This window comes from Muntiacus reevesi, chromosome 4 (genome assembly GCF_963930625.1).
Source record: "Muntiacus reevesi chromosome 4, mMunRee1.1, whole genome shotgun sequence".
NCBI lineage: Eukaryota > Metazoa > Chordata > Mammalia > Artiodactyla > Cervidae > Muntiacus > Muntiacus reevesi.
This window is the reverse complement of record NC_089252.1, coordinates 93768430-94921862: the sequence shown is the minus strand read 5'-3', so window position 1 is coordinate 94921862 and position 1153433 is coordinate 93768430. Positions and strand designations below refer to the sequence as shown.

Sequence of the window (1153433 nt, the reverse complement as noted above, 5' to 3'; positions counted from 1 at the left end):
GAAAAGTCCAGTCTTCTGTCAGCTTCTATATTAGAACCAGAACAATCATTTTTATGGTATAGACCATGCTGTCACCTTCACAAGAGATGCTGGGCTCCAAAAAGGAAAAGGTACTCTAGTGAAATTCAAGTGTGATGTCTGCAAGCAGGGACCCCAGAGAAGGCAACACTTTGAGGACCCTGAACATACACTCTGTGGTGACTCTAAACCCAAGGAAAGGTGCTCTGATAGTGGGAGACAGTTTCTGGTACATGAGTTCCTTGTACGGTGTTATCCTACGTGTTCAGGACAGCTGGGCCCCATGTGAACTATGGGTCCTCACAGGCATGCTGAAGTTAGCAACTGAAATTAACCACTCACAAAATCTGATAGGCATCTTACATCCTCTAGCTTGGTTTTTCTCAGATAAGCAGAAGTAAAGGGCCTGTTCTGTTGTTTGATTTGATTTTGTTTGGTTATTTATTTCTAATCACTCACTGGTCAATACATTTATAAAAACAATAAAAAGAATTAAAAGTAGCATAAAGAGATAGGCAAAATATAGGTCTAATTCTTGCTTATTATTTTCAATAGACATTATTCTGTCAAGTGGCTAGCAAAGTTCATAAATATTTCTTCCTGAGCTGGGCAAAGAGATGCTTTAAGTTTATGAAAATGCATTGAGCTGTACATAATGTCTGTACAATATGGTGAACTGCTGGTAGTCTGTGGATTTTAGAATTGCTGCTCCATGGAGGTTTTCTCACCCTTCTTTGGGAGGAAGTAGTTAACACAATGCCCCAAAATAGAGGAAAGGGCCAGGGAACAGGATATTGTGATAAGGATGGAGACCCAAGAGAATGGGGGAACAGCTAGGAAACTAGATGTGTCTTTTTAAAAAAAAAAATCATGATTGTAGGGATGAAGTAAGTTTTGGTGATGAAGAAAGGAACCTGCTATTTTTAGAGGAGTAGGACCACGTGACTTGAGTAAATAATCAGAGTAATTATGTAGGAGGCGGCACAGAGATCTCTACTTATGGTATTCAGCCAATCCAGATGCTAATCAATACATATGCATCATGTCAGATATTAAAGTTTTCATGCAGGTCAACCAGGGGACATGTGGCGGGAATGTGGCGGGAAGTGTCGCTTCTCTCCACTCATTTCCTACTCACACATGGCAGATGGAAGACCGATTTTTACAAAAACAGTACTGCTGTTTCACCAAACTCTAAATATAAGGACTTGTGTCAATAATATCGCTGTTCATGATTCTTGAAGGCAAATTTAGAATTAGGGACAATTACCAAGAAACATGAAGAGAACAGGCTATAAAACAATTTATATAAAGTCACGGGAATAATGTTTCACTGAAGCCAGCCAACTATTCTTGTACTGTTTTGGTATTTTGGAAAAAAGAGAGATTTAAGTAGGTAAGACAAAAGGCTGAAATTCTACAAGTATTTCAGTTTCCAGTCCTCCAAGACAGCTGTTGGGTGATATCACCCATTGTGAGAACAGCCATGCATGGAGGGAATTAGCAGATGAAAAGCCAGCAAACTCGACAAGGGGTATGTAAACGTGCTCTCTCAGTCTCTTTAGATTCTCCTTACAGAGGCACACACCTAAAAGTGAACTTACATGTGTGGATGTTTATATGAAACAGAAAAGACACAAGAAAGCGTCTGAGACATGAAAAACGGTGGAGGAAGATAAACATTTCAAGATTCATATCACACTGCTGCTGCCTTGATTCAGAGTCTCTAAGGAAATAGCCAGAAGGGCTGCTCAACACTCAGCTTCCTCCCAAGGAATAAAGAGTTTGCTATGAGCCAAGGAAGTGCCAAGAAAATGCCAATTTATGTCACACTAACATCTTTCTTAAAGCTGAACGTGGACTTCAGAAATGTAAACTTTTGGCTCCAGTGAGCACAGCCAGCCTTAAGGGATTGATATTAGGTTCTTCTGAAGGACTGAGGGAAATTTGAGAAGAGATCAAATTAGACACCCAGTAATTAGAAAATGTACTGACACCAGAGTTTTATTCACAAGAGTGGTGGGGTCAACTTTTCCATGGCACCTGATGTGAACTCAGAAAAATGGCAACCTGAAAACAGTGTTTGGAAATGATTTCACTGGAGACAGACAGAGACAGCAAACGCTGGAAGGAGAGGGAACGAGAGACAAACTAAAGTGAGATTCTGTAATTGAGAAGACCTACGGGAACCAGCAGAAAAAGTTTCCTGCCACAGACAAAACAACCTTCAAAGGCTACCTTCTTTCTCTCGTCGCTGGGGTAAAGTTGCTTTTGGAATAACCACCAATGCATTATACATATTTAAAACTCTCCTCTCTGGGTTTATAATTTTCTCAGAGACAGCTTCCTGCCAACGTAAGTCATGAATGTAAGATGATGCTCCTTTGTGGGGTTGTAAAGACAATCTAAGAACAAGTGATTTCAGAGTCACAAACTTCACAGCTGGGGAGCATTTCCATTGCCTAATGCACTTTCCCTTGAAGCTTTCATTGTTTCAGTCTTACCCAGTGGTGTCATTATTTAACTTACCTCATCGGGGAAATCACTGTTTAAAAACTGAATATAAACGGTGAAATAGTTTTGTACTTATCTTTTCCAGGATAATAGGTTCCCTCCCCAGCTCCCAGTTCCCGCCACAGAAGGGTTAGGCCCCTGTGGGTGACGAATTGTCCCAAAGAGTTTGACAGTTCCAGGGAGAGAAATGAGAGTAAAAATAACTAGCTGATTACCAATAGGAAGCAAATTGGCCACTTGAGAATTCAGTGGCTAGAAAGATGACAAATGAGAAAACGAGAATCCTCATCAAGAGATGAGGCTTTCTGATTAGGCCAAGTGCTTTCCACGCCTCTCCCTCCCTGCTGGGTGATGATGTACATCCGATGGGACATTGTTTTGTATTGGGGGCAGTCACTTCCAAATGGGTGTTTGAAAGACTTTGAAGTATTTCATTATAACCAGGAAGCATTCAGGGGCTGAGCAAGTAAAATGGAAGATGCTCTATCTTGGGCTGTGGAATGTACATTTATAGAAGGAACCCACGTCTGGTTGGTTTGGTCTGGCTTTTTATTCCATCACCCCATAAGGCAGGCTTCCAAGATTTTCTGGACTCTGGAAGAAAATAAAAGTGAGAGTGTTCTTGGCCGAGGAAATTCACATTCAAGGCAGATTCAAGGATTTCAATATGTGGATAGACTGGGTTTTCTCTGTTAAGAGTCAACTACTAAAAATAGAAATAATTTGGGAATCCTTTAAAGAGAGGCCATTTTTGCTAGTCCTCATTTGAATAAATCCATAAAGTGACAGAGGGTATATAATGAACTATAGACATGCTAGCTGTCCTCAAAAGCCATAAATGTATCAGTGGTATTAAGTCATTTGTGCATGAAGAGATAAAACAGACCATCAACCATTAGCCTCCAACTGGGCACAGCCATAAGAGTTGTAGGAAGTAAGAAGAGAAACTGGGAATTTTGAGTTAGGTAATCAGAATAGAATTCAGGGAGGAAGGGTGATAAGATGCAGGCCTTGAAGGATGAATAGAACTATAGTAAATTTCTGAGTGAGAACTGTTTGAATGGATAACAGCACTATTTTCTTTTTTTAAAAAAATGATTTGTTAAAAAGTGACTGCAAGTGGTTGTCTTGAGTAAAGGGGTCTGGAAAGATGAATCGGGATGTAGGTTTCCCACGTATGCATGGGCCTTCCACACCAGGCACAGGTGGGTTTGATCTTAGGAGTAGTGGAGGAACATGAGTGGTTCTGAGTAGTGTTAGAACTGTTTTTAGAGGTATGTTATCCCTGTCAGTGAAAAGAAAAGGCAAAAGGATGTTCTCTGGAGCTTTACTAATAGGTCAGATTAAAAGATAAGGCCACCATTTTGCTTCTTCTTCAGTTTTGACACCTGTGCTATGGAAGAGAAGAATGCATAACAGTGCTTGGCACATAGAGGGGCTCAACCAGTACTGCTGAATGAGCCTGAATTTTCTCAGAATCAGAGTATTATCATTTCCTAGAATAGCTGAGGAAGACCTGAGGTTGCCTCAGCCCTCTCAAGAGGTAGCAAAGAATGATTTGAAGAAGATCAGATTAGGAGTTATGTGAACCTGAGAATTTAAATTGACCTTCATGGGTCTGTATTATCTCAGTTAAGAAGACAAAGGTTAGTTTTGTGAATGAACTCTAATAGAAGAAAGCTTTTTGTGTATATTTTTGGAGAGCCATGTGTACCTTGAGTTGAATGCTTGGAGGACTCTGTGACCCAATTCAAGGTTAAGAACCTAGGAATTACATTCCCTTTGGAAAACAAGAGATGGTGATTCTGAGAGTCCGAGAATGATTTTGTTCTCTGGAAGGACAACTGGGACATCTGGAACCATAGCTCTGCCAATCTTGTCACCTCGGAGGTCTGTGACTGATTGTTTTGACTGAAATGAGGAGGAAAGGATTTTGTTTCTAAATGTCAACCCAGCCTCAGATTCCCTAGCAATTTAAGGAGTATTATTGATCTTATCAGGCATGCTGGGGTATAATTGACCACCGAAAAGAGACAAATCATTGAAAGACACTTGCCCTCAACAGAAAGTGACATTGGCAAAGTGTAACCTCTGACATACCGTTTTTTGTAGAATTTTTTTGCATTTCTGTTTCCTTTCATAATAGCCTCTGTCATAGGGTTGCTGGAAAGAATAACTAGTTAATGGTGGGGGAAAAGTACTTGGGAAGATGATGTACTTTGGCACTTAAGTCTATTGTTCAAAAACAATACGAAATAATATTTTTGTTGAATGGACATGTTCAGTAGGTGCTCTGATTTGGGGAGTTGTCAGTAATGATATGATGCTGTTGGCCAGAAATATGAGCAGTTAAAAAAATGTTATCTTTCTCTAGAAGCTATTTTCAGTGTAAAACTCCCACATGGAAAGCTAGTTCTTGCAATTTTTAATGAGGCAGGACTCTTAATAATGATTTTTGGCTTAATGTGTTAATGAGTAGAGATCTGAGGGATAAAGGACTTACAAAGTAAGAAGGAAACTCAAAGAAAGATTAGGCTCTAATAAAAATAAATAGTTTTAAAATTGATTTTAATAAATTCAACTGTTTCCTTTAATTTATACCATAAAGAAATGCACTGTGGTAAGCTGATTATAGCATTGATAAAAGAAAGAATGGATATTATATTTTAATATAATATTAATAAATTACAAATGCCAACTTACAAAAAGAAATTATATAGGCAAGAATATATATTCTTGTGTTCGTGGATTTACCTCTGGGCTTTCTATTCTATTCCATTGATCTATATTTCTGTCTTTGTGCCAGTACCATACTGTCTTGATGACTGTGGCTTTGTAGTAGAGTCTGAAGTCAGGCAGGTTGATTCCTCCAGTTCCATTCTTCTTTCTCAAGATTACTTTGGCTATTCGAGGTTTTTTGTATTTCCATACAAATTGTGAAATTATTTGTTCTAGTTCTGTGAAAAATACCGTTGGTAACTTGATAGGGATTGCATTGAATCTATAGATTGCTTTGGGTAGAATAGCCATTTTGATAATATTGATTCTTCCAATCCATGAGCACGGTATGTTTCTCCATCTGTTTGTGTCCTCTTTGATTTCTTTCATCAGTGTTTTATAGTTTTCTATGTATAGGTCTTTTGTTTCTTTAGGTAGATATACTCCTAAGTATTTTATTCTTTTTGTTGCAATGGTGAATGGTATTGTTTCCTTAATTCCTCTTTCTGTTTTTTCATTGTTAGTGTATAGGAATGCAAGGGATTTCTGTGAGTTAATTTTATATCCTGCAACTTTACTATATTCATTGATTAGCATCTTTGACAAAGGAGGCAAGGACATACAATGGAAAAAAGACAATCTCTTTAACAAGTGGTGCTGGGAAAACTGGTCAACCACTTGTAAAAGAATGAAACTAGAACACTTTCTAACACCATACACAAAAATAAACTCAAAATGGATTAACGATCTAAATGTAAGACCAGAAACTATAAAACTCCTAGAGGAGAACATAGGCAAAACACTCTCCGACATAAATCACAGCAAGATCTTCTATGACCCACCTCCCAGAATATTGGAAATAAAAGCAAAACTAAACAAATGGGACCTAATGAAAATTAAAAGCTTCTGCACAACAAAGGAAACTGTAAGTAAGGTGAAAAGACAGCCCTCAGATTGGGAGAAAATAATAACAAATGAGGAAACAGACAAAGGATTAATCTCAAAAATATACAAGCAACTCCTGAAGCTCAATTCCAGAAAAATAAACGACCCAATCAAAAAATGGGCCAAAGAACTAAACAGACATTTCTCCAAAGAAGACATACAGATGGCTAACAAACACATGAAAAGATGCTCAACATCACTCACCATCAGAGAAATGCAAATCAAAACCACAATGAGGTACCATTACACGCCAGTCAGGATGGCTGCTATCCAAAAGTCTACAAGCAATAAATGCTGGAGAGGGTGTGGAGAAAAGGGAACCCTCTTACACTGTTGGTGGGAATGCAAACTAGTACAGCCACTATGGAAAACAGTGTGGAGATTTCTTAAAAAACTGGAAATAGAACTGCCATATGACCCAGCAATACCACTTCTAGGCATACACACTGAGGAATCCAGATCTGAAAGAGACACGTGCACCCCAATGTTCATTGCAGCATTGTTTATAATAGCCAGGACATGGAAGCAACCCAGATGCCCATCAGCAGATGAATGGATAAGGAAGCTGTGGTACATATACACCATGGAATATTACTCAGCCGTTAAAAAGAATTCATTTGAATCAGTTCTAATGAGATGGATGAAACTGGAGCCCATTATACAGAGTGAAGTAAGCCAGAAAGATAAAGAACATTACAGTATACTAACACATATATACGGAATTTAGATAGATGGTGGCGATAACCCTATATGCAAAACAGAAAAAGAGACACAGAAGTACAGAACAGACTTTTGAACTCTGTGGGAGAACGTGAGGGTGGGATGTTTTGAAAGAACAGCATGTATATTATCTATGGTGAAACGGACCACCAGCCCAGGTGGGATGCATGAGTCAGGTGCTCGGGCCTGGTGCACTGGGAGGACCCTGAGGAGTCGGGTGGAGAGGGAGGTGGGAGGGGGGATCGGGATGGGGAATACGTGTAACTATATGGCTGATTCATGTCAATGTATGACAAAACCCACTGAAATGTTGTAAAGTGATTGGCCTCCAACTAATAAAATAATATTAAAAAAAAAAAGAAAAAAAAAAAGAAAAAAAAAAAAAGAATATATATTCTTGGTGAGAAAAAAAAATGTTACCTATAAATGTAAGTAAATTTCTTTTCACTTTTTGAATAGCAGCTGTCAGGTTTAATTGAAAAGCTGATTAGTTCCATAGAAAATCATCTAAAATGGCAATGCTATGGATAATGGCGATAAAATTTAAAAGTACCTTTTCTTTCGATTGTTTTGCCCTACTGATGTCTTCTGCTTTTCCAAGTAGTAATGATGTTCCTTATTCTTCACTGAAAGTATAAAAGTATTAGTTGCTCAGTTGTATTCAACTCTTTGCAACCCCAAGGACTGTAGCCCACTGGGTTCCTATGTCCATGAAATTCTCCAGGCAAGGATACTAGAGTGGGTTGCCAATCCCCTTTCCAGGGGATCTTCCCAACTCAGGAATCAAACCCAGGTCTCCTGCACTGCAGGCAGATTCTTTACCATCTGAATCACCAGGGAAACCTATAGGCAACTTAAACTGAGAGAAGGCAATTTCCTCTAAAAAACTTCTTTAAGAACTCCAGTTTACTTCACTGAGAATGTTATATGGAAAATACTGTTAAATGAGACAAGATCACTCTATTTCATACCTAACTACTCTAGACTTGTCTAAAAAGAGAACCCTTCATGCACTGTTGGTGGGAATATACATTTGTGTAGCCACTATGGAAAACAGTACAGAGGTTCCTTAAAAATTAAAAACAGAGTTGTCATCTGATCCAGCAATCCCACTCCTGGAACTACATCCAGACAAAACTATAATTCAAAAAGATATGCACACTCCTAGTTCATTGTAGCACTATTCACAAAAGCCAAGACTTAGAAACAATCTAAATGTTCACTAACAGATGAGTGGATAAAGACCATGTGATATACATATACAAAGGAATACTTCTCAGCCATAAAAAATAACAAAATAATGCCATTTGCAGCAACGTATATGCAACTAGAGATTATCATACTAAGTGAAGTAAGTCAGAAGGAGAAAAACAAATATCATGTATCACTTACAGGTAGAATCTAAAATATGCTACAAGTGAAACTATGAAACAGAAACCAACTCACAGACATAGAGAAGAGATTTATGGTTGCCAAGTGGAGAGGGATGGAGGAGCGATGGCGTAGTAGTTTGGGGTTATTAGATGCAAACTATTACATATAGAATATAAGCAAGGTCCTACTGTATAGCAGAGGTACCTATGTTCAATACCCTGGGTTAAACCATAATGGAAAGAATATTTTAAAAATGTATATATGTGTATAACTGGGTCACTTTGCTGTATAGTAGAAATTAATACAACATTGTGAATCAATTATACTTCAATTAAATACATAAATAAATAAATTTGTCCATATCTTTAAAATCTCTTCAACATGAAAACAGAGACTTCTACCCCAGATATAATTTTCTTTCTTCCACTGAAAATAATTTTTTAAAAAATGTACCCAGAATCACCCAAATCTCTGTCTTCCACTGAGCATAGTAAACTCTTTCCAGTTGCCTGGAAATGAAAACTATGGGTTAAACTCTAATTCTGGAGTCCAGGGCAATGCCATAAGCTAGTGTAGGTTCTGAGTAATATAACAGTATAGATCCTGTTTACATATATTATATATAAATATATATTTATATATATTATATATTATTTATTTATTTTATATATTTTGTATTTTAAATTACATAAATATATTAATTGTTATTAACATATATTTTATATAGACACATATAAATATATATTATAAATACATAATATTTATATATGATTTTATATTTTATCTTTTATTTATATAAAAATATAATATATATTTATATTATATAATATATTATTTATTTATTTTTATATATATTTTTAATATTTTATACCTTATATATATTGATATTGCAGTATCAGCAACAGGAAGTGCCCAATAAAAACTTGTTAAATAAAACTGAAAAATGGCCCAAACTGAAGTCACTCTGCATTTGCAAGTTGTGCGGGACTCTATGCTTGGGACCCCAGTGCAGGTCCTGTGGTTTCCCAAACCACCTAATCTCCCATATCATTGCCCATATTCTGAGAAGAGTTGTCTCAACGATACTATGATTTTGATCTCTTATTTCAAAAATCTAGTTCATGTAATAGATTTTTTTTAAAACATACTGACTAGATTCTACCTGGGTAACACTGGGATCAGATTCTTATCATAGTGAACACCAAGGGGGACAACATGGAGACAGTTATGAAAAAAATAAACTAAGCTTATCCACATTGAATTCTCATTGACATCCTGAGGACAAGAGGGTCTGACTAGATGGTTTACCCAAGTAAACAACATATAAGGGTATTTATTAAATACCTTTAGATATTTTAGGTTATGACATGTTTAAATGTCAACAAACACTTTTTTTCTGGGTATGATAGGGTCACTGGCATTTTCATGTCAAGACCATGGTTGTATGTTAGTCCCATGGTAGATGTTAATTCCCTGCTGGCTCAGATGGTAAAGAATCTGCCTGCAATGCAGGAGACCCAGGTGTAATCCCGGGATTGGGAAGATCCCCTGGAGGAGATGGCTACCCACTCCAGTATTCTTGACTGGAGAACTCCACAGAGGAGCCTGGCAGGCTACAGTCCATGGAGTCACAAAGTGCTGGACACAACTGAGCAACTAACACTTTCACCTTTCAGATGCTAAGTAATCCTATATTATAGTTATAACTGCTGCTGGACATGGAATTTTGTGATGGCTCTTCTTTGGCATCTGAAACATAGTGTGGTGCTTTTACTGGACTCTCCAAAATTGTTACTTTTTTACCCATGGAGGTAAGTTCCCACTGCATAAGTTTTATGTCTTGAATGTTTTATGATGCCCTCAAAAGATGGAACAGAGATCATGGATTCCAAACCAATTTGATGGGCTCCTGAAATACAGGTAAGCTCTAAGAGATCTGTGCTCCTCATTTATTCCTAGTAATTATACCTCCAGTCTGAGTGTCTCCCTCAGAGAGTTTCACTTCACAGATGATGAAACCAAATTGCAGAAAGTTAAACAGTCATCTACAAAGACATGAAGAATATCAAATCAACCCAATTTGTATCATTGATTTAAAATCTTGACAACTTGCTATCAGGGTCCCAAGCTGGCTACACCCCTACAATACTACAGTGGAACTCTCAAAACAACAAAAGATTTAGTGAGTATGAGAGAAGGAAAAAGTAAGACAAAGCATCTCTAGTACTGCTATATGGGAAGAGGTGCTTGTGAACACACACATACACACGTGATCTTTTACATTTCAACTCGTTACTATGTTTCTCTGACATAGTAACATAGTAACTTCTTTGGGAAGTCACTGTTTCAGTTCAGTTCAGTGGCTCAGTCATGTCCGACTCTTTGCGACCCCATGAATCGCAGCATGCCAGGCCTCCCTGTCCATCACCAACTCCCGGAGTTTGCTCAAACTCATGCCCATCGAGTCGGTGATGGCATCCAGCCATCTCATCCTCTGTCATCCCCTTCTCCTCCTGCCCCAATCTCTCCCAGCATCAGGGTCTTTTCCAATGAGTCAACCCTTTGTGTGAGGTGGCCAAAGTATTGGAGTTTCAGCTTCAGCATCAGTCCTTCCAATGAACGCCCAGGACCGATCTCCTTTAGGGTATTTAACTTATATGCAGAGTCACTGTTTAGTCTTCCTTATCTGTCAAATGGGGGCAGGAAAAAGAGTGAGTGGATCAGTTCAACTGCATGTGTTCTTAGGGCTGATGCTGAAGGATTCTAGAGTGTGTACTTGCATGATATCATAATCTATAAAAGTCTGGAAAATTATTATAGCTTGGGAGTCTCCTTTTCATGATCCTTCCCCTCCCTCCTACCTCTAAACTTGAAAATTGCCAAAGTTCCACCCAAGCTCTCTCTTCTTCTCTAGCACTACTTTATCCTTGGGTGGTCTCACCCATTTCCAGAACTTGTTTTAAAGTCTATTTTATCTGCTATTAGTATAGCCACTCCAAGTTGCTTATGGTTGCTATTTGCATGGTGTATCTTTTTCCATCCTTTTGCTTTCAAGTTGTTTGTATCTTTGAATCTAAAATGCCTCCTGCCCACAGCAAATAGTCAGATCATGTTACTTTTTCAACCTAATCTGATAATCTGCCTTTCAGTTGGACTGTGTGATGATCCATATTTTAGTATTATCCATAAACCGTATTACTAATATGGTTGAATTTACATCTGCCAGTTTGCTTTTGGTTTTATGTCTCAAATCTCTTTGTTCTTCTGTTTCTCTTTTACTGCTTTCATTTGTATTTAATGGATATTTCCTAGGTGGAGGACTAGAGGCCCTATTCTTTCTGAATAAAGGTCCTGCAACACAGAACTTTTGAAGAAAGATGAAAAATACTGGCAGCCTGCCCCTTGCATGATGATTCCGAATATATAGCTGAGAGGGAGGTGTCATAGCTCAAATGTCAAAGACTCTCACTGTTCCTACTAAGATTTACTAAATTTACTTGAATGAATATTGCTCTAATTGCTGTTTGCCCTTAGGAAAGTTTTCAGAGAATATATACAATTTTCTTAAGTTAAATGGTCACTGGGGAGAATATTTGCTGTGTTTCTCGCTCCATCATTCCAGAGGTTACTCTCTTATCCAACCTCTTAAATATCATCTATGAGCTAATGATGCCTGTGTGTCTATTGCCAGCCCAGGCTTTCATCTGGATACCAGACTTCCATCTCTAGCAGACTGCTTGTCATCAAGTAGATATAGTTAGTTTTTCTCAAAAGAGGTTCTTTATAGGTTTTTTTTATTTTAGTAAATAAACCTACCACTGACCTAGTTAATCAAGTAAAAACTCTGAGCATCAGCTTGGATGCCTTCCTCATCGACCACATGTAATCCATCAGCAAATCCCATGGGTTCTTTCTATCAACTGCATCTAGACACTGACCATCTCTCTCCACATCCATGTCTAATGCCTGAATCTAAATTACTCCCCCTCTCCCAGTCTACTAAAATAGTCTTCTAATAGACTCCACTTTCATTCCTGCTACCCCTCCAACATGTGCCTCACACAACTCCCAGAGTGATCATTTTATATATAATACTAATATATTACCCTTGGCACATAATTTCTACCACTGGCTTCAGTCCTGTATGAACTGGCTGAATTTTATCTCTTCTTCCAAACTTATCTAAACCTCCTCCAATTGTCTGATCTGTTATAGTCACACTGACCTCTTTTATTTAAAATATTTATTTATTTGGCTGTGATAGGTCTTAGTTGCAGCATGTGGAACATTTTTTTTTTTTTTTTTTTTCAGTATGTGGGATCTAGGTCCCTAATCAGGGATCAAACCCAGGCCTCCCTGCAGTGGGAGTGTGGAGTCTTAGCCACTGGACCACTAGGGAAGTCCCTGTCCTCTTTTATAGGATACTTTGCTTTGCTTTAGTATACTTTCATAGTTCTCTCTCCTCCCTTTTCATAGTGGCCATTACTCCTCTTTTTTTTTTAAGCTTAAATGAGAAGTTTTCTATGTAGCTTTTCCATTATTATTCTCTGTTGATTCATCCCATTCATTTATTTTGCAACCCTTGATATAGTTTGTAATTATTAACTTGTATAGTGATTTATTGTCTGCTGCTCCCACTAGCAGGTAAATTCCAGGACAGCAGAAGTCATAGTTGTTTTTGTTGATCATAGTTGTTTTGTCGATCTGTTTTTGTTTATGATAGCAGAAATCATAGTTGTTTTTGTTTTGTAATAAATATCTACCACTACTAAGAGCTCCGTCTTACCAAGCACTGAACATGCATCAGAAACTGATTTAAGACACACATGAAAATAAACGTATATGTACATCTACACATACATACATATATATACATATATACACTCACATATATAGACATACACAGGTACACACATTTATATACATAGTCATACAAGTACACATATACATACATATGTTCACTTTACAGCTGGTTCAATTAAAGCACAGGGAGGTTAAGTGACTTGTCCAAGGTCTCACAGTAAGTGAGCAATTGAACCCACTGTTTCAGAGCCTGGGCTCTTAGCCAGTTCAGGTTTTTCTGAGAGATTGCCAGCAACAAAGTAGGCACTCAGCTAACATCGTAGGATGAGCAAACAAGGAGTGAAACAAAATGAACATACTATCAACTGCTAGAGCAGAGCTGTTCAGAAGAACTTTCTGGGGTGATGGAATTTCCACATCTCTGCTCTCCTACACAGCAGTCACGAGTCTCACATGGCTGTTGAGCGTGTGAAATATAGCTAGTGTGACTCAAAAACTGAATTGTTCTTGTTTAATTTCAAGTAATTTGAGTGTACATAGCTACATCTGGCTACCGATTATCACATTGGATAGTACAGTCCAAGACTTTTAGGAGGTGGTATCACTTTTGATGTCGTGAGGTTTATACAGTCTTGATGAATTTAACTCCAAAAACAGACCACAAAATTCCCTTCTGCATTTCTTTTTTCCCTAGTGCCTTCCACCCACAGTTTTGCAAACATCCTTCATCCTCCCACTATACTTCATTCCAGCCTAGAGAATGACACTCCTACCCTCACCCGTAGCTCCAACAAAGTCATTTTCCTGCCTCCTTAATAGTGCCCTAAACAGTCCTCCAGAAGTACTTAAGCAGCCGACAAACATCTAGAGACTGCTTGGATGGAATACTAGCCTGGGCACTGGGAAGGGGTAGAGGGAGTTGAAGATGTAAAGAAAATTAAACAAGGTCCCTGCCTAATAGTGTGTGATGGGGGAGGGAGGTGGGGAGAGCAGTTAGATTGATAAACTGATACCTTGTATGGATTCAGTCAGAGGGGATGGAGTTGGGAAAAAGGCTTGTAGCCTCAGGAGTTTGCACTTCACAGAAATTGCTCTAAAACAGCACTGATTCCACTCACACCTGGACCATAAGAGTAAATGGATGGAGACGGATTTGCTTTCAAAACCAAGTTCAGGATGGATATAAGAAAAACCGTACTGATGTCTAAAAAGAAATGACTGGCCCAGATAAAGAGAACTGTTGTTACATTTCACCCTGATTGCCTGGGCTGCGCGGGTGGTTGGATTCAGTTCTTAGAACAGCACCACACCTTTTACAGAAAGAGAAATAATCAAAGAAAGAGTAGAGATTAGACTGAGAGCAAATATTAAGAATCAGGAGGAAAAAGAACAAAAGTGGTGCACATTAACCGTCCAACTCGTGGGCAATCACTACTCATATTCTTCCACAATCTCCAATAACTGGGGTAGTGAGCATGCATTTCTTTCCTCCCACTAGGTGCATGCTTGGAATCTCACTTACATTGTATGTAGGTTAGGGCAAAAGATGTTGCTTTGTTTGGATTTTGCTTCTTCTGTGGAATTCATTATAAAGCAATGTGCTTTTGTGTGCCAAAGAGCAGAAAGGCTCCACTTCCTCTTTTCAAAAGGATTTGGGCAGAAGTCAACTACTCTATTTATTCCATGCAGTTCTCCTTTTGATGACTAGATGTGTGCTGGTTATAGATGCCACAGAAAAGCAGTGAATTTTCTCACCACAAAGAGCTTTCTATCTTAGGATGTGTTTCACAGCATCATGCTTCCGAGAGTGCAATTTTTAGTCTGTCCTCTGAATGTCACTCCATCAGGAGAAAGCACTTAAACATATAGGAATACCCAGATGATGCCAAAGTGCTTCATTTCTCATCCACAGATCTGTTATGAGTGTGCGAGTGTGAAATGATCATGTCTTCTATTTTCTCCAAACTTCCTCTATTTTATTCTTTTCAATTACAGTAGTTTGCTAAACACAGAATCAAATGGGATTTCATTGTGATGCTTTCCCCACACTTTTCTGATACATGACATCACAGATCAGAAAATCAAAATGTAAACAAACAGAAAAGGACTACATCAACTGTCCCCATATATTTTAGACTGATGGGAATATCAGCTAAGAAATTAACTCTCTGCTTGTAAATTAACTCCAGACTTTCCCAAAGTGTGTTCCTGAGAACATTAGTTCCGTGAACTGTACCGCAAAGAAAGCATTTCATGGCAAATTGCCTCTCAGCCCATTTGACCACACAGAATTGTTGGATTGTTTGCATAAAGATTTTCAGCTTTCAGGTGTACGCTCCACCTCACATCTCTACTGCTGAGTAAGAAGTCCTTATGCAAGCAAGCCTCAGACCAAGGTCTGCCAAACACACATGAAGGAAAGTGTTAGTCATCCATTCGTATTTGACTCTTTGTGACCTCATGGATTTTAGACTGCCAGGCTCCTCTGTCCATGGAATTCTCTAGGCAAGAATACTGCAGTAGGTAACCATTCCTTTCTTCAGGGGATCTTTCCTAGCTAGGGATCAAACTCAGGTCTCCTGCATTGCAGGCAGATTCTTTACTGTCTGAGCCACCACGGAAGTCATATATGTAATAGCAGATAAACACAAATTACGGAAATGCCTATTTTTCGTGTAAGCCCTGGGAGATCCCAGTCTGCCTTGAGGTTGTTGCCTAAGTCCCTTTCATGAAATGTTCACTCTGCTTAAGACAGGCTGAGGCCACAGTCCTCGGGTGGCTGGACCAGCCACTGTAGGGTTGGCCAAGTGGCAGAGCCCTGCATGAAGTGCAGGCATAGAGAACCCAAGAGATGAGGTGACTGGCTCCCCTGGTTCACACACTTTATTCACAGAAGGATAGGTGGGGCCATACAATCATCTGGCCTTTAACATAGCTGAACATCACTAATTTTAACAATCAATAAAGCATTTCTATTTCTCTTTTGAAAATTAATAAATGGTATGGTGTGGATTACAAGAGGCACATTCAAAAGGTCTGAGTCACTACCTTTGAGGTTGGATTTCTGCTGAGGGCACTTCAAATGCAGCTTTCTCCAACTGGGTAAGCTGACAGTAGTTTACACGTGCCTGTGCTCACATAGAAAATATGACCCTGTTTATGCTAAGTGATTACCGCAGTGAATCCACACACTGATCCAATCATGCATGCTTGGGGAAGTTTGGAAATCCTCTTGGGAATTCACAGAACTAATAAACACACTAAAGGTTCTCCCAAGTCCTACAAAAAGAAAATCTTGGCTACATTTGAAAGATTTCCATGTATTTGGCCTTGGAAATGTCAGGACACATGCATTTGAAGAAAGCACTGATTCTGGGTTCAAAGGAATCTACTAATCTAAGCATCATTTCCAAACTGGATTCTGAATAAGAGCTGGTATTCAATGTCATCCCAAGTCCAGCCAACTCTTTACATGTGAAGAGTAAGACATTCCACTTCAGAAATCATTCTGTGAGTCTAATGTGCAAGGATCTGTCCGCAAGAGTCTAGTATCTTCTAACATGGTAAAACTGAGTTCTGAGGTCAGCAAAATTCACAGGTCATGGCAACCCTTCATTAAGATCATAGCATAGAACACACTAGGGATGTATTATGACAAGGACATAGCATTGATCATTTCATTTTTTTCTTTTCAACAATGTATGCAAAAGATAGCATCATCAGTCTTTTATAGATGAGGGCACTGAATTTTTGAAAGGCTAAAGACATTTTAAAAATCATTGAGTGAGTAAGCAGCAGCATTAGGGTTAGAATATACAGAAGACCTATTCAAAAGTGTGGACTCAACCACCACGCTGCCCCCTTTGAGGAGCAGATCCTACACCTATGGCCAACCTGTTATGTTCTGCCTCCTCTAAGTTTAGGTTTCAGTAGGAAACCAGCTGCCCTCAGCTCAGGCCCGCTTTGCAGATACGTAATCTGTGCAAGTGCCTGGGCGTGTCCCTGGACTTGGCTTGGTGCTTTGCTGTGCCGTCTTAAAATTCTTAATAATTTTTGAACAAGGAGGCCTACATTTTTATTTTGCAGTGAGCTTCACCAATTACATGGCTGGTGCCATCCATACCACATAAGCTATAAATGACATAAGCTTCAAAAAAGAATTTTAAAGGCAAATTAGCTGCATAGAGTTCAACTGATTTTGGAAACCAATTTGAGGATATACTGCCCAATCTTAGGTTATGAAAAAATATTTTGGCTTGTTACAACTCTAGTGGAAACAGATAAGCCCATTATTAGTCTATTAATTACCCTGGGAAGAGTTTTCAAAACTCATGAGCAACAGAGCAGAAACTTCACACCCTCCAACATGTGACCCAATTCTATATGATTAATGCCCGCACTGACCAATTAAATGATTATAAGGTCACAAATCACTGGTCACAGTACTTGTACGGTTAGGAATGCTGCAGATGTGTCACACTCACACTGTGGCAGAAACTATCGGTTTGATAACACAGAGTCGTTTCTATCTCCCTTGTTAGTCTTGCCCTAAAGAGGATGGAAAGAAGCTGAAGACTTGCTTTTTTCCCCAACTTCCTTTACAGTTAAGTATCATCATGTCACGTAATGCTGGCCAATATGATGGAAAGGGAAGTTTTCTGGGAAGCTTCTGGAGAAAGCGTTTTCCTTTGTTAGAAGAAAGAGAGTTCCATTGTAGGAAAAGAGGCTTTTCACTACCACACCTTTGTCCACTTCCTACTTTAGTTTTATATGGTGCTACAGCAGCCATCTTCTGACAACGAGGTAAAATCATGAATATGAAAAGCCAACAGCTAAGATGCGAGAGTAGACAGATGGGATATTGCTGACAGCATGGAACAAGTGACCCAATGCTGATGATCTCTTGATTAACTCACCATTTGTTTACATTTCTGTTATCTTTTATTTTCAACCAAACGTATTCTTAACCAAGAACACAATTTTTCAAAATCTGATCTCTTTAACTAAAGGACAAGACTTCCATTAACCTCATAGGGAAGACTCTGTTCACTGACTGTCATGGTAGCTCAGACCAAGTCTCCAAACCATCTTGGCCTTCCCTCTAGTTCTTCAAAATTCAACACATCCCCCTAAACTTATTTGTATACCTATCACCAAACTCTGCACATTCTTGTCATGCCTCCTGTGTCTTACCATACATTCTAGTGTCTACCACAGAGCCTGACACCTTTACCCATACTGGGAAATGTATTGAATTGATAAGCAGCATTCTGTGAACTGTATTCAGTGACAAAATCTCATTCTTCAAAAATTTTGTGCTTTTACAACTGAATTTAAAGGTGAAATACCTACTGCTCAATGTTTTGATAGGTGATGGCCTTAAAATTTTAAAAAGGAAAATACTATATAATAACTGAGGGATACTAAGTATTAATATAAAGTTGATTGGGTTCTAATAGGCCATCAGTGATCTTGGCAATGATTGACAGGATCAGCTGTGATGTGACGTGGTATTGTGTGGCATGGCATGGCATGGTGTGGTGTGGTGTGGAGAAGCATAGAGGTCATGGGCAAAGGCTGTGGAGTCAAACTACCTGGACTCAACTTCACCTCCATCACCTACTAGATGCCTCCTTCAGCTCCATCACCTAGCAGATGCCTTTAAGCAAGTGTCTTCCTTCTGAATTTTGGTTTCCTTATTCCAAAATGAAGAATACTGCCTACCTGACTCAGGAAGGTAGTATGAGAATTAAATGAATAAGAGAATGAAAACATGAAGTATTTAACACAGGCATGGTTCTTAGTAAGCACTCAATAGGTTTTGGTTACTGTATTTCACCTTAGGTGCTATCTGGGAGTCACTTCTCAAAAATTCTCAGAGCACTGCACATATCTAATACCTAGGACATAGAAGTCATATAATACATATTTAAAGAAAAATTTAAGAACAGTAGGTAGCACACATATTGGAATGGCCAAAATCTGAAACACTGGCAACACCAAATACTGGTGATGTTGTGGAACAACAGGAAGTCTCATTCATCGCTGGGAATGAAAAATGGTAAAGCCACTTTGGAAGACCGTTTGGCTGTTTCTTACAAAACTAAACACACTTTTGCCATGCAACCCAGCAATCATGCTCCTTGGTATTTACCCAAAGGACTTGAAAACTTACGGCCACAGAAAATCCTACACGTGGATGTTTATAGCACTTTTATGCATAACTGTCAAAACATGGAAGCAACCAAGATGTCCTTTAGTAGGTGAACAGGGATAAATAAACTGTGCTATAACCTGATAATGGAAATTACTCAGCATCAAAATGAAATGATCTATCAAGCCATAAAAAGACAACAGGGAACCTTAAATGCATATTACTACGTGAAAGAAGCCAATCTGATAAGGTTACATCCTGCAAGGTCTCTACTTTATGACATTCTAGAAAAAGCAGAGGAAACAAAAAATATAATGATTGCTGGGGTAGTGAGGAGCAGGGAAGGGATTAACAGGCAGAGCAATTAAAGTTTTTTAGGGCAATGAAAATATTCTGTATGATACCATAATGGATACTTGTCGTTATATATTTGTCCAAACCCATTGGAATACACAACAAGAGTGAGCCCTAAGGTAAAACTATGGACTCTAGGTGATTATAATTTATCAATGTAGTTTTCAGTAATACAACAAATGTAGCCTAAGGTGTGGAATATTGACAATGGGGGAGGCTGTGCACATGTAGGGCAAAAAATATATAGGAAATATCTGTATTTTCCTCTCAATTTTGCGACTAACTCAAAACTCTTTTAAAAAGAAAGTCTTTAAAAACAAACCAAAAAAGTAGTCACGGATAACTTTTGAAGAGTCAAAGTACTAATCGCTCAGTCATATCCAACTCTTTGCGACCTCATGGGTTATAGCCCGCCAGGCTCCTCTGTCCATGGAATCCTCCAGGCAAGAATACTGGAGTGGGTTGCCATTTCCTTCTCCAGGGGATCTTTCAATCCAGGGATCGAACCCAGGTCTCCCGCATTACAGGCAGATTTCTTTACCATCTGAGCCAGCAGGAAAGCCCCAAAAGAGTCAAACTGAGCTTCATATCAGACCTACGTAAGATGTCGGAGCTTGGGGCCCAGGTCCAACAACTTAAAGTTCCCTCATTGTCCAGTTCTGTCAACAAAGGCAAGTCAGTTAACATCAAGTTCCTCAGTTTCCTTAGGTGTAAAAATGTGAATTATAAACACCCTATTGGGTATTTGGAGAAGCGATGGGTTCCGCCCAGTGTCTGACACTCAGCAGTTAATAAATACTAATTCTTTTTAATAAACCCTAGAGAAGGCTCTGTGTGCTATGCTGAATAAAAATACACACTTGATTTTAATGGCCTTTTTTTTCCCCTGAGTTTCCTTCTAAACTTTGTGACATTCAGCTCTCTACAGAACACTGATCAGTCTTAGAGTTCTTCCACTCTGCGCAACTTGTGAACCTTACCATACTAAGTACACAACACACACCTCTGTCACCTCTTCTCTAATAAACAAATGGCTCCCTGCCGGAGTGGTAGTCCTCAATTGCAAATTCCTATCTGTTTAACTCTCTAAAAGCAAAGTGTGAATTGGGGTCAAGAATATCACTCCTGGCATCCTTGCTCTGATGAATTAAGGTGAACGATGGGCCCATTCCACCGTTTGCCAGAGATGTTGCATATGTTGGCAAAAGTACATGCCTGAAAAACCAGGGGATTTTAGAAGAAGTTCTTCCTAGCTGCATGCAGCTATGGGCACTGTCCTTCCTCCCACAGGCAGAAATATAAAGGGTGGCCCGATAAACAGCATTTCTGGGAAAGAGGTAGATCTCCTGTTGGTAGATGAGGATGGTAAATATAAGAGTCTTATTATAGAAAAACTGGGCAGAAAGCAGTGATAGCAAATAGAATCCTGATACACAAGCAAAGGATGCAAGGCATTTACTGCATTTCCCTGTCCAGTGTTTATGCCTTCCTTTTTTGATATCAATGCCTCAGTTTCTGTGAAGAGTCTTCTAGTCCTTACAGTTTAAGGTGGGCTTGGGAAAGACCCTGATGCTGGGAAAGACTGAAGGCAGGAGGAGAAGGGGACAACAGAGGATGAGATGGTTGGATGGCATCACCAACTCAATGGACCTGAGTTTGGGCAAACTCCAGGAGTTGGTGATGGACAGGGAAGCCTAGCGTGCCATGGTCCATGGGGTCGCAAAGAGCTGGACACGACTGAGCAACTGATCTGAACTGAACTGGGAGGGGGAAATGACTCAGTTTCAGCAGAAAGAACTTTTCAGAACTTCCGCTGAAACACTTTGGAAAGTCACTTTTTTCCCATATGGATGCCAAGATGACAGGGGGCAGCCTGCTTAAGAATAAAATCCACACAGAGGAGCAAGAGTGAGGAGGTAAGAGGTGTGGCTTTGCTAGGTCACTGATCAAGAATCTGTATCTAGCCAGCCATTAATCCCCTGGACTTTTCTGTTACAAGAGCTGGGGAATTCCCTTTTTGCCTATGCAAGTTTCAATTATTTCCTGTCACCTGAAACTGAAAAAAAGTCTGACTCATTACTGAGGTAAAAGAGGAAGTCACATCTACTTATCATATGTCATACTTTTCCTTCAAATACCAAGTATCTTCCATGTGATCTCTATATATTGCTCTGTGGTGGCTGTATTTTCCCAACCACTTATTCACATATTCAGCATAACTGCTCAGACAAGTTGAATTTTATTCATGGAACAACAGAGCATCTTGTCTGAATCAGAGTTACTCTGAAAACCAGGGACAGTTGGAGAAAACACATTTCCTGATAGTAATAATCACATAGTCTCGTTCCCTGGGTGAACTTTGGAGGCATGCATTTCAAACTCACATTCCATAATTTAGTAATCAGGCTAAAAATATCTTTGCTACACTCTCTGAGTAAAGATGGAAACACATTGCTGAAAGCCACTTATCTGCAGCAAACTCTGAGCTGGTTAGTCAATATTTGGACCTCATGGAAAGAATTTCAGTGGGGAATTCAGTCTACACACCCCTTATGCCATCTTGCCCCTTGGGAGTAACCCACCCTAGTAACTTGGCTCTTCAGCATCTCAGGAACCACGTTGCTATGCAAGGGTAGCACATCTTATATGTTATAGAAAGTTTCTCCTTAGAATCTGTGCAAACTCAAGTTCGTTCACTCCAGACCTAAGGTCTATGCATTATTACACACGATCATTTCAGAGATGATGGGTTACTAATCATTGCAGATTGGCAGCTGTCGAGGGGTTCCTAAGGCTGTGGCTTCTACTGCGACTGTTGGAACTATAATTTGCTTTCACAATCCAGAGGGCTACTGCTGGATTTAACCCTTACTATGTTACAGGCCCCGTATTAAACATTTTACATACACTGACCAATAAACTACTTAAGAAAACTCCATAGCATAAGGTCTATTGATATCTTCAATTTACATATGAAGAAACTGAGGCTCAGAAAAAGTTGAACAAAATTCCCAAGATCACATACTTCGTAAATGATGGAATAGGGAATAAATTCTAGGGCAATTCCCTCATTACCCATAATTCATGTTCTCGAATGCCTTTCTACATTTAGGTTTCTTATGAGAACTTTGGTATTTTACCTGGGAACATCAGTGTTCATTCTGGTAACTTGAAAATACTTAATAAGAGAATGCAAAGATAATACATTAAGCACACACGTAGCAGGAATACACAACAGCAAGAAAAACCCAGCATCTTCCCCGGGGCAAACACAAGCCTCATGAAGCCCCAGAAACAAACAATGACAAAGGAAGGCTCATGCATTTCTAGGAAAAGCTGAGGGTTGAAATCAGAAACTTTTGTTCTGGCGTCTGCACTGCTCTGCGACCTGCTGGTTATCTGCACCTGACAGGATGGTTCACCCATTGGGAGTTCAGTTTTCTAATCAATAACAGAGTAAGGCTAGATGATCTCCAAAGTCTCTTCCAGCCCTGAAATCTGTGGAGCTTCACGCTTTCTTCCTGGATCCCTGAAGAGAACAGTAAGTAGACAGATACATGCAGGAGCATAGTTCTCAAATTGAGTGAACAGTAGAAAAACCTGGGAAACTTGTTAAAACAAGATTTCTAGACCTATAACCACGGAGAATGCAATGGCAACCCACTCCAGTACGCTTGCCTGGAAAATCCCATGAATGGCGGAGACTGGTAGGCTGCAGTCCATAGGGTTGCTGAAAGTCAGACACGACTGGGCGACTTCCCTTTCACTTTTCACTTTCACGCATTGGAGAAGGAAATGGCAACCCACTCCAGTGTTCTTGCCTGGAGAATCCCAGGGACAGGGGAGCCTGGTGGGCTGCCGTCTACGGGATCACACAGAGTCGGACACGACTGAAGCAATTTAGCAGCAGCAGCAGCAGCAGACCTACAACCAGAGGGTTCCTTTCAGAAAGATGGAAGATCTGCATTTTTGATGAGCCTCCCAGAGGATTTTGCTACATGAATTGTGACTGAAATGCTGTTATTCAAAACATCAGCGTTACTCAGGAGCTTATCCCAAGTGGATCTTGGATCCAACCCAAGATGAACTGAATCAGAACCTGCATACCAAGGTCTCTCGGTCATGCTCATGTAAGGGACAAACCTGGTTAATCTTTTTATTTTAAAAAAATGATTGGAATATAGTTGCTTTACAATGTTGTGTTAGTTTCTGCTGCAGGGCAGCAACCTGATAACTCTTGATACTGTGCTCATTTTGACACCAAAGAAACCACAGCAGCCCCTTACCTATTTGTTATTGATTCAATTTCTCCTGTGGTGGATGTTTTCATCCAGGAGAGATATAAAAATTACCACTTCGAAAAGCATCATCTGGAAGAGGGTTGTTAAGGTCAATTTGGCAGAGCCAAAGATTTCAGTCCTCCAGGGCCATCTGGGAGCAGGGATTGTGTCAGACAACCTGGACTGAGCCAACCTCCAGGCCACAAACCTCACTTCAAACCGAGCTGCCTCACTTTAATCAGTTTTAGAAATTGGAATTACAGTTTGATTTTCTTTGAAAAAAGGGTTTCACTGTTATCAGTTTTTAAACTCATGCTCCACAGCACCCCTAAATACCATCAGTACCTTCTTCATGTTAGCCAAAAGATGGGCTTAAAGAATGAACCTGGTTCTGTTTTCCTACATGCTTCCCTTGGGAGCTGAGATGTGACCTTCAAAATGTCAAAACGTGCCCCTGTTCCCAGGAGGGTTGTTAAGTTACTTTCCTATCTTACTTTAATATACGATGACCATGAAAGACACTAATGTGGAAAATTCTGAATTTGGCTCCCATGCCGGTCCTAGTTTGTCTCATGAAAGCTCCATGTATCTTTTCTTACAATGCAAAATGTTCCCACCAGTCAATGGGAACTTGATCTTTAAGGTAAACATAAGCAGTCCAGATCCTTCTTTAGACCAAGTATTTTGGGGACATCTTTAGTGATTAACATTGCTTGGTGGCTCCAGAGTTAGTCTCAGAACTTACTTAATTAAAAAGTCTCAAGAGGCCCAGGAAAAGATAACCTCAGTTTCATTAACACCTAATGAGTGATTGTCAATGGGGATGCATGTGAGAATCACCTAGGAAGCTTTGAAAAATCTTGATGCCTAGGCCACATCTCACTAAATCAATTTCTAGGATAGGGTCTCAAACTTTAATGGGACCCTAGATGATTCTAATGTGCAGCTTCATTTGAGATCCACTGACCAGCGTGCTAGATATGGGAGTCCTGGAGATGGAATCCTATCAGACACATGCTCATTGGCCCTACGCCACCCTCTCTTGTTCCTCCTCTCCGCCATCTAGATCATTCAATCACTTAGCAGTTATTTACTAGAACTCCACTATATACTCATTTGGAACTGGAAATCAGAAATTCACAAATCCTATCCTTGTGAAGCTAAGAGTACTACAAACAAAAGTGAATTAGAGTGAAATTAAGTCAGAAAGAGAAAAACAAATATTGTATATTAATGCTTATATGTGGAATCTTGAAAAATGCTACAGATGAACTTATTTGCAGGGCGGGAAGAGAGACACAGACAGAGGAAAGACCATGGACACAGTGGGGGAAGAGACCGGTAAGATGAAATGGGAGATTAGGATTGACAAATACACATCACCTTATGAAAAATAGATAGTGGTGCATGCCATAAAGCACAGGAGGCCTAGCTTGGTTCTCTGTGATGACCTAGGTGGGTGGAATGGGGCTGGGGAGTGCGGTGGAAGGAGGCTCAAGAGGGAAGTGATATATATGAGTACATAGAGCTGACTCACTTCATCATATAGCAGAAAGTAACACAACATTACAAAGCAACTATACTTCAATTAAATTTTTTTCAGGTATGAATAGGTGCTACAAAGAAGACAAAATAGGGTGCTAGTGCGTAGGAATAGCCTCTCTGAGAAAATGACATTTGGGTTCTGAGCTGACTTATGAATTTGGATAAGAACAGAACTATAAGACAAACTGAAGTAGAAGCTCTTGTGCACAAGGAATAACCAGCGCAAGAGCACCCCCCCACCCCCCCCACCCCCCCCACCCCCCGCCTCCATAGGAGGGAAAGAGCTTGGTAAATGGAAAGGACAGATAAGTCAGGGAGGCTGGGGCAAAGTGAATGGGGAGTGAAGTTAAAGGAAACGAGATCAATGTGGGCTATAAATGAGATGGCGTTTGCCTTTACAAGGCCTAAAAAAAGAGTGAAGAGAGAGTTTGACAGATAAATTTAACCATGGGAAAATATCTATACAAAAGACTATGTGGATCACATGAAAAATGGCCTATACTCTAACATCAGATTGCATCTTATTTTAGCTTAGTTTATGGCAAGGAGGGAGAGTCTGGAGACAGATACTAGAATTGCGTGGGAGAGGGGTTCCCTCAATATTCATTCCTGAATATTCATTGGAAGGACTGATGTTGAAGCTACAATACTGTGACCACCTGATGCGAAGAACTGACTCATTGGAAAAGACCCTGATGCTGGGAAAGACTGAAGGCAGGAGGAGAAGGGGATGACAGAGGATGAGATAGTTGAATGGCATCACTGACTCAATGGACATGAATTTGAGTAAGCTTCAGGAGTTGGTGATGGACAGGGAAGCCTGGCATGCTGCAGTCCATGGGATCGCAAAAAGTTGGACATGACTGAGCAACTGATCTGAACTGACAGAGGTTCCCTCAAGATGGATGGCACACTTTGTCCCTCTTCACTGTAAGAGTAACTCTTCCACTCCCTTAGGGATGTGATTCCTACCCTTCTGAGCAACTACTACTAGCAAGATGGGTTATAGCCCTTGGTTCAAAACACAACAATAGGCACACTCAGCATTTTCAGGTGTACACCTGTCTTTCATTCACCCTGAACTTCAAACACCTGTACCCTCTGAAAAAGTCTATCAGGATGTCCCACCGCACCTCAAAAGCACCATGACCAACACTGAACTCATCTTTCTTCATAAATAGACTGGTATCTCCTCCTATAATCTCTCTGTGAGTTGATATCAACAGATGGTCATTGAGGCTGGATCATCTTATGGTTTCCTCACTCACAGGTCTGCTACTTGGGCTGGGTTGGCCAGAAGAGCTGAGTGGGAGCTAAGTCAGTTCTGTCCATTTTCCTCTGTCTAACTTGGGCTTCTGCACATCATGGTGGTCTCAGGATTGTTAGATTTATGTGGTCACTGCCTTCTCCCTAAATGAATGTTACAAGAGGCAGGAAGTAGAAGCTGCCAGTCTGTTAAGGTTTGAACCTGAAAACAGTCACAGCATTATTTCCTCCATATCTATATCTGCCTGCTCAAATCAGTGTCTGAGCTCATGGGGTAGGAATCAAAGATTCACCTCTCGGTGGGAGGATTGTTGATGCATTTGTAGCCATGTTTTATCCATTGCATGTATAAAGTACACACACACACACATACATATGCTCACATAATATACATATAGATATATACAGTATCTGATAATGTTAAGTTACAATCTTTCAAGTTGAATCTACTCTAATGGTAACTAAATGTTATCCTTGTTACCTTACAGTGATTTCCTTCAGTCTTTTTATAAACTTACTGGGCCAGCAAACGTTGGGGGAAGACAGGGGAAAGCAACCAATATCAGCCTTGGAAAGTATCGCTAACTTCCCTGTCAGAGGCGTAAGTCACCCTCCATCTATTGGGCACGGGAGGGTTGCAGGAAGTTCCTATCATAATCGTTCCAATGTAGGCATTGTGCAGTCCCAAAGAAGACGGGGCAGGCAGGGAGACTCATCTCATTGCAAATGCAGGAGTTTCTGTGTTCTGTGTAAAAGGTGGCCCATCAACAGAGAACAGGATATGCCAGTGTGACCATGAGTCATTAAGTGAAACCATGGCTGCTTAGGTTGAAATGTCTGCCAAAGCTGGGAGCAGTAAAACTGTCCCAGTCTCCCATCACCTCCAAGGAAGGATCAAAGAAGTTTCATCTCAAGACATACATGAGGAGAGGAAAGAACACGGTACCTGAACTTCTCAAATACAGATATTGTTGGATCCTTTATAAGGGCAAGGATAGAACCACAACTTTTCCTGAAATACATTATGAGGAAAAGGTGAAAATGAGCCAACCTAAGAATAAATTAGATACATAATATGTAATATAATTGTCTTCAAATCTAATACATCAGACATATTAGATCTGAAGATAATTCACTGTGACCAAGCTGGGTTTATCCCAAGTATATAAAGCTACTAGACACTGGAAAATCTAACAGATATAATTCACCCATGAATATAATCCTATAGTTGGTCTCTAAAGATGACCTCTTGCCATCTTGTCCTCATGCTGTCCCTCTGGACCTGAATCTAGGCTAGCCTGTGATTTACTTTAAACCACTGAACACGGTTATGCTGATTTCAGGAAAACGCCTTAAGGCCTGGAAACTCCTGCTTCACACTTTGGGCTACCATGGACTACATCAGCTACCAAGCTGGAGAGACCTCGGAAAGGCCAAATATAGAGACCACAGACAGAAAACGGGCCCTGAGAGCATGTCGGGAAAGACAGGAACAGCGTTCCCAGCGTGCCAGCTGCACTGGGACTTCCAGAAACCTCCAAGGAAGTACAAGGCATTTAATGAGCCATCTGGGACCTTTCAACATCCAAGCTGAGAATCCAGATGAATCCAGAGCCAGAGCGACTGCCACTGCATGAGACCACCCAAAGAAGAATGGGAGGAAAAAAAAAGAATGGGAGAGAAACACCTTGCTGACCCCTCTTAACCCACAGAATGTAAGGGATAACAAATGGCAGAAATTTGGGTAGAGACTGTTATAAAACAATAGATAAAAGAGAAAATTCATAAAACAATAGATAAAAGAAAAAAGATCATTTCAAAGAATGCAGAAATGCAGAAAAAACATTTGGGATCAATTCTACATTCATTAATGATAAAAAAAAAAAAAAAAAAACAGAATGGACCTAACTTCCTTAATCTGATAATGGAAATCTATGGAAAAAAAGAATAGAAAAGAAAACCCTAACAGTCATCATATTTGAAGGTGTAGTCTTACTTTGAGTTAAAAAACAGACAAACTTTCCCACTCTTACCACTTGTAATGAGAATTACACGGAAGGTTTCAGTCAGTGCAGTGAGGCAAGGAAAATAAAAATTAGAAAAATAAAATTAATAAAAAGCATAAGAATTAGAAAGAAAGCAACAAATTTGTCATTTAAAGATTACGTTTAAGAATATAAAAGAAACCAAAAGAAAAAAACCCAAAAAGTCACCAAAAGAAACTACAGATATATTATTTACAGATATACAATGAGAAAATATATTCTCTAGATATAATATTAATATGAAAAAGTCAACAATACTAAAGAGTTGCAAACACAAATAAAAATTTTTAAGTAGCACTCAGAATAGCATCAAAAAATATGTAAAAATAAGTCTAACAAATGAGTTAAGACTTCCACTGAATAAATTATAAAATATTATCAATGGGCAGTAAAAAAGAGACCTAAATAAATATTCATAGATTGAAAGCCTCAGTACTATAAATATAGAAATTCTCCTCAAATATAATCCCAATTAGATGTCCTAATTTTTTAACATGATAATTTGTTGATGTTGTTAGTCACTAAGTCATGTCCGACTCTTTGCAAACCCATGGACTATAGCCCACCAGGCTTCTTTGTCCAGGCATAAACTGAATATCAAATGTGTTGGAATAGAATAGGATGAATAAGATGAATAAGCAATGAATAAGCAGCAGTGCATATCTGGGATGTCCATACTGAGTATAGTAGAAAAATCTTGCTATATTAATACAATGGTAGGGCTTCCCAGGTAGCACAGTGGTGAAGAATCTGCCTGTCAATGAAGGAAGAGGCAAGAGACGCAGGTTCAATCCCTGGGTTGGAAAGATCCCCTGGAGAAGGAAATGGCAACCCATTCCAGTATATCTTGCCTGGAAAATTCCATGGACAGAGGAGCCTTGGCGAGCTACAGTCCATGGGGTTGCAAAGAGTCGGACATGACTGAGCACTCACACATGCACATAAAATGGTATGTCCTGCTGCACTGTAAATGAATAAGCTACATGGATAAATTTTACAAACATACAAGGAGCCAAAGAAGTCAGATACAAAAGTATGCTTCCATTTTAATAAAAGTTCAAAACAGATATTTTAGGGTATTCATTCATATTTAGTAAAACTAAGTATAAAAGATGAACATCACAAGGGTGGGTGCCTCCAGGGAAGCCTGGGGAGTTGTGATAGGTAGGGGCCCATGGGCTGCTGGCAGTCATCTTTTCCTGGTCCAGTGTGGTAATTATACTAGTGTTCTCTCTTCTCTCTCTTTTCTTGTTTTGTTTTTTGTGGCAAAAGTATATATAACCCAAAATTTATCATTCTAACCATTGTTAAGTATACAGTTCTCCTGGAGAAGGAAATGGCAACCCACTCCAGTATTCTTGCCTGGAGAATCCCATGGACAGAGGAGGCTGACAGGCTACAGTCCATGGGATTGCAAGAGTCGGACATGACTTAGTGACTAAACCACCACCAAGCATTTAAAAAATAAAGTTTAAATTTAAAAAAAAAAAAAAAAAAAAGTATACAGTTCTGTGGCCTTAGGTATATTCATAGTGGCACACAACTACTGCTGTTCCTTTTTGCATTGACTCAACTAACTGTAAAAATATTCTCTGTGCTTTTTCTGTAAGTTGATTATCTCTCACAAGAAATGACACCAAAACAGTACAAAATCAAGGAGGCATGAGTTCGAAGGTTTGGTTACAGAGGTATTAACCTTAACACTGTTTGTGATAGGAAAGAAAAATCTGAACCACTGAACCGCTGTTTTGGATCACAGGAAGTGATGAATCAAATATCTCATCACATAGAGAGCCACAGGAGGGAATTCACGCAGCTTCCAGAGAAGAGCGCATAGAACAATATTTTATGGCATGGCATCTAAAGACAACTGAGGGAGGCAGTAGGTGGGAGAAGATATTTAGAATACATCATGCACAAATATTCCAATGTTTTAAAATAAACTACAAATATTTATGCAAGGAAAAAGACTGGGAAAATTACATTATAATGTTAACTATGATTCTATTTGGGTGATGTTTCATGAGTGATCTCTGTTTTCATTATTTTGCTCATTGGTATAGTTTCAGTTTTAAACAATGAAGATAGATCACTTTTTAAGGGAAATCAAAAGGAGACAATACATTCTATTGGAAAACAACAGTAACAACAACAAAAGACTGGAGCTGAACCATTATGATAAAACAAAGAAGAAAATGAACTCTTCCTAGGGGAGTAAATTCATTTGCTTTTTGATGGATTAACAGTAACAATAAACACTTAACTACATCTGGGGGGTGTGGGGGGAATAAGAAACCTGGTACTGGGTGTGAGGTGTATTTATAATAGAATACCAGCTGTATCCTACCAACCCCTATTCATCCATTTGAATATAACTTTTCCATGACAATTACTTTTTTCCTACTTGGTTACTATGTTCTCCAGTGCCCTAGCTCTGATAGCAAAATCAACATCTAGCTGTGCGCTTTGGAACCAAGTAGGCAGCAGCGGGAGGGAGTGAGGGGAGTGACCCTCCAGAAGAGTCTGCTCCTAATTAAAAGAAAGTGAAAACCTCCAAATGTTGCAGGGAGGGTTGATAGATTGTCCTTCGGTTCTCATCCATCTGGTCTGCCGCCCCTTACAGAAACCAAGAGAGGAAATAAGAAGTGTATCTAACACAGCAAATTAGGGGAGTTGTTCGGGTGACACAGTACCAGCTCCCCTTAGAATGTGTGAGGTGAACTGAGCAGTGAAACAAAGGGCACCAGTGACAGTGTTCACATCTGACTTCACACTGGGTACCTAGGTACCTGAGGATGCAAAACTATGGGTGCATATAGAAGGCTCCACACTCAACACACAAATATTCCTGGTAGAAGGGGTGGGTTCACCCTGTGCATCCCTGTTAGCGCATCAGAATGAAATGTCCCAAACAGTGAGCTGTGGTATAATTTCCCCACTCAACTGATCCCCTGAGCCCTTGGGGCTATGGTCAGCCTCCTGCCTGAGCCAGTACTTCATTAATTTACAGAAGGATTCACAGAATACTTATGATGGGTAAAGACAGTCAAATATCATGAAGTAGACAAAAGATTTTCATGATCATTATGGATATATAAGTCATGCAACTATTATAATTTTTATTATATGTGTCTATGGATGTTACAACATAAAAAGACAGCCAAGTATTGGAGCTACTCTAGGTCATGCTTGCATTAAATAAAATCTGGGGAAAAAAAGAGCTTGTGGGGCTGGGGAGGGGAAGTGCAGATGGGATTCCGTACTATTTTTCAATGGAAGTTGAGTTACTGTTAACAGGTGTGCTGTAAAATAGGGGTCAAATGAATCTGCAGAAACTTAAGCTTAGAAGAGTATACATTGTTTCAGGAATACCTAGGGTCTTTGATGAAAATGCACTGTGATTCTGCTACACATTTGTACTATGCAAATAGAAATAAGATGGAGTTATTATGCAAAACATTTATGACCAGAGAATAGCATCTAAGGAATACACTTTGGAAATTTATTCCATAAAGAAATCCTCCTCTTGCTGTTTTATCCACTCAAGAGACACAGTCTGCTCTTCTTTTGCACAGCCTTCACCCAGTATGTGAAAGAAAAGAGGTATATTGCCACATAGTGCTTCAATACTTCCCTATCTGATGATATGACTTTCCCCACACTGGCTTTTCCTTGTATTGAGGGCTAGTGATAAACCTGATAAAGCTCAAACTACTAACAAGTATCAGAGGTTTTCATCAACCAGACTAGATCCAGAGTCTTTGCAAAATGAGCCCCCAGAACTCAGAGGTAATCCACGGCTGAAACTGTTAATACTTTGCCAGAGAGTACACTGTGTCTTTGTTTTCAGTGTATTTTCTTTCCCGGAAGAAAAACATAAATGAGCTCAAAAGAAATAAATAGAGGAATGTATAGAATACCTTAAAAATGGCAGCTCTATGAATTTACCAAAAAAGAAAGAATGAAAGCATAATTTACCTATGTTCACTGATAAGCTTGCCACACTTAATAGTCACTTTCTGTGGCACTCGTGATCATCTTTGAAAACTACGGAATATAAATATTCAGTCAGAAGGATTATCCTATAGATGGAGTTAAGTTAATAAGGACTAAATAAAGAACATGGCTAAGAATTATGCAGGCTTCTCACTTTACTTTTTCTGAGGTTCCAGGTGACCCCTTCCCTCTTTTGGCAGTAACAGAAACTCAAGGCACAGAAGCAAAATTCAACTGAAGTCTATATGCCAAAAGAAATAGAACTTAGCATTTATACTCTGTTCCTGCTTCCACTTGGAAATTGTCTTTTCCCCCTAAGAAACATATTTAAAAGCATATAAATGTGGCTTTCTATTTTTGGCCAGAAGTAGAAAATGAAAGATAATGGAGGGGAAAAAAAATATTAGCTTTTCCAGACTTGAAATAATGTGTGATTTTTTGCTGTTTTTCCAACTTTTGAAGCCAAGTCTGGTAAAATGCTTAATTCATTCAGCTGGTGAATCACCTTTCCTTTGTGGGGATATTAATGCCAAGCTAAAATTTCTCCATATGAGGAAGGAAAAAAAATTTTTAATGAGGTAAAGCTGGAGTAGATTGGAAAAAACAATCACTCTGTCTTTACCTCATGACTTCTCCCTTCATTGTCTGGCGGTCCTGTAGCAGTGCATCATTGAAATGGTACCTTCAGGTGTTTCACTGAGACATAATTAAAATGCTGTCATCTGGTGTTTCCTTGTGCAATTTGTCTAACTCCTTGCAAATGGCAAAACAGAGATCTTTATTATGACTTTGTTCAAGAAAATGTCCACGATTTCCTTGAGGTGCTCTGGAAAAGTGTTCGCCCAACTGGAAGAGAACTTAAGCATCACCAAGTTTCCTAAAGAGATTTCCTTAGCAATATATACAAGCGGTCCGTTTGAATGGACCTGCTGTGACAGGCCAGCTTGAATCCAAGATATTCCATGTCAGAGTTGAACAGCACTAACAAATTTTTTAAATCTCCCTTATATTTATTTCTTCCCCCCAAAGTTCTGCTATCAGGTGCATAATATGAACGTCCCATTGGAAAGAAAGCTATGATAGGGAGCAAGATTCTATCCTGATAGAGTCGTTCATGGTCTAGAAGGAAGGCAGACATCTAGCTAGTAATTAACAACAACATGAGAGGAAGTAACCACTGTTGTGGATTTAACCTAGGGGTCAGGAAGACCATCCTCCCTGAGGAAGCAAATTCAAGAAACCTCCTAATGGATGCTCAGTGAAGATGGGACAGAGGAAGGTACCAAGGTGAGGGAGAAACATGAGCTGTAGCTCATCAGAAACAAAAGAGCTACACACTCTTGTTTCCTGTCTTTCGTATTTGGTCCAAGATAATCTTTAGTTTTACATAGGCTAAGCCCACTTACTTCTCAAACAAGACTGGTAATAAGATTGTGTTTTCCACTATTTTCATTTATTCTGTTTCTTTAAAATAGGATGAGTCTCAAAATAAGAGCTACTATTTGCTGAGCATTCACTTTGTGCCAAGCCCACTGAATCCTCACAAAATCTTTTACTTTATCCACTTATTTTGAGGGCAACTGGGGTTTAATAGGGTACCGAGCCAGGCTATACCTGAGCTAGGTTTCAAAGCCATATCTGAGACTTTCAAGGTCAAGATTTTCACCACTTTACTGGGGTTTCTTCATGTTTGGCTCTACAAAAAATTTCACTAAAACGATGGGGGTGGTGTGGAGAGGGTGCATATTTGTTAAAAAGACAGATTCCCAGGACTCGACCAGCTGTTTTGAGTCTGAATCTCCGAGGAGGATGTGGTCTGGGAATTTGCATTTTAACAAAGTCCCCAGGTGCTTGCCTTGCATTTTAGAATCACTGAACTTAATCCATTTTTGAGAGAGAAGCAAGAGAGGAGAGAGCAAGAGAGGGAGAGAAAGGAGACAGACAGACAGCCGCTGCAGTGGTTTACTGTATTCTTGCCCATGCTCTTGGAATGCTCTCCTGGTTATTTGATGAAACACTGCAATGCAGAATGGTTATAATTTTCAGACTGCAACACATTTAGCTTCACATTCTGGCAAGATGTCTAGGCAGGGCTCGGAGAGCTGCTTTATTCAGCCTTCAGCCAAGCTGTGAAAAGTGAGGCTTTTTCAGAGGAAGTGAGATAAGACAAAAACTTACAAAAACAAACATCCTGAGGCCCCTGTTCAAAAGGCCACTGGCAGAATCTATAGTCTAATGCGAAGTGAGCTAAACAAAACACATTACAGGGCCATCCAGGAAACGTGAAGCAGATGCCTGGAAGTAGGACTGTGTTTTCAACCTGGGTAGAAATATCCTGGGGAGTGATGATATGGAATCAGACACAAAGTTCAGATAAAAACAACAAGGTTTGGCGGTGTGTGTGGGGTGGGGGGTGGTGGTTCAATAGGCGGTATACCCAGGATGGACAGGAGGTACTCTAGAGCAAGTTCAGGATAGAAGGGAGACCTACCGGTGCTCCAATCTTAAAGGTGTATGTCCTACTTTTCTCCTCATCACGGGATGACCTGATTGATGGCAACTAGTCAATGGAGGAGTGATGATGAAGGCCCAATGGCCAGGGCCAAATCTACAGAGGTTTTGATATTGAAAAAATGATGGTGCTAGCCCCATCATCCTATTATAGACTTTAAAATAAAAAACAATACCAATTTAAAATATGAAAAAGGTAGTTCAGCAACATGCCAAGTTTTCTCCTAACACAAAGTCAATGCTTTTTGAAAATGCAAAATATATCTGTGTCCAGCAAAGAAAGAGAATAAAGTTCTGTGTACTTCACCGTTACCCTGTACAGAAGCTTGGTCTGATGAGAAACAGTCTGTGAAATGCTTACCAGACTCCTTAGCACAGATGAAATACTGACTCAATGCTACTTATTATTATTTTTAATAATAGCAACCCATGTTCCCTAATTACATTTACTGCAGCTTCCTTCCCTTTAAAGGAATGCTGGGGCTCTCCCTTCTGTGGACTCATTTGTGCTAGTATTTTAGGAGTAGTAGTGTTAGTCGCTCAGTCAGGTCTGACTCTTTGCGACCCCATGGACTATATAGCCCGAGAGGCTCCTCTGTCCATGGGATTCTCCAGGCAAGAATACTGGAGTGGGTTGCCATTCCCTTCTCCAGAGGATCTTCCCAACCCAGGGATCGAACCTGGGTCTCCTGCATTGCAGGCAGATTCTTTACCGTTGGAGTTACAGGGAAGACCTTTGCTAGTATTTTACTATGAGGCATTGTTGGAACTTGGCTCTGTAGACATGAGAAAGTTGACTTTCACTTCCCTCTCCTCAAAATCAGTCCAGTTCTCTGACCTGGTTTCCCACTGAGATGTTTCTTTCCTACACTTTCCCTGTCCTATCACGACACTTAATTAGTTATCATTTTTTGCTTGTACTTAATTAAAGAAACACTGTTTACATTAATCTTGGAATCATTCAGTGAATCATTCAGTGAATGCCATTTAACTCTTGACATTTACTTAGGAAACACCATTTTGCAGAGTTTTTATAGCATGAATATTTGATGACTAGAGTAATTTCAGACCCTCTCCAATTACAGGATTATTCCTCTTCTTCTATAAGATAATACCAGTCAGGTCAACCTTAAAATTCGTTATGACTCTTTCACACTGAAATTTCAACTGCATTTTGTATTTACATCATCAGTAATAACTGGGGAAGTTATAGTGTATTTTAGAATAACATACATATTTTTGTTATGCCTTGAAAATTTTCATTTTTTTTTTTCAACAAAAAAATTTTCCCTAGGAAGTGATTTATTTTGCTACCAACAATTTTAAACATTGCAGTTGTCATGGTAGAGCCTAATTATTATTACAAGTAACTTTTTCCAGATCTGGACCTGGGTACAGGCAAGATATACTCCATGAAAAAAAGAGCAACAACAAAACTCCTAGCCAATATTTCCTTTGTTAAAAAGTTGCATTCAGGTCATTTAGTTCTGTTCATGACATCAAGGATGCCTATTTTTATGAAAAGCTGGTTTTACAGAAGGAAAATTGGCCTTTTTGTTATGATGCCTAATGATTCATGGTTGTTAGAGAACTCTTTCATAGAACAAAGCAGATTGGATTTGCTGGGGGAATTTGCATTCCACAGCATCTCTAAGGATCTCTATGGAGGCCAGGGATTTAAGGCCTGGAAATTGTGTTTGGGCTCCAAGTTGTTCGGTTCCATTTACTGCAGTCTCTGAGGGCAATTGTAAAAACTGGTAAAGAGGCAACAGTGTGAGTTGATGCAAGACACCAGTGCCAGCAAAAAAGACCCAGGGGCCACCAAGGGTCTCAGCTCTCAGTAATAAGGCAGAGATGCTCACTAAAAATGGAAAGAAACACGGTCAGCAGAGAAAAGTAGCCATAAAAGAGGAGCCACAATGCATGTAGAATGGTTTAACTTTTAAAAGTTACATCAATAATTGTGGATTAATAGATACAATTAATTTATACTATGTATAAAACATAATCAACAAGCAACTATTGTGTGGCATGGGAAACTATAATCAGAATCTGATAATAACTTGTAATGGAAAAGAATCTGGAAAAAATATTATATATATGTAGAGCCAAATACTATATATAGTGAAATACTATATTAATATAGTAATCCTAATATAGTAATATAGTAAAATACTATATGTTTACTGTACTTATCTTCTATATATAACTGAATCATTTTGCTATAGATCAGAATCAAATACAACATTGTAAATCAACTTTATTTCAATAAAAAGTTGTTTGTTTTGAAATAAATTTCATACTCTCTCTATCTGCCTTGGGATAACCACAGTTTTCAAGCCTCAGAAGCATCTCATTGAGCTGTGAGAGGATTCTTTCCTATACACACTTGCTCAACTCACCTAAGTTCCTGATTCTTCCATTTATGTCTACCTAAGTGCTAGTTACTAGTAATCTTGGGCCAGATCATGTTTTATCACATTTATTCCATGCACATACTATACCGAGAGTAATAAATATCCTATTTCCTGAGTTCTACAAAGTCCACTCATCAAGTTAACCCCGGGGTAAACGGAGAATACTGTATCGATACAGTATTGATACAGTAAGGTGTATCCCTACTTCATAAACTTTATTTAAAATATAAAAGAAGAGAACTTATCCTAGAATAGGGTGCTTGTGGAACATTTAAGAGCACAGTTTATAAGCATATGGCTTTAAATCAGATTGATTCAGGATTAAATCTAGGCTCTGCCATGGGTGAGTGAGCTGAAATAAGTTATTTAAACTCCCTATGTTTCAGATTCTCATCTTTAAATCAGGATGATGGGAATTATTTCACAATTTTTTAAGAGACTTAAAATAATGTTAGCAAAACACCAATACAAATGCCAACATTATCATTTTTCTAGGTTTGAGCTAAAGATTCAAACTGTGATGATTGTCAACATATAGGGACTTGGTGAGGGAGTAAGCCTAATGATTAAGAATTTGAAACGTGGTATGTGGGTTTCAACCTCAGCTTCACAACTTCTTAGCTGTGTGACCTTGGTCATACTCACCCTTCCCAGACCTCAATTTTCTCATTGGTAAATAGGATTAACAAGAGTACTGATCTCCAAGAGTTAATGGATTAAATGACTATATAAAAAGTGACCAGACCAATGCTTGGTACATGGTAAATATTCAATAAATACTAGCAATTGTTCTTGTTATTATTATACTATACTTAAAAGATTTTTTCTACTGCAATAAAAATATATAAAACATAAAACTTATCATTTTAACCATTTTTAAATGTATAGTTCAGTGGCATTAAGTACACTCATAGTGCTGTACAACCATCATCACCCTCCATCTTCAGGTGAAAATCACTCAGTCATGTCCAACTCTTTGTGACCCCATGGACTGTATGTACAGTCCATGGAATTCTCCAGGCCGGAATACTGGAGTGGGTAGCCTTTCCCTTCTCCAGAGGATCTTTCCAACCAGGTATCAAAGCCAGGTCTCCCACATTGCAGGCGGATTCTTTACCAACTGAGCCACAAGGGAAGCCCCTCTATCTCCAAAAATGAGACAAAAAGCCCTAGGGAGACCGAACATTTAAAGAGAGAGCAATGGAAGTCTTACTCCCTTAAGAAAGCTAGATTCTTTGAATGGTGTTAAGTAGAGGCAGGGTTTGGTCTCATTAGTGGGGTGTTGGCAAAACATGTCAAGAATCTTACTTAGGACAGTAGCATTGAACACAGTATGTTCAAGACTAAACATACATGCACAGCAGGGAAGTCTCACAAACAGAGATCATGCTAGCATGAACAGCCTAATCAGAACCTCACAGCCCCTTCGAGAAGGATTTGCAGTACTCTGGGATTCAAATGTACCTTGCTCTACATCACATCTTTAACCCTCTGTGCTGCCCCCAAAGAGTGCCATCCGCAACCAGCATATGACGAGACCAAGCATCGTCACCTAAAGGCTATAATTTCAGAAACCTAGCTGATGGTAGAGCCAGCATTTCAGTCTGGGCCTGCCTTCTGCTAACTCCTAATTCAAAAGCAATATGTTCTGTGCCAGTCCTGAATGAGGCAAGAACTCTTCCCACATTCAGCCAGGAGTCCTCCGAATCCTTGTTCTGGCTTGGTTATCTCTTGGAACCCTGTGTCTTTAAGACTTCTGCAGAATCAGAGTGTCCTTCAAGTGTCTGATGGACTAAACACATTCTTTATCATACATTTTTTAGCTTGCCAAGGAAATTCAAACAGTAGTTCAGGCTCTGATTTTCCAGTCTCTTCACTAAATGTTCAAGTGATGCTGTATGCATTACAGCATAGTAAAGCCATGCACAGAATAGATCACAGGCCAGGAACTCTCCCTGATCATGACCCGCTTCTATTTCAGGTTCTATAAAAGGTAACTTAAATAAGGAAATCACTTCTAATATCTTTTGCTGCCTTCCAAAAATATGATTTTTTTATAAATTAGATTTGTGGCACACTTGTAGCATACCACATGATTTAACACTTCCAAAGCAGTCCCTGAAGCTCTATTTTTCTCTGGGGTGAGTTCACTCCTCCCAAGTGAGAGACATATGAGTAGCCCATATCCTGAGTACTTCCTTCTAGAAATAACTGTCATGATTTGATGGTGACTCCTCAATAATTAAGGTGTTATCACAAGTTGAAAAGACATTTCAGGAGATTCAAAAGGCAAAAATAACTCCCTTTCTATACAATGATTAGACACCAGCTATAACCCTTTAATAGGGTTGAAGCAATGATTAAACATGTGATGCATGTAAATATATTTTGCATACTATAATGGGCCTTACATATGTAAGGGATTACTGTTATTTTTATTACAAATGAACCTGTTATGCTACTGCTGCTAAGTCACTTCAGTCATGTCCGACTCTGTGTGACCCCATCCCTGGGATTCTCCAGGCAAGAACACTGGAGTGGGTTACCATTTCCTTCTCTAATGCATTAAAGTGAAAAGTGAAAGTGAAGTCGCTTAGTCATGTCTGACTCTTCACGACCCCATGGACTGCAGCCTACCAGGCTCCTCCATCCATGGGATTTTCCAGGCAAGAGTACTGGAGTGGGGTGCCATTGCCTTCTCTGATGAACCTGTTATACATCTGATATTAAAACTTGAAAGTACTGTGCATAAGAAAGCTATTGATAAACCATGTTGAAAACTAAATTAAATGTTTAGTTTCTTCTTTTAGCAAGCTTGCCAGCCTGAGAAGTTGGCATATCTTTAACTCTTGATTATAGAGTTAAAGAAATGATCTAGATCTGATTTTTTCAAATTTATCACTATCAACATTGTGGTCCAGATAAATTTTTATTGTGAAGGTTGCCTTGTGTATCATTGGATGTTTAGGAGTATCCCTGGCCTATGTCTACTTCCAACTCTGACTCACGATAATCAAAAAGTATTTAGACACTGCAATGTTCCCTGGGAGGCAAAATTGCCCCAGACTGAGAACCGCTCTTCTAGACAATGAAGTTGGAATGGTTGGTGTATCAGCATGGATGCTCAGTTAAATACTATTTTTAAAGTATTTTTATTTTTATTAATGTTATTTATTTGCTTGTTTATTTTTGGTTGCCTTGTTTATTTTTCGTCACTGCACACCAGCTTTTTCTAGTTGCAACCAGAGGAAGCTATACTTTGTTGTGGTGCATGAGCTGCTCTTTGCAGTGACTTCCCTCTGTGGAGCACAGGTTCTAGGTGCATGGGCTTCAGTAGTTGTGACTCACAGACTCTAGAGCTCAGGCTCAGTAACTGTGGCACACATGCTTAGTTGCTCCGTGGCACATGGGATCTCTGGGGACCAGGGATCAAATCCATGTCCCTTGCATTGGCAGGTAGATTCTTACCCACTGGAGGACCAAGGAAGTCTGAATTCTATATTGTTTTAGAGCTTTTGGTACTGGTTCTGCTTTGTGGGACAAATACATTTTCATCCTTCTCTTTGACAAATCTGAGATATTGAATTGAAGATTCTGTAGAATGCCACTGAATTCATGTGGCTGATGGCTAAGGCTTCTAAGAGATTAACCATAATTGGCTAAATTAGCATTTGGAATTATGTCATCATGAAGACCCAGAAATGAGCAAAAGTGAAAGCCAATAAGGTGGGGCTTTGTTTCCTCTGTTCCAAATGTTTTATATTTTTGGTGTAAAAAAAGATAAATTGCCAGCACTGCTCACACACAATTCAACATAAAACTCTCCCAATCCCCCCTCTCCCCCTTGCTCTTTCTCTCCCAAGCCCCCAAGATCTTGTGCTCTTCTCTTGTAGGCAAAACAATAAAAACACTCAAAAGAAATCAACTTTCTAAGCAGTAATTCTTTTTGCTTTGTGAACAGAAAACTTCATCAAGTTCCCAATCTCTGGGGAGAACTTTATCAAAATTACTTGTTACCTGTTAAATAAGATACCAAATCTTTGGAGCTTATTCATTTCAGAGAAATCTGAAATATAAATTATGTATCATACTTGGCACTTGAGCTACACCTTTCTCTGAAAGCCCACCAAGAACTCTATAGTTTAATTAAGTCTGTGAATTTAGATAGGGCAACAGAGACATAGACGAAGTGGTCTACCCAAAGTGAACACCAAAGGGATTTTCAACACTTAGGGATTTTCCTAAGTTATTTTTTCTCTCTCTCTGCCCTACCTTCTATCTTTCCCCCCTCATTCCGCTTCTCTTAGCTTATTACTGAGGATTCTGTCAATATAATGTTTGGCTCATTAGATGAGATGAGCCAAATGATGTAGATGCTTGAGAAATATTTATAACTCAATGAAAGAAAGACTCATACCATAGATACCAGGGAAATAAATTGGAGCAATTTGCCAGTGAAGATATTATTTGCCTTAGAACAATAAGGCATTGTGACTCTTTGAACATAAAAATTCTGGTTGACCTCACTTTAAATTCATGGCCACAGATCTCAGATGGACGTTCAGCAAGGCCTGGTAATCCTACTGTATTCAATTCTCCACTTTGTCCCAAATCATAAAGCAAGAACCTTAGAAACCCACAGAAATCTTTGGTAGACAATCAAATACTAAAATAAAAACAAATTTACAGGTAGAAGCGAGCCCAGCGTGGCTTTAAGAAGAAAAAAAAAAAAAGTCTGCTTTAGATGAAGGCTATCCATAAGGAGAGGAACATCTAAAGGCCAGTCAAAAGTCTTCAGTGGAGCTTGAAAATCCACAGCTCTGAGCCTCCACGCACCGTCATTTGAAACCAGATGTCAAGCCCTCCTTTCTTTTCAGATATTCTGTGAGTATACCCACAGGAAAATCAGAAACTCATTAATGCTGGTTATTCTCTGCCTTCTCCATTCGATCTCATGCCAGGGAAACAGAAGAGAGACCCAGGGCTAGCGCATCTCCTCCTATCCTTCCCGGAGAAGCTCACTGCCATGGCAACCACACGCACAGACAGACATTTGCAGAACCTCAGAAGTTCAAGTGTTTAGCACATGCCTAGAATCACAGATATAGGCACTCTGTATACTCGTAATCTCTGGCAAATGACAAAGTTTAAAGCAGCAGTTGTAGCCTTCCAGCTTCCTTAATTGTTATTTCCCCTGAGAATGCTTAATGGAATTCATGCAATGTAATCAAACTTCTACAAACATTTCACGTTCATGTCAGCTTTGACCAGGGTCCAAATGACTACAGCCAGTGACAAAGGAACAGATAAATAAATACATCTCACTTGTGTTCCTCTGCCCTGCTGCACTTGAACTATTGTAATCGCTCCATTATCTCAACCCCCTGCTTCCACTCTTCTCCTTTTCCAGCCCGTCTCCTCCCCCAAATTGAGTGAGAACATTGCAGCCGGAATGTAAATCAGATCATACCGCATTCCCATTTAAATCTCCCCAGTGCCACTTCATTGTCTGGGACTATCTGGCCTTTGGTTGAGCTGCCCTTGCACTGTCCAAGAATGCACTCGCCACAGTCAGTCCAGGTTCTTCCCGTGAGCAGCTCCCAGCCCAAGAAACTCCACCCTGGTCTCACTGTGCGCACATGGCCCCATTCAGGCGGTGGTTTTTCCACACACCTCTCCCCTGAGGACTTTATCTACACAGATCTCCCCCTTCATTCTGGACCAGAATACCCCAATTGCTTTCTTCACAGCAACTGTCTCAGTTTGCAAAACTTGTTTATAAATAGTCGTCTTTGCTTATTCCCTTATCTCTTCCCTCAAAGACTGGAAGAGACTGTGTCTGTCTTACTCTCTGCTGTAAAGCAAGTTTCTAACTGTGCCAGACACCAAGTCAGTGCAATAGATTTTGCTTAAATGAACAGACATCTATCATTATGCAAAGAGGATGACAGCTATTGAGGGGACACCTCTGCCCCCAGAAGAGACCAAATTGAAGCCTGGTGCCCAATGATTACATGTACCCATTTAGCCCTCTCTCTCTTTTCTGTTCTGTTTTCTTGCCCTATGTCCAAGTTTGGGATTTACAGGAATTCAGGACTTTTCAATGTGGTAAAACCCTAGGAAGCTCAGAATCAGTCTACTGCTTATTTCATTCTGAGAGATTTTTGACCCCTGTGTATTTTTAAGAGAAATCTAACCTTGATTCATTTATACTTGATGAAAATGATTTCATCTAATTGCCCTCAAAAAAAATTTTTTTTTTTTAATCAAAACCTTTTGCTGATCCAGGAAGTCATAGTTTGTCAAGACTTGATAACTTGAACCCGGAGAGGTTTGAATTCTACTGCAACCTCAAAAACCACAAAAATGGAAGAAATTTGGAAAGTCAGATATGTCCTTGTGCCTCGTCGATAGGGCCTAACATTTTGTTCATCTTGGGAAGATTTGTGTGTTACCAGTTACATCCCCACTGTGGTTTCTTGGTACAGACACGTGATGCAATGTGGTGACTCTGATGTGAGAAGGCCGTTTTCACAGCAACCCTTTTTAGCCTTTGGAGTTTCTAATGTAACTTTGAAAACAGCTGGTCCAAATTCCATCTTGTCCCGGACCCACACATCCCTCCTCTGCATTGTGCTCAGATTGAGGATAAAGGAAGTTCAGGAAGGATCATGGAGCAAGATCTGATTTGGCCAAGCGATTACAGCTGCTTTGCAAGCAGCCACCCAGAATGCAGATTTTATTGTTGTTTTTGTTTTTTTAAAAAAAAAAACTTTTAATGACTTATGGATTTGTACACTTTGATACTTTCTCCCCCAAAGTTGAGACAGAAGGCTTAACCCTACTGGGTGTTTTTCTACCCAGTAAAACCCTACACATTCATGAAGAAATCCTCCTCATGGCCTGGTTAACTCCCAAGATACACAGAGACTGTCACAGCCCTGAATTTCACTCAGTGAGGTCCAGTAAAATTTAATTTAATGATGGATGTGACACTTTCTGACCTTGAATAAGCAGGCAACAGAATGTAAGAGAAAAGAAATCCAGCATTTAGCTTGGAGTCCAAGAGTCTTAGCTTATGTCTCAGCTCTTTCTCTTGTAAATTATGTTACCTTGACCTCACACTTCTCATACGAAAAGCAGAGCTAAGTAATAGAAACTTGTATATCAGAGGATTACGATGAGATTACTTACTTACTTGAGTAAGTTAATGTAGATAAGATGCTTAGCAAGGGGCCTGACATATATCATTTTCTCAATACGTAAAGCCAGGATCATTATGACATTTTTCCCTTCCTTCAGAATGAGGAACAGGTAGCAGTAAAGCTGTCTGAGGTGGAATCTGGGCATTTAATCGGGGTCCCTCAGTAGTGAAACACACATGGGTATGCATCCACCTTAGCACATACAATTCAAATTCCTACTACAGCAAAACGGTGAGTGACTTCAAGGCATGAATCTTAGGGACTGCTTTGGAAGAGACTTTAAACTCCAAGTATCATGTGTCTATGATTTTAAAATTTTTATTTACTGGAATTTGAGATATGAAATGAATTAGAATTCAACTACATATGGAAATATTTTTCACCCCAAAATGAAGTTTTCCTTAAAATCCTATGTTAGAGAGATAAATATATCTTGTGAAAATAGAACTTGGTATAACCATTTTGGAAAAGAGTTACAAAAATACTTATTGAATTCTTTGAAAGTTTATGCAATTTCACATTCCTGCATTTAATATGAGAGAAACACTTACCTGCAGAAGCATGTACAAAATATTAGGAAAAATCTGATTTGCAATAGTGAGAAAGTGGAAACAACCAACAATCAAAACCTAGCCTCTTTTAAGTTCAGTTCAGTTCAGTTCAGTCGCTCAGTCATGTCCAACTCTGCGACCCCATGAATCACAGCACGCCAGGCCTCCCTGTCCATCACCAACTCCTGGAGTTTACCCAAACTCATGTCCATCGAGTCAGTGATGCCATCCAGCCATCTCATCCTCTGTCGTCCCCTTCTCCTCCTGCTCCCAATCCCTCCCAGCATCAGGGTCTTTTCCAATGAGTCAACTCTTCGTGTGAGGTGGCCAAAGTATTGGAGTTTCAGCTTCAGCATCGGTCCTTCCAATGAACACCCAGGACTGAACTCCTTTAGGATGGACTGGTTGGATCTCCTTGCAGTCCAAGGGACTCTCAAGAGTCTTCTCCAACACCACAGTTCAAAAGCATGAATTTTTCGGTGCTCAGCTTTCTTCACAGTCCAACTCTCACATCCATACATGACCACTGGAAAAACCATAGCCTTGACCAGACGGACCTTTGTTGGCAAAGTAATGCCTCTGCTTTTTAATATGTTATCTAGGTTGGTCATAACTTTCCTTCCAAGGAGTAAGCGCCTTTTAATTTCATGGCTGCAGTCACCATCCACAGTGATCTTGGAGCCCCAAAAAATAAAGTCTGACACTGTTTCCACTGTCTCCCTATCTATTTCCCATGAGGTAATGGGACCAGATGCCATGATCTTAGTTTTCTGAATATTAAGCTTTAAGCCAACTTTTTCACTCTCCTCTTTCACTTTCATCAAGAGGCTTTTCAGTTCCTCTTCACTTTCTGCCATAAGGGTGGTGTCATCTGCATATCTGAGGTTTTTGATATTTCTCCTGGCAATCTTGATTCCAGCTTGTGCTTCTTCCAGCCCAGCGTTTCTCATGATGTACTCTGCATATAAGTTAAATAAGCAGGGTGACAAGATATAGCCTTGACGTACTCCTTTTCCTATTTGGAATCAGTCTGTTGTTCCATGTCCAGTTCTAACTGTTGCTTCCTGACCTGCATACAGGTTTCTCAAGAGGCAATCAGGTGATCTGGTATTCCCATCTCTTGAAGAATTTTCCAGTTTATTGTGATCCACACAGTCAAAGGCTTTAGCATAGTCAGTAAAGCAGAAATAGATGTTTTTCTGGAACTCTCTTGCTTTTTCGATGATCCAGTGGATACTGGCAATTTGATCTCTGGTTCCTCTGCCTTTTCTAAAACCAGCTTGAACATCTGGAAGTCCTCAGTTCACGTATTGCTGAAGCCTTGCTTGGAGAATTTTGAGCATTACTTTGCTAGTGTGTGAGATGAGTGCAATTGTGCGGTAGTTTGAGCATTCTTTGGGATTGCCTTTCTTAGGGATTGGAATGAAAACTGACCTTTTCCAGTCCTGTGGCCACTGCTGAGTTTTCCAAATTTGCTGGCATATTGAGTGCAGCACTTTCACAGCATCATCTTTCAGGATTTGAAATAGCTCAACTGGAATTCCATCACATTCACTAGCTTTGTTCGTAGTGATGCTTTCTAAGGCCCACTTGACTTCACATTCCAAGAGGCTAATTCTGCAGGAAATAACTCTAAATATTTCAAGAGATTAAGAGTTTGATATGGGGTGCACAAGCAGTCAATATGATGATTTTAGGACCCAGTCTTATTTCATCTGTGGCTCAGCCATTTCTTAAGACCTTGGCATCTTCTGCAAAATCCTTTGCATCTAATTGGCACATGAGATATGAGAAGGCATGGAGGACTTCATAAAATATTACAGATCAGGACTGTAAGTATTATACATTACTTCTTTCCACAATCCAACTGTTCAAACTTGGCAACCTAGCTATTTCTAATCATCATGTGGTCTAGATACAGGTTCAGGAAGAAAGGAAACAAGGACTTTGGTGAACAACTACTCAGCTTCTGACACAAATACTATGAGAATATTAAAAGATTAGGGCAGATATAAGTTACTAGTAAATGAGCCTTTCATGACACACTATTGAGTGAAAAGTTTGGCAATAGACATGTCATAGGATGGGTTCCCTGAGGAGAAGGCTATGAGTTTACTGCTTACTGTTCAGGATACTTATTAACAAACACTTTTGCCATTAACATCTGAGAAAGCTTTTTTGGGCAAGGGGAGAAGATGAGCTACAATACAGATTCTGCAGCAGCCTCAGTCACCCCATGCAGAGCTGTCAACCTTGAAAGGTCATTTGGAGTTGGCCCAAGTTAGGTCAATGTGGCAGGACATTTTATAGTCTTGCAATGAACTTGCACATTGGAACTGGATCATTTATTGGATGTTGGCTGACTCAGGAGAGGCTGAGGGTGAGATGCCTCTGTGCCATTGTGGTAATCTGTGAAGGGCCTGACAGTTACAACTGTATGCTGACAACATTTTCTACTGAAGCAATGAGTCCTTCATCAAAGAGGGATTTGGGCAATGTATTACAGTGTCTACCACATAGCTGAACAGTATAGTCTATTATTACTATAAAACAAAACAAGGCTTGCTTATGTTCTTTGGCTAAATTTCTACATAAATGCAAAGAAAAAATCTGAGTAGATAAAAAACTGGACACTTTATGTAATAATAAATAGATATCAAGATTGTAATGTTCCTTTTCAGAAGAGGCAGGTCTGAGATTGAGGCTAAAGGTTAAAAAAAATTTAGTCACATCATAATATTTAGTATTTTAAAACAAGGAAAATGAATCGATATTTCACTCAATTTGAGTGAATAAATTGAAATTGAAATAAATTGCAATTGAATAAAACTGTATTTGAGATGTGCTAGTACAAATATATCTGATAAAGGTATCAATCAAAACAATAGTCTACAAGGAGCAGGACCTTCCAGTTGGTAAGCACCACATTAAAAGAGTTCTATTTTACACAAGGACTGATTGACTTTCCTTCTCTCTTCTTCCTCCCACAGCTTTTTGGCCAATTCATTGCTTACTAATATCTCCATGGAAGGGTGACTGGGGCTGGGGGCACTGGGTGTGGACAAGAGAGGAAGGAAACTAGAAGCAGCAATTTCCATTACTTGCTAGCAGTGCTGGTAAAGACGTTTAGTGGGGGAAATGCTGAAAATCAGGTATTTGGATTATCTGAGCCTGTCAACTGTCCATGTTCCACCCTCTTCCCAATAGCACAGACTCATGAGACTTGGTCATAATTGCATTTGCAGAGATGGCGCCTGAAATAAGATTGCTGTCAAGGATCATGTGGTTCCAACATAACCTTTTTCTTCCTCTTTCAAATGGCACACCCTAACAAGGCATTCTAAAGGAGGAAATATTTCCTATTGTATTCTCACCTGTCACACATCTATACATCTTTCAGGATGATCGTTAATCCAGACAGACCAGGACAGTTTCCTTGAGTTTGAATGGGCATTTTATCTTTTGTCTTGGTCTGGTAATAGAAGAGTTTATGTGGGAGGTCCAGTAGTAAAAAAAGGCATCATGTCAACAATAAAAAGAAACAATAAATATTTGAATAAGTATTTGTTGGATTTAACAGAATTAAATATTATTTATAATGCCAAGGTTAGAACTCAGTCTTTAAAATCTCTGCTGTGACTGCTCATACAGTGAGTTTTAACCAAATAACAGAAGGCAATGCAAAAGTGGACAATTTTTTCTTAGAATTACAGAATGCTGTGTTGGAAAACTTTGTAATAAAATAAAAAAGCTAGGGTTCTGATTTAGACCACTCCATCTTAACTTAGTGATTTTGAGGCAAATTCAGCAAACCCTGACTCTGTTTGTTCAGTGATAAAATGAATATACAAGAACAAACTTTACATTTAATGCTTTACAAATATTTTTGTATCATGATTTCTATGCTGACACTAATATTAACAAGCTATAGAAGGGTTTCGTTGGTACTGAATCTCAACTTAATTATATATTGGCTGTTTGATGTTAGGGAAGCTAAGTGGCCTCTCCAAGATCCTATGTGTTCATTTGTAAAATGAGGCTACACATAACTCATTTATCACTGAATTGTTGGGAAGGTCAAAAGGGCAAAAACATGAAAAGCACATAGCACAATGCCTGGGACATAGCAGTCCATAATAAAAAGGAGTTATCTCTAAGTTCCAGTTATCCCTTGAACAAGACCCACTCTGTTTTTCTCCTCTTCTCAGAAAAAGTACACGTTGTAAAACAAGCATTCTTCAAAGACAACTTGAAGACGTCTGGTAATTTCAAAGCCTGAAAATTCCATGAGTTCACAGAAGCTTTCACTAATTCCACTGATCTAAAGACAAAAAGGAGAGATGAAACTGTGTGCCCAAACTCATTTTTGATGATTTCTTCCATCCTACCCTTGTTGCCTCTCTGGGGGTGATTGTGCCTGTGAAAACCATTGACATTGTCAGGAACAGAATCAGCTTTCAAGATTGGAATGTCACAGTAGAGTCTTCTTTACCTCAGACCAGAAGAGGCATGGTTGGTTAAGAATTTTCAGGTCTGAAAGGAGACAGAGCTGGGATACAGGAATTGATACAGATAAACAGAAGCAACACCTTGGGAGGGTGATATGGCAAGAGAAAGTAAAACAGAGCAGGAAGGAGATCTGAAGCAAGATGAGATAAGAGCAAAAGACCCTGTCTACAAGTTCTAATGCGTGTTGCAACCAAAGACTGACCATGTCCTACAAAATCCCAAATTACATAATTATACTGGGTAGTGGACACCTTCTCATAGAGAGGTTTTTTTCCCTTTTATGGCTAAAGAGAAAAGCATGAGAAGTTACCCCATTAGGAACTACAGAGTGCCATCATGTGAGCTGGTATATTTAAAGTGAGTTAGATTGAAAGGATTATGCAATTGGTTTGATTTTACACAGAGTAAAAGCTTATTTCTAACAGTGTTGAGAGAGAAACTGGGGACAGGTGTTAGAATGTTTGGGTGCTCTCTTTTGCTGTGAATAGGCCATTAAAACAGTTGGACAAAGAACCAAAGAAAGGGGTTCTATTCTGCACTCGAATGTAGGCTCCATGAAAGATTGTTTTGTTCACTGTCATATTTCCAACTCCTAGAACATGCTCAGCCCTTTATAAGTATCTGTTGAGTTAATTAACCAGCTGAGAGGCCTTAGGAAGGAATTAGACCATCTGTGTAATGAAAGGAATGGATTAGATCATTCTAGTTTTAAAATTTTATGATTCTATCAGAAACCAAAAGTGAAACATTGTCATTCCATATTTTATCTCCATCACTTCTTCAGTCAATGCTGATGTGACCTACTTTAGTATGACTATATGTAGAAAGTGCTAGGTGGTATATAAGATGCTTTAACTAAAAAAAAAAAAAAAAAATGCTTTAAGTAGTCCCAAGATACAGTGTTTATTTTTAAAGAGCTACCTGCTTTTTAAAATATGTAATAGAAAAATATAATTAGTTTTTAAGCTGAGCGTTGAAGAATTGATGCTTTTGAACTGTGGTTTTGGAGAAGACTCTTGAGTCCCTTGGACTGCAAGGAGATCCAACCAGTCCATCCTAAAGGAGATCGGTCCTGGGTGTTCATTGGAAGGACTGATGCTGAAGCTGAAACTCCAATACTTTGGCCACCTCATGCGAAGAACTGACTCATTGTTAAAGACCCTGATGCTGGGAGGGATTGGGGGCAGAAGAAGGGGATGATAGAGGATGAGATGGCTGGATGGCATCACTGACTCGATGGGCATGAGTTTGGGTAAACTCTGGGAGTTGGTGATGGATAGGGAGGCCTGGCATGCTGCGATTCATGGAGTCGCAAAGAGTCGGACATGACTAAGCGACTGAACTGAACTTGTGATAATGTTTTAGAGCGTACTTTTCAAACAGAAGAATATAGGTCTGGAAATGTCACCCATTGGCAGTATGGATATAAAATGGTATAAATATCTTAGAACACAACTTGTTAAGTAAGAACCTAAGAAATAAAGTCTGTATCTACATAGACTGTTTATTTGTGTATGTGTGTGTGCACGCTAAGTAGCTTAGTTGTGTCTGACTCTTTGCCACCCCATGGACTCTAGTTTACCAGGCTCCTCTGTTCATGGGATTGTCCAAGAAAGAATACTGGAATGGGTTGCCAATTCCTCCTCCAGGGGATCTTCTGGACCCAGAGATCAAACATCTCATCTTTTGGTCTCCTGCATTGGCAGGCGGGTTCTTTACCACTAGGCGCCACCTGGGAAGCCCTTATTTGTATATGAGTAGTTGTTAATACATACAATATGAATGATTCTCAAAACCTTTTTGCTTAGTGAAAGCAGTCAAACACAAAACAGTACATATCACATTATTCCATTTGTATGTAGATTTAAAATAAGTAAATTTAGTCTATATCAATAAACAAAAATATAACGTGCCTGGGGTTGGATTGGGAAGTTGCTTGTGTTGGAGCAGAAAAGAGTATTTTAGTGTATTGGAAATTTTCTGTTTATTGATTTGGATGATGGTTACATATATTTTTGCATACATCAAAATTCATTGAACTGTACATTTTAAATGACTATATTCATTTTTCTGTATGTAAATTATACTTCAGTAAACCTAATAGCATACTTATATGTATACACGTAAAGGGCAAAGTTATTGCAAGTTTCTGCCTATACATCTTCTTATCTTACATCTTCTTGATATTTTTCTTCTGTATCAGATTTATGCTAGTCTGTGTCTCTTCTTTTCTACTCAGTAGGTTTTAGCTCTTCCTGCAATATGTTGAATGATCAACCTAACAAGTGATAGCTGTTGTCATATCTACAGAAAATACCTTCAGCTGTACAAAAAGAAAACCTGACTGTTTCCAATTAGGTTGCATACCCATGAAAGGCTTGTGGCATACCAAATGAGACCCAAAAATCTACAATCTTCTAGTTCATATTAATGACATAATGCTTAAGCTAATTTTTCCTTATGCAGATCCTAAACAATCCTGCTTTGTTTCTAGTTTTATCAACAGAAACTAAGGATGTTACATGCACTGAAGAAGGAAGGCAGAAAGAAGCTAGAAGCAAGAATTAACATGTCTTTGCATGATCTGAAAGCCTCTTTGGACCAAAGATAATACACGCTGTGGGTATGGTTGCCAAAAACATCAAATTTTTGGTTTCAGCTCATGATCCAAAAGCTGAAAGTATGTCAACTTTCATGATATCCAGAGATAATTCAGTTCAATCATCTTTGCCTACTGATAAGCGAAATGAATGTCAACAACACTTAACAACCAGAAAACAAAAGTACAGTGTCAGCAAGGAACAATAAGAGAATCTTAACATCAATAGGTATAAGTTACAGCATTACAGTTGATGAAGTTAGTAACCTTTAGCAAGGAGACACAGAATCAATAACTGCCTAAGAGTTTGCAGCTGTGAATGGGAATTGACCAGGAATTCAGGTGTAAGAGGGGCTGGCAGAATATTTAAACCACATGAAAAATAATAAGATTTATAAATAAGTGACCAAAAATATGGTATTAGAATAACAATTTCTTCCATTTCCTAGAAAAACAGGGCCAATCTTCATCCAAAATATAGCAGATTTAGAGGATTGTGCATGGATGGATTCATGGAAAGGACTTTTGGGTATTTAAACTGTGGCTATGAACGTGCAGAATGGGAAAATATACTTTTAAAATTCAATGCATGCATTTCTATTTATCAGCATATCATGTATTTCTCTGCTTACTTTTATGGTGTTATTGTTGAGATGCTTATCATACAGCCTACTCAATTGGACCGTGCTATATTGATGCACAGAGTTCATCAACAGACTCGATAAGTGACGAGGCCTCAGAGAAGAAGCACAGCTCAGCTCCAACACAATGAGTTGTCAGCCCCTTTGGGAAAGCAGAACTGTTACACAAAACCAGGAGGCCACATTGCTCAGTGAATTCAGTGGGGTCTAATGGGGATTTCAGAGTAAATTTAGTTTTAAGATGTGTAGGAAGCTTAATAATTCAAAGTACTTTTCTATTCCAAAGCAAGTCTTTCCACCAAATCTTTTCATTTAACACTAATGGGTTTGCTTAATGGATTAGGAAGGGAAAGGACACACTCTGAGTGAACTTTCTTTAAATTTTGCATTTAAAACTCTGTTAAGAACCTCCTACAAATGTATTGTTCCTGCTGTCACAACTTAAGGGTATAACCTTGACTTTTTGACAACTCTTTGCTATTTATTCCCTTACCTATCCTTACAAGTATATCAGCTTCATGCCATAGAGTAAATAATATCTCGGAGATTTTAAAAACTAGTGATCATTTCATTTTGGACACCACGTCCAAAGACAGTGGGACATGCCTCTGTGAACAACTGAGTAACATTCCATTGAAGGCTTTCTCACTTTCCACTGTCTTATTCAGAAATTATCAATACAACATTGCATTCAAACTAAATAAAATTAAGAATGACTTTTATGAAAGAAGATATTTTTAACACTGAAGATTTTGATTCGGGAAAATTTGATTAATCTGTTATGCACACTAGCTCCTTCTGTAAGACCAGTTCTATTGTTGGCTACCTACTTTTGTTCCAGTAATAATACCAATCACAACTACAACTTTTTTATTTGCTGCTACTGCTGCTAAGTCGCTTCAGTCGTGTCCGACTCTGTGCAACCCCATAGACGGCAGCCCGCCAGGCTCCTCCATCCATGGGATTCTCCAGGCAAGAACACTGGAGTGGGTTGCCATTTCCTTCTCCAATGCATGAAAGTGAAAAGTTAAAGTGAAGTCACTCAGTCATGTCCGACTCTTCGCGACCCCATGGACTGCAGCCTACCAGGCTCCTCCGTCTCTGAGTCACTATTCTAAATCCTTTATGTTTAACTCACTATATTCTCTGAATAATCTGAAGCATTAGTTATCATCATCTCCAAAGAAACACAGCGAATCATTAACTTGCCCAAGATCACAGGGCTTAGGAAGGGACAAAGCAGGCACTTGCACTTTGCACAAAATGATATCCTTAAAGGCACAAGGAACACAACAGGAATGCATCTATGAAACTCCATCTGTAGAAGTCCTTCACCTAAAAATACTAACCTTACGCATCCAGAGAACACTCTAATTTAAAAAGATACATGCACTTCAGTGTACATTGCAGCACTATTCCCAATAGCCAAGACATGGAAATAACCTAAATGTTCACTGCCAGATGAATGGATAAAGAAGATGTAGTGAGTGTGTGTCTCCACAGAGACACACAATGGAATACTGTGCTGGGCTCAGCCACTACAGTCATGTCCGACCCTTTGTGGCCCCGTGGACAATAGCCCACCAGGCTCCTCTGTCCATGGGATTTACCAGGCAAGAATACTGGAGTGGGTTGCCATGTTCTCCTCTAGGGGAATCTTCCTGACCCAGGAACTGAACTCATGTCTCCCACATCTCCTGCATTGCAAACAGATCTTTACCACTGAGGGAAACCCTAATGGAATACCACTCAGCCATAAAAAATGAAATAATTTGCAGCAACATGAATGGACCTAGAGATGATCATACTAAGTGAAGTAAGTCAGAAAGAGAAAGAAATACCATATGATATCACTGATATGAGGATTCTAATCTAAATATGACACAGATGAACTTATCTATGAAAAGGAAACAGACTCACAGACACAGAGAGCAGACTTTTGGCCGCCAAGGGGAAGGGGGGTGGGAGGAATAGACTGGAAGTTTGGGATTAGTAGACACAAACTATTTTATATATAGGATGGATGAACAACAAGGTCCTACTGTATAACACAGGGAGCTTTATTCACTATCCTGAGATAAACTATAATGAAAAATTATGTATATTTATATATCTATATCTGAATCACTTTGCTGTATAGTGGAAACTTATATAACATTGTAAATCAACTATATTTCAATAAAATTTAAAATAAAATACCAACCCTGTTGAAACAGAAAAATCGAAACAAATTATGGCCAGAGTGTGACAACATCTTTCTATGTCCAGCTAAAAGACAACTAAAAAGATGTCTCAAATTGGCAGTATGCTTGAATTTGGGTTAAAGAAGGAACAAATCCCAAAAGCAAGACAGGGTACCTTTGAAACTTAAGATGGAAATTTCAGAATCACTTTCTGGTTATTACTGAAAAGTGATCACCATCAGAAAGCAACATAAAGAAAAGTCACCAACAGTTTATTTGTGGCTTACTATATGGCAACCAGGTCAAAAATGATGACTTTTCTGGTCTATCATTATGCAGTGGGGCAGAGCAAATATTTGCTAAGCAGGTAATGAGACTGACACTTTACATATGGCACAGCATATAAGGTTAAGAATTATGTCCTTTTTACAAATTTGGAATCTAAGGCTCAAAGTCTTTTCAAGGTCACACAGTTGCTAGGCAGTGCTGGGATTCATCTCCTGGCCTATCTGATTACAAAAGCTCTTACTCTTTCCACCATCCTAGGCTTTGACTCTCATCACGGAAGCCCTAAATACAAAAAAAGAACATGTATCATTGTCCAAGATGAGTTTTGATTGTCAGTTTCTCTCTTCGGATAGACATTTTGGCTTTGGAAAAGAAAATTACTGGTTAGTCCTTCACCCTATTTCAACTTCTTGTCTTTCAGCATTCACATGAGAGGATTACCTTAAAATCTTAATGTTTGCAAACAAACCACATCTGGTGATATCAGATGAGCTATATTTCCCAGAAAAAAAACAAAGTATGGGAAGGTTGGGAAAGTAACTCGACCTTGTTCTTGAGACTGGAGATGCTGATAGGCATGTGTGAAAACCCTCAGAGGAAAATATTCACTATTTTTCACCAGTTCAGCTCAGTTTCTGTTGCCTCATCATTTTATTATCACCAAATATTGCATATTTACACAGGTGCTTCTCTGATTTAATTGTTTGAAAGCAGTCACTGGAAGCAAAGCTATGTGACTCAGCTTTGGTGATGCAGTCCAGCTGGGGTCTGACAGGTAAATAATTACCACTAACCAAAGCCTAAATGAATTCAGGTTCTTCAAAGTCAGATGGGGGAGGGGCAAGGGTTATAAATGAACTGTGAGAACTATCAGGAGAAGTAAGAGCTGGGCAGTCTAGTCTTGGATGAAAGCACCAAACAGAAGAGTGAACAGTAAGATCTCAGTTGCCACATGTATTGTAGCCCAAAGACCTCTGGCTGAGTCTTTTGTCCCTCCTTCAGCCATCATTGGGATGGGATCTTAGAAGCCTCCCTGAAAAATTGAGTCCAATGAGGAGCTAGATTCTTTTCAGCTCTTAAAGGGTATAATCGCTTGATTTCATTACATAGAATTCAAATTTCTTGACATAAAGAGGAAAAAAATTCTTTCTCTGGGCTATCAGTAAATATAGCTTAAGACAAAAATCAAGAATGAATCCATGTTTGTTTAAGAGCAAACTGTCATCTCTAAGCATTTACTAACTGAACAGATTACAGGTGGGAGGCTATCCTTCATCTAGGGTTCAGTGATTTCAGCACAGATTTCCCCAGTTTTCGTGAAAGATACCTTCCTTGAAGCCTAAGCCCTTACATGATGTATTCATGAGCTTTGAGGATATTTGTTTAAAAGTCAGCCTGTACTGGTAGTAGAAATCCTTTCAGTCTTCTTTGTAGCTTCTTGATAATGGAAAAAACAGGTCTGATCATTGTGAGTAAGACATTCAGGAAATGTGTGGTACTGGACTGCAGCTTCCAAGCAGTTGACAGAGAAGTCTAATTCCATCAGTGTTGAGAGCCATGCCTAAAGATGCCATCTGTGTTTTGGGATGGGCTTTCTGGGTAGTTCAGCTGGTAAAGAATTTGCCTGCAATGCAGGAGACCCTGGTTCGATTCCTGGGATGGGAAGTTTCCCTGGAGAAGGGATTGGCTACACACTCCAGTATTCCTGGATTTCCCTGGTGGCTCAGATGGTAAGGAATCCGCCTGCATTGCGGGAGACCTGGGTTTGGCCCCTGGGTTGGAAGATCCCCTGGAGGGGGGCATGACAACTCATTCCAGTTTTCTTGCCTGGAGAATCCCCATGGACAGAGGAACCTGGCGGGCTACAGACTGTGGCGTCACAAAGATTCAGACATGACTAAGCAACTTCGCACATATACACACAGGATGGCGGCATCAGACTCAAGGCTATACTTCGACTGGTTTTCATCAATTTGATTTTGGTGGGTTTTTTCTTTTTCTGCCTCTTATGAAATCATTTGGTTTTGAAGGAGAAAAAAGCCATTTTTCAGCTGTAACTCAAAGTACTTTCTTATAGTCACCCATAGAATGTGGGCTGGAGGATTTACTTTATGGTTTGGCTCTTGGCTAGAAATGAGCAAGAGTCCAACATCAGGGAAAAATTTTAAATAGCCACTTGAGTTTCTGCTCTTAATTCTCTTCTCTAGTCTGAAAAGATGATGCATAACCCTAAATCCTGGGCAGAATTCCCATCACAGCCTTGAATGTGGGGGTCTGGGAAAAACACATATTCTCTTGTATCAGAATGAGCACCTTGAAAATCACAACCCCAAAGAAAATTACCACCATCTTAAGGAAATGGTTCTGACCAACTAAGCTCTTCCAAAATGTAGGACTATGTGCTGACTCAGGGAAACTTATGGCCACACATTGAAAACATTTGCAGGCCTGGAAAATAACTAGTTTAATAATTCAAGATGTTTTTAAGTTACAAAGAAAAAAATCATAAAAACAAATAAGTCTCCCTTTCCAAAAGTAATGGTGTAGGATAAACTACTCTTGAAATGAAAAATAAAAACAGAACTTGCCATCAAATGCAAATTCAACTTTATGAAACTCCTAAACAATTGACCAAAAAACCTCAGCACTCCACACCCCAAGTGGACAAATGGAAATATCTATTTCATGACTTCAAAATATTTAGACAAAATGAAAATATTTAGTCAATACTCCAGATGCATTTTCATCTGAATGTCATAATCCCAGTGCTTCCAGAGGGATTTTCCAAGTGTTCCATATTCCTGGATGACTTTAGGATTTTTTCTTTTTTTTGGTATGGCTACACAGTACTCACTAGGATTTATATCAATGTTTTCTTAACCTCAGCACTGGATAATCCTCTGCTGGGGGTGGCGGGAGGGAGCTATCTCTGCACTATAGGATGTTCTAAATCATCCTGAGTCACTACTCATTAGCTCTCAGTGACATGCCCCCAGTTGTGACAACCAAAATGTCACCAGACATTGCTAAATATCTCCTGGGTAGCAAACTGCAACCAGTCAAGAACACACTTCTCTTACTTCTCCTGGTGGCTCAGAGGGTAAAGAATCTGTCTGTAATACAGGAAACCTGGGTCAGGAAGATTCGCTGAAGAAGGAAATGGCAAACCACTCCAGTATTCTTGCCTGGAGAATCCCATGGATAGGTGAGCCTGGCGGCCTACAGTCCATAGGGTTGCAGAGTCAGACATGACTCAGTGACTAACACACACTTTTCTCTTGCTTTTACTAATTCAGTCCCAAAGACATCTTCTTCAGTAGAAGCTATTACCTCCCTCCTATTTCTTTGTCATTTATAAATAATGAGAATATAGCTGAGAGTGCTTTAAGAGATCTGTTTAATTTCATAGTCCAGTAAGTGGCAAAGGAAAGACTTCAACCAAATATACAAAACTTAGACTCTTCATCCTAACACTGAATACTCAGAATCTGAATTGAACACCACTGTAGATCTTTTCTCTGTAGTCTAAGATTTCTAAAAATACAGAAATAAATAAATGAATACTTTTTTAAAAAGAGTCACAAGACAACTGTATTGAGATTTCCTCCCAATTCAAAGATGTTCGTTGGAAGGCAGGGAAGGAGCAAAGACTTGTCCATACTTGCATGTGGGTAACTGAGTCATAAGTAATGCTTCTATATGCTCCTTAACACTTGCTGGTTATTTCAGTTACTTGAACAAATAGATAAGTCAAAAGAGCCTGCCAGATTCACAGCAAAGTTGATTGCTCTAACACTGGTTGGCAACGGATCCACCATGACAATGGAAAGAGAATGGAATTGGGAGCTGGGCCTACCTAGGGTTTCCAGCTCACTAGCTCTAGGAATTTAAGGAAATTGATTAACGCTCTTTATCTTCAGATTTCTTATCTGAAAAAAGAAGACAATCATAACTTTCTTACAAGGTGGTTATAAGGAGAAGTTAATATATGCAAATCCCATGGGATAGAACTTGGTATCGAATAGGTACTTGATGTATGGTAGCCACTATCATGATTCACTTAATAGTTTTGAGACAAAGATTTGAGACACATAGACATAGTTTTGAGACACAGACATAGATAATAGACTTACGGTTGCCAAGGGTTGGGTGAGGGAGAGATAAATTAGGAGTTTAGGATTAGCAGATGCTAACTACTATATGTAGACTAGATGAACAATAAGGCCCTACTGTAAAGCATAGGATACTGTATTCAATATCCTGTGATAAACTATAATGGAAAAGAATATGAAAAATACATATATTAATGTATACACACATATATAACTGAATCATGTTGTACAGCAGAAATGAACACTTTGTAAATCAACTATACTTCTATAAAATAAATTTTAAAATTGGCTGTGAGACAAGGAAATTTTCAAAATTTTATTAGAGAATAGTGGGGGAGACAGACTTCATAAAATTTATTGGGTTTTTACTATATGTAATACTAAGCACTGTGCTGAGTGCTTCACATGAATTATTTAATTTGATTCATGAAGTCCATTGTCTACTAAACATTTACATTAGGCACTTCTTTGGTTTGTTTACTTATCTGTTATCTATCTCCTTCACTTATAGGACAGCAAGGAGCATATCTCTTGTACTTACTAATAGAGTCCCAGTGCTTCATATCACAGTCAATGTTTGTTGAATTAATAAGTTGACAAATCAGTGAAAGAAGACAGGTCCCACTGGGAAGGATCTTTGACTCTTTTATCAATTACTCTTGATTGATGGGAGCATTTCTGGGATTCATTCATTTCTCATCCTCCCAATAGCCACTAGGCTGCTCCTGACCCTCATTACCTTGAGTCTGGACTATTGTAGCCACATCATAATTCTCATGTGGTTTTAGCCACTTCTCACTGCCACCCATGCTCCCCACTGCTGCAGTGGGACTCTTCCTCACACCCCCATCAATCAATCATTTTCAGTAACCAGGTCCAGGTTAACATCTTCAACTCACAAAAGCCTTCCAAGATCGAGCTTAGCTTGCTCTAACTCACTTCACTGTCTAACATTAACTAACGTCATCCTCTATTCCAGGCAGACCATGGTCTGCTTGAGCATTCTGGTATGTGAACCCCAAGATCATCCTGCCATTTATGTAGCATCCAGTTTACTGTGTGTCTCCTTTGGTCAGGCACTACGTACTATGTGTCCTGCAACACCAAACATGAGTCCTGTCCTTTAGAGCTTAAAAGGGAGATAAGGAGAAAAGCACAATAACAACTGAAATACAGTATCAATCAACTTGGGTTGTATAGAGTACCAGATATCATCTATTACAAATACTTGGGAGGCCAGAGAACAGTTCCTAAGGGAGAGAGGACATAACTTGACATCCAACAACTGAAAGATGAGGAAAACTGTTCTAGGAAAAACAGTGCAGAGAGAATAATATCACATGTCAACCCTCCAGAAGGAGGAGTGTGGCTCGTTGAGTGAGCTGAAATAGGTGAGAATACCTGCAGAGTAGGGCAGAAAGTAAAGGAGGTGGAGGAGAGTGGAAGGGTGGAAGATGTTGGAGATGTGACTATCATCACAGATACGGGCTTGCCCACCATTTGAACCCCACTCTCAAGACGATGGGCAATCATAAAGGAATTTTAAGTAACTTATTTAAAATGTTACTATTTGAGACTCAAAAAGAGGATGGCATTTCCAGGGGCAAATGAGTCACCATTTATTCCTTAAGAAATATAGCCTTGCAGAGCAATTACAATTCCTGGCAGACAAAAGGAATGCCACTTCTAGTGTAGCAAAATGATTTTTGTCATCGGAGTCTGGAAGAGCTCTGAAAAGCCTGTATTTAGGTCTTTCCTGAGCTCCATCAACAACTTTGGTGCATCTCTGTGCCTCAGTTTCCTCCTCTGTCAATTGACAGTGATTAACTGACTTTATGATCTCTCAGGGCTCTCTCAGTTCCTGCCTTCTCTGAATCCTGGCATCTTGCAGGTGGTCATTTTAAAGCTAAAATTTTTCTGAGAAGAACTATCTGAGGGACTTGTTAATATTGTAAAAACACATGCCTCATCCACTGAAATGTAGGTACTATAGGTGTAAGGTGGGGACATTTTAAAAAAACATGCTCCAAGTGAATCTCATGCACTGATCCTTAGACCAAACTTTTGAGAAACCCTGTCACGGAGGAGTGAGTCCCTTCATTTAAATAGAAAAGAGGCCTGTGGATGACCACTCTCTCAGGAACTGTCCCCTCTAAAACTAATCAAAAGGAATCCCAAGTATCCAGTTATGCCTTGAGAATGTAGAAGTCAGATTAGAATAGATAACCTTGTGGAACTGAAATAGAATAAATACCCCCTTCTCATTTCGGGCTATGGGAGATACTTGACACTCATTAGTTGCTCCACTTGCTCCAGCATGATAGGCAGCATCACCAGGTTTCAACATTAAGGGACATAAGTCCGGAGAAATAGGTCTGTGGCATTTGTGGATAAGGAGTAAATATCACCAGCAATGACAGCTTTGGCTATAATTTCTCATTTCCCATTATTTGGTCATCCACATTTCAATTATGTATTCAATACATTTGCCCTCTGGTTTAGTGTTTCTTCCACAACATTTTTTTTTTTTTTTGCTTGTTTGTTTTAACCAAAACAACTATCTCATCTATATATTATCCTAATCTATGATTGAAAATATACCACTCTTAGAGGTAGTGCTCAAGGGAATTAAGTTCCCATCTCCTCCATTCCTTTCAGATACACCATGAAACAGAAAAGATCAAAATAAAATGCATCAAAGAATCAACTATGGAGATCTTTTCAGGAAATAATCCATCAACTTCTAAGATAGTCAGTCTGGCTCTTACAATCAGGGTAACTCCCCTCTATACAAAATGACAAACTAATGTTGAACTTGAACAAGTCTCACACTAGGAACTCTCAAGCAAGGAAAGAAATGGAGCTTGGAGGATTTGTTCTCAAAGGTGAAGCATGGATGCAGAATTAACCAAGGAAATGGGTGTTCTGGTATTGGGAACTATTCCTTGTTACTACTATCAAGACATTCTTGGCATGGAAAGATGACACAGTAGCCAGAATAGGCTGGACATGCAAAGCTTGGAAGCAACACTCGCTTTGATTTTTGATCACTAGACATCTTTACGGTCATTATGCATCTCTCTGCTGTAAGGTTAGCTTCCAGAGAGAACTTGCTCATCAATGTGCAGTACTAGCCACATTGCCAGTGGAGCTCCCACAGAGAAGAAAGCTCCCGTCTCAGATGACAAGGTGGCCTAAAGGGGCAAATGGACTTGGGACACAGACAGACCTGAATTTACATGCTTGCTCCACCACTTTCTGTCTCTGGAAGTTGCAAAACTTCTCAGAACCTGTGATTCCTCATTTGTAATGGAAATAATGCTGAGTACTTGGAAGACCTGCCATAAAAATGAGAGGTAACATGTAATATGCCTAGGACACAGCTTGGTAAAAGAAGGCATTTCACAGACAGTAACCATGATAATTGAATGGCATTCCAGTGAATTGGTTTTCTTGAGCTGAATCATAAGCACCAACCTTCCCTCAGAATAGGGGTCTGTTAAAGAGTGAGTTTCTGAACCTGCAGAGCTGTGCAATGTTCCATAGAAAACCACAACCTTAATACTCAGCAAAAACAGGCTGCCACATTCAACCACCTCCAGAGTGTGGCAGCAAGCCTTGTTTTGTACAGGAGTTTTCAACATCCTTACTGTCCAGGACTCCACAAAACTGTATCTTGAGGAGATGGTACTTTTTAAAAGATAAACTTATTTTCCCACTTTTCTCTAAGGCATAAATCATTTTCTCACAAAGGTTTTGAATTGATAGCCTTCATTCATCAATATGTATCTATGGAATATGGCATGTCACCTGTCACACGCTGGGTATACTGCACTGAACAAGACTTGGCCCGTGCTCACAGTTTGATGTGTAGACAGAGAAATAAAATGACTGAAGGATGAATAAGAGATAACCCAGGAAGGAGACACAGGAAGAATGCTTTGGGCCAAAGGAACAACCACTGCAAGGCTTCCAGATGAGAGAACAAGGGGATTCCAATAAAGGAAAGAAGCTTGGTGTGGGTGAAGGGTGATCTCTCAATGTACTGTCTTCCACTATCTCATGGGGCCAAGTGTTTGATTTCTATTAGACTTACTGCAAATTTCTTTCACATCACTGGTACTTTCACAGACCCCCGTAGATTTACAGAATGCCAACTTGGAATAATAAAGGGCTCTGGGCCAAACAAATAGAAGCTAAATTCTCAATTCTACAGCAGAGTCTCTGCACAACTTTGGACTGGACACATACCGTCTTCAAGCCTCAATGCTGATATTTACGAATGAAAGGATAATAATACCTACCTTGTTAAATAGCTGTGACCATCAGATATAGCAATGATTTGGTTAAAGTACCTAAAATGCACTCTGATACATAGTAGGTACTTAATCACAACCATCAGCCATCACTGAAAGCTGAAATCTATTAATTTCCAACTGGCAAACACTGATAAAGAGCTTATGATTAAAAACTAGATATATCCAATTTAGAGTTTTAAGTTTTGGAGACCAAAACCCTCATTAATAATAATCATACAATTATAATTTTATAACACTTGCTACTATTGATTATTTACTCTGGGACAGGCACCATGGGAAGCATTTATGATAAGTTCTTACAACAATCCTATGAGGTCACTTGTATTTCGTGAAACACTGCTCCCATTTTCTACCAAAGAAAAGAAAAAGAGTTCATGAACTCAAGCATATTTTGACATTGTGGATTAAACAAAGTTAAACAGGTTTATTTCCTTCAGAACTTCTCAGGAACTTTAATCTGACAACAGGCATCATCAAATTCAAAATACAGGAAAAGAGTTTCTAAAGGGTTTTCCAACTGTACTTGACCACTAAATCTCTTTTTAGTTGGATGAACACTAAAATATCTTTTAAACATACTTTGTAAAAGGCTAAAGTAAGAATTATCAGTTACATTTTATACCTGAGAATATTGGGCTCAGAGAAAGTAAAGAAAGACGCCTGATGTCACAAAATTAGTCAGTAGGGTGGGCTGTGATTTGAAACCACATCTTTCTAACTCTGAAAACCACACTCTTGGCTGCAGAACAATGCTTTTCAACATTGTCCCAATTCTTAGAAACTGTTTAGGCTGCAAAACACATAGGCTTCTCTGCAAAGCTCTGACGATTCTGCATAGGATGGCCTCTTGAACAAGGCCAAAGAAAACATTAGGGTATCAAGGCAGGAGTCAGAGTCTGAGAGGCTGGCCATCACCCACACTAGGAAAAGGCAAGAAAGACCCCAGATCCAATTCTCTCCTGCTACTGAGCTCCTAAGCCCTGGTCACAGAGCTCAGCTGGACACCTACCTTATTGCTTCCGATTGTACCCCAGGCTGTTTCCTTCAAGCTTCAGAGATCAGGCCCCACCTATATGGCCCCGTGGTCCCCCATGCCCCTCCACCATTCTAGGGGTACTTGGTGACAGCTCACACCTGGCAATTCCCTCAGCAAAGGCAACTGCAGCCCACCACTGAGCATATTGCTAAAGTAAATAACTCACGGAGCCCAAACCTAATAATCCCTCCACAAAACTCAGAGACTAGGAAAAAGAATTACCCCATCTAGTTCCCTCGGCATGATGGGAACAGACGAGACTTTCATTTATTCCAGGAGTCCATATGTTTGAAGGTCAAACAACACCTGGGTATTTCTTTGAAATAAACTAATTGAGCCTAGATGATTTACAGTCAGCCTTGCTGAAAGGCTCACTGGATCACCAATGGTAAAGTAAGATCTGCTTTAGAAAACGCTGGACCCTCCAGCCCCAGCTTTGTCAAATTGCAATGAATATTTGATGCTGTTCAAAGATTAAGAGCTGGACCAAACTGAGTAAAGAGCAAAAAAGAAAGGATGGCTTTGAAACTGCTCTGAAAAGGAGTCTTGGCCCCAGGTGTTCAGGAGGTAAAGAAATCAGAGCCAGCCAAAGGAAAATCAGGCAGAGGGCCTAAAAAGGAATAGTTCCCAACCACTCAGTCTGCATAGAAGGCACCTGGGAAACCCGTGAACAATGCAGGCTGCCCAGCTGGCCTTTGCCTTTTCTTCCCCTTTTGGCTGGTTTACATGGAAACTTGTTTGTGAGAACAACACAGAATTAACACATACAGAGACCAGAGTGATTCAGAATGGGAGAGAAACATCGACTTCACCTACTGGACTTGCATCACATGCCACTACTTACACCAAACAGTTGGCCTGGTTTGTGCACAGGCAGCTTCTACCTGATGGTCAAAGGTGGACCTGGAGATGAGAACTCCCTTCCCTGTTAAAGCTTAACCTCCTGACATCACGCACAAGTGGGACCTTGTACTCCTCCATAGCATTGATGGCCACTGTAGTGAACTGCTTCCCTACTGGAATGTTTATACCTTTCTCTCCACTAGACCGTCAGCTCTATAAGGAACACACCCATACTGGTCACTAGCACATCTCCAGAACCCTAAATGCACATTGAGGTGCTCTGTAATTATTTTCCAAGAAAATAAATGAATGATATAAGAAACCAATAACAAAGTTAATCAGAATTTTGTGGAGCAAATATTTTGGAAGATGAAGTTTTGGGGGGAAAAAATGACACATTGCACAGGCATTGGTTTCCGTCTTACAGTTCAAAAATGTATATCCTTGTCAAGAACTGTACTATTTAGTTTTAGCTACATTTCATCATTTTGATTCAGGGAGATTCTGGAAACTGAAATGATAGTAACAGTGAAGTCATAATAATAATGACGATAATAATAATGATCAAGGACTTGTGCGCCTGGCCTGGTGCTAGGTTTTGTCCATGAATTACCTCATTTAATTGTCTCAACAAACCCCTGAGGTAGGTATACTCATTTTAGAGAATGAGGAATAGACGCTAACCATGAGAATTCCAGGCTTTCTGTGCTCTCAAACAGTATCCAGATACTGAAAAGAAATGTTCATTCATTTGTGTATTCATTCCTTCAACGAATATCTGAGCACATTCTATTCTAGTACCGAACACTGCAGACAACAGCAAGCAAAAACAGATCCTGTCCTAATTCTTCTGGAGTTTACAATCTAGTGGGCAGACAGATGTTAATCAATAAACCATACAAATAAGAAAAAAAAAAAACAGTTGTGTTAAGCACTACAAAGGAGTAGTATACGGTAAGAGGAATCACTCATTGTCAGCTGTCTTAAGCTAACCTGAAGGAAAAGTAGATAGACATTAACCAGGGAAAGAGGAGAGAGAAAAGCTTTCAAGATAGACAGAAGAACGGCTCAAATGCCCTGTGGTAGAAAGACACATAATGTGAAGGTGGAAAGGGGATGAAAAAAGCCTGTCAAGGTTAGAATTATGAGAACAAGAAGCCAAACAGAGCCAGCAGAGTAAGTAGGCTCTAGAGCAGTGGTTTTCAAACCTGAGAATACACATCAGAATGATCTGGAGAACTTGCTAAATCTGCTGGATTCTATTCCCAGACTTTCTAAATCATGACATTTGGGGAGCAGCCCAAAACCCCGCATTTCAAAACACACACTGGAGTGATGCTGACGCATTCTGAGACTACAATCTGAGGATGGCTACCCTAGACTATCCAGTACCTGGTGGGCCAGGAGATGAATTTTTTTTGATTCTGTCACAAGAGAATGAAAAATTATGCAAGGATTTCAGCACAAAGATGATATGATCAAATTTATCTTTTGAAAAATAAAAAACAAACTAGAGCTGCTGGTGAACTAGTCACAGGATGGAGAAATAACTATGTAGGGAGGCCAGTGTGGAAGCAGGCAGACAGTCAGCAGGTGGACTGCAGTCATTTAAAAAAGAGATCATGGTGACTTGGACCTAGGGTGATGGCAGTGGAGATGGAGAGAAACAGATGGATTTGAGAGAGATTTAGGAGGGTGAAATTTATAGGACTTGATGATAAATAGGATGGTTATGGGAGAGAACAGATCCTTGGCTTCTGCTTGAGCAACCAGACAGACATTGGTGTCATTCATGAGAGACCCTGGACAAGGACCAGAGTTCAGCCTTGGGCTTGCTGAGTGTGAGGTATCTTTGAGACAGCTGACTTACGAGCCCGGATTTAAGTGGTGAGATCAAGACTGGAGATAAAAATTGTGAGTCATCTGAGTGTACGTGTGATATGAAACCATGTGAGTGGATGAAATCACCAAGGAGAGAAACTAGGATAGGAGAAGCAGAGGTCCTTAGGACCTCTAACATTTAATGGCTAGGTAGAAGGGGAGCCAAAAAAGAAGGGAGATAAGAAGTATTCAGACCTGAATCAAACAAAACTGTGCCCTGAAGTCAACAGAAGGGAGGCAATAGGAAGCAATAATGCAAATGCTTCTCAGAAGTCAGTGAAAATGAGGAGTGTCTATTGCATTTAAGAAGGTGGACCTCACTATATTGAGAACTAACATGGTGAAGGGAGAAAGAAGAGGTGAGGACCAGGCTTACTGCAGAAGTTGGGAAGACAGAATGCTTCATCTCCAACCTTCATTTGGTATTATTTTTGATCTCCTCTCACCCCAGTGATAGTCCAAACTGATTACTTCTGCTCCCCATTTTCTGCCAAATGAATCAAGAGTTCACCCTTTCCTTTCTTAAATCTCTCATTTATTCTTCCTACCCCTTCAATTTGCTTTCTACTCTCATTACATTTTTAAGTATCATATTCATTTTTTACTTGTTGTACCAACCCATCAAATAGTTGCAAAAAATTTACCTACTCTTTAACAAGAAAGATCTCATCTCTTATTTTTCATTAAAGGTAATCTCAAGAATGCCAAGCCCCACTTCTTTCATTTTTCTGACTTGGCAGTGGAAGGTAAAAGCATCGGAAAGTTAAAGATAACAGAAGTCTTTTACTTAAAGGAGGAGTCTATCTGAATGTCTATGATAGTAAATTTTTTTTCCTGACCCAAATCATTCCTTGTTCAAAGGCAAACTTCAAGTTTGGAATTCAGAGCCAGCTAGATTCGAACTCAAAATTCAGCTCTACAACTTCCCAGCTGTGTAACCCTGAACAGGAGAATTGGTCTGTCTGAGACTCATCTATTATTCATGGATAAAATTAGGATAAGTATAGTTACCTTAAAATATGGTTGTAAAGGATGAACTATTGGGCATAGTATCTACTTCATGTGAAGCAATTAGCACATTATAAAGTGACCGCAGTGGAAAAACAAGAAGGGTGAAGAGCAACCCTACAAAGTGTAATTGTTTTCCAAACTTATCCTTAGATCCTGAGTATACATTTGGGCTTTCCTACACTAGTCCATTAAAAAAAAAACTTTAAAATCCATTACACTTTTAAATTCTTTCACTTTGGATTGTCCTTTTTTCAATCAATATTCTACTCCTCCAGAAAAAAAGCCTGTTGAAGTTGATTTTCACCCTTCTTGATGTTTTCTCAGTCCACTGCAGTCACTATTACAACGTATTAATTGCTTTACATGAGTTAGGCACTGTGCCTAACTCAGAGCACAGACTTCCCTGGTGGCGCAGTGGATAAGAACCTGCCTGCCAATGCAGGGGACACAGGTTTGATCCCTGGTCTGGGAAGATTCCATATGCCACAGGGCAACTAGAGTCCCTTCCCCATAACTATTGAGACCACACTCTGGAGCTTGACTGTGCAATCACTGAGCCCATGTGCTGCAAATACTGAAGCTCATGTGCCTAGAGCCCGTGCTCCTCAAGTGAAGCCACCGCAAAGAGCAGCCCAAGCACTGCAAGGAAGTGCAGCTCCCGCTCACCCGAGCAAAAGCAATGAAGACCCAGAAGAGCTAAAAAAAAAAAAATTTAAGTAATTAAAGTACTCTCAAAGACAGAAGTGAAGCAGGGGAAGGATAGATTGGGAATTTGGGGTTAGCAGATGTAAACTATTATATACAGAATAAACAACAAAGTCCTATTGTATGGTGCAAGGAACTATATTCAATATTCTGTGATAAACCGTAGTGAAAAAGAATATGAAAAAGAATGTATCATATATGGATACCTAAATCATTTGCTGTACAGCAGATTTTTTTTTTTATTAGTTGGAGGCCAATTACTTCACAACATTTTAGTGGGTTTTGTCATACATTGACATGAATCAGCCATAGAGTTACACGTATTCCCCATCCCGACCCCCCTCCCACCTCCCTCTCCACCCGACTCCTCAGGGTCCTCCCAGTGCACCAGGCCCGAGCACTTGACTCATGCATCCCACCTGGGCTGGTGGTCTGATTCACCATAGATAATATACATGCTGTTCTTTCGAAACATCCCACCCTCACCTTCTCCCACAGAGTTCAAAAGTCTGTTCTGTACTTCTGTGTCTCTTCTTCTGCCCTGCATATAGGGCCATTGTTACCATCTTTCTAAATTCCATATATATGTGTTAGTATACTGTAATGGTCTTTATCTTTCTGGCTTACTTCACTCTGTATAATGGGCTCCAGTTTCATCCATCTCATTAGAACTGATTCAAATGAATTCTTTTTAACGGCTGAGTAATATTCCATGGTGTATATGTACCACAGCTTCCTTATCCATTCGTCTGCTGATGGGCATCTAGGTTGCTTCCATGTCCTGGCTATTATAAACAGTGCTGCGATGAACATTGGGGTGCACGTGTCTCTATCAGATCTGGTTTCCTCAGTGTGTATGCCCAGAAGTGGGATTGCTGGGTCATATGGCAGTTCTATTTCCAGTTATTTAAAAAATCTCCACACTGTTTTCCATAGTGGCTGTGTAAAGCAGATATTAATACAACATTGTAAATCAGCTACACTTTAATAATATAATTTTTTAAAAAATAAGATAAAATACACCCAAGTTTTTGATGTATAGCTTCTAAATAATAAAAACAAGAAATGCATTATAAAAGAAGGAGGAAATATATTAATTGAACAGGATGGTTTTGTTGAGATATGCAGATAAATCAAACATAAGAAAAAAATAAAGCATGGCACACAACTGTTCCTTAAGGAAAAAAAATATCAGAATAGACAACATAAATGTACATCATTTTCATTCACTCACTTATTCATTCATTCAACAAATCAGCTTTGAACACTTGCTTAGTAACAGGCCCTGGGCTAGGACCAAAATCAAAAGAATCAGACTGTACTGTTGTTTTCAAACTCCCACTCTTCCAGATAAGCCTTGACTCTTGTTTCAAGTAGAATTAACAGATCAGATGCCAAAGAGAAGACGTTTGATATATGCACGAATTGTTTGCAATCTGGTACAAGGAAACCGTGAAAATACTGAATCACGATTTCTATATCAAGTTCAGTATCCAGCTATTGGCAAGTTAAAGACAATACTCTCACTCAGCACTGCTGAGCACATCCAGGAGCATTACCGATCAACTCATGAGAAAGACGATAACATCATGATGATGATGGTAGTGATGCAAACCTTTACTTTTAGTATTTTAAAGCAGTGTGCCTGCATTGATCTGTGTTATCTCTTCTACCCTGGTACCTTCTACCTTCTACCTTCTACCCTCATGGAAGGGAAAATATTATCATCCCGATTTTATAGACAAGGAAACTGACGCTAGGATGGATTAAGCAATTTATCCAAGATTTAAAGTTTAAGTGGCAGAATTGAAATCTAACAGCATGTGGTCTATAGTGTAACTCTCCTTTTAAAATTAACTTGCTGTTGAGTCCAAAATTTAAAAACTCGAATTCTAAATTTTAAAATTCCACATCTTTATTTATCCTGTCCAGTAACTCTTTGAAGGTCATAATGGTCCCCACAGAAGAAGTGTGAAACTACCCTACCTTATTTTTATTTTTCAAGTTGCTCTGCAAAGCAAAATGGGTTCCTAGCTCATTCTTCATCTTCCAAAACGAGTCTTCCCAACCATCTCTCCATGCAGGCCTGCCCGATCTAATTGACATAGGAGCTTTCTGCAAATTAATCACTCTGAATATTGAAGGTCAGCAAACAGTTTCTCATTCTAACCAGAGTGCAACAACTGTTTCTGATGCCAAATGAATGCTTTCACTGGCTACTGTCAAGACTTTTGAGACCAGCCAAAAGGAAAATGGCAGGACTATTCTTAGTCCTAGTGCTGGTGGCCTGAGATCTAAGGAAAACAGATATTCTTTCCTTGGAGTAAGATCTTCTAGCCATAAACCTGTTGTTTTATTGTACCCATTGTTTTATCAAGAACAGTGCTATCACACTGAGGAAACTATTTTTGTGTTTCATGAGTCATGTGGAATGTTCACTGAGACTCAAACCTAGTTAGGTAAGCATCAGAATCCTGCACTGTTTGGGGGTTTACTTTTTAAATGTAAGATCTAATCATTTCACACTAAGGGCTTGTATGTTTTGTGAACTTCCTAAAGACCAGTAAAAGCACAAAGATCCTACTTTCCATTCAGCATAGGTGGTTGCATATTTAAACCAAGGATATTCTTGGTTTACATCTGAATAAACTTTTGGAGCATTTATTGCATGCCAGCCTCTGGGCTAAAGGTTATATATACTATTACTTTTATAATCCTTACAAGAATTCTTGGGCATGGGAATTATTATCACTCTCATTTTACTGCTGAGAACATGGTTAAATAACTTACTCAAAATGTTGACAGTTTTGAAGCAGGGTGATGGGTATATGAGAGTTTATTTTACCATGTTCTCTAATTTTATTTATGCCTAACATTTCTTTATAATACACTGTTGCTTTTACATTAACATCCCAAAGGTGCCCAGTTCATAAGTAGAGCCTGTGGTTTCAAATTCAAATTTATTTGCCTGCAAAGCCCAAGCTCTTAAACACAATCATACTGCTGACTATTGTCCACTTGAAAATGTTAGTCAATGTCTATGAGATGCCAAAATAGCTTCCTAGAAAACCAAAACCCAAACTAAAACGAGGCAGCCAACTGGATATACTCAGTACTAGGCAGCCCTCCTAAAATGAATCTTAGATTGAAATTCCTGAGAGGATCACATTACAAAAAGCATTTCCTAGATGAAAACGGCTGTTTCTTCAGACCAATCAAAACTATTCTTTCCATGAGTGTGCTGTATTTATTATTTATTTAACATACCATTTGTGGTGTAAACAGCTCCTTCTCAACAGGTCCTGCAGACCCAAGAACAGCAAACATGGCATCTGGCTGCAATCCCAGCATAAAATGAGCACCACATTTTCTATTTCCTGGTAATTTATCCCTCGAGATAGATAGCCCTCGTCTCAAATAATGACCAGGGATCTTTGTGACAGGGTCTAGATGATCCTTTTATTAAACACCTAACAGAAATACACACAACTCGTGTGTCCATACCCAATCACTTTTGATTTATGGCTTCATTCTTTTTCTCAAGATGACATACATATAAAAAGATACTTGTTTCCTAAGTGGCAGCAGTCTGTGTATTTGCTCCTGGCAGAATCTGTCGTGGAGAAACCAGGCCTAGGATTTACCCTAACACCAGTTTCCTAACATTTATGAGCAACTTCTAGCCCCAACTCCTAGACACGTAGCCCCGTGCCTTGTCGTTGCATTATGTCCTTAAGGAAACACGTGATTTCTCCCTCTTGCCAGAGTTTGGTTTCAGTGGCCCTGAGACCAGCCTGAGGGATAGTTTCTGGAGAAGCAGGGAGTTCTGGGAAGCATCAAACATCTGTCACAGGGTGGGGGAAGATTGACCTAGTTTGGAAAAAGAAGCTCAGTGGAGCTTAAGAACATAAACCAAAAAAAAAAAAAAAAAAAAACAGGAGGGGGCAACTGTTGGCTTGTGTTCCTCCCTTATCACTAAAATGGCTTATTCAGATAAATCTTCTTAGGGGAAACCTGTCTGATGCTGTGGTTTCTAAACATGAGGAAAACATTTTGAGCCACTGAAAATGCTGATAAGGCAGTAACACAACAGCCATTTTCTTGGCCAAGTCTGTTATCTATAAAGGTGCATATCAGATATACATTATTTAAGTATTACAAAAAATATTAGAAGACCTTTCTATCAGTTGCTAAAATAGATTGCTAAAAATTGATATATCTAGGCAAATATTACTGAGGCCCTGGGGAGGTAAGATCAAAGGTTGAACAAAGGTTCACCTCTTCATCAAACCCATCCCAGACCCCGACCCCACCCCTACTACGGAATGTAAGCAAATATGTCTTTGTAATTCTCAGGCTTGATGTCTTGATCTGGGGGGCTTTTATACTTATCAAACCTCACATCCAGTTTCTATTACAAATAGTTGCTAACAAAACCAACCTACACACATAATTTGAAAAATATTAAATAACATGATGACTCCACGACATTACAGAGGACCAAGAAAAAAATTAATTAATTACTATAACACATTTTAAATGTAAGTGCCTAAGCATGATTATACTAAAATATATACTGATGTTTCGGCCTCTTACATCAAATCATTGTGGACTTAAGAAAAGTTACAGTACTCACAGGATATAGCCATTCTTTCCATTTAATGTTTTGAAATGAGAACCAAATACATATATTCACATATACATGCAAAGAATTACCATGAGTGTGACAGCTACAAACTCAAACTGATACTCAAACCCAAATCTTCATATGTTTGTACTGCCATCAGTCATACGATTTTCTGAAATGGTGAACAAAGCCTGGCTAATCTCTGAAGGTAATCAACTATAACCTACCTTCTGTAGTTGCATTTCTGGAAAAAAGTATATTATTAAACCATTATCTTTCTATCTATCTAACATCTTTTTTAGTCTATATTCTACATAAGATAATCATATGCAGGTTTTTCAATCAAATTAAATGTCCAGCAGAATATGTGAAAATCACAGAGGGTTTGGGAAAATTTCTCACTTTCTGTGTCTACATTACACATCTACCGCCCCCACTTAAATTCCAGTAGTATCCCCTCAAATGTGACAACCCAAATAGTCCCCACAAATTTTCAAGAAACCTCCTAGTGGTTATGCTCCCTTTGAGAACCAAAGTCTAATGGAAATACCTATGAATTTGTGCACAGTTCATACTGTGGTTCCTATCTAGGATGCCCTGTTCTCACTTTCTTCGAAGATACATACTTCATTCTTTTTCAGAGCTTAGTAAACTCATTCCCTTGTCTGTTTTAAACTTTATTTTTAATTAGAGGATAATTGCTTTACAATGCTATGCTTGTTTCTATTGTACAACAACATGAATCAGCGGGAAGTATATGTATACCCCCTCCCTCTTGAAACGGTCTCCCACCTCCATCCCCTATTCCACTCCTCTAGGTTGCCACAGTGGAGAAGGAAATGGCAACCCACTCCAGTACTCTTGCCTAGAGAATTCCATGGACAGAGGAGCCTAGTGGGCTGCTATCTGTGGGGTCGCACAGAGTCAGACATGACTGAAGCAACTTAGCATGCATGCATGCACTGGAGAAGGAAATGGCAACCCACTCCAGTGTTCTTGCCTGGAGAATCCCAGGGACGGAGGAGCCTGGTGGGCTGCCGTCTATGGGGTCGCACAGAGTCAGACACGACTGAAGCGACTTAGCAGCAGCAGGTTGCCACAGAGCACCAGGCTAAGCTCCCTGTATTATATAGCAACTTCCCATTAGCTATTTTACACATAATAATATATATTTGACACTAACCCTTATAGCTGGACTAGATTCCTTCTACTTCTGAATTCCCATTACATGGATTATTTCTGGGGCTCACGTTAACAAGCAGTTATCTGCCAGCCCATGCTGATATTTTAAAGTTTCATATGAACAAAGTTCCAAATCAACTGTAAATTTCTTAAGAGCAGTCTTTTCAGTATTTCTGTTAACAAAGTTTTAAAAAGGCATTGTGGATTGAGGTTGAGTTAATAAAGTAAAAATCTGGGCAAGTAGATTTAATACTTTTCTGGACTTGTGAAAATGCAAATTTTGAGCAATCCAGGTTATAATTCAAACTTTGAAGTCATTATGTCACCTGAATATTCCCACAGTACAAATTTACTCTGATCCCAATTCATAGTCACTGGCATTTTTACTCATATCAATTTTGAACTTATAACTTACGACTCAGAAACCAATTACCTACTTTCTCTAAAGCAGTACATCTCAAACTGTGGTCTCTGTATTTATACTACCTATGTTAGAATTAACTGAAGATACTTGTTTTAAAAAAAAATACTGGGTACAGTCCCCCGGAGTGTACACTTTGAGGAACACTGTTCTACATGATATACCTCCTTTCACTTCAGCTAATCCCTTCATTACCAAACCATTCATCTATGTCTCTTGAATGTGACTAGGACCTTTATGCTAAACAGGGAATCCAATCAAAATGGTTAAGACAGCCTCTAACTCTAACTCAAATGTAAAACCCTACAGACTGTAAACCTCATGAAAGCCAAGGTCAAGATGCAGACTGTTTTGGCAGTTGACTTTAAGTATATTGTCTAATTTATTTCCAGGGGTCATCATTTGGTGTTTGCACATTATTTCATCAATATTTTGCCTATGTGATACATCATTTTGATAGTCAAAATATAGATTTTGGCACAGTAATGCCAAAAATCATCAAGAGACAATTTCCTAGGGGGGAAAATCAAGGATAGGTAACTTCCTGTAACTCATTTCTTCTGCTTCATTTAAGATTCCAAGAGGGCAGTGACTATCTATCCTGTTTATTCCTATCCACACTTTCTTGTCTGACACAGATAGGGCAATTCATAAGAATGAATGAATGAAACATTCACCTAAAAATATATGAAGTGGAACACTCAACGTTAATGACAAGCGATCATTTCATTCATTCATTCATTCACTTGATAAACATTTGTGCATTTCCTTCTGGGTGGATTTAGCTCCATGAAGCCACTCACATTGTTTGGAAGAAGTTAAACATGCTGATGATCACAACAGCTACATTTATGGAGTATTTAGTTTGTGTTGAATGTTTCAAAGATACTATGTTGCTTAATCCTTATAGCAACACTAAGGATAAAAGTATTACTTCTCCAATTTTATAGATAAGAGAACTAAAATTTAGAAAAATGAAGAATCTTTCCACTTCTAAGCAGAAGTAGCAGAATTCCAGTCCAGATCTGTTTGTCTCCAGAGTCTTTTGCTCTTAATCATGCCACCATTCTGTTCTGAGTTGAGGTGATAGGAGATGTGGGTATAACACAACAGAGAGCGGGAGGTCACAGAGATAAACAAGACAAAGTATTGAGAAGCTAATAATAACTGTTCAGGGGATGCTTTCAGAGTCAGAAGTGATGAGAGAAAGAGGCATGGAGGTGTTGGGGTTGAAGTCACTCCTGGAAGGACAGCAGGACACATCAACTAAGAGATGGCATTCTGGGGATCAGGGCCAGGGAGGAGGCAGCCCTGTGGCCCCTAAACATAAACAGCTGGGGATGGAAACAGTCAGTGTATATGGCTCAGGAGCTTGCAGATGTACCTGGATGCAGACTACAGGAAACGATAGTACACAGCAGCCTGCACCCATGCCTCATGAATTTCCTGCATGCAACCGGCATGCATCTCATGCAAGCCTGTGCTCTCTGTTTCCCAGTTCAGGCCACCACACCCTGTGAGTCACGGTCCCTTATATTTGTTCCTACCCAGCTGTCTGCAGCTACCCAAAAGGAGGACAGATGAAAGATAAAATTACCTATCTTGGTTTCAGCACAACCTGAGCCAACCGTAATCATTGATAGGAAAACCTCTGGAACTCAAGCTCAGTCTGCAGAGTCACCAAGAAGCGGATTACAGCGAAAGAGGGCTTAGGTGACTCACCCTAGCCCACAGGCAAGAACAGTTGGAGCTGAAGCCATCGCTAACAGGATTCCCCTTGAGGTGAGCTGTGAAACACTCGCCTGCTGGTCTGAGACCCTTCCCTGAGTCCACAGAAGCCATTTCTTCTCTCTCCCTCCTCCCCAAAAAAATGTGACCTACAGTGTCCCTCATCAGGCCCATTTCTTTGAGGAGCAGGAAGACTCTGTGCATGTATCTTGGGGGTTTAGGAGCATGTGCTTCTGTCAAGCTTTGTTGACAACAAAGTCAACCTTCACTCAACAGAAGTGATGCTTGGCTTCTAGTCAAAATCAAATTTAATGCAACATGAAATGTCAAATGCTTAGGGAAAAGGCACCATACCTGTATGTCAGGCCCAGTACTAGGCATTTTATAATGGCAACATCTGGTGTAGTTAAGATCATAATTTCCTGGAGAGACGGTGAAGAGGGAGGGGATATATATAAACTTACAGTTGATTCATGTTGTTGTATAGCAGAAACACATTGCAAAGCAATTATCTTCCATTAAAAGTTTAAAACAAAAGAAAAGAAAATTTCATTTTAACCTACCATTACACAAAAAGATCATAATGTCTCTCAGAGTTTGGCTTTAGGATCATGCCCATTTATATAGATGGGAGAACTGAGGCAGAGCAAGGATATACACATTCAGTTCTGCTACAATGCGCATGTGTTTCAACCTGACTGAAGCTTTAGGGGACAGGTTGAGCCTAATGTGAATTTGTGATGCTTGTGTTTGCAGATGCTCAATTCTCACTGGGAGAAACACTGGGTGAATGCAGAAGCTACACTTGGCTGAAGTGGACTGCATGGAAATATGCAAAACACACGCCTGCACATCTCTCAAGTATCCCCCAAACATCTCAGTTCACCACAGGTGTTACGGGCCATGCTGTCTACATCTGGTGCTACAACTTTTGTCCCATTTCTGATAAACCTGCTTCCACCACTCCATAAGTGTTCAAAAACTGCAGCCCATTCAGCATTTCCCATTTCCACATTTCCATAAGCGAACTCCTGATCTTTTTCAGGGCAAAGTGCAGTATTTATAGGATTAATGTATTTCCTAGCTACTGAACACATGTAAACTGTCTACTGTTGTTAAACTATGTTTTCTTTCTTTTTTTTTTTTATGTCTCACTGACAAGTTTTTGCCTTGTGGCCCTAGCCTCGATTTTCTCCATAAGCTCTGTGATTTGTCTTTTGCTCACTTTTGCAAAGCACGGTGATTTTCAGGAATACATATGCTGTGTTATGGGGCTTCCCAGATGGCGATAGTGGTGAAGGGCCCATCTGCCAAGGCAGGAGATGTAAAAAACACAGGTTTGATCCCCGGGGTCAGGAAGATCCCCTGGAGGAAGGCATGGCAACCCACTCCAGTATTCTTGCCTGAAGAAATCCCACGTAGAGAGGAGCCTAGCGGGCCATAGTCTATTGGGTTGCAAAGAGTCAGACACGACTGAAGCAACATAGCATGCACACAAGCAAGCATGGTGTGTTACAGTGTAACTATTATGAAATTTGCCCAAGGTCACATGGCTAAACTGCGGCCCAGCAGAGATTTAAATGCAATCTGCTCAGAAACCCAGCCTAGCTTCTTAACTCCTATATTTTTCTGCTTGAACATTCATGAGCTCTTCTTATCTTCACAGCAGCCTTAAGAGGATCTCATATATAATTCCCATGTTACAAGGGGAGAAATTGTGATTAAGAAAGTAACTCACCCAAGGAAACCTTGGACCAAGTCATCCATAAGGTGCAACTCTGAAATTCACACTCATATCTGTTTTTCTCTAAGTACTTTATCCAGGTCAGGATTCCAGCAGTCTATATAATTGGTAAGAGTTGGAGGTGAAGGGGCAATGCCACAGGCCTACCCAGGCCTTCACTGACATTTTACTAATTCAATTCTCCTTGAGTACAAAAGAAAAGTAGGTCCTCAAAATTTAGAGCCATTATCTGAGCTATTGATTTACTAGATCACTTTTTGGTTATTGCCCTATCATTCATTCATTCCTTCTCCTATTTATATTATTGATTACGTGGTATGATATTCCTTCTGTCTGGAATGCTGTGATTGCAGTATCTAACCATTAGGTGTTACCCTAAACACCACTCTCAGGGCTGCCCTCCATAATCTATGCCCCGCTACATCAGTCTAGAGGGTCCTTCATCAATAGCATCCTTACTACTAGCAAAGATGGCATGAATATTTGTGAAGAGTTCTTTGTCATCTTTCCCCATACCATGCTAACCTCAACGACAGCAGACAAATTCATATATATATATATACTAAGTCCCAGCATCCAGGGTCATACTTGAAACATAGTAGGTGCTCAAAAAATACTTGACTATTTTTACTAATGACCTTGAAACTGGCACAGATATAAAAAGAAGTCCAGAGCACAGAAAACATTTTCAACCCAGACAGGTGCCTTTTCACAAAGTTTTAAACGTTATTGAAACTTTTAGGCTGGAAGGATATATCCCTGCAGTGTGTGCACAGAAGGGCTGTAAAGAAAAAGTAGCTGATGGACAGAAAACTGATCCACAATAGCATCTATAAATGGACCACGAAATCACCAGGTTCCTTGGTTTTTATTTGTTTCTGGATGGAATCCCAGGCAGGGAAGATAACCTTCGCCTCAGAACAATGTGGCGCATCATATGTAAATGTAATGAGATGATGAATTATTCCAGTGTCATTATGCCCCTGATTTATGGGGAGACATTATCTGCTAAAAGCCCAGGCTGAAAGAATATTGATTTCACTTTTACCAAGACAGCCATTTAAAACTTTTTAGAGACAGCAAATGATTGTTTGAAAGACCAACTTCACAAAGGCCAGTTTCAAACCATTTGGTGGGGAGGGGTCGGAGGAAGCAAAAACAATGATGCAGCTACTTTAAGAGCCAGTTGGACCAAGCGAGGTCCTCTCGTCCTGTATTCTCCTGGAAGACCCTGTTTCTCTCCTTTGCAGCCCTTGACTGCACTCATAGGGTTTGGGACCACATTTAGGTTTGAATCTGAATTTTACTTATTCTGAGCAAATAATTTTCTTTATCCTTCCCATTCAACTTATTTTGAAATCCAGAAGCTGTGGGTTGATGCTATTTGGTAGCAGTAATAGCAGTGGTAGGGAGTTTTCCTTTCCCCTTTAAATGAAATATTAATAACACGATCTTCTCAATCAAATACTATCATGTTGATAGTAAACCATGCTTCCTGGAGAATACAGGAGGAGTGTACTGGTGAATTTTTTTAAAGGAAGGAACACCAGTACAGAACAGTATGATATATTTGGGTCTATGCTAATGAATTTAAAGAAATATTTTCTTGTATTTTGTATCATCTTACACTCTGGCTAGATTTCCTGCCACATAAAAGGAAAAAAAAATTAATTTCTGAGTACCTTTAACAGACCAGGCATTTTATAACCATTTTTAACAGTCCTCCCAAGTTTTTCAGGATAGCTATGTTGTCTTCCTTTATAGACAAGACAACCGAGGCCCAGGAACTCTGAGGTTACAGTGACAGCTGACAGAGCCTGAATTTGCACCCGATCCTATTTGAAGCCCACACTTCTTGCTCATCACAAGACCTTCTTTCCACCTCAGTTCAGAAGATCACGTGTCCTTCCTAAGGAGGCAATTTTAGTTTTCAGACTGTGTTAAGTTTGGAATTAGCAACCAACTCTTTCTTCTTGTCTACCTGAGTCAGTTAGGCATCACCTTTGTTCCTCATTTCCTCACGGTGTTGACCAGCTTAGACAGATAGACAGATGGATATCTAACCAACTCTGGTCACATGTTGGTCCTACATACTGAACATTAATCCCTTTGTTTCTGGGTGAGACTTCTCTGACATAAAATGAAAATCCTAAAGGACAAATTGGTGATATGTGGGCTAAGTATAACCCCAGGCATGTTTTGTTATTCTTGTTATAGCTGTTCATCAACCATCCTCTTAGAGCTAGCATATTCTCTTCTGTATATAAATTTCTTGAGATACAATTCACATACAACACAATTCACCCATCTAAAATGTACAATTCCATGGTTTTCAGTATATTCAAAAGTCTATAACCATCGCCACAATTTTAGCACATCTTCATCACTCACAAAAGAAATCAGTATGAATGAAGAGTTATTCCCCAACCACTACAACCAAATCCTCCACCTCTCAGCAATGACTAATCTAATTTCTGTCTCTATATATTTGCCTATTCTGGGCATTACATATACATGGGATCATACAATGCTTGGTCATTTCACTCACTTCTTTCACTTAGCACAATGTTTTCAAGGTTTATTCATGCTGTAACATATTATTTCTTTTTATGGCTCAGGAATATTCCATATTATGGATGGGTATATCACATTTTACATATCCGTTTACCAGCTGATGGACATCTGAGTTGTTTCTGTTTTTTGGCCATTAGAAACAAGCCGCTATGAACACTGATAGAAACATTTTTGTGTGGATATATATTTTCATTTCTCTTGGGTATGTATCTAGGAGAGGAATTATAAGATCACATAGTATAGTAACTCTGATTAATCTTTTGAGGAACTGCCAGACCATTTTTCAGAGTGTCTTCAAAATTTTAATTTCTCACCAGTAGTGTGTAAGGAGTCTCACTTCTCCATATCCTTGCCAACTTGTTATTGTCTGGTCTTTTTATTATAGTCATCTTAATGTGTGTTGAATGATATCTCATTATAATCTTCATTTGCATTTACTTAATATTTAAAGATCATTGCATATGCTCATTGGCTACTTGCATATTTTCTTCGGAGAAATGTCCATTCAGATCTTGCATCCATTATTTAATTGGGTTGTCATTGTTTTTTAATAGTAAGAATTTTTGTTTCTTTAATTCAGATGCAAGTCTCTTATCAAATATATGATTTTCTCTCAGTTTGTGGGTTATTATCTTTCCTTTTTCTTGATTGTATTCTTTCAGTACAAAGCTTTAATTATGATTAAGCCCATGTTATCTATTTTTCTATTGTTGCTTGTACTTTTGGTGTCATATCTAAGAATCTATTGTCTAACAAAGTCAAAAAGATCTACCCCTATGTTTTTTTCTGGAACTTTTACAGTTTCAACTCTTACATTTAAGTCTGTGATCCATTTTCAGTTAATTTTTGTATATGGGGTGAGAGAGAGGGTCCAACTTCACTTTTTCACATGTGGATACCAAGTTGTCTTAGCATCATTTGTTGAAAAGATTCATTTTACCTCCTTAAAATCTCTATGTCCCATTGTAGAAAATCAATTGACTGTAATTGTGAAGGTTTCTTTCCAGATTTTCAATCCTCTTTATTGAAGTATATATAAATACTTATGTTAGTACCACAGTGTCTTAATTAAAGGCTTTGTATTAAATTTTTAAATTGATGTGAGTTCTTCAAATATGCTCTCATTTTCAAGGTTGTTTTGTCTACTATAAATTCCTTGATTTTTTATATAAATATTAGGTTCATCTTGTCAATTTCTGCAAAAAAAAAAAAAAGACTCAGATTTTGAATAGGATTGCACTGAGTCTGTGGATCAATTTGGGGAGTACTGTCATCTTAAAAACATTAGATCTTCCAGCCTGTGAATATGGAATAACTCTTTATTTATTTACGTCTTTTTAAATTTCTTTCAGTAATGCTTTGTAGTTTTCAGAGTGTAAATTCTGTACTACTTTGATAAATTTATTCCTAAGAGTTTTATTCTTTTTGAAGCTAATGAAAATGGAATTCATTCCTTAATGTCATTTTCATTTTGTCCCTTGCTACTGTATAAAAAATATGAATGATTTTTGTATATTGATCTGTGTCCTTTAAACTTGTTGAACTCATTTATTAATTTAATGTTTCTTTTAATTCTTTAGAATTTTTTACATATAAGATCATGTCATCTGCAAATAGACATAGTTTTACTATATCCTGTTCAATTTAAATGACTTTTTTTCACCTAAATTCCTAACTCAAGTATATATTTTATTTAAAGTGGCATATATGGACATTCTTTCCTGTTCCTGATTTTCAGTGGAAAGCTTTCAGTTTTTCTCCTTTAAGGATAATGTTAACTATGCGCTGTTTTATTTTTTGTAGATGCCCTTAATCAGGTTGAAGAATTCCCTTCTGCTCCTAGTCTATTGAGTGTTTTGTCCCAAAGGGTTTTGAATTTTGTCAAATGCTTTTTCTGCACCTTCTAAGATGATCACATGTTTTTTGTCCTGGGTTAGGTTGACATATTGATAGTACATTACATTAAATTTTTGGATATTAAACCAAACATATTTTGGGGATAGATCACACTTTATCATAATGTATACTCTTCTTTTTTTGTATTGCTGGATTCAGTTTTCTACTATTTTATGGAGAATTTCGTGTCTTATCCATAGGAGATATAAGCTGCAGTTTTCTTTTCTTGTGATGTCTTTGTCAAGTTTTGGTATCAGAGTAATCCTGGAGTCAGACTGAGTTGGGAAATGTTCTCTTTTCTTCTATTTTTTGGGGGAACAGTTGGCCAAGGTCACATACTATACACAGTGAGTCCAGGAGCCAAGTTTCCCAAATCCATGTCATTTTTCCTCCATCACTTCATGTGAATTCAAGAAAGGCTCACTCATTTTAATATTTTCCTAAGCTAAAACCGAACAAGAGTTAAAGCTACTACAAAATGGCTATAGGTCTTTACTCCTCTTTGGCTCAGTACTCTCTTTTCTTATGAGAAGGCAGAATCTATTTTCTTATTGCTTAAATGTGGGCTGGAACTGCAGTTTTCTTTCGTCAATAAAATGTGCTGAAAGGAAAGTCGTTCTCGATCCCAGCTACATCTCAACAGGCCCTATGGCTCTGCTTTCTGTTGGAACCTTGAAACTTGGGAATAAATCTAGCAGAGCTTATTGGATGAGAAAAGATATGTGGTCCAGTCAATGCATTGTGTGTATACTCTGTGCTCAGTCATGTCCATCTCTTTGTGACCCCATGGACTGTAGCCCTCCAGGTTCCTCTGTGCGTGGAATTTTCCAGGCAAGAATTCTGGAATGGGTTGCCATTTCCTACTCCAAGGGATCTTCCTGATCCAGGAATCGAACCCACGTATTTTTTAATTCTTTAACACTGTGCCATCTGGCAAGCCCTCCAGTCAGTGCATTACTGCAAAGCAAAACTCAAACAACCACTAGAGATGTGAATGAAGCCATCTTAGCCCATCCAGCCCCAGCCAACCTGCCGTCTGGCTAGGAACACATAAGCCAGCCAGACAAATCAGGTACATCTGACCTAGACCATCAGAACTGTCCAGATGACTCATGGACACTTCAGTAATAATAAATGAGTGTTTTTCTAAGCCTCTGAGTTTTGGACGAGTTTGTTATACTCCAGTAGTTTGCTGATAAAGCTGCCTAAAAGAATAGCATCAAAATGTGTTTTATATACATATAGAGAGAAGGAAATGGCAACCCACGCCAGTGGTCTTGCCTGGAGAATCCCAGGGACGGGGGAGCCTGGTGGGCTGACGTCTGTGGGGTCACACAGAGTCAGACACGACTGAAGTGACTTAGCAGCAGCAGCAGCAGCAGCATATGTATATATATATATGCAATTTTGAATTATCTTTACTTTTGACCTCATCTAAATGTGATATGCATAAACTAGTGGTATGCAAGATAATTTTACAATAACACAAATCTTTAAAATTTTAATAGATATATACATAGATTTGGAGAAAGAAATGGCAACCCACTTCACTATTCTTGCCTGGAGAATTCTATGGACAGAGGAGCCTGGTGGGCTACAGCCCATGTGGTCACAAGAGTCAGACACGACTTAGGGACTAACCACCACCATACATAGATTAGTGTATGTTAGGAAACACTGGTTTTCTATAAACAAAGATCACATAAAGTATCAGTTTTAAATAAACATTTCAAACAAAAACTGTCTCAGTTTAAAGATATTAAGTAAACTATGGTAAGCAGAAATAGTAAAATTGTGAATGTGGGAAATGAATGCCTGAAATGTGGGAAATATTGCAGCCAGACCTGACCTGACATTGGCTATGGCATTTGACACTTCACCAAGGTGTCTTACCTAAGCATTTGGCAATCCTTGGAGAATACTGGCCTGAAGGAATTTCTGTTCTAAGTGTGGGACAACAAAGCCGGTGTGAGGCATCCTGATGTGATAAAGGAAACAATTTTGCCAGAAAGTTCAGTTTGGTAGAACCAGGTCTGTATCTGTACATGGCGAGAATGTACAGACATACATTACTTAGTGTTTACACAGAGTCTTATCTAAGGATCTCATTACCCTTCACAGGCTTTAATTAAATCCCACAATATGCTTGATAAAGCAGCTATTATTTTAGATGGGTAAATTGAGATATTCTTAATCAAGGCTCCCCAAACTGATGAGGCAATATGCCTAAGGACAAGCAGGAAATGATTATCTAAGCTACAAACAGAAGCTGCTAGTCTTCTCTTAGCTTCCGACTCGAACCAGTTTACCGCAGAGCCTGAGGGAGGAGAAAATTACTTCTTTTTAATGATTTCTTGGAGTAGTATGAAACTCATCTCTCACCCTGGGCCTTACTCTTCTTAACATAGGGAAGAACAGTTTGCTTGTCATTTTTTTTTCCCTGTCACAGGTAAATAAGTTCCTTATTCCATCCTATGAAGAGTATCTCAAATACTTTATAGATGTATTCTGGAACGATCTACCTATTGCATGAAGGCAGACATCAAGACTCTGCTTTTAGGGAGGATTTTAATCCCTTATCTTAAAACACTTTGTCAGAGTAAACAAGCTTCAAGCTCTGCCTGTTCTCTGACAGGGGTAATGATCCATGGCCAAGCATTATCTTTGGCTCATTTAGACTTCCTGGAACCATGAGTTCAAATCCTGCCAGGTCAGCATGGGCCTTCATCCTCCCAAATTAGATAAACAGAGAAGACAGTTTACCACACTGATTTCTTGGCTAAGACTTTAGAAAGCAAAGGTCTAATTTTAAGGTCTTGGGATGTTGGTCTTTTAAGAAAAGTTGTTGACTTTACCTTGGATCACTAGATCAAAGCTAAATGCTGCTAGGGAAGTACCTCTTTAAAAGGACTAATAATACTTTCTGTTGGAAAATTTTGCCAGATTTTTTAAATAGAAGCTATTCATGAAACACACACACACACACACACACACACACTTGAATTGTTCTTCATACACCTTATTAACCTACTTACATATTTTGTTAGATGCTCCTGTGCTGTGCTTAGTCGCTCAGTCATGTCTGACTCTTTGCGACCCTATGGACTGTAACCCGCCAGGCTCCTCTGTCCATGGGATTCTCCAGGCAAGAATACTAGAGTGGGTTGCCATGCCCTCCTCCAGGGAATCTTCCCAACCCAGGGATCAAACGCAGGTCTCTTGTATTGCAGGTGGATTCTTTACCGTCTTAGCCACCAGGGAAGCCCTGCTGGCCTGGAGCTAGTGACGCACAGAGACTCAGGAACCAAGGGGAGTGTTAGGAGGAAGATGGTTCTGATTACAACCTTTCATCTCACTTTTGTTGATTTTTGGAAAAGTCTTTTAATTAATGTGTATCTTAGTTTCCTCACATAAGTCACGGATGATAATCACTTCCCATATGAGATGAGATAATCACTGCTTATACAGCAACTGTGAACAGTGAATGGAATGTATGCAAAAGCACTTTACAACCCATGACATACAAAGCTATAAAGGATTAGTTATTTATGTAATGTTTCTTATGCAGTGCATTCATTACTTCCATGTAAATGTACACTATCAACGTTCCTCTGAAAAAAAATTGTATCCTACTCAAATAATTTAAACTCTTCTGATATTGCACTCAGCATATAACTTTGGTTATAAGTAAAAGAAACTTCAACTTAAAGTTGAAGTCTTTCTATAAATAGAATTGTCTTAAATAGAAAAGAAACTTGATTGGCTTGTGGAAGGGCCAGATTCAGTGGTCAACAAGATATAACTGAGATAAGAGAATTATTTATAAGTTTGCTATGTGTATTAATAGCATTGTAGTTATGTTTTTGAAAATTCCTTATCTACTGGAGATACAACATAGAATTCTTGTGGAAATGTGGTGTTTGTAATATACCTATATGGTCTTAAGCCTGGTGAGAAAAGTAAGTGCACCCTCTTATCCTGAACTGTAAGCAAGCAGTAGCCTGTGACTACCTGGCAAAATCAAACTCTGTTTAGAGGAAGCTCATAGAATAGCTTTGGCCAGAAGGATGAGCTAACCTCATAATAAGTACTTGCAGAGAGAAACTACTCCCCAAATGTATGATGTGTACCATGACCAGGATTGACATAACTAGGGTGAAGGAATCATAATTTTCTGTGTCTACAGATATGTAAGTAAGCCAAATGTGTGTTTCTTTTTTGGTATCAAAAGATAATTCTAGAATAAAACTCATTGTCACATTCTTTTGAAAGAAAATCCCCACTGTCAAAAGTCTAAAAAACTACATTTTCACTCTCTTCTAAAACTGCTGCTGCTGCTAAGTCACTTCAGTCTTGTCCAACTCTGTGCAACCCCATAGACGGCAGCCCACCAGGTTCCTCCGTCCCTGGGATTCTCCAGGCAAGAGCACCAGAGTGGGTTGCCATTTCCTTCTCCACTCCTCTAAACTGGAAGGCACTAATACAACACTGTTTTAACCAGAAGATTTTTGCACTCAATTCTAATTCAAAAATATATCTGCTGACATGCTTTATAAAACAATCTCTGAGTGATAATTATGTACCTTGAGCTGAATTACCAGTGCATTTGTCTTGAATGCTTAATATAGTCTATGGAAACTGTTTTGAGAATTTCCATTTTTGTCCCTCCCAACAGAAAGAGGTATTAACCATTTGGAATGAGACACTCATATTAGGTTTTGTGCACAAAGGAAAACACAAGTAGGGTTTTAAGACTTAGATAGAATTTTATCCAGAGCCTACAATAGTAACTACTATTGAAGGACTGTAGATGCCTTCAGTATAGAGGCTGAAGGAATAGTGTCCTTCAGTATAGTATCCTCTCAGTACCTCTAATATGTCCACCACATATTAGGCACTCAGTAAATTGTTGGTTCATGAATGAATAGCTCACAATTAAGAGAATATGTCACTTTGTATCTAAGGGCTCAAGTCTATTTTTATGTCTCATTACTCCACCCATTGGTTATGTATTAGGTGACCTTACTAATTTCCCTATTTTTCTGAATTTCGATTTCCTAACTGATAAATTGAGACTAATAATGCCATATTAGTTTGAGGTCAAAACAAGAAAAGCTACACAAAGCTTTTAGCATATTGACTGGCACATAAACAGTGCTTTATAAATGTTTGTAATTATTTTTAGAATTTATTTCTTTCACAGATCCAAAAAGGGTTTTCATTTTTTCTTTTAATGATGGTTGCATTTCTTAAAATGATTACTTTTTATCCTTTGGAAGTCTAACTTCTCAACACTTAGCTTGAGAATTACAATGAATTTGAGGATCCGAGAAACAATCTTTCCCAGATACATGTTACTTAGAAACAATCACAGTGGCTATGACAGTATACATTTTTTAAGTAACAATCTATTTGCACCCTTTAAAAAAACAACAAAAGGGACTTCCATGGTGGTCCAGTGACTCAGACGCTGGGCTCCCAGTGCATGGGGCCCAGGTTTGATCCCTGGTCAGAGAACTATTAATAGATCCCACATTCTGCAACTAGGAGTTCTCATACTACAACTAAAAAGATCCACAATGAAGACCCTGCATGCCACAACTAAGAACCAGCACAGTCAAATAACTAAATATATATATATATATATTTTTTTTTTTTTTCTTTAAAGCAACCCATAATAAGTGTATGCTTCATGTTAAGAAGACATGCTGGACTTCCCTGGTGGTCCAATGTTTAAGAATTTGCTTGCCAATTCAGGGGACACAAGGTTCCATCCCTGGTCCAGGAAGATACCACATGATGCAGGAAACCAAGCCTGGGCTCCACAGCTACTGAAGTCACCGCAGTGAGGAGCCCACGCATTCCCACTAGAGAGGAGCCCCTGCTCGTTGCAACTAAAGAAAGCCCACACACAGCAACAGAGACCCAGAGCAGCCAAAAATACACACATACATAAAATCAATTTTAAAAAAGAAGAAGACATGCGGGATGTGGGGTATAAATCATACACACTTATTAAGTACAGGAATCCCTTTTAGGTCCTGAATTTATACACATTGAATTTGTTGGCCAATTTAAGGAAGGATGAGACTGAGTTACCACCTAAGAAGTTGATTTCTCAATTACATATGATTTTCTTTTACCTTTCAATAATTTTTGGATTATTTTCTCCTTAAAGATCTTACATATTTTTGTTAAGTGTGCTTTAAGGACTCTGTAGTTTTTATGTATCTGTGGTAGAATACTGTTATTATTATTTTCTAATTTATTAAAGCAGGAACAGAATATATGCTTTTATGTATTAATCTTCTAGCTTGCAAACTTGCTGACCTCTCTACTGTTGAATAGGTTGCAGATTCTCTTGTATTTGCAATGTTAAAAATTATATGCAAATAAGCAACAATTTCATGTCTTCCACTTAAATCTTTATACATTTTTTCTTATTTATTTGCCAAGAATGTCTACTTAAAATTAAATGCAAATAACATTCAAGGGCAATATTTATTGATATTTCCCTGAATTTAAAAGCAATGCTTCTAATGTTGATTAACTATAATGTTTGCTATAGATTTTTCATTTGCTAGGAATTCTTTTCTCTAGTATAAGTAGGCTCCATCACACCACTGGATACCTCCTTTAGTAAATAAATGTGTAGATTTCTGAGGACTTAGACAAAGAACTTTCAAGCAATGAACAGGGTTCACTTAATAGTACAACCAAAGAGAAAGGAACAGATAAAAGAGAGGAAAAAGTACAAGAGACAGAAATGGCTGGTCATTGTGCAGTCCCAGTAGAGAGGCAAGGAAGAAATAATATTACTAGGGGTAGGCAAAGCAAACTTCAGCCTTACCTGCAATGTTTTATTTTACTTTTTAGAGAAGAGTTAGTTACACAGATATTGCAAAATAATCATTGGTTTTTAAAACTTAAATCTAACAAGAAAGATTTGAAATAAAGCTTTTCAAAGTCAACCTAAGAGATAAAAGGTTATATATATTTGGTTATATGAGATAAATGTAGCATTCTGATGTGTGGCATGGTGCTTTCACAGGACAAGGTTGGAGGGCACCCACATATAGTTCTAATACACCTAAATAGGCTCTGCCTCACCTCTTTATGGGCTTCCATGGTGGCTCAGTGGTAAAGAATCCACCTGCAATGCAAGGGATGCAGGAGACCCGAGTTCAATCCCTGAATCAGGAAGATCCCTTGGAGGAGAACACGGCAACCCACTCCAATATTCGTGCCTAGAGAATACCACGGACTCAGGAGCCTGGCAGGCTACAGTCTATGGGGTCGCAAAGACTCGGACATGACTGAGCACACACATATGCACACCTCTTCTCAGTTTTGAAATCCCGGGGAAGTCTCTGTTCTCCCTAATTCATAGGGTTATTCTGAGGTTTTAATGACCTTGTAACCTTAAAGTATTATATGGTATCTGGCACAAAGTGCTTACTTAATGACTGCCCTTCATGTTGCCAGAAGTTTGTAACACTTGCCCAGGTCTGGATTCCTCTTGTTAGCGTTGTCCAAAGCCCATTTCTCTTTTTCCCCCTCAAAACACAGAAAGATGACTCAGTCTTGCCACCAAATTCTAACAGTGTTATAAGGTTTAAGGATTTAGCTTCTGAAAAAAATAAATTAGTATGTACAATAGTTGCCCCTCATCCATGGGCTTTCTTTACACAGTTTCAGTTACCAATGGTTAACCACAATCCAAAAATATTAAGTGGAAAATTCAGAAGAAAAGAACTCATCAATTTTAAATTGCATACTAGGATGAAATATCATTACTCCACTCTGCACCGTGAGACACCAAGTGATCTTCTTCTAACATATCCTGTGCCTTACATAGGAACCTCTCAGTTAACAGATCAACTATCTTGGTATCAAACTCCTCAGTTTCAGGTAACCCTTATTACTTAAAATGGCCCTGAAGCATAACAGTAGTGATGCTGGCAGTTCAGATGCCAAAAAGAGAAGCTTTAAATTGTTTCCTTTAAGTGAAAAGGTGAAAGTTCTCAACTTAGTAAGCAAAGAGAAAACAAATCGTATGCTGAAGTTACTAAGATCTACAGTAAGAACAAATCTCCTATCCAAGAAGAAGAAGAACAAAGAAATTGGTGCTAGTTTGGGGCTTCCCTCATAGCTCAGTTGGTAAAGAGTCTGCCTGCAATGCAGGAGACCCCAGTTCAATTCCTGGGTCGGAAAGATCCGCTGGAGAAGGGATTCCAGTTTTCTTGGGCTTCCCTTGTGGCTCAGCTGGTAAAGACTCCACCTGCAATGAGGGAGACCTGGGTTCGATTGCTGGGTTGGGAAGAACCCCTGAAGAAGGGAAAGGCTACCCACTCCAGTATTCTAGCCTGGAGAATTCCATGGACTGTATAGTCCATGGGGTCATAAAGAGTTGGACATGACTGAGCGACTTGCACTTTCACTTTAACTTTGCTGTTGTATCTTAAACTAAAAGTTATGGCCATCTTGCATGATCAGTGCTTGCTGCTGCTGCTGCTAAGTCGCTTCAGTAGTGTCTGACTCTGTGCGACCCCATATACGGCAGTCCACTAGGCTCCCTGACCCTGGGATTCTCCAGGCAACAATACTGGAGTGGGTTGCCATTTCCTCCTCCAATGCATGAAAGTGAAAAGTGCAAGTGAAATCACTCAGTCGTGCCTGACTCTTAGCAACCCCATGGACTGCAGTCTACCAGGATCCTCTGTTCATGGGATTTTCCAGGCCAGAATACTGGAGTGGGTTGCCATTGCCTTCTCCAGATAAGTGCTTAGTTAAGATGAAAAAGGCATATATATGTATATATATATATAGAGAGAGAGCAAGGTATTTTAAAAGAGAAACCACATTCACGTATCTTTTATTACAGTATATTGTTACAATTGTTCTATTTCATTACTAGCTATAGTTGTTAATCTCTTACTGAGACTAATCTGTAAATTAAACTTTATCATAGATATGAATGTAGGGAAGAAAATACAGTATAAAAACGGTTTGGTACTACCAGTGATTTTGTCCATACCCCTCAGATAAGGAAAGACTACTGTACCCAGTTTTTTTTGAAGCTTAAGGATCAAATTTCTATAAAATAGGATTACATTTAATGAGAAGTACCTGTGCCACGAACATGTCATTGCTAATATTTGTTTCCATGGTGAATTGCACTGAACAATAAGGTATTCAGAAAAATAACCTGATACTGTGGGGCGAAGGCTCTCTTTACTTCTTATTAATTCTTAACTCCAAGTGCCCTTTGCACCTCTTGGCTCACCATTAGATCAGTGAAGTTATTATTATTACTGAAACATAAGGTTAACATTTCCATCATCACCGGGGTTAAAATTTGCATACTTCTGCATAATTCCTGTGCACAGCTGCTTGTAAACCTTGTCTTTCATCTTGGTTTGCACAATTCATCTGGAATTTCTTAAAACTAGACTATTCATAATAACAGTCTTGTAAGAACTTAGGGGCAATGTTGACTTCAACATTTTAGCAGCATCCTTCACTTAAATAAAAATCTTCAGAGCCTCTTGAAGACATGAACAGTTTTGACTGAAAAGTATAATATAAACCACATGCGCTGAAGGATTACAGAACAAATTTTATATTGCAATATAAATCTGCCAGAAACAACAACAAAAAAGGTCATCAGTCTCTTCCTCACATTCTGTTGGCATTTTGAAATTACTGTCTTTTCCTGCCTCTCTGCTACTTCTGAAACAAAACCAGGGTATTCAATGTTGTCACAAATTCTATTTGTCAGTGATGTTCCTTCGATAGACTATTGAAACTTATTGGCCAGATGAAAAGAAATCACATAAAAACTCAAACCATTTGTAAGATTCAAGACTGACTAAAAGGACTAAATGACTTCCACTTCATAGTGGACTCAAAGGAAATTGGTAAACAGGTATTATATGAAAAGAAGGAAAGGCAGCATAATATAAAAGCTTAAAAGGAAGGGCATCTTAATTTTAGCTTTGACTTTGTCCATAATGTGATGCATTTCCTTCAGCACACATCACTCACTTTGCATTAGCCAAGCCTCTTGGTTTCAAGCAACAGAACTCAAGGCAACTGACAAAACAAGAGATTAAAGCAAGGGTAGAGAAGAGCCACTCACTAACTCATATAAAAAGTCCAGGGGTATATTTGGTGTGGCTGGATCCAGGTGTTTTAAAGACGTCATCAAGAACAGGGTTCTCCCTGGCCCCCAACTCCCTTTTCCTATGAGTTGACTTTACTTTTAGACAGAATTTTCACACCCTATGAAAAGATGATTATTAGCAGTTCTAGTAATTCAGCAATCCTTGGGACAGGAGACCACCACTTTTTCTACTGTTTCCATAAAAGTCCCATGGTCATTGGAGAGAAACTTCAGATCTCAGGCCCTACCTTGAACCAATGAAAACTGTAAATTAGCCAGGCCTAGAGTATAAGGGCTTCCCTGGTGGCTCAGAGGTTAAAGCGTCTGCCCAGAATGCGGGAGACCCAAGTTCGATCCCTGGGTTGGGAAGATCCCCTGGAGAAGGAAATGGCAACCCACTCCAGTATTCTTGCCTGGAGAATCCCACGGATGGAGGAGCCTGGTTGGCTACAGTCCACGGGGTCGCAAAGAGTCGGACACACTAAGCGACTTCACTTTCACTTTCACTTTCAGAGTGTAAGCACCAAATGCTGCGTGGACTGGCAAATCAGGACACCGTTCCCAGAAAAAGTAGGGAATGCATGATAAATAGTGGATAAGTAAAAACAATGCACTTCCATCCCAACCTCTCTTGGATTTCAAAGTACTCAATAAAATACAGAATTTTAGAGCTGATAATGTAAAGCTTGTTACTCTAAGATTCAAACTACAGTATTTCAAAGAATCTTTTGAGGAAGAGATGACTGAAACCCAATATTGACTCTCCTACTCTTGTTGCTATTCAGTCACTCAGTCATGATAGACTCTTTGTGACCCCATGAACTGCAGCACACCAGGCCTCCCTGTCCCTCACCATCTCCTGAAGCTTGATCAAACTCATGTGCATTGAGTTGGTGATACCATCCAACCATCCCATCCACTCTCATCCCCTTCTCCTCCTGCCTTCAATCTTTACCAGCATCAGGGTCTTTCTAATGAGTTGACTCGTCACATCAGGTGGCCAAAGTATTGGAGCTTCAGCTTTAGCATCAATCCTTCCAATGAATATTCAGGGATGATTTCCTTTAGGATTGACTGGTTTGATCTTCTTGAAGTTCAACAGACTCTCAAGAGTCTTCTCCAACACCACAGTTCAAAAGCATCAATTCTTTGGCGCTCAGCCTTCTTTACGGTCCAACTCTCACATCCTACCAGAAAAACCTACTCTACTCTCAGTGATAACCTGTCCTACCCACCTCATCTCGATTTGGATACATGCACAGCAGGCAGCAAAAGAGTATTATTTCCCACACTTACCTGTAGCCAAATACAACCATAGGACTGATGTGGTAATTGCAGTTACGGCCTCCAAAGATATCCAAGTCTTAATCCCTGGATCGTTTGAAAGTTCCCTATGTGGTAACAGACTTCTTGCCAACTTGGTTGAGTTAAGGATCTTGAGATGGAGAGATTATTCTGGATTACAGGGTGATTCCCAAAGGCAATCACAAATGTCCTTATGAAATAGAGATCAAGAGGTATGACATACGAAAGAGAAGAAGGTCATATGACCACATAGGTGGAAATTGGGGTGACGCAGTCCCAGGCCAGGAACACAGCCAGCCACCAGAAGCTGTAAGATGCAAAGAAACTCTCCCAAAAGCCTTCAGGAGGAGTGTAGCCATGTGGGCATCCTGATTTCAGCTCAGAGAGACCAAGAAAGAACTGTGACAGTATACACTTCTCTTGTTTTAAGTCACTGCATTTGGGTAATTTGTTATAACAGCTATAGGTAACCAATCTAACTAAGTAATGACAAAATATGAGCAGAAAAGGAGATGTCCAGCTTCCAGTTCATGCTCTTCAAAGGAAAGGCGCTTCTTTCCCTTTCATCTCTCTTCTATCCATGTGTCTGCAATAAAGAAGTTCTGGTGATCCATCTTGTACCATCACTCATTGTGTAAATAACAGCGACATGGTAGGATGTTGGAGCAACAAGACAGAAGGGGCCTAGGCCCCCAATATTTACCTTAAAATCCCAATTTGAGAGAGATATAAAATTCTATCTTGCTTCAGCCACTATTCTGGATTCTCTTATTGTAGTTAATCTATATTTTAACAAAACTACCATTTTCATCAGCCATGAGGATGCACTTCAAAGGCTTGCAACTCTAAGGAGTATAATTAACCAAGACCCAGAGGCTACAATCTGAAATTCACCATCACATCTGCACCCAGCACTCACTTCGCAAAAGCTGCTCCCATAATCTCAGTGTGGTGGGGATGCACTCTCATTTCTGGGAGACCCAAGAATCCTCTAACAGTCAAATGACTCAAGGATTTCTCAGTGGCATTGCTGAAACTCCTTAGGCAGTCTAGCAGTCTAAAATACTTCCAGTCAATCTTCGTTCACTCTCCCTTCACTTGGGGCAGGTGGTTTCACCATGTGATGGTGCTCCCAACCTTACCAGTTTCTTCCTTCCCCATTTTCTATCCCAGGTGTGTCCCTAGTTAAGTCCCTACTCATTTAATCCCATCTTGGCATCTTCTTTTCAGATTAACACACCACATTTTCTCAAAAGTTCATGAACAATGAGAACCTCTGGCAAAATAAGAGCATAAGAATCTTACTGAGTAATAAAAGTATCTTGTCACAAGCATATTAACCCAAGGTAACTTTCTAGGAAAAGAAACAGACTTTCCCTTTGTCTTTTTGTCTGAAAGTAAGAAAAGAAACCTTACTTTCCCCCACACAACCTCTTGCTGACTTCCAAATTATCTGCTCTTATTAGGAAATAAATTATGCAGGCAATATAATTTTCTCTCAAGATTTGGCAAACTGCATATTATTGACTGCAAATGAACGAGAAGTAAAATTTTATCAATTAGCTAATTGCTTTGCTTAAATATAGAACATCAGGATAGTTGGTGGTAGCACATATAGGATTCAGGCTGACTAAATATTTCATCCATCTTTGGCCTGATTGAACCTAGTGTAGGCAATGTCCATTAGCTCTGAATTTCTGCAGGTTTGCATGTTTTTGCTTTGGTGGGTGCTATTTGTCTGGCCCAGAGGTACAAATATCCATACAGTGTGAAGTCTTCTCTAACTTCCAATTACTGTCACTGTTGATCCCACTTCAGTCTACTGTTTGCACTTTTAATTATAACATACTTCTTTCTGGAAGTATATTTGTCTCTGAGATCATCATACTTTTTATTCATTTTAGTAATCCCCTGACTCTTCCTCACACTTTCCTTATCAGTTTTCATTGCACATTTGCTGAACTGAAGTAAATGTAAAAGAGTCGGAAAATAGGGTACATTAATATTGTTGGAGACCAACATTTAGGCAATAGATTAGGAACATTCCCCCAGGAGTTGGGAACGTCCCTCCAGGAGCGGTTATTAGAGTGAGAAAAAATATGCCATTGAGAATCTCAGGGATGAAAGTGTCTGCTCCTAACAAAGGCTTTGAACACAAAACTGAGCAGAGCAAATCGAAAATGATGAGCTATAACCCTTCAACATGTAGTATATTTACAACCATGCCAACTGTGGGAAGACTCTACAAACCATGGCTTATTCATTGTTGTGTGGAAAGGGTGAGTTGTGTGTATCTGTGTGTGTGTGCACACGCATGTGTATCTGTGTTCCAGGAGAGAGAGTTGTGCATTTCTTTCTCATCTGTTGTCAGACAAAAAACAAGGTTTTCTATTGCACTTCTGAAAACATGTTAGATTTCTACTTTTAAATGATTACAGTGTAAAACTGTTGCTGACATATATCTTAACTGAATGTTTGTTTAGGCCTCAAAGTTTTTTTAATATTAAAGGAAAACACATTATCTGATCACAGTAATAAGAAAATACAATTAGAAAATTAGAGAATTCTTAGAATATCAGTATATCAGATATATGGAACTGGCGGGATGGGGGTGGGTAGAAAGTTCAGACTTTGATTTCCAGATCTGAGTCTGACATAAACTAACAACACAACCTAGGATTAGTCACCTAAACACTCTGTGACCTGGCAACCTTATCTATACAAATGAAAGCACTGAAATGTTTCACAGATTGAAAACTGGTGGTTTATGAGCCAGGTGCTGCCTAAAGATGTGTTTTCTTTGGCTGGTTGAATTAGTTGCTTAACTTTAACTCAAGGCATTTTGCCAGAAAAATAATACAATCTCTGGCTCCTTTTGAAAAATCAAAAGATTAAACAACCTCATCCTGTATTCCCATATGGCAACCATTGGGCAAAGCAAATATTTTTCAGGTATACGTTACCCATTTCATTAATTTATGCCTGTGAATGTGTGACTCCTACACTTCATTACCTCAAAGGGTCTGTCTAGTCCTAAAGGTCTGTGAGGCTAGAATAAAACTGAGAGTCTAGAAACAAACCCATATATATTCATTATCAATTGATTTTTCAGTAAATGTGTCAAGACAACTCAATGAGAAAATAATAGTCTTTTCAACAAATGGTTCTGAGACAACTTGATATCTCCATGCAACTAAATGAAGCTAGACCCCTTCCTCATATACATAACAAATCAAGATGGATCATAGATACAGATATAAGAGATCAGACTATAAAACTATTATAAGAAAACATAGAAAAAATCTTCATGATCCTAGATTAGGCAAAATTGTCTGAGATATGACACCAAAAGATCAAGTGATGAAAGAAAAAAGATAAATTGGACCTCATCAAAATTTTAAAAATATGTGTGCTTCAAAGGATACCTAACAAAATAAAAAGACACCCCACAGAATGAGACAAAATATTTGCAAATCATGTTTCTGATAAGGGATCTGTAAGATGGAGTATATAAAGAATTGTGTTGTTACAATGCAATAATAAAATGATGAATAACCCTCAGTAAACAAGTAAGAGACCTGAATAAACATTTCTTTAAAGACATACAAATGGGCAAAAAGCATATGAAAAGATTCTCACCATTATCAGGGAAATGCAAATAAAAATCACAATGAAATACAACTTCACATCCACTAAAATGACTATAACCAAAAAGATACATATAAACCAGTGCTGACAAAAATATGAAGAAAGTTTTTGGTAGGAATATAAAATTTTGTACTCTTGAAAATAGTCTGAAAGTTCATTAAAAGGTTAAATGTGAAACGGGGAAGGCAATGGCACCCCACTCCAGTACTCTTGCCTAGAAAATCCCATGGACAGAGGAGCCTGGTGGGCTGCAGTCCATGGGGTCGCTATGAGTTGGACACAACTGAGCGCCTTCACTTTCACTTTTCATTTTCATGCATTGGAGGAGGAAATGGCAACACACTCCAGTATTCTTGCCTGGAGAATCCCAGGGACGGTGGGCCTGGTGGGCTGCCGTCTATGGGGTTGCACAGAGTCGGACACGACTGAATCGACTTAGCAGCAGCAACCATATACCCAGTAATTCCACTACTAGACACATACCCAAGGGAAGTGACAATATATGTCCATAGGAAAACTTGTACATGAATGTTTATAGCAGCATTATTCACTATAACCAAAATATAGAAACAACCAAATGCCCATCCATTTGCGATAAATATGAATGCAACAAACTGTGGAAAATTCTGAAAGAGATGGGAAGGCTAGAACACCTTACCTACCGCCTGAGAAACCTGGAGGCAGGTCAAGAAGCAAGAGTTGAACCAAACATGGAATGGACTGGTTCAAGATTGCCAGGGGAAATATCAATAACCTCAGATATGCAGATGATACCACTCTAATGGCAGAAAGTGAAGAGGAACTAAAGAACCTCTTGATGAAGGTGAAACAGGAGAGTGAAAAGGCTGACTTAAAATTCAACATTCAAAAAGCTAACGGCATGCTGTCAGGTCCCATCACTTCATGGCAAATAGATGGGGGAAAAAAATGGAACAGTGACAGACTTTATTATCTTGGGCTCCAAAATCAATGCAGACAGAGACTGCAGCCAAAATTAAAAGACACTTGCTCCTTGGAAGAAAAGCTATGACAAACCCAGACTGCGTATTAAAAAAGCAGAGACATCACTTTGCTCCCAAAGGTCTGTATAGTCAAAGCTTTGTTTTTTCCAGTAGTCATGTACGGATGTGAGAGTTGGACCATAAAGAAGGCTGAGTGCTGAAGAATTCATGCTTTCCACTGTGGTGCTGGAGAAGACTCTCGAGAGTCCTTTGCACAGCAAGGAGATCAAACCAGTTAATCCTTAAGAAAATCAACCCTGAATATTCATTGGAAGGACTGACGCTAAAGCTGAAGCTCCAATATTTTGGCCACCTGATAGGAAGAGGCAGCTCAACGGAAAAAAAAACCCGGTTGCTGGAAAAGACTGAAGGCAGAAGGAGAAGAGGAAGACAGAGGATGAGATGGTTGGATGGCATCACCAATTCAATGGACATGAGTTTGAACAAACTTCAGGAGACCGTGAAGGACAGGGAAGCCTGGCGTGCTGCAGTCCATGGGTCTGCAAAGAGTCAGACATGACTGAGTGACTGAACGAAACAACACAGAAGGAATGGGACACAGAAACACGCTACAACAAGGATGACCCTTCAGAACAATATGGTGAGAGAAACAAGTCAGATACAAAAGGCCGTACGGTATGATTCCATTTATACAAAATGTCCAGAAGAGGTAAACACACAGAACAGAAAGTAGGTTGGCAGCTGCCCCGGGAGGAGGAATACAGGGTGACTCTTAATGAATATGGGGTTTCTTTCTGGGGTGATGAAAATGCGGTGACATTAGATTGTGGTGATGGTTTTATAAATTTGCGAGTATGCTAAAAAAAAAAAAAAAACCCACCAAATTGTATACTTTAAAAGGGTAGATTTAGTAATAAATGAATTATATCTCAGTTTTAAAAGTACATGAGCCTCCAGTAGGATCTAAATCTTCATCTCCATTATCCCTATTAACATTGTCAATATGATATTACTTTCCCCAGTCACAGGTTAACAGGTATGTGCTATCCACTTTAGCATAAAACATAGCAAATTATTACTAATGATGAAATGAATTTTACTTATGAAAGAATAAAACAAGTTGGAGAAATGAATGTTACTTATGAAAGAATAAAACTTGAGTTTCTTATTTCATAGAAAGGGAACTCTGGGGAAATTTTTTAAAGACACATATTTTACTCTCTTCTAAAGTTTCAAATTTTTTGTATTTTTTTCCCTCAAATAAACATCTTAACTCTATAGGATTTATCTATCTCTTTGTTTCAAGTTCTTTCTGGGCAAGGAAGACAAATACTAATCAATGATAAATTGACCCATTTAATTTTTAACATCCTTTTGCATAATTGCCCTGAAACTTACGAGCTCAACGTGTCTTCTGAAATTCAGATAAACCTGAGGCATCTGGAAAATCGACAGAACCTATTACATAAGCTCATTTCAAGCCAGTCCCCACCTCTCCTCTCTATTACTTAGACATTAGAGGAAATGGCCAGCTGTCTTGTAATAGGCCTATAAAAGAAATTAATATCCTAATCAAAGGGGAGGTATGTAGGCAAGTAACTTATATCAGCTCCTCTGTATTTCTCTTCCTGACCAATCACAAAAGGTAGTAAATTATTTAACAGTATCCAGTCAATAGGGGCAATATTCAAGCATTAAAGGTGAAAACATGATTGCCCTTAGAAAGAAATTCATATGCAAGGGGCCGTGAATATAGATATGTTTACATACATAATGAGAAGTGGGAAAAAATATATGCTATTTTCTAAGGCAGCTACTCTTTGAACTGACTGGACTAAAAGAAGTGCAGATTCTCTTCGTTGGCAGAAAGATGTTCTTTGTTTAGAAAAACACCTGTTGAGTTGCCTTATTACCCCCTGGCCTAGATGACAGCCATCCAGAAAGAGAAAAATAAAACTGATTTACATAATGAAACAAAAACGATTCCTTAAAAAGTAATTTTCCCAAAGGCAAGAGATACCTTGTGATCTATCCTTCCATCCTACTTTACTCTGATATGTTTAACCTGTCCTCTGGAAGGCATGAAGCAGACTCCCTAACCCACTTGTTTCCAACTGGACTATACCAGGGGATAACTACCGATGATTGGAGGGTGAGGTCAGCGTGTTTATTCCCAAAGCTCTCTCTGTGCTGGGCCTCTGGCCAGCAGAAGCGAGGCAATTCTTGCCCACAGTGGGGCTTCTCCCTCAAGGTTCCAGAGACTGCTTCTCTACCCTTGTCCTACCATCTAAAAGATAGTAACAGCTCCCCACTGTTGCCAACCACACAAAGCTTCAACATACATTCAGCTCTGCCACAAGTAACATATGTGTTCTTAAAAATCATCATGCAATACAAAACTGCAATAAAAAACACGGTGCTTATGGGAAAATGGGGTTAGAAGCAAGCACACACAAAAACTATTATCTATGACATTTGAAAAAGAGAACACCCTAACGAAAACAGTTGCTAGTGTTATACTTATCACATGATTAAGAAATACAATAAATATTGCATTTTACTTTGAACAAGACCTTGGAGTTTGCTGGTGGAATTAAGCTTCCAAAGAGTTGCAGCGTGTAAGCTATTGCGAAGCGGCATCAGGAAGCTTATCTGAAATGGGGACAGAATACTGTCCCACCAGATGGGGAAGGTGTGGTGCATAACCGTGTAGTCAGCTGAGGTGGGCAGAGGGTATTTGGGGGACGGTATGCATTGGTAGGTTCTTACACTGCTTGGTTCAACTAGATACAAATTTCTGGGTTCTCCTAACTTTCTAATGGGTAAAATCACATGAGAACAAGTGCAAAACTAGGTTCAAGCTGTTTCCAAAGACATCAAGGACATTGGCACAAATTTGAATTTTCAAAACAACTGTTAAAATAGAACTGACTGTACATAGTTCATTTTCCTATACGTGGCCTATGACCTTCTAAATAATAGTCCCTTTTCTATATTCTTCTCAGTTATCACATCTAATTGTGAATTATGTCTTCTGTTTCTTATCATAATACCTAGAGAGGGAGAGGGAAGGGCATTTTGTGGACAAGGTTCTGACAATACAGTAGTAGTTCAGAACCCGATAAGAAATAAGTGGTTGCCAAGGAACCTTGAAAGATAGAGATGTGTCTTAATGGAATTCCAGTTGCTTCATGTACTTTAGTATCTTATAGTCCCCACCAGAGCCTGCCCCAACATATCCTCTCTTACATGCAAGAGCTCTATACTAATGGGGGTCTGGAGAATGAAAGGAGAGATTGATGTATGGGACATGAAGATAGGCAGGGAAGCACAGGGGTCACAATTGCGGAGAAAAAACAAGAGAGACATACACCCCTTTCCCCAGAATCAACCTTTGAAGGGCATCAGGCCGTTCTTGTTCTGTCACTATGCATGTACCTCTCCTGGGGGCTGACTGGTTGGTAGAGAACTGGACTCTACATACAAGAAAAGTGAATGTGGTTTTTACTTCTATATCTCTCCCCCACTCTGCCACAGTTTCTCAACAACATTTTCCATTTTAAAGGCATTTGTCCTGCAAGTAACAAGAACTTAGAAGGGAAAACATTCAATAATTCTCCCTTCAACACATCCTTTTCTTTTTTACCCTGAGTCTGAACATAAGTATAACCTAGTCTGTGCCCAGTGATATTATATTAGCCATAGGTGCACACCCCCAGGAAGGGAGTATTAATCCTCCAAAAAGCCTTGTCAGAATTTAATGAAAGATGAAATGTATTTTCACAGACGGTTGTGCTATGGTGTATTTAATTTGAAAAATTTTCAACAAAGCAATACCCCATTTCTGTTGTATTCCCTGAAAGCAGCTATTACATGAAAAGGTAGACAGGTAAGACACAGTTAACAAACACTAAAGAGTTGTCATCAGCTTAGAAATGTTCTGGAAAATAAATGAGGGCCACTTGCCAATAATATGACTATAAGATACAGAAATGAAAAATCTATATTGCGAATGTACATACACTTCCACCCCACATCACAGTTTGATGAAGCAAGAGATAAATGGCCCAACATTGATTGTTTTTACAGGAAAATGACAACTCCCCAAAGAAGAGAAACAGAACAGTTCTCCATTCACATAAAAAGCAAATTACAGATGCGGCGGGGCGGGGGTGGGGGGGCGGTGGTGGGGGGAAACTACTACTCTCAGAGCAAGATTCAATTAAAAAAATGTGTCTGGCTTTGACAGGGCAAATTCCAGGCATAGGAGATTTTCATAGAAGTCAGTTTTAAAGGAACGACTTGAGTGCTACAAAAGCCTATGGAACTTTTCATGGCTTGTCATAATTTCTCGGTAATACTAAACAAGGATTTCCGGCTCCTTAGCTCATATTTTTCCTCTAACTGATCCTGCAAGGTGACGTTACGCTTTTGACAGTGTATTTCCTCTCTGAAAATCATTTTGAATTATAGCTTCAGGGTAAGTATTAAATAGTAAGTAATTGTGCTACCTTATCGTGTCGAATACCCTAGTATGTAGTGCTTTACCAAGGATGGTGGGGGTGTGTGTGTGTGTGTGTGTGTGTGTGTGTGCGTGCTTATGAATATACATGGTTAAACAGCAGTTGAAACTGGAAGGAAGACCAGAGGCAGCTCATCCTGTCCCATGCAGAGCTTCAAGGACAGCAGAAATGGCATTATTGACAGAGAAGGCAATTCTAACTCTGGGACATCCCTTTCCACCTTCAGAAATGTGAGCTCTTGTCTTTGTGTTGTTCAAAGATTCAAGTCAACACAAAGAACCTTTGAAAGTCACAAGGTTTTTGACCCTAAACTTCTGTACGTGCTCCCCTCTGCCCTGTCACCTTTCATCCACTTTGTACAAAGTATCATTAAGGGTTTCTAGACATTAAGTTCTCGATCTTGTTATAATGCTCAGAATTGCTGTCAGCAGACAGAAAAAGAACTCCAATCATCAGGTTTGAACTGTGCGAATAAATACACTCATTTGGGTGTTATCAAGCTGTTCCATTTGTATTATCATTTCATTCTTCAGTTGACATCGTGACCCTTGGAAAACCAAAGAAGGCGTTTCTTCAGGGCTCTACTCCTGACCTCAGGGCAGCATGGCCTTTATTCTCTCTCTTCTCTGTCCCCTTTTGCCCTTTGGAGATAATTGCCTACATTTGGGTGCCTATATTACATATGTTTCAACCTGCTCCCCAAACATTAACTGTTTGGGATTAAAATAGTTTCTAAGAAGCATTTTCAGCCTTCCCTTGAACTCCTGCCAGTCTAAGGCTCTGAACAGAAAGGAAAATGCTGAGCATTAAAAACAAACTTGGGATTAGTCACAAGGAGATAATAAATAGCACATTATTGCATGTGGCAGAAACAAAAAAAAACAAAAAAAACTTGTTTGTATTTTAGGGGTTTAACCATGACAACCGTTTGAGGTCTTAGTAAAGGTAATAGGAACACAGGCCTGTCAAGAAGTAAGAAAAGATTGGAGAGAAGCTTTATCATGGAAATCATATCAGGTCATTGACATTGTTTATGCAAACAGACTGAGAGTCCATTCAAGTATTCCCACAAGGCATTATTTGCAATGCAAATACTAATTGAAGTAATAAATGATGTAGAAAATCTTGATGAGGAAGATACAAAGCTAAGAGTTGGACTGAGGTCTGCAGGATCCAGTTCTCTTAATATTATGCTAATGAAAGTGTGGGACAAACACAACCCAGATCTTTTCAGAATCTCTGCAGGTGAAGGTGGAGGGTGGCCAGTCTGCCATATAGGAATGGAGAAACATAATGCTAAAATAAGAAAAAATACCACCACCACGACTAATCTTCAAAAAGAAAAAAAAAAAAGCACCCTATGAGGTTGATGTACTATTTTCATTCCCATAATACAGACGAGAAAATTAAGGTACATCAAGAGAGCTGAATCAATTTGCCAAAGGTTGGACAGTTAATAGACGTTGGAATAAAGATTTAAACCAAAGCAGTGCAGCTCATAAAAATCTGTATTCAGTCCTCCACTCTCAGGTTGGCATGAATGGGTTGGGAAAGTTGTGGCCTTTATACCACATGGAAGCAACAGTTAGAACTGGACATGGAAAAATGGACTGGTTCAAAACTGGGAAAGGAGTACACTGAGGCTGTATATTGTCACCCTGCTTATTAACTCATATGCAGAGTACATCATGAGAAATGCCAGGCTGGATGAGTTACTGGATGGAATCAAGATGCAGGAGAAATATCAATGACCTCAGATAAGCAGATAACACCACACTTATGGCAGAAAGCCAAGAGGAACTAAAGAGCCTCTTGATGAAGGTGAAAGAGGAGAGTGAAAAAGCTGGCTGAAAACTCAATATTCAAAAACTGAAGATTATGGCATCTGGTTCCAGATGGGGAAACCATGGAAACAATGACAGACTTTTTCTTGGGCTTCAAAATCACTGTGGACAATGACTGCAGCCATGAAATTAAAAGACACTTGCTCCTTGGAAGAAAAACTATGACAAACCTAGACAGCATACTGAAAAGCAGATATTACTTTGTCTACAAAGATCTGTATAGTCAAAGTTATGGTTTTCCCAGTAGTCATGTATGGATGTGAGAGTTGGACGATAAAAAAGGCTAAGTGCCAAAGTGATGCCTTCAAACTGTGGTGCTATAGAAGACTCTTGAGAGTCCCTTGGACTGCAAGGAGATCAAACCAGTCAATCCTAAAGGAAATCAACCCTGAATATTCATTGGAAGGACTGATGCTGAAGCTTCAATATTTTGGCCACCTGTTGCAAAAAGCTGACTCATCAGAAAAGACCCTGATGCTGGGAAAGGTTGAAGACAGGAGGAGAAGGGGATGACAGAAGATGAGGTGATTGAATGGCATCACTGACTCAATAGGCATGAGTTTGAGCAAGCTCCAGGAGATGGTGAGGGACAGGAAAGCCTAGCATTCTGCAGTCCATGAGGTCACAAACAGTTGGATATGATTGAGTGACTGAACTACAACAACCTTCACAGAAGTAGGCATTAGCCAATTACTCATGCATTTGCTCATACATTCAATAAATACATATGAAGCACCTACTATGTGCCATGTGTTCCCACTGGAGACTGGGGATTTAATGACAAACAAGCAGGTGAGATTGCTGTTTGGGAATTTACAATCTGGTTGGGCAGATTGGTGGAAAAATCCAGGGTGCCTACAAAGCTTTGGAAGGAAGATTCAAATATTCAAGTGGGTCTGGAAGTTTTAACATGTACCAGAATTGCCAAGAGGGCTTATTAAAGAGGCATTGCTAGTCCTGATTCCCATAGTTTCTGATTCAGTAGAGCTGTTTTTAGGCCCAAGAATTTGCATTCCTAACAATGCATGAGGAGGAGGCATGCTTTGAAACCACTGCTGTAAGGGTTATTTAGTTGGGGGAGAAATATTTTTTCATGTTGTCCTGTGCATCAGTGGAGGGTAATTCTGTACTTAGAAATAAGAGCCAAGGAACTATATAGATCTAATTAGTGGCCTGCTGGGAATAGCCCTCACTCTGCCTTAGAAGATCAACATGTTCCCTAACATGGGTAACACATCCAGCCACCAATGTTCACTTGACACAAGATCTGATAGAATAAGACATACATTAGGTAAGTTTGGCTACCACAGAGCCAAAATGAAAAGTAAAACATCAGGCCAGAGTGTAATGTCTTGAGTGCATTATTGAGTAATGGGAAAGTAGCATTTAACATACTGATGGGCTGCTAATGGGAAAAGAGAACCTACTAAAGGGGAATATTTTTACCCATCAATCAAAGAAACATTTCATTCTTACAGATAATGATACACTCTCATTTAATTGACATGATGATTCAAATTTCCTCCAGTCTCCTGGATCTGGTTTCAATATATATTAGAGGGGGGGGGAAAGCCTAAGTATTCCTTGTCTATAAAAGGGAGATTTTCCAGATTCATGGCCTTCTTGTCTATTGGAAAGATCCATGGCAAGAGGGAAAAGAAATATTGGGAAAAGGCCAACTTCTTCGAAAACCATATGTGGATATAAAAGCGGCATTATCTGTGAAATGAACAACTATATATATATATATATATTTATTTATTTATACATATATATATATATTCCCCCCCAAAAAAGAGTGAATAGTTTAATACTACAGGATAGGAGGGAGCAGAAATGAGCAATACAAGTTTTCGCATTTGGCTGACCTTTCTTCCAGACCAAGTAGAATGAACTGCTCACACTGGGGATGCCATTTTGTTGTGCTCTGCAAATAGTCTTCTGCTAAAGCCATGAAGGAAACTAACTAGCTGGGCAAATAAATATCCAACCTTAAAGACAGATGCAAGTAATCTGGAAAGTCATAGCTATCTGGTTGCCCATTCTTTGTCTTGGCACAGGTAATTAAAAGCTAGATAGTTTTGCCAATAACCAAGTCTTTAAGATGACAGCACGCAGGCCATATCTGACAGATAGATACCATTTGTTGACCTGCATATTTTGTTCCTGTTGTGCCTTTAAACTTTGAACATGAATGACTAAAATGAACACTTGCTCTTTTCTGTATAACCTTGTCCTGACATTTTTCCAATATGTAGATATTGGAGATAGTCCTTGCCTAGATTGATGACATCTTTAAGTTACCAACCAATCCCCTGGGCAGACTTGAGGTTTTGATCCCTTGTGTATAATTTACAAAATCACCCTTCAATTCTAGCATTCTTCTCTGATGAATTCTAACTATACCTAATTTTTTTCATTTCACTAGTGAAAGCATAGGTTTTTCCACGAGAATTTTAATTGTTCCTAGGTGAGTGATATAAAACTATATGAAACTTTGGGAGGAAATAAGTTTCTCAGTAAAGGTGTAGAATTACATTGTATATGATTCACATACAGTCCAGATTGTTGATCTGTTTTGCAATGGCTTAGAAATTTGGAATGTTAGGGAACCTGATGCGAAGAACTGACTCATTAGAAAAGGCCCTAATGCTGGAAAAGACTGAAGGAGGGAGGAAAAGGGGACAACAGAGGATGATGAGATGGTTGGATGGCATCACCAACTCAATGGACATGAGTTTGAGTAAGCTCCAGGAGTTGGTGATAGACAGGGAGGCCTAGTGTGCTGCAGTCCACGGGGTCACAAAGAGTTGGACACGACTGAGCAACTGAACTGAACTGAAGAAATTTGGGACTCATTAAATGAAATTTCCCAGTCAAAACTGGGAAATGACTTGATTTTAGCAAAACAAACCTATCACCACCAGATAGGAGAACACACCAGAGAACACACTAAATTTGTGGACATTCAGAGTGGACTTTCTGAAAAATAGAGCTGAGAAGGCTCAAGGAATGTAAAGTGCCCCAAGGCAAGTTCATTTTTATTCTGTAATGCGTAAGAAATGCAGTACAATAAAAGCAGAATTAATGATTCAGAAAACAGCTGAAGATACTGAAACAGAATTAATCCTCTTTACCTGACTTGTGGAAACTGGTAAAAGGGCAAGGTAGGGTTAGAAGTCAGAACCTAAAAGGAAATGGAACAGTGATGTTAAGAATCTGTGACCATTCACATATAATCACAGCAACCTCCTAAGTGGCAAATCTCACTAATTAGGAATAACTGGGGTGATGGCCACCAGTTGGAATCACTATGAAATGTGAAGTGTGGATACTTTTGAAGGAGACATAGCAGTATTGTTTCAAAAGGAAAGACCAATAGTGAATGATTTTCCCAGGGTGCCAAGGTCCCGCTGGAGCTGCTAAGGGGTATAATTATTAGAGGACAGGGATGCTACTCAGGGTATACCAATCACTATAAAGCAGTTTGATGTCGAAAAGCTAAACCATCTCCTTCTATCTTATCTTTGCTGTTAATGCACCCATTTTCTTCAAGAATGCTAGAAAATCTTGAGCCCTAGCTGTTTTCTGAGGAACACATTTCACAATACTGGTAACCAATCCTGATCTGAGAAAGATGGAAGACAAAAGGAGAAGGGGGCAGCAGAGGGTGAGAAGGTTAGATAGCATCACCAACTCAGTGGACACAAATGTGAGCAAATTCTGGGAGACAGTGGCGAACAGAAGGGCCTAGCGAGGTGCTACAGTCCACGGGTCACAAAGAGTTGGACACAACTTAGCTACTAGACAACAAAAACATCAACAAAAAATGATCTTAAAAGCTTTTACTGTTACAAGTGAGGAAAGTCTGAAAAGTAAAACATACATATGTGTGTATGTTTATATAAGCGTGTGTGTGTGGGCACCTACATGTGTAAAACTTAATCTTGCTATCTATATATACTGCTATATTGCTATAGCATATTTGAAGAAATAAAATGAACTCTAGGAGGCAAATCTGATCTGCAAATGTTTGTTTTGTGGTTTTTCTCCTTGAGCGTATTGGGAAACTCTAGACACAATGACCAGGGTCTTTCCTCACTAATGCATTTTCTGATGACTCCTGAACTAATAAAGACTTCATTTGGAAGCTCTGTTTTATCATCATCTGGTCCCTAAATGCATGTTGAACAGGAGAACAGTATTCATGTCCAAACCTACTTCAACAGCAGCTCATAACCAAAAGGAATCTTAACAGAATTTTCAAGTCCAAAGCACTTGTTTAATTCCACGTCCGTCACTTTTAAGAGTGAGGTGCCTATAAAAGGACACACTAGTTCAGGAGCGTTGCAAATGTCTTTGTGTGTTTTGACCGGGGTCACTCTACAGATGGCTTGCTCAGAGATCCTGGAAAAGACGACGACCTGAAGAAGACTGCCTGGAGGAAGAAAGGAAGACAAGACAAGAAAGAAAGACAAGAACTGACTTCAAGTACATTCTCAGTACCAGACCCTGAATGATACACTTAATGTTTGTGATATGTGAAAGGTCACCTTGTCATTGAGACTTTGCTGACTGCCCTATTTAAAATTATACCTCCCCTTCTTTAATATCTCTCCTTAGCATTTATCACTTTGCACTATAAAATTTACATATTTTGTTTACTTTCTGTGTTCTACTAGAATGCTAAGTCAGCTTCATGAGAGTAGGAATTTTGCCAATTTCTCACTCCTTTATCTCTGGTGTCCAGAATTTTGTCTGATAGGTAGTACATACTCAGCAAATCAATGTCAAATGAGTAAATGAGTGAATATAAATATATATGGGTACAATCTCATATTTTGAGTGTCAATGAATTCAGCTCGGCCGGATTCTCTTTGAATCTCAGTTTCTTAATCCTTGAAATGCAGACGATGATATTTCCTTCCCCATAAGGCTATTGAATGACAAAAAAGGGTGCGTGCCAGGACAACCTTTGACATGGTCTCTAGCACACTGCTCCAAAATTGTCTTGGCTATTATTATTGATATTGTCTTTATTCCTAAACCATAAACTAGTGCAGAATAAATATCCAACGAAAATACAAAATTCCACACCTATGTATTTTTCCCCATTTTACTACGAGTACTGACATAGAGCTAGAAAGAAACTTATTGGTGAAGAAGCTACCTTACCCTTGCTCATGTTTTGGAAAACACTATCTTAAGATTGGAGGGTAGGGACGGCCTCTTAGACGTGACCCCATGAAGGGCCGTGTGTAGCAGCTGGCCTGTCTACCTCTGAGTTGTATGCTTTGTAAATCAAAGGATATTTGGGTCTCAGGCTGTCCACTGTGTTAGCTTCCTGAAGTCTTAAACACACTTTAAAAGCAATTATTTTGCTTCTATCTTTGGGAAGGAGGACATGAAGAGCAGCCTGGTGAAGGCAAAGCTCATATTTCAAGGCATGTCAGGGATGGAGATAGATGAAATGCAGATAACAGTGGAAATGGATGTAAAACATAACCTCAGGTAGACTCATGACCAGGCCCACACACAGCCCTCAACCCACTTCAGGACTGAGAGGAAATGGAGCCACAACACTCAAAACAGGGGCACAGTTTCAGAATGAAGGAAAGCTCAATAACACATAATCCCCAGGATTTCTGGAAAAAATGGTCATGTCTTGGCATTGTGCTGCACTGGGGTTTTATGAGCGTAAATGTTTCCAAATAATGTTTATTTTCTTACTTCCTCTTCTTTGTATTTAATGTCTTTATTAGACTTTACAGTAAAAGCTACTTTCTAAAAGTCCTTATTCTATGCCTAAGTGCTTGTTGCAACAAACTCTTGAAACAGGGAGTATTATGCATGTGCCCATTTCACAGCTAGGGGTTTAAAGAGGTTAAATCACATGGTCATACACTTAGTAAGTAGTATAGTCAAAACTGGTTCCAGCTCCTCCACAACTAAACACTGCTCTAGACCATAACACCACAAACTAAATTTGGTTCCTTGCAAGGAATTCTTGCAGTTCCTTGTACTTTTTCTTCATATCATTGAAATTAATTTGTAAATAAACATATAAATATGTGATTAGCTGTCTAATACCTGCCTCAGTACTACACAAGTTCCGTCAAATATGTAATTAAACATAAAGTTGACATAAACTGATAGTTCAGATTCAGATCAAAATTTATTTAGTTTTTTAAAATAAATTAAAAGCACCCCAACCTCTTCTATTTAGCGATTTTCTCCCTCTCAAAATAAAATCAGTTTGTAAGAGTTTCTAATAATTCTTTGCATAGTTATTTCACAATAACATGGGAAATTCAAACAACTGTGCAATTTATCCATTTATTATTTGTTGTTTGACTCTTCCACTAAACAGCTGCCAGTATATATCTATCATGTACCCTTTTACCTCTTTTTATTTCCAGTCCTTAGTAGGCACTAAACTAATATCTGTGGAACAAACCAAACAAAAATACTGTTGATGGACTTGACACAAATCCTATCAAAATACCGATGACTTTTCACAGAACAAGTCATACTAAAATTTTTATGGAACCAAATAGGACACATATAGTCAAAGTCATCTTGAGAGAAAAAAAAAACAAAGCTGGAGGTATCATGCTCCCTGACTTCAGACTATACTACAAAGTATAGTAATCAAAACAGGATGGTACTAGCACAAAAACAGACTTAAAGACCAGTGATACAGAATAGAAAGTCCAGAAATAAACCTAAGCACATAGGTTCAATTAACCTATGACAAAGAAGGAAAGAACGTACAAACAAAAACAGTTTCTTTAATAAATGGTGCTGGGAAAATTGAACAACTATATGTAAAAGGATGAAATTAGAACATTTCCTCACAGCATATACAAAAATAAACTCAAAATGGATTAAAGACCTAAATGTAGGCCTGAAATCATAAAACTCTCAGAAGAGAATATGGGCAGAACACCACGTGACATAAACGGTAGCTATATTCCTGGGGTTCTGTCTCTTGAGGCAAAAGAAACAAAAGCAAAAATAAGCAAATGGAACCTAATAAACAAAGTTTCTAATTAAATGAAACTTAAAAGTTTTTGCACAGCAAAGGAAACCACCAACAAAATGAAAAACAACTTATAGAATGGGAAAAAATATTTGCAGATGGTATGACTGATAAGAGGTTAATATTCAAAATATATAGACAGTTCATACAATTCAGTATGTAAAAAAGAAAAAAATTTAAACCTGAATAGACATTTTTCCAAAGAAAACACAGAGATGGCTAACAAGCACATAAAAATATGTTCAACTTTGCCAATTATCTGAGAAATGTAAATCAAAATCATGATGAGACAATGCCATACACATCTGCCAGAATGGTTATCATCCAAAAAAAGCCAACAAATAACTAACAACTAACAAATGTCAACAAGAATGTGAAGAAAAGGGAATCCTAATATACTGTTGGTGGGAGTATATCCATAAACTAGTGCAGCCATTATGGAAAGCAACATCGAATTTCCTCAAAAAACTAAAATTAGAATTACCAGATAATTCAGCAATTTCACTGCTGGGTACATATTAAAAAAAAAAAACAAAAACAAAAACAGGAACACTAATCTGAAAAGATGAATGTACTCCAATGTTCACAGAAGCATTATGTACAATAACCAGGAGATGGAAGCAACTTAAGTGTCCATCAACACATGAAGAAAATGCAGTATAGATATACAGTAGAATATTACTCAGCCTTAAAAAATGAAATGCTACAATGTGCAGCAATTATGCTTAGTGAAATAAATCAGACAAAGAAAGACAAATACTGTTACCACATGTGGAATCTAGAAACTAAAACAAATGAATATACTGAATATATAATAAAATAGAAATAGATTCACAGATATAGAAAACAAGCTAGTGGTTACTAGTGGGAAGAAGGAAAGGGGGAGGGCCAAGGGCATGGGATTAAGTGGTACAAACTGCTATGTATAAAATAAATAAATAACAAGGATATATTATAAAACACAGAGAACATAGCTATGACTTTATAATAACTTTAAATGGAGTATAATCTATAAAAATATCAAATCATCTTGTCATACACCTGCAACTAATATAATAACTCAACTAACTATATTTCAATAAAAGGAAATACTACTGACAAGTTGTTGATATTTTAATGAAAGTAAAAATGCTGGTATCTTTATAACATATATATCTTTTCTGATTGGTATGAATTTCGAGATTTTTTCAGAACAAGTTACTTTGTAACTTTTTAACATTTAAGACACAACGGAATAATGTCAATTGTTCAAGGAAGAAACTCTGGTCATGAACCCAAGCTAAAGAGAAAAAACCTATCTGTTTTAGTTAGGTTTTCCCAAACAAAGTCGGGAGGTAAACCACAGCTTCTGACCACATATTTAAACATTCAGAAAACTGGCTGAAATTGCTTACACGTAAACAGCAAGAGATTAATACTGTGCTTTTGATTTTAATGAGTTCTGTTAGATTTCACCACACAATAAGCTAAAATGATTGTTTTCAGAAATAAAGAGAAGTAATGTAAGAATTTATCATATCCTTCATTTATCCTTCTCTCAAAAATGAAAAAAAAAAGACAAAACAAAACAAAACCCAAAACAGACAAAACAAACAAGAAGCAAAGAACAAAAGAATCTGGAAAAAAGGACTGATGATGAAGTACAGGAATGGAGAAATGTGCTAAGAAGCACGGAGAAAAGCATTCCAGCGAAATGAAAGGGAAATACTGAATGAAAGATGGGAATGCAGGGTGAGCATGAAGAAATGGTCAGAACTGGATACCAAGACAGAGGAATTGAGCTCCCAGCTGGTAAGTCAAATGTTGCAATAATCCAATTTTAATTATACATGAGTCTCATCTTTGCTATTTGTTTAATTTTCTTCTCCTCTGCAAATACAGAGACAGCTGTTTCCCTTTTGACACAATTATCTTTGTTGAGAAGCTTTCGAAACTTTCCTTTGAAAGGTCTGCAGAACTTACAAGAAGCCTGAACATATTAAGTGACAGATCTTTTAGATTTCAGACAAGGAAAGCATTTCACTCAAGTCCTTGAATCTAAAGTCAGAGGGCCAGGGATGGTGGAATAAAACACTTTGAGATTCAATGTAGAATGAAAAGTGGAACTTATTTGATGCTGGGAGTCAACAACTTGACCATGAGCTTAATTACACTACGAGGGGAAAATTGAACAAAGGTGTCAACCCAGCAACCAATCAGATTGTCATTATGGGGAATTTGAACTAAGTTATTTAGAGTCTATAGTCAACTGGTGATGAACACTGCATCATAAAGTCAAACAGATTTAGGGCTAGTGGTCGGGTAGGTCACGCTAACCGAGAGACAGAAATAGAAAACTGAGGGCCTCAGTCAGGAGAGAGAAAAAATTAAAAGACACAAAACCAGGATTTCCCAGGTGGCACGAGAAAGAACCCATCTGCCAATGTAAGACATAAGAGATGTGGGTTTGATTCCTGGGTTGGGAAGATCGCCTGGAGGAGGGCATGGCAATCCACTCCAGTATTCTTGCCTGGAAATCCTAAGGACAGAGGAGCCTGGTGGGCTACTGTCCACGGGGTTGCAAAGAGCCAGACATGACTGAAGCGACTTAGCACGCAAACAAAAAGAAAGAAGAAGACAGAATGGGTAGCCCCGAGAGAAGTATCTTCCTTTCTTATCAACTTGCCTCCAGTCTCATGAAGACTCAGTATCCACATTCATGACAAAGATACAACGGTCAATTTTATTGAGCACATATCCAAAGCATTATACATATATACATACGATGTTTCATTACATCCTCAAACAACCCTAGGAAGTGAGAACTGTTATTGTTCCCATTTTATGGATGACAGAGTGAAGCTGAGAGACGTAGTGATTTGCCTCATGATGTGTAAATGGTAGTAAAGTTCATTTTTGACTCTAAGGCTCTCACTGTTAAGCCCAACTGTACACTACTTGTTGTATCCTTAAATTACCTTCTTTACTTGAACGAACTTGAGAGTCTCTTTTTATAGAAACCAGTCATCCCTACTTAAGGCAGAAATGAACAAGTTCAAGATGTTGGGCCAGGAGGGAGCCCTCACTAGAGACTGAGGGTGTGACACAGAGACACTTCTGTGGCTTAAAAGTCCATGACCAAGTAGAAACATTAAAAAAGATCAGTGGTGACCAGGGGCTGGGATGGGAAGATGAATAGATGGCATACAGAGGATTTTTAGGTCAGTGAAACTACCCTGTAACTATGACAATGGTGGATAGGTGTCATTTTATATTTGTCATTATACATCTGTTCAAACCAACAAAATGTAACCATCAAAGGTGGTTCCTTTTGCCATGAACTCAAAATTGCTCTAAAAAATAAAGCTCACTAATGCAAAAAAATCCTTTTGGGTATAAAGATTCAGCTTGTAATATTTTTCCTACTTCCCTTTCCTCCTTTCTAAATTTTTACATTCAGCAAGTTGATTGGTAGAAGCCACATTTCTTGCTAAATTTGATGTTCCATTGTTCTCTCCAAATCGTGTTCTGACCCATGAAAGAAGATATCAAGTAATTTAATTTTTACTTTTAAACTGACTGGGAGAAAGACAGGGAGAGGGGATACTTTCAGTAAGAAAGCAAACAATGCTGAGGAAGTCAGATGTTTATGTTTACTACCAAGTAGATGTCAGGGGACATTTACATTTTCCAGAGTCTGTGTGTGTGTATCTTTAAAGCTATCCAGCTGCATGAGATGGACACAGCGTGACTACGGTCACACCCTGCTCTGCCTCTCACTTCTGCACGTCGGATTGCCTGCATATAAACGAGGCCAGGACACTCATTTAAATGCAGTACTGGATGTGCTCTGTGAACAAGCTCTCTAAAGAAATATTCCTTTCCACACACTGCATTTTCCTCCTCTTCTGTTTGGCTATGTAGGATTTCTGTTGTAGAGGAGTGAAGAGAAATCCAAAGGAAGCTCAATATAGGGAAAATGGTATCTATCTGACCTGGGCCTGGAGTGGCCATTGGCTAGTCATGTGACCTTGAGCCAGACGTGAGTCTGATGCAATGTGAGACCTGCCTGATGAAACTGAAAATCACATTATTCACATCACAAGGCAAGGTAATAATGAGACTGTCACTGGGATAGAGTGTCTTGAACATATTGGATGATTGTTAACAATAGTTTCAAGGAAGAGCCTTAAACCCCGCCTTACTTAAGGGAACAAATGTCGGGATGTACTGTGCACACAGCACTTGCTTTCTTAAGTAATAATCATGATCTCACAGTCACTCTTGGGTCTTTGCCTTCACACAATAACAGAAGGTGCTGGACAAGATTTCCAGATGACTGCAGTGCAAAGTACTACCCACTGTCTCCCTCTCTCAGGATCTTCAGCCTCAGACCTCTGTGTGGACATGAAGCAGGTTCACCCAGAAAAGGGGAGGGGATGGGCTGCAGGCATTCCCAGGGGTCCCAGAGGACACAAGAAGGTGCTGAATGGGGCCATTTCTACCCCTCTTAACTGCATTGAAATGATGGGTTCCTTGTTCTAGTCATACATTCTTTTGCTTGTCACATCACAGGCAAGATTTTCATAACCTATTTAGGTACACATATACATTTATATGAAAAACAAGTTTTGTAAAAGAATAAGTCCTCAACAAATGAGCCTTTTAGCAGCGAATGTATAGCATGTAATGTCTTCCTTCCTCCTAGTAGGTTGACAGCCTATTTCTAAGAAGGGACACCCAGCTTGAGAACACTGGCTGAAATTTGTGTTCATCAGCTTCTCATGAAAGGAAACACAGTCACAGAACCAAGCTAAGGTGCCTCAAAGCAGAGAATTTTCTGGAATCAGGGAGTTATGAGTGCTTGGAGCTCAGGAACAAATATCAGAAGTCACATACAAAGGGTTGACTGAGATCACCCATAAACTAAGAGCACTATGTCGGTATATAGGTGTAGTGACAAGCAGTTAAGAAAGAAAAAGGGGAGGGGGGGACCGGGAAGGGGAATACATATAAATCCATGGCTGATTCATGTCAATGCATGACAAAAACCACTACAATATTGTAAAGTAATTAGTCTCCAACTAATAAAAATAAATGGAAGAAAAAAAAAGAAAGAAAAAGAAACTTTCAGACCATGTAGGGAAGAATGGAAAAAAAAAATTGTCATCAAGGTTCAGCAAAGGGTGCAAGGAGATCTAGCATGAGAACCCATCACTAGCAGTGAGGAATGGAATCACCTGAGGCTGTATTGTCACGGAAGACAAGGGGAACTCAAGAAATAGGAGGACAAGTCATGTGGTGTGGCCAAAAGAATAAACAAATAAATAAAATAAGAAATCGGAAGAAAATGACAACGACTCCTGTTTAAATATTCCATGGGCAGATAACACTGCTTTGAAAAGACATTTTCAAGGGCTAAAAGACATAAAGTGGAGACAAGATGAAGTTCATCAGCTGATGAATCTTTCCAAAATATTAGCTCACCTTTCTTTAGGCAAAACAATAAACAACAACTAAAAAGGACACCTACAACCCTCTGTGAAGGTTGTTGAAACTTCTAGTTTTCCAAGTTTTTCTTTTAGGTTGAATTTTTAAAATAAAAGTTATTCAAGGTCATTCCAGGTGTTTGAGCAGAGAAACCCAAAGATGAAAGAAGTAACTTAACTAATGAAGTATCATGGTGAAGATGGATGTCTGCAGCCCTTCCAAGAGCCAACCCAATGCGGCTGACACTTGTAGCAACATGGCTTTAAAAGCTGCCACTGCAGAGAAGTGGAGAAAACCCAGTGCATCACATCTCGGTGCCTAGGGGAGAGATTATCAATGGAAATATGAGACCTGAGGAGAGATGAGGATAAAAAGAGACAAAAGACTAGGGAGACTGTAGAATTTATCATCCAAACAAGGCTGGGACAATTTGGGGAGTAAACATGGGCACTGTTAATAATGACATAACATGTAAACTGGACTGCCTTGGGCAACCTGGGACATATGAATTCTCTACCAAAAGCCAACAATGCTTTGGCTTCATGTAGGCCCTGATCAGGAGAAGGAAATGACAATTCACTCTGGTATTCTTGCTTGGAAAATTCCATGGACACAGGAGCCTGGTGGGCTACAGTCCATGGGGTTGCAAAGAGTTGGACACAACAGAGTGACTAATACACATGCACACAGGCCCTAATCAAGCCATGGAACCTAAGATTAGGGCTCTGGTGATAACTGCCCTGATTCAAACACCCATACTGCTGCTTACTGACTGTGGGCAGGTTGTGGTTGTTTAAACTCTCCTGAGTTTTCCCTACTTGAAATGCAGTATCTGCCTCAAAGAGTTGTTGGAGTAATGAAAGTAGTTCATTTTTAAAATCTGAGTACAGTGCCTAGCATATAGTAGTCAGTCAAGAACAACAATATTATCATCATCATGGTAAATTTAGTAGGTGATCTCATGCATGTATACATATTATGACTGGAATCCTAAGGAGTATTTAATGCAAATGGCTGAGCGGAGTATAGTGGAAGAGATGGGAAAAAGAAAGACATTAATTTTCCTAGAAAAAAAATGTGTCATAACACTTCATGGAATATGACAAGCTAAAATATCAATTCCAATCTTGTTAGTTTTTTTAAAATGATGTGGCTACCTAAATAAATATGAAGTAAAGTTACTGATACAAAAGTTATGGTTATCGTGTTTATAAATGCAATAGTACCATAATCCAGGTTACTGTAGGGAAAGCTAAATTCTAGAAAAAAGAAATTTCTCTTCCTTGTACAATCAGCATTTCAACTTAAGTGCTCTATCATTTTATTTATTTATTTGTGAGGGGCTTCCCTGGTAGCTCAGTTAGTAAAAAATCTGCCTACAATGCAGGAGAACAAGGTTCAGTCCCTGGGTTGGAAAGATCCCCTGGAGGAGGAAATGGCAACCTACTCCAGTATTCTTGCCTGGAGAATCCCATGGAGAGAGGAGCCTGGCGGGCTACAGTCCATGGGGTCATAAGAGTTGGACACGACTTAGCGACTAAACTACCACCACCATTTTATTTAAGCAGGAAACTCTAAATGATGAGGCAATCCTTCAACTGGTTACCCATGAAATACATGAAATTTCTAGGTTTCATTTCGAAACCTGTTTTCTCTCCCACTGTTTTGATTCTTTATCTTCTTCAATTTATGAGCATTCATTCTGATAATGTTAGTTAAAATTCAACCCTGATGAAGCGTAGCATTTATGAAGCAATTTTTGTGTGCCAAATGGAATGCTAAATGCTTTATGGACATTATTTCAATTAATCTTTCAATGAGTCTAGGATATTTTGGGACCATATCACCCCCAATTTACAGGGCAAGCACTGAGGCTCAAAAGAGGTTGCGTAAGTCACTCTAAATCACTGAGCTAGGAATCAGACATAATTCAGTCTTAAACCAAAATCAGGCTCCCAAGCCCTCCTATAGTAACAACTATACTACTAGCTCCAGCTTTGGTGTGGCAACGTACTGACCATGAACAACACCAGATAGACCTACCCAACTTTTACCTATTTTTTTCCCTTGACCAGTATTTCTCAAATCACAATTCTTTCTCTCTCCCTAACTTTGTTAACACCCTCAAGCAACAGCCCTATGTCCTCAAGTCTAACTGTACAAGATTTTACCTAAAATCTGTTGTTCCCTCTACCAATATTTCTCCTGTCTTACAGGATGTTCTCTCCCGGCCTACAGAAAGGAGGTATCTGTTTGATTTTAATCACTCTCCTTACAATCTCAGCTTAAGGGGATACAGGTAAAAACAAGAAAAGGAGTCAGCTGAAAATTTCTTGGCTCCAAATTAAAAACAATTCTGGACATTCCATATCTGAAAAACGTGCAAATGATTCCTGGGAGGGACTTGGAAAAGAGCTTGCTTCTTACAGTAATAGATCAACTGTCAGCCTCTTAACATCGGAGGTTTAAAGATACACGCTGTTCTTGTTAACGGAAGGCATGTTCTTGGGGGTACTTCCTCAGCCGTTTATGACTACTTCAAAATCCACTGCAAATTTCATCTATGTTTGAAATTCAGCATTTATGTGCATTTTAGGAGGCATATAAAATGATCTTAAATGAGATAATATGTGTAAAAACCCACTGAACATGTAAAAGCTGCTTATAAATGCAAGTATTGTTATTACTGGAAGAACATTTGTTATGTAATGCATGTCAATCTCTTATCCAGCATCCTCCTGGAGAAATGGGTTATGCCTTTCAAATTCTTCCCGTAAATCTGACTTCAAATGAAACACAGACAGACATGATTTTCGTATCTCTTGTTTCCATTTTCTGAGTGTTGACACACTTCAAATCAGTGAGTGAATCCATAAGGCGCTCAAATGCGCTAGTGTGGTCTGCTCAGCCCAGACACTGTCCCCAGTTTTATGTGGTACATCTGACTAGGACAAGACATACAGAAAATAACTCTTTACTATTATCTGCACAACCTTTTCAGTCAGCTCCCACTAATTCAAACATTTCAATTATTCAACCTAATCTGTGCAGAAGTTTTTCTCTCAGCTCTCTGATGAAGCTAATCATACGGTAAATGAAAATATCAATAAAATAAGAGTTCAGAGGAGAAAGTTAAAAAGATTTTTTTTTTAAGTTGTGAATACATCCTGATGCAAAAAAAAAAAAAAAAAAACCCACAAGAAAAATAATGATTACATAGCAACAATCACATATCGCCTAAACTTTTAAACCTCTTGAAAAGCATGTCCAGTGTTTGCCCACAGGTTCACAATATACATGTTTAATTCCTCAGTCTGCCTTCAAATAATATACTGCTTCACAAGGCAGGCAAGATACCATTTAAGTTGCTTCCCGTACATAACACGTGGAAATGAAAATACAATTTGATGTGTTATGCGCTACATTTCAATCTCTTGCATGATGAGTGACCACTCACTTTCCCTCCCTTTATTGTTAGATTCTGGGTTCTGTTTCTTCACTTTGGCTGAGGGTTCCCAAGGTGAATATACATATAAGAATCCGTTGTGTACTTTATTATATGTATGTTATAACTCAATGTTTAAAATGAGATGCCCACTCTAAGTCTTCATCATTGCTATTCTAGAAGGCAGCACCACACTAAAGAAAATGTGGATGGAGCATATATTGGAGGCTGTCTGGGCTTCCTGTGTCAACACTCAGAGCTCAAAGGGCTGAAGTCTTTTGTTGAGCAGTTATCACTGCTCTGCTCTAATCCTAAAAGGCTTTTCCATCCCAACCAGCCAGCTTACAGATGCTGTCTGCTACTCAAAAATGCCAGAATCCCATCAAAAAGAGGTATATTAACCAATGAAATAGTATCTTACAACTGACATCGCAGCTGGAGGATGGTGGTAGATGTTTTGTATTCCCGTCAGGTATAAAGAATGCCATCTTGATAATGATAGGAAATCCCAGTAAACTGAGAACAGTCCACATGCACTTATTTAAATGTCCAGCATTTACTGCGTGCTCATTATCTGTCAGACTTTGTGCAGGAGAGCAGCTGGAGCACCTAAGAGCTTGCTGTATTTGGGGATACACAAACAATTACAATCCAGCAACATGCTAAGTGTACGATAAATGGAATTGCAGAATATCATTCCAGGGTAGAATCGGAAGGCTCTCCCCCAGTTGGAGAAGATTAAAAGGCAATGATATGGATGTCTTTTTGGAGGATATCAAACATGATCACTGAAAATAATCTATTAGGATTTCTCTGATGGCCCAGTGGTTAAGACTCCAAGGTTCTACTGCAGGGGACACAGGCTTGATCCCTGGTCAGGGAAGTTCTTCATGGTGTTGCCAAAAAAAAAAAAGTCTATTAATCTAGTGCCAGAAGTATTAATTCTCACCTCTCCTCCATTTCAAACATATTTCTCCCTTATTGAACCTAATATCACCATTATTCTTTTAGTTGCTAAAGTAAAAAGTCTCAGTCCTAGGAAGAGGCAGAAGGAATTCTTCAGGATTGGTAGAAATATTCAATATTCCTATATTGTGGTTGGTTCACAGGTGTATACATCTGTCTACATGCATCCAGTTGAACACTTTAAAATGGTAACATTTAATCAATAAAGTTGATTGAAAATCTAGAAGTTATCCTCGATTAATCTTTTCTCTCAACTCAAACTTCTAAGTGCATCTTATGAGATCAGCCCAATCCATCCACTCCTCTCCATTGCCACCACTTTGGCTAACTCACCAGTCCATGTAGCCTGGATGACTCCTGAGTGGTCTTTATCTCTATTCTTTTCTCTGTGTCTGTTAATGGTGGTTAATGATGTAAATCTGGTTGGTAATCCTATGCTTTTATTTAAAACTTTCAAAGGTATGGAGAGTCCTTTAAAAAAAACAAACTAGGACTAAAACTACCATATGACCTAGCAATCCCACTACTGGGCATATACACCCTGAGAAAACCATAACTGAAAAAAATCACATGCAACCCAATGTTCATCACAGCACTATTTACAATAGCTAGGACATGGAAGCAACCTAGATGTCCAGCAAAAAATGAATGGACAAAGAGACTGTGGTACATATACACAATGGAATATTATTCAACCATAAAAACGAGCACATGTGATTCAGTTCTAATAAGGTAGATGAATCTAGAGCCTATTATACAGAGTGAAATGTCAGAGAAAAACAAATATCGTATATTAATGCATATATATGGAATCTAGAAAGATGGTACTCAAGAACTTATCTGCAGGGCAGCAATGGAAACACAGACATAGAGAAAGTACTTGTAGACATGGGGCAGGGAAGGAAAGGGTGGGACAAATTCAGAGGTTAGCATCGAAACATATACATGACCATACGTAAAATTAGATAGTCAATGGAAATTTTCTGTAGGACAGAGGGAGCTCAAATCTAGTGTTCTGTGACAACCAAGAGGGGTGGCATGGGATGAGAGGTAGAAGAGAGGTTCAAGAGGGAGGGGACGTACATACACCTATGACTGATCCATGTTGATACATGGCCGAAACCAACACAATATTGTAAAGCAGCTTTCTCCAATTAAAAATAAGTTAATTTAAAAAAATTTCAAAGAGCTTCAAATCACACTTAGGAAAAAAAAAAGACATTTCTTCCAAGGCCTTTAAGGTGTTACATCAACTGTAAAACTTTTTGGTTTCTGTATTCTTTTACACTCCTAAAAATTAGCAAAAAATGCAAAAAGCTGGGTTATACCTATTCATACTTACCGTATTAGAAATTAAAGCTGAAATATTTTTATACATCTTTTATTTTTTGTGATTACAATGTATTTTTATTTAATTAACCAATTTATTTTTTATTGAAGAGCTAGGCCTCTTTTAGTATAACTGTTAGTGGCTGCTCTAGAATTTACAACATATATCTTTAACAAATCTACTTTCAAATAATATTATACTCTTTTGCATGATGTATAAGAAACAAAACAGTAGTCTTGCTTTTTCTGTCCTCTACTTTTGTAACTATTTTATGCATTTTACTTACATATGTTGTAAATACACTACTACTTGCTTTAGACAAATATTAATACTTAGAAAAGTAAGTTATCTTTTAGAGCAAACTGAAAAATGAAAAGCATGAATTTTATATCTACTTTCATTAATGCCATTTCCAGTGCTCTTCACTTCTTCATATAGATCCAAGTTTTTGTTGTATTATATTATTCTGCCTGAAGAAGTTCCTTTAACATTTTTAATAGAAAAGATCTGACAGTAATGAATCTCTCAGTTTTTATTGATCTGAAAAAGCCTCTACTTCCCATTCATTTTTGAATGATTTTTTTGGGGGGGTATAGAAATCTGTGTTGCCTTTTTTGCCATGCTTTAAAAATATCACTCTCCTGTCTTCCGGTTTAAAGAGTTTGGAAAAAGTGTCTCCTGTCATTTTCAGCTTTGTTCTTGTTTATGTAATGTCCCTTTTTCTCATACTGCCTTCAAGGTTTTATCTTTGTTTTTCAGAAGTTTGAGTATATGGTGTCCAAGTTTCTGGATTTGGTTTTGTTTTTGCTTTAAATCTGTAGTAGTCTCCAAGCTTCTCAGATCTGTAGCTTGGAATCTTCCATTAATCTTAGAAAATTCTCAGCCAGTTTTTCAAACATTGCTTCTGTCTTATTCTTTATCTCTTTTTTTTCTAGGATTCTTATCACATGGGTGTCGAAACATCTGATATTGTTCCACAGGTCTTGAATACTCAGATCTCTTTTCCAAAAATTATTTTTTCCATTTGTATTTCAGACTGAGCAATTTCTACTGGCCTACTTTTAATTCCACTGATTCTTTTCTCAGCTAGATTAAGTCTACTTATAAGCTTCTCACACTGAGTGACATTTTTTTTAATCTCTGTTTTTCATGTATAGCATTTCTGTTTGATCATTTTCTGTTATTTCCATCTCTCTGCTGAAGTTTATCATCTGATACTGTGTGTCATCCTCTGTTTTACTAGAAGCTATAAGATATTCATTCAATTAATTTTAAATCCTTTGTCCAGTGGTTCCAGCTGAAGGACTTGGCTGGGCTTCACACCTTTCCCACAGAAACTGTTGTTCCCTCCTCCAGGCCTGTACCACCAGTAGAGGTTTACTCTGAATTCTTATTCCAACTTCAGTTTTTCTCCAAAGTACTCATCACCAAACACTATCCCACTTTGCTCACTGCAGTCAGCCAAGTTGTCTTTTAATTCCACCACTCAGATCTCTGATGACATAGATTTTTGACCCTATTTTCCTGACACAAAATGCTCTTCTCCAGGTCATTAAATGACTGACCTCTTGTTGTCTAAATTTCAACTTGAAAGTACCTCCTCAAAGAGGTCTTCCATGACCACCTTGATCTAAAGAACCCAAACACATACACACACCCCAAGGCATTAGAAAATCACACCACACTATTTGTTTTCTTTTATTGAAAAATACTTGGGTTTTCAATATATTTGTTTTTTATTTTCTATCTTTGTCCAACTTTTAGACTTGTTTGCTACGATGTCTACAGTACCTAAGACAGCATCTGTTGGGTAGCAGCCCTTCAAAATGTCTGTGAAAAAAACAATGTCTTAGAATACTTTAATGACTGAACCGTATCAACCATTATCAAGCTAATTGTACATTTTAAAATAATTTAAAAAAAAAAGACTCCCAAGGGGTGATTTCACAGGCCATGGATATGTAGTACACAATGCAAGAGCTCTTTGAACTAAACTGCATTTTAACCTAGGCCCAGTTGAAATCAGTTCAGAGACAGGCTCAGCCATCAGAGACACAGAAGCATAGTAGAATATCTAAAATGTGATTTCAACACATGATAAAGCAAGCCTGTTTCAACAGCGTGGGAGGTGCAATTCCCTGAACAGCCAACACTGGCTTTCCATATCACATTACCTGGCAAAACACTGTTTTCTTTTCAATAATCTTTGGCTTACCATCCTTAGGCCATGTGAAAAACTAAAGGGGAAACTTCTAGCCAGGAGGCTGGTGGAAATCCCCTGTTTCTCAATTCTACTCTACCTGGATCCCCAAAGTATTATCTCAACAAATACAGATATCAGGAGTTAACGGAGAATCCAGAACTAAGCAAAAACCCATGATTAAGTGCCTGAAAATCTCATCATACTTTTTTCCCTAATGGAAGACTATGAAAATTGAGCAGAGGTGGTGGTGGGGGTGGGGTGGGGGCGGGTGGCAGGGAACTCATGTTTTTTGTCGTTGTTAATTTTGGCAAGAAGTTAAATGCTGATAATTTGGGGTTTATTTTTTACAAATTAAATAGGTATTTTAAAGAAAGAAATTTTACTCAATTCTCCTCATATTATTCACCACCTTCTCCTAAGATGTCTGATTTTAAATGTATGTTACCAAGTAGTTGAATCTTTTCTCTAAGGCTTGATAAGGGCACATACAGAAAATAAAAGAAAACAAGGGCAGTGATCCATGCCAGTTTGTAACAGTCTGAAAAGTCCATAGCTCAGTCCTAGATAAAGAGTATAGTATGTTGGAGAATACAAAATGTGAGGCTAAAATCATATTCATAGATATTTATATTTAATTAACTCAACATGCATTATTGAGCCCCTTCCATGTGACAGATGCAATACTAGATAAATAATAGTAAGCACATTGATACAGTTTCTTCCTTAATAGGCTTCAGAGTCTAGGAAGAAAATAAAGATATAATTAAATATGTAAATTACTACATAATGAAAAATGGAACATGTGCTAAGGAAAATGAATAATTGGATATATAAGACTGAAAACTCAGAGGAGAGACTAATAATGGAGATGAAATGTGGGGCATAACCAATATACAGGTCTTTTCTTGATGCTGTGATGGACAACAGACTGCTAACCTAGGGTGAGAGAATAAATACAAGACACAAGGAACCAAAGAACATTATGACTTAGAGTGTGATTCGGAGGTAGAGAAACCAGAAAGTAAGGCTAATTAAAAGACATCAGAGGAAAATCAGATAAGAGCCATACCACAGAAGGCAAGTTGGTGGTTCCAAGGAACAGTATCAGGTGATGTGGAGAGGTAAAATGAAATGAGTACCCAAATGGATGCTGAATGAGGAAACATGGAAGTCACTAGTGACCCAAATATGATCACTTTTATTGGTGCAATAGAAACAGAAACCAGATCAAAGCAAGTTGAAGAATAATGGGGACTGTCTGGGCCAAGTTAATGGACTAAACACACATCTGATTCACATCCTCACAAAAGTTAAGAACCCAACAACAACAGCAACAAAGACACAGGACTACAAGGGTGAGACAAGGAGGAGGAGAACAGGAGAAAAGACAAAAGGAACAGAATTTTGGAAGCTTAAAAGCAGAGGGATGAGTGGCAAATGGCTTAGCAGACTCAGGAAAGCTGAATCCAAGCTAGTCGTGAGGAAATCTGAGCACAAGCCAATTTGCACCACAAAGTCCTCAGCAGACACAGGAATTAGTAGCAGCTGGTAACTCTAGAACTAGGTGCTGGGGCAGTCTACCAAAATGAAAAGGACTTGGTGAAAATTGTTTGAGAAACAGACTCCTCAATTCCCTCCCCCATTTCACTTTGCTGCGTAACTGTCCCTCTTCTACCCCATAGAAGTCTAGGGGAATTTTTTACCTGTAGAAAGTAAAACAGTCTCTGGATTAGTCAAAAAAGTGAATGACATACTGAAAACAAGGCAGATTAAATGATCATGTGAATATTCAGTGCTGAATACAGAGATCCACTATCTCTCTTTTCCTGTGTGTGCTCAGTCTTGTCCGATTCTTTGTGGCTCCATGATCTATAACCCGACAGGCTCTTCTGCCCATGGATTTTCCAGAGCATAAATGATTGCATGAATATTCAGTGATGAATACAGAAATACCTTACCTCTCTTTTCCTACTTGGCTCCAAAATAACAAGGATTCAGAACCTATTCTTTGAGCCAGGAGATGGGAAAACATCAGGTTCCCTGGGGAACCTGATCAAATCCATGGAGAAGGATCTAAAGACACTTACCTTAAGAGTTCGTTCAAAAATAAGTAGAGTTCAAAGTTGATAAGCCCCACCCATGTACTCAGGTCATCCCAAAAGTTCAGTTCCCCCCTACTCTTAATCATGAGTATATGCTCAAGCATCATCAGACATATGGAAGAAAGTCTCTAACATGGAAGACAGAAATTATTACAATACAAAGAGAAAAAAAAAAAACACTTGGAGGAAACAAGCACTACACAGACATGAACTTCAAAATTACCAATGTGAATACCTTCCAAATAGTAAAAGAAAGATAATGCTCTCATAAGCAAAATGAGATTCTCTTCAAAATTAAATACATGATAACAAATTGAAAATTATGTAAAGCAAGAATTATAAGATAAAATTAAGGAAATCACTCAAAAGGAAGCTAAATAAATAAATAAACAGAGAGAAAACAGAAGAGGAAAAGACAGACTAGGAAAAAAAGTTCGAAAAGGTACCTTCCAAGAAATAAGGGTATGATAAACAAAGGAAAGAGAGGAGTAGAAATCATCACTACAAAATAATGCAGTATTTCCTGAAGGACATTAGTCACCAGATTGAAAGGACCCACTGAGTGCCTAAAATAACAGATGAAAATAAAAACATCAGTGAGGATAAAGATCAGTTCAATTTAGTTCAGTCGCTCAGTTGTGTCTGACTCTTTGCAACCCCATGGACTGTAGCATGCCAGGCCTCCCTGTCCATCACCAACTCCTGGAGTTTACTCAAACTCATGTCCATTGAGTCAGTGATGCTATCCAACCATCTCATCGTCTATCATCCCCTTCTCCTCCCTCCTTCAATCTTTCCCAGCATCAGGGTCTTTTTAAATAAGTCAGCTCTTCAACTTCAGGTGGCCAAAGTATTGGAGTTTCAGCTTCAACATCAGTCCTTCCAATGAATATTCAGGACTGATTTCCTTTAGGATGGACTGGTTGGATCTCCTTGCAGTCCAAGACTCTTAAGAGTCTTCTCCAACACCATAGTTCAAAAGCATCAATTCTTCAGCACTCAGCTTTCCTTATAGTCCAACTCTCACATCCATACATGACTGGATATCTCACAACATACATACTGGAAAAACCATAGCCTTGACTAGATGAACCTTTGTTGGCAAAGCAATGTCTCTGCTCTTTAATATGCTGTCTAGGTTGGTCATAACTTTTCTCCCAAAGAGTAAGCGTCTTTTAATTTCATGGCTGCAGTCACAATCTGCAGTGATTTTGGAGCCCCCAAAAATAAAGTCTGACACTGTTTCCACTGTTTCCCCATCTATTTCCCATGAAGTGATGGGACTGGATGCCATGATCTTAGTTTTCTGAATGTTGAGATTTAAGCCAACTTTTTCACTCTCTTCACTTTCATCAAGAGGCTCTTTAGTTCTTCTTCACTTTCTGCCATAAGGGTGGTGTCATCTGCATATCTGAGGTTATTGATGTTTCTCCCAGCAATCTTGATTCCAGCTTGTGCTTCTTCCAGCCCAGCATTTCTCATGATATACTCTGCATATAAGTTAAGTAAGCACAGTGACAATATACAGCCTTGATGTACTCCTTTTCCTATTTGGAACCAGTCTGTTGTCCATGGATAAAGATAAGAGTCCCTAATTTTTCTTGGAGAAATGAAAAAATAACATGTCAGAAACAAAAGATCAGAAATCAGAACAATTTTGAGGTTTTCAATGCAGCCCTGGGAGCAAGTAAAATAATTTTCAACCTAAAATCCAGAACTCAGCTAAGCTATGAGTCAAATATGAGGGTTGGAAGACCACATTTAAATATACACATCCTAAAAAAATAGTACTGCCTCTCTAATCTTCCTTCAAAAGCTATCAAAGGATAAACCCCATAAAAAGTAAGAAACAAATCAAAAGAAAAGAAAGAAATGAATACAACAAACCCAATCACATGACAGAAGATGTCCTAGATTGTCCAGAAGACTGTGAGTCCAGATTGGATCTGTGTGACTAAAGAAACAGGAATCCTGAGCCTGCCATCACCATACCTGTTGTTGATTATTCTGATTCAAGGATAGAACGTCTGAGATTCTTGACTGTACATGTGATGTGCATGTGATTTTTATTCTTTTAGCTATAAAGGCATTTTATACACTCTTCTTATGTGCAAGATACATTTGATAGTTTCAAAAATATTTTTTATCATAAAAAATGCTAAAAAGGGGAATTGAGAACTGGAATTATTATGGTGTGCTTATGAAGGAAAGCAAAGAAGTGAGGTAGTAACCCTAGGAGAGGTGGACTCAAAGGAAGATTTTAGTACTGTGAGAGATCTGAGCATAGGTTTTTATGCTGAAGGTTTATTTACAACAAAGAATTTGGCATGTCAGGAAGAGCCTGAGCCGCAAACAGCCAAACCCATTAGTAATATTACTACTTCTGGGTCCATAACACAAATCTCCAACTGTAGCCATTTATGTGCAATTTGCTTGAAAATATTTTTAATAGGTCATGTAATATATAGGTGCATGTGGATAAATTAAATCTAATATAGAATCTGGGGTCAGGTGATTAAATCTGAAGAATCCCAATCTGTTTTTTTGTTATTTGTTTGTTGGGTTTTTTTCCCCCCAGTTTTATTTATTTATTTATTTTACTTAACAATATTGTGTTGGTTTTGCCATACATTGACATGAATCTGCCATGAGTGTACATGTGTTCCCCATCCTGAACCCCCCTCCCGCCTCCCTCCCCTTCCCATCCCTCTGGGTCATCCCAGTGCACCAGCCGCGAGCACCCTGTCTCATGCATGGAACATGGACTGGCGATCTGTTTCACATATGATAATATACACGTTTCAGTGCCATTCTCCCAAATCATCCCACCCTCACCCTCTCCCACAGAGTCCAAAAGACTGATCTGTACATCTGTGTCTCTTTTGCTGTCTCGCATACAGGGTTATCGTTACCATCTTTCTAAATTCCATATATATGAATCAGTATACTGTATTGGTGTTTGTCTTTCTGGCTTACTTCACTCTCTGTAATAGGCTCCAGTTTCATCCACCTCATTAGAACTGATTCAAATGTATTCTTTTTAATGGCTGAGTAATATTCCATGGTGTATATATACCACAGCTTTCTTATCCATTTGCCTGCTGATGGACATCTAGGTTGCTTCCATGTCCTGGCTATTATAAACAGTGCTGCGATGAACATTGGGATACATGTGCCTCTTTCAGATCTGGTTTCCTCGGTGTGTATGCCCAGCAGTGGGATTGCTGGGTCGTATGGCAGTTCTATTTCCAGTTTTTTAAGGAATCTCCACACTGTTCTCCATAGTGGTTGTACTAGTTTTCATTCCCACCAACAGTGTAAGAAGGTTCCCTTTTCTCCACACCCTCTCCAGCATTTATTGCTTGTAGACTTTTGGATAGCAGCCATTCTGACTGGCGTGAAATGGTACCTCATTGTGGTTTTGATTTGCATTTCTCTGATAATGAGTGATGTTGAGCATCTTTTCATGTGTTTGTTAGCCATCTGTATGTCTTCTTTGGAGAAATGTATGTTTAGTTCTTTGGCCCACTTTTTTATTGGGTCTTTTATTTTTCTGGAATTGAGCTGCCGGAGTTGCTTGTACATTTTTGAGATTAATTCTTTGTTCGTTGCTTCGTTTGCTATTATTTTCTCTCATTCTGAAGGCTGTCTTTTCACCTTGCTTATAGTTTCCTCTGTTGTGCAGAAGATTTTAATTTTAATTAGGTCCTATTTGTTTATTTTTGCTTTTATTTCCAATATTCTGGGACGTGGGTCATAGAAGATCCTGCTGTGGTTTATGTCAGAGAGTGTTTTGCCTATGTTTTTCTCTAAGAGTTTTATAGTTTCTGGTCTTATGTTTAGATCTTTAATCCATTTTGAGTTTATTTTTGTGTATGGTGTTAGAAAGTGTTCTAGTCTCATTCTTTTACAAGTGGTTGACCAGTTTTCCCAGCGCCACTTGTTAAAGAGATTGTCTTTTCTCCACTGTATATTCTTGCCTCCTTTGTCAAAGATAAGGTGTCCATAGGTGCGTGGATTTATCTCTGGGCTTTCTATTTTGTTCCATTGATCTATACTTCTGTCTTTGTGCCAGTACCATACTGTCTTGATGACTGTGGCTTTGTAGTAGAGACTGTTTAGTTAGCATTTAAAAGACAAACAGGAACTCATAATCTAGTAGTTCTACAGAAAGCATTTCAAATAACTCCATCAAAATGTACAACAGCCAGATGTATGACAGAAATCAACAAAATATTGTAAAGCAATTATCCTCCAATTAAAAATATATAATTTTTTTTTAAAGGCACAATAGTGGATCCATGAATGAGCAAAACAGGTATTGGAAGTAGTTTTTCCATTGGTCAGGTGAATGGTACTCAAGACAGGTAGTTGATTTTAAACACTATCCAGGACCTCTCAGCCTTACAAAGATGGAACCTAGGAATCTGGTGGGCCTAACAGCCTAGCACTTCTACTACAGTGCCATTCAACCATAGGTAGCCCTACATCACAGCTGTGTCTGTGGTCCAATACAACTACCTTAGTAAATCTCACCATCAGAGCACGGCCGTGTCTGTCTTAGAGCGACCCTTTCCCTCAAGGTATTGTTTAGAGAACTTAAAACAACAAGAACAGAGTTAGCCACAGGTTCACAGAAGAGAACTGTGAGAACTGTGAACTTTGGGCAGAAATATTTTCAAGTGTTGCCCTCAGTAATGACAAACTACTTGATAGAAAAATGCATATGCGGGGGAAGAGACATCCACTCCCCACCCTGCTTTTCTTGTCAGAGCCTACCAACACTTGCTGAATGATCTCGACAAAGGTGAACCAACAAGGTAACTCCATTTATGACATTTGTCTGGCTTACATACTGGATACAACAGTACTCAGATTCTACATTTTGGATTTAAGCCTTTCTTTTCCTGCCCCTTCCCTAACTCAAAATGCCTCCTGTTCTCTTGTATATCAAGTACAGTCATCTTATTACTTTATCGAAACCATTCCAAAAAAACTGAGTAATTCATAGTGCAAAACACTACTCATTGTAAAACACTTCTTAGCATCTCAACTATAAGCTCCTAACTAGGAAGAATTTTGTTGCCCAATTTTCTTAATAGTAATGACAATCATAATAATAAGAACGAATCTTTCTCTCTCCTGTGCTTACAGTGTGCCACTGTGTTTAATGGAATTAACATCTATAATCTTCATAGTAGCTCTAAGTATCAGATACCATCGATGTGCACATTTTACAGAAGGGAAAACTGAGTCAGTGAACAGTTGTCCAGTAACACATCTGTCATTCAAACAAAGTCATTTAGGGGTCTAGAATCCAAACTATTAACCAGTATTATGAGACTTCTAACTTACAGAACTGTAAGATCATACATTTGTACAGTTTTAAGACACTAACTTTGTCAACTGTTTGTTATATTAGCAATATAAAACAAATACAATACTACTCCCATACGCATTCAAACCATTCAAACCACAAGTGCAATTCTTTGCATGTATATCATACATTTTTAAGAGTAAAGATAAAAATGAATATATATTTGTTGAATTTGCTACAACTATTCAAAAGGACTTAAGTCCTTACAAATGTAAATTCAAAGAAGAGAAAAGGGCACCAATCACAGAGACCAGAGACCATGATTCTGGACCTGGTTTTGTCCAGAAATGCCTGTGTGACTCAAGCAGATTTCTAATTTCTCTGGACCTCAGCTTCTACGTTGAAGAGTAAAGGAGTTGGACCAAGTCATCGTCAACTTTTCTTCTAAAAGACCTTTTAGAAGGTCTTTTAAAATGTATTTTCTTCCTTTCCATTTAATTGGATCAAATAATAATACACCCCAATATTTCCTCTGAGACAGTCAAAACGTGTCATCATGAGCAGAACTAATAATCAGATTCATGATAAAATGCTCAAGAAAACACCTGCATCTGACCTTAATGGACCACGGTCTAATATAAACCTGAGATTTCCTCCTACTTTTACTGATCCTGCTGAGTGACTTGCCATTCATCACAGAAACAGATCACACAAACCACAAGAGCATCGATCATATTTCTGCAGTCTGTGCATTTGTGTAATCTCATTGTCTCTACAGAGTGTACAGATTCATATTTTCTGACACCATCTCTTTCTCTGCTGAAAAATAATACATGTTTGCATAATATGAATGACACTGGTCTTCTGGTGACCAGCTCAGTGGTTTACAGTTTTCAATAGAATATGCTTTTATGTATTGTTTTTCTAACAGTACTGTTACTGTAAAATACAATGGGAGAGTGTGCTGGGGAGAAGGGAGAGGATAGAAAAGGGATGAAGGAGAGGAAGTAGAGGCTACAGTTGAGGGGGCTAGAAGATACTTGAAGCTATTTGGCCTGCTGTCCACAACTGACAAAAACATTTAAATTTTTGTGGGTTGTGAAGCTCCAGCTAGAATACATTTGAAATAATGACAAAAATACAAAAATGTGATGCATAGAACTTAGAAAAACAACCATTACATGCAGAAAGCAGGAGACTTTGGGACCAACCTCTATTGCAAACGTTTGGGAAGAGAACACAGTTTGAGCCCCATATATATCCCTCACAGTCAAACAGAGTAGCCAGTGGTAAGTGAGACAGGCAGATAAGGGAAACCACTGCAAGTAACATGAAATTCTTTTCTCAGCAAACTATAAGATAACATCTGACTTGAGTTGTGGAAAACACAGTCAAGATATTTTTTTCTTCCTTTGAGTATGCTGATAAAATGAAAGGATAAGAATATGAGAGGGGATAAAGAAAAGGAGAAAGCTTAATTAAAAACACCAACACTGTTGGATGACTAGACAGAAAAGAGACATAGGATAACAGAGATTTTCAGAGATGAATGCCTTCTGTACCAAAGGAAGAAAAAGCATAGGCTAGCAAGAAAAAGGAAATAAATGTTAGAGGACAAGGAAGTGGGAGCAAATAAATAGTGATAAGTTTGTGGAGAAAAAGAAGAAAGGAAATGGAAAAGAGAGAAGAAAGGAAAGAGAAACAGAAAAGTAGAGGTTGACTAATGTGTATCCCTATCCTTCCAAGGGTACATCTTAGCAAGTTAAGAACCTTCTAATATCTAATCCATCACTACCTTCACTTTCTCCTCTTTCCTACTTTCTGTCACACCACAATGGAAAAAAAAAAAAAAGCTGACTGAAGATACTCCCAGGTTCTCCCTCACCTCCATGTTAAGAAGGATGCACAGTTTAATTTTCTTTCCCACCAAAACAGCAAAAAATGGGGTTGCACAAAAGGTACTGTTATAAGATTGTTTACAATGGGGTCAGCCTAAGGAAATCAGAGTGCCTGAAGAAAAACTAAGTGATGCTCGGCAATCAAAACAGAATCAATGAACCAATATCCACAACAGAAGTGATTTTCTGAACTAGTTCAATCTTGCATTAAATGTTAACTACTCACAAGTTAATGAAGGAAAGCTGAGAAGGAGACATTAAAAAAAAGTCTGTAAATGATGATTTGAAAAATTCCCCTGACCTAAGCCTGGCATGCTGCAATCCATGGGGTTGTAGACTCGGACATAATCTAGTAACTGAACAACAACAACGAACCATGAGGATGTTAATAATATTTGTCAAAAGTCAAAAGCTAGTATGTAATGGAGCAAAGATTGGATTAATATCCAGGTCCACATCAAAGTCTATGTTTTCCAGTGTGTTCCTTTGATAGGCCTGCTGTAACAAAATACCATAAACTAGGCTTAGACAACAGAAAAACATTTTTTTTCTCTTGACCTAATCTCATAGATCAAGATTGCAAATAAAAACTCAGTGTACCTTTCCTATGAAGTGAGTCTGTTTCTACAATAAAATCCTTAGATTAACTGAACTCTGACTTCTCAAAATTTCCATTAAAAATGAGAAGATATCATCTACTGAAAACTGAAATTAGCTACACCTTCACATATTGTTGTTTTTATATTTATGTTTTTACATTTATGGGCTTTGTTATCCCCTCCCCTTTTATAAAATTAGGTATCCTAAAGTTTATCATGTAGAAACAAATTGATGTTTTCTATATCACTTATTTTTAAAGATAAGGAGTTTTGTTATTCATTTGGTTGTTGCTGCTTCTGGCTTGTTATTCACTGCATTCTTAAATGTTTTATCTTAAAAAAATTGCTTTCAATATTTTTTCTTCATGAGAATGCTACTTAGGTCTCCCAGATTATTTTTACATATAAGATTATACATACTTATTGTAAAACACATTTACAAATGACTAAATGGCAAAACAAATATTTACATATATATTTACAGATAGGTATATAGTCAAAATTACCTTATACATAAATTTTATCAGACTTTATGTTAAAAGGATGGCTATTTAAATGTCAAAATTCAGTTTTATCATTTTATAATCTTAGGATAATACTGACAAGGATTGCGGCCTAGAAATACAAAATGAACAAAATAAGCTGCAGATCAATATCCATAGTTTGACTTTATTGAATTAAAAAAACCTGTAGATATATGAGGTTGTGATTGGTTTCTTGCATTTTTAAAACAAAAAGCAAGTTTCACATTCGCTTATAAATAAATTATTTTTAAAACTGCTAATTATGAGTGATTCTGTTAAAATGAAACTGGTAAATAAGTGGTTAAAAAGCAACATACAAGTACTTTCCATCAGTGGCTGAGTGTCAAGAACGGGCATAGTTTTCAGGAATCAGCCAGGGGCCTCTATGATTTAGTGGCTGTTGTTTGATCAATGGCTGAAATGATAAAGTGGAGAGCTTGCTGATTAAGTTTACGGATAAAGCTGTATTAACTAACTTTGGGAGCCATGATTAAGATCCAAACCAGCCTGTCAGAAGTGAGCTATGGCCAAGGGTGGGATGTGAGTGTAGTTGAAAGTGAAGAATGAATCTCTGAAAACTGCAAGGGTCAGACAAAACTACTTCAGTGCCATGGGATTCAGTATGAACCAGAAGATGGATAAATGTCTGGAATAAACGGGGTTGCTCCAAGAAATGTGGATACTGCTCAGGCTTTTTATCTGTTAAAATAAGACAAGACTGAAAAAAAATAGGAGTCTTCAGGGCATGCTGTATTGAAGATCATCAGGGAAAACATATGCATTTACAGAATATGGCAAACTGTATCAGGCCATGTGCTACAGTGGCAAGTAAAGTAGACATCATTAGTGTCTTTGGGGGATGTACAGTCCAGCTAGCTTATAGTCTAGCTACTTTTTTTACACCTAGGCCTTCTCTTTCTTGGTACCTAGCTTGACAGTTCTTTAAGGCCTTCCTATTCAGAGAGTGATCCAGGAACCAGAAGCAACAGACTCTCCTGGAGCTGACTAGAAGTGCAGAATCTGAGGCCCATCTCAGACCCAGTGAATCAGAATCTGCTTTCTGGACAGGGTTCTGCAGGATTCTTTACTGTTTGAGCCAGATGGTAAAGAATCTGCCTGCAATGGCAGGAGACCCAGGTTCAATCCCTGGGTCAGGAAGATCCCCTGGAGAAGGGAATGGCAACACACTCAGGGTAATTCTGCCTGGAGAATTCCGTGGACAGAGGAGCCTGGTGTGCTACAGTCCACGGGGCTGCAAAGAGTCAGACACAACTCAGTAACTAACACATTCACACTTACACCCCAGGGTTCATGTGAACATTCAAATATGAGAACCACAGGTACAGGTTTTATCTGCCTACATCCCCACCCCCACCCTACAACCCACTCTATTAAGGAGAAAGGCTCCCTACTTATTTTGCAGTCTCCTCACCTTTGATTTTGCCTAAAATGGACAGATGTGTGTGTGTGTGTATGTGTGTGTGTGTGTGTGTGTGCGTGTGTGTGCGCTCAGTCATTCAGCTCTTTGCAACCCCACTGAATGTAGCCCGTCAGGCTCCTCTGTCCATGGGATTTTCCAGGCAGGAATACTAGAGTGTGTTGCCATTTCCTCCTCTGGGGGATCTTCCGGACCCAGGGGTCGAACCCACGTACCCTTCATCAGCAGGTAGATTCTTTACCACTGAGCCACCTAGAAAGGCTAATGGATAGATAGGAAAACTGAGATAGGAGAAGCAGACATTCATCATAAAGAGACAAATAAGCAGAGAAGGGAAAGGCAAAGAGATTCAGACAGGGTGAGTTTGTGGGTGAACGTTAGGAAAATGTAGAGACATGAAAAAAAAAATGCAGGGCAGTCACAGATAAATATATAGAGAGATGGGGAAAGTCTTGCTGTACAGTGTTAAATGGCTTTCCATCTGCCATTTTTTTAGGAACCTTACAAAAGATTTCAATTTTTTCTGCACTATCTTTAGGTGTCATTACTGCTGATTTTTCTTACATGAAATTGGATAAAAGGGGGCTGCTAGAGACCCTGACTTTAGATGAATTACATATTTATGGGCTTTTCTCATCTTTTTTAGGAAGGATGATGGCGAAGGCAAGAAGAATTCAAGACAACTCCTACAATCTATAAATATGCAGTAACCATTCTATACCATTTCCAAAAAGGGAAGATTTTTTTTCCATTATTTCACAATGTTTTTGTTGATGTTCATCCATCTTTGCACTGAATTACTTAATAATGTTAAATTAGAGCTAGATCCCCACGTAGCTATAATTTAGCAGTTTGTAAGAGAGGAAAAGACAAGACAGATGATGAACACTGGATTTAGCTGTGTATTCCTGACAAGTGTGAATGAAAATAAATTAAAATAATCTCCAAGTTGTGGAACTAAATTATAAGTAAGAATTTTTTTGTCTTCATTTTTATTTAAGTGAATTGCTAGAACATCAACAGCCATTATTCCTTCTATGCATTATTCCTTCTATCATTCCTTTTATGCACATAACAGAGAACTTATTTTAGAATATAAATAAGTAAAGGTGATAGTGTAAAACAGAATTTATAAACTGCGTGGTAGAATACAATAACCCCAGCCCTTGGGACTGCTGGGTAAAATTTGTGCAAATCAAAAAAAATTTATCTACAACCAAAAAATCTGTTATGAAGTCTTTGAAGGTTATTGAAGGTGAAGTAATGGCTCTCTTTGGAAAACAAACTCTTGTAACATTTATTTTTTTTAATAATTTTCAGATCAGGAAGAAAAATCAGAGAGAATCCCTTCCTGGCTCTTTTTCTTTTTTTGGTGCCTGTCTGATCTGACCTCATGGTTGGGAGTTCTTAAAACAAAAATAAAGGATTTTGTTTAAATTTGAGCACAGCCTTGGATGTTCCATTACCTACACATGGTGACACATGATCCTCCTTGACTTAGATATAGTACCATGTATGTGATTTCAGAACAAAGACCTTCACAAGACTAAGTGCTCTTTTTTCCAATTAATACTTAACTAACTGAAGTGAAAAGGCCTATAAAACAGATATACACAAAACCACATGGAGAGAAAAGTGCTAAACTTCATGAGAATATTATAGGAGTGCTAAGTTTTTATGATTTATTATCACATTCTGATGTGGATATCACCAAAATTCTCCAGATTTAAAAAAGAAAGAGTGAGAAAAGAGGAGCTTGCTCACCTGAATGTGCCTTCCTTTTTTTTTTTTTTTTTTTTAAATATTATTTTATTAGTTGGAGGCCAATCACTTTACAACATTTCAGTGGGTTTTGTCATACATTGACATGAATCAGCCATATAGTTACACGTATTCCCCATCCCGATCCCCCCTCCCACCTCCCTCCCCACCCGACTCCTCAGGGTCCTCCCAGTGCACCAGGCCCGAGCACCTGACTCATGTATCCCACCTGGGCTGGTGGTCCGTTTCACCATAGATAGTATATATGCTGTTCTTTCAAAACATCCCACCCTCACGTTCTCCCCCAGAGTTCAAAAGTCTGTTCTGTACTTCTGTGTCTCTTTTTCTGTTTTGCATATAGGGTTATCGCCACCATCTATCTAAATTCCGTATATATGTGCTAGTATACTGTAATGTTCTTTATCTTTCTGGCTTACTTCACTCTGTATAATGGGCTCCAGTTTCATCCATCTCATTAGAACTGATTCAAATGAATTCTTTTTAATGGCTGAGTAATATTCCATGGTGTATATGTACCACAGCTTCCTTATCCATTCATCTGTTGATGGGCATCTGGGTTGCTTCCATGTCCTGGCTATTATAAACAGTGCTGCGATGAACATTGGGGTGCACGTGTCTCTTTCAGATCTGGATTCCTCAGTGTGTATGCCTAGAAGTGGTATTGCTGGGTCATATGGCAGTTCTATTTCCAGTTTTTTAAGAAATCTCCACACTGTTTTCCATAGTGGCTGTACTAGTTTGCATTCCCACCAACAGTGTAAGAGGGTTCCCTTTTCTCCACACCCTCTCCAGCATTTATTGCTTGTAGACTTTTGGATAGCAGCCATCCTGACTGGCGTGTAATGGTACCTCATTGTGGTTTTGATTTGCATTTCTCTGATGATGAGTGATGTTGAGCATCTTTTCATGTGTTTGTTAGCCATCTGTATGTCTTCTTTGGAGAAATGTCTGTTTAGTTCTTTGGCCCATTTTTTGATTGGGTCGTTTATTTTTCTGGAATTGAGCTTCAGGAGTTGCTTGTATATTTTTGAGATTAATCCTTTGTCTGTTTCCTCATTTGTTATTATTTTCTCCCAATCTGAGGGCTGTCTTTTCACCTTACTTATAGTTTCCTTTGTGTGCAAAAGCTTTTAATTTTCATTAGGTCCCATTTGTTTATTTTTGCTTTTATTTCCAATATTCTGGGAGGTGGGTCATAGAAGATCTTGCTGTGATTTATGTCAGAGAGTGTTTTGCCTATGTTCTCCTCTAGGAGTTTTATAGTTTCTGGTCTTACATTTAGATCTTTAATCCATTTTGAGTTTATTTTTGTGTATGGTGTTAGAAAGTGTTCTAGTTTCATTCTTTTACAAGTGGTTGACCAGTTTTCCCAGCACCACTTGTTAAAGAGATTGTCTTTTTTCCATTGTATATCCTTGCCTCCTTTGTCAAAGATGAGGTGTCCATAGGTTCGTGGATTTATCTCTGGGCTTTCTATTCTGTTCCATTGATCTATATTTCTGTCTTTGTGCCAGTACCATACTGTCTTGATGACTGTGGCTTTGTAGTAGAGTCTGAAGTCAGGCAGGTTGATTCCTCCAGTTCCATTCTTCTTTCTCAAGATTACTTTGGCTATTCAAGGTTTTTTGTATTTCCATACAAATTGTGAAATTATTTGTTCTAGTTCTGTGAAAAATACCGTTGGTAGCTTGATAGGGATTGCATTGAATCTATAGATTGCTTTGGGTAGAATAGCCATTTTGACAATATTGATTCTTCCAATCCATGAACACGGTATGTTTCTCCATCTGTTTGTGTCCTCTTTGATTTCTTTCATCAGTGTTTTATAGTTTTCTATGTATAGGTCTTTTGTTTCTTTAGGTAGATATACTCCTAAGTATTTTATTCTTTTTGTTGCAATGGTGAATGGTATTGTTTCCTTAATTTCTCTTTCTGTTTTTTCATTGTTAGTGTATAGGAATGCAAGGGATTTCTGTGTGTTAATTTTATATCCTGCAACTTTACTATATTCATTGATTAGCTCTAGTAATTTTCTGGAAGAGTCTTTAGGGTTTTCTATGTAGAGGATCATGTCATCTGCAAACAGCGAGAGTTTCACTTCTTCTTTTCCTATCTGGATTCCTTTTATGTCTTTTTCTGCTCTGATTGCTGTGGCCAAAACTTCCAACACTATGTTGAATAGTAGTGGTGAGAGTGGGCATCCTTGTCTTGTTCCTGATTTCAGAGGAAATGCTTTCAATTTTTCACCATTGAGGGTGATGCTTGCTGTGGGTTTGTCATATATAGCTTTTATTATGTTGAGGTATGTTCCTTCTATTCCTGCTTTCTGGAGAGTTTTAATCATAAATGAGTGTTGAATTTTGTCAAAGGCTTTCTCTGCATCTATTGAGATAATCATATGGTTTTTATCTTTCAATTTGTTAATGTGGTGTATTACGTTGATTGATTTGCGGATATTAAAGAATCCTTAGACCCCTATATATGCTGTCTACAAGAGACCCACCTCAAAACAAGGGACACATACAGACTGAAAGTGAAGGGCTGGAAAAAAATATTTCACGCAAACGGAGACCAAAAGAAAGCAGGAGTCGCTATACTCATATCAGATAAAATAGACTTCCAAATAAAGGATGTGAAAAGAGACAAAGAAGGACACTACATAATGATCAAAGGATCAATCCAAGAAGAAGATATAACAATTATAAATATATATGCACCCAACATAGGAGCACCGCAATATGTACGGCAAACACTAACGAGTATGAAAGAGGAAATTAATAGTAACACAATAATAGTGGGAGACTTTAATACCCCACTCACAACCATGGATAGATCAACTAAACAGAAAATCAACAAGGAAACACAAACCTTAAATGATACAATGGACCAGCTAGACCTAATTGATATCTATAGGACATTTCACCCCAAAACAATCAACTTCACCTTTTTCTCAAGTGCACACGGAACCTTCTCCAGAATAGATCACATCCTGGGCCATAAATCTGGTCTTGGAAAATTCAAAAAAATTGAAATCATTCCAGTCATCTTTTCTGACCACAGTGCAGTAAGATTAGATCTCAATTACAGGAAAAAAATTGTTAAAAATTCTAACATATGGAGGCTAAATAACACGCTTCTGAATAACCAACAAATCATAGAAGAAATCAAAAAAGAAATCAAAGTATGTATAGAAATAAATGAAAATGAAAACACAACAACCCAAAACCTATGGGACACTGTAAAAGCAGTGCTAAGGGGAAGGTTCATAGCATTACAGGCACACATCAAGAAACAAGAAAAAAGCCAAATAAATAACCTAACTCTACACCTAAAGCAATTAGAGAAGGAAGAAATGAAGAACCCCAGGGTTAGCAGAAGGAAAGAAATCTTAAAAATTAGGGCAGAAATAAATGCGAAAGAAACTAAAGAGACCATAGCAAAAATCAACAAAGCTAAAAGCTGGTTTTTTGAAAAAATAAACAAAATTGACAAACCATTAGCAAGACTCATTAAGAAACAAAGAGAGAAGAACCAAATTAACAAAATAAGAAATGAAAAGGGTGAGATCACAACAGACAACACTGAAATCCAAAGGATCATAAGAGACTACTACCAGCAGCTCTATGCCAATAAAATGGACAACTTGGATGAAATGGACACATTCTTAGAAAAGTATAACTTTCCAAAACTGAACCAGGAAGAAATAGAAGATCTTAACAGAGTCATCACAAGCAAGGAAATCGAAACTGTAATCAGAAATCTTCCAGCAAACAAAAGCCCAGGACCAGATGGCTTCACAGCTGAATTCTACCAAAAATTTAGAGAAGAGCTAACACCTATCTTACTCAAACTCTTCCAGAAAATTGCAGAAGAAGGTAAACTTCCAAACTCATTCTATGAGGCCACCATCACCCTAATTCCAAAACCAGACAAAGATGCCACAAAAAAAGAAAACTACAGGCCAATATCACTGATGAACATAGATGCAAAAATCCTTAACAAAATTCTAGCAAACAGAATCCAACAACATATTAAAAAAATCATACACCTGAATGTGCCTTCCAAAGACCTTATCAAGGCTATCATATTTCAAGTTGTTATACGCTATATTATTAACAAACATGGCAAAGGCAAAAAATTGTACTGGATTATTGCTGTTCCCTTTAAACCTCTGTGATAAGGGCAGTGTATCTCCTAACAGACTATTACATCCCCAGACCATGTTGTCACTGTGTTTTCTGGCTTGGGGTTTCAGTATATGAATTCTAATTATCATTAGTACACTAATCAATTTCCACTTCTTCAACTATAAAACCCATTGTCGAAATTGGCCAAAAGTCAAAGCTGGAGAGGCAAGGTAAAATAAAATGTTGAGAAGTACAAGATCTTGTCCCTCTTCTGCTTAAATGTTTTCTAAGGTTCTTGGGATTAAGGTCAAAGTCTTTAGGCTAATCCGGCAGCTCCTTAGTCCTTGCTCTATCACTCTTTCCTGGCTTACTGGTCTTCAACTATATTGGCTTTCTTCCACTATAGGGTCTCCACTGAGACCACTGTCCCATGCCCCTGATTTTCTCTTTCTTTCCACCCTTCAATCATAGTGTGAAAGTCCATTTGTCAAAAGAAGTCCACCATTCATACTCCAACTACTAGTCTATGTTCTGTGACTTCATAGGATCCTAAACTTTTCCGTGATAATATATACCACAATTGCAATTATACTGCTATAAGTGCAGTTTTTAAAAAATGCCAGTTCTCCTGGGCTTTAAGCTCTCCCTACCTCAATAAATATTTGTTAACCAAACGAATGAATAAAATGAAGAACAGATATGAGTCAGGTAATCCCATTAGCCACTTTACTAATTTATCCATACTTTTTCTAAGAACCTGTTTTACCAATATTGCAATTTCTTGTTTGTGAATCTGTCTTACCTATTTAAATGTGTGACCTTCAGGCTAAGGGTCTTTGTCTGCCTTCATGCATAGTTTAGGGACTGACACATATAAAGTAGCTTAAAGATAAACTGCTTGGAGAAGAAAGGGAGGAAGACATGGAGACAGAGATGGATGGCAAGAAGGAAGGAGAAAATTTACAGATGTGGGCGAAAAGGAAAAATGATGTGGAATAGAGTTTCTAAGGATGCAAAATATGGTCGTAATCAAGATAATTTTTAGAAAGTTCTTAAAACAAATTAGATGAAATATCAGTACATAAGAGAAAATTCATGACTAAAACCTTCTTTTGGAAGAAGAAAAGGCTTATGCAACCCTTTTGGACTGCATGCCAAGCAAATGTGGCATGTTGATGACATATCATAAATAGTACAGATGAAAAAATTATTTTTATAAAAACAAACAGAAGGTTAAAATTCCTGCTGATCATATTCTGATCAAAACTATTAATAATTTTGATTTCAGGTTAAAATTTCTGTGGGACATAAGAGTGCACTTTAAATTGTTAGAAACCCTGGTGCTCTGTGACAACTGGGGGGATGAGGTGTGAACAGAGGTGGGACAGAGGTTCAGAATGGGTGGGACGTATGTATACCTAGTGCCGATTCATGTTGATGTATGAGAACAGCTATCACAATATTGTAAAGCAATTATCTGCCAATTAAAATAAATGAATAAAAATTTTAAAATTGTTAGAAACTGATGTATTACCAATGTAGTACCACATTCCAGGATTCTTGGGAAGTTTTGTGATGTCGCTTACTTTGAACAATATGAGGACCAGCTGTAAGTGGTACAGAATTAAGACCAATGACTAACTGTTCATATGCAAAACTCAGACTTGAAGAGGACTTCTTAGGCAGCACCAGACTGTTAGACTAAATTATTGGTTGATTTTAATTGAAAACGTGAAAAGACATTGCACTTTGCAAGATGGCATAAAGCCAGCCTTCTTATTCTCAGCTGAAAGAATTTCACCTAAAGAGTTGCTATGATGTCAGAACTTTCAACTATATGTTGCAGATATTTTGCTGTTAATATTTTGTATTTTTAAAAGATGTGTTCAAAATGTACTGGGCTTTACTCTATAGATGGTCCCATCAGAAAGTCTTCAATTATCTAAGAGTCTGCACTTCTTATTTTTACTAATTCATCCAACACAATATATTTGCTCACTGTCAACTTCTCACAAGGAGTGTGTATTGTTAACATGTCTCAACTCCTTGTTTTTCTTAAATCTCAGGACATATACTTTTGCGCACAATCATATACTTTTTGGAGAAGAAAAAGGAAACTTAATGAAATCTCTTAGTAAGAGCTTCATTCATGTTTAAGAAGAGATGGAATATCTAGTATGAAAAATCCAGTGAGTTTTTTTACATAATTTATCATATTTTTGCCAAAAGCAAGTAAAAGCCAGCTAAACTCTGCATATAGGAGTGGATGATACCAATGTGAAAGTAGTGACACTTGAGTCCTGGGTCTTAGGAAGAGTACCTCACAGAGAAGCTGGGAAACATTAACTGAGCAAGATTCTCCCTTTCCCTCACCCCAGTCTAAGTCCAATCTAACTCCAATCCCATGAATTTTACTTCTAATATACATTTCATATCCACCCATTTCCCATTCCCCAAGCTACTACAATGGTGTCCTAATAAGGCTTCTCTTTATATTCTCTATCTCTTCAATCCAACCTTCACATATCAGCCCAAGGGATCTTTCAAAAGCATGCATCTGATCATATCACCTTTTAGTGATTTTCCCCCCAGTTAGGATAAAATACAACTCTTTACCCCTACCCTAAAATGTCTCACCATACTCTGTAAACTCACCTTGTATTACTCTCCAATCCATTTCCTTTACATTTATTTTTATCTTACAAGTTAATATTTATTAACACGATACACACATTCACTGTGGTGTCCTCACCCATCCTGGGTCACTCATCCACAGTAAATGTGGCACTTAGTGGAGAAGGTCCACCTGCTGCTGGCTTTAAAGGTCAATGGAAGGAGTTGTGATGCTATTTTAAGTGGGGGAGGGGGAGCCAGTTGGGGGGTCTTGCTTAAGGCATGATCTCATGTGATTCACATTTTTGAAGAGTTTACTTTGGCTCTGTGCAGAGAATGGAATGTCAGGGAGCCAAAATGGCAGCAAGTGAGAACCACTCTAATAGACAGTAGGTCTTTAAAACCCAATGTCAAGCTCAAAACTAAAGAGAGAGTAATACTTCGTTGTTGAATGAACAAATAAACAATGAAGAATTAAAACAGCAGAACCAAAGAGTGAGTCAAAACCAGTGGTGACTTATAGCCCATTGAAACTCACCCCGGGTCCATTTGTGACCCTTCCCATCAGAAATCAGGACCACTGACCACTCCTGCTCTGGATGTCAGGCAGCCCAGTGCTCTCATTTCAGATAGAGTGTATTTTATGATTTATCTTCATCCTTCTAAGCTCCATAGAAATAAATCACTGAAACATTTTACTCAGGGGAGGAGGGATGGTAAATGTTCTCTGAAAATATCCCCTTTAAACTTCTTTTGATGAAAGCAAATTTCCAAACTCACGCATTTGACTGGGAACTAATGGTGGTAAACACCCTGCTTCTGCCCGTGAGACCACAGAAGGGACTCTTGTATCTGTCATCACTGAACAAAGCTTGTAATACATAGACAAAATTTCCACCTTCATCCTTACCTCCATTTCCAACTAACTTTAACCCATAAGACAGAAGTTGTTCAAGTTAAAATACGAGATTGCTGTGGTCTCTTAACTCAAGTTTTCAGACACGTTCTTTTTCTTTTCTGAGGCTTACATTTTCACTTGTGACACAGATCCCTCTCCTTGATTTGCAAATCTCCTTCCAAGGGCTGTCTAAATGGCAAGCTTCTTTGATCTATAGCCCAGTCAAAGGTAGGATCTCTGTTTCCAACGTCTAGAGCAGGCTGCCTCCCTGTTGACATTAATCTTCTTGCCTTTGCCAGGTCTAGACAATAGGGGTTGGAGAGTGTTAATCTAAAGATTCACCAGACACAAAGCCATAAATCTGCCTGGGGGTAGGTAGACTTGTGGCATTTTCTATTTGCTCCCCTAAGAAGACTCAAGATAGACTCCGTCTGATTCACCATTGCCTCTGCCCTGAAGATTGAATTACATACAGTGTCAAAACTTAGCTCCTTCAGAGCATCTCACATGCAGCAAAGCTCAGAAGGAGAACTAAAGCACTTCAGGAAATAAGTCAGAAAACCCAAGGGGAGTCATTGTAGAGATAAGATATTTAGATGCTTTGAGATGTTTCGTTTTCTAACAGCGTAACGCCACGGGAATATTTCTCATCTTATAATCACATCTCTAATGAACAATGTTGAGATTTTTCTACATGCAGTGCCCATGAATACTTTATAACAAAATTATGTAAGGGTGAAAGTTCTCAATTAGAATCCAAATTTTAAAGTGTTTACAAGGGAATGCTACCAATAAGCTGGATATCTTCAGTACGTTTTCACAAAATCCAACTGTTAAGCAGCAAACCTGAAAAGTTTCCTGTATCCAAAATGATAGATTAGGCAATTGTACCTGCAAATTCAAAGGCATCGTTATATCCTGTCTGCAAGCACAACTGATAAATGATTTCACCTGCAAAGTGATTCCATATTTTTGTTTTGACTTCTGTTTCCCCTGAGATTAACTGCACTGTCTACGTGTGTGGCTACAGACTTAAAGATCATTTTTCCTCTCTCTGTTTTTTTCCATCAAAGAAATCTCGGACATTCTAAAGTTACATCTCTTAACCCTTTTTATTTGTTCTGGCTTAAGAAAACCTCTGTCTTAGGATGTTGGTTCTAGCGACCAGTTAACTAGAGAACTTCCAGTGCTAAACCTCTGCACATAGTAGGCAATGCTCTGCATCAACTAAAGGAATTCCATCTTGTACTTCTCCAGGTAAAGTCTGGGTTCTTTTATACTTTGGGTTTAACTATATGTTGCCATCATTTAAAAGGAATACCCTAGTATGTACAAAAAGAAATGTTTCATTACATGTGCCAAGAATGGGTTGGTAGTATCTTCTGGGTTTTAAAATGATTCTGAGGCTACATCTTCCCTTAATGGGAATGAATGCCCAGATCATCAGGGCTATGTCCATAAAAATACCAAGTTGCATAGGGACACAAGTTACTTTCCACAATCTGTCCCCTAATGAGTGTTTCTATTGATAGATTTCATCTTGAACTGTCCACTTAATCCCATCACTTCATGGCTTGTGGGATCTTAGCTCCCCAACTAGGGACTAAAACCATGCCCCCCTCAGGGGAAGCATGGAGTCCTAACCACTGGATCGTGGGGAAATTCTCTAGTTTTTTTAAGTCCCTTAACCAAAGATGTTGGTCCATTTTTTTTTCAGGTTACCCTGACTTTAAGAAATAGACCCTGGACACTCACTTTAACATCAAGTCGCCTGCAACATGGTTCATTCGTTGTGTTTCAGTTTCCAGGTTAATTTTATAAGTAATTTGCACTAGAGTAAGGGTAAATGAGAGTCCCTTGGACTGCAAGGAGATTGAACCAGTCCATCTTAAAGGAGATCAGTCCTGGGTGTTCATTGGTGGGACTGATGTTGAAGCTGAAACTCTAATACTTTGGCCACCTGATGTGGAGAGCTGACTCATTTGAAAAGACCCTGATGCTGGGAAAGATTGAGGGCAGGAGGAGAAGGGGATGACAGAGGATGAGATGGTTGGATGGCATCACCAACTCAATGGACATGGGTTTGGATGGATTCCGGGAGTTGGTGATGGACAGGGAGGCCTGGTGTGCTGCAGTTCATGGGGTTGCAAAGAGTCAGACACAACTGAGTGACTGAACTGAACTGAACTGAAGCCATTTACATTTTGACTCAAAGTTGGGGCTTTAAAAAGCCAGAGGAATAGACTTGTCCCCATCTCATCATGTACACAGTGTTTTACGGCTTGTCACATCAGACCAAAAGGACCAATCCCACCTTATTATGTCAGCTCTGGTGTAACTCCAATTTTTATTTTGCTCATTAAAACTGCACAAGAGAGTCTCATAATCCCAGGACTGAAGTCCTATAAGAAGTGAGCTGTAAATCTATGCACAGAATGGACAGTATTTTGTAACCATACAAAAAAGACTTCAGTGGCAATTTTTACTACAGTGCACTTTGCTGATTAAAACTAGCTCAACATTCCACATTAAATACTCATGCAGATTTCAGTTCTTTTAAGAACTTGTAACCAAGAAACACAACTAAAGAAATAAACCTCCTATACAAAAATAACCTGGGAGGAGGGAGAAACAGTCACATGCAGTAAATACACATTTATAGTCAGTACCGTAAATCATGAAACAGATAAGTTAATTACCCAGAAACATACAAAATTGTCCTCTAAATTATTCTTCTAACATCATAGCTCTCCGCTGACTCATTACTAAATTATTTTCCAGTGAATGAATTTTCTTGTCTTCAAACACTTTGGGAGCTGCAAGGTGTTGGAGCTGATGAAATGTATTCTTGGTTTCTGCAAGGAGACAGGTTTTCTCTATACAACCCTGAATCAACCAGTTATAAAGCTGAAAACTTCTGCTGAACCACGGGGAAGTTTTCTTCTGTATAAAACAGTGGTTAACAGCTATTCATTTTGCCACACCTGTCTTTGGAAATAAAAGTCACAGATAACATACCAATGTATCATTTAAATAAAAGATAGATAAATATTCCCTGCTTGTAATCTAGAGGGGGAAAAGCCACTTATCTTTATATGCTATGCATTACAATATTTGCATGTTTGTGCACTGAAAATCATAAATAAAAGAGTCAGAAGATTTCATCTGTGCAGAGGAGCACAAAAGCTACAAATACTCCCGATCCTTGGAACAACCAAAACTGTACCTGTAATTTCCACATAACCCCTGAAGGGAAGTGATTTTATTGAAACTTACATGTTTCTCCAACATTAAATGGTTTGTTTGATCATCTCTTCCTGACATTATGGCTTCCTTAAGCTCACAGTGTCATAGCCATTGAAGAGAATTTAGAACCACACACCTTAAGCTTTTTTCAACTCTGTCCCAAAGTACAGTTCTCTAACATTACAACGTTAATGAACAAAGCTTAGAAACTTGTCTCATTCCATAGCCTTGCAAAAGATAGTACCAACAGAAGGAAACAACACAAACTGAGGGAGAAGATAGTCTATCCAAAGACATTCTGAGGTTTGTCTTTTAGGCAGAAACAAATAGATTTTCTCTATTGCCCTTGACTTGGGTCTCTGAAACTTCAAAAGACATCTACCTGGTTTTATTTGAGTCTGGAAAGCAGCTTGCTAGTGTCCAAAAATGGACAGCATCATTCTTGGTTTTCTATATGGAACTCTCTTTTACTAAAGGTAAAGTATTTTGAACTTCTTTGTATATCTTACTAAGAAATAGGGGACTAGACATGATGAAAATACTCTCACCTATTCTGCAACTTGGTGAGGAAATTCTATTAATACTGTTTTTTGTTGTTGCTGTTCAGTCAGCAAGTCATGTGTGATTCCAACCCCATGGATTGCAGCACACCAGGCCTCCCTGTCACTCACCATCTCCTGGAGTTTGCCCAAGTTCATGTCCATTGAATCGGTGATGCCATCCAGCCACTTCATCCTCTGTTGTCCCCTTCTCCTTCTGCCGTCAATCTATCCCAGCATCAGGTTCTTTTCCAAAGAGTCGACTCTTCACATCAGGGGGCCAAAGTATTGGAAATTCAGCTTCAGCACCAGTTCTTCCAATGAGTATTCAGGGCTGATTTCCTTTAGGATTGACTGGTTGAACTCCTTGCTGTGCAAAGGACTCTTAAGAGTCTCATCCAGAACCACAGTTCAAAACCATAAATTCTTCGGCCCTCTGCTTCTCTACGGCCCAACTCTCACATCCACATATGACTACTGGTAAGACCACAGCCTTGACTACATGAACCTTTGTTGCAAAGTGATGTCTTCACTTTTTAATACACTGTTAGGTTTGTCATAGCTTTCAAGAAGCAACTGTCTTCTAATTTCATGGCTGCAGTCACCATCTGCAGATTTTAGAGCCCAAGTAGAGAAGTATTATGTTTTATTAGTCTTAATATTACCAGGAGAAAGAAGGATGAATTATTATCACTGAGTCTTCCTAAGTTATCTTGGAATAAAAATCAGTTGGAATTTCTCTTATGGTAAATCACAGAGATAGGTTTTTCTGGTGACTCAGCAGTAAAGAATCTGCCTGCCAAAGCAGGGGACGCAAGTTTGATACCTTGGTCCAGGAAGATCTTCTGTAGAAGGAAATGGCAACCCACTCCAGTATTCTTGCTTGAGAAATCCCATGGACACAGGAGTCTGGTGGGTTACAGTCCATGGGATCACAAAAGAGCAGGAAACAACAGTGACTAAACAATGACAAATCACAGGGATAAAACCAAAAAACACAAAGCACTCCAGTATATCAATAGTATGCTTCCTGCTTAGCTATAGATATGTAATGAGATTTTGTACTTGCTAAAGATATCAGTGACGTTTACTTATAATATGTGTGCGTATCCATATATGTGTGTGTGTGTGTGTGTGTGTAGGTATATATACATCTTCTGTAGGTACATATATATCTTCTGTATCACATTATTCTATAAACATTGTCAAGGTATTCAGGCTACAAATACTTTGTTCTTTCTATTCCACCAATAATCTACAAGAAAATACCCTTCTGTCCCTTCAGTAATTTGCCTCCTGTAAAGAATAGATAGTTTCTATGACTTCCATGATTGTCCTCAAGCAGGCAATAGCTAAGAGTAGTAGCATAACTCAAGTGCTATACTTACAATGTCAGAAGAGTGGACAGGTACACGTGTGTGACATTAGGACACAAGTTTCATATGAAGATTTCAAAAGAATCACTCAGGGTGTGCATTAGAAAAATCTCTTTCTCTAGTTTTAGACTCTACCGTCCTCAACACAGAAGCTCTACTCTGGATTAGCTCTCCTCATGGTCACAAAATGGCTGCCACACAGTTCCAGGCTTCACATGTGGATGAAACAATGTCTAGCAGAAAAGAGACCACCTCTTCCTGAACTTGACTGAGACAGAAATTTCTTCTGGGAAAGTTCTTTCTGAAAAGTCCCGAGCCAAGCTCTCATTTTTCATTGGCCAGAGCTGGGTTTCATGATCACACCTAAAACAACTAATTCAGAAGGAAAATTCTTGATTGACTCTGGATTAATCTTTTGGCTAAAGAGAAGGTTCTATTCCTTGGAGGAATATCTGGGGACAGAGGAGGAAGGGAGTTCTACTGAAAAGGAATGAGCTGGTTTGTGTTTATTTGCTTGCTTTCTTTTTGGTGGGTATGGGAGCAAAGGCAATAAATACAGTCTGTTATATAAGGTTTCTAGAAGCTATCCAAGAAATTACCAGCAGTTAACTTTTCTCATATTAAGGATTTCTCAAGCATTTCCATACTTACACATTTCCATATGACAGTGCCATTTATAATTTCTTGCCTTCTCTGCATTGTTGGTATACAGAATGTTCTCTTAAGTCTCCTCTCACTGGGACTTCCAAGAAAGGTCATTTAGGGTGTTTCAAAGTGCAAATTACTATTAGCTATGCATTATTAATGGGCTGGGTGAAGCACAAGCTGGAATCAATATTGCCAGGAGAAATATCAATAACTTCAGATACGCAGATGACACCACCCTTACGGCAGAAAGTGAAGAAGAACTAAAGAGCTTCCTGATGAAAGTGAAAATGGAGAGTGAAAAAGTTGGCTTAAAGCTCAACACTCAGAAAACAAAGATCATGACATCCGGTACCATCACTTCATGGCAAATAGATGGGGAAACAGTGGAAACAGGAACAGACTTTATTATGGGGGGCTCCAAAATCACTGCAGATGGTGGCTGCAGCCATGAATTTAAAAGATGCTTACTCCTTTGGAGAAAAGTTATGACCAACCTAGATAGCATATTAAAAAGCAGAGACATTACTTCACCAACAAAGGTCCATCTAGTCAAGGCTATGGTTTTTTCAGTAGTCAAGTATGGATGTGAGAGCTAGACTATAAAGAAAGCTGAGCACTGAAGAATTGATTCTTTTGAACTGTGGTGTTGGAGAAGACTCTTGAGAGTACCTTGGGCTGCAAGGAGATCCAACTAGTCCATCCTAAAGGAGATCAGTCCTGGGTGTTCATTGGAAGGACTGATGTTGAAGCTGAAACTCCAATACTTTGGCCACCTGATGCGAAGAGCTGACTCATTGGAGAAGACCCTGATGCTGGGAAAGATTGAAGGCAGGAGGAGAAGGGGATGACAGAGGATGAGATGGTTGGACGGCATCACTGACTCAATGGACATGGGTTTGAATAAACTCTGGACATTGGTGATGGAAAGGGAGGCCTGGCATGCGGCAGTCCATGGGGTCGCAAAGAGTTGGACACGATTGAGCGACTGAACTGAACTGAATTGAATAATAATTTAAATAAATTAAAAGCTTCCTTTTACTGACTGTTACTAAATGCCAGGTACGGTGTTAGGCAGACTTATGTAACCACCATTGTATTTCAGAGGCAGGTGTTATTTTATGCTTCTGTGATAAAGAAACTGAGCCCCAGAGAGGTAAGGCACTTTTTCAAAGCCACACAAGTAAAAGTGGCAGAGCTGGTCCTTCATCATGGACTTATCTAACTCTGCAGCCCACGCCTAATCATTTACCCGATGTTTGATATCTTCTCTCAGATTAGAAGCCATAATTAGTAAGTTAATATAATCATTGACTGACTTCCATGTTTATAATTTTTCAGAGTTTCAGCCTCCGCATAGCTCAAGGACAATACACATCATGATACCCTATCCTCAGAGTTCCTGAGAACTAGGAATGGGCTGGGATCATTAGCAGCATGGCTAAAACTCACTAGGTGAGTCAATCAAAGGAAGAGCTTAGAATCCAGTTCATGGCAAATATGCCATGATCTTTGTTGTCTGAATGTTTAGCTTCAAGCCAACTTTTTCACTCTTCTCTTTCACTTTCATCAAGAGGCTCTTTGGTTCTTCTTCACTTTCTGCCATAAGGGTGGTGTCCTCTGCATATCTGAGGTTATTGTTATTTCTCTTGGCAATCTTGATTCCAGCTTGTGCTTCATCCAGCCCAGCGTTTCTCACGATGTACTCTGCATATAAGTTAAAGAGCAGGGTGACAATATACAGCCTTAATGTACTCCTTTTCCTAGTTGGAACGAGTCTGTTGTTACATGTCTAGTTCTAACTGTTGCTTCCTGACTTGCATACAGATTTCTCAAGAGGCAGGTCAGGTGGTCTGGTATTTCCATCTCTTGCAGAATTTCCCACAGTTTGTTGTGATCCACACAGTCAAAGTCTTTGGTATAGTCAATAAAGCAGGAATACATGTTTCTGTGGAACTCTCTTAGAATTGGCAGAAGCTTAGAATTAAAACCAGAGTTTTATGACTCCTAGGCCAAATCTCTTCTCATAGATCAAAAAATTTCTTATCTAGAACACAAACCATTCTCCCATAAAGTTCAGGTGTTCTTCTTATCGCCCAGGTAACCTCCTAAGGCCCCCTAATAAATGTCAGCAAATGATATTAACCTTGATAGAAAGGGGCAAACCCAATAGGGGAGAAGTGTGGTAGTTTTCCCATGGTCGCTAAACAAATCAAATGTTGTGGACAAGGACCACAGTCATAGCAGGTATCTAAACTCTCCTTCCAAATTCTTCTTCTGTAAGAAGAAGTCCTTCTTCCACTCCCTGCTATCTTGGTGAAGACTGTAGTAAAGTATTTGATTTCACTGTGTCCACAGGACAAGACTGCTTCTGCCACATCCATTCCCCAACAGCTTAAAAGAGTATCTTAGTCTGTCATTCCCAGTGAATGAGGCAAAATGACACTCTGATTCTGGGAAAAGGTGAAAACCAAGTCAGGAGAGGGGAAGTGTACATGTCAACGTCTAATCGTGACCTCTGGTCCAAGAACAAAAGTCTTAATTTCGGAGTGTTGAGGAAAGAGTATCCTCACTGGTAGGTGAAATGCAATCTCTCTGTAAAGAGGAGGCCTCACAGATCACTGCTTTCTCTTCTCGTGTACCTATTAGATGCTTTCCAAAAGGTTCATCAGCTTCAACATGGGGTAAATCACTGAATTCATTTAAAATATGGGATTTGCGAATGGAGATTGGTAGTGTGAGCCACAGGTCTATCATTCAACATAATGCAAACACACTCATATTTCATCACTGATTCAAACCCAAGGCAGCCTGTCCCTATGGCTGGGAAATGAGAACAACACTTTGGTAACTGTTATGAGGACAGGTGTCCAGACCTAATGAGCTGATGTTTCTTTGGACTTCTGTTTGAGGTATCCATCATGTGAGAGGACGACATTTGTATGTTAGAGGATGTCGTGCACAGTTTAATCCAAGTATATAGGGACTGATGTTAGACAACTCCCATAAATCATATCCTTTTGCATTGTTCAAAGAAGAGGAGAATGTCTCCTCTTAAAGCTGATTTGCCACACCGCACTTCTGCCAGCAATCTTTCATAACATCTGTCACTGCCACAGCTTAACTCACAGCTCTTCAAAGAGATCTTCAACCATTAATCTAAAGTAGCCATGCAACATTCGTCTTCCCAGTGCTTCTCTCCAAATGACTTTCCCTTCCAGTTTTTTGCTGACTTATTTCCCTACAACAGAGTATAAACTCCATGAGAACTGGAGCCTTAACTACTGTTCCAATTAAGATGGGTTTGCTCTGCTGTTCATGGAAATTCATCAACCAGATAAGAACTCATTTTTCTTTCACGTTGAAGTAGATCAGAAGTAAGAAGTCTAGGGCTGATAAGAAGTCTCCAAGACCCTCAAGGGGCTCAGGTTCTTTCAAACTTTTAAATTTGCCTTCAAAGAACTTTTACCTCAAAGTTCAATCATGGTTTCTGTTTTCCAATGAGTAGCAAGACTAGGTGAAAAGAAGCAAAGCCCTTCTTCCCTTAAATATACTTCTGCTTACATCTCACTGGCCTATACTAAATCACATGGTCATATTTTCTGCAAGGGAGGCTAGTAAATGTAATCTTTGTTTCTGAACTGGTTTAGACAAAAAACAGGGATTTTATTATTAAAGAAGATAGGAAAAACTAATACCAGAATGCAATTAGCAGGCTCAGACACATTTGTCCTATTTGCTGCTCTATACCTAAGACCTGGCCAATGATTGCCAATTAAAAAGGCTCAAAAGTCATCTGTTGGATGAAAATAAGTGAATGAATTGCTTTCCTTGGCTTATACACTCAAAGATTTCCCACTGCTTGCAGGACAAGGACCCAAAACCTCAACAAGGCCTCCAAAGACTGGTAAGACCTGGTATGAGCTGTATCCAGTGTTCCCACTATTTTTCAGCTTCAGTTGTGCTGACTTCCCTCAATTCCTGGAATATTCCAGGCTCTCTTCAGGTCACTACCCATGCTATTTCCTTTGTGTGAGATATTCTTCCCCACTACATTCATCTAAGTATTCCCTAGTGTTATCATGTTCCTTTTGATATCCCCAATTCCTGGGAAGGTACCCAGATTGTAGGAAATACTCAATAACTGTCCTTTGATTGACTGAATTTAAACATGGGCTTCCTTCAGGGAGGACTCTCTTACTCTCTAGACCAAGTTGGATTCCCTAATATATACTCTATATCACTCTGAACTTTCCCTCTGTGATAGTATGGACTCTTAAAATTATTTATTTAATTATTTACAATTATTTATTAAATATTTACCATCCCACCTTAGATAAAAATCCTAGAGGTCAAGAATTACATCAGTCTCATTCTCTTTTATATCCAAAGAGTAGAAAAGTGTGTGGCACATAGAGGGTGCTTCATAAATATTTGTTGACTATGGATGAATGTCTAATTTGTATAAGTTATTATGTGTGTATGCTATATTTACATATAAACTTTTGCTGAATCAATTAAAACAATTAATCCTTGTTCTCATGGAACTAATGTTCTAAGACACATGAGCATAAATGTACATTCAGGAAAAGACTATACAATGATACTTGAATCACATTCAGACTAACTTCATTCACTGCCTGTTGATAAGTGAAGCAACAGGGGTCTCACTTCTTGTGTGTGCTTGAACTCATATAAGCTGATGGGCAGATGATGGTTCTCCATGGAGATGACCTTGAGAACCTAGTGCTTAGTTCTGTGTCTATAAAAGGGGCATGGAAGACTTCAGAAAAGAGCATCTCAGGATTCCACATGAAAGGGGAAAAAAAATCAATCTCTTCATGTTGACAACAAGATGTGAGATTCAAGATATTTAGCTTACTGGATTTGCCAAGGCTCCTGTCTGTTTCTGCCTTGGATGACTATATATCTCATGGGTTCCTCTTCAGAAGCTGTGATACATCTCAGCAATCATGGTCATGGGTATACCTTTGCTGACTGGGTCTACCTATTTATGACAAATGCAACATGCAGTGATACAGGCATTGTTAAAACAGTAGATAGTAAATATTTCACAATGTCTTCAATTAGCTACTTTCAAGAACTTATGAATTCCTGATTTATTAAGGAAGTTGGCCTTATTTCATTTCTGTTCCTCTAACAATAATTCTTTAAAACCCTGCTGAAATTCAAATTATAATTTAGATGACTATTTAGAGTATCATAATTAATGAACTATCTGGAAAAGCTCAGCATGACTCTACTTTTGTAGGAAACAAAAATGTCAGCTGAATGGTAGATGTTTTAATTTTTTACATTAGCAGATTCATTTGGTTTCTAATGAGGATTTAGTGCCAGTGAATTCTTTTCCTGCTCCAAATTTGCACAGGTGTGCATTTCATCTCAAAACAGAATCCAAGAGTCTGCACTTTATGATATTTTTCTCCTGATAACTCAAGAAGTTGTGGTCAGGACAATATGAACCAACTACCTCAACAACCCACTCACCTCTCCATGGTAGATGATCTGCAAAAATGCTCCCTCCCCCCCAATTTCAACTATGCTGTTCCTCCCACCAAGACATAGAGCATATTTCACCTTCTCTTAAAACTAGGGTGACCTCATGACTCTCTTTGGCCATAAAATGCAGCCAATGTATTTTTGGACCAAAACTGTAAGGGACTTGGCAGGTTCTGTATTTGCTCTCTTGAGATCCAGCCACCATGTTAAAAAGTTTGGACTAGACTGTTGAATGATGAGAGACCAGAGGGAGAGAGTCAGTCAACCCTGGGCTGTTCCTGTTCCACCCATCCCTACCCCTGCAGGCCTGGGCATGTGAATGAGACCACTGCGGCCCTTCAAGCTCCAGTCAAACCCCTGCCTCCCTGCAAGCCAGCACCATATGGAGCAGAGGAGAGCCATCCAAGTCGAGTCCTGGCCAACATGTGAGCAACCAAGTGGTTATGATTATTTTAAAACTCTTAAGTTGTGGGGTGGGTTGTTAAACAGCCATAGACAGCCAGAACTGATGGGGAAACAGGAGCACAAAGGGCCATGATAGCTAATCAAGCAGCAAAACTTAAGATCTGAACCCAGGCTACCCAGCATCAGAAGTCACACCTTCAACCACTATTCTTTGTTGACTGTTTGGACATAAACAAAAGCAAAGCAGAATGAAAGGGCAGATCAAAGCTGCAGTCTAAGAGATGGGTACAAATACAGGAAGGGAGAAAGGAAATAAAACCAAAAATATCAGGCCAAGAAAATAAGGTAATAGAGGCAAGAAAGTGTATAAGAAACAGAATGGTTTTCAACACATACTTTTGCCTTTTAACCCCTGTCTGAAGCAGGACACATTTACCTTGGGCTTCATGCACATATGCAATGCCTCGTGAGTCCCATGTACAATCCCTGATGAGGAAAGCAGCTAAGAGCTTCAACTTTGAGTAAACTCTCAAGCTTCCCTTGTGGCTCAGATGGTAAAGAATCTGCCTGCAGTGCAGGAGACATGGGTTCGATCTCTGCATTGAGAAGATCCCCTGGAAAAGGAATTGGCAACCCACTCCAGTATTCTTGCCTGGGAAATCCACAGACAGGGGAGCCTAGTGGGCCACAGTCCATGGGGTTGCAAAAGAGTCAGACACGACTTAGTGACTAAACAACAACTCAACCCCCTACCCTACCTTTGTGTTCTGGTTGTATCACTTAACATCTGTGAGCCCTAATCTATCCATCTGTAAAATGGATACAACAGTTTGGTCTAACTCATAATTTGTTGCAAGGATTAATTCAAATAATAGATTTATTCATGGTTAAATCTCAATAAATGAGAGATACTATTTCGATGGAAATCTACTAAACAAGGTGGCCCAGAGATTTTCCTCCTCATGTCTTTGAGACTACACTTTGTTTCATTTGGCTTCAAATCTTCCAAGTTCTATCTCCAGGTCTATGTGCAGTGACAGCTACCAGATGTTGGTGCCCCTATAACACGGTAGGCTAATCCCTGCTTAGGCACACCCTGTTAAGCTGTCATGCCTGTTTGGCCAACAGATTTGGGAAACTCTATTTTAAGGTTCCGTTGATGGTCATATCTGAAATCCCCCTTTCTAACCCAGAATCTCATGTGTATCTCTCATTATATTAAACAGTAAATAAATTACCACCTGATTGAGGCAAAAACTCTTTCAAAAGTTCTTTCCCTTTTCTTTCTTTTCTTATCATCAATCTTTGTGGCTAGTCAGGTCATTTTTTTAAATGACATCTAAGCTCTCTGCTCTCATGGGCTTCTGATACAGTCTGCTCTCTCTCAGCCTATAATGTCGCAGTCCTCTCCCACTTTTCCCACTATCTCAAATTCCCCAACCACTAGTGTGATACCAACAAGCCAACAATCCACTTGGCTGCCAGACCTCTTCTAAGCACTCATTAATTCGGTTGGTCTGAGAGCAATAAGCTTTACCACCTGATGTAATTCCTTTCCTTCCCTATTCATTTTCCAGGCAAGGTGTCTGCACCTTGGAGGGGCCATGATGGATTGATTTTTAGTTTAATGTATTCCTGCATGCATAAAGAAAGCATGAGAAGCTCAATTCCCATGATGAATGTACCAATCCACTCCCCTAGAGCCTTCATTTGAGCTCCTAATCACACACAGAAAGATCTGCCCATGACATGCAATGCTGGCAGCCACCACGTTCAATCTGGGGTGCTGTTCCCACTTTGAACTTCTTCAGACTCATCATGGAGCTTTACCCTCTGGTGAAGACATCCTGGGAACCATCCCTCACCTTAAGTTTCACCATGAGTTTTGTATCTTTGCCTTCTTCTTATGGTTCCATGAGAAACTTGGCTTTTAGAAGAAACACAGAATATACTCTCAGAGAATTTGCAATCAAATGATAATGGCTCAGATTTCCAGCAGGAAGCAATAATTCAAACATAAAGCATCAGTGGCTTCTGCCAGAAATACTGGCAGCACTTCCAGAGGGTTTCCATAGAGACAAAAAAGGACATTTCACTCACAAAAGGAAAGGGGAACAAAGTCCAATGACATTTGCTCACTCTTTGAAAATTTGAAAAACAACAGATGAAAAGACAAATCAGAAGTCTCCTCACAAACCTATTTTCCTAAAATAGATGAGAAAAATAGAGGCCCAGTTAAAGCTGACCCAACCATGTCAGCTATTAGAGAGTAACAAGAAGATCTGATGAAAGCGTCAAAAAAACACAAAGATATTTTTGTTCCAATGCCTTTTCCCATAATTTTATTACAAAACGTACAAAAATTATAGAGTAGGTCTGGAGGAGTGGAAGGAAAGGCTTCCGTTGTTCACTGCGCATCAGACCAACAGATCACAAAAATGTGACTATTTTCCTGTCTTTGGAATCTGATGTGTTGAAAGTGGGAGGAGCAGAGAGAGAGCATCAGGAAGAAACTAGGAATAGAGTGAAGGAAAATCATAGCATCTAATTGAAGACAACTATATACTTGTGAGACACTCCCCTCACAAGGATCCTCATGTCCATCTCAGCTCTTTCTACTGGCCTCACCACATATAATTCCCCAGTGGTCACAGATGACATTGTAATGTCTTAGGCACACTGCTTATGTTTTTGGAACTCGCCACTTCCTCCATTCCAACTACTTTCTCTACCTCTCAAATCCTACTTGTTCTACATAGCAGGACAAGCCCTGAAAACTCTTCCAGTACATTAACTGCCATTTCTTCCTCCCTCATAGGAACCCCATCATCATCATCACAGCCATCACTCAATGAATGCTGGCTTCTATTTTTTCCTTAGTGTTCTGTTACTTAGCAAACATAATACTTAGGGTATTTGTGGTATTAATTGCTACTTGTTTCTGGGTGGGAAGGTGGGTGTGAGGGATAAAGAGAATCAAACTTGTGCTCTTAATGAAATATCTATCAGAATGTCATCATCATCATCAAGTATTTAACTGCTGGTGCTATCCCATGGCTGATACATTTACTGCCCACTGAAACCACTGTTGGATTATCGAGAAAGCATGAGAGTTCCAGAAAAACATCTACTTCTGGTTTATGGACTACACCAAAGCCTTTGACTGTGCAGATCACAACAAACTGTGGGAAATTCTGCAAGAGATGGGAATACTAGACCACCTGACCTGCCTCCTGAGAAATCTCTATGCAAGTCAAGAACGAACAGTTAGAAATGGACATGGAACAACAGACTGGTTCCAAATTGGGAAGGGAGTATGTCAAGGCTGCATATTGTCACCCTTATGGTAGAAAGCAAAGAAGATGAAAGAGCCTGTTGATGATGTACTATCAAACCCCTCTCCTCTTCCCTTGCCATGTGTGTCTTCTCCTGTTGGTTTTCCTAATCTGACCATATCATTCCCCAGCTTAAAACATTTCCATTACATGCCAGTGCCCTTAGGATAAAGTCAACTAACATGACTTAGAAAACATTTTACAATCCTATCTGTGCTCAGATCTTGAACTTCACTGCAAGCCATGGAGAATCAAAAGAAGAATATACAACACTATGTACTGGAAGGACACTGAGTAAGAGATATTCAGAAGAATTACCACCAGATTTTTTAGACATCAGCAGCATAAAAGATTTAAGGATTCAGCCTTTAAATATGTGAAGTATGAGCAGTATGCACACAACACAACTTCCTTACCTTCTGAGGAGATATCAGTAGCAAGCTGTTGAATGTGGCATAAGGAAAAGTCAAACTTTGCTTCCATGATTCCAAAGAAACATCCAAGTCTGCAAAAAGAGGAAATGATTGCGGATTAAACAAACTTTTTAAAAAGACCTCACTGGTCTTTCGCTGAAGTCTGCATCAGTCAATAAATCTAGGGGAAAAGGAAGGTTCAGTGAACATGGAATCTAATCCTGCACTCACAGTAGGAGAAAGGATTGGAATGCAGAGAGGAAATCTGTCCCCAGTGGTCACACAGCTGGAGACCACAGAGCTAGATCCCAAGCAGGCATCCTGCTGCTCAGCCTTCTCTCCACAGCATCAGGGCATGTGGTGGTGCCCCCGCCCCCCCCATATGCTTCCTTCTCTTCCACCAGGACCACCCGTTGTGCAATACCAACGTGTCCTCAGGGGTCCAGAAAACCAATGTGAGTGCAAAGTCATGCCCTCTTCTGCCACCACCTTCCCCTGTCTTCATCTGAACCTGTAGGAAGGGCGATGTCCTGACACCTGCATGGGGATGAGAGGTATGGGACAAAGAGCCATCACCATTAACTGGCAGGCTCTGCCAGGTGAGAAAGTCTGCATGCTTTCCACTGCTTAGCAAGCTCCGCCAGAGGAAGAAGAGAGAGATGGATCACCAGACCACTATTCATGCCACACATGTTTTACAGACAGAGAACCAAGGAATGGAGGTTAGACTAAACGGTTCCCAGAATTCAAACCCAGGCCTTCTGATTCCCACTGTAGTGCTCTTCCCATTATGATAATTTGCTCCCAGAAAACTTTCAGTCTAAAATTATCAAATAATACAGAAAAGTCCCCATTCTAGTAAAATAAGATAGGTTCTTGCTATGGGTTGAATTCTGTCCCCCAAAAAGATATGTTGAGGTCCTAAACCCTAGGCTCTCAGAAGGTGACCTTCTTTGGAAATAGAATCTTTGCAGATATAATTAGTCAAGGTGAGGTCACACTGGGGTAGGGTGGGCCTGCAAAGCAGTAAGACTAGTGTCCTTCTAAGAAGGAAGCCATGTGAATGGAAACACAAAGGGAGCCCACCATGTCGTAAGGAGGTCACTCATTTACAAGGTAGGATGCCAGAGATTGTCAGCAAACTGTTAGACGCCAGGAAGATACAGGGAGGGGTTCTTCCCTACAGGTTTCCGAGGGAGTACAGCACTGTGCTCTGGCCTCCAGAACTGTGAGACAATAAATATGTGTCATCCTAAACCACCCAATTTGTGGTATTTTTTATGATGGCCCTAGGGAATTAATTCCACTCTCATTTAGACAATCCATAAACATGGGAAAAGCACTAACAGTTTAATGTCTGGAAGAGAGACAGAAGAGTACCCTCATGGGATCAATTGGCCTTGGGCTACAACTCCTGTTTCCAGTGTGACCTTGAACAAGTGGTTTCTCTTTTCTTGGTCTCTCTTTCAAAAACAAAGACAAGACAGTATTGATAGCTCCCTTACAGTTGGAGGTAAAGATTAAATGAGGTAATGCATGTGAAAACACAAAGCTCAAATAACACATAGCACAGAATAAGGAGTCAAAACTATCATTAGCATCAATATTATTGATTTTTCAAGGCAGATTTAAACACAAGGGAAAAAAACAACAACAAAAGAATAATTCACAAGCTTAGTCTCAATAATCAACCTTCAGTTCACATATACTACAAATTGCCCAATAAGGGAGCTATTAGACACATGTGGCTATTCAAATTTAAATTATAAAATGAAATGAAAACTTTAATCTCTGAGTATCTTTCAAATGCTCAACAGCCACATGTAGCTAGCTAGTGACTACCATATTGGATGGCACCGAATAGAGCATTTCTAGCATTGCAGGGAGATCTGTTGGATGCTGATACCACCCTTTAAGGCATAAGGTAAAGATTTTGCAGAGACAGAGGCCAAGATGTCAATGGTGTGGTATTTTCTTTTCAACTTATAAAAGATTTCCAACACTGCATCAGTAAATGGACATTTAAAAAATTCCTTTATCATCAGTAAACACAAAAGTCAGTTCTTATCACAACTTCAAATAGAAGGCACTGCTACCAAGACTTTTTCGTCTACAGTTGGAGATGCTAGAAGCCATGATATGGAGTGTGGATTAATAATGTAAATACTGGGATGTGAATAGCTCCCTCAGCAGTATCCATAAAAATGAAAAGGGCTTTGAATTTTGGAAACAAGAACTGGTACAAACACATGTAAACCAAACCCCAAACTCACGCCAGATTAAGAGAGGCTATTCTGGTATAACGTGCTGACCACACAAATACATTTTTAAAGTTCAGCACCTGGGATGGATTAAAAACCACATGGAGGGTTGTAACTAAAGCAGAGAAAACACAGTACTAAATGATAGAACAGAAATCAAACTGACAATTATAGTTTACAAGTCTCTAGTTAGATGTCACCTAAAATGCTTTGTTCACTGTAATTGGCCTATCAAGAAGGCATTATGCAGTGAATAGCTCTAGAGACAGCCCATGATGTCTCCAATCTTGATACAATTTCCAGACAGGGAAAGAGTATAATAGGCAAATCATTCCTGCTTCAACCAAGATGGGGAAATCACAGTTCAAGAAAAAGCAAATCAAAATAGAGAAATAAAGTTCAGTTTCCTACTAATCATAGATGACATTGAAAAGGACAATTGAACTCTTGGATAAAAGCCCAAAACTCTAAAGAAATCACTTGATCCCAAGCATAAAGGGGTGATAGGATCTTTGGTGCTGTTGAACAGAGAGGTGGATAAATCAGACACTGTGCCCCACTAAGCCCTTTACAGCCAGGGAAAGGCCTGTCCAAGAGGAATAAGATGGTATACATGTTCACTGGAAGTAACCCAGCAGAGTCATCAGGCAAGCCCTTTTCTTGTCTGGCCATGCCTTATCTCACTCATAACTCACCATCCAATGATTCACTAGGACAGAGAGAGAGGACCATCCATGGATGCCTGCCACAATCACCCTGTCGAGCTTTACCCAGACTCAGAAAATGATCATATCCCTTCAGGCATCCACACCAATTTTTATGGACTCTGGGTTATCTTCTTTCTGTCTCATAAATGTCAGCATGGGAGGTAGAAAGTTCTGTAGGGCAGGCCCAAAAAATATATCCCTGACATCACTGTCCATAGAGCCCTCCCCCTGGGAAGAAAAAAAAAAAAAAAGATTAACGAAAGAGTTGATGATCCACACAAAGAAAGGGGTCAGAGAATAACACCTGAAGAAAGAGCCTTTCTTAAGGAGGAGGAGCTCCCTCCATGCACATTTGCTGTGAACTCTGACAGCTCAAAGAGAAACTGCAGTGATCTCCACATCATGGCCACAACCCACCAGAGTCTCCACATTCCTTTCTTATGATACTTGTCTGCCACCTGGAGAGATGCTATCATCTTCTTTTCTTGGAAGGTTTCTGCACATGGCAAGGTGGGCTCAAGTGAAAGGCAAACTATTGGTTGAAAGCGCCAGAGTATGGTTCTGTGATGTTTATGAGGTCAGATCTTGCACTGCTCCTATCATACTCCAGCTGTCTGCACTGTTAAGAAACACAAGAGATCTATCACATGATTTCTTTCTGGACACCCTTTCTCCACATAAAATGAGCTTGTTCCTCTACCTGAGCAAGAGATTCCAGCTTGTTCAACCAGTTAGAAAATAAATGCTCCAACGTAGTCAACACGTACAGATTTCCAGTTTTAATACAAACTGAGGCTACTAAGTATAATGTGATCACTATAGCTAACGCTGCTGTATGGTATATAAAAAAGTTGTTAAAAGAGTAAATCCTAAAAGACCTCATTATAAAGAAGAATTTTCCTTCCTTTTTCTTAACACTATGTCTGTATGAGAAGAACAGATGGTTAGCTAAACCAACTGTTCATGTTGTGGTTATCTCACAATATATGTAAAATCAAACCATCATGCTGTACACCTTAAAGTTACAGAAGTGATGCACATCAATTATTTATTAATAAAAGTGGGAAAATAATGTTAAAAAATAATGACCAAGATAATAAATAAATTCAATGAAGTAGGTTAAGTTTAATAAAAGGCGGTGGTATCAGAAAGTGACTGCAAAGACATTAAAATGCTTTAATAGAAATTCTGAGAACAATGAATAGCCAATAACCTATTAGAGCAAGAGAGGTGGTCATTTTTAAAGATATATTTGTGAGAAAATCAGAAATAGGTAATAGAATATCTTTAAAGAGGTCTCCGTTTTAAAGCAGCTGGGCTCTCTCAGTACAGCCATCTCTGGATGGTCTCGACCCTCAGCTTTATCCCTTCTCTTTTGCCAGTATCTACATAGCCTGATGGCTTCCTGATCCCCCTGAAAGGTTATCCAAATGAGAAGACCTAGGGATTATGTTGGTTCCAAATAGGAAAAGGAGTACGTCAAGGCTGTATATTGTCACCCTGCTTATTTAATGTATAAGCAGAGTACATCATGAGGAATGCTGGGCTGGAAGAAACACAAGCTGGAGTCAAGATTGCCAGGAGAAATATCAATAAGCTCAGCCACGCAGATGACACCACCCTTATGGCAGAAAGTGAAGAGGAACTAAAAAGCCTGTTGACGAAAGTGAAAGAGGAGAGTGAAAAAGTTGGCTTAAAGCTCAACATTCAGAAAACTAAGATCATGGCATCTGGTCCCATCACTTCATGGCAAATAGATGGGGAAACAGTGGAAACAATGTCAGATTTCTTTTGGAGGGTTCCACAATCACTGCAGATGGTGATTGTAGCCATGAAATTAAAAGACACTTACTCCTTGGAAGGAAAGTTATGACCAACCTAGACAGCATATTAAAAAGCAGAGACATTATTGGCCAATAAAGGTCCATCTTGTCAAGGCTATGGTTTTTCCAGTGGTCACGTATGGATGTGAGAGTTGGACTATAAAGAAAGCTGAGTGCCAAAGAATTGATTCTTTGAACTGTGGTGTTGGAGAAGACTGTTGAGAGTCCCTTGGACTGCAAGGAGATCCAACCAGTCCATCCTAAAGGAGCTCAGTCCTGGGTGTTCATTGGAAGGACTGATGCTGAGGCTGAAACTCCAATACTTTGGCCACCTCATGTGAAGAGTTGACTCATTGGAAAAGACCCTGATGCTGGGAGGGATTGGGAGCAGGAGGAGAAGGGGATGACAGAGGATGAGATGGCTGGATGGCATCACCGACTTGATGGAGATGAGTTTGGGTAAACTCTAGGAGTTGGTGATAGACAGGGAGGCCTGGCGTGCTGCGGTTCATGGGGTTGCAAAGAGTCAGACACGACTGAGCGACTGAACTGAACTGAAGGGATTATGTATTGTTACTCTTTAACCTTCATCTGCCTACATGTTATAAAGAGTAGTGCATACACCCACCCTTGGTTCAGCTCTAATCCACATGAGGGACAAAACTGATTTGCAGTAAATCCAAGGATAAGCACAATTCACTAGCAATACTAGCAAAATAATCCTAAAAACACCAAAAATTGCTGTGTGCTTACTGGGTGCCTAGGCACTATTCTAAGCAATTAACATATAACTCAATTAATCCTTGCAGCAACCCTATGAAGTCAGCCAGTCAGTTCGGTCGCTCAGTCGTGTCCAACTCTTTGTGACCCCATGAACCACAGGACACAAGGCCTCCCTGTCCACTACCCAAACTCATGTCCATTGAGTCAGTGATGCCATCTAACCATCTCATCCTCTGTCGTCCCCTCCTCCTCCTGCCTTCAATCTTTCCCAACATCAGGGTATTTTCAAATGAGTCAGCTCTTATGAAACACAAAGAAACTAAGGCATGGGAAGATTAAGTAACTTGCCCAAGGTCACATATCCGAGCAGACAGTGTCCACAGATTCTGCTCATGACTGCTCTCTCTTCTACTTGTTAAGAAACAGAAATGTAACTGCATCACTTTCTCTCCTCTTCATAAAACATCACCAAAGGCAAAGAAAGAGAGAGTTAGCTTTAGAGAATTTTAAATTCACACAAAAATACTTTTAAACAGGAAATTGTTTATTTCAGATATAGGTATAGAGAACCACAGAGCAGTGTCAAATGACTTGAGACAACACTTGCAAATCTCTATCCTAGCTCTGTGGTCATGTGTACTGGAAGGCACAGAGCAGAAGTTGCTTGGGCAAGTTTTGAATACCTGCTCTGCTCAGTCTATATGATATCTTTAAGTTTTAAAAAATGTTTTGTCAAAATGTAAAGGTTGAAATTTTTTACATAAATATTCAGGTTTTACACTTTTTTTAGGATAAGCAGGTTTGTCAATGCTCCCTCATGCAACACCAGCCAGAGTTAAAACGTAGGTGTTGTCCTTGAAATGGAGCATATAATCTAGTTTGCCATACTCACCATCACTCCCTATTGTCTTATACCTCACAACTTCTCTCCCTTATATTCCCTCTTAGGACCTCATTACACATTTGAGCAAGTGGACTCCTATTTAAGGAAAGGAGATGTTATAGAGGAAAGAATTCTGAACCAAGAGGTGAAATTAAGGGTTTCTATTTCTAGTTATGGAACTGGTAATACTACCTTATTCCCTGTATGCACATTTTAAAAATATGAGGCCAGGCTAGATACTGTGATTCTGTAAGTTTTAAAACTCAGGACACTAAAACATTAAACTTTTTATCACAGTAGTGAGAAGTGAGCTTGTCACTGCTTCACAGGCTACCTAGGAAAGTTCTTCCTGTGCCTAGAATAACAAAGAAAAGAACTGGCCTAGGTCTAGATGAGACACTTGCCCATCAGTGGAGCCTGAGAGGGAACTCACAACAGTACTTTAGTACTTCTCATTACTGTATTGAATGTACTGTTCAGATAAGAGACAGTAACTCTTCATTCTGCAATGTTGTAAGCATCTCAATTTCACTTTGGCATCCAGAGGAGAAAGGTTTTTCAGTTCAGTTCAGTTACTCAGTCGTACCTGACTCTTTGTGGCCCCATGGACTGCAGCGCGCCAGGCTTCCCTGTCCATCACCAACTCCTGAAGCCTGCTTGAACTCAAGTCCATTGAGTTAGTGATGCCATCCAACCATCTCATCCTCTGTCGTCCCCTTCTCCTCCTGCCTTCAATCTTTCCCAGCATCAGGGTCTTTCCCAATGAGTCAGTTCTTCACATTAGGTGGCCAAAGTATTGGAGTTTCAGCATGAGCATCAGTCCTTCCAATCATGCATTTTTGTACAAATTCATTAATTCATTCATTAAATGTGGATGAAGCTCTGAGCACTGTGTCAGACACTATAAAACCCCAAAGTAAAATAGTGGGTAAATAGGGAGCAAAAGGTTACTTTCTCAGGTGGCTGCCATTATGGGGAGGGTAATGTGAGCACCTGAAGGTAACAGATAGTCAGACTTGGACGACATGCCCTGGGGTACATCCCAACTTTTTAGGAAAATTACTAATGCTTCACAAAGTATTCAGAAAGACCATTTTTTTAATGGAAAAAGAAGAGTCAGAACTTGTTAAGAGCAAGCATAAGGCAAAATCTGGAAGGCTGAGTAAATTCAGGAAGCAGAACGTGAAAAGCAGAAGCACTAATGCTACAAAATCACAGAGAATGCTTAGAGCTTCCTTGAATTGCAGGAGATTCAACTTAAACATGGTCTCATCAGAACACACAGCAGGAGCTCTCTAATGATTTGGTGATGATGCCATTTGTTACGCAGGATGAAAGGATGTCTGAAGTGTGCAGCTTACATTCTGATTCCAATCTCACAATCCAAAACCGCCCAAGGCAGGGTCTTTCATCCAACTGGGCATAAGAGAGACATCTGCTTCATGCTTGGTCTCATTTCACACCCACGAGGGTGTTTGCTTCCCTACCACTTCAAGGGGTCTCTTTGAATTTATAGTAGCTCTGGGAGAACTGTGGGAAGGTACACACATGGGTCCTCAAATGGAAGCCTTGTGGCTTAGATTAAGTGTTGTTCCTGCTAGATAGTCATTGCTAAGAGTACCTTTGCATCAAGATTGGCCCGTCAATCAGTCAGATCTTTTGGCAGAGGTCAGGTAGAGCTACTGATTTTGTGGAGGTGAGCAGTGTGTTAATATATGCTGTGACCAGTACTTTTTCTCCAGGGCCACTTAACCAAGCACTTCCTAAGCAGATGAGGTACTGCCAAATCCCTTCTGCCCAGAGTCACAGTCATTAGGCTCCTTTCTCTGAGCTTTCCTTCCCATAGATTATCACTTAGCTTCACGCCACCCTCAAAATCCTATTTCCTTTGTTTGGCCCACTTGGAAACTTTCACTGCCCCATTTAAAGCAGAATCTAAATCAGCAAGCAAAAATTTGGTTGCCACTCCCTTGAGGACAAGAAGGGCTTGGTCTTTAAAATAAGATTCTTCAATTTCAATTCACAGAAGTGAGAAGAAATATTTACTTGCCGTCCTTCAGGAAAACACCTCATTCTCAGATGGGCTAAATCACCACTTCCAAAGCAGAAGCAACAATAGACTTTCCATATTAAAACAGGCTGAATTTTACCTAGAATTACATTTATACTGTGTATAACCTCATCCTCTAGATAAGTTAACTGGTAGAAAACTTTCACTTTTTCAAATTCTTTATTTAGTTAGAGTCAACAAAAACTTCTTTACAGAGTGATCTCAGTTCACAGGCCAGGAAACCATCATAGGAGTCATGCAATAAATTGAATTCAGATATACCTGAATGCTGGTTCAGACCTCAACTAAGATACTTAATTTTCTGGTGTCCTTCGGCAAGTTATTTAACTTCTCTAAGCCTCCAATACCAAAGAATGCTCAAACTACAGCACAATGCACTCATCTCACACGCCAGTAGTAATGCTCAAAATTCTCCAAGACAGGTTTCAGCAATACGTGGACCGTGAACTTCCAGATGTTCAAGCTGATTTTAGAAAAGGCAGAGGAACCAGAGATCTAATTGTCAACATCCATTGGATCATCGAAAAAGCAAGGGAGTTCCAGAAAAGCATTTATTTCTGCTTTATTGACTATGCCAAAGTCTTTGACTGTGTGGATCACAATAAACTATAGAAAATTCTGAAAGAGATGGAAATACCAGACCACCTGACCTGCCTCTTGAGAAACCTATATGAAGGTCAGGAAGCAACAGTTAGAACTGGACATGGAACAACAGACTGGTTCCATACAGGAAAAGGAGTACGTCAAGACTGTATATTGTCACCCAGTTTATTTGACTTATATGCGAAGAACATCATGAGAAATGCTGGGCTGGATGAGGCACAAGCTGGAATCAAGATTGCTGGGAGAAACATCAATAACCTCAGATATGCTGATGACACCACCCTTATGGCAGAAAGTGAAGAAGAACTAAAGAGCTTCTTGATGAAAGTGAAAGAGGAGAGTGAAAAAGTTGGCTTAAAGCTCAACATTCAGAAAACTAAGATCATGGCATCCAGTCCCATCACTTCATGTCAGATAGATGGGGAAACAGTAGAAACAGTGGCTGACTTTATTTTTCTGGGCTCTAAAATCACTGCAGATGGTGATTGCAGCCATGAAATTAAAAGACACTTACTCCTTGGAAGGAAAGTTATGACCAACCTAGATAACATTAAAAAGCAGAGACATTACTTGGCCAACAAAGGTCTGTCTTGTCAAGGCTATGGTTTTTCCAGTGGTCTTGTATGGATGTGAGAGTTGGACTATAAAGAAAGCTGAGTGTCAAAGAACTGATTCTTCTGAACTGTGGTGTTGGAGAAGACTGCAAGCAGATCCAACCAGTCCATCCTAAAGGAGATGAGTCCTGGGTGTTAATTGGAAGGACTGATGCTGAAGCTGAAACTCCAGTACTCTGGTCACTTCATGCGAAGAGCTGACTTATTTGAAAAGACCCTGATGCTGGGAGGGATTGGGAGCAGGAGGAGAAGGGGATGATAGAGGATGAGATGGCTGGATGGCATCACTGACTCGATGGACATGAGTTTGAGTAAACTCCGGGAATTGGCGATGGACAGGGAGGCCTGGCGTGCTGCAATTCATGGGGTCGCAAAGAGTCGGACACGACTGAGTGACTGAACTGAACTGAAGCCTCCAATTCCTAATCTAATGAGAGTGATAACGCCTCCCTACTCTGCAAGGCCCTAGGCAATACTTCAGAGCTAATACATGGACAAGCACTCAGCACAGTACCTGGCACACAAGCAGAGGCAGGGCACTAAAACAATAATGATGTCATGGCACAGAAGAGACAACAATTAAAGCAAGGAGAGATGGCTCTCACTTTCTATATCAATGTTTAACAGAACACCCAGAGTAAGGCGGAAACGTCAACCATGACGTGAGTTATATTTAAAAGAAAATTTTGAGGCAGAAGGATTGACCAAGGAAATACATTAAAAAAAAAATTCACAAAGACTAAATAAGCAAAGAAATATACCATGTTCATGAATAGGAAGACTCAATACTATCAAGATGTCATTCTTCCCATTGATCTGTAGAGTCAATGCGTGTGTGCATGCCAAGTCACTTCAGTCATGTCCGACTCTTTGCGACCTCATGAACTGTAGCCAGCCAGGCTCCCCTGTGCATGGGGTTCTCCAGACAAGAATACTAGAGTGGGTTGCCATGCCCTCCTCCAAGGGATCATCCCAAGCCAGGGATCAAACCTGCATCTCTTACATCTCCTGCATTAACAGATGGGTTCTTTACCACTATCACCACCCAGGAAGCCTGCAGAGTCACATTAAAATCCCAGTAAGTTGTTTTATAGATATCAGTCAGCCAGTCCTGTTGCTCTGTCATGTCCAACTCTTTGCAACCCCATGGACTGCGGCACGCCAGGCTTCCCTGTCCATCACCAACTCCCAGAGCTTGCTCAAACTTATGTCCATCAAGTCTGTGATGCCATCCAACTGTCTCATCCTCTGTCGTTCCCTTCTCCTCCTGCCTTCAATCTTTCCCAGCATCAGGACCTTTTCCAATGAATCAGTTCTTAGCATTAGGTGTCCAAAATACTGGAGCTTCCACTTTAGCACCAGTCTTTCCAAAGAATATTCAGGACTGATTTCCTTTAGGATTGGCTGGTTTGATCTCCCTCTGTCCAAGGAACTCTCACGAGTCTTCTCCAACACCATAGTTCAAAAGCATCAGTTCTTCGGTGCTCACATCCATACACAACTACTGGAAAAACCATAGCTTTGACTATAGGGACTTTTGTCAGTACAGTTGATATGATAGAAAAAGTTCTGCAAAAGCTTGTTTATAGATATGAACAAACCAGTTCTAAAGTTTATATGGAGAGACAACAGACACAGACTAGCCAACACCATTTTGAAAGAACAAAGTTAGAGAACTATTAATAACAATACTTGATTTCAAGGCTTAACTATAAAACTGCTATAATCAAAAACATTACGGTACTGGCAAAAGAATAAATAAACAAATCAATGGAACAGAATAGAGAGCCCCAAAATAGACTTCCATAAATATAATTGATTTTTGACAAAGAAAAACAGAAAATACAATGGAGCAAAGACAGTCTTTTCAACCAATGGTGCTAGAACAATTGGAAAGCCAAATAAAAAGAAATAAATCAAGACACTGATCTTATGTCTTTCACAAGTGTGAAGTGAAAGTCACCAAGTCCTGTCCAGCTCTTTGCAACCCTATGGTATGTAAACTGTCAGGGGATTTTCTCGGCAAGAATACTGGAGTGGGTCACCATTCCCTTCTCTAGGGGCTCTTCCTGACACAGGGATGAAACCCATGCCTTCAGTGTCTCCTGCATTGTCAGGCACATTCTTTACCACTCAGCCACTCGGGAAGCCCCACAATATGTCATCATAGGTTCATCAATTTTAACAAATGTACTCTACGATGGGGGATATTGGTAATAGGGGAGGCTAAGCATGTGCTTAAGCATGTAAATGGGATATCCCTGTGCCTTCCATTCAATTTTAGTGTGAACCTAAACTGCTTGAAAAAAACTGTCTTAATAAAAATTCAGTTGCTGAATGGCATTGACTCATTCTGCCAGTCTACACTGGGTAACAACTTTATATCAGATAAGAGCTAAATATGGTAAGGGGGGTGTAATATAATGGTGAAAAAGACGTAATTAATGTCTGTTACCATGGAACTGCTGGGAGATGGAGGTAAATAAACTACTGACAATATCGTACCATGGTAGTGCTCAGGAAATATCAACAGTGCTCCGAAATAACAATAACCTCATATATGCAGATGATATCACACTTATGGCAGAAAGTAAAGATGAACTAAATAGCCTCTTGATGAAGGTGAAAGAGGAGAGTGAAAAAGTTAGCTTAAACCTCAACATTCAGAAAACTAAGATTATGGCTTCTGGTCCCATCACTTCATTGCAAATAGATGGGGGAAAAAATGGAAACAGTGACAGACTTTATTTTGGGGGGCTCCAAAACCACTGCAGATGGTGACTAAAATTAAAAGACTCTTGCTCCTTGAAAGAAAAGTTAAGAACAACCTAGACAGCATATTAAAAAGCAGAGACATTACTTTGCTCACAAAGGTCTGTCTAGTCAAAGCTATGGTTTTTCCAGTAGTCATGTATGGATGTGAGAGTTGGATTATAAAGAAAACTGAGCACTGGAGAATTGATGCTTTTGAACTGTGGTGTTGGAGAAGACTCTTGAGAGTCCCTTGGACTGCAAGGAGATCCAACCAGTCCATCCTAAAGGAAATCAGTCCTGAATATTCATTGGAAAGACTGATGTTGAAGTTGAAACTCCAATACTTTGGCCACCTGATGCAAAGAACTGACTCACTGGCAAAGACCCTAATGCTGGGAAAGATTGAAGGTGGGAGGAGAAGGGGATGACAGAGGATGAGATGGTTGGATGGCATCACCGACTCAATGGACATGAGTTTGAGTAAGCTCCAGGGTTTGGTGATGGACAGGGAAGCCTGACGTACTGCAGTCCATAAGGTCACAAGGAGACAGACATGACTGAGCAACTGAACTGAACTGAGTACTCAGGAAAGTATAAGGTGCTATAGGAGTATATGCCTAGCAAAGTTCCAGTTGTGAAAAGCAGCTTTCCTACAGGTTGGGCCATCTCAGCTGAGATCCACAATGCAAGGAGAAACTTTCAGTATGAAGGAGGTAACAGCAGGTACAAAGGTTTGGAGGTGAAAGGAAATGAGCCCTTCCAAAGAACAAAAAGAAGTAGGAGAAGTCATAAGATGCTAGGAGCCACCAGGTATAGCGGTGGACTCAGCTCAGTCTAGGTCAGGTGGAGGCAATGGGGGCAGGGCAGGCTTGTAAAAGGGGATTTGATATCCAGTATACTGGAAAGCATCAGGGAGATTTTCAACAGAACAATGGCTTCTCTTTGGGCAGTGAGACTAAGAAAGATATTTTCCCCCTTAAGTTTTAGATTTTTAAAAATTCTAAAATGAGCAAGTATAGTTATGCCATTGATAAACAGCTTTTAAAAAACTCACCTTAAAAAAAAAAAAAAAAAAAAAAAACTCACCTTAAAATGAAACAAATACAATAAACTATCTACCAAACAAGCCCTTCTTGGAGAGAAGGTCAGTGAACTAAAGACTGCTAACATCACCAAGAAAGCAAACTCAAAATTTAGAAACAGGGAAGAGGTTAAAATAGGATCTTTGCCTCTGCACATCAATCAAGAGATATAACTCAACTGGAATGCAGACCAGACTCTAGAGCCTTCACCATGAAGTCCTTAGAGATGACCATCTTGAGGATGTCAGAGAAACAAGCTAGATGGAAACTTACTCAGGGACCTCCTAAGTGGTTTTCAAATTTTTTTTTTTTAGAAAAAAGGCTTTTTCTCTTTTTCAAATGAAATTTTCAACATAAAATAAATAAAAGATTACTGCACATTGAACAGGACGAGGAATATGGCTGGGAAATCTAAACTGTGATGACTCAATTTCCTTTATTTCCTAAGGTTAATTTTTCCTCCAAGAGCTCGCATAATAGTTTGAAATTTACCAGCTTAGGTTAACTATGCAAGAAACTGCAGTCCACGGTGAGGAAGTCAAAACTTTTACCATGGGTAAGTATTGGTACAAAGTTATGTGTTAGTGCCGAAGAGGAGTACAAACCCAGACACATGTTCAGCATTCACTCTGGCTTTCTCCACCCCCAAAAAAATGGATTTAAAAAATGATTGCCAGAAATTGTAGTGTTCATGATGAAGAAGTAAAGTGCAGCCAGAGTAGAACATCTCTTTATGAAACCCCATCTCACTTCCAAGGACCCTCTCTCCAGTCTTCAGCAAGCCCCACTCCACCCTACAAAGGAGCTCCCAGGGAGAGCTGTATATTAGTTTGAATTTCAACTCAAAGAACTTCAACAACAACAAAAGTGGGTCACTTTGGCTCACTTATAAGAGAAGACTAAAGTCAGTTGTTCCTGGTATGGCAAGATCTCAGAAGCACTCTTTCTCAGCATTGCTTGTTCCAGTTTTCCTCTGAAATGCTTCTTACCAAAGGTAGATCTCTTCATCAACGTGGCCACTGACAGCTCTGAGTTTAATGTCAAATTTCTTGACATCTATGTCCTTGAAGGCAAGGGCAACTCTTGCACTACAGTTTCAGCAAAAGTCTTCAGAAAGGCTTTGATCTGCCTGAACCAATAACTGTGATCAGGACAACTGTGATCTTCTAAGTAGCCCAGGCTGAATCTTGAGCCAACAAAGTAGAAACATTCCCACATCTGGGGGTAAGTGGGTGGGGGAGACTGGGAATTAGAGATCAGTGGTTCCTCAATGGAAACCTGGCCAGTTGTTCTCTAGGAAAGGGGCAGGAGTGCTCAGCCAGGACATATAAGACATAACCTTGACATTGCATGTCTCTGCCAGGTCATTTCCAACTTGCTGAAAGTGGGACTATTTATGTGAAATGGCACATCAGAGATACACTTAACACTTCTACTCACTCATGTAAATGGTCAAACACTGTTTACTGTCCTAATTGAATCAGGCTCAAACTAGAACTGAAAGGAAATCAGCTGAATTAAAAGACTTCTCTATTTTCCTTAAAGTTAAATGGGTCCCAAACTACTTCTGAAAATGCAAATCCTGAGCCTAATACTACTGGCATGTAATCCTTGTCTCTACTACAGATTCCTACAGGAAAAAAAAAAAGTATTTGAATGAAGATTTATTATATCCAACTTTAGGATAAATAAAAGAATTTCAAAGTTCTAAACATATGAAATTTCAACACCAAATTTAAAGGATTTTTACAAAGACCACAGTGGAAAAAGTAGAATGTGCATATATATAACCATAATAGAATTAATGATTAATTTTTTAAAGAAATACCATCTTTCCAGAGCACAGAAAAATACTGAGCATTTGCCGCTGCCTTCCCTAGTCTATGGGCATTGGGAATAAGGTCAAATGCATATTTCAGAGCTTAGACATTTCAAGCTTTCTACTCCTTGGGTTTCCAAAATAGCTCTCAAATTTCTTCAAAGCTTTAGTCACAAAACAGAGCTAAAACGTAATGAGAAAAGGCTGAAAGAAAAGCTCTAAGACAGATACATCAGGTGGTTTTTGAGAAGCACTTGAATGACAAAGCTGAAATCGACATCTGTTAGCACCTTTCATCAAGCCCCCTGGAAAATGCACTGAATCCATTTAACTCTTGGCATCCAACAAGAAGGGATTCTCCAGGTCCGGCAAGTATTAGATGCTCTAAACAAAGCCATGGAGTGGCTCTGATGGGACAAAAAAAAGAACATAAAATAAGCCAAAATGAAATTCACTTCTCTTCTCTTTGCTTGTCCTGCCCTGAAGGGAAATATGACGAAATGCATATGGGCTGAATCGCTACACAAGTGAACCATGGGTAAGGGCCTCGGGTCAATCCAGGACAGGAGAATGACATCTGTTAGTGTTTGGGGATGGAAACATTCCCCAGGGACCTTTAGAAACAATGCCAGCTTTGAAATAGTGCTGGTCACTTTCCCCTTCCCCCCACCCCATATAAACAGAATTCTTCAAACTTTAATAATCAGAACCAAACTTTATACCACACTTCACACGGCAACATAGCCATTCCATGACTTTGCTATGGAGAGTCCATATTTTTTTTTCTGCATAAAAGTGTTTCTCTATCAAATCAGTAGAAGACAACAGTTTGAAAAAAATACACGTAGTATATATTGATAAATTCAGGTAATGGAGAACCTAAGGCTTAAAATTGTATTTTCCCAAACCCAGCTCTTTGTCAAACTGTTTATTCTCACTTGCTATGTCCCTTTTATACAGAGCAATCTAAGTAATCCAAAAGCATGTGAATATGCTCCTTTTATCCATAGTAAAACACACATCTGTGGGTACCTTGGTGGAGAAAAGAAAGTCTGGGAGAACACTGTGGTGCTGTGAAAACTTGGGAGATTTGTACCTTTACTTCAAATCCTCTAAGTCTTGCTCATTTAGCTTTCATTTTTTAAGGGCCTAATATATGCTAGACATTGGATATATAAAGATGAGCAAACGTTCACCAGGAGGTAAGTCAGGGAGATATGCACATAAAGAAATGATTACAGTCCATTTGTGTGACTATTGAAAGCAGGCGACTGATGAGGAAAGGAAGGTTAATTTAGTCAGGCAAAGGGGTGTTATTAGATAAGGGTCATTGGGTAGGTAACCCTTGACCCTTGAGAATTAAGTAAGAATTTACCAGGTGAAAAGTAGTGTTGAGTGGAGGAGACAGAACAAAGAGTGAGGAGTATATTCTAGACTAGTGAAAACAAGTGACTTCATCTCAAATCCTAATGCTAATTGACTGGGAGTGGTCGCTCCAAGTGTGGCAATGAAAAACACGATGAAGCCATGAGGCTGATGTTATTGAAGATCCACTTTTCCTCGATTCTATCCACCCCTGAGTTCACCTGTGGCCTCAGTGGACAATTCTGTTACATGCTGACAACCTCCCATTTCAACCACCTACAGCATTCTGCTTCTCCGAGGATTTTCTCTGGTTCTAGGAGCCCAAGGTCAGGGCAGCCTGAAAGATTGACAATTTCACGCCCCCCACAGGGAAACTTTGTGTCGATGAGAAATGGAAGTCAGTGGAAAAGTACACAAGCCCTATGTCTTGGTTACATAATTCTTAAGTATGTCACAAATCATCCTCAATGATATGCCAATGGGACTGAAACCAACTGTCCATATTAAGGTATCTTTTATTCTCTCTCCCCTGACTCACTTTCCTCACTCCTTCATTTCTGCTTCCTAGGATCACCGTTCAAATATTATGTATTAGTTATCTATTGCTGCATAACAAATGGCCCCCCAATTCAGCTTGAGACAATAACGAGCATCTACTATCTCTTATAGTTTCTATAGGTCAGGAAATCAGGACAAGCATAGTTGTATGTTTCTGCCCCAGGCCCTCTCCCAAGGTTGCAATCAAATGAAGGCATGATGGACCTGGAGGGTCCACTTCCAAGGTGGCTCACTCAGAAGACTGGCAAGTTTCTACTGGCTATTAGCAGGAGGACTCGCCACAAGGAATTCTCTACAGTGTTGCTTGAGGGTTCCTCACAGCAGGGCAGCTAGCCTCCCTCCCAAGAAAGGATCCAAAAGAGAACAAAGGGATTAGGTCATAACATCTTTTTGACTTAGTCTCAGAAGTCACACACTGTCACTTACACTCTATTCTAAGATTCAAACAGGACAGCTTTATGCAATATAAGATGGAATGACACAAGGGGGTGGATACACAGGGATGCTAGGATCATTGGGAGACATTTTGGAGACTGACTGTCATACTTTATCTCAGGGTTTATCAGCCAGGTTGGTTCTGTTCTGTTAGGGATATCTGCCCTGAATGGACCATCAGGGGGCTGTCAAGCATTCATTAATGCATGCCGGGACCCTAAAATTCCTTTAATCTTTAATCTCCAAAAACATTTAATCTCCAAAACTTTCAGAGAGTCAGCAGATTCTGATGAGGTTCTGAAAACATACTCCCATTTTGGGTGTAACTGCTCCAAAATTAAGCCAACCTTTCATTTCTCAACTAATATATTCTTCCTTTTGGGACTCATGTTGCTGAGCGGATCTGAGACAATAACTTTCCATCTCATTTAGAAATATTTTCAGAGCTCTCCACTGTTTATGGCAATGTTAGACTGCATCAATCACCAATACAAGTTCAAAATTCTAAAGAAGTTGTTCTAATTTGTAATTTACATGCATTCTTTAGCAAAAATCAGTCACTAGGAAAAAGCAACAGAAAATCTAAATTACTCTTCAAGATTACCATATTCATATCCACATGGGAATTACACAGTATATATCAGATCTAAACAAACAAGATCTGCCTCTAGATTCCTTAAAGTGTATAAATGATATCAGATAATTCAGCTTGCAGATGACAGTTCAAAACCCTCCTCTTTGTCCTCTTGTGACAAACTTAAGATAGATGTATCCAAAGTAGACTAATTGTCAAGTGGCTAAAGAGGTTCACCAGGAAGAAGAGTTACACATGACCCATATTTAAACTCTCCCCCCAAAAACCTTGTCAGTCCATAAAATGAACAGTATCTTTAGATTGTCCCCATGGAATATTTAAATTGCAATACAATGTCACAATTTCATTTCCTCAAGAGTATGGCCTTGGTTATACCCAAGATCATAGGACCATATAAGACTTATATAGCAAACACAGAGCAAAATATAAATATCTGTGTATATGAACAATTAAAAACTAAAATCTCAAAACTTAAACTGTTTAAATTTCTCATGTGCTCCTTCTTTTTAGGATACACTTAGTCATTTCTCATGGCAATTAAAAGCATCCCAGCAGCATATTCCAGTAGTCATGTGTGGATGTGAGGGTTGGAATATAAAGAAAGCTGAGTGCTGAAGAATTGATGCTTTTGAGCTGTGGTGTTGGAGAAGACTCTTGAGAGTCCCTTGGACAGCAAGGAGATCCAACCAGTCCATTCTAAAGAAAATCAGTCCTGAATATTCATTGGAAGGACTGATGCTGAAGCTGAAACTCCAATACTTTGGCCACCTGATTCAAAGAACTGACTCATTGGCAAAAACCCTAATGCTGGGAAAGATTGAAGGCGGGAGAACAAGGGTATGACAGAGGATGAGATGGTTGGATGGCATCACTGATGCTATGGACATGGGTTTGAGCAAGCTCCTGGAGTTGGTGATGGACAGGGAAGCCTGGCATGCTGCATTCCATGGGGTTGCAAAGAGTCAGACATAACTGACCAATTGAACTGAACTGAATTCTTATGCATCCAAGGGTCTGGGACTAAAATTTTAACATTAAAATGTGAGAATAAAATCTGACATTAAATAGACAAAGATACTGACTTGGAAAGGAAATGATGAGACCAAGAAGAAACACGAGAGAGTTTCAGGTTTAAAGCATTCTTCATTGCAAAAAGGCTCAACTCTTATTTGATTATCAGCTTTTATTATGACACCAAGTAGAAGAGTCTAGAGAAGGAAATGGCAATCCATTCCAGTATTCTTGCCTGGAGAATCCCATGGACAGAGGCGCCTGGTGGGCTATAGTCCATGGGATTGCAAAGAGTCGGACACGACTGAGCAACTACACACAACACAGGAAGAGTCTGACTTTTTTCTTTTTGAAGGAAACACCAATCTCTCTTTAACCATTCTCCAACTTAAGGGGGGAAAAAAGACTTAAATTGTGAGACCCACAGGCTTTATTTAGTATGCCAAGGAGACAGATTTTAATTAATCTAATCACAGTGAAATCTCACCATCTAAAATAATTAGTAGTGCCTAGCCAACAAACTATTATCTGTTGAACATAATCAGTATAGGGAGCCAGACTGGACAGGTAAGGATCCAACAAAACCTTTTTACTGTTTTTGGTCAAGAGTAGAATCATCAGGCTGAGGTTATTCAGCCTTAATTTCCCTTTTCTTTTTCTCTGCCAGCACAAGCTCAGAGAAAAGTGACCAAAGCTAACTGGATATATTGATGGGTGAATCTCATTTCCATATGTTGTTTGTGAAGAAATCTGCTTTGTTTATCTAGTTTTTAACAGGGAGATGTAATGATTACATTTTGTTTAATACATGTTTGCTGTGTTGCAAAACAGTTTAGCTCTCTTAAAAATGTAAGTTAAAAACTACTGGCTTCTGCTGAGTCACTCATCCACAAAAGACCTGAGAGCATTATTTGAGAACAGCTGGGAAATGCCTTTATCTTTTTAAAAACAGCTTTATTGAGATAAAATTCACATCCCATAAAACTGATCTTTTTAAAACATACAACTCAGTGTTTTTAGTATATTCACAAAATTGTGCAATCATCATCACCATCTAATTCCAAAACATTTTCATCATGTCCAAAAGAATCACCATACCCATTAAAAAGTCACTCCTCACCATTTCCTCCACCCAGGCGCTCCATTAATTTGCTTTATGTCTCCATAAATATAGACAGAATGTGACAATATGTGGCCTGTTGTGATGAACTTCTTTCACTGAGTTTAGTGTTTCAAGGTTCACCCATGTTGTAGCATATAGTGGTATTCACTTTTGTATAGTTGAATAATATTCCATTATATACATATATCAGGTTTTCTTTATCCATTAATTAATTGATGGGTGTTTGGCTTGCTTCAGCTTTTGACTATTATGAGTAATGTTATCATGAACATTTGTATAAATATTTTTGTGTGGACATATTTTCAATTCTTTAGAGTTTATACCTAAAATTGGAATTTTTTGGCCACAATAATCCTATGTTGAATTTTTGAGAAACTGCCAAACTTTCTTCAAAGTGGCTGCACCATTTTATATTCCTATCAGTAAGAAATTTACAGTTTCTTGGAAACAATGGCTATTCATTGTCTGTTTGATTATAGACATTCTATTTGATTATAGATATCTCATTGTGGTTTTGAATTGCATTTCTCTATTGACTAATGATGTTCGGCATCTTTTCATATGATTATGGACTATTTGTATATTTTCTTGAGAAAAGACTATTGAAATCCTTTGCTCATTTTAAAATTAGGTTGGCCTTTTATTGTTGAGCTATAAGAATTCTTTATATATCATGGATACTAGATTCTTATTAGATACACAATTTGAAAATATATTCTCCAATTATCTGGACGGTCTTTTTACTTTATTGATGACTTTATTTTTACTTTAATGATGATCTTTTGATGCACACAAGTTTTTGTTTTGTTTTGTTTTGTTTTTTTCCATTTAAGCACACAAGTTTTAAATTCTGAGGATATCAGATTTATCTATACTTTTTATTTTTGCTTTTATTGTCATTTCCAGGAAACCATGCCTAATCAAATATCACGAAGATTAGTTTAAGTTCTTATATTTAGGGATATGATGCATTTTGAGTTAATTTTTGTGTATGATGGTGAGTAGGGATACAAGTTCATTCTATTGCCTGTGGATATACAGTTGTGCCAGTAGCAGTTGTTGACAAGTCTATGCTTTCCCTATTTAATCAATTAAAATAAATAAAAATAAATAAAAAATCAAATCAAATAAATATATCTCTGGATGTTTCAGATTATTCCATTGATCTCTATGTTTACCCTTATGCCAGTATTTATTATTTTTTATTATTGTAGATTTTTAACAAGATTTGAAATCAGGAAGTGTGACTTTTCCAGCTTTGTCCTTTTTCAAGTTTGATTTTTCTTCTCTCAGTCCCTTATTTTTCTATATGAATTTCAGGAACAGCTTGCCCATTTTTCCAAAGAAAGGCAGCTTGGGTTTTGAAAGAGACGGTGTTAAATCTGTAGATTAATTGAGGAAGCTTTGTTTCTTAACATTATTAATTTTCCAATCCATAGACTTGGGATATTTTCCACTTATCTAGGTATTCTTTAGCTTCAATGAATGATTTCTTTTAGTTTTCCAGGTATAAGTCTTACATTTATTTTGTTAACTTTATTCTTAAGTATTTCATTCTTTTTGAGGCTATTGGAAATAGACTTGCTTTCATTTCATTTTCAATTTACTCACTGATAAAACTGGGAAATACAATTGATGTTGAATGCTGATCTTATGACCTGCAACTTGTTGAACTCATTTATTCAGTCAGTTCAGTTCAGTCACTCAGTCATGTCTGACTCCCTGGGACTCCATGAACCGCAGCACACCAGGCCTCCCTGTCCACCACCAACTCCCAGAGTTTACCCAAACTCATGTCCATTGAGTTGGTGATGCCATTCAACCATCTCATCCTCTGTCATCCCCTTCTCCTCCTGCCCTCAATCTTTCCTAGCATCTGGGTCTTTTCAAATGAGTCAGCTCTTTGCATCAGGTGGCCAAAGTATTGGAGTCTCAGCTTCAACATCAGTCTTTCCAAAGAACACCCAGGACTGATTTCCTTTAGGATGGACTGGTTGGATCTCCTTGTAGTCCAACGGACTCTCAACGGTCTCCTCCAACACCACAGTTCAAAAGCATCCATTCTTTGGTGTTCAGCTTTCTTTATAGTGCAACTCTCACATCCATACATGACCACTGGAAAAACCATAGCCTTGACTAGATGGACCTTTGCTGACAAAGTAATGTCTCTACTTTTAATATGCTGTCTAGGTTGGTCATAACTTTCCTTCCAAGGAGTGTCTTTTAACTTCATGGCTACAATCACCATCTGCAGTGATTTTGGAGCCCAAAAAAATAAAGTCAGCTACTGTTTCCACTTTTTCCCCATCTATTTGCCATGAAGTGATGGGACCGGCTACCATGATCTTAGTTTTCTGAATGTTGAGCTTTAAGCCAACTTTTTCACTCTCCTCTTTTGCTTTTATCAAGAGGCTCTTTAGTTCTTCTTCACTATTTCTCTCAGCAATCTTGATTCCAGCTTGTGCTTCATCCAGCCCAGCATTTCTCATGATGTACTCTGCATATAAGTTAAATAAGTAGGGTGACAATATACAGCCTTGATGTACTCTTTTTCCTATTTGGAACTCATTTATTAGCTCTAATCATTTTTGTGGGGGTGGAGTGAGGTAGAGCGTGTTCCTGAAGATTTTCTGCATAAAATTTCCATGGTCTTTTAGATTCCTAGAAATATGTCAGAGACTTTTAAAACCCGCTATGGGTCTCCCATTCCTTATTTTTTTTTTCTCATTTGTTGGTCAACCTCTTGTTAGCCCTAACTAGTAATGGTACCTCGGTTCAGTTCAGTCACTCAGTCGTGTCCGACTCTTTGCGGCCCCATGGACTGCAGCATGCCAGGCTTCCCTGTCCATCACCAACTCCCGGAGCCTACTCAAACTCATGTCCATTGTGTCAATGATGCCATCCAACCATCTCATCCTGTTGTCTCCTCCTTCAATCTTCCTCAGCATCAGGGTCTTTTCAAATGAGTCAGTTCTTTGCATCAGGTGGCCAAAGTATTGGAGTTTCAGCTTCAGCATCAGTCCTTCCAGTGAATATTCAGGACTGATTGGATCTCCTTGCAGTCCAAGGGACTCTCAAGAGTTCTCCAACACCACAGTTCAAAAGCATAAATTCTTCAGTGATCAGCTTTCTTTATAGTCCAACTCTCACATCCATAAACAAGCTAGTCCATAGCTTTGACTAGATGGACCTTTGTTAGCAAAGTAATGTTTCTGCTTTTTAATATGCTGTCTAGGTTGTTCATAACTTCTCTTCCAGGGAGCAAGCATCTTTTAATTTCATGGCTGCAGTCACCATCTGCAGTAATTTTTGAAGCCCCCCCAAAATAAAATCTGTCACTATTTCCATCATTTCCCCATCTATTTGCCATGAAGTGATGGGACCAGGTGCCATGATCTTAGTTTTCTGAATGTTGAGTTTTAAGCCAACTTTGACCATTATAAATAATTGCCACTTATTGTTTCCAACCAATACCCTGGGGAAAATGCTGCTGATACTGAGTAAGTTCTGAATCAGGCTAGGTAAGAACAAGCTCTGAGAATGAAGTTTTTCGGCAAGCTTCCAGATGAGCTAAATAGTGGAAATTCTCTAAAGACTGGGCTCCAGGGGAGTTCCAAACACATTTTCTGCTTCCCGGGGCTGATAGGCTGCTGGTATTTGTAGCTAGCTATCACAGGGCAATCTGAAATCGCACTTTCAGATTTCAAATCTTATTAAAAGTGTACATTAATAAAGACAGGGTGGTACTGGCATAAGGGTAGACATATAGATCAGTGGAATAAAATGAAGAACAATGTTATGTGCCAGTTGACCAAAAGTTTTAGAAATCTTTTTTTCAATGACAAAGCTCTTTGTACATATAAGCTTCATCCTTACTATGAACTCAGAATCAAGCAGAGTTGTAAGTAATATTTCACTATAACAAACATCCATGTACATTTTATGTTCACTCCTGGTACTCTCCAGGGAGAGTGAGGAGGGAAGATTCCCTATTTTTTTACTTTTGCCACGCCCAAGGTATGTCTCAACTATATTGCTACCAAAATGAGGCATGTTCTAGCAGATACTAGAGATAAGACAAAATATTGAGAAAATTAAATTGCCCTAAAAAAACTGAACCATTTAGTGTGATAGCGACATCTCAGGGAGATTCTCCAAATTTATTGGAAGAGAAACAAACAACTAAATCCCACTGGTAATAACAATACATACATTATTGCAGACTGAGATAATGTAGGGGTAAATCTTAAGGGAAAAAAAACTTTTTTAGAACAGTGTTTAATATACAACTTTCAAGATTATACAAAATCTAAACATTTGTGGAAAGTGCTATAAGAAGCAACATTGCAATACAATTATTTTATTTCATAATATGTTACATAGTCACTGATGACCTCAGGACATGTACCCTTATTACTTCCAAAACCAGTTAGTGATGTTAGCAGAGAGAGAGAGAGAGAGAGTGAGTAACAGAAATGGTTTCCTTCAGATAGCTGAAGAGTGGCACTTGTTCCTTCTCTATTTATAGCGCAGGCACCTGACTTAACAATTGCTTCAATGTAATGGGAGTAAAGTGGAATTTTCAGCTCAGATATGGACAAGCTTAGAGTCAGAATTTAGGTGTACAATGATCCTTTTTTGATTCAGCTAATTACTTAATGACATTTTAATAAGCACCTGAGATAGGACAAACCTATTATTTATATAAAAATCGGTCCCAAGCTGCAGACAAGAATTTTGGCTATAGAATCCAGCAAGAATGCCCAGATACCAAAATGAGGTCAAATGAAAACTCCATAATTGCTACGTGTCTTTGAAGTTTCAATGCCAAAGGATAAGAAAACCTTCTCCCCATCCTATAAGAAGAATCAAAGACCAGAGCAAAGACAGTTTTCCTACATGCTGTTAAAATCCTAATTAGAAATCTCAATTTGAAGAGTCTGATATTTCTTTGCTCTCATTTTTTTTTTAAACCAACCTTTTAGATGGCTGGTTTGTGATCTTGCAGAAAACCTTGCTTCAAAATAAACACTTTCATCTTTCAGTGGCTTTGGGGCATCTCTCTCAGTGCCAGGAACACAGTCATCCATTGCACAGGTGAAGCCAAATGATGACATTACTTGGCCTTCCTTTTACAAACATCCTTCCTATCCACAACCAAGGAGTGAATGTTTGAATGGCATCTGAGACCTACAAATTGCCTGTGTAAATCTCCCCACACAAAGCAATCAATAGGTGTTTTCAGAAAGTCAAAGAGATCCCCTATAAAGTAAGAAGCAGAACACAGTGGAGGGGGAAAGAGTTGGGGGATTCCATTTCTGTGATGAGTGTGTTACTATGTTCCGTTGGCCTATTTTCCTACCCTAAATCCTGAGAGAAGACAATCTTACTCCAAAACAGCTAAGACAGTCTTACCAATGTGATCTTGGCTTGCAAATCATGTGAGCCTTATTGGCTTTACTCTCCTTACATACAAACAAGAATAATAACAGCAACTACCCTCATGAGTTGTATGAAACATAAGGCTATATAATATGCCTATTTCAGTGCCTGGCTCCCTGTCAGTGTTCAACAAATAGTAGCTCTGATGATGACAAGGATTAGACTGATGAAAGTGGTGATTGATAATTGTTAAGGAAGTCAACACTCATGATAAGGTCACATCAAAATTCAGCTCAGAAACTCTTTTTGATTATCGCCTTTCTCTCTTTCTCACAATGTTCTTTCCTCAAAACTCAAAGAATCTATATCCCCCAGACAGAAAGGGAATATCAACACACTGATAAATTTAAATATCTGTAATTCAAAGATAACAGCAAGAAAATAGTGAATAAAGTACTCATAAGGTGAATTCAGGTAGGTGCTTGAGCATCTATCCAGGGCAACTTTTTGTGGGCAGCCAGGGTGGAAGGAATGAATGAGACCAAGGGGAGAGTAGAAGGAGCAGAGCTCAGCTGAGAATCCACCTGGGGACTAAGCTGGTGGTCCAGTGTTAAGACGCCACACTCGCAATGTAGAAGGCCCAGATTTAATCCCTGGTTGGAGAACTAAGATCCCACATGCTGCACAGTATAACCAAATAAATAAATACAAAAGACAACAACATCAAAAAGAGAGAATCCACCTGTATAGATGGTCTTTGTGAAGTCAGTTCATAGATATCATTCCAGTGAGCATCTGTGATGAAGAGCTGAGGCATGGAGACTTTCCCTGGTGTTGGAAGATTAGACTATCACCCAAAGCAGCCCAAACACAGTCTTACCTTCCTCCCCCTGCCCTTCTCCTCTTAATTTCACACATTCATTTGATGACTCAATTTAACTTTTCTGTTAATTAAGATATTTCCTCCCTTAAAGGAAAGAGTTATCCTTTCTATTAGATGATAATAAGGCTCACTTGAAAAAATGAAGAGAAGCATTTAATTTTAACTCATTCAGGAAAAGTACATTTATAGATGAGGAAGAGTAAAATCTAAACTTTTAAAATTTAAATTGCAAGCTTTTGTGGTGGGGGTGGTAAGTTTTTATTCTATTTGATTTTAAAGATACTAGTATTGATGATTAATTTTTTTAAATTAGTTCATATGAGGAAGGCCAATCTGATACAGGAATAATCATACAGAAGTTGAAGTCCAAAGACTTGGATCCAAAGTCCATCTCTGGCTCAAGTGGGCAGTGTTACTGTGAGAAAGTCATTTAATTCCTCCATTCTCATTTCTCTTACTTATAAAATGAGAGTATGTGATAATGTATTTTCTTCCATTTATGTGCATTCTAAAATCTTTATACATTCTTATAAAAAAATGCAGGGGTATGTCAACATAACAGGAACACTCCCCTCCAACTGATAACCATAGTTCTCACTGCTCAGAGATAACCACAGATGATAGTTTCTATGTATTCATAGATACATGAGATAAAAATATTTATTTTAAAAATGAGTTTACTTTATGGACTATCATGCAATTGCTTTTTTATTTCTAATAATACTCCATAAACTTCATTTCAAGTGAGTCCAAGTAAATCTACTTTATCCTTTTTTGATGTTATCTAACATTATGTTGTGACATGGTTTACTTAACATTTCACCTACTTGGAAATTTAGATCATTTCTACTCTTGTTTCTTAGCTGATAAAAATAAGGCAGAAATAAAATTTTTTGGACACAATATATAAACAGTCAAGTTCATAGATCTGTTGACATGGATAGAATCATATCGCAGAGAGCTTTGGCAAATGGTTCTGAAATGACCTCTCTCTGTGTGTCTCTCTCTTTAAGAAATAAAGATACAAATATAATGACATTTTACTAAAAATCTGACAGAAAGCCTGAAAAGGGGTTTTCAGAAGGTGTTATTTAATATCATAAATAACGGGATATAGTTTTACCTGTCAAGCTCCTCAGAATTTTAAAGAAATACTTAGAACTTGATGAATGAGAATAATAGCAAAGTAATGGCATAGTGGAGGAGGGGAAAGAGATGTTAATTATCTACAGAAAACCATGCAGAACGCAAATGAGAAGAAAAATCTCCTTTCTGATTGACAGACTGAGGGAAAAGAATAATTCAACTTCAAAGTCAAAACAAAACAAAAAAAAATTACTACTCACTGTAATTTAAGAGTAAAGACTGACAGTTTGTTACAAAAGTTAAACTTCTGATTCATGTTCAAGGCATTGACTTGATAGAGTACCATCACTTATGGTACTGCCTAAGAACTAACGAAATTTGCTACTGGAGATTTTACAACTTCCTGCATTTAAGAACAGAGGTTCCTTTAAAAGTAAGATGTCATTTTAGTTGTCCATGCCCCCTTTCAACTCAAATACTGCATATTGCATGCAGTCAATGACATATGGTAACTAAACCAGTGAAATCTACTACAAAGGAAATGGAGAATATGATGGATGGCACAGTCACCTGTTTCTGAAGGTGGACTATCAAGTCAAACAGAGGAAACTCAGGCCAGAATGACATGACCACCATCTTATTTTCTTCCAGCAATGCATTTATCCAACATTGCCCATTCATCTTTACCTTGCTTTATTTTTATTGTAAGCATCCATCTTCCTCTCAGAATAAGACACATTTCCCAGGTGTGAGGGAAGGCTTTTTTAAATTAGTGAATTATTTATGTACCAAATATTCTGAGGGAAAGGAATATGAAAAGTGCAATAAGAAAGTCACCAAACCCAACTCTGTGAAAAGACACAATATATAGATTTTGTTTCATAGGAAACTTCTTACAAGAGGGCCAAATAATTCCAAGAAATCATTTTGGTTAGTCACCCCAATCCGTCACCCCAAACAAATGGTTTCTGTCTGTACAGTTGCATCAATGAGAAAGCTCTGAATGTGTTACAATCAAAGAGCCCAAGGCTAATAGTTTCACAAAAATTACAGTTGTATGATTCTGAAATTATTTATATTAATATGCTCTGAAGGAAATCTTGAGTCTATAATAAGATGATTTAACAAGTAACTGAAAGTGAAGTCTTTATGATTTTATAATGTTCAGTTCTTAACTTTCTCACTTTTATGCTATAAACCACAAGTATTCTATAGGTTCCTAGCATTCCCCGTGTTTTAGGACTACTCCTGTAAATGTGAAAATGCCAACATACAGAAACAGCTATGTATAATATAAATCTCACAGAAATACTTACCTTGGACACAAATGTTTCCTTAGAAATATGTCATTAAAGGGGTTTTGATTCGACCCAGTGGCCACTTCAGAGACAACTCTAGTGAGGATGTTCTAGGCTGTTACCTGCCTAATTCTATTCACTTACCTTTCACATCCTGATTTTCCTTGTACTGCCTTTCCATCATCTCAATAGAGTGGCGTCCATCAACTCCATAGTTCCAGGCAGACATCTGAGCCTAACCAATCGCAGCATCTCATCCTTGGGACCACAGTGGTTAGTTCAAGGCTGAACAAAGGAGCTCAATCTAGGCTGGTTAAGGCCAATGAGTTTCAACGTTGGGAGCCTATTTTGGGGGAAAAACTTACTGTTTCCATGGGAGTTGCTTAATTAATACATACCTTTCCAAACAAGCTTTTCCTTTATGGTGCTTTTGGCTAATTTCTCAATTTACTAGGAACATTTGGCAAATAAAATCAACCTCAAACTTGGATATTTCACTCCTTTTTGTTTGTTTCTCTTTGTTTTGATCATTTCTACCCCCCCCCCTTCAGTTCTCTGACTTCTTAAAAAAAATTGTACTCTGACCAACTCCTTTGTTTCTTATTCTCTTAGAACCTCAGTATCCAGAAACCATCCAGAGAATGGGGGAAAAAAATTTTTGCTTCAGAAGGATCAGGATTTAGGCACCATGTGGAATTCAGTTGGAGTGTTTCTTAACATGTTCTTTACAAAACCAATAAAAAGAAAAAAATAAATAAAGCAACTACAATAAGAAAGCTGCCAACCTAGCACTTCTTTTCTTTTTTCTTAAAGCTTCGCTGGGCATCCTGCAAAACAAAGCAATTTACTGGCAATGTGAAGTTCATGTGTCAGTTACAACTGTCTTTTGCATGGAGCTGAAAACTCAACTTGAACAGAATTAAGTTAAAAGAGAGAAGCTATTAGCCTCTTTTTCAGAAACGTCCATAATAGAGGTTGGCTCTGGCTCAACTAGATTTCAGATCCAAATGATACTATCCTGATCTATTTTTATTCCCTGTTACCACTCTGCCTTCCACTGTGTTGACTTTATGGTAAGACCCCTAATAGTCATAATGAAAAATCATAGGTCAAGTACCCCTTAGAGCTAGATGATACAGCACATGCAAACCATTCATTTGTTCGTTCATTCATTCATTTGGTTATCTTTGTTTCTCCACTAAGCTGTTCTCTGCTTTCAAACACATATCTGATCATGGCATCCTTTGTGGTATCAGATCATAAGTCTACATGACTTTCATCTCTCCAAAGGTGACTAATTCAATCACTATGCCCAAATGCAAGCACCCTGGAGAGGGGCTTTCATAGGGGCCATCTGTGTCTACACCTTGTCAAATCAGTGAAACCATGAAAGCTCTTCTGGCTGTAAAAGTCCCTAAGAGAGCTAAAAGGCAAAAAAGGAAATGACAGCTTGTGTTCAAGCAGAACACAGCCTCTCCGTCCCTCTCCCACCCTGGGAATACACACACACATTTCTAAAGTCACTTCTACTCTTCTTATAAGCAAACATACTCTCTTGTGTGGTATAGGACTGGAGATGCAACTGGAAAACTCTCTCCATTCAGGCACAGTGGAATTCCCATTTCCAGTCTCTGTGTGCTCCCAAAGTGCAAACTTCTTCACACACCACTGAAGTTGGATCAGCAAATCTTTCATAATATTCCAAACACAGATTAATCCAGTAAAACCCTTGGCCAGCTCCAACTGAATTTGTAACTGATACCAGATGCACCAGACACAATGAGTTCAAATTTTGGCCCCATCGGTGATTAGCCCTGTTGCCTCATCTTTGCTGCATTTTCTATATAAAACATAAACCGCATGATCTCTGTGGTGCCTTCATTCTATGTGTCAGCATTTTCTACAGTGGTCCTGTGTAGTGTTATCCTTTTAGACTTACATCCCTTTTAATGTTCTAAGTTAATCACCCAAAGGAAGATATGTCAAAAGAGCTTCAGTGTAGAAATACAAATGAGTTCTTGACCAAGCCCTGAACTTAGTCATTGTGTTGCTTTACTGAAATGTTGTAAAGTGATTGGCCTCCAACTAATAAAATAATTTAAAAAAAAAAAAAAAAAGGCACTAAACTTGGGCACCCAAATTGTCACCTACAAAATGAGGGAATTGGAGTAATTGTCTCCATGTTTCCTTCCACCTTTATTCTAATAATACCCCTTAAGTGTAACAGCTATTTTAAGATTGGACTTGAGGTAACTTAAATGCTACGGTCACGGAAAAATTAAGATGCCTTTGTTCAATAAAGGAATTACCAGGACACTGTCAAATATGGAATTCTCTTGTATACATGAGACAGGAGGGGAAAAAAAACTCTAAGAAACAACCTCTTAGTAAGGCTTCTGAGAGACCCTCTGAGGTAATATCCAGCAAGAACACAGCTTCTCATTAAGATGCCTGGGTCTGAATATGGCAGAACAGAAGAGAACACGCAGAACACTTTCCCTTGTAATCTGTTGCTGGTCTTTTTTGGGACTGTTCCCCGCCCCGCCATCTTGATTCCATTTATTACTTAACTACTCATAGTTGTCTTGGTCTGGTAGTAAGCCCCTTTGTGATTTATAAGATGTGTTCCAAAGCAATCTTTGTTTTGTTGCAGGCAGAGAAATTGGCTTGCTGGACCTCTAGGCTTTTGGGTTCTGAAGAAGGCTTAACCTGAGCAGAATATTACATCTGAGGAGCCAAGCAGTCCCTCGGCTGCCACAGTCATATATCCATAGCATGCCAGGAAATATGCTTTTGTTCAAGAATCATTTTCAAGTCACTTCCCAGGCATCTCCACAGAAGCAAATGCCATTCCGTCATTATTTTCTCTCTGACCTGAACACAAATACATTTTGCCACAGCACCAAACACTCTTCTGCCAAGGCTCAATCCTCCAGCCATCCTGGAAGGAGGATGCCTAGCTTCATAGCAGCACTAATTTTGAGTCTGTGCCCTGTTTTGTGAACCTAATCACATATTTCATATGAAAAGCCAAATACCAATTAGAGAGGTAAAATTCATAGATGGGATGTATGGGTATCATGTCTGAAACTTCAGAAATGAGAAGGATAGAAAAATCATTTGTTGAGCACTTGTTCTGCAGGTCGAGCTTTAAATACATTTGTCAAATTAAATCCAAATAATAATGTGGGTGGGTGATTGATGCTCTTCTATTTCCTTTTCACAGGGTTAGGAAGCAACTTGCCCTAGGCTACTTAGCTAGTAAGCAGTTGAGCTAGGACCTGAACCCAGGTCTCTTTGACTTCAAAGCCTGTGTTTTTTCCTTATCTCCAAAATGTCCATATTCCATTTGATATAGTTACAAAGAATATGTGCCTCATTTCCTAATTCAGACTCCACCTTGAACCATATCATGTGAAGTTTCCTATACGATGATGAAGGCTTCTTTCTATGACATTTTTGTAATGTCTCTGAAAGTACAATTTTTCTCTAGAAGAAACTCAGAGAGAATTTGACTATCTTGCTTACTTGAAAAGGCAAGATTACACTCCACATTCAAAACAAAACAGCTCCCCCTACAGCTTTGCTCCCTGCAGGTCCTCAGCTTTAGGGAAGGAGGCTGAGAACACTCGGGTGTCATGCAGGAGGCGGAGCTGGGAGTCTGCCCTGTAAGGATGGGAATAATTTTTAATCAGTCATCTTAGAGAGGATTAGTGGATGCTACTCCTCAATTTCAACTAGATCAATCTATAACCAGGCAGAGTCTTGTTCTGATTTTGACTGGCTCCAGGCTGGAGTGACAGTGTGCTTTTTGTAGGGTCCAATTCCCTTCTGAGTTGCAGTGTGTAGCTGGCAAACGCAGGCTCTGTCAGCCTTCCAAGTGCTAAGATTCCTCTGTGACATCATGAGTCCCAGCTCGGCTGGGTGCCCACTACCACCCAAGAACTGTTTGGAACATTGCAGGGCCATGCGTCAGCATCACCTCGGGGTGTACCACCAACGTCATCCCCCATGGGTCAATGGGAAGGCAGGCCACTGATGATGCAAACGTTGATCGGAACTTCTCTACAGTGTTATAGGTGCCCAGGGGCATGGGAATGTCTTGAGTCTTAATGTCATTTGCTCTCATCATTATCCCTTCTAACAAGCCATCTCTACTCCTCTCCCATTGATTCTCTCTCCTAGAGTTTCCCAGGGAATATGGGGAAAAGAGGGCAGGGAAGATCATTCACATATCCATGCAAAATCTATGTAAGTGGATAAATGGTTTAAGATGCATAATAATCAGGCATCCCCACCACCACCACCTTATCAGTAATGTTAAGGATGATTAAATGAGAAAATGCAGCTGAAAAGAGCCCTGTAAAATTGAAAACACATTGAAATAGTATTAGCTATCATGTCAGACACGACTGAGTGATTTGGGATTAGCAGATTAAATTAGCAGATGCAAATTATTACATATTGGATGGATAAACAACAAGTTCCCACCATATAGCATAGGGACTTACACTCAATATTCTGTGATAAACCACAATGGAAAACAATAAGAAAAAGAATGTATACATATGTATAACTGAATCACTTTGCTGGTACAATGGAAATTAATACAACATTATAAATCAACTACATTTCAATGAAATATTTTTTTTAATGAATAAAAAGTAGCAGTCTCCCGATTCTCAGTTCACAGGTTTTTCTACTTGCCTGAGATGCCTGTCTTTGGAACAAACAGTAACTTCAATCCTTCTAACTCTCACGAAGAGCAAACCCTGTCCTTCAGATCCACATTCCTCCTTCACCCAAACACCTCTACCCAGAAACAAGATTTAGTCACTTATTTATACTTCTCCCCCTTCACTACCCAGATTTGATGAGTAACTTGTTCGCAAAATCCCCCAAGTTTCCTTGTCCAGCTGAAAGTGGTGACCAAATTACAAAACAAGAGGAATGTACGAATGTGACAGACTAAACATCTGGGATGATATTGCCTAAGTTGAATTTATTTTAATCAAGTAGCTTAATTCAAGCCATGATTAGCTCTCCCATGCCAATGGTATCAATGGAATGACCTCCTAAAAGTCCCTGCTGACCCCATCTGGACACTTGGATCCATTTGGTAGTGAAACAAGTGTAATCTTATAAAAATGCAAGTCCCACTCTGGCATTAAGCCTCTCCAATCCTTTGTAAGGCTTTTAGGGTGATCAAACCCTTATAATAACATATGACCCTGGCTCATCTGTCCAAATTCTGAGGTCACTCTCCCACAAGCTGTCTTTCTCCCCTGAGTTTTCATCCTGTCCTCTTTATGCAGTGGATGGAATGTCTCTCTACCATAGCCCTGACCATAAACCTCAGCCTAGGATTGGGCATCTCTAGGAGCAGCTACAACAAGACAGCCATTCCCTTGATACACATCAAATTACCATTCACTAGTTGACTCACAATTAACTCTTTTATAACTTCGCCTCTGGAGTCACAGAGATCTGGGTCCACTACACACTAGCTACATGAGCTCTGTCTCAGTCCTCCTGTTTCCTCATGTGAGAGATGGACAACCTCATAAGCTCACTGTAGCAATTAAATGAAAACATGCACAGAGCGCTTCCAGTAGTGCCTTACACAGAGTAGGTGTTTAATAAACACTAGTCTCCAGCATTATCATCACCCATTTCCCCACATCCCTTCCATCCACTTGGCTACACAACCCAAGTGTCTTTAATCAATGCATAATTGCATTAACTAGCTAAAAAAAGTCAGCTAACATTTATTGAGCCATCATAGGACATAGAGCCCAAGACCTTTTTATTTGAGGAAAAAAGGTCCTACATTATGTTTAGAGGTTCCCTAGCCCTGCTGCCAAGATTATGAGGTGTTTGCTGACCAGGGTCATAGGCCTATTGCCCACCTCCTCCCACTAAGCCAAGCCCACACCTCATACTCATGCACACAGACTAAAGGGTAAATTAATTTCCCAGTTTAGTTGCTTTTGGAAATGGATTTCTGATTCAACTTGAGTTTACACTAGGTATCAGTCCTAGGTACACAGGCAATAGAAGAGAAGGAAAATGACATGCTCAGATCAGGGGCAGCATCATAAGAACTTTATTTTTTAATAGATGGATAGAGGAATAAAATAAAGTAAATGCCGAGGGGGGTGGGGGAAAAAAACCCTGATGTGGTGCTCTCATTTATGTTTCAGGTTCACAGCGAAAAATCAATATGGTCTCTGTGTTTTCTTTCAAGAACTCAAATGCTTCCCACTTCAAAGCATATCATCTGCTTAGTTACTGCCTTTCACAAAGACACAAAGTGAGACGTGAATTTGTGCGGGAAGAACTGAATTTTCTAAAGAAATACACAGGGAATGGATATGAGAAGGATCTGTGGGTGCCGCCCGGCACTGATGATGTGAATAATCCTGCCCAGCCAGATGTGGGTAGATTTTACCACAGTTTCATCCTGCTCACATCCACAGCCTGAATACTGCACCAGACAAATCTGGAGAAGCATCACATTTTCTTTGTACCTACAGCCTCTTCAAACCATAAAGATGCGCTTAAAACAAGCAAATGATAACACGTGTGGGTCTGCATTATATTACAATAATATACCATTTATTTTTTATGGTAATACACCATAAAATACTTTTATGGTAATATACCATGACTATAGTGATAAACAGATCAGAGAAAAGAAAGATCAACCTTTAGACTGTAAACTTCAGTAATTCAAAATCAAATCACCATCCAGGGCTCCCAGTCCATCTTGCCTTATCACTTCAGTTGGACAGCAAACTCAAGGAGGAGATGAAATTAGTTTCTCGGTTTTTGCTCACTTCACGATTGCCACTCCCTCCTCACACCCTCAGTCTCCTATCAGCCTCTGCTCTGAGCAAACAAAGCTCATGAGAAAGTTGACAGCAATCCCTTTACTCTCCATCTTCAAGGCCCTTCTACTTCATCACTGTCATGTATACATTTCTGTCCTCATAACACTCAGAACATGTCTGGATAATACCCCAGGACTCCTTTGGTTACCAGGGACAGAAACTAACATTAATTAAACTAGACTGGAATGACTGGCCCAGATAACAAGAGAGTCCAGAGGTAAGCTGGTTCACAGGGAACCCAGTAACTTAGACAATGCAATTATGTTTTACAATCTTCTTCTGTTTCCCAACTCAGATTCTGCTGGTGCCTTCCTTCATTTCTATAGACTGGCTTTTTCCTGGTGGCCAGCATGAGGGATGGAGTGGTAACAGAAATGTGGATGCAGACAATGCCAGGTTTCCACCACCCCTGCTTAATCCCATCACCATTTCTTTAGTTCACCATCTCTCTATATAAAATTACAGTGAAAGATTCTGATTGGCCTGGATTGAGTCACATGCTCATACCTGCAGCTATAGGAATGGTTGATTGTGATTGGCCAGGACTCTTTCATGTGTCCATTCCTGTGGCCACAAGGCTATGACTTGGGATCAGCAGCTCCTCAGAACCACATGGAGTAGAAGAGGAACAGTTCCTAGAAAATGGGGCATATTTGATGTTCTCAGAACATGGGTGGGAAAATAAAATAAGATATTCATCAATTCATTCCATTAAGCCTTTATTTCTAGGATATCCATATACTGTGACCCTCTTTCACCTTAACCCACAAGCTCTGATTCCAATTAAATACTCCCTGTAATAACATTTTAATGGTTATAAAAGCTTTTTGGATCCATCTTAAAAGCCTCGTTTCAACTCATTTCTCATTTTTATATTTAAAGAAATTTATCCTAGTAACCAATAAATAAAAAGCAATTTAAATGCTTACTACAGTTTGATAAGGAAAAAAGTCAACTTAGGAATTACTTTTGTAGACTTCTCTTGCAGCTCAGTAGTAAAGAATCTGCCTACCAATGCAGGAGACCCAGGTCTTTTCTCTGATCCCAGAAGATCCCACATGCCTCGGAGCAACTAAGCCCATGTCCCACAACTACTGAGCCTGTACTCTAGAACTGGGGAAGGCAACTACTGAGCTCACATGCCTAGAGTCTGTGTGCCTAGAGCCCATGCTTCACAACAAGAGAAGCCAACACAATGAGAAGCCCAAGCACCGCAACTAGAGAGTAGCCCCTACTTGCTGCAACTAGAGAAAAGCCCACACAGAAACAAAGACCCAGCACAGCCAAAAATAAATAGATAGAGAGAATTCTTTAAAAAATTAATCTTGTAACATCCAGAAAGACAGTCTCTTGCCAAATATTCCCTCTTTCTCAAACTCTAAGATGCATGAAAGCTAACAACAACTGCTCTTCAAACTGGTCCCACTTTTCATTTTCCCCTCACTATTATTTTTCTCCTACCATTTGTTCTTTGACCTTTTCAGAGCAATTAACTAGTATACCCAGACCTCACCATGTCTAGTGATGTCCTCACCACGTCCAGTGATGTATTATAAAGATCAAGAAGCTAGTGATCAAGACAGAACCCTATTTGGTAGAGTAGAAGTGATGGAACCATGTTGGCAGAGCCAGATGCTTCTTTAGCAAGTGAAGAAGAGAGGGACATGTGAATATTCACATGCTGATGAATTTTCCCTGCTGTACCCTCAACAGCCTCTCATTTCACAAACTCATTCATAAGCAGGCAGGGCTCTACAAAGCGTGTAGCCTGTTCTCATGAGATGCTACAGGACAAAACAATTTAGTAATCAAATAATTTGGAAATGTTTCATTTTATTTATATCCCTCCATTTGAGATCTATGATGTATCTGAATGGCTCTGACAAGTTGTGCAGTAAACAAATGTGTTTAATTTGCTTTACCTGGCATTTCAAAAACAAATCTGCGGATTAAACTCTTTAAGGTAATACCTATTAACAGTCTTAGCATAGACTTGAAGAATTTTAACACCATGAGATTTGTGGTTAATAACATCTTCTCTGGAGAATTTTTTTTTTTTTTTTTGTGGAAGGCTCATGCAAACAACACACCTCTAATGAAGGAGATGGAGGGCACATGACTGGTCAGTGGAAGGTGTTTGGTACCTCCCAATGGCTACACTTCTACTCCTGTGTTAAACTTGAATTGCTCTCCATATACCAGTCCTGAGTAACTGGATACCATGAGTAATAGAAAAATAAATTTGGTCCCACTGGGAGGTCTCCCTCTCATCAAATCTGTTTAGTACACTTACAGCTCCCTCTGTACATTGGTCATTAACAGATTTGTACAGAGGAGACCAAATGTTGTTAACAGTATTTTAGGAAAAGTTCTCCAGGTTCCTCACATGTTTTGGTCTTAAATATGCTGGTTCAGAAGTAAAGAATCTGCCTGCAATGCAGGACACCTGGGTTCAATTCCTGGGTCAGGAAGATCCCATGGAGAAGGAAATGGCAATCCACTCCAGTATTCTTGCCTGGAGTATTCCATGGACTCTAGGCACACAGACTCTAGGCATGTGAGCTCAGTAGTTGCTTTCCCAAGTTCTAGAGCACAGGCTCAGTAGTTATGGCGCACGGGCTTAGTTGCTCCAAGGCATGTGGGATCTTCTGGGGTCAGGGATCAGACCTGGGTCTCCTGCATTGGCAGGTTGGTGGGCTACAGTCCATGGGGCTGTGAAGAGTCAGACACAACTGAGCAATTAACAAATACACATGTGCTTCTTCCTGACTTCCCAGGTCGGCCCTAGTGGTAAAGAACCCACCTGCCAGTGCAGGAGACAAAGGAGATGCAGGTCCAATCCCTGGGTTGAGAAGATTCCCTGGAGGAGGGCATGGCACCATCAGTATCCTTGCCTGGAGAAACCCATGGACAGAGGAGCCTGGTGGGCTACAGTCCATAGGGTCACAAAGAATTGGACACGACTGAAGTGACTTAGCACGCATGCATGCTTCCTCTATCTTGCCATTTCTGGCTGAGAACCCACATGAAGCTGCAGAGGGGGTTTCCATCTCTCTCTCTCTCTCTCTCTCTGGCCTCTTGGATTTGATGTTTTATTCCTGAGGTCTAGTTCTAACTCCAAATCTACTCTCATACCCCAAACTGTAGGTCAACCTCACCTTATTAAACTCAGGTTACAGAATCCCAGCCCAAGAATGAGCTTCCCATCTACCACTGATCTGCAAAAGAAAAATAAGAGTTCCCCTCTTTTAAACATTTCATAAATTTTATCTCTTTCTTTTGTCAAATTTGATGCTTCCTACTTGCACTATAGCTATACAAATTCATTGCCTAAATCTCTATTCCACCTCCTCTAAGATCTCAAGTTTCTGTAGGAAAAAAAAAAATCTGTTTCTGGTATTTTTTTTCTTTATTCTTTACAATGCCTAGTTAAAGTTGATTGCATGCAATAGGCACTCAATAGATGTGCCTAATGGGTGTTTATTGGTTCAATGAATACAAGAATGAATTGTCATGTATATAGCATATAGAATTTTGCTTTCAAAGATCAAGAGAAAAGACAACCTGTTCATAAGTGTGACAGGTAAAAGTAAAATAACAGTACCTCTTGTTAGTTTAGAATGTTAATTGCAAAGTTGTGTTAATTTCCATAGTGTGATGATTTTGCCTTTCTCCTTCCACCCCCAGGTATACCTGGCAATATCTGGAAATATATTTCATTGTCACAACTTGGGTGGGAGGAGCAAAGCTATTGGCATCCAGTGGGTAAGAAGCCAGGAATGCTGCTCAACATCTTACAATGCACAGGACAGCCCCGCCACCCCCTACAACAAAGAATTACATGACTCAAAATGTCAATAAAGCCACTACTATGAAACCCTGCCATAGAGGTCAAGCAAAAGCCCTCCTTTTCACTGCCCAATAACAAAGACTTGCTAAAGAAATTAATAGCTTAAAAAGACTGCAAATAGAATTCAAGCCTTTTCAAGTGCTTCAAGCCACCTGATTTGCTCTCATCAAAGAGCAGTCATCATCACTGTTATTATTTTGCACTCTGTAATCACCCAGAATGCTTTGCTTATGCTCTGTGTTTGACCAATTGGTGAATTGCTTAAATGCTTTCACTTCTTAGTGATGCTTTTGTCTATATTACAGGGTAGAAACCAAATTTAATTCCCTAGTCATAGGACAAATATTTACCACAAACAATAGCATTCCAGCAGTTTGAATCCCTCACTGTCAGAAGGCCTTCTAGAAAAGAAATGGTAAGCATAAACGCTCAGTATTTAAAGACTCAATTGCTCATAAGACAGACAGCACAGGCACAAATTACTTCTTTCTTCACTTGACAACTGCTGTTTTTACCTTGACACATCCATTTAAAAATTATTTCTGACAAAAATATTAGCAGCTTTAAATCAGTGTAATTAAAGGTAATATACTTTTGCTAGAAAAGTGTTTGATATTTTATAGTATCACACAGTTCACTTTTCAAATCAGGTTACTTAGTGCACTAATAAATGTCCAAAACATCTCCACTGACACATGACCTTCTATCAAAGGAAAATGTTTCTAATGTTCTTCTGGAAGTTCCTAATTACAAAGTTATAGGTAGTCAAAAATGCTTGGAGAGTTTCTTTATAGTGTATCAGCACCATGTCCTCCAATAATACTACTTTATCTAGATGTGGTAGGCAGCTTGGACCCACACTTTTCTGTGGTCCCCGCTTTCCATGAGTACATGCAGAACCTAGGGACTCACTTGTAACAAGCAGAAGATAACAAAGGTGATGGGATGCTATTTCCACGATGAGGTCACAAAGAAGTCTGACTCCCATCTTTCTCCCTTTTTCCAGAGTTTCTACTGCTGGCACTCTCTCTGAGCGTCTCGATCCCTTTTTACCATTGCTGTCTGTTCCCTGTGGAGAGGGCCACCTGGAAACCAACTGATGGAGGTCAAGAGCTCACGAGGAACTGAAACTTAGTCCAACGACCCACATGGAAATGAATCTTGCCAACAGACATGTGAGTGATCTTGGAAGCAAATCCTTCCCAGTTAAGCTTTGAGATGACGGTCGCCCCATGAGAAACCCAGCTAAGTTGGATTCCTGATCCACAGGATCTATGAGATAAGAAAAATCTTGTCTTTTACCAGTTGATAAGTCTTGGGGTAACATGGTATGCAACAATAGATAACTGACACATGGTATGACCTCCAGATCTTTATCCCTCTTTTTTGAATCCCCATGTACATAAAAGGCCCATATCTTTATTCTTTGATGGAATAAAATGGTTCCAACTACATCTCCTAAACCCTGCATCTTCTTATCCACATACATGCTTTTTGTTTTTTGTTCAAAAGCATGCTCCTTTACCCTCTTCCTTCCTCTTTCCCAAAGCCCAAATGAATGGAATCAGAAATGTAATCCCAGCCATTTGGATTCAGACCACTGGTGTCATCATTAACTTCCCCATCCTCTGCACTGACAAGTCTACACACAGTCTCAATGCCTCAAGCTTGATCTCTTTCCTTCACAAAGATCCTTCCATCCATTCCTCCCTGCCTGATTATTGCTTCCTTATGTCAGAACTTTTGTAACTGTCCAGAAAAGATTTCTTTTCATTTTGTATGTCAAAGGCAGATGACACCTCCTACAACATCACTTTTCTCATTTTACATGAAGCTTTTGCCTAAAAATCTAAAGAACTCTCATCTGTGCTTGGGAAATTACTTTTCATCATGACATTCAATCTGACAGGGCACCTGGTATGTCAAGTTATGTCCCTTTTATGACCAGGACCTTATGAAAACCTGACTTCTAAGGTTCAGCATTTTCAAGTCTTAGAGGAAAAAAAAAAAACCCATCACCGACAACATGACATAACATAACACATTCATCAAAGGTATCATTGAGGGTCAGGTTTTCAGAAAGTGAACTGTGAAATGGAATTAACACTGTTAGAGAAGATTATTAAGGAGTTCTTCAAAATTGGCCGTGGGATTGGGAGGAAAGAGAGCTGGACTGGGCAGAGGGAGAAGTTGGGTAATAATGCAATCACTACAAAGTTTTCACCTTTAATCAAAATAGCATCTCTACTCATCGAGCCTAAAAGTGGAAACAATACAAAATGTTCATCAGCAAAATCAACTGCAGTGTATTCAGACAAGGAATACTATGCAACCAATTTTTTCTAAAGAACAAACTACTGTTTATGCAACAACATGGATGACTTTTACAGACATAATATTAAGCAAAAGAAATCAGACACCAAAGGAATGACTGGATGGTTCCATTTATATAAAGTTCAAGAAGTGACAAAACTAATTTAAGACAATAAGGACCAGAACAGTCCTCTTAGGGAAGAGGAGTTATTGACTGGGATGGGCCATGAGGGGATCTTCTTAGGTGAGGGGTGCTGAAGACATTCTGTCTTAATCTTGGGGGGTTATTACATAGGTATATACATATGTAAGACAAATTATGCACTGAATATTTGTGTACTATAATGGATGCATGTTATAACTTTTTCAAAGGGGAAAAATTAGCATTAGCCTAAACAAAACAACAATTATCTCAAACAAATATGTCCACCTTCTTTGACCAGCAGGCAATTTTTAAAAGCAATTTTCATTGCTGGACAGCTATAAGCATACCTCTACCTGTAAAGTATAGGACAGAGGCACCAATACAAAGGGAAGACACTTGCATAATGACAATAGCAATAATCTCTGGACACCTTAATTACACACAATTTTCATTTTCTCTTTTTCACCCTTTTGATTTTGTAAAATGAACACTGATTTTTTTGTTGTTGTTTTAAGGGAAAAAGTGAATATCCTTTTAAAGATGCATTATAATTCACTGAAGAATGGGATAGAAGAGAAAGGCAACACTGAAAGTGAGGTTATAAACATTGTAACACGTAGAATTGTGCTAAACAGCAAGGTGAAAGGGAGTGTCTTTTTCAAGACAGGAGAGTGGGAGTCAGTATAGAATGCCAATGGGAAAAGGTGCCATGTTGAAAACTAGTTGAAAAATGACCCAAAGTGAAGTGATGATGCGTTCAAATGGGAGTGTCCAATCTGAAGGGCCAGAGCATAACTGCTGACAACCAGCTAAGGATTTCTGGCAAGCAGCTGGCAGAGACAGAGGGGCTGTGACTGAAACATGGCTCTGATCTCCCAGCTGGCCAAGAGAGAGCCCAGTCCTCTGACAATGGCAGGCTCTTCCAGAGGCTGTAGAGCAAACAGACTAGACACAGATTTGAAAGCAAGAAAACCACACCCTTCTTTATTTACCTGCCACTGTGCTTTACTCTGGGTGTTCCTGGGCAAAAGGGCTGACGGTCCAGTTACTCAGCCAGGTTCAGATTCAGACACCGGAGTAACAGGGCTGTCAGCCCTTTCGCCCAGGAACACCCAGAGTAAAGCACAGTGGCAGATAAATAAAGAAGGGTATGAACTTGTCTGATTCTGAAGGCTTCCAGCCATCCTGACTCAGTGCCTCCTGAAATCATTTCATGATGATCGGCCTGTTCCCAGAGCCCCGTACAGCGAACCATCACGTTCTCTGCCAGCGCAGCTCAGGAACATGAATCCCCAGGGGCAGCTGAAGGAACACATACATTTCAGCAGAGTTTTAATAATAGGAGGGAAAAGATCTCTCACAAAGAACATTGAAAGCCCACGAAAAGAAAAACTTTCATTTCTTTATCACTTAGTAGAAGTAAAACAATAATGAAAATAGTAATCTAAGGATTTCTATTTGAAGAAGGAAGAGAAAGATAGCGTGTTGGCTGTGAAAGATGCCATTTGCTTTTGCGGAAGCAAAGGTAGCCTTCATGTCAATGTATGACAAAACCCACTGAAATGTTGTGAAGTAATTAGCCTCCAACTAATAAAAAAAATTAAAAAAAAAAAAAGAAAAGCACTAGGGCTGGCTGCATGGCCTCGGAAAATTTACCTCTCTCTGCGCCAGTGGGGAGAAAGATGACACCCATCTCACAGGCTGTTTTGAGCAGGGGGAATTATATGTATTATATGTACTTAGCAAGCACTTATTAATAATATCTATTATATGAAACAGACTCACAGACATTATATATGCACTTAGCAAGCAGTTATTAATAAAATCTATTTTATGAAACAGACTCACAGACAAAGAAAATAAATTTAGTGTTATTAGAGGGGGAAAAGGAGGGGTAATAAATTAGGAGTTAACAGATAAACACCACTATACATAAAATACATAAACAACAAGGACCTACTATATAGCACAGGGAACTATATTCAGTATCTTGTTATAAGCTATAATAGAAAAGAATCTGAAAAAGAATATCTATTAATATCTATCTACACATTAATATATATAACTGAATCACTTTGCTATACACTTGAAACTAATAAAATATTATAAATCAGCATACTTCAATTAATAATAATAATTACATCTGTTACATGATACATGCTCGTGTCATGGTTATGGGCAGTTCTCATCACAGTCTCATTTGACAGCTTATTCCAGTTTCATTCCTAGTGTAAAGTCTACTTTTTCATGTCTCTTATTGTGTGCTCTTTTTGCTAAAATATAGTCTAATCTTATAAAAGGTGTACATGACAAGGGCCAGTCCAAGTCATCTGACACAAGGCCACAATAAGTGGAAGTGGGATGCTGCTGCTGCTAAGTCACTTCAGTCGTGTCCGGCTCTGTGCGACCCCCATCCCTGGAATTCTCCAGGCAAAAACACTGAAGTGGGTTGCCATTTCCTTCTCCAATGCATAAAAGTGAAGTCGCTCAGTCATGTCTGACTCTTCGCGACCCCATGGACTGCAGCCTACATTGCAAATCCAGTGAAATTAGAGTCTAAAGACATTATGCAAAATAAACTTACCTGGTTTTTCTCATTGGAGAGACATCAGAATCTTGACTCATGAAGTCTGATATGAGCCTCTTGTCTAAGTGCCTATGAATGAGACGTGTTTAATCAAAAAATCTGAGAGGCTTATAGAAAATGATAGAACTCGTATTCCGTAAGAAAATCCACATTCTATAAAATTAGTAATAGATGACATGTAATCTTGAGCCCCTCCTCACTGAGGAGCTGGTGACAAACTCTCAACAATGAAGTTGAAGAAACAGTTCTCATTCTGTGTCTGGTAACAGACAAACTTTTTACTTTCTGTTTAGGTATTTGCAAGAAGCATAGTATCCAAATGCCTGGGATTCTAAACCCAGCATCAAAGTTTGTTAGATGTGTGATTTGGGTATATTACTAACATCTCTGTGCTTCAGTTCTGTCAACACTAGATGGGAATACCTGTTTTAAAAAATGATTGTAAGCATTAAATCAACTTACTTATGATAAAATAAAGCATTTACAGCATGGTAAGCAGTAGGTAAATCTTCAGCTATTTTTATTAATTAATTTTTGATTAATACATTTCTATTAATTTTTACTTGTATTTGTATTAGAAATTTCAGAAAATAAATTAAAAAGGGGGAAAAATAAATTAAAAACAAGAAGATTTAAAATCTTCTGTTCTCCAATCTCTCAGAAATAACCACTGTTAACATTTTGGAAAAGTTTCCTTCCTGAGTTTTTAATATACAATCTCGGAACTAGGAATAAACTACAGATGTTATTTTTTTTACCTAATTTGTTTGCATTTTACCATCACTAATTGGAAAATATCATATTTTTCATTTAACCATACTTTATGGAAAAAAATTCTTAGCATTGCATTGCTTAGAGTATTTATTTAACCATTACTCCATTACTGGATATTTAGAAGGTTTACAAATTTTTATTAGTTTTACAAAACTGTTGAACATACTTGCTGGTAAATGTTTATGCAGATTTAAGATCTCTTTCTTAAGATAAATTCCTAGAAGTAAAGTTTCCAATGTCTAAAATGAATAAACATTATGAAACCTTTTGGTATATTCAATGGATTTCTATTTGAATACATTATTCCTTTCAAAATGTTCTTTACAATTCTGGCTAAGAATGTGATGCTATACTTCTTTGTCTCACTAACCAATCACATCTTATTTTCAGTTTCATTACAAGATACACACACTCTTCTATGTGATTGTAAGAAAGGCTTTTAAAGTTTTCTGATAGAAAAGAATTCTTTCCTCTGTCATTTAAGCTGGAATTGGATTATGCAAAAATAAGAAGGCCACAATACATATTGTGCATCCTCTGGTAACAGCATCTCTAAAGGTTGTCCTTTATCACTTGAAGTCCAGTATTTTGTGAGTTCCATTCTTTTCCAGTTTGACCCTTAGCTATTTGAGTTCCACCTTCTCCTGACCATCTCTTCACTTCTCCTTTACACTTTTTGGACTGGAATATTACTTTTTCGTAGACCATAGAGAGTTTTAAACATGAAATCCCAAACTTCAACAAATTTGGAAACTGGTACACATGCACACACATTTCCTTTAGTCGCTTCTCATTGAAATGACAACAAAACTCCTTGCACGGACATGCGAAACAGAAGGTCCAGCCCCTGGCTAGTTCTCCAACTGCACTGCTGCCTCTCTCACTCCTTTACCCACCAAACTCTCATCACAGGAAACATTCTTTAGGTCCAAGCACCTTCTGACCCTAGGGCCTACACATGAACTTTTCCCTCTGCCTGGAGGATATTCTGCTCCTCTCTGTCATTTAGATCACAGTTCAAGTCATATCTCCTCACAGATATTCCCTGGCCATTTAATCTTAAGATGTCTTTATTCCTTCTCCTATTACTCAGTTTAAGTATCTACAGTATAGCTGTCATTTTCTGATCTTAAATAATATCAGAGAAGATCCCTGTTGTTCTCTGCTGTATTCCTAAGAACTAATGCCTGGCACATCAGTTCAGTTCAGTTCAGTTCAGTCGCTCAGTCGTGTCCGACTCTTTGCTACCCCATCAACTACAGCATTCCAGGCCTCCCTGTCCATCACCAACTCCCAGAGTTTACTCAAACTCATGTCCATCAAGTCGGTGATGCCATCAGCCATCTCATCCTCTGTCGTCCCCTTCTCCTCCTGCCCCCAATCCCTCCCAGCATCAGGGTCTTTTCTAGTGAGTCAACTCTTCGCATGAGGTGGCCAAAGTATTGGAGTTTCAGCTTCAGCATCAGTTCTTCCAATGAATACCCAGGACTAATCTCCTTTAGGATGGACTGGTTGGATCTCAGAGAAATGCTGGGCCTGGTACATAGGAGGTGTTTAATAAGCATTTATTGAAACTTTTATTGAATTGATTATTTTCAGAATTGCTTATTATATACTGTTTGAAACTTCCAGCCTATGCATGTAATTTGCAGGCTTCTCTGTCCATGAAATTTTTCAGGCAAGAATACGGGAGTGGGTTGCCAAATCCTTCTCCAGGGAATCTTCCCTACCCAAGGATTGAACCTGTGTCTCCTGCATTGGCAGGCAGATTCCTTACCACTGAGCCATCAGGGAAGCCCAAGCAAATCTACAGATATCAAATGGGAGAAGATAGATTTGGGGACATTAAAGTATCAGAGAAACTTCTTTCTGATTGTCAAAAAGGAATGGAAGGAGAGAGAGAACACAGGCTGGAGCAGACAGAAGGAAGGAGATGAGAGAAGAAGCGAGAGAGGAAAAGAAAAAGTGAATTCAAAACGGGTCTTGAAATGCTATGTGGTTAAGATCTTACAGAGGCACAAGCCACATGAAATGAACAATATATTTCCGGGAAATCAAGGTGCATTTCAAGGAGATTTTTTAATTAAATTTGTAGATTTACTAACATTCTTTTTCCTAACAGAAAGAGAAGGAAAAGAAAAACACAGCAGAGTCTAAACAAAGGTAAGCAGAAACAAAAGTGCAGGGCTGGTTCAGAGAAAAGAAGGTCATTTGCGGGGCTGGTGCATGAATACGGAGGGCAATCAGAAGTCATTCTGACAGCTAGTTTGAATGTATCTGGCACATTCATTCCCCAAGTATGCCAGCTGTGAACCATAGCAAGAAGGCCAGTCACATAGCCCATGTTCTTACCAGACTCCTCTCTTGTTTTTGTTTTTGTTTTTCTTTTCTTTGACATCTTTACGGATATAAAATACACATACTATCCAATTCACCTGTGTAAAGTGTACAAGCTAGTAGATTTAGTATAGTCACTGAGTTTTACAACCATCATCACTATCTAATTCCAGAACATTTTCATCACCCCCAAAAAGAAGCCTCATTCTCACTAAATCAGCCCTCATCCCCACACTCCACCCATAGGCAAACATTAATCTACTTTCAGTCTCTACATATTTGCCAGTTCTGGACATTTCATATAAAAGGAATCTTACAACATCTAGTCTTCTCTGACTTATCTTACTTAGCACAATGTTTTCTAGAGTCATCCTTGGTGTAGCATGTATCAGTACTTCACTCCTTTTCTGGCTCAATAATATTGCACTGTATGGATACAGCACAATTTATATATCCATTCATCAATTCATCAGCTTATAGATCTTTGAATTATTTCTACCTTTTGGCTATTATGAATAATTCTTCTCTCAATATTCATATACAAGTACTTCTATGAGCATATATTTTTATTTGTCCTCGGTATATACCTAGGAATATTCATTGGAAGGACTGATGCTGAAGCTGAAGCTCCAATACTTTGGTCACCTGATGCAAAGAGCCAATTCATTAGAAAAGATCCTGATGCTGGGAAAGATTGAAGACAAGAAGAGAAGGGGACAACAGAAGATGAGATGGTTGGATGGCATCCCCAATTCAATGGACATGAGTTTGAGCAAACTATGGGAGATGGTGAAGGACAGGGAAGCCTGGTGTGCTGCAGTCCATGGGGTCACAAAGAATCAGACATGACTGAATGACTGAACAACAACAACAACAACATACACAGGAGTAGAATCACTGGGTCATATGGTTCACTCTATCTGTAAATCTTTGAGAAATGGTCTATTTTCCAAAGTGGCTATACTATTTTACATTATCACCAACAATATATGAGGCGCCAGTTCCTCTACATCTTTGCCAACTCTTGCTCTATCTGTCATTTTGATTATAGTCTTCATAGTGGATGTGAAGTGATATCTCATTATAGTACCTCATTATAGTTTGATCTGCCTTACCCTAATGACTAATTATGTTGAGCATCTATTATTGTGCATATTGGCTATTCTAGTTCTGCTCAATCTACTCTTCACACAGAAGCAAAATTATAGTCTGTAACCTACACCAGGTCTCAATACTTCTTTGCCTAAAATTTTCCCACAACATACTGGGCATTGCACAGAATTATAACTTGACATTACTAATTTGAAATTATTTTACTGATTTTAATTTATTAAATAATGAACAATACACTATCATTATCCAACATTTATCATATATTTATTTTATATTGTTCATTATAATATGTTCAATATTATTCAATGTTTAATACTTCATTTCAGGGTATGTGTCAGACTTTCCCATTCAGAAGAGCAGGAATAATGTCTGGCCATCCTCTGTGAATCCACATGCCTAAATCAATGCCTAGCATATGGGAAAACACACAGTCACCAAATGCATGAATAATTTAAAGGTTAAAAACATGATCCTCCCCAAATATAGCTAGATAATACCTAGTACTACATGAGTGAAAAATGATGTGAACGCATGTCCTCCATTTATTTAGATAGAATAATAATGGTGTATTCCCATAAACCACAGGTGCTAGCCAAACTAGAAGTGGAGAATGTATTGAACATAGGCATACTGGTACTTACCGTAGTTAATTCAATCACAATCTCTAAAGAGTGTTGTCTGCTACTGTGGTATTTTCAACCAACAAAACTTATATCCACGTGCTGTACATTTGTCACTCAGTGATGCTAAAAAAGGAGAATAAATGAGTCAGGCAACAAGCTGATTACCATTACGCTGATTGGTAATGCATACTTTATTGCACAGACTAGCACAGATGTGTGGATTCTGATTCTGTGAACAGCCAAATGAAAGTGTCGGTGGCTCTATCGTGACTCTGTGTCTTAACACATTCCACAGATACTGTGATTCTCCCACAAGCCAGCCTCTGTGCAATAAAACATAAAAGTCATTCTGAACCATGCTACAAAGTTTGTTTCTTTGGGGTTTTGAGGTTGCTATTGCCACACCCTGAGAAATTAAAGTAACTGGAAGTTAATAAAGACAGAAATCACTCATGCCATATGCACTTAAAACGACATACCATCAATCTGATGACTTGTCATCTTTTACATGGAAAGCAACGTTTTTTTTTTTTCCTTTTCCTTTCTGAATATATGACTTTGAGAATTAAAGGAAAACAGAACAGGAAATATTTCCACCTATTCTTCACTGACCTCTTCCTTTTTGGGACACACTTTTTTACACATTTGTTTCCAAGTACTCATCTTGTTCTTCAGTTACCTAAGCTTAAGTTTCATTTCCTGCAGAAAGATTCTAATCAGTGCACTCTATCATAACGAATCATCCACATCTTTCCACTTCTTCAGCCACTATCAGGTCTGGACCATTCCTTCCTGGATGACTGCAGTCACCCTACTATTCTCCCATCTCTACTCATGCTCCCCTCCAGCCCACCCTCCATCCAGCAAGTCACATCTCATCACACCCCATCATTTTTGAATGAATGAACAAATGAATGAATGATTAAGCATAGGAGAAGCAGCACCAGTTCTAATAATAATGTTCTCATATGTATAAAGCCTTTGTTCATATCCTCAAATCAGTATTTTGGTGAGGAGAGGTGGAAATTATTATTATTATTTCCATTTTCAGATTTCAAAAACTGTGGTCAGGGGAGTGGAATGATGCGCCTGGGGTTGTACAATTTAGTCTGGGGACCCACAGAACCAATATTCTGATTTGGAATTCCAAATTCCTTGTCTTATGTTCTTTCCATTGCGCTGTGTTTTCTCTTCCCACCACCACACAAACACAGACACTCATATCCATGCAGACACATGCACACAGACACCAATTCAAATGAAATCTAGGATGTCTAATCTGTTTCAAAACAAATCTAAAAGCTATTTATATTATTCTGTCTTGAGTCAGAGAGAAACTATTGCTTGAAAAATCTGTGATAACAGAAGTGTACAAGAAATTACTTCATTCCCAAGATAGAACCAATCATGCTGTCCTCAGCACTGCCCAAGAAGAAACTCCCAATCTCAGAACATGCACACAACTCAGATTATCAGGAAAAGCCACAGAGATAAGAAAGCCATGATCTCCTTTCAAAGGAAGTACCTCAAATTAATGTTCAGCTGAGTGTATCTAGAAAATGGGAAAGATTAAAATGTTCCATGACGCTTTTCTTTCTTTCAAGCAAGTTATTAAATGAGACAGATCTCCTTGTGAGGCCTGTATTTCTGGGAGCTCACAGAAGGAACGACAACATGATAAAAAAAACAGGGTAAAGTAGACTACAACTGAGAAAGGAGACTAGAGAAAATTTCAGAAAAATAAGGAGAGAATCATAAAGTATCTTCATACCCAAATGACTTCCCAGGTGGTGCTAGAGGTAAAGAACCCACCTGCCCAGACAGGAGACGTAAGAGAGGCAGGTTCAACCCCTGGGTCAGGAAGATCCCCTGGAGGAGGGCATGACAAGCCACTCTAGTATTCTTACCTGGAGAATCCTATGGACAGAGGAACTTAGCCGGCTACTGTCCATGGGGGCACAAAGAGTCAGACACGACTGAATTGAATTAGCAGGCAAGCACACATGTATACCAAAATACACATTAGAACAGAAAGCAGACAGCGGACATTGTTCCACTAGACTATCTCACTGAGCATCTTATTTCTTTATGGACCATCTAAATCTCCTCTCTCATCCAAGATAAAAACAACACCCACATTCTCTGGAGAAGGCTGTTGGGTAAGTACCAAAGGGAAAACACCTCTGTGAGTGGCTTGAAGAGACTGGTTACCAGATGGTACATATTCCACAACTATGGTCAAGAAGCAAGCTCAGGAACTAATGGGATATAAAAGGTAATAAAATAAAATCATCCCAGACCAAGAAGTCAAGTGCAAAAAAAAAAAAAGGATGAATTCAAGCTTGAGTCTGAAATACATAAAAATTCAAAATTCTTCCTCTAGCCAAGTCTCTTTGCCTATCCTGCTAGTAGTCCCTCCCCTTCTTTCTCCAAGTTCTACTTTGCAAGAACCATACACCTCCCAATTGAAAGTTTTCTTTTTCCTCCTGAGTTCTCAGGATGGCAAGTTATTTTTAAAAAAAGAAAAGAAACAACAACAGCAACTTTCAGATGTCTGGGTCAATGAAAGCACTTGCCAGAATCATGTCTGCACCGCATTCTGTCTACACGATGGTCGCAGCGCACCCTCCACTTTCACCAGCTAGAAGGACAACCCTCTCTCTCGGTTCTTTAAACACACCATACTGTAGATTCCTTGAAAACTTTAAAATGTTTGTTCCCTTATCTAGACTGGTTTCTTTTTCTTCTCAGCCTTCTTTTTTAAAAATTAATTTATTTAATTGGAAGCTCCTGTTTTGTCTCTCCTGTTAGACTAGACATTCCAAGAAGGCAAGAACATGATTTTACTTTCCTTACTCCTAGAATCCCAGCGATTAATTCATTGCTTGGCACATAGTAAGTGCTCAATAAAAATCTGTTGTTCCTTTTGCTATCACTTCTCAAACTCCACTCTACCTCACTGCACCCTCTTTCCCAAGTTGTATCTCAGTGTACAATGACTTGGAAATGAAACTCGGTTGATCAGAGGGAGGCTGTTAGACATCAGTGACCAAGATGCAGTGGCGTTGCCCCTCCTCTGCAATAGCCTGTCTCAGTGGTAAAGAACCTGCCTGCCAATGCAGGGGATGCAGGAGCCTTGGGTTAAATCCCTGGGTGGGGAAGATCCCCTGGAGGGGGAAATGGCAACCCATTCCAGTATTCTTGCTGGATGTGTACAGAGGACTCTGGTGGTCTACAGTCCTTGGCAACACAGAGTTGGACATGACTGAGAACACACACACTGACATAAAATGACATAACTCTCCCTCACTGTCACATTTAACCCATCACTTAAGACCATCAATTTTATCACCTCTGCCAACCCTTCTTCAGTTCTCTCCTAGCAACAGCCTTCTTCTATCTGCTTCTATCTTTTTCCCACTGCTTCCCTTTCCCTCCACTCCCCTCTATTCTCCACTTAGCAGGCAGAATGTCCCTGGTGAAACACTTGCCACACCACACCACTGCTTTCAGTGACTCCCCACTGTTCTTGGGACTGAAAATGAAAGCCTTAATTGGTCTACGAGGTCCTCACAGAGATGACCACTGTTGACCCCTCACCCACCTCAACTACAGCCAGTTCCCCACATGTTCAGCCAATCTGGCCATCTTCAGACCTGTGGCCACACCAGGCCCATGGTGTCGCAGGGCCTTGAGCAAAGGCTCCCTCAGCCCAGAGTGCTCTTTCCCCTGTTAACCCTGCTCACTTGTCAGATTCCTGCTCAACAGTCCTGCCTCAGAGAGCCTTTCGTGGGCACAGTTCCTCCCCTAGTCTAGAGCCAGATTATTTTTTTCTCTTTACAGGATTTAGATATGTCTCTAAATGTTTCTAATTATGCATTCATCCAGTTGGACTACTTGAGCAATATTTGTCTTTTTTACCAGATTCTAAATTCCTGAAGAGCAGAGACTTGGTATTTTAATATTTGCCATTACATCCTCAACATGTAACAGGATCTAGCACATAGAGGCACTAAATAAGCTTCCATGGATGGATGAATGGGTAGATGGTTGGGTGAACTGTCTTAGGTACCGTTTATCTATCAACTAAGCCAAGCATTACAAAAATCCCCGGAGGAACGAAGCCCATAGCATAAATATGTGAATTGTGCTGGGAATTAGTAAACGGAGTAGTAGAGAAAGCACTGAAAGAAACTCCTACTGGAAGACTTGAAGAACCACTTCTCAGACAGAAAGAGAGTTTTGGAGGTCACAGGCAACCATCACACTAAGACTTCTGCTTTCAGAAGGGAAGTTCTGTTCACACAGAGCAAAGGGTATCCACACTAATCCAAGCCCGGTGAAGAAGTCTATCCCATAACTTGAAAGCCAGAGCCCAGAATTCTCACATCTACTTAATTCTGACTCATTTTATAAAGTTTAAAATGACTAAAAGAAATTTGAAACTTAACTATGTGGTATAACCCCAGAAATTCATTTGCTCAATTAAAAAGAAAAAAAAAAAGTTAAACTTTGCAACAATAGTATGAGTAAAAAAACATTTCCTAGGAGCAAAAGGAGACTTGTGGCTTTGAAATTCTGCTTTTTATCTTCATGGGAAAAACAGAAGTTTACAAGCTGAAAAAAATAAGTTTCCTTTTGGTAAATTCACAGGACCCTGGGTATTGCTTCCCTATAACCTCAAATGTTTTTTAAAGATCTATGCCTTGATCATGTAGAAATGTTAAAATGAAAAATCAAGGTCATTTCACTTACCTTTCTTACGTTTTTCTATGAAGGGAACTCAATATATTCTAGGTTTACATGTGATTTTACTAGATTTTTGCCATTACAAATCTGTTTTTCTTTAACTGCAAACCACCTGATTCTGATTTTCCCTTGCCATAAATCTGAATTTTTACTACATTTTATCTGAGATTCACAACAGATGGGCTATGAATCAACAAAAATAAAATGGGAAGAAAGGAAAGATAAAATTACTGGGCAAAAACTACAGAGACGATAAAACAGCTCTCAGAAAGGATAAAACAGGATGCTAGAGGTAGTCTTAACAAAACAAAAGATTTGACAACTACCTTTAAATGAAGAAAAACATTTTCTTAAAACTGAAGAAACAGCTGTATTTATCTTAAGCATTATTGCAGCCCGGGAAAAAAGCAGATACCTTGGCATTATATCCATCATATTTTAACGTCCTGACATAAAGGATTTCTTTCCACTGCTCTCTGCATACTTAGTGGTCATAAAACAGAGCAACCATGTTCAGTGATGTTAAATCCTCCAACTCCCATATTTCTGACTCAAAACTGCATTCTTCCTGAAACAAAACTCACCAGACATATTTAATCAGCCTTGCAAAAAGATGTGTTATGGAAATCAAGGTCCACTGAAATCTAGCCCATCCACACATTCCAGGACAGGTGACAGCAAAGTCAATTGATTGAACAAGTGTCTGAAATCTTAAAAGTTATGTTAAAATTCAAGATTAATGGCAGAAGAGCAATTTATACCATGACACAAAATGTTTAAATAGAAAACAAATCATTGTATATACATATACACAAATATATATGTTTTATATATATTGTCACCCTTAAAACATATATATATATATATATATATATATATATATATATATATATATACACACACACAACTTAAACACATACACTATGCCTGCTGCTGCTGCTGCTAAGTCACTTCAGTTGTGTCCAACTCTGTGCGACACCATAGACAGCAGCCCACCAGGATCCCCCGTCCTGGGATTCTCCAGGCAAGAACACTGGAGTGGGTTGCCATTTCCTTCTCCAATGCATGAAAGTGAAAAGTGAAAGTGAAGTCGCTCAGTTAGGACCGACTCTTAGCGACCCCATGGAGTGCAGCCTACCAGGCTCCTCCATTCATGGAATTTGCCAGGCAAGAGTCCCGTGCCTACCTGGTACCAAAAACAGGTTGTACATTAAAACAACTATCTTCACGTTAGGGACTTGCTATCTAATTTTTATAGGGTCCTAGTCCTGCAAAACTTTTCTGATGTATACTACTGTCTTACTTCTTTTATACTCTCAGTAAAAATTCAAGAACAGTCTTTATCTGATAGAAGAACCACCTTTCTCATGAGGCACTGATAAAACTTGATTTTTAACCTAAAACTTTATTTCCAAAAATTTCTATAATATGACTTTCAGCAAACTCAAAAAAAAAAAAAAAAAAAAAAACCATTCTGAATGTTTGTTGTTGCTATTGTCAATTTTTCGAAGGATGAATTCCTTTTGTGTTAAAGTTCATTTGGTCACAACTAACAGATATTCTTTGAATCTTTCTTTGCGGTAGGAGATGAAGAGGATATACTGTGGAACTCAAGGGCAGGGAATAGTTCTTGGATGCAAACCAAGACCTAGACTGCCAGTCTCTGAATCCTGATCTACTGCATGATATTCTGTCATTTCTGCATCTCTGTAGAGTCAATTTCAGTCTTCTTCGTGTAAAATGGCTTCCTCTGCCACTGCAGGAATGCATGACACAAACTAACCATTCCTGCATCTCACAATTTTACAGATCCCCAATTTGAATAATATTGACTATGCCAAAGGCTTTGACTGTGTGGATCACAACAAACTGTAGAAAATTCTTCAAGAGATGGGAATACCAGGCCACCTGACCTGCCTCCTGAGAAATCTGTATGCAGGCCAAGAAGCAACAGTTACAACTGGACATGGAACAACAGACTGGTTCCAAATCAGGAAAGGAGTATGTCAAGGCTGTAAATTGTCACCCTGCTTATTTAACTTATATGCAGAGTACATCATCAGAAATGCTGGACTGGATGAAGCACAAGCTGGAGTCAAGATTGCTGGGAGAAACATCAATAACCTCAGATATGCAGGTGACACCACCCTTATGGCAGAGAGTGAAGAAGAACTAAAGAGCCTGTTGATGAAAGTGAAAGAGGAGAGTGGAAAAGTTGGCTTAAAGCTCAACATTCAGAAAACTATGATCACGGCATCTGGTCCCATCACTTCATGGCAAATAGATGGGGAAACAGCAGAAACAGTGTCAGACTTCATTTTGTTGGGCTCCAAAATCGTTGCAGATGGTGACTGCAGCCATGAAATTAAAAGAATCCTTGGAAGAAAAGTTATGACTAACCTAGAAAGCATATTAAAAGGCAGATACATTACTTTGCCAACAAAGGTCTGTCTAGTCAAAGTTATGGTTTTCCAGTAGTCATGTACAGATGTGACAGTTGGACTATAAAGAAAGCTGAGTGCTGAAGAATTGATGCTTTTGAATTGTGGTGTGGAGAAAACTCTTGAGAGCCCCTTGGACTGCCAGGAGATCCAACCAGTCCATCCTAAAGGAAATCAGTCCTGAATATTCACTGGAAGGACTGATGCTGAAGCGGAAACTCCAATACTCTGGCCATGTGATGCAAAGAACTGACTCATTGGAAAAGACCCTGATGCTGGGAAAGATTGAAAGTGGGAAGAGAAGGGGACAACAGAGGATGAGATGGATGGATGGCATCTCTGACTCAATGAACATGAGTTTGAGTAAGTTCTGGGATGGACAGGGAGGCCTGGAGTGCTGCAGTTCATGGGGTCGCAAAAAGTTGGGCATGACTGAGCGACTGAACTGAAATGAATTTGAATGATTAGACAGACTACTTTTCCTGACTGAATTTCCACATGAAATCCAACCTCCAATCAGGTTTCAACAGGGGAGAAAGTTCTCATACAAGAACAATCTCCTACTAGAAGAACCACTCAGGCAAATTGCCATGTATACATTTCCTGTGACCTAGAAACCACCCCAAGGAAAATTTCACACAGGTTCATAAAGGGACATAAATAAGGATATTCTTTGCACACTGTATTGGCAAGAAGCTTTGTGTCTGTCACAGCGAGAGGAAGTGAGGTAAAATTTGGTGGATCACGTGGCAGAGTATTATGCAGGAATTAGAAGCAAAGGACGCCACAGTGGCACACAGATGTTTGTTGAGTTTGGGGCTTTGTCGCACATGGTGTAAGCTACTTAGAGACAGATCGGGAATCCCAGGGAGAAGAGCTACAGCACAAAGTAGGACACAGAGTTGTCCTTTACCATGGCATCCCCTGGAGAAAAGTTCTTAGGTCAGTGTGTAGCCAGATGGATTGTGGGTTGTGCACAAGGAAGGAGATCCACTCCTTTTCATAAGGTTTGTGAGAGCTGCTTTGCATGCAGCAAAACAGGGCCAAGCCAGGCTGTAGAAAAAAAAGTACAAGTGTTAGATGCCCAGTTGTAACCGACCCTTTGCAACCACAGGGGCTGTAGCCCACCAGGCTCCTCTCGTCATTGAATTCTCCAGGCAGGAATACTGGAGTGGACAGCCATTCCTTTCTAGGGGATCTTTCCAACCCAGGGAGCAAGCCCGGGTCATCTCTCCATGACTGCAAACTCTTTACAGTCTGAGCCACCAGGGGAACCAAGCTGTACCTAGTGGCAATTCAGGGTAGTTGCAATGCTGGATGCATCTGCAGAACTTCTGGGAGACTGAGACTGGCTACAGTCCATCCCTCCTGGAGAGAGGAAAGGAGCTCCTAATACCAGCCAGCTCATTTATAGTTGATGGGAAGAGATGCTGGATCCTACAATTGACATAATATTGGTCACTGCAAATATGAAATGCACAATGCTTAGTGAAAAAAGGTAGTTAATAGAAAAATGTCTATAAAATAATAAAGAGTACCATTAGCATAAATGGGAGTGGGGAATGTGTGAATGAAATGGGGTAAGTGATAAATAGAACAAAAGTGGATCTTCCACAGAACAATGATGGTAATGTGGCAGCAACTGGTATGTACAACCAACTAGAGGCTTTATCCTGGAGGTCCAAAAACAACCACAGCAAATCATTGTTTTTCTTTTTTTAAAGTATAGTTGATTTATAATGTGTTAGCTTCAAGTTACCTGATAATGATTCAGTACTTTTGCAGTTTATATTCCATTTTAGGCTCAAGATAATGGGTATAATTCCCTGTGCTGCACAGTAAATTCTTACTGATTACCTATTTTATGTATAGTAGTTGTATTGGTTAATCTTATACTCCTAATTTGTCCCTTCCCCCTTCCTTCTCCCCTTTGGTAACCACAAGTTTGTCTTCTATGTCTATGATTCTGTTTCTGTTTTACATATACACTCATTTGTATTATTTTCTAGATTTCACATATAAGTGATATCATATAGCATTTGTCTTTCTTTGACTTATTTCCCTAACCATCATATTCTCTAGTCCATCCATGACGCTACAAATGCTATCATTTCACTCTTTCCATTGGCTGAGTAGTATTCCATTGTGTATACCTAGCACATCTTCTTAAGCCAGCAGTCTGTTGATGGGCACTTGGGTTGCTTTCATGCCTTGGCTGTTATAAATTGTGCTGCTATGAACACTCGAGTGCATGTATCTTTCTGAATTAGTCTTTTTGTTTTGTTTTTTGAATACATACCCATGAGTGGAATTGCTGGGTCATATGGTAGTTTTATTTTTAGTTTCTTGAGAAACATCCAGTTTTCCACAGTAGCTGCACCAATTTACATTCCCATGAAGGGCTGTAGGAGGGTTCCCTTTTCTCCACATCCTTGCCAATACCTGTTATTTGTGTTCTTTTTGGCCACAGCCATTCTGACAGGTATGAAGAGATACTTCATTGTGGTTTTGATTTGCATTTTTCTAATAATTAACTTTCATGAACATCTTTTCATGTGCCTGTTAGTCATCTGATGTCGCCTTTGATTAGGTTGTTTGTTATTTTGATATTGAGTTATATGAGTTGTCTGTATATTTTGCACTCTGGCTCCTTGCTGGGTCACATCATTTGCAAGTATTTTCTTCCCCATTCCATAGGTTGTCTATAAAATTTTAAATAAATAAATAAAACACTTTTATGACTGCAGTTTCAGAAAGACTGGGAGGTCTCAGGCTGAGAAGACAGCCTCTAAGCTGCACATGAAGACCTATAATTAATCATCTGTATGGATTCTGAACCAGAAATAAAGGTTGGTATACAGTACAGCTGAAATGACCTATAAATAACAGTTTATCTTTGCCACCAGGATATTTTTCACTTACCAGGAGATGCTAGGAAATAAGATTAATTCTTCTTTTCTTTGAAGGTGGTAGTGATAGAAAGATCAAATATCCTCTTGACCTCAAAAATCACATAAATAACAGCTCAGCAATGCAATGCTTCATTGTTGTCAAGGAAAATCTTGACCACGAGCAGTTTAGCATTTGTAGAGAATGAAGAAAAAGATAGTGTCTGGCAAATGTTTTAATAAATCACCACAGCTTGGAAATGTGTCTGAAAGGCGCATGGCATAAATTGATTTTTAGATTTCTGATCTTAAAGGTTTGAACATGCTTCATATCTGCAAAAACAGATCTACTTCAATGCACATCATTTTTCAAATCAGTGTGAATTGAGCTAAAGGTGGACTAAAGTCAAAGAGCATCTCTGACGAATGTGGAACAAGGCACATTTCCCAGGTCACAGGATAATTACACACTGGATTTTTAACTATGAACTTTCTTTTTTTTTTAATCACAAAATGTTGTTGTTTAATCACTAAGTCGTGTTCAACTCTTTTGCGATCCCATGGACTGTTGTCTGCCAGGCTCCTTTGTCCATGGGATTTCCCAGATACTGGAATGGGTTGCCATTTCCTTTTCTAAACTATGAACTTTCAATTCTACACCAACTTAAATTTCCAGTTTTTCCCTTTTATCAACAGAACAGGACTGCCAAAGGGACAGTTTCACGGGGGAAATGGTGATGAAAGCCAAGCTGGGGTTGGAGGTACAGCTGAAACCAGGACTGGTCTTTTCCCAGGAATTTCTTGGACTCACAAAGAACACAGATGATTGAGGCTGCAGGAGAGAGGTCCTCAGCCACCAACAGGCAAGTAAGGGTCACTAGTTTAATGATGTACAGGATGTCATGGTGACCCCTCACTTGGGTCTCAGGCCCTACATTTTATAGTTTGATTGTTATGTGACCTGAGGGGGTTTATTGAGAACCATTAATTCTCATTAGAAGACATGTTTTTAAGTTCCAAGTTTTTAATAGCTCCCATCTCCAAAATTCTTACAAGGGACTTCATATTCATAAAACATCTCAACACCCAAGAACATGGCTGAATCAAGGCAACCCTGGGAAGTAGGTAACATCTGTTTCTGCATCTCAACACTATCAGCCTTCTGGACGGTGCTGCTCTATTATTAAATCCTTCTCTCCCTGACTAAATAGGCAGTCAGACACCCTGCATCTGTGGTCCCCCAATATTCAACTTCGTTTCCCCTCCCCTGGTTTGGATTTTTGCTAGAAGATTGCTGATAGGATGAATTCACAATGTGAAAGAGTCGGGAGCTGCCAGTGTCCTAATACCCAGATTCTCAAAGATAGAGGGATGTCAGTGCACAGACCTGGCATTAAGGAGCATCTGTGCTAACAGCTCAGGGCCTGTGGCAGACTGTTAAAGACTTTAACACCACCCTGCACGGGGAGCATGTTCATATATATATATATACACACATATATATATGACATATATATATGTCATGCCTTCTCTTCCCTCCAGTTTCTCTGCTCCTTACCCAAATTCAAAACTTTATCTCATGAGTCAGTGACAAAGGGAGTCACTGCGATCAATGAAGATTATATTCATCTTTAGGTATTTTGATTCAGAAAAAAATAAAAATCCAAGGACCAGAGCTTCAATTTTTACTGCAATGGTTTTCAAGACTGGCTGCAGGTTGAAAATTATGTGAGAGAGCTTTTTTTTTTTTTTTTTTAAATACAGATGACCAGTTCTACCCTATGTCAATTAAGTTATTTTCTTGTAAATATTGAATAGCATCAGTAATTCTTAAAGACTCTCCAATTGATTGCAGCCAAGCTTGATAACTACTGGGTTGCTGTTTCCAGATAGAATACTCTATCTGTAATCTAGGGTCTATAAGGTTTTAACTCCAATGAGGAATTTCAAGCACTTTAGCTGAGGAGAGGAAATATTTTGGTTTTGTTTGGCTATCACTTGATATAATCAGTTTCTTCTTCCATCTAGGCACAGGATACCAGCATTGTGTCCGAAATCCTCGCCTTTTTTAACCAACACATAAATTAGACTGGCTCAAGACTCTATGAGAGGGGTTCTGATACCGACTGGGGTGTGTCTGATGAAAGTCTTCTCTTGATGGTTATATTAATGCATGGAAAGGCAAACTCCATGGCCCTGTGCAGTTGAGCATTGAAGTTAAAAAAAAAAAAAAAGCAAAATCTATATCCTTAAGACACTCTACTTCATGCTTGATTTACTCTACTTAAGTTTAGTCCATGCTGGCATTTCTATATTAAATTGTTTTTCCTGCCGTCTTATACTTTAAAGCCCTTTGAGAAGTCCGACATTAAATTGGCCACACAATAGAAAAATTGGGAGAAGCAGACTCCCTCCCACCCTCCTTTGTTAGCATGATTGTTTTTGATTAAGTCAAGTCCAAAATGAAAACCGCAGGGGCCTTCCATCACAGACATCCATCATAAGCCATGTTGAAGGCATTCTCAGAATCCTATTAGAAGCCCTCCTCATGTGAACACAGAGAAACTCGCTTGGAAATTCTGGTAACTCAGAAACATTTCTGGGGAGTCACGGTTTGGGTGGGAGGTACAGGCAAGAATCATTCAGCTAAATGGCTCAAGAATAGAGAAACGTTTTCCTAAAAATAGCATTTTCCCCCCAATTAGAGTTCTTTCAGAATGATATCACTACAAAATACAACTCATTGCTTAATTCTGTATGGGTTCAATGTTTCTTCTATCCTCGGTTACTTCTGTTTGTAGTTGTATTTTCTATTTCGATTCTGAGGCCTCCATACCAAAGATTATACGCTGTACATAAAAGCAGCATTTTTCTGAAAAGGGGATGGTGGTCAGGAAATCTTTATTTGACACAGAAACTGCCATATATATTTTCCTAACCACAGATAATAAAAATGATAGATGCAGCAATCATTCAGTCAGCTTGGCACGGAGACTTAGGCAGCACTGTTACAAGTTCAGCTCATGGAGTCTTGTGTCTTCTTCATAGAACTGCTATGTCCGAAGTTTCACTGAACTCTCACCACGGATATTTCCTTCAGTTTACAAATGAAGAACCTGAGCTTCCAGTAGTTAAACACAGATTGCATTAGCACACCCAGAAGGGAACCCCAGTTTTTCTCACTCCAAAGTCTATGAGCTCTTAATAGCAACTTTGTATTCCCTTGTGGAATATAGACTATTAAATATAATAGAGATTATTAGATAGTATTTATATTATTAACATTTAGAGTATTAATACAAAATACTATTTAATATAGATTTTTATCCCCATGGACAGAGGAGCCTGGAAGGCTACAGTCCATGGGGTCGCAAAAAGTCAGACACAACTGAGCAACTAAACACAGCAGAGCACACAGACTTTTAAACAAAATCTGGATGCAAAATCCCATGCAGGCCCATCTTCTGTCCTGAATCTTCCTGTGGACCACACTGAAGGACATGAGATGGGGTAGGGGATGGGGAGGCTGGGGTCAGATCATTCATTTAGAGCAGGATTTCTCCCAGACTCCCAGACAGAGAGAATAGACTTGTGGTTGCCAACAGGTTTGGGTAGTGGTGAGGGGGATGAAGTGGGAGTTTAGCAGATGCAGCCTGTGCTGCAGTCCATAGGGTTGCAGAGTCAGACACAACTGGGCCACTGAACAACAAGATGCAAACTACTATATATAAAATGGATGAACAACAGGGTTTCACTGTATAGCACAGGGAACTACATTCAATATCCTGTGATAATTTAAAAGAATGTTTTAAAAGAATGCATACATATATGCATAACTAAATCACTTTGCTGTATGTCAGATATTAACACAACATAGTAAATCAATTAACCCCGATAAAATTTTTTAAAAAGAGTAGAAATAACACCAAAGGGTTTCTCCACCTCTCACTGTAGACATTTTGGGCCACATCATTCCTTGTTGAGGGGTCTGTAAGTGCACTGTAGGATGTTTAGCCTCCCTCCTCTACACACTAGATAGATGTCAGAAGCAGCCCCTTCCCAGTTGTGATGACCACAAATGATTCCAGACACTGGAACACGTCTCTGGGGGCACAGTCATCCCCAACTGAAAACCAGTGGCATGAGAATGGGGAGACCGTGAAAGGCACCAGAGCATCAGCCCTGCTCCATCCATCCATTACTAAAAGGCTTTGAATAAAAACAGGGATCCAACAGAATGAGTCAAATCCAAGAGGAATGGCTGCCACTAGAACAGAGGGGTTTGAGATGCCCCTAAAGCATTTATTTGCCCACCAGGTAGACTACACTGGAGTCCATACCACAGTGAAAGCCAGTGAATCATTCTTCATGGAGAGCCCTGTTCATATTTTTTCTAGAAGCCACCCAACTGATACCACCTTGCAGTGTCTCGTTTAGGTCACACCCTATCAGATCTGTTGTCTACTATATCCTGGACTCTCCATTTCCCGTATTTCAAAAGGAGAGTAGAAAACAGAGGCAGTCTTGGAGATGACAAACATAAACTCTTGAGGTCAATGTTGATGTAAAGTCTTGCTCCTAGTCTGGCTTCCTTCACAGGACAAAGATTATTCCTGTTCTACCAAACGTCTTTCTATCATATAACACAAGGTCTTTCAACCTAATGTAACACAAATCATTGACACCTCTACCCCAAGGAAACTAAGCAAAATAGTTCTTAAACAAAAGTTCTTTCAATCTTGGAATGTGGAGGCTTATGTTAGAATAAAGAGCTTGAGAGGCTCCATGTAAGGAATTTTAACCTAAGCATCAGGTTGTGTTAGCAAACAGAGCAGCCATGACACTGCGTTAATTCATGTGTTAGTCTTGGCATGCTGATCTTTTTATCCTCCCAAGTGTTGGTCCTGGTAGAATTGCGAATGCTTTCAACTTGAGTTCAAGGTGATATGTAGGATGGATGTGAGCCATGTCATTAACAGCTGATAAAAAGCAAAGAGGGAGGGAGACTGGAATGTTCTAAGAACCCCAAGAATGTTCTAAGATTCCAGAACTCCTCCATACAAGTGCACCTGCAAATTTTGTTTCAGACTCAAGACAGTGGGCTCTGCAGAGTTACATACAACATTGAAAAGTTTTATACTTGGTTTTCTCAGGGCCCTGTTGCCTCCTGCCACCCCTGGATGTCATTGGAGGTATGACACTTTCACTGTCATAGAAACAGGATGCTACTAGTTTGGCTGCCAGCTATTGGGACCTGGAAATGATATTTACACCACATGGGCACTTCTGTCTTGACAGCTGGGGGTCTCAAATTGAACCTATAGCCTTGCTTCCCTGATAGAAACAATTTTGGGGATTTCCCTCAAGTGAATTGGAGACTGGACCCAAGTTTGGCCTTGAAAACTCTTCCTGCCTCTAAACTGAGCTGACAGAATGAGTTATTTCATGCAGGAGGGCCTCCTTTAAGCTCAAAACCTCTCTGCCCCTGCCAGATGACTCAAACAATGAATCTGATTTTTTTCCTCCTTCCTGCTAATCTTCCTTCTGAAGGTCAGGCCATGTGCGTATCTCACAAACATTTTTACAAGTCAGAGAGTAAGAAAAGGGAAAATGGAGCAGCTATGTTATATTCTCCTATCATACCCAACTCTTCTGTTAAATAAGTCCTCCAAAAATGGCTGAAAGAGTCACATCTGAAAATTTTTCCCTACTTAAGATCATGCCATCATTTGGTTTCAGCAGTAACTAGAACTGTGGGTTGGCAAGTTCTTACCCTGGTGCTTGGCATTGAGGCTGGTATGTTGGGAAATTTTCATGCACATGTAAAGGAGATAAATCCCACAGACCAATACAGCCAGTTTTTTGAGAGTTTAGATAATGGCAGTCAAAAGAACACAGTCCATAAATCAAAAGGGAATTCTCACACATGAACTCTTTACTCAGTCATCCAAAGAAAAGTCAAATAAGGAGCGCTTACCTGGTCTCTCTATGTTCTCCCTTAAGCTACAACAGTGTATTTTCCATAAAGTAACTGGAATGACCAAAGGAAATTTGGCCATGCTACCCCTCCGCTTAGAATCATGAAGTCCAAAGTTATATTCCAGCCTCCGTGATCTGCTGCCTGTTGGATCTCACTTCCGACCTGTGACTTTCAGGGACAATGATCCAGACTTTTGACTTGCTTTCTTTTCTTCGAACATATAGCAAGCTCCTATCGTTACTAGGCACAAATGTCCACTCTTCAGGAAGGCCTTTGCTGACTGATCAATAAAGTCCCCTCCTCCCACCAGCTCATTCTCTAATGCCCTTTACCCTGGTTTCGTGTCACGTTAAGCATTAATTGGCTTATCTGTCATCCCCCTCTATCAGAGCAGAGACACTGTCGCCAGCATGATCAAGGAAGACTTCTCTGAGGAGATGACACTTGAGCAGAGACCTCAGGGATCCCTGAATGAAATAAGGGATCAAGATGGGAGAAGACAGCACTGGGCAGGACACAGACATAACAAATCTGAGACCAGACTGACCTTCGCCATGCTGAGAAACAAGGAAAATAGGTTTTCAATTATTTTATGGTAATTTCTTAATGTTGGCATCTTTTCTTTTTGGAAAAAACAAACTTCCTTTTCACAGCTATTTGTTATATTTGATAGAAGTAGATGAAGACTTTGTGTTCTTATATATTTACAAATTCTCTTCTCTGAGAATGACCATTTTCTGTAGTAAGATATGAGGGGATGGGAGAGTTGAGCCATAAAGAAGATCGAGCAATGAATAATTGATGCTGTTGAACTATGATGTTGAAGACTCTTGAGAGTCCCTTGGACTGCAAGGAGGTCAAACCAGTCAATCCTAAAGGAAATCAATCCTGAATATTCATTGAAAGGACTGATGTTGAAGCTGAAACTCCAATATTTTGGCCACCTGATGTGAAAAACTGACTCATTAGGGAAGACCCTGATGCTAGGAAGATTGAAGGCAGGAGGAGAAGGGGATGACAGAGGACAAGATGGTTGGATGGCATCACTGACTCTATGCACATGAGTTTGAGCAAACACCAGGAGATGATGAAAGACAGGGAAGCCTGGCGTGCTGCAGTCCATGGGGTTGCAAAGAGTCAGACACAACTGAGCGACTGAACAACAATGAGGGGTCAATTAGTGTTTTGTGCAAGATGGTGAACCTTACAGGGGCAAAGAAGTTGGACTGCTAATCTATCCCACTACTAGCCCGCACAGAGATTCTTATCTGGACTTTTTAAATGCTTTTAACCAGCTTATTTCTGACCTTTTTAGAAAATGGGGATTAAGCAAACAAAGTGTCTTCTTTGTCTTCAGTATCTCCCAGAGTTTGTTCATGTACATTGAGTTAACTACACTCAGGACTCTTGACTGGAGTCTAGACTAGTGATCTCTTCAAGAAAATTAGAGATACCAAGGGAATATTTCATGCAATGATGGGCTCAATAAAGGACAGAAATGGTATGGACCTAACAGAAGTAGAAGATATTAAGGAGAGGTGGCAAAAATACACACAAGAACTATACAGAAAAGATCTTTATCATCCAGATAACCATGATGGTGTGATCACTCACCTAGAGCCAGACATCCTGGAATGTGAAGTCAAGTGACCTTAGTAAGCATCACTACGAACAAAGCTAGTGGAGGAGATGGAATTCCAGTTGACCTATTTCAAATCCTAAAAGATGATGCTGTGAAAGTGCTATACTCAATATGCCAGCAAATTTGGAAAACTCAGCAGTGGCCACAAGACTGGAAAAGGTCAGTTTTCATTCCAATCCCAAAGAAAGACAATGCCAAAAAATGTTCAAACTATTGCACAGTTGTATTCAGCTCATATGCTAGCAAAGTAATGCTCAAAATTCTCCAAGCCAGGCTTCAACAGTATGCTAACCATAAACTTCCAGATGTTTAAGCTGGATTTAGAAAAGGCAGAGGAACCAGAGGTCAAATTACCAACATCCGCTGGATCACTGAAAAATCAAGAGAGTTCCAGAAAAGCATCTACTTCTGCTTTATTGACTATGCCAAAGCTTTTGACTGTGTGGACCACAACAAACTGTGGAAAATTCAAGAGCTGGGAATACCAGGCCACCTGACCTGCCACCTGAGAAATCTGTATGCAGGTCAAGAAGCAACAGTTAGAACTGGACATGGAACAATGGACTAGTTCCAAATTGGGAAAGGAGTACGTCAAGGCTGTATATTGTCACCCTGCTTATTTAACCTACATGCAAAGTACATCAGGCAAAATGCCAGACTGGATGAAGCACAAGCTAGAATCAAGATTGCTGGGAGAAGTATCAATAACTTCAGATATGCAGATAACACCACCCTTAAGGCAAAAAGCAAAAAAGAAGAGGAACTAAAGAGCCTCTTGATAAAAGTGAAAGAGGAGAGTGAAAAAAACTGGCTTAAACTCAGAAAACTAAGATCATGGCATCTGGTCCCATCACTTTATGGCAAACAGATGAGGAAACAATGGAAACAGTGAGAGACTTTATATTCTTGGGCTCCCAAATCCCTGCAGAAGGTGATTGCAGCCATGAAATTAAAAGATGCCTGCTCCTTGGAAGAAAGGCTATGACCAACCTAGAGAGCACATTCAAAAGCAGAGGTATTACTTTGCCAACAAAGTTCCATCTAGTCAAAGCTATAGTTTTTCCAGTAGTCATGTATGGATGTGAGAGGTGGACTATAAAGAAAGCTGAGCACCAAAGAATTGATGCTTTTGAACTGTGGTGTTGGAGAAGACTCTTGAGAGTCCCTTGGACTGCAAGGAGATGTAACCAGTCAAACCTAAAGGAAATCAGTCCTGAATACTCATTGGCAGGACTGATAATGAAAATGAAACTCCAATACTTTGGCCATACTATCTTTTGTGAAGGACGGACTCATTGGAAAAAGACCCTGATGCTGGGAAAGATTGAAGGCAAGAGGAGAAGGGGACAACAGAGGGTGAGACAGTTGGGTGGCATCACTGACTTCATGGACGTGAGTTTGAGCAAGCTCCGAGAGTTAGTGACGGACAGGGAAGCCTGGCGAGCTGCAGTCCATGGGGTCTCAAAGAATAGGACACAACTGAGTGACTGAACTGAACTGAACTAACTGAGCTGCTGATGCTGTCTAACCATTTCATCTTCTGCCATCCCCTTCTCATCCTGCCCTCAATCCTTCCTAATATCAGGGTCTTTTCCAATGAGTCAGCTCCTCAAATCAGATGGCCAAAGTATTGGAGCTTCTTTGGTTTACAGAGCAAACAGGCAAAAGCCTAATTTTCTAAAAGAGTTTTAAAAGGCAGCCCAATGACCTTTCTTCCCAAGGGCTAAGGGCTAATTCATGGTTATAATGGATATATTTTCTTTTTTTAGGAAGAAATAGTATTTCAGATGCTGTTAATCATTAAAATGTATATAAGATACACATACCAAAGTTTAGTTTAGAGCAAAGAATTACCTGCCAGATAATACCTTTGGGGTAGGTGGAAGAATTTAGGGCAAACATTTGTAGTTTCATTATGCCAAAAGATCTGAGTTCTGAGTTGGTCATTTTTTAAGACACTTTAAACTCTTTGAAAGTATAAGTGAAAGTCGCTCAGTTGTGTCTGACTCTTTGTGACCCCATGGACTATACAGCCCATGGAATTCTCTAGGCCAGAATACTGGAGTAGGTAGCCTTTCCCTTCTCCAGGGGATCTTCCGAAACCAGGGGTTCAACCCAGGGATCAAATCCAGGTCTCTCATGTTGCAGGTGGGTTCTTTCCAAGCTGAGCCACCAGGGAAGCTCAAGAACACTGGCATGTGTAGCCTATCCCTTCTCCAGCAGATCTTCCCAACTCAGGAATTGAACCAGGGTCTCCTGCATTGCAAGCGAATTCTTTACCAACTGAGGTATCAGGGAGCCCTTGACCTCTTTATGTGCCTCTGAATTTGAGCCACAGGGAATATTAGGCCCATCTATCCATCACCCAGTAAACAGGAGAAGACCTTATAATCCACCTCATCCCAAGGTAAAGGTGTCATAATTTGGTACCTCCTCCAGATGTTTGCATTACAATTTCATTTTGCTGAAAAACTTATTAACCATCTGCTACAGAAGAGGCTTTCTGTTCCCTGATTACACTTGTCTTATTTCAGTGGCTTTTAATAGAATGAGGCTATAAGAATTAGGTTAGGGAGAGGGGGAGGGAAGAGCATACAAGTGGTTTGAAAAAAAAGTGTGTAATAGCTCTTATTATTTTCATGATATAAACTAATATAAATTTAGTTGAACCAAAGTTTACTTAGCCTGTGGCCTTACAGCAGCTGATCCTAGACCTTAAGCTTCAATAATCCTACCTTTCCTCTTTATCCCTGACCCCTTGGCATGGTACATGCTTACTTTAGTGGCTGACTGGTTGTCAATTCCCACTGGCTACTCAGCCCATCTTTGATGATCCATGTAACTGACTCTCTGCTTTCTATCCTCTTGATCTTCAACACGGGCTTCCCAGGTGGCACTAGTGGTAAAGAACCCGCCTGTCAACGCAGGATTTTAAACAAATAGAGTGTTGTCTTTTTCTGATTGGATCCTAACTGAACCAGAGAGCATACCTTACACATCGAAGGTCACAGTTAAAAGAAGGTGAACTGGGGCTTAAGTTCAAGTGGGAAAACAGCCATAGCTTTCCCACTACTTCATGCTGCTCAGATAAATCCATTCATTCACTTAGTATTCAATGAGTTCCCATTGCCTGCGAGGCACTGTACTAGGAAGAGGATGAATAAGATTCTAAAAGCTGGCAAAGGCCTCAAATGTGACCACACCTTGGACCCTGTGTTTATGGATAAACGTGTTAAGAGGATTTCCTTCCCAAGAGTGAGCCTGCCTCAAGATTCTCCCTATGCTATGGCCACAAACTCCAAAGGTCAACTCAGGAACTGACAGAATGCTTCACAGGTTTCACTATCCAAGAAATGAATCACAAGAATCTCCTAATCTGAGAAAAGTATGTTCTCTTACTAAAATGTCAGGAGAGGCAACTCTGCTCAGAGATTCTCAGAGGGGTCTCTGACCTCCACGACTCCCACCAACACAATTCACAGATACATCCTGCCTGAGCTCACTTGTGCATCTCCTTTTTGGTTGAGTTCCCACCAACCATCCCCACCTCCCCCTGGAGATACACTAACAGGGAGTCTGGACTGAGCACCACAAGCTTGTCACAAAATGCATATTTTATTGTCTACTGCTCCCATAGCAAGTGACTCCCAAATCCCAAATTATCTCATGAAATCCATCTTGCTTTTTCTCCTCTTCCTGAGTCATACTGGTAGAGGAATAGAGAAATCAGAAAATCTACTTTGTACATCCCATCTCTTCTTATATCTTATCATCAAGAGAAGGGTAGAAGCTTGTGGCAGTGACACAGAGGCACTGGAGTATTACTGAGAGGAAGAACTTGTCCATTTTATGGTTTACGGGTTTCAAGCACATCTAGAAGGAATCTGTTAAGACACATGTACAGGAGGGCTTTTGTTTTATGTATGTGAGGCCCAGAACCCCAGGCTTAAAGGTGTATGAATTTTAGAAATGAGCTTCTGAATACATTACACTCCATGCCCAATGTAGCCTAACAAAGAAACCGAGGCACAGAAAGATGAAACAACTTGCCCAGAGACAAAATCCAAGTTTGTGACAAAAAGAGTTTGGAAGGCCAGCCATTCAAGTTTTTCTCAAAAGGGTGGGTACTTCACTTTGGTTTTACTAATAAAACATTTTAAACCATTTATTCACACACACACACAAACACCACTGTAAATTTAGAAATCCTTGGGAAATACACAACAAATAATGGCATGAAAGGAGATTAACCAACTTTTAGAGAGCAAAAAGCAATTCTACCACTCAAAATCTCTTTCTTCAATAAAAAATGATGCTATGTACAAGAAAGCAAACCCTGAGGATATCAAGGACCCTCTGCATGCACAGGAAATACAATGGCTTACAGCTGAGCAGGTACACACCCTCCCTTCACTAGGAGGATTGCTCAAGTTAATAAATAAAAATGCAAACACATATCGCTGTGTGTATAAATTCTCAGTATTAAATCCCACATTTCTTTGGGATTTGGAGTTCTGATTAAGAAAATATACGTAATTTTTTTCTAGTCCAGAAATTAAAAACTTCAGTCCTTGGATTCCGTGATGTTATCCTCGGTCAAAAACACATAGGATTCAGTCAAATCTTGGTCTCATCTGGGAATAATTCACAAGTAAGTGCTGATTCAGAAAGAGGAAAAAAAAAAAAAAACTTTTTTAACCCACCAGTGATATTTAAAATATATCCTTTGATGCTCTTCTCGTCAAGAGTGAACACTTATTCCATTTCCCTAGAATATAGCTCCCTTTGGAGGAAGAGAAAGCAATGGATTTCTGTGTGGCTTCTGGGGTTAGAACCATAAAAGGCACCTGGCTTTCTCGCCTCTTGGGACATAGACCTCTGGAACCCTGAGCCACCCTACTGGCAAAACAACAAAGAGAGAGAGAGAGAGATGAGCCAGGAATTCCAGCTGTTCAAATCTTCCCAGCCCAGGTGCTAAATGTATGAGTGATGATGCCCTTAACATGACTCCAGGTTTGCCACCATCTGACTGCAGCTGCTTTAATGACCCCAAGTAGAAACCATATAGCTTGCTAGCCAAGAGGACTGTGAAAAATAATAATGAATGATTATTATTATTTCATGCTACCAAGTTGGAATGATCACTCATATTTTACCTGCCCAGATTTTTTTTTTCCTTTTAGCAACCGAAGAACAACAAAGGCAAGTACTAGGTCCAGCCCACTCTTACACAAGGACACAAAGACTGCAAGGCAGGATCAATGGGCAATATTTTAGATACTAAGTATTTCTCCAAGGACAGTCTTCCTTCACTGAAGTCTTCTGTATCTTCTAAGGCCAAACTTAAAGTCACAAGTGTTTTATGATGGGGTTCTTGGTACAGAAATTAGTGATGACCGAAAAAAAATCCTTTTAGGAAATTGAAGGGTGGGCTTCCCTAAAACCCAAGCTAATTCAGAATTACTATTACCATATATTAGGGGACTATGGTCAACAGTCTTATTAGAAGGTAGAAACTAGATTTTTCTTATATTCTTTTAGCTTCTCAGTGAGTGGTTGAGGAGTGAGACTAACGGATGAAGAATATAGTACTAGACCTTCTCCAAATCTCAGGTGTGCCATCATCATATATTTAAAAATCACTAACACAAAAGCCAAAGCTTTCTTGGTCTAAAGGAAGACTGGCCTTGGACCAAGGCTTTCCCATCCAAGCCAATGAAGTCACTCTCAGCTGCTTAGGGACACAGGTGTACTTGGGTCTGTAGGAATGTAGCCAGAGTTCAGAGTAAATTACTTTGGTGGAATAGGAAGTACATCGCAAGCTATCTGTTATCAGTAGCACTTGAGCATCCTCCATTAAAAAAAAAAAAATGTTCGTTCCTCGTTTCTAACCACTAATTACTCCATAAAATCCTATTTGCTTTTGTAAACATGTTCCTCTAGCAAAATGAATCCGTAAAACCAAACTGACACCATTAAACAGCTCTCTGTTAAGCTTTAAAAAAGAACTATCGTTATTCAGATTTGGCACACACTAAAAAAAGGATGAAATCATTGGCAATGATTATTGAATATACATTTTAAAAGAAGTTTTAGACTCCAGGGGCTTTATTCTAAAAACTGTTTCACTGCTTTTTAGAGAAGCATATATAGAAGGAATTATTTACAGTTTTTACTTACTTTTTTCTCCACATAGACTGGCACTTCTAGATTTGGCATGTTTGCTACTTATTTTTTAATAAGTGTCTTCGTTTTCCCGTCTATGTAAAAGACAGTGTTACATTGCCCCCAGAGAACCACAGGCACGAGCCAGTGGCCTGAAGACCTTTCTTGTGCTCCCATATGGGAAGACTAAGGCTGAGACTGAGAGTAAAGCCGCAACAGAAAATTTGTTCATCTTGATTCAAGTTTTGTATGGGTCAATTTCATTCAAGGAAACAAAAAATAACCTGCCATCTAGTTTTTAAACCAAGATACGTGATCTACAGAGAAATGTTGCTCATCAGTAGAGAGCTCTACTACAAAGCTGCTTCCCATCACCAAAATATCATTATAATAATTGATACTTCATAGTTGGTTCTGAAGAGAAGGCAATGGCAACCCACTCCAGTACTCTTGCCTGACAAATCCCAATGATGGAGGAGCCTGGTAGGCTGCAGTCCATGGGGTCGCGAAGAGTCGGACACAACTGAACGACTTCACTTTCACTTTTCACTTTCATGCACTGGAGAAGGAAATGGCAACCCACTCCAGTGTTCTTGCCTGGAAAATTCCAGGGACGGGGGAGCCTGGTGGGCTGCCGTCTCTGGGGTCACACAGAGTCGGACACGACTGAAGCGACTTAGCAGCAGCAGTTGGTTCTGACTTTCAAAAATTGTCATCAACCCTTCTTAACATTTCTTCCCAAACCAGTTACAAACAATCAGAGCACAAAGTTTAAGACTCAAAGTTTTCTGTGAGAAGTGGCTTGAATGCTCCTCTCTCTTCCTATGCCCTTCAACCCAAAGATTAGAAATGAGGCTAGAAAGGACAAGCATCTCCACTTTGTGGTCTCACTCAGTGTTATCCATGAAAAGCATCTCACATGGCTGGGTTCGAAGTCTCAGGGCTTGTGGCTAGAGGAGGGACATCATAGGTATACAATTCTAGGACCTCCAAGGTGGAAACGGTCCTTGAAGCTATTTTGAAGTGGTTTCTTGACATATATAACTCCACTGGATACAAATGTAACAGTGGACATGATAGCCTCAAATTTGGTTTATTAGTCTCATTCTCAGATCCTCCATCTTGGATGGGAGAGTCCTGTCCTTTCCATCTGCCCACGGGAAAAACACATTTGTCTTTTCTGTAATCTTAACCCCCTTCTTTGATAGATGATACTTAGTTATGAACTACTGATAACTTCCTATCTGAATGTAAGTTATATTTAGCAAGTTTATCTAAAACCCCAGAATAGACATTGTAGTTACCTCCAAATATTCATTCTATGCATTTCCCACTGGAAAAAAAGACATATAATTTGGGAAGGTGGACCTCACATCCAGGACCCACACGCCTGGTGAATTGTGCTGAGGTTTGCCAGTCTTTCACTTTTCCTCGTGGCTAAGCACACAGGTTCAGGTGTTGGAGAGTTCTAATCCTAGTCCTGCCACTTACTCTCTCTGGGATTTTTTTTCCCCTACATCCTATCTGACTGGGTATAATAACAGTATCCACTTTCCAGGCATGTTGTGAGGATTAAAAGAGATAATCTACAAATAGTGGATTCTCAAACAATGGCAGGGCATCGGAATACAGCAGGGCTCAACTGAAGGCAGCAAGTGCCAACATTGTACTGGTGGTAAAAAGGTTATGAAAAGAGTGAGTCCTTGCATTCTAAAACCAGAAAACCTCAGAAAGTAACAATCCACAGGTTTTCAAGTTGAGTGGGAAAGAGAGAGCGTGAACAAGTCAATAGCTGGGTAATTGGCTTGTATGTGCTGTGGTTGGAATAATAGTGGGACATGAAGAACACAAGCTTATGCACATTTCTAATTACTCTCCCAACCTCTAATCATCTGATGAGGCCATAACGAAGTCTTAAGTCAAAAATCATAGAAATTTGGAAGTATCAAGTGCAACCCTCTAATTTCACATATGGAAAAAATGGAGGTCCAGCAAGGTAAAATGACTTGCCCCAAATCATGCAATTTGTTTGTGGTAGAAGTAGTGATGTATTAAGATCTCATGACAGCCAACACCAGTATTTTTTACCCATCAACCAGAGGAATCTAATAAGCTCTATTTTATTTCTTCTGATGTCTTTTTTCTTAATTGATTTTTATAACTGGCTTTGATTATGATGCTATCATGAATGTACTCAAAGTGTCATGACCTGCAGGTCAACCTTACATACAAACTCCTGTTTAAATTTTTACTAGAGGAGGTCAATATGGCCCCACAAATTCCTTTCCAACAGGGAGAATACCAGAAAGCAAATATCGTTATGCTAAAATTATCAAACCATTGAATCATCAAATAGAATGTACTTACATTAGAGCATCAATCTATACGTAAAATAGAACACAGCACGAAACACAAACTTTTTACAGACAGATCAAGGAAGATTATGATGAACAAAACTGCTTCAAGTTAAACCAGGAGAACTAAAGGTGCTCTCACCATTCTGAATTTATCATTTTTACCCTTACAACTGTCATGAGACCAGACACAATGACATACATTTCAACTCTCTTCCACTTACGAGCTATGTGACTGGAGCCAGTTACTTAAACTCTCATGGCTCCAGATTCTGTTTCTATAAACAGGAGATAGAAATATCTGACTCACAGGGTTTTTTCATGAAGCATTAGAGAGAAATTATTGACAATTCCCAGTAGAGTGTCCAGTCCATGGCATTTGGCACTGCCTCTCCCAATCCAGGTATACCCAAAGATACTCATGTTCTGAAAAGCCAGTAATTATCTGCTATGCAGCAGGTCTTTCCTAACTGGGCTCTTGTTTTGTTTTGTTTTAATGATTTTCCAAATTAAATAGAGAGCAAGAAGCTGGTTTAGATTACAGAGTCACCACAAAATAGCTGAGGCTGTAGATGTGACCTATTTTTAAGCTGCCACAGCATAATTGGGAATATTTTCTTTGCCTTGGGAAGAAGCCAGAGTTGGAAGCTTCCTTCCTGCTTTGTGGGTCAGACCAACCAAGGCAGACTATTTGACAACTCTGAGGCCCTGACCCAAGCCTAGGAGCTTCCTCCACCTTCCTGGGCCCCTCCCCAGAAGCACACTGCCCAGCATCATTGAAATGTCCTCTACTTACAATTAAAGCTCCAACCAAGGTGATCATCAGTGTGTTTATAATGCCATTGCAGCAACCTCTAATGCCATCTGTCGGTGGTGGGTAGAGATGATATGCTCCTGGTCTAGAGTATGGTTTTCTTGAATTCTATGATTTATGGCAGATCATCCCTTAAGATGGCCACTAACTCACCTTACAAGAAATACTAAAGGAAGTTCATTAGGCTGAAAGAAAGCATTCAAATCCACACCAAAAAATAAAGTATACACCAGTTAAGGTAATTATGTAATTATAAAAGATGGTACAAATTCTTGTTTCTTTTACTTTTTCTTCTTAACTAATTTAAAAGGCAACTGTACCAAAAATACATACATAATTGTATTGCTAGGTCTATAATATATAGAAGTATAAAGGGTCTGAAAGTAAAGAAAATCAGTGAATCAAAAGACAAGTCAATAACAACGCCTCCTTCCCTGTACACACACGCCGTTCCTCCCATCAAGAGATGGGAGTCTTATTTCTCTTCTCTTTGAATGTGGAATGCCTTGTAACTTGCACTGACCAAACAAATGCAGCAGAAATGGTCATCAAAGAGGCTATCTTGCTACACAAGTCTGGCCTAGCTTGCTGTGATAGGGGCCTCAAGGAAAGTCCTAGAGGAAGAGAGGACACAAGGTGAAGAACAAGGGCTTCCCAATGTTAGCCAGCACTGAAACCTCCAACATGTGAGACAAGATGGTGAAGTCTTACAGCCCAGCCCAGCCACCAGGTGAATGAAACTTCATGAGGTCTCCCAGCCAACACCATGTGGAGCAAAAGAACCATGCAGCCCACTGACAGAGCTGTAAGAAAAAACACAGGGTTGTGTTAAGCCACTAAGTGATAACTGAACACAGTTTCGGGGTTTAGAGCTCTTAAGTAGAGAAACTGAGTATATAGTACATTTTGACTGAAGCTCAATCTCATTCGTCTATAACACTGAAGACAGAAGACACCTGATCTTCTGGTCCTAGGGTTTTCAACCTCCCATAGATGAAACTAGATGAAAGCTGAGCTTCCCTGCTTGCAGTAGAGCTGGTAGTGGGAAGACACCCAGAAACCCACCTCTTCAGTCTCTCTGCCTCTCAGAGATTTCTCACTGCCAAAACTTTGAGTGAACAAACATCATTAACACCATTTGAAGATCTGTAATTTAACACTGTGATTTTATAGACAACACACAGAAGAAAGGGGGTTACTCATGTCAAGTTACTAGCTGACTTGTAATCAGAGTCAGGTCTCCAGAGGCTTACTTTAGTATGTCATGCTCAACACCAGGGTTTTCCTGAAAACTACTTCATCTTGGGCTTACTATGGGGACATTTCTCACTATGACAGGCTAGATAGAGAGCGGAGTTATGACACAGACTCCGGAGCCACATTCCCTTTCTAGCTTTGTGACCTTGACTTCTCCCAGCAGCAGAGACCAAAACTGAGTTCCCAATATGGCACCATTCCCTGGGCACATGTTGATTACACTGGACCACTTCCATCATGGAAGGGGCAGCATTTTGCTCTTACTGGAACAGAAACTTAATCTAAATATGAATTCGCCTTCCCAGCAGTCAAAAATTCTGCCAAAACCACCATTGGTGGGCTTACAGCATGCCTCATCCACATTCATGCCATTCCACACAGCACTGCTCTGACCAAGGAACTTGCTTCACAGCGAATGAACTGGCTATGGATCCACACTTGTGAAATTTACTTGTACTGCCATGTTCCCCACCATCCTGAAGTGGGTGGCTTGATAGACTGGTGGAATGATCTGATGTCTCAGTCACAGTGTCATTTAAGTGGCAATCCCTGCAGGGCAGGGGCAAGATTCTCTGAGAAGCTATATATGCTCTGATTCAGTGCCCCATAGCCAACATTTCTCCCACAGTCAAGAAATTGATGGATCCAAGAATCAAAAGGGACTTCACTAGGAAATAGCTCTAATGATCCACTAACAAATTTTGCTTCTTACTCCTGGAAGCTTTCTTCTGCAAATCTACAGATCTTAGTTCCAAAGCAATCCTTTACCAGAAGCCATGGCAGTGATTCCATTGAACAGAAAGTTAAGATTGCCACCCAACCTCCTCATGATTCTGAATTAGCAGGCAAAGAAGAGAGTTATCACACTGGCTAGAGTGACTGATTCTGATTATCAGGGAAACTGGATGACTACTCCCACTGGAGGTAAAGAAGAGTACATCTGAAATACAGAAGGCTCTTAGGGTGTCTCTTGGTATGTACTCTTTGCTTTGTGGTTAAAATCAATAGAAAATCACAACAACTTAATTGAAGTGGGGCTACTTAGGGCCAAGAATCTTCAGGAATGAAGGTTTGGGTCAGATCACCAGGTAAAGGTGATGACAGAGAAGTACCTGTTCTTTGTCCAGAGGTGAGGACAAAGAACAGGTAGTAGAGGAAAGTAGTTATAAACACCAGCAAAGATCATGAGATCGGTTTCAGAAACAGTTTGTTGTCATCAGTGTTTTCTCATTTTGTTACAAATGTGAATCTGTGTGTATTAAGCAAATATCTTTCTCTTCCCTCTCTTATTCCCTTAACTAATTGTTTTGGAAACAGAAGTCCATGTGCCAAATGGACAGTGAGGCCAAACTATACCAAAATATCAGAGTCTGGAAGAAACTTTTATTGAGGGCTGTGGAAGGAGATGGGCGTTTCATGCCTTTAAAACCCCAAACTCCTTGTAAGTTTTCAGCAAAGCCCTTTCCTAGGAAAGGTGAGGGAAGGGCATGGTGAGTTGTTGCAAACTTCTTGGTGTCAAAGGTCTTGTTCTTCAGGTCAGGTCATGGTCAGGTAATGATGTTCGAATAAATCTCCGCCAAACAGATTGTTACTCTCTATTCTGACAAGAAAGTGCAAGGTCCTCAGGCACAGCTTTCACCCTCTGAGGTCCAGGTCCTGACTGAGAGGAGGCAGGTCTCAGTTGGCAGCTTCTCAGGGTCACTTCCACCCAGCTGTCATTGCTGAGGGAGCCAGGCGTTCAAGAGGCAGCTGGCCCTCAGGCTCCTCAGGCCGCCCACACAGAGGGGGCAGGTCCCTCAGACCGCATTATATGCAGAGGGCTGCTGTCATTAGGCTGCCAAGGTGGGGATGGGAGAGAGATTCACTGCCACTTCAAGACCTGGAACTGGCCAGTGAGCAGCCATGGCGAGGGCTCTGGAACCCTGCAGGTTCCAGCCTGTTCCCTGGGGCCCCCAGCTCACCTCCTGGCATGGCTGAGGGAGCTGAAGAGCCCTGAGGAGAAAGCCAGGATCCAACTCTTACCTTGCTCTCCGCCTGAGGACCATCATTCCACTGACTGTTGGCTGAATAGCCACTAAGGGTCGCCTTTTGATAGCTGGTCACTTGGGGGAGGGGCCCACTGCAGCACCAACCAATAGCTGTGCAGGTCCACTAAAGGTCCTCCTTTGACAGTTGCTCACTTGGGGGAGGGGCCCACTGCAGCACCAACCAATAGCTGAGCAGGTCCACTAACGGTCCTCCTTTGACAGTTGCTCACGTGGGGGAGGGGCCCACTGCAGCACCAACCAATAGCTGAGCAGGTCCACTAACGGTCCTCCTTTGACAGACATCCTTTTCTCTTCCCACTCCTTCTCCCTCTCCCTCTTTCCAATAGGAAAAAACATTTAGTGATTGTTTGTCTAACTCCTATGGGTTCTGTTTCACTGGAGCACTCTGACTGACAGAAACACTACACAAGCATGTACTATTACCATATATTATTACCATGTACCTCATTTGTTCAGTTCAGTTCAGTTGCTCAGTCATGTCCGACTCTTTGTGAACCCATGGACTGCAGCACACCAGGCTTCCCTGTCCATCACCAGCTCCCGGAGGTTGCTCAAAGTCATGTCCATTGAGTCAGCAATGCCATTCAACTACCTCATCCTCTGTCATCTCCTTCTCCTCCTGCCTTCAATCTTTCCCAGCATCAGGATCTTTTCCAGTGAGTCAGTTCCTCACATCAGGTGGCCAGAGTACTGGAGTTTCAGCTTCAGCATCAGTCCTCCCAATGAATATTCACGACTGATTTCCTTTAGGTTTGACTGGTTGGATCTCCTTGCAGTCCAAGGGACTCTCAAGAGTCTTCTCCAACACCATCGTTCAAAACCATCAATTCTTTGGTGCTCAGCTTTCTCTGTATTCCAACTCTCACATCCACACATAACTACTGGAAAAACTATATCTTTAACTAGATAGACCTTTGTTAGCAAAGTACTGTCTCTGCTTTTGAATATGCTGTCTAGGTTGGTCATAGCTTTTCTTCCAAGGAGCAAGTGTCTTTTAATTTCATGGCTGCAGTCACCATCTGGAGTGATTTGGAGCCCAAGAATATAAAGTCTCACACTGTTTCTGTTATTTCACCATCTATTTGCCATGAAGTAATGGGACCAGATGCCATGATCTTAGTTTTTCGAATGTTGAGTTTTAAGCCAACTTTTCACTCTCCTCTTTCACTTTTATCAAGAGGCACTTTAGTTCCTCTTCACTTTCTGCCATAAGGGTGGTATCAACTGAGTATCTGAGGCTATTGATATTTCTCCCGGCAATCTTGAGTCTAGCTTGTTCTTCATCCAGTCCAGCATTTCTCATGATGTACTGTGCATATAAGTTAAATAAGCAGGGTGAGAACATACAGCCTTGACCTACTCATTTCCCAATTTGGAATCAGTCTGTTGTTCCATGTCTGCTTCTAACTGTTACTTCCTGACCTGCATACAGATTTCTCAGGAGGCAGGTCAGGTGGTCTGGTATTCCCATCTCTTTAAGAATTTTCCACAGTTTGTTGTGATCTACACAATCAAAGGCTTTGGCCTTTGTATCTTTGCATGACATCTCAATTTTCCTTTGAAATATGACATCAATTTCTACTCATAGAACACTGTAAATCACATTATAGGTATGATTCTCCCTTAACTAAAATGTTAAGACTTTAAGGGCAAAAACTGTTTGCATTAACCTTTATATTCCCTTAACAAATTACAGATGATCAATAAATATTTGAATGAATAAATGAATGGATGGATGAAACAATTCTGCCCTAAAGCATCCAAAATATCAACTTGTTCTTAGCTCATGTCACATTAGTCTGATCAGTTCTGTCAATGGAACTGATAGCTAACCTGAGGTTATGCTAAAAGAGAGATTAGAAGCAACTATTTCAGGGATGAGTCACTTATAGACTCATTAACAGTTTTGTCACTCTTTAGCTCACACTGATTAGCTCAAATTTCCCCAAAGTTCTTAATCATAATACAGAAAGAATTTCTTCCAGTTACTACAGTCTCAGCTGTCCTCAGGCTGAAACTGCTTAAGAACTAGGAGGGCAAGAAATATGAACAGCTCTTAAGATTTCATGAGTTCTCAAAACTAAAGGGCCAGAAAGAAGACAGAGCCCAATAAACTTCAGTCCATCATTCTTTTTTAACTTGACACTGTGGAAACAACATGGTGAACACTTAACTGGGTTACCTATTGTTAGTAGCAAGTTCTGTCTTCCAATTTTAGCATATGTATTAAATCAGTACAGACCAGAAGACAAGCAGTATATCCAGAATAATCAACATATAGTTGGGCTATATGAGAACAATTGCTGGAATTTCAACAGAAATAGTCTTTTAATTATCATTATAATTAATAATAATAATATAGGTAATTTTCTAACTAGCTAGGATGAAATCACTCAACACTGAAATTGACACATAATCTCAGTTAGCATTATAGGATCAACTTCTTAGCTGCTTGGGAATCTAACAGTTTTCTTACCACTTTCAGGAAATGAGTTTGAGGATTTAGAAAATTCGGTTCATAATGAGTCATAGAATTCCAGAGTCTCAAAAGGTCAAAACCAAGAAAAGCATCTATATTCAATTTCTTTATAAGACATTGATATGTATAAGCATGAAAATGTTGAAAATATACTGTCAATGAAAACAATAAACTGCAAAACAATATATATAATATCAATTTTTATAAATTTGCTGACATTGATGTTTAGTTGCTAAGTCATGTTTGACTCTTTTGTGACCCCATGGACTATGCCCGAGAGGCTCCTCTGCCCGTAAGATTTCCCAGGCAAGAATACTGGAATGGGTTGCCATTTCCTTTCCCAGGGCATCTTCCCAACCCAGGGATCAAACCCACATCTCCTGTATTGGCAGGCAGATTCTTTACCACTGAACCACCAGAGAAGCCCTTATAAATATAATGAGCACCAAAAAAATATACCTTTTCTGGAAAAAAACTATGTTCTAAAAAATAAAAATAGATAGAAATATTCTGGATAAATCCAAAAGAATTTAAAAATACTAATAGCTATTATTTTTGAGGGAATAAAGTTATACAGTGATTACAATAAGAGCCTTATTTCCCCTTTCTGTATATATGCTGCTTAAAATGTGACTTTGCAACCAAAATATGGAGTCAATTTCTCCTCTCCTTAAATCTTGGCTGGCCATGAGTCTGCTTTGGCCAATGGAAGAAGCAGGAAAAAAGGAATGTCAGTTACAAATCCAGGCCTCAAAAAGCTTCCACTTGCTCTTGTAGGGCCCTGTTCAGCCACCATGAGAACCAGCCTGCTGGTGATAAAAAAAAGACACAGCCCAGACACCTTCGTTGCTCCAACTGATAGCCAGCTCCACCAGATTTACAAATGAGGCTATCCTAAACCAGTTACTCTAGCCAATATACTCGCTAACCACAGAGAGATAAGCAAGTTCAGGTATGATCTACTAAGCTTGGATCAGATCAGCAGAACCACCCAACAAATATTTAAAGTCGTGAGCAATATAAACACTATTTCAAGCCACTGGATTCAGGTGAGATTTGTTATATAGTAATAGTTAACTGATATCCTGGTTGTTCAGATGATAAAGAATCTGCCTGCAATGGAGGAGATCCGGGTTTGATCCCTGGGCGGGGAAGATCCCTTGGAGATGGGAATGGTTACCTACTCCAGTATTCTTGCTTGGAAGAAGGAGCCTGGCAGACTACAGTCCATGCGATCCTGAAGAGTTGGACATAACTGAGTGACTAACACATAATGGTTAAGTGAATACAACCTGAAATAATCCTTTCCTACAATGTTATAATTTTACAATCAGAAAAATGTATTGCTTTCTAAAGCAAAATAAAAAAAAATTAAAGTATCTCACCTTCTAAAGAGAAGAAAACTAAAGCCCTCAAGGAGTATTGCCCAACTGGCAAGAACTCTGGCTGCAAGTGGCAAAAATCTGACTCAAAATTTCAGCAAATCAGCTAACTTGCTGATTCACAGGATTCTGAGGCCTTCAGTTTCAGTAACAGCTGAATTTAGGTGATCAAAATATTTGTCTGAATTTATTTTTCTCCTTTTTATATCTTCATTTCCTCTACTACTAGTAGAAGTAGTAGAAATTATCTTTCACTCTCAGACAGGTAATTCCAACAGTGAGAAGATGGGGGACTGGAGGGTTAGCAACCTCCCAGGTAAAACAGAATTCTTCTTTCCCAGAAATTCTGGCAAATTTCAAGATTCACTTTAACTGGCCCAGTTTGGGTCACATGCCCATCTCTCAAGCAATCACTGCTGTCCTTATCAGCCAGGCCTGTTCACATTACATACCTCATTCACAGGTTTGCACTGAATGGAAAAGGACAGTATTCAAAGGAAAATTGAGGAACCACTGCTCTAAAAAGAGTAAAGTGGGAGTTTGGCAGGGGGAAATTAAAAAAAAAGACAGGCTTAAGAGCATATAACTAATAAATGACCAGAGTGAAAAAGTGAAGTGAAAGTGTTAGTCACTCAGTCATGTCAGACTCTGCAACCCCAAGGATTGTAGCCTGCCAGGCTTCTCTGTCCATGGAATTCTCCAGGGAAGAACACTGGAGTGAGTAGCCATTCTCTTCTCCAGGGGATCTTCCCAACCCAGGGACGGAACCCAGGTTTCTCATATTGCAGGCGGATTCTTTGCCATTTGACCCACCAGGGAAAACCAGTAAGTGGCCAAGTTGGGACTAACCCCCTGGTCTTCTGACTCCCAGCACAGCACTGGAAAACAACATTCCATACCCTGGAATATGGGCTATTCATCTCTGCCTTTACGCTCTTCCTCTATCTGCCAAGAAGTGTTAAAAAAAGAAAGAAAGAAACATTCTGCTGTGTGAAAACTCATGACAAAATGCTGTTTTCACAAGTTAAAATGAAGCAGCCATCATCCATTTTAGGGAAGCAACAAAATTGCATTCCTTCCTTCCATAACTATCTTGTGGCCACCAACCACTATGTGCCTTAATCTGTTCTATGACTCTATCAGTAATTAAATGAAAAGCAATACATACATTCTAAAAGGAGGCTAAGTTTAATTATCACAACCAATCAGTTTTTCAAACTCTCCCAAGTAAAATGTAAAAGATACCTTGTCACAGCAGAAACATAGGGAGGCCATTGCTTGATACATAGGATAAAATGGGTCTGTGAAAATAAAATCCTGAAAGGAACTTTTACTATACTTAAGTAACCTCATGCTTTTCTGCTACAGTTTCAAAATACTGACATATTATCACATTTGCCATAACCTCTGATGGCAAAGCCTCCTAGCTCACTGTATAGAAAAAGAAAATTAAGACCCAGAGGGAGAAATCAGCATGTTACAGTTTCATTGTTTGACTAGATATGTCTCAACTCTGATCACCCAGGAGTGGAAAGGATTCTGACCTGCAAAGTGGAAGGCAGAGACGCTTTTTTCTTCCACAAACTTTGACATCACGAAGACAAAGCCCGAACATACTGGAGAACATTTGATATTCTCATCATCCTCAAATAAAACATCCTCCTTGTCTGATTCATTTGGTACTTAATCATGGACTGCCTTGTGATGCTTCTTTCCCTGGTTATTTTGAACTAGGAATTAAATCTTTGTACTTAGCATGTCTTACGTTTGCTTTGTCTCCCAGTTAGATACCATGACTTGAGGACAGGGACTCTTTGATAAGCCAGTGAAGACCAGCTCCCCTTCTGCCATTTCCAGTCAAGTAGTACTAACTGGTAGGATGTTGGGAAGTTTAATGTCAGGGCTCTATGGGAAAGAGGGCTGAAGTCATTGGTCACGCCTGCCATGGGTCTCATAGGGCAGGAGTGGGTGACCTCAAGTTAACTGCCTTGTCCCCCCATCAACCCAGCCCCCAGCTCCCCTTTCATCTGACACAAGAGCTTCATGTTTTTCATGAAACACCAATCTATTTTCTTTATCCAGGATTCTAATCTTTGTATGGGTATAGATCAATAAAAGTTAGATCGCTACCCAATATATATGCAGGCAATTGTTTTAAAATAAATTTATTTTGTTTTCCTGTCAGAATGTTATCATGTACTTTGTGTAGCAAATATATAAAATGAAGGGGAAATGACAATAATTATAATAAGATAAAAGAAAAAATGACTTTAATTACATCAACCAAAGATAACCACTGATGATATTTTTAGGGTGTCCCTTACTAACCAATTTATTTTTCTATTTGGATATACCAAATTTGGTCTATGCCAGTATATATTTTTTTAATTGTTTGTATCACTTAACACTATATTCTAAACATTTTAAAGTTGTCATTCTGGGAGGGAGGAGCAAGAGGGAGGGAACATATGTATACCTATGGTGGATTCATGTTGATGTGCGGCAAAAACCAATACAATATTGTAAGGCAATTATCTTTCAATTAAAAATAAATAATTTTTAAGTCATTATTCTTTCCCCAAAATGTGTTTACTCTCAATAATATTCCCTTACATGGATTCCCATGTGTTGGTTTTCAATTTAACTGAGCATTTATTTCTATTAAATGATATCGGCTTTGATAATTTAGATAGAATTTTCTTAACAGCAGTGGAGCTTATTACTGCGTCATTACAGTAAATAAAGTATTCTCAGGGGTTCTGCTTCCAAAGTGGAAAAATATTCTGGATTCAAACCCAACCAAGCTATGGGTTCACCTGGTTTATTCAGTGTTAGAAACACTAGTGATCTGATAATGAGAGGAGAATAATAGTTAAGTTACGTGTATCTATTGGAATATAATCTGGAAGCACATTCTATCTTTTCTGTTTTCTTGCTGAATTAAGAATTTACACCAATTCCATCTGGTTATCTTTTTTCCTCTCCTTAATTATTTCTAGAGTCTTCAAATCCTTAAAGCCAGAGGGGAAAGAATCATCTTATCAGCAGAGAATCTCATTAACCTCATGGCAAGTAACACAGTCTGCATTTCATTCAGGGAACATTCTACAGGAGCTGTCCTTAGGGATTACAGCAGACAGAAAGAAGAGTCAGCAAGAGCTAGAACATTCTAGCAATCATCCTAGGTAGGTCATTCGTAGGCATCCTTACTGTTGCATAGACTTGAAACCTTACGCCTATTTAGCTTTTATAAGTTATTTAATGTTAATCTACATAAGACATTCTTAAATGTGCATCATAACCATCTAGAGGTTTGTTAAAAATTCACATTCCCATGATTCAGCCCAAACCTACTAAATTAGAATCCTGGAATTTAGAAGAGAGATATGGGAGAATCTGTAGTGTCACAAGTTCTCTATGTGATGCTGATGCAACCAGTGGGGAATCACAGCCACAAAACAAGCAAAATCTCAGTCAATAACTCATTGTTATGTCTGCTTGATTCAGTGTCAAACAAACTGAATAAACTGAATACTTATCTTGATAAAATAAATGTTCCCTCAATCAAACCAACTGATATATATAAAGCATAAATATTGTGCTCATCTGTGTCCTCAACCAATGGTTTGCCATTCTTTCATAATCAAACCATAGGACTCTGATAACTCGTCCCCCATAAACACCCCCAAAATTTCTATAACATCCTCGAGAGCCAATTTGCACATCGAGCAGACAAAAAAATAACTAGGATTATCGCCCTGTTTATATAATTCCAGCAAAGAGCAAGGACAACTGACATTTCAGTTGGTCTAAATGGCTTTAGGATGGGAAATATACCTTGTCTGGTTGACATTTTGAAATACTAGAAACACCCAAGGCTTCTCATCCATTATTCCCTACTCATTCATCCCTGGCTGGGCTTCCGTTTGCTAGAAAAGTATATATCTTAGGATACTCACAAAGTGATAAGGAGAACAGAATTTATTTTAAATAACAAGGGAAGAATAAAAGACACTGTGTAATCAAGAGCTACATTGTGAAGAAAAGATCCTGAGTACCAGAGGAATTTGGTGAAGAAAAAAACTATACAAGATTTGGTCTCTATAATTACATTAGCCTTGCAGATGGCAACTTGCCTACAACTGAGTAGTTTCTCATGATCTTTATTTTAAATGTCTCATTATATTACCATCCCTGGAGCCTGGATGGGTTAACTGTTTTTGTCAGTTGATACATCTGGGGAGTTTTCTTGAAAGCCAAGTTTGTAGCATAAAGCAATCAGGTAAACCCCTCAACATAAGATAAATTTAAAGAAGCAATTAAACTTCACTCTCTCCTTCTGTCTGTGGTAAAATAATTTTTCACCCCAACGACTGGATTGTAAATTGCCAAAAACCCATCACTTTCAGAAAGTTTGTCATATATAATAAAAAGGAAACTTTGATCACTTGTAGCTAGCTTCATTTTACTACACTACTGTAAAAGAATTGTTGTCTTAATGTAAAGGAAGTATTAGCATTTAGAAAACAAACCCTACTGAACACAGTTTTGGATATAAACATATTTTATTTTTTTTTATTTTTTAAACATATTATAAATTAAATATAACTTCAGAATATCTTTGTTACAAGAAAAATAACTTTTATGCTTATAATTCTACCAACCAGAGAGAAACACTGTTAACATTTTGGTATATAACATTCCAAACCTTTTCCTAAATGTGTATCTGTCTCTGTCTCTCTCTCTCTCTCTCTCTCTCTCTCTCTCTCTCACACACACACACACACACACAGATTTGTATTATACATATGAAAAATATTTTAGAGAAATATTATAAAATTACATATAAGATAATTTTTTTTTTAATTTTTCAGTGGGTTTTGTCATACATTGATGTGAATCAGCCATAGAGTTACACGAATTCCCCATCCCAGTCTCCCATCCGATAATTTTATAAATAAGGCAGTAGGCCTTACATCTGTTTTGTAAGCTGTTTTTCTTACTCGACCTGTGAACATATTTTCCTATATCAAAAATATTCATCTACAATGCCATTTTTAATCAATAACTTGAATTATATTATAGAGATATACAAAAATATATTCAATCAATTACACATTGGCAGACATTTCAATTTTTTCAAATTGTTTGTTATTAAATAATTATAATCATGAACAACAAGAAAATATTTTCACCAGTGATTAAATATTCAGAATGAATTTCTAGACCTGGAATTTGGTGATCACGAATATTCTAGTGATACACATAATACCAAGTTTTCCTGGCCCCAGCCCAGTCCACAACCATTTGCCCAAGGTGTCAGCATGAGAGAAGAATAACTCTAAGGCAGACCAACCTTTCTAAATAACATGGATCTCCTGTCCTAGCCTACACTGCAGTGCTCAACATATCACTGAGTTGAAATGTCTCCTCCCCATCACCTGTCCAGTAGCGGAAGACCAATAAGTCAAAGGGGATAGAACCCCCACAAGGCACATTCCACTCACTCATTCCAGAAGCATGTGTTAAACACTCAGTTTATGCCAGGTACTGTGAATGGAGCTAGTGATTCAAAGTTTACCAACCAGCATTTTGAACAGAGATAATCACAGATTCATAGATAATCCTGGAAGGATGTGATAACGTGCTGTGTGTTATGTGCCAGGGGCCCTGAAAACACAAAGGACAAGGTAACAGGTTCTACCTGAGAAGTCAGAATCACACATCATAGAGAAGGTCAACAACCCCAAGCCTAAAGAAAGCCACACTTTTTTCAGGTAAGCAAGTAGACAGGAGAAGAACATCACAGTCAGAGGGAACAGATGCCAAAGGCTCAGAGGCTGATGTGAAAGGAAAATTCTGGGAAACAGCAAGAAAATTATGGATACAGTGAGAAAACACAAACCCCAAGAAACACTAGGATGTGAGGAGGGGAACATGGCCTCGGTTAGCCCTCAAAGGCCTCCAAATCCCATGTAAAGGGCTCAGGACACCAAAAGATATTTAAGAAGTCTTCTTTAAAAAATGAGTTTGAGAAGGAGATTTTTCATCTTTAAAAACATGAACTCATTTGACCAGACAGTAGTTAAACCTAAGGGTTTGGAGTCACCTGGAGCTGAAGATAATATCTATCTCATATTTACTGGGCGTCAGGTACCATACTCACACATTATACCCGATAACAAAACCCCACATTAAGTACTGTTCTACAGACAAACTGAAGATCAGAGAAGTTAAAAAACTTGCCCACAGCTACAAAATAGTAACTAGTATATTCGAACATGAGCCACATCATTCATCATTCCTAAGCCAGCAGTTTTATCTTCTGTAAACATTTTGTCCAAACAATCCAGACAGCCCGCCTCTCCAACAACAAAATATTCTACATCTTGACAGAAGCTATCATCAGCTTTGACACAGGCTTTTTCCAGAGCTGATGTTTCTGTATTTGGTCCCAGGGATCACTGGCTTCTTAGGCCACAGAGTGGCCCTGGCATGTTGCCATTCTGGGTCTTGCAGAGGGGCAATCTCCTATTTGAAAGGCTGCATTGGGAAAAGGCTCTTCCGTGATGCTCTGACAGGAACCGCTGCAACTGAGTGCCACTGCCTGGCAGTGTGTCTGAGGCTAGTGATGGACAGAAGGGGAGAGTGACGTTTATTAAATCAGGTCGTATCCTTCATGCGAAGGAATGAGGAGCGGGAGTAAGTAAGCGGGAGTGATTCACTGAACCTGCTTCGGCAATCTGCAAAGACTTTATTCCAGGCTCACAGCAGGGAAAAACAGACTTAAATCTTGCCCACAGAGCTCTCCGGGAATGAAATCCATCATATCACTGGAAGAGGAGAGAGAGAAATCAGCTCTGCAGTTGTGGGCTGCGTCCAGCGACCAGTCACGGCTGTCAATATTCAAATTTCCCCTGGAGGCTTAATAAGATGCAACCAGCAGTGTCTGCACATGCGCACAGCACTAACCAGTGGGGACATGAGGCTCCACAGGGCCGAGAGTCAGTTTGATGTAGCAGAAAACAGGCTCAGTGCAGGGAAGATGAGAAGTGGGCTTGGTTCGAAGGCTATAAACTGTCAGGAGGAATAAAAGCAGGATTCTAAGAGGGAGAACACACTGCATCCATCTTCCCCCATGGTCAACCACTATCTCACTAAACTGGATGCGAGCTTGCTGGAAGTCCCAGCCCCCTGTGCAGGAGAGATGAGTCAATGCACAGAGGTATCATAGGAAGAGGGAGGCAGGAAAGGTTTAGCAACTAGTAGCCATTCCACTCTCCTGCACTAAACTATGGGTCCTAATTGTTACTGAGGCTTCACTATGTGCCAGGCACTATGCCAAGTTCTTTGTCTGTATTCACTTTATAAAACAACCCTCTGAAGTGGAAACTATTGCTATCCCTAATATACAGATAATGGTTTTTAGTAACTTCCATGGAGTCGCCCAGGTCATGAGTAGCTCTACCAGGTTTTATGTAGAGCCTTATGCCTTAACTGCTAGGCTAGACCACCTCAAGTATTTACACTTGGGTCTGCTCTCCAAGGCCACTGCTAGATTATTATTTCTCCAGAAGGGATGACACCAAACCATTACTGATGTCCCAGTTCACTTCATCATATCTATCACAATGTGGACATATTTATTTCCTCTTGGCTTATTTATTATCATTCTGTTCTCCCCAATAGACTATAAGCTCCAAGAGAAAAAGGGTCCTGGGTGTCACATTTACTAGTGATTCATCATCTAAAACCATGCTCAACACATGCAAAGCTTTCATTACATATCTGTTGAATGAAGGGTTTACCATTCATACTCTTGGTTTAAGTAGGAATATAGGTCATGAGCTTCTCAGAGGTAGGGCATGTGTTTCATTTGTTTCCATGGCCCACTGTCTAATTCATGGCCCTGACCCAAATTGAGTATGCAATTAATGTTCAGTGCCATGTAGTATAAAACAGGTGTCTGAAAACAGGTAGGGACATCCCCAGTGGGCCAGTGGTTAAGAATCCACCTTGCAGGGTATGTCGTTTTGATCCCTCATCAGGGAACTAAGTTATTTCAAAATAGCCCTCAAGGCAACTAAGCCTGCGCACCACAACTGAATCTGAGCGCTACAATGAAAGGCCCCACATGCCCCAACTAAGACCCAAGGCAGCCAAATTTAAAGAAGGACAGGTATATGCCCTTAGGAGCAGACAGACCTGAGCTTAATCACATGATAATTGTGTAAGCTTGAGACACTTACTTAAACAATTTGTGTCACCACAGTTGCAACATCTATAAAACAATAGAATTGTGCAGAGGATTAAATGATAAAAATCTTGGCTCCTAGTCATTTCCTAACATTACTTGCCATGTTCTTGATCTTCTGTGTCTGAGGTAATGTCAAGCAAAAACCTGAGGCTCAAAAATATTTGTTGAATTACTGAAGGGGAAATCTGTGTTCTGGGAGATGGAGCTCCTGACAGCTTCCAGGCCATGAAGCCAAGAGCATGAAGTATAGGACTGTGGGTAGGCTGAGTCCATTAAAACTGGTCTCAGTTCTCCCAAATTCATATGCACCCAGAACCTCAGCATGTGACCTACCTGGAAATAGGATCTTCTGCTGATATCTGTAGTTAAGAATCTAAAATAAAGATAAAAATCATCTAGAATTTAGGGTGGCCCTTTCTCTTTTAAAGAAGAAGAGAGAACACAGAGCAACCCAGAGAGCAAGGCCCTGTGCAGATGCAGAGGCAAAACCTGGAGTTATGATGCCATAAGCCAAGGAATGCCAGGAGCCACCAGAACCTGGATGAGACCAAGATTCCTCTCCAAAGTCTTGTCAGGCATGTAGCCCTACTGACACTTCGATTCCAGAGTTCTGATCTCCAAAACTGTGAGAGAATACATTTCTGTTGTTTTAAGCTATCCAGTTTGTAGTACTTTTTAATGGCAGCCCTAGGAATCAAATACAGTAGTGAGAAAAGGTGTTAGTCGCTCAATCATATCAGACTCTTCGCAACCCCATGGAACTGTAGCCTGCCAGACTCCTCTGTCCAGGGCATTTCCCAGGCAAGAATACTGAAGTGGGTAACCATTTCCTTCTCCAGGGGATCTTCCCAATCCAGGGATCGAATCTGCATCTCCTGAACTGCAGGCAGATGCTTTACCATCAGGGCCACCAGGGAATGTAGATGCTGTTTGAGAATACAGCTTGTAGCTTAAATAAAACAACTACAAGTGACCCATATTTGAAGCATTATAGGTGTACCTCTCTGGGGACAAGCTTAATGAATAAGTTTCTTAATTCACAGTCAAGATGAATTAGAGAGCAAGGACCTTCTCAAAATGATTTGGCACAAGATCTCCTTAAAGAACAAGATTCAATTTAGCAAAACTTGTTTACCCACAAGTTTTCATCCCACACTTGGTGAGCAGAATAAGATACAATTATATAAACGGTTGTCCTGGAATCAACTACTCTTCTTATCTTCACCCCATAAAAAAGCTGACCTGCATATTTATTAGGCATCTCCCTTCTAATCTTGTTTTAAAGTAAACCAGTTCATTAAAGTATAACCTACATGCAGAAAGTTTTCCTGCATCCTGTGTGGCTCAGTGGATTTTTCCAAACTGTTCATACCCATGAAATCAAGAAAGAAATAGAACTTGATCAGCATTCTAGAAGTCTTTCCCCTGCCTCTCTATCAATCACTACTCCTTCTCCATAAGAGGTAGCCACCATCCTGACCTATTCTTCAATCAGTTTGGCCTGTTTTGAATATTATATAATGGAATCACACAGTATTTATTCCATGTCAGATTGTTTTGCGAACATCTCTGAGATTTATCCATGTTGTTGCATGCACAGTAGTTTGTAGTTTGGGATTTCTGTGTAAATATAATAATTTAATTATCAACTGTATTGTTGATAAAATTTAGGGTTTAATGGCCATAACATTGGAATAATGTTCTATGAACATTTTCCTATCTGCCTCTTGGTGTAGATACGAACATGTTTCCTTCGAGATAGTTAACACATTAGTGTTTAATTATGAAGGCATTAGATATCCACACACACTTTCAGCTTTCTAACATACAATTTTTGCCATCATAGATTTTCAGTGGCAATTTCATGGTGGTTTTAGTTTGTGTTACTGTTGTAATTACAATGTTGGGCACCTTTCAAATATTTTCAAATACTGATTGTTCTCTTTGGTGAAGTGCCTATATAAGTCTTCCCATTTAACAAAAAAAAAAAATTAGTTGCCAACTCGAACACATTTTTAGCTTAAGGTTTTCCATGTAAATATTTTACAAAGATCACGTGATAAACATTTCAGCAAGCCAAGAACTATAATCAAGAGATTGAGAAGAAGAGGCATTTCTGTCTTGCTATGGGTTAGACTACATCCCTTTTTTGCTAGACAGAGGAAAGTCTTGAACAAAGATATGGGAGCTGAGTCTAGAGGCTCGAGGTCCATTTGGGGCTATCAAACTGGATAGTGGAGGCAAACATGCTGTGGAATTCCCCTGGAAGTCAGTTGGAGAACATTTAAAATCCTTCATTTCCATGTCAGCAGTCACATCTTTCCCTCTCTCTCCTATCATAAGTAATGGGAAGGACAGCACAAATGATTCAGGGTTCCTTTTCTCAGCTCATAGGAAACTCATCCATCAGTGATTACTTTATTTTGATATATGGAGGTGAGTTGTTTTTTTTTTTTTCACATGAATCCCTGCAGTGTTCTTCTATATCTTTCCTTGTACTAGTAAAAAGAATTGCTTTTCTTTCTAATTTTTACTTTGCTTTCAGGGAAAATATTTTGTTCCAATAAGTATGACTGGTTGCTTTAGTATGACTGGTTTCTGTTCATATCGATGCTCTGTTCATCACTGGAATGACCAATTTGAACTATTTTGGCTTTGTTGATGGTAAAGTGATGCAATTTTCCAGAATTCAGACTGTGCAAAAAGTACCTAAAATAGTACTTTGAGTTCTCCTGAGGAGTGAAGAAAGTTTTATACTAAACAGAGAGATTACCATTCCTATTGGCATTTCAGACTTTGGGTTTAGAGTCAGCTATAGAGGAAAAACCGGGGGAAAAGATCGGAAGAATTGAAAATGCTGTCCTCAGGGATTTTTATTAGGTGAGTTCCCCACCTAATTATTTTTAAATGTTACCTTTGAGACACACCAGAACAGGCTCAATCTCAGGGGAAGCTACATGTAAATTAGGAAGGGCAAATTTTCTCCACTTAGCAAGTCTCTCTTCTTAGTAACAGACCTAAGTTTCTAGGGGTTTATACCCTGAATCTAGGGCTGGAAATCACAACCAGCGCTTGTGACAAATACCTTTGTTGGTTGCTCTTGCAAAATATATCCTAATGAAATAATAAAAGATATGCACAAAGATTTGCAGACAAGGATGGTCATATCAGCATTATTTATAATGAAAAAAGTGAAAGTGTGAAAATGTTAGTTGTTCAGTTGTGTCCAGCTCTTTGCAACCCCATGGAGGTAGCCTGCCAGGCTTCTCGGTCCATGGAATTCTCCAGGCAAGAATACTGGAGTGGGTTGCCATTTCCTTCTCCAGAGGCTCTTCCTGACCCAGGGATTTGAACCTGGGTCTCAGGTAGATTCTCTACCGTCTGAGCCACCACGGAAGTCTGTTTATAATGGTAAGATATTGCCAATTACCTAAATATTAAAGAACAAAAGATTAGAGTTATATGGTTTTTTTTTATTTTTGCTTAAATGTGCTTTCTGTTTTTTACACAAAAAATCAATTTCTTATTTAAGATTTTTTAAATTAAGTAATATTAAAAATCAAGTTAGACTACTAAAGAAAATAATAGAGGAGAGAAATTGCAAAGAAGTATTTTGTAATCTTTGAAATAGACCTTTAGGATGGAGCTGTGTGGATTTCCAGTTTGCAGTAATCACCTTTAGGAAAGGAGGATAATGAAATAATAGATGAGGCAGCTGGTTCCTGCACAGACTCTTGTTTGACAGAATACAGTAACAATAGATTTGTCCTTGAGCCTAGAGATAGTTACCCTTTAAGTGCTAATAGATGTCAGGCCATGTGCCAGATATAATTCTTATGTGTATCACTTAATTTGGGCAAAGACGGGGTGGGGGGCGGGGAAATTTGGGCAAAGACGTGATGTAGGCACATTTCACGATCAACACCTCAATCTTCCCACAACTCCATCCTTCCGATCAACCCTATGTTGCAGTTCCCCACTACCAACCCTCTAAGTTAGAGGTTGACTGCCACCATACTTCCCTCCTGTTCTGGACCTTCTTTCCTACCCCACAGTCACGTTATACAGCAAAATCATTCATGTATTCTTCCATTCAACAGTGAGTCAAGACCTAAACCCCAGCAGGCCAATTCCAGAATCAAGCACTTCCCCTCTTTGCCCAACTAGCCTTGGCACACACACAAGCTCTGATCTTTACAGACATGAGTTCAAATCCCCATGCTGCCAGCTTCTAGCTGGATGGGATCTAGGGCAAATCACCAAGAACTCAAAGCCATGTTGCCTTCCATTATAAAAATGGGTTAACTAATGGTAACTTGCTTCATAGGGTTAATATGAGGGTTACATTAAACAAGACAGTTCAGCAAAACCCAGCATAAAATTTAGTTCAATTGATTATAATTGAACTGAAATAGTGGCCCATCAAATCAAATTCCTGAAAGAAAAATTTATTGTGTTAATTGCAACATTTGGAAAGTGTCTGAAAATGAACCATATAAATAGAGCCATTTGCTAAGTATATAAATGCTGAGTTTCTATCGAGGTCAATTTGTCCCCAGTCATCCCATATTATCATTTTATAAAGGTCTGATGGAGAGCCTTCTGTTCTGGGAAGTAAGCACCTCCTCTAGCAAACATTTCTCTGAACTGCCTTTCCGTCAGAGGTATTATCTTCTGGTCTCTGTGATTCCTCCCAACAAGATTTAAAATGAGATATTATGTTACATCATATTCAAAACATTTGGCACAGTATTTGAAAGAAGGAAGGACCCTCTGAGACGATTTCTCCTGTTGCTCCTCCATCTTTAATGTGCACACAAATCAACCTGGAGCAGATCTGGGTTTGGACCTGAGCTGCTACATTTCTAAGACGCTCCCACGTGATATGGTGATGCTGGTCTGGGGATCACACTGAGAGAAGCACAGCCTCAGAGTCCTCTTTCTTTAGCTTCCCCATATATCTGAGTCACTTCAAAGCTGTTAAAATACTGCTGCCTGGTTTTCACCCATAGAGATTCTAATTTCACAGATGTAGGATGTACCCTCGGCACTGGGCATTTTTGTTGTTAGTAACTCTACATAAAAACAAATGGTAGCACATTTATACTGAAGTTGTCACAGGTCATAAATAGAGAGAATATACTATGATCTCCAGGAAAAAGAAAATATTTATGTAGACATATGGCCTAGATTGCTTTCTCTCGGGTAGAATACCACTCTAGCATGATTGCTACTTACGGGGCATGTACTAAGAAGCAAGTCCTTTGTTAGAAGGCACATATATTTCACTTGACTCTAAGATAACCTACTAGGGTAGGTATCATTATACCCATTTCACATGACACTCAAAAAATTAACCAATTGTCCAATAGTCAAACAGCTTGCAGCTAAGACAGCTTCACTTAATGGCAAATAGATGGGGAAACAATGGAAACAGTGACAGATTTTATTTTGAGGAGCTCTAAAATCACTGCAGATGGTGACTACAGTCATGAAAGTAAAAGACACTTGCTCCTTGGAAGAAAAGCTATGACCAACCTAGACAGCAAATTACAAGGCAGAGACATTACTTTGCCAGCAAAGGTCCATCTAGTCAAAGCTATGGTTTTCCCAGTAGTGATGTATGGATGTTAGAGTTGGACTATAAAGAAAGCTGAGCACCGAAGAATTGATGCTTTTGAACTGTGGTGTTGGAGAAGACTCCTGAGAGTCCCTTGGACTGCAAGGAGATCAAACCAGTCCATCCTAAAGGAAATCAGTCCTGAACATTCATTGGAAGGACTGATGCTGAAGCTGAAACTCCAATAATTTGGCCACCTGACGTGAAGAACTGACTCATTGGCAAAGACCCTGATGCTGGGAAAGATGGAAGGCGGGAGGAGAAGGGGATGACAGAGGATGAGATGGTAGGATGGCATCTCCAACTCAATGGACATGAGTTTGAGTAAGCTCCAGGTGTTGGTGATAGAGAGGGAGGCCTGGCATGATGCAGTCTACAGGGTCACAAAGAGTCGGACACCCATGTCCAACTCTTTATGACCCCATTGATTGTAGCCCACCAGGCTCCTCTGTGCGTGGGAATTCTCCAGGCAAGAACACTGGAGTGGGTTGCCATGCCATCCTCCAAGGGAATCTTCCCAACCCAGGGACTGAACCCAGGTCTCCCACATTGCTGGTGGATTCTTTACCATCTGAGCCACCAGGGACACCCTAGAGTCAAAGGTGGGATCAAAACCAAGACAATCTGAAGGCAAGGTTTAGCAGTGTGTGTGTTTTATTTCTTTAACAGCTGTATTGAGGTTTAAATGACACACAATAAACTGTGTATAAAGGGGATGATTTGATGAGTTTTGAAATATGTCTACATCTATAAAATCATCATCACAATCTAAAAAAGTGATTCCACCTCCCCTAAAAGCTTTCTCATGCTCTTGTATCATCCCTCTCTCCTGATCACTACCCTAACCCTACACAACCAGTGGTTTTTTTGTCATTATCCTTTGGGTTTCAAGAGTTATATTTAAATGGAAGTATAGACTATGTACCTTCTCAGCTGCCTACTTTTACTCAGCATATAAATTTTGAGATTCATCCACATTATTGGGGGTGTCAATAGTTCCTCTTATTTTTTTCCTAAGTGATATACCATTTTATGAATATTCCACATTTTGTTTATCCATTCACCTGTTAATGAACACTGAATTGTTTCCAGTTTGACATAACTACTGCAAAGAGCAATCATGTAATATCTTTATGGGAATATATGTTTTCATATCTCTTGGATAAATATGCAGGAGTGGAATGACCAGGTCCTATATTAACTGCATTTAACTTTTTGAGGAATGGCCAGATTCCTTTCCAAGGTGATTGCATCACCTTACATTCTTACCAGTAGTGTTAAAGGGTTCCAGTGACTACATGTTCTCATCCACACTTAATACAGTCTTTTTAATTTTAACAATTGTAATGGACACATGGTGATACCCTTGTTGTGGGTTTTTTTCAGGTTTTATAACTTTTTATTTGCATATTAAAAACCTGTACATTCCAATAATTAAAATCATCTGAACAAAAAAATAATGGCACTCTGATTAAACTGCATTTTACAGTCCACAAGTCAGCTTGGACCAGCTTGCTTTTTACTCCAGATTTCACTCTCATTCCATACAGCTTTCTCCTTCACCAACAAGCAAGTTCTTCTCCTTCCCTGCTAGCCACAAAATAGGTGGGAGAGACAGGCGTGGCCTATGTTGTCAGTAGTTCTCCATTCTTTGATGTGAAAAGGGGTAGCACAGTCATTTAAACTTGATCCAATCTCTTTGCATATTACAAAGCTGAACAGCTAAAAGAAATAAAATAAGACAATGCTTGTGGAATATACAGTGCATACTGGCGGCGCACATTTCATCACGACTCGCCTGCTTGCTTCTCCTCTTCAATCATTTATTTTGAAGGCAGTGGATTTTTCTCTTGCATTTCTGCTTTATTCAATGTCAACTTACAGTATTTCTCAATCTCAGCCATATCGGGTTTGTAAGACATGGCTGCAGACAGAGCTGAGCAAGCTGTGAGTGAGTCAAGTCCGCAATGGCAGCCACGGAGTCTTGATGTGGTTTTAACTTGAATTTTCCCAGTGAGTAATGATGCTGAACATCTTTTCATGTGCTTATTTTAAAATGCAAGCTTTTATATTCAACATCACTGTTTCCCAAACAAAACAATGTGATTCTTTTTAAATGAAAAAAATAAAATCACACCAATCCCTAAACTTTACTTAAATAATTTTTATACTGTTATGTATGTACCTATATATGTGGTTTTTGGCCACACCATATGACCTGTGGGATCTCAGTTCCCTGACCTGGGATCAAACCTGTACCCGCTGCACTGGGAGCACAGAGTCCTAACCACTGGACTGCCAGGGAAATTCCTATTTTTATTATGATATTAATAAAGTGCCAATATAAAATCAGGCAAACATTTATTTTACTTATTAACTTTATGTGACTATAAAAATTAAAGACTAAATCTAAGCAAAATATGGCACAAATGAACTTATCTATGAAATAGAATATGAACAATAGTCATAGAGATACTGCTGCTTGCTGACCCAAAATCACTACTTGCAAATTTAATTGAACTCGTCATAGTGTGCCATGATATTATGTGGTCCTCCCTTGGCAGGTATTAAGAATTTTTGTGGAAGGTCTGCCTTTACTCTTAAGCCTGAGACAAAGTAGTTCTTCTTGGCTCCAAAAGAGTCATAAATACCAATGCAAATGTAGGCCTTGGCATTGCGTGGCAATACTTGGTTATAAGAAGAAAAAAGATGATCCAGAAGATGCAAGTACTTTTTTTGTTAGATTTTCATCAAAACAAACAAAAAAACCACAACACTGAAATACCCTTAAAGACAACAACTCATTCTCTACTACTGAACTATAAAAAAGAATGAAATAATGCAGCAACATGGATGGACCTAGAGATTATCACACTAAGTGAAGTAAGTCAGAAAGAGAAAGACAAATACCATAGGATACCACTAACAGGTGGAATCTAAAACATGGCACAAATGAACTTAACTATGAAACAGAGACAGAATCATGGACATAGAGAACAGATTTGTGATTGCCAACGGAGAGGGGTGGGGGTTAACAGATACAAGCTTTTATATATAGAATGGATAAACAACAAGGTCCTCCTGTATAGCATGAGGAATTATATTCAATATCCTATGATAAACCATAATGGAAAATAACTTAGAGAAAAAACAATGTATATATGTATAACTGAATCACTTTGCTGCATAGCAGTAATTAACACAACATTATAAATCGACTGCACTTCAATTTGAAAAACATATTTTTAGTGATTAAAAAAAAGAAGAAAACAAGTCACTCCCTAAAGACAGGGCTATGGGTTCCAGGCTTGGGCAGTCACCCTAGTTATAAAAGTTTCACATTGGGATAGGGAATCCTAAGCTGTGTTGACTTAACCAGACACATCTCTTGAACCCTGAGTCCAACACTTACGCTGCCCTGCAATGCTAATGACTCATAGTTTGTCGTGTTACTTGATTTTCCCCCTCACAACCTTGCAAGGAAGACAGAGCATCACCCTGACTTGCAGATGAGGAAACAGAGGCTGACAATTCAAGGTAAGCCTGGCCAGGTTCCCAAAACAGAACCTGATGGCTGAAGACTAAAACAAATTCTTTTGAGTCTATCCTACAACTTATTTCCTACATTACATGACTCCCCTGGCATTATTACTAGAAGCAGCATTCTGGAGAACATATAAACCTGGGACTTCTTAAATAGCTCTTCTTATGATCAAACAACCAAATGTTTTCCACCCATTTCATTGCCACTAATCCAAAACAGATTCAGTGCCCTTTCCCCTATAATTCATGTCTATTTTTCCTTAGTTGTCTCTTTATCCTCTTCAATAGGAAACACAAAGTCCTGGGCACTCAACTGGGTATGACACAATCCAGCTGCCACCCACCATGAGGCTACCGGCCATCATGTAAAAACAGAGACCCCCCTTCCACCACCATTTCCACAGAACTAACGCTGGTGTCTTTATAGTCATACCATCTTTCTGTATCCTTAGCACATTCACAAATGTCATTAAGGATGTCACATTTCTTTTCCAGGTGGAACTCTTCAAACAAAGCACTAAAAACAATAAAACAATGACATCTGCCATTCATTGAGCTTTTGTTTCATGCTAGGCCTTATACTAAAAATGTGCCTCTTTTCCAGGCCATGTCCTGAGGTGGCACAAACTATCATACTCCCATTTTGGAGACAGTGAGTTTAGACAGTGCCAGTGTTACACAGCTGATAATTAGTGCAGCCAAGAATCAAACTCTAGTCTTTTAAGTGCCAGTAATGTGTGCATTTCATTATCAAGTTAATAGTACATCTGAAAAGTCATTGCCAATTTCCCCAGGCTGTAGGGAATAGTTCCTGCTTCTGAAAAGTGACACCCTTCAACTCTATCTCTCTCGCCCTATTTAGCAATTCTGACCTTGCACTATCCTGAATGAACTGTGCTGAACAATCCCTCAGGCTCTCATACAGGCATTAGGACACTGTTAAAATTTCTTGTTGTTCTGTCATGAAGTCATGTCCAACTCTGCAACCTCATGGACTTCAGGATCCAGGCTCCTGTGTCCTCCACTATTTCCCAGAGTTTGCTCAAATTCATGTCCATTGAGTCAGAGATGCTATCCAACCATCTCCTCCTCTGTTCTTATCTCCTCCTGCCTTCAATCTCTCCCAGCACCAAGGTCTTTTCCAATGAGTCAGCTCTTCACATCAGGTGGCCAAAGTATTGGAGCTTTAGCACCAGTCTGTCCAATGACTATGCAGGACTGATTTCCTTTAGGACTGACTGGTTTGATGTCCTTGCAGTCCAAAGGATTCTCAAGAGTCTTCTCAAGCACCACAATTCAAAAGCATCAATTCTTCAGCACCCAGCTTTCTTTATGGTCCAACTCTCACATCTGTGCATCACTACTGGAAAAACCATAGCTTTGACTATACAGACCTTTGTCAGCAAAGTGATATCTCTGCTTTTTAATACATTGTCTAGGTTTGTCATAGCTTTCCTTCCAAGGAGCAAGCATCTTTTAATTTCACGGCTGCAGTCACCATCCACAGTGATTTTGGAGCCCCCCAAAAATAAAATCTATCACCGCTTCCATTTTTTCCCCATCTATTTGCCATGAAGCGATGGGACTGGATGCATGATCTTAGTTTTTTCATGTTGAGTTTCAAGCCAGCTTTTTTCCTCTCCTCTTTCACCCTCATCAAGAGGCACTTTAGTTCCTCTTCAACTTCTGCCATTAGAGTGGTATCATGGGCATATCTGAGGTTGTTGACATTTCTCCTGGCAATCTTGATTCTAACTTGTGACTCATCCAGCCCGGCATTCATTCATCTACCTTTTTTTTTTTTCCACTATGTAGGTGGATGGAGAGGACCCAGGTCCTTTCCTTTGCCTAGTGTCCTCAATTCTGGAATTGGCATTCACAACCATGATCACCTATTCTGTGAGTGGTCAACCATGGTGTCCACTATCTTCCCTGGTCATATGAAAGAAAGTAGTTCCAAATTTCCCTGCAATATCAGTTGATCCAGAAAGGGAAACTGATCCAAGCCAACTTCCCCATAGACATTTTCATGATAAAAATTTGGTAGAAAAAAGAAGGCATGGAGTGCTATTCATCAAGGATTTTTAGCTTTCTGACTTCAGGGCATTGGGTGAGTTTATACCTCCCGTCCTCTTTGAATTTAGATGTGGACAAATGACTTGCTTTGGCCTAGAGATGTAAGCTAGTGTTGCTTCTGGAAGAACCTGTGGAGGCCTATTTGTGATTCTGCTTGTTCCCACCTGACCACTGCAGTGATCAAGGAAGCATATGTTAAGATGAAACCTCCCCCAACTTGGGTCTCTGAGAGACTGTTTGAGAACAAGCCCCAGTCAAAGCACAGTAGACATGCACGTAAGCATTTAATAGGACTGAGGAGCTGTTTGTTACAGCAGCTAGCTCTTCCTGAGGGGGAAGAGAATGTATGTTGTGCAGGAAAATCAACACTTTATCCTCTAAATAACAGGAAGCTTTAACCATAAAATTTTAACTCCTAGACCCCTCCTAAATAGCAGGTTTCAAAAGCACACACTCAGAGCAGGCTAAAAATACTGATGTTATTGTTTCAAAGGATCGATTCATTGTGCCCAATACCAAACACACTGTGTTCATTCTTTTAAGATATCTGTGCTGTTAAATATAATATTGAAGAAACCATTCCAACTTCTATATTTCCTTCTTTGCTATCTGCCAAAAATATATCACAGAATGGTATTGAAGGACCTGGCAAGAACCTTTGCAAAAAGCTAGAATCTGCCCTATTAGCTGTCTGCTTGTGACTCAGCAGGGGGATGTGAGCAACCAGCACTTTGGAAGGAAGATCACTGCCTATTAAATCTAACAGTGAGACGAAGAACCAGGGCAAATGTACCTGGCCTTGAGGAAGTTTCCACGGAGAGGTTGTCATGGGCAACTGGAATTCACCAGCAGTACCAACTAGATAAGTAAACTGCTTCTCTCCACCACTTAGAGGAAATCTTTCTCAACCACTCAAAACCCATTGCACCAACTCCACAAGCATTACTTGTTGCAGCAAGTGGTACTTGAAAGGTCAGTATTGGATTTTTTTTTTTAAGTAGCTCAAGTGACCTCTCCAAGGAGAAATCATTTAAAAGTGGAGAAGTCACCTGGAATCCATACTCACTGCAACAAAGGTTCTGAGAGCAGAGGAAGATGAGATAAGTGGCGTGATGGATAGGTCTATATTAGAAGGAAAGGATCACAGAGTTTCTGGTTAATGATGGCTCCCTGTCATGCACAACATAACAATGGCTCTCACCCACCTCTGAAAGTCCACGCTTCGTGTTATCCCCCAGTAACTCTTTCAGCAGCTGTGTCTGAAACCTTTGCCTTTGTCTAAGTTGACTTAGAGGTCATATGATCTCTGGCTAGTTACCTAAAATCTCTGAGCCTCAATTTCTCCATTTATAAATTAGGACTAAGAATGTTGTAAAGATTAAATGAAACCAAAATATAAAGAGCTTAGCAAGGCCTGGCACAAAGTCAGAGCCCAATAAATGTTTCTGTATTCTTTGGTAGGAACTTGTGCATCTACCTGTGTTGCATAGCCCTTTCCTTTTTAACGTTTTAAGTGGTTGAAGCCTTTGTTTTATTTCCCTCTTTAATTCAAGGGCATTGCATTATGTGCCAGGCACTGTCCTTACAGATTGTTGACAATGATGAATGAGACAGATTTCCTTGTTCCAAAAGGACAATGCAATCAGAATGTAATGCAGAAAAAGGGCTGTGGCACCAGGAAAGAGGGTTCCAGTGGTCTTACCCTGAACAGGGGTATTTGAAGGTTACCCTCTTCCCAGGCCCAGCTACATCCCAAACAGGACCTGCAAACATCACTCAACAGGTACTAAGAAACTAAAGGAAAACTCCCCACCCAGATTCCAGTGCTATGAAAACTGGCCTGAATGAAAGAGCTCCAGAAGACATGAGTAAATTCTGAAGTATTGGAACTGAGGGCTTGAGATGGGCATGGTTTTCTTGCTTATGTACTGGAGACAGTCATAACAAAAAGCATAAAAACAGAGCTTCTATTCTAATAAAATTGGGAAAATGATTCCAACTGTTGTATTTTACTCTTCACAACTTCTGCAATCATTTCTCACTGCATGCTCAAGTCATAAAGCTTCACTTGACAGTCTCCTTGCATTTCAAATCTGAATATATTGCTTCAACAAAGCATGTACATTTTATTAGCATGACCATACACCCTGATTTGGTTATGATAGTCCGGCTTTATTCCTGTTGTCCTGAGGTAATTATTAATAGCATTAGCTTTCACTTGCAAAGGTATCTGAGCTTGAATGCTAAATGCATTTATACAGTCAATCTAATTTGCTTTTAAATTTTTATTGGCGTATAGTTGAATTCCTGGCATGCTGCAGTCTATGGGGTTGCAAAGAGCTGGACACGACTGAGCGACTGAACTGATTCCTGATAGTTGATTTACAGTGTTGTGTTAGTTTCAGGTGTAGAGTCAACCTAATTTTAGTAAATCTCTCTAAAATTTGAAAAAAAAATAAAAGCCTAAGGGTATTTTGATGCTGAAGATACCTTAACATTCTGAGAAGTTGGACTCATTTTCAATACCATTCGTATCATAGATTGATAGAATCATAGTGACAATCATTTATTTACCATTTATTAAAAAGCAAGTTCACTTGTCATTATGGTAATTTGTTGATTTTATTTCACATATAAGTTTTATGGTTTTATTTTTAACCAGCTTCTATACATGTGGAAATGAGGCACGAGACAGAGCAATGGCCTGTGGAGGAATCAACCAGGGGTGGGAAGAACAACGCTGTGGAAGGAAGACACAGTCAGGATATCCAGGGGAGATGAAGACGTTAGTAAAAGAAAAAGAGGCTGGCAACTGAGCACAAAGCAAAGACAAGGAAGTCTGCTTCGTTGAAGGACAATCATAGCCCTTGGCTACCACCTTATAGAAGTTGAAACACGAATACTTCTTGGCTTTGGAGTCAAATATTTAAGTCAAATATTCAGCAGCCCAGAAGGTTACAAGAAGTCCTGAAGTCCACTGACTCCAGAATACCGGATACAAGCCTTTGCAATAATAGAGTTTCTTATCATGTCAATCGTCCCCACCTCCAGCTTTTTCTTGGCCGTATGCTGTGTCTCTAGAGCTCTCTAAGGCAATATCAAATTAAAAAGATAAGCATGACTTTTAAAAACCCAAGGGTAATTAAAAATACATTCAAGAGTTATCATGGCCTGCAAAGTCCCTGCTATGGCTAAATTGCAGAGGACCAATTTCCCATCTCCTCTCAGATTAACCTACTAGCTGATACCATGGAGCGTGGCCAGTGGATCTGAGCACTGGGAGATGGATTCGGATGTCTCCTCTTGCATTATTCAAGTTCTCACTGCCATTAGCACCAAAGTCTCATTTCCAGCATCATGATTCATCTAATCCCCCCATGTTTCCACAACTAATCACATCTTCATGAAATTTAATTTAATGTAATTTAACGTAACACTGCCCTCTTGTGCCTCACCATGTGAGGGTCCTTTTTGGGCAAAGATCATCCTTAATTAAAAATATATATATTATATATAATAAAATTTATAATTTCAGTACCTTATTGAACTTTATGCTGGAGAGAGGAAGATGTATTTCTTATCTCCCTTCATCATTTATCCCAGTCTTCTGTTATACTGGTTTCCATCAATGATAACTGCTGGCCAAGGAAATCAATTCTAAAGGCAGACTTTAACATAAATCCACATGTGATTATTTTAAAGTAGCATATGGACGGAAATAGCAAACAATGAATCCAGGCTGCCCAGGAATGACGAGTGCAGGAGAAACTGAGTAAGAAATCAGGAAATGAAAAGAAAGTTATTAAATAGACTTGCTACAGCTGGCTTAGTGATTTCAATAGACTTGGTTAATGGGAAAAACAATCAGAGAGAGTCCTTTAATTGCTTTTCTGCTGAGTTCCTTTCCACATCTCCATGTTTGCAGAGATTAATTAAGAGTTTCAATCACAACCTAAAACTAAACTCAGTAAGACAGATTAGAAAATTTTTTTAAATGGTGGCATGCTCTAAAGACTTCTGAGCAGTATGTCTCATAAAATTGATGGTCAGTGGTTCCAGTTTGCAAAAGGTTATTTGTAAGGAATATGTAATGTAAGGGCAGAACCTAACATCAAAAAACACACAAACTGCCACTTTTTGAGTCATATTCCTAGCAAAAAAAATGGGTTTTAGTATTTTCCTCTCGATAAGTCAGCACTCTGAGCAAATAATGATGGGTAGGAAAATGATCCAGAAAGCCATGGATACTCTCTATAAGTCACAGAAACAAAAAGGATGCAACCAAGCTGCCCTCTAGGAAAAGGTGAAACAGAAGGGGACTGCAGAGACACCTCTGGAGGCATGTTCTTCACTCTTCCAGGGACAGAGCTTCTAAGAATTGATCTATTTCCATTTGGTTTTCTAACTCCAGCATCCATCTTTGGATGAAGGAGATGAACACTTTGGCCAGGACAGATGTCTAAGGATTGCATCACAGCAGGATGCCTAAAAAATCCAGTCTTTGTGTTTCTTTTCCAATCTCTTACTTATCCTGTGTTTTCTGATGAACTCTTTTTATCTAGTCCAGAAGTTTCCATTTTTGCCCAAGGGTTGGTACATTCCTGATGTCCTGAATGACCAAGACGTCCCCTTTCCCTTTATCTTGTATTACCACATTTTTAAGTATTACGCCCCCTGTCGGTCTCCTTCACACAGAACCACCATCAGTGTTGCATGACAGAGAAGCAAAAGTATTCTTAAAGGTGATGACAGGGTCATATTACCTAGGTCAGCAGGTGGGAACAATCTTCCCTGAGGACGTTTACTCTCCCTGAGAAAAGATACCCTGATTGGGTAAGGAAAAGGAATAGAAAAGAAGGATCATTTCCAAAGAGAGGTACAGCAAAGGTTAAAATCATAATAAATAGTTTGATCTGTTGAGAGAATTTTAAAAGAGTTAACATCATCAAATAAGCAGGAAACAAACAATGCCACACATTGAGACATGGGAAGGTTCTTTTTGCTCCATTTTTCAGGAAAGAATAAGAACTCATCATCATCATACTATCACACTCCTCTTCCTTGATCTTAAGTACCTCTGTTCTCCAGAGCACACAGACTTCTATACCCTCTACCTATCAAAACTACATCTCAATCACACAGCTGATAAAACTTGGTCGCATGGAGACGTGACTACAAAGTGTAGCAAGTCCGAGTCTCATAGACTACAAAACCCATGGCATCCGTAGATGGCCTGAGTTCAACCCAGTATTTCACTCTGGCTTTCAGTTTCCTCATCTGTAAAGTGCGAGTATTAATAGTGCCTTTCTGGCAAGGCTTTTGTGAGGATTTCTAAGATGCCACACTGCGTAACAGAGTACCTAACGCGTCGCAGCAAAATAATCTTAGCCATTATTTGCATTTCAATTACGCACAGAACTTTAGGCAGAAAGAACAAATGTGCTGGCATTTTAGGTACAAGTGGGCTGGAAAGGGGGTATGCCTTTTGTTCACCTCAGAGTCATGTGCAGAGCTCCAACTTAGCATACTGAAAGACCAGGCTTACTATCTCATGAAGCAAAGCAAGATACACTTCATAAACCTGTATCAGTCAAGGTTGAGTTTCCAGCCACCTTGCCTGGGGACCAACCCCACCCACCAGCATCCCCACAGCAATTGTGGCCAAACCACACTGGAGAGGCAAACACAAGGGACACCCCTGGAGCACCTGGCTTTGGTGACCAGGAGGTATTATGCCAATGGGCCCCACAGGACACATTCTATTTAAGGCTACTCTTTCCAGACTAGGAAATTGTAGGTAATATACCTAATACATAGAAACACAGAGAGTTAGGCAAAGTGAGAAGATAAAGGAAAACCTTGTAAATGAAAGGATAAGACAACGACCTCAGAAAAAGAACTAAATAAAATGGAGATAACCAATTTATGAAACAAAGAATTCAAACAGTCACAAAGATGTTCACTGAGCTCAGTGAGAACATCAACAAAGAGATTAAAAATATTTTTAAATCTGATCTAAAGAATGCAATAAGTGAAACAAAAGATACTCTATAAGGAACCAACAGTATATTACATGATGCAGAAAAACAGATGAGCAATGTGGAAGATGGGGTAGTTAAAATCACCCAATTGTAGTAGCAGAAAAGAAAAAAAAAACGCTAAAAAATGAGGATACTAGAAATCAATTCAGTTCAGTTCAGTTGCTCAGTCATGTCCAACTCTTTGCGACCCCATGGACTGCAGCAGGCCAGGCCTCCCTATCCATCACCAACTCCCAAAGTTTACTCAAACTCATGTCCATTGAGTCAGTGATGTCATCTAACCATCTCACCCTCTGTCGTCCCCTTCTCCTCCTGCCTTCAATCCTTCCCAGAATCAGGGTCTTTTCAAATGTCAGTTCTCTGCATGAGGTGGCCAAAGTATTGGAGTTTCAGCTTCAACATCAGTCCTTCCAATGAACACCCAGGACTGATCTCCTTTAGGATGGACTGGCTGGATCTCCTTGCAGTCCAAGGGACTCTCAAGAGTCTTCTCCAACATCACAGTTCAAAAGCATCAATTCTTTAGTCCAACTCACATCCATACATGACTACTGGATAAACCATGGCTTTGACTAGACAGACTTTGTCAGCAAAGTAATGTCTGCTTTTTATTTATTTTTATTTTTTATTTTTTTCTGCTTTTTATTTTTATTTATTTTTTTTTAATATTATTTTATTAGTTGGAGGCCAATCACTTTACAACATTTCAGTGGGTTTTGTCATACATTGACATGAATCAGCCATATAGTTACACGTATTCCCCATCCCGATCCCCCCTCCCACCTCCCTCCCCACCCGACTCCTCAGGGTCCTCCCAGTGCACCAGGCCCGAGCACCTGACTCATGCATCCCACCTGGGCTGGTGGTCCGTTTCACCATAGATAATATACATGCTGTTCTTTCGAAACATCCCACCCTCACGTTCTCCCCCAGAGTTCAAAAGTCTGTTCTGTACTTCTGTGTCTCTTTTTCTGTTTTGCATATAGGGTTATCGCCACCATCTATCTAAATTCCGTATATATGTGTTAGTATACTGTAATGTTCTTTATCTTTCTGGCTTACTTCACTCTGTATAATGGGCTCCAGTTTCATCCATCTCATTAGAACTGATTCAAATGAATTCTTTTTAATGGCTGAGTAATATTCCATGGTGTATATGTACCACAGCTTCCTTATCCATTCATCTGCTGATGGGCATCTAGGTTGCTTCCATGTCCTGGCTATTATAAACAGTGCTGCGATGAACATTGGGGTGCACGTGTCTCTTTCAGATCTGGATTCCTCAGTGTGTATGCCCAGAAGTGGTATTGCTGGGTCATATGACAGTTATGTTTCCAGTTTTTTAAGAAATCTCCACACTGTTTTCCATAGTGGTTGTACTAGTTTGCATTCCCACCAACAGTGTAAGAGGGTTCCCTTTTCTCCACACCCTCTCCAGCATTTATTGCTTGTAGACTTTTGGATAGCAGCCATCCTGACTGGCGTGTAATGGTACCTCATTGTGGTTTTGATTTGCATTTCTCTGATGATGAGTGATGTTGAGCATCTTTTCATGTGTTTGTTAGCCATCTGTATGTCTTCTTTGGAGAAATGTCTGTTTAGTTCTTTGGCCCATTTTTTGATTGGGTCGTTTATTTTTCTGGAATTGAGCTTCAGGAGTTGCTTGTATATTTTTGAGATTAATCCTTTGTCTGTTTCCTCATTTGTTATTATTTTCTCCCAATCTGAGGGCTGTCTTTTCACCTTACTTATAGTTTCCTTTGTTGTGCAAAAGCTTTTAATTTTCATTAGGTCCCATTTGTTTATTTTTGCTTTTATTTCCAATATTCTGGGAGGTGGGTCATAGAAGATCTTGCTGTGATTTATGTCAGAGAGTGTTTTGCCTATGTTCTCCTCTAGGAGTTTTATAGTTTCTGGTCTCTGCTTTTTAATATGCTGTCTAGGTTGGTCATAGTTTTTCTTCCAAGGAGCAAGCACCTTTTAATTTCATGGCTGCAGTCACCATCTGCAGTGATTTTGGCGCCCAAAAACATAAAGTCTCTCACATTTCCCATTGTTTCCCTATCTATTTGCCATGAAGTGATGGGACCGGATGCCATGATCTTAGTTTTCTGAATGTTGAGTTTTAAGCCACTTTTCTCACTCTCCTCTTTCACTTTCATCAAGAGGCTCTTTAGTTCTTCTTCACCTTCTGCCATACGAGTGTTATCATCTGCATATCTGAGGTTATTGGAATTTCTCCCAGCAATCTTGATTCCAGCTTGTGTTTCATCCAGCCCAGCATTTTGCATGATGTACTCTGTATATAAGTTAAATAAGCAGGGTGACAATATACAGCCTTGATGTACTCCTTCCCCGATTTGGAACCAGTCTGTTGTTCCCTGTCTAGTTCTGACTTTGCTGTATACTTGAAACTAATGTATGTCAACCATACTTCAACTAAAAAATAAATATATTAAATATTAACATATAAATACTGAAAATAAAACAAGGAAAAAATCTGACCATACCACCTCCCTAATGAACATCTTTTCATGGCATGAAAAGATTAGCTTAAGGATCTGACCTATTAGCTTAAGGATCTGACCATTGCTGACAAGACCACTTACAGTGTTGCTCCTGACCAATGTACTGTAGGGCTCCCCAGGTGGCACTAGTGGTTAAAAAATTTTTACCTGCCAATGCAGGGGATGGAAGAGATGTGGTTCAATCCCTGGGTTGAAAGATCCCCCGGAGGAAGAAAATAGTAACTCACTCCAGTATTCTTGCCTGAAAAATTCCATGGCCAAGAGGAGGCTGGCAGGCTACAGTCCATGGGGTCACTAAAAGGTGGATATGACTGAGCATGCATGCACCCTGATGAATAACTCATAGAAATCCTTTATAAACTTGAATGGGCATCACATTGCTTGAGGGGCTTGTCAAAATGCAGATTCTGATTCAGAAGATCAGGAATGGGGTCTAAGATGTTGCATTTCTTACAAGTTCCCAGGTGATGATGAGGCTCTGGCTTCAAGGACCACACCTTGAGGAGCAATGAACTACAGCTTTCTCTCAGGAGCAGGCCAAGCCTCTTTGCCCACTGCAAATCTGTAATGAACACCGTTCTGTGCTGCTTACAAGTACTCCATGAATACTTTAATCCTAATGTTCAGTATACTTGCATTTCTCCCTCATAGTTTGCAAGGAATTTGAGGACAAGAAATTCTTTATCGTTTATAAACCATGAACATTACTCAGTGCCAGGGATAGATAAAAGGATGGATGAATTTATGGATGGACAGAGATAGATAGGTAGACAGATAATGAATGAATGAATGAATGAATGAGTGAGGGGCAGATCAATCTTTTCATTTAGACACATATAGAAGTTTTACTTGAATAAATTCTTAGGAATTGTCTAAAAATACATTTAGCTAAATGCAAAAAAAAAAAAAAAAAAAAAACATTTAGCTAAATGATTGTGACAAAAATCACCATGTGTGCTCATTAAAATCCCACACAAAAAAATGTCAAGTATCTCTAAAAGCAGAGCTCCTCTTCCCAAGAAGAGCACTATATCCTCTATTTTGACTTCCAACCACGCTAGAGAGCTGACAATATAGTCTTCTTAAAAAGTTGTCTGAGGGTATCTTCTTTCACTATGCTGTATGATTTTATTCACCTTTATGTAATCCATAAAATGCATCTCTGTTTCTACCACTGTAGCTACTGTATTATAAACTAAATTATAGTAACAAGATCAGCTGGAATTTATTAAGTACTTTTTATCATCCAGGAACCCTGTTTAGTATTTTTACTTTAAACACCTCTTAAAAATAGTATAATGACCCTAATACAGGATACATGATGAGATTAAAAAGGTTGTGTTAGCCACCCAAGGTCAAAGAGCTGGAAGTAGAACGGAACTTGGAACCCAGGCCTCTCTGACCTCAGAAACCATACTTTTAACCTCTACATCACAGAACCTCCCAAGGAACATGCTTTGGTCACTCACAGGCACATCAAAGCCTTTGGGACATTTGTCTGGAGAGAACTCTGGGTTTGTCACCACTTCACTGGATGACCATTGGAAATGTTCATCACTGAAATTTCCTTGACAGAAGAACATCACTGCATTATTTCCTAGAGGGTAAATTACACTCAATTTAGCCCCAGCTCCCATTCAGATCTTTGGAAATTCACCTTAAATTTCTTCACTTTTGTGTCTTATTTTATTAAAGTAGTGGTGGAGAATCAATATGTATCTGGTAGTTAGTAAATGGCACATTAAAATACCAAACATTTCCAGAAATCATAAGTATCCTCCTTAAAAACACTAAGGTGTTTTCCTTAGTGTTACTTACAATTTCTGGAACTTCCCTGGTGATCCAAGGAAGTGGATCAAGTCAAGGGGCTAAGACTCCATGCTCCCAATGTATGTTTAATCCCTGGTCATGGAACTAGATGAAATTAAGAGTTACCTGATGCAATTAACTTACCTGATGCAATTAAGAGTTTGCATGCCCCAATGAAGACTGAAGATGCCACATGCCACAACTACAGAGCTCATATGCCACAACAAAGATTGAGGATCCCATGTGCCACAACTAAGACTGGTTGCAGCCAAAAAAAAAAATCCCAAATTCCACAGTTGTCCTCTTGTTACCTGCATGGCTGCTGCTGAGACTTGTCTTCATCTGAGATTCAGATGACCTCTGTTTTAACTCACAATTACATTGCCCTCCCAGTGTCTTCTGCCACTTTCCCATCTCTCCTATGGCCCCAGCTTCCATGTGTGTTCTGTTACACTTTGTCAATCCAGATGAGAAATTCAGTCCTTCGCCAGTTTTTGCAAAAGCAATGCTGGAAGCAAGGAAGAATCTATTAGAGGACTGGGGACATCAGAGCTGCCGGATCACTGACCTTACTCCTCATGGCCCTTCTCAGTCATTTCCCAGAGAAACCTACCTAGTCCCCCTCAAATATGCGGAATAAATACACCAGACACCGATGTTCTTGTCATCAGCAACATTTCCCTCTTTTGCATTCTAATAGAATACCCTGACATTTTCAGCAATCCAACTGTACAAGCAACTCCATGCTTCAGAGGACAAGTTCCCTCTCACCAGCTCCAAAAATAGGCTTGATTTGTCAAAGAGGAATCTCATTCCCCTTCCAGTGATATATGCAGGTAGGAGCAATTGGTGGTCAATGAGAAGGGAGGCAAGGTTTGCTGGGGGGTTTCTGGAAGAGGTGAACTCATTCAAAGGAGACAGCCCAAAACAGAGACAGTTTCTTTTCTTTCCTTAGCCATGGTGACAGGATGTGACACCTGGAACTGCTGCAGCCATGTTGCTACCAGAGAAGGTAGTTACCAGAAGACTTTGAGAATGTCAAGGCAGAAAAATGGAAAGAACTCATGAGGTCGAGATAGTAAGCTCACCAAACTTATTTTATTTTCTTCCTAGGCACCAAGGAAACCATAGTTAATAGCCTCCCCTGAAGTTAGGCAGTGCCACAGGATTGAGTCCTGACTAGTGCATTACGGGTGGAAATGATGTTTACAGCTTCTGGACCTGGGCTGGAAAATGTCCTGCTTGATCCTTCACAACCTTCTGCTTCTCCACTGTAGAACAGATTGTGCCAGGGTGACTGTGAAGCCATGTTCAAGATGACAGGACTATAGCATAAAAGGAGGCAAGGTCCTTGGATGTAGTAAAAGCCTCCGTTTTCATAGAATGCTGCATACATGAGCAGTACTGCTGTATCGTGTGAAGTCCTTGAGATCTCACAACTAGTTTGTTATAGCCTATTATAGACTGAATGTTTGTGTCTTTCCCAAATTCATATGCTGAAATCTAACTTCCAGTGTGATGGTATTCAAGGTGAGGTCTTTGCAAGGTAATTAAGTCATGAGGGTGAAGCCCCCATGAACAGGATTAGTGTCCTTATAAGAAGAGGCCAGAGAGCTCGTTCTCTTTCAGCCTCGTGAAATTATAAGAACTTGGCAGTCTGCAACCCAAAAAAAGAGCCCTCAACAGAACCTGGCCATGCTGGAACCCTCATTTTGGACTTTCAATCTCCAGATTTCTGTTGATTTTAATTCACTCAGCTCATGACATTCTGTTACAGTAGCGCAAATGACAAAGACATGGCACACAGCATTTCCTACACTAATTAAAATAACCAAATTCCTTGGGTACTGAATCAACCAAGCCTGAAGTCTTTCTAATATTAGACTTTCAACTCTTATGAGCCAAGTTTTCTTTAATTTTTAAACCTATTTGGGGCAAGACCTTGTTTTTCTTTTGATACAAAGCATTTTAACAGAGAAATTCATATGTTTACAGTTCCTACTTTTATACATGCATAAACAAACCCACCTATATGTTCACAAAACCAAGGCCAGGATTCACCCTGTTAAAGATGATTATCAGTGTGTGTAAAAACTTTTTGAACACTCTTTAGGAGTAGTCTACTTTCTAATTCTCACCATGTGATTTTCTGCCCGTCTATTGGCAAGATAGATCTCTGTGCTTATTTCTGCTTGACAGTCCAGTCAATTCTAACCAGTATCCTCCTCCAGACAGCCAGGGCACCCACAGCAACGTGGGTTGTGCAGCAGGCATTCTGGAACCTCTCTCTATATAAGTCTATTGATCAGAACTCCTCGAGCAGTTTCCTCAGATCACACAACAAACTGGATTTTTGCCTGAGTATCATCTTTTCAGTTCTTGGTTCAGTGGTCTTCCCTTAGGAGAAGGACCTTGACGTGATACTACCCTCCTTTGGCGCACACTTTTATCTGCCCCCAATCAAAAGGTGCCGTGTGACTTTTCTCCCATGCAGGAGTTCCAGTGCGGCCATGGGGGCTCCGTTGCCCCACCTGGTACTGAAGCATGAATGATCCACACTCTAGGGGATACCAGACTAACTCAGTTGGTCTTCCTGCAGCTATGAAGACAGAGGAGACGTTGAGAGGAAACAAAACATTCCCAACAAACAGCATTATAGATATATATGGCAAGTATTTACATATCCCCCATACTTATGGTATTTTCCCTTATAAAATAAAATAATCTGACTCCAAAGTCTTTCCTGAAGCTCCTCCTCCTCATTCCCCACATTAGAATTCATCATTTCCTCCTTTATGAACCTTACTATGGTACATACGGTCCTTTGGCATATTCTTTGATGTAGCAGAGTATACAGGTTAAGAGCTTGAACTCTGGAGCCAGACAATGTAACCTCTCAGGCCTCAGTCTTCTCATGGGTAGAAAAGGGTAATAATACTACTGATTTAATGAAGTAGTGGGGAACATTTATTGAGGAAATTTATTTAGTGTGCCTAGAAGAGTATGTGGAACAGACTAAGTGCTAAATAAATACACATACAAGTGTTTGTACATCTGTCTCAGCTCTTCTGAGATTATAAACTCCTTGAATTGAAGAACAAAATCTTATCCATCTTTACATCTCTAGTAGTATACCCTAAGTAGTGTTCTGTAAGTGTTGATTGAAAGAAGGAATGAATGAGAAATAAGTAATTGGAAGAACATCCAGCTGTGTCTACGGCTAGTAAGCAATTATTTAGAGCCAGTTCCACTGAAAATCACAGCTTTATAGCCAGAGAATTCCAGTTTCATTTGTCATAATCCAAACCAAGTGTGGTTCTGTTTTCTTGGCACCAGTGAGTTTTCTGAAGCATTTTCTGCTTCCACCCCTGTCCTCAATCCCCACTCCTGCTCTGTCCCTTGGCCTGGGTGAAAACATCCTGCTTAGATAACTCATCCTTCTAAGGCAAGATGTTGGTAATAAGCTGTTGAATGATAAAGTCCGGTTATAAAACTGCCCATTTTGGTAAGATATACATTTTATATACATACTAAATGCCCAGATCTAATGTTTTTGCCTGAACATTAGACCCATATAATGAGCCCCACCCAAGTGCACTCTTGACCACTGGAATCAGAATCTTTGGAAGAGAAAGCTCCCCAAGTGATTCTAAAGATATACTGATATGTAATCAGTGACTGTCTGCCTGGTAGAATTTCTGGAGCTCCAGTTTTCTTTTCTTCGCTTATCTTTTTCTTTCCTTCTATAAACATGTATTGGTTTTATGATAAGAAAAAAAAACTGTATGATCAAAGGGACAGTAGGAAGGAGAGTGGAGTGGAGACAGTTCTTAGCTCCTTACTGGAACGGGAAGAGTTTCCATTCTAGAAACACTTATATGCTACACTGTCTAAATTGAGATTCCACAAGAACTCATTTGAAGGGCTAGTGGCACAAAATACCATTGTGTACTGCGGACCAACACCAACCCATAAACAGATAATTAAACGTTAAACTGGGCAACTCTAAATGATAAGGCTCGTTTTTTAACCATATTAACCTTGTTAGTTGGGGCTTCCCAGGTGGCCTGTCAGTGCAGAAGATGCAAGAGATGTGGGTTCAGTCCCTAGGTTGGGAAGATTCCCTGGAGTAGGAAATGGCAACATGCTTAAAGCCAAGCTTTAACTGTCGACTGCCATCAGACCTGAACCAAAAGAAGACACTACACACAGGAGTCCCCTGACAGTCCACAAGGCTGTGTGATTATGAAGCAGATGGCAATGGTTACTAAATGGACAAACACATCCAATCCTCGCCAATGCACAGAATTTGAAAATTATCTCTGAGCTGTCTCTAGAATTCAAGAAAATGATAAATTTAGAGACTTACATAAGGAGTGGTGTAGATAGGGAGATCTGAGAAAATCCCACCAGTAACATATGCAGGGCCTAGGGCAAGAGTTCAAGTCAAAATCTACATACTATAGGGATCTGTTTTTTTTTTTTTTTTTAGGGATCTGTTTTATAAGTCAAGCTAACAAACACATTTAGATAAATAAAAGGAGATAAGACAATCGAATGCAACATGTTACCCAAGATTAGATCCATTCACTATAAATGACATTAATGGAACAATGAGCAAAACTTGAATGTCGTTTATGAATTAAATGATAGTTATTTATAAATGTTAACTTTGTGATGTTGATGGTTATATTCTAATTATACAGGAGTATGTCCTCATTTAGGTACGGTATACTCCAAAGTACTGGGGAATGAATGGGCTCTATGTTTACAGCTTACTCTCCAATGATTAAAGGTGGGGAAAAAGTTCTTTGTGTAGTTTCTTCAATTTTTCTGTAAGAAGAAATTTAAACATTGTTTTTAAGTAACCCTTCATCCTGAAATTCCACTATTATTGACATTACTAGCTGTCTCCACTAGAAGAAAGTATCTTCTTTTGGTTCATCTTTTTAAACTACTAATATTCCTGAAGGAGAATACATGTTCAATCATTCATTCAACAAAATTTTACCCATCTATTCTACGATTATTTTTTAGTACCCATTATGTGTCAGGAACTATGTTAGGCCAGAGGGTTACACTGGCAAACAAAATTCATCTTGATCCTGACCCTTTTAGGCTTCTGATGTAGTAAAGGAGAAACAAATTAATCCAAAAGTCACACAAACAACTATAAAACTCCAATCATGACAAATATTGTAGAGAAATAAGTGATGCCACAACAGAATATGCTACAGGAATGGACCTAGTTTCTTTGGGGCACTGAAAATAAAAAGAGATATGCCTCACAGCATAATAAAGGGAAAAATACAAATCAACTTTTTTATGATCTGAGAAGTCTAGTAAGAGGAATGTGAAAAACAATGCATTCAGGGCTTAAAGGAGGGTGTGATCTTAATGTGAACAGCAGGTCATGGATTAAGTTTCACTTCCTCCATATCCTGAAAAATGAGTACACAAAGAAGTGCATCCAATCCAAGGAATTCAGGTGAGCAGAGGCAAAGGCAGTTGTAGGGAGTAGGGGTACCAGGGCTTGGTAAGAGATCAATAACACAGCATGACTGTCACACAAACTCTCTGAGAAAGTATGGCAGGAACAGTGGCTTCAAAGGCAGGTTAAGATTTGACTGAGAAGGACCAAGGAGCCAATACACTTTGTAAATAGTAGAGATGTATAGCCACTCCTTTGTTTAAAGTTAACTATACTCATCCATGGAGTTGAGATTTCAAAATGCTGAATGGATAAATGAGTCTTACAACTGAAAATGTAACTACTAAAAATAATGTATGAACTAGCATTCATTGTTGATATGACCACATCAGTTTTAAATGACACAACCTCATCCATCCAATGTCCAATCTACTATCACAAAGGGCTGAACTGTCCACACTCCCACCACAAGGAGTTCCAATGTATGCCTGAAATGAGCCTCTGAGAAGCCCTCTCACCATGAAATGTGTTTTTCTTTTACCAATGAAATGTGGATTTCTGTGACAAACAAGATGCTACAATCTTCATGCTCAGTTTTTAAAAAAGAGATGGTTTCTAACTATAAATTCAGGAGGGGAAACTTAAATCACAATTATGGGTCAGAACTCTGTATCACAAGTGACAGAAACCCAACTGAAACTGGTATAAGCAAAAGGGAACCTATAAGATCATATAATGGAGGAATCAAATGGATAACAGACTTAGGCATAGTTTGACCCAGAGGTCCAAGTAAAGTCAAAAGAAATCTGTGTCTCCCTCTATTTCTTGTATCTTCCTGAATCTCTTTGGCTTCTTTGTTAAATAGGTCCTCTCTTCACGGTTGCAAACCATCACAAGCAGCCCTTGTTGTTCAGTTGCCAAGTTGTGTCCAACTCTTTGCAACCCCATGGGCTGCAGCACGCCAGGCTTCCCTGTCCCTCACCATCTTCCAGAGCTTGCCCAAATTCATGTCCATTGAATTGGTGATGCCATCAAACCATCTCATCCTGTCATCCTCTTCTCCTGCCTTTGATCTTCCCCAGCATCAGGGTCTTTTCCAGTGAGTCAGCTCTTTGCATCAGGTAGCCAAAGGATTGGAGCTTCAGCTTCAGCAGCAGTCCTTCCAATGAGTAATAAGGGTTGATTTCTTTTAGGACTGACTGGTTTGATCTCCTTGCTGTCCAAGAGACTCTCAAGAGTCTTCTCTAGCACCACAGTTTGAAAGCATCAGTTCTTTGGCACTCAGCCTTCTTTATGGCCCAACTCTCACATCCATACAAGACTACTGGAAAGACCACAGCCTTGACTATGTGAACCTTTGCCATCAAAGTGATGTCTTCACTTTTTAACACACTGTCTAGGTTTGTCATAGTTATCCAGCAAAGAAGCAATCATCTAATTTCATGGCTGAAGTTACCGTACACTGTGATTTTAGAGCCCAAGAAGGGAAGGTCTAGCACTGCTTCCACCTTTTCCCCTTTTATTTGCCATGAAGTGATGGGACCAGATGCCATACTATTACTTTTTTTCTTTTTTTAATATTGAGTTTTACTTTTTCCCTCTCCTATTTCACACTCATCAAGAGGCTCTTTAATTCCTCTTCACTTTCTACCATTAAAATGCTATCATCTGCATATATGAGGTTGTTGATATTTCCCCCAGCAATCTTGATTCCCGCTTATAACTCAACCAACCCAGCATTTCGCATGATGTGCTCAGTGTATAAGTTAAATAAAAAGAGTGACAATAAACAGCCTCATCATAATCCTTTCTCAATTTTGAACCAGTCCATTGTTCCATATAAGGATCTAACTGTTGCTTCTTGACCTGTATTCAGGTTTCTCAGGACAGGTTAGATGGTCTGGTATTCCCATCTCTTTAAGAGTTTTCCACAGTTTGATCTCTGGTTCCTCTGCCTTTTCTAAATCCACCCTTTTCTGACCATCTGGAAGTTCTCAGTTCATATACTGCTAAAGTCTAGCTTGAATGGTTTTGAGCATAACTTTATCAGCATGGAAGATGAGTGCAGTTGTCTGGTAGTTTGAACATTCTTTAATACTGCCCTTCTTGGGAACTGTGATGAAGATTGACCTTTTCCAGTCCTGTGGCCACTGCTGAGTTTTCCAAAGTTGCTGGCACACCGAATGCAGCACTTTAAGACCGTCTTTTAGGATTTTAAATAGCTCTGCTGGAATTCCATCTCCTCCACTAGCTTTACTGGCAGCAGTGCTTCCTAAGGCCCACTTGACTTCACACTCCACCATGTCTGGCTCTGGGTGAGTGACTACACCATCGTGTTTATCTGGGTCATTATGTTCTTTTTTGTACAGTTCTTCTGTGTATTCTTGCCATCTCTCCTTGATCTTTTCTGCTTCTGTTAGTTCTCTAGCATTTCTGTTCTTTATTGTGCCCATCTTTGGATGAAGTGTTCCTTTTATATTTCTAACTTCCTTGACGAGATCTCTAGTCTTTCCCCTTCAACTGTTTTCCTCTATTTCTCTGCATTGTTCATTGAAAAAGGCCTTTTTGTCTCTCCTTGCTATTCTCTGAAACTTTGCATTCAGTTGGGTGTATCTCTCCTTTTCTCCCTTGCTTTTCGCTTCTCTTCTTTCCTCAGTATTGTAAATCCTCCTCAGACAACCACTTCGCCTTCTTGCATGTCTTTTTCTTTGGGATGATTTTGTTTGCTGCCTCCTATACAATATCATGAACCACAGTTCTTCAGGCACTCTGCTTAGGAGACCTAATCCCTTGAATCTATTCGTCACCTCCACTGTATATTCATAGGGGATTTGATTTAAGTTGTACCTGACTAGCTTAGTGGTTTTCCCCACTTTCTTTAGTTTAAGCCTGAATTTTACTATAAGGAGTGATGATTCTGAGTCACAGTCAGCTCCTGGTCTTGTCTTTGATGACTGTATACAGCTTCTCTTCTCCATCTCTGGCTACAAAGAATGTAAACAATCTGATTTCGGTATTGAACATTTGGTTATGTCCATGTGTTAGGTCATCTCTTATGCTGTTGAACAAAATTGTTCGCATTCTCTTGGCAGAATTTTGTTAGCCTTTGCCCTGCTTCATTTTGTACCTCTAGGCCAAACTTCCTGGTTACTCTAAGTATCTCTTGACTTCTTACATTTGCACTCCAATCCCCTGTGATGAATAGGACATCCTTTTTGGTGTTAGTTCTAGGAGGTCTTATAGGTCTTCAAGAAAATTATCAGCTTCAGCTTTTCTGGCATTAGTGGTTAGGGCATAGACTTGGATTACTGTAATGTTGAATGGTTTGCCTGGAAAACAAACTGAGCTCATTCTATCATTTTTGAGGTTGCACCCAAGTACTGCATTTTGGACTCTTTTGTTGACTATGAGGGCTACTCCATTTCTTCTATGAAATTCTTGCCATAGTAGTAGATATAGTTGTCATCTGAATTAAAATTTGCCATTCCTGTCTACCTTAGTTCATTGATTTTCCTAAGATGTAGACGTTTACTATTGCCATCTCCTGCCTCCATTCATGTCCTACATGTTTAGGAGTCTTGCTAGTAAAACTGAGCCTTTTTTCATAGCTTGGGGAGGGGAAAGAAGAGAAACCTTGGGAGGTGAGAAAGGAAGACTCTTATGGAACAGAACTAAAATGGATCAAGAGCACATCTCTAAACCCATCATGGTGTCTAGGTAAAAAGGTTCATTTAGTTGGTCAGTTCAAGTTAGATTATAGAGAGACTCTACCAAAAATTAAGTGGAAAATATTCCAGCTCTTTTATCCTAAGTGGTAGAAAATCAGACTGCCTACACTTAAAGGGGGCCTCCCAGTGGCTCCGCAGTAAAGAATCCACCTGCAATGCTGGAGACATGGGTTCAAGCCCTGAGTGGGGAAGATCCCCTGCAGGAGAAAATGGCAACCCATGCCAGGATTTGCCTGGAAAATCCCATTGTCAGAGGAGCCTGGTGGGGTTGCAAAAGAGTCAGACAGGACTGAAGGGGTGAAACAACCATTTTGAGAAAATTAACAGCCAAGAACTTCTGTCTTCACTCCAAAAAATCAGACAGTGACTGCAAACTCTTCTGTCAAGGAGCATTCTTTGTATGCTAAGAAAGGCAGGTCTCACACAGGAAGCAACTGCTAGAAAGATTTCATTACCAAGAACTGCTCTGCTTTCTCCTCACTACTAATAAGCTAAGAGGTTCTAGAATAGTTTTCCCATGAAGCTTTTTTTTTTGGTCATATTTCTTTTTCAGTTGGCAGTTCAGAAAAGATGTGTTGTGGGTAAAAACAATTTCCTCTCAGTGAGTAAAAATAAAACTAAGGAGGGGGCTTGACTTGAACATGTTTTACAAAGAATTTAAGTTTGAAAGATATGAGACTTTATCATCTATTGTATGTCTTGCTTTGGCATTTGTAAGAAACACTTCTCTAAAGGAATATATACCTACTCTAATGCTTATCAAAAATCTGAACTGGTCTAAGCCTGGATCTCTTAACAGTCATTTGAGAAATTATTTGCATCTGTCATGATGCAGAGAGATAAATAACCATCATAGAGATTAAAGCCATCAGAGTGGAGAAAAGTCAGGTAACAGCACTGAGGGAAACCCCAGATTTTCTGGTTTTGTTTTATGGGCAAAATTTTTCATCCCATTCTACAAGAAATAGCATCCCTCCAGGCTGCTCCTCTGGTCGACAGATTCATTACTGCTGAGAAATCCAGGAGTGGTTCTCACAAAATACTGAGGGCTGCTGTGTTGACTGTATTTATTAAGCAACCAAGGATGAATATTGGCTGTGATGCTTCAGAAATCACACAAAATGATCCATGGAAGGCAGTCACTTTTAACAAGGACGGGAGACGGCTAGAGAGATTGGTCATCAGAGTTGCCCAGAAAAAAAGAGAGTTATTACCTGTTGCTAATGAGAGGTCTTGTAAATTATTGACTCAGAGGTGATATACAGAGAAGTGAGACATCACTGAAAGACTAAGAAATTAAAAGTCACGTAAAATGAATGTCAGACAACATAAAACCTAGGGCTTTGAAGGTTAGTTTTTTCCATATGTCTACAAAATAGAAAAAAAAAAAATTCCTATAAAAGTGAGCTCAATGACCTGACTTTGTCAGTTACTGGCTATATGAGTTTGGGCACATTTCAGTCTTTCAAGGGGCTTCCCTTGTGGCTCAGATGGTAAAGTGTCTGCCTGCAATGCGGAAGACCCAAGTTCGATCCCTGGGTTGGGAAGGTCCCCTGGAGAAGGAAATGGCAACCCACTCCAGTACTCTTGCTTGAAAAATTCCATGGATGGAGGAGCCTGGTAGGCTACAGTCCATGGGGTTGCAAAGAGTCAGACATGATTGAGCAACTTCACTTTCTTTCACTTTCAGTCTTTCAACACCCTAGCTTACTCATCTCTAAAACAGGGTTAATAATGGTGCCATTCTCACTGGCTAGCTGCATACAAAGAGCTTAAAGGAGTCTTCAGCATGGAGTAAGTAAGTAAGATCAATATTATTATTGAAGCTACAACATTATTATTAAGTTAGTTTGCCATGAAATCAAAAAGTACAAGTGACATAATGAAATGGTCTTCTAATAAACTGATATGAGCCAAGGAGGAAAAGAATACAGTGCTTGAGGGCATTATGATAAAACATCTTTAAATTAAAATTCACTTCTTCAGATCCAGTGCTGTTACGGAAAATGCCTTTACTGGCATTTCCCTTTGAACTGCTGATTTTTAAGAAGTGGTTTTGAAACAAATAAAATGATGGAAAGTAAATTATATGGATTGCATATGACCAAGTTCAACAGAAAAAGGAGGCTGAGTGTGCGGTCAGTATGCAAAGGTGACTTCTGCTCCCAGACTTACTTAAGAAAATAAAATATATTCACCTTGACAGACAGAACTCTTTGTACAAGCAACTGTGTGGGTTCTCCTCCCATTTTCTGACATTTCCATTTTTACATCCTTGGCAAAGTCCTCTAAATCCACTCACCTCTTAATTTGTATTGTTCCCAAGAGTCCCAGTGGGTTACCCTACTGGGTAAGAGGTATCAGTCAGGTCTCTTCACTTACACATGGCAGGACCTTACCATGACTGAGTTAAGCGGAAAGGGATATTATTGCCAACAAAACGAAAAGAGCCAAGGTCTCTACAGGCATCAGCATGGCAGAATCCAAATGCCTAGATGGTATCCATTAGGAAACTGAGTTTCTTTTCATAGCTCAACTCTGCTTTCCAAGATGGTGGCTAGCTGTCCTCACAGTAGCAAGTTGACAACCAGATGCTGATCTGCTTAGCAACACCAGCAGAATGAGAGAAACCTCCTTTATCTAACATGTCCATCACATATCTTGGGACTGAAACTGAGGTCACATACTCATCACTGAACCAATCAAGGGGAAAGGAGACACATTTAGCCAGACCTTGATTACATGCCCATTCCACACAGATAATATACAAAATAGTCAGCAACCTGTAAATTCATGGATCAATTAGAACAGATGCTGGCCCTAAGACTGGGACAGGGGCATGGAGGCACCCTCCCAGGGTCAAATTTTGCCACTTTAGCTGCTCTGTCATAGGGAGATCAGCATTTTTTGGGGTGGCAAGAGAAGCATGTCAAGTCAGCAGCTACTTACCAAGTGCTATGGAAGTACTTCAGTACTTCATCGGCTAATATAGTTTTGTTGTTGTTTAGTCACTAAGTCAAGTCCAACTCTTCTGTGACCCCATAGATTATAACCTGTCAGGCTGCTTCCTCAAGGAGGGCCTGTGCACCAGTGTTTTCTGGCTCTCTGTCAGACTGGGGAGGTGGGCACCCTGCTCCTTTCCCTCAGGGAACCCTGCAGGCCCCCAGGAGCGTTCCTGATCACTGCTCACAATGAACTTACCGTGTATGGAAAACTTCCTGGGTACCAAGCCTTGTGTAGAGAACTTTAGGAGTCTTTGTCTCTCTTGAGCCCCTTCACGGTCCAGTGAGGTTGATGCCATTTAGCTCCGTTTAGGAGAAGGCTATGGCGCCCCACTCCGGTACTCTTGCCTGGAAAGTCCCATGGACGGAGGAGCCTGGTAGGCTGCAGTCCATGGGGTCTCGAAGAGTCGGACACGACTGAGCGACTTCACTTTCACTTTTCACTTTCATGCATTGGAGAAGGAAATGGCAACCCACTCCAGTATTCTTGCCTAGAGAATCCCATGGACGGGGGAGTCTGGTGGGCTGCCGTCTACGGGGTCGCACAGAGTTGGACACGACTTAGCAACTAAACCACCACCATCACCACCAGGCTCCTCTGTCCATGGTATTTCCCAGGCAGCAATACTGAAGTAGATTGCCATTTCCTTCTCCAGAGGATCTTCCCAAACTAGGGATTAAATCCATGTCTCCTGCATAACAGGCAGATTCTTTATCACTGAGCCACCAGGGAAGCCCAATATAAATGTACTGGTGCACTCTTGGTGATTAACCAGCTGTTTGTGTGTATTTATATGTGTAATATAGATTATATACAGGTGTACATATGAAAAATAAGATTTCCAACAGTCTGCATTTTACACATTCTCTTTTCCAACTTCCAATGGTGTGCACACAAGTATCCAGATATCTGAGAAAGATACTTTTCCCCAGAAAGATACATTAACTCTCTTTCCCATTATTCTTTCCATCAAAGAAGCATCTGCTTTGACTTCAGCTCCCAAGAAAACAGCTCCTGAAAGATCCCTTGGAGACGGCTCCAAGGTGACGCTAGTCTCACTGTCACCTGGTCCTCTCATAAGCAACCTAGCCTCACTCACAGGCTTCCCTGAACTCACATTCATTTACCAAGAGGGTTCAGTACTCTCCTCTTAAAAGATGGAACAAACAACACAAATCTTAAGTGATCGAAAGGCAACCAGGGTTGGGAAAACCTTCAGGGAAGCTAATTTTGCATTCACAAAGGAGGTAGCAGTGGTCAGGTCCTGCCAGTGGGTGAATTTATAACATATAATTCTTTCAGAATGAGATATGCAAATTAAATCAATTAAATCCTAGCTATCGCTTGGCCATTCTAATGCGCACACTCATCGCCACATTAATTGAAACAACGCTGAAGGAGCCTTAAATTCAGGGTAATAAGTTGTGTCTGAGATAATCAACAGGCAATGCATTCATATTAGGGCTGAGCAGGAAGAGCTGATTCTAAATCATTCAGGAATCCAGCACTGCATGTGAACAAGGTGAGTCATGTGGTGCTGATAACCGAAAAGGAGCTCCATTTTTCATTTCTATTGGCAAGAGGCATAGCTTGCTTAGGAGAGAAGCTGGGTTTTTTTCTTTTTTTTTTTTTCAGTTTCTGGACACTGGACAGGCACGAGAGGAAAAAAGAACGACGACGACTGAGACCCTGACTTAGCAAGAGCTCAACATAATAAAATGTAGGAATATAAGACTGCCCAACAGACCACATACCATCAGTAAACTCAACACAGAAACCTGGGTATTATACTGTCTTCCTCCCATTCTAATGATCCCTCTCCACCAGCCAAACCATCCCTGGATCCTCATTTTTTGCCACGTAATTATACCCTTAATTCATCAGTCTCTCTCGACTTCTACTGGCATCACTACCCTAGACCAAGCCATTACCATGTCTCCTGTACTGTAATTGCCTGTTTCTGCTCCTTTCCCCCTACTTCATTCTCCTTGTGGAAGTCATAGTGATTTTTATAAATAGAAATCTGATCACATTATACCTTAAAAACCACTGCACTTAGGGTAAAATCCAAAAATTTTTATTGCGGTATAGTTGTTATACAATGTTGAATAATCTTCAGATGTACAAGTGATTCAAATTTTAAAGGTTATATTCCATTTATAATTATTATTAAATATTGACTATAATCCCTGTGTTGTCAATATATCCTTATGGCTTATTTACTTTATACATAGTAGTTAGTACTTCTTCATCCCCCACCATTATCCTGCCCCTCCCCCTTCCCTCTCCTCCACCGGTAACTACTAGTTTGTTCTCTGTACCTATGAGTCTGATTCTTTTTTGTTATAATCAGTAGCTTGTTTTAGTTTTTTAGATGCCACAAAAATCCAAACTATGTATCTTAGTCTACTTGGCCAAGTATACTGTTGCCCTTCCTGCCTCTCTAACAATGACTGGTACCCAATTTCCCCCTCCCCTTCCACCATCCTTCCCTACTTACTAATTTCAGTCACACTGCCCACCTTTCAGTTGGTCAAATATACTGAATTCTTTCTTCTTGGTGCAATTCCCTCTGTCTAAAACATTCTTCCCTACCACAGCCAGCCTCATCCCCAACCTTTTTGCATGGCTGGCTCCTTCTGATCTTACTGGTCTCGCCCTAAATATCACCTCCTCACTGAGGAGGTTTCTGACCAACGTGTCCAAAGAGTATTCTTTATTCCTCCAAACACCATTGCAACACCATTTTCCCAAAAAGGAAGTTTGATACCTTCTGCTAGGGTTTTCACATTATCCCTATTAGCCTGTCTCAAGAGTCTGAGAAACAGAAATCCCAATTTTTAGCCAGGCTCTTTCAAGCTCTTCAACACTGCTGCTGCAGCAGCAGTAAGAGATTAAACACTTCAAGATCTGTCCCTGCTGGGATCCATTTCCTCTATCAGCAGGCACGCTCCAAAAGGGATAACATGCGGATGGTGGGGGACCCACTTGAGCTGATTTGCTTTCAATCCAGTCAACAAGGAAAGGCAATTTAGTCTCCCATTTAGTACCACTTGCTTTGATAAGTACATTCTAACAGAGTTTTAATAACCTAGCCCAGGGAGCATTCTATCTACATATCAGTTGATTGGTTGAGAACTTTGATTTCCCCCACCAGAGAACTCTCTATTAATCCATGATTTAATAAGCCATTAGTCAAAGACTTCAACACCCCAAACATGCTGTCATTAATACTTAAGCTACCCTATCTCTCACCTTTCTTTTCCACTTCTTGGAAAGTCTACTAGGGGCTGTTACCTTGGGTATGTGCCCCAAGAACCAACAGTATCCCCAACTCACCTCATGTTCTATGTACACCCTCCAGCCCTTAATTCTGATTTAGCCAGAGAGGCCTTCACAGAATTGCCACCAAAGTCTTAACCAGCTTCTGTACTTCTTAATATGACTTTGCCTGTCCTGGCCCTGAAGAGGCTAATATGTCAAGAGGCAGTTTCCCAATTTTCTCAACTGATTAGCTTAACCCACTTAATCAGATCCATCTTCTGAAAATGCACTTGTTTTTGCAAATATGCTTGACAATATGATGCAAAGGAGGTGTACGCCACCTTTGTTGCTGAGCACAGGTTCCAGGGAGCATGGGCTTCATCAGTTGCAGCAAGGACCCAGTAGTCACAGTTCACGGGCTTAGTTGCTCTGCGGCATGTGGAATCTTCCCGGATCAAGAATCGAACTTGTGTCACCAAATGTATATGCCACCTCTAACACAGCCCATCAAACTGCTCATTTTGTAAAGTTGCTTTTAAATATATTTTTTGAAACAAAATCGTATCTCTTTTTTATCCTTCTCTGGGGTTAAAGACGTGAAGTCTGAGGGGGTGGGGAAATAATAATCAACTTATTATTTCCATTGTCCTAACTTATTAAAAAGATACTTTCTTCCTTTAATACTAGTATCGATAATCAGCATTATTCTAGAATTTTGTTTTCCTTCTGTCCTCTTTCTCTTTTGGCTTTCATTGCCTTTAGTAATCAGAATTCCTAAGTCCAAACTTCCTTAGTAGTACAGTGGATAAGACTCTCCCTGCCAATGCAGGGGACCCAGGTTCGATCCTTGGTCTGGGAAGATTCCACATGCCACAGAGCCAACTAAGCCCATGAGCTGCAACTACTGAAGCCCGTGCTGCCGAGAGCCTGGACTCCACAAGAGCAGCCACCACCAAGAGAAGCCCCTATGCCGCAACAAAGACCCAGGGAAGCCCTACATAAATAAATAAACTAGCAATGAATTCCTAAGTCCAAGAAATCAAAATGAACTCTCAATGTCTCCAGATAAAAAGAAATTTACTGGAAGGATATTAGAAAGACAGTATCAATCAGAGATTCAAGAGCCAGGACGTGGAAATGTTAAGGAACCATGAGACACTGGAAAGCCAGGTATCAGACATACTGGGAAGAAAAGCATGCCTACAGCTGCTGTCATGGCCCCAAGTGAATACTAATGGATCCTTCTTCTCTGTTTCCTTTGCTCACGATTTAAAGTCTGTGGTGAGAGACTAGGATGAGCTGATCTCACACAAGTGCACACGCCAGAGCAGCCAGGCAGCATAGAGACAGGGAAAGCGGCCCAAGGAGCGGATGCTGTGGTCCATGGCCAGCTCCTCCCATCCCCTGGGAAGTCACCTACTGATGCCTCACAGAGCCCTTCCCAAGGAATCATCCTCCAGTGGGAAGGGTCGCCTCACCCAGGGGTACATGCTCTTCTAGGGACAACCCGTAGTCAATGCCAGTGGATACAGGGACACTAAAGTCTGGCCCCGTGCCTCAATCTGGACATCTCTAAAGGACCATCCCAGACTCAGAGCTCCTTGTGTGTTGACAAACTACAGCACAGTTCAACATCATCCTGTTTTCCTGTCTCCCTTACAAACGTTTCTCTGAAGAGTGCACCCCAATGAACCACATACAGACAAACGTCTGTCTCAGGGTCATCTTCAATCTATCTATGATGGCCCCCTCAGTTTCCCAGAAAAAAAATACCCTTAATAGGAGAGTCTTGCTGTAAATATAACAGGGCTTGGATACTGGGTAACCAAAGAAAATGGAATATGTCCCAATATTCACTGTGTCCCAATACTTTTCCATGTTAGAGTAAATGCTTCCATTAGCAAAGAGTTCTCAATGTATAGTTCTATTCTTCAAATCCTAGGAAATTCCTTTGAGGTCAGGTGGGCTTCCTTACCCCCACTCATCTTCTCCCATCCCCGTTCTCCCTCCTCCATCTCACTCCTTCCTCATTCCTAAACTTATCTCTGTATATTTCTATATCTTTCTACACAGCTGTCTCTATCTCTGGAGATGATAGAAATGGACATGGAGAGAGAGGGGTAGTAACAGACAGAGATACAGAGATGAGAGAGAGCAAGAGATCACATACAATTTTACTTCTATCTGTCCTCATGATCTCATGATCTTCTCCCGTCCTGGAATTCCTTCTCCTTGTCTTACTCTGCTAGTATAAATCCTACCTATGCTTATTCATAAAACCAATCCCTTAGTTAGGGAGTTTGGGATTAACATGTACACATTATATTTAAAATAGATAACCAACAAGTACCTACCTACAGCACAGGGAACCCTGCTCAATACTATGTAACAACCTAAATGGGGAAAGAATTTGAAAAAGAATAGATACATGCATATATAATTAAATCACTTTGCTGGACACCTAAAACCAACACAACGTTGTTAATCAACTATATTATCATGTAAAAAAAAAAAGTTAAAAATACATCAACTGTATAAGAAAATGATTTTATTTATGATAGCATAACTCAAAGTAAATTACAAGTGAATAAATTTTATAAATAAATATAACCAAGTCCTCACATTTGAAAAGCACTTGGAGAATTCAAAATGCTTTAATACACTTTACCTGACTTGATTTCACAAAATCACCATGAATAAAGTAGAGCACTGTTATTTCCATTTTCCCCATGAGGAGACCTGTCTTGGAAGTATGAGATAACTCATCCAGATTCATTCTTCCATCATGTCCTTTGAGAATCTTCCATCCCACTGTGGCCCTTCAATGAGCTACTGAAGTGATGATAGTTTGTACACCAAACTTGATTCACAGCATCAGGTATCACTCTCCTGATAGGTTACTAAATAGTAACAACATATTTAATGTTCACAGCATGCAAATCCAAATATATATTTCAGTCTCATTATCTTTTACAAAACACCAACTAATTCCTCTGCCTTTCCATCAACTGTGCAGCCAAAAACCAGAAGCCACTAGCACTTGTCACAGACCATCACCACATCACGCATACTACCAAAGCACAGTATTTTATAAGCCAGGAGCAATTCTCGTTTTACAAATGTAGTAATTTCAGCCCAAACAGTAAGCAACTGCCTAAGGTCACACAGCAAAAAGTAGCAGGATGGGAGCTAAAATTGAGTCCAGGACTCACATCTCTTCTCTAGTTCACAGATTAGCAGGGTTATTTCTTACCAGGTTAGCTTGCTCTCAGCCACAGGATGAAAACTCTGGCTGGTATATCAGGAGAGATTAATGTTAGTTTCATTTTAACAGAGGTTCAGAATTATTTGGTTACCAAAAATGAAACCCACCCAGACTGCCTTTAGAGGAGAAATTTTTTGAAGGGTCAGGAATATCTCATGGAATTTTAAGGTTGTTGAGAAACTGCAACAGGAAGAACTAGGGCAAAGCAAGTAGGCTGTTTTCTGTCTTGCTCTTTTCAGGTATTCACTGTCGCCTCATCTCCTGGCCTCTCACATGCATGTTCTTCTCAAGCCCAGCTTTCTCTGCTTCTTAACAGCGAATGAGACACAGCCACCTCAACGCCTTATACTGCTTCCCAATTCCAGTGCCACCAACCAGCTCCCTATCATCCCTGGGTCCCAATTCCAAATTCCCAGGTCAGAACCTCTCATAGCTGAGCCCAGCCAATGAAAAGACTCACTTTACTCAGGTGTCTGTCTTCAACCAAACTGCTGAAGTCATTTAGAAGTATAGTCACATAACATAATCATGATTGCAGGGTGACACGTCTTTGAGTGCAGAAAGGGACAATGTCTCAGAGAAGGAGTTGCCCAAAAGAAACTATCAGGATAAACTTGGATATTAAAACAACAGCCTGGTATCAATCATCTGGCCACTCCCAAACATCTGGATGATGGGCATCTCCATTTGTGCACTGTGGCAATCCATCCAAAAAGAGATGTGGACTCTAACAGTGCCAAAGTCATGGGGGTATACCACTCACGTCTACCTTCAAAAGACACTGGCATCTTGAAGAAATATCTTCACAGCTATGTTCATCTTGAGTAGTCACAATAGCCAACAGGTAGAATCAACCTAAGTGTCCATCAACAGATGAATGTATAAAAAATTGTGGTCTATACCTACAAGGGAATACTACTCAGCCTGAGAAAAGAATGAAATTCTGACACATGCTACAACATGGATGAACCTTAAGGACAGTATGCTTAGTGAAATCAGTCAGTCACAGAAAGCAAGTTACTGCATGATGCCACTTATATGTGGTATCTAACAGAATCAAACTCAGCAACAGCAAATAGAACGGTGGTCACTGGAGGACTGTGGGAGGGGAGAAAGGAAAGTTGTTTGAGAGATATCAAACTTCTGTTGTACAAGATGAAAAAGTTCCAGAGACTGTTGTACAACACTGTGCATATACTTAACATGACTGTACACTTGAAAATGGCTAAAATGGTAAATTTTATGTTGTGTGTTTTTGACCGCAATAGGGGGTGGGTGGAGGGAAGGAGAAAGAAAAAAAAGAGAAACAGAGAGTGCAGTTAGCTCTCAGTCCCCACCATGTTTGTTTTAGAATCTGCTTCAATTTTTAGCGGAGTTCCCCCAGTCCCCAGGTACACTCCAGCCAAGAATGAAGTACAGGCCTCACATGTACATGAAATGTCTCTACAGGTAACCTTCACACCAGGGCTCCCTTTGGACTAGCCAAGACTCTCTCACATCTATCCCACAATGTGAAGCTCCTACGCCTTCCTTTTACCTTACCTGTCCTACGTGCCAGCCCTACTTCATGGGCTGAAGGTTTTCCCTGCCTACTCTTCCTCCCTTCCTCTCATCCTTCACAGGTATTAACCCTCTTCCATGCCTACCTCTAACTTGGTATCTGCTTTTCCATGAAAGAGAGGACATGCATGCGCATGCACATCCATGGTTAAGGATGCTGCATGAGGATGCCTCTCTCAGCACCAGCCTGACACCCCCAGACAGTGCTAGCTCTTCTCTATCCCACTGCATCACTCATACCTCCGTGATCACACTTTGCAGCCTGTAACAGTTGTTTACAAGTCCACGACCCCACTGTGAACATGCCCCATGAAGGCTAAGCACATACCCTTACTTATCACTGTATCCCCAGCACCTGGCGGCATCTGGAAGATAGGGAATGTTCAGGAAATGTATGCAGAAAGAAAGGAGCTCAGACTGGAGGGAAAGAATGAAAGAAGAAGGGTTAAAGGACAGGAACCATTTTTCATGAATCTCTGCACATGTCCAAAAATGTTCATCCACAGGCTGCATGCATACAGTCGTCTGTCCCTTCTTGTCACCCACTCAACTTACCAAATATATATTGAGTGCCTACTGTGTACAGTGCATGTGGTCTCCGACCTGAGCATCACAACACAGGGCATTTAATTCCACTGTCATCACCGTTTCCCAGCATTACTTGATCAACAAAGTATCCTCCGTACACCGGGAAATTTTTGAGGGAGGGTAAGGGTCATCACTCGGGAAAATGAACTTGGATGTCACTGACAGTTCCCCCAAAATGGCACAGGGCAACATTCCACTCAATGACTCATTAGTCATTTTCAGGTACAGCCTGAGCTTTCTCTTCACTAATTATACTGACCTTTCTTGAGGCAAAGATTGACACTGTGAATATATTACCTGTTTCAAAACTCATCTGTTTGTAAATGAAACGGTGGCATGGTGCCTGCAAAGGTTTGCAGACGTGGCCACATGAGAGTGCCTCCCATTTGGTAGATTTTACCGCATTTAAGTCATCTGAGGCCTTTTAAAACAATTGCTCCAGCCATGACCAAATCTTAGGACCTTCTTCAAGAACAGAAAGTACTAAATGTAACCTGATTTTAACTCCATCTTTAAAAATTTGTTTTGCTGACTCATTCCAGCTTGGGGTGGATTTCTGAGTTTCAAAGTGGAGGGACCAGCAAGTAATGGAGATTGCTTCAGTTCAGTGCCCCTTAGCAACCACCAATTCACTTTCCTGTTGCCATAACAACTATAGCTCGAACATCAAGGTCATCAGGCCCACTGCTCTCAGGAAGCTGAATTTCTCACACTCTCCAGTCTTCTCTGTTTGCTCTCATAGAAGATGTTTTCTGGAAATTGACATCTGCCTCTCCCTTCCTCCACTCCACAAGAGTTTAGAAAACAATCTATTTAAAATGAACAAGATAATCCCTAAGAAAGGGGATGCAAAGACTCAACCTCATAGATTGATAGAGCCATTTATAACCTGGTATATAAACTGTGCTATATCTTCAAATGGTTCTGTTTTTCAAAAATGGAGACACAGTATAGCTGGTGGAAGGATTTCAAAATTCTTAGTCTTCTATTCCAGTATGACATGTGTCACCATCTTACAACTCCCTTAGGTCCTACAGCTTGAGTTTCTGGGGGAAAAGGTGGCAGGGGCAGGGAGGGGAGGTTGAATGTGATGATTTCCAAGGTCCCTTTAAGGTCCCACATTTTGAGAATCCACATTCCTATGGGTCACCTCTTGCAAAGGCTTGCTTTTAAGTGGTAAAGAGAAGCCAGTCCCAGCAGAGGGAGGCTTGTCCGCCTCTCAGTAAAACAAACAGCTTTGAGGAACAAAAGCAAAAAGGCCCCTCTCAAAATGTGCTTTTGTGTTCACTCTCATGTGCCCCTGGTAGAGCTGGCACTCCAGAAATACTGAATCCCCATGAATAATTAGGTGGCAGCCAAATTTTCTCTTCTTTGTGTTCTTTTAAGAATTATAAATAGTTGACATTAAAAATGTCAGCTTCACCTCAGGTCTCACCCCCTACATCACTGGAATTAGCTAGATAGTAACACTTGCAGCTAGCATCATTTTGTAGCTCTATTACAGTAGACAAATAAATCTCCAAGAAAAACTGATTCTATAATACTTTGCAAGAAAGAAGGGTCTCCTTGGGTTCCTACAAGAATAAGCAAATCCTGAGCCCATTTCAGGTAAACTCCATTTGTCAAGGTTTCCAAGTCATCACTATTACCTGCAACCATGTTCTGAAATTTTGCCCTACTGATCACATATGTAGCTTTCAGTGCCTATCACTTATACATTTCATTTCAAGACTTGTGCACTGCACTCAGTTATTGAACTGAAGATCTCACCTTTTTTCTTTACTTTTTGATACTTTTCTTGTCAGAAAATAATATTTCTTTAGTTGGGAATATGATCATCTGCCTCCTTGCTTGTTCTGTCAGGCCTTACTGACCTCAAAGTCTTAATGCTTGCTAATCAGTCTTCTCCCCTTGCCAGCAGGGACAGCTTGAGAAACTGATGGAGCAGGTGTGTGTAGAGGAGGGGATATAGCACCAAGACTTACACAGTTGAAAACATTTTTTTTTTTGGTTGGGGAAAATAAAAGCACTGCTGGAAAGAAAGTCTGCTTCCTGGCTGCCCTTGTTTCATCAGGGCTTCTCAGGAGGAAAAAGATGCTCAGCAATGGAGGCAGGACACCTGGAAACTAGACAGTGATTTCCTCCTGCGGGCATGGAGATCTGACTCATGTATTCCGTAGAAGTGGGAAAAGATGACAGACATGTAGCAAATGATAAATTCCTTATAAAAATGCTAATTAGAAACTGGTGACCGGCACACAGTGGGCACTTAATAAAAGTCTCTGGAATGAATACATGAATCCCAGTGTCAGTAATTAGCATGTGCTGAGTGGAGGTAGAATAAAGTTGCAACCCTGAAGAATTCAATTAAATTCATCCACTCATAGATGATCCACATAATTCTATCTCACATTGATAGTTTACATGGCCTTTTATCTTTTCAGGACTCTGCTACACATTCTTTCTGGCACTCACAATACCCTTATGCTCAGAAAGTTTTTCTATTCCCATTTCATGAAGAAACTGAGATGGACATTAAGTAACTTACTGAAATCCTACAGCTAAATGGCTACAGCACTGAGGGTTAAATTTAGTGCTCCTGACTCCCAGCCCAGTGGCTTCACTCTAAGGTGCAAGCTTTTCTAGAAGGTGGATGAATTTGGAATTAGAATTACTTAACCTATAAAATAGAGTTTAAGCAATTTAAAAAAAGGCATCAGTTAGGATTCCTGGCTTCAAGGAAGATAAACCAACTGGGATGACCGTTAGCAAGAAGGATCCATCGGAAGGATTTAAATGGCTCAGTTCCAATAAGCAGCTGGGAAGTAGGGTGTGGGGACGGCCAGGGCTCTGGGGGGTGATATCGCTAGAAGCAGGAAGCACAGTAACTCTCTTCAGAAGTAATCTAGTCAGAATACTGCAGGTGATACCACTATCATCACTACCATTGCAACCAACAGCCATGAAAATTCCTACAATTTTTTTCTTTATGCTTGTATAACTATTTCAAGAATTAAGTCACAAGAGAGAGCATCTTACTGGCTGAACTCAAGCCACATATCCAGCCCCTGGCTCTTTCAAAGAACTGGCAGAGGAGAAATCTGCTCTCCTCTCCTCACCTTTCAGTTTCTGTAGCAGGAAAGTGGTACATGCAAGCCCACATTCAATGCAGGAGGGCTAGTTCTCCAGAAAAAAAAACAAAAAACAAAAAACTAATGGCATTAAGAAGATGAATGATTACTGAGCCCAAAATGAAAGTCAAGCACTTGCTACCTCAGGTTAGAGATAAACATATTATCCAAGAGAATTTCACTAGGAAGTTAAAGCCTTAATATAGACAGCTAGACCATTTCCCATCATTTGACCATTCTTGGGGCCCCTGGAGTAACGTAGTGAAAACAGAAGGTCATACAGAATCCTAGAAAGCCTGGCTGCCTTGGTGAGATATGGGTGGAAGGAGGCACTGTAATTTCCACTCAAAGAAGCACATGTGTACAAATGATTGTGTTGGTTAAGCCCTGCTCCATCCTGCACATTCATCCATCCACAGGGTACTCCTCCTGGCTCAGGGTATACCTCTTCACCATAAGAAATCACAGTGGAGGTTCAAAATCACAGTGAAGGTTCTTATTAGCAAAGAAGTGAAGAGTACGCTGGTACAATTTCTGCCTTTACTTTGAAATTTGCCATTGAGGGCCTCATTTAGTAATCTAGAGAGTTCTTTTAGTCAATGAGCTTTCTCTTTCTAGAACCTTTTCTACTTCTTAACTTCAGGGACACTCATCAGACTTAGAAGTAGTTTGAACCACGGTGATTAACTGTGAGTTTTGCCTCTCCAGCACCCTGTCTTCTCCCTTCCAGAGATAACATTTAGGTCCTAGCAAGGGGAAAAATACCTCCCAAACTCTCAGAATACACATTGCTAGAGGGGCTGAGCGCACCCTCCCTAGATCCTGGATGGGCATGATCAAAGTCTGACTATTCACATGACCCTCCCTCCAGGCAACAGTGATTGGTTCAGGACACAAGTATGTTATTCAAGTTGGGTCAACGACATGCAAGTCCAGGACATCTGATGGAAGAATGGAGAAGCTTTTTTTTCAGTGAGATGATGAAATTGTGAGTATACTTGCCTGTAGCTTTTGGCAGTCTATTCGCCATGAGATAATGGACTTCCTAAGCATGAACATAATATAAGTGGAGCTGAGACATGGAGAAAAGCAGATTTTGATGCTCACTGTTTAAGCATCTGCCTCTTTTTGCCTCCATTCCTGAATCAAAACCTGATTTCTTCAATTATTTGAGTCAATTATTTCCTTTTTGTGACTGAGGCCATTTGACTTGTATTACTCTCCATGCTTATTTTTCACAAATATAAGAATAATAAATCCATCCACTCATCCATAAAATATTTTGTGAGGACCAGGCACTCTGATAAGGGAAAATACTGTGTGCAAAATGGGCACTGCATTCTGAGAGTGGAAACGTGGGTCAAGTAAAGGCACAGATAAACAGGCTTTGAGGGACTTCCCTGGTTTTCCAGTGGTTAAGACTCCATACTTCCATTGATGGGGACATGGGTTCGCTCCCTGGTTGGAGAACTAAGATCCCATGCAATATGGCCGAAAAATGAAAACATAAATTTAAGCAAGCATCTTTTTAAAAAGAAAAAAATAGGCTTTGAAAGAAAAATATGCTAGGAAAACATGCTAAGAAGGAAAATATAGAGCCCTTCAAGGTTATAATGAAGGTCTATATGACTATTCCCTGAACACAAAAGAGACCATGAAGTGTCTACAGAGGGAGCAGTGAAGAGGCACTTTCAGGAGAGACCAAGGAAAATGAGAGACAGATCTAATCTGACAGGTAAGGCAGTTTCACTCCCACTTTATGTGAGTAGTCCTGTTTTTTTTTTTTTTCCAATTACGGGAATAATACTTAATATGAGACCTACTCCACTGTTTAAGCACACAGTACAGTGTTGGTGACTACAAGTGCCATGTAACACAGCAGACCTCAGGGACTCAGTCATCTAGCAAACCTGTAATTTTATACCTGGTGAAGAGGAACTCCTCATTCCGCCTTCCCCAACGCCTGGCAACCACCATTCTACTCTCTGTTTCTATGCACTGGACAGGCTCATACCCCTCATGTAAGTGGAATCATGCAGTAGTTGCCCTCCTGTGACTGACTTATTTCACTTGACACGATGTCCACGAGGTCCTGAAGGACCTGAAAATAGCAGGACTGCCTTCTTTTTTAAGGCTGAGTCATAATCCTTTTTATGTATATACCACATTTTCATCATCTGTTCATCTGTGACAGGCATTTACATTATGTCCACTTTGGGCCATTGTGCATAAAGCTCCAACGAAATATGAGAGTACAGCTATCTCTTCAAAAGCTTAATTTCAATTCTTTTGGATATTTTTAAGGCTCCCCAACATAGACTGTGGATATGGAATTGAGAATAAGAAATTTTAAGTGTTCCAGAGCAGGGAATACAGTTTAAACTTCCAATGGAGAGATTTCAGAGAGAAAAATCATATATGAATCCAAACTTGGTCAGTTTGCTTTCACCAAGGGACTCTTTGAGCATCTGCCCATGATATCTTATTTCATCTGCACTGGGCTGGGCCCTGAGGATGGTAAAAGAAGGACAATAAATACACTCCTTGTCCTTAAAATGCTCACAGTGTTCATACAGGAAACAATAAGCTGGCTTAACCAAGATCATAGTTGTGTGAAGCAGATAAACCATGTTCAAGGATAGTCATTCTCAGCAGAAAGGTAGAAGGTGTTAGATATTTGAGAAAGCATTTAACACCCTAAAAACATAAGGCTTTATTAAATAAGTTTGTGGCTGGTACAGGTACACAGAAGACAGGGAGGAGTACTGAGTGAACAAGGTTTTTTTTTAAGTTCTATAATTTTTTCAGCTAAAGGAGAGGTTTATGGTAGGAACAACAGCAGAAAAAGACAGCCCTTATTAGGCATGAGGGCTTTGCGGTCAGATAGACCCAAGTTCAAACCCCAGCACTGCCACTCACTGCTGTAAGGAATGGGACTCTGGTTGTAGGATCTCACTTTTCTTAGTATCAGATACCTCTTTTAAACAATAGAGATACTAACACAGCCTACTTTACAGAGAACTTGTGCTAACGAGATGGTATAATTGTCGGGAAAAACCTTGTGCTTTCTGGCACAAAATAAATACTGCATAACCCTTTGTTATTATCACTGTTCTGGCCTTTGATGCATGGAGAAGCTATGACTAGATCTGGCTCTTAAAGACTAACATGTCCTAATAGCTAATAGCAACAGTTAATTTGTAGAGAGTATTGACTGCATGCCAGACATTATGCTGAGTTCTTCCCACCTTATTCCTCATTCATGCATAGTGAGGAAGTACTATCATTCCTCTTGTCTACAGGTGACAGCACTGAAATACAGAGAAGTTACTAGTCTAGGCTCAGAGCTCAGAAGTAGCAACACAGGGATTAACCCTGTACAGTCTGATTCCAAGTCTCCACACATCACCATGATGCAATGCTGCTCAAGGCAATTCTTAATTCTAAGCAATCAAAACCTCTTGCAGAGATTTTTTTTTTTTTCAAAGACTTCATCTCAGGACTCATACCAAAGGGTCCCATTCAGTAAGTTTCAAGGTGGACCTAAAATCAGAATACTTAAAGCTCTCCGGGGGATTCTGAAGATCAAAGGAATTTGGAAACTCTGGCTTTAGAGGACCAGGACACTGATGACCCTGGCAGGGAGTTAACTTTAGCTGTCCCCTGCCCCCAGCACCACAGTCTCTACAACAGACAATGCTGCCTCTTCCGCCAACATGATAGAAGTGTTTTCCTGCAGAGCTTAACACAATTGGGACCAGTATAGTTCAGCAGGCAGGGACTCATTCCAGGTGTCAAATCCCCACATTAAAATCAAGAGCTTTCTTTGCCCAGACTTAAGAGCCACTCAAATATTAATTTCAGTTCCATTATAAATCACAAGTTGTGGCTCGTGCCCACTGTTCTTTAAAACATTTTGAGCTCCCTAGACTGACGAATTCTGTGTTCCACTCTCCATTTATCCCACTCTCTCCCAGAATGTTATGCTGTCCATTAATGACCATCCTGGTCCCCCAGATCACGGACAGGAACCAGCCCCTCAGTCACTGCCGAGAGATATCGAACACTCTCCATCTAATTCTGAACCACAAGGTCCCACCATGAGCCTGTGTGCAAGCTCAAAGCAGAGAAGTTAAATGCTTAAGTGGTCTTGGTACATGCTCGGCACAGACTCAGCAAACAAGGAAAAGCTTTATCTGATTTTCTGGAAACATTGAGAATGAATGATGCACCCCACAGGCCACTTAACCAGGATGGGAAGTTGTTCCTTTAAGTCTGTTAAAAATACCAGAACCGGGGGCTGTATACATGTGACTGTTGATTCAGCCCAAACAAAGCAATCACTCTGACCATACGCTTCTGGCAAGTCTTTAAGGATGTGTGGTGCCCATACCCATGGGCTTCCCTCATAGATCAGTAGGTAAAGACTGACTGCAATGTTAGAGACCTGGGTGAGATGCCTGGGTTGAGAAGATCTCCTGGAGAAGAAAATGGCAACCCACTCCAGTATTCTTGCCTGGAGAATCCCATGGACAGAGGAACCTGGCAGGCTACAGTACAATAACCCGGGCAAATATATCTAATAACAGCCAGAATTAAAGGGCACCAGGTCCGTGTTTAATCCAGGCCAGGCACTTGCATGCGGTGGAACCTCGCAACAGCTCAACTCCTCTCCCACTCGTCTAGGGTGATATCCCAGCAATCACTGCCGCCGCCTGCAGCAGCAATAGACCTTGTTTAGACAAGTGTTTGAAGCACATTGTTCACACAACAATGGAAAGACAGAGACTGAGCAAAAGCTCCGAGCTTTGACTGATGTGTGATACAGCCTAAGGTGACATAATATAAAATATTTAGGTGAAACAATGCACATAGCTGGAGCTCGTATGCAAATGTAAGCACACGAACCTTCACAGCAATTTCCTCATTATCTGCCGGCGGTTTTCCTGCACTCTTGTGTTTGCTCCATCCTCCTTGCCAGAGTACTGTGGGGACTTCTTCCACCGACTTTCATGCATTTTTAATGCAGATTTTTAACTCTATTAAAAATAAATCGATTTTCTGCTTTATTAAAGATAAATTGATTAACTCTGTTCAACAAGTCTGGGGCAATGTCTTTTGGAATCCAAAAAGACTTTATTCTTTACACAAAAGAAATTATAAGGGTAAACAATACCACTCGCCAGCAATTGACATCTGTGAAATGGGTCTTCAAGGTAAATCTGGACAAACAGAAAAGTGAATTGCCTTCCAGCTCACCCCACCCTTAACTGCCTCCCAGGTATATACATTGAAAACAAATTCTCAGCATGCTAAATTCTGAATCCCCATCCATGAATTTCCAGATGAACAAGCAAACCATGAAATTAAATGCAAGCAGGTGAACTTGGCGAATGTCTACTCTAAGATTTTTCTCTCCCTCTTTCTGATTCCTCTCGATAATTGTGGTACATATCACTGTGCCGTTATTCATATATCCTAAAACTTATTCTTTTGTGCCACTGGGGAAATTTATTCTCCTTTAGAGTTATTTCCATATTTTTACAATCTATTTCTTACCCCTATTTTTCTTGGTTAATGGCACATTCAGGATTCTCTTTGGAGAGCCTGTTTAATTCTCTGTGCTGCAGTGATTAAACACATTCAAGTGACAAACAAGTACTAAGCATATTCTTCACGATAAAGACACAGCCTTTCCTGACAAAAAACGAAAATCAAAGGAAAATGTGTATCTCAATCTTCTGTCATCTTTGCAAAGGGGCACCATGCCCTTCACGGTAGTCACCAGACCATGGTTTGAGTAACACTATTTTCTACGATGTCGTGAAAACCTCCTGGTTTTGTTGCTTATTTATCTGTTTGGGCTGCTTAAAGCCAACAACAATCTCTGAGTTGTAAGCAAACTAGTTATGAAAGCTAAAGCCAAAATAAATAGAGGTAGAGAAAGGAAACTAAGGCTTACTGAATAATTGGTGGTAGTTTCCCTCTTCCTTCTAAACAGTCTTCAATTTGTATTTGGAGATCCACGTGGTTCCAGGAAGCCGACTCCACCCCAAACTCAGCAGGGGTATGTGTGACCTCAGCTGAACCCATCCTTGCATTTCACCCCTTAGGTCAGTGATTGTGTCAGTATTAGGCAGGTGTTTTTAAAAGGATGCAGCTGTGAACAGGACAGAGACTCCGAATTAGCAGTGACTTGGGGTGGTGGTGGTGGTGTAGTCGCTAAGTCGTGTCCGACTCTTGCAGCCCCATGGACTGTAGCCTGCCAGGCTCCTCTGCCCAGGGGAGTCTCCAGGCAAGAATACTGGAGTGGGTTGCCATTTCCTCCTCCAGGGATCTTCCCAACCCAGGAATTGAACCTGGGTCACCTGCATTGCAGGCAGATTCTTTACCTACTGGGCTATGAGGGAAGCCCCAGCAGTGACTTAAACAAGATCAAAGCTGATTTCTCTATCAGACACAACTCAAGCTGGTATAATAACTCTGCTCTGTGGAGCTGCAGGGGTCCAAGGTCTTTCTGTCTTGCTACTCTTCTCTTCCTCAAGTCCTGCTCTTATTTGCATATTTCCAAGAGTGTTTGCAACCAAAAAGCACTCATTTCCTCTTTTTACTCCAGGAAAAAAACACCAAAACTCTACACAATAGTTTCACTTACTTACTTCTCACTGGCTAGAACTCAGTCACACAGTCACACTAATAGCAAAGGAAGATGGAAAATACAGTTTGTTTTTTTTTCCAGGCATATATGTGCCTGGCTACAATTACATTACTAGGAAAGAAGAATAGATATTAGGCGTCAACCAGTAGCCTCTTCCTGGCCTGTGAACTGAACTATTGCAGATCCTCATGTTGTAGCCTGGAACCCAAGAAAACAGGTGCCTATTCTTTTTCTGGATGTATGGTTTGCTGAAGTGGGAGCTTATTGACAGTACCAATTTTTGAAACCATAAGGAAACCAGTAATAGGATGAAACTGCCAAGTGGAAAAGGACAAATCAAGCAAATCTCAAAGAAAAGTATCTAGATATCTAGTGACATCATAGAATTCTAGATCAAACCACATCTGAAGCTCTATCTTTACACTTTTCATTTATGTCACCCCTGTAAATTGTCCATATTTTCCAAAAGAGCTTGAACCGAAATGTTCTTATTTTCGATCAAAACATCCTAAGATATAGAATAAGATAGGGACAGAGAAAGAGATGGGGAGAAAGGCCAAGATAAATACTGAAAGATGCCAAATAATTATTACACAAAACCTTGACCAGGGTTACCTTCAGAAACAGGGAGGATATAAACTAAAACGGAAGTGCTGAATATCAACAAGAAAGGGAGATGACCCAAATACTACCAAAACTTCTCAGAACAAAGGATAGATGACAAAGAAGGGCTGGTACTGAGCAGTCAAGAAGTATGTTCTAAATAATTCTTTCCCAAACTAGCTAGTGGGGATTAAACTCTACTGTGAAATCACTCTTAACTGCACCCTCTTCCATAGAAAAGACTTTGGTAGGTGAGATGATGCCTTAAACCTAAAAGCCTCATTAAGTTAGCAACTATTGTAGATCAAAGACTTGGGTAGATGCCCCTGGCCTTAACTCTTCAACATATCCCGCTGTGGTGGTCAGTGCAAGTCCTTGAACACAGCTTTGTAAATTTCCAAGTATGTTATGTAAGCTTCTTTAACTCTGGGCTCTGATGACAAGACCAAGGAAGTACAAGTCTTCTGGCCTTTATTTTCCCTAAGATCATCATCAGGAAGTTGCTAGGCAAAACTTTTAATATAAATGAAAATGAAATGGGCACAATTATTAGAAGATTATGAAAGTTTGCTTTTTTCTAAGATAATGAAGATAAGATGTGTTTGAATAAAAAGGAAACTGAAAAGATGAGAAAAAAGAAGTTGGAAGAAAAGTTCATTCTTCATGGTCACAAACAAATGAGAGGTAGAGATGGAATTAGAATTGGGGTCTACTTGTTCTAATAGGCATCTTACCTAAAATTCCTTCTATGTATTGATTTACAGACTGAGAAGACTTGTTAGTAGGGATCAGTCCTAACAGAAATATGGCTTAAAATTGATATCTCCTACTGCAAAAGGTCATTCAAATTTGAAAACAAACACCAGACATTCCAGGGGGTATTTTCATGCATTATTTTGCAAATGAGACAGGGAACGTACAACACAGGAGTATAAAGAGTGGAGACTGTGGAGCTGAGCATTTGTTCCTTTCACAAACAGTGCTTGCCCTTACTATGTGCCATGAGCCACTCTACATGCTGAGGATACAGTGTTAAATGAAATGGACAAGAAACCCCCATCTTTAGAGGCTTTAGGTGATAATAAGGGCTAAGGAGAAAAAGTGTAAGGAGGTTGGGGAGTTCTGGGACAGCAAGGGAGGGAGTCAGTTTTAAATAGGAGAATCAGGGAAAGATACCCCGAAAAGGTGACTGTGTTCATTGTCTGTTGCTCCAACAGAAAAATATCCCTTAACTTTGCATCTTAAAACAACAAACATTTATTATCCCACAGTTTCTACGGGTCAGGAATTTGAGAGCAGCTAAGTTGTGTGGTTCTGACTCAAGGTCTCTCATAAAGATGTTGTCAGCTGGGGTTGTAGGCATCTGAGACTGGCCTGGGGCTGAAGAATCCAGTTTGGCAAACCTCAGCTCTTTTCTGTGTGAATGTCTCTGTGTGTTTCTGAGAGTATTTGCAACCCGGCAGTTAGCTACGCCATCCCCCAGAGCAAGTGATGAGAGAGAGAACTTGAAATGCAAGCCACAGGCTTTTATAATCTCATCCCAGAAGTGACAGACCAATCCTTCTGCTGTATGCTCCTGTTCACACACATGAGACCTGGGACATCGTGGGAGACTACCAGAGTGTGACTGTGAGGAGGCCAGGATCCCTGGGAGGCTCCTTGGAGGCTGGCTAACACTGACACTGAATAAATACCTGGAAGAGATTCGTTCAAAGACATAAATCTTCAGATGAGTAACTTAATTTTTATAAATTGAGTTTTCTCAATACACTAGAAGTGTTTAAAATATCTACATTGTCACCACATTGATAAGCCTTTAATAATATCAACAAATTTCTTTGGCTCAGAGCCTGGCATTTCATAAATGAGCATTACATGTTAGTCAGCTATTATCATTACTGTTGATGTGGTTGTCATCATCATCCTCATTTTACAGATGAGAAAACTGAGCCTTCAAGATTTAAATCCTCTAAAGCAACTATACTCCGATAAAAATCAATAAACTGTTGTTTTAAAATCTCTGTCCAAGAAAAAGATGTAAATCCTCCCTGACGGTCATGTCCCTGAAACAGATGATAATCATATTCAAACTTTATGAATTCAATAGCTTCTTTCTTTATTTTACTGTGCTACTTCATAGGTTTGGAGAAGGAAATGGCAACGCACTCCAGTATTCTTGCCTGGAGAATCCCATGGACAAAGGAGCCTGGTGGGCTATAGTCCATGGGGTTGCAAAGAGTCAGACACGACTGAAAGACTAACACACACCTTATAGATACCTTGGAAAGGATAGATAAAGATCTGAAGCTTATTCCAAAGCAAGAATAAGAAAATTAAAATTAGATAGGAAAGAAAGGCAAAAAAGACTCAAAACCTACTCCACTAGCAATAACCAGCAATAAGCTATTAGGAGTGCTTTTTGGCTAAAAGTAATAGAAAACCCAACTCTCTGTGGTTTACACAAGAAGTATGAAGGTCAATAATCACTAGGTTTCATTCTGACAGTTACCTTTTGGCCTTTTGTCTTCATGATTCTTGTTTCATAGTTACAAGATGACTTGTAGCTTCTGGCATCACATTGACAATTCAGGAAGAGAGAGGGGTGGTACGCACAAGCTCCGCTTTCCAAGATGCCTCAGCTGACTTTTATTCACACCTAATCAGCAAGACCTGTATCAGCAGCTCCCTAGGACAGGGGCAGTGGCAAAGGCTAGACTTCAACCAATCACGACTCACCCCGAGACCTAGACACATCACTGCCCAAGAAAAATCTGACTTCTGTTCTTAGAAAAAAAGAAATGTCTGTGTCTACTGCAGACAACTGACAGGCCCCTCCATAGTCAAGTGGATTCCCCAAGAGAAAAACACCCACCAAGCATGGCTGTATGTTCCACACTTTTCAGGTGAAATCCATGCAAATACTTTGGTAATAACTGAGAAGAGTTATCAGAACTTTGTAGCTTCTATGTCAGAGATATAAAAGCTGTGGAAGAGGACTTCCCTGGTGGTCCACTGGTTAAGAATGCACCTGCCAATGCAGGGGACATGGGTTCGATCCCTGGTCTGGGAAGACACCACGTGCCATGGAGCAACTAAGCCCATGCACCACAACTACTGATGCCTTCACGCCTAGAGTCCAGGCTCTGCAACTTGAGAAGGTACTATAATGAGAGGCCCTCACACCACAATGAAGACCAGCTCTCTACTCACATCAACAAGAGGAAGTCCGTGTGCAGCAATGAAGACCCAGCACAGTCAAAACTAAAGAAATAATAATTAAAAAAAAAAAAAAAAAAACAACTGAAGAAAAGCCACTGGGAAAATGGCTCCTTGGAAACACCGAGTTTTGTTTACAGCATCTCTCAGTGGCAGGTGAGACAAAGCTGACTTCAGCTTAGCAAAGGCTCTTAAAGGGCACCAAACAATATAACCCCTCGGCAACCGAGCCAAACGAGCCTGTCACTGCTGCATACAGCCTACCCTTACTGCCCTCTGCTTCCTTCTGAGGTAATTCAGGATACTACTTCCTGCTCCTGGTAGGTAGAAACAAATGTTCTCACAACTCCAAATCCCAGACATTATACACATCACATAGAACAAATGTCTTTTTTCATTATTTTTTGTATTTGATGACTTTTGTCACCATTCTCCATTCTTTGTGGGGCCAGAGAGCCCCCAGAGGCACATCCCACAATGGAAATTTTCCAAAAGCTCACAAAAGTACAAGACAGCCTTGAAAAACAATGATTCTTCTCAAATAATCTAATGAAACCACGATGCAGAGAACTTTTAAAATTAACTCAGGGAAAGCAGATGCTTCTAAAGAATCTCCGTACCACTGAAATCATGAGGCAGTGTGGTGTGTTAGAAAGAACAGAGAGCATCAGAATTCCTAAATTCTAAGCCCTGCTTGTCTAGCTAGAAGCCCTGAGGCATGAAGCAATTCATTTATGCTGACACTGAGATGTTTTCTGCCAAACACACAGGTTGAGGGGGTGGATCTGGGGTTGACCCCCAAAAAATGGTGCTTTGTGTGAAAATGCTTTCTGGATAGTTACATTTTATTATGAGACAAGTTTGTGGCAGAGCCCATGCAAACTTGACTCTCATCTCATTTGAGCCCAATCTACATGGTAGATGCAGTTACTGCTTTAGAGTTGATAAAATTGGGGATAGGAAGAACTATAGTGACTTAGTCTTATGACACAGACAGAAAATCTTAGGGCTTGGATTCAATTGTGGATCTGTATGGCTCCATCCATTACAGGATTATTATTATTTTTTTTAATTTAGAGTTTCTCCCTCTCTCTCTCTCACCCACAAACACACACATACACACATTCAGTGACTGTGATTGTTGTAATTGTATTCTCTAGTCTTGTCTATTTTCCAAAACATCTCACTGTCCTTCAGGTCTGCCCAAGTAATATTTTAGAATCTTCAAATGAAGCTCAACAACTTACTCTAGTATCCCATCTTCACTATACATATCTGTTGTTTTTGAAACAAACACATATGTGAGCATACACACAGATAATACAATCCATTTTAGATCTTGCAGTTTGGGGTGAATTATCAGAAGATTAATAAAACGACTGATACAGATTAAGTTGAAAAAATGAAAGGAATAAAATTGCTGAAGCAACAACACTTATAGAAGCCAATAATCTTCAAACAGAGAGGCTTATTGACATTTTGGCTAGATATGGAAAATCAAAGAGATGGGAATTATGAGGAGAAAATTATTCTGCCTTTTATAAATGAGAAGAAGGACAGGTAGAAAAAAGCAGTACAAGCTAGGGAAGTAATTATAGTAAGATACATTTAGTTTCAGAAAATTTCTTTGATAACCAGAAAATGCCACATTATAAAGTTAGGGACTTAATACTCCTAAGTCCATTACAGATAGAATCTTTACCATGCTGGAAATAATTGAAAAGCAGAGGCATGCAATAGACCACTTTATGGCTTCTTTGATTTCTCCAGGCTGTTTGAAGAGTTGAATTCTGGAAAGGATTTGAAAACTGGGCGCTGGAACTCTGACCAGCTAATTGCCAATGAAGAAGAATGAATTACTCTGCAATTATATTAAAGGTGAAAGAGGTCCCAGAGAAAAATTCTAACCAAAAAAATGGACTGACTTGGGATAAAAGCTTGATTGGTAACAGCCATGACTATTAAGATGTTGGGCTTGAGTTCAAAGAGAGGACAAGATCAACTTTATGTCTGACAGTCTCAAGACAAGGTCACCACCTTCTATCAAGTATATGCTAGCTTATTCAGATTTGTCATTCCATGTCATACATTCTTTCTTCAACCACCAAAGTTTTAAAAACTGCTATCAGATTTGTTTAACATGACTTGTACCTGGATTTGTTCTTAAGGTTTTGCATCCAAGTCATTAGTTTGGCCATTGTAAAGTTACAGACAAATTTATGACAGAGAGGCACAGATAGACTCATTCTTCTGAACTTATAGGTGGTTAGTGAACTTATGGAACTCATTAATCCCCAAAGCTGATAGAGCTTGAAAATAGAGATAGATTACAAGCAGGTTTTCATAATTCTTGGATGTCAGATAATAATGGGTCGTGAAGAAAAGAGAGACCCAACAGTTATCTTCTGGACATCTAATAGGGTTTCCACATAAAATTCATGACACCCAATTCAAGTTTCAGAGATTTTTAGTGTAAGGATATCCCATAAAGTATTTGAAATATACTTGTACTTAAAAAGGTATTGTTTATCTGAAATTCAAACGTAACTAATCACTTTAGTTTGGTTTGATATATTTTTCTTTTGCTTGTTTGCTTGCTTGCTTGTTTTTGCTAAGTCTGTCACCTTAGTCTCTGTTCATGTAGGGTCCCAATTCACATGGTGATTAAGGAAAAATTGCCTGGCTTAAAAAATATCTAGAAAAATTATTTAAATTACTCAAAGTCTTAATCTACTTGATTTTGTATCATTGTACTATATCTCTCAGTGATTCCAAACAGACCATTTTTCTCCCAATGTTAACAAATTCTCAGTTGAACACCAAATGAAGTCTTTGGGTTGTGTTTATGGGCCCTGCTGTATAAATAAATAAATATAGTCTGACTTTTAAAGTTAATGTTTATCAAAAAAAAGTACAGGTGCATGGTTATAAATGTCTGCCGACCAACCAACGAATCACTCAGTCGTGTCTGACTCTGTGGCCTCATGGAATGTAGCCTTCCAGGCTCCTTTGTCCATGGAATTCTCCAGGCAAGAATACTGGAGTGGGTTGCCAACAGTGCACTTATTTTAATGACATATCCACATTCTTCTGCATCCTTCAGACCAACTCCCCACAGGCAACAAACATGCAAACTCTTCTATTGCTTTCCTTAAATTAATATTTATTTCCATATTTATAAATAATAGGGCTGTACTATTCTTTCCTAACTCACCCATTTTAGATATTATCTACACATTTTATGATACTTCTGAGCCAGTCTGTATTTTATGACCATGCCTTCTTTGGACAGTCCATAGTTTTTGGAGTCAATCATTGACTTGGGTTTATTTTCTTGTTTTAGCCTGATTTTCTAAGTACAATTTGTTAAATTTTTCAAAAGCTTCAACATCTCTACTACACACCTGTGAATAATATTTTCCATTTACCCACACACATCAGTTCCATTTTCTTTCTTCACCAAAGGTCTCCACCCACTTTTGCTCTATTCTGGACCTTCATTTCTAGGCCTTTCATTTCTACACAAAGGTCATTCTAGGTCTTTTCCTTTGCAAGTATCCTGTATTGGAGTGCCCATTCCTGAATTCTATGTTTGCTTTTTCGCTGTTTTCTACCCAATTGTTTATAGGAGTACAACCTCCAGAATCTTTGTAGGGAGGATACTATGAATACATTTTAAGTCTTTGCAAGCATGAAAGAATCATTTCCCCGGAAAATAAATATCCTGCCTCTTGTCAGGAGTGCACAGGGAAGGGTAGTCTACTGGTTGAAAAGAGTGGAATGGGGAATCTTGGCATTAAGAGCTCCATATTATTTTCTTTTCTAACCCATCTGTTTCTTCAGCCACATTCATTACCCTGCCCTTAGTTATAGCTTTTTTGAATACAAGTGAGAAAAAAAGTTACTAATATTAGGGACAGTATGTACCAGACCCTTAATCAAATTTTAAAAAGGTCTATTTCTAACATTTGAGGCTGCCATCAACCAAATCAGGGGCTTCCCTAGTGGCTAAATCAGTATAGAGTCTGCCCACAAGGCGAGAGACCTGGGTTCGATCTCTGGGTCAGGAAGATCCCCTGTAGAAGGAAATGGCAACCCATTCCAGTGTTCTTGCCTGGAGAATTCCATGCACAGAGAAGAATGCTGGGCTATAGTCCAAGGGGTCATAAAGAGTCAGACATGACTGTGACTTTCACTTTTTCAACCAAATCATCTCCTCAAATATTGCTTTTTTAATCATGATAAGAATGACTTGAAAAGGTTTTAACTTATATGTATGAAAAGGAAAAGATGGCATTTGCTAACTGTCTACTGAAACTGTATTGGAGAATTCGAGAACAGGTATGGGGTGAGGATAGAGTAATAAATGGAGTTAAGAAATCCTAAAATGAATAAGGATGTAATACTAGTTGGGAAATACAAACGGTTCTGGTCTATAGCTGAGGGCAGTAAAGGCTAATGCGTGGGAAGGATGCAGGCTACCATGCTCAGGACTCCAGTGGTTAAGAACAGGGTGTAGTCCCAGCTTAATAGCGTCTCATGAGCTCTGGACCCAGTTTCTATCTCATACTAATTCTCCATCACCACTCTGAATCTCTCCTTTCTTGTGTGTTTTGGCAGAATATCAGGCCATATCGAATACTATCCCAGTGCCTTCACTCCAGAAAGTGCCCCAGACAAAAGAGATTTGTGAACTCCTCTATAGATGATTTAGAAAAGAGTGATGGGCCAGAGGCAGGGAAGGGGGGAGTCTCAACACTTTTATAGCAATTGACTAAGGATTGGATTTTGGCCATCATTTCTTTCAAATCCATCTCTAACTGCCACTGGCTTTTAGTTTGTCTCTAGCTAATTTGCTAGCTAGCTGTCTTTCCTCCAGAGCCCCTTTGCCCCTTTCCACGGTGGTTCCTGGAGAGCATTCACATTCTTTTTTTATGAGAGGAATTTAATTCCTTTGTTTCAATTTTCTACCTTCAAGACATCTACAGAGACCATCATTTTGTGGATAAATAGCCTATTAATGTATTTTTGCTAAGCAAAAAGTTATCTGATGCAGAAAGAAATGCTGCCACCCCTTAAACAGACAGATGTAGATGTACCTGTGTTATTAGTAAAGAATAGTTTTATTTTCCTCACACCTTCTTATAGTTGTATGGTGTGGTCACATTTTTATAAATACATATGTGTGTATGCACATAAAAACATACACTTCATATACATGCATACATGTATATACTACACACACAAATTTAGACATGTTTAGAGAGAGAGAGAGAAAGAGAAATTTGGAATTACATTTACCAAAACTCTTAGTCAACCATCAGAGAAACTAATTCTGGGAATTCAGTGTTCTGTGACAAGCTAGAGGGTTGGGATGGGGTGGGAGGTGGGAGGGAGGTTCGGGGTGGGGGGGACATACATATACCTATGGCTGATTCATGTTGATGTATGGCAGAAGCCAACACAATACTGCAAAGCAATTATCCTCCCATTTAAAAAAAAAATAAAGATTAACACAATAACCCAAGCAATAATAATAATGGGGAACTCCCAGGCAGGTCAGTGGGTAAAGAATCTGCCTGTAGTACAGGAGACCCAGTTCAACCCCCAGGTCAGGAAGATCCCCTGAAGAAGGAAATGGCATCCCACTGCAGTATTATTGCCTGGAAAAATCCCATGGACAGAGAAGCCTGGTGGGCTACAGTCCATGGGTCGCAAGAGTCAGACATGTCTTAGCAACTAAACCACCACCAATAATACAATAGCAAGGAATGTGCTATCTTAAAAAAATAGAAGAGATTTGGAAGGTGTGCTCAGAGTTTTCCAGTCACAACCTTTGGAACTGGCCTCTCAGCTATCCTCAGCCCCTGGGACCAGCCAACACCATTTTTTGAGCTTTACTCCTTATTAGGGATCAACCACAAGCTCCCAGGTTTGTCAGAATTATTTCACTAACATGGAAGCTGTCATCAACCACCATGCATCTGTGGGCCTCTTAAACCTACCTCTCTCTGGCGTCTATTATCACCTCCACAATGTGGCTCCAGAAGGCATGTGCTGACTTTTTCCAGCAATCGGCCGAGGAGAAGTAAGAGGGCATCCAGCACCTCTTGAAAATGCAAAACCACTGTGGCAGCAGCCTCCCTCTTCCAGAATATGCAGTAGACATCCCAAGACAAGTGGGGTAAAACCACAGCACTGTGGAAGCAGTCATTCTTATGCAGAGGAACCTGAACTACGACCTTGTGGACCTGCACACCCTGGTTTTGCCCAGGCAAACCCACACCTCTGTGACTTACAGAGAGCGGCTTCTCGCGGAGCAGGTGAAACTCACCGAGAAGATGTATGACCACGTGGCTAACCTCCGCAGGATGACTGGTCCGCAGGTGAGGCTGGGCAAGCATCTCATTGAAAGGCTCACCCTCAAGCTTGACTAGCAGCCTCGGAAGCCCAGCGGCCTTTGAGGAGCCTGTTTGGTGTCAGAGCTTCTTCTTGAAGCTCCTCTCTGCCACCACTAGGCAGCTTTTTAACCTCCCGGTATCCCTTTCCCAGGATAAGGAAATAATAAAGCTTTTGCAGCCCCCCCAAAAAAGTTTTGATTTTCTGCATTTTTATAGACATGTATTACTCAAACAATGAGAAAATGAAAGTGAAACTATCTTCATTTAGAAAAGTTAAGTGAGTAATAAACATAAAAAGTCTACACAGAACTACAGAGAATGTTTTTTCAAAAGAAAGAAAAAAAGACATTTATAATAAGGAAAGAAAGAGGAATTCATAATCTGAAAAAGTCATTCAACAGGAGATGATACATCTTATGTCACATTCCCATAAGAACAAAACAGAGGTCTTAAGTGCACTTCATGAAGCATGAAAGAAAAAAGAAAGAAACCAGCTAAAGGTTAATGAAAAGTGCAAGTGAATGAAGTTAGTTGCCAGATCTGTAAAATCCATGTAATCTGAAGTCGTATTCATATTAAGGAAGTGAATGAAATGGTTCATACTTCCCTCCCAATTTGCGTCTTCATGGATAATGCTGGTATTTCTACCAGGCTAATTCAGCTCAGATCACTTTCTTTATGGAAATATGTTAAATACATTAAGGAAATTAGCCAATTTGGTCAATTTTATAAAGAAATGGTGATTCTGTGCCTAATACCACATCCTGTAGAGACATGAGTAAAGAACCAAATTTCACTGCAGTAGTTACCATATGCTCACTCCATTTCCCCTCAGCACTCTGAAGCTGATGGTATCATTGGAAAAAAATTATAAATCCCAGAAAGTTAGAAATAATCTCAAAATTTAAAAGAAGAAAGGAAAAGAATAAAACATAAGTCCAACAAAAGGAGAAAAAGATTGCTGAATTTCTTAGGTTTTTTTTCCTAATTATAAAAGGAAAAAGGTTATTAAGGATGATTCTTTAAAAGGCTGATGAGGTGACAATGACAGACCAAGTTATTTGGACTAGCTCTCCTACTGAAAGCAGCTGAAACTGCTGCATTAAACATTTGTAATCCTTTTAGCAGCATCAAAGAGCTGACAAAATAGAGAGGAAATACCGAATAAGTACAATACTAAAATAAGAAAGGTAAATGAAAAACTTATGAGTTGCTTTAGCTCTGAAGGCATTTGCCAATCTGGAAGAAACAAAATTGTGTTTTGATGGCCTAGTGGGACGAGGGCTACAAAAGCACGGGGCCCATTCATTGTTGTGTGTCTGGTAAACCACCTCACAGTTACGCATTAAGCTGAGATCTCAAAGGGTTACAGCATCGGAGAAAGGATCAACCGACAGATTTTCCACCCCACTCCTTCCACCCCAGTAGTTTTTGGGGAAATGTACCTTGTTGCTGAGCAGAGCAGGAGTAAAGAAAGGAAAGAAAAAGTAACGAGAATTGTCCTTGAGAGGGTGTAAACCATGGATAAGCTCTCTAGGGCTTACTGTCCCAACTTTGCAGCACCTAAGCAATCAAAAAACTATACATGATGGTTTTAACTTTAAATAGTTCTCTGGTTATCAGGAAGTGCCCCTCCACACACACACACACACACACACACACACACACACACACACACACACACACACAAATAGTTGTTTAAGGTCAGTGAGCCACAAAGGTAACAAAAATTACCTAAGGAAATAATATACCATGAGTGAAAACAGCAGATATAACAGACACTTAAATACTTCAGATACTGCAATTATGATACATGGAGTATTTTTTAAAAGCTATGCTTCTTTGCTTAAGGAAATGAGATAAATTTGAAAATGAAGGGTACAGGAAACTCTAAAAGTATTCCAGCAGATTGAAAAAAGAACCAAATTAAACTTTCATAAATTAAAAATACAACAACTGAAAGTTAAAACAATAAATTGAGCAGATCACATAAGAAGAGAATAAGTGGACTAGAAGAGAGAAGGCACTTATCCAGAATGCAGCACATGAAACAAACAACTAGAAAAATAAGAGAGGCATTAGAGGGGACTGGCTTAGAACAGGTGTTCAACAAACGGTTGCTGAATGCTCTGAAAACCAACGGCACTCTAACTTTACTGATGAGATTATTTTCTGGCTTCAGATGTGAGCTGGCTCTTCTAGGTTGGGACTTAGAGAAGATCTTGTAAAAGGAGTATCAATGTCAGTGACTGCAACTGAAAAAAAATTGATATGATCAACAGACATTTACTGAGAGCTTACTAAATGCAAAATACTGTGCTAAGCAGAGTTAAAAATACCTATGTTGCTACATGTAATTTATATGTTCTTTCTTATAAGAACAAGAGTTCTATGAGTTCTAACCTGACTTTTCTACTTCCTTGCTTTGCAGTTTTAGACAGCTTAGGTAAAATCTCTCTGAGGCTCATTTACTTTATTTTTAAGATAGGGACAATAGAAACAAAAAGGTGATACAGAAAGCAATGACTTTTCTCATGGTATATAGTATCTGCTCAGTAAATGTAAGCATCTTCTCTCATTAACTAAAAACATTTAATCACACACTGGATTTGGAGAAACCTATATATAATATTTAATTTCAAATGAATTGTGAATTCACATAATCTCCAAAGCCAAAGAAGTACTGAAATCTCTTTTTGATTGTCACAGTTACCTAACAATATGATTATGACATGGTTACCAAACAATTTGTGGAGAATATTGCTAGTGACTTAGCTAGTGACCTAGCCAAAAAAAAAAAAAATCCATCCCCTTTTCTTTCTAATGGGCTTTCCTGGTGGCTCAGACAGTAAACAATCTGCCTGCAATACAGGAGACCCGGGTTCAATTCCTGGGTTGGGAAGACTGCTTTGAGAGGGGGATGCCAACCAACTCCAGTATTCTTACCTGGAGAATTCCATGGACAGAGGAGACTGGAGGGCCACAGTCCATGGAGTCACAAAGAGTCAGACAAGAATGAGCAACTAACACTTTCACTTTCACTTCTTCATAACAGAACCCAAAATTTATTTGTAGCAGTAACATAATGACCTAAGGCTTTATCTCCCAACTCCCTGGAAGACAAGAGTGTCCATGTGACACCTGTAAGTCTGGCCAATGAGGTATTATTAGTGCTCCACATGAGGATTCCCATGAGCCCTTTAGCTTTTTGTCTCTGGACTTCCTGCCTGCCTGGAAGGCAAGCAGAACTCTTAGATGTGTAGCAACCACCTTATGAGTATGAGAAAAAGTCACACAGAAAGGCAAAGAAAGAGCAGAGAGAGCGCCTGGATCCTTGATCAGCGGGCTACCGTGTTGACCCAGTACTGCCGACTGCCAGACCTTTCCTTCTCCTCTGAGGCAATTAGATCTCTTTTTCATATCAGTTTTACAGGCTTTATCATAACAAGCTGTATTACTTGGGGTTCTCCAGAGAAACAGAACCAACAGGATAAATGAAGATATAAAGAGATTTTTATCTGTAAGGAATTGACTAATGTGATTTGGGGGACTAAGAAGTCATAAGAGCTGCAGTCATCAGGCTGGAGACTCAACAGAACCAATGATCTAAGTCCAGGTTAAATCCAAAGGCCTGAGAAACAGGAGAACTGATGGAATAAACCCCAGTCCAAAAGCCAGCAGGCTTGAGACTTAAGAAGAGCCAATGTTTCAAGTTTAAAGCCAGGAAAAAAGCGATGTCCCAGCTCCGCAGTCTGGCAGGAGGAGTTAATCCCTTCATCACGGGAAAGTCAGCTTTTCTGTTCTATTCAGGCCTTCAGTGGGTTGGCTGAGGGCCATCTACATTAGGTAGAGCAATCTGCTTTTCTCAGTCTACCGTTCAAATATTAACCTTATCCAAAAGCACACTCAAAGACACACCCAAAAGAACGTTTAACCAAATATCTGGGCACCCTGTGACCCAGTCAAGTTGACACCCAAGTTGAACCAGCACACAAGCAGTCAGATACAATCCTGAAACATGAGTCAGGACCAGCTCTTGGGCAACTATAAAAGAAAATCCAAGGCTTCCTTTATGAGTAAGTCTCTAATGAGGTGTCCCTACTCCCTACAATTTGACATTTAGAAAATCCACAGGGAGACTTCTCTGGCAATCCAGTGGCTAAGACTCTGCTCTCCCAAAGTAGGGGGCCTGGATTTGATCCCTGGTCAAGGAATCAAATACCACATAGCATAACTAAGACTCAGGACAGTCAAATACATACATAAATAAATTTTTTAAAATAAACAAATTGTTTAAAAATAGAAAATCCACAGGAAGGGTAGTAGAACACAAACACAAATATTAAGGAAGTTAAGGATAGTGAGGAAAATTGGTAATTGCGGCTTAGTATCAACTAGCTCTGAAAGAATAGCTATAGTAGGAGTATAAAGGAATAGGGAGAGAAAATGCACCAGCCCCTTCCGCATGGAGTTCTTCATAACTGCTCACAAAGGAACTTTGAAATCGCCAGTGCTCTCAACCTAGAAAATGAGACATGAGCCACCGGTCCCACCTCTGGCCCCAGGAGAGAGAACAGAACCATGTACCTCATTAGCATTACAAAAGCTTTCCTGATGTAAAATTCAACATTCTTTTTGATCATTTTCCCTAATACTTTAGAATTTGTGTATAATGAGCATGTAAAGCACAAACTTATTTAGACATTAAAAGTGAGCCCAAAGGAAAGGTCCTAATTCACTTGTGACACTTGCTCACTCATTCGGTGACTTGTTGGATAAACTAGTGAGTGCATTCTAAGTGGCCAACTCTGGGGACACAAAGCCAGGTACTTTGCGAAGAGATTTAAGAAGCCAACTCTGTGCTCTAAGAGTTAATAAATAATCTAATACTCACACTGATAGACACAGACCTGATGGCAACAGAAGAAAAGAATTAATCTGGGACATTCCCAGACAGTGAAGTATTTGTGTCACAGACAAAGAGCTTAGCACTGAAGTTAATGTTTGCAAATAAGAGTAACTGGATGTGAAATGAAAATGTTTTTGCTTAACTTCTATTCCCAATGTAGTTGAGCAAACTTGGACCAATTGCAGAGGCTCTGTGAGCCTCATTCTCCTCATGAGTAAACAAAGATAATGACATCTAACAGTGCAGATTCTTTGATGATTAAATAACAGCATGTAAAAAATATAGCACAATGTCCAGCACAGCTTAAATAGAAAGTACTTTTAATAGCTGCTCCTACAATATGACAATCACCTGAACAATATTAATATCCACTAGAAAGGTAAAGGGTTTACATGCTATGTGTGGCAATTTCACAGACTTACCTTTTTTCTACCAAAGAGCCAGGGTCCCCGATCTGTCCCTAATGACTCAGTTCTCACCAGAGCAAAACGTTTTATTGAAGCAAAGAATATGGGGGCTGAAAGTATGAGAAGAAACTAAGTTGATTCAGATGGTAAAGCATCTGCCTGCCATGCAGGAGGCCAAGGTTCAATCCCTGGGGCAAGAAGATCCCCTGGAGAAGAAAATGGCAACCCCTTACAGTATTCTTGCCTGAAGAATTCCATGGATAGAGGAGCCTGGCAGACTACAGTTTATGCGGTTGCAAAGAGTAGGCCACAACTGAGTGACTAAAAACAACACTTTGAATGCTTTTGCCAGTTGTAGAATCAGCTACATCTGCTTTGCATTATCAACCAATGGTCTTCTGAAATTCCTGTCTCACCATCTTCTCTTTAAAACAAACAGTTTTGGATTACTAAGCATGATTTTCTAAGTCCTCCTTTATAACATATGCATATTTCTAACATAACACTATTTTTATTCATTTGTTCACTGAATTCATTAAAAAATATGATTTGGGCATCTCCTAAAGAGCTAGACACTGTTCTGAATGTAACACAAAATCACCAAGATAGACACAGTTCCTAATCCTAGCTATTTCAGTCAAGGCTGCTGCTCTAAAATGTCTTTCTTTCGCACCACGCACTTTCCTGGCCACTCATTGTAAAATGTCATCCTTTAAAGATGGCCCATGATATAAGTATCCACTAAACCCCCATCTTTATTTATAGGCTACAATTCATCAGGGTGATTTTGATTTCCACTTTTATTCTCTCACCCACACTTTTTCAAGTTAGTGAGTCCCAGGATGGACAGAAATATTGATGCTTAATTTTGGTGGTTGGAGAAGTGCTCGTGTCAAGGTTTGATTGAACAATAAGTCATTCCTCTGACACAAATGAGGTCCTAATGCAATGTGATGATGACATATGAAAAGGAGGTTTTTCCGGTAAATTCTCTAGAGTTTTCATCAACTCAGCAGGTAGGAGAGATTGAATACCTGCTCAAAGCATATGTTTATCAGGGACATATGCACCAAGACATGACCTATCATTTTTCCAAGCAAGATTTTTAAAATCCAAGTCTTTCATGTTACAAGACATTAAAGGCACTGAACAGTCACTGCATGAATTACAGCCATTTACTGTGTGGGGAACCAGTGGGCAATTCTCTGCACATCAAAAGATGCTGCCAGCAAATTTTCCATCTCTCTCTGGACGTTAATGCTTGCCCTGACTGATCTCCCATGAAAGACTAATATATAATGTCTTTGTAAATAACTATTTTTGCCTTATGTAACATTCACAGACCAGGCATTCAGGGGGAAAAAAAAACTTAGCAAATTTCTGGGAAGAGTTGAAAGCCTGTTTTGTTTTAGATGTTCTCGCGTTCACGAAGGGATGAGATAAACACATTTCCAGAAGTTCAGCTAAACTTTTTCAGAAATTCAACAAAAAACTCCTGGAAGGCTAAGAGGTATTGATCAATTCCTTCCAGCCCAGCAGCACAGTCCCAGTCAAGGGCTTAGCAAATGGTAGAGTGAGGTCTATACTGATGTCCTTTCTCAATCGCTTAATTTTACCCAGGAAGTAACTCCCCCAGCAGGGCCTGGCCTCTCTGTTTAAGCATTCACCAGCCCCTTCACAATACAAGCGTGGTGATAAAGCACATCACTGGTACCCAGCTGCCGGTCAGCAGGTAAGAGCACCCCTGGGAGTTCACAGGCCAACAAATTCTCTGCCTGTCTCATTCCGCCTGGGTCATGCTTGTCTGTTAGTCTTCACAGCAATCTGACTGACTGTCCCTGGGTCTGTCTCTACCTCTGATTCTTTCTCCCTCCCTAACTTAATTTCTGCCTCCACATGCCTCTCTCTGTTCATCTCTCTCGTGATGTTCCTCTCTCTGTGTATTTCTCTGTGTCTTTCTATTCGTCTCAGTCTCTCTCTTTTTCTTGCTCCTTCATCTCTCTCCCTCCGGCTCTCTATATAGAGACAGCAGCAGTGTCTCTGTTTCTGTACGTGTGTGCCTTTTCCCGCTCCCTCTCTTTCTCCGTCTCTCACTCTCTCATACCTGTTCATGCATACACAAACAACCAATGGCATTAGTGTTTCCTCTTCACTATTAACCCCAATAAACTGTTACATGTCTCCCACACAAGCACAATGAAAAACAATGTTTCCCTGCAGAGAAATGTCATTCATTACTAGAAAACAAAGTCCCAATACAAACACAGGGCAGGGTCTTCATTATCTTCAGCGTCCAGGATTTTCCATGAGGACCCAAACATTTAGTGAAGGCTCCTTCTTGTCACTTAGATCAGTAGTCCAAGATATGTCCAGAGATATCCTCAAGTCTATATGTACCTCGGCTGAGTGCCAAAGAATTGATGCTTTTGAACTGGGGTGTTGGGGAAGACTCTTGAGAGTCTCTTGATAGTAAGGAGATCAAACCAGTCACTCCTAAAGGAAATCAACCCAGACTATTCATTGGAAGGACTGATGCTGAAACTGAAGCTCCAATACTTTGGCCACCTGATACAAACAGCCAGCCAAATCTTTCCCTGATGCTGGGAAAGATTAAAGGCAGGAGGAGAAGGGGATGACAGAGGACGAGATGGTTGGACGGCGTCACCAACTAAATGGACATGAGTTTGAGCAAACTCTGGGAGATGATGAAAGACAGGGATGCCTGGCATACTGCAGTTCATGGGGTCATGTAGAGTCAGACACAACTGAGCAACTGAACAACAACAAAAATTACCAGGTATAGACCAAATATGTTATAAATTTTATATTTGAATTTACTATTTTTTCCAAATATATGCAACTCAGAATTTCTTAATTTAGAGACCATGGATGTCCACAATAGGTGGTTTGGGGATGGGGGTGTCCATGAATACTCTGATGTCTACAAGAACTCATGGTCTGCCTATAAGCATCTTTCAGGGAAAAAAATCCACAGTTTTCAAAAAGATTTTTTTTTTTAAATCCTCATCATACACAGGCAAAAAATTAATCACCAATGAGGTTGTCATTTTCAATAAGGTATAAGTTCATTATAAAGATTTTACTTTTGGTCAAATATACATCATATGGAAGTTCACAAAACATGTTGATAATTAAAATAGTGCAAATCAGAGGCTTATAAATTCCGCCTACAGGGAACACTTTTATTTGGTGCTACTGTTATATTTCAATCTTTTCTATGATATTTGAGAACTATTTATGACATAGTCCAAACAAGCTCCATCTCCATAAATTTTTACCTTCCTGAACACTTCCAAAGAATCTTTTCTTTTCTCACAAATGTCCTTAAACAGACACTCACAGGAGAGAATAAAGATATCAAGCATTGAGTGGGTAGCACATTCTATATTCCACAATTGATGCCACAGAGGAGTCAAGGTAGAGAAAAGGTAGAAAAGGTTACCTATTGTTTTCCTTCTCAGTGCAGGATGAGTTTGTGTATTTGGCTTCAACAACTGTATAAATAATGAAACCACAGAAAATGGTCAAGGTTAATTTAATGTAGATACTGCACTTTAAATGCAATTGTCATTTCATTTCTACAACACTTCTAAAAAGAAATGATTGCTTGGGAAATGAGTATCAAAGCACAGATTTGAAATTTTAAAAATGGGTTGTTTAGCAAGGATGCTGGCTTCAGGAAGCACCGTGAGGCCAAGGATGGAAAGGCGCTTTAAGAATTCCACAATGCCCAAAGAGCAAATCTCTCAAACTGTCTTTCAAGGATCCTGAAAATGTAGTGTGCAGAGGGAGGTGAGGGGGGTTCAGGAAGGTGGGGAACACATGTATACCTGTGGCTGATTCATGTTGATATATGGCAAAAGCCATCACAATATTGCAATTATTCTCCAATTAAAATAAAGTAATTTAAAAAATGTAGCAGGAAACTTCAGATCCAGTCTTGTGTCCAATAGTTGTCAACAGCCATTTTCTCTCTTCCCTTCCCTCTTGAAACCAATATTCTAATAACCTCCAGTGTTTTGCTACTGTGACAGACCAAATACAAATGGGCAACCACCATCCCCAACATGCCTGGCGCATTCACATCTTTGTGTCATCCAGTCCCATTGGGTGTTTGCTTTCAATCAACAGAATATGACCAAAAGGATGGGATGAAACCCCCTGATTATATTATATAACATTCCCTATTGCTAGCAGATTCATTCTAGAATCTCTCTCTCTCTCTCTCCATTGCTCATTTTAATGAAGCAAGCTGCCCTGAACTCTACAGTGTCAAGGAAATTAATTCTGCCACCAGTTTAATGAAACTTGGAACTGGACCCTACCCCAGTTGAGCCTCTGATGAGAACTAGCCCTAGTTAACACCTTCACTGAAGCCTTGTGAGATTTTGCATATAGAACTCAGCCAAGCTTTGCCCAAATGCCTGACCGACAAAAATGGTGAGATAATAAATGTGTGTACTTTTAAGCTGCTACGTTTGTTATACAGCAGGGAAAACTAATATAGTAAGTACTGTGCTGTCTTTTGAGAATGCAAAAGACATAGAAATTTGTCTTTGAAATCCTGTTCTTTCGTAAAGAATCATATCCAAAATTTTTCCTCTGCCATCTCCTCACCTAAACCTAACAATGTGTCCCAGGGCCTCCCTAGTAGTTTGGCTTTTAGTCTCTTCTCGATATCCCTTTCCCACAGGGGTGACTCTGGGCCCATCTTCTTACAGGGATTTCTCTGCCTGTGTCCACACAGATCACCATAAGTTCAGATACATCCACTCAATCGATTCCCTCTGCCCGGTAAGATCTTCATGGTTTTGTAGTCCTGTTTTCCTGGGTCCGTCACTTATTTTCTCACCACTCGGCTCTCCTCCTCTCTCTACAACAAAGACAACCCCTAGCATCTTCCTGAACTTAAGTCACACACACACACACACACACACACACACACACCTTTAGAGCTGTAAGTTGGTTTCTTCTTGACTCTGAGCCTATGCTGATTTCCCCAGCCAACCAAACTCTCTCACGAGCTTGAGAAGGGCTCAGTGAGGAATCATCCCATTGTAAAACACAGCTCTCTGATCAGTTCAATTAGGCCCTCACCACTGATACACTGAAACTACGAGCTGTGGGACCAGCTTCTTATCAGTCATCTGACCAGCTTTTTAAATACTCAACACTTAAGCATTGACAAATATATACTACCACATGTAAAACGGACAACTAGTAGGAAGCTGCTATATAAAACAGGGAGCTCAGCTCAGGGCTCAGTGATCACCTAGAGGGATGGGATGGCGGGGGAGGCTCTAGAGGGAGGGGACAAATGTACACATATAGCTGATTCACTACGTTGTACAACAGAGACTAACATAACAATTTATTGCAATTATACTCCAACGATAAATTTTTTAAGTTGTTATGTGTAAAAAATAAATAAGCGCTCAACACTCAGATGCAGGGAAAGATGATCCCATGTTTGAGCCCGCTTCCAGGTCACAACAGATCTTCCTCACTTTACTTCACCTGCGCCTACTACACATCAAGTAAGTATAGAGTTAGCCTTCAACATCCATAAGATGTTATCCAGTGACTATTAGGATGGGTGGGAATGTATAATAGGAAGGCGTTTTTGCAAAATAATTTGGAGTATCTACCAAAATATGAGTTTATACCCTTTTACACATGTCAGAGAATGATAATGCTGTACATCTGAAACTTACATAATAACAAAAGGGTTTATACCCTTTGATCAAGAAATGGCACTCTGGTTAATATCACAGAAAAGCATCTTTACAGGAGCACAAATTGACATGCACTAGGCCATTCTGGAGAGCATGGTTTTTTGAATAAAAATGTGGGAAAATGTTAAGTTGGATGACCTGCACTATGATATACCCATGCATTCATAACACGGTGATACTCACCAGTTAAAAAGAACACCAGGACTTCGGCTTCTGGGAGAAAAGAATATAGTTTTCAGTAGTCTTTCTGCTAAGTATAACTAAAAACCCTGGGTGTTATATATGAAACAAGCATAAGGAAACTCTAAAAGGAATGAAGAGGCAGTTCAGTTAGGGATCTGAGATCAAAGGAATGACACGATGCTAAACATCCTGGATTTTCTGTTTGCCTTGTATATCCCCGAATGAAGCCAAAAGAAGCCAAAATCCAACTTGTACACAAAAGTTTACAACATTCTTAATGGTCCCCAAATGGAAACAGCCAAGTTGACCTTCCATGGGTGAAAAAATTACACGTGTGGTACATCCATACTATGGAATATGATTCAGCAAAAAAAGGAACTCTGAATACATGTGAAAACTCGAACAAACCTCCAGAGAATCACACTGACTGAAAAGAATTGATCACAAAAGGTTACACACTGTGACATGCCATTTATGTAACATTCTTGGAATCATAAAATAATAGAAATGGAAGAGAGATGAGCAGTTGCAGGTTTAAAGAGCGGTGGGGCAGTGTTGAAGGATGGCAGGGAATGGACAAACAAACTGAAAAGTTACACCAGATGACATGCTATATGAGATGAGAAATGCTGGAGAGGAGAAAAAGGAACCCTCTGACACTATTAGAGGAATGTAAATTGGTGCTGCCACTCTGGAGAGCAGTGTGGAGGTTCCCTAAAAAATGAAAAAAAGGGTTACCATTTGATCCAGCAATCCCACTCTTGGATATATATCCAGAGAAAACTCTAATATGAAAAGATACAAACACCCCGATGTTCACTGCATCATTATTTACAATAGCCAAGACATGTAAGCAACCTAAATGTCCATGGATACATGAATGGATAAATAAGGTATCATATACATACACAATGGAATATTACTCAGACATAAAAAGTGAAATAATGCCATTTCTAGCAGCACAGATGGACCTAAAGATTATCAAACTAAGTGAAATAAGCCAAAGACAAATATCATATGATATCACTTATATGTGGAGTCTAAGGAAAAAAATGATACAAATGAAATTATTTACAAAACACACATAGACTCACAGTCCTAGAAAACAAACTTATGGTGACCAAATGGGAAAGAGAGGGAGGGATATCTTAGGAGTTGGGACCACTCTACATAAAACATGTAAACAACAAGCACCTATTGTATAGCACAGGGACCTATACTCAATATTTTATAATTACCTACAAGGGAAAAGAATCTGAAAAGAAAGTGTGTGTGTGTGTGTGTATAACTGAATCACTTTGCCATACACCTGCATCTAATACAACATTATAAATCAACTCTACTTCAATTAAAAAATTATATCAGATATGAACATGGTATTCTCTTGAATAAAGAGAGATATTGAGGGAGGTAATGTTCGAAGACAGCCACTCTGAATGGAGACATGAAGGATTGGGGGACATGCAGGGGAAGAAAGTTCCAAAAAGAAGAAACAGGAAATGCAAAGGCCCCGAGGTAGGACTAAGTCTTCTGTGCTTACGGCACAGAAAGGAAGCCAGGGAAGTGAAAAATAAAGAGAGATTGTCAGAGACATTGGCAAGGCCTTCTAGATCAGGGTAAGAATTTTAATGCTTTGCTTGAAAGGTATCAAGAAGCCAGTGGAGGGTTAAATTTTACTTTTCAAGTCCATGTCATGTAGTAAGAGAACAAAGTATTTTTAAGTTACTTTCTGACTTTGACAGTTTTTCCTTCACCTGTTTCAAAGGGGGGAGAGTTTACAAATCATCAGCATATGATATACCACACACCAGGGTTCACCATCATCACCCTCATCGCCATACATCAGAGCTTTTGCCCCTGTTCTCTTCTTGGCTGCATTGGAAAGATCAACAGCAAACTGCCAACAGAACTACAAAAATATTTTTTATTTTTTTTTCTAAGCAAACCTCTTGATTTTTCTCTGAACAAACACGACCCAATTTGACTGAGAACACACAAACACTAGTCAAAATGAAGTCCAGAGCCCCATCAGATGAAGACAAGGCTGAGTATCTGTGTAAGCAAACACTCCCACACTGTCCAGCGCACACAGGGGGCCTTGCAGTTTACAGAGACTCTGTGCCACATATTACATATTTCTAAAACTATACTTCTTGTTTCATTCTCTCCTTCAGATTAGGGTAAGTAGACCCAAAACTCCGATGCTCTATAGCACAGGCATAATGGTTTCTCAGCCTTGGCATTCTTGACCTTCTGACCTGTAAAACTCCTTGCTATGGTGCTGTTCTGGATTCTGTCGGATGAGTAATAGTATCCCCAGCCTCCACTCACGTTAGATGTCAACAGAACCTTCCTGTTTCTTTACAGACAAAAGTGTCTCCAGACGTTGCGAAATGTCTTTTAGAGGACAAAATGCCCCAGTTGAGAACAGTTTCCATAAAGGCTCAGGTGTGTGCCCTTGGCAAGGCTTCTCCTTCTCTGGCCTTTGGTTGTTTACACCAACAGTGTGGATAACGTTATTCTATGTGTCTTAAGGATAGGAAGTTGGATGACATGATTCTCTGACATCTCTGTGCAAGTTCTATGCTTATGTGAAATTGTGATCCTTAATCAAGCCATTAAAATAGATTGAGAGCATCCTTGTGAAACTCAGGGCTACTTGAGGGCCAGATGGAATCAAGCCCAGTGTGTGACATGCAGTAAGTTCTCCATACATATTAGCTTAGTTATAACGACATACAGCCCACACTGTCCTTCTCTTGATTGGTTCCACTAGACCTCATATAATCAGTACAAGACAGGTACTTAATAAATGCTTGATAGTTTTACATAATGTGGTAAGGTCACTTTAAAATCAGGCCCTGCACTAATTCAAAAATGTTCAAGGTAATCAACTTTATTGATCGTTTGTAGTGATCCAAATACTAAACAGATGGAAATGAATGGAACATGGCTCCTGTCCTTCAAAGAGTCATGCTGTAGTGGCATAAATCAGCTCCATGCCATACGATATTCCACTCCACAATGAAAGATGTTAGTCAGGATGGCAGAGGTTCCGAGGATAATTCTGCACACTTCTGCCAATTTTTTCCTTGCATGGACTTCCAGGATAAGGAATTGAACAGTATTAATCAACTATATTTTGAAGCATATTAATCAACTATATTTTATAGAAATTAAGTCATTTCTTGGCTAGAACACTTCATATAGTAGGTCACATATTTTCTCACCCCTATACCTGAGTCATAGGCAACTCAGCAGTGGTTTCATCCTGAATGCCAACTTTGACACATATTGGCTTCCAGGAGAACTATGTTAAGAATGGTTCTGAGATCACATTCAAGCCCATACTTAATGTCTCCCATGGATCCAGCATGAAGAAATGGTGACTGATCATCTCTGATTTAACCTCTTATTGTAAGTCAACAGTATATTGTAAATTTGGTCCAACATGTCAGTAAATGGCAACTCCATCATCCAATTTGCTTGGACCAACATCCTTGAAATCATTCTGGACTCCCAGTTCACTCTTTCAGGCTACATCTAATTTGTCGGTAAATACCAGTGGCTCTACTAGCAGAGGGTATTCACATCCACTGCTTCCATCTGTTTATATCTTCTACTACTTTCCTTTGTACCATACCAATCTCACTCTTATTCCTTGAACTGGACAGGAACCCACCCAGCTCAGGACTTTTGAGTTTCTAGTTCTCTCCAGCTTTGACCTGGGCTCTGTCACCAGATAAGTACAGCTTGACCCGCCTCCTTCACCTTCTCAATGAGACCTTTCACACCTTCCTGTTTATAACTGTAGGCTTTCCAGGTGGCTCAGTGGTAAAGAATCTGCCTGCCAATGCAGGATATGTGAGTTCAATCCCTGGGTGGGGAAGATCCCCTGGTGAAGGAAATGGTAACCCACTCCAGTTTTCTTGCCTGGGAAATCCCATGGAGAGAGAAGCCTGGCAGTCTACAGTTCATGGGGTTGCAAAGAACCAAACACAACTTAGCAACTAAAGAACAACAATGGCCAATAATAAACAATTAATAATTGCAGCTCCCACATTCCCTCTTTCCAACCCTTTTCCCTCACTTGTACATATCACTCATCATCAATTGACATCCTGCATAATTTTCTTACTTAGTTAGTGGATACATCACTCCACTAAAATACACACTGCATAAAGACAAAGATTTCCTCTGTCCATTCATTATTAAATCCCAGCACCTAGAACAGTGCAAGTATATGGTAGCTGCTTAATAAATATTTATGTAGTAAAGAGTATAAACAAACGGATGAGTGGGGCTATAATTCAATGAAGCCCAGGAACTGTTGGTATTTTAGGAGCCTCTTTGTCCCTACACTATAGGCCTTATCTTATAATGCTTTGGTTACTTCACAATAGCCAACGAATCTATTTAGAGGAGAACAGCAAGGTTTATTCTAGTTATTTACAGCTTGAGGATTTTGGTAACCCAGGGAGAAGTGCCCATCACCAGTTTTTGTTTCAATAGACCATGCGATCCACATACTGCATCATCACTGATGCCTCCCATAGACATTTTACCTATGCTCTCTAAATAATCCAGGAAGCCACCTGCAGAGATCAGGATGGGCAACTATCCTTCAGAATGAAGTGTTTTTCTCCTCCTGCTTCAGCTGTCTTCTCTCCTGAGAACAAATGGATCTGTCACTGCTGAAGAAAGTACATACTTCAGCACCTGTACCATTACCTTCAGGAACAACTGCAGTCTTTCTCTGTCTTCCTGTTTAATTACAAACCACTTTCATATCCATCTAAGGAACTGTACCTATCCCTGGTGGACAAGAAGCCTCGAGATCCCTCAAGGCTGAGATCAGAGATTAAGTTCAAATAAGCTACCAGCACAATCTGGTCCAATTTTAACACTGCTAAATAACTAAAGGGAAAAAAAAAGACATTAAGCAAGCTTTTTAAAAAGAGCCTGACATCTTTAAATTTGCAATTAAAATTAATTTATTTTGAAATATGCCATGTCTTATCCCCTTGCTTTTTCTAACTTGAGGAATACTTGCTATTTCACAGCCAAAATGTTCCTATCATTTTCTGAAGGCAATATGTATTTTCAAATATTTAAGGTGGTGACTTTTCACTAATAAATGTTTTTTTCATGATAGTGTCCTAATTTCATTCCATGATTAACTGGTTCTTTCCTTATCTATACCTCAACTCTGTATTTTAGAAAGCTGACCAGTGGATCTTTGAGGATTCTGAATAAGTCTTATTCACCTGTTGTGTTCCTCATGGTGCCTCGTAGAGAATCTGATCATGAATTGGTGTGGGATTCTTGAATGAATGTATGAATGAATGAATGCAGAGCAAGTAGGTAAAGAAGTCATCGCAATATCACCAACACTAATCAGCAAGGAAATGTGAATCAAAATCACAATGAGATAATCACCTCATACCTGTCAGAATGGTTATCAAAAAAGGCCACAAATAACCAATGTCACAGAAAATGTGGAGAAAACAGAGCCCTCTATACACTGTGGGTACGAATGTAAGTCAGTGCGGCCACTGTGGAAAACAATATGGCTGTCTCTTCAAAAACTAAAAATCAAAAGACCATATGACCTAGCAATTTCACTCCTGGGTATGTACCCCCCCCAAAAAAATAAAGCAAAAACACTAATTCTGAAAGAAACATGCACCCCAGTGTTCACAGAAGCATACTTTACAATTACCAAGGTATGGAAGCAACCTAAGTATCCATCAACAGAAGAATGGATAAAGATGTGGCATATATATATGTATATACATATAATGTGCATATATATAATGGAGGGCATTCTGCTAAATGAAATAAGTCAAACAGAGAAAGACAAATACTGTATGATATCACTCCTTTGTGAAATTTTTAAAACTATCCCTGATAGCTCAGTTGGTAAAGAATCTGACTACAATGCAGGAGACCCCGGGTTGACTCCTGGGTCAGGAAGATCTGCTGGAGAAGGGATAGGCTATCCACTCCAGTATTCTTGGGCTTTCCCTGTGGCTCAGCTGGGTAAAGAATCTGCCTGTAATGTGGAAGACCTGGGTTCGATCTCCTGGAGCTGGAAAGATCCCCTGGAGAAAGGAAAGGCTACCCACTTCAGTATTCTGGCCTGGAGAATTCCATGAACTGTACAGTCCATGGGGTCGCAAAGATTTGGACACGACTGAGCAACTTTCACTTTCACAACAAACTCACGAATAGAACAAAAAAGAAGCAGACGCACAGATACAGAGAACAAGCAAGCAGTTACCAGTGGGGACAGGGAAGGCACAGTATGAGGGGGGAGTTTATTAGGGATTATATCCAATCATGTTTAGAAATTAAAGACTTTCATTCAACAACAGAAAAAAACAAAAGTCACCACAGGTACCTGTGGCATGGACAGTCTTGGTCTGTGTGCCTTCACTTGGAGAATGCTCTGGATGCTGCAAACAGAAGCACTTTTACCAATGGAACTTGGTTGTCGTGCAGAATAATCCTGCTTACGCTAGCTCAGATGTAGCTGGGAACAGATGAAGGAGAGATACTATGAGAACACTGGTAGGCAACATAGTTTTCAAACAATAATAAGGACCCAGACAGATGCCATGTTCCTAAATGGGTTTGAGAAGAAAAGTCTCTTTGGACTTAACCCACTTCTTTCAGGGTAACAGCATTTGCAATAAGGAGAATGTACCAGGGAACAAGGACAATACGAAAGCTTCAAGTCACATACTGACACCTGGATCATCATGGCTGAAATGGTTCTCAGTCACTCCTCTGTTGGTTTCCAGGTGGCGCAGGGAAATGCAGTCTGAGCTGTAACTTGGCAGGACACCCTGCAGATGCAAATGCCAAGGTGGTAAGTACAAGAGACTGCAAAGACAAACTAGCGGTAGAGAAATAAGTGTGGGCTCTCAGCCAGACCCCTAGCTCTGCCCTTTATCTGATCATATGTGACCAAGAGACCCAGTCAAGTTACTGAACATCTCTGGGCTTCAGTTTTCCTGTATCTAAAACAGGAATAATACTTGTACCTATTTCACAGGATTGTTGTACAGATTTGTCAAAACATAAAGTGCCAAAAGTACCAGGAAAGTATTCACTCATCAAAAAGTGATTGATCCTATGATGACAATGATGACAATATTGAGAAAAGTGTATTTTAAGTAGAGATTTCATTCTAAACCACGGCTTATATTATGGACAGATCTAGGTTGTGTCCATAATCTATAGGTCCTAAGATACAGAGAAAGGGGGGGTTTCACTGAATGTGCACAGATGGGTCCACATGTGAGAGGATTCTATAGCACGGATGTTCTGGGCCATCACCACAAAAGTGGGAGGCAGTAGAAAATAGCAGCTACAAGTCGGACTGGTATGATCTCAAAGCTCACCTCTACCACTTAATATCTATGCCACAAGGACAAGCATTCCCCAGGTAGTGCTGGTGGTAAAGAATCCACCAGCCAATGCAGGAGACAGAGTTCAATCCCTGGATTGGGAAGATCCCCTGGAGGGGGAAATGGCAACCCACTCCAGTGTTCTTGCCTGAAAAATTCCATGGACAGAGAGGAGCCTGGCAGGCTATATTCCATGGGGCTGCAAAGAGTTGGATACGATTGGAGCAATCAAACAAGCTGGTGGGGAACATCAACATGTTCCTTTGAGTCTATCATGGGACTCTGATTCAAAGGACCAGTGACTTTCTAAGCTGCAAGATGCCTCCAGGATCATTTAGCCCATGGTCCTTTCTTCACAGATAAGAAAATCTGAGACCCAGAGAGGGGAAGTCAGTTGCCCAAGCTTACCCACCTGGGTAGAGTCAGAGAATTCAAAACTGGTTCTCCTCATTTCCTGGTCTAGGGTTCCTTTAGCAACATCAAACTGATCTCCTCCTCATTTTTAGGTGCTGTTTTCTTCACCTCATCCCACTGTCTCGGTTGCTACCAATGCCCCAGCCACCACCTCTCAGCATCTGCTGCTTGACTTATGTCCTAGCTTCTGGTGGAACATCCCTGAGGATGCTGCACACTGTCTCCCAGGGAATTGCTTGTGGGACTGAGCCCCAGCAGCTCCCGGAGGTGTCCAACAACCAAGCTACCTTGGGTGGGTTTCCTTCTTTTCCTGTCTCACTTCCCCATCACCTTCCCACTGCATCCTGGGAACACCTTCCAAAACAACAATTTGCATTCAATGGTTTACCTTGTGGTTTGCTTTTGAAGGAGCACAACCTAAGACACTCACATATCAAACACTTGTTTGAACAGGAGGGGAAAAGGAAGGATGATATAACAGGAAAAAATCAGTATAAAACAAAACACACTGCTTGCTGGGTGTTTAGATACAATCTGGGCATTACGGAGAGTTGAATCAGAAAGTACAAACTGGTCACTGGGAGTTCCACAGGCCAGAGAACCTTAAGTTCCAGTTGCCTGGCATGTCTCCAGGTCAGACTGTCAGGCAATGGCAAAGCTACCAGACACCGTCTATGGATGGTCCCACAGCACAACCAGCGTCTCATACCCGTAACTCTGCCAACAGATACAGCACACTGCTTTCCTTCTCCCTGAAAAACCTCCCTCTCCCCGTATATTCTTCAAACGGAAATTTCCAACTTCAGAAAACTCAGTCTTTCATTTGCCCTCCCCAACACACGAGTACAGAGGGTCATCATTCAGACTGTCTCCCAACAGAAACAAAAAGGCACTGAGCTTTTCACAGAAAATAAAAATTCCATAGCTATTTATTTTTCAGTAAAGATACAAATAGTCCCACTACATGTCAATCACTTTATTAGTCAGTATACATATGCTATTTTTAATCTTCCCACAAACTCTAAAATGATATTAAATATATACAGGAGATCCCATTCTGTGGGGCGATTAAAGCCCAGAGAGGTTCAGTGATTTAGCCTGGGTCACACAACATGTACACACTGGAATGAAATGTGAACCAGTTCATTCCCCAGAGCTTGAGTTCTATGTGCTCTGTGACATTCTGCCTCATGTTTAATATATACTACCTCCTTGAAACATGAATTGTCTTAGTAGCTTTCTCCTGAGCTTGGCTAATTTAAATTTTGCAGCCAACACAACAGCTGTTTGAATGTAATTCAAAGAGCTTTAGGGTCCTCTCAAGTTGAAAACCTCAGAGGGATTATGGAGGGGGAACACATGCAACTTGTCTCCTAAAAAAGCAGTAATTCAGACTAAGCGAAGCTAGTCTGCAGGCTACTTTCCCAGCCAGAGCCAGGCGAGGTCAAGGTTGACAGGAAATCCCAAATGAGAAAATGAAGTGCTCAGTTGTACACCAAGAAGGCTGCCAAGAAATTAATTCATTAAAGAAACAGGCTCCAGTGCCATGGAAAGCACACAGCTTTTGATAAGACAGAAATGCAAGCACACAGCCAAAAGCCTGGGAACCTCGTTGCAAATAAGGAAATGGCTCAATCCATTTTGCAACCTTGGTGGTGTCCAGCTGGGGGCTCCCTTAGACAACTGGCTCTCCAAGTCAAGATCATTTCCATGGTTAGAATGGCTATTTATTCATCATTAGAAATGATGTGTTGGGGGGCGAAAGAGTCTGGGAGAGCATAGGCAGGATGGAAGAAAATCTAGGGAAATGGGCCAACCCTAAAATGCTATGTTCAATGTTAAACTACAGAAATGCCAAGTCTTTGAGGGATAAAGTATGAAGACATTTATTGTCCCATCTTGACTACAGAAAAGTCAAGAAGGGGCAATAAATGACTTTTTTTTAAGTTCTTCACTTTTGCAAGAACAAAAGACACTCACTATATTATGTTCACTTAAAAAAAAAGAAGAGAGAGCCAGAAATTCATGATATCTTTAAATGGGGATAATCATTTCAAATCTTCCTCTGTCACTGCCAGGTTGGTACTAAAGGGGACTGGTAATTTTTGTCTGGGAGCAAAAAGCTACAGAGAACTCAAGGTTAAACAAGCAATTAATGCAATATTGATAGTGGGACTTGCTGATAGACTTATCTGGCTCCCAGCTGCCTGGCATTTCCATCTCACTTTCATTAGCCATTTTTGAATTAGGAAGAGAAGGTTCAAGAACTGTTTTATCTGGGTTTTAATGAATTGAGAATTTCTACATAGGAGCAACCTGCAATTGGGCATGGGAAGACTATGGGAAATTGAAAAGGGAAAGCTGAAAAAACTATCTTAAAGCTACATTTACATAACTAGCATAAAGCTGTTTCTTGGATTATGTGTTTCTGTGCAGGGCCTTTAAGGGAGTGATAGACACATGGGTGACTTTGCTTCTTCCTAGCTGCATATGATCTTTGGCAAATTACTAACCTTTCCAAACCTCAGAGACCCATCAACATATACTGAAGGCTTACTGTGTGCCAGGCACTGCCCACAGACACTTAAGAACCAATGGTAAAGCAGATAAGCTCCTGCCCTCAAGAACCTGAAATTGAAGGAATGAAAGACACAAAACCTAAATGGAACTCTGATTCCAGGCGGTTGTTAACCTGAATAAGAGAATAAGGAGTGAGTGAAATCAGAAGATTCGTGAAGGTTTGTGACATTGTACAGGAGGCAGTGATCAAGACCATTCCCAAGAAAAAGAAATGCAAAAAGGCAAAACGGCTGTCTGAGGAGGCCCTACAAATAGCTGAGAAAAGAAGAGAAGCAAAAGGTAAAGGAGAAAAGGAAAGATATACCCAATTGAATGCAGATATACCCATTGAATGCTATTCCAAAGAATAGCAAGGAGAGATAGGAAAGACTTCCTCAGTGATCAGTGCAAAGAAATAGAGGAAAACAGAATGGGAAAGACTAGATCTCTTCAAGAAAATTAGAGATACCAAGGGAACTTCTCATAGAAAGATGGACACAATAAAGGACAGAAATGGTATGGACCTAACAGAAGCAGAAGATATTATGAAGAGGTGGCAAGAATACACAGAAGAACTAGACAAAAAAGATCTTCATGACCCAGATAACCACAATGGTGTGATCACTCACCGAGAGTCAGACATCCTGAAATGCAAAGTCAAGTGGGCCTTAGAAAGCATCACTATGAACAAAGCTAGTGGAGGTGATGGGATTCCAGTTGAGCTATTTCAAATCCTAAAAGATGATGCTGTGAAAGTGCTACACTCAATATACCAGCAAATTTGGAAAACTAAGCAGTAGTCACAGGACTGGAAAAGGTCAGTTTTCATTCCAATCCCAAAAAAAGGCAACACCAAAGAATGTTCAAATTCCCTCACAATTGCACTCATCTCACATACTAGCAAAGTAGTGCTCAAAATTCTCCAAGCCAGACTTCAACAGTACATGAACCATGAACTTCCAGATGTTCAAGCTGGATTTAAAAAGGCAGAGGAACCAGAGATCAAATTGCCAAAAAAAAAAAAAAAAAAAAAAACCACACAAGAAAGTTCCAGATAAAAATCTACTTCTGCTTTATTGACTATGCCAAAGCCTTTCATTGTGTGAATCACAACAAACTATGCAAAATGCTTAGAGATGAGAATACCAGACCACCTGACCTGCCTCCTGAGAAACCTGTGTGCAGGTCAAGAAGCAACAGCTAGAACTGGACATGGAACAACAGACTGATTCCAAATCAGGAAAGGAGTACGTCAAGTCTTCTTATTGCCACCTTGCTTATTTAACTTATATGCAGAGTACATCATGCGAAATGCCAGGCTGATTGAAGCACAAGCTGGAATCAAGATTGCTGGGGGAAATATCAATAACCTCAGATATGCAGATGACACCATACTTATGGCAGAAAGCAAAGAAGAACTAAAGAGCCTCTTAATGAAAGTGAAAGAAGAGAGTGAAAAAGCTGGCTTAAAACGTAACATTCAGAAAACTAAGATCATGGAATCTGGTCCAATCACTTCATGGCAAATAGATGGGGAAAAAAAGGAAAAAGTGACAGACTTTATTTTGGGGGGCTCCAAAATCACTGAAGATGGTGACTGCAGCCATGAAAGTAAGACGCTTGCTGATGCTGGGAAAGATTGAAAGCAGGAGGAGAAGGGGACTACAGAGGATGAGATGGTTGGATGGAATCATCAACTCAATGGACATGAGCTTGAGTAAACTCTGGGAGTTGGGGATGGACAGGGAGGCCTTGCATGCTGCAGTCCATGGGGTCGCAAAGAGTCAGACATGACTGAGTGACAGAACTGAACTGAACTGCTCCTTGGAAGAAAAGCTATGTCCAACCTAGACAGCATATTAAAAAGCAGAGACATTACTTTGCCAACAAAGGTCCATCTAGTCAAAGCTATGGTTTTTCCAGTAGTCCTATACAGATGTGAGAATTGGATCATAGAGAAAGCTAGCACTAAAGAATTGATGCTTTTGAACTGTGGTGTTGGAGAAGACTCTTGAGAGTCACTTGGACAGCAAGGAGATCCAACCAGTCCATCCTAAAGGAAGTCCTGAATATTCACTGAAAGGACTGATGCTGAAGCTGAATCTCCAATACTTTGGCCACCTGATATGAAGAACTGGCTCATTGGGAAAGACCCTGATGCAGGGAAAGATTGAAGGTGGGAGGAGAAGGGGATAACAGAGGATGAGATGGTTGGATAGTAACACCGACTCGATGGACATGAGTTTGAGTAAGCTCCGGCAGTTGGTGATGGACAGGGAAGCCTGGCGTGCTGCAGTCCATGGGGTCGCAAAGAGTCAGACATGACTGAGTGACTGAACTGAACTGAACTGGAATCAGAAGAGGGGAAACACTTTCAGAGAGTGAGTATCAAAGTTTTTTTTCCCCCGAGGAGAAAATAATGGGGCAAAGAACTGAAGAGGGCAGGTATTCTCACCCTTGGCAGCATTACTGACGTCTGGGGCCAAGTAACTCCCAACACTGGGGCTGTCCTGTGTACGTAGGAAGCCGAGCAGCACCCCTGGCTTCTACCCATTAGATGGACTAGCACCCTCCTCAGTTGTGACAATCAAATATGTTTCCAGACACCTGTCAGATGTCCTCTGTGGGCTGCAACTGCCCCAGGTGAGAAGCACTAAGAGATGAGTAAGGGGGAGAGGGATGTGGCTGTTCAAGGGCAGAGTCTTACAGGGAGAAGGAAGCACAAGTGTAAATGCACCTATCCACAGGGTGAGAATCAGCCAGTGGTTTGGAAGAACAGGAAGGAGTGTAGATGTCTAAAATGCTGATGTCCAAAGGAAGAAGAAAGATGTTGATGGTGAAGTCAGAGCAGCAGTGAGGGACTAGATCACGCAGGTCCTCAGAGATGGTACTAAGAGATTTGGAATGTGAATGGCAAGAGAAGCTAAAAGAAGTTTTGAAAAGAAATTGACTTTGTTTTCATCTTGAAGAGATCACTGGCTACCATGGGAAGAATTGACCCTCAAGGGTAGAACAGAAGAAATGGGTCCACTTACAGAGGCTTGCTCAGCCACCCAAGGAGAGATGCTGGTGTGGAGACTGTGATGATGGCAATGGGCACATGGAGAAGTTGTCAGAAAATATAATAATTTGATGGAAGAACTGTTAGAATCAAGAGATGTATTAGAAGGGAGAAACAAAGGGAACAGAAGCCAAAGTAATGCTTAGCTTGGGGTGTGAACATCTGGGTGGGGCTGCTGAAATTACACGTGGCTGAGGCAAGATAGCAGGAGTGAGTTTGGGTGGAGGAACCAATAGAGTCAACTTGGACTTGCTGCCTTTGACGTGGTTCTCCTCCAGCAGGAAGGTAGGGGGTGGGGAAAGGGTCTGCACAATGCCTGGCACATAGTGAGAGCTCTATCAATGGGGTGAGAAAAAGAGAGGGGGGAAAGCAGACACAGCTGAACAATCATAGCCTAGAATTCTTTATGAAAGCCTCTGAAGTGCTATTTAAATTATGTGTTTCCCGCAGACATTTCAGTTAAGACAAATTTGGGAAGAAAATTGTATCCATGTCACTTACCCATACCTTTCATTCCCATTTGCTAAAATAGAATAGTTTGTCTTGCTGAAATAGGATAGTTGATAGCTGATACGAGGAATTATCTGAATAACTGGGATCCATCATCCATGAGAAGTTGGGTTAATTTTCCTGACTTTCCCTCCATTTATTTGTTAGATGGTAAATCATTGGCAGAGTTCTTTGGGACCAATCTCTTTACAATATTTTTCTCTATGGTTTCTTACACTCAAAAAAAAAAAAAAAAAGTTGCACTCCAGAGAGAAGGATTACAGACTCAGATGTTGACTACAGACAAAAGTGATTTTTAAGGAGTTTAAGGGTGATGTTTATATTTAGAACAAGCTGGGCCTTCTGGGATTGAGTAGAGAAACTGCTACTGGTCATTAATTAAACAAACCCCTGCTGTTTCTCTCCATGGAGCATGTGCATGCATGTGTTCCTGTGAAAAGCACCAGTGGGTGGTTGCCATTTGGAGCATCTATCTCTGAGACTTCAGGTTTTTAGCTTGTTATTTGTCATTGCTGTTTTCTCTGCCCTTGTAGTCTTAACCCATATGGCACATCTCTTCCAATTATTAGGACATGGAACCTTAGTTTTAGATTCTCTGGAGTAAGAATCAGCAAATTCTTTCCTATAAAGGCCAGAAAATATATATTCTAGGCTTTGTAGACCATATAGTGTCTGTCAAAAGTATACAGCTCTATCATTGTGGCCCAAAAGCAACCACAGATAACATGTGAACAAGTGAGTATGACTGTGTCCCAATAAAACTTGACAGAAACTGGCCACAGGTGGGATTTGGTTCGTGGGTTACAGAGCTCTGCTCTGTAGGATTAATCTCTTTCAGATGACATTCAAGTCAACCGTCAAGTGACTTTCATGTATATAGTAGAGCCCATTTGAAGACAATCATATAGAGTATAGCCGCCTAATTACTGAAAAGCAAATAATAACACAAATGAACAGACTTATAATCATCTTTCTCTTTCAAGTTTCATGTCAGGGACTTAAGCATTTTAGTTCCAATAGAAGAAAAATCAGATAGTCTATATACCATATTTATTACTACAGTGAGGCTATAAAACAAATCATCCCCAAATTCAGTAACTGAATACAACACCAATCTATCACTTCTCCAACATCTAGTAATCCCCTGGATGTTTCTGCTAAGCTGGGCCTGGTTTGCTGATCTTGGCTGGATTTGCATATTGTCTGCAGTCAGTCAGTGGGTCGGCTGGGGCTGGTTGGCCTTGGATGGCCTTGACTAGGATGACTTAGCTCTTCTCTATAAGGTCTTCATCCTCTAGAACACTAGCCAGGGCTGGTTCTCATGTCATGGCTGGAGTCCAAATATGAGCAAGACCAATTATGCAAGAGAACAGGTGAAACATGTAAGCCCTCTTGAGACCTAGGCTCCAAACTGTTGTGTCATCATTTCCAACACATTCTCTTGGCTAATGCAAATCACAAAGCTGGCTAAGAATCATACTGAAATGGAAACTATAAAGTTTCAGGGCAAAAGGAAAAAATCCAGAGAGACAATGATTTGAGGTCATCAATGCAGCTGGCCCACCCCTGTGGCCACTCCAATATCAGCTCCATACAGCCACGCATTCTCTGGGATTGGAACACATCATGCTGTCACTTAACCAGGGGAAAGAGTGGGAGAAATCAGGTGATTCTGATTCTCTGAAAATCTGTTCCAAATTTTTAGAATAGCTGAGAGACAGTACTGCTGCTTTCCCTCTACTTAACCAGGCTGAAAAGAAGTCTTTTATAATTTCAGCGGTGATTATTTTAAAATATACTTTCCCCCAAAGTTAAGACTTAACAGAGACAAGAAGTCTTAAGAAGTAAAATAGCATCAAAATAGTCTGGTTAGAGAGGCAAACTAAAACAAACAAACAAAAAAAGGCGGTCAGGAAACTAAACCACAGAGCACTGTGCTCCCTACCTTCATCCAGGCTGTTTTGTGGGCACAGGATGTTTTCTGTTTAGCCACCTGAGTGATCTGAACAAAAATCTTCCACCAAGAAAACACATTAAAGATGTTTTCCTTCTTTTGTAGCAAGCTCCATGGAAACCATGTTCATTTGAATCTTTTGGTTGCAAGTAACAGAAACCAACTTGAATTGGCTAAGGCATTGAAAAAAAAAAGAGAGACTTAAAAAAGGATACAGGTTGTTTCTCAGAACTGATGGACAAAGATGCAGCAAAGCTTCAAGAGGCTGAAAAACAACCAGGAAACAAGACAGTCTTTTCTCTCATCTCTGCTGACTTTATTTTCCTCTCTCTGCAAACTAGTTTTTTCTGTTCCTTAACCCACATGGTAGAGAATACGGAGTGGAAAATGGCTGTCTTGTTTTTCCTATGGTTTACTTTTCTCAGTTCAAACTGATCCAGAAAGTCTTAAGTCCTAACTTCATATTCTTGATAAGGTAGATTTTATTGGTCCAGCTTAGGTCAGAGGGCCACACTTGTCCAACCATATATGACCAGAGTTAGAGATTGTAAAAATGGTTCCCAGGGCCCCTCGTTTTTGTGGGTGAGGGAGGCACTTAAGAGGTTGTTATGACTTGCATAGGCATACCTCTAAAGTGTTTATGATAGTAATTCTCCCCAGCTTTAGGAAGGGATTTCAATAAGGAGGGAAAGAAGTCAATCTTGTGATATCATAAAAATTCATTCATTCATTCTGATTCTTTGAAAATCTGTGTTCCAATATATTAAATTTTTAGAATAGCGGAAAGATGGCATTGCTTATTTTCCTCTATCTAACCATGCTTAAGAGAAGTATTTTAGTTTTAGTTTGAGGAATCACTAGCAACAGACTCTGAGTCAAAGATTTAAGGGCAATTAGCTTCTTCAGGAGCTTCCTAAGTGGCTCAGACAGTAAAGAGTCTGGCTGCAGTGCGGGAGACCCGGGTTCAATCCCTGAGACAGGAAGATCCCTGGAGAAGGAAATGGCAACCCACTCCAGTATTCTTGCCTGGAGAATCCCGTGGACGGAGGAACCTGGCAGGCAGTCCATGGAGTCACAAAGAGTCGGACACGACAGAGCAATTTAACTTTCACTTTTCATCTTATTTGGGAGGTAATCCCAGGAAAAGTCAACACAGGAGTGAGAAAACCAGAGACCAGAAGGAACAAATTAATGGTTAATTAACAAGCAAATTACCATTGTGGGCAATTAACACTTAATCCTGTTGGGAAACTCTTAAGAAGCAGTGCTGGTCTTCACACACAGAAGACTTGTCAGGCACTGGTTGAGGGCTGTAAGAACTGGATTATTTAATCCCTGGTCCTGCCAGTCTGCTGCTTACATGGTAAGAATGGTTCCACTGGCCAGAGATCACTCGTGGGCTTTAAAATTCAGATTCCAGCCACTGGAAGTCCAGCTGATGTTCACTGACCATAACCAACCAGGAGAGAGGGTGTGATGAATCACGGAGGGGGCACTCAGGAGCAGTTGAGCTACTTCTAAAAGGGTTCACACTAGAAGGGGGCAAATGAGGCCACTAAGTAAGTTCTACATTAGTCCAGGCTTAAGATGCTAGCATCTTGAAAGAGCATGAATGGTGAGGCTGGGGAGAAGTGGTTGATGGCTAGTAAGAGTTAGAAGAACAAGTCTACAGGAATTACTAATAGATTAGGAAGTCACAAGAGTGACCTCAAAGCACATTTTTTGTTTGTTATAATTTTGTTAGGAAGGGGAAGGCATCGAAGGCCAAGCAGCAATTGAAGTGTAGGCAAGTGCCAGACTACAATGTTTGCTAAGACTGGATGCTTGGGGGTCTAGGATGGAGGTAGGGGAGCTGCTAGAAAGTTAGGTTGGGGTCTGATTTGGGGTCTTCAGCAGTGAGTGGCCCTTGTAAGTAGGCTTTTATAGGGAAGAGTGACATAATGAGATTTGTCTTTTATAAAGTTCTTTTGGCAAATCAAGGAAATCACATTACTTGAGGAAACAGTATAGATGTAAAGGTGTCCAGCTACAAAACTGACATACTCCTGAAAGAATAAGAAGAAGGCTTGAGGCAAACTTGAGACAGGCTTGAGGCAGACACACTGGCAAAGAAGTGAGAAGGCATTTGGGGAGCATTTCAGGACTGCTCAGAAGAACTGGAGCTAGGATGTGAAGCTGGAAGAACTGAGTCAAAGAAAGAACGCTCTGACGTTGACTTTAGGTCAACAGGGAACACGAGCAAGTTCTCTCATGAGCTAAGGGAATTCAAAAACAGAGATAGTTTTTCTAGGGTGGATTGTCAGATAAAATACAGGGTGCCCAGCTACATATGAATTTTAAGAAAAACAACGGATATGTTTTTAGGATAAGTATGTCCCATGCAAAACTTAGAACATACTTAACCTAAAAAGTTATTCATTGTTTATCTGAAATATACATGTAATGAAGCCTTCTATGCTTTTCTCGCTAAGTTTGGCAACCCTAGGTTCTGGATGTACTGAGTTTGAGGTGTCCATGGGACATGGGGAGCAGATGGAGACCTAGGTCTCATATCGGGAGGAGAGGTTGAGGCTAGAAGTAGATACCTGAGAAGCACTTTTGGGAAATGATTCACACTTCTGCTTCTTGCACTTGCCCGCACTTGGGAATCATCTATAGATTTTTAAAAACACCGATGATCAGAAATTTTGTTTTAATTGATCTATGGTGCAATCTGGGCACTGGGATGTTTACATGCATCCTCGGGTAATTCTAAAATGGCAGGACACACTGATTATGAACATAGGTGGAATCACCAAAGTAGAGAAGAATACCCAGGATGGTCCCATGGGAAGCTACTAGCCTCTAAAAGGTACACAGGGGCAAGAAGACAATGAGGATGGGTGGACAGTAGAGGTCAGAGGGAAAGGAAGGGAACGGCAAAGGTGGAGAGCCGAGGAGAGGGTGGTCAGCTGTGTGTGCAGTGCTGCAGAAAGGGGAGAGAGGGAAAGCAGGAAACGGCCCTGGACTTGTCTCTTAAGACTTGTCTATTAGCCTTTATGGACTTGGGTCACCAGGGGTCAATACACAGTCTGAACTGCAGGGGCTGCACAGTGCATGTGAGGTGAGCAGATGAACTCAACAACATGTGTTGGCATCTGTAGGCAAATCCTTTATTCCCTGTCTCTTTAATCTGAAGAACAGAGAAAATGCCACCTTTCCTACTAGACTCACAGCGAGTCAAAAGCCAGAGTGGAAAATAAAAGGTGCAATGAAAATTATTTTGCATGAGGTGCTGGAAAGAATACAACACTGAAACGATCAGTCTCAGCATCATGGCTTCCCAGCTGTGACCATGGGCATGAGAGCAGCCTCTGTGAGCCTCAGTTATGGCATCTGTAAATTGGGGACAGTGGTATGCACCTCAGTAGGTCTTATGACGATTAGATGTAGTATGCAGCACACAAGGACAGAGCTTGGCACATTCTGACTACAACTTTTTATCCAAACTGCAAAAGGTTGTACAAATAGAAGTTCATGATGAAAATGACAAAGCTGATCATTATAAGAGAAGAAAGAGACAAACACCAGAGGGGTTAAAAGATAAGAGTCTGCATAGGAAATAAAGAATCCCTAATATAGGTTGTGGTTTACTTGAAAGATTTTTAGCAGACTCAATCATATTTTCCATTTTATGGGGGACAGGGAGTAGGGGACACAGGGTGAATGGATAAAGTACATTAGAGAACTCATACCATTTCTCTAATTTATTTATCAGTGTTTCAGAAGTACTACTTTGAAGTCTCCCATCACTACTAAGGGATGTTAATTTCTCTTGGGGATGTTTTTTCTCCTCATCTTGCCACTAAAAGAGAATCTGAAAATAGCCATCACAAACGAGGTTAGCGTCTTTCCACTGTAGGTCACTACTGCTTATTCCAATATCCTTCCTCACAGCAAACTAATAACTTCTTGGGTAAGGAAGAAGCCAGGCAGGATAAAAGCTACTCACAATGCCTAAAAAATGCCTAATCTGCCTATTTATTAAACTGAGAACTCAAAGCAGGATTTTTATTTTTAAAGAACCTTACAAAAGTTAACTAATTAATCTCCATAACACCTTTTGATGCATGCATTACTATTTAATTCAAGGTGAAGCTTCAGTTGGTGGCTGAAATTTAGATCAAGGCCAGTTGATAGTGAGAAATAGTGCAACTGAATATGTAACCAAACTTAGGAGGGCTGTAGATGTCAGCCCTCCTAATAAGCCTGTATGTTACAACTAAGAAATTTAACAGACTGCTTCAGTAACTATCTGAAAATAAAGAAAAGGAAACTGTTCACTGAGATGTCTATCATTTCAAGGAAACATTCAAATAACCAATTTTGGAGGCTCATCTAAAAATTGTATCTTTTGCAAAACTAAGATGTCAATATTCTTTCAAATTATTTCCCTAAGTTCTACTAAAACTACAAAGAAGAATTTATAACTATCCTTTTTGAACTCTTCCAAAAGATCAAAGAAGAGGGAATACTCTCAAAGTCATTCTATGAAGCCACCATCAACCGGATACCAAAATCAGACAAAGATAATATCAAAAAAGAAAGATATAGGTCAATGTCTTTATGAATATAGATGCAAAAACCTTCAACAAAATTAGCAAACTGAATCCAACAACACATAAAAAGGATCATACACTATGATCAAGTTGGAGTTGTTCTAGGTCACAAAGATAGTTTGACATATACACATCAATCAATGTGATATAATACATCAAGAAAAGAAAAGACAAAAACCACATGAACACCTCAAAAGGTGCAGGAAAAGCACTGGATAAAATTTAACATCTATAAAACTCTCACCAAAGTGAGTATAGAGGAAACATATCTCAACAAAATAAAAGCCAGTTATGACAAAAAGGTGAAAGCCTTCTTGCTAACAGGACAAGGATGCTCATTCTAACCATTTCTTTCCAACATTGTATTGGAAGTCCAATCACAAAAGAAAAAGAAATAAAAGGTATCCAAATTGGAAAAGTAAAAGTGAAAGTTGCTCAGTCATGTCTGACTTTTTTGCAACCCCATGGAATGTAACACGCCAGGCTCCTCTGCCCATGGAATTCTCCAGGAAAGAATACTAGAGTGGATTGCCATGCCCTCCTCCAGGGGATCTTCCCTTCTCCTTGGGACTTTCCCAACCCAGGGATTAAACCTGGGTCTCCTGCATTGCAGATGGGTTCTTTACAGTCTGAGCCACCAGAGAATCCCTGGAAATGGTTAAATTGACATTGTAAGCAGATGAAATGATACTCTATAGAGAACCCTAAAGACTCCACACAAAAACTATTAGAACTGATGAATGAATTCAGCATAGTAGCAGGATACAAGATTAATATGCAGAAATCTGGTGCATTTCTTTACACTGACAGTTTTTAAAAATCCCACTCAGAATTGCATTAAAATTTTAAAAAATCCCCCAAACCCTGGAAGTAACCTGACCAAGGAGGAGGTGATTTATATGCTAAGAACTATAAAACATTGTTGAAGGAAACTGAAGATGATTCAGAGAAATGGAAAGATATTCCGTGCTCTTGAATTGGAATAATAGAGTTAAAATGGCCATACAACTCAAAACAGCTACAGATTTAATGAGATCTCTATCAAATTACTCATGACATTTTTCATAGAATTGGAACAAATAATCCTAAAATATATATTGAATCACAAAAGACCCAGAATTGCCAAAGCAATCCTGAGGAAAAAGAACAAAGCTGAAGGCATAACCTTTTCTGATTTCAGGCAATACTACAAACTACAGTAACCGCAAGAGTGTGGTATTGCTGCAAAAGCAGACATAGATCAGACGAACAGAAAAGAGAGGACAGAAATAATACCCCACACAGATGGCTGATTAATGTTCAACAAAGGAGGCAAGAATACACAATGGAGGAAAGTGAATCTCTTCACAAAGTGGTTTTGGGAAATCTGGTCAGCCACATATAAATCGCTGACGTTAAAACACTCCTTCACACCATGTACAAACATAAACTCAAAATGGCTTAAAGACTTAAATATAAGACATGATACCATAAAAACCCTAGAAGAGAACACAAGCAATACATTCTTTAAACATAAATATATTCTCTTAGGTCAGTCTACCAAAACAATAGAAATAAAAGCAAAAATAAACAAATGAGACCCAATCACACGTAAGACTTTGCACAGTAGAGGACACCATAAACAAAACAAAAAGACAGTCTACAAACTGGAGAAAATATTTTCAAACAATATAACTGACAAAGATTTAATTTCCAAAATATATAAACAGCTCATTCAGCTCAATATCAAAAAAACCCCAACAATCTATTCAAAAAATGGCAGAAGACCTCAACATATTTCTCCAAAGAAGACATACAAATGGCCAATAGGCACATGAAAAAGTTAACACTAGAGAAATATAAATCAAAACTACAATGAGGTATCATCTCACACTGGATCAGACTGGCCATCATAAAAAATTCTACAAATAATGAATCTGGAGAGAGTGTGGAGAAAAGGGAACCCTCCTACACTGGTGGAAATGTAAATTAGTGCAAGCATTATGAAAAATATCATGGAGGTTTCTTAAAAACTAAAAATGGAATTACTGTATGATCCTGTAATCTCCCTCTTGGGCATATATCCAGAGAAAATGAAAACTGTAATTCAGAAAGATACATGCATCCCAATATTCACAGCAAGACTATTCAAAAAAAGCCAAGAAATGGAAGCAACCTAAGTGTCCATCAAGAGATTAATGAAAAAAAAAAAAAGAATGAATAAAGAAATTACGGTATACACACACACACACACACACACACACACACACACACACACACACACACACACAATGGAGTATTACTCAGCCATTAAAAAGCAATGAAATAATGTCATTTGCAGCAAAATGGATGCAGCCAGAGATTATCATACTAAGTGACGTAAGTCAAAGACAAATATTATATGATATCACTTACATGAGGAATCTAAAAGTTAGTGCAAATGAATTTATTTACAATGCAGAAACAGACTCACATACAGAAAACAAACTTAAGGTCCCCAAAGGGGGAAGGGGGAGAAGGGATAAATTAGGAGTTTGGGATTAACAGATATACACTACTATATATAAAAGAGATAAACAACAAGGACCTACTGCATAGCACAGGGAACTATATTCAGTACCTTGCAATAACCTATGCAGTATAACATAATAAAAAAAAATATACATATACATTTATATATACAAAACAGAATCACTTCGCTGTATACCTGAAACTGACACAACACTGTAAATCAACTAGACTTCAACAAAAAAAGATGCAAGTCCCCAGGTGCAAGTCCCCAGCAAATTTCTATCATTTGGGTTAAACCAGTTTTTCTCAACCTTTGCACTACTGACACTGGAGGCTAGATAATTCACTGTTCCTGTCCTGTACTTTGGAGAATGTTCAACAGCAACCCTGGCCTCTACTCACTAAATGCAGTAGCCAGCACCCTTCCCCCTCCCCTAGTTATGATAATGAAAGTGTCTCCAGATGCTGCTAACTGTGCCCTGGGGGCAAAATTGAGAACCACTGTCTTAAGCAAGAGGTCAAAGTATTTCTCTCCAGTAGTGCTCACCTCCAGAGGGCCCTGGTAGATTTACCAGAAAAAATAAATTTTCTTTATCTTTCAACTAAAGATATTACTTTAGTTGAGGTTATTACTCTTTCAACTAAATGAACAGAGAATTCCAGATTTTCCCATGCATCAAGGGACTTAGTTGTGGATGTATGCGGAGGGTTCCAGAAGATGCACAGAATAGTGAATGCAGCCTTTGGTAACTGGATGCAAATCCCCCTGGACAACCTGTCTGAATAGTGGCTGGGAACCAAGCTGGGGGTGTCTGCCTGTAGCCTGGAGCTTTTTTTGGTCCTCCGAGGTTTCCCACTGGCAATGCTAATTTTTATAGAAGGTATGTAGCCCACACAGGACATTTCTGGCCTTGCCTGCCTCCTCCAACTTTGCATCCTCAAATGCCAAATTCTCCCACTTTCTTCACAGGGAGAGAAGAAGCTGAAAATTTCGTGGGCAAAGTGAGAATGAGTAATTGGGGAATCAGCCTTTTAGAAATCAATCTCTTACTTCCTATCCCTCCCCATCTCTATTCCCTCTCTCTCTTGACTTCCATACCCCCAGAAGCGAAGGAAATCTCAGTCTCTTTTAGATTAAGAGGACAAAATCATGCTGTAGTGAAACTTCAAAAAATGTAAAGGAATTTCTACATGGCAGATACAGTTAAAGAGATTAAAGAAAGTATAATACATCCATATAAATGCTATGGGCTGAATTATGTTTCCTTGAAATTCTTATGTTGAAGCTCTAATCCCTGTGTGACTGTGGAGATAGTCTTTAAGGATGGTAACTAAGCTTAAATGAGGTCATAAGGGTGGGCCCTAATCAGAAAGGATTAGTCTCCTTACAAGAGGAGGGAAAGACAGCAGCAGGGCTTCTGCCCAGAGAAAAGACAACATGAGAACAAAAACAGAAGACAACCATCCATAAGCCAGGAAGGGCAGTCACCAGGAACCAATCCAAGGAGTTTAATTCTGGACTTCTAGTCTAGAAAAAGATGAGAAAATAAACTGCTGTTGTCTAAATCACTGAATCTATGGTGTTCTGTTACAGCCGCATGAGCAGACTAGTAGACTACAGAATACTATTCAGCAGTTTAAAAAACAAGAAAAAAAAGTGTGAGAACACTAACTAAACTGGTAAGATCTACAAGATATATTATGTGAGAAAAAACAAATAACACTGCCAAGCAATATGTATATTATCATGTACTTATGTTAGAATCCCACAGACAAAAACTATCTATGTATATATATATGTGTGTGTGTGTATATATACACACACACACATTTACTTAAGTACAGTGATGTGTCTGAATGGACAGACCTGACATGATAATAGTGACTAGCTGCGGGGTATGACTGGAATTGAGGGTGGGGTCAACAGAGTCTTTTATTTTACACTATTTGGATTATTTTTAAACAAAGCTAATGTAGTATCTATTATCTGTGTCACAAAACAAATAAGTTAAGGTTTTTGTCTCATCGGTTCTTGTAGTATTTTCAAAGCCTGAGTCATAGTCTCAGTGATGCTCACATCTGGCTCTTTCTAACAGTATTAAAAAACAGCAAGAGAATAGGGAATCCTTTTTGGTCTAAATCCTATGTATGGAGCAGATCTCTTGCCAATCTTTGAATGTCACTGTTCATGCCATCATGGGGGGTGGGGAGGGGCACAGAGGAACTAACTCTTCCTCAAATCCAAATTAAAGTTCACTAATATGGGGTACAATTAAAACATTTTCATTCTCCAGGCATGCACCTTTGTAATTTCTTATTCAGTTCGTATCAGTGGAAGTCAGGAAGAGAAAGAAAACAAATGTTTAGCAAGAAAGACTGAAACAAGAGCCATCCAAACATAATACATCCAAGTAATAAAAATAACCCCCCATGAAATAGATTTCTAAAATAAAACTGAAACAGGTTGAGAGGGAAAGACATCATAAATCAGACTGGGTGATTTCACAGAGTTTGTAACCTTGCAGAAAAATTTTTCCCATCTATCTGCAAGAAATGTTTCCCTGTTAAACATTTCCAATAAGACCTACCTGGTTTAAAACAAACAAAAAAGTCACCAACGGCAAAGGTACACCCAACTTAAGTACATTTTCTATAACTCAAAGGTTGGTTTTTATAGCAAGAATACACACAATATTTGTTTCTTTGTTAAAAGGAGATTAATACATGATTTTTCTTCAAATATTTGTGGTTACTCTAGCAGATTTCAGGATTATAGATATGTCAAATGTCCTCTGTTCTCACTGCGCGCGCGTGTGTGTGTGTGACATTTTACTGATGGGGGAATCACTTGATCCCTTGTTAATTGCTCCTTTGTGCTCTCTTTTCTCACCCAGTAGGAGTAGGTCTCTCTCCCTATGGCTTACAGACACATTCCAAGTCTTGCTTCTCCCTCTTCCGCTCTTGTTGCCTAGATTTCTAGTCCCGTGGGTCTTTGGATTCACTCCTGGAACAAGCTGCACTCGCTCTGCCACGAGGCCTCTGCCCAGGTCTCCTTTCTCTGTGGCAAGCCCTTCTTCCTCTTTGTCTTTCTTTGCACTGTCTAGAGTAAGTTGCCTTCTTACAGACAGTCATGCGCACTTCATCCACATCTATAGCTCTTACCACAATTTAAGTTCATCATTCAATGTCCGTCCACCCTGCCAGACTCTAAACTTCAAGAAGGTTGGGATTTTTCTTGCCTTTGACAATGAGCACTGTGCCTGGAAAACAATCGTCACTACATACTTGCTAACAGACTGCTTTGAACAAAGCTCTATTTTCAGGCGACAATGGGAGGAGCTAAAGTCAACTAAGTTATTATTCCAAGGATAAATGGAGAATTTGCGTGATAAAATTCCTTACATAAAGGGTGACTATAGGGAGGGCTATCAAGTTGAGGGGTTGGATAGACATGAAATTTTCACTTGTATTGTCACATTCATCAGTCGATGAAGATGTATCCTGCCTCCGTCTAGACACGATGACTATTTCAAATATATTTCCCTTTGGTCCAGAGTTAGGGCTGGTCATCTCAATGGTGGATCCCACACCAATAGCCATGTTAGTCTTTTATGTTAATCTATGTAAATGGCACTTATTCCCAGCACTGTTTTCCCAAGAATTTTATACCCCTTGGATTTTAAAGTACAGATGTTGTTTTCGCCATAGGAATGTTACATTCCCCTTATTCAGCCACGGAATAATTACTTTTCAGCCCCAAAATTGTTTGCTAAAAGTACAATAGCTGTGTAGGGGGCTGAGGAAAGAAGAATCATATATACTTTGGAAGAACTTGCTAGAAAACAATTGTTCATTGTCATGATTGCTAATTGTTATTTATTCAGTATTCTCTTTATTTCATTAGGTTTTATTTAACATACCACAAGTCCCATTTCATGGGATTCCCAGGTGGTGCTAGAGGTAAAGAACCCACCTGCCTATGCAGGTTAGGTGTAAGAGAAGCTGATTTGATCCCTGGGTTGGGAAGATCCCCTGGAGAAGGGCATGGCAACCTACTCCAGTGCTCTTGCCTGGAGAATCCCATGGACAGAGGAGCCTAGTGGGTTACAGTCCAGAGGGTAGCACAGAGTCGGACACAACTGAAGTGACTTAGCATTGCATTGTATTGTTCCATTTTGTAAGATCATTAAAATAATTCTCAAACTAATTTAAGTGAAAGTACACCAGCTAAATTTTGGTTTAAATGATAGTGTTCATATCTCTTCTTGCTGAGGATGTAGATGTCTCTTCATTATCCTTACTAATGAATAAGTTTAGCAGTGGCAGGAATATTAAACAGAACTCACAATGGAAATATATACACTTATTATCTTTTATTTGACTAATAACTTCTTGGAATTGAAAGGCATTATTTCAGTTTACTTTGGGCTTCCCTTGTGGCTCAACTGGTAAAGAATCTGTCTGCAATGCGGGAGACCTGGGTTTGATCCCTGGGTTGGGCAGATCCCCTGGAGAAGAGAAAGGCAAACCACTCCAGTATTCTGGTTTAGAGAATTACATGGACTGTATAGGTCATTAGTTTACTTTGGAAAAATATTATCTAACCATGATTCCTTTGAGCTGTTGCTATATTGCAAACTAAAAACGACAATAGTAGATACTATAAAGCAGAAAGAAGTAAAACAGGCCTATTCAATCCCACACAGTCTATGAGGTTAAAGTAAATGAAGAATGCAACTGCAGCCAATTAGAATCCTCTGGGACCTTAAGAAAAGCCAGGTCACCCCCCAGACTAATTATGCCAGGATCTCTGAGGGTGGGTCCAGGCATTTTTAATGGTCCTGGGTGATTTCCATGTGTATCCAAGGCTATGAACTGGTGGTTTAGTGGTGGTAAGTGGTTATTGTGTTTGGTAACTCTCCCTGATGAGATATAGGTCTCCAGTCTACAAGCACTTTGCTCAAGACAGCTATTTCCAATGCAAGCAGGCAAAGTCTCAACAATACTAGTATTATCAGAAATAAAAAAGAACTAGCACTCACAATTTATGCCTTTAAAAGTGTTCAAACCACTCAAGAGTACTGAGTTTTTGTATAAGGTTGTTCGCAGCAGCATGTTTTTGTAACTCAACTAGTTAAGTAAATGTTCAATTTCAGAATATTAAAAAACTAAGAAATATAATACTTCTACTTACTGAGCAAATATTATGTGCATCAACTATAAATATGATCCTATCATGGGAACTTGAAATATATCAGCATTCAGCACCAAGATCTTGTGAATCTTGTATTCTATACAAGGCAAGCTACATCATTTGCAGGGCTCAGTGCAAACTGCAAATGTGCTGCTTCTTGCTCAAGAATTACTAAATTTCAAGATGGTGATGGCAGAGCATTAAATCAAGTATGGGATCCACGGATGTGCAGGACTGCACATACATAAAGTCAACCCAGTTTCTAAAGGAGAGAGACAGGTGATAAACAATAAAGATAATAAATACATACAGTGTACAGCATGTTAGAAGCTGATAAGTGCCAGGGAGGGGAAAAGAGAACTAAGAAAGGGAATTAAGTTGTAAACGGAAGTGGTCAGGATAAGCCCCATTGGAAGGGGGAGATTTGAGCAGATCTGAATGAAGTGAGTGAGTCCATTGTGAATACTTGGGGAAAGAGCTTTCCAGATGGACTAGCTAGAGCAAAGGCAGTAAGTGAGGCTGGGAGCATGCCTGGAGTGTGGGTGGAGCAGAACTGGAGAGGGAGCATCAGGGGAGAAGGAAAGGCTGGGTCACACAGGGCTTTAGAGTCTGCTGTAAGGACTCTGATCCTTCACTTGGGATTTTGAAAGATTTGCTGTGTGGAGAAGAGTCTGTAGGTGGGCAAGAAAAGCAAGAAGGAAGCTATTGCAGTAACTTGGGATGAAGGACAGATATATGTATTATATATATATCTAATTATGTGTATGTATATATATACATACGCAGTCAAGAAGCAACAGTTAGAACTGTACATGGAACAAGAGACTGGTTCCAAATCAGGAAAGAAGTATGTCAAGGCTGTATATTGCCACTCTGCTTATTTAACTTATATGCAGAGTACATAATGAGAAATGTCAGGCTGGATGAAGCACAAACTGGAATCAAGACTGCTGGGAGAAATACCAACAACCTCAGATATGCAGATGACACCATCCTTATGGCAGAAAGTGAAGAACCAAAGAGCCTCTTGATGAAAGTGAAAGAGGAGAGTGAAAGAGGTGACTTAAAACTCAACATTCAGAAAACTAAGATCATGGCATCTGGTCCCATCACTTCATTGCAGATAGATGGGGAAACAATGGAAAACGTGAGAGACTTTATGTTTTTGGGCGCCAAAATCACTGCAGATGGTGACTGTAGCCATGAAATTAAAAGACATTTACTCCTTTGAAGAAGAGCTATGACCAACCTAGACAGTATATTTAAAAGCAGAGAGATTACTTTGCCAACAAAGGTCTGTCTAGTTAAAGCTATGGTTTTTCTAGTAGTCATGTACGGATATGAGAGTTGGACTATAAAGAAAGCTGAGTGCTGAAGAATTGATGCTTTTGAACTGTGGTGTTGGAGAAGACTCTTGAGAGTCCCTTGGACTGCAAGAAGGTCCAACCAGTTCATCCTGAAGGAAATCAGTCCTGAATATTCATTGGAAGGACTGAGGCTGAAGCTGAAACTCCCAAAACTTTGGTCACCTGATGTGAAGAACTGACTCGCTGGGAAAGATCCTGATGCTGGGAAAGATCGAAGGTGGGAGGAGAAGGGGACGACAGAGGATGAGAGGGTTGGGTGGCATCTCTGACTCAATGGACATGAGTTTGAGTAAGCTCCGAGAGTTGATGATGGACAGGGAAGCCTGGTGTGCTGCAGTCTATGAGATTGAAGAGTCGGACATGACTGAGTGACTGAACTGAACTGATACATATATCAGTTTGGTTTAGGTACCTTCCACCCCCTCGGGCGTGTGAGATCTTAGTTCCCCAACCAGGGACTGAACCCACATCTTCTGCGTCGTAAGATTGATTCTTAACCACTGGACCACCAGGGAAGTCCCAATGACCCATTTGTGTTGTATAAAATCAAACTCCCAAAGTGTATATATATATATACATATATATCTATACACACACACACTTATGTAGAAAAAGATCATAAATGTCATAAACTACTGTGTTAATAATAATAATTTCTCAGGATTGGGATTGACAGATAGTAAGGAACAATGTCACATTTTATTTTACACTCTCCTGACACACTTGAATGTTTTAAGAATGAGTTAGTTTGTAAAGTTAAAAAAAAAAAAATTCACCGCTGGGAATTGCCTGGCAGTATAGCAGTTAGGACTCCACGCTTCTACTGCATGGAGTTCAGGTTCTCAGGTCCCATATGCCATGTGACACGGCCGAAAAAATAAACACCCAAACACACTACTTTTCTAAGTGTGATATTCTAGGAGCAGTTCCTTTCTGAATATAAATATGGGGATGTTTAACAAAGATGGGGTAATACTCAACTGGGCTTCTATACCTTGAGAAAGACGTATTACAGATGATCTCAAAAAAAAAAAAAAAAAAACCAGGATTACAAGGTTTTAAATCAGAAGCTGAAAAAAATAAAAAAGGTAGTGAGGTGAGAAGAAACTTGAAGAAAACCAGATAGAATAGTGAATGACTGACTTTAATGCAAGAAACAGGATATAGGATTTTACCGTTGGTCAGCGGTTAACAGTCCACCTGCCAGTGTAGGGGATCTGGTTTTGATCCCTGGTCTGGTGAGATTCCATGAGCCATGGAGCAACTAAGCCTGTGCACCACAACCCTGGAGCCCATGCTCTAGAGCTGAAGCTCCACAGAGAGCTGCCCCCACTCATGGCAACCAAAGAAAGCCCTTGCACAGCAACAAGGACTCAGCACATCCAAAAATAAATAAATACATAAAGTACAAAATCATCTAGTTAAAAAAAAAAAAGAAAGAAACCAGGTACAGAGTGTTCTGCAGGTCTTAACAAAGGTCTAGTGAAGGCGGTGGGGTAGGGGGTAGGGGGTAGAAGGATTAGGCTGGAAAGGAAATGAATTCTCCTCACAAGAGGATGATAAACATGGGCCTGGGGACTTTTCAGTTAAGAGAACTCCTGTCTTAACCAGGATGCTGTTTTACGATAAGCGATGCTCTCTGGATGTGAACTAGTGCTTTAGGAGGTTCACCTCTACCCTCCTCTCATCTGCTCTCTGTGCAGATCCAAGGCCATCTTTGTTAAGTTCAAACCTGAGCTGGTCACCAGCCCCTCCCCCAGCACACATACAGCTTGTGGAGGGGTTGGGGAGGATAGGGTGGGGGTGGAGGTGGGGGTCGGGCGGAGTCCGGTTACACCCTCCAGTGGTCACTTATTACAGCGAAGTCTAAAATTCAAAACCACCACCCTCCCGGCCCGACGGCCCTTCAAAGCGCTCTTTTCCATTTTGAACCATGTTCTCTCCCTCTTTGGCCAGTTAACCCCTCTTCCTTATGCAATCATAACCTTCCTCAGTCTGCCTAAAACCCGATTACTTTCTCTCACAATACCCTGTGCTTCTGCTTGAAATGGAGTTTATAAGTATTTGACCATTCACTTTCCCCCACTAAACTATATGTGTTCAAGACCAGGAGCAGGTGTTGCTAGTCCCAGGCTATACCTGGCCCAAAGTGGTCCTCAATGTGTTGAAAGAATGACTGTGTCACAGCCTTGACTATGACACATGTAGGAATTAGCAGCCGTTTTGAGCTCTTTTCCCTTCACCTGTAGGATCCTAGGTGATCATAGGGAATTTCTTTCCTGAGAGATAAATATACTTGAAATGTCAGTGCTTACCAGTATGGTGTGGCATTTAGAGGGCCCTGCTGTGCAGACCGAGTTATTATCCCTTAACATGACAATGCACACTTATCAGTTAGGTGGAAAGGTAGCAGTCACATGGAAAACTCCAGTATTTACTGTTAATACCAGAAAAAGTGGAGGCAAGCGGCCAGCGTACAACTGAAGCCAGAGGACACTGCTTAACTGGGTAGAACTGCCTAGATCCAAGATGGCGGAAGCCTCACCGCCCAGTGTGCCTTGCGCCTCGTTATTCACTCATTATAATAATTAGCTCAATGACACGCCCACCGGCACCATGACAGTTCCTAGAAATTCCAGCCCTTCCCAGCACCACCCCGCTCAAATAGATGGAATAATCCTGCCGCTCATTAGCGTATGAAATTACCCACCCCCGGGAATTTTCTGGCAGTCTAGTGGTTAGTGCACTTTCACTGCCGTGGCCTGTGCCTGTGTGCACGCTAAGTTGCTTCACTCGTCTGACTCTGTGCGACCCTGTGGACTGCAGTCTGCCAGGTTCCACTGTCCTTGGAATCCTCCAGGCAAGAATACTGGAGTGGGTTGCCATGCCCTTCTCCAGGGGATCTTCTGGACCCACGGACTGAACATGCATCTCTTACATTGCATGTCTCCTGCATTGACAGGTAGTGCGAGTGCAACCTGGGAAGCCCATAGGACATGGCCAAAAAAAATTGTCCAGGCCGTAAAAACTAACCACCCCGTATTTCTGGGTCTCTCACCTACGGAGACTGCCCACACTCCACACTGTAGTGTGTGTTTCACCCTTGGCTGCTCTCACTTTCTGAGATCACTGTGCCTTAGGGTCTCTCTTGCCTTTTGAGAAAGACTGCGTTCTGTCTGTGGAATGTGTATTGCTCTGAAGAAGTCCACTCTTACCTATGACTTTGTCTCCCACTGATTCTTTCTGCAATGAGACACAAAGAATCTGAGTTTTATAAAGTTCTGAGGCCAGGTATGTGATCTCACTTCAAACACAGTGGGTTCAAGTCCCAATCTGAGTTGTGCTGTTCCACCACCTTGCTGAGATCTATGTGCTTTCAAAAAGGCCTTGCCCTTTGGCTCGAGTGAACACCTGATGTCTTGTGTGGTGTGGAGAAGTAAAACCACATCACTCCTTCCCCTGACAATGAGCACAATGATTAAAGACATCACTGGGTGAAACTTGTTGAAACATTTTCACAGAAGGCCCACTCCTGCAAAAAGAAAAAGAAAAACAAATAACTGTAGGAAGGGGCCAGCTTTGTTAAAAGTTTGTAATTACACATACTGCAAAAGCACTAGCATCTTATTGTGCTGAATACCCCCATACTGACGATGTTAATAAGAAAAGTCTCCTGGAAGAACTCGGAAGGGCCTTTCACAATTGATGCAGACCACGTGAGGTGGTCTCACACTGGCCCCCCAGAAGGAAAAATCCTGAGAACTCTAATTCACCCTCAGTACCTTCTTTGTGGTGTGACCATTTATGACAGGCAAAGAACGTGTGCAATGTAAGGGTTTCACAAATAGTTTCCCATTGTCAGTTAAGCCAGGGACCAATCTAGATACCATCTTTAGCAAAAGAGAGTTTTGGGAAGTGAGCAGTGTCTACAATCACCATGTTGGTGACAAAATAAAGTCATATACTATCACACACGATACTTTTTGAGTGCTTAGGAACTCAGGTTCTGTAGGTAAATCCTAACTACTAAGTTGTATGAAGCAACAATCCAAAAACTGTAAGGAACTTGGAAAGGATTACAAACTACATCATCAACCAGAATACATGCAGAGTCACTCACTGACTGGTTAGCCTTTTCATTGAGTTAAAAGTATGTCTAACTTCACATACATCTCTATCACCAAAAGATAAGTTTTGAGGCTATTTTCATCTTAAGTTTAACAGCATTGTATTCTGGACTCCTATTTTAAAACACTGGTCACTGTAATTTTTATACTTGTGAGGTAGTATGAACCACATGTTTGGTAACTTTATAATTAAAATAGAAGGCCTTCTCCATTTTAATAGAGAAAATACTTCTTCGTTTTGATTGGAAAATAAACCAGGACAATAAAAAGGAGTAGAATACTGATTGGAATGCAGAAAATCCTCCTTAAAAAAAAGTTCAGTGTTATTTACTGAGGATTTCTCTGATTGTCAGAGGTGTGCTAATCACTTTGCATTTCCTTTCACCAACTCTATGACATCGGCCCCTTCAAAGGTGAGGAAACTGATTCTTTAAAAGAGGTTAAGGAACTGGCCCAACATTACACCATTAGGAGACAAGGAAATTCTTGGCTTAGCAGGTTGTGCTTTATCACCAGGGTTCCATGCAATACCATGCAGCTCAAACTTTCATGTGCATTTATATTACATGGGGATCTTGTTAAAGGCACATTCTGACTCAGTAGGTCAAGAGTGGGGCTTGAAACTTTGCATTTCTAATATGCTCTCCAATGATGAGGTGGCAGTTGCTCTATAGACCGGATTTTGAGTAGCAAGGCACTATACTACTGAAAGACCATCATCTCTTCCCTTTCAACAGAATGGTATGACAGTTCATTGCACTGGGAGGCAGACACTCTTACTTGGTTACATGACCCTGATACATTTGAGACAACACAGAGACAAAGATATCAATCCAGAAGCAATCGTGGTTATGGAATGCATACATTTCCATGTATTTTTACAGTAAAAATGCATTAAAAAATCTTTCACAAAAGAAACTTAAAAAATACAAGTAGGGTGTTAAGTCCTCCCCACAACATTCTTTCAGGCATCAACTGTCTCATGGGTGGGAGGGGAGTTCCTAAAGGGTTTGATTTAATCATACAAAATATTCATTCATATCATCTCTCATCAAGACATTTACATGAAGTGGGGAACTAGGGAAAGTAGGCTCAAAAGAATCAGTCTCCAATTTAAGGTTACAGTAGTTCAGAGAAAACTATCTTTCTGCTTAGTGTATAGGCCCTGTACAGTACGATATTTTCAAAGTATGAAACTCAGACACTGCCACGCTAAAAGTCTTCACGGATAAAGCCAAGCCCAGGTGGGTAGCACATAGAGTTTAACATGTCAAACATCTCTGACAACAAGAAAGACACTGAGATGTTAACTTCAGGATCCACTCCAAAAATCCACCTCTTGATTTCATTTATTTAAAACTCTGGACCACAATGAGAGCATCGATCATTTAACATCATGGATTTGGCTAGAATAAGTGGGAGAATTCCTAGCAGTGGAGCCTTAGGAATAAAATCCCCAGTTGGCTCTTAGGAAATTGATGAAAAAAGAACATCATTATTCAGTTGTGTTCTCCCTCACCATATTTCTATAGCTCAATGTATGCTCTGTATGGAAAACTCTGAAGATAAAAATAGCAGTCTCAGACTTTTCCCTCTTTTTTAGCTACAGAATGTACATTGTGTCTGTTCCAGGAAATATCCACAGAAGGACAGCTACTCATTGTAATGTGGTATAAACCCATAAGTCAAATAAAGCTATGAACAATGTAATATTTATATATGCATAGTGTTTTATAAAAAGATTGGCCCACATACTGCTTTTTATCAATACAGAAAGAGCATCAAGTCCACAGCACACCGCAAGAAATGAATGAAGAACAGAAATGCAAACAAGTGCTTAATAATTCACAAGCAGGCTCACCATGGAGGAAATGATGATACTCAAATCAACTAAAGCTTTAGAGAATTACTTATATAGTCTCCCATTTTTAAAACAGCTTTACATACCTGATTTAGTTTACAGTAAAATATATCCCAATGAATCAATTTGTTCCATATTCAGAAATATAAACACATGTCACATTCCTCACAGCTAATTTTTTTGTCATAAATTCTCTTTTATACAAGAAAAAAAGGCAACAGTTGTTTGTTTTTAAAACAGGCTCTATTAATTACAATTTTTAACTCTGTACACAATTGGCTGGTTTTCTCCATTTTTTTTTCTTTATCCTTTTTTTTTTTTTAAACAGTACCATGAGAACAACAGTGATTGACTTGCAAAGTTTTGTGTCTGTATGGAAAATGCAAAACAGTACTACGGAAATACGCAATGCATCATAAGCAGCGATTTGTTGCAGTGGTCCAACAGGTACAAGCAAAGGTTTTGGCTCAGCTAGGCAGTAATTCATTTCAACCACAACCTGGGGCTATAGCCGACCCAACCAAACCTCCTGTGAGATAGCAAAAGAATGTCTTCTATTAAAGAAAAATTTCTATAGTTTGTTCTGTCCAAAGATTCAAAGGACAGGGTCTTAAGTGCAGATGTTTGTCAACCAGATCTAGAACCAATGAAATTGAATCCTTCTCTCTCAACCATTTTCGAGATTTTTATTATGGTTCCAAAGAAAACTGGCATTTCTAAGAATGAGCATGCCCAACCCTCATTTCTTTAAATATCAACAGAGAAGTTCCTTCTACCAAGGTTTACTCCCTCCTCCCCAATTTGGCAAAGGGCTCATGATAAAAAGGGGAAACAACTTTCTGTACTAGTGATTCTTAGGGCTCCTCACACCGGCACGTTGTCTCCCATGCCGTCTACTATCCAGTCTCAAATCAGGCAAGACAACACCAAAGGTGTTTGCTGTGCATTCCTTCTAGTAGTTGAGAAAAACTTTCACGGCACTGCCTTAATGAGATTGTCATTCAATGTTGGTGATGCTAATGAATCTGAACATCTGTGCTTGGGCTGCATTTAGGTAATGGTGACCAAACTTCTCCTCTCTGCACCTTTCTATAGCCAGGGAGAGTACAAACTGCTTTCTGAACGGACAATAACTTGAGAACATAATATTTCTTTGTGCTTTGTGCTGTGTCCTTTAGCTATAAATATCCTTCATTTGCAACAGTAGTCTCTTCATACAGTTTGCCTAACTTTAGGATCATCAGCAATCCTCATTCATTCCAAAGAGTCCTCAGCTTTTACAAATATAACTTTTGCCTTTTTGCTTTTTTTTTTTATCAAAAACAAACAAACAAACAAAAAAACCCCCAAAACTCTTAACTAAACTACAGCACTACATCAGTACATAACAGTCTCCATCAAATTAATTAAATTTGATCAATAATTTTCCTTAGAGATAATGATCAACAGCCCCACTTAACCAGGAGAGAAAAAGATCACCCCCCCCCCAAAAGGGAACAATTCTTAACAATTCTACAGTTTATGTAGAAACAAAATTTATATCCCTTTGGGGGAAGCATTTAGCAAATAATTTCCCAAAAAAGTATGCATTTAAAAATACTTTCTTTAATATGATACATCAGGCACAACACTTTTCATATATATATTTTTTTCTTATAAGATTTCAAATGCATCAAATGTCGCTAGTCAGAGGATCATCAGGCTGACGTCAGATGCTTCATTGGGTAAGAAACTAAATGATTTCAGGTTTGTGAGCTTCTTCTTCGAACCTTTGACATGGTAAAGGCTGGAAATGTGCCGCAGGCTCTCAGATACTGAGGTCGGTGCTGCATTCTTTGTAAGGTCTTCTCCGCTGCTCCGGGGGATGTCTGCAACTCCGGCTGGCGTCCTGTCTTAGACTCGGCTCGTCCCTCTCCCGGTGGCTGCCTCTGTCCTCTTTGTTTCTTTTCTCCAGGGACCGCTCTCTCCTCCGCTCTGGGGACTTGGTCCGCCTCCGGTCGGTGGATTTGGCTCTCCTTTCGGGCGAGCTTCCTCTCTTGCGCTCGGGCGATCTTCTCTGATCCAAGAGTCTCTCCAGAGACCGCCGCCGCCGGCCTGGAGAGCCGTCCCTCCGGCGGGTCGGGGACCGCTCTCGCCTCCTCTCCGGGGAAACCTCCTTCCTCTTCTCCTGCTTCTCCCTTCTCTCCAAAGTGTTGTCAGCGCTGCGCGTGCCTTCCCTCCGCTTCTCCGGAGACCTCCTCTTGGGGCCATTGGTCACCATCCGCTCGGGTTGGGCGTCTCTTCGTCCCTCGGGTGCCCGGTCCTTGGGTCGGCAAGCCCCACTGTCGGGTTTTCTAGAAGTTCCGTTCCATGTGTGATGTTCATTGGGTTGTCTGCTGTGCTCTCTGCTGCCTCTGGGATCTCTCACGTGTGCCCGCTTTTCCCCATGTGGTGATGATTTGTGAAGATCGGGTGGGAAACTGGACTCCAATGATGGATGCTGTCGGTGGTCGGGGGGCCCGGCCCTCATTTCCGGAACACCTTGTGGACCGGTGGGGGGGCCGTTCCCGTCGCTGCTGGGGTCTGCCAGGAAGAGAAACGAGAGTAACAGTTTGGTATCAAGGACCTTGGCTCCTGTCCCCACCCGCCCTCTTGAGACCCCATTAGTCACAACAAACAAACAACTGTTAAAAGCAGTCAGAATCAAAGCCAAACTGACTCTTAAAGTATAACTGCCACTAGCCAGGGTTAAAAACTGGTATTTGTGGCTTTTGGCAGCTAGCCTACTATCTTTATACTCATATAGATCATTCAACTTGTAATATCAGTCACGAATTTAGTCTTTAAAGGAATAACCCAAGTAATCTGTCTAGAAGTATCAAAATGGCCTTCCCCCTTAGTATCTCCTGTTCTTTCTTTCCCCAGCCATCACCCTTCCTCCCTGACATCTCCCTCCACCCCATGACAGAAAATATTCCTTTGTTTAAAGATCGTTTTAATTTGCTTACAAAAATCTGGGCTGTTGAACTGGAGGGGCATGAGGGAACTTTGTAAGGGAATGGAAAGAATCTATGTTTTGATCTGAGTGGGGATTAAATGGGTGCATAGAGAGGTAGAAATTCACTGCTCTGGACCCTCAGGCTTTATGAATGTTACTGTAAGCAAAGTATACTTTCATTAAGGGGGGAAAAAAAAAAATCCAGGCTGGTGATGACAGAGGCAACACAGCCAGATGTTGAGGACAGGCAAATGTGACATTATGGGAGGGTCCATTAAACATTCTCTCTACTTGTGTGAGTGCTGTCCAACTATTTTCTTTATTTTTGCATATGTTTAAGGAACTGTTTTTAAGCTGTGGAGTCATCTGACAGATAAAAGGAAGTGGAAGAGAGGCTGTCAACTGCACGTTTGACATTACATCGGGTTGGCACAGAGGCACTTTTCTTGATGCTATAAAAGCAGCCATAATTACATCTAAGGTGTGGATTCACTGGGCAATTTTTTACAACCTTAAGACATCTATAGATTAAAAAGCAAAGGAGCCCCATAAAGGCTCCTGTTTATTGTTAAACTATCTGAAATGACACTGCAAAAACATTAAATAGCATCCTGGATTTATGAGAGTTCTTTTCCAAGCTTTGTCATACCTAAACCCATAAGTCATACATACTCTCCCATTCCAGGCTAGGCACCAGATATGACATGCTGCAGCATAGAGGACAAACCAGAGCCACAGTCACAGAGACTAAGAAATCACGGGTGCTCTTTAAGGATCTTTCATGAGTCAACAAGGTCAACATTAGGCAATTAATCTTTCACAAATGATCTCCCAAAACCTAGGGTGAGTTTTAACAAAAACAGGAACATAGCCTAAAGCAGGAATCAGTAAACTTCTTTCTGTAAAGAGCCAAAGAGTAAAATATTTATGGTTTTTGCATGCCACATAGCTTGTCACAACTGTTCATCTGCCACGATATGGCAAAAGCAGCCATAGACAACACATACAAGAAATGGGCATGGCTATGTGCCAATAAAACTTTACTTATCAATTCATAAACAGGCTGTGAACAAGATTTGGCCCCTGGACTGTCATTTGACAAGAGATAACTAAGTAGGAAATCTCATCTTCCTGTTCTAGCAGTTTTATCTCTCTAGGTGAGAGCTTTGTGATCTGAGATTTGTTCTTTTGGAATGCTGGGGAGATGTCTAGAAATAACACACACAGAGGCTTAAGAAGTCATTTTAAGATCTAGGTGAGGGAAGGGGCTTCAGTGACCATCCTAAATCTAACCTTGGGGTTTTCTACACCTATATGTAAGAGAAGGGAGAGTAAGGCTTCCAGAGTCAGTGGTGTACTTACAATTCAAAGAACGCAGGGTGCTCAGAATGAATTGCCAAACATATCAAAACAGAGCTAAAGCAGAAGCAATGAGGAAATTAGGCCACAGCACAGAAACACCTAGTATTGATTGAGCTACAAACCGTAGTTTGATTATGGCCCATAAGGTAGAAGCAAGCCTCCCCGAGCTTTTCATTTCTCATACATGCAGCGATATTAGGAGGTATCATCGCTGTAGAAGGGAGGGCCCAGCACCAAGAACAGTCAGAGAAGAGAGAGAAAGAGAGAAAGAGAAAAAGTTGAACATTTAGATTCCCTATAACAAAGAGGAAAGAAAAAAAAATCTGCATTTGTTAACATAGGGTAAAGAGAGTTTATTTGTCCAGTCAGACAGTCTAAGGCAACACTCAAATAAGGCTGCAGAGACCAAAATCAGAACAGTGACGTTTTCAGACAGCCGGATAAGGTGAGAGAACCCAGACAATGGATGCATCCTTTTTTTTCTTTTACTTTCTTTCTTTTTCAAACAACTGGAACAATGACAGGCTGGCATAGGAGAGCATTAACAATAAACAACAAAAGAACAAAGTTTCCTCCCTCCCCCTCCCCGCCCCCCAAGACCGCGGCAGTTAAATTAAGTACAAAAAACTCATTACAAAAATAGCCTCACAGAGAAGCAGGTTCCAATCAAGTCAGAAAAATATTGGAACTTAACATATTATAACCCATTTGTGACTCTAATCAATAGAATTAGAGAAATTTAGTCCCAATGACACATGGAGACGTTACAGTAGCACAACTCTGGCACATTCAACCCTTTTGGGAAAAAAAAAAACGGTGTATTGAAATGATCTTTATTTTTAGCCCAAAGAACATTGGTTAGTGTTGGATTTTCATCCTCAGTGCAACAGACATAGGTTTTGAGAAGGTACACAGGTTATTGATGATGACTCGCAAATGAAAGATCACATCCAACAGAAGCATAGGGAAGACAGAAAAGGGAGACAATGTTACACAGTTTCAGTGGCATCGATACACCTACAGTCAAGGTTTAGTACAGTGCACAGTTGTGGCATCTTAATGTTGTCAAAATACTTCCCCTGTGGTTGGGCATGTCTAAAGGGGCCTTGTCAGATACCCACCCCTCCCCCGCCATGGGCCCCTTATTATTTTGCACCTGTATGGATGTCCAACATCTGGGGAGACTCCTTCAAAGGAGTTCTCATTCTCCTTGAGCTGCATCTGAATTAAGGATCTCATCAAGTCCAAAATGCAACTGGGAATTGTGCCAAATGACTTTCAGAAAAAAGGGCAATAACAGATAAATCCCTAATAAAGGGGACCGATGTATATGGGGACCATTCAATCACAGTTTCTATAGAAACTTTTGTAGACCTTTGGTTGGGAAGAAGAGCCCTACATCTAGGGCATAGCTTTTTTTTTTCCTTTAAATTTTAAACAAGAATCTCAAATAGGACATAATTATTATAATATACAATATTTCGCCATCAGAACACTAAGCTATGTAAAGATCATTGCTGTTTAGTCAAATCATGTCTACAGATATGACAAAGGAACTCTATGCATAAGTTGGCTTTCCTCACAGGAAAGGTATAGTAACGTGTTTCCCTCATGATGGGCACTGGGAATTGATTTCATCCTTTATCATCTAAAAACATATGGCTAAAGTTTCAACAGTTTTGTTTGTTTTGTAGTTGTGGGCTCAGGTGGTCTGATTTGGGGTAGGGACCAGTGGGAGGGATGCAGAAGAACTGTATACACCTCCTTGATGCTGAGCAAGGCCCCCAAATCATCTCCAAAATTCATGCCTCTTAAATAAAGATATCAAGTAATCAAAAACGAGAGAGGAGAAAAAAAAATTGTGCCTCAACATTATCACTCAGGAAACCTGCTTTCCTGCTTCTTAAAAGGAGTAGAGTCATTTTGTGCTAACAATTGGATCTGAGAAACGGTTTGGCACGGTTCAAACAAACATTCCTTCGCTCTTGGTCGGACTAGACAAAATGTTCTCTCTGATTATCAGAAAGGGGGCTATATAAAGATCTCGTCTTAGACCATGCCCCAGTCCACGTGAGCAAGCAAAAGGATGAAATGTGTAGAGATTTCAGAACAAGCGAGGCAAATAATCACATGGTGCGAGAGGCTGGTAAGACACTGGTGAATAGGGAAAACAAAAAGACTTTCCTGCTGCAGTTCTGGAGACAAATTCATGGAGTCATGCCAGGGAAGGAAGGAATGTTTTCATAGTTTGACCCACCATATTCTGGGACTGAGCCGTCTCCCCGCTTCAGAAACAGACGCACTCTGCGGCCACCATTCTTAATCAGTTCTATAGCCCGAGAATGCTTCATGTTTTTGGTGGTCTCACCATTGATCTCTAAAATTTCATCACCAACCTGCCAAAAAGAGAGAGACAAGTGAGAAGATCACCAAAGGGTTTCATCAGCTATGGAGCTGCTTTATGATTTCAAATTCTTCCACTTATTGACTGACCAACTACTCATTGAACATGTTCCAAAAAAATCTTCTATTACTTAGGAAACAGAAATGAAAAAAAAACCCAAACTCTCTGTCCTCAAGGAGATGACATTCTAATATGGGAAATACAATACAACAGGCAACTTTAAAAAATACATGGTATGCTAGATCATGTAAGTGCTAAGGTAAAAAAATAAAGCAGAGGGAAATATAAGTTACTGAAGGAAGAGGATGTGGTCAATAGCTTCTAGAATGGCCCCCAATGATCCTTGCCTACTTGAATTCATATCTTGTGTAATCTCCTTTCCTTTGGACGTGGGTTGGAATGAATGACTTGCTTTTAACAAACAGAACATGGTAAATGTGATGAGAGGTCAAAGATAAGGTTACAAAATAATTTTGGCTTTTGCCTTACTGGCCCTCATTTGTCATCTCACTTGTCTATTCTGATGCCTGTTGTGAGATGCCCTACAGAGCCTATGGTACGGAAACGAGAGAAGGCTCGGGTCAACAGCCCAAGATGCACTGATCCTGACAACAACCATGAAGCTTTAGAGGCAAATTCCTCCCTAGAGGAGCCTTCAGATGAGTCCACACTCCTGGCTGATACACTTGACTGCTAATACGTTGGAGGTAAAGGAGTGAACAAGATAGGCCAGATACGTCCTCTCGAGAAGCACATATTCTAGAAGGCAGAAGAGAAAAGGATTGGTGCTGGAGTTTAAAGCACTGAATTCGAGTCCTATCACTTGTTAGCTAAGTGATCTTGGCTAAGTCCTCTACTTTTTTGCAGTTCATTTCCTCATCTGAGTAAGGGTAGGGTAACAACTCATGCCTACCATGTTGAAGTCCAATTAAATGTTACAGTATATCACATGAACTATATAACATGATACAAAATATCATAACAATGGTATTTCTTTCAATCAGAAACTTTTTTAAATGAGTAAAGGGAAAAGCAAAATCCATGTGTTTGGAAATATGAACAAAAGGACTATATACCACTGTATATGCACAAATTATGCATTTATATGTATAGAGGAAGGATATATAAGAAACTGGTACATAGTTTGACCTTGGAAATTATATTCTTACTATGCATCATTTTTTTATCTAATTCTAAAAAATCACATTCCTTGTCTACTTTCTCAATTTAAAAAAAAGATTATTTAAAAAATTCAGTCTTCAGAAATATAAACTTCAAGATTCTGTCTTAAGTTACAAGTGTTAAATTCCTCATCTTTGGTCACTTTTCCCCCTTTCTGCTCAGGACTCATTTTATTCACTTTTTTTCCTTTCCTGATTTGACTCTCAAATTCTTTTAATTCCTTCCAAATTGCTCCCTATGTATGTCTCAATCTATGCCCCCTAGATATAATGAGCAAATGATTTTTTTTTAATCATTTCATCTGCCCAGAAGAGCAACATATTCATACGCAGTAAGAGATATTAGATATCAAAACAGAACACAGTGGGTTTTTGGCATGTGTGCGTTTAAAATTTGCATTATTGAATACTACCAAATGATCTTGAATATTCATGCTATGGTGTCCTAGGCCCACTGTTAAGAAAGACAGTTAACTCATTCCTGAGGCCAGAGAAAGGTGGCGGTGACTAGAGAGAGACTGAATGGAGCTCACCACCCAGAACCTACAGAACCACGTGGCTTCCTGCTCTCAAAGCATGCTGAGATACCCAGGAATTCCAGGGAAGTAATACGAGATTAAGTACAAGAAATGGAAAATGTGATTGGGATTTGGAAATGGGATTCAGACAATATCCACTTTAGTAAGTTCATGGGTGATTTTAATCCTTTATTCACCGCCAGAGTTGGAAGAGCTCACCTAATTCTGGCAGATACATCTAAGCTTGAGGGAGAGATGAAAAGCTGTAGAAACATGTAATTCTCACGAGCGTGCAGGTTCTAATCATAAGATGTCACGAAGTCACTGTAGATGACTTATTTACATCCACCCCAGATGCCTCTCCTGACTTACCTTCATCTTCCCACACCTTTCCGCAGGACCATCCTCTGCTAAGCGCAGAACGTAGAGGTCCATGTTATACTCTCGACCACCTCGAAGACTGAAACCAAATCCCTTGGCTCCTCTTTCCAGCTCCACAGTGTAAAAATCTTGCTCCTATTCAAAGAAATTAAACGCAGTTATTCTGGGAGGACTTCAATCGACACAGATTTCTCTCTCTCTTCCCAAACAGTCTCCATTATGGCTCATTTGACCCAAAGGCAAAATTTGTATCCCCTTCTTGGTGGTTTCTAATTGTTTATTAATATCAATTAACCTTAGGAGTTTGGAGATCCAGAATGTGAAAACATCCATGAGTGTGCATACAGATTGCATACCAACACGCATATATTAAAATTTAATCAGTGAGGCTGTGACTTGCATTTGTGACAGGAAAATCCTTCATTAAATAATACAATCCTGCACATTGCTGGTGTTTTAATCTCCCTGCCCAAGGCCCTAAGATATCTCATCATTTGGATAGCAACGACAAGCTCCACACATCTTGACAGTGGTTCCTATGCTAGTTAAGGAGAATTGGGAAAAGACTAGGAAAGGCTTTGAGAAGGCCAGTGAGGGGGAGGGAAAACAAAAAAAAGACTTAACTCTGTATCACCCAATGTTTCCCATATCTGCTTCACCTATTATCACTTGTGCACCCTCCATTACCACCTTGTGGGACAGGTAGGTAGCTTTAGGAGCCTCACCTGAAATTCACAAATCTGAGAAACAGCTTAACCAAAAGACATTTTCTTGACATAAATGCCTTTATGAATACCATGACCAGCTATATCCTGTTTTGCTTTCTCTGATCACCTATTATTGAGATAATTAATAGCATTTTATTTTGTTTGGTCCTTCTCACCCCCTGCCTCCAGAAAAAGGATGTCTAGGGATATTTTTCAAAGGTAGTAAAATAATGTTATTTACTTGATAACCCAATGTGAGTTGATGTTTAGTATATATTTAGTACATAAAAGGTTATTTATGTTAATTGCAAGTACCTTATAAGATACCTGGTAAAAAGAGCTTCAGAAAATTGGAAGGAAATGCACAAAGCCAACAAGGCAAAAAGAGAGAGAGTCCTCACCTGTGTTGCCTGGGGTGCTTTGAATTCAAACTGAGATTCTGGCTTTGGTTTGGTGGTGTTCCTGCCAAAGCAAGAGAAAAAAAATTTATATATATATATAAGAACAACCCATGGAGAGCCTGAGAAAGAACCAAAAAGAAGTACCATCACACCACCAGGAGTTACTTTTTCCCCCGAAAGTAACAAAAGAAGCCAAAGTCATATCTGACCTGGTCTCCTGGGCTCCTTGCTGCGAAGGGGTGTGTGTAGTGGTGATGGTGGCTATCTTCTCTGCGTTGGTCAGCAGAGTGGCATTCGAAGACTCTGCGGGGTAAGACACAGCATCATGAAATGAAGGCCCCGGAGAAGACATTATCAAATCAGATGTGCACAAGCCGCACACCTGAATGACATCTGAATTCTCCATCACCATTTCAAAACGTTCTGACTTGAACTTCTAAACAAGAGTGTGATGTGAGCCATGTACACCCCCATGACACTCCTCCAACTAGGTATCTCCACAAATGAAATAGTTTGCCCAAGAAAATGGTACTCAAAAAATCATAGCCAAGGTAGGTGCCTTTCACTCTTCCCCCATCACTTTAAAAGGGCAGTCCCATCAAATCACTGCAAAATTATTTCCCAGACTTTTACAGGCTAATAATAAATGTCTCTGCTAATGTCCCTGCAATTTATTGGTGATCTTTAGTTAGTCTGCTTAATTTTCTCATGTGAATAGTCAGTGTTCTAACTTCTTGCTACTAATAAATACACATACAGAGAACATCTACTTTCTTCTCCAAAGCTTTTAATGAAACACAACTAAAAATGTGGAATCCTTGTGAGATCTTGCCTAGTATCACTCATGAAGAGTTATTTTTAAAACTTGCATTAGTCAGAGCCAGTATGTAAATCTAAATTGTACAAATCAGGAAGCCACCCTAATGTAACAAATATGATTATATTCTTATGTAAATTGACTTTCTTATTCACTAAACACATTCATAAACAACTTCATTAATCTCTGGGAGCTTGGAAACCTAGGATTTGAAAACACTCATGAACATGCCTACAAACTACTAACTGATATGCATATATAAACATATATTAAAATAATTTACATAGTATCAGTCTCATGTTCTTTTACTATTTCTCCATTAAAATCAAGGCAGATAGTAAACAATGATGAGTAAGTTGCACTATTCAAATTTATTTTTAGAATGACAGTTTGGAACCTGCCACACATTTTCTAATCAAGAAAATGCTAAATGTGGGGGTGAAGTTCTTAGATTAGCCTATAAACTACCCCTTTACTTCACATTGTGCCATAAAGTCTAGAAGTTTCTAGGTGTTCTGAGGTTGGCAGTAGGCACTCCATAGTTTGTGGAATACATGTATCTACCCATCACATATAACCAAGTTTCTATGGATATCTCACTAATCCCACTTATTTGTGCTCTACCTTCCATTGTACTTTGCTGAAAATGCTACTCAGCTTAGGTCTGACTTTGTTTTACTCTATTTTCATTACAAATAGCTGTTAAAAGCAAAGGGCTGGAGATCAGACCCAGGTTCAAATCTCTTTGTCCTTGACTAATTATCTGTATGTCTTCTTTTCCTTGAAAGGGATGATGACAATAATCATCCCTTTTCTTGGATTAAAGTATATGAACTGTTTAGCACCGTATCTGACATATAGTAAGCACTCAATATACACTGACTGCAGCCAGTGCCCTCGCTATTTCTATTTTGTATTTATTACTGTGGAAATGTGTTTAAGTTTTTTAAACTCGCTGCAAAATGAGACAGTTGAAATATGATTTGAATAGTTTCTATTCCAGCCCTAAAGCTTATGATCTGGATAGTGGTGGTGCAAGATCAGTAAGAAAATGTAACTCAAATCAGGTGAACAAAAACTGTGAATCCAGTTCATGCTCCAGAACAACGTCTCCCACAGAACCTGTTTTATCAAATGCTGCACCGGAATCTGAGGGAACAGTAATCTGCAGTCAAGTAAGGGTGAAAAATAGTGGATGGAACAGAAATGTTTTTCCGTGTCTGTGTTTTGTTTTCCCCATGGACCCTTAATTGTGCCAGTATACCTTGTGACCCTCCAAGATGGGGACGTGGTGCTTCTCAAGCTTGTCAGGTGTATTGGTTACAAGGTCAGTGGCTAGACTCAGACTACCTGGCTTGGCAACCCAAATTTTGCAATTTACTAGCTGGGACTTGAAGGAAAGTTATTTAGACTTTCTATGCTTGAGTTTCCTCACCTACACATACAGAGTAACAGAAGTATCTAAGAACACTGATGCAAAAACAACCTAGGAGGAAAAGCGTTTGGGCTCGTGCATGGCACGTAAAAACTGCTCAAAAATTGAAAACCATCTTTTTTATGGGTGGCACGTATTTATTACTGTTATCACAATATTAAGAGCATAATATTAGTCTGTTTTTATGACTGCAGTTAACCGGCACAACCAAGGTGATAAATCTAAGTGGTATTTCATAAAGTCTACCCGCTGTGCCCCGACAAAGGACTAGTAGACTGCAAAGCTTGTCAATGTGACTTGCCAGAAGTTTCATAAACATGTATTGGTCCTTTAAAAAAAAAACTTCATATTATGTACTGTAATTAATTTTATGGAGACTCTCCGGGAAATCACAAGATTGCTTGGGCCACAGGGAAATCACCATCAGGATACCAAAAAGAAAGCTTCCTTGTAATCAGAGTGATTATAATTACTAAATTGTGCAGAGGTTCCCCTTTAGAGATATTGGGTGTTTTTGGTAGCCAGAGTTTTCTAGGCAGATCAGATCCTATTCTCAAGCCTTTTTAGTACTTCTGCCATTTTCAAGGTTTGATGAGATGTAACAGATAACCATTCAACATACGTATAAGTAGAATTATTTTATTTATTTTCCTCCCATCATTCCTTTGCTATTTTCAAATATTTATATGCAAATCTGTTCTGAGGTGAAGCTTAACGTTAAGCATTTCAGAAATAAACATTTAGTATGCAAATGCCTATTTGAGTGAGCCCACTGAATTTTTTTCCTTTTGTTTGTTTTTCTTAATCTATGAAGAACCACCACATTTCAATTATTTCCAATGTGCCACACACCATGTAAGGTTCATTCCCACATGCACTGTTTCATTTCATCCTCATAACTCAAAGAAATAGGTGCAGGTGCAATTAATTACACCCATTTTAAAGCTGTAGACACTGAGGCCTACAAAAAGTAGGCAATATGCCCAAGGTCATCCAGAGAGCAAGTGGAGGCACTGGCAATTAAACCCAGGGCCTGCCTGACAGTTAACTTTTAGTTTCACTCTGTTTACAAGGAAATTATTCATGGGTCAAGGAAATCAGATCTGATTGGTACATTCCCTTCTTAACAAGCAAGTACTTTTACTTTCCTGTATAAATACCACCAACTTCACTAAGTAGTATCACAGATTAATTAAAATACAAAACACTCTGGTTTCGACTTTTAGATTTCCTGGGTCATTTTCAAGCACTATAACTTTTAGCATACCCTCAATTTCCAGGATGCTTTTAAAAAGATCTATAATGTTATATACTTTTAAATGAGCTTTTAAGTCTTCTTTTAGAATCAAACCAAGATAGTGTGTGCTGAAATTCTCTGCAGCTTTTAAAACTACGGAGTTGAAGCCCATCCTCACAAATTTCTATCTCTATTCCAAAGTAAAATGTCCCCCATATAAAAGAATAAACACAAAAGACGGGTCTGATATAATATACACTCTATCAACAGTTTTAAAAAGGACTGTCAATGTATTTGACTTGTAGAACTCTTAAGGCAGATGGACAGGTTGACTGTTTTCATGATAAATTCCAGCAAGTGCCCTATGTGCTTTCTTAAACAATGTTTATACCTGCTTTAGCTCTCCCGGAGGAATGAAAATGGATATTACTACCCTTCCCACAGCAATCACGTATCAAGAGGAGCGCATCCTAGCTCTCAAGGCACCATCACAGTGCTCTGCTCAATCAGGGCACTAACTTCTGAAAGGAGCTTCTATCTTGGGTTTCAACTTATCTCTGTGACAAGTGATTACCATTCTAACCTTGCTCCCATGTTAATATCCTTAGCTGCCCTTACAGAACCACATTACAAGGCCAAGCAGATAGAGAACCAATACGATCATTCCATTCATAAATATTTTAATGCACAAACACATATGTAATAAATACCTGAAGGAAGCATTTGAAAATTTAAATCCCATAAATATTTGAAAGTTTGGGGAGACTTTTAAAATGTGTATGATAGAAACTCTGTTCTTCTTGCCTGAGTATATGCTAGCTATCGTATCTACAGAGCTTTCTGTTAAGATAATTAAACTCTTTTAGGCCTCTGCCAAGGAAATGGCACTACCTGTGTCACCAAGCCTTACTTCTATACGAGTAAATACTTTAAGTCAGAGAGATGTGAAGTACAAAAATAGATACATAAACATGTGTAACTGAATCACTTTCTTGTACACCAGAAACTAACACAGCGTTGTTAATCAACTATACTCCAATAAAAAGAAAAAACAAAAAAATTAAAAAAAAAAAAAAGACTTCAGGGAAAAGAGACACTATATTTAAATAATGTCTTTTATTTTTATTATTTATTTATTTAGGGTGCACCACGGGGCAAGCCGGATCTTAGTTCCCCAACCAGGGATCGAACCCACGCCCCATGCAGTGGAAGCATGGACACTTAACCACTGGACCTCCAAGTAAGTCCCTAAATAAGGTATTTCTAAGTTCATAAATGTTTTCATTAGTTTGAACTTGACTCAATCTGATGATTCCATGAGAGCCTGGCTCAGTCAGGATCCGCCCTATCTGATTAGTCTCACTCACACCCAGACTTCACAGGGTATTTCTATACACTCCACAGTAGGAGGCATGTGTGCTCTGACTTGCCAGAATTCAAGTTCAAATTCAGTGTGTTAAGCCAGTCTGTGGGTCTTTCTGTGTTGCCACGATCAATTTCCTATCCACCTGTCCATCTCTGACAGGAGAAGAGGCTCTACCTTCATTCCACCTCCCAGCCTCTTCCCAAAGCTTAGAAGGATGACAACGCCCCTGAACACGCCTGTCTGGGAACTGTGAACAACACAATAGTACCCAAATCAAGGGGAGTCATGTTTCAAAGCTTTTGTTGGAGGGGGCTAGCACAGACAGAAAAGTGAGAGGGGAATAGGAGAAAGAGAGTGAGGAGAGAAGTGAAGCTGGAGAATCAGGTGACTGATGACAAGAAGAAAGAACGTGAGCATGCTACTTCCCTGGAATCCAGTCGATTATGATTCCATGCTTCTATTGCAGGAGGCATGGGTCAGGTTCCTGGTTGGGGAAGAATTATGATCCCATACGCCACAAGGCACAGCCAATAGATAGGGAGTAAGTTCCGAGCATGGCCCAATCAAGGGTGCATTGTCCTTTTTTTTTTTTTCTAATTTGATAATTTTTTAGTTAGAAAACTAAAACAGTTTGTAGTAAGAAATTTTAAAAAATGGTTATGATGCCTTATGTAAAATAGAAGGAAAAAATATATATATAAAAGTCACTTGGGGACTAATGCCAGGTATGGCTTATTCCTTTAAACCATATATTAATATTTTGGTTGTGAATTTCATTTAGGGACATTCTCAGTCATTAAATATATGTGATCTCTCCTTAATTCATGACTCCATTAATAGTAAATGGGTTATCTCTTAGAGGCATCTTTGAATACACATTTTGCAAATATTTATCCTGAATTGAAATATGACTGACATGACAGGATAAAATCAGAAAACACAACTATTCAATGACAGTTTGAAAATGATGACTTCAGTAATCCTTGTCTGATAAAAATATCACCAAGAACTGTTAAAACTGCTCAACCACGTTGTGATATTATTTCAAGACTACCTTGCTTTTTAAGTTTCCCTTTGAGGAACTGTGCAAAGAAAGGATGGGTTAGTCTTCAACTCCATAATGAACAAGTAACTAGCCCAGAAACTAATATAAAGTGTTTAGCCTCATCTCCTTCAAGTTTGGTCAGCTTCTCTCTTTCTGTCTGACTCATATGAGTGCCTCTTCCTGAAGTGACTCCTTGTGTTTCTGAGAACAGTACCCTGAACAAGATGGATTTCTAAGAGCTCCTGAGCCACTCTGATGATGAACTTCAGTTTTTTTTATGAAGATCACTCAACAAAATGTCCCTGGGCTAGTCCATTAAACACTAGAGTGAGTGACTGAAGTAGACCAGAACTTCCTGACATGGAGAGAATGCCTTCTTTTTACCTTACAATCTACCATGTCCAGCACACTTTTATGGAGAGGAAGTGGATCCAGCATGATTTTCTCTTCATCAGATTGCCAAGGCCACTCTCTGTTCTATAGGTTTTTGTAAAATCCTCATGGATTGCTTCAGCATCTGTCCAGATGCTGCCTGCCTTCATTCTAGCTTCCAAGATGGCAATTCTTGGCCCCACTTAAAAGATGAGTATTAGAAATCCACTCTGTCAGACTTGATTCCCTTTACCTGCACTTTGAAAATGACAAAGTAATCAGTGAAGAGTTTTATTATCATGGTGGTGAATTCCTAAAATATCTTGCAATGAAATTGCATCCTCAGCAGTACATCTATCCTTAACTACACTGTGTCATCTTTAACATTTACTTTTTTCTTACCAAGATGGCCTGTGATAGCTCTGTTCAAATTTTACACTTTTGAAGCACTGCAGTTTAAAAAAAAACATCTTTTTATTGACAAATGTTATTGGATAATCTATCTTGCTTTCCACTTTTTGGTGTTCAGGTTCTCAAAAAATACTTTCCCTTGCCCAATATTAATTTAACTCAACAAGTATGTGCACAGGAGTATAAGTTGCTTCTGCATATTTATCTTTCCTGATTGTGAATTGTTTTCTAAGCTCTTCCCTCAAGGAGCTCTTTCTTTCCTTCCTTCCTTTTTGGAAATTTTCATTCCCACAGACTAACCAACATAGGCTCAGCAAGTTATATCCTGTGTTCATTTCTTTTGAATTAATTTTCTGAAATCCCACCACAGCATGGAGATAAATATATCTAAATTTATATACTACATTAGGCTCTCTCCACCATTTGTCACCAAATTTTCCTAGCTTCCTTCATCTTTTCCACTAGGAACCTAGGTTATATCATCTTGTGACCACTTTCCTAAATTGTAATAGCTTTCCAGAGTGGTGATTTGGTAGAATGGACTCTAGACCAGATGGTAAATTACTAACCATGCATTTGAGGCAGGCTGAAATAGACCATCATTCAAGGAGCTATTTTTTCCCTCCACATTTGGCAGAGGGTATTTCTGGTACAGAGAAACATCCCTGTTCTTAGAATGAACAATTTTCAAATATTTATTGTTTGGTTTTAGACTTACATCTTCTGAAATGCACAGCCTATAGTACTCAAATTTTAAACTAATATGGCTCACTTTCTAGCAACTGGTAGATAAAAATGTTGATCTGGTGAATTACTTTCAGATAAAACTTCTGATTTTCCTATTTTACAGATCAGTGGCATAGAATTCTATCACACTATCACCATAAACCACAGTTTTCTCTTGAGAAATACCCACTGACTTTTGGAATATATTTTATTTTATAAAATATATAGTAAGAATGAAAAAAAAAGACACTGAAACATTCTGGGAAAAGTATCACTTTTTTCTCAAGGGCAAAGTCTGCTTAGAAGGAAGTCATTATACAGGACTTAATTCTCTGAAGGCTCTTAGAGACATTAGTGTATCACTCCATTTTTATTAAATAATACTAAAATAAGTAAATATAATGTAAGTAATATAGTATTATATAATATAATAATATGGTACATAAGAATAATAAAGTAAGTACTGATATTTTTTGCTGGAAAACTTTTGGTAGTGGGGGCGGTCCTGTGTACTGTAGGATGTTTAGAGGTGTCCTTGGTCTCTACCCACTAGATTATCAGTTAGCACCTACTCCAGACAATGCCAAATGTCCCCCAAGGGGCAGAATCACCACTGTTATAAAAGAACCAAAGATTTGAATTGAACCAATCAAACAAACAAATAAGAACAGGCCTAGTTTAATGGAAGCCTGTCAAAATATTAAAAATACTGAGATTTTATTCTTTCTTCATCCACATGCAAAAATTAGAGACAAATCATATAGCACAAATTCTAATAACCTCCTATTAAATAAAAAACATTGATACATTCACTTACTCTGATCAAAAAAAAATTTTTAAAAACCAGTATTGGCTCTCCATTGTCCTTACATAGGTTTTATGATATCATCATACTATACACTCAGATTTTACATTCCTATTTTTTAAAAAAATCATTAATAATTTCCAGGTAGAATATCAGGCAAGTTTTACCACCTATACTCAAACTATTCTGTTGTTTTAAAGACAAGGACACCACGCTAAAATAAATTGGAGAGAGTTAAAAATTTTCTGATATGTTTATCTCTGTAGCAAGACAGGGTCCCTAGGCAAGAGGATGAAGTCAAGAAGGTGAGGTAAGATGTAGTAACAGTGGCTCAGGAGTGCTTGATGGGTATACTCAGAGAAGGTCGGAGAGGACTGTCTCTTAAGCCAACGCTATTCAACTACATGAACACCAAAGACAGAGTAAGACCGAAGAGAGAGAGAGAGACAGAGTCACACACAAGAGGTATACTTTACCATCCCCAGGGATGATGCGGAGGGTGACTGTGTTGCCCGCTTCCTTGATGAGGTTGACAATGTCAGAGTGGGATTTGTTGGTGATGGAACATCCATTTACTGCCAAGATCCGGTCTCCTACTTTCAGCTTGCCGCATCGGTCAGCAGGGCTCCCCTCAATAATCCGACCTATTTTGTGAGGCATGGCCACACATGCATTGCCTGCTTTGATAGTCAGTTTTAATTTTTTTTTTTAACGTTACATGGGAATAGAGTGAAGGGAGGAGAAAAAGGGTTGAAAAGGGAAAGAGAAGGTTAAGTGTTAATTAATTAAAGCATTAAGCAAATGTTATTAAAGGAGAACTCTGTGCCGAGGGTCAAAACATTGGCAAAGTTCCGGGCATTTGTGTAAGAAGTTACAGTCCTAAACAATAGTTCATTGTTGCAGTCCTTTCCCGATTTAAAACGAGGGGGACACCCCAGCTTTCCTCTTTCTATCAGTGGCAAAATTTGGGATCTTTAGCAATTTCCAAAGATTCTCAAGAGCCCCCAAAGTAACCTGCCATGGGCTTATTTGGGGATTTCAAACATGAAACCCAGAGCTGGGATGGAAGCTTTTGCACATCCTGTGTTCATGTCACTTCATTTTTGCCAGATGCTGCTTAAGCTTCTGCCAATGTTTTGTTCTTTCTCCATTTAGAAAAAACAATCACTGGGTGTCTAGTGAGGTCAGAGAGTCCACCAGTGCCAAAAATCCAATCTGAAAACACCTAATAGACAAACACTTAAGACTTTCTGCCTGCTATGCAGCATGATGAAAGCTTTAGCAAGGGGGCATAATTACAAGATGAGCCAAGAAAGCACCCAACTTTGACACGCATTTTTCCTTTTATGACCTTTGCTCAATCAGCTGCTCTTGTGGGCTTTCAGAGAAGGGCCCAAATGGCTCATTAGCTCTGAAATCCTCCTTCTTCCTCATAGAAATCCCCTCAAAGCCATAAGAAAATCTAGTACATACTCAGACTGAGGACAGTGATCTGAAGCTAGGTTCAAATCATTCCTCAACCCTTTTTCTTTAATCATTTCCTTTGTCCTCCTCAGTTACTACACAGCTCAGACAGGAAAAATCAGGAAAAGTGCATTTGAAGAAGATGTGCTTTGAGGCACTTCATGTCACAACCAAGAGTGGCTGGTAACTTTTAGAAGAGAGGTGGAAAATAGGCTTTGAGGCCTGATCTAGGGTTTCCAGATACTTGCATACTGAGTTGTAAACCTTCTTGGGCATGTCCACTGATTTTGAGAGTTTGTCTTTCTGTAAAGATAGTTACATAGTTGAGCCATCTTTGGGAAAGGGTGATAAAATTAAGATGGGAAACCCTGAAATAGAAGGCTCTTCCATCCTAATTCAGAGTGTGAGGATAAAATGTATGGGAAATGAGCTGCAATTCCTTTGAATTTCAGCATATTTGCCTGAGTCTGTATCACTGGATGTTAAGGTTAAGGTTAAATAATTTTTCAAAAGAGAGTTAAACAGTCTTCTGGAAAGAAACAAGCAGGTGTGGTGGAAAGCCTCCACACTCAAATTCAAGGTCTTGATTAAGTTTAGCCCATCTCCAAGGACAAGTCCCATGGGAAAGGAATCATATAGCAGGTGGGAGGAAAGCTCTGCATAGCTCAGAAGAGAAGTCACATGCAAGGTATTAGGGAAAGTTTAATTTGTTCATTGTAAAAGTTGGAGGAAAACAATCAAAGACCAAATTGTGAGTGAAGACATTCGATATCTGTTAAACAACACAAAACCTCCCACCAGACATATCTGTTGTTTCATTCTAGAAGGGGAAACTGAGAACTCAAATTCTGAGAATATCACCAGGTGCATAGGGACAAACTGCAAAACTGAAGAAAATAACTTGAGATGTCTTTGTCCCCTCTGGTTTTCTTTTTATTTCTAAATTGGGCCAAAAAGTCTTCAAAACTAATGGAGAAACAAACCAAAAAACCACCCTGCCTTGAGGTCAAGTCACCCACCACCCACGACATGCTGTGATAATGCTATTAACAGAGCTCACAGAGGCACTGTTAGTAACGGGTGTTTGTTATTGCAGCCACACATGCACAGACCTGGCTTGACGCACTGTCCCCCTCAAGTTTGCACCTTAAAGGGACATGACTTTAGCAGGAAGCAAAGTACCAAGACTAAACGGAGACAAACGGAGTTGTACCAGAGCAGAAATCCAATAGGATGGAGCACCTAGCCGATGTTAGCCAGCAAGCGACCTGGACTACTGATCCTCAGACTCCTTGTGGGCAGGTCATTTGGAGACAGAGCTGAAGCATGTTTCAAAGCCTGCACAGCCCTTCCTGTCTCCCATCATATTCCATATAACTAACAAATGTGCTTGGGGAAAACAACAAATGACATTTTATTTAATGAAGAAGGTGGATCAGTTCTGGAGTACATACTTATGATCCATTTTAATAGGAAGACTCATGATTCCTAGTTCCTAGAATCACCTGGCTTCCTATTTGTCTCAGCCCGTGCACCCTGCAGAGGGTGGTAGTTGTGTTTCTCCACTCTGCTGAAACCCCCAACATCTGGATGAGACAGGACAACCACCTCTGCAAGAATTCAAGGGCAGTGAAGACAAAAAGCTCTGCACTCAGATTTTAATTAGATTCTCCACCAGCCAAAGGTAAACATATTATTTTAAATTAAAATTTAAAAATTTCAGATGGAGATAGGTAGAGTAGAGGAAGGACACAGATAAGACGGAAAGGGCATTGCATGTATATTTTTTACACCTCACACCTCTATTTTCCCCCCCAGACATTTATTTCTACAACCATATGCTTCTTTTAAAAATGTGGAGACCTTCTGAGACAACTGCTATGATTGATACCCTGCTCAGGACCTTGCAAAGGTCTGTCTATGGCAAGAATTTCTCACACTTCATCCTGTCAAGGGGCTTCTTTGCAAATGTCACCTATGCATGAAGTTGTCTGCCTGTGAATGTCCTATCAGAATGGAAGCTGAAGAGTTAAAAAAAAAAAAAAAAACAACCCAACCTTCAGGAGGGGAAAAGCTACCCAATAAAGTCCGTCCCCAATTAAGACTTTCATTACCTGAAGCAGAAAGCATGACAAGCACTTCTGTTAATGAGATTTTGGCTCGTCTTTCCCTCTCCAGAGAACAGTCACCCCAGGAAACGCTGGGGAGCAGAAGTGACCACACTCACCGAACGTCGTGCCGGCCTCGGGCCTGCTCACCGACGACACGATGACGAAGCCGAAGCCCTCGTTCTCGCCGCGCCGGATCTCCACGTCGTAGGGCTGGACCACGGTGCTGACCACACCGCTGCCGCCGCCGCCGCCGCTGCCGATGCCGCTGGTGCTGCCACTGCCGGAGCTCACCGTGTTCAGCGAGTTCTGGCTGCCCTGCGGGGTCCGCTTCTCCTCCGTCAGCGAGGCCGGCTGGTTGCTACTGTGATGGGATGAGGCTGGCGAGGGCACCTCGTTCTCGGTTTTGGGGGCTGTGCAAGAGATGTACCTGCTGGTTATCCGCCTCTGCAAGAAATGTGCCCTGTCACCCCTTCCTCCGTCCCCCATCCACTCCACAACCAAATCAAGAGAGTGATAGCTATGACAGCACCTGGCCTCACATAACTGAGACACAGGAACTGAAAACCACTCTGATAAGTATTTACCATTCAGGATCTACAGACATCCATGCCATGGGAGAACAACAAAGGGGACACCCAGACTCTGTTACATTTAGGGCACAGTGTGTATCAGCATCTGTATTTGGACTCAAATCTGCAGTAAGACTGGCCCACTCTGAAGTATTTCCTGCTTTATAGATTGAAAAATGACCCCTTGACATTATGCTAAGTGAAATAAGTCAGACAGAGAAAACAAATATTGCATGGTATCACTTAAGTGTAGAATCTAAAAAATACAACCAACTAGTGGATTAACAAAAAAGAAGCAGACCACACATACAGAGAACAAACTAGCAGTTATCAGAGAGCAGAAGATGGGGTGAAGGGGTAGGGGAGTAAGAGGTACAAACTATTAGGTATAAAATGAGCTATAAGGATATATTTTACAATGTTCCAATGTAGCCAGTATTTTAAAATAACTATAAATGGGCTTCCCTGGTGGCTCAGATGGTAAAGAACCTGCCTGCAATGCAGGAGACCTGAGTTTGATCTCTGGGTTGGGAAGGTCCCCTGGAGAAGGGAATGGCTACCCACTCCGGTATTCTTGCCTGGAGAATTCCATGGACAGAGGAGCCTGGCAGGCTACAGTCCATGAGGTTGCAAAGAGTTGGACATGACTAAGCGACTTTCACTTCATTTCACAAGTGGAGTATAACCTTAAAAATTGTGAATCACTGTATTATACACTTGTAACATATATAATATTGTACAGCAGTAAGACTTCAATGAAACAAACAAAAACAACCCACTGAAGGAAGATGTGGGCCACCATCTTTGCCTCAGAGACGTATCTGCGTTCAAGTTGTCATTACCCTCAAGTCACATTTCTGCTCAGCTTTGCAAACAGTTTTGCTCTGCTTTTTCCATCAGAGAGACTGTAAGCTGACAGCACCATTATGATGTCCCTGGTACTGCAGGATTCCTGACAACACCTGTCAGAGGTATACTTTGCTTCTCTCCCCAGCTTCCAGATGTCAGTGATCCACTCTGATCACACAATTGGATACGTTAACCTCCCTCAGAATTCATTTTATCAAATTCCAGTTTTATTGCTTTATTAAGTGCCAGGGTAAACCACTCCTAGATAGCCACAAAAGTGGATGGGACCACTTATTTTTCATGCCAAAAGCAAAATATGGGTTCAGATTTTGGATAGGACTACTAATTTATTCCCTAAAGCATCTCCTTTCATAGATTTCATTTTATGGTAGGAATATGCAGAACCTAAAACTTATTATTGTAAACATTTAGATATATACTTCAGTGGCATTAAGTATAGAAACACAGTTGTACAACCATCTCCACCAGCTATCTCCAGAACTTTTCATCTTCTGAAACTGAAGTTTTGTATCTTTTAAACACTAATCACTTTCCCTGGCAACTAATCACTAATCACCAACCCCTGGCAGTCACCATTCTTTCTGTCTATATATTGACTACTCTAGGCACCTCATGGAGGTAGAAGCATACCATTTTTGTCCTTTTGTGACTGGTTTATTTCACTGAGCCTTATGTGTCTCCAAAGATTTAATAGGCCTTTTTACCCAAGAGCTTAAAACCCCCAATATTTAAGATTTTAAAAAATAAATCTGAAATAAACAAAAATCTCATTTCTCTATTATTTTTATTTGAACCAGTTAAATAAAAAGTCTTCAACTCATCTTAAAAGTCATTTCTGATTGCTGTTGGCTACATGGGACACTACGTTATCCTGACGCCATAAATGAGCTCTCAGGACATAAATGATTAACACTGCTTTCCATGGCGGCAATAGGCATTAGGGCTCTCACACTGGACCCTGATGTCTTAATTCTTTTGAAATTAATTATATACCATTGAAGTGAGTTCTACTAATTTTTCCTAAACAAGGAGCCAGTTGATTTTATTTGACAAGTAGTTGTTTCACTAGTACTATAGCTATGGAGAGTTCATGAAATTTCATGCCATACTTTTTCAGTAATTCCACTGATATAACACGTAATTTCTTTCTTCTGCATTCTGGGTTGTCTTGAATACTTGGAGGTAGGGGCTGCCAACAAAAGTGATGAATGAATGTGAAAGGAAGACACTCAATGGACTGTCTCAAAATGGCAGATCCTAACACAGAAAAAACCATGATTCCCAAGGATGGCAAGAAAGGAAGGCTAAAATCAGCAGGCAGTTGGAGGGAGTAGAGAATTTCCAAGGGTTTTACAAAACAGGTTACATTTGAGTTAAGGATGTACAGGACTTCCAGGTGTAGAGGAAGAAATCAAAGATAAGCCAAAACTGGCTAGCCATACAGCTTTCTTATAAGAAAAAGTAAAAAACTAAAATAGTTTAATACATATGGCTGTCAACAAGAGAGTAACTTTTTTATAAGCTTATTTGGCAGCATGAAACTGATTTTTGCTCTCCTATTTGGGTGCTACAATTCACCTGTCACAGTGACTTCTTTCGTTGAGAATTCTCATCAAATGAAGACAACGACTAAGTTCTGGTTGGCAAGGCGGTGGAGGGACATAACATATATATTCAACTAGCTTTCTTCTAAAAGCCTTTGCTGGATATGCACGGCTGGCACATTAAAGTACTTTTGAGTGACAGTAGTTTTGGAGGGTTTGAGAGAAGCAAACCATCTGGAAATTCTGTGCTTAATCACATTTGCAAACATTTGCTAAAATAGATACTTGAGGAGGCAGACACAGGAAGGGGGCCTCTTCTGTGCATAAAGTGACAAGGCAACGTCTAAAGGAATGAATGAAAAACATACCCGCAAACACTACTTTACGCCGCACTGTCAGATTGACATGGCCTTGCTTGGCGGCTTGTTGCATAAGCTGGACCACAAGCTGGTGTGATTTTCCAATGACTGGTGTCCCATCCACACAGATTAATTCATCCCCAGACCTCAGACGGCCATCCGTATCAGCAGCACCCAGTGGTACGATGTGACCAATATAAATCTGTTGAGTAATTAGATGATAGATGAAACACTAACCTTTTGGTTTACTATTACAGGCACACCTCGGTGATATTGTGGGTTCAGTTCCAGATCACTGCAATAAGCAAGTATCACCACAAAGCGAGTCACATGATTTTTTTCCCAGTGCATATAAGTTATGTTTACCCTATCCTATGCTGGTAGTTTTGATTTCCCAAGTGGCACTAGTGGTAAAGAATCTGCCTGCCAATTCAGGAGACCTAAGAGAGATGGATTCAAACCCTGGGTCAGACAGATCCCCTAGAGAAAAAAATGGCAACCTGCTCCAGTATTCTTGCCTGGGAAATTCCATGGACAGGGGAGCCTGGTGGGCTACAGACTATGGGGTCACAAAGAGCTGGACATGACTAAGTGCTCAAACAAACACAGATACTGGAGTGTAATAAGTGTGCGATAGCATTATGTCTAAAAAGATACATACCTTATTTTTTTTTTAAGTGTTAAAAAATGCTAACCATCATCTGACAATGCAAGGTTGGCACCAAACTTCAACTTGTAAAAAAAAGGAATTTTTGCAAATCTTAATGAAACAAGGCTTGTCTGTGCAATGATGGCCTTCACATCTCTGAGCAAAATTCAGTCCATTCATTTGTGTCTGCATCCGTGCCCCTCACTGGGTTCTAGCTACTGTGCTAGGTGGTACAATAATTCTTAAATGGTGGAAAAAAATAGCTTTTTGTTGTTTGGTTCCTTGACATTTATCTGTGGTTTGCTGATGACTCATTCTTTTTTCCCCTTTGCAGAAATCAATCATTTTACTCCCTTCACGGGCAAAACTTTTTCTCCTTTTCTATCTACCTATAAGCCTTCTGTTCAGAAAACTCTGCTAAGTATAACAGTAATACAACTTTTCTTTAAAGGTCAGCATGTGCCTAGCAATAGGATGCACGATAAATATTGCTAAATGAAAGGGTGAATCAAGCAAAGTCTGGTTGGGCATCCCTATTTCCATAGTCTATAGCATCAGCATGCAGAGCAGGTCTTTATATTTAATGTCTTGGTATTGTTATATTAACCAATCACTGAACTTCACAGGTGGCACAGTGGTAAAGAATCTGCCTGCAATGCAGGAGACACAAGAGACACAGGTTTGATCCCTGGGTCAGGAAGATCCCCGGGAGAAAGAAATGACAGCCCACTCCAGTATTCTTGCCTGGAAAATACCATGGACAGAGGAGGCTGGCGGGCTATAGTCCACGGAGTTGCAAAGAGTTAGGACACAACTGAGTGACTGAGCACATCACAAACTTTAGCTAAAACATCTGTGCTTTCCTTCCCTTCTCACTAGGTAATAATGTACAACAGTCTTTGCGTGACATGTATCTTTTACAAAAAACTTTGGTAGAAGAGTGGTTAAGAATATGGACTCTGGAATCACAGCCTCTCCAGTCCCTCCATTTACTAACTCTGTGATCCCAGGCAAGATTACATTAACCTTTCTGTGATTCCATGATTTGAAAATGGGGGTAAATTCATAGATTTGATAAAAATGATAACTATTTTTATTACGATGAGGAAAATTTGAACAATACTTATCTTTAGTTCTTTTTTCCTCTTTCAAAAGAATCCCATGGTGGTCTCCTCAATGTATTCTAAAGATGAGGCCTGGAAAGATTAAATGTCTCCTGATCCTTGTTCAGGGTTTTTTCTCTAATTTTGTAAAGAGTGGTCCTACTTTCTCTAATCTCTCATAATGCCTTGTCAAGTGCCTTCTAAGTCCTAGCTGCTCAATATACAAAGCCAACGACCTGCTGGCAGATTTAACAGAACTGGCCAGAAGGATCAGGCCATTGTGTTCTCAGCTGATGTCTATTCCTATTTTGCTTTTTTTGGTTTCCATTTCTTTGATAGTGAGCTACAGATGCTGCAGCTGCCACCCTCCACAAACATGAATACACACTTTTTAGAAAGGATCTAGTCTCTTCTTCCTCAAGACAGAAAGAGCTCCACAAAATCCAAAGAGTAACTCCCACTGGTTAAGATGAAAGAGCCAGAGAAGATATATATATATAAATATAACTGAATCACTTTGCTGTATAGCAGAAATTAACACCAACATTGTAAATCAAACTTTTTTTTTTCCCCAAAAGATGAAAACAGTTTTGGGTGCACCTAGTGGGACTCAAATCTTGGTGATCTGTCACTGATGCCAACTGGTTTTGAATTCTTAGAAATTAGTACTGTGAGGGACAGGATGGGGCAGGGAGACAAGAGACTCACAGGTTCCCCTGGTTCATTGCCACCCAGAATCCTAAATCCAAATCCGGTCTCTTTTCTCCAGAGGAAGATGTCCTGTTCTTGATAATCTGGAACTGCAGAGAAGGGAGAGGAAGAGAGAGATTATTTCTGTGATAAAAAGAATCAGAGTCCTAAGGCGAACACAGTGACAGGACCAATACTGATGGTGCTTGAATGGATGACAGCTTTCAAACACAGACAAGCAAACAAAATAATCTGGACAGGTGAAATAAAAGAGGACAGTGAGCGGAAATAAATGGTGGGGACAGTCATTGAGCCTGAAGTGTTTTTTTTTTTTTTCCAAAGGACTAATCACTGTTTGATAATTCCTCATCAAGAAATTATCCCTGATGAAGGCTGCAGTCAGCGCTCGCCACTCTCCTGGGTATTGTTGCAAGAGGAATTTAGTAAATTAAAATTATCATGCTCTGCACCACAAAGTGGGTGCCCATATCTGAGGAAGGAGTTCACGCTAAGTCAGACTGACCTCTGATGCAGAGGCGGGGGACAAGGATTCAGTAGACCTCTTAAGTGCCAATGTTATCAACTACAAGATGAAAAAAAACTTATGGCACAAACTAATTTAAAAAAAAAATCACTTCTGTTTTTCCTTAAAGTAATTAAGACTAGCACACTGATAATATGATCTGTTAGGTCATTTTTGCCAAAAAAGTTACTCTCAAACATCCTAATATCTCCCAATTTAGAACATTTATTATGATTTTACTACTATTACCAAAAAGTAGCCAGCCTTCTATATCCTTAAGATCAATGGTGACAACAAACTGTTCTATGTAAATGAACTATATTTCATCACTAAATGAGTTTTTTACTCCATGATTTGCCTATAATATTTCAACATTGTAAGCTAATTTATTATCCAATAACTTGATATTTTACTTTCAAAACACAGTAATAGTTCAGGGTTTTGAAATGGAAATCTCATTTTTTGTTTAAAGAAAAGTAATTTCCATAAGACCATGCTTACTGTACATGAGACTGTCCTATACACCATTATGACTTAACCAAGGAAATAAAAAAGGGTTATTCCTACTTAATTCTTACTTAATATTTTAGTATATTTGTAGTGTGTTTTATAGTCTATAAAATGACAAATCTTTTCTTTAAAGAGAAAAAAAAATAAAATTTAGTGGCTGTGAATCCTAAAAGAGATTTTCAAATACTGCTCTGCAGAATTTCTTTAATTCCTTGGCTTTGGGGCTGAAGGAGTGTGTAGATACTAAGAATTTAATTTCCACCTTCTCTGCTTTTGTACAGAGGGATAGGAAAGAAGAAGGTGGTTGTTCAGATTTCAAGCAGGTGACAGATGTCCCATTTTGGGGACTCACCCATGAGCTTAAAATGTACAGTGAATGAATATGCCAAGAGAGAGGAAACTAAATGAACAGGTAAACACAAGTCAGAGGAGTCTGAATCCAATATTTGTGCTTGAGCTACCTTAATGCTGTGCTTTCAATGAATCTTCTTATCCAAAGCATTTTTATAATAATTGCCGGGGCTAAGCTGTAAGACGCCATGGTACATGGAGTTAAGCTACATCACAGTACTCCCAGAAACACAATTTGAGAATGATATTTTCTTGAGCGTGCTAAGGTAACAATATTTTCTTTCTGTGTGAGTAGCTGGCTAAAGGGTATTTGCTGTAATAGCCTCATTGAAACAACAAATTAAATCAAGTTGAGTCTCCATCTTAGGTTCACTCAAGCAGGAGGATTATTACCAAAATAGACCATGGGTGCTTTCCAGCCAATACAAGGTTCTTGGCAGAGTCTGCCTGAAAATAGCTGAACTTTTCTGTGAACAAGGAAACACCTCTGCAGAGACCTCCAGCCCAGACCAATTTTTATTTTTATTGCAGCATCATTTAACACCAGAACACTTGCCCGTCCTATAGTGACACCAAATGTAGCAACAGACTTAGGCTTATCAAACAGTTTAACCCACTGGAAAAAAAATTGTTCTCAGAAATAAGCAAATGACAAATTTACTTAAAGAGTGTCCGACTGAAAATTAAGATGCCCAATGACAGACCCCAAGGATGCAGAAGACGCAAACAATGAACCTTCAGGAAAACACACACAAACACAGATAAGTTACAAAGAAAGTCTTTTGGCTCTTGAACTTGAGCATTTTGACAATTATATTCTTCTACCAACCAAATACTATGTACCACATATAGAACTTTGGTGATCAATCAGTACTGAAACATATTACAGAATTATTTTATCTTCTTTGTCCTCTGCTGCCACTTATTCCCAATGGCATTAAAGTTTCTAAACTACCCCCCCCCCAAAGTTTTTCTGTTCTCTTCTTTATTTCAGGAAGATTTTATTAGAATTAAGTTTTTAGGAGGTAGCAGGGTAGAAGCAACTTTCTGATATTACTATCACCTTTTTATTTTCCCAGTCTAAATCAAGAAGAGATAGAAAAATCTCATCCAGCTCTCTTTACTTCTAAGCCCTGGCACACGGGGCAGGAAGAGTAGCTCATTCCCTTTGGTAATTCTACCAACAACCGAATAGAGCAGTCAAAAGACTTCCTTTGATAATTAGAGACAATGGAATCACCAGGTTTGCAGAGAACCCTCCTGGTGTCTCCATTACTACAGACACACAACATATTTGCAGACTTGGTTACAACATGCCTATCACTCTTTACTTCACCTTGTCTTTGATCTAGGCTTGGTCAATGAGAAAGTCCCAAACACTTCAGTTCCTGGCATGCCTCTTTCTTCCTTCCTTTTTCTGAGTTTCTTCCCACCCCCAGACCAATGGGAACATCAAACAAGATGAATAATAATATAGAAATGAAAGTTTTCAGTGGATCCTTACTCTGACATTCTCCAAAATTCGTGGAATTGATTTCTCTCTCTCTTTCACCCTTGCTCAATCCCGATGCAGGCGAAGGTGACATAGCTGGAATATTAATGTCACAATTTTGCAAAGCTTAATGTATGTGCTTTCTCTTACTTCATTTTAATTTAGTTTTGATTGATAAGAAATGTGCAGTTAAGCTTTCACAGTAAAGGTCAAGGCTGCTGTGGATTTTAAAAGACTATAGTTGGAGTCTTTTCTTTTCCATGGTACTTTTCTTGTCAAAAAGCTAGAATTTACAACTGTACTATTGAGAATTTCATCGAACCAGCATTACCATCTTAAGACTCTTCCTATTTAATTATACTCTAAAGTACCCATTCTCATATGACCTTGTTTGAATCATGTCATGAACTTGAGATTTATCTAAACCACTTATTTCCTTTTGAGAAAAATGTAAGCATGCTTTTGTCATTTAAAATAATATCGAGTTTCTGATGGGATTAATTCTTGGACTAATACCTGTTCAGATGTATTCTTGGCAATTCAACCAAAATACTCTTTTATTTAGTGACACAAGTCATCAGATCTGGCCAAGAGTTGAACAAATACACAAGTAAGAACTGTCACAATAGCTCTTAAAATCTAGAGCTTCCAAGCTTCTTAAACCATGATAAAGGAGCTGTACACCAATTCGAGCTCAGTAAGCATGTCTCTCAAGGGACAGGTGTATGCTGGTTAATATGACAGCTCTGTCATTTTTTCTTTCCCAACTCTCTTGTGAACAGGTAAAGTTTCAAGTGAAAGCTTTAGATTTTCTTTTGTAGTAAACACTAGTGGATACCAGCTGCTCTTCCTGAACATTTACAAATAATTGACTTCATCAATGTCATTTTTTAAAGATATGTACAACTGCCATGTAATCGAGAAAAAATACAAAACAGGCAATGTGGCTTTTAAGGGACTTCCATGCTTGTTTTTAACTGAACATTTAAGTTCATCAAAGGGATTTATTAACACATCTGTAATTCAGACTGATTCATCTGGACACTGATGTTTTGACAGATTGCCATATCAAGAATGTGGTATTCACAGTATTCAGACCATGTGAAGGAACTGGATCAGAGACTTGGTTAAGAATCTTCACACTTCCCCTCACAATAAAATGAAATATAAGGAAAATATATTTCCCCCTCAAAAGTGGGATAAATTAAGGGTACAATGAAGGTGCTACCATTGACTTTAATTTTCTTGTTTTTCCTGGAGTACTTTGCCTTGCAGGGAGGGGCAGGGAATCACACCTAATGAGGCTACATGTTGTAATTTTTCCTTTTTTCAAAAAAGCAGATTAAAAAACAGCCTGTGGGAATGGCAGAAACTGATCTGGAATAAAGCAAAATACTGATTAAAAGACAAGACTAATGTAGGTTCATTCAATAGGTACTGTGAAGAAAAAAAAAATCTGTGATACATACTGAATAACTATCATGGAGAGAGAAATCTTATCATTACCCTCATTTAGTCGTAAGGAAGAAATCCATCTGAATTTTAACATCAATTAGGTTCTACAATCACTCAATTATGGAGCCTCTAATCACCAAAAAAAAACAAAACTGCTTCTCATTTGTGAGAATGAGACATCCTTAGATGTCCTAAAAAGTCAAGGCCTAAAGAGGCACCATTCCAAATGTTTCGGTCTGCTTCTCATTCTAGGTTTTGAGCAGCTGGCTGTGGCAGAATTACAGTTTGTTTGTTTTTTTTCCTGGTAAAAACTTCTTAAAAAATTAAATACCAATGTCTTGACATAACAGAAATACCACTTCATATAATAGAAATACCATTTCTATCAAGGTAAAAATGGCATCTGAGCTAGAGCCTCATATTCCTTCAGTGTGTTAGAATTGTCTGTCAATCCATGTAGCCCTCACAAGCACGTCAGGACACAAATTGTTTTACTGCAAAAAGATTCATACATGGGAAACTCAGTCATAAATGTGTACTCTACTGAGAAAAGCAGGGACATGGTCAATAAAGTGGTATCTCCACATCAGGTGAAGTTGGGTCATTGATTAGAGGAGCTGTGTGCTTGGAAATGTGAAGGGAATGTGAACATATTCCTCTTTGAAAAACATTTCTTCAATGAAATCATTACAATCAATGAGAAGACACAGTGGGAACAGACGCCAGGTTCATGCTTAGCAACACTGCTTACAAGGGATGCTCCAAATGGAACTTCATTTCTTCTGGCCTGAAGTCAGGCATATGCCAGAGGTCTTTCTAGTCCAGAGACTAAATAAATCCTTCTCAAATTATCGGGCTTTTGCCAGCATAGTGAAGCCTTAGCCAAAAGAGTGTACTTAATTCCACATACTACTATAGTGAGAAGGTAATGATCTCTCTCTCTTGAAGAGGAAAAGGAGATAGGCGAACCCCTGGGTAACTTCTAATACTTGACCGTCACCAAGACAGGCCTTGTGTCCCCGAGGTGCTGACTTTCACCCAGCAGCGTGGCCTGCTTTCAGACAGGGTTGCTGGGTTCAGTCCTGTGTTCGGTTTGGGTCACAGAGGAGCTGCTTCAGCCAGCAAGGGAACTGCTTCCTGGCCAAGTCCAAGGGGGTGGGCAGCAGGCTGTATCACTTCCCATACCGCCATCACCTCTGTGTCTTGCCTCTCCAGAGGGGTGTACCGAGAGAAGGCCGGCTGTGACTCCAAAGGACACTTACGCTGAGGGGAGTGGGGGCCAGGAGGATGGACAGAATGACTCCCTTCTCTATTCCAATTTTAATCACTCTTCAGCAGACCCTCGTTAAACATGCTCTCCTACCCCATGACAACAAAGTGCATGTACTTTAAAGTTACTTTGTCCTGACCACATTTACGGAAAAAATGTCAGTAAAATCAACAGCTAAAAAAAAGGGAGAAGGGGGGTCTATTTGCATGCCCTAAGATTAAAGCATTTTTAGGAAATTGGATTTAGTAAGATAAATGAATATTATTTGTGGTGAACAGTCTTTGGAAATCATCTCACAATAAAAAGCAAATAAAAAAAAAAAGAAAAAAAGAAAAAGTCCAGGGACTATTTAGTTTATCAGAGCCAGTAAGACATGAGTAGTTCACATTTATCAAAAAGGTGAAGCTGAAGGAACACACACAACTAGAGTATAAACAATTAAAGCGCAAACACCCACTGCTTCTTTTTTTCCTTTTTGAAGGGAAGGCTTAGAAAGACTAATAACAGTTAAAAACATTACAAGTATTCTTAAAAACCAAGAGACCACTAAGAAAGCACTGAATTTCTTCTTATTACTCTTGCAATCCACACCAATCGTGTTTATGTTCTATTGTATATGAGAGCCCTTTCACAAGACAGGAGCTCGAAGGAGGCCACCATCTCTATGCAGGAAAGCATTAATGAGGCAGTAGCTCTTATCTGCCACGTCTTCTAACAGAAAGGAAAAATAAATCCATTTCCCCCCCAGGCCCTTCATCTGATGACCATCCATGACTACCCCACCCCACCCAAACAGATGACAGAACAGAGCCTCCATGAATATCCAGCAGATTCTATCACTGCTCTGAGATGCTGTCACCTTTCACCTGGATTCATCTCTCTCCTGTTCACACACTGACAATCTATTCTCAACAACCCTCAAGACAGAGTTGGAGCACCAAGATGGGGTCCAGGCAAGACAGGAGCCAGGGTGCTACTCACGTCGATTTTCATACATGCTCCTGGACTGGGCCCAGATTTTAAAAGGATCTGGTTTTTTCTGCCCAGAATTGTCGGTCTGATCTGGAGCCGGGGCCTCGGCGGGTGGAAACTCGGGCAGCACCTGTGTGCTGTGGCTGGGGGAGGCAGTGTGCAGGCTTCGGTGGCTGGCGACACTATGCTGGGAACTATTCTGGCTGTCTTTTCTTTCCAGTGGTTGCTGAAAGGAAGCAAGTGAGAGGGGCAAGAAGAGAAGATTATTATTGGTTCCCTGAGTGGGTGTTTTCCATCAGCTTGTTTTTGTTCACCACTTCTGTGCACACATACATAAATTTATCAACAACATTTTGGCTTCCACCTTCGTTGGGCTCATGCTGAATGCAGATAAATCTCCAGGTGATTGACAGACTGATAGAGGGGTGGGCCAGAGAGAAGGACATCATCACAAAACATACTGCTTTCAGGGCTGGAGCAGAAAACAAATCCAATTTTCATCACAGGTTCTCAGCTAAGACACCAGACTTGTTTATTATGAGATGTATCTGTTTTAACATCTTCGTTTTTTTAATTACAAAGAATTTTATTCAGTAGCTAAATTTTTCCATCTTAATACTTGCGAAAACATCGTCATTTTTAAACCAAACATCTGACAGAAAATATCACTCATGGTTTAAATAGAAGGCTAAAATATCCAAGAAAGTAAATCAGGGCTAACAAGGTTCCTTCAGACTCTGCATTTTCCATCTTTCAATAATAAAATACCCAACATCGAGTTAAGGGTTTACTATCTGCCTTTCTAGTCTGTAAGAAACAAGGATCAGATCTTTAAAAAAGAAACCATGCCTAGCATTATGTGTGTGCTTGTACTTATAACTATATAAATAACTACTATCTGAAGAGCTCTCATAATTCTTAGTGAATCAGTTTTGTGGGCATCACATTTCACCTCTGATCTCCTGATAACTACTGTTGGTTGAAAACCAAGATCCAACTTTATATATGGGTTGACCTCCAAGGCTCAGCCTTCTTAGATGTGCAGTAACTTGTCCAAACTCCAAGCAGTAGTCAAAGGCACAGAGTTTCACTTGAATTTCAGTTAAAATAAGCAAGTTTCCTGTTCCTTAAAATCTGCTCGCAAAATACCCTTCCCTTTTTACGAGATGCTCTTTGTAGGAAGGACCACTGAAGGGACAGCAAAATCTAGTGGGAGGAAAAATACTGGATGGGAAATAAAATAATTTCTGCTCTTATTTTCTCCAGTGAAACATGTGATAAGCCCAGGTGTGTGTTCTCCTCATTCAAAAGAAAAATCCTGGAGTCCTGTCTCTCATACAACAGTGTCACTACACTTATAGTAAAAGGGCATCTCCAGCTTGTGTTTTAGATTCCGTGTAGCCTATCAAGTAGTTTATAAGATCTCTGACCTAGACATTCCAGTTCCCTAATGTTCTTATAGTATCAAACTCTTGCCCTTGGTCTCACAATCAGTCCTATCACATCATTCTTCCTTGCTCTCTCCCCAGGTAGCCTCCAACTTTTACTCCCATCTCAATTGAAATTTCCAAGGTCCCTCTCATTTACTTCTTAGGTCCCTCTACTCCTTCCCTTTCCAGTCCTTGCTTTGAAATAAGCACCAAAGTAAGGTAAAGGAGGACAAAAACTTAACGTTCCCTTCACTGTTCCAGATTACAGATCTGAAGATAGGTTTTAGTAAGGACTCAAAGTTGAGGAAAATGGGGCATGTGTTTCACGAAGGTAAAATACATGCTTTAAAATTATACTTGGTGTGGCCTGTGGGAGAAACATGAGGAACATATTCTAAACTAGCAAAGAAGTCTTGGTAACCAATGGTATGAGAGGTTTCATTCACTCAGACTCAAGGGAAAAGCTGATGAAGAGGTCAGGAAAACACACTGGGAAGGACAACCATCACCATTACCCCACATCACCATGTTCCCTTTTGAGGACCAAGGGCTCAGCTCAGACCTGGATGGATCAGCATTCCAAAGACTTGGGACAGAACCTGGTTCTGCCAACTTCCAACAATGTCCCCCACCAAGGTGAATTCAGCTCTCAGGGCCAAGCATCCCCTTTCTATTTCCTGGGAAGGTCAATACTGCCTTCTTGCTTCCCCTAGAGACATGGTGAAGATGTTCAGAGTCAGAAAAATGTTATGACGGATACAACTCCTATCCCCTTATACACATGTACGGGAATGTTTTTCTCTTCACTGCGGTCTTCACAAGGGTCTCCATTATAAACAAATATGTGCAGTGTCAGTCCATTTTGGGTGTGTTAACATCCCAGCATAAACAGAAAATATGTTGGATATGTTCCCCCTCTTATATTTTCCTGTACTGCCTACTTCTTACTTGCATAATGCACAGAGAATGTTTTTATAATCCAGACCAAATGTAAACCTGTTTTCACTTAGAAATGAACCTTAGTAAGGGAAATTAATGGGACTGTAACTTTCTACTTTTTACAATTTTGTTTCCGCCCTCCTAGAAAGAGGTGGGGGAGAGGGCTTCCCTGGTGGCTCAAATGGTAAAGAATCTGCCTGTAATTCAGGAGACCGGGGTTTGATCCCCAGGTTGGGAAGACTCCCTGGAGAAGGGCATGGCAACCCACTCCAGTATTCTTGCCTGGAGAATCCCCATGGACAGAGGAACCTGGCAGGCGACAGCCCATAGTGTTGCAAAGAGCTGGACACAACTAAGTGACTAACACATGGAAGGGGAGGAAAATGATATTTTAAAAGTGAAAGCAACATGTATATTACCATATGTGAATGAGATGACCAGTCCAAGTTCGATGCATGAAACAGGGCACTCAAAGCTGGTGCACTGGGACAACCCTGAGGGATGGAATGGGGAGGGAGGCAGGAGGGGGATTCAGGATGTACACCCATGGCTGATTCACGTCAATGTATGGCAAAAACCACTACAATATTGTAAAGTAATCAGCCTCCAATGAAAATAATTTAAAATTATTTTAAATAAATTAAACTTAATTTTTAAAAATTAAAAAAATAAAATAAACAGCTGAATTAATAAATATGTGAAAAATTTAAATAAGTAAAAGTGAAAGCAAATAATTCAACAGATGAAGAACCTCTGGGTTTACCATGAGAGTTGCATCCCTCTCTTCAAATGCCCTCCTTTTCCCGGTTTTTCAAACAAGTAGCAAATGCCAGGTGTGGGTTCCGAGCATCATCACCAAGTTCAGTTCACAGTTAGAGTCGGACTCAGGCTCTGGAAGCTCTCACATCCTTTGTACAAAGGCACTTCTTCACGGACCCTCTCTGGGACCCTGCGCAGTCCACCGCAGGGTTACCTGAGTGAAACCTCACACCCTTCTTCCTCCTGTCCTGGGGTTACTGTGTAACCTCTCGAAATGTAACCTCTTCCAATCACTGCCTCTTCCTGAACAAGAGAAATGTATCTTTCCCACAGTCCTGTATCACTGAAAGAGTTTGGACATTTCTCCAACAGAGAACACATGTGCTCTCACACACATGCCCACAAAGGCATGCACACAGATTCTGTCCATCACCTCAGGGGTTTCCAAGACCCTCTGATGGCCATCCCAGTGTAACAGATCTGACATGGAGGATCTGGAAATCTTGTGTTTAACTGAAGAGACAGCCTCACCGTAACCAAAGAGTGCAAATGAAGTTTACTGGAAATGGCTTGGGCCATTTAAAAAATTTTATCACCTTTTCTCAACTTTCCCATAAAGGACACATTTAGGTCCAATTTATCACAAAATGACAGATATGATCTGGACTGAGTTTGCAAAAGTGTCTCTCCATCAAACTGCACCTCTGCATCCCCTTTGAATCTCATCTAAACTTTGTTCCTAAATGTGGAAAATCAAAGCAAAGCAGCATCCTGAGAATATGCTCTAAAAACTATGCCACCACTAACCTATCACTAATTGGAATATTCTAACATACCCTCAGAGGGGCTAAACATATGACCATCTGGAAGCTTTTTGGACTTTTCCCTGATAAGATTTAACCTTGTTTTATTTTTCTTCTCAAGTTCAATTATAAAAATGACTTAATTTGAAGATGCATTCTGTATTTAATATCTTGGCACCTAAGCTTTCTGAAGCTATGTTCGGTGGGTATGGAGAAGTTCAAAATATGCCTTTTGATTTTCTGAGAACACGTTAATTAGCTATGACATTGTCTTTTATTTGGTTAAGGTCCAGAACTGTCCAGGAGAAAAGTAATGTTTATATAGCTCTCAAATTAAAGTCATCTTGTATGCCAACAGTCTGGATTACCTCCCAGAAGACTTGGGGCATAAGCACAAATTCACTTCTGAACTTGTTATAACACAGGATCTGACTTGCATCAGAAAGATGCAAAGATAGTATGACTATCTTTCACCTCATTTTTCAATGAGAAACTGGCCCCCAAATAAGCATTAATAGTTAAAGATGTATTTTCAAGGGCTTCCCAGGTGGTATTAGTGGTAAAGAACCTGCCTGTCATTGCAGAAAACATATGAGATGTGGGTTGGATCCCTGGGTCTGGAAGATCCCTGGAGAAGGGCATGGCAATCCTTCCCATTATTCTTGCCAGGAGAATCCCATGGACAGAGGAGTCTGGTGGGCTACAGTCCATGTGGTTGCAAAGAATTGCACACGACTGAAGCAACTTAGCACCCACACACATACACTTTCAAGTCTGCTGACGTAGTTCTGTGCATGCTAAGAACATGGATGGTGCAAACACCCAGAACATCAATGACAGAACATCCAGAACAGCCCCTCTTGAGTAAATACCTGCCATACATTTATTCCCTCATCCAATAAATATATACTGATCACCTGCTGTGAGCCAGATTCTGAAAGATATAATGTATAAGTAAGAAAGATACATTACCTGAGAAGTTACACCTATGTATCTAGGGAAGGTGCGTGTGTGTGTGTGTGTGTGTGTGTACATGTGTATGTCAGTTCAGTCGCTCAGTTGTGTCTCACTCTTTGCATTTCACCCATGAATTGCAGCACTTCCAGGCCTCCCTGTCCATCACCAACTCCTGGAGTTTACTTAAACTCATGTCCATCAAGTTGGTGATGCCATCCAGCCATCTCATCCTCTGTCGTCCCCTTCTCTTCCTGCCCCCAACCCCTCCCAGCATCAGGGTCTTTTCCAATGAGTCAACTCTTCACATGAGGTGGCCAAAGTATTGGAGTTTCAGCTTCAGCATCAGTCCTTCCAATGAACACCCAGGACTGATCTCCTTTAGGATGGACTGGTTGGATCTCCTTGCAGTCCAAGGGACTCTTGAGAGTCTTCTCCAACACCACAGTTCAAAAGCATCAATTTTTCGGCACTCAGCTTTCTTCATAGCCCAACTCTCACATCCATACATGACCACTGGATTAGATGGATATTAATCAAATAATCAAAACAGATTGATGACAACATATTGCAAAGTCCTTACTACTTAGTAAGGGTGGCTTGGGCTTCCCTGGTGGCTCAGAGGTTGAAGCGTCTGCCCACAATGTAGGAGACCCGGGTTCGATCCCTGGGCCGGTAAGATCCCCTGGAGAAGGAAATGGCAACCCACTCCAGTATTCTTGCCTGGAGAATCCCATGGACGGAGGAGCCTGGTAGGCTACAATCCACGGGGTTGCAAAGAGTCGGACACAACTGAGAGACTTCACTTTCACTAAGGGATGGCTTCTGGAAGAATATTCCATTGCTGAAAGCAGCATGTGCTAAGTCTGCAAAGCAAAACGGAGCCTGAACTGTTAGAAGAACTGAGAGATAGCTATGGAGGCACACTGGGGTCAGGTGGCAGGGCGGGTGAGGAGGTGGCTTGAGATGAATTTGGAGACCAAATAATGCAAGGGCCTTGTGGGCTACTTTAAGGAGTCTGGGTTTCACTCTCAGTTCTGGGGAGGAAGACTCCATTAACAAATTAAATCAGGGATGTGCCAAGAGCCAACTTATTTCCAGAAAGTTTGGTCTGACTACTGCCTGGAGAATACGTGGGTGGGGATGGGAGTAAAAGCAGAGTACCAGTTAGGAGGCTACTATACAGAACAGGTGAAGGACCTAGTGTGGTTTATACCAAGGGAAAAGCAGTGACAAAGGGGAGGGACAAAAAAAAGGGGGGGAGAGGGACAACTAAAATCAAAAGACATTTTGGTGCCAGATTGACAGGCATTGCTGAAAGCTTGAATGGAGGAGAAGACGAGGAGGAGGAGGAGGAGGAGAGGGCAGGAGGAGTGGTTGGGCAGAGGAAAAGGAGATCCTAGAGACATGGACACCTACCTACCTGTAGGTCTCCAGCTTAAATAAATGACTGGAAAGGGGTACCACATACTGAGCAGAATGTCTCCAACACAAGCTGTTGTCACTACATAGACATTTTTGGAGCAAGATTTTTTATTTCTGAGTATCACATAGAGCCAACTAGGAAGAAAGAAATGGGTTCAATTTTGAAAACTCCTTGGAAGTCCTTGGCCACACACCAGCCTTGAACTTGTGTCATAAGACCTTTTAAAATAACACTGAACCAATCTCCCTAAAACAAATGATTTCCTTATTACTGACAGGCCAGGGAAATTGGAAAGATGCAATGAATTTTACAAATGGGAATGGGGGAAAAAGTCAGCTCATTAGTATTTCACAGAATGATTTCAAAGTGGAGGTACTTACAAAGCGAGCTGAAAATATTTGCTCGGAAGAGCAAACTAATACAGACAGCACTTAGGCGCTTAAATGATGAAAAGAATTCATATGGCTTAAAAATGACAAATCGATCCATTTTTAAAGCAAAATTATTTACAGTTCATGTATCTGCCAAGACTGAAGGCCACTGCAGCGATTTACATGGACAACAGGAAAAACTCCAAGTGCTGATGAGGTATTAGGCCAATGTCATTAAAGGTTGCGCCAAAATCAGTCTCAGATACAAGGCAAACCAGGGGATGGTCCTTTTTATCTCTTTCTTTTATCATTTATGGGTCTAAGTCAAATGATTTTTTCCAAAAAGCAAGAAAGAGAAGTTAATGGAGAAGAAAAGGGAGTATTGATTAATATGAAAATGAATTACGTATGTTTTAATGGAGTCTAATACAACAGCAAAGTCTATTTTGTAAGGCTCCAAAGGGCTAAGGGTACGAGCTGCTGTGAGCAATGAGAGGCAAGAAGACTTACGTAAGCAACCCTGGGACTTCTACCATCTACTTCTCCCACTGCTTTTCCTTGTAGCTTGGACTTAGGTGGGTTGTACCATTGTCCTGGTTCTGGGTCAAGTGGCATTCGGGGCACCAAGGCAACGGGAGAATTTGAGAAAGAGGCAGCATTCAGGAGGATTCAGGCTGGGTTACCTAACTGTGTACATTACCTAACATCTCTCTCTTGTATTTTTTGGTGACTAGCTGTCAGCTATGTCCTCAGCAGTCCTTCCAGGAGTAAGGGACAGAGAACAGTGGGACAGAAACCTGTTATTGTTGTTACTTTCATCTTGTTGTGTTTGCTGAAGATACTTCTTTGCCCATCATTTGGTGTCCTTTAGGAAAACTTTGTGTGAGAACTTTTTTTCAAAACTAGGAAAATACTGTCTCTTTAGTGAACACATTATGTTTTTTTTTTTTAATTTGAAAATAAAAGATAAGTAAATAATGTGGTTACCTACATTGCGTAGGCTGCTGGGGGATTCAGAAAAATTTCATAGCCCCATCACAGCATCTAACTCAATTTTTTAAAGGGCTTTTTATGGCTTTGGATGACTACTTCACTAAGGTTATTATCATTAAGAGCTCAATGACTTTTATTATGTATTTGTTCAATGTTATATTTCTGCTTTGCTACCTTTTAAAAGTACATACTCATTAGACTTTAGGCCTCATAAGGATGGTGAGTATAGATAGATTTGTCTTTTTATCTCTCCCAAGTTGTATGAGGGCTTGAATGTTTTCTGTTTTAGTTCCTGTTGTATACTAGCACTGGGTCTGGCTCATAGGAGATACCCAATAAATATCTGTTGATGGAACAAATGCATAAAAATGTTTAGTGATCTGTGACAGGGCATCCTTTTTTTGAAAGGAGCAATCAATAAATCATTTGTAGGCTCCAAGAAGGCGCCATCTTATTTATTACATCATTTCCAGTAGCTCACACCAAACCTGACACTTAGTAGTTTTTCAACACCAGCTTGCTGAATGGATGGATGAAAGGATGAGTAGATAAAAGAGAAATGTATGGACAGATGGACAGATGAAAGAAGAGAGAAAAGGAAGCAACGGTTGGGAAATGAACTATTGAACAAACCTAGGTGAACAGTGACTTCAAATTCAGGGTTTAGCATGATACCAAGTTTTCAATTCTCACACACAAAATCCTTGTGTGTGATTTTGACAAAGAGTCTCTATTAAACAAGTTTCCAGTCAAGATGATTAAATTGGGCCACCGAATGTTTCCCGGTGAGGGCTAAAACCTGACAGCAAATATGTCTTATTTTTGTCTCTGCCATTTGGCAGAAAAATCCCTGATGCTATGGATGTCCAGGCATTAAATTAGAAAGATTTTATTAAGATATCACCATTGTCCCCCATGAGTATATAAACCATAAATTTAACATTTACACTAAACCTAGCAGGTGAAATTGCTGATTGAGAGTAAGTTACAGAGACTATCCAGGAGGGGAAATGAGATAAAAAAGAGAACTCCTTCTGTTCTAATAAAAACCCAACTGCTTAATTATTGAAAGCTTTAGGAAAAAAAAAAAAAGATATGAGGGCAAAGGAAGCTGTCAGTCACATGAGCAAGCCAACAATGTCAGGAGCCTCTACAAATAAAGAACAGACACCATCCTCAGTTCAGACAGTGTATCTTAGAACTAATAGCAACTCTCAGCATATCATAACCCAGGCACAGACAGTGTGCATTTCATTCCGCAGCCTAACTGACCCTGTCTGTCACTATGGGAATGGCATTCTGGAACCAGGACATTCAACTTCCCCGTGGATTCCCTCCCATCCTACCCAAAAAAATCTCATCATCATCTGTCTCTCTGGCAGGACTTCATCAAAATTCATACTGGGAAAGGGGAACAGCTTTCAACCCACCTGTACAGAACTCCCACTGATCACAGATGTTAGCAAGGCTCTAACTGGCAACAGCAGACCTTGGCTGATAGCCCCCCAGCTTTAGGCAGCAACTGCCAGAGGGTGCCAGCAACGCTGTGAAAACTACCATCCCTGTCCTGGCAGAGAAACTAGGGAAGGACAAGCCCCAAGCTGGGGGCTGGCTCTTTTCTAACCCAGCAACACACCAGTCTCTTAGCTTGTGGTAATTAAGAGCCAGCAGACTGTGGGCAAAGCAGTTAAGAAAGCTTTTTTCCTTAGGAATGCAGCCTGAGTAATTGGTTTGCTGCTTGCTAACGACACGGCTTCCACAAAAATAAACGGTCACGGGGAATTCTTAACTGATTTGGTGAATGCGGGCCCCTATACCTGTTTGATACCCTTTGAGTTCAGCAGGAGATTCCACAATGCGTTGGGGGAGAAAAGATGCAAATGAATCTACAAAGATCCTTTTGCACAGCAAGTTTAAATGGAATGCAAAACAACACAGAACACCTTGCTACTGATGTCATCCTGCCTGTGCCAAACTGCTCTCTCCCCCAGTATGCTCCGTGTCAAGACTCCATTTCATGTGGAGCGCATAAAGTAAGTCTATGCATCACGTAGCATGCTAGGGGGCAGGGGAGAAAAAAGGATGACTCCTGATAACTCAAGCTCGTGTGACACATCTCTCAGTTGTGTTTCTATTTTTTTCTGAAGGCCGAAAAGGTTTCTGACTATGACCCAGGGATGGGGAGACACATATGCATGCATATACACACACACACGCATGTGCACACATACACAGAAGCTTTGGAATCTCCGTAGTTCTAATACGGACACCTACCAGCCTTTCTCAGCCTGGACATTAACACAAAATGACAAGGGAGGCAGCCCCAAAGTCACATGTTCCCATCACCATGGCATCATGCCACTAGAATCACATCAATTATTGCAGGTTTTTCTCTTTGGAGAACTTAGGAGTAGGGCTTATGAATGCAGGAAGCTCCCTCTCTCATCTCCTGAATAAACTTCTGCCTCTTGCTGCCAGGCTTGAAGACAGGTGGAAAAATTCAGCTGCAGCACATAAGCTGCAAAGTTTTTAAGGGTTCTCCACTCCCGGATGGCAGAAGGTTGTCAATCTTCCCTCCCCTGCCCCCTAATATTCTAAGCCACAAGGAAGCACACCCCTCTCTCAGTATCTTAGTGTTAAAGATTTGGGAAAAGTTCTTTCACCTAGATCAATTGCACAGGCACTGGAGTTCCAGATTTTGAGTTTTTAAGTAGCATTTTAATTTGTTGTCAGTGCCCTGGGAGCAGAAGCTCACCACCACCAAGCAAAACACTAGAGCCTCTAAGCTATTAGCTAACATGTCAACTAGGTAATGCATCTTCAGGGAAACCAGATTAGAAAGGACAGCATAACATTGATTTTTTTTTTTTTTAAAGAATCCTATACCTGCAGCATAATGCTGCTAAAGCCGGCAAAACAACAAAGGACATTTCCACAGAAAGGAAAATGTCTTATTCTCAGTGCTGGGGCATTTTCCATGTGAGCACGGGCATATACACAGGACAGAGTTATTCCTCTGTAAACCTACAGGCTTTACAATTTTTAAATAATTTTTCATCCAGTGCATAAGAAAGCTGAGGGAGGGAATCCACCCATGTGAATGGCTGGAAACACCAGTTGAGAGCAATGCTATTCAGGAAGCAGGTGGAGGGTTTTTTTGCCCTCCTCCCAAAAGAAACAATAGCATTTGTATCAAGTTAAAACATCTAAGAGACTCATGCATTGGAATGAGAGTTGTGAAGCATTTATACAGAGAAGATCACAAACGTGCATTCTTTATCCAGGCTCCTGCAGCCTGCCTACAAATCACTGGACAGTTAAAGACAAACCAGATAATACCTTCTATACCAAACGGAGCTCCAGAACTTAATAAAATGAGCCTTGGTTCTTGTCTCCTCCACCCACTCTAAAACACATTTAGTGAAGTCCAGCCAGATAGCGTCTCCTCCCACCACCAGCCTCCCACCCTCCACCCCCAAAAAACCAGTACCAAGTAACTGACAAGTCCTTACCGACTTTGGGCTCTTCTTGGGAACTGGCAGTCCTGGAAAAAATGCAACAAGGAGGGAAGGGGTTGGGGGTGGGGGGAGAGAAATTATTAGCATATAAATGTTACCTTTTCCTTAAAGAACAATCCCCAGGTGTTTCATGGCAACCTAGCCATCTGCAGAGTTATGTCAGATTTCTCCCCAGCATCGGAGTTACCAGGCTGTTCATATCGAATCAAAGCAGAGGGAGGAGGAGAGCGAGAGGCAGGAGATCTATCTGCATTAGCTATGCTGACTTGTACTGCAGCAGCCTGGAGGCTGGGAAAAGAAATTCACAGACCTCAGCGGCCTGGGAAATTGAACACTTGGACAGAATCTCAAATGCTCTTCTGGATTAAGAGAGACTTAACTTACAATTAAGTCCAAGATATTTCCTTTCCACACGATCCACTTGTCAGTCGATGAGGACCAATCAGGACAGAGGAAGGGGGTGTATATTTAGTTTCAGAGGAGTCCATGGTTAAAATTAAAAAAGAATTTTTTTTCCTTAGTCTTTTTTTCCCCCTCTGCCTTTTAGGAGAGGAAATGCCTTCTTTATTTGGATGAGCTGAATACCAAAACAAAGACAGATACTCTTTTGCCAGCACACACAGAACACAAACCCAAGCCAGTCTAGGAACCCCTCTGGATTGTGGCACACCGCTCCACATGTCACTCGTGCAAGTAAACTCCTATTCAGTTTGCTAGGACCAGCCCCTCGAAAGCAGATGGTTAGGAAGTAAAAAGAGAAATTTCAGGGTGCTGAGAGAAATAATGTAGAAAGAGAAAGGCAGAGGAGAAAAGGTGCTCATGGATCCTAGCAGGCTCTTCCAAAACCCCCCTGTCTTTACTAGGACAGGGACAGCTGAGAGGGACCACTGCTCTCACTTCTGGGAAACTCAGCAGCCATTAGGGACTAGGGGCAGACTTTTGGGAAACCTGTCACCATGAGGAGTGTGGCCAAGGAGGGCTTGAAAGAAAAGCACAGCGTTTATCGGTGTTCAAAAAGTAATCATTTCTGCAAGCTGTCCTCTCTCTCTGTTTTCTTTTTTTTTTTTTAATTTTTGGTTTGAGCCAAGGTTAGATTGCAAAATGCAGATTCCACCTGTGTGAGGCACAATACAGGTCCTGATGTATTGGGATCTGATGACTCTGCACCGGAAATGTCAACCTTTTTTAGAACACACTCCCTAGGTAGTGATGATTTCACCTCTACTTGGAAGTGACTTGTCAAACCACGAGGCGTGCTAAGTTCAACGCAACTAACAGGAGGCGGCGGAAGTGGGTGAGTAGGAGGAAGCTGTCCAGAGAAGCACTGCTAATGGGGCCCTGCAAGAGGGCATGACAGGGGCTGTTCGTCCCCACAGGCAGTGGGGACACTCTTCTGGGATGGATCGTCATCTCACCGAAAGGAGGTCACCATGGTCTGGCACAGTGGTTCTGGGACTTCAGAGTGCATATGGAGGACCTGGCAACTTCTTATCGAAGCAGAATCCCAGGACCCACCATCAGGGGCCCAGAATCTGCAGAATGAAAACACATCCCAGGAGATTCTACGCAGGTCTGAGGACTCTTTTAAGGAAACTATGCCACAGTAGGACAAGGATTATCACTCTCTCAATTCTGGCAAATTTGCGCAGGCTACCTCCAGTCAGTTGCTTTACCGTCCTTCATTCCTCAGTTTATGAAATGGAGAGACTAAAGACTCCTTGTGCCCGTTTGGGGTAATTTAATAGACAAAGTGTTTAAAAGCCTCAAACCTGGCACAGAGCAGGTGGGACCTCAAATGTCAACCCTTTTACCTTTCTTTGCTAATTTACACAATTCAGGGGGGAAATAACTGGTTATGGTTATCTTACTCTAATTAGGAAAAATCATTTGCCTAGCATGTTAAAATGCAGTATATATATATAGTATACATATACTATATATATATAGTATTTTAACATGCTAGGGGAAATATTTTGCCTATGGATGAGAATAACTGTCTTGAGCAATTTAGATGTGTCATTTTTCCTTAAAAATAATTATTAGGTGCCGCTTTGATTTGTTCATTAATGAGATTCCCTTAAGGAATTTTATCAAGTGATATTAGTTTTGGGTCACTGTGTACACATTAAAATGGTCTAATATTACATCTTTAAATATAGATTTTTCTCTAATTCAGACTGATCTTCTTAGTGCATTGGAATAAACAATACTCCACTGGAGTGAGCTTTTGCTAGACTTGTCATCACCCAGGATTCCAACAACCCTCTACAAAACTTTGTAAAGAATCTCCAATTAGTTAGGAGGAGTCAGGGAAAATGACTTCAATTTACACTCTGCTTATCAGTTCTAAAACTCTGATCATCTCAAATCCTCAATCTCTTAAGATTTTCATATATAAAATAAAGGGTACTTTGGATCCTCTGTCATAGTGAAAAATTCTCACCGACAATCAAAGTTTTGCAGGTACATGCTGCTCACTGCTGCGTGACTAGTATAAAAAGAATTTGGAAACAACTGGAAGTTCTAGATAAACTCAGGGACAGCCAACCTATGAAGCAGAGGTTAAAAGGTACAAGCTACCTCTAGTAGTGACAGCATGAATGGTCTCCAAACTATAACACTGAATGAGAACAGCATGAAGCTGAAGGGAAGGCACAAGAGATGGGTATTAAACAGATTCAGACACATCTGTGCTCTTGACTGTCACACACAAATATTGGTAAGTGAAGTATTTCCAATGGGGATATAAGGGGCTGGGAGTGGATGGACTATTTTAAGCAGGCTTCAGCCTTAATCTAGAATTCTTTCCACAACACCATATTCACATCTTGTTGAGGCAATAAACTAAACATTAATTAATTAATGCCCCTTCCATTAACTGCACAAAATCAACCAGTCTAAAGCATACTGTGGTAACCAGTTAGGCTGTTTGCTCTGGAGAAGCAGTCCATGGACCCTTCTAAAAAATCCCAGGCTCAAGTGGCCCAACAAGTTGTTTTACAAATAAAGTTCTTTAATTTAAAGAGGGATTTGCTCTTCTGTGCTGGCTAGCTGCCAAAACTCTTCTTTTTTAAAAAGCCACACCATTGACAGGAGCCAAATGTGCCCACAAAACAGTGTTTAAAAAGTCAAAAATCAAGAGACTCCATTTGACTGCTAAAAAAAGAAGAAATCAAGATTTGTTTTAGGTCCACATCATCATTAAATCTTAAAATCTAATGAATATGAATGTTGGAACCAAGCTCCTGATGACAATTTATAATTTATTTCAACTAAAGTTATTCAGATGGGCCGAAAATAGCTGGGAAGACCTAATGGAAAGCACTAAAAGAGATCCCTTTTTGGCAGAATTCTCCAAGACTGAGAAATCCTGCTAAGTGGCTCTGGTTTAGCTGGAGGTCCTGCAGGGCATCCTACCTTGGATGGGCCACAGAAAGCAGAACCATCCCATACCAACAGCATGTCAGTGGTTTTCCTTAGGACAAAGGTAAACTTTGTGTTCCCAGGGGAAGCAGGAAGCCGGTCTTGTAGAAATCATGTCACATACTACACAGGAGGCATATGGGCAGAAAGAGCACCTGTCTTAATGGGCTCATCTGCTCCCTTCAGGGAAAGGAAGGGGGATTTTGAGAAGAGGCAGAAGAAAGAATCCATGGACAGCACCATCTGCTCTTTGAGCCTGGAACTAGGAAATGCTACTTCAAAGGGATCCCAGAAAATTTCACGGGGAAGTGTACTTTCAAAGTGTAAGTCTGGGTGTGATCTACAGAAGTGAGAAAACCTGGGGGCCTGAATTTCTAAAGTTTCCAATGAACAAGGTGTCCCTTTGGAGAAAACAAATGGCAAATGATCTGCTAGTGACTGATATCTGACCAATTAACATGAGGAGGAGGAAGAATCTCTTTCCTTTAGCTATCAAGGCCATAAACTATGCTACTGAACATGTTCTCATACAACTAAATGGTAAGTGTTATTCTTGGTGGAATTTTAAAATGGTTGTACACAAAAGTTTATATGAAAAAAGTAAAAATATAACAGAATACAAAGCATTTGTGAATAAAGCACAGAAATTTATACACTGAAACCATGTGTTCTTGGGCCAATGATATCATGGATGGCTTTATTACCTATTTTAGAATTTTCCACAACAATAAAAGTTTTATTTACTTACAAACATATGCATACCCACAGATACCAAAGTAAGGTCTATACTGGCTCTTTAAGTAAGATAAATGCAGCAAATTTCAGAACATTTTATTGCATTTTAAAATCTCTAGAGCCACTACTGACTTCTACTGACTTCTTCTCCAAGAGTTGCTTACTTTTTCCCAAAATGAATATACACACATTGAATTTCTTTAAACATCCTGTTGAGATTAAGACTTGTGTTTGTCCTACTGACTAGATGGAAATAGGAAAGTCACTGGATAGCTCAGCTGGGTATCAGGCAAGCCAAACAGAAGTTAATCTCTTTCCCATTTTGTCACCAAGATTAACAAAACCTGAGATGCTGGGAAAGAGATTGGATTTCCCTGGACCTAATTTCCTCTAGGTTGAAATGAAGTGAGAATGTCTACCAACTTTATTCTCTGAAAAGTACCAAGAAAAATTGCACAAAGTGTCTGGAAGAGGGGAAGGCTAAAGTCATTGTCAAAAGCAAAGTGGATCTTCAAATAAGAAAAATGCACTGAGTCATCAATTTCCTTTTTTTTCTTTGTGATAGTCATTCCCCTTTTCACTTAGTCTCTAGATTTGAGAATTTTAATGAAAACATTTGGTTTCCGCCTCAGTATTCTGACATATACTATGTCACTAATTTACATCATCAAACACAAGGGATTCCTTAGAAGTGTGCAGAGCAAAATGATGCAGTTACAACTGTACTGCTGAACAGGGAAATGCCATGTGTAAAGAGCAAGGAACTTACTTTTATTCAGAAAGAGAGAGGTAGCTCACAGAAAAGCCACAGAAAGAAGACTAAGAACTTGGTCAGAGGCTAATCTTAGCTAGACTTCAAAGAGATTAAGGCTACTTTTGAGCACATTTTCATTTCAGACCCTACGAGTTTTCTTTCTTATTCTAAAACTTACCAATGCATAATGCTAAATGCAGGATTCAAAGATTACAGCTGACTTTAACTCAGTAAACTTATCATTAGGATTTGTATTAAGGGAACACGAAGAGAGTCTGTCACATAGATATACACAGAAAAGATGTTCCACACAGCGTTATTTAAAGAAGGCAGAAATGGAAACAATTTGAACTTCCAAGAACTGAGGAATGAGCAAGCATTACTGTTATATCAACAAGGTGGAAAATTATGAGTTCATTAAAAATGAATGGATTGTAAAAGTGAAGACTATTGAGCAACATGGGAAAATGGTAACGACACAAGACATGAAAAGCAGATTAAAACCTGCCAGACAATATAAATTCGTTTTTAAAAAATATTATATCACACACATACATCATATACCCAAAGACTACAGAAAGATGTATTAAAATATCCTTCCAGACTGCTAGGATGAATAGGTGATTCATATTCTTATTTTTGGTATTTTTCAAGAATTTACATACACTACAACTAGAATTATAAACAGTTACTTTTTATTGACTATTGTAGCCACACTGAATGCACTTGGACAGTGGGATATACCTACTGGCTTTAGTGCACTGCTAGATTAAAAAATAACTGGAGTTTGTTTTAGCTCTCTCTTGATTCAATGATGCCATTTCTACTCAAGTGTCTGTACTGCTGAATTATGGGACATGGCCTCGACTGAAAATGGGATACAAAGCTGTTAGAGCCTTTCTGAAGCAAAGCTGCAAAGAAGCACACAGTTTTGCACACAAATTCAAGGAGCCCCTGAAACCTTGACCAGGGAGCCTGAGAAGCCCCTTCTGTTGGGGTATATGATCTGCAGGTTAAATTATCTTGTTCAAGCACATGACTGTGGTGTTAGAAGCAATTCCTAGAATGAAGTTCATTTCTGCTGGGTTTGTGTCTCTAAGAACAGGGTATGCAAAATACTTCATCTGCAAATAGAGGGGACAATGAGAAGAATCAAGCAGAAAGGGGAAGGTTTCACTGCTTTCCTCTCCTTCTTTCTTGGGAAGATCTAAAGATCACAGCTAAAAAAAATTTGTGGAGAGATACTGCATTGAAGAACACACCAGAACACTAATATTTATCGGCAAAAATGCTGCTGCATGAAAAAATTATGAAACTAGTAGGTAATGATTTTACTGGAGGATAGACTAGTATGCTGATGGATCCAAATACCAAGAGATCAGTAAGATACAGATGGGAAGAGATACAGGACAGAGAGAGTGAGAAAATTTGTGATGTTCCTGGTAATGCAGAATTGATGATTATTAGACTGCAAACCAATGGCTCTGAACAATTAACATTAATGGCCAGTAACCTTTCTGGAAAAAAGCCATCTGCACCATTCTCTACCAATTAGTATTTCGTTTGTTTTGTTCAATACATAATATATAAACCACAAAACAAATTTAATTTGCCCTCACCTTACCAGTGAAATGCTAATAAGGACAGTCCAGAAAACTGAAAAAGGTAGGTACAGTTTGCCCTAACTTTTTTCGCTAAAGGCAGGAAGGAAATCAGGAAAACGCACTTACTCATTTAAGCAAACTGGGCTAAGGGCCTGCTATGTGCCAAGAGCTGGCATGAGATAGAGCATTGAACTGAACCTGTTTTCGCAGTGTTCCCATTCTGTGGGGAAATAGAAAAAAAAAATCACAAATAATTTCTAAGTGATAATTTGGTGAATAAAATGAAGCAGGATAGGGCTTCCCTTGTGGTCAGTGAATAAGAATCTTCCTGCCAATGCAGGGAACACAGGTTTGATACCTGGTCTGGGAAGATTCCACATGCCTCAGGGCAGCTAAGTCCATATGCCACAACTACTGAGCCTGCGCTGGGAGTCCCCGGTGCGCCGAGAAACTATCACAGTGAGAACCCTGAACACTGCAACAGAGTAGCCCCCACTTGCCAGAACTAGAGAAAGCGGGTGTGCAGCAATGAAGATCCAGTGCAGCCAGTAAACAAATAAATTACTTAACTTTTTTTTTTTTTAAAGGAAATTAAGCAGGATAATGGAACATGCAGTGTCTGGCAAGCATGGCTACTTTATACTCAGAGGCCAAGCATCTCTTTCTTTTTTTTGACACTCCAGCACTTTATTTATTTATATTTTTATTTTTTTATTAGTTGGAGGCTAATTACTTCACAACATTTCAGTGGGTTTTGTCATATATTGATATGAATCAGCCATAGAGTTACACGTATTCCCCATCCCGATCCCCCCTCCCACCTCCCTCTCCACCCGATTCCTCTGGGTCTTCCCAGTGCACCAGGCCCGAGCACTTGTCTCATGCATCCCACCTGGGCTGGTGATCTGTTTCACCATAGATAATATACATGCTGTTCTTTCGAAACATCCCACCCTCACCTTCTCCCACAGAGTAAGCATCTCTTTCTTAAAGAGAGTATTTAAGCTAAGACCTGAGTCATGAGACGAGATTGTCCATGTACCTATTCATCCATGCAAGATCTACTGAGCTCTGCCAAATGCCTGTCGAAGCATGAAAGGTAAATCAGACATTGCCCTGACCTGGACGAGTTTATAGTCTGTCTTAAAAGGGAAACAGGTGGGACTTCGCTGGAGCTCCCGAGGCAGGGGGCCATGAGGGAAGTCCCACCTCTTTCTCTTTAAAGAAAGGGCCTCGGTTCAATCACCGGTCAGGGAACTAGATCCCACATGCCACAACTGATACTTAGTACAGCCCAAAAAATAAATAATTTTTTAAAAAAGAGAGAAAGATTCAAAGCAACAGTTATGATGCAATGTGGTCAGTACTAAGTGCTGTGATAAGAAGGAGCTCCATTGCTCTTGGGAGTATGAGAGAAAAAAGCAAATCCAATGTGAAGAAGGGAGCAGAGGGGACAATGACCACTGAAGCATCTAAACATGAGGTTAAGAGGTTGGAAGCAACATGCAATAACTGACTCCTGATTGAATAATAATGATGACCTTTTTTAAAAAAGTTACCTTCCCTTCAAGCAAAGTTAGTGTGCCAGCATAAACTCAATGCCAAGTTTAAAACTAGAGTACATTTCCACTGAAGGACCTTATAAACAGAATATATCACAAAACTGAATCCATAAAGCAAAATGAAAAATGGTCCTAATTTAGAGATGTTTGACTTTTTCTCCTTCTTCTAGCCAAATACCATCATCAACCCTGCAGCATAATTTTTTAATGCAAATATGATACCAGGTGCCAAGAACAGGAGCATCAGACTCAATGTCTCTAAAAAGATGAAGAGATTCTTTCCTTTGGGGACCGCAAAATGGTCATTATGAAATAGTACGGCCATCATAATTTAAAGAGACGCTTAGACTTCCGACGTATGGACTAAGTGAGCTCCCAATGCCATGTCAGGTGGCATTTTGTTAAGAAGATTAAGAATACACTTGTACAGCTTTACAGCTATGAAGAGGTCTGCTTCAATTACACAGTACATATAGCCTAATAAATATGTCTTGAAGAGAAATAAACAGCTTGCAAGGCTGGTGATTGCTAATGGTTTACAGAGCCTTTCACCTCAAAGTCATAAGCCTTGAACTGGCACAGGTGAGGGAAGACCCAGAGTCAATAATACTCTGAGCTGCTCCAAAATCTGGGTAAGATAGATGGACTGTCCTCCTGCTATTCTTAAAAGATAAATGGTCACTTCAGATAGAGTGTCACTGAAGTAACATGGATAGTCCTACTGGTGACTTTTGAAAACATGAAAAACACCTTGAAGGGTCTCTGACTCAGCTTCCTATTTATTAAGAAATAAACAAAAAGGGGGTCTTCAAAAGCAAGGGCTAAATGCAAAAATAATAAGAACTGAGACATACACTTGCCTCTGACATACACTTATTCTTCATAACTGCTGTCCAAGTACTAATAGCATCCCTGTGATTACAGATGGGAAAACTGACACACTGATGGGTAAATAACATGGACAAGGTCACGCAGTTAGGTGAGCAGTGGCCTGAAGGCCTGGTCTAATGTCAAGTTTATGCTTTTAAACACTGAACTATACAGTCTCATTTAAAGGTGCTTCATCTATTTGGATCGTAGCCCATCAAGAAGTGATTAGAATGACACTGTTTGTGCATCAAAATGTATTCATAGCATGTTTGGCATATAGCTTCATGGAATATATGAATATCAACCTATAGGTCAATGGGTAGAGGTATCTTGGACCCATAATTGTAATGTGAATCTAGAAAGACTTTCCTTTCTACAAACAGTATGAGAGTCCATGTATGGTCAAACAAATTCTTAAGATGTCTGTGATGTTTTACTCCAAGTCACAGTATAGAAATCATTGGCCATCTAAAGCTACACATGCTAAAATGTAATAATATGGGTCTCTGATTTGAAGGCAATGAAGCCAGTCTTATAAGCTACATAACTAATAGGTGGGCTGGACATCAAGTCCTATGATATACTTCTAAAAGTTTCTTCTTTTTTAGCTTGAAAATGCATTCTGACACTACTTGATAACAGATTGTTGATGTTGTTGTTGGGAAAACAACAGGGAAAAAACGGAGAGAGTGAGAAAGAGAGTGGGTTGTGACATCATCTCTCCAGGTAGGAAAAGAAAAGTAACTAAACAGTCAACTTAAAAAGTCCACTAGTTGCTCATGGTGTTCTTCTCTAAGGAATATTCCTACCAAGATCTACTTAAAACAATGGAATTAACCGTTTTTCAAGTGGTTCCAGGAAACCTCTCAATGTGGACTGGAAGTGTTTCTAATATGGGTATTTGGGCACAAGATCTCACCTTAGTTTACAAATGCTTCTGCCTGTAAGGAGGACTCCCAGCTGGCTTTCCTACCACCTATATTTCAAATCTGAAATACTTGTTGAGCAAATGCTTAAGGGTTGGCCCTGTTACACCCATTCTCCTTACCAATAGTTCATCAAGGTTCTCCAAGGGATAGGAGAGAAAACTTGTCTGCAGGGCAGTGCCTCCAAGTTAAGTTTGACTTTTAGCTGCATAAGGTGTATGGGCGGGGGAGGGGAAGATCATGAAACAATAGCCCAAAACAGCTCCCTGAAAGAAAAAACTGATAAGGATTCCTTGCCTGGGGTGAAAAACAGGATGCTGTGTGGGTCCTTATTTTAAATTAAGGTCACCGGCCTAAAAGGGAAACCTATTACAAATAGCACTGTAATTGGTACTGAGATGGTTCTAGGTTTAAAAAAAAAAAAAAAAAAAATACATTCCAGAATCTTTTTCTTCAGGATTACTGACCTTGGGGATGATTCTTATCCTGGCTGTCTATTTTTTAGCAATGTAAGCTGGACACAGGACCAGGTATGATTTCTATGAGGGTATCCCCAGTCTTCACCTTATCAGACCTCAAACCTCTAAATTTGAGGCCCTTCTCGAGGCTTATTTATCTTTCTTATCATGTCCATCTCCTAACTGTATTCTGAAATATCTGTCCATCTCCACTGCCACCACCTTTTCTTGCTTGTGTGACTGCAAGAGCCAAACACCTGGTCCCTCTGTTTTATTCTTCATCCACGTTAATTGTCCACAAAGAGGCCAGAGACATCTTTCTATGGCATAAATCAGATTACATGGACTCCTAAGTACACATCCCTGTGGCTTCCCAATACAGTTTCAACAAAACACACGCTCTTTCTGTGTCCCACAAAGCCTTCCTTGCTCTGGGCCTGCTTGCCTCTTTAAATCCCAGCACTCTTCCCCTTGACCATGCACCACAGCCAGAAGGGCACTCTCTCCACTTCTGGGCTCATTCCTTTCATTCCTCTGGGCACTTTCATTGGCTGTTCCCTCTGCCTGGAACACTGTTTCTGCAGATCTACATGGGGCAGCTTTTTCCCATTACTCAGGGCTCTCCTCAAACGCCACTTCCTCAGAGAAGCCATTCAGGAATCCTGGCCAACAGAAGAAAAGATCCTTCTTGTCCCACTGTATTCACATAGCTCAGTTTGTTTTCATAGACCCGGTGACTGTTTATATTGTTTATTACCATTTACTTGTACATTGTCTCTGTTTCAGGGGCTTTGCATGTTATACTGAAGTTTCCCCCAGCCCTTGAGGGTATCTGGTCCCAGTTCAACAAGTATCTTTGGAATGAATGCATGATTGTTGGAACTCAGAAAGTGAGTTTGTGTCTTGAGGGCTGCAAGAAGAGCTGATGAGGCAAAGGGGAGGGCGACCTGGCCTTTCTTTTGATCATCATCATCACTGCTGAGACTGCTTAACAGCTCTGGATCCTTGGGCCGCTCCTTGATTTACTGGTGAGCTGCCAGGCTCAGCCTGACTCACCGCTGTCTCCCTCTGTGGAGAGCAAGGTTCCACTGTGCCACCTTGTGTTCTAAACTCCTTATCACAACGAACGGGAATCGCTCAAGTCCCAGAGTTAACTGGAGGCTCACACAGCAACCCCCAGCCTGACAGTTATTGGTCTCAGCAAAGTGTGTGTGTTCTCAGGGACTCTTGGAGAATCTAAACACGTTTTCAGTTAAGGACACCTTCATACCTTTCCTTAGAAAAGCAACTTCTTATGACAACACTGACTTAAAAAGCTCCAAATGCTTCACCCTTCCTGACAAAAGGCAAACACAGGAGGATGGAAACTATTTCACGTTCTTTTCTTCAGTCAAATCTATGAATCTCTTGAGCAGTTTTAACAGCCTTTATTGGGTGTGACAATCACTTTTCTGTCACAGTGTACTTTTGCCAAATAGGAGGGCAATTTTCCCGTCTGCTCTATAAGGGCGTCTATTATTCAGCCATTTCAATTAACTTCATTACCAAACTGCTTAATTGCGACGGAAGCCACCCCTGGCACCGTATCAAACCTGACTCCAATCTCTTAAATTTAGAAAATCATATTAGCTTTTGGAAAGCATGGGTCATGGTTAACAACGGCAAGGAGATCCAACTTATGAGTCCGACAGCACTGCATTATTCAAAGTGTCTGGCAGTCAGACCCAAAGAGCCATTTACTAACGGGTCATGTTTTTCCAAAGAGCAAAGGACATATGATGAGCAGCCCCATTCTTCTCCTGTGGAGATATTAAATGTCTTCAAAATCCTCTTGCTGAAACAATATCTGCCCTGGTCTAAGTGATTATGTGAATTACAGAGGGAAAAAAAGCTGTTACCTTGACTTTGTCAATTTCTAATGATTGCTGCTTCATACAGCTATGGGAAGCAGTAGAAGCTCCTGCTCTGTTCAACTATTAGATTGCAGGTTTCAGTGAGTCAATACTCATTTTGCCAATTGGATTTGCTTAAAGGCAGAATATGGGAATCAGTTTCACCCACACACACCTCAACACACACAATGTCCCACTCGGGATGAATCTCAATTAGAAAGAACTTTTATAGGTCAAGTACATTTAAGATGCAGGGAAATTCAAGGACTGCAAGTCCTTTTAATGAAATATTTCAGCTGGGAACAAGATGTACAACAGGGCATTTGCCTTCAAGAAGTACACTGCATTTATGGCAAGGAAGAGTAAGTAACATAAATTCATATTGGAAATGACACAGATGACCCCCGGTAAACATTTACACTGAAGAAGGTACTCAACACATTTCTCATGGTGGAGATCAAATGCCAGAATCCTTTTGCTCCCTCTCCTATCTGATTTTGGCAGGTTTTTTTTGTTGCTGTTGTTAGTAAATAAAGCTCTAATCAGGTTTAGAGTTAATGCAGAGGGAGAACTTAATGCAAACGAACACACTGAAAATGGATTTTTTTAAAAAGCTGTCATAAAGTTTTTGACACTTTTTTATATATGCAGAATTAGCCATGGATATTTTAGGGTGCCTCATGCATCGTCAATGTGTATAGTTCACCCAATTTTTCTCTTGCTTTTGGATTTAACATTCTCTGCGTTACCTTAATAACTTATACATGACGAAAGAATTTCTGAGAGTCTAACCAATAAATGCAGTATTTTGTAAGGGCAACACAGGGCAGAGAGATGAATCCACCCCTGGCCTTGAACTTCTCACTCAGTTTCTCCCTAAATTAAGAGAATGTGGAAGCCGTGGTTAAGACCGAGGAGGTTCCCACTGCTCTTCCTATGGCTTGGATCCTAGACTCCTCCTCACACATTACTTCCAAGCATCCCACCTCCTTTCCTCTGCCCTCTCTAACATCCTGACAGCCTCCTTTCCTACAGCAGTGATTCCTGCATTTCAGATTTTAGGAACCAGCAATTTTTCACTAAATGGATTTGAGCAACTGACCACAAAGTGCCAATTCCTTATATTGCAAACTAGAAACATTAAAAAGGGGGTGGAAAGGTGACAACCAACTACTATTCCATAAGTAAAAGGATACTTCACCAGAAAAAAAAAATAGAGGGATATAACCTCCCAAAGAGAGTCTTTGAGAGATTATAAAAGTTCAGGAATAACCTACTTCTCTATCCTGCTTTATTCTCATTTCACTGCTTACTGAAAATCACTGTCATCACAGAGTAGAATAAGAAACATCTCCAGCCACACTTTTTTCTTAAAGTGACTCCTTTTTGCCTTCTCTTGTCTTTCCCCCAGAAAATTTCTACTGAAGTACTGAAATTGGAAGGACCACCTGAGTATTTCATCCACCTCCTTTCTCCTAAGCCCCATCCAGTCATACAAAGCAGTCAACCCTCCATCAGGACAGGGCAGCAGGGTGAATAAGACAAGTCCTCATCTCGTTCCATCCTCACTGCAATACCGAGGAAGACACCGATCCCCTCGTATTTCAGATGACAATGCAGAGGCTCAGGGACGTTGCCCACGGCTGGCCCAGGCAGAACTGCTGGCGAGTGGCAGAGAGGAGGACCGAAGGGAGAACATGATGTGGCCAATTGGCTACTTCCATCAATGAACTGATATAGAAGCAACAGTTGAGAAGGAATGGAGACTTCTCCCATGAACTCACTTCCATCCAAATTCAACACACAAAAATCCATAAACTAATTCCATTTACATCTTAAAAAAAAACAAGACACCATGTCCAAGAAGTAAAAACAAAGGGTGTCTAAGGAGTCTCATTCCAGGTTGCTACCGCCCTTCAGGGGATATCGGCCACGTCTGAACACACTGTCGGGTACCACTGCTGGGGAGGAGAGTGCTACTGGCATCTAGAGGGCAGAGGGAAAGGATGCTGTGACACGTCCCATGATGCACAGGGCAGCCCCCCTAACAGAGAACTGCCTGGTCCATGCTATCAACAGGGCCTGGTTTGAGAAACTCTGGGATAAAATCAACTGTGCCTTCCTGTTTCATCACCAAAGTCAAAGTGACAGTTATTTTGCAGGGGCAAACTACATAAACAAAAAATCCATGAATTCATGGGTACTGTTATTATTTTTCCAACACAAAAATTTCCCACTTTGGTCATTGGTATCTATGGCAAAAGTAATCACAGAGAACATTTTTCAGTTTAGAAACAACATAAATATCTCAGGAAGCATAGATCTAATTCCAACTGTCTCCAAATTATTAAAATAAACTGATTTGTATTATGCAACTATAAGAAAGATTTTTAAAATGTAGGGTTTTTTTGATGGGTTCCTCACGCCATGGACCCTGAACATACCAATTGTTAAAATAAATGTCTAACAAAAACAGAAGGTAGTTTCCTGGTGGTCCAGTGGCGAAGACTCTGTGCTCCCAATGCAGGGGCCCTGGGTCTGATCTCTGGTCAGAGAACTAGATTACACAGGCCACAACTAAGACCTGGCACAGCCAAATAAATAAACAGTATTAAAAGACAAAACAAAACAAAACAGGTGGCTGAATAAGGCATGCTGATACCCAACACCTGAGACGGAAAGGAATTTCCTCTATTACAGGATCTTAAAATTGCTCCACGCTGCAGTTTCCTAGCTATCATGACTGCTACTCTAAGACACAGTGCAAAAGGATCTTTTGAATAACTCTGCCTCAAATGTTAAAATTACAAAAATAGGATATGAGAAGTTTTCATGGCAAAGGTAATATGCTAAATGGAATTTCTAGAAAAAGAACTGAGCATAAGGAAATGGAGAGGATATGATTAACCACGCTGTATTTTAGATGTTTACTTGCGTGTCATTCATCTATAATGAGAGATTATCACAGTGCTGAAGGCCCATTGCATAAAAGAGAGGCTGAATAGCATTTGTTGCATGTGGTAAGAAACAAAAAACACCAATAACATTAGAAACACACACACACAAAACAGGAGTATAACATAAACCCATGTACCAACTTGGTATTAATGGCAGGTTCCACACTGCCAGTGGAAACAACACTTCTAACGACACAGTGCTATTTTCAAAGATGTTAAAATTCTACCAACAAGATTTCGGAACCAAAAAGGATTATGTTCATAAATGAAGGACATGACTAATCTTTGAGCAGGAATACAAACATGTGAGATACCAGGTAGGATATCGTTTTATCGTTTAAAACGTTGGGGAACGTTTTAAAATTTGCAGGTGCAATGCAAAGACAGACTCAATAAAAACCATAGCAGACATTTAACTCCAGATGGTGATAAAGAATCTGTGATTTAATTTAAGGAAAATGAAGGAGGGTGGAAAAATATTACCCTGAGTAAACTCTCTGCCTCAATAACTGTTTTGAAAATGTTTAGAACTGCAAAATGCTTAGAGGGAAGGCTAGGAAGAAACCTCTTCCAATTAAGAGAAGCTTAATGAAGTGAGGTCACAAAACTAGTATCAAATAAGGGAGAAAGTAATAAAAAAAAACATAATAATGTTCCTCATATCAGATGCCTCTCACACCACAGCCCCCATCCTAAGGAGGTGATCACTAATTAATTGTCATATAGAACCAAGGTAAAGGAGAAAATAAACTTCATGTCAAGAAAAAAAAGTCCGAGAATGTCATCTTTCTTTGGTCACCAAAACAAAACAAAAAAAAGTATAAATTAAATCCAAAAGAAAAGAAAAGCAGCCAGTTTCTGAAATTTTGAGATAAGGATGGCAGAAAGAAATTCTTAGGAAACAAGTCCTCCTCACAGTGACTGCACAATTGCTGTTTTGGGGTTTCAAAGTCCACTGTATATGAGCAAAGGGCAGGAAATGCACAGGAGTGTGTGAGGCCAGATGGGATATAAAAGGAAATGGCAGGCCGTGGCAAATTGGAATTGTTAGCACCAACCAAAGGCATGTAAATTTAAAAATACTTTTTAAAGAGACTACTAAAAAATACATGAGTGGGTCATGCCAAATACTACCCATGGACCACCCATTCACAACTCTCAATCCTTCAGGTACTTCAAAGTTCCAGTCTAGTAGTTCTCAGCAAATGGTAATTTTGTCCCATTCCCACCCAAGGGTCATTTGTCAATGTCTGAAGACATTCAGGGAGGGAATGTGGAGGCAGGTACAGTGCTGGGCAGAGACCAGGGAAGTTGTTCAACATCCAGCAATGCACAGGTTGAACCCTTGTAACAATTATCTGGCCCTAAGTGTGTGTGTGTGGGGTGGGGATTAGGAGACTGGAATTGACATATACACACTATTGTATACAAAACAGATGACTAATAAAGACCTACTGTATACCACAGGGAACTCTACTCAACACTCTATAATGGTTTATATGGGAAAAGAATTTGAAAAAGAATAGACGCTTGTATAACCAAGTCACTTTGTTGTACACTTGAAAGTAACAACATTGTAAGTCAACTAAACTCCAATAAAAAAAAAAAAAATCTGACCCTAAATGCCAACAGTACTGAGGTTGAGACACTCTGCTGTGGCCTCATGTCATTTAAAAGGTGCCATGGTCACCCCTTTCCTCCTTGATGCACCGCTTATCGAAATCTGCAGGCACAGGTTGAGACTACAGATTACTGCTGGTTGCATTCACAGGTGAGTCTTGTCTCTGTATCTGGGTGGTGGTTACCTTGTTTACCCTCCCCTTATCCTAGGGCTGGGCACATGGAATAAACGCAGACCTCGATTACACAATGGGTCAACTGGAAAAAGGCTTGTCACCAGTTTAGAACAAGGAAATAGAGAGGAAGAACAGCTATAGTATATAAGCTCAACTGATTCTACCAACAGAAAACCTCAAATACACAGAAATTTCACTAGCTTAATTTTAGGAGAAAAGGGGAGTCACCAAACCTAGTTCTGCTTTCTGCAATTTACAAATACTGTTCCAAAAGCCAACCCCTCCTCTCTTACGCTGGGTCCTACTTCCTTCCCTTCTTAAGGTCCTCACTCCTACAATGATGCCCCTTTCTCCTCTGCATCTCCAGTTCCTCTGTCATCTGTGTTGTTTCTATCGACATACATGTTGCACTGTCTCCCATGTGAAAAACCAAAGCAAATTCTCTCAACTGCACAGCCCTCTCGACCTCTCTAGTCACTAGCTCTTTTCTCTGCTCCATTTCACAGGGAGAATTCTTGGACCACTTGATCAAATCCCCATCCCACTCCTGCCTTCTCTGCCCCACTCCAGGCTGCTGCTTATAGACATATCATGAACTCTGCTCTCAGAGACGACCAATGCCACAGGCAATGTTTCCACCCTCATATGCCTCCACTTCCTGATGTGGAAGGAATACACTTGAGATACTTTCTTCTCTAGGACTCATAACACCCACCACATTTCCTGTTTGCACTGGGTGCCCCATGATAATCTCCGTTACCAGTCCCTCTTCCTCAGCTTGATCCCTGCAAGATGATGTGCCCCAGGCCTCTGTCCTGACTCTTTTTTTTCCTTTCTACTCTCTCCTTAAGCAATTTCATTCATCCTTATGGCTATATATACTATCTACATGTGTGTTTGGCAAATGGTAGTGAACATAGCCGACAGTGAGAAATGCACTTGGTAACAGATTCACACACATATACACACATGTGTTCGTATGTGAGTGTATGTGTATGCATACATATAAGTCAAAGTTTCATGAACATGTGCTTATCTTTACTGAGAAAGACATATTATTGTTTCTATTTTATTTTGCTTTTGAGAAAAACACTGGTCAAAGCCCAGTACAGTAGTTTCAGGGCCTACTAACGGGCCAGGGCTCGTGGTATGCAGCAAACTCACTAAGATAATGGCTCATAAATGTTTCTCTCTCCTGCCCTAACTTGCCAGGAATGAACTCCGGGCCCCAGACAACTGCCTGTGTTTCTGCCCCACTGGGTTGTCAGATGGGCATTTCACAATTACCATGTCCGAGAAGGCACCCCTGATGCCCGAGTTCAAGGCCCATCCACTCCTACCTCAGTATTCACATCTCAACAAATGGTCCCTCTGTCTATCCACCTGCCCCAGCAAGAAACTTGGGGGGGTCATTCCTGGCTCCTCTCCTTTCCTTCCTCAGCAGGGCTCAGCAAACTGTAGCCCCAGGACCAAATAACGTTTTCTTGGAACACAACCCATCCATTTGTGTTCACGTCATCTGCTCCAAGGGCAGAGGAGAGCAGTGCTAACACACAACGTGAGAATACAGACCATCTGGCCCTTCAGAGACAAGAGTTTGCCAACCCTTATCCTGAGTCAACCTACCCAGTGCTGTCAACTCTCCTGAACACGCCTCAACACCACCCCCCACCCCCAACTTTCCTCTGTCTCCACAGCCATCACAAGAGTTTACACTGCAAACGCCCTTCTCCAACCACCACAATGGCCCTACTGGGTCTCCCCTTCCACATCAGGTCCTCTAAAATACATTCTCCACAAATACGCCAGAGGGATTGTTTAACATGTTAACGAGACCTCATCTTAGCATTTCTTAAAACCAGACATCACACAGAAAATAAAACCTGAATTCCAGACCCTGGTTGCTGGTCTCTGAAGCTCATCACCACTCCCCGTGCTCACCTTTCTTCAGCCACACTGTCCCCAGTCGAGTTCCTTCTTGGGGACTTGGCATTAACTGTCCCTTGTTCCTGGAATGCCGTTTCCTTCCTTGTGGTCACTCAGATCTTGTCACCTAATTGAAAGCAGCCGTCTCGGCCCTACTCCTCTGGCACCCCCACACCACTTCATCCAGTTTCTCACAGCACTTCTCTCTGGATGATATTTTCTTGCTCATCTGAATATTTCTGCCCTTTTCCTCCTTGCTCTAGAAAAAAAGGGTCATGAAATCTGGAGTAAACTTGTTTTGTTTGTGGATGATCTGTTTCATTCCTAGAGCCTAGACAATGCCTGGCCCACAATGTTTAGGAATTTGTCCCCCCAAAAGGGAAAACAAAAGAACCTCTTTACATTTAAATGCAGCCCTTTATGTAGAAGGAGTATTCTATAGCCCACAGACCAATGCAATAATTCTAACTTGAAATTCCTACACTCTTCCAGAAAGGGGAGACAATGTCACCACTCCTTAAAGAAAATTATAAATCACGTACACATTTATAATAAATAATGCACAAAAGCAAATAACTTGGTACATTAAATTTACATTTAATCACTAGGAAGTTATCAGGTAGCACGCTGGATTTAATAAGAGGACTTGACTTTCCCAAAATTACTAGAAAAACCAAGCATCACAGGTAAACAGGGAGGTCAATTAGTTTGAGATACCAAAGCAGATAAACACACCAAGATGATTTCCACATCTTCCTTTTTTAAGTAGAGGTCTGACAAACTGTAAATTGCTGATAGTTCATGCAGCAGATTATATACTATTTTATATATAAGAATTTAAGGTGAATTTTTTTTTGTGTTAAAGTTTCTTCCCTTTTTGGGGTAAAGACACTTTACATAATAAAATAATGTAAATTAAACTCCTCAACAGCAGTCCAGTATAACACATGAGATGCTTCCTGGCCAGGTTAAAAGTTGATGAGCTATTTCAGGACTGGAACACAGCAGATCGCCCAAGCACTAATATGTTTCAAGTGTTTCATGTTCTCTGAGTCTCAATTCCTTGTGACCCCCTAACATCCAGTTAACACATGTAGAGAGCTGAGAGCAGTACCTACACATGGAAAGAATTTAATAAATAGGACCTATTATTATTATTATCTGTATAAAAGAAGTGCATTAACCATGAAGTTGCCTTTAATTTCATATTTTTCCTCTTCAAAAGGCATTAAAAATAAGAGAAAGGGTAAAATGAAGGATATTCAACATAGCACTTTTGAGGGCAAAATAATCAAAATCTCTAGAGCAGCACTGTCCAACAGCATTTTCTACAAGGATGCAAAGATTCTAAAACTGCACTGTCCAATATGGTAGCCATTGGCCACATATGGCTCTTCAGTTCTTGAAATGTGGTCCGTCAGACTACATTTTACATTGTATTTAACTTTAATTAATTAAATAGCCACATGTGGATAGTGACAACTGCACTGGACCTGGAAAACAGGCTTAATTGAACCATGAGTCACTGTCATGTAATGTATTTCCTTGTCATTTATTTATTTACTTGAAGTAGAGTTGATTTACAATGTTGTGTTAGTTTTAGGTACAATAGCACAGTGATTCACTTATACACATATGTGCGCACGTGTTTGTGTGTGTATATGATATATATATACACATATATACATATATATTGGCTTCCCAGGTAGCGCAGTGGTAAAGAATCCACCTGCCAAGGCTGGAGGCTCGAGAGACCTGGGTTCGATTCCTAGGTTGGGAAGATCCCCTAGGAAATGGCACCCTGCTCCAGTATTCCTGCCGGGAAAATCCCATGGACAGAGGAGCCTGGCAGGCTACAGTCCATGGGGTCACAAAAGAGTCAGGCATGACTGACTAAGCACACACACACACTCTCTTCTCTTATAGGTTATTATAAAATATTCCCTGTGCTACACCGTAGGTCCTTGTCGTTTGTCTGTTGTATACATAGCTGTGTGTATCTATTAATGCCAAACTCCTCATTTATCCCTTCCCCTTTGGGAACCAAAGTTTGTTTTCTACTGTCTGTGGGTCTAGTCCCATCTTGTGTGTAAGTTCATTTGTACCATGTTTCCCTTACCATTTAGAACAGCCCACGATAGAGGGATGGGTTTTGTACGCCAAGAAGTCTGGGTTAGAAGTCAGGCTATGGCACCTTCATGCTGTGTGATTTCTGAGGTGGTCCATCTCCTGTTGCCCATCTTCCCAGCTCTAAGAATAAGCGCTCATCCCAGAAAGTTCTGTCCAAGATGATGAGCACTTATGAAAACAAATGGCCTGGCATTAATTCTTATTTTTCTTTCAATACAGAGAATTTTCTGAAGACCTACAATGTGCCAGGCACGACCTTAGGTGGTGAGGATCAAATCGTAATTGAGACCCAGTCTTTGCTCTCACGGAGGAAAGAGCAGAGCTTGATGGCGGTGGACATTGTTTGCTATGTAGCAGCCAGAGCAGGCTTCTCGGAGGAAAGGACTTTTGACCAGAGCCTGAAGGACAGGAGTGAGAGAGCTCCGTGGCTCTCTGCAAGAGGAAATATATAGACAGAAAAAAGAGCAGCTCTCGCCTGTGACACAGGACTTTGGAGTTTCCTCTGAATGATGGGACGTCATCCTGACACTAGCAGTGACTGGATCCAATTGACTTTAAATCACTCTAGCTGGAGAATGGACTAGAGGAAGCGTTGAGACCTGTTGCAAGGCCACGGCAAGGCCAGGTGCCACATGATGGATGGCAGAGGCCGGGGAAGACATGGGAGGATGACAGGACAGAGGAGGGGGAGGGGATGGGTTGTGCTGATGTGAATACACAGGACTCTCCACCTCCATTAGGACATCACTCAGCCAGCAACCTGAATTTTCCTTTCCGAGGCCCTGCAGCTCAACTGAAGAGATTCTGGCAGTCAAACCTTAAGTGGTGCAATTTGCAATTCATTCTCCAGTCCGTGACCAGAGGGCAAAGAGAACAGAGGCGCCAGATAACGCGGGTTTAACTCTGAGGCGGGCACAGCTCACTGCGGTTCTAATTATGATGGTTCTACATCGTTTCAGACAGAGGAAAAACACACACAAAGAAGAGCTAATGCTAATCATGTGCTTGGATGATGAAATTAGATATTGCTTTCCCTATGTGGATCGATGACGATTTAATCAACTAACTATCATCATTAATTTGTATGAAAATTAAGTTGCATTAATTTGCCACGGACTTCAGACCTTATTCATTCCTTTCTGTATGGAAGCATTTAGTGTTTTTATTACAAAAGCTTTAAGCAAGCAAGAGTCTTACACATACTTACCAACTAAACCAGAAATTTCCCTTTTGCTTTATACTAGGTGTAAGGCATAGTTCCGGCGAGGCAGAAAAGGAAAGACGACCTCAACAGAAGTAGGTTACCTTTATTCAGGCAAGGAGGGGCGACAGTCGGCCAAAGGACCAGGCTGAGCGCTGAAAGGGATCAGGGAGGCTTCATACTTATAGGAAGGTTTGTGGAAGCGATAAGGGAAACGTCAATCAAGTGGGATATTTTGAGTATTCTTTTGTTGAGATGACACTTGTAGTTGGGCAGGGGGTGATAAGTCTTCTGAGCGGGTGTAGGGGGTGGAAGGTTTCTGGACAGGGGGTGATAAGTCCCAGATAGATGCAACTGGCCTGGAGCATCAGGATGGAACTGAAGTTATGCTTTGTTTTCTCTGAAGTTAGATGATTCAGCAAGGGGCCTTTGAGACTGTTGTTCTCTTTTCTAGGCCCAAAAGACTCCTTCACTAGGCAAATTTAACTGTGGAGTCTCAACACCTACAACAAAAGCAATTCCTTTTTTTCCCCTACCAATCACTGCCTTCATTTCCCACAGAGCCCTGTTCAGAATCACACTGCAAATGGATAGTTCCAATGTGGTCGCAACAATGGGATGCTAAGAGGTTTTATTTAAGTGTGTATGTATCACTTGCACCATGGTAACAATTCTGGTACATAGTATAACCAACAGTATTTTTAACACTATCATTACTATCACTACCACCATTTTAATATCTAATTTGTTCTCTTTTAACATCTCTCTTATGTTTCTGAAGTTATGAAGAGTGACTATGAAGTACATAATTAATTTTCTAATGTGACTTGCAGAGGAAGTTAAATTTATTCAGTTGGTATTTAACTGAGACCTTACCACATACCAGATTCCCCATGATGTCCAGAGATACAAAAGTACAAGTTGGATAGAGTCTTGCCCTCCAGGAATCCTAGCATTTCATTTCTTTACATTCAGATCCTAAAATTACTCAGTGTTCTGACAAGAGCACTCAGTAAACAAAGCATCACTTCTAATTCCACTTTGATCAGCTAAAACCACTCGGAGGATGAGCTCAAAAGAAGCATCTCTGAGACCAAGTCTTCCTTTCTATCCTCCTCTAAAGTAGAAAAATATCAACTTTGGGAGCTGCAATGGACCTTAGCGAAGATAGAGAATCTGCTGCTTAGAAAGTCGACTTTAGAAGAAGAATATTACTTAGAAATGAAAACAACTGTTAAACTTTATACACTTATTTAACTCCCATTTATATGTCAGAGAATCAAAATGAGAAGGAATCAGGAGGGCAGGAGCCTAAAACCGATTCCAATTCTGATTTTATATCAGAATTGCTGGTAGAGCTTCTAAAAAAAAATACAGGTGCCTACACATCGTGTACTCAGATTAAGATTCTGCAGATACAGGATAAAACTCTTCTTAAAAAGAGAAAAAATAAGCTACCACATTCAGTGGCTTCTGATACTAGATAAGATCAGTAACACACTACTCATCATGTGACTGCTTCTAGGTCAGGAACTGGCACAAGTGCGACTTTTTTCAGATGACTTACCTAAAGTCACAAAGGGAATAAAGGCAGGAGTTGGAATTTAAACTTGCATCATCTGAATCTCGAATCTTTCTTTCCTTTACACATCAATGAACGTATTGTTGGCATAAAATTAGAGTGGTCATCCTAAAGATGATCTAATTCAAAATATTCTTTTCTTTTTTTTAAGATAAGGAAATGAGTCTCAGGGCAGGAGTTGTAACCCAATCAGAGTTATAGAGGAGTTACAGGCAGAGGTTGAATTAGAGGCAGACTCCTGGAACCCTCAGTTTAGCTTTCTCTTTTAAATATCACTAAAAACAAGATGATTAAAACACGCTTACTCCTTGGAAGAGAAGCTGTAACAAACCTAGACAGTGCATGAAAAATCAAAGATATCACTTTGTCAACAAAGGTCCATTATAGTCAAAGCCATGGTGTTTTCAGTAGTCATGGATAGACGTTGGACCATAAAGAAGGCTGAGCACCAAAGAACTGATGTTTTCGAACTGTGGTGCTAGAGAAGACTTCTGAGAGTCCCTTGGATTGCAAGAAGATCAAACCAGTCAATCTTAAAGGAAATTAACTCTGAATATTCATAGGAAGCACTGATGCCAAAGCTGAAGCTCCAATACTTTGGCCACTTGATGCAAAGAGCTGACTCATTGAAAAGGCCCTGATGCTGGGAAAGAATGAGGGCAGGAGGAGAAGAGGGCGACAGAGGGTGATATGGTTGGATGGCATCACGAACTCAATGGCCAGGAGTTTGAGCAAACTCCAGCAGACAGTATAGGACAGAGAGGCCTGGCATGCTGCAGCCCATGGGGTTGCAAAGAGTCATACGTGACCTAGTGACCGAACAACAAAAACAAAATGATATATATATATTTTTTCATTTGGCCACGCTGAATCTTAGTTGTGGTATGTGGGATCTAGTTCCCTGACCTGGAATGAACCCAGGTCTCTTCACTGGGAACTCAGAGTCTTAACCACTGGACCACCAGGGAAGGCCTCAGGTTCAGCTTTTTCAATACACATCTTCTGTCAAAGTAAAACACACATTCTCCTCTTTCAAGAAATATTCCAAGTTGTCTTTTGAAACAAGAGTATTCTGACTCCACTCCCAATGGTATCTTCAAAAGCATCGTACTTCCTACTGGTATAAATTAGCCAAACACACAAAATACATATAGTATAATCCCTTTTTAAAAGTAAAAAACCTTCATGAAATAAATTCTTCATCTTTCGTAAATGAAAAAAAATGATTCAAAACAATAGTAATAACCTTGTAGCATCATTTTCCAAACACGTAAAAAGACTCTAGACTCACACTGGTGTCAGGTGATGGGTCTTCTGAACGCAAATGCTCTGTGAAAAATTAAGAAAAATAAAAGGCATTCTCCTGACTGGACGGCAGAGGGAGAAGGAGGAATAGACTGGCCATGGGAAGATGGGAAGCCAGGCAAAGGAAGAAGGGGCTGCCCTTTATAGAACTTGACTGCTAGCCACAGACACGGACTTGTTTACAGAGAAGACACCTGTAAACAAATCAATAATGATCCCAATTGCCAAGGCTATGGATGGACACCCCCAGCAAGCCAAGCCTGGCCCAAAAAACTGTCTCCAGAAATTTACAAGTAATATTTCAACCTTTGCTTATTTTCAGGTTGGCAGGAGGGAGATGGGAAAAAAAAAAAAAAAAAAAAAAAACCAAAACGCACCTGATCTCAACCAGAACAAAAATAATAAATGAGTTTAGGAGACTAAGAGAGAAAACCAAAACACAAATGTAGCTGAGTTTTGCCCAAAGTAGAAAAGACTACTTCTCTAAAGCACAGAAAGTGACATGCTTGAGATATGAAGTCCTGAGAATCAAGAAAAGTGTGGACTTAATGAGTTTATCAAACTGCTTACCAGGAGTTAAGACAGAAATGAGAAAGAATCAGTGAAATGGTCATTTGCTTTCTCATTTAACCTAGCTGCTATCCTTATTGATCATCAAACCTTCTCATTTACACTCCCATCATACAAGAAATATGATTAAAATGCCAGCCCTGATTCAAATAACTGATATATGGCAGAAACAAATATATTTATATGCTTTCTAGAAAGATTAATAGTAGCTGGTGCTGGCTTGCCAAGTGAAGATGTACAAACTTTCTATCTGATACATAAATCAAACGCAAAGCACATAGCATATTTTAAAGACTGCTGATGTTACAGTGATTTTAAATTACTCAGGTTCTGGAATAAACTATGCAGATGTTGACTAATGTGGTAATGTATTCTGGAGCTTCTCTTATTAATTTAATGTTATAAAATGTAACAGCATTAACCAAAGAGGTCTGAGGAATTGAGAGAAAATAAACATATTTGAAATCAAGGGTATTTTATTTTTAACCCATACTTTATTGATGAATAGTCTGATCATTTCCATTGTATTTCACTGTGATTAAGATTCTTTAACATGCTTCTCTGTACACTCTTAAAATTTTTTTTTATTTAATTTTATTATTGGAGTATAATTGCTTTATAATATTGTGTTAGTTTCTGCTGTACAACAAAGTAAATCAGCTTGGGATATGTTTTTATAATGAGTTGTTTGCTAGCTTGGGCAGATTCATTACAAAATGGTTCCATTAACCACCGTGGTTTAGTAGATTACAATGATAACTTTGTTTTTCATCCCTTTAAAATTAAATTGAATGGAAAAGAAAAACTGAACAAAATGACAAAAGAAATGGAGGGGCAAATAAATGAAGACGGAGAACAGTGTGATTTGCAATGTCAAATAAACAGTGGCTGAATCAGAGATGCCCTGATGTACCAAAAACTATTTACAAGTTTCCAACTTGCTGGCCACTAAAACCATCAAATACGCAAAAATCAGCAGTAATCAGAGTTAAGTAAAGCAGAATACTGGACTGGAGACCAAAGAATCTCGGTGAACTTCTCAATCCTGCTCCTGGTTGGTACCTGCCTACCTTTCAGGGACATGGTAAACATGGCCTGAGAGGCGCATGTAGGTTTGAAAAGCACTGCTCTCCTGCTTGTGAGTGCCAGGTACCACCATCCTCCACCCTCTCCCCGTCCTCATCCTTAACCTCAAGTCACTTCCTGTAACATCTTGGTCACTGTTTAAAACACATCTGTGAAGTCAAGTGATCTGGGTACAAGACACTTCAAAATATTATTGGCAGAAATGACTCTTTGAAAAAAATCTGCAAATGGCTTTTATACCTGTTTAAGAATGGTGAACTGAGCACTGTGATTCACACAGTTCTGAATTCTGGATTCCCTTCCAACAACCCCAATCATTTTGACCACAGAACACATAGTTTCATGAGAGCCCAAGATCATCACTGTTGCAACATATACAAGCTTTTCCATCTCAGTGAAATGGAGAGAAAGTAGAAGTCTGGTCCTGATCTTTTTTTCAGAGGGTCAGAATACTCCGTGCATAAACACATCGTGTTGGCAAGAGTCAGGGGAACTACCAATCTCCTGCCCATTGTGGGAGGTAATCAATCAAGATTAGCCACAAACACTGACCCAGGAAATATTTCTCAGTGTGAGGTCCTGGAAGTTCTGGTGGGACAGGGGTGGGGGGATGGGGGTGCTGACAGGGGAAAAAGAAGAAAGCCAACTGTCTCAAGATTTATTTAGAATACCTCACTTCTCTGAGATTCTTAACCACTTCATCAAAGTGTGGGTACGCTGAGATGTTTTTAATATGATTCATGAACTGTTGCTCCCACCAAGAGAAATAATAATCACATGTCCATTCGTTCATTATCTGTTCATGCATGAACACCTAGCAGGAGTCAGATACTATGTTAAATGCCAAGGACACAACTGTCAACATGCAGACGTGGGCCCTGGCTTTAAGGATATTAAATTCAATGAAAAAGGGAGAGCAACAAAGAAAAATAAGAAAACTTACAAAACAATGGCTTGCGATAATAATGACAGTGATAGAAGCTAAGAAATGGAGTGTTGCAATAGGGATTACACAGGATTGCTGGGGGCTACTTTAAATAAATAATCAGAGAATCCCTCTCTCAGGAGGAGACTTGAATGAGACTGAGCCAGCCAAGTGAAGAGTTGGGGAAAAGTTTTCCAAGCAATGGAAACAAAAAGTGCAAAGGCCTTGAGACAAGGGCTTAGAGAACTGAAGGCATCACAGAGAAGCCAGGTGGCCAAGCAAACTGAGGAAGGGAGAGGAGTGTGAGATGAGGATGCAACAGCGGCCAAGAGCTACAATTCACACGCACGCTGTGCAGACCAGGTTCAGGAGACTTACAGGATAAAGGTTTTCAAGTCTTAATGGGTTTTAAAAGACACAGTTTGATTTACATTGAAAGGAAATTGAAACAGCAGGATATTCCCTTCAGATCTTCCGCCTGTCTTTTGTCCACAGAAAAACTTTAGTCAAAGATTAAGTTTAATCAGAGAAGTAAGAAAATGCAGAAGCAAACGAAGACAATCAAACAGAACCAAAAAGTATTAGTTTAGTCACTAAGCAAAGTTAGGGACCTTGAGGTCCTCCTCAATGGCTACAGATAGCATTTGGAGCCATATCCTTTGAGCTGTTTTACAGACACTGAAACCTCCATCAGGTGGAATAAGATAACTACCGGATGATCAGAATGTAGCCATGACATAAGCTGCCACAATTCTGAGAACTGGCCACCAAGAAACGGGAATAAACTGACCCTGGAACTTAAAACTGACTTTGAAACAATTGAGATGACACTGATCAGAACACTGCATGACCAATTTTAAGACGACTGTGCTATTTCCACATGTAGCCTCTTCTCTCTGCCTATACACCTCCTCCTTCTCTCTATAAAAGTTCTCGCCCACTGACTGTCAGTGGGGGAGGGGCGGGTGGGAATTGGCCTCTGGATATGAGTCCACCCTCCCTCAGGTTGCCCGCCTCCAAAGCAAAGCGAATTTTCCTTTCCTTGCATTTTTATTGGCTTTTGAGTCTCGAGCACCTGGATCCCACTCTCAGCAACAGTATTACCCTATGTGCATGCCCTTTGTATAAACACATAATGTATAAACATAACCTTTAAAGAGGCTAGCATTTGGAGAAATCAGAAGGCATTTTGAATGCATTTCCCAGTATTTAAATAAAAATGATCTTAGAGGAGTAGACATTTAGAAAGCCCCTAAGAGCCACCTGATAACCAGTATATATAACAATGGATGTAAGGTTTTAAAGAAATGAAACAAAATAAATCTACATACCTCCTCGTTGCACCAATAATGTGACCTCACTTCCCTTTGGACATTCGATGAGCATGTCCACGACCTGGTTGTGAGTTAGGGCCTGCACATTCTTCTTATTAACTTCCACTATAAGATCCCCTTCTTTCAGGCCTCGGCACCTTGGACTGTCAACAATCTGCTTCACTCTTTGGCCGCCACCCCCAGGACTGTCCGCAATAGTAAAACCAAAACCCATTGGCCCTTTGACTATATGAACAGTTATGAGTTCTGGCTGAGTGGCTATGGAGGAAGCCAAAGAGACAGTGTCATTGGGGTAACCATGGGAACCATTTGAAGCCACATCCGCAGGGCTGCTTGGCCTGGCGTCCTTCATACTGCTGACTTTGCCTGTTTTACTACTGTGACTAGCTGGCGAGTCATAGGTCTCTTGACCATTCACAATAATTGGTTCTTTATCCAAAATGGCCACCGAAGTCACTAAACTTGTGTTGGGGTCATCTGGGTCAAAAGGCAATGGATAACCTCGGCAGAGTTCAAGGTCCACGCTGGCACCAATGGGAATGGACTGGAAGATTTTCACAACTTGTGCATGAGTGTGTCCCAAAACACAGGTGTCATTCACGCTCACAATCACGTCTCCTGCAAAAGAGTAGGGGATTAAAAAAACTGCCCAGGAAAGTTCTATCAATTTTATACTACAAAATTCTACCAATAAGAAGTTGAACTGAAATTGGATTAGGGGGTGATACTGCAAGGCACAAAAAGCTTCTATTACTTTGTTTATGCTAATAAGGCATTCTTGTAGCATTTACTGTCTTCCCTGCTAATGGGAATATAATGATCATTGAAAGAACATTTGAGCTTTTTTGCTCAAAAAAAGGAAAAAAACCACTGCAGAATACCAAGTTGAGAATTCATTCATTCAAATGGATCTCCATTTTTAGTAAATTATTCCTTTACTATACTCGACAGCACCCTAACAGTTCCCCAAAAGGGAAAATATTAAAGCAGCTTCAAAGCTCTTCATCTATACCAGGGGACACATTTACATAGTACAGGAAGCTTGCTCATTCGCCAAGTTTTTAAAGGACAATGACAAGCTCAAGAAATCACGATTGCATCTGGTCCTGACCACACAGGACCAAGTTGTGTCTCATACCTGTTTCCATCTTGCCATCCAGGGCGGCAGGACCATCTAGGACCAAGCTCTTTATTTGCAGAAACTCGTCAGGTTCATCCCCTCCAACAACTGTGAAACCAAAGCCACGACTGCTTTTCCGCAGCTTCGTGTGAATGAATTTGCCTTTCAACTCTGAAGGGTTTCGTGTAAAAAAGGGTTTGCCTGCATCAAAACAAGATGTGTAAGGAGGGTCACCATGAGAGAAAAGATGAAGTAAATAAGAAATGATACAAGTTAGAGATATCTCTCTAAACTCCTGTGCTGGGGCATGGGGCACAGAGGTTTTTCAAGAAAGTGCTTCTTGATTTCAGTTATAAGGGAATTCCTAGACCCTTTTGTGTAAGGAGGGGGCTAGGGTTCACTGTGTGTTAGCATGAAGATCAAAAGAAAATGTAACAGAAGGATGACTTTGGTGTCCACAGTCTGACACAGATCCTTGGTCTTGTTTCATGCAGTTTGACAGCAACTGAGTTGCTATGAGGCCCTTCACAAAAAATGGAGTGGGTCTTTATTTTGTGTCTTTTGTTTTGTCACAGATTATATTTTCTACTATGGCTTCCAGTATGTTGTCTTGAGTTTGGCTCCCATTTGTAGAGTCAATTACACAGAAACTTCTCAAACAGAAAACTCATTCTGAAAATAAAAAGATGATACCAGGAGACACAGCATGGTCACCAAGAATAACTCATATAAATAAAAAATGGAGAATCATGGGACTTCTCTGTTTGTCCAGTGGTTAGGTCTTCCCTGTGGCTCAGTCAGTAAAGAGTCTGCCTGCAATGCAGGAGACCCGGGTTCAATCCCTGGGTCGGGAAGATCCCCTGGAGAAGGAAATGACAACCCACTCCAGTATTCCTGTTGTGGAGAATTCCATGGACGGAGGAGCTTGGTGGACTGTAGTCCATGGGGTCACAAAGAGTCAGAAACAACTGAGTGACTAATACACACTCTCTCTAAGATTTCACCTTCCAATGCAGGGGACATGGGTTCAACCTGCATTCCTGCTTGTCTGGGAAGATTGTACATGCCCCATGGCAACTGACCCTGTGTATCACAGCTACTGAAACCATGCAACACAATTACTGAAGCCTGAACAACCTAGAGCCCGCGCTCCAGAACAAGAGACACCACCACAGTAAGAAGCCCACAGATCGCAACTAGAGAGTAGGCTCAATGTAACTCGAGAAAGCCCATGTGCATCTATGAAGACCCAGCAAAACCAAAAATAAATAAAATAAACAGAGCATCGCTATTTTAAAAATTAAAAGGAGTCACTATTTTGAATTGAACTCTAAATTCAACTCATTTTTCCTGTCTATTTGCATCGTTTAACAATTTGTGAAATAGCCTAGGTATGTCCAAAATCAGTTGTCTCATTAAAAACAAATTACAGATATACAGCTAAATAGCTTCCAAACATTTAGTGAATTCTCTTGATAACATTCACAAATAACATTTTGCACACAAATCCAATATTTTATTTTGAGTTTGGGCATTTCTCTGTAATTGAGAAGCTCAGTTGAATTTCCCTGATTATCCCAAAGTAGTGAACATCATTCTAGGGTCAGACTCTTTCAACTCTCCTATTATATTTCCTATCTCCTGCCCTTGACACAGCTTCCCCATATGCCTTATTACTTTTCTACCAAAAGTGCTATCCAAAATAAAGGAGAAAAAAATTCCCCATGTCTCCATATACCCCTGCACTAGGAGGCAGGCACCCAGGAAGGAAAGTTATTTTTGGTTAGCTACATCTAAAAGGTCTTTTTAAAAAGATCTCTGGGCACACATACAATTTTTAATTGCACATTTCAAAAGTCTCTGGCTCTTAAGAAGGCTTTTTTAAATTGCCTGGAGTCACAGGTCTGCTCACTAACCTCCTCCCCTCTACTGCAGTCCCAAGGCTGGCTGGAAGCATGACAAACTATAGTCCTGTCACCATGGCTAAAGAAAGGCAAGTTGGATTCACCATGTGAAGTCATCTGCCAAAGCACCGGGGAGGGGCTGTCAAGTGCAGCCAGGGCCTGTACTGAAAGAGTTGCCATGGCAATTACTAGATGGAAAATTGAGAACCATTCAGATAACCCCCAAATTTCCCTTTATGGGGTATGTGAATAGCAGCTATTCTTGAAGCAGAGGCTACTAGGGAAAGCTTTAAGGCAAACACATATTTCACTTAGGCAAAGACATCAATAACCACCAACTTTTCAGTGAGACACTCTCTGTCCCCTTATTAAATATTGCTATATCTGCTCCAGCATTCACAATCCCCCTTACCTGCTTTATTTTTTATCTCAGCATTTATCACCATCCGACACGGGATACAGCTCAGTCACTGAATGGGGGTTTTATCTCCCTCTCCCCATACATATCTCCCATTGCAGGAGAGGCACTGTACATGCTCACACACATACAACATTAGAAAAAACTCCTCAAGGATTTATAATTGCATGTCCAGAGTGTAAATAAAACATGGCCTGTTTCATTGTGTGTGCTCCAAAAATGTGTGCTGAATGAACGAATGAACAAGAGCACAAAGAAATGAAATTTAACGTGTCTCTGAGAAGGCTGCAAGAGGTGGCTGGGTGTGTAAGTTTTTCACCCTGATTATAGCAAAGTTAGAAAATGTAAAAATGTGTCTGGCAGTTTATCTAAATGAATGTTTTAAAAATCCATTAGCATATTTTGAGCTGAGAATGCTTTCAGCTTAAAAGAGACGTGAAGAGGACTTTGAAATTACACCACTGACTTTCTGTTTCAACATTTAACTAGGGAGGCAAGATCAGAGGGTTCCACATTTATGCACATTTTATTACGTTTTATGTACAGGCAGGTTATCAGTTACTGTAGCTTTGGAGAAGTGCTTTTCTATATACAAGCAGCGGAATGAGGAGATCTCTGCTGCAGCCTTGTGGCACATGTAATTTTCTAAGACAGGCTAACTTGCTGACTAGTCACCAGTTTTAAGATCTGGTGATATGGAAGGATCACCTGGGTAGCTTTTTTAAAATGTACTCATTTCTAGGGCCTACCCTGGATTCACTGAATCTGGATCTTCTGGGTCTCAGCCCCAAAACATCTACCCATGAACAACCTGTAGTTGCTTGCTTCTCTGCCAAGTTGGCACTATTCTTGGAACTAGTGTTTAAATACCATAGAACGGCGTTGCCCCAGAGTACTTCCTGTGACACAGGAAATGCTCGGTATCTGCACTATCCAATACAGCAGCTGCTAGTCACAGGAGGCTCTCCTGAGCCCCTGAAATGTGGCTAGTGGAAACAAGAAACTAACTTTTTTATTTTTTTAAATTGCAATTAACTTGAATTTAAAAGGTAACACATACCCAGTAGCATCCCAACTGAATGGCATATATTAAGATGATGAGGTATCCCACAAAATAAAGAAAAAAACACAACAAAAAGGTTTAAGTCAGAAGTTAAACTGTTCCTAATGACACCCAGGGTTCAAATCTGTGCTCTACTACTTCCTGGCTGTGTGTGAATTACTAAACCTCTCTCTGCCTGAGTGTCGGATGTGTAAGTGGAGATAATGAGAGCACCAACCTCACTATTTACATGATAGTTGTAAGAAGGAACGGTGACAGATAACATAGCTGAAGTGCTCAAGGAGGTGCCTGACACATAAAAAGAGCTCAATCAATGTAGATTATTATTTTGTTGATGGCGGTGGTGAAATGGGCAGGGTGAAGGGGTGACTGCAAAATCTCTGAGCATAAAGCTGGAAGCTGGAGAGATTTCCGAAGAGCAAATCTCTTTAAAGTTAACATTTTCTGAGTTGAGAAGGATACCCTCTTGATCAGAGGAAAGTTCAGTTGAGCAATGAACTCAGCAAAATTAATACCAAACAATCTAACCCTATTAGCTACACAGCTTCTTCCTGAGAGTACTGTCAGGAACATAGACCAGGATACTTAACAGGCACACAGGGAACTCAGAGTTGTAACGTATGGTGATAAAGCCCAACTTAATGTTTCTCACAACTGTAGCTTGGAGTCAAAGAGTGTGGATTTAAACTGGCTTCTATGGTATTGGTTATACTTTGAAGATTATGATTATGCTTGAAAGACAAGGGTCAATACAGAGACTAGAGAGTAGAAAGTTTTAAGAATGGACTATTTCCCACAGGGAGTTCAGTGAGCCTCTCCCAAACCCCAACCACTAGGGGACCCAAGAAGATTAAAGAAAAGGAGAAAAAACAAACAAACAAAAAAAGAAAGCGAAGAATCTGAAATAAAGTTCCTAATACAGATCAATGCTGTCTGGACTCTTAACTCAGCTGGTGCACAAAGCATTTGACATTCAGAATCTGAAACGTTAAAGCTCTAATTTATTTAATCTCTAAGACAATCCTTTAAGGAAGCCGGGCTGTTTATCACGGATGTATATACGTTATTTCACACAATAATAAATTAGCAGAGAGGATGAGATCTAGTTCAGGATACCCTACAGTGGAAAAACAAAACAAAACACAATCTCACACCTCCACGGGATTTAGAGTCTGGAGAGGAAACATGCTAAATAACCGAACTCAAATGAACACTAATTACCAACTGTTAAATTCTATAAATGAGAAGTTTGGCATGGGAAGAGTGAATAGGACAGAGTCCAGCAAAAACCGTAGATGAGCAAAAGTTGGCAAAGCAAAGAGTGAGAGGAAAAGGCAGCTGCAAATGGAGAACAGCATATGCAAAGACCCTGATGTGGTCCATAGTTTCGATGATTCAAGGAATTAACAAGAGGTTCAAGCAACTGAAAAGTCAGTGTAGTTAACTTACCATGAGAGAAGGAAATAAGACAACATGAAGTTGAAGAAGGAATTTTACACTTTAAAAATACAGAGGAGCCCCCAATCCTGTTGATAATAATTTATATATCATTATCTTCTATGTTCTGTCTGTATTAAAAACATTATCACCATTAAATGATATCAAACTATTTTACACAAGTTGATATTAATATCAATCTCAAGATAATATCAGCTGAAAGGGAAATTTTTCTTGTGAAAATAAAAATGGAGGAATGAAAATTAGGGAAAAGGGGTATCTTACCTATCTTTTAATATCTAACACATTTATATCTTTAAAAATGTAGAGAGAAGAAAAGACAAATTTTACAGCTTTTTATTGGTTCTGTAACATACTCCCCAACATTATTAAATATGATGCTTATTCTACTTTTTTATTTAAAAGAAAAAAGCTAAAGAAAAAAAATCCCCAAATCTTTTCTATCCTTTAAAAGTAATGAGGCCTGAAAGTAGCAAGATTCTGAGTTTCCAATTTTCTGTAATGAATCTCAGTAGGGATGCATACTATTTGTGAATGGAAATAAGTGAGAACCAATGAAACGTTGTAAAACATGCATGAATGCCCAAACTGCAACAGGAACAGAGGTTAGAGTGTATAACACAGTAATATGAAACCATTTTACCTTTACAAGAAAATCTTAGTCAAAAGCAAATACACTGACTAGAATCTTGAAACATGTAGTGCTGAATTTTCAATGTATCTTATTTAACACAGCATTAAATGTGTGTGTTCTCTAAATTTAGGGTTCACAACTCAACATGATTTTGCCACCCCCCACTCCCAGCAGCATTTGGCAGTATCTGGAGACAGTTTTGTTGGCCACACTGGGAGAGGGTTTCTCCTGGCACTGAGTGGGTAGAGGCTGGGAACACTGCTCATTCCCTACCATATATACAAGTCAGCCCCACAACAAAGAACTGTCTTGGAACAATCCCTTGGAAAAATCTAGGAATTCACATATTTCATGTTTTAAAGTTTCTTTAAAAAAATTAAACTTTTGAGCCAAACTAGGATGCAATTATAAAAACACTTTACCCTGAAGTGGAGCTTCTCTGGCTGGCTCCGGATTACTTGGGGGGTGGTTTGGAATAGCAGGAGGCACAAGCGATGAATGATCTTCTGTCCATTCTACAATAAAAACAAGAAACAGTTTACTGTTTTCCTTCCAGTCACTGGTCACCTTACTTAGGATTCGCCACCTTCTTCATTTTAAAACTATCCAAACCAATAAAACCAGAAGCAGAGAGCTTCACTTGAAAAGAAACTGGTATCTGATGCTATTCTATACAGGACTTCCCAGGAGGCACTAGTGGTAAAGAACCCTCCTGCCAATGCAGGAGACATAAGAGCCATGGGTTTGATCCCTGGATCAGGAAGATGCCCTAGAGGAGGGCATGGCAACCTGCTCCTGTATTCCTGTGTGGAGAACCAGGGACAGAGGGGCCTGGAAGGCTGCAGCCCATATGGCTGCACAGAGTGGAACACTACCAAGCACACCTACTCTATGCTAAGGTCCCTCCCTGTGTGTGTGTTTATGGCTCTTTCTCCTAAGACCTCTGAGGCCAGAAATAAAACCAATAAAAGAACAACCAATAAAATCTCTAGTTCTCTCTGGCTGCAGCGTTCAAAGTGAGATCAAGTAAAAAAATATCAGAAAAGATACACAGTAAACTAAAGCAGGCCCAATAAGGCAGAAACTTCTCTAAGTCATCTGAGACTTGGCGGGGCTGCTGAAGTCTGCTTGGCTGAGGCAGTAAAGGTAGGTTTCAGGAGTTTGGTAAGGTGCTGTCCCCTATCATCTCTCAAACCCGAAGGGGACCCATTACTAAAATCCCTGAGTCCTAACTAGTCTAAGTGTACGAACTAAGTGTAGTCTTGTTCACTTTGAAGACCAAGAAATAACTCACTGTGAATGAATCTTAAGATTTATCCCAAACTCACCTTTCCAGCTAAGCTAACACAGTCAATTGTATATATATAGTCAATTTTACACTCATTTTTCAATTGTACATTCTCATTCCCCAAATTCATGAAAATATTTTAAAAAATTTTTAAATAGAAAAGAGATTAAGGTAGAAAGGAGAACTTTTCAATAGCTGAGTGTGCACATGCACGCACACACACACACACACACACACACACACAGATACATATAAACACACTCTCTAAAATACAGTCTATGGCTGTGGTTGGCAAACTATGGCTTACAGACCAAACTGGCCCCCGTGCCTAATTTTGTAAAGCTTGCAAGAATGTTTTCACACATTTTTAAATGATTAAGAATATTTTGTTGACATATAAACTACATGACACTCAAATTTCAGTGTTCAGTGTTTCAGCCACATACATTTGTTTACAGTCTATAACATATTTCATGCCGTTAAGGGCAGAGATAATAGACGCCGTATGAATAACAAAGCCTAAAGTGTTTATTATCTGATCACTTACAAAAAAGTTTGCCAACTTCCATGCTGTGGTCTATATTTATTCAGTTCAATATATAATAAGAGAAGTACTGAATTTTATATTCATATTTTATGTTGAAGGATCAGTAAACCTAATATTTTTAAAGACTGCAATGAAAAATGAAGAAAAATCTAAGCATCTGCTAATAAACAGAGGGCTAAATGAAGTAAAGAGATTCATAAAAGGAATATTATGCAGTCATTAAAAATCCCAAGGTAAATCTATATTAAGCAGCCTTGAAAATGTGCAAGAAATATATTTAACTGAGAAAAATAGGCCAGAAAACTAATATGTATCTAAATACAGAATGTATTCATATACATAAATTATGACCTGGTGTTTGTTAAAATCTGCATATTTGTACATCCCCAGAAAATTTCTGCACATTGCTTATTGCTGAGAAGAGAATGGGAACCAGCAGGGGAGATGTAAATGTTCTCCACTTCTGAACTGTTCACATTTTTGTGAAGAACATGAAGTAACTTAATTTTTTAAGAGCACTGAAAATTACCAGCTTTTTCTGATGCCTACATGCCTACAATTAAAAGTTAGTTCCATACCCTGCACATCTTCTTAAAGAACTAGCAGTGGTTTGGATTTAGATATCAGGTGCTGTGCAAAAGCTCCCGGGACAAGGGAATTCTGTAACCATCAGAAATGTCCTCCAATATAACATCAGCTCCTTTCTAAATAATAGTAGAGATTGGGTGCTTTTAAACTGGGCCCCCCACTTTAGCTGTCTGCCTTCACGGTGTGGACTCTAGCAGAGGTTCTGCATCACTCCCCAGGCTTCCAGGACACTGAGTTCCTAGCACCACACAGAACGTGATTCTCGCAGCCACTTTTGACCACACGGGGGTGTCAGTGCCCAGGCTTCGCTTGGAGCTCCTGGCCCACAGAAAGAGGAAAAGCCAACCTTCTGGCTGCTGCTGCGGCTGCTGCTGCTGCTGCTGCTGCTCCAACTGCTTCTTCCGTTTGGCTTCTAGAACCGGGTTCTCATACTGTGTCTTCCTGTTGATGTGGCTGGAGCAGAAGGCATATCACACTCAGTTAGGAAACATTTTGTCCCACAAGCAAAATGCCAATCAGGCCAAGTTCCCTTGATTGGACCTGCGCAAAGCAGGTGGTTGAGCATGTTGTGTCAAAAAGCACAGTTAGGAAGATACAATAAAAATGAAAATGAATGGTTTCCACATACTGACTGCTTATCTGTATCAAGTGTTGTACAACCAGTTTTACATGTGATTTATTTGAAAAATATTCAGTAAATGCCAAGATGAAAGTCCCTATTGTTGTTGTTATTTTGTGGATAAGGAAAATAAGTTTCTGAGCAGTTAAGTACCAGCTGACTTAACAGAACAGAGCTAGTCAACACTAAGGAGGCTTCAAGCTCAGCATGGCCAGCTTTCAGGTCCCAGGACTGTAACCACCGATTCTCCCAAATGTCCAAAGAATCACGTGACAAAGAATGTTTCTTTAATTCAACAAGAAGTCAGTTACAGAATTATTTTAAAATGGAGTTGAAAGTGGAGATGTGGTGTTGTCTGTAACATGTAGTGCCAGAAACTGTGTGTAACTTTCTACAGTACAGTTTACGGAACCATGAGTACCCTGCCCCCCAGAGATCAAGTTAAAAGAAGGACTCTACCAACATCTGTCAACTATTTTGATCAATAGGCATGGAGTCAGGATTCAAAGTGTAAGCCCTAGGCAAAAAGATTCCAAATGCAGCTAACCTAAGCAAATGTGATGTGTTCAAAGTGACAAAGACCCAGATACTTCAGATGGCTCCAAAACGAATAAGGCCAAGGAAACATAAAAATACACACATATATACATACAAACATATATATGAATCCAAAGCATTTTTTTTTTGCCATTATTATTCAGTGTATGTATATGTAGGCTTCCCTGTTGGCTCAGCAATAAAGAATTCATCTGCCAAGGCAGGAGACCTGGGCTTGATCCCTGCGTCAGAAAGATCCCCTGGAGAAGGACATGGCAACCTACACCACTATTCTTGCCTGGGAAATCCCACGGACAGAGGAGCCCAGCAGGTTACAGTCCATGTGGACACAAAAGAGTCAGACACAACTGAGCAACCAAAGAACAATTACGATATATGTATATGTATATATACACATATTACATCAACACATATATATACAAGCCTATACATAATCTCATCTTTTTTACTTCATCAAAATCATATTTCATAAGAAGTTTAGAAATATTCCTACTTTGTGATCATTTAGAAGTCAAAATACTGTTTTCAAGCCAGGCTTTATTTTTTAATAGCTGTCCTGGAGGTCCAGTTGCTAAAGAATTCACCAGCAATGCAGGAGACCTGGGTTCGATCCCTGGGTTGGGAAGATCCCCTGGAGAAGGGAATGGCTACCTACTGGTACTGGAGAATTTAGAAAGTTTAAATGAATAAATAAGTAATCACTGAGAATCTCAGACCTGAGCAGGGCAAAACAATAGGCAAAACTGATCATCTTCCTGAAGATAAACAACTCATACTCAAATGGTCTATTGAGTAGTTGCTTTTTGCATTCATTCAAATAATACCTATTATTAAGTACCTGCCATAGACCAGGACTATGTTTGGCTCTGGCAATACCGTAGTAAACAGAAGACATGTTGTCCTCAGGGATTTTATTATATATCATCATCAGATTTGCTGAATATTTTCTTATTCATTAAACTACTTTTTCATTTTAAAATTAATATAATGTTACTATTACTACTTGTTTTTACCTTATCACAATGGCAAATTCTATTCAGCATAAATGTACATAATTACAGAAGAATGCAAACTAAAATGTGTCTTAAGAGGCACTTACTCTACATAGTAGATACCATAGACAGGGTCTTCAATCTTTTCCCAACCAGCAGGCAGTTCTGAAAAATAAAAGAACATTCAGAGCAAGAAGAAGATATTCCTGAAGAGCCTAGAGATTTTTAACAACTGACTTAGGCCAAAAAAGAGTCATAAAAATACTGTCTAAAGTCCAATCAAAGTCCAAATAAAAACACTGTCTAAAGTCCAATTAAAAAGTGAGCATTATTTTATCAGTGTTTTTCTACACAAAGAGCAATTGTTTACTGATATTTTGTATAAGCAAATGAAACTTAATATAATGCAGTCTTAGGTGCCTTCATTCTAAATCAACTATTAAATTATTTTAATGAAAATATATTTAAATTTTGCCTTGAATATCTGGTTCCCATACTAAATATCTGCAGTGTTCTCATTCTATTGCTAGACTGCCTTGCCGCACAAGCAAAAATGGATGAAAATAAATGTTCCTTTTCATTTTCAAGTCCCATTTTTGCTCTCCCTAGAATACATTAAAATTTGCATCTAATTTTCTCCTTGTTCCTAATCAAAATGCTACCAAGCAAATAAAAATGCCCACCTGGAGTTGAGTTCTTGAGTTGTACACACCTATCACTCAACTGGCTACATCTGGACAGGCCCAAATCTTCACCAGGCTGTGCCTATGAAAGCAGAAACATCGGTCCTGCTCTCCAAAAACTCTGCACATAACTGGGTAGACTTCATTCCTTTAAATGTGGTGGTAAAATGGCATTGGGGAATATACATGCCTTTCTGAAAACTCATCTGTGCTCTACTGAACTTCACTTCATAAAGTTTCACATCAAAAGTTGTACTTTGTTACCGACAAAGAGGTAACAGAGGGTTCTGTCAAAACAAGTGCCTATTTCCAAAAGTCCACTGCACTGGGTGAAAGAGAAACTATGTTGTATTTTGCGTCACTAGACAATTCTTCAGGCAGAGCTGCAATTCTCAACTTAATTTCAAAGCCACCCTGCTCTGTGCATAGTTAAGGCAAGGTGGTATAAAGCGCTGTACTCCAAGGCGAACCTTTATTCCTAGAAGGACACGTTAAGACTGACTTGAACATTACACTTGATTGAAAAACAAGACTTAAAAAAAAAAAAAATCAGTGTGTTAATTTTATATCCTGCAACTTTACTATATTCATTGATTAGCTCTAGTAATTTTCTGGAAGAGTCTTTAGGGTTTTCTATGTAGAGGATCATGTCATCTGCAAACAGCGAGAGTTTCACTTCTTCTTTTCCTATCTGGATTCCTTTTATGTCTTTTTCTGCTCTGATTGCTGTGGCCAAAACTTCCAACACTATGTTGAATATTCCTATACACTAACAATGAAAAAACAGAAAGAGAAATTAAGGAAACAATACCATTCACCATTGCAACAAAAAGAATAAAATACTTAGGAGTATATCTACCTAAAGAAACAAAAGACCTATACATAGAAAACTATAAAACACTGATGAAAGAAATCAAAGAGGACACAAACAGATGGAGAAACATACCGTGTTCATGGATTGGAAGAATCAATATTGTCAAAATGGCTATTCTACCCAAAGCAATCTATAGATTCAATGCAATCCCTATCAAGCTACCAACGGTATTTTTCACAGAACTAGAACAAATAATTTCACAATTTGTATGGAAATACAAAAAACCTCGAATAGCCAAAGTAATCTTGAGAAAGAAGAATGGAACTGGAGGAATCAACCTGCCTGACTTCAGACTCTACTACAAAGCCACAGTCATCAAGACAGTATGGTACTGGCACAAAGACAGAAATATAGATCAATGGAACAGAATAGAAAGCCCAGAGATAAATCCACGAACCTATGGTCACCTCATCTTTGACAAAGGAGGCAAGGATATACAATGGAAAAAAGACAATCTCTTTAACAAGTGGTGCTGGGAAAACTGGTCAGCCACTTGTAAAAGAATGAAACTAGAACACTTTCTAACACCATACACAAAAATAAACTCAAAATGGATTAAAGATCTAAATGTAAGACCAGAAACTATAAAACTCCTAGAGGAGAACATAGGCAAAACACTCTCCGACATAAATCACAGCAAGATCTTCTATGACCCACCTCCCAGAATATTGGAAATAAAAGCAAAAATAAACAAATGGGACCTAATGAAAATTAAAAGCTTTTGCACAACAAAGGAAACTATAAGTAAGGTGAAAAGACAGCCCTCAGATTGGGAGAAAATAATAACAAATGAGGAAACAGACAAAGGATTAATCTCAAAAATATACAAGCAACTCCTGAAGCTCAATTCCAGAAAAATAAACGACCCAATCAAAAAATGGGCCAAAGAACTAAACAGACATTTCTCCAAAGAAGACATACAGATGGCTAACAAACACATGAAAAGATGCTCAACATCACTCATCATCAGAGAAATGCAAATCAAAACCACAATGAGGTACCATTACACGCCAGTCAGGATGGCTGCTATCCAAAAGTCTACAAGCAATAAATGCTGGAGAGGGTGTGGAGAAAAGGGAACCCTCTTACACTGTTGGTGGGAATGCAAACTAGTACAGCCACTATGGAAAACAGTGTGGAGATTTCTTAAAAAACTGGAAATAGAACTGCCATATGACCCAGCAATACCACTTCTAGGCATACACACTGAGGAATCCAGATCTGAAAGAGACACGTGCACCCCAATGTTCATCGCAGCACTGTTTATAATAGCCAGGACATGGAAGCAACCCAGATGCCCATCAACAGATGAATGGATAAGGAAGCTGTGGTACATATACACCATGGAATATTACTCAGCCGTTAAAAAGAATTCATTTGAATCAGTTCTAATGAGATGGATGAAACTGGAGCCCATTATACAGAGTGAAGTAAGCCAGAAAGATAAAGAACATTACAGTATACTAACACATATATACGGAATTTAGATAGATGGTGGCGATAACCCTATATGCAAAACAGAAAAAGAGACACAGAAGTACAGAACAGACTTTTGAACTCTGGGGGAGAACGTGAGGGTGGGATGTTTTGAAAGAACAGCATGTATACTATCTATGGTGAAACGGACCACCAGCCCAGGTGGGATACATGAGTCAGGTGCTCGGGCCTGGTGCACTGGGAGGACCCTGAGGGGTCGGGTGGGGAGGGAGGTGGGAGGGGGGATCGGGATGGGGAATGCGTGTAACTATATGGCTGATTCATGCCAATGTATGACAAAACCCACTGAAATGTTGTAAAGTGATTGGCCTCCAACTAATAAAATAATATTTAAAAAAAAAAAAAAAAAAAAAAAATCAATGATTTTGTGGTCACCATTTGAAAATAGTGATCATTTCATCAGGGCTTAGGTTTTCCATAAGACACAAACAGTTCTACACTAAAACGGAGTCATGTGCATGCACGTACACACACGTGCAGACACACACAGGCACACACACAGGCTAATTACTCAAAGTTTACATTTTGCTCAGATTTGGCTGCACATCAAAAGACATTAATTTTATGGTTTTTGCTCCACATGTTATTTGTTTGCAAACAGAGACATGTTTTCCCCTCCCTCTTTCTTCATGGGGGTGGGCAACACTTAGCAGGTTTTAAAGAGGTCTTTGAATACTGGGAGACATAGCTACTAAAATGCAAGGCAGGTCCAATGTGCAGATGTTGACACAACTTGGCTTTTTTATACGCAAAGTCTTGTGAACTGATGCAAATCAAATGCCTGGGAAATGCTTTCCCCTTACAATGCTGGAAATTACCATTTAAATGAAAACGAACCAGGAAAAATATTTCCAAAGAGCTGGGAAATCTGAAGATTAGAAAAATGCAAATTGGTGCCCAGGCATATGTTTGTGCTGGCACAGGCAGAAGAGTGAGTGGACTGCACCTTGTTTAATGAACCAAACTTCTTTTCAAATTCGTCAACCTTAATATATGACCTAGGGACTTCCCTGGCAGTCCAGTGGTTAAGACTTTGTCTCCCAGTGCAGAGGGTCCAAGTTCTTAAAAAAGATATATATGGCCTGGTCATCTTTGGCTAACATAGGGAAAAAATTAAGAATTCAATTCATCCCATTACTTGTCAAACATCTGTTGAGTGCTGGACACCAAGGACACGAAGTGAATAACAAGGGCACCGTTCGGGCAGCAATTCAAACACGGCACAGGGAGTGCTCTGACGGAGGTCCAAGAGGGCTTCAAGAGAAGAAGTCACCTTTGACTCGGCCATGTCACCTACTCCACAACTTACATACTAGGGTTGAGACACAAGGTTGGTCAACTGGTATTTCTGGACATTTCTTCTCCTGGGACAGATTAACAAACTCCAGAAATGGTCCAGTTTCTCAAGATAAAACTCATTTAACATTGAAAAGATAGATATCTCACTTCCAATGCGGTGATTAACTTAATAATAGGAATTCATTTCTGAAAGCTTAAAATAGAAATTGGTCATCGATTTGTCTCGCAGTGTGCCATTTGGCTCTAAAAAGTTGAAAATGACAGAAAACACTGAAGCCTAGAAAATGATGACATTAAAATTTTTTTCTTACTCTAAAGATACTTAAGAGAGCCACACCCTCATGTCTAACAACTGTCAGACCTCAGACCAATCTGGACAAGATGTCACTGGAACTGAAGGTGGTGAAGACCCTTAGCCATATTGGTTTTTATCTGCCTCGTGTTCAGCTACTTACAAACCTTGAAACCACACCTTTCCCCTAGATTTACCTTGAAGGTCAAATGTAGATTAAATAAGGTTTGAAAACCTTTTACATAGCACCTGGCACCTAAGCTTAGCTAATGGCAATTGTAAGAAAGCCCAAAAGAAGTAGGACAGATCCACACGGCCTGTTAGCTTGCTGTTCCTACCACTAAAAAATTCACACTGTACTAATCATCACCATGGAAGCAAATATGGAGCAGACAAATGTTCCCAGAGTTTTGTCAACACACAGATTAAAAGTCATGTTCACAAACAGAGATAAATTTCTAAACTGTGATTCAGTGTTGGCTGGGAGGGGACCTCATTTCTCTGTCTCTGCCTCCTAATTGGCTGCAGCACATGAATACTCTGTAATTCAAAAAGAAGCTTCTTCAAGTGCTTTTTGATTCTGGGGAGTTTACTGCAGAAGATGTGATAAATTCTGCAAACCCAAAGTGTGTAATGGAGCTACCGATTCAGCACAAACAACAGAGTTCAGAAAAGACAATTCTGTAAGCAAATGATGTAGGTCCAACACCCAAACCCACCACCCCTACTTCTCAGGGGCAGATTATAGAGAGGGTGTCCTTGTCACATCTAGAATCATAGTTTTCAATGAAAACCTTGACAGTTGCTATTGTCTGAAATTAGGATCCTCTTACTAAGAAAATGGGCAGTGAGCTTGTCAAAAGAACCTGAAATGAATGCAAGGAAAAAGTGTATGTACACAACTCTTTATACAGAGGACACATACAGACAAAAACCAGGGAGTCCTATTTCTAACCACAAGGACACATTTGGGCCAGCTCTGTAGTATACATGTTGCTCTCCTGTCCCATATTAAACACAAGGAAGAACCAAAATGTCCAACAGGGAAGAATTGGTTAATAAATCAGAAAATTGGCAAAAACAATGTGATCACAGGGACAAATATATATTAAGATACAATGTCATTAAGTCTTCTCGTAAGCCCCATGGGAGCTCATCTTAGGTTAGGAACAGGCAGCTAAGAGAAGGTGAATGACTTCTGCAAGGTCACAGAGTTAGTAAGTGGGAGAGCCCAGAAATGAAGCCAGGCAATGTGCCTTGACCCCAGAGACAGCTTCCGTTTTATCAAACCATCTCCCAGAACTGTGAATCTGATCATGGAAAGGGATACTATGCAGCCAGTAAAACTTCCTTTGCAGAGTCTTTAACGGCACAGGAATGTTTCCACAATGTCACAGGTACACCAAAAAAGAGGACAATTGATTTTTCCCTAAAAATTTCAACATTCAAGCTTCTATAGAAGCAAATAAGGCTGTACCCCTGTGCACAGTGGAGTTATCTCACCAGCCAGCTACACGTGGTGTTGGGCACTCACACACATTAGTCAGGTGGCTAGGGGCTACAGTCCATGGAGCTGCAAAGAGTCAGACACAACTGAGCACACACACAGAGTAGTTTAAATTGGTTCCACAGAGGATTGAGGTGCTCGTTTTTCATCAGCAAAACCTAGTTCTGTTTTTTTCAACAATCATTAATATCACTAGATTAATATATTTTTTAATTTACAAAATGAGTTTCTAATTGTTCTATTACACAGGCTGAATCTCAAATCATTCCTACCACAACGACAACTTACTGTATGTCTTTAAAAATATATCTTTCAACAGTTATTGACCACTGCTAACATATCCACCAATAACAACAGGATATATCCCAAACATTAACAAAAGTAGAGCAAGATTCTCTTATATCCTGAGCCAACCATGATAAATCATCTTTACTTAGATAATAAAAACAAATCAAACTGAACAAAAACCAATAATCTGTACTAAATATTTATATTATCAGTTTTTAAGGCAAACTTAAAAATGCTAGTCTGATTGAATAATCTCAGGGCAGTTCTATTCATATTGATGTTAAATAATCTTGTTTTAAAAATATATTATTGTCAATTTTCAATCAGCCAAGGCTTTCAAGTGCAATTTAGCCAAAACTTGTGCTTTGCCATCTATCGTTTCATAGATGCATCAGATGGAAAGCAAACTAATTTTAATACTGTTCAAAGATGAACATTAAACATTTAACTTACCAGGGAACATAATTCAATATGCTCCAACAGCAAAGATAAAAGACTTTGGCATTATCAGCTAATGTAAATTATTCCCAAACTGCAAGAACTCAGAGTAATCAAGACTTGATTTTTACTGACATACACATTCAAAGGAAAATAACACAGAAACCCGGCATCTGGTTTTCAAGCCATTCACTACAGTTACAAAGTCAACAAGTAGCCTGTGACGAACAATATAATACTAGGACTTAGCAACCATTCAGTTTATCAGTGCAACTGTTGTACTGCTGTTACTCTCCCTAAGATCTTTCACTTAGTCTGGTAGATTTTTGTTTGTTTTGCTTTTCTATATTCCCCACGGAGAAAACCACTCATACCAAATAAAGAATTGAGACCAAGATAGACTACAGGAGAGTTCAGGGGACATGGCAAGCATTTGTCCCTCAGTTTTCTCTTAATCCTTAATTTACGAGAGTACTGATCTGCTAACTCTCATTCTAGTCCCAATTCCCTCAGACTTTTTCTTTGTAGACACAATTTATTACAACTCTGTCTGATGTCTGCAGTCAGACACATGGGTTGTATACGACTGACCTTTTGTGGTTAAGCCGGAATGAAAATCATAATTGAAGAAGTGCAAACTAAAGAAACAGAGGGATTAAGCAAATCACTGGAAGCCAAAGCACCCAGAGCAGGTCATGCAGGCTGGGAGAGTTTACCTAGTTCACTGTCCAGCTCCTCCGTATGGATCCCTTCTTCTCCAAAGGAATAGCAGGAATGAGACAGAAAATAGAGAAAGAAAAATTCAGACACCGGCACCAAGGAAAGAAAATCCCTTCAAGAAAAACAGCAAACACATCACTTTATTATGTCCTTACCTGCATTGTGGCTTATTTCATTGGCTTGGCTACTCAACTCGAGACCTCAGTGTAAATCACAAAACGGGAAGAGCTGATATTAGCAACATAATTACATGGCTCATTTCCTTGTGTGTCAAAATAAGGTTTGATTGGGTGTCAAAGATGACAAACACCTTCGCGGTTTTTGGTGTTGTTACATGGAAAGTCACTTATTACAGACCTTATTTCGAGCAAACAAAGCTGCTAGACCTTTCAATATTAGTCTTTTTAATCCTTCTATGATCCTCTAATCGGCGAGGCAATTATACTCACAATTAAACAATTACTTAACCTATAAGTAATACTGCTGCCTGAAAAACGGAAGGTGAGGTCAAATTGAGAACACAGATTCTAAGATAAGCTACACTTCGTCTTTCAAAAAGAGTTAGGAAAATGAACTATGTCAGGATGATGTACATCGGGAGGTGAGGTTTGAAAGCTGCCCTGAAAGGACGATTGGGAAGCAAAGTTTACTTTGTTTAAGATTTCTAAGTCAAGCAACTCAGAAATATTAGAATGAAAATGTTCCCTGTAATTTCAGTAAGCAAAACAAGTCAAGATCCTTTTCACTCCTGACCACCTCTTGCTGTCAGTAAAACATTTTGTTATGCTGCAAAGAGAATATAGGATAGCATACAACAAATCACTTCCTACACAGTTATGGCTGTCCCCTCCACGTAAGCTAAACAAACACAGGGATCAAGTCCGCTTTCACTACTGCAGTGCTCAGTGCCCACTGGAGCTTTGGATATATAACAGGTACCAAATATTTCTCAAATGGATGAAAAAACAAACAAGTGAATTGATTATTGACTTTAGTCACCAACTGCCAACAATAAAGTAATAAGGTTGACACTGGTTCCCTAAGGAGGGAATCTTATTTACATAAAATCTTTCATGAAAATGCCCATTAGGATATTATTTAAAATATCTTTTGGGGCACTCATTCATTCCCTTAAAAATTCTTTAATGAGATTTACTATGTGCAAGTCCCTGAGCCGTCATCTGAACATTATGTAAAATTTAATGAAAAGACTTAAGAGTGAAAAATGGCTAGAATTTAAGCTTGGCTAGAGTGGGGCTTCTTGTTTATTGTGTTCAATGATACAACTGACTTTCCCAGAATGCACCTGACATACAAAAAACATTCAACAATTATTTGTGGAATGTAAGAGCATTATAAGAAGGGAGAACTGCACACCTAATTATCACAGAGCAGGAACTCAATGAGGACTGGGGGTGATGGACAGAATGTGCGATGGAAGTAGAGTCAGACAAGCTCAGAGGCTGAACTGCAGAGAACTTGGAAAGACAAGCTTTGAACCTGGCATTCACTCAACAGACCAGAGAGCTACAATATTAAACAGGGCTTGAGGCAGTGGTGATAACGCAAACACATTTTAACAGACTGCTCTTAATACAGTGTAGGAAGGAGAGTGGGCAAGAGTGTGGGTGGAAGATGAGCATGACCTTGACTAGGATGGTATACATGGTGAGGAAAACAAGAATGAATTCCAAAGATATCTGGGAGGCGAGGTGAACTCAGATGGTAGCACATGAATTAGAAATGGGTGTTAAGAAAAATAAAAGGTCAAGAGAGACTCTTAAGTATGCAAGAATTTACCGTTCACTTAGACGGAATACTTTTAGAAGACCAGATTTGGGTTGATGGGGATCATTAGTTGGGTTTTAATCGAATGAGTCTAAACTCCCTTTAGGACAAAAAGCATTATTAAATATTATAATACTGGCCTGGAGCTCACAAACAAGGGAGAAATCTAATTGAACTACTAAAACACAGAAATCACAATAAGGGTTATACACTGAATATCAAAATCCCAAATTAGTTTCTGCTTTTTTGAGATAGGAAAAAGAAAACAGAAAAATTTTTACAATAATGTTATACTGTTACATTCAACATGCATGTGACCTACAGAGAGCAGAAAGAAACACAGGAACAGCATTGTAAAAGAACAATGTGACTCTTCTTTGTGACCTGATATAAACAGCACAAGACAGTGTTATGGAAATTGGCAGGAGAAAAGGCAGATACAGGAATGGATACTTGTCACTGTGGTAGAATCTGCTTGTATACACTTAAACCATTTGTGGTTTTACAGGCATACAGATATACATAGTTTCCACCAGAAAAAGAACATATGAATTCTAATGGTGAAGCGGCAATCACTAAGTGAACTGCATTGGATATGAATACATACTTGTCCCAAAGGGAATAATGTTCACACCAGTGACATGAACTCTAAGAAATAAAAATTATTAGAATGGCTAAGAAAAATTTCAGTAATTGTATCAACACTTTCACTCCATTTTTCTCAGTAAAAGCTATTGGAGTCTTCTATTATCTATCAAATTATACTAACAGGCATTTTCATACATTCCTACTATAATTATAATGGATAGTGAAACTGAAGGTCTGATGGTAATAAAAGGGTCTAAAATAGCTTCGAAATCTCAGGTATCAAATGAAGATTACATTCTGTTCCAAGAAGTTTTATGGTTGGATGTATTTTATGTTCTTATCTTTGAAAACTGGTCACCTCTGTATGACATATTAAATAGAATATGTTAATAATCATGATAGCCCATTATCCTTAAGGATGAAAAATAGTGCATTTGCCCATGCCTGTTTCTTTTCTTCTTTATGACTAAGCAATCAAAATAAAATGAGTCTCTCAGTTATGCCTCCTCAGTCAGAAGGACTTGTATTTCCACTTGAAGTTACTCAGATAAACATGAACACACAATTCTATGTTCATTTCATGCAATCTTACAATCCACATATATCCTGTAGTTTAAAGCTTTCACAGGATCATACTTTACTGGCTTCTATTTTCAAACAAACATCAAGTTTAAACAGACAATAATTCTGCCTCATAGAATAAATTAATAAAGTTTCACTAACTTACAGTAAAATGTATATTCAATAATTATACTACTAATTCAATTGCCAGAAATGAATAATGAGTAGTAAAGCAAGCCATTTCCCTTTCAATTTGTCCGTGTCAAAAAGCAATTTGGTAAAACTTAGGACAAATCAAAAAGGAATACACTTGTTCAACCTTAATTTCTTTTTCACTTTTGCAAAAGTAACTAGAAATTACAAAGTCTTGAATTAGACTTTATTGACAGCTGAACCTTTTTTCTTTCCATTAACAGAAAGACTGGGGCTAAGGGTAACACCTCAGGGTCTTTTGTGGGAGAATGTACTTTCTCATATTTAGGATATACTCTAAGCCACACAGAGATTCCCAAACATAATAAGATCTGCTTTCTTTATGCTAAACCTGGAGAAATACTCAAATTATGAAGCAAGAACACTTCAAGAAAAGTTTCTAATATTTTTTTGTCAAACACTGTCACAATATATGATTACGGTTCAGAAGGTAAGTGACCAAAGCATTTTTGATTTCTAAATTCCTGGAAACTTTAGAATCTAGAGTTTTCTCCAAGTTCCTAAAGGGCTTAGGTTGCATCTACATCTGAATCCTTCCTGACTGTGCTGCAGTTCTGTTTCTAATAGAGAGTTGAGTATGTCTTGATGTTTAAACAAACTGTTCTAAAACAATTTTACAGATTTCTCTCCTGCTTTTGGAAACCATAATGCACTTACTAGAAACTAGATTATCTTTCAAAAACTCTTTGTTAGAAACCTGGCTGACCATGCTACAACTCTTTAAACTTCGCATGTGGGACTTCCCTGGCAGTTAAGATTCTGCACTGCCACTGCAAGGGGCATAGGTTCAATCTGGTTGGTGAACTAAGATCCCACATGCCACACAGTACAGCAAAAGAATAAAAAATAAAATAAAATTTCCATGTGTGAACAAGCCCAGTTAAGTTCAGACTTTCTTAGCCCCTTACCATCATCTTCACACTCTTCCAGAGGCTTCTGCTGCTTGTTCAGGCACCGAGGGTCTAACCAAGATGTTGTTTTTGTGTTGTGGCTGAAATTCAGAAATAAGAAATATGTTTGAAAGGGTGGTGGTGGCGGGGGGGAATGTAAAAACTCAATGACAAAAGATTTAAACAGTCTTGAATATTTACTCTTCACTAAAGCAAAGATACTGTCTAACAGTCAACTGAGGGCAAAAGAGAGCCCTGTAATAAAGAGCGGCTCGAAGTGGCTGGACATGAAATCCTACTTCCTTCAGGAGGGTCGAGCCCAACCAGAGATGAAGTGTTTCAATAGACAACTGTTGCCCTTCGATCATGAGAGGCAAATGACAGGGTTGATTGACCTGAAGCAGACCTGGGACAAAATTCTGCTTGAGCAACCAGTTCATTTTATGCAAACTAAGTAAGAGGATCAAAGAGCTACAAGTCAAATAGTTCAAGCTGCAAACCAAAAATGAAACACACACACAAAAAATATCCCGCAATTGTAGGTAGTAAAGTCTTAAGTTTAAGTTGTTCTAATAAATATTTTGAAAAAATTGTCACAGTTTTTAATTCTAGATTCAAATCTTATTAATTGATGGGAAAAACTTAAGGCTTAGGTGAAAAACAGAATATGCAAAAGCCTACAAACATTGTCTAAAATGTGTTAAAATAAAATAAAACAAATGAAAGGTAATATTGCTATAAGTATCACAACCAACAATACTTCCTTGTCTATGTAGAACTAGCCTGTCTAACCTATCCTAATTTTGCCAGTCATGCATGCTTTTGCAGGCATGTAGCTCAGTTGGTAAAGAATCTGCCTGTAGTGCAGGAGACTGCGGTTTGATTCCTGGGTCAGGAAGATCCCCTGGAGAAGGGATGGCTACCCACCCCAGTATTCTTAGGCTTCCCTTGTGGCTCAGCTGGTAAAGAATTCGCCTGCAATGTGGGAGACCTGGGTTCGATCCCTGGGTTGGGAAGATCCCCTGGAGAAGGGAAAGGCTACCCACTCCAGTATTCTGGCCTGGAGAATTCCATGGACTGTATAGTCCATGGGCTCGCAAAGAGTCGGACACGACTGAGTGACTTTCACTTTCACTAAGAATTTGGGGGTTTTATCCTTAGAACAAAGAGAACTTTCTGAAGGTTTTAAGCACCAGTGTAGTTGGGGGGTGGAAGGTGGGGAGTGGAGAAGAAACTGGAGGGTATATTTGGGAAGAGTATGTGAAGAATATACAAGACTAGTGTTCAGAACAGTTTGGACCTGGAGATGAAGGAAGAGAAATAACTGGCCCAGAGAAACAGGGTATAACCCAGGGCCTGGCTGAGATGCCTGCAGGAAGGACTGTGCAGAGACAGAGCTCTTGTGAGATGGGGTCCAATCAGCAAAGAAAGCTGAGGGGGAAGAGACAGGGAGCTGGGGGACCATCAGGAAGTTGTTATCTTTATCATGAAGCAGGACCTATAGAATAACCAAAAGCCCAATTAAAACTATCTTAACCTGCTTTGTCATTTACACATAAATTACAATTTACTTAATCCTTACCAAGAACCCTATGAGAGGAGTATCATTAGTATTAAAATGATTACTCCCTATTTTCCAAATGAGAAAACTGAGGACAGAGATGTGAAGAAACCTGAAAAGGACACCCTGCTGACACACAGAATCAAATCCAAGGAGTCCCACACTAGAAACCATGGTCTGTGCTATTCTTACACAATAAGAGAGCAAAAATGGAGAATGACGGGAGGGAAGATTAGGTGTGATATTTTAAAAAAACACTTGCATCTCAAGATAATTGTAGATTCACATGCAGTTGTTAAGAATGAACAAAGAGAGATCCTGCATTCACCCTACCAAGATACCACCAAAGGTAACATCTTGCAGAACTATAGTACAAAGTCACAACTGGGATACTGACAGCCAAACAGTCAATATATGGAACACTTCCACCATCACAGGATCCCTCATGTTATAGCCACACTTGGTTCCCTTCCAATCCTTACCTACAAAAAAACCCCGCTGTTAAACCCTGGCAACCGATAATCTGTTCTCCATTTCCATACTTTTGTCATACCAAAAATGTTACATAAACGAAATCATATGGTATGTAATCTTTGGGGATTTGCATTTTTTATTCAGCATAACTCTCCTCAAGATTGTTGCATACATCAGTAACTGTTGTTATTGTCAATAGTATTTCATGGTATGAATGTACTACAGTTTAACCACTGAAGGACACCTGGGTGGCTTTTAGCTTTGGGTTATTTAGAAGAAAACCTATTATAAACAGGCTTCCCTGGTGGCTCAGCTGATAAAGAATCTGCCTGCAATATGGGAGACCTGGGTTTGACCCCTGGTTAGGAAGATCCCCTGGAGAAGGGAACGACATCCACTGGATCATAGAAAAAGCGAGAGAATTCCAGAAAAACATCTACTTCTGCTTCACTGACTATGTTAAAGCCTTTGACTGTGGGGATCACAAGAAACTGCAGAAAATTGTTAAAGAGATGGGAATACCAGACCACCTAACCTTCCTCCTGAGAAATCTGTATGCAGGACAAGAAGCAACAGTTAGAATTGGACATGGAACAATAGACTGGTTCCAAATTGGGAAAGGAGTAAGTCAACACTATATACTGTCACCCTGCTTATTTAATTTATATGCATAGAACATTATGCAAAATGCCAGGCTGGATGAAGCACAAGCTGGAATCAAGATTGCTGGGAGAAATATCAATAACCTCAGACATGCAAATGATACCACCCTTATGGCAGAAAGCAATGAGAAACTAAAGAGCCTCTAGATGAAAGTGAAACAGGAGAGTGAAAAAGCTGGCTTAAACCTCAACATGCAAAAAAGATCATGGCATCCGGTCCCATCACTTCATGGCAAATAGATGCAGAAAGAATGGAAACAGTGAGAGACTTTATTTTCTTGGGCTCCAAAATCACAGAAGAGGGTGACTGCAGCCATGAAATTAAAAGACACTTGCTCCTTGAAAGAAAAGCTATGACCAATCTAGACAGTATATTAAAAAGCAGAGACATTACTTTACCGACAAAGGTTCGTCTAGTCAAAGCTCGTTTTTCCAGTAATCATGTATGGATGTGTGAGTTGGACCATAAAGAAACGTGAGCACCAAAGAATTGATGCTTTTGAACTGTGGTGTTGGAGAAGACTCTTAAAGAGTTCCTTGAACTGCAAGGAGATCAAACCAGTCAATTCTAAAGGAAATCAGTGCTGAGTATTCATTGAAAGGACTGATACTGAAGCTCCAATACTTTGGCCACCTGATGTGAAGAACTGACTCACTGGAAAAGACCCTGTTGCTGGGAAAGACTGAAGGCAGGAGGAAAAGGGACGACAGAGGATAAGATGGTTGGACGGCATCACCGACTCGATGGATAGGAGTTTGAGCAAGCACCAGGAGTTGGTGATGGACAGGGAATCCTGGTGTGTTGCATGCAGTTCATGGGGTTGCAAAGAGTCAGACACAACTGAGTGATTGAACTGACTACTATAAACATTTATGCACAAGCTTTTATGTGAATATAAGTGTTCACTTGGGTTTCCTAGATGCCCCAGTGGTAAAGAATCTGCCTGTCAATGTAGGAGACATGGGTGTGATCTCTAGTTTGGAAAGATCCCCTGGAGAAGGAAATGCCAACCTACTCCAGTATTTGTGCCTGGAAAATCCCATGGACAGAAGAGCCTGGCAGGCTACAGTTTATGGGGTTGCAAAAGAGTCAGACACAACTTAGTGACTAAACAACCACAACAAAGTATTCTCTCCTCTGGACAAATGTGCAATGGCTGGGTTCTATGGTAATTGAAATGTTTAGTTTAAAAAAATGCCAAACTGCTTTTTGGAATACCACAGAATTTTACATACCCACCAGCAACGTGTTAGTGATATAGCTTCTTGGCATCTTTACCAACATTTAGTGTTTTTTAGTTCATTCTCTAATTGGATTTTTTTTTCTTTTTACTGTTGAGTTTTGAGAGTAGCTCAGATGGTAAAAGCATCTGCCTACAATGTGTGATACCCAGGTTCGATCCCTGGGTCGGGAAGATCCCCTGGAGAAGGAAATGGCAACCTACTCCAGTACTCTTGCCTGGAAAATCCCATGGATGGAGAAGCCTAGTCGGCTACAATCCATGGGGTCACAAAGAATCGGACACAACTGAGCAACTTCACTTTTACATATTCTAGATACCAGTCCATTTTGAGACACAAGCTTTATAAAAACTTTTTCCCTGTGTATAGTGTGTCCTTTCATTTACTTACAAGTCTTTGCAAAGTGAAATTTTTTCATTTTGATAAACCTGAGTTGACCAATTATTCCTTTTAGGATTATGCTTTTGATGTCAAGTCTGAGAGAACCCCTTGCCTACTACTAGGTCTCAAAGAATTTCTACTTTTTTTCCCCCTAAAAATTCTATTACTTTACATTTTATACTTTATGATGATTTGAGTTTTGTTTTTTTTTTAATAAGGCAAGAGGTTTAGTTTCAGGTTAATTTATTTGCCTTTGGCTATAGACCTGCTTAAAGTACCATCTTATTGAAAAGGTTACCTTCCATGCATTGAACTGCTTTTGCATTCTCTACTGAAAATCAGTTGGACACATTTGTGGGTCTGCATGTGGGTTCCTTTGATCTATGGGTCTATTTCTTCATCAGTAGCATTCAACCTTTATGACTGAAAATTTATAATAAGCCTGATATCGGGTAGACTGATTACTGTGACTTTATTCTCCTTTTCAAAACTGTTTTAACTAGTCTAGTTCCTTTGCCTTTTGCTAATAAATTTTACAATAAACTTGTCAATACTAACAAAAAGCTTCACTGAGATTTTGACAAGATTTATATTAAACCTGTACACACATTTGGGGAGAACTGACATCTTTACTATACCAATTCTGAGTCTTTTGATCCATGAATAGAGTAGGTCTCTCAATTTACTTAAACTTTCATTTATTTCTTTCATCAGCATTTTGTAGTTTACAGAATACAAATCCTGTACATATTTCATTAGGTTTATACCTAAGTGATTTTTTAAAAAAGTAAATGTAAATTATATTTCATTTTGAATTTTGTTATCTGCTTGCTCATTGTTAGTATATAGATATATAACTGATATTTGTATGATTAGCTTCTATCTTGCTGAACTCATTTATTCTAGAACTTCATGTATATTTCTGGTGATTTTCCAGTTAGACAATCAGTCTACATATCTTTTATTTCCTTTCATGAGGGTTTTGCTTTTTGGTGTCGATTTATTGGTGTTTCTGGATTACTGGCTTCTACAGCTCTAAATTTGGGATATATGAGGTAAAAAGAAAATTCAGGGAATTTACGACCTGTCATTTCTGTGATCCCAAGTTCCCTAGCCAATCTGCATTATTTTTATTTCCTTTTCAAGTCTTCTTATGTTCATTTGCTATACAATCTTCAGGGTTTGCAAGTTTATGCTTAATTTTTAATGTTCCAGTATTTCTTAGATTTCCCATAAAATGTAAAGCTAACATAGACTTACATGTATATAAGTAAAACAAGGTAGATCTGAGTCTATAGAAATTTAACTTGCTATTCAATGTAAGACAGTCTAAGATGAAGTTTTTCAGAATGCAGGATACTGGAAAACTTATCAAACAGGATATACTGTTATTGTTTAGTTGCTCAGTTGTGTCTAACTCTTTAGTGACCCCATGGATTGTAGCCTGGCAGGCTCCTCTGTCCATGGAATTCCCCAGGCAAGAATACTAGAGTGGGTTGCTAGTTCCTTCAACAGGGGATTTTCCCAACCCAGGGATCGAACCTACGTATCCTGCACTGGCAGGTGGAGTCTATATCACTGAGCCATGAGGGAAGTCTAAATCGTGCGCATCTAGTAATTTAATGTGTATGGAATCTGGCAGCTGCAGACCAAATCACAGAGTTGTCATAATAAGCTATACTTCTGCATAAATTTTCTATTAAACAATAGACCAAAGATTGGCCTAGCACTCATTAAAAGCTAAACTAGGTTATAAAAAGTAAGCAAATCACCATACTCTCCTCTAAAGCACTCAAAGCCTTGGGTCTTCATTAACTATTTTTACTAACCACAATCCTCACTGACCCTCAAAATAACCAATTTTTTTTTCAAATTTATCAAGTCAGTCTTGAGCAAACTATTAACACATTCTTTTCCAAAAGTTTGAGTTTCATATATTACTCTGTTTTAGGAATTCCTCTGTTATTATTTTCCTTTGCTACATACAATTATTCCTTACTAACAGACATAATTTTGAGGACAACTTATCACAAAAGCTAAGTACAAAATTCTAAGCTTAAAGCTGACATCCATTTTCATAACATTTAAGCTCCTCTGTAATAACCACATGATGAAAATAAACATGGTAACAGTAACAATAATAGTCACTAATTGGCACGAGTCAAAGTTTTACATCCCTTATCTCATCTAACTCTCACGAAAATCTGACAAGGTAGGCATGATCAATAACACTCATGTCCTTCTACAGATAGGGAAAACTGAGATGTGGAGAGGCAAACTCAAGTTCATGAGGTCACACAGATAAGGAGCTTTGGAGAGTTCTTAACCAGTGTACTTTCCTAACTCCAAGGGAAAGATTTCATCGTCCACCCCTGTCTTCAACAAGCATTTGTCGTTAACATGAAGACAAAAATGTGGACTGTCATCTCCTTCAGGCTGGAAAATAACCCAGGAGCAATAGCTCACTCATCTCTGACTTCCTAGGTTAGTTCTGAGAGAAGATGTTTTGACACCCAAGCCTTCCCCCATACTCCCAAATCTTTAGGAAAATTGTACTTTCTTACCCTTGCTGATTTTTCTGATTACAAAATGTATGCTGGAATATCTTTCTAAGTAGTAATATGTATTCAGACCCCACAGAAAGGTATAATGTAGTTAAGAAAATAAATTTCTTAAATTCCTTACTTAACTCAAACTCAAGTGATAATAGATATTCCTGGAATTTTTCTTCACATAGAATTATATCTACATATTCATAGAAAACAAATATACACATAGCACAGCACATAAGTGTGTATATCCATGTATTTTACAAAATAAGATACTTCATGCTGTTCAGAAAAGTCTGTTACTGTTCCCTGAACAGCAGACCTGCAACATTAATCCATTTGAGTAGAACAGATTTATCTATGTTTTGAATTATTTCATAGTTTAATTGGTCTTTATGTTTTTATTTTTTACAGGTTCATAATACTATGGTGAATGATAATAGGAAATCTCAAAAGGAGAGCCAAAGAATTTAAAAAATTGACTGTCATGGTTAAGAAATTACATTAGCTTAGATTTTCTAGAACGGTTTCAGTTTTATACATTTTTTTCCTTCCCAGTATAGGTTGCTAAATGTTTAACTATATAATATTTAAGTTTTTAATTTTAAAAGACTTTTCACATCTTCATATTCTCAAACTTTAACCTATTTGCCTTGCACCATGTAAAAAAAATAACTAAAAATAGATCATATACCAAAATGTAAAATGTAAGCTATAAAACTTCTAAAACAAATATAGCAGAAAATGACTGAATTTTGACTTCAAGTCAGGCAAAGGTTTCTTAGGTTCCATAATAAAAACACAATTCACAAAGGAAAAAAGAAAGTGATTGGAGTTCATAAAAATTAAGAACTTCTGGTTCTTTAAACGATGCAGTTAAGACAATGAAAAATCAAATTTGGACAAAATGTTTGCAAATTACAAATGTAATTAATGAACTGAATCAAAAATATGTGAAGAACTCTTTGACACTCAAAAGGAAACTGTAACCCAATTAAGAAAAAAAAAAAGCAAAGGATTTACCTATTCTAAGCAGCTAGATATATTCTTCATATTAATATATAATATCATAATTTATATATGCACCGTAATTTCGTTGTTTAACTCTTTAGGGAAATAATTATCCTTATGCTTCTTCCAGCTCTTCAGATTCAATGGTTAGGATGTTATGCTAATTGCTTTTTTTGTACAAGGCTTGTTAAATTGTAGGAGAGAAGACCAACAGCATGTGATCAATCCTTTTAGAGTTAATTTACATCTGTAGCTGCTAGAGAAAGAGAAGGGAAATAGGGGGGAAAAGGGGAGAGATTCAAGTAGAAATAATGGTACTTTACTCTATAAAATAGACTTCTCCATTTTCGGTATAGGCCATCTCCCAGTTTTCAGGTAGAGGACCTAAATTATCCTCTGCAGAAAGAGGTAGGTATTGAGGGAACTTCTGAGAAGGGTCCGTGATGGGAGCAGCGATGATGTTACTATTCACAGGTGGGAGCGTTGCTTCTTGGAGACTGTGCTCTTCTTGGTCACCAGAATCGGCTATTTATTCACCAGAGAGAGAGAGAGAGAAAAAAAAATTCATCAATCATACTCCAAACCAGGGTGATCACTACTGTGCACATTTACGTTCTTAAAATCCTTTCCTAATTGCACGACATCAACTATATTCTGTCTTACTTAGATGAAAGTTCTTTTAAAAGAAAACTGACGTGATGAACCAAATTTATTTTATTGAAAAAGAAGAAAAGGAGAAAATATGCTCAAATAATGCATTACTCACAATCCTGGAAATGTCAAAGAAGAAACATATTCATGACTCAAACCCTCAAGTCCCTCTAACTTTAAGAAGGCCATCAAGTCACAGACTGAGCTGAACTCTCATTATTTAGCTATCATTTGGCTTCATGACTCAAAACGACTTCTGGGGCAAGGAAAAAGTCCATGCTGAAAACACAGAGATAGTGACATTATCATCCATTTGTAAAAATTTATCTAAAATATTTTTGGTAGATGGTGGCAAATAGCAAAGACTGACAAATCAAACTAAAAAGTCTACAAAGGTTTAGAATACAGAAACAGCTCCACCAATGAGTCAGTCTAGCCTCTTTTGGAAAAGTGAGTAGAATGTTCCTGTGAAAACCAAGACAGTTACCCGCAAAGAGTATCCTGTGGGTGGACTGATTTGACTTGGGTCTTGAAGACTCTAAGTTTCTGAATCTCCTTGCCTTCTTATTAACTAGAAATATCCAGAGGGGATGTCATCAGAGTTTCCACAAACAGCATTGCTGACATTCTGGTTGAATTTTTATAGAGGCTGATGATATTAAATGTCAATCTCTATGGGACTTTAAAACATTAATCAGGGGATGTAGTCATTTTCTGTCTCCCACAATAATTCTCCTACAGACATTTCTGATTTACTCATAGCCAACTGAGGAATAATAAAAGGTTGCTTTCAAATCTTTCTCTGATGAGAATCTTTCTCAATGACACACATGAGAATAAAGGCAATCCAAAAGTTGGATGGAGGACATGTCAAGCCTATTAAATGATTACCTCCACCAAAAATCCACTGCTTCCGAGAAAGAAGCCTGGGGTCTTTCACTGCCCTGCATCTATACCCTCTTCTGGTACCAACCACTTGGATCTCCATTTGGAAATCATCTCCTTCATCGGAGGTTCATGTGGTCCAGGTGGAGACTGACTGATGCCCACTCCAAGCTCATGCAGTGGGCTCAAGTCACACCCATTTCACTCATGCCTTTATCGTTGGATCAGGCACATGATCCATGGCAAACTACGGACTGTTCAGCTTGCAAGTGCTTGAGGAACTATTAGGCAAGAGGTAGCCTCTTGATGCTAAAATTAATAAGTTGGTAGATTCTCATGTTGTGAGATGAGAATGCTGATGGTGCTGATGGCCATCTTGAGAACCTTGGCAAGGCTTATCTGAGAACTAAACCCACACGGAGGAAAGTACAGATGAAATATGGGAAAGTCACCCAATACCCCTGATGAAGCCTCTCAGAGGATTACATGTACTCCTGGCTTCTCGAACTGCTTGATTCCCTCAATTCCCTTTCCTGCTTAAACCAATCTGAATCGCTTTTACAATTTGCACCCATGATTGGAGATTAGTAAAATTTTAAGTTAGAAGGAAAGAAGAGGAAATTAGGCCACCATGGAAGAAACCGTTTGAAACTGGTGTGAGCATGTGCGCTCACTTGATTCAGTCTTGATCGACTCTTTGCAACCCTAGGACTGTAGCCCACCAGGCTCTTCTGTCCATGAGATTCTCCATGCAAGAATACTGGAGTGGGTTGCCATGCCCTCCTCCAGGGGATCTTCCCCACCCAGTGGATCTTCAGTCCACCCAGGGACTGAACCTGTGTCTCCTCTGTCTCCTGCATTGTAGGCAGGTACTTGACAGCTGAGCCACCAGGAAAGTCCCTGAAATTGGTAATTAATAACAAAAATTCAAAAGTTGGCAAGAATTAAAAGCATGCATGTGTGCAAAGTCTCTCAGTCATGTCTGACTCTTTGTGACCCCATGGACTGTAGCCCACCAGGCTCCTCTGTTTACAGGATTCTTCAGGCAAGAATACTGCAATTGGATGCCATTCCCTCCTCCAGGCATCGCTCCCTACTTCAGGGAATAGATTTGGAATTAGAGTCAAAATATATACTTTGAGAGCACTCAGGTGATGGAGATTCAAGTACAAGCATTACATTTCGAAGACTGAGATACAAAAAGTACTTAAAAAAAAAAAAAAATCACTGGAACCTTTAGTTTCTCGGATGGGTTCTGTCAGCTGGCAACATGTCAGAGTATGACGCAGCCACCTGGTACAAATGATGGATATCCAGAACACTGCATCCTGGCTGAAGGAAGCAGAGAACTCAGTGCCAGGCAACTAGCATCCTGAAAAAAGTGGACTCAGGGTTTCCAGATCTCTGACTCTTTAAGAAAAGGTGGACATTTATATTTTGTTGTAAAAATTACCAATTTACCAATCATAATTCCTTAAAAAAATAAAGCAGTGTGTCTGGCACAAGCAAAAAAAAAAAAGAAAGGTAGTGACTATAAGCACTGACCGTGAGGCCAGTCTGCTTGAGTCTGAACCTTGGCTTTACGTTTGCTGGGTTTACTCAACCTTTATGTGCTTGAGTTTCCTTATCTCTACAGTTGGAATAGTAACAGTCCCTACCTTATAAGGTTGTAGGGAGGATTAGCTTACGTAAAGCACTCAGTACAGATTTTAGTAAATGATAAACCTCATCTTCCTCATTAAAGTCGTTATTATTAATCTTTGCTTGCTGGTCAGAGCTGGCCCATGGGCTGCAGATTCATTACAAATGGGCAGAAAAGGATGGATTAGACATCAAGCCACAGATCAAATCACAGTGTGCCTGTTTCCAGCTGTGTGTCTTTGAAAGAGACTACCTTTCTGGGTACCTGTTTCCTCATCTGTAAAATGGGCATAACACATGCACTACAAGAATGGAACGTTTTCAATGCATGCGAAGCACCTGTCAAAGTGCCTGGCGCTCAGAGTGCTCAAGAGAGCTCAGGATCAGGACTGGCTAAAGGAAATACCCAGGGCCAAAGTCAGTGGTCATCTCTTAACATAACATTTAAGAGTTAGAGAAATGCTGTGACAATAGTAGACATCCACTAATTTGACTGAAAAATTTTAATTAACCCATTTTAATAGAAACTAGATGTAACAGGAAAGGGATGGTAGCCATAGGTAGGTCACTACATGTGAAAAGAGAAACAATGTGATTTAATACCTAATGTACACAATTTATGCTGGGAAGAAAAGAGAGGAGGGAGAGGAAGAAAGAGTCCTGCCAGCATTCCAAAATCTGGACTACATGAAGGGAACATTAGCTCACTGGAAATACATATATGTAAATTGTAACTTCCTAGAGAAAAAAGAAATTCCTCTAGCAATGAGACCTTTTTTTTTTTTTTGAGACTTATTTTAAATTATCCAAATATTTATTTTATAGTTTCTCAGTGTCTTCCTGTTTTAAAACCACTTTATTTACATATAACTGACTTACAAAAAGTTACAGATATTAATTTCTCAGCTTTATTGAGGTATAATTGACAAAACTGTAAGATAATTAAAATGAACATCATGACAATTTGACATGTGTGAATGTTACCCAAGGATTCCTTCCATCTAGTTAATTTTTGGGGGGAAAAAAACCCATAGATATTAAACACATACGACTTGATAATTTAGTTTTCTGTTTCTTTTTTCAATAGAACCTTAAACATTCTCATTCTCTGAAAGAAAATGAGAAGTCCAAAAATGAGAGAGAGGAGCAGATTTTAAAAATTCATAGTCCTAATCACAGCTTTGACCTTGACACATGCTCTGACTTCAAAAACTCTTTCATTTAATTTACCGAACATTTAAGAGCACTGCTATCATGCTCTAAAGATTAGATTACTAAATTATTACTAAAGATTGCCAATGCATCCAAAGAGGACAGGTAGAATGGATTACTGGAATACTGAGACTGGCAAGTAGATAAGAAGCCACAAGCTCCAACTGCCTAGTGGGACTGATAACACTATTTCTCAGGGTTCCTGTCTGCAAAATGGGGAAGATAATAGTTAGACTGCTTATTTCTCAAAATTTCCAAAAGGTTTATAAGATACATTTGAAAATGATTCATAAACCATAAACAAACACAAAAAAACATTTTCATTTGCAGACACTTCCCAGTATTTACATCACACACAGACACACACACTCTTGGGAGATTTTGAAGGTGACTTTGAGAACATAAGCTCATGTCAAACACACATTTTGGAGCTTATTTTAAATTACACATGCATTTAGATTTATGTGTACACTCACTGTGTACATAACCAGTCAAAACCTTTGATGCTGCAAAGGGCTAGTAAACTTGACTTAAAACACAAAGCCATATAGATTCTGGAGTCAGGGTTTTCGGGTTGAAATGACAGCTTTGACCCTCACTGGTTGAGTAATACTAGACAAGCAGTTAGAACTCCCCAGTAATATGCATGAGAGCTTAGCAAAATGCCTGCCACAGAGCACTGGGGAAACATTAACTCTTTTGGTAACATCGTTATCTCTTGACGTTCCAAAGCAGTATTTTATCATTAATTACTAATGAAAAAGAAGCATCGGCAGCCTAATGTTGAACAACAGGGAAGCTGTTGAGAAAACAAGCTTAGGAAGAAAATTAAATAACACTTTTGGTGTCTCTTAGATATGGTTGATGGAGGCATCAACTACTTTTTAGTTGTGGTGGTTTGTTATATATTTTCCAAGTTTTTCTACAATGAACAAAATCTTTTAAAAAATGTTTTCATTTACTTATATAAATAACTGTGTGTTTTGCCCAATAGTTTAAGCTTACATCTACTTTCATGAAGCACATACAGTGTTCTCTCTCCAGGGCCGCTTTTAAATCTATAATTTGGGCATCATTTTTAGACGATTCTCCCTCTGTTTTGTGTTCGACAGTAAGTTCTATGGTAAGAATCTGGGATCACTACTCGTGACTCAGCTCCTGCCTCCATCTTTGGTTGCAGAAAGGAAGACTCAACCTTGCCAGGATCCTCCAGGCCTTAAGCACCCTGCTCTCTGCCAGCAGACAGTGCCAACATTATTTAGGCATGTTATTTAGATATCCTGTGTCCCTTTCAAAAGACCCAAGCAGACGTCAGCTGAAATCGTACCAATAGCCCATTATTAAAAAACATCCTAGGTAGATATCATTTTAAATAGCTCTATGGTGTTTCTACATTTGAATCCAGTACCCTTCATCACCACTGGCCCAACCAGGAGCCAAGACCTCATTATGTTACTGCCACTCTGTGCTCAAAGCGGCTGCTGGATTGCTACTTACAAGTGGTTCAGAGTGCAAGATGCTTTGACACGGCTAGCGTTGGTACACATCTCACAGACTGTGTAGTGGCAATTATTTCAAAGAATTCACATGAGTGAGAGTATGACAGCTTGTCAGCTGTCATACTTGTAGTCTGGTAAGTGAGGAGCCATTTATTCAACGTATCCCCTTGCATACTGAAGATGCCCAATTGCTTGTCTATCTCAAGATCAATTCTCTCCCTGTACATCTGATCAGGTGACCATCAGTTTTCTTTCTTTGTGCATAAATGAATGTTCACACTGCCTTTAGCAATGATGACCTGGGGCCAGATTTTTTTTTTTTTGACACCAGGATTTCAAACAGGGGTGTTACAAGGTCAGATTTTCTGAGGTTTGACTTCTATAACAGGGATTTATAGTGGTTAGAAATTAGGAAGCATCAAAACCTACAGTCAGCTATCCCTGCTCTGTTCATGCTTTGTACTGACAAGGAGGACACACAAAGGTACACAAGCTTCTTGGGACTATCCAGTCACCTTGGCAGAACTGTTTCACCGCATGTTATCCCCAAGGTCTATTAATATTTTTATGTCCACATCTATATTTTTGGGTTATATCATGATTTGCTATTCTTACTTGTTGAAAGATCAAGACCTTTTTTTTTTTTCATAATGTGCTTTCCTTTTGGTGACGACTACTATATATGGATAAAATATTTTGAAGTAGATGAAATTAGCCGATTTCAATAAATGCCTAAGTAAAACAGGTAAATTTCTCCTAGATACTGTTAATAGGTCAGTGACCAGCCTAATGAAGAAAATAGAAATTTTCATGAACTTGAATCCTTAGGGCTGGAAGAGGGAACCTGATGTGATTGAATCCTAATCAGTAATTAGAGAAGTCAGATACTAACTTCATAACAAGACAGCTACCAAGAACAAAGCTAGGGTAGCAAACTGGGTCTCCTTTCTCTAGCGCTTCTTGCAGAATCGCTGGGCTAACTGTTACAATGATAAGTCACCAAAAACATTTTTTTTTTTAATTGTTAACTTCAAAAATTTTAGGCTTCTGAATTCAGTGAATGAGAAAGCTTCAGAGAGGTCCATATAGGCAGTAGAAAGTACTCAACTAATAGAAACTGTTTTTCTGAAAGACTGTTAAGACTTAACAGCACAAGATGGAAAATACTCTAAAATATCAAAGAAAATAAGTACAGGAAAAACAGAAGAAACAAGATGGTCTTCAAAGTCACAACCTTATAGACTGGAGTAACTCATGTCTTATGGAGCTGTTAAATTTTGAGTTACTCTATATATTAAACCCCCACAAAGCCAAATATATTACTGAACCATTCTGGGTCACTGTGCTAACCTATAGAGCATATATCATGGCCTCAGTGAACAGTGCCTCCTAGGAATGTGCATGTACTAATCTGCATAGCTTTATGCAGAGGGTTCATCTTTGAAGATCCTTTCATAAAATATAGCCTACTAAGCTTGAGCATAGATAGCTCTGACTGCATATTAAAAATTATACTGCAATGAGTAATATATGCTATGCAACATAAATATATATAAAATATAATCTTAGAATATTTATTATTTTTCCATCTTTTATTTCTTAGGGGATGTAGTAAACTTTGCATTAATTAACTGAAAACATGATTTATTTCTACTGTATCTCTACTTACAAAGGTATAAGATAAAAGGATGCATTCCATACAGCATCAAGTGATATTAAACAAATTCTCCTATTTCTCTTTATAAACAATCATCCATAATTATGGAGCCGTGTCAAGGCCAAGCAATAAATGAACAAAATAGTGATTCTTATAGGTATCGTTTTGAAGGGAGAGAAAGGATGCCGATTATTTTTTATTTCCTTCTACAAACACTTCCCTCCTGTCCCTTTAAGATAGCTGGGTGAAGTTAAAAGACTCTTGACAAGAAGCATGAAAAACAGACCAGGGAAAAGATCAGCTATTATACAGAGTGAGGTAAGTCAGAAAGAGAAACACAACTATCGCATAATAATGCATATATATGGAATCTAGAAAGATGGTACTGATGAACCTATTTGTAGGGCAGCAGTGGAGCCTCAGACATAGAGAACAGACTTGTGGACACAATGCGGGAAGGGGAGGGTGGGACGAATGGAGAGAGTGGTATGAAAACATACACACTAACATATGTAAAACAGATAGCCCATGGGAATTTTCCGTATGACTCAGGAAGCCCAAACCAGTGCTCTGACCACCTAGAGGGATGAATGGGGTGGGAAGTGGGAGGGAAGTTCAAAAGGGAGGGGACACATGTATACCTATGGCTGATTCACATTAATGTATGGGAGAAACCAAAACCATATTGTAAAGCAAATACCCTTCAATTAAAAATGAAAATTTTAAAAATAAGGGAGATGGGAGGGAGGTTTAAGAGGAAGGGGACATATGTATACCTATGGCTGATTCATGTTGATGTTTGACAGAAAACAACAAAATTCTGTAAAGCAATGATCCTTCATTTTAAAAAATTAAAAAAAACAAATTCTGGGCACAGGAAAAAAATAAAAAGACCATCTCTTCCATAAGCACTCTGCGGCCAGAGTTTGAATTTTAGTGATCCTTCCAAATTCTTCCTGAGAACAAAAACCTCCTCACAACTCCTTGTAAATCCTCCCTCCGCCCTCCTTCCCCAAGTCCGCTGAGGGGGAGCATCATCTGGACTTTACCTGTAAAGCTACTGTTCATTTCAGGAACATCATCCTCTTCCTCATTCTCCGCGTGGACTATGCCAGCATTTTGCATATCATTGTAGGACTTGGTTCGCTTTGGGGTCGACTGCTTGGAGCCAGAGTGAAGGCTTTGCAAGGCATCCGTCGTGATCACTTTCCCACTGACTGGCTGGCTAGGAGGTTTGGGTGTCCCATAATAGTTTCCTAGGTGATGGAGAGACACATTTGCATGTTTTAGAAAGAATACTTTGTTTTTCTCAAGTCTGTAAATCCAAATCTCTTAGCCCATTTAAAAAAAAAAATTTTTTTTTTTTTTTTTTTTAATTAGAAAACCAGAGCAACCTGTATTTCATTTCTGGAATGGGTAAGAAAACATGTTGGTCCTATCCAGTTAGACATGGTGATTTCAGAAGCCAGGAGGAAAGTTGCATTGTGGTGGGGAAAGAACCTACTAGGGATGAAAACAAAAGGGGCTGTGCAGAATGGAAAAGCTTCATCCTCATTACATTTGAATTTCAATTGGTCACCGTTTCACATATATGCACTAGCATAATGCAAAATCCAATTTGGAGTGAGTGGCACACAAAATAACAAATTCATTACCGCCAGCACCCTTACAAGTTGACACAGTGGAGGTCACCCTCCCTTAATAAGGAAACTCCTCAAGAGGGAATCCAAGCAATATTTTTTTTTAAAAAGAGAGTGAACACCACGTGGCGCCTCTTTAGCTGAATGGCAGGCCTGACTGGCACAGTCGTGTGTGGCTGGAACAAACCCGTGCCCAGCTCTCACAGGAAACTCCGGGTCAGCAGTGGCAGACTGGCACCCTTCACGGGTCACCTGTCTAGTCAGTGCCCATTTTCATTTTTAGCCACTTGCCTCTAGAGTTTGGCTCAGCTCTGACTCTCACGTGCAAAGTGACTCTGGGCAGGACCAGGATAGGCTTTTATGTCCTAATTTTTTTTATTTAAAATGTGTATATTTTTAGTGTGCAGTACAGAAATCTAACTAGTTAAATAAAATGTTTACTTTAAAAAGTTAAGTGATAGAGCAATACTTTATAAAATTGACTTTTTAAAATGTGAAGATTAAATTTCAAGTTTAAAAAAGCAGATATATTTAATAAGAAATTGAGTATATAATAACAATGGTAGCAATGAGCTTCCTTTTGAACACGAGTTAAAAAAAATTAAGTTATTTTAAAGAAAGTGTCAAGCAAATAATGGACACTATAACAAGATATAGACAAACTCTTGAAGGTAATTCGTGAATGGGCAAAATTTGAAAACTACAGCGTAAAATCAATAATATTCAGTGACCATATGATCAAAAGCATCAACATCATGCCATAAATCCACTCAGCATCTCACATCTTTTAGAGTAAGGCCAGACAGACTGATCTTCTTAGGCCCTACAAAAAAATCCTATGTAATGTCTATAATTTTGTCCTTGGTAAAGTAGAATTTGTAAATAATAACAAATCCGATATATACTGTTTCTTCCCAAGAATCTCATCCCATTGTCGAACAGATATTACAGGGTTTATATACATTAAGCTTTATCTTTATAATTAAATATTCTTTATGACATTATTTCTTTAAACTATTTTCTGAATCATCAAACTTATGAACATATGCATCCACTTTCTTTGAAAGTGGTGTAAACAGCATGCGTCAGCAGGGAAATCCTGAACACGCATGTTAAAAAGAGCAGCAGAATGAGACAAGTGCTCAGGGCTGGTGCACTGGGAAGACCCAGAGGGATGGGATGGAGAGGGAGGCGGGAGGGGGGATCAGGATGGGGAACACAAGTAAATCCATGGCTGATTCATGTCAGTGTATGGCAAAAACCACTACAATATTGTAAAGTAGTTAGCCTCCAACTAATAAAAATAAATGAAAAAAAAAAAGATAAAAAAAAGAGCAGCAGAATAAAGGGCACCGTGTTTGAACTTGAAGGAAACCACGTAGAAGTCAATGAGCACATTCTGGTGGCCTGCACTCAACTCAATCACTTCTTTCACACAAGGAGGTATCTCATCCTCTTCAAAACCTTCATTCAGCTTTCTAACACAAAGGTACAGAGACTGAGCAGAACCAGCATGAAGAAAAGGCATCCATGTGTCTTTCTAGGGACTAACACAAGTGCAGGGAAAAATAAACACATAAATAAGCCAAGACTTAGCCTGCATTTCTAAACAGGTTACACCAAAGGATGTCCCATGTCTTTGATGAAGTTGAATCTTGGCCGCAGTATTGACTATTTTCACTAACTGGAGATTCTTAGTGGGGTTTAGGTAAATAAAACAGTTGACTATTTAAAAAGTAATTTTCACGGTGAACAAGAAATAAAGACAAAGCTCTACTGAATTCTACCGAATCATCATTATTATACCAAAACATAGCATACATTTTTCAGTTAGAGATTAAAGGAAGGAAGGAGGAGCCAAGATGGCAGAGGAGTAGGACGGGGAGACCACTTTCTCTCCTACAAATTCATCAAAAGAATAACTGAATGCAGAGTAAACTTCACAAAACAACTTCTGATCGGTAGCTGAGGTCATCAGGCGCCCAGAAAAGCAGCCCACTGTCTTCGAAAGGAGGTAGGACAAAATATAAGAGATTAAAGTAAGGCCAATGTCTACAAATCAGAATCTTCCAGTGAAGGATGTGATTCAAAAGATAGGACTCTTGACTCATAATTTTATAATTGTAATTTTATAACATTCATGAAGCTATTGTCATTTAAAAAATCAATTAAAGCTTAGACATCTTTGTTTATGACAAAAATAAACGTCTGGAAAAGAAAAGTTCTACCTAAATTTGACAAGTTTATGTGGATTTTCCTCAGTTTTCAAGGAAGGTCAGGGTCTTTCTTAAGTTAGTAAATGATTAGCAGATTTCTCAACGCAATTACAAATTCCCCCAAACAACCCACTTATTCATAGTTGTTTCCTGTCTCTGGAAATTAGTTTGAGGTTGATTAGAGACAGATAAAGTACATATTATTAGACTGAACCATATGCAACCACTGATGTAGAAGACAAACTGTCAAATATCAGCAATTTCATTTGGGTTAATCTACAGTAAAGCATCTGCCTACAATGTAGGAGGCCCAGGTTCAATCCCTGGGTCAGGAAGCTCTCCTGGAGAAGGAAATGGCAACCCACTCCAGTATTCTTGCCTGGAAAATCCCATGGATGGAGGAACCCGGTAGGCTACAGTCCATGGCGTCGCAAAGAGTCGGACACGACTGAGCGACTTCACTTTCACTTTCAAAGTGTAGATTAACATATGCTCAACATTCACTGGATCACAGAAAAAGCAAGAGAGTTCCAGAAAAACATCTACTTCTGCTTCACTGACTATGCTAAAGCCTTTGACCGTGTGGATCACAACAAACTGTGGAAAATTCTTAAAGAGACAAGAGTACCAGACCACCTTACCTGTCTCCTGAGAAACTGGTATGCGAGTCAGAAAGCCATAGTGAGAACCTTACACAGAATAATTTGTCCAAAATTGGGAAAGGAATATGACAAGGCTGCATATTGTCACCCTGTTTATTTACCTTATATACAGAGCACATCATGCAAAATACCAGGCTGGATGGATCATAAGTTAGAATCAAGATTGCATGGAGAAATATCAACATCTCAGATATGCAGATGATACCACTATAATGGTAGGAAGTGAAAAGGAACTAAAGAGCCTCTTGATGAGGGTGAAAAAGCTGGCTTAAAACTCAGCATTAAAAAAACTAAGATCATGGCATCTGGCCCCATCACTTCATGGCAAAAAGAAGGGGTAAAAGTGGAAGTAGTGACAGATTTTATTTTCCTGGTCTCCAAAGTCACTATGAATGGTGACTATAGCCATAAAATTAAAAGATGCTTGCTCCTTGGAAGGAAAGCTATGACAAACCTAGACAACATATTAAAAAGCAGAGACATTACTTTGCTGACAAAGGTCCATATAGTCAAAGCTTGTTTTCCAGTAGTCATGTATGAATGTGAGAGTTGGACCATAAGGAAGGCTGAGTGCTAAAGAAATGATGCTTTCGAATTGTGGTACTGGAGAAAACTCATGAGTTCCTTGGTCTGCAAGGAGAACAAACCAGTCAATCCTAAAGGAAATCAATACTAAATATTCATTGGAAGGACTGATGCTGAAGCTGAAGCTCCAATACTTTGGCCACCTGATGTGAAGAGCGGACTCATCCTATTATGAGGATACAATGAGACAGTCCATTTAATGCTTTTAGCACTTGCAAAAGACTTCACTACAAGGCTTGATACCTGCTATAATACTTCATGTTAACAGTGTATGTTTCTAATCTTTAAAAGGAAGCTCTTTACACCTTAGTAGAAGGATTAATGAGACAATGTGTCTGAAGTACTTGTCACATGGTAACAGAGTACCACAACTTTACTGACATAAAGGAACAAGCAGGTAAACCTCCCAATGACCAAATAACCTTGAGCAAGTTACTTACTATCATCTCATACTTTCTCTGTGATATGATAATGGCAGCATGAGCTCCAATAGCGTCACAGGATTACTGTGACAATCAAATGATGTAACTTTCTCGAAGGTACCCTGTAAACTATGAGATGTTATAAATACGAGAGAGTGTAATTATTCAAACTTCTCTAGTATATTACCTACAACCTTTACAGAAAAGCTTCTATCAAGTGGTGTTTCCTAAGGGCAGAGGGTTCAAGTTTCCATTGCAGATACATTTTTTTTAAATAATTAGAATTTAGTGACCCACATTTAAAAACTGAATATCTCTGATTCAAATCTGGATATACTGACACATGCTGCTGGACAAACTGTAAGGTCTGTTTTCCTGAGATTTATCTCTTATGGGCAATGCTGGTGACAGAGTGTGTGACCAAATTCACCAGGACCACACTACACTGTGGTGTTGGAGAAGACTCTTGAAAGTCCCTTGGACTGCAAGGAGATCAAACCAGTCAATCCTAAAGGAAATCAGTTCTGAATATTCATTGGAAGGACTGATACTGAAGCTGAAAAACTCCAACACTTTGGCTACCTGATGCGAAGAACTGACTCACTGGAAAAAGACCCTGATGCTGGGAAAGATTAAAGGCAGGAGGAGAAGGGGACAACAGAGGATGATATGGTTGGATGGCATCACTAATGCGATGGACATGACTTTGAGCAAGCTCTGAGATTTGGTGATGGACAGGGAAACCTGACATGCTGCAGTCCATGGGGCTGCAAAGAGTCGGCCACGACTGAACTGAACACTCACACAATTAAGGATTTCTGCAGAGGTTTTGGCTCCTATCTTTGGTGTGTCCCAGCCTTTGCCAGACAAACACCTTGACCTCAACCTAACACCTTGACCTCAACCTAGAAGAGTACCCTAAGGTCTGAGCAGATAAAGGGGCATGGACACAAGAGGGATGAAGAAAACTTTTAAACTTCAAAAAATCCTCAGGAATCCCAATGAGTCTGTGAATGAATTGATTTTGGCCGAGTCTGGGATTGGCCACATTATCTTTCCACACAACCAAGGGCACGATGACTCATGCACTCCTCCGTTTACCACCTTTCCCACCAGCACTGCCTTCATCCACCATATATTACTCACTCCACTGTTGTGGCCCTCCGGGCATTTAAATTCAAAACCATGCCCTTCCAGGAAACTCTCCAGCTTATCAATCATCTCCACTCTGGTCAGCATCAAGCCAAGCCTAGCCAGAAACACAAACCTCCTTACATAGACTATGCACAAGAGACTCCCTGTGAAGACTATATGGATCGCTTAATGGTACTAAGTAAAAATCATTTGAAGAATTATAAATGAATAAAAGATTAATTTAGGTTATCACTTGGCAGGCTGCATAGTTTCTAAGAGACACGAGCCTGACCATCCCACAGTCCCAATGTTAGCCAACACACACTTCCTGAGGTGACTGGGCTCCCTCCCAAGTGACAATTGTGTGTGTCCCAGCTGCTATTTTCAGAACTGGCTCCACAATACAACTCAGCAGGGATGATGGCTAGGGAGGGAGAGGAGGGCAAGGAAGACGCAAGAGGAAGTCACCAATGGCCATAATTAACAGGCACACTCGGTGGCCATGACCAAGCCAAAGAAAATATTTTCTGACACACAGTTAAAAATTAATGGGGACTGCAAATCAATTTTTAGAGCTTGATAAAATATTGAAGGAGGACTGCAACCCTGAGTTTTAAGCCAGAATGAATCAAATCTTTAAAGCCTTTCACTTTGTATAAATTTAATATTCATTCATTCATTTCCTTATAGAGAACCTCTTGTTATGCTAGGCACTATGCTGCAAAGGCAGAAATGGAACTGGAACATGATTTTCACAAATGCTCTGCATGGTATACATCAGTTTTTTAAACTTTGTACATATAACAGTTACATCAAATGGAGATTCTCTTTTAAAAGGTCAAGGTGGGGCTTGAAATTTTGAATTTCTAACAAGGACTCAGGTGATGCTGATGATACTGGTTCATGGATCACCTTTTGTGTAGCAAAGGTGAAGAAATCAGAGACAAGCATTCGCATTTAGGCCCTTTGTCCTGCAGTCCTATGTTTCTTTAGAATTGGGAGGTGGCAGAGGTGGGGGAGCTGAAGGGAGGGATGGCTTGCTTCTCTTTTTCCAAACAGAACAAGCTTTGAAAATAAGTAGCAGAACAGGGTGACAGTGACCACGAATGGCTGGAAATCTACAGCATGTATTATCGAAGGGGCAACGCTATACCCAAGGGGCAAAAGTGAGTGTGTGCTCAGTTGTGTCCGACTCTTTGCGACACCATGGACTACAGCCCATCAGGCTCCTTTGTACGTGGAAGTTTCCAGGCAAGAATACTGGAGTGGGTTACCATTTCTTCTTCAAGAGGATCTTTCCAACCCAGGGATCCAACTTGGGTCTCCTGTGTCTCCTGCATTGACAGGAAGATTCATTACCGCTGAGCCACCTGGGAAGCCCAGGGTAAGATGTGTGGGGTCCAAAAACCTTACTCTTGTTCTCTGTAAAGCACAAATATGTATACAGTACATAAGGACATAGATCCAGCATATCTGATTCTGTCTTGGTCTCAAGGTCATGCACGTGTGACCCTTGCAGGCTCTGCAGGCAAGCTTCACAGTTGGACCCCTTGCTCTCTCTGCTCAAATCTCACTGGTTTTCTTTCAGGTCTCATATGCAATCTGTGCCCCCACTCACCTCACAGCTCTTGCACTCACTCTTCTCTCTGTTTAACTTTCTTTCCTCTGCTTCTCATCCCAATATCACCTGCTGATCCTCTGATCCCACCAACTAGATCAAAGTCTCCTGTATATGTTTTTAGGGAAGCGTGTATCTCTTCCTTCCCAAGGCCCTTTGCTCAGTTTATCAGACTATGTAATGAAGTGATATCTGTCTTCACCTCTAAACTGTAAGCTCCATGAAGGCAGGATCCACACGTGTTCCGTGCACTACTGCATCCCCAAAACAAACATGGTGCCGGGCACAAGCTGTCACTGAGTAATTCTCTGCAGAACGAGTAACTGAATAAAGTGGAGACAGTACACACAAACCCCAGCCCAGGATGCTCCTCAATACCTATATTGTGGATCCAGTTTTTAAGAGCATGACTCATGGCAGTTTCTTTTCAGTCCATCAGTTCTATCTGAATTATCTCAGATCCACATCACTTCACTTTGCCACTTGCTTACTCAACACATGATGGTATCATTCATAAAACTCCCATCACTTTCTATTTATTCTTTCTTTAATGACCTACTCCACTCTACAAATCCATGATTTACATGCACAGAAGGATAATAAGCCCATGTCCTATAAGTAGAGGTTTGTTCTTACTAGTGCCATGTGCCTTTGAATTTAAGACCAGAAAGGGCAAGGTAAGTTAACAGTGTTGTGACTCTGAGCAAGGTAAAGGACCTCTTTCTTTCCAGCCTCGGTTCTCATGTAGAAAGACTAGTACCCATGAAACAGAGTTTTTGCGCAGATTAAATTAGACCACATATATAAAGCACTCAGTACTGTGCTTGGCACAATATGAGCATGTAATAAACCCCAGCATCAGTTGTTCCTAATACCCTGAGCAGCTCTAAGATGTAAAATTTGGTATTGTTATCAAAGCACATATTTGAAGAACATTAACAAAAAGTTACCTTTACTGTGCATCTACCATATGTTGCTACCTACACATTCACTTATTCTAATCATTAACAATTCTACAGAAAAAAAAATTAATATTCCCATTTTCAGATGAAGAAACTGACATTCACACAATACTTAAACGACAGCTGGCATTTAAACATGGATCTGTCTCCACTGTCTATGCTCTCGACTTAAGGAATGGTTGGGGATCTCTGAGCAGAAAATTAACCAAACCGTCCCTGGGCTTGGCCTCCTTGTCTTCAAAGGCAGAGGAACATACAATTGTCGCACAGATTTCCTTTGGTTCTTTCATTATCAACAGAGAACACTCCACAGCAGAGTTTGCCAACAGAGCTTATCACAACAGACGGCTGCTGAGGCCTGCCAAAGAACAGGACTCCAGACAGTCTCGTCTTCCTCAATGACAAACCCCAGCTTTATTACCATGTACCCCCAAAGTAGACCCTTGGCAGCTGCCTTTTTGCAGACCTTCTAAGAAGCAGAACAGTACCATTATTGAAGGCTGACACATACACTCCCTTCCTAATTAAAATGAAGAGATATGCAACTCCAATTGGAAATGTCACATTGAGACCGCACTTCCATGCTGAGTGAAAACCTTTGCAAGTTCAAAGTGTATAATCAGCCTCTTCCACCCAGAGGCATTTGTAAAACAGGCATGTTTGGAACCACTCCCACTGAATAGTTCCGCCCTTACAAACTCTCTCCCAGAGAAGTCCCAAGGGCTGGCTGAGGCAGCAACCTGCCTTATTGAGCAAAAATGTCAACAGGAGAAAAAAAAAAAGCAAAGCAAAAAGGAGACGGTGCTTCTGATTTATTTCAAGAATGCGATCAAATAAATGAGTTCAGTGTCACAATTAGGAAGCTGGGCCAAGGAAGAAAGACACGTTTAGTCTTGTCTTCTGTGTCTTGCCTTGATTTTGATTGTAACCAGTGACAGAATGAGGAGTTGGCTCAAACTGCAGAGCTGAGACCAATTATGAACTCTATTCATAACTCATATGCCTCTGTGAGGGGCAATACTTAGGTTCCTTAAATAGTCACGAAGGGCATCTGCTCTGTTGGAGGATACACATAATATGCCAGCATTACAGCTGTTGGGGGTGGAAAACTCCATCCTGGAGACCCTGACACCCCCCACCCCACACACACACCAATCCTAGCTCTTTCCAGTGTTTCTAATCTAAGCAAACAGTACCAACATCTTTCCAGTTTTCTAAGACAGAAGTAGGAGTCATCCTAGGTGGAATATCATCACCTGAATCTTTTACCTCTTCTTCCAATAACTAATACATTAGCAAGTCCACATAAACATTTTATATTGTTGATATAATAATGCAACACTCCCTTAAAAATGGTGGCTCAGATGGTAACGAATCTGCCCGTGGGAGATCTAGGTTCGATCCCTGGATTGGGAAGATCCCCTGGAGAAGGGAATGGCAACCCACTCCAGTATTCTTGCCTGAAGAATCCATGGACAGAGGAGTTTGGCAGCCTACAGTCTAATAGTAGCTACAGGCTACTGTTAGACCTCTAAGGACAACAAACATGTCTGGTTTTGCTAAACATTTTATCATTAATGCACAAACTAGTAAGAGAGTCTATAAGGAGAGTATCCATTTCCAAGCAGCAGATTCTGGCAAGATGAGCATTTCAGTCCTGCCTGGGACATGACCTTAGTGAAAGGCATTTGGCCAGATTTGGTTCCCACTTCCCTTTAGTGTCTTAGACATTCTCTTTCTGGATCTCAGTTTTGTCTTCTGAAGAGATGAGCTCTACTGCCTTTCCAGTTTAAACTTTTACAACCCTGAAATTCTAAACCCCAAACAAATATTGGACCTGAAAGAATATTCAGAAAGTTATCAGGCCTTGAGGTTTTATTGATTCACTCCACTTGTCTGCCCTATATACGTCACAGAATGTACATAAAGAAGATCACCTCTCCTCTGTAGTGACATCCTCTTTGGGAGGATTCAAAACTATGTTTTCTAAAAGGAGATTAGCTCTTAAAGATGAGCTTAGCTCTCTGAAGTCGGATGACTGAGAAGAGAAAGATCTTCTTGAGTAGGTCCTCAACCATCCTTGCAGAAGCTTTTATTCTAAAACTGCCCTAGAAAATATGGCAGTCATCAGACACATGAGACTATTTAAGGCTAAACTAGTTCAAACTAAATTAATTTTAAAATGCAGCTTCTCAGTCACAAAAATCACATGTGGTCCATGACTGTTGTGTTGGACAGCTCGGAATATTAAACATTTTCATCACTGAAGAAAGTCCTGGTGTATGGCATTGGTTGTACAGGAAGCAAGAAATGATTCCCTGCTTCTCCATCTCTAGCACCAACGCTCCGACCTTTTCTTGGTTCACACTGCACTTGCTTTCTCAGGATTCAGGCTTTAGGGTTGGTGCTGACACACCTGAACTCATGCGATCCTCTGACAAGCTTCAGATCAAAGTCCACTTCTTCAAGGGGACTGACCCTAATGTTAGAGTCAATGGAGCACTCCTGTAGTTCTCTTCTCTGAACACCCAGCACTTCACTAGAAGCTGTTTAAATAATTTTGCCTCCCAAGATTGAGGGGCTGTAGAGTAGAGACCCTAGAGCTAGATAAGCCTGGGTTTGAACGCCAGCTCTATCTTGGGCTCACCATATGGAGTTAAAAAAAGACAATGGGCATCTCTGGGCCTCATACTCTTCTTCTGTAAAATGGGGACAAACTGTACTCAGCTCATTGGATTACTGGATAATTAAGTGAGTTGTTACACATGATGCACTTTGAAAAGCACTCATCACATATATACTGGACAAACACTGTCAGAAATAAATCACTATGAAGCATAAGCACCTTCAAAGGCAGAGCTACTTTGATCTTCTGCCCCATACATCACACCCTGTACCATGGGACAATGCTGAAATGAAGGCACAGAAGGGCTGCCTTTAAAACTGCACTGCCAGGAATTGCCTCTATAAATCTATTCAAAACAGTACAGTGAGACATTTGTACAGAGGTGTTCGCAGCAGTATTGTTTACAAAACATTAAAAAAAAGTGGGGGGAGGAGGAATCTTAAACGTCCACCTGCAGGGGCTAGTTAAATAAACTATATAAATTCATACAATGGCATATTTTGCAGCATTTATAAAGAATGAGGTGGAACTATGTGGGGGTAACTGGGAAGATCTCCAGGATGTATTAAGTCAATGGACAAAAATACTTAGGTTTATGCCGTTTATGTCTACATTTTCCGAATCTTTGCACTAGACCTTTTAACAGAGGTTTCCTGTGAGGAGGAAGAGAATCAACTTACACTTAAAGACGTTTAAGTTCTTTATCTAGAAAGAATTCTATCTTGTATATTCATTACTATTACTTCAAGCTGTTTAAAAGTCTTGCTTTAAAGAGTGATTGGCGTTGCGGTGTTTTCCTCTTTGGAGCCAGGTCAGGCCAAGAGGAATAAAATGTGAGCAATAGAAATAGACAGTGAGTACCTAGAGAAGTAAATAAAGATATTTTACTGGTAAATCCACTAGTTTACTGACTGGAAGGAGAAGAGAATCCACCCACCAGGCTGGCAATGTGGGGCCAGTCGTGTGTACAAATCTAAAGAGCTGACGCTGACAGAGAGCTTACGTGTGTCAGACGCTGTGCTCAGCCCTTTCCAATTATTGGCTCACTTAATCCTACCTACGAGAAAGCACTGTTATTATCCTCGTTTTACCGAAGGGAAAATGGAGACATGCAGCATTAAGTAACTTGCCGGAGGGCACACAGCTCAACAGCAAAGAGGCTGAGACCTAAGCTCTGGCAGGGCCACAGCCCAGCCTGCAGGCTTGTTAGTGTCCAACTGACAGAATCACCACTAAGGGGGCCCAGAGGGGCTCACAAAGATCTCTCCAGCCCTATTCCTGTAACACTATCTGGCATATCATAAAAATTCCATTTTGCTTTCACCTTATGAAAGTCAATACAATACATTCCAATTGCTACCGAAAAATTATGAGCCATCTCATACAGCAGGGAAATCACACAGCCAAAAGGTCAAAAGGTCAAAAGGCTGAAGAATACAGGTAAATGGCTAAAAAACACTGGACCCATACGCAGCATGAGAATTTCAACTCTAAAGTAACTGGGTGACATTCACAGAAAGACGGTTTTATGTAAGGATGACTAGTCATTTTCTGAAAAACTTTTTCCTGTTGTTACTCAGCAAGAAGTTGGGTGAAAGGACTAATGGTCTATTATCACAACTTTTTAGTTACATCAGTATCATTTTCTTGGCATGTCCAGGAAAGAGCACGGGATCTAAAAATCCAACAGCTGGGTCTGTTTCCTGGCTCTTGCCTTCCGGAACCAGCTGCACAACCTTAAGAAAGTCCCTAAGTGCTACCTGGTCTAAGCATCCCCATCTAAAAAGCTGGGGATAATAGCTACCTCTGTCAAAGTGACTCAAAGTCACAGAGGTGACTCCACCTATGTACCACTTGTAATATAAACACCTCAGTAAAATGAGCTGATTTTCTTTTTTGTCCCAGATATGCTGTTGCCTAACCACATGCTTTTCTTTTTCAACAAAGTACTCTTTGGCTTTGCACAGCCACTCCTTAACCTCTCCAAACATGCAAATAAATATTTTTTTACATTCTGGATTAAAGTTCCTCTGATGGTCATAATAAGTGATTTCAGACAGGACAACTCACTTTCTTAAACCAAAGAGGATCCACACTTGTTCTCTTCTCAGCTACATGAATTTTTAACCATATTCATATTTACAAAACAACACACTGAAGAAGCTCTTGGTACATCCACTGAGCCCCCATCCCTTTTCTAACCTCACAACTAGGTCAATTCTTTTTTATTGGAGGATAAATACTTTACAATATTGTGATGGCTTCTGCCATACATCAACATGAATCAGCCATAGGTATATTAAGGTCCCCTCCCTCTTAAACCTCCTTCCCATCTCCCTCCCCACTCCACCCCTCTAGGTTCACAGAGCACCAGCTTTGGGTTCCCTGTGTCATACCACTCGCTATCTATTTTCCATATGGTAATGTATATGTTTCAATGCTACTCTCTCATATCATCCCACCCTCTCCTTCCCTTACTGTGTTCAAAAGTCTGTCCTTTATGTCTGCATCTCCTTTGCTGCCCTGCAAATAGGAGAAGTATCATCTTTCTAGATTCCATACATATGTATTAATATACGATATTTCTCTCACTCTTTCTGACTTACTTCACTCTTCATCCATCTCATTACTTCACTCTCCATCCACCTCATTAGAACTGACTCAAATGCATTTCTTTTTATTGCTGAGTAATATTCCATTGTATATAGGTACCAGTCTTAACAAATCATTCTTGCTTGGGGCACCCTCACATCTCCCAGCCCACCAACCTCCAGTCAAATGCCAATACTTCAAGGAAACCACAACAATGGATAACCAGCAATACTGGCTCAGCTGGTAAAGAATCTGCCTGTAATGCAGGAGACCTGGGTTTGATCCCTGGGTTGGGAAGATCCCCGGGAGAAGGGAATGGCTACCCACTCCAGTATTCTGGCCTGGAGAATTCCATGGACAGAGAAGCCTGGCAGGCTACAGTCCATGGAGTCGCAAAGAATTGGACATGACTGAATGACTTTCACAACAATGGATAACCAGCAATATTCAAAGAAAATCTTCTTGTATTCACAATTAGGAATCTGATAAATATCTACCTAATGTTTAATGTACATTCACAATTTGGACATGAACAGTAGGCACCAAGTTAATGTTCTTCCCTGTACCCACTGCAAAAAATGCCCCTGAAACAGGGGCAATTATCACATCAAAATTTACAATGCCCTTAATAAAATAATAGTCTATTTCATATTCATCCTTTGCTTTTAAGTCTCATCTAGAAAATGCCACTGTGTTCATCCCATAAATCCAGATTTTGAGAGTTTCTAAAAAGTACATAAAACTTAATAACTTGACCCAGCTATTAACAGTATCATAGTATGTCCTTTTGTCTCAAATAAAAACACTCAACAAAGCAATCAAGCTATAATATTGTCTTCAGAAGATGTAAGTTAAATTTTCTCCCCACATTTGGCTTTGCTCTCATCCTGCAGATTTACTTTCACCTACATGAAATGATTTATACTCATGTTATTCAACACAGTCATGTTTTAAAATATTAAAAAATGTTTATTCAAAAAGACCTAGTTAAATAAATTGTGGTCCACATAGTCAGGAGATTACTTAGTCACTTAAAAAAGAAAACAAAAAGCACTCTAGTACTGAACCTCAAAGACTCAGAAGACATACTTTCATGATATAAAAGAGCATGATGCCAAATGGCATATAGTGTACATCTTCTTTATAAAACAGGGAAGATATGAGAACACACGTATGACACTTGCATGTATGTGTTTGTATTTACATTTAAAAAAAATTTCAGAAGAGTAACAGAAATGAATAACACTGGTTTTAATATCTGGGGAAAACAGAAATGGAAATTAGGCAGGTGGAAGATAAATCTAGGAAAGAGGTTACTTACTGAATACTTCTGAAATATTCTGCTTTGAAATATTCCATGAAAATCTATCACCTACTCAAAAATATATTAAACATCAATTGGTGGTACAAATGACATTCCAGTCCTTTTGATACTAAAACACCGCCACCTATAAGGTCACATTTTATGCTATGAGTCTTCTTCCTCTTCTTTCTAATACCGTACATACCCATATTAAACACACACACACACACATACACGCCCACACGCACACGTGCCTGCATTTAAATCAACAAATTAAAGGAGAAAAATCCTGGAGGAGAAAAAAAAAATCCAAATTATTTTTAAACAGCTCCACAAAGCCTCATTCCATATATTTTATTATTATTAATCCCACTAAGGTGAACTGCCATCTCCTACAGATGTTGAGACTTCACTAGTCCACAGAACATCTCTGCCTCAATGGCCCAGGATCCTCTGTGGCGCCCAGCAGAGAGGCACGCTCACTGCTGCCATACAGATGAGCTCACCTTCATAGGTGCCAACTTCTAGAAGAGTCCCGCTCTGCTCGAGGTCCAAGAACTCCTTCACAGTCAGAAAGTTATAGTCCACGCCAGGCACCTCTCCTTCTCTGGGAGACCGGGTTGTGCCTGTAGCAGACAAGGCAAAAGGCACAAGAAAACATCAGTCCACTGAGAGAGGAAGCGCCCCATCCAGGTGTAATTAAAATAACCAGTTCAGTAAGTACCTAAGCTGACAGACCCACCTACTGAGACAGGGACCTGGCAAAGGTAACTTCTTTCTAGCAGAAAAGCATCCTGTCTTCCATCCTCTCGTGCCTGGGCCCCTCAAATACCAGAAAGAGAAAACCAAACACAGCAAGGCAACCCAGGGAGATTTTTATCACTTAAAAAAATGATGAATGCACTGAATGAAAAGGGTGAACTGGATTTTATACAGATAACATTCACAATCAGCAGCTTTTAGGGCTCCAGTAAATTCTAAAAACATTATCCACCTTAAGCTCAGAGCCTAAGGGGTTTATAATTTTATCACAGGCCTCGGAATTCTTGTGTTCCTCAATACATCCGGCAACTTCCAATGTAATAAGCCCTTTGAAGAAAATGACACCCGCTGCATAAACACATCACTAGAGAAATTCAATTGCCCAAGATCTGTGGCTGGATACCTCCCAGGGATCAAAATGTTGCTGTGTCTCCATGTAATTAATATGTTTGGCAAAAAGAGGCCACCCGTAAGTTCTGACAGGAGAAAAAGGACACTGAATTTGATAGGAAATTCTCCCCCTGAATTAATCTCATCATTCATTCAAAGACTCATAAATATAACAATTCTTACGAAATAACACAGACCCTCTAGAACATTTAAGTCACCCAGCTGAGGTGCTGGGTGAAAGACCTATCATTTTAGCCCAGTCAACCTCAATCAAAAGTGTGGAAGGAGTGTGGTTTACACTCAAACTAAAAAAAGAAACCATAAGAAATTTTGTAGTACATACTAGGAATCTATATTAAATGGGAGGGGAGATTAAAAAAGAAAAACAAAAGCAAAATTCATGGTTTCTGCTCCAACATTCAGGTTAGGTAGGGCATGCAACCAACATGAGTTCATTCTGCAAGGCACAATTACCCATAGTGCTTTTAAGTCTTTTTTTTTTAAAATATAATAAGCAGGAATGTTTTCCTCTAGTCCTAGTTCTAATTCTCCCTAAAAAGCAATTAAATAACCAACTGTATGTTGTCTCCACTGTTCATGGCAGAACACAGTCTCTGACTGCCTGCCCATGTGAATTTCCATGCACCTACAGTAGATAACCAGAATTCTCTTACGTCAAAAAGTCAACACTTCTTGCACATTTCACTCAAGGAAAACACATTTTTAAACAAGTCGATTTTTTCTAACATCGGAAATCTGAGTGTTAGAAAGAGATGCAAATTATCCATAGTCCCAGTTACGTGACAAATGTGTGCTTGTCGTGCTCAGCACACCAGGACTTTCTGGTTTAGAAGCCTGCTTGTATAGTGTCCAAAAGTCTATTCTTAAACTGTTTCCTAAGTTTTTCCCATTTCTTGCTTCCCTGGCAGACTATGACACCCTTGGGGTACTTTACAATGTTTAAATTTACATCTCGGGTGTCAGGCATATAGTGGGTACTCCAGAGCATACTGCTGTTGAGCAGGTACACATAGAAAGGGAATGAAGAATTCATGGTCTGTCTCATTCCTGAGCTTCCGCTTGTTCCTCAGTTTCCTAATCTGTGAAATAAGGACAATAAACTACCTATACATTTGTTGTGTGTATTGAATAAGACAAGGCTTTTAAAAGGCCTAGCTCAGTTCCTGCTACCAGATACACAGTTTATGTTATTATTAGAATGAAATGAGTTGGTATTACAGTTCAAATTACATACATAATTGAGCTTCCCTGGTGGCTCAGGTGGTAAAGAATCTGCATTCGATGCAGAAGACCCTGCTTTGATTCCTGGTTGGGGAAGATCCCCTGAAGAAGAAAATGGCAATACACTCTAGCATTCTTGCCTACAAAACTCCATGAACGAAAAGCTTGGCAAGCTACAGTCCATGGGGTTGCGAAGAGTCAGACATGACTGAGAGACTAATACTTTTACTCTCTTCAGCATCCAGTTGAGAAAAAAAATTAGGGCACAGACAAGAACAATAGGATGGAGGTGATAAGCAATGAGATTTCTATTATGAATGGTGAACACTTTAAACGGCTGTAAGTGACTACATAGGATAGCTGTGTTCAAAGTACATCAACTCATCAGGCCATGCTAGGTTTAGATTTTAAAGAGAGAAACCGCTGATGGAATGTGTAAGAAAAACAGAAGAATATGATCTGGGCAAATGGGATGTGCTACTTACAGACATCAAGAAGATGGGGGAATGGTGTATAAGGGGAAAAAAAATTAAGAGTTCACTTCAGAATATGTGAAAGCTTGAGATGCCTATCAGAGCTCTGGACAGCTGAATATGTAAATCTAAAAATCAGATGGGTGGTTGGGCCCTAAATTTGAGAGTTATCACTAAACCACTGGCATTTGAAGGCAAGAGAAAGAAAGAATGAATCTAGGGGGAGAGACATGATAGAAAAAGCAGTCAAGAAGTCTTCCTTAAACACAAAAACTTTACAATTTTTGGAAACTGAGAAGAGGAAAAGAGCCTCGGAGGAGATGAAGAGGCAGCTGTCAACAAAGCAAGAGCAGAGGAGGAGGGTGTGATGCCTCAGAGCCAAGCGCAAAAGCTGTTCAGCCGGCTCTCTGGAAAACACAAACAGTCCACATCATACTGCGAAATTCCAGTGTAGGGCAAGAACAGAATCTCTTTGAAACTTGCTGTGAAAGAATCTGTCCTAAATATGTTCTATATGGCAACTCTCACACTCAAGTCTCCATACCAAAATTCTATTAACTAAATCCATCCCTCCATCCCCAGAACCCCAAAATGTGGATAAATAAGACCAAATAGAAGATTTTTTTTTTAAGTCTTCGACACCAGACAATATTTTGGTTTTTCTCCCCCTCCTATAATCATCTTATCATTGACATTTCTTCCAATCATATTTTCTGAACCAATTTGTCAGAGTAACTGTTGAGACAGCACTAACCTCTGGGACTTCATTTCCTGAAAGGATTGAAAATGATCAAGAACTTGGGGGAAAATGGTACATTTTAGATGAAAAATGAAAACAAGCAGACACCATTTTCCCTTGGAAATAAATACGCTTAGAATGGCCTTTAAGCAGCAGGGAAAGCGGGTAGGGGAGGATTCAACTCCACCCACAAAACCTTCAGGGTTTACTACCCAGACAAAACCTTCCCTCTCTGCAGGCCAGCAGGAGCTTACTGGAGTTATCCTCTGAGCAACAGGCCCTGGGCCTGGTCCACATGACCAGACTCCCATTCAGAGATGCTAGGGAGAAAGGGCCTGGGAGGGGACCCCACCCTCTCTTTTCTTTCAGCAGAATGACAGGCTGCCTGCTGGACACACGCCTGGCAGATGGCATTTCAAAGGTTTTTCAGGAGCCATCTGGGGTGGGTACAATTATTACAAACCACACTTCTAACAAAGCCAGAAGGGTTACTTCCTGGCAGAAGAGAAGTAAAACAAATTCTACCATGTTTCTCAGGGACAGCGTGTTTAAAAAAAAAAAATCACCAGGCTGACAAATGGAGGTTGCTTACAGCTTACTATACCGTCTTTTGTTGGTCCAGCTAGAAATCAGGGCAACAATATCTTGCAGCTACTATGTTTGAACAAACAAACACAGAACTCACCTCCTGGCCTTCCAAAAGAAAAAAGAGATAATCAAACACTAGGAAAAAAAGAATAGCTTCCACTTATTTGATGCTTACCTATATCTTAGGTAAAGTGTTCAACAGTTCATCAGTAGTGCTATAGCTAATCTTTCTTAGAAACACAGAAGGATTGCTATTATTCTCACTTTATTGACGAGGAAGCTGATACCCAGAGAAGCAAAGTAACTTTCCCAAGGTCACATACAACTCAGCTGGGCACAGCTATGATTTGAAAGTAGGCAATCTGACTTTAGTCAGTTGAAGTCATTGTTGTCCAATAGAACTTTCTGCCATATGGGAAATGTTTCATAGATGTGAGTCTAAGATGGGAGCCACGAGCCACATCTGGTCATTATTATTTTTATTAAATATATTTCAGGTGCACAGCATTAAAGTCCAACATGTGTACACATGTAGCTATTGATACGTGGCTAACATGACAGAGGAACTGAATTGAAATTTTATCTAATGTTAATTACTTTAGATTTAAAGAAGCACATGTGGCTAGCGGCAACTGGATTGGCCAGTGCATTTCTAAACCAGGAGGGCATTTCCAGTATTATGTTCACTACCATGCTCTCAAAGCACTTTCAGCTTTTGAAATAAAAATAAGAAACATATCAAACTGCTTGAGAAGGAAACGGCAACCCACTCCAGTATTCTTGTCTGTGAAATGCCAAGACACAGGAGCCTCACAAACTACAGTCCACAGGGTCACAAATAGTCAGACACGATTTACTGACTTAACAACAACAATCAAACTGCAAAATCTTGTACTCCAACAGGAAACTCATCCTTTAAAAATCTCTTATTTGCTTTGAAAAATGATAGTCAAGCTTTATGTTTTGTACTAAAAATTCTGTTTGGTTTCTTTTGGACATGGTATCTTGGGAAAAAAGTCTTCTTAGATATTTGTGCCTTCACTTTTGGCAGCCAAAACAAAAACCGAAAGCAACAAGATCAAAACAAAAGCAGTCCTCCAAAACACACACACACAAAAAGTGAGTTCCTGTGAATACAGGAATGAGTAAATGAAATATGGTAGATTTGCCCTTAGGATTTTTTTTTTTTCGCTCTGTAAAGAAGTACTAGTTAGATGCCCAAGCAGGTATGAGAAAGAATATCTATAATATACAGTTAAGTAATAAAAAGTGCAAAAAATAATCACTGCATTTTATTGAAAAAAAGAAAAGAAAGCCCTATGGGTGCTACATGTTTTCTGAGTTAATAAATAGTTAACCGGATGGAATAAATCCTTAACAGTGGTAACCAGAAGAGGGTGGGTGCAGAAATGGGAGGAGAAAAAAAATTGTTTCTTTATATCCTTCTGAATTGTACCACTGTGCTTATGGTTAGTTGTTCTGGTATTTTATAAATCGAATAACATAATTAAAATAATAAAATAATTCTGAAAGCCCTGATTCTTAGGCATCGTACCCAAACAACTTCAATATTAGCTTAATCCTTGCAAGAACATGCCAAAGAATAGAGGCTCCAACTGAATCAACACACAATACATCCCAAGGTTTCCCACTTCATAGAAAGCTAGCATCAAGGTCCTCAATACTTGCCTTTAGTTATGAATAGAATGTGGTTGTTCAGTCGCTCAGTCGTGTCCGACACTTTGCGACCTAAAGTTAGGAGAAGGTGGCAATATTTTTCTGCCTGATTTTGGTTTTTAAATCTCAAACCATTCATCACTTACACAGAGTCTTTTTAAAGTGTTAAAATTTAACAAGATTTGCACCAGAGAAGTGAATACTATCAGTCTTTTATGCACCAGATAAATGAATTTGAGCTGTGCCCTGCTGACTGTCTCAGTATGAAATAGCAGTACCAACAAAAGTTTGCCCCCAAAGCTTTAGTGGCTGCTTGCTTCTTGGGCACATTGTATGGTTCATAAACTTTCAGTGTACCTGGCACGAGAGAATCTTGATGAGGACATCAAATAAACGATCTTCCTTATCATCAAACTCCACAAACTATGGCTACAGAGAATGAGATGGTTGGATAGCATCGCCGAATCAGTGAATATGAGTTTAAGCAAGCTGAGAAGACAGTGAAGGACAGAGAAGCCTGGTGTGCTGTGGTGCCTGGGGTCGCAGAGTCTCACACAACTGAGGGACTGAACAACAAATGGCTACAGAAACAAAACCAGATTTGGAGCTCATCTGCATTCTCTCCTTACTTCTACAATTTCTCTTGAAATATGCAGTTCAAGCAGGAAAAAAATTCTAGAAATGGAACACTAATATGCTATTTCCTACTGCTAAGTGTTCCCAATACCATTAAGTTTCAAGGCAAGTCATCACTCCAACTGGCCTCAAGGCCAGACTGCTAGTAGAGAGATCATTACTAAGAGTAAATTAATACTCAATGGGATCATCTGATGTTAACTTCATCTGGGTTTTGCTTATACAAATGTAACGAGACTTTTTTTTTTTTTTTGTAATGAGACTTTCAAAAAAATCATAGTCACTCCATCTGCTTACAGGTTTAAGGAAACAAGTGTTTATGTTGCTTGAAATTCATCAGATATCCAAGATAACCTCATAGCCTTTATTCTTTAGTTGCCGGAGATAAAGCAGAGTAGAACATGTTTTTTCCCCAAATTCACTCAGTTACCTACCAATCACACAATTTTTCCCCAGTGGCTCAGTGGAAAAAAAATCTTCCTGTGATGCAGAAGCCAAAGGTTCGATCCCTAGGCCAGAAAGATCCCCTGAAGGAGGGCATGGCTAAACATTCCACTATTTTGCCTGGAGAATCCCATGGACAGAGGAACCTGGCAGGCTACAGTCCCTGGGGTCACTAACAGCTGAAATCAACTGAAGTGACTTGGCATGCACGCACACGGTTTTTGCCATATCTTGAGATCAAAAGAAGTGTTTAACTACTATATACCTATTAGAATGGGCTTAAAAAAAAAATCTTACAGTACCAGATGCTAATGAAAACATGGAGCAACTGGAACTTTTTCATACATTGTTGGTAAGGATGCAAAAGGGTACAGCCACTTGAAAAAGAGTTTGGCAGCTTGTTTAAAAGTTAAACATAAATCTACATAGGACTCCCAAATTACATTCCTAAATATTTATCCTCAATAAATGAAAACTCACATTTACACAAAAACCTATATACAAATGTTTATAGCAGCTCTACACATAATCAGCCCAAAACAGACAACCTGAATGTGCTTAAATTGACAATTGGATACACAGTGGTAAATCCTTACAATAAACTCAACAAAAGTTTAGATGTACACAACAACATGGATTAATCCCAAATACATTTCAGTAAGTATAAAAAAAAGCCGGACTCAAAAGGCTAGATACTGCATATTCCATTTCAGTGATGGTCTATAAAAGGCAAAACTACAGTAGAGATGGAGAATAAACCAGCTGTTGCCAGGTGTATGGTTGACGTTGACTACAAGGGGGCAGCACCAGGGAATGGGAGGAGTGGAGAGGGTTTGAGGAGCAGAACAGTTCTGTATCCTGATTGTGGTGGAAGGTGAAGGACAATATACTCCTTAAAAGCTACAGAACTGTACACCACAAAGAGCAGATTTTACTATTACAAAACTTCAAAAAGGAAACACTTACCATTGTCTACAATGGACAATCAGTTCCAGCCTGCCATAAACAACAACTAAAAATAAATATAACAAAAATAAAATTGGTTCATTTCATCTAGAGTCTGAGGCTCTGAGCTTGAAGTCCACATTCTCTTATTACAAAGGGAGATTAACAAATATTAGAGACTTATTAGCACCAAACTGAGATTTTCTCCTTAACACAATTACAAGTCTTTTTTCTTTTTTAATTACAGAGAGAGTCACATGCTCAGTATTAGATTAGATCATTAACTAGCATCAAGAACACTGCTTAAAATCATCTCACTTTACCCCTAAAGTCATGTTGGGAACCATTAGGACTAGTTCTCTACCAACCAGGAAAACCCAGGACAGACATTAGAGCCTCTAGTTTTTAAGGTGGAAAACGGCAGTTTCAGAGTCCTACTCCATCACCTTACTCTCTAAAGAATTTAGGTTGCTTCATCTAAGTCTCAGTTTCCTCACTGACACTGACGCTGGAAAAAAATAAAATCATCAAAATTTAAAATAACAATTTTTAAGTATTAAAAATACCTGCACCTCTGAGCTTTGTGCAAGTACAAAGGGAGACAAGGTGTGTGCCACTCCCATCACGGTGTCCAGCGGGGACAGAGTATCCGAAACAAACAAGTAGCTGATGTGCAGCTGACTTGGATTTGGCTAGCTTGGAGACTTGGAGGTGAGTTTCATCAACACTCTTGGAGATATGTTCAAGGAGAAAAACCTCTCTGCATATGATTTAAATACATTACATATTATTTTGTATTCCTACTAGATATTCTCACAGTCAAACCTGCGTCATTTCTGGCCCTCAGTTAATGCAACCTTCTTTACCCTGGCTAGAAGATCATCTGCCTATTTACCATGTCACCCGATCTATTTCATTTCAACATAAAGATGAAAGGAAGGTATGTCCTACAACTAAGCGATCTTTACGTTTCTACCCTGTAGGGATAAGTCCTAACTCTTTGGCTCCAATTCATGAATGCTCATGCGCTCTTGTCACCATCCCAGAAATACAAATCTCGTAGCATGTGCCATAGCAAACATTTTTCTATGAGTACATGCCTTTTTCTAGGGAGCCTGACCAACCACAAGGGTGTAAACTCCCTTACTCCCCAAACAGAGATTTAGAAGCAATGTATCTACTAATACTGACCACAAAGCCTTGCATGTCTAATATATTCAAAACACTAGTGACTTTTCTATGGTGCTTTAATCATGGCTTCAGGCGCCCAAATGTGGAGCCACTTGGATAGCTAGTGTGTGTTTCTTCCTGGACAAAAAGCACTTGCTTTTAATGAAGTTTTTGTATTACCAGTGCTGCCAGTGAACATGAGGCAGGAACAGAGACTGAGGACAGAAGACCAATAGACCTTTTCTCCTAAGAGAACGTGTTTATGTTTAAAATCAGTCATCAACAGATGAATGGCTAAAGAAAATGTGGTATATATACATAAAATGGAATACTACCCAGCCATAAAAAGGAATGAAGTAATGCCATTTGCAGAAACAAGGATGGACCTAGAGATTCTCCAGTGGAGTAAATCAGACAGAGAAAGACAAATATCACATGAATCTCTCACATGTGGGATCTAAAAAAATTATACAAATAAATTTATTTATAAAGCAGAAATTAATTCAGAGACATAGAAAACAAACTTATGACTACCAAAGGGGAATTGGGGTGGGGGGGAGAGGAAATAAATTAGCAATCTGAGATTAACATTTACATATTACTATATATAAAACAGATAAACAACAAGGACCTACTGTATAGCACAGGGAACTATAACTATATTCAATGTCTTACAATAACCTATAACGGAGAAGAATCTGAGAAAGAATACATACATACATATACATACAGATATGCATAACTAAATCACTTTGCTGTATACCTAAACATCGTAAATCAACTACACCTCAATTTTTAATAATTAGGAAAAGAACAAAATAAAACGAGTCCCCTGCTTGTGTCCTTGTGTCCTTTTAAATCCACTAGTCAAACAAAAACAACCCTACAGTTATTATTATTGTGCCCACTTCACAGGTGACAAAACGAGCACACAGAGGTGAGGTGACTAGCCAAAAATGACACAGCTTTGTAAGTGGCAGAGCCAGGATTTGTACCCGAGACTTTATGTCCACAGAGCAGCAAAAGCCCCTGTATATGAAGAAAGCATTGGGCACAGGAACAAACTAGTGTGAGGAGGAGGAAAGCTTAGTTTTCATAGCTCTTCATCTCCGTCCTCATCAAACAAAACAAAGGGGTGCGGATGGGGTTAAGCCTGAGGGAGAATGCTCGGCCCCATTCCCCACGACTTCCTTAATCCAAAACCTGAGCTCCCAGGAAATATGTTTTACTACCTCTTAATCAGAATAACGAGGTAATTCAGGCCAGAATTCACTGAATAGGAAAGTCTAGCAATAACTTGAACATGCATATTAACCATTCTTCCTCTTTGATGCGGGGGAGAGGCAAATACAAAGTCATGGGAATTTTGCATTCATTAAAAACAGGGAAGGGAAAATTTCCAAGCTGTCACAGATTCATTGCAAACACTCAGCATTCAGGCAACGAACGAAAAGAACTTCCAGCACTCCATACATGCTTATCAAAAATCAACTTTGGGGGGATTATCTTGAGGCATTTTTTGTTCAGAAAGGAATTCTGAAAATCAGTAATGCCATAGTTTAGTACTAAAGGCTGTCTACGATAAAAAGGGATTAGATCAGACAGACTTTCAGTATTATGGCAGTTTATACATTTTACTTTCTCTGAATTAATGACAGCAATTGTTTGTATAAAATGGAATGAACTAATGCCAATGATTTCAACCAGGTAATTTCAAAAGCATGTGAAAGAAAACGGTCATTTTGGTGAAAAGCGATAATTAATGGAGAATGTCAAGTTTTCACAAATAAGGTGACTGCAAGCCAATGCTAAATGCTGCTAATCTTTGGCAGCTTTCTTTCTTTAGCTTAAAAAAATAATGAAGATTGACTGCCAATGGGTAGATGGTTTCTTTCAGGGGTGAAAAGAATGTCTTGAAATCAGAAGGCTGGTTTCACAGTTTTAGGAATATAATAAAAATGCTGACTTTTATGGAGTGTACACTATCAGTGACACTGTTAAAAATAATACACAGTACAGATATGCAGAGATAAACAGAAGGTAGTCTCTGCCTCCAAGGATATGACTATTCAGCAGAGGAGCTGTTAACATTTCTGTGAATAATATGTGCATGGCATAAATTTCTTCTTCAACAGTAACTTGCTTTCATTAGTCCTTCCAATATATGAATCAAGTGTAAGCGTGAGATCAGAAATCAGAAATTACTGCCCATGTTATGTTATATCTTCCTAAAAACTTCAGGGGTCTGGAGTTCTCCCAGAACAGCCATATAGAGACAGAAACTGTTACCAGATCTAAAATCAGACTTGGTGAGTTCAAATTCCTGCTCTGATATTGACAAACTGTGTAACCATAGCCTTATTAAACATTTTGGGCCATGGTTTCCTCACGTCCACAATAATACCTGCCTCATAAATTTGTGTAAGGATTAAGACAATACATATAACCTGCTAGGTCTGGTCATAATCTGCATTCAATGAACACTGACTGTAACAACAAAAGCATCATCACCGTCACCACCACACCTCCCTCTTCTCTTTCCAACCATTTCCCTTTAAAAGTAAAGAAAGTAACTACTGCCTCTTCATTACACTGCTATTGTGGAACACAGGTTTTCTGTACATGATGCCTAATTTAATTATCCCGAGTGGCATTCTTTACCCACAAGTTTCACATTACACAAAATTTTCTATTTTTAATTGTCATTTGTCAAAACCTCTCACACAAAAGCACACGACTCCCAACCACAACTTTGTGGACTGTATTTTGCTAAGAAATCATAAAGTCAACTCGTTCTGTAAATACCATAATTTTAAATGGTCCTTGTCATTAAGCACTAGCATGTATCTATAAGGATAGATAGATGCCTATTGGCTGGAATATACTGTGTCTGAATGTGAGGCCCTCAAGTCCCATAATTTCATGTTACCATGCTATTCTTCATACAATTAATTCCTTCCCATGGAAAGGGTAAACATACTAAAGAAATACCATAAACCTGGATATAAAGAGAGAAAAAAATTTACATCTAACACCAAGAGAGAGCAGTTACAAGAGCAAGTCAAGATGGACATAAGAAAAAAGGAGTTTGCACTGGTTTAATTAATATACTGGTTCTCAGTCAAGCTAGGCATGACAATTCTTAAAGCCTTCTCAAGTATTCAGACTAACAGTCATCACCATGTAAATTTTACTTTGGCTCTTGTCAAGTGTATAACTGCTATGTCAAAGAAAACAAAAGGAAATAGTGTGTGACATACAATATGAGATGCTAAAAGAATAAAGCAGTTTGGTACAACATTAAGCATATACCAGAGAATACATGCTATGGTATTATTTATGTGTTCCCTTACTTAAACACCAGAGTATGGCCTTTATAATAAAGGAAAACATGGTGTGAACAGTAAAATTTCTAGGATTATGTTTCAAAAGTGTTGAAATTGAGCAAAAAGCATAAAAACTGAGTATTTCTATTTTTTAGCATGTCCTTCTCTGCCTTTTAAATTTCCCTTAATACCACCCTTCACCTTGAGAAGACTATATTGGCACTCAAAACTCTAACATTCAAAAAGCATCTTTTGAGCCAAGTCCGAGAAATATGAACGTGTGAACATCATGTAAAGATGAAATCCTCGGCAGCTGAATTCACTCCTGGGACTCTGCTATTGTTCATAAGCTACTTATGCTTTTCCCCATAAATGATGACATCAGCAGATTCCCAGAAAACTGAATTACCGCCTTGACTTCCCCCACTCTGGGACCATCCATTACCTTATCTAATGCTTGCCAATTACCTCTCCAACTCTAAGTCACATTCCAAAGAAATATGGACTGGGAACAACTGCAAAATGATGTAGATCCAGCTGATGAACTGTTATTGCCCTTCTTTTGCTTAATTCATTTCTCAATGAGCAATTACAGTCTCACATTATGCAGTACTTCTCTTGTCACAGCTCTGGGTCATTTTATGTTATAGACTACACTTCCTAGATAGATGACTCATATAAATTATTATTTTTCACTCTGCCTGGTAAGCCAAATGAAGTAGCTTTCAGAGGTGAAATTAAACACAAATTACTAATGCTTCTAAACATTTGCTTGGAAAAATGTAGACAGTGATAAACAGAAGCCTGAGCTCATGTGATATCACCTACACTGAATTTTAAAGTAATGATTTCATTAGAATAATATATGAGATAGCAAAGGTATTATTAGGAAGTGAGTGGCCAGTTTCAAATAAGTAAAATCAAGTAGAATGTTATTATGAGTTACTTATAATAATTACTACATAAAACTCTAAATTATTCTATGCTTTCTAATAGAAATTGGCCCTTTTCAAAGAAACCTTATTTCAGAGATGTCAGGTGAGTGAAAGAGCTGCCTTCAAAAACAGCCACATCATTTTTATTCCACAGGCTTCTCCTTAACCCAAGAAAGAAAATTATGCCCGTGTCCTTAAAACAAACTATACCTAATATGTGTCCAGATAAAATCAGGTCAAGGATCAAATCAATGACTATTAAAGACAGAATTTAATAAACCAATTCATTAAAAGGCAATGACATCTTAGCTCTGACATATGAACAATCTATCTTTAGTAAAAAGTCGAGCGGTTTCATTTGTTTTTGGTTTATTTCACACCTAGTAATTAAATGTCACTTTGCACAATGCTTCCTGGTCCTCACTCTTGAGTTTCATCTAATTCATCAGCCCTATTGACAGCGCCTGCTGATCAAGGGAAAGGAGAAGGGAGAGGCAATCTTTATTTCCTTGATCTGGCAGCATGGGTACCACTGCCATTAGCTTCCTGTCAGCAGGTGAAGACATGAGAAAGTGATAGATGATCCTCGAGCTGCTACAAGGAGTTTTCACCAGATACCTGCCTCTTAACCTATTTACCCAGCACTTACACTTTCATTTTCTAAGAAACCCACATTTTTGCACAGAGGGAGCAAAGAGTCAATATCTTCTATAAATCCAAAAAGCATAAAAACTGAGTTTTATCCAAAAGCTACCACCATGGCCTTCCACAGATTTGGTTTCACACAACAAAACAAACAAAAAAAAAGGGTATAGGTATTTGACTGAGCCAGCTGGGAAATCCAGGAAGCTTATTTTACTCTCAACATGCCATACTTGTTACATCTGAAAAGAGTAATAAGAGACTAAAGCGATTCATTTTTAAAGTTAGGGACTTTTCACCAATCCGTACAGATTTTTGTTTTACATATGTAAAACAGGAAATGAGACATTTAAAAGCGAAGAGTGATTTCCTAAACCCTTAAATGAGCAACAACTAAGGTCCGTGAATGACATTTACAACAAAATAAATGTGATATAGGACATTCACAAAATAGGGCCTGATCAAAATTGAGGTAGAAGAGGCTAGCTTAAGAATTTAAAACTTTTACTCTCTTATTTCTCTCTTCAGAGATAAAAAGTACATGCTCTGCTGCTGCTGCTGCCAAGTCGCTTCAGTCGTGTCCGACTCTGTGCGACCCCATAGACGGCAGCCCACCAGGCTCCCCCGTCCCTGGGATTCTCCAGGCAAGAACACTGGAGTGGGTACCATTTCCTTCTCCAATGCATGAAAGTTAAAAGTAAAAGTGAAGTCACTCAGTCGTGTCCGACTCTTCACAATCCCATGGACTGCAGCCTACCAGGCTCCTCCATCCATGGGATTTTCCAGGCAAGAGTACTGGAGTGGGTTGCCATTGCCTTCTCCGAGTACATGCTCTAGAAAATGTCAAACCCATAAAAAGCATAAAGAAAACAAGCCTCTCCACCATCTGGAAAAGAACACGTCATATATATCAATATTCAAGGACCTTAAGTCCCCAGTCACCACTGAGTCCTGATATTTTGAGGTAAATTCTCAGCCATGAGAATCATCCTTACCTACTGCAGCCTCCATTAAATCAGCATAATGACCGTGGCCAATACTGGACAAAGAGAAAGAACTATTTTTTGTTTTTTTTTCCAACCACACCAGCACACCTGCCACCATAACACTCTTCAATTACACAAACTGTAAAAATGAGGGAGGACACACCAGAAAGTTTACATAGGAAGCAATACTGACTGATGCACAACTCAGAAACCTCTCCATGGAGTACAGGGCTTGGAATTCTCAACATTCCAAATTTGCTCAAAAGCAATTTCTTGTCCTGGGCTCCAAGCTCTGGGTCGTGAAAGAAGTTTAACAGCAGTAGCAGTCATGATCAAGAAGAAAAGGAAGAGAAGCAGCAGCACTAGCAACAGCAGGTGTTAAAATAATAATCGGTTCAGTTCAGTTGCTCTGTCCTGTCCAACTCTTTTGAGACTCCATGGACAGCAGCACACCAGTCTTCCCTGTCCTTCACTATTTCCTGGAGTTTGCTCAAACTCATGTCCATTGAGTCGGTGATGCTATCCAACCATCTCATCCTCTGTCGTCCCCTTCTCCTCCTGCCTTCAATCTTTCCCAGCATCAGGGTCTTTTCCAATGAGTCATTTCTGTGAAGTCATTTCAGGTGGCCAAAGTACTGGAGCTTCAGCTTCGGCATCAGTCCTTCCAACCTTTAGGGTTGACTGGTTTGACCTCCTTGCAGGCCAAGGGACTCTCAAGAGTCTTCTCCAACACCACAGTTCAAAAGCATCACTTCTTTGGCACTCAGCTTTGTTTACGGTCCAACTCTTATATCCATACATGACTACTGGAAAAACCAAAGCTTTGACTAGAGGGAACTTGTCGGTAATTTCTCTACTTTTTTAGTATGCTGTCTAGGTTGGTCATAGCTTTTCTTCCAAGGAGCAAGTGTCTTTAAATTTCATGGCTGCAGTTACCATCTGCTGTGATTTTGGAGCCCAAGAAAATAAAGACTCTCACTGTTTCCATTGCTTCACATCTATTTGCCATGAAGTGATGGGACCAGATGCCATGATCTTTGTTTTTGGAATATTGAGTTTTAAACCAACTTTTTCACTCTCCTCTTTCACTTTCATCAAGAGGCTCTTTAGGTCCTCTTCACTTTCTTCGATAAGGGTGGTGTCATCTGCATAGTTCAGGTTATTGATATTTTTCCCAGCAATCTTAATTCCAGCTTGTGCTTCATCCAGCCTGGCTTTCACATGATATAAGTTAAATAAGTTAGTTAAATAACCGAATTTGTTTAGTTAAATAAATACCTAATTTATTTACGTTAAATAAGCAAGGTGACAATATACAGCCTTGACACACTCCTTTCCCAATTTGGAACCAGTCTGTTGTTCCATATCCAGTTCTAACTGTTGCTTCTTGACCTGCATACAGATTTCTCAGGATGCAGGTCAGGTGATCTGGTATTCCCATCTCTTTCGGAATTTTCCACAGTTTGTTGTGATCCACACAGTAAAAGGCTTTGGCATAGCCAATAAAGCAGAAGTAGGTGTTTTTCTGGAACTCTCTCGTTTTTTTGATGATCCAGTGGATGTTGGCAATTTGATCTCTGGTTCCTCTGCCTTTTCTAAATCCCTTTAAAGTACTCCCTCCTTATCCCAGGAGGATACCTTTCAACAACCCCGGTGAACACTCAAAACTACAGATAATACAGAATCCATCCATACACATATATATACATATATATATACACACACACATACACGCACACTACATTTTTTTCTTATCATATATACAGTCAAAGGCTTTAGCACAGTCAATGAAGCAGAAGTAGATGTTTTTCTGGAATTCTCTGTAGTAGTAGACCTGTATAAAATAGTAGTAGACCTGTATAAAATAGTAATACAGGTCTGTATTATCACCACCACAACCAACTATTTATTAAGCACTTACTATGTGTCAGCCACTGTATAAAGTACATTTTTTCCCCTTGAAACGTCATCACAACCACAGGGCATAGTGTTTATATCCCTGTTTCCCAAATGGGCAAACTGAGCATTGGAAAGCATGTATTACTTGCTTTCAATGGTCAGTTAAAAGAGGGTGCTGAATTGGTATTAAAATTTGGGGTTTCCTGACTCTGGAGCATTAAGTCTGATACCACATACCTTGAAGTCTCCCTCTGTGTCAGCCATGTTGGTCTCCCTGTTCCTAGAATACTTCAGGCAGTTTCCTGCCTCAGGGCCTTTGCACTTCCCCAAGCCTTCTGAGAGGTATGTATACCCAAGGCTGGTGCTGCCTCCTTAGAGGTCTGAGCTCTCAGCCATGAAGCCGCTCCCCTAACATCCCCCTTCCATTGGACTCTCCCTCCCTAACAGCGTGAGCCGCTTCATGACCTTACTGTTTTCTCTTTGCGTAACACCGAGCTCTCCTTTAGCTTTTTCAGACCCTACATCACTAGATTCTCTCTGCTGAAATACTTAGTATTGCTTCTGTCTTCCCGACTTGACGCTGCTGAATATACTGTAAAATATTACAGTAATTTTAATTTTACATTACAAAGAAAATTTTAAAATATCTTCTCATAGTGGAATGTAAAATCCATGAGAAGAGGGGTTTTTTGTCCTGTTAAAGCTGAACCCCTAACACCTGGAAAAACATCTGGCACATGGTAGGTGCTAAATTCACATTAGTTGAATAAACATATCCCTCTGGTTAGTAGCTTAAAACTCACCAAAAGCCACTGTCTACATTTCAGCCTAAAGACCTCCTTGTACCCGATGTCTCCCTGTCTATATCTAAAGCAAATGCTGCCTAATTGTCCTTCACAGACCACCGCATAGCTTTCACAGTGATTTTCAGAATCTGTAATGACTTTGTGTATATGTACAATTATTTACTGTCTTCCTCTTTCATCATGCTATTAACACTGTAAGAAGAGGGCTATGCCTGTCCCACTATACCCTCAGTGACTAGCACAGACTGGGCATGCAGTAGTTGTACAAGTATTTACTGAAAGAAAGGTACCTTGGGGCTTAGAAAACGTCACAAGATGATAATCTCCATGAATATTTACAAAAAGAAAAAGTAGGAGGCGATTGGAATAAGCAAAGATTTCATTTTGGATCTCCTCGATAAGACCTGAAATTCCAAATAGCTGTTGTTAAACTAGATTTAATCCCACAGCATTATGAGACACAAAGTTATATTCATAAATTAAAATACTTCATAAACATTAATGCCATGAAAAATTTAGATCTGTGTTGAAATCAAGTTCCTCTGTGCATCTGACAAATATTCACTGAACACCTACTATGTGCCAGGTATTGTATTGTGGAAGTTACTGGGATCCAGCAACAAAATAAACCAAAGTCTCTGTCCTCATGGAGATTATATTCTAATGGGTGGAGATAACACAATAAATAAGTTAATAAATATGTCATATGACACTCAGTGTAAGGGAGAAAAAGTAGAAAAAGAGTGAAAGGAAATTCTGGATGGTGAAGTGGAATTCAATCTTCTCTGGTTAGCGGATGCCTCACTGAGAAGGTAAAATGCACAGAGGTCTAGACGAAAGGAAGATGGGAGTCATATAAAAAATCCGAAAGAGTATTCTAGGCATACACAGCATGCAACACCAAATACAAATGCCCTGAGGCAGGAACATGTTTGGTGTTTGAATGGGAACATGGAACAGAGACAGTCAAACATTAGAGCAGAGAGGATAAAGATTTGATAACACAGGTAGATGTAGGCCCCCATGAGGACTTTGTTTATTACTTCAAATAAGAAGGGAAGCAATTAGAGGGTTTTCACCAGAGCAGGGTCAAGAGGTTTTACAGACTGATTTTAAGTAGGTCACTGTCTCCTGGGTTGAGAACAAACTCAATGCTGGACTAGAATAGGAAGAGGAACAATAGTTAAGAGAATATTATAGAAACTGAAGTAATAGATTGTGAGAAGGGAAAAAAGCTACTAATCCTGCCCATTAAAACTCGGTGTCCAACTCTACTCCTCTTGAATTAGAATCTGCTTAGTAACTTGCTTGGGCTTCCCTGGTGGTTCAGTTGGTAAAGAATCTGCCTGCAATGCAGGGGACCCAGCTTCGATCCCTGCATCTGGAAGATCCCCTGGAGAAGGAAATGGCAACCCACGCCAGTATTCTGGCCAGGGAAATCCCATGGACAGAGGAGCCTGACGGGCTACAGTCCACGGGGTCACAAAGAGTCAGACATGACTAAACCAATAACTTGCTTGGCCAAGAGAATATAGAGAAAGTGATGCTATGCTATCACTGAGCCCAGTCAGAAGAACTCTTGCAGCTTGTGATGTAGCTTCTTACACTTGCTAATGGGCTTTTGTAACACCGCAGCCATGCTAGGAGGGAGCTGACAGACCAACAGAGAGGAACGGAAGCTCCCATCCAACAGGCCCAGCCGGGCTCCCAGTCAACAGCCCACACAACTCTGCAGCCACAAGAAGTAAACCCTCTAACTCCATGTGACCCACCCAGCCTACCCTTAGGGAAGACACCCCACTGAGACTGAGCCTAACTGCAGACTCATGAACAAGATAAATGCTTACAATCATTTTTAAGCCGCTAAGTTTTGGAGTGATGGAGTGATCTGCGACACAGCAGTGGTTAACTGAAACAATTCACTGAGGATTGGATCAGCCATAAGGGGGGAAAAAGTTCCGAAGCACTTATGTGGGAGATATTACATTAATACAGTTAAGAACTTGAGTTTCAGAGTCAGAAAGATTTGTATTTAAACTCAGGTAAGCTGCTTAACAGGTGACCCAAGGCAAATTCATTGATTTTTCTAAACTTCAGCTTCCCTGTCTGTAAATGAGATTAATAATAGGGCCTAGTTTCTAAAAATATACTGAGGCTACATTGAGATAATGTACATAAAATACTCTGCCAGTGCCTGACACATGATGAGTGGTCTTTCCAAAAAAAAAAAAAAAAAAGTATGCCAGCTAAAGAACTGATTTCCACCTTTTTAAAAAATAGCATTTTCATGAGGAACATTTTCAAAATGGAAACTTGTGTGGCATGACTCCCTGATTTCCATTACATTAAGAGCTGAACTACAAAAAGAATTAGTCCCAGGGGAATCAGCAACCACAGTTGACTACCCATCTTCTAAGCGTGAACAGTGTTTATTAAGATGTCTTAGTTGTCTTATTATGATCTGTCAAACTTCCTTTCAGAAGCCTCTTGTGACTGATGAAGCATGGTGGTAACAGAAGCTAACTAAATGCCTCGGCATAATAACCCTTACAAAATTTAAGACCACCAAATCTATTTTGGCAACGTTTTAGCCAATCCAGGGGAGGGCAAACCATCATGATATCAACTTATAAGATTCTATAAGTTCATAAAAGAAAGAGAATGACTTTATCATTCTATTCAGAATCTCGCTGCTGATAACTAGTGTAAACTCCATCATAAAATCCAAGACATGCAATGTAACATTCACCACAAACAGTAAAAGAGACTTCAAACAGAAGCATCACTGCACCACTTTATTATCCTGGGCTTGATAACAGATCGCTGTTTGAGACTCACATTCCCTTTCCACTTTATCACAGAGATCACACTGAAGGGAGAGTTGCTTTTAACAGCAAAAGTCTTTCCGTGGCATTTAGCCATTAACAATAAAATTTTGACCTAACAACTATAACAGAAAAACCTACTGTCATACATCTCTATGTTAATCAGCCCTCAAGATACATCACTGGAAGGACATTAGAAACGAATAATCCTTAAAAACATCAGCAGCCCATGATTTAGGAGCAAGTATGACAAACGTTTAACTAGTTTAATAAATATTTAAATATGCATGCCGATGCGCCATTAGTTTGTGAAATACAGACTTCAGAAAATATTGACATGAGGCCTGTACCACTTACTGAGTAAATACAAAGCACAATGAATATTCATGAATGATGAAAATTCACTGTTTTAATGTAAATATGCATACCTGAGTTCCTGAGTGATTTAGTTTCCTATTTGGTGGTTGTTAGATTATGATAAACATTATACCTCTTACCATATGTTAAAGAGTAATTCAAGGCATAAAAGCTTTATGAAACTCAAGTTATCATTTTAAACTGCCAAATGGTGAAATGCATTAGAAAGTCATTACAAACTAACAGTTACGAAACTTTTCATTTTTACAGAGAAGTCACCATTTATCTGCTAAAGCACAAACCAAAGGTTTGTTGTTTAAAAAGACTTTCGGAGAATTCGCTGGTGGTCCACTGGTGAGGACTCTGTGCTTTCACTGCAGAGAATCCAGGTTCAATCCTGATTGGGGAACTAAGATCCCACAAATGGCGGGGTGTGGCCAAAGCAAAAAGAAACAAAAAACTTGCAATGGCTATGAACCTTATGCTTTAGTTCAACAGGATTCAATTTATTGGGGATATGTTTCTCTACAATTTCCAGTGTTCTTCTTTACAATTACACTAGCTTAAGTTAGCAATGGGTTCCTGATTCCCTTAATTGCTATACAGAGTAGCAATCAAGAGAACATACTATCACAGGGAAAGGAAAAACCAGTTTCATTCCTCATTGAATACTGAATATTTCTTTCAATATCCTCCATTAAGAACAATGCTTTCTCCCACAGCAGAGCCTGCAAATATTAACAGATTTTCAGCCATAAAGAAATCTAAGTCAAATGATTTTGGAAAGCACCAGATTTAATCCAATTCAACAGAATTCTTCACTGCAAGACTTCTTTCTGTTTACCCAACTTTTTCTTCAGTGGGCACTTCATAGGACTAGTATTCCTTGACACACACTTTAAGAAATACTAGAAGAAGCAAGCAAAATTTGAGTACCACTATCCTTAACTTCCTACAAAGCTTACTCATGGTTTTAGAGGATCTCAGTATGAAGAAATGACTCTTCTTCTACCACATAAAGCTAAGTTTAGGATAAAAATCTCACAACAATTAACAATACAGATTATACCTTCTAGACTCAGGAGACAAGAACAGCAAATTCAAATCTAACTACATCATTCACCTGTTTGAAGCTTTCCAAAGTCTACAAACATAAAACTCAGTTTCTGTAGAGTTCTTGGAAGCTTCCCGTGACCTGCTCGTGCTTTCTCCTCTGGTCATACACGCCAGCACCGAGCACTCAGGATCTCAGTTTTGTTGCTTCTGGTGCCCTGTAACCCCCACCCGAGCAATTGCTCCAAAGGCAGAGCAGTCTTGGCTAATTTCTGAATGTGGCACCTACTGTAACTGTCTACACTTGGAAACCTCAAGTTTGCTGTTTCTCTCTCACACAACACTTATACTACCAATCCCTACTGCACCCCCATATGTTCCTGCAGTATAACTCTCAGTGCAGATATCAATTCTTGCAGGAAACCTAGCCTGATACACGAAGACTGGGCTGGGTATCATTATGGTGGATTCTCATAGTATCTGGTCCCTGGCCACACCACAGCTCCACTCTCCAGTCAAAGAACTTGTCTGTTTCCTCAACCAGCATGTCCATCCCCTGGGTGCTATTATAACTATAGTGTTTGGGTGCTATTATAACTATAGTGTTTGGGCACACGTATCATGTCTACTAAAGAGTCTTTTACACCGCAATCAATTAATAAGGCACAGGTAGTTGCTCAGAATGTATGCTAGCCCATAAGAGTCACTAAACAAATTGTTTTTGAACCACTGTATCCCTGCCATTTAATCTCAAGAGGAGAAAATTCTACTTCAGATGCTAGGAATGGTGAATGAGACAATGTTCTAGTCTACACACTATAAAGGTCCAAGAGAGCATTACAGGGCAATCATTATAAATGTCACCTGATGTGAACAAACTTCATGAGTGACATCAGAAAAAAGGAGAGAGACTGAGGTGGGGGGAAAGAAATACACAAGAGAGAAAACAAGGGAAAGTGCTATTGTTACTCCATTAACATGACCTTCTGTCTCTGAGTAACCAGGAAATGAAAGGCTGCTCTCCCAGTGGTCTCTGCTTCCTGTGCATCTCAAAGCAAGCATCTTGCCCCATGGTGAAGTTAGACACATCACCAAATAAGAAAATTTCAATGGAAAGTTAGACCTTAAAACTATTTCATTTGCATCATGTGCTTGAAAATGAACTCATTCTAAGTTAAAACTCAACTGCCTAAGCATTCTAAGAAAGGACTCTTCAGTGCCAGTAAAAACTAGAAATAGTGATGAGAACTGAGAAGACGACACAAATTAGACACCAAGGTGAAAAAATCCTTTTCTTAATTTTGTGTCATTTGGACAACCATAAATATTTCCAGAGTGCACATCCTGGGAGATCTCACTACAGAAGAGTCAATGAAACTCCTGACAGTAACAGAAATTCAAATGTAGAGATCTCAGAAAACACTGCCCTCCAGTTACTCCAGAGGTTGTTACAAAGCAAATGCTAAGTAAAACTTTGAGAAAGGGTGGGAAGAAAGGAAGGGAGGATAAAGAGAGAAGGAAGGAAAAGAGGAACAACAGAAAGAATGAGGAAGAAAAGTAAAGAGGGAGGAAAAGAAGCAAGGCAAGTTGGTTTTGGCCTTTAGGATAATTCTGTAATTCCACAGCAACGTCGGACAACTAATATTGTGACCTATACTCTCAAACCACAAGCCTTGGTATACAATGAAAATGGATGCTATCCAGTGGAAAAATTCCGACATGTTCTATCTAGAAACAAGGGAGTCTCTCATAGACTCCATAAGAAGACAAAGGGCCACAATAAAGCAATACTGCTCATTTCTCATCACAGCTCACTGCACTGTTCTGAAAATTCTGAGATAACTGTTACAACTCTTTGTATGTACAAGGCTTGGCACTTCACAGGATTTAATGAATGTGAGCCCCTAGTTCTTCTCTCATCCTCTTCTTGCTTACAGAAAAGAGAGAGGCATTTAGTTGTTTCTTGACCAACTGCTCAGGTGTTTCAGGGCATCAATCAGTTCCAGACTGATCACACTAGAATGGAGTAGGGTTGGGCAACACAGGGAACAAAGAAAAACTAAGCAAATGCAGCACACCCCATAGGGTGTGAACATAGCCTGCTCCTCTGGCCTGCTGTGAGAGTGTGAAGACAAGTGAGCAAGAAGCAAATAAGTGTGCAATCCTCACTACAGAACCAGGATGAACCACACAATGGATCACACCAGGGGGATATCTGGTCAGGTCAGGCAGAATTCCTTGCGGTCACTCACATTCCAGCTCTCTCAGCTCCATGGGGCTCTCTCTGGAGGTCGAAACTCATCCACAAGGCTCTGGCTGTGATCCAGAAAAATCTAATAGGAAAACTGGCAAAGCTCCCAGGCCAGCCCATTAATAATTGGCAAACTGTGCCCCTCAGATCAAGCACTCAGGACCACAGAGCTTGGAGGTGCAGCCTCACATATGTCTTCCAGAAACAATTACTTTAAAACAAAGGTTCATTTGTGTAGTTTGCTAGATTCTCCGCTCCCTTCTGCTCCACTTCCCTCGGCTAGAATTTTAATACCTACTTAACTGCATTTCTAGACTCAAATTGTAAACATTCTCATCTCCCTAGAATGAGTCTGCGGTCCCCCCTTTCAGCTCACAATGATCAATCAGCATGTTCCCCAGATGCAGCCATCCTTCTGTCCCAATGTCAAGGCTACCTCATTTCTAGACAAGTTTCCTGGGAAAATTCCAACGAGCACTGAACATAACACCTTCTTCAAATCAACAGCCTCAACTGAGACTCTCACAAATCCCATCAACACTCAGTAGTCCTGTTTCCTTTCTTCTCCTTAGAGTCTTTATAACCAAGTATATTATCAGCTATCATCTGCTATACTGAGGTAATCCAGAGAAATAACTGACTAATGTTTGGAATGCTTTTAAAAATTAAGTATTTAAGATAAATTCATGATACTCAAAGATTTCATTTTCACTAAAGGACCAGTGGTAATCAGAAATGTAAACACTAAGTTTAAGAATACTGAGCTCTCAAGTCCAATAGAGTAGCTTGGAGAAAGGTAAAATAAAATGGTATCTTTTTAAGATTGAACTATAGTTTATTTACAATACTGTGAATCTACTACTATAAATGGTAGTTGGTATCTGTTAATCCCATACCCCTAATGTGTCCCTATCCCCTTCCCTTCTTCCTTTTGATAACTACAAGCTTGTTTTCTATACCCATGAGTCTGTTTCTCTTTTGTATATACATTCATCTTATTTTTTAGATTCCACATATAAGTGATATCATGCAGTGTCTGTCTTTCTCTGTCTTATTTCACTAAAGCATTGCTTTTCTAGGTCCATCTAAATTACTACAAATGGCACATTTCATTCTTTTTTATGACTGAGTAGTATCCCATTGTGTGTGTGTGTGTGTGTGTATACATACACCATGGGCCTTAAGTCAATTACCTATTGATGAATACTTGGGTAGCTTCTATGTCCTGGCTACTATAAATAATGCTGCTTTGAACATTGGGATACATGTATCTCTGTGAATTGGTGTTTTCTTTTTTTTTCCAGATAAACGCCCAGGAGTGGAATTGCTCTATCATACGGTGGTAGAAAAACATCTATTTCTGCTTTATTGGCTATGCCAAAGCCTTTGACTGTGTGGATCACAATAAACTGTGGAAAATTCTGAAAAAGATGGGCATACCAGACCACCTGACCTGCCTCTTGAGAAACCTGTATGCAGGTCAGGAAGCAACAGTTAGAACTGGACATGGAACAGCAGACTGGTTCCAAACAGGAAAAGGAGTACGTCAAGACTTTATATTATAACCCTACTTATTTAACTTATATGCAGAGTACATCATGAGAAATGCTGGGCTGGAAGAAGCACACGCTGGAATCAAGATTGCTGGGAGAAATATCAATAACCTCAGATGTGCAAATGATATCACCCTTATGGCAGAAAGTGAAGAGGAACTAAAAAGCCTCTTGATGAAAGTGAAAGCGGAGAGTGAAAAGGTTGGCTTAAAGTTCAACTTTCAGAAAACTAAGATCATGGCATCTGGTCTCATCACTTCATGGGAAATAGATGGGGAAACAGTGGCTGACTTTATTATTTTGGGCGCCAAAATCACTGCAGATGTTGACTGAAGCCATGAAATTAAAAGACGCTTACTTCTTGGAAGGAAAGTTATGACCAACCTAGATAGCATATTAAAAAGCAGAGACATTACTTTGCCAACAAAGGTCCGTCTAGTCAAGGCTATGATTTTCCCAGTGGTCACGTATGAATGTGAGAGTTGGACTGTGAAGAAAGCTGAGCACTGAAGAATTGATGCTTTTGAACTGAGGTGTTGAAGAAGACTCTTGAGAGTCCCTTGGACTGCAAGGAGATCCAACCAGTCCATCCTAAAGGAGATCAGTCCTTTAGTTCAGCTGAAGCTGAAACTCCAATACTTTGGCCTCCTCATGCGAAGAGTTGACTCATTGGAAAAGACCCTGATGCTGGGAGGGATTGGGGGCAGGAGGAGAAGGGGACGACAGAGGATGAGATGGCTGGATGGCATCAACGACTCAATGGACATGAGTTTGAGTAAACTCCGGGAGTTGGTGATGTATAGGGAGGCCTGGCGTGCTGCAATTCATGGGGTAGCAAGGAGTTGGACACAATTGAGCTACTGAACTGAACTGAACTGACTGTGGTTCTATGTTGGATTTTTTAAGGAATCTCCATTCTATTTTCCATAGCAGTTGCAACAATTTAATTTCCCACTAACAGTGTACAAAGGTAACCTTTTCTTCACATCTTCTCCAACAATCATTATGTGTAGACTTTTTTTTCTTTTTGATGAGGACCATCTTTAAAGTCTTTATTGAATTTGTTACAATATTGTTTCTGCTTTAAGATACGCTTTTTGTTTTTGCCTGTGAGGTATGTGGGAACTTAGCTCCAGGACCAGGGATAAAACCTGTACCTCCTGCATTGGATGGCAAGGTCTTAACCACTGGACCATCAGGGAAGTCCCACATGTAGATTTTTTGATTATCATCAAAAAATCTAATTCTTCATTTTATAAATATTTACTGAGCACACACTATGTTTAATCACCATGCCCAGTGTAAGGGATGCAAACAGTCTCCTGCTTGCATGCAAACAGGTGTTCATTCCCCTGGGGACCTCAGTGACTTCACTGAATCAAAGCCACAGGGAGATGAAAGTTTCTACACAACGTGAACAGAAAAAAGGCTTCCTGATCTTTGCAAAGACAACAAAGAGCCTTCTGTTACTTAGTTAAGATTTTCAAAGAATTAATCTTATAGTTTCCATTTTTACCATAATTTCAGTTCAGTTCAGTTCAGTCCAGTCGCTCAGTCATGTCAGACTCTTTACAACCCCATGAGTCACAGCACGCCAGGCCTCCCTGTCCATCACCAACTCCTGGAGTCCACCCAAACCCATGCCCATTGAGTTGGTGATGCCATCCAGCCATTTCATCCTCTGTCGTCCCCTTCTCCTCCTCTGCTCACCATAATTTACATTGTCCCAGTTCTTTAGACTTTCTAGTTAGTAAAATCTATTGTGCCTTTTGGGCTTTCCTGGTTGTGCACTGGTAAAGAATCTGCCTGCTAATTCAGGAGATGCAGGTTTGATCCCTGGGTCAACAAGATCCCCTGGAGTAGGAAATGGCAACCCACTCTTATTTTTCCTGCCCTCCTGAGATTTGGTTCATTTTGAAGGTGTTGTTGACACCACTACCATATTACACCAAAAAGGCTGCTCAAATTAGGATGCTGTAAAACAAGTAGGACATCACTGAAATGGCTACTTCCTACTTGTCTATCATTCGAAACTTAACAAAGTCAGGGAGATGCATCTCAGCAGCATACCTCTGGTAAAAGTCCCCGTTCTTACTAGCAATGTATGTTATGTAGTAATTATGCTACCAAGCTGTCTAGAATTCTTATCTGCATGCAAATTAGGTCATATGTGCTACGGCTGCTATTATGACACTATTCAAACAAGAATCTGATAATGAAACTCTCCTCTTTATGGAAACACAGTTCAATTACTCTAATAACCCACTGCACATACCCACAACCGAAGGCCTAACTAACTGCCTTCCAGCACATGGGAGGCTGCATTTAACCCACCTCCACATTGCTTTAAATAAGTGCAACAGCCAAGGGTGAGAATTCCCAGCCTATCTTTCACAGACCTGACTTCTTCAATCCTGTGATGGGAATGCTCCCTCAACTGACAATATAGGTAACTGGGTGATTAAATAATTCCACAGTCCCCTAAAGATTAAAAAATTAAACAGCCATCAAACTCACAGGTGTTCAGCCCTAGGTTTTCCTAGAAATTGTAAAGGCTATCAGAAGGTAGGAGTGAAAAAGGCTAAAAGGATATTCAGTCCTTATTTCTAGGCCTGAAACACATGCATAAAGGCAAGAAAGCAGGCTTAACCCACTGACAAGGGCCATTAAATTTCAGGAAGGCTAACAGTCACACACTTTCTCTTCCTCTGGTATTTTCTTGATGTCTCAAACAGCCATTCTAAATCATTGCTTTTAGGCTAAACCTGCAGAGTGAAAGTAAGCATCCTTTGGTCATTCCAGCAGTCTCCGTCCAAGGAGGCCAAGCTGCAGCCAGCAGAACTAGCACTTACACTGCTGGCTAGCTGGGGATGCTACTCAGCATCATCTCACATATACATATTTGCAATACTGTTTTCAAAGTTAATTACATTTCAGAGAGATTATAAGTACCAACTGGCAAGTTCACAAGAAGTGTAGAATACTGAGCTTTAGCTAAAGTTAATTTTATTGACTGCCTTTTTTGGTTGACTGAAAAGAATATCAAGAATTTAAGAGGACAATAAACTAATTCTAAATCACTTATTGTTCCACTTCTATCATTTACATCAGGAAGAATTCAGACACCCTGAAAAGCGTGACTTCAAACTCAAGACTTTTAAAACCTATCAGAAACACCGTATTTGCACTTCACTTTTATTCCATGTCAATCAATAGAGATTCATCTAATGGTGCAAAATTCATCTGTTTTCTCAGGAATGATACCCGCCCCACCCAAAAGTGGTGCACTTGTCATCAAACATGGAGATGCTTTATGTAGCTAAAGACCTATGTCCATTCCTTGACGAGACTGAATACATTTGCCATGGTGGGTCAGGGGCCAGGGCCGGAGAGCACCATGGATGAACAAGAAAAGGGGGTGTCTGGCCCCATGGAGTGGAACATCTAAGGAGCCCAGCACTCACAGAGACCACATTTCTCTGTGAAACACTGGACAGGTTACAGAACACCTACACCTCTATTTCTGAATTTGTAACAAGGAGAAAATACATCCACCCCACCCTCCAACAAAGAGCTATTTAAACTTGATAACCTAGTTAAACATTGTGCACAGAGTCTAAAAAGAAAGCATTTTAAAAGTGGAAGGTTTTGAATACTTACTTTTAATAGAGGTAAAATAGAAAAGACATACAATTCACCATTCAAATCATTTTGCACTGTATAAATTCAGTGCATTTAGTACATTCACAATGCTGTACAACCATCATAGTAATCTGATTTAAAAGCATTTGTTACCCCAAATGAAAATTCCATACCCATTAAGCATTTACTCCTATTCCCCTCTACCCAACCTCCCAGTAACTGCTATGGGCTTGACTGTTCTGGACATTTCACATAAATTTATTGTTGTTTAGTCGACTAGCCATGTCAGACTCTTTATGACTCCATGGACTGCAGCATGACAGGCTTCCCTGTTCCTCACTATTTCCCCAAATTTGCTCAAACTCATGTCCATTGAGTCCGTGACGTCATCCAACCATTTTATCCTCTGTTGTCCCCTTCTCCACCTGCCTTTCAACTCTCCCAGCAACAGGGTCTTTTACAGTGAGTTGGTTCTTCGCATATAAATGAAACTGTACAAAATGATGCCTTTTCTGCTTGGTTTCCTGCACTGAGCATAAAGTTTTCAAGGTTCACTTATATTGCAGCATATGCCAGCACTTCATTTCTTTTCATTCCTGAATAATATTCTGTTGTGTGCACACACCACATTTTCTTCATCTATCTACAGTTGATGGATATCTGGGCTGTTTCTACCTTTTAGCTGTTGTGAATAGCAAGCTGCCGTGAACATTTCTGTACAAGTTTTTGTTTGAGCATCTATTTTCAATTATATTGAGTCTACACCTAGGAGTAGAATGGGTTTTAAATAAATATATCATATATATGAAACACACACACACATAATATTATATACATACATAAATATACACATCTATTATATATACGTAGATATAATTAGTATGTAGTTACACTAAATATGTACATACACATAGCACACAGCTTCTGTAGTAATCCTTTGTTATACTTGTTCTATTAAGACCTTTCCTGTTCCCTTCTCCATGATTAACTGATTTTGACCAATTCTCACTTTCATATTGTAATCTCCTGAAACAATTTTACATCCTTTCCATACCCCCTGCTTATGTATTACCCTTATATCTAGGAGAGTTCCTAGCATGTACTAGTTGTTCCATTAATGTTTCCTGGATGAATGAATGCTATGTATGAACGTGATAGCTGAACTATAAACAAAGCTGAGTGCCGAAGAATTGATGCTTTAGAACTGTGGTGTTGAAGAAGACTCTTAAGAGTCCCTTGGACTGCAAGGAGATCCAACCAGTCCGTCCTAAAGAAGATCAGTCCTGAATATTCACTGGAATGACTGATGCTGAAGCTGAAACTCCAATACTCTGGCCACCAGATGCACAGAACTGACTCATTGGAAAAGACCCTGATGCTGGGAAAGACTGAAGGCAGGAAGAGAAGGGGACAACAGAGGATGAGATGGTTGGATGGCATCACCGACTCAATGGACATGAATTTGAATAATCCCCGGGAGCTGGTGATGGACAGAGAGGCCTGGTGTCCTGCAGCTCATGGGGTCGCAAAGAGTTGGACACAACTGAGCGATTGAACTGAACTGAATGAATGAAGCAGTACCTTGTGTAGAGCAAAGATAAAGTGAGCATCTGAAGGAAAACTGACCCTATAATCAATATTCAAGGTTAAAACAAAGGGTAGCCTTCAGTGCTCAGAGTACTACTCTGATTTTCACTTTCAGAATACCTATTACCAAGTCACCCTTTTTATTTAATTAGGCAAGTGCTAAGGCTGACCTTGATTTCTCTCATCTATCACAAAACTCCTCCAAATGGTATGGCACAGCAGTTAAAAATATAGGTTTGGAGACAGATCACTGCTGGAATCTCTATTGGCCATGTTGCTGTCTACAGTTCCTGTAAGCTTCCATTTGCCTGTCTAAGAAACAAGGAAAATAATTCGCATGTCTGCGAGTTGCTAAGGGAAGTGAATGACATAATTCACATAAAGTGTACCTCTAACCATTAATTAAGTAGGTTCCAAGTCTAAGCCAAAACTCTCCTCTTACACTAAAGTCTCCCACATGCGAGCTCAGTCACTCAATCATGCCCAACTCTTTGCAACCCCATGGACTGTAGCCCGTCAGGCTCCTGTGTCCATGGGATAATCCAGGCAAGAATACTGGAGTGGGTTGTCATTTCTTCCTCCAAGGGATCTTCCGTGACTCAGGGATCAAACTCACGTTTCCTGAGTCTTCTGCACTAACAGGTAGATTCTTCACCACGGAGCCACCTGGGAAGCCTAAAGTCTCCTAGGACATACCAAAATCTCTGGGAACATTAACTCTGTTTCAATCCAGACCCATGATTCTACATCTACATATTGATAGATTTTAAATTTATAGCTGTAGTGTGAGCTGCAGACTTGCCTATTATCCAAGTCTATGTGAAATCTTCACTTAGATCGCTAAAGCATCTCAGAATTAATATAGTGCATGCTTAAGACATTATTGGCGGAAGCTGGGGGAAGGAAACACAGAAACTCTCTGTACTGTATTTGCAACTTTATGTAAGTCAAACTATTTTCAGAGTAAAAGTCATTAATGATTTTTAAGTCATTAGTGATTACTAAAACTAATCTGACCCAAACAGAACTAGTATAGGTTTGTTCTCTAGCTCTAAATTGCCCAGCCAGCTCAATAAAAGAACCATAGTGCACCTAAGGGAAGGGAGAAGCAATCAGGCGTCATCCTGGCTCCTCCAGTTTCCAGCCAAATGACCTTGGACAAACGACTTGACCTTCCCTTACTTCAGTATTGTCATCTGTAAAATGAGAATAAATAGCGCCTACAGCACAGACTTACTGGAAGGATTAAAAGGGCAGGTGCTAGTTAATAACTCATCTCATTATTAGTAGATTTAATGCAAAATAGACAGTAACTGAGCACCTACAGGTTGGAGACAGTGGAGAAAGAAAGATGGCTGACACAGTCACTGTCCCCAGGAAACTCATGGTGTGACAAGAGTGTTATCCTCATCTCTCGGAGCACCGTTAAATATTCAGGAAGTAAATGGTAAGTTGACAGTAACTTTTGTTCAGTGTATATTTAGGAGCTTAGACATTACTCATTATTTTCATTTTTGGATCTAATCCTGGAGAACATTGGAATCACTTGTGTAGTGTTCTGACTATCACAAAACATGGATATCTTCCAAAAGATAGCTTTAAAAATGTCACAAAACACTCAGTTATTGAAAAGTTCTGTCATTGCTCCGTCCTCTCTTCAAAATCACTCTCCAGAATTCAAAGACTTTGATTACCCCCTTGAGAACAGTAACAAATAGGATTTTACAAAGTGCTTTTAATGAGACCAAATATTCTCACAAGAGGCAATTCCAAACAGATCACCCACCTCAAAGCATTTTCTGTGCGTGTGAGTAAGGAATTATCCTCATGGTTAAGATGGTTTCTTGATTTAATTCAATGCAAGGAGGAAGCCTTGAAAATTCAGTCTACAAAGTATTATAAAATCATCTCACTTACTACATCCATCCAATCTCAGATTTTCCACTACTATCTAAGATTGCCTGGGAAAGCTTTTATCACTTGTATAAATGTTACTTTGGGATATTTTTTCAAAAAATGACCACTAATGGTCCCACTTCCAGATTACATTATGACAAAGAATACAGTATAAAAGCACAATACTAGATACTATTTTAGAGTTAAAAAGGACTATTGGTTAGGAGTGTGGGATTAGGAAAAAGAAAGACCAGAGTCTGGAACTGGCCTGAGCCATGTGATGTGGACAAGTTCCTCAGTAACTGTTCCAAGTCTCAGTTCCACAAGAGCTGAGGTGACAGATAAATGAGATCAGGAGATGAGATGACAGCTCCTGGCATAAACGAGCACTATGACATCAGTGAGTATGACGATAATGACAGCAAGAGTGAGCCAGAACTGGAATCCAGGTCTGACTGCCCCTGAAACTCAAGCTCATTTTACTATCTATTGTACGGCTTTTTGCATCCCTGGTCTCCAACCTAGAGCATCAAGACAAGCCTCCAGCTCTGGTTCTCAAGGTGTAGAAGGTACAAAATCTCTGCAGGATGAGTCTGTTCAACCCCTTCACTATGGCAGGTAATCTGTGCAGCAGGAAGGACAGAGACTGAAGGGGAAGTGCCAATTCTCCACATGGGGGACAAGGCACCATATGGCCCTGCAATTAGGGAGGAATTAGACTGCCAAGAGCAAAAATAACCCTGGCAAAATCCAAAACGGCTGGTAGGAGATGTCGGCCCAGGTCAGCTCCTTCTTGGGGCTGTTTTTGTTCCCCAAGAGATTTTACTGATTTGTGGCCGTGAAAAGGAACTGAAAGATGAAAAGGAAAACTGATGATAGCAGATATTTCTAAGGCCAGGCCATTAAAACAATTTTCCCTTTTCCTATAAGCCTGGTGCATCAATAACTCTTCAAAGGGAAGATCACTGTTAACTTCGAGGAAACTTAACAACCTCATTCGCCTCTCTCTCTTTAAAAAAAAAAAAAAAAAAGCAGGTGAACTAGATGAGATGGCTCATCTCTTGTAGCTCTGACATAAGTTTCTGATGTCATGTGCCAGAGATAGCAAAGGGGAGAGGAGGAAGGAAGCTGTGGAGATGGATCCCACCAGTCTCTAGGGGTAAAGTTCATCTTCAAAGAAAAAGGGCAGGGAACACTGAAATAGGATCCATAAGAAGGTGACCTCACATGTATTTCTATGAGCATACAGGTATGTGTCACACCAGAAAAATGAACACAGTGATGTTTTGAATCCAGAAAGTAACCCAAATATTGTTTCTCTTTTAATAGAATGAAACTATCAATGACATGCACATACATTTCATTCAACTGAAAGCTATTTTATGCATTTGACTACGAGGGATGATTCAAAGAAAAACAGCAAAGGGCTGTACTTGGCAAAATGAAAATTAACATTCCTTAAAATAGAGATCAGTTAGGTCATCTCTTTCTTAATTATGACACCTCAATATTTTATTCTTGACAGCTTACATTCAAAATCACCCTTCATGGCTGCTGCTTTGGTTAAACAGCAGCTGAGCAAGCTGGCTTGGATTCAAGGACCACGTTTATTTATTTACTTGTTTTATTTATTTTAACTGGAGACTAATTATTTTACAATATTGTAGTGGTTTTGCCATACATTGACATGAATCAGCCATGGGTGTCATGTGTTCCCCATCCTGAGCCCTCCTCCCACCACCCTCCCCATCCCATCCCTTTGAGGACCATGCTTAATTTAAAAAAATAAAGAAAAGCACTAGATTCATACCTACTTGGTGAGATGTTCACACCATAAGGGTGTGAAAACTGAAAACAAATGAAAAAGATTCAAGTTTCAATTTCTGCTCACTCTGGAGATTTTACCCACAGTATTGAATGGCGGCTGACATGGACTGTTTTATATATATGTTTTTCCTTATAAATTTTGATTTTGATTTAGTTTTTTATATAGTCTCACACTTCACTACTTATTATTTTATTCTTTTTGTTCTAATCTCTCTCCTAACAAGCTGTAACTTCTGTGAATGTGGAATTCATTTTTGTGTAATAACTCCTGGCACAGTACAGGTTCCTAGCTTCTAGTACTTTCCACACAGGAGGTTTTCAGGAACCTTATACTGGATAATAGTAATGGGGGAAAATGATGTGCTAATGAAATATGATTTTTTTAAATGAAAGGTATGAAAATGCTGCGACATTTTATCTTTCCTAGAGATTTTTTTGGGAAATTATTTATTTTAATTGGAGGCTAATTATAACATTGTAGTGGTTTTTGCCATACATTCATAAGAATCAGCCATGGGTGTACACGTGTCCCCCATCCTGAACCCCCCTCCCACCTTTCTACCCATCCCATCCCTCAGGGTTGTCCCAGTGCACCGAAAAGGATAATATGCCTTCTGGCTGGCCTCCTTACAACAGTAAGGAAGGTAAAAAGGCATCCAAAAGGATTTCACAGTCTTTTCAAAGAAGACAATCCTTTCAATTTATGGAGTAGAATTTGCATTGATAACATACTGTTTTGTTCTATCTAGTCTCCATTCCCTATTTTCCTACAATCTGGTGAGTGACCATGACCTAGCTATCAGTGTGGTCCATTCTCTAGCCAAAGTGTTCAGCAGTGGTCATATGATCCAAGTTAACGTGACTGGATTCAATCTCAGGACTAACTTATGATTGCAACCATTTAGAAAAAGAAACTCACTTTTCCGGGAGATTGCTAAGCTGCAAGGATGGGAGTCTACAGTTGTGAGGAACAATATCATTCCCACCAGAGACGAGCCTGTGAATTCAACCAACAAAGCACAGAACAGAGCTGAGGTACAGATTCATGATAACAACTTTTGGGTACCTGGATCCAGCCATTCCTGAAGGCAGCAGTATCTTTGGACTTTTTCCATTAGATAAGCCAATAAATTCTCTTTTCTGATTAAATTAGGACTAATTCCAGATTCTAACTATGGTAATAGAAAAGAGTTCTAAGTGAAATATGGGTGTTCCTGAGGATTACCACAGGTTTGCAGCACTCACATTCTTCACAATATATCCCAATCTACTTACTCTAACCTCACCTGCCATCATCTACCACTCATTCCATGCATTTAAATATTAGATGCCCTCCATTATCAACTGTCCATGAAAAGACCAGGCACATTTATGCCAACATGCCTTTGCTCATGATATTAGCTCTCTTCACGAGATCCTTCCTCCTTTCTTGGCCTGGAAAACTCCTATTGATACTAAAAAGCCCATTTTTCTATAACCATCTCCCAAGACTCATAAGCAGAAACAACAACTCCCTTCTCTATGCCTCCTTTGTATTTCATACTATGATATGGCATGTGATGACATTTGCCACACTGGACTATTATCAAGTGTTCCATTATCTCTCCTCCTGTTCAACAGTTCATATTCAAGAAAGTGAACTTATTCACTTTTGTTTCCTCACAGTTAAATGTTCACTAAATGACTGTATGAAGGAAAAAGGAATGAAAGGCAGAGGAAAGGGATATTTTCTGAACAAGATTCTCGAGGACCTGAAAACAACTTGTTATAAATGCAAAAATGAGGATATCAGTATTCGATTCAAATATTTCCAAAATAACCTTCCCATCTTCCTCCTTACACTGAAGAATCACTAGAAACAATCACTGCTATAGTCAGATTAGGATTCCATGTTCTCCCCCAAACTTCTGAAAATTACGTTTAAAGAGACAGACAACAAACTTAATGAAGTTAAATGTAATCACAACTGTGGATCTGCCTCTCACATTTTCCATAATGTACAGGTTAGAGCATAAGAATGAAATCATAAGGCAGAAATAAGGACTTCAGGAAAGCAATGGCTTCAAGGCCACCTACTCTCAGTATAGTCAACAAACTGCCTCAGCTACAAATAATCCTCTAACAGGGATGGACTCAACGGGAAATTGGTTGGCCAGACAGAAAAGTACACATCACACTTTTAGCACAGTGTGACACTGATCTCTCTCCTTCTCTCATCCAAAAATATTTGTCTTGTGTTAAGTATTGTCGGAAAATAATACATACAACCAGAAATCTCCTACAGGTAGATGCATCACAAGTTAGGCTGGGTTTAACTGTAAAATTACCAAAGCTCTTTGAAATCAGGAAAAGAAAACATTAAGGCTATCAAGAGAAACAAGTAATTGAGCTGAAAAATTAATTACTGCCTCGATGTAATTCTCTTCAATTGGTAAGATTTGCTAGACACTGCACTATCATCTCAGTCTCATTGAGCAAGATACATGTCAGAACCAGATGGATGTGAAAGGCAGCAGCCAGACCCAGAGCAGCCACTTTCTCTCCATTTGGTCCTCAATATTCTTCTTTTGTGAAACAAGACACACGCATCAAGTACCATCAAACAGCAAATTCCCTCCCGCTATTGCCAAGGGGCCATCTGAAATGGATACCCCCATTCTCTGAGGAGCACGAACAACAACCAAAATAAGATGCCTGTGTCCTTTTAACCTGGACCCACATTTGTGATCGTGGGCCAAAGCACATGTGCTCAGTAACAGGGGTGTAAGGAAACATATGTTAAATAACTCCGGATCAAAAGCAGAGCAAACCTCGCCGCGGTATGGCTAGACACAAAGGGAGCTGGCTTCCTTAGTGCTTCAGCAGCTTGTGGACAGCTAGTTAGCATACGAAGAGAGGCCCCTTGCCCATACCCACTTTCTGGAAACAAAAGCAGTCTGTCATCAATATAAAGAGTTTACATACCAATAGTTTGTAATTAACCTTTCACCAGTGGTTTTGACCACAAGGGCCTTTTCTTTCTGAGCCTTAGGAGCCAGAGGACTAACTCTAGACTCAGAGCCTTTGGTTTTAAAGTGATTTCAATTCTGCATTTGAGTATCACCTCTGCTACTGAGGAGCTGTGTGAACTTGGGTCAGTAACTTAACTACTCTTGCTTTGCCATATACTTAGAAAAGGCATTTTAACTCTCTCACAAGACAGTGAGAATATGAGGTTAAACGACGGATGGAAGTACTCGTCACCATGAAGTCCTTAAGGGAGAGTCACAAAGCACAGAGTGACAACTGGTAGTCAGATGTTCAGTAACAGCTGTGCTATGATAACTATTCCAGATCAGCTATTACAGACAATAGAAGAGTCTTCTTAATTTATATTTGCCTTCCTGGACCACTCTACCCTGAAGAAATACAAATCTCTTTGAAGTTCAGTTCAGAGTTCAGTTGCTCAGTTATGTCCGACTCTTTGTGACCCCACGGACTGCAGCACGCCAGGCCACCCTGTCCATCACCACCTCCCAGAGTTTACTCAAACTCATGTCCATTGAGTCGGTGATGCCATCCAACCATCTCATCCTCTGTCATCCCCTTCTCCTCCCGCCTTCAGTCTTTCCCAGCATCAGGGTCTTTTCCAATGAGTCAGTTCTTCGCATCAGGTGTTGAAGTTTCAGCTTCAGCCTCAGTCCTTCCAATGAATATTCAGGACTGATTTCCTTTAGGATAAACTGGTTGGATCTCCTAAGAGTCTCCTCCAACACCACAGTTCAAAAACATCAATTCTTCGGCACTCAACTTTCTTTATAGTCCAATTCTCACATCCATATATGACTACTGGAAAAACAATAGCTTTGGCCAGACGGACCTTCATTGGCAAAGTAATGTCTCTGCTCTATAAGATGCTGTGTAGGTTGGTCATAACTTTTCTTCCATGGAGCAAGTATCTTTTAATTTCACGGCTGCAGTTACCATCTGCAGTGATTTTGGAGCCCCCCAAAATAAAGTCTGTCACTGCTTCCACTGTTTCCCCATCTATTTGCCATGAAGTGATGGGACTGGATGCCATGACCTTAGTTTTCTGAAGGTTGAGCTTTAAGCCACCTTTTTCACTCTCCTCTTTCACTTTCATCAAGGGGCTCTTTAGTTCCTTTTCGCTTTCTGATAAGGGTGGTATCATCTGCACATCTGAGGTTATTGATATTTCTCCCAGCAATCTTGATTCCAGCTTGTGCTTCATCCAACCCAGTGTTTCTCATGATGTACTCTGCATATAAGTTAAATAAGCAGGGTGACAATACACAGTCTTGACATACTCATTTCCCTATTTGGAACCAGTCTCTTGTTCCATGCCTAGTTCTAACTGTTGCTTCCTGACCTTCATACAGATTTCCCAGGAGGCAAGTCAGGTGGTCTGGTATTCCCATCTCTTTCAGAATTTCCCATAGTTTATTGTGATCCACACAGTCAAAGGCTTTGTCATAGTCAATAGAGGAGAAGTAGATGCTTTTCTGGAACTCTCTTGCTTTTTCGATGATGGAGCAGATGTTGGCAATTTGATCTCTAGTTTTTCTGCCTTTTCTAAATCCCTTTAAAGTAGTCCCTCCTTATCCCAGGAGGAAACCTTTCAACAACCCCAGGGGACATTTAAAACTACAGATAATACAGAACCCATATGTGTGTGTGTGTGTGTGTGTGTGTGTGTGTACACACACACACATACATTACATTTTTTTCTTATCATACATATTTATGATAAAATTTAATCTACAAATTAGATTCAGTAATAGATTAACAACAATAATTGGCAAAAAGTAGAACAATAACAATATAATCTAATAGGAATTATGTGAACATGATCTCTCAAAATATCTTACTGAACAAATTTAATGCCTTTTCCATCTTAACAAAACACTTACCATAAGCTGTGACCATAACTTTTGCAGTATGAGGTGTGAGAGCAAAACAAATATGAATTTCTTTTTCATTCCTCACAATTTCATGGATACAAGATTTGTTCCTCTTATAGATCTTAGCAACCTCAGCATGTTTTTTCTTTTTTTTTTTTAATTAAGTCAGGGACTTTCCTCTTTTCACTTAAGCACTTCATGACTTCTCTTTTTTTTATTATTATTATTTTTTAAATTTTTATTAGTTGCTAATTAGAGGCTAATTACTTCACAACATTGCAGTGGGTTTTGTCATACATTGACATGAATCAGCCCATGGCTTCTCTTTAGCACATGTGAACTGCCAGTATCACTCCTCTTGTGCTTTGAGGCTATTATTGAGTAAAATAAGGATCATTCAAACACAAACACTTTGATAGCAGGACAGCCAATCTGATAACCAAGAGGACTACTATTATTAAGTGACAAATGGACAGAACTCGCTGGACAAAGGGATGATTCACATCCAGGTGGGAGAGAGCAGGATTGCCTGAGACTTCTTCCTGCAACACAGAATGGTGCACAATGTAAAACTAGTACATTGTTTACTTCTAGAATTTTCCGTTTGACATTTCTGGACCATGGTTGAGCTCAGGTAACTGAAACCAAGGAACACGAAACTGTGAATATCTTCTCATTCTGCTTTATTATTTCATAACAAAACATGTACCACTCCCTGGCATTATATATTTATTAGGGGTTTATTTTCTGTATCCACACTCCATAATGTAAGGTTGGTTGAGCTCACTGCTATACCCCCAGTGCCCATAACAGTGCCTGGCTAAAAAGAGGCCCTCAATAAAAATCTGGAGGATGACAGAATGAAGTGAAGTCAAAAAGTATAAGGGTTATAAATTTATATATTTGTTCTGGGGAGAAGGCTGTCTTTGATAAAAGTATTTTTAATATTGCAGGTTGCTTTAAGTCAAACAGGATTATCCTCTAGTTAGGCAAACAAATATTTATTGGACAGTACATTTTACAATGCTACCTCCTAGGCATGGAGGAAGAGCTAATGATTAATCAGACCTTCCCAACCCATGGATTGAACCCAGGTCTCCCATACTGCAGGCAGATTCTTTACCAGCTGAGCCACAAGGGAAGCCCAAGAATACTGGAGTGGGTAGCCTATCCCTTTTCCAGCGGATCTCCCTGAGCCAGGAATTGAACTGGGGTTTCCTGCACTGCAAGCGGATTCTTTACCAACTGAGCTATTGGGGAAGTCCTGGGGTGCATCAATGTACAATAATTCTTTCACTAGAACTGCCTATGTGATGAAAGCAAAGGCAGCCCCATCGCTAAAATGTAACAACCAATGTGCAGGGAGAAGGATGGAGGAAGCAGATGTACAGAGATGCAGCAGAGCTGAAAGAGGACTTCAGGGCTCCCCACAGGGCTGCGAGTCCCAATTTCCAACTGTCACCAAATCTCTGGGTGGTACAAGAACCAACAATTCTGAGGGGATGGGGGTGGCAGGGAATAATTAGGCACAAGATAAGAAGAACGTCTTTAAAGTCTATACCTTCCCAGGGAAAACTAGCCTAAAGAAATAAACAGAAATCTAAACATACATTAAAACATGAAGATGTCTCTCATAGCCAGCTAAAAAGTAAAAGCTGATAATTTTATGTAGGATAATGAATGAGCAACTATCTAATGTCAAGATACTATTTAATAATAAAAAATAAGTACTTGAGCAAAATCAGATTTATGTTAAGGTCATATTCATGATTTATGTTAAATGTAAAAAGGAGGATACAAAAGTACATTAGATGTTATGGAAAATCCTGAATGAACTTTCTGACCAAAAAAATATAAATACATACATACATACATACACACACACACACATATATACACACATATTCATGCCCATTATTTATACAGACACACATGAAGAGAGTATGTATACATATGGAAAGAAAGATACAGAAGTGGATATAGGTAAAGGAAATACAGCTGTGTTCAAAATGATGATTCCTAGTTTATGTAATTAATAAGAAATATTTATTCTTGATATCTTTTCATACTTTTCAGATTTTCTGTAATGCATATTTACTATTTTACAGACAAAATGCTTTACTTTAGAATATTACTCAAGCACTTCTGAAATATTCTGCTATTCACAACTAAATACCAAATGCTTCCAAAACAATCAGGAAAATACTTATAGTTGAATCAATTGGTTTACTCCTCATTGCAATAGGGAGAGTGCACACTTCGAGGTCTGTGGGTGGTTCAAGAAGATGGTGGACCTCCTCTGGTAGTTCAGATAGTTAAGAATCCACCTGCAATGCAGGAAACCAGGGTTCGATCCCTCAGTCAGAAAAAAATCCCTGGAGATGGGAATGGCTACCCACTCCAATATTATTGCCTGGAAAATCCCCTGGGCAGAGGAGCCTGGTGGGGCAGCAGTCCCTGAAGTCACAAAGAAGCAGACATGACTGAGCGACTAAGCATATCAAGACAGTACTGCAAAGGGTTTTTAGTCCTGAATCACCTGGGCATGAGTCAAGTGACTTCAGGTGATGTGAGGGAAGGTTCAGGAAGTAAGGCTTCCTTTCAAACTGGATGCTATTAGAAAGTGGAGGAAATTTTCTGTTTGCATATTCAAATAAATTCTAGAACACTACATCTGTAACTACAGAAATCAAAAAGCAGCAGTGAGTCATGTTAGTCAGAAGGAGGGGATGTACCATCATTTTGGTGGTCTGGACAATGTTTACATTTTTGGCCATGCTGAGACATGATTATGAGTGGTCTTGTCCTGACTCATCATTCACATCAGTAACAACAAGGACTCACTGATAGTAGCAGGCCAGCTCCAGAATCTCAAGGAACAGATAGGCTGTTAAAAAGTATCCAGGAAAAAGTATTGTGATGTGTGTTATCACTGATAACAAACACAATGAAAACTCGGTGTTACTTTGTAAATTAAGTAATACATGTGAGTGCAACTGAGGAGTTAAAAACTCCAATATACATATTAAGGTGGTGCTAACATCTTCACCATCATTGTCACCTGTATCAATCTCTTCTAAGACATAAGAATCAGTATTCTTTTATAGGTCAGCAACAGAAACTTGTGCATTGGTTTTACTTACCAAGATGGTTAAGGATGGTAAAAACTAAGGCCCAGATCTTTAAAATAGATAGATACTAAATATTCAGACAACTTTTAAAACATCTATTTCTTAACTGTAACATGTATCCTTAAAAATCCATAAGAAAGAAAGAAGTGTAATACCTATCCCCAAATATAGTAACTAAAAGAAACTTAAAAGATTAAGGGGGAAGAGGACCAAAGGTGAAAGAGCATGATGTGTGCAACAAATTTTCAATGGTGCAGTCAGAAACAAAACAAAGTAATGAGAGAAAGCAAGGATCACATACCATTAACATCTGAGCATACAAACAGTATTAAAAAGATACAGAATTCTTGAGAGTTTCCTCCTGTACTCTCATGGGTCATCTCATATTTTGGAGACTAACTCCTTATAGAATCTATATAAGGGTCGGAATTCTGAAAGTACACATAAGATGTTTTTCAAAAATTAGGAAGTACTTTTCCTGAGGCAAAAACTGCTTAATTTGAGACTAGCCCTTATTGTTATGAAACTCAAATTCATATTATGGCAGAAAGTGAAGAAGAACTAAACAGCCTCTTGATGAAAGTGAAAGAAGAGAGTGAAAAAGTTGGCTTAAAACTCAATATTCAGAAAACTAAGATCATGGCATCTGGTCCCATCACTTCATGGCAAATAGATGGGGAAACAGTGGAAGCAGTGACAGACTTTATTTTTGGGGGCTCCGAAATCACTGCAGATGGTCATGAAATTAAAAGACTCTTGCTCCTTGGAAGAAAAGCTATGACCGACTTCTAGACAGCTTATTAAAGAGTAGAGGCATTACCAACAAGGTCCATCTAGTCAAAGCTGTGGTTTTTCCAGTGGTCATGTATGTATGTGAGAGTTGGACCATAAACAACGCTGAGTGCCAAAGAATTGATGCTTTTGAACTGTGATGTTAGAGAAGACTTTTGAGAGTCCCTTGGACTGCAAGGAGATGAAACCAGTCAATCCTAAAGGAAATCAGTCCTGAATATTCATTGGAAGGACTGATGCTGAACCTGAAGCTCCAGTACTTTGGCCTGATGGGAAGAACGGACTCATTGGAAAAGACCCTGATACTGGGAAAGACGGAAGGCAGGAGGAGAAGGGGATGACAGAGGATGAGATGGTTGGATGGCATCACTGACTCTATGGATATGAGTATGAGTAAACTTTGGGAGATGGTGATCGACAGGGCGGCCTGGTATGCTGCAGTCCATGGGGTCGCAAAGAGTCGGACACGACTGAGTGACTGAACTGAACTGATGTGACTCATACTTTAGCTATCCATTCATTACAAAATAATTTATGGAGTTCCTGAGAGGGACCATGCTTTGTATAAGGCATGAAGGTGCATGAAACCTATTCTAATAGAGAAAAAATGGGTCTCCCTCATGAGCAACTCCAAAGGCAGGACAATGAATCAATGTAGGAATTACGTCCAGTAGACAGCTCTCAAAAAAAAAAAAAAAAAAAAATCCAGTCCTATCATTGTATCAAAGAGCTGTGTGTGTGCTTGCTAAGTCACTTCAGTCATGTACAACTCTTTGCAACCCCACGGACCGTAGCCTGCCAGGTCCCTATGTCTATGGGATTCTCCCGGCAAGAATACTGGAGTGGGTTGCTGTTTCCTCCTTCAGGGGATCTTCCCAACCCAGGGATCAAACCTGAGTCTCTTACGTCTTCTGCATTGGCAGGTGAGTTCTTTACCACTAGCTCCACCTGGGAAGTCCTATCAAAGGGTTGCAAGTATTTAAACAAGGCAACGAAATTAAACAGCATATAATAAAAGGATAACAGAAAGGGTTAGTTAAATAGAACAACACTGGGGAAAATTAGGTACTCTTTAACTTTTCAGTTATTGACTAGTACCTGTACAAAATGGGGAAGGGTTTGAAAAATAAGATAAAAACCAACCAACCAGCAAACACAAAAATTCCCTTCCACCCCCAGTCCTATATTTACAAACAAATATATATTCACTCATTTAAAAACATACATGCCATTGAACTATAAACTCTGTTCAATACCTTGTTTTGCCTCAAAGAACAATATTCACTCATTCAGTCAGTGATTTATTAAGCATCTATTACATAGCAAGCACTACCGTACAGGTGCTAGAGAGCTGATCAAGATGGATGAAATCCTTAAACTCATGAAGTTGATACTGCAGTATTACATTCTATATCAGCATATAAACCATACTTGATTCTCTCAAGAGGCTGTATTCACCCACTCTACATAAATGCTATTATGTCTTTAACCAGTCTCTTACTTACGGGCTTTTAGATCCTTTTCCAGTTAATGCATGCTTTTTTTTTTTTTTTTAAATAAATGTTGATCTTCTAGCATTCTCTTCATTTATAAACAAATATTTGGGCCAAATTCTAAACAGCCATTTAAAACCAGTTAATTTATGTCAACATTGTATCTGGAAAATGTTTTATTCATTAAATTCTTTTCATTTAACCAGTATCTATAAAACCACATGGGAGAAGATATTTTCCTAGAGTTGTTTAACTAAGTTACAATTCCAGTTGATTATTTGTAACAGTTTAGCAAAATATGTTACAGTTTTTCAGAACCCAGGAAGAAAGCAAATGTCATTGCCAATCCATTTTTCCCCCCTTGCAACTGTTAGGTGCAGTGCTAATTCTTCCAGCTGGTTTTCAGACAGCTTTAAAATTAACTTTGAAGTTTCCCTAACCCTTAAAAGTCAGAGTGACTGCTTTGCCAAGAGAAACAGAGCTCTTACTGAACAAGGCAGAATACACTTAGTACTTACCATTTCAAATGTATGTGTTCTGCATGCGTGTGTGTGTGTCCTACAACATTTGCAAACGATCTATGATGCACCCACCCCAGTATTCTTGCCTGGAGAATCCCCATGGACAGAGGAGCCTGGTGGGCTACAGTCCATGGGGTCTCGAGGAGTCAGACACGACTGAAAGACCAAGCACATGACGCACTGCAGCCCAAGGAGTAACTGCCGAACCATACTAACTCTGAAATGATGCAACAAAAACAACACAGGAACCTGCACTGATTCGCAAAAAAACACCATCAAACCAAACCAAACAACAAACTCCAACAATAACATTTCTTGAGTACTATGTATGCCAGACCTTGTCAAGGATTTTCAGTACATCTCATTTGGTTGCAGGGCAACCCCTCTACAGATGTGAAAACTGAGGCTTAAGAGAAGTTTAGGTATTTTGCCAAGTTCATTCAGTCCTTACGTGATAGGACTGAACGTTAAACATGGACAGCCTTGGCTTTAAAATCTGGTTATGACACTGTGCTCCTACAACTACAAAATCCATTTAATAATTGTTTATAAATTATGTACCAGCCATTTAAAATGACATACCATGGAGGAGTGATAAAGGTTAACTCACACATTCTACATATGTTGGAGCCAAGATTCAACCCCAGTCTATCTGACTCTACAGTGAGTCTTCTTGAATCCACCTTGTGGAACCTCAGAATGATGATGCCATGGAGAGATTTTACTGCCCACCTTTCTCAAAGAAGAAGAATTAAGGACATCAGCTCTGGACTAATACTGCCTAGATTCAAATCCCAGCAAGTGGTTACTGTGGACACAGGATAAATTAATCTCTCCATGTTTCTGTTTATCTATTAGAGATTCTTGGTAGCTCTATGTATCAAAGAGGATAATATATGTAAGGAGCTGAGAACTGGGTCCACCCAATGCTCAGGTTCTCCAGACAGCTCACCACTACAGCAACAGTGCCATTTACTCATTCTAGAATAGAGCTACAATCACCTATCTTACATACAGATGACAGAGGATGAGATGGTTGGATGGCATCACCAACTCAATGGACATGAGTCTGAGCAAACTCCAGGAGATAGTGAGGGACAGGGAAGCCTGGCGTGCTGCAGCCCATGGATCGCAAAGAGTCTGAAACAACTGAGCGACCAACCAACAAAATACAAACAACCACAACACTACCTCAGGGAGCACAGCCTGGGGTTGAAACACATCATATGTTGTAGAAAAGGCCAACTGTGAAAATTCATTATTAGGAGAAAATTAAGGACAATATTCAACTGAGGAGTCACTGAGGAACTCCTGAACTCCCATCCAAGAGTTCCTCAAGCAAGCATCTGTAATAACCACCAAACCCTGCTGAGAATTCACAGAGCCTGCGAACGTGGATCTACTTCGAGCTGGAGGAAGAAACTCTGCCTTTGGCAGACAGGCGTGATTGCCAGGAGTTGCATTTCCTGTGAGTGGGCAGCGAAGCCATGGCAACTAGAACCACGGGATGTCTAGGGGCATCCCAGGTGAAATGGAGCCCTCACAGGTTCAGAGCAACCTTTTACCCACAGAAGAAGAATCCCAATAGAGGAGGAGAAGGGCAGTTGACAGACAGCAAGCCAAGGATGTCTGGGGTGCATTAGCATCCCTCCTTCTCTGTTGGGAACCTTCTGCGGCTCAGAGTTGGGTGGGGGGAAGACGGCTTTACAACGGGGCTCAGCACAAAAGGCCCTCCTCCTTTTCAGTCCCTCTCCTTTTTCTCCAGCTGAGCCCAGTTATATGCAAACAACGCTCTAAAAGAAGCTCAAAATACAGGCTACTGGATGGCTGAGGAAGAACAGGGTGGGGGAGCCAACAGTTCAAAGAGTGGCAGCAGGCCAGTGAAGTGGGGTCTGCAGGAACGGGAGGCAGCGGGCAACCCTGGCTTTTACCCAACTGGAAGCAAAGTAAAGCATCTTTCAGCGGGCCCCCTGCCCTAAGCAGCGCGAGCCTGGAGCAAAGCGACCGCTCTCATCCTCTTCCACCTGCCCCTACGCCGCAGCCAAGGCTGTCCCCGCGTGGGGGCCTTGCCGCTCAGCTGTGCCGCCGGAGATGCTCGCCCAGAAAACATGGCTGAGCCTCCACGATGCGCGCGCGACGCGGGAGCGTTTTGGGGAGGGATGCGCCCGGCGCCCGGCCCTGCAGCTGGGAGAGGTCGGAGGTGGGGAACTTGAACGCTTGGGTTGGAGGCAAGTGCTGCGCGTGCCAGCTGCTCCTCGGCGTGGCTCCTTCCTCCCTCCCTCCCTCTCCTTTTCCTTCCTCCCCTTTCCTCCTCCTTCCCATCTTCCTCCCTTCTTCATCCCTGCCCAGCCTCCCTCCAGTCACCCCGACCCTCGGCCCTGCCCTCCTCCCGCTGTCACTCCCAAGCCCGGGGACAAAACCCGCCCGCCCGCGGTTACCTGCGGGCCCCCAGAGTGGCCCCAAGGTCTGCCTCGGTCACTGCCGGAGCCCAGTCGCGCACTCAGCCGCCGCCCGCCTCATCCCCGCGCATCTGAGCGGCCCCAGCGGCAGCTGCTCCTTTTATGGGGCCGGCAGGCAGAGGCAGTGCCCTGGCGTCCCCAGCCCGCTCGGGCGGCAGCGTCGTCAATGTGCGCTATTCACACTCAGGGGCCGCTGCTGGGTCCCCGGTAGTGAGCGGCCTTCTCCCGCCCATCCGCATCCACAGGGCCTGGGTAGGGGTGCGGAGGGGGTGGGGTGTGGATAAACAGGGCTTTCACGGTACCCAGCGTGGGAGGGGAGGTCACGTGGTCCCGGTCCAGGGTAACCAAGGAAATATGGGCCCACTAAGAGCTGCCACCTTGGAAACGGATGTGGAGACGGTGGTCAAACATGAGAGTCAGATATACTTTAAAATATATCAGGGATAAAGTTGAACCTTCTTTCCTCATCATTATTTTATTTAAAATAACAATTCTTAAATAGCACCTGCCGTTTTACTAATGACTATGAGGAGCCTTTTCTTCTCTCCTGGTACAGACTATTTTGAAAGTACTGTGGTGGTGTTCCAGTACACCACTGTGACCCTTTGGTTAATACAAATCGTCTCTTCACTCTTCAGGAAACTTAGATTGGCCCCAATCCATAAAATAAAAGCTAAACACCTTAACTTAGCATTCAAGGTCCCTTAAAAAAAAAAAAAAGACATCCTAAAAAAGGGCCCTACTCTAGTTGCAAAGTCAATCCATCTCATCATCCTGCAGCCCTGGAAAGAGGGAACTATTTGTCTTGCCTCTGAAAGATGAAAAGGATGAAGCTCAAAGAGGTTAAGTAACAGTCAAAGGTCACTCAGCTAAGTGCTTGGAGCAGTGTCTCAGGTCAGTCCAAGTTCAAAGTCCTGAATCTTGGTCTCCCTGTGCTTCTGCCTTTTGTGAACTTTTAAGGTCAAGGGGTATGCCGTAACTCTGGAAAATACTTCACCTCTTCTCTGGCAAGGATAAACCTGAAAAAGGTGAGTTCCCTGGGCTAGGAGGGAAAAGAAAACACTGAGAAAGCTCCCTTTGAATCTATCACCTCACCTCAGCATTTCCTTTCGATTCATAGAGAATTTTAGTTCTAATTTCAGGTGGAGCATTCATGGGAAGTCATCAATTTGACAACACTGGGGTTGGTCCCAGCATATGCACGTCACTGCCTGGGACCCCAAATCATCTCCCAAGGAAGAAGCCCTAATGCAGTTATTTGAAACACTTTACATAATGTTAAAATGAAGTTTGCATGTGAGTTATAGAAGTGGAGGACAATAAAATTCACACCGAGGGTCTGAGTGGGCCTCCCTTCCAAGATGTGGAAAAATATTAGCCAAAAGAGCAAACAACACAACCCATTTACTGCTGTGTCTTTTTTTCCCCAGCAGCCACAGGAGAAGGATTTGACATGAGAGGTTTTCCAGAGTGAACCTAGCACAATTTCTCTAGTGGAGCTCATTACAAGACTAGATAAGCCTGATTGTGATAAGATGCAATAAAGGAATGTCTATGCTAATAACTCCAGAAAGGTAAGGGGGAGGGTGGAGGTGATTGAGAGCCTTCCGTTGTAGTGAAAGTGACTTTCAGTTTCAAACAATTATACTAGGGCATTTGGTGTGTAGAAAGAAGTGTCTGTATTACACGGTGTTCCTGCTAAGAGGGTTCTCAAAGGCAGAAAGCCTGTAATTAGAAGCCCTGAAGTACCCACCTCTCCATGAAGAAGGCTGGAGGACAGCCTGCCCAGGTAATAGAGTTTGAGTATGAGTGTGTCTGTGTAAGAGTGACAGAGAGGGAATGTGTGTGTGTGTGTGTGTCCTCAGTCTCCATTTCCCAGCATCACCATCTAATTACCATATAATACCAAGGTTTATAAGTTTCCAGTGGTGGGGAAAAAAGAAATAAAAACAAAGGGATGCACAGGGATGACCCAGAGGGATGGGATGGGGAGGGAGGTGGGAGGGGAGTTCAGGATGGGGAACACATGTACACCTGTGGCGGATTCATGTCAATGTATGGCAAAACCACTACAATATTGTAAAATAATTATCCTCGGATTAAAATAAGTAAATTTATATTTTTAAAAAAAGGAAACAAAAAAGCCACTTAACAGGACCCTAAAAAAATGTGATTTAGAGAAAGAGATATTTGAATACACATCCAAAAGCAGCTCATCTAACATGGGGGCAGGAGAGTGGCTTAGCCTTTGAAGCAGACAGCAAAATTCCTCCCCACTCTCAGATTCTGACCTCCATGACTTCCTATTTCATTTGCACTCATGGTGAACCTTCTTAGAAGGCCCTCTCAATGCTGCTGGTATATGCCACTGAGAATAAGAAAATGAGGACTTGGTGGTGATGTCACCACCTTTTTGTCTATCTCCACTCATATATATGAAAATGGGCTTCTTCTGAGCCAGCCAAGCCTTTCTTGGGCCCTGATCCTCTGAATTACTCATTTCAGGAAGGGTCTGTGAGAACTGAAATTTGCACTTGTCTGTAAGGGATAGTTCGGCAAATCCAACTTAATTCTATAGTCACTCCTGAACCTTCACAGTATCTGAAGGAGATACACGTGCTCCCCCTTGGTAAGGCTTATGAGATGCATTGTTTGTAATAACCTAATTTATGTTTCCTGTTCACAGATGGTAAATGTAAAATTTCTCAAGGGGAAGAAATTACATCTCATACAACTTGGGGTTTGTGTTCATCTGTCCATGACTATAATACATCTCAGATAGGCTTACTCCCTACCCCAAACAGAAATAGCTGGTCTTGACACTCAACTGAAAAAGAAAAGATGACACTGTATATTTCACCCAATTGTATTATCAATATTCTGTCTCAAACAATGATGTTGGTTGTTTTTTTTTTTTTTTTGAACCCCTCAAAATGGATGGAAAAATTAAGTCTGATTTAATCTCTCTTAGCTCTGCAGGGTATAACAATATTAAGTCATATGTTTGGAGTTTGAGTAGCTGGAGGCAGTTTCTACATCAAACTCAAATGGCCACCCAGAACTTATTTTCTCTGTGGTAGGTATGCATCTTGTCATACATTTTGGTGGTTGCTGTTTATTTTTTTAAGAGGAAGCATCACGGCGCTAACATCAAACAGATGTAATTGAGTTCAGTTTTGAATTTTTTTTTCTTAAAATACAATAACCTTTTGTTTTTATTTATTCAACACATATTTTTTGAGCACTTAGTATGTGTTGCATTGTTCTCAGCATTGAAGATACAACAGTGGACAGACAAAAAACCTGCCTTCATGCAATTATATTCCTGTAGCTGACTAGACTCCTAATATCAACACTGTAAATATATGCAGAACTGACCCACAATTATTAACCTTAATCATGGGGTAATAATTAACAGGAAATCCTAATTACTGAGTAAGCCTAGAAAACTTTTCCTTGGTTTTAGGATATGTTATGGTTTTATTCTATTGACTTTCTTTTTTTACTGGTTTTCATGAATAAGGCTACAAATTGACAAGGATAATCACTGTTTAGACCTTGACCTTGGAGTCTACCTGTCTGAATGGATATCCCTAATCTACACTTGGCTCTGTGACCTTGAGGAAGGTACTTAATTCTGCTAATTCACTATTTCCCCATTTGTATTTGTTAATGGGAATAATATGTCCCTTGAGATAATGTTGAGAATTAAAATGAGATGACATAAGCAAGTCATCTGGCCTAAATCAACATATCTCAACCTTTTTTCTCCCTCATTATTGATCCTATCAGTAAGTTTTTTAAGATTTCTTTTCCTCTAATCAACTCCCCCCCCCCCCCACTTTCAATGAAATTTTAATACCACAGATATCTCACACGGCTGTTTCGGTATTGTGTACTTATACGCAAGAAGAATTTTTTTTTTCAACTTACCAAAAAATCAATGTTTTTTCCCCGTAGGGTGATATTGCTCCCCAATGAGAAAAGTTGGCTTAGAGCCTGGCACAGTGCTTGCTGAGTCTTAACCAATATAATAGTCATAGTAAAAATAAATAGAAGGCCCTGTGTCCCCAGACTACAGAAGAGCATAAAGTCTTATAAAAAGATAGCAAAAAGTCCATCAGCTCTGAGAATTATCCAGGGAACCAAAGCCCAAATCCAGTATCACAGCCAGCAGCATCTGGAGGCTGGAGTTGAGCCCGAATCAGAAGATCATGCTGATGAGAAAAAGGCAAGATGCAAAGCAGCAGGGCAGCTAGACAAGGTGTGATTACAACTCTTAATTCAACTCAGGTTACCCATCACTCACACATGCAGAGAAGAACCAAGACAGCACCAGAGTGCTCCTGGTTAGAGATGTGGGCACAGAGTTTTTTCTTGCCTGAAAACTCCTCTTTCCACTTTTCTGTCCATCCAAGTCTCACTCCTCCATCAGGTCCGCCCAAAGCACCAATTCCTCACGATGTCTTTTTCAGTACAAAGTCTTTTCCAGCCTTCAGTCATCACACAAATCTAAGCTGAAGGACAATTTATAGAATAACTTATTACAGTTTATTAAAAAAATGTTGAGGTCATGAAAGACTAGGATTGGTTGAGGAGAAACCCCCCCAAATTGGAGAGGACAAGACATCAATATGGTACCCTAGACTGGACCCTGAAACAGAAGAAGACTTTAGTGGGGAAAAACAGTGAAATCCAAAGAGTCCTTAGTTAACAGAATTGTATCAATGTTAATTTCTCAGTGTTGATCATTGCACATGGTTATGTAAGATGCTAACATTAGGGGAAGCTGGTTATGGCAAAACTTCATACTATTTCTGCAACTTTTCTCCAAATTTAAATGATTTTGAAATAGTGAATTTAAGAAAGATGATGATTTGTTCATTCATTCTTGCAACAAGTGTGCCCAGAGGCTGGTAATCAGCAATGAACCAAGCAAAACAAAAATTCCTAATACCATGGATATTACTATATGTTTTAGGGATTTCACTCTTTCTGAGTATAGCTATGTGGCGATACCTATAGGCCAAATTTTGTCTACTACTGCTGTGCCATATCCATGTGCTCTTGCCATGTCCCCGTGCTGGGAGTATAACTTGCATATGGACATATGGCTCTTTTCGTCTGCCTTTCTCCAGGGGAGTGGATGGGAGATGAGAGCTCTTAAGTCCACTGCATGGCAAATAACATATGCCTAGAACAGTGCTTAGTACAGGCTAGATCTTTGATAGGTAATAAGAGATGCCATCTTTTAAAACATGAAAGCTTTTGACACAGAACCTGTTCATAAAGTAACTATTCAGAGACTTCCCCGGTGGTTCTATGGTTAAGACTCCATGCTTCCACTGCAGGGGGCGTGGATTCAAACCCAGTCAGGGAGCATGCAGTGTGGCCAAAAAAAAACACACACAACAAAGTAGGTATTCAATTACCATATTTCTTGCCTTGAACTTAAGAATGATCATCTCTTTGTCTCCTCAGACTTAAATGTTACAATTTTATGACATGTAATACTTAATTCCTTGACAAGTAGGAGTGTATGTATGTGTGTTAGAGAAACTGTGTGAGAGAATGGTAGGGAATTTATTTTACAGACAGTGGGAAACAGAAACAGAGATCTGAACTGATACATCCTAATGAACCCTAACACTTCAAGAAACAAATTAAGTTGGGATTTAAAAGATTTCCCTAGATGGGGCTTCCCTAGTAGCTAAGATGGTAAAGCGTCTTTCTGCAATGCAGGAGACCTGGGATCTTTGATCCCTGGGTCTGAATACCCTCTGGAGAAGAAAGTGGTAACCCACTCCAGTACTCTTGCCAGGAAAATCCCATGGATGGAGGAGCCTGGTAGGCTACAGTCCATGGCGTCATAAAGAGTTGGACATGACTGACTGACTTCACTTTCTTTCTTTCTTTAAAAGATTTCAACAACATGCTTTAAAAGACAAGGATGATAATCAACAGAGAAATGCCAAGAAATCCCTGTCATACTTACCAAATTTTAGCTACTTACACATAAATTAAAACAAAAAACCCCAAACCTGTCAGATGACTCTTAAAATGCAGTGTGCTTTTGTGGATAAGAGTGGAATTACATTTTTGTTGGTAAAGACCTTCATGTTCATCCCTGTGCCCGAACCATCTGACACACTTCCTTAGTACATGTAACGATGTGTGTGAGTTCAGGCTCAGGCCTATCATGTAGTCCATACACCTGGTCCTTTTTCCAGGGTTCACTCGATTAGCAAATGTCACCTCCATCCACCCCATTCTAGAAGCCAGAACCTCATCAATCAGCCTGGATAACCCCGGCAGGTACATCTTGAAGTTCTGACAAATTTTCCTCCTAAATACGTTTCATGTCTGTCCACAACTGTCTCTGCTGCTAATGTCCTCATCCACCATGATCTTTAGCCTGGACAATTATAATACCTTCTAAACTGGTTTCCCAACCTATAATCTATCTTGCTTATAGCAGGAAGAGACTTAAAAACATGTTTTTTTTTTTTTTTTTAAAGTAAATCTGATCATGTCATTTACCAACTTAAGTCTCCAAAGCACAAAGTCTTCAATTTGACCTAAAAGGATATGCTTGGTTTTGTCTCTGCCAACCTCTCCAGCATTATCTCTCAGACACGATTTCTGTCTCTCTGCTCCGTCTTCACTAGCCTTCATTCACTGTTTCAAAATAAACCAAGCCGTGACCACCTGGTAAAAAGGCTTTCCACCATATCACCCTCATTCCACCTTCTCAGCTTTTGTGTCTCACTTGAACAGCACCTTCTCGTAAAAGACCTTCAACAGCCCCCCAGACTCAGTGAGTTGGTGACCCCCAAAGATAACCTTTAATGATGACCACTTCTTGGTATTCAGACTATTAAATACTCTCCACTCACAGGTACCAGGGTTGGTCTATATAACAAACAGTAGGTAGGAAAAGTGATGGTCTTTCACTTCTAAGGCTGGGTTATAAGACACTACCACTTCCATCTTGGTCATTTGTGCACACTCTCTGTCTCCTATTGGACTGTTTGGGGAAGGCAGCTGTCATGTTGTAAGCATCTGAGAACTGAAGCCTCCTGTAGCCGCAGTCAAACTTTCAGATGATGGTAGCCTCAGCCATCTGACTATATCCTTGTGAGAATATATGAAGTAAGTCCACCCAGCTACACCACTTCTGGCTTTTTGACCCTCAGAATTGAGACCCTGAGACTAAATATTTGTTGTTTCACATTGCTAAGTTTTAGAATAATTTGATGGGGGAGTAACTTACACAGCAATAGATAATCAATACACTTAGTTAGAAGTCCAGGTCATACTCTCTCACAGAATCTTAGTTCTTCCTCTCTTTCTTGTACATATACCATTTGGTAATTACATATTTATGGAAGTAAATACATCAATGTTGGTCTCTTCATCAGCTTTGTCTCTCCATCTCACCATGGTGTTTCTAGAACTTTGCACCAGGGACACAGTGCACCATCAAAAACATTGGGTGCTTCTGTTTTCAGAGTCTCATACCTGGAAGATTTTCCTTCAGTAATGAAATCACCTTGTTAAACTTGCTTTTGGTAGGGAGTCACTATATGTAACATGAGCCCTAGATGTAGTCAATAATTAATATGAGAGATCCATGTAAACAAGCACCCAAACACAGCCTCATCCACCATTACTCTCACTCTGCTGCATACCTTCAACAGGGAACACTCGCTGTCAAACCCAAGAGGCTAATCATAACAATAAAATGCATCTGATCCCCATCTGGCCACACTGCACTCTCCCTCCTGTCACTGTCATGGAGATCTATGGAAGTCCGGGGCACTAATAGACTTTCTCACCCTTGAAGGATAATTATCAGAGTACTGCATGTTAAGCACAATGTCTTCCTAAGAACTAGAGGTGAATGCTCTCAATACTCAACCAGGGGACTAACTGCCCTGGCTTGTTTCTATTTTTAATTGGTTGATTTTCATTCAACTAAAGATGAAAACCATGCTGTTGGTCTCCCCTCTGTAACATTAAGACTGCTGGTCATATGGAATCATCTTTGAAGTAAAATACAGCCAGCGGTACCCCAAACAGATGTGACAGGCCATCAATACCCAGTGTTAACTCAAAGCTGATGATATATTTTATTCTCTCCTTGCACAATGCACCTTCAACTACTTCCCCACTTAAGGTCTTATGGGTAGACAAGGAGAAGACAAGGCCCACAATTCACTTCCAAGAAACACAGGGATTTAGCCATCACTTCCAGTGGGTTGAATGTGGAAGCTAGGGTTCTGCAGCCTTTCTTGAATACATACTTTCAACAGGGGTGCTTGCTTTAAAAAAAAAAAAAAACTGGATTTTTGACCCCATCTTGATACATTCAGTCAGAATTTCCAGAGAAAGAGCCTTAGAATTAGCCTTTTTAACAAGTAACTGAAGAAATGGACTCTACTGCCAGGCATAAAAGTTTATAAAAGGCATAAAAGGTGATCCATTGGAATACATTTTTGTATTAGTACAAATGCAGTCCACTTTTTTAAAATGCTACAGGCAAAGCATCCTTCTATCAGTAAGTCTTACTGCAAAAACACAACCAGTATAACAGATATATAGAGAAAGAGAAAAAAAGTTGATCTATGAGATGTAGCAAAAGCAGTTCTTAGAGGAAAGTTCATAGTGATACAAGCCTTCCTCAAAAAGCAAGAAAAATCTCATATAAACAACCTAACCCACCACCTAAAAGAGTGAGAAAGAGCAGAACAAACAAAACCTAAAGTCAGCAGAAGGAAGGAAACAATAAAGACTGGATGTGGTGGTGGTTTAGTGGCTGTGTCTGACTCTTGTGACCCTATGGACTGTAGCCCGCCAGGCTCCTCTGTCCATGGGATTTCCCAGGCAATAATACTGGAGTGGTTTGCCATTTACTTCTCTAGAAGATCTTCCCAACCCAAAGATAGTATCCGCATCTCCTACATTGCAAACAAATTCTTTACCACTGAGCCACCAGGAAAGTCCCAATAAAGATTGGAGAGGAAATAAAAACAACCTGTTTGAGGCACTTTGGTGTCAAACCTGGTGCTCTCCTTATTTCTATAACAGGCTCTATACCTTAGGGTTTTATCAAGACTTTGTACCTCTATGTAGAAAAATATTTCACAGATCTTCAAACATGACTAAGAAAACTCCGAACATAAAACAATGATTTTTTTTTATTAGTAACACTTCCCTATTTGGCATAGCTTTGAGTTACAAAGAAGATCTCATTTTATTAAAGTATTTTGAGAGCTTTTTTTCCCCCTCCATACTTGCATTCAGTTCTTTATCCTCAGTACCAGGGCCCCATTTACAATATCTATGGTTGGGGCAAAGGAAAAGTAAGGATTCTAGCCAGATTAAAGTGCAGGATATTAGCAATGGATAAACTAAAAATTAAAAAAAGTTCTATTTCACATGTTTTTCACAAAGGAAAAAAACCACCACACAGAAAAATCCAAACTCAAGAAGCAAAATCCTCGTATCTGCTTAGCTGGAGGTCAAAGAACCCTGAGATGTTTAGGAAAGAGCTCTGAGGCAGGGCTCCATGTGTGTATGCATGCTAAATCACTTCAGTAGGGTTTGACTCTGCGACCCTATGGACTGTTGCCCGCCAGACTCCTCTGTCCATGGAATTCTCTAGGCGTGAAGACTGGACTGGATTGTCATGCCCTTCTCCAGGGAATCTTCCTGACCCAGGGACTGAACCCGTATCTCCTGCATTGGCAGGCAGGTTCTTTACAACTAGAGCCACGTGGAAAGCCCAAGAGTCCAGGATCCTCCTGAAATCACAAACGCTGATATTATGCTCTCATGAGCACTATTTGTTGGAGAGGATTGATGGATTTCATCCTACTATAAAAACTTCTGACTCTTCCCCACCCATGCAGATGAAGAATTAGGTACTATTTTCTTCTAGAAAAGATCCAGACTCTTAGGATATTCAAACTGACAGAGACTTTTTAGACCTAATTTATGGCCACTCTTATTTGACACATGAGAAAAATGAGACACACAGATGTGATGATTACTTTCACTGAAAGATAAAATATGAGTTTTTCACTTTTTAAAAGAAACCATTGCTTTATAAAACTTTATTAATATACTTAGACAGACTTGGCCAAACCACAGCTGGGAAGATATGCCCACCTCAACTATAATGAGCAATTAACATGTATTTAACATGTTTTCTAGAAAATAAAATCATAAGACATACCATGCTTCACCAAACATAAGATAACAGTTGTAATTTATGAAGCAATAAGGCAGGAAATATACTGCCAATTAAATAACAAGATGGTTGAATGCATTTGCATTTCTAAAACTCTGCATCTTAGATTTGATGAAATGCAATATTGCAAAAAAGTAATGCCTTGACTTATATGACTCTTGGAAGAACAGAATTTAGTAAACTTCCTTTTGTAAAAATTAAACTGTAAGAGAAAACCTGTGAAACATTAAAAGTCCTCTTTTCAACATGTTTGAGACTAGCACATACTGAGTTAATCATAAGAGAAGAAATCATACAAAATTATTCATACATACGTCAAGTATCTTATTTTAACACACAGGGTGTTCACTCCTTCATCCATCTTTTAAAGTAGATTGAGAACTATTTTTGGACATATGCTACCAGTTTAAGATTCTATAGGCTCTTTCTTGATATAAACACTTACAATTTAGAGTCTATGATTTCCAATTTGGGTTCAGTTGAAATGGAGTGATAATGTAAAGGCACTTGCAAAGCAACGTGAATGTTTTAGATTTTCTTTTAATGACTTCTCTTTACATCTTGCAGTTATTCCAACACCTAATTTAACAACCTGTCCACAACCAACACCCAGTAACCAGGTGTACAAGTGAGACAGCTAGGAAATAGATCATCCAGCCCCAGCCAAGCCTTTGGAGGATTCAGCCACCTAGGCTGATATCCACTGAGATGAACGTGGCCCAGAACAACCGAGCTAAGCCACTCCCAGTTTCCCTTCTACAGGAACTATATGAAGCCATGCATTGTTTTAAGTCACAAAGTCTGTAGATAGTTTGTCACATAAAAGTGCTAACAAACACAGCAGCCAACTAAACAATGTAGGCAGTTAGCAGGCTGATGGCACCTTTCAGAATGAAGAGTCAATTGATTAAGTGAAGCTTCCTTAAAGTTCTCTGAATTTCTGTATTACTGAAAGTGAAAGTGGCTCAACTGTGTCTGACTCTTTGTGACCCCATGGACTGGAATTCTCCAGGCCAGAATACTGGAGTGGGTAGTCTTTCCCTTTTCCAGGGGATCTTCCTGACCCAGGGATTGAACCCAGGTCTCCCTCATTGCAGGGGGATTCTTTACCAGCTGAGGCACAAGGGAAGCCCTTCTGTACTACTGGAGGCTACCAAATACCCCTTTTATATGTGAGGCTCTCCTCCATTCCAGGCCTCCCTGGTGGCTCAGGGATAAAGAATCTGCCTTCCAATGCAGGCGATGAGGGTTCGATCCCTGGGTCGAGAAGATCCCCCGGAGAAGGGAATGGCAACCCAGTCCAGTATGCTTGTCTGGAGAATCCCATGAACAGAGGAGCCTGGGCTATAGTCCATAGGGTCACAAAGAGTCGGATATGACTGAAGTGACTTACCACATGGCAGTCTTCTTTCCTAATTCCCCACAGTGGTACTGAATCAAAGCTAAGTAATAAATTAGGAGATGATAACAATGGTACCAGTAAGCAAGAGGGTTGGAGTAAGGGTGACTGAGCCCTCTGTGCTTCTTGCTGCCTGCATGATGTCAAACCAGTGTCCACTGCCTGCTACCCCTCCTGCAAGTGGCTACTGGCCAAAAGCTCAATTCTGTCTGGTTTCTTCTCCTGCACTGCACTGTACTTCTGAAGATCTACACTGGGGAGTCATCAGCCCTTGGAATAGCCAAGCTTGGAAAAAGTAGGTCTCTGAAGCCCACATACAAATCTCTTTCATAAAAAAAAAAAAAATCTGGGGCAGAAAAAACCCAGGAGTAAGTGATCTAGAAAATGCTACCTACATTTCAATATAGCCAATCCAGCCCCTCTTTATATGCAAAGAAAATCAATTAGCAGAAACTACTGATGTTCAAATCCTCATGGTCAAGCTTTAGCTAAATAAATATGTTTTATGAAATACAAAAGAGGCTAACATAGAAGCATGTATTAGATGAAGCTGGCTTTTAAGACCTCAAAATTCAGAGAAGGGCAAGGGGTAGACTCGGAATGGCAAAAATAGAAATAGATATCATGGTTCTCATGTGTCCTGGATATACTTTCTTATAATTATCCTATAAATTGTACAGATAAGGAAACATTTCAAGTCATGGGGATTAAGAATTTACCCCAAATCATACGGTGAGCACCCACTTCCCGTGCTCTACACTAAGATGGGGAAGCTAATGCACAGATGTGTCTCTCCTGATTCTTTATCCCATTAGCGCTGGTCAGAGCAGGGGCATTCCAGCCGCCCACTCTCTGGGATGGTGGTGGGTTCCCTCTAACTATCTCCAACTTCATCGTGCAGAAACAGTTGAACTCCAGCTCAAAAGTAAGAGCCTAATTTTGGTAAAAACATAGATAATTCATCCTATAGTTCCTTTGCCTCCAGGACTGAAATCAGTTTGACAGCACAGAAAATAGAATCAAGAATAGAATTCACAACTTCACCTTACTTCTTGTAAGCTGTGTGATCTTGGGCGAGTCAGATCAGAGCAACATCACTGGGTTTCATAAAGATTACATAAGAATGTCTACAAAATAACTGCCAACAGCAAACACCCATTACACGCATGGTACTGATCTCTAATATAATCAGTGCTTATGAGCATAAGTTTTGTAATCTTTCTGACCTGGATTCAAACCCAGATGCAGCCACTGATAGCTCAGTAAGTGAGGTACTCCGCTCTCCCAAGTCTCAATATTCTCATCAGTAAAATGGGATTGACGTTCATGAGAATTCACTGGGTTGTTATCAGGAGTTGTTATAAATTCAGTACAAATACTGCCAACAACTAATGGTTACCGAATGCAGACTTACACCAAACCAAGCCTTAATGTGTGTAGTCATATTATGGTGATCATAAGCCTTCTTATGGTGGTCCATAAGCCTTCTTCATCCTTACCCTCTCACTAAGGTAGGTACCAGAGTGTGACACTTGGAAAGTACATCATAGATGCAGCTTCCAGCAAAAGGTCAAATGATGAGGAAGCACTCCAGCACTGAAAGGCTGGGTTCCACGGAAACAAGACACAGGTCCCCTCAGGCCAAATGGACCACCTGAGCTCCGGTATTCACCGTTCTCCATTCCTTCTCTCCTATTAAAGGGGCCTCCTCACTAGGTCAGAAAAACTGATCAGAACGGGGTGCAGGGCTGGCAGGTGAACTTATGGATCCTGGACCAGTGGCCCTATCTCAGACAAGTCTACAAAAATAGATAACAAATCTTTTAAGGAAAAAAAAAAAACAAAAACAAAAACGTCAGAACAAATCTATTTTAAAGATTCTTCCCTTCCTTTTACAATCACAATGTGCTTCACAAATGCCCTGATTTTGGTTTTTCCACTGCCATGTTCTGCCCCTGCTTTTGGCCTCCTTCCACATCTAATTCTGATTTTTCTTTTTCACTGAATAGATCTAGCCAAGGCAAAGAGATGATTAGGTGGCGTAAGAATGAATGAGATTTTATTTTAAAAATCCCTTATAAATAACTCCCTGCAGAAATCCTGAAATAACTGTGGACAAGAGTTGTCATCTAATTTACAATCCTAACAAGTAGACCAAAAAAAAAAAAAAAAAATAGCGGGCCATGTAATAGATATTCTTGAATCCCCCAGGAAATTAAAAATAGGCACAGCCTCATCTCATGTTCAATAACAAACTCAAGATTTATTTGCTTAACATTTTGATGGTCTAACGGTATTCTAACCTGCAGTCAGGGTCTTTAGCAGAGAGACTACTTGTCAAAACTGCTCTTAAATGGCATCACCAATGTTTGAATGTCATTAAATGCCTATGAGAGAATAAGTTTACTGGCCTCTCACTGCCAACCAACCCACCCAGGGCAGAAATACAGTGTGTTTCCAGAGGCTTCAGACCAAGTGGGATAGCAACTTAAAAACAAAGATGAGCCAACAGGCTACATATTCAGACTACAGGTACCCCTGAGAAGACAAAAGCAGTAAACCTTCAGTTGAGACCAGCTGAACTGCCAAGATACTATGGATATTAACAGAAACTTCTGCCCAAAGCTAGATGCTCACCAATAGGCACCAACATAAGCCCATATGTACATGTGCATACATAGGGGCATACATACTGGGCTCCCCTCATGGCTCAGACAGTAAAGAATCTGCCAGCAATGCAGGAGGCCCAGGTTCAATCCCTGGGCCAGAAAGATCCCCTGCAGAAGGGCATGGAAACCCACTCCAGGATTCTTGCCTGGAGAACTCCATGGACAGAGAAGCCTGGTGGGTTACAGTCCATGGGGTCGCAAAGAGTTAGACATAACTGAGCAACTCACACACACACACACACACACACACACACACACATGAATGTACAAGCAATTCATGAAACGATTAAACACAGTTCTAGTGATCAAAAGCAAGAGAAAAGAAGTGTACATGATTTAAGACACCTTTTCTCTTTACTTCTCATTACCAAATGCTGTGGCCTGTATCAGATACAGACTAACTCTATTATTCTTATCAATGGCCTATCATATTCCTTGCTGTGAACCCACAGTATGTAGCCAAATCTAGCATGTCTGTACTAATTAGAAAATACGCAGGCACAGTAATGGGCAAGTATTTCATAAGACTGTAGAAGACTGTAAGAGCAGAACTGCAGGAGAAGTTTAAAATAAAAATATGCAGTGGCCATCTGCACTCATGATTGTTAAGTCAAAGTGTTTTGGTTGGTTTAGTATCTCAGATTCTAACCCTCTTCAGCTAAACAACATGGTTCAGTTTGGGTAGAACTACTCTTATTAAGAAATATTTATGCCGCAATCTACATGCCCCTAAGCAGGTACCAAGTAGCAGCTAAGGAAAAACCCACCACTCAATGGACTCAGAAAGAGCTTTTACCACTTAAGTGGCAGGTATAGGAACTGGAAGAGAAAAATGGCACAACATCTGAAGTAGGAAAAAAGGATAAAAAGCAAGTCTGGTTAACATATGTACACATGTTACACATCTACAAACTTCATCTATATACTCACAGAAAAAAGATAGGAAGGAAATCAACATGAAGATATTAACAATGCCTAAGCAATAGGATTTGGATGATTTTTGTCTCCCCCTTTTGTTTATCTGTCTTTTCTTTCCACAATTAACACAAATGATCTGTGATAGTTACATGAACTGCAAATGGTAGAAAAAGCAGAAGTACACACTTCATACTCATAACCTGAGGACATTTGTTTTCAGAGTTTCTTAAGGCTTTGGCTAACATGAGATGTTAACATAAAGGTCAGTTTTCCCAAGTCAATACTACTGACGTTTTGTTTGTTTGCTTTGCAACATGAAGCACATGCTTCTGCTCATGAGTTTAGGCATTTGGCAAAAAGCAATCCAAGGTACAATACAGTTTTAATTAGTAGTACTTCTCTAAAAGTAGGCAAAATCAACAGGGCCTCTTCCATGTCAGAAGTGGCCCAGGAAGCTTCTGGTTTTTTGAGGCCTTTTGTACAAACACCCAGAAATTCTTATAAAAATTGTGATTTAACATAGACTAACAGCTTCCCTGGTGGCTAAGTGGTAAAGAATCCATCTGCCAATGCAGGAGACATAGGTTCGATCCTTGGGTTGGGAAGATCTCCTGGAGAAGGGAATGGCAACCCACTTAGGTATTCTTGTCTGGAAAATCCCATGGCAGAGAAGTCTGGTGGGTTTTAGTCCATGGGGTCATAAGAGTTGGCCATGACTTAGTAACTAAACAACAACAATACTAGTTAAAATCCTGTGAATATATCTATATGATTCTATGTCACCCTTCATTTGCAGATGATGTCAAAAGTCTAAATTTGGAGCCATTCTTCTTCCCTTGATAACTACTCTGACCCTGTGAAGGATGAAAAGAAATGCCCCCCCCCCCCCCAAATGATACTATGGAAGGAGAGCTACTAATAGTTAAAAAAAATAATGTCCTAAGCATTTGGTAGAAAAAGCAACTTTTACAAAAATTAACGTTTGGGACTTCCCCAGTGGTCAGTGGTGAAGAATTCGCCTGCCAATGCAGAGGATGTGGTTCAATCCCTAGTCTAGAAAGACCCCACATGCCATGGAGCAACTAAGCCCCTGTCCCATAATTACTGAGCCTATACTCTAGAGCCCACACAATGCAACTGCTGAAGCCCAAGTGACGAAAGCCCATGATCCACAAAGGCTACACACAGCAACGAAAACCCAGAGCAGCCAAAAATTAGTTAATTAATTAAACTTTAAAAACTGATGTCCAAAGTATTTGATGGAAAGCCTTATAACTGTGTCCATTGCCATTTCATCAAATCAAATAAGGAAAGAAAAAGAGAATGGAAGCTGCAGGCACTCCTCATATGCTGCTATCACGTACCCCACAGGCAGGTGATATTCACACTTAACAGAGGCTGAACAGGTCTCTAGTAAATCTCTCTTAGTCACTCAGTGTTTCCTTCAAAGGAATCTTCGCACATAAATCCTGTTGTCAGCATCCATGTCAGTACCAACACAGAAACCTTAAAAAGTCCGGTCCTAAGGGAACATGTTTACCAGGGGAAGGACCCAACCAGAGGGGCAAGTGACATGGAGGACTGCTACAGAGCCAAGCCACTACTTTAAGACCGACTGTTCATAAATTCTTCACACCTCTGAGTAAATCATGGGCACTGTTCATATTGGGAGAGAAGCAGGAACTGTCTCCGCGGCTCATTACCTCATCTTCTCCAGTTTATAAGTCAAGCTTTGTGGCAATGAAATTAAAATAATAACTGACTGGGAAACATGTATTTGGGGATTTTGTTTTGTTGTTCACATGAGCTTAAAGAGGCCTTGTTATATACATCCAAGGAATCCAGGTGACGTGCAGTATGGTCTGTCATCAGTCCTTAACCATAAGCAAATCAAGGTACAGAAAGGAGACATCTTTGTGAAACTCCGAGCCAGGCAGCCACTGCACAGGGGCAGGAAGCTTTCACTTGATTAGCCCTCAGGCTGTGCTCAGGTTGGCTGCTTTAGCAAAAGATTTCATTTCTCTAGCAGCATACCAGATAATAGGGACAAAGTGCAACTTGGGTCTGAAATTTATTCATTCATCCTGCGCTTGCTAGTGCCGGCTGTTGAGCTAAGCTCCATGCAAGGTGCTGTATGTTGGTTCCCAGAGAACTGCTGCCAAGTTTGCTTTAGGACTTTAACCACATTAAGTATTAAATGTAAGTGCAGGGTGTCCTGAAAAGTCTCTGATAATGCTCCATAAATTTCACTTACAGAACAAATCAAGTCTTTAAGTAGATGGAGGCCTGACCCATTAGTGTGATTTCCGGGGTTACTTTATCCTCTGCACCTTCAAGGTTTCTGTGACCGATAGCAATGAGTGCATAAAAACGTCCATGTGTAATTTTATTATCCGTGTAGGGCAGCTGATGCAAATGGCAGCCCATGTGCTAAATCCAGACACCTGGGAATTTTTTCTGTCACACTGTGCTTCCAATTCCTTTGATAAATTAGTTGCTGACCAATCCAAGTACTGATCAATAGATGAATGGGTAAATAAAAAGTGGCCTATACATACAAAGGAATATTATTCAGCCTTAAAAAGGAAGTTCTGACACATGCTACAACATAGATGGAAGCTTGAAGACATTATGCTAAGTGAAACAAGCCCATCACAAAAAGCAAGCACTGTCTATGATTCCACTTATTAGAGAGGACTTCCCTGGAGGTCCAGTGCTTAAGACTACATGAGTCCAATGCAGGAGGCTCAAGTTTGTCCCTTGGTCAGGGAACTAAGACACTATATTCTATGTGGTACAGCCACACATACACACACACACACACACACATTTATATGAGGCCCCTAAAGCAGTCAAACTCTTGGAGGTGGAAAGTAGGAGGATGGTTGTCAGAGCTGGGGGAGGGGCATCGGGGAGTTGTTTAATGGGCACACTTTCAGGTTCACAAGGAAAAGAAAGTTCTGGAGACTGGCTGCACAACAGTGCGCATGTCCTGCAACTGAACTGTACACTTAAAGCTGTGTGAGAAGGTAAGTTTTATATGTGTTTTAGCACAATTAAGAATACTGCCAACAGACAGTACTGATGACCCTATCTACAGAGCAGCAATGAAGATGTAGACACAGAGAACAGACTCTCAGACACAGCTCGGGAGAGAGAGAGAAGATGGAATGATTTAAGAGAGTAGCACTGACACATATACATTACCACAGCTAAAGTAGATAGCCAGTGGGAATTTGCTATATGACACAGGGAACCCAAAGCCAGCGGTCTGTGACAACCTAGAGGAGTGGGACGGGGAGGCAGGTGGGAGGGAGGTTTACGAGGGAGGGCACATATGAATACCCATGGCTGATTCATGCTGATACATAGCAGAAACCATCACAAGATTGTAAAGTAATTATTGTCCAAGTAAAAGGTTAAAAATAAATTTAAAAACTGGGAGAAAACATAGAAAAAAAAAAAATCCACATTTCTAGCTTGCCTTAAAAAATGGAGAAGATGTGACTGCTTGGGGCCTGTACTGTGCCTGGCATGGAGGTTGGAGCAGAGGAGAATATACCCTTTATGTGCCCTAGTTTCTCAAATTCCCTACCCTCCCTGTCGTCAACCTGCACAGCCCATTTCATTTAGTTATGGCAAGAGTTCCCAACACGGGGCATGCAGAGTGCTTTGTGTGTATGAATGATGGTGCTTAGTTTCAGTTCCAGCCACAGCACCCTAAGATATCCATATATTATATTTATAATATTCTGGGTGTATCCAGAGAATCTTGTCCAGTCCAGTATAAAGCCTAAAACTAAATGGATGAAAGTAAGAAAGCATGTGTGAGACCTACAACAAAGACCAATATACTGGGATCCACTAAAGATGAAAAGCCCTGAGCTTCCATAGCTCAATGATATTCAGTCTCTCTGCAGGGATGAATGCAGCCCTTCACTCTCCCATTACTAGAAGGTCCAGCCTCTGAGCAGAGATTGTCAATCTCCCTCTGTTGAGAGCCAAAAATCAAAGTCAACTCATGGTGATGTCCTCTCTGGGCACTGGTAACACAAAGATCTTTTCCTTCTCCAAAGTGACTAATGGCCCACTGCAGACACCCACTGAGACCAAAGGCCCTGTGATAGGCCATCCCACCTGAAGGAACGTCAGTGTGATGTGTATTCGAAAGAAGATTTCGTTTGGGTAGACTCATTTTATGTTAGGCAACATTTTGTTGTGTGTGCTCAGTCACGAAGTCACATTCAACTCTCTTGCAACCCCATGGACTGTAGCCCACCAGGCTCCTCTATTCATGGGATGCTCCAGGTAAGAATAGTAGAGCAAATTGCCGTTTCCTTCTCCAGGGGATCTTCTTGACCCCGGGATCGAACATGTGTCTCTCGCACTGCAGGTAGATTCTTTATTACTGTGTATTATATAATAATAGCAATCCTTGATTTTTCACTTCTGGGCAATTTCCATATTATTTTTTGTTTAACCATGGGAAATGAATGTAAAGTGGTTTGCATATCTCAGACCCTATATATCTGACAGAGGGTAATGCCTACCACCACCATAACTACCCCCTCTTTACCAGGAAACTTTTAGAAAATGCATGGATGTGATTTTGGTTGCCATACAATAAGAGATGGGTGCTGTGCAGAGGCAGAGATGTGAAATGGTCTCTGATACCTGAGACAACGTCACACAATGGAACTGTCCCACCCACAGGGCCAGTAAAGCCATTAAAATAAAGAAGATGAAATGTTGATTTATGTTAACTTCTTGGCATTGGTGGGCCTTTCACCATGTGATTCAAATACAGAATAAGTATACCAATGTCAGAATCCAAGACCCAGAGTCCCAAGGTCTGTCTGCGGATATGAACACCACGTGCTCCTTGCAAGCCTATATATGGGCTTTCGGAATCTCAGTTTCTGCATCTACAAAAAGAGTCCTGTGACCCCCGTTCACCTTCAAGTTTTCTGGAGGTTTAGCTAAAACATGACTGTAAAACGGGTTCTGCACCTATAAAACAAAGGGCACAATTAAAGGGTGACTGTAAAAATCTTTTTTTAAATTTTAAAATGTGATACACATCAAAGGATGAACTCTGAAGACACGTTCAGTGAAATAAGCCAGATACTAATATATAATTTCACTTATATGAGATATCTTGACTAATTAAATTTATCAAAAAACAAAGAAGAAACATGGTTACCATCTGCTGAGGAAAGGAAGGGATAGGAAATTATACTTTAGTGATCACACAGTTTCAGTTTGAGAGGATGAAAAAGATCTGGAGATGGATGATGGTAGTGGTTGTGTAAGAGTGTAAATGTACTTCACAAAAATGAACTGCACATTTTAAAATAGTCCAAATGTTAAATTTTGTTATGTATATTTAGCTATAATTTTAAATGTTAAAAAACCTTACTCATTTACAAAAATGAATATATGTGCATTGTACAATCAAAAATGAGGATAAGAAAATATAACTCCTTGCACAACTAAGAAATAACCATGCTCATTATTTTGGTATAAATCTTCTCAGGACATTTTCTTTTGATGATCTAAGATTAATAATTTTCAAGAGAACATTATCTGCTGATTGCTGAGTCTTACACTATTTTTACTGAAATACTCAGTAAGGATGAGGCAATTGAGGAATTTGCAGCATGAGAAGGAAGGTGAGAGGCAACACTTTTCCTCAACACATAAGTAAGCTTCTTTCATTTCTACAAAACTTTTTAAAGGAATACATGTTTAACCTGATCACATTAAAATACAATGATGAAAGAAAAAAATTATAAGCTGATTAGAAATTTAATACTGTACTAAAAAAGAATACCAAACATCAAGAAAAGTCCACTATCTGTAAAGTCTATGATCATCAGATCAAATGCACTGAAATATTTACAAATGAAATTTGTAAACCACTTAAAAATTCTTGCCTTGAGAACCCCATGAACAATATGGAAAGACAAAAAGATAGGACACTGAAAGATGAACTCCCCAGGTCGGTACATGCCCAATATGCTACTGGAGATCAGTGGAGAAATAACTCCAGAAAGAATGAAGAGATGGAGCCAAAGCAAAAACAATACCCAGTTGTGGATGTGACTGATGACGGAAGTAAAGTCCGATGCTGTAAAGAGCAATATTGCATAGGAACCTGGAATGATAGGTCTATGAATCAAGGAAAATTGGAAGTGGTCAAACAGGAGATGGCAAGAGTAAACATAGACATTTTTAGAATCAACGAACTAAAATGGACTGGAATGGGTGAATGTAACTCAGAAGACCATTATATCTACTACTGTGGGCAAGAATCCCTTAGAAGAAATGGAGTAGCCATTATAGTCAACAAAAGAGTCTGAAATGCAGTACTTGGATGCAATCTTAAAAACAACAGAAGGATCTCTGGTTGTTTTCAAGGCAAACCATTCAATATCACAGTAATCCACCAGTAATGCTGAAGAAGCTGAAGGTGAACGGTTCTATGAAGACCCACAAGACCTTCTAGAACTAACACCAAAAAAAGATGTCCTTCTCATTATAGGGAACTGGAATGCAAAAGTAGGAAGCCAAGAAATACCTGGAGTAACAGGCAAATTTGGCCATGGAGGACAGAATGAAGCACGGCAAAGGCTAAAAGAGTTTTCCCAAGAGAACACTGGTCATAGCAAACACCCTCTTGCAACAACACAAAAGGAGACTCTACACATGGACGTCACCAGATGATCAATACTGAAATCAGATTGATTATATTCTTTGCAGTCAAAGATGGAGAAGCTCTATGTAGTTAGCAAAAACAAGACCGGGAGCTGACTGTGGCTCAAATCATGAACTCCTTCTTGACAAATTCAGACTTAAATTGAAGAAAGTAGGAGAAACCACTAGACCATTCAGGTATGACCTAACTCAAACCCCTGAGACTTATCCAGTGGAAGTGAGAAATAGATCTAAGGGATTAGATCTGATAGACAGCGTGCCTGAAGAACTATGGTTGGAGGTTCATGACATTGTACAGGAGGCAGTGATCAAGACCATCCCCATGAAAAAGAAATGCAAAAAGGCAAAATGGTTGTCTGAGGAGACCTTACAAATTGCTGAGAAAAGAAGAGAAGATAAAGGCAAAGGAGAAAAGGAAAGATATACCCATTTGAATACAGAGTTCTAAAGAATACCAAGAAGAGATAAGAATGCTTTACTCAGTGATAAATGCAAAGAATTAGAGGAAAACAATAGAATGGGAAAGACTGGAGATCTCTTCAAGAAAATTAGAGATACCAAGGGAACATTTCATGCAAAGATGGGCACAATAAAGGACAGAAATTGTAGGGACCTAACAGAAGCAGAAGATACTAAGAAGAGGTGGCAAGAATACACAGAAGAACTATTCAAAAAAACATCTTCACGACCCAGATAATCACAATGGTGTGATCACTCACCTAGAGCCAGACATCCTGGAATGCAAAGTCTAATGGGCCTTAGGAAGCATCACTACGAACAAAGCTAGTGGAGGCAATGGAATTTCAGCTGAGCCATTAAAATCCTAAAAGATGAGGCTGTCAAAGTGCTGCACTCAATATGCCAGAAAATTTGGAAAATTCAGCAGTGACCACAGGACTGGAATAGGTCAGTTTTCATTTCAATTCCAAAGAAAGGCAATGCCAAAGAATGCTCATACTACCGCACAATTGCACACTCATCTCACACACCAGTAAAGTAATGATCAAAATTATCCAAGCCAGGCTTCAACAGTATGTGAACCGTGAAGCTCCAGATGTTCAACTTGGATTTAGAAAAGGCAGAGGAACCAGAGATCAAATTGCCAGCATCCGCTGGATCATCGAAAAAGCAAGGGAGTTCCAGAAAAGCATCTACTTCTGCTTTATTGACTATGCCAAAGTCTTTGACTGTGTGGATCACAATAAACTGTGGAAAATTCTTAAAGAGATGTAAATACCAGACCACCTGACCTACCTCTGGAGAAATCTGTATGCAGGTCATGAAGCAACAGTTAGAACTGGACATGGAACAACGGACTGGTTCCAAATAGGGAAATGAGTATGTCAAGGCTGTAAACTGTCACCCTGTTTATTTAATTTATATGCAGAGTATCTCATGAGAAATGCTGGGCTGGATGAGGCACAAGCTGGAATCAAGACTACTGGGAGAAACATCAATAACCTCAGATATGCAGATGACACCACACTTATGGCAGAAAGCAAAGAAGAACTAAAGAGCCTCTTGATGAAAGTGAAGGAGGAGAGTGAAAAAGTTGGCTTAAAACTCAACATTCAGAAAGCTAAGATCATGGCATCTGGTCCCATCACTTCATGGCAAATAGATGGGGAAACAGTGGAAACAGTGAGAGACTTTATTTTGGGGGGTTCTAAAATCACTGCAGATGGTGACTGCAGCCATGAAATTAAAAGACGCTTACTCCTTGGAAGGAAAGTTATGACCAATCTAAACAGTATATTAAAAAGTAGAGACATTATTTGCCAACAAAGGTCTGTCTAGACAAAGTTATGGTTTTTCCAGTAGTCATGTATGGATGTGAGTGCTGGACTATAAAGAAAGCTGAGGGCTGAAGAATTGATGGTTTTGAACTGTGGTGTTGGAGAAGACTCTTGAGAGTCCCTTGGACTGCAAGGAGATCCAACCAGTCCATCCTAAAGGAAATCAGTCCTAAATATTCATTGGAAGGACTGATGCTGAAGCTGAAACTCTAATACTTTGGCCACCTGATGTGAAGAACTGACTCACTGGAAAAGACCCTGATGCTGGGAGGGATTGGGGGTGGGAGGAGAAGGGGATGACAGAGGATGAGACGGTTGGATGGCATCACCGACTCAATGGACATGATTTTGAGTAAACTCCGGAAGTTGGTAATGGACAGGGAGGCCTGGCATGTGCAGTCCATGGGGTCGCAAAGAGTCCGACATGACTGAGCAACTGAACTGAACTGAACTGAACAAATGAAATTATTCAATGTCCAAAATTTGCTCCAAATTAATTCAGTGTCAGGGGATATAGGTATATAGATGAGACAAGATTTGCCAAGAGTTGATAACTACAAAAACAAGGTGTTGGGTATATCTAGATTTATTTAATAGTCTATCTTCTTTATAGGGGAAAAATCAAGTTAAAAATAGAAAACAGAATAAGCAATGAATACAGATGAAACAATTTTTTTTTTCTTTCCACTGCATCCCTCAACCTTTAGCTGTCAAGTGGTTTGGGGTCTTTTTAAAATTTAACGATTCAAAAGAAATATATACCAAAAAAAAGGAAACCAAAGCAAACTGTCAATTACAGTATAACATATTCAGTTTTGCCACTGTATCTGTAGAAAATGGCCTCAAGTGTTTTTTAAAATCAGGTATATTTACTATTTTCATATTTTTACCTTGAAGAGGGCAGACAGAAAAGTCATCTCTTTTTCCAGAAACCTATAAACCAGTTTGCTTTTTATTGTTTTTCATTAAAATTTTAAGCATGAAATATGTTCCAGCAAATGAAAAACCCAAATGCACCTGCCCACATTAGGCATTAATTGGTTGGAAAATTCCATTTTAAAAATTGCAGTGGTTGAAATTAAGGTGCACTTCCCCCCATTACTCAACTATGTGTGAATTATTTCGTATAACTTTTCTATTGAGCAATACAAATATATATATATAAGAAACCATTTCTCAAATTTTGTACCATGGAAAATGCAGAAGAAAACAAGTGTTCTTTAAATGATTTTAAACATCATGAACACATGTGATAGAGGCCTACCACTAAAAGGAAGTTGTATAGTGTTATTCTTAAAAAGTGTCCAGATGATCTTCAGACGAATCCTTAGATGAAATTTTCAGAAGACTTTCTTAAACAGACCTTTCTGTTTCATAAATTTGTGAAATGTATCCAAGCATTCCCCTGGCGGTACAGTGGGAATCTGCTTGCCAATGCAGGGGACGCAGGTCCAGTTCCCTGGTCTAGGAGGTTTCTACATGCCTCAGAGCAACTAAGCCCATGTGCCACAACTACTGAACCTGTGCTCTAGAGCCTGGGAGCCTGCGGCAGACTGGAGCCTGTCCTCCACAACAAGAGAAGCCTTGCCATGAGAAGCCCACACACGGCAACTGGAAAAAGCCCATGCACCGCACTGAAGACCCAGCACAGCCATAAATAAGTAAATAATTTGTAAAGGCTACTTTAAAAAAAAATGCACCCTTCAAAAGTACATAATGATATAGCCAGGGGATTAGCAAGGGAAGACCATAACCAGTCAGCTTCTTTCAATAATTCTTAGGGTTCGTTATTACAGAGTATAGGTCAAAGAATATAGCAAAGTGCATCGGGACCTTAGCCATTTGGTAGGGTCTGACTATGACATCCTTGACAAGGGAGGAGCCAAAAGTAACTAGACAAAGAGTACTGACTGATGGCTCAATTTTGAGAGATGTAAACAAATTCCATATTTGACTCTGTCCCATTCGGTGATGTGTGCTTATCTATGATGAAAACACAAATGGCATGCTGATCAAAAATAGCTCCAAGATAGTGTTGATAATTTGCTGCATTTTAAAAGGTTTAAAATCACTTGGTCAGTCAGACAAATATATCCATATATTTGTATACTTTACTAAATGTCCCCTCCCAACTCCCCCCCAAGTTGGTACATTGTGTTCATATATATGGGATCTCCCTGGTGGCTAGGATGGTAAATAATCTGCCTGCAATGTGGGAGACCCAGATTTGATTCCTTGGGTTGGGAAAAACCCCTGGAGAAGGGAAAGGCTACCCATTCTGTATGTATATACCACATATATCCCAATGGGGGTAGGGCATTTAGGAGACAGGGACAGGAAGGATTTATCCTTTAATAGAGAAGTCATGTGAAAAACATGGGAGGAACTAACCCTACTAACTTGTGACTAATGAGAATGAGGCAGATCAGACTGGTTGATAATACTCAACACTTAAAGTGTGTGTCAAGCACCATTAGTTCTCAATATTTTACAAGTTATATTTCATCAATACCACTCAACAAGGAGGGCAACCCTACTATCCCATTTTCATGGATAATTAAATTAAGACCCAAAGAAGTCAAAGGATGGTCGAAGATCACCTGACTTTTAGTGAGGCAACCTGGATTTATATCCTAGGCTAAGACAGCAGGTAATGTAACCATCTCAAGCTAAAGACAAACTAAAGATATTAGAGGGACAGAAAGAAAACCAGTGTTGCTAGCCCATGATGTGTGGCACAATATGAGGGGAGACTGGACAACCAATCAGGTAGACACTGCTGGCCACTGCAGCAGAAGAATGAAAAGATCACAAGGTCATAAACATCTATCCTTCAAAGTAGTTAAGCAGAAGCAGGAGATCACCTGTCAAACATGAAGATTATGTAGGCACTGAGTGTAAAGTTAGACTTGAAAGAGACCTTGTGTTTCTTTGATCCTATAAACAGACCAGCAACAACAGTGGTAGTAGAGATGACCGTTTATAACCATTTATTTAAAATGTTCTATGTTCTATAAAGTACCCTGTATCATTATAACGATACTGCCTGGTAGATATTATGCCCATTTTAAAAAGAGAAAAAGTAAAAGCCCACAGGCATGTCAGTTAACAGGATGGAGATTCAAGGTCAGATCCGTCTAGTTATAAAAACCCATGCCTACCTACACTATTTTCTTCCCAAAAGAGCAACCAGATCATAGAAACACTTGATTTGTTCAACAGTTCTAGGAAGGATCTCTCACCTAAACCCAGATGATTTCTCTCCCACTTACACATTCCCCAAAGAATTTCCCAGGAGTTACTATGAATTTCACTTTGGGTTCACACATTTTGCTCATAAAGAAAAAGAAATACATATTGGGAAACCAAAAAATTTGTTTGGGGCACGTTATAGCAATAAAGTATACCTATACTTGTCATTGGTAATCAGAAACTGAATATTTAAAATCATACTTATAATAGCATTAAAAATAAAAAATACTCAGGGATAACTGACTACAAATTTGAATGACCTATATAAATGCTATAAAAATTTACTGTGAAAAAAAAATTTACTGTGAAATATTTTAAAAGAAGTATTCCTTTCACAATCAAGTGTTTTTAAAATGTCAATTCTCCCCTAAATTGATCACTGTATAGTCAGTGTAATCACAATCAAAACCCCACTATACCTTTTCGTAGAAATGGACAAACTCTCCTATACAGTGACAATTATTAATAACCCATTCAACAATAATTTTGACGCATCCCAACACTGACAATCTGGAAATTCACCTTAAGACACTAGGATAATCAACATAGTGCATAATGTATGTAACATACTAGCATAAAACTAGTGGTGATCCATGGAGATATTACTAACCAATCACGATACTCTTCCTCTCTAAGCCTGGATAAAGGATTCCAGTTCTAACAGCCTGGAGCTGGTACAGAAGGTTAACCCTCATGCCACTCCAGATGTCTAGAGCGTACTGCTGATTGAGGTGAGGTGAGGTGAAGTTGCTCAGTCGTGTCCAACTCTTTGCAATTCCATGGACCTACCAGGCTCCTCCACCCATAGAATTCTCCAGGCAAGGGATTAAGGTAGGTAAATACATTTCTATCTTTATTTTCTTGCCTGGCTTTCACTGTGCCATGTATTGCTTTTACCAAAATCAAGGGCAATGGGCTTGGTATTATTGCCGATATTCAGTCTTGCATTTAAATACGTTTCCATAATGTTCTCCTTTAAGAACCAATATAAGACTCATTCCAGAAGTTTCCTATTGGCTAAGCCCATATCATAGTAACTATGGCTTTCTCTGAATCCTTACAACACTAAATTCTGTACTAGACAAAGCCATAGTTATTTGCAGCTAGAGTTATTTTTGAGCATCATTTTTCTCACCTATGAAATGGTGAAACTGATATCTATATTACAGAGTTGTGAAAACTGGAGATAATGTATGGTTACCAATGGGATGTGAGCTCTACAAATACTGACATTTTGTCTAATTGGTGTATCACTGTAACTTCAGCACCTAAAATAGTACCAAGCACATACTAAGTGCTGAATAAATAGCTACTAAATAAATGAAGTGTAAATAGCCTTTCCCAAATCATGGCATATAAAAAAGACTTCAACTCATATACATAGATAATATTCTATAAATATTGAAGTTCTTGAAGATAGTCACCCTGAGTGCTTTATTTGTCCCTTGGAATCATTTTTCACTCAGGACTTCCAAAGTTAAAAACTAGTGCAAATGACATGAACAGAGCTGGACTAGAGTGAAACAACTAAACCACATCACTTGAGTGCAAATTTCACTGAACTACCCCCAGAATTCAGTAACTGGGAGAAATAGTTATTTTTATGCAACATTTTTTAAAATCAAAACTAATGCAAACAAATCCCTGATGAGCCAGGCATCAGTTATAAATAAAGACGAAATCAGTTAATAGTGCCATGCTGAGTCGTATTGAAGCCTGAGGCAAAAGGAAAAAAATAGTTACACCGATCCTACATTTATTTAAAAAATTTTTTGACTTTTAAAAAATATTATTTCTCATGATTATGAAGTTTTTTTTAGAATCTGCATTAACTTTGTGCTGAAGGTGAGTGCCTCATTGGCTTCACCTAACCCCAGCTCGGAGAAGGCACCAGCAACCCACTCCAGTACTCTTGCCTGGAAAATCCCATGGGCGGAGGAGCCTGGTAGGCTGCAGTCCATGGGGTCGTGAAGAGTCAGACACGACTGAGAGACTTCACTTTCCCTTTTCCCTTTCATGGATTGGAGAAGGAAATGGCAACCCACTCCAGTGTTCTTGCCTGGAGAATCCCAGGGACGGGGGAGCCTGGTGGGCTGCCGTTTATGGGGTCACACAGAGTTGGACACGACTAAAGAGACTTAGCAGCAACCCCAGCTCTGCTTGACAGTCAAAATTGACCTTAAAAAATCCCTTAGACTGTCTGTGAAATAAAATATTCTATTCTCAACACATTCAACCCAGTCCATTTGTCGCCAGGGTTGGAACAGCTTACTGTTTCTCCAGATAAACTCTGCATGAAGATGTTGGCTTATATTTAAAGAGCCTTGCCATATACAAAATGTGTCTTTAGCACTGTCACACTCAGCTCAAGAGGTGCTGATGCTGTGTGAGGTTCCTGAGAACTGAGACCAACAGAATCCCGTCTTCCGTGTCACCCCGACTCCAGGCACAGCCTCCAAGGCAGCTGGATCCAATTATGCTCTTCTGTCCATATGTGTTTTCATTTGTGTTCTTTCTTTCCCTCTGTGCCTCTTTCTCTCCATTTCTGTCTTTTTCTCTTTCTCTCTCTCACATGCACACAAACACAAACACACTTGTGCAATGTGAATGCATAAATGATGTGGCTCTACTGGAAACATAATACTGCCTGCGCCTTGGCCTTGCCCGGCTTGCCTGCTCATTGACCGACTCTATCCTCAGGGGCCTCAGCTCCTACAAATCACAAGTGATTTCCTCCAGTCACCAAGACAAAGGCGACTGGCAGCCAGGCTCTGTATTCCTTTTGCTTTCCCTAAGTACCCGTACCATATTGCTTCCCACAAATTCACAGTTTTATCCTGAGATGAAATCGCACCATTTCTGCCAGGAATCACACACGGAAACATGGTTCTGTTTTGTTTCTGGACATACTGTATTTGATAAAATTAGAAGAAAGTCACCATATCAACATTTTCACACAAGAGGAGAGAAAAAAAGGAGGAAAGAAAACTCAACCAGCTACAAAATCCAGTACAGAGAAGATAAGAGCAAATGTGTCTTGCAGGTTTAAATCCTCAGGTACAAAATAACCCCTCCTATTCCTCTTTGTTCCTCTTCATGGCATCTAGCCAGTCACTAACTAATCTAAGAGCTGGATGCCAATTCTATTCAATGTATTTGAGCCTAAATGGAGAAACAGTCATGGGGGAAAATGAAATCTCCCTGATCTAAGTCTCTCAGTGAGAATGGGTATTCTCTGTGAGCTCTCCGAAATCAGCTCCATTTTTTGGGTCATTGAAACAAAGCATGGATTTGGCACAGGACATCTCTTAACAGAAGGGAGGTTGGATAATTACATTCATGTAAATATCCACGAGGTGAATGTTCTTCACATTCAAATCGGGCATTGTCCAGCACCACCACTGTGCAAATTCTGGACTCACAGAGGATCAGATTCAACTAGTCCCAGATATTATTCAAATGAGGTAGCAGAAGCTTGCTTAGCAAGGCTGGTAACTCATTTTAGATATTACTGACAAGCAGGTATGTGTGTGTGCATGCTCAGTCATGTCTGACTCTTTGCAACCCCATAGATTATAGCCCACCAGGCTCCTCTGTCCACAGATTTCCCAGGCAAGAATACTGGAGTGGGCTGTCATTTCCCCCTCCAGGGTATCTTCCCAACCCAGGGGTCGAACCTGTGTCTCCTGAATCTCCTGTATTGGTAGATTCTTTACCACTGAGCCGCCTGGGAAGCTGACAGCAGGTTTGACTTTTCCCTAAAGCTTTTGTCAAGGAAGTATGATCTTTGTTGCTGCCCTGTGGTAGGATCATTTAAGCCCAAGGCTGTTACATGTCCAGGCTTTATGTAGACCCTCACCATGGTAAGGAGAGAGAGACCCCTCAACCCACTACTACAAGATAAGTCATATTACACAAGTGGCTTCAGAAATTCAGCCAAGAGTCACACAGTCACAACAGCTTACTCCTTTGAGACCATCACAGGAAGAAACGTGGACAGAGAGTGATTCATAAAAAACTCGCTCAGTCCATGTGCATAAAAAAGCCAATGAAACTAGACAAGTTCACTCACATTCTTTCTTCATTAATTAGTGTATCTTTCTTCTAATTATAAAACTACAATAATCTCACAAGGCTATTAGCTCCCTGAAGTTGCAAAACCTCTTCCTGTCTCATTCACTGATCTGCCTTCATCTGGGTCTGAATCTAATATTGAATAAACATTTCCTGATTTTTTTTAAAAAAGAAAAATATATCTACTTATTGAAATCCCCCCCCAAAACACTTAAATGAAATAAAACTCTCCCATCATTTCACAACAGAGAGATAGTGGCTGTACTATTTCAGAATATTCTGTTCAGAATGTACTCTGTACATGTGGATACGAGCTTTCAATCTAATTTGAGATTAGACCATATATAGAATTTTTCATTCTACTTTTCTTTGCCAACTAACATCATATCTTGCTTTTATTTTTAGCCTTCCCTTTGGTTCTCTCTTCTTCAACTCAAGTACATTGGCAGCTAAAGGCACCAGAGATGAGTCAGTCGATACACAGTGACCTAAAGTCAAACACTGGAAGTTCTTCCTGGAGTTAAACATCTTTGGTGGAAGAAAAAGAGTCCTTCTGAACGAGTTCTTCCTCACTCCTAACACAGGTCATGTTTTCAATTAACAAGTTAAGCAAACACCAGGACCATTATCATCATATTGAACTTTGTGGTATTCTCTGCACAGAAAGGATGTAAGTCTATCTACCAAAGAATAGATAAAGAAATTAACTGAAGAACTTCCCTGGTGGTCCAGGGGACAAGATGCCCCACTTCCACTGCAGGGGGCATGGTTTGATCCCTGGTTGGGAAACTAAGTTCCTACATGCAGTGCGGCATAGCCAAAAATAGAAAAAAAATAAGAAAGAGAAAGAATTGAAGGACCATAAAAAAGTTGTGCATACAAAAATCCTGGGTATCAGATTACTCAAGAACTTCTGAATGATAAAGACTTACAAGTGGGTTCCTGTAAGAACTGCACATTTTTTTCCCCAACTGGTTCACGATATTAAAAAACTGGTTTCTAAAAATTATTTGTGCATTTCAATTCATCTGACTTTCCGACTGATATCTCTACTTGGATAGCTAATGAAATAAAAAATGTCCAAAGCTGCACAATATTCTTCCCCTTCAAACCTACAACTTGTCCTATCTCAATAAATGACACCAGTTTTCCTTTTGGCTCAGGGCAAAAATCATGTCATGATTTTCTGCTCTCTTTCTTTTATACCTACCAAACCTCTACCTTCAGCAAAGACCAGTCCCCACTTGCTCCAGGCAACCCTCCATCACTGCTCACCTTAATAACTGCCTAAGCGTCCCAACTGGTCTTCCTGCATCTCAGGTGCTTTCCCAGAGTCTACAATCCAGAAAGCATCCAGAGTTGTCCTCTCAAGTATTAAGTTATTAGCAAAGAAGTAGCACAAGGGAGGTTTCTGAAGTGATGGGAAGACCGACTCTGTGCTTTCACTGTGGTCGTGGTCATATGACTGTGTGCGCTTATCAAAGCTCAGAGAACTGTACACCAGAAAAGGTATGTGAGAAAAAAATTTAATGAAAAATGTTAAGTCAGACCACTGAAGTTCTCTGCTCAAAATCCTATATTGTAAAAGTGAAATTCCCTTCTGATCCAATTGCCTATCACCTCCCTGACTTCATCCTAATATTCTTTCTCCTCTGGCACATTGTGGCCCAGCCACACTAGCCCCCTGACTACTCCTCAGACAGATTAGGTAGGCTCCTGCCTTGGCAACTTTGCACCAGTTTGTTCCCTTTACCTGGAATGTAACCCAACCCCTCTAGCCCCTCATCCCTTCCAGTCCTTATATCCTCCACTCCAACTCCTGCAGAGCAGATACCTCCCAAATTAGGCTCTAGTGAAAGTTGCAACCTATCTCCCACCAGCATTCCCAATACCCATAGTTCAATTTGGAGAACTTTCCACAGCAACAGTGGTGTGAAATCTGTAGCACGATGGACCTAAAATAATTAACACATCCCCGAGCATCCAGACTCAAACATTTCCCACCCTTATTTCCATCCACCACGACCTAAAAAAAAGTTACTTCTGCAAAAGAGAACATACTGGTCTAATGTTAACTGCCTCCTCTGAGGGTGGAAGACTGGTCTCCAGTATTGTTCTGCCTACAGAATGAGACATTCAGGCCCACTTGTAACAGCTGACTCAGCAGCGACCAGCTGAAACAACGGTTTTTCAGACCAGTTCTGGAGTTGGTGAGGCTCTGAAATCACCCTGCCAAAACCAGTGATTTCTTCAAAATGGGTCAGGACACAGGAACTCAGATAGTCTATCTACTGGCCGTCTTTCTTGGAAAAGGCAAAGACCAGCCTACATACACCCACTAGCCAGAAAACAGTCAAAACGAAACTGGCAGGAACCTCCAGCAGAGCTGAGTGATAAGCAGTGTTCAGCAAAGCTGGGAAGCCATTGATCTATCTGCAATTATTTGGTAGTATCCCATTCAAGTGGGAGAGACACCTAAGAATGAGTCATGGGTCATGGTTCTTTGGCCATTGAGAAACCATATAAAAGTAGAGAGAAGAAAAAGAAAATCATGCAGCACCCCAAATGCTTCCACCCTCAGCCTCCCTAAAAATAAATCTGAAGTGTGTGGGTAAAAAGATATCAATAACCATACACTAAAATAAATGGAGAATGTAACAGGGCTACAACTCAACAAATACTCCTAGATTCACGTCACTGTCTCACAAAACTGTATGCGTGATACTCTCGGTGAGTTAAGCATAAATAGTAGGCATGCTTTCCCTGACTCATTTCTTCATTCAATCACTTCACGTCTTTCATGCTCTGGGCACCATGCTAGGCCCTGACACTGCAATGGTTAACAAAGACCTGCCTACCTAAGTTCACCTGAGTCAGTGACACTGAGATTTGTAAAAACTGTTATTTGGTGAATACCTACTATGTGTTATGTTCTTTACATGGCACTCAGTCCTAATAACCATCAGTAAGCAGGCACTGAGACCATTTTACAGATGATGTAACTGAATGCTGCAGAGGTCAAATGACTTGCCAAGGTCAATCAGATAGTCAGTGACAGAGCCAAGATGTCCAGATTTGTCTGATTCCTGTCATTAGCTTAATGCTTGAAAATAAACTGTTTATACCGTATAACACAGGAAACTATATTCATTATCTTGTAATAACCTATATTGGAAAAGAATCTAAATGTATGCTAAAGAATACATGTGTATAAATATATCCTTAAATATATAGATCCTTTTTCACATATATGCACATATATACTTTAACCACTTTGTTTTACACTTGAAACTAATACAATATTGTAATCAACTCTAAGTTTTAAAAAATAAAATGTTTAAAAATAATGCTTGAAAGCATTATTTTGTATTGAGAAAAATCAGGCAAGCCAAACATGAGCAGGATTGAGTGATAGTTTGTACATTCTCTTAAAAGGTGTAATTGAAAAAAACTCCACTTTACAAAATGGATGAAAGACACTGGATAAATGTCTTCACCAAAGAAATTGATGGCAAATACACACATGAAAACATGTTCAGTATCTTAATCATTTGGAAAATGCAGGTTAAAATCACAAGGAAATACCCCCATATTATGTATTAAACAGTCTGGAGGTGAGTGAAACATTTTTTTTTTCAATTGACAATACCAACTGCCTATGAAGATGCAGAGCAACTGGAACTTTTAAACATTGTTAAGGAAATATGCAAAATGGTTCAGCTTTTTGCAAAAGACTTGGGCAGTTTCTTAAACAGTTGTATATATTCACCATAACCAGTGATCTCACTCCTAGGTATCTATCCAAGCAAACTGAAAACCTGGCATGTTCATAAAGTGGAATATGATGCAGTGAGAAAAATGAACAAATGTGATAGAAGCAACAAAATGAATGAACCTGAAATCCTCTTAGTAAGTCAAAGAAGCTAAATCCAAAAGCTTCATACTATATGATTCCATTTATAGAACATTCGGAAAAAGGCAAAATTATTAAGAACAGAAAACAGCTGTGGTTGCCAAGGGATAGGGGAAGAGACAAAGAACAAAAGAGTAAGAGGAAAGAATTTTGCAGACAGACAGGGTGAGACTGTTCTGTATCTTGAATGAAATGGTGGTCATAGGATTGTATGCATTTACCAAAACTCAGAGAATAGTTTAGCAAGAAGAGCAAACTTCACTGCAAGTAAACTCTGAAAGGTGAATAAAGCTCACTTCAAAAAATTGCGATTTTTTAAATTGAGAAATTAAACACCTCTCACAGATGCATTACAATGCTGAAAACTCATCTTGATTATAGTCATCTCAAATTACAAGTAATTTTCTTAAAGAGAAAAGGTTGGACCACACATACTTTCCTACTGGCAAGTAACAGACTTTTTTCCTTTAACACCTTCCCTCTGGTTGGCAAGTAGAACAGTTCCCTCTAGTACCTTCACTCTGAATGCTGGAAAATACAGAAACGTGGTGCAGGGGAGTTCCTGGGATGGGGAGGCAGATTTCTCCTCAGTCTGTAATGTCACAAAATCTGCTGTTGCTAATGTATGTCTTTACAGGAGAGAAAGTGTCACAAAGCTGTAATTTTCCAAAGGCTTGCTGGTTTCCCATTAGGGAAGATGCACCATAAGAATAACCTGGTCAACTGCCCCAGGAGCTTCCATCCTCATCTACTGCTGGGTAAGTGCTCTGCTGTCAAAGTCACGGTTAGCTCCTTTTGACATTTTGTGCCATTCCCCAATAAGTTATCTTAGGGCCCCAAGTCCCTCCTTACCCTGATGCTTTTCTTAGTATCACTAGAATATTAGCCACACTCTCCATCCCACTTTTTTGCATGACTTGCCGTAACACAAAGAGACCTAACAGAGGCCCTCAATCAGTAAGTATAAATGAAGTCTCTGGCAAGCCAGAGCAGCTCCGCTTGGCAGTTTTGGGACACTCGTGTCTCAATTCCCCAGCACACATATGGTTCCCTCCCTGGGGCTCGAGAGCATATTCTCTTGCTTTCCTTAGAGGCTCCTTTCATGAACAGCCCCAGAGCTCTGGCTCATCTGCCTACCAAAGACTTGCTAAAAACCTATATTACAAGCAATTCAAAGCATGAAATGAAAATTGATGCTTTCAACTCCTATAATGATGAAACGGGAAGCTGCCAGAGACTCCGTGTTCCTTCATTTTCCATGTCACTTTCCAAGAATACAGATATCAGCATTTTACATGAGAATAAAATGGGAACCAGGGCGAAGCTTTCCTCCCTAAATTTTACCCCATTATGACAGACCTTTTGCAGGAAAACACAAGTCTGGAAGCAGAACAACAAAAAAAAAACAAAACCAAAACCCGACACTTCAGAATGGACACTCACCAAAGTAATTATAACAACCAACTCCGTGTATACAAAAGTGCATTAAAACAAATAAATTGCTATGTTCTTGAATGGATATCAAATGACACTGTTCAATCTGAACAACACAAATGAAAGCCTCATCACTCTACTGCTGAAATGGGCAGTTCAAATTCTATACCTGCACAGTTTAAATATGTAAAATAAGACGACTGAGCAAGAATACAATCTCAGTGTTCTCTTGCAATATTATGCTCTATACTTTTAAGAATTAGAAAAGCATAGAGGGTAACATCTTTTCTATCTTCTATTAAAATGTGTAAGTTTCATGAGGGCAATCATTGTATCCTTGATATCTAGCAAATCACTTCAGTATTCTTGCCTTGAGAACCCCATGAACAATATGGAAAGGCAAAAAGACAGGACACTGAAAGATGAACTCCCCAGGTCAGTAGGTGCCCAATATGCTACGGGAGATCAGTGGAGAAAATAACTCCAGAAAGAATGAAGAGACGGAGCCAAAGCAAAAACAATACCCAGTTGTGGATGTGACTGGTGATGGAAGTCAAGTCCGATGCTATAAAGAGTAATATTGCATAGGAACCTGGAATGTTAGGACTATGAATCAAAGCAAATTGGAAGTGGTCAAACAGGAGATGGCAAGAGTGAACATAGACATTTTTAGAATCAACGAACTAAAATGGACTGGAATGGGTGAATGTAACTCAGAAGAACATTATTATATCTACTACTGTGGGCAAGAATCCCTTAGAAGAAATGGAGTAGCCATCATAGTCAACAAGAGAGTCTGAAATGCAGTACTTGGATGCAATCTTAAAAACAACAGAAGGATCTCTGGTTGTTTTCAAGGCAAACCATTCAATACCAATCCAGGTCTATGCCCCGACCAGTAATGCTGAAGAAGCTGAAGGTGAACGGTTCTATAAAGACCCACAAGACCTTCTAGAACTAACACCAAAGAAAGATGTCCTTCTCATTATAGGGAACTGGAAGGCAAAAGTAGGAAGCCAAGAAATACCTAGAGTAACAGGAAAATTTGGCCATGGAGGACAGAATGAAGCACGGCAAAGGCTAAAAGAGTTTTCCCAAGAGAACACTGGTCATAGCAAACACCCTCTTGCAACAACACAAAAGGAGACTCTACACATGGACGTCACCAGATGATCAATACTGAAATCAGATTGATTATATTCTTTGCAGTCAAAGATGGAGAAGCTCTATGTAGTTAGCAAAAACAAGACCGGGAGCTGACTGTGGCTCAAATCATGAACTCCTTCTTGACAAATTCAGACTTAAATTGAAGAAAGTAGGAGAAACCACTAGACCATTCAGGTATGACCTAACTCAAACCCCTGAGACTTATCCAGTGGAAGTGAGAAATAGATCTAAGGGATTAGATCTGATAGACAGCGTGCCTGAAGAACTATGGTTGGAGGTTCATGACATTGTACAGGAGGCAGTGATCAAGACCATCCCCACGAAAAAGAAATGCAAAAAGGCAAAACAGTTGTCTGAGGAGGCCTTACAAATATCTGAGAAAAGGAAAGAAGCGAAAGGCAAAGGAGAAAAGGAAAGATATACCAACTTGAATGTAGAGTTCCAAAGAATATCAAGGAGAGGTAAGAAAGCTTTCCTCAGTGATCAATGCAAAGAAATAGAGGAAAATAATAGAATGGGAAAGACTAGAGATCCCTTCAAGAAAATTAGAGATACCAAGGGAACATTTCATGCAAAGATGGGCACAATAAAGGACAGAAATGGTAGGTGCCTAACAGAAGCAGAAGATACTAAGAAGAGGTGGTAAGAATACACAGAAGAACTGTACAAAAAACATTTTCATCATGCAGATAATCACGATGGTGTGATCATTCTCACCTAGAGCCAGACATCCTGGAATGCGAAGTCAAGTGCGCCTTAGGAAGCATCACTACGAACAAAGCTAGTGGAGGCAATGGAATTTCAGCTGAACTATTTAAAATCCTAAAAGATGATACTGTCAAAGTGTTGCACTCAATATGCCAGAAAATTTGGAAAACTCAGCAGTGGCCACAGTTTTCACTCCAACCCCAAAGAAAGACAATGCCAAAGAACGCTCATTCTACCGCACAATTGCACACTCATCTCACACACTATTAAAGTAATGATCAAAATTCTCCAAGCCAGGCTTCAATAGTACGTGAACCGTGAAGTTCCAGATGTTCAACCTGGATTTAGAAAAGGCAGAGGAACCAGAGATCAAATTGCCAACATCCGATGGATCATCAAAAAAGCAAGGGAGTTCCAGAAAAGTATCTACTTCTGTTTTATTGACTATGCCAAAGCCTTTGACTGTGTAGATCACAATAAACTGTGGGAAATTCTTAAAGAGATGGAAATACCAGACCAACTGACCTGCCTCCTGAGAAATCTGTACGCAGGTCATGAAGCAACAGTTAGAACTGGACATGGAACAACAGACTGGTTCCAAATTGGGAAAGAAGTACATCAAGGCTGTATATTGTCACCTTGCTTTATTTTTATTTTATTTATTAATTTACTTTATTTTTAATATATTTAATTTATATGCAGAGTACATTATGAGAAATTGTGTACTGGATGAAGCATAAGCTGGAATCAAGATTGCTGAGAGAAATATCAATAACCTCAGATATGCAGATGACACCACACTTATGGCAGAAAGCAAAGAAGAACTAAAGAGCCTCTTGATGAAAGTGAAAGAGGAGAATGAAAAAGTTGGCTTAAAACTCAACATTCAGAAAGCTAAGATCAAGACATCTGGTCCCATCACTTCATGGCAAATAGATGGGGAAACAGTGGAAGCAGTGACAGACTTTATTTTGGGGGGCTCCAAAGTCACTGAAGATGGTGACTGCAGCCATGAAATTAAAAGACACTTGCTCCTTGGCAGGAAAGTTATGACCAACCTAGACAGCTTATTAAAAAGCAGAGACATTACTTCACCAACAAAGGTCTGTCTAGTCAAAGTTATGGTTTTTCCAATAGTCAGGTATGGATGTGAGAGTTGGACTATAAAGAAAACTGAGTGCTGAAGAACTGATGCTTTTGAACTGTGGTGTTGGAGAAGACTCTTGAGAGTCCCTTGGACTGCAAGGAGATTCAACCAGTCCATCCTAAAGGAAATCAATTCTGATTATTCATTGTTAAGACTGATGCTGAAACTGAAACTCCAATACTTTGGCCACCTGATTAGGAAGAACTGACTCATTGGAAAAGACCCTGATGCTGGGAGGGATTGGGGGTGGGAGGAGAAGGGGATGACAGAGGATGAGATGGTTGAATGGTATCACCAACTCAATGGACATGAGTTTGAGTAACCTCCCAGAGTTGGTGATGGACAGGGCGGCCTGGCGTGCTGCAGTTCATGGAGGTCTCAAAGAGTGGGACAGGAGTGAGTGACTGAACTGAACTGATACCTAGCAGAGTGCCTGGCATATGTGTACAATGTGCTCAATAAATTTTTGTTGAAAAACTGAATGAATGATATTAGAGGTAAGGTAAGTTTGCTTTTGTCCCATCATTTGACTATAGGGTTCTGTAAATTAGAAATAAAAATTTATACACCTAATTTGAGACTTCATGGTAGACCTAGCAGCCACATAAACATGCAAGAGACACAGAGTGTATCCTTGAATTTACAATTTAGATAGGGAAACAGGAAACAATTATTTGAGATAAGGACCATATAGGCAGTAGTGTTTCCACTGAATCCACATAAAGGTTCAGAGAAGGGAGAGTCAGCACGGACAGCCTGCAGTCTGCCAAGAAGCCCTCCTGAATGGCACAGACATGATGACAAGCCTTGATTGGCCAAGAAAGATCAAAAATGTCAAAGAAAGAACTCATTTCCAGAATAGGATATTTGATGGGGCAGTGGGATTAGATGGTTCTGGACTTTTACATGATAACAAGATACTTTGAACACAGGTTCAAACTCACCATTTTGAACACCCGCTTCTACCACACTTAGGCTCATTTATCCCTCATTCAGCTGGACATTTCCACTCAGATGCCCCTTATGACTTTCTGGTCAGCCTGATCACTCTTCCCAGGACCACACACACCATCTTGGCCTCCTCCCTCTTTCTACACCTCCCATCCCATGACTCACTAAGTTCTTTCTCCTGAATACCTCCTGAGTCTCCCCTCCCCCTGGCCTCCTTTGCCTTAAGTTTTCACTTCAGCCATAGCTTCTCTGTTTCCAGTCTACTCCTCACCACCCACATTAATTTCATCCCATAAATTAAGGGTTGACAAACTTTTTCTGTAAAGGGCCAGATAGTGAATAGCTCAGACTTTGGAGGCCATACAGTTTCTGATTCAACTACTCAACAATGTCACTGTAGCACAAAAGCAGCCATAAACAATACATAAACATAGGACTGTGTTCCAGTAAAACATCTTTAACAAAAACAGGCAATGGCCTGAGGATCACAGTTTGATGAACCCTGTCTTAGATGTCTGCCAGAGTGGCTTTCAAAAAATACAAATAAGACCATGTTATTCCCCACCCTAAACTCTTCTAAGCCTCCCACTGCCCTCAGGAGAAGTTCCAGGCTCCTTGGCAGGACATACAAGGGCCTCTGTGTCTCTCCCCTTGCCAGTCCCTCACAGCTCTTACGACTGCATATTCAGCAATCAATGACTTGATGCTTCCTAGAAATACCAGCCTCTCACACCATTATTTGCACATGCTTGAGTCCTCTTTCTGCAATGTCTCCTCTAATACATCTGGCTACATACATCCTCTAATACATCACATCTCTAATACATCGCGTCTGTCCTTCAAACCCATAACCAATGTTTCTTTCATGAAAATTCCCCGACCTGAATTCTGGACAAAATTCAGGCCAGTGTCTTTATTCCCCCAAGAACTTTTACATAATTCTTTTATAGCCCGTGGGACACTGGAATGTCTGGTTGTCTATGTGTCTTCCCCCACCAACTCCAATGGACCCTCTATGAGGATAAAGACTGTATTTCATATATCTTTGTATCCCCTAGATCTAACATAGTATTTAGAACTTAGCTGTGTCATAGCAACTATTTGTTTAATCAGTAAAAGGAAGTCACAAAACTTCTAACTTGGTGCTCATTTGACTTGGTGTAACTTTAAATAAAGAGACTGCAATTCACTCAATGTTCTAACTATCTTGGTGATGTCAATGATTTGAATTCAACACTCACTACTAAAACTTGTCCAAATGTCAGAATGAACTGTTCTTTTTCAGGAAGATATAATTCAACACTTCCCCCTTTAAAAGAGACGTACTTTAAAACTGCTCCTTAGCTGTCTCCCCATTAGTCTTTAATTGGCTGCTTGAACAATGCTGAATATGTTGCATCCTCTTCCAGAGAGCTAAGTCCTCAAGCAATTAGTCCTCAAGCTACCAAGTATGACCTGCATCACCACTGTGCAAACCTTCACAGAACAGTGAACAGTCCTATGTGTTCCAGAGCTGGACAGAGCTTCTGAGATCAGAGGACACGTGAGCTCAAAGTAAAAGCCCATAAAAAGTCTTTGACTTATCGAAGTTGCAAAACTTTATAAAATGATATTAAGTTTCGGCAAAGATGAAGCGAAATAAATACTCCTGTATGCACTGATGGGAATGTAAATCATACAATCCTTTTTGGTAGAGTAATTTGGAAGTACTTTCGAATCCTAAAATGCACACACTCTTAAACTCAGTGAGGCCAGCTTCAGCTTAGCTTTAATTAGGATTCACAGTTGGGCACCCAGGTGTATGTGCAAGATACTCTTTTTCAGCACTGTTTCTACCTTTCCACAACTGCGGGATGATGGTACAGCCATGTTCTCCAAGAATTCACCCATTGAGTTCCTGACAGCCCATTTCCATGTATAATAAACATCTCAAACTCAGTAAGTCCAAAATGAAACTCCAGATCTTACAACAAGAGAAGATCCAGCCACGTGGCCTCCCTGGTGGGGCCCAGACCATTAAGAATCCGCCTGCAGTGCAGGAGACCCAGGTTCAATCTCTGGGTTGGGAAGATCTACCTGGAAAAGGGAATGGCAACCCACTCCAGTATTCTTGCCTGGAAAATACCATGGACAGAGGAGCTTGACAGACTACAGTCCATGGGGTTGCAAAGGGTCACGCACGACTTAGAGACTAACACTTTCACTTTTCACTTTCTGACACAGCCCCAGCTCTCCCCATCCAGTAAAGAGCAATTCCGTCTTTTAAAGGCGCTCCATTTAAACAAACAAACAAACAAACAAACAAAATCTTGTAGTCATTCTCACATCCTTCATCTAAGCCATCAGGCAATTGCTTTGGGGATGCTTTCAAAATACAACCAGCCACTTCTTATACCACTTTTACTCCTACTGCTACTCTGGTCTAACGACTACCATCTTGCACTAGGATTTCGATAACAGTTTCCTAGCTGTGCTCCCTGCTTCCACCCCTCCATAAATCCTTAATGCATTAGCCAAAGTGAGACTTCTCCTATGTTAATTGAGACATGTCATTATCCCAATCAAGACCCTGCAATGACTACCTCTGCACTCAGAGTCAAGTAATTAAAAGGATCTAAATTGCTTGGCATGACCTGTCTGCTGTCCCTTACAATTTGACCTCTCCTGCCACATTTCTAGCCTCTGCTCTCTCTATTCCAGCCACTGTTGCCACAACGCTGGTACCACTTCTGTCTCAGGGCCTTTGCACAGGGCTTTGTACCTTGGCCAAAGGACATCTGTACTTCAGCCAGATGTACACATGGCCCCTCACTTCACTCTTTCAAACTTCTGCTTAAATGCTACTTTCCCAGAGAGGTCTACCCTGATAACCCTGTTTAAAATTACAACATGCCCCATTTCCACAGTCTTGACGTTACTCTGCATTGCTTCCCCTCCCCCATACCACCTTCTAATATACAAAATAATTCACTTATTTGAGTACATTAACTGCTTATTGTCTGTTTCCCTGACTAGACCATAAACCCCAAGAGGAATCTTTTATCTCTTTTGGTCAATAATATCCCAAGCACCTAGAACAGTTTCTAGCACATGAAGGTTGTTTAATAAATATTTGCTGAATGAAAATCTTAATGATTTTGTGAACCAGCCCTAGCAAATAGTCATCTAATAAATATGGGTCCCAGTTATTAGAAAGAATGAAGTAAGCATACAAGAACTGATGTGGAAGGTTGGCCAATCATGACAATAATAAAAGCCAAGTTACTACTATGCAAAGACAGTTTTCACAGTGCTATTAGCAATACTGAAAAAAAAAAAGACAAACAGAAACAATCTAAAATCTCTTTACCCAGGTAATATTTAAATAGATTATGCCAAGCCTCAAGTCATGCTTTGGATACCATGTAGTCATTACCAAGAATTATGTACGAATACTTACTTTATCATATTAAAATGTCAATTTCAGCTAGGGAAAAAAAAGTTGTTATTGACTGAACAGGATTTAGAGTGTAATACCATTTACTTTGAAATTTAAAAAAAAAAGAAAGAAAGAAAAGAAGTTGTGTGTGTAAATATTAAAGCAAAAAAGGAGGGAAACCAAACTTCATACCTATAATTTCTTATATTTGAAAGATATGTTTTAAAATAAGTTATTTTTGAGGAATGAGGCTGAGGAGAGAAAGAAGGCTCCTGTGTAATTTTATACTGCATTGTTTTATTGTGCAAGCAATCAAGCAAACCTCAGTTTTACCAACCACAGACATTTTTAGGAACAAGCTTCTCACAGCTGAAAGATTTCATTTTAACTAATCATTTCAACCTTATTTCCTATTCCCTGATCATATTAGGACTAAATAAATACAGACTTTAATACAAGCTCGAGGAGGGCAGGGAGACTGTCTGATTTGGTCACTGTGCTAATACCCAGAAAGTGTCTGGCACATAGTAGGCTCTTAAATATTTATAAAGTAAGTTGGTTCTAAAATGAGACCACCTCCAGGTAAAAATATAAGCAATGAATGAAAGAGTTCAAAAAGAAATATCAAAGGCCTCCATAAACTAGAGTATTAAGCCTCCAAATAAAGAGTTAAAACATTTTAGACATTTTTGCTCCCTTTCAGGTCTCTCTCACAATCACTGTGTATTTTTAAAGCAACTCTCTTTGGCACTGCTCCACAATTAACTTGAAAATTATGGCATTTATTGCCTCATAAGCAAGTTACTTCATACGGTGATTGTCAAATGTATAGATCCCCACTGATCTAAGATTCATAGCAACAAAGACTACCCAGTGCAATAATTCAGACCCAAGGTCAACTACAGTGGGACAGGTCATGAAAAAGGAGATTCTCTAATCAACAGAATAGCTCAGCATTTAAGATCAATTAACCGATTAGTAGAAACCTAAATAATTTTTAAATTTCCAATAGAACAAGAGGAAAAACTGGTTTGCGGGAAAGAATATATGCTATTAAAATTGATAAACAGTGGTGATTCTTTTTTCTATTTTTAAAACAACATTTGATGGAATCGTGCTTTTTGCTGTGTTGCTAAGAGTAATTCCACTCCAGGAAATAACTCAAACTTTTTCACAGTGACTGGTCTAAGTTCTCGATGTAACCACTCATTCAACTGCTTGTTGAACACATGTGATAGGTTAAGTGTTGGGCTTAGAACTCGTATACAGAAAAAGAAATAGCAAAACCCTCCGGGGACAAAAATGCTGAGCCTCACAAAACAGAGTTATGTGCACTATGCTTTTTTGCTGTCCTTTCAGGTTAGATAAATGTAAATGTCAACACATTCAAAGTCTTTTCATTCAAGAACTTTCAACCTAGTAATTCATTTCTAAGACCTCGTCTACTCTTATGTTTACAATCTTCTCAAACATCTTAGTAAATACTAGGCAACATTTCTACCATTCTGTTTTTAAATCTGATAGTCTATTCAAACTTTAATGGATGTCAGCCTCATTGGAAGAAAGAATAAAAATCAGTAACAGCAGCTCCAGAACTGCATCAACAAAAAACAAAAACAGGTACCTAGATAGCATTCGGTTATCAACTCAACAGACAATGGGGAAGTGAATGGGTTCAGTGTAGCATTTTTATCAACATGGCACCACATATCAAATAGGTTTATCAGTGAAAACAGCATATCACACTCTTTCAGAGGTACTGCTTGGGCACAATTTTCCTGGCTGTGAGCATCCGAAATTGATCAGTTGTGCCAGAGATCCCCAGGGGCAGAAAATTGACAGCAAGACCCAACAAGCCAGTAAGATCTTTGCACTTACTGTTTATAATGCCCTAAAAGTCACCCAGAGCAGACCGGCTGTCAGACAGAGCCATCAGAAGAGTTACTGAATTAATGATTGGCGCTGCTCTCTTTTCTTCCCACCAGACTTCTCAAAATTTTTCTGACAGTTTTTCTGGTGCCAGAGGGTGTCAGTATGACTGCAAGGGATGTGCTTACAGTCAAATATTTGGGGTCTGATTATCAACATAAAAACAATTTTAAAAAGAAGAAGAAGCAAACATGACAGGAAAATGGTGATCACCAAACTAACTGGATTTTGCCATGAAAATATAGTTACAAGGGGAAAAAAATACTTGGTGTATATTTGATGCGGCTGAGGGAATCCTGTGATTTCCCTTTATCTAACATTATCACCTCTGTGTTTACTTTTCTTTCTAGAAATTCTTTTCCCTTTAGTTATAGGTGTCTCCCAAATTCTTTTCCCTATGGCAACTCTAATCAGTCGGCATCATGGATCTGCATACTTCTTGGGATCAGTAAATCAGCAATCTCTGTTAGTATTACATCACCTGCTTTAAGTGACACAGCGGGGGGTCAAACAGGAATTACAATTTAATTTTTCTGTCACTGGTATCACGTAATCATGGTGATTGGCTCCTCTGTGAATATGGGAGTCTCATTCTCTCTCCTCTTTTTCCTCTCCTCTACCCACATCCAGATGCTATGAGAGAATGGAAACAAGGGGGAGAGAAGGAGTGCCTCATCAGAAGCCTCTGTTACGTGAGTCTTATTAATATTAGTCATGGCTTCTGTGGTGCCTTTAATGCATGGGCACCATTTCTGTTTTCACATTTATGCACGTCAAAGAGCTACAGCTGCTGACTACAAAAACAGTCCTGGTGTCGGAAAAAATACACTGGATTGAGGTGGTCCTTTCTGTTAATTAATTTGTTACCTGCAAGTTTTCAGAGAATCTGAGTCCCATGATTGGTAGCTCTAGGAAACACACCAGAGGCTCCATCACAAACTGCTCCTCTGACCACAGTTAACTTAAAAGGCAGTGAGGCTCTGGTCTCCCCTGTGGGAGGTCTCATGATAAACACAACTCTCCATGTTTTTGCTCAGCACAGTCCAGCAGGTAAGACTCAAGTCTAAAGGAAATATAGATCCATTCGGGAGCTATAGTAAGTGAAAGAACAACAAACTGATCCCACATCTCTTTATTACATGCACAACAAATTCAAATACCAAAACCCAAACATTTTTTTTTAATGCTGCCATAGAAATATAGCCTAAGAAGAAAAACTACATAGGGATGCAAACCAGTAACATTTAATATTTCCTTTGGTGGGGTCCAGGAGGGGTGAGGCGGGCTTCAGGGTTACAGACCAGTGTCCTCAGCAGGGACTGTCCCCTCTGGCCCATCCCCTTCTCCCAAAGCGTAACAGGAAAGATACTGGGAGGCCAGGGCAGACAGCTTCTGTTTGCTCAGTTGAGAAATGGAGGAATCAAGACCCTGTTGATATCATTAATCTGCTAAAGCTTTCAACAGCACTAAAATTCATGGACAACTGATGAGCTGCATCTTGTTGACAAGTTCCAGTGCAAGTTAAATCAAGAAAAGAACCTACGGGCATATCCAATCAATACTTGAGGGCTTGCAAAGTTATCAAAATTTTTAGAAGGTAATAGCCTTACAGGTGATAAAAGACAAGCTTTTTCTCAACTAAAGAAATGTATTTTCCCAGAACCAGAAAGACAGTATGTTATTATTGAGGTTACCGAGTTCATATACATGGGTTCATCTGTGTTGTATACATACCCACTCTCAAATATTTTTAATATGAAAAAGTCACGATGACCTCATGCAAAAGCTTCCCGTTTTATTGGCTCCCCCAACAAACATGTCTGAACGTTTTGAAAGCACTGAATGCTTATTCAAGATGAATAGTAAAACAAACAAACAGACCACAACAAAAACCAGCAAGGCTTTTTTGGTCAGCACACGCTCATGAGTAAGTAGCCTCCTCAACAATTCTCAACTGACAAAGCACGGGCACGGTAAACTCTAGGAAAGAGAAGAGGATACTACATACCTCCTAATCCTTATAAATACGCTACACATACCCTCAAATAATTTGGCTCAGGCACAAATCCATTCCTTTTGTGTTCCAGGCAAAAGTCTGTGTTTCAACACCACGACATGAACGCTTCCATGCACACTCCACTGTTGCCTGGCACTCAGGTCAGACAGACTCAGGACACGGGAAGGGGCAGGGCCAGCCTTCATGCCTCTCTAAAACCCTCCCAGCCTTCCTTGCTCGGCCCACTCACTCAGAAGAACCAGACAGCGAGAAGAGCCTTTCAGCTCCCAAGCAATCAGCAAGCCAGAGACTCTAGATTCTGTTTTCTATTTTCTGGTTGCCCACAGACATCCATATCCTACCTAGATAAGACAGTGCTCTGATACACACATGTTAATTTCCAGGAAACTTAAAAAGCCGCCTGCACCTGCAGGTACTCTCTCTTAAAAATGGGTAAAACGGGAGGAGGCGATGGCAGCTCTTTCCTCCTTTTATTTCCCCGGGAGCTTGAGACGCCCTCCAAAGTGCAAAGGCATTTGCCCACCAGTGCCCGGGCGAAGTAGCTCACCCTCTTCCCCGCCAACCCCAGGCTGGGCGCCGGAACAATGCAGTAACATACATTTCCCAACACCTGCTGGAGCCTATTAATATGCACGGGGACCTATTGATTTTTCCCCCGTCCCTTCCCCTGCCCTCCACACTGAGCAGGCTTTCACCTCCTCCTTCACCATCCATCAGGAACTCATTTCGGCGCCCCCTTCCCCCTCCCACCGCCGGTCCCCATTCAGCCGAGCCCCTCTCTCGAAAGCCAGGCTGACGAGCACACTTTGGAATGCACTTCATTAAAATTTAGCTGCCCGATTCCAACCTGCAATGCGGAGGAGGCGATACAAAGCGCGCGCCACACTTCCTCCAGCATCCCCTTCAAAAGCCCCATTGTTCGCCAGGCATCTGCTCCAGAGCCCGGCCTCTCCCTACCCACTGACCCCTGATTTTTTTTTTCTCCCCCCACCCCCTCCCGCCCGCCCTGCCGGGCCAAACGGGCCTGTCCGGTGAATTAGAACGCAGCCGCAGCCATCTGGCCCTCCCAAGCTGGCCCGGTTTCTCCCCGCCCCTCCTCCCTGGTCCACACACCAAACACGGCATCTTCACCTCCATGGATGTTCCCACAACCCAAGCGCAAACCTCGGGCGACGGTGCGCCTCTGCCGACGCCTGCCTGTGCCCAGGCTTCCTCCTGCAGCGGAGCGTTCGAATCCGGAGGTGGGCAGGGGGCGGCGGGGGCGAAGAGCGGGCGATCGTGGACCTCTTGTACTTGCCTGCAAACCCCAGCCCAATCGCCAAGATTAATCCTTCCCTTTGTGAGCCAGAAAGAGCCTCCCACCACGCTGGTCCTCGGCTCTGCAGCGGCTGTAAAGAGAGGCGGGGGTTGAGGGGGTGGGGTGGGATCCGAACCCCTTCCTAGGCGAGCTGGGGGCGCCTCGGCCACCTGACCATGGAGAGGTTTTGCGAGGGAAGCAGGCGCTGTTGGCAGGAGCAGCTGACGGTGCGAGAAGGAAAAGAAGATGCCCAAGCTTGCGCCTTTTATATTACAGGCGACATTTCTAACACATGACAACAATTTCCATCTGTATTTAAGCCGGGAGTGTGAAAAAAGAGCATTACATCACAGAGCCCGGGTTCCTAGAGGCTGCCGGATATCTAGGCCAGGGGGATTAGGGCCGCACCTGCGGAGTGGGCGGAAGCCAAGAGCCGGGCGAGGCGGGCACGGCCTCTCTCTCCCGCCGGGCGTGTCACGTCCCTGTCGCCCGTGAGGTCCTGGGGGAGAGCCCCTGGCCAAGGAAAGGCGGGAAATAAGGCTGCCCCATTTGCAAGACGCAGGAGGCTGGGGGAAGGAAAACGGGGGAAGGTGGTGATTCTCTTGGCTAAGGATGCAACCCTGACTTCCCAAGAAGAAGGGGCAGCCGGCTTCCAAGCACCTTCAGGTGGGACTCATTTCTGCCCTTCTGCCTCGTCCCCAACTCTGGAGGGAACTTCAAAGATAATATAACTCTGATGTTTGAAATAATAGTTTTCCCTGGAGTTAGAGGTGGATGGAGAAGCTTAGCATATTAATTTGTGGAATCTACTTTCAAGGAACAGCCACTTCAAGAACTCAGAGTAGAAGCGGGCTCAGAATCAGAAGCTGTTTCTTTACGGCTTATCTCTGTGTCATTCAAATCCACTCTTTAAATGTAAGAGCCTAGTGGTGTTATCTCCCCTCTGCTTCTGATGAGGCATCCCTCCCCTCCTTAGGGGCCCTCACCCTCCTTACCAAGAAAAGTTTATTGAAAGCCATCTGGCTCTAAAGAGGTACATTTTTTCCCTCTATTGTCAAATGGTCAGTCCTTAGAAACTGCTGAAGCCACCTGTAAGGCAGAGAACGCCCACAGACTGTCAAAGGAGGGAGATGGTCCACTGCCTGCCTTCCCCTCACTCAGGTGTGACAGGGGGAGGTGTGACATGTAAGCAGCCTCTGAAAATTCCTGACTCAGTTGGGATAGGAGGAGATAAAGGGGCAGGAGAAATATTCCAGGGGGACAAGTGACAAGAATATAAGAAAAGGGAGGGAGGAAGCAAGGGACATGTCATTCCTAACCCTCCCTGGGGGTTAGGGAGGACAAGGACAATGCAGAACCTATATTCAGCATGGACAGAAGACCAGATTTCATGTGATAGTAAAGCAGGGTGAGGGAGGAAAAGGTGAGAGGGCAGCAGAGACATTCAAATCACAGGGTAACAGAGAGTTCACCCTAGAAGGCAGTATCAGGTGCATTTCACACCAGATGAGAAAACAAAATGTGTTCCTTCGATATTCGCTACCCGGTAAACAGCCTCTGTGTGCACATCCATCTTGCTGTCTGTTCCCTGAGAAACCGGGATGTGGACGGACAGCATTGCTAAAGCTCCTGGTCCTTCTAGTCACTCATGATGGTCAAAACCCTCAACTCTGGAGTCACACTCACTGGGTTCTCCCTATTCTCTCTACCTTTCTGCTGTGGGGCAGAGGGTTGCTAACTTGTTAGGTCTGCACCTGTTTTTCTCCACAAATAAAAGGTACTAAATCTACTTGTTGGATAATATATACCAAGTGCCTGGCACAGTTCACCACACAAAATAATGGTGCTCACTAAATGTCACCTATGATTATTATTATGACTTTATCTCTTTGTGAAGAGTCCTCACAAAGTGAAAACCTCCACCCTCTACTTCTGTGGACACCTACAAAATAGGACAGCTCCCTGGGCTTAGCAAAAGGCACACACCAGTACCCTGGATGTCATCTGATCAGAAACAGATACCCTGGAAGAAAAAGCAGTTTCATCTGCTTCATTCTTGTCTCACACCTACTTTGAGGAAGATGGAAAGGCCTTGAGAGGTGAATGAGAAGTATTAGATTACATTTTTGGTTTGCAAGAAACAATAAAAACTTAAGGGGATGGTTTCTTTATCAACCATGTACATAATACATGTGAACATTTACATCATTTCCCCTCTTGATCATCATCAAAAAAGAAGAAAGAAAAAGGGAAGCAGATTATATATAAAACTTTTGAAAGTCTTTAGCTACAACCCAATGCTGAAAAATGGAATTTGTGTGTTATTAGTTTTCCACAAGAAAATGATTGTGCAGTATAAATTAAATTGCTCTTTTGCAAGGAATCTGCTTAGAGACTGCACTGATGGGAACAAAAATACAAAAGCCATTCTCCTTATGAAAGAAAGAAGGGAACTTTTATTCACTAAGTATTCAAGGATGTAGCTTTCCAATCTTCAATAGGGGTTGAAAAATAGCCCTCATTTGGTTTGGAAATGTCCCTAACAATAACAAATTATTTTCAATCAGAGCTCCAAAAACCAGGTTTCTCTACGTCTAATGAAGCACAAGGAAAAGATTCCAAGAAAATCTACTTGGTTTTTTATCAGAGTACACACTTGATCTCAAAAACTGGCTCTCTGAGTTTGTGGAGTCTCCAGCATAATTCAGGAGAGATGCTTCATTGCATTTTCTCTGAGTTTCTTTTTGTCACACACACACTCAAAAATGAAAATCAGTAAGTCCTGAACTAGCCTTCCTTCCTGGATGTCTAACTTCCGAAACTTAAGGGTGAGCTATGCAGCATCTCCAGAGCACAGGTCAGAGTGGTAGCAAAATGTAGATATGCCTTTATGACAATATTTAACTAACAACGGAAAGACAAGGGCCAAGAATTTGCTCCACTGACTGTGTTCAAAGCAATTACAGAAATAATTATAAATCAGACCGATAAATTTGGAAAAGTGACCACTAAGGAGGTGACAGAATGTAGTAGTTATCAGTGGCATTTGAAGCTAGACTAGCTGGGTTGAAAACCCGCTTCTGGCTCTCTGTTGGTATGAATTATTGGGTAAGAGACACCACCTTGCTACACCTTCACTTTCTCACCTATAAAGTGGGAATAAAGCATTCCTGCCTCATAGGATTGTTACAAAGACTCAGTACATACTGGGGAAGGCACTTATTGAGTGGCTGGGGCAGAGAAAAGTACTTAGTAAGTATTGGTTATTACTGTGACATCAATCACTTCTAATATTTAGGTATGGATTTCCTCAAAAAACTTGCTCTACATGTGTCTTCCCATAAATATGTATTAGCACATACCAAGTTCACAGCATTGCTGCATGTAATAAGTAGTACATGTATATATAGAGAGTTGAAAAAAAACTTTATAGTTATTTTTTAATAGAAATGTACTTTGGATAAAATTATATTGATTTTTTCATGTGACATATTATTAATACAGGCTTCCTTCATGGAGTAAAATGCAATAAAAACAGAAAAAGTTTAATAGAAAAGGAAGAAAAATTATCAATAATAACAATAAAATCTGTGGGATGTACCAGAAGGAAATTATAGCTTTAAATGCATTTATTAGAGAACAAGAGAGACAGAAAATTAATGTCTTATGCTTTATACTCATGAAGCTATAAAATAAAGATGAAATGAATTTTTAAAAGAAGCAAAAGAAAATTTGAGTTGAGACAACTGAATATCCACATACAAATGAATCAAGTTGGAAACCTACCTCATACTGTACATGAAAAGTAACTCAAAATGAATCATAGGCCTAAGTGTAAGACCTAAAACTATACTGCTCTTAGAAGAAAACACAGGAGCAAATTTGGGATAGATAATGACAACAAAAGCACAAGTCACAAAAGAAAAAAATAGGTATGTTATACTACACCAAAATCTTAAGTTTTGTGCTGAGAACAACATTACCAATTATGTGAAATAATCTACGGAGGATATATGTACATGTATAACAGATTCACTCTGCTGCATATCTGAAACTAACACAATGTTGTAAATCAACTGTAGTCCAACTTTTTTTTTTAATGACAAAATGGAAGAGAATAGTTGTGAATCATATACCTGATAAGGGACTTGCATCTAGACTGTACAAAGAATCCCTCCAACTTAACAATAAAGACAAATAACCCAATTAAAAAATGAGAAAGTACTTAGATATTTCTCCAAAGATAAGACACAGGTGGCCAATAAGCATATTAGAAGCACAACATCATTAGTCATTAGGGAAATGTCAATCAAAACCAAGTTGAGATAACCACTTCAAACTCACTTGGGTGGCTATCACTGAAGACTCAGCAACTCTATTCCTAGACCTATAGCCAAGAGAAATTAAAAATACTTCTACACAAAACTTATAATTGAATGTTGCTAGCAGCATTATTCATCATAACCCAAAGAGGAAATAAACCAAACATTCATCAACTAACAAATGAATTTATAAATGTAGTGTATCCATACAATAGGATATTACTCAGCAATAAAAAGGAATTAAGTACTGATAGATGCTGCAACTTGGATGACCCTTGAAAACATTATGCTAAGTTAAAGAAACTAGACACAAAATGCTGCATAATGCATGATTTCATAGATATGAAATCTCCAAGAACAGGCAAACTTATAGATGAAGAATAGACTAGTATTATAGTTACCTAAAGCTTTGGGATTTGGGAGGAAATGGGACATAACTGTTAATTAGTCAAGGATTCCTTATTGGGAAGATTAAAACACTCTAAAATTTGATTGTGGTGACACCCTCACAACCTTTTGAATATACTAAAAAAAAAAAAAAAAAAAACACTGAATTTTTGAAAAGTGGGTGAACTGTATAGTATGTGAATTACATTTCCATAAAGTTGTTCTAAAAATGTAGAAAGAAGGAATAATGAAATTAAGGTGGAAATATAGACAGGTAACTGGAGGCAATAAAGAAAAAAAAACAAGAGAAAAAAAAAGCTGTTTTATGATAGGATTAATAAAATTGAAAAACCTTTGGCAATTATGACTATGGGTGGGTGCAGAGTGGGAAGGAGAAATCACATACACTCCAAAAAAAAAAAAAATCAACTTTAGCACAAAAGAGGTGGCATTAAAAATACATAAAAGAGACTTATTTCCATGCATAAGAGAATACTATGTACAGCTTTATACCAGTTTAATTTCAAAATCTAGTAAGAACAGATCATTTTCCAGGGCAATAAATTAATGAAACTACCTCAAGAAGCAGTAGGAATCCTAAGTAGAGCAATGGTTTTAACTAAAATGAAATGAAGTTAAAGAATTATCTCCTTGTTCCCTTTTCCTAGCACTTATAAGCGAAAAAACACATCCCAGGCCAGGATGCTTTATGGGCAGATTATACTTATAAAGACTTTCAAAGAAGAGTGTGGTACCCTTTATGGTAATCAAAACACACACACACACACACAACTATGTATTATCCATTTTTCTGTGGATTCATATATATATTTATGAATGACTAGAGAACTACACCAGAGGATAATTTTAAATGGTGATCTGTGGTTATCTTTGGGGAAAAACAAAAGAAAACAGTAAGAGGGTCGGATGGTCAAAGAGAAGGCTGAAATTTATTGTGATGCCTTTGTTTTTAATGAAAAAATTGACATGCATTGCTTACATAATAGAAAAAGGAATTTGAAATGAAAAAAAAAATTGAAGTGTTTACTGGAGACTAAATTTTCTGTCTCATTGACTGAAACATGGAAGGTAGATAAGAGGGTACCATTATTGCCACCTTATGGCAATGTATTCTAATTGCAGGCAAAAATCCCTAAGGAACTAAATAAATAGTCTCTGAAAGCTGGATCTGCAAGCCTGACCAGAACGTCAAAGCAGTAGCCTGGTAATTTTTATAATACCAAAATTTTCTTATAAGAAAATTAATTGTAACATACATCTTTAAATTAACAGCTTTCCAGAAAAAAAAAGTACCACAATAAACATCTATATCTGTGTTTAACAACAGCCAATCACAGAAAAAAATATTGATTTCTTACTGTCTGAGAATCAAGAAATAATGGTGCTATCTAACCAAGTGAGATGCTGATAAAAATGAAAAATATTCTTCAAATAATAATAATTTAATCTGTGTTGTTTAGATTCTGTAGCCAAGTTCAGTCTGGAAAATATTTAATTAGATATGGACATTAATTATAAGAAATAACAAACATTTTGGTTATTAAGGAAAACAGTATTGGTTAGGAAAGAAAACAGAAGCATCTCATTATATCTGATGCTTTTAAAAGTGACCAAGGGGCCTGAATATAAGATCAACATATAAGAGTGATATTGTTCATGTTTTTTCATGACTTATGGATGAAAGATAACAACTTTCATATGTCAAAGACAAATGACATATCACTTAGCTTTGAGTATTTACATAACCAAAGAAATGGGTATTTTCCTTATAATAAACTTAGATTTCCAGCATTAAAAATATATAGATCAACTTGAGATGGTATTTTCCAGCTGGATTTTTAACTCGAATTTCCATGGAAGTGTGAGGAAAAGACCCTTTATGAAGTAACAACTCCACTGACAATTTTCTGGCTTTTGTTAGTCAACAGGGGAACCAAATAGCAAAGGAGAAATACATAGAATTCCTATGGCTGTAAATTTCAATAAGAAATGGAAATAGGACAGACATGGAACATTTATATTAAAGTGTCATAATTCTAGCATTACTTCTCTTCAAGGTGTGAAAGATGATCATATTCTTGGATGGGACTCATATGAGATTTTTTACAGGTTTTCCAAGAAAATGCAAAAAAATAAAATAAAATAAAAATCAAGCCTCCAGCTGTTACACAAGAAAATGGCTCATGCAATGAAAATACACAATTTAAGACAGGATCCTGCAATGGTGCTACAAAGATCAAAGTTTCCGGAACTTCAGACTTTAACTGCACACAGGATAGTGTCAAAATCGACTCTACATTTTTATGACCAGATCTCTCTACAAATGACCTGATTAACAAGACCACATCTCTCCCTCCTTTAAACTGCGAAACTTACATTGAACCTACAGTGTCATCTTTGTGTCTGTTGATTCCTGCTGCCTTCAGGATACAAATTAGGACTCCCAAGAGTATATTCACCATGTGCATGTTAGAACGTTTCACTGCATTCATATACCAGCCAAAAAGACTTCTGAATAAATCTGTCACAGTGAATGAGTAAAGGGGGCATGAAATACAGATTCGATACTTTCCAGAAAGTCTGTTGTGAAAGGCAACCGTGCTTCTTGGGGACCATGCACCACTGCAGGGAGTGCTTATCTTCTTGCAGATATGCAATGACTCAGAGATGGAGAGCCCAAGAGCTGGCAATAAAAGAAAAACTAGCCCTTGGAGGCCAACTAGTCCTTTCCAGGGTGCCTATCCTACCTTTAGAGTATGCTGAAGGGCTTTCAGCAGATCAGAGTTAATGAGGAGGAGAGAATGAATTAAGCTTATACTATGCAGCATTTAAAAGTACCTATCAGTGGGCCTTATGTTAGTAAATTATAAATTGTTCAACATGGACTCGATGGTGGGTGAGTGATACAGTAGACTTTTCTCAACAGTAATTGCTCTAATTAACATAAAACACTGTAGTGGAAGAATTATAGAGACCAAACCTTGTAAGAAAGCCTTTCTTTTTCTTTTCTTTTTTTAAAGAAAGTCCATTTTTATCCACAACCCAGAGATGAGGTCTAGCAAGTGCTCTTGTGCAGCAGAGTAGTTACATCCAAACACCCTTTCGTCCTCCTCTGCATCACTCCACTCTGCTCACTAAACAGTTGTCATGGAAATAGAGCATGCATATCTACTCATCAGATACATGAATATATTTCTGCAGTTTGAGCAACTATTACTTGCTAGGACCTCTCTTGGTGCTTCTTATGTCTATGTCACATAACTCTCACCACAGTTCTATTGGGATGATACTACTGTCCCAATTTTATAAACTAGGAAACCTCAGGGAAGTAATTTATCTGAGATCACAGAGCCACGGAGGGGAGGGGTGGTGAGTCTAACCAGTTCCATCCACAACCAAAGCTTATGTTTCCTCAGCAGTCACGACCCTGTGCCTCTCAGCATCCTGAAAACTGAAGGGGACTGATTTTCTAGGAAGTTGCCTTTAAATAATGTTTGACACAGGTATTCAAGGTGAGTTTCAGTAACTGCCTAGGCCATTAGGATATTCTGATTTTGATATTTTTAGGAATAAATAATCTATCACAGTAGTATGGTTCAGGATGCCCAGGTCATCTTCAACACACACAAATCTGGTGTGCAAATGGGCAACCTCTGCTGATTCCTCCAAGAACAGAGGACTCTTGGCTCTTTTCTAGCCGTCCCACCTACTTCCTGAAACTGCTATTGTCTGCCCTGAAACAGCCTTTCACGTGGGCTGTAAACAAGTCTGCTAACAGAAGTGGTCCCTTCAGTATCTTCAATACCATCACCACTATCCCCATCATGGCCAGCACAATCACCATGCCCATGACCCATCCCAGCATTCTCCAGATATAAAGTGCTTACAGGAGATCAAGATGGTGCCAGGCCACCTGACTAACCCTTTAAGGAAAGTATTGTTATGCCTATTTTGAAAATGAGAAAGCAAAGTCTCAAGAAACTGGCTGACAAGGAAGAAAGATGAAATAAAAGACATGCTTCCCACCACTACCCAGGGCAGGCAGATTTCTTTAATTGGGTCCTACATCTGCATTTTACCTTATTCTCTCCTTTTCAGAAACTCTCTGGTTCTCACTTGTCCCAGTTGCAAGCACAGAATTCTTAGGAGAACAGATACAACTTCTAATTTTCTTTTGTAGGAGATAAGTCACTTTGGCCTATAGTGTATTATGCACATGGGCACTGTCTTCCCTTTTGTTATATAAGTATAAAAAAAAGAAGAGACTATTGAGAAAGAAAAAGAAAGGTATTTAAAATATCTCAATAGGCTATTCACCTGGTAGCAGAACAGATTTTTTTCAGTTTAGTTATAAGTCACCCATGCCTTTTCTGTGCTTGGAAACACAGGCACAGTAATGTCTGTTACCAGAAATTAACATGCAATTCTTCAAGTCACTCTCACCACAACTTATAAAATAGGTATTACTGGCCCCATCCTATAGATGAAGCACAAAAAGGTGAGGCAACCTTTCCAAGCACAGCTAATAAGCAACAGAATCAGGATTTAAAACCCAGCTTTTTCTACCAATCAGCAAGAAAAAGACAAACTACCCAATTAAAAAGAAAAATGGGAAAGAATTTCAATGGTATTTCACAAAAGAAGGTCCCCAAGTAGACAATAAACGTTTGAAAATGTGCTTAATATCATTCTATATCAGAAAAATGAAAATTCAAATGATAATGAAATACCATGGCACATCTACCACAAGGATGAAAAATCTAAAAGGCTGACAATAGCAAATGTCGGTGAGGATGAGGAGCAACTGGAACTCTCACACATGTAAGTAGTAGTGCAAATTGGTACAATCACCTTGGAAACTGTGTGACAATCTCTGTTACAGCGAACTGCTTATGCCTGCATGCGCCTACACATATGCCAACAATTCTAGGTGGGAAATGAGTACATACATCCACTTACATAAGAATGTTCCCAGTAGTAAGCTAAAACTGGGAGATAGTTTAGATCAACAGAAAAATGGATAAAGATGGTGGTATAGTCACACAATGCAAGACTCAGCACAAAAACAACAAAAAACCGAACTACTGCTACTGTTACATGCAAACAATGTGGATGAGAAAGAACTTAGAACAAAATAATACACATGGTATGATTCTGTTTATATGAAATTCAAGAACAGACAAAATAACCTAGGGTACTTAAGTTACAATCATCAGAGGAGACATGAGGGACCTGCTGGAATGCTCAGTGTTCTCAACATTGATCTGGGTAATGGTTACATGGATATGGGGATGGGGGTATGAATGTGAATGTGCATAAAAATTCAGCAAGCTATGCACATAAGATTTATATAATTTATTATAGATGTTTTATTTGTTTTCTACCTTAACTTTTTTTTTTTAATATGGAATGCTTCACGAATTTGCATGTCATCCTTGCGCAGGGGCCATGCTAATCTTCTCTGTATTGTTCCAATTTTAGTATATGTGCTGCCAAAGCGAGCACTACCTTAACTTTTTTTTAAGGTCTCTGTTAGAACCCAAATACACTTAGCTCCAGCAATGGCTATTGACAGCTCTACTGCCAGAGTCTGCAACAAGGGGGAGAAATAGACAGTTTGTGGTGGAAGGAAAGAAAAGAAAGAGGGGTAGGAAATGGAGAGTGGGAAGAACAATGGGAGGAAGGAAAGAACAGAGGAAAGGAGAAAGAAGGCTGATAGGTCATGGCAGGCCAGGCCTCTAAAGTATACAACATGAATTCAGAACATAATGGCAAATATTCTATCAACAAGTTATTTTTTTCAACTGCTCCACGTTCCCTAAATATAACATTTTTACAGTTGTATCTAACAGTTTGCTTCTGCAAAATCATCCACATCTACAGTCAGAAGGTACAAAATTCTTCCAAAGGATCCTGCTATATGGGAGGACCACATTAAGCAGCAAACTTGAAATTCAACAGAACCTGTATTAGTCACAAACTTCTATTCACTAGGGTAAAAACATGTAGATTCTCAGACTTATTTACAGTCATGCACAGAGCTCAGGCCAAATTTCAGTCTATCTGATGTTTTTATAGGATGTTTCACTTTCAGGTCATATTATTCATCTAGAGAACATTTTATGTACAATTTGGGTAACATTTTTTTGTGCATCCCTCAAATCAATTGATGATGAAAACTAAAAATACATAAGTTGTAATTTCTGACAATCCTATAGGATCTGTTTAAAATGATCTTATGAGACTGGAAACGAGAAAAATATCAAGTTTATTTACATACAGCAACTACAACTAGAAAGCCAAAGTAACAAATCTTTTAAGCTTGTTGACCCTTTCTGTCTCAGTTTTCAAAGCAAAGCACTTAAGAGAGAGCATGGTCTCACTTCTAATAGGGAAGTCAGGAGAGAAGTCCCAACTAGAAACATAGCAACATCAGAAGAAGTGGTCCAAGTAATAAAAAGTTTTCCTTCTGATGACAGAAGTGTTAGAAATACAATGAGAAGGCTGAGCCCTGGTACAGCTGGAGCTCAGTAGGGCCTGTCTTGCTTGCTTAGATAGTCCTTGGATCACTTATTTACCCTACTTTGGCTTTTTCCATTAGCAAGCTACTGCACCTTGATTTGAAAAAGCCAAGTCTCAGTCCAAAGTGTCATCTCATCTCGTGAAAGTTGCTCAGTTGTGTCCTACTCTTTGTGACCCCATGGACTATGGGGGTCCATAAAATTCTCCAAGTCAGAATACTGGAGTGGATAGCCCTTCCCTTCTCTGGGAGATCTTCCCAACCCACAGATCAAACCCATGTCTCCCGCATTGCAGTTAGATTCTTTACCAGCTGAACCACAAGGGAAGCCCAAGAATACTGGAGTGGGTAGTCTACCCCTTCTCCAGCAGATCTTCCTGACCCAGGAATCAAACCAGAGTCTCCTGCATTGCAGGCGGATTCTTACCAACTGAGCTATCAGGGACACCCCTATCTCATCTCATAGCATCCTATATCTACTGAGATTGAAAAGGAGACAAAGGGGCAAGATCTTTAACCCATGTCTACTATTCATGAAGGGCCTTAAAATGAGACTTTTGGTATCATCAAATAAAGTTATGTCTACAGTTACAAAGATACACTAAAAGAAATGTATTTGGACTTGGAGTCTATTACTAGACTATGCTGCCTTTAATATACCTTGAGTTAATGTTTTATACATCTTGCAGTTAGTGAACAGCCCTATTATACTGCATTGTTACGTGTACGCTAAAAGGATTAAGAAAATGCAAGCATTAAAACCGAGTCCTATCTTTTACTGTGGCACTGGTTTTTGTTGTTGTTATTTTTTAACATTTCAGAAGATACAAAACGCTAAGCAGTCTATTCTTGAAGGGTCCTAAGGAGAGAGCACTGTACAAAGGACTATATTATCTTGAGACTGGGCCTGGGATACTAAGGTGCTTACTGAGTGAATTATACCCCTAATAAACATACTCCTTTTTAAAGAGGAATTAAGCCTAGAGATCTTAGTCACTTGCCCATGGTTACATGAGTGGTATTTCCTGATTCTCCCTAGGAAAGATATTCCACTGCTTTTCCTTATGTCTTCTCTGGGACTTATTTCACTTCCTGGTCACACTGATTCATTGGTCTCAAGACTGAGCCTGCTGTCTGTCTTTGTGTTTCATGTAGTCTTGGGCTTACTCTACCATGGGATTTACTTCACTCTCTTAGGCTGTCTCTTGTTTGTTACAGTGATTGCCCACTATACTATAAACTCCCTTAGAGCAGGAAAGGTAACCAGTTTCCCCCCTAAATGCTGAGCGTCTATCATGGTGACCTGCTCACAGCAGTATTCAACATATGCTTGCTGAGTAGACACATACATGGAATAAATGGAGAATGGCTGTGTGAATAGATGGAGCAAATGACTGAAGGCAGGATAAATGAAAGAAATATCAGCTTCTACCCTAAAAGATCCAATTCCAGTACTGTCTCAAACCTTTAATCAGCAGAATTAAGGACGGAGAGATTTTGTAATTGGACTGGATTAGGCTTCTGGTGTTCAAGTATCTGCTGGGTATTACCCTCACAGGAATAAGGTACCGTTTTACCATGACTGAGACACATGCATCCCAAATGAATGGCAATTTAGTTCTCTTTCAGGCTAGCTGAGTATCTACTACTGGAACTCAGCCACAACATAAAGCCAGGCAGTCAGGGTACTGCCCACAACCCAGGGCACCATTCACATAGATTATAAACTGAATAGTGCCCCCTGGAATTGTATAATGTGGTAGCTTTGATAGAATCTAAGACTAAGACATATTATCTTAAAAAGAAAAACAGGGAATTTTCTGTCAGTTCAGTGATTAGGACTCCACACCTTCACTGCTGTGAGTCGAGATTCAAGCCCTGGTCAAGGCCCTAATACCCCCACCAAAAAAAAGAGTATGAAAAAATAGTTGCTCTGTTCTCCAAAAAAGGAGTATGTTGAATTACTGATTATTTTCCTTTTTTTGTTTTTCCTAATGTTCTCCAGAGTGATAAATAGCAGGCAATATGAGCCACTGGCTAAGAAGGAAACTTTTAGAACAAGACAACACAGTTCTACCTTCACCATAACATCTTCAGCAAAGTATTTAATCACTTTGTTCCTCAGTTTCCCTGAATGTGGAGAGTAACAACATATACATACAAGGCTACTGTGAGGATTAAATGAGTTATTACACAAATATAAGATAAAATCTAGCACCTGGCAAGCACTCAATATATGGTAATAATTCTAATGATGATTATTATACTCATAGTCATCTAGAATGCCATTAGCAGATACTTAGGATCCATTTAAAAGAATTTTTCCTAACTTCTTTCCTAAATATATTGAGTCTGTGTATATGTATCTATACCCACAGTCTGAGCTAAGAAAACGTGGTGGCTACTAGTGGCAGCATTAGCATCCGTGCTGAGTGCCTCGGGTCCAGTTCGATTCCACAACTTTCAGACAAAGTATTAACCTTACCAAGTCTCAGTTTCCTCATCTGTAAATGAGAACAATAATAATTACTTTATACCCACAGTTTTTCTGCAAAGGTTAAATGAGAAACTATAACTACAACATGCTAGTTGGTATTCTGTAAGTGTTGGGTTTTTGTTTTAATATATGCACAATGTCTCAGGCTAGTCCCACTATAGTTTAATAAATAAGATCTATCAAAGTACTAATAAAATCTCAATGTTAGGTTAAAAACATTAATATTAATAATCTGGAAAAACAAAAATATAACACTAATATATAATCCCCCTTTCCAGAAACTACATTGGTTGTTTTTGTTTTGTTTTGTTTTAATTTTGGTATGGGTAAATAGATGGGGAAACAATGGAAACAGTGAGAGACTTTATTTTGGGGGGTTCCAAAATCACTGCAGATGGTGACTGCAACCATGAAACTAAAAGATGCTTGCTCCTTGGAAGAAAAGCTATGACCAACCTAGACAGCATATTAAAAAACAGAGACATTACTTTGCCAACAAAGGTTCATCTAGTCAAAGCTATGGTTTTTCCAGTAGCCATGTATGGATGTGAGAGTTGGACCATAAAGAAAGCTGAGCACTGAAGAACTGATGCTTTTGAACTGTGGTGTTGGAGAAGATTCTTAAGAGTCCCTTAGACTGCAAGGAGATTCAACCAGTCCACCCTAAAGGAAATCAGTCCTGAATATTCATTGGAAGGACTGATGCTGAAACTGAAGCTCCAATACTTTGGCCACCTGATGTGAAGAACTGACTTTTGGAAAAGACCCTGATGCTGGGAAAGATTGATGGTGGGAGGAGAAGGGGATGAGAAAGGATGAGACGGTTGGATGGCATCACCGACGCAATGGACATGAGTTTGAGTAGGCTCTGGGAGTTGGTGATGGACAAGGAAAGCCTGGTGTGCTGCAGTCCATGGGGTCACAAAGAGTCAGACACAACTGGGTGACTGAACCTAACTGTTTTAAAAATATTTTTATTTGGAAATAATTCCATATTTATAGAAGTTTCTAAGAATAAGAATAGTACAAAATTTTAACCATTTCTAATGTTTTGTAGCCATGTGAAAGTAAGCTGCATTCACCATGGCCCTATATCCCTAAATATATTAGAGTGTATTTTCTCAAAATAGAGATGTGTAATTGGTTAAATTTTAAATGCAATAGGCAATATGTCAAGCAGGTCATAAGTCTACTTTATTCATATCATGACTGAAACTAACAAAAGTGACACTTTCTTCTTGTTTAAACTGAGGGTAGCTCATTTCATAGGGACTTTAGGTAACCTTAACATATCATAACTGGTGAATTGGTCTTATTTGGATCTCATCTAAGTGCTCATTATCCATTAGAGAAGCTAGAAATTTTATTTGTACATAGTTTTATAAAACACATTTAATACAAGATTTCTTTAGACATATATTGTATTTCATTCTCTTAAATGATTCTTTCTAAATCTAAAATTACTAAAATTTCATCAAATCTCTTCTTAAAATAACTAAGTGGTAAGGATACTGTGAAACTTCGCTGTCCCTACATAAATTTCTATGGAAATTGCTTTATAATTTCAACAAATCTTGATGAAAAATGTCAGCTAAAATTATAAAGCAATTAAATAAATTAACATGGCTGCCAAACAGATATGTTAGCATCCTACATCCAGCCAAGGACTAATCTATATGTTATTAAGACTCTTTTAAACTCAGTACATTAATTTAAAAACTGGTCTTTAAGGTGACTGAACCCAGAGACATAAACCAAGAGCATGGCCTCTCAGGGGAGGTTAGGACTGGATTTGAATCTGGGTTCCATCATTATTAAACTGCTCATCTTGAACAAGTCACTTATAAGCTCCTCATTCCATGCTCCTAACACAGGGATGGTAACATTATGCCTTTCAGAGTCTGGTGAAGGATAAAAGAGACAAAACTTGTAAATCACTGGGCATGGTACCTGGTACATAGTGGTAAATACTCGATTAATGACAGATGTTATTATTAAGCATTAAGGTTGGTTTAACATGTTTTCACAAGAAGATCAGAAATTCCATCAACTCTAATTAAACTTAAATCTAAACTCCTATGGCTTTTCCTTGTTCTACACTTCTGAGAACCTTAGAATAAAGAACACCAGCCAAACCATGTTTATATGAGTCTATTAACAGACACATATAAATCAAATCCAGTGTAATGAACCTTTAAGGTCATAGTTTTTCTTTTTTTTTCCAATATGACTCCATCCACTCACCAAATATGCAATGGCAATTACAGTTAACAACATATAATAATAAATACAAAGAAGAAAGAACATTAGGGAATTAGCTGATGCTGGGGATATGCAGAGAATGTGCTATTTCAAGCATGCCCATTATTGGTTAAATGAGCCAATCATTAATCTCCACTGTGTTCTCACCTAACATTGAATGTTGGGTTGTTACTCAACAAACATTGGAGAATCTTTTTTTTTAAACTTAGCTTGTTCTTCCCCACCAACCCCGCCAAAAAAGTCATAAAAATCATAAAATAGAGAACCATATACATAAAGCCCAAAGTCTAAAGACAACTTGAAAAGGAAAAAGGGAAAAGCTGAATTTGAGGAGTCATGTTAGAAAGGAAAGGGAAAGGGGTCTGGAAGAAAGACGACTGATTTACACAGAAGACCTGTGGTACTTCCCTGGTGGCCCAGGGGTTAGGATTCTGGTCTTTCACTATCGTGGCCCAGGTTCCATCCCTGGTGGGGAAACTGAGATCTTGGAAGCCACATGGTACAACCAAAACAAAACAAAACAAAAAAACTTATACATAGAGGACCCTTAAATAGAGGATCTATGAACTGCCATGATTAATGCTGGGGGCTGAGGTACCTCGGAAACATCAACACAGGTAATGAGGAAACGGAGTCTCAAAGAACCCAAGTCAACAGCACTAGTTAGGGTAGCCCTGCCAGCCTCTCTGGTCCGCCATAGCAGAAAGCCCAGCACATGTGAAGGTCTAGCCCTGAGAAGAAGAGAGAATACCCAGATCAGGAATGTCCAAGTTCTTCTCAAGAACTCACTGATGGGATAACTCTAAATCTAGATCACATCTAAGGAACAAGCTTTTTGTTTTTGTTTTTTCCCTAATCCCATTATTTTTAATTTGGCACAAAACTCCTTGCCTACTATTGCTTTACCTTCTCTGCTTACACTTGCTGAAATGGGAATATACATACGTCTGAGAAGTGAAACAGCCAGCAGAGGGGAAAATCCCCTTGACATAGACAAGCCTATATTTAAAATATCATCTATGTATACCATACTGTGTTAAACACTAGGAAAAGAACAAAAACAAATCAAAACCATAAGAATTTATCCCTATCTATGAACATCCCTCCAGAATATCCCATTTTATAGGATGTTTCTAGAAGCATCACATTTAAACTTATATGTGTTAAGATATGAGTATTATGTAAGAGAGAACTCTGTACCATCATATGAACCATTCACTTCTTTATTCTAATTCTTGGCTTCTTAGAGGACAGCCCCCATGAGAAACCAACGTAGAACAAGTAAGATCTGATAGAGAAGGAAAGAAAAGACAGGCGTGGGCAGTAAGGGATGGGCCAGTGGGTAATGGAGTCTCCAGACCTCAGAGCAGCTAGGAGCACATGGTAAAATACAGTACTGATGGGAAGAATGGAAGAGGAGAGAAAAAGTTGAGAAGTGATGAAGAAGGGATGAGGACATACACTGATCTGATTATGGGCAACAAACATTTGCAACTGAATAGAAAAGAGGGAGGGTCTACGAGTGCAGTGAGCTTGAGTTCAGGTCCTCAATAGACTGTGGGTCTTCCTTGAGGCCAGAGTGAGAGATGGCCTATGTATCAGCATTATGGCAAGGTATGTGGTACATAGTAGGAGCACAAAAGAGAGCTGTTAAACTGTTACTAGGCAGAGTTCTGCAACAAGGCTGGGCTTGGTAAAGACTAAGGTGACCCTTCAATATCAGCCATCACTAACTGGTAAGAAGAAAAGGGAAATAGTCACAGTGAGAACATTTCTAGTGACTTTCATCTAATTAGTCTTGGGGTTGCTTACAGAACTGTCTACATCACAAATGAAAATCTGAAGCCTTCTACTTGTGTCAAATACAACCTAAACACAGAAATGTACAGTCTAAGAAAGAAGCGAAGTTCCAACACCCAGTTCTTTATCCTGGCCTCTTGCTGATAAACTGGCCTAGTTCATATCATCAGCTCTAACTGAAAAATGAGTTTTTTCATACTGGAAACAGCTATGCTTAAGAGAAATTAACACATTTGAATAACACCAAAAGTAACTTATGGTCCTGACATCACAGTCACAATCAAAATAATAAACACATCAACTGTTGGTTAGCAGATGCTAATGTGCCCATTAAAATCCACCACCTCTACAAATAAAAAGCAGGATCACCTATGTTTATCACATTAGATTTAAATAATCTTAGAGATCAAACATGTTTAATTCCTTTGTAAACTCCTTTAAGTCAATGATCAATGCCTCTTACACAGGTTACAATGATCTCAGTGTCAGGGAGAGCCTTGATCAACATGTTACGTTATAGAAAAAAACTGACTTATCCTTTCGTCTTTCAAATGACCTCTTCCTGAAAAGAAAGAGGTGCTCAATCACCCAGAGCCCTGAGAAGGGAGAAGGAACAGGAGGGGTGGACTTCAGCATTCCAGAGCCCCGAGACTCCTAGATGAGTTGTATCTCGTTTTGACAGCAGCAGTAGAGTAAATGACAAGCCCTGTCAGGTAATGCATTTATCTTCACGGGCGAAGCAGCAGTTCCAAAGCAAGAATCTCAGATGTTGTCACATCAGCTAAGACAAGAAGTCATAAAGCAGAATGGCTATCAGTGCAGGAGGTGCAGCGATATCTAGACTGTAATTAGGAGGAGCTGTGAATGTGCACTCCAGCTTCAAGCTCACCGGGAGCCTTGACCTTCTTCCTCTGGGTTTAGATTCTCAGTCACATAATCAGTGGAGTCTTCATTAGTCAACTTGGAGCTCAAGTTGCTGAGCTGCCCTTTATTCTAAGAGCTTTATGGCAAGAGTAGCTCTGCTGATTCCCCCAACTGTTAAGTAATGAAGAAAAAAAAAAATAATAAAACAAGAAAAACAAAGAGGGTCTCTATCCATTTCTTCATCAATTCTTTCAATCAATAGATATTTATCCCATGGTCCAGGTACTCAGCCAGGTATGGGCTGATCACTAAGGTAGATCCAGTCACTGGCCTCAGAAGAGTAGCATTCTAAAAGAACAGACAGATATACACCAGGCAGAGTATGTGGTCACAGGGGGTGGCAGGGCTGTGGGAGCAGTGAGGACGGCAATGGGCCCCATCTATGGAGGCCTTCCTGGATGAAGTGGCATCTAGACTAAAGCTTACAAGAAGCATATGAACTGGTTAGATGGAAAGATGGAGAGAAAAGAGGCAATAATTTATACCCAGTTGTAAGAAGATATCAGGGGTATTTGAGAAATGGACGAAGTTTGTATGACTAAAGAATTAGGGGTAAGGGGATTGGGAATGTAAGCAGGATTTGAGGGGCAGGAGACAGAAATATTATCCAGATGATTCTGAGGAATGAGAGAAGTCAGCAACACTGATGATGTTTACATACATTTGAAAGCCACTTACTGGGATTCCCCCGGTAGCTCAGTGGTAAAGAATCTGCAGGCAAGTTGGATTCCTGGCCCAGGAAGACACCACATGTTGAAGAGCAACTAAGCCCGTCCACCACAACCACTGAGCCTGTGCCCTAGAGCCTGGAAACCACAATTACTGAGACATAACCACTGAAGCCTGCCTATTGCAACTACAGAATAGCCCCCACTCACTGCAACTAGAGAAAAGCTTATGCAGCAAGGAAGACCCAGGACAGTTGCAAATAAAAAAAATTCTTTTTTAAAAGATCCATTTATCTTAAGGTGGTTTTCCATGAGTAGACTACTGATATATCTCAAGAGATTCCTACAGTGATTTTTTAAAAGCTGAATAATCATTAAGCAGTTATTAAAATTCAATTCTACACAAGAATGAAATACATGAAAATCAGAGAAAAGACACTTATTTCTTAGATACGATGCCTTATCTAGCCTCCCACTCCCAAGACATAAAACTCTATGATTTTAAACATTTATAAATCAAAGTGAGATTTTTTTTTTCTTTTTTATTTCAATCTCAATGGTCCATGGTATACTGCTCTAATCACATTGTGTGTGTGTTGCTGTTTAGTCTCTCAGTCGTGTCCGACTCTTTGCGACCCCGTAGACTGCAACATGCCAGGCTTTCCTGTTCATCGCCATCTCCAGGAGCTTGCTCAAACTCATGTCCATTGAATCAGAAATGCCATCCAACCATTGGATCCTCGGTCATTCTCTTCTCCTCTGGGCTCAATCTTTCCCAGCATTAGGGTCTTTTCTAATGAGTCAGCTTTTCGCATCAGGTGCCAAAGTATTGGAGTTTCAACTTCAGATCAGTCCTTACAATGAATATTTGGCACTGATTTCCTTTAGGATTGACTGGTTTGATCTCCTTGCAGTCCAACACATTCTCAAGAGTTTTCTCCAATACCACAGTTCAAAAGCATCAATTCTTCGGCACTTAGCTTTCTTTATGGTTCCACTCTCATATCCATACATGACTACTAAAAAAACCACAGTGTTGACTAGACAAACATTTGTTGATAAAAGTAATGACTCTGCTTTTTAATATGCTGTTCCAGTTTATCATAGCTTTTCTTCCAAGGAGCAAGTGTCTTTTAATTTCATGGCTGCAGTCACTATCTGCAGGGCTTTTGGGGCCCAAGAAAATAACAGTCTGCCATTGTTTCCCCACCGATTTGCCATGAAGTGATCAAGTGGTCTTGTAGGTCTTCATGCAACTGTTCAAATTCAGCTTCTTCAATGTTACTGATCAGGGCATAGACTTGAATTACCGTGATGTTGAATGGTTTAATTTGGAAATGTCATTCTGTCATTTTTGAGATTGTATCCAAGTACTGAATTTCAGACTCTTTTGTTGACTATGATGGCTACTCCATTTCTTCTAAGGGATTCCTGCCCACAGTAGTAGATATAGTGGTCACCTGAGTTAAATTCAACCATTCCAGTCCATCTTAGTTCACTGATTCCTAGAATGTTGATGTTCACTCTTGTCATCTCCTGTTTGACCACTTCCAATTTGCCTTGATGCATGGACCTAACATTCCAGGTTTATATGCAATATTGCTCTTTACAGCATCGAATCTCACTTCTTCACCAGTACCATTCACAACTGGGTATTGTTTTTGCTTTGGCTCTGTCTCTTCATTCTTTCTGGAGTTATTTCTCCACTGATCTTTAGTAGCACATTGGGCATCTACTGACCTGGGGAGTTCATCATTCAGTGTCTTATCTTTTTGCCTTTTCATACTGTTCATGCGGTTCTCAAGGCAAGAATACTGAAGTGGTTTGCCATTCCCTTCTCCAGTGGACCACATTCTGTCAGACCTCTCCACCATGCCCCGTCCATCTTGGGTGGCCCCATACGGTATGGCTTAGTTTCACTGAGTTAGACAAGGCCATGGTCCATGTGATCAGATTGGCTAGTTGTCCGTGACTGTAATTTCAGTCTGTCTGCCCCCTGATCCCCTCTCTCAGTGCCTACTGCCTTAGCTGGGTTTCTCTTACCTTGGACGCAGGGTCTCTCTTAATGGCTACGCAGCAGCCGCTGCTCCTTACATCGAACGCGGGGTAGCTCCTCTCAGTCACCGCCCCTAACCTCAGGCGCGGGGTAGCTCCTCTGACCTTTTCATTCCAATCCCAAAGAAAGGCAATGCTAAAGAATGCTCAAACTACTGCACAATTGCATTCATCTCACAGGCTAGTAAAGTAATGCCTAAAATTCTCCAAGCCAGGCTTTAACAATACATGAACCATGAACTTCCAGATGTTCAAGCTGGTTTTAGAAAAGGCAGAGGAACCAAAGATCAAATTGCCAACATCTGACGGATCATCGAAAAAGCAAGAGAGTTGCAGAAAAACATCTAATTCTGCTTTATTGACTATGCCAAAGCCTTTGACCATGTGGGTCACAATAAACTGTGGACAATTCTGAAAGTGATGGGCATACCACACCACCTGACCTGCCTCTTGAGGAACCTGTATGCAGGTCAGCAAGCAACAGTTATAACTGGACATGGAACAACAGACTGGTTCCAAATAGGAAAAGGAGTATGTCAAGGCTATATATTGTCAACCTGCTTATTTAACTTCTATGCAGAGTACATAATGAGAAACGCTGGGCTGCATGAAGCACAAGCTGGAATCAAGTTTGCTGGGAGAAATATCAATAACCTCAGACAGACAAATGACACCACCCTTAGAGCAGAAAGTGAAGAACTACAGAGCCTCTTGATGAAAGTGAAAGAGGAGAGTGAAAAAGTTGGCTTAAAGCTCAACATTCAGAAAACTAAGACCATGGCATCCAGTCCCATCACTTCATGGCAGATAGATGGGGAAACAGTGGAAACTGGCTGACTTTATTCTTCTGGGCTCCAAAATCATTGCAGATGGTGACTGCAGCCATGAAATTAAAAGACGCTTACTCCTTGGAAGGAAAGTTATGACCAACCTAGATAGCATATTAAAAAGCAGAGACATTAATTTGCCAAAAAAGGTCCATCTAGTCAAGACTATGGTTTTTCCAGTGGTCATGTACGGATGTGAGAGTTGGACTATAAAGAAAGCTGAGTGCAGAAGAATTGATGCTTTTGAACTGTGGTGTTGGAGAAGACTCTTGAGAGTCCCTTGGACTGCAAGGAGATCCAACCAGTCCATTCTAAAGGAGATCAGTCTTGGGTGTTCATTGGAAGGACTGATGTTGAAGCTGAAACTCAATACTTTGGCCACCTGATGCAAAGAGCTGACTCACTGGAAAAGACTTTGATGCTGGGAAAGATCGAGGGCAGGAGAAGGGGATGACAGAGGATGAGATGGTTGGATGGCATCATTGACTCGATGGACCTGATTTTGGGTGGACTCCGGGAGTTGGTGATGGACAAGGAGGCCTGGCGTACTGCGGTTCAATGGGTCGCAAAGAGTCGGACACAACTGAGCAACTGAACTGAACTGATGAAGTGATAGGACCGGATGCCATGATCTTAGTTTTTTGATTGTTGAGTTTTAAGCCAGCTTTTTCACTCTCCTCTTTCACCCTTATCAAAGACTCTTTAGCTAGTTACTCTTCGCTTTCCAGCCATAAGGGTGGTGTTATCTGCATATCGGGGGTTACTTATATTTCTCCCTGGAATCTGGATTCCAGTTTGTGCTTCATTCAGTCCAGCATTTCATATGATGTGCTCTGCATATAAGTTAAATAAGCAGGGTGACAATACACAGCCTTGACATACTCCTTTCCCAATTTTGAACCAGTTCATGTTCCATGTCTGGTTCTAATGGTTGCTTCTTGAACTGCAAACAGGTTTCTCTAATCACATTACTGTCAATTATACCCAGTACAGGAGTTAGAGAATTGGTTAAACCCTGACCATGCTCTTTGCTAACTGTGTGATTCAAAGCAACCTATATACCTCTCTGAGCCTCTGTCTCCTCCAATGGATCCATCTCTTGGGACTGCTGTCAGCATTTGGTGAGACAATGCTGGAGGTAGATATTTCTAGCTCCATTTTACTAGAGATTAAAAAGAGAGAGAGAGAGACTCAGAGAGGCTATCTGACCAAGATGACCAGCTATAGAACAGCCCTCAGACTTGACACCAAGACTTCTGAGTCATTCTGCATCTAGTTCTCTCTTTTTCCACAGTAATTTGGGGTGGGGTGGGGTGGTGGTAGTAATTTTCAGTATGAAAAGGCAAAAAGATATGACACTGAAAGATGAACTCCCCAGGTCGGTAGGTGCCCAATATGCTACTGGAAGTAAGTGGAGAAATAACTCCGGAAAGAATGAAGAAACAGAACCAAAGTGAAAACAATGCCCAGTTGTGGATTGGTGATGGAAATAAAGTCCAATACTGTAAAGAACAACATTGCATAGAAACCTGGAATGTTAGGTCCATGAATCAAGGTAAACTGAAAGTGGTCAAACAGGTGATTGCAAGAGTGAACATTGACATTTTAGGAAACAGCGAACTAAAAGGGACCGGATGGGTGAATTTAATTCAGATGAACATTATATCCACTACTGTGGGGAAGAATCCCTTAGAAAAAATGGAGAAGCCCTTATACTCAACAGTAGTCTGAAATGCAGAGCTTGGGTGCAATCTGAAAAATGACAGAATGATCCCTGGTTCGTTTCCAAGGCAAGCCATTCAGTATCACAGTAACTCAAGTCTATGCCCCAACCACTAATGCCGACAAAGCTGAAGTCGAACAGTTCTATGATGACCTATAAGACCTTCTAGAACTAACACCCAAAAAAGATGTTCTTTCCTCATAGGAGACTAGAATGCAAAAATAGGAAGTCAAGAAATACCTGGTGTAACAGGCAAGTTTGGCCTTGGAGGACAAAATGAAGCAGGGCAAAGGCTAACAGAGTTTTGCCAAGAGAACGCACTGGTCATAGAAAACACCCTCTTCCAACAATACAAGAGAAGACTCTATACATGGACATCACCAAACGGTCAATACCAAAATCAGACTGATTGTATTCTTTGCAGCCAAAGATAGAGAAGCTCTATACAGTCAGCAAAAACAAGATGGAGCTAACTGTGGCTCACATCATGAACTCCTTATTGCAAAATTCAGACTTAAAATGAAGAACGTAGGGAAAACCACTAGATCATTCAGGTATGACCTGGTCAGGCAAAATAGTAACCATCTGTTTTGCAACAGGAGGTCCTGGTAAGGAACACAGAACTAATAAGCCAGCACCAACTGGAAGAGTTCGGGAAAGTTCAAAAGGTGACACCACACATCCAACCAGCTCCCAGAATCCTTCTCGCTGGCATCCATCTTGGCTGATCAATGTATGCACCACCAGAAAGGACTATGAGTCAGAATGATTGGTCAAAGACAACCTGGAAAATAATCCCTTCACCATAAAACCAGAGACTGCAAGCCACAAGGCAGAGTAGTTCTCCTGGGTTCCTTATCCTACTGCACTCTGCCCAGGTGCCCCTTGCCAATAAACTCTCTTGCTTTGTCAGCCTATGTGTCTCCTTGGACAATTCATCTCCAAGTGTTAGACTTTTGGGTACTGGAAGTATTCCCCCTTCCTGCAACAAAATCATTGCTGATGGTGACTGCAGCCATGAAATTAAAAGACACTTACTCCTTGGAAGAAAAGCTATGACAAATCTAGACAGCATATTAAAAAACAGAGACATTACTTTGCCAACAAAGGTCCATCTAGTCAAAACTATGGATTAAAAAAAAAAACCTATGGATTTTCCAGTAGTCATGTATCCATGTGAGAGTTGGACCATAAAGAAAGCTGAGCACTGAAGAATTGATGCTTTTGAACTGTGGTGTTGGAGAAGACTCTTGAGAGTCTGTTGGACTGCAAGGAAACCAGACCAGTTCATCCTAAAGGAAATCAATCCTGAATACTCATTGGAAGGACTGATGCTGAAGCTGAAGCTCCAATACTTTAGCCACCTGATGTCAACAACTGACTCATTAGACAAGACCGTGATGCTGGGAAAGATTGAAGGCAGGAGGAGAAGGGGATGACAGAGGATCAGATGGTTGGATGGCATCATCGACTCGATGGACATGAGTTAAAGAAAGCTCCAGGAGTTGGTGATGGACAGGAAAGCCTGGTGTGCTGCAGTCTGTGGGATCGCAAAGAGTCAAACACAACTGAGCAACTGAACTGAACTGAGTAATTTTCAATGATAATATAATTAAATTTTATCTATGATGACCCTTTTCATACTATGGAAATAATAAATGTTTTTGAATCAAAACAAGAGGAGTAGAAAATAAAAATGACTATAGCAAAAATAGCACTAAATGAACAATTTAAGTCGGTGAACTGTATGATATATGAGTTATATTTCAATAAAATCACTTTTAAAAATAGCACTGGATGAGAAGTGAGTAATGTGGCATTAGAACTGGTATGATTTTGAAGAAACTACATTTGCTACTTCACTTTTTTACCTGATGATATGGATGCAAAACTTGCATTGTCTTTGCCAAAAAACTAGGATAAAATGGAATTCTGAATGCCAAAATCCATCATGGTACCCAGAAGGTTCTACTACACTATGATGACAATAAAACAAACTTGAGAACAAACAGCTTTATCTGTTCATTTCTACTGACACGTGAGCCTCCTAAAACGTACAGAAAAGGAAGTCTACCCCAGTTCGCAAGCACCTGTTCATGAGATCATCCCTTCTCAAAAAACCAAAGTTACTGAAATAGCGGTAGCAGGAAGTTCTGGAAAATATAGACTGCAGGAGCTCATTTCCCTGTGGCATAGTTACAACATCACTGGAAAGATCCATGACTCAATCAAGGGCTTCCTCATCCAAGAGCACAACAGCTTGGTACTGAGTTCTGCTCTATCAGTCACATGGGCCAAAGAACCAAAATAAACACAAACGTGGCCCCAGTCATCTAAGCCCATAACCGAATCCCATGTCACCCCTGTTCAAAGGCACACACACTGCGCCAGATTCAGAAACAGACCTCTTCCGAGTTTCCTTCCTGTTTTATGCAGGAAATATAAAATTAAATGTTACCTGTTTTCTCTTTAGTAAAAAAAAAAAAAGAAAACTCTCTCCACATTCTCAATTTCTGATTTATTGGTTTCATAGGCATGAAACATCAATACCAATGGCTAGATATAAGCAAAGACAAAATATTATTTTCCACTGTTTTTTAAAAAGCTGAGGTCATTTTGCCCCAATTCCTACAGTGATAAGCTTAAAATCAAGCCATTTTGCTCACAGTCAGGTCCAATAAATCAGTGGAAAAAATAAACGGAAAAGCTTGCCAAAATGTAACCATAGTAACACCACAGATGCATCAAGAAATGGTGTGCTCATTTGCTTCATTCCCCATTTCTTAAATTGGAATCTGAGTAGGGGAAAAATTACACAGAGAACAATCATGATTCTGCAATTACTGAATTCTGCAAAATTGCATCCAACCTGCTTACTAGAACTTCAGAGGCAGCAATGGTCGAGCTACAGAAATAGCCCTGGATGGCTTACAAATCCCAAATCCCTGGATCTGCCATGTAACAGTTACTTGATCGCTCTGTGACTGTGTTTCCTCATCTGGAAAATGGGTACTGGAAACCTCAACCTCAAAGGGTTGCTATTTTAAGTGTAAAATGGGACAGTACATCAGAGGTAGGACAACGACTTGAAACCCTAGTCACCTTTGGCCTTGCTTTAATCAGCCTACCTTTGTGTCTTGATTTCTTTCTTTATTTTTATAAAAATAGAAAGGCAATCCCTGCCCATTCATGTGAGTAACCATAGGAATTTTCATTATTATTACTCCAAGTGTAAGGAACAGTTAGGATATTATTAGGATTATGGCTTTCAATACTAATGATGCAAAATTAAAAGAACTGGGGGCCAGAGATTCACATTAATGCATGATCACATTTTCTCTGTCAAATGCCACTCTGAAAATAAATAAATAAATAAATAAATGTGGCTCTTCCACTCAGCAGAAAGAGGCAACTTTGGGGCACTGACCCAAGTCACTTGCAGTCAACTCAGTCTCTTACTCTGGGAGTCTTGGTTTTATGAATAGGTGAAACGGAAGGCAGGGTCTGTTCTAAAATCTGATTGCTAAAGGTCTCCAGCTACGCTTCCAGTCTAAGTCCTTGCAGAACCATGGCATGCCTGAAATCAGTTCTGTTCATCATTTTGCAGTAGCATGAGGAAACACTAGCACTCTAGCACATCACTGGAAAAATATTACTTCTTTTAAAGAAAACCATCCATAGCAAACAAATTAGAGCAATAAACAGAGTACCTTGAACTTCAAATTTGTCCACCTTTTTTTAGGTGATTAAAAAAATTTTTTTTAATTATAAAATTTTGAAGGACTGGATAATAGGAAAAATGAAAACTCCCAAGTAATAAAATAAAAATCATTCTTTCTTCTTATTTTTTAATTTTTTTCTTCCTATTTTGAATGAAGGTAAATAATCACATGTCATCCCAGGATTCTCATCTCGTAATGAGCTGGATGAGAATGTAGTCTGGTAGAGCATGGTAATACCTCATGATCTGGTAGGCTGATTCCCTCCTCCTTTCCTTCTTTCCCTTAACCACAAAATTCCCAAAGTCATAGTCTCTACATTCTATTATCTTGCTTTCTCAGATTTGGTCTTATCTAATAGGTTTGGAACTTTGGGATTTTTAATCTGTGGATTCACAGAGGCTTTCTTCAAAGGAAATCATACATTAAATCATGATTTATTGATCTCATTAAGGTGGGGAGGAAGAGAGACTTCACTGAGGCATTCCCTTTGTTGAGGGCCACCAGAGACCTACTGAAATCCTCAGAGGTCAGTTCGAAGGCCTCTGGCCTGGTCCTCTCCACTCATGACAAAAATGGTTAACATTTATGAGGCTTACACCATCCCCATACGATACAAACACATTGACAAATGTCACTCCTTTGACTTTCTAACAGTTTTGTGAAGTTAGTAGGAGTGAGATGTCCTTTTCACTGCTGTGAAAACATGACCTTACAAAGGATAAATAATTTGCCTGGCATACTCAAGCCAGGACTTGAAAAACCAAGTAATTCACCTGGCTTAGTACTCTGTCTCACTGTCAATTTTTTTGCTTGTTTTTACATTGTTTCGCCATTTTTTGGCCTCCCCTCACGGTATGTGGGGTCTTAGTGTCCTAACTAGAGGTAGAACTCACGCCCCCTACATTGGAAGTGCGGAGTCTTAACCACTGGATTGCCAGTCCCCCACTGTCAATTTGGACTCCCTACACTTAGGGAGTCACTAAGTGAGCAAACTGCCAAGTATTCCAGAACCAGCTATTGCTTGTCTTCCTTCAACTTTTCATACACCCACCAGCAGTAAGATGTCCCAAACTGGCTACTTACAAGGCACAGCATGGCGGTAAAGGTTATCTCTTATGGTCTGCTGGAGCTCATGATCAGGCGACCCTTTCTGGAATCTCTGATTGAGAAAATGTCGCAGGTCTTTGTTCAGCTTTCCTCCTACAGGAAATATATAAAACAGAAGGCATCAAACATCAGGTTTCCTAGAGACTGAGCAGCCTGAGAGCCATGTATGAGAAAGCCATATGAAGACTGAGGGTGGCAGACTAGAATGGCTTCACTTAAGTTTAGCTATTCCTATGCAGGGGAAAAAGCAAGCAGGAATGTAATCAAGATAAAACAGCACTGAAACAGCATTAATTTGGGGGTCCCAATTCACATAATACTAGGAGACTCAAATAACAAAGAATTCAAAAGAGGGTATTACATTTAAAATATGTATTGTAGACACTTGCAAACAGCATTAGATGGAAAGTGGATGGCTGAAATCTTACAGAGGACAATCTAGCAACAGCTGACAAATTATAAAATACTCTTTGACTAGGGATTCAATTGGAATAAATTTACTCAATGGCTATATTTGCAAAAGTCTGTCCAAATCTCCAGTACTGTTCATTGAAACATTTTTGTAACAGTGAATAAATAAAAATAAACACGAAAAAACCCTGGAAACAACCATCAGGAATCACTAGATCTTCATGTGTTGGAAGTGCAGGAAAATATGTGGAAAGGTAACTACTATCTGACCTTTTATGTGAGAAGAATAAAGAAAAGGAGAGACCATGTATTAATGGAAGGAACCACCAACAAGTTTTAACAACAGTCTCCTTTAGGACGAAGGACTTGAGTTTGGGAAATATAAGAGGAGACGTCACTCTTCATTACACAGACAGAAAGAGATAGATAGATCTGACTATTCTGTGTTGATTTATAAGCACTAAACACACTTTTTTAAAAAATTGGTGTTGCTTAAGCAATAGTTATTTGGGCTGGTCTATGTGTTTATTTCTTTTTAATTCTCTCCAGTTAACAGACCGAAACAAAAGCTTAAAAAATATATTATTACAAAATGTATCACAGAAAGAAGTAGGTAACCAAACTTTTTTAAAAATTATAAACACAAATTATAGTCTACACGATCAGCAGATGGCTTATAGATCAACATAGCTAACACTTATTCTTAATGGAGAAAACTGCTTCAGTGACAGCTAAAAATAACAAGGCTAAGATTGTCCTTCCGTTTTTAGACAAGATAAAAATTAGTTAAGAGCATTTTTAGCATTAGAGAAACAATGCAGGATCCGTGTGAACCACAAAATTCACGTCTTCAGAAGATAATTTTCCCATGGTCAAAAAGAGCAAGTCGTGAGGATGAAAGTTTTGATGGTTAAGAAGATGCTATGATGCCTAGGAGAGGAACTACTGATCTTTATTTTAATATCACATTCTAAACCAGATTCCCTACTATAGCTGATCACTTTAGAATAGACTAATGAAACTCAATTTGAACTATTTTATTTGAGTTGTAGTACACCTAAGATTTCAAGAGGCCAAAAGAAAAATATATAGCTCTATCTCAGATCATTCAATTATTCATCAAATATTTATTAAGTAAGAAGACACACACACACACATTTCCTACCCCCCCAAAATGGTCTGAATATAGTTTATAAAATATATACAATTGTGCATTAAGCATATGAAAAGATATTCAACACCACTAATTATTAGAGAAAGACAAATTAAAGTCACAGTGAGATCCTACTACATACCTGCCAGAATGGCAAAATCAATATTAGGTTTTAGCAAGACCGTGAAGCAACAGGAACTTCTATATACTGCTAGTGGGTGTCTAAAATGGGAAAACAATTTGACAGTATCTTATAAACTAATCTTCACTAACCACTGTTAGCAAGAGAAGTGAAAACAAGTACACACACATAAACACACAATGTATAGATGAATCATCACAGTGACTTTATTCATTATATAATAGCCCAAATTGGAACCAATCCAAATGATTACTAACATTGAATGGATAAGGGAACTACATTATATTCAAACAACATAATGCTACACAACAATTAAAAGACACAAACCACTAACTAATATTGATGAATCTCAAATACATTATGCTGAGCAAAAGAAACCAGACACAAAAGACAACATATTATCTGATTCCATTTATATATGAAGCTTCAGAGCAGGTCTATCTACAATGACAGAAAACAGTTCAGCAGTTACCTGGAGTGAGAACAGGCAGAGATTAGCACACAGGGAATAAAATCTATAGAGTATACCTATAATTTCCTGGCTTTGCAACTGTACTACAGCTATATAAGAATGTTAGCACTGGAAGAAGCAGGGTGAAGGATACACAAGAAGTCTGAACTATTTTTTTATGACTTCCTGAGAATCAACACTGATATCAAGACAAAAAACTTTTTTAAAAGGGGGACTCAAAAGGAAACTTTGGGGGTGATTCTAATACAGTATATTTCAATTGTTGTTAGTGATAACACAGGTTTACACATTTATCAAAACTTACAGAACAGTATATCTAAATGGAGACATTTTATAGTATAGAAACTGTACTATCATAAAATCAATTTTAAAAGTTTAAACTGTACATAATTATTGAAAGACTATATGGTAGGCACTGTTCTTAATGCTTAGTTTTCAATTTTTCATTAAAGAGAGAAATTGAAAGAAGAGTGGAGTAAATCTTGGTGGTTAAGACAGACAGGCTTGAGTGTGAATCCTGGTTCTACTCTTTATTAGCTGGTGAACCCAAGTGCCTTGCTTAATCTCTGAACCTCACTTTTCTCATTTATGAAAACAGAGCACTGATGTAACAGTAGCTCTAATATAAGACTTGTAAGGATTAAATGAGATTCAGACAGTACTTGGCAAAGAGAAAGCACTTAATAAAAGATGGAGATTATCACTAGAGTGGGCCACCATTGAAGCAAGTGGAGAAAGAGCTGAGATCATTCCAAAACGGACTGTTATACCTTTTAAAAATACACATACGGAATTCCCTGGTGGGCCAATGCTTAGGACACCAAGCTCTCACTGCCAAGGGCCTCCCTCAGTTCAATCACTGGTTAAAGAACCAAGATCCTAAAAAGCCACACAGCATGGCCAAATACATACTCATACAAAATACTAGCTATGAATTAATATATAAGAAATTATAATTAAAATGAACTTTAAAAAATGCACATAAAACTTTTGACTTACATGGCCAGAAACAAAACACAAGCACGGGGAAATTTGGAATAAAGGATACTTCTAGAGTTTCCAGAAGGGAATAAAACTCTCAGTTCAGTTCAGTTGCTCAGTTGTGTCCAAATCTTAGAGACCCCATGGACTGCAGCATGCTAGGCTTTCCTGTCCATCACCAACTCCCAGAGACTACTCAAACTAATGTTCATCACGTCGGTGATGCCATCCAACCATCTCCTCCTCTGTCATCCCCTTCTGTTTTCAATCTTTCCCAGCATCAGGGTCTTTTCCAATGAATCAGTTCTTTGCATTTGGTGGCCAAAGTATTGGAGTTTCAGCTTCAGCGTCAGTCCTTTCAATGACTATTCAGGACTCCAATAAAACTCTACTGCACTAAAATTTTCTGGACACGTGTAAACTGGTTGACACGTGTAAACTGGTTAACATTTAGCACAGGTTTAATACACTCCTGGCACTGTGCCACCAACTTGAAGGACATGAGTTTGAGCAAGCTCCTGGAGTTGGTGATGGACAAGGAAGCCTGGCATGCTGCAGTCCATGGGGTAGCAAAGTTGGACACGATTGAGCGACTGAATTGAACTGAACTGTCACTTCACTGGAATTACTCAGAAAATAAAATCAACTAGTAAATTACTGATATGGGATAGTCATGCTGGCCAACTCTACTTCTAGGTCTAAATATTCTTGAATTTGACCACAAGGACAAGAAGTTTATCAGCAAAATTCCCACTGCCTAGAACCTAGGATTTATATTCCCCTAGGAGACCAGAGTTCTGTGCAATAAAAACACACCAACAGTTAACATTTGAGCTGTAAGTTGTAAAGATGTTATGGGATCCAAATGTACCACTGCCTAAGTCAGAAACAATTCCAAAGACTCAGGATTCAGTATCTCTTTGTCTCATACAGGTCCTTATGACTCCAAAACAAAAATTCAAAGAAGACTCAGGATAGAATATTTCTTTATCCCACATAGATCCTTATGAATCATATTCAAAACCTATCAAGATGAACCTGGGGCATTGAGACTGGAAGCATTCTTAATTCACAGACACTCTGTTTACACTTGAGCTTTACAATCAAACTAGCCAAGCTAGCTAAAGTTTATGATCATCAAACTAAAACTCCTCCCTACTGCGGATGTGCAAAAGGGCAGGGTTAACTAAGCTGCCGGTTAACATTTACTCTGTGTTCCGTGACATTTATAAGCCAAAAGCCTCAACCTTCGCATTACATTAGAAATACTGTACTTTTTTGGCATCTAATCTCAAATTAATTGCCAGTTATTCAGGGGACATGTCTATAAATCTTCTCCTAATTGTCAAGGGCAGTGAGCCAATGAAATAATAATTGTTAGAGGAAGAGTTTGTCATAGCATCTTCGCTCTCTGTGAAATTCAAGATTTGTTTTGCAAATGGAAAAGAGAACACAGGTCAGCAACATGCAGAACTTTTTCCAAGAAAAGGTTTCAGAGCTAATTTTAAGATAATTTTATCATTTAAATAGGAAAAGGGGGACTTCAGACACTGTCTTGGATTAGTCACTATTTCATATTTTCATATGTATATATCTGGAATTCTGTGGTCTTAAATTTACAACAATATAGCTCTGCTTTTTTGATTACCATTACTTGACAGAAATTTAACCATGTCAATCAGTGTACTTTTGAATTATTTACATGTTGTATAATATTCCACTTTTAAAATACAGCAATTTTATTTCTCCAGAGATAATTAGGCTATTTCCAATGTTGCTGACAATTCAACAATGCTGCAGTTAAGTGTCATTAAAATACTTAAAAAAAAAAAAAAAGCAAAATTGTGTATTTTTTTACTCCTAAAGTATCTAAACCTGGAAATAGATGTAGTCACCTTCCAACTTACCTGTGAAGTGAAGTGAAGTGAAGTAGCTCAGTCGTGTCTGACTCTTTGCGACCCCATGGACTATAGCCTACCAGGATCCTCAGTCCATGGGGTTTTCCAAGCAAGAATACTGGAGTGGGTTGCCATTTCCTTCTCCAGGGGATCTTCCCAACCCAGGGATCAAACTCATGTCTCCCACATTGTAGGCAGATGCTTTACTGTCTGAGCTACCAGGGAAGCCTCTCCAACTTACCTAGGTATCTCTTAAATTCTCAAAATCATGGGGGCCAACTTGCTTTTCTACCAAAAGGCTTGGAAGTTGTATTTCCCCACACTTAAGCCAACATTTGCTATTATTTGTGTATGTAGGGTCCTGGGACTAGTCCCAGATTTGAAGATTCACTAGGAAGATTCACAGGATTCAGAATATACTTGTACTCAAAGTTATATTTCATTATGGAAAAAGGGTACAACACAATTGCAACAGAGGGAAAAGGTTCAAGGGGCAATAAAGTCCAAAAGAAATCAGGTATAAGCTTCTAAGAGTCTCCTCCCCAGTGAAGTCACTAATTCCCAGGGCAACAATGTGAAATGCGCCCATTAGACACTCAAGGCAGCTCATTACACATAAGGGCCCAGAATTTGTATTAGGAACTAATCGTGTAGGCAGCCTCTGCCTGGCATAAAATCAAGTTCCAGACTCCCAGAAGGAAAGGATAAAATGTATCTTTTGCATCAATAGTTAAAGCACAGTAAGCTGCTATTAGCTCTGGGAATGGATAGAACCCTCTGGAAATGCAATTTCCCAGATCCTAGCCAAGAGCTGAAGCTGAAACTCCAATACTTTGGCCACCTCATGTGAAGAGTTGACTCACTGGAAAAGACCCTGATGCTGGCAGGGACTGGGGGCAGGAGGAGAAGGGGACGACAGAGGATGAGATGGCTGGATGGCATCACTGACTCAATGGGCATGAGTTTGAGTAAACTCCAGGAGTTGGTGATGGATAGGGAGGCCTGGCAAGCTGCGATTCATGGGGTCACAAAGGGTCAGACACGACTGAGCGACTGAACTGACTGAACCGAACTGAACTGAACTGAGCCAAGAGCCAATTTGGTATGCTGGCATTCAAACTAACCATCAACTCTTCTCTGCACTGTCCATGGTGTTTCCCAGGTGACGCAATGGTAAAGAATCCACCTGCCAGTGCAGGAGATGCAAGAGACAAGGATTCAATCCCTGGGTCAGGATGATCCCCTGGAGTAGGAAAAGGCAACCCACTCCAGTATTCTTGCCTAGAAAATTCCATGGACAGAGGAGCCTGGTGGGCTGCACAGTCCATGGGGATGCAAAAAGTCAGACATGACTGAGCATACACAAACCACCCATCTTTTAAAATCTTCCTAATCTAATAAAGGTGAATTGATATTTTGGTGCTACACTAATTTATTTACAACTACCAAGTATTAATGAAATTGGACATTCTTTTTTTCTTTTTAACATTTCTTCTCCAGTAGCTTGCCTGTTCATATTCTTTGTGCATTTTCCTAATGGGTTGTCTTGTTATTCTTGATAAGATGCTATTTATATATTCTGGGTATGATTCCTTCATCAAGTATTTATGCTACAAACCTTGCCTGTTATTATTTAAACATGAAACAATTCCCAAAATAACTGAGTTGTGCTGTTCTTCAACTATTCCACTCCCATGCTAGATAGTTTTCTGCCAACTCAACCAGAGCATCATTTTCAAGGTGATGGATTATAAAGGAACTCTGCTCTGATCTCTATCTTCTAGAATATAGATTCTAAGGAGAAATGCTAGTCAGTAGAAATAATGTGCATGGTCAAGAAATTAGGTTTCCATATAAACAAAAGTACCTACAGAATGGGAGAAAATATCCAGTATGTGCAAACGATGCAACCTATTTGGGACTTATTTCCAAAATACAGAAAAAAACAGCTCACACAGCCCAACAACAAAAAAACAAAAAACTCAACCAAAAAATGGACAGAAGACCTAGGTAGATGTTTTTCCAAAGAAGACACACAGATGGCCAACAGACACATGAAAAGATGCTCAACACTGCTAATTATTAGAGAGATGCAAATCAAAACTACAATGAGATATCACCTCACATCTGCCACCATCAAAAAGTCTACAGTTAATAAATGCCGAAGAGTATGTGGAGAAAAGAGAACTCTCCTACATTGTTCATGGGAAAGTAAATCTGTTCAAGCACTACAGAGCATAGTATGGAGGTTCCTTAAAAAACGAAAAATAAAGCTACCATGTGATTCACCAATCCCACTTCTGGGCATATACTTGGAAAAGGTGAAAACTCTAATTCAAAAAGATATACGAACTCCTACACTCGCAGCAGAAATATTAACAATAGCCAAGTCATGGAAGCAACCTAAGTGTCCAGCGGGAGATCAATGAATAAAGAAGATACAGTGTATGTGTGTGTATAGATGCAGGCGTGTGTGCGTCCACGCACACAGACACACACACACACACACACACAAAACTAGAATATTACTCAGCCATAAAAAAGAAGAAAATAATGTCATTTGCAACAAAATGGATATGGACCTAGAGAATATTATATTAAGTGAAGTCAGACTGAGAAAGGCAAATGTTATATGATACCACTTATATGTGGAATCTAAAAAATTACATAAATGAACTTATTTACAAAACAGAAATAAGCTCATAGACATAGAAAACAAGCTTATGGTTACCAAAGGGAAAGGGAGGGGTAATAAATTAAGAGATTTGGATTAACAGATACACATTATTAAAATAAAATAAACAACAAGAACTTACTGTATAGCACAAATAATTATATTCAATATCTTACAATAAACTATAACAGAAAAGAATCTGAAAAGAATATATTCTTTAGGTGTCTGTATATGTATATACATTTTTATATATATACAACAATATATCTATGTACTATATACAGGACAGGCTTTTCTAATACAAAATTATAAAGTGAAGAACAAATTTACTAGCTTTGTAGTCACTCAGACTTACAATCTGACATATCTTTAAATAAGCCTTGTCCGAAAAATATGTTCACTATTTGTTTTGTCATAACATATTTTTCCTAATGTTTTTCTTACCGTGAAAATAAGATAAGTTACTGGTGAATTTTAATACTTAAAGGGTACAGAGTTTCACCTGGGAAAGATGAAAAACTTCTGGAAATGTATGGTGTTGATGGCTGCACAACAAAATGAATGTACTTAATGCCACAGATCTGTATACTTAAAAATGGTTAAAATGATATATTTTATGTTATGTACAGTTTACCACAATAAAGAAGCAATATAAATTAATTACAAGATTTAAAAAATATACAAAACTACCCAAAGAAAGTTTATTTATTTTTAATGAAAAGATAACTGCGTTACAGAATTTTGTTGTTTTCTGCCAAAAGTTTAAAATAAACTGTTATTTAATTTGCATCACCATTAACATTTAGTACTATATGCCCTGAGTATGCATATACATATATACTTAGAATATGCTTAAATAGTGAAGCAGATTCATTGATTCACTCAACAAATCTTTCTTAAGAGCCTTCAGCCAGATACCCTGTGGGCCCAGAAGACATGGCATGAAAACACTGACTTCCTGAGTCAGGACTGGCACACCTGTTTCGGGAAGCAGAAAGCAGGCCTCAGGACTGAGGTAATAGTAAGACGAGAGGGAAGACGAGAAGCTGGTTAGTTTTGCCAAGTGTGGGGGAAAGCACTGTAGACAGAGGGACAGCATGCATAAAAGTTTGAGAAGCAGAAAGGAGGTTAACATTTTAGAGAAACAGCACAAAGCTCAGACAAGGGCTAGGCTCAGACAGAGGTTCCAAAGATAAGCAGGGACCAGATAATTTTGTACCTTGCAGACCATGAGAAGAGTCTGCACTTTATTCCAAGCTCAGTAGGAATCCACTCAAGGGATTTTAGTCAGGGAGGTGGGAAGGTCTGGTGTAAATTTTGAGATGACTCTTGCAGCCGTGTAGTGGGTGAAGTATACGGGGAGGAAATGGGATGACATCAGTGAAGCTGACCCAACAAGACCTGAGATGACCTGGATTAAGGAAATGACCAAGAAGAGGGGCAGAGAGGACAGAGGAGGTGCAATTTAAAGCTGAAATGATAGAGTTCACCTATGTGATGGAGGAAAATAGCAAATGCAAGAGAGGACACAAAAATGACTTCAGTGTCTGAGCTTCAGTTAAGCTGTGATGAACAGGTTTGAGTGGAATTGAGACTTACCATGAGTACCTATTTAACATGGGATGTGTCAAGATCAAGTGATATACATGATTCAAACCCAAATGTTCTAATAATTCATAAGCATTTCCAATATACTATTAGAGTTCAAAATATACTTTTAATTTACATAGTATTTTAGCTTATCAATTTATCACAGTCTCTGTAATCATTACCAATTATTAAGCATATAAATTGTTTCCACTGTGCTTATCTTCCTTATACAAAATCTATCTGTATTTCTTAATACTTTCTCATGATTTGTAAGTGAAAATGTTGGTACAAAAGGTATAAAAACATTTAAGGTTCTTGACAGAAAACCCCCTCCAAAAAGATTGTATCAATGTCCCTTCATCCTTGATTTCATTTATTTTTACCATATTACAAGGCATGTGGGATCTTAATTTCCCAACCAGAGATCAAATCTAAGCCCCCTGCAGTACAAACACAGAGTCTCAACCACTGAACAGTCAGGGCATTTCCTTCCAGCTTGATTTAAAAACGGTCCCAAAATATCAGTGTGGGTTCACCTTAATATTATTAGCTTCACATTAATAGATATTTAGATGTCTTTTCTTTAAATATATATATATATAAACAGTGCTGTAATGGAAAACACTGAATATGAATTTTTGCTGAAATTTCCTGGAAGTAGAATGAATAGAGCAATGAGTATGAACATTATTTTTAAAGACTTTTGATACATACTGACAAATTGCCTTCCATACAGCAGTTTTTGGAGGAAATATAGTATCACTGATCTGACAACTGGGGGCTTCACTGGTGGCTCACAAGGTAAAAAATCTGACTGCAATGTGGGAGACCTGAGTTCGATACCTGGGTCAGGAAGATCCCCTGGAGAAGAGAATGGCTACCCACTCCAGTATTCTTGTCTGAAGAATTCCAGGGACAGAGGAGCCTCGTGGGCGACAGTCCAAGGGGTCACTAAGAGTCAGATATGACTGAGCAACTACCACACATCTGACAATTACAGAGTCCAAATGAGAATGATTTTTCTCCTTTAAATTATGTGATTTTTTTTTTTAAAACAAAAGTTTCCACCAATAATTCAAATAATTTTAATTCAAAGCTCTGCATTAAAGAGGAAGAGTGGCTGCTAAAACTATGCTTCTTTTCATTCTGAGAAACTGTTGGTTCCAATGAGAAAACTAATTTGGAGAACGGCTTGTTGAGAAAAAACAAATGAATTCCATTTAAGTAAAAAAAATAAAAATAAAAACAAAAGAACCCTTGTGTCTAAAAAACACAGAAGTTGGTAACACTCCGTGTGCCAGTTACAGAATTACTTCCAAGCCGCCTTCCCCCAAATGACAAGGAAGATTTGGTCTAGGTCAGGGGTCAGCAAAATTTCTCTGTAAAGGGCCAAGAGTCAGACAGCACATATTTTTCAGTTCTGGGGGCAGGTATGGACTCAGTCCAACTGGTCAACTCTGCCTTTGTAGTATGAAAACAGTCATAGATTATATGTAAACAAAGTTGTTTTCCAATAGAACTTATTTACAAACAGGCAGCAGATTCAGCCCAGGGGCCACATTTGGCTAACTCTTTGTCCAGATGTTGGTTCTGCATCTCCAGGTGAGCAATTCTTGTGTAACACTTGGGGTACAGGATATTCATCGTCTCTAACATTAGCCTAAGCAGCTCTACTCAGAAACGTATTGAAATTCAGATTACTACATTGTACTCAAGACCTACTGAACTAAAATTTCTGAAAGTCAGGTTCACCAATCTATGGTTTAACAAGTCTTCAAGTAATTTTATATATGCTAAAGTTGTCAAATTAAAGGTCTAAGTTCAGCAAAGTTCCTTAATAAAACTTAGGGAACTAGGTTCTGAGAATGAGCTTTTCCCTGTTTCTCCCATCTCTTGCAAACCTCAAGAGATGCTGCCACTCCACTAGTGAGCTAGTAATAACACTTTATAATAAGAAGCACAGCACACATGACTCCAGGCAGGTGGTATCTCATTAGACCAGCAGAGATTGAATCCTTTTCCCTGGTGGTACAAAGACTGCTGTCCTTACAGTCTTGTTTTTGCAGAACTTAAAAAACAGAAAAGAAAAATACATGGTGAGTCTGTGATGTGAAACAGAGGCTGCAGGACAGATTTCTGTATGCTGATGAAGCTCTAGAAATTACTATCTACATTTAACTCCCTACATGGACAAGCATGAAACATTTTGCTAGCACTTCAGGATAGCTGCTTTATTATTATTACCCCACCTATTTTCTCGGTTCTTTTTCTCCTGGTCAATCTTTTGATGAATCTCATCCCACAGTGAGAAGAAACCTGAATTAGGCATGGAAAGGAAAACAAGGTTCAAGTTCCATCATCTCTATTTTTCTCATTATTTCCAGCCTTTGTGCTTTTTATATTCATTCTAGTCAAACAGGGTAGTAGAATAACACATGCTCAGAAAAATAAATAAATAAAAGATTTACTGAGAGCAGAAAAGACAATGGTCCCCTGCTGGCAACACTATATAGCTGAGTTTCTGCCCAACCCTAATCAACAAACAGCTGCATGACCTCATGTAAAGCTGAAGTCAAATGTCTCTACAATCAGAACCGTGAGTGGAATCTGAAGATAGTGTGTGTGTGTCCTTCAGGAAGACACTAAATTCTTAAAAAGACATTACGATCTAACAGAACCGTACTCAGCCAACCTGCAGGACTCAAGTGCTGACAGCGAACACTGGATGGAACATGGCTCTGAAGGCCACCCACAGTGCTAAGTAATAACTTTACAATCCTTACTCCAACCCAATGAGACTGGTTCTGCTTCCAATGACATCTTCCATAAGATTAAATTGAGGCTCACAGATTGCCCTATAACCCAGGTAATTTGACAAAGTGGAAATAAGTGTAAATAGAGAGAGATAATGGGCAAAGCAACATGTTAATAGCAGTCAGTGATGATGGAATACATTATGCTGTTTTTGTTTTTTTTTTTAAATTAGTGTATAGGTTTGAAATATTTCAAGATAAAAAAAGAATGATTTTTTTTAAACAGTCATGCTCATCATGCCACTAGAAAACATCTATGTGGATCTCAACATAAAAACCACAGGCTGACTTCCCATAAAACTGTGGCATTGTACAGCTGTTCCAATATTCTCTTGATGCTCAACATAAGGAAACCAAGAAAGTGACATCTGAACAGCATTAGATTCCAGAGAACGCTCAGACAGGGAGTGTGTGCAACGTTCCTTCCCAGGATTGGACACCCCGGCTTGAAGTCCTGCACTCTTGGGTCTTAGGACACTGTTGACAAGAAGTTTTCAGTATGTTTACACAAATACAAACTGAGATGCCATTGGCATTCCATAGTTTGAACATACATAGTAATTAACACAGCTGTTCCCCTACCATCCCAATCTCACTCCAATTTATTCTCAGACAAGAACAGATAATGCAGGTGGTAAACTATATTCTAATATGGTCTGATATCATTCAAGCAACAGCAGGCTAGGACTAGAGTTCCAGGTCCTCTGACCTACACAAGGAAATATCATACAAGCAGAAAGTTAAAGTGAAGTCTCTCAGTCATGTCCGACTCTTTGGGACCCCACGGACTGTAGCCTACCAGGCTCCTCCGTCCATGGGATTTTCCAGGCAACAGTACTGGAATGGGTTGCCATTTTCTTCTCCAGGGGATCTTCCTGACCCAGGGATTGAACCCAGGTCCCCCGCATTGCAGGCAGACATTTTACCGTCTGAGTCATCAGGGAAGCCACCAAGCCATACAAACAGGGTGCTGGGAAAGACTAAAGGCAGGAGGAAAAGGAGGCGACAGAGGGTGAAACTGTTGGATGGCATCGTCAGCTCAATGGACGTGAGTTTGAGCAAACCCCAGGGGACAGTGAAGGACAGAGAAGCCTGCCATGCTGCAGTCCACGGGGCCAGAAAGGGTCAGACGCTACTGAGCGACTGAACAACAAGGATCACGTTAGCACACGCCACTGCAATTTCTGCTGGACTGTGAGAACAGAGCCCACCAGCAGTATCTACACATTATTTGATGGGTCTGAAAAAGGTTAGACCATTTCCCCTGAGCAAAGCATCCTAATAAGTCTATGCTTTGCACAGCACTCCTCTTTAAAAATCTTTCAGAACTGAAAACAAATAAGAGAATCACAAGTATATGGTCCCAGACAGGTGAGAATGGAAAGAAAGATATCTTGCATCAGTAAGATTCTACAGAAGATGCAGGCAAAACTTTTCTGAAAGGTCAGATAGTAAATATTTCAGGCTTCACAGGCTGTAAGGTCTGTGTTCCAACTCTTCAGCTCTGTTTTACCAGGAAATCAACTCTAAACAAAATGTAAACAATTGTGCCTGGCTGTGTTCTAGTAAAACTTTATTACAAAAACATACAGAAGCCTGGACTTGGCCCACAAGCTGTAGTTTGCCACCACCCCATTCCAGAAGATTGTCTCTCTCTCAAAAATGTGCTGTTTGCCTAAGCTTGACGGGCTTTACATGACTGCGCATCTGTGTGTATACAGGTAGCTCTGGTGTACAAACAACTGCCTTAGAAAAAGAGTAGGAGGCTGAGCCACAGATCTGCACTGATGGGGTTTTCATAAAAAAACTCTATGGCCTAAACATAACCCATTCTAGTGGCCTCTACAAAGCAGAACAATTTTACACATTTAAAGAGCCTTCTGAGAAATGTATTAGATGTTTCCTGGAATGGAATGTAATTGGTGTCAATCTCCACTTTATACAAATCTGCAGGATAGAAAAACTCAGACATTATAAATAAAAATTTCCCTTTGATGATCATATGTTTGATGCTTTATCATAAATCTCTTTCATGAACATTATCTCATTTAAACCTCATAAAATCCAGGGAGAATGGTAATATTGTTCCCATTGTTCCCATCAAAACAGATGAAGAAAGTGACACTCCAGGTACTGAAGGGATCAGATGCACATAGGACTAGAACTCAGATGTCGTAACTCCAAACCTCTACACTTTCCCCCTTTCATCTCTGTGATTCTAAACCAAGTGTTTATCCAGCAGTGGAGAGTGAAACTTTTTGTTAAAACCATATATTGGTATTTATAACAACTGTCAAGGTTATGGAAAAGCAAGATTAAGAACCTTGTACAGACTAGAGGAGTTTAAGACATGACAACTAAACACAATATAGTATCCTGAACTGGATCTAGGGACAGAAAATAGATACTGGTAAAGCAACTTATGTCAAATGTATCATGACTACGCAAGATGTTGGCACTGGGAAAAATTAGGTGAAGGAGATTCCAGAATGCTCTGTACTATCTTTGCAACTTTTTGCATCTAAAATATTCCTAAACAGAATTTATTTCTAAAAAAATGTACATAATGCACCTATGTGAATGTGCCTATGGGCAAGGGTTCTCAGGCTGTTTTACTTTTGTCAAACCAGTAGGTAAGAATTCTTATAGGGATTGATCACAGTTCTTATTTATAGAGAGTATGATATACGGTATATGTAGCTAAAAAATATTTGGGAGAAAGAGTTCTTAATTCATAGACAGTCATAAGATATTTCTAATTCCTGTAATTCCATAAGTGATTATCATTTTCACACTATTATTTCCATTCTATCACCGTCTTTCAGCTGTTATTCAAAAGTGATTATAAATAATGGGGCTATAAAAGCCATTCAATAATTAGGACACTCACTGGCCATATGCCCACCCCGACAGTGGGAGGTGATTTATGTAAGGAAACCCCATCACATCTGCCAAGCTGGTTTCTCTCTGACAAACTCTCCAATTGCAGATGAAAACATGCCTTTTAATAGTCATCTTTTTCTTAACTAGAGCACTGACTTGCGAGCCAAAGTGCTATAGCATTTGAAATTTTATATACAAGGAAACAAAAACGGACTCAATAAAACCATTCTCTGTCTTGCCATTTCATGGATCCAGATAAGCAGAGGAAAAGCACAGAACATCATCAACTGGGTCTGGTCAGAATCCTGGTCTTTGTCACAGAATGGGGAAAACCTAAAGGAAATCCAAGAACAAAAGAACTCAGACCTAGCTAGTCGCATCTCACCCCCTTGATACACAAGACTTTAACAGATGTAAGCTTAAGCCCATGGCATGATTCACCAAGGGTTTCTTACAGGAGTGCCACCGGCATCTTGGACAGGAAAATTCTTTGTTGTTGTGGGTTTACTCTCTGAACCTCAGCAGCCCAGTTCTTGTCAGCTTCAATAAATGCCTGAAGTGATCCCCAGTCACTGCAACAAGCCTACTGAGGCAGTGCCACCCTGGGAGATGGGTAAATGAAGAGCAATTAGGAACAGCTATTCCTGTTGAGTTTCTTTCCTTTCTCCATTTAGGTCCAAGAACATAGTAGAAGAATACCGGGGGGAATCCCACATACTGGGGATGATTTCAAACAGCTAAGATCTCCTCTTCACATACTTACATAAACATATCTGCCTTCTAGTGCCGGGATGCTGGTAAAGAGGAATCAGAGCTTAATGCTGAGACCAGAGGTTTGTGCTAGTCTTCACAATGATCCAGCAGAGAGAGTCTCCAGCACCAGTGTCTAGCCCATCGCTCTGGTTTATTATGTTCACAGCCTTTGCGTGACTGCTCAGTCGCTTCAGTTGTGTCCAACTCTTTGCGACCCTATGGACTGTAGCCCACCAGGCTCCTCTGTCCAAGGGATTCTCCAAGCAAGAATACTAGAGTGGGTTGCCATGCCCTCCTCCAGCGGCTCTTCCTGACCTGGGGATAGAACCTTTGTCTCCTGCATCTCCTGCATTGCAGGTGAATTTTTCACCCACTGAGCCACCTAAAGTGATGATTTTTTTTTACCCATTGAGCCACCTAAGGTGGTTTATCAATATGTTTCTTTATCTTGTTTATTGTGTGTCCTCCACCACCATGATAGTTTCACATGAGAACTGAGACCCTCTCAGCTTAGAGGAGAAACTGGCAAAGGCCTAGTGATGATTAAATTAGTGGATGAAGGATGAAAACACTAGCTAAAATAACACTAGTGACTAAAGCAGGACCAAGCAGAACTACATTCCCATCCTGACTTTGCCATTTGCTACCTCTGTGTTCTTAGGCAAGTTCCTTAATCACTCTGGGTCTCTGTTTCCTTATTAGGAAAATGGGGATAATGACAGTACATATATCAGGGCAGTCAAGATTATTAAATGAAAACACGCAATGTTCAGCAAATGCTAGTTACCCTCCCCTTGACTTGGAAGTATCAGTATCATATTCCAAAATGCACCTTTTGTGGAATTGTTTGACCTCAAGGAGAGTTTTTTAATGATTAATGCTTATGACAAAATGTATAAAACAAGTTAAACAAGTCAAGCTTTCCATATTACTAGGTTGAAAACTAATTAAAACTTGGATGCTGTCACTGGACTGCTTTCACACACCAAATACTTACAAATAGCGCATCCATGGTATACTCTATGGCCAAAGGTGTGCAAGCAAAGACAGGGTTTTTAGGTTTGTATGGAATATGAGTGATAGTGCAGAGTATCAAACACCCTTCAGTCCAGCACCAGTTATCAGGAAATCTGGCATTCATTTTTTACTTTACTATTTATTTCAATGTTCTTCATATATGTTATACTGCTTCTTCATTACTTTAATTTGTATTACCCTGATGGATAAGGATATGAAGTATCTTCTATTCATTTGTGAAATTTCTATTCAAATTGTTTAACTTTTTTTTATTAGTTTATCTTCTTAATATTGACTTTAAGAGTTCCTTATACATCCTGCATGTCAGTCCTTTGTCAGAAATAAATTTTGCAAACCCCTTCTCCTAGCCTGTGACTCGTCTATTCACTTTAGTAAGATATCTTTTGATGAGTGGAAGTTCTGATGGTTGATGAAGCCTCATTTATTGATTTTTATGGCTACTTTTGTCTTTATTGTTCATTTGTTACAGATGAATCATAAAATAGGAACATGAAGCAGACAGAACTCTGAGCAAGGATCAGGAGATGTTGATTTGAGACCTACATCTGTGCCATATGTTTTGGAAAAGTCGTGGCTGAGGGCTAACTTTATGCGTCAGCCCGACTGGACCACAAGGTGTCTAGATACCTAGATATCTAGTCAAGTATTATTTAGCATGTTTCTTATGAGTATTCTACTGGATGACTTTCACCTTTCAACTGATATACTGACTAAAGCAGGTCACCATCTCTAGATGGGGAAACGGTGGAAACAGTGTCAGACTTTATTTTTTGGGGGCTCCAAAATCACTACAGATGGCAACTGCAGCCATGAAATTAAAAGACACTTACTCCTTGGAAGGAAAGTTATGACCAACCTAGATAGCATATTAAAAAGCAGAGACATTACTTTGCCAACAAAGGTCCATCTAGTCAAGGCTATGGTTTTTCCAGTGGTCATGTATGGATGTGAGAGTTGGACTGTGAGGAAAGCTGAGCGCTGAAGAATTGAAACTTTTGAACTGTGGTGTCGGAGAAGACTCTTGAGAGTCCCTTGGACTGCAAGGAGATCCAACCAGTCCATCCTAAAGGAGATCATTGGAAGTTCATGGTGTTCATTGGAAGGACTGATGCTGAAGCTGAAACTCCAATACTTCCACTTCATGTGAAGAGTTGACTCATTGGAAAAGACCCTGATGCTGGGAGGGATTGGGGGCAGGAGGAGAAGGGGACGACAGAGGATAAGATGGTTGGATGGCATCACCGACTCAATGGACATGAGTTTGACTAAACTCCGAAATTGGTGATCGACAGGGAGGCCTGGCATGCTGCAATTTATGGGGTTGCGAAGAGTCAGACATGACTGAGCGACTGCACTGAACTGAACTGGACACCCAATCAGTTGAGGGCAAACTGACTTGCCCATGAATAAGAGGGAATAATTCCTGCCTCAACGTTTGAGCTAAGACATCAGCTTTCCGGATTTCATACTAAACCAAAACATCAGCTCTCCTTGTCTCAAGCCTGCCAGCCTTCAGACTAGAACTTACACCATCAGCTCTCCTAGATCTCAAGCCTCTAGACTCTTAACTAAAACCATACCATCAGTATTTCTGGGCCTCCAGCTTACCAACTATAGACCATGGGGCTTGTCAGTCTACATAACTGCATAAGCCAATATCTTACCATAAAGTAAGTAAGGAAAAGTTGCTCAGTCGCGTCTGACTCTTTGTGACCACATGGACTATACAGATCATGGACTTCTCCAGGCCAGACCACTGGAGTAGATAGCTGTTCCCTTCTCCAAGGGATCTTCCCAACCCAGGGATCAAAAAAAGGTCTCCCGCATTGCAGGCAGATTCTTTCCCAGCTGAGCCACAAGGGAAGCCCAATTTCTTTTCATAAATATCCATAAATAGATAAAACTTCCTATTGGTTCTGTTTCTCTGAAGAACCCGAATACATTAACTACCTCTTCTAACACAATGCAGCATTCTAACAGGCACTTAATGAATCTTGCTGAAATCCCTAATAAATCAGTTTGGTTCACATACCTGTAAGTGAGCAAGCTAGATGTGACAATCCCAGTGTTCTCTCCCATTCTGATACTTATTGTGATCTCACCTTTCTATTCCAGGAAGGGCTTCTCCTTTGGGTGTCCTCTTACAAAATTAATCCAGCTAAGCCTCTCAGAAAAAGTGACAAAGTGTTCTCTTGGCTCATCAACTCAGCAGTCACTCTTAACAGGTCCTGCTACATGTAAACTTGTTCCGGCTTGTTTGCCCCCACTTTGAGGAAGCAGAGTGCTAAGGAGTTCAGACAGTTTAAAGTTATTTGAGTGTTTACACATCATAGAGGTTACAGCAGCTGAATTCTTAACAGCACAGGGAACTTTACTCAAGATCTTGTAATAACCTACAATGCTAAAGAATCTAAAAAAGAATGTTAATCTAAAACAGAATCATATATTACATATATATATAACTGATTCATATATATATGTATAACTGAATCATGGCTATGAATCTGCAACTAACACAGCATTGTAAATCAACTAAGTTTCAATAAAATATATTAAAAAAAAACCCAGGATGCTAAAACAAACCCAAAAAATAAATAAATAAATAAATCGCTGATACACAGACATACTCACCAGACTTCTAAACTGACATTTTAAAAACTGCAACAAAGTCACCAAGTGAGGCAATGAATCTAATTACTGATTGTTGATATGAGGCAAGCAAGTCACAGGTGACACTCCAGAGGTACCAAACACAGAAGGGGGTCTAACATTTGTCTGAGGAACAAACAGATGTCAACACCTCAGCCTTTGGGAACCTCTGACACCCTCTTTTCCATTGCTCCATTTCACACCAGTCCATAGGAGACAGAAAGTTTTCTTTAAAAATTAAAGTGATCTTAAATAAATTTTGCAACACCTTTTGAGACCAACCTATACCCCAGGGAGATGTCAAGCCACATTTGAGAATTCCTGCTTTAGAATAAGCCGTATTAAATAAGAAAATTAGGTGATAATGATTTAGGGTCACCATGAGAACCTGAAGGAATGGAGTTCATCTGGCTTCCCTCACAAGTCTCTAACAGCAAGAGCAGGGAACTGGTCTCTCCTTGGGGCCTGGAATGTCCTAATGACAAGGAACCAGCCAGGATCCCTCAGAACGGAAGAGGTAACTGGACATTACCTGGAAGGGAGGGTTATGAACCTTGATGAACATTAGAATCACTAGGGCACAGCTGAAATAATACCAGTGTGCAATCTCTCATCACTGAGTAACTAAATAAGAATCTATGAGGAAAGACTGGGCAGTGTGGGTTGTTTTGTTTTCTCATCTCCCCTAGTGACTGCAGTGTGCAGTCAGCATTCTAAGCCTAGCCTACTTCTCTAATCCTGAATTCTTAGTGGAGTCACTAATTGTGAGACCATCTATGCAGAACCTTCTGTGTAGAGAGAATCCTGTAGATCTCCTAAGATGAAGTGCCCTGAGCTTCAAAGGTGAAATCAGACTCTGAACCAGGAGCAGGGTGGGATGGGTGGAGTGAAGAACGCCAAGAGGAAAGGAAGCTTTAAAAAAAAAAAAAAAAAAAACTAACACCCTCTTAAAGCCACAGCCCTGGGAATTTAAATTGGGTTTCTGCCTGCCCTGACTAGGGAAGAAAACTCAAATTAACTGGGTAGAAAATTCATTTCAAAGGATCTGGAGATGCTGGGTGACTTGGACTTTGATGTCTCTCATTGCAGCTCAGCCACCCCCTTGGCTTTCTGACCAATTCCTGAGAAAAGTAATAAGCTACATATATTTAGTTTGAAGAACATGTATCAAGTGAAAAGGTGGGAAAGGGGCTACAATCAATGACAAAGAATAAGGTGAGAAAGGGTGGAGCACGAGCACAAATGCAGGGCTTTCCCACACGAAAATAGTAATGCTGATGTCTGAAAAGTGGTACAGGCTGGTTTCTGGAGCTGAATAAAACACCGACACACTTAGAAAGAACCAGAGAAGATGAAAGAACAAACAGAAGTCTCCCCTAAATTAAACATAGCTCAAATGTAACTGCTGTGAATCAGGTAATTATTCTGTTGACGGATTCTACACTCAAGCTGACACTAAACCATGGGCTGCCTCATTTTTTCAAGTACCAACACCAAGTGATGCTTTCAGCCGCCCTCAGATCTCAATCAAGCTGTTCAGTGCTCACAACCGATCAATTTCCTTTAATGAAATATTATTCTGCCACTAGTCAGAGATATAGAAGCTACTACAATCATCCCTCTCTCCAAAAGACTCCCAGGGAATAAGTGAAAAGGCTTTAAAGCTTTTTCATCAGCAACTACATATATTTAACCCCAGCAGAAAACTTTTTCCTCATCCATATATTAAAATTTTCCTTGAAGTGTTTCTGTACTGTCTTACCTAGACATGTGCACTCCCTAAAACCCTCACGCATAGTCTTTATTTCTTTATACTAAAATCACACTGGTATCGTAAAAGTTCAAGCAAAATCAAATTATGAAAGTAAAGTAGTTACACTTTCATTTCTTTTTCTTGTTAAAAGAATGCTAGCTTAACATTTGCGTTTTTCCCCATAATTAGAAGGATTATGGAAAGAGAAGAGAAAATGTAGTCAAACAGGCTTGAGCAGAAAATAGCTAAAATAGAAGCCCCATATACAAAAGAATAACAATTAAAGAATAAAAGCTCCATCTTTCATTTGATAGGTATTACCTGATTGGAAATTAAAACACTTCGTGCTATCTCTAGAGAAGAATTCTGTTCCAAAACGAGGGTCTAATGTTTAAATTGTGCAAGCCAAATCAGCTTGAAGAAACAGAAGGCTCTGTTAAGCTTTAGCAGAACAAGCCCTAACATAATATGCCAAGGAACACGTTTCACAAAACAGAAGTAGAAAAATATTTTCAAAATCGGTTCTTGGCTTAAATCTAGCATTTGGCACCTCAAATAAACACAGAGAAGAACTAACTCGACTGTGCCATGTGACTTTCGGAACTGCAGCAGGCCAGATGGTGGGGTAGGTTATTCATTTCTCAGCTTCTCGCCATCTCTGCCCTTACATTAGAGCCTCTCGAGGTGAGGGTGCCTTAGAAGGGTTGGAAAAACAAGAAATGGATAAATGCATATAACCAATTTTCTGGGTAATTATTATCTCCTTTAAAACCATGCCTTTCTCAAACATCTCATGCCAATTCAACAGCTCTCATTAATAAATGTTCTGGCTTACAGAACCAAGTCAACGTCACACCTGCTCTCCATAAACAGTAAAGCAGTAACACCTCCTCTTCTGGAAAGATGATGCAGATGTGCATTTCCCTCATCCTCCCACGGAGCACAACAGCAGACCTCGAATGTCATCTATGAAACTGACAAGAAGGCTCTGAAATGTGAACAGAAGGCAGACCTCTTAGGACTCTCAGGAAAGATCTCAGCATGCAGATGAGTTCTGTGGGCTTTCTTTATGTCCCATATAAGCCAGCATCGCAGCAGAAGATGCTGACAACAAGTAAATGTCAATAGGTGCAGATGACAAGAGTCCAACAAAAGCCTGTTCTCTCTACCTAAAGAACCAGGTAATAGATGCAAGGCAGGCGCGCCTGGGTTCAATCTCTAGTCAGGGAACGAGATCTCACATGATTCAACTAAGAGTTCACATGCTGCATTTGAGAAGTTCACATGCCACAACTAAAAGATCCTGTATGAAATGATCTTACGTGCCGTAATTAAGACCTGGTGCAGCCAAATATATAAATATAAATAAATATTCAAAAAAATAAACAACGTTGCCAAGTGATGAACATGCAAATAAAGTTTGAGGGTTACCGATATGAACTATTACATGATTGGGGGGATGGGGACCACACAGCTTGTGGGATCTTAGTTCCTCATCCAGAGATCAACCCAGGCCTTTAGCAGTGAAAGCAGAGAGTCCTGACCACTGAACCGCCAGGTAATTCCCTACTACACAATTCTTAATTCACCACAGTGATGACTTTGTACCAACATGGAATGTATTTATTATATCCCCGTAAGTAAAAAAAAGCAGGGCACACATCTGAAAATCCTTAATGCTAGTGTAATTTGTGTGTGTGCACACAAGTCAAGGCCTGGCAGGAAATGAGCACAACATAAAAAGAGCGGTTTGGGGGCAGAGGTATTATGACTCTTTCCCCACCAAGTCCCCCACTTTGTTCTTAGCACTTAAAATCCTGCTAATATGTTATATGACAAGATGCCAGGGCCAATGTATGAGGATCAACACTTTTTAGTTTCTGGTTTGCTGCTTTCCTAGGATCATGACAACCTGGTAGAATGAAATCCCACATACTTGAGGTTACCCAGGCTCATGAACAACCAGATCTGCAAGGGCCCTGGCTTGGATCTAGCCAGTTTAACTGGCTACAAAAAGAACAAATAATGCTCCAAAGGAGTCTCATTTGAAGGCACACCCAAAGCAGCTCAAACATGCTCTAGACACAAGGTCCAACTTGTCGGTAGAATAATGCTCCCCGCAGGTCCAAAGTCTTTGGATCTACACTGGCTCCAGCATGCAGGTATGGCAGTGAGAGCCCAGCACTCACCAGAAATACACAATGCCCTGACTGTGATGGTGGTTAGCTGTGTGCCTGGACATTACGGTCTCTGAGACTGTACATGAAACCCACTCCTCCAGTCACACGGCATCAGCACCAGACAAAGAAATCAACTGTCTGCTCATCAGGGAGTCAACTTTTAAATTCTTTGCTTCCTTTTTTTCCTCACTACAGGCAGAATCCCAAGCATGTCATCCTTGTAAATGGCACCAAGAAAACACCATCAGATTTTCAGAGGCTCCAAGAAATAATCCGTGTCCCACAGTTGAAAAAACTATATGCTTAACTTAACCCCAAAGATAATTCTTCAACTGATTTTTTACTACAAGCCAACTTTTCCCCACCTCATCTCAAAATGACTACATTTCAGATAAACTCTTCAGCTCATGTTTAGAGTATGTAATGCCCCAGTTCAAACATGTTCTGGGAATATTTATATGTAAACATGTAAAACCCTATATTCCTTAACTATTACACTGATGGGAAAAAAAAAAAAAACACTTTAATTAAAGGGATAATGCTACATTGGCTGAACAAAATAATATCTACTTCCAAACTTCAACAATAATTTATACACATGCCATCCAAAATGAAAGCTAAAGGAGCTTTATTACTGTTTCTATACTAGTCACCCTCATGCTATGAAATCATTACTTAAATATTTTTAAACTCTGATTATCAAAGGGTAGATATATAAACACTCTTGTAAGAAAATTGGTTTTCCAGTTCTAAATATGAAGTCACTTGTCATTTTTGAAAGATTTCAAAAAGGAAGGGCAATTCACAGTCATTGAAAGACAGTAAGAGAGGGGAGATATAACACCGTAACAACTGGAACAAATAAAAGTTTTCCTTTAACTCAGGGCTTTCACCCTTAGCACTACTGACACCCAGGGTGAGATGATTCTTGGTTGTGGGGGCTGTGCTGTGCCTTGTGGGATGTTTAGCAGCATCCCTGGTGTCTACCCACGAGATGCCAAAACTCATTTGTGGCCAGTTGTGAAAACCAAACACAAGCCCAGACATTGCCAACTGTCTCCGGGGGAATTAACTGTCCTCAATTGAGCACCACTGCTTAACCTAAGCAACAGAGTAGCCTAGTTGAATCCTAAATGTAGCTGAAATCTCTCTTGGCCTCTGTGGTTTAGTGGTTTGCCAACACAACAGAATGACTGTCACCATTCAACCTCCTATGACTGCATTTGAGGAATCATCAAGTATTAGCAGATGGCATGCAATGCAAGTCCATGCACGAAGAGGCCTCAGTTTTACTGGGATTGAAACAATGGTGGTGTCAACTGCTCACTGATTTTCTAGAGACTGAATATATGTATATTTTGAACGCTGAAGCCAGTGACTAGAGTTACTGTGAGGCATACATGAAAGAGTCACTATGCCCAAAACTATGGGCAAGTAGACTGCAGTCCTGGCCAAAGTTATCATCACAATATGACCGCCTATGAGCCTAAATGCTGCAGTCCAGGAACACTGAGTAGTTAGGAGAAGTGCACTAGGTGAACTAACTCATCCACAGAGGTCACTAGTGTTTAACAAATACATTCAAAGAGGTAAACAACTCTGTATGTTATTTTACCACTTCTTTCCCAATGAAAATCTGCACTGAACTCACAGCCTGGTGAACAGGAAGAGGCACCTTCTTATACCTGAAAAGCAGCTTTGACTCTTTCTATTTCCCACATCCCCCATGTCACAATGGTTGCCAAGTTCTCGAAATTCCACCTCCTGTGTCTCTCTTGAATAGGCCCACTTCTTCCCATCATACATTTCATTGCTGAATTACTAGAGACACCTCCTAACCAAATACTGAGCTTCTAGTCTTGGCCTCTTCCATGGGACATAAAACAATTTTTCAAACGAACAAATCTGATTGCCTTTCTCCAGCTTGTATTTCTTCATGGGTGTCCCACTGTTCTTAAATGAAATCCAAACATCCTCATGCTTCTATGTTATCTGGACCATCAATATGGGCACAGGGGAGGGACATTAAAAAAAAATCAGTATCACATGCAATGGAATCAGATCTTAAGCTGAGTCTGGTACTAAAAGTTTAAAAAGCCAGAATTATTGGTAATTTAACTTATATCTAAAAATCCCACTAACCTGCCAGGACCTGGGCTTTTGGAAACTCAAAGGCCAAGAATCAACCTTAGTTTTCCTTTGAATTTCTTTTGTGCCTTTCTTTTCCCTGAGACAGTGAGGGAGTTAGGACAAGATTAGTTTAAATGTGACAGGGGTGAAGGTTTGGGGAAGTTAAATTGCTGATAAACATTATTTAGAATGTGATTCTGGAATACAAAACACAACTCAAGCTATGTTCAAAATATACATACACACACATGGTATATTTCCATGGGGTAGAGGAAGCTGTTACAGAGTTCTAAGCAAGGCAAATGAACCAGAAAGAAATACAGCCATATGTTAAAAGGAATATCTCCGGATACTGTAATTAGAGATGATTAATTTGATTTTCCATACTTTCATGTGGTTTACACTATCAGTACCAGAATAAGAAAAGTAAATAAAAACTCTAAAAGGTAACTTTAAGTAAGCCTTTGCTTTATGTTGAAGTTTGACAGAAAACAAAATTCTGTAAAGCAATTATCCTTCAATAAAAAATCAATTAATAAAAAAAGTAAACCTTTATATATCGGCTAAGATACAGAACAGATGGCAAAGGTAGCATCAAATTATTCTGGAATGTAAAGATTTATTGCCCTTATTCTGCTCAGCTGCAGACCTCTGTGCCCAGATAACGGGGCACAGAATAAAAAACTGTTGTCGTGTGGTGTGTCCAGAAGTTATCCCCTCAAATCATTCAGCCCTAAGCTTTTTGGCAAACACACAGTAAGATACACAAAATTGAGGACAGGGAAATGTTCTGTAACATTGTTAAACGGTGGTAGAATACTAGTGTACAAGTTAAAGGTACGGAGAAAGCTGTGGAATGCTGACCACTGGGAATATAAGCAAAAGGAAAGGCACAGTTTTGAAGTATGAGCACCTGATAATGATCAGTGAAAAGATTTCCTTGCCACTTTCACAAAGAGTAAAAAGCTTCAAATTCACAGCTTAATTCAACACACTGTTGAGTCTCCGTTCTCTGTGCTAGTGACATGGGCAGTGACTGTCTACTTTTTGCCCTGAAGAATGTCTTTTTTTTTCATTCTGGGCAAGGTGACATGCCAACTTGCCTAACTTTACCTGCTTTTCTCTCTTCTTGCCCCAAAGCAACAGTGTGAATTTTGGTCAGGGCATGAAATGCACCTTTGTGCAGGGACCACGTTCCACACTGACTCCTTCTGCCTATTGCATTTCCTTTCCCAAGTTTCTGAGTGTTGAGGGTCCCAACTATAAGAATACAAACTACATTGACTTCATTGTCCAGTAGTTTGAGAAATGCAAAATGGTAAGCATAAAGTACATGGGGAGTGGACTATGTATTTTGTAACTGTCAAATACCCTAAATTTTAACATGAAAATGCCTCTTGCTATTACCCCCATTTCTTTCAGATCAATTTCAAAAGGTGAAAACTGTCTCCTGCCTTAGCACAGCTGCAATCATCACAGGAGCCTTTATAAGCTCTCTTTATTACACACAATGCATTTTCCTACCAGTGTGAAGGCCAGCGGGGGGGTCTCATTCAACTCCCTGGCATTCTAACAGTATGATGACTGGGAATACAGACACAGAGAGGAGAGAGGGGAAAAAACAGCATCTCACCACCTGTAATCCCAGATGGCACTGGAAGACACTTCACTGAAAACCCATAAAGGCTTTAGAAAATACAAAGCAATGCACTAATTAAAAGGGGAAAAAATCTACATCCAGCCACACAGAGTTATGGTACAGATTATTACACAGTTAACTGTGACTTTGGAAACAGAACCCAAGCTCTAGCAAAACACACATGAGAAAATGAAGAGCTTTCCTGGTGTTCACTCCATTGACGACGGTACAACGCCTACAGACTGGTTAACTCAGAGTGTTTCCATGTTGCTCACTTTGACATGCAGAGGAGAATTCTGAATCATCCTCATCCATCACCACGCTGACTGCAATTTATTGCAGGACTGTGGTAAGTGCTTACATACATTATTTAATTCAGTCCTCACCACTTTTCAAAATGGAAACTATCATTATCTCTGTTTTCAGAAACAGAAATGGAAGCAGGGACAAGTTGGGAAAGCTGCCCAAGTTCAAACAGCTTAGTAAGAGCCAATTCCCAGGGCTCTTTCACACTCTTGTGAAAAGTCATGCTGTTTAGCAAGATATCATCTTTCTAAGTTTGGGGGATTTGTTGGGTTTTTGTCTTTTAGTTTCTTCTCAAAGGTGGGCTGTACTTTGAGTTCACAGACAACCTGGAAAGCTCTAGTGCCAAAGACACTGGAACTGTTGAGCATACAAGCATGGGTCTTCTTGCTAACCACTCCAGATTTCAGTATAAAAACATAATCCGCTAACCGCATCAAGTCTGCGTCAGGGAAAGAGAAATGAAGTTTCAGAAGTGCTAAATTTAAAAAAAGTTTCCCTCAATATCACCACAAAAATTCCAGGCCATATATTGAGAAAATTCATTCTTGATCAAAAGTTAGAAAACTTGCATCCATCTCTAAGCCCCTTAGCCTCTGATGCATTTTACTGTACCTCAAACTACATATAACACTGCCACGATGTTAGCTCTCTTTCTCTTTTCCAGTTGGCCTCGCAGAAGACTTAATATTAGAAATGAGGTGAGGTCTGGTATCAATTTTCAAACTAGATCTCAGACCCAAAGGAGATCAAATTCTATATGCCAAACCATCCTTAAACACAGAATAACACGCATCTTTTAAGTAATTTTCAATTCTAAATCTTATGCATTCCATAATATGTAATTATATGCATTCCATAATTTATATTATGCATTCCATAATATAAAATATTATGGAAAGGCTAATGGACTTAAGATAAACATCATAGGTAAAAAGATAAAGGAATCTTTTGTTACAAACTTCTTATTCCATGCGGGAAATGAAGAAGGGCTATCTAACAAAAAACAAACAAAAAAATGGGAATAAATGGAAGAATACCTACTGTGTTCCACACCAAACATAGGCTATATCTGGAGGTATCAAAAAAGAGGTATAATAGCAAACATGATGATAAAGAGGCTAAGGATAATGATATCAATAGCTAATATTATGGAATGCCTAGTACCTGCCAAGTATTGGGCTAAGAACCTGATAAGCCTCCCAGGACTTCCCAGGTGGCTCAGTGGTAAAGAATCCACCTGTTAATGCAGGAGACATGGGTTCAATCCCTGGGTCAGGAAGATTCCCTGGAGGAGGAAATGTCAACTCACTCCAGTATTTTTGCCTGGAAAGTTCCATGGGCAGAGGAACCTGGTAGGCTACAGACCACGGGCTACAATGGGAATGTAAAGAGTCAGACACGACTGAACATGCACACACATGTTTAGGGCGCACACACACATACACCTTCAAAGCCACAACATCCCTAGAAAGTAAATACTATTGTTGGTCCCAATTTAAAGAGAAGGAAACAGAAACACAGGCAGGCTAAGTATGTTGCCCAAGGCATACAGAAAATGTGGAGCTGAGATCCACCTCCAGGGCCTGTACTGACAATGCCTCCCAGGTAAAACAAACAGAAAATATGCCTTTGAATTAAGAGGGGAAGGGGAAAGCGCTCTCTATTTAGTATGTACAATAGACATATGTAGCTAGTTATTGAGGAAGAAAATTGCAGTTATTTCCTAAATGAACCCCCTGTCAAAAGGAACACAAAGCAGGATCCCCCAAGAAAGTGGGAAATTGAACACCTCTGCCCACCACCTACCTGCTTCAACGTTCGGTCTGGTTAAACTTTGTTTTCTATAAAAACCTCTGTCTGCATGCATCCTAATTAGCCTGAGCTTGGTGCAGCCAAAACATGATAGCAATGACACTTGCTCTCAAGTCTGGAGCAAAGCCCAATAAAAATCAAACCAACTTGAAAAAAACCTCCAATAGAAGCGATGGTACTAAGATCTTCATTTAAATCTTGATTCTGCCATTGAATGACCACCTGCTACTGTGAAGGTCACCAATATTCTCAATGAAATTTCCTCATCTATCAAACTAGTGAAGCAATATCTTCCCGTGCAGGTCTTTGTCAATTGAGATAATGCACGTGAAATGTTTGCATCACATCTGATATATTTATCAGTGAAGCATTAAGTGTGTACACAGAAAGCAATTTGGGATTTAACATTAATGCAGTATGTGAGGACGTTCAAATGATGTGGAAGTCACACTAGGGAAAATCAGTGACTTAACTGTTATGTTCCTTGGGGAAAGAGATTAAAAGCCAAAAGAACAATCTGTATTGCAAAGGTGAAATAAGGTGAGGGTTTCTTAACATTTACTTATTCTAGTCTTTCTGACTCAAAATCACTTATAAAATCTTTCTTTTGGACTTCAGAGAACTACACGGTTCTCTATAAATATCACTGTTGACTTTCCATAAGGATATGACAAACCAAATACCAATTTGTCAGTAAAGGAATGAATGCTTCAGTTAGTTAATGAGTCAAAATTCAGTGGTTAAGAAAAATGTTGCTATTTTAACAAACAAGTTTAATTTGAAAAATGATTTTTAACTTTTCTGTCCTCCAATACCATCTATAAGCACCAAGATTCCCATTTGCTAGTAACCAAATGAAGGAACTCTAGCAGATTTATCTTCTCAGATGTTAATGTGCCTTTTTTTCAATTATCTAGGAATTTGGTTACAATGTTGATCTGGTTCCTCAGGACTGAGGTAAGCCATGAAATTCTGCATTTCTAACAAACTCACAGGTGATACCAATGCTGCTGGTCCATGAATCACACTTTGAGTAGCAAGGTTGTGGGACACAAGGCAACCATCATGCACATGTGTGTGCATGCTCTCTCTCTCATAAATCCAGCTTTGAAAAAAAAATTATCAGCTCATAAGCAACATTCTGTGCTCCTACCTAAGTTTCTGTCCAATGCCAAAACCAAATGAAATATATACAAGATACAAAAGTACACTGGGTCTAAATTTGAGGGTTTTCTTCCCAGTATCATAATGTAACTACACAAGGATGAAGATAGTAAATACTAGAAATTAGCCAGAACTTATATCCACAATTCCTTCTTTTAAGGATCAATGATGGTGGCTCCCTCCTCATATGTTTCATGCCAGTCCTGTACACTCACCTAATCTCAGGAACTACCAGGTCAGTCAGTCAGTCAGTCAGTCAGTTCAGTCCCTCAGTTGTGTCTGACTCTTTGCGACCCCGTGGACTGCAGCACACCAGGCTTCCCTGTCCATCACTAACTCCTGAAGCCTACTCAAACTCATGTTCATTATGTCGGTGATGCCATCCAACCATCTCATCCTCTGTCGTCCCCTTCTCCTCCTGCCTTCGATCCTTCCCAGCATCAGGGTCTTTTCCAATGAGTCCGTTCTTCGCATCAGGTGTCCAAAGTATTAGAGTTTCAGCTTCAGCATCAGTCCTTCCAATGAATATTCAGGACTGATATCCTTTAGGAGGGACTGGTTGGATCTCCTTGCAGTCCAAGGGACTCTCAAGAGTCTTCTTCAACACCACAGTTCAAAAGCATCAATTCTTTGGTGCTCTGCTTTCCTTATAAACCAGCTCTCACATCCATACATGACTACTGGAAAAACCATAGCTTTGACTAGACAGACCTTTGTTAGCAAAGTAATGTCTCTGCTTTTTAACATGCTGTCTATGTTGGTCATAGCTTTTTTTCCAAGGAGCAAGCGTCTTTTAATTTCATGGCTGCAGTCACCATCTGCAGTGATTTTGGAGCCCAAAAACAATAAAGTCTCACTTGCCATGATCTATTTGCCATGAAGTGATGGGACCAGATGCTATGATCTTAGTTTTCTGAATGCTGAGTTTCAAGCCAGCATTTTCATCCTCCTCTTTCACCTTCATCAAGAGGCTCTTTAGTTTCTCTTCACTTTCTGCCATAAGGGTGGTGGTGTCATCTGCATATCTGAGGTTATTGATATTTTCCCCTGCAATCTTGATTCCAGCTTGTGCTTCATCCAGTATGACCTTTCCATGAACAGTATGAAAAGGCAACTACCAGGCAGGTCCTATATTTATCTCTATTCTGTAGGAGAGGAGAGTGAGGCTAGGCCAGATTAAATAACTTGCCCAATGTCGCCAGACAGGAAGTACAGAATGTCTGACTACCAAGTCCATGCTCATAAATACTATGTATGCCATGATGTACAATTATCCCAGAACTGCCAGTTCTGCTTCTGGAAAAATTCAGCTCCAAATCACTCCCTATGTCACAGCGACATTGGCCTCAAGTTCTACTTTTCTCATCCCTAGAATTTCCAAATGAGTAGATGGTGAAGAAAGTAGGTTCCCAGAGTTTGGTTGGGTTTCTCCGTATGATGAATTGAGTCTGTGGTTTATAGCCTGCCCAGAACAATACTAAATAGTCACAGATTATAAATTAGCCACATAGAAATCATTCAGCTGTCCAATTTAACTGCTATTTAGAAAATGACTCCTCTGTGCTTTGTTGTTATGTACATACAAAAAAAAGAAGGCATAGTTTCAACCTCCAAAGGAACCCAGTATTTTGGTGAGGTAAAATTTTTGTCGATTTGACTCATTCATTTCACAAATATTCACTCTGAGACCATCCCATGTCGCCCACTCTGCAGAGTTGTCAGACAAGGGTTTCACCCTGAGTTCATAGTCAAGCAGTAGAAATACACATTAAATGTGAAATTATATAAATAATCAGAATTGTGATGAATGGAACAACAGTCAAGTACAAAATGCTGGGGGAGACGTGGTCTTGTGTAGGGCCACAGATAGTACATTCTAAAAAACTTAAGCAAGGTTAAGATAAATACTCAAACACCAATATTTAGCCACCTTTGAGGGAGTGGTCTAGTTATACAAAGTGACTGTCCCTTGACAACTCTGAAATCTATATATTCACGGGGAACAAAGGATATTATCGTCTTTTGAAAGTTTCCAGATCTCATTAGAGGAAAATGGGCCAGATTCCTGCTCTTATCACATGATTACTTCAAACTAGGCTTAAAATCACAGAAAGCAAGGGTGTCAAAAAGTTTCCTGACATCTGTCTTCTAATTATTATTTCCACTTTCAGATTAGACAAATTTTCCTATAATGAAACAAGATTAACAAGGAACATCATCTCCATGGGAGGCCACAAGGTCCAGTCTTCCATAACAAGCTATTATAACACAATGAAGTCAACTACACAATGCCAGAGGACCAATTATTACTAGAAGTTACTTCTGGGAATAAACATGGTAGGCAGAAGAGCATCAAGTTCAAATAAAAACACACTCATCAAACTGGCACCTCAAAGGCATATCAGACAAAACACTAAACTACACCCCAGGATCCCAGCACCAATACTCATTTTCTGAGCAAATTAGGCACCCTTCAGGACACAGAACTATCTTTCCCAACATCAGTTGAGAGCTCTAGAAAAAAGAAGAAAAAAAAAAAACTTGAAAAGCCCAAATGTCTATCTTCTACACATTTGCTCAGCAGATGGTTTGCAACTAGATTAATTGTGAGTATATGTTCCCCCCAGGGGGCAGAACTAGCCGTTTCGGATCCCTAGTCTCAATCTAGAATGAGTGGGGAGAAAAGCAAATGTCAAAGCATACCCCCGTTATCCTATGTAAATTACAGAATAAATGATTTCCTGTCAACAAAATGAATCCTGTAGGTTGTTTTGGAAATGGCATCTTATTAAACACACAAGTCATTTTCATAATTAAACAAGGACAAATTCAATGGAAAAGAGCCATTTAAAATGACATCTTGGTTTTTCAGAAAAAGAGCTGGAAAACTAACATTCTAAAATATATGGGGAAAACAGAAACCACAGCAACACATCAATAATCAAAAGCCTCTGATGCATAAGGGTTATGACTAGACTCAGGTCAAGATATTTGAGTTGGAAACCCTGTCTTGCTCCTTCTAAGCTGGGAGACCTTGGGTGTCTCATATGTGGGCCTTGGGTTCCCCATATGAAAATAGGGGCAGACTTGCTATATGATGTGAGGCATACCAAGTACATAACCTGGTGCTTTCTACTAGTAGTCATCACCTGTTATTTCTAGTCTTATGTTGTTGTTGTTGTTGAGTCACTAAGTCACGTCAGACTCTGTGACCCCACGGACTGCAGCATGCCAGGCTTCCCTGTCCTTCATGATGTCCTGGAATTTGTTCAAACTTATGTTCATTGAATGGGTGATGCCACCCTCTGTCGCCCTCTTCTGCCCTCAATCTTTCCCAGCATCAGGGTCTTTTCCAATGAGTCAGCTCTTGCATCAGGTGGCCAAAATATTGGAGTTTCAGCTTTAGCACCAGTCTTTACAATGAATATTCAGGCTTGACTTCCTTGAGGATTAACTAGTTTGATCTTGCTATTCAGGGCACTCTCCATCGCCTTTTCTGGCACCACAATTCAAAAGCATCAATTCCTCAGCCCTCAGCCCTCTTTATGGTCCAACACTCACATCCATACATGACTCCTGGAAAAACTATAGTTTCATCTTTATTTCTTTATTATGGCCACCAAGAAAGCAGGCCATGAACATACTGAAAAAAACAGGAATTACCAAGAACTCCAATAACAAATTCAGGATAGAAGCTTTATCAAAGGAAACCAAAAGGTGCATTAAAGGAGACAAAAATAAAAATAAAAACCATCATTTGACTGGAACCACTCTCTCTCACCCCCATCATAACAAGTAGGACCTATTCAGTTCAAGGAGAAATCAAATTGCTTAGATCAAATATGCAAATGAGTACCCTAGCCTGGTTTTACATGAAAAAGTGCTTGTCTAAATTAGGAATCACCAAACATTTTCTATAAGAGACCACCCTGATTATCTTACACTTTGCAGACCATACAGACTCTGTAGCAACCACTCAGCTCAGCGAGTTAGTGTGCAAGCAGCCAGGGACATGGCATGGACGTGGCTGTGTTCCAATAAGACTTTTATGAAATGGGACTAGCTTACCAATCTCTGGTCTAAATGGAAGTTTGAGAAGTCAGTATGGTAGGTATGTGTTCATTGTTTTTCCAGCAGCTGGTTCTGTGGACTTGCTGTGGTTCTGGGCGGGGGCGGGATGGGCGAAGACAGGGTTCTGAGTGGAGCAGAGGCACTGAAACACCTGTGGCAGAGAACGGCACCCGACCTGCGCCCGAGCACAGCCTGGGTGCTCAATAAATACGTCAGCAGTGTTGTACCTCTAACAAATAGAGAAAAGGTGACAGAGTGAGGCTCAAAGGGAGATCACAAACATAAACTTGAGAGAGCAAAGTGTCAGGAATTCCCCGGCGGTGCAGGGGTTAGGACTCCACGTTTCCACAGCAGGGGGCATGGATCTCATCCCTGCTCAGGGACCTAAGATCCTGAAAGACATGCAGCTTGGCCAACTTCAAAAACGAAAAAGATAGCAAAATGTCAACATTTGTGAAACCTGGCAAGTCAGAATCTGAGCATTGGTCATCTATACTTCTCAAACTAGCAAAAGTGAAGAATCAGGCTTTTACATTTCCAACCTGCTGCAGTCCGATAATTCTGTATATGCAACAGAAACATCACAGGATTGGCCAATTGCTCTCAAAATGCCTAAACTCTTACTCCCACATTCTCTACTGGCCTCCTTCTGGACTGATAACAGTTTGCTGACTGGCACCACTCCACAGACCACACTGTGAGTTCTGTTTATACTATTTTCTGTTTTTTTCCATATGTTTGAAATATGGCACAGTTGAAATTTTATAAATAAAATGAAAAGGGAGGAGAAAAGTCAAAGATTAGCTCTTAAGATTAGAGGTCATGAAGCCCACCTGTGGACATGCCTAACCAAAGGTCTGTGCATCTGCAAATTCCTTCAATCTACAAGAATCCCTTGAGGGTCCACTGGGTATCCACTCCTGTGTCAGGGTTCAGGAGGGTGACTAGGTCGGTGCCTGAGCTCAGCAAGTTTTCAGTTTCACTCAGGGTTTTTCACCATTGGCCCTATGGCCATTTTGAACCAAATAGTTCTTTGCTGTGGGCAGCTAGCTGTCCTGTGTCTCTAAGAAATGTAGCAGCAACCCTGGCCTCTACCCACCAGATGCCAGTAGCACCTCCCCCAGTTATGGCAACCCACAAAGACCTTCAGACGTTGCCAAACGTCCCTGATAATCAAAACCATTTCCACTGTGAACCACTGGCCGAAGGCGAAAGAGAGATAATTATAGTTGACAGGAACTATAATATGCTAAGTGGTGAGAAAGGGGCTTTACCCCAAAATGTTAAATCCTCGTGGAAAAATACTGTAAATGCTGACTAAGTGATATTCATGACTACTAGGAAAATGGTAGGCTGCATTCATACTGCTTCATCACACTGTAACTGTTCCTGTGTTAGCCTTCAGAGCTAACCAAATTCTGTCACCAGTGGTATGTCGATAAAATGCACACTGCAGCCCTCTTAAGCACAGATGAGCCTTGAACAACACAGGGTAAACTGGGTGGACCCACTTACAAATTTTTTTTCCTACAGTAATTTACTACATTACTGTGTAATCTGGTTGAATCTGTGGATGTGGAACCACAAATACTATAAAGTTATAAATGGATTTTCAGTGGCACAGAAGGTTACTCTCCCTAATCCCAGCATTGTACAAGAGTCAACTGTAATTATAGTACGTTTGCAAGGAAAAGTAAACAAATCTAGAGAAATTAAGCCTTAAGCATGAAGTAGACCAGTTTACTCCAAGTCTAAGATCATGACGGCCAACAACACAGAACATTTAACATTTATGGAGTACGCACATATGTAAACTTGTTTTGACCATTATCTCAACTAATGGTCATGACAGCCCTATGAGAGCACATCTGATACTATCACATTTTGTACCAAAATATAACCTGAGGATAAGAGAAACTAAATAATGAGCCTAAAGTTACAGCACTCTGACACAAACTGTTGGAAGAGGGATTTTAATTCTTCTACATAGATGGTTCCTCAAAATCCAACTTCACATGGAGAAATACTGATTATTCATGGAGTAGGTATTTCTGAATTCACCTATATGTAACCCCTAAATCAACATTTGTGGCACTTTCCCAATAATTCACAGACACATAACAATCAGTGAAAAATTTTCATTGACCAACATCACATTACAGGAGATTAAAGGTGAGGCTCTACCTTCTGTTTTTAGGTCTCACAGTATAAACAAGTGTTTTTTTCATGATCTATTAAGTGCCATGTTTTCACACTTTTGTGCTTTTTGTTGTGATTTCTCTATTTAAAGTAACCCTCAAATAAACTGCTAAAATGCTATCTAGTGTCCCAAAGTGCAAGAAGGCTGTGATGTACCTTACAGAAAAAATACGCATTAGATAAGTTTCATTTAGGCATGAATTACAGGTGGCTTTCATCATCTGCATATTTAATCAATCTCAGAACAAAAATATTTTTTAAAAAATTTCCAGAAAGTTCCAAGAAACAAAACTTGATTTCCCTATGCACCAGCAAGTATTTACATGGCATTTACAAGGCACTGTATCTGGTATTATAATCATCTAGAGATGATTCAGAACATACTTATAGGATGAGCCTAGGTTATATGCAAATACTAAACTACTTTATATAAACATCTTTAGGTTTTTGTATCCTCGGAGAAGGGGCCCTGGAACCAATCACCCTCAGATATTAAGAGGCTATATAGTGCCATGAGTTCAATAGTAGGTATACTCAGAAAAAGGAATAGAAAAGTTGCCCATCTGTACATGAGGCTGCTCCAGAAAGTGCTAAAAGTAACATTTATAGCGCATGATGAAGCTACAGAAAAAAAATAGAAAAGTGGCTACATTTGTGAGTTCTTGAGATGACAACTGATTTTTTAAAAACCAGCATAGTAGACAGCACTGTGAGACTGAAAGTCAAAGAAATTTATAGTCACATTATGCAGGGTCAGGAAAATATTAAATCTTTCTTATTTCCTGTTTCATTATAAAGAAATTCTGAATGTATGATTTTTAGAAGTACATGTTACATAAAATGTCCATAAACAGAAACTGAAATAAAACAAAGACATGCACTGAGTAATGGATGAAAATGTAACCAAAAGCTTGCAGGAACCTAATCCTATATCTACCCTAGGAGTAATAGCTCAGTATTTGCAAATTCAGCATTCTGACAACCCTACAGAACATAAGTACTGCAAATAACAAGCACCAACTACTTTTAGACTACCCATAGAAATCACACATTTCTAAGCTTTACCTTGGTGCTCTGAATTAAAATTTCAGCACAAGGGTCCATAAATCTGAATGTTCTTTATCCACAGACCTGTGTCTATGAATACCTGGGGCATACTATGCTCCCTAACAAAATGTAACTATTCATCCCAGAATCTGACACAACCCTGAATTAAAAGTGCATAGCCAGAAATACAAGTTGATGTCATGAAACTACCTGGATTATATCTTTGCTTCCAGTCAACAATTTACCTAAAACAACCAGGGAAAAAAAAAATCCAACACCCTCACAGGGTTATTTAAAAAGTAACCCCACCTAAAATTCCAGCCAAAAGTCACTCACCGAGGTAGAAGGCTTTCTATAGTCACCACAGTTACACTAACTCATGGTGATGGGGGTGTTCAGTCACCAAGTAATGTCTGACCATTTGCAACCTCATGGACTGCAGTACGCCAGGTTTCCTTTTCCTTCACTGTCTCCCAGAGTTTGCTCAAACTCATGTCCATTGACTCGGTAATGCCATTCAATCATCTCTTCTGTCACTCATGTTAACCAGCATATAATAGGAGTCCATCATCGACTCCTGCTCACTCTCAGCAAATTTAAATTTCTCACCTCTTGAAAACTTCACATTTGTGCCTTTGCTTACCATGAACCATTACATTAATAATCAAAGCAATACACAAATAGCATTAAAAAAATCATCCCTGGTGGCTCAGTGGTAAAAAGTCCACCTGCTAATGCAGGAGACATGGGTCCGATCCCTAATCCGGGAAGACACCACATGCCATGGAGCAGCTAAGCTCAAGGAGCCGCAACGACTGGAGCCCGTGCCCCCTAGAGTCCGTGCTCCACAACAAGAGAAGCCACCACAAGGAGAAGCCTGCGCACCGCAATTAGAGAGCAGCCCCGGTGGCTAGAGAAAAGCCCGTGCAATGATCAAGACCCAGCACAGCCAAAAATAAAGAAACAGAATCATTTTAAAAAATTTAAAAGATCATCAGAGACATTAACAGGATTATGAATGACTTGGAAATGTATTTTCTTAAGAGAACAATGACTGACTCCGGCTCAGTGTGGATCTCTTGGTCATCCTCAAATGTCAACCAATTTTTATCTTCAATATAAAATTTCCCAGAGGATCTTCTACTGAACACAAATCCCATAAAATTCTTCGAGAAGAAAGAATTCTATGGCAGGTGAGACTAGGAAAATTGCTGGGTAAAACCTTGCAGACATTCCATCACATAAAATGCAATAAAAGCACAGAGACTCCCTAAAGGGAAGATAGGAATGAAACATGTCTGAAATACGTTTCAAAAAGCAGTACTCAGACTTAGTTGATGAGGCACTTCTTTTAAGCACCTATAAACTCCAGGGAACAACATTGAGAAATACTGTTTGAATATATTACTGGCAGAGGCCACAGAGAAAGACAAAACCACCTGCCACCAATGGGCCCTTCATTGCTCTCCCGGGTCCTCTGTGACTCCTCACTCTCCTTTCCTAAATGTAAGGACCCATCACAGACCCCTCTCTATCCGGTTTGGGATCCCTTCAGAAATTCCAGGGCTGCACCGTTTGCCGCATGGCCACAGTTAAGGGTCCTTAGCGGGAGACAAAGATTGGCCTTCAGTTCTCTTTTCTCCATGACAATATCCATAACAACACAATCCAAGTTAAGTCTTTTCCAAATAGCTACAACTATCCCACTGGGAGAGACAAGCATGACAAAAGAATATTCTTAGAGAAGAAAACTGACAGTTTCCTGTTTGTCCACATGGAGTGAAAATGGCCTTCCTTCTGTCTAGAATAAGAACAGAGGAGAAAGTCTTCAAATTAAGACATGTTCATTTTCAAAAGGCCTTTATGTAAATAATTTGGTTGGCATCAGGAGAGAGTCCACAAGAAGTAAGCAATGGGCCTGGCCTTGAGGGACAATTCCAAACGGACAAGTGGGACTGACGTCTTTTGAGAATATGAGAGGGTGGGTTAGACAGGATGAACAAACGTCAGGCAGAGAAGAGTTCGGTTCCTCAGAATTCCACAGTGGCTAGCTCCTACGAGAAAAGCAGCCAGAAGGTAAAACTTAATTATGCTTCTGAAGCCATCAGAGACATGCCTGCATGAGGAGCGTGATGTGTGCTTGGCTCTGGTGAGGAAGGGAGGGCTGCGTGTGAGGGAGAAAGGAGACAGCCAGGAGGAAGGGGTGTCTTCCAGAAGTAATTCTGGACCTCTAAGAGTTTTCTGAGTGATAACAATGTAATGCTGAGGTGCCAGGCACGCACTCTGAAACCAGGCTGCCTGGGTTCCCAGCCCAACTCTGACATTTACCGGCTTTGTGACCTTAGGTTATTTGTTTAACCCTTCTGTGCTCAGTTTTCTCACCAGCAAAATGGGGATGATACTAGTATATCTACCTCAAAAGGACTGCCATGAAGTTATATAATTATATACGTAAGTATGTACATGAATTAATATACTTATAATAGCACAGTACTTTACACATACAAAGAGTATTAACAGCTGTGTACTAGAGGTTCACTTGTACTGGCTCAGAGTAAAATTCTTTCCCAACTCCATATTCAGTGACATCTGTCATTGTCTGAAAAAGTAGTCATGTTGAACATTTCCCAAATTATCATATCTATATGTATGTACACATACACACACACACACACACACAAGTGTGTGTATGTGCACAGGCCTAGTCATTATGAGCTACAGAAGAGGCATAACAAAGATCTTTGCCCACAGAGTTTACAACCTAGCTAAAATTGTTTGCAAAGAAAATGCCAGAAGTAAAACTCACACTCTTCTCTCACAGGATTAAAGGAAGGGCAAGCAGGAATCTGGCCCCAAGTAGTCAGTGATCATTGCTTTCCCTGGGTCATTTTAAGTACCATCATCTGTCTTTTGTCCTTCCTCCAGTAACCTCAGCTCCCTCCACAGCTGATATGGATCAGTATAGCCTGAGGCTATGCATACTGGGGGCTCATTATTCCTACTAGATATGTACAGAAAAACAGTGATGGTACATACACACCTGCACACACACTCGTTCTCTCTCATTCAAATTTTTCAACTTAATAAAAATCAACAAGCATGCATCAAGCCCCCAGAATGTGCCAAAGTGCTTTTTCTAAGTTTCTAACTTTGAAGGTTATTCATTCACTGTTTTCAGCCATGTCTTAATGACATTGTATCAAAACTAAAGATCATGCGCTGTAATGATAATTTAATCATAACACCAAATGTTTATTGAGAATTTACTACCAGCCATGCATTCTTCTAAGTGCTTTACATTATTTTGTGAAGTGCCCCTCATTGTGAAGTATCCCCATTTTACAGATGTGAAAACTAAGCTTCAAGGGATTAAGTAACGTGCCTAGGGTCACAGAGCTGGTAAGATTCAATCTGGAGTCTGGCAGACTTGAGATCCTGTGCTATTAATTATTGTAACCAGGTTTCTGAATTTTGACACAGGACTGAATAATTGTGTGCTGTGCATCACAGGTGTTTAGCAGCAAAGGTCCATCTAGTCAAGGTTATGGTTTTTCCAGTGGTCATGTATGGATGTGAGAGTTGGGCTGTGAGGAAAACTGAGTGCCAAAAAATTGATGCTTTTGACCTGTGGTGTTGGAGAAGACTCTTGAGAGTCCCTTGGACTGCAAGGAGATCCAACCAGTCCATCCTAAAGGAGATCAGTCCTGGGTGTTCACTGGAAGGACTGATGCTGAAGCTGAAACTCCAATACTTTGGCCACCTCATGAGAAGAGTTGACTTGTTGGAAAAGACCCTGATGCTGGGAGGGCTTGGGAGCAGGAGGAGACGGGGACGACAGAGGATGAGATGGCTGGATGGCATCACCGACTCGATGGGCATGAGTTTGAGTAAACTCTGGGAGTTTGTGATGGACACGGAGGCCTGGCATGCTGCGATTCATGGGGTCGCAAAGAGTCGGACATGACTACTCGACACGAGTGATTGAATTGAACTAGCCGCCACCAACTGGATACCGGGAGCCATTTCCATTTGTGACAATTAAAAGTTTGCCTCTGGTAAGAACAAACCTCATTCCAATGAGCTTGCCAAATGACCCATGTGAGTCAAAACTGTCCCTAACAGAGAAGCACTGTTGCAAATTAAGAGAAACAGAGTAGAGGAAATCCTCAAGCTGACTAGAAATTAGAAATACCTACAAGACACTTTTAATAATAAGATTAGAATCACAGGCACCGAGCCCTACCATACTTTCTAATTTTTACGGATCCAGCAAAATGGCTCAGGAGAAACTGTAAGAGGAGGAGGAGACATTTGTCCCCTGCCCCCAATACTTCTATTATCTTGAGGAACTACTTGCCTTCTCAGAGTCTCAAGTCCCTTATCAATAAGCTGAGTAGACACAGCTAGATGATGTGGAAGACCTCTCCATAGTTAACCATCCATTCTGTGAAACCACCCGGTACCCTGAGTTTCCCTCCATCCCAGATTTCTATCCCACACTGTACACAGTGGGTCAAATCCCCCAAACAGAAAGGTTTGTACAACTCCCTCATAGAACTATGAGACAATCTGGCCAAAGACAGATTTCTTAATGGAAGTACAAATCTATTGACCACAGACACAAAACTGGTAAGGAATCACTGCTGGAAAAAGGCTAATTTCCACTTCACATCTCAGGGGACATGAAATTTAACCTCAAATTAGAAATGTAGCTTGAAAAAAAAAAAAAAAGAAATTCAGCTTGGCATTAAGCAAAGTATCTATTGCATCCCTGAGAAAAACCATTCCCCAAACTAGTATTGCCATCAACTGTATTCACCAGAAATCTTCGATTTGAAGAGACACTGGGAAATGTGCTCACACTTTTGGATTCATGAAATATGTCCATGTCACTTATGTAAAAGAATGCAAAAAAAAAAAAAATGTGGACATTATCTACACTATAAACATGCAGGCTTTAGTCTGAAAATCCCAGATTCTATCCCAACTCAACAAAATTCATTCCGTGACTGAAAAAAAAGTACTTTAGAGGCTCAAACTGTCATTGCTCTGTCTGTATGTACTAGTTAGGAGCATAAGGAAACAACTGCTGAGGGATTATACAAGCAGAGTTAAAAGAAGCCACGTTTGCTTGCTTATAAAAATTCATATATAATCGGCATGTTACATCAGTTTAGCGCACTTTTACTTTATATGCCCATGTGTAGAAATGATGTGAAAGTGGTTATACTTGAAAGCGTCTGGAGTTGTCAAAGTGAAAAAGAGAATAACTGTTCTTTCATTCTTCAAATAGGAGGGGTAAGAAAAGAATTCCTGCAAGAATGTTGAATAGAAGGGAATATGCAGGGGGTCAAGAGGAAAGGAGAGACTTCCTGAATTAAAACACCATGATACAGTCTTCTGCCCAGAAATTAGCTGCATGCTATCAATTAATAAAGAGAAGATCAGATATCACTAAATCAACTTACGAGAAACTGATCTCAAAGAAGACAGACTTGTAACTGTAATTTCAAATTCACTCCTTTAAATATATACTACTAAGGCCACTCTATCAAGGCAGGTCTTATCAATATTAAAGTGAAAAAGAAACAATTTCAACTTTCTTGGCAAGTATGGAATTACAGAAGAAGGCAATCAACCGAACCTAAGTGCCACGCCACCAGGCCATAAACAAGTATCAAAAATTGCTTTCTCAGATCACCAGCCCAGGTTGGATGCATGAGACAAGTGCTCGGGCCTGGTGCACTGGGAAGACCCAGAGGGAGCGGGCAGAGAGGGAGGTGGGAGGGAGGATTGGGATGGGGAATACATGTAAATCCATGGCTAATTCAAGTCAATGTATGACAAAAAGCACTACAATATTGTAAAGTAATTAGCCTCCAACTAATAAAAATAAATGAAAGAAAAAAAATTGCTTTCTTCTATACAAGCTTCTAAACTGATGTATACAATAGGTTATATAGAGATGAGTGCTAAAAAATACTTGTGCACAAGCCCAGAGCGGGTGTCAACTAAATGACCACTACCGCCATCTGTTGGAAGTTGATAGAGTTGCACTTTTACTCTGGCTCACAGTTCTTTACTCACTTTGGTTCAAGGTTCCTTAATTGAAGTTTTGCATGTGGAGGAGCATCTTTATACTATGCTTAATGGTGTGGTACAGAAGTCCTTAAACATTTTGCCCAATGTCTGTACCCCTTACATATGTGGACACTGAATGAATTCCCTGTAGTGATCTGGAGGTAAAGTTGCCTCAAATTTCCTGATGTCTCCTATAATTCATATTAAAATTTCTTTAGAATTTTATGTTCAACACCAGAGTAATTCACTCCTGAGTCCACATAAAAATATTTAAGGTTACTTACACTTCAACTTCTTATATTTTATCACCAAATATTCAGGTTTAATTGCTAATTCATTTCAGTTCAGTCGCTCAGCCATGTCTGACTCTTTGCGACCCTATGAACCGCAGCACACCAGGCCTCCCTGTCCGTCACCAACTCCCGGAGCCTACCCAAACTCATGTCCATTGAGTCGGTGATGCCATCCAACCATCTTATCCTCTGTTATCACCTTTTCCTCCTGCCTTCAATCTTTCCCAGCATCAGGGTCTTTTCCAATGAGTCAGCTCTTGGCATCAGGTGACCAAAGTATTGGAGTTCCAGCTTCAGCATCAATCCTTCTACCAGAACTGATCTTTAGGATGGACTGGTTGGATCTCCTTGTAGTCCAAGGGACTCTCAAGAGTCTTCTCCAACACCACAGTTCAAAAGCATCAGTTCTTTGGCACTCAGCCTTCTTTACAGTACAACTCTCACATCCATACATGACTACTGGTAAAACCATAGCCTTGACTAGACAGACCTTTGTTAACAAAGTAATGTCTCTGCTTTTTAATATGCTGTCTAGGTTGGTCATAGCTTTCCGTCCAAGGAGTAAGCATCTTTTAATTTCATGGCTGCAATCACCATCTGCAATTATTTTGGAGCCCCCCAAAATAAAGTCTGACACTGCTTCCACTGTTTCCCCATCTATTTCTCATGAAGTGATATGACTGGATGCCATGATCTTAGTTTTCTAAATGTTGAGCTTTAAGCCAACTTTTTCGCTCTCCTCTTTCACTTTTATCAAGAGGTTCTTTAGTTCTTCTTCACTTTCTGTCATAAGGGTGGTGTCATCTGCATATCTGAGGTTATTGATATTTCTCCTGGCAATCCAGTTTGTGCTTCCTCCAGCCCAGCATTTCTCATGATGTATTCTGCATATAAGTTAAATAAGCAGGGTGACACGATACAGCCTTGATGTACTCCTTTTCTTATTTGGAACCAGTCTGTTGTTCCATATCCAGTTCTAACTGTTGCTTCCTCACCTGCATACAGGTTTCTCAAGAGGCAGTTCACGTGGTCTGATATTTCCATCTCTTTCAGAATTTTCCACAGTTTATTTGGGTGTTCCATAATTAGCCCCTGGTTTCATGTAATCCTAGATAACTAAAATTTCCAGAAACACTTTTGACCCAGTGTGAAAAGCAGCAGCATGAACTCAAGCTCGCTCCGCCATAGCACACTGCATGCCCATGTTGAGCCTCAGTTCCTTACCTGTAATGTAAGGACCTTGGAAGGGATCTCCAAGGGTGCTTCTACCTCTACAACAATGACCAGAGATGGATCTGGAGATCTAACAACCTGCAATGCCTGCGACAATGTCAGATCATCAGACATAAGACTCACTCCTCTCTCTTTATTGGTGAGGCATGGGTATATACTCATAAAATGTGGGCACAGACAAATGTGACAACACTATTATTTTATAGAATATATAAATAAAGTAATAAATATTACAAATAGGCATTTCCTATTTCATCTACATTCCTAAAGCTTTTGTATTATAGTTGACAGAATAAAAGCTCCCTGCATCCTTATAAGCAAAATGGGGAAACACCTAATCTGTGAGATCATCTCATCTTTATTGTTCAGTCAGTAAGTTGTGTCTGACTCTTCACGACCCCATGGACTGCAGCATGCCAAGCTCCTCTCTCCTCTACTATCTCCTGGAGTTTGCTCATATTCATGTCCACTGAGTCAGTGATGCTATCATCTTTACATGCACACTAAGTCAGGAAGACTAGTCTTGGAGTTCAAGGATGAGGCAAATGATAACACTAAAGACATTATACAGAGTGAAGTAAGCCAGAAAGATAAAGACCAATACAGTATACTAACGAATATATATGGAATTTAAAAAGATGGTAACGATAACCCAATACACAAAACAGAAAAAGAGACACAGATGTACAGAACAGACTTTCGGACTCAGTGGGAGAAGGCGAGGGTGGGATGTTGAGAGAATAGCATTGAAACAAGTATACTATCAAGGGTGAAACAGATCACCAGCCCAGGTTGGATACATGAGACAAGTGCTCAGGACTGATGCACTGGGAAGACCCAGAGGGATGGGATGGGGAGGGAGGCAGGAGAGGGGATCAGGATGGGGAACACATGTAAATCCATGGCTGATTCATGTCAATATATGGCAAAAACCACTACAATATTGTAAAGTAATTAGCCTCCAACTAATAAAAACAAATGAAAAAGAAAAAAATAATAACACTAAAGACAAAAGCAATCAGTACATCATAATGAACTGAAGATCCGCACCCCACCCAAAAAAAAGGACTCGCAAAGCTCAACATAGGAAAACAACCCAATTAAAAATGGGCCAAAGGTCATAAGGGACATCTCACCAAAGAAGACATGCACATGGCAAACAGGCATAAGGAAAGATGCTCCACATCATATGTCACCAGGGAAATGCAAATTAAAAGAATGAGAGGCCACTATACACCTAGTAGAACAGAAAGAATCTGGAAATCTGACAATACCCAATGCTGGCAAGGATGTGGAGCAACAGGAACTCTCATTCATTACTAACAGGAGTAAAAATATGGTATAGCCACTCTGAAAAAGTTTGGCGGTTTCTTAAACCAAACAGCCTTAGCATATGATTCAGCAACTGTGCTCCTTGATATTTATCCAAAGAAACATAAAAAAAGTATGCCCACACAAAATCTTGCACATAGATATTTATGACAGCTTTATTTATAGTTGCCAAATCATGGAAGAAACTAAGATGTCTTTTAGCAAGTAAATGGATAAGTAAATCATGACAATCAGACAATGGAATATTCATCACTAAAAAGAAAAAGCCATCAAGCCATAAAAAAACATGGGGAAAGCTTAGATGCGGATTGTTCAGTTCAGTTCAGTTGCTTATTCATGCCTGACTCTTTCCGACTCCATGGACTGCAGCATGCCAGGCCTCCCTGTCTATCACCAACTCCTGGAGTTTACCCAAACTCATGTCCATTGAGTCGGTGATGCCATCCAACCATCTCATCCTCTGTCATCCCCTTCTCCCACCTTCAATCTTTCCAAGTATCAGGGTCTTTTCCAGTGAGTCAGTTCTTCGCATCAGGTGGCCAAAGTATTGGAGTTTCAGCTTCAGGATCAGTCCTTCCAATGAACACTCAGGACTGATTTCCTTTAGGATGGACTGGTTGGATCTCCTTGCAGTCCAAGGGATTTTCAGTAATCTTCTCCAATGCCACAGTTCAAAAATACCAATTCTTTGGCGCTCAGCTTGCTTTATAGTCCAACTCTCACATCCATACACGACTACTGGAAAAACCAGACCCTTGACTAGAAGACGGACCTTTGTTGGCAAAGTAATGTCTCTGCTTTTTAATATGCTATCTAGGTAGGTCATAACTTTCCTTCCAAGGAGTAAGCATCTTTTAATTTCATGGCTGCAGTCACCATCTGCAGTAATTTTGGAGCCCAGAAAAATAAGTCTGCCACTATTTCCACTGTTTCCCCATCTATTTCCCATGAAGTGATGGGACCAGATACCATGATCTTAGTTTTCTGAATGTTGAGCTTTAAGCCAACTTTTTCACTCTTCTCTTTCACTTTCATCAATAGGCTCTTTACTTCTTTTTCACTTTCTGCCATAAGGGTGGTGTCATCTGCAGATCTGAGGTTATTGATATTTCTCCCGGCAATCTTGATTCTAGCTTGTGCTTCCTCCAGCCCAGTGTTTCTCATAATGTACTCTGCACATAAGTTAAATAAGCAGGGTGACAATATACAGCCTTGACATATTCTTTCTCCTATTTGGAACCAGTCTGTTGTTCCATGTCCAGTTCTAACTGTTGCTTCCTGACCTGCATACAGGTTTCTCAAGAGGCAGGTCAGGTGGTCTGGTATTCTTATCTCATTCAGAATTTTCCATAGTTTGCTGTGATCCACAGAGTCAAAGGCTTTGGCATAGTCAATAAAGCAGAAATAGATGTTTTTCTGGAATTCTCTTGCTTTTTTGATGATCCAGCAGATGTTGGCAATTTGATCTCTGGTTCCTCTGCCTTTGCTAAAACCAGCTTGAACATCTGGAAGTTCACAGTTCACATATTGCTGAAGTCTGGCTTGGAGAATTTTGAGCATTATTAGGAAAGAAACTAATCTGAAACACTACATACTCCATGATTTCAACTCAATGATACTCTGGAAAAGGTGAAACTAGAGACACAATAGAAGGTCAGTGGTTGCCAGGGATTAAGGAAAGGGGAAGGATGAACAGGTAGAGCACAGAGGATATTCAGGGTGTCAAAATTACTCTGTATGATACTATAGTGATGGGTAGCTACATATCATTATACATTAGTTCAATCATAAAACATACAACACCAAAGTGAACCCTAATGTAAATGATGGACTTTGGGTAATTATGGCTTGTCAAAGTAAGCTCAACAATTAGAACAAATGTACCACTCTGAAATCTACTCTGAATATTCATGCTAAAGCTGAAGCTACAATATGTTGGCCACCTGATGTGAAGAGCCAACTCACTAGTAAAGACCCTGATGCTGGGAAAGGCTGAGGGCAGGAGGAGAAGGGGGGACAGAGGATGAGATAGTTGGATGGTACCATAGACACAATGGATATGAGCTTGAGCAAACTCCAGGAAATAGTGAAGGACAGGGAAGGCTGGTGTGCTGCAGTCCATAGGGTTGCAAGAGTCAGACACAACTTAGAGGCTAAACAACAACCACCACCACTCTGGTGGGAGATGGTGGTAACAGGGGAAGTTATGTATGTGTAAGAGCAGAAGGTATATCCAGGAATTCTGTATCTTCACAGCTAAACTGAGATTTTGCTGTGAACTTAATACTGTCCTAAAAAAAAAAGGCTCAAAAATATATACACATACCTAAAGAAAAAAGAAGATAAGTAGCTGAGATTTTCCCACTTGGTGGTCTGTGGATTTTTCACATGCTGACAAGCCCGAAAAGATAACGCACTAGCACAGAGAACCCAATCACAGCCCAATCAGCCTGAGGTCTTTAGTGCAGATTCTTGCAAACATCGAAGAATCAAGTCCTCAAATGTATTTTCAAGAACAAGAACCAGGCATTTTATTTCTTCCCTGTGATCACAGACAGACCCAACTGCAAGAGGTGCCTGTAAAACTTCACATATGGGAAGTATATTTTCAGGGGAAAGGCCAAAGTGTCAGGAGCAATGAACACAAGAATACCATCCATCTCTTTGGAGCTTCCCAGGGAGCTCAGTGGTAAAGAATTCGCCTGCCAATGCAGGAGACGGGGTTCGATCCCTGGGTGGGGAACATTCCATGGAAGAGGAAATGGCAACCCACTCCAGTATTCTTGCTTGAAGAATCCCATGGACAGAGGAGCCTGGAGAGCTACAGTTCATAGGCTTGCAAAGAGATAGCATGCGTACTCAGTCATGTCCATCTCTTCTACTGACACAGTTCAGCTTTCCCTCATTGCTACAGCAGCTACTTTCCAGATTTTGTTTATAGACAAGGTTCATTCTATAGAGTCACCGTGAAAAAAAAAAAAAAATTTCCAATGCACCCCTTCACCTTGTCACTATTTCCACTCCAGCCCAGCTCCAGGTGTTCTGTGGTTTGAGGGCTGCCCACCACACGACCTGCTGTCTAATTCAAAATCTAATTCAAATCTAATTCAAAATTGGTACACTTCCCAGTCACATCAGTAGTCTACATTTGTATGACAGTGAAGGCTTCAAGCTATTAATCAGTTGCAAACCAAATATTAAAAATGAGGATTAATCTCATCACCGCAGCCCAACAGATGCATTTAGGGTTAATAAATAAACTTCAAACTTCCTGCAGACACTGTAAAGTGCATTCCCAATTCTGCTTTTGTACTAGGTTCCCAAGAGAGAGGAGGGGAGAGCACCATTGGTATTCTAAGGGTGCAGTACCCAAGGATGCAAGCAGCCGGCTCTGCTGTTATCTCACAAAATAAAAGATTCAGAAATTAGACGGGGAGAAACATTCTAACCTGATGCTCTCTGATCTTCCTAACAAAACTTCAACCATATCATCACTCTCAATCACATCATGTGGGCACTGAGATTCATGAGGACAAATAAAAATAAAATCACGACATTCATTAACATGTGTGATGGAAGGGTAGATGAAAAGCTCCATATGTTTAGAGTTTTCAGTATAATTTAAAACAGCAATGTATCAGCCTTAAAAATGGAACCCCCATGGCCTCCAAACTTCAAGGAGGAAGGAAGATGCTTGCTTTGAATAAATCAGTTTGGAAAGCTGCAGTCATCCATCTCAAAGTAATCTCTGCCAAAGCATAAATGGCAACTTAAACACAAGAAAATTTTTAAAAGGTGCCAGAAAAATACTACTTGACAAAGTGTACTAACAGTACATGATAGAAAATGTACAAAGGTTACCTATTAAGAAACTTATGAAAAACACAGAGATAAGCTCATACAAACTCACACACAAATGGAGCACAGTGAATTCAACAGTGTATTAAAAACAAAAGCAAATCCACCATGAACCAAGTAAAGCTTGACCCCAAAACTAAAGGGAAAAATAACAGAAAGATCTATTGCAGAGTTCATTAACAATGGTAGAGTCTCATACCCACATCTGACTGAGGAATTTCAACTGTATTACTGAGCTCAAAACAAAACAATATCAACAAAACCAAGAACAACTGTCTTTGATAAAAGATGGTTCTTTAACACAAGCCAGTCAGTTCATGAGATTCATTTAAAGAAACAATGATCTATTCCAACCTCAGAGGAAAATCTGGCTGAGCTGTTCTCACTGAAAAATACTAGAGCAGAAGTGGGAATGATTTGACAGATCTTCAAAAACAATCATGACAGTATTGTACAAAACCTTCTGACTTACAATGTGATTATGTCCTGACAAACCCATCCTAAGTGGCAAATACCATTAAGTCTAAATGGTAGCAAACATCACGGCTTAGTCAGCATACCTTAAATATGCTCAGAATACTTAGCCTGTGGTTGGGCACAATCATCTAGCACAAAGAAGGTTTTATAATACAGTCTTGATATACCATGTAACTTGTTGCCTACTACACTGAAAGTGAAAACAGAACGGCTGTCTGGGTACAGAATGGTTGTAATCCTAAAGGTTGTTTACCCTTGTGATCACATGGCTGACGGGGAACTACAGTGGCTGCCACTGCCCAGCATCATAAGAGAGGACCACACCGTGTGCCACTAATCCAGGAAAAGATAAAACTTCAAAGCATGGTGTCTACTGGATACATGACACTTTTGCCAAAAACTCATAAGCCAAACCATGATAAGTCAGGGAACATCTGTACAATTTTCACCTTGTTTGTTAACTTTCAACATTAATCTGTTTTGTTGTTGAGTTGCTAAGTCATGTCTGACTCTTTCATGACCGCATGGATTAAAGCCCACCCAGCTCCTCTGTCCCTGGGGTTTTCCAGGCAAGAATATTGGAGTGGGTTGTCATTTCCTTCTCCAGGTGATCTCCCCAACCCAGGGACTGAACCCATGTCTCCTGCACTGGCAGGCAGATTCTTTAGCGCTGAGCCACCTGTGAAACCCTTCAACATTAATACCCTCAACATATCAATAATTTAGAGAAGCAAAACCATATGATTACCTGAGCATATAATATAAAGAAAGCCTCTGATAAAATCGAGCACAAATTCTCAACACACTTTGTAAAAGTACAAGGATATTTGCAGCACTGGATTCAATAGTTAAGTCTGGAAACAACCCCAACATGTATCTATTGGAGAGCAGTTACAGAATTATGACAAATCTATATAAAGAAATTCTACAAAATCATCAAAAAGAAGGAAACGTGTATATACAGTAAGGAGAAAAATATGCAAATTAGAGAGAATAAAAACTATAATCATCTTTTATAAAAGTCACGTTTTGTCGTTATGCATGTATATATGTTTTTATATTTAAAGTAAAAAGCAGGAAAAGACAGGCACTAAACCATTAATAGTGGTTAGTTCTGGGAAAGAAAGTGGAGCAGAGGTTTCTTTTTTTAACGTTATACATTTACGAAATCTCAGATTTTTTTTAAACAAATTTCCCTTATAATTAAAAAAAAAAAAAAAAAAAAACATAAATCTGGAGAATAAGAGGGGAAAACACCTGAACTAAAAACCACAGAATTGGAATCAGCCCAGAGAGGTCATCCGGAAAAACTATGCCCATCATCTCCATCAAAGAGGACATTCCTTTTTATGAAGACTCTAGGGAAGAAGATGGCAGAGTTCCTAGATAATCCAGGCAATGGTTATATAACATGAACACTGAAAAAAAATCCTTCCTTTTATCTACCCCCTTCTTATTCTGAGCTCAGAGCCCAGTCTTTTTGTTCTTTCCTCAGGAGCTATAGAAAACAGATGGTCACCCCATCCTTTGAATTTGTCAATGAAATCACGCAAAACTAACAATGTTTTTCTGGAGGGACGATATCATGTTTGACAATACAGAATGACATACCCCAGTTTGCTGCTCATACAGGAACTTACCAGACTTCATTACTAATGAGCTATTCAAAGGGATTTCACCAGATGTTTTTAACTTAATTCAACAAATATTAATTCAGTGTCTCCCATGCACTGATGTTTTATTATGAGCAGGGCATGGAACTTTACAAATTTAAAACTTCATAGTAGGAAAGAAGATAAACAATTCAGGGTCATTTAAGATTAACTAGGAGACTGCATTCCATCATCATCATTAATTATGATTATTATTATTATAGCATAAACAAGATCTTTATATAGAGTTGAGACTAGGCTAAATAGGGTAAGCAGAAAACTTTTTAAAAATATTTTTACTATTTTAGTTTGTTTTCCTTCTTAAGTTTTTGGTTTTGTCTTGCTTTGGTATTTACTATTTGCCAGCAAGATCAGACAAGCTTTGGAAAAGAGAAAACTGAAGTTCTGGTCAGGCCATACAGCAAGTTGAAGGCATAAAGAGTAAGAAAGAGCCTTCCACAGTCATAAGCCATCCAGCAGTGCCAGCTGGATTAACGGCAGTGACCATCAAAGATTTGACCTGGCTTTGGTGTCAAATTAGCAAGGTTTGGTAGTCTCATAAATAGCAATGGGGGATGTTCCAATAACTGACACAAACAGGAAGAAAGATGTTGAATTCAGGAAGAGTACTTAATAGAATGAAAAAGAATTCACATCAGTTTGTGGAAACAGGAAAGCAGTTTAAAAAGTCAAATTTGGATCCAGATTTATCCTTTAGGAAAAGGAATCAACACATGAAAACTCAGTAGCAACTTCTCCTGCTTGATCTTTTGTATCCATGCCAAAAGGTAAAACTCGTCATACACCTAGCGACCCACCTATGCCTAATGCAAATCCACAAAGAAATACACTAAAGAACAGATATCAGGGCATGTGTCACAGGTGAGGACAAAAATTCAACACTATTAATCATTGGTAGGCTGTGTTTCCATTCCCTAAAAAAAAGAAAATGTACTAAGTGGCAGTATTTTTGTGTTCTCTTTATATATCCACCTTGCAGACCAAAAATTAAATCGAATGCCTTTGCCAACAAAATAAAAGTGAGCATTACTACCAGATCAAGTAACAGCACAATAGGATTAAGGAAAATGTACAGAAGTCTTTCTGGTCCTAAAAATGGAGGGAATGGATAATCAAGACTATCTCATATCCACTCTGTATTTTTAGACTTTCTGAAGATTCAAGGAAGCGTAGTTGGATTTGGTTGCACTGACACGAACACACAGCTTGCCTTGTTCAATGCAGAAACCTCAGGGTCATCTTTTTATTCCCTTGCTTATCAGTGCTGCGCTTTTCACGTTTTGTCAGCTTGTTGTGCTAATGCCCTTCAAACAAGAATACTGTCCATCAGGGGAGCATGGCTCTCCTATTCCGAAACTCAACAGATTTCTGAACAGCTGCAAAATTCCACACATACTTATCCTGTGAATCTTGAGAATCTCTTATTCATTTCAACGTACCCTTTTTTTCTTCTAAGTAGATGTTCTGTATTCTCATGGAGACCCAAATGAATAATTAAGAGCTATCTAATCTCCAAACATGAATAATGGCTTACATGGTGACAAAATTCTTTGTTATTTCCATGTTCTAGCTGCTTAGCTTTTCCTCCTCAATCATGTTGTTTAATTTCTCGTCAGCTAAGCATATCTTTGGACTAACAAAGCAATTTTCCCCTAGCGTGTGCCATTTCTGCAGGGAGAGCTTGCCATTTACCTGCCTACCTTCTTCAGCTCAAAAACCTGAATGTGGTAAATACTCAACTGTCTCAAGTATTCTGCAATTGCACTGTGTTTGATACATGAATTACACACAATGAACCAGTGATTACTTCATTTTAGGACCATCCCTGTACAGGTATCTATGGTGATAAGAACTGTGATTGATGTTTCCCTGGGGACTCTTTGGATAAGTCTTACTGTTTCCTTAACAGCATTCCCACGGCCTAATGAAAGCCTCCCCTGGACTAATCAGAAAATCCATCAACAAGAAAGGAGAAGACTTCCCTGGTGATGCAGTGGATAAGAATCTGCCTCCCAATGCAAGGGATATACATGGGTTCAACCCCTGGTCTGGGAAGATTCCACAGGTCTCAGAGCAACTAAGCCCGAGAGCACAGCTAGTGAGCCTGCACTCCAGAGCCCGTGAGCAGCAACTGCTGGGGCCCGTGTGCCTAACGTTTGTGCTCCACAGCAAGAGAAGCCACCAGAATGAGAAGCCACACAGCGAGAAAGCTACGTGTAGCAATGAAGACCCAGTGCAGTCAAAATTGAATAAATGAATTTTCTTTTAAGAAAAGAAAGGAGAATAAATTCAACCCACAAGACCTTATAGAGGGTGCTACCTTCAGAGGGTTCTACATGTTACCTGGACAAATGACTTAAGGCCTGTAGCTGTTTAATGTCCCCACTCCTGCTCAGGGGTCCTCAAACACTCCAGTATACTTCCCAAAAGGGTAGAAAGAATGAAACAAGAAACTTAACGATCAAGCGTTCAGGTTTGCTATTTTCTTCTATTTTTCACATAAACTACTACAAATTAGAGGCACAGTCACAGAAAAGGTAGTCCTCTCGTATCTGCATTCTACTCTATCTTCTTTAGTTCAGTGAGAAATGTGTGAATTTTACTGCTCGAATGTCAAATATTGTATGCATTCCTTACTGACACTGCCATTAAGAGTAACAAACACTTTCTAATGAAATGTTTAAGATATCAGTTTCATTTCCTGCTAAAATGATACTTTTTGAGATATATAAAAATTGTTGGTATCACTACTTAGGTGTTTAAAAAATACTGTTAAACGTGCTATAGCTAAGAAGGGTGGAGGCAATGATGCTACCCTTACCTTGTGGAAAAGTTTCATCATGTCACCCCATTCCTTAGAGGCAAAATAATAAGAACCTGGGGACTATTCATGAAGAGCAGGAGATAGATGTGGCTTTAACAAAACCCCTCATATCTCCAACCTTCATTCTACTATCCAGTAAGAGGAGGACTGCCATCCTCGGGGAGGGCAAAGGTCTTTTCGGTGGTCTCAAAGACTGGGTGGGGGTTGCTTTTTGCCTGTCAGAAGTCTGAGTGCATGACCAGATTTTGCAAAAGTCTGCAAAATCTGGTCCATCTCCCAAGTTTCCATGGCTCTCGGGCAGTAACATGGTTAAGGCTCTAGGAGAGAGCATGGCAAGATGATGCTGATGTTCTGGCACTGACTCTTCTCTTGATGAAGGGAGATGAAGGAGACAGAATCTTTTTCTCCCTTGACCTCAAAGAGTCTTCCCTTTGAAATATGGGTAGAGAAGGTAGAACGGCATCCATAGGAAAAGCCCTGACATTTCATACTTTTTTCTTCGTATGCTTCCTATTCTTTCATGAGAAAAAGTAGAACAGATCTGCAAGTATTTCCATTAGATTCCCATGCGCTGTGCCTAACTCATCTCAGTCAGGACACATTAGTGGACAGAAGCCTAGGGTAGCCTCCTCCAGGCATTAAGGGAGGTCACCTTGTGTTGTCACCAATACTTTCGATTTGTTTAGGACTTAAGAGTGCTAAGCCTACAGGGCCTGTAATATCATCCAAACATGGACCCTCTTGAGAGTGAAAGGGAGTACTTTAAATAATTAATTATACTGGGACAACCAGGGATATATATTAAAATTGTCACAGGCATGTGACATGCCAAAGAATGTTCAAACTACCACACAAATGCACTGATCTCACACGCTAGCAAAGTCATGCTCAAAATTCTCCAAGTGAGGCTTCAACAGTACGTGAACCGCGAGAACTTACAGATGTTCAAGCTGTATTTAAAAAAGCCAGAGGAACCAGAGATCAAATTGCCAACATCCCTTGGATCATAGAAAAAGCAAGAGAGTTCCAGAAAAACATCTACTTCTGTTTTGTTGACAATGCCAAAACCTTTGACTGTGTGGATCACAACAAACTATGGAAAATTCTTAAACAGATGGGAGTACCAGACCACTTTACCTGCCTCCTGAGAAATCTGTGTGCAGGTCAAGAAGCAACAGTTAGAACCAGACATAGAACAATGGACTGGTTCCAAATTGGGAAAGGAATAAATACATCAACATGTTTATTGTCACCCTGATTATTTAACTTATATGCAGAGTACATCATGAGAAATGTCAGACTGGATGAAGCACAAGCTAGATTCAAGATTGCTGAGAGAAATATCAATAACCTCAGATGTGCAGATGACATGAACCTTATGGCAGAAAGCAAAAAGGAACTAAAGGGCCTCTTGATGAAAGTGAAAGAGGAGAGTGAAAAAGCTGGCTTAAAACACAACATTCAAAATTGAAGATCACAGTCCCATCACTTCAAGACAAATAGATGGGGAAAAAATGGAAACAGTGAGAGACTTTATTTTCTTGGGCTCCAAAATCACCGCAGATGATAACTGCAGCCATGAAATTAAAAGATGCTTAGCCCTTGGAAGGAAAGCTATGACCAACATAGACAGCATATTAAAAAGCAGAGACATTACTTTGCCAACAAAGGTCCATCTAGTCAGAGCTATGGTTTTTCCAGCAGTCATGTATGGGTGTGAGAATTGGACCATAAAGAAAGCTGAGCGCCCAAGAATTGATGCCTGGTTTGCCTGACAGGGCTCAGGAAAGGTGTTCCCCGAAGGTCCGTAGGTCCAGACGTGCTTAACCAAGGTCTGCAGGGGGGTATGGGGACAAAACCTTCTATGTGCTTGCACTCTGATTCATCTTCTGTGCACAAGTGTCTCAGGAACTTTGAGAAAAGAGCTTAGGTACTCCATGGTTTATTGGCTACAGCATGATCAGAGACACTTGAGGGCACTCATTCTATTATTTATGAACTAAGAATAATTCTAAATCATCTCTCCCTGAATGTATTCCTTCTCTCTTCCAAAGACCTGGGATTTACTCACAGACCACAATCTAAAAACATCTGTCCCAAACAAGCTGTTCCTTCCAACTCCCTGCCAAGTAACAAAGGACCTATGACTCTCAAAGATAAAATCATTATTTCATCCTACCCTTATTTTATAATATGAGTTATATCATTTTCATTCTAAATGAAAAACCCAAACATTTTCCAGAAAAAGACTCTTCCTGTGTTTACAAATCTAACTGAGACAGACATTACAATTTACACTATCATTTTGCTGTCATATTGTTTGGAAACATTTTCCAAAGAAGATAACTCCAAAAAACTTTCTGTTTAAATAAACACTGGCAGACCCTGAGCACTTATATTTATGCTCAAGTTCACTGAGATTCCAGGGCAAAACCTTCTTGCTTTTGAACTGTGAGATTGTCAGTGGCTAATTTCCACTCTTCATCCCCATTCCCAATCATGTAGATAAACTTGAACAAAATCAAAAGAAGTTAGATACCCAAGTAAGTAGATGATGGTTAAAAAGGAAAAAAAAAATGCCAGAATGAGTCCACGGCAATGTCCTTGAAAAGTTCAGCAGGTTCAGGTGCACATAAATAAAATCGTTGACATCTACAATTTTAACTGTGAAAAATGAGTAAGGAAAAATAAAAGACAGGATTTCCTGGGAAAAGGAAATGTTCCCTCTGTAAAACAAAATAATATTTGCAGGGAAAATTAGAACATTGAGTCCAGGGTTGAAAATGAACATCAAGGATCGGTATGCAAAACCAGAAAAGAGGACCCACCCAGGACAAGCAGCCCTAGAAGAGCTACAACAATCCTGACAAAGAATAAGGTGGAAGGAATTACTCTACCTAATATTAAGGTTTGTTACAGAGCTACAATAATGAGGACAGAGGGAAAGACACAAAAATCAAAGGGACATAATCTAGAACCCAGACACAGACCTACACAAACATGCCTAACTGATTGACAAAGGTGCAAAAAGCATTCAAACAGAGGATTAGTTTTTTCAACAAATGGTACTAGAACAAGTAGATATTCATTGGCAAAAAAAAAACAAAATTACTATTGACATAATCTCACACCACACACAAAACTTTACTGAGGATGGATCATGGATTTAAATGTAAGATGTAAAACTTTTAGAAGGGAAAAAAATGCAAAAATCTTTAGATCTAGAGCAAGTACTATTATAATTATTAGACTTGAAACCAAAATATTGATTCATAAAACAAAACAATGGATCATTTGAACCTAATCAAAATTTAAAACTTTTGCTCTATGAAAACCCACGTGAAGAAAAAGAAAAAAGACAACCTACAGTCTGGGAGAAAATATTTCATATCACATATGTGATTAGTATCTAGAACATATAAAGAACTCTCAAACATCAACATTAAAAACAAAAAGTCCAATGTAACAAAATAAGCAAAAGGCCTGAATAAATATCTGACTGAAGAAGATCTGCATATGGCAAGCACATGAAGAGATGTTCAACATTATTAGGCATTATTGCTATTGTTTGGGCTTCCCTGGTGGCTCAGATGGTAAACTATCTGCCTGCAATGCGGGAGACCTGGGTTCGATCCCTGGGTTGGGAAGATTTATTGTTTAGCTGATCAGTTGTGTCCGACTTGTGACCTCATGGACTATAGCCTGCCAGGCTCCTCTGTCCATGGGGTTTCTGAGGCAAGAATGCTGGAGTGGGTTGCCACCTCAAAAGTATTTCCTCTCCAGGGGCATCTTCCCAACCTAGGGATCAAACCCACATCTCCTGCATTGGCAGGAGGATTCTTTACCACTGTGCTACCAGGGAAGCCCTTAAAAGCAGTAATAAAGAACAAATAATAAGGCACTGGGGAAATGCCAATTTAAACTACAATGAGATCATTTCACACCTATCAGAATGGATAAAATGAAAACAGTGACAACAGCATATGGTAGTAAGGATGTGACAAAATTGGATTATACTCATACACTGCTGGTGAGAACGATACAAGAAGTCTGGAAAATGGTTTCTTAGTTTCTTATAAAACTAAACATTTGACCAGCAATTGCACTCATGTGCATTTATCCCAGGAAAAAAAAAAATGAAAATTTTTATTCAAAACAAGCAACCAAACAAAAAAACTGTACATGAATGTTCATGACAGGTTTCTCACAGCTAAAAGCTGGATCCAGCCAAAGTGTCTTTCAACAGGTGACTGGTTAAGCAAACTGTGGAATACATAGAATATATACATGTATATGTACATACATCTAAATATATATATGTAATGCTATACTGATGTGCACACATATATATTGTATATATATATATAGTATGTGTGTATGTATCATGATACACTACTCAGCAATTGAAAAGCAGCAGAATATTGATACCAACAACAAAGTGGATGAATCTACAAAGAATTCTCCAAAGAATTTGGGGATGGGCACCCCAAAATGTTAATATGTAATATTGCAGTAACACAAAATTTTTGAAAAGACAAAATTTTAGAAGTTGAGCCAGAGGAGTGGTTATCGAGGGTTAGAAGTAGAGACAGGAGGGAGATGAGTGTGGCTGTAAAAGGGAAACAGGAGGGCTAGTTGTGATGTTAAAACTGTTCATATCTGACTGTGGAGGTGGACACACAAACGTAGGCAGGTGACTGAACTTTACAAAACCAAGTACATGTGTCCACACATATGAGTACAAGCACAACAGGAGAAACTAACAAAACAGGTAGATTGTATCAGTGTCAATATCTGTGATGGGATATTACACTAGAGGCGTTTTTTGTTTGTTGTTTTTACTTACTGCTACTGGTTAAATACAGAGATGTAACTAAGGATCAGCCAAAGAGAAGAGGGTGTGTATGTGTGTGGGGCTTCCATGCCTGCGGGTAGTACGTCATCCTGATGTGTTCACTAACCTGGAAACTCCCCAAATCTTGTGGTTCAAAAGTTTTCATAGAGTTCATCTCCAGCTACTTCTCTCTCCCTGAAAGTCAGTGCCACGGGATGAAATTTCCAACCCTCTAATCACTTGAGCCTTCTTTTCTATTTTTTTTTTAATTGAAATATAGTTGACTTCCAATGTTGAGTTGATTTGTGCAGTACAGCAAAGTGATTCAGTTATACATAATATATATGTATATAACATGCACATAAATGTATATATACATCCACTTTTATATACCCTTTTTCCATTTTGTCTTATCACAAGATGTTGAATAGATTTCCCCTTGCTAGATACACTGGACCCTGCAGTTTATCCATTCTGTATATAATGGTTTCCATCTGCGAAACCAGATCTCCCACTCCACCCCTCCCCACCCCTCCCCCTTGGCAACCACAGGTCTGTTCTCTATGTCTGCAAGTCTGTTTCTGTTTCTAGACTTGAGTTTTGCAAAATGTAACCACTGGAGGCGACTGGGCCAAGTGTCAAAGGTATCTCATGAAACTGCATGTGAACCTATGAGTATCTCAAAGTTTTCTATTAAAAAAAAAATTAGTGCTAATATGAAGCATCATTAAGATGCATACTTTATAACACTAAATAAAAATACTAGCATACAAAATGAGTAGAATTATTCTGATTCTGTTAAAATGTGAACATGTGCCTATACTATTTTTATATTAAAAAAAGATTAGGAAGAAATACTTGTCTGCTGTTGTCATTTCTGATGATGAGATGAGGCACACTGTTACTTGCTGTTTAATTTTTCTCTCAAATTTGTAATTTATTTTTCAAATACTCTAAAATATATATAATCCAATGGTTCTTATACTCCAATAATATTAAAAATGCTTGATATCAAAAGGAGGAAAAAAATCATCTTCATTGTATGTATTTCTTACCCAGCACAATGAGAGAGAAGGAAACTTGTCTGAGGATTAAGATGTTAAGATTTTTTAAGCTAAGAACCTATCTGAGGCAGTAACATTGAATCCAGAAGTGGTGGTTCCTTGAAAATAAATCTTTCTTGCAATACAACTATTAAAACCTAGAATAAGACTTTCAGCAGAACTGTATGGTACAAAGGTAGGACTTCAGAGGATTACATCACCCTGAATAACTGCTCTTTCCTTTTCTGTGTCAGGAGGACACCCATGGTCTCTGACACTGGAAATACAGGGCCACTGGGAGAGGTAAAAACTAAGCTGAAAAACAACTCAGTCTGTGGTTACCAGGAAGTTACACTTGCTTATTTCCACCCCAGCCCCCAAATTATCTCCATTTGCTTCAGTTTCTTCACAGGCCTGAATTTAACACCCTCTCACAACACACTGCAAAACAAATCTGTCAGCAGCAAATACGGCCATAGCAACTTCCCCCGATTGCCAGGGTAACAAAGTGAACAGCAGGGAAAACACCTCCGAACAGAACGCGCCCTTCAGCTGTCAAGTGCTGTGCAAGGACTTCCAGCTCTCCATTACCTACGGCCCTGGACTGCGTGACAATGTGCCTAATAAACTACAGGGAGTGACATCGCACCTGTGAAGGTCCCTGTGGCCTGTTCCCACGTTTGGGTCTTTGGGTTCAGAAGTCCTCAACAGATGGTACTTCCTCCCAGGGGGCATTTTGGAAATCTACGGGGAGTTTTCTGAATCCAGAGGGAAAGGGAGCTGTCATAGCAATTGAGAGGCAGGAGTGGGATCTGACGGGCAGAGTGTCTCCCAGAATTGTATATAACTCGGGACTGCCCTCAGTTCAGTTCAGTTCAGTTCAGTCATTCAGTCATGTCCGACTCTTTGCAACCTCATGGACTGCAGCACGCCAGGCCTCCCTGTCCATCACCAACTCTCGGAGTTTACTCAAACTCATGTCCATTGAGTCGGTGATGCTATCCAACCATCTCATCCTCTGTTGTCCCCTTCTCCTCCTGCCTTCAATCTTTCCCAGCACCACAGTCTTTCCTAATGAGTCAGTTCTTCGCATCAGGTGGCCAAAGTATTGGAGTTTCAGCTTCAGCATCAGTCCTTCCATCAGGACTGATCTCCTTTAGAATGGACTGGTTGGATCTCCTTGCAGTCCAAGGGACTCTCAAGAGTCTTCTCCAACATCACAGTTCAAAAGCATCAATCCTTCGGCACTCAACTTTCTTTATAGTCCGACTTTCACATCCATACATGACTACTGGAAAAACCATAGCCTTGACTAGACAGACCTTTGTCAGCAAAAGTAATGTCTCTGCTTTTGAATATGCTGTCTAGGTTGGTTATAACTTTCCTTCCAAGGAGCAAGTGTCTTTTAATTAAGATGCTTTTAATTAAAATAATTTAATTTAATTCAATTTAAGATGGTGGCTGCAGTCACCATCTGCAGTGATTTTGGAGCCCAGAAAAATAAAGTCTGCCAATGTTTCTACTGTTTCCCCATCTATTTGCCATCAAATGATGGGACCAGATGCCATGATCTTAGTTTTCTGAATGCTGAGCTTTTAAGCCAACTTTTTCACTCTCCTCTTTCACTTTCATCAACAGGCTCTTTAGTTGTTCTTCACTTTCTGCCATAAGGGTGGTGTCATCTGCAGATCTGAGGTTATTGATATTTCTCCCGGGAATCTTGATTCCAACTTGTGCTTCATCCAGTCCAGCGTTTCTCATGATGTACTCTGCATATAAGTTAAATAAGCAGGGTGACAATATACAGCCTTGACATATACAGGAATGCCCTAGCAGATAGGAAACAAAATGCCAAGCCTACAAACCCAGAAACCAAAAATGCAAAGAATAATTTTTTTGTTTCTGTTTTTGCTTTACAGTCTTAATATACTCAGCATGCAAAATTGTGTAAAATGAGAAGAAACTGCTATTCTGCTTTGCTGGGAACTTTACTAAGGATTGTTTACCATTTCAAAAATGGTATCACCCACAGCAACGGTAGCCTGTTCAATGCATCTGTAGCAGTGGGTTTCATAGCTGAAGCATTCACAAAGAGTCTGTGTATAAGCGCAAGCATCTGATATCTTATTATGTCCTTCAGAGTCTCCTTATCCAAAGTGGGGATCAAACTCATTGGTACCAGCATTTCCTTGTAGGTTGTTAGAAATGAATAATCTCAGGCCCCACACCAGAGCCATAGAATCAGAATATGCATTTTAGAAATTCTCAAGAGAAGTACTGCTCTAGAAAACATGAAGCATCACTCACATACTGCAACATGCATCATTCGTTATAAATTACTTTCATTTTTATTTTCTAGGGTTAGATAAGTAAATGATTTTTAAGAATTAGATGAATTAAAGTAAAATTGAGAATCTGGGGTTCACAGAAACACACTACTATATATAAAATAGATAAACAGCAAGCACCTACTTTATAGCACAGGGAACCTTATGCAATTATCTTGTAATAACATATAATGAAAAAGAATCTGAAAAAGAATATACATGTATGTAATAACTGAAGCACTTTGCTGTATACTTGAAACTAATAAAACATTATAAATCAACTATACTTAAACAAAAAATAATAACAGAGAGAGAAGAATCAGGCATATTTAAAAATATATTATCTACTAATTTCATTTTTGGAAAATAAAGGGAATACTAAAAATATTTATTATTAAATATAATATAGGGAACCTCAGCGTTGAGAACTACTGAAGAAACTATTTACCCATTTCCAGCTCTGTTTGTAGTTTTATTTTTCTACCTTATCCCCAGTCCTAGGAAAAGAGTTGAAGTTCAGCAGACTACAATAGAAACACATGTGAATTTTTCCTTGACTACAATTTTTGTGACCCAAATTGTCTTCACTGAGGCAGTGAGATGTTAATGTCACTAAAATGTGGCATGAACACAATTTGCCACTCACAAATGAAAACACTGGGAAACACATAATCCCTCAGAGACCCAGACATCAGTTCATTTAAGAGAAAATACTCCATGAATACTTCCCTTAAATAGTCTTTTTCTTTAATACAGCACCCCACCTCCTGCATCTCATGAGGAAATATGCCTACACTTTCACCAGGGAAAATTTTGCTTTAAACTGAAGTTACAGCTAAAATTGGATTTTCCCAGGATACAACCAAACGGACCTGAGTTCCACGCTCACAACTGCCACTGTTCCACTGATATGTCAGGTGCGTCTCACTTTCAAATTCACACTCAGCATCTTTTCTCCTTAATCTGCTTTTTCCCCTACGCTCCCTTATTTCAGTTCATGACTTCTCACCAAGAATAAATAAATACATAAAAATCCCAATCCTCTAATTCTGTAACAGTGAAAAAAGTCACTGACAATTAACTATATGCCAGGCTACAGTGACACCAAGATGGAACAAACACAGTATCCCAGGTGGACAAGCTCACAGACAAGAAATCCTCATAGTCAACAGTCATATCAACCGTAATGAAGTCATCCTTGAATCCTCCCTCCCACTTGCTTCCCACACAGAATCAACTGTCAGGATGTGTTGATTTTATTTCTGTGGCATTTCTTCTATTTGTTTACTTCATCACTACCTAGTCAGTTAACAAACTTAATTAGCTTCAGTTTAACTAACTAGAAACTTAATTAACTGAAATCTTTTTCATTGGCTTTACAGGAAAAGAGGTATTCACAAGCCTGAAGGCAGGTAAATGGGACACCTAATGTTTTCACCTGCCAGGCACACATTTCTGCTTCTTTGGGCCACGGTACCTCCATTTCCCCCTAGGGACCCATAGCCCACGGCCCCTTCCTTGCTTTGTGCATGGACTTTCAACGGGGTAGCCCCCACCCCTAGGCATAAGAGAGGGTACACAGTCCAGTTTTGCCCACACAGGGGTAGGAGGAAGTAGGAGGCAGGGACTCACAGGACCCAAACCACACCAATGAGAATTAAATCTAGGACTCTGTTGGAAGAAAGGAAATATATATATATATCTCAATAGCCACTGCACACACTAAGTGAGCAGACCTACAAGAGTCCATCTCCTTAGACAGGCAAAGATCTTCCTTAATGATCAAGTGACTGCAGAAGGAGAGAAAATTCTGCAGACAGAACTGGGCTGAATCCTGATGACACACTCTTCAGCAGTTAATAAAACCCTCTCCAGACACTTTCACACAATTTTTTGTTAAAGCCAGTTGGAGTTGATTTTCTGACACTTGCAACAATAAACAAGGAAATTTTGAGGAGTTTTTTTTTTTTTAATTGCTAAACTTAAGTTTTAAAACTTATACTTTAAGCACTGTCTGCATTAAAAAATGATATTTAGAATGATGCCTGTGAAATACCAGCATATAATTCTATGATATCTTGAATGGTAAAAGATGAAATTCTGAGAAATATCCCCAAAGCAACAAAATGTGTGAACTAATTTTAGACTGTCTACAGAGACCACTGTCAAAGTATGTTTCTTAGGATACCAGTCCCTTAAGAAAAGAAGAGTAGGGGGAAATGTGTGCAAGTATGCACACTGTATTTGTTACCTGGAAAGTCACAACGAATATCAGCATTTTAAGAGTGCTGTGCTCTTGACCAAAAAACTTTCATTTATTATTATGCTTTTATTTTTAAAATTTTATTTATTTTTAATTATTTTTAGTGGTACTCAGGAACATTAGGGAAAACACTACACTCAAGATCCCATCAGCTACATTTAAATCATCAGCTGTATTGAATGAGTACTCTAATTTTAATGTTGACATGAAACAAAGATGGCTTCTTTTTTTAAGCCTTTTATCTTGAAAACACAGTGTCTGGATTTTACAAAGGTCTTGGCATATCCCAACAATGTGTACTATTCTAGGGTGTGACAACTTAGGAGTGAATATGATATGAACTTAATACTTTTAGAGGGTGTCAAATTCAGGCAGATCCATCTTCTGACCCTTAACATGGTCCTACAGTAAACTGCTTGAAGAAATTGGGTCCCAAAGAGTACAGATGGGGAATTTTGAAGTATGCCCATATCCCAGTGGAGATCAAAGAAGTCTAACTGAAAGAATTGTGGGCCGATTAAAATGACAGCTGTGGACTGAACAAAACTTTTTGAAAGGCCTATCTTATCTTGAAAATCATGACTTTGGTGGAACTAAAGTGATCGAAAGTAGAAAGAATCAGAACATGTAAAATTCCTTAAAAACTTATTGACTTAAATATTTTTGCCTATGTTACACATGGAGAAGGGAATGGCAACACACTCCAGTATTCTTGCCTGGAGAATTCCATGGACAGAGAAGCCTGGAGGGTTACAGTCCACAGAATCACAAAGAGTCAGGCACACCTGAAGCGACTTAGCATGCATGCATGCATGCATGTTACACATGCAAAACCTTAAAAAAAAAAAAAGAACCCACCAGTCCCATGTTAAGTACATCCCTCACCTCATTCTTCCCAGTTTGCTGCTATAATGATAAAAATGCTAAGAACCTTGGTGTCTGAAATCCAACAGAATTTAAATTCCACTATCACAGCCTATCACACAATAAAGTACTTCTAGAAGTTATACTGTCAGCACTGTTACATTTTTCAATTTTGTATTTTAGACTGCTGTGGCCACCTGAACTTACATGGGAGCAAAAAGAAAAAGGCATGCATAAAGGGACTGCAATCATCCCAGAAAATAGCTGCTTCAACCAATTCCAATCTAATTAGTTTCTCATAGAAGCTAACACCCTGCTTTCTACAACCACATAGCGATTCGATTTAACAACCGAAGTCAACGTGCTGCATGTCAGAACAGAGTAACATTCAGGTTATAACTAATCAGCCCAGAATTGAAATTTAAATATTCTGAGTCTGTGATTTAATTACATGAGTAACGCTACTTGAGCTGAATCAAGTAGACAAGTAGAGGCACATGAGATTTTCCATTTAATGTGATTTGGACATTCCTAGATCAGATGGACTCACTTCAGAACAGTGAAAAATAGAATCCAAAGAATAAGCTCAATGTTAGGACATGAGATAAAAAGGCATGTTTTTAATGTTTCAATGGTCAACAAAGTGTATTTCACTCATTTATACTTGCATCCATATTCATTCATTTAATAGATATGTGTGTGTGTGTGTGTGTGTGTGTTAGTCGCTTGGTCCTGACCCACTCTTTGTGACTCCATGGAGCCCACCAGTCTTCTCTCTGTCCCTAGGGATTCTCCAGGCAAGAACACTGAGTGAGTTACCATTTCCTGCTCCAGCAGATTTTCCCAACACAGGGATCACACCCAGGTCTCCTACATTGCGGGCTGGTTCTTTACCATCTGAGCCACCAGGGAAGCCCAAGAATACTGGAGTGGGTAGCCTATCCCTTCTCCAGGGGATCTTCGCAAACCCAGGAATTGAACCAAGGTCTCCTGCACTGCAGGCAGATTCTTTATCAGCTGAGCTACCAGGGAAGCCCAAGAGATATTTATTGATGGTCAACTCTGGGTTAAGTGCTAGATGCTAGATACCGGGGAAAGTGTGGTGAATGAAACACACTTTCTCCCTTCACTCGTGTTATTGACTGAACTGTGCTCCACCTCCACACAGGCCAAATTCATTTAAGTCCTAACTCCCAGCACTCTCAGAATGTGATGTATTTGGAGATAAGGTCTTAAAAAAGGTGGTTAAGTTAAAATGAGGTCATAAGAGTGGTCCTAATCCAATACGAAGGGTATCCTTACACGAAGAAGAAATTAGGACACAGACAGGCACAGAGGCAAGACCACGTGAAAACACAGAAGGACACTGGCCATCTGCAAGGCAAGGAATTAAACTTCAGAAGAAACCAATCCTGCTGGAAACCAACTTCTAGCCTCCAGAATTGTGAGGAAATAAATTTCTGTTGCTGAAGCCACCTCGTCAATACTTGGTGATGTTAGCAAACAAATACACTCAGAAAGCTTAAACTCTATACAGAGGCAGACTTTGATCAAATGATCACACAAAGAATCCCAAACCTGGAGTTCTGTGAACCAAAAAAGGTTCTGTGACCTGGAGGGGAGACCAAGGAGATCTTTCTTGGCGAAGAGACACAGTACCAAGATGGGGAGGAAAAAACTTAACAGAGTGAGAAAGTTGGGGGGCTGGGGGGGGAGTGTACACTCCAGGCAGGAGATCCAGTGTGTGCAAAGGTTTCGTGGAGAGGCATACGAGGGACCAAGAGTAGGCAGTGTGACTGGGAGCATAGAGGAAGCTAATGTGGAAGGAGATACACGTCTGCAAGGTAAGCAGAGGCCAAGCCGTAGAGAACAAGACAGGGAAGGACTCGCTGTTAAGATTATATTCCAAGGATCTCAGAATTTGGATAGGTAAAAATTACACTTCTATCTTTACCCTCTTTTGACTAAAATTCAGCATTTCCTTCTATTATGAGCGTAGGCAACAAATCATGATGCTATTATAGCAATAGCTGCCACTTTCTCACCAATAGAAATTAGAATCCATTTTCCTATCTTGTTAGGGTTTTGCAGACACCATGAAATTCGTACACATTCATCACTACTTACAAATTATGGAGTTACTATGCCTAGCTCTGGATCTCGTAATTTAACACATTTGAAGAAGTTCATGTGTTACTTCTATGATCCATAAGCTCCAAGATTATTTAAAATATTCTGCACATTATATTTAAATGTAATTGTTTCCTTTGTAATACTATTTTATACAGTTAAAAAATAGTATGTTGAGACAGTTTCCATAGGTTTTACCAGAGTGCTAGAAAGGGTCCAGGCACAAAAAGTTTAGGAACTTTTAATATCTTTATTTTGTCTCTCTTCTAAGATTAATTGCCAGCTGCGTCACCTGGGCAAGTTTTAACATCTCTGAAACCTGGTTCCCTCATCTGTAAAATGGGGATTTAGAAGACTCTCTATCCATTACAAAGGATCCAATGAGTCAATACACAGAAAATACTCAGAATGGACTTAGTAAGCCTTAATAAACAGCAGATATTGCTTTTATTATAAACACAGATATTGTTTTGAGGGAGTGACATGGTGATCGGGTTTATACTTTGAAATACCATCCTGCTTCTGATGTGGAAAGTGCCTGAAGGAGGTCAGAAAGTGGCCAAAACAGGAGACTGCCAGAGCAGTGTTGCATTTGAAGAATTTCCTAATCTAAAATGAAACTTTTCAGTAGGGGAAACCATTCTTCAAATCAGATCTTAAGTAGAAGCCAGATACATAAATCAGAGAAAAGCAAAACCAGTCTGACTGAAGCTGGGTGTGGGAAGCCAGAGTCACATCAGCTCAGCATTTCTCTCTTCTCCCAGAAAATCAATTTCAACACACTTTAAAGAAACTCCCAAATCTACAAAGGCCACCATTTGCAAACTGTTCATAGTTATCTTCTGCTACAATTCTGAAACTACCAAAACCTCTTAAAAAAAAAAAAAAGTTTTTAAAAAAAGCAAGCTCATCTGTATCTCAACTTCCCTGCATGTTAAGTTTCAGTAGGGATCATTTGTTTATTCAAAGGAATTTGTTGAGAGTTCACTCCATGCCAGGCACTGTTCTCGACACTGGGGACACAGCTATACTTAGAGCATTAAGCAAAAAATCTAGGGGGTGGAGGGGAGGACAGAAAACAAACACAATAAAATAAGAAAAACATATTATCTAGAAGATCATAACATCTATGTGGATGGCAATATAACTGGCAACAATTTGCTCACTGCTGTAGGCCTAAGGTGCAAAGGGGCATGTGGTAAAATTGAAACTCAAAGTTGAAGAGGGAGTGGGGGGGTGGCTGTATGACTGGCTGGATGGACAGAAGAATAGACAGATGGATAGATGATGGATGGATGGACAGATGCATGGATGGATGGGTGTATGGAAGGAAGAATGGGTGCGTGGGTGAGTGGATAGACTACTGGACAGATGGAAGCATGGAAAGAATGGATGAAAGGGTAGGGAAAGCAGGAAGGAACGTTGTAAAGGAAACAGACATTGAGGGAAAAGTAGAACACATAGAGAATGAAGCATATAACGAGAGGAGGAAAAAAAGCCTATAGTGGCCTTAACTTACAAAGTTGTATTTAATTAATGTAACCCTACAAGATGAGCAGTTTCATTAACATCATCATCATGTCATCATCCCCACCAGCCCCATTTTGGGTTATGAGGGCTGAGATGCTAAAACACTGAGAGACTTTCCTAAGATTAGGCAACTTTTATAAAAAGAGCTCAGATATGGACTCAGGTCTTTCCTGCCCTCACACTCTTGGGTTCAACCCACCCAGAACATAAAAAGTAGCATACAAATTGGCTCTGTTTCCAAGTAAGTCAAATGAGATTCTGAAGATGCTAAAAATTAATAGAAGTAGAAGGAATGTCCACAGTCATAATTTCCTGGAGGATCTTTATTGACTTACACAAAATGTCTATTCCCCTACCCCCAAAGGGGAGTCAAGAAGAGTCTTCCTAGATGGCACAAAGAAGGCTTGATCCAAGAGGACCAACAGACATTGTGTTGTGATAGGATGTCCATTTTCAGAGCATTTACAGGAGGAAAAAAAAAATGGTAAAAAAAAAAAAAAAAGAAAGAAATTTAAACTGATTTTTTTATCAGTAGAAAAACAAAGATGACAATTAGTATTATGAAATGGAGTCAGACAACTACGTAAACAGAAAACAACACGTATTAGGTATCAGATCTCTTATACTCTGTAGTCTATTCAAACTACGTTTCTTTTTTGTTAAATCTAAAGAACAGCAGCAGCAGCTATTTCCTCCCCAGAAACGCTCCATGTGTATCAGGCACTGCACTAACCTGGGCGTCCTTGAGCGGTTCGCCTAACCTTCCATGCCGTCCTTTCCCCAAAAGGAACATGAGGGCAGCAGTGTTGATCCCAGTAGCTACTGCAAGGATCAACTGAAATGCTGCAGGTAAAGTGCTCGGCGTTTGCCTGGTGGGTTTCAAGCACTCAGAATGTGAACTCTTCTTATCACCACCATCCTGAGTTAATCCCCACAGAAACCCATGAAGGTGGACCCAATTAACTCCATTTTACAGATGAGTATAGCAAAGCACAGTGAGCCATCCTCAAGGTTGGAGAGCAAAAAGGGCTCACTGTAGAGCCCCTTAATCAAGACACATGCTGACAACAGTGCCAGTCGGTTCTGGCTGAGCCTCAGTTCTGTACCAACCACACCTGGAGCCCCATACTTCTCGCTAACTCACGCTCCTGTGACTAAGCCCTCAGCTGCACTTTTCAAAGCAAAGCCCTCCAATGGGCAATAAAACAAACGTAGGCCGAAAAACAGAAATCTATTATTTACAACCAAAGACTTCCATGACAAAATACTGCAATTGCTACTCACTACTCTGGCTGGGTGGCTCTGAACAGATGAAACAACAGGCTTCCTTTTTATTTTTCCTGTTGAACGACTTTTTTCTGTGTGTAAATTTTAGCAAACACTATATCAGGGTACAAGATGAGAAACACCTTTTGTATATAAGGTCTCCTGGGCTCAAGGGAAATTTTAGAAAGTGATACTGGCATTTATTACAAAAAATAATTATGGAGGGAAAGAAGAAAGGAAGTCCCCAAACTAATAAGCTTATTAATATATAAATGTCATGTGAAATCCATCCTAATATAGTCCCCCACACAATCCTCATCAACATAAGTAATGGAAAAATGAAAAAAAGGAGGATAAGAAATAAAAGAATTACAGAAAGGAAGACAAAATGGAAATGAGAGCAGGAGAGTGGGATGGTGGGGGGTATTAAAGGGGAAGCCCAGAACGGACTCAGGCATCCATCACCCCCATCAAAGGATGCAGAGACTTGTCAATTGTGACACAGGGAGAGAATTGCAGAGCTCACAGTCTGCATGGACCAGAAGAATACATGTGAACTAAGAAAAAACAGGATCTGTGCCCAAGACACATTCTCCTTCAGCCATCTTGCCATGGAACCCTGTACCTGCTGCTCTTCTGCGTCCCCTATTATGTAAATGGCCCCATTTTTCAGGACTCAATCATGTTCTTCTTCTTCAAAGCACTTATGATATGAAATTATCAAGTCCATCTACTTATAGGCTTCTTTTTATTGTCTACCTCACAACACTCAGTACATAGTGTTGATGAATGAATGTCACTGAAGCAGGTACCCAGACCTCTTTGAAGGATAGATACAGCACTGGAAAGTCATTTGCTATGTGAACTATTAGGAGAGAGAGAAAGAGACTTCATTTCATGTGCAGAGACCAAGAGTTCTGTTCTAACCGTGCTATGTTGGAAGCCATCTCAATGACTTTTCAGTTCAGTTCAGTTTAGTCGCTCAGTCGTGTCTGACTCTTTGTGACTCCACGGACTGTAGCACGCCAAGCCTTCCTGTCCATCGTCAACTCCCAGAATTTACACAAACTCATGTCCATTGAGTCGGTGATGCCATCCAACCATCTCATCCTCTGTCATCCCTTTCTCCTCCTGCCTTCAATCTTTCCCAGCATCAGGGTCTTTTCCAATAAGTCAGTTCTTCACATCAGGTGGCCAAAGTACTGGAGTTTCAGCTTCAGCATCAGTTCTTCCAATGAATATTCAGGACTGATCTCCTTTAGGATGAACTGGTTGGATCTCCTTGCAGTCCAAGGGACTCTCAAGAGTCTTCTCCAAAACCACAGTTCAAAAGCATAAATTCTTCAGTGCTCAGCTTTCTTTATAGTCCAACTCTCACATCCATACATGACTACTGGAAAAACCACACCCTTGACTAGACAGACCTTTGTTGGCAAAGTAATGTCTTTGTTTTGTAATATGTTGTTTAGGTTGGTCATAACTTTCATTCCAACAAGTATTATCTTTTAACTTCATGGCTGTAGTCACCATCGGCAGTGATTTTAGAGCCCCCCCCAAAAAGTCTGCCACTGTTTCCACTGTTTCCCCATCTATTTCCCATGAAGTGATGGGACCAGATGCCATGAACTTAGCTTTCCGAATGTTGAGTTTTAAGTCAACTTTTTCACTCTCCTCTTTCACTTTCATCAAGAGGCTCTTTAGTTCTTCTTCGCTTTCTGCCATAGGGTGGTGTCATCTGCATATCTGAGATTATTTCTGGGATATTTCTCCCGGCAATCTTGATTCCAGCTTGTGCTTCCTCCTGCCCAGCGTTTCTCATGATGTACTCTGCATATAAGTTAAATAAGCAGGGTGACAATATACAGCCTTGATGTACTCCTTTTCCTATTTGGAACCAGTCTGTTGTTCCATGTCTGGTGCTGTTACTTCCTGACCTGCATACAGATTTCTCAAGAGGCAGGTCAGGTGGTTTGGTATTCAATGGCTTTTACCCTTTGTAAAATTTCCCTCCCTCACCACCATGTTTCGTAATCCCATTAACTTCATTCTCCTTTAGGACATTTCTTACTTGACATGGTTTATTATCTGTTTGCTCCATCCATCCCTTCCCATGTGCCACCTAAATGCCTAAACTCCATTAGAAAAGTGATTTTGTCTTCTTTATTCAGAAAGTATCCAGAACGCTGAGAATAATACTGGGTACATATAAAGAGTCCCTGCAACACACATGTTGAATGAATGAATAATAAATAAATAAATTCCCACTGACAATTAAACTGATTAAAGCCTACTTTCATCGAAAGAATAGCTTATCCACCTATTAAAACCTGTCTATATGTTAGGGAACTGTTGACTGAAACGGCCCACCTTGGCCAGGCACAATGTAACTGCTCGCATGAGTGGTCTCGCAACAGGAGGTCCAAACAAGGAACATGGTGCTGGTGCTGAAAACTAACTGGAAAAATTGGGAGGGGCCAAAAAGGGGGAGGAGATGCCAGCCCATAATGTATCCTTCCAACCTCCTAGAATCCTTTGTTCTCAAATCTACCTTGGGCGAGAGACGCTCGTGCCACTAGGAAGGACTTGAGTCAGAACAACCATGGACCAAGCAAGATGACTGGTCAGAGACACCCCAGAAACTAAACCCATTACTGGGGATGCAAGCTACATGGCAGAGTGGTTCTCCTGGTTTCCTTCCCTTTTTGCTCTCTGCCCAGGCACCCCCTCCCCAATAAAGTCTCTGGCTTTGTCAGCTCGTGTTGTCTCCTCGGACGATTCACTTCCAAGTGTCAGACAAGAGCTCACTCTTGGGCCCTGGAAGGGGTCCCCCTTCCTGCAACATATATGGTTTCATATCTTGCTACCCTCCTACAAAATACCATAAATCCAATTTCCCAATTTGAAACAATTCTAGTGAGAAGCCAAACAGAAATGCACATTCTCAGCAAAAAGCAACGTACCCAACCATGACACACCTGTAACAAGGAAACAATATGGGGAAGTCCCCCTGCGTAACCCCTTACAGGTTTTCCCTAAAGCGGTGATTCTCAAAATACGGCCCCTAAACTCAGCATCAGGCCCCCTCCTTCCAAGCTCGAAATGCAGTCTTGGACTCGACTCTACATACCCTGAATCCAAAACTCTAAAGGTAGAGACCCAGAAATAGGGGCCCTTTAACAAGTCTTCCAAAAGATTCTGATGTACATTCCAGTTTGATAACTACTGCCCCAAAAGGAGACATGAACTTTTTCAACTTTAACTAGGCACAACTTTACTCTTTTGTCTTGTAAATTAAAACCATGATTCCTTATAAGGTGAATAAGATAGCTCTTAAATAATAGCAAACTTGATCTTATCACCTTAATGGGATTGTCATTTTGACAGAAAGTTGTACAAAATGGAGTTAATGTTTTAAGTATTTTCAAGAATCAAGTTTCATATATTCCATATCTGCCCCAGATCTACTTATAAATAAAATGGAACAAGCACATCTAACCTTATGCCAATGTTGTGACTGTTTCAGGTAGCAGTTCTGATAATTAGCAGGAATCAGCAAATTAAAAAGTGACTGTAAAACGTCCTGTAAGAAATCCTCGAAGGACTGAAAACATCAGTGTCTAATGGCCCCACGTCCAGAAATTTCACAAACTGTCTTTACCTGAAGTTGTTTCTCTAATTGCTTCTAATGAAGTCATTGCATGTGTTAATTAAATATTAAGTGCAAATGTGAGTACTTATAAGATGTGCACAGCTCTTCAGAAAACCGAAGTGCTCAAGTCACTCCCCAACTCTAGAGAATAGTGTTGGGGTCCCCATCACTGCAGCGGACACTGCAGCCACCACAACAGTGCTCATTATCACATTTCAGAGACAAGAACCATGCCCATGGTATGGCTTGAGGACAGTTTATATAACAAGTCAGCAATATGAACTGCTAGCCTTATACTATGTGCTACATTCATAGTACATGTTTCATTTTTACAATGACCCTCTGAAGTTTGTACTTATCCTCAGGTACACAGGAACTGAGGTTCCAACAAAGTAACTTATCTAAAATTGCACAACACAAAGACCAAAGCCTGAACTTGAATCCATATAGCTTTCTACACAAGACTCACTTTTTTCCCCCTAAAAAAGTGGCTTCCTTGAGCTCCCAAGAAAACCCAAATAAAGGCACTTCCACTAAAGGACAGAGAAAGATGCAACTAGACTTGAAGCACTTGAATGCAAACTTCATTTGCCAAGAAATGGTCTCTGGCAGATTCAGATTTTCCCCGTTTTCCCTTCTTTGATGCTCTGAATCACAGCTGTACATTTCTAACAAAAAAGATACATCCATCACAGACAGTCAATTTGAGCAAAAGAATAAAATAGAGAGGGAAATAGTAAGAAATGGCTACACTGGTAGCCGTGATAAAATTTTAATGTGAACATTTTCTGAGACCAGATTTCAGCTTATCAAGTGCTATGTAAATCCATGCACATCCCCCACAATGCCTGCTGCTGCTGCTGCTGCTGCTAAGTCGCTTCAGTCATGTCCGACTCTGTGCGACCCCATAGACGGCAGCCCACCAGGCTCCCCCATCCCTGGCATTCCCCAGGCAAGAACACTGGAGTGGGTTGCCATTTCCTTCCCCAATGCATGAAAGTGAAAAGTGAAAGTGAAGCTGCTCAGTCGTGTCCAACTCTTAGCAACCCCATGGACTGCAGCCTACCAGGCTCCTCCATCCATGGGGTTTTCTAGGCAAGAGTACTGCAGTAGAGTGCCATTGCCTTCTCCTCCACAATGCCTGCACATAATCCCATCTCTCTCCCTTTCGGTCTCTCCCTCTCCCTCCCTCCCTGCCTTTTTTTTTGCTCTGCCCTCCCTGGGACGTGGCCCTCAGGAAATCCAAGTAGAAACAACAGAACTGTGATTGCCCCTTTGGCTCGGTGCTCTGGATGGAACATTGGCTGCCGTGGAGATGACAAATTGGAGGGAAGTTTCTGATCGGTATTCGGTACATACGTTCACTGGTCTCCTACAATGGCAGCACTAAATCCAAACATCTAGAAGAATTTGTATACACATATTTTTCAAGTGTCAGTTTCAAAGGCCTCAGTCTAGTTACAGGCAGACTTTTGCCACCCTGCTTCTTTAAAAATCAATGCACGCACACAACAAACCATCTCTTTGATGGACTCATTAGGCCGAAAGTTTTTCACAGTTGAACCCAATGCCTTTGAAATGAGAATTCAAATGGAAACCAAGGAAAGCCCAACGCCACCACTGCCCTCTGAGTCATTGCTGTCATCTGTCATAGGGTCACTAGCCTGGGAGACATCTCACACATGGCATATACCTCTCACTGCCTAGAATTACCAAAGCCTCTCCAGCATGGCCTTTGTAACTGTTTAACTGCTCTTGATTGTCCTAAATCTATCCCCTTTGCATACTTCAGGACACGACTTAAATATCCACTCTTTGACGAGGCCATCCCTAGGCTAAAGATTTCTTGTTGTTTAGTCACTAAGTCGCTAGGCTGGGCAACCCCAGGACTGTAGCCTACCAGTTCACACAGTGTAGGCTCCTCTGTCTATGGAATTTCCCAGGCAAAAATACTGGAGTGGGTTACCAGGACCTCCTCCAGGGGAACCTCCCAACCCAGGATTGAACCTGTGTCTTCCGCACTGCAGATGGACATTTTTACTGCTGAGCCACTGGGGAAGCTAAGAAGATTACTGAATTATTTTCTACCAGAATATTAATCACTTATAATCATTTCATTTATTTCATCTATAGTATATCTCTTCTAGAATGTGAATTCCTTGAAAGCAGAGACATTGTTTGTATTGACAATGAGGTATCTCGAACGCTGTGGCTTGCTTGGCATGCTCGCTTGGCATGCTCACCAAGTAAATAAATAAATAAGCAGCTTGCTTTTAAAATTTCCACTCCTAAAAGCTTGAGCTCCACATATGGCAGTGAAAAATTTTCTTCCTTAGATCTCTGAGAGCCAGGGCTAGCCCCCTGCTGAGGAGGATGGAAGGTATTTGCCTTCATAGAATACTTTCAAGTAGAATCTAGAGCAGAAACACTGAGGGAAGGGCCTAGGGAGTCAGGGCACCCTCCAAGTTCAGGGGATCCACGCAGCACTTGCCAATCTGCCTCATTTGCACTTCAAGGCATGATGTGCTTCTCCCTATTGTTTGGCAGAGGGTGGCTGGCTTTTCAGCCTTTGCTGCTATATGTGTTGTAATGGCTGCTGAACCAGAAGATGAGCACATCTGACAGCTGCCCCAATGCTGAGTGAGCTTAACTAGAGTAATGAACACCAGGAGCGCATACACTGAACCCAGGAATGAGGTATAAGTAAGGACCCAAGACTGGAGAATCAATTACCTATTCAAATGCTAGCAAGACTGCCCTGGACAACTTTTCTGGCTCATTAGTATAAAGACCCAATAAAAACTTGCTCAAGAAAATTTAAACACACTCCTGGTGCCCTTTCCCATTCCATTAGACATGTTGCCCTTAGGCAATTCTATCTGAGCTCAAGTCTTCAATGACTATCTCTATGTTAATGAGTCTTCCAGGCTGGACCTTTCTCTTGAGCTTCTCCCATATGACCAGCTGCCCCTTGGACATGGCTACTTGGATATCTTGCAGGCATCTCAAATTCATAATGTGCAAAACTTGCCTAAAGTCATGCTGATAGAAAGTGGCAGGTTCATTTCAGGTTCAGATGACACGAAACACTATACACAGTCTTTCCCTCTCACGGATGGGGATGCCTGTAGGGAGGATGCCACTGAACTGATTTGCTTGGATAAATGAACTTCAGGGAAATGAATTCTACAGCACAAATGGCAGTGAACACTGTCAATAAAATGCTACTCAATCTCACATTAACCTGGCAATTGTAAACGACAGTGCTAGCTGGGGATTTCTTAAGACAATGACGGCCTTACAGTTGCTGCAAGAAAATCACTTGCCTAGAATTCAGTGGGTTTGCAGGGAAGCGGGTACAACCCAATAGCCCTTTATTGCTTACTTAGCTTTTAAGGTGTCTCAATTAATGAAGGATCTCCCAGGACAGGGGATGAGAAGGAATGAAGGAGGATGGAGATCATCAATCCACTGTTCTCTTTTAACAATCCTCTTAGGAAAATACCGTTTCTTGAGCAACACCGTGCAGATCCAGCCAGTCTTGTGTTTTGCCTCGTTCCTTTTATGTTTTCGTTCACCAACACAGTCTTAGTTAGTCCCATCCTTGAACAGAGTCCTCTTGTTCTCAAAAGACACAGTTTCATTTGCAGCTCGTTTCCAAGCTTCAACTCTTTCCAATTTTCTTAGACGTGGTTGTTACCAAATATGCACCTGCCTCAGGTATCGATTCAGCCAGTTTGCTCAGGGACGACCATCTATCCTTCCCAGGGAGATGTTCAAGTCAGACTGGCTGTGCTACTCCCCCTCCCTTTCCACATGCTGCTTTGAGATTTTTTGGACATTACCCCTTGCCAGATTTCCCCTGCCCTTGATATTCTCTGTTTCCAATTATCTTCGTCCAGACAAATTATTTTTAATTTAATGTGTGACTTTTTTTATCCCCCTCATTTGTGTTGGCACCAAGAACTTGCACATTTTACAACAGAATCAATGGAGTTGAGGTGGATTTTAAGTTTAGGGATGCTATTGTAGATCAGTTTCTTTTTCAACATTTATTTTCATCAATTCCTGAGAATTGAATGCCTTGACTTGTAAAGATTGACTTCTTTTAGATTCTTTTTTTTTTAAATGACACAGGTAGCATCAACACTAACCCTATGCAGACATGCACCTATCTAATGAGCTAAATATTTCTCCTCTGTTGTAGTCATGCACAAGACCCCATCTCATTCCATTCTGCAATAAATGTGCCCTGTGAGGTATGTCTCATATTTACCTACTCTTCCAATTAATCCCTACTTTCCTTCTAGACTCAAAACACGACTTTCTACTGCTGCACAAACCCCTTAGTGGCTTTCCCAAATCCCCAATCAATTAAAAATGGCTCTGCCTGGCTGAATTTTTGGAGAACTTTGCTGATGTGAAGGATCAGTCACAATTCATCACATATTACTTTCATACAAATACTAGATAGGACACTGATGCAGAGAATTTTGGAAGATTTTATAAAAACTCTCATTTTCATGGTGTTAAGTCAAGCTATGCTAGCATCAAGGTTCATCTGAAGTAAGAGAAATTTTCTAAGCTTACATTTGGATAATAAAGTGTTATTCTAGCTAATTAAAAAAAATTTGAGTGTTAGCTTAACTATTTTTTCTGCCCTGTGAAGTTTTAGAAAGTGGTTACATTCAGTGGCAAACCAAGGCCATTTGTGAGGTTCTCTAGGAATTTACTGAAATTATAACAAGACCCTTAAGAGAAGCAAGACTAACTATACACCCGATTCTTAAAAAGCAATTTATGGTTATAAGTCTCTGAATTATAATTGATCATGGACATCTTCACACTCCCCTCGATGATTAGACCTTCACTCATCCATTTCAAAGATTACTTCCATATGAAAAAGCTAACTTTAAAATTAAATAACTATTGACCTTTAAGTTCAATGCCATGGAACAAAAGTTCCAACATTCTTCAGGTTTCAGAGCATCTGTCCTCATATTACAGAATCAAGCAAGAAGTTACTATTGATAATTTTATTAATGAAGGAAAACTCTTATAGTAGAAAGATCATTTCCTTACCTGCAGTATATTTCTGTGGAGGAATTGGATTTTTAGCATAAACTTAGTCTAAGTCCACAAGTTAACAAATTCTTCCCCCATCCTCTCTGTTTATAACTCCATTCACTGGTTCAACAAGTGTAGATTAAGCATATCCTAGGTATGAACCACAAGGCAACACACGTGAAAACTGTCAAAAATGAGCCAAGGTCCCCTGTTTCAAAGAGCTGGGAAATAGACAACACTACAATAGAATCTTTTCTATTGGCTTTTCTATTAGCTTCCCTTGTAGCTCAGTCGGTAAGGAATCTACCTGCAGGGGAGACCCTGGTTCAATTCCTGGGTTGGAAAGATCACCTGGAGAAGGAAATGGCAACCCACTCCAGTATCCTTGCCTGGAAAATCTCATGGACAGAAGAGTCTGGTGGGCTGCAGTCCATGGGGTCATAAAGAGTCAGGCATGACTGAGTGACTAACACTTACACTTACCTACAATAGAATCTGCCAAATAAAAAGGGCATAGGGAAGCTTGGGATGTTGGGAGGAAACCCAAGATGCTCCTGACTGGAGTAAAAGATGAGGAGAGCTTCCCAGGTGGCACGAGTGGTAAAGAACCTGCCTGTCAACACAGGAGACACAAGAGAGCAGGGTTAAATCCCTGGGTCAAGAAGATCCCCTGGAGGAGGGCATGGCAACCCACTCCAGTATTCCTGCCTGCAAAATCCCAAGGACAGAGGAGGCTGGTAGGCTATAATCCATAGCGTTCCAAAGGGTCAGACACAACTGAAGCAACCTAGCATGCACGCCTGCAAGCATGGAAGGAGAAGGGAGAGATTCAGAAAGAAGATATGGAAATGCAAAGATTCTAAGACAAAGTAATTATGACAGCACTATGGCATTTCTGTTGATTTCAGACAAATGAAAACAGGGCTGGGTAGCATGGGATGGAACTAAAAAAGCAGGGAGGGCCCAGACACCACAGGGCTTGGTTGGCCATGGTAATAAGTTTCTGCATCTTATTCTCATTTCAGCAGGAAGACACTGAAGACATTTATTTAGGATGCTCAATTTGCTTTAAATCCAACCCTATAATTCCATCTTTGGGAGGCATAAAAAATTTCCATACCAAAACCACCTGTGGGTTTCATCCATCATCTTCAGTGAGCCACTGTTTCAGGAGGCAGCAGGATAAACTAAAGCCTTGGCAAAGAACTTAGAGAGATGACAGCTCATTGATCAAACATGAATGTGCATGCCATAGTTACTGTAGATAGTATAGGAACTTCTATCCCCAAAGTCTGACCAAACCTTAGATGTAGGAAACATTCTTCAGTGCTGATTAGCAAGGCTCCTAAGGCATAACTTTCAAACTAAACCTGACATTTCACACTTACAAATTAAATATTTCATGACTCATATGCTTCAGGTTTGATGCCAGGCCACATGGAAGCACTTTGTAAATAATCAAAATATGCAATCAAGAAGGCAAAGGCACCTGTGGAGAAGAGAGAGTTATTAAGCCACAGAGATAAAAGATGTTTTGCCAGCCAAGGGTATCAAGACTTCCCTCTTAAGTTTCTTTCTCAGTAAAGGCTTTAAATTACATCAATAGTTGAACCAGAGGAAAAGTGATAAAAAAAAAAATACTGACAATTATAAGGCCTGTCAAAACCCAAAGTTATGACCATGCCAGTCCAACCTGAGGCTGTGACTGTGTTTAGAATATACAACTGAATAGGTACAAAGAGTTACAGATCATTAGATAGAGCATCAGTGTACACATACTAAAAAGCATTTCATCATCAAAGAGCATGAAGTTGGACATACTTTTACATATAATCTATTGACCAAAGTAACCAACCCTACAAATGCAACCCACTTTCTCTAAGCTGAAAAATAATCTTTAGAACTAGCCTAACAAGATCCATGACTCTCCCGCAACTAAACCTCCGATCTTAGTTTCAAGACTGTTCCAACCATTTATAGATGAGACTTAACCTGGTTTTCCCTCTACCTTAAAATAATAATAATAAGCCCATTTAAATGTGGAGACTTTACAAAAAAAAAGAAAAGAACAATTAAGAGAAGATACTGAGACCCAAGAGAGGAGGAATAACAGCGTCTGCTGGGATAAGGATCCTGTGGCCACTTGAAAGGAAGACTAAGGAGTCTGGGCAGAGTTCTCTGTCCCTGTGGAGAAAGAGGGAATTCGGTCAGAAGAGCAACCATGGAGAAAAGAGCCCAATCATAGGTGGAGCAGAAAGAGAGAAAAGCTGAGAGATGCCATTTTCTCCTTAATTCAGAAAAGCTTTATTTTCTTAAAAAGGCATTTGGGAAGACGGTTTCAATCCTTTATTTCTTCTAACTAGGGCTTAAGTAAACAGTAAGATGGGCAACTGTGTTACTGATAGTGGGGGGAAGGGGAAAAAAGGAAGGTAAATTGAGAAAACAAGACAGAAGGAGAGAAGAGTTGACGCATGGGGGTGAGGAAGAAGGCTAAAGAAGAAAGAGGAGGAGGGGGCATTTCCAGGCAGCCCAGTGGTTATGCTGTCTCATTTCCATCTCAGGAGGAGTGAGTTCAATTCCTGGTCAGGAAACTAAGATCCCACATGCCATATGGTAAGACCAACAAAAAGAAAGAAAAAGAAGAGGAAGGAAAAAGGAGAAAGAACAGACAAAAGATAACATTCCATGTCTTCTGACAGCTTCCAGAGACTTTGCATTCATATCAATTAGCATTTCCCTTATTACCCCCCCCCCTCCACTGCTAACAAAAGGAAAAATCCAGCCAAGAAGTGAAGAGTTAATTTCCCACTCTCACCCTATTATATTCTCCCCATTCTACACTGGCTCTGTGGCTCAGAGGGGGTGAATCTGAGGTTTCATATGAGTAAACAAATTGTTCTAATTTAACTAGACCCAAGAAAATGGGACAGCTTCTGCAGGGTAGAAACTAAGTTTAAAACTAGTCAGTCATTTTCCAATAAAGATGGATGGATACACATATATGTTACACATATAAGAGATCTCCGTTCCCTTTTGTGTGACAGAAATGTGCTCTATATTCACATCACTATCACTCAGTTTTTTACAAGTATAAAGAGTTGAAGAGGAAAGAAAGATATGCAGCCTGACACATTTCTTAAACCAATTTCCAAGGTAGAGGTGGTTAGTGACACATCAGAAATGAAAACCCTCTATCTCTTTGTTTCCAGTACAATGCTTAGCACACTGGATTACAGAATCCTCAAAAGTTTTGAGAAAATTCATCTATTAGGCTGTGTCTTTTGCCAAGACTTTGCCTTTAAAAGTGAGTCGATTCAACCACCTCTGTTAATACTTCTGAGGTTTTCCTTCACTTTTAAGAACTACTGAAAAAAAAAAAAAAAGATTGGGGGACAGAATATTTAAATCTCTTTTAGAAACATCATAGTTGAGGTTTGGGAAAATGAAGATGTGAAATTACAGACAAAGCAAGGACATCAGCACTTTTTTTTACTAACACAAGCTTCTGCAAGACAAGATACGTTTAATACCTTCCTTTCTGTTTCTTATCCATTAGAGTTTTGTTTAAGCAAGCTGACATCCAATTCTGTCACCTCCATCAGCATATAAAAGTGCTCACTTTATGTGTCATATGTAACAGGTTAAAAACACAAGACATGCTTTTGTCAAGCAATCTGAAAAGAAAATGAGTAGCTGTAATTTACTTATGACACCAGCCTCTGGATTAATTGAAATGCAAACTATAACTGGTGTAAATCAGACCATGCTTGATATGCCTAGAAGTGTCTGGTGTGCTGTAAGTTACGGGGAATAACTGTCTCCAAAATCAGTGACCGTATAGCCAAAGTTCCTCCAAAAAGCCTACTCAAGGACAAAAGGATGAACATAGAAGAACACAGAAGTCTAAGTTTTTGACTTTTGAAAGTACTCTTTTGGAGATCACCAAATAGTCATTGGAAAGACTGATGCTGAAGCTGAAACTCCAATACTTTGGCCACCTGATGCAAAGAACTGACTGATTGGAAAAGACCCTGATGTTGGGAAAAACTGAACACAGGAGGAGAAGGGGATGACAGAGGATGAGATGGTTGGACGGCATCACCAACTCAATGGACATGAGTTTGAGCAAGTTCTGGGAGCTGGCGATTGACAAGGAAGCCTGGTGTGCTTCAGTTCATGTGGTCACAGAGTTGGACATGACTTAGTGACTAAACTGAACTGAAGAAGTTATTCCTTAAGACTTCACAATCATTTAGAGTTGATTTAGAAAAGCAAAATACTGCAGGAGGGAGATAGTTTAGGCATAACTGAAAAAGTGAAAATGTTAGTCACTCAGTCGTGTTCAACTCTTTGCAACTTCGTGGACTGTAGCTCACCAGGTTCCTCTGTCCATGGGATTCTCCAGGCAAGAATACTGGAGTGGATAGCCAATCCCTTCTCTAGGGGAATCTTCCTGACGCAGGGACTGAACCTGGGTCTCCTGCTTTGCAGGCAGATTCTTTACCATCTGAGTCATCAGGGAAGTCCATAATTGAAAAAACATAGGCTTAAAATGGGTAAGTTTATAAGACCCTTGATTTTGAATAGCATGTCTCCCCTTAACATTTCAAGAGTGCTTATGTACTAAGTCGCTTCAGATGCATCCGACTATTTGTGACCCCATGGACTGTAGACCACCAGGCTCCTCTGTCCATGGTATTCTCCAGGCAAGAATATTGAAACAGATAGCCATTTCTTCCTGAAGGGCATCTTCCTGACCCAGGGATCAAACTCTGGTGTCTTATGATCCTGTACCAGTAGGAAGGCTTTTCACTACTAGTGCCACCTGAGAAGAGTACTTAGTAGTGTTTTAATTTGTCTTCGAACTTCAGAAGGATAGCAAGAGGATAGAGCTGCCACTTGTGATGGCTTAAAAGACATCCAAACATATTTTCACACTCTTTCCATTGACAGGTAGGATCTATGTCTCCTCCCCTTTAATGTGGGCTTTTGGACAACATGACCATGCAGAATATGGTAGAAGCAATGTTGTGCCAGTTTTCAGGCTGAGGGCTTAAGAGACTTCCAATTCCTTTCTCCTGGACACCCACTCCTGCACCCCAGTCACCATAGCGTGATGAAACCAGGCCAGCAAGAGAGACCACCAGCACATGTGCTGGCTGACAGTTCAAGGTGCGGTCCCAACTATGAGCCAGCATCAGCCAGAACATGAATTAGGAACCCCCAGGATGAATACAGCTGCAGGTCCCATCTGAACTGCAACCACACTAGAGACCAGAACAACTCCCCAAACCAGGGCAGATAATATAAACTTGTTATGCTAAACTGTGTTGTTTTGCAAAGGTTATGAAGCAAGAGATTACTCAAACGGCACTCTTTAAATATGTTCTCAATGAAATTGTTTCTGACACATTCCTATAAATTTTGTCCACAGTGCTCTGGGATGCCTCTGGGAACTTTACCACAAGAGCAGCATTCTACCTTTATTCCCTCACAGGTAAAATCTCCAACTTACTATGTATTTAGGCAAATCATAGTTAGAATAGTAATCCTATTGTTAAGTCTTGACCCTGAATACAGGCAAACCTCTCTTTCACAAGCAAAAACAGCTTTTCAGAACCCATTCCTTGAACACTATGAGCCAGTTTCTGCCCACTGTCATTGGCTGCAGACCATACTATTCATGGTCATAAAGATTTGGGATACCTCACGATGCAACATCACCCTCTCTGCTGCTCCCTCTCTCTGCGGTCCCAGACCAATCAAAGCTGCAACCATTACCATGGAAACCAGCCCAGGAAGAAGCTCAACATTCTTGGTCAAACCCTCTATGCTATCACTCACAGAAAGCTCTGGAAGGAGAAGCTTGTATTTAAGTAAAAATGGTTATTTCAACTTCTGAGAGGCACCTACTGCTTTCTCCCATTGTTTTCTCCCTATGAAGCTGTAAGAGAGATTCCAAAAATAAAAACAAATGAAATTCGTTTGTAACTGACTTCCAAAATTACACTTACTGCCTACCTTGTGGGAACTACTAAAACAGGTGATAGAGAACCATAAACTCCAAGGATGCTTGTGCATCAGGCTGATTCCACTACTAACTGAGAAGGGCAGAGACTAACATTAACTCTGAGTCAGAAAAACCTTATTTCCAGTCCTGACTCCATTACTAAGTAGCTGGGCAAGTCTATTTGCTCATTTATATATTCATTCAACAAATATTTGAGGTATCTACTAGGTCACAGTAGCTTTGGGAAAACCCTTGGGATACAAAACAGACATACTCCAGAAAGATCTACCCCATGCCTAACACACCACCAGCCACAGAATTTAGCTGCAGGGAAAACAAAGGTGAATGAGATGAAATCCTTGACATTAAGGAGCTTTCATTCTAGCAGTGAAGACAGAAAAACATTTAAACGAAAGGACATGTTGTGATAAGAGCCAGGAAAGAGACATATAAGAAGCTAAAACAAAATAACAGTTTCACGTTAGTGCAGGTAATGCTGTTTCAACTCTTTACATGTGAGTTTGCCTGCAATGGCAACCCACTCCAGTACTCTTGCTTGGAAAATCCCATGGACGGAGGAGCCTGGTAGACTGCGGTCCAAGGGGTCGCTAAGAGTAGGACACAACTGAGTGACTTCACTTTCACTTCTCACTTTCATGCATTGGAGAAGGAAATGGCAACCCACTCCAGTGTTCTTGCCTGAAGAATCCCAGGGATGGCGGAGCCTGACAGGCTGCCATCTACGGGGTCGCACAGAGTCGGATATGACTGAAGTGACTTAGCAGCAACAGCAGCAGTCATACGCTGCACTGGAGTTGTCACAAGGATGCAAATTAAACTACACTGAGTACGTAGGCTATGCTTGGAGTACGAAGATGCTCAGTAAATGGCAGCTAGTTGTATGATTAATATGACACATCAAAGTACCTTGGGAGTAGCATTCCACCACAGGCCATGAGCCCTGAGTGTCCCAGCAAAGAATGCTACGTCCTGACCACTCTTTGCCAAGGCCACCAACAGGTCTGTGTCTGCAGAGAGCAATCTTGAGGGGAAAAGTCTTGTCTGCTTCCAGGGCAAAAAGCAAACGAGGTGGATTAAAGAGGTGGATCCCCCAAGCTCCCAATTCCTTGGCTTTGCAGCAAATCCAGTGCGCACAGTATTCCCCGAGGCCCCTTCACATTGCCTGCGTGGGATGTGGGGAGCTGATACATATGTGATGCTCTTGTTGCCTATTGTGCTGTGACTAATTAAGTCCTTTATCTGACCCAGGAGTCTTATGTTTTCTGGAAGCACCATAATAGGTGATTCAAGTTCACATGCAGGGTAGAATCTTCAATCCTGATAGCATCCTTCCAAAATCACCAGTAACCTCTAACTTAGTTTTCTACGGATAAGTCCTCATTCACTTCCTCCCTGACACAGCAGGCTCTTTTAATGATGGTTTTCAGGCACCATCATCACAAAATATATACACATCACACAGCAACAGTCTAAAACACCTTCAATTTCTTTTCCCACCACCACTAAGCAGGGCAGTTTCTCTTATTCCTCATCACTAGAGAACTATTACATGAACGATGGCTTCTTTTTTTTCCTCTAGCAAGTCAGAAAGACCAGAGACCCTATACAGACACAACTTTAGAATCAGCATATAGTACAGTGAAGAAATTATGACAAAAGACAGTGAAAGAGGGAATGCCAAAGAATCATAAAAACAAAGAAGGTGGCAAATTTGCAAATGAGGTAAAGCACATAGATTTGCTCTCAAATGGAGACCTATCTAGGAAGAAAAATGAACTTAGACAAGTAAGTTTAATCAACAAAAGGGCATATCAGTTGTATCAGATGGTAAAAATGGTGTGTAACAAGTTCCTCTATCTCAAGTAAAAGTAAAAAATGGACAGTCAGCAGTTATTATTTTTGAAGGGTCAGAAGCTTTTCTTAGACTCTTGTATTTTCTTTCTTCTCTCCAAGCCATTTTATTTTTAAGTGCAAAGGTGTAAGTCACTAACTCTTATTATATATGGCAAAAGCTCAGAATCTGAAATGCATTTTCAAATAAGGATGCTGCTGGGAGTCTGGAAACTGCAAGTGGACCAGCCGTTGTCTATTTCACTGCTACTGCCAAAAACAACAACAACAACAAAAACCCCACTGCTTCCTCCTAGAAGTCACATGCACATTCCAGGGAAGGAAGTGGCAGGTACAAAGAGACACGTGCACACATGAACCACCGTTTCAGACACACATTTTGTTTATTTAAAAAAGAAATCAGTCAGGGGAAGGAAGTAGGTTGATCATTTCTCCCAGGCACTAGCCAAGCTGCAAAATTATTTCACGTCAAAGATAATTGCATCAATGAAATATTTATGCACACTCATTATCGGAAAACATTGCATTTTATAACCAAGGTTTTCTGCTGAAGAAAAAAATCAGGAAGAGTTTAGGTTGTTAAATTCAATCTGTTTGGGATTTACAAATTGAGCACAGTAAGGCCAGGACACTCGTTTGAACAACCCGAGGTGCTGGAAGCCGTTCAAGAGAATCGAGTTTTCAAAAAGTTCCCTGTTCCCTGTCATAAGTCAAGGGATGTGAGATTCAGGTCTCTCTGTTCCCTGAGGCCTTTGAAAACAAAAAATTAGCCTCCAAGACAGCACGTGCTCCACTAAAGCAGTCAGGCTCCCTTGGATTGCTTTGAACGCAAGGCATCCCTGGTCGTCACCTGGGGGGCTGATGCACCAGACACCATCTCTTGTGGCCTGAGGAGCTACATCAGAGGCAGGACCAACCTGAGAAGCCAGAAGAGTCTCTGAGGACATGGAAGGCACTGAAAGGACCACTGGATGTGCTCCGGGCTGGTAAATGGTAATTCCAAAGGGACTTGTGTAATCTCCCTGTTAGAAAATTCACAGACTCCGGGACACACAGCTGAGAACGTAAATTAATTTTGCGAAACTGCTCTGAGAAGGAAAATAAAAGTAATAAATTCTTATCCACCCAGGGTTGATTTATCAGCCACTTACCTCGATGAGCAAGGCAGAAAAAAATGAAGGGAAGGAAGAGCAGCAATTAGGCTAACATGAAGACTGACTATCTTATTTCACAGAGTGGTAGGAACAGTGGGGAACTGCAATTCATTCTTTGCTACCTGACTCTGAAATCCCAGCTCTTTAAAATCACTTAATTGCTTCTCTTTGCAGGGAATGTTTACTTCCTTTCCCTTCATTTTCTCTCCCAGAGTCCTGTCTAACAATTCATGTGGTAAAGTTTCTAATAACTCCTCTTCATGGCACCCAAGACGAATGGAAAGAATAAACTCACATTTACTGAGTTCAAAGGGAAGCCCCACTGTTTAACAGGCATTGTGTTAGGTGCTGGGAGTTTAAAAGAACTGAGTTTATAAACTGAACCATGATTAAAAAGAGGATTCCAACACTAGATCTCAAACATTTTATTGTTAATTTTAGGGTGTAGTCACTGACATCAATCTAGTTCAAGCAAAAAAGAAATTTATCAGTGCATGCAGGAGGCAGAAAAATGTCCATCCCAACTCCCTGAACTTATGAATATGTCACCTTGCATGGCAAAATGACTTAGCAGACGAAATTAAGGACCAAGATGGGGAGACTACTCTGGATTACCTGGATGGGCCAATCTAATCACATGACTGCTTAAAAGAGAAAAATATTTTCTGGCTTTGGTCACAGATACAAAGACAGAAACATGGTCATATAGACAACAGCAACAGAAAACTGATACAGTATGAACAATCAAACAATTCAAGAGTTCTCTTCAAACCCAGTTAGACCCAGTTGCTTCAACCAGTAGTTTTCACCTAGAGATGATTTTGTCCTTCAGAGGACATTTGGCAAAACCTGGAAACATGTCCAGTTATCAAACCTAAAGTTCAGGGGGTTGTGCAATTGGCATCTGCTGGGTAGAGGTCACGCATGGTGCTAAACATCCTATAAGGTATAACACAGCCCCCATCAACAAAGAATCACCCAGCCCAAAACGTCAAGACAATGCTCTGTCTTAACATTATACTGACACATTTCTCTATATGTCTTGGTTTTGTTTAGCTTTATTCTTAGGTAAGATCTCCCCACATGATAGCAAAGTGGCTGCATACAGCTTCAAGCCCACTGCTTTCAACTTCAAAAATCCCTTCTTTGATGGGTCTGGCAGAGTCCTGGGGGTGATTCTGATTGGCCCTTCTTGATTCATCCTGACTCCCAAACTCTTGAGAGTCCCTTGGACAGCAAGGAGATCAAACCAGGATTAAAGGAAATCAATCCTGAATATTCATTGGAAGGACTGATGCTGAAACTGAAGCTCCGATAATATGGTCACCTGATGAGAAAAGCTGGCTCAATGGAAAAGACCCTGATGCTGGGAAAGACTGAGGGTAGGAGGAGAAGGGGATGACAGAGGATGAGATGGTTGAATGGCATCATTGACTCAATGGACATGAGTTTGAGCAAACTCTGAGAGATAATGAAGGAGAGGGAACCCTGGCATACCGCAGTCCACAGGGTTGCAAAGTTGGACATGACTGAGTGACTGAATAACAACAACATAAATTAATCTCAGCAGCCAAGAAGATGGAGTACTATTCTGATTGGCCAACCTTAGTCACATGCCCTCCCCTAGGCCCACAAGTGCTGAGTCAGCTCCAGCTCCACATAAACCATTATGCAGTGGCAGAAGATGACCATCAAAAGGAAACAATGTCAGAAAGAATTTTAAATGTCTGCTGCCGAGGTAGAGTCTGTCTAATCAAGTGGATCAAGAGTGAGTCTGGAGGGTTTTACAACCACTAACAACATCTTCCATGAACAGGAATCTGTTGGTTCCATATCTCTCTTTGGGCCTCTGAATTGTCCCTAGCTCTCCATCAAAGTGTTTCTGAAGGGTCGAAATGACATACAATTGGCAGGCTGTGTTGTCTCAGGTTAACAAGACACGATTTCGTCAAGAAGATTTTCTTTTTAAGAATGCTATGACTGGGCACTCTCACAGTAGATGTAAACTCTACAAAACTGCCAGAAGCACTGTGGCTGGATCTAAAAGATAACTTCCTAAGATGATGAAAAAAGGATTAGTCTCAGAACTTGATGCAATTCTCTTCACAGCACACGTTTCTAGACCAAGACAAAGACGAACGAATTTTTGATCAGTAACAGCAACAGACAGGAGAAAGTGAAATGACCTTAGTGCCCCAGGCCAAACATGGCAATGGTGAGTATTCACTTTATCTTTTCAAACAGACCTCTTCTCTCACACTTCTTTTATCTGCAAAGCATAAGTGGTTCACTTTAGTTAAGCATTGGTCATGTGCCCTGCCTTAAAATTTCCTTCCCTTTCCATAACTCTTATATAAACAGTCAAAAGCAGTCTGTGGTAAAGAATGATATAGATTTCTGAGCATAACTGAAGTTAAATTATTATAGGATCCACATACAAACATAAGAATGTGAACCCAGAAGTTGATAAAACACTAAGGAGGGCAACATAAAAGTAAGATGAATAAAATCCTCTTTCTCCATATGAATCTCCCATGAACAATATATTTGTCACGTTTGGACTCATGCTTCCCAAGTCAAGCATCACTAAGCATCCTTTACAGATGTGTACCTTCCTTTCAAACTAGAGCACAGTACTTTTCCTTCCTTCATTTCTCATTTCTTCCTTTCCTTCCTTATTCTCTTCCATCATTCCTTCCTTTCAAAATCCACTGAGTCCTTGCCAACTCCACTCTGCCCTCTTTCTATTCCTCACCCCATCCTATGAGCTGTCTTCCAGAATTTCCAACCAGCAGCACACAGCCCTACAAACAAAAGGACACATAGTAAATGCCCTTTCAAAAAATAACATCTAAACCAAAAAATTACATATTCATTGCAAAACACCAGAAGACACAAATACAAAGAAATCTACAAGCAGCAGTCTGTCCATACAAGGTTAATCAATATAAACATACTGCTTTAGATTTGTTCAAACTGTACATACATGTGTGCCTTTATACAAACACACATGAACTACACAGAACGTATACATACATGCATAGTACATATGGATTTTCCAGGTGACACTCGTGGTAAAGAATTCGCCTGCCAACGCAGGAGACCCGGGTTTGATACCTGGGTTGGCAAGATACTCTGAGGGAGGGCATGGCAACCCACTCCAGTATTCCTGCCTGGAGAATCCCATCAACTGAGGACCCTGGTGGGCTACAGTCCATAGTGTTGCAGAACTGGACATGACTGAAGCGACTTAGCATGCATGCACACATACAGTCCATATATATTACTATATACAACTTCATTTTTGTAAAGCATAGATAATATACTACATTTATTGTAAGGATATTATACCAAACTTACTGTATAGATTTCTGTATTACACTATCTTGACTATATCCGTTGTTGTTCTGTGTGTACTCATTCATGTCCGACTCTTTTGTGACCCCAATGACTGTAGCCCTTCAGGGTCCTCTGTCCATGGGATTTCCCAGGCAAGAATACTGGAGAGGATTACCATTTCCTCCTCCAGAGGATCTTCCCAACCCCTCATCTCCTGCCCTGGCAGGCGGATTCTTTATCACTGAGCCATCTCGGAAGCCCTATATTGACTGTACAGGTTACTTTTAACAAACGATGGGACATTATGTGCTAGTTTGTAACTTTGTTTCTACCAGGTGAACAAATACTACCAGTAACAAATACTGTGACCACTGATTCATACGAAATCGTATTCACCTATGACATCACTGTTAATATATGAATGAGAAAATGATGGCCCTAGAAGGGAGACAGGATACGGCTAGCAGTGAAATCCCTATGGCACTGTGGATACACTGTAGTGAGGAAAATGCATCAGTGTATGGGCGAAAAAAGGAGCTACCTCATCAAAAGTTCACTACTGGGGTTTTCACACAGAATGTCTCGATCTGGCATCCCCCTACCCCAAGGTAGCTCAAGAAGGAAGCAGAGACCCTCCAGATGGCAGAGACAAGAGCAGAGAGTCTTATCTTGGTACCTCTGGTTGTGGAAACTACTCAAGGTCTCAGGACTTCTTCATACTTTCTTAAATCATTCTGCCAAGGCCTTTATCCAGCTCACAGGGTCCCCCAGGATGGCAACTGGATTCTGTAGGTGTAACTTGTGCCACCATCCAAAACAGGCTGGGATCTATGCCTCTTGAACACACACCTCCTCTTTAAGTAGTGCTCCCTCATTAATCTCAGGAAATCAGTAACAACAACAACAAAAGATGATAACGTCAGTCATTCTGATATGTAAAATACATATCATAATCCCAGTTTTGGTGGAGAACGTATGCTAAAGTGAGAGCAATGAAATCTTAATCGCAGAGGAGGGCCTCATTAGAGCCTCAAGTATTTCATGTTCACTGAGATGCAGCGTCAGCTTCAGAGAGCTTTGTGTGAAAATTAGCATGTTTTCTGGATTAGAAAAAGTGAGAATCTGCTAGGTGTTCCTGTGAACATATATATTTTAAAAAGACCATCGCTTGCAGGCAGACTATCATTATAAACAAAGCAATCTGATATTCCAAGCGAGGCAGGGGCAATTAGAAGGCTGCACAGACAGGTTTAATTACCCTGAACACTGCAGATCTTTATAAAGACAACACAGGTATTACAGCTTTCCTCCATCCCAACCAGGCTCTGTAAAAAGCACATTTGTGTGTTCATAAACTCACTCACACTGTCCTGTCAAAATTATGATGTAGCAGTGGAGAGGGATGCTTAGAGAAAGTAGTTACCATAGCAACGAAAATCGCCACCACACTGAAGATATCTGAGTGATTCTATCTCATCTCTCAGGTTCTTACCAGAATGACTTGCTCAAGTTATCTTTCAGCCATCCAGAAGAAAGTCCCTTAGGCACAGGACTCTGTTCTGAATCACCTGAGTGTGGCCATAACTACAAAGTCTCTGGACAGGAAATTTTACTGCATGCCTGGCTCAAAAAAATAGGCAGCACTGCCTAGTAGAATGTATGCTACATGAAAGTAGGGTATATCCACTGTTTTGCTTTTTGCTGAATCTGCATTACCTAAGATAATGCCTGGCACATGCTAACGGCTCAATAAATACATGTTAAATGAATGATCATAATGAAAAGCACAGCACTAACGAGAACCACGATATAAAACTCCACACTCTCTTGTAAAATCACAAGGCCCAGGATTTGGGTCAAGAGTACTCAATTTTTCAATCTGATCAGAAGAACTCCAAACAAGATTCCTTAAGTTTTAGTCTTTATCCCTTCCATTTATCATGAGCTTTCAACAGACAGAAGAGTACAATGGTGAAGTAGATGGACTCTGGGACTGAAATGCCTGGGTTTGAATCCTGACTCTATCACCAAGTGACCTTAAAGTGATCAGTTAACCTGTGTGTGCCTCAGTGTGTCCATCTGAGAAAGAGTGAGAAACAGGACCTACATCAAATGTTGGCTATTACCATTCAGCGCACACTGTAGATAAAAAGATGACAAAAATATCCCTATGTTCTTATAACAGCAGCACCACATGATATTATATATCTGGCTATATGTTTAACTCTCCCCACCAGGAGGCAGAAGGACAATCATGAGGTAACCTTCCATTGTCTCAACTATGCAAAAGCTGGTAGACTTTTTGCTACAGTTGGGAAGTGGACTTAGAAACTCTACCAAATCTCTGAAGATCACAATGAATAGATGCTTTGAATTTCCAACCGCTACTCAGAAACTAAGACTGGAAACTAAACATCTGGGCTTGCTTTCTGAGCCACAGCACAAAAAAGAAGGAATGTGAGGGACTTCATTGAGACCAAGGGGGTTGAAAGAAAAGAACTGTGATCTCCTCCATCCACACTCCACCATAACCGCAGAATGAGTGGCAACACATTTGATTCCAGCCAACTAAAAAAGTGGAAGGAGCCAGACTCAACCAACCATAGACCAAAAAATCTAGAGGTTAGCTGAGACACTCCAAGCTGGGTGCTCCAATATTAGAAAATTCTGTGCATAATAAGAAAAATGTGGAAACTCAACCTCTCAGAAAACCTGATTCCAGATAATCTAATTAGCAAAAAAAAAAAAAAGGAAAGAAACTATGATTTAAAGGGTTAATAGTCTGGTTGCTTTTCAAATATTTTCTGAAGCCAATTTAGCAGGGGGAGAGAGATTTATATGAACAAATTCTTGGCAGAGACAGTACAGTGAAGAAATATAAAATTATGCAAAGACTTGTTGGGATTAAATGAATTACTGTTGCATATGAATCAGTCTTTTTTTCAAGAAGCTATACAGAATAAAATAGACATGGTCTTGTAGTTGATTAGATTTACACTTTTATCTTATTTAAACTATGCCACCTGGAGAATAAAATAATTCAACACTTTTTATACAAAACACCTTGGCTTAATATTTCACAATGAGGAACCTTCCTTTTGAATTAAATTATGCCAAAATGGGAGTCAAGAGAAGAAAAAATTTAGTATGTGTGATGTTAAACCATTCAATCTGGTAAAGACACTGAGTCTCTGACATTGGAGAACTATTGCAATGTATATTTTCTTATGATTGGGAAGTAGATTTAAAAACTCTACCAATCTTTAACAACTATACCACAGGCATGTACTATCATGCTTTCTTGTTGGGACATCAAACTTCTGCAGCATTCAGAAAGTCCAAAAATCTCTGAATGATGCCATTTTTAGTTCACAGATAACATCTAGGAAATAGCTGGAGAGAATGTGATTCTCTCCAGTGATCTTCTACACATAGTGATTTGAAAGGCCATAGTCTACATTGTCTAGGACTCCATTCATAAATGTGCTAGAAAGCGTAGCTTCTCAACTAGGATTTCTCGGAAGAATGATGTCCTCGGCCCTGGGGGCCTGGGTGGGGATTTGGGGAGATGAGAGCCCCAGGATGACCTCATCCTAGATGCATCTTATTAGAGCTCTAAATTCTCTCTGAAATGTCATGCTAATAATACCACTGGCTACTTCAGCCATGATATGTCAAAGGTTGGAGGCAGAAGGACAGGTTATAGGTTCCATACAATCTTAACAGGAGTTTGGAAGAAAGCAAAATATACTGAGATGGGGACTCCATGGCTAAATAAGTATAGTGAATAGTGACACAAAGTAATAAGGGATTTCTTTACTATAGGCCTTGAAAAATCCCTTGATATGCTATTGGAATATGCTAAAGGAATATGATACTGCTGGATTTCACCAACTTATTTGACGGCACTCACGTTTTAATGGTGTTTCATCTGGATTAAGAACAGAACACAGTTTGAGAACTGCTGCTCTGAGAATTTAGCTTGTGACCAGATGAAGGGGCTTCAATAAGCATTTGAGTTGTATTTGAATTATTTTTAAAATAAATAAAAAAAGAAAGGAGGTATTATTCCAGATGGAGTTCCTGATGACGTAGACATTTTATGATACATAGGACAGAATGTGATCTGGGAGAAGAGAGAAAGAATATATTTGGATGGCCTCAATTAACTCTGCCATTTTACTTCTAAAATATTCCAGGTATATTTTTACATTGTTTGCTTCCTTTTGCTCCATTTGAGGAGTATCACTGAGTGCCTACTATGTGCCTTAGGCACTGGGGGATCCCACGGTCCTTAGACACCTACAGTGGGCCACATGGAACTCCGATCCACAGAAAGGGAGACAGACAATAGAAATACTGATATACAAAATAAACTCAGACTTGAAATATGTTATGCTTTTATGCATGACTCATCAACCTTGTTGATGTGACATAGCAAGAAAGATTAGGGTGACACAGGACTGGAGTCTGTAACCAGGAGAGTAAGTCAGTTAAGCAAAGATCTGAAAAGAGATTTCCCTTACTAGACAAACAACAGGGAAATGAGTTTGGAGTAAAGACAGTAACTGCAGTTGGAGCACCTCCTAAGAGGGAGAAGGTGGCAAAAGATGAGCCTGTAGACCCAGGAAGGGAACAGAGGTCACACGGGACCACAGAACCCATAGTAAAGAATCTGGATGTACATCTAAGGAAAGGAACTCAGCACTTTTTAACAGTAAAAGCCCTGACATGATTTCTGTCATTAAAAATGGGTGCTGTTGGGGCAATCCAAGTGACTTGCTAGTAAAGAATCCACTTGTAAATGCAGGAGACACAGTTTTGATCCCTAATCTGAGAAGATTCCACATGCCGCAGAGCAACCAAGCCTGTGCGCCGCAACTACTGAGCCGGTGTCCTAGGGCCCATGGGCCGAAGCTACTGAGTCCACATGCCACAACTACTGAAGCCCCCTCACCCTCGAGCCCGCGCTCTGCCAGTGCAATGACAAGCCCGAGCACCTCAACTGCAGGGTGGCCCCAGCCCACTCCAACTGGAGAAAAGCCTGAGCAGCAACAAAGACCCTGTTGTTGTTGAGTTGCTAAGCCACGTCCAACGCTTTGCAAATCCACAGACTGTAGCTGGCCAGGCTCCTTTGTCCATGGCGTTTCCCAGGCAAGACTACTGGAGTGGGTTGCCATTTCCTTCTCCAGGGGATATTCCAGGCCTAGGGATCGAACCCGTGTCTCCTGCACTGGCAGGCGGATTCTTTATCATCTGAGCCACCAAGGAAGCCTTAACAAAGATCCAGCATAGTCAAAAATAAGTAAATAAATAAATTTCTCTTTAAAATAAAGATGGATGCTGTTGTGTGGGAAACAGTGATAGGAAAAAGTAAAGAAATGAAATAGAATAATTATATGGTAGGTTACCTCCTCAAATCTTAGGGCCTAAAAGTCCAAATTCTGCAAGGATGAGTCAAGCCTGATTTTCATTCAACTAAGAAGGACCAGATGTTCTGTCACACAAGGGCACTGCACTATTGTCAGAGGAGATACAGTCATGCCAAAGAAGTGACACAATGAAATTTTTTAAAAAAATTTGCTTTCATATTAGCTTGTCTACAGCATCATTTACTCTCAACAACCTTCTTTTGAATCATAAATGAAAGGAAAAAAAGAGAAAGAATTCGAGGATAAAACTTTTCTTTACCTACATAAGCATTATTCCTCTAGTAGAGCCCAAATGTGTACTGAAGCCAATTATTTCTTTAAAATAGCAAGGCTTTACCTTGATTTTTAATCAATACCCAAATGACATTGCCTCACAAAATGATAACTTACCATGTTTAATAACTCTTGAGATTTAAAAGAGAAAACCTTGGCACATGGCAAAATCTGATTAATTCTGGTCCTATTAAATGGGATTCTGTAAAAATCTGAACCTGGGTAATCTGAATCAGTATTCTGCTTTATCCAATTTGTTCAAATTTTGTTCTACAAATTAGGAATTAACAAATAATTACACAGAGGAGGATATTCAATCTGAAGAGAACAAACTATACAGAAATATATTTATGCATAACCAACCACTGATTACAAACTGTTCATCTACTCATTCATGCAGGCCACTTAAAGATTACTATTACATTCTTAGCCTACTTTGAGGTTTCTTGCATCTATATATTAGCAAACAAATGTATTTATTTCAAAATATTTCCTAGTTGAAAATTCTCAGTAATTCTAGCTAAACATTGAGGTTGGTTAGAATCACACACAATCGGTGCATTTTAATATTCCAGGTATAACATTTTGTACAATACTTGATAAACAACAGACATATTCAGTCTGGTCACTTGTAGATCTGGTTTTACCTGAATTTCTAAGTGCAGTAACTTACAGCTCTTCAGGTTTAGAAATGAAGCTGAATCTAACTTAGAAGAGACACTACTAATCTTGCTTTATCTAAACATTACAGCAACTGTCCAACAAGGCCAGGTTCCTTGAGTAGACTCGTGCCTTTCCTCTCTGGGAACCCATCCTGGAGACTCCTACCACTAATGAAAGTAAACTCCCCCTCCTGACCTCTTCAGCTGTTCCAGGAATACAGTCATACTCAGAGTCTCTGGAGGCAAACTCTGAATCAATCTACTGTAAATATAGTCCTGTAGTCTAAGCAGCAGACTGGACTAGATTTTAAAACAAGTGGTTTGCAATAAAAGACAGCAACACTAAAATCACCGTGAAATGAAACCCTGCTAGCTCTGATCTTCAGTTATACAGTAGTACAGGATGATTTAATTAAAAAAGAAATGCTAGATTATTTTCTTTCTGTTGCCAAATACTTTGGGACCTCATGTTCAATTAAAAATTAAAACTTGGCCACAAATACCAAGAGTCTAATTATATTTCTCAACATCTGTCTTTCATTCCAGGCCAGAAGAAAATAATATTTACAGAGGAGCAGATTGAGACAAAATATACTACTGTCTTTTCATCTAGTTGAGTTGCTGAACTTCTCCACTGCATGTTAACTTTATATGGTATATCAATTAGGAATGCTTTTGACTGCAAATAAGAGAATCCTTAAATACCACTGGCTTCAATACTCAGTAGTTTATATTTTGCCTAGAAACCTGGAGAGAGGTGGTCCAGGTGATTCAGCTATTCCAAAATGCTGACAAAGACACAGCTCTCCCTTTCTAGTCTATCATCCTCAGCAAGTGAGTTTTCTTCTTTAAGCCTGTCACCTCATTTTTCAAGTTGGCTGCTACCTTTCCAAGCAACATATCCTCATTTAAAGTAGAAAGCAAGAGAGACAGAGGCAAAAGGATTTACCTTCATGGGAGTCATTTTTATTCAGGAAGGGAATCTCTCCCACTTCCCCTTAAGCCTCATTGGTTAGGATTGAGTCAAATGCACATCTTTATACCAATCATTGCTGAAGCAGAACAGGCTGACCAGACTGGTTTAGACCAATCACAATTCATCAAGGATTACTGGGGTCAACCTGCTTTGCTTGAGACCAAGCTGACTACAAAAAAAATTGGGGCTCTATTAGCAGGAACAAGGAGGGGATAGGTGATAGGTAGGCAAAAATAGTTGTTTATGCCACAAATGTTTCACAGAATGGAAGGATCTATGAAAAACCACATAAACACATGGCCATTCAAGAAAATAATATAATAATATATCTTCCATCTCCTGTTAAGCCTGAATATTGTGGGAAACTGAAATGGGTCAGAGCTATAAAAGCAGATGAGTTATTATCTAACTCTCCTCCTTGGATTTTCTGAGGATTGTTCTTAATAAGAGAGATGGTTATCTCCATACCAAGTTTTACCATATCCTCTGCAAAGAAGCAGGATGAAATCAAATCGTCTCTGGAAATATCTTCCCACCCCACCAAATACAGTGATCGGATAACTCCAGGGGTAACAAAAATACAACAGGTTAGTTCATCCACTCTCCCTGGAATGTGATTTAAATGTCCATTTTAAATGTACAACACATACTCCAGTGATATAACAAGTAGTATATAAAGAAAAGGTGAAACTTATAAATACCCTTGGAGGCAATCTGTTGTCAGAATATAGAGCTCCAAAGGAAACATAAGGATGCTTGTCTGCCAAGTCAGGCACACATACAAGTAATTTCTATGTTATAGCTAAAAACACCATTGCACAGCCAACCTTAACATTTGGCTGCAGTCTGGCTAAAACTGAATTCCAGTAGCATATAAAGAAATTTATATCATTACACATAAATTAGCAATTTTTAGTGTTTTAAACAGTCAACAGTATTTCTCAAAACTCAGCCAATAAGCAAACTGTGTACGTGTATTCCCAGGAATCAAGGACTAAGATAAAAATTAAATGTTAGTAGTCGCCAAGATTGGAAAGTAAGATGCAGTCTCTATTCTTGCTAAGTTTTAAGCACAGGGCAAAATGAGTCTGCAAATTTTAGAAACCACCAAATATAATATTGTTAAAGTGATTATCTGTGGTTCAGATATGGTATCAGTTCAGTTCAGTCGCTCAGTCATGTCCGACTCTTTGCAACCCATGAACTGCAGTACGCCAGGCCTCCCTGTCCATCACCAACTCCCGGAGTTTACCCAAACCCATGTCCTTTGTGTCGGTGATGCCATCCAACCAACTCATCCTCCGTCGTCCCGTTCTCCTCCTGCCCTCAATCTTTCTCAGCATCATGGTCTTTTCAAATGAGTCAGCTCTCCGCATCAGGTGGCCAAAGTATTGGAGTTTCAGCTTCAGCATCAGTCCCTCCAATGAACACCCAGGACTGATCTCCTTTAGGATGAACTGGTTGGATCTCCTTGCAATCCAAGAGACTCTCAAGAGTCTTCTCCAACACCACAGTTCAAAAGCATCAATTTTTCGGTGCTCAGCTTTCTTTATAGTCCAACTCTCACATCCATACATTACCACGAAAAACCAGAGCCTTAACGAGATGGACCTTTGTTGACAAAGTAATGTCTCTGCTTTTTAATATACTGTCTAGGTTGGTCATAACTTTCCTTCCAAGGAGCAAGCGCCTTTTAATCTCATGGCTACAATCACCATCTGCAGTGATTTTGGAGCCCAGAAAAATAAAGTCAGCCACTGTTTCCACTGTTTCCCCATCTATTTGCCATGAAGTGATGGGACCAGATGCCACGATCTTAGTTTTCTGAATGTTGAGCTTTAAGCCAACTTTTTCACTCTCCTCTTTCACTTTCATCAAGAGGCTTTTTAGTTCCTCTTCACTCGCTGCCATAAGGGTGGTGTCATCTGCATATCTGAGATTATTGATATTTCTCCTGGCAATCTTGATTCCAGCTTGTGCTTCCTCCAGCCCAGCATTTCTCATGACGTACTCTGCATATAAGTTAAATAAGCAGGGTGACAATATACAGCCTTGATGTACTCCTTTTCCTATTTGGAACCAGTCTGTTGTTCCATGTCCAGCTCTAACTGTTGCTTCCTGACCTGCATACAGATTTCTCAAGAGGCAGGTTAGGTGGTCTGGTATTCCCAACTCTTTCAGAATTTTCCACAGTTTATTGTGATCCACATAGTCAAAGGCTTTGGCATAGTCAATAAAGCAGAAATAGATGTTTTTCTGGAACTCTCTTGCTTTTTCGATGATCCAGCGGATATTGGCAATTTGATCTCTGCTTCCTCTGCCTTTTCTAAATCCAGCTTGAACATCTGGAAGTTCACGGTTCACGTATTGCTGAAGCCTGGCTTGGAGAATTTTGAGCATTACTTTATTAGCATGTGAGATGAGTGCAAGTGTGTGGTAGTTTGAGTATTCTTTGGCATCACCTTTCTTTGGGATTGGAATGAAAACTGACCTTTTCCAGTCCTGTGGCCACTGCTGAGTTTTCCAAATTTGCTGACATACTGAGGGTAGCACTTTCACAGCATCATCTTTTAGGATTTGAAATAGCTCAACTGGAATTCCATCACCTCCACTAGCTTTGTTCGTAGTGATGCCTCCTAAGGCCCACCTGACTTCACATTCCAGGATGTCCGGCTCTAAGTAAGTGTGAGTGATCACACCTTTGTGATTATTTGGGTCATGAAGATCTTTTTTGTACAGTTCTTCTGTGTATTCTTGCCACCTCTTCTTAATATCCTCTGCTTCTGTTAGGTCCATATCATTTCTGTCCTTTATTGAGCCCATCTTTGCATGAAATTTTCCCTTGGTATCTCTAATTTTCTTGAAGAGATCTCTAGTCTTTCCCATTCTGTTGTTTTCCTCTATTTCTTTGCACTGATTGCTGAGGAAAGCTTTCTTATATCTCCTTGCTATTCACTGGAACTCTGCATTCAAATGGGTATCTTTTCTCCTTTGCTTTTCATTTCTCTTCTTTTTACAGTTATTTGTAAGGCCTCTTCAGTCAGCTATTTTGCTTTTTTGCATTTCTTTTTCTTGGTATAAAGTATATACCAGATGTGGTATAAAGATGATAATAAAATGTCAAAATTAAACAATTCTATTATAAGTCCTGTGGAAATTTTCCCCTTTAAATTACTTTGCTTAAAAAAAAAATAAAATAAATTACTTTGCTTCCTAGTAGAAAATAACCATATAAATCAATTAAGCAAAATAGCTCTTGCCAACCTGTTCAGGAATAAAATGAATTCAGTCCTAGTCTAAAGATAGAGGCCAGAAATCTGAGACAACAGAAACTAGAGAGGAAAAGCTTCTGCCTTTCTTTTCATTGTCTCTGTGCTAGGATTACAGCACAGTTCTTTGGCACTTAGTAGTCAAACAAAAGAGACATGCAGGCAATATTTGGCCAGAATGATTTAAAAGACACACACACAAAATAAAACACAAAACCTTGCCAATATTTTGTATATACACACTTCTTATTTGATTCCTAAGGATGCTACTAAACAATACTTAGCAGAAAATCTAACTTGCATCCCTTTTCTCACATCTCCAAGAACTCCCTGTACTTCTAGAATTTACATGCAAGAAAGATAGAAGGTTTCAGAATTATTCCAAACCGGTGACCCTGCCCCAGACTCTTAACATTAAACTACTCTATACGGCCTTCTAAAGGAGCTGAACATTACAGCAGGAAAAAAGACCAGACTGCTAAAGTTTTCATATCACTATGTACTTTTTATTTATTTATTTCCAATGACTTAAAAACAAGAATGTGAAATTGATTTAAAATGAGGATTTCTTCAATATAACATTCAAAACTCTTCTGAAACTTGGGTGTTTCCATTTCAACTACCATGAGGAAATCATGCAAAAATCTTGTCATAGATTGACTGTACATCACATTTAAGCATAATTTATTTAGTATAGTGTATACCTGTTAATCCCATACTCCTACTAATTTATCCCTCATCTCCTTCCCTTTTGATAACCATAAATTTGTTTTCTATGCAGTGGGTCTATTTCTGTTTTATAAGTAAGTGCATTTGTATAGTTTTTCTTTTTTTAAAAAAGATTCCACAAATAAGCAATATCATATATTTGTCTTTGTCTGGTTTATTTCACTTAGTATAATATCTAGGTCCATCCATGTTGCTACAAATGGCATTATTTCATTCTTTTTTATGGTGACTGAGTGATTCTTGAATTCACTGATTAGAAATGCAAATGAGAGAAATAAGCTGAGTATAAAAACTTAAGGAATGGTGAGTATTGTGACAAACGGGAAAACTCATGCCCCTTATAGGGGTGAGGATCTACTTCATTCCTGGGCCCAGGGTTGCAACAAAACTCGATTTTTTTCTAAAGCAAAGTTCCCCCAAATATATATCTAAAATGTCCATAATTTTGATATTTAAATTACCACAAAACACTATACTGGGTAAAAGAAATCACAACAATAAATTGGATTTGCCCACCAGAGCAGATATCTCTGCTGTAACATCATCTGTGAATGGCAACTACAAACCAAGAGACAAACCAGACAAGGAAAACTCATCCATCTCTCCTACAATGAGATTCATCCTATCAAAAAACCATCTGGTGAATAGGAACAGATGTAGCACATGTGGTAATTTGAAGACTGCTTAAATCTTCAGCTAGTCCCTTTCCTGGGTTTTTCAACTTAATTTTGAAACAAAGTAGCTTTATATGGCATATTAAAACAAATAAATCACTCCCAGAGTTTGGGCTATTTCTTCCCCTGCTGGTTCAGTCCAAAAGCTCAGAGGACAGCTAGTCAGATGGTCATCGCCCAAGGAGGAAGTGGAGGCAATGGAAGAGCCTTCCTGTTTGCTGGAGGCCATGTCACCACTGCTGTTAGTTACTGTCCCCCATGGAAGGGCAATACAAGTCTGCTGAAACAAAATTTCTAGCCTTAACTCCTACTGTTTCTTTTGCACATCTTGGGTCTGATTTAAATTCCAATCTACCCTTCCCATCGGCATAATGGCCCTTCCTCACTTCCATTTATCCCTTTCAAAAATGAGTACAGACTCTCAGTCCATTTTCTCCAGAGCTGACAGGCCAAGGCATATGAGAAAAGATTTAGCAAATGAGGGTGAGCTGGCAAGGTGCCAACTCATTTTCATTTGAGGGTTAAATACACTATCTTATCTATATAACCTTTACTATCATTAGTCAAATCTCTATTTCAGCAAGCAGCACTGAAATCTCCTTAGTGACTGTTCTCCACTCAGATACATGACCTTTGAAGATTTCTGAAGGAAGCAGAGTTGCTAAAATTTAATAAAAAGACATAATCTCTCTGAAGATATTTATGCATTTACCAGGAGTTCCCAGGGAGCCTAAATCCAGTATCATATCTGGATTAACAGTTCTGGACAAGAGACAGAGTGAGTAAGTGAGAAAGAGATAGAGAGGGAGAGAACAGACCCTAAAATTATCTTACTGACCATTGTGATTCACATGAGAGTTTCTCTCTATATATTAAACAATGTATGAACCTGTACATACAGTTAAGTTACTTGAAAAGCTCGCCAAATCTTTATTGATCATTTAAAAGCAAATTTTTCCTGAAGGAGATGCAAAGTTATATTTAAAGACCAATGGATGTCATTTCATCTCCAAACACTGCTTCAGATCCCTACTGGAATTGTATTATATTCCTAGCACTTAATTTTTCCCTTGAAAATGAATGTATGAGAGCCATGCAGACGGCTTCATTTACAATTTCACTGTATTGATTGCTCCCTGCAAGTGTTCTAATAATAGACAAATGAAAGCAGAATGTATTGTTTACGTCTCTCATTTTAAAAGTGAGTAAGGTTGATTTTTTTGTTTGTTTTTTGAATGTTGAGGTTTTCTTTCTTATTTTTTAAAATTTACTTATTTTTAATTGAAGGGTAACTGCTTTATAGAATTTTGTTGTTTTCTGTCAAACTTCAACATGAATCAGCCACAGGTATACATATATCCCCTCCCTTTTGAACCTCCCTCCCTATCCAACCCTTCTAGGTTGATACAGAGCCCCAGTTTGACTTTCATGAGACATACAGTAAATTCCTATTAGCTATCTATTTTGCATATGGTAATGTAAGTTTCCATGTTACTCTCTCCATATATCTCACCTTCTACTCCTCTCTTCCCTGGATAAGGCTGATTTTTTTAAGTTTGTTTTTTTTTTTAAAGACAGGAGGTCAAGAGAAAATACAAATGTTGTGATATCTGAGGTTATGAAAAACAAGTGGGATCAGTGAGAGTCTGTGGACTTGCTTTATCATTGGGAGATTATAAATCAAAATAATCAGTCATGTTGTCACAGGGTCAAGGGCAATCTGAAGACTCTACTCATGCTCAGATAGTGCTGAATTCAGTATACATAACTCTTGCTGTGGATCATTTGAAGTCAGCGGAAACTCTATAAGCTCGTATAAAAATACAATCCCCAGGTCCCAGAGCAGCATATCGATAGTGATTATTATCAACAGCCTATTAGAGACCAAACAAAATGCAACACATGGTAACCAAAGAGCTCCACAAGTAAAGATTTTTTCCTCTGCTAATTCTCATTTACAACTAAAGAAATCAAGCATTTCAATATGAACAGTTTAACAGTGATAATTGCCACCATCCATTAAATGTATAGACCATGCCAGGCACTACGCCAAGCACTTAACAGGCACTGTGTAAATGAATTCTGAAGATGTCCTTGTGAGACATGCCACTCTTATCTCTATAGTCAGGGTTCATGGACACCCATGGAGATTAGATGGCCCAGTCAGGGTCATCCCACCAGTAAGTACCCAAGCTATAGCCCAAACTCAGATCCAAAGCTATATATCTTACCTAAGAAGCTCTAACAACTAAAATTCCCAGACATAGCCTTTTCAGGAACAACATGGATATTTGTTAAAATGAATTCAGAGAGGAAATGGTTGGCTATCTACCCCTCATTCTCTGTTTCCATCATTTAACTCACCTATAGCTTTATATGGGTCTCACTATAAAAGGACTTTCAATTCTATCACTGGATTGCAAAGTTCCCAGACACAGCAGCAGACTTATTTAGGATTTGACAGTGGTTATTTTTAGATGAACAGTGCTTCAGGGGCCTTGTTTAAGGGAATACTATTAATTTCAAAGACAACAACATTCATCAAATATTACAAATCCCTGTATTCTCACCTGCCAAAACTGAACACTAATACTATCTAATTCAGGTCTTTTAAAATGAGGAATGAGGGAAATTCTCTGGCAGTCCAGAAGTTAGGACTCTGTGCTTCCACTGCAGGGGGCATGGGTTCAACCCCTGGTTGGGGAACTAAGATTCCAAATGCCACACTGCACAGCCAAAGTAAATAAATAAATGAACCAACTGAATTGGAAAGACTTCTAAATTGTTAAAATTTAAGAAATAAAAGTAAAAGGAATAGATGGGTGGGTAGATGGATGGATGGATGGATGTCTAGCTTGACAGAAAGATAGATCTGCCCCAAAATTAATGATAAAAGCAACTTCTACTGGTCTCAGGTAATTTATTCGTTCACCAAGTGTGCCCTGAGTCAAAATCTAACAACATGGTAGACACTGGAATGCTCCAATTGTGTAAATGTTTCAATGAGGGTAAGCAGAAGACAGTTTTATGGGAACATAGCAATGGGGAGCTAAATTTCTATCCTAAAGACACCATGGTCATCCTCATCCATAGGTGGCAAGTGTCTACAGCACCAGGCAAATGTCTACAGATGTCAGGCAAGTGACATTAGTGAGCTGTGGGGCCTGAAAGCTTGGTCTAAGGGCTTCAACCACTTCTCACTGATGACCAACCATCACCACCTACTGCCAGCCCTTCCAACTCTGCTGCAAGCAGGAAATTAAGACTTTCGATGAGCAGGTAGCCAGGGCCAGGTCACCAAAAGCCAGGTAAGTCCTGTCAAATTAGAACCAGTGAAACTCTTCAAACAAGGAAGTAAGGCCATCAGATTCCACTTCATCAGCATCACTCCAGTCAGCTACCTCTGACAAATGGGTCAGAAGTTGGTGACAAGGCAAGACTGAGGTTCCACCTCTCCAGTGACTGAATACACACACCCACCCACACATAGCATTAGCCTGTGAAACCAGCCTCATTAGACCTCCTAAAATTAGACTCTGTATCCTCTTACAATTTTCTAACATAAAAAGACTCACTGTAAGCAAGAGTACTTTCCAAAGCTCCCAGTTTTCTTTCCACTTTGTGCCAATGGCTTCAGGCCACATCTTCTCACTATAGTCACAAAGTGTTTTCAACCACAGGTTTACAATGAAACGAGTACCCATCCTCCCCACTGCCTCCAAGGAGACTTATAATTGGTTTTCTTGTACTAGTTCAGCTGAAGCATCTGATAGGAAGGTATACTCAGTACACAAACACACACAAAACCACACACTCACGTATCAAACCAGCAACCTAGATTCACATTTCTGCTAGGAAATACCATGGATCAGCTTCCAATGGGGGTGCCTTTTAGGTTTTTATAATGATCAACTGACAACGACACTAATGACTGATAATAACACTAATCACATTTTCTGAGTGCCAGACGTACAATGTACAGTTCGCACATGACCTTAACATTTAATCCTTGCATGGATCCTAGGAGGTTAGTGTAATTACTATCCCCAATGTGCAAGGACAAAGAGCAGCGCTTAGGCACATTAGTGAGCTGGCCACAGGTTACCAATCCAGTAAATTACAACCCTGAGATCTGAACCTGGAGAGCCTGACTCCAACCCCTGTGTTTCTCAAAACCATGCCAACCATATTAAGTGCAAGAACAGAGGCTGTCTATACAGCCTTCTGCCATTCTGTATCAACGACAAAAACAGCAGCAACAGAACTCATAACTTACAGGGTATCAGGGACCATGTCAAAAATTTTACATTGTCTCTCATATTTAAGAGATGACTCTCAGAATCTCTGCGCTCGTGTTTTGAGACAATGCATCCATTTCTTTTTCCTTTCACAAAAATCCACCCCAGAACACGCTCTCATTCAGTAATTCCTTGTTTATACCAGCAGGAAGGGCTTTGGAGCCTGACACATCACAGTATGATTTGGGGGACACTGAGAATTTGTCCAAACTTCAGTCAGTTCTATGGTCTCTGAGGCACTCTGTCCTCATCCGTGAAATGAAGGTTCCAGTCTCTCTTCCAGAACTCTTCAGAGGATGACAGAAGACACCACATGTGAGTGAACATGCGTGTGCACTGCCCAGGACCTGGCAGGACAGGCACACAGCAACTGGCCATGTCCTTATTCAAGTCAAGACCTGCAACCAAACTGCTTCCTGTGCTCTCGCCCTTTTAATGAATTCCACGCTGTACACTTCGTCCTCAGGCTCCTTATGAGGTTTCTCTGGACTCTGCTGAGTTGGTAAACTTCTCTGTCCCTGCATCTACAAAACCTTATAGCATTTGTCATACAACCAGAACACAGAAAACAGACTTAAGAAACTGCATGTTAACTGAGGACCTGCTGATCGACAATATGTCTGGGAAATGTTTGTAAACAAACTGAAACATCTGCCCACATACAAGCCTGAAAACAGGATACTTAGCTTTTGAAGGGGGTAATAGGAGGTAGGGTAAAACAAGCCCTATTTTATCAATCTCTAGGAACAGCAATGCTGTCTGCTTTCTATCTACAAAGGCATCAGCACAGAGTCCTTATTGCTAGATGCTCATAACAATACAAACAGGAGTCATACCATTCCATGATCACCTCTCCAATTTCCCTGAGATCATGTGTTAAAATATATCTTTGTTCCTGTGGTGATAACATTCATAGTCTAATGTTAAAAAGTTCTGCCCTTTCAAAAATCCCTTCATTCATCTAGCTGCATATCAAGTTCCTACTATATGCCTGGTACCATTATACACAATGATAAGATAGTCCAGAAGATCCCAAACAGTTTCTCCAGTTATTCTTTCTCCACCATCTCACTTATAAATCAACCAAGATAAATGTTTCTGAAGCAAACCTGTTTCCAACAGTATTTAAAAATGCTAAAAAACATTTCAATGCATTTCATTAAGGCTTTTGTGAAAATGTGTATTTTTCTCTGTCCCTGTTGTATTTTTATAATATATTCATTTCCCTGTGTTGATTCTCTAATCTTGAATGGGATACATTTTAATAGAAGAAAAGAAAGCCTGAGGAGAATTCATTTACACGTAGATAGACACATATTCACCAAGACTCCACTATTGTGTGCAAGCTCTGTCCTTTTCCTTCTTAAAATATGAGACTACACCCTCCTTCATTAGAATTCTAGTAAAGTGATCTATTATATTACAAATCAGTTTTGAGGAAAGGGCAAAAGCATGTCTGTCGAGCATCCACTGACATAAGAAAGAAGAGCTAGCTGATTTTGTTTCGTTTGTTCGGTTTTTGGCTGGAGCATGCGCTTGTGGGATTTTAGTTCCCTGACCAGGGATTGAACCCTGGCCCTCAGCAATGAGACTGCACAGTCCTAACCACTGCACTACCAGGGAATGTCCAATAGAGCTTACTTTGGAAAATGCTTATAACTGCTTGTTCATGGCCAGGTTACCTGCACTTAGATTTCAAGTTTTCTCTGGTTTCTTTCAAGTACCACAATGTTTTCGAGGTTCCTCTACAACTGAAAATATTTTTAAATTTGTATTTGCATATTTGAATTTTTTATTACAGTGGAAATGTTATATATAGGAAATCATCAGGCTTTGAGTTTTAATAATGAGTGATAAACAATGAAGCAGAAGAGAAGAAGGAAGCCGCCCCAAGCAGGAAGAATATAGCAGGAACGGTACAGAGGACAGACGGTTTACACATTAGTGTAGGGAAAGGAGCTTATGATCAGGGGTTATTAATCTGACTGGCACTCTGACATCAGCCTAACAGAGAGCAAATACAACGCAGAGTGTCTTGCAGAGCTCTTACCTCCAGATCCACTCCACTGACAAAAGCACAGAGCATTTTACTTACAATTGAAGCCCTAATTTTGCAGGCAAGCATATTTTGCATGACTTGGCAGGGTACAAATGAACACAAGAAGACAGCATCTGTCAGGTTCCTTAGAAAACCAGGCAGAACCAAATATAACTCCTTACCTGAAAAACATAAACACATAACACAAGTTAAAATTCAATTGGCCTAATTTTATGTCTTTCTTAGTCATTTAAGCCACATGTTTAATCAATTATTTCTTCTTCTCATGGAAGACTGTCAAAGGCAAGGGGATATCGAAGTCTTAATTCAAAGCGCATTGTTCCCACCAACTCAAGACTGTTTTGATGGAAATGTTTCCATCTAGAATGTATATTTGATAAGTGCTCCTAACACAAATATATGAAACCATTGCATCAAACATAACTCAGAATTGACAGCAATTATATTATTAACGGGACAGTTAGTTATTTCCAGGACACAATAATTACACAATAAGTCCTCCACTCTCACTCAAAATCCCACCTAATCCCTGAATTCACCTATTCACTAGTTGAATATCCATCCATTCACTCAGTACAACAGGTACTGAACACAAACTATGTCCACTGATGATACACGGGGAAAAAGCATGATGCCAGCCATTAAGGACTTTAGATACTAATGTAGAAATAAAAGATGTTAAAGTCTTTTTCCTTGTTACTAGTAAATTCCTAAAAAAATTATTGTATTAGTTTTTACTTCTGGCTACTCAATAATGGATACAGTAAGTATAATCAGAACATGTGCGCTAGGAATGCATAATACAATAGTGAATGAAGCTCCAGTCCCTGCCCTCAGGGACCTTAGAATTTGGTAGTTAAATACAGATGCTTTAATGTAAGTAAGTGTGCGTGATATGATGGCACAATAAGGAGCTGTAGTATTGGGTGAGAAAGCACCTCTTTGATTATACACATCTAAAACTGAGACCTAAAGGATTATTAGGGCTTAAAGAAAGCATCACATAGGTGGGTGAAAGTGGTTCTCAAAGTGTGGTCAGGGGACCCAGGAGGATTCTCCAGGCCCTTTCAGAGGATTGGCAAGCTCAAACCATTTCCTAATAATACTAACACATATATACCCTTTTCACTCTCAGTTTTTTTAAAGTATACTGTGGTGTTTTCCAGAGCCTATGTGACTAGTGGCATCACAACTGAATGAAGGCAGAATCAATCACGAGAAAGCAACTGTATTCTATTAAATCAGACCAGAAAGAAACAGATAAAAATATAAAAGAATATCATTGCTACATACATATTTTTTAATTTCTCAGTTTTAACTTCTATAAAGGTGACTACATAAGAAACAAAGCCTTTCTGCATTCTCAAATATATTTATGAGTTGAAAAAAGTAAACTACGGACTTTGATTAAGTAATATATTGACATTGGTTCATCAAGGCTAAGAAAAATACACACTAACACAAGAGATCTTTAGAGCAGCTTTGGGTTTACAGAAAAATTGTACAAAAATACAGAAGTGGACATGACTTAGCAACTGTACAGCAGCAACGCAAGAAGTTATTAATAAGAGAAACTATGAGGTAAAAGGGAAAAGGATATGTGGGAACTCTATATATTTTCTGTGCAATTTTTCAGTAAACCCAAAGCTGCTCTAAAAACTAAAGTCTATTAAAAAGAGAGAAATTCACATACCATATGAAAAAATAAACTTAAAATGGATAAAAGACCTAAATGTAATACTAGAAATTGTGAAACTCCTAGAAGAAGAGAAAAAAAAAAAAAAAAGTAAAATGCTCTTTGACATAAATTGCAGCAATTTTTTTTTAAAATATCTGTCTCCTAAGGCAAAGAAAACAGAAACAAATAGGACCTAATTAAACTTAAAAGCTTTGGCACAGCAAAGGATGTCAACAACAAGACAAAAAGATAAACTACTGAATGGGAGAAAATATTTGTAAATGATATGACTGGGAAGGAGTAAATAATCAAAGTGTATAAACAGCTCATACAACTCAACATCAAAATAACAAACAACCTGACTAAAAAAATGGACAAAAGATCTAAATAGCTATCTTTTCCAAAGAAGATATACAGATGATCAACAGACATGTGAAGAGATGTTCAACATCATTAATCATCAGAGAAATGCAAATAAAAACCACAATAACATACCAGTTCACACCTGTCAGAATGGCTATCATCAAGAGAAACACAAATAACAAATATTGGCAAAGATGTGGAAAAAAAGGAACCCTTGAACACTGTTGGTGGAAACATAAATTGGTGAAACCACTGTGGAAAAAAGTATGAAGATTCTTCACAAAACTAAAAATAGAACTACCATATGATCTAGTAATACACTGCTGGGTATATATATCTGAAGAAAACAAAAACACTAATTCAGAAAGACACATACACCTAGTATTCACAACAGCAGTATTTATGATAGCCAAGACATGGAAACAACCTACGTGTCCATCACCAGATGAATAGACAAAGACGTTACACACACACACACATTCTTTGGAATATTACTCAGCCATTAAAATGAAATTTTGCCATTTGCAACAACATGGATGGAATTACAGTATACTATGCTTAGTGAAGTAAGTCAGAGAAAGATAGTTACTATAGGTTATCATGTATATTTGGAACCTTAAAAATAAAACTTATGAATGTAAGCCAACCTAGACTGCATATACATAATCAAACTAGACAGCATATTAAAAAGCAGACACATTACTTTGCTGACAAAAGTCCGTTTAGTCAAAGCTATGACTTTTCCAGTAGTCATGTATGGATATGAGAGTTGGACCATAAAGAAAGCTGAGCACCAAAGAATTGATGCATTTGAACTATGGTGTTGGAGAAGACTCTTGGGAGTCCCTTGGACTGCAAGGAGATCCAACCAGTCCATCCTAAAGGAAATCAGTCCTGAATATTCACTGGAAGGATTAATGCTGAAGCTACAGCTCTAATACTTTGGCTACCTGATGTGAAGAAGTGACTCACTGGAAAAGACCCTGATGCTGGGAAAGACTAAGGGCAAGAGAAGGGGATGACAGAGGATGAGATGGTTGGATGGCATCACCAACTTGATGGACATGAGTTTGAGCAAGCTACAGGAGTTGGTGAAGGACAGGGAAGCCTGGTATGCTGAAATCCATGGAATCACAAAGAGTCAGACATGACTGAGTGAACTAAACTGAATGAATGTAAGAAAAAAGAAACAGACTCACAGACAGAGAACAAGTTAGAGGTTACCAGTGGGGAGAGGAAAGAGGGAAAAGGGCAAGATAGAGGTGGAGGATTAATAAGCAGAAACTATTATATATACACAAGCAACATAGACATATTGTACAGCACAGAGAATGTAGCCAACATTTTATAACTATAAATGGAGTATAATCTATAAACATTTTGAATCACTATGTTGTACCCCTGAAAATAATACTGTAAGCCAATTATTCCTTACAAAAGAAAGAGGGGGGATTAAGAATGCTGAAATCAAATGGTTTGAGAACCACTGACCTATAAAAAAGAAGAATTGAAGCTACTGAAGGAGGTGGGCAGAGAAACCTGTAAACAGACTGCTGGGCAACCAGGATGAGAGGTGATGGTGACTAGAACTAAGCTGTGACTCTGAAGAATGCTATGGACAAGACAAATGCTTCCCAGCATGACTGCCTGAAACAGAACACCTCCTCTCTCTAATGACAGCTAACAGGGACTATGAAGACAAAAAGCCTCAGAGACAATCAAGCTACAGCCAATCCTTGTAGGCACCATAGTAGCAGAATTTAGATATTAAGACTTCTCAGAAAAAAAAAAAAAAAGACTTCTCAGGTCCGCTCTTATCAAGATTAGAATAATTAAGATTTTGTTGTTTTAATATATACCAGGTAACTTGAAAATTCATCACAGACCAAAGTGACTAAAGTCACTTTCTCCTGTGGCAAAGAGAAGGAAACTTAGGCAGGGTCTGTACAGACATTCCAATTCTCAAGTTCATATCTTCTGGACATGATTAACGTAAAGCTGGGGGCAGGATGTGAGCCTTTAGATCTTTGAGCTCTCTTGTGGGTTAGGGTTTTTAAAAACTGAGCAGTAACCCCCAGAGAATGCAGGATGCTAGGGAAAGGCAATTAAAGATATGCAATTTTCAGACACCGAATGACGTAAATTTATAGCTATTGCTTTGTACTACTACTCAGTACAGGACAAGCTAGGTTCAGCTGTCCATTCATTCTTTCAACTGACCTTTATTAAATGCCAACTGTGTGTCAGACCTGACATCCAGGACCTGGTGATCAAGTTGATGAACTGATATTTAAAAAAAAAAAAAAAAAGACCAGAATTATAGAGTCTGATATATGTTAAAAGATAAGGAAAGGATGCTATAGGCACCCAAAGGAAGGACAACAAGAAGAACATATCTTTCTGGAGGAGATGTGTCAAAATTGAGGTCTGGTTAACAAGTAGTATTTGGTCAGGTAAGGAAATGAAAGGCCCAACCATGTTGAAACTTGGGGGAATACATGTACAAAAGGCAGAAGCAACACAGGATCCCAAAGCAACTCTGGGAAAGGGGATTAAACTAAACGCTGGAGAAGACAGAGGAGTGATGACAGTGGGAGTGATTGGCATCCTCAACCTAGCCAGTTAGGAACAGTTTGATAGAAGGAGATGGATGGATACAGAGATATTTTGGAATACCACTGATGAAAATGAAGTGGAAGTGTTAGTTGCTTAGTGATGTCCAACTCTTTGAGACCCCATGGACTATAGCCCATTAGGCTCTCTCTCCACGGAATTCTCTAGGCAAGAATCCTGGAGTGGGTTGCCAATCCCGTCTTCAGGGGATCTTTCTGACCCAGGGATCAAACTCAGGTCTCCTGAGTTGTAGGCAGATTCTTTACCATCTGAGTCACCAGGGAAGCCCAGGACTCTGCAAATGACAGGATGCACAAAATTAAAGAGAGGAAAACAGCACGAACAGCCAACTCTCTCTAGTCGAAGAGCTGACAGGCATCTAAGACTTGGTCACACAGGAGTGGAAGGCATTTGGTGGTGGCCAGCAAACTGTAGCCAAGATTGTGAGGAACATGAAATGAAAGGAAATCCTGGAAGTATCTGAAAAATGTGATTCATAATAACTGTTGTTACTACTATTATTGGAGCTCTCCTTGTAACTGAGCATCAGGACAAATAAAGATGAATTTGATTCTGTTCTATGTAAAACATAGACCAAAATCAGCTATTACACGGTGCTGTGGGCTAATCATTTATCATGTGAGTGAAGTTGAAAGTTATATTCAGAAAGAGCTGATATTACAGAATCAAATCATGGCCAAGCAAACAAAGGGGAGGCCTCCAGCCATGTTCTGGAATCTTTATTCTAAAACACATATTTTGTTTGAACCTCCTCCGGCAAAGTCCAGGTGATACAAACAGAGCATCCTCTTTCCACCAGGCTCCATAACCTTGAGGGTAGGATTTAAAGTCAAAATAATGATGCAATGGAAGACGGGTCAGAAACACTACAGCGCAAATGAGGAAAATCCAACTTCCTGGGAGGCAAAACTCTGGTTAAGGGCAGGCAGAACAGGATGGGGTCCAGTTGCTGCTAAAGCTTAGATACATGCCACAAATTAAAATCAGAAAATTGAAGCCCTCAGGCAAACAGGAGAAGAAGACGAGTAGGTAATCAGTAAAATGATGGTCGGCGACCATAGAGGAAGCATCCTGTAATTCTGCCAAGTGTGCTAATGGAGACAGGGATGGAAATATGTGAAACCTGAGACTTCAAAAGGGAGGTGCACATGTCACAAAGGGGTTGGGAGAACAGACTTTTTAAAAAGTGACTGAGGAGCTGGGATTTATAAGCAGAGAGGTAGGAAAGAAATCTTTAATAATGCTTTTCATGTAGAGATGCATCTCCCTCTAAGACAAAATCTGGCATTAACAAACGAGATGAATGAAGAAGATGAACTCACAAATTTTATAAAAGATCGCACAACATAGGTCCTCTAAATTGAGATTTATTTCACAAATACTGGTTTATATACATTTAGACAACCTATTTAATGTCATTAGTGACTCTGAGAATCAGACTTAAGTTCAAAATTTGCTATTTAGATTAGAATTTCTCCAAACGTGGCCAAGGGAGAATCTAGCACTCTCTCACTTGAGATATTTGTTTGGGGGGAAAAAAAAAAAAAGTACACTTTAGAACTCAAATCAGATTCATTTCATTGGTATCTTCAGGTCACAGGAATACGAAATTTTCACAAGCTCCCCCAAAGAATTTTACAAACACTGAAATTTGAAAGCCACAAGGGGAAAGGAGGCAGACCTTGAAGGATGGGCTGCTACATATTCAACTGTTCTCAAGGAACATAAGAAATAAAATACTACTTGGAATTTTTGTAGCCAAAGAAAGAGTTTTACAACAGGAAGTGTCTTTGGATACTGAAATAAGTTACCAAAGAAGAAGTAGCTTATAAAAAATCTCTGAACCTTTCTTTATATAAGATGCAATCAAAACACAACAGTGAATATAACAAAAAGGAAACAAACTCACAGATACAGAAAACAAACTAGAGGTTGCCAGTAGGGAGCGGGAAGGAAGGAGGAACAAGACAGGGCAGAGGATTAAGAGGTAGAAATCGCTATGTATAAAATAAATAAATACGCTACCAGGACACGCTGTATTGCATGGGGAATACAGCCCATATATTATAATAACTATAAATGGAGTATAACTTAAAAATTGCAAATCACTGAGATACACATCTGAAACCCTTAATACTGTAAATCAACAAATGACTTACAAATGACTCAATGCCAGTTTTAAAAAAAAGATGCAGTGGGCAAGCTATTTAACCTCTCAGAACCTCACTTTATTCATCTTTAAAACAGGTATTAAAAATAAAGTCATAAATCTTAAGAGAATTTACCCAGCTAATATATTAATTATGTGCACAGTGCCTGGCACAGAGCAAATGCCTAATGGTTGTAAGCTATAATTATCTGGATAAAATATTTGCTTAAAATGATATAGCTAGTCCTGCATTTAGAAGAGGAGAAAAGTGTCAATTACATTTCTGCCCTTAGCCCTGAGACTCCCTGAAGTACAAGTAAGGAGCCTTCAGCTGCCCTCTTCTCACAAAGAAAGAAACTGTCCCGCCCCCTGCTGGGCAACGGGTTATTAACACAGAGAGAGAGAAGGAATGAGATGTTTGCAGCATCAGTCAGGTCAGAGCGGTTTCATTGTGTGGCAGGGTCAGCTTCAAAGAGCAAACAGTGTCTCTCCTTGTCTACTTTGATGTCTCTTTTCAATCTCAGATTATGATGTCGCACTAACCTTTAGAGAAAAGGGCACTGTACTACACAATTCTGATAAGCTGCTTTCTAAAAAACACTTCCTAGACGCTAGCAGTACTTCTTACCAAGAGGACAAGACAACAATTGTGTCATTTAATAGTGGCCTTAGGAAAAAGACACCAATGACAAAAGTGATTTCCAAATGTCACTGAAGAATGTTCCTTGTAAGTATCACTGAGGCAAATGTGGACAGTAGGTATTGTAAGAATATATGTTCATGTGAATTGTATATGCACCTATAAACATTTTTCTCCATTGAAATATATACAAATTCTACAACTAAGTTCATGTAACATTTTATAGCTTAAAAGAAAATAGAATAATTGAAAGACTTGATCACTAATTTTTTAAATTTCCTTCTTTGTTCTGTTCAGTCTTTTACAAACACAGAATTTCTTATGGAAGAAATTTTTAAAGGTATTTACCTTTAAAGCTGTTTCTAAAGATACCTAAAGGTATTTTGAAGATCGAGACTCAAACCTCAGGTTTTGTGGTTTACTTTAATATGATGTCAGCCAAGTCACTTAATCTCTTTAAGCTTTAATTTTTGCCTTTAAGATGCCTACTTAGGTTTCTTGTGAGGCATAAATGAAATAATGTATAAGAAAGTGCTTTACAAATGGCAACCCATCACATAAAGAAAATTTAAAGTCAAAATGAATCACATAATTAATCTAAAATGGTTCCTCTCCATAAAATTTCACAAATGATTTCGTAAAGATATAAGTGCAATCTCAGAAGTATGATTTTTAAGCACCCAGAAAGAGCCAAGCTACTAAAGGGACAGGCCTTCCTGTATCGCTGTGTATTGACAAAGACTCTCTCTTAGACCAAACTTTAGCTGGGCTCCGCTAAGCCTAGTTCCTCATCCCACTTTTGGCCTGCCTAGCTCCATTTAACAAATCATAATAGCTCTCCCCTCCTTGATACCTAATTACCTTGACTTGCTTCAGCAGCAATCCTGTTAGCAGACCACGTGGATGCAGGCAAGTTTTCAAGGACACAAAGTCTTACAGAAGAAGCAAGTTCGTTTGCCCTCAACGTCAGCTATAATCACACAAAATCCTTCTCATTGTTTTTCCAAAATTTCTCCTAGAAAACCTTACTTCTCCTTCCTAACCCATCTACTATTGACTTGAAATCTAACACATGATGGCTCCTGCAGGAAAAACTAACATTTTATCAATTATTTGAAGGCATAAAAGCAAAACTGTTATTTCCTACTTACCGATGAGAGGCAGAATTTTGATCATTACAACAAAGAGTAAATCAAGCAAATATGCCAGTATCTGATGTAAAAACAATGACATATTAAAAATTAATTTCTATCTCTATTCAAGTGACAGTTGCAAGAAGGAAAAAAAATAAACAGCTAATTGGTGACAAAATGAAACAGTTAACTATTTAAAAAATCTATCAAAGACTTATTAACATTAAGGACACTCAAAAACGTCTTCAACCAATTTGATGCTTACTCACTTGTTTTAGTCTCCAGATTTCTACCCTCATCATCATTTTTTCAAGAGTAATAAGGAAGTTATTTCACACGTTTCCAAGACAAGTATTTTATTAACTGTATTTTATGATGTAATTTTATTGTTGAGTCTACCTTCTTAGTGGTGTTACTGTGAAAGGAAATACCTTAAGGAAAACAGCTTTATATAAACCAGTTTTACCCCCCAAAGGCAGTGTTAGTTCCAGGAAGCTAAACAAAGTAAAACTTTGGAAAAGCGCTATTAGGTTTCAAATTCTATCTTCTCATTATTTGAAACCAAATATGCCAAGTTACAGATAAACACATGGCAAACTCCTAATCAACAGATTTGAACATTATCTTGGAGGTTAAATCCATTTGGAGAACATATCAGTTAATTACTATTTTCCATGTTTAAAAGATCTGAGTACCTTCCAATTAAAGGAGGGTAGAATAAGGACCAGTTCAACACCTACTATCCCCCAAAACACAACATATTTAGAATATTTCAATTTTTTCACTCATTTCCACCCCACCCCATTCCCACCCCCACCCCCAGGTTTTGGCAAACACCAATTTTGACTTTGCTTCTATGAGTTCTCATATATAAGTGAGATCATATAATATTTATCTTTCCAGGTAGCATCGAGGCCTATCTCTGTTGTCACAAATCATAGTTTCCTTTTTATAACTGAACAGTATTTCATTGTATATGCATACACCACATTTTCTTCTTCCAGTCATCTGCTGATGGAAACTTAGGTTGCTTCTGTGTCTTGGCTATCACAAATAATACTTTTCTATGAACATGGTGGGGAGGGGGATGCAAATAACTCTTTGAGATAGTGATTTCATTTCCTTGAGATATATTTGAACTGTTAGATTCTACGGTAGTTCTATTTCTAATTTTTTGAGGAACCTCTTCAACATTTTTCACAGTAGCTATACCAATTTACATGTTCTCTCAATGAATGCTTAAATAATTCACCCAAGAAGGTAGTTCTCTCCTTTTGACAATTAAGGAAAGAACTTAGAAAATTTAATTGACTTGTCTGGGCTCATGGTTATTTCTGACCAGATGCAGCCCATATTCTTGTACCCTATACCTGCAGTCTTTAAGAGTAGCACATTTACACAAACACGTGGGAGTTTATTTGAAATAAAAATCACTATTTTGAGCAGAGTTGGAGAGGAGGCAGGGAAAGAGTGTGGGCAATATTAGAATTAATTTCTTTCAAACCGTATTTGATGGAATTCAGCATGAGGATGGTAGGCATATAAGCATACAAAATAAATATCTTCTAAACATGTAAATGAGACCCAAGGATATGTCTATATATATTGATGGTCTACAGAAAGGTTAGCATAATGCTTTAATATTTTCTCATGTGAATAATGAAATTAACTTACCACAATCAAGCAAGTGTAGAAAAAAATTAAGGCAACAGCTATTCTTCAAAGTTACCATAATTATTAAAATAAAATCTCATTAACCCTGCGCCAACTTATTTCAAATAGTGCCCATTCGAGGAAACTGTTATCCCGGAGGCAACTTTCTGCATTACTATGTTGTAATACAAATAATGAATCACCTTTGAACCTGGATAATTCAAAATCTGTCCTTTCTGATCTCTTACATGTTACATTCATACAGCATTACCATTTTTACTTCTCCACTTATGAATAAGCTCTCACCTTAAATTTCTAAAATACTTTCAACTTTCACAATGAAATAATCCAAAGATATTCTGAATATCCAAAGATACTCTGAATCTGGGAACAACGACACAATATGCAGGTGATGAAAACACTAATATAGGAGAATTCATGGATTTCTTCTTCTCTTTCGCAGCTGAGTCACCTCTCTGACTCCCACTGGATGAAAAGGAAAGGGACAATCTGGTGAGTTTCCACATCAGAGTGAGAATGGAGGCTGCCTATCACTGGGGAAACAGGGTCTGTTAGGAAGAAACTGTACACATTTCTGGGCAGCACAGCTAAGGAACTGAATGGCGGTACATGATGGTGTAAGTGAAAGCAAAGTTCTCAAGTGCTGAGTAGCAGGAGAAAAGAGCTGCGAGAAAATTTCAGTAAGAGCTGTCATGCAGTCAGTGGTTTTGCACCACCTTCAATATCTTGTAAAAACATGCATGCATGTGAAGTTGCTTCAGTTGTTTCTGATTCTTTGCGACCCCATGGATTGTAAGCCACCAGAATCCTCCATCCATGGGATTCTCCAGGCAAGAACACTGGAGTGGGTTGCCATGCCCTCCTCCAGGGGATCTTCCCCACCCAGAGTCAAACCTGCATCTCTTAAATCTCCAGCATTGGCGGGCGAATTCTTTACAAGTACCACCTGGGTTCTTTGTAAAAACATGAGTGAAGATCAAAATTCACATGGGACTATGCTTCTTTAAATGCAACACTGCTCTGGGAGTGGACAGGGTGAGTACAGCGCCTGCTATTTGCAGAGGTATCCACAACAACAAGCCTTTCATAGTATCTGGACATCCTGAAACATGCCCTTTGCGCACTGGACACGCTCCGACGTGAAATATGGTGGCAGTCTTTTTCCTATAAACTACATGTATGGAAAATTATGGTAATATTCCCAAGTGACACATTCTGTGTTAGGTTAATGGCAGACATTCTTATTATCAGTGCACTGTACTCAGAGAAGAGAGCTAAAGTGAAAGCTATATAGTGTCTATGCTTCAGTCTTGATTAAAAGTAACACCCACAAACATACCATCATAAGAAAGAGTTAACTACTTACCTATTAAGTATTTGCTAAGATGGTGACTCTATTTAACTGTTACCTAACCTTGATAAAAAACAGAATTCCTTTGGAACTTAATATTTGAACTTTTACATAGACAGAGAAGTTTGGAAGTTTTTCAGTTCAAGAAAATAGCTCTAAAACTATGAAGAAATAATTTGCTTTCAGACACTTAAAATATACTTCAGAATCCTGTAATATATCACAGCCTCAGGTTATTACAGTTTTGAATGCAAAGTTTACAAAATCATTCAAAAGCCTTTCCCAAATTATGTAGATTTCTATTAGCTAATATTTTTAACCAGAAACCTGGAGAAAAAACTATATTTGATTATCTATATGGACTCTTTTTCATAAATAAGTGACTTAAAACCATTAAGTGACTTATAACCATTGACTTATAACCATTTTGGAGGGCATTTACAGAAAAGAGATTTTCCGAACATGAAAACAAAGGAACTCTACTGTAGCTATATAACCAGTTGATTTTTTAAAATATAGTGCAAATTAAATTTCTATAAATAAAACCATAACTTCTTAGTTGCTTAAACCATCTTCTCAGAAGATGTAGGGACAAATAACAACTTCAGTTTGAGGTTTCTCTGACAGCTTCTTTACAATTTGATTCATTAAACTGGAACTCTAAAATGAATCCTTAAAGAAATTAAAAAGAAAAAAATACTCATTTCTGCTTTCTCTGGTTTAAAAGTTAAGATTTCCATCTTCTGATATAGAAAGTAAGACATACTTTAATTTTAACTAAATGAAGCACCTAATTTCCTCTGAAAAATACTGAAAGACATTCTGCTCCAGGGAGACATTTAGGAGTATTTCTTCTCTTGCCAAGAACTTCTCCAAGGAAGAGCTAACATGAGAGGCCCATTTCTGTGATACCTCAGTGCGTTACACACAGCTTAAAGGCACCTGAAATCCTAGAGCCTAATTAAGTGGTTCAAACCCAAAAAAAAAGGACACTTGCTGACTTCAAGAGTGCACTGACCCTCTGGGAGATAAATCTCTCACTCCTAGTTGAGTCTGTCAAAGAGGCACAGAGAGGAACACACACACACACACACACACACCCAAAAAAAGGAAAACAAGAAAGCCACACATTGTTAAACTAATCACCTTCCCAAGTCAAGACTAGGGCAGACTAAAACTAACAAAACCAAGGAAGAGAGGGAAAGAAAGGTATTCATTGTCTTTAAAGATGTAACAGCTGATTTTATTATACTCAAAACTTTCCACATATTGGACAGTCTGTCTCACTGCTTTTTTCTTTCATGCGGAGCTTGTACCCAAGAAAGGCACTCGTGAAACACTTGGAAAAAAAATCTGTACTTGGCACAGGACAAGCTCTCAGAAGAACAAACAGCTGCTATTGTTCTTTGCGTGAAGTGGGACTCCAGACCAAGTGTGTAATTACAGAATAACATTTAAGCAAGCAACCCAACAGCAGGAGAGGAAAGCCACCATAAGCAGCACCTATCATAAATATCTTTGTCCAATAAAATTGATCTGAATCTAATCTCCTTATTGAAAGGGATAGGTCAAACAGACTCAAAATGAGGCTCATTTTTATATGGCTGATGTGGCACTGAAATTAAAACTCAAGCCCAGCTCAAATCAGACAACCCAGATTCAAATCCTGGCTCTATGACTTTCTAGCTCTGATCAGTAGAAAGTTACATAATACTGGTAACAATTCAGCTTTCTTGTCAAATATGGACATGACCACAGTAGCTCTCCCTCACAGAACTATTCTGAGATTGAAATGAAAAAGCATATGTTGAACTCTTAACATATAGTACATGTAGAACAAATGCTAGCCATCACTACCGATGTTGCTTTTTGTTATCATCACAAAGACTGTCATCAACACCATCATCATCCATAAGACCAAGCTCACAGCAGGCTGACAGTTTTGAATGTCTACTGATTAATAATTGCAAACATTTAATGATGGTGTACTACATGCCAAACACTATACTATGAGATAGTTACTATTACCATCCCCTTTGAAAAAGGAAGAAACTGGTCATCAAGAGAGGTTAAGAAACTTGCTCAAGGTCACACAGTTGGGAAGCAACAGAGCTGAAATTTGAGCCCAGGCTGTCAGGCTTCAAAGTCTAAGTCCTTAGCCAACCCACACCCTGTTGTAAAATAGAGCAACAGTGGGGATTTCCCTGGAGATCCAGTGGTTAGGACTCCAGGCTTCCACTGCATGGGGTGCGGGTTCAATCCCTGAGAAGGGAACTATGATCTTGCATTACACATGAGGCATGGTGAGGGGTAAAAGAAAAAAAAGGAGGAACAGTGAAACCAAGGCTGAGAAATTTCTCATGAACCTAAAATTTCAACACACAAGCTTCACCTCAAAACCATGAAGAGAAACTACATGCCTGAGCTGGCCTGTAGAGGGAAGCTTCTGGAAACACATCTTTGAAATAAGGTATTGAGGTAGGTGGGAAATCGTATTTGAGTGCAGTAAGTTTGCTTGTCATTAAACATATTTAGTGTATACTGACAGAAGACCTAAAGGCACAATCGAGGATCCCTGAAAAAGGCAGATATTGAAGAAGGAAAAGATGGAGCCTTTCCACATAGCAGATAAAGTAAAATAACATATGTTATTTTAAACCCTCAATCTTGACTGATCAAGCAAGTCCAATTTCCAGAGTGTCCCTGAGATGTAGAAGGGAAAAGATGGGATATTTGGGGGAAAACAGCCTTCAGGCATCATAAACCTATACAACTTTACCATATGATCATCAAATTCAGAGGAATAATTATTCAACTCAAGACTGTAACTGGAGATACCAACACAGCCAGAGAAGGCAAATAGAGTAAATTTAAGAACACCGTTATAGACATTTCTATGAAGAATAAATCATCTCCCAATAGTCCTAGGCGTAATCTTGTCAAGTAAGGACTCTAAAGAACTACAACAGAATACCAAATCCCAACACTGTTAAGCCTTTTCCTACAGTAATTACATGAGGTTTCATTCCTAACCTCTCCAAATGCTTTTATGTCTGTCTCTTGTCTATAGTGGCAAAGGCAGAAAGATTAAGAGGAGAGAACAATTTTGTTTCAAACAAGCCGCAAACTGAATGCACAATGCCGCAAAAGAAGTCTTTATTCTGTCAGCGGGCCTGCTCCTCATTAACCAGCCAAGAATGAGTCTGGAATGCACAATTTCATGGCAATCACAGCAAAGAGAGGCTGTGATGGCTGCAGGTAAAACTGACGGGTCTTGTAGGGAATGAGATTGGTTTTATTTGCCCTCCACCGGGAGGACTGCTGGACTTCCAGGTGTTTGTGAAAACAAGTCAGCTGCTGCAAGAAATGAAAAATGGCCTTGACAAGATGAAGAGTTGCATTTTTCATCTTGTTTGTACACAGGACTCAATGGACACAAAGTGAGGACTGTTTAACCCTTGAAGATCCAAGCCTCTCAAGAGCAGATGGTGATACAAACCCACAAAGTTTCAGGAGGCCACAGGGCAGTGAGGGCAAACACTTTTCCTCTCTTCTTTCTGTAACTCAGTCTCCTGTATCCAGCATTCACATACTCCAGAATAACTGCATTTCAACAGGTAAAAACCACTTCAAATGCCCAGGTCCTTTCAGGCAGGCAATCCGTGAACAATCACAGCTCAACTGGTTTCACTTTTTCCTTTCCAACAAAAACCACAAACGTATCCTGGGAAGGGGTTCCATCAGCACCTCCTTGAAAATCCATTTTGCTCTTCTCCAAATCAGAAATTTTGTACAGACCTCTCTGATGATGGAAAAGAGATCTTTGCAGCAGAGGTACTTTCAAAGTACCTATTCATTCTCCAAAAACTAGCCTCTTTTAGAAATCTCAGTATTGCAGAGCAGATGGATGGTGAGGTAACAAAGAGTAGAAAGGGGAAGAAAAAAAAAGCAAAAATGCACAAGCTCTCAGACAGACACCATCATTATTCTACTTTATAATAATCCCATGAAAGTAGTGAACCACTCATTCTTCATTATTCATCTACTGGAGAATCGTGAACGGGACTCTGGGGAAGCAAGAATGCTATCATTAACAAAAATGATCCTGTTTCTATTTGTTCCTTTGGTTACATCATGTCTGATGTGTTTATAATGGCCCAACCACTTCCCTAAGTGTTTTACATGCTTTTTTCATATAATCCTTATAAACAGTATTGAAGTAGATACTATTGGTTCTACTTACTTTATCAAAGAGGAAACAGGTCCTGAAAGGTTAAATAACTCACCAAACATCACATAGCTAGTAAGTAGCTTGGGATTTAAACTCTGGTCTGCACTTAGAAAAAGAAATAGAGCAGCATTCTCTGTATGGTTTTAACGTATACATCACTCTATCACCTCCAGGACATGGTCTACTAAATGCAGGCATCTGTGTACATACAAGGATATACACTGCAACAGAGTAAAACCAAAAAATGAAAATATCATCTATCCCCAAAGTAAGGCTGGGTCACAAAGTTGTGATCAAGTCATACAATGTAATATATGCAAAGGAAAACACAGACTAAGTGAGCGGGTGACAGAAACATTTACAGAGCACTCACTGTCAGATATTTTCCATCTATTTGCTCATTTAATCCTCTCAACCACTTCAGACAGCTGAGACACAGACAAACAAAGCACCCAATCACGTGACTGCTAAGTGCAAAAGCTAGGGATCCAATCCAGGCTGTCAGCTCAAAGTGTATGTTCTTAAGCAGTACCCTATATTAATGGTTACAAAACAACACAATCTCCTTTTGGGGAATGTATGTATATTCCATATTTTATTACACATACACACATTTTTTAATAAAGAAAAACCCCGATTGTTTAAAAAAAATTTATAAAAGGGTATTTTAAAAGTTTTCTCTTCCACTTTATAACAAAATGCTTCATACAGTTAGCAGAATTTCCAGAACTCAACCCCACCCCTGCCAAAAAAACAGATGTCAAAAATGGTATGATAATGAATTACCGAGATACATATATATTTGTATCTACCATTTTCTTTTTTTTACAAAAAGCACAAGATGTGAAAAAAAAATAGTATCAATTAACATGACTTTTTGAATGGAATTTCAGAAATTCATTCATTTCTGGGATGAACCAGTGGTGCCAGACAATAGATACAGTTCATGCCTGGAGTTTCATGATTTCTGCCAGACATTTAAAAACAGTACCTCTTGTTTTGTCCACTTTCATGTCTTTTTCACTTAACTCAAAGTATAATGGCAACAGACTGTGTACTATCTCCTTGCAGTTTCAACACTAAACCAAGATTATGGCAGAAAAGTGATCATTCAATCATCAAAGAAATCATAGGAAATAAATTAAGTCAACCAAACAGTGAGGTTGGCTTTCCTAAGGGGCTATGTCCCTGGGGTTGCAATGCATACTTTCCATCTTAGAGGTCAATGGACGGCTCTTGCCACAGTGTCCTCAGTCCTACAGAACTCAACAGCTAATATTATGTGATTAACACCATCTGACTTATCTGTTCTATTTTAAAAGTATAATTCATGAAGTTAGCTCCTATAGAATGAAAATCTCTGGCAAACATGATGAATTCCATTTATAGTGCTGGTATTAGGAATGGGCTAATATTAAAGGTAAAAGTCACCCAAACTACAAGATATCTAATATGGGGCTTGATTTTTATTTAGTGCCAAGTATTTGCTTCTCCCTCAATAACTGGTCATGGCAATGACAATTATAACACAAGAGTCTCATTAGTGCTCTTAACAATCTTAGGAAGTGTGTCTTATTAACTCTATCTTACATAATAAAGAAAATTGAATTTTAAAGGATTTAAGTAATAAACCAACGTCATTCAACTAGAAATCTGGACAAGTAGGGAATCAAGCTCAGCACAGCCTAGCCCCAAGTTCACTAACCTACAGTGCCTTTCCTCCATCTTCACCTTGCCTTAAAAAGTGTGACACTAGCCTTTAGAAATACCCAACCAGAGCTTATACAGCATTTTGGAATTAATTCTGTAGAGAATTTAATCACTAGCTGGTGAATGCCAGTGGTTCCTTCCCTATGGAATCAATTCCTTTGTTTCTGTAAGCAAGTCAATGGACAATCTTCACATGGGTTAACATTTTCAGATTTCCTGTCCTTCTTAAACTTGTTTCTAAGCAGAGTAATGATTCTTCCTAGACAATATTCTCATTCTTCAAAATCTGCCTAACCTGTTAATATGTACATAACTCTGCTTAATATAACCAAAATACTTGTTGCCCTTAACTAAATAATAATTTGATTATTTGACCATCCCAAACACCAGTCCCACCTGTGCCTTTATTCTTGCTACTTATTAACCTGAGATCAAGAGGTAGGAATGAACTACACCTAACATTTCCCTGCTTATTTAATTAACAACTATGGCTATTTGCATGTGCCTTCCTAACATATTTAGTACTAATTAAGCTTCACAGAATGAGCACACCTCTTTCTACAAGGCACTGCACAAGTTAACAAATTAATGCTCAGAAAATTGGTATAAGTGTGAAGTATCTGATTCAGCTCAGAAGTAGAGATTTTAATGAGTTTTGGTGGTATTCAATGTAGCACATGATTTAGAAGAAGGGAGGTGTCCTCAGAGACTCAGAGAACAGTTGTGGTTGAGGGTAGGGGGTAGAGTGGGAGTACGGGATTAGCAATTGCAATTTAGTATATGTGGAATAGATAAACGACAGGAAACTATATTAACTATCCTGTAATAAACCATAATGGGAAAGAATATGAAAAAGAATATATATATATACACACACATATATATATAAAGACACACGTATAACCAAGTCCCTTTGCTGTGTAACAGAAATTCACACAACACGGTAAATCAATCATGCTTCAATAAAAAATTTAAAAAGGAGGCATCCTGCTCTACCAGGCAATATAACAGTTCCCCCCTTATTGCTAGGCGATATATGCTAAGACCCCCCTTCCAGTGGAAACTTAAAATTGGAGGTAATACCCAGGCCTGTGTATACTATGTTTTTCCCTAGATGTACATACCCATGATAAAGTTTAATATATAAAGTAGGCACTGTAAGAGACTAACAATAATTAATAAGAAAATGGAACAACTATAACAATATAATGTAATGAGAGTTGTGTGAATATTGTCTCCCTTTCTTTTAAAATACCATATTGCTCAAATTTAAAGCCTTTTCCATCTTAACTAAGTAGTTATCACTCACTGTGGCCACAACTTTTGCACTTTGAGATGCAACAACAAAACTAGCATGGATATCTTTTTCCTTTTTCACAATGTCATGGATAGAAGATTCGACCTTACCAGAGATCTCAGCAACCTCTGCACACAGTTTTTTCTTTCCTCATCAAGTCAAGAACTCTCATGGACTCACTTCAAGGAAGCACTTTGGGACTTCTCATTGGCAAACCTGAACTGCCAGTATCACTACTACTCTTGCAGTTTGGGGTCATTAAGTAAAATAAAGGTCACTAGAACACAAGTACTGTGAATACAGTTGACCTGATCTGCTACTGTGACTAGCAGGCGGACACGACGTACAGAGGGATGTTGCGCACTTAGAGCAGGTCGGCAGATTCCATCGTGTTGCTCAGAGAAGCGCATGATTCAAAAACTATGAACTGTTTATTTCTGGAACTTTCCTCTTAATAGTCTCGGACCACAGTGGAACTGTGATAAATGAAACCACAGAATGTAAAACCATGGATAAGTGGGGATCTATGGTAGTGACAAAACACCCAAGTTACTGTAATTCACTCTGGGTGCCACACCTTAAGAGGGACACAAACCAAACTGGGCCCAAAGGAGATGTAAATAAGAGAGATTTGAAACCAGGCTGAAAGGGATTCTATGGGAGGTATATATCTAATAAAAAATGTTCCTTACATTAGCTCAAAATAAGAGTTTAATAGGATACACTAAAAAACAAAAACAAAAGGGGGTTGTACGTCAAACAGTTGGAAATTATATGATACTATAATATCTTCCTATTGGAGATTTTTTTAAAAATACTAACATTCTTAGTATTTAGGGACACATTTAGGGAAGAGATGCTTTTTTTCAAAGGGGCTTTCCCCCCCCCCTTTAAAAAAAAAATAGGCTTAGACATCTACACCTCAGCTGGCAACTCCCAGCTACTGACAAGAGCTTCAAGACAGCTGTAAAGACAAATTGGCAAGTTTGATAAAATTACAAGAGTGGGAAATATGGTCTGTTGAAGTGAAAGAAAAACCTTCACCACAGCCATTACTGTGATGGAGCAATACAAAATACACTAGCATGGGGGCGAAAACGCCTGGTTCTTGTCCTAACTGTTGACAGCAGACCACTATCCTGAGCAAGTCATGTGCCTCTCTTTGACTTTCAGTTTCTCTTTTTTTCTCTTCTATGTGTTTGGTCTTGATTATCTACCAGAAATGGCAGAACTACGGCAGGCAAAATCAATCAGCACAGAGGTTCCATTTGGTCAGTAAGAATTCCTCAGATCCTCACACTTGTTACCTCTCCATCTTATCAATAATCACCTATTCACACTTTTAACATTCCTTCCTAACCCCTGTATGATACAAAAATATATATGCTTTCTCTTTCTGAGTCACTCATAATTTTGTTTGGTTAATGAAGACTTTCCTCAAAGCATTTCCAAAATCCCCATCATCCTAAATTGGAGAATATTTTTATAGCACTTAAAAATCAAAAGCTAGACTTTCCTGCTGGTCCTATGGTTAATAACCTAACTGCCAATGCAGGGGACAAGGGTTCGATCCCTGATACAGGAAGATTCCACATGCCTTGGGGCAACCAAGTCCATGCACCACAACTACTGAGCTAGCACTCTAGAGTCTGGGAGCCACAGCTACTGAGCCTGTGTGCCCTAGAGCCCAAGCTCTCAGAAGTCACTGCAATAAGAAGCCTTCACACCACAACTAGAGAGTACCACCTGATTGCCACAACTAGAGAAAGTCCGTACACAGCAACAAAGACCAAGGACAGCTAAAAAGAAAGAAAGAAGAAAAAATTAATTAAAAAGCACAAAGCCATCCTCTCCTGTGAAGGACAGAACACCCCAGGATGAAGCTCTGACAACAGAATTAGGCAAGCATCCTTTTCCTAATGGAAATCCTCTAAACAAACTACAGGAAAAAAAAAATTAAGGATATTGGTTCTACCATATCAAATTCAAGAACTGGTAAAACAAAGGTCACTTCCCTCAATTAAGATTTTTAATCATTTTTGCTTGACTAAAGTGCACACGCATGCTTACAAAAACTACTGAAATCTAAGAGCAAAAAGTTAGAATGGTTTCTGAAAAACTAATCACTCCTGTGGGGTTTACATAACAGAGCCAGCTGTAGGGTAGAATGACTTTATTCACATCTATTAAGTAAATGACAAAGATGAAATGCAGCAGTGAAGGCCCATTTTTTCCAGTTAAGGTAAAGCATACACAAATGTGCGTTTGAACCTTCCTAAAATTTAATTTTTAATATCTCTGCTTTAGACAACTCTATGGTGGCATTACTTCAAAGAAATCATTATCTTTTAGAAAATCTGAGAAATATGTTCTTAAAAGATAAAAACCACGCCACATAGAGAATAATATTTTCCCCTTTAAGTCCCAGGGACAAGGGAAATTTTTCCAGTGCCACCTTACTGCAGCCCGCTGGGATTCTGAGTAAGCCTTCCTATCCCAAACTCAGTGGTAAGAATTCAGGAAATGTAAAACTAGCAAATAGATCTTGGTAACTTCAATCAAAGTATTTCAGTTTTAAAGTCAACATCTCCTTAATAAGAAGCAGTGACTTAAAACATTTTTTTGCAAAGTCTGAGCTCATTGTCTGCTTTATCATCAAAGAAAAGAATCAGGAAAATATTCTTCAAAAGCCATCAATCTTTTTTTTTTATGACAAAGGAATTCAAGTAAGCAAGGCAAAATGGTTATTTTAATGTATATAATTCTAATAAATGTGTGTATTTAAGGGTTGTTTCACGATCTTGTCAGGGGAACCACTGACCGAAACTGACCGCACTGGCCAGACCTGACAGCAACCATCTGCATGAGTTATTTTACAACAGGAGGTCCTGGGAAGGAACGTGGAACTAACACACTACCACCAACTGGAATAATTCAGGAAATGTTACAAGGAGAGAGGAAACACAAGTCCATATGTCCTACCAGCCTCCTGGAAACCTCCTCCCTGGAAGCCATCTTGGCTGAGTGATGCGTGTGTCACCAGGAGGCCCTGAGTCAGAATGATTGGTCAGAGACAACCAGGAAACTAACCCCATTGCCGCAAAAACTGAGACTGCAAGCCACTCGGCAGCGCAGTCCTCCTGGGTTCCCTGACCCTGCTGCTCTCCACCCAGGCGCCCCTTCCCAGTAAAGACCCTTGCTTGGTCAGCAGGTGTGTCTCCTCGGACAATTCATCTCCCAGTGTTAGACAAGAACACACTCTCAGGCCCTGGAAGGAGTCCCCTTCCTGCAACAACCTTTCTGCAAACATGGGCTCACACTGCACGTGCCCTTTCTTGGTTTTGCTGCTCCAAGGCCATTAGCATCACAGGAAGCTGATTAAAAATACACAGTGGCAGGTACCACCCCAGGTACTAGCTGTATTTTAAGGATATTCAAGGGGATTCACATGCAAAAGAAAGTTGAAGAAGCCCTGGACTGTAAGGGGATTCTAAAGAACCATTCTCTATTCTTCTGTTGGAAGAAGATCCAGATCCAGATACTGAAAACACATATCCCTGGACACCAAGGAAATAAATATGCACCTTGTTTTAAAAGTGTAGCTACCATCTCTATATAATAGTGCCTTAAAAAAAAAAAATAGCATGATTTGATTTTTCTAGAGTGGACCCACAGAGGATGATAATGTGTCTTATTTACCTCTAAACTGTTGTGAAAACAAAAGTACAATTAAAAAAACCATTTCAGAACCACTGTAAGCAATTACCTAATCTCATTATCCATCTCATTTAATCTTGGTGCAATAAATGTCATGTACTTGTTTGACACATAGGAAAGTGAAGTAGAAAGATGTTAAAAGACCCTTAAAGTTCAGGTTTTGGGAGGGGTGAAGGGTACTTGGGAACACTTTCCCCAGCTTGCATCACTTCTCCAATAAAGTCACTTAAACATCATGAATAAGACAGCTTCTGCTGTCACAACTTTCAATGAAAGTCAATGCACCCAACAGGGTCCTTGGGCAAAGATGCTCACGTCCAAAATTCACCACTGAAAGTCTCAACTGGCAGATCTATATGCCACCTGGAAGACTGCTATCTTGGGCCCTTGACATGACAGAGCTCTCATGTACCTTATTACTGAGGATATAGGACAGGTGAGGGGTAGACAGGAAAATATATCATAGTGCTAACTGCTCTCTGTTTACCACAGGCTTATTTGAATTTTCTGCCTACAGAAATGCACCCACTGGGACAAAAGCCTTCAGGCCATTCAACTGTTCCCTGGGATTCTTTATCTGGCCCCGTTCTAAAGGAGATGCCTCCTGGAAAACTGTCATTCCCGTCCTTATATCAAAATTGGCCAAGCACCATTAGTAGTGTTTAAAATGCTAACATGCGTTTTTCTCTACCCTTTTCAATACCATAGGACATCACTTAGTGAATTTAATCTGCCATTCATCTTGCCAGGTGTAAAAAGAAACAGAGGTGGGAAAACCCCGCTGGTCAGTCCTTGTTCTGACCACACGCACTAGCCCTTCCCAGAAGCAAGTCACTGTGTGCCTCAGCTCAAACAGGTAAAAGATACCTATTTGCCTCAAGTGTTTTTCACAGCGTGGTGCACTTTGCACGGAGGAGTGGGAAAGGGTTATGAAAGATGCTTTTTAATAAGTAATAAGCATTCAAAAAATCGGTGGTTCGTATACAGGTGTGTTTTCTTTCATTAGTAAATTTTTTTTTTTTAATGTTTAAGGAACTCGACATAAAGACTATGTGCAGTTCGAGCCCACCCAGGGACGCCATAAAAAAAAAAGAAAGAAAAAAAAAAAGACTATGTGCATGCTAAGTTGCTTCGGTCATGTCTGACTCTTTGCGACCTACGGACTATAGCCCACCAGGTTTCTCTGTCCATGGGATTCTTCAAGCAAGGATGGAGTGGGTTGCCATGCCCTCCTCCAGGGGATCTTCCCAACCCAGGGATTGAACCCATGTCTTTTATGTCTCCTGCATTTGCAGGCGGGTTCTTAACCACTCAATTCAGTTCAGTTCAGTCACTCAGTCATGTCCGACTCTCTGCTACCCCATGGACTGCAGCACACCAGGCTTCCCTGTCCTTCACCAACTCCCGGAGCTTGTTCAAACTCATGTCCATTGAGTCGGTGATGCCATTCAACCATGTCATACTCTGTCATCCCCTTCTCCTCCTGCCTTCAATCCTTCCCAGTATCAGAGTCTTTTCTAACAGTCAGTTCTTCACATCAGGTTGTCAAAGTAGTAGAGTTTCAGCTTCAGCATCAGTCCTTCCAATGAATATTCAGGACTGATTTCCTTCAAGATTGACTGGTTGGATTTCCTTGCAGTCCACTAGCGCCCTATTATTAGGCAAATATCAGCACAGGTAATATGTGAAAGTGGGAAAAATAGATCTTAAATATGGTTCTCAGTGTTTTCAGGTGACAGAGCAGAGATATTATCATAAACCACAAGGAAAATTTCATAATTGTATAATATAAAATCACAACCATCATATTATATATCTGCAATTAAAACAAAACTGGCTATCAAAATGAAATATAACCAGATTTCTTCAAATATAGTGGCTCTCCATTAATATTAGCTATTACTACTTTAACCACCATAAAATGCAAAGCTAAAGAAAAAACATGAACTCTCATGTTCTCACTGACCCTGAATCACAATGACCAAGGACTGACATTAAAACAATAGTTAACGCCTTCTGAAGACTAATGACCTAACAGGATGGGGTTTGGGGAAGGACTGCTGGCAGATGAAGTCATAATATTCTGACACCAGGTCTGAACAGCACCATTCTGAATGTACAAAGTCAGCCACTGGCTTAGAAAGTTACACAGGCTGTGGTGCTGGTAGACGGGACTTGGAATTCTAAGTTATAATCACCTTTGAATTTCCTCTATGATTAAGAAGTGCACAAGACTGCCTTCTGGAGAGTACAGTCAATTCAGAAGGAAAATAAAACTGTGTTTTAATTTGCTTTTCTCAGGCCTCAGATCTCCTTGACTAGGCTGGCTATGCCTTAATTATACGTAAGTCATTAATTTTAATGACATTTTTTGTAATTAGATACAAAGATTAGAATTTTTATATCCCATTGTACTTTCAATTTAATATGAATTACTTGTGGTTGCTGAACAAGTTACAAATTAGAATAATTCTGAACAAAGAACAAAGAGGAAGAAGAATTCACAGGAAGAGAGAAAATTCCAAAGGGTACATAGCTCTGTTGTAAAAATTACACGCTACGGAATCCCAAATGCATCCAACTCAATAATTAGGTGGCACAGGATATTTGTTTTCATTGGCCCAGATTCTCTAGCTAATAAACAATAGTTGAAAACCTAGAGTATAACATTTTATCCTAATACTGAATGAAAATTTTCATTATTATGAATTTCTGTTTATGACATTAATTCCAGCTGAACTAAAATTCTGTTTTTGACAAGCACAGAAGTCCTGAGCAGGATGAAATGGTGGGTATCACCTATGCTGTTGCTATCAAAGGCACAGAAGGCATTTATCAGTGATATTACCAAGATAATATTATTGTTGCCTCTAAAATCTCCCTGTGATTTTTTTTCCCACCCAATGAACTTATTGTAAATATATTTGAAATGAGCACAACTTCTGTCCTGCAAACGCTTCTAGAATAATTAGTTTCCAAAGGCCAAATTTGGCCTCCATTTAAAATCTTGTTGGAGTAAAAGGTTCCTTCTTATTTTGAATACCAAGGTTTTGGTAGAAAAGGACTCAGAGTAAGTGTTCACATATTTTCCTTAGAACTTCACTGGCAGGTGTCCTCTAAAGCTCAAGGGTCAATCAAGCTACTGTTCATACAGCATATGACTGTACTGTGTACTCATTCTTCATCTTGATATTCAACTATTCTGCTAAGAGAAACAGCATACTCAAAATACTTTCCCATTTGGGGAAGAACAACCACATGGAACTTAAAGATCACAGTAAGACAATCAAGAAATTGAAACAAAGAACCAAATGGAGATGAGCAAGTGTTCTGTGCCTAACAAGGAGTTCCTGGCCTTGGCCAGTGGGAGACCATATTAACAGGTCGTGGGTTTGGCACCAGGAGGGCTTGGGTTGATTGCTGCCTGTGCAGTTGATTAGCTATATGAGTCAATTATTTAGCGCTTCGGTTTCCTCATCTACAAATGTAGGATAAAATTTTACCATCATCACAAGGTAGTAGTGAAAATGTGATAGAACAATATACATTAAGTTCATAGTGCCTGGTACTGAGAAAGAGTTCAGTAAGATTGACTATATATTTTTTTATCATCATTATATTCTTATTATAATACAGGAGACTCACATTAACACAATATAGATATACATTAATCTCATATGTATTTTTCTAAATTTTCTGAAATCATGTTATATAATAAAGCTTCACCTTTCCCCCCACCACTCTGCAAAAATACTGCTGCTTACTTTGGGAAAAATGACAGATATTGTAAAAGCTTCTGTCATTGTTGTTCAGCTGCTGAGTCACGTCCTACTCTTTGGGCCCCATCGACTGCCACACCCCAGACTCCTCTGTCCTTCACTATCTCATGGAGTTTGCTCAAATTCATGTCCACTGAAGCGGTAATGCCATCTAACCATCTCTTCCTCTGTTGTCCCCTTCTCCTCCTGCCTTCTATCTTTCCGAGCATCAGGATCTTTTCCAATGAGTCGGCTCTTCACATCAAGTGGCCAAAGTATCAGAGCTTCTGCTTCGGCAACAATCCTTCCAATGAATATTCAAGGTTGATTTCCTTTAGGACTGACTGGTTAGTTTGATATCCTTGATGTCCAAGGGACCTTCAGGAGCCTTCTCCAGCACCACAATTTGGAAGCATCTATTCTTTGAAGAAAGCATAGCTTCTCCGGTGCCTCAGTGGTAAAGAATCTGCCTACAATGCAGGCGACACAGGCTTAGTCCCTGGGTCAAGAAGAGCCCCTGGAGATGGAACTGGCAATCCACTCCAGTATTCTTGCCTGGGAAATCCCATGGACAGAGGAGCCTACCAAGCTACAATCCATGGAGTAGCAAAAGAGTCGGACACAACTGAGCAACTAAACAACAAAGTCTGTATGCTAACAGACATGCACAGAAAATATCTGCAATAATCTACACCAAAGTATCAACTGAGGTTACAAAATATGGTATATTGGTATATAGGTATATAGGTCTTTCTAACAGCATTTTCTTACTGCTGTTCAATGAACAAATATTACTTATGAAATAAAGAAATTAACATGTGCTTCTATAAAAGAAAGAAAAGAAAAACCACCAGCTTACAAAGTGGCCAAAGTACAGGAACGCATTTTTTTTGGTTACCCTTGCTATCCAGTTGGCCATATTCACCAGTTCCCTGACATTTAAATACTCGTTCCTCTGTCTTCTCCATAGGTGGTACAGAAAGAATAAATGAAATTCATGCAGCATTCTTTAATACCTTCTGCATGAAACACTACTGGCTTTAGACAGTTGGGGTTTTTTTTATGGCTTCGGAATGTTTTACCTTCCGTTAATTAGATCCTCCTTTCAATTTTTCTTTTTATAAAAAGCACACAAACATTAATATAAAAAAAAGTGATGAAGTGAAAGAATGAAAGATATACTTCCAAAAATTTTTTAAGGTTTCTGAGTCCCAGAAAACATAATTTTTTAAATGGTAATGCTTTTTAAAACATACACAAAGATCTCCTTGTCAAACACATTAAACTATAAATTGGACATCAGTTTTGTAAAGGTTGATTTCTAAATTATAATAGAACACATCTGGGGTGATTTTGACTTTGCGAATATTTGGTTTTCTTGGCAGCTGCAAGAAATCTCTGGGCAGACACACCGCTACAATAATTAATGCCAGCTTTCAGGCATCATAATGAAAAAAAAATCCTGACAGCAACAAAAAACGGTGCACCCGCCCCCCCAGAATAACCACAGATTTAATGTAAAACATGAATCCACAGGGCTCCCAGCCTAGAACAGCTGAAAGACATTTGTGTCATTCATGAACAAAGAGTGATTTGATCTCTTCCATCAGACCTTTTCTGCATTTCAGCTACTCTTGTTGACTCCCATCACTGGCTGCTTCATTCATACCCAGATTATGTCTGGGTTGAAGAGTACGTGCGGCTTCTATCACTGATTCCAACAAGGCCTTTACTTTGTCCTCGTTTTACATCTTCCTATAGCCCTGAGGGGCATCAAGGGCTTGCACTGTGCCAAGAACACAGCAGATGCTCAATGAGAGGTCGTGGATTGACAGGCTGGGTGGCAAATGAATGCACACATCAAGAATGTGCACCAAAATGTGGAGGAAAGGGAATCCCTCTTCACTTTTAGTGCAAATGTAAATGTGCGTAGCCAGTATGGAAAACAGCATGGAGATTCCTCAAAAAACTAAGAACAGAACTACCAGATGATCCAGCAACTCCACTCTTGGGCATATATCCAGACAAGAGTATAATTCAAAAAGATACATGCATCACTATATTCATAGCAGAACTATTTCGAACAGTCAAGGCATGGAAAACAACATATATGTCCATCAACAGATGAATGAACAAAGAAGATGTGGTACACATATACATAATGGAAAATTTGTTGCTGTTTAGTCACTAAGTTGTGTCCCCATGGACTGCAGACCAACAGGCTCCTCTGTCCATGAGATTTCCCAGACAAGAATACTGGAGTGAGTTGCCATTTCCCTCTCCAGTGGATGTTCGTGACCCAGGGATCAAACCTGCATCTCCGGCATTGGCAGGTGCATTCTTTACCACTGAGCTACCAAGGAAGTTCTAACAGAATATTACTCAGCCATGAAAAAGAATGAAATAATGCCATAAGCAGCAACATGGGTGCAATTAGAGATTACCCTACTAAGTAAGTCAGAAAGAGAATGACAAATACCATATGAATCCCTTTAATGTAGAATATAAAATATGACACAAATGAACTTAATACAAAACAGAAACAGACTCATAGACATAAAGAAAGACTTATGGTTAACAAGGGAAGGAAGGTAGGGAAGGATTGGGAGTTAGGTATCAGCAGACACAAACTATTATACACAGAAAGATATGTATCTTTCTACCAAGGACCTACTGTATCCCACGGAGAACTATATTCAGTATTCTGTGATAAACCATAATGGAAAAGAGTATAAAAAAAAGTGTGTGTATATATATATATATATGTACAACCAGTCACTAAAATTTAAAGTAGGAATTAATACAACACTGTGAAACAACTATATGTCCATAAAATAATTTTTTAAAATAAAGAATGTGTACCAAAAGCAAGCACTGAAAACTAAAACACATTTCTGATTCTAAAACTATTCATAAAATAAAAATGTTAAAACTTTATAATATTTACAAATTTATAAAAGCAAAATTTTCTATTGTTTAAAGTTTTTTCTAGTTTTCTTGAGAATAAAAAACCAGTGTTGCCTGCCATCCAGTTCTACAAGGATTAAGTTATTAGCCACTGCAGTTGCTGACTTACAGTCCCCCCTGAAAAGAATTCAGGATGAAGAACAGGGTGAGGCACTCTGTGCTCTAGAGAAATAAGCAAAACAGGTCCTTAGTAATATTTCAGGGGAAAACATTTTTATGAATCTGGATTCGTGCATCTTTCCATAGTTTGAAAAGCATTAAAATCACTGAGACATCTGTTTCTCCTAAATAACAGTAACTGAGATGTAAGCTGGGTTGCAAGTACTCCTTAACCAGAATTTATAAACACTGGCATCTCCTCCCATCTCTTTGAAGTGATTCCTTGGAGCTATCTAAGAGGCTGTCTCCCAGGCTACAGTCAGGTCCCCGAATAAAAGTGCTGCAAGTTCTCACAATGTGCATCTTTTTCAACTGACAAGACATAACTATTATATATCACTGTATAAGCTTAAGGTACATAGCATAATGGTCTGACATATATATTGTGAAATAATCATAATTATGTTAGCATCCATCATCTCATATAGACACAATAAAAAGAAAAGAAAGAGCAAAAAAATTTTTTTTCCTTTGTGATGAGAACTCTTAGGATGTACACCTGTAAAATTTTTTTCTACATCTTATACAGCAGTGTTAGCTTCTGTCATTATATGTTAAATTCCTAGTACTTATTTACCTTATAACCAGAAGCTTGCTGACCACCTTCCTCAAATTCTCCCTCTTCCCACCCCAACCTCTGACAACCACAAATGTAATCTCCTTTTCTAACAGTTTGGCGGGGCAGGGGGCGTTGGTTAGTTGTTTATTTTAGATTCCACATATAAGATCCACATATAAGATTCCACATGAGATCATATTTGTTTTTCCCATTTGACATTTCATTTAACATAATGCAGTCAAGCTTCATCCATGTTGTTGCAAACGGCAGGTTTTCCTCATTTCTTATGGATGACACTCCATCGTATGTATATATCACAACTTCTTCATTCATCATCCTTCAGTGGACATTTGGTTTTCTCTCATGTCTAGGCTATTGTAATTAATGCTCTTATGAATATGGGGGTGCAGATATCTTTTCAAGTTAACCTTTTTGTTTCCTTTGGTTACATACCTAGAAGTGGAATTGCTAGATCATAGGGCAGTTCTATTTTTAAGTCTTTGAGGATCCTTATTCCAAGTTTAGAAGCAGACACACAGATACTATGCTCAGTAGCTGTGTGACCTTAGGTAAATCCCTCAGCCTCTGTGTCTTAGTTTCCTCACCTGGAAAACAAAGAGTAATAGTATCTGTCTCAGGGGGTTGTCATAAGGGTTAAACTAGCTACTGCTTATAACTGGAACAGCATGAGGGTTGCAGAATAAAAGTCAAGGGGGAAAAAGTAACTAGAAGCAAATAAACACCAAGTTCATTATCACTAGTTTATTAAAACTCAAGGGGCCATCCTTAGTATAACACCAAACGAACATAAAAAATATGTTCAGTCTCCTAAAAAGATGAGGATCAAATACACACAGCTGGCTCTGAATCCTGCCTATTTTCTTGGGGTGTTGTATTAATATAATCTATGGGCGTCTGTGTAAACAATCTCTATATGGAGATGACAAGTTTTTGTGTTCCTGTCTCATAGGGTTTTTGTGAAGATTAAATTAATAATATTTGTAAAGACTTTAGCAAGATGCCTGGCACAAAGTTAACAATCAATACATTTCAGTTAACACTACAAGAGTGCTATTTGAGGATGTAGTAATATGGGTTGGGAAGATCCGCTGGAGAAGTGAAAAGCTACCCACTCTAGCATTCTGGCCTGGAGAATTCCAAGGACTGTATGGTCCAGGGGCTTGCAAAGAGTCGGACACCACTGAGTGACTTTCACTTTCATTTTTTCAAGATGATTAAATAGATACTGTACAATTACTCATGCATCTCATATTTATGAGAACTTATAGCATACAAAGCAATTTTAGATCCATATTCTGAAAAGTCCCACAAGAGTCAAATGAGAGAGTTTATAGCACTAACTTCATTAAAGACAAAACATTAAAAAGAAAAAAAAAAAAAAAACTTTGGGGGAATGTAGGTGAGGAGAAGAGATACATTTGCTGAATATCCGCACATTCCAGGCCCTATATAGAGCCCTTCACATATATGATCACTTCCTCACTGCATACCAAGAAGATTAATACCATCATCTCACCTGCACAGGTGAGGAAACACAGCAGTTAAGCCACTTGCCAAGACCACACAGGGCCAGAAATGACTAGAAATCAAACTCAGAAACAGCCAACTTCATGCCTTTCTCTTTTTAAATTTCATAAACAGAAAAATAAACAGAGGTGAATAAAGCCAAATAATCAGAATTTATCTTTATATTTAGTACCTTTTATAAAGAGAACTCTTCATCTCAGCTCATGGTCTTATTATTAACAAATTTCCAAAGATGGCAATGTATTCCAAAAGCTCTCTACAGGGGTGATGATGCCCCCAGGGACCCTGTCCAGTGACATTAATGGTTGTCACGATGAGTGAGGTACTACTGGTGCCTAGAGGTAGAGGCCAAGGATGTGGATAAATATCCTACAATACACAGATTAGCCCAAACAGCCCTTCTATACACAGTAAGGGATTATCCAGTCCAAACATCAATAGAGTAGAGGTTAAGAAATCCTGTATTAATCAATTAAATAAAAATCTTTGACTCTCCAAACAGTTGTACTGTGCTTGTGCTTGGTCATGCTCCAGAATTCCACATAATAACCACTTAACATACTCATTTTTTCTTCACTATTAAGTTTCTGCTTCAGCAGACATTACTGGCAATATGACCTCTTCCATCACATCCTGGGCTTGGCCAGCATTCACGTTCATGGCCCTCTTCTCCATGCAGATGGGAACAAATGGACCGAGGCGGGATTCAAGTTGATACAGAAGGTTCTCAATTAGCTTCTGGAAGGACTCAGCCCAAAGTAAGGAAGGTCAGGGGCAGGCTCTTTCAGATGACATTCATTGTCACACTCAAAATTTTTTCCAGATATAATACATCCTCACCCCAGCGATAAGGTCTTCTCTGCCTGTGTTTTCTGGCATAAGAAATTGTGGAACAATTTAAAATTAAACTTTGCAAGGGCAAAGTTTAATCTGCTTTCTAATGGCAGGAACCACACAGTCACTTGATAGATTTATCCCTTAATTTGATAGCCTCTGCCCCTTCCTAGAATTATTCAACTTAAGATTTATGGGTCTAGTTGAATGGATAGTTCTCCTGTGGGAACACAAGCCTTTTTTTTAAAGTCATAGTCTAATGAACTTTTCTCACATCATAAAGAAAAAGATCTTAATTCCTTAAGGTCTCCAAAAAAGATCCATCTTTTCAAAGTAACAAGTATGTTGTTAAGCCAAGGCAGTAGCAAGTAACTCTAACCATATTCTTACTGGCTAGATCTGTTACAGATTACTTGTGATGGGTATCTGAATTGTCACGCAAATCACAGCATTTAAGAAGGGGGTGGGATGACAGCTGTAGCACTTTTGACAACCTGAAAAAGAGGTGGTGCCTTGTGAGATAATGCTGTCAAATTAATGTGTCACAATAAGAAGCAGGAAAAAGGAAAGGAGATTTGCTCAAGGCCATGGCCATCTAACATGTAAGCAGGATGGCAAAAACACTCTCCCTAGCAAACTTAAACAGAGTACTTTCAATCAACACTTAATGATAAATTACTAACACCCAAAGGATGAACAATCAGATCTGAAACCATTAAGGGACTTTGGTCTTCCCTGGCGGTCCAGTAGTTAAAAATCTGCCTGCCAATGCAGGGGACGCAGGTTCAAATTCGATCCCAGTCTGGGAAGACTTCACATGAAACTATGCAACTGGGTCAGCCCACCTCAAATACGGAGGACTTTAGCCCTAGAACCTGAACTCATGATCCACAACAAAAGAAGCCACTGCAATGAAATGCCCTTACAAGGCAAATAGAGAGCAGCTCCCACTCACCACAACTAGAAAAAAGTCTGTGAGCAGCAGTGTAGACCCAGTGCAGTCACAAATAAATAAATAAAATTTTTAAACGAAGAAGAAGAATCTGGGAAGGCTAATTTTCAGATCGTTTTTATATGCATATTTAAGATTAGACAAGGTCAGAAAGTGTTAACAGTTGAACTAAAGTTTCTCTTTTTTTTTTTTCCCCAAAAAACATGATACTAACATTAAAATAAATCACTATTTTGACCAATTAGATGAATAATCCACTGTGTATTTTAAGGGCAAATGTGGATTTGTGTGTAAAATTTAAAAAAAATAAGGAAGGATTGGTATCAAATTATTAACAGTGGTTCACAGAGGGGGGCTGATGAGAGAAGAGGAAAAAAATCTAGCTCACTGAGGGCAGAAGGAGGTATTAGCACCACTTATTTTATATCTTTCCAGGGCTCTGTTTATGCATGAATTTTATTTTTTCAGTGCTTTTAAGTTTTTATGTTTTAATACTTCTGTATTTATATTTTTAAAATTTGGAAGAAAAACAAAATAACGGCTGCAAATAGAATCCTCAAAAACAAATATTGGTACATCATCATAAGATAGTTCAGGGTTCCCTGATAGCTCAGTTGGTAAAGAATCCACCTGCAATGTAAGAGATCCCAGTTCGATTCTCGAGTCAGGAAGATTCGCTGCAGAAGGGATTGTATTATTGGGCTCCAGTATTATTAGGCTTCCCTTGTGGCTCAGCTGATAGACAATCCACCTGCAATGCAGGAGATCTGGGTTCGACCCCTGAGTTGGGAAGATCCCCTGGAGAAGGGAAAGGTCTGGAGAATTTCATGGACTCTATAGTCCATGGGGAAGCAAAGAGTCAGACATGAATGAGCAATTTTCACTTTCACAAGCTAGTTCATAGTATCCACTGACCACTTCCATGTGCCAAGCACTAAGCAAAGCGTTTCTCTTGATGGTATAAGCATTTGGTTTTCTCCTCTTCCCAACTCCCTCATCAACCCTGATCAGGGAACGGAGTCTTTTTTTTTTTTTTTTAGTAAACAGTTTGTTTCATAGAAACAGGTTCATTAAAAGAATTATTATACAAATTATATACAATTACAGTTTTTCAAAAATGAAGGATATAATGAAATTGACTTGACATAAAGTCATATTATAGACAATTCAGTTTCATCTCATGACTGAGATGCTGTTATAGGATCGTAACAGCTTTGGGGGCCATACTGGCAATAACCATAATGAAAACAGCCTCCATGAGAGGAACCTGGTAACAGTTTGAAGTCAATTCTGACTAATCTCTATCACTCTGCCTCTCCCTCTGAGCCTACAAAAACACAGTTGAGGTAGCTTTCCTCTCAGGGTCAGGGGGAGGCTGAACCAACTGATTGAAGAGCCCCTCATTGCAAATGGTTCTGTAAAAACAGACACACGTGAGAAGAGCAACCTCCTGGGCAGACTAGCTCACAGTTTGGAATGAGATGCCTTGCATGTCGGTTTCTCACAGGTATCATGTCTAGAAACTCGTGGCTATCAAAGGGAAATAGTCTGCAATCACACCTGGCACAGACAAAATCAGGAAGAATGAAACTCAGACCAATGGCCCTTGATGATACCCACGACCTAATAGCCAGATCTTGTGAATATGATACATGCCAAAGGAGACTTAACTTTGCTAACTGTAAAGCATCATAAAATACCAACATGCCTGGGTTATCCACAAAACCCAGATCTAATCACAAGGACCCTTAGTAGGGGACCAGGCAAGCACAAAAGAAGTGAATCGAGACTAAGGAATAAAGATGCAACTTTCTTGGTTGTGACGACAGAATAAAAGAGCCTCTAGAAGTCAAGAGAACATTTCAAGCAAAGACGGGCACAATAAAGGAAAGAAATGGTATGGACCTAACAGAAGCAGAGGATATTAAGAAGAGGTGGCAAGAATACACAGAACTATATTAAAAAAATAAAAAGATCTACATGATCCAGATAACCACGATGGTGTGTGATCACTCACTTAGAGCCAGAAGCCCTGGAATGCCAAGTCAACTGGACCTTAGGAAGCATCACTACGAACAAGGCTAGTGGAGGAGATGGAATTTCAACTGAGCTATTTCAAATCCTAAAAGATGATGCTGTAAAAGTGCTGCACTCAATATGCCAGCAAATTTGGAAAACTCAGCAGTGGCCACAGGACTGGAAAAGGTCTGGTTTCATTCCAAAGAAAAATAATGCAAATGAGTGTTCAAACTACTGCACAATTGCACTCATCTCACACTTTAGCAAAGTAATGTTCAAAATTCTCCAAGCCAGGCTTCAACAGTACGTAACTGTGAACTTCCAGATGTTCAAGCTGATTTTAGGAAAGGCAAAGGAACCAGAGATCAAATTGCCAACATCCGCTGAATCATTGAAAAAACAAGGCAGTGCCAGAAAAACACCTACTTCTGTTTTATTGACTACACCAAGGTTTTTGACTGTGTGGATCACAACAAATTGTGGAAAATTCTTAAAGAGATGGGAATACCAGACCACTGACCTGCCTCCTGAGAAATCTGTATGCAGGTCAGGAAGCAACAGTTAGAACAGCATCTGGTCCCATCACTCCATGGCAAATGGATGGGGAAACAACGGAAACAGTGAGAGACTTTATTTGGAGGGGCTCCAAAATCACTGCAGATGGTGACTGCAGCCATGAAATTAAAAGATGCCTGCTCCTTTGAAGGAAAGCTATGACCAACCTAGACAGCATATTAAAAAGCAGAGATAGTTTGCGGACAAAGGTCTGTCTAGTCAAAGCTATGGTTTTTCCTGTGGTCATGTATGAGTGTGAGAGTTGAACTATAAATAAAGCTGAGTGCTGAAGAATTGATGCTTTTGAACTGCGGTGTTGAAGACGACTCTTGAGAGTCCCTTGGACTGCAAGGAGATCCAACCAGTCCATCCTAAAGGAAACCAGTCCGGAATATTCACTGGAAAGACTGATGCTGCAGCTGAAACTCCAGTACTTTGGCCACCTGATGCGAAGAACCAACTCATTTGAAAAGACCCTCATGCTGGGGAAGATTGAAGGTGGGAGGAGAAGGGGATGACAGAAGATGAAATGGTTGGATGGCATTACCGACTTGATGGACGTGAGTTTGAGTAGGCTCTGGGAGTTGGTGATGGAAAGGGAAGCCTGGCGTGCTGCAGTCCATGGGGTCACAAAGAGTCGGACATGATCGAGTGACTGAACTGAATTGAACTGAACTGAGAAGTCAAGGAAACAGATATTCCCCTAGAGATTTGAAGGAACACAACCCTGCAGATAACCTGATTTTAGCTCCATGAGACCTTTGTCAGATTTCTAACCTAAGAAGGTGTAATAAGTCATAAATTTGTTTAATATTTAACCGTAGTAAAAAGGAAATTAATATAGGGAGTAACTACTGAACTTTTGTCTAGACCTCTAAACAAAGAATAACATAAACTCTTTTTAAAAGAATTACATGGATTATTTTTAGCAAAAGAAAAAAAAATCACAAGTTAGATGATTTTCCTCACAATATCTGCCTTCCAGAATAATTGAAGCTCACTTTTATTATAGTTTAGGGTACGATCTTAATAGCTGGAGGATTCTATTTTAGTAAAATTGATCTGTTTTCAAGTTCAATAGCAACCATTAATATTGGCTGAGTGTTGGCTATATTCCAGGTATAAGTATTACCTCATTAAGTTATCACAACTTGTGAGGCAAATACAGTTGGGCCACTGGTAAAAATTGATTTAACGGATCATAAGTTGAAATTTAAGGGCTAAAACTGTAGAACTCTTAAAAGTAAATTCCATGACCTTTAACCAATATGTTTTTTAGGTGTGACCAAAAGCATAAGCACCAAAGAAAAAAGCAGACAAAATGGACTACATTAAAATTAAAATTAGGGGCTGTAAACAATGCTATTAAGAAAGTAAAGAGACAACCTGAAGAATGGGGAAAATATTTGGAAACTATAGAGTAATTAGGGTCCATTATCTATAAGATGGAAAAAACAAAAACAAAAACTGAAGCTCAACAGTAAAAAGACAGTCCAATTAAAAAAACAGCTTAATGGAGAAGGAAATGGCAACCCACTCCAGTATTCTTGCCTGGAAAAGTCCATGGACAGAGGAGTCTGGCGGTCTGAAATCCATGGGATTACATGACTGAGCATGTGTGCACAAGGGTGGAGGGAAATGGGTTGGTAGCAATAAAGTAGTAGAACTAAAAAAAAAAAAAAAAAAAAAAGCTTAAGAATTTAATGCTTCCCTTGTGGCTCAGCTGGTAAAGAATCCACCTGCAATGCAGGAGATCAGGTTTCGATCCCTGCGTTGGGAAGATCCCTTGGAGAAGGGAAAGGCTACCCACTCCAGCATTTAGGCCTGGAGAATTCCATGGACTGCATAGTCCATGGGGTTGCACAAGAGTTGGCAATGACTGAGAGACTTTCACTAAGAATGTAAATACTCATTTCTTCAAAGAAGATACACAGTGGCCACTAAGTACATAAGATGCTCAAGATTATTACTCACTAAGGAACTGTGAATCAAAGCTACAATGAAATACCACTTCACATCCACTAGAGTGGCTTAAATCAAAAAGGCATAATAACAAGTTTTGGTGAGGATGTGGAGAAATTAAGGTCACGGGTCAGTCACTTTGAAAAACCGTCTTGTAGTTTTTCAAAAAGTTAAACGCGGAATTACCCTATAACCTAGCAATTCCATTCCTAGGTATACACACAAGAGAAAAAAATCGTATGAGATACAGAAGTTAAATTACATTGTAAACAGCTTTAATGAGACATAATTAATATACCATTCTGTTCTCCATATGTATTTATGAACTACTCCATAGTTTTAAATAAGGAAGCAGATATTTGAAAAACAATTTAAAACCACAGGCACCCACAAGAGGGCGCTTTCTTCATAGCTTCAGACTCAGGAGATTCTACACTATGCTCAGTATTAGTAGCTCAGCTGCGTCAGACTGTTTGCGACCCCATGAACTGCAGCCCGCCAGCCTCTGTCCTTGGGGATTCTCCACACAAGAATACTGCACTGGGTTTTGTCATACATTGATTCATGTCAATGTATGACAAAACCCACTGAAATGTTGTAAAGTGATTGGCCTCCAACTAATAAAATAATATTAAAAAAAAAAAAAAATAAAAAAAAAATAAAAGCAACAATAAAAGACAAAAAAAAAAAAATAAAAAAATAAAAGGCTTGGGACAGAAAAAAAAAAAAAAAAAAAGAATACTGCACTGGATTGCCATGCCCTTCTCCGGGAATCTTCCCAACCCGGGGACTGAACCCAGGGCTCCCGCATTGCAGGCAGATTCTTTCCCATCTGAGCCACCAGGGAAGACCAATTTTACATTACCTGGATAATATTTACCAGTTTGATCTCCTTCTCCACTTTTTGTTGGAGTTAATGCTGGAGTATATTTCACCCAATACATTTAAGCCAACAGTGTGACCAGAGATGGTGACAGGTTTAGAAAATCATGACTTAAACACAGATGAAAAGTAAACGTTTAACATTAACACCCCTCAGGGAAACTACGGATGACATTGTGTCTTACTCTTTTTTTCCCTTCTAGCTGTATAACACATTATACAAAGTTATTTATTTAGCATAAAACTCACTGAGACAATAAAAATCATTAAAAGAAATGAAACATGTTATAAATACTTGGTCTCCAGTTCTCTGCTGTTTATTTCCCTCGGAACGATGTCTGGTATAAGTGGCACTCAATAAATATTCATTAAATGAATTAGAGAAACGAATGACTGAGTGAAATCCACAGTTCTTAAATTTATGAGAAAAAGAAAGTTTTATCTATGCCTTGGAAGCCAGATCAAAATATTTCCCTTGATCCATACCAAAAATGAATAAGACATTAGAATCATTTCACTGAATAAGTATCTCCCAAACAAGTTCAGAGAGACATTCTGTGGTGTTAAAAATAATTTCTTTGGCCAAGGAATCCTTTAATACTGACTGACATCTCTCTCTCAATGCATTGTCTCTGGTCTTCCTATTTAAAGTTCCTCAATCATCAAAAAAAAATTTCTTTTTTTAATAAAGTTTCTCAATCAATGTACCTCTCAATAAACCACAAGCACAAAATATTTCATTAGAAGCCATGTTCCTATCCATCCCTCTCATATTTCAAACAGTCTGACATCAGAATAGCATCTGAAGCAATAATAATATTGGCCCTATTTCCTACCCAGAAGCCAGGTTTAGTTGAGAAAATTGTATTACCCCCTAGCTCAACCACAATAAAAATTAGGCATGATTGTTTAGACTGCTTTTTCATCTGGGATTAACAAATGGGTAGAGCATGAGCTGCTGCAGACATAGACACTGGTCATCTTTAAGGTACCTTGAATTTATCAGGCACTGAAGCACTTTCATAGCAACACACTTTGCAAGAAACTAGATCACCAAACGGTAAACTCAACTTGAAAAGTCTTCCTCTGCCATTTTTTAGTGAAGAGTGTACTGTCAAAACAAAGATGTTATGTTTAGCCAGTTCTAGGCAGCCCAGAAACTTTAAATAGAACACCAAAACACATTGTACTTGAGAGACAAGGAAACTAACTCTCACACGTCATTCATCCATATACCTAAAAATTATTCCATGTAACTCAGGGCTATATTAGGTGCTTGGAGACATAACAGCAAGAAGGGCCAAAAAGGGCACATTCCCTGCCCTCTGGAAGCACAGAGCCTAGTAGAGCTGATGAATAAATATAAACCGGTGCTAACCAAAGAGACAGGAATGTCAGGGGTAGGCAGGTGGTGTTATGGGGACACAGAGGTTGAACACCTAATTTAACTTGGGTGGTTACTAATGACTATATCTGGACGTGATAATACAGCTGGAATTTAAGAGAAGAATTTAACCACTGACATAAATAGAAAAAATAGCCCAGGCAGGAGAACAAAAAGCCTGTACAAAAACTTGGGCACAGGATAGCTTAGCAAGTTCAAGAAATAACAGGGTTTAATATAGTTGAAACCAACTATGGAACGGAGGCTGACAAGGGTGAAGGAGGTAAGGAGAAGCCAATCACACTCACACACACACACACACACAAATTTATTTAGGCTCGATCCTACGAGAGCCATGGCTACCGTGGCCTGCACGTCTAGAAGCTGCATTTTTCCTTTCCTCCATATTTTCTAGACTCTTCTAAATTTCTTTGAGGTCAAACCAGAAACCTTAGAAAGTAATTAACACACATTGTCACTCAACTGTGTAAGAAAGTTTCCAAAAGCCCAAGTGGGCAAGACTCACAAACCACATGTACACTAAATGTACTTTAACGTTTTAAAAAGTCATCAAATGCAATCTGCTGCTGCAGACATAGACACTGGTCATCTTTAAGGTACCTTGAATTTATCAGGCACTGAAGCACTTTCATAGCAACACACTTTGCAAGAAACTAGATCACCAAACGGTAAACTCACCTTGAAAAGTCTTCCTCTGCCATTTTTTAGTGAAGAGTGCAAATGCATCTAGCAATCCCACCACCATCCCACGAGGTAGGGGCTCTCATTCCAATCCTACAAATAGCACTGTTGAGGTTCAAAAAGGAGAACAGACTAGCTATGGTCTTGAACTCAGGAATAATATTGATACCTGGACCCCAAACCTGGCCTCTGGCATTCCAGTTATCATTTTTTTGTTACCAAAACAGCCGATTCCCTCTGGAAACAAGTTGTTAGTGTGTATAAAAGTTATGACCACTCTTCCCTAAGTTTTTTTTGACAATTTACTTCCTATTTCAGGAAGCTGCTTTTCCAGTGTGTTCTGCCTAAATTCACTTCTCACATGCCCTGCTGGCAGCAGTGTCACTGAGGTCTGTGGACTGCTAAGAAAAATTAGCAAGTTCAGCTTGCACTTAAGACACTCCGCTGTAATAAAATCAACTGTACAGTAGCTCCCTCCAAACCACTTCCAGTTTACACTTATCTCTGTATTGCTACTCACACCAAACAGAAGCATCTCAGAAAGTAAATCAATATTCAGAGAAATCGGGCATCCTCAAAGGAAAATAATATTAGTCTAAGACGCCTTCTCCAATTATGTGCGGGGTTTTCTCAGTGAGACTAAAAGGATAATATAGAAAAGTTTATTGATTTTCTAAGCACAAAACTCACAAAACAAACAAAAAAAAATTTTTTTTAAGAAACAAAACAAAAATATCAAGAACATCTCTTCTACAGGGAAGGAAAAAAGCCAGAATGTGGACTAGTGAACGCCCTATGGCACTCCTCTCTCCTCCCCATTCTCAAAGGATGCTTAATCCTCCCGGGTCCGGATCTCCTGCAGGTGGTAACAGGGGCCTTGGAAATTCCTTTTGTGGGAGACAAGAGATTGACCCAGATGCTGAAACCCCAAGTAGAGCCTACAGTCACAAGTCATAAAACATTCTGCTTAGCTCCAAGTCTTCTCCATTCTACAAATTATTGGGCATCAGTTAATCCTTCATTCAACCTTGAGAGGTTTAATTGAGACCCATTTTACACTTTGAGGCAGATGATTATAAAAAAGGCTGAGAAATTTAAACTCAACTACTCAGTGTAAGGAAAAAGCAGAAACCAAGCTCAAATCTCTGAGCCCTAAGTTAGGGAGCCACATCTGTCTTTTTGAATAACATGCGCCTCCATGCAAATCCCTCAGGCCATATAGAAAATCTTTTTCATATATGGTCCAAGAAAGTACTCTCTGGGCTCAGTAAACATTAAATGATGGGACAGAAACACCTCAAGAGGCTGCTTTTGTGAATGCCTCACTCCTTCAGGACCCTAATGCTGCCATTGCTGCCATTGGGGACTCAAAATTGGTGAGAATTATGTAAAATTTATGGAGTAAATTTCAAATGGAAAAAAAAATCACAAGCCTTGCTTTAATAAAGTCATTAAACAGTATGCAAACTCAATAATTTCATCAAAATTTCCTGTGTTCTGTTTTTCACAAAAAGGAAGCATCTTGAACACAAAAATCTTTAATTCCTCAAAATCATGTCTTGCCCAGAGCACTCAAAATAAAAATCATTATTATTAAAAGCATAATCATATATCATCACTATAAATGTAATAAATAGCATCACTTTCATTTCAAAACTTGCAAATCATTCTTTTTAAAAGTAAAAAAAATATTTGGGGGGGTGGGGAGAAAAAACTAGTTCTAACTTTCCTAAGAGCGAAAGCAAGTTTATGCTTGCACTAATTTCACTAAACAAACCCAACATTTAAAAATCAAAATTTTACAAAAAGAAAAACAAGTGATAAAATGTTCTGTTTGACCTTTTGATCTTATTGCCTTCTTAATTACAGCAGTTCACATAACTGGGAAGGAAAAAGAACAAGAAAGTCCACTGAGGCCTCCTTGCAAAATATTTGCATGCTCAGTCATGTCCAACTCTTTGAAACCCCATGGACTATAGTCTGCCAGGCTCCTCTATCCATGGGATTTCCCAGCAAAAATACTGGAATGGGTTGCCCTTTTCTTCTTCAGAGGATCTTCCCAACCTAGGGATTGAACCCACATCTCCTGCGTTGCAAGTAGATTCTCTACCACTGACCACCTGAGAATCCCCACATATGTATGTATCTATATACATACATATATAACCACACACAGAGAGACCTACCCTTCGATGTTTCTTTAAGGCCTTTATAAAAGTGTGGCTTGTAGAACCACAAGCAACACAACTGCCTGTGGGTATCTTTTCAAAATAGTGTTCTTACCTCCACTCCATCCTTTTAAATCAGAACTTCTGAGGCAGTCCTGGAATTTGTATTTTAAGTCTCTCTCAGTGACTCACTCTAAAGCACATCAAATTAGGAGAAATACTGTCTCTGAGTTTTAAAAACTGGTTTATTATAAGGCTAAATTCTGATCCTAATGATTTGCTCAGGCAACCAGCTAAGTTGAATAGGTTTCTTTTTCTTGATGAGAAATCCTTTGAAGGCTGTCTCTGGGGAAGGCAACCTCAGAAACAAGGGAATCTGGAAGGCAGAGCCATGAACTCAAGGTGGCAATTACTGGCAGGGCTTGGTCATATTCAAATGGATTCATACCATTTAGGTTCACTGGGCTCTGTTGAGGGAAAAAGCCAGTTTAGTTGGGACAGATTGTACATGGGATGAATCTATTTGCAGTCACCTTTAATAAAATTACTGGCCCTGGTAAAGGATAAAATGATTGATACATAAGTTGGTTAATTATACACAATGGTACTAATGAAAAGAGCTCTCACCAATAGAGCCTGAGTTGATAAACCAATTGTTCTCCACTGTGAATCACAGAATCACAGAATGATAGACACAAGATGGAACTGAGAAATTACACAAAGCAGATCAGAAAAGGAATATCAGAAAAACCCACCCTGAGGCCTGCGCTATGTATATCAGAGTATTTATCCAAAAAGAGACCACGGACAAGTTAGAGTGACAAAACAACCACTGAGTTAACTTCAAGGGGGTTAGCCTAAGAATCTGGAGTGGTATCTAGAAGAGATTATGATTTCAGAGAGAATAACTGAAGCAGATATCTGAGCTGTATAGTCCAGAACTGCCTTTCAAGAGCACTGTGCCCTGGTTCTTCTCCTGGCTTTGTCTTCTCTACACTCCAACAGAGACATAACTCTAGTTATAGAAATGATAAACACATCATTTCACGGCTATATTTTTGCATCCATGCCACATAAACAGAAACAAGTCTATTTTCCACTATGTGATGCTGGCACCTGGTGGACCCAGATGATGCTTAAAGCTCCCAGTGGCTGAGAAGTTATCCAACCTCCTCCTCACAATGCACTCCAGCGAGCCTGCAAACCCATCCCCTTCTTTTCTCCTGGGACACAGAAACCACAGTATCTGGGACTATCCACTATAAAAAATACATGTTGGGTCCCGAGTTTTCCCCTTGTAGTACCTTGTACTACAAGGTACAATAACAGTAAAAAGATGAGAGGAAAGCCATGGACAGAAGATCTGGAAGGGCCAACAGCACCATCCATGGAAAGGGAAACCGTGAATGAGATATAAAATGTAAAACTTATGCTCAATGGAAGGACAAGTGACAGACTGGGAGGAAATATTTGCAAATCATGTATCTGATAATGGACTAGGATCCGGAATATATAGGCAACTCTCAAAACTCAACCCTTTCTTTTCCTCAGCTGCTGCTACAGTGCTCAGTCCTACTGGGGAAGGAAAGGCCACCTTGGGGAGACTTTCACTTCATGGTTTCCCCATAGTTTCTGTCCCGAGGGTTGCCTGCGTCAACCTGGCCCTCATCCTGCACTTCTCTTTTGGGTGTTCAACCACTAAACAGAGAACATGGAGGGACTGGGGCATTTGGCTCTCACAGGAATTGGCTCTGAGTGCCGTGACATCTAAGTGGGGCAAGCAAGCTGTGAGTGAGTTCAGCTTTTCTATGAAACAGAATTAAGGTATTTTTATTAATTCAGTTTGAATACTTAAAGCTTAAACCTAATGAATAATAGTTACACTGATTCTGATTTTCTAATCAAGGCGTTGGCATATCTTATGTATGTGAAAGGGCTTCACAGGTGGCTCAGACAGTAAAAAAATCCGCTTGCAATGCATCGTTCTAAATTCCATATATATGCATTAATATACTGTAATGGTGTTTTTCTTTCTGGCTTACTTCACTCTGTACAATAGGCTCCAGTTTCATCCACCTCATTAGAACTGATTCAAATGCATTCTTTTCAATAGTTGAGTAATATTCCATTGTGTGTATGTACCACAGTTTTCTTATTCATTCATCTGCCAATGGACATCTAGGTTGCTTCCATGTCCTGGCTATTATAAACAGTGCTGTGATGAACACTGGGGTACACGTGTCTCTTTCAGATCTGGTTTCCTCAGTGTGTATGCCCAGCAGTGGGATTGCTGGGTCACATGGCAGTTCTATTTCCAGTGTTTTAAGGAATCTCCACACTGTTCTCCATAGTAGCTGTACTAGTTTGTATTCCCACCAACAGTTTAAGAGGGTTCCCTTTTCTCTGCACCCTCTGCAGCATTTATTGTTTGTAAACTTTTTGATAGCAGCCATTGTGACCGGCATGAGATGATACCTCATTGTGGTTTTGATTTGCATTTCTCTGATAATGAGTGATGTTGAGCATCTTTTCATGCGTTTTTTAGCCATCTGTATGTCTTCTTTAGAGAAATGTCTGTTTAGTTCTTTGGCCCATTTTTTGATTAGATTATTTTTCTGGCCATTCCAATATTCTTGCCTGGAGAATTCCATGAACAGAGAAGCCTCGTGGGCTATAGTCCATGGGGTCACAAAGAACTGGACACCACTGAGTGACTAATTTCTCTTTTCACCTTAATATGTATAAGAAAGTATCAGATGATAAGTATTTTATGCACTGCAGGATATACATTCTCTACCCTAACCTCTCAAGTCTGCTGTTGTATTGGAAGAGAAGCCTTAGACTACACAGAAACAAATAAGAATGATAGTGTTCCATCAAAACTTTACTTATAGGGACTTCCCTTCTGGTCCAGGGGTTACACACTTCCACTGCAGGGAGCATGGGTCCAATTCCTGGTCAGGGAACTAAGATCCTGCACGTCACATGGGGGGGGGGGGGGACATACAATACTTATAAAACAGATCACAGGGCAGATTTGGTCTGAGGGCCACAGTCTGAAGATCCTTGGCCTACCTATTACCAACAAATTTTTAAGAATTTTTCATTCTCCCTTCATCCTTTCAGGGTGTGATCTTGAAGTGAATCTAATCCATACTTCTCTTCTTTTTAATAGCACTTGCTATTTATCTAGAAAACTTTGGCTATGCCTCAGGAGTCATAATTACTTGTTGTACGTTGAATGTTGAGTTATTACTATTTGCTAGCAGTTTTTTAACTGTAAGGAAAAATGATTAAAAGCCTCATTCTCTGAGATAGAAAGCAAGCCTAATTAGCATGGACAATACAAGCCATTACCCAGCTTCAATGGTCTCTCAAGTTTTCAAAAGAATAAGTGGAGACAGATAAACACTGCAGCACAGTCAACAGGGAAGAAGTTTCTAAGGAAGCTTTTATAGAGTCATGATGCCTTGAGAGAGTCTAGGACTAACTGCATTATTCTGGAAAAACTTTTTAATTACTGTGATATAAGAATTCAATTCCTTCTTCTGATGAAATAGATTTGAAGTAGAAAAACCAAACAAAAACCTATTTTCTATAAATATTAGCATCTTAACCAATATGAATATTCAGGAACTTAGAAGAGTCCAAAATAGAGACATGGGGAAAAAGATACAAAATTGATTCAGCACATTGGAGGAGTATGTTATGATTATGGTCCTATGAGTAAGTAAACCCTTGGATTAGATAAACCTGGAATGTTAGTATACGGGCAGTACAGCTCTTGACAGGGATATAACTTGCCTGAATTGCTAGAACATACCTTCAATTCTTCCGTTTAAGAACACAGCCACAGATGCTTTGAACAATGACCTCCCCACCCTTCCATGTCCTTCTTCCTCACAGGAAACGGAGTCATCGGAGCCCAGAGAGCTGACATCATTCTGAACATTAAAGACGTCACCCTGAGGTTTCAAAGAAAGACTTCAGTGGGAGGACTCCCATCAAGATGAGCATAGAGCTGCTACAGCTCTTACGTCTCTACTGTGGCTTCAGAAGAATGCCTTGAGTTTCGTTAAGCTCAACACTCAGGAAGATTGCAATCAAAATAAACAGTCCCAAGATCTAAAGCAATCTTCATTGAGAACCTCATTGTGAACTGAGGTTTCTTTTAATTAAAACACTTACAGAAATGCTACAGCTATATTAAAGAGTCACAAATCAGACAACTGGAGTTTTAATGTGCTTTGAGCTTCCCTGGTGGCTCAGCAGTAAAGAATCTGCTTGCAATGCAGCAGATGCAGGAGACATGGATTCGATCCCTGGATTGGGAAGATCCCTTAGAGGAGAAAATAGCAACCCACTACAGTATTCTTGCCCGGAGAATCTTGTGGACAGAGGAGCCTGGCAGACTACAGTTCATAGGGTCACAAAGCATCGGAAAGGACTAAGCATAATAAAACCCATATTTAAATATTTTTAAAGTATATTCTTTTGATCCGTGTTTAAAAAAATCTTTGGAAATGCTGTAGCATTTTGTACATTCTTTTCCAGATGAGTAAGTGGACACAAAGAATATCTCAATGTTCTTCAGTTGAAAAGATGCCTAGTAGTTAAAAAAGTGAGCATATTATTTGAACAAACAGCTAACATAATGCTCAAAAATAATTTTATAATGTGTTCCCAGATTTTTTTGATACCATGAATGAATATTCAGGCTACATAATTCCAGGTCAACCATTTACTAGTTCAACCATCTTTAAGGATGTTACTTCATCTCCCAAAACCTCTGTTTTTTGTTTTGGAAATGGAGATCTTAATAATGCTGCCCCCATAACAGGGCTCTAAGGAAGAGAGATGACTCAATGCATGTAAAGTATTTAGGAAAATACCTGGCAGATAGCAAGCCCTTAGTAAGTGCTAATCACCATCACCATCATCATCTTTTCCTTCATCAATTTTTGGTCCTCTCATTTAAAGGTGCCATAAAAGTTAAATGTACAAGTAGATAAAAATTGGGGGGGGGGGGGGGCGCATTAACTGTTAAATACAGTCAACCATTCATTACTTAGTTTATTTAAAATTGAGAACAGTCTTTAGTAATTCTGAATTTCTCTCTTAACCCTAGGAGGAAATAGAGGGATCTTTAGAGAAGGCCAGACATGAGGGTCAGTGAAACCAATTCAACACTCTCACAGTCTCCTGATCACCCACCAGACAGCCCAGAAAACAGGAGCTCTGTGAGCAAAGCAGGAACTGCTTCAAATGTGTGAAATGTGTTCACTGAAACAGGTAACACCCACCATGAGACATATTTTTAAATAAGCAAGAAAAAATTGCCATACAAGAAACTGGCAAAATTGGCATTTCTGGGAAAGAGAAATAAAAACTGAAAAAATAAAAATGTGTCCATTCCTATGGTTTGCAAGCACTTCAATATTCTTATATTCTACCAGAAATTCCACAGTATATATACTTCCTTTGCCTTAGAATGAGGCTATTTGTTACATAGTTTTTAAGTTTTTCTTGGAGGCAAGAGGGTGGGATGAATACAGTGAGTATAAGCAATTTTCTCTGCAAGTTCTTAACTCTTCTCAGTCACCTTACATTTCTTTGCAAACTGCCAAGCAACACTGGTTTCTATTTTAGATGTTTATGAAAATGAGAGATAAAGAACAACTCTTTATGGCTCACACCATGGTGCTAAAATTTCCAGGAGACTATTCATTTTAGAAATGGCAAGGGACAGCCACACTCGGGCGGGGCGGGGAGGTGGGGCGTGGGGGGAGGGAATACAGATTTCCTAAACAGCAGGTGTTTAGCTTCCAGTTATACAAAAACACTCATGGAGTCAAAAGCAATAGCTTGAGTATTTCCAGATCTAATAGTATATATTCAAAGGATGGGTTTAAAAAAAAAAATTGGAAGCTTTGAACTGATAAAAGTACCAAAGTCTTGAGATCAGATGCAGAGTCATAACATTATAGAAAAATGACAAACTCATTAGATTTTAGATTCCATCAAGATGACTGCAAACTGTAGAAAAAACCTCTGCACTTGAGTAACTTCACTGAAGTTACCATCTTAGACAAACTTGGCCTGAAAAAAGTTTCACATTATCAAGATCTGAGGAAGATCTCTAAAAATCTGAGGAATCATCATCCTGGAAGCCTGCCTCACTTTCCAGCAACTTGCCCACCCACTGCTTGTCCAGCACTCCAACTCAGTGGCTCCAACCTTTCCAACAATGTAGATAGGTTTTAAACTTTAGTGGAATGACTAAGTACTCAGCTATTAATATGCTGGTTAAGAAAATACATATTAAAAAAACCATTAAGAAATTCACCATGGGAGGAAGAATAAATTAGAAGATTGGGATTGACACATACACGATGCTATATATAAAATTGATAACTAAAAAGGACCTACTGTATAGCACAGTTATACCTTGTATAACTAGTTAATACCTTGTAATGGCCTATATAGGAAAAAAATCAAAATAAGAGTTGATATATGTATATGTATAACAGTTTCACTTTGCTATACACGTGAAACTAACACAACTTTGTAAATCAACTATACCCCCAACAAAAATGTTTTTAAAAACATTTAAAAACCAAGAGTTTCTATTTTATTAATCCCCAAAGTATCTGCATTCACTTTAAAACAGTCATTCCACTGATAGTTCAGACCCTATTATATGCTAGACACTGTTCATAGAACTTGAGACACAAATTTTGCCCCTCAAAACTTCTCATTCCTTCTCTCCCTCCTTCCTAGACCTCTCTGTCTCAAAAGGTCTAAACAAAATAGCTTCTTCTGACAGAAGAATTCTGAATTTTATTTGGTTGAGGGAAGGAGGCAAGAGAAAGAAATGGAGGTAGTTTTTCCTTTATCTTTGGTGTTTTGATTTTTGACTACATGAATGTATTCATGAATTAGTCACAAAACTAAACATAAAGGGAGGGGATAAAATAATTATGTAAGAGATACCTAGAAAAATTAAACAGCCCTTTGCAACTACTTTAAGCCCTCCTCACCCTTGCCATCCTCAGCACACAAGACTACCCAACTCTACACTGCACGTTAAAATGAGAAACCAGTGGCTCTCCCCCATTGTTGACATCAATGAGAACTAGGAAAGTGGCAACATTCAAGCAAGAATCATCGTTCTTTTGTTGGTCCCTGTAAAGTCCATCGAGTACACCATGACTGGCATATAACCAACACTCAATTATGTAATTACCTAAAGGCTTGCTGAAATAACAAGTGACTGAAGAAACTCCAGGGTCATGTCTTAAGGACTGAATGCTGATCATTTTTCCTTTCTTGGTGACTCAACACACTATCCAAGACTCCCCTCAAGGGATCACTCCTAAGTGTCTATATTTTGTTGACAGCTAGCTTACTCACTGGGTTTCCCTGGTAGCTCAGATGGTAAAGAATCCGCCTGCAATTCAGGAGACCCAGGTTTGATTTCTGGGTCAGGAAGATTCCCTGGAAAAGAATTAGGCTATCCACTCCAATATTCTTGGGTTTCCCTGATGGCTCAGATGATAAAGAATCAGCCTGCAATGCAGGATACCTGGGTTCAATCCACGGGTCGGGAAGATCCCCTGGAGGAGGGCATGGCAACCCACTCCACCATTCTTGCCTGAACAATCTCCATGGACAGAGGAGCCTGACAGGCTACAGTTCACGGGGCCGCAAAGAGTTGGACACTGCTCAGCACAGCACAGCTTAGTCACTGTGAGGAACAAACTTTGAGCCTATACCTAGATGTCTTCTGCTGATGGCTAATTCCACGAAACCATCAAGCAGATAAAGACAGAGACAACGTTTTAAGCAATCCCAACAGATCCCCTCAGTATGTCCTCCTTTTATGTTTTTAGTAACGTCTTCCTCCACTTTTTGTTTATTTGTTTTCTGCTACTTGGAAAGTGAAACAGGTTTTGAATAAGACAATGATTAAACAAGTTGATTTTTTTTTCCTTTTGTATTAGAGAAAATATCCCTAATCTAGCAGTGATACGGACCAAAAATAGTAGGAGGAATCTAACCGCATTCTGTGAGGAGGTGAAAATTTAATACTGTTGGGCTCTAAACTACATATGTGATATTTATTTAAAGGGTATTCTGCAAATAAGAATGGATTAAATATTTCTATTTGCAAATTACCTTTATTCTCAATAGTCAATGCTTAAATAATTTTCTATTCACATGCTTGTTGACTAAAAATAAAAGACGCACTAAGGAAATATTCAGAGGTGACACAATGGGTCCTCTCAAACTTCTCATCTTAAAATTGTTCCCTTTGTGAAACTTTATTCCACCCATCACTTGAATGTTCAAAGGTAAAACATTGTGTTAAATAAATTTTGCTAAGGACAAAATACCTCATACCTTCTTTCACACAGGCATGATAACATGAAGGCCTCAAAAAAATTTTAAAGAAGGTCCATAAAAACAACTTAAATCTTTAAGATAATAATGATAAAATGAATCTAGCACAAACTGTATAAGGAATCTCTAAAATCCACTCTGCATCTCTCCCTGGGACAACTCCAAGAACATTCAAGTCCCATTTGTAACCTTCAAGAAGTTTGAAAAACAAACATTTGTCTTAGCAATGTAGAAAACCAGAGAAGGATCACACCATTAGCTCCTTGACACAGCCTGGCACAGACTCTGCTTGGCGCCGAACACAAGCCAGGCAGAAAGTTCCAAAGAATTCATCATGCTGCAAAATAGAGCATTTTTCAGATGGCTTAGCAAAAGAGACAGAGTAATTCCAGAATATCAAAACAGAAGAAAGATTTCCAGATGACATCACTGACTGCTATGGGCAATTTATTTACATCAGAGTTTCTTAACCCTAACACTCTTGGCACTTGGGACTAGACAACTATTTTTTATAGGAGACTGTGCGTTGCAGGGTGCTTAATAGTATACCAAATTTCTGCCCACTAGATGCCCGTGTACACACCCAAGTCACAAAAACCAAAAAAAAAACACACACACACACAAAATCTCCAGACATTCCTGATATCTCCTGGGAGATGAAACAGCCCTTGGGTGAGAACCACTAAGAAACAACAATGACACAGATGATGACAATGATGATGAAGATAGTAAAAAAGCAGTAATAATAATAAATCAAAACAATTTCAACTTAGTATTTTTACATTAGATATGGTACTAGGGACTTTATATATACTTTATCCTATAAAACAACCCTAAGAGATAGGTACTACAATTCTCCACATATTATAGATAAAGGAACTGAAGTTTTAAAAAGTTAAGTGCCTTATTCAAAGTCATACAATTATTAAGGGGGTGATAAGGGTTCAATTTCTAAATCAGTAAGTTTAACCACTATGCTACATACTGCCATCCCCCCAAGGAGAATCATGAGTGTGTCTTCGAATGCAACACCCAACAAGCTGTTACAAAGAGAGGTGAATGTGTAATGTGGCACCCAAAGAAAACAACAGACTTAGTGGAGAGATAGGTGAAGCAGAGCATCGCTGGGCAGGAAACTCCTGGGAGGCACCTATTAATAACATATGCTTTACATATAATCTTGATCATCCTCAGAGTAACCCCTCAAGATAGACACCAGCATTCCTATGTTACAGATAAAAAGAAAAAGAAAAAAAAAAAAAAAAAAAACTACATCCAGAGAGACTTGAATAAATAATTAAAGGTCACATAACTGACTTTCCGAATAGAGTCAAGTCTTAAAATGAGATTGGTCTGACAACTGAGCTTGAACTGCTAGGGATACAATGATTTTATGGGTTGAGAAAGAATAATATAAACAGCACACATACCATGGGCAGTAACTGATGCAGGTGAAATCCCCTTGGGTCCCACTTCGTGGTGAGACCTTGAGAAACCCAACAGAACTCACTCATGATCCAACCACCTCACAAACTGGGGACTGTTCCGGTATCCTGTCCCTCTGGACCACCTCAGGCTCCATTTAGGTACTGGCTTCTTAGATTTTATTTTAAGTAGAACCAGATTTTTTTTTTTTTTCCTAAGTGAAATTTCCCTTTACTAGGATATTAACTTCACAGTTGAAGGTCAGCTGGGACATGTGAGGTCCATGAACAACGTGTCTGGCGGATAATCCAAAAGGGGAGGAAAAACACAAAGGGAGATTTATGGTGGGAAAATGAGAGAAACACTCAAAGAGGAAATAATCTACAGTACAGATATTTAATCTGAGAGAAATATTTGGATATTGGGAATAACACAGGAGAATTGAGGCCATGATTATGGTTTAGAAGGGCCCAGGGATTGTTATTAACTGAGAGACTATTCTACATACACACACCAATGTAAAAGCACTGTTTGAGGTTTCACAGAGCCCTCCCATCAGAGACAGTGATGAGATGATCTAAAAGCTAGGATAATTGACCACACTGGGATCCTATGCTCGTTTCTGGATGCTTCAGCAGCGCACATGGAGAAGATAAATTTAAGTGTAATACCACTGGAATACAGTAATAATTGTCACTGTTTCCAAAGGGAAGTTAAATAAGTAGGTTAAAGAATTTTATATAATTTTTCAGGATCGCAGAAATTCAGTTCTTAGATGCCATCCATCTTATTTTGCAATAGGGAAAGAAGAGCTTATACAAGCCAGACAACTGGAGGCATTAAAGGTGGCAGAGAAGAGAAAACTATGGAGTAGGAAAGAACAACTTATACTAGGGCTCTTTCAGGAACACTTTGCACTGGGCTGTTCACTTTGTTCTAACACTATGGTGGTTCAGTTCTACCACCACGCAAAAATCCCGAACAATTAGGAAAAAAAACCTTTCAGTTATGACGGAAAACCCAACTGAAGCTGAAGACAGGATACTCTCACCTATTGACCTAGTCACATGCCCAGCCCTGGAGCCTGAAAGCCCAGGAAGAGGCTGGTGCAGGAGAAAAGGGTGGGATGCCCAGCGGGAGGTGGTACCCAGTTATCAAGTAAGGGGAATGGATATGATGCAGGGGAACACATATACTGCACATTCCAATCATGTATCATGTACACACAATGGTAAATACTGCACAGTTCTTCTTTCTAGAAAAACTCATAGTCTTTCAAACTCATTTATGTTCCTTTCCTCTCTACTGCCCTACTACACATCATCAATTTGAACGCCCCTCCCTTAACTGTCCTCCTACTTCTTCTGTGTGCTCGTCTGAGTCCCCCTCCTGATCCCCCACTTAACACACACAAGCTTCTCTCCATTATCTGTCATTTTTCTCCATTTCGGGATCTCCGCTTTTTCCAATTAAATCTTATAATTTAATCTACAGTACAAACATGAGCCAGTATAAGAATTCATTCACCAAAAGGTGCTGTCATCGTCCTCTTTGCCTGTAATGTCCCTTTACATAAAGCTATTTTAACTTGAAGGCATGCATGCATGCTAATGGTGGAATTTCAGATACTGTGACACTTCTGGGGAGACCAAGACCTTTCTTCCGAATGGGCTTCAAATCATGCCACAGGGATAGACAAGCCACAGAAATAGCCCACAGGAACCCTCTCTCTTTATCCAGTTTCTGCCCCATCCACTTAAAAGGTTGATATGCATGGCCAGTAATGTCTTTACCTGGAAAAGTAATACTTCCAAAAGGTTATTTCAAAACAGACTGTTAAATGAAACATGAGTAATTCGATTAGAGTGTTGATTACAAACACAAGGCAGAAACTACTCCAGACAAGAAAATAGTAACTACAACAACAAGTGGAAAATGAGTTCCAATTTGGCTCCCTGGAGAGAACTGAATGAACAGATGGGTATTTTCCTTCTCTAATTCCTGAGGATGCAGCAAAGGTTCCCTGTCTGTCAGTGATGCTAAGAGGTCAGTCACAGGGAAGATGATAGCAGGCCTCTGCTGCATATCTTGTGTTCCTCAATCAGCCAAAGGGGCCCAGACCAGTGTCAGCATATGGCAAAGAGGTTTCTACATTTCGACAAAATACAGGCAATACAAGCTCAAATCTCATTCCTCTGCTACTTACACAACATATACACATACAAAAACACATAATGATACAGTTTGGTTAACTGCAGAATGACTCACAAATAATGTTACTACCAGAAGGACATGCTTGCCTTCTAGTAATTTCATTAAATATTTGCTAAAGGTATTTTGAGGGAGGAGCAGATAGATTTTCTTTTTTTTTTTTTTAATGTCAACCTTGAGATCGGTCTTCCAGATTCAATGGTATTCCCTGTTCAGCGACTTTCTTAACTCACACCTCTGAATGTGGGGATAAGACACCCCATGTGTCCAGATGCTTTAGATGAAACAAAAATATTGAGCCTCCAGACTTTACACTAACACAACTCACTCAGCCTGGGATGGTCAGAAGTTTTCCCTACTTTCTTTCCTCACTCCTGGGAAACTTACATGCTGCATTTACTGCCGCCCCACAGTTCCCTATACCTCTCATTCCCAGATGTATTTGCTTGTTGTCATATCCATCACATATTCAAAAAAAGGACTACAAACCATGCAGATTTGTTAAAAAATAAACACTCACCATCTACCAGGTCCTCATGACCCAGGCTCAGGCACACCCAATCTGCCTTGCTCATTATGACCCAGCCCTAAGACTGTCTTTCCCTCTATCTGGAGAAGTCTTTGCCCAATTCTTCCCATTCCTCCAGTCTCAAGCCTATGCATCTTCTTCATGACTTGAAATCAATGGTACAGAAACAGCCCTATTTCCGCCCCAGGTCCACAGACTCTCATTTTCAGCAACCTATTTATGTGCTTCAGAGCACCTACATACCCTGATATTGCACTTGTTTTGTTATGTATGAACATGTTCAGTCTCTCACCCATTTCTCCCATGCAAGATCATATATTTCAGGAGGGCTTCTGGCAGTATCTTCATTACCTTGTAAGTTCCTGACCTATAAATACTTCATACATATTTCTTGGGATAATTAATCCATTGGTTTTAAACAAAAGACTGATGAATAATTTAATTAACAGCTACATACTGCCATAGTTAGCTAGAAATATGATAACAAAATACTGTGTGGCTTACACATCAGAAATTTCATTCTCAGAGTTACTAAAATTTCGAAGTGGAAGCTTCAGGCACCAGCTAATTTGGTTCCTGGGTAGAGCTCTTTTCCCAGCTTCCAGATGGGCCACGTTCTCACTCTCTTCTCACATGGTGACAAAAATGGAGTGCTCTGGTCTAGTTATCTTCTTATAAGGACATTAGTTCCATCAATGGGGCTCCAAGGTCACGACCTCACCTAAATCTAATTACTTCCCAAAGACCCCACCTCCAATATCATCATGTTAGGAAGTAGGGCTTCAACATATGAATTTAGAGGGGATGGAAACATTCAGTCCATAACACTTATGGAAGAAGGAAAGAATGATTTTTTGCTTGATTCATCATAGACTTTTAGCTTCTACAAGCTAACGGTAGAAAATGTTCTATAATATCAAAGCAAGTACACGAGAAAGCAAAAAGTTGGCATACATACTTCATTATTTATCTGCATGCAGTTTCACAGAAAAAACTCTTTGCATCTTGGCCCCTCAATATGTATAGAATATCTTTCTGTTATGATAACTTTCCATCAGTCTTATAATTCAGCCAGTACTGACATAAACAAACAATGAAGACTACAGCTGCTAACATTTCCTGGTTAGAGTCTAGGAGATTAGTGTCTGAATACTGAGTAGCTTTTCTCTTATTATATTGGACATCTTTTGGATGGTCTGCCAAGCCCAGAAGCCAATCATCTTCTTGGGAAGCTTCTTGCCAGATATCCAAGGGAGCCCCAGGCAGCCATGTTTGGACAGGGAATCCAGGCTACACTCATTGGCCAAGAGTAGTCACATGACCCAGGCTTGGCAAAGCAGAATCTAACTTTCCAGGGAATTTGGAACTGTGAATGAGAGCCAGCCAGCCAGTCTCCGTGGGTGGCTGAAATTGTAGAAGCGGCTAGGGTTATTCATGTTTTCTTCAATAAGAAAGCTGTTCAGCAGAAAAATACAGAATATAGCAAAAACTAAAAAACAGAGGCAAGAGAGCCAGAGAATGTCCCAGAAGTTTTTCGGGTCCAGAATATAGCCCATACCCAAGTACCAGCTCACTTGTGACCGTGAACACCATGAAACACCCCAGTATAACAGACACCATTTTTTCTTCTTTTACTTGAGCTACTTTTGTAGCTAGCTAATTAATTGAATACAACCCAATGTGTATATTTACATACCCTAAGAAAATGAAAAACTTTTGTGTATTTATATACATATGCATGGGTACATGCATACAATAGGCTATGAATATGAAACCTTTTCGTTTTCTGCAAACTCCCACAAAAACTCTGAATGAGGGGGACTAATTAATCTCACGATCTCTAAATTAATTCAGCATGAAACTGTTTTTTCTTCCTTTATGAAGCTCAAAGCCAAGCCATCTAAAGAGTTTTCAGGAAACATATTTTCCTAGACAAATGATAATTTTTTTAAGTAGAGAGGAAAAATAGGAATGCTCTACCAAGTTGAACACTCATGGCATTTCTGACTCAGTGTAGGTGCAACATAAAAGCTGCCACAAAGTGAGTGTTCTAGAAATGTTAATAGCTGTTATTGTTGCTATTAATTATCTGTTTTTGACCCAGTGCTCCCCAGTAGGATGTGTGAGATGGAGGCACACTGTTGCTGTGGCCCTAACACTGCAAAAACATCTTTTCCCAGCAAGGACTGAATAAAACTACAGGATAATTAAGAGATTTAGCAATGACACTTCGCATGCCATGTTTTAAAGGAATTCTAGATGACTTAAAATTAATGAAACAAAATGACTAGTTAAAATTGGCTTACATTTTTTAAAAGAAAAAATATAAATGTATTTCTAACATGCTCTTTATCAACATAAGGCAATTAAGATAAAATTCATCTTTAAGACGGTGAAGAAATTTAATTGAGATGATAGAAAAGTTTTTGCCCCAGTGTCTGGTACATAAGAGTTCACAGTGGAAGCTCTTTTGCTATACATCAGCCTAAAGCTTAGAAGTTTACTTTAGCCAGAGTTCATCCTTCACTTTCCATTAATGTAGCAATTAAAATCATCATCAGCTCAGTCTCAGTCTAGAAGTCACCCATAAAACTCTGTTTCTGGTTATGAAACATATTTTATTTCTGTGAAATTTTAATAGAATGCAAACTATCTCCAATAAAAACACCTGTTTAATGAATATAATCCCTTACGATTATATAGTGGAAGTGACAAATCGATTCACGGGATTAAATCTGATAGAGTGCCTGAAGAACTATGGACAGAGGTTCCTGACAATGTACAGGAGACAGGGATCAAGACTACCGTCAAGAAAAAGAAATGCAAAAATGAAAATGGCTATCTGAGGAGGCCTTATAAATAGCTGAAAAAAGAAGAGAAGCGAAAAGGAGAAAAGGAAAGATACACCCATTTGAATGCAGAGTTGCAAAGAATATCAAGGAGAGATAAGAAAGCCTTCCTCAGTGATTAGTGCAAAGAAATAGAAGAAAACAATAGAATGAGAAAGACTAGAGATCTCTTCAAGAAAATTAGAGATACCAAGGGAACATTTCATGCAAAGAAGGGCACAATAAAGGACAGAAATGGTATGGACCTAACAGAGGCAGAAGATACTAAGAAGAGGTGGCAAGAATACACATAAGAACTATAAAAAAAAGATCTTCAAGACCCAGATATTCACGATGGTATGATCACTCACCTAGAGCCAGACATTCTGGAATGTGAAGTCAAGTGGGCCTTAGGAAGCATCACTACGAACAAAGCTAGTGGAGGAGATGGAATTCCAGTTGAGCTATTTCAAATCCTCAAAGATGATGCTGTGAAAAGTACTGGACTCATTATGCCAGCAAATTTGGAAAACTCAGCAGTGGCCACAGGACTGGAAAACATCAGTTTTCATTCCAATCCCAAAGAAAGGCAATACCAAAGAATGTTCATACTACCAAACAATTGTACTCATCTTGCACGCTAATAAAGTAATACTCAAAATTCTCCAAGCCAGGCTTCAACAATACATGAACCATGAAATTCCAGATGGTCAAGCTGGATTTAGAAAAGGCAGAGGAACCAGAGATCAAATTGCCATCACTGAAAAAACAAGAGAGTTCCAGAAAAACACCTATTTCTGCTTTATTGACTATGCCAAAGCCTTTAACTCAGTGGATCACAACAAGCTGTGGAAAATTCTTAAAGAGATGGGAATACCAGACAACCTGACCTGCCTCTTGAGAAATCTGTATGCAGGTCAGGAAGCAACAGTTAGAATTGAACATGGAACAACATACTGGATCCAAATACAGAAAGGAGTATGTCAAGGTTGCATATTGTCACCCTGCTTATTTAATGTATATGCAGAGTATATCTGAGAAATGCTGGGCTGGAAGAAGCACAAGCTGGAATCAAGATTGCTGGGAAAAATGTCAATAACCTCAGATATGCAGATGAAACCATCCTTATGCAGAAAGCAAATAAGAATTAAAGAGCCTCTTGATGAAAGTGAAAGAAGAGAGTGAAAAAGTTGGCTTAAAAATCTACATTCAGAAAACTAAGATCATGGCATCTGGTCCCATCAGTTCAAGGCAAATAGATGGGGAAACAGTGGAAACAGTGTCAGACTTTATTTCTTGGGGCTCCAAAATCACTGCAGATGGTGATTACAGCCATGAATTTAAAAGATGCTTACTTCTCAGGAGAAAAGTTATGACCAACCTAGATACCATATTAAAAAGCAGAGACATTACTTTGACAACAAAGGTCCACCTAGTCAAGGTTGTGGTTTTTTCAGTAGTCATGTATGGATGTGAGAGTTGGACTATAAAGAAAGCTGAGCGTCAAGAATTGACGCTTTTGAACTGTGGTGTTGGAGAAGACTTGAGAGTCCCTTGGACTGCAAGGAGATCTAACCAGTCCATCCTAAAGGAAATCAGTCCTGAATATTCACTGGAAGGACTGATGCTAAAGCTGAAACTCCAGTACTTTGGCCACCTCATGCAAAAAACTGACTCACTGGAAAAGACCCTGATGCTGGGAAATATTGAAGGCAGGAGGAGAAGGGGATGACAGAGGATGAGATGGTTTGATGGCATCACTGACTCAATGGACATGAGTTTGAGTAAACTCTGGGAGTTGGTGACGGACAGGGAGCCCTGGCGTGCTACAGTCCATGAGGTCACAAAGAGTCGGACATGACTGAGCGACTGAACTGAACTGAATGCATACATTTCTATTCCACTGGCTGTTCTATTAAAATATAATAACTTCATGCATAATTGGAATAATAGAAAATACATTTATAAGTAACCGAATCAAATATAGAAGCAATTTTTTTTCAAAGCCCCTCCCCAACAAAGGATAACAAAACTTTTTAAAATGGCATGTTTCACATTATAGATCATTCAAAGTCATGTCTTATACACAGTCAAATCTCACCCAAAGGACTCCAATCTGAACTGTACAGGTGTTGTCAGGGGCAGGGACATTTGCAGCTAACAAAGCAAGCACTTCATATTAAAACTGCATATCCTAACAACTCAACAGGTTGCCTTTTCTTGCAGCCAAAGGACAACTCAAGAGCATTCAGAGCATCATAGAACATTACAGAAGTCTTTTATTGAGAAAAGTATGGCTGTTGTGTTTTTATGTCTTTGAGAAACGGCGATAATTCAGGTTTCACTTCTATAGTAATTTGATTTGATCATTTTAAAATTCACACATAAAATGGTTCATTTTTATAACCAGTTGCTAAGAGTCTTGGTATTTTAATAGGCGGCTTACAAAAACATACCTATTGAAAGAAATTACTAGTGTCTACAGAGAGGAAAAGGATGGATGAAGCTCATGAAACATAACTGCATTTTAGTCTTGACTTGGGAAAGCTGCAAGATCATCCATTGGGAAACTCAATCTATAGACCCACTGATATATTGCTAAGTCTCACCTGATACATTCCCAGCCAGCTGCTGCAATGAGAGTCCCTTGTCTAAAGGGTTCCAGGAGCCAACAGCAGAGCTGACATGTGCTCCTCCATCATCACTTCTACATCTAACCTCATGAAAGCCTCAAGGACTCAGAGAACTAGAAGGGAGTTTCTTTCCTCAAAATCTGACAAGTCTGGGCTTGATGTCTGGGAATAAATTGGTCCAGCCTAATTCAAACCAGGGCCAACAACTGGTTGCTGACTGCTCTAAAAAGTGAAAATTGTTAGTTGCTCAGTGTGTCTGACTCTTTGCGACTCCATTGACTGTAGCCCATCAGGCTCCTCTGTCCATGGAATTCTCCAGGCAAAAACACTGAGTGGGTAGCTGTTTCCTTCTCCAGGGGATCTTCTAGAACCAGGAAAGAACCCAGGTCTCCTGCATTGCAGGCAGATTATTTAACATCTGAGCCACCAGTGAAACCCTGACTGCTCTAAGCATGGAGGCAATACCAAATCCAGCCAAGTCTCAAGAGAGAACACCTGCTAAGAACACTCAAATTCAATCCTGTTCAGCAATTTTATGTTGTGAACCAGAAAAGCTGAACAAGCAACTTCTGGTAGGTACAGCAGACTCTATAGAAAACTTCCTATGGAAAAGCCAGGGAAAGAGTTCTCATCACAAGCCAAAAATGCTGGGACCTTGATCTGAGATTCCAAACAAGTACTTTGTGCGAAATAAATGTCTGTTATTAAAAGAAAGAAAGGAACCTTCCTATTCCAAAATATCTCCCTATTCATTTGACAGGAATGCCTAAATTCTTACCTTGAGTTGCCATGAGATAACAGTAAGGAAATACTTAAAATTTCCCTGACAAATAGGGCAAAATCCATGAAGATAATAAATCCTGTAGTATTATCGTAGCATGAATTTTATATTTTTACATTATAAAATTCATTTTATGTTGTAAAATATATTCTATTAAAAGATATATTAACATTTATTAAGGGTTTTTGTGCCAGGAACTGTGATTATATGCAGTTTATATACGAGTGTTTTATATACCTTATCTTAATTAATCCTCATATGCTTCAAGGCAAGTTCTATTATTATCTATATTTTAGTTACAAAACCTTAGTCTGGTTAAGTAACTGACCAAAAGTCAAGCAACAAGTAAAGAAGCAGAATGACCCAGGGTCATTTGACTCTAAATGCTGAACTCTAACATTATATCTACATCTCTCTCCAGCGAAGTTCCAAAAGAGGCCGGTAAACAAAAGATAGACGTAGCAAGTACAAAGGACACTGACTTGTCCCATTAAAAAACAAAATGTTTTTTGTCTAGATGGTGGTGCTGAATGTTAGCAGCTGACTGGAAAGGCTGGGGGGAATTTTTTTTTTTTTTAAATGCTGGTGCCCAGGCCCCAGGCCTTGATCCCTATTCTGATTCCATTTGGTTTCTACATCAGAAATTTTATACACTTCCACAGGTGATTTACACAGAGAGTACAGGTCAAACTACCATCTGGAAGGATCCAGAGTGGAAATTAAATGTTAATAAAAGAAGCTAAGTGACCAAATGAAGTTTTAGAAAACTCTAGCACAGTGTTGTCCATGTTAGAAATGATCTATAATCTGCCTTGTCCAGTATAGTAGCTACTATCTACAACGGCTACTGTGACTGAAGAAGTCAATTTAACATTTAATTTCAATTATTTTTCATTTAATCGAAAATAGATGCTGCTATATTGGACAACACAGCTCCAGAGGTCCCTCAATGCATCTCAGCATCCTTGGTTTGCAACAGCTAAAAAGAGGGATATGGACTGTAAGCAACAAGGCAAGGTAGATAAGGCCTTACTGTTCATAACCATCAGGACCAATTTTCCAAAATAGAGCTTTGTTAACAATTCAAATGCTCTGAGTACCTTACAGGGAAAAAAAAAAAAAGATCAATGCCATACAAAGTATGTCCAGCCAAATATGCTTTGAGGACACAAGTCTTCAGAATCATTCTTTATTTGCTCTGTATAAAGCAAGTATCACCTGCAAGCCATGGCTGTTATATACACCATATCATACTGATAATGCAGAGAAATGAAGACAGTTAAGGATGTGAAGAAACTGCATCTTCACATCTTTGGCATCTACTAAAGTATATATACATACACACACACAAACACACACACATATATATATATTCCAAGGATTGATTAGTAATTTAATAGTATAGAAAATATAAATACATTTATCTAATGTCGTGAATACTGTAGCTAATAATACTTGAGGAATATAAAGGCTTAGACACAAGTTACAGTCTAAAAAATACACGTTCTCGGCCACTAAGTTGGGTTCAACTCTTTGCAACCCTGTGAACTGGAGCCCATGAGCTCTTCTGTCCGTGGGATTTTCCAGACAAGAATACTGGACTGTGTTGCTATTTCCTCCTCCAGGGGATCTTCCCAACCCAGGGATCGAACTCAAATCTTCTGCATTGGCAGGTGGATTCTTTTCCACTGAGCCATCTGGAAGGTCAAAAATATATATCCACAGTCTACCAAAAAGCCTCACTTTTACTTCAATAAGAATTTTAAAAATTCTCTGACAAAAAACATGCCTGTGTGTCAAGCTATTAAACATTCCTTAATTTGGGCTACAAGATTACATGTCGGTAGTCATTCCAGAGACGTTTATATTTCCCTAAATTTTGCCATAAAGTGAGATGCTTTTTTACAAGCTGAGATTATTTGAATTTTGCATATCAAATGTTAAAATATTTTATATCTGAATTTAATTTAGAATTTAACTTAATGTTTAACTAACTATATATGTGAATACCTCAATTATTTAAAATGATTTACTATATTCTAAATGGGACTTTCAAAAAGAAATATCATCTGTGTCTCTGTATTTACCTTTATAATGCAGTCATGCAAAACCTGAGCATAATACCAATCTAAACAAAACCAGGAACTTCATTTGGTAAATTAAACTGTCTGGAGATAAACACCAAAAACTTGTTGATACACTTCTTATTAACTTGATAATATACTTGAACGACCATTTTCCAAAATCAAGACAAGTTAACGACTAAGCGCTGCTAGAAAAGAGAGAGGAAGAAGGATTAGTAACACTGAAAATGCATTGAATGATTTCAAAATCCAATATCATCAGTTGCTTTCAGGGTACAGTTCTTCTGGACCATTCTATTCTACTCTATATCATCTAAGTAACAACTACTGTTCTAGCCTTGGTAACTCCTTTTATGACAGCAATGAAAAGGATGAGTTTGCCTTTGTTTTCAAGAAAATGACATACAAATGTAATACAACAAGACACAATGGTCCAATAAAAAGAAAAAGCAAATCTTAAAAGAAATTTGGACTATGATAATGGCCTAAAACAGTCATTTCTAATGCAAGAGACCATGATATCTACTAATGGTTCCTTTCCAATTACATAGTGAAAGTCAAAGACATAACACATTAGCTACAGCAAAGAACGAGTGAAATTATGAATCTATCTCACTTTATCTTTTAAAACAGAATTTTTTAAAAAGCCTATAGTCTTTTTTTTTTTAAGACAATATTCCAAATAATTCAAATACTACCCTGACCTGAAAAAAAGCTGGTTAACTGATCCTCCATGGGGTATCTTATACATTTTCCTAGCAAAGTATTCACTGTACTATTTTTGTTTGAACATCTATCTCCAATATTTAATTCAAAAAATACTTATTGAGGCTCCATATGCCAAGTGCCATACCAGACACTGGCAATCTGACAATGAACATGGTAAATTTAATGGTCTGATGGGACAACATATAAATTTATGGATAAAAAATGCTGATAAGTGCTCTAATAGGAGCACAATCAGGATGCTGTCAGAACCTAGAGAAGGGTGGATCCAGTCCACATATGGAAGTGAGAAAAAGCCTTCCAGAAGATGTGATCTAGGAAGGATAACAGAACCGATGGGAGGCAGATAATATGGCACACTAAGAGCATCACTATCCAAAAAATTAACATGTACAACAGTTCAGTGGTGAGCAGGGCACTGAATGAAGGAGAAAGCAATGCTCACTAAGCTCAAGAAGAAAGTGGGTTCAAGACGTGGTCAGTGAACAAGCAGAGGTAACCAGTGAAGGATTTATACATCACGTTAAGGAGTCACAGCTTCCATCCTGACAGCCTGGAGGTGCCAGATTAGAGTTTTATAGGGCAATTATTCTGGTAGCCTTGGAGAAAAGAAATTGGGAGTGTGGAGGAGGCCAAAGTGTGTAAGACTCCTGATGACTATCTCCCAGAACGCAGTTTAACAGGATTCAATGCAAGATCAACCGACAGCATTGATTAAACTTAATTCATGCTGGAAAACATATCTATTTACCTATCCATGCCCAAAATAAATATTTCTACCACTCTTTACTAACAAGGCATGTGCTTACCATCTATTGGTGGTAAGGATATGGAGTTTAAGCTATTTCATAATAGCTTTCCCCCAAGTTTTATGTACTCTGTCTCCTTCCCACCACCCTCACATCGGTCATTCCAGTGATCAATGGATACACCCGTATACCAGCTGGTCACAGTTGAGAGACAGATCTTTCCCTAAACTGAGGTAACTTCTTTTTTTCACAATGTTGATTCTACCAATATAATACAGTCCACCCAGCATTAAAACAATAAAAACCAAAGTTGAGGGATAAATGTATCCATCCAGAAATTGTTGAGCAGAATTATATACCTGTATATCAAGCAAATATGCTGCATTTGCACAGGGATATAACTCAAGAAGCATCCCACTGGACCATACTAGGCATTATCCCAGCAATTTATAAATTAGTTAACTGACCTTTCCAGAATAAGCTGACTTTCCAGAATACCCAAAAATTCGTACCCAAAAAGAAACAAGTCTTTACTGCTGCAGAAGCAAGTATTTCAAAGTGAGAGAGAGGAAAAAAAAAAAAAAAACCATACTTGAATAGTGTTATTTATTGTAGCATATATTTTTTTTCTGCCTTTCAGCTTGCACCGCATAAAATTACCATTTTCTGGGAGATCCTTGGAGATGAGTCTCTGGTGCTCTTACCACAAATGGGAACAGTTTTAGAAGCCTGCTCTTTAACATTTGAGATTTCTTCATGGTTTTCTTGCTATTTACAGCCCATCTCCAGTTACATCAGTGACATCATCCTCCATTTCAAGGGGCCAGTGGGTAGAATGGGTAGTGACATACTGCATGCTTACATGCTAAATTGCTTCAGTCCTGTCTGACTCTTGTCCATGGAGCTTTCCAGGCAAGAATACTGGAGGTGATTGCCATTTCCTTCTCCAGAGTTTCTTCCCAACCCAGGGATCAACCTGTGTCTCTTATGTCTCCTGCATTGGTAGACAGGTTCTTTATCACTAGCGCCACCTGGGGAATCCAGTGACAGAGTAGCAATCTCTTCCATTTAAGTCAAGGAGTATACCTTCAACTCTAATTTAAACACATCTTCACCAAGGGTCCTTAACCTATTAGGCTCATAAGTATTATGGATGTAAAGTACAACATGATAAGTATAATTAACATCATTGTATGCTATATATAAAAGTTGTTAAGAGAGTAAATCATAAGCGAGTTTTCATACAAGGAAAAAACTTTCTGCTTCTTTTAACATTGCATATATATATATGCAATGATGTTGGATTTTCAATAAACTTACTGTGGTAATCAAAAAAGAAGAAAAGGCATAATGAATATTTGTTATGAAAGAGGGGGTTAAGTACTAATTCAAAAAGACATATGCATAATAATGTTCACAGCAGTATTATTTACAATAGCCAAGGTATGAAGCAACCTAAGCATTCATCAATAGATGGATGGATGAAGAACATGCAGTACACACTCACACACACACACACACACCATACAGAGGAATAAAACTTTGAAATTTTTTAAAGAAAAGAAATATAGTCATTTGCAACAACATGGGTAAATTTAGAGGGTAATATGCTGTGAAGTAAGAGAAAGACAAATGCCATATGATCTCAGTTATATGTGTAATTTAAAAAAGCAAAGTGAAAACAGACTTAAAGATACAGAAAACAGAGAAGCTGCCAGAGGTGGGGTCTACAGAGGCTGGGAGGGCAAAATAGGTGAAGAGAATTAAGAGGCATAAGGCACATGCGTGCTCAGTCATGTTTGACTCTTTTGGAACCCCACAGACTGTATCCCGCCAGGCTCCTCTGTCTACGGGATTTCCCAAGCAAGAACACAACTGGAGTGGGTTGCCATTTCCTGCTCCAGGGGATCTTCCCGACCCAGGGATTGAACCCGAGTCCCCTGTGTCTCCTGTATTGGCAGACAGATTCTTAACCACTACCGCCACCTGGGAAGCCCCTAAGAGGTACAAACCCTCCAACTGTATCAATAAAATAAATTATCCACAAGGATGTAAAATACAGCATATCGAATATGGTAAACAATATTATAATAACTTTGGAGGCTGATGGTTACTAGACTTACTGTAATCTTTTCATAATGTGTGAAACGTCAAATCATTATGTAGTACAGCTGAAACTAACGTAATATTGTACACCAATTACATTTCAACTAAAAAAAAAAGAGAGAGAATAGAAATGAATGTAGACGGTACCCAACAAGTTCATATTATTCATTTGGTTCATATTACTCACTCCACTAGTCCTAAGGCTAGTGGCATCACGGTGAGACCCACAGAAATCTAAATAAAACCCTTCCCAGCCAGCTTCCACTGTTGTTTGCATACGCGGTATGCACTGCTGTCGTCAACAGCATCTCCTCCCGTCCACAACTGCTGCTGTGATTCCAGGTGGCTTCTTCAGGACTCGCAACTTGGTACATCATCTCCATGATTACTGGAATGCAATACAAGTGAGAAAAGTCCAACCCAAAGCTATCTAATTTTTTTTCTTTTGAAAAATGGTATTTACTGCACCTCTACTGATCTAGATCCTGAGGATGATAAGCCTTTCACGGGGCTTTCATTTGGAAGCATGGACACATGCCTGGCACACACCCTCCCCAATGTCACAATGAGAGGTAGCAATGCACAGAAAGGTTCTAGAATTTAAGAGTGTATATAAATCTTGGTTTTGCCCCTGAACAGATGGTGGGACACTAGATGAACCCTTTAAACTCTCTTTGCCTCAGTGTCCTCACTGGTAAAACAGAGAATATTTAAAATTCTACTTCCCAGAGTTGTTGGAATTAAACACAAAATGGCTATCACAATACCCAGCCAAAACAATGACTATAGCTACTAGTTATCATACCAGGTTTTTTCCCAGGAAAATTTTGAAGATTAACTTGCTTTAATTAAAAGAGGATTAAAGGCTGTTTGGCCAAGTTACCCACATCGACTCACTCCCTGTGCGAACTTGGAACTGCACATGATTTTGGGAATCCCCATCCTGCTCTTTCCCTAAACCCTTGGCGGGGGGGGGGGGGGGGGGGGGTGTTCCTCAGATGAGAATCCTAACAACTGCCAGAGCTGCAGATATGCAGATATAGGACCTGGTTGCTCATCACATCTGGACTTCTCTCCAACTCCTTGGTGGCCAAGTTCCAATTTTTTGGAACGTCACAAGTTCCAAAGCTTTAAGTCTTATTTGTACACTTGCTGCATGAGGCAAATGAGCCACACTCCACTGCATGGATGGAGGCAAACAAGGGCGGGGTCAGGAGGTCTGGAAGGCCCAAGGATAATTCCCCAACTGTGAGCTGTTAAAAAAGACACGAATGGTGAGGAAGACCCTTAGAAAGCAGCATGTACAAACCAAATGAGCTGTTGAAAGGATTTTGCATGAGTTTCATTATCTTCAAAAATAAATCCATCCACTGCTCTCAGCCGACTCAACCTCTTTCCACCATTAATGGATTCCCCAACAAAGAAACAAGACACAATAGCCCTTCACTTCCTCCTGCAAGTGGCCACCTAAATACCTTTCGAATCTATAGCAGCATCTAGGGTTTGGGTTTTTAGTCAGGAAAGCAGTATTGCTCGAAGCCATGGATTTTCTCTCCTATCAATAATTTAGCCTCTCAGTAAACTACAGGAAACATCTGCTTGCTGGAAAGCACCATGTTACTTTCCATCATAACCTCTTCTGCTGCCACACAACAATGAATCTGTGGCAATATTCAAAAATATTTTAAGATTACATGGATACTAAATATTTACAGATGCTCCCTGTGAGAAGCATGATCTGCACTGCCTACGTCAAACAATCAAACATGCACACACAAGCAGCTTAAGGGAAAAGATCCTTGAACTATAAAGTGGAGAAAGAATTACTCTTCAAAAAGTAGAGCAGACAATGAATGAACCATTTGTAAAGAGTATCTTGGTTTAAAACACTTTAATATGTTATTTTTGAAAACATAAGTCTGAGGTTAGTTTTGGGAAATCTAAGAGAAGCAACGTACTTTATAGCTCACCCAATTAACCATTTTGGCCAATGGCACTGTCTTTTCAACCTCCTACCCGAGGGCCTTGCATTTAAACAATACTTCTCTTTAAAAAACTGCCCTTTACATCAATTGTATAAAACTTTGAACCCTAGCACTAGGTTGCTGAAGCTGGCTTGCAGCATCTCTTTTCAATTGCAGGTTCAGTGACATTCATGTTAATAGGCTGAAATCATTCAAGGTGGGTATGTTTACACCTCGGAAATCACCAAATGCTACAAATCAGAAGTCTTTTCTTTTGCTTAAAGAGCCAGTTAAACACCAGCACACCTAAGGAGCAAAATATCCATCAAAAAGGGACTGGTTTGGGCTTTCCTGGTGGCTCAGTGGTAAAGAAATTGCCTGCCAATGCAGGAGACATGGGTTTGTTCCTTGTGGGGGGAGATCCCACATGCCTCAAAGCAACTAAACCCCTCTGCCTCAACTGCTGAGCCTGTGCTCAAGAGCCCGAGAGCTGCAATTCCTCAGCCCATGTTAAGACCATGCACCCCAGAGCCCATGCTCTGCTACAAGAGAAGCCACCACATTGAGAGGACCATGAACCACAACAAGAAAATAGTCCCTGCTCACCACAAGTAGAGAAAAGCTTGTACAGAGCCAAAAATTTAAAACTTAAAAAAAAATTTAAAGGACAGATTTAATAAATTATGGCAAAATTATACAATAAAATTCCAGAACACCTTGAAAACTAATGCTGAACTATATATTGATGGAGAAGGAAAGGTGTCCACAGTATTTTAAAGTTACAATTATATATTAGAAGCAATTTTAAAACTACACATATAGATATATATATATATATATGTATTTTTACATGGGATCCCATTTTAGTAACTTACATATGTATAATACATATATATACACGCACAAAGAGAGAAAAATCTGGAAAAATATGTAACTAAATAGCAAAAACACACTATCAATGTCTGGTAAGAGTATGAGCAAATTCTAGTTTACCTAACTTGTCTGAATTTTCCAAAGTTTTTGGAATAAATGGCTATGATTTCAAAATGGGCAGGGGACTACAATGAAACTTAAATGAAAAGAAATTAGTGTTATGATACTAACCCAAGTATACACATTTCAATGCTAGAATCATGAACCACCTGTATGTGAAGATGATTGGGGTAAGAAGTAGAGGGGAGTAGTCTCTCCTTTTTATTTTACTTATTTTTTAAAAAATATTGAAATGAATTAGGTATCAGAGTTCCCTGGAAATTTTGAGAAGTTGTTTTGGCCTAAATGCACCTTCACCTGCTTCGAGACTAATTAAGAATAGATACTCAGTCTGATGAAACTTTAAAACAATAATTGAGAAGAATTCTTTTCTTAGTGACCTTTCCTATCACTGCACACACTGGTCCATAACATTCAACACTCAGAAAATTTTGTGCCCAACTCAAAAGACCAGGCCAACATGACATATACCAGCATGTATTCTTTTTTTTTTTAACTCTCTAACTGTCACAAAGACATCAATGCATTGAGATATCAATAGTTTTGCCATTCAGATGCTCTAATAACCACAGATTCTCCAAAACCTTCTGCAGTAGGTTTTGAAGGCGGAGACATGACCCATTTCCTATTTCAAATGTGAGTATTTTCCATTGCCTTTAAACATTTTATCAAACATAGTGCAAACAATAACATTATTGAGCGGAATGAGAACGTCTTTAAAAATGAAAAAGAGAAAATTAATCCATCCTACTAGCACTGTTCTTAGCAACATCCTCCAGCTTCTCCTCACATTACTTGAGTTATTCGAATCTAATATGAATTTGTACCACCAGCCCCTGCATCCTGCTCCAGTAAAGAGATCTCAGAAGATATAGCATCTCCCATGGGAGTTCAATTTCCATAATCCACAGTAATCAGATGATTATAAGACTCCTAAAATAAGGATTTCCTTATTTTATTCAAGTTTTTCAGACTTGCTTTTTCTTCATGACTTTGACACTTCTGAAGAATACTGATCTGGTATTTTATAGAATGACCTTCCATTTCTCTTTGATGTATTTCTCATTAGGCTAGGGCTATAAACTTGTGGAAAAAATACAAACAGGTGAGGTGTACTTCTAATCATACCATATTAGGGGTAAATGATGTTAACATGGCTTATCACTGGTGATGTTGACCACATTCACTTAGTAAAGTTGTGTCTACCAGGTTTCTCCATGGTAAAGTCACTATTTTCCATTCCCTACCTTACATTCTTTGAAAGCAAGTTACTGAGTTCACGCCACACTTCAGAGGAGGCAAACTTAGTTCCCCCTTCTAAGAGTGAAAGTATCAACATAGACTACTAGGAATTCTTCTGGAATGACTGTCATCATTGTGGACTCATGGATAATCATTTTATTCTTTGGGCTACAATTCAATGCTATCATTTATTTTGTTGCTATTTATACTTTTAACCTGCACAATTTTTTGAGAAATTGAGATTTGGGATCTTCCCATCAGCTATGTTAGATAGAAATATTTCATTTATCTTACAGTTACATTTTCACAGCTTCAGTGGTTGTCCCATAGTACTAGGAATCTGAGATTTGCTCTACAAATGTATGCCATCTTGAGGACTACCACACTGCATAGCTCCAGGGGGATACTGGTCTCACACACACACACACATACAGAGAGAGAGAGAGAATTCCTGTTATCTTCACCACTAATCATTGGGTATCTCTTTCTTTTCCTTTCTATATTCCACTAGTTTCCCTGATACAGCAGCAAAACAGGAATACCCATGACCAGGAGCATAAGAGATCTGCAGGACTTGAGAAAGTTAATGATGAACTGGAATGTCAGACAGCACGTGGGGATGCAAGGGAAGAAGAAAGCAACTCTTTCCATTTATTGAACACTTCACTACATGCCAAGCACAATACCAAGATATTATTTAAAAAGAAAAAGTCTCTCAATGCTCAAAAATCCCTTCTGGAGACTAACATCCGGATCGTACTCAGTAAAATAACACAATACCAAAGTCACACAGCAAAGTTGGTTAACTATGAAGTCAAATCACCCTTGTCCAAAACTCTTTATCTTGAGCACTATAATGTTCTACCTCCAAGCAAGCCAGGATCTAAATTTAACATGTTTTTGACTCGGGATGTCTGAGTGAAGTGGGCAAACCACAGCATTATCAGGTGCATCTTTTCTTCAAGCCCTACTCACCTACAGTCCGTCCACCACACACTAAATTTCTAGTTCCCCAGCTATGCACATTGGCATGGAGGAAGTTATATAAGATAACTGAGATAATTATCACAGAGAAAGATAAGCTTTCTCTGATCTCACTTCAGTACTGAGAAATACAGCTCTCATATTTATGTAATATGTAAGTTATATCCCATCAAATCCTTCCAACTGCCTACAGTATAATAAAAAGTTGTGTGTAAAAATAAACAGCATCTTTACATCAGTCATGATGATGCTGAAACTTACTATCCATCCAAAAAATTCCCTGAGCACCTCCTTTCAGAGGAACCAGTAACCATTCATTCATATAAAGTCCATGTTCAACTAGAGTCAGTTTCATAATATATTAATTAACATTGCTTCACTCTGCAATGACAAGACTCCAACTGCTTTCCTGGCAGTGTAGAGAAGGATTTTAAGTCAGTTGAAGGGAGATCTGAGTCTCGGATGTTTCTATCTGTACTTGAAACTGAAAGTTCTCATCTAGGTCTACTTTTCACTGTCGGTTAACTCAGCACATCTTAACAGATCTCAAGGCCTTGACAGATCCTCAAGTCCTCAAGAGGAGGACTATTTATCAAGTTCCGTCACAAGGTGAGTGAACATCAAACACCAGCATCACAGGCTAACTCTGGAGCTGAACTCTGACAGAAGAGAGAAGGGTCATCCCACAGCAATAAGATGTTCCACCACCAAAACTTCTCTCCACTTCTCTACAGTTAAATCTACCTTCTGCACTGTTGCTATTCTCTGAGGTAGTCTTATCTTAAATATATGGCCAGATTTCTCTGAATGACTCTTTAATAAGGGGCCTAGAGGAAAGGGAGCAAGAACAATGTTACCCTATGGTTAATTATTAATACTCTGATCACCAAATCCTGAAGGCAGAAATCTAAGCAAACTAACACGGTTTCAAGTTTTAAAGTCATGTTAGGTTACATAGGCAGGATAATATTCCCTTGGATGTCCACATCCTAATGCCCAGATATTATGTTATGTTACATTAAAGGACTTGGCAGGTAGGATAAAGAAAAGGTATGGTCCTCCAGGGGCTTCCCTGGTTGATCAGTAGTGAAGAATCTGCCTGAAATGTAGGAGATTCAAGAGATATGGGTTCAATCTCTGGGTCAGGAAGATCCCCTGGAGTAGCAAATGGCAACCCACCCCAGCATTCTTGCCTGGAGAATCCCATGGACAGAGAAGTCTGACAGGCTACAGTTCATGGGGTTGCAAAAACTCAGACACAACTGTGCAACTGAGCATATGCACGCACACGCGTATGCACGTGAACACACACACACACACACACACACACACACGGTCCTTTAGATGTGAAGTCTATCCTGGATTATCCAGTAGGTCCAATATAAATCATATGAGACCTTAAGAACTGAGAACAATTCCTGGTCAGAGAGACAGAATAGAAGGAGGAGGAGAGATTTCAAAAGCAAAAGGAACTCAACCACTGTTGCTGGCTTAAAGATGGAAGATCATATAGTAACCAGCTAATGAAAATGGAGGGTCCTTAGAAGCTAAGAATGGCTCTCAACCAGCAAGAAAACGGGGATCTCATTACTACAATGACAACGAAATGAATTTTGCCAAAAACCCAAACAATCAAGGACACAGATCTCTCCCAAGAGACTCCAGAAAAGAATGCAGCCCTGCCAACACCTTGATACTAGCCTAGTAAGTTCTGTGTCAGAAACATAAAATAAATTTGCATTGTCGTTAAGAAACTAGGTTCATGACAATTTGTTATAGCAACAAGAGAAAACTAATACATGGGCTCAGGCAAAATGAAGCCTTGTGAGAATATCTTCTAGGATTTCAGCCTTTAAAATCACAAGGAACAAATCATATAGTACATTGTTCACAAATGTTCTTCAGTAAGTGAGAGCCACAACACCAAAGACAGCTGTTGGTGTTCAGCAAAGTCTCTGAAAGATTATTACCAAAAGTATTAAATCAATCCAGATTATTCTCAAAAGCAAAGATAATTAACTTTGATCAGTAATTTCAAGGTTTTTTCAAGTATAAGGAGCTTTTATAGAAGCAATAAATGGCATGGGTTCCTACATGAACAGTGAAGCTTTTAGTAAGTATCAGTCAGTTTGTTGCTCAGCCATGTCCAACTCTTTGCGACCCCATGAATCGCAGCATGCCAGGCCTCCCTGTCCATCACCAACTCTCAGAGTTCACTCAAACTCATGTCCATTGAGTCGGTGATGCCACCCAGCCATCTCATCCTCTGTCGTCTCCTTCTCCTCCTGCCCCTAATCCCTCAAAGCATTAGGGTCTTTTTCAATGAGTCAACTCTTCGCATGAGGTGGCCAAAGTATTGGAGTTTCAGTTTCAGCATCAGTACTTCCAATGAACACCCAGGACTGATCTCCTTTAGGATGGACTGGTTGGATCTCCTTGCAGTCCAAGGGACTCTCAAGAGTCTTCTCCAACACCACAGTTCAAAAGCATCAATTTTTCAGCGCTCAGCTATCTTCACAGTCCAACTCTCACATCCATACATGACCACTGGAAAAACCATAGCCTTGACTAGATGGACCTTCGCTGGCAATGTAATGTCTCTGCTTTTTAATATGCTATCTAGGTTGGTCATAACTTTCCTTCCAAGGAGTAAGGGTCTTTTAATTTCATGGCTGCAGTCACCATCTGCAGTGATTTTGGAGCCCAAGAAAATAAAGTCAGCCACTGTTTCCACTGTTTCCCCATCTATTTCCCATGAAGTGATGGAGCCACATGCCATGATCTTAGTTTTCTGAATGTTGAGCTTTAAGCCAACTTTTTCACTCTCTTCTTTCATCAAGAAGCTTTTTAGTTCCTCTTCACTTTCTGCCATAAGGGTGGCATCATCTGCATATCTGAGGTTATTCCCCCAGCAATCTTAATTCCAGCTTGGGCTTCTTCCAGCCCAGCGTTTCTCATGATGTGCTCTACATATAAGTTAAACAAGCAGGGTGACAATATACAGTCTTGATGTACTCCTTTTCCTATTGATTGACATAATCCCCCAAATCTAGTCTGGATTCATTAATGCTTGTAAATGACTTTGCATCTTATTAATCACAACAGAATCTACATACAGGTGAAAAATTGCATCCCATACACAAAGGAGAAAATTATTTATACAGACAAAGTTTGGTACACATAGAGGGGCAAAGATTCTTCTGGGTCCTGGCCACCAGCACTGCTCAGACCCATAAAATGAAAATCAGCATCATGGACTAAATACCACCATTAGTCTTGGCACGTATGTGTCAGAGGGTACCTCTGTTAGAGGCATCGCAGGTTTTCCAATTTCTATCTTATGGATAAGTCTTAAGATATTTTTACTATCTAAGGATTTTTAATCCTCTTAATATTTTAAGGAACTTTTTAATAATCACAGATCCACCTGAAGTTATTTTATACACTGCTAAAACCACACTTAGGTAAGATACTATAAACAGAATCACTATCCTCCCTGCTAACAAAATCACTTCCCAAAAAATACATAAGGCAGCATATTGGCATGTTTCCATTTTTCACCAACCCATAACTTGGTTCAACTAAGTTCTTAAGACAAACAGAAAATGTTTTAAAACAGAAAACTGATTCAATTATATTTCTAAATATTAAATCACACAAAACCAATACGAGGACAATATGCTGCTATACTCATTTTCCACCAGTAGACATTTTTGTTTGTTTGTTTACTTTACAATATTGTATTGGTTTTGCCATACATTGACATGAATCTGCCATGGGTGTACATGTGTTCCCCATCCTGAATCCCCCTCCCACCTTCCACCAGTAGACATTATGTCCAAGAGACTCCCAAAGGCAGATTTTATATCAATATGAGATCCAGCAAACAGCCTCAAATAATACAACAAGGCTGACTTAACAAATAAAATCAATTTCCAATATAACTTACAGTTAACAGTATGATGTTGCACAATCCATTAAAAATAATTAAATATACCCATGTAATCAAATACCAGGACACTTGCCCAAAGTTTATCAAGGTTAGAATATAACATCTTACTTCAATACTATGGGTAAGTAAAATATAAAGAGATGAAAATAATTCCATGCTTTATCACAAATCCCAAATGTGACATCTGGTGATAACCAAAATGAAAAGGTTTATAATAATAAATTGAACCAAACAAGTGGGTAAAACTAGAGAGAAGGCAGCATTTGATGGTTTTAGGATGGTTATATGGAATTTTCAAACAGTGACAACAATGTTGGCATTTAGACTCTGCCAATAAATCTGATGTACATCTTTAGACAAATAATTGAAACTCTCTAAGCTTAAACGATTTTCCCCCTCATGTGTAAAATGATGAGGTTGGTTCTCATTTGATTCTGCACTCTAAATTCATGAATGCAAAGTGGCATAGCAGTGTCCCTATTGTCTTCAGGTTCTGATAATGTTCCTTTTCTCTAAGACTGAGCTAGGAGTCGGTCAGCCCACTGCTCTGAACCCTGATTTGATGCGCAACCTCAAGCAAGTGTGGATTTCCCAGCAAGCCTCAGCTTCTCCTTTGCTAAAAGCTTCCTTTTCTAACTGTGAAGAGAATAGGACCACCTGGGGAGAAAATCCTATACAATCAAAGCAGCATCCCTGTTTATAAAAACTAAACAATGCTCAGATTAAACTCCAAGCTAGTGAGCTCCACTGCCTTTATAATTTTAAGAATGAAGTGTGTGGAGGGGAAAAATAAAAAGGGGAGAGCATCTCATTGGGACCAACTACACTGTTGGACTTGGTCATTCTTCCAAAGCACACAAAATAGAACGCTTAATCCATAAAATAGACTTGAAGATTGGCCTCTAACTCCCGACAGTTGGCATGCAACCACAATAAAGCATGCCAAGTTTCTGAACCAAAAAAAAAACCAAGCTAAGTGACTCCTAGTCTTAAGATTTGGGCAGGAAAGCAAAATGAAACAAAACAGAATTCCACAAAGATTTTTGGCAAGAGAAAATTTTAAAAGCACTTACTAAAGAAAACCTACTTGCAGGAATGGGACTTTTAGATAAAATGCCCACTTGAACTGCAAGGACTTTAAAGAAAGGGAGAGAGGGAGGGAAGAAAGGTGGCAGGTAATCAGTCTTTAGTGAATATATGAAATTGAAAAAGGCAAATCTGAATCCTGCCACCACAATGTAAGACACAAGGTTACTGTGAGGAGAACACCCTCAGAATTCTAATTTATGTCATCTATCCCCTCCTGGACTTAGAGAATGGTGAATAATAATTGTGGGGACCTTGCTTTCAGTAACAGTACCAATACTCTCTTGAGAGACTTCATACTGTTATTTATCAAGAAGTCTCTACCACTTTCTTGTCATCACTCCCGAATGCCTTTTGGTTCTCAACCATCTCTCTTTCTGAGAGCACCTCTCTCGTCTGTCCACAGAAGAATATTTAATCGTGTACAGAAAAGGAACAACCACACAGCCATCAGCATAAGTCATGCTGCATATCCACTAACTGCCACATTTAATTGGCGGAATTGATGTCTCTCACATCAGTGCCTGCAAATGCAGCTGGTTCTGTAGGGTCCTCATGCCTTATAATTTGGTTAAGCCTTTAAAAAACTATGCCAAGGGAGAAGCAAACAGATATTCTTCAAGACAATGGGGAAAGACTTTCAGTGTGTTTTCAGTACATGTAATAAAACTAAACCCATTGAAAATAAAATTCCTAAGGATTGGGAAATCACAAAACTAAAAAGTTTATGGCAGTTCTTCATAGCCAGACTGCTAGCAAATCTCTGAATGTGTGTTCTTCCACACCTCTCTGCTCTGCAAGTAAACTCCGCCTGATTCCTCTACCTTTGTCAGGTGAAGAGTCACTCATCCTTGGAGACTGCTGAGGGAAGGTGCATGCTCCTTTGTCTCTGGTACAAAAGAGGCCAGTCCACAGCTTCAGTTCCAGCAATTACTATATGCTTTGCTGCTGTTCCTTTTTTTCTGACCATCTCTCTCCCAAGACCTACTTTTTTTGTTCATTTCTGTACCTCAACAACCTAGCCCCACCCAAGACATACAAGTGGTACTTGATATTTACTACCATGACTGTCAATCAAGAAAAGGATCTGCCTCAAATATAACCATCAAGGTCACCATCCACTTTGATGGAAATGACACACCATCAAGGGTACTGTTGAGTTTGCAAGGGAGATAACTTGACCTCTACTCACTACTTCACTACTTTCACCCAGTATATGACAGTGTCCAGGGAACAAATTTAAAATGCATTATATTATTTCCTTATTAAAATACATACAGCAACTCTACAGTGGTGCTTTTGCCATTCCCCTTCTTATGGCTGAGGTAATTAAGTCTTGAAAGAATAAATAACTTTCCAAATATCTCCCAACAAAATGAATGATAAACCAAGGACTGGGTCCTAGATCTATCAAACTCCCAAATCGATGCATTATGATCTCTTCAATTTACCCAAAAGCATAGGTCCAACTCCAAAATAGAAGGAAGAAAAGCTTGACAATGATCTCTCACTTAATGTGCATACGCACGTTCAACTATCTGTTTGATCGGGTAAACACTGTTTGGTAATCATTTACCTATTTTCAAGTTTTGTCAATGCTCTATAAAATAGAGAATATTAATTTTTAAATTCCAGCTTTACTTCATTATTACAATCAGCTTCAGGGAACCACCAGCCTTGTTCCACAAGTTAAGTCTGCAGGCTTCTCAATGCTTGTAAGCATTTGTCCTATTTCAACCAAGCTCCCCTAAGAGTTTCCTTAGCTAGGAAAACAAATATATGAAACCAAAGGTTAGCTAAACAGAGAGAGGCTAGTTCTCTTTGTCTCATTAGCATGCAGTAAAGAGTTTATTTATTAACTTTCACAAGACTCCTAGTGGTTTTCTGTGGTGATTGAAATCTACAATCCATTCAACAAATTCTTACTCAGTCCCAGAGGCTGGGACTGGTGATACAGCACGTGTAATCCCTACTTTTCTGAAACTTACACATATACTTATTTGGCTGCATCATGCAGCGTACATGATCTTAGTTTGACCAGGGAACAAACACACACCCCTGCAGTGGAAGCATGGAGTTTTAACCACTGGATTGTCAGGGAAGTCTCCTGAAGCTAATATTCTTGTGTATAACACTGGATCATAAATAAGTAAACAAACAGAAAAGGTAGCTTCAGATATTAATAAGTGCATGCATCCATGTTCATTCATGTCCAATTCTTTGCAACCCTATCAACTGTGGTCCACCAGGCTCCTCTGTCCATGGGATTTTTCAGGCAAATTCTTTACCACTGAGCCACCTGGTACTAAGAAGAAAATGCAGACTAACACAAAAGTTGATGCAGGGTGGTGAAGTCAAGAGGATAGTAGCCAGACGATGTTGTGCAAAACTTCTTTGTGTGCTTAATCACTCAGTCATGTCAGACTCTTTGCAACCCCAAGGACTGTAGCCTTTCAGGCTCCACTCTCCATGGGGATTCTCCAAAGAAGAATACTGGAGTGGGTTGTCATGCAGTCCTCCAGGGGATCTTCTCAACCCAGGGATGGAACCCAGGTCTCCCTCATTGCAGGCATATTCTTTACCGACTGAGTCACCAGGGAAACCCAATTTTTCTTAACATAAGGTAACTACCAAAGTTTCTGAGATGGTGGTGAATTTAGAGTTTAAATGAGTAGGTCAGCAGAAAACCTGAGGAAAGACATCTAGACAGAGACCTCAAGTGGTGTGAATGGGTTTAATACGTTAGAGAAACAATACAGAAAAAGCCCAAATAGCTGGAGTTATAGTTCACTTACTGATTTCTACTTTTGATTCCATCGTGGTCAGAGGTCAATCTCAATTCTTTCAAACTTGGTGAGGCTTGTTTTATGGCTCAAGATACAGTCCACCTTGGTATATGGCCTGTGGGTACCTGAAAAGAATGCATGTTCTTCTTTTGTTGGGTGGCGCATTCTATAAATGCCAACCTGATAATTGATGGTGCTTCTGTGTTCTTCAATATCTTTGCTCATCTTCCCACTTGTTCTAACAATTGCTGAGACAGAGGTGTTGAAGTCTCCCACCATAACTGTGGATTTGTCTATTTTTCCTTTCATCTGTAAGTTTTTGCTTCATATAGTTGGCTGCTTTGTTGTTTGGTGCACAGGCATGTAGAATTCCTGTATCAATGTGGTGAATGACCCTTTTATTATAAACTGTCTCTATCTGTAGTTATTTTATTTGCTATGAAGCCTACCTTATCTGATATTAATATAGCCAACTTTGCTTTCTTTTGATTACTGTTTCCATGGTACACTTTTTCCATTCCTTTACATTGAACCAGCCTATTTCATATTAATTGAAGCGAGTTCCTTGAAGATAACATAATCGGGTCTTATTTTCAACCCACTCTGCCAGTCTCTGTCTTAAATTGGTGTACTTACACCATATGCATTTGATGAATTTACTCATCAAATATGTGTTAGGACTTAGGTCTCTTTTTTTTCCTTTCTGTTTTTCTTTTCTCTCTTTTCTTTTTCCCACCTTCCTATGCATTGCCTGAAACTTTTTTAGAATTCATTTTGATTTATCTATAGTATTTTTGAGTGTATGTCTTATTGATGAAATATTTTATTTTATCCAGGAATTTATGTGCTAGATACTAATGTAACTACTTTACTCACATGAAGGAAACAAGACTGCGGTTATATCAGAAGAATATTTTAAAATTCACTAGTTCTGGTATGTTTAGCAAGAAGAGAAAAGTGTTAGATGGGTCTCTTAATAGCAATGACAAATGTACCAGCAAGCTAGTTTATATCAAACAAATACAAAGAAGATTCACCTTCAACCCAAACCTAATGCATTTTCTAATTCCGTGAATCTCCATTTCCTGTCTCTGGTTCTTGCCACTTTAACAAATAGGGCTCATAAGTATGATAAAGACCATTCACGATAAGCCAATATTTAAAAATAGATGACTGTGTATAACAAATTAATAACTCTGTCTAGTATATTTGCTTTCATTGCCAAATAATATTTGCATTAATATTACATTTTTATAGTAAAACCTAAGAAATCTAAACTATTTAAATGCAAATGAGAATATTCTTATTTTACACTAGGTATTTATAGACCATTATTTGGCAGATTTAATGATTTATATTTACAATTTCAGCACCCACTGCACCACACATAGGCTCTCCCAGCTTGTGCCTAAAACCAAAATGCAGCCCTTCTGTTCAACCACCGTTTCTTCCCTTGAAGATTATATTAGGCTTCTTGCTTATTTCTGCTTTAATAATGAAATTGGTACCATGAAGAACAGAAGAAAGGCAAACTTAAGTCCACACCACTGCACACGACCAGGGTGCTCAACCTGAGGTCCCAACATCAGGACACTCTGGTTGGGCGGCTGCTGCCACATCACCCTCGCGGTCTCAGGTACACATTCCTTTGGCCTACCAGCTCAGTGATGCCTAGAGCAGGCTGGGGGATCCAGGATTGAAGTGAGGCAAATCCAGTCCCACGTTAAGAGGTAAAAGGAACTATACACAACATCACAAAGCCAAGGAAGGATAACTTTTTCATTGGAAAATCTGAAAATTCTGCATGAGAGATTACAATCAGGAGAGTAAACAACCCTAGCTAATGATAGTTACCTTGGTTAGCCCCAGGTAACCAAGAGACTAATCTAATTCTGTAGGCATCGTGCAGTGCTCTCGCAGTTTTTCTAGTTCCTTAAAGGATCTCTAAAACACAACAGAGGCTGAAGATGTCAACAAAGAAAAAATTAAGATCACTAATACACTGACTATACTTTGATTAAAAATGATTAACAAAATTAAATTTTTAAACACACACACACACACACACACACAGGAAAACGGAATCAGATCAGTTTCCTTGTGAAACAACCATGATATCTCAGCTCCAAGGCAGCACAGGTGGGACATGGGAACCACTTCCTACTAGGACTAATCCCAGGCAAATGTAAGTCTCCAAGGCAGATGTGTGCCCCCCTGGCCCTGCCTCCTCCATCCCGGGACCTGTTTGGTGTTTCTGCAGCAGCTGGCTCTACAAGCCTCAGGTCAACACCAGCTGCAGTGCCTGCTGAGAGAAGACAGAGAACAACGCTGAAGCGGAAAGAGGGTGGAAATGCAACAACCTCCTGCAGGTGAGACAGGGCTCCTGGATTTCTTCCAGCCAGCCCCATTCTCCAACACCCACACATCTGCAAAGTCAGACCACCATTGTCTCTATTCCTCCAGCTCACCACAAGGGAATACCACACTAGCAGGGTCTTCATCCTTTGCTTGTATGAAATCTGTAGCCCCTGCCACCACCCGCTCATCCAAGCTCCAGCCAAGATCCTGCTGCTTGGTAACAATGAGCATTTACCTGTGGCCTAAAAACCACAGGTGATTGTAAAGCACAAAATAACTCAAAACATGTTGTCATTTTCTTCCTCTTTATATTTTTTTCTCCTTTAGAGACACAAGAGTGGTTTTTGTCAGCATGCTAACCTATGATGGTCTTTGCTATGTTGCTCCTATCTGATTTGCTCTCCGGTTGCTTAAAGGCGTAAGCCGCATAACCCCAGACCTCACACTCCCTTCTGTGCTGTGTGCGGGCTCAGTCACTCAGTTGTATCCGACTCTGTGACCCTCACACTGTTGACATTTGGGGTTGGAGAATTCTCTACTGCTGTGGCTTTGCTGTGCACTATGGGATGTTTAGCAGCATCTTTCACCTCTGTCAGGAGCATCCCCCACCACCACAGGTTCATCAAAAATGTGTCCAGATATTATCCAGGAGTGAGCGAGGGAGGAGGTGAAGGGGGTTTTCACATAGGGAGAACAAACAATCCATATTACAACTGGCTTGAAGAGAGCCAACTCAAAACGCCTGAGTGACATCGGGGGCTCATTTCGAAAACAGGATCATTATCTAGGGTGATAATATAGATACAAAGGAAGCCAATCCTGGTAATTAAATATTTAAATAACTCAATATTTAAACATTCAGCAGCAGAATTATTTCTACCTTTCTAGTTCTTGCCCCATACCTTCCCCACCCCCCACAGAAATGTTTTGCCTCAATCAAATTTTTATTACCATTTCCCTAACATCAAAACAGATGTCACAGCCCTGATTTATGGAGCTGTTTCCTAAAGAGAAGGAAGAAGTTGATTTTTCCCTCCTGGGTTTCTTAAGACATAACAAATAAATAATATCAGCATTTGTAACACCACAATTTATACTCTTCTAAGGGAGGAAGTATAAAAGGTTATTTAATCAAGTAAACAAATTCACAAATTTCTCCTCTTTTTCGTTCTCTTTCCCTTGAATTTTATACATGTGTACTTTTAACCTAATATTTTTTCCTGCTGAAAGAAATATATGGACTATAGCAAAAATGCTTCTCTATAATTCCACCCTTCCTTCCTTCCTTCTAGCAAGCTTCAGAGCTCACCATATTTTACAAAGGGTAAGCTTTGCTATCTTACTTCCAAGATCATTCATGATATCACCCAATATGTTACTGACCTTATGGTCTAGAGACAGATTAACACACAAAACCTATCCAGTCCTTTTGCCCTCCTTATTGAATTAAAAGATAAAAAGTAAGTAGAAGGCTGTGATTAAAAAAAAAAAAAAAAAAAAAAAACATAAATCTTCCTATAAAAAATTTGGGAATCAAAGCTACAAATCAGAAGTAGTAACCTTTAGCCCTTCATTTGGCCAGTTCTGAACCCACAGAAACTGACTTGTGCTGTGGTCAGACATAGAGGGTGAGGGAACAGGAGATCAGGCAGCTATAAATGCAGCGACTCCTAGCCTCATCCTAACATGAACAGAAGGTAGTGTTTAGGTAAAAGTGTTATTTTCAAGACGCTCATAGGAAGCTCCAAAGTCGACTCAGGGCTGACTAAAAACTAGTGTCATTCTAGGATGCAACAAGCCCCGATACAATATGGTTTCAAGTGAACAATAGCTGAAAAGGTAAACTTCACCCCAGATTCTACAACACTGTAAATCTATAGCAACACTGAGAGGCTGGATGCAGCTTGGTTTAGTAACTTATTTAACCACTCTCAGCCACATTTCCTCATCTGCAAAATGGGGTTCATGCTCTGGATGTTCTGGGTTGTTAGAGTTAAATGATGCTCTGCCACCAATGGCACAGTAGAGCAGTGAAACTGGGATGGAGTCTCTGGCTCCCTGAGAGTCCTTGTAATAATCCTAGGTAGCAACTGGGACCAAAGTACCAACATTCATGGTCACCAATGTCTTTTGAGCATTTATTCTGTTTAAAAAAAAAAAAAAGTTTCATATTTGTAGCTCACAACAACCCCAAACTAGGTCCTCTTATCCCCAAAACAGATGGGATAACTGTAGACTGAGAGGTCAAGGGACTTCTATTCAAGGCAGCTAGGAAATGCTGGAGCAAGGATTCAAACCCAGGCAATCTGCCTGCAGGGTCTGAGGTTACAGCCAGCAGACCACATCGCTTCCGGAAGGAAGCATTTAATATGTGAAAGGACGGATGGGTTAATTAATATAATTATCTGATCTTTTCATCCTCCAGGGCCTTTTTTTCCCCTTCCCAAATAAAAGAGGGAAACATTGATTTGTTCTCCCTACAGATTACTGAGTAGAATTATCTTACTAAACACCAAGCATTATTTGTTTGTACTGATTTTAACACAATAATTTGATGAACCAAATTTTTACTACCCTGAGAGTAGGTACTTAAACATTGCCGCATAATGAAATGGCTATGCAAAAAAGCAACAGCTGATCACTACAGGCAACTACTTTTTCTTTGTAAATACAAAACTCCAATAAGCTAAAAGAGTGTAGCATGACAGATCACAAGTCAGAGAGAGTCTTCTCCATAGGAATTTAAAGCTCAAGAATTTCAAAGTACTTAATAATATTAAATCTGAGGCAGATGGCTGAGTGCCTTAAGAGATCCCAAACTATTAAGGGTATCCCGGATGGAAATTCCTTAGCTGGGTTGTCTTCTTTCTGCATCAGAAAATGGCTGGCACCACCTGGTGGCTTTTTTCCTCCTCTAAAACCTAAATTCCACTGAACCATAAAACTAAGACCTGGAAGATATTCTGTCAGGGTTATCCACATAAGAAAGAAGCCAATCTTTATGAATTATTTATTTCATAATTCTAACTAAAGTGTTGAACGAATTTAGTTTTTATCCACATGGAAATACTCTCACCTCTAGAGCATTCTCTTAAATATAGAGCTTCTATCAAAATACATGAGTTGAAAAGACTCACGCCCGGCTCAGCTGGAGCACTTCTGAACCCATACAGCATGGGGAACCACCAACATTCATTCATGCTGAGGACGGGGAGACAATTTCCTCTAAGGTAAATATGCTTCTGATAATATAACTCCACTGGGTACTGTCCATGTCATCATTTAACAGGTGAGAACAATGAGGCTCAGCCTGAATTAAAAACTTAACCCAGAACTAGGGATTTAAACACTGTTTTACCTGTTTTCATGGTCCTCACTGCTATACTATGATTAGCTTTGTCACGATGACCACAATGATGATTCATCCAAATATATGTGCATGAAAATGGAGAAGTTCCAGTTTTGTTTTGTTTTAAGACTTCTATCTCTAAATCCTATTAACTAACTGCAGTCAGGTTGAAATTGTCCTTGGCTGGAAATCCTACTAAATATAGGTGTAATTATACTGGACACACAAGAGCTCAAACATTAGCTAAATAGTTAAAGTTCAGTACACCTTCGGTAGCTCTAAAGTCCTAAATACCTTTGCCCAGTAGAAGCACAAAAGAGATAACCAGAGGGTAAGAATTACCCACAGGATAGGAAGGATGTTTGGTAAACTTAAACCAAGCATCAACAAGGAGACACAAGTCTGAAGAAATCCACTCTGTCCAACTCTGTCTAAGTAACTGAAAGTGTGGTGACCATGAGAACTGTGTTTTATCCTGAATGGTTTCGAGCATTAGAAAACCAAATGGGTGCTCTCTTCAGCAGCACATATACTAAAATTGGAACAACACAGAGAAGATTAGCACGGCCCCTGCGCAAGGATGACACGCAAATTTGTGAAGCATTCCATATTTTTGAATGAAATTGGAGCCCATTATACAGAGTGAAGTAAGCCAGAAAGATAAACACCAATACAGTATACTAACACATATATATGAAATTTAGAAAGGTGGTAATGATAACCCTATATGCAAGACAGAAAAAGAGACACAGATGTACAGAACAGATTTTTGGACTCTGGGAGAAGGCGAGGGTGGGATGATCTGAGAGAACAGCATCGAAACATGTATATTATCAAGTGTGAAACAGATCGCCAGTCCAGGTTGGATACATGAGACAAGTGCTCAGGGCTCGTGCACTGGGATGACCCAGAGGGATGGGATAGGGAGGGAGGTGGGAGGGAGGGTTCAGGACGGGGAACACATGTACACCCATGGCTGATTCATGCCAATGTATGGCAAAAACCACTACAATACTGTAAAGTAATTAGCCTCCAACTAATAAAAGTAAAGGAAAAAAGAAAAGAAAACCAAAGGGAAAACATATGGGAGAATTAAAGAGGTGGATGATGCAAAGTCAAGTGACCTAGAATCCCATGCGAGGCTTGAACACCCCTAATAAGATGCTCAGATGGCGTCCTATGAACTGAGAATCTACTTCAGCACTTAAATACATTTACCCCTGGTCCCACAGACCTACTAGTGTTCAGCTTACAATAACACTTACAAACAGCTGACAGGCAAATTTTAATTAAAATACACTGAAAATAACTTGAGGCATACTTTGTACAAAGAAAATGACTTTTTTGGTAGAGTTACTCAACTTACATTGTATCTGTGTGTGTGTGTCCCTTCTCTTCTGAGAGTTTTCAATGAAGGGAAAAAATGATCTTATAATTTATACAGAGACAGGGACTTCCATGGTGGTCCAGTGGTTAAGACTTCGAACTTCCATCCCATGAGGTGTGGGTTCAATTTCTGGGCAAGAAATAAGATCCCACATACCATATGGTGTGGCCAAATGAAAACAAAAGTGTTAGTCGCTTAGTCGTCTCTGACTGCGTGACCCCATTGACTGTGGCCCACCAGGCTGTCCTATCCACGGAACTCTCAAGGCAAGAACACTGAGTGGGTAGACATTCCCTTCCCCAGGGGATCTTCCGGAACCAGTGATCAAACCTGCATCTCCTGCACTGCAGGCAGATTCTTTACTGTCTGAGCCAATAGGGAAGTCTCATGGCCAAATAAACAGAACCTTCTCCTCCAAAAAAAAATCTGCACTGAGTCCTGTCACCTGCAAGCAGGATGCTCTAGATCAAGTTACTTAAATTTTCTTAGTCTCTTGCCCCTCATCTTCAAATAGAGATTTCCAGATGTGGTGGACATCAGAGCAGTTCACCAACTATTTTTTCCCTTTGCCAGTGAAGACATGAAAGGGTTAACTATCCGGTCTCCTCTTCTGTAAGTGAGAGGTGGGTAGGAGAGCATATGTTTGGTTCTAGCCCATCAGATGTATGTAGAATCCAAGTGTACTGTGTCTACTCCAAACTCTCAACTCCAGATTCAAAACCACCCAGGGAGGGTGAGTTCTCTAAGACTCTGCGTGACTACAGTGGGCAGAACCACTCCCCACTCATTGACTCAAGTGATACATAAGTATCCTGAGCTAAAAGCAAGTCTTTTTTCTTTCTTTTCTGTGTTTTTGTTTTTGTTTTTTTGGTAGTACTGGTATTTGGGGGATTGGTTGCATCTATTACTTTAGACAATACCAACTGATAGACCACTTTTATAAGTTAATTATAAGGAGTAAAGTTAAGATGTCCATAAGTAGTCAATGAATAACTGATTTTTTGTTGTTATGTTTGTTGTTGTTTGTTTGGTAAGAAATACACATTTTTAAGAAATCTTAAAAATTAGGGCAGAAATAAATGCAAAAGAAACTAAAGAGACCATAGCAAAAATCAACAAAGCTAAAAGCTGGTTTTTTGAAAAAATAAACAAAATTGACAAACCATTAGCAAGACTCATTAAGAAACAAAGAGAGAAGAACCAAATTAACAAAATAAGAAATGAAAAGGGTGAGATCACAACAGACAACACTGAAATACAAAGGATCATAAGAGACTACTACCAGCAGCTCTATGCCAATAAAATGGACAACTTGGATGATATGGACAAATTCTTAGAAAAGTATAACTTTCCAAAACTGAACCAGGAAGAAATAGAAGATCTTAACAGATCTTCACAAGCAAGGAAATCGAAACTGTAATCAGAAATCTTCCAGCAAACAAAAGCCCAGGACCAGATGGCTTCACAGCTGAATTCTACCAAAAATTTAGAGAAGAGCTAACACCTATTTTACTCAAACTCTTCCAGAAAATTGCAGAAGAAGGTAAACTTCCAAACTCATTCTATGAGGCCACCATCACCCTAATTCCAAAACCAGACAAAGATGCCACAAAAAAAGAAAATTACAGGCCAATATCACTGATGAACATAGATGCAAAAATCCTTAACAAAATTCTAGCAAACAGAATCCAACAACATATTAAAAAAATCATACACCATGACCAAGTGGGCTTTATCCCAGGAATGCAAGGATTCTTTAATATCCGCAAATCAATCAACGTAATACACCACATTAACAAATTGGAAGATAAAAACCATATGATTATCTCAATAGATGCAGAGAAAGCCTTTGACAAAATTCAACACTCATTTATGATTAAAACTCTCCAGAAAGCAGGAATAGAAGGAACATACCTCAACATAATAAAAGCTATATATGACAAACCCACAGCAAGCATCACCCTCAATGGTGAAAAATTGAAAGCATTTCCCCTGAAATCAGGAACAAGAGAAGGATGCCCACTCTCACCACTACTATTCAACATAGTGTTGGAAGTTTTGGCCACAGCAATCAGAGCAGAAAAAGACGTTAAAGGAATCCAGATAGGAAAAGAAGAAGTGAAACTCTCGCTGTTTGCAGATGACATGATCCTCTACATAGAAAACCCTAAAGACTCTTCCAGAAAATTACTAGAGCTAATTAATGAATATAGTAAAGTTGCAGGATATAAAATTAACACACAGAAATCCCTTGCATTCCTATACACTAACAATGAAAAAACAGAAAGAGAAATTAAGGAAACAATACCATTCACCATTGCAACAAAAAGAATAAAATACTTAGGAGTATATCTCCCTAAAGAAACAAAAGACCTATACATAGAAAACTATAAAACACTGATGAAAGAAATCAAACAGGACACAAACAGTTGGAGAAACATACCGTGTTCATGGATTGGAAGAATCAATATTGTCAAAATGGCTATTCTACCCAAAGCAATCTATAGATTCAATGCAATCCCTATCAAGCTACCAACGGTATTTTTCACAGAACTAGAACAAATAATTTCACAATTTGTATGGAAATACAAAAAACCTCGAATAGCCAAAGTAATCTTGAGAAAGAAGAATGGAACTGGAGGAATCAACCTGCCTGACTTCAGACTCTACTACAAAGCCACAGTCATCAAGACAGTATGGTACTGGCACAAAGACAGAAATATAGATCAATGGAACAGAATAGAAAGCCCAGAGATAAATCCACGAACCTATGGACACCTCATCTTTGACAAAGGAGGCAAGGATATACAATGGAAAAAAGACAATCTCTTTAACAAGTGGTGCTGGGAAAACTGGTCAACCACTTGTAAAAGAATGAAACTAGAACACTTCCTAACACCATACACAAAAATAAACTCAAAATGGATTAAAGATCTAAATGTAAGACCAGAAACTATAAAACTCCTAGAGGAGAACATAGGCAAAACACTCTCTGACATAAATCACAGCAAGATCTTCTATGACCCACCTCCCAGAATATTGGAAATAAAAGCAAAAATGAACAAATGGGACCTAATGAAACTTAAAAGCTTTTGCACAACAAAGGAAACTATAAGTAAGGTGAAAAGACAGCCCTCAGATTGGGAGAAAATAATAACAAATGAGGAAACAGACAAAGGATTAATCTCAAAAATATACAAGCAACTCCAGAAGCTCAATTCCAGAAAAATAAACGACCCAATCAAAAAGTGGGCCAAAGACCTAAACAGACATTTCTCCAAAGAAGACATACAGATGGCTAACAAACACATGAAAAGATGCTCCACATCACTCATCATCAGAGAAATGCAAATCAAAACCACAATGAGGTACCATTACACGCCAGTCAGGATGGCTGCTATCCAAAAGTCTACAAGCAATAAATGCTGGAGAGGGTGTGGAGAAAAGGGAACCCTCTTACACTGTTGGTGGGAATGCAAACTAGTACAGCCACTATGGAAAACAGTGTGGAGATTTCTTAAAAAACTGGAAATAGAATTGCCATATGACCCAGCAATACCACTTCTGGGCATACACACTGAGGAAACCAGATCTGAAAGAGACACATGCACCCCAATGTTCATTGCAGCACTGTTTATAATAGCCAGGACATGGAAGCAACCTAGATGCCCATCAGCAGATGAATGGATAAGGAAGCTGTGGTACATATACACCATGGAATATTACTCAGCCGTTAAAAAGAATTCATTTGAATCAGTTCTAATGAGATGGATGAAACTGGAGCCCATTATACAGAGTGAAGTAAGCCAGAAAGATAAAGAACATTACAGTATACTAACACATGTATACGGAATTTAGATAGATGGTAGCGATAACCCTATATGCAAAACAGAAAAAGAGACACAGAAGTACAGAACAGACTTTTGAACTCTGGGGGAGAACGTGAGGGTGGGATGTTTTGAAAGAACAGCATGTATATTATCTATGGTGAAACAGACCACCAGCCCAGGTGGGATGCATGAGTTAAGTGCTCGGGCCTGGTGCACTGGGAGGACCCTGACGAGTCGGGTGGAGAGGGAGGTGGGAGGGGGGATCGGGATGGGGAATACGTGTAACTATATGGCTGATTCATGTCAATGTATGACAAAACCCACTGAAATGTTGTGAAGTGATTGGCCTCCAAATAATAAAATAATATTTAAAAAAAAAAAATAATAATTAAAAAAAAAAAAAACTTTTAAAAGAAAAAAAAAAAAGAAATGCAACAAACTTCTATATATCAATGTTGTTAAAGAACTGATATTTTAAAATGAATTATTTCATGATTCTACTTCAAGTTTATGTATATCCAGTTGTTTAAACTACTTAATATTATTTAAATTTGCATACTTTATATATAAAACATTGAAAATGAAAAAAAAAAAAAAAAGAAATACACATTTTTGCCAAACATGTACAAATGGTTAAATGGTGTTCCCAGGATATACTAGAGATATATTTTTTTCTTCACACCTTACACAGAAGAGATTTAACAGAACTAAAATATAACCCAATAAACATTTTCTTTTTTCCTTCTTTCCAGGTTCCGCTAAAGATTTGATGTGGGTGTTTGGAAACCTACAGAAATTTAATCCCAAAGAAATGAGCTCTTTCCTCCAGAGTCAGCGAGAGTTTAAGCAACTCAGCCAAGAGTATCTTGCTTGCATGCGGCAGGGGTAAAACTCAGGACTGTCAGGGTCCAGCAACCCAAGCCTCGACACTAAATTACACAGCTGCTATTCTTCTGCTCTCTACTACAAACTATATTTATCTCCTTATAAATTTAAGTTCATTTTCTTCCCTTCATTGAAAATTCTCAGCATAGAAGGAAAATACCACAAATACAAACACACATAGACTGTAGAGAATTTCTCTGCAGTACAGATAAATAAGATACTTGAATAGTAAGGTACAAAGCATGAATACGTACCTAAAATCAATTTATCAATTACACACTATCATAGTTCAAAGGCCGTATCATATTTTTCTCCAAAATAACTAACATTAGAAGTGAGACAAAATATCACCAGTCAAACTTATTTAGGTTACCCTGTTTCTCTGTTATTTAACCCATTATTTAAAAAATATCATTATTTAAAAAATAATGATCAAACCAGTCAATCCTAAAGGAAATCAACCCTGAATATTCATTGGAAGGGCTGATGCTGAAACTGAAGCCCCAGTACTCTGGCCACCTGATGCAAAGAGCTGACCATTAGAAAAGACCCTGATGCTGGGAAAGATTGAGGGCAGGAGGAGAAGGGGATGACAGAGGATGAGATGGTTGGATGGCATCACTGACTCAACAGACATGAGTTTGAACAAGTTCCGGGAGATGGTGAAGGGCAGAGAAGCCTGGTGTCCTGTGTTCATGGGGTCACAAAGAACCGGATACAACTTAGCAACTGAACAATAAGAAGCAAGTAAAGTATCAGCAGCCAAACTTATTTCTCTATTTAAAAAATAATAATAATTCTAAGTTAAATGTAACTATTTGCAGAACATTCTAAGTGTATGTACGGGCATGTTTGTGATGTGCTACAAACTGAGCTAAATGTAGCCCCCTCCCACTTCCGGTATGCAATCTAGAATGACCAACAAGTACCATTTTGCCTGACGCTTACCCAGTTTAAGCACTGAAAGTCCCACAGACCCAGGAAACCACTCAGTCCCAGACAAACCAGGATGGTCCAGCACTGTCTCTATGTTAAGAAAGTCACACATCCCAAGAGTCCCCTGAGTCCAGAACAAACCAGGATGTTGGGTCACGCAGTAAAGAAGAGACATCTCTGAAGCATCAAGTAACCAAGAAACATCTTCCTGGAGTGTAAAGATAAAAGGAGGGACATTACATCACCTAAAAGAGCTTCATATGAAAACAAAGATATACAATAGAATACTACATAAACTCTGGATGAACTCTGAGGGGAAAAAAACTCAAAGCAGTCAAAGTAGTTGAGTTTTTCATGCTGTTTTTACAGAGGTACACAGGTGGAAAGAATTGATAAACAAGACTACAGAAGGAAAACTGCTGACATAGAAACATCTAGGATGCAATGTTCTTGCGCTCCCTAACTTGCTACATGGCTCCCTAACTTGCTACATGAACCTAGGCGAGGCCTTGAACCCCTCAAAGGCACAATCACACTTACTTTATTTTTAAACAATCCCCACTAGAAGGCCGGGACTTTGCTTTGTTAATGACGTACTATGTGCCTGGTATCTAGAACTAGGCCTGGCACACAGGAAGAGCTCACTCTGCAATGTTTCACTAAATGAGTAGCTCAATCTCCAGTCAGAGATAAAACTACTACCCATGGTAGGATCTGCAAAACTATCAAAGATGATCATATTTACAGAAGCAATTTGCGTACTAATAAAAGCTGTATGAAAGTGATCTCATTTATTTTTGTAAATTTCTTTATTTTATCCCATTTCAGTGATTTATAAATATTACATTATTCCTTGATTTGGATTTTGTTGGGTAGTGGTGATGGGGTGTATATTTGTAAACTTAAGTTGGGGGAAATCTGTTAGGCTAAGTTATACATATCTATACTGACATGGCCACATATGTTCGGGAATATTTTCTAAAATATATTATGCTGGCAGAAATCATGTGTTTATACTCAGTAATTAAAAAAAAAGAAAGTTTAAGTGAAAAATTATGAAGATATAAGCATCAAAAGAAAGAAGAAGCTGCAGAGTTTTGATCTACAAGAGAAAGAGGAAAAGGAGAAGAATTTGAGAGCAATGTGGATGAAGGCCAGAAGCTGAGATCCTATACAGAAGGTTTCTAAGGTTTTAAAAGAGAATAAATTGACCTGCGGGCTTAAGAACACAAGGGCCCAAGCCAAGTAGTCGATTCTTCTACCAGGTGGGGTTACAACTGGCCTATATATCACGGGTCAACACTACCTACAACTGCCCTCTTTTTGGACCCCAGCACAAGGAAGAGATCCCGACCAAGGTATTTCTCCTGGTGGCTTCCATGAGGAGATACAGCACCCAGTCAGGGGAACAGCAGGCTGACAGGGACGGAATTCCCGCCCCTGGTCAGCGTCAGATTTGAGCCTGCACAGAAAAGTAAGAGGAGAACAGTGATCAAACACTTTTAGGATGCTGGGTAAAAGTGTGATGCTCATACCTAATAAGTAAAAACAAATATTACATGTGTGTACACACACATGTCCATTACCAAGGAAAAAAAAAAACAACAGAATATAGGCCTTACACCCATGTTTTAAATAAATGGTAAACTATGAGAAAATATTTGTGGTCTCTACTCTGAGACACACCACCAGATCTCTGTTAATTTGTAACCCAAGATTCAAAAAGAAGTGTCTTAATATTGATGACAATCTCTAGCTAGCCCAACACAACATGGATGTAGTGAACAGCTCAGTGGAAACTGTGAGCATTACCTTGCTTGTGTGATACGAAGAGTCCTACGAGTGCATGTTTAAGAAACAGATAAGTGAGTTCCTGGCAGGAGCAAGATCTTAGCTCATTCTCCTATGCATACCCTGTGTTGATAATATTTTTAACGCACACTCCATCCTTCAAATGCCTTATTATCAAAAGTTTAAACCACTACACTTTTCTTGGATGCTAGCAAGTTCTCATACATCTAACCCTTACTCATTAATCTGCTCTGTCCATACTGTCCTCCCCCATCAACTTAATATTAGAGAAACAGACAATGAATTTCTGAATCACTAAATAAACCTTAAGATGTGTCCAAAAAGGGTAACTGGATGACAAGAAAAGAAAAGCAGTCTCTATCTCTACAAGAACATATTTTATGAAATTGAGATAAAATGATTTGCCTGGCATATCTTGTAGCTAATACTAAAAGCAGAAAGCTTTACAGAAGAAAATGGTTTTCTAAACCAAGACCTCTCAGAAATGCCCTTGATAAAAATAGATTGGTTATATGAAAAGTCTAACCTTTCATTTAGGGAGAAAAAAATTAAGCAGATTAAAAACAAAGCAACATAAACAAATGCAGTACGCTTTCTTGCACTCAAGGATTTTGCCAAACCAGTAACTTAAGAGTGTGCTTTGAACGTACAAAATATCAGATCTTTGGATGAGTGAATGAGGGATGGGTGGATGGATGGATGGATGGACGGTTCAATGAATGAAGTGAATCACATGCATCCACTCTCCACTCAAAACTTCCTATGCTGTAGGAATTTTCCATATGATTCATACAAAAAAGCCACCATATAAATAAAAGTGGTTAAAAAGGCTAGACTTAGGAGAACCATCTTCTCTACAACATGGGTAACTTTCAAATATAGTCATAGAAAAGCTTAAAGCTAGTCTTAAAAACACCACTCCAGGAAAACCGATTCAGGGTAATTTGCAACATCCCCCCAGAGGGTGCTCTGTGCCACAGGTTTCACAAAGGAAGCAGAGATCTACAAATCAAGCTGTCTGCTGTGTCAACAGACTATTTAGGTTGCACTATGAAGGGCAGTTCCCACATATCCCCTGGATGATAAGCCATGACAGATGGTCACATCCCTGAAAAGGAAAATACCTGTTAAAAGACCATAATTAGAGTTTCATGACGGCCCTGTAGTTAGGACTCCATGCTCTCACTACCGAGGACTTGGGTTTGATCCTTGGTAGGGGAACTAAGATCCTACCAGCTGCTAGGTACTGCAAAGAAAACAACAAAACCCCACAATCTAGGGAAAAGTGTGGCACCTGAAAGATGGGAATAGCATCCTCTGATCAGGGGCTGGAGACTCAAGTGTCTGCAGGAACCAGGAAGGTGACCATAAACAAGCACATGTGCTGGGCATTATACAAGAGGGGATGTGCTGACTGCATTTGAATAGGGTATGCCTATCCTTAAGGATAAAAATAAATAGTTAAGGTCTGGGCTTATAGAATAGAACCTGCCCACATCCATGGAATATGCATTTACCACCTCTAAAATGAAAATAAAAGCATGCGGTTGAGCCAGGCTACAGGGTGCCTACCTAATACTCATTCTTCCCTTAGTATTTGTGGGTAGAATGTCAATGTCACCAGGGGAAGGATGTTCAGATGAAAGATTACATGTCCCAGCTTCCCCTGCAGTGAGGGAAAGCCAAGGAGGTGCCAGCAGAGTCACTGGGTGGAACTTCCAAAAACTTCCTTAAAACAGGACAGACAGCTGCCATGTAATCTTACCCCCCTTCTCATCCTTCTTGCTCCCTCCTACCTTGAATTTGACCCAGGAGTCTCACTCAAGGAGAGAAGAGCCTAACTCAGAAACAGCAGAATAGAAAACAAAAAATCATACTACAATGGGTTTTAAACACCCTAGATCACCTTTGCCTAGACATCTCATTTCCTGGGGAAAAAAGTCAATCTTGTATAGGTTACCATTTTAGGGTCTCTGCATTATCACCCAAATATAATAAATCCTAAATGATATTAATTCAATTAATCCTAAATATACTAATACAATTAATCTTAAATGATACAGAGCCCCAGGTACTTCCAAGAGGAATCAGAATATTTACAGAAATGAAAGCAATAATCAGGGTATAGCAAAAGAGGGTCCAGTCTGGTGGCTTTCAATTCTTCGATACGGATGTGACCACTAGATCTGACGCGTTCTACACAGCTGGCTCACCTTGGGCAAGCTTCTTACCCTGGCAGTCCTCAGCTTTCCCATGGGGACTCCAAGAGAATATACCTCCCATGAAGAATGCAAGGACTGCATTAAATTGTTGACCTAACACACTCAGTGCCCAGCGTACAGGACGTGCTCAAAGAAAAATGACATTAGGAGTAGGACCCAGTGTAAGTCCAAAAGACAGAAAATGGCCTGTGAAATGTTTGCTTTGAGACCTTCAGGCAAAAGATCAAACAGCTCTGAAGAACTGGGAGGAAATGTAATTAAATAAGTGAAGTCAGAAGGGGGCAGATGGCACATGCATACTTATAAGAACCACTCCTGGGAAACATTACCCTCATTGGGGACATCAGTTCGAGAGAGGGGAAAAAAGCACAGCATTAAACCAAGCACATAGAGAACGAAATCCCTTCATTCACCTCTCCTTTGCTAACTCACTTGTGCAAAGGATAGTCTCTGGGAGCTTTTCACAGTCAGGCACCCCCATTTCTGCACTAAAGACGATGGAATTAATATGTACATATGCACATGTACATATACATACACACACACACACACACACACAGAGGCCCTCTGCTCTCTGAGTTTACTGTCTGTAGTGATATCCAACAGAATTTTGTGCACTGATGGAAACAATTACATCGCACTGTCCTACACGGCAGCCACACGTGGTTATAGACCACTTGAAACATGGCACTTGTGTTGGAGGGATTGAGGGTCTTTTCATTCCTTTTAATTTTCATCAATTTATATTTCAATTTAAATAGACCCATGTGGCTAATGGGCACCACAGCGAATAGCACAGGCACAGGGAGAGCTTGGAGACTAGCAATTCTCATTTGGAAAGAAGAAAAGCAAGGAAAATTGAAGACTCCAGAGGGACAGAATGTAGGACCCATCCCAACAGCCCTCTGCATACTAAACTTTCGGTATCAATTAAATAGCTCACAGGTTCAGCTTTTCCATGCCTACTTCCTCCATCCAATCTTTAAAAAAAAAAAAAAAAAAAATCCCAGGTGACAGAAATTAAAATCAAATGCCAGGTGGTGACAAACACTTAAGATCCTATCCAATAAAGTACCTACAAGAGCACTAAGTGAATGAACTCCAATGCCCAATCCAATTTAGTCCAAACTGCATGCTGCCTGATGCTGTTTCCTTTCCACACATCCCAACATGCAGAATGGCAAGGTCACCTTCACATCAAGTGACAGAAATGTTGCAGCACTACAGAAAACAAGGAGTCTAGGAGAACACACCAAGCTTTGCTCTTATTCATTCTGACATATTCCGGATGAATAACGGAGGATATCATGAGCTAAACCTTCGTGTCAACAATCCTTTTTTAAGTGATCAGCTTATTTGGGGTGATGGTTGAAGTCTGTGGACTTTATTTGATTGGTTCATGGTGAGGTAACAAGGTGATGTTTCAGGAATCTTAATCACCAATATTCTGGTTCCAACCAGTCTGGGTTGTCAGCATGTAGTCAGCACCCTCCACCTGGGCAGGGGTATTAGCTTCTGCAGAACAACTCAAAGATCTGCAACAGATTGTCACATATGTATATCCCTCAAGGAGGAATTAGGGTTTTGTTTTATTGCTGAATTATTAAGTTACCAGGATTCTGTGAGCTTCACTGCTTTTGTTAGTTTCTGCCTCACTTCCCTAATTAGCAACTGCTTCAGTCTGCTTGCTGGAACTCTGGGAAGGCCTAGGAGAGAGGGAAGGCTCCAGAGTCATACTGGGTTTCACTTTCCCTTTTCTGTGATACTTCTCAATCCTGAAGGGAATAAGAAAAGGACAAGAAAGGGAATAGTTTTGCTCAGTTGAGTCCCACTCTTTCCCTATGAACTGCAGCACACCGGGTTTCCCTGTCCATCACCAACTCCCAGAGCTTGCTCAAACTCATGTCCATCAAGTCGGTGATGCCATCCAACCATCTTGTCTTCTGTCATCCCTTCTCCTCCTACCTTCAGTCGTTCCCAGCATCAGGGTCTTCTCTAATGAGTTGGCTCTTCACATAAGGTGGCCAAAGTATTGGAGCTTCAGCTTCAGCATCCATCCTTCCAGTGAATATTCAGGATTTCCTTTAGGATTGGCTGGTTTGAACACCTTGCAGTTTTGAATAGAGAGAAGCTAATCATCAACTTGGCAGGGGAACTTGATTTTGACTGCAGTCAGCACATGGAGAAACACGATCTTCTCTCCTTTGGGAGGCCTGATGCATGCTCAAGTTTATAGGATACCAAATGGAAGTGGACCTCAAACTCCACCAGACTTCCTGTTTTCTTAACTGAGTGACATATGAAAAACTGTCAACCTGTCTCCTCAAAATGCAGAACCACATGAAAACCAATATAACCTACTGCCCTATTCACTTGACAGGAATCAGCCAGCTCAAACAGAGGTAATGGTGCTTAGCGGGAATCACGGCCACCGCACACACACACAAGCACACCTGGCAGAAAGGCAGACCTTAATTCTCCATAGGAGTTGGCCTTTTTCCTAGGGGCAGCTGCTAGAGTCATGGTCAGAGGTATTCAGAACAGGAAATAGAACTGGTCTTTAAGAGGACTGGCAAGTGGTTTTCTGGAGGGAGGAAACATATGAGGCCTGCCCAAAGTCTGAGACTGTTATAGGTTTTACAGGCCATCAAAACACAAAAATGAAGCCAGGGCATCTATGATTTCAGCTATGTCCTACTTTTCACATTTTAACAACATTAAAATTGATGACATTTGTGTAATTATCACCCAAGAATTGCTGAAAATTAGAGTGCTTTCATGGCCATTCTGTAATTTACACAGGTTAAGCCTCGCATTACTCGGGCTTGGAACCCAACTGACGAAGGTGAAAACTCCGAGTCGAGTTTCCTGCCAGATCACACAGTTTGGAGTTCAGGGTCTCTGCTCTTCTTCCCCTCAGGGATACGCTACAAGTGCTGATCAGCAAAGCTGTCATTTTTTGGCTCTTCTGCCCAGGATTCCCCTAAAGGAAGAACCTGAAGGGAAGCAGAATTTGCCAGCCCAAAATATGTCTCTCAGACAAAAATACTGTTTTAGGGCTGATCATTTTTAAGAAACAGCAGACAGGGTGAAGCTCTGAAAAGTGAGTTATCTTTTATAAGAGACATTTACTTGATAAGGGAAATCTCCATTTGTAAGGGTGTCTTCCTGTCTGTCCCAGGAAGAGGAACATGAATAAGAAATTCTTATCAACAGAGAACCAAGGATTTAAAGCTGCATATTAACCATACTCTGGTTGACTGTGGTTTTCTAGGAATCTCCCATAACTGACTACCCCCTATATCATCCCTAACATCTTCTTTTGTCTTTTACTGGAGATGGTATTTAAGATATGGTTTGGGTTATTTCAGGGAATTTTATTCAGTTTTCCTAGGTATATTCCCTGTATACAAGAGGTAAAGATGTTATTAAACCTCTATTTGTTTTCCTCCTGTGAATCTTTCATTTATTACTAAGAGGGTGGCAGGGGGAGTGTCTCAGCTAAAACCAACAGGGTAAAGATAATATTATTTTCCCTTCCCTAAAAAGCTAAAAATGTGCACACCTGAGATGCTGCCTTTCTTGAAATCCTGAAAAGTGCTATGCCCTAGAAAGCTGGTTAGATGGTGCTATAGTCTGTCAGACTATATATGGGACAGTCACAGGTGGGTCCTGCTTTACCTGTATTTCATTCTTTTCTGGAGGGAAACCCTGAAAACACCCCTTAGGCATTTAAAAGGATACACTACAGGAAGAGGGAAGGAATGCATTGACCAAGCGATATAACATTTATACTATTAAGTAAAGATTTATAAAAACCTTGTGTTTTCAACTGTATTAATTGCAAAATGATAATAACAAGCATAATACTTTAATAATGGTATAATCTTAAATGTAATCAATGCATTGAACAAAAATTCAAGACAAAATGAAGCTTCCAGATGACTTCAGAAAGAAGTCTCTGCTCCATGTTGACATAACATGAAGGGATGTTTACAAAACAGCGTGATTAGCAAAAAGTTCCATGCCTAACATTCACAACACAAGCCAGTTGCTGCGGAGACAATACATCAGTGGGTCCATGCTGAACTCAACAAATTTTTAACCTTGTGGATTTGTGATTCTGTTTGGCTGGGAAATGCTATTAACACATTTGAAAAGATGAGAGACAGGATTTTCAAAATTCTAATAAGAGATCACTAAATTATTGCTTCTTCCCAGGAGGAACTTAAAATTCCTTTAACTCCATTCTACTGCTTATCTCTTCATGGGCTACAATTCTGACTTTCTCCCTCCTTTGGGAAGAAGTAAGGGGTCATGGGTAGCATTACGACCCTAAAAGTTTGCTTTTTAAAAACAGTGAGAAAGTTGAAAATAAATGTTTAATGACTCAAAGAAAAAAAAAAAAAACACCGATGACCTGCTTTTCTCATCTCTGCCAGAAACTCCACCTGTGTGATGACATGAGGTAAAACAACACTGCAATTTTCAAGGATTATTTTAGAAAAATACATAATCTCCAACTACATGTAATTGCAATAGCAATAAATCAAATCGCATTTTATCACTGATTTTATTAGCAATTCAAAGTTAACTCATCTTCACTCCTGAATGAGCTAACACTAAGTTTCTCTGTATCAACTATAAATACAAGCGGAATCTTCAAACTTAAAGAGCAAGAAATTCTTACCGTGGGCAGGAAAAGGGGAGAAGGGAACAATTAATGATGGTATGCTGCCCACAAGAATGTAGACCCCAGACCAGTTGGACCTGAAGGTTGATGATGTTGACTGCTACCTACCTCACCACCAATCCATCAAACTAATGTCCACAAGCTGATCACGCCCTCTGAAGAACTGCTATAAAACTGCTCCCTATCTCCCCCAAGTTGGGACACATGCCTTTGAGGGTTTTAGCCAGCTGTGGCCCCCTTTATCTGGCAAAACAATAAAGCTACTCTTATGCTTCACCCAAAACCCTGTCTCCGAGATTTGGTTTAGCATTGATGTACAGAGAAGCTGAGATTTCAGCACCACTACTGTGGCATGTGCTTTAAATACGCGATTTTCTTTTTTCCTTATACCAGAATTGTAAACATGCATACTAACAGAGTCATCTTCAAAAATGGACACAAATGCTGGATCAAGGATGAACCAGAGCCTCACAGATGGGCAGTGAGAGTGCTGGTCTCTGGAGCTCATGTGCTTCCCCTCCCTCCCTCCACACTACTCAAAATGAAACAGTTCACCTCAGATTGGGACTCGAACCCAGCCAAAACCCAATCTGGGACTTGAACCCACCTGGCTGGGACTCAAACGTAGCCAAAACCCACAATCTTCCACCCAAGACCAAAACACCTGGTTTCAGGACCTCAGTCCAGTCCAGTCGCTCAGTCATGTCTGACTTTTGCAACCCCATGGACTGCAGCACGCCAGGCTCCCCTGTCCATTCCCAGAGCTTACTCAAACTCATGTCTTATCAAGTCAGTGATGCCACCCAACCATCTCATCCTCTGTCGTCCCCTTCTCCTCCCACCTTCAATCCTTCCCAGCATCAGGGTGTTTTCCAATGAGTCAGTTCTTCACATCAGGTGACCAAAGTATTGGAGTTTCAGCTTCAGCATCAGTCCTTCCGATGAATATCAGGACTGATTTCCTTTAGGATGGACTGGTTGAATCTCCTTGCTGTCCAAGGGACTCTCAAGAGTCTTCTCCAACACCATAGTTCAAGAGCATCCATTCTTCAGCACTCAGCCTTCTTTATTGTCCAACTCTCACATCCATACATGACTACTAGAAAAACCATAGCTTTGACTAGATGGACCTTTATCGGCAAAGTAATGTCTCTGCTTTTTAATATGCTGTCTAGGTTGGTCATAGCTTTTCTTCCAAGGGCAAATCGTCTTTTAATTTCATGGCTTCGGTCAACATCTGCAGTGATTTTGGAACCCAAGAAAATAAAGTCTCTGTTTCCATTGTTTCCCCATCTATTTGCCATGAAGTGATGGGACCAAATGCCATGATCTTCGTTTTTTGAATGTTAAGTTTTAAGCCAACTTTTTCACTCTGCTCTTTCACTTTAATCAAGAGGCTCTTTAGTTCTCCTTTGCTTTCTGCCATAAGAGTGGTGTCATTTGCATATCTAAGGGTATTGATATTTCTCCCAGCAATCTTGATTCCAGCTTGTGCTTCATCCAGTCAAGCACTTCTAATGATGTACTCTGCATATAAGTTAAATAAACAGGGTGACAATATACAGTCTTGAACTACTCCTTTCCCAATTTGGGAAACACCCAATTTCCCCCTCAGTAAAGCTTTCATAAGTCTCTTATCCTTCTACATCAGTGGGAAGATTATTCCAACTATTTTGGGGAAGGGGAAGAGATTTCCAGGAATTGAGCCACCTCCCACTTTTGGTGATGATCAGTTGTCGAACTGTCATGGCACATCTGAGTGTGTCATTTAGCTTTCTAATGTGTTAGGATGAGTGTATACTGAGGATCAAGTTCTAGTCAAAGTTGACTTGACTGCTGTCTTAAACCCATCTGATTCTAATCAGCTTATGTTGCCTCCTTGGGCTATGTCATTCTATGAAAGGTTGTGCCCTGCTCCCTTCCCTCCTGCTTCAAAGAGAGAGAGAAGTCCTCGTGGGAGGGCACAGGGATCTCTGGGTACATCTCTAACAGGACCTGTGGGGATCTGCCATGGTGATGGCATCCTCAGTCAGATGCTACAGAGAACGTCCCTCTGGGATTGTGATTCGAGCTGCCCTCCACCAAGGCAGCTGGTGCCTCTGAAAGGCGTCCTCAGGAGAGAAAAGCAGGTTGTGTGTACGGTAAACTCATCGTGAGTAATTTTCCCTCTTCTTTCATTTCCACCACTTCCTTTGAGAAGAGACTGCCCTTCATAGATTTCAACTGGGTTTGACATGACAAATTACGCTTTTGAGCCATTTCAAAATAACAAACAATACTCATTACCTTCCCTTGTTTTCTCATTACTTCCAAAGTAACATGCAGAATTCAAATAAGAAGGGCATAGCTCGTGTCTCAGTGACGGTCTTGACTTCAGCAGTATTTCAAAGGATGTCAGAGGATCAGCTGATGGCATGCCCTGTGACCACAAGGCCAAATTTAAGAGTGACAGAAAACAAGGTCTCCTCACACTAGTTTTCAGCTTGGGGGTGTGCAGGGGATGGGGGGCTTGGCTATGTGCACTTGATGTTAATAATCCCTGTTTTCTATGATTTCTCCAAAGAGCTACATTCTTTATCAGAGATCACAAATAAGAAACCAAAGGGCTGAACATATCTCATGTAACTGTTTTGTTTGCCAAAACGATATTTTGGTTTGTTCTTAAGTTTAGCTAGCAGTTTTACAGACTAGGCGCGCACTCTCTCACTGAGCTACAACCCCACCGATTCTGACTGTCCCAGACAGGTGAGGGTCACTCTTACGTCACCTCCCTGGCCCTTAAACATTTTCTGTCGCAACCTCCATTTTATATATTCAGAAGAGGAAAAGTACAAACCTCATCTCCACAAAAAGTATGCCCCCCACAACCCCACTTGTATATAAACCCCAGAAACTAGGGATATTAATTAATATCCTCACAGAGGAAAGAGTCCAGAATAGATTATTACAAAAAATAAACATAAAGAGAGCTTTACTTCAAAGCGTGAACAGAAAAAAGAGAAAACTGCCTCTGACCATGGAAGTTAAAGAAAGTTTCCCAAGGAGAGGCCATCTGACCTTGGTCTTGAAGATGACGGGAAGGTGGCAGAGGGGAGGGGCAGCCTGAGACGTGAAGATTGGAATGACTCAAGGGCTGAGTCACAGGGACTGGGCCTCCACTGTCCCATCTAAAAGTGCATCAAACTTTCCCTTAACACAGAGCAACCAATAAAAACCAACAAATAAAACCAATAAAACTACTTACAAGGCAACTTGTCAAGATGTGAACAGGCATGTACAGCCCATGTGCTACATCAGGGTCAGACATTGTGAGATGGGAGATCTGGAACAACCAGTAAGGCCTCTCACACAGCGTCGCACAGAGCATGCCCTGTCTCTGTGATGGGCAGCCCTGGGCCCCCAAGCCTGACATCTTGTTCAGCTTGGATTCCTTTCTTATCCTCACATCTCATAAGGCACTGGCCACCTCTGTGCAGACCTGGGCCAAATGTTCACCTTCCCCTTCCTCCTGCATTCTAGGAAGGCAGCACAGCCCAGCAAGAGAGAGTCAGTCTAGACTAAAAACTCAGATGCTAGACTAAGATCTGGCTCTTCTAGTTCTCAACAAGTCATCCCCAGGCTCAGATTTTTCTTCTGTAAAATGGGGGCAACAACAGTAACTACCTCATGTTAGCCGCTCAGTCGTGTCTGACTTTCTCCGACTCCATGGACTAGAGCCCACTAGGCTCTTCTGCTCATGGGATTCTCCAGGGAAGAATGCTGGAGTGGGTTGCCATTTCCTTCTCCAAACTACCTCGCAGGGTTGGTGTTTATGAAGTAACTTAGCTCCAGTCTTACAGTGACATTTGTTAACATTTATTAACAAATAAATGTTAGCCTTAATTATTCATGCCTTCGTGCTGACCCCTTTTCCCTCCCTGTCTTTGGGCTCCTTCTCTAGATCACACTCAATCCACCACAACTAAAACAGTGATGCAGCAACTGTTTGCAATTCTGTTCCTGTTCATTCCATGCGAGACACCTAGACTCCACTCTCCAGCCCATGCGCAGCTTGAGGGTGCCTTGGAACTTAGTTACAACCAATGAAGTGTGCACAAATGTGACATGAGACCATGTATAAACTTGGCATACAAAAACTTCAGGATGCTCTGTGTTTTTTCTTCTTTCACCAGCTTGTTGCAGATATGCGTAGTGACATGGAAGCCACAGACTGAAGACGCAAAGTCCCCAAAATGGAAAAGACTTGGGGTCCTGAATCACCACTTGAAAGAAAGCTGCATGTCAATTACAAACACCACTTTTGGACATTATGTGAAGGAGAAACTAATTACTATGGTGTGAAGTCACAGAGGCTCTATAGTTAATCTGCTAAATCAGCTAATATTCCCCAACATAAACATGATGAAATGATTCTCTCCTCACTACCTACAGAATGAGATGTAACTTTCCTAGCACGGCAATCAAGGTCTCTGCCAATCCAGACCCAACTACTCTACAAGCCCATTTCCCACCAAAAAGCCAGTGATACACCTAGTACTTTCCATAAGTAGCAGATATCGCCAGGCCTCTGTAATCCTTGATATTGTTCCTCTTAGGGTTCCTTCTATCAGAAGGCCCAAATCCCTCAATACCTGACAAAATTCCAACCAGCCTTCAAGGATTATTTCATATACAACCTCCTCTGAGCCACCTATGTGGAGCTGGTGACCATGTCCTCGGGCTTCCAGAACAGACAGAACAGAGTAGGTTCAATCCTTTACTACACGAAGCTGCCTTATGATACTGTAGAGTGAACGGCTTCTGTATCATCACATATACTGGGTGCGCTTGAAGGAAGAGGCTAACAGCTCCCCGACTTCATGTTCTCAACCCTTAACATACTAGGTAGCAGGAGTAGGGCCCTGGTAAATGTTACATGAGTAAATTCATAGAGACACAAAGGAAAAGCAGCATATTCCAGTTACCAAATGAGGCCACTTCGTTGTGCAGTTCCTTGGCAGGTCTATTACCTTTGTCTACAGTCCAGTCTGAGCTTTGGAAACTTGGACCACTGAGTATCAGAAGCCAGATAAGGATGTTGGTAAATACAGGCAAATCCATTCCACTGCCAGACCAAGAGCTCAAAGTTCTAACCCATCCATAAAAAATGAACAAAATGGGTGGAAAATCAGCAGTAATCTAAATGCCACCACATACATCAATAAAGCTGGAAAAAAAAAAGCCCAACAATATTATATAATCTATGACATATCCATAAGTGGAATTATTACACAGCTATAAAAATAGATGCAGACCTCAGATGGCAAGTGCAGTGACAGTTCCTTGGGGATTGGGTCCTCTCTGCTAAACGCCCACCAAGTAATTTTCCTTCAGAGTTCCTTCACATTCATTGCTATAATTATTTGACTATTATCTGTCTCTCCCAATGATATTGAATGATGGTGGAAAGCATGTTCTTTTGTGCAATTTTTAAAAGTTAGTGAATGAATAAATACATGAATGAATGAATATTCAACAGAATACTGACATGAAAAAATAATATACTTTTAAATTTTAAAAATCAGGTTACAGAAGAGCATATTCAACATAGCCCTATTTTGCAAAAGAAAAATTTTACATCCGCCTGACAACACACACACACACACACACACACACACACATACACACAGTAAGGAACCTATAGAAGATCTTTCACAAAAATGTCAATAATGGGCTTTTCTACTCAAGATGAAAACGTCTGTAGGGTGTTCACGACCCTGTTCAGAAGATTCCAGGCTCTTTCTCTTTCTTTTTCCTGGTCCAGTCCTATCAAGTTTCCTCCTGAGCAATGGATGGAATAGACCACTTTTGTGCGCAGGTGGAAGGGGTGGCTTGCTTCCCTGCTTTGCCTGCCAACTGAGAAAACAGCAGCTGTGATGAGCAAGTGCGGATGGTCCAGGCCATCCATCAGCCGCGGCACCACAACAGGGCCCAGGGCACATGCTGAGTGGTGAGACCACCGGGTCTGTTACTGTGTTGCCAGCTGCACGTCAAACTGGAAAAAACAGCACTTTGCATTTTCAGTTACCCAGTTTGAGCAGGCTCACTATGGACAAGAGATGAGTTATAGGAGGAGGGAAAGCTCTGGTACCCTTTCCCTGCCACCTGCTGGAGGCTGTGGGGGAGAACCAGGTAGCTTTTCGAGGTGGAAATACTGAACAAATAGGAAAGTTCTGCCTAGTCATCTTTGTGCTCATCAGTCTCAAGCCTCAGTCACAAAACGGAGATTTCACTGAGGCTGCATAACAAGGGAAATGAAAATTTTTGTAGGGAAAGTTGGCAGGGATAAAGGAACATATGTAAATATCTACCATTATCATAAAGATACACAAAAGCAGCTCTGCCCTTCAACACTTTAGATAAGGACATCTACAGTATTGCTACACACATACATATGTACATACACACACACACATTTATACATGCTCATCCATGCTTATACATACAACACATGCATGCATACTCAGTTACATATACTATGTATATAGAAGGTATACATATGATAATGTTCTATTTAAAAAATCAGAAGTAGGGGAAACTAGACAGCATAGACTGATATTCTTCACCCTTTGATGGCACAATGTGTTCCTGGAAATTTGTCAAACAAATAATCTAGGGAAATTTCCCTATCAGTCCACTGGTTAAGATTTCGTGCTTCCAAGGCAGGGGCCAAGATTCAATCCCTGGTCAGGAAACTAAGATCTCTGAATGCTGTGTGGTGCAGTCAAAAAAAAATCTAGGATGTGTGCCAAAATGAAAATATGGAAATATCCAAAGCAGTAACTTTGGTACATCGAAACAAGGATCACTTTTCATACTTTAAAAACCACAGGTGCATCTGCTGACAGGGAATGATGTTCATGATGCATTATTACATGAAACAAAACTTTAAAATGCTGTAATTGTTTTCAAAATATTATATATATTGATTCAAATTTTGTTAACATAAACATAACATATATATAAACTAAACATTTATATCATTCTATTAAAATATAAATATTACATAGGATATAAAACTACATGAGTCATATAAAAAATGAAGGTATACTACATATGAATAGCATAGATATGCTTGGGAGAGATTGTTGAAATTGACTATCTTTATGTTTTTCTCCTGTATTTTCTACTTTTTTTCTTTAAAAATGAGATCTGCAGGGTTTTTTTAAAGGTGGGGACAAAGAAAACTCTAAAGCAAAAAGGAAGACTACCTAAACTAAGGTTCAGAAAAGCCAGTTGAGAAAGAATGAAACCGAGCAGGACCCTGGGGGTTTCCTGGGCACTGAAACCTTTTTGTGTCCCGTTTCTTATTTGCAGGGAATAGGCTTCAGCCTCCATGACTTTCCCTGAGTTTCAAAGTTCAACAACTCAGTTTCTAATCAGGGAAGGGAGGGGATGAGAAACAAGGGAGGAGCAGTCAAGAAACCATCCTGCAGCCTTGAGCCAGGATCCTGGTTCCTCTTCAAGGGATACACGTAACAATATCTTTGAACTTTTCTACAGAACTAGAACCCCCAACAAATGGAAGATGTTAACTACTTGATGAAACATTCTTCATTCCAGAGAAGAAGGCCACAGTCTGATAATGTGAAAAACCAAAGAGGCTGATCAGGAGACCACCTGAGGCCAGATTAAAGGAGTGCAGGCCCAGCACATACCTTAATCCCTATCAGCAACTCCCCATCCCTTGAACCACTGCTATAAAACTCCTCACCCAATCCTCCTGGGTTGGGACACACAGTTTTGAGGGCATTAGCCTACTGTATCCCCGTCTGACTGGCAAAGCACTAAAGCTATTCTCTTCTACTTCACCCAACACTCTGTCCCTGAAACTCAATCCAGCAAAAGTGCACAGAAGCCAAGTTTCAGCATCAAGACCAGGTTATGACAGAATAAACTATGTAATATGTGCTCTAGAACTAAAGAGAGGCAGGGCCTCAGTTATATGCATATAGAGGCGAGATAGCGTTTCCACTGTGGGCACTGCCTCCTACACCTTTCCTCTGTCCCCCTTCCACTCTCCTTCCCCAGGCATCTAAACTTCACTCCTTTCTAAGGTTGACCATTTTCCACAACTGGGGTGCTGCCATATTCATCAAATAAACTTGATAAACAGCGTAACTCAGGGTTGCTCACCAAGTGTGGAGGAGGTCAGGTAGTCAGCACAGAGAGGAGGGTGAGAGATTATGGAGCAGTGAGGACGGCAGCCAGCCAACAGGATGAGCAGTCACACAACTGCTGCTGGCCGTTGCTGAGCAGGATGCAAGCCCATTCATGTCCATCCATCTGCAGGTCTTTTTAAGGAGAAGCTGAAAACCCAGATAGCTGGGAAATCTGATATTTTAAGTGTCCATTTATCAATGGCGGTGAGTTACCTAAGCCCTCTCCAGCACGGTTTCCTCGTGTCCAAATTGGAGATAACAACAATATCTCCCCCAAGGCTGTGGTGACATATAAATGACTTCAGACTTAGAAGCCCTTTGGGTGGATCAGCCCTTACCTGGCCCAAAATAAACACCTACTGTTTATCATCATCCAACCAGAAGCTCCCATGGTCACGCCAAAGAACCACTGTGTCAGGGTTAGAGGCCCCCCGAGAGCAGGGTCTGTGCCCCCACTAGTTTTGGTTACACAACCCCTAGTGCAGCGTCTGACACGCTGATGGCCGCAACGCTTTCTGGATACATGAAGCAGTCCTCGAATATTTCCCCAAGAGCTAAGGTCCAGAATTCCTTTCTGTATCACTAACCCAGAACCCACCTCATCTTAAAGGATGTGAATGGGCTGCACAGAAAACAGCTACCACGTAAAGCTAACCTCAGCCAGGGGAGGACTGGGAACAGATGGTGGTCCCAGGGGTGACTCCTTGTAACTGCTGATCTATCAAGACTCCACAAGTCACTTCTCTCTGCCCTGTCATTTGTTTACGAGTCTACCTGCTGAGAAAAATCCCCGTGAGTTCTTTTGGTCCATATGCTGTTCTGAAAAGTTGGCCCCGTGTTAGGAAGCAGAAGTGAGAAGTGCCAGGGCCTCCCTACTCTGGGCCTCTCACCTGGCCTAGGCAAGGGGCCTTGCAAGACTAACTGTCATCTAAACTATCTTGCCAACGACTCCTTTCTTGAAACAAAACCTTAGATGTTTCTACAGATGAGAACGGATAAGAATAATCACCACTGTGCCAATGTGTCAGACCCCATGCTAAACACTGTCAATAACACTTATATCAGCTTTACAACAACTTTTGAGCTAAGTATCAATTTCCCCATTTTACAGAGGAAGAAAGCAAAGCTGAAAGAGGTGAAGGAACACAATAATCATTGTCAAATGGTAGAATTCACATTCAAAAGGCAATATGACTCTGAAGACAGAACTCCATCACTTAAAATCCCAGAGAGGTTCCTAGTATTCTGGGAAAATGGCTCAAAATTTCTGGAAGTTGGTCACAAAGTCTCCACATAACATGTGCTAAATAAGCATTTATCTGCAGGAGGTGCTTACCGACACACAGTCTCACGTCCTCTGAGCTCTACTGAAAAACTGTCTGCTCTATTCCTTCCACCACCCACTCACTTCCTGGGGCTAATGGATCTCCCTAGAGAAACTATAAGCCATTAAGGGGCATGAGTAACAGGATGAACCATTCCTGCATTGTCCAGCTCCACAAAGACTTGGTAGATGAATTTTTCAACTCTTAATGAGATAACAGGACAATATTTTGCTTATTTTACTCAATTCTTGACCTCTGCATGAAGTCTCCCCTGACTATTTCATTTACTACAATAATCTGCTAAACCCTGACCTCTGTCAATCCCCTTACCTTGCTCTACTTTCTTCCCACCACAGTTCTGATCAACTTCTACTCTATTCTATAATGTTCTAATTGATTATGCTTATAGTTTTTTATCCATCTTACCCTACCTACCTACCCTTTTTAGAATGTACACTGCCTAAGGGCAAGCCTCTTTGCTTTTTAATGATGTATTCCAAGTGTCTTACAACAGACCCTGGCACACAATAGGCACCCAATGAATACTTCTAAGTGAACTAAACTGAAGTAGAGATTCTTACTGTTTAGCATCTCACATTTCTTGTCTGCAATTAAACGACTCCACTGCTGACTATTTCATGTCTGAGAGTGAGAATGAGTGGGTGAGAGATGTGTGGACCATGCAGGATAAGACTGGGCACAGAGCAATAAAAGTGTCAATATACCTCCCCTATTCTTCAACCCAGAAAACGAAATCTGCATTGCATTCCAATACCAGGCTGTATAGATTGAATCACTGATTGCTACCCTTACAATGGATCAAGTTACTTCTGAGGTTGGGAAAGCCATTCTTCATTAAATGCAATTCCTCTTAGAAAGAGCTATTTATTCTACCAACGATGCTGACAGTTTATTTCTACTGTAGACAGAAGCCTATAATGTTGACAAATATCTATAATGTAAACAAACATGGGAAGGATAAGAATTGACTTAATTTAATAGGCAGCCTGAGCACTGGGATATGATTTTTTTTTTTTTTTTTTTAATTCTCAGGACCCAAGGTCAATTCAATACTGGAGAAGGCAGTTTGGGTCACCAATGGTTCTTCAATTGCATTCTGAGTGAGTAAGGAGGACTGTCCAAAAGACAGAAAGCTTTTATAGCAATAAACTATTCATATTCTGATCTTTTCACAAGATCTTGGCCTCCTAGGAAGTGATGGCCTTGTCTCAGTGCATCTTTATACCCCCTGGTCCCTACACAATGACTGAACTAAACAAGCAACTCAAATTAGGAAGGGGAGAGGGGGAAATGAAGGGGAAAACGGAAGGAGCCAGAAAGGGAGACAGCATGGATCTGCAGGGAAGTGGGCAGAAAGGAGAGAGTGAGAGGGGAAGGAGGGGAAAATCACAGGAAAGAGGAGAGGAGAGAGAAGGGGAAAATTGGACTGTGTGCATGGTGAGGCCCTACCATTTTAGTAAAGAAATGAAGACAGAATATGGTCTTAAGGCTTTTATATGTTCCTACAAGTGCGAAAAGCTAATCAATCTGGCATCATTGGCTGGCTGGAGTGGGGCTGAGGGAAGGGTGAGTTTGGAGGGGGAAGGAGGAGGGTTAACATTTCTTTTCTGCACTTCTATAATGTGTGACTTGCTCCAGTACTGGGGTTATGGAACTACTGCAAAGCCACCCAGCTAATAGCTCAGCACCGAGAGAAGACAATGGAGGAATTATGGAGGGGAAGAGGAAGAAAAATAACTGTGGAACCCTGGGTGCTTCCCAGGAGGCAAATGCTGGATCTTAGAAAGCAACAGAAACATGGTTTAAGGCCAACAGAGCACAAAACATGGCAGGTAGAGCCAGGAGAAAATGGAATAAGAAGACATTTTTACCTGGGACCAGACTGAGGGATGAGACTTCAGAAAGAAGTGGGGGGAAGGTGCGATCTGGACCATTATCAACACCTTGATGCAAAGTTTCTAGTGAATGTTGGGAAAGAAACTCAAAAACTTGCCATGAAGATGAGGCTAAATATTATGGAAAGAGATCTGCCAACTCTCCTTTGTCCTTCATTCCATACAATCGTTCCTTCCTGAACTACTCCAGAAAACCCTGGATGACGTACTTGTGTTTAACACTGCCTAAGTGGACAGTAGCTCTCCATTTGTGAATGTCTACAAACAACCTTATTGTCTTTCACTGTCTACTCTCCACAGTCTCTGCAATCCATACACTGGTGTCCACCTATCAGAGTCCTCAGTCTACTAGAGAAGGGGATCAAATATTACAACCCATTTGGCTGTGTCTTCTAAATCAAATACAAACCTACCACCCATCCAAGTTCTTCTTTTATCTACTGAAACATCCTGCCAGACAAGAATAAAGAGAATTTCTTATTGAAAATAGCCCCAAACTACAAGCTACCCAGATGCCTATGAACATAAGAATGAATAAATCTATTATGGTATGGACATATTATAGAAGCAGTAATAAATGAACTATTCATACAACAAATGAATGCATCACACAAACATAAGTGAACAAGTTAAGCCAGGCATAAGAAAGCACAGTGTTTGCTTACTCAAATATCAAGAGCCAACAAAACAAATGTATAGTAAAAGAAACGAGAGCAACAGTGACCTTTTTGAGAAAGGAACACTGAATGGGCAGAAGCAGGAGGGAACCTTCAGGAGTGTTATATTGTGTTCCACACATTGATCTAGGTGATGGTTACACAAGAATACATACGTTAAAAGATTGTCAAGCTGTATTAAATATTCTTGCCTTTTATGTACTTTCAGTATTTCAGATTTCAATAAAAAAGAACAAAGACAATAAAAATATCTAAATCCATTTCATTGTACAGGTCTCCAGGGTTGTGGGGCAGTAGCCAAGATGGTGGGCTTTGGTACTATCCACAGGCAAAGTGCTGATTTGTCTCTTGGCGGAGACCTGAGAAAAACTTCTATGTAGGACTAGGAACGGTGCAGCTGAGGGCATATCCACTGGAGTCACAACCAAGTGAATCTGCTGCTCTCTGCACCTTCTGGCCCCAGAGTAAGCTCCCAGGCCTGCAGAGATCTGCAGCAGAAGCTGGAGCACTGCTCACCCACAGCTGGGCCCTTGTGCTGACTCTGTGCTGCGCTCTTTTCTAACTCTCAGAAATAAATCCTACTTCATATTTTCTGGGACATTTGATGGTTTTTAGTTGGTACATTATGATACTCCCTTTTCAGACCAGGAATGAACTGCTCCAAGATGTTTACTCCCTCTAGTCACAAAGGTTTCAGACACAGAGTATTATGGGGAATCTATTCATTTTATTATCATGCACATCACTGCGTTAGTCACCTACACTTCATGGTAGAGCATTAGTCACCTACACTTCATCCTGACGGTATGTCAAAACCCCTGTAGATTTGATTTTTGACAAGGATTCTGAGACAACTTAGTGAGAAAAGAATAATCTTTTCAACAAATGGTGCTGGGGCCATTTCATATCTCTATGCAATACAGTGAAGGCAAGATCCTTTCCTCACACTATACATAAAAATTAACTTCAAACAGACAGAACCAAAACTACAAAAGTCTTAGAAGATATAGGAATAAATGTTCATGACCTCAAGTTAGGTAAAAGCCTTTTTAGATATGAACCAAAAATACAAACACAGAAGGAAAAAATAAGACTTTTGTGCTGAAAACACCATCAACAAGAAGGTAAAAATATGTCCCAAAAGAAAGAAAATATTTATAAATCATACAACGGGTAAGGGAATTACATCCATAACATATAAAGAACTGTACCATTCAGTAAGAAAAATAACACAGTATACAAGGAGAGACAACATCTGAATAGGTATTTCTCCAAAGGTGATGAACAAAGGGCAGGTAAATGCAGGAAAAGATGGTCAGTATTATCAGCCACCAATGAACTATGCACCAAAACCATAAAAAGATACCATGTCATACACTTAAGGTTGGTGTATGTCACACACAGGAGATATTAACATACACTGCTGGTGGGAATGGAAAACAGTACAGCTGCTTTGGAAAACAGTCTGGTTACTCCTTGAAAAGTTAAACACAGAGTTTCCATATGAAGCAGCAATACAAGCCCTAGATATGTCCCCAAGAGAAATGAAAACACATGTCCTCACAAAAATGTGTAGGTGAATATTCAGAGTAGCAATATTCACAATGGCCAAAAAGTAGAAACAACAAATGTCCATCGACTGATGAATAGATAAACAAAATAGCTATCTATACGATGGAATATGATTTAGCCATAAAAGGAATAAAATATTGACTCCTGCTACAACACAGATGAATTCTGCAAACAGTCTATTAAGTAAAAAAAGCTCGTCACAAAAGACCTCATATTGTAGGCTCCATTTATATGAAATGTCCAGAACAGGTAAACCTATAGACATAAAAAGTAAATTAGTTACCTAGGGTTAAGGGTCAGGGGAATAATAGCAAAACTACAGAATTTATTTTTGAGACAGTGAAAATATTAAGTCAGATTTTGGCAACAACATACAATTCTGTGAATATGCTAAAACTACTGAATTATAAACTTTAGGTGAGTGATTGATATTCAGATTGTATTTCAATAAAGCTACTACTTGTTTTAAATTAAGAAATTAGGCAAAGGAAGAAGAAATGACTAAGACATAACACAATAAAAACAAAATAAAAAACCCTGCAAGCTATGGGGTTACATGAGAAAATGGAAAGAACACATGACTATAACTAATGTTAGAGATATAGGGATCTAGTTATGGCTCCACCTCTCTGTACTGACTAGACCCATGACCTTGGTAAAGACACATTATCTACCCTGGGTCTCACTGCAAAATGAAAGGTTATATCTCAGGTCTTTTCCAGCTATAAAAATACACCTGATCCTTAAAGATGCACTGCAGATTAGTGAGCATAATTTAACATGATAAAGAAGAGGAGAAAGTTTTTCTTTAACAAGAATAACAGTGACTAACACTGATTAAGTTTTTATTTCATGCCACTCCCTTCCATTTCTCTCAGCTTACTAAATTCTCACAATAACTCCCTGTGATAGATAATATTATCCCCATTCCACAGATGAAGAGCCATGGCTGAGAAGGGTTAAGACACTTTCCCTTTCAAGGACTGTAGGAAGAGAAATTCCAAGATGACACTACGGGACAGACACAGAAAATGCCCAGTTAAGATTAGAGCAGGAAGACAGTAAACAACATGAGACAGGACTCCAAAGAAAATTTTTAAAGGAACTGAAGAATTTGGTTGGTTTGACTATGTTGGGAGGATTTTTCAGTTCTGGTATAGAGTTTGAGGAAGAATTAGGGTACAAAGAGAAACAAGCAACAGAAGAAGCGAAGCACTTGTGCCATAAAAACCAACATAATTATAGTACACTATAAGACTTCACTGTGAATGAGCATCCAAAAATGCTGATACGCTGATACCATTATGTATATTTTAGGAGGGTAGAGGAAGAATTTTGTGTTTTTAGATAGAGTGAGAAAACAAACCTCAAGGTCCTTTCAAGGGATAATAAGAGGTAACAAGACATGATACCTACATTTGAAACTTTAAGAAACAAACATATGAGTTCTAAATATAAAGGGATATTTGATAAGAAAAACTTACAGTTAAAAATGGTACCCTCTGGGGGATCACATTGAAGGGTAGGTAGAAGTGATGTTGGGGACTCTAAAGTTATTGTTCTAAATCACTGAGCTTCTTAAAATTATCTATGTGTACTGCTTTATTAATTTTTTAAAATAAAAATTAAGTTAAAGCCAAAATCCCTCTTCAAGTTTGAGCTGAGATTCAAAAGGAGGTCTCAATTCAAAATCCATGCTGTGATCAACACATTCTGTGGCCAACCTATGGGGCCTTTTTCCCCTCTGAAATTTATAAAAAAATGATCTTGGAGATGTCTTAGAAAATGTCTTTTAAGACATTTTGACATAACCACTGATATGAGTTTATTCATTCCACAGAAGAGATGAAACTCTCCATAGTTCAATTCCCTGTCTTCTAACGCTTAACTGAGATGAGTAACACCAGTAATTAGTCAGGGCCATAAACAGCCTCCTTATAAGAATGAGCAGCTCTCAAAAGCCCAGATATTTTAATGTGTTTTTCTCCACTTCCACCCATGAGGACTGGTTCCCTAGAGATGATCTCAGCTTGCATCCAGCTGCAGCGAACAAGGCCTCAACCAGGGAGAAAGTGTCTTAGCTCTCAGGAACAGAATGAGTATGGTAAGAAAAAGACAGAGAAAGTGTTTCCCACCAAATATACATACCTGAATTTTCAGTTAACTTATGTGCTGAAGCTTTCTGATCACCAGAAAAGAACCCAGAGACTTCCCTAGTGGTCCAGTGGTTAAGACTCCAAGCTTCCACTGAAAAGGGTGTGGGTTCAATTCCTGCTCAGGGAACTAAGATCCCATAAGCTGTACCGTGCAGTCAAAATATTTTAAAAATAAATTAAATAAAACTTTTTTTTAAAAAAGAAGAATCTAATCACCTGCAAAAACAGAACAAAAACAAACCGTGGTCCATAGTCAAACCCCTCTGGCGTTGGATGAAATAATCAGGTCACAGGGTTCACACAGCAAATCAAAACTTTGGATGTGAGAGTGTACATCCATCCTTTAATTACCCAAATGAAGACAAAATAATCATTCTCTCCAGTCCTCAAATGAGTACATCTTTACCACAAGATGAGAAGGAGAAAATAAAAGTAAAGGACAAATCACACCAGAGATGGGACAGGCTTGCCACCATGACTGCATGTTCTGTGTGATGGCTTAAATATTACACTTTGTTTCGATGTTGTCAACCTTTTTACAAATAGCCCTGAACCCAGCTTGTCACAGCCCAAAGGAAAGCTGTCTGGATTGATTTGGTGACCAGCTCAGACCAGAAGCCACCTCCAGCTGATGTAGGCAAACAGGTGGGGGGATGAACAGAGGTGCTAAGGTGGGAACTGACTTTTGCACTAGAGAGTTTCTTCCCCCAAATCCTGATCATTGACCTCATTGGAGCTGCTTTCAGCGGCCCCTGGGGCCAGAACTCCTCCAGCTGGGGGTGGAGTGATCAAAGTCAATACAGATCTTGCTTTGGAGTAACTTCCGTGCCATCAAGCCACCTTAAGTCAAAAAAAAAAAAAAAGAAATGCTTCTCAGTAAACAAAAAGTACCCCCACCTGGCAGGTCTGCCACCTAGTTGTGGGTGCAAAAGCTCATCGAGGCACCAGAGGCTAGCTGTAAATTTCCTCTACCATTTCTCAACATGCTGATGCCAAACCAGAAATTGAAGTGGAAGCAGAGAGTGAAAAGAAGTGACTAAAGCTCACAGGAAGTCCCAGGATGGACGGTTAAACCCTGGATAAGTAATCATTCTTTCTTTGCGTTAAGGAGTTTGGAACATCAGACCCACCTCCACCCACAGCAGGCAGAAAGAACTCCAAGTTGGGACTAAGGGTCCTGGGTAAAGAGCAGTCTACCTGGGAAAGATTGAAGGCAGGAGGAGAAAGGGATGACAGAGGATGATTGTATGGTATCACCGACTCGATGGACCTGAGTTTTAGCAAGCTCCAGGAGTTGGTGATGGACAGGGAAGCCTGGAGTACTGCAGTCCATGGGGTCGCAAAGGTCAGACACAACTGAACGACTGAATTGAACTGAGACAGCAGTCAAGTCCACCTCCATGAGGGAAAAAGAAGCTTTCTTTGATGCCGAAAGCCCAGTTTGTGGTCATGATGCTACACTTTGAATAAACATGACAGTGTACCGAGGGAAGTGATGTGCAAAGTCTCACATATTACAACAACCTGGGACAACCAGACTGCCTTTGTTCTTATCCCAGCCCCACTTCATGCTGGTCCTGTGTCCACGGACGAAGCTCTTAATCTCTCTATGCTAAGAATCAGATGTAAATTGGAAATAATAACGATTCCTACAACTCAAAGCGAAGTTATTTAAAAGGTTCAAAGTAGATAATCTGAGTAAAATGTCTGATTCATAAGTAATCAACATCATTTTATGGTTATTATTATTCCCATTTTACAGATAAGGAAACCAGCTTAGAAGGGATACAAAACTTGTCTTAACATTACACAGCTGGTAAGTTGCAAAAGTGGGTCTGGTGATGGGCCCCAGATCTCACATTTTATTACAGTCTCTCCTCTCCCCTATACCCTTCCCCTTATCAACCCCAACAGTTACATAAGATCAGCTGTTGGCTTGACCATATGATAAAAAAACTTAGAGGAAAAATTAAAATTCCCTAGCAAGCCCATATAGTACTAACAATAGGGGTGGTGGTGATGTTGGCAGTGGTTGTCACCATCATAGCAGCCCTCAGTGACCCTCTGCGTGCCACTGTGGACTAAAGTGTCTATATACAATATCTCACCTTCTCTGTCAGCAGAGACTCCAAGGGTTACATATCAGCTAAAACATCAGGGATCTGGAAGTCGTATCACAGAAAGGGAGGTATGCTTTGGCAGGACAATTATGGACAAGAAATACTGGTGAATGGTCCCCAAACAAGGATCTTTATGACAGATGGGGTGGGAGGGTCAAATGCTTGTGCCATAAAAGTAAGCATTACACACCTCACAAATGAGAACCTCATGAACAGCTGACAGCCACAGATCACAGGGAGGCGTCCATACTAAACCATCTCAGCAGGTTAAGCAGGGAGGAAGTGGCCTTAATTTTTCTTCAGTAGAGAAAATCAAAGACAAGTTTGAGAAATCGTTGTAACTTCTAAACTAATGATTAGGAAAGTACTCTTGGTCCAGGACACATCTCAACAATGTCACATCATCACTTTCATCTTCTACATTTTCATCATTTTCATGGACAATGAAACATCTCTGGGTCTGATTTTAATTCCTCTTCTTTATCCTAAAGTCTATAAGGACAGGGACTGAGTCATGTTCAGCAGTAAACAAACAGCCAATACCTTATAACAGTACCTGGCACAAACTAAGTAGATAATAAATATTTGCTGAATGCATAAATGATATATTTAAATCTCTTAGCAGGCAAACACTAAGGACTCAGCAAATGAATGGTATCTGATTATTAATATTTTCTATTTTCCTCTACAAAAGGATGAATCTATTTCTTTGGATCTCACAATTTGCAAGCCTTACATGCAAAGTTCATTAGCATCTCAGAAATAAAGAAAAACAATGAACATTTGCAATTCATCATTTCACAAACAGATTCCTGCCATCATAAGTGAGGGATTAAAGCAATCCTGAATCATATATACAAAGATACACAACTCCTGCAATTTATTGTGTATATATTGAACACTTCCTTCCCAGAAAATACAGGAGAAATTCACACAGCAAAAAGGTAATTAACCAGATGGCACTATTGTTTTCACAACCTGGAAGTTCATCATTGTTGATTCCTCTTTGCATCAAAAAGCAAATTTCTTGAGGGCAAAAAGTGAAGAAGAAAGAAATGCAAGATTATTACTTTCTTCCTGACCCAGGAATCAATCCCATGCCCCCTGCATTAGAACTGTGGAGTCTTAATCACAGGACTGCCAGGGAAGTCCCAGGACAATGATGTTTTAACTAAGAGGAGATGCTTCTCCATCCCAGTTTTTCTGTTACCTACTCACTGTTAAACCTACCTTCATTAAAAATTCATAGCATGTTATAACTAAAAGAAATATCAAAGATTATCTAATGACCAAACTTCTCAATTTACCATGGAAGAAGAGTAGAAATGTAGTAATTTCATATGAAAACAAAATCACACTCAGGACATTCAATGTTCTCAAAACATAGTATAATTAACATAAGATAATTTTAGATCTGCAAAGGCCACAGATACCCTGTAAATATTTGCAGTTTGGACTCAACTCCAGTCTTATTCCTTTCTTCAGACCCCTGCTTCCACTTGTTTCAAAACTTGACATCTCTCCCAGGAACTCATGTGCAAGAAGGAATTTCAGCATCTGTGGGTCAAAAGGCCATGCATTCCCAAATTCACATGTAGGAAGTGAGAACGACCAAGTCTGTATCAGTGGGGTTGCTCATCATCAGTATTCTGCTAAGTCAGGTGGGCCCAACTCAGCCGGACAAAACCCTGACCTGTAGACCTGGAGCGATCCAAGGAGAACCAAAGAGGTTGTGATCCCATTACCCACCCTGGGCTCTAACTGCACGTCTCACCTATTAAAACAAAACCAGGGAAACACTAAAACAGGTCCACAGCCGGCAAGCCACAAAGAGGACCATGACACAACCCTAATTCCTCACGGACATTTTCCATGACATGCAGAAAAGTCACAATAGAAAGGCACATTTCTCGGGTGAGTCAGAGGACAAAGTGGCATCCTAGAATTCTAGAGGAGAAAGAGTCCTTCAAATTCATGTATAATGCCTTTCTGTTACAAATAAACTGAAGTCAGAGCAGTGAGCAAGGTCCCATGGTAAACAGCAACAAACTCAGGTTCCCTGATTCCCAACCGTAGGATCTGTCTCCTGTCCCGAAAGCAGAGAAATCATACGAGGGATCCAGGGTTGCATAAACACAACTGCAATTTGTCATGCTTTCGAACCGTTCCCACCCTCCTAAATCAGTTTATCTTTCAAGGTCAAATTAAATTTCATCTACTCTGTGAGGTCTACCTTCTCTTTCCTCAGCCTAGTTAGGACCAATCACTTCTTATTCTCTGTTATCAAATCAGCCCTTTCCTTGATCTGCCAATTAACCCTCAGTTCAGTGATCCTGTAAATGAATTTTATCATTCACCATTTTTCTTTTCCTCTGGACTGGAAGTTCCTTGATGCCCAGAGTCATCATTCTACCCTCCCATTCACCCTCAGTCACTCAACCACTGCCCATTTGCACACACTCATCAAAACGTGCATCTATCCAACAAATATTTACTAAGCTTCTTCTGTGTGTTACACACTTCCCTGAGGATGCAACAATGACCAACACAGGAACTGACCCTGTCCCCATGCAGTCATCACTCTTAAAAGTGGAGAATCATATTACAGAATTAATTAAATGGTACAGATGGGTAGTACTGATCAGGAGAAAAGTGTCCTATGTTTACATAGTTAGGAATGGCTGGAATAAGTAACAAGTTAAAAAAAATGCTTCTTGTGAGAGGTTCTCCATGTGAAGGTGCTTATTATTTTGGAACACTGTGGATGTTTTGTAACCAGAAGTAGAATGTACTCAGTCTGAAGATTCTGATGACCATGATTTCACCAACAAGGGAAATATGTTTTGGGCAGGAGCATCCATAGGCATGATTCAAAGTCAAGTTCTGACACATTGATCCCTAAAAGGGAGGAAGAAACTGGAATGAGAATTGGGGGAAATTTGAAGAACAAAAGTGAGGAAGAATCAGAGTGGTGAACAAGGGATGGGTTTTCTGAAAAAGAGTTTGACACTGAGACCTAAATGAGGACTATGACAAGAATAGGTGTGTTGAGAAGGATGAGAAACAGAAATTCTCATTCTCCCAGGTGGAAAGACCAGCAGATTCATATCAAGCCTGAAGTCAAGATTACAAATAACTGGCACACTATAAACATCCCAACATTTCAAAAGTATTAATAACCAATTTCTAGGCACCTGTATGTCTTCTTCCTTCATCACTGAAATCCACACATAGCAGCCTGATGCTGCCTGGCAGATGTGTCAATTCTTCCCAAATACAATTTCAAACAGATTTAGTTTCCCAGGAAGCATCACATATAAATTTTAAATCACCCTCTTGCCTTAAAGGACAAGATGGTCTCAGGGTAGAAACTGCACAGAAGGAGCTGGAAAACATGGTTGTAAAGCAAGTTTTGTTGTTAATTTACCAGATGGCCTTTGGCAAGTCAATAAACAACCTTCTGTCTTCAATTCTCTATCTACAAAATCATTATCCAGAATGACCCTCTTTTCTAAATACACTGAAATTTTATGAGAACTGTCAAGATGTACCACTGAATCTGCTTTAAAATAATTCAACAATACAGTCAACTTTAAAAATTATTTTAAAGTATTTAAACATTGTCTGGTCTTTTGATGTGGAGAAATTCTATTCTAAGAAATTATGTCTTTTTTTTCTTACGTAGTTTAAAAATCTGTGCTAGAGCATTTACATTGATTAGAAAAATAATATATGGCGCAATTCTTGAGCATGCAACACTGAAAATCACAAGTAGGCAAATTACTGACTGGATGACTATGGCCAGGTGTGTCAGAACTTCATATAGTGCAGTTTCCAAGAGGAACCAAGAGCAACAGTATAGATAGGGCAGTTCATGGTCTGGATTTTTCTTCTACCACCTCACCAGCTAAGTAACCTGACTTTGGGCCTTAACCTTTCCAAGTCTCATTTTCCTACATGAAAAATGGAGCTGAAGACTACCTTGGTGGATAGCTACTTCACAACATATTAACAAAGTTTAGCACAGTACACAGCATATACCAGTGCTTAAGAAACGGTAATCAACTTAAGCCTTAAAAAGTAGAACAAAGGCCATTTTAATATTTAATATCAAACATATTTAATCCTCTCAATAACCACTAAGTACTATAACTATCCCCTACTTTACAGATAAAGACATCATGGCACTGTGAAGGGAAGTTATTTACCCAAGAGAAGAATGAGTCAGCCCCAGCATTTAAATTCCAGAACCTGTGCTCCAGACCAGTGTGCTCCTCTATACAGAGAAAGAGTGCAGAAACCAGAAGGATCAAAGTAATTTCTTGGCAAAGTTATTCTGATGACATCAACAAAATTAAGTAAAGGGATGAGATTAAGATCAGGGAAACCAGGTAAACTTACTATAACAATCCTTAGGGAAGGGAAGGTGACAGCAAAGAAAAACATCAGTGGCAGCAATGGTCTTAAGACAACCTAGTCTTGGACACATAACACATCTGGGGAAATCAAGTCTAGTTATCTTTCTGTTAAGCCTGGGTCCTTTTTCAGCCTCTAATCTAGAGTTGTTATTGTCAAGTTTCCTCCAAGACCTTGGGAGGAAAATATGATAAAAAGAAGGAGGTAGAGAGACTAAATTTGTTCCTCTGGGCCAGCAACTGTGAATGGCCACATTACAGCGTGAACATGAAGTTTTCTCTGATATACACTGAAGAATTCAGAAGCATTTAGAGTCCAATCCAGGTAGTATGTAAGTCTCAGGAACCTGAGAACATAATGTGGCTGTATTAAGCTCATCTTACATTTGGAGTAGCTCTATAAAATGATATGACTTAGCCTTAAGAAAGTATAGATTTAGAGAAGAATGTGCTCTCAATTTTACAGTGGAGCGCCTCTGCTCTTAGAATCTTTCTAAATTAGTTGTATTTTTCCTTGCAGGTGAAGTGGGTAGGAGAGGAAATTCCAAGTTCTCTTCCTCAAAGTAGACAGTGGTTAAAAACGCATGGGACCCTCTGGAAATCTAGCAGAGAAAAGGGCTATGGGCTGACAGAGTTCATTCAAGCATTATCAAGAGGAAATCAGGTTTCTATCCTGGATCAAACAACTATCCTACCCTATTCATCAAGCAGTCTTCTATCTGGGAAACTCCTGAATTCCACATGGCTTGCCAACAGGCAACCATTAAAATGTTATATTAAGCTTGCATGTTGATAGCAGCCTTTCTTTTTATAAATTCATAAGTGTTCATTCTAACTCATGTTTCTGTGAAATGAGCTAATGTGAATTTGCTCCTGGCAGCTAGGTAAATACCCTCCTTGGAGGCTCCCTGCCTGCTGCACCAGCTTCCCTTGAGCCACTGTGAAATTGTTCATTGTACATTTGTACAACTGTACATTGTACATTTCAGATAGGCTTCTATGGTTAGCAACAGAAACAAACTCTGGCTAATGTAAAAGGAAAAAAGCAATTTATTGTGTGACCACAAAATAAAAGGCTAAAGAAACAGCCTCAGGAATAACAGGTAACAAAATAACTCTAAAGATCTAGGAAGCGGGAGCCAAATCTCTTCTCACCTCTGGATGAATAAGTTTTCACATCACTCAGTTCTGTATTTAACTTTTGTAAGGGTCTTAGCTTAATTCACACATTCTCCCAGCAGAAGTCAGAGAACTTTGGCTGGCGAACCCATTAAGACTAAATGAGACGTTCCCCAATGGGCAAAAAAGGGAGGAGGGGAGAAAAAGGAAGCAAAAGAATGAGGAAAACATGATCAAAGAAAATGCGCACCAATCAACTCCGTGAAGAAAATGCCATCTCAAGTGAAGAAAAAGCCATCTCAAGTGCAGTGAGGAAGCGCACAGTAGCAGCTAAAGCAACTGCCAATCTCTCCAATTTCTTTAAAATGCCAGTCTTTTCATGGGTCTAGCTACACTAAAAAAGTGGAAGACTGGGTGTGACTATAACAAGGGACTCTCCTGAGAAGAGCACAGGTAAAACATATATATTGAAAACAAGCCCCAAAGTCAGTGAAAATCATAAAAAATATTTTTTTTATGATGTACCTCATCATACAATCTTTTTTGAAGCTGGATTTTGTGTTAATCAAACAAGCTGGAAATAAGTGTTTCAAAAACATATGTATTGGAGGGAGGTTCAAGAGGGAGAGGACATATGTATACTTAAGGCTGATTTATGTTGTTGTATGGCAGAAACCAACAACATTGTAAAGCAATCATTTTCCAATTAAAAGTCAATTTAAAAAAGCAAATGCATGCAGAAGTTGCACTAGGAACTTCTTGCCTAAAAGAAATAGAATGAAAAACATCTGAAATGTAATTCTCAAGAATGAAAAACAGTATCTTGTTTATAAGCAGGATGGGTCATAGCAAAGAACTTCATACTTGTTAAGATAAATAATTCTGCAACTATTACAATAAAGACTTATTTGTGGAGTTCCACTGAAACTGGCAATTTGCACTAAGATTCTACTGCTGGAAGACCACCCAGTTAAGATGGAATCTGTGAATTATAGAATTACTAATATTCACAGTTTTCAAAAGATATTCTTTGACAGAAATTGTTACTCTAAACACTGGCATCAGAATATCCAGTTGTGAGACAAATGATATATTTCAGGACAGCCACTGTTCTAACCTTCTCTAGGGTCTTATTTTCCCTGTCTCTTACTCTGAGACAGAGAGAGGAAGCGGCAAAAATTACAATGGTTTATCTTGAGCTTTATGTTTATGTGAATTGCCTATGGGCATTCAATAAAATGTGACTCTCCCAAATAAACTATCAGGGCTACTATATTTCTTGTTCATTAGGAAAAAACAAGCTTTTCAGTCTTAATTCCCCAGTTTACCAAAAAGAAAGAAGAAAGGAATTCTTTCAGAATCATACTCCAGTAGGTAAAAAAAGAAAAAGAAAGAAAGATACTGAGATTCTAATAGAAAAACAAGTTAAGGAAAAGAAGAATGAAAAGAGGAAGATAAATAGAAGTAATTCACCAACAGATGGATACATTAAAACAATCTAAAGTGATGGTCCACTAATAGGATTCCCAAACTCACAATGGAACAGAAGGAAATGCAGGGCCACACAAAGCTTACAATCTCCACTCCCTATGGCCAAGGAATTGCTGCCTATCCTTAGATAAAACAGGGAGCTAATGACAGAAAGCACAGAACATGAGGTACCCAAGTGCAGACTCATTACCAATAAAAAAGGATAAATTGTACCACATGCAGTGGAAGAATAAAGGGAGAACTAGATTACACCACCATCTAAAACACACAACATAAGCAAACCATGAATAAAAATACTCCCCTCGAATACAAAGAGACACCATTTCCAAGTGTGGGATAAAATCAAAGAAGAAGAAAAAAAAATTAAATAACTGGAATCAATTTCCCAACTACTAAAACAATTAACTATATTTATTATCAGATTATCATAGATTTAAGTGAAAGATAAAACTCCAGGGTTGAGTAGAATACAAGGAAATTTGTATTAACATGATATTTATCAAAAACCTTAAAAAAGTTTAAATCCCATCACCAAACAGTTCTGCATATAATACCGGTCTCAAGGAAATATTCAGAAAAATATGTAACATTATGTACACAAAAATATTCATCATGGTACTGTTTAAAACAGCAAAAGTGCAGACACAGCCTAAATATTCAAAATTAGAACTCATTAAATCAATTCTAAAATATCCATAAAACGGATACCTTAATAGTGGTGCAAAGTGGTTTTTAACACGTAGCATGAACATCAGTTAAGTTCACTTCAGTAGCTCAGTCATGTTTAACTGCCAGCAACCCAATGGACTGCAGCACACCAGACTTCCCTGTCCATCACCAACTTCCAGAGCTTACTCAAAGTCATGTCCATCGGGTCGGAGATGTCATCCAACCATCTCATCCTCTGTCATCCCCTTCTCCTCCTGCCTTCAATCTTTACCGGCATCAGGGTCTTTTCTAATGAGTCAGTTCTTCCCATCGGGTGGCCAAAGTATTGGATTTGCAGCTTCAACATCAATCCTTCCAATGATTATTCAGGACTGATTTCCTTTAGGATTCACTGATTTGACCTCCTGGCAGTCCACGGGACTCTAAAGTGTCTTCTCCAACATCACAGCTCAAAAGTATCAGTTCTTCGGCACTCAGTAATCTTTACAGTCCAACTCTCATATCCATACATGACTACTGGAAAAACCAAAGCTTTGACTAGACGGATATTTGTTAGCAAAGTAATGTCACTGCTTTTTAATAGGCTGTCTAGACTGGTCATAGCTTTCCTTACAAGGAGCAAGTATCTTTTAATTTCATGGCTGCAGTCACCATCTGCAGTGATTTTGGAGCCCAGAAAAATAAAGTCTTTCACTGTTTCCATTGCTTCGGCATCTAGTCCCATAAAGTGATGGAACTGGATGCCATGATCTTAGTTTTCTGAATGTTGAGTTTTAAGCCACCTTTTTCTCTCCTTTTTCATTTTCAGCAAGACGCTCTTTAGTTATTAGTTGGTTGCTGCTATAACAGTGGTGACATCTGTATGTCTGAGATTACTGATATTTAGCCTGGCAATCTTGATTTAGCTTATGCTTCATCAGTCCAGCATTTCACATGATGTGTTCTGCATATAAGTTAAATAAGCAGGGTGACAATATACAGCCTTGATGTAGTTCTTTCCCGATTTGGAACCAGTCTGTTGTTCCATGTACAGTTCTAACTGTTGCTCCTTGACCGGCAAACAGATTTCTCAAGAGGCAGGTCAGGTGGACTCTCTTTAAGAATTTTCCACAGTTTGTTGTGATCCACACAGTCAAAGACTTTGGCATAGTCAATAAAGCAGAAGTAGATGTTTTTCTGGAACTCTCTTGCTTTTTCAAAGATCCAACGGATGCTGGCAATTTGATCTCTGATTCCTCTTCCTTTTCTAAATCCAGCTTGAACATCTGGAAGTTCACAGGTCACGTACTGTTGAAGCTTCGATTGGAGAACTTTGAGCATTACTTTCCTAGCATGTGAGATGAGTACAACTGTGCCGTACTTTAAACACTCTTTCAAATTACTTTTCTTTGGGATTGGAATGAAAACTGACCTTTTCCAGTCCTGTGGCCACTGCTGAGTTGTCCAAATTTGCTGGCATATTGAGTGCAGCATTTTCACAGCATCATCTTTTAGGATTTGAAATAGCTCGACTGGAATTCCATCACCTCTACTAGATTTGTTCATAGTGATGCTTTGTAAGGCCCACTTGACTTCACATTCCAGGATGTCAGGCTCTAGATGAGCAATCACACTATCATAATTACCTGGGTCGTGAAGATCTTTCTTGTATAGATCTTTTCTGTATTTCTTTGCATTGATCACTGAGGAAGGCTTTCTTGTCTCTCCTTGCTTTTCTTTGGAACTCTGCATTCAGATGGATATATCTTTCCTTTTCTCCTTTGCCTTTCACTTCTTTCCTTTTCTCAGCTATTTGTAAGGCCTCCTCAGACAACCATTTTGCCTTTTTGCATTTCTTTTCCACGGGGATGGTCTTGATCCCTGTCTCCTGTACAATATCACAAACCTCCGTCCGTAGTTCATCAGGTACTCTATCAGATCTAGTCCCTTAAATCTATTTCCCACTTTCACTGTATAATCATAAGGGATTTTATTTAGGTCATACCTGAATGGCCTAGTGGTTTTCCCTACTTTCTTCGATTTAAGTCTGAATTTGGCAAGAAGGAGTTCATGATCTGAGACACAGTCAGCTCCCGGTCTTGTTTTTGCTGACTGTATAGAGCTTCTCCATCTTTGGCTGCAAAGAATATAATCAATCTGATTTCAGTATTGACCATCTGGTGATGTCCACATTACCGCCACCATAGTTTGGCCTCAGGTCAAACAACAAGGAGAAAAAACAGCCCAGCCGATCAACAAAAATTGGATTAAAGATTTACTGAACATGGCCTCACCCATCAGAATAGGACCCAGTTTTCCCCTCAGTCAGTCTCTCCCCATCAGGAAGCTTCCATAAGCCTCTTATCCTTCTCCATCAGAGGGTAGACAGAATGAAAATCACAACCACAAGAAACTAACCACACTGATCACATGGACCACAGCCTTGTTTAACTCAACGAAACTTTGAGCCATGCTGTGTAGGACCACCCAAGATGGATATGTCATGGTGGAGAGTTGTGACAAAACGTGGTCCACTGGAGAAGGGAATGGCAAACCACTTCAGTATTCTTGCCTTGAGAACCCCATGAACAGTATGAAAAGGCAAAAAGATAGGTCACTGAAAGATGAGATTCCCAGGTCAGTAGGTGCCCATTCGATACAGGAGATCGGTGGAGAAATAACTCCAGAAAGAATGAAGAGATGGAGCCAAAGCAAAAACAACACCCAACTGTGGATGTGACTGGTGATAGAAGCAAGGTCCGATGCTGTAAAGAGCAATATTGCATAGGAACCTGGAATGTTAGGTCCATGAATCAAGGCAAATTGGAAGCAGTCAAACAGGAGATGGCATGAGTGAATGTTGACATTTTAGGAATCAGCAAACTAAAATGAACTGGAATGGGTGAATTTAACTCAGATGACCATTATATCTACTACTGTGGGCCAAAATCCCTTAGAAGAAATGGAGTAGCCCTCATAGTTAACAAAACAGTCTGAAATGCAGTACTTGGATGCAGTCTCAAAAACAACAGAATGATCTCTGTTCGTTTCCAAAGCAAACCATTCAATATCACAGTATTCCAAGTCTATGCCCCGATCAGTAATGCTGAAGAAGCTGAAGTTGAACGGTTCTATGAAGACCTACAAGACCTTCTAGAGCTAACATCCCAAAATGATGTCCTTTTCATGATAGGGGACTGGAATGCAAAAGTAGGAAGTCAGGAGACACCTGGAGTAACAGGCAATTCAGGCTGGCCTTGGAGTACAAAACGAAGCAGGTCAAAGGCTAACAGAGTTTTGCCAAGAGAAAGCACTGGTCACAGCAAACACCCTCTTCCAACAACAAAGAGAAGCGTGAACATCCTACATTATCAAATATAGATCATGTGGGAAAAATTCAGACTATGAAGCAGTTAAGATCTCTGAGTCAAATGCTAATGTAATTGTGGGTATTATATGTATATATTTCTACATACAGATTTATTCACATATATATAATGCTATTTAAAAATCAAATGTGGTACAGCAGTAATCTCTGAGAAGAGGTATTAAAGTTTTATTTGTCTATATTTTCTGAGTATAGCAAACAAGTTTGATAAATTCAAGTAAAACTAACTCTACAGGAATAACGTGGTATAAGATTAGGCATGTATGTATGTAACAAGTCAACTTTTTGTTAGACTGAGAAATGAACTATTATCCTCCAAATCTCTCTATTTTTTATATAGTTTTCTAATTTTAGCTTTATACTTATTCTGTAGAGAATATTCATACGTAAAGTTTCACTGAACTTCCCAAGTGGCTCAGTGGTAAGGAATCTGCTTGTCAATGCAGAAGATGCAGGAGATATGGGTTCGATCCCTGGGTCAGAAAGATCCCCTGGAAGGGGAAATGACAACCAACTTCAGTTTTCTTGCCTGGAAAGTCCCAAGGACAGAGAAGTCTGGCGGGTTATACTCCACAGGGTCGCAAAAGTCAGAAACAACTTAGCAACTAACCAACAAAAAACAACAAAAAGGTTTCATTATCAGGAAAATTATATGCAATACTTTTTGACAGTCAAACTATATAAATGATTAACAACAAGGAAAATACTTAAAAGAGAAAACTACTTGGTTAACTTATATTTGGTACCATCAAGGGGATTTTTCACTTAATCTCAAAAAAATGTTTATGTCTCAAGATTCCTTTTAAACAAAATGATAAAGTTATACTTGTCACAAAGACTGTGAGATGCCTTCTAAAATACCTGTTCCCCACATCCTACAAATTTCTCAGCTGAGCATATGGCTGCTCTGATTAAAGTGCTCCACCGCATCTGGTTATGACCATATGATGAGGTCTAGCTAATGAGATGTGAGCAGAAGTGGAATGTGTAATTTCTAAGACATGTCTACAAAAAGCAGAGTCCTGCACTCCCATTGTCCCCTGACCACTAGCAGAAATGCTATGGAGGGCAAAATTGCAAACAGCAGAGTAATAAATGAAATGGAACCCAACTTCACAACCCCACAGAACCACCACATTAACCCTGAACTATTATAGGATTCGATAATTATATGAGAAAGAAATGAACTTCTGTGATACTGAAACCACTATGATTTGGGAGCATGTGCAAACTCCAATGGCTCAGTGGGTAAACAATCCACCTACAATGCAAGAGAAGAGGAGACACAGGAGATGTAAGTTTGATCTCTGGGTCGGGAAGATCTCCTGGAGAAGAAAATGGCAACCCATTCCAGTATTCTTGCCTGGGACATCCCATGGACAGAGGAGTCTGGCAGGCTACAATCCATGGGGTCATAAAGAATCAGACAAGAGTGACTAAGCACAGCTAATAATGTAACTAAATGTATTCTTTTCATACTCTTCATATTGTTCATGGAGTTCTCAAGGCAAGAATGCTGAAGTCATAGCAAACACCATCTTCCAACAACACAACAAGAGACAGTTCTACACATAGAAATCACCAGAGAGTCAATACCAAAATCAGACTGATTATATTCTTTGCAGCCAAAGATGGAGACGCTCTATATACACTCAGCAAAAACAAGACCAGGAGCTACTGTGCTCAAATCATGAGCTCCTTCTTGCCAAATTCAGACTTAAATTGAAGAAAGTAGGGAAAACCGCTAGACTATTCAGGCATGACCTAAACCAAATCCCTTATGATTATACAGTGGAAGTGACAAATAGATCAAAGGGATTAGATCTGACAGAGTGCCTGAAGAACTATAGACGGAGGTTCATGATACTGTACAGGAGGCCGTGACCAAGATCATTCCCAAGAAAAAGAAATGCAAAAAGGCAAAATGGTTGTCTGAAGAGGCCTTACAAATGGCTGAGAAAAGCAGAGAAGCGAAAAGTAAAGGAGAAAAGGAAAGATATATCCACCTGAACGCAGAGTTCCAAAGAATAGCAAGGAGAGACAAGAAAGCCTTCCTCAGTGATCAATGCAAAGAAATACAGAAAAGCAATAGAATGGGAAAGACTAGAGATCTCTTCAAGAAAATTAGAGATACCAAGGGAATATTTCATGCAAAGATGGGCACAATAAAGAACAGAAATGGTATGGACCTAACAGAAGCAGGAGATATTAAGAAGAGGTGGCAGGAATACACAGAAGAACTCTATAAAAAGAGATCTTCATGACCAAGATAACCATGATGGTATGATCACTCACCTAGAGTCAGACATCCTGGAATTCGAAGTCAACTGGGCCTTAGGAAGCATTACTATGAACAAAATTAGTGGAGGTGATGGAATTCTAGTTGAGCTATTTCAAACCGTAAAAGATGATGCTGTGAAAGTGCTTCACTCAATATGCCAGAAAGTTTGGACAACTCAGCAGTGGTCACAGGACTGGAAAAGGTCAGTTTTCATTCCAATCCCAAAGAAAGATAATGGAAAAGAATGTTCAAACTACCACACAATTGCACTCAACTCTCATGCTAGCAGAGTAATACTCAAAATTCTCCAAGCTAGGCTTCAACGGTACATGAACCATGAATTTCCAGATGTTCAAGTCAGATTTAGGAAGGGCAGAGGAATCAGAGATCAAATTGCCAACATCTGTTGGGTTGTTGAAAAAGCAAGAGAGTTCCAGAAGAACATCTACTTCTGCTTTATTGACTGCGCTAAAGCCTTTGACTGTGTGGATCACAACAGACTATAGAAAATTCTTAAAGAGATGAGAATACCAGAACACCTTACCCACCTCCTAAGAAATGTGTATGCAGATTTTTTTTTTTCTCTGTATACAGAGAAACCTGTATGTCAAGGAGCAACAGTTAGAACTGTACATGAAAAAAAAAAAAAAAAAAAGAACTGTACATGAAAGATCAGACTAGTTCCAAATTGAGAAAGGAGTACATCAAGGCTGTATACTGTCACCTTGCTTATTTAACTTCTATGCAGAGTACATCATGCAAGATGCCAGCCTGATGAAGCGCAAGCTGGAATCAAGATTGCTGAGAGAAATATCAATAACCTCAGACATGCAGATGTCACCACCCTTATGGCAGGAAAGAGAATAATAACTAAAGAGCCTCTTAATGAAATTTAAAGAGGAGAGTGAAAAAGGTGTCTTAAAGCTCAGTATTCAAAAAATGAAGATCGTGACATCCAGTCCCATCACTTCATGACAAATAGATGCTGAAACAATGGAAACAGTGACAGATTCTATTTCCTTGGGCTCCAGAATCACTGCAGATGGTGACTGCAGCCATGACATAATGAAAAACGCTTGCTCCTCGGAAGAAAAGCTATCACCAACCTAGACAGCATATTAAAAAACAGAGACATTACTTTGTCAACAAAGATTCGTCTAGTCAAAGCTCTGGTTTTTCCAGTAGTCATGTACTGGTGTGAGAGTTGGACCATAAAGAAAGTCGAGCGCCAAAGAACTGATACTTTTGAGCTGTGGTGTTGGGAGACTATTGAGAGTCCCTTGGACTGCCAGGAGATCAAACCAGTAGATCTTAAAGGAAATCAATCCTGAACATTCATTGGAAGGACTGGTGCTGAAGTTGAAGCTCCAATACTCTGGCCAGGTGATGCGAAAAACTGACTCACTGGAAAATACTCTGATGCTGGTAAAGACTGAAGGCGGGAGCAGTAGGGGATGACAGAGAATGAGATGATTGCATGGCATCACCAACTCGATGAACACGAGTTTGATCAAGCTCCGGGAGTTGGTGATGGACAAGGAAGCCTGGTGTGCTGCAGTCCATAGCGTCACGAAAGGTTGGACATGACTGAGTAACTGAACTGAACTGAACCGACTGAAACCTATTCTTAGAATCCAGTGGAAGCAGTGAACTGGTGGTTTGATTTCTCAAACTTAATCTTACATATCTCTTCCTCAAAAAATAGTTGAGAAGCAGTACATAACTCTTGTCACTTCTTAATCATTTAAGAAAATAGAGTGTCTAATGTCCAAAGTTTCTGAGCTAACACATGAAATACTAAGTATAGCTATAATAAAATATTAAGGATAGTCTAAGTTGAAAGCCAGATTTTCAAACAAGAATTAAATAAGTATATCTGCTTATTTAAAAATCATCTAAATTTTTAAAATTCTAAAGATTATCTACATATTTTATATGTGTAGAAAAAATATAAGTGAAATTGGTTTACCTCTGTAGATCTGGACGTTTGGGTTCAAGAAAGAAGGAAGTAGATAACAGGAAAAAATGTAGTTTTCCTCTTAAAAGATCTATGTTTTATTAGAATTTTATAATAAATGTGTATTATTTTAATAATATACAAAAACTTCAAAAATAAAGCATATATTAGAACTCTGTAAGTTACACCAATTTAAAAAAAACACAGAGGCAAGAGAAGGCAATGAAATTTCCATCTACAAATAAAATCACAGCTTTCTGAAGTCAATGAAGTAAATCTATACATTCATATAAGTTCTACTGTACATTAAAAAAAGAATACTGCACACCATAAAACTTAAACCTATTTTTTAAACTTTCTTTCCTTTAATGGACATAACAATTTCTCTCAGACTAATACAGTATACAGGAAAAAAAACAACACATAAAATTAAAGGAACAGAAATAACACACATTCGGTATCTGGTTAAGATATTAATAAACTAACAATCAAAGGACATCCCTGGATCTAATGCACAGCATTTTCAATCTGAATGTTAAGTCAGTACATCTTGGAGCATGGATCTGTGTCTGAAGGCTATCAAGACCTTGTGAGGGGGTGGTGGGCTGCTGTTACCCGACTTGGGCACTGGTACACTATCCACTGCCGAGTACTTATTCTCACTAAGAGCACAGCTACACCACCAAACAGAGTAACACCACATACACTGAATGTCAGCAAATACCAGAGCACCTAGAATTAAATATTAAGCATCTAGAATTCACCTCAACAACTTTACAAAAGCCCAAGGGTATTCAAAGAGAGCTGGAGAAAAGAAGAACTGTCTTTCATCTCCAGGGCCAGAATCAAGGAAAACTACTGAGCGTATATCAGGTTGACTGTCTAATGCAGTCAGCCAAAGTTTTAAGAGACTCATTATAACTCTCAAGGTCCAAATGAACTCTTATGAGGCTAAGCTGAGAAGAAGGAAAAAAAAAAAAAAAAGTTGGTGTTTATTGCAAGTTATTACTGGCAGAAGAAAATAAAAGCATTCAAGTAATAAATGAGATAAAATTTATAATAACACGATGCAGACTGAGAACCTACTAAAACTGGAAAATAGATTCATTAAAGTCTCACACACACACACACAGATATTAAATTTTAAAATGCTAAAACAGTATTCTTTACAATTAAAAAAAACTCTTAAAAACAAAATATTGATTATAAAAAACTAAAAGCCTTTAATTCTCCCATTCTAAAAGAAAGAGAAAGCATAAGGATTGCCCAGATGCTCAAGACATTCCAATCCAATGCTGCTATGAACTTCAGTTCACAAAATCTGATAGATGGAAAACAGTTATTCCAAGAGTTTTGGTACTCTATATATTATCTGTATAATAAATAAATAATATAAACTAAATAAATATCTTCCATTACACACATATGTAACAGATGTGGTAATACAGAGATGCAATGTACAATAAATAGGCACTACCAGATTCATAGTGGCTTTTCCAAAACTACCAGATCCTAAAAGTATAACTAATATTAAGTGTCTAATTTTTTTTTTTAATACAAACTCTAAAAGAATAGAAACCATATCCTTAGCCAGAGTGATCTTTCAATTAACCTGGGTAATATACTGTCTGATAGCTAACGAGAGTTACTAAATCAGCCCTGGGTCAGACTGAAATGGCTGAAGTAACCAAGCAAAAAGACCAATCATCCAACCTACAGTGGAATATGTGTGAAAGGAGAAGAGAAATCTATCAACTGAAAAAGGCAAGAACTCCTTTCTGTTTCTGGGAGTCCTTGGAAAGGTCTCATTGCTTCCACAGATTTTGAATCAGCACAAATCCTCTTCTGGGCTTATCAATGCACTCAACATTTTCAATTCAGAGTCATATTCACTGTCTTCTCAGCTACTCTGCAATACAATGAGCCATAGTTATGACTATTCTTGACTACCTTTAGTTGAGTACCATCAGTGACTTTCAACAAATTCCTCTTTCCCCAAAACACAACAAAGAAAGACAGTAACAAAGTCAATTTCAATGAGAGCAAAGGTTTAATAAGATTCTTCTACAATTATTTGCCTCAAAGCACCTATGAAAACAACAGTAAATAAAAGCCTGTAGCACAGTTTCTGGTATGTAACACGAATAAAATAAGATTTCCTTCTGCTCCCCTTTTCATCTGTTCTTCTATAATGGAATAATTATTCATCTTTCTACCAAGTGAAACCAAAGGTTCTTGGACATGTACAATCTTAGCAAAATATGTAAAATAAATGCTTGACAGATATTAGTAAAAGACTTACTTCTTTTCACAAAAATGACATTCAAACTTTGATATCCAAAGCCCCACTGGTTTCTTACCTAAAGGTGCTTAAACAACATTTGCATAACTCCTTTAAAAATCATAACAATCAACATAAATCCCTCCACACATTCTCAAACTCCAACAATATAGTTTCATAGTAAATAACAACAACTATCATTTATTTAACATCTCACAAGTATTAAAACACTAAATATCATGCATGATACATCTAGAGGGAGTCCCGTTTATACTTAAAGAAACAAATACAAAGAAGTTAAATAGCTTGTCTAAGGTCACACAACTATTAAGGGGTGGAGACAGGATTCAAACCTAGAAGAACGACTGCTTCATTTGAATCTCGCAATGAACTTGTTCTGGTTACTTACTGCTACATGGCAAATCACCCCAAAATATCATGACTTCATACAACAACCAGATGTTTACTACCTTTTACAGTTTCGGTGCATCAGGTTTTTACACATAGCACAGTGGAAATGTCTTGTCTCTGCTTCTTGACTCTGCTTCTTGACTCCTACTCTTCCACTGGTAAGATTTAGGGTGACTCAACAGCAAGGGGTAACTCATGCAGTATCCCCCTAGCTCAAATGCGGCAGTCCACTACAACACCAATGGGAGCATCTCCAAGTGGTTGCCTGAGGTTCCTCACAGTCTGCTGGCTGGATTCCAAAGGCAAATGTCCTAAGACACTCAGCAAATAGCGCTCTTTTTAGGACACTATCTTGGAATTCTCACAGCACCACTCCCATCATCATCACAAATTCCTCTCGACTCACAGGGAAGCAACATAGACTCCACTGCCCCCTTCCTCCCCATGGAAACAGTGTCTAGTCCAATGGGAGCTATCACGACATTATGATTCTTAACTAGACTGAAAAACTAAGTTTCAGAAAGGCTCTGTGACCCTCCTAAGTTGACATAACTAATTAACTATATTAAGATGCTAAAACAGGCCATGGTGATGGCAAATCCTACACAATTTACCATTACTTGTAAAACTACCACTGAAATTGTGCTATTCTTTGGCAAAAGGTAGCATACCTGTGTTTTTGAAAAAAACTTTTTAAAAAGCAAAGCATCTCAAATATGAATTATCAGATTTTGGGAAGGTGGCAAGTAAAAATCCTATTATATTCTTAGCCTTGTCAAGCATGTTGAACACTAGAGCTTGTTTTTAATTGAGGATTAGTGTTAAGAGAAGAGAAATGGAGTACCAAGAGCATTCTGTAAAGACAGTCCTTGAGAAGAACAGGAGACACCAAAGACAGCGATGCAACCATCCAGTGCAGCCTACATAGGACAGACCCAGGCAACACGGGGAACCCAATGAGCTACCATCTTCACCTGAGGTCAAGTTCAAAAAAGGAATCCTTAGTCATCACCATCAACAGCCATGAAAGTGCCAACCCCAGCAATGAGCGACTCCTCTGGCATGGGAAATTTCACAACACATCTTTATTACAAGCCAAGGCTGCTTGCATCATCCACAGTCACTGCCTTACGAAAACTGCAATGTGAATGCTTACTGTTGTCATGGCACCTTCATATGAGGCAAAGATAACACACACCCATCACTGTGACAATTCCAAAGAGGACTGAACAATATAACAAGGATCAGAAATGAAGACATTTCATGTTATTTATTACAACAATTCAATATTTCTCTTTTTTAGGGGTCTGGGATGTTCGCGGGAGACTTAGAAATCTGCACATGGTCTTGCATAACCTGACAATAAATACACACACACACACACACATAAATAACACACACACACACACACACACACACACAGTGTGGGCTTCCTAGGGGATGTTCGCGGGAGACTTAGAAATCTGCACATGGTCTTGCATAACCTGACAATAAATACACACACACACACACACACACACACATAAATACACACACACACACATAAATACACACACACACACACACACACACACACACACACACAGTGTGGGCTTCCTAGGTGGCACTAGTGGTAAAGAACCTGCCTGTCAATGCAGGAGATGCAAGGTTCCATCCCTGGATTGGGAAGATCCCCCGGAGAAGGAAATGACAACTAACTCCAGTATTCTTGCCTGGAGAATCCCATGGTCATAGGAGCCTAGCGGGCTACAGTCCATAGGGTCGCAAAGAGTTGAACAGGACTGAAGCGACTGAACACACACACATACACGGTGCATACTGAATAAACCTTAAAGGTGACAGTATAAAAATCATATGGGGATGTTTCTGGCAGAACAAAATATTCACAATTTATTGAGAAGTGAAAATTCAAGTAGCAATATGTACACACTTCAATATAAATCTTAATTTTATATACAAATAAACTTCTAGAGTAACATATCACAAAAGGATAACATTGGTGGAAGTAAAGGTTTTTTTAATCTATTCTAAAGTTACTCTAACAAACACAGAGCATTCTTTTGCATCAGAAAGTTAATGGAAATCATATAAGCATTTTCCCACATTCTATGCCTTTAAATGGAGCATTTTTAAAGGCATATTGTTTTCAAAGAGATATTTGCTCCCTAAAATTAACTTGTAGCCTAAATCCAAATATTTAACTCAAGATAATTTCATAATTAGCTCTTTTTTCTCTGTAGAATTCTTAAGATAAATGCTTGAGATAAGACTACCAACCAGAGCATTTGATATGCCACAAGTTTAATAATTCTTTCAATAGAATCAGTGCTCAAAATAACTCTTTTCAATTTATCTATTTTTGCTAGGTATTTTCACCCAGAAGTCCAACATTAATTATAAAGAATCAAATTCTTAGTCTTACCAAATGATATTCCACTGAAAACTTTAAATACAAATGGGGTGGGGGTAAGGGGTGTGGGAAAAAGTATTATTTTTTAATACCTTAAGAAAAAGTAGTAACACAGAAGAGTTTAGTGTGGCAACAACATATAGTGTAGTCATTTGTTTGTAAAAATTGAATATACATATTTGTATTATGGATTCATGTGTATATGTGTGTATAGTTACCCACACATACACATATCAAACAAAAACTATAATCTGAAATTTAAATTTTGGCAAGTACAAACAATAGAAGTAAGTTGATGGCTCATTCATCTCATTCATTCCTATGACTCATTTCAGAAAAGTTTCTATTACCATTTTGAAATGCTTATTATACAAAGTCCTTCAAAACAACTGACTTAGAGCAACAAATAAAAACAACAGAAACCAATGACAAAGCAATACACTGTAAAAAGATGCATTCACACTGTGAAATCTACACCAAGAGGATTCAGGTCCATGAAAACAGTCACCATAGGCAGGAAGTTCCCACTTACTCGGGTCTATTTTCTCTCTATAATTCTTACTAACAACACAACTTCATGATCATTCATCTGAAAAAAATCAGGTTTATCATGAAATGAAAACAGATGACAGGAAGGTAGAGGAGGAATGTCAACTTCATAAAAAAAGAGAGAGAGAACCTTTCAGAGGTGCTGACAGATAATGGAAATATCACCCATGCCAAAAACTACCAACCCTTTTGACATGACTAGACTAAAATCCTTTGTAGACAACAGTATCAGAGGAATAAAATAAGAAGACTAGGAATAGAACACTTATGAGTCATTTTCATTTTTATGCTGGAAAATTAATTTATAGCAAGGACCTTGGCATCAATGTTAATTTTCCATACATGCACCAAAAACCCACAGAGATTTTTAATACAATTTCTAATATACTTCAGGTAACTTGCTTACATTTTGAATTAGAACGTGCAAAGGGGGATTAAAGTTAAAACTGGATTAAGGAATGCAAATTAAAACAAACTCTCCCTGATGCATTCCTTTTCCAGAGAAAACAGAAGTCTTGGTCAAGTCCAAAGGGAGAGTACTAAAATGGCCTTAAGTCCATGGAAATGCACATCTTGCCTCCAAAGAAAGAGGGAAAAGAATGTTTTTCACATATCTGCAGTTAATCACTTGTATGCTTAGATCAAAGAGAATAATTAAAGTTCTAAAAGAATTAATGTCCCATGATTACAATTACCTGGACCCAGAATATAATGAGCTTTCTTGCCTATTGGTAAATTAAATTATTCTTCTTTGAGTGTCTTTGGGACAGGTGATGGGCAGCAGAAACCCAATCCTCATGCCATGGATATTTCTGTAAAGACACATGCAGTTTCCTTCAAGAACATATGCAGTTTCTTACAGATCTTATCTTGGCTTTATCGGGCACCTTTGAATTCATTAACTATTTAAAGTCACAACCACCACTCAGAACATAAAAGATACATATCAAACATCACTACCTAACTCCCAGAATAACTTGCTGTTCACTATAATGAACATGATGTGTGACAAGTAGACAGAAAAAAACAGTTAAAATTGGGAAGAGGTAGTAAAGACATTGGGGGCAGGAGAAGAAGGGAACGAGAGAGGATGAGATGGCTGGATGGCATCACTGATCAACGGACATGCGTTTGAGTGAACTCCGGGAGTTGGTGATGGACAGGGAGGCCTGGCGTGCTGCGATTCATGGGGTCGCAAAGAGTCGGACACGACTGAGCGACTGAACTGAACTGAACTGAGTAAAGACACGGACAAAAATAAAATGAATCATGTAATTAATGTCTAATTCTAGACTTGAAACAAAGCTTAACATACAGTAGACACTCAAATGCTCACTAAATAATAATAATATTCTAGACATAATTGGAGAAGGCAATGGCAACCCACTCCAGTACTCTTGCCTGGAAAATCCCACGGGCAGAGGAGCCTGGTGGGCTGCAGTCCATGGAGTCTCGAAGAGCCGGACACGACTGAGTGACTTCACTTTTACTTTTCACTTTCATGCACTGGAGAAGGAAATGGCAGCCCACTCCAGTGTTCTTGCCTGGAGAATCCCAGGGATGGCAGAGCCTGGTGGGCTGCCATCTATGGGGTCGCAAGAGTCAGACATGACTGAAGTGACTTAGCAGCAGCGGCAGACATAATTACTTTGCCGTATCTGTCTGTCCAACACCACGCATATAAATACCAGTGTTTGGCTAAGTTCTGATAAAGTTGAAGTTAGGATGGAGAGGGAATTAGCAAGAGGTCCTACAAGGTCCAACCAACAAGCATAAATTCCAACTGTGGTGTATATACCACTGGGAAGCCTGGGAAATACTCTGTCACCACCCTCCTTCCAATCCTCTAATCATTGTCATACCCCTATTTACTGGTTTCAGCAGACACACTTCCAGCTACCACAGCTGCAAAGAACTCCATGGCACTGTTTATGGATCAAGGCTCTTGTGGATCCAACTCTCTCAATCAGAGCTCCTCTCCCTGGAATTCTCAACGGGGCTATATGATTTCAACCTCAGTCTGGCTCAGCCAGTGAGAGTAAGATATGCACGCTGGGAACTGCAGGGAACCACGTTCTGGTATGGAAGGGAGATGAGTCTATTTTTAAGAAACAGAAGACTAAAGCAAGAGTATATTAAGGGAGAAAGGGCAGACACTTATAGCAAAACCAAATAAGGTTCAAAGCCCCAAGTCCTGGGGTATTTTAAAGGCTTGACTTCATGCCTTACCTTGACTACATGCCTTAACTTATCTCTCAGGCACCTTATTTCCTACAAATACATACCTTTGTTTTGCTTTTGCTAAGAAGCATTATACTACTTGCAACTCAGCCTTACATGAAAGATTAACAAAAATAATCAACAGATAAGAAAGACAAGAAAGGGAAGAGCAAATGATCCAGGGTGGCACTTGAACAGAAGAGGAATCCACCACGCAGAGCCAAGACAAAGCCCGGAGAGCTCAGAACAAGCGGATGAACTGCAGTTCTGTTCATCCACTGAGTAAGGGCTGGGGAAAGACAGTGATCCTACCGGCTACAGATATCAGTGCTGTTTTTACAATGTTTTAGTATCTGTGAACACCACATTCTTTTCCTTTCTTGTACAGTCTTGTTTGAAACTCTGGCAAATCCTACACAGGGGATGCAATTGAAAGCTGGCTGAGATGAAGTTTTGTGATTTCTGTTAGAAACATTCTCTGATTCACCACTTGCAACCGCTGTGGAAAAGAAAGAACTGCAGTGACAAGGGGTGGTTTCTATTGAAAAATATTTTTCCTAAGCTTCAGAATGGTGAAAATCATTTATCTACAAACAAAAATAACTTCTATTTAAGCTATACGAAGATTCTGGTCCAATCCCCAGATTCTGGGAAAACGGCAAATTTTGTAGAGACTAATTCTACTGTTCTCGTTTCCACACACTTGCGCTGACATAGCCAAGAATGGCTAAAAACGCCCCCAAATGCCTGCTATCCCACAGAGTTCCAATAATCTTCACTTTTACTAGAATATGCTCATTCTGGTTCAGAAGATACCTGCCAGGTTGAAAAAAAATCATTATTAAAATACACCTCTTTCACAATACCAAAAAAAAAACAAAAAAACTGCCAGGACTGTTTTCTGCAAAAGAACAAACATAACTTAATTTTTCCCCATGATACTAAACATGGAAAAATGTAACAATAAAACCTCTGTGAGCATTCTCTGCTATAAATTAATAATATCTTCTAATACAGTAAGAATAAGGAATAGACAGCTGGATTTGCTTCTGCTTCCAGAACAATTGTACAAGCTGGGATAGCTGTTAGCATTATACAAATAAAAGGGAGGCACACAGCAAAGTAGAAGGAGAAAGGACTTCCCACATCTCTGAGCTCTGTCTTCCCAAAGAACTGGTCCCAGGAACGCTGTCTCTCCCTCCAGGAGGGAAGTCACAGACTGGCAGCCCTCAACATGAAGCCCAGCTTCCAAGAGAGGAATGAAAATAAAATGAGCCAAGATGGCTCCTTCACACTGAAATTCCAGCAATGCAGGAAGACAGCCACCCACCAAAACTGATTTCGGAGGCAGGGATAGCCCCAGTCCCTTGAAAGTGTAAAAATAAACCCCCATATGGAGTCATTCGTTCCTGCTGGAAGCACCCACGGCCCTGCTGGAGTCACAAGCAGAAGGACTGAGTTTTAGCTGTAAAACAACAGACCGAGCTCGGGCTCTCTTACCTGTACCAGCCTGCGGCTCCCTCCCCCTTATTCCAATTTGGGACAGGCTACAGGGCTCTCCCAGCAACTCCGAGAAAGGGGCGGGGCTGCTAGATGACTGCTCACACCTGCGTGCAGGAAACTGAGCATGCTCCCGCACCAGGAAGATGCAGGGCGAGGATACCGCCTTCATCCGGAGCTTAAGAGAAAGACCAGGACACTAGCACTGGCCTTCCAACATTACTATTGATCTCAGGAAACTAAAATTGCCCTAAGGAGCTTTAACACAATCAAAAATTAAAGATCAAAGGAAGAGAACAAAAGAGATCATGAGTGTCAATCAAATGGCTGAAATTAAGCACAGGGCCAATCCTTTAAAAAGGAGCCATGGAATTTGTCCACATTCAGCCAGAAATTCTTAGTTTGAAGTCTTCATGCAGTGGGAGAGCAGAAGATAAGAGCTCCAGCTATGCAACCCTGGTTTATACCCTGATTCTGCCAGTTCCTAGCTGGGTGTTACCTTGGACAAGTCCCTCCTCTCTGGGGTAAAGTTTCCTCATCTACAAAACAGCGATACCAGCAGTGCCTAAACTTCATAGGGTGGAGTGAGAATTAAATTCTGAACACATAAAAAGCGCTGACGAAATGTCATTAAGGGTAATAAACAGAGGAGTATGTACACACACCCACACACCCATACCTTCAAGACCAGTTTCCTGAAGAGAAAGAAAAGAAGATACTTCCTGAAAGGTTTTTGTTTTTATTCCTTGCCAATTGGTTTGCTTTAATCAAAATTCCTAAGTACCTTTTACAAATGACCCAGTTTTCAATGTGCTGGAAATCGGGCACAGAAAATTTTAAATTCCTTGAAAACACACAAACCTAGCAAATTAGGTTGGAACACAGAATACATCATCTTTGGGGAAGTCATCTAGATTGTGCAATAGCTTTTTGATTCAGTTCTCACCTTTCAAATTAATTATAGACAATGCAGAAACACCATCACATTCATGGCTGATAGGTCTACAATCTATGAGGTGAAGGGAGCTGGTGAAGGCCAGAGTTACCTACATTGACCAACCCCAATTCATTTTCTATTTTCCCTGCTTGACTGAAAGCAGATTCTCAGGATTAGAGGCAATAAAGTCATCCAATCTCAAGGCCTTTATCACATCTCTAAAAGTTGTATTAATAATTGTGCACCAGGAGTTAAAACACCATTTGCACCCCAACATGAGTCTGTAAAACCCATGTTCAGAGTGGCGTGGCACTTACCCAAAAAGGGACAAAATACAGTCTAACAACTTAGTTGAGGACTGTACACCATTCAACTTATACTACACAGCAGGGAAAAAATAGCATATCTAAACCAGAGAGCAGTGCCATAAAGATCAGGATAGACCTGTCCTCTGACAGATTTCTTTTTGTGCTGCTTCTGGGTACAAGAAAGCATTCTCAACAGTTTTTAGAATGCTAAAAGAAAGGAATTTCTGGGGTGGTTTATATACAATTAAAGTATTCCCTTTTTAAAAAATAACTTTGCATTTGTTCACTTTTTATTTTACCATCTCTGTATTGGAACATGTGTTTTACATTACCTAATAATGGAGAGGCGTGTCATTCTTCTGCCTGAAAATATGCTGCTATCATGAAAGCACATGTTCAAAATGATAGCAGTTAACCATAAAGAGAAAGGAGGACTTGAATCAGGACTAAGAGAGGAAAGGGAGACTCATGGTCTAAAATTAATAAGGATCGGAGAGATTAAGGTGGCTCAAAAGAGCAAGTGAAGGCTTCGTAGAGAAAGAAGCAGTAGGGGTGGGACTTACAGAGGGTTAGGATTACCCAGGCACATAGAAGCAACGAAGGATTTCAGCCCAGCATGAACAACAGCCAAGACAAGCAGCTAAGGGTAGCGCAAGAGCTGCGCCATGCGGGGAGAGGAGGTGTATGATGAGTATGCAGCTTTTCCTGGAGGGAACCAGCCCCCAGGCTCCCAGACCTTTCTTGCCCTCTTCAGTATCCATGAAAGTCAATGCCTTCATCAAACTCTCAAGGGAAAGACAATGAAAAGTCTAAATCTAAAACAAAGTCCATGGTCTTCCCACGAAGGTTTAAAAATGAAGAACTTAAGAACGTACTTCTGCATCTGAGTTTGATGAGAAAAATGAGATCTCTCTATTGGATCTAGTGTGCATGCTCAGTCATGTCCGACTCTTTGCGATCTTATGGACTGTGGCCCGCCAGGTTCCTTAGTCCATGAGACTTTTCGGGCAAGAATACTGGAGTGGGTTGCCATTTCCTCATCCAATAGGATCTTTCTGACCCAGGGATCAAACTCATGTCTCCTGTACTAGTAGGCATATTCTTTAGCACTGAGCCACCTGGAAGCCCATTGGATCTAGCATGGATCCATACATTTAGTGAGGAAAATCTTGCTTCTTTTTTTTTTTTTTTTCTTGCTTCTTATTAAAACAATAACCACTGGAATAAACTCATCTTGGTTCAGGTTAAGGATTTTCAAAAAGAAATAGCTCAGTTACAACAGTAACATTAGTTTTAGTCATGCTACTGCCTAAAAAGCCCTTAAGAGTTTTTAAATCCTAAGAATCTTACTGCTTACCTCTCTTTGGTTTCAAATATGATGTCATATGTATTAATAATAATAAACATTCTATATATGTTATACCCATTGATCCTTCAGAAAACTCGAGTGGGTGAATATCACTATCTTTTCACAGACTGAGGCCTAGAGAGATAAAGTTATTTGCCCAACGTCCTATAGATTGTCAGTGACAGAGTTAAGACTCAGACTCAGGGCTCTAGTTCCAAATGATTTGAAGGTCACCACCTGCAAAATGCTTTCACTGCCACCTCTGTCCTGGATCTTATAACAGTTCAGTCAGTCAAGCTTCCACTACTGAAACATAAGGAATTATGAAAGCAAAGAACCAGGTTAAAAGCAAAAGCACAAATTATTTTAAAATCTGAAAGACTCTGCTCTCCAGAACTGGCCAATCAAAGGCTTGACATGTTTCAGGTAGAAGCCTCCAGTAGACCTGGCTTTTCATGTTGCCTGACCCAGAATCCTCATTTAGTCACCATTAATCCTCCTGGGAAACTTCACTGTCATGTCATTGGAACCTGTTTCTAACTATTCCTTCTCCATCTCACTTCCTTCCTCAAACATCCAATGGTTTATTCAGACTTGTTCCTGCCTGAGGCCCTTGACACTTGCCATTCTCTCTGCAGGGAATTCTCTCTCCCCAATATCCATGTGTCTGGCTTGACTCAATATTCCAACTCAAACATCACCTCCTCTGAGAGGCCTACTAGGATTACATCATGCCCGACTCTTTGCGACCCTATGGACCCATATGACACCAGGTTCCTCTGTCCACGGGATACTCCAGGCAAGAATACTTCAGTGGGTTGCCAAGAAATAGGTTAGGATACAACAATCAGCTAAGAAAAAACTGACTAACTAACCTGTCCAAAATAAAGTAGATGAGTATTCTCTGGCCACCTGCCCCTCCCAAAAATGTTGATCAGTCTTTCCAACATTTGTCCAATGCAGGGCAACTTTCCAGTGTACCTCATTAGAGGATTCTCTTGGTCATTAGCTATAAGGGCTATTCACAGTCCCCTCATTTCCATCTGTAACACAGTGGGGCTGCTACTCAGAAGACTTTTCATTCCCTAGCATGTTACCCTGATGATCAATTTAGTAATAAAAATGGTACATTTATGGTTTTAAAATATTTCCTCCCAGCTATGAGGAATTAACTCATTTTGCAGTGCCAACCCTGTACACAACTGGGACTCAAAAGTGAAACTACTTCAAGGAGAGTATGTGAATTTTTATTAGAGGGTGCTTTCTGCTCACAGTGCCTCCCATCTCCAGGAGGCGACTCTCAAGTTATAATCACAAGTACAAAATCCCTCTTCCTACACTAACACCATCAATGAAGTGCGAGTGTCAAAATTATGTTCTACAGACTACGTCTTCCCAAAGTAGCCGCTGTCAGCTTTATTTCAGAGGTTTGGGGATTCCAAATGTAAGCAAACACAAATAATATCAATACAATGTTAGTTCATAACCATATGTCTGTTTGGAAAACACTATAATGAATAACTGAACATAAAATAATAAATAGTTTAAGTAGCTTGGGCTATTAATTTAAAGACTTAAGGAGCACCTTTGTTATGAGCTAGATATGTCATGAGCTGGGAATATCAAATTTATGAGACTTTTTATCTCCATGAAAAGAATACAGTGATCCCTCTAATATCTGCCAGGGAAACTGGTTCCAGGATTCCCTGTGGAAATCAAATTCCACAGGTGTTCAGGTCCCTTATATAAAATTGTGCACTATTTGCTTATAGCCTATGCATATCCTCCCACATATTTTAAATCATCTCTACATGATGTATAATACCTAATACAAAGTAAATATTACGTAAATAGTTGTAAAATACATTGTAAGTGTTACGTAAATAGTTGCCAATGTGCTGCAAACTAAAGTTTTGCTTTTTGGAAATTTTTTGCAAATATTTTTAATCTGTGGTTGGTTCAATCCATGGATGCAAAACCCGTGGATACAGAGGGCTAACTATACCAGTTAGTTCAAAGTAGATATATAGAAAATGATGAGAAATCCTGTGCTAACAATATACAAATCTGTCAAAGACACATTCCAGAGGAAATCAAATATCCTAAATAAGTCAGTCAAAAACAACCAAAAAAGCATGTCACCGTTAGTCAGTGTCTTTCTTATTTATATATTAAAGTGGCTGCTGGGTCAGCACATGCCGAAAATTATGATGGCGGTATGAGGTAGCCAGGAAAAGTTAGAAATTAATCCAAGGAAAGAGTCAGTAATGGTTTGTATAGAACTATTTACTTATAACATTTTGCTGTAAAAACAAGACATGACCTTCAACCTTCACCAAAATGTTACAATGGCTCCAGCTTTCCTTCCCAGTATCCTCCTAATGCAAACACTCTGATCTCATCAAATCTCTGTCCATCACCTATGCAACATCACTGACTGATTTCAACCTTCAGGTTTCTTCCATACATGGTAAACTTGTGCCACCCAACATGCATTTCCCCTGCATCTGATAGGAGTAATGCAATTCTTTCAAAAGACAAAATCCTTTCTTCACTGGCTCTGGTTGAGTGACAGTCAAGGCGCTCTGTGTGGGAACTTTCCAAAGATGGACCATTTGTTCCAGCAGAGAAAGGCTGAAAAAGGTCAGAGGGCAATCATTCCACAGGGGGCATTTGACAGAGATGGTGCATCAGTTCCTTCACCCAGCAACCCTGGAGGTGTCCAGTTCCAAACCACTCTGATTCCATTTTCCAGGTGACCCTCAGACTCCATAGGATACTTACTCTATGTCTCTATTGTTGGTTTTTAATAAATGTATCTTTCGCTTAAAGTGTATTCAGGGCAGATAATCTGCTGTCTGCACCCAAAACACACAAAGTCCACATGCTTGACAAGATCATTTTGACAGCTTGGTACCAAAACCCGGTCACAGATAATTTTCAAGTCCTTCAATGTTATACCCCAACACCATGAACCTCCTTCCTCAAAGTTTTTATGACTCCTATCACGTACTCTTACTTTTTTATTTACTCTTTCTCAAACAAATACAAAACCATAATTTTATAGCCCACTAACTTGTGATTTTCCAGCATTGAATTTGTTACTAAGAAGGTGATAAAGTTCTTTTATCTACCATCCCTAGGCTCTTACTCCCACCATACCTTATTTCACTTAATCTACACAGGAAAGGTCATGCAATCCCCTTTAACAGACAAGTATAGTAAGGCTAAAAAGAGATAACCTTGCCCAAGAATATACATACACTGCTCTGGAAAAAACAAACCAGGATTTAAATCCAAATATACTCTGAAAAACCTCAATTGCCAACCACCAATGATAACATATGACTGGGGTGGGGGAAATGGGTATGAAACTAATTGTACCTTGGCGATTTTTATTTTGTTAACTGGTTGCAGATGACCAACCCATATCTTCTCTTGGGTCTCATTTAAAAACTCTGTCAATCGGAATGTCCACAAGCCCTGTCTTGAAAACTATTCAGAGTTAAATGAAACAATCCATTATTTCATCTAGACAGAAAAAATAAAATGCTGTCCTCTTAAGAAAAATGTCAGCATCCTAAATCAAACATACCATGTCCACAGACTTTCAGTTCAGTTGCTCAGTCATGTCTGACTCTCTGCAACCCCATGGACTGCAGCATGCCAGACCTCCTGATCCATCACCAACTCCTGGAATTTACTCAAACTCATGTCCATTGAGTCAGTGATGCTATCCAACCATCTCATCCTCTGTCATCGCCTTCTCCTCCCACCTTCAATCTTTCCCAGCATCAGGGTCTTTTCTAATGAGTCAGCTCTTTGCATCAGGTGGTCAAAGTATTGGAGTTTCAGCTTCAGCATCAGTCCTTCCAATGAATATTCAGGACTGATTTCCTTTAAGATGGACTGGTTGGATCTCCTTGCAGTGGAAGGGACTTTCACTTTTCTCCAACACCACAGTTCAAAAGCACCTCCAGTTTTCTTTATAGTCCAACTCTCACATCCATACATGACTACTGGAAAAACCACAGCTTTGACTAAACGGACCTCTGTTGGCAAAGTAATGTCCACAGACTTTAGAGTTGCTTTATAAGCAGCTCTGACAAAGCCAAGGCAGGGGCAGGGTGACAGAACAGCCAACAGAGAAGCTGGGAAGAATCCATCAGTGGATTAAAAATTAGCTACAAGTGGTAATTTACATATGGATCATTAGGATTTGGGCACAGTTAAAAACAGCTCACATCTGGTTTTATTTGGACTCCCTGTTTTGTCTAATAAACAAGTGCCAAAATGTAAGGAATTCTCATTTTGGGCTTTAAAAAAAATCAAGTTAACACAAAGGTATTTTTTCAGGTCATACACAAAGCAGGGTTAGTTTTGGGAATGCAGACATGCAGCTACAAAGACTAAGTCACTGAATTAACTCACCATGAGACCCTGAGCAAGTGACTTGATCTTCTAGAGGTGGCTTCCCTAATAAAATGGGGAATTATGTTTCCTATAGAAATCTCACAGGATTATTATAAGAATCAAAGGAAAGTATTTTATTCAGGAAAGATTTACAACCAAGAAAAAATATTAACAAACATGTCCAGGAGAAGCAAAGCAGGTCCAACCGAGTCGACATTTGGACAAGTTTGTCCAATGTGTTACAAACTGCAGGATAAGATTAGTTGCAAGTCACCAAAACAGAAAGAAATACAGTCCCCATGTCATCAAGCAATCCACCCACAGACATCATGAAGAATGACATAGGCTTTATTTAGCCTAATCATTTTAAATACAACCAAGCTATGAAGTTCAATGCTTCATTAAAAATTATTCAGACCTGACAAACTTGCATTTCACAAAATAAATCCATTTGAATGGAATTGGGATCATGCTCCCACCCTCCCCCACTCCCCCTGCCCAAACAAAACCAAAGCAACCAACAAAAACCATGGTTCATGTTTTTAGGTAACGTCTACTAAGAGGCAATCTCAATGTATGTTCTGTAGAAAGCTGATAGGTATATGCAGTTTTGGAGGACAAGGAGGTGATGTACAGAAAGGATGGGTTCCAGAGGAGTTCTCTGGTAAATTAAGTATATTCCTTAAATATGGTACTGCCCACATCCTCTAATACAGTACATACTTCAAGTTCCTGAGTAAATGTTGGGATAAAAAACATTTTCCAAACATTTGTATTGAGCATCCTACAGGGAAGTATTTCATGAGAGACACACTGAAATATGGTAGAAAATATTTAGAGATGGAAATACATGAAACAGACCTCTTTTCAAAACATAGCAATGCACATAAATAGCAGCATGGGAGGGGAGTTCTACCACTGACTCAGTATCCCAAGTTCCCTTCATACTATTCAAGGAGTACTAAGGTTCCCTGAACATTATTAATAACTTAGAAGACACTCATATGGGGCCAAAATGCAATTCATCTAAAACTGGAGTCAATTAAGAAGGAAGGGAGCAAAGAAGGAATGCAGGAAGAAAGGGAAGGAAAGGAAAGGGAAAAAAAAAAAGATCACAGACTCTTCTTTCTAACGATGATGAACAAACTTGCTTTCACCTTTTTTTTTTTTTCAGTCAAGAGATTTAGACTTATGAAAAAAATCACCTCAGGGTATATTTTTCTAATCAACCAAATATCAGTCTTCAGGGGATGCACCATATGACTACCGCAGGTCAGCAGACAGAAGTGAGGCGGGAAATTCTACCTACTAAAGGACTTCTGTGAAACATGTTAACGGTAAATTGGTAATGAAGTCGACTCATTGTTTTATAGAGAGTAATGTAAATTAATCTGAACCCACAAATGAACACATCCTAACCAGCATACTTCCTGATTTAATGGTTTCTGCAATTGCAAATGTGGATCCTATCAGGGCCCATGTAGATAACCTTAATGAGTGAAGCAGGCAGAGCCTAAGGAAATAGAGTTATGGGGACTAAGGAGGAACTTGAGAGCACACAAAAGCCTCAAGGCTTTCACGCTCAATTCAATTAAAACACAGTGCTGGCTTCTCCCTTCCTCCCCCTCCAAAACAAAACAGGTGCTGTCCACATTCAGCCTACAGGCTGCTGGCTTGAGACCTCTAGAGACCCACCATTCTTAAGAGGATCTGACCCAACTCCTCTCAAATGCCTGATGAGCACATTAAATTCACAAATTGCCAAGTTGAGAATAGAGTGTCAACCCAGATGTGTCAAATACATTTGCTTATGGTGGATGAATATTTGCAAGGTGTACGTACAAACAGAATAGATTTTCAACACTGTACAACTGAGTTGAACGCCTTATAATCACCTCTTGAGTGACCTCAGGCAATATATGTCACCTCTCTGAGCTTGAATCTGCTCATTTATAAATAAAGATGATAATACCAAGCCCTCTGTATTGTAGTACAGGTTACACAAGAATACATTTGTAACACTTTTAGCAGGTAGCAGGCATTTGTTAAGAATATTAATAAAAAGAAATTTCAACTAAATAGAGCTGGGTCAATACCTGCTATGATAGAAGAACTCAATGGGAGGAAGAAACTGGCAGGGACTCAGTCAGTGAAAAGCCAGGGTCTCTATAGGTTTACCATAGCCCTCCCCCAATTTCCTTTTACTCTCTTGCCGAAGAGGGAACTTGCAGGTGCCTTGCCAAGGTTGCAGACTCTCAAACTTGGATTCTCTGCTGATCCCAAATATTTTTGCTGGAGAAGTTTCTGGCAATCTATTTACTGCAGACCTACACACATAGTTAAACAATAATTAATAATTTTTATTACGAAGTATATGTCAGTTACTACTACACGTGATGTACAGAATGATTCACTGGAGGATAGAGTAAATTTCATAGTTAAACAACGTTGATCAGTCCCTTGGGAGAAGCTACTAATCTTGTGACCAACATCAGTCACTTTCCAGAAGTCATGGAAAGATGCCAGTGCCACCTCATGGAAATGCTCAGAACCCAGAGAAGATTAAAAAATACTAGTGCCATTCAAATTTGAACAGCAGTTTGTACACATTTAGCATTAATTCTATTAAATATTTTCAAACACAAATCAGAAGTGCAAATTCAAATATACACAGGATGCTAATACACAGCTCCCTGTACACAGTCATTTTCCCTCTATAATTCACAAGGATTAATGTTACTATTCTCACCTCGTCTTCCAGCAGACGATCAGTATAACTCCCCTTTTAAAGACACTGAACACTTTTTCCTACAAAAATTTAAATTCCAACTTGTTGAGTTTTTTTTTTTTAATCCCTGAAGAAAATGGACTGAGAAGAGGAAAAATGATGAAGTAAAAACACCCAGGTGCTTCCTACCTAATTAAAAGAAGTTTACAGCTGCACTGTAGTGAATCATCCCTATGGATTATCCACATGTATCCTTCAAGTGGCACGTAGCTCCATCAAGAGCCATATTCCATATGCTTTCCTCAAAACTGCCGTCTCTTAGCTTGGTAAAATGATGACTATCAGGTAACTAATGGTATTTTCTGTTTCCTGGCTTTCCTCCCTATGGACATCTCAGTTCATTTGTATTTCCTTAATTCTAAAAATAATTAAGTAACCATGAAGCAAGAGGCTCAGAGCTTAGTAAATCAAGCTTTAATTTATTTTAAATCAAAGTGTACTGTCAGTGTTAAAAAAAAAAAAAAAGTTAAATGTAAAATGAGTATAAAGCTACCAGTTGTGTTTCACAACATACACCCATGCACACCTTGTCATTAACTCCAGGAGAACCCACCAAGGGAGGCGAGGGGAACCAAGTTGATCATAGGTTTCATCGTATACCCTCTTACCTTCTGAAATTATACACCTGATGAATATATTAATGGCCCCCAAAATGCACCTTTGACTTTTAAAAATTTCATCTGGACTGCCAGGTGTTTCTTACATATCAAAGTACCACTAAAAAAGACGTTTATACTAATCTGTTTTTAACTAAAATTTACCCATGGATATTTCTCTTTTTTACACACAAATAAAGTATCTAGAAAGGCATACATCAGACCACTAACTCTAAGCAGAAGGGACTAGAAGTTTCGCTTTTTTTGTCTAGCCTTCTGTAATAGTATCACCTTTAAAATTTAAAAATAATAATAATAAAGTAAAAGCTGATCAAACCAGTCAATCCTAAAGGAAATCAACCCTGAATATTCACGGGAAGGACTGATGCTGAAGCTGAAACTCCAATACTTTGGCCACTTGATGTGAAGAACTGACTCAGTGGAAAAGACCCTGATGCTGGGAAAGATTGAAGGCACGAGGAGAAGCAGACAACAGAGCATGAGACGGTTGGTTGTCAACACTGACTTGAAGGACGTGAGTTTTAGCGAGCTCCAGGAGCTGGTAATGGACAGGGGAGCCTGGCGTGCTGCAGTCCATGCAGCTGCAAAGAGTCGGACATGACTGAGCAACTGAACTGAACTGAATTCAGAGGGTAAACAAAGAGATATCACTCCACATCTATTAAAATGGCTGGTCACAGTTCAGAACTGACAAGACCAAATGCCGACAAGGATGTAGAAACAGCAGGAACTCGCTTTCATTCTGGTGGGAACAAAGAATGGTACAGCCACTTTGGAAGCCATTTTGGTGGTTTCTTACAAAACTCAACAGTGTTACCACACAGTTGTGCTTCTTGGTATTTACCAACAGGAGGTAAAAAACTTACATCCACAGAAAAACCTAAGCACAGATGTTTAGACCAGCTTTATTCACAATTGTAAAAATCTGGAAGTAACCAAGATGTCCTTCCGTAAGAAAATGGATAAATAACCTGTGGCACATCTAGAACATGTAATATTATTCAGCACTAAAAAGAAATGAGCCATGAAGCCATGAAAGGGCATGGAGGAATGGTATGTGCATATGACTAAATGAAAAACCCATCTTAAAAGGCTATACTATACAACTCCAACTATATAACATTCTGGAAAATGCAAAGCTACGGAAAGAGCATAAAGATCAGTGGTTGCCAGAGGTTAGAGCAGCAGGAAGGATGAATATAGGAACACAGATGATTTTTAGGGCAGAGACAATACTCTGTATGATACCATAACCGAGAATATAAGTCTTTAAACATTTGTCCGTACCCACAGACTACATAATATCAAGAGGGAACACTAATGGAACTACGAACTTTGGGCGATAACAACATGTCAGCATAGGTTCATCAATTATAACAAATGTTATCACTCTGCTGAGGCATGTTGATAACACACAAGGTTAAGCACATGTAGGGAGAGAAGGTAAAGGAGAAATCTCTGTGCCTTACTCTCAGTTTTGCTACGAACTTAAAACTGCTCTAAAAAATAAAATATATTTTTTTAAGCTACACAGAAAAATGTCAGAATGAGACTGAGTTAATTTTATAAAGAGAATAGCTACATACTGAGGTAGGGTCAGAATCCTAACAAATAAATTGTTACCTTTAAGCATTTTTATTAAATGCTCAGGACAATTGTAGTTTAAACAGGGACTTAATTATATCAGGTTAATTTTCTGCATTCTTTTTTTATCTTCCAGATTCAACTTATTGTAAAGGAATATTCCTATTTCTTCATTACAGATCTTCTGCACTTATAAATAATTAGAAAGTACTTAAAATTAAGATGCTTCTGCCCCTCAAATAGTTCATGTATTATTTGACTACTGGCAGCAACTGGGCCTCCAATGTATTTTGTAGTTACTGTGAGTTTAATCACAGTGTGATATTTAATATAAAATTCTATTTTTATTGAATGAAAGAGTTTATATTTTACAAGTCTTTACAATTTTCAAAAGTTTCACACACATGGTTTCATGTAATAAACTTTTTTTCCCCATGCATTCTTTACTTAGCTTATCTTGATTAAAAATCTACAATAGGAAACTTTTACCTGTACAATGTATTCTTTAGAGAATCTATAGAAATATCTAGCTCCACAACATTCTTCAACTGATATTTTTATAATAAATAAATTGTTTTCATCCCACTGCTTAGAGGCTAGGCATGTGAATTGAAAATTAAGGTAAGCCTAAAATATTCCAAATATTTTTCTTCACTTCAAATTACTCCCCCCGCCATAAACAAATTTCTCCTACGGAAAATGCTTATAAAAAGTGCTGAACAGTTAAACCCAGAGAGACCTGATTTTCTGAAGGAAAGATGATAATCCTCATTTTCCAAAATATAAAAATAAATAGAACAACCACTACAAAATGAACACCAGCCAAAAGGGCATAAAATTTGAGTCCTATATTATTCTGGCAGACAACAACAGTATGTCTACTGGGGATTCAGAGTATGTGGAACCAAGAAATAAGCTAAGCACTGATTTGAGAAGATCAGTTTTCATGACCCTACTCAAAAGAATTTCATCACCATTTATTTTGGAGAAGAGTGAATTAATACAACTGGTTTAGGAGACTTTTTTTTTCCCCACCCAGAAGATAAAATGCTGACTTCTCATTCTGAACCTATATATGTAAGAACAACACAGCTTTCCATTTCTTTTTTCTTTGAGTTAAAACTGATATATAACATGTAGTTTCAGGTATACAAAATAAAAATTCAGTATTTTTATACAGATTTGCTATTTCTTAATCCCCAAAATGCTTACACAAGAGAAGGCATCCAGGAGGGAATCTGGATATATTCTCATTCATATTCATTCCCCTCCCTCCACGCTTTACACCTCTCACACTGTGCCAAGTGAGAAAAAGGCAATTTTCCATCATTTGAGGACTTGCTGACAATGAACACTAAAAACTGCTGGAAAAATTTTGCTCATACATACTCTTAGCCACCTCCTTAATAGCTAGATACTCATTTGTGTATCAAAAGTCTACTTCTTAACTAAATATTCTAGACCTTCAAGGAACTCCCTGGTGGTGCAATGGTAAAGAAGCGGCACCTGCCAATGAAGGAGACACAAGAGGCGCGGGTTCAATCCCTGGGTCAGGAATATCTCCTGGAGAAAGAAATGGCAACCCATTCCAGTATTCTTGCCTGGGAAATTCCATGGACAGAGGAGCCTGGAGGGCTACAGTCCAAAGGGTCACAAAGAGTGGGACACGACTCACCAACTAAACAAGAACAAATCTTTAGCTAGGCATGGCCTCTCCAAAGGGAGCACATTTAAGCTGAGTAAGGGAAGAGATTTAGGAGAATCAAGAGCAGTTAAACAGAAGGGCGCACACACACACATTCTAGACCTTCAATCATGTTGCCCCCTTTAAATTTTTCAATTGTATCCAATGGTCATCAGCTTAAAATTCCTGGAAATGCAAGAAGGACAGTAATCTCAGTGGTCACCTGGCCCAACTTCTCATTTAATGTCTGAGTCCATTCACAACTTCTGCTTAGAATGACGCAGGATAGGTTTGGAGAGCTCAGATGGCAATGAACGAACCACCTTTTGAGGCAGCCACATCTCATTTTAGGGCACTTCACAAGTCACCAATTACAGCCATAGTCCTGTTCACATCTCTTAGGTCCACAGAAAACAAACAGAAGTTCATTTACAAATATCAGTTGTTCACTTATTCAAAGTGTTGGTCTTCACCTCCATTCTGCTGTATTATTTCCTCAAGTTCTGCCCTCATTTTCTCTAAGGCCTCTGTTAATAGTCATTAAAGACAGTAATATTCAAGAACAAGTTGTTCTAAAATTACTTTCCTTCCAGTTTTAAGCTGTGTGGAACAAAACATATTGGATCTTCAATCAAATTCTGACAGTCACATACAAACGCCACATGAATTTCTCATCCTGAACCATCTCATTTTAAGCCATGATACATGAGTCAGACAAAAACCTAACTTCTCTTAGATCCAATCATCTCAAGGTACTCCATATTTATAAACTCCATTCTCTCCTGGAACTTACAAATTTTTTAAATAATACAGTACAATTAAGTTTAGCCCATTTTGCCACTTCTCAAAAAGACCCTTAACAACATTTATTCAATTTCACATTTCAGAAGAAAATTAAAATTAATGTTAAATTATCCCTTGTGATTATTTATACATGGGTTTTAATTTAAATTACATTTACATTCACTAAGTACAAAATAGAATTAGGTTGCAATTTTATACTTATAATCTACTCCACTGCCAAAATAAGTTCAATAAAAAGTGATAATTGCACTAAAAGTGCAAACATACGATTTTGACTTTTTATTACCATTTCAACCCACTGCAGAAATTATTTAACATGGTTTCGCCAAGTTGGAAGAACCCTATCATATGATATCTGCTCAAGCCAATGTACAATCATAAAAAAATTGACAAATATGTGTCTTGGCCTTGATTTAACAACTTTCTTAAAAACTCTACCACCAGATCAGAATACTCTCCAATCAACACAGACACCATCACCTATCTTGTAATATACTCTCCCTTGATCCCCAAGGAATGATCATTTTGCCCTGTCAATCGTAGAATGAATTAAAAAGAATGACAATTGTATGCAACCTACTAACGAAAGTTAGAAAATCAGAATTGATTTGGAAAAAGTTAACAAAAAATTCTTTTTAGAAAGCAATTTTAGATTCAGGTTAAATACGAAAGAAAACAAGAAGAGAGTATTAAATCCTTTACCCTGTACTGGCTGTGTATTACACTATTTATCTGCATTATCACATTTAATGCTGAAAACTTCCTAAGACACAAGTACTATTACTGGTGCCCTTCTGCTGAAACTGAGCATCTAATATATGACATGACATGCACAAAGTCACATATAGAGCAGCAGACCTCCGCTGCCACCGGGTCACGGAGGAGGGAAATGGAGGAATATTTCACCGCTGCCTCAAGGCCTGGGCTTGGCTAGTGGGCGGCCTTGGTGTGGGCTCTGAAGCCCTGCAGGACAAAGTCCCCAGCCTGTTCCCTGGGCCTCCCCAGTTCACGTGCCAGCCCGAGGCCAGATGAGTGGAGGAGCCATGGGATAAGGCTGGGGTCCACCTCTTACCTCGTTCTCCGACGGCCTACACTCCACTGACTGTTGGCTAAACGGGCCATTAACGGCCACTCTTGACAGTTGCTCGCTTGGGGGAGGGGCCCACTGCAGCACCAACCAATGTCTGAGCAGAACCACCAGCGGTTGTTCTTTGACAAGTGACAGTTGCTCGCTTGGGGGAGGGGCCCACTGCAGCACCAACCAATGTCTGAGGAGAACCACTAACGGTCGTTCTTTGACAAGTGACAGTTGCTCGCTTGGGGGTGGGGCCCACTGCAGCACCAACCAATGTCTGAGCAGGACCACTAACGGTCGCTCTTTGACAAGTGACAGTTGCTCGCTTGGGGGAGGGGCCCACTGCAGCACCAACCAATGTCTGAGTAGGACCAACTAACGGTCACTCTTTGACAAGTGACAGTTGCTCGCTTGGGGGAGGGGCCCACTGCAGCACCAACCAATGTCTGAGGAGAACCACTAACGGTCGTTCTTTGACAAGTGACAGTTGCTCGCTTGGGGGTGGGGCCCACTGCAGCACCAACCAATGTCTGAGCAGGACCACTAACGGTCGCTCTTTGACAAGTGACAGTTGCTCGCTTGGGGGAGGGGCCCACTGCAGCACCAACCAATGTCTGAGTAGGACCAACTAACGGTCACTCTTTGACAACTGACAGTTGCTCGCTTGGGGGCGGAGACCACTCTGTCACCGACCAATGGCTGAACAGGGACCTCTAACCACAGCTCTAACCATCTCACATCAGTGGTCTCCCGTCAGTGGTTTCACGGTAACTGTTGCCTGGTAAGGAGTTGCACTGTAATGGCGTAGAGCGACAGTCACATGCCAAGGGCTGTGCATTGCCCTACTCTATTACTACTACACACACCTAAGATGAGCTCTGGTAGCACAGCACATAATGAGAAAACAGCATTTTTTCTGGAGAGCAGGAACATCTGGTTATGTCAAATATAAGAGATTCACAACAGAAAATATGTGCAAAATATAGCCTCCCTAAGGCTGAAAGTACCTAGATAAAACTTGATTATTCTATACCAGACTGTAAGTTTGATTCTAAATCCCAGGTTCATACACCTCAGTCAAAAGATTTCTAATCCTTCCATGTAAGACCTATGCTTGCTCTATTCATTCCCTAGACATCCATGGGCCCAGCCATGGATGCAATTGTCAAGCCTGCCTTCAATAAACATCATAAACAACAAACATCATAAAAAGCGTACTGGGTACCTGGCATTTTGCTTGTTCTTAACAATACAGTAGTAAATATGACAAATATAGAGACAGTTTACAGAGAGTTTACCCTCTAGCAAAAATGCGAGACATTCAATCAGTCATTTTAAGTGAGATAAGGATTACCAAGGAAACATAAAAGATGTTACAGGGGATATGAGATGAGGTGGTCAGTTATGTGCAGCTGTATAGGCTGTGCTCGGCACAAGGGCACATGGCCAAGGAACATGTGTAGCCCTAACCATATGTAGAGCCTGACCAGAAGAGCAGTATTTCCTCATTATCACAAAGAGGCAATTCAAACTAGCATTAACCCTGAAGTTGTAGAGGACAGGGGTCAGGTCTTGTAGGTAGCAATAATATAGTTGGATTTTATATTAAGAGTGATGGGAAATAATGGAAGAATTTTGTACATACTAGACTCAACTGTCTATGGGAGCAGAAGCAATAATTTACTCAAGATGATTTCATCACTTGTGTAATACTGAAATAATTCAAGGAAATGTATAAATAATTGAGGTGAAGACCATTTGTCAAAATGCATTTTGCCATTTTGCCAGTTGATGTGCATTTAAAACCAGGATGAAAAATATAGCTTTTTTTCATTCTCTTAACTTCAGGAGGATATAAACCCTTTATTAATCAGATGTACTTTCATTTGATTCCAGTAAGATCACAAGCCCTATGCAGAGCTGTCTTCCATTTCCACACAGCAAATTCTCACCTTCAAGAGATGCTACTAAAATGCTCAAATGAAGAAGGTACAGTCTGCAGAAAAGGGATCTATTCTCCCCATCCAGGAGACTGTAAAGTTGGAAAATTAAATCTGTCACTTTTAGATTTATGAGTCCTGCACTTTCAGAACTTATAGCATCAAAGCAAGCAAGAAAATCATTGGGAAACAAATCTATATAACGTGGGGATTTTAAGAGAAGCCATCATTTCCTCCACAGAAACCAGAAAGCCTAGAAACGTAAGGTCAGAAAAAGGCCATCCGACATCCAAAATTATCTACACGTGAGTCAGTGTATTTAGAGCGTTAGACCAAGCTTCCCACGGCTCTCATTACATAACATGCGTTAAAAAACTTGTCTCTGGTCAGGTAACATTTAAGAAATCCTACATCCTCCACTCTAGGATTCAGTTTCCTCACATATCAAATGAGAATAACAGTCGTGCTTTTCTGAAGATTTACAAGGTAATACACATAAAGTGCTCAGAACCACGTTTGGCACATAGTAAGTGCTAAATAAAAGTTAACTGTTATTGTTATTTTCATTTTTAAAGCATCATGATTGATTTCCATGCATAAAACCCTCTGAACAGACATGAGAACAAATAAATCCATTGAGCTTTACGTGTCCCAGTCTTTCCCAAACTTGTCTGGGCAGCAGATCCTTTCTCTACCTGTTAAACACTTTCTATCACTAGGGGAGCTCAAGTCCTACAGAGCTCACCATGGGACACGCAGCTGCTCATTCAGGAATCCAGAAGGAGATTTTATTTATAACAGAAGTCACGAGATGGCAGAAGAAAAAGCAGACCCATATTTAGGCCACCTTTAAATTTCCAGTTCCTCATCTATTGCATCGTCCTTGATATTTCCGTTGAAATTTAATTCCAAAGTAATAAAAAGCCTCAGTCCAGGTGGTGTTTTTATGTGTTATTTATACATCAGAAATTGGCTAAAAGGGCACATGAAATGACAATAAAGGGCATCTTGCCCAGACTTAGTGTAAAAAAGCCCACCTTGACTCAACAAGGACAATTATAAACAACCCAGGGCCAGTGAAAACATAATTCCCCAAAGTTGAGCTGGGAGGAAAACAATAAGAACTTTTTGTTCATAATATTAACACAATGTGGCTCATTCTTTTTTCTGTTTACATAACCTAGAACCTTAAGTAACACTCCTTTAAGAACATATCGGTTAGACTGATAAAAATTAAGAATTCCCCCACCACCACTGCCATGAAGAACATCACTCTCTTAAAAATAATTATAATAGTTCACACTTACATAGCCATAACTATCTTTAACGTATAACTCATTTAATCCTCACTACTACCCTTTGACATAAGGGCTTTTATCCCTATTTTTCAGATGAGCACACTGAGGATGCACCAAGCATTAAGAACCTTACCCAAGATCACACAACTAGTAAAAGAGGAATTCAAGTCAAGAGACTTACGGTTCACGCTCTTGACTGCTATACACACCCATGATTATGATGAGATGTTTCAAGATTCTAAAATATTGCTTATTTTATGACCTGGGCTCTTAAAGAGCTTTGTATCCACTTCTGATCTTGCAGCATTGTTTAGACAAACATTAACCAAACTTCAGACCTTGAAGATACACCTTCATAATGTGTCAAACTTAAAAACCATCTGCTATTTATTTCAAATTTCTTTAAATACATTTTAACATGAATACTTTCAATTTGAAAGAAAATTTTATTTCATTATGTGAAAGGAAAATCAATATCATCTACTGTGAGTAAAAGACAAACCTAAAGATAAATAAATACAATATTTTGTAACTAAAGGAATGTTCATTTCTAGCTAAACCAGTCATCTGCGGAGACGCTTAAGTTCCTACACACCCCCTTCTCCCTGTCTCCTTTCTCTCTTGAGAAAAGGCACATCAGAAACTGACTGCTGTTTTTGTTCAGTTGCTCAATTGTGTCCGTCTCTTTCCAACTGATATAAGATATTAAAGACTCACTGGTACCAAAATGAGACTGCATCCTCAACTGCATCACACTCACTGACAGTGAACTAGAAGGGGGAGCAACTCTCTTCCTTTAAGAGTCAATGTCACTCAGTGCCAATCTCCTCACTTCTCATGGGTGATTCCACACTTTGGAAAACATTGCCTCAAAGAGCATTAAGACCTAGAGAAGTCACAAATGCAAATTTATCTGCCAATAAATCAAGCTGCCCCTGTAGTTATTTTGCATAATGAGAAACCACAGGAATAAATGTAAAGCACTGCATCTAGGTTCCATCAGTCAATGGTAAAACGATCTGATGAGGGAAAGCTAGCATGGCTGGCAGGCATTCCTGTGGCAAGGGACCTGTGGCTTGCACTGACCACAAGACAACAGCAGCCAAGAATGGGACTTGGGTCCATGGAGAGAGAAGGGCCTCTCAGGCTGCATTCTTAAACCTATTAGGGACCAGTTTGCGCTATGATACCTGGGGCTCAGGGCACACAACTTAACACAGCATGTCCTTTTGAGAAAAGGCAATGAGCAATCGTGTGAAAGGTCTGAAAATTAAGCCATGTGAGGAATATCATCCCCATATTTAAAACAGCAACCCAAGTCTCTTCAATATACATAATCCCCTTCATTCTGTTCTATTTTGTTTCACAGCATTTTCACCTCCAAACACACAAATCCCTCGCTTTTATATGAGTCTGTTATCTAGCTCCCTCCATAAATGGGAGGATATTTACTGTTTTGTTCACAGATGCACCAGGAGTGCCCAGAACAATGACTGACACACACAGATGCTCAATAAACTCAATCAATGAAAGAGCTATTTTATTAGAATTGTGGGTACATACAACTAGAAAGCAGATGCTTAGAAGAATGCAATCAGCTTTTAATTTTATTTTGTATTTTACAGTGATACTCTGTGAAGATTCTGGTATCAGAAAGACATGGGTTTGAATCTGCCACTTACAACAACTACAATCTAAATACTTGTATAACCTCAAGTTTCACAGAGATAACTATGAAGAAGTCGAGAATCCAAGTATTTGGGAATAGAGACGTATTAAAATAAGGTGAGTAATAACACTTATTTCCCAGTTATGATGGTGCTCAAATAAGGTAATGTTTGTGTGTGTGTGTGTGTGTGTGTGTGTGTGTGTAAAAGAGCTTTTAAAACTCTTGTTCCCAATAAACCATTAATCATTCTCATTTACAGTTATTATATTAACAGTCATTATAATTTACTGTGTATGGAGCTCAGTCATGGCAGAAGCCACTCATATTAACATCAAGGAGCCAATTGTGTGCAACTCTTCCCAATCCTGTGTTTAGTGTCTTTTCATTAGTGATTTAACATTGGCCAAAGTGTGAGTATTTACACAGTGGAAATTGGCAAACACTACAAACCAGCACTCTCTGCCCTGAGCAGGTTGATAACCATTAACCAGCATACCACTAATTACATTTGAGGACAAAATTAGGGGCAAGAGCAACTTAAGGACAAACTTGCAGTGAGAGAGTTTTCCAAACTGGCCCCAGGAGCATGTTTAAACACAAAATGGACATCATTTGTCAGAAGCACATGAAATGTAATCAATGCATTGTTGTCCCACTGACTCAGCTCTATGCACACAGCAATCTGCACTGTCCCCATCTCCGCACCCCCAACACTGCCACAGGAGCAAGCATGCTGCATATGCTGGCTATATGCTTCCTTCTCCCTCAAGATTCTAAAATTCTGTAATACATGTCAAATTACATTAGATCTGATTTCCATGGTCCTGATCTCAACAGAAAAGCAGCCAATGCCTTCTTTTAAATATAAAAGGTGCAGTTTCACATTTTAAAACCTACCTTCCAAATAAGAAAGTTACAATGGAAGCTGTTATACAAGGAAAACCACACCTTGCAATGTTACCATCCTAGCTACAGGCAAAACAATGAAAAGGACACCCACCACCACCACCACACCACCCCACCCCAAAAATGATGCAATTAGCAGTTTGCAGAGATGCAATGATAATGAGTATGCAGAGCATTCAATGAAAAAAGTCTGTGACAATGAACCTGTTTGTAGCGCCTCTGTCCTGAAAGCTATCTCTACTTCATTCATCCTTTCTCCTCATTCTGATTCAAAACTCATTTATACAAGTATCCTCTCTACCATTGGTGGTAACAAAATGGTGACAAAAACTCCACCATTACAAAGAAATGGAACCAAAATATTTATAGCAAGAATTTAATGCAATCTGTATAAGATACTGGATAATTTCACCTGTTCTTTAACTAATATCCTTTCATGTTGTCAAAGTTATAAAGTAAAAAATGAAAACAAATCCTTATAAACAAGGTACCATAAGCCACAAACCAAGGAGCCTGGTCCAGAAACCAAGTCAGGGGAATTATTTAGGATGCAAAGCTGAGGGGATGTAACATGGGAGGTGTACTGAGTCAGAAATCCAGGGTTCTACTTCATTCTTTGATATACTAATACCTTCGTGGCTTTGGGCAAGCAATTAAATGAAGTTAGTTTTTTCCATCAGCAAAAGAAAAAATGCTCCCGTGTGGACCTCACACCTTTTCTACAGGATAAATCCCTTAAAAGTATGTCAGTGTAAACTCTTTAAAAGCAAACTCTGAATAACAAAAATGTATATTGGATCTAAAATAAGCATTAGGTTCTTCCAATTATGTTTTGGCCTTCAGCTTCTCCAAGTAATTATCAAAAAGATGACTTGCATTCTTGTGTTTGCTCAACTTCTTTTCAAGTTATATTACAGGATGTGTGTGTTAGTCACTCAGTCGTGTCTGACTCTTTGCGACCCCATGGGGTGTGTACCACACCAAGTTCCTCCATCCATGTGATTTTCCAGGCAAGAATACTGGAGTGGGTTGCCATTTCCTTCTCCAATATTATAGGATAAGAAACAGGTTATGCATTATTCCCAAGGGCACAAAAAACACTACCATTAAAAATGGATTTGAACCCAATTTTATGTATGGCACAGGGAAAATCCCCACCTATATTTTCTTACAACTGACTTTTCATTGTACTGTTAGGGAACCACACAACTTGGCCAGGCAAGTGATAACTACTTGCCTGAGCCGTCCCACAGTAGGAGGTCCCGATAAGGAACACTAGCCATGAGAATTTGGGAGAGGCCAAAAGAAGGAGATGACCAACCTTCCAGAGTCCTTTTCACTGATCCATCCTGGCTGAGAGACACATGTGCCACCAGGAAGTCAGACATGAGCCAAGCAAGATGACCAGCCAGAGACACTTCAGAAAGTAACCCCATTGCTATAAAATCTGAGACTGCACGCCACATGGCAGAGTCGTTCTCCTAGATTCCCTTGCCTTACTGTTCTCTGCACAGGCGCCCCTTCCCAATAAGTCTTTTGTTTTATCAGCATGTAAATCTCCTCTGACAATTCATTTCTAAGTAACACAGGAGCTCTAGAGCCCTGGGAAGGGCTCCTGCTTACTGTAACATAATTATAACTAGAGTATGCATATATGCACACTCACAGAAAAGCCTTATGACACTAACTAAACCATGTATTTTAAAATACCCCTCCCCATTGTAATATTACAATAGTTCCTAAGTCATGTCTGACTCTTTTGTGAACTGGACTGCAGCCCACCAGGCTCCTCTGTCCATGGAATTCTCCAGGCAAGAATACTGGACAGGGTAGCCATTCCCATCTCCAAGGGATCTTCCTGACCCAGGGATAAACCTCGTCTCCTGCATTCCAGGCAGATTCTTTACCATTAGAGCCACCAGGAAAGCCCTACCATCACATACATTACTCCAGATACTTCACTGAAACTGGGAAATGCCAAATATTCCACAGATAAATCAAGAGATTGATGAATGCAAGCATTTTTTTTAATAGAAAAAAAAAAAAACGCAGTAAATTAAACTTGTGAAGTCACAAATGCTTAGAAACACTTCAGAAGAGCTCAATGAACTATTTTTTCAGCGAGGAATGCGTCAAACTTGCTCTTTTTAATCTGACTAGTACGTCAGTTTCTTGTTCATTTTTCTCTTCCATTCTGTTTAAAACAACGCAGAGAAAGTCCTGTTGGAAACTAGTGCCATATCCCAATTATTTCATTATATTGTTCAAGGAGGAAGTATTTTATTTTTTTTAAGGAGGAAGTATTTTAGACATCCTGACTCTAAGATGTATGTGGCAAATTAAGAACATCAGAACTGCCACATGTATTTTGCCCAAATTCCCAGACAAAGCTTAAGTGTACATGGACTAGAAGAAGGGTATTTGTTTTCCCTCCTCCCACTCTTTCAAATGTATATTTACAAGTGATGATTTGGAATGGCCAAGAATACTGACTTTCCTCATAGGTGTCATAAAAGTACATTATTGATACCAGTGTCTGATTTTGACCTTTAACATGGGTAATAAAACTACATTCTCACTAAAGTTCTTGGTAGTAACATTTATAACCCAGGATCTAAGTAGGAATAAGGGAGAGAAGGGAAATGATATTTAGGGTTTTATCATCAACTACCATTTTATAGAAGGACAGGCTGAGAATGTGCTGCCTCACAAAGCTGAGATAACACATCATGTTTTCTAAAACTGGTTCTCTCCTATCTGAGCAAATACCTCTAAGGTTTCTGTCTGTCCCACAGGCTCCTTTAGAACCTAATGCCCCCTACAGTATCCTTACTCTCCCTACCCAACTCCCACTCCACATACCTATAGCATCAATAGGAAAATGCTACAAGCAGTCCCACAGTCCCGTCCCCAACTCCAGCTCCTCCCCTGGGGCAATGGCTGATTGATTGGCTCAGGAATGAGCATCTGGCTGAAACTCGACCAATCAAATTCTCTCTTTGGGGGAAATTTGAAGGGTGTCTCTGTATGACTAAAACTGTCACATAATAAAGGGAGCTGTAGGACTTCCAAATTCCACCTTGTAAATGGAAAATCAGAAGACCAGCTAGAGGAAAAGATATTCAGAGCAAGAAGAGATGAAGTAAGAGTCCTTAAAATTTTCTACTCCAGTTCTAGATCCTTTATGAGACCTGCCTCCTCCTTAACCTGGGGCTCCATGAGACATTTCTCTTTCTATATAATAAATTTCCTTTTTGCTCACGCTGTTACTTGACACCAAAGTCAATTTGTAAGTTTAAATAAAGCACTATGCTGTACTACCCTGTAGCAGACTTAACTTACTTAACATTTCTATCTTTTCAAAGTTTTAATTATATAAGGTATGAATGATATGAAAGATGACACGATTTTCCCATCTACCTCTAGGTAGCATCTAACCCAATGTTCCACTGAAATCTGGGTATCCAGGAAAAGTTATAGTTCTGTTTCTTCCAACAAATAGGTATGCTATGTAATATGTATCTTTTCCAGGGCAAAGCTCAGTCAATCTTGTCACAGACAAAGGCCACATTCATTTCTTAGAGTCCAGAGAGAATGCAAAATGGCCAATATATACCCCTCTATTTCCATGTAACACACTACTCAACATGTAACAAGCCTAAAATAACAAGAGACATGAATTAACTCAATATTTACTATTTCTGTGGGTCAGGATTTGGAAATAGCTACGTGGCTCTGGCTCAGTCCCTCATGTTTGTGCAGTCAGGATGTTGACCAGTCATCTGAAGGCCTGATGGAGGCTAGAGGATCTGCTTCTAAGATGCTAACTCATATGGCTGTTGGCAAGAGACCTGGGTTCCTCACGTCATAGTCCAATTGACCACATGGACAATTCTCAAAGGCTGCTTTCATATCCTAAAGTGGCAACTGGCTTACCTCACAGCAAGTGATCAAAAAAAGCATACCAGAAGCCACAATGTCTTTTACTCTACCATACTGGACTGGCTCAAATGTCGGTATAATTTGATGTGGGAAGAGATTATACATGGACATAAATAGAAGGAGATAAGAACTGCTGAGGTCAGGGGTAGGGGGGAGGGCTGTCTTGGAGACTAGCTACTACAACTGACTAGATTAGAAAACATATTCGCTGAAACTCTTAACACTAAATCTAATGCTTGGAGCAAAAGAAGAAAGAAGGAGGATGTTTTGGCTGAGCCAGAGTCTATTAATTATTTATGATAGTATGCACTGCGAAGAAAATAAATGAGGTATGAAATACACTCCTATTCCTTCAAAAAGTTGACTCCAGGTGAGAGGTTGAGACTTGCACATGGCATAATTAGAGAGCAATTAGAGTGCACTGATTCTAAGTATAGTACAGATTCAGAAAAGGGAGAACTAATAGGGCGGCTGAGCTACGGGAAAGCCATTCTCCACTCTTTGCAAACAAAAGCTTAGCTTAACTTCACATTTTTAACCACCTACTTTATGGACTACAGGTAGAACTTCTTCCGAACATTCATTTGAGGCTAGCAAGTGATTTAACAGCTCTAATGACTCATTAAATCTAAGAAAAAGGTTTCCACCTTAATTACTCCACAACCAAGTACCTCTTCAACTGGGCTATCATCTTGATGCTAGATTGCTGGGCTGAAAAGGGGAAAAAAAAAAAAAACTTTTAGAGTGGGTAGGAGGTAGTATTCCAAGGGGAACCTCAAAATCATCTTGTGAGCAAACAACAATAAGGAATCTATACCAATTTGATCTTGTGATTCCATAAATATTTATCTAACAGTAGCTATTATAAGTCAGTCACTGTGCTGGCTTACACAGAGTAAGAACAAGACAGACACCAATCCTGATCTCTGACAGTTCCCATCAGGAAAGGTAAAAAAAAAAAATTAACTCTAGTAAGGATAATGAAGTTAAAAACTAAACTATGTGTATACGTTAACGGGGGGTGGGGGGGTGGGGGCGAAACAGGCAAGAAAGTATATTCCAGGTGGACAGACATACATGTTTGAAGGCCAAAAGCTAGAAAATAAGATGACTTTAAGGAACTGAAAGAAGTAAGAAACTAAAACATGCAATGAAAGGGGGCAGGTGAGAAAGGAGAAAGGAGAAAGGAATGGTTTAGCAGAGTAAATTCTCTGTAACAAGTCCCGGCAAGAAGAGAAGTCTGTTTCCTCACCCTTTAAATTCTGACAAGCCTGGGATGTGCTTTGACCAATAAATGTGGTGAAGGTAACGCTGTGTGACCTCTATTAGTCTGGGCCCCAAGAGACCTTGCCGTATCCACTTTCACTCCTTTGGAATGCTGTCCCAAAACCACCAGGTAAGGAAGCCAGTCTAAGCTAATGGAGGCAAAGGGACCACCTAGAAGAGAAGCAAAGTGCCCCAGCAGACAACCAGAACCAAATACGAAACACATGATGGAGATGAGCTGGGACCTTCTAGAGTTCAGTCACCCCTCCAACTGACCACATCAGATGAGTGAATCCAGGTGAAATTAGCCCAACTACCATCTGGTCAACTCAAAAAATCATAAGAAATAAAAAATTCTTGTTTTTTTATTTTTTTTTAAGTACTAAGCTTTGGGGATTTTGTTAGCAAATAGAAAGAAGCCAGATTACATAGGACCAGGTAAAAGACTCTGAAACTCATCCTGAAATCAATAGCAAGGCATGGATGGGTTTTTAGAATAGAGTAACATAATCTATGAGTACCACAGACACAGTGCCCAGGCCAACAAGATTTCCAGGAGCTGAAAAATCTTGTAAAGGTGGTAGGAGAGAAGGAATGGATTATGAAATGCAAAAGAACAAAAAACAAAAACAAAAAAAAAGGCAGAATCAGAGCTCATTCGTGTTTCATTAGATGTCTGCAATCTGCAGCAGGATGACTACAAATCAATTCTTAGATAGTTACATATATTATTTTTCATCTGGGAGATGGGTTCATTTTAACCTGTTAGACTAGCCACAGAGGAAGGGCTCTCCAAAAAGCCTTGTCTTTAAATGGCAAATATGGGAACAAAGAGAAGGTCTCAGAAGTGAGAGTAATAATCAGAGACACCAAGAGGCTTACCACACCATGGTGCCAACTCATGAATACAGCAAAGAAGTTTTATCTATCCTGCAGGCCAAAAATTTAGCAAAATTTGAGTCAAACTGCTTTAAAAAAAAAATTCTCTCCCTAACTTTCTCTATAGATGGTATCTTTCATCCCAATGATGAGACAGTTTGTACAGATGACCAAAAGCAAATTGATACCCGTTGTGCTTATACCAGGCAGAGAATCTCATCAGGGAAGTAAACTAGCAAAAGAGAAAAAGCCCTATTTTCTGGAATCTAAATTCCAACAGCAAGTTATGACCGCTGGAGATCACCAAGAGCTGTCAAAAGGATGGCAGCCAAATACCTTAAAAACGCTTTCAACCAAGTTGCAGACCTCAGCCTGCCCATCCCTGCCCCTCCTTTGCCCTTTTCCCTCCTATTTCCCAGGCTCCCCAGCTTTGTCTGTTTTGAATGGCAGGGCACAGTGTTCAGCTAAGGAAATCCCCTCCTTCCCCAGCTGGCTCACCAGGAAATTGTTTAGAAGTCAGCTTTTTCCTGGAGGTGGCCTGACTGCCTACAGGGAGAGAGGGAGACTGTCTCTGGAGCTGTCTCCCCAGGCAGGTCAACATGTGGATGTTGGGCCAACCACCCGGCCTCAGGCAGCCTCTGCAGTATGACCTGTCTGCATGAGCGTCTACTGTATGGACTGCTTCAAATAAGCACCACCCAGGACTCACTATCCCTCACCTGCTAAATAGAACTTTTAAGTCATAAATTTTATTTTAGTTTTTTTTTTAATTTCCAACTTCACTTCTGATAAATAGGAGTGCTATTGCAAAGGGTGACGTCTCAATCAAAGAAGGGTAAAGAGAGAGACAATGAAATTACATCAAAATTAAATAAGAATTTTCCCTAAAGGACAGTCTTCAGTTTGTTTAGCCCGAAAGAGTTTTAAGTAGGTGAAGTCAGCCTCCCAGTCAATTCAATGAAAAAAGAATATGGCAGCTCTTTACTTTTTATTTAATTTTATTTATGTATTTAGTTTTTTTTTTTAACAGCAATTACCAGAATCAAAGGAATATGGCCAAAATAATATTTTTCTAAGGATGAACTATTTAACTACACACCTAGACCTTAAGGGGGCTTCCCAAGTGGTGCAGTGGCAAAGAATCCGCCTGCTAATGTAGGAGATGCAAGAGACATGACTTTGATTCCTGGGTTGGGAAGATCTCCTGAAGTAGGAAATGGCAACCCAGTCCAGTATTCTTGCCTAGAAAATTCCATGGACCGAGGAGCCTGGAAGGCTACAATCCATGGGGCCACAAAGAGTCAGACACGACAGAGAACACACACATTTGACCTTAAGAGAATATATTCCACATTAAATGTCAATATGATCCTCCTTGCTCTCAACTTCAAATACATATAAGGAAGACAATCTTCAAGCTACTGCCAATGTTTTTCAATTATCCATGGTACAAATAAAAATAGAGCTACCATGAGAAATAAAGAACTTGATCCATGGAAAGAAGCAATATCTTCCAATTTAGCTTAGTTAACTCAAGTGTTACTTGGGGAAAACTGTACAACTTGCTTCTTTAAGAACATTAACAAAGGCTCTGTTCTCACTAACCTGCTCCAGGTGATTCAAGTACTACACAGAGGCTGGGACAGGAGGGACCATCTCTGAATGTCTCTTTCAGTCTTAAGATGAAATTGTTCAAAAGGAAAACCTCACCACTAGCCATATTCATGGAGACTTGTTATTTTTCCCCTTTCAGCATTTAGACAAAACAATTTAAACCCTGGAATGGAATAAATTAAAACAAGTGCCAAACACGCACCCCTTTAAATGCAGGCTGCTTTTAATGTACGTAGGTGGGACATCCTAATTATCTCAGGCCTCAAGATGTCCTTGTTCTTTGGTGTAACAGTGACATAAGATTTATTTATAGTTTTCCTGAGACTCATTAAACATTTCCTGAAATGAGACCACATCACTGAAATCATTTTATTGTGGTAGGCTGCCAGAACTCAGCCTTGGTAGCAAAGGGAGGGGCATTAAAAAAAAAAAAAAAAAAAAAAACGAACAGAGGATGCAGCCATTGGAGGTAAACAGCAAGAACACTCTCAGGCTATTACATCCTGTCCTGTTTAACTCATTAATTTAGGAGACCCTATGCTCACAGAGTGAACACTAGCATTAGTAATTCCTTTGTGATTGATTATGCAGCTGAAGAGAAAAACATAAATCAATCTACTTATATTTTAAATTAATGTAGATTAATTTAAAATAAGTAGACTGTTTATGCAGAAACTGAGACACTCAGATCATCCATGAAATATACTCTTTTGAACTTACTGTGGCCCCCTATTTGGACATGAAATCTTTTTATTTCCTCTCTTTTTTTTAATTGCCTTTTTCAAGTCCTGTAGGCTCCCATATTTTATGACTATCTGCACAAAGACCTCTATAACAGCAAACTGTGTAATCTTTACTATTAAAAATATATACAAATTACATTTTACCATCTGTATTTCACAGTATTTCATGTTTAAACACTGGGGTGGGGAGGAGGGGATCAATAACCAGACAGATCACCAATGCTAATTCTAAACAAATTACAAACAGCTAAATGTAGACAACTGATCTTGAATTACTCACAGACAGACTAAATAATGTGAAAGTATACCAAAGAAAGACTGTCAAAGGGTCTTAAAGATGGTTTGTTTTCTAACTTCAGAGAAAATATTTCAATGGTGGATGTTAAAAGATGAGCCCATTTAAATTATTAAGTAGGAGTAACAAGGGCCATATAAAACACCAACTCCTACTTCTCCATCACTCAGACTAGCCCCTCTGATCTTCCCTAGAATGTATCATCCACATCACAGACCCTACAAGAAAGGAAAGGATGATTGATTTGGGGAGTAAAAAGACTGAACAGTCACAGTATCAAGTAATTCAGGGCTAATGAGGATTTGGAAGCAGAACTGACACTCCTCATATTCTTTGAACATTAGTAAGCACACTGTGGCCACTTGATAAATGGCCACTCAAAATATTACCAGGTTTCTGGATCAATTTATAGTCTCTCAGATAAAGGAAGAAAAAATGAGAAAGACAAATTTTTAGTGAAATTTAAAAAAAAAAAAAAAAGAAGAATCTTGAAATATCAGTGCAGTACAAGCTGTAATTTGCCTGTTGTCAATTCTACCCTTATGCACCTTTGTAACAGAACTTTCACATTACTGGTAATCAAGTACCAGGAGCTGGGCTAGGAGATCATCGGGGAGGGAAGATTTCACAGTACCAGAGTCACACTCAGGAAGTTCCCTACATCCTACTTCTCTTTATCCCAAACAAAGCAGAGCTCACAAGGAAAGCAACTCTTAGGAATGCCCACTCAAAGACTTTCAGCTCAGTTCAGTCGCTCAGTCGTGTCTGATTCCTTGCAACCCCATGAATTGTAGCACGCCAGGCTTCCCTGTCCATCACCAATACCCGAAGCCAGCCCAAATTCATGTCCATCAAGTCGGTGGTGCCAAAAACCTTGCATCATGCTTAAAGAAAGAATTAGGGAGTCCAGTTATTTTACTACATCATTAAAATGAGTAAGATTTTGAATTTTATTGACTATCATGAGTAAGCAAAATAAGTTGCTGTCAAAAGCAAAACAGTTGTCACACTACCCAACACAGGGACAACCTGAAATTTTTAACCATGATTTAGTTTGTTTGTAGCATGTATTTCAGCAGATCTCTACCAACACACAAATTCCAAACCCCAAACAACCTCCTGTTGTTCCAAAGTTCAACAATTAGAGAAACTCTATAAATATTATGATTTTCCAGGCAACTGACATTGTTTTTCACCTCTCCTCACCACTGCAGGATTCTATCCCCTGCCAACTAAAATCTGCAACTGGATATGAAACTGCAGCGAAGGGAAAAAAAAAAAAAAAATTAATATAATCAAGGTGCAAAGGAGTTGAATTCTACTGTTCCTAGTTAAAATCAAGATGGTTCACTAATACTGAACTGCATCTAATTTCTCCGAAGCAGGCTTTCTCAACTGTAGCACTATTTGCCCTCACAGCTAGTAAATTCTTTCCTCTAAGGAACTATACTGTACACTGCAGCCTGTTTAAGCAGCACCCCTGGCCTCTACCCTCTAGGTGCCAACAGCACCCTCCCAGATGTGACAATCAAAACTGTGTCCAGATATTGCCAAATGTCTCCTGGGAGACACCACTAACCCTGTGGAGACCCATGGCTAGGTTAACATCACTGAAATGAGAACCACAACTCCAGTATAAAGTCACAAGGCTCACGAGTTTAGCTTCTCTCCTAAGTGAATCAAATAACTTCTTTAGAAATAAAAAGTGTTTCTCAACAGCTCTGGGGCAGTCGAAGAAAAAAATATTAACTTTCTTAGAGAATGCTAGTTTCCTTTGTTGAGGAGCAGGGAAAAAAAGTCTTTTTTTCTCTGTCCTGTTCAATTCTCAGCCAGGGCTCTATATCAAAAGACAAGAGAGAAGCACAGATTTATTTAACATAAGTTTTACATGACACAAAACTTTCATAAGGAAATGAAAACCAAACAAAGTAGTAAAATCTGAGCATTTTTTTATACTATGTTTGATGAAGAACACAAAGTCATGAAAAAGGTGACAGGACAGAAGGATATGAGGCAAGGGTAGTGGACTATGGGAAACCTGGCAAAACCTCTTAATTCAGATATCTCCTGGTGTCTTAACAGCTCAATGGGTAAATAACCCATCTGCAATGCAGGAAATACAGGAGACGCGGGTTTGATCCCTAGGCTGGGAAGATCCCTGAAAGGAGGAAAAAGGCAACCCACTCCAGTACTCTTGCCTGAAAAATCCCATGGAAAGAGGAGCCTGGCAAGCTACACAGTCCAAAGGATGACAGAGAGTCAGAGATGACTGAGCAAATGAGCACACATTTGGTGTCTTAGGAAACATGAATGCTCCTTTCCTCCAGGGCGCACAAGCATCATGAGCCCGCTTCAGGGGACAGTCAGAGAGCCCTTGACGCCAAAGCCACTTCTCAAACTCCTTCAGTTTAAAACAGTAAAATGCCAACAACAAATGTCCTACTACATAGCACAGGGAACAATACTCAATATCCTGTGATCAACCATAATGGAAAACAATATGAAAAAGAATATATATGTGTGAAAAACTGAGTCACTTTGCTGTATCGTAGAAACTAACACAACACTGGAAATCAACTGTTGTTGTTGAGTCTGTAGCCCACCAGGGTCCTCTGCCTGTGGCATTTCCCATTTCCCAGTGGGTTGCCATTTCCTTCTCCAGCGGATCTTTCTGACCCAGGGAACAAAACTAGCATCTCCTGCACTGGCAGGCGATTTCTTTATCACAGAACCAACTGAGAAGCCCCTGGAAATCAACTATAGTAGTGGTAGTAGTGTTAGTCGCTCAGTCATGTCGGACTTTTTGCGATCCTATGGACTGTGGCCAGCCAGAATCCTCTGTCCATGAATTCTCTAGGCACAGATGCTGGAGTGGGTAGCCATTCCCTCCTCCAGGGGATCTTTCCAACCCCTATACTTCAATAAAAAGAATATCCAACATGCCAAGAGTCATATTTGGGGTAGTATGTCCTAAACACTGTTTTCTTCCTCACCTGTGGCCAATTCAGCATGTCACCATGTACACAGTACAGTTTGTGAGAACTGCTACTTTTGTCAAAGTTTTATACTGCTTTCAGAGAAGACAGACACAAAACCAACAAGAGGAATAATCCTGACATTAGTGAAACACTTTATTATCAAACAAAAATTTCTTACTAAGGATGGCTGGCAAGCAGTATCTGAAAAAGTTTTATCCATGTTTTGGACAACTGTCATATTTTAAGAGCCATCAAGCAGATAATTCCAGCAGCTGAGCATAACTTGCTATGTCCCTCAACTCCATTACTATGGGGCGATAAAGAATACCTGGCATGATACCCACTCTAATATTATATGGTTGACTTCTCTTTTTGGTTTTTAATGACCACTGTTAAACATGAGGTCAAAGTTATACATACTAATTATTACGGCCACTTTCTGATTTTACAGTTCATTGTATCAGATAGAATGTTAGCAAGCACCTCACTTTTCTCATTCATAAATCGGGAATAATAATAGCACAGGGTTGTTATGAGGATCAACTTAATTAATATTTATAAAAGGTTCACAATAGTGTTGCAACATAGGAATCAACATAAGTGGTTACTAAATAAACTTAATGTGGCCTGGTTATTTGAACACGATATTTTAATGTTTATGCTGGCATTCTTCATGTCAAATTGGCTGTTATTTTTGTGTTGTTTTGTTTTTCGTCTGGTAGGAGCACTGTTTTGAAATGTCCCTTTCTATCTCTGAACTTTTAGGATACACTCATACCTTGGGGGAAAAATCACTTTATTTTTCCTAGAAAACAATACCCCACTATATGTGATGTACTAATCTTATATATATAGGTATGTGTACGTGTAAATTCTGATTGCAACCTCCCACATAAATTTCCCTACCATCATTTATGAATCTTGTCCTGCCATTTGAAAACACCACTTCAGGCCCATATGTGCCAGAGGTATTCTGAAGAGACGTAAGATCAGCAGGTATTAAAGGAGGGATTCTGTGGTCAAATAAGTTTGGGAAACAGTTTATGTCATATACCCCAAACACAATGCAAGTCAAGAAATTAGAAATTAAGAAATGGACTCATTCTGTAGAACTCAAAGATCTCAAATTTATTTACGGACTGGAAATATTTTTTCTTCCATGGTAACAGAGTAGCACTACAAAGCTTGAGGAATCATAGCTAATTCTTATATTTCTTATATGGAAGGAAAACAAAGCCTCAGAGAGGCATTCTTTGTGGCTCAGCCTACAAGTGCCTTAAACCTGTGACTAACTCAAGGGAGGTACTTGGGAATTCTCACTCGATTCTGTTAAGCATTTTGGAGTTTCTTAATATGATCTAATGACGATTAATCCTGAATGCCAAAGAATGCTCAAACTACCAAACAATTGCACTCATCTCACAAGCTAGTAAAGTAATGCTTAAAATTCTCCAAATCAGGCTTTAGCAATATGTGAACCGTGAACTTCCAGATGTTCAAGCTGGTTTCAGAAAAGGCAGAGGAACCAGAGATCAAATTGCCAACATCCGCTGGATCATCAAAAAAGCAAAAGAGTTCCAGAAAAACATCCATTTCTGCCCTATTGACTATGCCAAAGCCTTTGACTTGGTGGATCACAATAAACTGTGGAAAATTCTTCAAGAGATGGGAATATCAGACCACCTGACCTGCCTCTTGAGAAACCTATATGCAGGTCAGGAAGCAACAGTTAGAACTGGACATGGAACAACAGACTATTTCCAAATAGGAAAAGGAGTACGTCAAGGCTGTATATTGTCACCCTTTTCTGGGCGCCTGATGTCCTCTGCTAGCGATCAGAAGTTGTTTTGTGAAGTTTGCTCAGCGTTCAATTGTTCTTTCAATGAATTTGTAGGGGAGAAAGTGGTCTCCCCGTTCTATTCCTCCACCATCTTATATTGTCACCCTGCTTATTTAACTTATATGAAGAGTACATCATGAGAAACGCTGAGTTGGAAGAAGCACAAGCTGAAATGAAGATTGCTGGGAGAAATATCAATAACCTCAGATATGCAGATGACACCACCCTTATGGCAGAAACTGAAGAAGAACTAAAGAGCCTCTTGATGAGAGTGAAAGAAGAGGGTGAAAAAGTTGGCTTAAAGCTCAACATTCAGAAAACTAAGATCATGGTATCCGGTCCCATCACTTCATGGCAAATAGATGGGGAAACAGTGGAAACAGTGGCTGACTTTATTTTGGGGGGCTCCAAAATCACTGCAGATGGTGATTACAGCCATGAAATTAAAAGACTCTTACTCCTTGGAAGGAAAGTTATGACCAACCTAGACAGCATATTAAAAAGCAGACACATTATTTTGTCAAGAAAGGTCCACCTAGTCAAGGCTATGGTTTTTTCAGTGGTCGTGTATGGATTTGAGAGTTGGGACTTAAAGAAAGCTGAGTGCCCAAGAATTGATGCTTTTAAACTGTGGTGTTGGAGAAGACTCTTGAGAGTCCCTTGGACTGCAAGGCGATCCAACCAGTCCATCCTAAAGGACATCAGTCCTGGGTGTTCATTGGAAGGACTAATGTTGAAGCTGAAATTCCAATACTTTGGCTACCTGATGCGAAGAGCTGACTCATTGGAAAAGACCCTGATGCTGGGAAAGATTGAGGGCAGGAGGAGAAGGGGATGACAGAGGATGAGATGGTTGGATGGCATCACCAACTCAACGGACATGGGTTTGGGTGGATTCCGGGAGTTATTGATGGACAGGGAGGCCTAGCATGCTGTGGTTCACAGAGTCGCAAAGAGTCAGACACAACTGAGCAACTAAACTGAACTGATCCTGAATTGCTTTTCCTTTATAAAGCAATGTCTTAACTGAGTAAGTAAAATTCAGTTCAGTTCAGTTCAGTTCAGTCACTCAGTTAGTTTTCTGAATGTTGAGTTTTAAACCACCTTTTTCACTCTTATCTTTCACTTTCATCAAGAGGTTCTTTAGTTCTTCTTTGCTTTGTGCCCTCAGGGTGGTGTCATCTGCATATCTGAGGTTATTGATATTTCTCCCGGAAATCTTGATTCCAGCTTGTGCTTCATCCAGTCAAGCATTTCTCATGATGTACTCTGCATATAAGTTAAATAAGCAGGGTGACACTATACAGCCTTGATGTACCCCTTTCCCAATTTGGAACCAGTCTGCTGTTCCATGTTCAGTTCTAACTGTTGCTTCTTGACTTGCATACAGATTTCTCAGGGGGCAGGTCAGGTGGTCTGGTATTCCCAACTCTTTCAGAATTTTCCACAGCTTGTTGTGATCCACACAAAGACTTTGGCATAGTCAATAAAGCAAAAGTAGATGTTTTTCTGGAACTTTCTTGCTTTTTTGATGATCCAGCAGATGTTAGCAATTTGATCTCTGGTTCCTCTGCCTTTTCTTTTTTTTTTTCCTCTGCCTTTTCTAAATCCAGTTTGACCATTTGGAAGTTCACGGTTCTGTTGAAGCCTGGCTTAGAGAATTTTGAGCATTACTTTGCTAGCATGTAAGATGAGTGCAATTGTGTGGCAGTTTGAGCATTCTTTGGCATTGCCTTTCTTTGGGATTGGAATGAAAACTGACCTTTCCCAGTCCTGCAGCCACTTCAGAGTTTTCCAGATTTGCTGGCATATTGAGTGCAGCACTTTCACAGCATCATCTTTTAGGACTTGAAATAGCTCAACTGGAATTCCATCACCTCCACTAGCTTTGTTCATAATGATGCTTCCTAAGGCCCACTTGACTTCGCATTCCAGGATGTCTGGCTCTTAATTTTATATAATTAATATAGTAATTATATAATATATAGATATATATGTTTTTGGGTGGAGGAGTTGGCATTTCTTTTTTTTCCTAGTTTAAATGAGATATAATTGACATATAATGATGTATTATAATATACAACAATAATAATTAGATATATATATATATATTCTGAATGATTACCACAGTAAGTTTTGTTAATATCTATTACTTTACAGAGTTAGCAATTTTTTAATACAGTCTTTTAAATAAATAAAATATTTAAGACCATGAAGAGAATCCTTTGGACAGTCTATCTCCTCTCTGCAAGATAGTTCTAGAAAGAACCACCACTCACAAATTGAAAAGCTATATGCTTAAATTATTCTTTGTAGCATTAAAGAATAACAGAGAGCGTCCCAGGAAGTGCTAAGGGTAAAGAACACCCCTGCCAACTCGGAGACGCCAGAGACTGGGTTCAATTCCCGTGTCTGAAAGATCCACTGGAGGAGGGAATAACAACCCGCTCCAGTATTCCTGCTGGAAAGTGCCACAGAAGAGTCTGGCTGGCTAAAGCCCATGGGGCCACAGAGAGTCAGACACTACTGAGCAACAGGGCACGCATGGATGCACACACGTGTGTGCCCATTCACATACCCATTCATTCATTCACTCATCAAATGTTCATTAAATTCCAGTCTGCCAGAATATTAAAATGGAAAAGTGAAAAGCAAGGCAGAAAACAAAAGAAATTTAAAAAATGGAAAATGGGGGGGGGGCGGGGGGTAAAGTAAAAACAGGGAATTGGTTAGGTATGTAGAGATTGTCGGTTTGTTAGATAACATCAAAATGTATAACTGGGTAAATATGAATTATATACTGTCAGCACTCATCTGTTTTACAGGGGATATTCATTATATGATATTGCTGTGGAGAGGCAGGGAGTCTGGACTGGAGAACAGGAACTAAGATCCTCATGTTACAACAGGAAAAATTGAAGATAGCTGGTGTGTTAGCGCATCAGTCTCAACAGGAGTCTGCTGGAGAAATCAATCTTAAGATGCAGATGTTCTGGCCTCTCTCCAGACATTCTGATTCTTGAGGCCTATGCTGTGCCTGAGAATCTGCATTTCTAACAACCACCCAGCAGCTTCTGAAGCTGGTGGTCTGTAGGCCACACATTCTTTCAATGAAACCTCAGTGTGTACCTAATACGTGCCAATTCCTGCTTGAGGTGCTAAAATCCGATCCGTGAGAAAAGCACACGTGAGACACAAGCATTCAGGTGGTAATAACTTTTAAAAAATTATTTTAAAGTAATATAGTATTCCTCAAATAAATTCAAAAAACTAATTCAGGAACCAAAATTTCCCTGCTGTAATTTACTTATTACATTAGAGGAAAAAGCCATTAGGCAGCCGTCTGGGGCTGACCCAAAGGTCAGTCTCAGATGGGGACACTGAGAGGGAGTGGAGTAGGCTGACCACAAGGGCTAGCAGCCACCTGGCGAGGGTCTGCAAAGGAGGCTCCAGCCTTTCCTGCCAGTCCTGTGTGTGCCCTCTCCCTGGGACCATGGGAGGATCACTGGAGAACAGAAAGGGTGCTGATAGAGAGGAAGCAAAAAAAATACGTCAGCTCTCTTGCCAACAAGCCCCAGTTAAAGGACTTTCAAACCTGCAAGTCCTCCTCTTCCTCCTTCTGGTTACTGACACTGACCTCTGAACTCAGTGCAGTTAGAATTTGCTCCCTCCCTTTTCTGCATTTTATCATATACTTCCTGATTTAGAATATTAAAGCTTCACTACATTCTATTTCTGGTCCTCCACCCACCCCCTTTGGTTCCAAATTTCAGCAAAAGCGTCTCCAGGATAGAGACAGACAGACTCAATGGGGGTATGAAATTCACCCTGGGCAGGATCAGCCACCAAAGAGGACAACTCAGTCCTATTTGTCTTGGCAAGGCATTCAGTAAGCTGCTGGTTATGTCATTCACCCACAAGTAGGCAGGCCTGGCTGTTTTGCAGTCATCCATTTCCCAAAAACGGTATTCTGACCACACATACACACACACACACACACACACATACACACACACACACACACACACACCCCCAGCGTATACTACACACACACACACACACCCCCAGCGTATACTACACACACACACACACCCAGCGTATACTACACACACACACACACACACACACACACACACCCAGCGTATACTACTGAAAACAAAAAAAGATACAATCCACATGGAACAAAACACATAAAATTTTTCAATACACAAAGATTTTTTTCAGCTACAGAGAAAGTACAGAATAAAATGCGGACAGCTGGAGAATTTTATCCAACTAATAAGTTGATACAGCATACTTCTGAAGTTAAATGGCAAAACCAGGAAAGCCAAGCAGTACCCAAAATTCCACTACTAAAGTGTTTCACCTCAGGTATTTTATATGAATTAATTTCAATTTACAGCTAAATGTCAAGGAAAACTGGTTTGCTTTCTACATGGCATTATGTTTGGTGCCCTGAGGCCTTTAGGTCCTGAGTAGCTTTTAAATAAATAACATTTTCTCCTGACTGTTATGTAAAATAATTTCCCAGCTTGCACTTCCTGCAGTCCCTAAAGGAAACAGAACTCCAGTGTTACAAGAGAATTAGATCTATAAGCCACAGTAAACAGTTTCTGAAAGCAGACCAGCAAAATGCTAAGAGAGTCGGCCTCTGTCCTTTTATATTTATACCTGTATCCATATGAAGGCTGGGGCTAAAATTTGTAAAACTCCCAAACAGAATTGCAAGATGGAACTATACCCCACATAGGATTAAGAACCTAGAAAAATGTATGCGCAACCTAAAATGGAGAAGGGGGAGGATAAACAACAACATTTCTCTAAATTCTGGCTTAAGATAATTTGCAAGCATTTAAAAATCCTGTGAAAGTGAAAGTGAAAAAAGAATGTCGCTCAGTTGTGTCCGACTCTTTGCAACCCCATGGACTATACAATCCGTGGGATTCTCTAGGCCAGAATACTGGAATGGGTATCCATTCCCTTCTCCAGGGGATCTTCCCAACCCAGGAATCTGAACCATGGTCTCCCACATTGCAGGCGGATTCTTTACCAGCTAAGCCATCAGGGAAGGCCATATAAAAAAATCCTGTATTTATATCTTAAAATCGCCAAAAGACTACACTGAGACAAGCTATCATGAAATTATTGTGATCAAATAACACTAATTATAAACTGCACATCTTTGATTAACTATTGAAGCTTTTACCAGCGGTACCTCTTTAAAACTACTTTGCCCAGTGTCCTAAGACAGGTTGAACTTTAAGCCCAAGGAAAGAAGACTAGTTCAATAATACCCCCTCTTTAAGGGCAAAAGGAAAAGACCTAGAATATTCTGAGATGAGACCCACCGCCCTTGGCCCTCCTTCAGTGATTCTCTTGTTCTATAAAATGTCGAGTTTTCTCTCTCTACTTTGAGACTTTCCTCATTAACGAAAGTTTTCCCTACTGCAACAGCCTGAATAAAATGCTCAGTAATTTGCCCTTTCATTGTAATAAAATTCAAAGTGTTCAAGCAGAGCTATGGTAAACTTTGAAACAGGATTAAAAGTCACCTGGGTCAGCCTCATTAAACTTCAGTTTGTGTTAAACCCAAGAGGTTCAAAATTCTTGGAAAGTTCAGTCGGACTAACTCAAAACCCATGTTTGAACTTTGGACATCTTTCCTTTAAAAGATAAGAATATAATTCATACTGGCTCAGCTTATTCAATAGATTTGTAAAACAAATCCCTTAATATCACAAGCAAAGACATTCCTCTTCAACTCAAGCATTTCAAGTCATTCATGCCGACGTATAACGTCTAAGCAACTATTTAAATTACCTAAAATTTAAACTGCTTCAAATTGTTTGAACAATCTAAAACTTGTTTTGATTTTAGCATCATAAAATCTCACAAGAGATTTACTAAGAAACAAATTCTGCAATGAATGAAGAAGCTAGTGCAGAGATACACTATCTGTGAACCATGCAGCCGAATTTTCACGTCCCAAAGCAAAAGGACTGAACTGACTCTTCCAGTCTCCTTCAACTGCCCAGTAACCAACCTAAGAAGATGACAAGAACAGAGTGAAGAAGTGAAGAGAAAAGAAGGCAAATGTCACTCCTTCAGATACACTCAGCAGACTTACGGCTCCATATTCTTCCAAGCACTTGCCACTTCCTGAGAACATTTCCATAGCAGTGGAACATTCAGCTATAAATTTTTAGTCACCCAACTTGTTAAAGTACAAGTGTGCCTGTGTCACATCTGATACGTCCCCAACATCTGCTCAATAAACGCAAGCGAACTCTGCATCCATTGTGTGGGTAGCTATATTTTAGAACAGTGCTTGACACATAGGAAACACCCACTGAACACTTGTTGAATGAACCAGTAAATGCCCACTGTTGTTTCTGATGTTATTACTGCTGCTTGGCTGGAAATTCCTAAGTTTCTGTTAGGTGTGTGATTAAATAAACAAAACAGAATCCACTGACAATTGTACCTTCTGTCTCAATCATCATTTAGGCTTATCCAAATTTACAGCTTTGTTTTACCAAGACTAACGACTCCAGGTCCCCAAAAGCAGGAAATGTGCCTTTGGTTCTCTTTCAGAAGCCCTAGAAACACTCTGACAATCAACATGCAGGCCCAGAGTTCAGTTGAAGGGTGGCACATGCTTCTAGGTTTCTAAGGTCCCAAAGAGTTCAACATTCTCTCAAAGAGCCAAAGACACCCAGGAGTACAGAATTCATTTACCAACAGCATCTGACTGCCTTCCATATCCATCTAAACCTCAAATGTTTAAACTTTTATGTCTAGGAAACAATAAACCAGATTGGGACTAGCTACTCTATTGATTCACAATGTTTTCACAGCTTGTCACTTTTAAGCGAGAGAAATGAAAAGGCCACATCCAGGATCAAAAATTAGACACACACGTTAGGATATGAAAGTCAAGCTAGACCGCCCAAGTGGAGAGCTTAATCTTGGCTGAAACTGCCTAGCTTAACTTCAGAGATCCATTCCTGGAAGGGAGAGACATGAACAACTGCAGTCAATTGTGGAAAATGTGGAGCCTCACTTAACCTTCCTGGTAAAGGAACTCCACGTGGATTTACATCTCCTCTCAGCCCTCCTAAGACTAAAAAACACTAGGCTCGTATACCACTCAGTCATAAAAAAAGAATGAAATTTTGCCTTTTGCAACAACATGGATGGACCTGGAGGGTTTCATGCTTAGTGAAATAAGTAGGTCAAGACAAACACTCTGTGTTATTACTTATATGCGAATCTAAAAACTAAAACTAGTGAATACAACAAAAAAGAAACAAACTTAAAGATATAGAGAACTAATGGTTACCAGTGAGAAGAGAGAGGGGAGAAGGGGCAAGATAAAGACAGAGGATTAAGAGATGCAAAGTACTAGGTATAAAATAAGCTAAAATTATATACTGTACAGCATAGGGAGTATATCCATTATTTTGCAATAAGTATAAATGGAGTACAATCTTTGAAAACTGTGAATCACTATGTTGGACACCTGAAACATATAATATTATACATAACTATATCTCAGTACACACACACACAAACACACACACACTCACACACACACGTGGGCACAAAACCAAAACACTAGGCCTGCATCTGCCCTACCTGGTGAATGATAGTCAAAGAAGATAGGCTTTGAATCCACCAAGTAAAGACTAAAGTAAAAGACTAAATATAAAACTGAGTGCTGCAAAACGCAGATATAACCACTATAAATTCAGATGTAAATTAACTCCCTTATTATGCCAAAGGCTTGCTCAAGGAAAATAATTAGAATCTCTCCTCTCCAAGAATTTGTAAATCCCTCTTCTACCAGTTGGAATGGAAATTACAAAATGCCAGCTCCCAGTGATCTTCAAAAGCCAACACTTGAATGGAAATGCCTACCCTATAAAACACAAAGCTCCAGCCAGAGTTCTGTATTCTGTGTGGGTCTAGTGGGGAGCAGGAAGGGTGAGGGTCTACTGGAAGACAGGCAGAGTGCTGGGGAGACTTTAAGGAGAGGACAAAACAAGCACTTGGTTCACTAAACAAAGGAACAAAAGAGCGCATGTTATCTTAAGGAAGTCTCCCTGGAGTCCTATTCCTGCTTCTCCTTGCCCAGGCCTTCATATCTAGTCTGGCTCCCAAGATGGGCTAACAAGATGAACACGGGCCACACAAGGGACTGCTTACATACTTATAAGGTGGGCGAGTGCGACAGAGAAACTTTATTTTAAATGTCATCTTCACTGATTTAAAAAGATAGTGCAGTTAATGGAGAACTTTTCATTTTATTTTAAGCCACCTGAATCTACTTTTCCAACTAAATTCTTTTCAACATACATACTCAAGTATGAAGACGCATACACAGAGCAAGTATTTGCAGTGAAATTATAGCATCCAAACTGAGATGTACTCTAAATGTAAAAGATACACTTGATTTCAAAGACTGGTATGAAAACAAAGGTAAAAATCTCATTAGTAACTTAATATTGACTACTTGTTGAAACGATAATATCCTGAATAGATTCAGTAAAAATGAGTATCATTAAAATTAACTTATTATAATTAATCTTCCAATTGAAATTAATTTTATTTATACAATAATAAAATGGTATTATTAACAGTAATTAAATCTACTTCATTTTATTCTTTTAAAGTAGCTTTAAAACTTTTTAACTACTTGTGGCTCACATTATATTTATATTGGACGGCACCACTCTTCAGATTTAAATCAGCCTAAACTTTCAGCTTTAAAACTCCCTCTTAATCTTTTCTGTGTCTGGACTTGGGCAGTCAGATAAAACCTATGGACCCTTCTAAGAATGATGTTTATAAATAAATAAAATGAGTGGTTTATTTTATTAAATGGAAACAATAAAATAAATTGGTTTCACAAATGAAACAAATTATACTAAAATACTATTGCCCAAATACTTTAAAAATAATTTTATAATTGTGCTTTTCTTTTTTTTAATTTTCATAATTAAAGAACTGAAAAACCATAAATAAATAGTGATGAGTCTAATGACTAGTATAATTTCTAACTAGAGATAAGCTTAAATGAATCTGTCATGCCATATTAAATCTTCCAAGATTTCTGTTGATGGCAAAATTGTGGGTATTGTTTATGCTGCTGAGGTTTGTTGCCTACATTTATAATTGAAGGAAATGCTCAAGTTCAGTTCAGGGTGATGGGGGGAAATGTGGATGTACTTACTTTTTACTCCACCCAAATGTATAAACCCCTTGTTGTTTACTCATAGACCCCCGTGGGGACCAATGGACTCGAGGTTAAAAGAGTTGTTTGAATACCTGGTGAATTCCTGAATCTGTTTGTCAAAAATGACCCCTATCCCTAGGATGTCATTTTACCTTGGCTCATTCCTGTTCATTTGGAGGTCATGACTCACAATTCCTGTTTTTGACCACAACCAAACCAATATTAAAAGGAAACGCTTGCACTTGTTTTTTTCCGATACTTTTGCCCTCCAAAGGGAACAGGAAGAGCAGCTCAGAATGTATATATTTTAATTTTACTGAAGCACAGTTGATTTACAATGTGTTATTTTCTGCTGTATAGCTAAATGACTCAGTTATACACATATATTTTTCATATTCTTTTCTATTATAATTTATCACAGGATACTGAATACAATTCCCTGTCCCACACAGGAGAACCTTGTTAAAGAATGTATATTTAAAAGGAAAAAAAATTTTTTTTAAGTACCTAGTATCAAAAATTAGTCTTTTGATCTAATGATTAATTTCTGTGCGTCAGAATATTCAGCAACCACAAAGCCCACAGAAATTTCAGTGGCACTTGATATAACTGACCACCTGGCACTGTCCTTGTGTAGAGTCGTCTCTTGTGTTGTTGGAAGAGGGTATCTGCTATGACCAGTGCATTCTCTTGGAAAAACTCTGCTAGCCTTTGCCTGCTTCATTTTGTACTTCAAGGTCAAATTTAGTTGTTACTCCTGGTATCTCTTGACTTCCTACTTTTGCGTTCCAGTCCCCTGTGATGAAAAGGACATCTTTTTTTGGTGTTGGTTCTAGAAGGTCATATAGGTCATCATAGAACTGTTCAATTTTAGCTTCTTCGGCATTAGAAGTTGGGGCATAGACTTGGATTACTGCGATATTGAATGGTTTGATACTGAATGGAAACAAACAGATCATTCTGTTATTTTTGAGACTGCACCCAAGTACTGCATTTCCGACTAAATATCAATAACCTCAGATATGCTGATGACACCACCCTTATGGCAGAAAGTGAGAGGAACTAAAGAGCCTTTTGATGAAAGTGGAAGAGGAGAGTGAAAAAGTTGGCTTAAAACTCAACACTCAAAAAAACGAAGATCATGGCATCCAGTCCCGTCACTTCATGGCAAATAGATGTGGAAACAATGGAAACCATGACAGACTTTTTTTTTTTTTTTGCTCCAAAATCATTGCGGATGGTGACTGTAGCCATGAAATCAAGATGCTTGCTCCTTGGAAGAAAAGCTTTGACCAATCTAGACAGCATATTAAAAAGCAGAAACATTACTTTACTGACAAAGGTCTGTCTAGTCAAAGCTATGGTTTTTCCAGTAGTCATGTATGGATGTGAGAGGTGAACCATAAAGAAACTTGAGCGCCAAAGAATGGATGCTTTTGATCAGTGGTATTGGAAAAAACTCTTGAGAGTCCCTGGGACTGCCAGGAGATCCAACCAGTCCACCCTAAAGGAAATCAGTCCTGAATATTCATTGGAAGGACTGATGCTGAAGCTGAAGCTCCAATATTTTGGCCACCTGATGCGAAGAACTGACTCACTGGAAAAGACCCTGATGCTGGGAAAGATTGAACGCAGGAGAAGGGGACAACAGGATGAGATAGTTGGATGGCATCACCAAAGCGATGGACATGAATTTGATCAAGCTCCGGGAACTGGTGATGGACAGGGAAGTCTGGCATGCTGCAGTCCATGGGGGTTGCAAAGAGTCAGACACGGCTGAGCAAGTGAACTAATAAACACAATTGCACAAAGTATCTCCCAGATTATTTTAATTTACAAACACTTCTACAATACCTATTGTCTGTGAGGTAATGTTCTAAGGACTCCAAGTATTAACTCCTAAATCCTTAACACAATTCTATGACTTAAGTATTATCAGTATTATCCCCTAATAAAAGTGAGAAAATTGAGGCTCAGAGAGATGTTAAGTAACTTTCCCAAGGTCACACAGCTGGGCTTCCAAGAGAAACCAGCTGCCTATTATATTTTCAAAGTGAGGTCAACACCAAACAATGGAACCTCAAGACTGCTCATTACAAGGGAGCTAATGGTTTTGTTTTCATTTTGTTTTACCATCTTCATTTTTGCTTCTTAATCTCTCAGTGAAAAAGCTAGATGAGGTAAGAAAGGCCACCTGTTATACCTTCCAGTCTGTTCACAATCAGGTTTCAAAATTAAACCAAATGCCTTTCTTTGTCTGTGATGAAAAATAAGCTCCTCTGTATCTCAGCACAGAGAATGCTAGGCCTGGCATTTCTTCCAACTCTTATCTAAAATGCGTTCCAGGAGAACTGAGGCCCGTGATAAGCCAAGTTTCGACTTCACCACACCAGCTCAAGAGAGATTACACACATGCTCACGGGACTGAACCAGCAGGAGAACGACCCAGAAACCTTAGTTCCTAGGTGTCCAGTCACTATTGACACTGTTGCCAGGGCCACGCGATCTCCGCCTGGTCAGGCGCTTAGCCATGAGCATTCACCAGAGAAACCAGCTCTACAGGTGTATCCAGGGAGGCAGGTGTACAAGGGCCACATTCTTGCCTTCTGTGAACAAATGCAGAATTGTCTCCAGGCTGTGCTAGGCTCCCAGAGCCAGATAACAACCCCCCACAAACACACACAGTAATCTCAACACAGAAACAATTCAGCAGGCTGCCACTCTGTAACGCTGAAAGTATAAGCTTTGAAGCCAACCACTAAAAGAAAGAGTCTGATAATGTTACAATAACATTCATCTAGATAAGACAAGGCTTCTTAGGTAAAATTTAACTACATCAAGAATATTTAGGGCAGATAAAATCGATCAATATTTGTGGCTCTGAAAACCTACTGCTCTCTTTTAAAAGATTTCTTGGACTAATATAAAAGCTTCTTCTTGGCTGTGTTAACTGCCATCCCCTTGCTGAAATGATGGAGTCCCAGTGGTAACTATAATATTAAATAAAATGACTTCATTTCCTCCAGAGAAATATTTTTACCTCAACCCCCGCACTCCGGCACTCAAATACACAGGATTCCAATATCAGGGGGCAAAAAGTCAGGCCTAATAGGCCTGGCCCGTTCTCAGATTAACAACCTTAGGGGAATAATCCTATAAGAAAATATTTTCAAGATTTGGGGTAATAACATTTTGGGGCCAGATGAAATTTGTTAGAGTTTGCACTTTTGTTTCTCAAAACCTCTGAAGTCATTTGTTTCCCACAGTTTTTCTCAGAAGCTACTTTGTGGGAAAGAAAGCCAGTTCCTAGGCAACAAGCCAGCTAGAACTGGGCTTCTCTGAAAGCCAGCCAGCTCCCGCCAAGGCTGGGCTAAAATGGCCAGCTCTTGCCAAGGTGCTTAATTTTTGACCCAGGTGGAACCATAGGTATTGACCTGGAAAAATGTCTGTGACAGTGTCAGGGAACAAGCAACATGGACCTGGTTTCTTGGATCTGCGTTCTTGCTTCAAATGACAGAGGAGGAGTTATGCCAACCTGTGAAATGCTTATCTCTAGATAAGAGTGAAGGATGGGGATACCCTGGCTGGAGGGATGATGGGAAACTGGCAATATTGTGACAAAGACATAAACTCTGGAACCAAACTGCCTCCTGTGCAAATCCCAGTTCGGCTACTTCTTACCTGAGTGATGCTTGGTCAAGTTACTTAGACACTCTCTGCCTCAGTTTCCTCTTCTGTAGATTAGAGCCCACAACCCACAGGGCTGTTGTAAGGATTAATGAATGTATATATACCAAGTACCTAAGGTAACTGCAATTCTCACATGTTACTTGGTAACAATGGTCCCATTTGCCACAACCTTTGTAACAAAGGGAAGGACTACCGTCTCCATGCAGAGATGAAAGCACAGAGGCTTAGAAAAATTATAGAATTTGCCCTACATCATGGAGTTAATAAGAGACCATGTGGAGGGATGCACACCAGTGGTGCCAACTCACAACCCAGCAGGGTTAGTCTCTTTGGTCTCTTGTCTGGCTTTTCTTTACTGAGTTATTTCTCTCTTAAAAAAAGAAAGTAATGGGGAAGTTAAAAAAAAAATAGGGTATATTATACTTTTTAATTAATAAAAATAATCTTAATGACACAAAATTCCACCAAGTCAAACTCTTGGAGGCTGAGAGATGAGGGGCTACTCTTAACCTGCCCTCTTGGCCTGGCTTGCACCTTGATTCTAGTTGGTCTTCCCCAGCCAGGCAAATAGAGCAGAGGAAGGCCATGCTCACAGGGAAGAGATTCAATTAACCACAGCTCAATTTTCTTGGAAAAATCTCTCCTAAGGCTCAAAAGAGGCAGCATGATAAATCCAGGCGCTTAGGGAAGGGAATGCAAACAACCCACATGACTCTCCCCTGCTTTTTCCTCCTTGAGAAGTCTCCCAGTTTCCCTCAAAAGAAATATTTACCTTAAGGTTCCTATTTTTCTTTATATCACTTTTTCATCTCTGGAATTGCTACAGTTGGTTGTCCTTCGAATATCAGCATGACAATGACTGATCTTTCAAAATGCCACCCTCGCTCACCCTGTGATGGCAGGAAAGGGAAAAAACAACCACACAGGACTGCTCATCACAATATTTACCAGGGCTGGAAAGTTTTGTTAGTTTTCGGTGGAGGATGCCGAGACTTGACAAAGGAAAAACAAAAACTCCTCTGTGTCAAAACACAAGCTGAAGATGATTTCCTTCTCTGCTGCCCTGGTGTCAACCGCACACAAATTCAGAGCTGCCCTGGGCTCAAGGAGTGTTTATGGTCCCGCAGAGCTATAAACACGCCATCCTTCAAAACAACACACACAGCCACCCAACATCAAACAAGCGAGGGTGATCCAGAAAGGATATATTGGGTTTTGACGTCCAACACGCTGAGTGAAATAACTTTGTTTCCCCTAAAAATAGGTAAACTAAAACAAATATAGGAGTGTTCCAAAGCACTGTAGTCAGCCACTTCTTCCTGTGACTCACAAGGATTTCATAGCTCCTTTTTTGTAATGACCATGGGCCAGGAATGACATGCTTTTTGGTGGACTGACTCACAGACTCTTCATGCCAGTGCTGTGATGAATTTGAAATTATTCCCATTTTGCAAGCGAGAAGACTGAGGCTCACGGAGGTCAAGCCATGGTGTAGGTTCACAAAGTTGGCCACTGGCTTTTGGACCTGGTCTGTGAGATTCCAGAGGTCGAACTTTAAGAAAATTGGCTCAGACAGTACCTCAGTGTCCCTTCAACAAGGGTTTAAGCAAAATTCATTCAAGGTTTCTGGACTCCAAATCTGATTTCTTTTCACCAAGAACACCTAGACTCTACAATGAATGATCAATCTTTAAAATTTAAAGTAGGCACACTTCTTCTGTCTAAAATAAAAAGAATGGCAATACCAAATATAGGTGAGAATGTTAAACAACAGAAATTCATATACTGCTGGTGGGAATGTGGACTGGCACCACCACCTTGAAACACTATTTAAAATTATCTAGTAGAATTAGATAAATGCATACCCAGTGCCCTAATCCTGCAGCTGCACCCCAGGGCTCGCCCCTGAGAAATGCAAGTACTTTTCACGTGCACCAAGACATAGACGGTCATCAATGGTCAGAGTGACAGTAATATTATTCATGAGTCCCAAATTGCAAGCAACATAAATGTCACCAAAAGTAAAGCATGCTTGTAAACGTTGCTGTCTCCACAATACCATACAAAAATGAAAATGAATGAACCACAGCTATCCACAACACAGAAAACCTCAAGATAATGGTGAGGAAATGAAAGCAAAAGAATACAATACTGAATGAATCCATTTATACAGAGTTCCAAAACAAGTACAACTCATCAGTGGGGAGCAAAGGCCAGACAGCGGTTACTTTTGGGGAGAAGGAAGCAAGTCCTAAGAAGGAGCTTCTTGGTTATTGTCAAGTTCTATTTCCGGATCCAGCCTGTGGGGTAAACTCATCCACTGTCTGCTTAAGACTTATGTGACTCTTTTTCAGATGACCTTCCTCTCCCTTCCCTCCAAAACAAACAAACAAACAAAGTAAGGAAATTCATAAATCCTTGAAAAATAAACCAGATTTTTAAGATCTGTACCGGTGGGGGGTGGGGAGGGCGGGTTAGAATGTCTAAGACATTCTAAACCAAGTTCAATAATCTTAATACACAGGAAAAGCTCTACAGAGAAATCTTCTCAGCAGTATTGTAAACCATGTTTGTATTCAATAAAGGCCTGCTTATTGTGGTATCAAAGAGATACAAATGTGATCCATCTCAGGAAGGGGCACACACACACAGTGCCACGGGTTTGAAAGTATAACTCTCTTATTGCAATGATGGAGCCATTTAGTATTTTGGTACAAAATCCTCTATGCCAGGGTAAAAACGGAGCATTCTCAACATCAGCTACTAAGAGAAAACAAAAGACCAGCCTGGTCTTAAATGCCATCTTTACCATGGCAGACTTACTTCAGCAATCCTGTAAGACAACAGGGCTCTATATAGTATGATATGGCCCATATATTTGAGATTAAAAAAAAAAAATCATGATCCTAGTGAGGAAAAATACTCACTATGCCCCTTGGCCAGTATAGAAAGAATTGCACTGCTTCTCACCATGCCAAAGGACAAATAAGATTTCAAACTTGGACTTCCCTGGTGGTCCAGCAGTTAAGAATTCATCTACCAATGCAGAGGACACGGGTTCGATCCCTGGTCTGGGGAGATTCCACATGCTGTGGAACAAGTAAGCCCATGGGCCACAACCACTGACCCTGTGCACTAGAGACCATGCGCAGCGACGACTGAAACCCACACCCTAGACCCTGTGCTCGGCAACAGCAGATGCCCCCGCAAGGAGAGACAATCCAGCAAAACTAGAGAGGAGCACCCCCTGCCCCCCGCCACTTGCTGCAACTAGAAAAAGCCTGCATACAGCAACAAAGACTCAGCGCAGTCATTAAATAACTCAATAAAAATAAAACCACATTTCTTTTAAAAAAACATTTTCAAACTCTCCAAGAGCCCCTGAGGGCATGGTACCTCCAAGAGATACAGGCCCTGGGACTCTAAAGTGGTTTGTTTGTCTGGTCCCTTCATTTGGTTAACTCCCAGATACTTTTCAGACCTGCCTCAAGCTTGCAGCTTCCAAGCTTTCTCTGACCTCCCCTTCCCCTGTAGATTCTTTCATCTTCTAGACCCTTAGAATGTTATTCCTTTACAATCAGCCCTTTACTCAAACTGTCATTATATCCTTATCTACTTAATTTGATTTGCTGCAAAGAACATCACTTTTCTGTCCATCTTCGATTGCTTACAGCAAAATATCTGTGCACAGTGGGTGCTCGATAAAGTCTTAATGGATAAATGAAAAATCTCTCTCGTAATAACTACAAAGGCAAATATCTTCCTGTTCTATGCAAAACACCAAACTGCAGCCTGGTAAGTTTCAGGAGAGATCTAAAAGTCAGAAGGGTTTTTAGACAGTCAAGTTCATTTTCCTCTCTCCCTAGATTCCCCCTGTGGAAAAGCTCCCAGAAAGACTTGCCGAGATAAGGAGAAAGTGATGTCTAGACGATTCTGCTTAGCCTTCTGCTGGGAAAACCTCCAGCTATTTCACTGAACCTCATATAACCAAGTCATAGTTCACATTTCACAGATTCCACAAGAGGGTTTTGACATCTCTGGAGAAGAGAGTTGGGGGATGGGTGGACAGACTTCAGTCTTTAGAGTGGTTTCCAACAAACCAATAAGTACAAAACAATTCTAAAAGGCTAGGATGTCACTGGTCCCTGTGGTTGCCGAACAAAAAAGAAGGTCTGTCCTATGGAGTGGCTCTAAAACAGTGAAAATGTGCTTAATCATGATCTAATTACAATATTTTATGCTGAAACCACAGAGGGGAAAATCTCCCAGGTTTCAAGCTAGAATTGTGGATCTCAGTGTCCACACACATATGTTAATACATAAGACTGCCGTGGAGCAGAACTGTGTCGGGCAGTGGGTTTTTGGTACTCTTCACCCACATCCATTCTCTCACTTCTCCCCTAAAATATCCCCACCTTAGTTTACATACAGTTTCCTTAACCTTCCTCCTATATGGCCGTGAGGAAAAAAATTCTAAGAAATGAGTTTCTTGCTCTAGATACATGCATTCCTTCCTTGTTTGTTAATAACCCATAACCCTTACTGACTTTCTGTACCTTGACTCTAAGCTCTAAGCTGTTGATAGACAGGGACTGATCTGTCTTTTCCATCCATACTCTCAGCACAGAGTACACCCTATATGTCGGCACAGCAGGCATGCAAATGCTGATAGGCTAAATGGACAAATTAGGTTCCTTTTCTGCTTTGAAATACATGGAATGCCAGAATAACCTTTTGAACTGCCCTGACACCAAGCTTCTGTGAACGAAGAAGGGTAAGATTACTGCTGTCTGCCACCTGGTATATCCCTGCATCAGGCTATCCCCACGTGTTACGATACATCAGAAGGAAGACGATAGAAAACTACTCTTGATCAAATCAAAAACTTATTCAACACAGATCTATAGAAACAAAAGTCACCTTGATCTTAGTGCTACTTGCCCAGCATTCATTTCCCCTTGCCTCTTTGAATTCACTGAGTGACTCAGCCCATCCCTTCCTGAGAGATAGTTGCTTAAGCTCCTGAATACGTGTAAATGAACTGCATACTGTCAGCACTGAATAAATTACTAGGGTCTTGAAGATTCCTTATGTAAATTGAGAAAAAATATAAAACTAAAAAAAACACATTTAAAAATCACGTGCATACTGTATGGTTGGCTTTAACAGTTGAAATACCTTGGTATACATGCTCTGCTGGTAATCATATGTGCTCAGTCACTCGGTTGTGTCCAGTTCTTTGGGACCCAATGGACTGCAGCCCGCCAGGTTCCTCTGTCCATGGAATCTTCCGGGTAAGAATACCGAAATGAGTTGTCATCTCCTACTCGAGGGGATCTTCCTAACTCAGGTATCAAACCCACATCTCTTACATCTCCTGCCTTGGCAGAGAGATTCTTTACCAATGCACCACCTGGGAAGACCCTCAACTTCTAGTACCAATTCTAAAAACTCACATACATAAGCTCACCATATTACTAAAAAAAACATGAAATCCTTGTATTACCAATAGATGCTGGGCACTTCACACTGCATTCTCAAAGAGGCAGAATTCCATCTGCAAAAGGGCCATCTAGTCCTTCCACCATGGATGGAACAGTTGCCTCCCTACCCTCATGGTTCAGACCACAGGGGCCACATGATGGGCTATCCGAGTCATATACAGCACATGGTTGACCCTCAATACACGGCTCAGCTTACCACGAAGCAATAATATTAAAATGGAGCTCTTTTGGAAATAACAATGAGATAAGGAAGACCTAGCACCTAGATTGTGCCTCAAAAGGCATTTTATGAAGAACAAGCATCTTCATTTTCAATATAGTCAGGAGTCAAACAGATCATGCAAAAGTACATCTGTTTATGTAATTTTACATGTTTCAAAAAACAAGCTTTCCAATAACAACAGACTCATTCCTCTTCCCCATGACCTTCTTTGTCAGGCTTCCCTTAATGAAGTTTCTCCCTGATAAACATCATGAATGTTCCATTGTGCCAAGAAGAAAGAAGCTCACATCAAGTTGCTTGGTTTGAACTAAACACTTAGGAGCCACCTGAGCAAATCAGCTAAGGTCTTTGAAAGAGGTTATTTCCAACTGGGACAGTTTCAGTGATATCACTTGGAATAATATTCAACAGCAGGTTCTTTTTCTTCTACTATCTTTCTCATAATCAGTAGTTTCAAGATAAGAAGGAAGCATATTTGGCTTTTTTTTTTTCCTCACAGACACTACTCAACTATATTATTCAAATATATTCAAGTTTTTCCAAGAGCTATTCACATGCACACACGTGTGCACACACATACCAAACAGATGAACTTTCCTACTCAGTTGTTTAAGAAGATACACTTTCACAATACTATAAATCAACTATACTCCCATAAAAATTAATGTAAAAAAAAAAGAGGGACTTTGTTACATCAAAATAGTAATTAAAAAGTCAAGACACAGGGGCAGAGAAATTTGATTTCTCTCATAAATAGGCAAAAAAAAGAAAAAAGAACATTAAAAGAAAACAAATTTTTAAAAAATACTGTGTGTAGAACAATGAAGTAATTTTTTCAATAATTTTATTGTTAAATAATGACACCCCAGTATAGAATGGACAGCTCATCACTTCATCACTTCTCGATAACAGCTATTTTCTAATTTTAACAAGAGCCTTATACCCTTTTACAGGCACTAATTTATTTAAATTTCACAATAATCTGAAGTGAGAAGGGAAAAAAAATTCCGGGAGGGCAGAGAGCTTTGCCTGCTTTTTCACTCATTTATCTTAAGAGCTGGCATGGAGTCTGGTGCACAGTAGGTATATAATGAAATCTGTTGACTGAAGGTCATATGTTAGACAATGCAGCTCATAAATCTCAAGCACCTTGTCGGAGACCAGAAGACTAGGAAGTGGCTGAGCCAGGCTCCCAGTGAAAGGTGGTGGGATTCCTGAGTCCTGGCAGGACTGGTCCTTTTAATGCCATTAAAAAAAAAAAAAATTAATTGGAGTATAATTGCTTTACACTATTGTTAGTGTCTCTGTACAACATGAATCAGCTATATGTATACACATATCGCCTCCCTCTGCACCTCCCTCACACACACACACTCCATCCCACCCCTTTGGGTCATCTCAGAGCACAAGGCTGGGCTCCCTCTGTTACACAGCCCCTTCCTACTAGCTATCTATTTTATACTGGATATATGATAATGCTACTCTCTCAATTTGTCACACACCCCCTTCCCATCCCTTGTGTCCACAAGTCCAGGAATAGACATTCAGACAAAGAGAATGGACTTCTAACACTTTTAAGATCACACTATATTCCTGCAAGGCAGCTACAAGATTCTACTATCCTGTAGAATGAGAAACAAACATTTTTAATCCATTAACCCAATAACTGCCCTGCCCATGAATTTCACTCTCCTTCCACTGTCTCTTTTGGGAAACTTGACCCCCAAGAATTACTTAAGAGTTACAGTTCCATGGAGAAGGAAATGGCAACCTACTCCAGTATTCTTGCCTGGAGAAGAATCCCATGGACAGAGGAGCCTGGTGGGCTACAGTCCACGGAGTTGCAAGAGTCAGACACGACGTAGCAACTAAATCACCACCACCACAGCTCCACAGGGTCTTCCCAGGTGGCCCCAGTGGTTAAAAACCCACCTAACAATGCAGGAGACACAGGAGACTGGGGTAGATCCCTGGGTCGGGACGCTCCCCTGGAGGAAAAAATGGCAACCCACTCCAGTATCCTTGCCTGGGAAATCCTATGGACAGAGGAGCCTGGCGGGCTACAGTCCACAGCGTCGCAGAGTCAGACACAACTGAAGCAACCTAGCATATGTGCACAGCTACATGGGGAAGTGAAGACCACCAGAACTCAGGAGAAGCCAAACCATGGACCTGTAGATACCATAACCCCTGTGGGAGAAAGTCACTTCTGTACTAACGTCAAAATCAGTACCAAGAAGAAGGAGAAAGCAAAGGGAGTAGAGTGAGCTCATCTGAAATCACCCAGACAATCTGAATGGGTCCCATATCCCTGTGTCAGCAAGTGGATCAAAGGGAAAGAAGAACTCTTCACAGAACAGTGGCATGGGTCATGGGTTCCCTTTTACCAAGTGATGCAAAGAAAAGTCTTCCTTTATATACCTAGAAATCTCTCAGTCTCTCCCAATCAATCTGTTTCTCTCTTTTTTATTTGCACCCTTTCTCAAGGGTCCATGAATTCGAACAATTTCTTATCAGTGAGCATCTGCTTCTCTTTCAAAGCTTAGATCCTGTCCTTACCTTCCCTCCTTTCCAAAGTGAAGTCGCTCAGTCGTGTCCAACTCTTTGTGACCCCATGGACTGTAGCCCACCAGGCTCCTCCATCCATGGAATTTTCTAGGCAAGAGTACTGGAGTGGGTTGCCATTTCCTTCTCCAGGGGATCTTCCCGACCCAGGGATCGAACCCGGGTCTCCTGCATTGCAGGCAGACACTTCACCATCTGACCCACCAGGAAATCCCCACCTTTCCAAAGGATGATTCAATAATTTAGCACTAACCCAGCTCAGGCAGATTCTGAAAGCAGGGGTACACATTTATCCTCCTGAACAGAATCACTGAGAACCATGCCAATCCGGAGGCTTATCCTGGACTCCCTTTCAGGGCACTCTCTGAGGACGCCCTTTTTGATGTCCCTCTGCCTTATGAAGTCACCCCAAGACTAACAAGACATATAGTAGCCATTTCCTGGGTGTCCGGACACATAAGAAATGCAAAGAAATTCAAGGAGAAGTTAAAAACATCATCATCCAACTCAACCACTCTAGGTACCAATGATACCAAGGGCTGTCTCATAAAAACAAGCATGCTTGCCCAGAGCTCCAAGGTATAATTATAATTAATCTTGCTCTGAAAACTTCCGGAGAGGCCAAAACCTACTGCACATGTCTTCTCAGTCAAGAGACAGATGTAGGGTGAGCATTTTCCTCTGAGCATCTTCACAACAGAAGCAACTTCCTGATAAATGTTCCCTCTGCCCAAAGCATTTACTTTCAAGAGACAGGACAAAAAACCCTGACGACTGGTTAGTATTTCTTTAAACACCATCATTTGCATCCTCATTCTCACAAATCTGGTCACAATTGAGTACCGTTTTATTATTCCAACTTCACTTTAAAAAAAAAAACCCAGCTTATATTTATGTAAATAAACGTATCTTACATGTAAACTTTTTATCACTTCTCTAAACAGACATATAGAATCAGTTACCATAAAAACAAGGTAACTCCAAAAACAAATACAAGCAAGGCAAAATGATGTCATTAAAAACTAGGGCCTCTCAATTAGAAAGGGAGATTTGTGCACGTGTGCATGCTCAGTCGTGTCAGACTCTTGTGACCGCATGGACTGTAGCCCACCAGACTCCTCTGTCCAAGGGATTCTCCAGGCAAGAATACTGAAGTGGGTTGCCATTTCCTACTCCAGGGGAATCTTCCAGACCCAGGGGCTGAACCTGCATTGGCAGGCAGATTCTTTACCATTGCACTACCTAGGCAGCAGAAAGGGAGATTAGCAAATGTTAAAGGGTATTAAAGACATATTAGCACCTAGAATTAAGAGGAACAGCAGAAAGGATTGAATCTGAATGAAGGCAGGAACTCCAGGGAGAAGACAAAAAAAGCCTAGGGGCTTTATTTCAATCTCCTCTTTACTACCCAAGGTGTGTGCATAAAACAGTTTACTGCAGACTTCCTCTCCTCCAGGGTCTCTTCCCAACAGAGGGATGGAACCTGCCTCACTTTTGTCTCCCGCACTGGCAGGCGGATCCAGCCACTAGCCCTAAGTGCTTCAATCCCTGGGGTCGGGAAGATCCCCTGAAGGAGGAGGGCATGGCAACAAACTCCAGTATTCTTGCCTGGAGAATCCCATGGACAAAGGAACCTGGTGGACCTGGATTTCCTGGATTAAAAAACCTACAGTCCATAGGGTCACAAAGAGTTGGACACAACTGAAGTCACTTAGCAGGTACACTAGCATCTGAGATGTTAAACGGGTGACATACAATGGTACCCCAAAACACCGTCAAGGTATTTCCTACCCAGCAAGGTCAGTCAGCACACCAGGCAGCAGGAGGACCCAGAACTGGAAGTGTGCATGGGAAGGAAAAGAATTTTAACAAGACACAAAAAAACAGCAAGTTCTTTCTTCTGCAAGACTGACTTTTAGCAGCTCAAGGTCACACCAAAGTGGTAAAACCTTGAGTGCCAGTGCCTGCTTCTGGAGTTCAAAGGAAAGTTTTTTCCTCAGCCATAGAAACCTCTGCCACCTTATACTTTCCAGCAGTGTCTCCATCTTGTGATTAAAAAAGAAAGAGCGAAGCATGCAGATAATAACCATTGGAATAGGATATACTTGTGACTAAATCCCATCCCTGCCACTTTCTGGCCTCAGTTAGCTCATCCGCAAATGGGATAACCTGTTTAAGGTTATTTTGAGGATCAAATTGTTAGGTAGTTAGAATAGAGAAAAGGAGTCCAGAATGGCGCTGGCTAAAAGACCTGGAAGGGAAAAGTCTGCGAAAATAGAACAAAGGAAGTTCCGAGGACCAGAGTGAGAACCTCAGGTAAAACAAACAGCACTCCTTGCTGGCCCAATTTACAAAGGACAGGCCCAGGGAGAGAAAAATATATAAAAAGAGGAGCCAAAGCTAGCTCTCTCTCTCTCCCGCGCGCTAGGGCGCTCTTCTCTTCACGTCTTTGGGTCGACATGCCCTCACGCCTCGAAGATGGATTTTCCTGCTATCTTCTAAATAAAATAGAGCTGTAACACTGATATATCTAAGAGCTATAGCACAGTTTGTTCAAGACCTGAGAGCTATGACACGGTCTGTCCAAGCCCCGAGAGCTGGGACATGCCGAGGGGGGTTTTAATGTCCGTCATGCCAAATCTTTGTTGTGATGAGACAAAAGCCGAGGAGCAGACACTCGCCTGACAAAATGAGGCGATGTACATACAATGTCTGGCCCAATACCAGGTACATAGTTGTTTCTCCTTAAAATCCAAGAAATTTATTGCTTCTTTCTTTCATCCAGGAAGTCAAAATTAACTTAGCACTTACTTTATGGCATGTACTAACGGAGGCCTGGCGTGCTGCGATTCATGGGGTCGCAAAGACTCGGACACGACTGAGTGACTGAACTGAATTGACTTACATGTTGTGTCCTGTTCTACATGCTAGACATGTACTGATGCATTTAATCTCACAAATCCCCTGAAGTCGGCACTATTATTATTTCCATCTTGCAGATGAGAACACCAAGGCGACAGAGATTTGGTAACTTACCTAAGGTCACAGGGTTCAAACAGAGGAGCCAGAATTCAAACTCACAGCTCACACTCCAAACCACACTCATTCCATGATGCCTCTGAAATGCCAGAGGTATCACTAACAGAGCCTCAAATGATGAATGGGGAGACAGCGATATAATAAAACAAGTATAGTAAAATGTTTAGGGCAGAATCTATTAGCAGACATATGAGTCTTTGCTATAAAATTTTTATAACTTTGCTAGATGTTTAGAATTTCTCATAATAAAATACTGGAAGGGGAGTAAGGATGAGCCCAGGATGTTGTTCCCTGCTCAAAAATGGAAGAACACTGAAAAAAAGGATTTGCCAATGATGTCATGGTGAAAGGATTTTTTATTAATCGTTTTTTTAATCCCTTTTTCTTAAATGTCCCCATTAAATTCCAGAGGCCACAGAATCAAGTTACAGGTAACTCCAAATGGGATGGAAGGCTAGGAAACAGAGGAGCTGGGGGGATGGAAACCTTGGTCTTCTGCCAGCTTAGCTAGAGAAACCATCTCCCCACTGAAAGCGTTAATGGAGATGCCAGGCCAAAGCAGTCATCTGGAAATCGTTTCTTGACACTGTACATGCAAACAAGACACAACTTCGTCTGAAAGGGCAAAGAATGCAGTGGTCCAACCATGCCTATCTTTAAGTACTGGCAAGCACCCAAGACAAGTGAACAGATTTGGACTTTCGGGGTGCTAGCGACGAATACCAGCTCTTAAAAGCTTCCCAAAGGAATGAAGAGAGAAGAGTGAGGAAAGGGATTTCACACCGATGAGGCTGAGCCAGCAAATGAAGGGGAAGAGGGCCACTGGCCGGCGGCATTGCCCACCCCGCCAGGAAGGAAATAGGGGCAGTGTTCACAAAGGGGACAGGTCTGTGTCTTTCATGAAAGCTCCTGCAATTTGTGTTCCACAGACTTCAATAAGATAAACCCTTTCACTGAAGGCTCCTCACCTTCTAGACTGGGTCTGGGGGCAGGAAGGAGAGATGGAGAGGATAACAGGGTGGTAAAGATTATAACGAAGTACAAGGATGAAATATTAGGCATGTCTATAGACAGGTTAAGGTAGAAAATGGTGCATCTTTTTAAAAGGCAATCTGGCAATATGTCACAGAAACATAAAATGTACCTACCTACCTTTTGAACCAGAATGTCCACTACTGGGATTTTATTTTACAAATATAATTATATATGCATAAAGATTAAGATACAAGAGTGTATTGTTCATTGCAGCATTTACAAAACCCAAAGCTTGGAAAGGACTGTAATGCACATTAGCAGGAGACTGGTTCAATAAATTATGTATGGCACACTGACAGGAGGGCGAACTCCAAGTCACTGAAAAGAATGAAGCCAGTTTCAGTACTGATGGAAAAACAGCTCTAAGACAAAGTTGTAAATATTAACTGAAAACAATAAGGAACAGAACATAAAAAATTACATAGAGTCTATGTATGTATATGTATTTATGTAACACACACACATATATATAAATTTTCTTTTCTATATATTTTTCTATATATTCTTATTAAAGATGTACAATGTTGTGTTAATTTCTGTTGTACAACAAAGTGATAAATGGGAAAAAAGTATGCATGTGTCTAATTAACTGATGTTGATTAAAATATCCAGGACAAAAACATGTCACTTCCGTGGGCATTCTGCCGTGGATTTTTTCAGGGATAAAATCAAAGTATCTTAGGGGCTATCAATTTGGGGAAATCATGTTAATTCATACAGTTTCCAAGTGATTAAAATTCAAGTCTTCTTCAAAAATCACAGGTTCTGGGACATCCAGGGCGGTCCAGTGGTTAAAACTCTGCACTTTAAATGCAACGAGCGTGAGTTCAACCCCTAGTCAGGGAACTAAGATCCTACATGCCTTGCAGCATGTCTAAAAAAAAAAGAAAAAAAAAAAAAATTTCACAGGTCCCCCTTAAAGTACATATGGGCTTCCCTGGTGGCTCAGATGGTAAAGAATACACCTGCAATGCAGGAGACCCAGGTTCAATCCTGGGTCAGAAAGATCCCCTGGAGAAGAGAATGACAATCTACAGCAGTCTTCTTGCTGTAGGAAGAAGACGGAAAATTCCATGGACAGAGGGGTTTAGTGGGCTACAGTCCATGGAGTCTCAAAGGTCAGACGTGACTGAGCATCTAACACTTTCACTGAGTACATACAGGTCTTTCAGTCCCTACAGGTGATGTAAGACAGAGAATCCTCAGGTGCTATCACTGCCTACTGAGTTGATAAAATCTTAAAAAAGCATTTTACTGATGCCCTTTGATCTGACAAGTAGGGTTAAATATTATCACTAACCCAAAGGTCACTAGTCAAGTATGATGAGGTCCCACGGTTTGTTTATGTAAAATAATACTTCATTCATAGGGAATGAGATACTCCATTTGGAATGCAGTTAAAACATCTCCACAAGATTACTGCACTGAATGCCTACTCTGTGTAGACATAAGAGTGAAAGAGTATTAGTCACTCGGTCGTGTCTGACTCCTTGCGATCGCACGGACCATAGCCCACCCGGCTCCTCTGTCCATGGGATTCTCCAGGCAAGAATAGTGGAGTGGGTTGCCATGCCCTCTTCCAGGGGATCTTCCCAACACAGGAGTGAAACCCAGGTCTCCTACAACTGCAGGCAGATTCTTTACCCTCGGAGCCAGTTTACACAGGGTGGAACTAAGATAAGGAACTACTAAATAACTTGCCTTGTTAGGAACATGCAGCAGAAGGCTAAAAACCCAACCCAAAAGAATTTAGGTGAAAGAGGAAAGTCTTATAACGCTGAGGTCCTATATAGAACCCCAACAAAGGAAAGAGGCTGGTCTCAGAAACAAGGGAACTGGATCCTGGTCAGGGGTCTCCATCTCTGCGGCTGCATTCTCTCTCAGTGACACCAGCTTCTTCTACATACCAGAAAACATGTCTCTCAGGTATCGGTTATCATCTGTAAACAGTTCGCCAGGAGCAGGAACATATCTCTAGTTTGGAATTGTGAGCATTTGGGGCCATATACTTTTGTGGTGCAGGGACCGCCCTGTGCATTGTAAGAGGTTTATCAGCACCCCTGGCCTCCACCCTCTAGATGAGATGCCAGTAGCACCTCCCTGTCCCTGCAGCTGTGACTATCAAAACTCTTGCCAAACATTGCCAGATGGCTCCTGTGAGTAAAATGATCATTGACCTAGAGAAATCTAAATTATTTGCTCAGTTTGCTTTCCGAAATGCTGAGGAAGGCCTCTGATTGGCTAGGTGGTTGCTCAGATCTGGACAAATAAAATATGGCCATCTTGCACTCAGAAGGTGATTTTGACATGTCTGTGGTTTAGAAGAAGTTTCCAGAAGGAGAGAGTTATTTTATATCTGCATCATTCAATACAGTAGTCACTAACCACATGTGGCTATTAATCCTTTGAAATGCAGCTACTGCCAGTGAAGAAGCACATTTTAAAATTTTGTTTTCACTTTGATTTATATTTAAATAGCCACATGTAACTGCTGGCTACCAAATAGGAGAGCACAACTCTGTCAATTGAGAAATTTTAGGGTGCTTGAGGAAAACTGCTGGCACATACTGGCACTTAATATTTGCTGAATTAATGAATAAACGAATGAACAAGAATGAACACAGGGTCTGAAGCGGAAAGGATTATTAGGCAAAGTCAGATGACTCCAGCCATGGGGGAAATGGAAAATCAGTGACAAAGAATCAGAAAAATTAAATTAATCCAAGTATCCACTGAAAGATGATTAGATAAACAAAATACGGTGTATGTATATTATTCAGCCCGAAAAAGAAAGGAAAATTTGACACATGCTACCACATGAATGAATCTTGAAGACATTATGCCAAGTAAAATAAGCCAGTCACAAAATAACAAACATTAGGTGATTTTACTTATATGAGGTTTCTAGAATTATCAAATGCATAGAGGCATTACATAGAAGAGAAGCTGCCAGGGGTTGGAGGAAAGAAGAAATGGGGTGTTGGTGTTTAATGGGCATAGACTTTCACTTGTGGAAGATGAGAAGTTCTGGGTGATAGTGATGGCTGCACAAAAACATGAATGTAGTTAATGCCACATAAAGAAATATGGATTTATGTATGTGTTGTGCTGTGCTTAGCCGCTCAGTCGTGTCTGACTCTTTGTGACTCCATGGACTGTACCCCATCAGGCTCCTCTATCCATGGTGATTCTCCAGGCAAGAATACTGGAGTGGGTTGCCATGCCCTCCTCCAGGGGATCTGCTCAACCCAGGGATAGAACCCAGGTCTCCCACATTGCAGGCGGATTCTTTACCGTCTGAGCCACCAGCGAAGCCCAAGAATACAGGAGTGGGTAGCCTATCCCTTCTCCAGAGGAACTTCCCAACCCAGGAATTGATCAAATTGGGGTCTCCTGCAATGCAGGCAGATTTCTTACCAGTTGAGCTACCCAGGAAGCCCAGGTTTATATATATTTTACCACAAAAAAAAAAAAAGAAAGAAAGAGAAGGAGGGAGGACAGATGGATGGATGAATAGATGGATGGACCTACAAAACCTAACACAGTATGGTGGACTAAACCATGCCTCATGATTCTTCATGCTCTGTCTGCATAGAAATTATACATCCATGCCCTTTCCCCTGTAAACTTATAGTTTTCTTTTTTCTGATATGGATACAGTATATTTCCCTGCACCATTAACGTTGGATCTGACCACACGATCTGCTTTGGGCAGAATGAGAAGACACAAACAGAGGTTTCCATGTACTTTGCAGTCTGGTTTGCCTTCTCACACTCAACTGATGCACCATCAGAAGAAAATGCCAGAGTAGCTGCTAGTCAAAGAAAGAGGAAATAAACAGAACAGATCCTAACCCAACCCCACACTCTGAAGCCAAGATCTATTAACCCACAGCCTGACTTAAAGCCACTTCACCAACCTGTGACCAAGAGAAAGACATGTTATTATTGCAGGCTATGGGATATGTGAGCAGTTTGTTACACAGCATGTTTATACCAAAAGGTACCTGATGCAAAGAGTTTTAGTGGTCATGGTTTTACCACCAAGAGAATCATCAATGAGTACCTGCCAAAAGTATCTTAGGAGGAGTTGCATTCTAGAATTATACGTATATAGGTTATTTTAAATATAATGTGCTGAACTATAAACTTTTTATGAATTATTTAGGAGGCCCACTAGGTCTCAGAGTTTTGAACAAGGTGAGTCCAATGTAGAAGTGTGCTTCATTCCTTTAGGGCCTGTGGCTTCTAGTCTTAAGTGGTGTAAAATCAGAAGAAAACAAATCCTGGCACCTCTCATAATGCATTATCATCCGAGAAGACCATCTGATTCAGAAAGGACCTAATTTGAAACTCTCCCTGAAGCACAAGCTTCATTGAGCACTCTCCTTTCAAAATTTCTCCTTTCAGCAGTCCCTGGTAGTCACTCCAAGCTGGCAGCCAACAGACTGTACTATCCAAGACCCTTCACCCAAGGAGGAAATAAAATTCACATCCAAGTCAAGTGCATGTTTTGATGCAAGTCAAAGAAACCAAACCTTGAACAATCGGAAGGCTCAAGGATGTTGAGCCCTGTCAACATCCACGAAGATCTGTGAAGCCAACTCCAATGCTCCATCACTTTCACAACACAGAGATGCTGGGAGCAAGTTTTTCTGTTTCTTGCCTGATGTGCTTCCCTGGGCTTTCAAGAGCTCCACCTCTACTCCAGCCTCCCTTCACCTCTGCACCAACTGCCCGAAGGAGGAAGAATGGTTTGGATTTTTTTTCTCCAAGAGGCAAACTTCTAATGCTTCGGGGCCCCAAGCTCACCCTTGGGCATATTCAATAATCACACTGCACCAATACAAGAAGGAGCAGAAGAAAAATTCAAGGGCAAATGGAAAAAGATTCGATCGGGGGGATAAGAAGAACAGTACCTAGGAGAAAGACTGATTCTAGGGCACAAGAGAGAATGCATTAAGACAAAGTTTTCCCACACCCACCCCCTTCGTCCTCACAGCCTCTAGCAGGTCCCAAATTCTGTCACATCACAGGGCAAAGCAGCACCCATTTCTTATTTGGAAAACCACCAGGGACACAAGACAGAATGGAGGAGAAACGCGTACTAACAACAGAGAAAAAAGAAGAAAGGAGAAAACTATTACAAGAGGAATTTGTGACACAAAGCATATTGTTTTAAATTCAAAACATTAACTAGTGTTAAAAAAAAAAAAAAAAGGACAGAACAGAAATACTTTAGAAAGATGTTTACCAAAAGATGAAATTTCGCTGACAAATTTATTTTTCTATTTTTATTTTTAGAAGTTTTTTGGTTTTTAGTTGGGTGGGAGGGGGGTTTGCTGGCAATTTTAAGTATTTCCTGATGCAGTAATGTTCCACTGCCCTATGTGTATGCCATATGCATATGCATTTTTTCTTTTATTTAAATTGTAAATTAACTAAAAGTATTCCTCAAAACTCAGTTTTTATTATGTAACCTCCTGGGCAGTCAGCACCATATGACCTCCACTTGGTTAGAACCATTATGTTCCCTAATTTTTATTTGAAGTTTCTAACCAGCCTAAAATCTCATGTATTCCTGCTAAAATCATTGCTAATGATGAGGATGATGATGACGAAGAGGGGAAGAAAGGGAAAAGAAGAGCGACCCTATGTTAAACTATTAACAGTCAACTTTTATTAAACACATTTCATTAAACACACATATATATATGCATTTACTCAATCCTCAGAACAACATAATAGTATGCTAATATTATTCTAATTTTATATATGGGAAAATATGCTAAAAAATGCTTAGGCCTCTGACTTAAGTCATACACTTGGTAAAAATAGTGGTGCTTAGATTTAAGCCAGGGCCAATTAATTCCAGTCCTGATCTCAGAACACCCTCCCAAGTGCACTGCCCTCCAGGTGGGTGACACACTCAGCTTTCTAAAGACAAAAGGTAAGGGGACTTGTTCTCCTCCGGGAGGCATTAGTCAACTCATCTCAGCCTCCTCTCTTAACAGTGATCAAAATTTAATGAGATAAAGTAAGTTTTCATGAGAACTGCAATCTGCTATGCTTCTTTCTCTCTTTTCCCCCAACTCCAGCATCTTTACGAAGGAAGAGTTCCTTTAGGCTGCACAGGACTCAATAAAAAATTTCCATTTACAGTTCTATTACAGCCTCCAGGATATTCTGATACAAATTTGGCCAAATCATGCTGTAAGGGCTCTGTTTACACATAGAAAACAGGACAACTGAGAGTACCCTGCAAAAACCATAAACTCCTGAAACATGTAGCATGGCGCTGTGTGTCGGTATACAAGCACACACATCTATGTGGAACGGAGCAGCAAAGATCTTGAGACCTGAGCCTGAAAGTCACCCCCAACCCTTACTGATCTTTAGACTCCACACTGATTAACTGTTCTACATCTTAGTTTCATATCCACAAGATAGGGATAATAATTATAATACCTTTTGAGGACTAAAAGAAAATGTGTATAAATTGCTTAGCACAGAATCTGGCATAGAGAAAGGACTCCAATCAGTATTATTAATAGTATTTACTATTAAGTATTAATTGGGGCTTTCCAGGTAGCTCAGTGGTAAAGAATCTGACTGTCAAAGCGGGAGACACAGGAGACGTGGGTTTGATTCCTGAGTCTGGCATGCTCTGGAGGAAGAAGTGACAACCCACTCCAGTATTCTTGTCTAGAGAATTCCATTGATAGAAGAGCATGGCGGGCTACAGTCCATGGGATCTCAAAGAGTCAGACATGACAGAGCACGCACCCATGTATTAATCTGGCTCAAATCACATTTTCTTCCTGAAATTCCTTAGTAACTTTTTATTTTTGGAACCATTCATATAATCAGGGGAAAATTATAAACAATGCATATCAATAATTCAATCAAAGCATTATATACAACTTATAAATACTGATGCCATATAGTTTGCACTAATTTCATCTAAAATTCATTTTTATAATGTAAACCAAGTAAGATTTAAAGTAATGTTTATTATGGGCTTCCCAGGTGGTGCTAAAGGAATCCACCTGCCAATGCAGGAGACATAAAGATTCAAGCTTAATCCCTGGGTCAGAAAGATCCCCTGGAGGAGGAAACAGCAACCCATTCAGTATTCTTGCCTGGGAAATCCCATGGATATAGGAGCCTGGAAGGCTACAGTTCATGGGGTCACACAGAGTAGGAACAGACTGAACTGACTTAGCATGCAGTGTATATTGTTACCTGTTTTGAGTAGCATAAAGAATATAGAAAAGGAAAGACAGAAAAAACAAGAATTTCCTTTAAATATTTATTCACTTTTTAAAGTCAAATTTAATTCTATCTTAAAAAAATTAATCCTAGGAAAGTGGAAAGGTAGTATTCCACTCTGATTTAATGGGGAAAACTAGATATTTTTACTCCTTGAGAACACTGATTCTGGCATTCACTCCAGTTTTCTAATCACTGAGTATAGTTCATAGGACAGAGTAACTCCTCAAATATTTGTTGAAAGCACAGAGTTGGATGGATGGATGAATGTATGGATAAAGTAGGTGGAATGGGTAGGGGGGATGGGAGGACAGATGGATGAATGGATGGGCAGATGCATGGGTGGATAAATTAACCAATCTTATATTACTAGACTGTATTTGTTTTCTATTCGTGTATAACAAATTACCCCAAATGCACTGGCTTCAAACAACAAAATTTTCTTTTCTTACAGTTTCTGTGGGTCAGGAAACCAGAAATGGCTTAATTGGGTGGTTCTGGGTTAGGATCTCTCACAGTCTTGGAGTCAAAACATTAATAGGACTGCAGTCATCTACAGCTTGACTGGGTCTGGGGATACTCTTCCAAGCTCATGCATATGTCTGTTTGCATGTTCCTCTCCACAGGGTTGCTCACAACATGGATTTCCCCAGAGTGAGGGATCCCAAGAGAGAAGGAAAGAGAAAAAATGCTGAGGAAAGAAGGCAGGCTTTTATAAAGATGCACCATCACTTCTGCTAGGGGTCACACAGGCCAGTCCTGCACAAGGGTGTGAATACCTGGAATCATGGAGGGACATTCTAAAGGCTGTAAAGTTTGAAATCATCAACTCTTCTAAATCTCTGAGCCAAGCTCAGAGGCTGACAAAGTAACACAGCATCAGAGGCAGATTTCTTTTTGTACAGTAGCAAAAGCTTACACAAAGCATTCACATTATGTTACAAAACCAAAACGGGAAATACCTATAAAGAAGAAAAAGTAACCATCTATGAGCAATGTCAACTTTAATTTTCTTCTGATCCAAAAGTGACTGAAATGCTCCTGCTAACTCTCAACTCATGGCAACAGTGGTTTTCACTCTAAAAACTCAAAACTTAACTCAGCAAACACATCAATGCCAAAAAGGCAGATGTCTCAAATCACATCTCGCTCTTTCTGGAGCACAGGTTAGATATAAATGAAGAAACAATCTAAACCACAAAACAAAGCTGTCATTTTGAGACCTTGTATAAACAAGTTACATTTTAAGTAAGGCATAAAATAGAAGGAAACACTTTTCTAGAATGCCTTACTACCCAAGTCTGAATTGGAAGATGGTTTTTACATCACTGAAAGCTTTGCACCAGTTTCCCTCTATTTCTTTGTCTATAATCAGATGTCACTCAGACTTGAACTAAAATAAAGTCATAACTGACCAATGTTGACTCTTGTTTTTGAGCTCTTCTTCCGTGACTGGATAAGCCCGAGTATCCTTATGTGGCACATTCTTCCTCTTTTTAAATGCTTCCAGAGGATGGTGGCAGAGGCCAGCATACATTAATACAAAGTACTTTAAATCTTTTTTTTCCCCCTCTGGATCTGGAATTAAGAAGAAACAAACGCCAGGCTGAACTCAGTTTTACTGTTGAATGATGAAGATGGTCTCTCTCCCAAAGGGCAGTCTTTATGGCTGCTTCCTATTCTGGTACCTTCAAAACTACTCTTTGCAAATATATCATCAATATTCCGGAGCTCCCAGGTGGCAGAGTGGTAAAGAATCCACCTGCCGACGCAAGAGACGCGGGTCCAGTCCCTGGGTCAGGAAGATCCCCTGGAGGAGGACATGGCAGCCCACTCAAGTATTCTTGCCAGGAAAATTTCCATGGACAGAGGAGCCCGTGGGCTACAGTCCATGGGGTTGCAAAGATTCAGATGCAACTGCGCAACTGAGCGCACAAACACACATACACCAAAGTTCTATTGCAAATGCTAAAAGAGCCAGAAGCATTTGGTAACCTCAATCGTGCGTCTTTCTGTGGGCTGCAACCCCTTGCTGCCCCTCCCAGTTCAGCCCATATATGACCCTAGATGATATTGTAAAAGCTGCTTAGTAGTAAGATATTCATAAGTAAAGCAAATTATCACCAACACCTTCAAATGATGGAAATTATTGTTCATGACTATTCTTCGAAGTGAGGAGGGGGGTTAAAAACATAGGCCATGCACAAGGTAATGATAAGATTTTCTTAAGGTCTCTCAGACAGAGAAGAACAAATAACATATGATATTACTTCAATGTGGAATTGAAAAAGAATGTTACAAATGAACTTACTTACAAAACAGAAAGAGACTCACACATATAGAAAATAAACTATGGTGACCAAAGGGGAAAGGTGGTGGAGGGATAAATCAGAAGCATCAGATTAACAGATATACACTACTATATATAAAATAGATAAACAACAAAGACCTACTGCTATCATATAACAAAGGAAACTAAATTCAGTGTCTTGTAATAACCTATAATGGAAAAGAATCTGAAAAATATAGACATACATATATAAACACACACATGCATGTATGTATGGCTGAATCACTTTACTATACACCTGAAACTAACACAAAAATCAACTAACCAATTCTTTAAAAAAAAAAAAAAAGATATAAAAGACATTTCTCACCACTGAGTTTAGTGATGGTAAAACACTTTTGATCATGTTCTAGAGTTAATTACTCTTGAATTTGACTCTGTTAGTCTTTTAAATCAAATTCAATTACATACATGAATCAATCAAAACACACTTAGCTTGAAGAGCAGTTAAACCAAGAAAAGGCATTAGAAGTTGTAATACTAAATTGGTAGACGCTTTATTACCTGCCCTAATTCAGATCACACACTTTCACACCTGCTTTGCTCAGAAGCAACAAAGGCAGAAGGCATTTCAAAAAACACCTTCATCCTCTGTGGTATCTCTTCCAGGTATTTTCAAGCAGAAATCGTTTGAATATTTCAAGTTAATAAGAAATGGAAACCACTCCAGCAATCATTCAAATTCTAATTTCAGGAAACCTAAATGTCAATTAAAACAGTTAACCTTGGCCCTTTTTAGTGATGTTCAATACTTATTTATAAAAGATGGTAGTAACATGGGGTTTCCTTCCATTTAATTTGTGCTTTAAGCATCTAAGCCTTGGAAGGGAGACCAGAGGTCATCATAGACTCTAACCCTTGTGGACCTCTCCTCCATCCAATGACATGCTTCAAAGGTTGTCAGCATCACTGCCAGTGTCACAGTCACCTTTAACCTGTGTGCAACTTCACTTGACTTCATTCTAAGAGCACACTCAGGTACAGGTTCCAGCTTTTCCAAAACCAGGTCAAGACCTTGCTCATTTGGACACCCACCTTACAATACCCTTACAGTAAAATCCAAGTTCACCTCCAAGGTCTACGTGCAATGGCCACTACCTCGTCTTTGAGTCACACTGGTCTTGCAGCGCTTCCTCAAGCTCAGTAGGTTCTTTTCTGTCTCAGGGCCTTTGGTGGTGCTGCTCCTTCTTCCCCTAGATCATCACGAGGTAGACTCCTTAGAATCCAGGTCCTGCCTCAAGTATCAACTTCTCAGAATAGCCCTCCCCAACCAACGGAATTAATACTGCATACCCCATTCTCTCTTATCATTAGCTGTTATTTTTGCCTGCATTTACTCATTAACATGTCTATTGCCTGTTATGTGGGTACACATAAGGCAACAAGCTCTATAATAACAGCAGTTGATAAAAAACTAAGGCTGATGTTGAATATAAAATTCATTAGGTTGCCAGGCATAGTTCTAAGTACCTCAGTTCTCTCAACAACCACATAAGGCAACTAACCAATACTTTCTTCCTCATTTCACAAATGGGAACACCAAACACATTGAGGTTAAATACTGTGCCCAGGACACACAGCTACTCAGGGATAAAACTAGGATTCAAATCCAGAAGTGTGTGGGTCCAGAATTCACACTCTTAACCATCATCACATCCTGCTGCCTTCCTGTCAGAGCAGAGACCTTCTCTGTTCTACTCACTGCTGGATGCTGGGAAGAAAAGGGTTAGAAGAAGGGAGCTAATTCATCTCCTACCCCATCACCCCAAATACTGCCAGCCTCCACAGTGCACTCAGCTTCTCTGTTGCCAGGTACAATCTGAAATAATATAACATGGGTGACTCAGCTATAAATTTCTTCAATCACAGAGCAACAATTTTAAGTATCCAGAGAGCATCTCTTTCTTCATCCAAAGGGCCTAAGTAGCTACTTAATTCACTCAATTTTTTTAAATTCCAGGAAAAAAAAGAGTTTTAGAGACAACAGCCAGGTTTGGGGGGTTTCGTGTTTTGTTGTTGTTTTTGCCACAGTCAACTTACAGAGATTTCAAGATCTCTGAAATAATAAGTAAGAATTGAACATGAAAAACCCAGTCCAATTTTTTTTTACAGTAATCTATCAAACAAAGCATAACCTCAGCCTACAAGCCCTTGCTGCTCCTCTAGCTCCTATGCGGACTACAGTATTTCTATCTTCAAGAGATCACATTCCCAGGGCTGGGAAGTAAGTAGCCTGCTGCTTAATCAAAATGCCATCCAACAAAACCTTCCTAGCAGTTAACTACGGTTTCCTTCAGGAGCACGTGGCTGGAAGCTCACTGGGATGTGTGGTTTCAGCTATTTGTACTCTTCAGGGCTGTGCTATTTTTCCTCAAAGCAGTGTAGCCCAGCAACCCCAAGGAACCCTGATTAGCTTCTTTGGGGATGTACTTACAGAGCTCTTAGCTCTCTTCACTTCAGGGAACTGAATGGCAGGATCTCTGTTTTACTACATAAAATACTCAGAGACATATGAGCAACAATTAAAGCCTCTTCCAGAATCTTGTCTCTCACTGTTCCTCATTTTGCTTTTAGAAACCAGGTCAGCAGTAGGAACTGGAACGTACGCTTCAACTCTCTAAAGAACAGCTGCATTGATACACTTGAAGATAAGGGGTCCTAAAGAGATCTTTATAAGTGAATATTTTATGCAATAATAGGACATAATGATAACTCCAGTGTCTGGGAACTCCATCATTCAGGTGCTTCTGGTGGTGGTTTAGTTGTTAAGTCATGTCCAGCTCTTTCAACCCCATGGACTGTAGGCTGCCAGGCTCCTCTGTCCATGGGATTTCCCAGGCATGAATACTGGAGTGGGTTGCCATTTCCTTCTCCAGGGGATCTTCCCAACCCAGGAATCGAACCCAGGTCACCTGCATTGCAGGCAGATTCTTTACCAACTGAGCTATAAGAAAAGCCTCAAATGTTTCTAGCACCAGGCGATGAGACCAAGGATGCAAAGTCAGTCTCTCCTGATAAACTGAGCCCAGCAATATTGCAAGATTCGGCTGCACTCTTGGCTTTAGAGAGTCCATCTTGAAAGTATGTGCTAATGACTGGAGATGAACTGGCCTTCAAAGTGGGTCAGTACAATGGATCACCATTCCTGAAAGAGCTGCTGAGTCCTTGGTCCTGGGTGAGAGCATATCTGAACAACCACCAGGGCCAGATGCAGACGGGGAGAATGAGGCTGGGGCATTTGTGTGCAGGGTCAGACCCTGAGTTTATTTTCAATTTTAGTATTTGTCATAAATTTTTGCATTAATTTAAAAGTATTACATTTGCTATTATTTACCTTGATTATTGAGCTTTTGACACCCCAGAAATTTTGCAACAAAGATGAGTGCTTCATTCTAGATGCTGCCCGGGCAGCCCATCTCTATGGAGTAACTGCTTACATCTTAAACTTCATGTGTCAGTGGATTTACTCATCTCTGTTATGTCATTTGATTTAATCCTCACAACAACCCTATGAGACAGGTGCTGTTATGATCTCCATTTTACTCAAGACAAGTTATGTAACTTGCCCAAGGTTTCAGCGAGTCCAAGGGCTTCCCTCCTAAAGGAGCCAGAGGGGAATGTGTAGCTGTACTGGTATCTCTTGACAAGTAAGCTTCAAACCCCTTCCTGCATTGCACTGCCTACCTTCGCTTAAAAAAAAAGGATACCAAGGAATACAACATAACCCTCAATGTATCAGCCCAAAAATAGCTTGAAATAGCTTGTGCTGGACTATCACAAGCTAAATACAAGCAACATAAGACTTCTCCTTAAAAGAATATTTAGACAAACAAGCATCTAAGCTTCTGCAACTCCAATGGATACTTCAAATATGACTTATGTACCACAAGAGAAAAACAACCTCAGTTACCTAATCTGAGCCAGAACCAAACTTGCTGCAACCTTGGTAAGGCCACGCACATGCCTTAGAAAATTAAATCAAGGGTGAAAGAATCTGAGTTGTATGCATTTGCACCTGGGGAACGTCAAAGCAAGAGCTAATTTTAGGACTGGCTGGCCTGTTCCAAACCCTTTACCTTAATTACACACTTATACTAGTAGAGCGGAGAGGCTGGCCCTGATTCAGATGCACACCCCAACTCATCCATGGATAAAATTAGGATAGGTTGTAAATGTATTTATAGAACCTATGTCTTCATCTGAACCTAAGGATCTCTGCAAATATTAACTCTTCTTCTAAGATAAGTTGATCTTTATTTTCTAAGTTAATTTAATATGGGTAAAATCTAGGACACATCAATAGAAAAACTCATGTCATATTATTATGAATAACACACAGTTTCATTTCATGTGCCAATTCTAATAATCTGAGAATAACTGCAACCACAATTGCGTTTGGTGGGAGAAGGTGCCAAAATTGATCAGCTGTGTCTGTCGTGGGCTTGGGGAAACAACGACCACATAGACAACCCATTTGCTACTCTGATCCTAAACCCTTGCCTTTGAGTTGATTATCCAAAAGCCAGTGAAAGACAGCAATCTATTAACTAGGGCAGAAGTCTGCAGCATGTAACACATCCTTCTTGACTAATGGTTCTAAACTGAGACACGGTGTAGACTTAAAATGGACACTATTTTGTTTTAGTTTTCCATTTTCAGTTCTCTTGGATTTTCGGCAATGCCACTAGCCTTTTCACCTGAACCCACAGATGCAAAAAACTTGAGCCAAATTGGGTCTATCCCAAATCACTGTCTGAAATCATAGCCCCATTGTTCTCAGACAATATGACATTTCCTCCAAAAAGGTGGTTAGTAAATAAACAATCAAATACTGGAAATGAAGTTTATTTTAGCCTCTCAAAGTACCAGCGGAAAAAAGGCATGGTATTCATTCCTTTATACAGTTTATTAGTCCTGTACTCCCTTCCATGACCTTCAATCCCATTGAACTTTTCAGAATGTGAAACATAAAGAATTCTCACTGAGATTAAGACAGATAGACAGACATTTCAAACTTTTCCCAATTGTTTATCACATACATTTCCAATGAGGAAGAACCTAAATACTGACTTACCAGCTAGATCCAATCAGCCATTGACAATATCCTTGAATATGACAAAAATAATCAGGCTACCAAATAGGCCACTGTGATCACTTTGGCTCTTCTCAGAAAAGACTAAAGTCAAGAACGAAGTCTCAGCTTAAATGCTATCTTCTGCCAAGTCCTTGACTTGCCACTCCCTATACTGATGATGTAAAGAACAACTTCTCTCACATGTTCCTGAAACTCTGTGAACTCCATCCAATACTCAGCATGCTTTTAGTTACATGCTCAGAGTAAGAGAATGGCTATCTAATTCATCATGGAACTTGAGAGGCTAACAGCCTTACAAAAGTCTCACAAGACATAGTTAACAACTGAGGAGATTGGGCTTGCCATCAGTACCAAAAGTGGGTTGCAAGGGCTGCTACAAAGAACTGGACTTAGGTAGAACTTCAAATTACTCCAAAGCAAAACAAAAGTAAAATCTCCCCTCTTCTCCACAATATTAATCTGAAAAAAAAGTGTTAGATACTCAAATGTGTCCAACTCTTTGCGATCCCATGGACTGTAGCCCGCCAGGCTCCTCTGTCCATGGAATTCTCCAGGCAAGAATACTGGAGTGGAAAGCCATTCCCTCCTCCAGGGGATCTTCCTGACCCAGGGATCAAACTTATCATCTGAGCCACCAGAGAAATCCCAATCTGAGAATAAAATGGCATTATCTTTTGAAAATTACATAATGGTCTATTATATTTATATATTTTAAAAGGGGGAAGATACAAACATGCAAATTGACCACAACAATTCCATTAAGCATTCCCACCCTGGTATAAACAGAATTTTTTAAAAGAATAAATATTAGGTTCAAGCATCCATGAATGCAAAACCACATTTTTCCATTAACCACTAACACACTGCCTTCTAAGAAGGCACTCAGCTTATACTGGATGAATGAGAGAGAAGGTGAATTAAAGGATGATGATAATGATGACTAATAATAACATCAGAAAAGTAATATTAATGACAAATATACTTAGTACTTCCTGGGTGCCAGGTACATTGTATGTGTTAACTCATTTAAACCTCCCACTAATTTATACACTATACCTATGGTAGTTATCATCTGAGGCTGTAATATCACTATTCCTATTTTACAAATCTGGAAAACTGAGACAAAGAAAGGTTAAATAACCTGGCAAAGTTACCCAAGAAAGTAGCTGCTCCCAACTAATGTTTCCGTCCATTCTAGGAATGCTGAGTGATGGAAAGATGAGGGCATGAGGAAATAATGAGAGGATAATTGGGAGGAAGAGAAGAACATGGGAGAGGCAGATAAATGATTTATTTAAAGGACTGGCCACCAAACCCTTTAATTTTTTTTTTAAACACAATATTTATCTAAAAAGAAAATGTACTTAGAGAAAAGCATTCAAATTTGAAATCATGCTATCTAAATCTCGTCAGCGCCAATTCTTTCTTTTTTTCTTTTTTTGGCTATGCTGCACTGGCATGCAGGGTCTTAATTCCCTGACCAGGCATTGAGCCAACACCCCCTGCCCTGGAAGCATGAAGTCTTAACCACTGGAGTGCCAGGGAAGTCCCATTTATTCCAATTCTCTTAATCCAAATTCTGTAAGTAAATTTTAAAAGACAGAAAAGCCCAGAGTTGCCATGCTCACCAGTTGTTTTAAAGTCACTTCACAGAGACCTCAGAGAACCACACTGTACTCTGCTTTATTGGGATAAAAGAACTCATTTAATTTTCACAACTTCAAAGGGGAACACAAGTAAACAATGGTCCATAAATCAGGAGCTATTGAAGCAGAAAGCAAGAGGGGAGAAATAAATAGTAAGTCTACATAATAAAGAAAAGGAAGCAAATATTTATGTCAGAAAGCAAACAAGTTCTCCTTTATGAGGTAGCTTGGATTTTTCTTCTCTAAGAAACCCCATGCATTAAAACAACCAAGCTCCTCGCTCTTAAAAAACTTTTTCTTTTTTAAAATTTTTATAGGCTAGACTGTGCCGTCCCAAGGCTATCATGAAGGCTTTTGCAAGCTCTTAGTTCCAGGGTCTCTTAGTCACAGGGAGCTTCAAATTCAGTCTTCCAACATTTTCTCATAGTGAGTTTAGATATACGTGACTATAATCTACTGACAGGAATGAAATTACATCACTGTCAATACAACTTTACACATGAGCCCCATTACCAGACCACACATCCTCTAAGACACCAGTAATTAATATTTTTTATGAAACCATAACCATATAATAATGGCAGTAACTCCACATAGCATATTAGGTATGCATTAAAAGCACAAATTTATTAGGCATAAATATTTAAAATATACCATCATTTTTATAGCTTGTTTGGCACTTATTCCCTTTATGAATGCAAGGTGGAAAGTACCCAAGTGTCTCCCGACCTCTGTCCAGGACTGGGACTGAAGTATGTCGACAGTGAGGAGACAGATAACAGAACAGGGATCTGCCTTCGTTCTGGAAGCTGCACCTTGTGTAGGAATACCCAGCACTAGACAAGGAGCAGGGAGCCTGCCCAAGTTTAGTCCCAGAGATAAGGAGGGGGAGGGAACTGAATCCCAAGCCAATCTCAGGCTGAAGTGCTCACAGAAACCCTCTCCCTAAATCACTAGGCTCTTCTCAGAGCCACTAGGAAAAGGTCAGATGCCCAGAGGCCTAGGCCAAGAGATGAAGGCGCTTGTCTTCAGATAAAACCCAGTTGCAGCCAAAACGGCACTGCAGGGAAAAGATTGCTTCGCTATTTTAAGTTACATAATTAAGATGTCCACTCCTACAAGGTCAGAAGGTGCTGCAGTGCAGTGCTGTTTTAAGAATCTGAGCTCTGAAGGCAGCCAGAGGTCCCCACTTACAAGACTAGGGGTAAGTGCTGAGCTACATGCAAAATACATACACACCATCTTTTGAGTCTTAGTGTATAAAACATCTCATAGAATATTTACAAGTCCGTAAGGGGATTATGCGCAGTGGGGTCAGGGGAGGCTCAAGGTGGCACAGTAGGAATGCAAGATATTCTTGTCGGGAGAATCTCAGGGACAGAAGATATGGGCAGCTCCTTGAAACCAGGATGCACAGCAGGAGGTGGGCAAGGAAGCGAGGCTTCATCGGTATTTACAGCCGCTCCCTATCTCTCACACGACTGCCTGAGCTCCACCTTCTGTCAAGTGTAACGCACTTGGATCATCCTGAAACCATTCCTCCACACCCGGTCAGTGGTGCCAAAAAGGCTGAGGACCACTGTTCTCCAGCTAAGCTATCCCATTACAGGGGCCACCAGCCACACACGGCTACTGAGTTCTTGAAATGAGGCTAGGGCAACTAAGGCACTAAATGTATTATTTTATTTGATTTCTATTCAATTAATTGTAATTATTTAAATGTAAATAATATGAACATAGGACAGGATAAGCTCTTGAGCACAGGGATGATCCAGGGCCTGGTCGGCACTAGTAAGGAAACTTTCAAACCCTCAGGCCAGTGCTCTTTCCCACAGTATCAAACATGAGGAGTTCTGTGTACAGACTAGTTCTCTGACCTACACCCATCATATTAACTAAGACAAAATGCTTGGATGGCATCACCACCACAATACACACAAGTTTGAGCAAACTCTGGGGTGATGAAGGACGAGGGAGCCTGGCGTGCTGCCTTTCACCGGGTCACAAAGTGTCGGACACGACTTAGCAACTGAAGCAGCAGCCATTCTGTGCTAAATCACAAGGGCTCCCACATGTTATCCTTCAACTCTTCATACATCCACATACTACATTCTTACAGTCCATCAAAATATGGCTCAGAGAAACTAATTTGCCCAGTGTCACACAGCTTGTAAGTGACAGGAGCCAGAATTTAAAAGTTAGCTTCTGACTCCAGCTTACTTAAAGCTGGATTTTAACTGCCAGCACCACTTACTTCTATCAAATGATGCTGATGGCTTTCCTGATTACCTCATAGTGTTATAAGGCTAAAATGAGAACAGGGGTCGGAAAATGCACTGAAAACATAAGACAGGTGTAAGTTATTATCTGAATACCTTTTTTTTTAAGTTTGAAAAACAAAAATCCTCTCAACTTTCCAGAGCTTATTAATGGGGACTTAGGGCATGCCAATCAAAAAAGAAACCTACATCAGTAAGTAATAGAAATATTCAGAAGCTTCTCCAAGTCACTCAGATCTCCACTTGTCCTGAAACTTAAGGTTGTTGTTTGTATGTAAGATCCAATTTTTTTTTAGCCTATGGCTCCCAGAAGCCAGGAAGGCCAACTATTTTCGAGTTGAAGGGTAAATGAGGCATAATTGAGTTCCTAATAATGTTAGAAACTGTCCCTAGGAAGAGGAAGAATTCATACAGCACCCATCAGCCCACTGGGAGATGGGGAGGGTAGATATTTCTCTTCACCCACACTCCTGCGTCTGAGCCATCATCTGGAACAAAGCAACACTTCTATCACCAGTGTGGAAACACGCAACTTCCAAGACCCTACCCCAAATGAGGGCAAATCCAGAGCTAACCCACTGCAGTAAAAACCAAGTAAACACAATGAGGTACAGGGAAAGGGAGTCTAACTTCAAGACACCAAATTCAGACCGGACTATATATTTTATTTTAGTTGTAATTAACAGCCACTGTTCATTTCAAGCACTACGATGAGCCCAGCTGTTCCATTTTGGGGACTATGAACAGTCCGAGAGCAAAAATATAGGGTAGGTTCTATAATTATAATTAGCAAGTAGTCATTTTTTTTTAAATCACCCACCACTAATGTGAAATATTTTCTCCTCATACTCTTCCTATGCTATTTCTTATCTTTCCCCAGACTTGCTAATTAATAATAGCTATAAGACATGATACCCTTAATACATTTGATGGCACATTTTTTTGGTATTTTTTTTAAACTGAAGGAAAATTGCTTTACAATGCTGTGTTGATTTCTGCCATACCAATATGAATCAATCATAATTATATTATATATTTTCATGGCACATGTTAAGAATGCATTTTCTCACTTGAACATTACTGAACTGGGAGATATGCAGGGTATGGATGAGTCTCTCTATGTCACTTAACTAAAATTCAGAAAGATATAGCCATTTACCTACAGTCCTCAAGTTAAAACATGGGAGAACTGAGCCTAGAACCCAAGTTTGCTCACTTTCACTCCAGTATCACCAAACTGTATACCTAAAATGTTTCCTCTGAAGATACTATTTAAAGCACTGTAATTATTTCTGTACAACCAGTAGTCTTGAAAATCACAGTTTTGAGAAGATTAACATAGACATAAAATAAAACATGAGTTAAAACAGGTAGAGACTAAAGAAAGACTATTTGACCCTATTCTAGGCTCAGTTCAGTTCAGTTCAGTCGCTCAGTTGTGTCTGACTCTTTGCGACCCCACGAACCACAGCACACCAGGCCTCCCTGTCCTTCACCAACTGCCGGAGTCCACCCAAACCCATGTCCATTGAGTCAGTGATGCCATCCAACCATCTCATCCTCTGTCGTCCACTTCTCCTCCTGCCCTCATTTTTTCCCAGCATCAGGGTCTTTTCCAATGAATCAGCTCTTTGCATCAGGTGGCCAAAGTATCGGAGTTTCAGCTTCAACATGAGTCCTTCCAATGAATACACAGGCTCAGTAGTTTTCAATTCCAGCTGCACAACAGACTCACCACAGACGTTTTTTAGAAAAACATGTTCTACTTGTAACCCATTTTCAGAAATTCTGATTTAATTGATAAGTCTTGGGACAGGGAGTTTGTTGGTTTTTTTTAATATCTTCCCACATGAATCTAATGTACTTCAGCTGAAAAACCACTGCTACAGGTCAAAGCTCAGTACCCAAAATACATGGGCAAGGATGGTACGTGAAATGATTTTGTCATACCAGGCACATTTTGTGTGTGTGTATTAACAGTTGTATTTTCATTTTTATGAATATTTGGAAAATATTAGTGATCATATAAAACCAAGGATTTTACAGACTTTAACAGACTATCTTGTAAAAAGTTTCTGACCAACAGAAAAATATAAGTAAAAAATAGTACAGGTGGTAGACAGACATAGAAAAAAAATTATGAAGGTGGTTCAAGCATGGCTGAAGTCTAGATCTTTGATGATAAAAGATGGAGGTGGGGAGGGGTCTTGAGAGAAAGGAGACAGGAAAAAGCAGACAGAGGAAAAGGAACCAGCAAGAGGCAGAAGGAGTTAACAAGAGTGCACCATGACAAAGTGCAGGAAAATGAAGTCACTTCTCAGTTCTCTATCTTGCTCCGAGTACTATAAATACCTGGTAGGGTTTCAGTAAGCATTCCACCACAGGCAGAAAAAGGAAAAGTTAAAGATTAAGGAGGTTGCTGATGGAAGACCAACATCGAAACCAAATGCTCAGGCTAACTGCCTTAGAAAGATCCACAAGTCCCCTGAGGAAGGTGCCACCTACTACGGCAGCCTGCCAGAGATCGGCCCTGGAGGAAGAGAGACTCCTTATTTAGCTGAAGTTTCTAAAACCAGCCGAGCATAGCTATCAAGCCATTCTCAGGCACATGCATGCTTCAAGTTTCATTCTTCAAATTCAGTTCCTGCCATGGCGCTATATTCCTTTGAGGCAGTCTGCCTCCTCACACAGGGTAAATGATGAGCGTGAACTCAGTATAACATAATGTTCCTAAAGTCTACGAACCACTTGCTCAGGGATGGCTCAAGCAAGAGAATTCCAACCATGAAAACTCACTCATCTTCAGTCATGTGCCAATGGACAGGAGGAGAATTCCGATGGTATACACACGCAGAAATGAGTGGGTCACATTTTGAGAAAATTACTCCTGTCTAATTCTCTCTCAGTCCTTCAAATTTTGGATCTCAGAAAGCCAGAGTTTAGAACTAGAGGGTTTTTTCCCCATCTAACACTGGTTAATGGCACTTTTTTTCCTTAATTGGATGAAAATTGCTTTACACTGTTGTGTTGGTTCTGTCATACAACAGTGCAAATCAGCCCTAATTATACATATAACAGCTCCTTCTTGTGCCTCGCTTCCCTCCCCCATCCCGCTCCTCCAGGTCACTCTTTAATGAATGGACAACAGGACTCAGGCCCAGAAGCTTGTATTTAAGATGCATTACATTCATGGCAAACAGTACGGGTTTCCACAGAAAACTGATATAAAGCTTGCTCCTAAAACACATCTAATTCTTTAAAAGTGACTCAGTTACAGAAAAACAGGTTAATAGTCCAGTAACAGCATGTGAATAGGGGGGAAATTGTGAAGGTGGTTTCCAAATGACTCATATTTGAGGACTTCTGTTTCAGATATGTGTTTTAGTGTTCTCTTTCAATGGCATTATATGTGTGTCTCTACAGCTTTAGTATATTTATGAGACGTAGGTGTTGGAAATGCAGAACTAGACATCACTTTTTGTCGTTCCCAGGAAACTGAAAAAAATAGCTCGCATGAGCTCATCCTAGCTGACTGTCTCCTGGCTTGCTTCTGATGCAATGAAATTCAAACATTTACCAACCACTACTACACTGAAGACTTTAACCGACCAAAGATATGTTTTGATGTAGATTCTTTTCTTGTTTAGATTCCTCCCTACATCTCATGTTGATAATAGTTTAAAAAAAAAATAAATCCCAAAGCCATGAGAAAAAAAGTGTGCAGGATGATGGCACAGAAGTGTTCAGGTGCCAAAGAGATGCAAAGTTTGATCATGGGCAATCAAATTCCTGGTGGTTCAGGGGGTAAAGTGTCTGCCTGCAGTGTGGGAGACCCAGGTTTGATTTCTGGGTAAGGAAGATCCTCTCAAGAAGGAAATGGCAACCCACTCCAGTATCCTTGCCTGGAAAATCCCATGGACAGAGGAGCTTGGTAGGCTATAATCCATGGGGTCAAAAAGGGTCAGATACAACTGAGCAACTTCACTTTAACTTTCACAATCAAATTAATCTCCTCAAACCTCTACATCTTCCTAAAGCTTTAAGATGACGAAATGAAATAATGCACAAAAGGTGGGTCGTGTACTAACTGACATATAATAGGCGTTTCATAAATGTCCGCTTGCTTTCCCTTTCTCTAAAAAAAAAAAAAAGCCAGTCAAAGAGTTAAGGAATCAGGACCTCACCAATGCCCTGACACAGACATTCAACCCATAAATAATTTAGGACAACTATTTTGCTCTCCTTCCTCAGATCCCTGAGTGATATCCTCCATTCCCTGTAATAAAAAGACATGTATTGAATGAAATCTGAACTGAGCCAAAAACAGACCAAAGTTAATTGTGACTAAAGTTAATTGTCAATTAACAATGTGTCCTGTCTGCCTTTATATAGCACTTTCAGGTTAACAGTCATCATTCTGCCTTCCCTTCAACACCAGGCCCATCTAACCAAAACTCTCCAGTTCTCCTCCCATCACACGTTCAATGGGCCAAGGCATCACCTGAGGATCCTGTTCAAATGCAGATTCTCATCTCAGAGGACTGGGAAGGGGACTGAGATTCCATACTTAATAAGCTCTCAGCAGATGCTGAAGCTGCTAGTCAGTCCAAAGACTACATTTTAGGTAGCAAAAACCCAGACAACATCATCACCTTCCAGATCCAGTACTTAGAACAAGGGAAGAACCTTATCAGATTGTCACAAATTTCCTTCTGTTTCCAAGAGTCTGTCTGTCATTCAGTTTTATTTTGAGATGTTCCAAGCAGAAAATGTCTAAAACAATTCCCCCACTTAATGGAGAACCATTGGATCAGGACTCAAGGTGCTGGTTATAATGACACAAAGCTAATTTGCTTGCTTTGCATGATTTTACCAGCAACTCATCTGATGTCAGATTCCCCACTGACACTTCAAACTGACAGCTTTTTGACCTATTTTCCACAGGGTGTGGCTCTGCTTTGGTGGAACAAATGTTGAGGTAGCTAGAGGCTGGGTCACGGTAGGAATTGAGAGGCAATTAGAAAAACCAGCAAGCCCTTACTGAACACCTACTGACCAAGAATAACTTCCATCCAAACAGACTTCACACATTAGTCATTCATTCAACAAATGCTGGCGAGGCACTGTTTGCTAAGCCTGTTCTAGGTTCCACAGACCGAACTCAGAAATTTGTTCACAACTATAGCCTTAACAATCCTTGATAGGTTCTCTCTCTTTTTTTTAATCAAATTGAATGACATTTGATCAAAACAAGCTTATGCCTTCAGCAGTTCAAACACAATCTTATCAGATCTTATCAGACTACTTGCTACATCATCTTACAGTTTTTGAACTCCATGAGGTTAACATGATCTGTAAAGAGATCACAGGGAATTCCCTGGCTGCCCAGTGGTTAAAACCCTGCATCACCACTGTAGGAGGTAGGGATTTGATCGCTGGTTAGGGAACTAAGATCCCACATGCCACATGGCATGGACCAAAAAAAAAAAGAGAGAGAGATCACACACACACATACCCATCTTGGGGTGGTTAAGTAAACTTCTCCCAACACAGCTAATAAATACCAAGGAACAAAACCCCACCTGACTCCAAGATTCATGCTCTCCATCTCGAGCCTGCTCTACCTTCTCAGAGGAGAGAATCAACTCCATGCCTGCCCTCAAGAAGTTTATCATCTCATGAAAACTAGAGAACAACCCACAGCTTGGAGGCAATTCAACAAACACAGAAAATGGTAAATGTTAAGCCAAAGGGAACACTTTCAACACAAAGTCCTCTAGAATTCAGCATCCCATGAGCAACTCATTGCCCTCTTCAAAATACTTTTAACTTGGGAAACTATATCAAATCTCTTTCTTCCCATCCATACACTACGGCTTCCCAGGTGACACCGGCGGTAAAGAAACCAACTGCCAATACAGGAGACATAAGAGACATGGGTTCAATCCCTGGGATGGGAAGATCCCCTGGAGGAGAGCATGGCAACTCACTCCAATATTCTTCCCTGGGAAATCTCATGGACAGAGGATCCTGGCATGCAATGTGTGGTCCATAGGGTCGCAAAGAGTCAGACACAAACAAAGCAACTTAGCATGCACACATACACTAAGCTCCAAGATGTACAGAGACCAGCCCAGTGATGCACCCACACTTAGTGCTGACTAAATATCTCCTGGATATTTAATGCTTGTGCTGGATGAAGCACAAGCTGGAATCAGGAGAAATACCAAGAACCTCAGATATGCAGATGATACCACCCCAGTGGCAGAAAAAGAACTAAAGAGCCTCTTGATGAAAGTGAAAGAGGAGAGTGAAAACAATGGCTTAAAACTCAACATTCAGAAAACAAAGATCAAGGCATCTGGTCCCATCACTTCAAGGCAAATAGATGCAGAAACAATGGAAACAGTGACAGACTTGATTTTCTTAGGCTGCAAAATCACTGCAGAAGGTGACTGCAGCCATGAAATTAAAAGACGCTTACTCCTTGGAAGGAAACTTATGACCAATCTAGATAGCATATTAAAAAGCAGAGACATTATTTTGCCAGCAAAGGTCCATCTAGTCAAAGTTATGGTTTTTCCAGTAGTCATGTATGGATGTGAGAGTAGGACGATAAAGAAAGTTGAGCACTGAAGAATTGATGCTTTTGAACTGTGATGTTGGAGAAGACTCTTGAGAGTCCCTTGGACTGCAAGGAGATCCAACCAGTCCATCTTAAAGGAGATCAGTCCTGAATATTCATTGGAAGGATTGATGCTGAAGCTGAAACTCCAATACTTTGGCCACCTGATGGGAAGAACTGACTCATTGGAAAAGAGCCTGATGCTAGGAAAGATTGAAGGCAGAAGAAGGAGATGACAGAGGATGAGATGATTGAACAGCATCATCAACTAGATGGACATGAGTTTGAGCAAACTCTGGGAGTTGGTGATGGACAGGGAAGCCTGATATGCTGCAGCCCATGTGGTCGCAAAGAGTCGAACACAACTGAGAGACTGAACTGAACTATCTCCTGAATGCATGTTTCAGTTACCTTTTTAAAACCAAACTAACCAAAACTTAGGGGCATAGAACAAATTCAACAACCATTTCATTATTTTGAAAGTGGTATCTTATCTAATGGAGCCAGGGTCTCTGACACACCTTGTATACCCCCGAGTTGGCAGTCCCAACAAGAACGGTTGAATGATTAGAAATGCTTACAAACCGTTAAGAAATCTGGTGCTAAAAGTGAGGGCCACAGAGTCTTGGACCAGAAGCCTCCCCACCAACAAACAAGATTCGGGGTGGGGGGAGAACACTGTATTGTTCCTCACTGACTGCCCCGGCTCACACACTGCAGGCCCCAGACAGACACGGAAGGCACCGTCCATGACCCTCTGATGAGTCACCCAGTTCTGGCATCTCCCTGGTGCAGACAACAAGAAACACATTTCCATAAAGGCGCCGAGATAAGCAGCAGCATAAATAACACAGCAATCTGGTCTCAGGATGGATTTTCTACTCGATGGTGCCTGTCCAGAGGGGTTGGCAATGGCCAATTACTACAACGAGTCATTAGGAGGTAAGCGGCTTGAGTTGACCCAACACAGGGAAGTCGAGAAATAATAAGAGACAGACAGGTTTGGTCCCCCTGGAAGCTCAAGTTAACTGGAAATTGAAAATATTTTTTTTAACCACACAGCTGATGGAAACAAAAGGACACGATCTTTTCTCCCATTTTCCCTGTAGGCAATTAGAGAAGGATGGCTCCCTTACAGGCTTTTTTTTTTTTTTTTTGGAGAAAGGGGTCAGATTCGAAGTGTCTCCAGGCCCCAAACAACGAATTCAAATCCTACTCCAGCTATAGTCAGGGGAGTAGGGGAAATGAAGGAATAGCAAGCGCATTCCTAAAACACCAACTTAACAACCTCCCATAATCTCTTCCAGCTGAGAGAGCACTGCTCCACTGGGTCCTTCTATTCCCATTTGTAATTATTCAAGTGCACTGGTTTCCATAGTACTCAACATCCAAGTACCAAGTCCATGCTGTGTGAACCCTGGCAATAGGTTCTTCGTAACGAGAGTCTGTACAACAATTCAAAAGGCTCTTTATCTGCTTCCTAATAATAACCACAGTTCTATGAATTTTCGTCCTAGACATACAAGTGTGGATCAGAATCTAGGACCCACCAGTTATGAGCTCAGTAACCTTGGGCCACTACTGCATTTCTCTAAGCCTCAGTTTCCTCATCTATAATAAGAGAATAATTTTAACACCCACCTCATAAAGATGTTAGGAAGTTTAAAAAAAAAAATGGTTTGTCAAGTGCTTTGCTCAGGACATAGCACCCAATAAACTCTCAATAATTGCTAGCTACTATTATAACTTGCCTTTTTATACCACACCTAACCCTTCATTAGCAGTGAGACACTTCATTCTTTTTAAGCCTAATTCCATCCCATTCAAGTTTAACTGAATTTCAAATATACACCAAAAACTAAAAAAGAGATACAGGCACAGCTGCCAAATGGCAAGTGAAAAGCCGTAATTTTCCATCACTGGAAAATTATATTTAGTGATAACTATAAATGAAAAACTAAGGGGAAAAAAAAAAAATTCCCAACTTCAAGTCACCCTCCCAGTCTGCCGGTCTGAAAACCAGAAATGAAGTTAGACTTCCGCTAGCTTTGCTCCTTTCCACTCCCGTCTGTCAAGGTTGGGTGGAGAATTCCCACATTTCCTGTTCTGAGCTGGGAGCTCTCTGCCAGGTAAAGCAAGAGACACTCCAGTTTGTGTTGACAGCTGGGACAGTCAGGGAAGGGGCTGGGAACTCAGGAAGCTTTCCACCATTCTTTCTGGGGTGTTTCTGATAGTACAAGCACCCTAATCTAAGAGAGGGCCCCAGTCAGCCAGGGTTAAAGATTTAATCACCAAGACATGCCTGCTGCTTAAGCAACTCATGTGTGGCCATACGCAGCATCAAATGACACCATCACCAGGACACACCTTGCTGGGTGTTCAACTTTCAACTTCTCACTCCTGAAAAGCAAACAGCCTGCTGGTTCCTAATATGCTTAGTGAAGGCAGAAATTTAATTGGCATATAGATGGATCTTTACATTACATCCCGCAGATTATGTTGCCTCCAGCCCTTGACACTCTCAAGAGAATAGTTTCTGCTCCAGGGACGACTTAAAAATGTGCATGAGTGCACACCTCGGCCTTGATGGACGTGGTCTGGCAACAAACTTTCTCACTTCCTCTGACCAGCATGTGCGAAACTTCATACAAGATCCAAACCACGAAAACCTCCACCACGTTGACCACAGACCAATGTTCAGATTTGCCAAGCCCTATAAAACTATAGCGATATCACACTAGGAAGAAAAAAATAACAACCTTAAAGAACTCTAAACAAATGACAAAGTAAAATACATCTACATGACATTTCAGGCAGTATGTTCTACCTCATCATCTCACCCACTATCTAAACTATCTTGTTCCAGTATTTGCTGTTGTGTTTAGTATCTTCTCCCTCCACCCCTGCTCCCCTGAAACAAGAATAATAAATGATCCTTGAGTGCAAGAACTTTATCAATCTTGTTCATCATTGAAACTCTGACCTTACAAGGTATAGCAAATAGTAGTGGGTATGGACTCAAATTTTTTCTGGCAAATATCTCTCTCTCCTTCTCCCATAACCAAGGTGGGAGAAATATACTTCATTAACATGTCTTGGATATGTGTCTAAATGACAGTGTCATGTCACTTCCAAGACAAGACTTATCTGTCTACATCTCTACCTGCTTGCCCCTCTGGGAGCTTGGGTTCTTGCACCACCAGGAGAACCTGCCCTAAATTACCAACGCCCCCACCAGCCTGGGCCCCAGAAAGAGACTTGCAGAAAAGAGCTCCTTGGCCAACCTGCAGATGTGGAAGTGTGAGAATAAAAACTTCCTGTTGAATAGCACGGAGTTTGGAGAGATGTGTTACACGCCACTTCTGTACCAATAGATGACGAACACAGCAGTCTCACAATATATTTTTTTCATTTTTTCCCATGTACGTTTGCTAAAGTAACTAAAGAAAAAAATCTCATTCCACTTAGCACTTCTAAAACTCCACTATTTGTGACAGTTCTAAACACATCAAGTTTTACGCCTGGTTGTGCTTCCTTTGTGTAATAAAAAATACATATTCAGAAACTGGGACCAAAGAGACCAACAATGATCTATTTGGTCTTCCTTATTTAACCAGAACCAAAAGATAATGACTACTTCTTCCATTTATAGATTATACTCTGAAACCATGGATTTTTTTTTTTAACCCTCTCCTTTCCTAAAATGCTGGTGAAGGCTTTAAGCTCATAAGATACCAATTTTAATGGGGTACTATCCCTTTCGTCTAGTGTAGAAAGCCTTGAAGCTCATAAAATTGAGGCTGCAAACTTTTAAGGCCTATAGCTCTGTAGGGTTATTGTTGATGTATTTCCATTACTTGAACACTAAATGGAAGTCGTTTTACAGTTCACTTACATACTGTATTTACAATTACTTCATTTCTTAGCAGAGACTAGAATCACATCGAAATGGGAGTAAATCCACATTACAATCTCTAAGTATCTTTTCATTCTGACCCTTTATCACTCAAGGCAACAGCTGTTAAAGAACCCCTTGTAATACAATCATTAATACAATTTCAGTGGGGTGGAGGACAGACAGACAGAAAGGGGGAAGGACCAATATAACCTGCGACCAATATGCTTCCCAGCTATGGTACTGATATGTTTGATCTAAATGTGCCAAGCATATGAAATGCTAAAATTTTGTATGTGCAGATGGGTATAATCTATCAATGCCTTCTCCCCTTCCAAGTGTTAAAAACTATGGGGGAAGCACCTAACAGAGCCACAGGATATACCAGGATATACCAGTGGTCCATTATCTTTTTGCCATCCTGAGAACTAACTGCACCATGCCTTGCAAATACAGCCCAGTCAGGAGAAGCCTGTGCTCCCCGGCTGCACTTATGAACTAACAAGAAACTTATCTGCTCCCAAGATAGCCAATGAAACCAACAGAGGTGAGATAATTCCAACTAAAAGTAAAGAAACCTGACATTTAGTTAACCTACGAAACCATATCTTCAGAAAACAAACTCCAATCCAGTAGGTTTTGTTCTCATTTAACAATGAAAAAAACTTGAGATTCCCCCCTCCCCAAAGGTTTTTTTTTAAGAACTCTAAGACACAGGAAACCAGGTTGAGAGATAGTATGTGGTTTTAATCTTTAATTTCCCTTCTCTTTCTTCCTATCCTAATTAAAATTTTCTTACTGAAGAAAACAGGCTTTAAAAAAATATATAGATATATATATATATATGTATGTATGTATGTATGTATATATATATATATATGATTAAGGCAAAAACTACTTCCTATATACACATACTCTGATGATTCAACCCTGGTTATTTACCAAGTAATGGTAGGGATTAAAAATGAAGACCATCCAACGGCACCACACAAGATGAAAGGTGTTGCAAACTGTAACATCTCAAAAAGTAAGCAGGTGGGCTAAGAACTTGGCTGAGGCCCTATGCCTCCTACGGGGACAGAGGAGCTGGGGGCTGATGCTGGGACGGTCAGCACTTAGCCAAGGGCTGGGCCCTTAAGTGGGCACTTAAGGAACGTAATCCCCATCATGGGTTCAATCTTCTCTATCAGAGTTTATGAAAGGTGGGAATTATTTCCTCTCAGTCCACCAACCTCGGTGACAATCCACGTCAGGCGAAACCCTGTCTAAAGTGTTTCACACACATTATTTCGTTTAACCACCCCAATGATCCAGTGAGCAATAAGGAAACTGAGGCTCCAAGAGCTGCAGTCAGCATGTACTAAGACATTAGGAAGATACCTTGTCCTGGTCCTGGAGGTGGTGAAATGGAGAAATGTAATTATTTTTAAGGTACGTGCTTATCAAACAGAAGAGACAGAAAGGTTTTCAGACAAACTGAATATCACAATAAGAAGCAAATACAAGGGGTCCGGGGGAGGCCCCTAAGACACAGGTTTGCCCCCTGGGTTGGGAAGATCCCCTGGAGGAGTGCGTGGCAACCCACTCCAATACCCTTGCTGAGAAAATCCCATAGACAGACAAGCCTGATGGGCAACAGTCCATGGGGTTGCAAAGAGACTGTTTTTAAGACATTCTGGAGAGGAAAAGATGATCTGTGTTTTCTCCAAAACGAATGAGCACTACTTAACACTTGCATGTCCCAACGACTACCAAAAGCAGTGCTTCTGATTCACTGCATTTCAGAGCTGGCCTCTAATATTTCCAGGTACAACTGGCATAAGAAGGACCATTAGCTTAGGCAGGAAAATTAATGATTGACCCAACAGTAGAATTAGTGCAGGGGTGGAATTAACAATAAACACACATATACACAAACACATACACACACCATCCGGGCAGTATTAGATCCATATTCATATATTAGGCAAAACTTCTGCTTAAACTACTTAGACCTGTTCTCCATGAACATACGAAAGAAGAAGAAATGATAACTCTGATACCTAATAAAGTAGTGACGACGCACAAACAGGTGGTACCATAAACTCTCATTCAAACTCTTCATCCCTTTCTTTGGCGTCGGCACTGCGCACGGGCAATCTGGCCACAGTATGATGGAAAGTAAATTGGCTTGTTGACTCCTAAGGTTAAAAGAGGGTAGGCATGAGAGAAAACTACTCCACTACAGAAAAGGGGGAAATCTCCTGTCATATTATTTGTTTCTATCACTCACGGACAGATAAAATTTTTTAAATGTATTTACCTATTTATGTACCAGGAAGAAAGGAATGTAATAGTCCCCAGGACATCTCCTGTGAATACAAAGATCTTTTGTTGACACTAAAATCACCTTCTGGAGAAGGAAATGGCAACCCACTCCAGTATTCTTGCCTGGAGAATTCCATAGACAGAGGAGCCTAGCAGGCTAACAGTCTATGGGGTCACAAAGAGTCGGACACCACTGAGTGAGTAACACTTTCTTAAAATCACCTTTAGGCAATTTCTGTCTGAAAACAGCATGGTGTCCCAAGAATAGTGCTGGCCTGAGAGCCAGGAGGCCAGAACCCCAGTCTAAGCTCTACCACATCCTGGCTGTGTGACCCCAGCCGAGTCCTCTCTCTCTCGGTATCGGCTTCTGTAAGATAAAGATATCAGAGAGGGTTCAGTGGTTAGAACTCCACGCTTCCACTGCAGAGGAAAGGGGTTTGAGCCCTGATCAGGAAACTAATAATGTCCAAGCTGAGCAGTATGGCCAAAAAAAAAAGAAAAGATAAAGATAATAAATATGTGACTGCCAAGGTCATTGTAGCCTTGACACACATTATCAGAAAGTGCCTTCCACCATATATTTGTCAAATGTGGTTTAGAAAAGTCATCATGGATAGGGAGCTATATAGGAAGATAATAACTCAAAACCAAGAATACAGCAGATCCTATGTGACGTCAGGACACCAAAAGTTTTCAAACATTTCATGTTAATGAGAAACCTCAATTGCTTTTAAGGCTTAACCTGGAAATTTATGGCTAACCTGGTAACTGCCTGGAGCAAATTCTCACCTTTTTGCTAGTTTGTTTTAGTAACAGAACAGTACCAAGAAAAGGTACATCACAGAATCTACCTGTACTCTTTCTTAAGCTAACAATCCTACTTCCTTTATACCTGCGAGGCAAGCTAAATAATTCAAAAGATTTTGAATTATTTCATGTTATAAATATATATATATGGGGGAAAATAAAACACCCAAAATTCACTTGAATGGAATGCTTTTTGTTTCAGTCTCTGTCTCTCTGGTTACTAATGCTCTGAAACAAATCACCCTCAAACTCTGTGGTATGAAATAACCATTTTATTAGGCTCACTGGTTCTAGAGTTCAGAAATTCAGATGGAGCAAAATGGAGACAGCTGGACTCCACAGTGTTTGGGGCTTTGGCTGGGGGTGACTTGACAGCTAAGCACTGGAACGTCTGAAGGCATCTTCACTTACATGTCTGGAGGCTCACACTGGCCATTAGCTGGAACACCTACACATGGCCTCTCCATGTGGTCTCTCTACATGGGTTAATTTGAGCTTCCTCACAGCATGGTGGCTGGGTTCCAAGAGTAAGGCAGAAACACATGGAATTTTTACGGTCTTGCCTCAAAAGTCACAGTATGACTTTTATCATACTCTGTAGGTCAAGACGGTCACAAAGGTCTGCCCAGATTCCAGAGGAGAAGATATAAACACCCCTCCTTACTCTACAGAAGAAGAGTCAGAGTCATGTTATAAGATAAGCCTGTTATAAGATAAGCCATTCCATCCCTGTGGAATGGTACATAGTTTTGCCTCCACCTTTGGAAATGCAGTCTGCCGTGCAGACAGACCCCTGACAAAAGAAACCCATGACCAAGGTAAGTACAAAAATCTGGATCTCAGGCATCCTTGACTATTGTCAATTTAAAGCCAACACTTTGATAGGCAAAAGATCACAGCCAAAAGCCAGAGGAACAGTTTTTTAGCCACAGAAGCCCATTGAGTTTCCTTTGAAGCCATGATTACAAACACTGGTCCTGGTAACAATTAAAAGCGTCCTCAACATACAATATGTACCTCCACTGTTTTATTACAGCTTGGTTCCTTCTGTATTCCATTGACATATGATTTAAATGTATGAGAGTAATAAAACATCTGCTGAATTACAATTCCAAAGTTCAGATGACATTGAGATGAAATCTATGAAACCATGAATTCACCATGTTAAATAGATTTTTTTTTTTTTCCATTTTTAATGGAACACAGAGAGCAGCTGTTTATAAAGCAGCCCCACATGCAAAGACATGGGTTAGGTTTAATTCGGAGCTGATGGGACCTACAGATCTTTGGATGTACTGCAAGGGAGACCTCACTTCAATAATGCAGCAGTCAAAGCAAGCCTGCTCTCCAAGATGGCAGGGAAGGAGAGGCAGAGCAGAGGAGAGGATCGACACTATCCCATGGTTTTTCAGCAACTTTCCCCTTTTTAAACCTAAAATATCTCATCGAGTCTCTTCCTCTTTAAGGATGTAACAAACACATCTTTGGGCTTCCTGGGTGGTAGAGTGGTAAAGAATCTGCCTGCCAATGCAGGAGACACAAGAGACCCAGGTTAGATCCTGAGTCGGGAAGATCCCCTGGAGGAGGAAATGACAACCCACTCCAGTATTCTTGCCTGGGAAATCCCATGGAGAGAGAAGCCTGGCAAGCCACAGTCCACGGGGTCACAAAGAGCGGGACACGACTGAAAGTGCATATGCGCGCGCACACATACACACACACATAGAGACTCATCTTTCCGATTCCTAGTACCATCACCAACCAGGACCATCATTGCTATCTGATATTAGGTTAGGACACTCATTATGTAAGTAACTGCCCTACTGATACTTCTTCAATAATCAATATCCACAGCCTCTTTGCCTCCCCTCACCTCCTAAGAAAACTTTGGCCTTTTCCACTTAGCTAGCACTAACTCTATTCCTAAATCTCCTTGTGTCTTACTCAACACACTGAGGCATTCAGTGTGTGTAGGTGGAGGAGTAAAATGCAAAGGGAGATTAGAAGACAGCAGCTGAAGGATAAAGAAAAAGAGAAGGAGGACGAGACCAAGAAGAAGGGCAGCAGGATGTCAGGGAGAGACTTGCTAGAGAATAAGGAATGTACGATGAGGAGACCATCAAGGCATCTACCAGGTACAAACAATGGGACTGAAGACAAATTGTCAGAGAAGGGAAGTGTTGCCTGCCTGAGTTCCTCTAAATGTTCTTCAAGAGATGTAAGATGAGAATCACTTCTATTTTTGGCCCTGGACTCTTTCCTTGAAGGAGAAGCTGCACCAGGACCTAAGGATTTTCATGGGGTCCACACAGCTGATAAAAAGGCTTAGAGAGGCTTGGAGAGAATTCCCTGATTGTCCAGTGGTTAGAGCTCAATGCTTCTACTGCAGGGTGGGCGGGGGGTCCAGGTTTGATCCCTACTTAGGGAACTAAGATCTCACAAACCGCACAGCAGGGCCAAAAAAAAATGACAATAAGTTGAGGCGACAACACAGTTCTGCCTAAGAATGTGATTTACCAATGCAACACACTAGGCAAATAGAAATCATACAGATTCACTGAGCTCTTATCATCTATTGCTCCTCAGCATGAGCTATTCACCAGGAAGGACAAGCAACTAGGAAAGGAGGAATCTGTGTTGCTACTACGCAAATAACATCAACAAAGAAAAATTAACTCACAAAAGGCTGAGAAATTACTGCCAGTGGTAAATGTAAAAATAAAAGGAATTCCAACCTTCTAAGAGAGAAAAGTGCCATGGATTTTTGCTGCAGTTTTAAAGTCTTAGAAGCTTCTCATAATGTCAATCAAGTAATTTTTTTTAACTTGCAACACAAATGTATGCACACATGTATGTATAGGGGTTTATATGTAACTACAGTCATGCATATATTTGGGTATATGTATGTATGTATGTGTGTGTGTATGCCTAAGTCAAACTAAAGTGATTTACTTTCAGCAAATGCCAAACCCCAGGCAAATGCCAAATAATGCTTTATTACTTACTTAACGAAATGGCAACCCACTCCAGTACTCTTGCTTGGAGAATCCCAGGGATGGCAGAGCCTGGTGGGCTGCCGTCTATGGGGTCGCAAAGAGTCGGACATGACTTGAAGCAACTTAGCAGCAGCAGCAACAGTAGCAACCATCCTATGGTATCAGGACTTCAGGAAGTTTCCAATGATGTCACATATCATACTGTTTAAAGAGTATGACATAAAAACACCTGAACAAACCCATAAATATTGAGAGAATGCGATTCAACATTTTTAAATTTTGTTTCAGTTTGTTTTTAGTTCAGCAGTTTTATCTTTAAATAGCACAAAGTTCCTATAAAATGTATTTGAGTTCTACCAAGCTCAGAGCACAGTGCAGAGGCTGGATTTCAGGGTCAGGAGAGGAGGATGAATCCCCAGTTCCATCCTGGTAGACCTTCGGGTTATCATCAGCTCTATCTGATGATCTCTTCCAAGCCCCCAGGTCACGGTGGCATTCCCATTTTCCCAGAGAGTCACTGCCTCTTTTCCTATATAATTAACTAACAGGCAAAAATCAAGTTGCAAACAAAAGAGGATAAGGAAAACAAGAAGCAGAAAAGTTGGGTCACACACTCAGAACATAATCAGTGCCTAAGACATCAGGAGTCGCGTCCAAGTCCTCTGGCACCACGTCTTAGGCGCAGTCTGAGCCTGACGGGGAGGAAGACAGCGGACAAAGAAACTCAGCTCCATAAATCTACGAGGAAAAGAACACTGCTACATAGAGGAGAAATCCCTCAACTGCATCCCAAGCAGCTACCTTCGGTAAGGTCTGTTGTTGCCGCCGTGTTGTTTCAGAGGAAATCCTTCAGGACCATTCATCACAGGAGTTGGAACATGATACGGATGAGCTTGACACAAAAGAGAAAATACACTGCACCCAAGGAGGAAAACAAAGAACAACTAAATGTGACAAGCCACAGAGAAGAGGTAACCATGTCCGTGTATTTGTTCTACCTTCCTCAGGAGCAACAGAGAATGAATGGTACAAAGTGGAGGAGGGGTGTGTGCACCAGCCATACCTGCTTTCTGGATCTTACCTGGCTGCACAGACTATTCAACATATAGTCCCAGGATCTGCATCAGCATCACCTGGCAGCTTGTTAGAGCTGCCCAACCTGGGCCACTGAGTCAGAATTGACATCCCCATATGATTCATACACATATTCAAGTTTACTCTGCTGGGCCCTACACCATCTGGTGAACCCAGAAGAAGAACCCATCTTCTCTTCATCTCTTCCTTCAGTTAGTCTCCAAAGTGTGAAGACCCATGGCATGCAAACACCATCTCTGGCAGGGACTGCAGATATATAAAACTGATATAAAAGACAGCATGTTTGGACTCTCTTGGTGGTCCAGCCGTTAAGAATCCCCCTGCCAATGCAGGTGACATGGGTTTGATCCCTAGTCCAGGAAGATTTCACCACGCCACAGGGCAACAAAGCTCATGTACTGCAACCACTGAGGCCTGTGAGCCCTAGAGTCAGTGCTCCCCAACAAAAGAAGCCACCATAATGCAACTGGAGAGTGGCCCCCAGTTGTCACAACCAGAGAAAGTCCCCTCGCAGCAGAGAAGACGCAGAGCAGGCAATAAGCAAACAAACAGAGAGTCACCGGCCCTCATGCAGCTTAGAGCTGAGCACTGGGTCGGGGGAGGGGGGCAGTGGAGGGAAGATAAGACTCATACAACCACAAATACATATAAAAGTACAACATAAAAAGTGTGATGAGTGCTTTCAAAGGAAAACATGTGGTCTTACAGAAGTAGCAAATAAGGAGATCAGACCCTGTCAAGGATGGCTCCCTAGAGAAATTGATGATAGAACTGAGATCTGCAGGATGACTAGACGTTAACTAGGTAAGGAGAAGGTACAGCATTCGAGTAGAGAGGAAAGATATATGCAAAAGCCCTGTGGCCTGAAGGAACACCACACATTAAAGGAACTATATTAGCACAATATGTACAAAATGAGACTGGCAAGAGAGGCAGAGGGCAGATCACGCCGGCTCCTGTAGATCCATGAAGGATTTGATCCTAAGAACAGAGGGAAGCCCCTGACAGGTTTTAGGTAGGCTACCCAAGGTGAGAAAAAAAGAGTAAAGACAAGTGGACAGATCCCAGGGATTTCACTCTGGAAGCAAGACTCTGATCTTAGACAGTCCTCTTTGTACAATTTACCTTCCCTCCTTTTGAGCCTTGGCTCGACCTTGCCTGCCACCCACCCCATAACAAAAAGTGAGCCCCTTACCTACAGAAGAATATGCAAGAAGCGTCCCAATGCTAAAACAAGAGAAACATACAGTTAAGCTAGTCAATAAGCCTAAATGACTTCCTGTAATGTTGGAAGGATGTTAAGTAGTACGTGAGATCCAGGAATATCTGAATTCAGACCTGGTTCTATCGCTGGGCATCTCTGAGCCTTCATTTACTCAAGGCCATAATAGTCCCTACATCACACGGTTCTGACTGGTTTGAACAAAGCAGAAACAGAGTCTACAAGCCCTAAGCAATGCCCTTAGCATGCAGTAGGTGTTCAATGAAAGAGGTCTTATCTTTACACATCACTGTGGTTCTCAAACTGCATCCATGAACACATTAACTCTTGAAGCTAAAAGCTTCTTTATTAAAAAATCATCTTCACTACCAAGGAGCAAATACTTAGACACAATGTAAAGCCCTCATCTCTCATTTATTATTTCATTAAGTCACTACAGTAGCTTTACAAAGCAGACACTGCTCTTAAGCCCACTGCACAACAAAGCACAAAGAGGCCACGCTGGCAGCTCATGTGCCAAGCGTGAGTCCAGGCTCTAAGCAGGCTCATGGACCCTGCGGGCTCCCCGTGGGCACACACCAAGTGGTAAGGTACTTCCCACTAAGGGCTCTTACACTCCTTGAAGCAATCAGCACGAAATTCACCAATTCCCAAGGAGACCTGGTGCACCCAAAGTCCAGCTGAGTGAAAAGCTTGGATGAAGGAAGCTGCTGCTAAAAGAATCTGACCCTCTGAGTCAGGTGAAGAGTAAGAAAGGTTGGGGACTCCCCTGGTGGTCCAGTGGTTCAGACCCTGCACTTCCAGTGCAAGGGGCATGGGATCCATCCCTGGTTGGGGAACTAAGATCCCATATCCCACATGGCAAGGCCAAAACAAGAAAAGGAAAAAAGAAAACAGCAAGAAAGGCTGAAGAGAAGTGTACTTTCCGGGAGCACCTCACTATACCTCTCTGTCTTGGCTGGACTGCAACGTCCTTAGCAGGTCAGTGACCTGAAAATCCCTCAGGACTGAATTTTGGTAAAATGTAACTTTCTCCTTGGAATTTCCTGTAAGGGGTATTTAGAGGAATTGCTTCAACTCTGGGTTCGTTCAACCATAAACTGAACTACCTTAATTTTCCAATTTTTTGCACACCATGGCCACCGCCAATTTGGTATTTACAAAACACCTTTGCCCTCAAGATTTCCAGGCGTCGACAAAAGCGGAGAAGAAATCTTTTATAGCTTTGGTCCTGTACTAGTGCAATCAGGGGCAAGCAGAATGCCAGTCAGCTGTAAGCCTAGCACCAGGACTTGAGAGCTTTCTGAAAGGAAGCCAAGTGCTCCCCACGGGATTTTAATGGTAAGGGACCTGGTGAGTCAAGTGCTTCCCAGGGGAACTGGAGGGACACCAATGTGTTTGAAGTCACCCCTGGCTGAGGAACATAATAGAGGCATAGAGTTCAGACTTTTTTTTTCCAGCTGATTATTTGTTTAGGACAAATGATTTTACCTTTCCTTTCACCCCCTGTGACAAAAGGTATGTCAGAGAAAGTCAATTCAGCAAACCTCAAGGGGGTCCCCACACTGCAGCAGATGTAAAGCCACATGGAAAATGAAACAGACTGCCATGGGTATTCTTTTCTGTGGCAACTCTCATTGCAAGCTGTCTCAGTATAGGTTTGGGGACTAGTCAAATGTGAATTCAGGGGACTTCCCCGGTGGTCCAGTGGTTAAGAAGCTAAGCTTCCAACACAGGGAACTCTGGTTCCATTCCTGGTTGGAGAACTATGATCTCACATGAGTGGCACAGTCAAAAGATAACAAATCCAAACACATCTACTTTCCAGATGTATCTTCTTGGTCAAGTTACTCAAGGAAGTGGTACTCAAATAATTATCCAGCACAAAATGTTAATAGTGCTGAGGAGGTGAAATCCTAGTGGAGTGGAGGGAACTCTAGAATCCCCAATCAAAGGAACCCAACTAGACTCCCACGTATCTGGGCCAGGAACTTAGCTTTTCTGAGCCTCGGTCTCCAAAGGCTTAAAACGGGGCCTGTAAAACTCTTGAAGAGTTCTGGTAAGGAACACGTGAGATGGCACGTGAGAAATGACCTAGCACAGTGCCCGGCACATCAATGGTGCCCATGATGTCTGGGCAATCTGAATCACTGCTATTTTTAAACTGCAGCTACTTCCCACCAATCTCTATTTCCTCTATGATTTTACTAGGAAGCAAAGAAAAGAGGAACCCAGCCAACTTTGAAGCCCACTCTAGGTCAAGAGTTTGCATCTAGCTCATTTAATAATTCTGACTCCTATTGTGTCTTTTACATTTGAGAAACCCAGGGGTGAGGAAGGCCACAATTTTTACATTTTTTTTTAAGGTGTGTTGTTTTTCCAAAAAAGAATTTCAATTTAATGGCCTAGGAGCCAAATGAAAGAAGGAAATGCAAAAATCCCCACTAGATTAATGAAAAAGCCTATTGCTGCTAAGTCACTTCAGTCGTGTCCGACTCTGTGCGACCCCATAGACGTCAGCCCACCAGGCTCTCCGGTTCCTGGGATTCTCCAGGCAAGAACACTGGAGTGGGTTGCCATTTCCTTCTCCAATGAAAAAGCCTGTTAGTGGGAAGCCTAATAAGCACTTTTCTCAGACAAAGGAGTATCTTCAATGAGTGGACCCAAGACTTCTTTAAGCAGAACAAAGTAGATGCTCAGATATCAGACAAAACCAAAAAAAGGTAACTTATCTTTTAGTAATGACCTCACGTTGTGGCTAAGCAGAACACCACTGCATAATATCTTAGGAGCATATCCTCAGTTTACCTTATAAAAATAACACTTGCCTGTTATAAACTATACCAAGTCCTGTGTGTGACATCCAATTTCCCTTTCCTCTTGCTCCAATTCTAATCCTCAGAGGAAGGTAAAGTAACCATGTAATTCATCATCCCAACCAGGCCACTCAAGGCTGAAAGGGAGCCCAAGAATAATTACACCAGGTTAACAGGTGTGGGCCAGGTATTTCTGCAGCAAAGTGGGACAGATGGCCACCCCACTCAGAGGTAGCCATGGCTCATAGTTACCTGTCATTCACAATTTTAAGGTACACACACAGGCACCCATGAGGTCAACTGTGAATGAGTCATACTAATGGGATGAGCCTGTAGATTCTGCTGTCTCCTGTGGGTTTTTTTTTCTTTTAGCATATGATGTGTCTACATGTCAGAAAACAGAGATCACCTCATTTGTTTTGGTTGTTGTCGTTAATGCAAAATATACTACCGTATAAGGTACCATAATTTTTCAAACACATGTAAGGCAACTTCATACTTTTGTCATTACAAGTAGAGCTACAGGGAACGTAACCCTAAACACATCTTTTATGGGCTTGTATATTTCCGGAGAATTGGCTTCTGGTGGTGAAAATGCTAAATCAAAGGTTACCATTTTTGAAGGGTTCTCCCCAAATGCTTTCCTAGGTCATATCAAGACAGTTCCTTGACAGTTTTTGAGTTTCTGCCAAGCTAATAAAGGAAGCATGCTAATGTACCCAGTGTTCATAGCTGCATTATTTACAATTGCCATGGTATGGAAGAAGTAATCTAGGAGTCCATCAACAGACAAATGGATAAAGAAGATGGGCCATAAATACACAACAGAATATTGCTCAGGCATAAAAAAGAAAGACATTTTGCCATTTACAACAATATGGATGGACTTGGATAGCATTCTGTTAAGTGAAGTAAGTCAGAGAAAGGCAAATACTGTATGATATCACTTATGTACGTGCATGCTCACTCGTAAGTCGTGTCCAACTCTGCGACCCCGTGGACTGTAGCCCACCAGGCTCCTCTGTCCATGGGATTCTCCAGACAAGAATACTGGAGTGGGTTGCCATGCTCTCTTCCAAGGGATCTTTCTGACCCAGGGATTGAATCCACATCTCCTGCCCTGCAGGTGGATTCTTTACCCACTGAGCCACCTGGGAAGCCCCATATGAGTTATATAGGGAACCTAAAAATAAATAAATAAAACTAGCAAATAAAACAACAATGAAGGAGACTCAGAGATACAGAGAAATAGGTTACCAGTGGTGAGAGGGACAATATAGGGGTAAGAGAGATAAAAAAAGGTTATTATGGAATTATATGAAATCATGTGTGTGATACTTTTAAAAATTGTAAAGCACTACAGAATGTAAATAATCTTCTGATCTTTTAAAGCAAATGTATACAAAATTAGAGAGGAAAAAAAAAGCAATAAGTGACCTTTTGGTAGGGGTCAGAGACCATGCTCCAGAAGGCTTGACCAAATGATCCAAGATGAGATATCAAAGGCATTTCTATCCTCACACCCTGATCAACTGTGCCAAATTGAAAAAAAAAAAAAAAAAAGGGGATATTAACACATTCCATGACTTCCTTACATGTTCCCTCAACTCCAGACAATCTGGGCCATGAGTGTATATGGAATTTCCCTGCCACCAGGCCTCTGCTCTGTCGGTCCCTCCACTTAGAATAACATTCTACCCATCTCTTTAAATATGCTACCAACAATAAATATAACCTCCATAAGACCTGTCCTGAGCCAGGCTAACTACAAACTGTCTTCACATCATCTTTTCCTCCTACGAAAGCCCACCGTGCTAATTCCCCCCACTACAACTCCTTTCCCATAATCTGAATTAGAGTCCACAATCACCACTAAATCACAGGAACTCAAAGACAAGAGTCAGTGGGCACACACAGGCAAAAGACCTGCCCTGCCCCAATTTCCAGGCCTCAGTTTCTGCATCCATAAAATGGGGATTTTATATAGTAACTACCCTAAGGTTTATTTTGAAAATTATATGAGCAAATGTATAGAAAATACTTAACATATAAGATAATAGAAAGAAATGCTAACAATTTAATTTATTACTATTTAATGAGAGAACTCCCTTAAGGGCTAAGTTTCATTCAATTGTGAGTCCTTTGGAATCTAGCACATTCAATTGCACATAGAAATCATACAATATATATGTTTGTTGAATGAAGACTTTAATGTTATTGCTCAATGGGTCAAATTATACTAATAACAATGGTATCTCACATGAATTGAGCACTTACAAAGCACAAGGCATTCTGATGAATATTTCTCATCCATCATCACAACTTAATCCTCACAATAATTCTACGAGATAGGTACTTTACATGTAAGAAAACTAAGACTTGAAGAGGTTGCAAATCTCACCCAAAGCCACAGGCGAATCAGAGATTCACAACCGCCTGACCCCTGAGTCTGTACCTAACACAGTGTCCCTTTGTCCCTGTGTTGTACCCCACACTGCATCTAAAATCCCATTAGAGAGGGAAATCAACGGAGTCCCAAGACCTCCTGGCCTTAGTTACATATGAATTCTTTCCTAGATTATAAAATATCTTTATATGCATGGGGCCTTGATTTTCAGAGAGGGGGGAAAACCTTAGTGGAATCACCACTCAGGTATCCCTGACCTTGAATCACCCATCCTTCACCAGCTCTCTCTTTCAATGAAACCAAATATTTATTCTGAACATAAAGCAGGGACAGATGAAACAGTTTTGTGGATGGAGAATGCCAGGTCTCTGAAGCTAGGCTCAGCCGAGGGTTCTTTCAGTCCCGCCAGTCCCGGAGCTGCCCCATGGTGCAGCCTGCAAGCCCAAGACATATTCATATAGCCCTGCTGCAGCCTGCGGCCTCAAGACAGGAAACAGGACTGGGCACTGCAGCAGCTAGGGGAACAATTCCCAAATGAGACTTGCATCATATGAGCAACTTCGAGCTCCACAGGGGATGAGTGCACAGCCAAAGCCACTGCTAGCACTTAAGGTGCAAAGAAACCATGTTCTCAGGATAGATAACTCAACCTTGGCAGACATGCAAACAATAACTTCACTGAATTCTAGAAATATGTCTTGACGTCCACAAATACAGCATAGTACTCTTTCCACAGACAAAGAAACTGAGGCATTGGCAGTACAAAATAGCAGAGTCCTGGATCACTTGAAAGTAGGAATAAAATGTAATAGTTGGGAAATACAGAGTTTTCCCTTCAACAACCTTGTTGACCTGTTACATCATTCTCAGGGTTTGTCCAAACTCCCCTTGTCATATATCAGCGGGCTTTCTGGACCTGGAAAAATGGAAGATGTAATGTACATAATGGAAATTGCTGTGGTAAATCAAAATCAGCTCAAGACACAGCATCAAAGACCTGGATGGATAAAATTATATTCAATATCCTATGATAAACCACGATGAAAAACAATTATGAAAAAGAAGGTGTGTGTATGTGTGTGTGTACATATATATCAATAAACAAATGAGCCACTTTGCTGTCCAGCTGTAAATAACACATCACTGTAAATCAACTATACTTTAAAAAAAATTTTAAAAAGACCTGTATGGGCTCTGCTAATCCTCAGAGAGGTCCATTTCTTTATCAACAAGTAAAGATGCCAACCACCTCCCAGTGCTCAGAAGGGCATCCATCATTCCTGGACTCACTTTGTACTCCAGTTCTGCCATTAACAGCAATGGCAGAGAATACTTTTAACTTCTCTGAGCCTCAATCTTTTTCTTCCATAAAATGGGAAGAATTATAGTACCTACACTCCACAGAGTTGTTTGGGGAGTAAATGAAATAATATAGAGCACTGACAGCAAAGCACAGCACACAGTCAGGCTCTAACTAGTACTTTTAAAAAGGATTAAATGAGAAAAAAGTATACAAAAAATTTAATAAGAAATGTCTAGTGGTTCCCTCATGATCCCACTCACAGCTGGAATAAATATTTGCAAGAATAACTGACCAAACTAGGTAACTACTCTTGCATCAAGTTTATTGGAAAATGTCTATCTTTATACCAATCATTCTAGAATTCTAAAGACTCAGGAATCATTTAATTGCTCTGTAATCATTTGTAGCTTCCACAGAGTGGTGACTAAATTCAGACCTCAAGAGACAGATGTAAGAAAAATAACATAAAGACATAAAGATAGTATACTTAGAATGTGTCTCTATCAAATCTGCTCCATATAATTTGGTCCAACAAATTCAGCTCCATAAAATCTAAGATGAGGTGTTAGTGCCAAGGAAGAATATAAAAATGCAGAGTGTTAAACAGAAGTGTTTTAAGTCAATTATGCAGTAAATTCAGTGCTTCCATAAACCTAAAATCAAAAGTAATCAGATCGAAAAGAGAGAAGCTGACAAATGTAATATAATAATATCATTCATTCAATGCTCTGTGTTCCACAATAAGAGCTTCATTGCAACATTTCTTTTAATCCTTGCAGCAACCATACAAGGTCACAGAAGTAAAACCATGCATCAAAGGTCACACAGCAGTCAAGCAGTGGGACTGGATTTGAACCCAGTGGGTAAAGACTCTATCTGCAATAGGAGATGCAGGAGACTCGTGTTCAATCCCTGTGTCAGAAAGATCCCCTGAAGGAAGGCATGGCAACCCACTCCAGTATTCTTGTCTGCAGAATTCCATGGACAGAGGAGCCTGGTGGACTAGAGTGGACAGTGTCACAAAGAGTCAGACACAACTAAAGAGACTTGAGTGCACACTTACATCTGAAACACAAAGTTGGTGAGTATCACTTCTAAGCTTATGGCTGGGTCAGGAAGATTCCCTGAAGAGAGAAATGGCAACCCACTCCAGTATTCTTGTCTGGGAAATTCCACAGACAGAGAAGTCTAGCGAGCTACAGTCCATGGGGTCGCAAAGAGTCAGACATGACTAAGCGACTAAACCACAACCACCACCACCACACACACTTCACAGCCTGTGCTGAGGATTAAAGATCAGGCTTGGGCAGCCCTCAGAGCAAAGCCTGACCTGCCCAGCACTGAACCTAGTTCTGCTTTTGAGGACATCATTGGTACTAGCTTTTTCTGCTGGGTTTTCACTCCCATACGTGAAGTCCAAAAGGCAGATGACAGGACAAAGTTTGAGGAGGTGAGGGCCAGAAGGCTTCCCGACTCTGACAAGAAAGATGGACTTACAGTCTCACACAACAAGGCAGGAGAAAGGCATTAGAGTTGAACCATGAGGATGCCAGGAGCCAACATTATAAAGGAGAAGCAAGCATCCTTACTCCTCTTTGGGAGTTAAAAATCTGCCAATTGCTTTCTTATCTCGGATTCACTTATCTTTCCCCCTCTTATCTTGCTCAGAGATGGGGTCCCTAATTATTGCTGGCTGTACTTCTCACACACACAATACACCCAGGAGCAACTGAGGCATATTCTCACATTTGCAACTTTGTTACCACTACTTGGGAGAGGTAAAAGAAGACTACTTTCCTGCAAAGACTGTATGCTTGGGTAACAGAATTTGGCCACACTATCTTTCCCTAAAGATGGCATCCCCCTCCTACACCCATCTACCAGGGTATTCAGAGCCAGCGTTTGAACCCAATCTGCATTTCCAAAACTCTTGTGTAAGAAGCTAGCTATGTGGCCTGCAGCCAGGAACTAGAATTATCATTGGATTTTACAGATAAGGGAACTGAGGCACAGAGAAGCTAAGTCATATGCCCAAGGCCACACAGCTTGTAGAGTGGACTGGAACTGAAATCAGGGCAGCCCACTGTAACCACTTAGCTCTTTTGATTCACAGAGTTCATGGTTCCCTATAGCCTGATGCTAGATGTATTCCAGCCATACCTGCTACAGCCAATGAGGCTGGTGACCTTCTTTACATCCCTTGCATTTTGAGTGCTCAGGCTCTTAGCTCACTCAGCACAACACATGCTTGTTCTGCTTACTTAATTCCATTTCCCTCTTCAAGTCAGTGCTTGTCAAGCTTTGCCAGCAGACTGAAAATCTGTCTGCTCATCTCTCACTCTGCCCTTCATGAATCCATGGTGTGTCTCCACAGTTCTCCTGCACTGCTCAATCAAAATTTCTGGTTAATTTTCATCTCTTCCCTAAGCCATGCATTTGTCTGAAAGCACCTACCCATCATGAGAAGGCAGCCATTTGGCTTCATTCACTCATTGGTCCATTGAATGAATGGACCAATTCATTGGTTTGTTCTGCTCAGCTATCAAGTGCCAGAAACTGCCTGGCCACAAGAATAAGAAAGCAGGGAATTCCCTGCTGGTCCAGTGGTTAGGGCTTAGTGCTTTCACTGCCATGGCCTGGGTTGGATCCCTGGTTGGGGAACTAAGATCCTGAAAGTTGCATTGCGCAGCCAAAAGAAGAATAAGGAAGTATATGATTCAAGTTCCTGCCCTTACGGTAATCACACTCTGGTGGGACAGATAATAAAGGGGTTAATTTCAGATGGCGATGAGGGCAAAAGCAAAAGGAGAGTGATGAAGTGGTGAGTGACTGGAGGAGAGGAAGGTTCTGTGAGAAGGTAACACGAGTCCAAACCAGGATTTCTACATCTTGGTACAATACAAAGGACCCAGACAACGGAACTCACTCCTACTTCAAGTGGCCAATGATCTGCTTAAGCCTCAAGGACTGGTTTGCACACAGTCCATTGTGGCATTCTTCTCCATCTTTCTCCCCCTGGCTATAAATAAGCAGGCCTGTCACCCCTTTTGCCATGGTCACCTGTCTGCAAATAAGGGAAGCCACCCTAAGGTCAAGCCAGCATTGTGAAGAGAGCACTGAGAGAACCAAGGCTATCCTTTACAGTATTTAGGCTGTGTCCTTATAGCCGGTAAGTACAGGCTGAAGTCCAATTCATTCTCTGCTCTCCACGCCACGCAGGATGTGTTTGCCCAGCAGAGAGATAATTTCTACTCTGAACAAAGACATCACATGGCCTAGTGGCAGCTCTGAAGCAAATCAGAAAAACATGGCCCATGCCCTGATCAAACCCTACCTGAAACTCCCTTCTTATTCTGAAATTCTTGGTTATATATATCTTGATATATATATATCAGTTAATCCTCTTTGCTGTTTAAGCCATTTGAGTTGTTTTTTCTATGATTTGTAACAAAAAGCATCAAGTGATAAAATGGCTTATGCGACTCCCAGGTAACTTAGAGTTTCCCTCTCTGCATAAAATACTCAAATTGAAGTAATTTATTCAACCATCTGTTATATTAGGTGCTGGAGACTGAGCAGTCCACAGGAAAAACATCATCCCTAGCTTCATGGAATTTATCTGTTCCTTGTAAACCACTCCATTTGAGACAATCAGCACAATGCCATACTGAGCTTAAGAAAATTGTCACCAGTAAATATATTGATAAAACAGTCAAAAGGACACTTAAAATCTACCTATCCCAGGCTTTCATATTTAACAAACATCAACACAAAGGGTCACTTCAGCCTCTTTTTCTTGGAGCAGCTAAATGTGTCACTAAAGAAATATGACTGCTCTCACCATTTGTAATAGCAATGTCCCCCATGCTGTTCAGTCTGGTAGACTCTAGCCACGTGTGGCTACTTACGGGTAAATTTAAATTAATGCTATGTAAATAAAAAGAAAAAAATACCATTTTCATAGCATGGCTGGTGAGAGGTAGCCACGCCAACTGCATGACAAACACACAATCTCCTTATGCTAGTGTATAAAATAGCAGACAGCACAGGTCAAGATCATTTCCATCACTGCAAAAAAATTCTACTGGGTTGTATTAATACTTTCCTTCTGCAGAGTTTCTTTTCTATTTTGCAAAAAGGCAAGTGTGGTGATGAGGAAGAGGTCTCTTAAATTACCAGGCTAATGCTAGGATCCTGAAGCAAAAAAATGACCTTCCACGTACGCATCTGCACACAGCCAGTATGTGCCACCCTAAAAGAACCAGCAGCTCAAATAACTCAATTAGTCTTTCTATTCTTGACTCTGTTCTCCAATCAATGTTCATTTAAATGTAGAGTGGGGTCTGCTACCATCATTTATTAGGGAACAGGATTTGAAAAGGCCAGCATGTTAGAGCCTGGAGTCTCAAGTTTTAAACTTACTGCAACAAGCCAAAACTTTAAAAAGAAAAAAAAAAAAAAAAAGTGTGGATTCACAGGGTCCACCCCCAGGATTCTAGATTCCACAGGTCTGAGATGGGGCCGAATAACCCCCAAATTTCATATACACTCCGGATGATTCTGAATCGGTGTCCGTTCTATGAACCACTCTTTGGAGTTGGGGTTATCAGGATTCCACTGGGCAGAGAGACACGAGTCCGCAGCACGAATGGACTCGCCCGCACATGTCCAGAGCTCACAAACTCTCCCAGGTAATTCTGATGTACTTTCCATTCACCCAAAACCTAATTTGCAGGCCCCTGTTTCTGAAGTTGATTATTTTCTCTAAGCAGCTCTGCCTGCAAGCTGCTGGCAGCCATCAGGTGACTGTAAGTGCCTGGTAACAGGTACCCAGGGCTTCCAATTTCCCTCACAGCCCTTTCAGAATGTCTTTCCCTCAGGAATTCAGGCAATAGGGTGACTCATCATGTTTTATTAAACCCCATGGACGGGCTCCTTCCACCAAAACAGATTCCAACAGTGACAACCAGCTATCATCTTCCCCAGTAACGCAGTCTTCTAACAATTGCCTTCCTCAGAGATAATTCACGCAGAATAGCTTGAGCTTACATTTTTAGCTAAAATGTCTCAGAAACAGATTCACATTGCTTTAGAAAGCTGAGGCCTTTCTTCCTTTTGGCAGTATTTTCCCACAGCCAGAGACAGAAATAGCCAAGAGCTGCACTGAGTTTTCCTCCACTGGGCATCTCTCTGACATTCCTTTTACAAATCATGATATGTGCATAATACATCAATAATGAGACGACACTCTGTGCTTTCTAAACAGTCTTCCTAGACCCTGTGCAGGTACTAAACGGTGACTCTGCACTGTGGCATGATTCCTCACGGCTGGACTCTTCTCTCTACCAAACACCAAAGCTCGGGAAGCTTACCAATGTCTGTCCAGCCTAAAACGCTGCAGAGGACTTCCCTGGCGGTCCAGTAGTTAAGACTCCGCATTTCCACTGCAGAGGGCACAGGCTCATTCCCTGGTCTGGGAAAATCCTGCATGTGGCATAGGGCAGCCAAAAAATTAAAATTAAAAAAAAAATAAAAACAGTTAAAACACTGCAGAATATGAGCCTTTCCTGCTCCATCTTATCCTTGGGCATTTTAAAGTAGGACAGAAGCCAAATTTCATCCTAACTTGGGGGAATCATGGGTGCCCCCAAAGTGGTGATCATAAGGAAGGAGGCGGATCAGAGCATAGAGCAGTCTCCACTTGAAAACACGCCTTAGTTTTGTCTCACACCCAAAGTCCTGGATTACATATAGTATATCTTATCTAAAATCTGAATTCCTAGACAGTCTCTCGGAATGTTCTCACTCTGATACAGATATGGAGAGAAAGAAGGCAATGGGAGCAGAAGAGAACAGAAACACAGTCCTAATCCACACCTGGCACAATCTGAGCTCTATGTCAGGCTCTCACTGCCAACTCCACAGTTTTCATTTTACAGAGGCCCTTCCTTGGTTGGCTCCATGATAGAAAAACTCCACTCCCTAAATTTCAAATCTGATCTACACAAGTCCCCTTCCCCATCCTAGGTCAGCAAGTCTGGTGCCCACCATGAATCCTGCAACACAAAATGATCCATGATGCAGACAGGAAAGCAAGAAGGGCCGCGCCGGTTTTCAAAAAACTAGAATTCTACCAGATAATGCTGGCCTGGAGAACAGAGGTGAATCGTGTTCTGAAAGCATCTACTCTTGGACTAAAGGTCAGGGTCCTGACTTACCTGTAGAATAGCCAAATGAGTCATGTTATTAGGGATTTTCCTGCCATATTTAGAAGTTTCCTAAGAAATTCACATAAAAGTCATTCATTCTTTAATTTGTAAGACTACACATTTTAGAGTACAATCACCTCAGGGTACAGAATATATACTGCTCCCAGTACATACACACATAATGTCATCATCAAGATGTTATTTTGTACCCAGTTCTAAGACTCAGCAGACCAGGACCCCGAAATAAAACAGTCCAAGACTCAAGATCAACTGTCAAAATATATCCTCTCCCCATCTCCTTGTAACTCGAATGGGAGAGCGGTCACCAGCTAAGCGACCAATAAACTAACATGGTCTAAAGGGACACACCTGACCACTTCTGGAACTTACTATTCTCCTCAACACACGTTTGTGGGCCCTCACTGGGAGCCAGTTGCCATCCTGGGCCCTGAGAACACAGATGGGTAAGAAATGTGACAACTGCTCTTGAAGAAACAGTGTGAGAGACATCAAGTGAGAAAGACAAACAGGTCAACCAGAGGCTGCAGCTTGTTGCTTGAGGACCAAATATGGCTCCCAGATGTGTTCTTGGTTTATCCATGCTTTAGAAAATTTTTGAACTAACACTTTCAAATTGGCGAAATTCATTTTTTTTTTTAACAATTAAAGATTCTGCACTTCTCTTTAAAGCTTAAAAAATATCTGGCAACGATAGGCAACGCCCCCGACAAGTCAACAACCGGCTGAAGCTGCTCCCTTTGAACAAAACAGTTCCTTCCAATTTCCTCAGTCCCCACCATTCCCTAATGCCCTTTAAAATATCCACTCATTATCCGCGTTTGTGATGACTATTGCAAAGGAACAATTCCAGTGCTAGGTAGGATCTGTTCTAACTGAGCTAAGTCAAGAAATATAGAACTGTCATATCCAGGCAGCAGGGAGTTAAGTTGATAAGCAGTCTGAATGGTTTTTTCAAGGCATTAAGTCTTAAAAAGATAAAATTCAAGTGAGACAAGAAGTTCTAGACATCTATCCAAAGAAAATAGCTGAAGAAGTTCACTGAAATGTATATATAAGGATATTCAGCAATGTGTTGTATAAAACAAGAACTAAAAACACCTAAATGTTCACTCTGAAAACATGATTTAACATATTATAGCACAACTAAAAACTGATTCCACAGCCATCAAAATGGTAAAGTTGATCTACACGTAAGTGTAAGAAAAAAGTCTGTGATATGTCGTTAGGCACAAAGAAAAATCACACTAAAACTTTTACATGCAGTACTACTCAATTTTCATAAGAAAAAGACCCTCCCAAAAAAGTCTACCAAAAAAAAAGTATGTGTATTTATATATGGTTATATATATATATATATATATATATATATATATATATATATATATACGTCTGGGTAAAAATAGAGTAACACATGTATTTCTCTGAGATGGGATAATGTGCGATGTGGGTACATTTTCCTTTCATAGAGTCACATCTTTCTGTATTGTACACATTGTTTAAATGAGGGAACAAATTGAATTTCACCATGAAAAAACCATAAGCTATGGAAGCACAGAACAATGGAGAGTGATCGACAGTCATCCAAGATCACAATTTTGAGTTTTTAAAAAATTATAAACCAAAAAAATCTACATGCCTGTGCTTTCTGGGAAGAGAGAGGAAAAAAAAACTACATGCTCCAACACCAAAGAAAGTCCTTTTTTTAATAACTTGATCTTGAGTTTTGAATTCTTAACCAAGTCACACAGACTTAAACAGGCTGATAGTTGGAGGAGGAAATGAGCAGGCTCTCCCTATCAGATGTAAATTCCAACGCTTAGCCAAGAATCCAGGTGGTAAAATACTGACTCTATTTAAATCAAGCCAAAGTGATGCCTTCCGTGGCCACATTACATAAGCAATAGGCTCCAATGCTGCACACATCTGGTCAGAATAAAGGCCCTCTAAGACCTTCAACACAATTAATTCAATATTTTCCTGACAGTTCAAAATGCTACGACAACTGGCAGACAACCATCTTAAATCATCACGGAAAAGTCAGACATATGGCTAAGTATATTTAATATGCTTTAAAAATAAGCCACAGATTTTTGAGCCAACAAGATCTTAGGCAAGAATTTTTCTTATTTATTTAAAAGTTATGCCTACTCATTACCTCAAAAGGTTTCGATTCAAAGGTGATTGCTTGAGTACCTAGAGAGGGCAGAGATTACAAAGAGACATAAAACAGGGATGCTGCCTTCAAGACTGTGAGAAACACATAACCCAGTGCAAGAGACAGACAAGCAAATCTGTGTTCAAGACACTATTGTGACTCTTGAAATCATGATGTGCGTGGAGGAAGAAAGAGCACAGAGGGGGAAAGAATCAACAGTGCTGGTGATGGAGATCTGGGAAAAGAGAAGGCAAATAAGCAGAATTGCTCGAAACTCTGTAGCAGCACCCTCTGTGTTCTGCCCAATAAACACTTTGCAAATGCATTTTATTATTATTATTAATTCTGGGACTCTTTTGGGCGATGGGTGAGGTCACCAGGCATGGTTTGCTGTCTCAGACAGCAATGGTACAGCTTAACAGAGATCAAAACACTTCTAGCGTGGAAAAACCTAGGATGAGAATTTTGGAACCAGGCAGATCTGAGCTTGAAACTCCCTTGTGTAAGCTACCTGGGGACCAGGATAAATTATCTGAGCTCTCCAGCTACTTTTCTCATAGCTAAAATGAGAATGACATCATCCACCTGGGCAAAACCCTAAGCGGGGTCTCAGAGACATGGCAGAAGATCAATATATAGTCATGATGATGATCAGTTTACTGTGTCTAATTCAGACTCCCAGTCTCAACCATAAAATTACACCTGAGAGAAGAGCTTCTGGACTCAGCCTCCATGCCCTCTGGGGTTGAATATCTCTCTGCAATGGCTGTTGTGGTCCAGTCACTAAGCGCGCCAGGCTCCTCTGTCCTCCACTATCTCCTGGAGTTTGCTTAAATTCATGTCCACTGAGTTGGTGACCCTATCTAACCATCTCATCCTCTGCCACCCCTCCTGCCTTCAATCTCTCCCAGCATCAGCGTCTTTTCCAATGAGACAGCTCTTAGCATCAGGTGGACCTTCTGTGCACTGTAGGATGTTTAGCCACATCTCTGGGCTCTGCTCTCTAAATGCCACTTAGCATTGACCCATCCTGAGTTGATACAACCAACAACGTCTCCAGACACGGCCAAATGTCCCTTAGGGGTCGAAATCACCCTCAGTTGAAAAACCATTTCTTCACAGGATGGACTGTTGGGGTCTTTGTTGATGGGTCTTCATTTCTGAACTGAAAATTATCATGGCTGCTATTAGGTAGGTATCGCGGTAAGGACCATGTACTGAACACGCCAAGCAGAGGATAAAGTGTTCTGCGTATGTTTTCTCATTTAATTCTCACAACCACCCATATGAGGTAGGCATTATTCTCATTTTCAACTGGGACAACTGACATTCTGGGAGGTTAACATGCCCACGGTTCTTCAGCTGGAGTCAGACACAACCAGGCCGACTTCAAAAGCTTGTAACACCAAGTCCCGCTGCCTCTCCAGCCTTTCTTGATTCGGGAGCCCAGGTACGGTGCCAAAAAGGCCAGAGGACCTCAGGGTCAAGCTCTTAAGGATCACTTTTGCTGGTACTGCCCTACCCAGGACCCCCAGGAAACTGGGAGAGGACCCATCCTCCCTACACCTTCCTGAACCAGGGTCCTGAGGACACTCACTAGAATTAATTCTTCACCAGTAACAACACAGGAGAAATTCAGGCAGAGATCCAGAGGTTTCCTTCTTCCTTGTCTGAACCAATCCAGTCTCAGCCTTTTTAAATGGTGGCATCTGAATCAGGCAGAAAAATGAGGGCTTTTTCTAGACTTGAAAAGCTCTCTAGGGAACTGTGTACCACAACTGCTATCTCTCAAGAGATCCTTTCTTCTCCCCCACGTGCTTTCCAACGGGGAACATTCAAACAATAACAGAAGCCGGTATTTCACGAGCATGCACTACGTGCCAGGCCCTGGGCCGTGTGGTTTACCTCAGTCTCCTAATTTGATCCCTCCATCAGCCTCAGGTAGTAGGTATTATTATCCCCATTCTCAGAAGGGGAAATCCTGACACAGTGAGGTAGAGTATCTTGCCCTAAGTCACATACTTAGGGCAAGAAATGCCTGGCTTCTAACCCAGGCCAGCCAGAGTCCAACACCTGCCAATTTACAACACATCGATAAATGCATACAGTCCTATTAACACTGTATATGGCAATAACTGTGAAACATGGCTTATAATCAGGGCATAATGGCCTTCTAATTGCACCATCATGCCACTGTTCATAAAGAGAGCTTCAAGTCTCTCCTCACAATGGACTGAAAGATTAGCGTTATTGTGGAAAACATAACTGCATGCCATTAAAGTCACACACTAATGCCTCTGCTGGCAGTTAAGAACAGGGCTGACACCTTAGCCAGGAGGATGTAATTCTCTTACGTAACTCATTCTCACCACACTGCAGATGGAACAGGAAAAGTCTATACACACAGCTGATGGTGCCCAAAACATCTCCACCATCCACTGAACGGTGAGAGAGTGTGCAAAGTTATCTGACACACTCAGCACGGTACTGGTCTAAATCCCCAAAATAAAGACCATTTGAGACCAGCCTGCAAGGTTCGCTGTCTTCAAGGTTACTCTGAAATCAATCAGTGAAGCTCTATTTAGACCAAGGTATAGAGAGCAAAAGTTAAATCAAGTTTAATGCAGTTTATCACAAAGTACCTACATTTTTAGAGACTTTCAAATATCAGAATTTTCAGAGGCAACCAAGCTCAGAGAGAGTTCTTCTAGCTCTAAAGTTGACAGTGGACATTCAAGAAATACTTGAGCAATCACTATGCATTAGGCACCATTCTTGGTATTGGGGACGCAGCAGGAAACAGATCTACAACAACCCTACCCTCTTGGAGCTTATATTTGAGAGACACAAAGTAAGGAACTTAAGTCACTTTGAAATACTCGACATATTATAAAGTAAAATAAAGCAGAGGATGGGAATGGGGACTATCAAGACAAGTGGGAAAGATTTGAAGCTCGTGAGGGAGTAAGCCTCCCAGGTGACCAGGTGGGGATCACCAAGCCGTGGCCAGGGAGACAGAGGACAAGTTACCGGCCAGATCGTGGGGGGTGGGGGGTCTTGTGAGTCACCAGGAGGTCTTCAGTTTTTACTCAAGAGAGAAGGGCTAGAGAAACAACTGTGTTATAGATTATCCACTCTTTAATTATTTAGCTATAAAAAGAGATTACTATTTAATCATTAGAGACATTGTTCAAATTACATCTTCTCGATTTGCTACATGCTTTCAGAAAGGATAACACCTAGAACACACTGGATGCTCCACAGGCTACTATACCATAAAGCAAAAGTCGGTATTACTTGCTTGTCCTTGACATCCATGCAGGTTCAGCTGTGAAAAACACCAAAACGAATTCCCCAGACATACTACATGGATGTTGACATCCAGAGGAGTGCAGTAGAGCAAAGCCCCAGTGTTTACCAAGGATTTTTCAAGGTTATAGATCTCACATACGAGCTCCATAAAGACAGGCAGGAAGGCAGTAACCTTCTTCTTTTAGGATATGAATGTCAGCCCTTAACGAATTTGACAGCCTTTATTCACAGTGTATACAAAAATCAGTATATTCTGTTACACGTATATACAAACTTAAGGAAGGGACCACTAACATCAGAGACGGGTGTTTTGCATTAAATAATCATCGTTTATAAAGCAACATCCTTCATGTAAACCCTTGTGGTAAGGAGATGTCAGAATGTTTTCCCTTATAAACCGCTTAATTCCCCTTGGTGGATATCATCAATTCTGCCATCAGAAACTAGCTGGGTAATGAATGCCAACAAATGCAGTGAGCCCACTGTACGCCAAGGCATCATAAGGTCAAGTTATTCTATTTTTAAATAACACGGCCTTTGGCAAAGAGTACCACCAGAAACAATGGATATGTTGGGTTCACTGTCCTTGCATTATTTTTTGTAAAAGCTATAGAATGTTCCACAGTAAAACCTAAATATATCCTTCAGAGAGTGGTCTTTTGGCACCAAAAATAAAAACAGATTGATTTTTGAAAGTTTAAGTTAAAAAAAAAAAGACATAAACACAAAGCTCAGTTTAAGAGCAAGAAAGGACAAAAATCAGACTGTTTTCCGCAGCAAAGATCCGATTTGCTCTTGGCTGGAAAAACTGTACACAGGGACAAGGCTACAAGAAAACAGAGGTAAAGTGTCATTCTTCCGGATGCTAATATAGACCAGGTCCCACATAAACAGAAAACAGGACAGCTCCTCATCATCCTGTTGAATGAACGTCTGAAATTTCACCTCTTAAACTCCACCCAGAGTCAACAGGCAGAAATACTTAAGTATAATTCATGAAGCCTTGTCAGTTATTTATTTATTTATAGCTCAGTATAAATTATTAGACAGAGAACCAGCTGATCAGAATGCCTAGTGATGAGAAAATGAACATATTAGGATCCAAACTGAGAAGAAGTCAAAGAGGAATAAAGAAGAAAGGAGGAAACATGTTGTGGATGGCCTGATCTACATTCACCATCCTAATAAGAAGCAACAAGAGAAAATTCATTCATGCGGCCAACAAATTTTAGCAAGCACCTGTGGAAACAGTGACGGACTTTATCTTCTTAGGCTCCAAAATCACTGCACATGGTAACTGCAGCCATGAAATTAAAAGATGCTTGCTCCTTGGAAGTAGAGCTATAACAAACCTAGACAGCATACTGAAAAGAAGAGACATTACTTTGCCCACAAAGGTCCGCCTAGTCAAAGCTATGGTTTTTCCAGGAGTCATGTATGGATGTGAGAGTTGGACTATAAAGAAAGCTGAGCACTGAAGAATTGATGCTTTTGAACTTTGGTGCTGGAGAAGACTCTTGACAGTCCTTTGGACTGCAAGCAGATCCAACCAGTCCATCCTAAAGGAAATCAGTCCTGAATAATCATTGGAAGGACTGATGCTGAAGCTGAAGCTCAAATACTTTGGCAACCTGATGAGAACTGACTCACTGGAAAAGACCCTGATGCTGGAAAAGATTGAAGGCAGGAAGAGAAGGGGACAACAGAGGATGAGATGGTTGGATGGTATCACCGGCTCAATGGACATGAGTCTGAGCAGGCTCTGGGACTTGGTGATGGACAGGGAAGCCTGGCATGCTGCAGTCCATGGGGCCACAAACAGTCAGACATGACGGGGTGACTGTACTGAACTGATGACTTGCCAGGTACTATTTTAGGGAAATAGAGGCATGAACACGTGAGATAAATTTCTTATTTTCATGAACCTTACATTCCAATGGGAAGAGAGACAGACAATAAAGAAGCAACAAAAGAAGATAATGTGAAATTATATCAAGGCTATAAAGACACAAACCAAAATGGGGAGATGGTATGTGATCCAGGGAGCTCTCTTATATGGGGATCAGTGTGAACACTGGGGCCAGCTCAGACTGGCTCTGGAAAACGAATTACATGATGCATCTCTTTCCAACTCCAGTGATGCAACAAATCAGTGTCTCCCTGCCACCAGAGCCAGTTGTTAAGCCTTTAGGAGCACACCACCAGATGAGGAGATCCTTCTGAAGAGACACTAAATAGACAAGTCAACCTTGTGACCATCTTGGGTGGGGTCAGGGGGGTGGGGGAGGAAGCAAGCCCAGAGACCCCAAAAGCAGAATTCACAGGAAACCAAGCAAGATCAAGCACTGTTTTAAAACAAGAACAGAATTATTTTGTTAAGCTATTGTAATACATTCCAATTGGTCAAAATAAACACGCAATGTCAAAACAAAACTCAAAAAAGCACAAAGAGCTATATTCAATTGTGTAATGGTCCTAAGTCCCTCATTACAGCAAGGGGAAGGGTCTGGTGGTGGTGGTGTGGTTTTTAAATTGTGTCTTATTTATTGTCTCCATTCTGTCTGTAAAAAAAAAAAAGTGGAGGGATAGTTTTGGTTCCTGGGTAATTTGCAAAACCACAAAATTCACTTACAAAAATATGTAAGCATGACCTATAATATTACCAGTTTGGGAAACTACAATCACACCCTTTTAAACTTTTGGAGTCTGGGTTATTCAGGGAATCTTAGCATTTTATGAATGCAAAGGAAGTGAAGGGGCATATCCACTTATTTTAGGTATAAAGAAAGGTCCAAATAGGTAACATACTGGAGACAACAGCACTAGTCACCTAGATTGTTCACGATTATCTGTTTCATTTGATGCCACATTTGTTTTCTTCTTCTTTTTTAAGCTCCATTGTGCAGCATGTGGAATTTTAGTTCCTCGACCAGGGATCAAACACATGCCCTCTGCATTGGAAGCACAGAGCCTTAACATCTAGACTGCCAGGGAAGTTCAATGCCATATTTTCAATGTCATTCTATATCCTAGGACAGTGGTGCTCAGAATTGAGCATGCATCAGAATCACCTGAGGACTTGTTTAAAACACCCACAGGCTGCCCACTCCTGAGTTTAGGTATCTGTAGGGCTGAGGTAAGGGCCAGGAATCTGCACATATAACCAGTTCCCTGGTAGTGTAAATGCCACTGGTCTGGGGACCCTACTTGAAATTCACTGACCCAAGAACTGGAAGCATGGGTTTTGCAACCTAACACAGATGAGTTTCAGCTCCACTTCAGTCACTTGTATGACCCTTGGAAAAGCCACCCAAACTCTCTGAACTTCAGTCTCTGACACTTAAGTCCAGGTGGGAGGAATAAAGAAATGCCCATAAAGCACTAGCTCAGCCAAGGGCCAGGCCTTTTAGAAGCAAGTGCTCAAAAAATACTAGTTACATTCTACAGAAATGTTTCCTTAACCATCATAGCTCCCTGTTATCTGCTATTTCGCTTTCTGTGATTTCAGTTACCTACAGTCAACCACAGTCTGAAAATATTCAACAGAAAATTCAACAAATAAACAATTCACACGTTTTAAATTGTGCACCAAGTAACATGATGAAAGTTCCCATCTTCCCGCTCTGTCCTGCCCAGGACATGAATCATCCCTTTGTCCAGGGTATCCTTCCCATGAGTCACTTAGAAGTTCCGTTATCAAATCAACTGTCCAGGTATAGCAGTTCTTGTATTCAAGTGACCCTTATTGTGCTCAATAATGGCCCCAAAGCACAAGAAGAGAGATGCTGGTAGTTCAGATCTGCCAAAGAGAAGCCATAAAGTACTTCCTTGAAGTGAAAAGGTGGAAGTTCTCAACTTAATAAAATTATATGCTGTGGGGACTTCCCTGGTTAAGACTGCACTTCTACCCCAGAGGACAAGGTTTTGATCCCTGGTCTGGGAACTACGATCCCATCTGTCACATGGCACAACCAAAAAAACGCATAAGCTGAGGATACTAAGATCTACAGTAAGAATGAATTTTCTATCTGTAAAATCATGAAGAAGGAAAAGAGAAATACATGCTAGTCTTGCTTTCATACTTAAAAGTGCAAAGTTGCAGCTGCAGTGCATGATAAGTGCTTCATATTAATAAGATAGAAAAGGCATGAAATTTGTACAGTAAGGTATTTTGAGACACCACATTCACATACCTTTTATGACAGTATACAGTTATAATTTGTTCTATTTTCTCACATTGTTGTTAATCTCTCACTGTGCCTAATTTGGAATGTACCATTCGAAAATACTTCACTTTTCTCCTTTTTCAACATACACTAGAATATTTAAAGTTCAAAAGATAGATAAGATCAAAGATTGGCAAAGATATGGCAGAACTGGAACATTTATAGCAGCTTTATTCATAAAAGGCGAAAAAAAAAAACCAATCCAAATGTCCATTGAGAAACAAAAATATAAACAATCTGGTACATGTATGCAATGTAATACTACTCCACGATACAAAACAACCCTGATACACACAATACGAAATCTCCAAAATATTTTGTTGAGGGAAAAAACCCAGATACAAAAGAATGCATAGTACATTATTTCACTGATACAAATTTCAACGATAGACAAGACTAACCCAAAGTGAGAGAAATCAAATAGTCAATGCCTCTGGAAGAGGTGGAGGGAACTGACTGGAAAAGTATAGGAGGGAAATTTCTGAGGTAATGGAAATGCTCTGTATCTTGATTCGGGTGAAGCAGACACAAGCATATACATTCATCAAAACCCATCAAACTATATACTGAAGATCTGTACATTTTACTGCAGGTAAATATAAAGCTATAGTATATATAGTACATGTATATAATATATTATACATGTATATATATATTATAGTACATCATATATATGAAGTGATTTATTTTATATAGCATATATATGTAAATTTCTTAAGGCACTTTTGTGACAAAAAACTGTCATCCCCCACTTAAAATAAACCAAATCCAACCTAGTAGATCCATTTAGCTTGATACTTTTACAGACCAGTCCTATTTCACATACCATTTACAACAGACTAGCTTGGTCTGTGCAACTTTCCAGAGAGCTGCCATGAAATAGAAAGAGCAGAATTCTCTCCCACAAGAGGATCATGACATTTCCATACAGACAGCACCCAGAGTGACCCATGGCCCTGGGAGTTGCTAGTTTAAGGTGCAGACCACTCAAAAGTATTATTTTCCTTTACCAAGTAGGAGCCTATTTAATATGATTAAAACACAGTAATGAAAACACAAGAACAACTTTATAGTATAATTTAAATCATATTCTCAATATGAAAGAGAAGGCTGGTGATGTGGATGGGAGGGGACTTTGGGGGAGAATGGATACACATATATATGTATGGCTGAGTCCCTTCCCTGTTTACCTGAAACTACCGCAACATTGTTAAATCAGCTATAATCCAATACAAAATAAAAAGTTACAAGCTACAAAAAAAAAACAAAAAGACAGACAGAAAGAGAGAGAGAAGGCTGGTGAAATGCTCTCCAGCGCCTTCTTTCTGTAATGAAGATGTTAGAAGAGCTGCCTGCGCCTGTGTAATCATGATGGGTAAAAGTAGCTTTTACACTGTGGTGGATTTCAGACCATTCAAATGTCCCCATCCATTCCATTTCTATGAGCGTTCTTGCGTAGCACACAGAATAATTCCGGGTGAAAGGAAATAAGATGGGGAGACACTAGCCTCCTTCAAACCCAGAGGCGTCTGATTCCAAACACACTTGGTTATCTGATTGACCTTTCCAGAGTTTCACCATGCAGCAACACTGGAACAAAGCCTTCCAATCTTTGGTGCAGGGAGGCTCAGCCACCTATAGCATCTTGCACACTGAGAATGAGCTCCCATCGATCTATTAGACACCAGTAAAACGCTCCCTGCCCCCCAGAACCCCTGGGATAGTCAGGAACTCGTGCCCGTCCTCCTACCAGCCCTGTCTCCAAGATGCCCCTGCATGGTGACCCGCAGCTGATCCCATCAAATGCTACGACACAGTATTTTCTCTACAGTTGTATCAAGTCCTAGTAATGAGGAACCTGAATTATGGTGTTAACCTCATAATTCAGATTCCTGACACTAAAAAAAAACCCGAGTCAGACATGACTTAGAGACTGAACAACAATAAAGTCCTCCAGGAAACCTTCTCTGATCATACAACTGGAAGTTGTACATAGGCATTATTTTCTTCCATGAGACTGGACACTCCTAGAGATTGAGGACTGTTTTGTAAACTTCATTTTATCTCTAACATTGCCTGCTCAGTAGATAGCACATAAGTGTCTCAAAATGTTTGGTGATATATGGAGTAAGTGGAACCCATTTTAATGTAGTAATGGTAATACACTGGGTTATTATCATTCTATATCTAATACCTAATAAAGTACTAACACATTTTTTTTTAAGCTAAACTTAAAAGCTAGACATAGAAATAACTGCCCCAACTTCACTTGAAACATAATAATAGCTAGTCTTTATTAAGCACTTATTATGTTCCAGGCACTATTCTGCACCCTTTATGTTTATAAGTTTATGTAATACAAAACAGCCAGTTTACAGATAAGGGAGACATATTTCCAGGTGAGACAAGGTGTTGGACCTTAAGCAAAGTTGAGGCGATGTTTAGTAAATGAGGCATATTCTCTCCTTTCAATGAGCTTACCACCTTGTATGGAAAGAAGGGAAGGGATCTAACGCATAGTTCAGAATAAGTAAAAACCTACAAGACACACATTTAGGGGAGTCCAGAGGAAGGCTGATTTCTTCATCCTGGCAGGATACCTGAGGGCTTCTTGGAGGAGGTGTGCAAGCAGATAATGAGGACACAAATGGAAGGAGATTTCCGTAACTGTCAGTCCCTCAGCTCCCAAAGCTACCAAAAGGCCTGTCTCTTCTCCCTGTCCCCCTCCTCCACTTCATCTGGAACAGGCCTGTTTCCAAAAGAGGACAAGCTCAGCCCAGCCCTCCTTTCCTCTGACACAGTCCTCCAGCTGCTACTTGCCCTTTCAAGCACGCAGGCACATGTGTGAACTTTTCACCAGGGCTCAACCTGGTGCTTTTGCAGGGAAGAACCTGCATCACAGTGCTTGGTCATACAAGGGACCCCTTTAAGGGAATCCAGTCCTTCTCTACTGCACTACATCAAGGACAGCCCTGAGCCTATACCAAACTAAAATGCAAGGGGCTCCCCCCAACCAGCAGCCATCAGAAGGGTCATCACTCCTCTCCAAGCTTCTAAGAGGTGAATTTGCTTCCACTACCTTCTCTCAAGTGCACCCTTCAGGTCTCCCACACTCATCCCCCACCCCTTCCTCCTTGGTGGTTAAGGCTCTGCAACAAGGATTTTCATACCCTCACTCTTGGCATCTGTGTGACCTTGGGCAAGTAACTGAACCAACATCAGTAAATGAAACAACGTCAGTCCCAGCTTCCTTATCCATAACATGGGGTTTGTAAGAAAAACTCCCTCTCAGAATTGTTGTGCATCAGAACAAAAGAGTGCAAGGAAAGCATTTTACACAGAACCTGACACATAATAAGCGAACAAGAAATAGCAGCTATAATCATCTTCACAGGGATGATGACGATGGTTGCAGGGATGGGGATGGTGGTGACGTTGGAGGCAGTATAAACTTGGGCTTGAATGGCGCTGAAATACCCTCTCTATTCTCTCCCCCCAGCGCCACCCACAAGTCTGGGGCCGGCCCGGCCACACGGTAGAGACACATGCGTCATCCAGCTGTGGGGTGAATGCAAGATCTTCAGGCTGCAGGCTTTGGGACTGAAAGGTGGTAATGCCCTAGCCCACCTGGCCGTTCACGGGGTGATGCTGATTTTCTGATTAAGTAGGTCCAACAATCAAAGACCTCCTTCATACCCATTCTCCAGATCTGAAAACAGCTAAGAGATCAAAGAACGCATTAGCTGCGCACGCTGCAACACTCGCCCAGAGAGCCAGGAGAGCGTCCACTTTGCCCCTGCCTCAGTTCCCCAACTCTCCTCCCGGTGCAGGCAAGGCGCTGCACTTGGTGGCTGAGATAACAGGTTAGCAAACCGGGCCAGGGGGAAATCTCTGCGCTTCCCCGAGCTAACCCAAGCCCCTCTTCCCAACGCAGGTGGGCAAACAACCCACAACCTCTCAACAACTTGGTGTATTTCACCATCACTGGGCACACGGCCTCAACACCGCCCCTATGCCGCGTTCGCAGGAGAAAAGCGGGAAATCGGAAGGGGGGCGGGGGGCAGCCTCCTCAGGCCGGTTCCCTATTCTGGGGGCGCCTCCAGGAGGCGCGTCCCGACTTACCTTGTCTGACGGCTTTGAAGGTGACGGTCTCCTTGCAGCTGTCGATGACTCCCAGTACGTCATAGCGGGGCAAGCCGGACACCCGGATCCCCTGCACCTCCAGAAGCAACTCGCCCTCGCCCAGCCGAGGGCCCTCGCCGCCGCCGGGAAGCCCCGACGCCTCGGTCGCCGTCACCGCTCCGACATACGGAAACTCTCCATTCTCCGCGCCCCCCAGCACCGTCACCCCCAGCTCTCCCTGGGGTCCCCGCTTCACGGTGCATTCGTGAACCCTGCTAGTCCAGTGGTTCTTCTTCTGGATCACTTTCGACATGATGAGTTACACCCCTCCTACCCCCGCCAAAAAAAAAAAATAATAATGATAAAATGAGAGACAGGTGCCCCCCACAGCACAAGCCCCCAAGCCCCTGCTGGTTCATGGAAGAGACATCTCCCCCCAAACAACGCAGCGGGAGAGAGAAACTTGGCAGCCTCGCTCCCTTGCACACACTCGCTCACTCAAGCCATCATAAAACAAACTTTCTGGGCTTCCCCGCGAGCCCAGCACAGGCGCCCGCGAGCTTTGTTTGCATTCCGGTGCTTCTCGGTCCACGTTCCGGCGCCCGACCGTGCTCTCTGGGACCAGAGTCCACTCTGCGCCGCTTGGATTATTTTTTTTTCCTTCCTTCCTTTCTTTCTTGCCTCTCAGAAATGCGGTGTCTCCTCTTTGCCTCCCGCCTGGCTCGCCTTTCCTCGCTGGCGGGCAGTTTCTGAGGGTGAGGGAAGCCCTTCCAGCCAGTTGCTGGGAGCCCTGGAGACGCGGTAGCTGAGCGGGGGCGGGGGGGACAGGAGGGAAGTGCCTGCGTCCCCTTTAAGCAGATACAAAGGCTCGGCTTGTTTTGTTACAGTTCATTCTATTCCGCGCCGCCGAGCGCAGCGGCCGGCGAGAGGAGACGCGCGCGCATGCGCCCCGCGACCGCCTGCCGGCCGGCCCGCCCCACCCCGCCTTCCTGAAGTGAGAGATTCCAATGTGCTTCCCGTTGGGTCCTAAGTCCGACCCTTCCAGGATCAGCCACTTTTCTCCCCCTTCACACACCTCTCTCATTCCTACTTTTATTTTAGTGCTCACGACTCTGCATAGCCCTTCGGGGGTGTGGGAGACGAGCAAGTGTTTTACTCCAACGTCTGCAACTTTTGAAAACATGGGCAATCTGCTTGAGCATTTTAAAACCATTTCAAACAGGTGGGGGTTGGGGAGGCTCACACTCACCCTCGCGCTCACACTCACGCACACACGCACGCACACACGCCGGTCTAAGCTTCCTTACCGCCCTCGGCCAGTGGCTGGCCAAGCTGTCGGTCACCCAGCCCACCCCCCGCCGCAATTCCCTCTAATACCCTGAACCCAACCCAGAGGAGCGCGCCTGCCCGGCTTGCCCCCAACCTGCACCGTGCGGGCGGGTTCCGGTCTTGGAGCAGGGTGTGCTCCAGTCTCTGCGACCCTGGGGAGAGGGGCCGTGGTAGTCCCCCAAGTGGGATCCGTCACACGCTCACACCCGTATACACACACTTATCTGCATCCTTAAACTTTAGGGCCAACTTTTCTGGACGCAGATAAAATATAAGGCGAGGGAAAGAAGCCAAAAAGCAAGAGGGGCTTGGGGTCTTCAACCGAAAAGGGTCTAGCTCTTTAAAACTCCCTTGCGGCCAGAGACCTCTGAAGCCAGGCGTCTGTCCCGGACTCAAGTTCCCGGCTGAGCTGGGCAGCCTTTGGACCCGCCCCGGGGCCAGGAGATAAGGATCACTCCTGGGTCTGGGATCTGCACCCGAGTCCTGGCGCCCGCGGGGGCGTGGGCGCGACAGCCACCTCTCGGAATTCGCAGCCGGGAGTTGCTGCTGCCTTGGGCACCGCCCGAGGGCGGGGGTAGAGCCAGCTAATGTCCCTGCCAGGTTTCGGATCGTGCTCGGGGGCTGCGGACAGAAAGAATATCCTGACCGGCAAGGCTACCCTCCCCAATACTCCCCAATCGGCCTGGACATGTCTCCTAAACATTTTCTTTTCCTCAGTGATTTATAACTTGTTTATCCATCTTGGGTCACAAGAGAGATTTCAAGTGCTAAATAAGGGAGGTGAGTGTAAAGGACTCCGAAAGGAAGGGGTGCCTCGGAGGTCACGGTTGAGAGCTGAGCTCTGAGGTTTAGGTTCTCACCGGTCCAGTGTCCGTGTGATCCTGACCAAGCGCTGGGACCCCTCAGAGCCTGAGTTTCTTAAGTGTAACAGTACCTGACAAGATTCTTGGGAGTATTACCGGGAGGACACTTGTAAAGTGATGTATAATAAAAGCTTATTAGAGGTAGTAGTACTAGTAGTAGTTTGAAAATTTAGGAATCATTCGGGGTTTCAAGTTACATGGTAATTCCTCCTCTTCTTTCTAAAGCTTAAAATATATAGGCATACATTTAAATATTTTAAAGCACTGCTTATAGGGCACTTTTCTAAGCCAACAAAAATAAGAGAAGAACGTTGCTACTTCTCTCTTGAGATATCCAAAACTGAAAAATCCTATTGCCTTCTAGTATTTGTAAAAGAAGGAAGTGACCAGTTTTCCATGGCTCTTCTTGGTAAAGGAAACCATCTTCAGCCTCTTTTCTTAGAAGATACCCATTTGTCTCCAGCTTGACTGGATCAAGATGAATGAGAAATTAAAAAGGTTCAGTCCCAAAACCAAACAAAGATCCAGCCAGTCAGAATCTTAAGGATAGGTTCTATCATCTGGATGTTTAAGGTTGCCTTTACATGGTGCTAGTACCCACCACTGAGGACCACAGTCTATCATCTTGATTCCTGAGCTCACAGACACTTTTAGGGTAAGAATCTATGTCCACATCTTCTTGAACAGTGTATACTTCAGGAAGGTAGTGGATTTGGGTAGTTTGGTTTACTGATGTATTCCCAGTTCTTAGAACAGTATCTGGTACCTTGTTAATGTTCAAGTATTTGGTGAGTGAATCCTCATCCCAAAATGAACATTTTTTCGTACTACCTTAAGAGTGAAATCACAGATTTCCCTACAGATCATTGGTAATCTTGACTTTCTATATTTCCCACTTCCCACACGCCATATTTTACAACTGTGGGTGCCTACGATTACTTCCCAGGAATTCTCCCACTTGCCTGTAATCAGCGGTCACCTACCTAGAGGAGGCCAAACAATAGACAAGATCAAGTGGTCAGCAGTTCCTCCCACTGGCAGCAGCACCGTTTTCCCTCTCCAGGGTTCCGCATGACCCTGAAGCTGAGAAGAGGAAAGGACTTGGAATTTAGCCTACTTCAGATTCTAGGTGCGGAATAACCTCCCCAAAAAAGAAGGGAAAAGTGAGGGCACAGACAGCAGGGTAGAGAGAGGTATAGAGAGACATATTAAAATCCAGGAATTTAAAAAGAAATAATTTGAACTTTCAAAACAGCAAAGACTGCCAATTTCCAGACATTAAGTTTATGATGTTCCCAAACTCTCTGCCTCTCCTCTGAACCTTTCTGTTTGTTCTATTTCTCCTGGTTCAGTTCCTGTGTCCCAGATTGGAAGGAGTTTCAGTGCAGAAATCATATTTATTCTACCCAAAGTTTGAATACTCAGCACCTAAACCCATCCCTTGAGGTGAGTGTGCACATACACATTTGATGAATGAATGTGTGAATGCATGGGTGAAGTGTGACCTTAAACTATGTAGTATGTGACCTTTAGCATGAAACCCATTTAAATTCCCTGACCTTTCAGTGGTTAGTTAGGACTACACCTTTCTGTTGCAGGGGGCGTGAGTTCCCTGTGGCATGGCCAAAAAATTAAGTAAGTAAAAAAAAAAATGAAACCCATTTAGATTTGGTGGCTAAAACTGATATTTATAGGTTGTTTTCTTAAGAATTTATAATTATCTTGAAGTAGATTTTTCTTGAATATATATAAAGAAGAACCCTGTGTTCTGGCTTCTCTCACATTATGACTTTGACAATATATTGTGGGCGGAAATAATGTCATAAAATAGTTATGTGCGTTATTTTATTTAATCACTATAACAATTGTGTGAGGTAGGTATGGCCTTGATTTTGTATGAATGACTTTGATTCTAGAGGAAAGTAAAGTGGAGAAGGCAATGGCACCCCACTCCAGTACTCTTGCCTGGAAAATCCCATGGACGGAGGAACCTGGTAGGCTGCAGTCCATGGGGTTGCAAAGAGTCAGACATGACTGAGCGACTTCACTTTCACTTTTCACTTTTATGCATTGGAGAAAGAAATGGCAACCCACTCCAGTGTTCTTTCCTGGAGAATCCCAGGGATGGAGTTGCACAGAGTCAGACACAACTGAAGTGACTTAGCAGTATCAAAGCTAGATAAGTAAAGAAACTTGCTCAAGAGCCTGGAAATGATAGAGCTAGGATGTGAACCCAGGGGCCCAAACCAAAGCCCACATTCAGAACTACAGCCCAATGGGAGGGGTAGGATGTGGCCATCCACCATCTAGCATATTTGGGTACCAGCATATTTTGGCTCCAGTATCTGCCACATAGTGTGTGCATTCTAGTTAAGACACTCTTCTATCTCTTCCTTTTAAACTGAAAGAATACAGTGTTCCACTCTGAAATCCAATCTGCAACCCTCCTTCTTTGGGCCCTGAGGATCAAATAATTTACTGGAATGTAAAGAGTATTAATTTGCAAACATTTCTGAAGTGTCTAGAGATCTGTCGGCTCTGGTACAGGTGACATGCCAATATACTGTTACTGCAGAAGCAGTTCAATAATGAAATCTTAATAAACGTGATTAAGACGTAAACTGTGACATAATAAACTGCAAAAACGATGGTCTTATCTTCCTATAGCTAGTTCCACTCAAAGGAAGAAGAAAATCCACAAATGTAAAATTGTGCATCTCTTTCTTCCAAAGACATTTCTTTTCAAAGGTTTCAAGTTGTGAGTAAAGAAAGCATTAGTGCAGTCGAAAGTGGTAACTTACCTCCTTTTTCTGAAAATGTGAAGACAGGAGATAAGTTGGTTGACTGTGAGGCAAAAGAGGACATATAAATTGGTTATCTTTTAGTTTCTGAAAAATGTCATCAAGAAGCACATATTACAGATATCAAGGTAAATGCTTCCTATTCAATAAGGTAACTGACTCCAAACTGGTAATTTAGAGCAGATCAACAAAGGAAGTTAAAACCCTTATTTCAGATAGAGGGAAACAGATAGTGAGGACCACTATTCTGAGTCATCTCCTCAGGCACTTTTATGATTTACTTGATAACATGTTCTTTTCCTCACAGGGAGGCAGACAGGTTTTTTCTGACCACAGTACCCCTCTAGTCCTTTCAGCTAGGGAACAAAAAATAAAATGTTAATTCTCGTGAGGGCGTGATCTTCCAAGCCATCGCATGTGAACTATTATTTTCATATCCTAGAGGAGGGACTCCAGGAAGAGAGTTTAATCCTGGCTAATGTTCTGGTTCACTTCCATGGGAAAAAAATTAATACTGGTAACTGGAAGATTTGAAGTTTCACTGTTGGCTGTGAGGAACCAAGAGAAATCCAAGAATTGATTATGGGAATCTCTCCTAAAATTTCTCAAATATTCAACTATACTGTAACACCTCATCCTGCATAATAACACTGAAAATATACCTGGTGACAGCAAATTTCCTCATGAACATGATATTTGCAATTTTCTTCATAATAGATATTTGTATCTCTTTTATTTCATCTCCCACCAACTCTATGAAAATATAGAAATTGGACCCTGGTAGATGCTTAAAAAATAATTTGATTATTGAAGGTGTTCATTCGATGTATGTCTTCTCATATATTTTAACAATTTTTATTGCACTGAAGCAGAACTGAACGAAAGAAGAGGAAATTACACATTGAAATCAAGGATGCAATACCTGCATTTTAAAAAATACCCCACAGTATAAATTACTGCTGAACAACTTTAAAAATAGACAAATAAAAAGGTAGAATTAAATTAAATCATTCAGGGACTTCCCTGGTGGCCCAATGGCTAAGACTCTGTGCTTCCAGAGCAGGGGGCCCCAGGTTCAATCCCTGGTCAGGGAACTAGATCCCACATGTTCCAACTAAGATCTGGTGCAGCCAAATAAATAATTAAATTTTTTTAATTAATTAATTAATTAATTAAATCATTCAAGATTGTATTGCCATGAAATAACTACTTTTTGTATTTGGGTTTATCTTCTCCTGGACTTTGGCCAATACAAATATATACACACTGACACAATCTACTTTCTTTAGTTGTCTCTCTCCTCATTTGGGATTTATAGTTAGTTTATGGAATAAAATAATCCTTTATACCTTTTATTGTGTGTGTGTGTTTGTGTGCTCAGTTGCTCAGTCATGTCCAACTCTTTGAGACCCCGTGAACTGTAGCCCACCAGGCTCCTCTGTCCGTGGGATTTCCCAGGCAAGAATACTGGAGTGGGTTGCCATTTCCTCCTCCAGGGGATCTTCCCAACCCAAGGACTGAATCTGCATCTCCTGCATTGGCAGGTGAATTCTTTACTACTGTGCCACCTGGTAAGCACCTTATCTTTTATTACTCACCAATATATCCTCAATAAACCTATATCTATCACTTTTATCAGCTCAATAATATTCCATCTTTAAATGTTCCAAAATTTATTAAAAACAATGCCCTAGTAATGATCATTTAGGATTCTGCATGAGACTAAAGTAATTATTTATATTAGGATGTTTTGGTTGCCAGGGACAGAAACTTAGTTGAACTAATTTAGAAATAAAAGGAAATGTATTAATCCATATAACTGGCAAGACTAGAGATGAAACTAGTTTTCAGCAAGCCTAGATTAAGAGGCTCAAGCAATGCTGTCAGCTTTATCCCTCCATCTCTTGATTCTTTTTTTCTCTGTTGCCCTCATCCTCTCATACTTCATATGGATTGACCCTCTCCCAAAATCCAGGAAAGACAACCATGTGCATCTAGGTTTAGCAATCCCAAAAGAAAGATTTTCACTAACAGATGGGAAAAGCAATGAGAGAAGTTTCATTCCGTATTAAAGTTTTCAGTTTCAATTGTGGAGAGTATAGATGGAGTTTGTGTACCTTTCACCGGCTTTAAGAATAAACACAAGTGAGTCACAAACATGATTGGCTACCTGATCAAGCCTGGCAGTGTGTGTGTAGATTTGAGACTCAGGGAAAGGTCATTAACGTACGTTTCTCTACAAACTCCTATCGTGGTTGCCTCTTACGCAGTTAACTAAGAGTTCCAAGAATACAAATACAGTGGGAGTTTGATTTCAATCAAAGCTGCAGTGGTTGGCCCACACATTGGTAGCTATTTTGAATATACTCTGAATCTGGCAGTAGTGCAGGATTGTACCCTTTACAAAGGAAGCCAGTCAAGTGTTATACTTATTTAATACAGATGGTTTGTTAAACTATTTACATAACATCGATTTCAAATATTCTGAAATGAGTTTTAAGTTTTTCTGAAGCTGAACTAAAAAAGAGAAAGTTAAATATTTTAAGATGATCCGTGAGAGTTGATAGATTGTTAGATTGTTTTCATTCATTTGTTCCTTCATCAAATGTTGATTAAATAATTGTTTTGTCAATTTGCACTAGGCACTGATGGTATAGAACTAAAAGACCCACTAGGCTTTTTTTTTTTTTTTTGGCTGGAGGAAGGTTATCTCCTAATTGGATACACAAACAAAAATACAAGTTCAACTGTGTTGGGTAAGTTCAATGACAAGGAGCTAGGGTCATCATGGTAGACATCTCTTTAGGAAAATTATAATTTGCAGACATGGCTTCAGAAATTAAAGATGCCATTTTTAGAAGAACTTCTTGCCTACTCCACCTATAATTTATTTTAATAGTATTTTAATAAGTGAAAGAGAATGTCCAGTTTTATGATCACATTATGATACCTGAAGATATGTTTTATGGAACCATTCACTGAGTTCCCACATGGTTAGAGTTGAATATAGTGTGAATATGTGCTTCCATAAAGGACAACTCTGTCTTGCCACAAAGTGATCCAGCAAACGCTAGGTAGAGTTTTGGAAAATGACTCAGCAATCTGGAATCTGAGCAGCCTTGCTCTTTGAACTGTACTATCTTTGGAAAATTGTTCCCTATAAAATCTTGTAGCCAGATGAACAAGGACCCCCGAAGATGCAGTACTCACTTTCCAGATTTAGCACATTCCTAGAATTTTAAACTCATTTTTATGGACTGTTGCCCAGGTGGCGGGGGGGGGGGGGCTTAGCCAAGCCAGGAACAGTTATGAGCAACATCCCCCAGGAAGTCAGTTCCCAAATTTGGAGTGCTTATATTCTGAACATTCCTGACAATTCTGGCTGAGAAATTCAGTTTGCCTAAGTTTGGGTACCCCAAGGATTTTACATGCAGCAGAGAACTGCTGAATTGAGCTAAGTGTTGGAAGACATTGCAGTTTTAATTATTAAGTTAGCCCCCTGCTTTAGTGAATGCACAAGTTGGCATATGTTTGGGAATGTTTCTGTTTCCAAATTCACAGCAACTGCATTTTTTAAATGTTTGACCTTGATCTTGTGACCTTTCCTTTAGAATCCTGAGAGTCCTGGGAACACTCACAGCTGAGTGATGGGAGCAAAACTAGACAGATAGCAATTTTCTTTTTCTTTTATTTATTTGTTTAACTCTTAGGCTACTTTGTTATAAACTAGACCCAACTTCCCTTTCAGTTATTAATTTTATTGAAATCTATCCTCTTGGTATAACTTTATACTTTGAATTGATACCACTAAAGCCTAAAACTAGTAAAGCTATGTGACCCACCTACTAAGGCAAGCTGGCATTTTGACATTGCTCTCCAGAGAGCTAAGACTGTTCTCTAGATTAAAGTTTTCAAAGTCTTTGATTGAGGTTCAGAATAAGAAACAGCACATAAACATATATAAACACACACATATTATATGTGATTGAAACAAAAATTTCAAGAAACCATATTTATCCTTTCTGCATATGATGTACTATGCCTTGGGTTATGGCCCACAGCCATATTTCTTAACCTCTCCCTGTATTACCTACAAGCTAAGAACGGTTTTATGTTTTTCAGTGGTTAAAAGCAAACAAATTATAATGAGACACATTTACAACGTGTCATGTGCTCTTCTGAGCCTTCGCATTTATTGACTTGTTAAATCTTTAGTGGTTAACATATTTTGAGGGAGTGCTCAGTGTGCAGGATGCTTTGGTAAGTGCTTTCAGTGATGCTTCCCAGGTAGCTCAAACGGTACAGAATCTGCCTGCAATGAGGGAGACCTGGGTTTGATCCCTGGGTTGGGAGCATCCCCTAGAGAAGGGCATGGCAACCCACTCCAATATTCTTGCCTGGAGAATTCCATGGATAGAGAGCCTGGCAAGCTAGTCCATGGAGTCACAAAGAGTCGGACATGACTAAGTGACCAACATTTTCTCTTTCACTCTATGAGGCAGGGGATATTAGTAGTCATACTTCATAGATGACAAAACAGAGGCTATATCACTTGCACAGGATTACACACCTAGGAAGTGATCATTAGGATTTAATCCTAGGTTTCTCTGCTTCCAAACTTTTGGTTCTTAATACTGTTGATATTTTCAGCTTCTTGACCATAGCTTGACACATACTATGGACCCAATGCATATTTGAAGAATGAGTAAATACATGTATGAATGAATGAAGGATGCAGAGATAGATTGATGGTATCCCATAGACCGTGACCAACTATGAGAACACAAATAAATTAGGTGATTGCTTGGTGCTTTAAAAAGCAACCAAACAAACAAATAAGCAAAGTAAATCCCTCATTTATTAAGTGCTAAATACTTCCTGTGGGCTTTCCTGGTGGCTCAGCAGTAAAGAAACGCACCTGCAGTGAAGGAGATGCAGGAGACTCGGGTTCGATCCCTGGGTCAGAAAGATCACCTGGAAAAGGAAATGGTAACCTATTGCAATATTCTTGCCTGGAAAATCCCATGGACAGAGGAGCCTGGCGGGCTTCAGTCACAAAAGTCCGAAATGACTTAGGGATTAAACCACTACCACCACCAACAACAACTACTTTATGTAATTGCTTTCAATATCTTTACTCAATTAACCCTCATAAGGACACTATGAGGTAGATGCTATCCCTGTTTTGCAAAAGGAAGGACTGAGGTCCAGAGAGGTTAAGTACATTGCCTAAGATGATACGACCAGTATAGTTAGATCTGGTATGACTAAGACAGATGATCTTCTTAATTACTATGCTATGTAGCTCCATTTATTAATTTATAATATCACTGTAATACTACCTACCCCCATAACTGTGTAACCAAAATAGACAATGTATCAGAACCTTCATTAATAACTATAATATTTTCCAGTGACATATTTCTCTACCAAAAAGTTAAAAACTCAGGGTGGAAGAAGTAGAGGAGGCAAAGAAATGCCTTCCAGTACATCTGATATGGAAATTGTTATTAAATGTTGTGTTATATTTTTTGCAAATGTTCTATAAATCTAAAATTATTCTAGAATATTTTTTTTAAGAACACGATGAAGCACATTAAAAAATGTTTTACTTAACCCCAATGAGATACTACTATACCTCCACTAGGATAGGTACAGTTTTTTTTTAATGGAAGATAACAAGTGTTGGTTCAGATGCAAAGAAATTAGAACACTTAGGCATTTTTGCTGGAACTGTAAAATAATGCATACACTGTAAACAGTTTGATGGCTCTTCAATATGCTAAATATTGAATTACTGTATCACCCAGCAATTTAATTCCTAGGTGTATATCTATATATGCAAAGGAATTGAACACAGATGTACAAACAAAAACTTGTATGTGGATGTTCATGGTGGCAATTGTCACAATAGCCAAAGATGGGAATAATCCAAAGATCCATCAAAAAATTATGTTAAAGAAAATGCAAAAAAAAAAAAAAAGAAAGAAAGAAAATGCAGCTTTCCATACAGTAGAATAGTATTAAGCTGTAAAGAGGAACAAAGGACTGACATATGCTATAAAGCAAAAGAACCCTGAAAACATGATACTAAATGAAAGAAGTCATATACAAAAGACCATATATTGTATGATTCCATTTATATGAAATGTCCAGAACAGGCAAATCCATAGAGATGAGAAATAAATTGGTGGTTATCAGAATTGTGAGGAGGCAGAAGGGGGAGTGCTGGTTAATGATCATGGGACTTTCTTTTGGGATGATGAAAATGTTCTGGAACTAAATAATGGTGATAGCTGCACAGTACTTTGAATGTACTAAATGCTACTGAATTGTACACTGTAAAATGGGTAAGATAGGGAATTCCCTGGCAGTCCAGTAGTTGGGCTTGGCACTTTCACTGCAGTGACCCAGGTTCAATTCCTGGTCCCAAAAGCCATGTGTCAATAATAATAGTAATAAGCTTAAAATAGCAAACTTTATGTTCAGTGAATTTTACCTCAATTTAAAAGCTCACTGTGATACCATTTTTAAAAGGTAGTATACTGAAATAGAATGTGCTTGGAGATATGATACAACTTACAAAGGAAAAAAATTAAATATTACATGAAATACCAGTGTTCAGTACAGCATCTTGATTTAGAGCGTGGACTTTCAAAACTGGCAGCTCTAGAATCAAAGCCCTGTGCTCTCAAATAATGGCCAGTTATCCTTAGGCTAGTTTTATAACCTGTCTGAGACTCAGAGTCCTCATTCGTTAACTGTGTGTCATTGCTATTGGTTATAATGAAATACTTTTTATATAAGTTGTCACCTAGACTAAAAATAATGATGATGATTAATATATATGTTGTTGTTTTTTCTTTTTCACCTTTGTATATATGTGAATTGAGTGTTACTAGTCTTCTTAATGATAATTTCACTAAAAAGAAAGTGATCTGGGTTTGGGGAGATAACAATCATAGTTTTATCACCATATGTGACTTTTTACATCCCAGGAAAAGTATCCCGTGTACAGATCTTTAAAATAGCATCCAAAGGAGTCCAGAAATTCACTGTAACTATTATGTGAGGTTATATTGAAATTTAGACTAAATTGCTATTACTAAAATTTCTAGGTTGCTTCCAACTGTTACTACAAAACAATAGTCATGGAATCTGGGAATTGATAGGAAAGACTTCATTAGAAAAAAAAGATACCTACGTTTCCTTCCTTTCCCCTTGAGGATAACTAAGCTGTCACCATGAATATCAAGACTGCTATTTCTTCGTGAATTTGCATATGGCATCCTCCCAGGGATTTTATGAAGCAAATCCTGACATAGCTCAGGAAGAAACCATGTCGCTCCTTTAGCATCATTAGTAACTGAAAGGCCAAAACATTTAAAGAGGTAGAGGAAATCCATCTCCCAAAGATTCAGACACAGCATTCTCTGCTCTACACCATACACAATTCTTCCAGCCACACAACTCAGCCTTTCTAAAGTAAGAAAAAGAAACTTCTAGAATCCTGCCCTCTAACCTCTGTTCCTCATCCTCTTGGGCTCTCCTGGGAGTTGAGGAATGTGGGGAGAAAAATAGCTGCAGGGTTTGGCTTCCAGTTGATCAACCCTGACGCTAATCGCTCTATGGGAGATTTTAGATCTCCATTCTTGGCAAGAAACTACAGGACAACAAAACTGCCAACTGAGTGACTATGTGAAGGGTAGGGAGCTGGGTCTGATGGGTATCTGGGGAGGGAAAGGTTTAACAGTTTCCATGCCTGTTCAAACATTCTAGTCTTACCAACAAATATAACAAAGTCTCACTGACGTTTGACCTGCAGGCATACCTCAGTTTCCTGCATTTTGCAGATATTGTATTAATATTTTTATAAATTGAAGGTTTGTGGCAATCCCACCTCAAGCAAATCTACTGCTACCATTTTTTTTTCCTACTGGTACCATTTTTCCACCAGCATTTGCTCACTCCTGGTCTCTGTGTCACGTTTTGGTAATGCTTACAGTATTTCAAATTTTTTCATTAAGATTGTATCTGTTATGGTGATGTGTGGTCAGTGATCTTTGATGTTACTATTGTAATTGTTTTCCAGCAGCACAAACTGTGCCTATGTAAGGACATAGTTAACGTATCTGATAAATGCTGTATGTGTTCCAACTGCTCCACACACCGACCGTTCCCCTGGGCCATCTCTACCCCTCTCCTCCTGCTGTCCTATTCCCTGAGACACAACGATATTGACATTAGGCCAGTTAATAAACCTACAGTGGCCTCTAAGTTTTCAAGTGAAAGGAAGAGTCTCATGTCTCTAATTTTAAGTAAAAACTAGAAATGATGAAGCTTAGTGAGGCAGGAATGTCAAAAGCCTAGACAGGTCAAAAGTCAGGCCTCTTGCACCAGTTAGCCAAGTTGTGAACGCAGAGGAAAAAAAGTCTTGGAGAAAATTGTAAGTGCTGCTCCAGTGAACCCAGAAATGATAAGAAAGTGAAACAGCGTTACTGCTGATATGGAGAACATATTAGTGGTCTGGATAGAAGATCAAACCAGCCAGAACATTCCCTTAAGCCAAAGCCTAATCCAGAGCCGGGTCCTAACTCTGTTCTATTCTATGAAGACTGAGAGGCAAGCAAGCTGCAGAACAAGAATTTAAAGCTATCACAGGTTGGTTCATGAGGCTTAAGGAAAGAACCCATATCTGTAACATAGAAGTGCAAACAGAAGCAGCAAGTGCTGACGTAGAAGCTGCAGCAAGGTATATAAAATATTTAGCTAAGATAATTTATGAAGGTGACTATCCTGAGATTTTCAGTATACATAAAACAGTGTTCTATTGAAAGATGTCCTCTAGGACTTTCATAGCTAGAGAGGAAGCTAGAGAGGAGAAGTTGATGCCTAGCTTCAAAACTTCAAAGGATTGGCTGATTCTCTTGTGAGGGGTTATTGCAGCTGGTCATTTACAGTTGAAGCCAATGCTCGATTACCATTCTGAGAATCTTAGGGCCCTTACGAATTATGCTTAATCTACTCTGCTTATGTGTTGTCACTGGAACAACAAAACCTGGATGACAGACAGCACATCTGTTTACAGCATGGTTAACTGAATATTTTAAGCCTACTGTTGAGAACTACTTCTCAGGAAAAAAAAAAAAAAAAAACTCCTTGTAAAATATTACTGTTCATTGGGTTTTTCTGGGGGCTCTGTGATAAAGAATCCTCCCACCAGAGCAGGAGACATGAGTTTGATTCCTGGTCCAGGAAGATCCCATATGCCATGAAGCAATTTTCATGTGCCACAACTATTGAGCCTGTGCTCTAGAGCCCAGGAACCTCAACTACTGAGACCACGTGCTGTAACTACTGAAGCCCGCATACGCTAGAGCCTGTGCTCCCCAATAAGACAAACCACGGCAATGAGAAGTCTGTGCACCACAACTACAGAATAGCCCTCGCTCATTGCAGCTAGAGAAAAGACCACACAGCAATGAAGACCCAGCACAGCCAAAAATTAACAAATAATTTTTAAAAATAAATATTACTGCTGCTCAGTGACAATGCATCTTATCATCTAACCGCTCAGATGGAGATGTACAATGAGCAACATTATCCATTCTAGCAACATTATCCTGCTAGCAACATTATCCATTCTGCAGCTTGTGGATCAAGGAGTCATGTTCACTTTCAAGTCTTATTATTAAGAAATATATTTCCTAAGGCTATAGCTTCCATAGACAGTGATTCCTCTGATGAATCTAGGCAAAAGAAATTGAAAACCTTCTGGAAAGGATTCACCATTTTAGATGCTGTTAAGAATATTCAAGATTCATAGGAAGAGGTCAAATTGTCAATATTAATGGGAGTTTGGAAGAAGTCAATTCCAAGCCTCCTGTAAAACTTTGAGGGGTTCAAGACTTCAGTGAATAAAGCTATGGTGGAAATAGCAAGAGAACCAAAATTAGAAGTGGAGCCTGAAGATGTGGCTAAATTGCTGCAATCTCAGAATAAAACATGAACAAGTGAGGAGTTGCTTCTTGTGGCCAACCAAAGAAAATCGTTTCTTGAGATCACTATTTCCTTCATCTCCTGGAGGAGATGCTGTAAAGATTACTGAAATGACAACAAAGGATTTAGAATATGACATAAGCTTAGTTGATAAAGGAGCAGCAGAGTTTGAAATGGTTGACTCCAAAAAAAAAAAAGAAAAAAGAAAGAAAGAAATGGTTGACTCCAATTTGAAAGAAGTTCTACTGTGGGTAGTGCTATCAAATTGCATGCTAAAGAGAAATAATTTGTGAAAGGAAGAGTCAATCGGAGTGGCAAACTTCATTGTTATCTTAAGAAATGGACTTCCCTGGTAGTCCAGTGGTTAAGAATTCACCTGCCAATGCAGGAAACATGGGTTGAATCCCTGGTTCGGGAAGATTCCACCTGCCTCAGGGTAACTACGCCCCTGCGACACCACTAGGGAAGGCCGCCCTCCACATAAGAGAAGCCATGGCGGTGAGTGCTCATTGCACGCACCTGGCTGCTCACTGCAACTAGAGAAAGCCTTAGCTGCAACGAAGAACCAGCACAGCCCCAAATAAGATAAACAAATTAAATTAATATATATTAAAATATATTTTAACATATATATTTTAATATATGTATATATATAAAGAAAGTAATAAACTGCCACAGCCAAGAAATGAAGATCCTGCTTGGTATGTCCCCTTTCCACATCCCTGCAAAAGAAAAATAGAAAAGATACCGGATCACATCTGAACACAGGGTTCCCTTAAAAATAGTAGGGTGAACTGAGGGGAAAGGAGGCAGCCTTCAGGATCACCCCTGTGTCAAATGGGGTCTTTCCGTTTAGCTAAGATGGCTACAGATGGCGCCCAATGGCGGTGCGCCCTCCCCAGTCTGGCGGGATCTGCTGTGGCGCGCAGGTTCCTGAGTTCGAGGGCACAGCGGTTGCACACGCATGGGCTTCTCTCCAGTTGTGGCACGTGGGGGTTTCAGAGCGTGTGTGGGCTCTGTAGCTGTGGTGTGAGGGCTCAGTTGCCCTGTGTCATGTGGGCTCTTAGTTCCCCAAACAAGGATGGAGCCGCCATGTCCCCTGCATGGGAAGGTGGATTCTTAACCACTGGACAAGCTGAGAAGTCCCAAGGGCAGAGGTTTTATCTGTGGACTGGCTGACTGACTGGCTAACAGCTCCAGCAATCTCACAACCAGCCGAAAACCTCAGTGGTAACAGGCAACTAGAGTTTTGTGAGTAGATTATGCCAAATTCTGGGTTTAGCACGGCCTAGCAAATTCGGTAGTATTCAGAGCTATGACTCCTGTTTCTAAATCATAGATAAAAGCCGACTGTCACCATGAAGCTCTCCTCCCACTGAGAAAGAGTCCAAGCGGCACTTTTCTCCCTTTGTCACATCAAGATGGCATTCTTATTTTGACTTAGCATACTGCGCTTCTATTCTGTGATGGGTGCTTACTGCATAGTCTTAAAGAATCAAACTGTCAGATGAGAAGACAATATTGTTCTTTTATTTCAAGATTGTGTGGTGTTATCTAAGATACCATTGCCCATCCAGTAGATGGATTGCCAAGGCATTTCACCTGCGAGGAAAAAAACAAACAAAAGGTATGGCATGAGTCTGGGACAAAGGGCGAAGAGTTAGCCAACCCCTCACTTTTCCAAACTTGAAGTCAACTTTCAGGGGAGAATTCTGATATTTCTCATCAGCCTCCACTCTTCGGTTCCTGCTTCCCAACAATTCTCATCTTGCATTTGAGGCCCCCAGTGGTACCAGGGAGGCTTCCCTGGTGACTCAGTGGAAAAGAACCTACCTGCCAATGCAGGCGGCTTGAGGGTTGGATCCCCGGGTGGTGAAGATCCCCTGGAGAAGGGAATGGCAACACATTCCAGCATTCTTACCTGGAAAATTCCAGAAAAGCCTGGCAGGGCTACAGTCCAGAGGTCAAAAAGAGTCAGACACGACTGAGCATGCATGCATCCCATTACATCATGGTGCCATGGAAGTGAATTCTGTCTTCCCAGGGGCAGGAGCAAGGAACCCAGGTGTGGCCCATTTGGTTCACCTGGCCACAGTCCCGGATGCCAGGCTCTGCACCTGTGAGCTAGGCTGGTTCCAGGCGTGAACCTCGGGCTGTGTGGTGGCGCTGCCAGCCCCTAGAATAGCAGTGACATTTTTTGCCACTGTTAGGGGGAGCCAGCCCGAGGCCAGTGCTAATTCAGAGGACGCCAGAGATGAGAGAACTGAGTGGAAAGAGCAGTGGAGCCCCCATAACATACATCAGATCGCAACTGAGTCTGGCCCTGTTTCTGGACTCTTCCACAAAGTCTATATATTCTGTTACTGAAACTGAAACTTCTGGATTCGCTGGCCAAATATCCTAGGAGGTAAGGGTGACAGAAATCCAGAAACAGTTTTCTGTTCTTTAAAAATATAGTAGTATATATAGGAAATCAAGATGCAGCTGTAATCGCTGCAAGATCTATTTTCTCTTAGTTTTTTTAAGTGAAATCTTCCAAGTGTTAACACCTTAAATATGTTAATAACGTTTTGAATACATGTGTTTTCTTAAAAATGGCAAGAGTGTGAAAGGATAGACATTGAGGAGGGTGTCTCCCTCCCATTTTTCTCAGTTCTCCTCCTCAAAGGCAACATTTAATTCCTTTACAGGCTTCTTAGTATACTTCTAAAGATATTCTGCATAAAGATCTTCCTTTCAGTTAACACTTGCTATTGGGTTGGCCCAAAAGTTCATTTGAGTTTTTCTATAAGACATTATGGAAAAACACAAATGAATCTTTTGGCAAACTTAATATATGCTGTCAGCATCTTGCTTTTTTTGCTTACAAATATTTTTCAGAGGTTGTTCCATATCAGAAAATATTTAAGCTGCTTCTTTATTTTTTATTTCCATTGAAATATGGTTGATGGGCAACCAACAACCATATTTGGTTGCTTTAATGGGAAAACTGCTGCTTAAATATGACAACATGGGTAGGAATTTTTCATTCTTCATTTCACTGCTACCTGCAAACAAGGGTGAGTAAATTAGTTTGTTTAATTAGTGAAATGAAGCAATTGTAGCAAATACCTGTTGCACATTTCTGAAGAAATTCATTTAAAATTATGAAACAGCTCCAAACTATTCTGTTTTGGTTCTGTGATTTGTTTAACCAAGGTCCTATAGTGAATCATTTAGGCTATAACCTTTAGCTATTTTACATAAAGCTGCAGCAAATGTTGTTATGTATGCTCCTTTGTTTGAAAGCTATGTAAAATGTTCTCAAAAACAGCCTGTATAAATATAGGCTATTGAATCAAAAGTTTTAAATTTGAGACTCTGAATATAAGAATTCAAAAATTTGTTTTTGTTGGCTTTTTTGTTTGTGTGTGTTAACCCTTCCCCTTGACAAAGAGTTTAAAATTGAGGCATAATTATTTTACAATATTAGGTTATTTTCAAGTGTACTGCAAAGTGATTCAGTTTTAAATTATACAATATTATATTACATATATTTTATTTGATTCTTGTCCATTATAAGCTATTATAAGATATTGAATATAGTTCCCTGTGCTGTACAGTAAATCCATATTGTTTACTTTATATAGAGTGTGTATCTGTTAATCCCTTACTCCCAATTTATTCCCCCATTGCATCCTTTTTGGTTATCTTAAAGTTTGTTTTATATGTCTGTGAGTCTGTTTCCATTTTGTAAATGACTTTGTATCATTTGTTTAGATTTCATATATAAGTGATATCATATGATATTTGTCTTTCTCTGGTTACTTCACTTTGTATGATAATCTGTAGGTCCAGATGGATTCCTTTTTCTCACTCACCCATCCATCCACTCATTTACTCAATAAATAGTTACTGAGCACTCAATATGTGCCAGGGAGTATTTTGGGTACTGATCCTTACCTCAAGGACCTTCAATGAAAAAGAACATAATAGGTCTGATGAATGTCCAGTCATCTGTGGTTATTTAGACACGTTAGTATTTAAGGGACTTTGTTATAACAGCTTCACAGTTATTTCAGTACAAACCAATTCATTTTTGGACCTGTATCAGAAGTCATGTCTATGCTAGGGCATTCAATATTTCTAGGTGATAAAAGTAAGGGACCAATAGTTCTTTTTGATGGAGAGCCTTCCATAGAATACTTCTAGAAACAGTTCCAAGCCATTCATTATGCATCAGTAGCCCCACCTACAGGGTCTTCCCTATAGGCCCAGCTCTCTGGCCTTGGCTGACTGCACCAGGAGTGGGCATGGGACCTTAAGGCAGCCACTTGATAGGCTGATTGGTGACCTCTAGGCTGACCTGGCTCCAGAGCTTTGTCCATTAGGAGTATTGGTCACAACATTGCACCAATCAGACCCTCTCAAATTGAAATACTGAGAAAATAAAATAAGTGTTAGCTAAGGAAGCAAAACCCAAAGGAAAGGAGAGACTGAGTCGCATAGTCAAGTCATGAAATCCTGTAGCCAAGGTTTTCATACCCAGTGACTAGCCAGAGTTAACCAGGGCAGGTCTGGTCTAGGGCAGTTTTCCTCAAACTTGGGCAGAGAGTCCCTGCTTCTGGATCTTTAAATTAGGTCAGTTCATAATTCCATTTATTGTTTAAATTGAGACTTCTGTTTAATTGGTGATTGATGTCCCAATTATCCCAGATGGTAAAGGTGATGGGAATCTAGAAACAATCTTCTCTCCTTGCCTGGAGGGCCTGTTAAAATAGAGATGCTAGTTCCACAGTCAGAATTCCTAATACAGTGGGTCTGGGGCACCAAGAATTTGCATTGCTAACAAATTCCTAGTTGGTGCTGATACTGTTGATCCAAGGACCAACCTTTGAGAACCACTACTCTACAGAAATATTCCATGCATTCAAATCTCTTTGAAATAAGATGGGTCCTCTTCTTGCTGTTAGACTAGATAGAACATTTCATTTTCTGGGTCCCTGTGAGATAATTCTACCACAGAGCTGAAATTCCTGATTGCCTGTATTTTCAGGTCCTTTTGACATCTCCACATTATTTAAGCTAATCTGAGTGAGTCCTTACCACACTATGAGCCTCCAAAATAGAACACAGTAATAGGTATCATTTATTGAAGTCCTTACTCTGTACAAAGAGAAAGCATTCAATAAATGATAACTAGATGTTCCACTAGGGAATTGCAATGACTCATAAATATTTTGTCCCTAAGTTCATTACTGCAATGTTGTTTATTTCATATTTTTCTTTTTAAAAATGTTTAATTTCCTCTTGATTCTTACAGTCAATTATATAAGAACCAGTTTTGGCTCAGTGTTTGCGATTTTTTTCTACAGTTGCAATGTTCCATCATATCCTCAAAAATATTAAAACTCAGAGAAAACCAAAATCAGCACTAACAATTGAGACTGAGCTCTTCCTTTGACCTAGATACAGTGTTTCTGACAAATTAGTGTGTTATTAAAATGTCTTACCTCTGAGGACATCTGCAATCACATTTATTACAAACAGAACTAGGAAGATCGATTAGAAGTTTATACCAGGCTCCATCCTAATAGTATCAAGTCTCTGGTTATGTCTTTTGTCAAACTTGAAAATGGACTATTTATTTCATGATTATTCCTTGTGCTTCTGCACCACTAAACTCCAAACTTCATAAACCCTGCAAGTGGGTCCACCAGTTTTCTCTCAGTGCCTAACACATGACAGGTGTTCAATGAATATTGATGGATGTTATGGACTCAATGTTTGTATTCCCCACCCCTAATTCTAACTCCTAATGTGATGGAATTCAGAGGTGGAAGTCATTAGGTCATGTGATGAAGCTCTGGTAAGTGGGACTGAAGTAAAGTGGAAGTCGCTCAGTCTGACTGTTTGTGTCCCCATGGGCTGTAGCCCGCCAGGCTCCTCTGTCCATGGAATTCTCCAGGCAAGAATACTGGAGTGGGTAGCTGTTGTCTTCTCCAGGGGGTCTTCCCAACCCAAGGATCAAAGCCAGGTCTCCTGCATTGCGGGCAGATCCTTTACTGTCTGAACCACCGATCGGTGCCCTTATAAAAAGAGGTTAGGGTACTCCTTTGTCCATTTTCCTCCATGTGAAGGTACTATAGGAGAAGAGGGCAATCTACAAGCCCGAAGAGGACCCTCGTCAGAAGCCAACCATACTAGCGCCCTTGTCTCAGACTTCCAGTCTCCAAGACTGTGAGAAACACATTTCTGTTATTTAGAACCCACACAGTCTATGATGCTTTTATAGCAGGCCAATTAGACTAAGACAGTGAAATTGAATTTCCCTGACTGTACACTTACAATTAATGTGCTAAGGCAAGGGTCATTTGTATAATTTAAACTAAAATAATAACATGGAAATAATTAAAGTGGAATAATACATTGAAAATAAAGTAGCTCATTTAGAAAGCCAGTGAAAATAAAAGGAGAAGCAGCAAAGCTAGGAATTACTTTATTCTTCATTCCATTGATAAGAACTCTGCCTGTGGCCAAGGGCAAGTAGATGGTTTAATCGGTGAAGTAAGGCAACCACTTTGAATTCATTTAAAACGAGTTTGCTCCATAATCTGTAAAAGAAAAATAAGAAAGCACATAACAAAAATGACAGCCTGATACACCAAAATGACCCCTTTTATCTCAAGACCTTGAGGCATTTTGCAAATGACAATTATCTCTTACATCATCCGCTCTGAGGTAAGAATTATTTTCCCCATTATAACTGAGCCTCCATAAAATTATTCTTTCCCAAAGTCCCAAATCATGGCTGCTCTTTGAATCCCTCACCTCCTGAGAAATGTCTAAGTTAGCACATAAATCACGTTGTTAAAGAAAACTTTAAATCAGGGCAAAAAGTTATATTTGAGCTATCAAGAGACTAAGCTACTTAGAGATTTCAGATTTCAGTAAAACTTCCACAGTGGGCTGCCCTGGTGGCTGAGCTGGTAAAGAACCTGCCTGCCAGTACAGCAGACACAAGAGACGTAGGTTCAATCCCTGGGTTGGAAAGATCCCCTGGAGAAGGAAATGGCAACCCACTCCCGTATTCTTGTCTGGAAAATTCCATGGACAGAGGAGCCTGGCAGGCTATAGTCCAAAGTGACACAAAGAGTAGGACAAGATGGAGTGCGTGTGTGCGCATGCCCATGCGTGCACACACACACACACACACACACACATACAGCGATGAGTGGAAATGAGAATAGATTGGGATAATTTTAACGCAAAAATCTGCTCAATTCTACTTCATATTTTAATGACATTTTCAATATTTGGAAGGCCTTAGAGGTGAATTGACTTCAAAACACATTCTGAAATTGTGGGTGATCTGGAGCCAAAATAAAGAATATCTGACCAAGAATACATTCTCAGAGGAATGATAATAAAATCCAAGACTGGGAGAATGTTCCATTTTATTGCCCAGATCCATAGAAATTCACCATGGTAGATCAGACTTTTAATATCTGGTCACAACAGGACATCATTCTTAATGATCCCCAGCTGCAGAGAGTATGTACTTGGAATTTTCATCCCTACCTTTGTGCTATTAGGGAGCCTACATTTTAGATTTACAGTATTTTTAAACTTCTATTTGCAAGGAATTACAAGCATCAAGGAAAAAAACTAACCAAGATAGTATAAAAACACTCCATAATGCCCTTCACCTAGATTCACCAATTGTTAATGTCTTGCCCTATATACTTTGTCATTTGTCATATATAGAATATTTTTCCCAAACCATCTGCAGTTATGTTGCATTCATTATACCACCTTATCCTTAAGTCCTTTGCTGTGTCTTCCTAAGAATAAGAAAATTCTCTTACATAACTGCATTGTAGTTATCCACTTCAGGTAGTTAAGCATTAATCAATATTTTTATTCAATCTACTGTTCACATTCCAATTTTGCTGACTGATCCAATAAGGATCTTTATTGTATTTTTCTTCTATAGTACAGGATTCAGACCAAGATAGCTTATTACATTTTGTTACTATGTCTCCTTTAATTTTGATCAATTCTTCAGGTTTTTTTTTTCCCATAACAGTGACATTTTTGAAGAACATAGGTACCTTTTTAAACATATTACATAGAAAAAATTTTTTGGAGAAATTTAGGTTTAATGATGGTAGCTTTAATTTTTCAGCTAACAAAGTTTTGAAAAATTGAAGTATAGTTGATTTACAATTCTGTGTGTGTTTCACATGTACAACACTGTGTTTCAGTTATATATATACATATATATATGTACATATATATCCTGGAGGAGGAAATGGCAACCCACTCCAGTATTACTGCCTGGAGAATTCCATGGACAGAGGAGGCTGGCAGGCTATAATCCATGAAGTTTCAAAGAGTTGGACATGACTGAAGCAACTTAGCATTCATGCATATATATATATATATATATATATATATATATATATATACACACCCCATACTGTGATTGCTATATATATAAATATATGTGATTCAGTTTTACATATATATATACTTTTTCAATTTCTTTTCCCTTATAGGTTATCACAAAATATTAAGTATAGTTTCCTGTGCTATACAGTAGATCTTGTTTGGTTATCTATTTTGTATATATACACAGATAATAGATATATATGTATGTGTGTATTAATCATAACCATTAATTTATTTCTGCTGAACAACTTTTGATGGTAACTGCAAGGAGAGATAGGAATTGCATAGCTTCTATTTCAGTCCTATCAGTGAAATTCATGAAAATGCATTCACATGTAATGTGCTGAAGGAGTGCCTGGCACATGGTTACTAGAAAATAAATGTCCTCAAGGGTAGCTTTCTTCCCCTCTCCAAACATGTATGTTCCATGTGATGAGAGACATATATGAGTCTTGTTGGTAATTTCATCCTACTTATCTAAGATCATGGGTTAATATTGAGTAGACTCAATAAAAAGTTTGCTGAATGAATGACTCCTGCAGCAATGAAGTGCTAACTAGTACCATCTTTTTCTTTAAAATTTCAGTCACCTAACAAGTGACAAGGCACAAAGTAATTGAGCAGGTATTGAAAGCCTTCACCTTCCCGGGAAAATGGGTTTCCCAGCAGGTGTCAAGCATATTCCTACAAAAGAATATTTTGTCTACTCCCCAAATGCTTAAAATCCACTGAAAAGATTGTGTTCTGTTATCTTTAATGGCCATTGTACATAATTTTCTTCTCTTCTTTGTTCATTCCTTCTCTCCACATGTTAAGATACCTACAAAAATCTCATTAACTCAAATTCTGATAAACTGAAACCTGTGGAGTTTTTGAAATATTCTCTGCTGTCTGAACATGCTAAACAAATTTTAAAAAATAAATAAACCGTGTAAGGGTGCTCATTTAGTTTACTTAAGGAAATCGGTAGCGCTTTGCTGAGGCACTGTTTACGTACAAGTGATGGGTTAATTGCAAAGAGCTCTATACTATTATTTAGTTAGCAAATTGAGAGGACAGATTTAGGGGACTGTGCATCTGTTTACTTGTTCTTATCCCAACACAACCGTGCTTCAACCACAGACCAGATGATTAATGCTCAGTGAGAAGGAATTAGCCCGTGGTAATTACTTACTACCATGGTACACAGGTAGTAAGTGGCTCAGATGGGATTTGGATCCAAGTCTTCAAGTCTCACCTTTGCTAGACCACTCTGTGCCCACACAGTTTGAGTCCTGTGGGTTCATACTATGCTGAGTCTGTGGTAGGCAAATTAAGCCGATCAGGTAACTTCACCAAGAAAAACATTTGGAGAAAGAATTTAAGTATATGCTATTTGAAGGAAATCAACAATGTAGTCCTTGTGGGAAAAGTAGAACTTTGGCCTTTTCCCCCACTTATTTTAGAGTTGTTTTTATTTTTAAATACGAGGTGGGGTGTGGAGAGCAGCCATTGTAATGTCTTCGGTCTTTAGAGCCTCTTAAAGTACAAACTGCAGCCCTAAGTCCTTTAAAAAGAATAAAATGGCATTTCATTTAAATATATTCTTTTCATCATTTTAGAGAAAGCTTCCTTCACATTAAGATAATGAGCTTTTCCAGCAAAATATGATGGTGAGACACTTTGAATTACCCAACTCGGAGCAAATTTTAAGCAATTAGAACAGCTCCTGAGATAAAAGAAATCACCTGATAAAAACCACGTTATTTGTGTCTAGAGAGAATTACAATGAAGATTTCAGAGTACCATTATTTTCTGATTTTTCATTGTTTGTCTCCGGTCAGCTAAGGATTGCATTCTTTCTTCAGAGATTAAGTGCCCTTCTGAATATTTAATGGCTCACTCAGAGTTGGTTTTTTAATTTCTTTAAAGATGGTTTTGATTTTTTTACTGGGAGCTACAGGGGATAAGTTGTGGGAAGAGTCTGTTAGGTGTATGTGTATTCACTTTAGAGAAAGAATAATGAAATGATCCATCTACTCATATTTTAAATGCTCCTTTTATATCCATGACTTAGACTGTTCATAAGTATGATTGGTTTCATTTAAGTTACATGCATTTTCTCCTAATTATGCTTCTCAAAAATTATGGGGAAAAAAAAACAAGGCATAAACCTTCTTTTGCACTTGACTTACATAAACTGATAAATGACTATTGCAGAATAAACACGTGCTAGTTTGTAATAACTGGAGTGAGATTGTCCAAACTGGTTGGCTGGTGGACAGGCTAAATGGTCACAGTCATGGAACCTAGATTTAGTTAACAGTTGTTATTTGTAGGTGCTAAGGAAAGCCCTTCACTTTCACCTAATCCTCACCTGAAACCTCAAAGGCAGTGACTGCTATCAGTTTTGTAGGTGAAGACAATGAGGATGGGAAACACAATGCATGAGCAAAAGTCCTAGGGTTAATGATCCCATTCAGTCTGACTCCAGAGACTACACTTTATATTGGGTAGATCTCACTGGCACTTGTCACTGGGGAAATTAGAAGACTGTTGAGTAGATTCAACGAGCTAGAGGAAGAACTGTTGCAGGAGTCCAGGTAGAAGATGACAGAAGCTGGGACGAAAGAAAAATTTTTTTAATTAATTTTTTCTTTCTTTTAACCTGTTCCTCCCATCCTTTACCTGGCAACCACCAATCAGCTCTTCTCTATATCTATCATCTTGGTTTTTTGTTTTTAGATTCCCCATGTAAGTAAGATCATATGGTATTCACTTAGCATAATACACTCAAAGTCCATTTACATTGTTGCAAATGGCCAGATTTAATTCTCTTTTATGGCTGAATAATGTTCCACTGTGTGTGTGTGTGTGTGTGTGTGTGTGTGTGTGTAAAAACATGGGGGCTCATTTTTTTTTTCAAATTAATATTTTTGTTTTCTTCAGATAAATATCCAGAAGTAGAATTTCTGGGTCACATTATGGTTGCATTTTTAATTTTTTTAGGAACTCCCATACTGTTTTCCATGTGTGTGAAAGTCACTCAGTCATGTCTGACTCTTTGCAACCCCATGAACTGTAGCCTGCCAGGCTCCTCTGTCCATTAAATGCTCCAGGCCAGAATACTAGAGTGGATAGCCATTCCCTTCTCCAGGGGATCTTCCCAAACCAGGGATAGACCCCAGGTCTCCTGCACTGCAGGCTGATTCTTTACCATCTGAGCTACCAGGGAAGCCCAAGAATACTTGAGTGGGTAGCCTATCCCTTCTCCAGCGGAGCTTCCTGACCCATGAATCAAACTGAGGTCTCCTGCATTACAGGTGGATTCTTTAGCAGCTAGGCTACCCAGGAAGCCCACTGTTTTCCATAGTGGCTATACTAATTTACATTCTCTCCAATACTTCTCCACATCCTTGCCAACAATTGCTATTTCTTGTCTTTTGATAATAGGCCTACTTACAGGTGTGAGGGGACATCTCATTGTGGTTTTGATTTGCATTTCCCTTATGATTAGTGACATGGAGTATCTTTGAGTATACCTGTGGCTATCTGTAAGTCTTCTTTGGAAAAATATCTATTCAGCATCTCTGAAATTAAAAGATGCTTACTCCTTGGAGGAAAGTTATGACCAACCTAGAAAGCATATTAAAAAGCAGAGACATTCCTTTGTCAACAAAGGTCCATCTAGTCAAGGCTATGGTTTTTCCAGTAGTCATGTATTGATGTGAGAATTGGACTATAAAGAAAGTTGAGCACAGAAGAATTGATGCTTTTGAACTGTGGTCTTGGAGAAGACTCTTTTTTTTTTTTTGGAGAAGAATCTTGAGAGTCCCTTGGACTGCAAGTCGATCCAACCAGTCCATCCTAAAGGAGATCAGTCCTGGGTGTTCATTGGAAGGACTGATATTGAAGCTGAAACTCCAATAATTTGGCTACCTGATGCCAAAAGCTAACTCATTAAAAGACCCTGATGCTGGGAAAGATGGAGGGCCAGAGGAGAAGGGGACATCAGAGGATGAGATGGTTGGATGGCATCACCAACTCAATGGACATGAGTTTGGGTAGACTCCGGAAGTTGGTGGGGGACAGGGAGGCCTGACGTGCTGCGATTCATGGGGTCGCAAAGAGTTGGACACGACTGAGCGACTGAACTGAAGTAAACTGAACTGAACCTATTTTTTAATTAACTTTTTTTCGGTTTTTGGCTATTGACTTCCACCTGGCTATTCCTGAATTAAATCCTTTTATAATAAACCAGTAACCTAGTAAATAAATGTTTCTGAGTTCTGTGAGCTGCTCTGGCAAGTTAAGGAAGGAGGCTGTGGGAACCTTCAGTGTTGGTCAGATGCACAGGTGACAACCTGGACTTGCATTTGGCATCATGAACTAGAATCATCAGAACCTCCGGTCTCTAGCCAGCTGGTCACAAGCACCGGAGATAACTGAAGTGGGACAGCAGGGAGCAGATGGGGCACTCCTGTGACTGAACCCTGACTCTGAACCCTGACGCTGTCTCTGGGTGTGCAGTGTCACAATTGAGTTGAGTCATAGGACACCACCTGGTGTCCTGAGAATTGCTTGCTGATATGGGAAGGAGCCCCACCCCTACACACACATTCATACACTGGAACTAAGTCCAGGAACCCTAAAATACATGGCTAAGACAGGTGGTGGAGAAGGAGCTCTGGAGAAGATCTATGAAACCCTCATTTATCTGACTCCTTGCTTTTGTTGTTCAGCACTCAGTTGTGTTCGACTTTGTGACCCCGTGGACTACAGCATGCCAGGTCTCCCTCTCCTTCAACATCTCCCAAAGTATGCACAAACTCATGTCCACTGAATCAATGACGCCATCCAACCATCTCATCCTCTGCCATACCCTTCTCCTCCTGTCTTCAATCTTTCCCAGCATCAGGGTCTTTTCAAATGAGTCAATTCTTCCCATCAGGTGACCAACGTATTGGAGCTTCAGCTTCAGCATCAGTCCTTCCAATGAATATTCAGGGTTGATTTCCTTTAGGATTGACTGATTTGATCTCCTTGCAGTCCAAGGGACTCTCAAGAGTCTTCTCCAACACCAAAGCTGGAAAGCATTAATTCTTCACTCTCAGCCTTCTTTATGGTCCAACTCCCTCATCTGTACACGACTACTGGAAAAACCATAGCTTTGACTAAATCTTCTCCAGGGAATCTTCCCAACCCAGGGATCGAACCCACATCTCCTGCACTGCAGGCAGATTCTTTACCATTTGAGCCACCAGGGAAGCCCCTACTCCTTGTTAGAGAAAAGCCGGTTAGAATGAGTGGAGGTCAGAATGGTGACATATTTTAAAGGAAATGGTTTCACTATTTCCAAGAAATAGAACCAGGTTATAAAATTATTTCTTCATCTTCCCTTGAGCACTTGCTTAATAAAGAATTAGAAATGATTTGCCATTCAGAAATCAGCTGGACGGCCAATGGTGCTTCTCAAGTGTTTGAAGGTGATTAAAAGCAGTTTGTTTTTGTAAGGTGTTTAAACATTCCCTCTGGAAATCTTGTTAAACTCTTCAATTGCTTCCCTTTTCTTTAAAAAAGGGGAAAACATAAACTCTGTTGAGAGTTGAGCCTTTCTGTGTCCCAATTAATGAAGCTTTACTCAGTTAAGAAATATTGACTGGCTGCATTAGCATGCATCTTCCTCTGGGGTCAACAGAGGCACCTTTCACCAGGCACTTAAACCTTAGCTGATGTTAGTGACTATTTTAACGACCACTCCAGTTAGCATTTTGCATTCTGCCAAATAGACTAATGGGGTGAGGGTGGGGATAAGGGACAAAGTCTCATAGCCTGCTTTGCCTAGAAACAGACCCCAGATCATGGAACTATGTCGTGGTGGAGGTATTTCCTCTGATGTGTTGAATACCTTCACATGCCAGACTTCCACACACACACTGTCTCCTTTAGTCCCCGCAACCAGCAGACATGGATTATATTTCAGCTTTCCCTTTTGCAGATGATAGAACCCAAATATTAAACCTGTATATCCAACTCTCTGTTTGCCATCTTCACCTGTACCTTCCCTGAGTAAAAGCCCAAACAACTCTATTTTTTTTAAAACCTCCTTTTTTTTTTTTTTTTTTTTGAGGGGGTCAGGAATCAATTCATCCATAAACAATTAGAAATCTTGACTCATTTTTTATTCTTCCTTCTGTCTCTGTTTTTAAACCTTGCATAATCTAACAATTGCCAGCTCTTAATGGTTTCATTCCTACATATTTCTGTACAGTTGACCCTTGACAGCACAGGTTTGAACTGCATGTTTCTACTTATATGGGGATATTTCTCAATAGTAAATAATATAGCAGTACATGGTCCTCTGTTGGTTGAATCTGTGGCTGCAGAAGAACCACAGACATTGAGGCCCAACTGTAAATTATACATGGATTAACACCAGTGTTGTTCAAGGCTAACGGCTGCTTCCTCCAAGAACAACAGTTTTTCTCTCCCTGTGTCTATGGTCACCCATCCAAAGACTTCTTCCTCTTCTGCAACCGAATCTCTCTCTCCTTCCCCCTTACAAGGATACTGTGATAACACTAAGAGCTCACCCAGATAACCTCCCTGTCTCAAAGTCCCTAATCACATCTGCAAAATCCTTTTTGCCATGTCAGGTGACTTCACAGGTTCAAGGGATGAGGACATGGACATCTTGAGGGGCTAAGCCCCCCACATCCTCCTTGCCTTGCTCACCTTGTCCTCACTTCTCACCTCCTCACTGGTCTCTCTGTCTTTAGGGTAACCCATCCTCCCTTTCTGCCACCTGTGAGCAGTGGCTCCCCAACACAGATCTGTTAACTGAACCCTGGGGGACAGTTAACAGGACAGATGCCTGGGTTCTACCTCTGGAGATTCTGAGTCAGAAAGTCCAGTGGATCTGTATTTTTGAAATCCACCAGCATACTGGTTTAAATAAGTAAATGAGCAAACAAAACTTTATACTTGGATGACAGTTCCAAAATTTCAACACAGGGGTAAATCAGAAGTTCGTTTTGAGGAACAATCTCATAGGGGACTTACCTGAGATTGTGTTTACATAGCAAACATGTTATGTTTACATTGATTGCATGTTACAGATCAATGAAAATAGCAAGATTTTCTAAAGATGCTTTTCTGCAGGTATTACATTACTTAAAAAAATTGTTTTAGTAGAGGAGTGATTTTTAACCCTTCCTTCCTCCTGCCACACCTACCTTATCACCTACTGTTTCTCGAGGTCACTGATACCCAAGGTAGTTTGGGAACCTCTGATTCTCAGACTACTTAAGGACAAGTATTTAGTCTCCACCTCATAGAATTCCGGTACTCAGTCAGCATTCAATTACTATGCTAAGTGCACAATTCTTCAAGTTAATGGAATTTGCTAGTACAAAATCCAAGTACAAAAGCGTTTGTTAAGTTTTTACTAAAAGAAAACCTACTTTGATGAGAAACTGAGGCGGAGGATTAAAGGAGAACCATAAACACCCAGGCTGTTCGGAGGTCTAGGTGAGCATTTTCTGTTGAAGAGTGTTACCAAGGCTGGTTGGTGGTGATGCATTTCAAGAGTGGATCCAAACACTCCTGGGAAGTGAAAAGCCAAGCAGATGTGTGTTATTTGTATCTGTCCAGATATGGAGTATACAGATTATACCTAGCACGTAGCACTTCTAATGGGCCCTCAGGCGCTGTTCTGATCACAGTATATGTATTAGCATGCTTCACCTCATGTAATTTGTATCATCTCATTTTATTTTCAGAAGACCTTAATAACTCTCACACACACACACACACACACACACACACACACACACACACACACACATTTAAGAATGGTGAATCAGTGTGGTTAAATACCTTGGCCACACACAGCTAGGGAATAGGTCATTAAATGCAAGCGCCCTGGTTGCAGAGGTTTTACCCACCACACTGCACTGCCCAGAGATGTGAGCTGTGTCACCAGGCATAGTACAAGAGAGACAGAACAGGCCCTAAGTGCACGGTCTAGTTAGGTAGAAAGGACACAAACACAAAAACATTCTGAGGCCATGACAAATAATTCAATACAAACAGACCTGTGCCCTGAAGTCTTACGGAGGGCAAGTGATTTGTCCAAGATCAAGCCAGTAAATAGCACAGTTGAGAATAGAATCCATGTGTATCTGAGACCAGATCCAGGTCCTTTCAAATGGAATAAGGCTATCTAAAGCAGGAGCCAAGGGAAGGTACAGCAAGGGCTCTCGGGCTAAAAAAGGCCTGGCTTTATTATTATAAAATTTTTTTTGTTGTACAGTTCAGTGATTTTCATTCAGTTGACTGAGTTGTATAACTATCATCGAAATACAATTTTTATAACATTCTCATCAACCCTTTAAGCTCCCTCATTCCCATGTACAATTAATTTCTATCTCCAGTCACAAGCAACCTTTTGTGTACTTCCTATAGATTTGCTTTTTTCTGGACATTTCATACAAGGGGAATCACACAGTGTGTGATCTTTTGTGTTGACTGCTTTCATTTAGCATAATGCTTTTTAGGTTAATCAGTGTTGCAGCATATATCAATACTTTTTGCAGCTAAATAATACTTCAATCTATGGATATATCGCATTTTGTTTATCCATCTTATTCATTTGCCAGTTGACAAATCTTTGAATGTTTCCCAGTTTGGGGCTCTTAAGAATAATGTTGCTACGAACAATCATGCACAAGGTTTTATGCAGATGTTTACATTTCTCTAGGGCACATGCCTAGAAATAGAATTGCTCAGTTGTGGTAATCTTGTTTACTTTTGAGTATGTTTAATTTTTAAGGAGCTGAACTGAACTGAACTGAAGGCCTGACATTTAAGCAAAGATATGAAGATGAAAAAAGAAAGAGCCAAGGAAAAAAGAAGGGACAATGTTCTAGACAGTGGGTAAAGCACCAGTTTCTTTATTCCTGATGGGATACCTATAAAGTAATAACTATTGTATTTTGCATCTTAAACCCAAGGCAGACTAGTGTTATCAAAGGAAAACTGTCAGTTTCTTGAAGGTGATAAATGAGCCTACATCACAGTTAGGTTGCGTTTTCTCAGTCTGGTTGAAGCTATTCTGTGAGAAATCATTTAAAAAAGAAGAAGAAAGAAAGAAACACCCCCAAACTAAAGCAAGGAACAAACACGCAAGCAAAGGAAAAACCAAAATGCTGGCCATGATAGTCTGATAAGAGAAAGGCACAAGTCAAAAGAAAAAATCTATACTACTCCTTAGAGCCTGTGTTTTTCTGTGTTTCAGTGAGTTAGTTAATCTCTTCACATGCATAGCAGTAATATTTGCACAGACTGAAAGCCACAGCTCTGCTTATACTGCTTCCCAGAAGATAAATGGTGTTTAGCAAAATGCAGGAAAATAATCATACCCAAGCCATCTTTCTCCAATATGCTGTCTTCCTGTTTGTCAGCTTTAGCCAAAGTTGTTTTGTGTGCCTGTGTGTTTTCCCTCTTCGTGTGCTTTTCTGTTCAAGACAGGGCACATATTCAGGGCCCTGGCAGTTGTGTACACAATACACTGGTTAATCCAAGGTGACCTGCAGGTTTCAACTTTGTTTGCGAAGGCAGCTGCTGTACAACCAGCGAGGTAATTACGACATTACAAACCATGGACATAAAGTTGGAGAGCTGATTTCTAAAAGGCCCAAAGAGAGTTTTTACTTCTTAGCTTATGACCAGAAGTTCATGGCACATTAAGTTTTCCATTTGAAAGCTAAGAGAATCCCTTGCCACCGCTTCTAACTTCTCAAAGTGATTGGAGAGAGAAAATGTCAGGATTTCTCTTGATGAGAAAAGTGCTCTTCAAGTGGAGTGATAGAATGCCAGCTTTGTCTCTGTACTTTAAGACTGAATAGGAAGCAGAGATTGGAGTTTTATCTGGACAGAGATCAGTGACGGCCTTTTTTTTTCTTTTTTTTTCATCACCTACTTAAAATTCATGTCCCTGACTTCTGGATATGGCCCATTCATTTTCCTTTGTGAAGTTCTCAAGTTCACGTAGTTTGCTTGTTCTGAGACCATCACCATGCCCTGGGGGTAGGCACATGGTCCAGACGTGACCATTTGGAACAGTGCGTATAGCTGGTCACAGTATTGGGTTCAAGAATGGGCATGTGACCTCCTAAGCTGGGCTGATGAGAAGTCTAGGACTTTTGCTTAAACAGTCAGGAGAAAGGTGCCCTCTTTCCTTTGGATTGTTAGGCTGAAAGAATTTAAGTCTAGAGGTGCTAATAAGTATCATCTCTAGTTTCAAGAAGCAATCCTATCTATAACAGGAAAAATAATAGCTGAGAGAGAGAAGTAGAACCCAGAAATGAGGGAAGACAGTGTCCATCTGTGCTAAAATCTATAGCTTCTACACTAGTCTATCATTTGAACCAGTAATTTCCTTTGTGTGTGTTTGGATAGAGGGAGGATTTTGTTACCAGCAATAGAAAAACAACAACAACAACAAAAACACCACCATTCTGACTGATTTAGGGGTCATCCAAAACTGTGTTTAGTACTAAAAGAAAGTGGAATTTCTCCATACTTTAAACCCCAACTCTGAATCAACAAAGGAATTTGGGGAAAAGTCTCAGCATATGAATTTAGATTCAGCTTCTCTTGTGGCTCAGCTGATAAAGATACTGCCTGCAGTGTGGGCGATCTGGGTTCGATCTCTGGGTTGGGAAGATCCCCTGGAGGTGGGAAAGGTTACCCACTCCAGTGTTCTGGCCAAGGGAATTCCATGGACTGTATAGTCCATGGGTTTGCAAATAGTCGGATACAACTGAGCAACTTTCACTTTCACTTTCTACATAAGTACCATACATAAAAATTTCAGCAAGTTAAACCAGAAAGAATCCCAGAAAGTTTGTGACCTAAAAAGGTGAAGTTACTGTCCCAGGGTTGTCTGTTGTGGAATAACTGAAGTGCCATGACGTTGGAGTCCTCCACTCTCTTTCACTATCTTTTAGTGAAACAAATTTCAAAATGTAAACTCCTGAATATGTGTGGATTGTAATATCAACTTGGGCTTCCCAGGAGGCTCAGTGGGTAAAGAATCTATCTACTAGTTCAGGAGACATGGGTTTGATCTCTGGGTCAGGAAGATCCCCTGGAGAAGGAAATAGCAACCCACTCCAGTTTTCTTGCCTGGGAAATCCCATGGATAGAGGAGACTGGAGGGCTACAGTCCATGGGTTTACAAAGAGTTGGACACAACTTAGTGACTAAACAATAACAGTGTTAACTTATGGACAGTGGTCAGCTTTTTATAAATGAAATAGAATAGATAAAATAATACATCACATGTTAGAAGAGAAGAGTAAGTAGTATTTAGTGAAGTTTTGTTTAAGTTGTATATTTAAAAACGTGTATATATCCAAGTATACATAGAAATCAGTACAGTGAATCATTGAATCTGACATGAACTATGTGCTTGTATTGTGGTTCTTAGAGTTTGAAAGTCTCTTGAATGCATGCTTGGATTTCTTTTATGAGCACGTTTATATTTGAAAGGGATGGGGGGAGTATGTTTTTCATAACCAGAAAGGATTCCTGGTCTCCCAAGCTAGTCTATTCTGGAGGGCAGGGATTCTAAGGAAGGTTCAGAGTCTGGGTTGTGAACACAACAATTTCCCTGTTTGTCTTTCCCATCACTGAGCTACCAGCAACCAGAGCATTCTTTTGGAACGCTTTTGGAATTCTTTGGGGGATGAAAGTGCTGTATAAAATAAAGTCTGGTCTGTTTATGGATGTAATTCCCTGTGCCCAGAGATCAGGACGAGCGCTGCGGTCGGAATTACACTGCATCTGATTCTCATTAACAGCCCATGATTTCTCCCCTGGATTCCGCAGCTCTGCCCTCTCTGAATTATTGCGCACATGGTTGGCTTCCGCAGATTGCTCAACCCGGGTCATCTGCGATCCAGTCCGCTGTTCTGGTAGAACCGTCGCTGCAATTTGAGTGGACCTATATCAGAAGTGCTTTCGACATGAAAATTCTGTCTAATGATTAAAGAAACTTCTGAGCTCAATGCTGCTGACTTTACAGAGCTTATTACCAAACGCTGTGGGGAAGGGGTAGATTAGATTTCTTTGGCCTGGAGACAGAAAATTGGACAATACATGTTTATTACCAAAACTGGGACAGCAATCAAGGCCTATCTCAATCCCTGTTTAGTACTGAAAGAGTGTTGCACACTTTTTTTTAACCTAATAATTACTTACATCAGTTCAGTTCAGTTCAGTCGCTCAGTCATGTCCGACTCTTTGCAACCCCATGGACTGCAGCATGCAAGGCCTCCCTGTCCATCACCAACTCCCAGAGTCTACCCAAACTCATGTCCATTGAGTCGGTGATGCCATCCAACCATCTCATCCTCTGTCGTCCCCTTCTCCTCCTACCCTCCATCTTTCCCAGCATCAGGGTCTTTTCAAGTGAGCCAGTTCTTCACATCAGGTGGCCAAAGTATTGGAGTTTCAGCTTCAACATCAGTCCTTCCAATGAACACCCAGGACTGATCTCCTTTAGGATGGACTGGTTGGATCGACTTGCAGTCCAAGGGACTCTCAAGAGTCTTCTCCAAGACCACAGTTCAGAAGCATCAATTCTTCGATGCTCAGCTTTCTTTATAGTCCAACTCTCACATCTATACATGACTACTGGAAAAACCATAGCCTTAACTAGACGGACCTTTGTTGGCAAGGTAATGTCTCATTTTTAATATACTATCTAGGTTGGTCATAACTTTCCTTCCAAGGAGTAAGTGTCTTTTAATTTCATGGCTGCAATCACCATCTGCAGTTATTTTAGAGCCCCCCAAAATAAAGTCAGTCACTGTTTCCACTGTTTCCCCATCTATTTGCCATGAAGTGATGGGACCAGATGCCATGATCTTAGTTTTCTGAATGTTGAGCTTTAAGCCAACTTTTTCACTCTCCTCTTTCACCTTCATCAAGAGGCTCTTTAGTTCCTCTTCACTTTTTGCTTATAAGGGTGGTGTCATCTGCCTATCTGAGGTTTTTTATATTTCTCCCGGCAGTCTTGATTCCAGTTTGTGCTTCAGCCAATCCGGCATTTCGCATGAGGTACTCTGCACATAAGTTAAATAAGCAGGGTGACGATATACAGCCTTGATGTACTCCTTTCCCAATTTGGAAAAAGTACATTGTTCCATGTCCGGTACTAACGGTTGCTTCTTGACCTGCACACAGATTTCTCAGGAGGCAGATAAGGTGATCTGGTGTTCTCATCCCTTGAAGAATCTTCCACAATTAGTTGTGATCCATAGAGTCAAAGGATTTAGTGTAGTCAATGAAGCAGAAATAGAATTTTTTCTGGAATTCTCTTGGTTTTACTATGATTCAATGGATGTTGACAATTTGTTCTCTGGTTCCTCTGCCTTTTCTAAATCCAGCTGTACATCTGGAAGTTTTCAGCTCACATACTGTTGAAGCCTAGCTTGAAGGATTTTGAGCATGACCTTGCTAGCGTGTGAGATGAGGGCCACTCTGACAAGGGAACAGAGGGTGGCCAATTGTGCAGCAGTACTTAAGGCTTCTACTCGAAGTAATACCTTCCTTCTGCTCACTGCTCATTGGCTAAAGCAGGTTGCAGGTCTCACCTAATTTGAGAAGAGCAAGAAAGTACTGTCCTACCCATGTTTCTGGAAGGAAGAGAAACACATACTTATTGAACAAGGAAAATAACTTCTGCAACTGTTGTATGAAGAATGTGCTTTTACCACACCCATTTCTCATCCATTTTACAGATGAGAAAACTGAAACATAGCGAACTTAGGGAACCTGCGTCAGGTCACAAAAACAGTAAACAGAGTAGAATGACCAGGTTTAGCAAATAAAAATACAGGACACTTAGTTCAGTTTGAATTTCAGACAACCAGCAAATAATTTTTTAGTATGTATGTGCGTGCTAAGTCGCCTTCAGTCGTATCTGACTCTTTTCAACTCTATGGACTATAGCCTTCCAGGCTTCCCTGTCCATGAGATTGCTCCAGACAAGAATACCAGAGTGGGTTGCCATGCCCTCCTCCAGCAGATCTTCCTGGGCCAGAGATTGAACCCACATCTCTTGTATTTCCTGTGATGGCAGGCGATGTCTTTACCACTAGCGCCACCTTTACAGATACAAATATCTCTGTTTTTTGCTAAACAGGTGTTTGGTGTTTATCTAAAAATTAAACTTAACTGGCTGCCATGTATTTTATCTGGCAGCCTTAAAATGAAGTGGCCAGGATTTGAACCCAAGAATTTTGGCTCCAGAGATTATTTTTTGTTGTTATTTATCATTGATTTTTTTTTTTTTTTTGCTTCAATTTCTATTTTTATTTTTTGGCCACTTTCCACTGCATTTGGGATCCTAGTTCCCCAACTAGGATAGAACCCAAGCCCCCTGCAGTGGAAGCACGGAATCCCAACCACTGGACCACCAGGGAAGTCCCTCCAGAGATGAATATTCTGTTTAGTACCATTCTCTTCCTGTGGTTTTGTTCCCCTTTCAATGTTAATTTAGTGTTTTCTCTTTAATCATATGAATAAGGCCATAAGCAAATTTGAACACTTCTCTAAAAGGAAAGAAAAAGGCACTCTGGAAACGTTTTTTCGCTGATAGTTTCTTGTACTGTTCTAGGAGGTGGGGATGGGACTCAGGAGGGGACAGAAGGTGGGGAAGCTAAGAAAATAGAAGAGAATGAGAATCTGTCTGCTTTCAGACCCATCTCATGATCTGCCCCCTAATGTTCTTAGCCAGTAGGAGGGGAAATGTGGGGCAGATAATCCCCAAATTTTTCTATGGTTTTAAAATGTGGCAAATTTCCCTTTTTAATTATGAAGCTTGTAGGCTGATAATAAACTTAGTTATCATTCCTGGTTCACAATAATTGGAGGATACAGGCTTGAGGAGTTGCATTTAACTGTGGTTGTCAGCGGGCATATGATTTGTTTATGTGGGTGGGTGTAAGTTTGGGGTTGGGTGGTATAGGAAGCCAGCCTAAGATCTAGATGTTTCAGATACTTACCCACCCAGTAAAGAGTTGGTATGCAAATAATTGTTGATAATAATTAAGCCAGCCCAAGACTCCACGGGCTTCGCAGGGGGCGCTAGTGGTATAGAACCCTCCTGCCAAGGCAGGAGACCCAGGAGACGTAGGTTTGATCCCTGGGTCAGGAAGATCCCCTGGAGAAGAGAATGGCAACCCACTCCAATATTCTTGCCTGGAGAATCCCATGGACAGAGGAGCCGGTGGTCTACAGTCCATGGGGCCACAAAGAATTGGACACGACTGAAGCAACTAAGTACGCAGCACACAAAACTCCATATTTTTCAGATACATTTTCACCAAGCTGATAGTTGATATGCAAATAATTATTTAATAATTACTATTAATTATTAAACAATAGCTGACTCATGATTAGCATTTGATAAACTTATTCATTGCCTGAAGCAGAATCTAGCATATAGTGGAGATGAAATCTTTCTTGAATCAGTGATTTAAAGTTGATGCCTTTATTTGCCCTATTATACAAATGAGGAATTAGAAGTTTAGAGGAGCAAAGTGACCACTAATTAAAGTCAGACCAGTTTCTGAAGAGCTTTTGGTCTCGGCAAGAACTTTAATTTGCCGAAAGGCTGGTGTTCCAGAGCTGGTTATTATTGATACTACTCCCTTTGACTTGACTTGGCCTTCTAAGGCAAGCAGTTGCAGCCTTAGAAGACTATTAAGAGTGGAGTAAGGACAAACAAATAATTAGGAGGAGCCTATTGGTATGCTTGAGCCCTTGGATAAAAAGATAACCCAGTACAGAAGATTAGCATTTCTTCTTTTATTTATTTATTTATTTATTTATTTTTTCTTTATTAGTTGGAGGCTAATTACTTCGCAACATTTCAGTGGGTTTTGTCATACATTGACATGAATCAGCCATGGAGTTACATGTATTCCCCATCCCGATCCCCCCTCCCACCTCCCTCTCCACCAGATTCCTCTGGGTCTTCCCAGTGCACCAGGCCCGAGCACTTGTCTCATGCATCCCACCTGGGCTGGTGGTCTGTTTCACTATAGATAATATACATGCTGTTCTTTCAAAACATCCCACCCTCACCTTCTCCCACAGAGTTCAAAAGTCTGTTCTGTACTTCTGTGTCTCTTTTTCTGTTTTGCATATAGGGTTATCATTACCATCTTTCTAAATTCCATATATATGTGTTAGTATACTGTAATGTTCTTTATCTTTCTGGCTCACCTCACTCTGTATAATGGGCTCCAGTTTTGTCCAGTTCATTAGAACTGATTCAAATGAATTCTTTTTAATGGCTGAGTAATATTCCATGGTGTATATGTACCACAGCTTCCTTATCCATTCATCTGCTGATGGGCATCTAGGTTGCTTCCATGTCCTGGCTATTATAAACAGTGCTGCGATGAACATTGGGGTGCATGTGCCTCTTTCAGATCTGGTTTCCTCAGTGTGTATGCCCAGAAGAGGTATTGCTGGGTCATATGGCAGTTCTATTTCCAGTTTTTTAAGAAATCTCCACACTGTTTTCCATAGTGGCTGTACTAGTTTGCATTCCCACCAACAGTGTAAGAGGGTTCCCTTTTCTCCACACCCTCTCCAGCATTTATTGCTTGTAGACTTTTGGATAGCAGCCATTCTGACTGGCATGTAATGGTACCTCACTGTGGTTTTGATTTGCATTTCTCTGATAATGAGTGATGTTGAGCATCTTTTCATGTGTTTGTTAGCCATTTGTATGTCTTCTTTGGAGAAATGTCTGTTTAGTTCCTTGGCCCATTTTTTGATTGGGTCATTTATTTTTCTGGAATTGAGCTTCAGGTGTTGCTTGTATATTTTTGAGATTAATCCTTTGTCTGTTTCTTCATTTGCTATTATTTTCTCCCAATCTGAGGGCTGTCTTTTCACCTTACTTATAGTTTCCTTTGTTGTGCAAAAGTTTTTAAGTTTCATTAGGTCCCATTTGTTTATTTTTGCTTTTATTTCCAATATTCTGGGAGGTGGGTCATAGAGGGTCTTGCTGTGATTTATGTCGGAGAGTGTTTTGCCTATGTTCTCCTCTAGGAGATTTATAGTTTCTGGTCTTACATTTAGATCTTTAATCCATTTTGAGTTTATTTTTGTGTATGGTGTTAGAAAGTGTTCTAGTTTCATTCTTTTACAAGTGGTTGACCAGTTTTCCCAGCACCACTTGTTAAAGAGGTTGTCTTTTTTCCATTGTATATCCTTGCCTCCTTTGTCAAAGATAAGGTGTCCATAGGTTCATGGATTTATCTCTGGGCTTTCTAGTCTGTTCCATTGATCTATATTTCTGTCTTTGTGCCAGTACCATACTGTCTTGATGACTGTGGCTTTGTAGTAGAGTCTGAAGTCAGGCAGGTTGATTCCTCCAGTTCCATTCTTCTTTCTCAAGATTACTTTGGCTATTCGAGGTTTTTTGTATTTCCATACAAATTGTGAAATTATTTGTTCTAGTTCTGTGAAAAATACCGTTGGTAGCTTGATAGGGATTGCATTGAATCTATAGATTGCTTTGGGTAGAATAGCCATTTTGACAATATTGATTCTTCCAATTCATGAACACGGTATGTTTCTCCATCTGTTTGTGTCCTCTTTGATTTCTTTCATCAGTGTTTTATAGTTTTCTATGTATAGGTCTTTTGTTTCTTTAGGTAGATATACTCCTAAGTATTTTATTCTTTTAGTTGCAATGGTGAATGGTATTGTTTCCTTAATTTCTCTTTCTGTTTTTTCATTGTTAGTATATAGGAATGCAAGGGATTTCTGTGTGTTAATTTTATATCCTGCAACTTTACTATATTCATTGATTAGCTCTAGTAATTTTCTGGAAGAGTCTTTAGGGTTTTCTATGTAGAGGATCATGTCATCTGCAAACAGCGAGAGTTTCACTTCTTTTCCTATCTGGATTCCTTTTACTTCTTTTTCTGCTCTGATTGCTGTGGCCAAAACTTCCAACACTATGTTGAATAGTAGTGGTGAGAGTGGGCATCCTTGTCTTGTTCCTGATTTCAGGGGAACTGCTTTCAATTTTTCACCATTGAGGGTGATGCTTGCTGTGGGTTTGTCATATATAGCTTTTATTATGTTGAGGTATGTTCCTTCTATTCCTGCTTTCTGGAGAGTTTTAATCATAAATGAGTGTTGAATTTTGTCAAAGGCTTTCTCTGCATCTATTGAGATAATCATATGGTTTTTATCTTTCAATTTGTTAATGTGGTGTATTACGTTGATTGATTTACGGATGTTAAAGAATCCTTGCATTCTTGGGATAAAGCCCACGTGGTCATGGTGTTATGATTTTTTTAATATGTTGTTGGATTCTGTTTGCTAGAATTTTGTTAAGGATTTTTGCATCTATGTTCATCAGTGATATTGGCCTGTAGTTTTCTTTTTTTGTGGCATCTTTGTCTGGTTTTGGAATTAGGGTGATGGTGGCCTCATAGAATGAGTTTGGAAGTTTACCTTCTTCTGCAATTTTCTGGAAGAGTTTGAGTAAGATAGGTGTTAGCTCTCCTCTAAATTTTTGGTAGAATTCAGCTGTGAAGCCATCTGGTTCTGGGTTTTTGTTTGCTGGAAGATTTCTGATTACAGTTTCAAGTTCCTTACTTGTGATGGGTCTGTTAAGATCTTCTATTTCTTCCTGGTTCAGTTTTGGAAAGTTATACTTTTCTAAGAATTTGTCCATTTCATCCAAGTTGTCCATTTTATTGGCATAGAGCTGCTGGTAGTAGTCTCTTATGATCCTTTGTATTTCAATGTTGTCTGTTGTGATCTCTCCATTTTCATTTCTAATTTTGTTAATTTGGTTCTTCTCTCTTTGTTTCTTAATGAGTCTTGCTAATGGTTTGTCAATTTTGTTTATTTTTTCAAAAAACCAGCTTTTAGCTTTGTTGATTTTTGCTATGGTCTCTTTAGTTTCTTTTGCATTTATTTCTGCCCTAATTTTTAAGATTTCTTTCCTTCTGCTAACCCTGGGGTTCTTCATTTCTTTCTCCTCTAATTGCTTTAGGTGTAGAGTTAGGTTATTTATTTGGCTTTTTTCTTGTTTTTTGGTGTAAGCCTGTAATGCTATGAACTTCCCCTTAGCACTGCTTTTACAGTGTCCCATAGGTTTTGGTTTGTTGTGTTTTCATTTTCATTCATTTCTATACATATTTTGATTTCTTTTTTTATTTTTTCTATGATTTGTTGGTTATTCAGAAGCGTGTTATTTAGCCTCCTTATGTTTGAATTTTTAACAATTTTTTTCTTGTAATTGAGATCTAATCTTACTGCACTGTGGTCAGAAAAGATGACTGGAATGATTTCAATTTTTTTGAATTTTCCAAGACCAGATTTATGGCCCCGGATGTGATCTATTCTGGAGAAGGTTCCGTGTGCACTTGAGAAAAAGGTGAAGTTGATTGTTTTGGGGTGAAATGTCCTATAGATATCAATTAGGTCTAGCTGGTCCATTGTGTCATTTAAGGTTTGTTTCCTTGTTAATTTTCTGTTTAGTCGATCTTTCCATAGTTGTGAGTGGGGTATTAAAGTCTCCCACTATTATTGTGTTACTATTAATTTCCTCTTTCATACTCGTTAGCGTTTGCCGTACATATTGCGGTGCTCCTATGTTGGGTGTGTATATATTTATAATTGTTCTATCTTCTTCTTGGATTGATCCTTTGATCATTATGTAGTGTCCTTCTTTGTCTCTTTTCACATCCTTTATTTTAAAGTCTATTTTATCTGATATGAGTATTGCGACTCCTGCTTTCTTTTGGTCTCCGTTTGCGTGAAATATTTTTTTTCCAGCCCTTCACTTTTAGTCTGTATGTGTCCCTTGTTTTGAAGTGGTTCTCTTGTAGACAGCATATATAGGGGTCTTGCTTTTGTAGCATATATAGGGGTCTTGCTTTTGTATCCATTCAGCCAGTCTTTGTCTTTTGGTTGGGGCATTCAACCCATTTACATTTAAGGTAATTATTGATAGGTGTGGTCCCATTGCCATTTACTTTGTTGTTTTGGGTTCACGTTTATACAACCTTTCTGCATTTCCTGTCTAGAGAAGATCCTTTAGCATTTGTTGAAGAGCTGGTTTGGTGGTGCTGAATTCTCTCAGCTTTTGCTTGTCTGTAAAGCTTTTGAATTCTCCTTCATATCTGAATGAGATCCTTGCTGGGTACAGTAATCTAGGTTGTAGGTTTTTCTCTTTCATTACCTTCAGTATGTCCTGCCATTCCCTTCTAGCCTGGAGGGTTTCTATTGATAGATCAGCTGTTATCCTTATGGGAATCCCTTTGTGTGTTATTTGTTGTTTCTCCCTTGCTGCTTTTAGTATTTGTTCTTTATGTTTGATCTTTGTTAATTTGATTAATATGTGTCTTGGGGTGTTTCACCTTGGGTTTATCCTGTTTGGGACTCTCTGGGTTTCTTGGACTTGGGTGGCTATTTCCTTCTCCATTTTATGGAATTTTTCAGCTATTATCTCCTCAAGTATCTTCTCATGGCCTTTCTTTTTGTCTTCTTCTTCTGGGACTCCTATGATTCGAATGTTGGGGCGTTTCACATTGTCCCAGAGGTCCCTGAGGTTGTCCTCATTTCTTTTTATTCTATTTTCTTTTTTCCTCTCTGCTTCATTTATTTCTACCATTTTATCTTCTACCTCACTTATCCTATCTTCTGTCTCCATTATTCTACTCTTGGTTCCCTCCAGAGTATTTTTGATCTCATTCATTGCATTATTCATTTTTAATTGACTCTTTTTTTTTCTTCTAGGTCTTTATTAAACATTTCTTGCATCTTTTCAATCTTTGTCTCCAGGCTATTTATCTGTAACTCCATTTTGTTTTCAAGATTTTGGATCATTTTTATTATCATTATTCTAAATTGTTTTTCAGGTAGGTTCCCTAGCTCCTCCTCTTTTGTTTGACTTGGTGGGCATTTTTCATGTTCCTTTACCTGTAGGGTATTTCTCTGCCTTTTCATCTTGTTTAGATTGCTGTGTCTGGAGTGGGTTTTCTGTATTCTGGAGGTCTGTGGTTCCTTTTTATTGTGGAGGTTTCACCCAGTGGGTGGGGTTGGATGATTGGCTTGTCAAGGTTTTCTGGTTAGGGAAGCTTGCGTCGGTGTTCTGGTGCGTAGAACTTGATTTCTTCTCTTTGGAGAGCAATGGAGTGCCCAGTAATGAGTTTTGAGATGGGTCTATGTGTTAGGTGTGACCTTGGGCAGCCTGTATGTTGACGTTCAGGGCTATGTTCCTGCGTTGCTGGAGAATTTGCGTGGTATGTTTTGCTCTAAAACTTATTGGCTCTTGGGTGGTGGTTGGTTTCAGTGTAGGTATGGAGGCTTTTGGACGGTCTCTTATTTCTTAAAGTTCCATGTAGTCAGGAGTTTTCTGGTGTTCTCAGGTTTTGGGCTTAAGTCTCCTGCCTCTGGATTTCAATTTTATTCTTCCAGTAGTCTCATGACTTCTCCAACTATACAGCACTGATAATAAAACTTCTAGGTTAATGGCAAAAAGATTTTCCCCCGTTAGGGACACCCAGAGAGGTTCACAGAGTTACATGAAGAAGAGGAGAGGGAGGAGGGAGATAGAGATGAGCAGGAGGAGAAAAAGGGGGACTCAAGAGGAGAGAGACAGATCTACACTGTTGTCTGTTCCCAGAGTGTTCTCCGTAGCCCAGACACCCACAAAGATTCACAGAATTGAATTGGGAAGAGAAGGGGAAAGGAGGAAATAGAGGTGTTCTGAGGTAGAAAACAGATAGTCAAGGTTGGGAGAGAATAATCAACACACTCCTGAATAAAAATGGGAACTGAATATTGGATTCTTAAATGTTCACAATTTATATCATATACTGAAAAACAAAAATTAAAAATCTAGAGTAGAGGTTAGACTCTTAAAAATACTATATTAAAAACAAAAACCAAAACACACAAAAAAATTTTAGAAATATATATGAAGCTCAGTTTAAAAATAGGGCTTCTCTTCTTCTTTTTTTTTTTTTTGTAAGGTTATAGTGTATTGAAAATGAAAATTAAGGAGTAGTAGAGGAGTAATAGAGGACTTTAAAAAGAAATAAGAGAAAAAGAAAAATAGAAAATAGAAGAGAAAAAGGAAAAAAAAAAAAGAAAAAAATTTTCCCTAATTAAAAAAATCGTAAAAATCTATGAAAATGAAAGTTAAGGAGTAATGGGGGAGTAATAGGGAATTTTAAAAGAAAATAAAAGAGAAAAAAGAAAAAATTAAAAACAAAATTTTTTTCCCTTACTTAAAAAAAAAAATGTAAAAATATATCTAGGAATTTCTCTGGAGCTGTTGCGGTCAGTGTGGGTTCGGCTCAGTTTCAGATGGCTCCTCGTTCCAGCTTACACTTCTCGGTATCTTCAGGCCCCTTCCGGTGTAGTCGATGTTATCTACAGGGATTTTAATCTGTTGCACCGGTCCCTTCTGAAGCGGTTCCCTTTGTTTATTTGGCTTCTGTTTGCCGGTCTCTTCAGTGCTTCATTTCCACCCTGACACAAGCAGGCGGAGGTGGTCTCTTATTCAGGTACCTAGTTCCGTCACGCTGCGGGGAGGGGCTGGCTCTGCTTTCTCCGTCTGCGCTGCTCGGGCTCCCGGCTGCTCTATATGGAGCGTGCCCTGCGCTGCTCGGGGTTCCAGCCCTCTGGTGTTCCACTAAAGCGCGGAACAAAAAGCTGCGCCTGCTCTTTGTGCCTTCCCCGTCAGAGCGGTTCAGGCAGCCAGGGACTTGACGGGCGCACTCTCCCCGGGTGCGGTGCGCCTTCTGCCCTCCGCGTCCCCTGCCCCAGTCCCCGCCCGCGCTGGTCGGGTGCCTGCGCCGTCTGTCTCACCACGACCCTCCCAGCGGACATCGACCATCCAGAATCTCAGGAGGTCTTTGATTAGAAACTGGAGGCCTGTTTGCAGTGCGGTAGGGGATGCGGTCCTTGGGGCCGAGCCTGCCCCTTTCCCTTCCCCCCTGCCTCCTGCCTCCGGTGGGGCTGGGCCGGTCCGCAGCCTGCGAGCTCTACTCTGGACTTGCTCGGTCCCTTTGTTCTGTGCACAGCCGGCAGTGTGTTTGGGCTGGTTAATTTTCTCTCTCTCTTTTGTTATCCCACAGTTTAAGTTGGTAACTCACAAAAGCTCCCTCCGATTGTCCTTAGGGCACTCAGGCCTGGTCCTTACCCTAAGCAATGCCGCCAGCTCCTCTCCTTTCCGCCCCCACTTGCTGGTGGCGGATGCGGGCATCTGGGGTACTTTTCTGCTGGGAGTTGCTTTTAGACTTGTAATCTGTGGGTTTTATTTATTGTTCCCCTCCCAGTCAGGTTGCCCTCTGAGATTCAAACACTTCCCCCAGACCCGCCAGTGCGAGGGTTTCCTGGTGTCTGGAAACTTCCTCTATTAAGACTCCCTTCCCGGGATGGATCTCCATCCTTAGCTCTTTTGTCTCTCTTTTTATCTTTTATATTTTGTCCTACCTCCTTTAGAAGACAATGGGTTGCTTTTCTGAGCACCTGATGATCTCAGCTAGCGATCAGAAGTTGTTTTGTGAAGTTTGCTCTGCGTTCAGTTATTCTTTTGATGAATTTGTAGGAGAAAAAGTGGTCTCCCCGTCCTATTCCTCCGCCATCTTGGCTCCTCCCCAGATTAGCATTTCTTTACTGCTAAATGTCCTGTTTCAAGTCTTAATCCCACGCAAAGGGAGGCAAAATCTTTCCCTAAACTAGATTTTTCTTTTTTTGACTGCTCTGGGTCTTTGTTTCCATGTATGGGCTCTTCAATAGGGCCCACAGTCTTTCTCTAGTTGTGACTTAGTTTCCTCTTGGCATGTGGGATGGGATGGAACCCATGTCCTCTGCGCTGCAAGGCGGATTCTTAACCACTGAACCACCAGGGAAATACCTCGGCTAGGTGTTAAAGCAAAATATTTCTTTTGATTTGGTGATCCCACCAACTGAGCTATTTTTCTTTAAATGTTGTCCTGCAAGACACAGTCGAGTAGTTTTGTTCTAGAAATAGATGCTGTATGCAAAATCACCATGGTCCTTTATTTTGATTTTGCTGGCTGGCTTGTAGTTCAAAGAAACTACCTTCTCAGTGAGGCCTGTACAACTTTCAGATCTGAGCAATGGAGATTCAGTATCTTCTTGGTGTGCCTTGGTGCAGGGACCAAGGAAAAGGAAAGTAAATGCAAATCTAAAGTTGTATCTGATCAGGAATCTACTCTACACAGATATGTTCCTTAAGCTTTTTAATACATTTTGGCTTGGCACTAGGGCACACATATCTCAAAAACTAGTGTAACAGAAGATAACACCTGGCATTAATTAATTTCCATTGGGTATACTATTATTTAGTCATTACTATTAATATATCCTAGATCCTGTCCTGTGTTTTTTGTCATGATCATATTTTATATCCTTCAAAACAGGCTTATGGACTATTCTAACATTGTTGGTGGGTATACAGCTTGGTAAAGCCACTTCAGAAAACTGGCACTCTCTCCCAAGCTGAACACATGCATACCCTATGACCCAGCAATTCCACTCCTTAGTATATATATACCCAACACAAATGTGTACAAGTGCTTACAAAAGATATCTTCTAGAATATGCATAGGAGCAATGTTAGTAACGGCCCCAAAAGAAGAAGTACCCAAATACCCAAATAAGAGAAGTACCCAAATAAATCAACTTTTAAATGGGTAAGTAAATTGTGTTATATTCACACTTGCAGCAATGCAAATGAACCATCTACAATTACATACAGAAGGATGAGTGTATTTTACAACCATAATGTTGAATTAAGGAAACAAGACACAAGAGGCATACTGTATGATTCCATTTTTATAAAGATCAAAAATAGGTAAAACTCCTGTGTTATATATATGTGTGTCAGAGAGTAGCTACCCTTAGAGAAGGGTGTGGTAGGAGAATTCCAACACAGGCACTGTGATCCATGCCAGTAGTATTACTCCCTAGCATAACCTCTGCCACTTTAATACAGTGGAACCTGTGATTTGATGGGATATAATTCCTATAACTAAGATCTTAATCACCCAGGAGATTGACCTGGGTAGCTTGAACTAACCAGGTGAGCTCTTGAAAGAGCATTTAAAGGTCAGAGATAGAAATTAGAGAGACCAGCTACTGCTAGACTGAAAGAAAGCAACAGGGTTAACTGGATGAAAGCCACATGGCAAGAACTGTGGGCAACCTGTAGGAGCTGAAACTGGTATCCTGCCAACAACTAACAAGAAAGAAGGGACCTCAGTTATTGAGCCATAAGGAACTGAGTTCCAACAACAACATGAATGAGCTCAGGTCACAGATAAGACCCAAGCATGGTGTGACACCTTGATTCTCACCTGTGACCCGAGCAGGGGATCTAGCTAAGCCACACCCTGACTCCTGCCCAATGTATCTTGTTTTAAGGCACTAAACTGGTTTTTTACATAGCAAAAGAAAATTAATATAGATCATAGAAACTGGAAAGAGCTACTGGGGTCTGTTTCCTGATTCAAGTGATAGTTACACTTCTGTGTGTGTGTGTGTATATATATATATACATACACAGGCTTCCCTGGTAGCTCGGTTGGTAAAGAATCTGCCTGCAAAGCAGGAGACCCCAGTTTGATTCCTGGGTCAGGAAGATCCACTGGAGAAGAGATAGGCTACCCACTCCAGTATTCTTGGGCTCCTCTGGTAGCTCAGCTGGTAAAGATACTGCCTGCAATGTGAGAGACCGGGGTTCAATCCCTGGGTTGGGAAGATCCCTTGGAGAAGGGAAAAGCTAGAAGTATACTGGCCTGGAGAATTCTGCGGACTGTATTGAGTTCATGGGGTCACAAAGAGTTGGACACGACTGAGCGACTTTCACTCACTCACTCACTCACTCATATATATGTGTATATATGTAGGTTGTTCTTTGAGGCTTGCAAGATCTTAGTTCCCCAACCAGGAATTGAACCTGGGCCTCAGCAGTGAAAGCACCAAATCCTAACCACTGGATCTCCAGAGAATTTCCTACACCAGTATATTTTTAAGTTGTGGCGATTCATTGTGCTTTACACTTAGGATATGTGCACTTTTCTATTTGTATTTTGTATATATGTTTTAAATTTTTACTTATTTATTTTTGGTTCTGTTCAGTCTTAGTTGTAGCATGTGGGATCTTCATCATGGCATCTTCTGTTGCAGTGGGTGGACTTAGTTGCCCTGCAGCATGTGGGATCCTAGTTCCTTGACCAGGACTTGCCCCACATCCCCTGCATTGGAAGACAGATTCTTAACCACTGGCTGCCAAGGAAGCCCCTGTATTTTGTATATTGTTACAGAATAGCTAGACAGTGTTATGAAAGAGTCATCAAATTATGGTACAGTCTTATGAAGTAAGTTATATATTCTGATGTCTACAGTAGAGGAAGCCCAGAGACATACAAGCCCAGGCCCACCTGGTTACACTGTAGCTAGTCTCTTTTGTTCATAATCAGGCAATGAAAATATCCCCATGGGATTGGTGCTACTGCAAAAAAGAGAATAGGATTACTCTTTAGAAGGAATCAGACCTTTGCGATGTCACTTCGATTATTCAGAGAAGTTTGAAGATAGTTTCAGTCCTTCTCTCACGGTGCAGTTGAGTGATCTCTGCTAAGTGTGGCCTCTTCTTGCTATCTCCCTGCCCTTCCTTCCTCCAGGGGTTAGCAAAAATTGTAGCTCCTGAAGATTTTGGCTTTGACTCCGCCTGTCATCAGTAGAGAATGAAAGTAGAGATAAGGATGAGAGGTAGGATTTCACCTAAGGTGTGTTAGTGCAGGGAAAAGCTTTCTTGACAGCAGCAGTTTCTTCAAACAAACAACCCAGCATCAACTCTCTTTTAAAGGTACTGATACAGGGATTTCTCTTGTGGTCCTGTGGCTGGGTCTCTGTGCTCCCAATGCAGGGGGCCCAGGTTTGATCCCTGGCCAGGGAACCAGATACCACATACTGGAACAAAGACCCAGCGCAGCCAAATAAAAATAATTAGTTTAAAAAATTAAAATTAAAAAAAGATACTGATACATAATACTACAATAAAATTTTTTTGTATATACTACAAAAAATATGCTATACTACAATAAAAATTTTAAAACCTGTTAAACATATTTTCCTTTCTATTTAAATAAATATATATTGAAAGTGAAAGTGTTAGTTGCTCAGTCGTGTCTGACTCTTTGTGAACCCACCAGGCTCCTCTGTCCATGGGATTCTCCAGGCAAGAATACTGGAGTGGGTTGCCATACCCTTCTCCAGGGCATTGTCCCAATCCAGGGACTGAAGCCAGGTCTCCTGCATTGCAGGCGGATTCTTTATGGTCTGAGCCACCAGGGAAGTTGAAATAAATAAATATTACTGATATAATCTTAATGTTTAATAATAGTATTTTAGCAATAGATTTTTAACATAAACAACCTGTAAGTTAAAGGCTCTCCTTCTAAAAATAAACACTGTTAACTCTTGGGTAGGTCTTTGTTTTATTTTGCGTTGGGTTTTTTTTTTTTAATGATCAGTTTAAATTAAAAAAAAAAAAACAAAAACAAGCAGAAAGTTGCCAATAACAGAACTGGCTGCCCTATCGTTATGGAGAATGAGGGCATATGCCCATCTAAAACCACTGTTCTAAACAGCAGACTCTACCCATACCGAGATATCCTATGTAAAATACAGAGAATTTCAAAGGCTTAGGGGAAAAAAGAATATCTCAATGGCATTATATTGATTATATGTTAAAATGGCAATCTTTTGATATAGTAGTTTAAGTACATTATTTTATTACTATGTCAACTACAAATTGGCACTTACCAAGAGCACTGCCAACGACTGGACAACAAAGGAATTTGTCATCTGCCTCTATGGGGAATTGAACCCCATACTGCTATAGCTGTTGACCTTCAACAACCCCTGAGGGAGTTCAGGATGGAGTGAGGCACTCTGTGCTCCAGGGAATCTGGTGGGACAGGTCTTTAGATAGTTGGATGTTTGTAGGGACCGATTTTTATTATCTCAATCCTTGCATCTCTTCATATCTAGAGAAGCACTAAATCCCTTCAAGGTGACATCAGATCCTCATGACTAACAAAAACCTTTTGTAAAATGAGTGCTTCATGAACTCCCCCTTCACCAAAACCTATGTGTATTGACTTTCCCCCACTGCCACTTTAGAGCACTCTCAGAGCTATCTGAGATGCTGCCTCCCGGGCTGCAGTTCTCATTTTGCCCCAAATAAAACTTAACTCACAACTCTCAAGTTGTACATCTTTTTTAGTCGACAGAATAAAATTTTATCTGTAGCTCGTATGTATTTATTTCCATTGGGTAGACTAATTTAACGTATTGCAGTCTCATAAAAGATACCTGGAAAGGAAAGAACTGGAGATTTAGTTCCACAGCATCATTATTTGTTTCTTAATAATGTTTTTTCTCTTTGTAAATGTATTACAGTAAGAAAGAAAAAAGTACAGGAAAGAATAAATTAGAAAGTAAAAGCTCTCCCACAAACTGGATTATCATTTTTGTTAACATGATGGCTTATACCCTTATAAACTGTAATTACACATACAGACTTTGTATAGTCTCTTCTATAAACATTTTTTCACTAAATCTATCATAGATGTCTTTCTATAGAAATACATTGGTAGATATTTCACTGTGTGAGTGTACCAGGAGATTAAGATTCTGTATGATTCATTTTTCATGGCGAGAAAAAAAAAAATGTCACTTACTAGAATTCTAATAGTACTTTTATCATTAATTCATTGCAATTTTAGGATTTTAAGTCTTCAAGGAGTGCCTAGAAATTAGTAGGTGCTCAATTGCTTTAGTTAATGGAAGTAGAAGAAATATTCAATTCCATTTAGCCAACCATTATGCTAGTAGAATTAGCACCATTTTATTAGACCTTTAAAACCATTTTGTATTCAGAAACATGCTTTAGTCTACAAATATACACCTCTAGGGATTTAAGGTCCATAGATTATCATTCTATAATACTGTATAATCATCAATATTTTTTTTTTTAAGAATATTTTTAAAAAGGTAAATGTCACCTACTGCAGTACAACGGAAAGGTTCAAAGAAGGGATTGAAATTTGGAGGGCCCAGAACCTGTCTTACACAGAATAGCCTGAAGATTAGTAGCTGAGAGATTGTCCCTCCGAGTGAGCTGTGAACCGAGAGTGTGAACACTCCTTTGGCATTGGTAACTTTGATTTTCAGAAGATCCCCCCACGCTGAAGAGGAGACCAACTCCAATAATGCAATCAAAATAAAGAAAATAATTTGTGGAATGTGGCATTATGGGCTGGGTCACCAGAGTAGGCTGGAAGGAAACACAGGCTCTTGGTAAAAATGTACATTCAGGAAATAGGGCACTGTCAGAAATCCCTAATTTTGGTGTTCAGTAAGACCAGATTTGGGGCTTGCTCAGAGACTCAGTGATAAAGAATCTACCTGCAATGCAGGAGACATAAGCAACACAGGTTTGATTCCTAGGTCAGGAAGATCCCCTGGAGGAGGGCATGGTAACCCACTCCAGTATTCTTGCCTGGAGAATTCCATGGACAGAGAAGCCTGGCAGGCTAGGTTTGCAAAGAGTTGGACACAACTGAAGCGACTGAGCATGCACACACATAGGACCATATTTGAAGTTCAGTGAAGACCATAAGCTCTTCCCTTTCTCCCAGTCTCAGCTCTTTGTGATCCTCAAGTACCCAGAACTGTCTAACATTGGAGGCACAATAAGGAGAGAAGCATCAAAGCATTTTGCCCTCCCATCTAGGGTTAGGTCTGAGCTACTTGGGGAAAAATTCTGGAATGGATGAGAAACTGAAATTTTGATAGTTACACTACATTGGACATTCTAATACCTGAAAATTAGATTCTTAATAAACTCAGATGTTCCAGAACAAGCCTTGGAATCTGGCCTAGATATTGACCTGGGGTAGAGGAGACAAACACAGTAAAGAAGATCTGAAGATGGCAATGGGGAAAATTAGTTTATTTCCTTATCAAGGAACTCTTACCAAGTTCAATTCATTTAATTAACCAGTTTCTCACAGAAACCTTCATTACTATGTAAACTGTAATTCAGTTTTTACAACCTGAGATAATCTGATTGACCCAATAATCATATGTGACTTATAAGTTTGGGATTAAGTCAAGTTTCTCTATTGAGATGGCTATCTTTGACTAAACAGTGGACTGGTCCAGGGATCAGCAGCATCAGTGTCCCCTGGGAGCTGTCAGATATACAGAATTTCAGGCTTTATCCCAGACCTACATAAGAAGAATCTATAATTCTAACAAGATCCCCCAGGTGATTTATACACACATTATAATTTCAGAAGCTTGATCAGAGAATTCAGTATGTTTTGCATTGTCTGCTACATGGGGAATTGCTCATTTTGATCTCAGAACTGTGAGATGCTGAGTTAAAGGGAGGTTGGAATTGTGATACCTGGGCCCTCACTGTGCTACCCTGGGCAAGTCACTTCTAGGACGCTCCTGCTTTCTCCTAGTTGTCTCATCAGATGAATTGTAAGGTCCTCTCTGGCTCTGACGTTCTGTAATTCTAAGAAGTTTCAGTGAAGCAAAACAAAATGAAACAAAAAACCCACTTGAGATTTAATAAACTCTGTAATCAATTGATTAAAGAGCCACTGCAGATTTACCATGTCCTTGTGTAACTGTGATGAAGGATAGTGCCGGTGCATCCAAGCTTGTTGCATAGTCCTTTGTGTTAGCCCAAATGAAAAGTAATTTCCTGTTTAATAACAATTATCTCTTCTGCATTGAGAAGGAAGCATATTTGATGGTAAAAGAAGATTATTGCTAAAACAAAATGATAATAGAGCAGTAGCCTTCCAGGAGCTTCTGAATCATTTGTATTAGAATGATTAGTAAATTCTTCATCTGAAAGCATGGCTAATTGGGATCTGTTTGGTGTAAAAGGACTTCTTCTGAAGAAAGCTCTGTTGAAAAACAAAACCCACGTTACTTCCCCAATGCACATACACTAAAATTCTCTTTCATCTTCTGAATTTAAGTCATGTGTTGGTGCAGATAAAGGAGATCCCTGGGGCTCAGTACTCAGGGATATGTGTCAGGTGCATCACTGATTCACAATGCGACTATAGCGAAATTTCTTTCCTCTTCTGGGGTTCAGTTCTATTATCTTAAAAGTGATCAGGGGCTTCGCTGGAGGCACAGCGGTAAAGAGTCTGCCTGCAGATGTATGGGTTCAATCTCTTATCTGGGAGGATCCTCCTTGCCTCCGAGCAACTAAGCCCAAGTGCCACAACTATTGAGCCTGTGCTCTTAGGGCCTGGGAAGCACCACTACTGAACCCATGTGCTGCAGCTACTGAAGTCTCCATGCCCTGGAGCCAGTATTCCACAACAGGAGAAGCCACTGCAAGGAGAAGCCCTCGAACTGCAGCTAGAGCGTAGCCCCCACTTGGCTACAACTAGAGAAAAGCCTGTGAAGAAATGAAGACCTGCACAGCCAAAAATAAATTAAAAAAAATTTTTTTGTTTAAAGTGATGGAACTGGACTATTTCACCCTGCGTGTTAATTGCTGCTCCCTAACAGAGGTTTCCTGGCATTGGGGGCATGAGAAGGACAGCAGGACTTCAGGCAAGCTCCCTGGGAAGGAGTCGATCAGTTAGTAATGTCTGCTATGGGCAAAGGAGCAGGAAGTGACAAAATAAGTTCCATTTGTTTGCAAATTCCTGGACTCCCTGGGCTCTCTGAAGACGGTCATTTTTAAAAAATATTTCTTCCTGGAAACATTTATAACAGGTTCTTCTTCTAGGCTCAAACGAAAGAAAGAAACAGACCGATTACTAGGTTTGCTATTGCTCTGCTGGAGTCCTTTCAAAGCTTCAAGTGTTTTTGTGTTCTCGATAACAGCATGCGGGGCAAGCTCTGAGGCAAAGAAAAATGTGCCTGGATTTAAAAGAAATTCAGTGTGAGATATCTGATAGGTTGAAAGTGATTTATGAAATGAGTTCTCTGTTTTGTTAGAACGTGGAGTGTTGTTCCATTCAGGGGCCCTTGATATGAAACAGATGCCCCATCTTATAAATCAGGCAACCTGCGGTAAGGAGATGGCATTTTTGTATAAATTATTGTGGATCCAGGAAGGAAAATCATGGGTGAACAAATTTTTACTGGCTTCTTGGCGTAGAAGTCACTTTACTGGTCATCTGTCTGAGCTGATCTTCCTCTCCATTTTTCCTGGAGGACTGATGATGAGGAAAGAGTCGAAAGTTCTGTGGAGGAGCATCCTCTTTGACTTAACAAGTCTCTCTGCAGGTTTAACACTGCTGGATAGGTAGGTGCTGCTTTCCCAGCCTGTAGAGACAGCACCGCTGTCGCATTGGGGTTTCAATTCCAAATGTAAACCCTCCGAAAGGAAGCTGGATTAAAGCCTTCCATCGAGTTCAGAGAAGGAATACATTTATAGTTTTCTTTTTTCTATCTAAGGTCATTAAGCTCTTCCTTCAGTGGTCTACTTTCTACTTTCCATTTGAAAAATGAAAACTTCATTGTTTTCATGCCATTCCTTGGTTCTTTGATAGTTTTCGACAGAGTCAGCTAATGATTATTCTCTCTGCAGTTGAAAGCAGCAAGCTCATTCATTTATTCATTTGTTCAGGAAAAAGTATGCCTTTACACTCTCTGATTGAAAGTAAGAGACATACCTGGCTACCTGTTTTATAGGCGCTGCATACAACCTTTCACAGGGCCGTCAGGGTTTTCAAAATGACAGAGAAGTCAAATATGGATCTGAGTTGGGAAGTACTCATTTCAGAAGATGTTAATTATTTTCTTTATTTTGATTGCATTATTGGAGTTGATCATATATTCACACAACTTAAAAATATATTGCAGTCAAAAGAAGTCTTATTCTATCTCCTGACTCCACCTACCCAATTTTCCACCTTCAGCCTCCTGTATATACTCACTCATTAATTTCTTGTATAGCCTTCTGGTGTTTGTCTTTCTTCAGATATAAGCAAATATAAACATGTTTTTATTTGCCCCCTGTTTATATAGAAATGCTATATACACTGCTTTGCATCCTTCCTCTTTCACTTAATAGTTTCCCTGAGATATTTCCACAGGGCATGGAGAATTGCATTCTCCTTTTCTCAGCCACGTGATACTGTGTGAAGTACCATGGATTATTTATCTGCTCCTCTTAAGATGGACACTTGGGTATTTGCAGCCACTTGCTCACACAGTCTTACGATCAATAACGAGGTTTATCTGTCACTTTACTTCACATTGGTTTAAGTAGAGTTGTAAAAAAAAAAAAAAATCCCAGGAGTGAAATTGCTGAATAAAAAAGTAAACGTATTCATAATTTCAATAGTGATTGCCAATAAGCTCCCCAAAGGGTTGTAGGCCATTTTTCACTCTTGCCAGCAATGTGTGAAAATGCCCAATTCCGCTATTTATTACAGAATGTGCTGGGTAAAACTTTTGAATTGAATTTTTGCCAATTTGATAGGTGAAAAATGATATCCTTGTGCAGTTTTGACTTGCAGTTTTCTTATTATAAGTAAGGTGGTCAAACATCTTTTCAAATGTGTGAGAGCCGTTTATTTTTATTTTTCTGCGACCTGTCAGTGTTCTAGTCATATTTCTAATGCTTCGCTGATATTTTTCTCCTTCAGTTTCTAGGTGAATTTACTCTTATTTGTGAACATTTATTTTCAGGATCTAAGTCCTTTTTATACATGTACTCATTTAATCCTCATAACAAGCTTGGGAGTTGGGTATTGCCACCCCATTTTAAAATGAGAAAACAGATTCAGAACAGTTAAGACACTTGACTGCAGGCCACACAGCCAGGAAGAGGCAAAACCAACGCTCAGATCCAAGTTCATCTCCCTGCAAAAGCCTTTCCTCTTAATCCTCCAGTAGTACTGTTTCTCTTAGGCAGAGACCAGAATTAACTAATTCAAACGGGCTTTCCTTTCCCCAGCATGTAAGATGGCAGAGGAGGGTTTGGCTGAGATCGTGCTGGGTGGCATGTGGAAGCCCAGCTGGGATTAGAAACATTGCCTCCTATAATCCAGCCAGTGAATAATCCGCAGGAAGATTGATGGTACAGCCCCCCACCCCCGCCCTCAGGAAAGGATTGCCACAATGCATTTGAAGCCAAGAGGAAACAGAAATGACAAGTGGCTGAAATTAGACAGGAAAAGTATCACGCTGAGTCAAGCATCAAAGCACGTGTGTGGTCGCTGTGAACCGAGCACAGAAACCAGGTTTTACCTACCAAGAGTACTTTCCCATTAGGAGCCCAGAAAATTTTTAAATATTGCAGTTCCTTCTGCCTCTGCCACCTTAAAGGAGGCTTCAGAAAAAACCTGAGGGATCGGTGGGGTCAGCAGCCCTTCACACACAGCTGGGGCCAGCACGTGGAGCTCAGTCATTCTTGGGAAGGGTTGTCTGCTTAAAGTTGCCTGTGCTGATTGAAAAACTAGAGCTGGGCCCCAGAGACGAAAAGAGAGAAAACTGTGGTTCATTTACAGCATTTGACAAATCTGCAAGATTTGAGGGAAGTGCATTACCAACTGATTAAAACCCCAGGTTCTCCCCTCTGAGAATAAGTGTGTAGGAACATTTCATTACTTGCTGAATAATGTAATCACTACAGTTTTCTGTCAGTTCAAAAAGACAGCCAAGATGCCCATTTTCCCTCTATTTCCCATGTTCTTAAAGTCATCTTCCCTAAGGCGACTTTCTTCATTTTCTTTCACATTCATTTATTGTGACTCGATAGAATATGAATCCAGTGGATTTAAACTTAATTAAGATTACTGTCACGTTTTTCATCGAGGTAGCAGGCATGCACAAGGGCATGTGCTAACAAGGCTTGGGGGTGTCTCCTGGTGTACAGACTGGTCACACACACAAAAGAGTGGGAGTCTGAAAGGGTTTTGTATTGCTGAGCATTTAATTAAAGTTTTCATTATGATACAGAGGTCCAGCATTACCCCTGAATGCATGTGTTCAGCAGTGGAAAAATCCATGGAAACAGATTTTTAGTGTTTGGTCCCAAAGCTTGATGTTACAACGGAGCTGGTGTGGTATAAATAGGAAGATCTTTGAACTGTAGCCACGTCAGAGAGCAAAGGTTGGTAAACTTTTCTGTAAAGGGTATTGACCTGAAATAAATAGACCGCTGGATATTTCTCCAGGAAAAAAAAAAAAAAAAGGTGGGGGTCATTTATTTGGGATCAGTAGAGAATTGCAATTTGAATCTGCAACTCCAGCAAGTCTTGCACAGCCAGGGAAGGAAACTGCTTTTATAGTGGGGAAAACGAAGTTGGGAGGGCTAGGATAAACAAAGGCTCCATGACTGTTCATTGGCTGAGTCCTTTCCAGGAAAGAAGAGAAGGCTTTCTTCCTAGGGCATGATGGCTCCCCCTTCTGGTCTCCTGACTCTATTTAACTGAGGTTTCTCTTTGCTTATTTATTTATTTTACTTTACAAAAGACAGACTGTCAATATTAAGGCTTTTTAAAACTTAATTTTTATTGGAGTGTATAGTTAATTTACAATGTTGTGTTACCTTCTGCTGTATAGCAAAGAGAATCAGTTATACATAGGCATATATCCACTCTGTTTTAAATTCTTTTCCATACAGGTCATTATAGCATATTGAGTAGAGGATATTCAAGGCTTTTAATGGCTCTGTTACAACCTCTCACCTCTGTCACTGATGTATGAAAGCAACCACAGTCAAAACCAACAGCTGAATGAACAAGAGTGGCTCTACATCAATAAAACTTTATTAAAAACAAAACGAAACAAAACAGGCCATGGGTAGGGTGGGGTCTGAGAGCCATACCTAAGCTTGCCAAAAAGCAGAGTATGAGGACTCTCTTCTCCTGCATGGGAAATCTTACTTTGGGCAGTACCTTCAAGTTATAAAAGTTTGTAAATGTGTGATTGCCTCAATTGTGATTGCCACAATTAATACTGCATACCACCAAGAGGACCCTGGAGATGGGTCTAAAACCAATTCTTTATTTTCACCTGTCTATCATGTGTCTCTATCTTTTCAGTTTACTTTCTCTCCTTTCCTTGTTGACCCTGGAGAGGAAACGGGAGGGAGTAAAATTCTGGCCTTGACCCTAGTTCACCCTGGATTCAACTCTTAGTCACCTGTGTAAATGCTTGACTGCTGGGATTGTGTTTGCTTTGATCTTTCAAATGAGGATTAATGTAGATAATCAGTAAAGTTATTGTGATGTTCACACATGAGAATGAATGAAGCTTCACAAATTAGTACTCAATGCATGCATGCTCTGTTGCCTCAGTCATGTCCAAATCTTTGCGACCCTATGAGTAGCCTGCCAGGCTCCTCTGTCCATGGGATTCTCCAGGCAAGAATACTGGAGTGGGCTGCCCTACCCTCCTCCAGGGGATCTTCCTGATGGAGGGATCGAACCTGTGTCTCCTGCACTTCAGGCATATTCTTTACTCACTGAATCACTTGGGAAGCTCTTTAGTACTCAATAAATACTTTTTAAAAATGTACAAAATAAATCTAAATTATTACTGGTTTCTAGTTTCTGTCCTTCTCTCTACTTTTGTGAATCAAATTATGAGTTTCTTCCAGATTTACATGTATGATAAAATGGGAAGCAGAAACATCCTCAGCTAAGAAGTCATTGTTTTGACTGGGGGTGACAAAAACAGAGACTCACAGGATCTCAGAGAAGCGCAGCTGGGGCAGCCTGGCACCCAGGATGGAGGCCCCTTCTGTCTCAGGACCCTGTGCCCACATTGTTGTCCAGCCCCACAGGGGAATGTTCTGTGGGCATTTAAGCAATCAGAAAGCCCAGGTCAGGGCTGGAAGGGTGAGAAGAGGCATCGCACAGCCACCCGGTGACCCCCTCAGGTACACACTCTGTCACATGAACTTGCTTTACTTTCAGCACCAGCTAGAATCATCTTTCATCTTTTCGTTTTTTGCCTGTTTCCTCCCAAGAGAATATAAGCTTTAGGAGTTTGGGGACTTTATTTGCCACTGTTTGTCCCGTATCTAATACAATGCCTGGCATGTTGTAGATGCCCGTTCCTTGTCTTTAGAATGAATTCCAGAGTTAAATTATTTCAGATCTGACCCACTGGAAGGATTCATCTTTGTGTCTTTCATAGTGCTTTGCGCATAGTGAGTACTCAGTGCAAATAACAAGCGTGAATGCTTGAACCATCAACAGAATATCTGTAGCTTGCGTTTGTGCCAGAAAATAATCGTAGTTAACAATGATTTTGTCCTGAAGGATATGCAAAGTGTTTTACATGTTTGATCTCCTCCACCTACCCCAAATTCAAGGACTATGGGTGGTAGTAGTAGTGGCAGCAGTCAATCTCATTTTAATGATCAGAAAACTGAACTTCAGGAAAGTTCAATAACTTTCCCAAGGTCATATCACTGAAAAAAAAATTCAGGACTTGACCTAGGTGTCTCAGATTTGAAGGGCTCTTCTCTGGTGGCTCAGTCAGTAAAGAGCCTGCCTACAATGCGGGAGACCCGGGTTCATTCCCCGGGTCTGGAAGATCCCCTGGAGAAGGAAATGGCTATTCCCTCCAGCATCCTTGCCCGGAGAATTCCATGGACCGAGGAGCCTGGTGGGCTACAGTTCACAGGGTCACAAAGAGTCGGACACTACTGAAGCAACTTAGCACGCCTGCTTTACCCACAGAGGAGCCTGCTGAATTCTGTGGGTTGGATAGAGATGATTTCAGGATTCCTGGACTCATGGGAATGAGAAGTATTTGAGGCGCAGCAGACTTGTCTTGAATATGTGTGGCAAAGAGGTACGGAGAAGCACTGTGAGAAGGCATTCCTGTGCTTAGTCTTTGTTCATTGACTTGATGATGAGCCTGTCTCAACTTGTTCTTTCGTTTTATTATAATTAGTGATAGGCGTTCAACTTAAATTCAAGGGAAAGTTAATGAAGTGAAGTCTGAAAGTTAGCAAAAGGAGAAAATAAATCAAACTGATAAAAAGCTAAACCGGAAAACTTTCTTTCTTAAACATTTGAAGTCACATTTCTTTGTCAAGTGTCAAGTGTCCAGACCCTTATTAAATTAGCTATTTTGTGTGTGGGGGGGTTGGTTAGAGTGCAGCTAAATCATGATCATAATTCAGGTGCTAAGAGCTATAACTATAAAATGTCTTGGAATTCATTCTTTTAACATACAAATAAAAAATCTTCCTGTTGGAGGCAGTATGGAATAGCAGGAAACACCTAAGACTTAGATGGGTCTGGCTTTTAAATACTGGCTTTGCTAGTCTCTGCCTGAGTGGTCAATGTCTTCTTGTTTCTCTGAGACCTGGTTTCCTTATCTTTAAAAAGGCTGGAAGTGGGTCCTAAAATCTCCTTCAATGTTTTGTCATGAAAAATCGGTGAGATAAAACCCATGTCACATAATCTCTGCCAATTACAAGCACCTATGAAAAGCTGAATTGGGCTGTGAATTTAACATGTGATGTCTCTCTGGGATTTGCCACAGTCATTGAGAGCACCATGATGATAAATACTACATGTCTGAATTTTTTTTTTTTTTTTTAATGTCTGAACTTTGTTTTTTAATGTCTGAACTTTTATAGTGGCTCAGACAGTAAAGAATCTGCCTGCAATGCGAGAGACCCAGGTTCAATCCCTGGGTCGGGAAGATCCCCTGGAGAAGAAAATGGCTACTCACTCCAGTATTCTTACCTGGAGAATTCCATCAACAGAGGAGCCTGGCAAGCTACAGGCCAAAGAGTCAGACATGACTGAGCGACTAACACTTTAAACATTAAGAGCCCAGCCTAATGCAGGGTTGAGAATTGCTGAGCTTGCTCATACTTTGTACTTTGATTTGATCCCTTTTTTAAACACTTTTTAAAAACTGAGGAATAACATGCCTACAGCAAAATGCATAAATCTTGAGCGTAATGTTCAGAGAAATTTAAATATGTATGCACTCTTGTACCCCCAACCAGGATCAAGAAAAAGAATATCTAGTACCCCCGCTTTCCTTGTATCCCTCCCAGTTGATACTTCTCTGGAAGGGAACAATATTCTTTTGTGTGTGTGTGTGGTTTTTTTTTTTTTTTTTGTAACATTGCATTATGAAATAATCTCATCTTTACCAAAAAAAAAAAAAAAGTTGCAAAAGTAGGACAAAGAATTTCTGTCTACCCATCACCCACTTTTCCCCAGTGGTGACATATTTCTTAATCATTGACAATTCTCAAAACCCAGAAATTAACATTGATACAATACTGCTAACTCTTCTACAGACCTTATCTCAATTATTCCACTATAGTTCTTTTTCTGATCCAGGATTCAAGCCAGGGTCACACATTGTATCCTGCTTTTCTCTCTCTTTAGTCTATCCCAATCTGGGACAGTTCCTCTGTCTTTCCTGTCTTTCATGACATTTTAAGAGACCATTCCACTATTTTGCAGAATGTCTCTCAATTTAGTCTGTGTGATGTTTCCCCAGATTACATTCAAGTTATGTGTTTTTGGCAAGAATGTTTCAGAAATGATGTGCTCGGCTTAGTGCTTTCTAACTGGAGACGTTTAATGACGTCTCAATGTTGTTGACATTAGCCTTGATCACATGATGAAGGTAATATCTCCCAGAGTTCTCAAATGTAAAGATATTTTCCCCCTTTCTTATTAATAATTATCTTGGGAGATATTTTGAGACCATGCAAATACCTTATTACTCATCAGGCATTTACTGACTAATTTTAGCATCCATTATTTGCCAAACTGGTGCTTTTCTATTTTTACCATTCCTTTCTTACTTATGAATTGAAACTCTCCTGTAAAGAAGAACTGTCCCTTCTCCTAAACTTATTTCTTCACTTAATTATTTATTAATATTAGTCTATACTCATGGAGATTTATTTTATTCTATGCATTGTAACTCATTACTATCAGTATTTCTTTCTCAAGGTGTCCATTGGGTAGTTTTAGGACATTGGAAGTCCCTTCTTGTTGCCTCCTGTGTCTTTTAAACATGACCCACTATTATCTGCTTTTTTAAAAAATTTATTGGAGTATAGTTGATTTACATTGTCTTAGTTTCAGGTGTATAGCCAAGTGATTCAGCTATACATATATTCATTTTTTTTCAGATTCTTTTCTCATATAGCTTATCACAAAATATTAAGTAGTGTTCCCTGTGCTATATAGTAGGTCCTTGTTGGTTGTCTATTTTATATATAGTACAATGTTTATGGGCTTTCCAGGTGGCTCAGTGCTAAAGAATCCACTTGCCAATGCAGAAGACATAAGAGACATGGGTTCAATCCTGGGTCAGGAAGATCCCCTGGAGTAGGAAATGGTACGGAGAGAGGAGCCTGGTGGGCTACAGTCCTAGGGGTTGCAGAGTCAGATATCATTGAGCACGCACACAGGCATCATGTTTATCTTAATCCCAACCTCCTAGTTTATCCCTCCCTCTCCTCCTCCACATTTCCCCTCTGGTAACTATAAATTTGTTTTCAAAATCTGTGAGTCTGTTTTGTAAATAAGTTCATTTGTATCATTTTTTAAAAATTAGATTTCACATATGAGTGATATCACATAGTTGTCTTTCTCTGACTTACTTAGTATAATTTCTAGGGTCTATCCATGTTGTTACAAATGGCATTTTTTCATTCTTTTTGTGGCTGAGGAATATTCCTCTGTGTGATTTGAGATGTCACCTTTATCATATGCTAGATTCTCATATATCCTTGAGTCTATTTGAGGTTTCCTATTGCACAGTGTGTCTTCATTTGCAAATACAACACTGTTTTAATTTTAAAGGCTGTTTATTTGATAGACCAAGACCACACTTGAAGTTTTTCTTTTCTAGTGTGAGTAAAAACTATTCTGACTCCATCACTTAGACTGATTTTGCCTGCTTTTGATCTTAATATACAAATATACAGTGTGTACTATTTTGAGTCTTATTTCGTTCATTTAACCCTAAATCTGTGAGATGCATTCACAGATGTTGTTAGTATCGGTAGTTTGTTTATTTTCATTGCTATGTAGTATTCCATTATATGCCTTGTACCACAATCATCTCATCCATTTCTTAGTTGATAGACTTATAAGTTGTTTTCAGTTTGAAAGCTTCTATGAATATTCTTATACATGCTTATACACACGTATCTTTGGGATTTCTAGGAATGAAATTGCTAGGTCAAAGAATAAGACTGTTTTTTTCGAAGTGTTTGTACTAATTTATACTCCTACCAACTATGTATGTGGTTTGCACTTGCTCCACAACCACAGAGCTAGTGATACTGTTAGTTTTTTAAGTTGCCATAAAGGAAAAGAAAGAAAAAAAGAAAACCTTGCATGATATAGATCCTCTTTTTTTTTTAGATTGAGGAGCTATTTCCAAAGCAAGGAAGACCCTAGAAATAAAAAAAAAACACACAGCAGACCCCATTTTTCATCACACCTGACAAGTTAACTCACAACAGTGGTGAATGGGGCTTCCCTGGTGGCTCAGTGGTAAGAAATCTGCCTGCAATGCACAAGACGTGGGTTCAATCACTGGGTCAGGAATATCCCTTGGAGAAGTAAATGGCAACCCATTCTAGTTTTGTAGAAAAGTATGGTGCCGGCCCAAAAGTTCATTTGGATTTTTCTGAATGAACTATTTGGCCCAATAAATATAAAAAAGCAGTTATTAACGCAGACTTAGGGCAGTATACAGTTTGTCGTCCAACTCAAAATTCATTTCCCCTCTTCCTCCTTACTAGCAGGACCTCAGCTTTGTTCAGTAGCCATGTTTCAGGGGAGGCCATATTTCAGAGGAACTGATAACCAGCTCAGGGGAAAATCATGACTAAGTTAATCCTGGTTTTCCTATTACTTTCCCCAGTAATTAACTAAGTAATAAGCTTGTGACCCATATCTAGTCAATGAGAAAGGAATAAAGGTCTACTGAGGGCGACGGAGGCTCCTAGGAAAGTTTACTCTTAAGAAGGAGCTTCCAGAAGAAATGGTTCATTTTGCCTCTGGATGTGGTGTGTGATACATGGAACTGCAATAGCCATCTGACTGCCAAGATTGAAGATGAAGCACGTATGTGAAAGAATCATAAGAAATGGAGATGGAGCCTTAAACAGAGGTCTTAGAACCTGCCCTATTCAAGTTCATGTGAAGTAATAAATTTACATATTGTTTAAGACCATTTGGCTGAGTACTTTTTACTGGACACTGTAATGAATAGCCCTGGTATTAAGCTGTATTAAAATAACAAAGGGATACTCTTACTCATCCCTTATAGACCAGTGATTTTCAATATTTAGCATGTGTTAGAATCACCTACAAAGCTGTTAAAACAGCTTGCCTTAATCCATTAAAGAGCTTCTGAGTCAGGAGGTCTGAAAAAGGGCATTTTCCCAAGTGGTGCTGATGCTGCTGGCCCTGGGACCACTCTTTGAGAATTGCTATTCTAGAATTTAGACACCATCTTACTGCATGTATTTATTTGTTTTAGTTTTCTTTTTAAATTATTTATTTATTTATTTATTTTTGTCTGTGGTGGGTCTTCATTGCTGTGTGGGCTTTTCTCTAGTTGTGGCCAACAGGGGCTTGTCTCTACTTGCTGGGCTCAGGCTTCTCATTGCAGTGGCCTCTCGTGTTGCAGAGTGTGGGCTCTAGGGTGTGCGGGCTTCAGTAGTTGCAGCCGTAATTGTGGCTCCATAATTGTGGCTCCCAGGCTGTAGAGCTCAGGCTCGAGAGTTGTGATGCTCAGGCTTATTTGCTTCGAGTTATGTGGGATTTTCCATGACCAGTGGTCGAACTCTCATGTCCCCCGCATTGGCAGGCAGATTCTTTACCACTGAGCCACCAGGAAAGTCCACCATCTTACCGTATTTAGCAACACACTTTTAAGACTCAAATCTTTCATGAACTTCTTTTTCATGTCAGTGAGTACAGACCTTTATCATCTTTTTGAGTGACTACCTAGTAATATATTTTGCAGCTATACCAGAACTTGCAAAACCATGCTGCTAATAATAGATACTTCTACTTGGCAGGGGGTTGTATTATTATATTAACATGCACAATCCTGCCATAAATATCATTTTATGGAACTCCGGACTAACTGTTGGATTCCCCGGTGGCTCAGCAGTAAAGAATCCACCTGCAATGCAAGCGACATAAAAGACATGGTTTGATCCATGGGTGGGGAAGACCCTCTGGAGAAGGAAATGACAACCCACTGCAGTATTCTTACCTGGAGAACCACATGGCGGGCCCCAGCCCATACGGTCACAAAGAGTCAGACATGACTTAGTGACTAAACAACAACAACAACATAAAGCACTTACAACATTGAGTAATTTCCTTAAGGTAAATTCCTAGAAGTAGAATTCTGATATTTGGGGAAATATTTGGGGTTTTTTCCCTTCTGTTTCATTTCCAAAATCCTTCTAATCTACTTGCAGATACATTGTCCTTAGGTTTAGATATTTTGTCAGAGGACCCTTGGTTGACCCTAACTCAGCAGGACAAGACCTTGGCTATTTGCCTTGCAGTGGTCATTCCTTCATGTTCAGAGAGTTGAGCACTAAAGATTATGGCACAGGCTATTTTATTTGTAAGGGTTAATTTAGTGATTTTACTCGGGGATGTGAATGGAAGCTTGTGAACTTCTTGAGTCTTTCTTTCTCTACATTATGAGAATCTGAGCATGCTTTCTATCTTTGTCATACTTTTATTTGAGAATAAAGCAAACCAACTGTTCAGTGGTCTAAAGATGAATGCTTGCGTTTGGATGTCATCTGTCAATCATTTCAGGTTTTAAAGAAGGTCACCCTACAGGGGGAAAAGCTGGGTCCAAGTTAACAGCTGTGATGCTTGAATGTGGAAGCATTTCTCTTCAGATGTATCTAACCTCCTGAGTGGGAGTAGCACCTTCGGTTTAGCCAGGATGTTTAGTATAATTCAGGGGAAAATATTTACCAGAAGAAAGTTGGCAAGTGGAATACAGATAATACCTGATTATTACTGGCCTTGGCTTGAGTTCTTTAGAAAGTAGAACCCAAGGAAAGATAGAAGCACCTAATACCTTTTCATTCTAAATACCAAAGTTTCTCTCTCTCATGTACAGACCCAGTGATGAATGGTCCAGAACTGGCAAGGCAGCTCAGCTATCATTGATTTGTAGCCTCAAAACTGTTCAAATCAGTGCTACATCCCTGCCAGCGGGGAGTAGGATGATTGAAAGAAAGAGGATGGGAGGGAAGCATTTACTAAATTGTTTTTAAGGGCAAGACCTAGAATTTGTATATTCCACTTCTCATAACCCATTGGCAAGAACTTAGTCAAACAGTCACACCCAGATCCAAGAGTGTGGTCTCTTGCAGTGAAGCCATGAGTACGGCACTAAAACTTTTATTTTGGATGTTCAAACCCAGGGAGGTGATGGTGAGGGAAAAAGTGTAGCCAGACAAGGAAAGATGGGAAGCAGTGTGATGCCTAGCTTTATAAGTCAGTCATTAAGAGACGCATGAACCACTCCTCAGGCTTTGCACATAGTGCCTTTCTCTGGGTTGCAAGAAAACGTTGTGCCTGGGAGTAGTTCATGGAAGGAGAAAAGGAAGGAGGTTTATCTATTCTTCTCCCTCCCTCTTCCCATTCCCAACTGTCAAAGTTTACCCTCATGGAGAACTGATTGGCCTGTCTTCCTACTGTATCACCCAACCCCTTGGCAACTGCTCAGGAAACAGGTACCCTGCCCCTGAAGTAGAAGAATGACCACACATGAATGAAGCACTAACAAGGAGAGAAAAGGGGGCAGTTAGAGTCTGAGAAAATGTATGAAATATGTATTTTAGTACATGATTTACTGTCATTTTGAGTAGACAGTAAAAGGAACTTCTTGGAAAACTTTTCTAACTGAAGTCTACCTCCTGGAGTTCTGAACCTGTTGCTCACTACCTTACAAAATAAACTAACTGATTAGAGGTTGGTAGGGAGAGGGGAGTCTCCCTTCATCTTCGGCCAATAACTCTCCTGACATAGGGATGGTGTTTGTTGGGCTTCTCAGGAACCTAAAGGATGATTTCCTCTCGTTGCTCTTCTTCCCTCATGGATAGCAGTTAGAATGCCAAGAGAAGTTGTCCTTCCTCCTTTCCTTCCTCCTTCCTTCCTTCCAAAGGAAGATTTTTGTGTGATTACCTTTGTTTTGTTAAGAAGGTTAAACTCTTTCATGGAATCAACTCCATCATAGAATTTCTCCTGGCAAACAAGCAAGTGTGCAAACCAACCATTTCAAATGACCTAGAACATGGATTGCTAGCCAATCAAACCAGTATATACTTTAAGCTGTCTTTGATTGAGCTTGACATGTTTGTTTACTGTGAATCGGTGAATTTAGAAATACAGCCAAATCAAAACATAACTAAAAGCCCCCTCTCCAAGGAGAAACAGGCTCAGTGGGTTTTGAAACACCTGTTTTCGAAGTATCTTTAAAAACAGAAATCTGATCTAATTGGCATAAATGCTGCTTAAGGGGAAGAATGCCTAGTGGTTAAGTTCACTTCCCGTAGAATCAGAACACCTAGAATTAAGTATCTCAGTGCATGTTACCAAATTCTTAGACTAGTTTTATTTTCTGTTTAATGAGCATCTAGTATTATGACAGTAGCTATCATTACACTACCTCACAGGGATGTTGTAAGAACTAAATGAGATAAAACATGCCAAGTTCCTGGCACGTAATATGCCCTTAATAAATGGCAAAATTTATCATGATCATCATCGTTGTCATCATCGACATTATTTTATGGCATGATTCATGTTCCATTCACTGACATGTCATTCCATGTTGTTAATGTTTGAGGGTTTTTAAGTGGCCTTTCATTTCATTAAAGGGATAACGGCCGCTGCCGTAAATCATGAAGCACTTAAGGGTGGTGCTTCTGGGCTCAGTCAATTGTTGATTGGTTACAGGTTATCCTACCATTATGTTAAACTTCCTTTAAAAGTCACTTTAGCTCTCATGTCAAAGGGCAAATGTAGTTACCTCAAGTTTATTTCCCATTGTCTTGTTAGGAAGCCTTATAAATAGTACTTGGGGATTGTTGAAACTCTGTGAAGATGCCAAGTCCTTCCTGCACAGTGAAAGATTCTCCTTGTCCACTGAAGCTTCCTGAAGCTCTGGCTCAAGAGGTCCTCACCTAACATTCAAATTCCACTCTTTATCTTATTTAAAAACAAAAACTCCTATCTCACATGAACAGAGCTTGTTAGGGCAATAATCCTGTGAAACTGTTCATTGCTGGCAGATATCATTAATCAATTTGTTTACACTTGGTCTAGGGTAATTTGGCAGTTATAAAATCTGTTCTTTGGTTTCTAACAGATACCAAGAGCTTATCCCATAAATTCTGCAGCTGTGGAACTAAGGACATTAGGGCTGTCTCTTCATATTTTGGAGTATATACCACCACAGTGGCGCCCCACCCCTCCACCTCAGGATAGATGTATTACAGATATAGCATACGTTCCATAAAGCAAACTGTCATCTTTTCTTGACTCAGCAGTTCTTAGCTGCAAAGACCATGATTCATCTGGTCAGATGAATGCCAGCTTCCAAATGAGAAGGGAAAAAAAAGAAACAGCATTAGGAAGATTCACCTGTAGGCTCTCTTTTACCATTTCTCCTCCAAGCCTAATCTTATAAAGCCACTAGCTTTCCAGAATCAACATCAGTGGATCTGACCTTTCTAGCTTTTGACCCTCAAAGAAGACAAAAGTGAAACCAGAGTCTTGTAAAGAGAATGATGGGGACAATGAATTTCGAGACTTTATGAAGTTGTGGACCAACGAATCGGCTGGGTTCTCTCAGACCACTCCTCTTGACTCAGTGCCTCTTCCACTCTCCTGTCCAATCACAGTGGTCTCTTCATGACCTCTCAAATATGTAAGCTTTTCCATGATGACCTGGAGCTCCTCCTCCCAGATCTTCTCATGCCTGGCACTTTCTCAGCTCAAGGATCACTTCTTCAGAGTAGCTTAATTCACTGAAAGAAGCCCCTCCAGCTTACCCCAGCAATATTGTTCCCTTAATCCTTTGGACTCTCTGAAATAACTGCTTATTCACGTAACAGTTCACTTTTCTTTGTTTTGGTTGCACTGTGCAGCTTATGGATCTTAGTTCCCTGACTAAGGGTCAAACCCGTGCTCCCTGCAATGGAAATGCAGAGTCCTAACCACTGGACTATCAGGGAATTCCCTTGTGGCTGTTGTTGAGTCACTAAGTCCTGTCTGACTCTTCTGCTATGTGGACTGTAGCCCTTCAGGCTCCTCTGTCCATAGAATTTCCCAGGCAAAAATACTGGAGTAGATTGCCATTTGCTTCTTCAGGGGATCTTCCCGACCCAGAGATGGAACCTGAGTTTCCTATATTGCAGGCAGATATTTTACCACTGAGCCACCAGAGAAGGCCAGGGAATGCCCTACAAGTTCACTTATTTTATGTCTTTCTCATCTTCCACATAAGGTGTATGAGAGCAAGACCTTCGCTTGTCCTATTCACCACTCCATCTCCAGCTTCTGGAAGAGATCATGATACTTCATAGGTGCAAAGAGCACTTGACAAGGGGTCAGATGATTTGGATGGCATTTCCAACAATGGGCAACTTTGACTCATTTCCCCATCTTCCTGAACCTCCTTCCCTCACCTGTAAAAAGAGACAATAATACCTACCTCACAGAGTACCTGTGAAGATCATTGAAACAATGATCCTGAAAATATAGTTTTAACCTGTTATCATTACATGTGGGAGAAATCCCAGGGTTTTGTAAAGGGCCTGGTTAGTGAATGGATGAATGAAATATGGAAAGTGGAGAGTCTTAACCTCTTGAGATGATTAAAATTTAAGATGCTTATCCCACTCAGGGAAAAAAAAGTATGGAAGTTACAACCTCAAGAAGTTACATCAGTTGATTGTACAGATTCTAGAAAGTTAAAGCAGAAATAAATGACAAGCTATAATCAAGTGAGTTTTAGAGTCGAACTTCTGGAGTCCTGGGGTCTTCTTGGAAGCCCCTTTGGAGTCTCACTGTGGTAAAGGGGAAATCGTAATAAATGGGAGACTGAAGTGACAGGAATTCATGGCCTTCCTCTCCAATCCAGACTGACCAACTCCATTTTTGTGCTTTTTGCCCTGTTTCAGAAACTAGCTATTTCCTGCTCAGTCCTCCTCCCCCACTTCCTTCCTACACCCTGATTTTGTGTGCAGTGGCAGTGGGCCCAACTTCAAGCTGTGGGGTTTGGTCAGAGTCACTCATGGCAGTCCTGTCCCTCAATCTCTGTCTGGCTGGGAGCTATGGATTGACATGTGACCCAGCTATGGCTTCTCATGGAAACATGAGAAGTCCCTGATGCTGAAGCTTTGGGGAAACTTTGATTTCCTTAGTAGTAAGGGACATGTGTGGCTGGTTCTGACCTTGCCTTTGTTCCTCCGCCTCCCTTCATGGCCAGCATTGTGTCTGCTTCTCACTTGCAGCCTTGTCACCATGTGTCCATAAGCATGATGGGAATGCCTGGAATCGCACAGACATAGAATTTGATCAATGAGTTACTGAATCAATGCCAGCAAACATCTGGCTCCAGAATTCTTGCCATGTGAGGAAAGGAACCCCCTACCGTCTAAGCGACTTCATTTGGGCTTTCGTTACTTGCATCCAAAAAGGCGTTCCTGACTGATATACAAACATGGTGCTTCCAGGTAAGATTTTGTTTAGATCAGGAGTCTGAGACGAAAAAGAATTTGAAACACTGTGATCTTGTCTCCTCTTCTCATCTTAAATATATGGAAAAAGTTGTAACTGTCTATCATTGCAGAACAAGATACCTTTGAACATAGAGGCTTCACACAATCGCCTTTGGGGTGTCTCCTACAATTCTGTGAGCTGGTTGGGTTCAGCCAGGCAGTTCTTCTGCTCCTAGTGACATCGCTTGGGCTACAGTTAACTGGGGGCTCAATGAGCTTGTCTCTTTTGACAGGAATGCCTGTAAGTTTGACTCACTTGGGACATTGGGCCTCTCTCTCTTTACATGTCATCTCAGAGCCTCCCCACGTGGCCTCTCCATGTCGCCTGTCCATTTGATCTCTCTGATCAGGTAGCTGGATCTCTTACATGGCACCTCAGGAATTCCCAAGTACAAAAGCAGACGCCACCAGGCCTTCCTAAGGCTTAGGCTGATGGCATGCATCGTGTCCCATTTGACACATTCTAGTGGTGACAGTGGGGCTTCCCCCCTGGCTCAGTGTAGAGAATCTGCCTGCAGCACAGGAGACACACTAGATGCAAGTTCGATCATGGTGTTAGGCAGACCCCTGGGAGGAGGGCATGGCAACCCGCTCCAGTATTTTTGCCGGGAAAAATCCCGCGGACAGAGGAACCAGGTGGGCTACGGTCCATGGTGTTGCAAAGAGTCGGGCACAGCTGGAGTGACTGAGTAAGCACACACCTGCTGATGACAGTGAATTACAGGGACTTTTAGATTCAAGGATAGGGGACCTCCCTGCTGGTCTGGTGGTTGAGACTCCACACTTCCACTGGAGGGGGCACAGGTTCAATCCCTGATTGGGGAACTAAGATCCCCACATCCCATATGGCCAATATATTTAAATTAGATTCAGGGGTCGAGTACTATCCAAGGGCATGCGTATCAGCAAGTGTGCTTTATTGGAGACCGTGTATATTAGCTGCTCAGAAACTGAGACCCAGACTGCGAAGGCTGGTAGTCTAAGCTGCTAGAGTCATAGCTATTGAATTTAGCTGATCATTGAAGGGCTGAGAGGTGCAGAGAGGGATGGAGTGAGGTGGGGTGAGGAGGAAGGAGGGAAGGTACTTATCCCTAGCCTCAGCACTCCAGAGATTTGGGGCTGGATCATTCTTTGCTATAAGCGCCATCCTGTGCGCTGTAGGATGCCTGCTTGGCCTCCACCTACTAAATGCCTCTAGCAGCTAACTGCTGGCTGTCACAGCAACCAAAAACGTCTCCAGACATTGCCAAACGTCCCATGGGAACAAAACAGCCCTCGGCTGAGAACAGTGGCCCTCACCTTAGTGGTGTTTAGAGGTTCTGTTACTATGCAGAAGTCTAAACGCTTTTTAGGCTGGAGATGCTGGTTTTACATACGGTGGAGTGGGGGGCACATTTATACTCTTAAAGTCTTTCAGTGGGAAATGTCCATATGTAATAGAAAAAGATAGGAAATCAGATTCACACACTGGGCCTCTTGTTCTTTGTGGAGCCTTTGCTTCAGACAGAGACTTAATAATTTCTGCTCTAAATTCACAAAGGTGTACTTCTAAGATCGTGCTCCTGAGTGAAATCTGAGCTGGCAATCTCCTTTACTGCCAGTACATAGTAACATAGTATTAAGCAATTCCCTTACTGTGTTTCCTCTTTTTTTTTTTTTTTTTAAACCAAGGGTGGTCCACAAATAAGTAAGTGTATTTAAAAGTCATGGGACTGAGTGACATCAGCTGGAGAAGTAAGCAGGTGAAGGAAAAGAAAAGATGATGGGCTAGGGCAGGATCCTCTCTTGAGTCCCTGAAATATTTTGAGGTGGGAAGACCCACCATTGGAAACCAATTGGATATGTAAAATAAGAAGGAAGAATCTGAATTAACTCTTGGTCATACTTAAATAAGGCAAATGAATCAATCTGATCACTGCCAAGTCCAGGCTCGTTACTGCCTCCTCTGGAACAAGTAGGGTTGCATTTATGAGCGCCACAAAACTTGCCTGCCTTGCTCACCACTGTGTCCACAGTGCCCGGGAAAGCGCATGGCACGGGGCAGGCACTCATGATACGTTCATTGAATGAGTACGTGCCTGTAGTGTCTGTGCTGGAAGGCACGGCACTTTAACATGGAAAGCCAGATGACACGGGTCATAAGTGCAACTCTGTGTAATGTCCCTGCAACTGGTGCTGCTGGTGCCTTGCCCTGATCGCCTTTATCTGTCCTCCAGCGGCTGCAAGCGTTGACTTAATGCAGGTGAGGGAAGATGATGAATTAGGCCATGGTATTGCCTGTAGAAGTGTTACAGGGGATCAGATTCTAGATTGCATTGTTTATGTTTTTTAATTTTCTTTATGTTGTGATGTTTTGATGTCTTCCGAAAAAAACAAACAAACAACAAAAAAAACCTTTCTGGCTAGGGAAAGACTGCCCCTCCCAAGGCTATTCTTAGAGATAGGAAAGGGCTCAGCATGCCTTTGGTTTGCAGACTAACCAATTCAAAGACAGACATCCTCTCCTTGACCTCTGCTTCCCATTCCTCTGCCTTAATCATCCTGAGGCCAGGGACCAGGTAACTAGAGACCAGGTAGCTAGAGACCACCCTGAGAGCTTAAATTCCAAAGAATTATTCCAAGTAGCCAATCCTAAACCATTTACCCAGCAGCGCCTTGCTTTGCAGTTCCTGCAGAAACTTCAGTAAAGGTTGACCTAGATTTTCCCCTTCTCCTGTCTTCCTTCCCCTGACCCAAACCTGGTGTCCCTCACATGGCCCTAGGTGGCCCTAGGCCCTGCCTCCTGTTTCCAGGGTCTGTAAGGATATTAAAACTTGTTTACCTGAGCCACTCCTGTGTCTGTTCTTATGGCCACGCCTGACTGTCTCATAAAAGAGGACAGAGCATAGATACATTTTGATGGTAGAGCCAACAGGATTTCCTGGTGGATAGGATATGGAAAGTGAGACAAAGATTGCAGACGAGGATGAATCCCAGGTTTTTGGCCAGAGCAACTGGAGAGAGGAAGTGGAAATTTGCTGAGATATGGAAGACTACAAAGGAAACAAGTCAGGGGTGGAGTGGAGGATTGAGTGTAGAGTTTGGCCATGTTAATTTCCACATGTCTATTAGATACACATCCAAGAGAAGCAACTGAGTAGGTAGTTGAAACAGTGAATCTGGACTTTAGGAGAAAGATCTGAGCCAGAGATATCACTGGGGAGTTATTGGCATATAGATGATGTTTAGAGTCATGGGACTGAAAGAAATCATTTAGGGAGTATTTATTTGGAGAAGAGCAGAGGGCCAAGGACTAAGCTTCAAGACCACCAAAACTTATAAGTTTGTCCCAGTGTTTATTTAAGTTTCATTTCTATTGTTTTATCTGTTATCCTCATTGAGCTAATAAGTTTATCAATCTTTCCCCAAATTATTCATCATCTGAATCCAGTTATTACTGCTCCAGTCATCTCTTGCTGTATACCAAGCTTCACCAAAAGAGTGGCATAAAACACCAGCATTTAGAGTTATAGATACATAAAACATTCTTGTGATTACCACGGGGGAAGAGGGGGAGGGATAAATTGGGTGGTTAGGATTGACATGTGCACACTACTACATATAAAATAGATAATCAACAAAGACCTACTGGGACTTTCCCTGGTGGTCCAGTGGTAAGACTCTGTGTTCCCAAAGCAAGGGGCCTAAGTTCGATCCCTGGTCATAGAACTAGATCCCTCATGCCACAGCTAAAGTTTCCCCATGCTGCAAAGAAGATTGAAGATGCCACATGCTGGAACTAAGATCTGGTGCTGCCAAATTAAATAAACAAATACCCACAAAGACCTACTATACAGCACAGGGAACTCTACTCAATACTCTGCAATGGCAAGTAGATATATGTATAACTGATTCACTTTGCTGCACACCTGAAACTAACATGACATTGTAAATCAACTATACTCCACTAAAAAGTTTTTTAAAACCCAACATTTTGTTATTTCTCCTGGTTTTGTGGGTGCAGAATATGGGCTGGGTAGTTCTTCTGGTCCTTGTGGGGGTAGCTGGAGGTCTATCCATGGTATTTACCTAGGGGATAAACTAATACATTCATTGAGGAGAGATGTAAATTGACTCTCTCAGCAGCGCAGGTAAGAGCCAATGAAAATAAGTGACACTGTATTTTTCAGGAAGAGAGGGTGGACAGTCTTGGAGAGAAGACTGAAACCTCCCCAGACCCTAAGGCTGTTAGAGAAGTTGGAGGAACAACCGGGCGTTTGGTAAATTGCAGCATAAATAAGAAGAGACAAATTTACTCACATGCAAAGCAACCAGAATCCCATCGGAGCACGGCGCTTCCTCCAGCTCATCACTCTCATTTCATCTAATAACTGAGCTTTGACCTGGTGACCTATGGATCCTCGTGCAGAAGCCACTGTTCCACATGCTTCTCGGAAAATGCTTCCCAGATTCCTCCAGGCAGAAGTGGTGGTTTGTCCTGCTGTGTCCCTGCGGTATTTTATACTCACAAGAGGTCCCTGGCACTGGATCAAACCTTCAAATGAGGTGCAAACTTCAGTGCTTAATGTGGATGTGTGTTTGGTGTGAGAGCAGGCTTAGCGGGACTTGACCTTGAAAGAAATTATAAAAAGAAATGATTTCTTACTCGATAAAATGTTGTTTCTGATGGCAACGACATGCAAGAGGCAAAGAATGAATTAAGCGTTTATTGTTTTGCTTGGCATAAAGTTTTCACGCATAAAATTTTATGATAAAGGGCAAGAGAAGTCATCCTTTACTCAAGTGCCACTTTTTTAGCCTAATACAAAAAAGATCAGTTTTGCATTTATATATGCATACCTGTGTATGTGTGTATGTAATGATCCAGAGCTTCAGTACTTTAAACTTTTCTGGTCTAATATACTCACAGAAAAGCGCACAACTCCTAAGTATAAAGCTCAATGAATTTTCATTTTCATAAACTTCACACCCAGGAAGTCAGCACCTACCTCCAGGAACAGAGCTTTACTAGCACCCTGAATGCTCCTCTCATGCTTAAATCCAGTTTTCCACCATCCCCATAATCCCCTCAACAAATAATTTTCTTGTCTTCTGATAGCCTCATAGGTGAGGTTTGCTTATTCTTAAACTTGATATAAATAAAATTACATTTTGTGTCTGCCTTCTTTTTCTCTACCTTATGTCTCTGAGATTTATATTTGTCATTGCTGACAGAGGTTTATTCATTCTTAGTGATTGCTGCCTGTATTTCATAGTATGCACATACTGAACGTTATTCGTTCCACCATTGATGGATCTTTGGGAAGTTTCCAGTTGGAGGCTCTTAGGAAGAGGGTGACTGTGAATATTTTAGTATGTGAGTTTTGGTGCACACGTGTATGTATTTCTTTTAGGTCATGATATAGGTGTTTTTGCCTGTGGATCTGTTAATTAATTTGGTCATATCTGTTCAACTTTGTTCTGTTGATGACATTTTGTACATTGTTGAAACTACACATGTTGGGTTTAACTGATGTTTGAAAAACTTGAGAAAAGAGAACATAATGATTCCACATTAAAATGGAAAGTTATATCCACAATTTTCATGGATATAGAAACAAGAGTTGTTGGTAGTTGCTAAGTCATGTATGATTTTTTTGCAACCCAACGGACTGTAGCCCACCAGGCTCTTCCATCCATGAGATTTACCAGGCAAAAATACTGGAGTGGGTTGCCATTTCCTTTTCCAGGGGATCTTCCCAACCCAAGGATTGATCTTGCGTCTCCTGCATTGGCAGGCAGATTCTTTACTGCTGAACCACCAGGGAGATTCAGAAACAGAGTTGCAGGGTGCAAGTAATGTGATTGATGCAAATATTCATCAAGGGAGGATTACTTCAATTCTTCTAAATATTTGTAGAAGAAACCTAAGAACACAGATCCCCTCAAGGACATGAAACTGCCAATCACACTTGAGTTCATGCTGTTTCTCAGATATGTGCAAAAGTATTTCTCATCTCATGTCAAGTCATGCAGCTGAAGGAAAGAGAAATGGCCAAATTCCTTGAAATAGATTAAAAAAAATTTTAGAGCATTGAGAAACTGACATTACCTCGTTTAGGCATCATGCAGGATTGTCTTTAAAGCCTTGTGTCATCGTTTGGCAGCATTTTTACTTTTCCTTCCATGCTATGTCACTTCAGTCATATCTGACTCTGTGCGACCCCATGGACTGTAGCCCTCCAGACTCTTCTGTCCATGGGATCTCCAGGCAAGAATACTGGAGTGGGTTGCCATTCCCTTCTCCAGGGGATCTTCCCCACTCAGGGATTGAACCTGCATCTCTTATGTCTCCTGCATTGCCAGGCAGGTTCTTTATCACTAGCGCCACCTGGGAAATCCTCACTTTTCCTTGGAGGTAGATAAATAACAATGCATTTACCAATAGTGGTGTCTTATATTTTGATGAAATCTGATAATTAGAATGATAATATTAAAACTATAATTTATTGGTCCAGGCAGTTGGAACAATTTTCAAACATTCTCTCATTTAATTTGATCTTCACAGCAGCCGTGAAGGTAATATCTTTAGCCCTGGTGAAATTAGGTACCTTGTGCAATATGCAGTGATAGCAAGTGATGGAGCCAGGACTCAAACCCAGGGATGTGGAGCTTACTGAATGCTGACCTGCCCGGTGCTGGGAGGTCTGCAGTTTTCCAGCTGCCCTACATGGAGAATAAATTCATCTGAGATGAGGAGAGACAGAAAGATTATTTTGGCTCTGTGTTGGCAGTATTCTTCCCTCCAACTTTAATAGCGATAAAGCTTCCACTCTGGTCCAAACTCTCATCATCTATTATCTGTGTTAGTTGTAATAATTTCCTGCTAACTCTCCCTGTTTCTAACATGGTCTCTTCCTACAATTTGTTCCCCACACAGCAACTGGAGCAAACATTTCAAGTATAAGTCAGAACATGTCACCCCAGGAATTCCCTGGTGGTCCAGGGGTTAGGACTTCACACTTTCACTACTGAGGCCATGAGTTCAATCTCTGATCAGAGAACTAAGATCCCAAAAGTCGTGCAGTGCAGCCAAAAAAACACAGAACTCTCCAGTGGCTTCCCATCTTATGCGTGCTAAGTCACTTCAGTCGTGTCTGACTCTGTGCCCCTACAGGGTGTAGCCCTCCAGGTCCCTCCATGGGATTCTCCAGTCAAGAATACTAAAGTTGGTGGTTATGCCCTCCTCCAGGGGGATCTTCATGTCCCAGGGATGGAACCTGCATCTCTTTTGTCTCCTGCACTGGCAGACAGGTTCTTTACCACTAGCACCACCTGTGAAGCCCATTTTACTAGATGTAAAATCTGAGCATCCTCCAGGCCTTGTGGCATGATCTTGCCTTGTTCTCTGACTTTCTCTCCTGTCACTCCCCTGCCTCCTTCCATTCAGCAATACAGGCCTCCTTCTGTGCCCACACTCACCCCCGGCAGCAGACTCAAGAGACAAGGATTTGAGTGTCAGTTATTTAGCTGGATCATGTCAATGTATGGCAAAAGCCACTACAATACTGTAAGGTAATTCGCCTCCAATTAAATAAATTTTTAAAAAAAGTTATTTAGCTGGGGAAGCAAAGGAAATACCCATAGGACATAGGGAAAGGAGATTGGAAAGGAAAGTCTCCTAATATGGAATGTTACTAAGGCAGCCATCACTGTGGACCACTGATTTCAGTTCCACTGGCAAAGTGTGGGAGCCAGTGTAGAATAGACACGTCAGGGTCAGCCCTCCTGAGAGGCCAGGGGCCTGGAGGTGCATAGCCCAACTCTCTCCTGTCGCTGGCGGGTGTTGATTACACTACTGCCAGCTAGCCGTGTGTGTGTATGTCCATCTATCTGTCTGTGTGAACATAGAAGGCTCCAGCGCCCAGAGAAAGCCTACAGGCAGAAAGGATAAAAATTTTGGAAAAAAAAAAATGTTGGTAATGTGATGTCAGGCTGGCCCTCTACTAATAAAGCCTGAGGCATAAGGGCAAGACCCTGAAAATGTCCACAACAGCCCCAGGCATTTGCTCTGCCTGGAACACTTTTCCCTCTGATGACTGAGTTTTAACCTGTAAGGTTTACACTCAGATGACTCCTCAGCGAGGCCTTTCCTGATCACTGTGATTAAATTGCCACTCCACTTCTAACATTCACATGTATCTTGCTCATTGTCTTTCTTACCCCATTTAACAGAGGCACCACAAGGGCAGAATTTTGGTCTGTTGTGTTTGTGGCTTTATCTGCAATGCTTAGCATGGTGGCTGGTACATAGTAGATGTTCAATAAATATTAAATGAAAATGAATGAAATGAATAAATGAAAGGTCATTTTAAAAAGTCTCTTAGTGTCCTGTGTCTATATGTCAATTGACTAATAATCCCTAAGAGATGAAAAAATATTAATTGACATCTACACATGCTAACATATACCCATTAGGACCTGATTATGAATGGCCTTCATGCTGTCTCAAAAATGTTGACCGTCAACTACGTACAAGTCACTGTTTAAATACTAGGAACGTCGCTTTATAGTAGCTAGGAATGACTTTTGGAAGGCAGAAACACTGAAAGCGATGGCTTAAACTGAGTTGGTTTTATTTTTCTCGTATAATTAGAAGTCTAGACGTAGGCAGTCCGGGGCTTGTACAGTGGCTCCAAGGGGCCACCAGGGACCCTGTCTGCTTCTGCCTTCTCCATGTGGTCCCAAGGTTGCTGCTTCAACTCCGTCAGTGTCTGCATTCCAGGCAGGAACAGGGGAAGGGCCAAAGGAAAGTATGTGTTCCAGAGGATTCCTCAGCCTATGATCAATCTCTTCCTGTAAAGTTCTACCTGGACAATCCCCACTTACTTCTTACCCATCTCTTGGTCACCTAGCAGTAATACTAAGAAACACAGCATTTTTTGTTTACTTTGTTTTCTTTGGTCGGCTGTATTATTTTGTAAACAAAATTGGGGAAAACACTACAATTAAAGGCATCCTTGAATAAGCGGCCAGCAATGCCAGCTGCCCCAAGACTTTATATGCCCCAAGAATCATACTCCCTTGGACCTGTCACTGTAGTTAGGGCAAACAGAAAACCAGAAAGCAAACACACATCCATCAGTACATACACACCCACTTTCCAGAAAACAGCGATGCCAAACAGCTGCAGTAGTAAAATAAGGGGACACATTAGAGTGACTCAGACGCTACACTGTACCTAGAAGTCAGGGAAGCAGCTGTCCAAAGAGGTGACATTTCGGCTGAATTCTCAATGAAGAAACAAGCAATCTTGCCAAGATCAACTGCAATTTTACTGATCCTTTGTTGGTTATAATTTAATCCAGGACAAGGAAGCAGTATAACCATGTCTGCCTAGTTCTATAAAATCCAGCTTTCAAGAGGTAGGATAAATCATCCCTAGTTTTCCTAAACATTCTTTCAAGGCTGTGATGAGTCCTTTTCTCCTTTTTGATGCTTTTTAAAATTCTCTCCTCTCTTCTCCCTGACACACAGAGCAAAAATGATATTGTTCCTGGAATTAATGGTAAGTGATCATGAGAGGGAGGGGTCAAAGGGCATTGTTTTGTTTTGTTTTTAAAGCTTGCTATAGGCAAATGCAAGAAAAAAGTATTTCCAGAAAATAAACTGGATGCGGGTAATTTATAAGAGAGGGAGTAATTTTAGAGATATTCTGTTCAACCCATAAGCTCATCTGGTAAATGTACTAATTTTTAAAAAAATTTTAGTGGGGTATAGTTATTTTACATTGTTATGTTAGTTTCTGTAGTACAGCAAAGCGAATCAGTTATATGTATATATATGCATGCATCCTCTTGAATGTAGGTTAATATTAAAGAAGGCGCATTTTGAGAGCTCAGTGTTTTAGCGTCAAGAGGCTGTAGTGTTGGGTGAAACGCTGTATTGTGTTCTGATTCACACACAGCCTTAGAAAGGTTCTCAGGTGCACAGGTGTTATAAGACAGTTAAGAAGAAATGTTATTTTTGCATCTAGAAAGTTTGTTGACCATAATTGCAAATTCAAATGCTATCAGACTTATTTTTTCTTGAGACTGGGCTAATGTATGGTCTCCTGCTGCCAGTTCTTTTTCTCCCAATCCTTTTATGCTATAATCGCACCTTTGTGCAAGTTGATAAGTATGGTTCCTAAAACCCTTGCCTAGACCCAAGTGCGTAGATGCATCCAAGTTCACTTTCAAAGAGAATCATCAAGGAGAAATGTGGAACAATATCCGTGAACACTGCGCCTCTAACATGGACATAACATACTACCGTCCATTACATACACCAGTGACGTTTTAGGCTTTGTGTGTGTGTGTGTGCCCAGTTGCACAGTCCTGTCCGACTCTGTAACCCCATGAACAGTAGCTTGCCAGGCTTCTGTCTATGGGATTTTCCTGGTAAGAATACTGGGATAGCTATTCCCTTCTCCAGGGGATCTTCCCGACCCAGGGATCAAACCTGGGTCTTCTGCATTGCAGACAGATTTTTTACCACTGAGCCACCTGGGAAGTCCTATGCTTTGCATACAGATGTTTAAAACGCTTTCCATAGCATTTCGCTTTTTGGTTGCAGTGTTGTGCTGTGGACTGCACTCTCTTACCCCTGATATCACCAAGATTGCCCAGATGATTTAGCTCTTCTACAAAACTGCCACATCCAGACAGGTTTTCACTCTTTATCTGGATGTTTTGGTACTGTGTAAATGCTACCTAAGTGAAAAGTTTTTCTTTTAAGAATCTGAGTTATAATGCATTCAGACCTTTTCATGTTTTCAACACCTACAACTTTTTTTGCTAATAATCTTCTGTTTAGAGGAAGTCCCTGCTGCTTATTCAGTTGTATTTGAAACTGCTGACAACAAAACCCTATGCTCTCAATTTCTGAATTCCATAGCTTGTTCATGTAATAATTCTACTTATAGGATAAAGATTTATGATGAAAGATTTTGATAATTAAAATGATTTTTAAATGTTTCTTAAATGGTTTGAAGAAACTGGTCCATGAATACAAAGGAATTATTTGCAAGTACTAGCAACACTTTCCAAAAAACATTAATATGGTGTTAGTATGTCTTGAATAAAAATATGGAAGATATGGAATAATGTAATTACTGAATGATTCCAGTTTTTTAAGATACATTAAAAAAACCAGGAAAACACCATATTTATGTATTAACCATTGTAGGATGGAAGTTTGAGTTATTTTTACTTTCTTATTTTGCTCGTACTTGCAAAGTTTAAATTATTTTTACAAGGAACAGGCAAAGGCAATGTTTTTTCTTTTTTCTTTTTGCCGAACTGAGGCTTGTGGGGTCTTCGTTCCCCAACCAGGGATTGAATCCATGCCCCCTACACTGGAAGCACAGAATCCTAACCACTGGACTACCAGGGAATTTTCTAAAAGTGATTTTTAAATGAATACACATCCAACATGGATGGAGTGAATGAAAAAGAAAGAACATCAGCTTAGGATCTGAGCAGATGTGGGTTCAAATCCAATGGGTCACTGATTGCACATGCAACCTAAACCTCCAGGCTTCAGCGTCTCTCCTGGATAAATTCAGGGAGAGGGAAGAGTGGTTCTCTAAAGCCATGTCTTTTTCAATAAAAATAGAGATGAAGGGTTGAAATGACAGTTGTTAATGAATCCTGATAAGAAGATGGTAGAGGAATCTATGAGAAAGCACAATCTCTCACGGTTAAAGTGAAGACACGAGGATGTCCACACTCCCCAAACCAACATCAGCACAGGCTCACGATCATTGTTTCCAGACTGCTTCTAGAACCTACCTACCCTCCTCCTATAATGTGAGAATGAAAGTGCATATTCCATCCAGATCAAGAGAAGATGCCAGTAAAATAATTCACATTGCAGGCACTCAGAATTGCTATATTCTAATGTTTGTTTCTGTCACCCCCAATTGAAAGGAAAGAAGGGCTAGAACATCAAAATTACCATTGGTGCTGAGACGGCAGCTGTAGGTATTCAGAAGTCCGTTTTAGCAGACTTCCCTCCAGTTGGAAAACAAAACAGGCATAACTAGCTTGACTTTGTCTCTTTATCTCTTTCCATTTAAACACAGATATCCTGTTGTGATAACCTTTGACACTCTATTTCACGGTGATGGTAAATAACAACTGCCCCCATTTTGTAATGTCATTCTTGGTTAAACAGTGCCATTAATTACTGAACATAAAAGTTGAAGTTTTTGTGAATAGAAGGAAATGTCGCTTGAACTCCTTTGCTTTGTTCACTAAATTTATTTGAAGGCTTGGGTGGTTTGAAAGGCTTAGAGAGAATTATTGGATTGTGGATCTGTCATTGGGAACGACCCCTGCACTGACCATAAGAACCAGTCCATTTGGGGGCAGTGGTGAATTATTTAAGAGACTTACAGAGCTTCCTGGGAAATCTGAGTTAACAGTAGAATTAAGAAATTAATGAAATTAAGAAATCAACTTTCGGATGCTCACAAGCTACCTTAATTTGGTTAGGAAATGTAGCTTGGTTTACCTTTTTTACTGTATTAAAAAATGATACTCTTCATTATCGAAACAGTGTCTGAGAACTTTGCAAAAGAATGAGTTTTAAATCATTATGTAGGTCACTTTGAAGAAAGTCTTGGAAATTGTTTTACCATAAATTTCTGTATTGATCAGAACATTGAGTTAGAGCTTCTGTCATCTTTCATCTTTGATAGTGTCATTCTTTGTCAGTATTTCTTAAATAAGGAAAAGCCTGGGATTATATAACACCTTTTACTGAAAGTTATTTAATTTTGTTTTCCTATAAGCAGTTCTTTTTTCTTGACTTATATTTTAATTTCAGCAATTATTTTTATTTCAAGTTGATTTTTTAAAGTGAATTTGATGATATTGCATGTCTATCTTTTCAAATTAGCATTTTGGGTTTTTTTTAGTGTGTTCTAGGAGTGGAATTGCTGGAATGTATGATAGTTCTACTTTTAGTTTTTGGATAAACCTCCAAACTGCTTTCCACAGTGGTTATGTCAGGTTGATTTTCAATTTACTCCCAGCCTTTTTAAAACTTAGCTTTTTGTAAAATGTAAATAAACATTATAAACTGCTAGGTGATGGGACCCTAAAATTTGAGATTTGGAAAGGGCCTTTTCTGTTCCGTCTTTCCCATTAGTTAGATGATTACTGTGTGCTCAGTCACCCAGTCGTGTCCAACTCTTTGCCACCCCATGGACTGTAGCCCACCAGGCCCCTCTGTCAATGGGATTTCCCAGGCAAGAATACTGGAGTAGGTTGCCGTTTCCTCCTCCAGGGGATCTTCCCGACCCAGGGATCGAACCTGCGTCTCTTCTGTCTAATGCATTGGCAGGCAGATTCTTTACCGCTGAGCCACCGGGGCCCCTTCCCTCCCCAGGTTTCCCACCTCATCTTCCTGGTGGCTCAGATACTAAAGAATCTGCCTGCAATGCGGGAGATCTAGGTTCCATCCCTGGGTCAGGAAGATCCCCTGGAGAAGGAAATGGCAACCCATTCCAGTATTCTTGCCTGGAGAATTCCAGGACCGAGGAGCCTGGTGGGCTACAGTCTATGGGGTCACAAAAAGTCGGACACCACTGAGCTTCTGAGCACACTTTCCCCCCTATTTCATCTATTTTTTTTATTATAAATCTACTATTTTCAAAGTGGTGTTAACTTCTGCACATCAGGTCTTGACATAAGCATAAGGAAAAGTTTAAGACTTTGGAATTTTTAAAAAAGAGATGACTGGATAGTCTTTCAGCAGAATACTGATACCTCTGGGGATCTTGTACCCCTACAGGAACATACATTTTTATCTGTGACTAAGCTATTTCACAAGTCCATTGAGCTAAAAGTCAACTTGAAAACTGTATTAGTTGACCAGAACAATTCAGAATTTGATGAGGAAACTCTAGTAATGCAAATAATTCTTGTCCATAGACAAGCAAAGATAGTCTGTCCTGTGAACAGTCTATTGATTTTCCTTTCCCGTTGTGGAAGAAGACAGCTTTGTATCCATTTGTAAATTTATTTTAGCATTCCCATCTATACATGTTTCTTCTCTTTGACTTCTCCTTTGAATGAGTTGTCACATTTCACTGATAATGAAATAAATAAAATATTTATAAGGTATTCCTTTCCTTGTGGCTCAGCTGGTAAAGAATCTGCCTGCAATGCTGGAGACCTGGGTTTGATCCCTGGGTTGGGAAGATCCCCTGAAAAAGGGAAAAGCTACCCACTCCAGTATTCTGGCCTGGAGAATTCCATGGACTGTATAGTCCATAGGGTCACAAAGAGCTGGACATGACTGCGCAACTTTCACTTTCACTTCACTTTCATATCTATAGGAGAGTCATGCCTTTAGCTTTTTGTGAAAATTATCCTTTGATCTAAGATATTATACAAATGGCCACTGAATCATAGAAAACCTCTTGTCATTCTCCCTAGCTTTTAGATAAAGAGAGTTAGGCTCACAGAAACTCAGAGTATTATATACAGGCAATAAACTGCTGACCTGGACTTGAATCCATGTCCACTCTTAAACTGTTGTTTTGTTCTATCGCTTAGCACTGCCTTCTTATTGAGAAATAGATTTTTATGCATTAAAAGATTGCTTTTAGCTTTATGTTCCAGTTGATGCTAATATTCAAAGTAATTACTTGTTATCCAAAAAAAAGGGATACCCCATAATCTTGAGATTCATAGTAAACTTGATTTATACAGTGTCAGACCTCAGCTTTGTCTTTCTAACTGCTAGGTTTCTCTGTTCTGCTTTGGTGGGGATGTTTTTCTTGGCTTTGCATCAAATAATACCATATTTCTCAAAGCTTTGGTTGGTCTCATTTAAGGTATGCATTAAATTGCATACGTGGCTACTCCCTCTCAGTTCTTGCTCAGGCCTTCTGATCATGTCGAGAAGAAAGCCTCAATGAAGTGGCTGTGTGCCTTTCACATCTCTCTCATTCTTGCTACTCTCTTACAACAAAGAGAGCCTCAGAGCTTCCCCAGCATGGTCAGTACTTAATTATTTGTGTTTGTTTTTATTGTGCTTATTAAACGGTTATCTTTTATTTGTGGAAAATTATTCTATTTTGAATTTACATTAGTAGTATAAAACTTCTCTTAAAATAGACTGCTGTCAAAAATAGGTTGCAATAACAGTTATGAACTCAGTTCAGTTCAATCGCTCAGTTGTGTCTGACTCTTTGTGACCCCATGGACTGCAGCACACCAGGCTTCCCTGTCCATCACCAACTTCCAGAACTTGCTCAAATGCATGTCCATTGAGTCAGTGATGCCATCCAAGCACCTCATCCTCTGTCGTCCCCTTCTCCTCCTGCCTTCAATCTTTCCCAGCATCAGGGTCTTTTCCCATGAGTCAGTTCTTCGCGCCAGGTGGCCAAAGTATTGGAGTTTCAGCTTCAGCATCAGTCCTTCCAACGAATTTCAGGACTGATTTCCTTTAGGATTAACTGGTTTGATCTCCTCACAGTCCGAGGGACTCTCAAGAGTCTTCTCCAACACCACAGTTCAAAAGCATCAATTCTTTGGCACTCAACTTTTTTATAGTCCAACTCTCACATCCATGCATGACTACTGGAAAAACCATAGCTTTATGTGGACCTTTATCAGCAAAGTAATGTCTCTGCTTTTTAATATGCTATCTAGGTTGGTCATAGCTTTTCTTCCAAGGAGCAAGCGTCTTTTAATTTCATAGCTGCGGTCACCATCTGCATTGATTTTGGAACCCCAAAAAATAAAGCCTGTCACTGTTTCCATTGTTTCCCTGTCTATTTGCCATTAAGTGATGAACTAGGAGATGGCAAATACCATGACTCTTATTGTTGTTCAGTCGCTAAATCAAGTCTGACTCTTTGCGACCCCATGAACTCCAGCATGTCTCCCCTGTCCTTCACTATCTCCCAGAGATTGCTCAGATTCATGGCCATTGAGTCGATGATACTATCTAACAGTCTCATCCTCTGGCACCCTCTTCTCCTTTTGCCTTCAATCTTTCTCAGTGTCAGGGTCTTTTCCAGTGAGTTTTACGAGGCCTCACATTTAGGATGGAGAAGTCTTTGGAGGTGAAAATCCAGATGAAAAACAGTCAGCTGTGTAATAAGTAAGTGGCCTTGGGTCGATTACCACCTCTAGGAACCTAGCCATCAAACTGAGAACACCACCATCTACCTCACAGAGTCATTGTGACAAAGAAATAAAATAGCTCCCCAGAGTATATACCTAGCTTATATTTTTAATCCTTCAGCTTCTCACACAGTCCTTAGCACATGACTTAATTAGAGCCTCGTTTGCGTCCTTCTTTCTGTGATGTCCCTTGGTATTGTCACATGATTCCCTATGTTATTATAGAGAGTATACCATATGAACACATGCAATACACACAGGCATTTCCAGTCTTTCATTCCCCCACAATTATCAAAGCTGCATGTGGTCACTGTACACACTGTATATGTTGTGCCCAGAATACACATTTGAAACATAGAAAGAGATAATAAAGCAACTAAAAAAGGCCTCCCTCAAATTCCACCTCCCTGTACACACACACACACACCACACCACACATCAAAGTCAATCATTCTTAACTTGTCAAAATTCAGTGTTTCTAAAATTAAAAAATATATATATATGTATGTGTGTGTGTGAGTGCACGTGTGCACTCAATTTTGTCCAACTCTTTGCGACTCTACGGACTGTAGCCCGCCAGCAACTACTGTATACACAGTTTTGCAACCAGTCATGTTCACTTAACATTAGATCATCAGCCTTTTACTCGGTGTTACAGAATTCTTTTCACTCAGCACCATTTGTAATGTTTCCCCACAGTAGGGCCTTGCTTTTGCACTAGTCGTGGGATCTGCCCAGTTTAGAACGTCCACCTGTGAACCCTTGGGTAGAAATGTTCCCAGATGAACCAATCAGACAGTTTGGATGCAGCTCATGGCTGTTTTCGGGGGCAGGTTAGGGAAAGAGGAGATGGAGGGTGGTGGGTAGGAAAGGAGCCAAGGAGACAGCTTCACCTGCACGAACTAGATGGGCAGTCCTGAGAAAGGAGCCGGTCGCCTTGACGACGCTGGGAACCCACCCATTAATCTCGCGCTCCCTCTGCTGGCCTCCGCGAACACTTTGGCTGCGTGATGAAAGTGAGCGGTGACCACCGAGAAGCCAAGTCCATTGAAATCGCCTGTGATGGACAGACGAGAAACAGCCACCCTTTTATGCAGCTTTTATAAGGACAAAGTTTACATCAACACTGATGGATTGACTGACTGTGCTCATTCGGTTGAAACAAATGAGAATATGCAACCCCCCTCCCGCCTCCTCCCCAGAGTAATGCAATTCTAAAGGTCTCCCCTTTCCTATTCAAGATTCTTATATCCTCCTGCCAGGTCTCCGGTGATCTCTTCGGTCGTTTTTCTTAACTGTATTTTGCTGTTGCTTTGCTCGGCGTTTCCACCCCTTTGCCCCGCCCCACCCCCTCGCTGATGCCATTTGTGAATAAGAAAGTCATGGGAAAACCCTGCCTTTGCCTCGCAAAGCACAACTCCAGTCAGCTGCTCTAATCGTGCAGCCTCTTATTTCTCCATTTGGGCTTAATTCAAAGCTGTAAAAAGCTTTCAAAATAGGTGTGCGCTCTCCTTGACAGTTGTGATAAAACAATGCCTCCAATAAAGAGAAAGCAAGACACATTTGCAATTTCCTTTTCCATAATTTATAGTGATTTAGCTCCCCGCATCAGGAGATAAGAATTTCTTTGGGAACAATTTTCTTTTAATAGCACCATCTGAAGCAGCAAACATTTCTTTTGCAGTCATTAGAGCGCCTAGCCTACAAAACAGTGGCTGAAGATTGAAGTAGAATTTAGACAGTGGCTGTCGGCATCATATAAATAAACAATGGGAGACCTGACCATTTCATTACAGAACTTAAATAATCAGTACAGATGGTCAGCTGCAGCATTACGCATGCATAACCTATTTAAAAGGCAACACTGTAGGGGCAGAAGAATTAATGTACTCCCAGTGCCACTCATTCACTCTACTTGCGTTACTTCTTTTGCAGTGAGCACCAAAGCCTGGGTCAGGCAAATTATTGCAGGCAGTAATGCAGACACATGAGAAGATAAGGGAATTGTTGAATGATGAGAGGACAAAGACTAAAATTAGCTTAAGGATTTATGGCCCCGAGCTTAGCCTAATGAATGTTATGTGCTTTGATCCTTCTCAGTGAGTTGCAAGTGACCAAAAAACCAAACCAAAACAAAAATTTAACTACACCCCAAAAGGTAATTTTTTAATCTTTTTAGTTCATGTAACTAAGAACTTCAGAGCTTTAGATATAGCTGGTTCTAGACGCTTAGGTAAGGCTGTCAATTCTGCTCCTTTCCCTGTTGGCTTCCTTTTCAGCATGACATCCCTGATGGTCTCCACTGATATTCCATGCTTGTGTATTAACACCTTCAAACCCAATTAAAAGAGATTCTTTGTCCTAATCATCCGGCAAGATCATGGATTACATCTGCTTTTTTTGGGGGGGTTACATCTCTTTGATCAGTTTTGAATATGTGCATTTTCTGAATCAATCACTGTGTCCAGAAGAGAAACGTGTTTTGATGGAGTCCTTCTACTGAGCCATGTGTGTGTGTGTGTGTGTGTGTGTGTGTGTGTGTGTGTTAGGGCAGGGGTGGGGGAGGTGACAGAGGGGCAGAGTGGGAGAAAACAGGGTTTGTATGTAGCACTCCCAAAACAAGTAGACTAGGAGAGAAGGTGAGTGGCCCTTCAAGGGAAAACCTACTTGCTATTAGCAGATGATGGTGAAGGGATGTTGACAAGGCAAAAGAGATGACTGACCCTTTAACAAATGCAATGTAGAAAGGAACATTCTCTAGAACCTTCACATGAATTAAGTTAATACACAGGATGGAGCCTACAGTCAACACTGGGAAATGTCCTCAAGTCTATGTATTTGCCTGAGGAGTTCCAAGTTGCGTTTGTTACCAGGGTGAAATAACATGTGTTCTTAACAGGTAAAAACAATCTTCCTGGCATCTTTTCTATGCTCCCACTCAGTGTTTGCTGGCTTTTACGTTTCCCATTTTCTCAAATGAAAGAAGAGTATCTTAGAGTACCCTATCCCTCAGTCTGTTGAATAAACCAAAATATGTGCCAGCCCTTTTGAGAATCCTGGTGCTGAAAGGGTCAAGTGAATATAAATAAGGCATGGCTGACCTAACAGGTTCCAGACTGCTAAGCCCCTGTTACTTCTTTGGAAATGTTTCTTTCTTTTAACTTGTGCTCAGAGTCATTTACTTGTGGTTATTTTGGTTGTGCCACAATCTCTCTGGAATGTTTTACTTGTTGACAGACTAAAAGGAACTGTTATTACATTTCAGTTAGAAACAGGACACACACACACAAATGAGTACAGATAAAACCACTGAATCTGAATGAGATAGATGGATTGTATAAATATCAGTTTCCTGGTTGTGATATTATTATATAATTTTGAAAGATATTACCATTGGGAGAAATTGGGAGGAGGATCACAAGATCTCTCTGTATAATATTTTTTACAGCTGCATATGCATCTATAATTATCTTAAAAGTTCTTTTACAGTTCTTTTTTTTAAAATAAAGATACCATAAGACTAACATACAAAACAACCACCAAAAAAAAAAAAATGCAGAAAAAGGTTGGCATCTTAATGATAACAATGTCTGATGTCATCTTGACGGAAGCAAGTACTTACAATGTTTTTTTCAAAGAAAGGTGTGAATGTGTCCTTATCTTCATAGGCTGAAATTTTTGAAGCCCTAGGCTAAGTTAAGAACACGCTATACTTGGTTTTGGAGAGAGTTTGGTCACAAGTTCTATAAATATATATTCTTTCAACAAATACTTTTTTTTTCAGTTTTTTTTTAAAATCAAGGTAAAATTAATACAATACACAGTTAATCCTTTTAAAACAAAACTAACCTTTTAAAAGAAACAATTCTGCAGCTTTTAGTATTATACATTCATAATAAGACTGTGCATCAACGGCTTCCCTTGTGGCTCAGCTGGTAAAGAATCTGCCTGCAATGAGGGAGACCTGATTTGACTCCTGGGTTGGGAAGATCCCCTGGAGTAGGGAAAGGCTACCCACTCCAGTATTCTGGCCTGGAGAATTCCATGGACTGTATAGTCCATGGGGTCGCAAAGAGTCAGACACGACTGAGCGACTTTCACTTCACTTCACTTCACTTCACTTCACAACCACCATTTATCTCCAACTCCATCCATGTTTATTACACCAAAATAAAACCCCTTACTCGTCAAATAGTTACTCTCCATCTCTCCTTCCTCCCCTGCCTCCCCTAGCCTCTGGCAACCACCAATCTACTTCCTATCTCTACAGATTAACTGTTTCTGGATATTTCACAAGACAGAATTATAAATATGTGATCTTTTGTATTTGATTTGACGTAGCGTAATATTTTGCTATGGAAAACATTCATCCATATCAGAGCACATATCAGTGTTTCACTCTTTTTCCTGGTTGAATAATATTCTGTTTACCAGATATAGCACATTTTGTTCATCCATTCAACAGCTGATGGAAATATGGGTTTTTTCCACCTTTTGGTTTTAGTGCCACTATAACATTTGTATACAAAATTTTGCTTGAACATCTGTTTTCAGTTCTTTGGGGAATACACCTAGGAGTGAAATTGCTGGGTCACATAATAATCCTCTGTTTAACTTAACAAATACTCATTGAGCAGTTAGAGAATTCTCTGTAATGTCCTAAGTACTGACAACACAATACTGAACCTAGGAGATGGCCTGCTCTCCTGGGTACCTACTAGCAAAGAGATAATAAACAGTAAGCTGCAGAGGTGCATAACTTGCAGTATAAAATGAAAATGAAGATCTTCTTGGGAAAAAAAAGTATTTAGAATCCCAGGACAGTGACAGCAGAACATTAAACCACATGGAGAACCCATCTAAACACGGGATTCCAAGAGAACTTACGTGTCACTCATGCTGAAGCTGATCCTGACAACAAAAACACAGGTACAGTCATTTCAGCTGCCACGCACCCACAAGTACATGAAATGGGGATACTTGATGAGCAGCAACGACCAGGAATGTGTGAGCTACTTGGTATAGGTGGTGGGGAAGGGCCTTTCTGAGGTATATACAAGCTCAGACTTGGATGATAAAAAGGAAACAGTTTATCTCCATCTAGGGGCAGAGCAGCCAAGCAGATGGAACAGACTGAACAAAGGCCCCAAGGCGTAAATGCTCTTGGTGTAGTTAAAGAGCCAAAACAACCGAATCAGGCCACTGTGTCTGGAGCCAGGTGACTTCAGCATGTGTTGAAGTATGATTTCTAACCATACGTTCCTTGAAGAGGGTCCCCGAGTTTTTACAATTCTACTCAGTAAAAACTGGGACCTGTTTTTGGAGTGAAGCTAGTGAAGCTTGGTAACGTCAGACTCTGGACCCATCATTCTCAATGAGCAGGACGTGGCCCACCGCTGTTCCCCAGGTCCTTCTCGGTGGGGGCCAGGGTAGGGGTCAGATTTCACTGAATGTGTAAAATGTACTCTGCTTCACAGAGAATTTGTGGTCATCTGTAGGAGTGCTGAGCTGAGGGGTGGCACGATGTGGTGTGTGTGGAGAATGTGATGCAAGTCAATGCTAAGAAGCATACCATAATTCCAGCCAGGGTCAAAGACCATCTCCTGGGATGGACTGAGAATAGGAGTCTCTAAGTGCAGAGTCGTGGAAGGGAAGGAGGCTGAACTGAGGCCGAGAGCACAGAGTGACGTCTGTGCTCACCCTCATACCCACCACCCCGACACGGGAGTGGACGCTGCATTGCCATCACTGCTGAGGCCTTCTGTGTCTCTTCATCCCTCACAGCACGCCTTCAAAAGTTCAGTACTCATAAAGTTCCGGAAACTGGGGAAAATGTGGACAACATGATGCCAGACAGCATTTATAAACGCTATGTAGGTGAAACAGTCAGACGTCTGGCTGACCTAGCAGTTCTTTCTGCAACTGGGGAAGCCCTGGCCCAAGAAGTAGGGTTTACACCCAAGCCAAGAATTATCTGGAGCCATGAGGGCCGGATGGGTGACTCAGAGAGGTGATGCAGTCCAAAAGGAATATTTTAGGAATTACTGTAAAATCAGTGGTTTATAAAACTGAGTTAATAAACTTGGAGACCAGGGGTGTGGTGGGAAACCTGTATGCGCCAAGTCTTCCCATAGCATGCTAGTACTAGAAACTAAGAGAGAACAGCAATGAATATCATCTAAGAGGAGAAAATGAAGATATCAGATCACAGAAACGATCAGGTGGCAGTATAAACACTTCACAGGATTTTCATGAGCAAATATTTCCTAGTTCTTTTTGGTTAGATAAACACTTTGTTATCTTAGATCATGCTTGGACAGATAAATGTGATCTTGTTCATTTTAAAGGACACTGCTTCAGTCATTTGAAGTGGTTATAACAAACTACCGCAGACTGGATGGCTCACACAGCAAACATTTATTTCTCATAGTTTTGGAGGCTGGAATTCTGGGAACAGGGTGCCAGCATGGTTGGGATTGGTGAGATCTCTCTTCTAGGTGGCAAAATGGATTTTTCACTGTATCCTCACATGGTGGAGAGATGGCGAGAGAGCTGTCCCAGGTCCCTTTTATAAAGGATCTAATAAATGGGATGCTAGTCTCATTCATGAAGGCTCCATCTTTGGGAACTAATTACCTTCCCAGAGTCCCCCTCCCCCCACTAATAGCATCACACTAAGAATAGAATTTCAACATATGAATTGGGTGGTGGGGGTGTCAGTATACAAATAATGTAACTCATTGCTGATCATGTCCGTGAGTACATTCTGAGTCACATCTGACTTTTTGCAACCCTGTGGACTGTAGCCCATCAGGCTCCTCTGTCCATGGGATTCTCCAAGCAATAATACTGGAGTGTTTGCCATTTCATCCTCCAGGGATCTTCCCAACCCAAGGATTGAACCCGTGCCTCCTACATCTCTTACACTGTCTGGCAGATTCTTTACCACTGAACCACTTGGGAAGCCCATTGCTGGCCATATCAGGTTCCAAAGTGTACTTCATATTCATTACATTTGTGGAAGTACCAACCAGTGAGAACGTTCTGCATGGTTTCAGCCATGTCTGGGCATCCAGTTAAAAGATAGTTCTTGGTAATATACAAAATTCCAAATTCTCTTGCCTTTTTGACAGACATTGCTGACTCAGCATTCCATTCAGATCGTGAAACACATAACTTTTTTTTTTTTAATACTCATCATCATTTGGCAGTTTCTTTTTTTTTTTTACTTTGAAAGTGAGGTACCTAGGGAAAATGTTATATCCTCATTTTAAGCTAAATATAACCTCTCCAGATGGAAATTGAAACTAGAAAATGTGCTATCTTATTTTAATTCTTTTCTTCCCCCTTCTCTTCTATGATCATAGAAGAAATTCACTGAAAGCCAGCTAAGTGAAAAAATATTCCCCACATTTATTTTTCCCAGCCTGAGTAAAATTTGAAAGCTAAGTCACTTCTTTATAAGCCAGAACTCTGAAAATATATTTTTTTATAATTGTTTTGGGAAAAGGTGACATTATAATAATCATAGTAATAATGTTCTACAAAAGTAAAGTTAACTTTTATATGATTGAAATTTAATCTGAGGACATTAACTTCCTATGATTTGTTTTAGTTGGAAAGGTAGACTATTTTGCACTTTTCACTTTTGAGAACTTTTAATTTAAAAACTGAATAATCATTTCACCTTTGTTTTAAAAACTATGTTTATATGTTCAATTCACTTCAGTCGCTTAGTCATGTCTGACCTTTTGTGACCCCATGGACTGCAGCTCACCAGGCTTTCCTGTCCATCACCAACTCCCAGAGCTTGCTCAATCTCATGTCCATCGAGTCGGTGATGCCATCCAACCATCTCATCCTCTGTCGTCCCCTTCTCCTCCCACCTTTATTCTTTCCCAGCTCAGAGTTTTTTCCCATGAGTCATTTCTTTGCATCAGGTGGCCAAAGTATTGGAGTTTCAGCTTCAGCATCAGTCCTCCCAATGAATAATCAGGACTGATTTCCTTTAGGATGGACTGGTTTGATTTCCTTGCTGTCCAAGGGACTCTCAAGAGTCTTCTCCAACACCACAGTTCAAAAGCATCAATTATTCACCACTCAGCTTTCTTTAGAGTCCAACTCTCACATCCATACATGACTACTGCAGCTTCCTTGGGTTAGACCATTCACCTAACGATTATTTAGTCTGTCTTTTTTTTTTGGCTTCACCATGAAACATTAGTTCCCCAACCAGAGATGGAACCCACACCTCCTGCCTTGGAAGCATGGAATGTTAACCACTGGGCACCAGAGAAGTCCCTAGTTTGCCCGTCTTTGTGCCCAGGTGTGTGGTGGAGTGCTGAGCACGCTGCGATGCTGTCACCTGTGGTCACTGTCATTGTGACTGTGTCGTTGGCCCTCACAGCAACGAAGATATAGAAATGGATTTGGTTCGAGTCAGCCTGACCCACAGCTCCATTCTGTCTGTCAATCCCAAATAGCAAATGTGGTGTGAACATGCTAGGCCATGCTGGTCTACTCTGCTAGGTGATAAGCCAAGGAGGGGGAAGACAAGAGCAAAAGATGTGGGGACAAGGACACAGATTGTGTACACTCTGAGTTCATAAACTGTGCTACGTGGGAGAGCACTGTATTTAAAATATGTCAGTGACTTCCCACTCAGCAAAGGAATCAACACGGTGATGCTATCCTTTGGGATGGGAGGAAATATATGGAAACCACAAATCTGAGGTCCAAAGTATATTAGAAACTCCTACAACTCAATAGCAAGATAACTGAAAACTTGATTAAGTGGGTTAAGTACTTGAAGACACTTTTCTCCAAAGAAGACATACAAACAACTGACAGGCAGATGAACAAATGCTTAACATCACTAATTATCAGGGAGATGCAAATCAAAATCATAATCAGGTCTCACCTCACACCTTCCAGGATGGCTATTTTCAAAAGAGGCAGCAAATGTTGGCGAGGAGGTGGAGGATGTGGCAAGGATGAGAAGGCTTGCACACTGCTGGTGAGAATGCAAGCTGATGCTCCCACTAAGGAGACCAGTATAGAGATTCCTCAAAAAAGTTTAAAAAAAAAAAAAGAGCTACTATGTGATCCAGCAATCCCAACTCTGGGTATTTGATCCAAAGAACTGCAATCAGAGTCCCAAAGAGAAATTAACATTCCCATGTTCAAAACAGCAGTATTCACAATAGCAGCATTCACAATAGCAACCTAAAAGTCCATTGACAGTTGAATGAATAAAAACAATGCCGTATATACACATGGAGGAATACTATTCCACCTTTTGATAAAAAGAAACTCTGAGATATGCAACAACATGGATGAACCTCAAGGATTTTATGCTAAACGAAATAAGCCAGCTACAGAAAGACAAATGCTACATGATCCTGCTTATTTGAGATATGTAAAGCAGTCAAATTTATAAAATCAAAGAAGGGTTGTTGCTAGGGGCTGGGAGTGAGGGATATAGGGAAATACTCATCAATAGGCATTAACTTTCAGTTAAAGAGGATAAATAAGCTCTAGAAATGCTGTATAACATTGTCAGCCTAAAGTCAACAATAATGTACATGTAAAAATGTGTTAAGAGGGTAGATTTCATGTTAAGTATTCCTATCAAAGTGAAATAAATATTAAAATGCGTCAGTGGCTTTCTGTTAGTTTGAGGATTACGGGAGGAACCCTTGGTTACCTGTCTGATCTCATTCTGACCCTCCCTGCTCCCTGCTCCTGGCAACTGTTGTGTTCACTCGCTTCTTCCAGCTTGAAAAGCTTACACATTGTCTTCCCTTGTGCCTCAAATATTCTCCTCTTTACATGTCCCACTCTTCTCTACTCGCCCTTCAGACCTCCTCAGGGCAACCTTGCCTGACCACTCTGATCAAATCAAATATCCCCCACGGAGGAACCCTATGGGGGGAACCCCCAGAGGACCTCTCCAGGGCAGCACTTATATCATTGGCACATTAACATTTATCTGTGTGATTACGATATCTGTTTTCTCAAATGCACAAAGAGCTTCTTAAAGGGCAGAGTATGCCTCTCCTCTCTTCTTTGAGCACACTTTTTAATGTTTCTGCTAATTTTGCCCCTGCATTGCAGGTAGTTTCCTGCATTGCAGGCAGATTCTTTACCAATTGAGCCACCAGGGAAGCCCTTAAACTCATAAATGTAGTGCTAAATATATATTTGTTGAATGAGTGAGAGAATGGATGAACTGATGGAGTTGAGGTGTTGGCAAGTATAAAACAGGGCATTTAACCAAGTCATAGAACCAAGTGACCAAGTCTGTTTTCTGCTTATCCTTGGCTCCCTATTATCTAGCTCAGAGCTTAGGAGAGCAGTTACGTAAGCCCAGGTTTCTTAAACTTTAATGTTCATTTGAGTCCCTCAGGCTTCTTATTACAGCACAGTTTCTGATTCAGTAGATCTGAAGAGGAGCCTGAGATTCTACATTTCTAAGAAGTTCCTAGGTGATGTTGAGGCTGCTGATTCAAGGACCACTCTTCATCAAGGCTTGTTGATAAAAATTTAATCAATAGTCAATCTAAGAAAGAAATGGAACATTTTATTTAGGCCAACCAGAGGATTATAACCCAGGAGACAGTCGTTCAGAAACTTCTGAGGACTATTCCACCCATTAGAGGTCAAACCACATTTATATAAGTTTTTGAGACAGAGGGTTATACATCAAAATAAGACTAGTAATGGGTCACTGTAACCTCTTACCATACTGAGAGAGGAATGTCATCTCCTAAAGTGTTACCTTGCTAGTGTCAGGAAGAAATTGCTTCTTCTTCTTTTCTTTCTTTTTTTCTTTTTTTTTTTTTTTGACTAGTAGGCATTCCTGAGTCTTCTTAGGGGATCTAGTTAAGATACAATGCACATTAAAGGGAGAGGGGTAGGAGCACAAAAGATAGAGAAAATTTTATGTTAAGTTCTTTTCTTGCCTTGCCTTAAAAATGATTTCATTTCATTAGCTCTAAGCAATATGCTATACAGATCTTCCTTGACTTACAATGAGATTACATCTGATAAGCCCATCATAACTGAAAAATACAGTATGTTGGAAATGCAGTTAATGTGTCTAACCTGCTGAATACCATAGTTCTACCATAGCTTGGCCTGCCTTAAAGTGCTCAGAACACTTACATTACCCTGTGTGTGTGTACTGAGTCACTCAGTCATGTCTGACTCTTTGTGACTCTCTGGACTGTAGCCCACCAATCTCCTCTGTCTATGGAATTTCCCAGGTGAGAATACTGGAATGGGTTGCCATTTCCTACACCAGTGGATCTTCCTGACCCAGGGTTCAAACCCCAATCTCTTGCATCTTTTGTGCTGGCAGGCAAATTCTTTACCACTGTGCCTCCTACATTACCCTAAAGTTAAGCAAGATCATCTAACACAAAGCCTAATTTATAATGAAGTCTTGACTATCTCATGTAATTTATTGAATTCTATACTGAAAGTGAAAAGCAGAGTGGTTCTCGGAGCACAGAATGGTTGGAGGTGTATCAGTTGTTTACCCTGTGATCGATGATTGACTGGGAGCTGCACTCGCTGCCCTGTCCAGCATCTCAAGACAGTATCATATTGCTAGACTGGGAAAGATCAACATTCAAAAGGTAAGGTACAGTTTCTTCTGAATGTATGTTTCTTTCACATCATCATAAAGTTGAAAGATTGTAAGTCAAACCACTGTAATTTTGGGACCATCTATAATTGCAAGAGGATATTGGTCTGGAGTGGTATATCAGTTAGAATGCTTTTGATTGCACGTAACAGAAAACCCACCTCAAGCTGGCTTACTTAAAAAATAAAGATGATATATCTTGTCATGTAACTGATTATAACTTGGCAGGGTGGAATTCAGGTACAATTTGATCAAGGCTATAGCTCTGTTGCTCTGTGATTCTTTTGGTGCTGCCCTCCTCTGAGCACCCTTCCCATTTTTGGTCAACTTCTTTGATAGTGGTGAAATGACTGCAGCTTTGTCAGCTGTCATCTCTTTATATTTTACCATCCAGTAGAAAAAAGTTTATCTGTTTTCCTAGCCATCAAAGAAAGTTCTGTTTTAAATTCTGATTTAGGTCATATATGGAGTGAGATGGGAGGCATTTATAATGTATCTGGCTGAAACTCTGTGTTTGTTAGTTTCAAAAGAGGTGGATTTTGTCATCCTATCTGGGTGCCTGGTCCTGATGATACATAGGTGCTCAGATAACCCTATCAATGTGACTTGAGTGTTTATAGCTTCCATGAAGTCACAAACATACATGTAGACTCATGCCTCCAGCATCTACCTAGAGCAAGGATTCTCAACTCTGCCATATTGAATCATTTGGGAAAACTTAATGGTGCCTCACTTCCACCCCAACTCAAACAAATAAGACTTTCTTAGGGGTAAAGTTCAGGAATCCAAGTTTGACAAAGATCCTTGAGTGACTCCAATGTTCAGCCAGGATTGGAACCCACTTATCTACAACAGTGCTTCTCAGTAGGGTGTAAAGGGGGAGTTCTGTCCCCAGGGGACACTTGTCATTGGTCATTGACATTCTATGGACATTTGGAGCTGTTTCTGCTTGCCGCAACCAGAGGGAAGTCATTATAGCTATCTAATAAGATGGTGCTAAACATTCTATAATGTAGAGGATAACCCCCATCTGCAAAAAAACTACCTGGTCCAGGTGTTGATAGTATGGGAGTGGAGAACATCTGACCTAGAGGGACAAGATGTTAGAACCAGTCATTTATTTGCAGCATGTTCTGGTACCCTGCTAGGGGAACATACAGTGTAGAGTGGTTGTTTTCAAGACTTATTGTACTTAAGGATTAGCAGGAGTACTTGTTTAAAATGAAACTTCCCGGGTTCCATGCTCTGAAGAATTAATTCATCCAATCTAAAACAAGAGCTAACTGGTTAGCAGAACACTTACTCTGATAAAGTTGATTTGAATGTCAGGGTTTCACAGAGCACACGTTGAGAAACAATAACAGAATGTCCCTTGGCCTTTTGTAAAATCAAATAAAAACTCAGCTCTCCTGTTCCTTGGAGGAAAGATTGCCTGAAGACAGGGTTCCAGTGCACCAAGCAAGTTCTGAAGGTTTTACTGACATTCGTTTTTATAGCTCTGAGGAGGTAAATTCTCTCCCTTCTGAGAGTGCTGGGAGATGAGTCAGAAGGAAAAACCACCCCATCCCCCGGACAGGAATGTCCAGCTTATTTGAGTCCTTTAATGTAGTTGCAATGAGCCTAGTCTGAGCCTCCTAGAAGCTCTGTGGCCAGGACTGTGTTTATCATCTCACTGTGATGCCTGCATGTGAAACCCCCAGGTACCAGACCCTGGCTGCCCAGCAGATTTAGGGAAGAGATAGGTGGCCTTGTGAACTTCAGCCATCCACCGTGCCTCCCGAGGTGGGGGACCTTGGGCCTCTATCAGACACACATTCACTGGGCATAGACACGCTGCTTCTGCAGGCACAGCTAACTAACTGCCTCTTCCCTTTGCTGCTTGCAGAGTTTTAGCAGAATTTATCCTAAAAATAGAACAGCAGAGTCCTACCTGGATCCCTTCTGCCCGATGTTTCTTCAGGGTTGTGCAGTATATGTATGGTTCTGCCACACTTGTCATCTCCTCGTGGAGGCAGAATTTTGCAGGATGGCTGGTAAAGAACCCTACTGGGCTTTGGAGACAGAAGACAGCAGTTAAGTCCAGGCTCTGCCTCTGAGCAGCCTCATTGACTTTGGATAAGTCACTTAACCCTTGTGGGTGGGGCTCAGTTTTACAAACATGCCTATAAAATGGACATCTTTTTTTTTTATTTTTATTTTTTATTTTATTTTATTTTTTCAGTGGGTTTTGTCATACATTGATGTGAATCAGCCATAGAGTTACAAGAATTCCCCATCCCGGTCTCCCATCCCACCTCCCTCTCCACCCGATTCCTCTGGATCCTCCCAGCCCAACAGGCCCGAGCACTTGACTCATGCCTCCCACCTGGGCTGGTGGTCTGTTTCACCACAGATAATATACATGCTGTTCTTTCAAAACATCCCACCCTCCCCTTCTCCGACAGAGTTCAAAAGTCTGTTCTGTACTTCTGTGTCTCTTCTTCTGCCCTGCATATAGGGCCATCGTTACCATCTTTCTAAATTCCGTATATATGTGTTAGTATACTGTAATGTTCTTTATCTTTCTGGCTCACCTCACTCTGTATAATGGGCTCCAGTTTCATCCATCTCATTAGAACTGATTCAAATGAATTCTTTTTAACGGCTGAGTAATATTCCATGGTGTATATGTACCACAGCTTCCTTATCCATTCATCTGCTGATGGGCATCTAGGTTGCTTCCATGTCCTGGCTATTATAAACAGTGTTGCGATGAACATTGGGGTGCACGTGTCTCTTTCAGATCTGGTTTCCTCGGTGTGTATGCCCAGAAGTGGGATTGCTGGGTCATATGGTAGTTCTATTTCCAGTTTTTTAAGAAATCTCCACACTGTTTTCCATAGTGGCTGTACTAGTTTGCATTCCCACCAACAGTGTAAGAGGATTCCCTTTTCTCCACACCCTCTCCAGCATTTATTGCTTGTAGACTTTTGGATAGCAGCCATCCTGACTGGCGTGTAATGGTACCTCATTGTGGTTTTGATTTGCATTTCTCTGATAATGAGCGATGTGGAGCATCTTTTCATGTGTTTGTTAGCCATCTGTATGTCTTCTTTGGAGAAATGTCTGTTTAGTTCTTTGGCCCATTTTTTGATTGGGTTGTTTATTTTTCTGGAATTGAGCTTCAGGAGTTGCTTGTATATTTTTGAGATTAATCCTTTGTCTGTTTCCTCATTTGCTATTATTTTCTCCCAATCTGAGGGCTGTCTTTTCACCTTACTTATAGTTTCCTTTGTTGTGCAAAAGCTTTTAAGTTTCATTAGGTCCCATTTGTTTATCTTTGCTTTTGTTTCCAATATTCTGGGAGGTGGGTCATAGAAGATCTTGCTGTGATTTATGTCAGAGAGTGTTTTGCCTATGTTCTCCTCTAGGAGTTTTATAGTTTCTGGTCTTACATTTAGATCTTTAATCCATTTTGAGTTTATTTTTGTGTATGGTGTTAGAAAGTGTTCTAGTTTCATTCTTTTACAAGTGGTTGACCAGTTTTCCCAGCACCACTTGTTAAAGAGATTGTCTTTTTTCCATTGTATATCCTTGCCTCCTTTGTCAAAGATAAGGTGTCCATAGGTTCGTGGATTTATCTCTGGGCTTTCTATTCTGTTCCATTGATCTATATTTCTGTCTTTGTGCCAGTACCATACTGTCTTGATGACTGTGGCTTTGTAGTAGAGTCTGAAGTCAGGCAGGTTGATTCCTCCAGTTCCATTCTTCTTTCTCAAGATTACTTTGGCTATTCGAGGTTTTTTTTTTTTTCCATACAAATTGTGAAATTATTTGTTCTAGTTCTGTGAAAAATACCGTTGGTAGCTTGATAGGGATTGCATTGAATCTATAGATTGCTTTGGGTAGAATAGCCATTTTGACAATATTGATTCTTCCAATCCGTGAACACGGTATGTTTCTCCATCTGTTTGTGTCCTCTTTGATTTCTTTCATCAATGTTTTATAGTTTTCTGTGTATAGGTCTTTTGTTTCTTTAGGTAGATATACTCCTAAGTATTTTATTCTTTTAGTTGCAATGGTGAATGGTATTGTTTCCTTAATTTCTCTTTCTGTTTTTTCATTGTTAGTATATAGGAATGCAAGGGATTTCTGTGTGTTAATTTTATATCCTGCAACTTTACTATATTCATTGATTAGCTCTAGTAATTTTCTGGAAGAGTCTTTAGGGTTTTCTATGTAGAGGATCATGTCATCTGCAAACAGCGAGAGTTTCACTTCTTCTTTTCCTATCTGGATTCCTTTTACTTCTTTTTCTGCTCTGATTGCTGTGGCCAAAACTTCCAACACTATGTTGAATAGTAATGGTGAGAGTGGGCATCCTTGTCTTGTTCCTGATTTCAGAGGAAATGCTTTCAATTTTTCACCATTGAGGGTGATGCTTGCTGTGGGTTTGTCATATATAGCTTTTATTATGTTGAGGTATGTTCCCTCTATTCCTGCTTTCTGGAGAGTTTTAATCATAAATGAGTGTTGAATTTTGTCAAAGGCTTTCTCTGCATCTATTGAGATAATCATATGGTTTTTATCTTCCAATTTGTTAATGTGGTGTATTACGTTGATCGATTTGTGGATATTAAAGAATCCTTGCATTCCTGGGATAAAGCCCACTTGGTCATGGTGTATGATTTTTTTAATATGTTGTTGGATTCTGTTTGCTAGAATTTTGTTAAGGATTTTTGCATCTATGTTCATCAGTGATATTGGCCTGTAGTTTTCTTTTTTTGTGGCATCTTTGTCTGGTTTTGGAATTAGGGTGATGGTGGCCTCATAGAATGAGTTTGGAAGTTTACCTTCAACTGCAATTTTCTGGAAGAGTTTGAGTAAGATAGGTGTTAGCTCTTCTCTAAATTTTTGGTAGAATTCAGCTGTGAAGCCATCTGGTCCTGGGCTTTTGTTTGCTGGAAGATTTTTGATTACAGTTTCGATTTCCTTGCTTGTGATGGTTCTGTTAAGATCTTCTATTTCTTCCTGGTTCAGTTTTGGAAAGTTATACTTTTCTAAGAATGTGTCCATTTCATCCAAGTTGTCCATTTTATTGGCATAGAGCTGCTGGTAGTAGTCTCTTATGATCCTTTGGATTTCAGTGTTGTCTGTTGTGATCTCTCCATTTTCATTTCTAATTTTGTTAATTTGGTTCTTCTCTCTTTGTTTCTTAATGAGTCTTGCTAATGGTTTGTCAATTTTGTTTATTTTTTCAAAAAACCAGCTTTTAGCTTTGTTGATTTTTGCTATGGTCTCTTTAGTTTCTTTTGCATTTATTTCTGCCCTAATTTTTAGGATTTCTTTCCTTCTGCTAACCCTGGGGTTCTTCATTTCTTCCTTCTCTAATTGCTTTAGGTGTAGAGTTAGGTTATTTATTTGGCTTTTTTCTTGTTTCTTGATGTAAGCCTGTAATGCTATGAACCTTCCCCTTAGCACTGCTTTTACAGTGAAAATGGACATCTTTTAAAAACCAATGATGTGGGATCAGTCTGAGGGTCAAATCAGATAAAATGTGTGTTAGTGCTTGGTTCTTTGGTTGGTAAAGAATCGTATGTGGGTCCCCATTCTAAGCAAATGGTGGTCCCCTTAACACTGATGATGACTTAAGCCCAACACATTCCTGGTACATACCAGACAGTATATGATGCAAACATTCACTATTTCTCTTCTTGTCTTTATTTGAATAATGCTGTCTCCCTGTCCTACTTCCACCAAGTTAGAGGCAGTGTCTAACTTTCTATACACCTGTTTTCCTCTATTTTCTAGCCCAGTGCCCAGCTTGATAAATACTTGTTGAGGAAGTGAACAAATGAACGAATATATGAAAAATGAAGTCAAGTCAAGAAAGGTTTTGAGGATGCCTCCCACATGTTAGGATTTAGTGCTCAGGAATTTTCTGTGGGCAGGAAGCAGAAACCCAATCAAACTAATGTAAAGTGAAAGAAATAACCAAGGCTAGAAGCACAGCCGAGTCTTGAGGGGCAAGATGAAAAACGAAACCAGCATGCTCCAATCAGCGAGCTCACTTGCCCAGACTATCTCTCCCTCTCTCTTCCTCACTCTTCTCCCATCTCTTCACTTCCTCTCTACAGTGTGTTTTATTCTCTTTACCTTCAAACTAGCTCCTTCTGATTTGAATATTTGAGATCCAGACCTCTCCAGCTTCGCATTTTAAGCACCAACTCTTATGATCAGAATCTCTGAGTGCCAAGCCCAAATTTTCCAGAACAAAATTAGGAATGTCTCAGCTTAGAGCAAGAATCCACCCCAAGTCTAACCAGCCATGATGGCAGAGGCAGCGTGCGTGGTGAGGGAGGTCCTCTGATCCACCCCCAATGTGGAGGGGCCCCAGAAGTAGGGGCACAGAGGGAAAACAGACGGGTTCTCTCAGAGGGGGAATGGAGGCTGAGCGGTGATTTTCGATAGAGATTATTGTGTCTGGAACACCGGCATTGTGTTGAGCGCTGGGGCAAGGACCATTCATTCGTTATTTCAGAAATATCCACTGAATGCCTGCCACGTTCTGGTCTTTATTCCAGGTGCTGGGATCCAGCAGTGACAAAGAAGACAGTCAGGAACTTTGTCCTCCCAGAACCCTCATTCTTTAAGACAAACAATTGTACATTACAGCAAATGTGAACACTAGCAGGATAACTTCAGGTAAGTGCATGGAGGAACTGGCAATATAATATAAGATGATGGGGCAAGGAGTGAGGTGGTTATTTTTTTTTTTTTTTTTTTTTGAGGTGGTTATTTTTAATGGCCACTTACAGTGTTTTATTCTGTCATAATGGCCCAAAATATCCAAAATAGTGCCAGGATCTGGTTGTTCTATTTATGAAGAAGGACTTAAGAGTAGAGTCCAGAATGTTCCTTGCAATTCTCTCTGTGCTTATCATGATATGAAGAACAATCCAGGGCAAGGAATGGAGTTTGGGCTGGTCTGGGAAGAAGCAGGTGCAGGAGTCACCTTCTCTGACTCTCTATTGGCTCAGGACAAGCCACATTCCAAGAGCCACCTACCTTTGTTTTCTTTGGGGGCCTGCCTAGTGCCAGCATCGGGGGGAAGCCAAGGGAGTGCATGGGAGAGACATTCATCTGTTTATCTCAACTTCAAATCTCTTGGGGTTTTCCCAATAGTTTTCCATAGAAAGGAAACAGCAATGGACAAGTCTATTCTCTCAGTATCCTCAGAAATAGCAACAGCTAACATTTACTGCAAACTTAACTGTAAGAAGCACTTAACTATTCTGGTCAACAATTTGAGAGTAAGCGAGGATACTCTACACGGTCAGCTGGGTGTCCTACAATTCAAGTCAATTCTGACACTCTCTAAGGAGAGATAGCTCCAGGTTCCACAGGTGAAGAACTCAGTCCCACACCTTGTTAACATAAAAAGACGCTTTTGTCACTCATCACTTAGGATATTCTTAGCGCTTTAGAGCTCTGTGCCAGAAATGGGGATGAAGACCAAATATATATTTCTTGTTCTAAAACAAAGTATCACAGCTATGTTCTAAAAGCTCTACATGTATTAATTTCTACAATTACACTATGAGGTACAATTATAATCCCTATATTACAGTTGAGGAAATCAAGCCACGAAAGCTTATATAACTTGCTCAAGATTTCATGGTAGAACTTGACTTCAAATGCAGACATTCCAGCTCTCAAATCCATGATTCTTAAGAATAATATCTGGTCCCAGCTGACTCAGACCCCTGTCTCTGGCTTCCTTCAAAGTAAGTATTGAACAACTAAATGACTACATCAAGTTTACTATTTCCATTGAATTTTTTGCTAAATAAGTGCTATGTGCATATTCAACGTCTTTCAAAGCTCCTATCCAAGTACAGAAAGGGAGAGTGAAAAACCATGAATATCAGGTAAACTGCAGAATGATTTTTTATGTGTGTTCAAACTTTCCTTCAAACCATTATAGTCTGAAATCCATTGAGAGGAGGAAGAATTGTATTATATTTGTCTTCATTTAGAAGCAAGATTGGACTCAGATTGTTCCACGAATATGAAGAGGAAGAATAGAGTAAAATGCTTTGACTGGAATGTAACCACAGTAGAGTTTCAGTAAACAATAAGTAAGAACAGAAGCTTTTGGAGGCAGGCAGCATTTTGATCATCTGACCTAACTGCAATCCTTGGTAAATGTGGTAGACTCTATCAGCTCAGTCCAAGCCTGGTTTTGCTAGAAGGAACTAGAGAGCTGGTGGTTCTTTCCCCCCATTTCTCACTTAAAAAAAATTTTTTTTAAATTGCAATCTAATTCACACACCATAAAATTAACCTTTTAAAGTCTAGGATATTCACAAAGTTGTATAACCATCAAGGCTATCTAATTTCAGAACATCCTATTTACTCATAAAATACTTCCATAAAGAACCTATTAGCAGCCATTCCCCATTCCCCTCTTCCCTTAGCTCCTGGCAACTACCTGCTGACCTTCTGTCTCTCTGACTTTACGTGTTCTGGACATTTCGTGTAAATGGAATCAGACAGTATGTGGTCTTTGTGTTCAGCTTCCTACGCTTAACATATGTTTGAGGTTCATCCATGCTGTAGCACGTATCTGTACTTCATTCCTTTTTAAAGGTTAATACTATTCTATTGTATGGATGTAATTCATTTTATTTATCTATTCATCAATTGATAGCCATTGGAGTTGTTTTCCGTTTTGGCTATTATGAATAACATTGCTACCAACAGACATGTACATAGAGGTTTTGTGGATGCTTGTTTTTAATTCCCTTAAAGTGAAAGTGAGGTTGGTCAGTCGTGTCTGACTCTTCACGACCCCATGAACTGTAGCCTACCACACTCCTCCGTCCATGGGATTTTCCAGGCATGAGTACTGGAGTGGGTTGCCATTTCCTTCTCCAGAGGATCTTCCCGACCCAGGGATCGAATCCGGGTCTCCCACATTGTAGGCAGACGCCTTACCATCTGAGCCACCAGGGAACTCTAATTCCCTTAAGTACAAATCTAAGTGCTATTATTCCTCTTGTTGGTTATAGGGTGTCGATTCTTATAGTTATTTTGTTCATCAGTTACTCTATAAGGTAGTTTTTTGTTATCTCTTTATATGTGAAGAGGCAGGGGAAGAAGGGAAAGGTAGGGACAATAGAGTTTTGCCACCTAACCTTGTCTCATGAATTGATCTCGAGTCTCAGGGAAGAGAGGAAATAGTTAAGAGCTCAAGAAGTCCCTGAAACACCTAGAAATAATACTCTGTTCCTAACCAGGATGCTTTGGGACCCAAAGGATGGGGTTCAATATGGTGGGGACCGTGTCCCCATATTGATGCTGGAATGAGGGCCAAGGAGGTGGCTGAGCGATAGGAGCGGGTGGGCAGTGGCTTCCACAAAGATGCCGGGATGAGAGAACACACTGTGACATGCGAAGGCTCAGGGGGTAAGTGTGAGCCCGATTTGGGAATGAATCTTTAACCCATAGGCTAACAACTACCACGACTACATCCCGTGGCCCTACCTCAAAGACCCTTGTGCAAATCCACAGTCACTGTTTGCCCTTTAGGGAATTCTAGGCCTAACAGTATAAGCACAATAGCTGTGACTCTACTGAAGGAAGGAGAGATGGAAGCATCGTGACCTTTTACATCCTCATATTTCTACAAAGCCCAGTATTTCTCATGAGTGTTTTACAGACTGGAAGAAAAGCGATTTTTGTACTATGTCAATTATTTTGAGTTTCTGGTATCCAGCGGGAAGATCCTCAGAGCATGTTTTATGCCAGTCCATTAGAACGCGTGCCTTATTGATGAACCAATAAAGCATGCCCTGCCTGGGCCTTGTAATGGAATCTCCTAATTCATAATTATTATTCAGATAGGGTACCACCCCATTAATCTGATTTCCCTTCTGTAGTAATTGGGGTTTAATTTCTATTTTATTAGCCAGGATTGGTAAATCTTGTGAGCTTCTGGTTCCAGGCGTTTGCTCTGAGAATCTGCTATGTCCTTCAGTGTTTGGAGGTTAAAGATACTTTTCCGTAAACAAGGAAGCCTGTCACATCTTCTATTTGTGTGTTCTTACCTTTAAGAAGCCCTTCCACGATCTGACATGGGCCCCGTGCCCACTCGAGAAGGTAGGATGAAGCAGGTATCATGAAACCACATTTTAAAAAAATTAATTTATTTTTTAATTTATTTTTGGCTGTGCTGGATCTTTCTTGCTGCACTTAGGCATTCTCTAGTTGTGGTGAGCAGGGGTTACTCTTTGTTGCAGTTCACAGACTTCTCATTGTGGCGGCTCCTCTCGGTGCAGAGCACAGGCATGAGGGATCTTCCCGGACCAGGTATCGAACCCATGTCCCCTGCATTGACAGCAGATTCTAATCCACTCGGCCACCAAGGAAGTTCATGAAGCCCCAGTTTTTAACTCATGAGATTTACAACGTGTCTTCAGTGGCAAAGCAAATGAATTCTGACAGTGATTCTCTCAGTTCTACACAAGTCCTACGCTGCATTCACAGGACGTTAATAACGAAAGCTGTAAGATGGTTTTATTGACTTAATTTGTCAAATCAGTCTGTCTCCCATTTCTCTACCACCACCACTCTCCAAAGCCAACGAGTAAATAGAGTGCTTCAGAAGCTAATGCTGGAAGCCAAAACATTGTCAGGATGACTGATCCATTCGGGTCAGTTCTGCCTGAAATAAAATAAAGTTCCGCCCAAACAAAACTATTTTTAAAAATCAGACACAAAGGCGTAAGGGGGATAAATTTATTCCCATTACACTAGCCTCCCCCTACCCCCAACAACAAGACCAAAAAATTCATTATTCCAAATGCACAATAGCATGTGACAAACTTAAATTAACATACCGGGTTAATAAACTATTATGAAAATCAATAGTAATTAAAGGGAACACTTCACTGACGAAGTTGACAAAATAGAATGTATTGGCAAGTTCTTAATTTTCTTTTTCTCCCTAATTGCTCCCTCTGGCTGTCTTGGCTTTCAACTGTTCATTATCCAAATATCAAAAAGCGGATCTTGTCTGGGTATTATTGGGTGATTTCAATTACTGAAAGTGCAAAATGGGATTTTATTTTCTAAAGAACTTCTCCCATCTTGTATTTATTCCTTTAAACTCTTATCATTATGGGCTATGATTGGTGGTTACATGGAAAAAGTGGAGGCCAATTGCTTTCCTATGGAATCAGCATAAATGGATTGAGGTGCAGCGGGAGGTATTAGGGCTGATGAGGTGGCTCAGTGGGTAAAAAATCCACCTGCCAGTATAGGAGATGCAACAGATGTGGGTTCGATACCTGGGTCAGGAAGATCCCCTGGAGAAGGAAATCGCTACCCACTCCAGTATTCTGTCCTGGGAAATCCCATGGACAGAGGAGCCTTGTGGGCTAGTCCATGGGATCACAAAGAGTCAGACACGACTGAGTGACTGAGCACACAGGAGATATTAAGGTGCTTCCAGATTGTGGATCCCTAAATGCACCAAGTGGAGAAGGAAGTGGCAACCCACTCCAGCGTTCTTGTCTGGAGAATCCCAGGGACGGAGGAGCCTAGTGGGCTGCCATCTACGGGGTCGCACAGAGTTGGACACGACTGAAGTGACTTAGCAGCAGCAGCAACAGCAAATGCACGAAGAAACTCTTCTCTCTTTCATCTTCTCCTCCCATCGTCACGGACTCTGACTCTTATGGGTAATGTGAGTGAAATAGACATGGTGAGACACAGAACCTAGATAGATAGATAAATAATGGAAAACACACCACAAAATTTTCTTTGCTATTCATGATTCTCAGGCCAAATTTGGGGAACATTTGAAATGTGTACCTTCATAGATCCTGTGAAGTATAGATAATTTGATTAGAAATTACTGAGTTTAGGTAAACTATCTAGGAAAATTCCACTCCAAATCTGTCTTTTCTTAAGTGAGAGAGGTTTTATTTACCTAAATTACTGGATAACTGACATGATGTTTTCCATTCATATCCATCCATTCATCTATGGAAACCACACTGCGTTGTACTCCTATATGCCTGTGGGCATTCAGGTAGGTCTTGGTGATACATAGATACATAATCCCTGATCTCAAGACTTTTGGTCACCCACCCCTCAAGTCAAGCCATAAACGCCCACACACTCACACACTAAGGAGACAGAACATTTCAATATGATAAGTGTTTGGAAAAGAAAAATAAAGGATGGGGACAGAAGGTCATAGCTGGTCTTCTGGAATTCATGGAAGACTTCCTAGGGTGTATTAGTTTGCTTGGGCTGCCATAATGAAGCACCCTAGACTAGGTGGCTTAAACAACAGAAATTTATTTCCTCACACTTCTGGAGGCTGGAAGTCCAAAGTCAAGATGTGGGCAGGGCTGACTTCTCCCAAGGCCTCACTCCCTGGCTTTTGGACAGCCATCTTCATGTGGTGTTTCCTCTGTGTATGTCTGTGTCCCAATCGCTCCTCATAAGGACACCAGTCATACTGGATCGGGTGCACCCATAAGACCTCATTTCACCTCAATGACCCCCAAAAGGCACTGTCTCCACATATTCACATTCAGAGTAGTACTGGAGGTTAGGGCTTCAACACATGAACTTCAGGGCTGACACAATTCAGCCCATAACACAGAGGAAGGGACTTTTAAACTGGGACTTGAAGCAGAAGTAGGATTCAGTCAGGTGAAAGGCTGTGTAGAGGGAGACCATTCTGTGTATCTATTTATCAAGGCAAGTTAGAGGAAATGGCAGCTGCAGCAAACTTCATGTCCTTTGGGGTAGCCAGAGCCTAGAAGTAACCTGGAAAACCATAATATTTGAGGTTGGAGCATAAGAAAGGCTAGACTGTGCCCAGCCATTGAAGGTAACATTGGGACAATGAAGTACAGGGAAGGATTTTAAGCAAAAGGCTGAAGACCAGATTTATATTAATCTAGTATATAGAGGCTGCTCAAGAGTGCATGAGCACGTAGCATGACTTTGCACAAGCAGTCAGGAGGCTGTTCACCTTTCACGCATGCCAAGTTGCTTTAGTCATGTCCAACTCTTTGCGACCACTTGTACCATAGCCTGCCAGGGTCCTCTGTCCATGGCATTCTCCAGGCAAGAATATGGAGGTGGATTGCCATACCCTCCTCTGGGGATCTTCCTGACCCAGGAACTGAACCTGTGCCTCCTGTGGCTCCTGCAGAGCAGGTGGGTTCTTTGCCGTAAGTGCCAACTGGGAAGACCCCCACATCTTTCATAGAATACAATTTGTGGAGGTAATAAGGGTAATAATCCTCCTTGCATATGTAGGTGCAGTTAAAGAAGCTTTCATAAAGATGCTTTTGTTCAGTTCTCCAAAGTCACAGCTGAGAAAACCACGGCTCAGAGAGATAGAGGGACCTGCCCAGCCGAGGTCACCAAGCTAGCCTGTGAGCTGGAGATGGGACCCAGTTTGGAACACTGTTCTCTCCCTCTTCACCCCAGGCTCTTTCTAGGAAATCAGCTTCCTTTTCTGAGTGATCAACTGCATTCTCTAGCCTCCCTTCCAAAAAGCCCTGCAGCACATATTTCTTTGTGGTCTGCTCCACAGCCTTGATAAAAACATTCCCCCTTTTACGGGAGAAAGAAAGCTGTCATTTGAGAAGCACCGACTGCCATAATTACAGCCGCCATTTGGTGACGTTGAGTGAGAAAACCCCAATGACTTAAGAGACAAACCACACTCCATATGCCACAATCTGTCAGGGGCCAGCGTTTGACAGAAAACAGTTTGCTGGAAGCTTTTCTGTTGTGTTTTCAAAAGAGATACGCATATTGCTGGGAACCACTCTCAATACAATGATTTTTCTCGTTGCTGAGTTAGGTTTTCTCAACCACATTTAGGTGCTACCTTCTTGTTTTTTTTTTAATTGACTGGTTTATTTATTTGTTTCTGGTTGCACTCGGTCATCACTGCCTCTGGGCTACTCTCTAGTTACTCTCTAGAAGCCTGCAGGGGCTTCTCTTGCTGTGGAGCATAGGCCTGGCGGTGCATGAGCTTCCCGAATTTGCAGCACACGGGCTTAGTAGTTGTGGAGCACGGCCTTTAGTTACTCAGAGGCATGTGGAATCTTCCTGGACCAGGGATTGAGCCGTGTTCCCTGCATTGGCAGGTGGATTTTTATCCAATGTACCGCCAGGGAAGGCCTAGGTGTTACTTAATCTCCCCCTACTCCACCACCCCATCCTTTATCAAAACCTTGGCCCCAAAGGACCACGGCCTCCCTAAAGCCTGGGTACTGTTAGCAAGATCACATTTCTTTCTTTTCATTTTTATCATCAGAAATGTTGTGGTCCCCAGGACCATTTTGTCCAAGGCCCAAACCAAGAAAATTGGTCATCATGCCCAATAACTTCCACACAACAACAACAAAAAAAAAGGATCAGAAGAGGAGATGGGAGTGGTTATCTCTGTACCCCCTCCAGCCTGAGGCACAGCCAGGATTTCCACCATGCCCACCTCCCTCCTCTTCCTTTGTCTTATGGTTCCATCACCCCCTGTCAAGCTACCCATTGTCTTGAAGGCCTCTCTGCCTTGACCAGAGTGTGGCTGAACCCCACCCTTAATCTAAAGTGTTGCATGATAAATCATGTACACTAGAAATGAATGTCCTAGGGATCATTCCACAATACCAGTAGTTCTCAACCAGGAGTCATTTTGTTCCCCAGGGTGTGTGTGGAAATGTCTAGGAACATTATTGTTTGTCACAATGTAAGGGAAGGGCTGTTTGTAAGATTTAGTAGGTAGAGGGGCTTCCTTGGTGGACCAGTGGTTAAGACCCCGTGCTTCTACTGCAGGGGTCTTGGGTTCAATCCCTGGTAGGGGAACTAAGATCCTGTATATTGAGTGGTGCTGTCAAAAAAAAAAAAAAAAAAGTAAAAATCTAGTGGGGTGGAGGCCAGGAATGCTGTTAGGCATCCTACAATCCACATGGCGGCCTCCACAACAAAGAATTATCTGGCCCCAGTGTCTGTCGTGCTGAGGTTGAGAAACCGTGGTTTCTACATCTGATACTTTAGACTTTATTCTATGCCAGGCCTTATTGTAGAAATAAAATATTCTGTGATAAGCAGGCATTTTTACCCTCTAAAAATTCACTGTCTAGAGGAAGGTATATATAGTTTAGTGTGATTTAAGCTGCCAGTAACAAGATCCCAAGGATTGGCTTAAAGATAGTTTTAATTTTCTCATGTAACAAAAATATGGAAATAGATAGTTTTAGGATTGGTTAACTAAGCAACTCAACAATGTCAGGTGTGAGTCAACTTCTTCCAAATATTCTTGGCTTTCCCTTCATGTTTACAAAGTGGCTGCCACATCACCATTCTCACAAGAGAACCCCAAAAGCAGGATAGATGAAAAGTATATGGGATCTCCTTTAGTGATATCATTTTTTTCTTATGAAGAAGAAAAAATCTTTCCAGAAGCTCCTCAAGCCCAATAGGCTTTCTCTTTATTCTTCAGGCTAGAATTGGGACACCTGCCTGTCCTTAAATCCTTCAGGGAAAGTTGGGAATGAGATTACCATCAGGAATTAGCAAACTTTTTCTGTAAAGGATCACAGAGAAAATATTCTAGGTTTTGTGGGCAATATATGGTCTCTGTTGCACATTCTTCTTTTAATTTTTATAACTGTTAAAACTATCTTTAGCTCAATGGGCCATAGTTTGCTAATACCTGGAAAAATTGCTTTCTAATACCTGAACAAAACCAGGGTTCTATTATCAAGGAGAATGGGAATAATGACTCTCGGTAAGCGGACAGCTGTGTATGCTACAGAAGCGTGTGCAAATAAAAGGTAATTACAACACATCGGGACAAGTGCTGTGATAAGAATGCATAAAAAAGGTTGTTGCCCTTAGATGACCCCCAATGATCCCTGCTTCCTAGTATTTATCTGCTTGTATTAGGTTGGATTTTTGGACTAATGGAAGTGACAGCATATGACTTTAGAGGCTAGGTCCTAAAAGACACTGCTGCTTCTCCCTCATTCTCCTGAAGTGCCCATTCTGGGGGAAACTAGTTGCCTTGGTGTGAGAACAACGTAAGGAGCGGTTGAGAGGCCCACAAAGAGAAGAGCTGAGGTTTCCTACTCACGACCAGCTCCAGATTGTCCGCCGTGTGGATGAATGTCCCTGGAAGCAGCTCCTCCAGACCCAGACAACCTTCGACTTGCCTGCAGCTCTGGTTTATATCTTAACGGCGACCTCATGAGAGACCCTGAGCCAGAGCTCAGCTAAGCGGCTTCCAAATTCCCAACCCACAGGAACTGTAAAACAATACATATTGATTAAGTCCCTTAGTTTTGGGGTGATTAGTTACACAGCCATGGATAACACAAGCCTTAGTCTTAAGACTTTTGGAATGGAATTTTCAAATATTAGTAAGACAGTATAGTGTAGTGGGGAGAGGAGGGTGGAAACCCAACAGACTAGGATTCAGGAAGCCTGGGACCTCTACTTCATTTATGAACTTGAGGCAAACTGACTCACTTCTTGGGATGACATAAGCACATCTTGGAAGAAGAGGGTATAATTGTCAGAAAAAAAAATGAGAGAACTATCAAATGCTTGTAGAATAACCTATATATTGTGATACAAGTCTCAGTTATTTTCTCTGAGGCAGTAAAGAACATCTTTTTTCCCCATTCATCTCAAAGACAGAAATACAGAAACACCCGTAGGACCAGGAGAGGTTGGACTGGCATACAAGTGCCCACCATTAGGAAAAGCAGCAGTTCAGAACCAAGGACAGTAGCCGACGTACCTCTGCCACTTCCCTCCACAGGTGATCTGGGGCTTGATATGCATTTCCTGGCATCCATTCTCTGATATGTAAAATTGGAGGAGTTGAATCATAGGCTATTTAAAACTCAGCTCTAATCTGCAAATTCACGCTTCCAGCTTCTTTGGACCGCTCTTAGATCCCTGTCAAACACCTTCAGTTCCTGCTAATGTAAAAGGTCAGCTTTGTCTATCAGATGCACATAGCGCTGAGGTTGGTATACTGAACTCACATCAATTTACCAAGGAAAAGAGGACAAGAAAAGGTGCTAATTTATTTCTCTTTATTCAGCTCACATTTACTGCTGCTTACGATTATTTGCCAAGCCCTACAGGGGGAAAAGGCGGGAAGTCACAGATTCTTCCCTCAAAAAAGTCTGCAGTCAAGAGGGGAAGTGACAAGGACTCAAATAACTCTCTTTACTGTGTTTCCCCCTTCCTCCTTCATACACACACTATATACATCTTCCTACATAAGACTGACTCTCAAAGCAGAATCTTAGAACTTTTTCTTCCATGTTGGTTTAATTTAACTGTGTTACCATGCACTTTAAACCTCATCTGTCTTATGGAATGAAGGTTAATGAGGTCATGATTTACAGACACGTTTTAATTTAGGCAAGTCCACTGTTAAAATTTGTGTGCTGGCAAAATGGAACTAATGATATTGGCTTTGCCTATTTGTAACTTTTGTCAGCTTAGCATGCCTCCTTCCATTGCAGAAATAGTACCCCCAGCCCTAATTCCATGTGGCTGTAGCTGGACTGTCAGTCACATTTACTGTCTGGTCGCCATGGTAACCATACACGTGAGCCCAGCTAATGGTGGCAAACTGCTCCAGTGTTCACAGAGGTTGGCTCAAGGGATGGGTGCATGGCTGAGGCAGGGCCCGTTAGAATCTCCCCACATGATCTGATTTCTGCTTCATGTGGAATTGCAATCTACAAGGATGACATCAGCTTTAGCTGCCTGTAGGAAGCCATCTGCAATAGAAGAAGATGACACTAATGTGTTAGAAAAATGAAGCCAAGATAGATAGAGGGAAGGGTTAAGAGAGAATGAAAGGGAGGGAAGGAGAGAGGTTGTTTGGCCTCTGGATCTGAATACAGTACCTGAGTATACAGACCTGAATACAGCACATTTTATATATGCCAGCTGGCTTCCGGGTAGCTCACACATAATCTGCCTGCAAAGCAGGAGACCCGGGTTCAATCCCTGGGTCGGGAAGATCCCCTGGAGAAGGGACTGGAACCCACTCCAGTATTCTTGCCTGGAGAATTCCATGGACAGAGGTGCCTTGTGGGCTATAGTCTATGGGGTTGCAAAGAGTTAGACATGACTGAGCAACTAACACACACTCATATATGCTAATACATTCCCTCTTATGCTTAAGCATGCTTAAGATATGTATCTTTCATTTGCAACCTAAAGGATCCCGACTAACATGCGAACTCTAAGAGTTATTATGAGGACAAGAAAAATATCTGAAAACCTTTTGTCCAGCAGAAAGTGTAAAAACTGCCATAATGTTCTCTGGAGCTGATCCTTTAATCTCTCCAGGTGTCCTTAAGTGCACAATCAACATTATTCCTTCAATACAGTTCTGCAGCCTTATTGCCCTGATGGTGGAGAAGATGTTCAATTCTCCCTCCTTTGATATTAAGCTAATGTGTTTCATTTATTGAATTTCTCAATGAACTACATAATAACCTGACAGAGCTCTGTCTTCTTTCCGTATGGGTTAAAAATGCCTAGCTGCTCAGAGTTAAGTGCAAACAGCTTTTTGCATAACAAGAACCTTAAGGAAACCATTGCTCCCTTAATGTTTTGCTTAAATTGCAGTGAAATGGCTGCCATTTTGGATGATAGAACACTCCGACATCCACTGCCTTTGATTTTATCTGCACTAAGATGAATCTATTACAGTGACATTCCTGAAATTCTGAGGGAGGGAAAAACTTTTGCAGATGTTCTCTCAAATTAACTTCTCTTTCTCTTGGAGTGGGGAGCTCTTTACAAAAGCTTGCATTTCTAAAGCATTTTTAGGGAGTCCCGTTGAAGCCTTACTTCAAGTCAGAACCATAATTAGTTTTATTTTTTCCTCCAAACTTGAAATATCTCTGCTGGAAACATGGGACTTTGTGTTTTTCTCTAAAAGTAGGACATTTTGGAGTATAATTTAGAGATGTTGAAGAGTTGATGGTTGAAGTGAAAGTAGGGGCTGTAGTGGAGTCTAAAAAGTTGGTGAATTAGAGCTTCTAGCTGACAGAGGTGGTTTGGAGCCCTTCAGAACTCACCTAACTCAAGTAATTTCTAAAAGTTGATCTATAGCCCACAGGTCTTCCTAATATGGTATTTAATCATTTAAAAGAGTGCTGGCCCTTTCTTGAATTTTCACAAGGACTTTTAGGATTTCTAGATTTGCATTAGTACAGTTAGAGGCTATTTCTAAAAGCCTATTGAATAGTTACCAAGTGGTCAGAAACTAAGCTTATTGCACTATTGAGTTACTGGGGCCTCAAATTCAGTGTTAATTTACTATATGCCACCTACACTGGTCCCATCTCTATTCTTCTAAGACCACATTCATCACCTATGCAGGACCTTTGCATTTGATATTTCCTCTGCCTTGGAGTACAATTTTTATTTCTTTAAACATTCGACTTGCCATTTAGGTATCAACACAAAAGACTCCTAAGGACCTACCCTGCCCACCCCATGAAAAAACAGCCACCTACTAGTCACTCTTAGTTACTGTATCCCATCTCGTTCTATACCTTGCTTTTTGTGTTCATTGTAATCTTGTCCCTAGAATCTCAATTCCCCAAGGACCCAGGCCTGTTCGTCTTGTTCATATCTGTATCACCAGCTTCTAGAAACTATGCCAGATGCAGGGTAGACACTCAGTGAATATTAGCTGGATGAAAAAAAGCGTAGGCTTCTCATTGCAGTGGCTTCTCTCATTGCAGGGCCACAGGCTTTAGGTGTGTGGCTTCAGTAGCTGTGGCTCATGGACTCTAGTGCACAGGCTCAGTAGTCGCTCCGTGGCCTGTGGGGTCTTCCTGGACCAGGGGTCCCACCTGTGTCCCCTGCTGTGGCAGGCGGATTCTTAACCACTGGACCACCAGGAAGTGCCTGGTAGCGTGATTTTGATTACGATCCAGTGTGCTTCCTCTGATCAGATTCTCTAGTCATCCCAGCAATTATTTGGTTTATTCAGTGGCCTTTTAAAAAACCCTCCCCCACCTTATTTTTGTTAAACATGTTCTATCACTTACAACTAAGTCCTCTGACATGTTCACGGCCTTTGTTCATCACATATTTATAGAGCAACTCCTTTGTGGCAAGCACTGGAGATACAGCAAGGAACCACTCAGGAAAGGTCCTGCTCTCCTGGAGGTCATGTAAACAGCCTCACTCCCCCTTTACTTCCCTCCTGCGTGGTCATTCTGCTGGTTAGATATCCCCAGCTTCTTCAGCTTTGCCCAGGTGACACAGTTTTATTTCCAACACCATCCTATTCCCTGTAGCACCCCCCAACCACCAACGCTGTAAGCGTTCAATGGATTATGTGTGAGGAATCTGAAGTAGCAAGTGTTAGAAACTCAGTCATATTGGATTAAGTAAAACATGTATATGTACATGTATATATGTGTGTATATACACACGCATAGGCTCAGAAAACTGAAAATTCTAGGGCAAATCAAGCTCAGGCAAGGGGCTCCGTATGCATGTGCTAGGGCTATCATAACAAAGTTCTCCGTGATGGATGGCTTTAAACAAAAGGGATGGAGATAGAGATATATGTATATAGGCCCATTTAATTTATTTTATTGAAGTATAGTTGATTTACAGCATTGTGTTAATTTCTGCTACTGCAAAGTGATTCAGATATATATATATATGTATATATTCTTTTCATATTTTTCCATTATGGTTTATTATAGGATATTGAATTTAGTTCCCTGTATAGTGCTATACCATAGGACCTTGTTGTTTATCCACTCTATATATAATAGTTTATATCTGCTAGCCCCAAATTCCCAATCCATCCCTCCCTCTAGGCAACTGTGAGTCTGTTTGTGTTTTATAGATAAGTTTATTTGGGTCATATTTTAGATCCCACATATCAGTGGTATCTTACAGTATTTGTCTTTCTCTTTCTACTGATTTCACTTAGTATGATAATCTCTAGGTTCATTCATGTTTCTGAAGATGGCATTATTTCATTCTTTTTTAATGGCTGAGTAGTATTCCATTGTATATACCACATATTCTTTACCTGTTCATCTGTCTGTGAACATTTTCATTGCTTCCACGTCTTGTCTTTTGTAAACAACTGCTGCAATGGACATTGGGGTCTGAGGGTCTTTTCGGATACTGGCTTTCTCTGGATAAACCCCCAGGAGTGGGGCTGTCAGATCATCTGATAATGTTCTTTCAAGTTTTTTATGGAACCGCCATACTGTTCTTTATAGTGATGGTCGGTTTCCACTCCCACCAGCAGATTAGGAGGACTCCCTTTTCTCCATACCCTCTCCAGTTACTTTTATTTGTAGAATTTTTGATAATGACCACGTGACTGGTGCAAGGAGATGCCTCGTTGTAGTTTTGACTTGCATGTCTCTACGAATCACAGATGTTGAGCATCATGTCATGTGTTTTCTTTTTAAACAGTGTGAGTAAAAGTTAGGTCTTGACATTGATTTCTTCACAGGCTGTGTGTTTTACATTATTTTCTGATTCCCTACCACACAGGACATTTCTTGAGGGCAGGGGTCATCTACAGTCCCCCAGGTCTTGTGACGTGAAAATGTTAGTCGCTCAGTCGTGTCCGACTCTTTTGCAACCCCATGGACTGTAGCCCGCCAGCCTCCTCTGTCCATGGGATTCTCCAGGCAAGAATACTGGAGTGGGTTGCCATACCCTTCTCAGGGGGCTCTTCCTGACTCTGGAATCGAACCTGAGTCTCCTGCATTGCAGGCAGATTCTTAACCATCTGAGCCTACCAAGGGAAGGCCTTTGTTAACATGAAGTGTCCATAAACACTTTTTAAGGTTTCAAGGTTGTTGTTACGGGAAATGGCCACAAGGGGGCAGGATTTCTTCATACCCAGTTCTGGTTACTCAAACAAGAGCTTTATAGAAAGTTCTGCTCCCCAGTTGCAAATTCAAGCGGTATGTGTTAGAACAAGTACCCAAGAGGACTTCCTTGGTGGTCCAGTGGTGAAAACTCCATGCTTCTATTTGATCCAGCAACTGGATCAGTTCTTCCTGGGAGAACTGGAATCCCACTTGCCAGGCAGTCAAAGGGAAAATAAAGCCCCCCCCCCCCCCAAAAAAAAAAAACCACCCAAAGGGTTCTGGACTCATTATTTCCTCACCATAACCCCTCACCCCAGAGGTAAATCCCAACTTTGGAAACCATTTGTTTCTGAGTTTTTCCTCTCTTTTCTATTTAGATATCATTGCATACTGGAGTAGAGTTGATGAACAAAGTGGTGTTGTCTTGGGTGTTTGGTATCCTGATTCAGTTATAGAGATACCGCCGTGTATTCTTTGGATTCTTTTTCCATCTGCGGTATTACAGTGTTGAGTAGAGCTCACTGTTATGCCTTAGCTCCTTGTGGATAATTTATATTGCCTCTATTACTGTGTTTATGTTCAAACCACGCTCTGTATTGAAACCTGCCTGAATCCCACCATTTTTCTTTGGTAACCAGAAATTTCCTTTCCAAGTCTCTGAGTCGGTTTTTCCTTTTAAAATCAGTTCATTTGTACAGATGTTCATATTCCCCCCATCGGGGTATCACAGACATTCTGTCATCCTCTGGGAGTCTCCTTTCACTTCGTGTAACTATCTCATGTCCACCCATGCTGCTCTTTATTTTCTCTGGCTGAGGCATATTGTTGTAAGTATATGAAACAGCTTCTTGATCCATCCATCTTCCCTGGAACTTTCAGATGCTTCGCTTTTTGCTAAAGGTCAATAATGCTGCAGTGAATGCTGGAGTGCCTGTGTCATCGCCAAGTCCCGACTTTCTCTAGAAAGAGACCTGGAATGAAAAGGACCAGTCATGTGGCATCTCAATTTTCAGTTTTTTAAGGAAACTCCATACTGTCCTCTGTCCTAACTGTTGCCAATTACACGGTTCCCAAGAAGTGTACTATGGTTCAGTATTCCATGCCCTGTCGCGAATTTTCTCCTTGTACTCCAATGCCCCCCACCCATTTTTTACTTTTTACTTTACTGTGAAGAGCAGCTGATTAGCCTGAATGTGACAGTATAAGGTGAAGAGCCAGAGGTTCATTCCCATATATCTGTTCTTCCTGAAACAGAACTTGTTAATTTTTTGATGACTGTGGTTCTCAGGGTTGCCTCATTGCAGTTTCCATTTTCATTTTTCTGACATTTAGGGACGTGGATCAGCCTTACAAGGGCTTTCAAAAAAAAAAAAACTTTTGTTAAGTTGAACTCTTGAGATTGGATTCTTGAAGATGGGCTCTGTTGAGGTTTTTTTCAACTATCTGCCCTGGACAGTTACCGGAGGTTCCTGAGGTCAGGTATCCTTTTCAGCTCTTCAGGCCTTGTGCATCAGAAGTGTCCCTAAAGCACCAGTTTTTCTCTTGCTGTTACTAGAAATGTCCACAAGGAGGCAGCACTGTCTCATACGCTACGAGGGCTCCTAGGCTAACTGGATCCCTACAGAGAGCCGGGTTCCAGGGTTCGAGTGCGCAGCCTGTGCCAAGGCTCATGTCTTCTGACATTTTTTCCCCTTCCCCTGCACCTCCCCCCCCCCCAGAAGATTCCCAAGTCCGACCCAAACAGTGATGCTCAGGGTAATTTTGGAACAGGCCCGAAGTCTCAGGAGACACAGGCTGCAGCAGGGACCCCAGGGGCTGAGAGTCTCGGAGGCCAGGGGACTTTTCAAGGAGCTTTCTGCCCAGAAGCCCTGCTTTCCTTTGGGTGCCCTAGTCCAGGGGGAGGTGTCCGAGGATATGCCTGCATCTGAAGATCGGGGTCCCATCCACAGGCCACAAAGGGCTCCTCCTCCAGAGTGGGGCTCCTTTGCTGATCCATGCTCCCTAACACCCTCCGATTCAGTACAGTCCAGCCTCCACACCCACCGTTGCTCAAGGTCTAGGGACGTGTCACCAGCCCAGATCTCCTAGGCCTGAGGCCAATACCCCAGGCATTTATTTTTGAGGTTTACTTCTCTTTTTAAATTGAGAATTGAGTTATCATTGTATACTGGAGTGGAGCTGATTAAAAAGCAGTGTTGGCTTCCGTGTTCGGTATCCTGATTGAGTTTTAGAGATACCTCTGTGTATTCTTCTTAGGATTCTTTTCCCATTGGCGCTATTACAGGGCATTGAGTAGATTTCCCTGAGTTATGCCTTAGGTCCTGTTGGACTAGTTACATTGCCTCTATTACTGTGTATATGTTCAAACCAAACTCTGTATTTAAACCTCCCTGAACCTGACCATTCTTTTTGGTAACCAGAAGTTTCCTTTCTAAGTTTCAGGGTCAGTTTCCTTTTTAAAACCAGTTCATGTGTTTCGATGTTCATATTTCCCCCATGTGGGATATCCCAGATCTTGTTGTCCAGCTGAGTGTCCCTTCACTTAGTATGATCATTGCAAGCACGTCCGTGCTGCTGGACAAGATTTTAGCTCATTATTTTCTCTGACTGAGGCATATTATTGCAGGCATATGAAACAGCCTCTTGTTCCATCCATCGTCTCTGGAACTTGTGGGTGCTTCGCTTTCTGCTGAATGTAAATCATGCTGCAGTGAACGTTGCAGTGCTTGTGTCGTTCCCAGATCGCGGCTTTCTCCCAGAAGAGACCTGGAGTGAAAAGGACCAGTCGTGTGGCATCTCACTTTCCAGCTTTTTAAGCAGTCTCTTCACTGTCCTCTGTCCTGACTGTTAACACCCACACAGTCCCCGAGAAGAGTAGCCGTGTTATCAATCTCCAGGCCCTCTCACGCCTTTACTCCTTGTATCCCGCAGCGCCGCATTTGTTTGTTTGTACTTTTTTCTTCAACTTTTTACTTTACTGTGGAGAAGAGCCAATTAGGATCGATGCAAGAGTTGAAAAGCTGGCTTAAAATCCAACATTCAAAAAACTAAGATCATGGCATCTGGTCCCATCACTTCATGGCAAATAGATGGGGAAACAATGAAAACCATGACAGACTTTATTTTCTTGGGTTCCAAAATCACTGCAGATGGTGACTGCAGCCATGAAGTTAAAAGACGCTTACTCCTTGGAAGGAAAGCTATGACCAACCTAGACAGCATATTAAAAAGCAAAGACATTACTTTGCCAACAAAGGTCCATCTAGTCAAAGCTATGGTTTTTCCAGTAGTCATGTATGGATGTGAGAGTGGGGCCATAAAGAAAGCTGAGCATCAAAGAACTGATGCTTTTGAGCTGTGGTGTTGGAGAAGACTCTTGAGAGTCTCTTGGACTGCCAGGAGATCAAACCAATCAGTCCTAAAGGAAACTAGTCCTGATTTTCATTGGAAGGACTGAAGCTGAAGCTCCAAAACTTTGGCCACCTGATGGGAAGAGCTGACTCATTGGAAAAGACCCTGATGCCAGGGAAGATTGAAGGCAGGAGGAGAAGGGGACGACAGAGAATGAGATGGTTGGATGGCATCACCGACTCGATGGACATGAGTTTGAGTTAGCTCTGGGAGTTGGTGATGGACAGGGAAGCCTGGCATGCTAAAGTCCATGGGGTCACAGAGTCAGATAACGACTGAGCAACTGAACTGAGACTGAAGAGTTTCAGGGGGAAAGTGGAGAGAATCAGCCGTCCATTCCCATATATCCATTCTCCCCGAAACTGCAGTTTTTAATTTTTGATGATGGCAGTTCTGAGGGCTGCCAGGTGATTCCTTATTGCAGCTTTCATATTTTTTTGTGATATTTAGGGACGTGGATCAGCCTCTCATGGACTTTAAATTAAAAAAATAAAAAAACCAAAACGCCTTTTGTTAACTGAACTCTAGAGATTGGGTCCTTGAAAGTCTGCCCTGTTGAGATGTTTTCAACTCTCCACCCTGGGCATTGCTTGAGGTCAGGTATCATTCTCAGCCCTTCCGGCTTTGTGAATGGAAGCGCCCTTCAGCACCGGTTTTCCTCTTGTTGTTACTAGAAATGTCCACAAGGCGGCAGCACTGTCTCACGCCCTACTGGGGTTCCTAGGCCCGCAGAGCTGCGTTCCAGGGTTATAGATTTGAGTGGCAAACCTGTGCCAAGGAGCGTGTCTTTTGACATTTTTCCCCTTCCCTGCACCCCCATCCCCAGAAAAATCCCCAATCCTGTCAAAACAGGGATGTTCAGGGTCCTGTCCGAAGGAGCCCGGAGTCTCAGGAGAAACAGACTGCTGTGGGGAGCGCCATCACTGGGAGTCTGAGGCCAGGTGTCTTTTCAAGAGCTTTCAGTCCAGAGGATCCAGCGTCCTTGGGATGCATCAGGCTAACTTGAGGTGTACTGGAGACTGCCAGGATCTGTGGTTTGTGGTCCCATTCACAGGCTCAGTGCTCTCTTTGTTTAAATTTGTGCTCCTTTGCTAGTCCATCGTCCCCTGACACCCTGCACTTCAGCCCAGTGCAGCCTTGGGAGTCAAGGCTCAGGGTCCAGGGACCTGTCTCCAGCCCAGGTCCCCGAGGACTGAGACCAATATAATTCCCATTCCTTTATTTTATTTTATTTTGAAGCTTGCTATTTGTTTTGATGTGAAAATAATTGGTTTTCAATGGTGTGCCTTTTCTATGTACAGCCAATAATTTCATTTATACATCTATCACAGTGCATCTAGTAGTTTTCTGGTTATTTCCCCATAGCAGTTAGAGCTGGAAATGGAGTAGATTTTCTTGTCTGAAATCAATTGCTCGTGAATTCCTATTATTTTTCTATTTCTGTGTATTTGCAAATCCAGACCTTCTAGTGTGTTCTTTTTCCCTAATCTTTCCAGTATGTAATCCTATGTTTGTGGTTTAACTTTGTGTGTTTCCTTTCTTGTAAATTTATTCTTTACAAAATGAACTACTGTATCTATTTTTTCCATTGCACTTTTAAGTGACGTGATTGGCTCTTTGTCCCTCTCTGCCTGAATTACTTCATTTAGCGTATGATCATTCTCGGTGTCCATGTTGCTGCCAATGACTTTATTTCATTCTTCTTTTTTATGGCTGAGAAATAGTTCATTGTATATTTGTACCACACACTTTGTGTGTGTTTATCTGTTGGTGGATATTTTTGTTAAAAAGCAAAGTTATTTATTGTCACAGATTTGGGGGTAGAAATCCAAGGTCAAGGTTTGAACGGGTTTGGTTTCCCCTGAGGCTGCCACTCTCCTAGCCCCAGGTGGTTTTCTGGCTGTCTTTGTCTTTATCTGTTGTCTTTGAAATAACAAGCAGCAGAAAACAGATAGGATGCAATTGTTCAGTATTCAACCAAATTTGAGTTATATTCTTCTTCTGTATAAAGTTATGACCGATGAATGACTCTCCCTGGAAAGTAGAATCGCCCCAGACTCCTCATCAGGGCTAGAGAGCAGTTTGTGGAGTTGTAGTTAAGTTATGCAGCCCAGAATCCCCACATCTCAGCACTTCAGCGTTTATATCCACATTTCCATTTTGAACCAAACTTTTTAGATGCTCTCCCACTTGTGTGATAAGGCTCTCATAAGAAAAGACAGTGCCTTGAGCACTTATTAATATTCATCATTATTTCTAAATGAAAACCAAAATGAAATGATGCCAGGCATATGAAAATGCATTATGAAAAGTCACCAAATATTGCTACGCAGGGCATAGCACTCAAAGCTTTTCAGACTCAGAGGGTTCGTTTCAGTTTACCTGGCTTCCCACTTTAGTTAGTTCTGAAAGTAAGTTGAATTGGTTTAATTAACCCAGAAAATAAGTCGGTTTCTTTGTTAAATGAAACCCAGTTGGTACAGTGAGCATAAAGGTTAACTGCATACTTGACTTTTGAATCATAATATACCTGGTTCTGAGCCCAGCTCCAACCTTTACTTTCTGGACACGTAACTGGGCAAGTATTTTAAGCATCAGTTTCTTCATCTACAATATGGCAATAAATATATGTGGCCCTTATGGTCATTTTGAGGATTAAATAATTAACCTGTGAGATTACAGGGCACAGTGCTGAAGAAAAGCACTTGGCAAAATGGCAAAACCGCTATGAAGTTTAAAAAAAAGCAGATTTTCTTTAGTCATTAGAATTCCATAAGTGCACTTGATCTTTGGCTTGAATATGGTGTTTAGATAAATGGAATCTTTGGAAACCCACACCTGGATTTTTTTTTCCACCTTTAGTGAGGTGTCGTGTCAAAGGGAGTGTTTCATCCTGGTTTTACTTTGTGATGTAAGAGTAAGTTATACCTCCGAGTAACGGTTCCAAAAAGCTGCCTATGCTTACACAGAGTTCTTTAAGAAAGAAAGAAAAACGGGAGCAAATATTCTGGCACCTTCCATCAAACCTGAGAAAAGTATCGAGGTGTTATATAACCATAAAAAAATACCCAAAAACTAGGAATGATGAACGCTGTTACAGCCGGAAGAGAGTTTCCCACAGAGAGTTGGTGAATGGTGGCATCGTTTACAAATGACAGTCCTTGTGCCCGTAGGACGCTGCTCTAATATAAATTCAGAGGACGCCTTGGAGCTTAGTAAATCAAAAGTAGATTTGAGCCTTATTGATTAAATAAGAAATCAAATCTTCTGAAACCTATTTGCAGCTACAGGATGTTGCCGGAAATTTGAGGCTATTAAGGAAAAAATACCAGCCAAAAGCAGAGGGTGGGAATTTAGAAGCTCTCAGGCTTCTGTGTATACTTAAATTCATCATTTCCAAGTCTATCTAACATCACCTTATACCTAGCCAACAAAAGAAATGGTCACTGAAGACAGGAATCAAAGGACGGTTTGACTGTCCTTTTCCTTTTTTCTGTCTGGGCCATGAAGCATGTGGGATTTTAGTTCCCCGACCAGAGATCGATCCTATCCCCCCTGCAGTGGAAACATGGAGTCTTAACCCCTGAACCATCAGGGAAGTCCCTGTCCTTTTTCTTTTTTGATTGAATTATAATTGACACACGGTATGATGTTAGTTTCAGGTGTATATCACAATGATTTTATTTCTTCATACATCATGAAATGATTACTATGTCTAGTTACCATCAATCACCGTACAGAGTTACCGCAGTGTTTTTAACTTTGCCCCCTATGTTGTCCATCACATCCCTGTGACTTATTTATTTTATCGCTCTAAGTTTGCGCCTCCTACTCCCCCTCACCCATTTCACCCATCCCCTCAACTGTATTATCCTTTGTTCCTAAGCACACGTCATCATCTGCAGGATCTGATGAGGACTTCATTTCTGGTTGCTTTTATTGGGGAAGGAGCGAAAGCTGGTAAGACAGAATGAGAGCAATGCATGTGTGCTCAGTTGTGTTCGACTCTGTGACGCCACGGCCTATAGCCCGCCAGGCTCCTCTGTCCATGAAATTTCCCAGGCAAGACTGCTGGGGTGGGTTGCCATTTCCTTCTCCAGCGGGTCTTCCCAACCTAGGGATCGAACCTGTGTCTCTTGAATCTCCTGGCTCTTTACTACCGCGCCACCTGGGAAGGAGTGAGGGCAAGGATGGTAACAAATCTCCCCCCCCCCCCGCCCAACCCCACCCACTAAGCGTGGAAAGGAAGAGGTGTCTGATATCTTTTTGTTCCACAAAACTGAGCTTATTGTCCTGGAGTTGAATGACCTTCTTAGATTTCTTTCTAGTCCTATAATTTTTTTAATTGTAAGAATAAAGTCTCCCTCCAGTCATCAAGCAATTAATGTAAGGATCACCTTTGGCAAAAGTGAGATGATGGTGGGAGTCATCCTGTCAATCACTGTAATCCTCGGCTTCCCTTTGGCATTGGGAGCTTGGCAGGTTTAGTCAAAGGATGGGCCCTGTTGACTGGGTGAATGGACGGTTAACTGGGTTCCCTGAGAAGGGCAAACTCACTGGGTACCACAGTGAACATCAGATGATGTGATCTCTAGCCTGCAGAATTTTGGAAGTGCTAACATAGCAGGACTGAACACAGTCAATTATCTTTTAGGTTTCGGCAATCTTAGTGATATTGACAAGTAACAAGGAGCTCTGAACAGAGCAACTATTCCCAAAACCACTTGAATAAATGACAAAAGGAGAATCACAGTGGACCCCCAGAAAAACTTATTTTCAATAAAAATTCACAACACTTCCTGGTGAGCAGCTCTCCCCCTTTGAGCTACCATGAATGTCCCGGTGGCTCAGACAGTAAAGAATCCGCCTGCAATGTTGGAGACCTGGGTTCAGTCCCTGGGTCAGGAAGATCCCCTGGAGCAGGGCATGGCAACCCACCCCAGTATTCTTGCTTGGAGAATCCCCCAGGATTCTGGGGGAGGAACCTGGCGGGCTACAGTCCATGGGGCCACAGTCAGACACAACTGAGCGACTAACACCCTTTGAGCTATTACCCTTCCTGGCCAGCATCTCCTGTCCCCTACACCTCAGATAGAATCCGCATGCTACCTTTTGCCCCCACATAGAACCAATGCAACGGCCCTCTGTATGTCTCTGATGTACCCATCCTCTGTCTCTCCTGTGATTGTCCAGGAGATGGGGATAAGTGAGATCGCTGGGTGACCCGGATGGTGTATGAAACCCTCAGGGTGTGGACCGGTCCTTCAGAGTCATGCTAAGTAAATGCTGGCATTTTAGGCACAACTTGGGTCAACGGTTCACAATATGTTTACTGGGCATTTATTATGTGCTGGAGGGTTTTTTTTTTAAGTAGTCACTCACTTGTTACTTTTCGCTGGGCTGGGTTTTTCTTGCAGTGCACGGGCATCTCACTGCGGTGGCTTTTCCTGTTGCAGAGCACAGGCTGTAGGTGTGCATGCTCAGTAGTTGCGGCATGCAGGACTTAGTTGCTTCACTGCACTTGGAATCTTCCCCGACTAGGGATCGAACCTGTGTCCGCTGCATCGGCATGCAGATTCTCATCCACTGGACCACCAGGATAGTCCCTGTGCTGGAGTTTTAGGAACCGCTGTGGCTCATTCCCTTTAACTTTAGTCAAGTACAGGCCCAGGAGGAAGATGTTGCTGGCTTTCTCACACTGTTGGACAGCTGTTCTTTCATTCTACTTCTGGGAGAGAAAGTGGTAAGATGAGTGAACTAAACAGAACTGATTTATTTATTTGGTTGTCTTTGGGGCTATAGGAGATGGGTGATTTCAAAGATGGTGACCCCGTGTGTAGAATTTTCTACCTGAGACAACTCTTTAGACTTGAAATTTTTGATTTTCCTGATATTTGTTGAATTTGAGGAAGCAGCCTGGTCTCTCCAAGTAGGCTCACTTCAAAGTAATAGAGGGGCTTTCTCAGTTACTTTGACTTAGTGAGGCGATGTAGTGTCTTCTCCTGCTAATTAGCATTTTAAATATGTAAAGTATTAAAGTGTAATAAATATGTTTAAAACGCCAGAGCAAGTAACATAGAAGGAAATCTCTCAAGAAAGCCTAATGAGGATGCAAAAATAAGGTGCAGAATGACATACTAAGATGCTTCTCTAATTGTCTAAAGACAGACAAAGCTGACTCTGTGTGGTGAAATCAGACTCATTTGTAAGGCAAAAAGAGATCTGCCACTATCTGTGTTCTAGCTTTTGCGGCTGGAGGTCAGGGTTCAGAAGGTCCAACAATTCAGGGTGAGTTCAGATCCACCGTGGCTGGCCGCATCCCAGTGGAGCGTGTACTGGGTTTCTGCCTTGTTCTCCTTTGGGGGCTTTCCTGATGCCCCCACCATCCATGGAAGGTTGCAGCTCTGAAGCTTGGGGGAAGTTAATGCCCTGGGGCCCATCATCAACCAGTGGAGAAGAGGAGCTTAGAGTTGAATTTCTCATCCTCCATTCCTTTAGATCGATAATCCTGGGCAGCATTTCGTGTGTTTTACAAGAGGTCCTGGTGGTATAGAGGCTCTGTGGCCCCACCCAATGCAGTTTCAGTCATATTCTTTGGCACTGACTTCCTCACCCCACACTTCCTCACTCACTTGCTTCCTGGGACTCTCTCAATAGATTAATTGCCCTGAAATCTTTGTCTTAGAGGTTCCCAACATAAGTCATTGAGGGAGTGCCATTCTCTGATAATATTCTGTGAAGTGCTGGAACTATATAGGTGTCTCCCAATTACTTAGACTTATTGAGCTTCTGAAATGTCTCCTCCTGCAAATTAAAGTAAAAATTCAAATTGTTAAAAATTTTATTAAACATTTAAAAAATGTCATCAAGCGTTAGGAGGAATGCCTTCCAGAATGCATGAAAGTGGAAGTGTTAGTCGCTCAGTTGTGTCCGACTCTCTGCTACCCCATGGACTGTAACCCTCCAGGCTCTTCTGTCCATGGAATTTTCCAGGCGAGATACTGGAGTGGGTTGCTATGCCCTTCTCCAGGGGATCTTCCCAACCCAGAGACTGAAACTGGGTCTCCTGCACCGCAGGCAGATTCTTTACCGTCTGAGCCACCAGGGAAGCCCTAAGAATGCGTGTGCGTGCTTGCTGACTCACTTCAGTCATGCCTGACTCTGTGCAACCCTATGGACTACAGTCTGCCAGGCCTCTCTGTCCATGAGATTTTCCAGGCAAGAATACTGGAGTGGGTGGCCATGCCCTTCTCCAGGGGATCTTCCCAACCCAGGGACTGTACCCATGTCTCCTGTGGCTCCTCCATTGCAGGTGGATTCTTTACCACTGAGCCACCAGAGAGGCCCAAGAATGCATATGAGAATGCAAAATTAAGATGAAGAGTGATACAGTAAGATGCGTATACAACTGTCAAAGGACATACGAAACAATACACAAAGGGCACACAGAGCGTACCACATTTCTATCCTTCCTCTGTCGTTGGGTCGCTCAGTCGTGTCCGGCTCTTTTCGACCCCAGGGACTGCAGCCATCTATAAAAACTGTAAACATATGAGCTTCATTCTGTCTTCTATAAGTACTTCTGGTTGCTGGGCTATTTTTTTGCCTTCTTATGATTAAAAATAAACTTTATTAATTGTGCAAACTCAACTTCCCATTTGGAATCATGTGCACGGCTGCCACTTGGAATTATTCAGTATTATTTTTTATTAATATATTAATACGTGTTGGGAGACAAGAGAACATTTTGATAAATACGCATGAAACATGCCAGATTGTTGCATATTTAGAGTCTCTATTTGCACAAAGCAATGACGTGAACATATGGCTCACAAATTCTGAAGTCTGATCCTGTTAGATAAATGGATGCTGGTAATTTATCATGCGCAGGCACAGGTAGGGAGATGAATTGTAAAACCCTTTAATGGCTTCTGGCCCCCAGGCAACAAACCTTTCTGGCCTTTCTCTCTCTCCCCTCGAAGGCATCAGCGTCTCTCTGAAGTAGGATTCAAGGATGACGTCCACAGGATACTTTTTCTCTAAGTTTTAAGGAACAGATGGGGAGGGCTTGGTTATGAAGAGACCTAAATAGAAATCCAGTATTCTTGCCTGGGAAATCGCATGGATAGAGGAACCTGGCAGGGCTCCATGGGACTCCATAGTCCATGGGGTCGCAAGAGTCAGACACAACTTGACTAAACCACCACCAGCCAACAAGGTGCTCTACAGAGATAAAAAGCAGACTGTCTTTTCCTCTGTTTTTGTTTTTGTTTTTTTTGTTTTGCTTTGCTTTTTAAAAGAACTTGTAGCTTTGCATACTGCAAACCTTTCTGTTTCCCTTCTCCCCCAACTCCCACCCTGGGAACAAGGAATAATAATTTCTAATGGCCTGGGGGGCGGGGGAGGGGCGGCATGCTGTAAAGCCTTGGAAGTGATTTGAAACCTCTTGACTCCTTCAGACTCGTCGGTGCCAGAAACTATAAATAGGAACCCCTGGCAAGAGGGGAACAAGGGACAGACCTTTCACTTCTGCGGAATGCTCTTGAGGAGGGAGGGGGCAAGCAGGAACGTTTTTTAAGTATTTTTCACGAAACTGGCTTCATTCCTTTGACAGCAGAGCTGCGTGGCATTATGGGAGTTATCTGAGCAGGACTCAGAGCTCAAGAATTTTACTGCAGCGGCTGCTGTTGATCTGACGGGATTGAAAAATTTCCTCGTTGGGGAGAAAACGTTGACAGAGTATTTATTTATTTTTTGGAGTAGGTGTCTCATGTGGATTTACGTCCTCCCCAAATTCGTATGTTGAAATCCTGACTCCATCCCCTCAATGTGACAGTATTTAGAGATAGGACGTTTAGTAAGGTAACTGATACTGAATGAGGTCATAGGGTGGGTCCCTAACCCTATGGGACTGGTGCCTTGGAAGAAAGGAAGAGACAACCCACACTCAGAGAAAAGGCCACGTGGAGACCCAGACACAAGGCAGCCATCTGCAAGCCAGGAAGACAGCTCCCACCAGAAACCAACCACATGCGCACCTCGCTCTCGGAATTCCAACCCCAGAACCGTGAGAGAATACGGTGCTATTGTGTAAGCCACCTGGTCTGTGGTGGTCTGTTGTGGCAGCCCACCCTGACTCACACAACGCCGATTAACACTGGAAGGTGGATTTCTTCTCACCTGGGGATGTTAAGGGCTTCCCTGGTGGTTCAGACGGTAAAGAATCCACCCGCAGTGCAGGAGACCTGGGTTCGATCCCCGGGTTGGGAAGATCCCCTGGAGGAGGGCATGACCACACACTCCAGTATTCTTGCCTGGAGAATCCCCATGGACAGAGGAGCCTGGTGGGCTACAGTCCACGGGTCACAAAGAGTCAGACACGACTGAGCGACTGAGCACACGTAAGGGGACGTTAAACAGCTCAGGATGCTTGTTAGGGTCTGAGAGGCGGCCGTGCGGTTAAGCGAACTGGCTGCTGGACTCGGGTCTTGTTCATATCCTAGTTAATGGCTCTCTGAGGGCGTGACCTCCACCAAAAGACCATTTCTCTGCATGGCTCCTCATCTGTAGAAGAGGAATAGTAGTACTTTATACCTGCAAGATCGTTGTGAGGTTAGACGCTTCAGTGTATGCAGAGCAAGTCACAAAGTCTGCTATCAAATTTGTTCTACCAAATTGCCGCTCTGTCAAGGAGGCTGGGGGCCTTGTGTATTTTCAGGTTTTTTTCTTCCCCCAATATTTTGAGTTTACAAAGAGCTTCCTTAACCACAATTACATTTGATTTTTATAGCCATCTTTTGAGATTAGTTGGAAAGAAAACATTACACCCACTTGAGGGAAGAGGAAACCCAAATTCAGAGAAGCCAAGAAACTTTCCCAAGCTCGATTTCCTAACAAATGTAATAAATCAAGCAGAGCCAGGCTTCAAATGTAAGTCCCCTGACGCCAAGTCTCATGCTTTCTGAAAACTTCTAAATTTGCTATCTCTCTGAATTTTTCCCTTCCCCTCTCATTCCCTCTTTTCTGGTCTTTTTTTCGCCAAACTTGTATGAAGTTTCTATTACGCTCCCGGCAATTCCCCTCTTTCCCTGAATCTGTATTTCTTTTCTTTTTATTCATTTTGACCTGGAGGCTAGGTGTGTCCTGTGTGTGTGTGTGTGTGCGTGCACACACACCTGCCTGAGGACGACCCTCCGCCTCGAGTCTTTGCCGCTAACCTGCCAGTTTTTAGCTCAAAGAAGTCGGCACTCAGCCTTCAAGGACATATTATAAATAGAGCCTCAACAGCACTCTCTTTTCTTATCTGAAAACTGACACCAAACAGAGGCAATCAGGACAAAAGGAAGGAGAACACGGGAGTGGTAGAGCAGATAATCAATATCTCTAAATGATTTGAGAACAGAGATTCCCAACAGAGAGGTGAAAAGAGACCTGAATGTGACGGCCTGCGAGAGCTCGCTGGGCTCTTCTGAGGGAGTGAGGGATGAGGTGCTGCTTGAAAAAGCAGATCTCACATTATGATGCTCACGTTTGGGAAAATGTCAAAAATATCTCTCATTCTCACAACACAAACTATAGAAACCGCAGCTCGGCAGCATCTCTTTGACCCCTGATGCTGTGTAGGAGGTGGGCTCTGAATTGTGAGGTGAGATAGTCACCCTGTGTTTTGGGCTCTGTGGGATGTGAATTTTAAAAACTGGGCGACATTTTTCTGCAGTCTTCAGAAGAGAACCAGGGCCTGAAAGTTAGGAGTCGATGCCTGAAAGGATTGCACGGAGTCTGAAATGACCATCCAATTCCTTATTTTATAGGTGAGGCAACTATAGACCCAGAGAGAAGTCTGGCTGGCGGGCTAGTGGTTAGGGTGCCTCACCAGCGCTTGCAGGGAGGGGCGTGTGGGTGAAAAGGTAGGGAACCTCCAAGCAACCTTGCTCTAATTCTTTGATAAGAGGATTAAAATGTGTCTGGAGGAGGCTGGGATTCATCCAGCGCACTGGCTCTAGGGGCGTGAAGGAAGCTTTGCAATGGAGGTTGTGATTTACTTCTTGCCTTCTAGATGTGCTGTAAGAGGCCACGAATTGTCAGGTAGGTCTTTCCAAAGACCTGACATGGTGGATTGGACAGTAAAAATGTTGAGGATCATGAAGTAGCTATCGGCTTTCTGTGCAGAAATAATGACCCTAATCCCAAGCCCCACAGTGACCTTGTCCCCAGATCTGACCCAACGCTGACCTTCATCCTCACCCTCACTGAGACCCTCATTCTCAGGGGAATTGACTCTGAGGTCAGAGTCAATTCCTCTGACCTTCCCACCCTGGAGCCTTACGTGAACTCGATTCTCAGCTTGTCCCCGCCTTTAACTGGACCCTCGTCATCGCCCTATCTCGAAAACCTTTTCCCCTGATCCTGAAGCAGACCCTGACCCAGACTCTACTCCCACACGGGCCCAGAAACTGGATTTGACCTGATTCTACGCTTTATGCTGACTTTTACCATATCCCTCAAGCTGACACTGACCAGGACCATCAGTGAAGCTTTACTCTGGCCATCTTCCTTTCTCTGAATGTGGCTTGAACTTGAACTTTCTCTGACTCTCATGCTGACTCTGACCGTAACCTTCACTCTGAACTTCATCCTTATTCCCACCATTTCTATAACCTTGACCCTAAATACACAGAACCTCTGCTTCATCAACCTGATCCTCACTCTGACCCTAATGCCCACATTTACCTTATTTACCTCAAAGTGACTCTGACCTTGACGTCACCCTGACGCTATCTGACTTCCTTTAGCCCCCAATATTACTCTTGGGTGATCTTGACCCTGTTCATCATTCTGAACTTGATTAGCACCCTGACCTTGACCCTTGTATTACTCTCACCCTGAAACTGACCCTCACTTTTTTGTCACCTTTTTGATCCTCAACATGACCCTAATCCTGATCGCACCTTGACTTTTACCTCGCACTGACAGTGAACCTGATTGGAATCTCAACCTGACCGGAATCTCAACCTGACCCAGATCTTCGTCTTGTCCCTCGCATGAAGAAGGACAATTACTCTGGGTTTCATCATCACTTCCACCTTGATCCTGAAATTTCATTCACATGTTTACCCTAACTCTTATCAGGACCCTTAGCCTGACCTTGATGGTGATCACTGATCTTCAACCCGACCCTCACCCTGACACTGGCTCTGAAATGTATACCCACCCTCACTCTGAACTTGTAGCAGACCTTCTCTTCTGTCACCCTGACACTAACTCCCTCACTGACCCTGACCTCAACATGTACTCTGACCCAGATCCTAACACCTATCCTGACCCTCGTCATGATCCTAAAGCTCACGGTCATTGTGACTTTGACCCCTAACCTCCCCGCATGACCCTCAATGTGACTCTGACTTTCAAAATGCTTTTCAGAACGGTTCTGACCCTGTCAATTACCTACCATCACCAAGTTGGGTCTGAACATGAAATCTTGTACACTCTCATATTAATTTCACCTAGATTTCTTATAACTAGCAATAAGAACATACTTTTGAGAACTATGTATAGTTCTGAACTTTCTTACATTTGCATTGTATGTTTTAAAATGTGCTGCTTTGACGTGTCAATAGGGTCTACTTTTGAGAATGTGTGGTTCTCATTGATTTCTCAATAAGAATTTTCTTTAGAGATTAGCATCTGATTTCTGTACTGCTAGTTTGTTCACACAAATGTGATTTTCAGTGCTACATGCCTTAACTCACAATAAGAAGTTACTATGGAGAACAGTGTATAAATATGAACTTATTTTCACAAATATGGGTTAGAGTCCTCTTACCTTGTTCTAACTCACAGGAAGAAAATGCAATGAAGATGAGGGTGAGTTTCTGAGGGTTTTTTGCTTATATAAATCTTATTTATGTCTGCGTGTAGGCAAACAGAAAGGAGAATTGAAAAAAATTCATATTAATGGAAAGAAGCTCAGTCTCGGATATTTCTCGAAAAAGAAACTCCTTGGTGCTTCTCAGAGTAAACTAAGATGAACACAAGTGTGGATGTTCATCTCAAAGTCACACCCTTAGAGCTAATGAGGAAGAGTCTAAGCAGTAGTAGTGAAAAGAGTCTGTATTAGTATAAACGAGCTCAGTTTCAAACATTCTTTTCAAAGATAATTCTGTATTGCTTTTCAGAGTAAAGTAAGATAAATATAAGTACAGCACAACACTTGAAAAGGCACATTCTTATTAAAAAGACAAAAAGATAAAAATTTACTCTTTACTAAGTAATTTTTAATCAATCCTTTATTCTTAAAATGTCCATGGATTAAAAAATATACAAATATCTTTGATGAATAATACATTTTTGTTTGTATTTGCCTTCTCAGAGCCTTTAATTAATATGACATAAATGCTTATAAAAAAATTACCTGCATGGTTTTTAACTTTCTGTCCTTTAGGTGTCCCTTATGTTTAGAGAAAAAAGAAAGGAAGGATTATTTACAGAAAGTACTTGGTGTGGACACAAGCACTGCAGAGATACAGGTGTATGCATAAGAGGCGATTTTCTGTTTATTTTTAAAACAAGATAAATTTAAGATATTTTATTTAGTATACTGACAATTATAGTTTAAAGTTTAAAACTTTAAATTATCTACTCATATGTTTTATATCTATGTGTCTCTTGAGCTTCCCAGGTTGTTCAGGGGGTAAAGAATCCGCCTGCCAAAGCAGGAGACACAGGAGATGTGGGTTTGATCCCTGGGTTGGGAAGATCCCCTGAAGGAGGAAATGGCAACTCACTCCAATATTCTTGACTGGAAAATTCCATGGACAGGGGAGCCTGGCAGGCTACAGTCCATAGAGGTTGCAAAGAGTCGGACACAGCTGAGTGAACACACCTAGGCATGCATGTCTTGGTGCATACAGAACAGGTATGGATCTTTTGCTACAATTTGTTACACAAGTAAAGTGCCCAAAGAATATTATTAAAATTTGAGCCTTTTCTGTAAAATTATTACTTTGTGCCCAGATCAACAGAAGTTCCTTTTTGTCACCAAATGTTAACTGCTGGTTAACTATTAATGCTTCTGTTTTTTGCATACTCTTCAACCACTTTCTCAGCAAGTCCCCTGGATAGCATTGACCCAATTTGTTCAAAGTTAAAAATCATCCTTTTTAACAAAGTTAAGTCATCCTTTAGACTGACAACTTCCACAAATAAATGAGTTCAGATGACTAACATAATTGTCCTCATTCGTGGTTGCCTGCTCTCAAAAAATAAAAGTGCAAATGCTTGAGGTAGTTCACATATTCAGAGTTGCTTAGAAACAAGGGTGTTTCTGGGACTTCCCCGGTGGTCCAGTGGCTAGGATTCCTTGGTCCCAATGCAGGGGGCCCAGGTTCAATCCCTGGTCAGGGAACAAATGAGTGCATTCTGCAACCAAAGATTCTGCATGTGGGACTAAAGGATCCTGCGTGCCATAACAAAAAGATTCCACAGTGAAGATCAAGGATTCCACATGCTGAAGCTAAGAACCAGTGCAGCCAAATAAATTAATAAATATATATATTAAAAAAAAGATTTTTCTAACCTTGAAAAATCTAAATAAAGTGGACAATACATTAAAGCACTTTTAGGTACTTGTTAGTACCTAGGAAAATAGCTGTAATGAAAAATAAAAGGTCAAAGACTAAGACTTAGAATCTCATAGCAACGCTTCAGCAGACCATTACTATGTTAAAAAAATTATTTTTTACCTAGATAAATACTCTTATAATCATGCAGACAGGAGAAATCTTTGAGAAATTAAAAAAATGTCAGAAACACATCCCTAATTCAATTTAGGATGTTCATTACATTTCTGGATGGATGATTATGCCAAAACAATTGCAGAAGGGAGTTCAACAACAGTTCTTCATTGCCCAGGAAGCAAAGATAAATTTGCAACAGTATCAGATCATCACCAGTGGCCTAATTTTACAAGCAGGCACCAGGGATGTTTCCAAAACAAGTCTTACTTGCCAACCATGCAACCCTTAAACTGTCAAGGTGGGTGGATCCAGAACAGGAACCAAGAGCCCCAGGGTCCTTTAAATACTTCCGAATGGACTTCATACAAATACATTTTGCAGTAAATTAGGAATTTGTTGCTTCTGTTGTACATTTACTGTCAGAGTGCATCTAAGCTTTTCCTTGCTGGAGAGTTATGCCCAAACTTGGGGTGGAGTGGGGTTGGGAGGGGGTGGGTTTTGTTTTCCCACCAGGGGAATTGCCACTTATTCCTTCAATGACTGAGATACTCATTTCACTATTACTGCGATTAAGTGCTTTTACACAGAAACTCCACTGTCCTTATCACCTACAAGTCAGGAACAACCCAGAAGACTAAAGGAATTTTAGAACTAAAACAACTAAGGTTTCAAAAGCCCTTGGGTCTTTGCAAATTCCAGCGCGAGGGAGCCCTGCGCAGCCCCTGGAGTGCCCGTTAGCGGCAAGAATAAGGGTTTACAGGGAGATCTGTTGCATCTTCCTCCTTCCTCAAAAGGAAGAAAGACACAGCAGGCAGGGTCGAGGCTCAGATAAACATCATATTGTGACTACCTATTCCTTCCAGAAAGTGCGCTTGAGCTGCGCAGGCCAGCGGGCTGGCTTCAGCGGCAGGAGCACACGCGCTGGGTGTCTCCACCTGCTGGTCTGTGGTCCATATTTTAGGCCTGGATTCAAGTTTGCGATGGCTTTTTTTTTTTTTTACCATTAACAAGTAAAATTAGGTCAGGGCTACGCAAGGGAATCTCAACAGAATAGTTGAAGAGTATGCATAAAGCATTGAGAACTAACAATAATTTGGTGACAAAAGGAACCTCTGTTTATCCTGGATTAAAATAATAATTTTACATGAAAGACTTAAATTCAAATTTATTTCTTAACATTATTTATGTAATGCATTTTAGTAAAGAGTCTATTGATATACACTTATTTGTATAAATTCAAGCACACACATATGTGCAAACATATAAATAGCAGATAATTTCAAGTTTCTGACAATAACTTTAAAATATAATTACGCTATATATAGGTCTGTATATCTGTGAAATCGTTATACCTAGAATAGTTTCTATTAAAATTGATATAAATTAGCATTAATTAGTTAATACTGTTAATTACTTGGTATCTTTAATTAAAGTAAGCAACTCCTTTTTTCTTCTTTAAACATTAAAGATACCCAGAGGGTAGAAAGTTTAAAACCACCCAGCTTTTTTCTGAAAATAGTCTTTATTTTCTATTATTTTAACATTTTTGAAATGGTAAGAAAAAAGGTATTCTAACTCTCCCCAGGCTGACCCCACAAGGCCTATGCCCATGTGTGCATTTAATTTCAGTGCCCTTGAATCAGTGACTCCTGGGAACACACTTGCCGTTGAATAACTGGGCTTATTACTGGTTGCATGGAGGGAGAATGCGCAGCTCTGGTGTGCCACAGGGTGTCTCAGTAAGAGACTGGTAGAAAAATAACTCTTAGAGAATTTGATCTTCTGCTGGGTGATTTGGGGAAGGTGTAGGGAAGTGAAGGGTTTGCTGTAGACTGGCTGTTGTTAGAAAACGGGGCCAGTTCTATAATCCAGTATTTTTGTGGATACACAAACTCGTAATTAGGTAGTAATTTAAAGTTTATACTTACAGCTCTAAAATGTAATTTAATTGCCAGTTTACTAAATAAAGCAATATATAGATCATATTACATTTATTATGTGAATGAACTGCAGCAACATCTTAAAATAAACACATGGAAAATCTAATAGAATCTCTCAATCAACTACATCAATTATTATTTTTAATTGAAGTAATCATTCTTTTCTTCCTTTTTCTGTAGTCATAAGTGACACCTAGAGGACAGAAAGTTAAAAGCCATCCAGGTAATTTTTGGTGTCAGCATTATCTCATATTAATTAAAAATTTTGACAAGACAAATACAAATATATATGTATTATCACCCAAAAGTTTGTGCATATTTTAAATCACTGATAATTTAAGAAATAAGGAGTCAGTTAATAAGGGGTCATTATGGTTTATAAACAATGTTTTATATCTTTTATACTTGAGGTAAGCGTGTACCTTTGAAATGAATCTGTTTTGCTGTCCTACGTTTATCTTGGTTTGCTGTAAGGAGAAATAAGGACTTTCTTATGAAAGGATTGTGTGAGGCTGAGCCGATTTGTGAATTGTTCTCAATACTGTTTCTCGTTTGCCTAAACTGATACATATGCAAGATTTATGTGAGGAAAAAACAGAAGCAAAACTCAAATGCATTTCATCTCAACTGCTTTTTCTTCCTATGAGTTTGAACAAGCTTCAAACTTAAGACTTGCCTAAGTTGTGTATGTGAAACAGCTCATATTTATGAATTGTTTCCAACAATAACTTCTTTTTGCAAGTTAAAACAAACAGTTGAAAACTGTATGTATGTGTACAGATAAGGTGTAAAGAATCCAGCTCAGAATCAAAGTTTCATCTCTAATAAAGATGATGGTCTTGATGTTACCAAAAAATAAAAACTTACTTTTATTTAGCCAAAGGAAAAGAAAACCTTCATATCTAAAGAAAATTCTTAATGACTGTTAGAATTAGCAAAACTGAGCCTATACTCTGAGGCAAATCAATGAGGACCACATGTTCTTCTCAACTTCACTTTCTTACTTTGAGGTAGACTATCTTAACACGAATCAAAACAACATATTTGAAAGCATGCAGTATGAATTTGAAACTTCAAAAGTATACATAGTTTTCAAAAATATATTCTTATCTTGAGTTACAAGGAATCTTGATAAAACCAGAGTATGATTGTACAAGATTTCATATTCAAACTCATCCTGATGAAGGCAAGGCTCACATCCAAGCCCAGGTCATAATAAAAATCAGGGTCAGTATCAGGCTCTGGAAAGGGTCAAGGTATTGATTAAGTAGTTCATGATGACAGAGACTGTCAGGCTCAGGATGAGGGTAGGGTTGAGGTCACAGTGAGGTTAATAATGAGGGTCAGGACCAAGTTTTGTGTCAAGAAGAGGATCACAGACAGGCTTGACTGTGAGGTTCAGGGTCACAGAAAGGATCAGGTTCAGAATCAGGGTCAAAATGTGTGTCAAGGTCAACCTCAGAGTCAAGATCAATGAAGGGTGTATAGTCAGAGTGAAAGTAGAAATCAGAGTCAGGGTGAGGGCGAGTGTACTGTTAGGTCAGTGTCAGGGTGTTGAGGGCGGGTTGTCATCAAGGTTACTCGTGGGTTCATTGTGGGAATCAGGAACAGAGGGAGGCCAAGTAAGGGTCAAATCTGGGGTAAAGCTGAGTTCAGCTTCAGAAAAAAGGTGAGTATTAAGATCAAGGACAAGGTGGGAATGTAGGGTCACTGTTTGGAGGAAAGTCAGGGTGGGATCAGCGTCAGATTTAGTATCAGTGCGACACAAGAGTGAAGGTGTATATAATCAGGGTCAGGGTCATTATCAGAGTCCAGGTAGGGTGACGGTCAGGTCCAGGGTGGAGGTAGTATGATGGTCAGGGTGGGCATCAGAGTCAAGATCTGGGTATAGTTAGAGTCAGAGCCAGCTTGAATGCCAAGTAAGCTACAAGGGTGAGGAGGTCAGAAACAATGTCACGATCGCCTCCACATGCCCTGTGACTCTTGAGCAGTGCAATGGCAGAGAAAGGAACTTAATCATCTTTGTATCCTCATACACAGATTAGCACCTGGCAAACAGTGCTCATGCAGGGTGTTGGGAAGAAGTGAAAAAAAGGGTTACTCTACTCAATTTATGTACCTCCTTCCTTTGTGTCTGAATTTGTAATTAATATGAGATAATTGACCTAATGATACAGTACTAGAATTGCTCGTCTTAGAGCTGGAAACTTTAATGAAAATGTCAAGATGGTGTATGCAGCCGAAAGCACCCATACCGTTTACCCCTGTAGGTTCACTCTTTTGGACGTTCAGAGTTTTCTGTTTTCAAAATCACTTAATAAAATGCTGATGCCTCATACTCAAGAGACAGGAACATACTGTCTGTTGTGTTCACCACTCTATCATGTCATTAAGGACACTGCTTTTTCATTTTCATTTTCATTCCTTGAGTGAGAACAGTGACTGGAACATAGTTGGAGTTCTGTAAAAGATTAGTTGAAGGAGTGACTTCCTGGTACCAATTCTTATTGACAGCTTCTGTCTGCTGGCAGCAATTCGTTGAGCTGTGTGATGTTGTTTCAGCCATAGATGAGCAATGTCTGCATGTACACAATGAGCAAAGTGAGGGTTTTTGTAATATGTTTGCCATGAATGGGTTAAACCATTCTCCTTGCCTTAGGTATCAGCTAACATTCTGAACAGTTAGTTGACTGCAAAGAGGAAGACTGTGGTACTGGATGGGAGAAGTGTATTAACCAGGAGGACTAAAGGGGTTCTCCGATGGAAATGAGAATTCTGGAAGATAGATTTTGCTGCTTTCATGTTTGGCTGAGTACTCTGGTGGAAACAGAAGAATTTTAGGCTTTTTTTTTATTCACTAGCTTTTTGTTTGTTTTATTTAGTTTTTCCACAAATCAAAAGGTTGACAATGCAACAGTGTTTTTAACATGATGCTAATTGAATGAAGCTAGTGATGTGCAACAAAAAGGTTTTCATGTTTATTTATTGAGATTGTGCATGCATTCTGTTAATTTCACACTCTTTGCACATGTATTCCTTCCTGAATTAGAGAAGGAGAAAAAAAAAAAGCATTGTTGAGGCTCAGAGATAAAGCAGTGATTTTAAAGAACAAAGAAGTGGATTTATAATTTCTCATCCCCAGAGTCTTATATCTTTCTCTGGTTAGAAAGCGGAGGCACTTGTCATTTTTCCAAAGCTAGATTATCTCAAGGCTTTGTGTCCCAGATCAGACTGGGGGTGTCTGCAGCTGTTTTACTAAGAGCTTGAAGAGAATTTGAGGGGTGGAGTAAGACCTTCTATAGCATAAATACAAAGGGTCTTATACTACTCCCCACTCAAACTTACAATGTGAAATATGTCAGTGCTTGCTCAAGGAGCAGTCATTTTCATCTGGAATGCAGCACGCTTTGTTGGCTCTGTGATGGGCAGCTGAGTTTCCTGTCACGCTGTCACAGATGCAGTTTGAGGCATGAAAACTCATTGCCTAATTTGTTGTCACTTCGCACCTTCCTGATCAGTAGAGGCAGTCCATTGCACTGTGTGAGAATTATTCATTCATTCATCCAATGAGCGTTTTACCCCAGACCAGCACTCAGGTTACAGGACCAACTAAGGTCATCTGTTCCAAAGGGCATCTGTCTTAATTTCAGTTTCTTCTACAATAGACCCTGAGACAAAGACTTGGATGCAGGTAGTTTTTGGGGGTAGACACTTCCTGGAAGCACAAATGAGGAAGTGGAAAAAGTGAGACAGGAAAGGGGAAAAAGTGATCAAGTGTGCATAAAATAGCAGATTAGGGCTCAGTTATCCTGGGGAACCTCTGAGAAATGATGTAGAACAAGTACAAAATGTCCCTGTTAGAGTGAAGGGTGGAACATTGATTTACTTACACTTCTTGATGGTGCCCACCAAGCTCTCGGAGCAGGAGAGCATTCAGATAGAGGACAAGAGACACTGATTCCTGAGTTGAGATGCTGTCATTGTGCTAGGGACTGTTGACTACAACTGCCGGCAAACCATGGGGCCAAGTAGCAGTATCATTTAGTGCAAAATCCTCACTTTCTCTACTCCAAGGCAGGTCCAGTTTTAGAATTAACAAACTTCAAAGTGAGGTAGATGTAAGGCTAGGTAGGTTGTGCACTACCGCTCCAAGGCTTGCCAGTTACACAGAATGAATGTAATGTTTGTCTCCCCGAGCTGTGCAATGAGAACTGCGTGAAACATTCACAAGAACTACTTCGTGATTGTCATCTCTTGGAGCCATGCGGTACACAACCTGCAAAGCTGTACACTCAGTTTCTCTTTATTTATGTATGTATTTATTTATTTAGCTGCACCAGGTTTTAGTTGTATCACCCCACCCGATCTTTGTTGCGGCATGCAGGATTTTTAGTTGCGGCTTCTGAACCCTTAGTTGCAGCACGTGGGTTCTAGTTCCCTGACCAGGGATCCAACTTGGGCCCTCTGCATTGGGAGTGTGGAGTCAGCCACTAAATCAGGTAAGTCCTCACACAGTTTCTTTTATATTAAAAAAAACTCTGAAGGGTAGATATTATTTTTGCAAGGGTGAATAAATTATTGTAAAGCATCAGACAGAAGACATTTCAAGGAAAAAAGGGACTTCAGTTAATACGTTTGGATCAGTCCAGTGTTAGTTACAGATTCTAAATGGCCATCAGGCTCAGGAGATCCAGAAAACTTTGCCTAACAGCATCTTTTCTTAGCTTTTTAGATGGATATAGACCACACACACAGCATCTACACCTCACTGAGGGACCCAGCTGCTATTCAAATTCCCCGTCCTCTGGCCTTCCTCACTTACTCGGACAGGTATAGCTGCCATGCATACAAGGTATGGGTGTGTCACATTAGTTCGGAGAGTTTGCAGTCTCAGTTTTCTACCAGTCCTTCAGATCATTCTGGTCCGGTGTTGTCCCAACAATTAGATGTTTCATAGCAAACAAGGCAGAAAAAACCTTCCATGTGTGTCTTAGTTTGTCATTTCCAATGAGACAGAACTACAAGAAGACATACTCTGAAGTTGTTTCAAAGGCAGATCTTGGTTCAGCCCAGGGCCCGATGCGATATTGTGCATGATTCACTTGCAATATTTTGCATGATTCTTTGATGAATAAGAATACAATGCATATGAAACTTGGCCCTCATCTTCAAATTCCTGCCTAAAGCAATTGACAAATGCTACAAACTTTCATGGGCTTTGGGCTTTCCCGGTGACCCAGCAGTAAAAGAATCCACCTCCAATGCAGGAGACTTGGCAGGAGCCATAGGTTCGATCCCTGGGTTGGGAAGATCCCCTGGAGAAGGAAATGGCAACTCACTCCAGTATTCTTGCCTGGGAAATCCCATGCACAGAGTCACAAGCAGTCAGATATGACTGAGCCACTAAACAACAACAACATAAACTTTCATTAAAAAAAATACATAGTTAAAATCAACCTTTTAAAAAAATTACAAATGAGTCTCATCGTTAATTGTAAAATATTTGGAAAAGAAGATAGGCACATAATATACGTTGTAGAAATATGTGTCTTGCTATAATTTTAAATCTTGATCATAAGTTCTGTCCCAATTTTCTTGTCCATCTAAACTTTCTTTTAGAGGACTATTTTAAACGCTGAGAAGAAATACAAGTAGAGAAGAAAGATAGTATAATACAATCATCCACTATTTTTGCAGAAACCAGTACTCGAGAAACCAAGCGCCACACTTGGAGAGGTGGAGAACTCAGGTTTATTATGCCGGCAGGCCCAGAGGAGTTAACACTCCAACCTCTGAGCCCCGAACAAAGGGGTTACAGAGTTTTTATACACCACAGGCATGATTAAGCGGGTTTGCGGGTTTGCAGGGGCTAGGGCAATTGCAAAGAGTAGGACAAGGGTGAATGAGATGAGCTCCAGTTCCTAGTATTGTGAGTCCCCACTTTCTGAGACCTATGTCATCTAGACTTTGCAAGGAGCAAGCTGAGTTCCAGAGGCAGAAAGGGCAGGAGGTTATGTAAAAATTTTAACTTTTCCTCTTCACTATTATGGACAGCAAGGAGATCCAACCAGTCCATCCTAAAGGAGATGTTCAGTCCTGGGTGTTCATTGGAGAGACTGATGTTGAAGCTGAAACTCCAATACTTTGGCCACCTGATGTGAAGAGCTGACTCATTGGAAAAGACCCTGATGCTGGGAAAGATTGAGGGCAGGAGGAGAAGGGGATGACAGAGGATGAGATGGTTGGATGGCGTCACTGACACAATGGATGTGGGTTTAGTAAACTCCGGGAGTTGGTGATGGACACGGAGGCCTGGTGTGCTGCGGTTCATGGGGTCGCAAAGAGTTGGACACGACTGAGCGACTGAACTGAACTGAACTGATTACTATTGATCAATTGTTGAAACAGTTTATCAGCACAACAGTAGTTCTGCCTATTTTTCATGAATTAATAATTCATTGTAGGGACTTCCCTGGTGGTCCAGTGGTTAAGACTTCACCTTCCAATGCAAGGGACGCAGGTTTAATCCTGCATCCCCGTAATCCTTGATCCCCTGGTTGGGGAGCTAAAATCCTGCCTGCCTCACAGCCAAAAAGCCAAAACATAAAACAGAATCAATATTGTAACAAATTTCAATAAAAACTTTTTAAAAAATTCATTATATACAAGCATAAAGTAAGCATACTGTGAGTACTTGTGTAGGTAGAGTACTCACTGAGTACTTGCTGAGAGTAAACCACATATTGGATGGGAAAAGATTTTATAATTAAAACACTACAGAAAAATCACTTTGTTTCTGAGGTATTCAATGGTATTCTAGCTTTTTTGAAGCTTATTTTTAATGATTTTTTCCTCTGGATTTACTAAGATAAAATCTAGATTCTTTTTTTTTTCTTAAATCTAGGTTCTTCTTTAGTCTTCTTGTTTAATATCTGCAAGCAACACAATCTCATCGATCATCTCAATGACTTTTAAAAAGAGAGATGCTTACCTGCTTTTGTGAAATGGCCATTCTATATTTCCAACCAGGTCACAGTACAACTGGTTTCTCATTGCACTGGTTGGATTCACTTGTGCTACTGAGAGAGCTTGTTTCATTCCTTTTTGTAAAAAAATAATTATTTATTTTGGCTGCAGTGGGTCTTAGTTATGGCATGTGGTATCTTTTTTAGTTGCAGCATGTGGGATCTAGTTCCCTGACCAGGATCAAACCCAGACCCTTTGCATTGGGAGCTCCGAGTCTTAGCCACTGAACCACCAGGGAAGTCCGGAGAGCTCATTTCTTGAATGAATACCATTGCAGGCCAATGACAGTGAAGTCTGGGAGGGCACGGATCAGGGAAATTAGGCTAGGGATTGCTGTGTGGGTTACATATGCTCCTTTGTCAGGATCACATGCTCTGAATTGACATCCTTTGCTTTCCAACCCTCAGACATACAGGAGGAATAGTTTTCTGGAGGAAAGAACACCTGAAGATTCACATAGCATTACAGACCCTCTGGAATTGGTCTCCAGAAGTCTTGGCTGCCTGATGACTCTTCCCAATGCACATCAGCTTTGCTACATGCCTGAAGATGCAACTGTTTCTTATGGTCTCCTTCATTCCCTTCCTCCCTTCCTCTCTCCTGTCTGTTCTTCCTTCTCCCAACAACTGAACTTCTCCTATGTGTCTAGTGCTGCGTACAGTGGTGAACTTGACAGACGTGGACCTTGTCTTCATGGATTTTATTTTTATTTGTTAGGCTGCATTGGGTCTTAGTTGTCCTCTGCAGGCTCCGTGACATGTGAGATCTTAGTTTTCTGAACAGGGAAGGAACCCGCATCTCCTGCACTGCAAGGCGGATTCTTAATCTCTGGACTGAGAGAGAAGTCCACATTCATGGCTTCTATAATCTAGTGGTGGAGACAGATGAGCATACAAACATAGAATTACAAATTGTGGTAAGTGTGGGGGAAAAGCTATAGGAGAAATACAGTATGATGAGGGCGATGTGACAGAGAAGACAACGTCTTAGAAAACCACAATAAGCTGAGCTGTTAGTAAAGGTCAAGGAAGAAGGAAAGGTGTGGAAGTGGGGGTTGAGTTTGTATACAAGCCCTGAGGCAGAAGGTGTGGAGAAGATCAACTTCCCTGGGGGATCCAGAGCAGAGAAAGGTGCCTGGCAGGCCAGAAGGTTGAAGCAGTAGCCTTGGGCCCAATGATTCAGGTAAGAATATTAAATGTCTGTTGAGGAATAAAACCTGCAAGAGGAACTAAAAATTAGCAGAGGACATGGGACTTGCACGTAAGTGACACAACACTCCCTTGTGATTATTTGGGGGAACAGAGGCCATTTTGCAACGTCAGTAACATTAGACCTGAGAAATGACAAAGGTATTAAGTCACCTTTTTAAAGTGATTTTTTGAGCTCTAATTGGTTCACCCAGGGATGGATGGAGAAGATTACTATTCAGTATAGCATGAAGCCTAAAGTGTTCACTTAGGACTCATGCTGCTAACTCAGAGGAGTAAAAGGTCATGTCCTTTTGAATGGAGGACTGCTGTTTGTTTGACATAAGGTAATAAGTAATGGGCTTCCCAGGTGGCTCAGTGGTAAAGACTCCGCCTGCCAATGCAGGAGACGTGAGTTTGATCCCTGGGTTGGGAAGATCCCCCAGAGAAGGAAAGGGCAACCCACTTTAGTATTTGTGCCTGGTGGGCTACAGTCCATGGGGTTGCAAAAGAATCGGACAAGACTGTAATGACATGCATCCACCATTATAGTATCAAGTAGAATTGTCTCAATTTGCCTTTTCCAGAATGTTGGAAATCATCCAGTATACAGCATTTTCAGACTGACTTCTCTCAAACAGTAGCATGCGTTTAAGGTTCCACATGTCTTTTCACAGCTTGATGGCTCATTTCTCTTCAACACTGAATACCATTCTATTATCTGGGTAGACCACAGTTTATTTATCCATTTACTTACTGAATGACATCTTGGTTACTTCCAAGTTTTGGCAGTTACGAATAAAGCTGCTACAAACATCAATTTGCAGATTTCTGAGTGGACATAAGTTTTTGACTGATTTGAAATACATGAAATAAATACCATGGAGCACAATTCGCAGATTATATGTTAAGACTACATTTGGATTTGTAAGAAACTGCCAAACTGTCTTTCAAAGTGTCAATGACTTCCTTTTGGGCTTTACTGTTTTCCTTTCAAAAACCAGGAGCCCAGACTTGATTTTAATATCTAAGTCACAGGTCGGCAGCTTAAATTAACTGAGAAAATAAATAGGGAAATCAGTCATCTGCATAAGGCCTGAGATAAGATGGTTCCTTTTTATTTCTTTTACTCTTGCATAGTTGTCCAGATGAATGGAAATGGGGATACGGAATTGGGAGAAGGTTCTTATCACCTTTTCAGTCATTAAGTTTTGATTTATGAAGGTTTAAACCAAGTCGTTCTGCAGAAAGGAGAGGAAGAAGTCCTCTAAAGAACTAGGCAATGGTTTAGGCATCAAGGATGATTAAGAAATTGGACAAGAGGCAGGCTTCTTAGCCTAGCAGATTGTAAGAATCAAGGAACACCATGATAAAAAATGAAGTTGGGAGGATCAGATGTTTAGAAAGAAGAAAGTCTGTTATGGACACCAATGTGGTTAGCACTTGCTGATAGAATTAATTTGAAGACTAATAAAGTTCTTATGTGTGATTAGCCAGAAGATTGTGGTTTAATGGTGGACATTTTTGTTTTCAATTCCTAAAATGGGAAGATCATGGACCCCATTTCTGTTTTCCCATTATTTCCTCTACTTCAGAGAAAAATAAAAAGAAAAAAAAAGCTCAATTTACCCTTGAATCTCAGTAGTGAGTGGCTGAGAAAAATCATTTGTGTTGTCATCTGTGTCAGGGGTCACACAGGTGACATAACGATCAGTTGCCACTTGAACAGAGGAGAGCGATTACATCAAAGGCATGTCTTTGTTGGATTTCAGTGCGACAGGCTTGCCAAATTGATGGGCAGTAAATGCACACGGCACAAGGTTTTAGGATAATTTGTGGCTCAGCTGGTAAAGAATCTTCCTGTAATGCAGAAGATCTGGGTTTGATTCCTGGGTGGGGAAGATCCCCTGGAGAAGGGAAAGGCTACCCATTCCCAGTATTCTAGCCTGGAGAATTCCATGAACTGTATAGTCTATGGGGTCGCAAAGGGTTGGACACGACTGAGCAACTTTTCTTCCCCGCACATCCAATGAAGCGGAGATCTTTGTCAGAGAATGTAAAAATTAGCTGAGCAAATTTCATCCTGATTATTTTAATATATGTTTTAGAAACATAGCCAAAGCTGCTTCTTGGGTAAAATACTGAACAAAGTCCAATAATGGGAGATAATTGATTCATGCTTGGTGAAATCTAGGCAGGTTTATATAAACTGGCCCATGGAAAAGACAAAAAAATTAAGCAATATCATGTGAGTGGCTGTCAGCTCAAGGGTCAGCAACAATAAATGATGAACAATTACAGCAGTTCTATTTATTCATTAGAAATGGCCAGTAATGCAGGAAGGAAATAGAAATCATTTTTAATGTACCCAAAGATAACCAGTCATCATACAGATTTTTTCTGTGCATTTGTAAATCATATTGATATATTGCCTGTAAGATTGTCCGCATTGATTGTCGCTGCCTTGTAGTCTACCCTTGTATAATCCCCTCCCTTTGAGTGTAATTAGGTTATAAAAGATTGTGGCTTCTGTCTTCGGGTGCTCTCTCTCTGATGGAAGCCAGGGGCTATGTTGAAAGCTCCCACATATAAAGCCCACATGGCAAGAAACGGAGGGAGGCCTCCAGTTAACAGACATTGAGGAATGGAGCCGCTCACTCCGGCATTCTTTGCAGAACTGAATCTTGCCAACAACCATGTGAGTGAGTTTGGAGGAAGATCTCCATTTGAGCTGTCAGATGGGGTTGCATCCCTGGCTGACGGCATGACTGCAGTGTAATGAGAACTCGGAGGCAGCCAGGCCTAGCTATGCCACTTCCGGATTTTAGACCTACAAAAACTCTGAGATGGGACACATTTATAGGTCTAAGCTGCCAAGTTATTAGAGTAGTTTGTTATTGCAGCAATAGATAATTAATATGTAAATGTTTCCGAAAACTGGATTAGAGTGTCTTCTGTCAGTCAGAGTTCTAGCAGCAAACAGAAGGCACCCAACTGGGATTTTGAAGAGAAACTTGGGCAGTGTTAGGAAAATCAATAAGGTACAAAAAGGGAGCCAGTGCTGACAACAGTGGGAAGCCATTATGCTCCCTAGACCTGCGGGGGGAAAAGGGAGCCTGAGAGTGGAAGCTATTCCATGGGAGGGAACTGGGAAGGCACAGGGAGGGAGCAGAGACAATCACCCTGACCTCTTTCTCCAGCAATCCTCACATCTGCCCATGACTTTCATTGGCCAAACCATATTGGAAACCAGGGAGCAATTCCTATGGGTTGGCTCTCTAGGACAGTAAATTAGAGAAGAGAAAATAAGAGAGTGGATTTGCTGGGGCATAAAGAGAGAAACCAACATATGCAAGTGCTCTTGTGCAATGTTTTTTAAAAAATATTTTTATTTGTTTACTTATTTGGCTATGTCAGGTATTAGTTGTGGCACGTGAACACCTAGATGAGGCATGTGGAAGTTAGTTAGTTCCCTGATCCTCTGGGATCGAACCTGAGTCCCCTGCATAGGGAGCTCGGAATCTTAGCCACTGGACCACCAGCAGGTCCCTGTGCAACTGTTTTTATGTTTACCATCCTTCTGTATCATTAAAGATTCTTCTACATCATGGCTTTAAATAGATACATATAGATACTATAACTACATTATCTCAATCATGCAATGATGAACATTTTTGGTTGTAGAAAAATTCTTCTTTTGCTCTGGAAAACTGTGAAATGAGTATCCTTAGAGTCATATTTCTATGGATTAAAAAAAATAGTTCCTTAGAGTACAATGGAATACGTAGAAAAATCGAGGAA

At 40.0% G+C, this 1153433-nt stretch overlaps 1 protein-coding gene, 2 non-coding genes and 1 pseudogene across 12 annotated transcripts; 1 reads left to right on the top strand and 3 right to left on the bottom strand.

The window, feature by feature from the left end:
• Positions 1-262968: 262968 nt before the first annotated feature.
• LOC136167778 (thymosin beta-4-like) lies at positions 262969-263103 on the bottom strand (annotated as a pseudogene).
• A 100726-nt stretch (positions 263104-363829) lies between these two features.
• Positions 363830-1000149, bottom strand: MAGI1 (membrane associated guanylate kinase, WW and PDZ domain containing 1). Of its 10 annotated transcripts, none has more exons than XM_065933329.1 (25): positions 999242-1000149; positions 618970-619086; positions 493656-493775; positions 478439-478645; positions 470168-470369; positions 461983-462065; positions 457921-457956; positions 450434-450491; positions 448504-448610; positions 446157-446249; positions 440276-440458; positions 439135-439755; positions 410096-410127; positions 398918-399134; positions 395224-395307; positions 392354-392445; positions 389903-390095; positions 386668-386961; positions 383453-383656; positions 374972-375065; positions 374763-374823; positions 373646-373789; positions 371428-371566; positions 369293-369381; positions 367195-367393 (listed from the first exon to the last, which is right to left on the bottom strand). In XM_065933329.1, the coding sequence occupies exons 1-25, from the start codon at positions 999552-999554 to the stop codon at positions 367337-367339; spliced, it is 3840 nt and encodes a 1279-aa protein (XP_065789401.1). In that variant the 5' UTR covers positions 999555-1000149; the 3' UTR covers positions 367195-367336. The 10 variants fall into 10 exon arrangements, with proteins under 10 accessions (XP_065789400.1, XP_065789392.1, XP_065789394.1 ...); XM_065933330.1 differs by having other exon boundaries at positions 383453-383653; XM_065933328.1 differs by lacking the exon at positions 369293-369381 and having other exon boundaries at positions 363830-367393.
• On the bottom strand, positions 600287-600393 carry LOC136167998 (U6 spliceosomal RNA). The gene has a single exon (XR_010663166.1). It is a non-coding gene; the product is annotated as a U6 spliceosomal RNA (small nuclear RNA).
• LOC136167989 (U6 spliceosomal RNA) lies at positions 816966-817072 on the top strand. The gene has a single exon (XR_010663157.1). It is a non-coding gene; the product is annotated as a U6 spliceosomal RNA (small nuclear RNA).
• Positions 1000150-1153433: the final 153284 nt, after the last annotated feature.

Excerpts from the sequence above, each read along its gene's own strand:
- MAGI1 (XM_065933328.1), bottom strand. The coding sequence starts at position 999,554 with ATGTCGAAAGTGATCCAGAAGAAGAACCACTGGACTAGCAGGGTTCAC. Across the intron at positions 462,066-470,167 it reads GGAGAAGTCTATTTTATAGA|CCACAACACAAAAACAACAT; the intron begins GTAAAGTACCAT and ends TCTGAATTTCAG. Across the intron at positions 399,135-410,095 it reads CCAAGAAGAGCCCAAAGTCG|CAACCACTGGAAAGAAAAGA; the intron begins GTAAGGACTTGT and ends GCTTCCTTTCAG.